Raw genomic sequence first — 1,003,446 nt, forward strand, 5'->3', positions numbered from 1 at the left:
TTGCCTCGACGAGTTTTTCGTAGGCTGCCCGGTACGCTGCTCCTTGGTGAAGGATCGAAAAGGCCGATGCATTGACCTCCATACGGAGGAGGGTCTGAATGGCAGCGAGGTCGGACGCAGAAAGAGAGTCCATACCAAAATAGGCCGGCATGCTGGCTATGACCTTGAGTACAGAGAGATGCATAGACTCTCTGCATTTCTTCTCCTCTGTCCAACAAGTTGTCATAAGTGATGCTACAGCCACAAATAAAGAGAGGACGATCCCAAGGTGGACACTCACCCTCGGATTTGGGCGTAAGGTCTACACCTGCCTTATCGATACGAGCCTTCTTAGCAGGCTTTGCTTCGATCTATGGAAACATTAGAAATCATTATACAAAACGAATAACGCGATCTACGGACCTCTTTCTTCTTGGAAATGCGAATTTTCATAGGATCCTTCCCTTTAGTGGCGTCCTTCATCTTGAAGTCGTCATTCTGGTAAAAGGATTGAGCCGTAGATAGGTTTAGAACAAACTGGAGGGCTTACTTTATTGTTTGCTTCTTCAGTATCAGAGATTTTGATAGTAGCTTTGTTGCGAGAAGAGCTAGCTCCCTACGGCGAAGTCAATATTGAAAATTAGAAAGATTAATAAAATAAGAGCTTACATTCTTGCGCTTGATAGCAGTTGCCTTGTTACGCACAGCGCACATCTCGACGTAGAAGGATTTGGCCTTTGCGAAGTCAACGCTCTTATCGAGAGAGAACTGCTCGATGTCGGCGGTGACCATCTCGACGACGTTGCAATAAAGATCGAACGCGACATCATCTTTGGCAGACTGGTAGCTTTGGAGCTTGGTCTGAACCTACGGCAGAAGCATTGCAATGAAACAGAGATGAAAGAGCGGTGCTGAACGTACCACAACATCGAGAAGCTGTTTGGTGAACAGCTCGGCGGACAGCTTGTTAGCGTAGGGACGCAACTGGCTGACTTGTTCAACGATCGGAGCAGCACGTTCAACCCAGATTTTAGTGGGAACGAATTCACTACGAATGGACATTTTAAAGATGATATGAGAATGTAAGAGTTGAGAATTGGTTACTACGAATGCTGGTAGAGCTGGGTAGTGAAGAATTGACTATCTACAGTCAACCTTTTATACCTTTTACGCTCTACTATCCAGCCGTAGATGACTTTCTCTACCTTATGGTCCTAATGGACTCCTGGATCCAACATCTAGTGAACAGGAGTTGACTGCTCATTTGTTTGGGGGAGAGGTACCTTAGGTTCCTGAAAATTTGACCATAGATTCAAGTTTTGCGATTTGAACACCTACATGAACATATGGGTGTACCTACGGATCCTGAAAAGATAACCATCGCTTAAGGAAAACTTATAAGCGAGAACCTACACGAGAGATGCATAGCGATTAGAATGATTGAACAATGTGCTACGGATAGATTCATCTAACTCCGAGCATAGAGATACGTGAGCTACGCTACTGAGACTTTAACGTAGCAATTAGAGTTTTAAGTTGGACACATTTGAACTTAGTTCACGCAGTATACAAATCAAACAAGTTTTGATTACAAGATATGAAATATGATAATACAAAAAGAGTTTAAGCACCGTAGCGCATGCCAAAAATACAAGATATGAGGGCTAGATGCCCAATACAAGAAAGTTCAAGAAGAGCTACAATAAAAGTAGCCTATTGATACAAGACAAGAAAACAAGAAATGACTACCAAAACAGACGAAGTTCGAGAGATACACCAAGTCCAAATAGAAGAAAGATTACTTTCTAATAAATGAGTTAGTAACAAGTCTAGAAATACCTAAGAAATATTTCGACTTACCATTTACGATACATCGGGCAACCAAATGCCTTCTCATAGGCTAGTTGATCCCGCGCCAGTTTGGCCATAACGGCCTGAGCTACGGGAGAGAGATCTGCGAGGTCAGAAGCAGAAAATTGCCAGTCTTCTGCTTCTTCCTCGCTAGTCTCTTCCCCATCACTTGAATCGTCGGTACTCTAAAGAAAAGAAATTAGAAGAAATCTACGGAGATGGTAGAGAACTTACAGCTTCTTCGGCTTCATCGTCGATCAGCTCCTTTGCAGTAATTGCTACTTCCTAGAAGTAATATGAATAAGAGATACGATTGTAAGATGAAAAGATCAACTTACGGGTTCTTGTACTTGAGGGACCTCAGCCTCCTCAGTGTTCTGAACCATAGACTTGGCTATGGCAGACAAAGCCTCAGAAGAAGAGTCCGACGAAGAGTCGTCAGAGTCACCCTCTTCTCCTTCCTCCTCTTCATCAGAGCTAGCCGTCTCGGATACTCCAGAAGAAGCTACTATGGGGACTGGCAGATTGATAGAAGTAGAAAGCTAGAACAATGATATCAGATATGAATTGGAAAGGCCCGTAGATAAGAGAAGAAGGTGCTTACCACTGGAAGGGATGGGACAGCAGCTTCAGTCTCCTCAATCTCTCCCTCTGTAGGCTCGGAAATGGACCATCCAAGGGCTTTCCCAAGTGACTTGACCTGCGCGGGGGACATTTTGAAGTCTTCGTCATCTTGAAGACCCTTGAAGACCTCAATTGGATCTCTCCCTGTGGCCTGTAGCAAACGTTGGCTAGCTTGAATGTTCTCCCAGACGGAGCAAGCAGACTTGTACGCCGCCATTTGTGCGATCCTGAGGTCTTCGAATGACCTGAGCTCACGATGGAGCCGTAGGACAATCTGAGCCAGAACTTGGGACAAAAATTTAGAACAGAATGATTTAAAAAGAAGAGAACACTCACGGAGATGGTTGCTTGACGCAGCCTCTAGTTTTTTGAGGCCAGCTTGCGAGTTGTTGGGATCGAAATAGGAGCACTTCTGTTTTCCAGCGAAACAGCGTGCACAAGTTGGTTGATGGCCAGCCTTACCACTAGCAGCCCAGATTGGTTTGCAGTCGGCGTAGCCAAAGTACGAGCATCGGCCACAGGGAGAGAAACGATTGAACTAAAGAGGTTCAGTCATTAGGAAATAATAAGAGAAGGGGAAGGTGACTTACGAAAGCTACAGATCGACTAGCTTTCAAGATTGAGTCTAAGCTGAGCTTGGCTTCACCCAGATCAAATTGAAGTTCCATATCTGCGCTATGGCGTTAGTTTAGAAACAGATGATACGAATAAGAGAACTTACTATGGGCGGCGCCAATCCATTCCTCAGGGAATACATGAGAACGGGGTCTGGAAGTCCACAACTCCGCTACGGAAGCTCCTGTGTTCTCGGAAGGTTCTTGGGCCTTACCTTTGCCTTTGCCAGTTCTGCTCGACTGTCGCCTTGAAGGTCGGTCAGTAGTAGCAGCCTCTGACTCAGAGGTGGCTACGGTCGTCTTTCTAGCACGAGAACGAGTGCGATAGGGCTAAAAAGGGGATAGTTTAAAAGAATAAGAACAGAGAGAGAAGAGATAACTTACTTGGGGGGGCTCAGAAGCCTCTTCATCCGACGATTTTGCAAAAGTCACCCTATTGACAGGGGACTTGTTGACTTTTTGTCGCTTGGACCTGGAAGATCCGACCGTAGAAGGTTCGGGGGCCTAGAGGGACTTGATCAGAACAAACTTAGAACCAAAAAGAGATAGAAGATTCACTTACCTTGCGCTTGGACACTGGTCTAGAAAGACCAGCAACCGCATTAGAAGAATCTACGGCGCTGGAAGGACCAGCAACCGGAGTGGAAGCAAGAGCCCCGGATGAACCAGGGGCTGATCGGGTTCTGGCAGCTGCCGTAGGTGAAAAGACAGGGGACGGTGACTAGTGTCCTAAGTCAGCTCTCCAGAAAAAGAGATGAAAGGAATAGAGACTTACCATAGGAAGAGTCTCCAGTCGCGGTGCATCCGGCATGTACCGCACTGGAGAATCTGCGTCAAAGTTAAAAGTCTGAAGGAAGAGATAAGTGGGAAAAGACCAGGAAAAAGTGGTTACTTACGCCAAGAAGTTCCAATAAACTAAGGGACTCGGTTGACCCTAATCGCCAGCTAGCCATTGGAACTTCCCATTCATCGGCCAGAGAAGAAACCGAGGCTAGAAGTTGAAGAGCAGGAATAACCCACACTTCGCCCTGAAAACGGTTCAACTGTTCGCATAGATCATTCTACGGCAAGTTAGAAATTAAACAAATGATATTGAAAAGAAAGATACATACCAGAAGCGCAGTATGGTCTGAAAATTCTTGCCACATTTGGGCATCATCAGTGAAACGAGCGATCAGTCTGTTGTATAGACCTTCTACCCAATGATGAACGTAGCGGAGGTTGCCCTCCAGAGCATCGAGAATCGCCGGTGATGGCATTTCGGGTTCAGAGTCGACGGCCTTGCCCTTGCCTTTGTCTTGTTTTGCTGGCATTTGATATGATCTACGGAGTCACATTAGTATGCGACACTGTAAAAATGTAGAAGAAAAGAAAGACAATCTATGGGCCTCGGAGCAGACTCCGAAGCCTCTGTAGGTTGTCTACACACACCTCGAAGACGATGAGGACAGTGGCAGAGAAATCAGAGCAACGGCGGCGGGGAGCGACCGTAGAATGGGGGGAGAAAGGAAGAAAGAATTTTTCTTCTAAGTTCAACTGCTGCGGTTTTTATAGCCAAATCCAACATATGAACCAGCACATGACTGTAGAACATCGCAGAATGTTGTAGAATATTCCAGATCTACAGAAATTAAAGCCTCGAGGCTGTTGAAATCATCTACGGAATGATGAGGCCATAATTAAGAAATGATGGAAGTAATTAACGATGGAACATTGCATCGTAGGAGTTCTGGTGTGGGAAAATCATTTTGATGTCGGAACATTTCCTTTTTTGGGAACATTAGCGCTGGTCAGCATAGAGCTCGAGCTCAAAATTTCTCTAAGTCAGAGACTTGATGGTTGTACACTAGAGTGTATACCGTAGATAAGATTAAGTAGATCCATGGGCCATTTTGAAGGCTTTTAGTAGAACTACCAAATGAAAGAGCTGTAGATCAATTCAAACGATAGAAGATGAAGTTGTACTCAGTCCGTAGATGGACTGGGGACAGTCCTCTTTTGTTTGGGGGAGATAATGCGACTTAGTTGACTATGCTACACGGTTCTTTTTGCACTTTAAACAGTGCTACGGAGCGATATTTATTGTATTAAGAACTAGAGTGAGCCCGAATTGCTAGTTAAAGCTAGTGCCGCTAGTAGAATGTGCCATAGGCGCAGCTAGACCAGTTAGAGAGAGCTGTAGATCGTGTCAGAAAACTGTATGACCGTTCAAAACCTGTAGAACACTATGAGCAGAGGACTTAAGCGGTAATTCACCGATAATGGGCGAAGTATACCACTCAAGAGTCAACCTAATATCAGAGCTACGGGAGTAGCACCAACACCAAATCAACCCAAAAACTAGTAAACCTCCGTGTAAAGTCTATCAATAACTCTACACACCAGGAAAGATTGCAAGGGTGGACTGCTTGGCAAAGGTTACGCACAAGATCACAGTCTCAATATCATATGAAGTTCTTATGAAATCAATGTGTAACTGCAAGTGTAAAACACCACAGCTACGGGGACTCTAGGGTTTGTAGGGGCTCTGTTTATTGTCCAGTGGACTAAGTGGGACTGTGAATTTCGTCTACGGTAAGACTAATTTGAACGATTGGAGACTATTGCCCTCAACGGACACGAAAACTAAGTCCTCGGCGGACACGAACGCTAAGACCCTCGACGGATCACGAAACAGTAATCAAGACCTCGGCGGCCTACGGACGGATAGTTCTCTAGTTTTGACCTCGACGGTCTCGTATAGTTCAAATCAAATCTTATCTTATCACTGCACAATGACAGGGCAAATCTCTCTCTATTGGTGTCAAGAGCAGTTACTCACGGGCAACCCACTCAGGACTTTCCTACGCACGGGTAGTACTTTTTTATCTACGGATACATGAGCTGCTTTTATACTACTTCTACGCTAGCTTTGTAATCCTATCTCTTACTTGTTTTATCTCTAAAAATAATGCACCGTAGCTACGAATCCATGCGGAGTCTTATCGCTAGGGACTGCTACATGTGCAGAATCTTGTCTACGGAGCTTTTCCGTATTCGAATCATATGTTTTGGACCAATCTGGACCGTTCTTCATTCTTGTTTCAGCATGTAGAATGGACCTACATAGGCGTACCATATGGTATTTCCTGCCTACGGACCTTATCCTGTATTTCATCAAATTTCTGCGATCCACTGGTCGATCACCGCTTCTACTCTGTCCTAAACCGTTAACCTCAGGAAAACACATCTGAGTCCTTTGACAATCCAGCTACTATCACGACCTTCTGTTTTTCTTCTAATCTAACTCCCGCAATAAACTTCCACAACATCTAAAGTGAACTACTGATCCCGCTTCTAATCCGTCTTCTTCCTGTTCTAAGGTTTCGAACGAATCTACGGTCTCATTATCTACTTTCACAAACTCCGCTTCATCAAAAGATTCCTCAGCCGGTAGAGTCTTTTATCGGCTAGTCTAACGTTTAACGCGATAATTCTTCGTTCGAACGTGTTTATTCCTAACTCGCCGTAGCAATGCCTTTCGGAACTCTTCTGAAGCCGTGAGCTTGTTCAAGCAGACACTAGCCGGATTGGCCATCATTTGGTCAATTAGGTCTTGTATCACCCGTTGCTTATATCTTTTCGTTTCAACATTTTGAAGATTTTCCGTAGACGCTCTCTTCACGTTTTCGGACTGAACCTTCTTAGATTTTGAAGCACCCTTGTCTTCAGGAATTACGCTTCGGGGCAATACAGAATCCCTTGGTTGTGGGACACGTTCTACGGGTTGAATTTTATCAATACCCTAGGCGGCGGAGTAGAAGGACGTCTATCGACCTGCGACGGAGGTTCTTCTTCATCCGATTCTGCTTCTTCTTCTTCAGAGACCTCTTCTTCGAAAGGCTTTCTCTGGGGTATCACATACGGTTGTTTCCTTAAGAACGACGGCGTAGATATTACTACTTGGGGTTTTGGTGGTAATTTTATTTTTTTGGGGTCCTCCGGTCTCCTCTGTGTATCTCGAGATCTATCTCTCTTATCTGAGGAGTCCATCATTGGACCTTTTAGTTTTTTGAGCTGTCGCCCGACTGGCGACGAGTTTCTACCTCCAAAGCAGCAATTCTCTGTAGCAAAACTTCTATCGTAGGCACAGATTGACGGTCTGGGAGATCATCATCAAGATCCAAGTCTCCTTGTAAGAAGAAACTGGTCTTTTCAGCACCTGGCCATCCCTTCTCTCTAGCGATAGCTCTAATTCTGTCTGCTCGCGACTCTTTCTTTACTGGATCAGGCGGTGGGAGGTTATTCCCATCGTACATCTCCAATCTATTCGTATGTTCATTCTTAACTATCCACTTCTTCTGGGATAGCTCTTGTGCTTGCCTGCATTCTCTCCAGAAATGCCCGGGTTCATCACAAATAATGCAATTTTTGTCCGTAGGCGCCCTATATGGCTGCCCCGTGGCCGTAGAGTTGGATGCGATCTGGTTCGAAGGCCTAGATCCACCGCTACTCTGCCCTTGGCTTCCATTATGATACGCCATAGCTTGCATGTTTTTGTAGAAGTTAGGCTGACTGAAGTCAGGCATCTTCTTCGAAAGCTCAGAAACTGCACGCGCGAAGTCGTTCATTCGAGTATTCTGTGCGTCTACGGAGGCCAAAAGTTTCATTGTCAACTCATCAGAAGCTATTTCCTTCTTGTACGAAGACAATGGAGCTATCGTAGGCTCGATTTTTGCACGAGTGATCAAAGGGGTTCCTACGGGAGCCGCCGCTTTCACTCCTAGAGTATAGCTAACAGGATCTAAGCCCTGAGGTGCGTAGCAATCGCCTACTAACTCATTACTTATGGTCAAAGCCATATCCCTAACTTGGGAGAAAGCAAAAGGGTCTAGCTGGGAAGCCACCCACCCACTATCTACTTCTACGGGCTTTTCTGCCTGCAGGTTTCGAACGTAGTGAGGGTCCCGTAGCCTCTTTCTGATCTCTCGCCAGAATGTCGGGTCTAGACATTCCGCAAACTTCTGTACTTTCTCTCGATTTGACAAACTTCCTGCAAGTTTGTCTGCTTCAAACTCAAACTCCATATTAAACGAAGTAAGCTTTTGTAGCTGTTCTTCTCCTATACCAGAGAACCTAGCCTTCAACAGATCTAAATTCTCCAGTGCTCCTATTTCTAAATCCCTAATCGACGGGAACAAATCAAACATCTCTTTCTCAAAAGCGGCCCAACTATAGCCTCTCGTAGATGGCAAATGATGTGCCAGGAGTCGAGAGGTCTCGAACTCCATTTGAATCATTGCTAGAATGATAAAAGATTCATCTAACTTCCAGCCCTTGACTTTCCCATATTGTAGGATAGCCGCCATCCATTCCCGTAGATTTCCAGGATCTAGACGGTTGAATGTGGGGAGCCTTTGTTTCGACGTATCCTTGTCTAATTCTTTCAAAGCACCTTTAGAGAACTCCGTCCAGGACTTCTTTATCGGTCTTTCTTCATCTGGCACACCTGCCGCTACTGGGTCATTCGATATATGGGACATACTTGTTAACGGTCTTTCCAGAAATAAACTCGGGTTTAGTTCAAAAGAATAAAACTCTTCTTCCCGTAGGTCGAAGTCTGAATTGTATTCGGAGGGTAGAGATGATAACGGTGAAGAAAACGGTTCAATGTCTTCAGTTAAAATCTCTGGGGTTTCGTATGGGGTTTCTAACGCTTGGTTTCTAGGACCTTGCGTAGATCTCGTATCTCGGAAAGCTTCTCTCGGACTTCTGTCAAAAGAGAAACCGGGGTTTCTTAAATCGTTTGGGATAACTTGGGTAGCTTCTCTTCCTTGCGTAGAATTGCGCGTAGATCGAGAAGACTGACCAGCTCTCGGTACTTGAGCTGGGGTACTAGATGCTAAAGCCGTAAGACTATGTGTCTGTAAGACTTGTTTGCCAGCCGCTAGTGAAGTGCGAGTATTACGTCGCTGTGAACTAATCTTTCTGAGAGAAGTTCTTTTGGTTTTTGTTGTTTTTGTAGTTCTCGCCGTAGGGCTAAAACTACCGGAATTTCACAATATTTCGTTTGATACTGAATGTAATCTTATTTCCACCCCCTGCGGTGGTCACCAGATAATGGGCGAAGAATACCACTCAAGAGTCAACCTAATATCAGAGCTACGGGAGTAGCACCAACACCAAATCAACCCAAAAACTAGTAAACCTCCGTGTAAAGTCTATCAATAACTCTACACACCAGGAAAGATTGCAAGGGTGGACTGCTTGGCAAAGGTTACGCACAAGATCACAGTCCCAGTATCGTATGAAGTTCTTATGAAATCAATGTGTAACTGCAAGTGTAAAAACACCACAGCTACGGGATTCTAAGGTTTGTAGGGGCTCTGTTTATTGTCCAGTGGACTAAGTGGGACTATGAATTTCGTCTACGGTAAGACTAATTCGAACGATTGGAGACTATTGCCCTCGACGGACACGAAAACTAAGTCCTCGGCGGACACGAACGCTAAGACCCTCGACGGATCACGAAACAGTAATCAAGACCTCGGCGGCCTACGGACGGATAGTTCTCTAGTTTTGACCTCGACGGTCTCGTATAGTTCAAATCAAATCTTATCTTATCACTGCACAATGACAGGGCAAATCTCTCTCTATTGGTGTCAAGAGCAGTTACTCACGGGCAACCCACTCAGGACTTTCCTACGCACGGTAATGCGACTTAGTTGACTATGCTACAAGGTTCTTTTTGCACTTTAAAACAGTGCTACGCGAGCGATATTTATCGTATTAAGAACTAGAGTGAGCCCGAATTGCTAGTTAAAGCTAGTGCCCGCTAGTAGGATGTGCGTCGGCGCAGCTAGAGCCAGTTAGAGAGAGCCGTAGATCGTGTCAGAAAACTGTATGACCGTTCGAAACCTGTAGAACACTATGAGCAGAGGACTTAAGCGGTAATTCACCGAGTTCTACTCTCTACATTCTACTATGCACTGGCATATCAAGGGATTGTACTATTAGAAGACTTGTAGTCTTCACAGAACCGTTCGTAGCAGAACTTAACAAAGTCAAAAGACCTTCATACTAGGAGTACCTACTTCTACGGGGGATTTAGTTGACAAGAAATCGGACATTGGACCACACAGACTAGGAGAAATTTGATATGACCGTAGATCGAGTCCCGATCTGAGGAAAAGACAAAAAGACATGATACAGATCCCAGATCACAGATAGAGTACCCAGGAACCAGGCAGGAATGAACAACGGATCTTGGAGTCCACACTGTTCATGTGCTATGGCGATTCGGAACTCTGGATCCATATGCTGGAACTACTTGGACACACAAAGTCCATATGATTTGATAACGTCGAAATGCAGGATAAGGTCCGTAGGCAGGAAATACCATATGGTACGCCTATGTAGGTCCATTCTACATGCTGAAACAAGAATGAAGAACGGTCCAGATTGGTCCAAAACATATGATTCGAATACGGAAAAGCTCCGTAGACAAGATTCTGCACATGTAGCAGTCCCTAGCGATAAGAACTCCGCATGGATTCGTAGCTACGGTGGCATTATTTTTTAGAGATGAAACAAGTAGAGATAGGATTACAAAGCTAGCGTAGAAGTAGTATAAAAGCAGCTCATGTATCCTGTAGATAAAAAAGTACTACCCGTGCGTAGGAAAGTCCTGAGTGGGTTGCCCGTGAGTAACTGCTCTTGACACCAATAGAGAGATTTGCCCTGTCTTTGTGCAGTGATAAGATAAGATTTGATTTGAACTATACGAGACCGTCGAGGTCAAAACTAGAGAACTATCCGTCCGTAGGCCGCCGAGGTCTTGATTACTGTTTCGTGATCCGTCGAGGGTCTTAGCGTTCGTGTCCGCCGAGGACTTAGTTTTCGTGTCCGTCGAGGGCAATAGTCTCCAATCGTTCGAATTAGTCTTACCGTAGACGAAATTCATAGTCCCACTTAGTCCACTGGACAATAAACAGAGCCCCTACAAACCTTAGAATCCCGTAGCTGTGGTGTTTTTACACTTGCAGTTACACATTGATTTCATAAGAACTTCATACGATACTGAGACTGTGATCTTGTGCGTAACCTTTGCCAAGCAGTCCACCCTTGCAATCTTTCCTGGTGTGTAGAGTTATTGATAGACTTTACACGGAGGTTTACTAGTTTTTGGGTTGATTTGGTGTTGGTGCTACTCCCGTAGCTCTGATATTAGGTTGACTCTTGAGTGGTATTCTTCGCCCATTATCTGGTGACCACCGCAGGGGGTGGAAATAAGATTACATTCAGTATCAAACGAAATATTGTGAAATTCCGGTAGTTTTAGCCCTACGGCGAGAACTACAAAAACAACAAAACCAAAAGAACTTCTCTCAGAAAGATTAGTTCACAGCGACGTAATACTCGCACTTCACTAGCGGCTGGCAAACAAGTCTTACAGACACATAGTCTTACGGCTTTAGCATCTAGTACCCCAGCTCAAGTACCGAGAGCTGGTCAGTCTTCTCGATCTACGCGCAATTCTACGCAAGGAAGAGAAGCTACCCAAGTTATCCCAAACGATTTAAGAAACCCCGGTTTCTCTTTGACAGAAGTCCGAGAGAAGCTTTCCGAGATACGAGATCTACGCAAGGTCCTAGAAACCAAGCGTTAGAAACCCCATACGAAACCCCAGAGATTTTAACTGAAGACATTGAACCGTTTTCTTCACCGTTATCATCTCTACCCTCCGAATACAATTCAGACTTCGACCTACGGGAAGAAGAGTTTTATTCTTTTGAACTAAACCCGAGTTTATTTCTTGAAAGACCGTTAACAAGTATGTCCCATATATCGAATGACCCAGTAGCGGCAGGTGTGCCAGATGAAGAAAGACCGATAAAGAAGTCCTGGACGGAGTTCTCTAAAGGTGCTTTGAAAGAATTAGACAAGGATACGTCGAAACGAAGGCTCCCCACATTCAACCGTCTAGATCCTGGAAATCTACGGAAATGGATGGCGGCTATCCTACAATATGGGAAAGTCAAGGGCTGGAAGTTAGATGAATCTTTTATCATTCTAGCAATGATTCAAATGGAGTTCGAGACCTCTCGACTCCTGGCACATCATTTGCCATCTACGAGAGGCTATAGTTGGGCCGCTTTTGAGAAAGAGATGTTTGATTCGTTCCCGTCGATTAGGGATTTAGAAATAGGAGCACTGGAGAATTTAGATCTGTTGAAGGCTAGGTTCTCTGGTATAGGAGAAGAACAGCTACAAAAGCTTACTTCGTTTAATATGGAGTTTGAGTTTGAAGCAGACAAACTTGCAGGAAGTTTGTCAAATCGAGAGAAAGTACAGAAGTTTGCGGAATGTCTAGACCCGACATTCTGGCGAGAGATCAGAAAGAGGCTACGGGACCCTCACTACGTTCGAAACCTGCAGGCAGAAAAGCCCGTAGAAGTAGATAGTGGGTGGGTGGCTTCCCAGCTAGACCCTTTTGCTTTCTCCCAAGTTAGGGATATGGCTTTGACCATAAGTAATGAGTTAGTAGGCGATTGCTACGCACCTCAGGGCTTAGATCCTGTTAGCTATACTCTAGGAGTGAAAGCGGCGGCTCCCGTAGGAACCCCTTTGATCACTCGTGCAAAAATCGAGCCTACGATAGCTCCATTGTCTTCGTACAAGAAGGAAATAGCTTCTGATGAGTTGACAATGAAACTTTTGGCCTCCGTAGACGCACAGAATACTCGAATGAACGACTTCGCGCGTGCAGTTTCTGAGCTTTCGAAGAAGATGCCTGACTTCAGTCAGCCTAACTTCTACAAAAACATGCAAGCTAATGGCGTATCATAATGGAAGCCAAGGGCAGAGTAGCGGTGGATCTAGGCCTTCGAACCAGATCGCATCCAACTCTACGGCCACGGGGCAGCCATATAGGGCGCCTACGGACAAAAATTGCATTATTTGTGATGAACCCGGGCATTTCTGGAGAGAATGCAGGCAAGCACAAGAGCTATCCCAGAAGAAGTGGATAGTTAAGAATGAACATACGAATAGATTGGAGATGTACGATGGGAATAACCTCCCACCGCCTGATCCAGTAAAGAAAGAGTCGCGAGCAGACAGAATTAGAGCTATCGCTAGAGAGAAGGGATGGCCAGGTGCTGAAAAGACCAGTTTCTTCTTACAAGGAGACTTGGATCTTGATGATGATCTCCCAGACCGTCAATCTGTGCCTACGATAGAAGTTTTGCTACAGAGAATTGCTGCTTTGGAGGTAGAGACTCGTCGCCAGTCGGGCGACAGCTCAAAAAACTAAAAGGTCCAATGATGGACTCCTCAGATAAGAGAGATAGATCTCGAGATACCCAGAGGAGACCGGAGGACCCCAAAAAAATAAAATTACCACCAAAACCCCAAGTAGTAATATCTACGCCGTCGTTCTTAAGGAAACAACCGTATGTGATACCCCAGAGAAAGCCTTTCGAAGAAGAAGGTCTCTGAAGAAGAAGAAGCAGAATCGGATGAAGAAGAACCTCCGTCGCAGGTCGATAGACGTCCTTCTACTCCGCCGCCTAGGGTATTCGATAAAATTCAACCCGTTAGAACGTGTCCCACAACCAAGGGATTCTGTATTGCCCCGAAGCGTAATTCCTGAAGACAAGGGTGCTTCAAAATCTAAGAAGGTTCATTCCGAAAACGTGAAGAAAGCGTCTACGGAAAATCTTCAAAATGTTGAAACGAAAAGATATAAGCAACGGGTGATACAAGACCTAATTGACCAAATGATGGCCAATCCGGCTAGTGTCTGCTTGAACAAGCTCACGGCTTCAGAAGAGTTCCGAAAGGCATTGCTACGGCGAGTTAGGAATAAGCACGTTCGAACGAAGAACTATAAAGTGTTCCTTCAAACGTTAGACTATCCGATAAAAGACTCTACGGCGGCTGAGGAACCTTTTGATGAAGAAGCGGAGTTTGTGAAAGTAGATAATATTGAGACCGTAGATTCGTTCGAAACCTTAGAAGAGGAAGAAGACGGATTGGAAGCGGGATCAGTAGTTCACCGAGATGTTGTGGAAGTTTATCGCACCGAGTTAGATTCTGAAGAAAAACAGAAGGTCGTGATAGTAGCTGGATTGTCCGAGGGACTCAGATGTGTTTTTCCTGAGGTTAACGGTTCTACGGAAAGAGTAGAAGCGGTGATCGATGGTGGATCGCAAATAATCGCGATTGACGCATGGGTTGCTCAAGGATTAGGCTTGCAATGGGATCCGAATTCAGTGATTCACATGCAGTCTGCCAATGGACAGCTGAAACCAACACTGGGAGTGTGCAGAAATGTACCTTTCAAGTTTGGTGAAGTAACAGTATACTTGCAACTTCATGTGGTGGAGAAAGCTCCCTTTCAGATTCTCTTGGGTAGACCTTTCGATGTCCTAACGGAATCGAAAGTGCAAAACTTCAAGGATGGAGATCAGTGGGTTACGGTTTCATGCCCAAACAAAGGAATTCAAAGTGTCATCCCTACATACATGAGAGGGGAAGGCATTAAGATAAAACCTAAGCGGGAACCAACCCTACGGACGCAGAGTTCAGAGGAAGCGCAGAAAGAAAGAGAACAACGAGGGACTGAATCTTCAAATTTTCAGTCCACCTTGATGAATTGATAGAGGATCAAGGAGAGGTGGCTCTACAAATATCCGTAGATGCTCACGGTGTTCCACGAATTGAAAAATATAAAAATTTGATAAATACAAAATTCTCTCCTACGGAGCTGGCTGGAGCCTTCATAGAAGCTTCAAATAGTGAAAGGACTACTAGTCAGTCTGATTCGAGAGTGATGAAAAACATTGATATAAACGAAAAAGACCAAAAACACACAGAAGATACAAAACACAAAAACAGTGCTTCTATTTCTCCTTGTGCTACGGACAGTTTTCTTTCGTTTATATTCATCAGCACTAGTTTCGAATTCCCTAGATTCCATACACGGTGAATCTACGGAACGAGAACGGTTGCTTTGTACTACTAGAAGAGGTTCAACCCTCGAAGGCTTCAACAGCCAAAAATTGGCACATCGATCGGACTCTTCTCAACAAGATAAGATAGATGAGCTTAGTGAGGTCGCCGTAGACGGCAGAGCTTTACTTTTGAAGGCTCAAGATACCCATAGTCTATGTGAACTTGTTGATTCGCTTAGTACGAATTTCAAGGATCTCGCTGAGGCGTCGAAAATCGAAGAAAATCCAAATAGATTGATACCCCCGTTGCTCCGACTACGAAGTTTTGTAGGGGGTGCGGTTGAAAATGAAAATGCATTTGATACAATGCTAAATGAAGCATCTGCGCTAGTGGATTATCACCAAAGGATGTACGAAAATCACTACCAAACCGACGAATGTATAGCCTTGGATTTGGATAGGTTAGCTAAGGATCCTGAGAAACGTGGAAAGACTTTGTTCAATGAACTAGCTTTTCATAAGGAAAGATGGTTGCAAGTCTACGGGACTATAGACAACTTTCCTAAGGACCTTTATACGGGCGAAACCCCGATAGATGAGATTCTATCGTCTACGGACTCTCTGAATGCCTACGTTATCGAACTTGATGCGTGTGTACAAGAAATGGGGCTTGCTCTACGCAACTTAGAAGGAAAGCTTTCGAGAGAAAGTCTTCCTACGAATTCATATAGCACATTCTTGAGTAGCTCGCAGTCTATAGAGCGTGAGAACTATGTTTCCCAGGGTGCTACGGCGCTTGGAAAACATACAGTTCAGTCGGTCTACGGAAAATATAAGCCAGTAGCACTTAAAGTCCGACCACAATTGGCTAAGATGCCAGAAGAATTCCGAGTTCTTAGGAATATTACTGGGGATCCGCTTGAAGGGATGCCAGTACTATCGCCGCACCCTCCTGAGTTCAGTCCAGGAGAACGGTATACAGAAGAACGTAAGGAAATCATAGAAAAGAATCATAATGAAGGCTTTCTATGGCCCGAAGAAATGAAGTTGGTACACCATCTGATGAAAATCCAAGAGAAAGGATTCGCTTGGAGTGCAGATGAAGGTGGAACATTTCGTACAGATTTCTTCCCGCCGATTAAGTTTCCAGTGTTGCCTCACAAGCCCTGGGTTGAGCGTAATATCCCTATTCCACCTGGGATTTACGAAGAAGTCTGCCAGATTTTGAAGGACAAAATCGCAGCAGGAGTATACGAACCTACTACGTCGTCGTATCGATCGAAGTGGTTCATGGTACTAAAGAAAGATGGAAAGAGTCTACGGCTGGTTCATTCATTAGAACCATTGAATGCAGTCACGATTCAGCATTCTGGGATTCCACCTGGAACAGCTGAGATTGCTAGTAGCTTTTCCGGAAGAGCATGTATAGGAATGTTAGATATTTGGGTTGGATACGATGAAAGACTTATCGACGAGGAATCGAGAGACTTTACTACGTTCCAAACGCCCTTTGGTCCTTATAGATTAGTAAAACTACCTATGGGATGGACTAATTCAGTCCCTTTGTTTCATGAGGATGTAACGTACATTCTACGGGAAGAAATTCCTCATGTTACTAGACCATACATTGACGACGTACCTATACGAGGACCCAGTACTAGATATGAGTTGCCCGACGGAGGCTACGAGGTGATTCCTGAGAATCCAGGCATCCGTAGATTCGTTTGGGAGCATTTACAGAACGTGAATCGAATAGTTCAGCGGATGAAGTATGCAGGAGGTACCTTTTCAGGTCCGAAGGCTTTCATTTGTTGCGCTGAAGGAATGGTAGTAGGCCATAGAGTGTCCTACGACGGTGAAAAACCTGTAGAGAAGTTTGCAGAGATCATTCTCTCTTGGGATCCGAAAAACTTCAGAAACAAAACTGATATTCGATCATTTCTGGGGATTGCAGGACAGATGCGCATGTTCATTAAGGACTACGCTAAGAAGACAAGACCATTGAATAAGCTCACTGGAGCTTTTGTACCATTTGAAATGAACGAGGAAGCTTGTGAAGCTGTCCGAGAGGTTCAAGATGGAATCCGTGATGCACCCGCGCTACGGCCCATTGACTATAAGAATCCGACGGGTATCACTTTGGCCGTAGATTCGTCTTGGCACGGTGTAGGCTATTACTTGTACCAAGTAGACCCCGAAAATCCAAAAATGAAGTTCTACAATTACTTTGGGTCTATAACGTTCAATGAGAGAGAAGCTCGCTTCTCACAACCGAAAAGAGAACTCTACGGGTTACTTATGGCGCTACGAGCGTCGAAGTATCAAACTTTTGGATGTAGACCGTTGACCGTAGAAACGGACGCCAGCTATATCAAAGGAATGTTGAACAATCCGGATAGTGCTCCGAATGCTAGCATTAACCGATGGATTGAAGAGATCAGACTCTATCATTTTGAACTAGTTCATATTAAAGGACTTGTACATGGTCCAGATGGACTTTCGAGACCTCCTCCTGGTGGGATATCTACACCTAGACCAGAAGGATGGGAAGAATTCCTGGTCGACGACGATGGTCAGCCAGTAAAGTTTCGAATGGGAGATGGAATCGAGGATGAACCTTTTGACATTGATACGTTCAAGGATGATATAGATCCGCGGTCAGGTTATTTGGTTTCATTAGCTGAGAAAGAACCAAAGTTGGCTACATCTGTCTTTTGCTATTTAGAAGACTTACGGTCTGCCGTAGATGAAGCAAACTTTGTAGATAAGATAAGAAATTGGGCGCTACGGAAACCTCCAGACTATGTTTCAACATTTTTGAAGCAAGTACCAGTGGTTCCGCCCGCCGTAGATGACAGTTGGAATGATTCTCATCCATATAAGCCTATACATGAATATACGAATGAGATTAAAAGGTTCGATGAGAAAGTTCCACAAATTGAAGAGTGGCTTCTAGATCCCGAAGCAGATTTTGTAAGCGAGTTATCTAAAAACGAAATGAACAGTTTCATTACATTGGGATCGAAATTCTTTCTAGACCCCGATGGGAGACTTTACAAACGGTCTACGGATGGTTCTACACAACATAGGTTGTATGTAGTTCCTGATAAGAGGATGTGGATGCTCGTAGCAAGTCACGATCATCTAGGACATAAAGGAATGTTTGCGACTAAGTCGATCATGGAGAAACGATTTTGGTGGCCGCATATGGATAAGGACATAGATTGGTTTGTCCGTAGCTGTCAAGAATGCCAGGATCGAAGGCTTGATCTTTTGAGAATACCACCAGTGGTTACTCACACACCGTCGCTGTTCCAAGTGATCCATGTAGATGTTTTAAGTATGACTCCCGCTAGCAACAGTTGTAAACTGATTGTTCACGGACGATGCGCACTATCGAGATGGTCCGAAGCAAGGGCTATTCAAAGTGATACAGCCAGAATACTCGCAGAGTGGTTCTTTGACGATATCATTAGTAGATGGGGTTGTCCCGAGGAGGTTGTTACGGATAATGCACCACAAATGATTGCTATTGGCAAGGTGGCTTCGGACAAATATGGTGTCCGCAGATTAAGATTTCAAAGTACAATTCTCAAGCAAAGAAGGCTCACATCGATAAGGCAGGCGTAGACCTTACACCCAAGTCCGAGGGTGAGTGTCCTCCTTGGGACCGTCCTCTCTTTATTCGCGGCCGTAGCATCACTTATGACAACTTGTTGGACAGAGGAGAAGAAATGCAGAGAGTCTACGCATCTCTCTGTACTCAAGGTCATAGCCAGCATGCCGGCCCATTTTGGTATGGACTCTCTTTCTGCGTCCGACCTCGCCGCCATTCAGACCCTCCTCCGTATGGAGGTCAATGCATCGGCCTTTTCGATCCTTCACCAAGGAGCAGCGTACCGGGCAGCCTACGAAAAACTCGTCGAGGCAAATCAGCTAGTCCTTTCCCGCCTCGCCTTTCCGTCGAACAGTCAGCTACGTCGACTTCAGCACAGGAGAGGTCTACAAACCAGCCTACTGAGGTGGATGCAGGTGCTCCCATGGAGTCTATTCAGTAGTGTATCTTTCCGTAGATCACTCTTTAACAATGGCTGGCTGTAGCGATAAACGGTGTCCGCTCTTTTCATATTACTGTCATTTCGTATACCTGTGCACTAGTTAGATTTTATTAGAATCTAACTGGATTTTTCGGTTTCATATGTTCAGTCAGATCTGAGAAAATCTAACTTTCTTCTTAGCAGACCTAGTAACTCTTACTGGATCGTCCATTGGATCCTCAGATTCGCTAGGTAGCTCAATTTCATTATCATTTTCTGCCGTAGCTGAGGCATTACCATTCAGCCTCAAGTTTTGAGCCCTGTCAAAGATGTAGTCCACTCCAAGTTCATACTCAGTTGGTTCATCTTCGTTAGCCATCGCTTCTAACTCATCTTTAGATAGCTGAATTAAATCTTGTATTTCCGTAGGAAGGTCAATGTGGTATCGCGCCGCATGAGGTAGGATGCGAAAGGCTCCATATTTTCCCCATAGCAACGTCCATCCATTTCCGCTAAGATATAAGAGCCACCTTTAGTACGTCGAATGACTACGCAAGGCCCAAAGTATCTAGGGAACATTTTCCTATCCAAGTTCTTTTCAATAGCGGTATTCCGTACTTGAACCAAGTCTCCGGGTTCAAAGTTTAAGGGTTTTATAGTGTGTATATATTCCCGTTTGTACTTGATCAAGCGTCTACGCTTTTCTTCTGTAATTCTATCTCGCATAGCTGTTACATGCGTTCTATGTTTAGCTAGAGCTTGCGCTCGAAATCCAATCAACTCTTCTCGTGATAGAAACCTGTTGGGTAACTTTACTAGCCACGTAGATTCCACAATATCAAGCGGTAGTATAGGTTCCGCACCGGTAACAAAGAAGTAGGGGGAGCAACCTAGGTCTTTCCTAGTTGTTACTCTATCCGCCCACAAAATATGCTTCAAAAACCAGTACCATTTCGCAAGGTCTCCCGCTACGGCTTTCGAAAGTGCGCTCCGTAGATCGAAATGCGCTCTCTCAATCTTTCCGTTTGCTTGAGAATTGTATGGTGAAATCTTAATGCTACGGACACCATATTTGTCCGTAAGCCACCTTGCCATAGCAATCATTTGTGGTGCATTATCCGTAACAACCTCCTCGGGACAACCCCATCTACTAATGATATCGTCAAAGAACCACTCTGCGAGTATTCTGGCTGTATCACTTTGAATAGCTCTTGCTTCGGACCATCTCGATAGTGCGCATCGTCCGTGAACAATCAGTTTACAACTGTTGCTAGCGGGAGTCATACTTAAAACATCTACATGGATCACTTGGAACAGCGACGGTGTGTGAGTAACCACTGGTGGTATTCTCAAAAGATCAAGCCTTCGATCCTGGCATTCTTGACAGCTACGGACAAACCAATCTATGTCCTTGTCCATATGCGGCCACCAAAATCGCTTCTCCACGATCGACTTAGTCGCAAACATTCCTTTATGTCCCAGATGATCGTGACTTGCTACGAGCATCCACATCCTCTTATCAGGAACTACATACAACCTATGTTGTGTAGAACCATCCGTAGATCGTTTGTAAAGTCTCCCATCGGGGTCTAGAAAGAATTTGGATCCCAATGTAATGAAACTGTTCATTTCGTTTTTAGATAACTCGCTTACAAAATCTGCTTCGGGATCTAGAAGCCACTCTTCAATTTGTGGAACTTTCTCATCGAACCTTTTAATCTCATTCGTATATTCATGTATAGGCTTATATGGATGAGAATCATTCCAACTGTCATCTACGGCGGGCGGAACCACTGGTACTTGCTTCAGAAATGTTGAAACATAGTCTGGAGGTTTCCGTAGCGCCCAATTTCTTATCTTATCTACAAAGTTTGCTTCATCTACGGCGGACTGTAAGTCTTCTAAATAGCAAAAGACAGATGTGGCCAACTTTGGTTCTTTCTCAGCTAATGAAACAAAATAACCTGACCGCGGATCTATATCATCCTTGAACGTATCAATGTCAAAAGGTTCATCCTCGATTCCATCTCCCATTCGAAACTTTACTGGCTGACCGTCATCGTCGACCAGGAATTCTTCCCATCCTTCTGGTCTAGGCGTAGATATCCCACCAGGAGGAGGTCTCGAAAGTCCATCTGGACCATGTACAAGTCCTTTAATATGAACTAGTTCAAAATGATAGAGTCTGATCTCTTCAATCCACCGGTTAATGCTAGCATTCGGAGCACTATCCGGATTGTTCAACATTCCTTTAATGTAGCTGGCATCCGTTTCTACGGTCAACGGTCTACATCCAAAAGTTTGATACTTCGACGCCCGTAGCGCCATAAGTAACCCGTAGAGCTCTCTTTTAGGTTGTGAGAAGCGAGCTTCTCTCTCATTGAACGTTATAGACCCAAAGTAATTGTAGAACTTCATTTTTGGATTTTCGGGGTCTACTTGGTACAAGTAATAGCCTACACCGTGCCAAGACGAATCTACGGCCAAAGTGATACCCGTCGGATTCTTATAGTCAATGGGCCGTAGCGCGGGTGCATCACGGATTCCATCTTGAACCTCTCGGACAGCTTCACAAGCTTCCTCGTTCATTTCAAATGGTACAAAAGCTCCAGTGAGCTTATTCAATGGTCTTGTCTTCTTAGCGTAGTCCTTAATGAACATGCGCATCTGTCCTGCAATCCCCAGAAATGATCGAATATCAGTTTTGTTTCTGAAGTTTTTCGGATCCCAAGAGAGAATGATCTCTGCAAACTTCTCTACAGGTTTTTCACCGTCGTAGGATACTCTATGACCTACTACCATTCCTTCAGCGCAACAAATGAAAGCCTTTGGACCTGAAAAGGTACCTCCTGCATACTTCATCCGCTGAACTATTCGATTCACGTTCTGTAAATGCTCCCAAACGAATCTACGGATGCCTGGATTCTCAGGAATCACCTCGTAGCCTCCGTCGGGCAACTCATATCTAGTACTAGGTCCTCGTATAGGTACGTCGTCAATGTATGGTCTAGTAACACGAGGAATTTCTTCCCGTAGGATGTATGTTACATCTTCATGAAACAAAGGGACTGAATTAGTCCATCCCATAGGTAGTTTCACTAATCTATAGGGACCAAAGGGCGTTTGGAACGTAGTAAAGTCTCTCGATTCCTCGTCGATAAGTCTTTCATCGTATCCAACCCAAATATCTAACATTCCTATGCATGCTCTTCCGGAAAAGCTACTAGCAATCTCAGCTGTTCCAGGTGGAATCCCAGAATGCTGAATCGTGACTGCATTCAATGGTTCTAATGAATGAACCAGCCGTAGACTCTTTCCATCTTTCTTTAGTACCATGAACCACTTCGATCGATACGACGACGTAGTAGGTTCGTATACTCCTGCTGCGATTTTGTCCTTCAAAATCTGGCAGACTTCTTCGTAAATCCCAGGTGGAATAGGGATATTACGCTCAACCCAGGGCTTGTGAGGCAACACTGGAAACTTAATCGGCGGGAAGAAATCTGTACGAAATGTTCCACCTTCATCTGCACTCCAAGCGAATCCTTTCTCTTGGATTTTCATCAGGTGGTGTACCAACTTCATTTCTTCGGGCCATAGAAAGCCTTCATTATGATTCTTTTCTATGATTTCCTTACGTTCTTCTGTATACCGTTCTCCTGGACTGAACTCAGGAGGGTGCGGCGATAGTACTGGCATCCCTTCAAGCGGATCCCCAGTAATATTCCTAAGAACTCGGAATTCTTCTGGCATCTTAGCCAATTGTGGTCGGACTTTAAGCGCTACTGGCTTATATTTTCCGTAGACCGACTGAACTGTATGTTTTCCAAGCGCCGTAGCACCCTGGGAGACATAGTTCTCACGCTCTATAGACTGCGAGCTACTCAAGAATGTGCTATATGAATTCGTAGGAAGACTTTCTCTCGAAAGCTTTCCTTCTAAGTTGCGTAGAGCAAGCCCCATTTCTTGTACACACGCATCAAGTTCGATAACGTAGGCATTCAGAGAGTCCGTAGACGATAGAATCTCATCTATCGGGGTTTCGCCCGTATAAAGGTCCTTAGGAAAGTTGTCTATAGTCCCGTAGACTTGCAACCATCTTTCCTTATGAAAAGCTAGTTCATTGAACAAAGTCTTTCCACGTTTCTCAGGATCCTTAGCTAACCTATCCAAATCCAAGGCTATACATTCGTCGGTTTGGTAGTGATTTTCGTACATCCTTTGGTGATAATCTACTAGCGCAGATGCTTCATTTAGCATTGTATCAAATGCATTTTCATTTTCAACCGCACCCCCTACAAAACTTCGTAGTCGGAGCAACGGGGGTATCAATCTATTTGGATTTTCTTCGATTTTCGACGCCTCAGCGAGATCCTTGAAATTCGTACTAAGCGAATCAACAAGTTCACATAGACTATGGGTATCTTGAGCCTTCAATAGTAAAGCTCTGCCGTCTACGGCGATCTCACTAAGCTCATCTATCTTATCTTGTTGAGAAGAGTCCGATCGATGTGCCAATTTTTGGCTGTTGAAGCCTTCGAGGGTTGAACCTCTGCTAGTAGTACAAAGCAACCGTTCTCGTTCCGTAGATTCACCGTGTATGGAATCTAGGGAATTCAAAACTGGTGCTGATGAATAATAGGAAAGAAAACTGTCCGTAACACAAGGAGAAATAGAAGCGCTGTTTTTGTGTTTTGTATCTTCTGTGTGTTTTTGGTCTTTTTCGTTTATATCAATGTTTTTCATCCCTCTCGAATCAGACTGACTAGTAGTCCTTTCACTATTTGAAGCTTCTATGAAGGCTCCAGCCAGCTCCGTAGGAGAGAATTTTGTATTTATCAAATTTTTATATTTTTCAATTCGTGGAACACCGTGAGCATCTACGGATATTTGTAGAGCCACCTCTCCTTGATCCTCTATCAATTCATCAAGGTGGACTGAAAATTTGAAGATTCAGTCCCTCGTTGTTCTCTTTCTTTCTGCGCTTCCTCTGAACTCTGCGTCCGTAGGGTTGGTTCCCGCTTAGGTTTTATCTTAATGCCTTCCCCTCTCATGTATGTAGGGATGACACTTTGAATTCCTTTGTTTGGGCATGAAACCGTAACCCACTGATCTCCATCCTTGAAGTTTTGCACTTTCGATTCCGTTAGGACATCGAAAGGTCTACCCAAGAGAATCTGAAAGGGAGCTTTCTCCACCACATGAAGTTGCAAGTATACTGTTACTTCACCAAACTTGAAAGGTACATTTCTGCACACTCCCAGTGTTGGTTTCAGCTGTCCATTGGCCGACTGCATGTGAATCACTGAATTCGGATCCCATTGCAAGCCTAATCCTTGAGCAACCCATGCGTCAATCGCGATTATTTGCGATCCACCATCGATCACCGCTTCTACTCTTTCCGTAGAACCGTTAACCTCAGGAAAAACACATCTGAGACCCTCGGACAATCCAGCTACTATCACGACCTTCTGTTTTTCTTCAGAATCTAACTCGGTGCGATAAACTTCCACAACATCTCGGTGAACTACTGATCCCGCTTCCAATCCGTCTTCTTCCTCTTCTAAGGTTTCGAACGAATCTACGGTCTCAATATTATCTACTTTCACAAACTCCGCTTCTTCATCAAAAGGTTCCTCAGCTGCCGTAGAGTCTTTTATCGGATAGTCTAACGTCTGAAGGAACGCTTTATAGTTCTTCGTTCGAACGTGCTTATTCCTAACTCGCCGTAGCAATGCCTTTCGGAACTCTTCTGAAGCCGTGAGCTTGTTCAAGCAAACACTAGCCGGATTGGCCATCATTTGGTCAATTAGGTCTTGTATCACCCGTTGCTTATATCTTTTCGTTTCAACATTTTGAAGATTTTCCGTAGACGCTTTCTTCACGTTTTCGGAATGAACCTTCTTAGATTTTGAAGCACCCTTGTCTTCAGGAATTACGCTTCGGGGCAATACCAAATCCCTTGGTTGTGGGACACGTTCTACGGGCTGAATTTTATCGAATACCCTAGGCGGCGGAGTAGAAGGACGTCTATCGACCTGCGACGGAGGTTCTTCTTCATCCGATTCTGCTTCTTCTTCTTCAGAGACCTCTTCTTCGAAAGGCTTTCTCTGGGGTATCACATACGGTTGTTTCCTTAAGAATGACGGCGTAGATATTACTACTTGGGGTTTTGGTGGTAATTTTATTTTTTTGGGGTCCTCCGGTCTCCTCTGGGTATCTCGAGATCTATCTTTCTTATCTGAGGAGTCCATCATTGGACCTTTTAGTTTTTTGAGCTGTCGCCCGACTGGCGACGAGTCTCTACCTCCAAAGCAGCAATTCTCTGTAGCAAAACTTCTATCGTAGGCACAGAATGACGGTCTGGGAGATCATCATCAAGATCCAAGTCTCCTTGTAAGAAGAAACTGGTCTTTTCAGCACCTGGCCATCCCTTCTCTCTAGCGATAGCTCTAATTCTGTCTGCTCGCGACTCTTTCTTTACTGGATCAGGCGGTGGGAGGTTATTCCCATCGTACATCTCCAATCTATTCGTATGTTCATTCTTAACTATCCACTTCTTCTGGGATAGCTCTTGTGCTTGCCTGCATTCTCTCCAGAAATGCCCGGGTTCATCACAAATAATGCAATTTTTGTCCGTAGGCGCCCTATATGGCTGCCCCGCGGCCGTAGAGTTGGATGCGATCTGGTTCGAAGGCCTAGATCCACCGCTACTCTGCCCTTGGCTTCCATTATGATACGCCATAGCTTGCATGTTTTTGTAGAAGTTAGGCTGACTGAAGTCAGGCATCTTCTTCGAAAGCTCAGAAACTGCACGCGCGAAGTCGTTCATTCGAGTATTCTGTGCGTCTACGGAGGCCAAAAGTTTCATTGTCAACTCATCAGAAGCTATTTCCTTCTTGTACGAAGACAATGGAGCTATCGTAGGCTCGATTTTTGCACGAGTGATCAAAGGGGTTCCTACGGTCGCCGCCGCTTTCACTCCTAGAGTATAGCTAACAGGATCTAAGCCCTGAGGTGCGTAGCAATCGCCTACTAACTCATTACTTATGGTCAAAGCCATATCCCTAACTTGGGAGAAAGCAAAAGGGTCTAGCTGGGAAGCCACCCACCCACTATCTACTTCTACGGGCTTTTCTGCCTGCAGGTTTCGAACGTAGTGAGGGTCCCGTAGCCTCTTTCTGATCTCTCGCCAGAATGTCGGGTCTAGACATTCCGCAAACTTCTGTACTTTCTCTCGATTCGACAAACTTCCTGCAAGTTTGTCTGCTTCAAATTCAAACTCCATATTAAACGAAGTAAGCTTTTGTAGCTGTTCTTCTCCTATACCAGAGAACCTAGCCTTCAACAGATCTAAATTCTCCAGTGCTCCTATTTCTAAATCCCTAATCGACGGGAACGAATCAAACATCTCTTTCTCAAAAGCGGCCCAACTATAGCCTCTCGTAGATGGCAAATGATGTGCCAGGAGTCGAGAGGTCTCGAACTCCATTTGAATCATTGCTAGAATGATAAAAGATTCATCTAACTTCCAGCCCTTGACTTTCCCATATTGTAGGATAGCCGCCATCCATTCCCGTAGATTTCCAGGATCTAGACGGTTGAATGTGGGGAGCCTTCGTTTCGACGTATCCTTGTCTAATTCTTTCAAAGCCCCTTTAGAGAACTCCGTCCAGGACTTCTTTATCGGTCTTTCTTCATCTGGCACATCTGCCGCTACTGGGTCATTCAATATATGGGACATACTTGTTAACGGTCTCTCAAGAAATAAACTCGGGTTTAGTTCAAAAGAATAAAACTCTTCTTCCCGTAGGTCGAAGTCTGAATTGTATTCGGAGGGTAGAGATGATAACGGTGAAGAAAACGGTTCAATGTCTTCAGTTAAAATCTCTGGGGTTTCGTATGGGGTTTCTAACGCTTGGTTTCTAGGACCTTGCGTAGATCTCGTATCTCGGAAAGCTTCTCTCGGACTTCTGTCAAAAGAGAAACCGGGGTTTCTTAAATCGTTTGGGATAACTTGGGTAGCTTCTCTTCCTTGCGTAGAATTGCGCGTAGATCGAGAAGACTGACCAGCTCTCGGTACTTGAGCTGGGGTACTAGATGCTAAAGCCGTAAGACTATGTGTCTGTAAGACTTGTTTGCCAGCCGCTAGTGAAGTGCGAGTATTACGTCGCTGTGAACTAATCTTTCTGAGAGAAGTTCTTTTGGTTTTTGTTGTTTTTGTAGTTCTCGCCGTAGGGCTAAAACTACCGGAATTTCACAATATTTCGTTTGATACTGAATGTAATCTTATTTCCACCCCCTGCGGTGGTCACCAGATAATGGGCGAAGTATACCACTCAAGAGTCAACCTAATATCAGAGCTACGGGAGTAGCACCAACACCAAATCAACCCAAAAACTAGTAAACCTCCGTGTAAAGTCTATCAATAACTCTACACACCAGGAAAGATTGCAAGGGTGGACTGCTTGGCAAAGGTTACGCACAAGATCACAGTCTCAATATCATATGAAGTTCTTATGAAATCAATGTGTAACTGCAAGTGTAAAACACCACAGCTACGGGGACTCTAGGGTTTGTAGGGGCTCTGTTTATTGTCCAGTGGACTAAGTGGGACTATGAATTTCGTCTACGGTAAGACTAATTCGAACGATTGGAGACTATTGCCCTCGACGGACACGAAAACTAAGTCCTCGGCGGACACGAACGCTAAGACCCTCGACGGATCACGAAACAGTAATCAAGACCTCGGCGGCCTACGGACAGATAGTTCTCTAGTTTTGACCTCGACGGTCTCGTATAGTTCAAATCAAATCTTATCTTATCACTGCACAATGACAAGGCAAATCTCTCTCTATTGGTGTCAAGAGCAGTTACTCACGGGCAACCCACTCAGGACTTTCCTACGCATGGGTAGTACTTTTTTATCTACGGATACATGAGCTGCTTTTATACTACTTCTACGCTAGCTTTGTAATCCTATCTCTACTTGTTTTATCTCTAAAAATAATGCACCGTAGCTACGAATCCATGCGGAGTCTTATCGCTAGGGACTGCTACATGTGCAGAATCTTGTCTACGGAGCTTTTCCGTATTCGAATCATATGTTTTGGACCAATCTGGACCATTCTTCATTCTTGTTTCAGCATGTAGAATGGACCTACATAGGCGTACCATATGGTATTTCCTGCCTACGGACCTTATCCTGCATTTCGACGTTATCAAATCATATGGACTTTGTGTGTCCAAGTAGTTCCAGCATATGGATCCAGAGTTCCGAATCGCCATAGCACATGAACAGTGTGGACTCCAAGATCCGTTGTTCATTCCTGCCTGGTTCCTGGGTACTCTATCTGTGATCTGGGATCTGTATCATGTCTTTTTGTCTTTTCCTCAGATCGGGACTCGATCTATGGTCATATCAAATTTCTCCTAGTCTGTGTGGTCCAATGTCCGATTTCTTGTCAACTAAATCCCCCGTAGAAGTAGGTACTCCTAGTATGAAGGTCTTTTGACTTTGTTAAGTTCTGCTACGAACGGTTCTGTGAAGACTACAAGTCTTCTAATAGTACAATCCCTTGATATGCCAGTGCATAGTAGAATGTAGAGAGTAGAACTCGGTGAATTACCGCTTAAGTCCTCTGCTCATAGTGTTCTACAGGTTTCGAACGGTCATACAGTTTTCTGACACGATCTACGGCTCTCTCTAACTGGTCTAGCTGCGCCGACGGCACATCCTACTAGCGGCACTAGCTTTAACTAGCAATTCGGGCTCACTCTAGTTCTTAATACGATAAATATCGCTCCGTAGCACTGTTTTAAAGTGCAAAAAGAACCTTGTAGCATAGTCAACTAAGTCGCATTACCGAGTTCTACTCTCTACATTCTACTATGCACTGGCATATCAAGGGATTGTACTATTAGAAGACTTGTAGTCTTCACAGAACCGTTCGTAGCAGAACTTAACAAAGTCAAAAGACCTTCATACTAGGAGTACCTACTTCTACGGGGGATTTAGTTGACAAGAAATCGGACATAGGACCACGCAGACTAGGAGAAATTTGATATGACCATAGATCGAGTCCCGATCTGAGGAAAAGACAAAAAGACATGATACAGATCCCAGATCACAGATAGAGTACCTAGGAACCAGACAGGAATGAACAACGGATCTCGGAGTCCGTGCTGTTCATGTGCTACGGCGATTTGGAACTCTGGATCCATATGCTGGAACTACTTGGACACACAAAGTCCATATGATTTGATAACGTCGAAATGCAGGATAAGGTCCGTAGGCAGGAAATACCATATGGTACGCCTATGTAGGTCCATTCTACATGCTGAAACAAGAATGAAGAACGGTCCAGATTGGTCCAAAACATATGATTCGAATACGGAAAAGCTCCATAGACAAGATTCTGCACATGTAGCAGTACCTAGCGATAAGACTCCGCATGGATTCGTAGCTATGGTGCATTATTTTTAGAGATGAAACAAGTAGAGATAGGATTACAAAGCTAGTGTAGAAGTAGTATAAAAGCAGCTCATGTATCCGTAGATACAGAGTACTACCCGTGCGTAGGAAAGTCCTGAGTGGGTTGCCCGTGAGTAACTGCTCTTGACACCAATAGAGAGAGATTTGCCCTGTCATTGTGCAGTGATACGATAAGATTTGATTTGAACTATATGAGACCGTCGAGGTCAAACTTGAGAACTATCTGTCCGTAGGCCACCGAGGTCTTGATTACTGTTTCGTGATCCGTCGAGGGTCTTAGCGTTCATGTCCGCCGAGGACTTAGTTTTCGTGTCCATCGAAGGCAATAGTCTCCAATTGTTCAAATTAGTCTTACCGTAGACGAAATTCACAGTCCCACTTAGTCCACTGGACAATAAACAGAGCCCCTACAAACCCTAGAATTCCCGTAGCTGTGGTGTTTTACACTTGCAGTTACACATTGACTTCATAAGACCTTCATACGATACTGAGACTGTGATCTTGTGCGTAACCTTTGCCAAGCAGTCCACCCTTGCAATCTTTCCTGGTGTGTAGAGTTATTGATAGACTTTACACGGAGGTTTACTAGTTTTGGGTAGCTCTGATATTAGGTTGACTCTTGAGTGGTATACTTCGCCCATTAGCACTATGTAAATGGCTGTGAAAAATGTCAGAAGGCTAAACCAAGACATCACAAACTTGCTGCACCACTACAGCCAAATGAGATTCCACAGAAAGCATGGGAGATTATTACAATAGATTTCATCGGGCCCTTACCATTGTCACAAGGCCGAGATATGATCATGGTAGTAGTAGATCGACTGACCAAAAAGGCAATCTTCATTCCTACAAACCAACAGATCACCTCAGAGGGAACTGCCAGACTGTATATTGATCATGTATTCAAGGAGCATGGATTACCCAAAAAGGTTATTTCAGATAGAGGACCTCAGTTTGCATCAAAGTTCATGACCAGTCTGTTTCATATATTAGGGATTGATGCAAATAAGTCAACAGCATATCATCCCCAGACTGATGGTCAGACAGAACGAGTAAACCAGGAAATTGAGAAATACTTACGGATTTTTGTCAACTATCAACAAGATGATTGGGTTGATTGGCTTTCAATTGCTCAATTCTCGTACAATGATAAAGTCCACTCAAGTACTGGCCAGTCTATATTCTATATGAACTATAGGCAGCACCCTTGGAAAGGAATAGAACCTCGAAGGAATGGAATACGGAATCCAAAAGCTGAGGACTTTGGAAAGACCATGGATAGAATCAGGGAAGAAGCAGCTTCATCATTAAAAAGAGCCGCTGAAACTATGAAAGAATTCTATGATTGGAAAAGATCTGACTCCCGAGAATACAGAGTAGGAGACAAAGTTTATGTAGAAGCCACAAATATTTCTAGCACGCGTCCTGCTAAGAAGTTAGATGATAAGCGCGTTGAACCCTTTGAGATTATAGAAAAGATTGGTTCATCCTCATATAGACTAAAGTTACCTGGTACATGGTCTATTCATCTTGTATTCAATGAGTCTCTCCTCACTCTGTACTATCCACCCGAATTCCCCTCTCAAGAAAAACCTCCTCCCCCTCCTCCAATTGAGAATCCTGAAGGAAACTTAGAATATAATGTTGAAGAGATTGTGGATAGTAGAGTTGATAAGAAAGGTAGATTCGAATATTTAATCGAATGGGAAGGATATCCAAGTGAAGAAAACACTTGGGAACCTATTCGTCATTTGAAAAATTCCCAAAAGGCCTTAGTAGATTATTATAAAAAGAACCCTTCTGTACAAAAACCAAAAAACCTACATTACAGAATTATTTACACCATGCTCTACCCTGATGATACAACAAAGGGAATACGTACTTTCACGAAGACGTAATCCTTAGGGGGGGGTAATGTCATGAATTCGCTTCTCTCTTAGATTATCTTTCTTTCATCTTATCATATCATAGCTATCTTCCATCTGATCTGATCTATATCTTATCGAGTCACATGTACTGTACACATTGCAACTGCATGTACATACATGCAGCAGATGCATGTTACATACATGCGGTAGACACATGTTTCTTCTGTTTCATGAGTCATTGACATGCTGTAGCCACATTGTAGATACCACACCATAGACACATGTTAGGACTAGTAAATAGTATATAAAGCGTAGCTAGTAGCATGTATTTCCTTAGTCTTGAGCTGGTTTATTCTTGCCAGTAATAGAATAACCTCTTTTCTCTCCTCTCATCGTCTGAAAGCTTTGTGCAACGTCATCACCAGGTTAGAACTGGTGATTGCTAACAATAAGTTTCTATTAAAGAATGAAATAACAGCAGTATATTGCCTTAGATTTAAGAATGAAAAGAATAAATAGTCTACTAGCCATCACACATTCCATTGCACATTGCAAGCACATTGTAATACAGCCACTGGAAAATCACTGCTCACACCTGCAGTACATCGCCAAAATCGCTGGTTTTTGTGTTTAAGAACAAACAAAGCATCCCCAGCTCAGACTTTGACAAAAAACGTCGATGAATGTTTATAGAGGTGTTCAAACCATTTGCCACAGTTTTCTGCAAACCTTCACAACAATTTCATCTTATTTTAGTGGTTTTTTACCCACAACAAGCTCTTTTTTATGAATTCTACTATGGTTTTCCATGAATAACCATAGCTTTCACTTCTTCAATGTTCATCTATGCCAATAAAAGTTGGAAAAACAATTTTTTAACACCAAATATTGGTTCTTCTTGCAAGTCACACATTAGTTTCACCATACTCTCAATTCTGCTCAAGTCCCTTGTCATGAACCTACCATACTCCGAGTACTCCACCATAGTACTCCACATGCAATCATGACCCTTTTCCATTGACATATTTAACTGTCTCGATTGTTGCAATTGTCAAGATAAGTACAAACTGGATGAGTAATCAGGTGGTCACACAGTAAGTGGAATGACTGAGGTATTAGGGGTATATACTCGAGTAAATAAGGTGGTCATAAATAGGCTCACATCTGTGAAATAGGGTTGTCCATAGCATAGATAGAATAGGGTGTCGGGAACGAGGGATATTCATTTCCAACACTCGCCCTGAAATCCCGAGTTCATTGCTCCATTGATAGGCCAAGTGTCATGAACTGGATCAGGGAACACCAAAACCTCTTAGTAAAAGGTCGTTACACAACAGTTGCAGCACTGACTATGATTGATTTGGCACACAATCGAGTATAATAACATGTGAAAGACTCATTGTATAGGAGAGTACTCCTGATCATAGGGGAGGGGGTAGTAGTTATAGGAGTACAACCCTTTTCATAGATAGATATATAAGGAGTACTAGGTAGAGGTAGTTTCCTTAGAATTTGATCTCCTGTTATTCACACAATTGTCCTTTGTCTTTGCCCTTCCCTCTCTTACCCTGCTAAATCCTACTGCTCATTCTATTCACTCTTGGGTCCACTCTCATTCATATTCGCTAGGAGTACCCATATCTTCGTTGTGGAGTCTCGACTCACTCAGGGGTCTATTCTCTATGTTGGAGTACAGGACAGGGTATACACTGCTTAGATGTGCAGTACACTATATTGGTGTACATTGGGTACTGTCTATTGTATGCTCTCGTCATCATTGGAGTACCGGATTTTAGGAGTGCGGTTCTCATTGGAGTACGGTCTCACCGTTGAGGTACACTCTTGTTATAGGAGTACGGTTTGCTATATGGTTCATGGATATTCGCAATATAGGACATCATCATTATTCATTCTCCTTGACCACCAGCTCTTGTCATCCTCTATTGCTGATTGGCTCATGGGATGGTTCGCCAGCATTAGTTCGGAGTACAGTCTTGTAGTAGGCTGGAGTACCAGGGTTTGGTATCCCTCGGAGTATGCCCTATGTGGGTGTTAGGTTATTATAGGTGTATGCTATCCTCAGCGTCAGGGCTCAATGTCTGGCATACACATGGACGGTCACCCTCCTGACACCAAATTCTTTGCAGAACTTCTCTACAGCTGGTCTGGAAAGTGACTTTGTGAATAGGTCCGCTAATGGGCAAAGTATACCACTCAAGAGTCAACCTAATATCAGAGTTACACAAGTAGTACCACCACCAAATCAACCCAAAAATTAGTAAACCTCCATGTAAAGTCTATCAATAACTCTACACACCAGGAAGATTGCAAGGGTGGACTGCTTGGCAAAGGTTACACACAAGATCACAGTCTCAATATCGTATGAGGTTCTTATGAAATCAAGTTGCAACTGCAAGTGGAAAACACCACAGCTACAGAGTTCAAAGGGTTTGTAGAAAGCTCTGTTTATTGTCCAGTGGACTAAGTGGGGCTCTGAATTTTGTCTATGGCAGACTAATTCAAATGATTTGAGACTATTGCCCTCGACGGACACAAAAACTAAGTTCTTGGCGGACACGAATGCAAAGACCCTTGACAGATCACAAAATATTAATCAAGTCCTTTGCAGCCTACAGACAAATAGTTCTCAAGTTTTGACCTTGGTGGTCTCAATGTTCAAATCAATCTTATAGTTCATTGCTCAAAGACAGGGCAATGTTAGCAATCACCAGTTCTAACCTGGTGATGACGTTGCACAAAGCTTTCAGACGATGAGAGGAGAGAAAAGAGGTTATTCTATTACTGGCAAGAATAAACCAGCTCAAGACTAAGGAAATACATGCTACTAGCTACGCTTTATATACTATTTACTAGTCCTAACATGTGTCTATGGTGTGGTATCTACAATGTGGCTACAGCATGTCAATGACTCATGAAACAGAAGAAACATGTGTCTACCGCATGTATGTAACATGCATCTGCTGCATGTATGTACATGCAGTTGCAATGTGTACAGTACATGTGACTCGATAAGATATAGATCAGATCAGATGGAAGATAGCTATGATATGATAAGATGAAAGAAAGATAATCTAAGAGAGAAGCGAATTCATGACATTACCCCCCCCTAAGGATTATGTCTTCGTGAAAGTACGTATTCCCTTTGTTGTATCATCAGGGTAGAGCATGGTGTAAATAATTCTGTAATGTAGGTTTTTTGGTTTTTGTACAGAAGGGTTCTTTTTATAATAATCTACTAAGGCCTTTTGGGAATTTTTCAAATGACGAATAGGTTCCCAAGTGTTTTCTTCACTTGGATATCCTTCCCATTCGATTAAATATTCGAATCTACCTTTCTTATCAACTCTACTATCCACAATCTCTTCAACATTATATTCTAAGTTTCCTTCAGGATTCTCAATTGGAGGAGGGGGAGGAGGTTTTTCTTGAGAGGGGAATTCGGGTGGATAGTACAGAGTGAGGAGAGACTCATTGAATACAAGATGAATAGACCATGTACCAGGTAACTTTAGTCTATATGAGGATGAACCAATCTTTTCTATAATCTCAAAGGGTTCAACGCGCTTATCATCTAACTTCTTAGCAGGACGCGTGCTAGAAATATTTGTGGCTTCTACATAAACTTTGTCTCCTACTCTGTATTCTCGGGAGTCAGATCTTTTCCAATCATAGAATTCTTTCATAGTTTCAGCGGCTCTTTTTAATGATGAAGCTGCTTCTTCCCTGATTCTATCCATGGTCTTTCCAAAGTCCTCAGCTTTTGGATTCCGTATTCCATTCCTTCGAGGTTCTATTCCTTTCCAAGGGTGCTGCCTATAGTTCATATAGAATATAGACTGGCCAGTACTTGAGTGGACTTTATCATTGTACGAGAATTGAGCAATTGAAAGCCAATCAACCCAATCATCTTGTTGATAGTTGACAAAAATCCGTAAGTATTTCTCAATTTCCTGGTTTACTCGTTCTGTCTGACCATCAGTCTGGGGATGATATGCTGTTGACTTATTTGCATCAATCCCTAATATATGAAACAGACTGGTCATGAACTTTGATGCAAACTGAGGTCCTCTATCTGAAATAACCTTTTTGGGTAATCCATGCTCCTTGAATACATGATCAATATACAGTCTGGCAGTTCCCTCTGAGGTGATCTGTTGGTTTGTAGGAATGAAGATTGCCTTTTTGGTCAGTCGATCTACTACTACCATGATCATATCTCGGCCTTGTGACAATGGTAAGGGCCCGATGAAATCTATTGTAATAATCTCCCATGCTTTCTGTGGAATCTCATTTGGCTGTAGTGGTGCAGCAAGTTTGTGATGTCTTGGTTTAGCCTTCTGACATTTTTCACAGCCATTTACATAGTGCTAATGGGCGAAGTATACCACTCAAGAGTCAACCTAATATCAGAGCTACCCAAAACTAGTAAACCTCCGTGTAAAGTCTATCAATAACTCTACACACCAGGAAAGATTGCAAGGGTGGACTGCTTGGCAAAGGTTACGCACAAGATCACAGTCTCAGTATCGTATGAAGGTCTTATGAAGTCAATGTGTAACTGCAAGTGTAAAACACCACAGCTACGGGAATTCTAGGGTTTGTAGGGGCTCTGTTTATTGTCCAGTGGACTAAGTGGGACTGTGAATTTCGTCTACGGTAAGACTAATTTGAACAATTGGAGACTATTGCCTTCGATGGACACGAAAACTAAGTCCTCGGCGGACATGAACGCTAAGACCCTCGACGGATCACGAAACAGTAATCAAGACCTCGGTGGCCTACGGACAGATAGTTCTCAAGTTTGACCTCGACGGTCTCATATAGTTCAAATCAAATCTTATCGTATCACTGCACAATGACAGGGCAAATCTCTCTCTATTGGTGTCAAGAGCAGTTACTCACGGGCAACCCACTCAGGACTTTCCTACGCACGGGTAGTACTCTGTATCTACGGATACATGAGCTGCTTTTATACTACTTCTACACTAGCTTTGTAATCCTATCTCTACTTGTTTCATCTCTAAAAATAATGCACCATAGCTACGAATCCATGCGGAGTCTTATCGCTAGGTACTGCTACATGTGCAGAATCTTGTCTATGGAGCTTTTCCGTATTCGAATCATATGTTTTGGACCAATCTGGACCGTTCTTCATTCTTGTTTCAGCATGTAGAATGGACCTACATAGGCGTACCATATGGTATTTCCTGCCTACGGACCTTATCCTGCATTTCGACGTTATCAAATCATATGGACTTTGTGTGTCCAAGTAGTTCCAGCATATGGATCCAGAGTTCCAAATCGCCGTAGCACATGAACAGCACGGACTCCGAGATCCGTTGTTCATTCCTGTCTGGTTCCTAGGTACTCTATCTGTGATCTGGGATCTGTATCATGTCTTTTTGTCTTTTCCTCAGATCGGGACTCGATCTATGGTCATATCAAATTTCTCCTAGTCTGCGTGGTCCTATGTCCGATTTCTTGTCAACTAAATCCCCCGTAGAAGTAGGTACTCCTAGTATGAAGGTCTTTTGACTTTGTTAAGTTCTGCTACGAACGGTTCTGTGAAGACTACAAGTCTTCTAATAGTACAATCCCTTGATATGCCAGTGCATAGTAGAATGTAGAGAGTAGAACTCGGTAATGCGACTTAGTTGACTATGCTACAAGGTTCTTTTTGCACTTTAAAACAGTGCTACGGAGCGATATTTATCGTATTAAGAACTAGAGTGAGCCCGAATTGCTAGTTAAAGCTAGTGCCGCTAGTAGGATGTGCCGTCGGCGCAGCTAGACCAGTTAGAGAGAGCCGTAGATCGTGTCAGAAAACTGTATGACCGTTCGAAACCTGTAGAACACTATGAGCAGAGGACTTAAGCGGTAATTCACCGAGTTCTACTCTCTACATTCTACTATGCACTGGCATATCAAGGGATTGTACTATTAGAAGACTTGTAGTCTTCACAGAACCGTTCGTAGCAGAACTTAACAAAGTCAAAAGACCTTCATACTAGGAGTACCTACTTCTACGGGGATTTAGTTGACAAGAAATCGGACATTGGACCACACAGACTAGGAGAAATTTGATATGACCATAGATCGAGTCCCGATCTGAGGAAAAGACAAAAAGACATGATACAGATCCCAGATCACAGATAGAGTACCCAGGAACCAGGCAGGAATGAACAACGGATCTTGGAGTCCACACTGTTCATGTGCTATGGCGATTCGGAACTCTGGATCCATATGCTGGAACTACTTGGACACACAAAGTCCATATGATTTGATAACGTCGAAATGCAGGATAAGGTCCGTAGGCAGGAAATACCATATGGTACGCCTATGTAGGTCCATTCTACATGCTGAAACAAGAATGAAGAATGGTCCAGATTGGTCCAAAACATATGATTCGAATACGGAAAAGCTCCGTAGACAAGATTCTGCACATGTAGCAGTCCCTAGCGATAAGACTCCGCATGGATTCGTAGCTACGGTGCATTATTTTTAGAGATAAAACAAGTAGAGATAGGATTACAAAGCTAGCGTAGAAGTAGTATAAAAGCAGCTCATGTATCCGTAGATAAAAAAGTACTACCCATGCGTAGGAAAGTCCTGAGTGGGTTGCCCGTGAGTAACTGCTCTTGACACCAATAGAGAGAGATTTGCCCTGTCATTGTGCAGTGATAAGATAAGATTTGATTTGAACTATACGAGACCGTCGAGGTCAAAACTAGAGAACTATCTGTCCGTAGGCCGCCGAGGTCTTGATTACTGTTTCGTGATCCGTCGAGGGTCTTAGCGTTCGTGTCCGCCGAGGACTTAGTTTTCGTGTCCGTCGAGGGCAATAGTCTCCAATCGTTCGAATTAGTCTTACCGTAGACGAAATTCATAGTCCCACTTAGTCCACTGGACAATAAACAGAGCCCCTACAAACCCTAGAGTCCCCGTAGCTGTGGTGTTTTACACTTGCAGTTACACATTGATTTCATAAGAACTTCATATGATATTGAGACTGTGATCTTGTGCGTAACCTTTGCCAAGCAGTCCACCCTTGCAATCTTTCCTGGTGTGTAGAGTTATTGATAGACTTTACACGGAGGTTTACTAGTTTTTGGGTTGATTTGGTGTTGGTGCTACTCCCGTAGCTCTGATATTAGGTTGACTCTTGAGTGGTATACTTCGCCCATTATCTGGTGACCACCGCAGGGGGTGGAAATAAGATTACATTCAGTATCAAACGAAATATTGTGAAATTCCGGTAGTTTTAGCCCTACGGCGAGAACTACAAAAACAACAAAACCAAAAGAACTTCTCTCAGAAAGATTAGTTCACAGCGACGTAATACTCGCACTTCACTAGCGGCTGGCAAACAAGTCTTACAGACACATAGTCTTACGGCTTTAGCATCTAGTACCCCAGCTCAAGTACCGAGAGCTGGTCAGTCTTCTCGATCTACGCGCAATTCTACGCAAGGAAGAGAAGCTACCCAAGTTATCCCAAACGATTTAAGAAACCCCGGTTTCTCTTTTGACAGAAGTCCGAGAGAAGCTTTCCGAGATACGAGATCTACGCAAGGTCCTAGAAACCAAGCGTTAGAAACCCCATACGAAACCCCAGAGATTTTAACTGAAGACATTGAACCGTTTTCTTCACCGTTATCATCTCTACCCTCCGAATACAATTCAGACTTCGACCTACGGGAAGAAGAGTTTTATTCTTTTGAACTAAACCCGAGTTTATTTCTTGAGAGACCGTTAACAAGTATGTCCCATATATTGAATGACCCAGTAGCGGCAGATGTGCCAGATGAAGAAAGACCGATAAAGAAGTCCTGGACGGAGTTCTCTAAAGGGGCTTTGAAAGAATTAGACAAGGATACGTCGAAACGAAGGCTCCCCACATTCAACCGTCTAGATCCTGGAAATCTACGGGAATGGATGGCGGCTATCCTACAATATGGGAAAGTCAAGGGCTGGAAGTTAGATGAATCTTTTATCATTCTAGCAATGATTCAAATGGAGTTCGAGACCTCTCGACTCCTGGCACATCATTTGCCATCTACGAGAGGCTATAGTTGGGCCGCTTTTGAGAAAGAGATGTTTGATTCGTTCCCGTCGATTAGGGATTTAGAAATAGGAGCACTGGAGAATTTAGATCTGTTGAAGGCTAGGTTCTCTGGTATAGGAGAAGAACAGCTACAAAAGCTTACTTCGTTTAATATGGAGTTTGAATTTGAAGCAGACAAACTTGCAGGAAGTTTGTCGAATCGAGAGAAAGTACAGAAGTTTGCGGAATGTCTAGACCCGACATTCTGGCGAGAGATCAGAAAGAGGCTACGGGACCCTCACTACGTTCGAAACCTGCAGGCAGAAAAGCCCGTAGAAGTAGATAGTGGGTGGGTGGCTTCCCAGCTAGACCCTTTTGCTTTCTCCCAAGTTAGGGATATGGCTTTGACCATAAGTAATGAGTTAGTAGGCGATTGCTACGCACCTCAGGGCTTAGATCCTGTTAGCTATACTCTAGGAGTGAAAGCGGCGACCGTAGGAACCCCTTTGATCACTCGTGCAAAAATCGAGCCTACGATAGCTCCATTGTCTTCGTACAAGAAGGAAATAGCTTCTGATGAGTTGACAATGAAACTTTTGGCCTCCGTAGACGCACAGAATACTCGAATGAACGACTTCGCGCGTGCAGTTTCTGAGCTTTCGAAGAAGATGCCTGACTTCAGTCAGCCTAACTTCTACAAAAACATGCAAGCTATGGCGTATCATAATGGAAGCCAAGGGCAGAGTAGCGGTGGATCTAGGCCTTCGAACCAGATCGCATCCAACTCTACGGCCGCGGGGCAGCCATATAGGGCGCCTACGGACAAAAATTGCATTATTTGTGATGAACCCGGGCATTTCTGGAGAGAATGCAGGCAAGCACAAGAGCTATCCCAGAAGAAGTGGATAGTTAAGAATGAACATACGAATAGATTGGAGATGTACGATGGGAATAACCTCCCACCGCCTGATCCAGTAAAGAAAGAGTCGCGAGCAGACAGAATTAGAGCTATCGCTAGAGAGAAGGGATGGCCAGGTGCTGAAAAGACCAGTTTCTTCTTACAAGGAGACTTGGATCTTGATGATGATCTCCCAGACCGTCAATCTGTGCCTACGATAGAAGTTTTGCTACAGAGAATTGCTGCTTTGGAGGTAGAGACTCGTCGCCAGTCGGGCGACAGCTCAAAAAACTAAAAGGTCCAATGATGGACTCCTCAGATAAGAAAGATAGATCTCGAGATACCCAGAGGAGACCGGAGGACCCCAAAAAAATAAAATTACCACCAAAACCCCAAGTAGTAATATCTACGCCGTCATTCTTAAGGAAACAACCGTATGTGATACCCCAGAGAAAGCCTTTCGAAGAAGAGGTCTCTGAAGAAGAAGAAGCAGAATCGGATGAAGAAGAACCTCCGTCGCAGGTCGATAGACGTCCTTCTACTCCGCCGCCTAGGGTATTCGATAAAATTCAGCCCGTAGAACGTGTCCCACAACCAAGGGATTTGGTATTGCCCCGAAGCGTAATTCCTGAAGACAAGGGTGCTTCAAAATCTAAGAAGGTTCATTCCGAAAACGTGAAGAAAGCGTCTACGGAAAATCTTCAAAATGTTGAAACGAAAAGATATAAGCAACGGGTGATACAAGACCTAATTGACCAAATGATGGCCAATCCGGCTAATGTTTGCTTGAACAAGCTCACGGCTTCAGAAGAGTTCCGAAAGGCATTGCTACGGCGAGTTAGGAATAAGCACGTTCAAACAAAGAACTATAAAGCGTTCCTTCAGACGTTAGACTATCCGATAAAAGACTCTACGGCAGCTGAGGAACCTTTTGATGAAGAAGCGGAGTTTGTGAAAGTAGATAATATTGAGACCGTAGATTCGTTCGAAACCTTAGAAGAGGAAGAAGACGGATTGGAAGCGGGATCAGTAGTTCACCGAGATGTTGTGGAAGTTTATCGCACCGAGTTAGATTCTGAAGAAAAACAGAAGGTCGTGATAGTAGCTGGATTGTCCGAGGGTCTCAGATGTGTTTTTCCTGAGGTTAACGGTTCTACGGAAAGAGTAGAAGCGGTGATCAATGGTGGATCGCAAATAATCGCGATTGACGCATGGGTTGCTCAAGGATTAGGCTTGCAATGGGATCCGAATTCAGTGATTCACATGCAGTCGGCCAATGGACAGCTGAAACCAACACTGGGAGTGTGCAGAAATGTACCTTTCAAGTTTGGTGAAGTAACAGTATACTTGCAACTTCATGTGGTGGAGAAAGCTCCCTTTCAGATTCTCTTGGGTAGACCTTTCGATGTCCTAACGGAATCGAAAGTGCAAAACTTCAAGGATGGAGATCAGTGGGTTACGGTTTCATGCCCAAACAAAGGAATTCAAAGTGTCATCCCTACATACATGAGAGGGGAAGGCATTAAGATAAAACCTAAGCGGGAACCAACCCTACGGACGCAGAGTTCAGAGGAAGCGCAGAAAGAAAGAGAACAACGAGGGACTGAATCTTCAAATTTTCAGTCCACCTTGATGAATTGATAGAGGATCAAGGAGAGGTGGCTCTACAAATATCCGTAGATGCTCACGGTGTTCCACGAATTGAAAAATATAAAAATTTGATAAATACAAAATTCTCTCCTACGGAGCTGGCTGGAGCCTTCATAGAAGCTTCAAATAGTGAAAGGACTACTAGTCAGTCTGATTCGAGAGGGATGAAAAACATTGATATAAACGAAAAAGACCAAAAACACACAGAAGATACAAAACACAAAAACAGCGCTTCTATTTCTCCTTGTGTTACGGACAGTTTTCTTTCCTATTATTCATCAGCACCAGTTTTGAATTCCCTAGATTCCATACACGGTGAATCTACAGAACGAGAACGGTTGCTTTGTACTACTAGCAGAGGTTCAACCCTCGAAGGCTTCAACAGCCAAAAATTGGCACATCGATCGGACTCTTCTCAACAAGATAAGATAGATGAGCTTAGTGAGATCGCCGTAGACGGCAGAGCTTTACTATTGAAGGCTCAAGATACCCATAGTCTATGTGAACTTGTTGATTCGCTTAGTACGAATTTCAAGGATCTCGCTGAGGCGTCGAAAATCGAAGAAAATCCAAATAGATTGATACCCCCGTTGCTCCGACTACGAAGTTTTGTAGGGGTGCGGTTGAAAATGAAAATGCATTTGATACAATGCTAAATGAAGCATCTGCGCTAGTAGATTATCACCAAAGGATGTACGAAAATCACTACCAAACCGACGAATGTATAGCCTTGGATTTGGATAGGTTAGCTAAGGATCCTGAGAAACGTGGAAAGACTTTGTTCAATGAACTAGCTTTTCATAAGGAAAGATGGTTGCAAGTCTACGGGACTATAGACAACTTTCCTAAGGACCTTTATACGGGCGAAACCCCGATAGATGAGATTCTATCGTCTACGGACTCTCTGAATGCCTACGTTATCGAACTTGATGCGTGTGTACAAGAGATGGGGCTTGCTCTACGCAACTTAGAAGGAAAGCTTTCGAGAGAAAGTCTTCCTACGAATTCATATAGCACATTCTTGAGTAGCTCGCAGTCTATAGAGCGTGAGAACTATGTCTCCCAGGGTGCTACGGCGCTTGGAAAACATACAGTTCAGTCGGTCTACGGAAAATATAAGCCAGTAGCGCTTAAAGTCCGACCACAATTGGCTAAGATGCCAGAAGAATTCCGAGTTCTTAGGAATATTACTGGGGATCCGCTTGAAGGGATGCCAGTACTATCGCCGCACCCTCCTGAGTTCAGTCCAGGAGAACGGTATACAGAAGAACGTAAGGAAATCATAGACAAGAATTATAATGAAGGCTTTCTATGGCCCGAAGAAATGAAGTTGGTACACCACCTGATGAAAATCCAAGAGAAAGGATTCGCTTGGAGTGCAGATGAAGGTGGAACATTTTGAACAGATTTCTTCCCGCCGATTAAGTTTCCAGTGTTGCCTCACAAGCCCTGGGTTGAGCGTAATATCCCTATTCCACCTGGGATTTACGAAGAAGTCTGCCAGATTTTGAAGGACAAAATCGCAGCAGGAGTATACGAACCTACTACGTCGTCGTATCGATCGAAGTGGTTCATGGTACTAAAGAAAGATGGAAAGAGTCTACGGCTGGTTCATTCATTAGAACCATTGAATGCAGTCACGATTCAGCATTCTGGGATTCCACCTGGAACAGCTGAGATTGCTAGTAGCTTTTCCGGAAGAGCATGCATAGGAATGTTAGATATTTGGGTTGGATACGATGAAAGACTTATCGACGAGGAATCGAGAGACTTTACTACGTTCCAAACGCCCTTTGGTCCCTATAGATTAGTGAAACTACCTATGGGATGGACTAATTCAGTCCCTTTGTTTCATGAGGATGTAACATACATCCTACGGGAAGAAATTCCTCGTGTTACTAGACCATACATTGACGACGTACCTATACGAGGACCTAGTACTAGATATGAGTTGCCCGACGGAGGCTACGAGGTGATTCCTGAGAATCCAGGCATCCGTAGATTCGTTTGGGAGCATTTACAGAACGTGAATCGAATAGTTCAGCGGATGAAGTATGCAGGAGGTACCTTTTCAGGTCCAAAGGCTTTCATTTGTTGCGCTGAAGGAATGGTAGTAGGTCATAGAGTATCCTACGACGGTGAAAAACCTGTAGAGAAGTTTGCAGAGATCATTCTCTCTTGGGATCCGAAAAACTTCAGAAACAAAACTGATATTCGATCATTTCTGGGGATTGCAGGACAGATGCGCATGTTCATTAAGGACTACGCTAAGAAGACAAGACCATTGAATAAGCTCACTGGAGCTTTTGTACCATTTGAAATGAACGAGGAAGCTTGTGAAGCTGTCCGAGAGGTTCAAGATGGAATCCGTGATGCACCGCGCTACGGCCCATTGACTATAAGAATCCGACGGGTATCACTTTGGCCGTAGATTCGTCTTGGCACGGTGTAGGCTATTACTTGTACCAAGTAGACCCCGAAAATCCAAAAATGAAGTTCTACAATTATTTTGGGTCTATAACGTTCAATGAGAGAGAAGCTCGCTTCTCACAACCTAAAAGAGAGCTCTACGGGTTACTTATGGCGCTAACGGGCGTCGAAGTATCAAACTTTTGGATGTAGACCGTTGACCGTAGAAACGGATGCCAGCTACATTAAAGGAATGTTGAACAATCCGGATAGTGCTCCGAATGCTAGCATTAACCGGTGGATTGAAGAGATCAGACTCTATCATTTTGAACTAGTTCATATTAAAGGACTTGTACATGGTCCAGATGGACTTTCGAGACCTCCTCCTGGTGGGATATCTACGCCTAGACCAGAAGGATGGGAAGAATTCCTGGTCGACGATGACGTCCAGCCAGTAAAGTTTCGAATGGGAGATGGAATCGAGGATGAACCTTTTGACATTGATACGTTCAAGGATGATATAGATCCGCGGTCAGGTTATTTTGTTTCATTAGCTGAGAAAGAACCAAAGTTGGCCACATCTGTCTTTTGCTATTTAGAAGACTTACAGTCGCCGTAGATGAAGCAAACTTTGTAGATAAGATAAGAAATTGGGCGCTACGGAAACCTCCAGACTATGTTTCAACATTTCTGAAGCAAGTACCAGTGGTTCCGCCGCCGTAGATGACAGTTGGAATGATTCTCATCCATATAAGCCTATACATGAATATACGAATGAGATTAAAAGGTTCGATGAGAAAGTTCCACAAATTGAAGAGTGGCTTCTAGATCCCGAAGCAGATTTTGTAAGCGAGTTATCTAAAAACGAAATGAACAGTTTCATTACATTGGGATCCAAATTCTTTCTAGACCCCGATGGGAGACTTTACAAACGATCTACGGATGGTTCTACACAACATAGGTTGTATGTAGTTCCTGATAAGAGGATGTGGATGCTCGTAGCAAGTCACGATCATCTGGGACATAAAGGAATGTTTGCGACTAAGTCGATCGTGGAGAAGCGATTTTGGTGGCCGCATATGGACAAGGACATAGATTGGTTTGTCCGTAGCTGTCAAGAATGCCAGGATCGAAGGCTTGATCTTTTGAGAATACCACAGTGGTTACTCACACACCGTCGCTGTTCCAAGTGATCCATGTAGATGTTTTAAGTATGACTCCCGCTAGCAACAGTTGTAAACTGATTGTTCACGGACGATGCGCACTATCGAGATGGTCCGAAGCAAGAGCTATTCAAGTGATACAGCCAGAATACTCGCAGAGTGGTTCTTTGACGATATCATTAGTAGATGGGGTTGTCCCGAGGAAGTTGTTACGGATAATGCACCACAAATGATTGCTATGGCAAGGTGGCTTACGGACAAATATGGTGTCCGTAGCATTAAGATTTCACCATACAATTCTCAAGCAAACGGAAAGATTGAGAGAGCGCATTTCGATCTACGGAGCGCACTTTCGAAAGCCGTAGCGGGAGACCTTGCGAAATGGTACTGGTTTTTGAAGCATATTTTGTGGGCGGATAGAGTAACAACTAGGAAAGACCTAGGTTGCTCCCCCTACTTCTTTGTTACCGGTGCGGAACCTATACTACCGCTTGATATTGTGGAATCTACGTGGCTAGTAAAGTTACCCAACAGGTTTCTATCACGAGAAGAGTTGATTGGATTTCGAGCGCAAGCTCTAGCTAAACATAGAACGCATGTAACAGCTATGCGAGATAGAATTACAGAAGAAAAGCGTAGACGCTTGATCAAGTACAAACGGGATATATACACACTATAAAACCCTTAAACTTTGAACCCGGAGACTTGGTTCAAGTACGGAATACCGCTATTGAAAAGAACTTGGATAGGAAAATGTTCCCTAGATACTTTGGGCCTTGCGTAGTCATTCGACGTACTAAAGGTGGCTCTTATATCTTAGCGGAAATGGATGGAACGTTGCTATGGGAAAATATGGAGCCTTTCGCATCCTACCTCATGCGGCGCGATACCACATTGACCTTCCTACGGAAATAAAAGATTTAATTCAGCTATCTAAAGATGAGTTAGAAGCGATGGCTAACGAAGATGAACCAACTGAGTATGAACTTGGAGTGGACTACATCTTGACAGGGCTCAAAACTTGAGGCTGAATGGTAATGCCTCAGCTTACGGCAGAAAATGATAATGAAAATTGAGCTACCTAGCGAATCTGAGGATCCATGGACGATCCAGTAAGAGTTACTAGGTCTGCTAAGAAGAAAGTTAGATTTTCTCAGATCTGACTGAACATATGAAACCGAAAATCCAGTTAGATTCTAATAAAATCTAACTAGTGCACAGGTTATACGAAATGACAGTAATATGAAAAGAGGGACACCGTTTATCGCTACAGCCAGCCCATTGTTAAAGAGTGATCTACGGAAGATACACTACTGAATAGACTCCATGGGAGCACCTGCATCCACCTCAGTAGGCTGGTTTTGTAGACCTCTCCTGTGCTGAAGTCGACGTAGCTGACTGTTCGACGGAAAGGCGAGGCGGGAAAGGACTAGCTGATTTTGCCTCGACGAGTTTTTCGTAGGCTGCCCGGTACGCTGCTCCTTGGTGAAGGATCGAAAAAGCACGATGCATTGACCTCCATACGGAGGAGGGTCTGAATGGCGGCGAGGTCGGACGCAGAAAGAGAGTCCATACCAAAATGGGCCGGCATGCTGGCTATGACCTTGAGTACAGAGAGATGCGTTAGACTCTCTGCATTTCTTCTCCTCTGTCCAACAAGTTGTCATAAGTGATGCTACGGCCGCGAATAAAGAGAGGACGGTCCCAAGGAGGACACTCACCCTCGGACTTGGGTGTAAGGTCTAACGCCTGCCTTATCGATGTGAGCCTTCTTAGCAGGCTTTGCTTCGATCTGCGGAAAGATTAGAAATGATTAAAGCAATGAGAAGACTTACCAAAAGACTACTGTTCCTTCGGAACTCGTCGAACATCTCCGGAGTTTCGGTAAATTTGGCGATCAACCTGTTGTTAAGATCACCGAGCCATTGATGAACTTGCTGAAGCTGGGACTCCAGTATGTCGATAATGATAGGACTGGGGACGTGAGGTTCAGGATCGACGGCCTTGCCCTTGCCCTTGCCTTTGTCTTGTTTAGAAGGCATTTGAATACGATCTACGGCGTTGCGTTAATACGTGACACCGCAGAAACATATAAGAAAAGCGAAAACAATCTACGGGCCTCGGAGCAGACTCCGAAGCCTCCGTAGATTGTCCCCACTCACCTCGAAGACGTTGGGGACAGTGACAAAGAAGATATGAAGAGCGGCGGCGAAGAGCGACCGAAGAGTGGTGGGAGAAGGGAGGAATGAAAATTCCTGCTAAGTCCAACTGCTGCGGTTTTTATAGCCAAATCCAACATATGAACCAGCACATGACCGTAGAACATCGCAGAATGTTGTAGAATATTCCAGATCTACGGAAATTAAAGCCTCGAGGCTGTTGAAATCATCTACGGAATGATGAGGCCATAATTAAGAAATGATGAAAGTAATTAACGACGGAACATTGCATCGTAGGAGTTCTGGCGTGGGAAAATCATTTTGATGTCGGAACATTTCCTTTTTGGGAACATTAGCGCTGGTCAGCATAGAGCTCGAGCTCAAAATTTCTCTAAGTCAGAGACTTGACGGTTGTACACTAGAGTGTACACCGTAGATAAGATTAAGTAGATTTACGGGCCATTTTGAAGGCTTTTAGTAGAACTACTAAATGAAAAAGCCGTAGATCAATTCGAACGATAGAAGATGATGTTGTGCTCAGTCCGTAGATGGACTGGGGACAGTCCTCTTTTGTTTGGGGGGAGATAATGCGACTTAGTTGACTATGCTACAAGGTTCTTTTTGCACTTTAAAACAGTGCTACGGAGCGATATTTATCGTATTAAGAACTAGAGTGAGCCCGAATTGCTAGTTAAAGCTAGTGCCGCTAGTAGGATGTGCCGTCGGCGCAGCTAGACCAGTTAGAGAGAGCCGTAGATCGTGTCAGAAAACTGTATGACCGTTCGAAACCTGTAGAACACTATGAGCAGAGGACTTAAGCGGTAATTCACCGAGTTCTACTCTCTACATTCTACTATGCACTGGCATATCAAGGGATTGTACTATTAGAAGACTTGTAGTCTTCACAGAACCGTTCGTAGCAGAACTTAACAAAGTCAAAAGACCTTCATACTAGGAGTACCTACTTCTACGGGGGATTTAGTTGACAAGAAATCGGACATTGGACCACACAGACTAGGAGAAATTTGATATGACCGTAGATCAAGTCCCGATCTGAGGAAAAGACAAAAAGACATGATACAGATCCCAGATCACAGATAGAGTACCCAGGAACCAGGCAGGAATGAACAACGGATCTTGGAGTCCACACTGTTCATGTGCTATGGCGATTCGGAACTCTGGATCCATATGCTGGAACTACTTGGACACACAAAGTCCATATGATTTGATAACGTCGAAATACAGGATAAGGTCCGTAGGCAGGAAATACCATATGGTACGCCTATGTAGGTCCATTCTACATGCTGAAACAAGAATGAAGAACAGTCCAGATTGGTCCAAAACATATGATTCGAATATGGAAAAGCTCCGTAGACAAGATTCTGCACATGTAGCAGTCCCTAGCGATAAGACTCCGCATGGATTCGTAGCTACGGTGCATTATTTTTAGAGATAAAACAAGTAGAGATAGGATTACAAAGCTAGCGTAGAAGTAGTATAAAAGCAGCTCATGTATCCGTAGATAAAAAAGTACTACCCGTGCGTAGGAAAGTCCTGAGTGGGTTGCCCGTGAGTAACTGCTCTTGACACCAATAGAGAGAGATTTGCCCTGTCATTGTGCAGTGATAAGATATGATTTGATTTGAACTATACGAGACCGTCGAGGTCAAAACTAGAGAACTATCTGTCCGTAGGCCGCCGAGGTCTTGATTACTGTTTCGTGATCCGTCGAGGGTCTTAGCGTTCGTGTCCGCCGAGGACTTAGTTTTCGTGTCCGTCGAGGGCAATAGTCTCCAATCGTTCGAATTAGTCTTACCGTAGACGAAATTCATAGTCCCACTTAGTCCACTGGACAATAAACAGAGCCCCTACAAACCCTAGAGTCCCCGTAGCTGTGGTGTTTTACACTTGCAGTTACACATTGATTTCATAAGAACTTCATATGATATTGAGACTGTGATCTTGTGCGTAACCTTTGCCAAGCAGTCCACCCTTGCAATCTTTCCTGGTGTGTAGAGTTATTGATAGACTTTACACGGAGGTTTACTAGTTTTTGGGTTGATTTGGTGTTGGTGCTACTCCCGTAGCTCTGATATTAGGTTGACTCTTGAGTGGTATACTTCGCCCATTAGCGTCTTGGTGGTAGTTGGTCAAAATCCTTTTTATCAAAAACATCCCTGAAGCTTTGGTATTCTTCAGGAACAAGTTCTTCTATTGACTTTTCCTTTTGATCTTTCTGAGCATCAACAGCCAACTTGGTTGAGATGTTTTCCCTGGCTCTGAGATGAAGTTCTTCCTGAAAGTCCACAACTAGAATCTGATCCCCAGCTTCTATCTCTGGGCAATCATCATCTAAGTCATCATCATCTTCCGGTTTGTTGTCTGACTCAATGGGTTGGCATTCTGGAGGACATCTATTGAATGAGATTTTTCCTGTCTTCCAATTGATGTCAGGGTTATGTTTAACCAACCACTCATGACCAATGAACATGTCGGCTTTGCCTAGATTGGTGACAGCAAAACTGAGTGTTTCCACATGTTCATTTACTCTGAGTCGTAAGTCAACATATTCTGAGATTGGGCCTTCTGCATTAAGTGTGCCATCAGCATTATACACTGGGACAGCTCTGTCATATTTCCTCGTGTTAATACCATTGTCTTTTACAAACCGATCACTGATTGCACTTCCTGTACAACCACTGTCAAGAAGGGCTTTGACACTTATAGATCTCTGGTCATCTAAGGTACTGATGACTGTATCTATGTTTGTTTGACTGCCATTGCCACGAATGTACTTGGGTGAAGCTTTCATTTCATCAAGAGCCTCAATAACTTTCCAGTCACTGAGTAAATTTAGTTCTCTCAAAGATTCTGCTGTACACTCGTCATTTCTCTTGGGATGTATTAATGTTCTTAAAAGAACAATCCCTTGATCAATTGATGTTTGCCTTAGACGTTGGGCATACCACGGTGTTGTCCAGGGACGCATCCGTAGGCCTTTGAACCGGGTACCTGTTTCAATCTGTTTCAAAGTGTGGTCTATTTCCGGAATGACTACATCATAATTTACAAATCGAATCTGTTCCCCCATAGAGTCGGTACTATCTCCTGGGGTCTTCAAAAATCCTGCTCCAACAGCTCTTTCAACAGATCTTTCCTTTCAATCTGTGTCATTTCTCGGACATTAAATCGTTCTTTCTCTTTGCCCTTCCCTTCTGGACATTCAAAGAATCTGTGACCTGGCTTTTTACATTTGTAACACAGGCCTTTCTTCTTCATGGCATCTATATCCATCGCATTTGGATCTGGGACGGATGTCGTTTCTTTCTTTGTTTCCGTTGTCTTTGTCATGTTGGTCAGGGGTTTGTTAACCTTCTCTGATCGTCCTGTTCCAGATCCGTGCTTTTGCGATTGGTATTCGCGGTTCTGTCGGTAACTTCGGTCCTGACTTGAAGCTTCCGTCATCCATTCTGCCAATGTCAAAGGGGTTGGGCGGAGATTCCACACCGATGTCCTCAATCCATCATTCAAACCAATCTTAAACCAGTATAGTAAGGCATCATGATTGAAGCCTGTACCATTCATTATGCCTTTGAACTGTGTGATGTATTCATCAGCAGTTCCTTTCCCTTGTGTCAATTTCGTGAGTTTTGTCTGAAGTTCGTCTTTTGTGGAGGAGTATTTGAAATAAGCAATGAAGGCTGTTCTGAAGTTCTCCCAGGTTGTGATCGCATCTGCTGATTCTTCAACAATTAATTTCCGCTGAAGGTCAGCCCAGTTGGTGGCTATATCGTTAGCTCTACCGACAATGATCGAAAGTGGGTAGATGATTCGAGCTTCATCACTAACAATCTTCTTTCCTTTGAAGTAGAAGATCAAAGCGTTCAAGAAACCATCTACTTTCTCTGGAGAACCATTGAACTTTTCCAGTGCTGTGACTTCCAATTTTGGTTCCTTCTGAGTAAATTGCTGGATGTTCTCTGCGATCTGCTCAGTAGCTGTAGTTGTTTGTCATGAGGAAACTGTTAAACTGGAGAACCAAAGGAGAATTGTTCAGAAGAGTGCCCAAAGCAGCGTGAAGAAACCGGCATCATTCAGGGTTGGAGTAGGGAGTGATTGTTGTTCGGTGGAAAGGTGTATAGTGATCGGGTCTTCGGCCTGTTGGCCTTCAGGGTGTGGATCCATGAGGAATGTGTGTGTGAAATGATGGAAGGAAATGATCAATAGAACCTTGGTCTGGGCGCACAACCCTGATCTAGACCTTAGATATGTAGGTAAGAGGAATGTAGGTAAAGATCACTTATTAACTAACTGAGATCTTTTATATTTTAGATCTTCGATCAGTCTTTTCGTTCTCTTCTTCGCCAGCTACCTCACTCAGATAACTGCAGGTTGTATCGTAAGTAGGTAGGGGTAAGTAAGTATTGTGAAGTAACTACTACCACCTTTCCTAGCGTGGTCTTCACCAATCTTCACTCAAGATCGCGGGTTGTATAGTAATGTAATTACGGAGGCCGAGAACTAGTATTTGTTCATAACTGCACAGCCAACGTCTCAGGTTTTCAATAGAATCCCTGATAGCCGAAGTTTTCCTGCGAAAGGGGATTGACCCTTAAACTACCCACAGTGAAGTGGAATAGTCAGAAACTCGTTCGAAGAACTAGTGCCTACTTCAGGTGTTCAGGTCACAATTAGCTGACACGCCTGGACCATTAGCCAACAGAATTTATCCAACCGGAAACTAGAGAGAGAGAGAAAGAAAGGAAAATGTGAAACGATGAGGAAGGAGTAAGATGTAGAGTGTAGGATCAAAGGTTCGAGGTAGAAGAAGGGATGGATAGTGGAGGAACAAGGTTTTGGAATGGAGGAACATGCAACGACGTTGAGAGGAATAGAGAAGTCTTGAGCTTTTGTTAGCAATCACCAGTTCTAACCTGGTGATGACGTTGCACAAAGCTTTCAGACGATGAGAGGAGAGAAAAGAGGTTATTCTATTACTGGCAAGAATAAACCAGCTCAAGACTAAGGAAATACATGCTACTAGCTACGCTTTATATACTATTTACTAGTCCTAACATGTGTCTATGGTGTGGTATCTACAATGTGGCTACAGCATGTCGATGACTCATGAAACAGAAGAAACATGTGTCTACTGCATGTATGTAACATGTGTTTGCTGCATGTATGTACATGCAGTTGCAATGTGTACAGTACATGTGACTCAATAAGATATAGATCAGATCAGATGGAAGATAGCTATGATATGATAAGATGAAAGAAAGATAATCTAAGAGAGAAGCGAATTCATGACACTTATGAGGTGGAGGACTTTGAAAATAGATAACATTGAATCTATGTTCTATGTTAGTATACTTCTGCTATTATAAAGTTGAATAGATCATCTTAGATTAATGAGGCTAGAGGAATATTGAATTATAGGGATTCCTAAATTATAACTCAAATATAGTGAGGAGCATAAGGATGTCGCGTTGGTCACGTTGGTGACGCGTGTCCCTGTGCCGAGTGTGCCGTGCTCCGAGCACGTGTTTCCGTGAAAATCGCTGGGTGGACAGTCGCCATCGATCTGTGCCTTTGACTGCCATCTGTCTGCGGTCGTTGAAGATTCATTTTTCTCTGTTCTTTCTCGCTCTCAAACTCTACCGTCTCCTTCTTAGCGCTTGGTAGAGCTTTTTCTCTCACACCAACGACGAGTTCATACTCAAACACGAGGATCTCAACGTGTACAAAGGATAACCGACAACGACAGCTCTCCATCTTATCATCGACCAGCAGCAGTGGTTGAAACATACTCTCAGGATTGGTCGCACCACCATCCACAACCTTGTGTAACCAGAAAACCCCCGTAGCCTGTTCCAGGCACACCACCGACTGTCCACCACCCAAGCCCAGGACCATATCCATTCATGGAGCGTGACATACTAACAAAGTTTACAGGCGAACTCGATGGTTCCCTCAATCCGCATATTTTCATCTCCAACGTCCACATTTTCTATCTTTCCAGTCACGTTTCCACGGACGCATACGTAACTACCTTCGCATTGTTCCTCGATCCAGATAGCGTAGCAATGCGTTGGTATGACGAGGAAATCAAAGGCAAAGTAACGGTATGGGAAGAGCTGGTGAAGAAATTCAAGCAGAGGTTTCCCATACAGCTATCGTCGTTCCAGGAACTATATCAAGTAGCCTGGAAACGCCGAGACCGTAATGCCCTTTTCCAGGATGTCGAACCTGGCCAAAAGCACAAATCCCTAAAAATTTTCTTCGAACTCAATGAAGACCCCCAAGAACGCATATTGGTCATTCCTGAATATCGAGCAGCTCTTTCCGATGCAAAACGCTGGTTTGTCGGACAAACGCCCCTCAAAACAAAGTTTACAGAGGAGGACTTTTATTGGAGGTCACCGGTTTCTGAGGGTGAAGGTGAAGGTGAAGACCGGCAAATGGACATCGATGTCCCAGATGTCGATGACACTGAGTGGTCCGATCCAAGCTGTCCCTATTCTACTTTTATCGTCTGTGGGATGCCTGGCATCGGTAAGTCTTACTATACTTACGAGGATAACCTCTTACTGACATTTGTCTGCAGGGAAAACCTGCTTTCTTTATTACGTTCTTGTAGAACGTCTCCTCCGAAATCTTCCCACTTGTTTTCAGACCGAAAAAAGCAGCTTTACCTATTGGTGTGCCGAGGGCGTGTCTGAGATTAGTACCCTGGGTAAGTTCCGACGGAGACTATCCAATGATGTCTGGTTTCTTGTCGACTCAAACCAGTTCATCGACTCTCCCGACGCCAACATATTGGCTTCCGGTGCAAGAATAATCCAAGCGGCTTCTCCACGGAAGGCTCGTCTCCAATGGGCGGAGAAGCGAAGCGCCTACACCTATAAGTGGTTCATGAAGCCTAGCCCGTTACCAGAGCTGTTGATGATGTGCGCTACGTGTATATTATTTATTACTACAGTCTTCTCACATCTTGCATAGGAGGCCCTTTTGGCCCTCTTACCCCAGTGCCCTGACAGAAGAACAAGTGACGACATTTGCGGAGAAATATGGGCCATCCCCTCGCCTGATCATTCACTATGCGCGTCGTCTCGACGGATACAGTCGTGTCCTGCAGTCCAAGATTAGCATGCTCGATTTCGACAAGCTCAAACAACTGGTTATTGAGATGAAACACTCGGACATCCACGACGACACTCTTTCACATTGGATCTTTGGTGTATATCCAGATTTTCAACGCGACCAAACTACAGTCGATTACCTTACAAGACATATTTACGGTCTCATAAAAACAGCTTTCTCTGACAACTGGAGATTACATGCCCGGAACATGTATAGACTGTTCAACTCTGCTTCGCAGACGCGAGGCGCCGCAGGGCATCTTTTGGAGGATGTACTTCATGGGGACTTGCCATTGGGGGGTCACTGGGAGGTGACCGAGCTGTTCAAGCGTGCAAAAAGGTTACAATCACAAAAAAATACCATATTCACAACACCCACCCCCGAAGAGTCCAGAAACGTCAAATACTTTTTCATCGGCTCCGATCCAGCCATTGTCGAAGCCGTTCCCGAAAGTCATGACCCACAACCTCTCAGGGTGTATCGGTATCGCCCCGGCGAAGTTAAATCCATTTACTTCAGCAATCTGGGCTACTATCGACCGTATGCTCAAAATCAAGCAACGTTCGATTCCTTGATTGTTAATCACCAGAGCAAATCCGTATTTGCGTTGCAGTTTACCGTTTCAAGTGAACACAGCGTCAGCAAGTACGGAATGAAGTTCTTGAAGGACCACTTCAGCAACTACAAGTGTTACTACATTCTGGTTAGTGATCAGAAGGACGTCAAACTTCCGGTACTCAGTGACTACGATCAAATGTGGCAGTCACTGTGGCATTTGTATGTTACGGAGGATGCGCTGTTCTCAAAACGTTAAGCTGGAGTTGATTATAAGTACTGCGGTCTCTGATTCTGTCTGTTATATTGTAACCATCCCGTTCTGTACCTAGTCTCTTGCTAGTCTCGATAGCTTGCTTTTCACGAAAGCTTTAAGTTCTAGACTTGTAGTGAATAATCAGTGTGTGCCAGAAACTCATGAAGACCACGTGAATACTTTTTTTTTTTTTTTTTTTTTTTTTTTTGTGGAGCGTTGTCAAATGACAGAGGTGAGCAGACGCCTAGCTGTCCCCGCTGCCAGCAGCTGGGCCGACCGAAGTCGGTGCTCGTTCCTCCCGCTAGGATGCAAGGGATTGAAACCTTGCTAAAGTTTAGAACCACCTGAGGAAACGCCGTTACGCGCGAAGTGTGAGACTCGGGTAAGCATCTCTTCGTCAGCTGAGGTTGTATAGCGCGCAAAGCGGCTTCAGACCTCCTAGCTGACGCGTCCTTGATGTTACCCCATACTCACTAAAACCCCAGTCCCCGCTTGTGAACTCACCGTGCGGAGATTTTCTAGAAGCTCAATTGTTATCCCTTTCCAAGTATTTTTTACAACGTGTTCTGGTAAGGCTTTTTTTCCGTAGGAGTTTTTATTCATCATGAGCTTATTGATCTGTAGACGATTCTTGATGGCATAAATCCATCTATTCACTACTTCGCTTTTTGACGGAGTCTCTTCGTTGGCGATTGTCTTTTGGTTTCTTATTTTCCAGATAAGGAAGGCAGATTCCGAGATCAGGATTTGGAAAAGACGTGAGTCACCGATTTTTGTTTTTCCTTTATCATTCCTGAACTTGATTTGGCTGCATGCCAGGATCGTACCCACTTTTGGTGGTATCCACTCTTGTCCAGCTATTTTCCACACCGTTTCGGCTAGTTCCCATATTTTCTTCAATTCCGATTCTTTACATTTGATGAGGATGTGTTTGATTGATTCGGTTTTTCCGCAAAATGCACACTGTGCTCTGTCTTCGAGGTTGGGGACTGATTTCCAGAAGTTACCGGTTCGGTATCCGCCGTGTAGTAGCAGGAAAAGGAAATTCCGGATGTTCCTCGAGACGGTTTTGTTTCGTAGTGAGTTCCAGATTTGCTGGTTTGACGGTTCTATGCCTGACAATTTTCTCGCAGCTTTTCTTGCCTTTTTTAGGTTTTTCCTAGTTTTCCTTCTGTCTCTCGCTTCTTGGAATTTAAAGGATTCCGCTTTGATGGACTTTATGCCTTGATATGCGATGGCTTGGGTGATTTTTGACAGTTTAGCTCCGGATGTTTTTAGTGCTGGTGGTACGGTCATATCGATAAGGTCCGGGTTTATTTTGGTTCTCCCTTCTTCTGCTAGCTGATCAGCTTTCTCGTTGCCCTCTATGCCAGAGTGCCCTTTGACCCATTTAAAATGTACGTTCGTTTTCCTGCTCCGTAGCCTTGCAGCTGTGGTCTTGATCATATGAGCGTTCTCAACTCCAATGAAGCCTTTGTCTTCCCATTTTGAGATGTGTTTGGTGAGTCTGTCAATTGCGTATCTGGAGTCACTGTGAATAATCAAATCCCGTGGTGGTATTTTTTCCGCAGCTTCCTTAATTGCCAGGAGTTCTCCTATTTGGTTCGAAGGGTTCAGTTCCAAGGGAACTTTAATGGCTCTCGTTAGCGTTTCGTCGTGGTTCACGAAGATCCCTGCGCCTGCTGAGGCTTTCTCTAGGCCATTGTTGATGCAGGATCCATCTGTGTAGACCGCCGTGGGTTCCTGGTCATTTGGTGGGTATCTTTCCGTGTCCGGTAGGTCTTCGTTTGGATTACCGTTTGTGAATATTCTAAAGGCGTCTGCTAGAGTGCCGTCAGTCGTTATTTTCGGGTTGAAGGGGATTTTGTTTTCGTTCGGATTTGGATTCAAGGTCTCATAATCCTCGGGGAGTTTGCACAGGGGGTTCCATTTGGGAGGGAGTGCTTGAAGTAAAATTTCGGCCCTTTGGAAGCATTTGTCTGGATGTTTGCAGCCTGTGTGTTTCCTAGTTTTTCGGCAGCCTTTGCATTGGCAGTGTGCTGATTTCTGATGTCGTCTAGATCTCCTTAGTTTAGCTAGTTGTTCAGCTTCGCCTACTGTCCTCAGTACGTGCCATACTTTTAGGCAGACATTTGTTTTTATATTGTTTCTATAGACTGATCTGGAAGTGGTGCATTTAGTGTGGTACCAAACTGGCATAGATCTTATGATTTTACGAGAGAATGCCATGCCTTCAATAGCTAAGTTGTATTTTTTCGCGGTGTCAGTCAACTTTTGAAGGTCCTTTGGAAGGTTTTTCCTCGCTGGCTTCCAGTTTTGGAGGAACGGATTTTGACGTAGTTCTGGGTCGACACATTCGTCAGCCGTTCTAATTGCTAAGGCCAATTGTCTATTGACAAAATGAGCCCAGATGGGGCAATCACCATTTAGTTTAAGGTACGATTGGATCCATGTTATCATTATAGCTTCGTTCCGAGCAGATATATCAAAAACTTTCTTTCCTCCTTTGCTCAAGTCAGCGTACATTGTTTCCTTGTTAATTGTGTGACTCACTTTATTACCCCATATGAATTTATTAATTCTTTTATCTAGGAGCTTTTCTATCTCTTCTGGCATACCTTGTACTTTGGTTAAGTATTGGGTCATTCCTGCTATGACCATTTGGATGATTAATCTACGTCCTTCCATTGTTGGGTGACCTTGTTCCCATCTTGCGAGGGCTCTATCAATTTTGTCCAGTGTCTTTGACCAAACGGCTGTTTGGTCGACATTATTTCCGATCCAGCCCCCTAAGATACGGGCTGCTTCTCCGTCTTTCAGTAGGTGAACGTGTTCTTTGAAGGGGGTGCTTTCGATTTCGCCGCTTGTTGTTCGGTGCAGTAGAACCGAGGATCTAAAGTCCGGTGTTCCGATTGGGATTACTTCAGTTTTGTTGATGTTGAATTTTGCGCCAGATGCTTGGCACCAGGTCTCTAGGATTTGTTTTAGGTCTGACCAGTCATCGTCTTTTGACAGGTAGACTGTTGTATCATCTGCAAAAAGAGTCGCGATAAGTCTCTCTTTCTTGTCTGGAATTTTGATTCCTTTTAGTTCTGATAATCTCAACATTATTGCTAGGGGTTCGATTGCGATGTCGAAGATTAAGCACGATAGGGGGTCGCCTTGTCGGACGCCTCTTACTACTTTGAATGGTTTCTCGCTTTTGATGCTGTTTACTACTACATATGTATGTGCGTCCTCGTAGAGTGATTTGATTGTTGATATAAATCTTGCAGGGAAATTGAAGTTTTCTAGTGTTTTCCATAGATAGTCGTGTTCAATTCGATCATACACTTTCTCTTGATCTAGTGCTACGATTACACCATTTTCTTCCGTAGCTTCTGCATATTCCAGGACTCTTTTAGCGAGCCATACGTGGTCATATATTTGGCGTCCTGGTACGAATCCGGCCTGGCTTGGATGAATGATATTGGGTGCTGATTTTGCTAGCTTGATGGATAGGGCTTTGGTAAATATTTTGTAGTCCGTGTTTAGCAGAGATATGGGGCGATAGTTGGCAATTTCAGATTTGTCTCCTTTTTTGTATAATGGACACATCCAGCTTTCGGCGAAGTTTGTTCCTCTGGATTTGCCATGCCGTTCGATGTCGTTAAATAGGATTTGAAGTGTGCTGATTATGTCGAAGGCAGGTTTGTTTTCTCTTTCTGCTGTTCTGTAGCGAGCATCTTGAGATTTGTAGAGTTCGTAGGTTAGGCCGTCGAGGCCAGGGGCTGTTCCGTTTTTGGATGCTCTGAGTGCTATCTCTATATCGTCTCTGTCAAGTTCATTATTTAATTTAGCGGCTTCTTCATCTCGGAGTTTGACGTTAATTGAGTTCATGACTTCTGTTGTAGCTGTAGTGTGTACTATTACCTCTTCTGGGTTAATCATTTTGTCTTTATATTGGATACCGTTATGATATGAGCAAGCTAGATTTGCCATTCGTTGAGAGTCAGTTATGTATTTTGGGTCATCTGGATCATCTACACCTCGGTTTCCAGGTCGGTTTGGGTTGCGGTGTAGTCTGGTTATAAGTTCACGAGGTGATTTATCTTTGTTCAGCTGTGACCAGTACTTGCTGATTACTTCTCCTTCAAGTCTATTCCTAATGGCAGTTGAGATCCGTGAGCTGTTATGTCTTTGCAGTTCTAGGTTCTTGATTTTTTCGATTATGGGGGTGGAGGCGAGGATACGGCCTTCTGCTGTTAGTGATTCGTCGTTTGTAATTAGCTCCAGTCTGGATTCCAGGTATGCTATTTCGCGTTTTTGGGTAGGGGTAACTATTTTTGCTCGTTCCTTTGCTTTGTCTTTGATTTTATTTTTGACAGTCTCCCATAAGGTTTGTGGGTTATATTGTTCTGTTCGTACTCCTTGGAGCGTACTTCGCGACATTTGTTCTGTGATTTTCATTCCTTCTTCTTTTATGTGGGCCGTTAGTTCTCTATCTTTGTTTATGTGTAGGGGCCAGATCCACCGAGTATTTCCTGATTCGGGGGAATTTTCATTTGAGAGTTTGACCGTGACCATGCTGTGGTCGGTTTTTATTCCAATTGCGTTTTTTATTTGCCATTCAAATGCCAAGTTAAATAGTCTCTGTTTTATATAGATTCTGTCTATCCTGGAGCAGGACCCAGTTTGTTTTTGTCTATAGGTGTAAGCTAGGGTTTGCGGGTATGTATCTCTCCAGCCATCGATTAGTTGAAGTTCTGATCTCAGTGTGTCTAGAGCGTCAACAGGGCTGGCCGGGTCTCTGTGCATCGGATATCGGTCTATCGAGTCTTCTACTATGTTGAAGTCACCTCCTAGGATGTCGGGATTCCGCATGTTGGGGTGGTGGTTGAAAAAGTTTAGTATTCTTTCCCATAGGCTTTTGTTGGCGGTGTGGTTATTTGGGGCGTATATACCCAGAATAGACAGTTTTTCAGAGTCATGCCATGTAATTTCCAGAAGGAGCGCGTGGCCCGGGACTATTTCATGGGAGACAATGTTTTTGTATTTTACTAAGTCTTTATTTATTACTATGGCGACACCTTTTGCGTTCTCGCTCTCCGGATATTCGGAGTAATGGATGTCGAGTCTTCTGCCTAAGAGGTTTGAAAGTCGTTGGTGTCTGTCGTGTGTTAAGTGGGCTTCTCCTACGATGAGGATGCCTAGTTTTTGTTCTTTGATTAGTTGGTTCATATGAACCCATTTGCTATTTTGAGGGTCGTTGAAATTCGTGGTATTACCTAGGCCACCAACGTTGAGAGCGCCGATTTTAATCCCGGATTTCTTTTTTCGAGATTTGCGTTGTCGGTTTTGGTTTACAGTGTGGTCAGCTCTTGAGGGTTGATCCGGTTGGTCTATGTTGAGTCCAAAAAGGTTGTCATATCTCGTTCTATCCGTGCTTGGTAGGGATATGTTGGGGATCGTTTGGTTTAGTGTTTCATTTTCTTCTTCCCCTTCTGTTTGGACTTGGTTTTGTGTGTTGTCGTCAATGATCCTATCGATCTCATCCATGAGCTCATACATTGCTTCTTGTTGTTCTGGGTTTCTTAGAATGTTCTCGGCAGACTGAGTTTCGTCTGAGTCGTTATCCTGGGTGTGGATGACATTGTCTGGGATTTCCAGTTCACTCTGGTTGTTTAAGGGCACCTCGTTGGTTGAGTGAATGAATCTCATTTGAGATACCTCTCTGGTTTGAGGGTGGGGCGATAAGCTATTGCTTTGCCCGCTGCTAGTTGCAGCGTTTACACTCTGTTGAGTGTTTCGCTCGCTGTGAGCCCAAACAATGGGGGTTGCAAATGTTTGCGACGTGTTTGTACCATTTGTTTGTGTGCCCCCACCTAGAGAAGTCGAGTCTTCCTTGACAGTGGGGTAGTCGGGGGCGGGACTACCGCCACTGTCTCCGACTCTGCCGTTACGATAAGCCAATAGACCGGGAATGCATACCTTTAAGTTGGAGTTAGACGTTGAGAGAGTTGAAATTGGGTGGACCCACTTCCCAGCTTGCGAGGCCGAGAAGCGTATGGGTCCTGTTGAATGAGCTGCGAAAATGGAGGGTCTCGCCGATCCTGGGGTCGAGCGGGTCTCCATTTTGCTTGCCAGGACTGCTGGCGGGCAGGCTCCTCCTAAATAGGACTACCTGAAGGGAGCTTAGCATCCGAGGCTGTCCTGAGGGTTCGTGGGCCTCAGTCAGTAATCTCTCGAAGCTAAGGTGCACAAACGATTTCCGCTCGCGTCTTCTTCCAGCCCCAGGAAGCCAGGAATGTATCGTGTTCGAACGTTAGGTAGCAGTTGAGCTTTATGGATAGTCGTGTATTCTTCGTAAGTATTGTACAGATTGTGTATATAGGGTGATATCTTCAACTGGGTTCTAGTTGGGGGTGGATGTGAAATATGATTGTTTCGGTGACTTGTCTATAGAGGGGTTTTGTGATGATCGCTGACTTCATGCGTTCTACTATGTGACGCTTGACCCTGTCCTTTCGATTTTTCTTTCCGTCGCTATAGTTGGATACGAGTTCTCTCGTCTCGGTCTATTGTGAGGCGGCATTGGTCGGTGGAGATGTGGTGTGGGTTGTGACGTGGTGGGTGCTGAGACCTTGTTTGGGGGAGTCCGCGTAGTAGCGTGTGATGAGTGTTGTGGTCTATATGCATGTCGACGTCGACGTCGACGTTGTGGGTCTGTTGGACTTCTATATGGACCTCTGTCAGGATTATAGTTGGGAGGCAGTTTTGCTCACCACGTGTAATTTTCGTGCGTCTGGGTTTTTCCCTCAGATCTCCATTCCTCTGTTGGAGGAATCCACCGGTGACTCGTTTGTGTGGAGAGAAGGTTGCATTGAACTTCTGTTGGCAAATTGATGCCCTAACTGCACGTTTGGCAGGTGGGGGACTCTTACTTGCCCATCTTGAAAATTTGATGGTGGTGGTAAGAGGTCACGTTCCCCCTCGACCACGTGAATACTTGCAACTGTAAATCAACAAGCGCTGGAGAATGGCTAATTAAGGATCCCCTGTACGCTCTTATGCTCAAGAGGCGTAGACCTCCTTCTCAATCGCTAGTTTCAAAAAAGAATAAGAAATTGAGGCACGAAAACCCATCCACCTTACCCTGGAAAACTACTTTGTGACCTTTGGAGACTGGAATCGACGGTGATGGTATACTCGAACTGGAGGAAGTAGAGGGCGTGGAGGTTTTATATGAAGAGAGAGACGGAGGAAGGATTGCCAGGTTCAATGTAATTGGTATATTCTATTCGTTCTTCTCAAAGGGATTGAACTTGGCTTCTACAGGTTGTGCGGAATGAAGATGACGATGAAAATGAAAGGATGGAGGATATTGATAGCGAGGGGAACGATGCCTTCGATAACGAGCCTGTCGAGACAGAACAAGTGCATTTTGACTGTAATTATGTGCCTCATCGTCTTCTGGATAGCCTCTCCCTGCCGTACAGCAGAACAAGATGGCATTCTTTCGCCCTGCATCCCCAACTGTTAGGCTCCCTCTCTCAAAACAAATTTTCATCACCTACGCCAATACAAGAAAAGTCTCTCCCATTGGCTTTAAAAGGGTGTGACATTGTTGGTGTTGCTCAGATGGTATGAATGCTCTCCTGTACAACTTTTAAGATTCTCATACGTTTACTATACAGGGATCCGGTAAAACCCTTGCGTATGGCTTGCCTATCTTGCATAGACTGTTACATGATGGCCGACCGAAGAAGAAGTCCAAACGCCCGCTCCGTGCACTGATATTGGCTCCGACAAGAGAATTGGCGCTGCAGGTCTCTTCACATCTGAATATGGCTCTGAATTCCTCGAGCACCAATATCAACGAAGAAGAGGATGAGTGTTCCCTGAAAAAGAATAAACGGAAAGGGAAAGACAAGGAAGTATCTGAGGCTGAAGAGCCGACGTCTCAACCGCCCGGGAAGAAACCACCGCCGGTAGTTAGCATCGCAGCGATTGTAGGTGGGATGTCTGCGCAAAAACAGAGACGAATACTCAATCGAGGAGTTGACGTTCTCATTGCAACGCCTGGTCATTTGTGGGATATCATGCAGGAGGTACGTCAATATTTACTTGTTTTGAGGTGGCTACGTTCTGTTTACAAGCAGCGATCTAGGATGACATACTTGCGAAGGAGATCTGACATGACCTGCGTTTTCTAGTCTTAGATGAGGCAGACCGAATGATTGAAGCCGGCCATTTCAAGGAACTAGATGGGATCTAGCGTCTCACGTTGAGACCGGACAAGTACGTTTATCGAGCAACAAGTTTATGACTTCAGTCTCTCAACACCATGTTGTTTCACAGTTCAGAAAACATTCCTGACGATGAAGGGTCTAAGACTGAAGGCAAGGCAGAGGTCATCTCAGCAGATGCCGAAACACGACTCCAAACCTTTGTCTTCTCTGCAACAATGAGTAAGGAGCTCCAGCGAAACGTTAAAGAATCTCGGCCTAAGAACTCGGGAGGAAAGCATCGACAAGCCACGTCGACATTGGGTCGGTCCTATTATGTTTTTTACCGACACTCCTTTCTCAGCCGGCCTTGTAGATGACCTCTTACTTTGCCTTGATGTGCGCGACCCAGAAGGCCCTGAGGTTATTGATCTCAGCCCGGAGCACGGGGTCGTCGACACGCTGGTCGAAAGTAAAGTGGAGTGTCTGGTGGCTGACAAGGTGACTAAAAACTACCGTTCCTAAAGTCAAATCGTTCAAGTTGAGCATTGCCCGAATTCCCCAGGACATGTATATATATTATTTCCTGCTGCGCTATCCAGGACGAACCATTGGTATTCTTGTCAGCGATTGATGGTGTTCGACGGTTGTTACCGTTACTGGAGATGCTTGGCCAGAAAGTTTACCCAATTCATTCCCAGCTGGAGATGAGACAATGGCTGAAGAATCTGGATAGGTCAGTCAGCTTGTGATTTCGCCCCAGATTATCCTGCAACTTACTTACTTGGTTTGAACAGATTCAAGTCGTCGTCAAAATCCGTTCTGCTGGCAACAGATATTGCAGCTCGTGGATTGGACATCAAAGGGGTGGATCATGTTGTACATTATCAAGTGCCACGCTCTGCCGATGTCTATGTGCGTCGAAATGGTCAGCCCGTGCGGGAGGCAAGGGCTTTAGTTTATTATTAATCACGCCAGACAAGAGGAAAGCGATCGCAGGTGTTATTGTGTCGTTTTCGGCAGGCAGAGGTGCGTGGCTTACCTCAGTTTACCAACACGGGAAGAAATCAGGTTGGCGAGCCGACAAGCGGCAAGAAACAAACTGCTGACCTTCAATCTTTTTCATTCTCTCTTTCCGTTACTGAGGCCCCGACTTTACATGCTCGAGAGGTCGAACCATCATGAAGGCCGCGGTCTCGATGCTCAATTTGCCAGTTTTGGACATTCTGTTATGCGGTTTGGTGCGTTATAAGAATTGTTTGAATTTCCATAGCTTGACTTTTTGTTTCGCTAGGTAAACAAGCAGATGAAAGAGATAATCCAGCAATCGTGCGCTCTTCAATACAAGTTTAAATCCTATCATGATTCACCTTTAGTGACGCCTCTATGAACTCTCCGCCACAATGAAGAGTTTGGCACACACTCGCGTCAACAGCACGCTATCGTTCACGATTTATGCACACAGGTACTTTGTACGAGTTTCAAAGCAGAAAATTTAGCCAGAGCAAAGAAAACGAACAAAATCCAGGATCTAATCTTCATGTAGGCTGATCTGCCTGCATCATATACTTTCCCGTTTCTCTCAGCAGCTATCCTGCACCAGGATATAATCTCAATGTAGGCTGATCTGCCTGGGTCGGACATCCAAAGAAGGCTTATGTTGGCGATCCGGAAAACAGACTCCATTGCTGCTGCATCTACACTCATACTAAATCGTCAGCCCACTCCTTCGTATTCTTCTTCCGTTCTGGTACATTTCTTAATCCACCTCCCCACTGGCAGGAGGTCTGGGCAGGCCACCCATTTACGTGGAATCCAACGATATTCACAAATGATCATGACCCGCAGTTATTATACGACATTGTACCTCCTCCCTCTTTCCCGACTGTGGTACCTCCCTTGACCTCCGAAATTGATCCCACCCCGGCCTTTCCTTTATCGACATCAAGGCCTTCGCCTCTTTCCTTCCTGTTGCCCGAATCCCCAACCTCTGAGCTGCATGATCTCATCTCTAGTGATGTTATACGGTTCCGGTTCGAGCCGGTTCTGTACGGTCGAACCGGTTCCAACATCGGTTCTGAACTGTGGAGAACTGGAACCAGAACCGGAGTCTAGAGGATTTTGGAACCGCGGCTCGACCGGTTCAAACTCAGTTCCGGACTGGTTCCAGTTGCCGTGGGTTTGAAGAGCCAGCGGCATGATGCCGAGCTGTATAATCCATCAGATACTCCCGATATCAATATAATTTATTACTGTACAACACGCTGTCACAGAATTCACCATATAATTGGATCAACAACGACTGATAAGTGTGTTATGGACTTGTTTGGCAGTGTGTGTAGTTGATTTACTAATCCACTGCCAATCTGAGTGCAGTTTGTTTCAAAATTCCAGTACACAACATTGTAAAAATGGTTAGATTTAACTTGTACCACTTGTATATTATTTTTTGGTATATAATTTGTGACCAAAACCTTCAAATTATTTGTATATATGGAAGCAATAGAACCTTCGGTTCGGTTCCAGTTCGAACCAGCTTGAATCTAGAACTGTGGAGAAGCGGAAGCAGAACCGCCTTTCTCTCAAAAGTGGAAGTTGGTCAGAGCTGGCTTGGACCGGAACCGAACCAGATAACATCACTACTCATCTCTCTTCCAGAATTCTCACAAAGTTCTCAATCCTTTTTGTTTCATAAAGCTGCTTCATCCTCTCCACAACATTCAACTCCTTCATTTTGACATAGCATCTACAAGCCATCAGAGCCGATTCCTTGGAAGGTTAAAGAATATCATGGCAAGACAACCTGAGTCTGCCACCTGGGCATAAGATGTCATTCAAGGAGGCTCTAAGTGAAGTTTCCAAAGGAGTTTTTATCAAACTGGTATGTCCCGAATGGCTGATGGGATTCTGGGAGAAGACACGTAAAGTGAAATTGGCGTTTGACAAATTGGACGTATGCTCATCAACTTTTCCTGTTGCAACCTCTATTGATAATCTGCTTTCTGCTTTAGCAATATATGCAGAGAAGAAAGAAGAGCATTACAATCTTTTTAGCAGTCTTATGGATGTGAACGACTCTCCAGGTTTTGGGCAAGCTCCGCTGACTGAGCAGGAGGTGATAGGAAATATATTCATTTTCCTGATTGCTGGGCATGAGGTCAGTACTTACCTCTCTCATTCGATGGAAGGTTGTCAACCATTGCACATACTTAGACAACTGCACATGCTCTGGCATATACATTAGGGCTTTTGGTGTTGTACTAGGAAGAGCAGGAGATCCTCTACCAGTATATCAAGTCGGTAATAATGCTGTGTAACACCACTAAATATGGCTAGTAAACACACCTCAAGCACGAAGTGCGCAAACCAAAACCACACCAAGGAGAGTATACACAAGTGTAAGGGGTGGAGGTCGGTATTCTTAAGGCTTTAGTTTTCACTAAGAGGCACCAAGAAAGATAGAATATGTGGGGTCTTCGGTTTTATAGTAGTTTCAATCAAGGTTCTTTCACTACAAGAGTGACAATATGATTCACAAATCCCAAAATTCGATATCTGACTTTTCAACAAAGCTTTTACAAGTCTTCACCGAAGTTCGGTTTCAAGTTCAATATCCAAACTAGACAATAGCAATCCAAATTCAATATAAGTCCAAATTGACTTCAATATCCAGAGTTCAATTCCAAGACAATATGCCAATACCAAATTCAATTGCAATAATCTAATCTATCCTTCCAAACACAGAACACCAACTTCAGTGAAGACTGGGGCAAAGGTCAAATCTCAAGCGAATCCTAGTAGGTGAACTGCGTCTCCTCTCATAGGCTGCTGGGGGAAATCCCTCTTTCCTGCCCTCCTTATATACAGTTTTTCTAATAGATAATAGTAAAAGTCCAAAATGTGTGTGAAACTGGTAAATAATAATGAAATCCCTTTCAGTCGAACAGAAACTCGCTTAATCGGGTATAATACAAGAGTTTTATGTGCTGAAGTGCCCAATCGAATATTAAACTGAATATCTGTTCCTTGTTTCCTGGTTGCGATGTAGGGACTTGACTTCGCCGAAGTACCCGACATATCCGCATTCTCCTGTTTTTCCTAGGGAACGAGTCCCTGTTTCAGGCGTATCCATTCTTCCTGTTCCTGTTCTATTCCTTTTTGGAGAAGATCTAGCCTCGATCCTAGGCCCTGTCCCCAAGGTTTCCCTCTTGAAATCAAATAACACGTGCACTTCGCTGAAGTCCATGTTTCCTTGGTTTTCCGAGAAATTCCTATTCTTTCTATTTTCCGTTTGTGAGAATCGGATGTTCCTTCCTTTATCCTTGTTTGGATTTCTATATCCGAGAATTCCAATATCCGAGCAGTCCAACCAGACTTCGTTGAAGTTTCAATAAAGTGTATAATAAAATCCCTATGTTCGCTATGAGCATTCCAGGAGTAAGAGGAGGCCTTCCAATACAAGAACAAAGGTTTTTAAACGGCTGCTTCCCGAAGTTCGTACAGTTTTCTGAACTTCAGCGAAGTCTCTCATCTTTCCTAATTTTGTACATTTCGTACGGATAAAGTCTCTTGTAGAGGCTCATGCTTTAACTAGAAGTGCGGGCTCACTCTAGTCCTATTAATCCCATAATTTATAACTCATAAGTGTTAAAATTGTATAAATATGCATTTTTAAGGTCTTTTCCGATTTATATCGCGATATTGGTCATCCTGGATGATCAACTTCCAGTCGGTTGTTGTACCTGTAGTTGTATCCATCCCTTCGACCTTTTGTTTTCATCAGACATATGAGGAAATTGTCATGAATTTGCTTCTCTCTTAGATTATCTTTCTTTCATCTTATCATATCATAGCTATCTTCCATCTGATCTGATCTATATCTTATCAAGTCACATGTACTGTACACATTGCAACTGCATGTACATACATGCAGCAGACGCATGTTACATACATGCAGTAGACACATGTTTCTTCTGTTTCATGAGTCATCGACATGCTGTAGCCACATTGTAGATACCACACCGTAGACACATGTTAGACTAGGAAATAGTATATAAAGAGTAGCTAGTAGCATGTATTTCCTTAGTCTTGAGCTGGTTTATTCTTGCCAGTAATAGAACGCCTCTTTTCTCTCTTCTCACTGTCTGAAAGCTTTGTGCGATGTTGTCACCAGGTTAGAACTGATGATTGCTAACAAACGCAACAACTGACACTGGGACGTCAGCCCAGGGACGCAGGAGCTTCATTTCAGCTCAGTTGAAACATCTTTGTTCACTGCATCCTCCACCTGTATACTCGCTGATGTTTGATCTTTCATCCCAGTCAACACTATAGCTGATAGTTGACCATTCACTACAGTTTACGGTTCAATTGAAATACAACATTGCACTACAGAAGGAATCCTCACTGAATTAGGTCACTTCACCACAATTTTCTACCGGGTAGTTAGGTCCAGTCTCGGCACAGTTTTCTCTTTTGCTGAATTTTGTACTGAATCAAGTAAATTCTGTTGTGCTTTCGTGTTGCTTTCGTGTGCACCGAAACGTAAACTTTCGGCACACATTTCAATTCACCCGATTTACTAATATATTCACTACACATTTCTGCAGAGCAGAATTTTTGGTAAAATTGGCGGATAGCGATTTCCTTTTTGGGATCCGGATAGGCGTCGGGGGTTCCGGACTCAGGCATTTTAGGGCATTGCCAGGGGTCCGTTATGTACGCTCCTTGTCTTTCCGATATCTGTTCCCACGATTTGTCCGAGTTCTAACGCGACGTCTTGCATTTTTATTTTTTTCTTCATCATTTCTGTCAACTACCATGTCTTTACCTCAGCCTGTCCCACCCTCCTGGAAGGTTATTATTATTATTTTTCTCGTTCTTTTTCTTACTCAAATCTCATCTACTTCTTCTAGGATCTCGGAAAATCCGCCAACGACCTCTTGGCGAAGGATTATCCCTACAACACAACCTCCCTCGAGGTCAAGACTAACACTCCTTCCGACGTCTCTTTCAGAGTCTTTGGCACCAATGACAAAGGCGTCGTCAATGGTGATCTCGAGGCCAAGTGGGCTAACAAACCTCATGGCATCACCGTTACCCAAACCTGGACAACCTCCAACACCTTGAAGACCTTGGTGGAGCTCGAGAACCAGCTCGCCAAGGGTCTCAAGATTGACGTTAACACCGCCTTGCAACCCGAGAAGGGAACCAGGTCTACTACCGTCGGTGGTATCTACAAGCAATCCGGCGTCCACACTCGTGGTGTCCTGGATGTTTTCAAGGTAATTCTTTGCTTGTACCATTTGACAATCTAATATCAAACACGCGTGATAGGGCCCTACTTTCACTGCTGACACTGTTCTCGGACGCGACGGCTTCCTCGTTGGTGCTGAAGCCGCCTACAACGTCACTGAGGGCAACGTCACCCGCTATGCTGCCGCTCTCGGATACAACGCCCCCGAATACGCCGTTACCCTTCACGGTCTCAACAACCTCAAGACCTTCACTGCCAGCTACTATCACAAAGTTAGCGCTGATGTTGAGGCTGGTGCCAAGGCCGTCTACGACTCCAAGGCTACCACTGGCGGGGTTGCTCTCGAAGTTGGTGCCAAGGCGTGCGTAACCTCCCTTTGTTGCCTGTCTATGCCCTCTAATTGCTTTTGTGTCTAGTTACCTCGACCCTGCTGCCTTCGTCAAGGCCAAGATTAACAACAGTGGTGTCCTTGCACTTGGTCCGTTTCTTTCACGTTAAGTTCACGTTTTCTCATCGTAACTGTCAAATGCAGGCTACACCCAATCCCTCCGTCCTGGTGTCAAACTCGGTCTTGGTCTCGCTGTGGACACCCAAAAGTTGAACGATATTTCTCCTTCCGGTCCCTCCCACAGGGTATGTTAATTGTACCTTTCTCGTTGTGTGTTGGCTCATGTTTCATCGTACAGGTCGGTGCCAGCTTCGTTTTCGAATCTTAGATTGGATGGGTATTACGACTGTATTTACGTCATAAATAATGCTTGTAATCGTTCTCTACCCGTGTGAAGAAGGTTCTAAAGCAGTATGGTACCTATATTTTTGACCGGCGTGCGGCGAAGACTTTCGTCGCCGAAGTAACAAATGGTATGAAAATCCCCACCAGCGACGCCTATCTTCCACAGTTGTTTCCAGGTAAGCATTCCCTATTCTCTTTTCTTCAGTTCCTGAACTTCTAAGCAATTCGAAGTCGTGAGAAATTGCGTAGGCCCAGCGCTAGAATGTTTATATTTAACTAAAAATATTCATGTTGTATCATGCAGGACGTTCGATAATATCTTCTGTGCACAAACGACCATACTCTCTATTTCTTCGGAATGCCTCTGCCGCAGAACTTGTCGCAACCGTCAAGCCTCAAAAGCCTTTACTTGATGAAACCGGTGGCTCGCCAAAGACAGTAGATTATTTTCCTAAACTTGGAGGACTACCGGAGGTATTTAAACATCAACTCTGTTTGCTTCGTTCATCTGATGACCTTCCATCTTGTAGGTGATTGTTACAGGTACTTTTTTTCATCTCTCCCTCATATAATAAATCTGGGTTCGGGAGAAATGACATATCCCAACTTCCTGCAACTCTTGAAGGACGCGCCAATTCAGGGAAATCCACGCTTTTCAATGCTGTATTGGGACGAAAGAATTTAATCGAAACGAGCAAGAAAGCTGTGAGTTGCATTCCCTCGAAGTGGCCTTCCGTCAAATCTCACTCGGTTTTGGCGTACAGGGCCATACTAGAAGCCTCGATTTCTTCCGTGTTGGTAATCCAGGAAAGCTCCTCCTTGTAGACGCACCGGGATATGGTCAGAGAGGGAGACCAGAATGGGGTGCTCTGTTTGACGACTATGTCAAAACACGACGACAGTATGGGAGGCTTTTTCTCGCTCGGATTTTTTTTTCTCGTTTTGATCAAAAGCTGATTCAAGATTTATTTAGGCTCAAACGGATATTGATCACCTTCAACGTTAAGAATGGGATCAACTCATTTGACGCACAAATGATCCAGATGCTCTGCCGGAACGTTGTGGATGATTTCACTGCACGTTTGACGTCGGATCCTCTGGGGCCATCCCAAAGCCCTACTCCTCGACGCTCCTCCGTACAAATTCAACCCATCCTCACCAAAGCAGATTGTTTACCTACAAACCATGCCGAAGCACAGAAGGTCATTGACGAAATAAAATTTGACATACGACAAGCGGTGGATCAAGGGATTCGAGGCGCGCTTGGGGGAGGGGAGATTACGGTGGTTGGAGAAATATCGAGACTGATGTGTTTGACCCCAATCCTGACGAGTTCGATAATGAGCCCCTCGTTTGGGATAGATGGGGTGAGGAGGAGTATTCTAGAAGGATGTGGATTGAACGGTACTTGAACGTTGAACTATGGCACACCTACAATCTGCAAGAGTTTGTCGTGCGAATCCTCGGTACCTAAGTAAGCAAGCAGTAAGCAAACCCGGTGGGATTTCTCATATCTATTCAGTTTTGTTCCTTGCGTGCTGACGGAGGGATTACCGATGGTAGACGAGCAGTGACCGATGCTATCTCCGTATACGGAACGAATAGGTATTTAAGAAACTAGGTTCATTGGCCCTGTAATTAAGAATATCAATGCCTTTCCACAGATTCTACATCCCTCGAGGTCTCTACACTGCAGAGGAGAAACAAGCCCTCGCAAAAGCTATCACCGATGTTTACACCATCGGATCACCCACACCACTACCTCCGTTCTACGTTGTAGTGAATTTTATCAACATCGAGGACGGTCATTTTTTCGTAGGCGGTGAGAAGAATAACAACTTCGTTCGGGTTGTCGTACACCATCTGGCTGTTCAACATCAAGAGTTGGTTTGATTTTCATGCTTCGATTGAATACAAGAGTCACCACCTAATTACCATGTTTTCAGAGACCGCCAAAAGCGGAATTTCATGGATCGATATGAAAAGGCCATATCTCCCTGGACGAAGGATAAAGGAGTTGATTGGGAGGTTCAATTATCGAACCAGGACGTAAGTCAAATCAGTCTTTACTCTATTACTGAGGAGAGGTACTGACCCTTCGTCCCTTTCACCCAGCCGGTCTTTTGGAACGAGAACGGAATCCAGCCCCCGGAGATGGGTTCTGAAGCCTACCGACTCTGGAAGGAAACTAATAAGCCAATACCATACTAGCCATAGTACTTTTCGTGTGTTCGTTGATCATAACAACTCCACGATGTGGTAGTAGGGATGGTTCAAACTGAGGAAGTGTTGTGAATCGCAGTTTGGATTTGAGTGTGAGTAAGGAGCACGTCCTAGACAACATGGTGTTAACGGTCATAAGAGTGGAGCTTCAAGTGCTTGGGATTCCTCTGATTGCAGATGTCAAGAATCTCGAAGACAAAACATCAAGTGCTCACGCGCACGTATGCAACAGCATCAAAGTCGTATTTTATACCTGCCGCCTCCAGCTTCCTCTTCTTCTCATTTTGCCTTTTGATAAGCCGCTTGACAGCTTTGTCTTGTTCTTCCGGAGTACGAAGCTAGATTTCAAGTGTTCATTAATGGTCGTAGGAAATTCGTGATCTGAGACTTTACCTTACTCTGCTCGACTCGAGCAACACGATCTCTGGGTACCACCCTCCATTTTCGATTGGCCCCAACCCATAACTCAGGATGAACTTCATCTTTCGGAATTACTTTACACCTCAGGATGTGTCCCATCAGCAGGTAGTTGTCCATCGTGTCGGCAACAATCTGAGCGACGGACGAAGACTCAAATTCTAAAAAGGCGTAGTGCTTCGACTGGCCGGTCTGAGTTCGTAGAATTTTAGTATGAGAGGTAATTAATTGTCGATAATCCCCGAATGACTCACCTTTTTATTCCTTGATACACGTAACCTCGTAACTTCCCCAAATTGTGAGAAATACGCTTTTAGCTGGTCTTCGTAAAACCCATGTGGTAGTCGGCCAATGTAGATGACACCTCTGTATTCTGTCTGTATAAATGTTAGAAATATTGAACGTGATAAATCAGAATCTTTGGGCTTTCAGAAGGGAAAAAAAACGATGTTTAGTACGTACAGGGTGCCGCTTCGCTTTATCCAGCCTTCGTTGCACGGATTTGTCGTCTTTAGCTACGGTCGGTAATTTTGTGATGTCAATTCCTTCTATGGGTCCTGCGATCTCGTCGTCTGAAGAGTCCTCTTCATCACTCGTTAGCCCGTGAAGCTCAATCTCTTTCTCATCCTCCTCTACATCAGAATGGGACGATTGGGGGTCCGGGGAAGGTTCTTTTTGGTTAGTCGAGGGCTTGTTTTTTTTTGACCGTGACGGAGAAGTCGGGGCATCGTCGGTCGGCTTGCGCTTGGTCGATTTTGTAGTGAGTTTTAACGGGGCCATGGAGGTCAGGAATGGATCTGTCACGTGGATTCAGCTTCGCATTTTGACTGGAAACAGGAGGGGGGTCTATTGGCTATCATGTCCGATCCGTTTGACCCCAATTTGGGCTGTTTTTGGTACATAGTTTTCGGCTAATTTGGGCGGGTTTTCGGTACATAACCGATACAACCTCACGCCTACACTACCTGATTATTTTACTAATTTTTAGGGTATACGACATGTCGAAAAAATCAAAACGGTCGAGTGCCTACCCTCAGCCAGGACAACCCTGGCGAGCCAATATTTGGTACATACGGATCGGACTTGGCTACCGACTAGGCCATTTCAGCACATTAGGGATCGTACATGGTGCTCAATTTGGCCGGTTTTCGGTACACTAGGATCGGAGTGTCGGCCAAAATGAGACCCTTTTTTGGTACATCCCGGATCGGACTGTCCAGGGTATTGACCCCCCTCCTCTGGAAACACATCACATTATTTGTGGCAGCCTTCCTTCCTTTGTATACTATCATCTGTCGTCGTCTCTAGATCTTATTAGTCAATACAGTGTCTGTATAGTTGAAAGGATTGAATATTGAAGATATTTCTAACTGAGAAGAACATCCTTGTCAATTGCTAGAGGTATCCTTGGAAGAACAGAGAGCTCCTGACCATCGACAGGGGTACGCAGATCAAGTCCAACTAATTACACCGACTTGTCAGTACTTCGGTCGTCAATCTGCATATCCACTATTGCGCGTTCAAACATGTATCCGAAATTTTGTGCACGGAAGATGTATGATAAACTGATGTGGTACATTGACCTCTATTCAACATTCTGTCACAAGTAAATCCGTAATCACTAGTAGTAGATAAAGTGAATAGATAACTGTCCTCCAAAGCGTAAAGCACAGCAACTCGATCGCCAACACCTTACACCCTACACTTCAAATCTGCCCCACCAACTATTGAAATGGTAGCTCCCAAGCACCACCCCAACTCAGTCCCTTCAACCCTCTTCCCAAGCTCTACCTCTTTCTCCCCACCAAACTCGTATCCAAGTCTCAACAACGCATGCATGAACGTTAAATCGAGACAATACTCCGGTCTTCCTTCTAGCTCTTTCATAAGCGCATCAGAAGGTTTGAGATTCTTGTCCCAGGAAGGTCGACCTTCGCAGATCGTTCGAGCCAGAGAAGAGATGGAAGAGATGGAGAGTTTTGGATTTCCGCTTGAAGATGAGGTTTGGATGAGATCTTCGGAAAAGGGGGGAGAAGAGTCAGATCGCGCGTGAGATCCAGAGAGGATCGGTTCGAGGCGGTCGTAAAAGTAGGAAAGGAGAACGACTTTTCCGCTGGGGAAGGTGTCTAAGAGAGAGGGTTGGTAGACGCCGTTGAATGAGCAGGGTTTGAGTTTGCAGATGCTGGCGAATTGTGTGAGTCGCGGGAAGGGATGGAAAGAATGATAACACGAGACTACTCACGCATCCTTTGCCAACGCCAGTTCAATAACCCTATTACAAGCATCGAACGATCCAATCTCATCACCAACCATCGTCACGTTCCTCCCACCCCCCGTCCTCGCATCCTCAATCTCCACATCCCGTTTCATGCCCTTGGCAATACAAGGATTCCCAAACACCTCTAACCCTTTCTCCTTCGCCCTCTCCCTCGAAGGATCAAGCGAAGCCATAAACTCGACAATCTGATGAATCCTCGACCTCGCCTTCATCAACCCATATCCCAAATAAGAATGTTGATATAACACGTATTTCTTTCCCAAAAACTCGAGATCGTATTTATGATCCCCTTCTTCAAGACTCGAATCCGGCTTGGAGAACTTGGGTTCAAACACGATTTGCGTAGACGCTCCTCCAAGGTCAAGAACAGCATACGTGCCGGGATGATCCTCATTCTTCGTCGTATCCCGGATAGTGTCCAACAGGTAATTCGCTGTAATCCAAGCATAAACCCCTTCATCCTTCCCATCCATTATCACAACCCCATCAGGCTCGTGGAGCTTAAAAGGATATCTCTCCTGCAACCTCCTCTCAACAGCCTTCAAGATATCCGCCGACTGCGAACCGGGAAGCAACCTCAATCCAGCAGTCGCCTTAACCGCAACCGGTGTACAAGGCTGAAGCGATTTCGGCACGACGCGGAGAGCTTCGTCCATGAGTACGTCTAAACTCCCAGCGGCTTCTTCGGGGTTCCCTGCGTAATCTGAGAGTCCTCCTTTGATCATGTGGAATACTTCGTATTCGAAAGAAGGGTTTCTTTGACAGTTGTTGAATTTGTAGATGTGGATACGGGAACCGGTTGAGCCTGCGTCAATCATGAGTGACCATTGGACGAGTGAGGATGTTGGGGAGTAGGGATTTGTGCAGTGGGTTGTTGAAGTTGGGTCAGAGTCTTCCTCGAATGAGGTTGGCTGAGCGTTAGGGCCCGAGTTGGGGGGAGGTGGGTGGATTTCGAAGTCGTCGTCGTCAGTGGGTGTATGGTGGTAATGGTTTGGTTTAGAAGGATGTGTTTTTGGGTTGTCACCTGTTGTGAGATATATCAGTTATTGTTCATCATGTTCTCGAGGAGAAAGACGAGAAAAAATCCTCCAGAAAGCGTCTACGTCGTCGGCCGACGCATCTAGCACGGATACTTTCCTCATCGACATCCCTAATATTCTCGAGCCAAAAGAAACGAAAGCTCCACGAGAATCAAAGCAGAAATCCCCTCACCGTCCATATCCTCCTCTGGTGTCGACCAAGGCAACTTCTTGATATCCTGTCGAGGTCCAAAGAGCCACACCAACCCAATAAGGACAACAGCCCCAATTGCAAACTTCATCCAACCAAATCTCTTCCTATTCCCCATCTTACCCGACCCCATTCCTCCTTCTAATCTTTCATACTTACTGCTCCGAGGTGAGAGCATCGTAGCGGTAGTAGTAGGTCTCTCTTCTACGTCTTGTTCTTCTTCAAGCTTCTCTGCTTCCTGTGATTTGGTGCGACGAGAACGGGCGGTGTGTTTAATAGCTGACGATTCAGAGCCTGTTGAGCGAGCGGGTGATGGTGAGGAAAGGTGGTGGGTAGGTGGAGATTTGAGGCTCACAGCCGGTCGGCCATTCATCATGCGTCAAAGCCCCTTCTCTGGCCCGCGGTACTAACTCATCACGTACAGTCAATATCGAAGACGACCACGATTCGGGAGCTGAGCTCAATATTATACAGACAAAGAACAGTAGACAGTCGTTGGCGGGGAGAAGAAGAACAACTTCCGTCTGTATCATCATACTTACATCATCTGGCCCTCTGACGGTCTGTGAAAATGGCAGACCATCCACGGCTGCGCACTCGCTGGTTTAGACAGTAAGCACGCTCGGGGGATATTAATCATTGTTTGTGCTTTATTCTCATCGAGATCAGTAGTTACTCAGTCGCACTGCTGGCCCACCTGAATCATTTAGGGGGAGGAGGAACAATGTCATAAACCCTCCCGTTCATAACCAATTCCCAAGCCTCTCCACTATTGTCGTTCACCTTCACAATCGCCGTGCGTGGTAATTCATCTACACTAATCCACCCACACCCATTGATGCTGTAGCCATCAACGAAATCTCCAAACTTGAAAGTTTCGGCCTTCCTCATGGCTTGCAAGTTTCCTTCGTCGGCGACACTGAGGGAGAGCTTCCCAGCGGCGAGGGAGATGGTGATATCGTCGCTGTTGATCATCACCTTTCCGTCAAAGGCATGATTGGTGTTCCGGATTAGGAATCGGGTACTGTTAGTGCGGGACGCAACGACGATATCCTGGTCGTTGCGGTACCAATAGATCGACTTGTCGACTTTGGAGCGAATGTAGAACCTGGAGATTATGAGATAAATTATAATACACGGACCACTAGTCAGTCGTTAGCACCCACCAGGTGTTACTGATATAATCCGTAATTGGCTCGGGGCCGGACTCGATCACTGGGAAGACCCTTCCGTCGCGGTCGTTTAGAAGCGTGAAGATGACCTTGCCCAAGAATTGCTTTGCCACAGATGGATCAGTGATTGAGTAGGCAATAACAGCACGAGAAGGGTCATGTGTGTAGAACTGAGGGGTAACCCGGACGATGCTGTTGCTGTACAAGAGGTTGGTGGAGGTAGAAACAGCACGCCACCATTCATCGGCGACGGCGCGGGTGGCGAAGACGATGAGGTAGCGATACGACCAGTCGTCATTGATCTGCGAGTTGCCTTGAGACTCAAGGACATTAGCAAAGACTGTGATACGTACATTTTTGGCGTAGGCGTAGAAAAGGTTTGACATTTCTGTTCGCTGGAGGGTGAAGAGGCTGAGTGTCAATGAGTGCTGGGTGTTTGGCTTGACATCCTCAGTCAAGTTGGCCAAGGGTTATATACCTCTCAAGCTTGACGCCACCCGACCACCACCCAGTGAACAAGATCGATCGATAGCGAGTAGATCACTTCAAGTGCCACTGAGCATACAAGGTTTCAGTTACTTCGATGGCACCTGGGCGACACCTCGGACTACCCTCTTTTCACACATGGAGCCAGAGCAATGAACACGGTCAAATGAGCGGGGCACGTTCCAGCCCATGACTACAAGGCCCCCCATATCTGTGTAAAGGCCCTGATTTGAAGTGGTGATTGATTCGATAACAGTTTGCAGGCAGCTTGCATCGATAATTGGTGAGCAAAGTTTTCAAATTTTCCCCAGCACTCCATTCTCTGAAATACTCTGCTGTCACTCTATAGTGTCATATAGAGTATGAACGGAACCTATGGGGGCCAGGTGACCTGAGATATCCACAAACTTGAAGCGAGGCGAACAGTGAACTCGGCGAGAAGAATCAGAATAATGACCTTGGTGCACCTGATATTCCCAAATATCATAAGGTACAGAAGCCGAGTAAGGTGCGACGTAACGCTTCTGTAAAAGGCGTTTTCTTCGGTCTCCCTTGGTTCTAGGAAAGTTCACAAACCGTAGGGACTTTAAGCCGCGCTATATGTATTGCATGATTATTCATGACTCTACAACCGCTGTTGACCACCGGCAATGTCACCTGTACGCACTGGTATGGCTTCCCCGGCGCTGTCGAACCTTCATCGTCGTTGTAAGACTATGACAATGAGGACATTTTGATGTCATCTCGCATGTGTCCAGTACATGTCATGCAGAACAGACATCAAGATGTCCCCAGTTACTTACGGCTTCATGCCACATCAATGAGCCAGTGTTGCGGTAGGTGAATGTCCTTCCTAAGGGCACCAAATGCCGATGCCTCGCATCTAACATGCATCCGCTGCTCTCGAATCACAATGTGTCCCCAGCTGATATGAGCCCCATGAATGCACGGTGTCAGCGATTTGAGGATGTCGAGGTGAAGTGACGAGGACTGAACGGGTCATGGCTTGCGACGCCGTCCTGACCAACATTCATATAGTGTAAATCGGAAAGTGTTGATAGGGAACGTGGGGACCGTGCGTAATGATGCTTGGAGCGCCGAAACCCAGGACGACCCTTGAAGGTCAAAGTCTATCCTAGTACAGGCCCGGTAGACGGGAGTTCTAGAGGATGACTGTAGGCAAAGATGAACTGTACCATGTTCCCTTCCACCTGCCGAGCATTGAGTGACCATCGTGCTAGCATCCGCAAAGCATGCCCGGCGAATGTCATAGGCGAAAGGCTTTAAAAGCTGCCAGTTCGTCGGTGAAGAAGCTTGGGACCAGCATTCACAAGAATTGCGAAGAATAAAGTGTTGAAGCCGTACTAGGTGGATGATTCTGGCTTAACACGAATGTTGGTAAAGTCGAAACGGAATGGCAAACCAGAGCGACCAGTTATTAATGTTCACGATCGACCTCTGCCTTATTACGTAGAATATCAGCAAAGGCTCATGATACATGGGAACTCGCAGAAGCAAAGGTAGCAATGACGATAAACACACAGAAACTGACCATCACAAGCCAACCACTTCAACCATGTCCCCATCTTCAAGATCATACTGTCCAATCTCCTCGTCATTCCCGACTCTATCGCCATCGATTGACAACACGGGCATCTTCTGAGGGGGTGTACCACCTTTCTTCCGAGTGTTCTTGCCTGCAGGGAGCTGAGTCTCTCCGTTCATGAATGCGGGGTACTGGTCTGCCAAACCACTCTTCTTCAGGAATCCCTTCACGATGGCCCCGCATTTAGCTGTAGGCCGCACCACCAGTGTGACGCCCTTGTTGGCACTTCCCGACCGGACAGTCAATGTGAACGTGTCTTCCGGTACGATGTCGTTTTCTTCGACTTCGGTTCCACCACCACCACCACTGTCATCTGATTCATCCTGGTGTCCGCTTTCCATGTACTCAAATTCATCTCCAGAAGAGGAAATGAATTCAATGGGTTTATCTTCCGGTATCGACATTGAAGCAAGTGAACTCGACTTCAACGGCAGTTTGCTGGGTGATACAGATGGGGAAGGTGGTGAGGATCTTGCCTTTCTGTTGGCGCGCATATAATCCCATGCTCGTTTGTCGCATGCCACTTCCAATACAATTGAAGTTTTAAAAGGGTTTTGGGGAAGTAGAGGAAAACTCACCTATTGTTGCTTCGTTGTACATGTGCAATGTGGTGGGAGACACAGAGGGGAAGAATCTATCTCCTCGATAGGTTAAAACAAGGTTTTCTGAAATGACACAAGCTTCTTCTGCCACTGCGTCAAATACTTGACGGAAATTATCACTCTACGAGTCTAAATCAGCTGAGTTTATATGATGAGAAGTAAGCGAAATACTAAGTACCCTGTTAATGCTATATGTCCACGTAGTTTCTTTCCCATGTTGATTCAAGGGATGAGGTTGCCACTTCACCGTGACCATCACTTTATCACCTCCTCCAGCCAGAAGCGGAGACGAGAAGCGCGACTGTGACCGGTCGCGAGGTTGCAATCGGGCGTTTTGAACAATACGTTGCAGTTCTGGATCAAGGATGAGATCCGTCGAATCATCTTCGGAGTCCAAGTAGGTCGGAGATTCGGGACGAACCACGCCGAGAGCCTCTCTGTTGGTAATGGTGAGATTGACCAGAAGAGCGCGAAGGGGTAAGAGTCATACCTCACAACGTTTCTCAATGTCTCGAGGCGTGATTGAGGTATTTGTGGAGGTGGTGTAATAGACCTGGACCGACTTCGGCTGCGTTTCCTTTTCTCTTGTCGTCCAGCTTTGGAATTCTTGCCCCTCGGCGTCTTGTCCTCCAGTATTTGGACGTCAGAATCGCTGTCTGACAATCCCTGCGACATAAACCTTGAAAGAAGAGAGGTTGGACGTAAAAATGATGTCTGTAGCCTGTACGACACGTACCTCTTGAGGTCTTTCTTGTTCTGCCACCCACTTACACCATCGTTCCCCTTCCTCTTCTTGGCGCGACGGCGCGGTGTGCCAACATCTTCATCGCTGTCACTTGACACGATCGTTTGTTGCGACTTGCTATTCTCTACAATGAGCTCAGTCCCCAAGACAAAAACGAGAAATAGCAAGTGGAATTAACCTCGATTCTTTTTTTCCAAAAGCTCCCAAGTGGACTCATTCTTTCGCGGCTGGCGAATGAACATGGCGTCGTCATCGTCATTTTGTGATTGTTTGGATTGTGATACGGAGCCAGAGGAAGATGCAGCCGAAGATGCTGGTTCTGCGGTTTTCTGAACCGGTTTTGGACGGGGACGAGGGCGGGGACGGCTGGCAGCTCCTGACATAGTGTGAAGCGTGGGAATTTCGTAAACTTTTGCCTGAGGCATTCACTGGCATTCAACCTTGTTGACCCCTGCAGCTTACCACTACCGTCAGTGTATGGTGGCATTCCGACAAGCCTTTCCCGGTTTCTCCATGTGGTCAAAGCGAGCGCGTTCTCCAAGATTGATTGGACGAGAAGTAGCATGGATTCTCATGTTTCCATTTCACTCTACCCGTTCCTCCTGCACTCGCAAAATAGATAATAAGAAGCCCTCATGACCTGCTGAACTCGAGTTCCGAGGAAAACTCGGACTCGTCTCTCGTTCAGCGAGGCTCGTTCCGCTGTCAAACATCCTTTTCTGTCAGACCGTGATATACATTAGATTCCAAGTGCTATTAATGCCATCCCTCACTCGCATTCCTAACTAAAATCCGTGCGTTATTAACAAAAGCCCTAATGAGTTCATCAAATGCACTTTTCTCGTGTTCTGAGGCGTTCGGATCTCCTCGTTTCGAAGCGGTGTACAGCAGTAGTTCTGGTCGAGCGATTTCGAGTTCGAGTTCATGGAGAACCTCGGCCTTCTGGGAAGATGTCACAAAAATCTTTTAACCAAGGACGCGTAGGAGGACATACAGAAACACCAGACGAGACCGTGGCCGTCACTTGAGTGAGATCGATGCTAAACTCTTCGTGCGTGTAACTCAGCCTATCTTTCCGCCGTGTATGTGCTGGCTTCCCCATCGGTTGCGGGACTAACGGGCACGCAGTAAGTAGGACGAAAAGACCTGTTTAGAAAAGGTGGATAGCTCACCCTCAACTTCTAGACTCACGCTGACCCTCCAATCCGCATTCCTCTTTGGACTGTAGATATTGAGATCCCCTAACCTTACTTTTCTTATGCTCTCCAAAATGTTCCCCGTTTTCTCTTCCTTAGTGACACGAATCCTGTCGCGCCCACTGCTCTCGTAAAAAGAATCGATATGATACGAGTGGTGATAATCCAGAGGTGTGCTCGCGTATCCAGGCTGCGACGATGTCATCTTGAGGTTATTCAGGAGGCCATTGAAGTGTTTATGCTGATGCTTTTAGTAGTATAGACAATGAGGAACGCAGCATGTATCCAAAGGATCTGGAGACAAAAGTGGACATACATACACTGGACATGTTGGACTCGAAACGACAGTCCATAGAATCCGGTTGAAGGACTATCATTCGAAAATGATCAGTCTCCCAGCATGAGAAGTGAAAAAAGAACACCAAGCGCCACACACATACTTGTCTCAACGAGGACAGGAAGATGCAACCTTTGCCCAGTCATTTTATCCTTCAAAACCCCAATTTTCGCCTCTACTTCCACTGTGGCTCCTTCCGTTGGTTTATTGGTCATGATCATATGATGAACGAAGTCTGCGATTTCTTTAATGAATTCGTCCATAGGCTCAACACCAAGAATGGAGAGCGATAGAGGTGGTAATGGTTGGCCATTTTCTTGTCGAGATCGCTTGAGAGGGGGTCCTTCCGAGTCCATAGCAGTGGGTTCCGAAAACTCGAGCTCGAGTTATTTCTGATACCTAATATTATGGCACGTGCGCATCCACAGTACGCCTCTCAAGCGAGAAAAAGTAGGCGCTACAAATAAAGGGAGGTGTTATGTAGTACAGACCAGATTCTGCAACTACATATCATGATACTCCACGCAGGTCAACAAAAAAAACGAAATCCCTCGACGGCAAAACGGTGTTAAAAGTCTCAGGTCCTAGAGAAGGTCGTGGTGAGAGGTGAAGCGAGTAGATCGCGAGTAGATCTAGGTTTCCGGACGGTCAGGAAAGAAGGGTATCCAAAATGAAATCAACTGAAAGGACAGATGATTTCGAAGAGACTTGCAGAATGTAAGTAGCAAGTACGATTGATATATGACTATGGACAGGAGAAATGGCTGGAGCACGCGGAATGCGTGGCTACTTGCTTCATTGTGTAGCGCTCAACATCCGTCTGTCGACAGTAAGCGTGGGGGAGACATGCGGAACCGATTTCGAACTAGAACTGGCTGTAGCTGTAGTTTTCGGCACCGGGCCACCTGTCTCCTTAGCGGAACCACCCAAAGTGCTAGGTTGAGTCTGAGACTTGTGATTGTGCGAGACCCACCACCCGAGCCCAATAGCACCGCCAATTACCTGAAATGACGATGAGTACTTGAGAATGGGACGGTGATAGAGACCCACAAGAATGAGTATTATTCCGATAAGCCAAAGCCACCGAGACATCATATTTTTGCCATTCTGGGTTTTGGACAACCAAGTACTAAGGATCAAATCAGCACAAAGTGCAGGCATGAAGTTGTCAGTGGCAGACAGACCTCTTCTTTTTCCCACTCGACTTCTCCTGTTCATGAATGACCATGCTGAACCTTCTCCAGAAATCGTCACCTCTTTGACCTCTTGATGGAAGAACAGTGTCTTCCGCTTTGGAACGCATAATAGGCTCCTCTTCTGGAGACTTGAATTCCTTACTTGGTCGAAGAAAGGCTGGTGTGATAGGTGTCATGGGGGGCTGTAGCGGATGCGGAACGCTGGGAATTGGACTTGCAGTACCATAGTGCGAGGTTTGACCGTTCAGGTGAGGATGGGGACTATGATGATTCGGATGGGGTGGTTGAAAATGGATACGACGTGGATCTTCGAAAGGATTCTGCTGTTGAGGTTGAGGTTCAAAGGGATTATGGGCAGGAGGTGGTTGTCTTCGAGCTACGGCGGAGTGTGCAGTAACGGCTGGATTTGGTTGGGTGAGATCAAATGATGCTATTGGCGCGACATAACCTGGCTGAGGAGCTGCAATACGTTGGGGAGGAGGTTGTGGCGGATGCGCACTGTTGCTATTGACCCCTGCTGCCGCCGCCAGTAGGACATGTTTGGAAGACGGGTGAGCTTCAAGATGTTTTGACGGCATCTGAGACATGGATTTCGGGTTATTGGGGTCGAAGTCGTTCAAGTAATCATCATACCTATACATTATCAGTGTCAAACTTGCATGATAAATAAAGTAGAGCCTCACATTGCATACGCCGATGTCCTATCATTTGGATTTGGAGGTCCTGGCTGACGATATCGACGTTGGGGACCAGGCTGAGGCTCGTAGTAACTGTCTGGTTCGTTCGTTGCAAACGGGGGTCGCCCTGCAAGAGGAGCCATAGACTATAACACGATAAGATATAATTTATGTAAGGAGCGTGAAGAAAGTAGGGAGCGGAAACCTTGCAGCGGCAAGGCAACAAAAGAGATACGTTGAAAGCTGGTAAGTAATGGAGAGAATGGAGGGAATGGAGGACTTGTTTGCCAACCGACTCGTCACACGGACCGCCGTCACACTCAATCTTGAGCCAGTGGTGGGCAGCCTGAACGTTTGAACGATGTCATCATTGGGCTCTGTTTCAAGTACTTTAAACATAGAACGAGTGGATTGGCATCAAGAAACACAACTTTCGACACTCGTTCAAACAGGCTCCGAAGAGAAGAGGAGTACGAGAGCGCCGACCCCGAATGCATCATGTCAATCTACAGAAAATGATATCATACAATTGACAAACGGAATGCGGTGTAGTGCACATGCGCAGGAGGTTCAATTTAGCACATCACCAATGCAAAAACTCAAATACATCGGGCCTGCCCTAACGAGGAATGGTTTCGCAGGAAGCAGGAATATCTTTCTTCCTCTGAGTCTCCGCATCTCCTGCATCGCCGAACACCGAGTTACTTCATTGAGCTTGCCATGATCTCGCGGTCGATCCATTCTATTACTGCGTCGATCCGCCCCTCACGAGTGGCTTTGGCTTTGTCCCAGTTGATTCCATAGCCTTCGACATATTCCTTGGTTACCTAAAAAGCATCAGTACGTAGTACCTAAGAAAGATAAACCATATTCTTAATGATCTCTCCAAGAGAAGCTAGTGGTAGCGATTTAAACTGCGAGTCTTGTTACGCTGGGTGAGGGATAGCGTAACGCAGGTGTTTTTATGTCGAGATTTACGCCAACGTTTCGAGAAACTTCAGTATAGATTCAACGTAATCTGCATACTTATGCACAAATTTTAACATAACTCACCACGCACCCATTTGTCTCCTTCGCAGTCACATCGATAAAACACCAACAAGTTGAAGTTGACCCAGGTTCATCTTGACGTCTGGAATAAGGAATAGGTGAACAAAGGCCGTAATGCACCTGAGCTTACTTTGAGAAACACTCTCACCTTAACTAAGCCTTAACACTCCTCTTGCTTAGCCCACCATCTGGAGACCGCAAGTATGTCGATTGCATCTAAATCCACCACTTGAGGCTCTAAATCCAAGGCGCTAGCACTAAGTTGTCCAGGCTGAAAGGGGGAAATCATTCAACAATCTGCAGAGAATCAATCAATGGAATACAGCGATCACAATCGAGCTTTTAGTCCAGCAGCCGGATTGGTAAGTCAGAGGGAACTTGCAGATCATGATGTTGGGATAGCTCGTTGATCATCCCGAAGAATCTTCTAGATGAGTAATCTGCAGCCCTCCGAGTCAATTTCAAGGCTGAAAGAGGTGAGAGTTCTAGAGATGTCATCCCGTTGCCGTATTGGAAGTGCCAAATCATGAAAAGCGGGACGGAAAATGCTGAAAAGATGTCGTGTATTGTTACAGAGCACGCGTGTCTATCATGTGGCTGTTACCAATACAGATGCTGTCATGCAGGTTACGAGGTACGACCATCTCCGTTCTTAGGCTGCTGGGAGTTCATGCTTATTCGAAGTGTCCCGTATTCAATCGGTGAGATCCGTCTGAAGCAGTGTGGGGTCCGAACTCACTGCAGGATGTAGGCAAGTACACCCCCATAGCTCTCCAACTGCCCACGAACAGTACTGTACGGAGTCATGGTGAGTAATCCTCCGATCCTTCCCTAAATGATGAACACATCCTGTCAGAAAGTCTGTAACGTTATACGATGCCAACTAAGATCTTTACAGAAACGAGTGATGTACGACCTTGACGGTTGGTTGCTAGGGCTTGAAGTGACGGCTTTAAACTTTTGAGGCTCTTCCACTTCCACTTCCACTCTACATAATGTTTAGGAAATTGAAAAGAGGTCGCTCAATAGCGTCAGCCGGAAAGCAAGCTTCAAGTCCCATCAAGCCGACCTCGGATTTTCCCGGCGTCATAGAGGTTCCCTCAACGGGCTGCACTAGAAATGACGGCCATAGAACTGCAAAATATAATCCATCTCAGTCACGACATCGTTATTCACTTCTAGGGAAAGTCCTGGCGGTGGGACCAGTGTAAAGTGAGTACTTACTTGAGTACCCGCTATCGCTGAGAAGATTGAATCCGATCCACTTTAGTTTTTGCTTCGAGTCTGTTCTTTATAATCGAAGACTTTCCCCGGCACAGCTCAGCTTACTACTAGCAATCATGCCGCCGGATCTGAAGTTAGTTTCAAGTTAGTTAGTCTCACTCAACGAATTACTGAATGCCACAATCTATGAAGGGGTCCCAACTCGCACAAAGTTCCTTTGCACCCAACGTCACTCTTATAAGTCACGATATACCAACGACCCTACGTGCACAAGTTTCGGAAGTGCCTGACGTTCCGTTTTATCACCTTTCGAATATCATTACCGTCAGTCAGTAGCTGAGACGATTTCCATCGCCAACCCGACGTCCACGAAGTCTGAATAAATCGGCTTTCTTCGTCTGTTGTCGATTTCCTTGTATCTCGACTTACCATTCACATGTCACAGGTTCCCTAACCCCGCGAAATACAAAGTCGAACCCCAGGCCATATATTTATATGGCACGTTTCATTCCATTAGTCGACCTTCATCGATCATCGGCAAGCGACATTCAGCTCCTCTGAGGCTAGAAGACGCTAGGGTCATGGCCGATATCTGTTTACAGCTGGGCCCTGAACATGCACCCGTCGTCCTTCTCGACAGCCCACGTACACCTCCCGCCCAGAACTCAATCAGTGCGCTTACATGGGATCTCGCACCCCAATCAAGTTCATCATACATATGTCTTCCCGTAGTTTACCTCATCAAATCAGATCTGCGCGGTCATGGAAGCCTAATTTGACCTCCTGATTTCTACAGAAGTTGGAGCGGGCGTTAACGTTGCCCTTGTGACTGGCCAAGAAGATGAAGGAGAGTCGACATTGGCTTAGTGGAAGGTCTGCATGATAGGCGGGGTAGACTGCAGTCTCCTGGAATAAGGTTCGAACTAGGAAGTATTTACGATAAGTCGCTGTCAGAGATTTCCAGAAATTACGGATTGGCGAGTAACTGCCAGAAAAGGTAATTGGTGGCTGAAGCGCTGACGGCTTCTGACTTCTATTCCAACCCCACACTTTGGACGTACCCTTGGAAAACTGTCACTGTAATCAATAGTAGTACTGAATCTGAAATGGTCAGAGTATCCGGAGGGCGATATATTACGGCGGTGCGAAACAACTTACGGCCTTAATGAGGCCGAACCTGAGGCTTCTGGCCTTCCGAATTAACGATCCTAGCACTCCATTCTAACTCTTATAAACTTCATTCGCATGCCGCTGCCGCTGCCACCCCTCTTTTCCCTGTCCTTGTCGTTCAGAACCCATGAGCGCCCTAAGGCCCTTACTTATCGACCGTCTACCCCATGAAATCCTCTTGATCATATTCGAGATTGCTGTGGACGTCGAGCGCCCACACGAAACCTTTCTTCTCAAGTCCGGCGACGACTCGAAACCCATCTATTACTCGCCCCATGTCCAGGAGACCATCTCCCACGTTTGCAAGGAGTGGCGAGCCGTCGCCTTGAGGGCATCGTCCCTGTGGAACACTTTACATTTCAACAAGGTATCCGACATCCATAGGGCGCGGGAGTATTGCCAACGAGTAGCCTCCTCCAGCTACTTTGATATCCTGATCCTCACTGTTTCCGAGGAAGATTACAACAAATCTGGGCGGCGCCGTCTGTGGAAAGACGAATTGGAAGAGATTTTCTCTCTGTTGGCACCCCATACATCCCGTTGGCGTTCTTTTCATCTCCAAGTTCGTGATGGCAGATGTAAGCAGGTGGCGAGAAAGTACATAGGGACACAAGTCGGAAAATTATGTGGTCCAGCTCCCAAACTGCAAACCTGGCAGCTATACCACTTTGAAGATTATCGAAGACAGGAGGATCTTCGAGAGGCGACAGTGAGTTCTTACCAATCCGAGTGCTAGCCAGCCATTAATGGTTTTTTCCAGTTCAGACAGCCTGTAATATGTTTCGAAAACGAGATTCCAAACCTGAAGCACCTAAGCCTAATAGGTGTCAACCTTCCCTGGAATAGTCCATATCTTCAGGGCTTGCACAGTCTGGAGCTCTGCCTGCATCCCGAAAACATTCGACCCGACTACACTGATTGGCACAACATGCTCACCCGTTCGCCGGAGCTAAAATCGCTGTTTCTTCATTATTCCGGCCCAAAATTTCGCGAGGTAAAATGGCCAAGCATGCCAGACATCGTCTTACCCCAGCTCGAGTACCTAGGGTTCGTTGACCTCGAGCCTGACTATCTTCAAGCTATCACCGCCACACTCCAGGTTACGAACGTCGCAAGGCTGAAATTGGAATTGGGAGACGCAGATGATGAAACATTTTTCTACAATAACTGGTTGAAGTCCATTTCCACCCCCACCCCTCGTTTCCAATCCCTCACTTCGCTCACTATCACTGCGTTACAATGCGACGATCCCTCCCTCAAACTCTTCCTCGGGACCTTACCTGAACTTACAGAGTTGGAGCTAAAACATAGTGTTTGGCTGAACGTTTGGAGGATGTTCGTGGACGACCTAAAATGGAAAGAGGTCACAGGCCCAGACGGGATTGTGAAAGGGGTATCAGCTGGCACAGGGGACGACCCTCTGCTTCTACCGAAGCTTGGAGTGTTGAAGGTTAGGGGAACACGGATCGATGAGTCCAGCGACTGCCGATGCAACGTGAAGCTCCTTCTGAAATTCAGGGAAAGGGAGGGCCCCAATCCTAGACCGAGACATGAATCGCCAGTACCACACTCGGCGTCTGATAGACCGGTATTCACGATTGTGGGAACGCTTCCTGTACAAGTCTTACCTCCCGCAGGCGCAGGAACCAGCGACCGTAATCGGCAGACGAATGTGCTCAGGAGACTCGTCCAGGCTGACCGTCTCACGGATGACAGGTCTCAGGATGCCGAGAATGACATCAACTTGAACTGGAAGGTTCTTGTTGACATTGAAGATATCACTGACGATGATGAGGATGATGTGGATGATGAGGATGAGGAAGCCTATGGGAGTGGTGAAGAAGACGATGATGTAGATGTCGACGATGACCTGTTGGAGGAGGGGGATATTGAAGATGAAGATTGATACGATAGTGAGGCTGAAGAAGGCTCATAATTTCTACAGTGAGAGAATCTATTGGCCGGTTTCATACATGTCTTTGTGTTCTATCTGATTATTGAAGGTCTCGAACTGCTGTACTTAATAAAAACACTCTTTGTATTAGTACAGCCTTGTAACGAATTTGATTTTGTCACTGCGTTGATGGTGGGAGGTCCGTGGCCGGTATCTGTCGGCCATCTCCGTCAGACGTGCTTTGCTTTGATCCCTTGGACTCATCTCCAAAACAAAACCTTTTCCTTTACCATCTCTTTCCCATCACCTAGACGCTACAAAAAATGTCCTGGCAAGGTTTAGGCTCTCTATCTCCAGCTTGATCGTTCCCGATCGACTCATTCCTCGTTTGCAGAATATGTCGACACCAACCTCGTAGGAAGTGGCAAAGTCTCTCGAGCAGCTATTATTGGTCTCGCTGGAAGCGTTTGGGCATGCACCCCAGGTTTCACAGTGAGTTTTGTTACAACAGTCTCTATTCGACCTCACATAACATTTCACTTAGCTTTCAGCGGAGGAGCAGAGAGCAATCGTAAACGGGTTCAGCCAACCAGACGCTGTTCAGACTAGCGGATTGAGACTTGCAGGACAGAAATACTTCACGATTTCAGCAAATTCTCAGAGTATATATCTCAAACAGAAGGTGCGTCGCTACCCTCGAATCTCTGAAATCAAAAAAGAACTCATTCTGCCACTGGTTTGTCGTTCAGGCTGATGGTGCTGTCTTGGTCAAAACAAAGCAGGCTGTACTGGTTGCTGAATATAAAGCCCCCATTCAAGCGGGCGAAGCGACTCCCGTCGTGGAGCAACTCGGCGATTATCTTCGTGGAGTTAACTACTAGAAGGGACGAAGCGGCTGCGGTTCTTGAAGGAAAGACGGACAGTTAGAGATATGGCATCCTTCGTGTGACTTCGATTACGAGGTACTTACGAACAAACGAAACGTTCCCAATGTACTAATCTTCGCTATCAATGTAAATCGATGTATACTGCTGGAAAGACCAAGTCCGACACAATGCAAGAGATAGATCAGATGAATAATGATACATGCTACAAAATCCGGTTGTTGGTACGGTGCACACATAAGTATTTCCGTCTAGTCGTGTATTAATTCATGATGACTTCGAAAGTCGGATATCTGCCTGTTGGATTGCTCTATAGATATCGGCGGTAGCACTTTGTGTAAGGCTAAAAGTAGAGACGACAGTCGGTACTACTTCCCTTGAAAGAAGCATTTCGACTGCCAGAGGTTCTTGATCGTTAGTTGACGGCGATTGACCTACAGATGCAGATGAATGAGACGATGCTAAAGGTTTCGGACTGCAGTCTCTGTATATCGCATCCAGAGCATCGCTCGGCTCCGGTACAATGACCTGCTTTTCTATGAGATTGGAGAGATATTGTGATGCTCTATAAGCTAGGAGGATTTAATGAGCCATCTCTATCGGTAACGCGGATGATGCTCACCTCTATAGTGAGACCAAGCGCGCCAAGCACAGAAGAAAAAAGGGAGATTGGGTATAACAGCTGGATGGAATTTGAAATGGGGATGGCCTCTCTCAGCTTGGAGTGCAAAAAAACTCACGAACAACCATGAAAGGCGCAGTAAATGGGGCAATGGTTATCCATAGCCACGCACCACGCTTATGCCGAGGCTTGCGAGTTGATAGTAATGAACGCAGATGTTCCAAAGATACTTCGCCCGATTGGATGGATGGAGGGTAAAGAAGTGGTATCTGACGTTGGTATTCCATAAGATGAGTAACACATACACACAAGATAGATACATACCACGATTTTCGAGGCATTGTCGCCTTCCGGAACATTCTTTTCCCCACGTCTTCCCGAGATGTCGGGGTGAAGAATGGTCGGTCCTAATGAGGGATCAACACCTTTGAGAGAAAGTTCCTCGAAATCTATGCGGTCAACGATTCGTTCGCCGGCCCGAAACACTTTCAACTATCGACCGGGAAATCGTCATTGAGAGTACATGGAGCAAGACTTAACGCAAGAGTTACCTTCCAGGTTCCTTCTGGAGCTTTTCCAAAGTTTGACCACGTTGAGGCTGCTTTCGTTTGCATCCAGCTCAGCCATTTAGAGGACGATCCGGGAGATTGAGAAGTACTATGCAGTTGAAAGTGATAATAAGTTAAAATCTTTGAATGGTCGAGGGGATGAAGAGGTATCGTGGGCTGTTGCGTTGCGGTCGGCCGTGTTATTGGGACGGAAATGATGCGTTGAACGGAACGCATAGACTTTTTGGTTGCGTGCATCTCCCAGTTACTTCGAGATTCCTTTGGCTACCTTGTGAAATCGTCCTTAAGTTAGGGTGAGAGAGGGACAAAAGGAAGCGGAACGTAAAAAAATCGAGACGCGTTCTGTCGGCGTTGGCACGTGGTTCGAGAAAAAAGTACTCTCACATCCACGAAGATGGTAAGAGGTCGTTTTGTCGCCTCCTTACACCCTGAAGCTCATCGACACTTTATAGAAACCAATATTACTTCAAGGTGCCCCCCCGACGTCATCAGTACCATACACAATGGAACTAAACTCTCACATCAAGGTCATGAACGCTCTCTGACTCAAATTAAATTCAACCGGGAGGGGGACATCTTGTTTACCTGTTCGAAAGATCATCGAATCAACGTCTGGTATACCCAGAATGGAGAGCGATTAGGAACGTATGATGGACATAACGGGACAGTGTGGACGGTCGATGTCGATTGTAAGTCAATACCGTGAAAATTTCCTTCCTACAATCCTCGCTCACCGTTCATCGTAATCTTTATCTTTCCCCCTTGTTCTAGCTGAATCAAAATACTTGGTTTCTGGTGCAGCAGACAACACTCTTCGACTGTGGGCGGTCGCAACGGGAAAGTGTCTCTACACTTGGGAGTTCCCCACCGCTGTGAAAAGGGTAGCCTTCAGTGAAGACGACAAGCAGGTGGTGTGTATCACAGAGCAGCGTATGGGTCATCAATGTGCCATTCGTGTTTTCGATATCAATAGAAACGGTGAAGGCACCAAGCGTACGTTGATGTGTAGTTATCTACTTCTGGAGACTTACTCCAACGTCTTCATTTTCATCAGAATCAAAAGAACCTTTGCATATGTTCAACCCCATCGGCTCAAAAGCAACCGTATGTGCATTCACCCCACAGCCCAACTTCATCGTCACCGGACACGAATCTGGAAAAGTTGCGTTGTTCAATGTCAAGAGTGGGGAGGAAGTGGAAAACAACGAGCGTGCGCATGGCGATACTGTCACGGATCTTCAGATGAGTCCCGATAAAACTTATTGCATCACAAGTAGCAAGGATAAGTCGGCCAGAGTGCGTTCCGTATACTATTTTATCTTACTAGGCTAAAAATATTGGTATCAGATACACGACACCAAGACCCTCATGGTCATCAAAACCTACACGACAGAAACTCCTCTCAATAGCGCGTCACTCGCTCCCAATAAGCCCTATGTCAGTTGTCCTTTCCGTTGACAGTCGTTCCACCTCCACAAGTCTCATTAGCTATGCAGATCCTTCTTGGAGGAGGCCAGGACGCAATGAGCGTTACAACAACTTCCCTGCGTCAAGGAAAATTCGAAACCAGATTCTGGCATAAAATCTTTGAAGAGGAAGTTGGTCGAGTAAAAGGTCATTTTGGTCCCATTAACACGTACGATTCATTTTTGTTCTATGAGTATTTGCCGCTGATTGATTGGCTTATCAGCATCGCGGTCCATCCGAAAGGTACCTGTTACGCATCTGGAGGAGAGGATGGTTTTGTTCGCGTACATCATTTCGAGGAGTCATACTTCCGTGCAGAACCATACGGTGATCTGAAAATAGAGGATTAAAACACTTTACGTGTAATTACATCGTACTTTACGGGTACACTATTTGGCTGCAAGTGCCGAGACAAGAAAAACTTCCGGGGGGATTAGATAGCCGTATTTCCAAACCCTATGACATTGCAAGAACACCTTGCCCGCGCTCAGGGTCTGTCATTCTGTGAACGCGCACGGTAGGACCGACGTGAATATTGTTCATGTCCTGGGGTGTGATGAGGATGTATTGTTTCTTGTCAGACTGGTTCGCCGTGTCGATCTGCAAGGCGAAAGTGGTGAGTGTACGAAGAGTAGCTTTAGAGAACAAACCACTGACCATCATCTTCATGCTGATGCGCCGGTTGACTGCATCCATGAAGACATCAAATTCATCTGTAACACATTAGTTTATTGTTGCATAAAGCGATAACTGGCCTATACCTAGACATCTCAGCGGGCATCCTATGGATTCCCACAAGGACAGAAGTAGACAAATGGTAGAAAAGGACTTTTCTCCACCGCTGAGAGCATGAATTTCCTTGTCCCGTGCATTGGAACTTGCTTGATCCTCCGTTTTGACCTGTCATATATTGTCATAAAGGGCAAGACTGGTAGAAGTGAGAGAGACTGACATGCAAAGAAAGCTCTTGACCTGCATGGTCAAATTTGATGCTGCCATAGTAACCTCGCTGAGAAAGGTTATAGGTAAAAACTAGCCTACAGCGCAGGGCAATGTGCAATCGGAAGTCCTGCCATCGTTTCATACGCGCCATGACAGATGCTTTGAGAAGCTAGGAGATTTATCAGCAAAGTTCCTAAGTGTTGGAATAACATGAGCTTACCTTATTGAGGGACGCCATCTGCTTCAGTTCCTTCTTGGCGGCATCCAGTTTCGCTTTAGTCTTGTTCACCTCAACAGTGATCTCTTCAAGACTATATCCTTGCCTGTAGAGAAGGCTGGTTAAAGACCGAGAGCGTTGATGAGCCTGAGAAAGGGGAAAGACACCTTCTCTCTCGCTCCTTGAGTGCAGCCTGAACTGAGTCGATTTGCCTTTGGATTTCGTTCGTCTTTCGAGAGGTTTCGACACGCTCGCAGTACTGGAGAGCACCTGCAGTCCATTCCTATGAAATAAAAAACTGAGCCATCGGGGTTCAGACATTTGGAGGGGAGGGTACCTGGAATTCTGTTTGAAGGGTCTCGACCGAATTGTTTTCCGCGTCCAGCTTACTCTGCTCTTCCTTCAATTTATTCTCGAAATGTAGGATAGCTGATTGTGCCTGTAATCTCGCTTCGGCGGCAGCCGAAGTTTTAGCCTGGAGAGCCATGATTCAGAAAACCGTGATCGAGCTAACTCTACCGAAAACCATACCACAGCCTCATTCTTTTGGGTTTGGAACGACTCGATTTGAGACCTTGTTTCTTGCTCCTTTCGTTGTAATTCTGCTAATTCTTGCTCGAGTCCCTGATGTCTTTGTGACACATCCATAAATTGAGCTGTAAGTGATTCTTTCTCTCTTTCGGAATCCTAATCATAAGTTTCTTAGTATCTAGCGTTCACGGCGAAGATGTTACTCGCCTGCTTAGCCTCCTCGAGGGTTTGTATGCTGACGGGGGTTTCTTCTTGTCCTTCTTCCTCGACAGCGCGCAGGTGCCGCTTGGCCTGCGCGAGACGTTTGAGAATGTTGTGAAGCTCCCTCTACCGAGGTGAAATTCAGTTTTGTAGCCCTGAAACTAAACATGAACGAACCTTTTTTGCCTCGATCTCGGTTCGTGCCGTGCTGAACTTCATTCTCAACTCTTTTTCTTTCTCCACGACTGGTCGGTAATCCTCTTGAGCCTTCTTCAAATCTGCCTCGTAGAACCTGAATTTGAAATGATATGAGCATTCGAAGGAAAGATGAATTCTCAAGTGATTACCCTTTTTCATCGGCAGCTCTGTCGCTCAATAGTAGTTCAGAGTTGTCGTTTCTGCGTCTGAAATTCAATGGGTTGGTGGCACCACCTCCTTCCCTAAAGTTTGTGTCAATTGGTGAGCGAGGTGATACATGAAAGTTGCGTACGGAAATCGGCGGAGGTCAAAGCCGTCTGCAGTCCAAGCATGGCCGCCACGGGCTCGCCTCAGAATCTCCTCACCCTCACGACGAGTTATTCCCAGAAGCATACGCTCAATGCCCCTCTGATTGATCAACATCCGTTTCACGTATTCATCAGAGAACTAGGTTTTGGTCAGTTCCAGTTCCGAGAGAGTAGATATGAGATGAGCCACCTCAAGGGCACGAAGAACAGTTGGGAGGTCTGCCGCCGGTTCTCCACTACTATAATCGAATAGATCTTTTTCGTAGATGATGATCACGATGTTGGGGCTGCGTGGTCGTATAAGTTGACTAGTGAACAAGTATTGATTTGGGCATACCCACTTCTTACTTTCATTCAAGATAGTTCGTAGTGTTTTCTGATCTTGAGCGTCGGTTACTGCGAACGCAGTGAGTTGCCGACCAAGCTGATGCCTGAGCAAAGGAGCCCACTTCTTTCCCTCCTTGACCTTGACATATTCACCAAGCGGTCCCAGAGGCCGATCACCGCGCCATCTGGTTTTCGCAATTCTCTGGAGGACAGAGGAGATGTGATTCCCATACGCCAGGTAGCGGTTGTTCTCCATCTCGTCACAACGCTGGATCATGCCCTCGCATTCTGATATCCTATTTTTTAAGGCTTCGATTTGAGCGGTTGTGGCCTGGCCTTCCGCTTGCCACTGTCTGACTTCCGCATCGAGACTGGGAATAATTATGTCCTCCATCTCTTTACGCTTCTCTTCATCGACGGTAACGGCCGCTTTTGCAGCCGTTAGCCTCCGCTGGTACTCGTCTCGCTTTGCATGGGTATTCGATGCCAATCGCTGTAGCTCTTGATCGATTTGTTGTTGCATCTCCGCAATGGACTCGTTGGCGCTCTTCAAATTGGTGTTTATTTCCCTCATTTCGCCCTAATAATTTGGTTAGTCGAGCGGTTCACTCCTCCACATGATCGCATACCCTGCATTCCCCAATCTCTCTCCGTTGAAGTGCTATCTTCTGCTTCGCCTCGGTGTGCTTCTCCGTAAGTTCGTCGTGAGTACCTAGTGCTGCAACTTCCTCTTCAAATTGCCGCACTTGTGCTTCTGCCTCCTGAAGCTCCGCCTGTAACAGATGTCAGTCTGTTAAAGTCAATCATGACTACGTCAGCAAGTACCTGAGCTTTAACAAGACCTCGTTGGATCTTGGGCAATCTGCGTTGTTGTTTTTCCGCATCGAGAGCCTTTGCTTCCAACTCACGTTGTTTTTCCGCAACATGGGCCCATGCAAGCTCTCTTTTGAGATCATCAACACGTTGTTTCTGCTCTCGAGCCTTTGAAGCCTCCTCGAATCGTAGCGAAGCCTCCTTAAAGGCCGCTTCGAGGTCGGGAATGGCGCTCTTCTTGTTTGCCAGAACCTTCATTGTGTTATTGATGTTTTCTAAACACGTTTCGTATTCGGTAGAGAGTTGCGAAAGTTGCGTTCCTCGCAGGAAGAACTGGAGCGTTGCACATCAGGAGATACCCAATACTTTCATGATTCGACGCACTTGGTACTTCTCCGCAGAGGTAGACGAGCTCAAAAACTGTCTAGCAAAGTCTGTTGCAGAAGGACGTGAATAGAACCCAATCAGGAAGGACCACAAGAGCCACACCTTGCGTTAAAACGTTCATCGGATTGTCGACTTGAATATTCATATGATCGCAAATTAAAGCAAGCTCCTCCTTTTTGGTACTAATGACACGTCCGTCCTTTGACTTGATCTTCCACGTTGAGCTACCTTGGGTGGTAAAACGTCGAGTGATGAAAATTGATTTGCCATATTCCTCAGGTTTGTAGGCCTCTTCTCCCTGGTTCTTGAGGGAGATGGTCACCTCGGCCACTCTGAAAGTGAATGGGTAAGAAATTTTGACTCGATGTAATATTTAACCCGTACTGTTGTCCTTCACGAATGAATGCTTTCAGACCTGAACCACGACCGGTGGAGGCTGTCTTTCCACCGAGAGCGACGGTGATTGCAGACAAAACAGCGCTCTTGCCACCTATGGATCCTTGAGTGGCATTCCATTACAGAATAATCGTCTTCTACTCACTTCCATTGTGACCTAAATGTGTGTACTGTCAGCTAACCACAAATCGCAATGAATATTTTGCGTACCAATAATGAAGTTGATATTGGGACCAAAGGCAAACTTGAGCGACCTGTGGCACATGAATTGATGCATCTCGATGGTTTCGATTATTCCGTATTCAGCAATACCCTGCCACAGAGAAGATTAAAGATGGAAGTGTTAAAAATCCTTGCATGACTTACCCCAAATCCAGCCTTGACACGTTTCGCTTCTAAGTGTTCGAACACCTTCTTGCCGTACTGATTTTCGAAAGCCTCTTCATCGATTTTCTCACCATCGTCCAATTCTACGTCGTCATCTTTATCATCCTCTTCGGCCTCTACACGCGCTTTACCCTTCCCTTTCTTGACGCGTGTTCTCTGGCGGCTTTCGTCGTCGTCGCTTTCCTCCACGGTACGAGCCCGTTTAGAGGAAGGAGACGCGCTAAGTTCGCGTGACTCCCCATCGTCGCTGTCAGCTGCGGCGCGCCTTTTGGGCATCTGTGTTGGTGGTTGTGGTTAAGGTGCCACTGTTTATTGTGTGACGAGTCATGACAACGCGCACGTGATTCGTCACAACTTTCCAAAGACTCACTCATGGGTAGGAGCGCAAAACTACATAAACGAGTGGTACGTTCTAACATCTACCAATAAAGGGCCGTCTGTAACCCCAAGGGCAGAAGAAATCCAAATGCTCAAAAACTTCCTCTTCATGTGCTTCCCCCGGCGTCCCCCAAGCCCGAATCCAATCGCAAGTCCAACAGGCGAAGAAGAAAACCACCCTTAAAGAAAAATCCAAAGCCGGGTTCCAAATTTCGAGCAAGAAAGATGGCGAAAATGTATTAGGGGATGTGGATTATGTCTCTCTAATGATGGGTGGACGGCGCAAAGCAAAAGAGGAGGCATTGAAGTTAGCTGCAATGGAGGAGTAATAATACTAATATGTTCAAACTTTCCTTCAGGTGAGTTTGTCGTTCTTCTTTGTCTCGCGTGGTCCGACACAATTTATCCGATCGATGTCTCTTCCCAAGTGCCTAGTGCTTCTACTTTCCTACGGAGAACTTGAAGGAGGTTCCATAGCTTGATCGCGTCCTACGATCAGGTCACCCTTGTGGGCGTGGAATCCGGAAGACCTGAAAAATCGAAGGAACTCCACCAGACTTCTTTTGAGTTACACTTTATGTTGCTTGTAAGTTGTATGTAAGTATACTTATAATGCATTAATCCAACCGAATGGAAACCTAAAAGTGACAAAATCACTAGAACGAAAGTAGATCCCAAAATGAAGGCGATGCAAATCTGAAATGTTCCCGAATACAAACACATAAGGATCAAACAAGGTTTTCTCACTGAGACTTGAAGTAAGGAGACATTGAAATTAGACTCTGGTTCCTGCTATTCCTGTTCGATCCACCAGTCATCAGAAAGAGGACACTGCCCCTGGCCCACTTCTGTCCTCCAAGACTCCACTCGGATATGCACTGCTAAAAGGTGAACGGGGAAGAGACGCGCTCTGTGATCGTTGCAAGCCGAAAATTGGGGAACCCGAGTTGTGAGATACACGGTCTTCGAATGATGAAGGTGATCGTAGCTCTGACGTCGTCCTAGCATATTCGGATATGGAATCTGCCTCTCCTCCAAATCCATACATCTCGGCGTACGAAGAGGATGATCCAAAGAATGAAGGATTTTGCGGAACATCAGGCTGTGAGCGGTTTCGTAGATCGGAAAACGTTGGACTTAGATCTGCTGGCTGTGCATTCGCGTACTGGACGGGGGGCGATGTCGGCGATGTTGGCAATCGGGACTCTCGCTCAGTTGCAATATCAAGCATTTTTTCAATATCCATCGTCGATAATCGGGATGACTGCGAGGTTCTATATTTGGTTTGCATCTCCCCGTCAACAATTTCCCAGGATATACTGGTACGGGGATAATCTGAGAGGGTGGGGGAGTATCTTTCCAGAACATAGGGCGGGTCTTTGATGTACCCTTCCGGATAGGTTATTGTGTCAGGGGTAGGTAGAGGTGGTAACGGGTGGGATGTTCTGCGCTTTTCCTCTACCATATCACGACCTTGGCTGTGTTGTGGAGGTAGGTTGTGAACAGGTGGAGTGTCCATAAGACGTCTCCTGCGATTGCGTTCCCGCAAAATGTATCCGGTCATTGCGAGGGTCACCAGGACAATGATAGCTCCCCCGACGCTCAGGCCAATGATGACGCCTCTGTACGTAATGGGAGAGAATGAGCGAGGGAATGATGTGGAAAGAAAAATGACCCACTTGGAAAGCTTAGGAGGTGGACTCGCTTCTGATTGTTCTGGCTGACCGGTAAGGTTGCTAAAGATAGATAAACATTTCTTCGGGCTTGAAGAATCACCTTTAACTAGATATGCATTGGATCAATATCGCAGGCAGTACTTTATAAGATGAACCCCACCCGAAAGCAACGACGAGGTGCGTCGGGAGCCTTTTCCGTCGTCAAACAATAGGACCACTGGCTGTCCACGAAATGCCACCATAGTATATGTAGCTCGACCCTTCGAATTCGACGTCATCATCAGGGGAAAGGAGAATCCGTTTGGAAAAAACCTCCGTATTTCTGGTGCATCTGTGGTGTTGTACTCGACGGTGAAGTCTTCGCATTGCCTGACTTCTCCTCCGACTATAGCGTAGGGCGACGGAGTGGAAATGGCGGGGGCTGATGAGAGACAGGAAGAATTTTGGGAGGGGGAAATTCGAATGAAATCGGAAACCAGTGAAAGACTCTGATTCTCCGCGTTGTCGAGAGAGACAATAAAAGTAGTGTTTTCTTTCAGAGGAAGAAAGTTGATGTCAAGACCCGTGAAGTTGAGAGCATTAGATGGTACAGGAATGGAAATTGGAACAGAATCGAAAGGGACGACGGTAAGAGACGATGGGGGCGACGTCGTGTTAACTTCACCCTTGAAGTTAATGGTGAATTGTTCGCATTGTGTAACCTGGGCAAGTCCGAGTCGGAAGAGATTCGACAGCACAACCTGCGGTCCCAAAGCCAGGAAACCGAAAAGTAAAACGAACATAGAAACAAAGAAAAGTAAGGATTTAATCAACACTTGATCATACAGTCAACCGCTGTAGATCGCGGACTAGCCGCCAAAGAAATGGGGGAAGAAGAAAGTGGAAGAAAAGAGCCTGAGAGGTCGAATGTAAAAGCCCTCCCTACCGTAAGCTTGTGATGGAAGTGGTTGGCAACCGTGTGCAACGGCCATCACAACGAACCTGAAACCCAGGTAGGACTGAAAGGAGGCCTGCCTGAAGTTATGGGAAGCAAAGAGTAAGGCTTTGGTGTAGTCCGGTGTAGATTTACAGGAGAACAGAGGAAACCAAATACTGGAAGTAACTTGGACGTCGATCAACAGTTGGTGGCGCTCGGCGCTCGGCAGCAGGATGAGCGGCCCGCGACGGCAGACATAACTCACGTGATACTCACACAACTCACCGGGAGGAGCACGCCCGACGCTTGGACCACCATGTTACGCCGACTAATAGCTGCATCCTGCTCAAAATTCCCTCTCGCATACAGAGGTCTTGCGACCGCTACGACTCCCCAAGTATCTGGACTTTCAGGAGCCCGCCTACCGAATTCACAATCATACATCACTCCGAAACTTCACTTCTTCAATTCTGTTACCCCAGATGGTCAGCAAATACCTACATATCGAGTTTTGGACGGTGTCGGAAAGGTCCTTGAGGGTGCAAAGGAACCTGAGGTATGCTTACTGGTGTCTTCTCACTTTAAAGCCTATTTTTATTGAGGTCTTTATGCAGATCGACGAAGTGTACGCTCGAAGACTGTGGGTTCGGATCTTATCCAGGGCGTTTTGTAGTCGTTGACCCGTGTCTTCCTGCAGCTATGAACACATGCAACTTTTACCCGCCCTTGACACCGTTCTTTATAATGTCCAGAGGCAAGGAAAGATATCTTTCTATGTGAGTTGTCAATAGGGCGTTAACTCAGGTTATCTGACTACCAATACTTAGATGACGGCTGTGAGTGAATTCCCCCAGTCAAGTAAATAAGATATGAAACGTATATCTACAGTTTGGAGAAGAAGCCACCATTATCGGTGCAGCAGCAGGACTTAAAGATGATGATGAGTGAGTGCTCACGACCGTGTTACGAACGAGTGCTGACTTGGTATGCTTCAAGGGTGCTAGGTAATTTCCGGTATCGCGATCAAATACGACCGGACCATTGAACTTTATATAGGGCAGTACCGTGAAATGGGAGTACTCCTGTGGCGAGGATTTACTATCGACAACGTCATGAATCAGTGTTTTGGAAATGAAGAGGATTTTTGCGGCAAAGGTAGACAGATGCCCGTGGTATGTTGAGCTTGAGACTCCCTTCTCGCGTGCAAAATCCTAACTTGCATTCAGCATCTTGGATCTGTCGACCACCATTTTCACACAATTTCATCAACGCTTGGCACTCAGATACCTCATGCCGCTGGCGTTGGCTTTGCTCTGCGTCGCGATCCCGCAAGACGCGGGAAAAACGTCGCTGCTTGCTTCTTTGGGGAAGGTGCTGCTTCCGAAGGAGGTCAGTGAGCAAGTGTTGACATTCTATCCACTAATTTCATATGATATGAACTTCCACAGACTTCCACGCCGGTCTCCTGTTAGCTTCTACAATACCCTGTCCTACGGTCTTCATTGCTCGCAACAATGGGTTCGCCATTAGCACTCCAAGTACGGAGCAGTATTATGGCGACGGCATCGCAAGCCGGGGACCGGGTTATGGAATCGACACTGTCAGAGTAGATGGGAATGATGTCCTTGCGGTCATGTCTGCTGTTGGCGAAGCAAGACGGCGAGCTGCTGAGCAGGGCCGAGCAGTCCTGGTCGAGTGTATGTCATATCGGTAAGATTTATACCGCCTGTCCTTTCATATCTCTGACAATTACCATTCGGAATCGTCAGTGTGGGACATCATTCAACTTCGGATGACTCCTTTGCCTATCGCGATCGTGCAGAGGTAGAAGACTGGAAGAAAGTTGACAACCCAATCGTCAGGTTCCGACTTTATCTAGAGTTGAAAGGCTGGTGGGATTCTACCGCAGAACAGGAACTCAAAACACGGCTCAGGGCGGACGTGATGAAAGCCTTCAAACGGGCAGAAAGTCTGCCGAGAGCAGAAGTGAGTGAGATATTCACTGATGTGTACGGCGGAGAGATGCCCTGGAATCTTGTAAGTGGTGTTCCCATTCCGCTCTCCAGGAGATGCTGAAAGGCTCGTTGAAGAAAGAGCAAAGGGCCGAGCTAGCTTATCTTCTCAAGAAGTACGGAAACACCTGGGAGCCTTGGAAGACCGAGCTTTCGAGATTCAGAAACAAGGGAGAGGAATTGATGAAGGAAGCCAAGTGAATTCATAATCTCATGCATGGTATATCATATCCACACTGTAATAAGAAAGGAAGGACATAATTTCTTGAATCCGGTGTGAAGTACGATCCTGGAGACCCTCAATCATGCCCATGACCGAACAGCGAGCTCAACCCAAAGGGCATAAAGATTCCGAATACAAAAGCTGTGAGACGTCTATGTCGCGATGTCGGTCGTCCGTCGATCATTGATAATTAACGGGGTTGAGCTACTGAAGTTGAACCACATAGTTTTAAAACCTTGTTTCTCCGCATGAATATAATTATAAGATAATGATCTCTCCGTACTCCCCCATTCACATCGTCCTGAGAAGAATCCACGGGATAGTATCCGCACAAACATTAGTCGCAGTCATATGCACTGAAGTCGCTTGCTTCATTACCAGTCCACAGCCTCAAATACATCGGGGCCAACAAGAAATGGTTTCACAAAACTCTTCAGATAGTCCGGAGCAGGGATGTCTTTCTTCCTCAAAGCCTCCAGATCTGTACCAAAGGCCTCTTCACCGAATGAGATAACGAAAGAATTGCGTTTGCCGTTGTTGGGCTTTCCTATGCAAATCCAATGAATGTCGCGGTCGACACATTCCAAAATCTGCTTTATTAATGAGCCGATTTGCCCATCACCGTCATCTGTTACCTCGAGGGCGGCTTTGACTTTGTCCCAGTCGATTCCGTAGCCTTTAACGTATTCCTTGGTTTGGGTTTCGTCGGTTACCTGAAGAGCATCAGTTCAAGGACAATGTGATACCTACAAAAGACGCACCATGATATTCTTCTCAATAAAGACAGGGGTTCGAAGCCCCGCATCAGGCTCGGATCGGAGTGTCGGGCCAAAATAATACCCTTTTTTGGTCTATCTCGGATCGGAATTGCCAGGTGACTCGAAGGCCGAGCATCTCAGTCTGACGGTAGTGTCGAGACTGAGATATTCGGGCTTCTCGCAGGAGCTCATGAACAATGGACGATATACAGGCATTGGAAGCCTTCACAAACGTACTCAACCTATTGACGGAGCAGCCATATGACATTTCCCTACATCTCCAGCATATCCGGATCGCTAATAGCCTCGAAGGAATGGATACTGAGGCAAAAGCTGCGTTGGAGACCTTCACTACGTTTTATGCTGCAGCCTGCAGGAGATGAAGTTTGGCTGCCTCTCATAGACGCAAAGGAAAAATCGTCGGACATGAACTCGGCACAAGATATGCTAGAATTACTGGCGTTATATGAACGTGCTGAAGGAGACTATCTCTGTGAGCTTTCGTCCGTCCGACACCAATATGTTCTCTTGAAATATGTTCCCCCATTTCATAGCCATACCACTATTAAAACGACATCTCGAATTCATTTTCAGTCGATACGAAGCTTACGCAACAGAGAACAATGAAAAGCCAGAAGAGTTCGGGGAGATGTTTTCGATAGATTGGACGAGACTAAATATGACTGATGTTAAAAAGGGCACTGGGCATCTCACTGAGGTGTGTCAATGCTCTCCGAACAACCATCTCGAAAGACTGACTCGGTCTCAAGAGTCATTTACTCTGGGACCAGTTGCAGGAGTGGGAATCAGAATTGCTTGGGTCAGCCTCAGCGGCGGAGAGGTCGGAGGTCTTTTCTCGAATCTACTCGTTCCTGTTTTCATTTCTCAGTCCAGACCGGCCTTGACCATGAATTTGCAAGCCCTTTTGCTCGATCGAATGAAGCAACCTCATTCGAGTTCGTATGCGTCCCAATAATTCGTGGTTGTTTCATATTCACGCATCCAGACAGCTTCCGACAACACCTTCCAAGTGTACTCCACGTTTACCACAAACTATAAGCCTCCGGAACAATATGAGTCATTGATGGTAGCCGCTTCCAAGAGTCGATCACAAGCAGTCAAGGGCTTTCAGCGCCGGGAAGCTTTCGAAACTGAGTTGGTAAATCATTTCCTTTCCACCATTCCCGAGAACCCATTGATCACTTTCCTTGTGCACTTAGAAAAACTCCGGTTACTCGTTGGAAGCGTACTCCCGCTACGCATTCCACGAACGTCGTGCCAAGAACGTGGATCTACTCCTCATGAGTACTATATACGAGCGCGCCATTGCTGAGGGTGCAAAACGTCGTTTCCACGAGGAAGCAGGCGCAGAGTCCGCACTGAGATCATTTTGGTGCGGGTATCTAGACACGTTGGTGTGTTTGCAATTGTACGGGATAGAGATCCTTCTATTGATTCCTAAAACAGAGAGTTAATAATGCGGATGAGACGACGCAGCTTAACGTCGTCAGGCGAGCGACAAGAAGTGTTCCAGGTTGCGGCGAAGTCTGGGCTAGGTACATCCGCTTTTTGGTAGGTCATCGCACACCATGAAGGCCGAAAGCTCATTATGGCGCATAGGAAAGCGTCGATACACAAAATCTCGATCTGGGCAACGACAATGTACCGGGTACTTCGTTCTTTTCGCTATTGTCTCATCGCGTCGGCTAAGGTAATCCACAGATATCTATGTCCTCCAGTCAGACATTGAACAAATCATCCCAGTTGTCCTTGCTCGCGCAGGATATGAAAAACGACGTATCGAGGGAGGAACTTCAGGTAAGTTGATCGATTTAAAGAGTAAAGGGCGTTGCATTATTCACCTAAATTCTTAAGACGACGAAACTCTTACCACAGGGAGACCAAAATTACTCAATTACCCAATTCGACTGTTGCGACTGTGGAGCTTCTTGATCGGGTGCGTCAGAATTTAGTTGCGAATTATCGGCCCTTACTGATTCACTTGAACAGGATTCTGTGCCCGCTGCTTTGACCAAGGATAAAAAGCGAATACGAGGCAACGAGGTTGCAGTTCACCTCGCGTGGCAATCGACTCTGTACATCACTAAATTCCCCGAATCCGCTGATGATCCATGTATCAGAAAGCTCTTTGGCAAGGTAAGGAAAGCCAGGCGTTCATCATATACGAATTTCCTTCTCACTTTATCCGAAGTACGAGACCATTTTCGATGTCCGATGGCCCAGCAAGAAATTCAAGAACACAAGGCGCTTCTGTTACTTGCAGTACACATCACCAACATCGGCACAAAGCGCCTTAGAGCTACACGAGTTGGAACCCGGTCTTCGGATGAAAGTCTTCATCTCCAATCCTGAACGCAGGAAGGAGCGAACGGATCATGACGCGAACGAGAGGGAAATATACGTAGCGGGGCTGAACAGGTCATCTACAGAAGTTTTTCCGACAGGTAACATCATAAACATCTCATGAAATCTCCAAGAGAATCTGATCGTTTTACGTAGTACGGTTCTGTTGAAGAAGTGAGATTGGCAACAGACGCCAAGAACCAGTCGAAGGGCTTCGCCTTCATAGAGTTTGAGGAAATGGTATGTGAACTTCACTTTCCACGCGATATTCTAAGTTTGCTTGCTTTCTAGCGTGATGCACAACAAGCTCTCGAGGCGAATAATCAAGACTTGAAAAATCGCCGAATCGCTGTGACTCTTGCCGATCCGCGGGTTAAAGGGAGAAACGCGTACGTTCAACAAATCATCTCCATCTATCATCACTCTTCACCGAACGTAACCTTTCAGAAAATTTGACAAAGATACAGGCCCAGGGGAAAAGGCGGAAGCCAAAAATAGATCTGTTCGAATCCGGAATCTACCATCGTCAACCCAGGAGGGTCTTTTACAACAAGCAATCGAGAAAGTTGCCCCAGTCAAACGACTGGAAGTATTCGCGGACAAGAATGAAGCCTTGGTTGAGCTTGAAAGCATTGCTGTATGTCCTTACATTCAAACTTTTCCTGGTCGAGTCTTGACGATGGTGGTGGATAGGATGCTGGAAAGCTGTTGTTACGGGCAGAACCTTTAGTGTTCAATGGGAACACATTGTCACTGTCTGAGGAGGCCACCTCTGAGCAAGCTCAATCGTCCAATACCTTCGTTCCGAGATCCGCGGTCTCCAGACCAAAGGCTGGTTTAGGCCATAAGCGAAGGATGCCCGTGGCGATTTCTCGAGATACACAGTCACAGTCGGACATGCAACCCACTTCGAATCCTGCGTCAGGAGGAGGAACTGGTAAAGGACAGGATGACTTTCGAAAAATGCTTGAAGGAAAGTAAGATAAACTGCTGGGTGTCTGGTACTATGTAGCTCCTACAGTCTCTGTTGTCGAGAAGAAATTTGTTAAAAGCAGATAATCTTCATATTCTTGACCTTTCGGAATAACGATAATATCTGACTCCGGAAATCACCACCACTACAGGAAGGACAGCCAAACAATTTCACATCTACACCTCCAAATCCGGTTCTAAGAAGTACATAAATAACAATGCTGGAGACCCTCAATTATGCCCATGACCAAACAGCGAGCTCAACCCAAAGGGTATAAACATTCCGAATACAATGAAACTGAGCCGCAACGGTTTACTGACGTCGTCTCCGTGTGGTCCTCCATCTTGTGACACTGAGGTCGCGACATACAGAAAACTCCCGCCCTTTAAGAAAGTTATACCTTAGTCTGGTTCAAGAAAGAATTGAGGGCCTTAGGAGACTGACCGAAAGAAGTAAAGCTGTTCCCGTCCATGTCATGTTCCCCTCCCCACCAAAGAAGACGATGGAAGTATACGTCGCAATCGTTGATAACGGGGTTGAGATACTAAAGGCAACCAGATGTTTTTTACAGTCGGAACGGGGTAAGGAGGTGGCAAGAAGAGACGTCATTAATGCCAGAGATGTCGGTACTGAAATTTGAGGGGAGGTCAACGATGTCTGGAAACGAAGTGAGAGTATGATACGTACGTTTATGGATAATGATCGCCAGAAAAACAATAATAGATAATCCAGTAGCTGCCCCGCCTTCCGATGCGAATGATACACCTAATGCAACTCCGTCTGCAATGCTGTGTATGATCAACCCAAGAGTGAGTGGAATTGCCTGTGATAGGTTGCCTGGACTTGATGGCGAATCTCCGTCTACGCTACGACGCGCCTGGACTTTCCGCGTCGTACGTTCGTCTTGAGATATCCCTTGTTCACTTTCTAACTCGTCCAGCTCTGCGTCGAAATCTACTATTGCAGACGACCCGGCGTCGGCGCGGGCGTGACTATTTTCGGCTCGAGGTAGTTCATAACCATGGTGGTAATGGCCAGAATGTGAGCTATACTGTTCGACGAGAAGCATGAATGCAAATCCGATTAGAAGGGAAAGTGCTATCCTAGTTGAAGGAATTTCGGAATGGGGGCTGGCCTCAACGAGTACCTCTATTCCTCTGTTGGGGTCGCGTAGAATAAGATTTAGTCACAGTATGAGATCATTATGGACATACTCAGGAATGATGACCCCCAATGCTGTTCCAAGAAGGAGCCCAGTACCGACCAATGTGAGTCGATTCATGTATGATTCTTACACGTACGCATTGAGCACTTGAACCTCGAAAAGCAAGGCCATACTACTGACTTGAAAGAGTCAATGAAAGAGGAAGCATCCCGCATGCAAAGGATGCTGCTCCCAATATTGCAGTAGCTGCGATCAAAGCTAACATTCTCTGGTGAGGAATGGGTGGAGGGAAAGTCGACCGTGGTAAAGGCGCCAACCATTGCCATTAGATAATAGAATTTATTATGTTCTATTTTGGGAAAAATCGAGTTTGAGCTGTAAGCTAACGTTTTCTCCTTACCCGTCATTGACTTGTTCACACCCATCAGGAAAACCTTCAATACTTACTAGCATTTTTCCAGCACTCTAGCGTAAGATGGCATCATCACAATGCACCTTCAGCTTCATTATCAACGCGGATACTCATACATCCGCGCCCAAGAAATGGTTCATAAAGTTTCGCAGATTCTGAAGAGGGATGATCTCTTTCTTCCTCAAAGCCTCCGCATCCGTATCAAAGGCGTGGGTCCTGGTTGCCTTCGTTGGCCTTTCCTATGCAGAGCCAATTCGGAAGTTCGCAGTTGACACATTCCAAAATCTTCCTCCGATCTCCGTCATCCGTCATCTCGAGAGCGGCTTTGACTTTGTCGGCCCAGTCAATTCCGAGCCTTTGACATACTTGGTTTGAGTTTCGTCGGTTACAGGCTGAAAAGCATCGGTTCAAGGGCGAGGTGATGCCCAAAAACGACAAACCATATTCCTTAGATAGTGGTACCGTCACTGCTTTCTCAATCAAGTACTTAGATCGACCGTCCTGACCTAACTTCTGATGGACCTCTGAATCACCTTCGAATTCAACGCGTCCTGTTCTGGAGTTCCTGGGCAATCAATCTGGCTTGCACGGGTATGTATCGCACTGGTCCTCGTTGGCCGGATGGGTTGGTGTCATGGGAGCAGACGCAAAGGCCAACTCTGCGCTTTCAAGATCTGCAATCGAGGCTGAAGCTGAAGCCTTTGATCGAACCAACACAAGCGAGCAAGGCCAGCCTAATTCGTGGGACACACGTAGCAGTTTGAAGCGCAGCCCTTCCTACCAACAACCATGACTCAGGCTGACGCTGGAAGGGATCGAGTGACGCTTATAAATGCTACAAGAAGAAAAAATAGATCGTATTTTTTCAGCAATATACACTTGCTTTGCTGTTTGTAGCTTGCAACTACTTCACGGATTCGATAGCATGTTCTTTAGAACAACTCAATTGAGTCGTAAATGAAGTTCGGACTCAGGAAAGTATCCCCATCGCTACCGCTGATGGTATTGATTTGTATGGTGTTTGATCCTGCGACCAAAGTACCTGCTGGAATGGAGAAGTCGTCTATTTTTTTTTGAGAAATTCATGCGTGTTCAGTCATGGAAGGCCCAAGATGAAAGTTGTGGACTCACAGATTTCGTTGAGACCACGCCAGGTTCCTCGGGTTACTCTGGAGTAGGGAGACGGCACGCTAGGATGAGAACACTTGTTTATGATAGTGATCGAAAGTAACTGCCATCAATGATAGCGGGAGCATCCTACATGCAAAGGATGCAGCACCTAATGTAATCAAAGCTAGTTCCTGGTGAGGAGTGGGAGAGGTGGAAATTCGCGGTAAAGGCTTGCTGCGCAACCCATGTTGAGGTTAGTACTTCGCCCTCCATTCCAGCCCCTATGTTATAGTTCCAGTTCCTATTGCTACTAGTTTGGTCGCCCCTATTTTCCTTAACTTTTCCTTATATACTTTTTCTCGTCATTCGGGCTCCCTCAGTTGTCGTTCATCACACTGAGTCAGACTACAACAGATTATGAGACCTGGAGCTCAGTGATTAATCACAAAAAGATCACATACCTCAACTCAGTCGCCCTAGTGCAAGCTACACAATGTCAGCATCACAAACACCATCAATCCCAGTCTTCGTCGAGGAGAAACGTTTGACCGGTCGAAAGAACTGGATTGCCTTCAAACGGGAAGTTATCTTCCAGGTCGGCGCAAAGGGATTGGGTGGGTACCTTGATGGTACCACCGTTAAACCGACTGCTCCTCCGATTATCGTTACACCAGCCACACCAGCTACTGACCCCGATATCACTAGTACAAGCATGCCTGTGCAACCTCCACTTCCTATTTCCCCCACTCCTATTACCCCTTTATACAGTATGACACCTTCACTTGAAGAATGGAAAGCGAGGGATCGCTTTGTTGCTAGCGTCATCGTCTCCAACACTATCAACCCTGTCGCCATAGGAATTGATAACGAACACACGACGTCAGCGAGTAACATCTGGATAGGGTTGTGTCGTGAGTTCGATGTCAAGTCGGAAGAGCTCGTAGCCATTAAGGAAAAGCAACTCCGAAACAAGAAGATGCTCAATGGAGAGGACTTCAATGAGCATATCGGATACATGCGGAACTACTGGAAAGAAGCTCGTGATGTCGGCGCTATCGTGTCTGATGTTCAATTCCATTCCATCCTACTTGATTCCTTTCCCGAAGAGTGGGACAATATCACAACAAGTGTTCCCAGTTCGTCGAGCAATGATGCAATCACACACCTCGAGTCTAGATGGATCAAATGCGAAGCGCGCCGTATTGAACGAGAGGGTGACAAAGCTAAAGTTAAGGCACTCATGGCGTCTGGTACCAAAGCTACCCCAGCTACCCGAAGCCCTAAAACCTGTGATGGATGTGGTAGACGTGGGCATTACAAACCGGATTGCTGGGCAAAGGGTGGTGGAAAGGAAGGTCAGAATCCCGCTGGATGGAAGTTTGCAGCTGGGTTGGAACCTAGGGAGGAGTATGTTAAAGCTCATCAGGAACGCGTAAAAGCAAAAGCAAAAGTATCAACGACGTCTTACATCTCTGTCCTTACCCACAAACGCGAACGCCGTTACCACCCCTGCCGACACTTACGTTCTTAACACCAACGCCGCTGGTATGTCAAACCTCCCCACACTGAACGTTCCCCCTCCTGATATATACGACCTTAGTCATGACTTCATACACCCTTCCATTCTAGAGGAAGGTGAAGACATTTGGGAGAAGGAACTTGACGGGGAGGACATACACGTACCAGTAACCATTATTCCCAAATCATCCTGTAATCTCTGTGCAGCCAATAACATTTCCATCACAACTAATCCAACACAAACATACATGGACTCTGGAGCATCGGATCACTGTTGGAAGGACAGAGCCTCGTTCACAGATTACCAAGTCGCCAATGGTAAAGGTCAGACGGCACAAGCTGGACGCTCAGGCGAGTTCCCGATACCTGGAATAGGAAATGTACAATTGAGGTCGAAAGATTCAACAAAACGACTCAACTTAGGGAATGTCAGACATACGCCAACATTTAGTAACAATCTAGTCTCCATGCCTTCGCTCGACCTAGATGGGTATCATGGTACCTGGGGAAAAGGACAAATATCTATCTGTGAACCCGGTAGCGAGACACCAGTGATGTCAGCAAAGCTTAGTGGGAAAATGTATGAATTCCTACCAGGAGAACGAGACAGAACATCCGCTAATGCGACTTAGTTGACTATGCTACAAGGTTCTTTTTGCACTTTAAAACAGTGCTACGGAGCGATATTTATCGTATTAAGAACTAGAGTGAGCCCGAATTGCTAGTTAAAGCTAGTGCCGCTAGTAGAATGTGCCGTAGGCGCAGCTAGACCAGTTAGAGAGAGCCATAGATCGTGTCAGAAAACTGTATGACCGTTCGAAACCTGTAGAACTGTCACAGATTTCACTGTCTTATCCCTATCTAACATTTATCTTATCTGTGCCATGTGTTTATCTTATCTTATCACTAGATATTCCAAAGATGGAGTGGACCATTGGACTTGTTCTAGACCATTCTAGACACTTCAGATTGTAGATCAGGTCCAGGGGGAATTATGTTAGATCTAGATCGCACTAGTATCAGCCTTGGCAGGCTAGATGTCTAGATGTTGATCCTTGTTGCCAAGCATGCTTGGGCAACCCAGAGTACTATATATTTACTCAGTGTTACCCACTGCACCATATGGTTTCCCAGGCTTCACCATGTGGTTTCCCAGGCTTCACCATGTGGTTTCCCAGGATTACCCAGTGTACCATATGGTTTCTCAGATTGTTGCTAAGAAACCATTGTTCTGGAATGTACCTGAAGTATTCCAATCAGACAATTACCAAGCACACCATGTGCTACTATTCAAATAGAGTATTAGAGGTCTTAGTATAGTATCTGGGGTCCTAGATAGAATTCATGTACATAAGCTAGACAGTCTGAGCCTTAGAGCCTCAGACTTAACAACATCTTTTGTCTTCATACAACATCTCTGTGCTCTCCATCTAAGCTTCACTGCTAATCTCCTTCTATCACTCTTCCATATCACATCAAGAAACTAGGTGAGTTGCAGATTTGTGATAGTTTGTTAAGTCTTGCTTCTTTGCCTGTTGTTGCTGTCAAAGAGCAACAGGTGTGGCTTTATTGCAGGTGCCTTGTCTGTTGGCTTGCTTGGGTTCTGGGGGATTTTAAGACTCTGTTACTGAAAAGGACAGTTGTCTTCTTGGGAAGCACCTCAGTTGTATCCCTATTGTAGCCTTGTAGTCTGGATGCTATGCATCTTAGTCTGAAGGTTGCTTGGGCAATGCATGAGGGTGGTCCACTGAGGACCACAGAGCTAACCTACTTGCTGATCCCCAGGTGTAAGGGGCTTCACTGCTTTATGCAACAGTGCTGGTGTCTCAGGGCAGCTAGAGCCTTAGGGTTAGGACAGCAGCCAGTACTGGGTGAAGACTGAGAGTGTGTAACATGCTCTCAAAAACCATTTGCTGCACAGGCTTTGGGAACCTGTGTTGAGAACCCCTCCCTTGCATCAAGACCATCAAGACTTGTGCACCTCAACAGGTCACTCTTTTTGGACCCCCTTCCCTTTCCTTTCCCTTTTCCTTGTATTGTACCTGCTGTAAAGGGGTACTGTACTCTTCCTGTACTATACCTGCTGTAAAGAGGTATTGTACTCTTCTTGTACTGTGTCTGCTGTCAAGAGATATGGTACTTATGCCAAATGCTTTGCCTAGAGAATGTCTACATCCAATATGAAGTTTCCCATGAAAATTGTAAATTGTGGAGACTACAAGGAAAACCTTCTTCTTACACCATATAATGCCCAGCTGGACAAATCTCCTGCTGAGGCTGGTGCTGAACCTTGTTCCAAGTCTCTTAAAGTTTCAGAGCTATACTTTTTCTGGACCAGACAGCAAATTCAAATTAGCTAACTGGATTAACCAGATTGCCCTATGCAATAGTACTACAGAAGTTGTACACCAGTTGTAGCAGCACTACTTGCCTTAGATCTCCAGTCACAATCTATGTAAACCAATACTATGGTAAAGCTGGACATGGAGAAGGCCTTAGATCTTGAGAGAATTTCCTCCAAGGACTTAAAGATGTCTATAGCAAGTATGATGATAATGAAGGGGCAAAGCTTGAGCTTACACAAGTTTGGTTGAATAAAGCCTTGACAAAACAGGGACTTCAATAAGTACTCTAAACAGTATCACACTCTAGCTTATATCAGAGAATATAAAGATTGTGTTCTCATTGATAAACCTAAGGAAGCTATTCCTCAGGAGCTTAAAAATGCTTTGGTTATTCAGAAAATGAATGGTACTCTACCTAAAGCTTAGCAAGAGTATCCTGATCTCTTGCTTAAAGCATACAAAGCTTTGCATCCTGAAAAGGCTAAGAGTGCAATCTTTGGCAATGGCAATAAAGGCAATGGCAATACATCTGACTCAGATGCAATGGAGATTGATTCTGCAAAGAAGAGCAAAGGCAAATCAAAAGAAGCCAACTCCCAGAAAGTTAAAAAGAAGAAGCATTGTAATATTTGCGCTGCAAAAGGCTTAAAAAACAAGGCTTCTAGTCACGACACTAATGATTGTTGGGATAAACCTGGAAATGAGAGCAAGAAACCTGCTCCTAAAAGCTCTTCATCAACTTCATCCTCATCTGTGCAGAATAACAAAGTAGGACAAGGTGCGCCAGGGGCCAAGAAATCTTTCAAGGCGCAATTATTGGAATTTATGAAGGAGATGAATGATGATGATGGTACAGCTTCCCCAGCTGCGACTGTCAACATCAACTCTGCGAGAATCGTAGAAATACCCGATTCCCAGTCTGCCGTAATGGAGACAGCTGTGCAAGTCGATGAAGTACAGTTGGGGCCTTCTTGATCGACGGATCAAAAAATTGAAGGTATATCGGCAATCTAACATGGATTTTCCCAATGCACTGTAGAGTATAATGTCTGTGATCACAGTGTGGGAATAGTATACCTACTATCAGCTCTAAGCAAGACTTAGAAAAAGTAGTACTGGAATCTTGTAATATAAATATTGCTCGCAACAAGAAATCGTCTTTTAGACTTCCAGTAACACTTTGGGTATATGGAAAAAAAGTACAGACTGAGGCTCTTGTTGATTCTGGGGCCACAACAAATTTCATCGACCAAAAGTTTGTTGAAACTAACAACCTGGTAACACATAAGTTGGCAATACTGTATGATGTAAAGAATGCGGATGGAACTTTCAATAAATCAGGACAAATCATAGAGTATGTCCGTGCCTACATTGAGATTGGGACCCATAAAACAATACATTATCTATTTGTCACCCATCTAGGGGACAAGGAAATGATTCTTGGGTACTCATACTTATACAAGCACAATCCACAGATTGATTGGCAGGCAGGAGAATGGGAGTTCACCAGGTGCCCAGATACATGTGCCACTAGAGCCTATAAAACAAAGATTATCGAAGCTGGAGCTGATGAGCTCGAAATCGAACCAGATTTACCATGGGAATCCTCACTGGACAATTTAGGAGAAGAGGACATGGAAAATCCATACATTAACTGGATTGATATTGATGATCCAGAAGATCGACAACAAGCAGCAGTCATTGCAACCATGTTTGATGAAAAGGACATGGATGAAGAACTTAGTGAAACAGATGAGGACACCATTACTTGGAAGTCCCATGTGCCAGAGTGGTTGCATCAATATGGCAATGTCTTCTCAAAGAAGAAATCAGAACGGATGCCAGAATGTAAAGTTTATGATCATCCAATTGATTTTGTGGAAGGTGCAACACTCCCCAAACTAGCTAAAATTTATCCGTTATCTCCAAAAGAGCAAAACTCCTTGGATGAGTGGATTGATGAAGAACTTCGCAAAGGCTACATTAGACCATCAAAGAGTCCTGTAGCTGCACCCTTCTTTTTTGTTAAAAAACATGATGGATCTCTTCGTCCAGTTATGGACTATCGTGCACTCAATGCAGTTACGGTTAAAAACTGTTACCCTATTCCCAGAATATCTGACTTGATTGATGCATTAAGTTCTGCATCTATCTTCACTAAGATTGATCTTCGGTGGGGATATAACAATGTTCGAATTCGAGAAGGGGATGAGTGGAAAACTGCTTTCACCACAAAATGTGGGTTATTTGAGGCAACGGTCATGTACTTTGGATTTTCAAATGCACCAGCTACTTTTCAAGCAATGATGAATGAAATATTAGGAGACTTGATTCGCAATGGGCAAGTTATGGTGTATTTGGATGACATATTAATCTTTGGGAATGACAAAAATGAGCATCGGAAAATTGTTAAAGAAGTGCTGAAAAGACTTCAAGACAATGATTTGTATGTGAAAGCTGAGAAATGTTTCTTTGAGAAAGATACTATTGAATATCTTGGCATGATCATTTCCAAGGGACATGTTGCAATGGATCCCAAGAAGGTTGCAGGAGTTCTTGAGTGGCCAGTACCTAGTAAGGTCAAACATATTCAAGCTTTCTTAGGCTTTGCGAATTTCTATCGCAGGTTTATTAAAGACTTTGCCAAGATTGCTAAACCACTCACTAATCTCACCAAGAAAGAATAACAATGGGTCTGGAGCGAGAGTCAGCAAAATGCTTTTGAGGCACTGAAAAAGGCCTTTACCTCAGCTCCTATTTTACGAATACCGGATGATGTAAATCCTTTCCGACTATCAACAGATGCCAGTGACTTTGCTGTGGGAGCCGTCTTATCACAACTAAGTCCAGAAGATAACCTTTGGAATCCAGTTGCATTTTACTCCAAGTCGCTTGATGTACATGAACGAAACTACGAAATTTATGATAAAGAGTTACTTGCTATCATCAGAGCTTTGGAGGAATACAGACATTACTTGGAAGGACATCCAGTTAAATTTGAGATTTGGTCAGATCACCAGAATTTGACATACTTCAAATCAGCCCAAAAACTCACTCAGAGACAAGCTAGATGGGCTTTGTATCTCACTCGCTTTGACTACACCCTTCACCATAAACCAGGAAAAACAATGCAAGCTGAAGACCCTCTGTCCAGGAGGCCAGATCATGAGGAGGGGGTAAACCTCGATAACAGAGACCAAATCTTGCTCAAACCTGAGTTTTTTGCAATTCAGGCAATCGAGGCTACTCATGAATCGCCTGTCAATGATGACCAAATCCTAAGAGAGGTCAAAGCAGCACTACTTTCAGATGAAGTTACGAAGGATTATAAATCACTTCTTAAGTCAGGACCAAGAGAATTCAAGAAATCTCTGGAGGAATGGAACTATGAAAATGGATTACTACTCTATCGAGGGAAAGTCTATATACCTAAAAGCACAGATGATCATCTTCGCCGAAGAGTTGTGTATATTCACCATGATTTATTATCAGCTGGTCATCCAGGAAGGTGGAAAACATATGAATTGGTTACTAGAAACTATTGGTGGCCAGGAATGTCAATCTTTGTCAAGAATTATGTTACAGGCTGTGATACGTGTCAGTGGATGAAAAATCGCCCACAACAGCCTTTTAGACTGCTACAACCAAATGAGGTTCCTAATAGACCTTGGGAGATTATCTCCATTGACCTTATAACTCAATTACCAGAATCATATGGATTTGATGCAATCTGTGTAGTGGTTGACTGTTTAATAAAACGTGCTCACTTCTTCCCAATTACTGGCAACTTCACAGCAGAAGACCTTGCACGATTACTCTATGACAGAGTCTACCCACTGCATGGACTACCTCTACAGATTATCTCTGATCATGGAACCCAATTTGCTGCAGAACTATTCCAAGAATGGTGTAAACTACTTGGAATTAAATCAACAATGTCAACAGCATATCATCCACAGACAGATGGTCAAACTGAATGTGTCAACCAAGTTCTGGAACAATACCTTCGGTGCTATGTCGATTACAATCTAGATGATTGGGCATTGATGTTAGGAATGGCAGAGTTTGCCTATAACAATCAAGCACATGAAGGAACTAAAGAAAGTCCTTTCTTTTTAGAGTATGGTCATCATCCAAGAGCAGGACCAACAATCACAAAAGACCTTCAATGTAATGAAGATCTTAATAACATTGCGCAAAGACGACATGATGCACAAGAGCAGGCGAAAGCTGCTCTCAAGTTAGCTGCTGAGCGTATGAAGTGGTACTACGATAAAGGGGTACAAGCTGTTCCTTTCAAAGTTGGTGGCAAAGTGTTACTCAACCTCAAGGATTATCAAACCAAGGGACGAGCACTCAATCCACGATTTGAAGGACCATTTGAAATTCTGGAGAAACTGTCTCCAGTTACCTTCAAACTGAAGTTGCCTCCAAAATTCCGCAGTTACCATCCAGTTTTTCATGCCAGCAAATTAGCCACCTACAATGAACCAACTATTGTGGGACAAAGAGGACCACCACCTAAGCCAATTGTAGTAAAAGGTGAAGATGAGTGGGAAGTTGAAAAAATCCTACAACATCGCATTTATAGAAGAAAAACACAATATCTTGTAAGATGGTCAGGGTTTGGTCGAGAAGATGATACTTGGGAACCTGAAAAGAATCTCGCAAATGCTCAAGATAAAATTCAGGAATACAAGCGCTTAGGGCTTCCCCCAGTACACATTATCGAAATTCAAGATGACACACAAAATTTGTCAGATTAACGAAAAGTTCTTCTCGGAGCTTGAACCAAAAGAGGGGGTGATGTCACAGATTTCACTGTCTTATCCCTATCTAACATTTATCTTATCTGTGCCATGTGTTTATCTTATCTTATCACTAGATATTCCAAAGATGGAGTGGACCATTGGACTTGTTCTAGACCATTCTAGACACTTCAGATTGTAGATCAGGTCCAGGGGGAATTATGTTAGATCTAGATCGCACTAGTATCAGCCTTGGCAGGCTAGATGTCTAGATGTTGATCCTTGTTGCCAAGCATGCTTGGGCAACCCAGAGTACTATATATTTACTCAGTGTTACCCACTGCACCATATGGTTTCCCAGGCTTCACCATGTGGTTTCCCAGGATTACCCAGTGTACCATATGGTTTCTCAGATTGTTGCTAAGAAACCATTGTTCTGGAATGTACCTGAAGTATTCCAATCAGACAATTACCAAGCACACCATGTGCTACTATTCAAATAGAGTATTAGAGGTCTTAGTATAGTATCTGGGGTCCTAGATAGAATTCATGTACATAAGCTAGACAGTCTGAGCCTTAGAGCCTCAGACTTAACAACATCTTTTGTCTTCATACAACATCTCTGTGCTCTCCATCTAAGCTTCACTGCTAATCTCCTTCTATCACTCTTCCATATCACATCAAGAAACTAGGTGAGTTGCAGATTTGTGATAAGAACACTATGAGCAGAGGACTTAAGCGGTAATTCACCGAGTTCTACTCTCTACATTCTACTATGCACTGGCATATCAAGGGATTGTACTATTAGAAGACTTGTAGTCTTCACAGAACCGTTCGTAGCAGAACTTAACAAAGTCAAAAGACCTTCATACTAGGAGTACCTACTTCTACGGGGGATTTAGTTGACAAGAAATCGGACATAGGACCACACAGACTAGGAGAAATTTGATATGACCGTAGATCGAGTCCCGATCTGAGGAAAAGACAAAAAGACATGATACAGATCCCAGATCACAGATAGAGTACCTAGGAACCAGGCAGGAATGAACAACGGATCTCGGAGTCCACGCTGTTCATGTGCTAGGGCAATTCGGAACTCTGGATCCATATGCTGGAACTACTTGGACACACAAAGTCCATATGATTTGATAACGTCGAAATGCAGGATAAGGTCCGTAGGCAGGAAATACCATATGGTACGCCTATGTAGGTCCATTCTACATGCTGAAACAAGAATGAAGAACGGTCCAGATTGGTCCAAAACATATGATTCGAATACGGAAAAACTCCGTAGACAAGATTCTGCACATGTAGCAGTCCCTAGCGATAAGACTCCGCATGGATTCGTAGCTACGGTGCATTATTTTTAGAGATAGAACAAGTAGAGATAGGATTACAAAGCTAGCGTAGAAGTAGTATAAAAGCAGCTCATGTATCCGTAGATAAAGAAGTACTACCCGTGCGTAGGAAAGTCCTGAGTGGGTTGCCCGTGAGTAACTGCTCTTGACACCAATAGAGAGATTTGCCCTGTCTTTGTGCAGTGAAACGATAAGATTTGATTTGAACTATACGAGACCGTCGAGGTCAAAAACTAGAGAACTATCCGTCCGTAGGCCGCCGAGGTCTTGATTACTGTTTCGTGATCCGTCGAGGGTCTTAGCGTTCATGTCCGCCGAGGTCTTAGTTTTCGTGTCCGTCGAGGGCAATAGTCTCCAATCGTTCGAATTAGTCTTACCGTAGACAAAATTCATAGTCCCACTTAGTCCACTGGACAATAAACAGAGCCCCTACAAACCTTAGAATCCCGTAGCTGTGGTGTTTTTACACTTGCAGTTACACATTGATTTCATAAGAACTTCATACGATACTGAGACTGTGATCTTGTGCGTAACCTTTGCCAAGCAGTCCACCCTTGCAATCTTTCCTGGTGTGTAGAGTTATTGATAGACTTTACACGGAGGTTTACTAGTTTTTGGGTTGATTTGGTGTTGGTGCTACTCCCGTAGCTCTGATATTAGGTTGACTCTAGAGTGGTATTCTTCGCCCATTACCGCAAACTATTCGCGGTCACTCAATAAACCGGTAGAAATTATGACTTGGCATAGGAGATACGCACATAATGGGGTACGAAGGATACTACGACTGGCATCGAGAAACCTTGTTGACGGGCTCAACATAACTTCGAAAGAGACCGTGGGGATGTGTGAGGATTGCCTCTATGGCAGGAATATCATTTCCCACAATTAATCCTACACTTAAAAATTAGTAGATTCTTGCACTATACTTTAATCCTATCACTTGTATATAATCCTACAGTAATCCTAACAGTTTAGAGTCTAATCTGACTTATATAATCCCATGGATAATCCTTGATAATCCTTGATAATCCCATTTTTTGAAGAAAGACTGACATTTTATTGCAATTAACAATAGGATTAATTCTTTTTAATCTAATCCTAATCCGATTGTAATCCAATCTAATCCGACCACAATCTAATCCTTACCCACTATAATCCCTTATAATCTGATTGTACATAATCTAGTTATAATCCGATTGTAATCTAATCTAATCTAATCTGACCACAATCTAGATACCAAGATCATTGTCGGTGCGAGGAGGTCGTTTGATGCGGGAAGGCTTGCGCAGACTGAGCGCTGTGTGATCCACGGTTGATGTCGTTGTCGTTGGGAGACTCCTGGTAGCAGAATAAGCTAAGAACAAAAGAGAGTACTGTAAGACCTACCGTTTCTTTCGGGAGGTAACCGAGCTGGTTTTAATCTTCTTTGTTGCAGCTTTCCTGCCTCCCTGGCTGCCTTTACGCCTCTTCGTGCTGGCCTTAGTGGGAATGTTCAAGGCTATCTCTTCCTCTTCTTCATTGTCACCCTCTTGTTCATGGAGAGTTGACCCTTCACCTGTGACTCCTTGTCCTTGGCTCACTGTCTCAGCAGGTAAAACGTCGGACTCTGATGTGGCAGAATGAGAAACTCCAACAGAACTCGTCACCTCCATGCCTTCTGGCAGGTCGTTTTCGACTGCATGAACATCTGGAACATATTCGGTGGCTTCTGGTGATGCAGGCCAAACATCGTTCATAGACACTGCGGGAGTGGCAGGTGGATCAAAAATAGACTCGTCAGGCAACAGGGTACCTGCTTGTTGGCCTTTTGCCAATCAGTAAAGCATTAGCACATGAACTGTAACTTACTTGTGCAGTTTTCGATGAGCTCAGTCGTAAGTACACCTCGATGGTCAGCATGTTCTCCATCTTCATTGTTTGCTGTTCCTTCATTGTTGGGTGCTGCATCAGGACCAGGAGGCGTGTCGCTTCTCTCCATTGTGAAATCTTCAACATGGGCCTCGTCTCTGGTATCCTTGCCTTTACCCTTAGCTAGACAATGTGACTCGTTAATGAAACTGTGAAATCAATAATCAATGAGTACTTACTCTGGGACTTGTGCCATTTTTTCAGCGGCTTCAGAAAGCTGTCTTCGAATTTCCGGAAATCATCGTCGGCGATCTTGAAGCCTTCGGCCTTTGTCCGAGTCACGGATAACCTGAAATTTCACATAAAGCTGTGCCCAACAGTCAATGACATGAAATTAACACGTACATTCTTACTTCTGGTTCACCATATGCAACAGGTTTGATGGTGTGAACGACGAACGAGACGTCCCCATATTGCCCCCAGTCATCACCGATCATCTGCTGTAGTGCTGTAGCTACAGCTAACTCAAGCTGTTCTTGATTTCTGTAAAAAGATAAGCAGCGAGGAGAATGTTACAAGTACAAACCCACTGGAGGATGACATCCATTGGCGGCTTCACCGCACGACCATCATTGTACTCTTTTGCCGCCTCTTCAAGTTCTGCCATTTCTTTGTCGCTCAGCTTCCTCATACGTTCAGTTATCGCCTTCTGGTAGGGGCCCAAAAACCCGCCTCCTCCTTTGCCTTGAGCACCAGCAGCAGCCTCTGCCAAAATTTCGTCCTTGAATTTCTCTGCATAAATGTTCCTTGCACTGACAGCGCGAGGTTTCATTGTTGACATAGCTCGCTGCTCACCGCTCGTTCCACTGACTGGAGGAGCTGCGTGTGTTGGTGTCGTCTTGATGGTGGGGGCAGTCGAGGTTGCGCTGATGGGGAGAGGGTTGACAGCTGTGGGAGGGGCAGTTGGGTTGTTGGTACCACCCTCTTGACGTGCTGGCTTTTCCTTATTACCCTTCCTAGTTTCGCGAGCTATGTTCATGAAGTACCTGTAAATAACCTAATCGTGGCTGCCATTAGTATTGCAAGTCCGACGATAGATGGAACAAGAAACACCTACTTCCAAGATAGCCTCATGGGGCGATGTGATTGTAAACTTGGCGCGGAATGAGTCCACTATGCCACTAGTGTCGAGCCAATCATGTTTGGCACCTTTCTTCAATTTTGCATCGGTTTCTTCCAATGCCCAATAATAGGCGTTCCAATGACCTTCGCTGGATAGCCATCTGTGATGCTCGCTGGTGAGTTTAATGTTGTATATCAAATAAACACATGCCTTTAATCTCCGTTAAAGTATATAGTTACTAAATACGTACACTCACACCTCAGTGTCAAACCACCACTGAGGTGTAAGTCTTCTGTTATTTTCCCTTATTCAGAAGTACTCATATTACCTTCTATAGTATACATTCCTTTTAGGTATTCCCTATTATCGTAGTGTCAAACCACCACTGAGGTTATACATTCCTTTTAGCCACTCTCTCGCACTCCGGAGCTCCGATGGACTCCGACGTTTCTCCGTTCTTACACTCTATTCAACACTGCGCATCACATTTAAAACCCGCTGTGGCTCGTCGAGGTGGAGCAGGCCCTCCTGCGGTGGCTGGTTGATATGGAGGTGGCGGTCCTTCAGGGACTAATGGTCCATCGTTGTTAGCTAGAACCGGATCCATAACATTGACACGAAGGGCACTCATAGTGAAGGAGAAGTGAAAGTTGTTGTAAATCTAAAACGATTGTTTAGATTCTGGAACATGTAACGTGACGCAGCAAGAAACATTAGGCCACTTGAATTGGCATGAAACTAGAAAACAATAAGAACTTGCGATAATAAAGTCAGTCATTATATAGAACGAAAGTAAATTTACCTTGTCTCGTTTCCCTGCGATAAGATGGCAAAGGGCAAGGCTTCTACTCCTCTCCAGAAAGAGAAAAATCGCTTTTGCGATGCCCTAACTCTCGAGATGAAAAAACTGGTAGATTTGATTACGCCAGATCTCCCACTGGACTACGAGGAGAACGGCTGTGAGTGGAAACACGCTCGCAACTACGGAAAAGGACGAATTTTTTATAACATCGGACGTATCTACAAACGAGTAAGTACTGCGTTACGGATGAGGATAATGGTATACTTACCGCATACTCAGTGTATGAATGACAGCCATATCCACCGCTACAAAGCGGTATATGTATCATCAGCTCTCCCACAAGCTTCACTCAATCAATTCATTCAGTTGAGGGCTGTTTTCGAGTTGGCTGGGCAGAAATATTCGGATCAACCAAATGTGCATTCAACCGCCGACGAAAAGATGGCGGTGATGGGCTGGTTGTTGGAGAAAGCCCAGGGAAGTGTTGCTGGTGAAATCGCGAATCACCCCAATAACCGAGATATTTTGTCCACTCCACGAGCCCGCCTCCCTTCCAAGAATTTCACTTTCAGCTCCCCACCTCAACTAGCGACGCCTACAACAGACGCACGCTTAGCTGTGTTCAACTTGACACCACAGGCTGGGCCATCCAAAGGTTCAAGAACCCCCGATTCCTCTCCACTATACTCCTCTCCATGCCCACCACCTGCCCTTAAACGCAAGGCGATAGGCGACGCAACGCCTTCCTACCCGAAAAAACACAAAACTGCCGAGGTTTCTGGTGAGACGGTGAGGACTCCTAACAGAAAGGGCAAGGAACGGAGTGTCTTCCTCGGCGTGATCGAAATTTCCGACAGTGAAGACATGAATGCGAATGAGGGTGGATATGACTTGCCAACCATTTGGCTTAGCGACAGTGATGATTAGGATGAAGGAAGGCGATTTTGGAGATGGGATTCATGTAGTTGAAGCTGTTGATGTAAAGAATGGGGCGGACTTAGTTGACGAAGTTCAACAGTTTCGTGAAACGTACAGTGTGAATAAAATTCCCAAGCGATCCTATGTTAGTTCTCGCGATAACCTAGTCAAAACCAGCCTGTCAAAAAGAATAACGGTCAACACGAGTTTTGGCGAAAGTGTGCACTTGACGCACAGTTTGCTTTCCGTTTTTTTTCTTTCGTTTTCTTTCATTTCTCATTATATTTGGGCCGTTCTTACTTGTTTCTAAAGTATATCAAACTTTCTTTAATTAAACTACGGTGTCTACGAGTTGGGCGTTGTACTAACCCTTGATGATGGTCGTACCACCATCATCAAGGTTGAAGGTATGCTCATTACGATTTTGTATGTAGAAACTAGTTAGAATACTTTAAAAACATTTCTTATACAATGAAATGAACGCCCTGAGAGTGAAAATAAAAGAGAAAAAGAAAGAAAGAAAAAATTACGCTGTATACGACATCGAAGTCGCTCACGGCGGCTGCTGGCACTGGCACTGGCGCTACTGCCATCTCTAAGACCGCTAACTCGGGAGTCTGACACTCTTGTTTTCGGTATAGGTTTCGCTTCTTGAGGGAGGAAGCCGTTCTGTTCAAACAAATCCGCCCCCTGATCGTTTGATCAATAACCAATGGTACGTTCAACATCGAGCAACTTCTTACTTATCTTAAGTAACGGTTATTTCTAGCCCCCAGTCGTTCGTTTCCTAGACGTTGAAGCCGAGGATGAGAGCTCCTCCGATGGAGATATGGACGAGTATGAACGGGATGATTATGAGCAAGGTACGGTGATACGTTCACAGGATGTTTAACACTTCTCTTAACCGTTCAACAGATGATGAACCGGTCTCTAGCTCAGAAGAACGCGGTGCGGGAACTTCTCGCAATGTTACAGCGCATCAACAACAACAATCGCCTCGTTTATTTCAAACTATCTACAACAAATACACATCGAACTCCCGTCCTGCTGCAAGAATCGAATCCCCTCAGATTGACGCAGAGGCATCTACCTCTCACCCCATGATTCCCGTCCTTCATCGGCATGGCTTAATTGACCCTACATCCAGCGCCAACTCGATTGACAACGCCCGAGCGTATGTCTCGTCTATACGCCCTGTGGGGGGTCAACAGCTCAAGCAATGGGTGAAGTGGTCCAAAGGAGCCGCTAAAGCACCGGATGGCAGCTTCGAGCGTAGGCCTCTGGCACCAGGAGAGTGGGTAGTAGTGGGAAGAGGGACATATACTGGTGATGCCGCACAAATACTTCGACGTAGTTCTGCAACAACTGGAGAGGAAGGGTATCGGGTGCTAATCGTCCCCCGTATCGCGCCGCTTTGGGTTCTGGAATCCAAGAAGCGAAAGAGGGGTGCCCGCTTTGATGCACGTTTGTTTGACCCGGAGGACTACGACGTTGATGTGGCGCCGGAGGCACGCGATCTTCATCTGTACTCTTTTCTTGGAAAAATGTTCAGTCATGGCCTTCTGATAAAATTCTTTTGGACGTCGACGTTAACGCCCATCAGCTGTATACCCTCGCACACGCGCTTCCTTTTCAAAGATCACCCTTTTTCGAATAGATTCCCCTATCCTCAACCTGATTTTTGGTACTTCGAATCTGACGAAGTCATAGACGTTATGGATAACCCTCTGGTCCCGAATGGGCGAGGTATCCTTCAAATCGTTGACAACACGAACTACACTGTCAATTTCGGGGATACTGGTACACACTGTGTTAAGAAAAGCAGCTTACGGAAGATCGTCGTCCTTGGCGATTATGTTGAAGTTATTGTTGGTCGTTATGCGGGAGCGGAGGGCCTTGTTGTGGCCAAACATGGCTCCATTCTCGCAATATCGCAGAAATCAAGTCGCAAAGGGATCGTGGGTGGTTTCTCTTCACACACGAATAAGCCCTTGATATATTTTCGCCCTTAGGACATGCTTGTTGACGCTAACTCCTGCAAGCGCTGCACACGCGCTGCGTTTCACCATTCGAGCATTCCCTGGTATAACGTAGATGTGACCATCATTCAAGGATTGTACTCTCCGCGAGATGCAGTTATCAAGGATGTGAAGCGGGGTCGCTACAACGACTGCCTTGTTCTGAATGTTTACATTCCAGAACTGGGGTGTTCTGCAGAGGTGGAGGATGTCAATGTTACATTAAAAGGGTACGTTCAATTGCTCCTCGTCAACGTTCAAATGTTGACCATCATCCTTACAATCAGGCTCACGTCGTTCACGCCTTTGTGGGAAACGCTACCACTCGATAATGCGACTTAGTTGACTATGCTACAAGGTTCTTTTTGCACTTTAAAACAGTGCTACGGAGCGATATTTATCGTATTAAGAACTAGAGTGAGCCCGAATTGCTAGTTAAAGCTAGTGCCGCTAGTAGAATGTGCCATAGGCGCAGCTAGACCAGTTAGAGAGAGCCGTAGATCGTGTCAGAAAACTGTATGACCGTTCGAAACCTGTAGAACACTATGAGCAGAGGACTTAAGCGGTAATTCACCGAGTTCTACTCTCTACATTCTACTATGCACTGGCATATCAAGGGATTGTACTATTAGAAGACTTGTAGTCTTCACAGAACCGTTCGTAGCAGAACTTAACAAAGTCAAAAGACCTTCATACTAGGAGTACCTACTTCTACGGGGGATTTAGTTGACAAGAAATCGGACATAGGACCACACAGACTAGGAGAAATTTGATATGACCGTAGATCGAGTCCCGATCTGAGGAAAAGACAAAAAGACGTGATACAGATCCCAGATCACAGATAGAGTACCTAGGAACCAGGCAGGAATGAACAACGGATCTTGGAGTCCACACTGTTCATGTGCTAGGGCGATTCGGAACTCTGGATCCATATGCTGGAACTACTTGGACACACAAAGTCCATATGATTTGATAACGTCGAAATGCAGGATAAGGTCCGTAGGCAGGAAATACCATATGGTACGCCTATGTAGGTCCATTCTACATGCTGAAACAAGAATGAAGAACGGTCCAGATTGGTCCAAAACATATGATTCGAATACGGAAAAGCTCCGTAGACAAGATTCTGCACATGTAGCAGTCCCTAGCGATAAGACTCCGCATGGATTCGTAGCTACGGTGCATTATTTTTAGAGATAGAACAAGTAGAGATAGGATTACAAAGCTAGCGTAGAAGTAGTATAAAAGCAGCTCATGTATCCGTAGATAAAAAAGTACTACCCGTGCGTAGGAAAGTCCTGAGTGGGTTGCCCGTGAGTAACTGCTCTTGACACCAATAGAGAGATTTGCCCTGTCTTTGTGCAGTGAAACGATAAGATTTGATTTGAACTATACGAGACCGTCGAGGTCAAAAACTAGAGAACTATCCGTCCGTAGGCCGCCGAGGTCTTGATTACTGTTTCGTGATCCGTCGAGGGTCTTAGCGTTCGTGTCCACCGAGGTCTTAGTTTTCGTGTCCGTCGAGGGCAATAGTCTCCAATTGTTCGAATTAGTCTTACCGTAGACGAAATTCATAGTCCCACTTAGTCCACTGGACAATAAACAGAGCCCCTACAAACCTTAGAATCCCGTAGCTGTGGTGTTTTTACACTTGCAGTTACACATTGATTTCATAAGAACTTCATATGATACTGAGACTGTGATCTTGTGCGTAACCTTTGCCAAGCAGTCCACCCTTGCAATCTTTCCTGGTGTGTAGAGTTATTGATAGACTTTACACGGAGGTTTACTAGTTTTTGGGTTGATTTGGTGTTGGTGCTACTCCCGTAGCTCTGATATTAGGTTGACTCTTGAGTGGTATTCTTCGCCCTTTATCGACCCAATTAAGCACAGACAATATCATATTGATCGCATGATCAGAGTGATGCGGTCTGGAAAGGTTCCCTGGCTCGGTATTGAGGTTGCTGTTATACGCGGCCCATTCAAGGGTTCACGAGCTCTTGTTCGTGATGTCAATCGCACCAGCAATGACTATGCGGTCTCTGGCCTCAAACTCACAGTTGAACTGAAGGTATTCAGTGCGAATGGAAGCAACTGACTCGAAAAGGTGTACTATGATCACGTTCGGGAATGGTGGACAGGAAAGCCGCTCTATCAGTATCGCGCTTTGAACAGACAGCAGGAATTCTATCTTCTCTGCGAGAAGTTTGAACCCACCGTCATAACCATTGAACGTACACCTCTGACATTTCAACCACTTGAGCTAAAGGAACGCCCTGGCCCTGTTGACTGGGAAAGGTTACTCAAGGAGACAGAAGAAGAGTTGGCAAAACAGTTGAAGGAGATGGAGGAATACGAGAAGGCAAACTCAGAGATCCCTCCAGGAGGCACTCCTGTACCAATTCGAGACCAGAGTTCTGTTGTCGACATCTGGGATCCTTACTTTGATGATGGATGGGATGATTTAGACATGTACAGCAGCTCATGGCCAGTACCGGACACCCTTCAAGTTCCTGCATGTGAAGCGAGCACCAGCTCACAACCCATACCCTGTTCTCCGGACCACTGGCTCTTCGATCGTCGCCTCCTGAATGTGCCAATTCTTGTCGATATCAAGGGAGGTCCCCACGATACGTCAAGCAAAAAGGCAGGTGTCTTTGTCAAGCCGACACTCTCACCCATCGGGACGGTAGTTGCGAGGTACAACACTAGGAGCGAGAACCTCGATCTACCTCACAACTGTATTGTAAAATTTCGAAAAAGGCCGAGCGGAGAGAGCTTGTTGATCGTTGTCGGTGGAAACGATGAACATATTGGAAAACTTGTACGCGTCATCGAGTCGTTAATGGGCGAAGAATACCACTCAAGAGTCAACCTAATATCAGAGCTACGGGAGTAGCACCAACACCAAATCAACCCAAAAACTAGTAAACCTCCGTGTAAAGTCTATCAATAACTCTACACACCAGGAAAGATTGCAAGGGTGGACTGCTTGGCAAAGGTTACGCACAAGATCACAGTCTCAGTATCGTATGAAGTTCTTATGAAATCAATGTGTAACTGCAAGTGTAAAAACACCACAGCTATGGGATTCTAAGGTTTGTAGGGGCTCTGTTTATTGTCCAGTGGACTAAGTGGGACTATGAATTTCGTCTACGGTAAGACTAATTCGAACAATTGGAGACTATTGCCCTCGACGGACACGAAAACTAAGACCTCGGTGGACACGAACGCTAAGACCCTCGACGGATCACGAAACAGTAATCAAGACCTCGGCGGCCTACGGACGGATAGTTCTCTAGTTTTTGACCTCGACGGTCTCGTATAGTTCAAATCAAATCTTATCGTTTCACTGCACAAAGACAGGGCAAATCTCTCTATTGGTGTCAAGAGCAGTTACTCACGGGCAACCCACTCAGGACTTTCCTACGCACGGGTAGTACTTTTTTATCTACGGATACATGAGCTGCTTTTATACTACTTCTACGCTAGCTTTGTAATCCTATCTCTACTTGTTCTATCTCTAAAAATAATGCACCGTAGCTACGAATCCATGCGGAGTCTTATCGCTAGGGACTGCTACATGTGCAGAATCTTGTCTACGGAGTTTTTCCGTATTCGAATCATATGTTTTGGACCAATCTGGACCGTTCTTCATTCTTGTTTCAGCATGTAGAATGGACCTACATAGGCGTACCATATGGTATTTCCTGCCTACGGACCTTATCCTGCATTTCGACGTTATCAAATCATATGGACTTTGTGTGTCCAAGTAGTTCCAGCATATGGATCCAGAGTTCCGAATTGCCCTAGCACATGAACAGCGTGGACTCCAAGATCCGTTGTTCATTCCTGCCTGGTTCCTAGGTACTCTATCTGTGATCTGGGATCTGTATCATGTCTTTTTGTCTTTTCCTCAGATCGGGACTCGATCTACGGTCATATCAAATTTCTCCTAGTCTGTGTGGTCCTATGTCCGATTTCTTGTCAACTAAATCCCCCGTAGAAGTAGGTACTCCTAGTATGAAGGTCTTTTGACTTTGTTAAGTTCTGCTACGAACGGTTCTGTGAAGACTACAAGTCTTCTAATAGTACAATCCCTTGATATGCCAGTGCATAGTAGAATGTAGAGAGTAGAACTCGGTGAATTACCGCTTAAGTCCTCTGCTCATAGTGTTCTACAGGTTTCGAACGGTCATACAGTTTTCTGACACGATCTACGGCTCTCTCTAACTGGTCTAGCTGCGCCTATGGCACATTCTACTAGCAGCACTAGCTTTAACTAGCAATTCGGGCTCACTCTAGTTCTTAATACGATAAATATCGCTCCGTAGCACTGTTTTAAAGTGCAAAAAGAACCTTGTAGCATAGTCAACTAAGTCGCATTATCGTTCCACTCTGACAAAGCCAAAACGGAGAGCTGGGCTGTGTGTGGTGTGGTATCGGGTCGCGGTAAGGATGTACAGTTCACAGGAGAAATTTTCGAGGTCTCGACGGAGTTTCTTGAGACGGTTGATGAAACACCCGGAGATCGAGCATGGGCCAAGCATACTCTGCTGCCTCGTGCGCAAATGGCTGCCCGCAATCAATGCCGGCCTATACGACAGCCGGGGGAAGTGGATTATGCGTCACTTGCACAGGTGATTCATCAGCAGAACTGGGATGTTGCTGCTGCAAAGTTGACCTAACTTGCTGGCTTGTATTCGCTCTCTTACCGTGTACCTATATCATATATTCTATAGTCCTGTATCTTGTATTTTCTTGTACTACATCTCGATGATATCGGTAGATTGAAAATTCCCCTTGGAATGTGTCTGGCCTCTTCGTGGCCCAAGGGACTAGTAACCGCCTCGGCGGTGAAGCCAACAGACACCAACAATGGAGATGCGGAGACAGCTCAGCCCCGTGGCCGAGAAAAAACATGCGGGCATTGTTTCCGTTGTTTCTGCCACATTGTTTCTGCCCCAAGGTGTGTCCTCACAATAACCTCACTCAACAACGTTCATAATCTACTGTTCAACAGTCGTTAAGCAGTCAACGATGCCGCCCAGGTTCAAGGTCAAGGCTCCTAAACTCCCATCTACCGCAAAACTGAACCGCGAAGCAAAGAAGAAGAAATGGGCTGGCATGTCTCCTCTAGGGACACCGTCAAACCCTCAGCCTCAACCTTCGGAGGAGCAAGAAGTCATGAACATGTCTACTTACTTCAAAGAAGATGGTACTTGGGAGCGTAATGAGCTTGAGCTGTCACCGAGAAAGAAAAAGCGGGTGAAGGTTCTTGAAGATATGGTAGAAGAGTGCAGAGAAACTGCTGATTTTGCAGACGAGTTTGTAGAGGATAGATCAATCATGAATGATGACGGGAATCCAGAATGGGAAGGCGAGCCAGACTCAGAAAACTGTCGAAAACGACCGCAGGTATGTGGCTTTCGTCAATATCACGTTCTTCTCTCACTCGCCAACAGGGTACAAGTGTTCTCATGGCGCCCTTACTAGAGAGGTTACAAGACATTCAAGATGCCTACATTTCACAGCACTATGATCCCCGGGTATCACTTGCCTGCACCTGCAGCTCGGGCTTGATGCAACTGTTTCACTGCTGGCAGTGTTGGCTAGGCGGTGTTTGCTGTGAGAAATGCATTGTTTCTCAGCACCGTGGATCACCTTTCCATAACATCGAGAGCTGGAATGGTCGATTTTTTGAGTCGTCTAGTCTCGGTGAACTTGGTGCACGTGTATATCTCGGACATGGAGGGGAGCCTTGTCCTGAGGCGAACGCCGACAAGCTTCAAAAATTAACCTTGGTTCACACCACAGGAATTCATGAAATCTTCGTGAATTTCTGTTTTTGCGTAGGGCATTCCTCGAACTTTCAGCAACTGCTCGATTGCCACCTCTTCCCTGGAACTGTGGACTCACCTCGTTCTGTCTTCAGCTTCGAGGTTCTTATCGACTTCCACCTTCATACTCTCACTAGCAAGAAAGCAGCCTATGATTATTACGATGCTCTTAGAAGGAAAACTGATCCTGTTCTCCCTCATTACACGAAGGCAGGTATCTTTCTTTAGTATAGATTCAATAACTAATTGGCTTTCCAGTCCCGTTACCGACCGTTTTTGCGTGTTGCACGCATCCATCGACATCTATCTACTAAGCGCCGTTCCAGACAATCTCATGGCGTCGATACTCATGTTCCGCATCGACGCCCAGGATGCACTGCACTCCATTGCCCCGCTTGTCCTGAGCCAGGTTTTAACATAGATGTTGATGAGATTAGGGATGTTAAACCTGAATTCCGGTATGTCTTCTGACTGGCACACATGACAGTAGCTTATATACAGCAATACAGACATACAGTCACTCGTTTTTTTGTGGTTGATGGTTGCCACAGTGCTCAACGATTGAAGAAGCGTGATGACCCTGATGATGTGGCTCTGAACAGCGGCTCAGCCTACTTTGTAAAGCGTGAGCCGTTCAGAGCATATGCGAGCAAACAGACAGGAGAACCCGATGTAAGCTCTAGTTATATTCAGTTTGAGCTCGGCGCACTGATATTTTACTTTGCAGCCTCTTCATTGCTCTCGACTACGTGCTGCTCGCATGCAGAACATCCTCAAATTCAAGAATGCTATTGTAACGGGAATAGTGGGCATGATCTGCACACGCCACGGCTTTTTTTATCCATCTGGTATGGTCGACATGGATAGAGGCGAGGGGTGGGTTCCGACGCTAATCCTTGAGTATTTAGCTGACCTCTAATGTAGATACCACCTGGTGGATTGGATTATTTATCAGGGTTTCTCGATGTATCCAAATCTCCGGTGGATTTTCGGAAGTTATGACCTATGGTGTATCTACATCAAGAACTTCATCAAGCGGTTGCGGAACAACAGCGAGTTCTTCAACAACGAAGAAACCCTAAAGCTATTGGAAACAGTAACTGGTGCCATTCCTCAAGGTCATATCGATGGACACAATGATGACTGCAAAGCGAAGTATCATTTCGCCTATACTAGGTTTGTTGCGATGACCATCGGGGAACTGGTAGAAACTCCTTGGGCAGTGGAGAAGCTGACTGGTGGAAGCACAAGGCACATGAACGATGGTCATCGTCACGACACACTGGATGATTTCCATGGCTTTTGGAACTGGCAAAAATACCAAAAACTCGGTACATATTCTTATTTTGAATGTTGGTCAGCTATCCCTCATCACATCTTAGGATCGGCACTGAAGTCCAAGTGGGCAAAAGCAGTGCAAATGATAGCGGAATTACAGCCCACCTTCGACGAGCTTTCCGGTTCTTTTGAACCAACAGTTATAGCAGAATGGGAGCAGCTCTACATCAAGCCATTACCAGGTCCTCGTGATGACGTTGCTGAAGATCTTTTTGTAAGCCGTGTGGACAAGAGTACGTTAATCACTGGCATTCTCGAGGGTAGCTAACGACAACATTTAATAGATATTCCATCCCTTAAGACCAGAATATCAGAACAGATAACGAAGGAGCGAGTCAACGTGGACAGCCAAAGTCAACAGGCCCTCGATGGTGTAACAGACTTGATTCTAACGGGAATCAACCTGGATCGTACACGGTGAGTGGAGTATTATGGGCTAGTTTTTTTATGTTAACCTTGTTGTGTATAGCTGCAAAATATTGCGTTTGGCCTCGCTTAGCAATCCTCCCAAGGATAAGCTGAAGAAGATGGATGCAGCACGCACTCGTTTTCACAAAGACAGTCTAGCATTCAGCGAAATGATGTCTAGTTACTATCCGGCACTGGTGTCGCTAATTCAGTGCCATGCAAAGGATCTCAACCTACAGCATCCTGAAAGGAACACTCTACCCCTCCCCAGTTCTTTCAATGGTCATGAGCGTAACGCGTGTGGTTTGTCCCAAGCAGCTGCTATCGAATGTAGCCTGCGTGAGGGTCTAGCACATGACTGTCTAGAAGACGTTCGCATACGTGTTCTCACATACAACCATATAGTTGCTGTGAAAAAGGTTGAGGTTACAGGCCAACGTCAACATACTCGAGCTCAAGGGCTGCTTCGCACTCAAATGAATGGCGCAAAAGATGCCTGCCGCCTTTATAATCATAACTGACAAGCTCTTATTGCATTGGGATTGGATGAACATGATCAAGAGATACGAGCGTTAAAGGAGACTGAGCTATGGTGCAGAAATACGAGCAAGGCCAGACACCTTGGCTCCAGTCAACCAGATCCCTGGTATTGGTCAATTGGGCGTCGAAACATAAATGAGGACTCAGATGAGTCAGAGAAGTGGAAGGTTGAAAGTAAGTCATGGTTCAATTGTGGATCTGCTACAGCTAAACTGATAATAATATAGTGCACCGGGTTAAATGGTTCCGTGACCGAGCAATACTGGATAGATGGAAGGAGGAGAAAGAGATTCTGGAAGCTGAATATCCCCGCATAGTACAAGCACATGCACAAATGCAGGAGATTTGGAACATGCTTGCTGATGAGCATGCTCAGCTTGCAAGGTCTCTGAAGGTGGGAGTGGGCAACACCTCTCGACAATGTATGGTGCTGCTAGGATACGAGTCATATGCCCAAAAACAGGCTTATGTACATGAAAAACTTGGGTTCAATGTTGAAAGGGAGTGGCAGATGAAGGAGAAGGTGAAGCCTAGTAGGAGAAAATGGGATAAGAGGGTGCATAGTGAGGATAATGAGGAGTCTAAAGATGATGGCAATGATGAGTGGGAGACGGTGAATGATTTTGCCTATCTTGATGAGGAAGTATTAGATGAGGAGGATTAAATGTAGACTATCTAAGTAATATAGTATTGTTCAAAAGCATGGTTCCAGTGGGATTACAGTATGATTAATCTAAATCTGGTAGGATTATCTTGGATTAATCAAATCTGGTGAGATTACTTAGGATTAATATGAACAGCTGAAAGGTCATTTACATAGGATTACATAGGATTACATAGGATTATTTAGAATTAATGTCAATGTCTCCTGGTATGGATAGGATTATATAGGATTATATAGTATTTATTTTTCATTGTGATTGGTTCAGATTATGTTCAAAGATGATAGGATTAACTTGTAGTGATAGGATTAAATAACAGTGGTAGAATCTACTAAATTTTGAGTCTAGGATTAATCATATGTAGTGCAATTGTTGTCTATGGAAAGGCTACCAGGCGCCTGTTTGATGCAAAGGTTACACATGAAACGCAGATCCTAGAACACATACATGTCGACTTATGGGGACTGTCAAGAACACAAAGCTTAGGAAAGAAATCATACCTGATGATATGTACCGATGGTCGTTCATCGTACCGTGTACCGTATTTTCTGGGCAACAAGGAAAGTGAGACGGTGGTTGGGGCATTCAAGGAATACCACGCAATGGCAGAACGTCAAACAGGGAAGAAGCTCAAAGTAGTCCGAATCGACGGTGGTGGAGAACTTGATAACCATGCCATGCATGACTATTGTCGATTGCATGGGATTGGCATCGAACGGATTACACCATATTCATCGTCAGCGAACGGAATGGCTGAGCGAGTGAATCGGACTGTCATAGAAGGAGCATGTACCATGTTAGAAGACTCAGGTTTCCCGAAGTTTCTATGGGCAGAAGTTACCTCAACATTCTGCTACATTGATAATTTCATGCCTTCCCGTCGCTTTCCTGATGACGTTCCTGCTGAGCTGTGGACAGGAAGGAGGCAAGATGTCTCGCACTTGAGGCCAGTTGGTTGTGATGCATGGGCAAAGCTTCCCGAGCATCACCGCGACGGAAAACTAGCAAGGCAGGCGATAAAGGGCCAAATGTTAGGTTATGTGGGTAGAAGGGGTTATAGATTATGGGTTCCAGAGACAAGGGGAATCATTGAGTCGAGGGACGTCCGTTTTGAAGAGGGCACACTGCATAGGACTTTGCCCGTGACTAGGCCCGATGATCCGGATGTCCACCTTGAAGCCGATTTTGATATTGAAGTTGGAAAGCCTGTAGAAATTCAAGAACCGACGTCAAAATCAACTACGCCACCGTCAACAATTCCCGAACAGTCAACTACGCCACTGTCAACGATCCCTGAACTACCAACAGCTATTGTCCAAGATCCGTTGTTACCGCAGTGACTAATGCCAAAGCCCGTCGAACGAACGCTTGCTGGTAGCAGGGAGTGCAGAGTACCTGTCCAGTCAAGAGCGCATAGAGAAATGCTCGAGACAGAGGAAATGGAAAGGGACGCTAGGAGTGGAAAAAGGGACTGGGCAACGGATTCAGTCGTACCACGAGAAAGGTTACTGGATCGCGTACACCAACTCATTGTTAACAGCCCTTGGGCTTTTGCATCAATCTCGTCGAAGGAATGGGTACCTAGGAACTTTAAGGAAGCAATGAAGTCTTCCGAGGTATGGATGCCCCCTATGCAAACTGAGTACGATACTCTGATGGAAAAGGACTGTTGGACTCTTGTGAAATTACTGCCAGGTGCAAAGGTAATTGGCGGGCGTTGGGTCCACGCGATCAAATGGAATTCGGAAGGAGTTGCTGTGAAGTACAAAGCATGGTATGTCACGCAGGGCTTCACGCAAGTTTATGGCGTCGACTACGACAAGACTTATGGTGCTGTCATTTGAATGGAGTCCATCTGTATGACAATAGCGCTAGCGGTTACTCTCGGATTGAAAACTTTTCAAATTGACTTCAAGGGTGCATACTTGAACAGCCCTATCAAACACGATGTTTACATGAGGCAACCTGAGGGATTCGTAGTACCGGGAAAAGAGGACCTTGTCTGCAAGCTGAACAAGACCCTTTATGGGACGAAACAGGGAGCGGCTAATTGGTATCATACTCTAGGACAAACTTATAGCGATTTTGGGTACTACCAGTCAAGAGCCGATCCGTGCGTACACTCCCGGAAGACAGGACCAGAGTTTACAATCACAAACACTTATACTGACGACGTTTTTGGTGGTTCTTCAACAGATGGGGGAAGAGACAAAGCGAAGAAAGAGTTGGGTGATAAGTGGGAGGTGAGCGACGCGTCAGGTGGCGTATTGCTCGGAGTTGCGATTGTTCATGGATCCGACGGTAGTATCTCACTTTCTCAGAAGGCATACTTCCAGCGTATGCTTCGACACTTCAAACTCTCTGATCGCCATCCTCGGAGCACCCCATTACCGTCCACCGTCCTCATTGAATCACCGAACCCATTACCTGAGGAAGATAGGAAATTCATGGCGGACAAACCATACTGCGAACTTCTGGGATCACTTCAGTGGGGTCAAATTTGTACTCGACCAGACTTGTCGTTTGCCGTGAATGTGTTGGCGAGGTTTCAAAATAACCCGGGGAAGTCGCATTGGGATGCGTTAGTTCATGTTGCAGAGTACGTTAAAGGAACGTTGGACTATGATATAAGGTACAGTCCAGGGGGGGATTTGAAACCGGTTGGTTGGGTAGATGCCGACTGGGGAGGTTGCAAGGACACCAGACACTCAACATCTGGCCATGTTTTCTTTATGGCTGGTGCACCGGTCTCTTGGGGATCGAAGAGACAAGCATCTGTGGCTCTATCAACAGTGGAAGCGGAATACATTGCACTCGCTAGAGCAAGTCAACAAGCTGTCTGGATGGTTTCTTGGCTAAAGGAAGTTGGAATATGTGTGGACAGTGCCGTAGCTTTACATGGCGATAATGAAGGCAGCCAAAGTCTTACAGAAAACTCAAAGCATTACGGGTTGGTGAAGCATATTGATCTTCGACATCACCATATTCAGGAGAAGGTCTCAAAGAAACAAATTTCCACTGTCGACGTGAATACGGGGGATAATATTGCTGATATTTTTACAAAGCAACTGGGGGGTCTCCAACACAAGAAGCTTGTTACATTGTTGGGATTGGACGGTGCGAAGTAGGGGGGGTGTTGAGGTTAGTACTTCGCCCTCCATTCCAGCCCCTATGTTATAGTTCCGGTTCCTATCGCTACTAGTTTGGTCGCCCCTATTTTCCTTAACTTTTCCTTATATACTTTTTCTCGTCATTCGGGCTCCCTCAGTTGTCGTTCATCACACTGAGTCAGACTACAACAACCCACATTCGAATACAAGTAGTGAGTCTAATATTGTTTGTTGCACGCTAAGCCATACAATATCGTTGCATTAATAAGATAACGATTTCTCCATTCACATCGTCCTGAGTAAAAATCCAGTGGATGATATCTGCGAAAACGTTAGCCACCATCATACGCAATGGGATAGCTTGTTTCATTACCAATCCACAACCTCAAATACATCGGGCCCGACAAAAAATGGTTCCACAAAGCTCTTCAGATAGTCTGGAGCAGGAATATCTTTCTTTCTCAAAGCCTCTGGATCGGTATCAAAGGCCTCTTTGCCGAATGAGATAATGTTGAAGGTGTTGCGCTTGCCGCTGTTGGGCTTTCCTATGCAAGTCCAATGAATGTCGCAGTCGACATGTTCCAAAATCTTCTGTACTAGTATGCGGATCCGCCCATCACCGTCATCCGTTATCTCAAGAGCGGCTTTGACTTTGTCCCAGTCGATTCCATAGCCTTTAACATACTCCTTGGTTTGAGTTTCGTTGGTTATCTGAAGAGCATCAGTTCAAGGACAGTGATACCTAGACAAAACACACCATTTCTCAGCGGGTGACCATGGTAACAATGTAACGTGCGAATTTTGTTTGGAGCTATTTGCCTACTTCGGTAATGGGCGAAGAATACCACTCAAGAGTCAACCTAATATCAGAGCTACGGAAGTAGCACCAACACCAAATCAACCCAAAAACTAGTAAACCTCCATGTAAAGTCTATCAATAACTCTACACACCAGGAAAGATTGCAAGGGTGGACTGCTTGGCAAAGGTTATGCACAAGATCACAGTCTCAGTATCGTATGAAGGTCTTATGAAATCAATGTGTAACTGCAAGTGTAAAACACCACAGCTACGGGAATTCTAGGGTTTGTAGGGGCTCTGTTTATTGTCCAGTGGACTAAGTGGGACTGTGAATTTTGTCTACAGTAAGACTAATTCGAACGATTGGAGACTATTGCCCTTGACGGACACGAAAACTAAGACCTCGGCGGACATGAACGCTAAGACCCTCGATGGATCACGAAACAGTAATCAAGACCTTGGCGGCCTATGGATGGATAGTTCTCTAGTTTTGACCTCGACGGTCTCGTATAGTTCAAATCAAATCTTATCGTTTCACTGCACAAAGACAGGGCAAATCTCTCTATTGGTGTCAAGAGCAGTTACTCACGGGCAACCCACTCAGGACTTTCCTACGCATGGATAGTACTTTTTATCTACGGATACATGAGCTGCTTTTATACTACTTCTACGCTAGCTTTGTAATCCTATCTCTACTTGTTTCATCTCCAAAAATAATGCACCGTAGCTACGAATCCATGTGGAATCTTATCGCTAGGGGCTGCTACATGTGCAGAATCTTGTCTACGGAGTTTTTCCATATTCGAATCATATGTTTTGGACCAATCTGGACCGTTCTTCATTCTTGTTTCAGCATGTAGAATGGACCTACATAGGCATACCATATGGTATTTCCTGCCTATAGACCTTATCCTGCATTGCGATGTTATCAAATCATATGGACTTTGTGTGTCCAAGTAGTTCCAGCATATGGATCCAGAGTTCCGAATTGCCGTAGCACATGAACAGCGTGGACTCCGAGATCCGTTGTTCATTCCCACCTGGTTCCTAGGTACTCTATCTGTGATCTGGGATCTGTATCATGTCTTTTTGTCTTTTCCTCAGATCGGGACTCGATCTACGGTCATATCAAATTTCTCCTAGTCTGTGTGGTCCTATGTCCGATTTCTTGTCAACTAAATCCCCCATAGAAGTAGGTACTCCTAGTATGAAGGTCTTTTGACTCCGTTAAGTTCTGCTACGAACGGTTTTATGAAGACTACAAGTCTTCTAATAGTACAATCCCTTGATATGCCAGTGCATAGTAGAATGTAGAGAGTATAACTTGGTGAATTACCGCTTAAGTCCTCTGCTCATAGTGTTCTACAGGTTTCGAACGGTCATACAGTTTTCTGACACGATCTACGGCTCTCTCTAACTGGTCTAGCTGCGCCTATGGCACATTCTACTAGCAGCACTAGCTTTAACTAGCAATTCGGGCTCACTCTAGTTCTTAATACAATAAATATCACTCCACAGCACTGTTTAAAGTGCAAAAAGAACCGTGTAGCATAGTCAACTAAGTCGCATTATTGGTCAAGCGGCGTCACTTTCAAATTCGCACGAGCAGAATTGATAAAACCTCCCTCCCTGACCCTCCCTGACCCAAAGGTAACCAATGGATGACTTCCCGTAAGGATTATTTGTAAATATCGTTGCAAATAACGCTAAAAATCATCGGAGATATGTTAAGCAAGTGATACCTGGCAACAAATACCAGAATCTGAACATCAAGGCATGTTCTAAATTCTTGAATTTAGAAAGGCCTAGCGACCCCTTTCTAAACTGTTTTTGCTGCAATATTTCGTTAAGTGAGGTGAGTCCACATGATTTCCAGCCCAGATATGGAAGTTTGTCCGCACTTACGCCCTTGGCAAGCTACCACACGTGTGATAAATCCGAGCACTTCATGCACATTTCCAGCATTGCAGGAGGCATCTGCAAATAATTTGACAATTTCCCAATTTCCAATTTACATCAAAACTTTTATTTGAAAGGAGATTATTTGCACATCCTTACGGGAAGTCATCCAATATCACACGAGAAAAGCAAAAAATTATTTCGAGCTTAATTGACTACTGAAGGTAGCTAAATCAGGGTGTAGATACACTCAAATGAAATATGATCTGATATCTGGCCAATCAAACCATTCGAAATTGCACCTGATATTAGTCTATTCAGTATTGATTTCCGACAAACAGACAGGGAAATTGATTAAGAAACTATCTATTTGGCTGAAAAGTAAATTAATTTTCTCTAAATCATTTCCTGTTTTGAGTAAAGCGAAATGCCGGATTTTAATTGTGCAGAATGCTGTACTGATTTTTCTCTACTAATGTTTGCTGGGAGAAAATCAGTACGCCATTCAAGTCAGGTGAAATCTGGCATTTTGCTTGACCTAAAACAAGAAATGATTTGCAGTGAATTTGCCTACTTCTTGGCTAAATGGATAGTTGCCTAATCAATTTCCCTGTTTATTCGTCTGAAATCAATACTGAACAGGAGAATATCGGGTGAAATTTCAAATAGTTTGATTGGCCAGATATCAGATTATATTTCATTTGAGTGTATCTACATCCCGATTTAGCTACCTTCAGTAGTCAATTAAGCTCGAAATAATTTTTTGCTTTTCTGGTGTGTATCAAAGTCTGAATTATGTTGTCAGCTAATTGAATTTCATAGATTGCCAATAATGTTTAAACCCAGTGAAAATCGACAATATTCTGGGGAATTCACACCTATTCGGTACCATGTATTATGGCAGATGAATTATTCGCAGCTAGTGCTCCATAATGCGCCCAAAATACTCTGTTCCTCACCCATATATATCCATAACTGACTAACCAATGTTGACACCAAGTTGACCTTGACTTTGAGGCATCCGCGCTGAACACGGCGCAACATTGGTGAAATATGTGAAGCGGCCGCCTATACAGTAGCCGCCCACACATACACCTGACTTCACCGCATTTAAGTATGTTCTGCTTCTGGCCAGTGGCCAGACTTGCCAAGGGCTTGTTAATGTATAGCTGTACTTTTTTCACTCTTTCCTTTTGAATTAGAGTAGATTAAATTGCTGACTAATTTCCTGGGGGAAATTCCCACCTGAAAGTCATATTGTCTTTGTCATATTCTCATAGCATGTGACATAGAATTATCGCACAGACAATATACTCGACCTTTCTAACCTATTCTCATGGCCGTGACATAACAAGATTATGGCACTGCAACTATTTGTAGCTAGTGCTTTGCACCAGATTGCGCCCAACAAGAACTGTGTAAATCATTCAGTAAATAGCAGCTAATAGCAATGAGAACACTCAGCAAATGAACAACATTTGCGACAGCATGCATGAACTCAATGGATGGGCACATGAACGTGTGAAATCAACCAACCCTCCCTACAACAAAACCACAACACCCTCACTGAGCTGTTATCACCTATTCTTGTCTATTCTTTTCACCAAGTTTGTAGCTGCCCACACAAACAAGTGTAAAAAATGTGAACTTAGTGAATTTGGAGCTCAGCATGCTGTTCTGCCACGTGGGAATTTTCAAAAATTCTAGCTTAAAACCTCCTGAACACGCAACACGACTCTTCTTCATACCACCACCATCACACTCAACTTTCGCCCTTTGTCTCAAGTCTGGGCTCATGTTGTCGCCTTAGTTGGTGAACAGGTGTGTAGCCTTGCCTTACACATATTTCTGGTTCTGATATCCTTCATACCCACCAGGTTACCATGTTTCGAGTTGTCAATCTGTGATTTCTGACTGTAGGTATCGTTGTATCTCTGTTACTAATTTATGCTGATCAGAACCATACATGCACAGTACTAAATGCAAACTCAACCCCTCTGAATGCAGCGGACTTTGTTCTAGTTTGGGTGATTTGTGAACAGGATGGGCAGTTTATTTAGGGCATAGGTTGGAGGGGGCAGGTACAAGAAAGTATTGGGGGCGACAGTTGGCAGCAGCAATATCGTACAATTAGTGAATTAAATTAATTATGCATGTATTTTACTCGTATAGTTATTCAATGACGTGATTTCATGTTAATCAAGGCAATAGCTAGGATTATGCTCGAACTACCATTTTCCACCATTGTTAGACCTATCCCAGATATTGACTGGATGTTTTCACCTAAAATCACCAAGAATGGCGGGGAATAGACGAATTAATGATGTGATTTTTACCCGGTGTGATGAGCAATTTGTGAGCAATAGGTGGGACAAGGTCGAGCTACCGTTTTCCACTATTGTCAGAGGTATCCTAACTATTGCCGCTAAAATTTACCCGACAATTGTAGACAAAGGCCGATAATATTGTCAATTTTCACTGGGCGTCCAGGCCTCAGATCAGGTTAAATCCGCAATCAAACTCGGTGCGCTCCCTCGAGATAAAGTTATTCGTTGGATTGTTGCAGTTGGGCCGTACTTTAACATCGAAACATTTGGCCCATATTCTACCGACGAGCTTAGCACTCGACTCGGAGGCCACAGACGCAACGACAGCGTTGACGCTATGATAAGCACGCTGAGAGAAAAATCGTGGTTCCACCCACTTCCCGGTACCATGCACCTTATTGGTACTGTGCAGGCAGCCATCGCACTGCAATCGTACCTGACCGGAGGTTTTAATTTGTATAATTGTAATAACAGGATGTAGTAAGTTAATTAACTGGACTAATTAGTCTTGTTGTACTGCGTATTAGTATAGAAAATGTATTCGCCGTGGCAGATTTCGCATTCTTGATGTTAAAGAAAAAATAGATGATATTTTTTCGGCGATATACACTCGCTTTGCTGTTTGTAGCTTACAACTACTTCACGGATTCGATAGCGTGTTCTTTAGAACAACTCAATTGAGTCGTAAACGAAGTTCGGACTCAGGAAAGTATCCCCATCACTACCGCTGATGGTATTAATTTGTATGGTGTTCGATCCTGCGACCAAAGTACCTGCTGGAATGGAGAAGTCGTCTTTTTTTCGAGAAATCCATGCGTGTTCAGTCACGGATAGCCCGAGGACAAAAGTCATAGACTCACAGATTTCGTTAAGACCACGCCAGGTTCCTCGGGTTACTCTGGAGTAGGGAGACGGCATGCTAGGATGAGAACACTCCTTTATGGATACACTTGCTTGGAAAATCTTACCCTCGAGAGTCAATCTTTGTAGGTGCTAATGTGACGGTTCAGTTGATTAGCTCAACTCAAGGCTTGAATAAATCTAAAAACCAACCTGCCGGCTGAGGAGAGTTCCAGGAATTCACGACGACTGCAGGTCTTCCGCCTGCAAAGGATTCAGTAGTCCGAATACGTAGAGTACGTGCACCTGAATCACATTCCGAGGAGTAAATATATGATTGTACGTAGCATCCGCAGATCCTTACCGATTTGTGAAGAGCTTGCGGTCCATTTGATAGTCGTAGGGTTGTTCACCTTATCCGAAAAGGATGTTCGATGAGCGGCGTTGCCTTATGACAGTGAGCTAAGAGGTCTAGTGGACGACTTACAGCTTTGAATTGTGCCATTGGGAAGGACGAAGCCGAACTTGAACCAACCGTGAACGTCACGGGACCCCACTTACTCATTCTGCTGTCCGATCTGTTTGAAATCAAAGAAATAGTCGAACGTATACGAGCATTTAAAATTCAGAGCGTACGGGTGCATTTTTTCGATTTTGTCAGCGTTGAGAAGCTGCTCAGCATGTTAATATAACACGGTTCAACGAGTATTTAACGACCATCTTACCCCCGCAGGCGTTCCATCAACCGTTCCAATATTCCAGATAGTGCTGGGTCTACTGAGAGTAGACGTCAAAGTCACTGTGGATGTTCTCCCGGCGCTGACGGAGACGGAACCACTTCCGGCTTCTAGTTCACCTTGATACAAGGTGACGGAGTACGTTCCCGGCTTCATCGAGGGACGACTGAAAGATCCCCTATAATATTCTTGGATTACCAATACGAACTGTGTTGCGGGTGAAATGATAAACACACCCTGAACCAGTTGCCCAGTATTGCGCAGCAGAGTTCTGCATGTATCATCAGTAAGTTATGCGGACTCTCCTTCCCGTTTGTGCAATTCTGACCTTGAATCCAATGGTGACGGGAATGCCTGCAAGAGTGCCCGAGTACGTTCCAGAAGCAGTGCCACGTCCAGAAGCCGGGACGTATCCTTGAAGACCCAAGCTGTCCATGAAACTTGTATCAAGGTTTGCTGAAGGCGCGCCACCGGTAGTTATCGCAAGGGCATATCTAGACCAAAAGCTAGGTCCAAATTTCATGAATAATTGGGGATGAGCTTACGGTCCAAAGAAACCAGTGCGGTAAGATTCTGTTTGTTCATGGTTGGAATTCATGTAAAAATAGACCTCCTGCTGATCACTGCCTTGAATATCAATATCTGTGCAAGTAATATTGTTTATTTGAAAATGAAGGTTAGCATCCGCGTAACTTGAATGGTTCAAAACTGACCACGGAAGAATGGACCTCCAGATGAAGTCTCGTATCCGACGCCAGGGATGATCACGTATGCACCAACGCCACTGCCAGTAACCCCGTGAACCTGGTCTTGCAGAAAGCGGACCTATGTTGACACGACTTTCAAAAAGCGATCTCCGTTATTCAGACCAAGGGACATGTACACTGGAGTAGAATTTAGACCTCGTCTGACCGTTCACGTTAAAAACATCCGATCCTTCAATAGCGGTTCCGCCTTACAGCTCATAAATTAAACGAACGCGTTTGATTTGTCGGAGGAGGGATACTGACCTTGCATTTCCGATTGGACAGGTCCGTTTGGCAAGGCAGATTTGCTTAGTCGTGCGATAAAACGAAGTTCTCCGACGCTGGGTTCGGCAGAGGCAAACGTACCGATGTTAAGCGTGTTGGTGCCAGAACGAACGATATAATAATGGGTCTATGAGGCAATTAGCTGACATTGAGCAATCCCCGTCGGTTTACTCCCAAGCGAAACTCACGATAGTGCTGGTCTTGATGGTGACTACCGCAATGTTGTTAGCAACGGAAGAAGTGACTGTCGCTGACCCCAGTCCTGAGCTGAGCTGGGTAAATTTAGACTGGTCTTGCAGTTGTTTTCCGTTGAAATTGAGTGAGGTAATGTCGCCGTTGGCTTTGTTAACTACCAAGGGAATGATGAAATGAGAAAGGTTAATTGCGAAGAAAGAGGAAGAAACAGACTCACTGGTGGTGACCAAACCTGCTCCCGAGTCAACAAGCAAGTTGTTCCCGGAGGTTGTCACTCCGAAGGCTGCAAAGACTGCGGGAACGGAGACGAGAAGGGCTGAAACGAATCCCAGAAGCTTCATGGTTGAGGAAATTCAAAAAAAACAGTTTGCTGAGACTGGGAATCCACCTCTCACTTTTATGCGAATTATAGGCATGCTGTTTCAATGTCGGAAAATCACTGAAAAAAGACTGAGATCAGAAGCGAAGTAAATCCTTGGAAAACGCAGCGGAGAGGGGCGGACCGTTCTAAGGAAAGGGTGAAAGGGATGGGGAGCATATGGAATTGACCATGGGGCCATAATCATAGAACGATACACCGGAAAAGAAATGGTTTCCCTGATTATTAGACAGCTTGGGGACTCCCGTGTTGTTGCTACAGTTTCGAATGACCACGAAGAGCAGATAATCGGCTCCACGGGTTATATTTCGCCGATTGGTGAAGCCAGCCTTTCAGAAAGGTAACGAAAACATGATGGTGGTGGTCGATAAAACAAGCTGCCGACCTACACCCACGTGTCGGGCCTACGCGCACCGCTGACCCTCGATCTTCACCTCCTCAGTATGGGTGCAAGTCAGTCAACGAACGAAAGCAATTATCCACCCTCTCGTGCTCTTCACGTTCTCCGTGTCACACCCTCCTCTCCGGCCTTCCAAGCATCTATAGAACCTTTCTTCGACTTCATCGTCGGCTTTGACGACCCTTCAATATCTTCTTCTTCTTCGTCCAATCCCAATATATTCAATGCATCAGAACTAGAGAAAATCGTGGAAAGCCACGAAGGACGTGTCCTGAACTTGATGGTTTGGAATAGTAAAAACCAGGAAATGCGAGGTGCGTTGCTCAATCACTGACCGGATATTCAGTCTAATTCGGCCTTGGTAGTCGTACCCATCGTTCCTTCCCGAGAATGGTCGCAACCATCGAGCCCACAAGAAGACACAACTCGTCAACCCTCGTTGTTAGGGCTTAGCATGCGAATGTGTGAACCCGAGTTCGCGCTGGACAACGTTTGGCATGTTTTGGATGTTTTGGAGGGAAGTCCGGCAGAAAGTGCGGGTCTTGTTCCGTACGGTGACTATATCACTGGCTGGTCTGGAGGCACGCTCAGTGCCGAGAATGACTTCTATGACCTCGTCGAAGCGGTACGACCTCTCTGTACGATTCAGTCCCGAATGTGAATTGACTTTGTCTATTGGTTAGCATGTCGATAAACCCCTGCGAGTCTACGTCTATTCTCATGATTTTGAGTGCGTGATTTTCAACCTCAACTTCCTTCCTGACTCTACTCATTATCCTTTACCCTCACTCGATTCTATAGTGCTCTCAGGGAAGTCGTGTTGGTTCCTAATCGTCACTGGGGCGGAGCGGGATTGCTAGGCTGCGTTTTCGGGTGCGTTTTTCTACGAATTCTTGTGAGGAGATTAGCTAAGGCCCCTTGCTTCGTGAATAGCTACGGCCTTTTGCATCGCATACCGTCTCAAACTGGAGATCGCACCGTTCCTCCCGAACTCGCAGAAGAAGATCCCGAAGAATATGAAGAACAACAGCTATTCGTTCCGGCCGACCTTCATGGTAACGATCCTATAAACGGGGACTACAACCCAAACCAGCTAGCCGAATGGCGTCGGCAGCAAGAGCAGGAGGAACAGTGGCATCGGGAGTCTCAAGAAGCGCAATCTATATATGAAGCAAATGCGCATTCATCATTCTCGTCGATCATGGAGAATGAAGAAGACGAAGACGAAACCGAAGGAACAACGCCAGTAGATGAGAAGACATACAGTGGGCACTTAGAGTCTCACAATCATGAAATAACTCAGAGGCCATCTTTTCAAACACCACCTCCTAGACTATCGTCGATAAAAGGGGTTTCGCAAACTTTTCTGGGTACTTGATACTGGGTATACATCATAGTTCGTTCCACTAATTCGACGTTGTTTTTGTTTGTTCTTCCCCCCTGTTAAGGTTCTGGTTTACGTTCGCCATCTCTATCGAGTTTGAATGCATCTCTTAGACCATCGCCTGTTTTCTCCAGGATAGGCTCTTTTTCGACTACTCCTACGAGGAGAACAAGCACGCCACGACCTACAGATGTAATAGACAACGAGAGCGCGTCGGATGCTGATGTTGATGAGAGTGAAGACGGGAGTGCTAGTGTGGGCGCAAAATCGTTGGGGAGTCTTACTAGCGTTGAATAGATTTTTAGTAAAGGCACAAACTCGGATAAATCCGCAATGCAGTGCCAGTAGGCGCCAAATTTCTCCTCATCCACTTCCATCGCCCAAAAATCCTCCTGCGTCGAAACGCGTTATATTGCGTGCTGGATCGTTCTGAACGTGTGGGGCTCGTTTATCTCGAGCGAATCGAATCGAAATCGAAATTGAATTCGCCAATCTTCAACTTCGCTCACTACCAAAATTCTCCTCACGCCCATGACCGAGAGATTTGACGTGGGATACTGCAGTATGTTTTCTTTTTTTTGCAGGCCTGAGTAACATTGCTTCGATGTAGGACATTCCCGAAAATCTAGGCTTGACCACCAAGACCGTTCTAAACATGCTCTGCGTGAAGCCCTCGCGACATGAAGAACAGAATTCTGGGGTCGAAGTTACGAGGATGGATCACAGTATGTCATTCACCGATAGTTCGGGGAATCTTCTGACTTCCATTGTCTTCGCCGCCACCGGTGAAAATCGCTGCTTTCATCGAATCCGTTAGATCTCAGACCTCAAGGCCCCATATTCCTGATAATAATAATCATCGCCCTCTTGCAGTCAACAACATAAAAAGACGCCGCGCCAAACTAGCCACGGGACTCGAGCGGCCCGCAACAGTACATCAACAAGCCTAAATTGCCATTGGACGACCCCACTTCGTACCCCAGTAATCCCCACATTCTCTCCGCATACATAGGCGTGCCTGAGTTCGGTGAGGTCGGTCAAAATAAAAAGAAAAGACAACCAGGAAAAGCCTCTTCGAAGTATATCTTACCGTTCGTTGGTTATGCGGCCGCGCCGGATGACGGTGAACCGGTATGTTTAGATACCCTTGCGGCAATTGATACCTACACGATGGTGTATTCATGCTCCGTCGTTCTAGGTTTTCCTTTCAACGTGTATGTTTGTGCATCGTGATCAAGCGCCGTTGGAATATATTCAAAAGCTCATATCGTGCGGAATCAATCCAGGACTGCGGGAGTCGAGTCCTCCATCGTATCCTCTTTCCCGTCCCGCGGAACCTGTCGTGGTCAAAATCGGCCTCTCGGGAAGAGAAGGAGAAAGAGGGAAAATGATAGGAACAAACGAACAAACTATAATTCTGAATGCGATGACTCGTCGATCATCCGCCTGAAGATTCGGGATGGGGACTTAGCAAAGTTTGTTAAGTCCTTTTGTGGGTTAGCAAGAAGTGATGTTATGTCTAGGGTTATCTTCGTTTGTGGATTGGTCGGGTTGATTCCACCTGCCCTCGCCACTGCCACCGCATTGTTCTGTTCCTCGAGCTCGTTACCTCCGAGTTCCGAAGTCGACGTCATTCCTTGAGGCTCGCGGCAGTCAATTCGCGCAATTTGGCAATATAATCCGCGAGCCTGCAAGTTTTACACGGTCATTGGTACCACAGTAGGGCTGTCCCCCAGTGGTACTGTCCCCTAGTGGTAGCCGCTAGTACTCCCGGTTTCTAACCGAAGACCAACTTGCTGGCAAAAAAACAACGACCGCCGATTCAAGATTCACTAATCCCCTCGTGAGCTTGCCATAGATCTATTCGTTTGAACATCTTTCATGAAACGATCAGATAAACCAAGAACATCTATGTTAACCGTCGGACTTGCCTTTTTCTGGCTCTTCCCCTGCGTAACTTGGACATGAGAGTGTGATGGATTGTCACCCATTATGCTGGCGTGGTTTTTCCTTCCCTCTCTACTCGAAAGTTCCAAGGAAGGCCCGATGAACTACCGCTCCGAGGGCGTGTACTGTGTTGCTTACTACCATGATACTATAAGCGTAGAGGTGGGTTGTGATTGATTTCAGTTGATTGAAATCATGATATTGATATTGCTACGGTTACAGTTCTGTTAAAGGTAAGGGTAGGCTGTCATCTTAGGCTACTGAAAGGATGTTTTAGAAGCAGAAAAAGGTGGAGTCGAGTGATTGGAAGTGGTTCGATCTATTCCAGCAATAGTTCAGAGTCGAGAGAAGAGTGGTCTAGACCCTTACCAGTACACTACCGTGACCCGACCGTGTGAGGCTTCGGCTTGTCCTCTGCATCGATATCAGTCCTCGGACCAAAAACCCGATGATCGTGGCCGTAGAGAACGTCCATGCCGTAACTGTACCATTCAATTGGATACTCCGAAGTTTTGAAACCATACGCAACTGTCAACGATATTGAGCCAGCCTTGTTTCCCCAGAATTTGTTTTTATTGACGTCCCTCGTCATCCCCATTTTGGATATCTCCTTAACTGCTCGCTAAATGTGCTTGTTTCCCCAGAGTGTGACCTTATCGCGCTAGGTGAAGACTGAAGGTTAAGTAGAGGTTAAAATTCTCGGAACTCGCGGAGGGTGATCGGGCCAGTAATCAATAATGTCTATGGAGGCCTACAATGTTCGTTGAACTCACTTTGGGTAGGAGGATGTTGGCGGGGGAGATGGCGGACTCGTGCAGAGAGATTTTTTCTGTGAAACGACCCTGCTGCAGCTGGCCTCAAGCGTCGGACTCTGTTATCTAGAAAGGAAGCCGTTCATCCCATACTTCAACCTGGATTTGATAATCAAGTATACCGCCCTAAAAACAGCGTCCACCCTTGAGGCCTAACCTAACAAAGAGAGAGAGAGATCGCGTTACTGAGTCCCAACTTGTCCAAAGTCCGATTATGTCCGTCAATCTTTCAGCTTCAATTCAGGACCGAAAACCCCAGAGCGGGGCGGGTGGCTGGCTGGCTGGCTGGCGGATGACCAGGAAATCTACCGAGGTTTTAGCTTGTGCGTGGACAGCTCCCAAAAGAAATCAGAGAAAACGAGGAGAAATGAATTGGAGTACATAAGACAACGAGTAAGAAGAGCTTGAGTACTAAAGAAGAGGAGACAGAAAGGAGAAGTAAGTGTTCCGGTAGGACACATTGATTGCCCAGCTCACTTTGACATCGATATGAGAAATGAGCAATTATACCGTCCTGCCCTGAACTGAAAAGAAAAGATTTGATTATCTCGTCTCCGCCGATGAAACTGGAACACTACTCAACATGCCTGAGCCACTAGCATCCACAACCCATGAAAGTTTCTCAAGAACCCCAACACTGGAGACCTGGTGGCGCATGTGTCACACTCGCTTCTGGAGAGAGCCGACGGGGCTTCCAGAAGCTCCCCTCCCTTCAAGCCTTCTCAGACCCAGTAACATGAAATTTCCTCAGCGGCTCCGAACCAAAGTGTGTACAGCTGTGGTTTTGATCATGACCGCAACGCCACGTTTCAAATGTCCTCCTCCGACTATACAGGACCACCTGACCAGATGAGACCGTGTGTTGCACGAGTTGCATACTGTCAACTTTTTGTTTAGACCGCTGGCACGGACCGCGAACTTTGGTCGACAGCGCACGGTAAAAAAAGGCAACAAAAAGGGACACGAACCCCGACTTGAAGGGACCTAGCTCGCGGGTCAGAAATCATGCATCGTAGGCCAAAAATAATTAAAGTTACGTACATAGTCCATGTGTTACGAAGTTACGACTTCAGGTCACGACCCAGTGGCAGCCAACTGAAAATATCGGTGATGCAACCGGTTGTTCAAGGCTGAGTAACTCAAGGTGGGTGTACTACAGGTTTCGATGTTTTCTGATCGAAGTGATACAAAGTGAGGGGGCTTGGGAAGACGGCGACAAGCTAAAGATTTCACCGTCCAACGTAAGCGGTAGATATAACCCCTACCTTCAATCGGCTAGTCCGAAGATGGTAGTCGCCTGTGAATCTTTGGGTGATTGAATCAAATATTAGCACTACTGGCTGTCCAGAGTGGCGAACAGAACGTATGGACGACAACAGGTGCATTCATGGTCATTGTTGGGGTGATAGTTCGCAATTTCAACTTGAAATCCGAGCACTAGTCGAAGTTGAATGTGCATCTCCAGTACACGATATGGATGGAGAGATAGGCTAGTAGTAGGTGCTACCAACGAGGGTAGGTCATTGAAGCTGAAGCTGCTAAGAAGAATCCACCATTCATGGCTACGTTGCATCGTTTGCATTCTAGACTTCAGTGGTTGAGAGACCTATATTTGACGGACTTGAAGCCTTTCTTCAAGAAACTTTGAAAGCTAGTTCGAAGATTTCCGGTTTCGAGTATCTCGACAGACCAGAATTGAGATGTTAGGCGAATCTGAGGCATCAAGGAACCAAGCTGAGACGCCTCAGCCGGAATTCCCACGCCGACACGTCTTTCTGTCAAAACTCGGAGAACTCCAGTGTCGACAAAAAAAAAGGCAGAACACTGACAGACTTCTTCAAAAATTTCTGCAGTCAACGTGTTACACGACTTCATTCACCATCCTAACAAACGCAAAGGAAAATCTGTCGCAGAATGTGGTATGTTACTTCATCTCCCCTTCAGCTCTCCTTGCCTCGTTTGCCTTTCGTCTTTGCCATGTGCATGTGCTAACAATGTTTTCTTCGCCTGCCTTGTAAACCTGAAAGCAGCAGATATTAAATGTCCTACCACCCTTTTCTATGTCGACGCTCTCTGCTGAACCAGATATATTCTCACACTCACCCGAATCCGAATCTTTCTCCATGTCTTGCGTCAGCTTCTACTTTTTGGACGTTTGGAGGCCACCACACGAGTTCGGATAGCTGTGTTGCTCGCTCAGATACATCATGCGAAAAGTACAATGGCAGGAGACCGAGGATGGGCACGCACCTGGGTCATAGAGCTTCAAGGCCGGGTTCAGCATCGTCATCTTCAAACTCGAAACGGAAACAAATCCTCCTTCCTGTTCATCTCGAAATACTGGGACCAGTGCGATACGCCTCCACGTCCGCACACGCATCTATACCCAGTTTTTCAGCTTCCCCTGCACCCATACCCTTACCCTCGGTTTCACGTCCAACCATTACCCTCGAAGAATACCTCTCCCTCCGATCCCAGAAACAATCGCAGAGACAGAAACGGCTTTCCGAGATTTCAAACAAAGACTACTACGACCTCTTCGTCGAAGCGCAGGACACGAAGAATGATGCAGCTTTGAACTGGCTGCTTCAGGATCTCATACATCCAAATACAACAAGTCCGAAGAACGAGAAACAGAAAAAGCTAAAAGGAAAGGGAAAGGGAAAGCAAGCCGAAGATACTGCTACTCCTGATATCAAACTCTATGAAATGGTTCAAAACCTCCTTTTCAACCTGGATTTAGCTAGGTTACGGTCCAAAACGGTCTTTCTGATGATACAGTGGTTGGATAGTAATGCTGCTGCTCCTTCCACGGGGTTCATCCAAACGCTCGCAGAAAAACAGTTCAGGTTCCTCGTCTTCCAGATCTGTATACGGATCCATACTGCAGGTCAAGACTCGGACCCGGACGTACGCCTCGTAAAGATGATCTATCAACGTGTATTCGATGGGATTAAGGAACTTTCTACTACAGAGAGGGGGCTAAAAGAGGGATCTCCAGGAGACATGGGTTTTGCCGTGTTGTATCGGTTATTGTTACTCTCGCCCACGGAATCGGAAATTCGACCCCCGACCGAACCTCTAGCTATCGAGCTATTCACTCGGTTATTCGAGCGTGGTTGGATTCCAAACGAGTCGGTGTCGGCGTCCGAAGAGGGAGCTTTGAGAATGTTGGGTGTCACAGCAGTCAAAGCGTGTTTACATTGGGATTATAGAACTCTAGCGCACAAGTTTCTGATTCTAGTTATTTCGCGGCATACCCCACCTCTCCCATCGTCGGTGCTGACCCTCACCACCGACACCATCTATACCTCTCTCTCTTCACCTCGTAGAAATGAATTTCGGAGTACGGTGGAGCTAGTGAAAACCTTGTGGGAAGCAGGCGAACGCGTGGAACCTTCTGTGGTTAGGGAATGTTATAGGGTTGGTCATGCAAATGATTTTTTGGACGATACAATCCATTTGTTTCGTGCTGCCAAGTGCGTAAAGGATACCTCAAACGCGGCCCCCTTACCGCCCGGACGAGCTTTATTGTGGCTTCTGGAAGGCTTACAGCCACATTCACATTTAGCAAGAGAGTTGGTGTCCCGGGTTGCTTCGCCCGATGGAGGGGTCTATATCCCAGTGGATGATCGAGCACAAGTGATTTCCCTCGCTGCTTCACAAGGGTTTGGAAAGAGTGCCAGGGTGTTGTATACACGTTATGGGAAAGGAAAGGATCGGAAGAGTGTGCTCGGGAGTGCTGTACTCCTGGTGAGGATGGTGTCGTTGTTTCAGCGGTTGGTGGATGATGCGCAGGGAGGAGAAGAAGGAGGTGCCAAAGTGCAAGACTTACGTGACTTCATGAACACTGTCATTGAAGAGTTCATCGACGTTCACGGGGGCACGGGAGGCATGACGCACGAGTCACTTACGAGTTTGGCTCGAGCATATTTTATCATGGGAAGAGTTCAAGAGGGATTTGAGGTGTATCGGGTGGGAATGCAGAGGAAAGCAGTACCGGATATGTATGACTTGAACACGATGCTGGGAGTGTTGGCGGAGTATTCGCCTAGGAGTGCTGCTAAGATGATGGAGAGGATGGCGGGGAAGGGGTTGGAGCCTGATTCTGTGACATTGGGGACGGTGGTCAAGTATGGATTGCTACACAAAGACATAGAGTTGGTGGAGGACGTGATAAGGAGGTGGGGGGATGTTGGACTTTCTCAGAAGACTATTGGGATGTTATTGAGGGCAAGTGTGGAAAGGGCGTCGGAAGCGGAAGTGGGTGGGGTGTTGAGGGAGGTGATGCGTGTCGTGCGGTCAATACCCGAAGTGGGGAGTGTCAGTCTGGGAAAGTATCTGGTGTACAGTGCATTGGGTGCGGGAGAGATGGAGATTGGACAGATGATTTGGAAGGACCTGTTGGAAAAACAGGGAGAGTTGGGAGACCCCGAGATGATCCAAATAAGGAAACGACTGAAAAATAAATAAATAAATAATATCGATTTGTGGTAAAAGTTCCGAAAAACCATGTGGACCGGAGATTAGCCGCTGGATGGTTTATAACAAACAGACGGAGAGTGAAGAAAATTAAAGACGTCTACGATGCCCGTATCTCGTCCTTCAAAGAAAGAAAACGGGACAACAAGTTCAGCTACACCTCCGTCAGATGCTGATATTCCCCAGAAAACGAAACGAAAGTAAGTTGCTCCGATGTTTTTCCGTTTTCCTTTAGGAACAACCATTCTCATTCTCCCACAACTCTCACCACCTCCCCGATGAACAGACGTCAGTCCCAGTCCTGCGATGCTTGTCGCGCTCGCAAAGTCCGTTGTGCTAGAGAAAACCCTGAAGATCCAAAACAGTCCTGCAAACACTGCATCACGCTGGGCATTCCATGCACATACGAGTATCAACCAAAGAAACGGGGGCCGCCAAACCTCTATCTCAGGCGTCTTCAGGAAGCTGCTGCGCATGCTCAACACCAGCAGGAGGACGTCGTCGAATCTCCCACTTCTCCCTTCGAAACAACGACGGTCAAGCAAGCTCTTCCAGCACCCACTTCCCCCACATCGCCTCTACTTCCCCCAATTCCATCCATCCCGATTCCTCCATCCCGATATCCAATAGCAGCAGACTACCATTACTCACCGCCAAAATCAGAAGACTACTCTTCCCACCACTGGCGTCCTCTTCCCCCCACCAACCCACCACTCTCCTACTATTACGCTCCCCATCGTCTCGAAGAAATTGCTCCTCGCGACACGATCAGTCTCATCATCGCTCTCTTTTTCGATTTCGTCTACCCGCTGACCCCATGTGTACACAAACCGTCTTTCATGGCCGATCTTCATGCGCGCAGAGAAGAACGTGATCCCCTCTTTTTCGCTCTCGTCATGTCTACCGTTGCCAGTACCTTGGTACAAGTTCCAAGGAGTTACCTCCCCCTCGACCGCCCTGTCGTCCGTCGCCTTGCTCAAACATGCTATGAAGCCTCACGCCACATCACCGTCGCCTCTTACGACCCCCCGACCTCCATGCACGTCGTCGTTCGCTACTTTGACTGCGTTTACCACTTTTGCGAAGGTCACGATGCAACGCAACACGCCGCTTTTGGCGAAGCCGCTCACATTGCCGTAACTTTACGCATGCACGAAGAATCCTCCTACGACGGTCTCGACCCTATCGAATGCGAAGTCCGACGCCGCATCTTTTGGCTCCTATTCGGCGCTGACAAATCCATGTCCATCTTGTTAGGCCGTCCCATATGTCTCCGAGACGAAGACTGTTCCGTCCACTTCCCGAAAGAGTTGGACGACGAATACATCACGCCCTCGGCCTATCTCCCTCAACCTGCTGGAAAGACAGCTGTTGTGAGTGGGTTGAATTATATCAGTCGAATATTTGCTTTGTTGGGGGAGATATTGGTCAGGATCAGAGTCGATAAACGGTCCCCACCCCAAGGTCAATTCGCTACTGCCCGTTTGGAGGAAGTTCAGTCTCTCCATCAACGGATTATCTCTGCGCTTTCGTTAGCTCCTGAACCGTTATGTCTTAAAAGAGTCAACTGGTCGGGAGGTGCATTGGCTTCGTTCAATGCCACTTCACCGACCTCGGGCAGTTCGGCCTCTGCTGGCAGTCCAGCTGCGAAAGCATCACCCAGTTCAGATTATGGCGGGGCGGGGTTTAGACAGGCGACGTTTGCGGAGGTCAAAGATTTCTTTGATAATCCTCATGCGAGTAGAGCGAATGCCCTTAATCCGTTTTTGGTGATGCAGGCGAACTTGTATGTTACTCAGGTAGGCGCTGGCTTCTTTCCTTTTCTTTGAAAGCTAAACTCCACTTCCACAGCAACTAGTACGATTCGTGATCGAGCAATATCGAGACGAACTTATCCTTTCCCTTCGAGGATCATTAGATGATCTGCACATTGCAGAGGACCGAGAAGCTGTGGCCAGTGATTTGTTGAATATATTGCATTCGTGAGTGCCTTCCTCTCTTTTTCCCCTCATCCCTCTTCCTCACACCTTTCCCCACTTCCAGAATACCAATTCAATCGATAGCAACCAACGGTCCCTCGTTAGTCCACAAAGTGCGCTTCGTGGCTTCCACACTTTTGGATGCCGTTAGAAAAGCAGAAACCCAACCTCAATCAGCGGCGAGGGCACATGCATTTTTGTGGGATTTCCTCAGTATCCTTAGTGAGATTGAACGGAATTATCTTTTGGATGATGATAGAGATGGGGGGAGTAGTGGGATGAGTTCTGCTGGGGGTCAGTTTGAGTCGGGGATTGGCGGTATGGGTGTAGGTGTTCTTGGACATGGACATGGACATCCTCATCCTCATACAGGCGTGGGTGGGGGGATGGTTGTTGGGTGATCTAAGGTTCTTTTCCTTTTTTCATTCTCTGGGTTTTTCTTGTTTTTCTGCTTTTCCCCTCTATTGCGTGGTGTTCGGTGAGCAATCTATCACTGGTCGATATCCATACCCCTTTCCGTTCTGTATGCTCGTTCTGTTTCCGTTGTACCCAAATACTTGTTTATACCCCCTCCTCCTACCTCCACGCTCTCTGCCCTTCGGAAACAAAAACAATTTGTTCCCCGAATGTAGCTTATTCGTTTATTTTATCACTACACTGACTACGATACATAGGTTGTTGTAACAATACAGATTGATGATAGTCGCAAACCGATAGTCTGCAAGTGCTTCCGGCTTGAGGCGGTCCGAGTATCCGCTTCCGGTGAGAACCCTGCCAAGCGTCCCGCATGGTTTACTGTGTCATTGATCAAAACACCGGCCCCCGGATCTTCTCAGGGTTGAGGCAGAGATCTTGCCCAGCCCCATTGCAACCCCAACTCCCCTTTCTTCTCCCTCCATCTGATTCCCCGCATGTCTCCCCACACTCCGTTCTTTATTCGGATATATTGTCTGATATTGTATCCTATATAATAGCTATGGTCATGTCACGCCTAGGACTGTTTTTTGACTTATGGTTTATGCTTACGCGTGTGTTTGGGTTGCAATCAGACTTTTTAGAAAACTGACATCTGAAAGAGCACGCATGTCCGCCGGAGCCTCTTCTTCACGCGATGAGTCGTGTGCTGCTGTAAAAATGCTTGGACACGTACGCGTGCCCGAATGAAAAAGAAAAAAAGAAAAACAAATGAAAAATGCAATGAAAATGTGAAGCCACGAGGGGGTGGGGAGGCACTGAATTGCTCCTTAGGTTGGGGGAGAATCGTGAACTTCTTCAAAGCTCCGCTTCTTCATATGTATTCACGCGTTTCCGGGTTACTGTAAGTTTGGAATGTGTTTTCTCGTCCTCGGTGGCTTTGTTCTTTTATGAACTCCACGGGGAAAAGCTCCACTCTCAGGAACATTGCTTCAAGTCTTCGAATAACTGTTCCTTTTTATGGAGTTCATGGAGGTTTCATACATTGACGGTAATACACCAATGTACTTACAATTTCCACACCCACGGAAGAACCGGAAAATAGCGTGATTCTGAAGGACCTCGGAGCGGTGCCGAATCGGTACACTGAAAGCCCAAGTTCTACCATAAGCGACATTCGATGGAGAGGCTTTCGAGAAACGGGATTTTTCGGGCTAAACTTGTCCATCATCATCTACCCAAGCGGGAAGTCATTCTTCCCGAAAGCTTTTCTTCGAGGGCCTATATGCTGGGCAATATATCTCACAAAAATAAGTAACCTCCTGCTGCGTATCAGGCCTGATACATCGGACCTCGGAATTACCGGTGACCGCAAACGTACGCACGCCAACTCGATGGTCCCTTAGTGGTAATGGTATGAGTCGCTGTGCTGTATAGTACTGGTCGGTATGTTCGTTGTTCGGAGAAAGGGCGGACGGATTGAGTGGACAACAACCTGACGGATGCAAGGACCCGGTAGGTTGTGTTTTCGGTGTTCGGTATTCGTGGAGGGCCTCGACTCGGATCTATCCAAAGCTTATTCGCGAGAATTTCTGCGGTGCCAAGTCTACAGACAACGGGAAGCAATGTTCCTCGAAACTCGGTGGTAGCAGGTGGTATATCTTTATCTTTGCGATGGTATGTAACTCGGTATTCGGTATCAGGTTGGAACGCCAAGTCTATCAGACACAAGACACCAGACAACACCTATAATGCATTGGAAGCCCTGGCAAAAAAGGCCGACTCCCGTCCGTCCATCATGGACTTGAATTTCAAAGCCTAACAAGTCATCTTGCTAGATGGGGGTTTGCAGAGGCGGCGCAGTGCGGAGATTCCACGGGAGAGATGTTGTCAATGGTGACGGTAATTTGTTTGAGACGAGCGACCACAGTGTCTTTGCCTTCTTTCTGGTGTCCCATTTGGCGCGGAGACGAAGGGAGTATGAGAATAGATGGGACAGTATTGGTTCGGCCAGGGTTTGTGGCGGTTAAAGTTCAACTGGTGGAGTTTAAATAGGACGACATGCAGCCACCGGAAGTATCATCATGATTGGATCTCTTTGTGAGAAGTTCGAGAAATAACGGGGACGACCGGGGGCTTCCCATGTTCCACATCAAGTCGAACCTCGTCTAAAGCCACGGAGCTTTTCTCGTAGGGTATTAAAACCTGGTAGACACCAGGTTGACTCTTGCTCTGTGTCTGGCAGTCTGTGCCACACAGGGATGTGAGGATCCTGAAAATTTTTAGTTCTTTGAGAAAATCAATCGGTGGTTAGTCCACCAATTCGTCACCGTGCAATTAGAGATTTTTGAAGCATTGTCCTTGAAGACGATGAAGAGTGCATGCAAGGGACGGTGGCATTAGTATTTGAGATCCTGGCAGTCTAGCGACATGGACCATCATAAGTATCCATCCTTAATTTGGCATCACCAACCCAAAACCCATAGGAGCCTGTCATCCACTCGCACGCCAGAGAATGTGTATTCACCTAGGATTTGGGAAGCAACTCTCGCTGTAGTAGGGCTAAAAATGCATGTAAGTGAATCTGATCCAAAAGAGGCAGAGGGGGGGCAGGAGTCACGAGTTTACCCTTACGTAAGGTTCTGCTGCTCATCCTCGCTCATCGCGACGACGCGTCCTTTTCAAGTCGACATTCTGTAGTCCTTGAACTCGTGCTTCATCTATCTTTCTCAATTGTCTGTTAAAAGACTGAAGGTTATCTATTTGTGGAACAACAGTCAACAAAAGTACAAATCCAGTTGCTGCACTTAAAAGGTATTGAACGTAAACTCGGACGCAGTCATACGCGTTCTCAACCGTTGGGAACAAGGACGTACTCCTCTCAGGCTTAAACAAAACCTTAGATCAAACCTCTAAGGCAACGGATATCTAAATAAACTTGAAACCACAAAGTTTGGAACTATGTCAGCTGCAGGTCAAGTTACGGAGTTCACAGAAGAAGAACAGGGTCGATATGACCGACAGATCCGTCTTTGGGGTGTTGAAGCACAACAGAGGTACGTTATTCAAATGGTACATCGTTGAAATCTTACTGAAATCAACTTCTGATTGCTTGCGATAGGATGCGAAACGCAACGATCCTCGTAGTCGGGTTGAAGGGAACAGCAACTGAGACGATCAAGAATATCGTCCTGGCTGGGATAGGAAGGTTGATCATTGTAGATGGGGATGACGTCAAGGAGGACGATCTTGGGGCTGGGTTTTTCTTTAGAGAGGAGGATGTGGGCAGAAAGGTGGGTGAGAGTTCATTTTGTGTTATGTTTTCCTGCTCTTTCTTTCGTCGATTGATGTGTCGGGCTAGACCTTTTCTTTTTTTCTTACGCTTTTTGGGCACATTCGAACAACTAGCAGTCACTCTCAGACCTTTTGGTTTCGAACCCAATTCATGATCCGAATTGATTCCTTGAATCTCAATCGGGTCCGAGAGACTTTTGGAATAAGATGGATAGATCGGCCATGGTCTTGTGGTGTATACGAGGTCACGGATGAGACGTATCGCGGTCCTTTTGTAATCGCCCTTCCAGGTTCACACCAACCCAATTTTTGTTGTCTTCATTCTTTTCGGATATTCATTGGCAGTTACTCGGTATCTAACCCTCTGGTCTCCCTTTGTTTTGGCTCTCCCTCGCCCGCCCGCCTCGCTTTCCATTCTTTGCAACCCCCCCCCCCCCCCTCGCTCCCACTGACGGCGCCTGTCCCTTCACCAGCGCGTCGACGCCGCTAAACCCCGAATCGAGTCTCTCAATCCTTTGGTCACCGTAACGACGATCCCTACATTTTCTGCAGTGGACGCTCAGTCTTTTGAAACGACCATACTAGAATATAATGTCCATCTAATTTGTGTCACAGATTGGGATCGAGATGGGCTGGTAAGTTTACTTTTGTTATTTTTTCCGTCATTTTCCGGGAGGAAAACGATCTTTGAAACTCTTTTCTTTTTGCTCCCCAGATTCAGATGAATAACGTCTGTCGTCGGGTAGGAAGATTTTTCTATGCTGGAGGGACGTATGGACTTTTAGGGTACATCTTTTGTGATTTGGGAGATTATGATTCTGTTTCACCGTATGTTCCCCCCTCTGCTTCGTTTACTCGTCTAACTTTTATCCTCAACGCGTCCAGATCTGGCAAAGTGCGAACATCATACGCACCACTAGACTCGGCTTTACGTCACCGATGGACGAGTCTTACGAGGAGACAGACGAAGGAGTTGAATCCTGCGGTTGTGTTTTTGGTTCTAGGTCCGTTTACATGGAGAGGTTCTGCCTCTTCTTTCGTTGACTAGTTTACTTACTGAACTCTGCGTTCCCCTTATCCTTGTCCACCTCTGTCGCTCTGCGTACTTGTGCATAGGGATATGGCAATATCAATCGGCCCACAACGGCGATCTCCCGCAACGAGAGGAGGAATCGGAGGAGGTCCAGCGAATTGCGGATGCTCTTGTGCAGGAAGCTGACGTGAATAGGCAAGTTTTGACATCTGTTGGGAGGGAATTCGTCTCGTGAGTTTCGCTTGATTTTGTGTCTACTTCTTGGCGAACTATGCAATCTCACCACAATTATTATATAGTTCAACGCTCCCGACAACTCCACACGAGTTCTCCCCCATTTGTGCTGTCATTGGGGGTATGCTGGGACAGGATGTGCTCAAGGCTTTGGGTGGGAGGGATCCACCTATCGCGAATCTTTTTGTGTTTGATGGGAATACGGGAGGCGGGAGTGTTGTTAGGATGGGGATGTGAACGGATGGTGGAGAAGTATTATGACAATAATATGTAAGCATAAGTGAACTTTCTGACCTACTGTATGTGGTGGAAGAAAGTTCCAACCTCAAAATGAATCTGTGTTTATGTCGTCCACATCTCACCTGGGGATATGCGTGGCTCTTTATCATCAGTACTCACAAAAGTGCAGCCCCTCCATACTTCGTCAAAACACAACCACAGAAAAACAAGTCTGATTCAGTACTTGAGCCTGATGACATTTCCAAGGCCCCGATCGTACTCTTTGGAAGATGAGCAGCGTGGGAAATTCAAAGTCAATCAGTTTGAAGACGTGCACATGTCAGCCTCTTCAATTAACTTAAGATGTCCATCGATCTATCGCTCGAGAGGATCCGACAAATTTTTCGTCTACTTCTTCATTATACTCGTCCGACTATCCATATTGCCGGTACAAATGGGAAGGGCAGTGTTTGTGCGCTTGTCTACTCCATTTTACGAACTGCTACACCTCCCTTATCCGTTGGACGTTTCAATAGTCCCCACTTAGTTTCGGTGTATGACTCGATCGTAATCGACGACAAACCCGTATCTCAGGAGGATTTCGAGTCGGTAAGATCCCACATCCAATCAGTCGGCACAAAACACGAGATAGAAGTCAGTAACTTCGAGTTACTGACTCTTATTGCCCTCGTAATTTTTGAAAGGGCCAAGGTTGATTTTGTGGTATTGGAAGTTGGGATGGGAGGACGACTGGATGCTACCAATGTAATACCAGACTCGAGTGTCGTGGCATCAGCATTGACCTCAGTGGATTTAGATCATCAAGCTTTTCTGGGTAATACCGTGTCTGCTATTACCAAAGAAAAAGCATCAATAGCGCGGCGAGGCAAACCTTTTGTTCTTGGAGCTCAAAAGCACGCTGAAGTCGAGAGGGTTTGCAAAGAAGTTGTTGCTGAGAATGGAGGAGAACTTTGCATTGCTGCGCGTGTGGCTGAACGACAATGGGAGGAACTATTCGATGGACCTCGTCCACCTTGCTTCTCACTGTCTTCATCGGACCTGTGTCTTCCCACCCCTCGGCCAGTATCACTCAACCTTTCCTGTTTTCCGAACCCTGTACGCGCACTGTTTCCCTTAAACGGTGACCATCAACTCGACAATTTGGGTGTGGCTGCTACTATCATTTCCTTGCTCATTTCCTGTCCGTATAACCCCTTGACAAAGCGACTACAACCTGCCGCGATCTCGCGTGGTGTTGCAAATGTTAATTGGCCGGGAAGACTGTCTTTTCATGTTCTCGCAACGCCCAACCTCTTTGTGTTAGTCGACGGCGCACATAACCCCGCATCCGCCGAGACCTTGTCACGATACATTCATTGGCTTTGTGGAATGGTGAAAACAGATGCACATACCACAATCTGGATAACTTACATCTTGGCGCTCTCCCACTCACCACCAAAATCCCCACTTCAGACCCTGTCTTCCATGTTACCACCCGCACAGGTAGATGATCCACATGTCGAGATCAAGTTCCGGGTAGCAGCGTTGACATTCACTCCTCCAGAGGGCATGCCATGGGTCAAGTCGGTTCCGCCGTCAGAGATACACGATGCTGTTAAAGCTATTGACCCTGCCACCGATGTTTGGATGCCTGGAGACGGTGAAGATTCTGCGCTTACTCAGGCCTTACAATGGGCTCCCGGGCTGCGGGACGAGCGCCAACTGGTGGTTGTAGCCGGTAGCCTGTATCTCGTGGCCGATTTTTATCGCGAATTACATTCAAGAATCAAAAAGTAGCGCGGCAGAAAATTTCACAGCAATAACTTATGTTCAAAAGCCTCCATAACACAAGTTCCTGCAAAAGCATCGCAAAAAGCCATGATTGTTTCTCCCCGTGAGATAGGTGTGTTGATGAGTTCAAGTTGGGACCTATCCAATACGAGGCAGGAGTGTTTATCGACAGTGACCGTGACTGTCGGCCTGTTGACTCCTGCAATGATGGTTGAGAGCTACTAATATCCTTTCTGGTGGTCATACTGGGCACTTTGCCCTTCCCTTCACCCCCCAGGTTGAAACCCGCCCATTTCCCCTCTATCCCTGCCAACTCTCTCTTCAGCCTCCTTGGGTCCTTCTCGCGTTCCAAGGATAGGCGATAGAACTGTGTAGATGACAACCGTAAACACCTGGTACACAATACTTTTCTCTATATCTGTCCCCTTCTCTCATTCTTTCAGTCGTTTTCAGCAATCTGTGGCGGAAACTTGCAACACAAACATCAACTCTTCATTTGTGGGATCTAATAAGCGCCGATCACAGGCTAGAACTTACCGAGAAATCCCACAAGGCCACCTTAATTGCACACTCTACTTAGTCGTAACAGAGACACAGTACACGAGGGCTATGAGAGTCCATTCATGGACTTGCCCACTCGGAGTGAATAGAGGATTACTCTTCCTTCGACTCGAATCAGCCTGTGGTGGTTTGAACTTCGCCAATAATGCCTGCGTACTAAGTACAAGCTCGACCTGCACGAGATATCCGCATTTTCGCTTGTCGCAGACAAATCGAAATCAGAAGCAACACCGTCTTCCTCCTCAACGAAGAAGATAGAGCCTTGCAAACCTTCGAGTGATGAGACCTAGATGTTGTCCTGCTGCAGATAGAGACAGTGAAGTTCTTCAGCTATGGTTCCTAGAGATTGTAGCGGGTAGTCTGTTTCTTTTGACCGTGTACTTTCGAAAATGTGAACCCAGTGAATAGCTTCCAGAAAATATTAATATTGTCCTTGCAGGGGCTTGACGAAAGTACTTGTGAAACCAGCATGTGGCAAGCAAGCAATTAATCAACCGTTGATTGCTCTTTCTGGTAATCGCCCAGGCCACTTACCCGTTCCTTCACCTCTACCTCATGTCGAAATCTGCTTAACGTTTCCCTCTCTCTCGTCCAATGGATGCCTCAGGCATTTGTGAGAAGGATAGAGAACACTTGAAGCAAATTCACGGTTTTACTCACGTTTCAGCGATGGGTGACAGAACCGCGTCGATGACGAACACTGGGTATGTACTACTTTTAATCAGCGCCTTTCCTACCTTCGCTTCATTATTAAGAAATTGATAGCAAGTGGAAGCAACCACCAACACCGATATCGCCTCCTTCGAACGTGAGTTATCACGCACTATGCGCTGAACTGCTGGAGCTAACACTTTGAGAACTTCCATAGACCAGTTTCAATTTAAATCCGTTGTCTGGCCGTATTAAGGACAATCTTTATGCCAAAGACGGGAATCCAAACCGGAGTGCCACACTTGTTGCTAGGAAAAAGCAAAGAATTGAACCTACTTTCAAACCGGATATGCCTTGGTCTGGGCGGCAGACCAATAGTGAGTTGCGTTTAACGTTCTGAAGGAAAAGGACACTGGTCTCATTGTTTGTCGTATTCAAATTCAGAGCGATCAATGTTGCCTCGAGATTCTGAACCACATACCATGCCCCTGCCGGAGAGCATCAACATAGTCGATGAAGAAGACGAAGACATTGAATTAAACCTCCCCGAAGGCGATCTTTCTCATAAGACCCGGTTTGACGGTTCAACGGAACGCACTAGCGGGTTCCGAAAGGTAACTGAACGCATACCGATGTTTATCGCGGACAAATCCCACTCAGCGCCATCCCCCTCCTCCTCTATCGAAAGCTTTGGCGACGAAGATAAACCCGGAATTGTGAAGCGGAAAGTGCACCAATATGAGAATCTTGTAGTCGATAATAATGGTCGCGGATCTCAGTTGGACCTGCGCAAAGTCGGTGTTAAAAATCGTATGAAAGGAAGGGAGAGAGTCCCAACTACTTTTACGAATGTACGCCTTCCTTTTCTATGGGGATCATTGGCTCAGCTCATGGCTATCTCTTCACCAGTTTATCAAACCCGTTGACTCGCAAGATTCCTTAGCAACTTCAACAACACCGTATGAGAACAAGGGAAAAGCGAAGCAAACCCAAGGAGACATACGAATACCAATTTCAGAGTGGTACATGGGCGCGTTACATATCCTGGATACCTATACATTGTCTGCGGGAGAAACGTGTCTCGAAATCCAGTCCACCTCCGACACAAAAAGTCTACGTTTCTCAGATATTAACTCAGTCACAGTGAGTTTCACTCGACATCTATTGGTGCAGTCTCCTTGCTAATATTTGACCTCCAGCTTTCCAGTTCGGCCCCAAATACGCATGGCCTGCCACCTCACCTTCAGATAACGACAAAGCCTTCCCGTTCCCTCAGTCGATTATGGGGAAGCGACGAATATTTTCAGCCAGGTTTGTCTTCAACGGATTCATCGGAATTCGACTTTAACTGTCCTCTCTGGAATAGGCGAGCGCGATAAAGGGTTGCTCACCTTCAGGGCAGACATTCACGACGACTCATGGAACCCCAAGAAATGGGATGCTCTCAAGCAGAGGTTGAAACGGTCTGTAGACCATTGTACAGAGTCTCTGAGGTACATTCTTCGCACTCTCTTCGTGGATGCCACCCGAGTAACTCCGCCACTCAGTTCAAAAGCGTTGTGGGAAATTGCCTCTTGCGTCGCAGCCGCTATCAATTCTAAACGGGTGTTCATCGAAGATGAAGATGAAACCCCAGTCATGGCTGCGGGAGACAAGAAACGTAGAACAACTGCTACGAACTTTGCGAAAGACCCTCCCTCGAACCAAGAAGGTATTCACAAGTATCTCGTAACGCCGAGGCCGAAAGCTCAAGCGACGTACGGCTCCACCGGATCGAAATCCTTGAGGGCATCTAATCAGGAGGAAGGTGTGCAACCACCGAGCTTGTCGCGACGCTGGACTCGGCAGGCCGAACGTAAACCGCCCGCAGAAGATCCGGACGAAGTGTAAGGAGATGATAATGATTGAGATTGGGAAATAGTTCATGTACTCACAAATCTCCAGAATATTAGTTTATCCGCCTTCTACAACCGGGGCCGTGAATATTACAAATGCGGACCTCAACCGACTACAACCCGGCGAGTTTCTCAATGATACGATCATAGAATTTGGATTGAAGTACTTAACTCATTCTTCATTCTGTTCCATATCGTCGCTGATTCTCTCTCTCTCTCTCAGGCTTTGGCATAAGGAACTCGAGGAAACCAACCCCGAGTTAGCTAAGCAGATTCACATCTTCAACTCGTTCTTTTATAAAAAGCTCAATAAGAAAAAGTTCGTCGTACCTTCTTCGGAATGCCATCGCCACCTAACTCCTTCATAGCATTGAGGAAAGTTACAAGACAGTCGCCCGGTGGACCAGCAAAATTGATATATTCAAAAAGAAATACGTTGTCGTTCCCATCAACGAGAAGTACACGAATTATCCCCTTATCTAGTTGAATAGATACTGACCACCACCTAACAGTGTCCATTGGTACCTCGCCGTGATATATCAACCGCAGTATGTTTTATTCCCTCCAAAAGAGAAGGTCCCGCCTGCCACCAGGGGTCGGACTCGGCTCTCTCAGAGTCAAAGTGAAGGAAAGGTTGGAGAAAGCGTGCAGCACATAACAGAGGCACAAGCGGGTGGCACGACTGACGAGAAGGCGGAGGCGAAGGAGAACGCTTCCGAAACACCAATTGGGATCAATGATGATGATGCAGACGAGCTCATGGCTCCGTCAATGGCTGAGGAAGAGATTGATGAGCTTGCAAGCGATTACGAGAAGGAACCTGACCTGAATATTGTTGCGAGCATCACTACGCCGCATGATGACTCTGATGTCACGCCAATGGAAGTGGACAACGATGACGACGGAGGAAGTAGTGATAGCGTCTCGGCACAACTACAAGATATATCGGTCGGAGGCGATGACGTGACTATGGCCGACTTGGAGGAAACGAAGCCACAGGGCAACAAGCCTCCGTCAATTCAACCCATTCCACCAAAGGCTTTCTATGAGAATCCTTCGTCCATAAAGGGGAAGGAGAAAGCGACTGAAGTTGAAGAACCTCTCGAAATTGTGGATTCGTCTCTTGAAACGCTGAAGACAATGTATGTTTCGGCCGACCTTTACATCAGTGGAGCGCACTAACGACCACCGTAGCCCATATATCATTATCATGGACTCTCTTGGTCAGAAGCATCCACGCGCAGTGAATACTTTGGCTAGTTACTTGAAATTCGAGGCGATGGATAAACAGCAGAAGGAGGCGGACGCGATTACCAAAGCGGTCGGGAAATATGCACAAGTAAGTGCATCCATTCATTCTCTGTTCGCGCCCAGCTCAGCTCAGTTTGTTAGGTTCCCCTGCAGCCTAATTTTTGTGATTGTGGAATCTATCTTCTGCATTTCGTTCGTACATTTGTCAGTAAAACAGACCATCTTGTGAAGGTTATAACCAAAGAGGTAGGTATCCTCTCACCGATATTTCACTCTTTTGACTCAACGCTCGTTACCAGCGAGCTGGGCGACAATCCGATTCACAAGCTGATCGACACGAAGACTGGGACGCCCGTAATGTCGATAGCCATCGTCAACAACTCAGTGACCGTATTGAAGAACTTTCGAGGGAATGGAAAAATAACCGCGCTAGTCGAGCAGCAGTAACGGACGAAAACAAGCCAACCAAGATTGTTGAAGTGATAGGATCTTCCGATTCCGAGATTGACATCGTCGGGGAGTCAACGAAGAAGAAAGTACCAAGGCAAAATTCAAAGCAAAAGTCAAAACAAATCATTCAGAAAGCTAATCGCGTAAGATGACGACGGGACACATTTTATTCATATCTTTGATCCTTGCTCTGCTTCGTATCCTTATTATACTGCCCTATTCGCCACCTCACCTCTTGTTTCCTCCATCGTATTCACTTGCATTGTTTGGCCGATCGCATTCAGTCACCCCACCATATGTATTTCTAGTCTGCATATTGCTAGATGCCGTTAATTTTTACACTACCCCACGTATTCAAACTCTTTTGTTTAAATATGTACTTCAAACCTCGAGGATGCGAAAACCTGGACTTCTGTCAAACGAAGACTCCGAGGAGTCTGGATCTCATTGCTCCACAAAAAAAAACAGAAACCATCCTAGAATCTTCTCGATGTACTCGGAGTGCCAAGAACGGTAGGCCTAGAATCATTTCCCCTACTCTCAGAGTCATCCACGACTGAATAACCTTGAGCTCTTCAAAGACACGTCGACATCTCCATTCCAGATGGTACTTTGGTCGCCGAAAATCTGTTCTATCGGTGATGATGATGGCGGTGGTGGTGGTGATTTCCGGAGTCCAGATCTTATCGTTATTCCGAAAGGTCAAGAATATGAAGTTATTTGCTTTTAACAAATTTCTTCTCAACAATAGAGAGAGCTACATAGCACCAGACACCCAGCAGTTTATCTTACTTTCCTTCAAGGATTTTCCGAAAGTCATCCTGTCCTTTACCAGTTCCTCCTCCTGATGCAGGATTCGAAGTGGGTTGCATGTCCGACTGCGACTGTGTACCTCGAGAAATCGCCACAGGCATCCTTCGCTTATGGCCTAAACCAGCCTTTGGTCTGGAGACCGCGGATCTCGGAACGAAGGTATTGGACGATTGAGCTTGCTCAGAGGTGGCTTCCTCAGACAGTGACAATGTGTTCCCATTGAACACTAAAGGTTCTGCCCGTAACAAGAGCTTTCCTGCATCCTATCCGCCACCATCGTCAAAAACGCGACCAGAAAAAGTTTGAATGTAAGAACACACAGCAATGCTTTCAAGCTCAACCAAGGCTTCATTCTTGTCCGCGAATACTTCCAGTCGTTTGACTGGGGCAACTTTCTCGATTGCTTGTTGTAAAAGACCCTCCTGGGTTGACGATGGTAGATTCCGGATTCGAACAGATCTATTTTTGGCTTCCGCCTTTTTCCCTAGGCCTGTATCTTTGTCAAATTTTCTGAAAGGTTACATTCGGTGAAGAGTGATAATCGTTGGAGATGATTTGTTGAACGTACGCGTTCCTCCCTTTAACCCGCGGATCGGCAAGAGTCACAGCGATTCGGCGATTTTTCAAGTCTTGATTATTCGCCTCGAGAGCTTGTTGTGCATCACGCTAGAAAGCAAGCAAACTTAGAATATCGCGTGGAGGGTGAAGTTCGCATACCGTTTCCTCAAACTCTATAAAGGCGAAGCCCTTCGACTGGTTCTTGGCGTCTGTTGCCAATCTCACTTCTTTAACAGAACCGTACTATGTAAAACGATCAGATTCTCTTTGAGATTATATGTGTTTATGACATTACCTGTCGGAAAAACCTCTGTAGATCTTGTTTTGTCGTAGACCTGTTCAGCCCCGCTACGTGTATTTCCCTCTCGTTCGCGTCATGATCCGTTCGCTCCTTCTTGCGTTCAGGATTGGAGATGAAGACTTTCATCCGAAGTCCGGGTTCCAGCTCGTGTTCATGTAACTCTAAGGCGCTTTGTGCCGATGTTGGTGATGTGTACTGCAAGTAACAGAAGCGCCTTGTGTTCTTGAATTTCTTGCTGGGCCATCGGACGTCGAAAATGGTACCGTACTTGGGATAAAGTGAGAAGGAAATTCGTATATGATGAACGCATGGCTTTCCTTACCTTGCCAAAGAGATTTCTGATACATGGATCATCAGCGGATTCGGGGAAATTAGTGATGTACAGAGTCGATTGCCACGCGAGGTGAACTGCAACCTCGTTGCCTCGTATTCGCTTTTTATCCTTGGTCAAAGCAGCGGGCACAGCATCCTGTTCAAGTGAATCAGTAAGGGCCGATAATCCGCAACTAAATTCTGACGCACCCGATCAAGGAGCTCCACAGTCGCAACAGTCGAATTGGGTAATTGAGTAATTTTGGTCTCTCTGATTTTGCCGCACTTGAATGACCATCAACAAAATTCGGAACGGCATCAACAGTTGGAACATACGTCTTTGAACAGATTAATCAGGTCTTCATCTGTGACGTCGTTGGGAAGTTCGGAGACAAACACGGTCGAGTTTTCGCGATCTCTCTTCAACGGGGCAGGATTATCTGAGTTGAAGTGAATGAATTTTTGTTTTGCAGCCAGACTGCTTCTGCCCACCTTTGCGTAGGCGTTTTTGACTATCTGCCGTCAAGGCGTCTTCAGCTGGCCGTTTGGTGCCACGTTCAGCATTATTGGCATCTACATCCATCGCGTCTTCGGCCACGTCCGGCACCGGAACATCCGCCACAGAAACGGTGGATGCTTGTTGCTCTGCAGCCATCTGCATCGCTTGCATTGAGGCTTTCTCCGCTTCCTAAGATAGATGTACGTGAGGATAATGATGGACTTGCTTGAAGATCGTCTGACTTTTGCACGCCTTATATGGACTTGGTACTGGGCCTTCTCAACTTTATCCATGCACGATTGTATTTGCTCGACGCTCCCATGTAAATGTTCAAATGACACCCAAGCTTCCCAGATAGCTTCCGGCCAGTCCAGATTTTTCATCGATATATCGCTGAAGATCCGTCGTGCTTCATCATGGAGCTCCGCTTTGCTGATTGTGTAACGAGTCAGAAACCATCAGCGAAGATACAAGCCTTCTTACATCAAAACGTCGGTGTACGCAGTCCATGCAAGGTAACTGCTCTTGGAGAATGCAGTCGCTTTTTGCCAAACCTCTAGCGCGTTCTCCGTTGACTCTGATATTCGATACTGTAACTAGTCAGTCGTGGTCGGATGAGCGGATGAAGCAACCTCACAATTTCCGAGAGATATTTCTCCAATCGTAAGCGAGAGTCGCCAGCGCTGGATGCTAAAACAACCTATCAAGCAGGCGCCAGGAATACAGACTACAATCCTTACCTGTTCGAATTATATCGATTCCAGTCTCCAAAACATTGATCAAAGTGGTTAGAGTTTCGTCGTCTTAAGAATTTAGGTGAACGATGTAACACCCTTTACTCTTTAAATCGATCAACTTACCCGAAGTTCCTCCCTCGATACGTCGTTTTTCATATCCAGCGCGAGCAAGGACAACTGGGATGACTTGTTCAATGTCTGACTGGAGGAGATTGAGGCTGAGCGCCTTCGCATAGATATCTGTGAATTGCCTTAGCCGGCGCGATGAGACAATGGCGAAAAAGAACGAAGTACCCGGTACATTGTCGTTGCCCAGATCAAGACTTTGTGTATCTACGCTCTCCTACGCGCCACAATGAGCTTTCGGCCTTCATGGTGTGCAATGACCTACCAAAAAGCGGATGTACCTAGCCCAGACTTCACCGCAACCTGGAACACTTCTTGTCGCTCGCCTGACGACGTTAAGCTGCGTCGTCCCATCCGCGTTATTAACTCTCTGTTTCAGGAATCAATAGAAGGATCTCTATCCCGTACAATTGCAGACACACCAACGTGTCTAGATACCCGCACCAAAATGATCTCAGTGCGGACTCTGCGCCTGCTTCCTCGTGGAAACGACGTTTTGCACCCTCAGCAATGGCGCGCTCGTATAAAGTACTCATGAGGAGTAGATCCACGTTCTTGGCACGACGTTCGTGGAATGCGTAGCGGGAGTACGCTTCCAACGAGTAACCGGAGTTTTTCTAAGTGCACAAGGAAAGTGATCAATGGGTTCTCGGGAATGGTGGAAAGGAAATGATTTACCAACTCAGTTTCGAAAGCTTCCCGGCGCTGAAAGCCCTTGACTGCTTGTGATCGACTCTTGGAAGCGGCTACCATCAATGACTCATATTGTTCCGGAGGTTTATAGTTTGTGGTAAACGTGGAGTACACTTGGAAGGTGTTGTCGGAAGCTGTCTGGATGCGTGAATATGAAGCAACCACGAATTATTGGGACGCATACGAACTCGAATGAGGTTGCTTCAGTCGATCGAGCAAAAGGGCTTGCAAATTCATGGTCAAGGCCGGTCTGGACTGAGAAATGAAAACAGGAACGAGTAGATTCGAGAAAAGACCTCCGACCTCTCCGCCGCTGAGGCTGACCCAAGCAATTCTGATTCCCACTCCTGCAACTGGTCCCAGAGTAAATGACTCTTGAGACCGAGTCAGTCTTTCGAGAGGTTGTTCGGAGAGCATTGACACACCTCAGTGAGATGCCCAGTGCCCTTTTTAACAACATCAGTCATGTTTAGTCTCGTCCAATCTATCGAAAACATCTCCCCGAACTCTTCTGGCTTTTCATTGTTCTCCGTTGCGTAAGCTTCGTATCGACTGACAATGAATTCGAGATGTCGTTTTAATAGTGGTATGGCTATGAAATGGGGGAACATATTTCAAGAGAACATATTGGTGTCGGACGGACGAAAGCTCACAGAGATAGTCTCCTTCAGCACGTTCATACAACGCCAGTAATTCTAGCATATCTTGTGCCGAGTTCATGTCCGACGATTTTTCCTTTGCGTCTATGAGAGGCAGCCAAACTTCATCTCCTGCAGCATAAAACGTAGTGAAGGTCTCCAGCGCAGCTTTTGCCTCAGTATCCATTCCTTCGAGGCTATTAGCGATCCGGATATGCTGGAGATGTAGGGAAATGTCATATGGCTGCTCCGTTAATAGGTTGAGTACGTTTGTGAAGGCTTCCAATGCCTGTATATCGTCCATTTTTCATGAGCTCCTGCGAGAAGCCCGAATATCTCAGTCTGGGGGGAAGGGAGACTTGGGAGTGCTCAAGCGCTCAGGCGCGTCACGCACGCCGGCTCTTCTCCTTCCACCCACCTTTCATTGTCAAGCATGTCAAGCCTCCGTGTTATCCAATGGAAAGGAGGGGTCCTCTCAATTTCATTGATGACTGCAGCCGCCCTCATTCCAGAGAAGCGGCCCTGACAAGGCTTATTCTTATACCCCTAAATACAAGGATCCCCGAACCGGTGTATTTGGGTTGCCAGGAAACTTCACTTCGGTTGGAGTCACGGGTTTCAATTGTTCATAGCTCCTTCTGCGTTGCTCAGATCGATCTGCCAACAGTGTTAACCGGTGGTCTATTGTTCCCTTTTACCTCGGAATTCTCGAGCTATGGACCCCAATGCACCTGATTCTTTTGTCTCGGCGCCGTTGACGCCCGCATGGACAACCCGAACGACATCTTGCTTTATCTCAGTAAATGATGATGGACCCATCTTACCGAAGAGAGCAAACTACGGATCCGGAGATTCATATATGAACCACGACATATCAATCCGTCGCTCTTGCTGCTATTCTCTCCCTTAATGCCTTCTACGCCTACCCTGAAACGCCGGTATCGACAAGACCTCACTCTCCGCAAGTCATTCCTAGACAATGTCAAATCAAAGTTTCTATCCTCCATGTGCGTCAACTTTCCGTCCCGTTACTTTCTATCGTTCTTCTCATGTAGCGAGCCAGAAACGTCAAGTCGAGTGATATTAGTCCTCAAGCCTGTTGTTTCGACCCTATTCCAAACAACAATGTGCACGAACCCCACAACCACACCAGCTATGATCCACATCCTTACTCAAGGCGGAAGAAATCATCAATCGTACACAGCACGACACATCGCATAGCCATCCTTCCCCCAGAACTTTTGGCCTACATCTTCGTTCTCGGTTCGTACGCAGACACCCATTTCCCAGTTACAGTTTCCCACGTCTGTCGTTTCTGGCGAGAACTCAGTTTACGTACCCCGATATTGTGGTCCACGATACATTTTGCGACACGGACATCTGCATTGCGAGAGAGGATGTTGCGTTCGAAGGCCTGTTCGCTCGACATTGGCATCCAGGAACTTCCTAGGAGACCATTCAACTTTTACGAAATACAGCGATATATGTGTTTCGCGACGTCGCATATACACCGGTGGAGATCACTGAACATCATGGTATTGAATTATGTGCCATATCTATGGAACGCAGCATTGTCCGAATGTTGTTCAAGCCATCATTCTCAAGCACCGAGTGAGAAACCTTTTGCTGACTTTCTTGTCATGCGCTGAAACTCGACTCCTATCCAACTCTTAGCGATGGAGGAACTTTCGCTCGTCTATCGGAGAAACGATGACACGAAAGAGTTCTGTTTGTTTTCAGGCTATGCACCCCGTCTGCAACGACTCACTATCGATGGAATACGCTTAACCTGGCTCCCTTCATTATTTCGCAACCTGACTTACCTGGATTATACCCACCATTCCTTCAGCACAGGTAGCCAGGCTGTGAACGAGGTCATGAATGTTCTCTCCGTCAGCTCTCGTTTACTCGGGCTGCGATTATCATTCCCGAATAGTCGCAACACTCGACGGAATTCTAGAACCACCTTCTCCGCGGGGACAGTACGTTTGACGCATCTCAGAACTCTTTGCCTTCGAGTGGAGAGTATTGATATTCCAGACGAGCTAATTCAACTCGCAGTAACTCTCCTTACCCCGAACTTGACTACCCTCGAATTGGAGGATTCATTTGAAAAGCACTCGAGTATTCACTCGCGACGTACCTCGTTCCTTAATCTTCCCATGTTCTTGACATTGTACGTCCTTCCGGGGTCTCTTCGGGTGCTGCGTTTCGACCATCGATGGTACAATGAGGGAATTACACCTTTACTTCGGCCGCTAGTCAATCTACGCATCGTAGTGGTGAAACCGGAGGGTGGCACGGATCGGACTTTTTGCACCATGAGGAAACGGGGTGGAAGGCGTAGGCCTGAAAGGGGCGATTGCAGATGAGGTGTGTGATACAAGGAAGATGGTTCGTTGCAATCGGAGTCTTGTGTGAACCTCATAGCCACAATACCGCATGTACATATTCAACCCCACGGCCATCTGGGTGTCAGTGATCTGTCGACCATCAATTTTGTTAAATTTGATGAAACCCGTGATAATATTAGGCTCGAAGTCGGACCGCGATGTGCAATAGTGTGCAAACAATATTTAAGCATCGGTAGCCAATCTCGCACCACCACTTCCACTTGCTACCTGTGTCTGCGTTAAGAAGATGCCTGATTCACTCGCCTCTCTACGCGCGCAATCGATGTATGATCTGAAAGGAAGAGTGGCTATCGTTACCGGAGCAGGCACGGGAATCGGACTCATGATCGCCAAGGGATTGGCGGCCAATGGTGCAAAGGTCTACGTTGCAGGACGACGTGCAGAATTGCTTCAGAAATTGGTAGATTCTGTGCCGAAGGAGGAAGGGCAGCTTATTGCGTGGGTGACTTCACATTACAGTATTGCATTGCATTGCGCAAAACTGATTGTCTATCTAGATTACCCATGGATATAACGCAGAAGGAAAGCATACTTGCGGCGAAGAGGCTGATCCAAGAGAACGATGGAAAGCTACACATACTCGTGAACAAGTGCGTGGTCCAGGATTTCTCGGTTTGTTCTATCCATTGACTGTTAACGCGATCGTCAAGTGCAGGCCAGGTTGGGCCAACTTCTCTGTGGTTGGGAAACCCGGATGCTCCAGAGAGGGCCAATGCAGAAACCTTAGGAAATGCGTTGTTCAATGAAGACCTGCAAGGCTGGGGTGATTTGTACGCCGTCAACGTGTACCCGGTCTTTTTCATGACGACCGCCTTCTTGGGATTACTCGATAAAGGTTCGAAGGACGACCCGAGGTGGACTTCCAACGTGGTCAACATCACAAGTATGAGTGGAGTGATTAAGCTGGCCCAAGACCACGTATGTCCGTGAGGTTGTTATCTCTTCCGCCTAAGATCAACAATTTGTTTTAGTTCTGTTACAACAGTGCTAAGGGTGCTGTGACGCACCTATCAAAGATCCTTTCCACCGAGCTACATCTGAAAAAGGTTCCAGTGCGAGTCAATGCCGTCGCGCCTGGGGTATATGCATCAGAAATGACCTATACCACCATAACTCGCGATCTGGTTGATGCGGTTGGGAAGGGTATTCAGCCAGTACCGCTGGCCAGAGATGGAACGTGAGCATTGTTTGTGCTTTCCACGCTGTGTTTGTACTAAGCCAGGTTGACAGAGATGTTGAGATCGCTGGTACAGTTGTGTACCTTGCATCTCGAGCGGGAGCATATACTAGTGGTCAACACATCGTTGTAGATGGCGGTTACTGTGATCTTAACCCTGCGGTGATCTGAGCGTATTTTGTATTATGTTGTAACCCAGGGTCAGATTCTTGTCAAGTATCAACCCCCTGAACATCAAATGCATCGATAATTTGGCGAAGTTCGCAATGGCCGTCGTGAGCAACGTAGGCGGGTTTGGGGTAGGTGATCCGGCATGATGTCCATCGCGAGGCGTGGGAGAATTTTGGACACATGGTTGGATTTTGCAGCACTTCGCTCGTTTTGGGACTTGCCTCTGCATTCATTCCACATGTCCAGCCGTCACTCACATAGACGGACGCAGCAACCTGCGCCAGTTCCCTATGCATCAGTCCCTACAAGTCCCCGTTCTGCTAGATATTCTCAGCAAGCTCAACCTTCCCATCCAGTTCCACAACGATCTACGTCAAGTGGAAATCGCGCGGCACAACGTGCAAGGGGTGCTTTAGCTCAGAGTGTGGCGACAGGTGCTGTTGGGGGAATGTATGGTCCTTATTCCGTGCGTTTCGTTTTCGTTCAGATTGTTGTCGACGCTTATTGATTGTTCTTTCAGTACAATCCCAACCATCCCGACAATACGCCAAACCAAAATGGTCGATTTAGCGCGGAGATGTCAAGCTCTTCAAGTGGTCATGGACATCGGATAACTCCAGCACCAGTCCGAAAACCAGTCCCGCCGCCTCCTCCATTCGAACCAGAACCACCACGAGGTCCTATGGCTACCACCGCAGCTATGTCGGGTCCCCATTATGTATGGGATAAGGATCCAGAAGCCGACGACATTCTACATAATCCCGATCCTGCAAGGGATAGAATACAGGATCTTTCTTTCAATCCCTTCTCGGTTCGAGGCTGGGGCAATGTCATCGTACTGATTGTCCTTGTAGTTGGGCTCATCATGTTGTTTGCAGGATACCCTATTCTTGTCTGGTGGAGAACCACAGCACCAGCAAGGAATGGTTTCAACCTCGGGGGGATCAATGCTTCTGGTCAGGTACCAATTCTACCCGGCTTGCGAGGCCTTATAGATATCGATACACCGTCATCCGCCCGTACCCGTACAGGAAACGACGGAAAGAAATATAATCTTGTATTCAGCGACGAGTTCAATACTGATGGTAGGACATTTTATCCTGGCGATGATCCGTATTGGGAGGCAGTCGATCTACATTATTGGTGCGAATCATCGTTCCAACTCTTTACTTTCATTACTGAATAGTTTTGTCAGGCCTACCGGTGATCTGGAGTGGTATGATCCAAGTGCAGCCACAACTGCTGAGGGAAATCTGGTGTTGACAATGACTCAAGAACCTATCCATGATCTGGACTTCAAAAGTGGTCAGTCGCTTTTGTTTCTCAGATTTGGATACTCTCCTGAACCCATCCCAGGGATGATACAGTCATGGAATAAGATGTGCTTTACAACCGGCTACATCGAAGTCTCCGTAAGCTTACCTGGAACTTCCAAGGCGCCGGGGTTTTGGCCAGGTAAGAGACCATTATATCTTCATCGCCACCTAGATATTGACGACGTCGTCAAGGTGCTTGGACAATGGGAAATTTGGTTCGTCTTTCCCCCCCACTCATCCGGTCCATATTCCGATAACATTGTACCAGGGACGGGCTGGGTATGGAGCCACCACAGAAGGAATGTGGCCTTATAGCTACGATGCATGTGACATCGGCACTTATCCTAACCAAACCGACCCCAGTAACCCAACAGCGGCAGCAACTGGTGGTACTGATGGAGGACCTTTGAGTTTTCTACCAGGCCAGCGATTATCGGCTTGTACGTGTCCTGGCTCGGACCATCCGGGCCCAACTACTAAGACAGGGCGGGGTGCCCCTGAAATCGACATCATCGAAGCTCAAATCGACACTGACATTTTCCGCGGCGAGGTCTCCCAAAGCTACCAAATTGCGCCTTATAATATGAACTACAAAATAAACCAAGCTGGGACGACTATATACGACACCTCGTTATCAAAGTGGAATACTTATATAGGAGGTCCTTACCAGCAAGCGGTCTCTGTTTTGACGTATGTCGACGATGAAAATTACGGCGGAAACAAATTCGCTACGTACGGTTTTGAATATTGGACGGATCCAAAACATCGAGATGAAGGTTTTATCACGTGGTACAGTCAAGGAAAGCCTTCCTGGACAATGCTAGCGAGCGCAATCGGAGCAGATTCGGCCGCGAAGGTCAGTCAACGGTTAGTACCAGAGGAGCCTATGGTGCGCGAAATTATACTGTTCTCTTTTTTTCTTGGATCTGATCTCCCATCAGTATGTCATCCTCAACTTTGGTATCGCAGAAGGTTTCCAACGACAGGATTTCAAACACTTGCAATTCCCAGCGAAGATGTACATTGACTATGTCAGAGTATATCAACGCGAGGGCACACGGGGAGGAGTGACATGCAATCCATCTAGTCGTCCGACGATGGACTACATTAAAAAGTGTGTAAGCACTTTCTGCTCTCTCGAAATAAACCTAATTCTCTCTTAATCCTCCCAAAAGACACCTACAGGCTTACACAAATCCGAACCTGACGACATGGGCACAAGCGGGGAACACTTTCCCTCGGAACTCCCAATGGGATGGCTGTTAACCCTTTCCCCTCTTCACGAAGTACCGACTTTCATTTCCACCACTCACGATGAACGATCGCGTCACGTATTTGGATCTTCAAATCTTAATGTATTCATACCCCTCACGCTGCATTTACCCCATCAAACAGAACATGCGTTTCTCATGGCGGATTCATTTCTTCTCTATCTGCATCGCACCTCTATCATGACAACATACGACCCCCTTCCTAGTACCCTTATCATATTGTTACTTATTACCCACTATGTTGTACCAGCGACTTTGGTCGAGCCTCTCGTAGTGTAGATTGGGAATCATTCATATGGGAAGCTCCGAATGCATGGCTGCCCAACGGTTATAAGTCCCTCCATGTCAGCACAACGCGCGTTTTTACGACACACTCAGCTCCATACCAGAATACTTGAGACTTCAAAGATTAACCAGGCATGAGTTCCGCCATCATTGCTTCTTGTTTCTATAGAAGGTACCCAGTTCTTTTACAGCTTGCCCAAAGGTCTGCGCCACCTTCAGCTCACCGCTGATCCAACCAGGCAACTTCTTGCTGATTGAAGCCGTTGCATATCTCTTATCAAGAAGGAGCAGTGCTGCCCAATCCCCTTTATGCCTGATAGCTCGTCCTGGTGAAGGGAATGCGTGACAATCCCTCACGGGAGGAAGAAATCAACGTACCGATACTCTGATTCACTGCGTTCATACACATATTCTCGTACAATTCAGCTGCAGCATCTTTGACCCCCGGCAGCCTAGTCGGCGGGCCTGTTTTCTCTTCCAGTCGTTTGACATATTTCATACGCTCTTGTAATTCTGCAGAACCCAAGTTTGCGAAAGGCAGGCCGACAATGATCACAGCCCGTGCCAAGTCATCTGAGAAATTGAGCCCTTCAGATAGCTTTGCCCCTACGACTGCGAAAAGTAATGCACCCTTGACCTTTGATTCTGTAGGCTTATCCGGGGCGTAAGCGTTGTGCCCGCAATACAACAGGACAAGACACCCACAGGAGACCGGGCAGCAACTGAGTACTGTTGAAGAACAGATTCAACATGCGTATTGTCATCGGGTTCGAAAAATACCTGTCAGATCGATAAATCTCTGGAGGGAAAAAGCATAAACGCTGGATTACACACCCTTTTCTTCGAGGCAAATTTGTCTAGTATCTTGTTTGTTTGCCATGTTTCTCTGCATCTATTCAAGAAGGCGTAAGACGGAAAAAAGACGACCATTCCTGCCGGAATTTGATGACTGAAGTTTAGAATTATTTGGCCGAGCTCATCGATCTGCCATACTGGTCGTAAGTACCGAGTTAGCGAGACATATTCAATCGCTCTCACCGCACTAGGGTCTGTCTGACGACTGGCTTTATATTCGAGCTCATTTCCGCGAGGACCTTTCATTACTGCTAGTGTCAAGAGGTTGGCAGAAGGGATGATGTGTCCACAGGAAAATGTGGTTATTCTCTCTGGAGGCACGTGAGAGAATAGTTGGTTCACGATATCTGCCATCTGTGCCGAGGAAAATGAGGATAAGAGTAGTTGAGTAGAAACAACGTCACTCACTGGGGACATTGTACCTCCAGCAAGTATCACCGATCGAGCTTCATCGACTACCTCTCGGAAGTGGGGAGCTGGGTTGAGAAGCTGATATTTAATCACAGCTTCTTCCTGGCCTTTTGGTCCATCTAAAGCAAGACTGATTCGCCCATCTAAGCACCAACGGTATGAGGTCTTTGATGGCGATGTGTTCGAGGAACTGACCTTCTGCAGCCCCTGCTATCGACAAGAGCAGATCCTCAATAGCATGCAACGGAGGCACTGCCCCCTTTCTAGACCGGCGGTTTCGAGACGAGGATCCTCCGTCTAGCAAGCTCAAAATGAGTGAGGTAAAGTTAACAGGTGAAGCGCACGGACCGCCAAGCTCCTTCTCAGCTTGTCTTTCGGCATATCCAGCTATCTTCCGAGCGATCTACCAAGCATTTCATTAAATACCACCTGAGTAAAAAGAAGGAACTGACCTTGCTTGCTTTTAGGTACTTCTCAATAGCTAACATATTCAGCCCAACAACGCGCTTCCCGAGTCGTTCGAGAAGTTCGGCAGCAGTCAGGACCTCGGCCTTCTGTGGTTGATTGATGGCTTGTTGTTGCCACTCTACCACATACCTTTTGAGGCTATCGAGAAAGACGGCGAGTTTTTTGAGATGAAGCAAGTTTTGAGGAGATAGTCTGTTACGAAATTTGGAGACATAAATTCCGACTTGATAGAGAGAGGTTTGAAGTGTTCTGAATGTCAAACGAGTGGTTGAAAGGGAAAGAAGAGTTGATATTAGATCTGCATTTCGTTCAGGTGCAATTGTCTTTCGTTGCAGTTAATGTGTAACCTACTGTGTGCCTCGTCAATGATTACCACTTGATTCGTTAGGTCGATACCCAGCGCTTCACGAGAGCTTTTCTGTAGAAGGAGATTGTACGGGAGAGTTACGAGCTGTTCATTGAGGAAGTTGGTCAGATCTATAGCTATATGGCTGACGGAAGCACGATACCTCTGCCTGTCGTATGGCTCTTCGAGATCCAAAATATGGGCAAACGTTTGACAGTCGACCAGCATTGGCTAAATCCTCAATGTCTTTGGGACTGGCCTGCAGGTCAGTTAGACAAAGTTGCCTGGTGCTAGCAGAAACTTGCCAATATTTGATCTCTGAATTCATTCATGAGATGATCATCCATTACAGAAGGTAGGTGAGGGCAACGCCTTGCTGTTGTCTCTGTTTAAGCTTATGGTAGTGAATCGGATAGTAGAACAAGGCAACCATGTTCACCTCCAAGTAACTCGCGACATGCTTCGTCGAGGTCAGCTGCTCTCGAGCGCAGGTCTTCATTTATGCAAAGATGTTTTCTTGAGCCCAAAGCGACGGTCCGAGCAGGCGGTTCATTCTCGCCGCCATTCTCGTGAAATTTCCGCTTGGTTGCTGTACGTCCAGGTGAATCTTCGGGAGGGGGGAAATGCGAAACATGACGTAGATTAAGGCGTTGAAGCTCAGGCAGCACCTGTGTGAGTTGCGAGTGGGTCCTTGAGGCATAGTAAACCTTGGTGCACGTCGGTGTATCCGACGGTTGTTGGGGACGGTTGTCCAACCTGCACTGAATCGTTTAAGCTGAATACTTGGTAAATTTCAGAAGTGGTATGACTTTGCCATCAGCGCGCGCACAGCGGGTGAGATATTGTCTTCTTGGTCGTCTATGTCCTCCGGTAGGAAATCATCATCATCATCCACTGTTGACACTGGATTAGACTCAGACAATCTCTATCTCTTCCGTAAGCCTAGAACGCAAAGGAGGGAAAAGTCATCGCACCGGTTTTTTCGTAACACGTGCACTCAATTTCGCCCTCAATGCTTTCTCTCTTTTCCGTGCATCAGCAAGCCTGGCTTCGTATTCTTGTTCTTCATCTTCGAGATCTCGTCGAATCCTTTCGCGTGTTTGCTCAATGACCCAATCTTCTCCTGGAAACGGGCGTGTTAGTTGAAACGTTGTATTGGACCGATTGTCAACTGACCACTCGAACTTGATGTTCCAACATCTAGTTCATTCAGCTTGCCCCTTTTCGCCCGATCTTTCTCATCGCAAAGCCATGTCATGCTTGCGCACAGAAGACTGAGAGTTTTTCCCTATACTTTGTGACTTCACCTTTTCATAACGGGGTGTGGCTGGCACTCACAGTTCCTGTAGGACTCTCTACGATGGCAACCTGACGCTTCTCTATCGCTGTGTATAGGTGACGCATCATGTCAGCCTGTATTGGGTAAGGTGGGGAGTAAGGGAAAGCCGGGAAGTCATCTGGAGTAGATAACGCTAGCGACATGATAGATAGATAGATAGTGATGAAAGGATGATATGAGGAACGGAACATGAACAGGAGCGTTCGCGTTTCTTGTCAATGCACGCGCAGTGTCACGGTCACGTGGTTCGCAAACACCACTTAGGAGTCGTCGTAGGCTGGGAGGTTCCAAATGGCCAAAGGTTCGGACAGACGGTGTCAAAAAGTTTGACGTGCTCTCGATCTAGGCTTCTGTTACTGGCTCATCATACTGAGTTCAACTCGATGTATGTAGAATGAGTTGCATATGAGTAAATAGATTACTGTCTCCCTATCATTCCCGTCCAATCGAACTTGTCGTAACTCTGTTTGAACTGGGAAACACGTTCCTTATTCGTTCTGAAGTCAATACGTTTCGGCCTTCTCCATCTTCTCGGTTCAATGTCGAGTAGATTCCCTATTATTTCGGCAGCGAAATACCTGATGAACAGGTCAACCCGTGCTCAGGACGCCTTCAGAAGTTTCGCCCTTACCTTGGGAACTCTCCTCCGCCCTTCTCTCCCTCGTCCATGTCTTCTTCACCATTAGCTGCATCTGTTCCCTCTATAACATGACCATATCCTTTCTCTCCCTTGTAATCGAACTGCACCATGAAGTAGGGTAGGTTCGGGACCATGGCTCGCCTGAAGCCTCCTGGGCGAGCCGAGAAGTCGATTAGTTTCTTATGTTGGGACCACTCCGCTTCAGAAGTGAGTATTGATTCCTAGTAAGGCTGAGTAACATGTCGGTGGACGATGTGGACGTAAACCATAGCATACCTTAAAATAGCCTGGTAGAATCTCGAACTGATCCCACGGTAAAGGGACACACTCGATGCACGTATGTTTCTGCCACTTGAGTGAAATTACGGTTTCGTAGAAGACAACATTTTTGTCTTCCTCTGCGAACATTCGCATCAAACATTTCATGAAGTTCTGCGAGAGGGGTAAGCCTGACTCCGGCGGCAGAATTTAACTGCGAATTGCTCACCCTAACTTCGTCCCATACATCATCGTCGCCTTCTAACATGTTTAAGTGATGTTGGATGGGGACAATTAAACAATGTCCTTCAACCAGTTCCTCGGTAGCAGTGCAGGAGAGGTATACCCGTGTACCCATCGAAATAACCGGTGCCTTGGGTGGGGAATCGTCCTCACCGAAACAGAAATGGCAAGACGCTAGAACTTTCTGCGTTTTCTTGTAATCTAAATGGCTTTTGGTGACCAGTGCATTTACAAAAGAAAAATGAGAGATAAATTACCGTGAATGGCAAATTGACGCTTCATCGCGTCAGACCGCATTTTTTGACGTCCCAGTCTTTCTGCATTGTCATCCATGTATTCTAGATCGTTCTGTGTACGAGGTTCAAACTGTTCGAGAGAGTCGTGAAAGGACCCACTTCAAATTTGCCATCTCCCATAATAGCTTTCGCAAACTGAGCGTCGAGATCTTTCTGGTCCGCTATACCCGCGCCGAACTTCTCCTGGCGCAACAACTCACCAAGAGTTGTGGTGTCATCGTCAGCGTTGTATCTAATGATGTCTCCAGTTTTGGGATCTCGAGTTTCAACCTATGGCAGTGGATGCGTCAACGGCTAGACGTGCAGAAAGAGATTACAAACCTTGTCTTTTTTCTTCTGATTTCCAGGCAGGCATGTCTCGTCGCCTTCACCGTGACCTACGTCGTACAAACGGCCTCTCCCGTCAAGGGTAGGTAGAACTTCAACGGTTGTTCGCACGTTATTATCTGAACTTTCATCGTTATTTGCCGCACGACAAGCGGCTTCGTATTCCCGTTCTAGGCTTTCGGCATCTGGGGTACCCATTAACTTTGCACGAAGGACCTTGGCCTGGAGTTTGTTCAAGGATGATGGTGACATGGCCCTGGGCTTCATCTTAGTGATAGGCGGAGTCATTACGGATGGAATAGGTGTGTGCGACTGAGCGAGGGGAGAAGTGACTTGTGATGGTAGCCTGAGACTGTCTATCCGTTTGTTTGCTGGTGGGTTCTGACCCGATGGTGGGGATGGTGTAGAAGGAGTGGTGTCCCCAATAGTACCAGGACGGCGAAAGGACGAACTCCTACTTGAGGCCCCGCTGCGGTGCATATCACTAAACATGAAACCCCGTTCTCCTTCCCCAGAATTAGACATCCCATCCTTCTGACGTCGACCGCGATCTTCCCTGATCCCTTCTCTTCCGTCAAGAATGCGCCTTTCCTCTTTAGCCTCCTCAAACGCCTCTAGTGAGCCGAATCTTTCAATCGCAACAGCTTCGACAGGTCTGCCTTCCTCCTCCGCGGCATCATACACCTTTCTCAGACGCATCATCCGCCAGTTAGAACCAGGCCCACCCGGAGTGTTCTTGGGGGGTGGGGGTGGTGGTTTGTCGTCCTGAGCGACACCGTTTCTGATGTCCGGGTTGAGCTCTCTGTAGCTGACAACTGGCTGATCAGAAAAATGAGCAGGCCAGTTATTTCTCCAAATTAGTGGAATACCTTATTAGGATCAGGACGCTCTGTGCGAGGCTTCTTTTTCACTTCTATTCCCAATGAAGAGAAGAAATCCACATCTCCACCAAGAGTTCGACCCCCTCCAGGGGAATCTCCGTAGCCTTCTGTCAATGATTCGCCTTCGGCTGAGATCTGGGGGCGAGGCAAGAAGCCTTGTCCTCCATCGTCAACATTTGATGAAGCGGACGGTGGAAGCATCCAGTCATCACGTTTCAAAGGCGTTTCTGTTGCTAAAGAAGGAGGAAGGGATATCGCGGTGTCACTTGTGGCTGTCGAGGATAACTTGAGACTTTCTGCTGTAGGGATGTCTGTTGCAAGTACCTTGCTCCGGGAAAGTTAACTGCATAGAGTACCTGTACAGAGAATGCCCCTCACCCGTTCACCATCCATGTCGATATTCTTCTCCACCCACATATCCTCGTCGTCGGGGTCATCATCTTGGATATGGCTACCCGATTCCTCATGCTTGCTCTTGGACTTTTTACTGTGCCGACTCGATTCGTCGTGCTTGTGTCGCTTTTTGTTTGACCGTTCCGATTTATCATGCGATTTTCTGTGTTTCGAGCGTTTTCCCCCGCTAGGATTCATCTAGCTGTGAGAGTCGTAGTTACTATTAGAGGCTTGGTGAGCTATTCGTTGCCAGTGTCCACTGTCACGCTCGCGTCCTTCGAATTTCGCGTGCTCTTCGCTTCGCTCCATCCACCCTCGTTTGCGACCTCTATGTTAACTATAGCACCTCTTAATAATGAATTACAGACATCGATTACAGTATCCTCCGGTACCCACAACCTGAATCGAGCAATAGTCGAACCTGGAGAGCTTTATGAATGTGTCGACCAACATCCACCCGGGACCACCCCAAACGCTCCACAAAGAAAAAAAATACATGTTCACTGTATTGAATGGCTATACTGTGTTGAAGTAAGGCTTGTCGTACAAACAACGTTGACGAACGTCGATGAGCATGGAAAGTTTTTAGTAGACTTGTGGTCTATCTAAGTACAGTATCAGCATGCCAGAGAGAACTAAGTCGTGCTAATTTGGGTTGTCTATATAACCACCAACACGCGTGTCCATACAAACATTGACTATATAGTTCACCAGTGAGTAATGATACTAACGTATAGCAGCGGCTTGCCAGTCTATAGTGGAGAATAGAAAAACTCGACAACCCAACACGCCTCATGGAATCATCGGATCGTACCGATCCTGTTATCAAGGGCGTTTAAGGGTGGTCGAGGGTGATGTAGTAGGGATAAGAGGCGAGGATGTCACATCCTACGGGTTCCCTGTCCTGATTGCACGACGGGGGGGAACTGATGTTAGAATCTGAGGACGAAAACTGCATGGAGCACGAGGAGTTTGTGGAGAATGAAGATTGCGTGGAAGATGACGGTTCAGAGGAGGAATTACGGTCCATGTCGATAGGTTCTTGACAATCAGCTGGGAGATCTGATATTGCGGGCCCAATTATCGCGTCAAGCAGGGGTGCAACCATGGAATTCCACTCATATCTTTCATAGAGGTCAACGAGCTCCTCCCGCTCATTCGACAAAAGCTGTGGAACAACCCTCCCACGAATTACATCAGACTTGAACCCCAACGTCCATCGAACATATTCCATGATATGTGGATGCCCAGTGAAGAGTAGGACGCGGTGAATCTCTTCCGAGAGCCCCAGGGGGGAGTTTGTGACGATCTTCGTGATGACATCCATTACTTGCTGTACCGAGAAGTCCTGCACGGCCGACATGAGTCCCATATTCGCGTCAGCAGGGCGTAAAATCGCTTCGAAGACATCCCGGGGGATTGGACCAAACGTCTCGACCGCGTTGTCCACGAGGACGGCGACTCTCGATCTCTCGTCCATGCTGGAGAGTATGCCCTTAGTGCGTGACTGCTCGGTCAGTGTCGGTGCGTAAGGAGAGATAGGAGGTATAGGGGTTGTGGCAGGAGAGCCTTGGAGACCAAGGTCAGGTTCGTCGGCTTCTTCTAATACAAGTTCCAATTGTATCGCTTTTTGCTTGCCACCTTCGCCCGCCACCTTCGCTGCATATGCTTTCAAGTTATCCAAGGCGACCAATATCGCATCCGAGTTCTGCGAGTCCCCCGGATGCAAGAAGGTCTCACTAGTCGGAGAGTCTTGAATGTTATCGAGGGGTAATTTCCTCACCATTCGATCAAGCTCCTTCAGAAAATTCCTAGCCGAGAGACTGCAGGTGAATCTATACCCAGGATATCATGAGCATTTTGCAGTCAAACAACAAAACCATAGGCCACCTACGCATCGATCAATTCATCGCGCTTGAGAAATGGAATAGTCGTAATAAATGGTAGACTACTCCTGGCCCATAAGTAATCGTCCCTGGTGAGCGAAGTCGCTTGTACGACAACGTTGCCCTCTCAAAGTATTGCAGGGAGATGACCCGATGAGTTATCCATTCTGACGAAAACCATAAGGGGGTGACGGTCATCGAGGCGTTCTGGGAGATACGGGACGTCTGTGATATCGCATTCGTAAACCTCCTGGTCAACGAAGAGATAAACCTTTTCCCTATCGACAAAGGCTATGTCTTGTCTGGGTCTTTCAGAAAGGAAGCGTAAGAATACATAAAACAGAGCAACCGTTTTACCTGTTGAAAGACGGTAAGCATGGGGCGAACAAGCTGTACAATTCAACGCACCGATGCCCCGCTGACCTGTGATCAACACGGACTTGTCATTCGAAAAGCTCCTGCATAGGAACTGGAATAGATCCTCGTAGCATTCGCGAATAAAGAAGTCTCCATCTTCCACACCAGGGATGCTGAAGAGACTAGAGATGGTGGCAATAGGTGTCTGGCGATAAAGCGAAGCCAACCTACACCAATCTGGTGAGTCTGCGATGTGCCATCCCTGTGAGGGTGAGAATCTTGAGCAAGTTTGAGAGTCTGGATGTTCGGCAGATGTCTACTGTATGAATTAGTATGCATTGTTGGCTGCAGTGTGAAAGGCTGTTTGACCTGGCAATCGTAGTGGTTCATTGAGGAAAGAAATGTGATCTGTTTCCAATTTGTCCCCCTTTATTAGGCCAAGGCTCCGCACGTCTCACCGTAGGGCAGGCCTGTGCCGAACCGGTTCAAAAACTCAAAGCACAGAAAGGGCTTCAGAGAAAAGTATTTGGGATTTTTAACACCAGATCGAAGCTATGTATGTATGTTGATTCCAGTTAAGAACATGGAGAGATGAAAATGGGAAGCCACTAGAAGAGAACAATAGAGTACGATGCGACACGACGATAAACGAGCTAATATGGGTTATGAAGGAGGTCGAATGTACCACATAGGACGTACCAACACCATATTTGGAGCTTAAAGTATTCGCGAGACTTGCAGTACGCTTCTGAACCTGAACAAGGTGTAAATACTCAGAAAATACCATACTACGAAGATGCGAGACAACTTCCTCAGGCAGCCGCAGAGTGATGATTCGTCCAGTCGCATCTTCTATGAATCGAGGGGCCTCTGGATTGTCATGAATTGCCGAGTCGAGGAAGAACTGTGGGATTGAAAGGTTTTCTGGAATCAAGGGGAGTCGGGCATCTGTCTGACTCAAAGAAAGTCATGTTGAGGGCGAGCCAAACGTATGTCGTCGCAACTGAGAGGGTAGCAGGGATATCGAACTATATAATATTGGTATTAAGTAGTTCCGGAGAGGCTCAAGGACACGGGTACATCATAAGACATTAGTGAGACGACTCCTTTTTCGACCAAATATGTATTGCCTGTCCACGGGAAACGGGTTCAACAGGGCCAGGGTCACACGGGAGAACGTGCCCGAACTGGATCCTGAAAGCAGATATGAGTTCACTGCAACTGGCCACAATAAGGCTGCAAAACTGGGTAAAAACTCACTGGCACGTCAACATAAGCACAGTAAACATCCCCCGGGTGCCGATTAAATCCAGCGGGCATCTCCCAGACACCCGGCTCAAGGTGTCGTACCTTGGTTTCACCAACACGTATCGGCGGGTAAGAACGCCACTTGCCCCTGTAGCTTGGTGTATTTTTCGAGCACTCCGTACCCAGATTGAGAGCCCCTATGGGGCGAGATGGCTGAGGTAGCTTGAAGAGCCCATATGGTGACAGCATCATTCTGGCGTTCGACGAGAACTGCATCAAACAACGGATGATTGCTGACGTCCGGAAACAGGTAATGGTCTTCTTCCACGCCCTGGAATACCGTGAAGGTACGTGTTAAGACAGGTTTCCTTGCTATGAAGAGACCTGAATGCTGGTGGGGAAGGCTGGGGGTCTTGAATGTTCTTGTTTGGGTAGACTGGCGCTCCATTTTGATCAGGGGAACGTTCACCCTTAGGCTAACAAGCAGGTCTTGCAGGATGGGTTCAAACACCCTTCCCGCTGTAGCCGCAGTCAAGGGAACCTTTCGGGAAAGGTTGTGATAATCGACCAGCTGTTCTCGCTCTCCAGTGATGAGCTGCTGCTCAACCAGATGACTAGTTGTATGGGAAAGGAACGAAAGCGTCCACCCAGGACTCTCGGCACAGTCTCCCGAGACTAACAACGCAGGGCGATAGTCAGCGGAGGGCGATACAAACATCCGCGTACGGATCTTCTTGCAGATCTCTTTTATATCTTTTACTGATAGGTTTGTGATTGAGTCCCCTAGCTGAGCCATAACCGTAGGTGGATAAATAATCCCCTCAAAAACGCGCCGAGGAAGAGGACCAAACAAGTCGTTAGCCCTAGTCACAAGAGCAGAGATTATCCAGCTTTCAGTCAGAGTGGGTAAGATGTCGGCGAGCATTTCCTTTGTGCTACCTTTGACTCCTTGAGGAGACTCCAAGTTGACATCCGGCGCAGCCTTCAAAGCACACATCTTCAGATAAGGAAGGGCGACCTGGACCGGATCCACTATCCTTATTGCATCTTCGAGATCCGCGAGTGTTCTTACTTCTATAGGTGCCTTGATCGCGGCTATGGGTGTTGTTTTGATTGCTTCGCCAAGTCGATCTAGGAGCCTCCTAGCAGCTTCGCTACACGGAAACCTGTATTTGGGACATTGTGAGCATATAACGGAGGAAAGGACAGAATGTAGAGGTCACCAACGCTTTGATGAGCTCATCATGGGTAAACTGTGGGATTGTCGTGATGCAGGGCTACAAGGTAGGCTCTGCGTCCAATCAAGCCTACCTATGCCAAGAGAAGTTGAAATCACGAGTCGGCGTATCTCGCATAACACTCGTGACCCCTTACGAGCACAATCGGAGGACTCCCCAACGTTTCCACGGGTGGTGGTAGGCCCTCGATGGCTGAAGCGGCGGCCCGATAGACCTCTTCGCCACGAAAGAAGAATCCTGTTTCATAATATATGAAGATCACATCTTCTGTAGGTTTTTCGGACAATAGCTGAAGTAAAACTGAGAACAACGCCACTGATTTTCCTGCAATGAAAAATGAATTACATCATTAGTAGGTGGTGGACATTTTATAATCGTTCAACTCACCCAACCCTGGGTTACCGGTGAGCACCACGGGCTGATCCTCGAAGAATCTCCTCAGTATCAGATCATAGAGGGTTTCGAAGCAAGGGCGATGTATTTGTTGACCCGATCCAGGCAGAGTGAACGTGGCCTCCTTATCGATTGCTTTACCAAGATATCGGCTTGATAGCTCTCTCCACTCGCCCTTCGTGGGTTCCCAGTCGTAGGAGGCCATTGACATTTTGAATTTCCAATCAAAATAAACTTCATACAGCAAGTGAGTAAGGCCCAGAAAACTCGAGGGCGACTGTGACTTACTCTGGGAGTCATCAAAAGATGTTTTGCGTTTTTTACTGTGTGGTAATAGCATTGCCGATTGTCCTGACTGCTGAGCGATCCGTTGCCGGTGGGTGTCGATGGGGAGAAAAGTGGCGTAATATGAGAAGGAGCACTTGTGGGAGATGGAAATCAGGGCTTTTCGATTCTGAATTTCGCGACCTGGCTGAGTTAGAATTACTCTAGGACGTGTGAGCCTCGGAGCTTGAATTTCATCAGCCGGCACAGCGGCTCCCCTCCACCATGTGTCGAATTTCAAATAACCTCCCTATAGCTATTCCCTTTTACTGCTCCGACGACGACATTTTGTGGTCTCCCCAACAATCCTCGAATGGAGGAAGAAAGTACATTTTTTGAGAAAGAGCGTAATAGGTTGGCCCGCGAGATCACATCAGTCCGTGTTGCTTTTAGATTCCTCATTACTTCAACTGAATCACGAACCTAGGGATTTGAAGATCTCCTGTCATCGACCAATGGCCTGAACAGAAAACTCGAAGAAGTACTCGGAATGACGAAGGAATACGAGACTATTGCTTCGCTCTGGAACAGTTTTTATCAGCTCATGAAACAACCTGACGTTGATGAAAACGCCACAATCGGCGAGCATCCAGTAGGACTTCCGGGCACCGGTGGCCATATTGTTCGATGAAGAGATGAATCGAAGGAAGGAAACCGAAATGTCATTACTATAGTATGTAAATGAAACGGGAAACGGAAGTGGGAAAACAGAAATGAAAACGAAGCCTGAACTATTCGTACGCGTCACGGTCGTAGGCATTCAACTACACAAGGGCAAAAGCATGGCTAATAATGCTAATCTAACACAGTCGTTCGATTGTACACCTTACACCTTCCTTTCTTCGAGACCCGATCATATATCCGCCCATGATGCCACATAGGAAAAGCCATTAAACTCTGCCTGATCGCGAGCGGATAGCTGCGTATGGACTGGAGTCAACGTGGGCTGCTCTCGAGTGAATTCCTCATCGAAGTTACTCGTATCGGCGCTGCCGTTCTAAAGGAGCGTCTCAGTCGCGGAGGCAAAGGCGAAACAGATCAAAAGAGATTCTTACGATGGTAGGGAAATATGGAGGGGGTATACGTTTGTGATGTACATCGTCCCAGTTGACATCTTTGAAGAAAGGTTGACGTTTGATTTCCTCAGCATCCTCTTTCGTAGAACCAAGACGCCGAGCGGGATCCCGTGTGAGAAGCTGCGGTGTCAGGACCAGGTTTCGTGAATATCAGGATAAGAGCAAGTTGAGTAAAGACAAACCTTCTGCAAGATGGAGACAGCATCGCGTGGCATCGTAATCGGGTATAAAGGCTCATCCTCCAAGATGGCGTCGAATATTTCGTCCTCATCTTCACCGCGGAATGGAGATTGACCTAGCAACATTTCGTACGTCAATACACCGAAGGCCCACCAGTCGACCGCACGACCGTAACGCTGCTCCAGTAGAATCTAACGATGCAAATACCATGAGAGTGGGTCCATGGAAAAATCACTACCTCACTTACTTCGGGAGCCATGAATTCGGGAGTACCACAGAAAGTGCTTGTTGTGCTACCATACCACATTTCCTCTTTACACAACCCATAGTCAGCAACTTTGACGTGGCCATCTAATGTTAGAAGGATGTTGTCTAGTTTCAAATCACTTTACGCCCATGTTAGATAGCTAGCTGATCAAGGGAGGTGAACACACACCGATAGATGATACCGTTCGCGTGAAAGTATTCTAGAGCCAAAAGGACCTCGGAGGCATAAAATTTCGCCTGCCGCAAAGAGAACTGCTTGCGCTGGATATGCAACATGAGATCACCCCCACTGACATATTCCATCACAAAATAAACTCGAGTTTCAGTCTGGAAACAAGAATGCAGGCCGAGTAAGAATGGATGTCGTTCTCGTGCGGCTGCCAGGAAGACTCGTTTTTCGGACCGAGTGCTTATTTTGTTATGTTAGCAAAGGGTTATAAAGGTGCAAGGGATCGCCTACCTCTCTACTTCATCATTGTCAATGATAAATTCCTTCTTCAGCACTTTTATGGCAAAGAGTCCGCTGGTCTTCTTTTCCTCCGCTAACATGACTTTACCAAAGTTACCCTTACCAAGGACAGCAAGGAAGTTGAAGTCGTCAAGCCCAACCTTTCGGGCGGGCTTCTGAGGCGGTGGCCTGATAGGTACTGTGTGCTGTCGCGCCGGTTGATGGGGTGGCGGGATAGAGCTCGTACGATCGGGGTAGCGTTGAGCAGGTGACGCTGGTAATCCCTTAATGGGAGGTTGAGGGGCTGTTTGAAGAGGTCGGGGAGGACCCTATGCATAGACGTCAGATTGGCATTGGTTCTGCTTTAATGAACTTACCGGGTACGGGCCTTCTTGCTCAGGGATACCGGGTGGAGGTCGTCCTTGTTGAATATCAGGGAACTGGGGCACAGGAATACGCGCAGGAGGCTTGGGACTAGGCCCAGGTCCTTGCGGAGGATAGGGAACCGGTTGCTGCTGAGGTTGCTGTGTGTACCGAGGGTCGGGTGCATATCCGGAAGGGGGAGGTAGGGGACGACCATACGGGTCAGAGGGTGGTAACGCAGGCTCTGGTGTTGCCGCTGGGGGACGGGCGGTGGGAGGACGCTCCTTCCCAGGCCTTGAACTTTGACTTTGCTGAGTCTGCTTGATGGCACGCACTCCAGATTGAAGGGCACTGGCTGTCTCCATGGTCATGCCACAGAAATCCGGAACAAGGTGAGCACAATTAGCATGACAAGTGATCCCACACTCCGAGCATTTCCGAGCGTTCTTGCGTCCTAGAGGCAACATATAACCGCAATGACAACACCAATTGGCGGATAGGTTGGTGAGAGGTTCAAAACGATGGGGAATGCGATGATTGATCTTGTCTTCATCCTCCTGCATGATAACGATGAATCGCAGAAAGTAAAACCAAACTGATTCACCCACCCCAGTACGAGATTGTGAAATACACTTGGTCACAACTTTTTCGTGGCACTTTTTATGACATGTAAAGCGACAGTCTTCACACTGGTACCCAGTGGCGTTCAACAGGAAGTCGCTGCAGAACGCACATAACATCAAGTTGTAGAACTGCTTTTGCACGAATTTATGGCCGTTCATCTCATGCACCTCGTCCTTGCGTTTACGAACAGCACCTTGACGACCGAGGCCACCAAGAGGTGCATCCAGAGGCCGTTTGCGAACGTTTTCCTTAACTAGACCGCGGATTAGTTACTATCACCGAGAGAACAAATATCACCTTACTGAAATTAACGTTTAGTAAAATTGCACCGGCAGGTTCAACGGCAAACCATCCTTCAATCCCTTCTGACGGCTGGGATGTTGGGCCTAACGCACCGCCAGGAGCAGCTGCTCTAAAATCGACAGGTGTATTCATATCAGCAGCCCCATCTGGTGGGACGCCCTGATGACCACCGCCATGCATGTGCATAGCACCTGCAGTGACCCATCCGCCACCATGATTTTCAGTGAACACCTTCTGCCTACGCAAGGCTTCGACTAGGTCGCTCATGCGAATCCAAAGAAGTCCGATAGGTACTGGGTGTTGTTCGCCAACTTGTTTGTCATATACAGCAATCTCAACTTCATTTGCTTTATCGACCATGATTTCGAAGTCTTCATTCCAACGATCAGTCCGCGATGGATGAGATTTAGCGACGTGAGTGCCTTCCACCTTGATAGAGACAGACGTTTCTTGCACTTGCTTGGAAGCGGAACGAAACCTGGTCAGCAAGGGTGCATGATCTAATTCTCTAGCGCCTTTGACAGTGACGTGGAGAATCCCCGAGAGTGGTTTCGACCGTAGGTTGTCTTTTCGCTCGCCATCCACACCTGGGCCATCTGCAGGTCATAGTCAACGACATGATAAATAGGAAACAATAACCACGCACTCTGGTCCTCTTCTTCAACGTCGTCCAGTATGTGTAAATTCTTATAACGTTTAAGAGCAGTCTGAAGAAGTTGAATTTTCTTGTCGCTTTCAACTTTCTTGCTTTCAGCATCGGCTCGAGACTTCTTGTCCCCGTCGGCTTGGTATAGCTTAGCCATCTTATCAATTCCTTTTTTATATTGCATTTCCACCTGGAGTTTGAACTCAAGTTGGTGCAGCATTTTCGAAATCTTCGCGGGGGTATGAGGCGTATCGGCTTTGATCAAGTCGAGATTAGTGTAATTCTTCGGTCGAGAACCATCTAAAGGTGAATTGGACATTGGGCCCATATCCATAGAGCCTGAGCCTTGCATTCGACCTGACGAGTCTTTTGGGGGAACCTGTGTACAGAACATCCGATCCGAATGAGATCTAAACGAAAACCCAGGATTTGGGAAATTTTCTTACCTGGGGACTTCCAAAACCCCCAGATCGGCCATAGTCATTTCCAGATTGCTGAAGCTTCCGAGTTTGAAGCTCGCGGAGGGTGGCCTCAAAATAGGACAACGAACGTTCAGCTTCTCTTATTTCCGTATCACTCTTGCGCAAAACATCAGGATTCGTGGTGGCTTGTCGTAAAGCTTGAGCACCCTCTAGAATTTTGCGTTCGGCCTGGATATGCTTATAGACCTCTTGAATCTTCTGATCGAAGTCACTCGCCTAGGATGGCGATGATTAGATATTGAAGGTTCGAGAAATGCAATCAAGGAGGAAATACCATATCCTAGTTATGAAGAAAAGATTGGCAATGGCCCAGAGGCGAGGGCGTTAAGATGAGAGTTGGAAACAAGTTGAAGGAGGTGCCGAAAGGCTGAAATGAATGTGGCCCAAGGCAGTGGCTGCGTTACAGCTGTGTCACTTCCCCGGCAACACCATCATATCCATGACTAGTCAGACCACTTTTTTTGCGTGTTCGTCTCGATTATCTGCCAAAACAGATTCCCATGCTCTGGTTCTCACTGCCCGACATCATTTCGAGTCTTATCACGATGTCAAACCTTCCTGTGCTGTCCTCAAGAGCGCAGTTCCGGACAATGTCAACGTCGTTTCATCTGGCAGACTTGAACTGGTCTTGTTGGCTCACTTGAACGGTTTCGAAGTATCCCCGGATACCTGTGTCAAGTCCCACCTTGTGCAGTACATCGTAAGGTTCTTTCGAGCCGTATGTATGCACATATCATCGCCAAGCCGTGCGCTCACCGAAATCATAAGAACTCCTCGGAGCTAAGCATCGAACACGTTTCTGATGCTTTCATTGACGAAGACAATCAGCCGAAGGGTAGAATTTTCAATTCGAGTGAAGTGGAAGGGGACCTTGCTAAGCTCGTCTCAACAGTTCTCCTCACCTTCAACCAATCCAGGGATCCTCAGCACCCTCAAGTTCCCCTCCGAGTCACCCTCCGGACCATACATTTACAGCTGGCATTGAGCACCATCACAAAATCTCAAGTCGAACCATTCGTGCCGTCTACGATACAAAACAGCGTTTTCTTAGAGCAGATGTCTCTTCCAATTCAAGGCCTCGTCGAGAATGTTATTGGACGTTTTGTTACTTGGCATCTGGTTCGGTAAGATGTTTACATTGATTTCCTCCTCGTTCTAGATCTTGGTCCAGCCTCATGAATTCGTTTGTAATCTCAAATTTCAGCACACCTTCCCTCCCATGCCGTTGCATACTTACCAAATCGTTCTCAGACGCTATCCGTTAATTTTTGGTACTTGGAATAAGGCACTGCCAGAACTGGATATAATCTATGGGTTTCTGATGATGACGATCCTTTCCTACAGCAGCTCGTTATTGAGATTCCTTTTTTCAGCAAGACCTTTCGTGCAATAGTGGAAATGGTTGAACGTTCCGCGAACCCCTCCTTTAGGCTCAAGTACAAGAATATAATCAAGGTAAGTATGAGATAGATATTGGCGGTCTTGTCTGCCGATACGTGGGATTCATTGTTGAACATCTCTTAACTGTCTCACCGTGTATCCAGCTCTGACGCGCCTTCTCTGATTTTTTCTAGACTCTTAGACTCCAACTTATGGACTCATTAGTTGCTTCTCGTTCCACACTGTCCGATTACCTCCATTCGCCAGACAAAGACGACCAAGACGAAGACGTTTCGGACATTCACCTCTCAGATGAAATGGTCTTCTGTATAACCATGGAACAATTATATCGGGCTGGAATGAAGCGACCACAGTTCAGGGTATGTCTTTTCTTAACCTACGTGCGAACTTTGGATGATATCTTTGAGCTTAAGGGTTCAACAGACGTTCTCATGACTAGTTCGGATGCTCTTGACGATGACACCTTATCTCACGACCACTCAGTTACCGCAAGATCTCTCTCGCCTGCCGTTACTCCTCAAGAAGTTTTGTGGGACGTTCCTGCTTTCTCTGTATCTTCCATTCAAGACTCGGATCTGGAAGACCATTGCTCTTTTCCTTCTGACAGTAAAATAATACCGGAAGAGGACTTCGCTCCCCTCCACGAATCATTCGCCGACCCGACGACGGGGTACGAAAACTTCAATGTATGGTTTACACTCACAAGGCAAAAAAGACATCGCGAGAATTCACCGATTGCACTGTGCTTTGGAACCGGGAAAGAAGATGAATTGGAGCTGGACTGGCGTTCTGACTCTGTTGACTCTCAAGAGGATCATTACGGCTGCGGGGCAGAAGGAGACTTCGAAGAATTGACGGCAAGCGCGGAAGAAGACAGCATTGTTGATGTGGATATTGAAGCTACCGAATGTTTGGTTAGAGAGGATCAACTTTGGGAGTTTGGAGATGAGGAAGAAATAGGGATGTGTATCTCACTTCTGGATACGGAAGAACACCTTGTGATAGAGAACGAGTGTCCCTCACCTTGCACTGATATGTTGGACGAAATACTTGAGTAATAACAAGCAGTCACATTTGCAACTCTATCCAGTCATCGTCAATGGCCCCAAGGCGGCAAAGACTGCCACGGCGACATACCGGATTTATTTCCCGATTGGGTTTGAGGTCCAGGGTTAGCGTACCAGTTAGGAATACATCCCTTCCACTAACAACGACCATAAAATCTTCTTCCCTGACAACTCACCTTCCTACTCCTGCGATCCCTGTTATTCCAACATGAATCCTGCTCAGCGAAATAAAGTTGACATTAGCGTGAGTATGTTATGGTTCTGTTGATTTTTGTCACTCCAGTCTCTGACCAGTGGTTCTCTTCATAGAAACTTAGTGAACAAGAGCAAATGCTCTTTAGGAGATATGGCAAACTTCCGACTCACAAGAATGTGCTTACCAAGATGCAGAAAGTGTGTGGATTATCGGAATGATCACCCGTCGTGATACTGAAAACGTCACTCAGGATCGAAAATACTTTGATTCTGGAGATTACGCTCTCTCAAAGGCCGGGGTCGCCCCCCAGAGCACAGTCGGTACTGCGATCCCTAATCCTGAGAAGTGCGTGCGCAAGGACCCATATCTTGCTCTCTCTGACACCCACTAGCATTCCGCATGCGTCTTCACCCTCAGGGAATGGTCACCAGGGTCTCTCAATTTCTCCAACAAATCCCACCAGTCCAATCAACAAAGAAAGTTCTGAAGATTTCAATGCAGAAAGATCTCTTGATACGACCGAATCCACTGTTACCACCGACGAGCACGAGCAACCCGCAACAATACACTCGGAGTAGATCAAAACTAATCAAACCTGTTACATTCGTCCCTCTTCATAACTCATGCTAGCTCGTTTATCGTCGTGTCGCATCGTACTCTATTGTTCTCTTCTAGTGGCTTCCCATTTTCATCTCTCCATGTTCTTAACTGGAATCAACATACATACATAGCTTCGATCTGGTGTTAAAAATCCCAAATACTTTTCTCTGAAGCCCTTTCTGTGCTTTGAGTTTTTGAACCGGTTCGGCACAGGCCTGCCCTACGGTGAGACGTGCGGAGCCTTGGCCTAATAAAGGGGGACAAATTGGAAACAGATCACATTTCTTTCCTCAATGAACCACTACGATTGCCAGGTCAAACAGCCTTTCACACTGCAGCCAACAATGCATACTAATTCATACAGTAGACATCTGCCGAACATCCAGACTCTCAAACTTGCTCAAGATTCTCACCCTCACAGGGATGGCACATCGCAGACTCACCAGATTGGTGTAGGTTGGCTTCGCTTTATCGCCAGACACCTATTGCCACCATCTCTAGTCTCTTCAGCATCCCTGGTGTGGAAGATGGAGACTTCTTTATTCGCGAATGCTACGAGGATCTATTCCAGTTCCTATGCAGGAGCTTTTCGAATGACAAGTCCGTGTTGATCACAGGTCAGCGGGGCATCGGTGCGTTGAATTGTACAGCTTGTTCGCCCCATGCTTACCGTCTTTCAACAGGTAAAACGGTTGCTCTGTTTTATGTATTCTTACGCTTCCTTTCTGAAAGACCCAGACAAGACATAGCCTTTGTCGATAGGGAAAAGGTTTATCTCTTCGTTGACCAGGAGGTTTACGAATGCGATATCACAGACGTCCCGTATCTCCCAGAACGCCTCGATGACCGTCACCCCCTTATGGTTTTCGTCAGAATGGATAACTCATCGGGTCATCTCCCTGCAATACTTTGAGAGGGCAACGTTGTCGTACAAGCGACTTCGCTCACCAGGGACGATTACTTATGGGCCAGGAGTAGTCTACCATTTATTACGACTATTCCATTTCTCAAGCGCGATGAATTGATCGATGCGTAGGTGGCCTATGGTTTTGTTGTTTGACTGCAAAATGCTCATGATATCCTGGGTATAGATTCACCTGCAGTCTCTCGGCTAGGAATTTTCTGAAGGAGCTTGATCGAATGGTGAGGAAATTACCCCTCGATAACATTCAAGACTCTCCGACTAGTGAGACCTTCTTGCATCCGGGGGACTCGCAGAACTCGGATGCGATATTGGTCGCCTTGGATAACTTGAAAGCATATGCAGCGAAGGTGGCGGGCGAAGGTGGCAAGCAAAAAGCGATACAATTGGAACTTGTATTAGAAGAAGCCGACGAACCTGACCTTGGTCTCCAAGGCTCTCCTGCCACAACCCCTATACCTCCTATCTCTCCTTACGCACCGACACTGACCGAGCAGTCACGCACTAAGGGCATACTCTCCAGCATGGACGAGAGATCGAGAGTCGCCGTCCTCGTGGACAACGCGGTCGAGACGTTTGGTCCAATCCCCGGGATGTCTTCGAAGCGATTTTACGCCCTGCTGACGCGAATATGGGACTCATGTCGGCCGTGCAGGACTTCTCGGTACAGCAAGTAATGGATGTCATCACGAAGATCGTCACAAACTCCCCCCTGGGGCTCTCGGAAGAGATTCACCGCGTCCTACTCTTCACTGGGCATCCACATATCATGGAATATGTTCGATGGACGTTGGGGTTCAAGTCTGATGTAATTCGTGGGAGGGTTGTTCCACAGCTTTTGTCGAATGAGCGGGAGGAGCTCGTTGACCTCTATGAAAGATATGAGTGGAATTCCATGGTTGCACCCCTGCTTGACGCGATAATTGGGCCCGCAATATCAGATCTCCCAGCTGATTGTCAAGAACCTATCGACATGGACCGTAATTCCTCCTCTGAACCGTCATCTTCCACGCAATCTTCATTCTCCACAAACTCCTCGTGCTCCATGCAGTTTTCGTCCTCAGATTCTAACATCAGTTCCCCCCCGTCGTGCAATCAGGACAGGGAACCCGTAGGATGTGACATCCTCGCCTCTTATCCCTACTACATCACCCTCGACCACCCTTAAACGCCCTTGATAACAGGATCGGTACGATCCGATGATTCCATGAGGCGTGTTGGGTTGTCGAGTTTTTCTATTCTCCACTATAGACTGGCAAGCCGCTGCTATACGTTAGTATCATTACTCACTGGTGAACTATATAGTCAATGTTTGTATGGACACGCGTGTTGGTGGTTATATAGACAACCCAAATTAGCACGACTTAGTTCTCTCTGGCATGCTGATACTGTACTTAGATAGACCACAAGTCTACTAAAAACTTTCCATGCTCATCGACGTTCGTCAACGTTGTTTGTACGACAAGCCTTACTTCAACACAGTATAGCCATTCAATACAGCGAACACGTTCATCGAAAACTTCTTTCAGCCCAAATGCCTCCTATTGCTTATTTTCTTCTTGTTAAACATGTACGATTGGACAAATGAAATGGAGTACAATGACGGAACAGATGAAGCCAACACGACGTGGTGATGGAAGAACAGGAACAGCAAGTGTAATTAGCAACACCCCAACAGAGTATATAAACACTGGGCTTGTGAAACCAGGTGAGTTTCACGTATTTTTTCACACGTCTGCCAGTGCCAGATTTTCACTTGGTTTATTTCGTGAAAGTTGAGACTTTTAAGGTGATAATCAAGTTTAGATTCACATACTTTTTGAACACTTTCATTACCACTACAAAGCCCAAGTTTTCACCTGACATAATGTGATTTTCAACATAAAAATACATGAACTTCGTGATAATAAAGTTCTGGAAGAGCATACCGATGTCAAATGTCCCACATGCGACAAAACAGATTCGATAAAACATATACTTCTTGAACGCAAGGAAGATCGGTCAAAAGGAAATATGGAACCTCACCAAAAGAGCATGGATTAACCGAGGGGGAACATGGCCAGGACGCGGGACGGGAGCCGATACTGGCTGAATTTGAGTTTACAGGTATGTTAAATTTTTCACACGCGTTAACGACGTGGCGGTAATTCTAACTCAGCCAGGTCGCAACCTGATTTCCATCTCCCACCCGTACTCCTTCTCATATTACGCCGCTTTTCTCCCTATCGACACCCACCGGCAACGGGACGCTCAGGATAATCAGAAAATAATCGTATAATCTATATAGACATTATCAAACAAGAAACGTAAAACATCTTTTGATGACTTCAAGTTGCAAGTTCCTCAACTTTGAACATGGCTCCTGTACAAGTAAAAATGTGTACATATATCATGAGGGAATCTTTAAAGGAGCCCGAAGCTCTGTTGTACTACGGTACGGAAGACATTCAAATCACAACTTGGATTTCACTTTCGACTCTCTCATCGCTCTCGCTCGATCACGTAGCACTCTACGCAGCAACTTTCCGCTCGGATTCCTAGGGATAATTTCGACGAACTCAACGCCTCCGCTGAGCCCCTTATAAGCTACCTTGTTGTCTGCGACGTGCTACAAAGTTCAGCAATCCTATCAGTAAATGAAAACGGCACCCCAAAGTCTTCACGTACTTTGATAACGGAAGCCTTGATTTCTGAGGCGACGCGTGGATCGCTCTTTATCCTTTGTGCTGCCTCCTGGTTGGGCACAACGAATGCCATCGGAACCTCTCCACCTGTGTAGCAAGGGTGAGACGCTTGACAGAAAAATCAAGGGCTGAACCACAGACTGAAATCATCCGGCACACCGACGACACATACGTCTGGCAATCATAATCGAACAATCTCAGAACGGTTAAGCCCAGTCCAGGTAATTTGAAGTTGTCACCTGAAACTTCGGGATGATCGAGTATACAACCTTCCAGTTCTGCGGGTGCGACTTGGAAACCCCGTACTTTCATGATCTCCTGAACGTCCGATCCGTAAACTGATCCGGTGTCAGACAGACGTAAGAAACCGACCTTAATTCGGTCCAAAATCCACAGTCCCAAATTTCTATCGATTTTGGCTTCATCTCCGGTCCGTACCCATCTACAATTCCGTTATCAGATTGAGAGTAAGGCAGCGCTAGGTATGATCTTGCCCATCAACGAATGTTTCCTTCGTTCTGGCGTCAGATCAGCTGGGGATTTCAAAAGTCATTCGGGAGCGACTGCAGACTCACGCTTCCTCATTGTTGATATAGCGCAGTGCACTCGATGGGCTATAAACAACCAGTTCTCCAGGTTCATCAAAGCCCGCTAGAGAACCGTCGGGCTTGACGATACGAGCTGTAAGAATCATTCCACTTGACGTTAGAGTCAAGACGCCTAGCTTCAAGAATGCACTCACCCTTGACACCAGGCATCAGTTTTCCAGTACCTAAAGGGCAAGCTGCCTATTAAGAACATGAAGACGTTAAACGTAGAATATTGCTGACACCCAGATGTTCCTCTCTTTTGCTCGATTGGCCACCAAGCAGTGGCGGTAGACGTCTCGGTCATTCCTGTTGACGTACGTCAACAATATGCATTCGATTTCGAGGAAGCAGATGAGTACCGTATGCTTGGCCAATTTGAGCATTGGGAAGCAAGTTGAAGAGTTGGTGGTTGACTTCATGCGACAAAGGAGCCGCGCCGATTACCAATGTTCTAATCACACTTAAATCGTAATTCTTCACGGATGGATGCTGAATAGAGGTCAAACTTGAAGCCTAGAATTCCGCGACTTTGAGAGTAGGAGCCCACCTTGCATAGGAGGATCGCTTGGGGAGGAACCAACCTTGGTTTGAAAGGGATTCAGACGGTGCAAAACTGCCGTAAGGCAGTACAACTCGTACTTACATCAAGTGGTTTATGCGGTGCCGCACAATGCTCTTCAGCATTTCTTCGAAATTGAATTTGGGAACGACGACGATCGAGACCTAGACAATGAAACTTCAGCCGTTTACCGGGACGTTTTTTTGCAATCTCAGACGCACGCCGCTGTAAAATAAGAAGTGGAGCTAGAAAGATTTCCTCTTCAGCTTCTGTAAAGAGAATCATGGGAATCAAGGAACTCACATTGAGAACCAACCCGTAGATATCTTTAGATTACGTTATTATATGGCTATGAGTTCAGGTGGAGGACTGTCTTACGATAGAAAGGGAGAACTGATAATGAAACAAATTAAAGTAAACACCTGAAATCAGAACACGATAACAACCAAAGTCGTACCTGCCATCGCGACGTCACCTGCTCTGTATCTCTGATCGTCCCAGCTCGTATAGTTTTCGCCAACCTTGTTGTGAACTCGCGCTTGGATCACATTGGTGATGGGGGATAAGTGCGGTATCGCAACGCCCTGAAAGAAGGTGTACCAGAACTGAGAAACCGCTGAAGAACGTTTAATACCTTAGGCTTGCCGGTTGTACCTGAGCACCAAAAATCTCATTGTCAGGGGAGTGAACGCATTATTCAACGTCACTTACCCGAGGAGAAACTAAGGAAGGCGAGCTTTGTCTTCGCATTAATGCTGGGCTCCTTGTAGAGGGCCCTGTGACTTGAGCCTTGGCGGACAAGGTCATCGACAGTGGGTTGCTTTGTGTGAGCAGACGGAGAGCCGGGAACGTTGAACAGTATAACCCGTTCTCTTGGTATACTGCAGACTTGGGCAGCAGAATATGCGGTATCGAACACATCTGGGTGAGAAAAAATCACAACAGCCTTGCTAGACTGGAGCTGGTAGACGAGTTCATCGCGAACGTAGTCGGGGTTTGCACCACTGACATAGCGCAACGTTGTAATTATGCCAAATGTCTGATTGTAGCAAGGGACTTACGAGACGATACCACCCAACCTGTGAGTTGCCCAAATTACGATGGGATAGTCTGCGTTATCGAATAATTAGTTTGTTGCTTCTCCTCATTACATTCGTGCGCGCGTACCGACGTGGTTTCGACTAAAGATTAGAACTGAAAAGAACGAGTTATTGAACAAGTTTGGGGGTTAAGCACGATTCACTCACCTACGTCATCGTAGCCTGATATGACCGGCCCAATAGCTCAGACAGATCACCTCCCCATGAACGACCCACGTAGGACGTACCAACACTATATTTGGAGCTTAAAGTATTCGCGAGACTTGTAGTACGCTTCTGAATCTGAACAAGGTGTAAATACTCAGAAACCACCATACTACGAACATGCCAGACAACCTCAGGTAGAGTGATGATTCGTCCAGTCGCATCTTCTATGAATCGAGGGGCCTCTGGATTACCATGAATTGCCGAGTCGAGGAAGAACTGTGGAATTGAAAGGTTTTCTGGAATCAAGGGGAGTCGGGCATCCGTCTGAAAGAAAGTCATGTTGAAGGGCGAGTCAAACGTATGTCGTGGTCGTGTCGCAACTGAGAGGGTAGCAGGATGTCGGCTATATAGTATTGGTGTTAAGTAGTTCCGGATAGGCTCAAGGACACGGGTACCATGTGAGCATTCCGGCTAGCTTATCCGCGAAACCGATTCAATGAAGTCGAGTTCCATTTTGATAAGGACTAATCTAATCTGGTCTGATCTGTCTGACTTTCTACCGATTCGGATAGACTTGCGGAGCTGGTTCAGATGATGCAGATGGACTACCGTTGCCGAGCAGGCTCAGGTCACTTTTGCATTTGCACTTGCACTCGTGCAAATGCAAATGCATTGTGCTCTGTGCCCTCGCCGAAGTCGCTTCCCACAGACCTCGCCGCCGTTACGGAAGGCTCCGGATCACACTTACTGTCACCGTGTAGGTGTTCATAAAATTTTAGAGATGTACTTCGGACTTGTATTTCCTAAGAGTATTCCTTCTTCGGCTTTGGATTAGCACTTCTTAGCTAAATATTGAATTTATAGTGTTTTTATTGAGTGGGCGTGGTAGAGAGCAGTGCCAGAGAGGAAGCTCTGAGAAACGGGTGTTTCAAATATTAGTCACACTATGTCACATTGCCGAAGTGCCTTACGAGTGACCGCTGCACCACAAAGGCGGATGTCGAGCGAGACGGTGGAGAGGACGCGATGCGGACGTGTAACCGTGAGTATCCCGAAATACCTCGGCTAAACTCGGCTAGCCGGGACAGACTCATTGCCATTTGGGTCTTCGGCTGAGCTCGGCTGAGCTCGCTTAATAGTTTACAATAGGATTTAGTTTAGGAATCGGCCACGGAGATCATTCAGTACTGTATATCGAATCTTGGTGGGATCCTTCTGTGTCCTAAAAACAAATAAAAATAAAAAATATGCTGTCTAAAGTTGATATATAAAGAACCACACAGGTACGTGATGGTTACGACCCTGCGCAAGGGGGTCTGTGGGAAGCGACTTAGGCGAGGGCACAGAGCACAATGCATTTGCATTTGCACGAGTGCAAGTGCAAATGCAAAAGTGACCTGAGCCTGCTCGGCAACGGTAATGGACTCTTCACACTGACGACTCAATGCACTTTTGAATTGTATCATAAACTTGGCAGTTCAGGGGCTTAGTGCACCGGCTACGGCCTACATAAGTTTCAAGCCGAAGTCCAGGTTGTACAGTAGCAAGCCGCCACCACCGATGATCAGCATCATGGCGTGCGATATCGAGCCAATCCCGCGTTGTTTTGCGATGGATGTACGTGTCGACGATGTAGTATGTAGACCGAAAGCGAATATAAGTACATGTCAGGGTATTGTAGAGACTTCTCCTCGTTAAAGTTTGGCCGATCTCCGAACAACTTCATCTCGAATCACGCGGCGCAAGATCTTGCCGCTCGATGTTTTGGGTATAGACGAAACAAACTCTACACCTCCTCGAAGATGCTTGTAGGACGACTTTCTATTTCCCAAATACTGTCCCCGAGTACATGAGACCTCACGCTTAATATGCAAAAAATCTCGAAACAATACCTCTATTATCGAGTTTCTGACACTGTCAGGATGCGGAGATCTACTGACGGTTGACGGTGAAAGAACGACAAAGGCTCGCGGTACTTCGCCACCTAATTCGTGAATCAAGGTGACGATTAATTCCTATGAACAGAGGTGAATAAGCAATAGATGGCTTACAATATGGATCAGGCATTCCGAGGACGCAGACATCTGCCACATCTGGATGGTCTAAGAGACATCCCTCCAGCTCGGCAGGGGCAACTTGGAACCCTTTCACCTTGATGAAATCCTGTAATCGTCTCAATATAGACTCGACAGGAAGAGAACAAATACAGGACTTACGTTGGTTCGATCGTGCACGAAGACGTCTCCGTCACTGGTAATACTGACCTGGTCGCCAGTACGGACCCAGCTGTCATGTTAAAACAAGTCATCTAAGTGGTTGCAAGAATAAACCTTCCGTTACTCACCCGCCCTCCCTGAACGTTTCTCGATTTCTATCAAGTTCGTCAGGACAAGCCCTAAAGTCTTGAGGTGAGACTTACGCAACATCGTTATTGAGGTACCCCAGAGCCACTGAGGGGCTCTTAACATAAAGTTCACCTCTTTCTCCCTGTCTGGCTAGAGAACCGTCGCTCCTGTACACTCTAGTTTCCACTCCAGGAAGAATTTTTCCGGCACCTTACACGAGTTTAGAGCTCAAGTTGTACCAGCTAGTGGGAAGAATTACGACTTACTTCCTGGAGGCCCTCTTTGAGGCGAGATCATGGCTACCGTGCACGTAGCCTCTGTTGACCCTATAAAATGCTGAGCATCGAAGACGCACAATCTCCATCCTAGCTGTCTTACCATATGCCTGACCTATCTGCGCCCTTGGGAATACCCCATGAAGCGAATGTTGCAGCTCTTTGGGAACCGGAGCTGCCCCAACTATGACATATCTTACAGTACGCAAAGCTTGCGTATTTGTTGCCGGATGCTGCGAGAATCAGTCTAAGAAGAGAACTTTGAAGACGTCCGAGTTCCTTACTTTACATAACGAGACCGCTTGAGGAGGGACAAGGCTACGACACGTGCAACGAGTCTGTTTCAACTCGAAAGCAGTGAAACAGAGACAGGGAGAATGCTTACATGAGTGTGGTGATACGAAAGCGGGATATCAGGTTGAGCATCTCGAGGAAGTTGTATCTTTCAACGACAACGATAGATAACTGAAAGGTACCCGATTAGGGTCGAATGGATCAGTGCAAGTTCAAAAGAAAACTTACTCCAGAGTAGAGAAGGAAATGGAGCTACATTGTGACGTTCTCGATTGAAATGCAGCGCTCAATGAGGATCACGATGGCGACTTACGTTGATGACAAGGCCAGCGGCATCTGCTATCAATTAGAAACTTGCTGGATCGAACAGAAGGCTGTTTAACCTACGAAAAAAAGGAAGGACTGAGGAGAAAATCAGTTGCAGTGCATACCGTAGGCAATCAAAACGCTACCTCCTAACGCAACGTCACCTGTTCGCAGGCCTGGTACGGTTATACCTGTTCGGGTATGTATAGCCATCTGGATGATATTGGCGATGAAGGAACGATGTGTTATCCTGACGACCTAAGATTTTGTTGTTTACATGAGGTTGTGGGAAGAGGATCGCAAGCTCACCTTGGGCAAGCCGGTGGTTCCACTGCTCAGACAAAGCGCTGCAACCTTGTCACCAAGCCCCTCTCTGGGCTGTATACCTTGAAATGACGTCTCGGTCGTAACCATATTCTGCGTCAAGATCAAATCAGCGACACTAAGAATTCCATTCGATGTGCGTTCAAGGGCGATGACGCGATCAAGTCCCAGTCCAGTCGACCGCTCAGCACACAGTTGAGCTGTCTCGAGAGCAGATGAGTGGGCTATGATTAAGGTCGGTTTAGTGAGGCGAATATGGAAGGATAATTCTTCCACGGTAAAATTAGGATTGGAGAGCCTGAAGGGCAGGAGATTATTGAGCAACTGAATCATAGCATCGCAGAAACGGTTATAAGTACGTCACAACGGCCCCCAAAAGGTGTGTCGCCCACACCAAGACGGGATAATCTGAAGATGGTGTCAGTTTCGCGTCGGGGCATCGGAAAACATCCAGTTTCTTACCGACATGATTCGGACTTGATATCAGTACTTGAAAAGTTAAAGTTTCAGAGTCATCCCGCCGCCAAGTTGAATGAAGACGCTTACCAACGTCGTCTTCTTCTATGACAGAACGTTAACAGAAGTGACAACGGGCGCGTCGAGGTAGACTCACCAATTCCGTACTCGGAACGCAGAGCAGATGCCAATGCCAGCGTCCTCGAGCGAAGCTGTTGGGGGCGGCATTAGTCACTATTCGACGACACAGAATATACTTTTGGCACCTCCTCTATTACTATCATCCTTCCCGACTTCTCTTCGATAAGGTAGGGGCGCTCTTCATGTGTAGTAGTGTGGGAGTGACAGTGGTCGAAGATGAAATGGGCTAGGGTAAGGTGACGAGGTATGGCTGGGAGAGGTAGCACGTCGGGAGTGCTTTTGGCAGGGTATAACAAGTCCGCCATGGTGGGTTGTGTGCAAGACGTGTTGCTCGCATTTTATATCAGGACTCCACGGGATGGGTGTCCGAGTACCGGAGCTTTAATGTTTCTTTTGGGACGGACCCACATTGGTTTTGCGGTGTCAGGATCAATGCTTCCATGGTGAGAGGTGCCTAAAGGATTAAAGACGCCGGTCTGAACGCCGGTCAGAATTACCGATCAGAGCTCCCTTCGTGTCCGTCCCTTCACATCGAGATCAACTGTGCTTAGAAACCGGTTCAGTTCATGCATAAAACACCGGGTTATTGAAAAGGTATTTTACCGAACGTCCTGACATTTTCACCAGAGCTCGGAAAGATAAACTTGGTTGCCGTTGATGTGTTAGAGTCATCTTTCACGGGTTAAACCCATAAGCAAGGACGGCAATTGCCAGACAGCTTTCGCAACGCCGCAATAAATCATTCAGGTATGTCTGCGATACCTTGTAAGGTTGAGAATATGATCCAATATAAACTAGTATGGAAACTTTCGGACAGTGTGATTCATCGCGGCTCCCAGTGTACCCCATGATAGGTATTCCATGAATTCTTCCTGTACACACAAGAGCAAGGGAGTATAATGAAAAATCCAAAGAAATTTCTGGATTTTCATCAGATACTAAAGAAGGCGAGAAGGTTGACATCTAAGTACTCACCAAGAGTGCCACAAGAGCCTCTCCCAACATAACTCTTGCACATCTCCGACTTTTCGGAAGAAGTGGCGGCGATGGTTTGGACACTAAAACTATTTCCTCAGCCTAAAGTTACAATTCGACGTAACGAACTGAGTCGGCGAATACTAATTCGCGGCCGTAACGGTTGCGGCCTGCCAGCCATGCGTCGAAGTGTTTTCAGCGAACCCCGAAAAAAAACTACGTGCCGTAGTGGTCAGATGAACAGGCGTGTCGGGGAGCAGAGTGAGATATGTATACCCCAGTGAATCGTGACACTTGGATAGAAAGTTCGGAGCGGGATCCAAACAGGATTCCGAGGTGACCGGGCCATGAGACAGGCTGTAGAGAACATAATTGCCAATGGGGACAATAAATCCGGACCTGGACTATGCGTCATGGAACCAGCTCTTGTGGAAGTATTCATGCTTAGTGGCAAATTCAAAACCTGTCATTTGGTGATATCGATATCCCACCCAATTCCAGCAGGATTCATCAGAGAAAGGTCATTGATTACACGGAACCTTCGTGTCTCCTGTCGCGAGGCTGATTGAAGGACGGAACTGAAGACTTGGCAAAAGCACGGATGAATGTAGTTCTCGTGTTAGCATCACCACATGGGAACCAGAAATCGAGGGTACTGACTCACTATGTACTTGGGGTATAAACCTTCTGACTCAAACATGGTAAAAGATTCCGGTAAGCAATGGGAACACGAATAGACGGGAGAACGAGAAGAAATAAACTTCTCACATTTGGAATCATTTGGAATCATTTGGAATGGACCTGTAGGTCACGCAGTAGTTCAACAGCTCTTCGAGGTGCAGACAGAAACCATTACGCACCAAACATCCTCCTCCCCAATACAGTGGGGTAGACAACTATTTTTCGGCCTTTGAATCAGCAGAATCGGGAAAATCGCAAGAAAGGCAGGTAAGAAGATTATGGGTGGACGGTAGGTTGTTCAGCTGCATTATCCGGATTTGATTCTCGGTTTGATGGGCAACGGTAAACTTAGTTGGTCCTCCCGTCCATACATACCGTCCAAAGTACTTTCCTGTGCTATAGTTGTGCGAGACGCGATTGGCATCACAAGCAAGGATACTCGTTATTTGATATCTCGGTCACGCCATGATTCTCACACCTCGGCATGTCGAACTATGCACGACTCCTTCAACATCTGCATCAAAGGGAGCGTATACTTCCTCTGGAAACCATCCAAGCCGCTCTCTCTCATCATCTAGCAAATGTTCAGCCTCTTCCGACACCCCTAGTAGCGACGGCAATCACATCCAATCTCTTTTTCGCAACACCTTTCACACTTCCCCCGCTTCAAAGTCTTCAGGTCTCACTCAGACATGCATTACACCTCAAATACGCGCTTTTGGATAAACCCAAGGCCTTGAATCCATCGATTTTCTCACCGAGCATCAGATCTCAGATGAACCAATGGGTTTCAGATTTGATGAAAGGATTACAAGGTGGCCATGCAGTAATGAGGTTGACTACCGGGACTGGTGTGTTACTCGGACTCGAGGATTTGAGGAACAGCAGGGACCTAGAGCTTGGGATTAGACGCACGGTCGAAGATGAAATTGTCGTTGCTTTCGCGGAGATTATGGACTTGTACAAACACGAGCTCAACGAAGACAGCCAAGATCAAGCAAGCATAGCAGGATGGGAACGAGAGTTTCAAGGAAGTGAAACGGCCTCCGAAAGTAAGAAATCCGTTTGCTTCGTGGCCTTCCGTTTGCTCAAATCCCGGACAGTCTCTACCATTACACTTTGCTTAGTCTTAGCATGTCATTCATTACCGTTCATTCCGCCCAAGAAACTACAGACGCTTCCGCTTGCTAGACTCTCGAGGATTCTTACGTTATCCGTCACTTCCGCTTTCCGAGAAGGAAATTTTCTCGAGGAGGAAAGCCGTAATGGCAGCGGCTCCGTGAGTAGCTTTTTTTACAACACTCCTCGGAGCTGATGTTTGGCTACTTGCATTATAGTCTGCGTTAGTTTTCGATGTGATTGCCCCACTTTCCAAGCTCACATCACTTACACTGGCTCTACTGATTGACTTGCGAGCTTCCGAAGGGATCGATGTCGCCGCTAGTGTCGAGGAGAAACTCTGCCAGGTCTGTGCTAGGGTAGAAAGTAATATCCAAAATATTTTGGAGCATTCGGGTAAGACACTCACCTTTATTACGCCTCAAACTGACCTAATCTTGACTCTTTTCAGCGGCGAGGGATTCTTGGCAAGTCCTGAAAACGCTGTTATTCTCTTGTGTAATGATCACGGAAGCCCTCCTTTCTTCCTCACTTTACATACCGCGTTCCGTCTATTCTTCCGCGACGACAGTGAATTCCAATGGGATCAAACTGGTGACTCCCGCCACACTAGCGCTGTACACGTTACGGATCCTTGGCCATCTGTCGCATGTCGTGCACCAGTTCGGGGGTGTCACTTCGATGGGCGTTCCGACCGAGGATGGGAGCGCGGGTGGCGTTTTCAAAGAAATGCGGAAAACGTTCTATTTGGCGTTAGACATTCTAACCGCCACTGCTGCAGAGGAAACACAAACACAAAGCCTGTTGGAAGAGTTTGTGAAGGATTTTTGTCAGGCGGTCAAAGTCCACGATTCTCCTTCAACAAGTGAGTATTTACTATCTATCAATCATTCACTTTACAAATTCATCCGTCATATAGGTTCATCCCCCATTCCTGTACACCTAGAACGAAATCAGCTTCTCTCCAAGACGTCTTATACTTTTGCGTGCATTGAACAACTTGTACCGGTTCTCAGCACAGTGTGTCTGTCGGGGGATGTGTGGTCAATCCTTGAACCGCATCTCCATCTCCCCGAAAGTGATCCAGACACTCTCAAGTCGCTGAGAGAAACATATGAAGCTGCTCATTCCGTCGTCTTGGCGGTGTTTGATACCAACGCCAATAGCTACGATGGCAACGTTAACCATCGAAGTGAGCTATCAACCTTTGCGGAACATTTGGTGCCTTTCTATGTAAAGTGCTTGATCGAGGTATGTTCAGCATTTCATGCTTCCTTATACTAGCCCTTATCTCAGTTGAACAGAACTCACACGAAGGTCAACTGAGTACCGTGCAGCTATGTATGGCCTTCAAAGCCCTGCTCCGCAGTGCAGCGTGTTCTCAAACAGAGAGAGATGGTTATGGTAAGTGAATTGCCAAGTTGCGTCGCTTTGTCACTCAATCAAGGAATGTGGCTGTAGCCGATCAACCAGTGAATTATACTTTAGCTTGGTTTTGCATCTCCGCAATAGTCGAGGCTCAAAAAGTTCTGGAGGCGGAGCTGGCCTCGGAATATAGAGCATTACAATCCGACGGCGGGTCTCTTTCAGGGAAGACCTCAGCTCTTCTAAAGGAGATGAGACTTCATCGACTGAGGATGGTCATGATTGCGGGTCTTTCCGCTGTGCCGCACACCTTACTCGCGGAGTTCCTGACCGAGCTTAAGCGAACTGTACTCAACCATGCTGAGCGTGCGGGCCCTGAAGTAGTACTTCACACTCCAGACACGAGGAAAGGCAAGGGGAAGGGGAAGGAAGAAGAACAACGAGAGGCTCCAGTTGAAATATCAACTATGCTGGCAATGCCCAAATCCAGCACAGACGAGAAAAAGGAAGAACTGTTACAAGCCCTGTACCTTGAGGCGACTGAACGTGTTGGGGATCGGGAGAAGGAGTTCGTAATATCTTGGTGGTACGACAATCTGGACCTGTTAGGATGCGAACTAGGTTCTTACAAGAAAGGAGAAGTGAGGTCAGAACCTTTGGCAGGCAGGATTGCTGGTAACGAGTCTGCGACTGCGTTGGCAAGGTTGTAACTACATATGCTTCATCAGTGACGATACCGTGTAAGCACTTATCTACCTATCGTGGAGGTTGTATTTGTCCGGGCGCCCACGACCTTACTGGGACCGCCTCGCGTGCCTTGACGGTGCGCTTTTCAAACAAATAACTACATCTCCGAACCTGCCATGCCAACCCGATAGTCATCAAGGGCCGTTTGATCTTGTGCATGATCATACGTGCCGCTGGAACCTGCGATGGCGGTGGCCAGGCGGGTTGGAATTGTAATTAGCTGTCAGTCAGACTCTTTCGTGGGTGACAGAGTTGATGCTCAGCCTGGTAGTCAACTGTAATTTGGAATGAGAATACAAGCAGTCGTTGCAGTGGCAGACGCAATACAATGCAGTGGTCAAGGCCGGGACGGAGATGTTAGATGACGTGGGATCGTGAGAAATTATTAGATAATAGGGTGTCCGGGGGTCGTCGTTTGGGAAAATGTGATGCACGCGCTGGGAGCCTCGTTCATTCGTCTGCTCGTTTCATCTACAGTTCTGCTAGCATTGCTAGCACTGTTGTTCATCTTGCCAGGCAGCAAGTCGTCTTCGTCGATGCGATCTTAGACTCTCAAATGTCCCCAGTATCCGATTCTCCTTGGCCTCTTCAGACTCCTGCTCCTCCTCCTCCTCCAAAACGTAGACGACTTGCCCCAAGGCAGTCAACCTTTTTCGACCAAATCGAGCGGGCGCAACAGCAATGCCAGCTTTCTTCAGGCAACGATGTCATCTCATGTTTCCCCACAAATGAAACTATTTATGCCCAAAATCAGTGGGCAGCATTCGTTTGTGCGTCCACATCCACACGCTTTTTTTCTGGGGAGCAGTTTTGATCTCTTTTGACAGGGAACTCTCGTCTACCCGAATTCACTCAATTTGGTAAAGTAAACGCATACCTTTTCGATGGCGACTCTCGAAAGCAGGTCTTAGCTGTTCGCAACCTAGTCAACCCAACAAATCAAGCTGGCACCCTTACAGTACTGGTGAATGATACATGGTGGGGACCGAGTGGCGCTCTTTGGAGTGGAAGTAACATGTCGCACTCGTTCTATTGGGTTGTGAAGCGTGCGGACCAAGAGCTCACTGGCTCCGAGTTTACTCAGGCCCATTTTGTTGCAGTTCGTGAGTGACCTTTACTCATCTGATTATGAACTTTCCTTATTTCGTTTTTGACAACTAGAAACAACCTATGCCGACTCAATAATAGCGTCCATGTCGACTGCATCATTTGCATCCTCATTATCCGCCGCATCTGCCTCTGCAGCATCAGCCTCTCGCGCTTCTGTCTCTTCTCATTTGACCGCCAATCCGACCGCAAACCCGACCGCAGGTAGTAATATTCAAAATAGCGGGGGTTCTTCGTCGTTCCCTAAATGGGCGATAGCCGTCATCGTTATCCTTGGCTTTGTTGCAATCGCCACCACCTGTCTCTTGATTTTCTTTATCATGCGACGTCTCCGGCGGCGGAGGGAGATGGATTCCAAACGTAACTCGATGGGTTCGGCCTCACCCATGATGGCCCATGCCAACAACGAACCGCAATCACCCCTCCTCGCAAGTCATACTGATCATCGTGATTTCCAAAGCTCTGTTGGTCATGGGAATCCCGTCGCTCCAGCAGCTATGGGTACCGCTGCAGGTGTTGCATTAAATCGTGCACCCAGTCTTGTTTCGCCCGATGGTGCCTCAACAATCAGTCGTGCGGGCAGTGCAGGAGAAGGTGGACCGTTTAGCGGCGCCGATGCGGCAATTATGGCCGATGCCTTCAGAAAGGCGTTGCGGAAACCCGACTTTGCGGGGCGACCGGTTGAAGAAGGGGATAGCCCCGAAAATCCAGAAGCAAAATCAGAGTTGTTGAGCCGGGAATTAGCGGAGGAAGGTAGAGATATAAGAAGTGTTAGCTCGTCGAGAGGGGTGAGAGTAGAGACGTTGAGTGACAGTGGAGACACAGCTCACGATATCTATCGTTGATGAGTCTCTCCGTTCTCCGTTCTTTCTTGCGAACTCTCGGCAAGGTGCTACCTTCTGTGCCTTGCCTGTCTGTATGCGATTCCTCGTTTCATGTTTCTCGTTACTTACATGGGTCTTGTATGTAGATTTTACTTGGTGACGTTATTTCTTCTTTATCCTCTTTCCCCGCCGTGTACCTTTTGACCCCATCTTCCAAATTTTCCCCGCTTTCCGATTGACACTTTCTTTCTCCACTTTTCTTTCCCGTCTTTCCTTCAGTAAACTTCTTAGTCTGTGTTGCGGACGGACCCTCGCCGTGCTTTACCCAACCTTTAATCGATTGATGTTCTGTAACACTTCGCTTTCATCGCTTTTACACATTCGGACTCGAGAATCTTGTCTTGTTCATTTAGTATTGGAAGTTCATTACCTACGTCTCGTTGACTCTGCAAATCATTTCTTTTCGCATTTATCAGCAGGACTCGACGCTGATGTGTGTTTCTCTTCTACTATATCTTTATTCTCTCCTTTCTCTCGTTTGGGAAGAAGTCCCTGTTTGCGCCGCACGGCATTTCCAAGTCACTCGTTTTAATTTCCCTTGCGACGGCTCCACAACCCATATATCATTTTCCACGATTCCCTTTAGCTAAATTATTCCCTCTCATTTTTCTCTCTACGAACTCTTATGAAACCTTTTGTTGAATCAAAAGCTATAATTGCAATGTCAGAGGCGTTTTGTTGCGCGACTCCACCTGATAATCCCACATTGCCGGCCCTGTTAGGCGGAACCACGTTATACGTGGTCCCGCCTAATTAGGCTGAATTTTGCTCGCCGCCCCTTTGTCAAAAAAATGATGGTTTCGCGGGGGGACTTAGAGCCTTCTTGAGCCTCAGAGCCTTAGACCCCCGACTCTAACATGTCATGGCGCTCGGGCAGGCCTCGTGATCGATGTCGGTGTGCCTTAATCCACCGACGCCCGCCTCCCGCCCGTTTCCCGCCCTCTCAATACCCTTTTAATACGAGTTCCTTTATCTGCATGTTTTTTATTGGAACGGTTACTGTACATAATATATAGAAAACACTACATGAAAATACAAGGGAATTCACTCTGTGAGAGCAAGTACAGCCTCCAGAGTGCTGCTCAGCAGCTCATCATCAGACTCTTCCTTCTCCTCTTCTTCCTCAGACTCAGTGCCTAGATCAACCTGTCCATGAGCTCCAGAGACTGGCGTTGGTAGCTCAGGGTCCTGTCCCACTACTATGCTACCCTGGCAGCGCTCCTCAACTGTCTGAACGGCCTGGCCTGGTGTCAACGCGGTGGGGATGAAGCTGGGAAACTTCTGCAGCTTCTGGAGACGATCATGATGCATTTCAAAGGCACGTCCACGCCTTTCGGCATGACAAAGGATTTGGTGGGCGAGGAGAGGGTTATTGGCTTCGTATGCCTTGAATTTTGCTGCCAGGTAAGTCTGCTCATCTTCCATGAAGGTCATTAGTCGGCGGACCTCGACTTGAATGCGATCAATTTCCTCTCGAGCTCGTTGCAGCTGGTAGTACCCGTCCAAAGCGGCTCGCCCTCCTGGAGTTGCCCATGGTTTCTCTCGAATATCAAGCCGAGTTTCTCTGAGGAGGTCGAAGTCAGCAAGGAAGGCGTATTTTACGACTTCATCCCATTCCAGAGCTGCTCGGTCGGGGAAGAGAGCAGCGGCGGCTTCGTTGAAGTTGTTGAGAGCTGTCTTGATGGCCTGTGAACGGGCTTTTATCACCTTGCCAATGTGTGAACGAAGATTGTAGCCTGAGTTGTGTTTGTTAGCTGGAGTAGGTAAGAAAGTCCAGGACTGGCGCACCTGTATGGGATCTATTCATCCGTGTCAACTCAAACAAGCGGGCAACGATGAGACTTTCTAGCTTGTCAAGGCAACGTTGATACGTTGCTCGTTTCACCAAAGTCTCAGCCTCCTTCCAGTCAGTTGAGTCTGACGTCCAACAAGCTTCCGGCGATATGCCCATATGCCTCTCCAATGCAACCACGTTGTTTCTTGCTGTGTCGACGTCCTCAACCATCCGTCGACGCTGCTTGTCTAGCTCCGTCGCCTTCCCACTTCGTTCTGGCAGCTGGTCTGTGGACGTTACCCAAACTAGCGAGATGCTCTTCACGGCCTCCCTATATAGCATATTAGCAGATAACACAGACAGAGAGGGCAGCCACGTACAGTGCTTTATAGTACTTGCGTAAGGCCCGGAAATAGTCCATTCGTATCGTTTCATCTTCTGGCTCCTTCTTCAAGGATGCCAAGTAGGTCTTCTCCTCGTTGAGCCAAAGTTCTACGTCTCTGAAGAACGTGACCCCCAGAACCTCCAGCGACTTCTTCACGGCATCCTCAGTCTTGAGTATCTGGGCTGCTTGCATAAATTTGTCAACCAAAAACTTGCTCAGTCTCTGAAAGGTCTCAAAGTCGTCGGTATGGCGTATGTATGCAGAAATGGTTTGGTGGTGATGGAAGGAACTTGCATGGTGAACGGAGCTCGCTAAGTCATTTGAACGAGAGAAAAATCTCTCGCAGGTCTCCAGATCTTCCTTCCCCACGCCCTCCACATAGGTACCCAGATTCTCGGTCTGACAAAGTCGATTGTGCCCGTGTCCGTGAAATATGGGGACGAGGCTCTTGTAACGTTGCTCCTTGGCCAGTCTACCAAGTGGGCTAAGGCATAGCGTGGACCCAAACTTGCACCCAATGTCGTACCCTCCACCAAGGCATTCACCGAGCTCAGTGAGCAGGCGATGGACCACAGCTAAAGGGTACTTGAACCTGAGAGCTGGTCAGTTTAAGTGAAAGTCGAGAGGAAGTCATAGTACATACATTTCCCCGCTCTCGACCATATCAGCAATGACCAGGACGAAGCTATGTCGACATAGCGCAATGAAGATTCCCGTCTCCTCGTACATAGACCATGACCTCGCAGTGTTACCCTCGTTCATGTTCTGCCATCTCTGCTCGCAGAGATTCTCCTCTTCCTTGACTTCCTCCCAGACCCCCCAATTCTCCCGAGCCCATTTGTCCACTTCCTCACGGCTCAGGTATCGGTCATCCAAAATCACTCGCGAGTCCTTCCGTTCTATCGATGGCCCTGAGCCAGTTACCTTCTCACCGTCCTCGTCCCAACTGCCTGCAAGCCGCTTCATTCGCTTCAACGAGTTGTTACCATCCATGGCAAAAAGCATCCTATAGCAGAGCTGCTTTTCACCCTCGAGTTCGTACATGCAGCAAGGGCAGGCGTTCTTCAACTGCCAATCTCTTGAAGCACGGCCGAGGGCAATCTTGACGCGGCGTTCAACAACGCGCGTCAAGTCGTGGTAGAGGTCGATAGCGATAAGGAACTGTTGATAGAGGTACGGTCGATATACAGTCCCGTGAATGGCAGCAAGTCCCTTGACAAACGCGTGTGCTGATAGCTTGGGACAATGTAACGAAACAGGTACAAGGAATTCGAACGTGCGAGTGGATATGGCGACGCTGGGATTAAGTGGAGAGCAGGGGACAAAGCCCTGGCGAATAAATGCAGCACCTATGCTGGCATCCAACGCCCCATCGATGTAAATTCGCCCTTTTCGAACGGCTATAAAACGTCAGATGTTTCTATAAGAAAGAGAGATGGAGAACGTACCAAAGACATCAACCAATGTCACGTCCAGGTAAGGGAGGCTACACTCTTCAATGTCTCCAGGGTCAGCTCCTAGGCTTTTGAGGCCGTAACTCCAGGTCATGTAGGCGTTGGCCATGGATTCGAGCTGGGGTTTGAATGCAGCCGTACGCTTCTCAACCCTGTCACGGCGAGTCCTCCAGTCTCTTCGTTTTCTAAGATATTTAAGTAAATGGTTCCTCGCAGAGCAGAACGAACGCACTTACTTGTTACCGTACATGTTTTCTTCCAACTCAACCACGAGGTCATCAAGTTCCCCACCTTGATGACTCGTCTCAACAGTAGAATCGCCCTGCAACACGCCTTCCACAAAATCAATGTCTACCCATGGACCTCCTTCATCTCCGCGTGTATCCATGAGGTCTGGGTCGTCAAGTTGGGAAGGTTCAGAGAGGTCAACACGAGCATTCTTTCGGATACTTCGAATCTCCTTCGGCTTGTAAACGCGGGAACTGTGCAGATGACCAGCGACTGAGCTGATGCCTGAAATGTGTCGAATTTTGCGAGAGCTGCTGCTGCCCTTCTTTTGTAGCCTGACCATCGAGGTTTCTGTGGTGTGACGATGGGGTCACAGACGCGTCCAGGTGTGTGTCACAGGCACGTCTCTGTTGATTCCAACTTCAATGTCCAACGGTGAGCTTCTTAATTTCTCTTGTCTCCTCAACACCTTGTATTTTTTTTTTTAATCTGAGCTGTCTCGTTTCAAATGGAATCGCTCCCGGGTCCAAGGGAACGAGGCAGCTCGGGTTAAAGAGGTATGCAAACGTGTTAGGGAGACAAGAGCTTGGCTACCATACCTGAGCTGACCGCCCCTTCATTCTTCACTAGAACAACAGATACGCCCATCGCGCCAAGTATGTACGTCACTATTCTCGCAACCAAGTCTGACGAAACCTTGCAGCTTCGGAATGGTAAAAGCTATGTGGAATTCAGCGGCAAAGAGGACCTTGACGTGCAAACCCTTGCGGCATTTGACCCGGAAGTCTTCACAATAAGCGACTCCTGCCCTGCACTCGAAACACTGCTTCAACAGGCGGTTGAGTGCGAAAGCCAGGCCCCTGACGACCCCATCGAAGCCTTCGACGAAACAGCAATGTCCTCAGCTCCAGACCTACCCGCCACACACAACGTCAACAAAAAATGACCCTTCGTCGAGAAGACTGAGGCAGCACACAACGGCCACCGGCACAGGAAGCGAAGTAAGAAGCGTGCTCGCCTGATTGGTAGCGAGGGTCACCTTCACGGTCGCAATGCACCGGCGATTCAGACGTGCATCGCTGTTCCGAGCAACGTGGATGCCTTTACACTACCAGCCGCAACAGGGGGATACATTGGCAAGGACCTTACAGTTGAGAGAGGGGCAGTTCGTGACGTTGAGTGGTTCAGATCCCAACCGGGTTGGACTTATTTGAAGTGGGACGGCAGGTGCATTTGCATTCCTTGCCCACTCATTCCCTACCGTCTGACCCAGCCACCACTAGCCGCGCTCTTTCAATTGTCGATAAGGCCCAGTGCCTTATTGTCGTTGGACTCAAGAAGATACAGGACAAAACATACGACGACAACGTCAAGAAAGTCGCAGAGCTCTTGGAAAGGGCTCGATCCACAAAGATGACGCTAGGCCCAGCCGACACCAACCATCTTCGTGGAGAGGGCTTTCCTGCAGCTGCTTGCGGATGGTCCATGGGTCAGGGCCAGAAGCAGCCTATGCACACAGGTGGAAAATATGCGGGCGTCATACAAGAGCTCATCGCCGAGCCTTGCATCCAGCGAGTAGCATCTGTGCAAGACGGTGACTGCGTCAACTCTCTTACTTTATTCCGTTAGCTGACCGCTCACTTTAGCTGGGTTTGCGTGCTGGTCATTCAAGAATTACAAGTACTATTTGGATGCTATGAAGAAACTTGGCGCCTCTGTCGAACGATTTGAACTGAACTTCGAATGAAGCCAGTTTGCGTCCATTACGTTCAACTTCGGCCCTCAGGTCTGCACTTGCGAGCACACTGATGCTAAAAACTGCCCGCATAGCATGTGCGCAATTACTGCTGCAGGCAAGTTCGACCACACCAAAGGTGGCCACCTGGTCCTCCCAGATCTCAAGGTCATCATCGAGTTTCCTTCCGGCTGTACGCTTCTTCTTCCGTCCGCCATTCTTCGTCACCATAACACCCCTATACAACCTGGTGAGACACAGTATTCAGTCACGCAATATAGTGCAGGAGGGATTTTCAGATGGTTGGAGTACGGAAATAGGACAGAGGTTGAATTACGGGCTCAAGACCCCGCCCGTATTCAAGAAGTATATGCAGAGAGGAAGGGTCGTTGGGCAAAGATGGTAAACATGTTTGTAACTCTAGATGAAGTTCGTCAGTACCACAGCGCAGTATAGTACATCTGCACCTATATACATTTCTTGTGTGTCTGTACTGCTCTCAAAACGTTGTTCATTTTGCAACCTCTTCTATATGTTGGTGACAATGGATATAACTGTGAGGCTCAGTGAACTCTGGCTAGTGCTTAGTAGTGTGACCTACTCTAGATATGTGCTTGACGTTCCAATACAGCATCAGGTGGATAGTCAAAATATGTTATATATACACTACTTTACCAACTTGAACGAGTTTCTTGACAAAGATCAAAGAGTACAACTTCGGCAGAATTTGCATCGAATGTAGCATCGATGATCGAATGTAACACGGTGTCGCGTCAAAAATTGAATGTCACCCGATTACCACTGTTTCGAAACATGTCTTACAAACATGTGGGAGGACCTTATTTCCGAATTTTTATGATGATTCATGTTGAAAACGTATGTCGAGCGTATAACTAGAACTCCGAGAGCATCACCATGATCATATTTGTCACTTTCCTACAAGTGCCAGTTGACATCTCAAAAAAATTTCTGCGATTATTACTCCTCAGTGAATACACGGGCCTTCTGTACGACAAACATCTGACGAACATCCGACAAACTGAGGTTGAGTTGGAAACACAAAGAAGGCGAAGTGTGGCGGGCACGAGGTTCAGAGAAAGGTCGGCGTTCTCGGGCATCGGACTTTGTACATTTTTCATTGCCATAGGACTATTGAAAAACCATACACAGAGACAACGGTACATAAATTCCAATACTACAAACTCAGCGTCCATTGTCGGGTTCGACCTGCGTTCAGCTCTCTCGAGAAGAATGTTTCAGCCTTTAGACGGCTGTGGAAGACGTAGAGAGCCCCACCACGCCATCCTAATCCATCTCTCATGGCTGGAATGCTGAGTTGCAGGATGAGTACGGGATATTAGAAAGGGCAGAAATTAACTCACGGGTTTGGATACACGGCAGGGTGAACGCCTTGTGACACGACATAGAACTGGGGTGAGTTGCCATCTAGTGGCTCATCGTTCAGGGCGTCAATGACCCCCGTTCGAAATGCTTGTTGATAAACTTCGCGAGCGAGTTCAAGACTTGGAAAGCTTTTGAAAACGCCACCTGGTAAGCGATTGTCTGGATGAATCTGGTAGCTTTGGTGATTGACGTTAGGGCCTTGGATTCTCCAACAAAAAGTAAGAACACTTACAAGCGTTGAAAGGCGCCAGGTCGAGCTCCTCGGTAGACTACAAATGCTTTTCGCTCAGAAGGGGTACCAGGTGGTGACGTTGCAGCAGCTAAGCTGAGGATAGGTGTTGACAAAGCCGGTAATGGGCGAAGTATACCACTCAAGAGTCAACCTAATATCAGAGCTACAGGAGTAGCACCAACACCAAATCAACCCAAAAACTAGTAAACCTCCGTGTAAAGTCTATCAATAACTCTACACACCAGGAAAGATTGCAAGGGTGGACTGCTTGGCAAAGGTTACGCACAAGATCACAGTCTCAATATCATATGAAGTTCTTATGAAATCAATGTGTAACTGCAAGTGTAAAACACCACAGCTACGGGGACTCTAGGGTTTGTAGGGGCTCTGTTTATTGTCCAGTGGACTAAGTGGGACTATGAATTTCGTCTACAGTAAGACTAATTCGAACGATTGGAGACTATTGCCCTCGACGGACACGAAAACTAAGTCCTCGGCGGACACGAACGCTAAGACCCTCGACGGATCACGAAACAGTAATCAAGACCTCGGCGGCCTACGGACGGATAGTTCTCTAGTTTTGACCTCGACGGTCTCGTATAGTTCAAATCAAATCTTATCTTATCACTGCACAATGACAGGGCAAATCTCTCTCTATTGGTGTCAAGAGCAGTTACTCACGGGCAACCCACTCAGGACTTTCCTACGCACGGGTAGTACTTTTTTATCTACGGATACATGAGCTGCTTTTATACTACTTCTACGCTAGCTTTGTAATCCTATCTCTACTTGTTCTATCTCTAAAAATAATGCACCGTAGCTACGAATCCATGCGGAGTCTTATCGCTAGGGACTGCTACATGTGCAGAATCTTGTCTACGGAGCTTTTCCGTATTCGAATCATATGTTTTGGACCAATCTGGACCGTTCTTCATTCTTGTTTCAGCATGTAGAATGGACCTACATAGGCGTACCATATGGTATTTCCTGCCTACGGACCTTATCCTGCATTTCGACATTATCAAATCATATGGACTTTGTGTGTCCAAGTAGTTCCAGCATATGGATCCAGAGTTCCGAATCGCCATAGCACATGAACAGTGTGGACTCCGAGATCCGTTGTTCATTCCTGCCTGGTTCCTAGGTACTCTATCTGTGATCTGGGATCTGTATCATGTCTTTTTGTCTTTTCCTCAGATCGGGACTCGATCTACGGTCATATCAAATTTCTCCTAGTCTGTGTGGTCCTATGTCCGATTTCTTGTCAACTAAATCCCCCGTAGAAGTAGGTACTCCTAGTATGAAGGTCTTTTGACTTTGTTAAGTTCTGCTACAAACGGTTCTGTGAAGACTACAAGTCTTCTAATAGTACAATCCCTTGATATGCCAGTGCATAGTAGAATGTAGAGAGTAGAACTCAGTGAATTACCGCTTAAGTCCTCTGCTCATAGTGTTCTACAGGTTTCGAACGGTCATACAGTTTTCTGACACGATCTACGGCTCTCTCTAACTGGTCTAGCTGCGCCTACGGCACATTCTACTAGCGGCACTAGCTTTAACTAGCAATTCGGGCTCACTCTAGTTCTTAATACGATAAATATCGCTCCGTAGCACCGTTTAAAGTGCAAAAAGAACCGTGTAGCATAGTCAACTAAGTCGCATTACCGGGGCGGAGCTTGAGGCTGTAGGTTGAACCTGAATCTGATAAGCAGGGGGATCCGAGCGACGAAGCTCCGGTGTTCGACGTGTACTCGATGTGGCTTGATTCAACGCCTGTAATGTTCAACTGCATTAGAAGGCTTTGTGTACTTGGAACGATTGGGTTGCACACCTGGTCGCCATCGTGATGGAAGCTGTTTGCCCGCTCTCTGAACCCCCCCGACTCCATCTCCCTTTCCGATTCTACCTCCTCTGATTCTGAGCTATTCGGCGTGTAAATATCCTGGATAAACGCAGTCACTTGATTGCCGGATGAAAATAGTACCTCGAGTCTTCGATAATCACGGTCTTGAGGGTGCGACCAGTGGTTCTTGCAGCGTCATCTTCATCTAGAAAGCAGTCAGATGTTAGGACGAGATGGAATGGAGGTAAAAGTCGAAGACAACGCTTACCAAGAAGTGTCTCTGCACGACTTATGAGCCTGACTGGTGCTCAAAATTTAATGCAAAGAATCAACAGAAGGGGAAGCACCTACCTCGCCTTTCATGGTCGTTGCCTCGATCTATCTCTGAACTGGGAATGAGGGAACTCCATCTTGTGACCTTGAAAGAAGTGAAGGCTCGCACCGTCTAATATATCTCCCAGTGAGTGGCTTTCAAAAATATCCTCTGATTTTCTTTGCTGTCAAAAAAATCGGGACGGCAGGGCAATTTGGCACCTCACTGTCGGCATTCAATGCTCGATTTTTGCCTTTCTGTCCTGCAGTCATCTGTGATAATGCGGTCGTAGTGTTAGTATTCAATTATAGAATGAATTATGGGAACTTACGAGCAGACAACGGTGGGAGAAGGAAGCAAAGTTGGAAGATGAGCGCCCATCTGCCGATCAACAGAAATTCAACTCACGTGATTATTCACGCCTCTATACGATCCCACCATGGACCTACACGACGCGTCCTATAACGCGTTATTCTGTTGGTATGTATTTGACGGTATTCTGATAAAGTGCTGGCCGTTATTATTTTGTTGATTTGTCTTTCAGTCCGCGTTATGGCATTCAACAATTTTATTCCAGATTTTTCTCAGAAAAATTCGCATCCCAACCATCAAACGCCCTCAGCAGCCTACCCAGGTAGTCACGGCTTGTATACTTCGAGTACCAACGCCAGCCTTGCTGTTCATTCCATCGGCGCCCAACAATCTACACCTCAGTTCACCACACAGCACTTTTCATCCTACCAGCTCCCATTCTCCAACCCCAGCTCCGAATGCAAATCGTCCACGAACGTTGAAGACCTTCAAAACTGGGATACCGAGGGGTGGCAGAAGACCTTCCAAGACATGGACTGGGACCTCATCAACAGCTGCGCAGGTCTCGCTAACGAACTGGAGGGGACTCAGCTATCGTCAGGTGTTGCTCCACCTTCGTCTTCTCCAGCTCCGACCAACGATGCTGCACTCACGTTCATTAACGAGTTTCCTCCACCTCCGTCTCCCTCACCACCTTCACCCCCCCCCTCCCTTCAGACAGTACCTTCACCTTTGAATGCAGTTCCGCCTTCTCCGTCTCCACCGCCACCCCAGTACCTCCCCCCCGCAGAGCCGCGTCGAACACGCGTCGAACACCCTACAGCGAACCGGACTCAGGGACTGCGAGAAAAGAGATACAGGAGAGAGTTGACCGCAGCTGAGAAAGCCGCCTGAGCTGCAAATCTCGCTTTGAATAAGCAGAAACGAAAGGATTTTCATAGCGAGGTTGCAGAGGCACTCGAAGCCTTCCAGGACAAACTTCGAGAAATCGCCGGCAGTCACAACAAAAAGCCAGAAGAGGCTTTCGAAGTAGCATGGTGCGCGTCGAAGTTGAATAGGAACCATGCCACCTCCTCCCACAATGCACTTCTACATTTTGTAACCAAGCAGGAGAACGGCGGTAAATTTCTTTTGACTTTAGCCATTCTACAACTCAACCCTACCAACAGGGCGTATACAAGGGCAGCGCAAAGACCTCGATGAGCTCAACCACATCATGGCGAATGACCCCAAGTACAAAAATCTCAAAGATGATCCTGGAGCCATGGCCAGGCTCAAGCAGGAGCTGGACGAGGATCGAGCAGTGAAAAGGGTGGGGGTTTGAACTGCCAACCTGTCGATCTCCCATGACGTGCGACATGTCTTTGATAAGTGCATGGAAGAGGTACGTCTTTCATCTCAGTTTTTGCTATAGTGTATCGCCAATACCTATGAATCTACAGCTTATTCTGCTACACAAGCGTACCGGTATACGTGCGTTTCTTTATCTCACAAAGGGTAGCGAGGATTGCCCCTCTCAGCCAGCATGGGGTACGACAGATGACGACGTTCAGTCATTTTTTCGACGGCAATTGGGAATCGAGCCATGGTCATTGATGTCGCAATTCGAACTCTGGGTGTATTCTCAAGGCAAAGGTAAGGGTTGATGCTATTGATCAATGCAAGACCAGCGTTATGTATGTTGACATGAACGTCCTTTTTCCTAGGTACTCAGAGGAGAACCTCACAACAATGGCGACAGGAATGCGTTGGAATGCTAACCAGCTTACTGTGTAAGTCGTCTTCGTCCCCACAGAAACTTACACATCTCTGACTGCTATGGTGCTCTACAGAAACAACGCTCAAGGACTTCAAGCAACAAATGTGCTATGGCGACAACTATCGTCGCACGTTAGTCCATACCCACGGAGTGCGGCTCATTGGATGGCCATTCATGGAAGACCCCGAAGTTCAGAACGATGACATCCCAGTTCCAGCTGGCCTTGCACCAGTGCCGAAAATTATCAGCCCCTACAGCATCACGAGCATGGACGACGTCAGAGTCCTTCATCGGCGACTCTCAACCGACGAATGTTACTGGGTTGGCCTCTCGAATTCTGAAATCAACGAAGACCAACGCCTCTTTCGGGAACGATTGGAACGGAACCAACTTCGAGAGGAGAAGAGCGGAAAGAAGCAGAAGGGGAAAGCAAGAAAGAAGAAAATGACAGGGGTAGAAAAAGGGAGTGCAGAGGTTGTTGAGACTGATAGCGAGGAGGATACGGGGAGCGTGGAGCAGGGTGTCTCCGCCTCCGAGACATCTGCGGTTGCGAAACAGGTGACGAAGGTTGGAGGACGTGGAAAGAAGCGGAAAGGAGTGGCCACTGAGGGCACGGAGAGTCTGGTACAGAAGAAGAGGAAATGCGCTGCTCAGGACAGTGACAAATCAAAAGGGAAGAGCAGCTCGAAGCCTGCTGCAAGCTCAACCAAGCCAGCCAAGAAGCGTAGCATGAAAGTGGTAACGTCCCAGCTACCATCAGCTGCTACGTTCAGGAGTCACGCCACGCTCTCTGACACCAATGAATCGGGTGATGACAAGAGCCCCTCCCTTCCTGAAAACAGCTCTCAGCACACTTCCAACGTCAGTACAACGTCTACTGCACTCACCACGCCCACTGCCGCTTCCAACGTCGGCTCGCTGTCTATGGTATCTACCACACCCAACTCCAACGCCAGCCTGCCATCCAATGTATCTGACATACCCACCTCTAACGTCGCCGTACCATCTATGGCACCCACCATGCCCATCTCCAACGTCAGCGCGTCTGTTGTAGCCACACCTTCGCTCCCCATTGCCAACGTCGACGACAGCCTCTCCCATTCTTCGTACCACCCTCTCCTTGCACCTGTCAACCCTGGTGCTGCATTCATGCAGGCATAAGGGCATAAGACTCCTATCACTTACTAGACACAAATCTACTGATTTTCCTAAGCCTCTACCACATAATATACTTGTTTTATGGCTCTGTATATAATTACTATGCATGGAAATCATAAAATGACTTTATATCGTTAAAAACTGCCGAAACTACTACATGGGATGCCCTGAGAGGGCGGGAAACGGGCGGGAGGCGGGCATCGGTGGATTAAGGCACACCGACATCGATCACGAGGCCTGCCCGAGCGCCATGACGTGTTAGAGTTGGGGGTCTAAGGCTCTGAGGCTCAAGAAGGCTCTAAGTCCCCCCGCGAAACCATCATTTTTTTGACAAAGGGGCGGCGAGCAAAATTCAGCCTAACAGGGCCGGCAATGTGGGATTATCAGGTGCGCGACTCTTGAAGCTTGAAGTTGCTGACTGGATGACTTCCCGTAAGGATGTGCAAATAATCTCCTTTCAAATAAAAGTTTTGATGTAAATTGGAAATTGGGAAATTGTCGAATTATTTGCAGATGCCTCCCGCAATGCTGGAAATTTGCATGAAGTGCTCGGATTTATCACGCGTGTGGTAGCTCGCCAAGGGCGTAAGCGCGGACAAACTTCCATATCTGGGCTGGAAATCATGTGGACTCACCTCGCTTAACGAAATATTGCAGCAAAAACAGTTTAGAAAGGGGTCGCTAGGCCTTTCTAAATTCAAGAATTTAGAACATGCCCTGATGTTCAGATTCTGGTATTTGTTGCCAGGTATCACTCGCTTAACATATCGCCGATGATTTTCAGCGTTATTTGCAACGATATTTACAAATAATCCTTACGGGAAGTCATCCACTTTCCTTCAACTGGTCTGTGGGCTTGCCTGCGAAACTTCCCAAGGAGTTACCGAGGGTCCGGTATTAATCAGGCCCGTACTCTCGTCATATGCATAATGCAAGGCGATAATGCAGTCATTTTCATTTAAGCTTGACTCGTGGGTATCAAGCGTCAGCGATTGCGTAGGGTCTCTTTTCTTGTTCTGGGGTCCCTGTGGAAGTTCCAATATGTAATGTACTCTAAACGCAATTTAATCTGTCCGTCTCTGCTTTGACGACTTGGGCTTGTATTACTATATTACTACGAAGATTACCAGCCATTTGGCCAAAAATAAGTACATAGTCAGGTCCTTCGGAACCCTTTCAAGATGGCTCCTTCTCGTTCTTGACGACGTTGCATTTGAACTGTTACCCGTACATGCGGGAGTTCCTTAGGAGACTCCCGTCACAATCCAGGTAACGGATTAGTTGGCATCAACACAAGTACCACTTATAATCATATCCTCCCAGCTGTTCGTACTAGGATCCGTCTCCTGCAATATCACGTATGACCTGATAGTTAGGTTAATGTAATTCGAACGACTACCAGCTGCCCAAGGCCCATTTAGCACAATATCGAATCCCCATTATTACATGAAAAGAACAGGTAGTGATAAGTAAAATACACACTAAATCAAGTGCAGAATCTAGATACAGGTTGTGGTTCTCGTATGCGAGAACTAAGACGTCCGTGAGGAGAGCTGCCTCATCAGTAGTTCGTATCTGTTACAAAAAAAAATCAATCGATCAGGACCATGGTTAGAGTTGCAAGTCAACACGCACGTTAACATAGTCACGGCACTGTTGGGAACTGTGCGTAGGAGATTGATAGACAAGCCTTTATATAAACTAGTCCATCCCTCCTTCCGAATAAGCTTCTTGGTGGTATATATTACACCCCGCCTTTCATGGGTACGCAGCATTCCATCCGACGACAGGTCTGCAGCCAACGGTCGACGCTGAGTTTGTAGGCGAGTACGGATGACTTCGTGCGGGTAGGTGGAAATAGAGGCGACCATCTTCGCAACGGCAGAACATCCAAGGATAGTGTGGCTCGGAAGTGGAGTCTCGGAATCACCCTCTAGAACCCAAAAGATTAAAAAAACCACCTGCGACTGTTCCGATGGTGGAAATCGACTCACGGGCCCATATCTTCAACTTTTCATAGAGAGGGAACTGTACTGCAACGTGTGCAATACCTAGAAGGCTAGGAAACAGGCCCCGATAGAAGGCAGTGATGCCTTCATTTCGGTAAATGGTAAGAAACGCATCTAGGGTGTGCCGATATCTAACTTCATCTCGGGTCTGGGTCTGGCAGAAGTAGATTTAGGGCAATCGGAACCGTGTCATAATACACGACCTCTCACCATGAACCGTGTTTTAATGACCCAGAGTGGATTCGTGCAAAGAGTGCTGGTCGCTCCGGCTGTCATGGCCGATAGGATATGGAGCGACCAAGGATGCTCACGGGCAACGGGTTGGTACCCCTTAACTTGTGCCGCGGGGTAGATATTGGCCCTTTGTGATTGAGGAACTCCTAAAGGTACTTCACCAAAAGCAGATTTGATACCATCGTACACTGCGAAATAGATAGCCCATGTCGGAAGGTAGCCCAGTATTGTTGGACCGAGACCACGATAGAATCCTCGGAAACCGTTATACTTTGCAACTGATTTCACAGTCGCTGAGAATGAAGGGTGGTCAGTATCAAAACAGTAGTTTTTTTTTCTCCCTCTTGACACACCAATTATTCCCAAATAACCCAACTGTCCCTGAACTGCGCGTTGAGCTTGTAATTTGGTTTTGACAACATCTAGAGGACAGGTTGCAATGCTTGCAACAAGGCCCCCGCCCGCCCCAGCTGAAAAGAGAGAGAAAAAAGAGGATGGTGAACGGCCAGCAGAGGGGAGGCACACGAGCAGGAAATGGCATACCGATCATGCTGTTCTTAGTCCATTTCAAGGGCTTCTTTGACTGCATGTCTTCGCCCCGCAGATCAGCGGGGTCGTGGCGGCGGGACTTTCTGCTTTCGTGGTCGGCGTCGTTGTTCGTTATTGCGGTTGGCAAAGGAGTAACCGTTGAGCATCAGTCATTGTGTCCGTGCTCCGGTCATCTCCGCATCGGAACCATCCGGAATCGTTCTTTTTACTTCCAAAAACTTCTGTCTATACATAGTCGTCTGGATCTTTGTAAATGCATATGTGAGAATCATTTAGCTATCGATGAGCTCATTTAGTAGCTAAAAGAACTATGCGGCCTTATGCGGACATGGCAACATGCCATCTATACAACAAATTTCTGATATATTACATTGTCCCAAACAGCTCACAAGAAATAGACTCAGATATGTGTAGAGAGATGCGCGTCAATGAAATAACGCTCCTTCTCTGAGAACAAAAGAGGGGTTATTGAGTCCTCCAGCTGCAATAAAAGAAACACTCACACATTCCCAGCTTCTCGATTCGTAAACTTTCCCTTCCTCCACGACGGTCACATTTCAAGACGACGGCACCTTCCTCAATTTCCATATCGCATCCTTATCCCTCACCCTCTCTGCCCACAATTTCATCTCTCCCAACCGTCTCGGGCAACTATGGAAGGTACAACGATCTCCCAACCCTCTCGTGTGCTCCACAGCTCGCGCAATAACATCTTCACTTCCAGGTCCCGAATACCGGACAAGAACAGCAACTCTCTCCACTCTTCCATCGATTTCCCTCACCCCGAACCTTGGTATATTCCCCAGGGAAAAAGACACTTGTCTCAAACTCTCAATTTCAGGGATATACATAGACGCGGTTCCCTGCACGGATCCTCCAGAACCGAGCATTATATGTAATCTTTCGATTGAGAGGTTGGAAGTCTGATTTCCGACAGCGTGATGTGGGATGCCTTCGGGGACAGTGAGATCCTTGACAGACTCCAACCATGGGAATCGTAGGAACCGTATTAAGTTGCAGGCAGCCGAGACGATATTGGGACAGAGATGAAAGACGTCGTTTGTCAACTCAGATGCGGGTCTACCGTCGCTACCAAATTTGCGATCCGAGAACACCCAAAGATGCTTCACATGGCTAGCAAATTCGGGGGATGTTCTCAGGGCAGTATAGAAGGATTCAAGCTGATAATGTCTGAAGAGTGTGATCGAAAGATATGGAATCGTTTCCTCTACCCGACATAGAGATTTCGTGGAACGGCACGTTAAAAGGAGCGCGCGGTACGTCGCAGGAGAGGAGCAAGCAGCAAGAAGGGTGATTTCGCGTTCAATTTCTATTGGTAGATCGTGTAAACGAAAGACCGTCTTGTTAGCATTTTTCTTTGGCCTCGATCGATTCTGCGATGGCCTTTTATCTGTCAGCGATGGCTGAGTTTTCCTATCTTTGAGCCACAAGTAGAGCAGTAACCAGAAGAGAGGATTCCCGAGCACCATGATGTTATATGCAAGTGATTACCTGAAATTTGCAGTTTTAACGTTCATACATGTTTACTGTCTGTGATTCGCACCTGTTTGACGTTCAAGTTGGGATGAAGAAATTAAGCTCACTAGCAGCCGCAGCAGACGAATCTCAACCTTTACGTCAGTCACGTCCTCATGGTCAACTTCCTCTTATCCTCAGTTTATATCCTGATATATGTACTTGAAAAGAGAAAACTCCGGTTTATACATGTCTCACCACCCATCATGCACATAGTTTATTCGCCACCTCTTCCAACAACTTCCGAACCTCCTTCTTCTCCACCCCCTTCTCTCCACACTGACCTGGCTGTAACTTTGCTTTCAGAATCTGCTTCGCTTGCAAAACCTCCAACAGGGAGCTGACTTGCGTATCATAGAATGGCGAGAGCCGTAACAAACACCCAATCGACGCCACCAAACGGTGTACTACAGAAATTCGCATCTTCAACTTCACAAAGCCAAAGCCTCCAAGAAAAAAAACAACAACTCACCAACATCCTCACTAGTCTTCTCCCGATCAATAGCCTCCACAACAGCGCTCACCATCTCAATCTCCCATTCTTCATCCTCCATATCACTCTTCACCGTCCCACCTCCATTACTATTCCTAACAGCCTCAGCTCTCCCAGTCTGCAAAAATGCCGCCATATTAAACGCAAGACTCGCTCCTGAATTCCTCACACTACCATCACCATGCAAAAGCGAAGGAATCACCAACGCAATCACTTCCAATCTAAAATTCCCAATAAAGAACCGCGGAGCAAGCACGTTACTCGAAAATGCATTGGATAGGAGTCGCAGAAGGGTTAATGCATATGGACGAGGGCACTGTTGAATCGATAGTTTGGAAGCGACTCGCGATAGCGTCACCAGCGGGGACGAAGAGAAATTGGCTGCACACCATGTGGCGACGGCTGGGTCGAGCAACGCGAGTCGCCACATGTCTACGAGAGGAAAGAGCGATTCGGGAGGGAGAGAACTCGAAAGAGTGGATGTGACTTCAGTCCATGCGACAAGGACAGTGGGGAGTGCTTTGGTCGAAGATCGAGATTTAAGGTAGGGAACGACGGAACCAGTGATAATCTGCTTCACACGTTCGGAATTATTAACCGAGGTGATAGACGATAACAGCTTATTCGCAACCGCGTCCAGGTTCGGTACTTGTGAGAAGAGGATGGGCTTCAAGGACAGCGACTGCATGGCAGGCAGGGAAAGTGACGTGTGTTTGTGAGCTGCAATTCATCAGTTAGGTCAGAGTCATGTACATGAATAGACAACCATACGTGGATAAGCTTGGTAGAGTAACAAGTCGATCTGCGTTCTCAGTTCATTTGCGTCTGCACCTTTCATTTCAGCTATCTGAACACAAAATCAGCTATCAAGCCATGATGAACGAGAGGTGCTGTGTTAAGTACCTTGTGCCCATCCAGAAAGAACATGAAGGTAGGCATCACTCGTACACCCCATTCCGAACCTAGTGCTTGACCAGATGGCGTTGCTAAATCTATCTTGGTGAAAACAGCACCCGCACCCCCACCAGACTTGAGACCCTTTTTGTGTGCGAGATCCTCAAAGATAGGTGCTATCACTCGGCACGGAGGGCAAGTGACGACATTGGAAAAGCACGCAACAACGGCTCTGTGAGTTTTTAGCAGCGATTTGAAGGAGGCGGAATTTGCACAAGGATGTAAGGGTGATGTGAGCGAGGTTGTAGCTTGGGGAGTGGAAGCTGCCGGCTGGCCTGTTCGCTGTGCTTGAGCAGCTACGGCTTGTAAGATGGACCCGACCAGTTCAGGATTAGGCATAGGTTGAGTGGAGACGGGGGTCGGAGTTGGGACCTGAGCAGGTGTCGTACCAGGGGTAGGACGACGAAACATTGCGTCAATAGTCGGACGAAGAGCGGCGCCAAATGGAGTGGATAAGAAGTCGGTCGGCAAATCTAAAGACAGACATAAGCCCCTCGATTAGGTATAAGCGATAAAGTACGCACCTTTGATATATTCCGGAATAGAACCGCCGGTGAGAAAGCCTGCACAGTCGTTGGTGAAAGAGTTACAATTGAAGTCTAGATTGCATGAAGTCCACTAGTGCCTGCCTTGGAGGGAATGCATTCACATACCTAACAGGTGATACTGAATGGAACATTGTTAAGAGCATGAAAGCACCAAGAGAAGGACAGAAGCGTTACCTTTTCTGCAGTATAGTGCTCTTTTATTTCAGCTAGATACTCATTGAAGGTGTCTTGATCAATATCGGTCGTTCCGAGGTCAACGATTTGTACCGGAGAACCATGCTATTGAGTAGGCTATAAATCAATATCCATCCTGAACCCGGAAACATATGATTTTGGGCATACGTGTGACCTTCCGGGAACTGTTTCGGTTAATCCTTGCCCGTAGAATATTTCTCTACCGTACACGACGATAGACGTATGCCTGGCCATGGTTGAGCTAAGTATAATACCGAATAGACTGATTTACAAGGGAGCGTACCATATACCGTCAATCTGTCTTCCAGTGAGTTGAAGAGACATCTGCTTTGCAATTCCATTGCTGAGGTCATATACGTAGAGCTTTACAGGATGCGACATGTCAGAGAAAACAGAGATGAAAGACAAGAAGAAATCTGACCGATAGTGAAGGTCCAGCAATGAGCGACGCGGCGGTGAAGTGTGGCTGTGCCTTGGTGACGCGTCCGACACGTGATTTCTGTCATCACGGACAAATTTTGACCCGACTTTGAGGGGGTTCCCGACCCGGTACGGAACCTTTTGGCGCAATAAAGGCTAGCTGGCACTTGGTAGCGATGCTGCAAGCTCTCCTACATCCTCCCCGCTACAAGCGTCGCCCACGATAATCCACAATTGGGACTAGATTTTACTTATGCTCAGAATACCTCGCTCTTCACATCTTGTGGGTTCTTTTTCTGCTTCTTCCGTCTTCACATGTCTAATTTTTCCCAGAGCTATATTTCTTCCATCCCAGCAGCTATGTCGAAACCCCATTCTTCAGGATTCAAGTCTTCCGCCCCATCTCGATCGTCAGAAACTGCACCTCCTGGGTACTCGATAGATCCCAAAGCTAGACCTATGCTTAGATTTCAAGCCTCCTTACCCCGTCTTCCTGTCCCCTCTCTCTCCGATACTGCCGTCAAGTATTTAGAGACGGTTAAACCGCATGTTACGGATGCCGAGTACGCAAAGACAGAAGCTGCCGTCAAAACGTTTGTAGAATCACCCCAGGCCGCTGAACTGCAGAAACGATTGGAAGCACGGAGGGCAGATCCGAACGTTAAGAATTGGTTGGCAGATTGGTGGAATGAGCTCGCGTATATGGGTTACCGGGATCCCGTGGTTGTTTTCGTCAGTTACTTTTACGTGCACTTGGACGATAAACTTCGTAAAGATCCTGTTACTCGGGCCTCTAGTCTTATCAAAGCGATGTTATCTTTCAGAGCTTTGACTGAAAGGTGACCCTTTAATGTTTTCTTCAGTTGAGTCTTCTCACACCTGTTTTAAAAGTCAACAGCTTGAGCCGGAAAAAGTACGAGGGGCACCGTTGTGCATGGACTCGTACAAATGGCTGTACGTCATGATCGAACTATTCGTGGATTTTTTCAATATCAATACTTGACATATAGATTCCATTCGTCTCGCTATCCCACGAAACCATCGGATACAGCGCGGAAGTTTGATCCAGCAACGCATAATCATGTCGTTTTCATTCGCAAGAACAAATTTTATATGGTACCTTTGACTAACAAAATGGGAAAAGAAGTATCTGCGGCGGAACTTGAAGTGTAAGTGTTGCACACTATTCTCAACTTTCTGTTTCCGAACAAACGCCATTTTGACCCTTGTAGACAAATTGAGAGAATTATCAATAGAGCGGGTTCAGACACCTCGCCAACGCCTATTGGTGCCCTCACATCAGACAATCGTGACTTGTGGACCGAGGCACGGAAAGTGCTCATCGCGGCGTCTCCCAGTGGAATCAATTCAAAAAGCCTGGAAATGATCGAAAGTGCAATGATTATCGTATGCCTTGATGACACGAAACCTGTAACGCGAGAAGACATTTCATGGCAATGCTGGGTCGGTGACGGCAGGAACCGATTCTATGATAAGCACCAGCGTGAGTGTATTATGATTTTTTTTTCGTTTCCGAGCGGGATTAGGACTGACTTGCAATCAGTGATCGTCTTTGACAATGGTCGGTCTGGGTTCCTAGGAGAACATTCATGCATGGACGGGACGCCGACGTTGCGTATGAATGAATTTGTGTTGGCTGCGATTGCCTTGAATAAGGTCCGCTTGGGCTCTCCAAGGACAAGTGAGACAGAAAAAGACGTGGCTGAGCCCGTCGAACTGAAGTTTGAAGTCGACGAAGGTGTTGGACAGCTTGTCAAGGAAGCGGAGACACGATTCGATCAATTGGTGGGACGACACGAGCTTCATGTATGTCATGCTTCCCCCCTTTGAGTGTTTTGGCTAGTTGGATAATATTTTCCATCAGGTTCTCCATTACGAAGGGTACGGGAAGAATCAGATGAAACAATTCAAAGCATCCCCCGATGCGTGGGCTCAGCTGGTGAAGCAGCTTGCGTTTCACAAGATGTTCGGCCGACCTGGGATAACGTATGAAAGTGCCCAAACAAGAAAGTATCAGTTGGGACGGACAGAAGTCATACGCAGTGCGAGCCAGGAAAGCAAGAAGTGGGCAGAAGCGATGCTGGATCCCAAGGAGACGGTAAGTCGCTAGGCAGGCCGAGACAAATAGCTAATTACCAACGGGACAGGATACGAATCGTGCTGGGTTGTTCCGAGCGGCAGTGAAACGGCACTTGCAGTATGCGGCATGGGCGGCGGATGGACGGGGAGTGGATAGACATTTGCTGGGACTTCAGAAGGTGCTGAGGGAAGGGGAGAGGTTACCGGAGATTTACAAGGATGTTTCCTTTTCGAGGACGAGCCACTGGGAACTGAGCACGAGTCAACTGAGCAGCGAGTACTTTGATGGATGGGGATATGGCGAAGGTAGGATGAGTGAATTTAAAGAGGGCATGTGACTGATCATGTGCTGCAGTTGTTCCGGACGGCTATGGGCTGGCGTACTCGATCGGAGAGAACTACATTCGATGGACGATTACCAGCCAGGTGAAGAGGAACGCAACGGAGCTCAGGCACTATCTGGCGGAGGCAGCGACGGAGACACGTGCCATGATGGAACATGCATTCGCTGCCGACAGACAGTGACCCGAAGTTTCCGGACATGCCGTGTATTTTAAATCGCCTTAACTCCGAGAATAGTATTTGTTATTTGTGAAATGAAATGTCGGCGGTGTTCGTGCTGACGTTACTTGCCGCTTATATCCATCCAGTTCCCATAGATATGTCTGTTTTCCCCTGTCCTTTCCTCCTTCGTCTCTCCTCCGACTCGCGCGCAGCGCTCATCATGTCCCCTTCCGCGATCCCTCTTTCCTCAGACTCACGCCCTGCAAAGCGTTCCAGGAAGGCTCCTCCCTCCGAAGACTCCTCCAGCCAGTTCCCTGTCGACCACATCTTCATTTCAGAAGGCCACAATCCCTCCAAGAAACTCGGTGGCAAGAAGGTATGTGTCTAGCCAGGGTATTCCACTAGTCTCAATGTCCCCCACTTAGGCTACGTTATCGTGTTGTGAGTGCAGAAGGTACATCCCAACAACCTTTCCAAGAAACACAGAGCATCTGACCTTCAATGGTCAATCCCAGGTTGAAGCTCAAAGTCAGTCTCGATTTCTGCTCCATCCGTCTCAAGAATTCTTATTGTTGCAGTGTGATCGAACCTTTCCATGGTGGGCACGTTTTTCGAGGGCAACCAGGCGATAGTACTCACAGACATATCTTCCAGTGGATCATGCAAAAAACGAGGCGTGAGCGACATATGTCCCGATGGTCTCTTTCTTCCCTCTCTGTCTTTCACCTTCTCTCCATTGATCCTCGTCTGTAGGTGTCTTGGTTTCCGGCAAAGGGACTAGGTAATCCTGAAAAAAAGTCTTCCAAGTCACCCCCCTTCTGACTCGAAGCAAAGATTCATCCTTGCCAATACAGAGCAGCTCCATACAAAGATACACGAAATGAGCGAACGTATTAGGAGACTCGAAGATGCTTTGGAATCGTCCACCGCACCTCACCACCCACTTCTCTCTTCGGACTTGCTTAGCATAAAGAGCACAATGGAATTGTACGGAACAACACAAGGGAAACCGGACAGTCGGACACCAGAACACCAGAGTGACCATGACCATGACCTTCATGACAACGAGTCTGTGCGGTTGACTCCACCAGTACGTCTCCACCCGGCCTTTACTATCCTGATACTTAAAGTCTACTAGGTCAAACATGAGCCCCAGGACCACGTAGACGCTGAAATACAACGATCAAGTCGTAGCTTCCCGTTAACGGACGGCGGCGGTGGGAGAGATCTTAAAATTCCATTGAGAGACCGCTTGCAAAGGTCCCTTCCTTCCCGAGCTGATGCAGACTATTTATGGGACCAGACTCGTCAGAATGCATTGTGGCAGTAGGTTCCTTTTTCCAGATCTTCCAACTCCCGTATGTGATTGATCAATATCAGGTACAACCCTCATACGGACGAAACCTTCTATCCCAATCTCGCTCATCATTGCTATGCAACACCTCCTGAAGAGCTGAGCACACGCCGTCTTGCTCTGCTTTTCATGATACTCGCTATCGGATGCAAAGTTGACATTCAAAGACATAGTACGGACTCTCCAGATGCAGAACATTATCATACTCTAGCTCGTGCCGCCTTGAGCGAGGTGTCAGTTTTGGACGATACGACAGTGGAAACGATAACTGCTCTCTTCTATGAAATCTGGTACCTCCTTGTTTTCTCTGACCATAAGACAGGAGGAGGACATGCGTGGGGCTTGATGGGACTCACTGCCAAGGTCGGTCAACCCACCTTTCTCCTCGATTCGATGTTGACAACTTGTGACGGACGGTAACAGTTAGCACAAAGTGTAAGTGATAGACTACCCTCCTATTACTCGCCGCTGAATCCATTCTCTCCTGCAGATTGGCTTGCGTGAGTACAGACCCAACTTTCATATCAAAATATAATTATTTTTTTTCTCTCACACAGATCGGAATGGCACAAAGTCCAAAGTGATTCCCGAGGAAGTCGAAAGGCGGAGAAGGTAAATTACCTTATTTTGATATCCCTTCCCATTGATATTGAATTATATCATAGCTTGTTCTGGGAGTTGCTCTATCTGGATGCGCGACTATCTTTGTCATTAGGGCGACCGCCGTCGCTTTCTGTAAAGTACATGGACTGCAAACGCCCCACCTACATACCCGACGCAGATTCCGAACTTAGTCAAAGTTCGCATTATTGTGAGTCAGAAAGCTACGATAGCGGTATTGAATCTCATTTCGTCTTTTTTTTTATATAGATCAGGAGTGGAAGCATTCATGCTATATTCATTGCCTCGCTCCGGTGCTTGATGCCATCTCACAACCTGGCCTGGAGTATTCTACCGTTCTTTCACTTGATAGGACAATACGGGATTTCTCTATCCCGGCAGCTCTCGGTAAACGGAGTCATCCAGGTCACACAGTTCTCATGCAAAAGACATCTCATCTCATCGCCCTGGAGACTGGTTTGTATTTCCATCATTTTCGTGTGGGGATCTTCGTTATTCATTTGCTATCTTACAGTCATCCTCCAGTTGCACAGGTCATATTTCATGCGAGCACTAAGTGGACCTGAGGAAGCTTTCAACCGTCGTCATCGGCACGCGCCATCTGTGGTCGCAGTTTTCCTGAGTGCAACTCGAATGATTGCAACCGTGGAGCAATTATACAATCAAGCTCCCAAATTGACTGTTCGAATTGCCGGCTACTGGTCGAATGCATTCTCGGCTGCGGTTGCCCTTTGTTTACTTGTCAGTCGGGCCCCTTTCACTTGCCTGTGCGTTTTTTTTTGCTTCTATTCTCGTATCCATTCATCAGAAAATATCTACTAAATAGTTTGTTGACAGATCGCCTGCCGCCCTTCAGGAGCTGGAACGCGCACGACTTCTGTTCCGTGCGGCCGCGTCTCCCCAGGAGAACTGTCCTCGAGCAAGACAGGTTGAGGTGAGCGCCGATAACATTTCCTCCGTTTGCGTTTTTACTGAAACTGTTTGTTCGAAAAAGCCTGTATTGCAGACGATGATAGCGAAAGCAAACGACATCTTCCGGAGATGGTTTTCTGGGCAAGAGGTTCCGACAATGGTCTTACGCCACACTGATGATCATTCAGAAGCCGAGTTTGTCGGGATGGGCACACCGCCCTATATCCCATTGACACCTGGCTCACCATCATCAGCGGACATGTATACCGTTGACCCCTTCCAACATGCCCATCGTAATCTGAAACAGTGCATAGCTGAGGTTCATGAACGAGCCAAGGTCATGTTCCCCATGCGAAAGCCTTGTCAATGTTCTGTACCTCCTCCATCTGCATGTCCACCGTCCCATTCATGGGCACCACCTCCACAATTGGATCAGTCATCCCCCGTTCTTCCTTACTTGTATCCGAATATTGCCAACCCATTGGGTTTCACGACACCTAACGTTGGTAATGCCGCTACGCCTGCCAAATTTGCTGGAATGGAAAGTGTAAACTTTGAGCTTGGAGCGTTACATCCCAACACGGAACAAAGCTGGATGGCTTGGTTTTGAGTTTTTTTTTATTTTAAGTAGTGTGTTTTTTTTTAAAATGTATGGTAGTGGATATGGACTGCAGAAATTCAAGACAAAGGATTTCATATTAAAAAAATACAACAGCTAAATAAAAGCTAACTCATCGACCTCCGACTAGAGAGGTCCGTAGGTAGGGTGGCCCATTGGCACCCATCGGTCCGTACTGCGTCGGTGGGATTTGGGTAGGAATACCAGCTTGTAATTGAAGACCAATGCTCACACCCTGGTTCTGGGGTCCAGGTGTTTGATTGTGAACCTCACGCATCGTCATCCGATCTTCTCGTTCCGCCATCGTCGCCCCACCTCTCCCAGGATCTGTTAAACCATTGGTAACAGTCGCGGTCTGACCAAATCCAAACATCTTCCCGTTGAATTCTCGATGGTCAAATCCCTCGGGAGAATATCTTTCACGTAACTTGAAGAATGCATCAGAGATGAGAAGCGAATCTGGGCCTGCTTGGTGCGCGTTGCCAATCCGGTGAATCTGGTAATGGAGCGAATGATTAATGATTTCCATGCAACTGTAACTGGCAAAACAAAAAAAAAGAAAACACGTACACCCAATTCCTCGCACATGTCATTCAGGGAAAGACCTTTACTTGTACTTGGTTTAAATTGGTTAAGGATGTATCGAGTATCGTAGACGGTCGGAAACCATATGTGAAGGACTTCCCAAAACTTGTCTTCGGACACTGGAAGTGATTCACCAGTAAGGACACGAAGAAAGTAGCCAAAGTCGTATCCACTGCGGTCAAACTATCAATATTTGAGTGGGAGAGGGGGAGGAGGGGGGGAGGGGTTATAAGTACATACCCGTGGAACGATATCCACTTTGTATCCTCCGTCAAAACCATTCCAGAAGATATCATCAATTCCGCAAAATCACCAGGCGCAATTCCCATCTCTTCGTGTCTGAAAAGGTCGATCCCAGACTTCTGTAAGAGGTCCACAAACTCTGGAGAGTACATATCCTCGCTGTTTCAATCATGGGTTAATCCGTATTGCATACTCCCTGGCGAAAGAAAAAACGTACTTCACGCTGAACCGGAAATTGAATTGCCAAGTAGACCCTTCCGGCGAATAATCTCCATTTTCATCCGCCAAAGTAAATCCAACCTGTACGAGCTTCGATAGGTCGACGTTGCAACGCATTGTTTGGTAGTGGTATTCCGACATGGTTTTGAAATTGCCAATAGGTCTCGCGACGACTCCTGGAAATTCTGTGTCCTGATACCCGCCAATATTGTTGTAAGACGTAGAATAGACAGGAAAAAAAAGGAAGCTACACGTACCATCGCAATGTACGGGTGGGTCTCAATCACATCGCGTATGACGCGAAATTCTTCATGAAGATTCTGGGCCCATACTTCTCGTATTCGAGGCTGAACAGCTTGCTGCATAGGAAACCTTACACACAGTACTGGATGATGATTATCTGAAAGGCGTTTACTGTCGTTAAAATGCTTTGAGCCACTCAGTCGGTGCCGAAGTAAAGGATATATATTATTACGTAAGGGATAGGGTACAGACAGATTCGACGACTCATTTTACTGAGATTTCAAGAAATTGTGTGAAACTCCCCAATTCTAGAACCACGCCATGAAACTAGTCTCTTCCAAATCAGTCATCAAAGCTCCGTGGTCGAAATTGAGAGATTCCAAGTTTTTGACTCTTGGCTCCGAGGGCATGAACGGAGTGGGAGGCGAAGTTGCATAACCTTCGACGCCAACACCCACGCTGTTGAAAGAGTAGATATCAGGTAGCCATGCACGATTATTGGAGGATAGCAAGTGATCTATGGTAGCGGTCGATGGAGGTGCTGGGATAGACAAAGGCATCATAGGTGTAATGTTTCTGAGGTGTTCGAGGTATTGACGAAGCATGAAATGGGAACCTGAGAACGATGGGAGTATGCAGTTCCCAACTTCGCCTAGGCGGAGCTGAGCGTCATTTCCAAACTTTGTCTGATCAATACCAGCTTGAGTTCGCCAATTCATGTGGATGCTACGAGCCTTTTCTGTCATTTTCAACATTACGGGCTACAGGTCGTCAGAACGAATGTTAGAAGCACGTTTAACATAAAACATACCAGAGTTTTTACACTGAAAGGTAGAATCTTGGCCGCTTTACGGAAAAGGCGGCTAACCCTATCAAGATCATTCAACGCGCAGGGAGCTAGAGGAGATGCAGGCGCACGAGACACAAGAAGAGCCAACGTCACCTGTTGAGGAAATACAGATGTTTGGTCAAATCATACAGTAAAGACATCACTTACAGCTGCCGAAAACGAGTTGAACCAGAAGCATAAAAACCGTGCGCTCAGTTGCGCCTCGGTTTCGAATAACATCTCAACTGCTGTAATGATAGATGCTGCACCGAGATATGTAGCCAACACTGAGGGAGCGTAGGTATGATGTAGTTCAAAGGCCACGGGACTGCTCATTGTCTGAATAAAATAACGGCGGTGAAGTTGTAAGATGACTGTAAACCATAAGTTTCAATAACGGTAGCTTCATAATCTAGAACTGCTCCTTACCGATGTCCCGACCAGTAGACAATAGTGCCCGTTGCATGGCAAGGAAACGCGCAGGCGGCGGGTTTCCTTTACGATTGTCTAGTAGATCCGGTACGGCAAAGTCGCGTATTTGCGCGTCCAAGCCAAGAGTTACAGAATAGTCCACAGGCTGGACTGCAATGATAGTCTCAAGAGCCGGATTCAGACATTGAATAAAGAATGTGTTTTTCCATTGGTGATCTGCCCATTTGACCGTGAATTGCGGGCACTAAACTGAAATCCTGGTACTTACATATTACCTCTTCCTCGGGAACATATAGGCCGTGTGCATCGTAGGAAGGTGGCTTGGTATCGACGTGAGCCAGACAGATGGATGGTGGACGTCCAAGCGATAGACTCTGCATGTATGAATTTCAAGTATAATCCTAAGCAGGAACGTACACAGAGATTACCCACCATCCGACAGTCCAGATTCAGCAGCTCCCAGAAAATGAATCTTCGCTTTTCATGCTCTTCCGGAATATGCTTCATACGAGAGCTTTCGCGGTGCAATCCAAGCTAGGCATGAGTCAATTAAGCTTTAAAGTCTTGACTTCCATGACAAATCACTCAACTCCTTGAGCCAACTAACATCTCCTGTTAGCATGGTTGCGAGGAGTCACGAGTACGCATAACTTGCCTTTGCAACGAAGCCCATCAGATTCCATGCATATCCGACTGCTTTCTTGTTGTCGGAAAAGATGAGGTGGTACCAGATCATGAAAAACTGGGAGCTCGATATTAGTAAATCTGTTTACAGAGACAGAAGAAGCCCCTCTTACGAGTGCATGAAGCGTATCAAAATCAGGCTCTTCCATCAGGGGTATTTCACAGACAGAAGCTCTGGCTAAGTGGTGATAGGCTTCGCCGTGTAATGACCCCAAAGGACCGTCGAGGTCGACCAAAGAACCAATGGAAAGGACCATGAGTAGCAGCGCGAGCCGCCTAGGACTGAGATCTTCGATGACCGTCTCATAACAGTAATGCACTAGATTTGGGATGAAGGTTTCCGAAGCATCCAAATTGTATCTATCAAAGTAAGAGGGTCTGAAACAAGAGAGAGGTACCTTGGTTTACTTACTGCCACAAAGCATTATTACGTGCTTGTTCGCAGACACGAAGAGCCTCCTTTCGCTCTGGTAACGCGCTACGTATACGTGCTCTGATTTTGAGATCGACTGCCCACGGAAAAGGAAAAGTAGTGCTGAGTTGCATGATGTCTGCCGGCACCTCTAGTCCATCTCCAGTGAAACCAGTCGACTTGCCTTTCGTTAGTGTTTTGCAGTAAAAAAAGAACTCTCTGACATACCCGTCCCTATTCAAAACATCAGCGTCAAGGAACAAATGTCAAAAAAATGACTATACTTCGTCATGCTCCATTGCGGGAGAGTTGTTGGAAGTGAGCGACAACGCTCCAACCGATGCCCCCAGATTTTCATCCCCCTGAGCCGAAGACAAATCTAGCGACAAAAAATTCGGCCGACGCGCTCCATAAAATTCTTGGGTGCTTTTGATTTTCAGCAGATCAGGGGCGAGTAGCGGGTGCGGTTCTGAGAACTGATTTGACTGTAAAGTTTGTAATCCATCTTCAAGCTGTCGCACACGATCGCTGAGTTGGAGTATTTTCGCGTGAAGCTGTTCGGTATTGGCGAGAATGAAACTGAAAAAATGAAAATGATGAGAAAAAAAAAGTCAACCGAGAGAGAACAGTATTATTTACCGGCTCCCTCTTCCAGAAGTGAGTGCACCTACGTTGAAATCATGTACGGTAATCCTCGCCAGAAGGGCAAGACAAGACTCACCTTCAGGGCATATATCAGAACAACCTCGTTTCCGGCAAGACTACAGAGATAAGATGACAACAATCAGACAAAAAGCATGACAACTGGCACAATAATCCACCTGGCAAGGAAACACGCGGTCGCACTCGAAAATGAATCAGGCTAATGAACCTGAGAAGAGATGGAACCACCCTACTTTCAGCTTGAGTCTGGACGATGCAACAACTGACATGTGAGAGTCCGAACAAGAAAAAAATGTCGACTTGAACTCGCCTCCGGCATTCTTTGCAGGACAGTCTGCGGCCTTTTTCTTTCTCCTGAGTACGCTGGGACGTGGAATCTTGTCGGGCAAGCCTAGTCGTCTCCATAGACACCGTCGATTCATCCAGGTAGCCGAACTGAGTTGGGTCCGTGTAGGTCATGGGTGAATCTGGAGGCCAATTGCGCTGCCTCTTGGCGGGGCGACCACCGTCATCGAGTTGAAAATCAGGAGACGTTGGATCTGAATGCGTTGCTAGCATGAAAAAGGGAAGAAAAGAGTGGTGGACGGGATTGAGCTAAAGACTGTTTGCAAGTTGGCGTAAGTTTGAGAAGCCAAACCGATTTGGCCTACGTGACCTCCGTTTGAATGCTAAAGCCAAATTGTTTGGTCGTCTTGTTCCCTCAGGTTGCCGAACGGTGGCCATGGTTTGGTAGAGACGGTCCGCTGTTTGGACCATCTTTCTTTGGGACTAGAGGTGCTCAGTAAACTGTTGACTTGGTACGATTCCCACTTTCCAGCTCGTTTTCTTGTTTTTCTGCACCAAGTCACATGCTATCGGGACCCGGGTTCCAACCTTAGCCCAAGCCCAAATCATCGAAACCTCTAGACCTCCTACCTCTTCATGTAGATACAAGGTAAATCTTGTCAGACCGTCTCAATGGCGTCTTCGTCCGGGATCTGGCACTGAATTGAAGAGATTCAGAGAACAGAAGACTCTTCGGCCGACTTCAAGCCTCCGAGTACTTGGCAATCAATTCACTGTGGCCTCAAGCTTATCCCAACGCCATTCAATGTGACGACATAGTGGCCGTTCCATTAGGTTCACGGAAACAATGTTTGGTGACACCTTCAAGAACGCCGTCGTGGCATTAGTGCATCCGCCGAGCATCCCGGGAGTGCGAACACTGATCCTGTCTCAAGTTAGCCTCTGGCTCGAGTGGGTAAGTATTGGGCGGCGGTGGTGATGGAGTCCCAGGTCGCCAGGACTATTTGGGCCGAAAGACTGGACCTAGGAACGGAACGGGTTGCTTGTTCTATGCATATTTCAGTGTCAAATATCTTGGAGATTCACTGGATATTTGATGCGCGATGTAATGGGCCGAAAAGTACTAATGAGGCGTCCGTGATATGTTCCCGCTGTTACTTCTTCCAACTACCGACAACAACCAAGTTCTGAGGTCTCTAAACTGTGCTCACCGTCCGGAATGTAGAACCAAATCAATCGAATAACAATTGACTGTGCCTACAAGCTCACGGCCTCAAGGTCTCAAACTCAAGTCCCGGAGAGATCATTCCATCAATCATGGCAGGGCGTAATTTCGGAAACATGGGATCATGCGCGGAAAGGTTGAACTCCTCGTTCGGTCCACTCGCTCTACACCCAACTGCGGGCTTGGTCGTCAGATGATTTTGAAGCTACACGACTATCTGGGGTAGTACTGGGCTTGACCTGACCGTGCTAGTGGATTCCATCCTCGCAGCCGCTGACCCATATGTAACGCAGAAATCATCTTCGCAGTCATCCATCGCAAGAGTACAACCACCACTCGCCACAGGGAAGCTCCTGGAAGTATATGAACCGTACTCATTGCGAATGCGACTTGGCGGAAGATGATTTCCTTGACAAGTTGGGAAAGCATGACCACGGAGCAGGATCTGTCTAGTAATACGGCTGGCCGAGCCTAATCCAGCACATGTCGATCTGGCGGGTTGAGAGGCACCATCTGTTTTCAATCGACCGCCGAGAAAGCCTCGAAGGTCGGATATCGACACTGGTCCCACACACCCCGGCGACCTGGCGTTGGACTGTCCAAGGGATGGACAGACAGACAGACTGCTGGTGAATGGGGTTCTGGTCGAGGTGTCCGCTCTACTTATGCATTACTTGAGATACCGCCTGCGGCGCAAGCTTCTACAGTCCGTGTCGAACACTGTCCTGCTTGTGATGTACTTCCTGCCGCCTGTAGCAGCTTCTCGACCCTGAGGTTTTACAGCGTTGGCAAAATGTTAGAGCTCAGATCTGGATCGCTACCAGAGGGTAACGATTTCTCAGCCCACACCACTAGTTATGGAAACTCCCTGTTTTGTAGATATCCGGCTTCGAGGGTCACAATAATGCTAGCCAATAACCTTACATGGAACATCCCTTTTCAACACCCCACAACGCTCCAAGCAGCTGCAGACATGCATGTAGATACTCGTATAGATCGAGTTCGCCGTAGACGCCGCGACTGTCAATTCATGATCGGTTCGGTTTTGTCTGAAAATTGGGTTCAAGAGGCCGTTCGAACACGGAATCACATTGCATTATATGTACGCTATTTTGGGATTTGAATCAGAGGACGACTGACATTCAATGCAACGTTGGCACATTCATTCAACTATGATACACATACACAACGGAGGCGACGAGGGCGTTTTACTCATATGCCGGTGACGATCCTGATTCTAACTTTCATCTTGGCGGTTGCTCCGCCTGGAATACTAACGGGTTCGACTTCTGATTATACAGCTTCAACCTAAACGACCTCGGTAATTATTGTCGCGGACTTTGAATGGATGAACCACCTACATAGTTGCTCGGGAATATGCCCTTATGGCCTTTTGTATCGAACCCTAGACCCAATGAAACCGATTGAGTAAAGATATCTCACAGCAGCGGACTAACATACCTTCCCACCAACCTTCACCGTAATTCTGACCACCTGTCGCACCACTTGACAGCTCAATGACTTCTCCTTCTTCAAGCGTGAGTTCGTCCGGTCCATTCGCAACATATTGATATATTGCTTTGACTGAGGAAGCCAAGGATTAATCATCTCTGAGAATGGAAAAAAGTGATGCCCACCATATCTTCCAGAACCGTTCTCCCTGGTCGGTGATTCGTCGGCGGCTTCAGAGGTCCCATACTCCAGGTAAGAAGCGGGGACTAGCCCGTCCCCTCCATGACCATCAGCCACTTTGATCCAACCAGAGCCATCGTCAGGCTCCAAAACACGGACAATGATTCCGTCTAGTAGAATTCCAGTGCATGAGAAAGGAGTCGAAAAAGAGAATCAGCCGTCCCACCTGTGACAGACAGCTCAAACTCCGACGTCGCAACAAAGTCATAAATGACTTGTGCCGTTGGATAGGTGATTTCTTTATCAGACGCGGACGGATGAACAAAGGATGAGGGTGTAGGCTCTTCCAATCGAGAGACCTCTAAAATGTTATTAGAGACATGACGGAGGATTGGAGCTTATACCGACCTTTGGAGCTTAGACGGCCGGTTTGACTGGGCGAGGCCAATGATTTCGACGCGGGTCGGCTCACGTCACCAGTTCCCCGCTGACAATCGGCGGGAACCTTGGAAGAGTCAAGACGACGGTGACCACGAGCCGGATCCACCCTTACCTTGAGCTCACACTTCCCATGTACGGAGAGGTTGCAGGCCTTGCATGTTTTCCCCTGTTTGCTTATTCCCCATATCGATGTCTAAGTGAAGAAGTGAATGTAGCGACCATGAGTAAGACCAATTGGGATAAATTACCTTGCAGTATCCGCATGTAGTTGGAATAGAGAATGATGCACTTTTGAAGGAATGAGGTTGTTGTGCCCCCAGATCACCTACCGAGATCTCAATTACTATGTGACCAGAACCGCGGAGCAGCAGAATGTCCCACCTTCGAGAGCTTTCATTATGGTGTCAACTTCGGCGGTAAGAATAGTTTCCGATGTTTTGTACAGGGTCAGTTGGTGGCTGGCCTCGGTATATTTCTACAATTGTGCTCTTATTAAAAAATGAATATAGGCGCCACAAATTGACTCACGTTCGTGATATCGTCTATATTGCCTAGTGACTTATCAGTGGCATATGCTGCAACGAGTTTTTGCAGCTGGTCTTGCTCTCTCGCTTCGATAATATCATTTAGCTAATCGTCGAAACCTCGGATTCAGGGTATTTACCTTTGCCGTCTAACAAGGCTCCAAGTTCCTGGAGTTTGTTTTGGCTTCGACGTAATTTGTTCTGCAGGAACACCTTAGGAATTTGTTCAACGTTCATGTCTTCCTTTTTACAGACATCAGATAATAGACTTTGGTAATTCATGAAGAAGCCTCACCGAATCGTAGAAGTTATGGCATGGCTCAAAAGCCCAATCAGAAGGTGCACTGAACGGTCGTATATTGAAATCGATAAAGAGATCTTGATCTCGGGCAGGATTTACGCGCTGAAGGGAGGCTTCCACCCCGGAGAGCCGGCCCTTGAGGACGTCTAGATGGCCCATTTGTAACGCTTGACCATGTATCAGGACTTGCGTAAATCTTTCCACTAATCGGGCCTGTAGAACCTCTTGTTTTCAGGCTCTCAGAGCTCATTCGCAGTGAACGAATAGGAGCACCCACGGAGTCTCTAGTAAAGGTTTGAGCAAATGCCGGACGTGGGAGCCTGGAAACTTACATTTTCAAGATCAGGAAGGTCCACGTTGAAGTATTTAGATTTAGCCGTGTTGGCTATGGCAGTCGAAATAATGTATATGCTTTGTAAAGCTTGAGAATTACGCGTCAAACGTAGGAGCACGTACTCACTTTTTACTATTGAGCATCTCGTTACGCTGTTGTTCGGCTTGCCGCGACACTCGGTCGGCATGGCGGTCATCTTGAGCTCGACTCTGTGAGGTAGTCAATATTAAACTACTTCCCAAAACCTGGTAAAGGGCCGACCTGCTTCTGTCTGTGCAGATCCACCTCAAGACATTCTTCATCGTACTACGGGATGGGGTCAACATAACCTTGCTGTGACGCCGATGCGTGTCTGTCGCACCTTTTGCTTACTCTGTTGGCCCAAAATCAGAATACGCAGCGGTTCTGATACACAAATGATATTCCAACCTTCAGACGATCTGCGTATATATTGTCTCGATCTACAGTGAGTTTGTGAAAGAATTGCATTTCCTGACATAGTCGTGAGTCTTTCATGGGACTTGAGGCAGTAGGGCACGAATATATGACCTTCTTCTGAGCTTCCTCGTTCCTCCGCTCAACTGCTTTCAATGCCTCGACCACCTGAGATGTGAGAGCATCTGCAATATTGACATGGTCATGGGATGCGTTGGTTATGGAATCCACCAACTCCTTGTAAGCGACATTTAACATGCTAATCGGTCTTAGCCGCAGTGACTGCTCCAAAATGCCATTCACGCACTTTTGCTTCAAGGAAGCCTCTGTCCATGTCTTGGTTGGATCACTTCCAAGAACTAATCTCGATTCGAGCCTGCTTCTCTTCTCCACGGCCTTCTTCGCGAGGGTTTGTAGCTTTGCTGCATATTCTCGTTCGATAGTAACTCGCTCTTTGTAGATATCCCGAATCTGATAAAAGATCTGAATGTTTGAAGGGATTAGAGTAGGAAATGTTTTACTTCGCTGACTAGTTCGAGATGAACGTTGAAATTGTTTGCGATTCTGTCGACTTGGTCCTAGAAAAGAACGATTAAGTTCCTTGATTGATGATCAATTGTATGTGGGCAACTTCACGGGAAGAGATTGACCGTAGGTCTGATTTACTTCGGTCATGGTCTCAAACTTGCAGACTTGAGCTGGGCCAGCGCTTGATCTATGAATGATTTGTGGTCAGCCTGTAGTCAGTTGGTAGTCAGAACCAAGAACCGCACAAGGGCAGTGTTATTAGTGATGTCACAAATAGAATGCGATAAGATACCTATAGGATAAGATAAGATACAGTAGCAGCGAATTACTGAGAAATTTCCTATCCCTGAGTCACAAAACTAGTTGCCACTTAGCCCTCCAATGATTGTGCCTATAGCTATTCGTAGACCAAACCGCCTACAGAGAGGAAATCAGGTCGAGATCATGTCGAAATTCAATATAAATATACAGTCTTCAACTTGTATACGGTTCTATCTTTTGGAAATATATTCCACTAGCACGGCGCCCCTCTATGTAAGTCTAGATACAACCGAGACTCCAATAAGTATACAAGAGAGGCAAACTCTCCGTCGAGCTTCTGGAACGTTCAAACACACTGTAACACCGGCACTGCACTTTTAGGAGTATCGAGCCGGAATTTACCAACGCCCTTGCTGGAGGGAGCAATGCAGTCTGCCGTTTTGAATCATCCTTGGCTCCATCTGAGATAACCCTCATACCCATATGGGTTCATTAGAAGGACATCTAGCGTACAGGAGGCCAGTGTTGGTAAAATCCGCCGTGATTGAAGACATCGAGCTCTAAGCGGTGCAAAAGAGGTTGATAAAGTAAAGTTTGGGTCCCATTCGGGTGGGTGTGTATTCTCGGGTAGGTATGTATCTGACGGGTCATAATAGGCTTCATTAGTTCTGAAGAGAATGCACGCAATATGGGGAATAGGTGGGTCGTGGTTTAGCGCTGACCTGATGCATGCTACCGGGCCGGTGTCTTGGGCGTGCGTTCAAGCTTGGTTCAAGCGCTCACCTGCAATCCCGTGGTGATAATACGCTACTTCTGCCCGTACCAAATAACTTCTAGCATCAACATCCTGAAGGATACAGGAGAATCTGAATCTTCGGTCAGAATGTCCGCGGGCGGTAACCTGTTGAATTCTACCCTTCCCCTCAACCGCTAGTCCAACTTCGTACAGGAGGAACCTCAGCAACGGTGGCTGGCTTGCATGTCGGTCTGTCTTCTTCACTTATGCTCACGCTTTTCAAGTATGTCGATGGGTTGCCAGCTCACGAATGACCTAATCTGCGCTTTCTAAGGACTATTCTGTCCAGATTCTGAGGTACGGATACCGGTCCACTTGCAACCTGTACCCTATTCGCGTTTGAAGGCCCATACACTTCATGTGGACCCTCTGCCGAATCACGTACAACTCCTTGTATACCGTATAAAAGGGTGTTTGAGGAGAGGCTGAGGAGCCATAGAGAATCCTTCTCATCCTTTTCACTGTGCGCTACTCAGAACTGTGCACACCTACGCTCCTTCTCTTTCTCGTCGCGACATATATGGCTTCCATCCTCACTCTCGTTTTCATCGCCTTTTCATCTCTCATGTTGATTTCTGCCACTCCCATTCCAACTTACGACGCTGTTTTGGAGAAGAAGGCGGCCACGCACCACGGCAAGGTATGCAATCAAGTCACTGTATCCGGCCAAGCCTCATGGATATCTCTTACAACAGGGGACATGGTTCCACCCTGGCATGGGCAATTGCGGCAATTATAACACAGACAATGACCCGATTGTCGCCATTGGTTTAGATCTCTACAAACAGAATGGAGGCAACAACTGTGGCCAGGTTCGTGCACCGAGTCAGTTCCTCGAGTTCCTTGACTGAAATCTTGTTTGCAGTGGGTGTCAATAACCTCTAACGATAAGCACGCCTATGGGATTATATGGGATAGCTGCCCGGGATGCAATAATAACGATCTGGGTAGATTTGTCTCTTTCTTATTCCTGAATACTCGCTTAAACATATAACTTAATTCCCAGACATGTCCCCTACGCTCTTCCAGAAGTTCGGTCCTCTTGATAAAGGGGTTCTCGATATCAAGTGGGAGTTCCAACCTAGAGGATGGTCGCCTTGAATGGTCATTGGCCGGAGTTGTATCCTGCGACATACCCGCGTTACGATCCCCTTCCTCATTACTTCCACACCTTTCCATGCGGCATTCACTGCGCTATTTAACGCCAGATAGGATTTACTCCAGAGTTTGTATTTCTAACGTTTCGTTTTCACTACATTCGTTTTCCCCCTTCTCTTTGCCTGCGATAACTTATTCGCCTGGAGCGCAACCTGAACTTGCTACTAGAAGAGCCTTCGTTTACCCTGTATGTTGATATCAACATTCTCAACATCTTTCTGTCACCTCCGCCTTCATCCGCTCATTTGGCAATAATGCCTAATACAGTCATACCGGCGAACTCGCAGGAAAATATTATACTTGAAATGAAATGACTGGTTTTACAGAGTGACATGAAGCAGGGTGGTTGTACATATGTTCAAGTAAAAACCGACATATATAGTCCTCAAGTCGAAAAATAGAAGTCCGAAAATTGAAATCCACAACCTACGTCCGAACCCTAAAGGGCCAGGGAAACGGCGATAGTAAAGGCAATCATCACAAACGGTTGCCCGGAACTGACTTTCCAGGCAGCATTACTGCCTGACTGGGAGTCAGCAGATGTTCCACTCGGTCCTGCACTGGACGTCGTAACAGAGACAGAACTGCCACCGGAGCTACCCTCACTGGAAGCAGAAGTAGGTGGAGCAGTTGAGGTTGAGGTTGTGGTGATTTGTGATATACTACTGGTTGTCACAGGGGTGATCGTTGTGGACGGATCTGCCGGAGGGCTTCCGGTTATCGTAGTGCCACTGATAGGGATAGGATCGGTAATCGTGGCGGACTGAAGTAGAGAAGAAGTTGAGCTGGCAGTGAGGGTGCTGCTGCTGGATTGATTGGGATTATTGATGGTGAATTTGGGGCTAGCGTTACCGGAGTCTCCGAAAACTACGTGGAGGATGTAATGAGCTTCCAAGACTTGGACTTGCAAACAAAGGGGCCGATGTAACTCACCTACGACGACGTAATCTGACCTCGAGGGAACATCAGGAATTGTTATGGTGACTGCTCCATCTCTGAGAAGAAAACCTTTGGCCAAAGGTGGGTCTACGAGAATGATTAGCAGTCGCACGCCGAATCTAAAGAAGCCCTTTTACCGAGCATTAAATGTTCGTTGTCGTCATCACCTTCAATGTGCCCCAAGACCACCATTCCCTTCAACGACTCATCCGGCAACCCAGTGGCGTCCCTGCCTCATGTGAATGTCGTGTCTAGAGCAATTAGCTAACAGCGACGTACCATTTCACCGTTTGAGTTGTTCCGACTGCCCAGGCAGTGTTGGCATCTGGGACAGTGATGTTTGGGTTGAAGACGATTCGAGGAAATAGAGGCGAGGCGTAGGTAAGAGAGGAAACGAGGCATAAAATCGTAAGCGTAAGGGAAAACATTATCATGGCAAGTCTAAACGTTGGAATTAGACTGGGACGTGGGCTAGTGGTGGGAGCTCCGAGGTCGAGGCCTTCATGGTGGCTGAGCTTGTTTACTTATATACTGCGCCGGCCGATCATACCCTAGCATACCAATGTGGTTGACTCTCGCGCATCAGTCGCAAAATGTCATACGACCCCGTGGCGTGTGCGTTTTGTATTCGGGTATTGGAAAAGGCTAGCAGATGGGTCAAACATCAAGTGGGAAGTCCGGTAAGCATCGGTTGGGTATCTCAACATCGGGTACTCGTAGAAAACCAGAAATTTCTACTTCTTTCTGATGATCCGCCAGGGTTAGTTCAGATACGTAATAGATAGGCGGAATTCGAGCGGGCGCTTGAGCCCACAGCTCAGATCTATTTCTGACCACTTATCAACGCTGTTCGCTGTACAGGCGGCCAACTATATGTACACAAGCATGTAAAATTCGATACACATTACAAGGTCCATACATGTATTATTATGGAATGGATCAAGACATGGAAAACGGAGATTAGATTCGAATTGTCCAAACGAGTAAGAAATGAAAGAGGAAGAAAACTGAAGCCCGGAGGATGTCAATTATCAATGTCCATGAATCGTTCCGTGAGTGGCAGTGAAGCGTCCTCGTTTTGCAAGCAAGACGTCGACCACGAGAATCGTTACGTGTGGCGGGCGATTCTAAATGTCTCCCCCTGGTTGCCAGAGTCGCCCAAAACTGTTTATAATGACGGGGTTCCATCATTCAACGTTGAAGACGTCACTTAGACGTATGTGAAGTTTACTCACGAACGATTGAATACTTGTTTCCCACCTTGACGTTTGGTACCTCGACTTCAACCCTTCCATCCATGATATTGAATCCGTCGGCGAGGGAGTGATCTGGTAGACAAAACATGAGACTCTTGGCTCTTGAGGACGTCTGCCACCATCACAATTTACCAAGAAGCAGCCGTCCATTGTGAGACAGAATGATTGTACCCTCATTATTTGTGATTTGTTCTGGAGGATTAGAAGTGTCCCTGTATTCAATGCATTGAATTGATATCGTGATGAAATTTGAATGACCAAAATTGAGCACACCAAGTAACATTGTAGCGATCGCCGCAATACCATACAACACCATTATGAGGATAGGTAACGGGAGGGGCAAAGACATCCCTGCTCGAGATAGGAACTGAACCGACAAGGCTCACGACCGGGGCGATGAGAAACGTGAGAAGAACGTGAGCAAAAGGCATCATGGAACGTGAAGGAAATCAGATAGGTTAAGAGAGGAAAGAGAAGAAGAGGTCCGAAAGGTTGAGGGATGTTGAATAATGCATATCCGAGACGATTCTTATACGAACTTGAGCACATTGACCGTTGGATGACGAACAGGAAAGAAAGTGGAGGTCTATTAGTTGATGCAGTGCAATCTCAACCGGTGGCTGGCATTCCGTTGCTTCTCCTCCACGATCAAACACCGTTGCTCGGTTCTCAATCCCAATTCCCAGACTCACATAAGTATTCATGGCGAATACGTTCCGCTACATTCGTGGATGTGATAACCTTGAAGCTTGTTCTTAAAATTTCGATTTCTTGAAGCATCTGAGAATACACCTTCCTAGATCGTCCGGTTCAGGAGGCCTGGGGTTTGATGCGAACGGATATGGTAGCCCTTGATGGAATAAGTACCTTGAGTATGAGTAGTGAGTATTCAAGTATTTGAGGGGTCGAATAAATGGGAAACTTACATCCGATTCCCCTGCCTGCAGTTTTTCGTAGTATGTACGTACCCCAAGGCTGATCGCAGCCCGAATTCGGAACGACCAGAAGCTTATCTATCTATTATGTGCCGCCTTTCGGTTTCACTACTCACACGACCTATTTTGTGCTGTACCAGTGGGTTCCTCGGTATCGCGAGGTGACTCTGCTATAATCCTAGTGGTTCAGCTCCGTTACTGACTTGGGCAAGGCAATATACACCTCACCCATTTAGTACCCGACAAACTTCTAGTGGCAAATATTGTGTGGCATTTGCCTCCACCTTATCGAAGCAACAGACTCTTTACAGTTCCGGCTGGCATGACGAGTTGAACTTGGTGTAATGACTAGTGGGTGCAGAATGTCTTCAACGTGGTGTAATTACAATGACAAGGGAGTTCCTGGCAAATAAGAGACGCGGCGCGTAAATACAGCAAACGCGTCGCGTTGACGGCCGTGACAATCCACGAGATTGTGTGACACATCACATTTTCTACCATTTCTCTCCCCCTCCTACCAGCAACTCGTTGTAAGGGAAAGCCTCATCGATATCTCACCGTCCTCGTCATTTTTACAATATCTGACGGCTCCTGTTGATGTCGTTACCTACTCCCCCAAAATCATCTCACCGAGAGGAGAAAGAGAATCGAACGCAGGCGTCTGGATGTCGCGTCGTATGGTCTCAACACAACCAATATCATAGTCTGTCGGCTCCCCCACGAGGCCCGACATTCTGCAGTGCCACTAAAGAACCCCCTGCTAAATCGATTCTCAAGAAATCTTCTTTCCCACTCCTTCCCCTGGAGAACGAATGCGAGCAGCGCGAGTTTACTCCAGAACCTTCCAACCCTCTCGGTGATCCCACTTACCTGAATACCCCGATCATCACCATCATATCTGACTCAGATCACAAGCTGAGCGAGCTGATCCAAGCCTATTCGGTGCTTGCGGCACGACTCAGAGCCTATGTCCACGAAAGAACAGACGGGTCGTGCACGATATTCACGCCCTTGAAGAAGAGCCGCGAATTCGTCTTGAAAAGCATACTTCGTGATCTTGGTCGTGCTCTGGTGAATCCAGTAGTATCTGAGGAACGTGATTCAGCTCGAGTCGTCACCCTCTTGCCTTCGCCTACGAACAGTCCAAAGAAGAAAAGGGGCATGACTGCTGAGCAGGCCAAGTTGGCCAGGGATTTATGTACGCTATCACATAGCGTGCTCAAACTTATAGGGTTGGTGTTTACTCTTCGTGTCGTGTATCAGGTCTTTTCAGGTGAGGATTCGCCCATTCTCTTCGTTTCGTACGGTGTTAACAACTCCTTCCAGACGCCGAGCTTGGACAAATATTGACAGCAGTTCTGGCCATACCCTTGGCCGACGCGCTGCCAACACCGAACGCTCGAAAAACCTGTGCATTGGCCATTTGTGTGATCCAGACACAACGCCTTCCCTCGTCGGTCCTCTTGGGAGCGAAGGACAGAATAGCTTACGCCTTGCGGCGAGGCATTGATGGCGAGCTTGGAAAGGAAGGCAAACGAGGGTCCGCTAGCGATGGATTGAAGGTTCGTTCTATACCCGCATCCTTCAGATAATAATCTGATTATTTCTCTAGGCAGTTCATGACCTTGCTATTTATCAGCCGGAAACGTTCATTCCTGCCTTCTCTCAGCTGATAGATTCTGTCCTCAACAATCTCCTTGGTCCCAGTCTTGCTCTGCGCATCAACGCTTGTCATGCCCTCGGAGGTCTTGCCATTGCTAGCGCAGAGACTCCTCTCTCCCAAAACCACGTCCGCATAGCATCTGCTATCGCGTCATTTCTCCTGAACATTCCCACAAAAACTTCACCAACCAAATCTACGCCTTCCAGCAAATCCAATCTCGCAGAATCTCCCATTTGTCGTACGCTCAGAACCACCCTGAACAACGAAAGTCCTTCCCACGTAGCGCAAGGACCAGTCTGGGCATTGAGTGTCTTAGCGAGTTTCTCTGTCCTTCTTGGATCCTCCCTTTTCAAGGATTCGCGGTTGAGCCGGGCGATCACTTCCCTCCTATCGATACCGCTCCGACACAAGAAGAGCTCTATTCGTTGTCTCGCGTGCATCGTGTGGAGGTCCTTAACCTGGGCCCATTTCCAACCAGCGTACTCCGATCCAGATGGCGAGTCGGAAGTCGAGGGCGAAGACCACAAGTCTCAAAATCAATCATGCCACACCGCTGCTAACAACTGGAAAATCTTACAGGCTGTCCTTACCATGGGCACTGGCACCTCCATTTTGGCAGCGTGTGTGGGATCTGGTCCAGAGACTGACGACGAAGGCCTTCGCCGAGTGATCCAGCTCCTTGAGCTCATGATTCGCAAGAACCCCGACACACTGAAGGATGCTATGCAGGTCATCATTCAATTACTCTCGCTATCTCCGTCCAAACGCCAGTGGGATATGAATAACTTGCTGCCGCGCTCTTTGTTTTCAGGTGTACCTGGCCTACTCACTACGGATTTCAGCCAACTGCAACCGATTGTTAGGCAAGCCTACGATGCATGCACGAGTGCGGATGATGTCAGGCCTTTAACTTGCGATGAGCTTTCCCGACATGGCATCTTGGATGAATTCTTCCATTTATGGCAAAGAGCCGCCTACCTGCACGACGTGTTCGAAAAAGATTTGGTGTGTAGTTGACCCTTATCTTTCAGAGAACGATCATTTAATGCCAAGTAATCCACGTAGGATCTAGTGAAAGAAGGCTGGATAGCACTGCTGAATGCAGCCATGGCGATATATGAAGGTAAATGTCCTTTTTGACCACAAAGTTTTGTCTGCTTACCCATTTTCATCAGATGGAACGGAAGAGAGCAGCGAGGTCGTGGCGCAGAAGGTGGCGCATACAATTCAGCAACTTTTATCTGGTGATATTACATATGGTTCACCTAATTCAAGTGTCGAATTACCGACTTCCAAGTTCGACCCTCAATCTGCATTTGCAAGGATGCTCAAGCTTTTGCAGGAATTGTGGAGCATTGCACGTAACACCCTTCCATGCGACAATCTCGATCGCCATGCAGATTCTCTGCTACGATGCTTGGTCAAGTATGAAGAGGAGATGAATGTGGATGAGAAGAGTTCACGAGGAGAGTGGGCAGCTTTCTGTGTGGAACTGAGTCTGGCTTGTGGCGGCGTGGATGCTTTCTGGAACGATACCGCGGCAACCAAGTGGGATTGGTCTGTGGAGATTCGAAGCCGCGTTTGGAGCATCTTCGTTCGCAGGGTGCAAGCGGATCGGCGAGGAGCTTGGGATGATGCTTTGTTGTTGCTTAGCCTGCCGTTCAGGTAAGAGTGTTTATATCTTCCGCTGGGTTGCAGAGGTATTGACCAGTGATCCCAGGGACCCTAATGCATGGGATTTGAGCGGCGAAGACCTCGACACATGGGAAGGACTATTGAGATTTGGGCTAGAAAAAGCCCGGGATATTGGTTTCGATGACCTTACTGCCCTTAACGAAGTCGCCGAAAACCTTCATCAGCCTACGTTTAGCTCCTGCGGACGTATTGCAGAAATGCTTCTGACGAGGTGCCAGCTGTCTGAGGGCGACGCATTCCCCAGTGTTCTCGTCGAGTTTATCACGGATACACTTCGCTCTCGCTATCCCCCCAAACCTTCCGAGGTCACCTCTTCATTATGGATCATGCGCCCCCTTCGGGAAATGATCGAGACCTGTCCTAAGAGTCTGACTCAATCGCTTTTGGAGATCCTTCAGGAAGGCATTTCTTTATGGGTTTCCGACGAATATGAAGTTATGGCGGAGTTGGATTACGGCGAAGTGAGCGTGTTCTCGGTATTGAACCCTTCATGAGCTGACTTAATGCATTTAGGTGGTAAATCTGTACGAGTCAAGTCTTCGAAGTATACCGGAGTCTCTGGAGGCTTACGAAGCCCTGGCACCTCTCCTTGAAGCTGTATTCTTAGGCCGCCCCGACAAGCCATCCGCGTTGGAAGCTTTTGAGAACTTCTGGAACGACAGCTCGTATTCCTCCATTGTCGACAGTAACGACTGGCCAGCAAAGATCCAGGAACATTTCGGTGCAGCGACGCAAGAAGTGCCAGAGGCTCTTGACTTGCCACCCTCCTCACCACCTTCGTCTGACGATGGTCTTGAGGCCGAGTCGACCCCCAACATCGACATTCTCTCGCTGTTACCCGCCCCGGTCATTCTATCAACACCTCCCAAACACACCCGTACTTCCTCAACGGCGCCTCCTTGTCTCAACCAGACCCCCACCTACTACTCACCCGTCTTCACACCGACGCCCTCTATTCCGTCAACATATGCTACGCCACGCGATGCTATGGCTTTGGTACGAAGTCCTCTTCTTATTAGCCCTCGTGTCAAGAGGCGTAGGACGGAGAACAAAGAAAACGAGTCACCGAATGTATTACTCGGTCACACTAGACCTGTCTTCGCGAGTCCACCTCAGAAGCGACGTTTGTCAAAAGAGAACGATGACGATAGGCCACTGAAACGAGTTAGGATTGACACGGCGACGCTAAGTTCGATACCCAAACTTAAACTGTCCGTTGAACCCACCAAAGCATGCGATGATGAAGAAGCAGTCGAGGAGATGCTTATTCCTCGAGACAGCATAAGTCCCCGGAAGGACGTTTTTGGGGTGCCGCTACAGCGGACGAACTCGAGGAAGCGGAAAGCTATCATGCTCGATGCGGTCGAGATTTTTACTTTCCAGGAGTTTGAGCGACGGAGGACATCACCGCGAAAGCCGGTGAAAGCTAGTAGCCAGACTGCTTTACCCCGAACGCCTCGAACGCCTCAACGGAAAGCTATTGATATGTCATCTTCGCCTACAATACCCGACGTTTTGGATCTGAACAGTGGTACGTGGTTTGAATCATTTCAAAGGTTGAAATTCTTAATTGATGGTGTATACTTTGCATAGATGATTCCATCATGTTGGGTCGTTCATCTCCCGTGAAGGACCCCAAACAGTCGTCCTCTGACGACGACCCTCATCTTGGTCAAGTTACGCCTCATCATCTCATTTCCCCCATTCTTAAGCGAGCGAAGCGCAGTTACGACGAAGATCCACCTAGCGACGATTCAATCACATTGGGTAGTCCATCGAAAGCCGTGGTCCTTCGTAGGATGCAGCGGTTAGGTTCTGCGACGGGACGGATCGCATGAAGATTCTTATTTTTCCTTTCTCTCTATCGAGTACTGTTTCCAAGTCATTATGCATGTTTATTCGGATCCATTATCATTCACGTATTGTGTATCATTTGGTTTGTAGCACTCTGTATTTTTCAGGATTGGATTATTTTTTAGAACGGCTAATATTGAGACCGGGGTAGTTTCGGTAGCCGGAACAACCTTGCGCCACCGACCATCCAATGGATTATCTAAATCGCAGTCAAGTGTTCATGTACCAACTCAATATCCGCAAGTCTGGTACGTTCCTAGGTGAGAAAGAAAGAACGATGGACAGACGCGTTTCGATGTGCGTTCCCGATAGGGTTGCTCCCCGGAGGTCTGCAAAACATCCTTGTTACAACATACTATGAATATGTACCCTTGGGGACGCGCCTCTAGATTTATCATCGCGGCTAGATATAATTTCCCTCAGGCGAGATTCGGAGACCGGGAACAACGTGATCTTACGGCAGAGGCGACGGTCACTCCTGCAAAGCACCCTCCTTCGATTTCAGGACTAGCCGACAGGGCCCTCAATGTAAGGACCGGATGGACATGCCACACCGTCGAGCAAGCTGTCTGAAGTTGCAGTCGTACAAAGGGGTCTTCGAGTGCTCATCTATTCACATATATACACTTTCCGGACCACAAAACACAGATGGGCACAAGGCAGAGTTAAGGGTCGTCAATGAGGTTCGTCTTTGCGCCATGGCCCATGGGAGATCTCGGATTCTCCGAAGCGTACATGTACCGTGATGTTGAATGCGACGATTGAGTTGCTTTGTTCCAGGTAACAGTTCATCTTATTCATTCATTTAGATACCGTGAGCTCTCAACTTTTTTCTCATCGCAGGCGTTCCTCGATAATCGGGAGCAACTTTCAAATGTGGACCCCAGTCTTTCGTTTCTACTCACGCTACCGCAACGTTTGACGTCTTACCATCTTCTGAACAACTCTGCGCGTTATCACATTTCAAATGACATGTTGTAGGTAATGAATGTCCTTTTAAAACACAATTCTGACCGCGTTTTTCTATGTACCAGGGAACCCTCTCCCAGGATATGACATATTCTTACGCTAAATACAAAGGTTTCAATAGCGATCTCAAAGGCGGTGATCTTCTCAGTAAATGGAGTGGTAGTCAAGGTCTTACGAGTCTCGGCCAAGAACAGCAAGGACACAAATCTCGGCCTCTCTCAGAACAAGAACGTTACGATGCTCAAATTTCGCAAGCTCAGTCACATCCTTACCAAAGCCAAAAGTTCACGGGACGACCGAGGACCTGTAATAGGGTCTGGTTGGGGTTCTATGGCAATACATATCGCTTGAAATGTCCCTAATACCACCTCTGCAAACATTCCTCTCCTCAAATTCGCAAATTCATCCCAACAAACGCCGTCCTTTCTCTTGGAGCTACGATCTCAGGTCTCCCAGACTCATTGTAACGCCTCGAATGTTCTAGGCATGCTACGTCCCTCTTGCCCCCCACAGACATGGATGAGATCACCTCGGAAATCCGAGGGGGAGAGAAATGCGGACGAAAAAGAACTTGGAAAATCTGAAGGGGAGGCACATGGAGCAAGTACAAGTGCAGCAGAGACGAAGAGGAACTGAGAGGCAGCCCCGGTCTCACGATTTTGCCGTGTGATGAGACTAACCCGTGACTGCCTGGAGCACACCGTCCCCTGGAAAGTATTGTGATTAACTACATGGAACGCAACAGCCCGAATCAGTCTTGGGATTGCATCCAGATCTGATACGGCCTCGAGGTGTTGTACGTAGACCTGTTATAATTGTCAGGTTCAAGCATTTTTTTGCCATTCCTCCCTTCCCGTCAGGCTAACAACATCTTGGACAAATTTTCTACCATCATGGCGTTGAGAATGACATTCAACCCTGCGAATCTCAGGCAAAACGAGCAACCAGAGATCACTCGACTTTGTATCATCGCTTGGGCACACCCAGCTCTCAAATCCTCAACCGAGGCCACCGTCTATTCGTACGTCCACATCTGACTCGTTTGGCGCCCTTCCTTCCCATGGGCCGCATTTGACTCAATCCTTCATACTTCCAGTGCTCCTGGTCCCCAAGGCCGAGTCTGGTAGCACACCACCACAAACGACCCTCTCGACCACATCACGGTTCGGTATAACCGCAGAGTTGGTGGCAACCGTGCTCATGTATACAGGGATGGCTCTGTCGACGTGAGCCCTCATAAGCCACTCCGCATGAGGGCTAAGGGTGCTCCCGAAGATGACGAGGCTTATGATTCTGTGTCGGAGCTTTCAGGAGAGGAATTCGACTCTGACTAGTGAGCATTCAACAACCAGCCGTGGGGAACTGCGTATGTATATTCCAGTTGCACTCGTGCGAGGATCGATTGTATCTGACCCCTTATCCTAGAGTTCTACCGTGGTGGGGACAGCCTAAATCGTTCACGACCTCTGAACTGGTGTAGGAATTGGGAATCGATTTGTACAATAATGGAACAACGAATCTAGTTGTACTATCGGTGATGAAAAATGAAAATCAACGTTTCAGTTTGTGATATCTTTAAAGTGAAGAAGCGGCAGCGTTTATGTGGCGTGAGGGGACAAGGGGACCTCAAAATCAAAATCGATATGGACCTCTGCCGGAAAGACTGCCAGACTCCAGTCACACGAGTTTTACGCAAAAATAATCTCCACTTATCTGGCAGTAAGTCGACTGGGCAATGAAGGAGAGGGTGTGGGTGTTGTCCAGTCCATGTCGCTGATGAAGGATTTGTACAGCCGCGAGATTGATTTCATTAGAAAATGGGTAAAATCTGCAGCCTATTATTCTCGCCAACAGTCTGACTTTCTGGATTTGTACGGCTCCCTAGTACTTCGGAGTACTACCTCGCTTGCAAGATGAGTCTTTTTTGCGATTGAACTCTATTTCTTCGTCTTCCCAGGTGGAATCCTTCCTAGCGTTACACTGTTAAGTCACTACAAACGTTATAAGAAGGTTCAAAGGGTAATTTGACAGTCGACTCGATACTCAAGTACTCAACCTCGGCCCGCATCACGCTACGTGAATAGTGTAAGACTTCTCGATAAGTTCGAGAACGTTATACATAGTCCCCGCGTTACAACGTGTACATCCAGAGATCATGAGCAGTCCCGGAGGAAGCGAAGAGATCGAGATGTTCAAACGTAAATGGACGGGTGCGTTGTAAAAGATTTCGTGCTTTTTGGTGGTCCTTTTTTTTTTGCGAACCAAAATCTATACCCTTTCAGATTATTAGTGAGCAAACTCGGGAATTCTTGGTTTTCTTTTCATGAATCGCTGAACATTATTTCGTTCAGTTGTTATTGCGAAATTGGATCTATGACGCGGACTTTGGGAGGTAAGTTGTGCGGTTTTTGCTTGTCCGGAATCGTTCAGACCACATCACATTTATGTGCGAAGGATGCCAGGACTATGATGTAATGGGTAAAAGAAAGGTCGACGATGTTTGACTACTGTAACCGCTCAGTAAAAGCTACATCTCGGTTAACATGGATGGACTCGGATAGCATACATAGAAAGACATAAATAGCAGAATAAGTTATTAACTTTTTTAATCTTGTGCGTCCGTGGCATTACCACCAATCTGTTTCTCCAAAGCCTGGCTAATGCTCGTTCCGAAGCTATGAATCAGCCGCTGCGCTTGCAGCAGGTCCTGCACGGACATCGTATCATTGAAGGATTGATGGAGACGTTGCAACTCCGAAACGAAGATGCTGCCTGTCGGTACAGTCCTTGCCCTACCGATGGGTTCTGGACGAATTAACGTCGTCGAAATCACTGTGTCGGATTGAAAATCCTCTTGTCGGCGTCGTTTGTTCGGTCGTGAGACCGAGGTTGGGGAGGCTGCTTCAAGCCTACCGTGCGGATACTGTTTAGGAACTGGATACCAACGGTTAAATCTAAGTAAGAAACCGACAAGCAAGCAAAAAGTCCAACACCCACCCTGGGTCATACCATCCCCAAGTGCCTCCTTTACATCGCTAATAGACACGTTCCCTCTATCCCAGTCATAGTTGTCAACATTGAGTTCGTGTCCATCATTGTCAGGTTCTGTGTCGGGTTCCACAATCAGTCGATTTCGGAATGGAGATTCAGAACTATATCTCGAAGGTTCTGGAGTCATTAATTGGCTCTCACAGCTCCGTTTCGTCCCTTGCGTCACGGTACGATTCCTGTGGGAAAGCTGTACGCATTCCATGACCATCGCTTTGCGTTTCCTAGTTCTAGTTGTCTGGCCGGAAGTTTGACTTTCTGCCTTGCGCTTTCTCGAGTCCGTAGATATCTCAGCATTTACACTGGATATGTTAATGGATTGGTGATTGCGATGGCTAGGCGACGATGAGGTAGTAATCGGTGGTAGTTGTGGTCTCGCTGTGGTCGAAGGACGCTGGGGAGATGGCGTGGGTATTGTTTCGGGGACAATGAACGATTCGTCCTTCCAGATGGCGTGAGTGAGTTAACGTCAACGAACGTACAAAATACTTACCTCGATTTGAGAGTCAGTTGAGAGAGAAAACGCCTGAGTGAAACCAACGCGAAATACGATGTCTAAACATTTCAGAGCCTCCTTAAGGTCTTCGGAATAATGAGGATAGAACTCCGGTGTACGATGATGGTAAGTTTCTCTCCAGAACTTTATGAATGCTTGCGTGGCTCGACCAGGGTGCGGGCATCGCTCGAGGGGTGAAATCAATAACGAATCGAGATCTTTCATGATGGTGGTCGATGCTTCAAAGGTGGATAGTCTTTGTACGATTGTGCAGTAGACCGGAACGATCTGAACAGACGATATGAGCGCATACACTTACTAAGCAGGTGGGAAAAGTAAACGTACAGCTCGATTGTATTCATCGTCAGCGACGACTCTAGACTTGTCCTGAATCCAAGTGGTCAGAAAGTCTGATAAGAAAGATAACGTAGTAAGTAGGTGTTCGTCAGGTGTTGCTGACACTATATGGCCTGCTAATGCGACATATTTCAGAGGTAAGACGCAGGCGTCTGCAGAAAGGTGAGCGGGATGCAGTTCGGAAAGAATTGAGTTAAGTAATTGTCGGTCTTCGAGCGAAATAGGGGTTGCGTATCTGTCGATGGATTGAAAGATGCAATGAACCAAATGAGGGTAGGATGACGGTCTTGCGATCAGAGTAAGGATGAGCCTAAGTGGACGAGAGGGAGATCGCATAACTTACGAGTAGCATCTTTCTGGCCACAAGTGACCCCAAAAAGCCGTAACGGAGGTCGTGATTCCCTGGAACGCTCGGGAGACTTCGTCAGAACTACGGAGAAGATCGCCAAACGACTGCACGTAATCTTCGTTCGCGAACGAAAGCCTGAACGAAATTAGGATGGGAAGTCTAGAATGGTATGAACAACTTACGTCAAAGGAAGCCTGAGGAAGGCAATCAGACGGTCTGGACAGTAGTTGTTCTGTAGCACAATTTGCGCAATGATCACCCAGCTTTCACTGAAATCTATCCGGAGTTCTGCTGACCGATTAGACGACAACGCGTGACAGAGTATTATCCACTGAGATAACGTAGCACCATTCTCGATGCTAAAGTTGCGTCTGATAACGGCCTTCAGAAGTGCTTTGGAGGGCTGGATCAGGTCTTGAGGTGTGAAAACACGGTGTAATGTGTCCCATAAACGCTGAACGACGAAGAGCTGTTGCTTCTCAGCTCTTGAAACGAGTCCGTGATTTATGAAGCGTAAAACCATATCTGAAGCTTCGTTTACGAACGCAGTCGAGGCAGTGAGATGGCATTGCTGTGGTGTGAGCTGTGTGGGAACAAGCAGCAGAAATTGCCAAATGTCAAAGAAAATTCCCTATAATCATCTGAGTGTCATAGAAGATGGAAAAGAGAGCGGTACATACTTGGATATCTGGCTCTGGGACTTCCAGTGCGGCCAACAATGACTTGCTCCATATACCCAGCAAGCTATCCCAATGTTGTTGGACCTCCATCTCTGTCAAGCACCGTGCTAACGTGGCCTCCACGGGTTTTATTTTTCGAACAATCGCTTCTAGTCCAGATTTCGTGTTCAGAACCGTACCGTCAAAGAGAATTGGGTTAAGAAGGAAAGTAAGGTCCTCGCCAGGGGGGTTCGCCGAATCTCCTCCGCTTGATAACTTGTAAAGGAGTTCCAGCCCTTGCCTTCGAGTGTCTGTATCCTGATGGCCGGCCATAGCATCAACGACGAGTAGAGCGTCCGACAGAACGCAATCGGGATCGGGTGTATCACTGAGCGACATGCAGCGTAGTAGGGTAGCGACGAGAGCATTTCCATTGCCTCTTCGGACCTCCTGACCGAAGACGTCAAACGCGTTATATCTACTCTTCTGGTTCGACGGAAGTCTGGAAAATGACCATATCAAACAGTTCCAGATAAGAGGTATCATTGCATCGATGGTAGATATTTTGTGGATCAATCCGAACATTTTTATGGTTGTTGCTGCCCAACCGCTGTTGAAAGTTGAACCGTCCAACAATACGATGATGGAAGCAATGGTGACAACTGCCCACTGGGCCCCTTCAAAACGAGATCTCCCTGGCACCAAAGCCTGCTGGAGGAAATCTGTCAACCGAGGCTCAGGATTTGCTTCTGTACCCGATTGAATGCGGAGGAAGGAGTGGAGCCTGTCGCGGAGCGGAAAGTAATGTTCTGGTTCGATGTTCTTGTTTATTTTTGCATAGGCAAAAGCACTGAGAACGCTGGTTGCATAGAAACGTTGGGCAGGAGACGCGGAGACGAGGAACGGTAGGATTTTGTCGAAATGGTGGCAGAAGTAATGCTGGATTTCCTTCTGTGATTTGTGCAGAAACCTGGCCATTATCTTCGAGTTTTATTCTGTCAGATCCGGATAGTCCAGTACAATGATCAATGAGCCTCACCTTAAGGCCATCGATGACCGAGTGATTTCCTTGGTAAACGCCTCGCAGAGCAAGGTCTGTGACCTGCAGAATCTTCTCTTGGCGAGTAATAATGATGGATGTATTCAGCTTCTGGACTTGAAGAATCCACAGAAGTAAACCATGAGTCCGAGATGCATTTGGCGTTGGTAGAGATTGAGTGAGCAATATAGTCAGGACATCGTCAAGGAGGGAAGTAAGGTGTTTGACTTAAGCAATGATCAACAAGGGACGACAAGAAAGATTATGAAAAACAGACCTGTGAAGAAGCTTTGAAGGTGCGGGAAGCCGAATATCACCGATACCAGTCGTAGCGCATGATTGCTCAATGTGGCGGTATTCCATGCTGTCTGTACTTCGTTCTCGCTTACTGGGACACTCTCGGTTTGTTCGTCTGAACTTGGTCCATAGAGTACACTCTTAGAGTCCCTCCTGACTGCACAAACAAACTCAGAAGCCTGTGGCTTCATAGGGAGTCCGAGACTATTCGGATCGAGGCTCGAGTCGTTGACGATATTTGTCTTCAATCCAAGAGTGATGGTAGAGTAAGCGTCAACAAGGTCATGGCATGAGATGCGTTGTGACACGGGGCGAGAATAGTCTAGAGATGCCAGGATTGTAATCAATGGGGACCGGAAGATGGTTTCATCGGCTGGTTCGTTTTCGACCGATTGACTGGACTGAGGTGTTTGAGAGAGGTTCACTTTGTTTTTCATGTTCGTCCCTAGTCCGTGGGGTTGAGTGGTAACCGAATCATTCGGCAAAATATTCTCCTTGGTAGTCCGTGTGCCAAACCGACGTTCGACATTCATTTTAGAGCGTAGGTGCTAACAGACTATATCATCGACTCTCTACGACGCTTTTTAGGTGAATAAGACAATTCAAATGACGAAGCAAGACTCATACCTTAAGTCTGTGGTGTTAAATTGATAATAAGGTCATAGCATGTTAATATGCACGGACCCGATGATGGTGGTTAGAACAATCGAAACACCCGCCCATGATCATCAAATTCGCCTGTACATGCCAAACAAACAGTCAAACAACGCGCTACAATCACGTGCTTTTGAACCTTACATGATACGCGTGTGCCTGCTCATTTCCCTTCGACAATTATCGTTTGTCTCGTTCAGAAAAATTCGAACACTACCTCTTATTCTATCACGCTCGTTACACCGGATTTCAATCCTTGCCCATTATGATCTGTTCCTTCAACCCCCGAATACTTTTCGGTTGCTTCTTTTGGATGGTTCTCGCCTCTGGTTTACGCATTCTCGGAGACAATCTTCTTTCTCGCGATGTTTATTCACCAAGAATTACTAGCCCTGCAAGAGGCACCGTCTGGATGGTGGGCTACAACGCCACCATCACATGGTAAAGCGTTCCACTATGTTTAATACTTTTTGAACTCACGTTGTTCCCAGGGACACCTCAAATCCGCCCCAGCATATTACCAACGCGATTGGCGAGATTGTTCTAGGACACCTGAATGAAAATGATTCCAACGAACACCTTGACCTAGGTACGCGACCTGATCGCCGTTGTTTTTACTTGCTAACTCGCATGTCGGACAGGACACCCTCTCGCCGAAGGGTTTGACCTTCGTTCTGGTACTGTTACCGTCAAAGTACCAGAGGTGAAGCCGGGTGAAAATTACTTTGTTGTTTGTGAGTCGTTCAAGTTAATTGGGACACAAGGAATTGACCGCTTTTAGTATTCGGCGACTCTGGAAACACAAGTCCACCATTTTCCATAGAAAAATTGGAGGATGACTACGGTACAATTGGTCTTAATGCTCTTCAACTTCCATCTCGCGTTATTCGACGTTTCTCGGGACTCTAGAAGAAACTTTCAAAGTCATCAACGCCTCGTGGACGACCTGAGCCTCTCTCACCGATACTCAAACTTCTTTTGCCTTCCTTCAAGTTCTCAACTCAAGAAATAGCATTACTTCGGTTACGCCCCCCGATAAATATCGCTGTCTTGTGATCTACAAATCTAATCTTCCAGATATGCTTTGTTCGAACGAAAGGATGGTACTTCTTAAGCACTCGACGACCGAGGCATAGTTCGCACTAAAGCTCTTCTTGCGCTGTCCACCGAGCCTTTAGGGGACATAAACCTTGTCGCTTGACCACCTTACAGAAAGAAGCTCAGAGATTCTTTCTTGAAACCCAAGGAATTTGTGCAAACAGATTAGAAACACCTAGATCAGACGACGGTGTCTTTGTCTGATCTTATTTGGTTGACTCTCCATCTCTATAAAAGCCCGTTGGAATCTTGACTTCAGATTATTATCTTCTTCCCTTTCTGTCATCAACCACAACGACTTTACAAGTCCCGTTCTCTTCATTATTCTGTTAGTCTTTACTGGTTTTTTTTTTGCCCCGACATGCAGACCGGTGCTGTCAACGCTATTCTCTGTGCTTTTCTGTTCATCTTTCAGCTTGTTGCCGCGTCCCCCGTCCCTCACATTCTATTTTCCCGGGGTGCGGAGATCGTCTATCGACCGAAGATCATTAAAGAGTCCATTGGCACTGAGTGGTATCGCGGTAGTGCACAGACAGTAAGCACTTGAAATCTATATTTTCTACTCAGTTTGGTTTACTGATTAGTCCCAAAAAACCCAGATTTCCTGGGGTAAACTTGATACCAACTCCAGGACAGGATTCATTTAATCATGTCATTCTTTCGTCAGAAACCTCGGACATTCCCAAGGAAAAAGAGGAGGCAACAGGAACCCTTCTTCTCGGATACTTGGAAGACAACAGCGAGAATTTGGATCTTAGTGGGTGTCGGTTCCGCTACTTCAGCGCTCAGCTTTCGTAAAAGGTGGCCTTACCGTCATTACAGACTACCCTCTCGCCGATCATTTTTCACTCAAGGAAGGGTCTGTAACCTTCACCGTCCCGAAACATCTTGAGCGGAAGAAAAATTACATTGTTGCTTGTAAGTGCGATACCTCTGGTACTGCTGACGGATGGACATGATTTGACCGGCAAGCTGCACACAGTGTTGGGTGACTCCGGCAACATTTCTGAACCTTTTGCTGTGGTCTGAGCATTCTAAACATGCTACGAGGACTAATTTTTCCACGAACACTTTCCACGAACACTTTCCTCCTATAGTATTGATACTCCATAATACTTCCCTATTTTCCATTCAGCAACAACTTAAGTTGCGGCTTAGCTCCTTACAGACCTCGAACAAATCCTGTTATGATGACCTTGATGCTACCATATATCAATTTTAATGTTGTTGACTTTTCGCGCTCGACAAATCTTGAGATGAGCACTCACAACCGACTGTTAAATTCAAAGTAAATCCGGGTATATGTATGTGCAGATTCGTAGATATCCTAAAGTCCGGCAGCCGCTGGACTCAACCTCATCGTCAGTCAAGCCTTCTTTCCCTTCCCAGAGGATTGCGCAGTTCGCAGCGTTTTGGCAACGAAATGGTACGAATCATACATGAGCCACAACGGAATAACGACCCAGCTATAAAAAAGATCAGCAACAGAAGAGAAGTGGTTCTTTATTGCACTCACATCATGTTCATAAACTGGAGGCAAGTAATCGAGTAAGAATACGTTAAGCAAAAGTCGAGGCATGAGTACTGACCACGAGATAGACCCAAAGGTAGAGGACATTCGACGTGTCGAGGTTGGGACTACCTGTCAACCACTCGGGACAGAACGTCATCCATCTTCAGAGGAAAAGTTTAAGTTTAGGAACCGTCGTTCACAATAAGACCTTGATAGCACACCCGCCGTAAAGTTCCGCCGTGCTTAACACCACCAGCCAATAATGCCTTGCGGGGTCATCTCTCGAAAGCAACCTCAAAATGTAGCAGCAAAGTGGACCAGCTCCCAAAACAGTCAGAATTTCCAATGACACGACAGTGGGATCTGAGACTCCCCAACGAAAATCTGCCGCCACGTACTCCTTCCCTGTGTTTATGAAGATTGAGTATCATTTCCGTGTTTTTCGATAGGGAAACATACACATCTCCGCGAGAGGACCAGAACTGGTGTTGACCTGTCTGCCGAACATAGACAGGTATAGCCATGATCCCTCAAAGCTGAAATGGATCATCGCGTCGAAAGCCTTGAACAGGTGTTGAGTCATCGTTGGATAGATAATAGTAATACAACACATACGAGCCATATGAAGGTGAACCGATCCTTTGCGCTCGCGTTTTTGGGTAGAAAGACTTGAGATGCGACGTAAGCTGCTAAACCGACACCTACGACACCAATAAGAGAGAAGAGAGACGTTGTGGTGAATATCGTGGGGGACGACATGGTTGGAGGGAACTTCAATTCCGTGCGAAAGTACTTTTGCCGTTGTCACAGGCCCGGCAATGCTCTTTTATCCGGATCCCAAAAAGGAAATCGCTATCCGGACGCCACCTCAGGCAACGCTTGACGCAGGTACCGTTCCTTGAAAATGATTCTCTGGCACTGGTTATTGGTGACATCCAGCATGAAGATTTCTGCCTTTGGTCCCTTTCAACCTGTTTGCAGTGAGAATTGGATTAGAGGCTGGTACAAGACCTCAAGCTCGTCCAGAGCAGATTCACGAGCGCGGTTGTTAGTCCTTTCTCTTGTGAACGGTGACATGGCCTCCCTTCCCACACGTTAGATCTGTCGACGTCTCCCCCTTGATCCTATATCGAAAAATGACACCGAAATGACACTGTGGCCTTGTTCCTTTTTCTCGGCAGGTGCAATTCCAAGTATAAAGCTATCCGTTGGTTGTGGCGGTATCCTTTCATCCCCTCCCTTCGCCTCCCTTCGTTTTTTGCCATGTTTCGCCTTCTCATCCTTGCTCTGTCCAGTACACTCATTTGTGCCAAGAATGCTAAACGTGGTCTCTCCTTTGCTTCGGTCGATAACACAGCAGACGTATTAAACTTCAATCAAACTGCCAGCGAGATTTCGTGGATTTACGACTGGGGTACTCCCGTTCCGCCTTATCTTGCATCATCTGGAGTCGAGTATATTCCAATGCAATGGGGCGCCGGGAATATTGAGAACCTCTCGACCACCGTGAAAGCACAGGGTTCCAAGGTCATCCTGGTTCGTAAACATTTTCTCGTAGTATTTTTCATGATGCTTATGCCTCTCTGCTAGGGTTTCAACGAACCGGATTTCAAGGAGCAGTCGAACATCGATCCTAACTTTGCTGCTCAACTGTGGATGAAATATATTGAGCCGCTCAAGGCCTCGGGTGTTCGGCTGGGTGGACCCGCAGTTTCCAGCGGGGGAAGTGGGATTCCTTGGATGACATCTTTCCTCGCCGCCTGTTCAAACTGCACGATTGATTTCATTCCTGTGCATTGGTAGGTCATCCCGAGATGAATCCATTCGTTGTTTATGTTGACAGGACTTGAAGGTACGGTACTGGCGTGGCTGGTTTCTACGATTATCTGTGGCAGATGCACAATAAATCCGGGAACAAAACGCTATGGATTACGGAGTACGCAAACACTTCGCTTAATCAAACCGGTCAGTTGAAATTTTTCTGTGGCCAGTAAATTTGATTGACGACTCCTCACGCCCTCAGAGGTGGATGAATTTTTAAACCAAACCACAACTTATCTCGATGGTCTGGATTGGGTTGAACGTTACGCATGGTTCGGTTACTTCGTAAGTGGTCTGATCTGCGTGACTTTAGACGTTGTACTGAGCACTGGGACTTTTTCAGAGACCCGCGAATGGTTCTGCATACAGTAAGTCATGAAACACTCCATTCCTTCGCGAGACTAACAAACCCTTGAACGTAGACTTTATGAATGCAGATGGAGGCCTGAATGACTTGGGGAAGCACTATATCGGCGCAGATACGGTAGTACGGAGTGGTCCATCTACCGCCACACAGGCTTCTAATGGTGGAGGTAATCCCACTAAAAGTTTACCGACTGTCTCCGCCGGAGCTGGCCGCCAACCGACGTTTTTACCCGCCAACAATCATGCACTGGCTCGCTGGAAATTTTCTATCAGTGGACTTGTCGGTGCTTTCCTTGTCGCCATCGCAAGCATATGAACTCAGAAGTAGAAACTTTGGACTTCACATACCTTTGATTCTTGAAAGACAGTGACTCTTTAGTTTATACACATCCACTGTTATACCATAATTTTCAAAGATTGTATTATTGTCTACTACGGGGCTGAGATCAATGTACAGTTTTCAACTTAAATCCGAGACCGCCGAACATACCTCTTTCGATTCAACAACCAACATAAACCGTAAACGTGGATTGGTTGTATCCCCTCTTCAACAACGCTAATGCTATACAGAGGATCTTTCGTTCATTGCCCACAGCTCGGCCAGGTGGATATATTGAATGATCACTTACTAGGTACCAGTGATGCCAGCGTTTAGCAAAATTTCAGACAACTTTTTTTCTCAACTAGCTGTCAATGAAGCCGGTTTCATCAAGCACTTCGAACCTTCAGATTCCATCAACTCACGTCGATATCTAGATACACATCTGGCATCTCAAGAGTTGATCGCGTTGGAGCCAGGCAATTTCCTACTTCCAACTTTCTGTGATTTGCACCTACACGCGCCGCAGTTCTTGTACCAAGGGAATGGGCTACACTTACCTCTCATGAAATGGTTGGATGAATATGCCTTCAAGGCTGAAGAGGAATTGGACTCTAACCCTGCTTTGGCGAAGAAAGTGTATTCTGGTCTTGCCAATCGGTTAATTGAGCACGGAACTGGGGCTGTCATGCTTTTTGGCACGATACGGGAGGAAACAAAGTGTGTACTGCTCATTCGCATTTTGGGAACGTTCAACTCATGACTAACCAGTCTGATTCTTGCAGAAGTTTTCTTGAACGCTGGATTAAGAGGGTTCATTGGAAAGCTCTCGATGGATATATCGACTCGTCCCACGTATGTCGAAAACTCGGCAGAAGAATCTCTTGTCGCCATTGCAAGCTTCATAGGAAAGCTGAAGGCAATGACGAGTCAGCTCCCCGTCCACAGACGGCTGGTTGAGCCCGTCGTCACTCCACGCTTTGTACCGACATGTTCCAACGAGTTGCTTCACGGACTCGGAAAGTATGCACGAGAACAATGTCTTAGAATCCAGAGCCACTTAGCCGAAGCTCACGATCAGGTGGATTGGGTTAGACGTGAACGAGGAGCCGAAGATGTGGAAGTGTTTGAAAAGGTATTCGATTACCATTAAATGACACTCCCTCCGTGCTAAACTACTCTGTAGAACAATCTTTTGACACCAAGAACGGTCCAAGCTCATTGCACATTCCTTGACAGTCCCTCCTTATGCAAGATCCATGATCAGCAGACCACTATAGCGCATTGCCCATTATCCAATGCTTACTTCTCTGCAGAACCTTTCCGGCTTCGTGAAGCGTTGAACATAGGCGTGTCTGTAGGTCTTGGCACCGATGTCGCTGGGGGGTACAGCATCGACATCATGAATGCCATGAGACAAGCAGTTGTGGTGTCTCGAATGAGAGAAGGTGCGAGGACAATGGGAAATATATCATCTCGAGTGAGCCTTGCCATCGATTGGAAGGAGGCACTCTACCTCGCAACACGCGGAGGTGCTATAGGCCTAGGTCTTCCCGATGGGAGTGGTATGTTTCAAGTAGGTGCCCCATTCGATGCACAGCATAGTGAGTGTCACCTTCGAAATGACTGCGACATAGATATTTACAGAATCAACCTTTCAACAGTCGAGCTGTTTAAGATAGAACCCGCTCGCGGTATAGGATCTTTCGACGTGTTTGAACTCGAATTGGATGGGCACGGACTTTCAGAAGATATGGTAGAAAAATGGTGGTGTCTTGGTGACAGCCGAAATCGCTTAGCAACATGGGTGCAGGGTGTCAAACTTGCTGCAATTCCTGTTCAAGAGTAATAGTAGAACTTGGAATTCTACGAAGACAGTAAGCCAGTGTGGCGTGATATAATCAGCAGCGAATCGTACCTCCCAGAAGGGATCTCGTCATTTATAAGGTCCTCCCAGCACGGAAGGCCCAACACGGACGGGAGTTCGTTCCATGCATGCTGACGGTACTGGGTAACCTCTTGTTGGAATGCCTCACGGCATAAGATACAGAACGTTCCGTCTTGAAGCACCTCTGTCATGGCGTCGGACATGAAATAAAAGACGCCAGTGCGCATCTTCCAAGACCTTTCGAGCCTAAAAGTCGCCCGTGTAAAGTGACGGATACAGGCCTTCTGATTCGTGCAACCTTCCGTTGGCTTACGTTCGCCGCATATCCTGCGAGTAAAGTCCATGAGTAAATCCAGTCTTCTCTGGAACATCAAGGTATAATCCTTTATGTCTCGTGGGTGTAGTTCCGAGGACGGCTTGGAAGGGTGTTTTGTCAATAGTTTTGGATGGTCGGCTCGAAGTAAGTCATTCAGAGGGTATAATGAAAGGAAGTAGAATACAGAGGGAAGAACAATGCGAACGTTTGTTTCTCTGGCCAAGTTGAGGACATGGATAGGATGAACGAATGGATAGCTCATCTGGTTTACGGATGGCGTTTTGACGGCAAGATCGACCATGTTATCGTGCCCTCGAAGAGTATAACACCATGTCTCTGTCAGAAAGTGTATCGCCTGTGTTCTGAGATGACCGATACAATACTTTGTTGACAATCGAAGGATTCCAGCTAGATAGAAAAAGTCGTCAATAGAACGATTTGCAAAAGACCTGTCAGATTCAGATCAGGAACGTCATGGGGAGATTCGCTGAATAGAGCATACGGTCCGTCATAAAGGGCTTTCACAAGAATGGAAAGCTCGACTGAGAGGTCGTGCATGGGTACAACTTGACAATCTTCTGGAGCGTCAAATACAGATTGGGGCTGAGGCATCTCAAACATCCCTTGGAAGACTTCTGAATGCCTGGAAAGCACCCCTTTGTGGACACGAAACGCAATTGGAGATTTCTGGTCGTTAGTGACTAGAATAATGTTCCCGTCGCTGAACCAAGGCTTACATATAAGTTGAAGATTAGCGACGACGAGCTTAAGTATTCATAGTGACCTACGTCTCCTCGTTGATACACAACATCGTCCATGTAAATTTCCAGCTATCTCTTCGATACTGAGGATGAACGGTAGTGGTAACGGTGCAACTTCAAGGGAGCTTCGGCTGATCAACCTCTTGACCGGCAACCACGATGAGCTCACAGAGTCAGTCGCCGTCGCCGTCGCCGCTGACTACCTCAAGATCTAGAACTCCTTCACGAGCTAGCACTCCAAATCCGACGCTCAATCGATCTCCTTCACGCTTTACGATTCCTCCTGCACTTCGACCATCACCATCTCTATCCAACCTTCAGGTTCATAGTTTTAACAATCCTTCGGTCTCAGACACACCGCCGCCCCCTGTACCATCTGTCACTCTTAGCCAACAGCTGGACAGCAGCGCCTCCTCAATCGTGAATTTAGATTTAAATGAAGGGATCCTGATACAAGATGGAGAAGCGGAGACCGAAGTTGCGGAGGAAGATATAGTGGTATCGCCACCCGATGGGTCTCCAACGGATGAAAATACAAAAAGGATGCTGCGGGACCAACTCAGAAAGACACTGAGCTATAAATCCTCGAGACCCGGTACGTGATTGACATCTCTCGATATCCAGGTCCTGATGTTACAATTTACATATGCGCAGAACTCGGCTCGAATCGCGTACGATCGAAAGGAAAGAGGCGAGGGCCCAACGAACTATCGTTTGAAGCAGGTGTGCTCTCCTTGGGATCGCAAGACTTTCGAGACTTTAACCTTACCTTAGCTACCCAGTTCCCACCGCGGGAATACTTCATATTAACTGATGCAGGAAAACCTGTCTTTTCGAGGTTGGATCCGCACTCACTTGATCAACGCCTGTTAGCTAATGTTTGGTAGCCGACCAGGAAGTGAAGAAGCTGACGACGCGGCCTCCTCGATCGGAATCATGCAAGCCCTCATTTCAATTTTCATTGATACTGGAGACAAGCTTCGGTGTATTAATGCTGGCAGAACGCGAATAGTGTTCCTACAGCGTTCTCCTCTTTACTATGTCAGCGTGTCGTCTTGGGGAGAACCCGAGTTTGTGGTAAGTCGGTTCATACCAATGACTTAGGACATCGGGTTAATTTGCACTTGTAAAGGAAGACACGGTCCCACCTTGAATATCTTCATCTTCAGATCCTGAGTATTGTCACAGCGGCTCAATTACGAAGAATCTTCGAACGTCGGACTAATTTCGATCTTCGGCGACTTCTGAATGGTGTGCTATCTTGATTTTCTAGGTAGAGTTTCCTGATGTACTCTCCTAGGCGCGGAGAATATCCTCCACTCGATGATCAGACGACTTGAGTTTGATTTGGCTATGGCCACGTCTTCTCTACACTGCTTGAAACTAGACAGCAGCTTTCGAAAGCGGACAGCTGAATGTTTTGTACCAACATCAAAGATGAAGGTAATCTACTTCATTCATGTCGCCTTCCGCGTTCTGAGTAACTTTGTAGGACGTGCTTTATGTCGTTATCATTGCTGACGGTCAGGTTGTGACTCTGATTAGACCCAAGAAACATTCAATCCATCCCTCAGGTACTAGTGCAATGATCTCTCGGAGCCAGATATTTTCTCTTACCTTCTCTCAGACATTCATATTCTTCTGAATACTATTCAGAGTCCCTCTATCGCCAATTCTCCAGCCTCTGCGTCATGGATTCCAGTCTGCCTCCCAAAGTTCAATGCATCTGGCTTCGTAAATGCCTACATATCTTTCCTCGCACCACCAGAAGAAGATAACACGCCCGCGTCTCCTGAAACTATTGTCAACGCAGCTAATACTGGGGCCCTTGGATTCAACCCCGAGGAACAGAGTGTGGTACTTGTATGTATAAGTGGGGGCGGAGAATTCGAGGCGATTCGAGGGTGGTGCGATCAGGCTACACAGGTGTGCCTCTAGCTTCTCGTTACCTGAAAACGGTCTCGATCCCGTTTGCAGAGATTGAAATCAGAAGGCCTTCTATCAATTCTATATGATACCGTCCGATCTGGAAAGGCCAACTACACCGTCGCAGAACTCAGAATTCCTGGGCTGAGACATTTTGTTTACAAGTCTCGTCCACAAGTACAAGTCACCTTTCCTATCTTTGAAGACCCCTATGATAATATAGACGAGCAGAGAAGGTAGGTTCCGACCATGCACTTTTTTCTGCAACGCTGAACATCTCCCTTTGAAGGATCACGACTCTCTACCAGATACTATATGATGCTGTACACGCTAAGTCTGGACAAGAAGAGACGCTCAAGCTGCAGTTCATACGGACAGAGAAGGAGTGTGTGATGGGATGGGTTCGTGTGAATGCATCCATTGTTGATTCACCGTCTAAAGCAAATCGCAGATAACTCAGCCTTTTGAGCTTTACATAGCGCTTTCCCCTCTATTACCAACAACTGCTGTTGTAGGGGCTGCCAACGCGGTTGCCCGGTGGGTGAAACGCGACGAAAATCGGCTGTTTTTGAGGGATGCTCCCGTGTTCTAAGTAGAATATAATATTATTGCAATGCGCGTCTTCCCCACCCTCCATCCCACTTGCAGTCGCTCTCTTCTCCTTCATTGAATTTGACACGTTGAATTGTATTATTCGTGCTTTCTCTTATCCACTGAACTTCTAGAACTATTGATTCTCCAGGTCTTTCGCGTTGATCTAATTATTGACTGGATCGAACGGACCGTATTTACTGAGTTTTGTAGGACTTTGACTCTTAGTCGTTAGCGGAGGGTGGTCAGGCACTGCCCTAACTCCCCCCGAGCTAATACCTCAGGACTCTCAGTCATTACTTGCCTTTCAGTTCCACAGTTCGTACGCATGTACTTAGTCTTCTAGACTCTCGATAGATTTGGTTCTCCAGCACTACACGTGGAAGACTGCGAGAACTAAGGAAAATCTCGGCGTTTTCGTAAGCGCCCGATACTTCGTTTGATTCTCCTACCATGTCATTCAGCCTTGGCCTTCGTTGTAACTCCCCATTGCCCAACTTCGCGCGTTCTTTTTTTAACAAAGCTGCTGTTATGCCAATACCGGCTCCGAAGGGTATTTATGTGCCGTAGAAACCATTAGAACGGTCCTGAAATAATTTAAATAGACTCGATAAATACCCCGCAAGATTTTCTGAAGGCGATAGGACGCTCACTTGATACCAAAATCACACAAAATTCATGGGAACAGTTTTGGAAGAGTTCAGGACTTCAATTTCGAGAGCAAGGATTGTCAGTTCGGGATCGGAGGTACGTTCTTGTCGTCTTCAAACATTTTCTACGTCTGCACACTGCGAAATCCAGATACACTCTATGGTGCATGGAAAAGTTTAGACACGGGGTTCCGGTTGAAGAATTTGTTCATGAGCCTAGACCGAAAAAGACCATTAGAGGGTGCGTAACGGACTTTTTTTCAGAAGACATCTGTCTTATCCCCTTGGTGTAATCTCATAGCTGGGGTCCTACTGTTCAGAATGGCAAACGGATACGATCAAGGCGTATGAAGAATTGATCATTAATCTACATCATTTTCATCCTCTCGTCCACCAATCGTTCTAATGTGAACATTAAAATGGAAATACAACGCTATGCGGCACTATGGATACAAATGTGATAATGCAAAACACTACACTAATATACAATAGAATACTAGGCCAAGATCCTCTGTCTGAATGCAAGAACAATCTATTCTGGAATTCAATGAGCCTCTGGGCTGTGTACAAGGGAAGGTCGACTCACAATCATCATTAGCAAGGGATGGACTACCGACACACGACACATTGGGGTTGTCGAGGTGCCTCTTCAGTGCGTCCCGGCGACTAAAAGTAAGTCGACATCCACCAATTCTCTGTCGGTCCTGGAAGTAATACGTCTTAGCCTCCGCCGGAATTGCGTAATTATACCGCTCTTCGACAGGGACACCCTTGCACCACCAACCTCGGCTTTGGTCTTCGTCACTCGGTCGTGCATGAGTCCGTAGGTGCCGCTGGTAGTCTGGCATCCGCTTGTTCTCCTGTTCAAAGCCGCACTCTGGACAGATGAAGTCGCAGCTCCGCACTCGCTTCTTGTTCACTACCTTCAGGAATGCCGGGGAAGTTGACTGGCTATTCCGGGACTGAGGCATCACGCGAGTTGGCTTGCTACTAGTAGAGCGAGGAGCTCGTTTACCACGAGAGGCGGCTCGGCGGGCATGTCCGGAAGCGCGAGTCTTTTTACGCGCGGGGAGAGGCGGGGAAGGACAATATTCGTCGTCTGTGGGGTCTCTGTCGTCGTCCTTGTCTTCATCATCATCTAGAAGGTCCTTGACGGTGTCAAGGCGGCGCTTGGGAGCGCGAGGACGAGAAGTAAAACGCATAGGCCGAAGGTCGGGGCTGGGTGAGGTGAGACGCGTTGGTGAATCTGCAGTCAAATATAGAGGGTTGATTCCTGAGCCAACTTCCTCGTCTTCGTCTTCCGATGAAAGCATGGGCGCTACTCTGAGATTCAACGCGACACATGTCGGTGTGGTAGGGATGAAAGGCGCGTCTTCACTTGGACAGTTTCTATTCACAAAGTTACAGACTAATTGCGTCAGCATTATCTCAAGAAGGAACTCACAACATAGAACGTTCGTAAACCATCCCGTTCTGAACGAAATACACCTGCTCTGGATGGTATCGCTGCAGACACTCCGGTGCATACGGGTCTTTATCGTCATCGGAATCACTGTCTCGGTCGGAAATCTCTTTGGCGAACTGTTCCGGTTCAACAGAAACTTTGCGGCGTTCAGGTTGTGGTGAAGAAGAGGCAGACAGAGACGAAGCAGTGAAAGGACTGAGATGATGCTCTTGGATGTTGGGACGCACAATATTATCATCTATAAACGCATTCATTGCTTGCTCGACCAATTCGAAAGCTTCTCCGTCAGAACTACGCCGCAATTTCTCCTCGAGAGCCTTTTCTGAATTGCGCCGAAGGATTTTAATGTAGTGGTTGTCATCGAACATCATGGTGAAGAGGGCTTTGATGTCAAAGAGATGGTGGTAGTTGAAACCTCTTGTACTATTTCACATCCCATTATATATCTTCTCGAGCCGCTGAACCGCTCTGTTCCAATGAATCTTTGTTCTGTGCGGCAAACAGGCACCCTCGTCTGTTTGGGCGCCTTACCATTTCTGGAATAATCACAAAAGGCTGATATTCAAGTCACCATGGGTCTTTGTAAAGCGATGCTTTGACGCAACGACCCGTCGCTATATCTACAGAAACAAAGACACTCACCAACCATTAAAACCAACGAAGGAGGATTTTTGGCCTGTTTTGCTGAACGATTTTGCTCCTCTCCTTCGTCTAAGGACTGAAAAGTATTTTGACCATATGTTACTCACTTATAACGATTTATCGTATCAATTCATCACCGGCCCTGCGTCGCGCCACAACGAGGCAAACGAGGCTCAACAACGAGGCTGACATGAGGCTAAGGTGCATGAAAGAAAAAGAAAGAGGTGCACCGATGTGGTATCTGGTCGGATTACAGATAATCATGGATATCACGACACACAGGGCTGAAGGGAGTCACAGGGCTGAAAAAGTGCTACTCTAATGGAAACACCAAGAACAACCGATCGGCGACAAGTCCCATCCCTGAATACTAGTACACCTGTTCATGCATCAGGAATGACAAAGCTGAAAGAACAAAGAATGCGTGGCTTGTATGAAACCTTGCATGCATAAGAAAAAAGGAAATGCTTACGGTGATGAATGTTAAGAGGCCTCGTCATGCAGAAAGACGTATTCTCGAGCAGACTGGCCAAACTTGATGACTAGAGAGTCCAGGTTCTCAGTCACCAAAAAATCGGCCAGGTTAGTGGCAAACACGTACCGTCACCAGCCTTCAGCTCATAGTAGCGTGATTTAGGGATGGCTGCGTCATTTACATGAGTCCCATTTGTCGAGTCGAGATCTATTATGAACGGTCTTCAACCAGGAATAAGTCCAGTGCCCCGGAAATGTACAAAAGATCACCATTGCGTACTTGACAACACTCTTTGAGACTCCAAACTCGTCCTTTTCTTGCATAAAACGATCTGATGGACTTGTGAGTAGCATGAAATGATACAACGCAGGAGGATCGTACATTGTATCGCTGCATGTTGCTTAGAACAGGAGGGGTGGTCGATAGGAATATCCGCAACCAAGTGGTCTCGCCCAATTAGGTATGCGCTTTGACGGTGAATGTGAAGCAGTTCTTGACAGTAGCGTCTCAAATGGGCTGAGGTACTTAAATTTCCAAGAGGACTCACCAACTTGTTCCGAACCCTTAAAAACATACAGCCTCCATCCTAACACAGGTTTTCTTGCCTCTGGAGGCTCGTTATATTTCAGCACCGTGCTATTCTTCCCATCCACACTCTTCACAGTATTGGTTTCTGCGGCAAGTAAACCAGATGGAGCAAAATTTGGTTTGGCCTTGTTCACTGGAGATCTTGATCGAGAACGAGAGGAGCGGGGCTTTCTGGATGAACGGGGGGATGCAGAACGTCTCTCCCTCTCCCTGTCTCCATCCCGCCCTCGGTCATAACGTTCTCTATCACGTCGTCTTTCGCGCACCCTGTCCTCTTCTCTGTATCCATATAGCTGTTCTTCGCGTCTGTAAGAAGATCCTTGAGTAGTCCTTTGAATAATAATTCACGGATGAATTCGACTTGACCGTACCGGAGTTCCCGTTATCGTAGTCTCGTCGACCGCGAGAACGGTTGCCAGTATAATCATCCCTGTTATGGTTTCTAGAAGATCTTCCTTCATGTCGTCTGGGTGGAGAATGCGATGTTCGAGGCATAGGATCGTAACAGTGTCGCAGTTGAGATGGTTCTGAGAGAGTACAGGAGAGTTCTCGGTAAGGAAGTGGTTTTCCATCACGTGAGTAATTCGACAGTGACCACGGGCCGCAGGGTGCCGCTTACAGTATCAGGATGCACCCAACTGGTGTCAGTACGTTTTCTTTTAACATATAACCAAGGCGAGGCACAATTCTGGACTGGACGTAGCTAACTTGTGTCAGAATTAGGGATTTCACCACCATAGATTGTCAGGCACCTCCAACGACTAATATGTTCCCCGCTCTCTGTATTCCTATTTTAATCACAATCGCTCGGTTCAATAATATTATCTGCGTTATTCAGGGCCTGATGCAAAGTCAAAACAGCTATGATTCATCTCGCTCGATTACTGCACCCGTCTGCAAAGACTGAGTCGTAAGAGATCCCGGCGGTTGTATTCATTTACAGGTCAGACGTGTATATTTCTATATTTCGTCCTTGATGGAGATTAACAGCTAAATACTAAGCTTGGTCTGTGCGCCACACTTCCCAATGGCAATTAAAAGTAGATCGAACCGCGTCGGAAGGATGAAACTGAAGCGCAGAAGGGCCAACATGGGCTCTGGCGGCAGCTTTCTGAAGTACAGAGCGTGAGACTCATATTGGACCCATAGCAATTGTCATGCAACGTGCAACCGTTCGGATGCCTTTCGATTATGGCTGGACCAATCCGAGAAAGTGCCACCAGCCACGAAACTTGCTACTGCGAAGGGCGAGGGTAATTTATGGTACGTTGGGCATTATGGGTGCCGGGCGCTTGTAGATGAGGCCCTGCAGTGGGGAGGGACCGAGCAGACGTGGGAAACCGGAGAAACTCGCCATCTTGTAACATCTTGTGATCTACTTGTGTTGATGCGGCACATTTACGGGTGATCATCGAATCTCATTGAATCTCAGTGCAAAAAGCCATCGCGAGGTTTCGATTAGTCTGACGGAACCAGTCAATATTGAAGACCCTGTTCATGGTGTGAATTACGAGCCTAGGAGAACTTGGTAAACTTTGTGATGCATTGATTCGTTCAGTGATGTGTAACGCCAGGTGAACTAATTGACGCCACGCAGCTGTGTAGAAATTACACTCGGTCCCGACATCTTCATGGAGTTGAGTTGTGTGTGGGAGAAGCGGTAAAACTCTTCGACCCTCATTTACAAAGTGCCGCGGCGGACTCGGAATACGATAGTCATTGATGAACTTGCATTTAATTTGATCGGATTCGATCCAGGTTGACATGAAAGCCCAGGGGTGTGAAGGATCGGAAGGACAACCTTCTGCATAATTAATACCTCTCAATACCTCCGACATGTGAACGTCATCGAAGGAGATATGAATTTTGAGGAGACGGGAACCGCTGTCGAAGTGAAGATATCTGGGGGTTTAAACCTGCGAAGACAGAGGTCGGGAATGTCGAGCGGAGGAAGGGACGTATTAGATATTGGGGAGTGCCTTGGCCCCCAGCTTCAGCCGACCACAGTGGTGGGTAGTCAAAGGGTCGACCTGATTATCGTCTTCGTTTACGTTTCTTCGTAGGAAGTGATCTGACGGCAGTTGAGCCACGAAACGAGGGGACCTTCCCATGTCAAACCTGGAGGGGTTGTAAAGACCGATTAGGAAAATTCTCGCCAGCTTCGTTTCCACTCTTCCATGCAGGTTCGATGCAACAGAACCAATCTCCAGGAAATAGACGTCTGCAAGGAGGACAGGATGAGGCGACGCTTCGTTGACAGAACACCAGATCCGCATCCGAGAGGACTCGAAGCCCCAGAGACAAAGGCTTGGTGCGGGTTGGGATGATAGGGTTCCTTCGATGTGGCAACGCACTTACGGCCTGTGGATACCACAATAGACATCGCTTGGATAGGAACTGTCACACGCCGCAAGGGTTGATAGATGAGACTCCCTAGTATCAGGTAGGATTAGACTGTGTTCCCAAGGGGTAGAGACAGGGGACTACTCTCGTGTTGACTGGATACCGAACGAAGGGTGATCCCAATAGCGCAAGCCAGCTAATATTTGTATTCCTCCATGATCAAGGAAGGGTGTCTGTATTCGTCGTGACACTTGTCATAATCTTCCCATAATAGTAAGTAAGAGATGACCGAACATAGCAAAGCGAATGCGAGAGTTATCATCACTGATATATTCTTTACTTACCTTGTGGTGACACGATCTGAGCGGAGAACGATTGAAATGCATGTGGCTTTTGGATAATTCCCCTTCCAGGCTAACCCAAGTGGTCGGCGCGGGGAAGGCACCTGAGGACCCTCGCAAGAAAACATCTTGGAGGACTTTTGACTGGAACTTGCACCTAAAGCACTGGAACGTCAACGAGGAAACTAGGAAACGCATGGGGGGGAGGCGGAACTAGAGATCATGGCCGACCGTATATAGTCAAGACCCAAGAGCGTGACGTAACCATACGGAGTATACGAGAAAAACATTTTGTGTACAGTTTTGTATGGTAACAGTTGTACATTTTTGATCTTTGCTTTCGAGCCGCCTCGTAACCGGTTTATAAAACGGGTTTAAGTGTATATGGAAATCTCATTCTCCCCTTCTGCTCCCGTACCACAATGTTCCCAGCTTTGGCGTCTCCGCAAGATAATACCTACGTCGTAGACGATAACCAACTCTATCATCACTCTTCACCCACCTACCCTCACCTGCGACAGTATCCAACGCCATCTCATTTCTCTTCCTACTCAAATACTTCATTCTACCGCACAAGTCCTGAAGGACTTCAGCAATATGACTTCGACGCCGACGTTGGACCCTCTCTTTCGCGTATGAAGGGAGTTCCGAGCAATACAGTTATTCCCTCCTCGATTACAGCTCCACCACCACTGCCACCGCAGTATATAAAATCCCAACTTCCACTCATTTCATCTCCTCCGACTCCTGCAACGGAAGGTTCTCCGGATTCGGACTCTTTTGTACCCGACCCACCTAAACGAAAATCTCGCCAAAAACCTAAAATTGAATTGGCTCCAGACCAGCCCACCACAACTCAGGGGAAACAGAGAAAACGCGTATATGTCGCCTGTGCGCAATGGTATGTCATCGTTCGGTCGTTGCAAAAAATTTCCCCTTTTAAAGAGCGTTTCTTAGCCGTGCGCGTAAAATACGGTGTGATGGTGCTAAACCAGTCTGTCACAATTGCCATCAACGAGCAAATGGCAATGGTGAATGCAACTACGATTCTGTTCCTCGCAGGAGAGGACCAGACAAAACACCCGGAGCTCGTCAGCGTATGGCGCGGGACTCTAGGGATAGTGACTCAACAATTCGACGGCGTCGCAAACGACCTGAAACATCCAGTCCAACTTCAACTGTTGATGAAACGAGGCCTTCTCTTTTGCAACCTTTCCCAATCGTGACAGATACTGGCCATGGCTCAATTTCACCTGCATCCACGGGTGAATACATTCAATCACCAGCCAACTACACCCCGGTGGACGGAATGTCACATCCTCTGGTGTCTCCCACTCAAAATTACTCTCCTTCGCCAACAGCATCACAGGTTTGAGAATCATCTGCTCAAAATTTGTATGTATTAACAAAGCTCTAAAGTTTCCCATCCACTATGAACCAAATTATTCTTCTATGGTTCCCATTGGTGGGACGGCGACGCGAGCCTATATCCGGTCTCTAGATGATGACGATCGGGATTCAGGTGACAATGAAGACGTGGCGCGTGGCCCATCTCTCAGTTTCACGAAGAAGATATGGTACGACTCTCTCTGCTCACTGTACGCAGCGCCTCATTCCAAATACGCTTGCCAACTGTCCAATTCTCAACGGGACCGGATTTCTCAGAATATTAATGACGACCTGCGCTTTCTTTTTCGAACATCAAATTATTGGTTCTCCTTTTTCCATTTGCCGAGTTTCTTTGGATCTTTCTACGACCCTGTCAAGCGAGAGACCATTCAACCGTCCCTAATCCTAGCGGCACTTGCCGTATCCACTTTCTGGCAAAGTTCTGAAATCGGAAAAGGCGCCGCAGGGCGACGTCATTCTTTGAGGTTCCGAGACGAAGCGCAGTCTGCTCTGGAAGCAAGCTTTAATAGTGGCTGGATTGATGAAAGCCTCGCTCAAGCCGCCTGGGTAAGTCACCTGTATTCACACCTGGCGCTCGAGGTCTCATATGACTATCTTGGGGATTAAAGCTCCTCGCGTTATTCGAGATTTGTTCTCACCCCGAACATAGTACAGCTCGGTCCGTGTCGGCAATTATGATGTTGGACGCAATCATACGCAGTCTCGCGCTGACGGATGTGGATCGTAACGACCCTCAAGCGTCAGTGTTTCGTGTTGGTGGTGTGCCTTCGATCGGAGTACGCGAACAGCTGTCTTTATCAAGGACCTCAGAATGTGGCTATCCCTCAATGCCTAACGGTTCTTATTTTACAGCCAGCGGCTGTTCTTGTCAATCTGTGACCCTTGGTACGCATTGGCCGCAATCTCTGGAGCATGTGCCCCTTTGGGCTCAAACGCCAGCTTGGGACCCAAACTGGTCCGAAGCCGAGGTTAAGAAAGAATCTTGTCGTCGTCTGTGTTGGAGTGCGAGTAGTCTTGCCGCCGGACACGTATCCTACGCTGTGGCTACTAGCTCTAGCCACCCTGACCTTTTCATAGGCGATCCTGCCAATGTGAGTGACATCTTGTTTATGTATGTGGTAATACGGAATTTAATTTAATTTTTCTCTTCTTTTTAGTACGCCCTTCTCTTTAGCGGAGAATCCTTCAGTCGTTCGACGTCATCGAAAGACTCTGTGTGGGCCTTGTATGACCGATGCTTTTTACTGTGGAACAGCTGTGCGAAAATGCGAAAAAGTCATGATGTTACGGACGCTGAACGCGCAGATTTTGCTATCAAGTCCTGGCTGGAAGCTGACAACATTGAGACTGCCCTCAATAGGCACACATGCGGTATTGAGAAGGCGTTTCTTTTCCAGGGACGAGAGTATCTGTTCAAGTAGGTATCAGCTGGCTTTTCCCGATTCACATCTCTGACACCAAGCAGTACGCGAATGTGCATCACTTACGAGTTCCAACGCTACGTTCCACTGGCTACATCGTGAGTGGCGGAGTTACAGTGCTTTTGATGTAGTGGACTCAGTCATCTTCAGGCACGTCAGTGGTCTGTTTCATCGCAAAAAAGCAGAAGAGTGGTGTATGCATCTTTTTCCCATTCACGTTCGCGGCATTTCTCACGATCAGATCCAGTATCCCACCAAACCGCTGTGGCTCAGAGGATTATGAACGGTTTGCACACTATAACCGGAAACTCCGGCAATCTATTAGCACGACGGCCTTTCTTTACATTATGGTTCATGGCTCAAGTTTCGAGGTAATATTCAGGAGATTCAAATCTGTGTCATTCCTCACTCTTCGACAGAGCGCTTTCTCTCTGGCAATGTGATCAAAGCATGGTGCTTGCGCTGGATGTTTGCAAGGCTTTCCTACCAGCTATCGATTAGTGAGTACCTCCCCTCAAGAGCGGCTTCAATATGTTGACGTCATTCCTATTTAGTTTAAGTGCTTTATGGCCATGTGAAGGCAAGTGATGAACTTCTCAGTATCTGTCTGGAGGTTGAACCTCGTCATCTAGAACAACGGAGACGTTACGATAAACTACGGGCTCGGTTGGACGATGCCTGCAAGGCCGCACGAGTGCCGCTGCCTCCACCACCCAACTTAACACCACCTAATCCATCATCAGTCCAGTCGATAGTTTAAATGTACCTATAGTGACTCGTACTGTGTATCATTAGCTCCTGATATTTTTAACTGTAATAGGACAATACGCATGTACTCTGCTTCGACACTTGGTGGCGGTCAGCACGGTTTCCGGGGGCGATCGATCAAAAATTAGTCAAGAATGGTGACTCTGTGACCGCTTTGTAGCCTTTTCTTCTTGCTCTCATCATAAGCTTTCGGTACTTTGGCGCTCACCAGGGTTTGCCATAGCTCCTGCACGAATGGCAGATCAACCAACACCCTTAAATCAACCTGATTCTCAAAACCAGGACCAATACTCAAGCTCAATGGAAGCGGAGGTGTCAACCACAAGCACAGTAGTACCGGCGCCGGAGTCTATTGCCACTCTCGGGGTGAAACGAAGGGCCTCATCCACATTTGAAGGCATGCAAGACGATTGTCGGAAAAGAATGAAAGAGGACGAAAGGGCTGTTTTGGAAGGCACAGGAGTTGATTCGTCGTCGTCGTCGTCGTCGGCCACTGCGGTGGGGTTGGTCGAGGATCTTTCTGAAGAATTGCAATGTGGTTGTTGTTCTGGGTTGATTTACAAGCCGGTCATGGTTTCTCCTTGTCAACACTTTTTTTGTGGAAGGTGCGAATGCCGGTCTTTTCCTTCATTACGCGTTTAATGACTGGGTTATGACAGCTGTATTGTTCTGTGGATTCGTGTAAGTCATTCGTTGAATTTACCTCGTGGATCCATTTTTCCATTTGTTTTGCCATGCACCACGTTTTCTGATAGACGAAACACGTTTTGACTACGATCAACTTGACAGAATGGAGGTACCAATTGCCCTGCTTGTCGAAGTGAATCCGCGATTGTTTCGCCGTCTCGCCCACTCCAAATCATCATCGACACCCTACTTCGAGCTGCTCCTCGCAAAGCGCGATCGGAACGTGAACGCCAACAAGCCGACGACATATACAGAGGTGGAATCTCAATGAGAGTTAGTATCAGGAGCGTAGTGGTGTTGACTATGAGATATAGACTGATATGCGTTTCAGATTCCGACACCTCGCGAGGCTTCTCCAGAACCAAACATCAACATCAGTGCGGAATATGCAAGGCCTTGTCCTCACTGCTTACCCAATAACCCATATCGCTGGACATGTCCCCAGCCCATCCCAGATCCTAACACTGACATTGACCACGCCTGGCACCTCGAAGACGGAACACCTCCTGGCCACGGACACTGTGGAAACTGGTAGGTTATTCTTCATTCGGCCTTTAGTGTCAATTCATACTGACACTTCCCTAGCGAAGTCCTCATGGCTTTGCAGGCCCCAACTTCTACGAAATGTGAACTATGCCAGACGATGTTTTGTGGTATCGCAGTACCTCATCGCTGTATAGCTGCTCCTCTTCTAGCCCAGCATCTACACGGAATGGAAGATATTGGAGACCTTATCCAGTGTCAGGACGTGTACGAATGTTTCAATGGAAATACTGTCGAGGTCGACTTTATGCTTGACCACCTGACCGCACAAGGCTTGACCCCTAGGCACATTTATAGAGAGGTATGTGTTAATGTCTTTGAAATTACTGCTTCCTATTCTGATCTGTAGTTCTCGTAGATCATTAATCATATTAAAGCACAGCCCCGTCAGTTTGCTCCTTTGATCGAGCAAGACCTCTTCGTAGACGGTGCACTTGAACTTGAACCACACCCGGAAGCTTCCCGAGAAAAGATCTGCCGTCGTTGTGCCACAGAAGTCTTTCTTTGGGGACTCAAAGAGTGGTGGATCAGAGAACGACAGAAGGGGTTCGTGGAAGGGAGATTTGCTCACCGTAAAGACTGCCCTGAAGGCGCTGACTGCACTCGTCAGAAAGACTTAGGTGAGTCTTGCTTCTTACTTTTCATGGTCTTCAACTTTTGAGCCATCACTTTTACAGGTCACGCCAAAGAGTGTAAGTCTTTTTTTGTCAATGATTGTTCATGGACTGGTTCTCACACACATTCAGTCAATCATATCTTTATTCGTGTACTCCCCAACTATCCTACTATGAAGAGGACGACGGTGGTCCCAGATTCAGAAACTGGCACTTATACCGTCGGAAGCTCAGCGTCCGACGACGTTAACGGTATCGTTGATACACTACCCTCGGAAGTAGCTTGAGGACCCTATGGCACTTTTACGCATCGCACGCGCTTTCACCCCGTTGTGGTACTATAGACATCCACAGGAAGACGCACAGACTTACATACCTATACACTACACGGTACAGTGCTTAATTGATTATTCCATGGTGCATGGATGTACACGGAGAAATTAGGAGACCTTATCCCGCTCTCGCGATCGTCTGCCGATCTGTTCGACACATCCTGCACGAGCTGCTCGCCCGGTTCCCCGACCTATGACTTCCCTCCCTTCCTTTCATCAGTTTTAGTAGAGACGTTGACGGGGACGGTTGGTTATGGTCGAGTAAGCTCAAAATCGGCGGGAGACTGGAGGTAGTGGGAATATGGCTTGCGTTACCCCCCTTCCCCTTCAGCAGGCGAATGAAAGAACGTGGACTGGTCTCGGCTTGCTGGACCGTGGGCCATCGCAAATGGGGGAAGCATAGTCCCGAAGGGACCTGAAGGGTTCGCTCAGTTTTTATTCTTCTAGATTGTATATGATAACGAATATGGATAGGAGTAGAAGGGTTGGTCTTTGTTATTTTTATCCTGTTCGAGGAGTGGAGTGCGTGAAACTGGTTTGTGGTTACTGCAAGTCTGAGTATCGGGCTCGTCCGGTATCCACTTGAGCTGAGGTTGGTGACACCTTTCGACCTAGATCTGAACCGATCTCCTTCAGGATTTGACGACGCCCCGAATTCAGATACGGACTGATAAGTGAATCAGCAGAGATTTGAGAGACCATCGGACAGGAGTGCTTGGTAGCCAGATCAAGAAAGTATTCGAGAGGAGTGAGGGCGTGTCGATTATGCCCAAACGTCAAGAATGCATTGAGCAGAAGAGGAAAATGTTTGTTTCGAATTGTACGACATACTGAGAGGCATCCACCGCCTGGAGAAGTGAAGCCGCAAAGGCCCTTCAATGTTGTGGTCAATGAAGTCCGAAGATAGAAAGAGTCCATCATCCTCGTTATCCCACCAAAAGATCTTATTTTGAATGGTGGAGGAACTCAGCGCTCCGCGCTCAAATCTTGACGAACAGGTTACAAAGTGCTTGTTGACACAGTGAGGTGTTGCCACGGACCGTCGAATGCCGGATTGAGCTGCCCATGATATCCATCAGCTTCGTAGTCGCAGACAGATGAAGGTAAAAGGGCTGTTTCTATAAATGGTCTTGTGTTCTTTTGACACTCCCTCTCACCAGCACGACCCGGCCTTTGACTTCACTGCAACCATATCAACCGCTGTTCGAGACATATCACTACCGGAAATTCTAGGAACACCAAAGGGAATAGCAGCCCTCCGGGAAATTCGTGGAGGCATCTGGCGCATTCACACCAACTGGCCAACCCCGACATATGCCAGTCACACTGGTGCTGGAAGATTTCACAGACGCATTCGCAGACGAACCTCGAGGGGAGGGCTGACATGGCCACTCCGATCAGCATGACCACCACTGCCAAACCGTCATCCAGACGTATTGAGAAAGAAACGGTTTGTAGCGATTGGACAGCAAGGAGTGGTGCAGATGAGAGATGATTTTGACAATAGACGGAGACCTGTTGCAGAACGAAAGAAAACCGATTAGAAAGAGATATACGAACAATGATGTAGGAAACAAACAGGCACTCCCAGATCTGACCTCACCATATGCCTCCCTCTCCCTTTTCGTATCTCATGCATGATGCCTTATCAATGAACGCGACACGCCCTCGTGCACGCCAACCATCATACACAACACTTACACACGACAACTACCATCAGCTTCACAACCAAGAGACCAGGGACCCACAGTTCGGGCGAAGTAGAATAGAAAGAGGAGGAATGGTAGTGCTCTATCCAGCGCTCCCGTGTCTTAGCACTAGACGGCTTGTAACACGTAATTCTGCAGAAATTTAAAACAAAAAAAACAACCGCTGTTCGAGGTACTGTCGTGACTGGTTGCCGGTTAACCTTTAATAGGAGGACAACGTCATTGAGAACATTCAAACAAAGTACATTCATGCTACGCTACAGTGAATCAGGATCACTGGGAGGAATACAGGAATTATGGTACATCCCAGACATAATACGCCGCCTTCAGATTTCTGTGAGTATTGTGAACTTAACGTGGTTCGGAAGGAATCCTACATACCTAGTCGTCCTCTGACTCAAGCCGCCACCAGGTGGCGAACTTCATCGTCGAACCGCAAAGCTCAGCCACCTTCTCAACTATTTCGAGAGGAGGGGGTTGATTGTAAGGCGGAGGCAGACCTGTATCTGCAAGCGGGAAGATGGGAAGGTCACATTTGTCCTTCAAACGGCAGAGCCGTGCATACTTGTGCGTTGGTTGGATTTCACGGTGATGATATGATACCCATCGGGGAAAACTCATCGCGAACCCAATTCTGACGTTCGGTAGGGACTCTTCGCTGGGGTATTCGAGCTCGGCTGGCATGAGTTCGTGCCATCTCTTGTCGAGAACGTTATTTGGGATGTAGACTCCGAAGATATAGCGGCGGTTGGGTCCATGGGGTGGAGGAACAGGGTTGTAAGGAAGGCTGAGTGATTTTTTGGCAGTCGAGTCCGGAGGAGACTCCGTGCTAAGGTGCGACTTAGCCTGGTCAGTTGACATGATGGCAGACAACATTGCATAAGCAATGAGGGTCAGTCACATTCACGTCACTGTCACGCTCTCAATTTTCAACTCAATTCATCGACATCCTGCAAAAGTACCGACTACTCCTGGTGCGCCCGCAGAATTAATCACCCTTGACTGTGATGCTCATCGCATATTGATATGATCAGCTCGACATGATGCGAGACCAAATGTTATCGCAACAATGTCGTTCCACCATACTCTTCTCATAGCATTCCCTTTCATCCCTTTCCACCCTTTCCTCTCGTCCATCGTAAGCACACATCTCATAGGGGGCCCAGCAGCCTCGTACTACTCTACACGAACGGGTGTATTACTGTAGTACTAATAATCAACAATCTCCGTCGTCGTCGATGACTGTCCTACATGACAGTCATAACAATTTAACATGATAGCAAGGCCTTCTAGCTTCTACATCGCGTTTGCTTCAACTACATAAAAAACACGGACTTCTGAATGATGGTGAATACAAGACAATACACCGTTGCCATAAAACCCAGCAATGGAACAATAAGGAAAAAGGTCACAACTTCAAGAAGGAATAACTAACGAAGCAAAAATGTTCGAATAAGATGAAAGTAAAGATACTACACGATATTCCCATTTCTCCTACAACGTGAAACCTGCCATACCACCATACATCGCACGACCATCTTGCTGTTTTTTCCGTTCATTAGAGCTCAACGACATACTGTCCTCCTGCTGTCTCCTGCGCGCGAGTTCACGTTTCCTAAGGTCCTGAGCCAACCTTTCAGTTTTTATCTTTGCTGCCTCCTTCTTCCGCTTCTTTTCTTCCGCTTGGTCCAGCGCTGAGGAATTGTGGTCATCCCCTTTTCCCAATTTCAACAGGCGCGATAAACCACCACCCTTCTTCCCAGAAACAGGGGCAATAGGCGGATGTCGTTCAGATTCTAAGGACAAAGGATCGGATGATACGGAGGTTGTCGATGCAGTAAAGCTCCGCTCTAATGGTGGTTTCCTCTTTGACAGCCCATTCTGAGGGAGCAAGTCACTTCGATCGGATACCGCCGTGAAGCCAGGGTTACGAGTATGTTCCGCCCAATGATAATGTTCCTCATGCCCCCTCTCATCGATGATAGAGAGCGGTGGCGAGTCAGTTATGTACTCTGGGGGGGTGACTGCCATTGAGGGGGTGGATGGTGAATACCCCTTCGAGCTGCCCATGGAACTGCGGGAGGTTGATAAATGCAATGATGGTACATCACTTACATCGCCCGCTCCGTCAGAGAGATGGGACGGTCTTGATGGCGGCATGGGTAGGTGGAATGAAGGCCTTATGGGAGAGGGAGGGAAGTAAACACGATCAACTCGTCCATCCGTCGACAACCCATCGTATTGACTCTCAGACGAACTTGACGCTGAGCCAAGGGATGGGGTTTGAGTAAATGGCGGCATGAGCGGCAGGTGGAATGAAGGTATCATGGGAGAGGGAGGGAGGTAAACACGATCAACTCGTCCATCCGGCGACAACACATCGTATTGATTCTCAGACGAATAGCTTGACGGTGAGCCAAACGTCGGGCTGTTATATCTGGATGATGATTCCGAACGCGGACCAAAGGATGGGGTTTGAGTAAATCTGGACGGAGACGGCTCCGAACGCGGATACATCGCAGGATCAATGTAGACGTTAGCATCATCGCTATACGCACGACTGTGAGTGGGTCGTCCAAGGGGTAAGCGAACCATAGGTTCAATGATATCAGCGACATCCCGCAATTCCCGATCGGTGGCTATAGATACAACGCTTGAGCGGTTCATTTGATTTTGGTTCACTGGATTTTGGCGGGTGAAGACAGGAAGAGGCGAGGGGTCGTGGTCGTGGTCGTGGTCGTCGTAGATGTTGGAGGTGGCGGTTGTGTCATAAGCGGGTGTTCTTGCTGAAGTACGGTAAGTGCGCATATGTGAGTCTATAGTGATCATCCCATTAATACTGAAGATCTCAAGCCAGCTAAAAGACCTTACTGTATAGATTGTTGGTGTCGCTGTCCGCCGTCTGCCAGCGTGCGTCGGAAGTACCCCTCGGTCTTGAGGTCGGTGTATCAGAACCTTCAGTGCCGCTGCCAGGTGGACCACCTCCTGATCCACCGTCCGGTGGTCGTGAACCACTACCATTTTCTCTGTCGTTTCGCTTTGATCCTGGCTTTTTCTGCGTCTGTGTGTAAGTCTAAAAATAATTCAAAAAGTTGAGAAATGCATCCAATCAGGAAGGGTGCGAAAAAACCTACCATGACCCTCCTCAAGGCGCTAAAAAGATGCGATCAATTTGGCATTTGAATGAGCCTGGTCAATCACATACCGGATTTGCAGGCTGCGACAACCACACAGTGTAGCTATCTCATAAACACCTACAGATGTCGAATTGGAAAGTGCACGGTGCATCGCATGTTTGACTAGTAATTCCAAATGTGGTATGCGATAATTGGTCGCGAGCACCAGCAATTGACTGAGGACTGCCGGAGCGAGTTGAAGGGGAGTAAGTAAAGCAAGGGTATAGAAATACCGCACGAGGGCCAGCGTTATCGCGTACGGTTCAGAAAGATGTAAAGTTCGAGGGGTCATGCGAGGGTCCGGTCTCTGTTCATTAGATGAGGTAGCTCCCGGAAGGATTGGGTTATCGACATGCATGGGGGAGGTAGGCAGCTGAGCACTTGTATCCATTGCGAGCAGTAAAAACTTCCTCATCTGGTCCTTGAACCAAGGCCAACGATCCTCTAGGATTTTCCGGGAGCAGCTGATCCTGCGACCATCATCGCAAATCAGTTCGAAATCTGCGAGAACACCTTCCTCAAGTGCCGCCAGTCCCAACTCCTGCATGTCAATGCTTCGTTTGAGCGGTGGCGGCTGGTAGATCCCAAATGCCTCCAAGTCAACCACAGCAACATGTTCCCAGCTCAGAAGTCGACGATTGTAGTCGTCTACAAGATGGCCGTTGCGGTTGCCGAATATCAGGAACTTATTCGCATCCGCCCACAGACAGCCACGGAACCATGAGCCGCCATCCACTGCTTTCCCGGTTTCTATACGCGACCATGTCATGGTTAAAAGGTCTAAAACCCAAATAGAAAAGGACTGATTGGTATGGGCGAGATAGGTCCCAGCGATGATCAAGTTTGTACCGAGTATCGCTCCGGTGGGGAACCGAAGGCCGGGAGGAAAAGAGCTTCCGGTCATGGCTGCGGATCGATCCTGTATTGTAAAATCGGTGTCGGGAAGAGGAGAGAAAACTTCAAGTTCGCGTTTGACATCGGTGAACTTGTGTAAGCGAGTGGCGTTCAGTGTGTGATTGTGAGAAAAGATATAGGCGGCTTACATTGTAGTTGCTATAAAGATAGATGTTCGATGGGTAATCTTCTGTCGGCGCCGTGGAGTAAGGAAGATGAACCAATGAATCTGTGGAGGTGAAATCAAGTTGTGTGGGTGTGTCCGTATCGCGAAAACGGGTCCCAGGTGCTCCCAGATTCGAGCTATCACGTTTTTCATCGTGTGCGCGACGTACACAGAGATTAGAAGCCACTGCTACACTACGGTATGTGCCGCAATGCCTCGGATAATCGCGTCGTTGAACCCATGTCTTCCCAAGAAGATCATAAACGCAAATATCGTCCAGCCAAGTGTTGAAGAAATCTTGACCACCAATGATAAACAAGCGGTCGGCGGTAACTGATGATAGGTGAGCATAACGAGCCCGAGGGACGAATGTTTCTGACACGGGGGTGGGGAACTGGGATGGAGGGATCCAATGTCGCGTAGAGAGATCGAAGAAGCGAACGTCGTTCAATACACAGAGCTCATCTGGGTTATGTGAATCCGGCTGATTGCTCATTCCTCCAAATATGATCAACTGGTTATTCCCTGGGATGTGACCGAGTTAGCTGAAGCAAGCAGAATGCGAAAGGAGACTGACAAGCATCTGCGCTATGGAAGTAACGCGGCCTAGGGATGTCATCCTCAGGAAATGGTTGTATCTTCTCCCACACGAACGACTCCAGGTCGAAAACATAGACGTCGGATATCATCTTCCGCTCCGACACCAGACGGCCTCCCTATTCACCAGTGAGCTTCGAATTGAAAGTGCGATTAGTCGAAGACAACTCACGAAGACATACATCTTGGACCCCACAACGGTAGTAGATGCACCCTTGTTAAATGATGAGCAACGTGGACCCAATGGAACAAATCAGGACATACCACAAGCTTTGCGGGAACCTCTCCAGACGTCTTGCGACACGAAGTTGTGAGGTCGTATATTGAATGAAGCATTTCAATGCCCTCACTCAGTTGCTGGTGGTAACAGGGGAGATGGTGGTCAGGAGGATAGTTGAAAATATATCATAATTCGAGAACTTGTAGATCGAGATGGTATTTACTATTTTTGGTTTTTAACCCGGTTTCGGCGTTCGGCCAAGACATGTGTGGTTGTATTTGCAATCGGCTGCCGGGGCTCGTTCCTGCGGCCCCACACGCAAACCAAGCGGTATCTGATGCAGATGGTCCATCCTTCAGGCTTTTACAACTACTTATCACGGAAAATCATTCGGTTGACATCAGGTACGCGGCATTTGTAGCGCGTTTTCTGTAATTCGGTTTCTCCGACCACGGTTGTATGCCACGTTTCTCGTTGAGGCCCCCCAAAGCGATACATGAGTACAGCAATGATGAGCACCATGTCGAGCAACCGGATCGTAAGTGTAGGGCAACCGTAGGGCAGGGGCTCGGTCGCCCTCCGCCACCTGAAAATAGCTGTGACTTTCTTGAGCAGCTGCCAGAACCTATCACCGTGTGCCCATTCCGCGGCGTCTGATACTTCGAATGTCGCCTGGGCCTAATGCCTTTGAACCACCAAAAAGTCGTGGTAAAACTTGAACTTTACCCAGACGACGTGACTGAGGCACTGATGCTTGATGCTTGAGCTTGATGATTTGAGGAAGCCGTGGAAATTTGGTGCGCTGCTTGGCTCATCGACCCTAACTGCTTGCTAGCGGAAGCGAATTATGCTTAGACTGTTGCTGTTCCGAAGCTAGGTAAAGCGGTTTACTGTAACCTAGAACACTCAAACAGGTAACAAAGTCCGTGCATCAGATTTCTTCCCAGCACGTCGTCAGGTCCTTGCATTGGCATGATTGATGAGATGGTCAATGATACGTCATTGCTTATGGGAAAGCATCAGTATCTTCTGAATGGCGCAGAATCAGAGTTAGGGCACAGATGGGTTCGTTCAACAAAATATCATATGCATGAAGCGGAGAACGCGGGACGACGAACCACGCCACACCGCGCGAAACCCTCAGTCAGCTTCAAAGGTATGTTATACATCACAAAAAATCGCGAATTGTGATATACTGTTACACAGTTTGTCACCACGTGTCAGGACGTTGAAACCAGATACTCCAATATCATTCATTATCTTTTGCCGGGCAGATTACCAAGTCAATATATTTTTCCATCATCTATCCGGTATGAATATTTTAAGTTGTCAAACCCTGAATGATCTCCAAAAGGAAATAATGTGGAGTTCATTCACTCCCGAATTTCTGACTTCGTCATCATAGCGTACAACTCCCCAATAATTTTTTTGTTTGCTTATCTCATAATGACTATAGCTTGCCTGATGTAATAAATAAAATAAGCTGGTTGTGACAGGGAGTCCTTCATGCCACAAAATTTAATGGGGTATCATTCAATGTAGGGCTTCTACATTAGGACAAGGGGGTGCCTTTGTTGGCCTTGTTAGATGTATCAGCAGTGACCATCTTAGAACTGTATAATATTCAGGATCATCACCTGTAGAGCAGGTAGAGTAGTAGATGAGTGCATATTACATGTCCTAAACTCAGATTTTGAATGTGGGGATGAACCTGTACGTCGTAGGTATGGCCGGCGCGCGCGCGTAACGCAATCAAAATCGCTAGCACCAGGCCTAAATTTGACCTTCAACAAAATAGTACTTGTAAGTACGAACTAACTTACTCGGTACTGCATGCATGTGACTGTTAACTTCTAAAAACCGTAAAATATACTAAACCAAAATATAATAATTATAATATGTTACTCTATATATAGCTTGCAGTCATGTCAATTGGTATCAGAAACAGAAATTAAGAAATCCTTGATATAGCAACATCAAGTGCACCATATATGAAATAATTACGCCGAAATGAGCATTACAGATTTTTTTTTGCCCCGGTGTAGGGCAAACATGATAATGTCATATCATGTCATATCTACATTATATTTGATGGTAGGTCGTCAGATAAGTGATAACAGCAGATGAGGAGCCATCGTAATTAGCGTTTACCCCCGTGGTTTTAATCCAGTATAATCCAAAATAAGGTATCCCATCATCTGGCAGGGAAATGATACTGATTCTGGGATAAGATATCACAGGCACGTCATGATAATCCATTATCCCAATCCCCGGATTTTTGTGATGTAAGGGTCCACATACTTATCATTTGACCAGATTCAGTAAATATTTCCGACATCTAAAGTTAGTACTCGACGGTCGAAGCTAATAGCTTGAGTCTTGCTCGGATTGACTAAACATCCGGTTTTCCGAAGTGGCAGCACAACGTTGAAGGACATGACCCGCCCTTCCTTCCGTGACCCGTCAGTGGCCCTTGCACACCTCGATGATTCATCGCGTTCGTTTCGAGCATGATCGCGTGCGCTTGACTTTATTCGTCGTGTGCCTGGTTTCAACGCTCAGGCAAATGTCGTTAGGGGAGGAGTAAAGCGGGATAACACAGCCTAGTCTTTTTAGGTGCATGCCTTGCAAAGTTGAAGGATCGTAAGTTTCTGGATGCGGTCGCACTGGAAGGCTTCAGGGCTCCCGAAAGGTATTTATCTGCTGTGGATAATGCACTTGTCTCGACATCTACGCTTCAGACGAGGCCTATATAGCATCGTCAAGATTGGGTAGTTTGCTCAACAACGAGAGCTCGACACCCTAGTAGAGTACATTTGAGGTCTGGGCGCCTGGAGCCCACTGAATTCGGGAAGAAAATGAGATGACTTCGAAAGTGTTGCCCACGAATTGCCCACGTTGCACATAAGAGTTAACCGTGGATTTGTTGGGAAAAGTCCTTCCGATCGAGGGATATGTAACGGCGTATATGGAAGGAGTCGGGAGTACTAATACGGACCAGATCATCTCATCATAACATGCTTCTCTGCGCCAAATCACTCATTAGACTCACCCTTCGTCCATCTCAACGAATCGCAATCGCCCACAGACCCCTCATGGCCGACGTTATAATCTCCGAACCTTCTTCGGATAAAATCAAGGTCCTACCACACAATCAATATCAAACCTTAGACCATCTTTCTCCATCCACAGTACTACCATCTCCATTAGATCAATTCCACGTATGGTTCAAAGAAGCCGTGCAAGGAGGCGTTCATGAACCAGAAGCAATGTCTCTATCCACCGCTACTCCAAACGGCGTGCCATCAGCACGAATCGTACTCTTCAAGCAATTAGATTCCCGTGGATTCGTCTTCTTCACCAACTATACTTCTAGAAAGTCCCGAGAACTGGATTCTAATCCGAACGCCGCGCTCGTATTTTATTGGAGGGAAATACATCGATCCGTCAGAGTAGTTGGCATTGTGGAGAAAATCAGCCATGAGGAAAGCGAGGAATATTTCAAGACAAGACCGTTAGGAAGTCGACTAGGGGCTTGGGCAAGCGAGCAAAGTACAGTGGTCGAGGAGGGCGAGTTGCAAGCGCGTTTGAGGAAGATAGAGGAACGTTTTGGTGTCCGTGAAGGGGACTTAGAAGCATCTGTACCATTACCTGATTACTGGGGCGGATGGAGAGTCATTCCAAAGTTCGTTTCTTCCTGTCCTCCGGACACTCATCGGCTCACCCTTGCTTTTTATAGCGAGATTGAGTTTTGGAGCGGGAAGCCCTCTCGACTCCATGACCGTATTCGTTACCTGCGGATCGAAGGGACGGCGCAAGAGAACCCTCGGTGGCAAGTTGATAGACTTTCCCCTTGATGGTGTAGTAGACAAACACATGTTGTTTCATGTAGAAATAAATACATGTTCGCACATTCTTTATTTTCCGTGCTCTCCGTCTTTGCACCAAGTTGTAAACAAAAGCGCAGAGCATGAAAAGTAAAAGTCCTTCAACGGCTTATACTCGCCCAAATTCTGACATAATGATCGAGTACCTTGTTATGAAGAGAATATTCCCTATCCACGAACAATCCTCATCAAAGCTCGATTCTATGTGAATCTCAAAGTTCGCCCTTGGCAGCCAACCAACAACCCTTCGCAGCACGTAACAGCGACTCCTTCATTGCCTCTCTGTCACCTTTAACCCAATGCCGAATAGCCTCACCTTGCAAAGCACGACCATAGGAGAACGATAGAGGAGGAAGTCTTGAGAACGGCGACGATCGAGGCGATGCATTGACGAGTTTATTCAAAGCAGACAGGAAATCCAAGGCAACTGGTGTGGACAGTCCACCTAAGACAACACACAAATTCCTGTCAACTTCCCATCGTATGTTCCAGTCTAAAGAGATTTACCTGAAAGAAAGACTACTCCAGCAACAGCACTGGGTACAGAGTTGGAGATAACTGTTGCGGTCGCGAGTGCAATATCATTCGAGGTGGTCTTGGCTCGTGATGGAGACTTGAGACCGGGTTGTGGGTAGGAAGGTTTGATCAGAGTGCCTAGTGTGTGTTATCCTATGAACCCAGATTGGTGAAGAAGAACACAACCCCTACCTTCTAGCAAAACACCATGCCGAGCGCAGCGGTCGAAGATCAGTCGGATAGCTCTCTGGTGAACTTCGATGCTTCGCGCAAGGTCTGCATCAGCTGAAAACTCGACATCGGGTTCCACGATAGGTACCACGCCGGCTTGTTGGCTGATCGAAGCATAAATAGCCAGAGTTTCAGCTTGGACGTCGAGAGAAGTTTGGGTGGGCAACCCCAGTGCAGGACTGGTACAAGCAATTGGAACACGCCATTTGGAGAATCTAGCCCCCGCAGCACGAGCAGCCTGCAACTTTGTGAGCAGATCATCCAAGCCTTGGACGAGGAACTCGAATGGGGATGCAGGAATCGGGGCAAGTTCACCATTGGCCCGGACACCGACGATGACTCCTTTGTTGGTGAGAATTGGGCCGAGTTTAAATTCTAGGAGTGTCTCTGGATACAGGATCACGCCAGAAATGTATTCTATCAAGCGGGTTCAAGTCGTGAACCAGCTCCAAGCTATCGGACAAATGGTTGATTTGACGTACCACTCGGAACTGCACTGTACACTGTTTCTCGCCAGTCTTTTCTTCTTTTCAACATCTCATCTCCCGAAGATGAATTATGTCCTGCAGCAACGAACGCCGCCTCGATTACGTCTGGACTTTCATCGGTTGCATAGATTCCACGGCCTCGAGGACTGAGCAGAGCTTGGGCAGTCTCGATGAGTTCCTTCGCCACAGATGGTGAATGATTTGGGCTGATGAAGGTGTTAGAACCAGCAGAGTCTATCTCCGCAACATCGTCAGTGGTAGAGAACAAGTTGGAGGGAGAACTGAAAGCATTTGGTACATCGACAGAGTCGGCCATGGTATCAATCAAATCTTGAACAGAATATGAGAAGCTTTTATACTTTTGGATATGTCATTGCTCTTGTGATCATGACGAAGAGTATGCCTGGAATAGTAGTGTTTGCATGTGAGTGCAAAGGAATAACGACGACACGCGCGAGTCAAATGCCTAACGCGTCCCTCGCTTTCACCCCTCATGTTCAGGAGGAATCTTGGACGTTTACTCTCTAGGCAATCACTATCCCATGCACCGAAACAGAATCGAAATTTTTCGGCGACAGTATCACAGTTGAACACCAATCGAGTCGACAGGGACGATCCGGAAACCAAAGACTTTCGCCCCTCATGGGTCTACCAGACGTCCAGGCTCGTGTCGTATCTTCTGATACCAGGTACGCCGCACGATTTTTTGCATCTCGACTTTCATCAAGCTGGTAGGAAACAGGGACTGCTCTCTATTTCATTTTAATATATGACCACGGTGACCATGAACACGTATTTCAACCAGCAAGTATTCGCTACTTCAATTCAAATATCGACTTAATACTTACTCAACCTTTCGGTCTTTCCTGACAGATTCGTCGATGGGTAGCGCGCCAGAAGGCCTCTTTCTTCACTCTTTCTCCCGAAGAAGAAAAGTTGATGAAGTCGCCCCAATCTGCGTCCAAATCTTCCAGTTAATAAGGATTTGGACTTCTCAAATTGCGCTGGAAATGTCACGTCTATTCCTTTAAATTCCGCGCCCTTTCGCCGCATTGACCAGGACAGAAACGCAAAGACCAGTTCTTAATACAAACAACAGAAGCTTGAGGCAACTCATTCACGGTTCGACGGGGGTAGATCTTTCGACTTCTAATTCAACGCGTAGGTACGCCCCAGGTTGTTCAGTTCCCCGTTGATATCAAGGAGGTCTGGGAAAGAACTCAGCGACGGTGTATGATATTGACATTTGAATGCACTCAACTGTAGTGGGAATTGCTGTCTTTCCTCTGTATCATGCGCGTTCGTTGAGAATGACTATGGACCACAAACAATTTCCAACTCACGAAGTAACCGAACCACGCGTATCGTTCAACAAAATCTAACGTGTCAAGGTAATGAATAGACTGGTTGAGGAAGTCCATGACAACTCAAGGAATGAGGGAATTGTCAATATCGAAATGGGAAATAAGTTCACCAAAACATGCTTACCATTATCTTCCGATGAAGTACTGGCAAATTCCGTTACCCAGAGTGGATAGTTCGGAAATTGACCATGCATTTGCCAGACATAATCATAGAAAGTTCCGAGTCCCTCTCCGTACCTGAGTCAATTGAAGTGGTTTGTGAACGTTTTCGATGTTCTGATCAACTCTTGAGCTCACCAATGGAACGGGATAAAATCAATGGAGCATTGGGTGCAGTTACTCAGGAATTGCGCTAACCAAGGTCGTCCAGAGGGTCCATTGGTGATGGCAGGAGCACCTAGCCTCACCCCGGAAGACTTCAATGGTTGGATATATTGCTTCCAAAGGTCGGCTGCTGCTTGTGGCGACAAATTAGACTGAGAGCTCAAATCCGGCTCGTTAAACGCCTAGGGACCAAAAACAAGAAGTAAGCAATGATACGCCAAAGTCCAATACATGGATTACCAGTGCTACTTTGGCCTTCTGCAACAGGACGGCGGTAGAAAAATTGTTGGCACCCCCAGCCCCCCACTGCATAGGTACGTAAGGTATTCCAGAGGAAGCTAGGTAAGATGGAGGAGAGGTGCCCCAATCGTATTGCCAAGATATAACACTTGACGCCTGATTCACCTTTGTGATGTCGACGGGGTTCTTGCCATCGGCAAAAGCGAGACCACGCTTTGGATTCTTTGAAGCTGCGACACCGACAACGCCGATAACAGAAGCAAAAAGCCGCAGGATGCTGAGCAACATATTGCAGTGCACAAGAAGCAGAGCCGGGTGTTATTTAAACTGTTCGTCTACTAGTGAATCCCCATTAGTTTCCTTCTCAAATCTCCCATTCCGTCCAAACCGAGAGAAGTGGCATCAGAGGAAGCATGCGACGAAGAGACAACCTTATGTCCAAAACCACCGAATGGTCTACAAATTCCGGAAAACCGATCAAGAGAGGCGGAGGTAGAATGTATGGTCGTGAATATAGGTAGGAAGCACGCAGGTGTGATATCGACGTGGCAAAGGTCACCAGAGCCGAAACAGAGCGTTGGGCAAGGATTTTCCGTGATCGAATGTGGTTGCACGAGGTTCGTTGGATGGAGGACAACTCATGCTTCAATGGAAAAGAGCAAAACGATACCAGGGAGGGACATACACTGAGGTAACATTATCAGGCAACTATGACACTGGTCTGTGGATCTCCAGTAGCTGCATTTCGAACTTCAATAACGCATTCGGAGGAATTAAGGAAGGAACTCCTTCATCGCCATATGCCTGAGGGAAGATTTAAATTGACGAGCCGAGTGAAATCCACGCGAAGACGCACCAGATTCGGTGGTATGGTAAGAATAGCCTTTTCGCCTTTCGACAACTTCAGAACTCCTGCCTGACAATTAGATACGATTTCCAAGGACAACTTGACCATGATCCGACCTTCCTCCCAACCCTTGATCACTGCGCCCACTCCGAGTTCAACCTGAAAAGGCCGTCCCCTGATGAGGCCGATTTGATCATTGCCTTCGCCCAAAAGGGTGCGCATGCTCACCGGTCATAGCTAGAGTCAAACTGGGTACCGTCTTCCAAAGTGCCCACATAGTGTATGCTTACAATATCTGCGCATCAATTCAAAGACGTCAGTATAACATTCGTTCAATGAACCTCATGATTTCGCACCTCCTGCTCGTGGATAGGTTTTACCGTCACCCGGTGCAACGATTTCTATTGTAAGCCCCTAACAAACACCGTCAGCCAACGAGAAAGATTATCCTAGCACAGTGCGCTAACCATGATGAGAGAGAGCAAACACGAGCTAGAAGGCCTGTTGCCCGCACATATAAATAACGTCTAATCCATGCATCAGATAAAGCAATCAGTATCTGTGTTGAATCGGTACTGCTATTCACCTTATCGATCGCCCTCAATCTATACAGCAAGGGGGCTTGACACCTCCGTTATCACGGGAATGGTGAGAGTATCCTGGGTTGTTCACTGTCGTCCACGAGACCTCGAAATGAAGATGATCTTATCGAGAACGTTGCAGGGCGAGAAACTGTATATTCAAATTGATCTTCAATAAGTACATCGAGATTTTCCATTTCGGCTTGCGAGAAACAAAGCCCAGCTCTGGCAAAAAATACGCACAACTCTCAAAATACCCGTAGTCAGAAAGACTACGCACCGTTGAGAGATCCTTATAGAACTGGGTGGGTGGTTCAGAACGCTGGTTGGTGATTTTTTGGAGGAAATACCGCACCAGCCTGAGTCTTTTACAGCCCCTACGATGTTATGATGGCAAACACGAGATTTGAGGTGGACTCAGATACTTGATTATGTGAAATACTGCTAAGAGTATATCTCCGTTGACTTGAACTATTAAAGGTGCAGGGAGCTGCACTATACGCTGACACGAAAGTTCAAGTTGGGTGACCCGGATTGTCTGTGACTGTGATTCCGAGTTCTCGATACCCACGTGTTAGGACACGGTCACGACCTCTTTCTTCCAAGTTCCGACACGTCGTTCCGCAGCCATAACACCGGGGTTTCATGAATTGGGCATCGGAGCAGAATCTTTATTCAAAGAAAACAATGTCGCCATGGTCTCCAAATGCAAGACTTCTGTAATTTTATCCTCGACGCTCGTATCGTATTTCGGTTCGAGGATCTCTTATGATCATTCACTTATTGGCGATCTAGCTGCACTTACATTGATCTGATTCGACTACATTCGGCCTCGTTTGACCCAATAACGATGGGAGATATTACTATCATATCAGGAAGCATTATCTACCAGGTCGTCCGTTGACTTGCCGGTGCTCTTCGGTTATTATCATGGGTAAGTTCCAGCAAGATGATCTTCGTGTATTCACCTTGCTGGCTCCCTTTCGCACCCTAGACCTGAGGCCTGATCGATGATCCCTCGGACTGGGATACAAAACAGGCTCATATTGAGAGACCTCCCGCTGAATTGGTCATCTTGAAACCGTTGAAGGTTGTACGAGTGGATTTGGGTCCTGATCATAGACGATGGCCGGCCCAGATTCAGATTTCAAGATGAACTTGCGTTACTCATATCTGAGGTAGCCTTGCCATATAGAACATGGCAGCTCTTGGTCATTGCTAATGAAAACAAGATAGATAAAAGTCGGAAACACGACAACGTACGGCTCTTCCATCCATCCGACCGGGTGGTTCCCGACTTGGTTACCCAATTGACAATTGACAGCGATCTACAGTTTCGGGACCCCTCTTATCCCAGCCAAACATGCCCGATCGTTCGTTCTATCAATTTGAGTAGCGTGGTACATCTGAGTCTACCAATTCGTCACGAAGGAAGAGTATCCCTGGGTTCAGGCCGCTGGTCCGGAAGTTTCGTTGGTATTGGTCACCCAGAAACCCGGGGGATCACAACGGAATGACTTTTGCTGATTGTGTTCGCGACCAAAGAATTTACACGGGGGGATGAAGATTGCTTGCAATATCCGGGGTTAAAACCGACGGTACTGGCACATATCTGTAGACTCGTACCAAAAAGGATTGGAGAAAGTTCCTGCAACTCGATCAGTGATCTAGAGAACGAACGTACAAGTGAAAAATTAAACTCTAGCTATCCATCCCGACGTATCAAACTTGTTCCCTGGCCGAAGCTCCGAGCTAAAACTCAGTGGTAGAGATACTCGGTTTCTCCGCGTTCCCCATACTGACATTGCTCCTAAAACTTCTAGTAATCCTTCCGCTGCCCAGGTACCTCATAGTGTTTGTAGCAGGGGGGCCAACTTCTGATGGTGTATCATCTGGACCAATGGATCGAAGTCGAAATACAGCTCTGTCAAGTGTATTGTCCTGCCCGAGTCTTGTGGTCTGAATATAGTTGGAAATTAAGAACGCCACGAATTTGCCAACAAGATTACTCACCAAGACCACCACCCCCACCACTTAATTAATTAAGAAGGCTATTCACAAAGCACAGGTTTGGACTCCCCAGTGATGGAGAGTGAGAACTACTAATTCAAACAGATGGTGGAGTCGAAGGAGTCATGTACATGAGGCCTTCAACCCCGCATGTCTCCAGCATGTGAAACCTACACCCGTACGAGTATCTAACACTCCATTCTACGCATGGCATGAAGGACCTCAGGACACGGCGTTGACTTGGACCTTAAGGCACCGGCGCATTGCATCAAGCTTCAAGGACTAGGCTAGGTCCGAGTAGTAGCATCACCTCTTTGAGTTTCTCGACCCCCTTTCATCTGTACTAAAAAATTCATCCGCTCCCCAGTCGCCAATAAATGATATCGGTAAAATAATCCTGGACGGGAAGCAGTTCAAGGACTAGAGGAGTGAAAGAAATATTCGACGTCATTATTATAGTCAATATATTGAAAGGGGTCAAATATGATTGATTGAATATACGTATGCTTCCCGTTCAACCAACCATCGTCATCACCATACGCAACTTGTAACGAGAAAATTCTCCTATACATAGTCTTGAAGTAAATGGACAAAACCAGGGAAGAACAGGGGGGCCCTGCGGCAGTATGGAGATATAAGGAGCATATTGCAATCTGAGGATTAATTAATATATCAATTGACGCCATTGTGGGTGAGGTGTTGTGCAAGAATACATTGAATAAGACGCCCGGGATTGGTCGCGGCGGAAGAATGGAGGAGTTTGCTAACGGGGCAGAATCTATACGGCCGTTATCTTAATCAGTGTTACAATAGGTTTATTGTGAGTTCCCATTTTCAGCCCTCAGCCTAATATGTTGGATCGTTGGTGGTCCTTTTGTCGTCGGAATGCCCCAAGGTAGTCATTGATGTAACTTCGGCGAGATCGCGTACCAGACTTAGCTGTTTTGTTCAAAAACCATTGTGTAACCGAGGTATCGATCGTTGAACATCTATGAAGAAGACAAGAAAAACACGGCCACATCTCTCAAATCTCGTTTCGATAGCAACATCAAAGGTACGCCTCTTGCCGATGTTATTCGATCTCTCTTATTGAAAACGTGGATTTGAGATCGGGAGAGGGTTCGAGGAATCAGAGACTGGTCTGAGAGATTGGCTCTTGATCAAGATGTGCGATACGCATTGCTACCGGGAAGAATGAAATGTACTGTAGTCTGAAGTGAGAAGAGATCAGGCATGAGATAAGAACATACGACTACACACTGAGGGCCAGAAAGTTCGGACAATCCTCGGTTCATCACGTGTTTGTTGTTGACTCGAAGTGTCTTCTCGCATGAATTCTGCACGCACCGACGGCGTATTGTTCTTTGCCTCCGAGTCGTGTAGATCTTGCCGATGTATCATATTCATGGATGTCGCGACTTTTGCTATTGAGCTCTTCCGGTGGACATGCTGCTACCATGCAGACAGCTGGTGAGAGGCAGTGTGACCTGCGACCTTATGCTTGCTGGAACTTGAACGATTAACTTCAATATTCGACACGTCTTTGCGTAATGGGGCTTCATGTCCTGAAATTTTCGAGACAGCTAATTGACGTGCCTGGCTATGCCCTGTACTGATGGTCGCATTCAACCTTTTGAATCCACTCGTAATTGAAAAGTTGATTTCAGATACGTCAGGCATCACTCACCAAGTGTTGTTCGTTGCTAGAATTTGCCTAGGTTTTACCGTGTATCAGTCAGGAAAGGACAGATCTGCACAACAGTATTCCGGAGGACAATGTGTTATTAGGGCAAGGGGGTCTACACGGCGGCCATGCATTCACGTGCTATGAGACACGGTGATAAGCCCTCAAATAGGTAAGACGGGTCAGTAAGATAAAAGATAACGGTCAAAGGGTAATTGGGCATCCTCACAAAACTACTTCTAAGCTTCGAGCTTCAATGGAGTCGAATAGGACATCAGTCCAATTCAAAGATGTCTGATCGTTATGATTCGCGCGATGACGATGTTCTGGAACACTAGCAGAGCGTGCAGAAACCGGTTTGCTGTGTATCGGACAATTTTCGGTCGTGAAGGATACTGAGGGCCCAGACCGAGACCTCTCAGCGTCCGAACCCCTCCGCACCTCCCTACAGACGTGGCTTGAGTTCGAGCGGTAAGTTGATCGCGAGATAGCCTTTGACGAAAATCCCCATGCAGTACGAGCAAGATGCCTCGCGTCGGCTGAGGTAAAGCCGAAAGCCGACAGTCCACGCACCAACATGTGCGACCTCTTAATTTCAGTCCACAGCATTACACAGGAAAGTTACAGGTGAGTCGTTGCGATGAAGAGCGGGGAATGTTAATGAATCATCTGTCAGAATGCTCTCAGATCCTGCTCTACTTTTCTCGAACTAACGACCAGCTTGTGCAAAAGCTGGAAAAGCCGGAAAAAGCCGAAAAGCCACATGTGTTTGCACCTACAGACTCGATTATCAAAAAATTTATTCCTCCACCTTCCTCCACCCCCATGCGCTTCAGGAACATTCTCATCTGTGGGCCGATTGTATAGGACGAGGTAGGTCCACCGGTTGTTAAGTAACTTACTCGTAGGGTTCCGTCCGAGGCCACCGAAGACTTAACCTTTCTCCTCTGAACATGTGGAACAGCACTGGCTCAAGGCGGAGTTGAGTCTCTCAATTCGATACACATTCAATGAGATCTTCACAACCCAGGTTCTGCTTTGATGCATCACTCGTCGTGCCCGTCCTCATTCTACAGTGCCTCGGCAAAACCTTGTTCAGAGATAGAAATAGGCCCGAGTCCTCCGACTTCGGTCTCGAATCTACAGCCGTCCATACCTGCGAGTGTGCGATAGCACAGAGCCATCATATAACAGCAAGTGTATGTAAAGGGAGGCCTACTCTGAAAGCTGGAATGGAGAACGCCGTGATACCGTCGCGTACCGAGCTGCAGCGTGTAGGGGCGTCCCCAGGATGACCGAGACAGGTAATTTGAACGCGCGTGCTCGGAGATTCAGAAACTGCTATTTGAAGCCCTATACATGCATATCGTGCCGGGAGGCATGTTTTTTTCTCGTAGGTTAATTTTCACAGATCTACGACCACATACGGTCACGATCACGATGAAAATATTCAAATGGGTTTCCGACAATCAGGTATGTCCGCGTTATCGTTATGGTAATCCGTTCTCAACGTTACCCTTATTTCTTAGTGAATTCCTGTTTGAGAAAATCCGGGGGAGGCGACTTGACCGCTCTTTTCCATTCATGCCGTAGAACATCCCTCCACTAGCTTGGCTATTCAGAGGTGTGCGTACTTATGAATCTGATATGTTAATAGACATTCACTTACTACAATTTTGTCGGAGCTCGGAAGTAATCATTCATATATCGAGTGGAGGTTGGTTCAGCGACGGGCCTGATTTTCCAGAACGTAACGAGGCATCAAGGCATGCGGAGGACGGGGAAGGTCGGTGGCGGAGAACATCCTTTCGCGGGAAATACGTTCTACTACTAACAGTCGGGAATCCGGACTACTGTAAACACACTAGAAGTGGTTCCGTCCAGCTTCCCTTTCACTCAACTCAACTAAGTCTTCTAGGCAGAAACGGAACGGGAAACTAGCCTTCCCGCGGCGCCGCCGGTCCGTATACTCTGTGGGGTAACTTACTTGGCTGCTGGGAAACTTTTGATAGTCTCTGATACGCGATGCAGCCCGTTTCCGTAAGTGTCCAGTGAGACTCGTTGAAGGGGGTTTGTTATTCCTATTCTACTTTCCTGAAGGAGCGAAAAAAACATTCCAATGTCAACGACACGCGTCTCGCGACCCTCGAGGAAAACACTAACACTATTATATATGTACGTATGTACGTATACTTTAGACGGCCCCCCAAATTCGGGGTTGTAAGTAATCGGATCCCCGTTCTTCCCTTCCCTGGCCTCAGTGCAGTAATATGATTTTTCCGGTCGATGGTACGAGCACGCGGAAAATCCCTACAGAACGCCACACCGTGACTATCGTTGAGGCGTGCTTTGGGTGTGGGGGGTTTGAGATTTGAAGTAGGTAATAAGAGCAGTCTTGAGAGTAATAATATATGTAGAACAAGTCCAGGTGCCATTAACAAATCAAACGACTGGAAAAAGAATGGCTCGGAATCCAACTTACTCGGGTCCAGCGATGTATTGAACTAATAGAATTCCCCAGCTGGACTGACTTGGATAAAAAAATTTGCATCACCCGGTTACCCACCATAAGCAACCACAATACCAGAGCGGTCCTCAACGAGCAGAGATATTGAACGCCAGGAAATGACTGCATTACGAGGTCAACCCACACTAACTAAAAAAATGTCGCCCTCTCTTCCGACGGAGTAAGGGCAGGGACGGTTGAAGGCGAGGGTTCTTAAGTTCAATCTAAGTTGATGCATGTGGATGTCGCGGAGGTACGGTACGAGATAAGTGTCCCAGACTAACCCGAGCGTCATAATTACGCACGACGTACGACGTTGGACGTCCGACTGGGTTCCGGTTAGGAATAAGAGGCAACGAGTTCAGAGTGTACTAGTGATATTTCAAGTTGCGTTGATGCGTGCCAGGTATGTAACATCATAAAATCTTTATCGGGTGCGGGATCGTGGGGGTAAGTAGAGGCGACTTTGACTTGAATGCGAGAAGTTTGAGCCACGAACGAAGAGGGAGAAGCGCAATAAAGGAAGATGTATTCGATTCTTGGCCGTTGGTAGTGCAGCCAGCCACGACAGAACCTCGGGAAACCGGAACGAATCTATCTCTATCGGGGCGGAGTTGTTATTTTGAGCTTCTGTAGATGAACTTAGCACGGCGCCCGACCCCACGAACGTCAGGTCAGGTCAGGTACATCTGAAGGGTCAATGAGTGCAGAGTGGACATGTCTTTGATGGGAAGGCGGGGAAATAGAGTGATCCGTCCACGCAAATTCGAAGCCAAAGGACTCGGTAGGAGGAGCTAGCATTTAGCTGTAACAGCTGTGCAGAACATTCACCGCCAATGCGCGTAGTCGTGATTGAGAATGAGACGTTGGTCTTAGCTCGGGCAGCGTTCGCGCATCGTCGTTCCAGTATGTGACTTTCAATTGTTCCTACTCATACAAAAATGTTACGCTGCTGTTACAGAGTCCTAAACACAAAAAAACCGGGAACCAAGAGTACCAAAAATAAAAACACAGAACGATGAGAGCCCAGATTATTTTGAGGTCCGAATGTGACCCAAATGAACCCAAGTGGAAAACGGTGGCAGGCAAATACACAAGCATAATGTATGGTGTAAGACGGAAGTAGTGTGAATCATTGCAGACATGTGGCGATTATGCGGTTCTTGGGCATAGGGTAGAGGTGGGCGGGCTTCCAAAGGTAAAAAATAAGCTATATGCAATGAAAGTAAGATAGGATGGTATAGTATGAAGAATTCCGGGATATACAGTTAATTGCAACAAGATGGATGATGTGATTATCGACAGCGATGCATGACAAAGGGAACGATGGATGCAGATTGGATCATTGGATGGGATAATGGATTACGAAACCATGCGATGAATACGGCGATGACGGGAAAATGAAAGGGGCGATGAGAGGCAGACATATGCAAAGGCGGGACGGTGTTGAACGCTTGTGCGGACGATGCGGGTGTAGGTTGATGAGCGGTTGTTGTGTGATTGTTTCGGTTCATCTCTACACCGGCCAATAGAATATAATTGAATGGCGCACAATGACTGACTTCAGTCTGTTGGGAACAAGAATAGCCGCTTTCCGCTTCCTAAAATCGAATCGCCTCCTACAAGACTCCTGCGCTTCTTCTGCGCGGAGCTTCGAGTTATGGTCCGGAAATTATCATTAGAATAGGACCGTGCTGTGTAGGAGGTTAGCATACGACGGTAGGGAAGTTCGGAGAGGACTTACTCTCAAAAACCGGCCTCCTTAAAGTCGGATTGATAGAATAACAGCCATCGACACTAGCTGGGCTGCGTGGAGGATCGTCAAATTCTTCTTCCTCACTCTCCTCGGTGTCCTCGTAGTGGGTAAGCGGACTCGGCCTCGTGGAGCCGAAACTAGACATAGAGCCTGTGCGAGAAAACTGGGAGTTGATGCTCGTCGACGAGTTTCGTCTGCTACTCGCCGGCCGTGAAGGCATAGAAGTGGAAGACGGAACGCGCACAAAAACGTTCGGGACCAGTAACTTCCCTTCTGCGCCCTGTGGTAAGAGAGGTCGCTCCCGACGTGACGGTGATGATGATGATAGCGGCGAGGAAGAGGGTGGTGAACTGGCACCATATAGTGACATTCGCGACTCGGACCTCCTAGAGAAAGATTGAGAAAACTTGCTCAGAAGTTCCTCGGTATTATTTGGTAAAGATGAGGGAGAACGAGACGATGAGAACGACGAGGGACGGTATTTTGGCGTGGGTGCTGAGGAGGAAGATATCGCGATGGCAGGTGTACCGTGGTGGTAAGATTTTGAGCGAGACTCTGAACCAAGAGCGAAGGGTCGAATAGGGGCGAGTAATGGTGAAGAATCCTGATCGGCGGGAAGACAAGACCGCTGAGAGAAGTGAGGAACCTCATCGGTAGGTGACGGTAATGAATCGTCGCTAGCCGAGATAGACTCCACGTCCGAAGGTGAATTGGGGACGCGGTAGAGGGGATATGTGAAGTAGCCTTCTTTGTCTTCGTCATGCCTGCCTGTTACGTCCTGAAGCTTGCATTCCTCAGAGCAATACAAAGGAAAGGGACCCTGGTCGATGACGGTTCGCATACGAGGAGGCTGCTGCTGTTTGTTGTTGAAAGCGCCAGTGCCTTCCACAAAGCCACGCGGACGCGGATTTACTTTCTTTCTGAGTACGGGAATGTCAGGTTGAATAGGGACGAGGGTGCGTTTGGGTACGATGATCTTGTCACAGACTGGGCACCATTGGGTTTGATAGTCGATTGAAGATGTCGAAGTCGTCGCGGACGACGATGAGGGAGATATTGAAGACAGCATCAACGGCGTGTTTGGTGTGGGGAAGAAAATCAAAGGAATAAGTCGAGGGGCTTGATTTATAAACCGTGTGGCATGGGGCTTGCCCCAGCCAATGGGAGCGAGTTTCATTGACCGGTCCGTCTGTTTCCGTCATCGGACCTAACCGTGGCCCCGCGGCCTCTTTAAATTTCCTTTTTCGTCATCCGTTCAACACGTAAAATATCTGAGATCGAATCTTAGATGAAGGGGGTCCCTCAAAAAATGAAATATATTTCTATCCGAATTTATCCCGCCTCCGGGTCTCCAGGTCTCCGTCCGGCCCTCACTACATCCAGGTACGTGACTCAAAAAAAAACACCTCTTCGAAGCATCTCACCGTCTCCAGCCTTTACCAACACGAACCTTGTTCTAGTATTGCTCTGGAAATTCGCAACCTCCACAAACTCAATCCTCTCAGACTTGTTTCTATCCGTTTCTCCTAATTCAGGGTCGTACTGTTGTTTCTGGCACCCCTGTCAACTCCGTTCAAGCAAACTCGAGGTCCAAGCAACTATTCATGCTGTTCGCTAGTAGGAATCGGGACAGGGAATTCATGCAGCTTTCCCCTTCAAGATGTCGAAGACATCCGTCACTTTGTTTGTGAAAGTTAAGACCCCTACTCGTCGGCTTTCGATGCATTCGGTTAGTGCATGGAGCCTGGTTATGATACTTGTCAAAGGAAGGAGGTGAATGATCATATTTGTCTTTACTTCCAGAATCCCTACGACTCTCGAGAAGTCGTGACGTTCTAGCCCATGTATCCGGCAGCGATCCTCCTAGAATTCTGAGGTCTCTCTGAAAATGTGGCCGGCATTCTGTATCCTGGTTATTTCAGAGCCCTTCGGCGTTGACGATCACCGACCAGAAATACAACGTACCACGACCATGAGTCACGGTATACTTCTCTCGTTTCCCTCAAAGCTACCACCGGGTCCTGCCAGGTTCCACACACTTCACACCCCTCTCTCTTCTCCTGTGGCGACGTTGACGCACCCTCGGAACTTACTTCTACCGGAATACTCAAATTATCATCTCGTTCATCGTGACTCACTTGGACCTGGAAGCTTTCTCTAGCTCATGCTTTATCCGAAAAATCGCAAAACCATACCCCCCGTCGCCTAATTGGATTGAAATTTGAGGGCCTTAGGTCGAAGACATCCAAACTGATTGCTTGAACATTCAACGCTCCACGTCTGATTCACGATGGGACATTTTGTTCAAAGTCACCGTCCAGGTCTTCATGCCTTTGTTACATCTTACATCGCAAATGTCGAACTATCCCCTAACCTCCCGAACGAGAGGAAAATTCGATATGAGCACGACGGACGAACAATTCATAAAATAATTTATGATGATCATCCTGAACATAATTCGGACAGTGCTTCTTTCTATTCCCCCCCCGTTCAATGAATGGACGAAGTCGTCCGGCAATTTGGTCGAACATCTCGAATATCGAGGATGGAACATTCCATCTGCCCCCCTGCCAAGTGCTCTCTGTTTCCCCACATTCATTTATCATTCATCAATTTATGTCTATGTAGTATTTACTACATGCATGTCCGTCGTAATTACTCGTCGACTCACATGAGACGCCGCCCATCTTCCCAAATGTTGAACTCATGCGTGTTCGGGTTGTGGTATTACAGCCGCTTAGGCGCTCATGGCAAGATTACTTATTAGCCCTCTCCGGTCTCACCTCGCCTATATCGAATGCGGGGTTAGGCGAACAGCCTTTTCTCGCCCTCGGGCGTCCTTTATGGAGTATCTAACACCGAATCAGTACCGAAGTCTACCAGCTTGGACCTAGGGTCGGATCCAAGTACTAGTACAGTGCGGGGGATGTCACTGACCAGGACCCATGCCTTCAAACCTACTGACCTCTGTATTGACCGGTGACCCCCTCCATAAGCTCCACAGCGCTTTCTCGGAGCGATGATCAAAGGATACGTACCGATGAGATGCCCCGCTGTGGTAGTGATCCCTGGCCTCCTCGTGGATTCCGCTTAACGATGAGTCTCTGCTTTGATCCTAATTTCTTGACAATTCTCTTTATCTTGATCTTCCTAACTAAAAGAAGTCGTACTTATCTTTATTTCGAACGCAGATACAATTTTCTTACGGCGTGTTCACGCTTACTGTCGTACCTTTCAAATTCTTAAATATGGTGAGATTCTCTTCGTTCGTTTTCCTTTTCCTTCATCCTCTTTCCGTCCGCTCCTGCGAGTCCTAGCCCAACTTGTGGTTAAATAGCCAAGCGCCGCGTTGAGAACTAGCCCACCTCAAAGCGTAGTCTAAGTCAGCGTTGACGAGGATTGATAGGGATTGGATTTCGATTGATTAGATTCTCGCTATCTATTATCTTATCACGGAAAGAAGTAGATTAGCCATATAAGTTTTTTTTATTACTCTTCTTTTATTCACACGCACGGCTTTAGTACGATACATAAAATCTGTCAACGTTGTACCGAAAAATTCAATTCCTTTCTTCCCCTCCCACTCTGAGCCCCACTGAGCTGAGCGATATTTTCGAGCCTTCTCCTCCCGAGCCTTCTCCAACAATTCCGAGCTGATTCGCATTTTCGAGCCTCCTCATTTTCCATCAACAGACTGCATCTCCGAAATCTCCTTACATCAATTGACTTCTGCGGCGTCGCTCTTCGTTTACTTCTTCTTACCTACAAACGGGACTTCTTCTCTACGCTACCGATACCCGTCAGACTTCCGACCAATAGCCTCGCATTCATTTTTACAAGCAGTCTGCTTTATCCTGCCGCAGTGGAGCCCACCGCGAGGGACTTGGTTTTCCGCGTTTTCTGACGAACACACTTCCTCATCATGTCTACTTCACAACACCGCCAAAACCCGTGGAATCCCGAATCCGATTCCGAAAATCCGATGTCCCGTGACACCAGTCTAGGCTCTCAGGTACAGCTTATCAGTCCGATGCCAACGCCCGGCACTACCAATGCTCCGTACTTCTCCGGTACACGTGCTACCGTGTTCCTCGAGACGTTGAAACGCATGTGCGACGGAGCCGGACTTAAGGAAAACGAGGCCGTAGATCAAATTTATTTTTATTCTTCCATCACAGTTCAAGACACTATCCGGTATAATTCCGCTTTTAATATAGACCTTCTCGACAAGACTTGGGAGAGGGCCAAGAAAGTTCTGCTTCGACTCTACGGTTCATCTGACCTCGCTCCTGCGGTCACTATTTTAGATCTTCAAAACTTTTGCAAGAAACAAAATGCAAAGTCTCCGTTTGTCACCCGAACGTCCATTGAACATTACTATCAAGCGTTCGAGAGACTTAGCGGTGTTCTTCTTTGTAATTCTACGATCACTGATGCCGATTCCCGTTATTATTTTATTGCAGGTCTTCCTCAGGCTCAACGGCAATGGTTAGAAACGCAACTTAAGGATGACCAGAAGACTCGAGAGAATGCGCCGAGTATTGACGATGTACTCGACATTTTGTATACTCGATTTGACCCGAAGAGTCTCTTCTATGACCCATGGAAGGCGAATTCAGATCCCGATCCGAATCGCATTCGTTTCGACGACGAAGGTGAGCGTAAAGTTAAACCTACTACTGATACATCGAAGACAGGTACTAGAACGACTGGACAAGGCGTACCAGCCGCCTCAATAGACGATCTTGCTGCGCAAATGGAGGCTTTAAAGTTGAGCCAAGCACAGGTGTTGTCGTTCCTATCTTCTACTCCTAATAATCCCGTACCTCAAAACCCGTCTTCCAATTCTAATAGATGGCCGAATTCGAATATCTACGATACAAAGCGATGTTTTATATGCGGAAAGGAAGGACCTCAACTCGATCACAAGCTTCATCCTTCACATTGTCCAGAGACGAAAGCGTTAATATCCGAAGGTTTGGTCAAATGGGATGAATCTCAACTCAAGTACATCCTCGACAACGGTAAAGACTTACCGAAGGTTGCAAGAACTCAACACGGAGGCGTAGCCGCTTTTATTAGGGAACACCCATCTATCGCTAAGTCCGATTCTTCTCCTTCAGTCACTGACAAACAACGACAGGTTAGATTCCAACGAGACGTACCACCACACCAGTCAACGTCCCGAACTAGCACTCTTGATCTCTACATTGGCGGACGTCCCGCTTTTGATAATCCGGTTTTTGCTTCTTCGACTCTCGAACATGACGCTAATCCCGCTACCAGGTCTGGAAAGGATACGACTATTCGATACGACCCTATGGCTAGACCCGAACAACCTACATCGAAAGGAAAGGAACGCGCTGAACCGGTTAAACCTCTTCGAGGTCCTGGCATTCCTGGTCCGTCAACCGAACGTCCGCCTCCGCAACAACCGAAGCCAAAGGATAAGTCTATTGCTATACCTCCACCGACTAACCCGATAAACCGTAGAGAAGGATGGAAGGAGTCAGTACCTTCGAAATCGAAGGAACAAAAGGACATCAAGATGAACGAACCTAAAACAGATAAGCCTTCGTATCATTTTACATCCGATATTCAACAAAAAGCTGACCCAAAAGCCGTTTTTGATCATCTCATGTCGCAGATGGTCTCGCTTCCCATCGTACAGATAATCGGCAATAGTCCTGGCCTACAGAAGATGTTTTCGGAAGCTACAAAATCTCGCCGAGAATACAACGTTAAAGCAGCTGAGTATATTGATTCTCATTCGTTTGAAGCTATCTATTCGGCTGAGGATGTTGATCATGTTGACGACATGATTAATATGCGCCTCACAGAGAGAGACGAACGTAACGATAAGTACCGAGTTGAAGACTTGGTAGTTAACGTAAACGAAGTCAATCAGGCTCGACAATTAAAGGAATTTGTTGCTCGAGCTTCGTCAGCATTGATGAAAGAACCGTCGAAGAAATTCTTCGCAATGGTTACGGGAGCTTTGGATATACAGATCAATGGACAGACTTTTTCAGCTATGATTGATACCGGTTCTGAGCTTAATGTTGCTTCTGTTGACTTACCAGATCGTGCGTCGCTCGCCGTTGACTTCGAAGGTATGAATTGGAGCCTCAAAGGTATACACGGACGTCCCGAGCAACTTCAAGGAGTTGTCATTGATGTACCAATGCAACTCGGACGACACGAATTCCCTCACCACATCTTCATTTCTCATCAACGCATGGAAAAACAAGATATCATACTTGGACAACCGTTCTTGACAACTTATTGCGCTCGCATTCAATATCATCAGTCCGGTTTAGTCAATCTGATGTTGTGGAAGAATCCGGACGAAGGTAAACGAGCCACACTAATCATTAATCTTACCCAGGCCAATGATTCTCACAACAAAACCACTATCGGATGTCCTCGCCACTCGTCTCAAGCAACAAGAATTGAAGACTATAGTGACAACGATTCGGATTTCTGAAGACGGAGCCGCACAAACAGATCTTCCATGCGACTCCGGCTGTTGTAGGAAGATCAATGGAAGCGTTATTGGGAAACGCTGAGTATTCTGACTTCGATTTTCTTCTTGATGCCCCTCTTCCCTCTCAATATGATTCTTTACTCTACCATTCTATTAATGCTATGACTGATTTTTCGATTCCTGTTGATACCTACGATTCATCTCCTTGGGCTAGACGTGCGCTAATAGACTGCTTTGATTCTTATACAGGTAAAGTTATACCTCCTCCCGCCAAAAAGTACAAGACTGTGGATCGAAAACATCGCCCAGTACCGACTTATTTTCCTAATCCGGCTGCTCAAGAATTTAAACCAATACCGCCTCCGGAACCTCTCGATTTACCGATTCATCCGCCACCTTGGGAAACCTCAAACTTTGGTTCAAGAGTAACTCGGGAACGGTTGGAAATGATGTTATCGAAGATAGAATCTAACATACTCTCAAAACAGGAACTCGATCTGATAGCTTGGGTTGTACTCAAAAAGGAAGGTGCGTTTGCCTTCGAATTTCAAGAAAAAGGTTTCTTTTCTAGAGATTATTACCCTGACTACGAAATACCTACCATCGAACACACGCCATGGCAATTACCTCCAATTCCTATCCCTGTCGCTATCCGAGATGAAGTCCGCCGTGAAGTTTTGGCTCAAGAAAAAGCAGGAAGATTCGAGCCGACTACTTCAAGTTATCGTTCGCCGCTGTTTGCAGTCAAGAAGAAGAACGGTTTGCGTCTCGTCATTGATTTACAGAAGCTGAACTCCGTTACCATACAGGATGCCTCACTTCCCCCTAATGTTCACGAATTTGCCGAAGATCACCTCGGATATTCCCTCTACGGTTTATTCGATCTTTATTCTGGATTCGACGCCCGCATAGTCAATGTCAAGTTTCGCCCGCTTCAAGCTTTTACGTCGCCAGCCGGAGCCAAACAGCAATGTACTCTCGTTCAAGGCTTTACCAATTCGGTACAGGAGTTTCAAAGATGCGTTGAACATTCTCTCGCAACCGTCAGTGATATCGCTAAAAATTATCTAGATGACTGTACTCTTAAAGGTCCTCAATCGAGATATAATGACGAGTCAATTCCGGACAACTCTCGGATAAGACGGTTTGTATTTGAATATGCTACTAATCTATCCTTACTTCTAGGCGCACTCATCAACGCTGGAATTACGGCTTCGGGAACGAAAGTCGTCCTAGCCGCTTTCAAGTTGGAGATTGTTGGTTCAATCGTTTCTCTCGAAGGATGGATCATCAAGCCAAATCTAGTCAAGAAGATCATCAATTGGCGAAGACCCGAGAGCGTAACGGAAGTTCGGCAATTCCTAGGAGTTGCAGGAGTTGGCAGACGTTGGATTAAGGGATACGCCATGATCGCTAAGCCTCTTACCATTCTTCTTCATAAATCCGACGGTCTCGATGATCCTTTTCTTTTTACTGACGAAGCTGAACAGGCAATGGATATTTTAATTGAACGTATCACGAATGCACCCGTCCTTATCAAGATTGACTACGAAGCAGCTCTCAAAGTTCCCCGCCGCAATCGCAAAAACGACGAAGGTCTTATTGTGGTTGGTATTGATTCGTCGTGGAAAGGTGCTGGATGGGCGGTTTATCAGATTCGTGACGGAAAGAAGCATCCCGCCATCTACGGCTCTTGTACATTCAATGAACGCGAACAAAACTACGGGCAACCGAAGACAGAAGTCTATGGAATCTTTCGAGCCCTCAAAGAACTTCGCTATCGACTATGGGGTGTATTTTTTCGATTGGACCATGACGCTAAGTCCCTCGTTTACATGTTTCGCCAACCTGATGATGTTCCTAATGCCCCACTTCTTCGATGGATTACATGGATCAAATTATTCGATTTTGAGCTACATCATGTAACTGCCGATTCACACAAGCTCGAAGACGCTCTCTCAAGACGTCCACCTCATCCCGAAGACCAGGACAAGACAGAAACTCCAGAATCCATCGACGCTTTTATCGAGAGCTTTCTTGACGCTCATTTGACCGTTGAGCAAGATATTCTACCTGCTAAGTATCTTCTTGAATCGTTGTATCTGCGATATTCTTCCCTCTCTTCTCAATTATCTTTTTCCACTCTTCCTACGTCGACTATTTCTTCATCCCTCACCATTGAAGATATGATTCTTGAGGACATGTACTGTTCTTCTACGTTTTTGCACAAGTTTCAATCTCATACTCGCCTTATGAGCTACGTTCCTTTCCGGACTTCAAAATTCGTACTTCTTCTTATGCAGTTACTGATCAATTTCTTCTAGGTAATGAACAAGTCGATTTTGAGTTCTACGTCTACGAACATTACGTCGAGAACTTACCTACACTTACTACTCACGTTGGTCACAAGTACGGAACAGTTGATCAAGATGGCGCTGTATTCTGGAGAGAAATACGCCAATTTCTTCTTAACGGCACTATACCCGAAAGGTGCGTTTCCGCTAAGTCTCGTTTGAAATTTCAGAAGACTGCTCGTAGGTTTTTCCTTCATGACAATCGATTATGGCACAACAAGAAGACAAGAAACTCGGATCGACCTCCTCGATTAGTTGTTGAAGAACCCAAGCGTCGCGACGAGCTTATAGCTGAAGCCCACAATCATGTTGGTCACAAAGGTAGGGATGCTACTTTTAAACTTCTTACTGAACGTTTTTATTGGCCGAATATGTTCGATTCTGTCTCGTATTTCGTTCGTTCCTGTATCGAGTGCCAACGCCTCATCCGGGACCTCCCTCTCATTCCTTACAACGTCTCTTGGCAAGCCCCGCTCCTTCGACACTTCAATCTCGACTGTATACACATGCCTGCAGGCAAGGGCGGCATGAATTACATTGTACAAGCTATCGAACCGACGATTTTATGGTACGAAGCCCGAGCACTCAAAGAACTCAAGGCAAAAGCAGTCGCAAGGTTCATTTATGAAGATATCATATGCCGGTTCGGTTGCGTTCCTCAATTCACAATAGACGGGGGGAGCGAGTTTAAAGGTGAAGTCGAACAGTTACTACGATCTCAATACAATTGTACTGTCATAGTGTCTACAGCGTACCATCCGGAAGGAAATGCTCCGATCGAACGAGCCCATCAGCCCCTTCTCGAAGCGATCTTCAAGTGTTCTGGTGATGCAAAAGGACTTTGGCCTACGTTCCTCTCTGCCGCCTTATTCGCATCTCGAGTAACCGTATCAAGAGCTACCGGGTACTCGCCGTACTATCTCCTATACGGTATTCATCCAGTATTTTCATTCGACATGGCTGAATCTACGTGGCAAACACTGGATTGGGATCGCATCCGTACTCACGAAGACCTATTAGCCATTCGGATCTTGCAGTTGAAGAGAAGAAGTCCGAGCTGGGAAGAAGCGAATCGAGAAATCGTACGTACCAGACAGAAATCAATTGACCTCATGCATAGAACGCGCGGATCCATCTTCGACTTCCACGACTACCAGCCGGGAATGTACGTATGGTTGAGGGAATCACATCTCGACGGACTTAAGGGAGCAAAAGGCAAATGGACGTACGCAGGTCCATATATTATTCACGAAAAGAAAGATACTGGAGCTTTTGTTTTACGAGAGCTGAGTGGTGCCATTTTAAAAGGACATGTACATCCTCAGCGGCTACGACTTTTTTTCTTTAGACCCGAGAATCAGACACTGAGGACCGCTCTTCCCGGACCTCATCAAGTGCTACCGATTTACGCCAATATCGAGCAATTCTCGAATTCCGTTGCAATTTCCATGCTTCGCGAAGCTAGCCTCGTTGCCCCGACTTCTTTCCCTCTCTATTCCCTCTGTTCTTTCCCCTGAACGCAACGTCATTTTATTCACTGTTAACTTTACCTTTTAAGCTTTCGATTGACTTCTTGATGAACGTTTCTTTCCCCTTTTTATTATCATGACTCCCTCAGTCCCTTGTTATCTTTGCAACTTTCGCATTCCCCATGCTTTTACCACCTGTCCGGCTAGACCGTCACCTAGGGTCTCCCTTCCGACTGATTCATTTGGCCTTCCTCCTCTTTGCGATTATTCCTTCTTATCTCGAAACTTAGCATCTTTGATGCGACCCGAATATTCTTCTCTCGACCAATTCGCCGTTCACTTTCCGATTCCCGGTCCTTTCGAATTGAAACCAATTTATTCCGTTAAATTTCTCGGACTCAATCATTTTACTTATGATGCCGATTGCTGTCCGCTCAATGAATTTGCTGACGGTCTTTCTTATACAGAACAAAACCTCATATCTTGGTGCGAGAGCGGGAGCTATCCAGATTTCGTTGGATTTCCTTATCATGGCGACGCTAAGCTTCCTTTTTCTTTTCCGTATAATTATCGTGATCTACAGGCTAAATCAAACCTTTTCGATACAGATTCTCCTTTCCTTCCAGTAACGAAAACCATTTATCGCCGTGACTGTTATCTTACATGGTCCGAAATTGTCGACTACATCCGAATCAAGTCCATCCCTCTCCGTTACGTCTATTACCAAACTCCTACTATGAACAAAGCCTCTTTCACCTCTCTATGTTCCGAATTTGACATCCTCGAGGACTGTCTTTTCCACTTACCGTCCGGAATCGAAGTTTGCCGTTATGGCGCAGCTGCTATGTTCAAAGACGCTGCTGAAGTCATTTATAACGAACCCGATATGCGAGACCGTTGGAGGAATCTTGAACCGAAAGAGTTGTGGGATCTGGTAGAGAAGCAGACTAACAAGTGGTTCGCTGATGGGATTGTACTCGCCGAGTATTACCTGCGTTTTCCACCACGCTCGTTGACTGAGGAGATGGAATTGATAGCCACTCTCGGAGAGTCCGAGGACGAACTCTAAAATTTGCGCCACTGTGGTAGTGATCCCTGGCCTCCTCGTGGATTCCGCTTAACGATGAGTCTCTGCTTTGATCCTAATTTCTTGACAATTCTCTTTATCTTGATCTTCCTAACTAAAAGAAGTCGTACTTATCTTTATTTCGAACGCAGATACAATTTTCTTACGGCGTGTTCACGCTTACTGTCGTACCTTTCAAATTCTTAAATATGGTGAGATTCTCTTCGTTCGTTTTCCTTTTCCTTCATCCTCTTTCCGTCCGCTCCTGCGAGTCCTAGCCCAACTTGTGGTTAAATAGCCAAGCGCCGCGTTGAGAACTAGCCCACCTCAAAGCGTAGTCTAAGTCAGCGTTGACGAGGATTGATAGGGATTGGATTTCGATTGATTAGATTCTCGCTATCTATTATCTTATCACGGAAAGAAGTAGATTAGCCATATAAGTTTTTTTTATTACTCTTCTTTTATTCACACGCACGGCTTTAGTACGATACATAAAATCTGTCAACGTTGTACCGAAAAATTCAATTCCTTTCTTCCCCTCCTACTCTGAGCCCCACTGAGCTGAGCGATATTTTCGAGCCTTCTCCTCCCGAGCCTTCTCCAACAATTCCGAGCTGATTCGCATTTTCGAGCCTCCTCATTTTCCATCAACAGACTGCATCTCCGAAATCTCCTTACATCAATTGACTTCTGCGGCGTCGCTCTTCGTTTACTTCTTCTTACCTACAAACGGGACTTCTTCTCTACGCTACCGATACCCGTCAGACTTCCGACCAATAGCCTCGCATTCATTTTTACAAGCAGTCTGCTTTATCCTGCCGCACCGCACTGCAGCATCATGATCATGATTTCTGGTATCTGCGTGTCCATCGTCGGCGCGGAATGACGATACCCACCGCCAGCAAGATTGAAGTAAATCCACCGGCCCCCCGCATCATTGAAACTTGAAGCCGAGTTTGGGGTTTACCCCGCATCGAAGTGTGATAACATCAAAGTTCGGACGCTCAGGAAGCCAATTGAGTTCCCGTCGTGGAATTGCCCCCGGTGTATATCTTAATCGCCTGGAATAGTACAAAGTTCTCTCAGGCTTCCGAAGAAGATTCCTTACCAGGAGGGGACTTATTCAATGTAAAGATCGAATTTTTGTGCTGTTTTGTCATCGAATCTCGACCGAAAAGTTGAGACCGGTCGACGGGTTCGGAAATTGAATCATGAATCTAGTCCATTGATGATTACTATTGGCGATGACTACCCTCCGACTTCGCCGCTTCTAGCTGTGATACAAGGTTCAGTAGGATCAAAGTCAGCGCTGGCGTTATTGGTATCAATCTCCACACACCCCGCCCGAAGCTCAATTATAGATCCACTGAGGAAAATCCGAATCGCCGAACGTGGGGTGCAGTGTAAAGTTGTCTTGAATTCCAGTTGGTGTCCGGCGTACCCGTACGCACGACCAGTGGCACAGATAGATTTGATTGCAGCCCGGCCATATTCGGAGGGGCGGTCCAATATTGACTATGTTGTCATGTCCGGTATCGTTCTACCATGAACTCGTGTGGAAGACTAGTTCAAAGCGAACATTCCTACGATATCGGGAGGCTTGAGAATTGTCGGGAATTTTGCTTATGATTGAGTCGAGTTTGATTATGCCCGTGCGTGTAGGTTGAAGCTTGAGCACGCCTCGCCCATGTGGCCGTCAGAGCTGGAAAAAAAATTATATCGGAGCTCCCACCTTGTGCGGATTTGGAGACATTCTACCCTTGAGAACCGGAGCCTTTCGAGCAATTTAACTCGACTTTTGGTTACTCCAATGTTTAAAGCTTGACCCACGCGGCGGCCGTCCCCTTTCTATGTAGACATTTTCTTGAATAGGGCAGAGCTGCCCGGGACCAAAGGTGTGTGGCCAAGCTGTCACGTTTCTGGTCCCTCCGGCGGGTCTTGTATTAAACGCTCCGATTTGATGGTCCACACCTCAGCGTCCCCCAGTCTCGGTTGATCTTAATGAAACAACTGGGCTGCTACATGATCATTGATCGCCAGCAGCTGTCTCCAAGTATCCGCTGGCCACCATCGGTCGCAGATATCGGTATCAAGTTTCAGGGTCACAACGACAATCACTGTGCCAGTCCTTGGATAGTTTTTGAATTGGAGACCTATTCTGGCGTATGCTATGACGTGTGCAGAAATTAGATGCGGGGAAGGTACCTGGGCACCCCCCCCTCCAACACACCCACCATTTCGGAATACCACTCAAACCATCCTTCCGAATTTCTGAGAATCCGGGGACCGGATGACATTCACGAATCGTGGTATATCGAGTGAACGAATAGCTGTTCTCCAATGAGTGATGGTTATTTTGAGAGGGGCTCGGAAATCGCCGGTTCCAAGTCGCAGGATCGTGAGACATTCGTTCCGGCGATTTTGAGGTTACAGTTCCTTGTTGACTACGCGTCAGTCCATCATCGAAAGGTTTTGGCTTCCCATCATCTACTTGTTTACAGGCAGGCAGCAGTGGGACCTTGGGACCTTGGTGCCACCTGAAGATCAGTGTGAGCGGAAAGCCGCGTGGTGGGCATCAAATATCGCGCGTCTCCTTGTTGGCAGATGGCAAGTTGAGCGTTGAGGCTCTGCAATCCGCCACAAGAGGTACAGAACGCGGGAACTTGGGCGTTTTTTCATTTGCACTGTCGGTTGAGTGTGGATAGCGGGAGCGAGTGACTTTATGCACCGACTAGGAACAGTCACGCACCGAAATGACAGACAGAGTGATGGTGAAGAGCCCTGGTGCCCAATTGGAATTTTGTCAATAACGGACTGGACGGCCTCACCGGTTACTTGGATAATGAAAAATGCCCGTGTCTTCTACCGTAGAACGGCTATAAGAAGTGCGGAGGGATCGGCAGAGAGGCAGATAGCAGAAAGTGGACCACCGGTTTTCCGCCAACCAAGGAGCAACGCTGAGGGTGTGTCAGCCGACCAAGGATACCTCCATCTATGGTGTACCTCCCTCCCGCCATCACGCAATCGGCCGTCAGTGCCCATGTTATTATAATAGATAGACGCTGGCGGGGAGCAACCGCAAGTGTGAGTAGGGATGACAGCGGTTTCCTGAAACTTGGACGATGCAAGTTGTCAAAGCCTTCGCCGCACGAGAATCTAACTTTGACTATCAGCGACTTCGACGCGAGGTCACCCAAAGTAAGTAGCCGAACTCGGAGATAAGTACTCCAGTCTGGGGAACATTAAGAAGACTTTCGATGCGGAGAGTGGGAAACAAACCTACAGTACGGCAGTGCGCAAAAAAATGTTGAAACCGAACATGTCTTTTGAGACGCATGAACTGATTCTGAAACCTGGAATCATATGTAAGGTCCCCTTCATCGTAGTACCTGCATCTCAAAAGCGATTCATCAGTCAAGGAAATCCACTCGGCCATATACAAGTGGGCGGTACTTGGAAGACAGTTGTCAATGACAGACGGCGCCGAAAGTCAAACGTGCGATGGATCGATTAGCGGAGAAAGGCAGCAGGAATCCCTGTCCCTTGCTCCTGAAAGCCTGACTACTGACGGTGCGAGACCGCTCGAGGCCAAAAGAGGTACATGGAGGCTTGCCAGCGGTCATCAAATTATGCACCGGCGTCACTTGCGTAAATTGTGTCCATCCAGCCACGCCTGTGAGCAGGCTCAGATTTGCATAACTTGTGTCGATACGAAAGTGATGAAACCTACGGTATCTTAGTATGAATGATTTACAGATAGAAGGCACCGTACCGAGCTGCGACAATAAAATTCCAAACAATTGAGATAACGGAGTCTGGACGGGGTAACCATGGCGGATAGATGGGAGAAACTGGACCACCAGCTTATCAAGACTCCGAGCAATGCTAATCGAGCCCGAACGGTAATTGGCAAGTGCAAGGTGGTGATGACTACACGGGTGAAAAGCTCGGAGGCCCTCGTGGAAAATAAGTAAAGCGATATGCTCGGTAATGTGATTCCTTCATGGACAAGCTGAAAGGAAGGCGTGGTTTATTTCGGAGAGAGGTGATTAGAGGGATACCTGTTTGTATTCAAAAAAAGTACTCCTTCATCAAAGTGGCCGGTACTGATAAAACCCAAGACTTGAAGGAAACCAAAAAATGCACAAGGATTTCCTCCATTGTACTTGTGCTCAGTCGGCGATGCAAGGCCAGTGCCTATAAGTTGAATCTCAGCCTTCCCTTGAGCGGAAGGTGACACGTGAATAACAGGATCAAGAAAGAAATGATAATCGTGATTGGCCCATATCGTATCGACGTGAGGATTGCAAGACCTGCGTAGCACAGACGTCAGTCTTAATTTTTTGGATGTATTAAGGACTCAAGCTGCAGAAGTAAAGTTCCCCTTCAACAGGTTCACTGAGAACGAGCCAAACCACGACAAGCCTACCGCTGGCTACGTTCGACCTTGGCCACACACAAACGAATATGATTTAAATGGGTGCCACGCTCTTGTCCCAAAGTCATGCTCTGCTCACCATCCTTGGTGTCAAACTCCCGGGATAATGGAGCCAATAATCAACAGCCTTGTGAGCAAGATATCATTAGTTCGGTGTTCTATTCTGTGGAATAATAAGGCATAACGCACCCATCACCTCCGCCGGTCACTAAAGAGACAGGAAACGGAGTCCAGTACGATCTCCATCTGAAGTCCGGTAGAGCTGTCACTCATCCGGTGAACTGTCGTAGTATGAAAGACCCCCCTCATACCATGGAAATCATTGGTTACTGACCGGTGGTATTCTGGAAGCCCGAAGAAAGATCCGTCGGATGAAACTCCATATTGAACTCGAACGAAACGTGAAATTGGAGTCACTGGTGGATCATTCATCTGAGGAATACTAGTTATTGCGTTATCCGAGTTCCTAATGAATGGAACGCGTTGGAGTCTTTTGTAACGCCAGTTGGACGGACTATTTTCATGCTAGAAGAGACGTATAGGAAGAGGCGGGAAGGGCCGCCACTGGAAGAGTAAAAACTTGGGAGCCAAAGACAGGCAAGCACCCCAAACCGGGCCGACAGCCGCGTTTTGACAGCCACGCTTCTGGTTGGAAAACATAACCGTTTTTTGCGCCTCGAGAAAGATACAGAACAGCAGAGCTGGAATGCGTCGGTAAGTGGTCTCAATTTTGAGGGAAAAAACTGAGAACTGGGCTGCTTATTTCCGACGATACAGGCTGGGCGCTGAACAGAACCCCAAAGACCTCCAAGGAAGAAGCTTTGGCAGGGCAAGATCGACTTCTCGATTCCGTGGTTTATCCTGAGTCAACTCATTTTGTAACTCGTGTATTGAACTGACGCACTAGACTCAAATAGTAGTCTCGATGAGCGACCTCAATCAGATATCCCACATGATTACCACGTCGTGACCAAAGCTTCGCAAAAACGGCGTGCAAACACTAACCTGGTATAGCGCTGAGGAACTGAAAAGATTGCTACTAGTGTACGAATAATGACAGTAGGGGGAATGCCGGAGAACTGGGTGCTTTCCGCCACAGAGTTTTAGCATGACCGGACAATAGGGTATGGTACATCGGGATGAGGTGAGTGGTTAATATTTAATCGTCACGGTTCGTTCACCAGATATTAACCTCCAGTTTCAGTTTTCGATCTTTTGAAGTAACGAGTGGACACCGGCACGGTCGGTCGTTCCTGATATCGCAAACAATCTCCATCCTTTCATGCAAGTTCCTTTGTGATGCTGTCAAGTCGCATACAAAACATGAGGTGAAGTGGAATATTACATGCGATCGCTAGGTTTCTAAGTCGCGAATATCCAAAGAGTGGCCAACGATGGCATAAGGCCAGGAGTTCTTCGTGTTTCTTAAACGACGGCCGGATTGATAGAATCATTCGGTCTGTTTAGTGGAAGAATGAACGATCACTCATACATGACTTACCGAGAGTCACAGTGGTCTCGAAACTGTAGTAGACAGGTAAGAAGATGAGGAACCCGGGCCGTACGTCGTTTAGTGCCTTCTATCGCTACGCATACTTTCATCCTGTTTTCGATATCAGTTATCAAAACTTCGACGTTCTATGCCCCTCCTTGTCCTTCATTTTTTACTCACTCTTCAAACAAGTTCAACCATCCATTCTATCACATCGAAACCGCTCGCCAAGTTTACAGAATACCCAGTGAGAGCACCCCCCTTGCTCCATCCCGATTCGTTGCGGTAGCCGTATGGTCACAGCTTTTGGGCACTGACCGTCGGCGTTCCTGTTTACTCTTCCACCGACAGGGAACAAAGCGCTTCGCTTGCGCCAATGATGTGTTCCTCTTGCTTGTGTGTCTATTCACCTGGTTTTGAAGCATAACTACTAGGCTCAACCGATCGGATGAAATAGCAATGGAGCAAACTGCATTCTGGACATGCATTGTTTATTTCTGCTCTAGGGGCTTATCTTCGACTGCCGCTTGGTTTGCTGCAGAGTGCACCGATAGTTTCTATCGTGTGAATCGTATGCACGCATATCACAATCCGTTCGTCAATACTGCAGATCGCCGGTATTATGCTGAAGCTGCTTGCTTTTCATTGCAAGTGATGGCCCTCGAAGAATCTGCAAGTGCGAGGTTGGGTTTGACTTAATAGTCTGTCTGATCATTATTGGAGGAGGAAGACCGCGCCGATAGGTTTGCATTTTCGACCTGCACTCCCGGTAATTCAATACCCATCCCTTACTTTCACCAATTACACCCCGCGGTGGAATCTGTCAGAGTCGAACTGTGCGGTCTCGATTTGACCGTATTGTCTCTCCCGTTCATACCGTCGTACTCAGGATTCTGGTGTTCATCAGTGTTGTATTATAAAAGGGCAGCTGAATCTCTTACGACGATGATACGTTATTGACTCTCCATACCTAGCAGGCTCCCCTCAGTGGCGACTTACAAATTCCATACGTATCTCTAGTCTAGTCTAGCACATTATAGAAGCGTTGCATTGGCAGAGGAACACCAACGAGCCTCAAGGACGTGGAAGATCTAGCTCGATTCATTATGTGTATTTCTCTTCGTCCATGTCGTCCAAGAGCCAGTGTGTTGCAATCTCAGCCCGTTCCTCCGCCGATGTGGCCGCGGCTAACGTATCCTCCTTCAACTGCTTGCTGCGTGCCATGGCCTCCTCGTAGTGCTCGGTGGGCACCCAGCCCTCCGGCCCAAAGGCGATCATGTTCCGGCACGTCTCCAGAGTCTCATCCGCTTCTCGCTGTACTTTATCCAGTTTCATCGTCTCGTGTACGTCCTCAGCGTCAAATACGAGTGGACACGGCACACCTCCCCCCGTAAGCGTCTCCTAGTTCTCTGTTGCCTCTATTAGCGCAACCTTCAGCGCGAGAGTCTCGCCCTCCCACGGGTCACTGGCCGTGGTGGAAGAGGCGGCGGCGAGGCGTTCGGGTATACCGGCAAGGAGAAATGGGGGCAGGATCGAGGCGTGTTGCCAGTCGAACAGGCTGATGACTTGCCAATCAGAGTTGGGCGACCTCGAAACAACGATATTGTTCTGCTGGAGGTCGGGATGGCGGATGCTGAAATGACTAAGGGCTGGGTCTCTGGGGACAACTGACGACGCGATGAGGAGATAGCGGTTCAGGTTCTCGATGTGTTCCGACGACGATTGCTCCTGGTAACGGTAACCTTCCCTCCTCACACGCTGGAACGGCAACAACGGTTGACCAAACTGCTTCAGATAAGCCAGTTCCTTGTGGGCTGCTCTTACGAGCGCTGTTTCGGCCCTTTCATCTATAGTTATCAGTTGGTTCAAGGGCATGATAAAAAAAGCAGAGAGCGGCCTACATGGTCCCCGGTCTACGTCAAGCTGTGATCTCCTGCCATACCACAGAGGTAGTCTTACATCTGGACCGACACGGAAACGTTCGTCCTCTAGTGGGATGCCCGGCCCCCCAGCCACCTTCTCCAGGTCTTGTGCATAGTACAGACTTCCACCAGCTGGGAAAGAAATTGACATCATCTTCGACTCGAGTTGAGCAAGTTGGCGCAAGACTGACATGATTTCCCGATCCCCGAGGTCAAGCCATACTTCGCTTAACTTGGTTCCTCGCACAAACTCCATGAAGATGTACTCGGTTTCTGCAGCATTGTCTGGTGCAGGTGAGTATCCGTATACCTTGGGAATAGGCAGCCCCGAGGAACAGAGTAAGGCCATAGTCGCCACTTCACTCGCAACAGCGTAGTACTTGGGAACTGTAGCCGGATACGGGATACGCGCTACCATTTGGAAGTCGCCCCGCATACTAATCAGGAAGGTACGGTTAAATCCGCCCTCGGCGAGCTTTGCCAAGTCGACGATATCGTCAGGACTCCGATTAACAGATTGCGCTGCAAGTCGACGTAGCCCATCGACGTTGAAAATAAGTCTGCGTTCTTGGCGGAGAGCGTCGTTGATGCTGAATATGTTAGAGTGTGATTGGACGTATACACCATAGAACATGTATGAGACTTACATCCACCTCCCTGACGTGTAGTCAAAAAGATCGTTAGGAGAATGCTCCATGGTTGAGAACGTGCAACGTGGCGGCATGGAGCTTGGGAAGAAAAAGGATAGTGAACGCAGTGAGGAGAGAGGACGACGCAGAGATGGCGAGACTTCTAGCAAGTCGAAGACGAGCCTCGTACTCCCAAGGCAGGGCATTTCGCGAACGCGGTGTGATGATCGGCGAAGCAAGGGCGGCTTGATATATGATATTCCAACTCAGACTTCCGTTCCGAAATGAGAATCCGACGTTATCGATACGAGGCGACTCGGCGAGCCTCATGTATCGCGACTATAAGCGGAGTTTAAATCTTGTTGACCCTGCCGAGTGTGAAACGCGTCAAGTTCGCGCCTCAAAAGGGAATCGGGACGAGCAGCAGCACTATCACTTTCGATCATTACGAGGGAAGGCAGGATTCCGCGTTTCGAACCCTTCAAAATACAAAGGAACATTGCAAATCCTTCTTCCTCCACGACTATCATGCCCCTCATCCCTCGAGATGTCCAGGAATTCCTAAATGGCTATCCGGATGGCACTGACGATAGGACTCTCACCGCTAACCTCGAGTTCTACATGAATGAACGACGATGCCGTCCTGACTATCTTCGAATTGACGAATTACACGACCAGTGCGTTCGTTATCTTTATAGCGTTTTTACACGGGTGATTGAAGGTATCTATTTGACCAGATGGTGGGAAAATTACGACGTTTTGGAGTACAATCATGGTTTCATCCAGTGGCTGTTGGTTTCTCTTTTGGTCGATGCGATGGATGACGCCCTCATTCTTCCTCAGCTTTCCAATCCGAGAACATGGCATGAATTTCCAGTCACAGCCGTTACAGCTGCACGAAATAGAGTCCATGAAAGCTAATCCAGCTGTTGTCAATCGCATAAAGAAATCTTATGCACTGATGCTAGACTTCTACGGCATGAAGCTTGTATCTGAAGAAACCGGTTGTATCTCTCGATCGACGACGTTCAAGGCACGATATGAGAACTTGGTTCGTGAGTGTGTTTCACTTGACTCTCTGCCGTGATCTAAGCTTCGTCCAGGATCTTCACATAACAACCTCAGGATATCTCGAATCTTGAAATGCCTATCTGAGTTTGGGCTCGAACACTTCAATGCAGGTTTCCTGCTGCATGTTCTCAATGAGCAAAGTGAACATCGCATGCTGGATGCCGGTGCTATTCGGAATAGCATGGATAGGTGGTGGGCAAATTGTATCAGAGACGATGCTGAACGAAACTGGATCGCTGAAGTCACACGGAAAGTACGCGCAGGAGGCCAGTTTGTCTTTACACGAGAGATGTATGAACAGGCTCTGGAAAGACGGCAAAGTGAGGGTAAATTCTCCTGGAGTAATATTAAGTCCTAGTCGCCCTGTTTTGTTTGTAGATCAAGGTCAATATCGACCTAAGATAGTAGGCAAATAGAACACCTCTTCCGAACTTTTCCGTTCCTCTGCCAGCTTCTCCAGAGCGGTCAACAACTTTCTTTGTTGCTCCTTCTCATAAAGGGGACTGATGAAACCTAAAAGCGCATCTAGAGTGGCGAACCTTTGCGATCTGGCATCTGACTCGACCTGAGAGGCGTCCCGCTTCTGGTTGAGGTTCAAATAGCCTCGAAGGTGTGTTGAGATACGAGTACCTCTGCGTATCCACGTTCCGTCAAATTAATCTTAATAACTCGTTCTTCGAGAAGAGTTACTGATGCTTCTGCCTGCGAATCGGTGAAATTGAGGATAGAAAACGATTTTAAGGCGTTGTCTTGCTCTTTGAGCGCAGTTTGAAGCTCATCGACGTAAAACGAATCGTTGGCATTGGCCATGCTATGTGTTAGAGGTATCAATCTTCTTGAGTTGTATCACGACGAGATTTACAACCTACCAATTGGATTGTGGAAGAAAGAACCCGAAAGCGCCGAGAATTGTATAGGTTGGGTCCAAAACACGGGTCGTCGTTTTCGAATGCGGTGTATGCGGTATCCCTAAATCTTATATTCGGCTAGTCAAAGGCAACAGGGAGATCGCTCTCGTTCTTGAAGTTCTGAAGTTCGGGTCGCGATACAAGAAGAGGGAAGACAGTGGGAAATTGATCGTGAGCTGCCCGGCGCGTCAAAGTTGGACAGCTTGGTTATTACTCTCAACATCCAGCGACTGCAACAGACCTCACGTTTTCATACCAGGAGCGACCGATATCTCAAGACCATACTGACCGGTGGTCGGTAGACTCCGCACATCATGGATGTCGTTAAAGCAGTTGAAACCTACGTGACAAGGCTGGTAGCCGAACCTTCCTGTATGAAAGTACTTCTATTGGATGCACATACGGTACGCCAGATCACTCCTTTGCTTTAGAACCAACATCCAAGTGAAACACCATCCTGTTTAGACACCCATAGTATCACTTGCATCTACTCAGTCAACACTACTATCCCATCAAGTTTATCTTACAGACCGAATAGACAATGCAAAACGTGACCGCATGCCTCATATGAAGTGTGTTTGTTTTCTGCACATCGGCCCAGCTAGTTTGGAAGCTCTAGAAGCAGAACTCAGAGAGCCCAAATACGGGGAATACTACCTGTGTCAGTCAGTGATTCGCTAGCTCTCCTGGGCCGTTCCCTCAAGTATTTCTTACACAGTCTATTGCAGACTTCAGTAACATTCTGTCGAAAACGATGATCGAGCGTTTAGCTGAAGCAGACGAATATGAAGCAGTGCGAGAGGTCCAGGTGAGCAATGGCTATCTGGGTATGTTAGAGCCACGATAGCTCAGACGTTGGGGGAAGGAACATTTTGCAGATTATGCACCTCTATTACCGTGCTTATTCTCCTTAAACCACATGCCGACCGTGTCGAAACCATTATACGGATCATCGCCCTCGACTTGGGACTCAGATGCTTTGGAACGCTCTGTTGAGGGCATCACCGCCGTCTTATTGAGCTTGAAGAAGAAACCGGTGATTCGCTACGAGAAAATGAGCGCTATGGCGAAGAAGTTAGCTGGAGAAGTCCAGGTCTGTCCCCTCGCGCTGAAATGAGTCGTTTTATCCCAACTAATTTCCCCTGACAGCACCGTATACAAACCGAAACAACGCTATTCGACTTCCGCCCAACTCAGGTTCCACCTCTGTTACTCATACTAGATAGGAGAAATGACCCTGCCACACCGCTACTCACGCAGTGGACGTATCAGGCTATGGTGCACGAGTTACTGGGTATCCAGAACGGGCGTGTCAACCTAGGTCTTGTCCCTGACATAAGTCCGGAATTATCTGTTCGCCTTTACAGTACATCCTACGAATCTGGCTGATTCAATTTATAGGAAATTACATTGACGACAAGCACCGATAGTTTTTTTCAAGCTCATCACCTCGCCACATTCGGTGACTTAGGGACTTCGTTGAAAAATTATGTTCAATCTTACCAATCTCGATCTTTGGCCCATTCACCTGCCGCAATCAACTCGATTTCTGACATGAAGCGATTTGTTGAAGAGTATCCTGAATTTAGAAAATTAGGTGGAAATGTGAGCAAACATGTTGCACTCGTCGGGGAGTTGAGTCGTTTGGTCGGGAGAGATAAACTACTTGAGGTCGGAGAAGTAGAACAGGGATTAGCAACGAGTGCTGGTGCTGACTTCAAGGTATGTTTTCTTTCGTGGCTGGAAGCCAGAATTTAATGGTCGTAATTCTTCAGGAAGTTGAGGATCTCATCAAGGACGACTCTGTCACTGTCAGCCATAAACTACGTTTGGTCATCCTTTATGCTTTGCGTTATCAAAAGACTCAAACGAATAACATTGCTACGCTGATCAATCTCATGCTGGCGCATGGAGTGACCCGTGAAGATGCGCAAGTGCGTAGTTCTGAGACGTTTCCCTGATACGTGCGCTCACATTCCTTCAGCTAGTTTATGTTTTTTTAAATATCGCAGGATCGGATCAACGTCAAGATGACCTATTTTCTACGGAGTCACTTCTCGCTAAAGGCCGTTCTGCTCTGAAAGGCTTGAAGGTGGGTTCTACATTTTTCGATGAGTAGTATCCCGTCAGACTTAACCACATTTCAGGGGGTCGAAAATGTCTATACTCAACATACGCCTCACCTTTCCCAAACATTAGAAAGTCTTTTAAAGGGCCGACTGAAAGAAACGAGTTACCCTTTTGTCGAAAGTCCCGGACCGAACGCTAGTTTACAAAGGTTTTTTGTGATTTCCTCTAGGTCTCGAGAGGGTATTGACCAAATCCCCTCAGACCTCAGGACGTAATAATATTCATGATAGGAGGAACAACTTATGAGGAGGCTAGAACCGTATCACTTCTCAACCAGCAGACGGGTTCTTCAAGCGGAACATCCACTCCGACTGCAGCAGGTACACGGGTACTTCTAGGTGGAACTTGCGTCCACAATTCGTCGTCGTGCGTTGTTTTTTATTTACATACCTATCGTAAATTCACTCTCATCCTGTTCCAGATACCTGGAAATGGTTCGCGACGCCGCAACGAAGTTCCCGTCCTCAGTCCACCAACCTCCCCCGGAGTCGTCTTCAAATGCTCCAATTCTGAATCTCAATCTAGGAGGTGTGAACGTGAGTCTTGGAGGGGCAAGCACTGGTGTTTATCGCACCAGCAGCGATGCTGTTGGTGTTCAGGCAGATGGTATCCGGGACGGTGTGATGAATCTGATAGGAAAAGTCAAACAAGGAGTGGACCGTATAGGAATACAGTAACCAGAATTTTGAATGGTTAAGAGACACACTTCTTTTTTAAGTCCTTTTTTAAGTCTGAGAGATCATTTACGGGATAATACCATATCCTTGGCGTATTCAGTGGGCACTTGTGGCCGTTCTCATACGAACTCGTCGCACGGCACAAATGACACGTCGACATTGGAGTCACGGGGTGGATATACCCGGCTTGACTACGAATTCGAATCCCATTTTCAACTTTCTCTCCCCTTCTCTGACGTTTGGCTTGTCGGGTACGGTTCTCTGGTCTTATTATTTTTCGAACGATGGCCAAAGGGCTATTTGCGAACTTTAAAGGCGTCGATGCCTTCGGCAAGGTATTTACCTCCACCTAGTAATCTGTCCTCCGTTCGGTGCTCTAAAATTTGTTGTAGACCACGGACGATGTTAAAGTGAAAACCCGGACTGGTGCTTTCTGTATGTGTTCACATTTAACGTCTGTTGGCAAGAGTTGACGCGCCAGTCCGTTTTTCGAAGTAACACTACTCTCTGCGGCCATTATCTTGGCCTTTTCCATGATGGAGTTCATAGACTACCGGAGAGTTTATATTGACACATCATTAGTGGTCGACAGAAGTAGGGGAGAGAAGTTGACAGTCAACTTGAATGTCACTTTCCCCAGAGTGCCATGCTATCGTGCGTTATTTATTCCCATCAGGTCTTCCTTCTAAACACATTCTCTGTCTTTCTGACAGTCTTGAGTCTGGACGTGATGGATATCAGTGGAGAAACCCAGAGAGACATCTCGCATAATGTCTTGAAGAAGCGTGTGGACCATAACGGTGTCGCTGTACCAAACTCGTTCAGTGCCGACCTTCGGAATGACGTTGATAAGATGAATGCCCAACGTGACCCCGGCTATTGTGGTTCTTGCTATGGTGGATTGGAACCTGCCAGTGGATGTTGTCAAACATGTGAAGATGTCCGTATGGCGTATGTGAACCGTGGATGGAGTTTTACAAACCCAGAAGCGATTGAACAGGTTCGTGATTTGTTTCAGATTCCGGTTAGATTTTTGCTGAAAGACAACTCCCATGTTCTCTACAGTGTAAGAACGAAGGATGGGCCGAGAAGCTGCGTGACCAAGCAAACGAAGGGTGCAACATCGCAGGCCGTATACGTGTGAACAAAGTTATCGGAAACATTCATTTGTCTCCCGGTAAATCATTCCAAACGAGCGGACGGAGTTATTATGAATTGGTGCCCTACCTTCGAGATGACGGAAATAGGCACGACTTCTCGCATACCATTCACAAGTTTGCATTTGAGGGTAAGTTATTGTACATTTCTAATACCAAAATGTTAATCTACTTCACCCCATTAGGTGACGATGAATATGATTGGTACAAAGCAGAAGCAGGTCGTGAGATGAAGAAACGTCTCGGCCTTGGCGAGAATCCTTTGGACGGTGCTACGGGAATGGTAAGCAATCACACTGCTCTCCGTATTCCTTATTTGGACGCAAAAGGGTAACTGATCGCGATTTTAGACCAACAAAGCAGCATTCATGTTCCAGTACTTCCTTAAAGTCGTGTCCACACAATTCCGAACTCTTGATGGCAAGATTGTACGCTCTCTCATACGCTTCAGAATGAATTTTTCTTAATTTAGTTACCCTCTACCGCTAGATCAACACTCATCAATACAGTGTAACGCAATTTGAACGCGACCTAGAGGAGGGTAATCAAGGTGATACACCTCAGGGAATACATCTACAACACGGTGTTGCTGGCGTTCCTGGTATGTCAATTCAAACTCCTACTTTTGTTTTCTAAACTCAACTCCGTTTTCAGGTGCCTTCTTCAACTTTGAGATTTCTCCAATCCTCGTGTTGCATTCCGACACTAGGCAGTCTTTCGCCCATTTCATCACATCGTATGTTCACCTTTAAATATTACTCTCAGCGCTGGGGACTGACGGATCTATGACAACCGCAGGACTTGTGCAATCGTTGGTGGTGTCTTGACGGTTGCTTCACTTATCGACAGTGTGCTTTTCGCCACGACAAAGGCATTGAAGAAATCAGGCGGCGGAAGCACGAATGGTATCGGTGCAGGCTATGGAACTAAAATGATGTAGAAAAACATGGCTAAACCACCTACTTTCCCTGTATTACAGTCCGGAGAATGTATCCCATTTACAAGCCAACCAATTGCGTTCATGAGTCTAGATCATGGGAGAAAAGTCACATTACTAGTGTCATCAAAGTACAATAGACGGAAGTCAATAAGGATAACCAGTTGTTCACAAAAGTACAAGTACAAGGGAGGGCGGGAGGTGTCGCGTCGCTATAATTGTATGTAGGACAATGTCAAATCGGATAATTCAGACCCGTCTCTTCGTAGACGGTTTAATGTGCGAATTATTCCATTTACGCTTTTTGGCTGTTGGGGGAGTTGCAACAGTACGCTTGGAGGTGGAGGCAGAAGTGGAAGCTTGATGATCTTCAAGGCAGGTCTGGGTGATCGTGAGCTCAAGTTGGAGGATATGATAACGATAACATACTTGAGAGGTAATCATAAGCTCGTCATCTTCTTCGACGCCTTCCTCCTCCTGGATAATGGGTCTATCTTGGACATCACCATCAAACAATTCATTGTCGTCATCTGCTACCTCAGAAAAACGCTTGCGAGCGTTCTTCCACCCTTTATCCCTGATTACTCGATGTTGAATTGGTGGAGGAGAAAAATCTTCAGGTGCGGCGGGCGACGATTCTCCCAACGGCTCGTATTCCGACTCCGATTCTTCCTTTACGGGAATTACAGCGTGAACCCTGCGAATCAACCTGGTATGAACGACTGACGGGGGCTGTTCCGTCTTCGTCTTCGTAACAGTTGTCATAGTAGGATCAACAGGATTCGACTTTCGTTGTTTAATCATGACCCTGTCGGCAACAGCTTGATCGGGGGACTTGAAAACCTTGGTCGTCTTGGGCATCGGTGTTTTCCTTCGTTGAGTTGCAGAACGAGGAGTCGGATGACGGAAGGTTTCAGCCGGTTCTGGAGAACTACAGGAATCAGGAAGCCTCCTCTTCTCCTTGGTCGCGGTCGCTTCATCGCTGTCGGCGTATCTGGAAACGGGTGTCAATGGGGCTGGCGCTACATTCATGGTTGTTTGAGTCTATTATGAATAAAGAAAGGTTTTAGGTGCTGATTTTTTTTCGATATGCCTTGCCTCGTGACGCACGTTCAATCGTTCCTTGTATTCCTCCAGTCTCGACGTCAAAGTACAACGAGCCTCTTCCACTCGTAGGAAGTGTTCCTGCCAATTTCGAGCTTGATCTTTCCACCAATTCATATCCTTTTTGAATTGTACGATGGTTCCAGCTTGTTCGGCGATCTGTTAGGACAAGTTTGAGTCAACCTTTCAATATTGATGAGGAGAATGGGAGACGGCGCCCTAACCGTGTTTTCAGACTGCTTGAGCTTTTGAGTTCGCATTAGTAGGCTCCCTTCGTATTGATAGCGGAAGTAATGGGACTGACCAACGCTCCTAGGGTTTCCACTTCGTGCTTCCGCTCCTGAGCTTCAAGCTGAGCTTCATGCAATCGTCTGATCGCGCTGTCGCGTTCGGTGCGCGTGCGAGAAACTTCTTCAACTAGTCGAGAGACAGAATCTTGATACTTTGTCTCCATCTCTGAGAACTTGATGACAGGTAGGGATAAGTTAATGACCATGTCAACCACCAAAGTAGAGTACACACTGCAGAGAGAACAGTTTGGGAAACTGAGGACAGAGAATCTGCGATGCGAGGAGTTAATTTGGCTGTACATGAAGGGATATCCATCGCTGTTATAAGAAACAGATAATGAGAGGTTTCATACAGCCTCGGGAAGCCCGAAGCTTGAAGCGGCGAGAAGGTAGTGTGACAAATGATGGTCAGACCAAATACGCGGTCACTTTACAAGCTGAGCACAAACAAATAAACGCCCACAAGCACCCATGTACACGTTACATTCCCCCTGCAGTTCATGATTTCCTCAGACTCCTCAAAAGCTGCTTACGTTGCTCTCCTAACCTGGCTTGCTGTTCTGTATTGACCACGTCATTCTCTGGCATGCACTATGAACTAGTACGACTTACCGCGAAGGACAGCATCCACCATCGTAGTACGAGCTTGATGGTTTTCTTTGACTGTCTCGATGATTACATTTGGATCTGGGGGGGATGGAAGTCAGTGTACGTGAAGCCTGCAGTCGTTCATACCTGCTCCTTCAGAACCCATACTCGGAGTTAAATTCGAAAGTAGTGGCCCGTGGTTCTGTACAGCTGGTCCCATGTTCTTCACCTGAGCCAACAAATGCTCAAGTCTCTCATCCCTCTCTTTCCTTCGAACACTTTTCCTCTCCGCCCTTCGTTCCATCTCCTCTAGACAAACCCGAGTGTCTTCAATTTGAACTCGTAGTTTGTCATGTAGGGACTGTAGACCCGCGGATATATCGTGATCTTCGTTTTGCTCTCTGACATTTGTTTTATCCACCATTGCTGGTTCAAATGGGGCTACAGGCCCACATGGTGAAATCATAATACTCAGATCCAGTAATCGCTACATACCTGTACTTAGACTGTGTTTATCGAGTCGGGGATCCTAGGGTTGCAGGGTTGTTCTCGGCAGGTAAAGGGAGTAATGATGCAAAGGCTAAACAAACTTTCTTGAGTACATAGAAAAATACAACTTGGGGGTATTTACACAATTGCAACTGGTCCATTAGTGAGGTATAGAGGTAATTTCAACAATTCGACGTTGAATAACGCCGTAGTGCTCTTTCAACTATTCCAGATTGCAGCCTAAGTTGGTAGGTTTCGGAGGGTGTCGCCTGTCGGCGGAGAGACAGGGTTCTGATGTAAAAGCATGAGTGAGGGTCAAGAGAGATTCTTAAGAGAACGAACAAGCGACATGCCTATAATAATTGTAGCATTAATTCATTTCGTTGAACGATAGGATGGATTAGCGAAGACATACCAGGACGTTGGATAACGTTAGCGAAACGGGTACAAAGACGCCATTGTATTCGCGAGATGTACTAGACGTGTTTTAGTTGGGCAATACGCGTGAAAAGAAAGAAAACCAGTACTTGCCTCAGGTAATTCCAAGCGATTCCAATATTCACAGTCGACATCAAGACGAATACCACAGATCCTGCCGATAACTAAAGTCAGTGTTATGGACCAATTAAGCTTGGGTAATCGGAGACCTTGGAAAATGAAGAGGCGGCCAAGTCGGCCTTGTGTACTCCGTATTCGAAAAGAGTGCTGCGTAGCCGGAGAGGTTGAGTAATACATCGATACAAAACCAAGAAAGAACACACGGCGACGATGATAACCATCATGCAAAGATCCATTAGAAAAGCGCTAACCATAACCATCTGGAGGTGATGAGGTTGAGTGGTGGCTAGCATCGATTGCGCATGGTCTGTACTCACACCAGGTTTGAAGGATGGAGTACCCTCTGGTGCATCAAGATCGGTTCCAAAACAGCCCGAATCGCCATAAAACGCATGGACTGCTGGATGGACTGAGGGTAACCGTCGGCCAATGTGAGAGAAAACATTTGGTAGTGAAGCACTCACTGTTAAAATTTGCGCCAAAAACCCATGCATCGGCAGCCACGAATCCCAGAAGACAGAGAATTAGAAAGAAAAGGACGTAAGAGTTTCTTCCGGTGAAGGCCCACGTCCGGACGATCATCACGACTAGAGAGCGCAGTGTCTTGGAATGGGAATGAACGCATCGAGGTGGGTTATGCATACCTTGTGGAAACAAGTGCTGGACATGATTTTGGTTGGTTAGGACGAGGGAGAAAAGAGGACAGAGAAGGACACACAAACAAAGTCATGAGACCATACAAAGGGTGAACGAGGTCTTCACAGAGGTGCTCTGCATGGTTACCGAGAAAGAGCCATACATAGATTGGAAAGAAGAGTAGGACAAAGTAGCGACAGAGGATGAATGCACATTTGATTGCCGTCCATTGAGGGGTCATCCATACCTGCAAAGTTGAATTAACGAGGAAGACGAGGAAGTGGAAACAGAAAGTAAAAGTAACGTACTAGGTCGTATTCCTCGTCGATAGAAATGACCCAGTCATAGATAGCCACGGTATAACCCGCTAGCCGCGTAATAAGCGTTGACCGATTGTAAATGAGGAAGGGATCACGAACCCAAAGTAGAGTACCGCCCACTACGAAAAGTCAGAGGGATTGAAATGAAGGAGAGAACGAGACTGACACACGAATAGACCTTGCACCTGTTTCTACCAAATCTACCACATCCATGGTAGAAACAAGGGACCTGAGTGACTTTACAAAAGGCGCGGTCGCTGTCAGAAATTTGAAGAGACATCAAGAAACTCTATTGCCGGTGCGGCAGGAAAACATACAACTTTCGCTCCCATTTCGGAAAGTAAACTGACAGACCCATATGTGCAATATCATGCCATTATTTTCTCATTGTCATGTGGGCTTGCATTAATATTAAATTAAATATAGGTAACTACTCCGATGGACAGCGACGATTTATACAATCACAAATTCCATGTCTGCATCCGAATCACAGTCTTCCATTTCTATATCTGGTTTCCCCTCGGTTCCCTCGACGGTCTGCACGCCATTACGAGACAACTCTGTTTTATTGTCACCGTGGATCTCTCCCTCCCTCTCATCTCCGACTAGATCCTCCTGCAAAATCTCACCAAGCTGAACGACAAGTAGGGCCAACTGAGCTTGAAGTTCCCCACGAACGTTTTCATCTCGGTCACCACCTTGTAACGACGAGCTTGTATCAACCGCCACGTCCGTATTAGCTACAGAGGTAGTTTCCGTTTCATCGTTCACTTCTAGCAATCCACCGAAATTGATCGCTTTCAAGATGTGTTGAGCCGCCTCAAACACATCACCCACATCTCCGGTCCCTTCCTCCAGCGCAGGCCCACTCGCACTCGATTGTGGTCCTGATGCAGGAGGTCCGGTCCGCGCTGCAGATGGAGGAGTATAATTGCTATAACCAAACATCTGCTGTGGCCGATCATTGGTACTACTAGTGTTGGTGAAAGTTGATGGTGCAGGACTTCCTCGCAAAAGTGGGGTATTCGTGAACGGAGGCGGTCGTCCTTGAGATGTGCCACGTCCACTTTGAACTTGAGGTCGACGTGTTCCCTTCCGTGGGGCCTGAAGAGATCCAAGTTGTGAGCGCACAGGCCATCATGACCGAGTATTATAAGAGCTTACACCTTCTGTTTTCCAGTCTGGATTAAGCCTGTATCTCCCGCTTTCGCTCTTCTCAAATCTTCCTTTCTTGAAAGCCTTTTGTAAAGCTTGACCCGCCGACGGTCGAAAATTCGATTGGACTGGGTACCGCGAGGCCATCCACGTCCAGAGATCCTTTGGAGCAAGGCCTTCAGACTCCTCACCGAGACCACTGAGAATTTCTACAATCATATCCTCATAGCTTGGAAGATCATCTGCATTCGCGTCAGCCACGGGTACGGGTGGTAGAGAAACCACTGGTGCTTTTGTTACAGGAGATGCTACTGAAGGGGGGAAACCCTGTAGGTGAGGAGCTGGAAAAGATACGCCGGAAGAAAAGGGGTAGCGTATGTGGGGATATGCACCCCATTGCTGAGGATAATATGATGCAAATTGGTAAGGTGATTGACCAGCGAAACCATAAGGCTGATGATTATAGCCCGATTGTGGGGGTCGAGGGGGGGCAGACGCTGCAGGTTGTGGTTGTGGTGCTGCCGGTAAGGAAGGTGCGGGTGTTGTGGGAGCAGGTAAAACTGGTGAAGGGTAAGGTGGTGGGGTAGTAGGAGCCGTTTCTGAGGGTGTATAATTTGCCGGTCGAGGCGGTGGTGGTGACTTTTCTGGCGCAGGAGGCTCTGGCTGCGGTGGCTTTGGGTTCACAGGTGTAGATCTCTGAGTTCTCTCTGCTCCATTTTTCTCATCAAGAGGGCCTAATAAAGAGTCCATGATTGGAAGTGGATCCTTTTTCTCGTCATTAGGTGGTTGCGAAGTCGATCCGTTTGTTTCTTGTTGAGAGCTTTCGCGTCGTTGCATAGAGCCAATCGCAGCATTCAGATCGACAGGCCATATCGTAGTTTTGATGTAAGGGGGTACATGGACATCGAATATTAGGCAAATTTCAATGATTTGCTGAGGTGATAGCAGAGCGAGATAGCGTCGTTTGAGTTCATAGTCTGCAGTGGATCAAGGATGAACGATTGAAGATATGGATACTGTGAATACTGACCAGAGGATTGCGGTTGTAGTTGGTGGAAAGGGAAAGGGTATGCTGGACTCAGCTGCATCGTTCCGACGAGCTGCACAGTTTGGAAAACAAGGTTTGCGGGATTGCTTCTCAAAGCCGATGCCTTGCCGAAGAACTTTCCCGCGCCACTACCGCGTCGCTTATATTCTTGGACTGAAGCTTCGATTTTTAATTATACCTGACTAGGATCCTTACCTATTGACAAGGAGCACGTCATAACTTCAGTACTTCTTGTTAGAGAGCTCCTGACTTGATGTTCAGGAGTGTAAGAGGGGTTATATCTTGAACTTCAGAAGCTATGTACAAGAGTGAATCGCCAAGAGGGGGCAGATAGAAATAATATATGGCAGCCGATTATCCTATATATCCTATATATAATCCTATATTATAATCCTATATATAATGGGACAAAGAGACCTGATTATCAGCGATTATCAGCGATTATCTTGAAAAAATGATCTATGCGACAGGACCGGGGTAAATTAAAGCGGAGATCGAAATTTCCTGCGTGCACGACAATATCTATGTCCCCTCCCTTTGAGCTAATGTAGTATTTTTCAAGTTCCTGTTTATTCCTACTGTTATCTGACATGCATCTATACTTCAACTGTTATTAGATGTAACTTTTATATTCCCACACTCTTTTTTGGTAATAATTTGTCATCTCTCACTGTTTCTGTGGTCCCTCCTCTCCCCTTCTCTAACTGTACTATCTTGGTGGGGTTTTCCACAGGTTACAGGTTTTTCTGTGCATGGGACAGGGAGGGAATGGGGTAGGCCACCCTGTACAAAGTCCTGTACACAGTACAAGTCCTCTACCTGCTATTTATGTCACCCACTATACAATATGTACTGATTTGACACAGAATACTTTTCCCATGGGTTTGCACCTGTAAAATGGGATAGAGCATGGCCATACCTGCAGATAGGGAAGTTGGAACAGCACAGGTTGGTGGGTTTTCCTGTGCATGGGATGGGGCTGGAATGGATTAGTCACCCTGTACAAGTCCCATACCCACCATACTTTTTTCCATGGGTAACAGGTAGTAGAACAGGTGTAATTACGCCTCTGACACAGGATATTCACAGAACGGGTCATGTGACATGAATACAGTGGGCCAAGGGACACAAACTTTCCCCCCATGGGTGATTCATGCTGTTCACTACCTGCAGAACTCCTACAGAGTGCAAGTAAGCAGGTGTATAAACATGCAAAAAAACTCGGCACAAAGGGCCGGGTCATAAGCTTGTATAAATTCTCCCACCTCCCCACCCGAGACTTTATTAAATTCGGGGAGGCGATGACAAGATACTGGCAGGAGACTCAGAGGCTGAAAGTACCATTAGGGGACAATTGTTTACGCCTGTTATGTCCAGGTTCAGAATATTACTGCCCACTTGGGCGTTATACCGCCGTGTATCCTCAATCCCTCAGGCTACCCCCCTGGGTCTCCCTTGTCACTTCTCTCCGTGTTTATTCGATCTGTATCTTTTGGCAGTCTCGCCCAGGTTCAAGTAAACCCTGTTCGGTTTCCTACCACCTCTCCATTCATCCACCCCTTAATAGCGTATTCTTAATCTTAGGCGGATTCGACTCTACCCTCTTCAGTCCTTATACTGGTTATCAAGGGCTTGTTTTGTCGCTAGGTTACTGGACATTATCTACTGCTGGTGCATATTACCTCTGTCTCGGAGGTTGGGGACACTGACCTCATTATGTTTATGTTTCCGTTAGATCACTGACAGTTTCTATTCCTTCTGTTTCACGAAATGCACACGTCTCAACACCTCAAAATCGACACTTCCCTCCCTTCCACGTTCAATACTTCTTCTGGTCTCCATAGTCCGAGTCCGGTCGCTCTGGCTTTGCCGGACTCACATCGTATGCGCACCGTATCCAATGCCTCGACTGCCTCATCTCTCGATATCGTATCTCCCAAGACCGTTTCGACCAATGTTTCTACCATTTCCCTTCCTCTTGCTTCTTCATCGAGCCGCTCTCCCTCTCCCAACGGCCTAGTGAGCCCGCTTTCTGGCGATGAAGAAGAGGAGCTGATGCCGGAATACGTATTAGCCATGCATGATTACACTCAACCTGAAGGATCGACATGTCTCTCTTTTCGTGCCGGCCAAGTCATTCATGTGCTGAACCGAGATTCGAGCGGATGGTGGGATGGTGAACTCGAAGGCAAACGGGGCTGGTTTCCCAGTAACTTCGTTAATGCAGAATTCGATGGGCGTGGGATTGAACATGAAGAAGAAGAAGAGACGTTCAATACTCGGATGCCAATAGTGAGTCCCTGACCGTTCTTCTCTACGTACCTAACAACTTGAACGTTAGGGAATACGAAAACATGTCCATTCTCGCTCGAACGCTTCGGCTCCCGCTGCCTCTTACGATTTTTACACACGTCCGTCGCCAAACTCTGATATGGAATCCTCTGTCCCTCCGATAATACTTCCACTGTATCACACCGTTGGGCTTCTTCAAAATGCTGCACGAACGAACCGGATACACCACTTCTCACCTTCGACAGCCACAATCATTAGCTGTGTTCGTGCCATCCTTACTTCAACGGACACGCTCAACAAGGATGCACCGATTCTCCGCTCATATCCTTCTTTAGCAAATGAGAGGAAGCATGTGTTGTCCACACTAGCTTCCCTTGTTGCTCAGACGAAGCGAGCTTCTGAAGAGGATATTGATGAAGACAATTTGGAGTTGGAGATCGATTCGATGTTGCGCATGGCGCAGCAGCTTTTTACCCTCATGCGAAGATTTCTAGCGGTCGCTGTCCAATGTGGTATCGAACTTTCACAACGCCGTGATTCTACTGTTACCCTAAGTCGGTTTCTGGGTGTAGAGGATTCGCACCAGGGCGATGACACGATCACGCATGATGATAAAGAAGGTCGGGTCGTAGCTGTGATTGTTGATAATGGCAGGACACCCACTAAAAGACTTGCCCGTGGACGACCGGGTACTCCTGGAGGACGTACCAAAAGTACGGGTGACCTTCGTACTCGGTTGAAACAGAACGAGTCAATGCCTCCTTTGCCATCGCGTGCTAATAGAGGGAAAGCACAGGGACAAGGCCACAAACAAGAAATGTCGGTCAGTAGTACTACATCTTCATCGTCGATATCGTCCCTGGGCACGACCACAAAGTCGACTAGAACGCCGTTCCCCTGTGGCCCGTGCACTGTTGCTCAAGCTCTTGATGCTCTCCGATACACGCATGATCATTTTCTCTCGACTATCGCGGCATTCATCGGGCATGCACACACACATTCCAGGGCGTCTCACGCCTCCAGTACGGGACATATGTACGAGCTCGTGAGCGAGATTGTAGAAATGTCGTGCAAGTTACTTGCCATTGTTGAAGCCGTTTTGCAGCACCCCGATGTGCCGAATCAGAAGCTTGTGCCATTGAGGGCTGCAAAAGAGACACTTTATGGTGTTACGAGCCAATTAGCTGAGTCTGTTCGGCTCCTTACTATACCTTTGGATTCTGGGATCTCTGAAGAGGAGGAGAAGCAATCAATCCTGCGGTATGCCACACTAGCATTGAGGTCGGGTGCAGATTTAGCAGCTGCAGTCAAGCTTTGCTTGAACCGGTCGCAAGGGGAACGACCGTTCGTATTAAACGTACCGTCGCTTGGGCAGTCGGGTGCTCCTTCCCATGTCTTCATCAAAGAGGATGGTCACCATGACCGAGAGGATGGCGTGAACGAAGAAGATGCGACCATTCAGCCGCCGTCGAATGGTGCGAGATACATACCGCTTCGTGTAACAGGCTCTTCTGGTTCCGAAAGTAGCGATGATCCTGCGAAATCCTTGTCTTCGAGATCTGGCGATACGGATCTGACGTTACCTGAGGACAAGAAACCTCCTCCATTATTGATCTCACATGCACCTGTCGAACCAGATCTAGCCTCTCCAACGTCGTTGATGCGTACGGATGAAGATGGTGCTACGACATGGGAGGGGAGTATTCGGAGTTATCCGGAGCAAAAACTGTACAATGGCAAGTTACCAGGATTATTGCCCGAGCTTCCTTCTCCTGTTCCCGACTTTGTCGTTGATCCTGTGGGGTACATTTTCCGCCCAGATCATGCACATGATGATGTTGCCTACAACACCGAGGATGTCCTTGTTGGCGCAACTCTAAATGTTCTCGTCGAAAGGTTGACACCACATGGAAGCATCGTCGACCCTGCGTTTTCTGCCGTCTTTTTCATGACATTCCGACTTTTCTGTACACCCATCGAGCTCGTCGAGGCGTTGATCTCGCGGTATAACCTCAATAAACCTGAGGGTTTATCTCGAGAACATGATTTGATATGGCAACAGCGAAAGGGGATTCCGGTGCGATTAAGGGTATCCAACTTCATCAAGCTTTGGCTTGAGTCGTACTGGAGACCCGACTCGGATAACGTTGCTTTACCATTACTTGACAACTTCACTCAGGATGGACTTTTGACGATGTTTCCTGGGCCAGCTGAACGGATACTTGAGATGATTCGGATGTATGCCCTTCGTCGGGATCCACTGATCAGTCCTAAAGGTGACCGGACGCGTGACCCTGGAATGCTTTTGAATCCGCCTCCTGCGGCTGGAGCGTTCGCAATAGAGATTCCAAGGCCTACGATGACGAAGGCGTTGCTTGCAGCGTTGAGAGCGAGAAGCTTCAAGTCGATAGTCATCACCGATTTTGATGCTATGGAGCTGGCCAGGCAGCTGACGATCATGGAATGCACCCTTTATTGTGCTATACAACCTGAGGAAGTTTTGGAGTCCGGTCAGGAAGGTGCGAAGCCAGCGGTCAACGTGAAGGCTGTTTCTTCTTTGAGTACTGCTATTACGGGGTGGGTTGCCGAGTGTATACTTGACGAGCGGGATATGAAGAAGCGTACGACGCTGGTTAAGTTCTTTCTCAAGGTTGCCGATGTAAGTGCCTGCTTTCTTTTCGGCGTTGCTTCATTTCCGATGATGACCCTTGTCAAACAGAAGTGCGTCGGGCTGCAAAATTACAGTACTTTCCGGTCTATTTTGGCTGCTCTCGATTCTTCCACGATCTCCCGCCTTCACCAAACGTGGAACGTAAGTCGTCGACTACTTAGCTCTTTGAACACCAAGACTGACATCTTCCTCGTAGGGTCTACCTCAAAAGAGCAAGGTTCAATTAGAAGTTATGCGGAGATTGGCTGACCATAGTCGTAATTATCGGGAATATCGCTCAAGGCTGCGGAACACTGCGCCACCCGCGGTACCTTTCCTTGGTAACCTTTCGTTGTCCGCGTAATATAGCTAGATCTAATTGCGTTCATTTAGGACTATACCTCACCGACATCACTTTTTGTAGAGAAGGCAATCCCTCACACCGTGCCTCCCCTTACAATCCGGACAAAAAGCTTCTCAACTTTAACAAGTACCATAAACTTGCGAGAATCGTTCAAGGTTGGTTCCGGTTATGAATTCTCATGGTGACATCTAATGAACGTGTTCGTGGGCAGATATGCAGCGTTTCCAAGTATCCTATAATTTGAAAGCCATCTCCGAGGTTCAGGAGTATCTTAATTTTGTGTTCCAAAACTCGCGGAAGAAGGGCGACTTACAAGACCTTTATCGCCGGAGGTATGTTACACGGAATGGACTTGTATTACTCATGCTAACCATGTGTTGTAAGTTTGTTGGTCGAACCCAAACAGCCTGCCGACACACCTCCATCTTCACAGTTATTCGCCTGGACACGTTCTCAGTCACAAAGTTCATTAGCTCCGCCTCCATCGTCATAATACCAAGTACATTATGCTTACCCACTACTTTTCCTACTAGGCATTGCTGCCCGACTTACACAACTACATTTCCCCCCCCCCCTTTTTCCTCAGTGTATGGTTGTTCTTGTTTTTTCGTGGATTTGGTCTTTTTGTCGATATCTGTCTCTATATCACATTATTTACTTGTTTGCATCGCATTGTTTCTCTATACATTTACCATACGTATACTTGTCCCCATCTCTTGATTTATCATATTGTCGTCTAGCTGTGTAATTTTTGCTCCTCTTTCACGGGCCTGACGATGTTGGTCTTGGCCAATTGATTTACATGTTGTATGATAGCGTGCATCTAAGCATCATCGACCGAAAACCTGCATGTCATCACGAGAGAGAACGGCAGGGACCAAATGAGGTTCAGTAGGTCCCAGTCTCCGATTCTAAGTGTAAACTCGATAATTTAGTGCTCGTCAGTATGGCCCTTTGAGTGGCTATATTTCGTCACGTAGAAGCTGACTGGGTTGGATTTCCTTCGTCGAAGACCCTCAGGAGAGATGTCAGGATAAGTAGTAGAGGTAACACCAGGACCCTATTATGGTTTCGAATTAAGAAAGTGAACGATCCGAAGGAATGAAGGAGAACATACAAAGTCATACACGAATGGTCGCCTTTCCGTCACTCCAAATAAACGGGAACTTTCTAATACGATACTATACACCGGCGAGCGATCGTTCCCTGGAGCGTATACACTCCATCCTGAACGTGGTGATCGTATATCCCAGAAAGACACGACGCTGTGGCGGGCGGATCCAGCAGCGACGTGGCTCGCGGTACCCCCTCCGCTCGACACAGAGTAGATGGGGTCGTACGACCAGGGATCGTGAAGGCTCATAACTGGAGCCAAAGTCGAGGGTGTTCCAACTCTGGACTCCCGTGAAGATGAACGTAAGTCGTAACAACGAACGATTCCGTCGAACCATCCTGAAACAACGATTTGAGGAGATGCTCCCCAAGGAGAGGATAATGGAGCTCGGGAGATTCCGTACACAGCGGAGGGCGTAAAATTATTTCGTTTTACCCCAAGAATCGCGGTGGGAGAAGGGGATAGGCCACCTTGAAGGATTGAGTGAACAATAAGGGGTGTTCCTGAGGATGCGCCGAGAGCAACGAAGGGAGAGGGAGAGTTCATGGATAGAAAAGAACTCCAGCTTCTCCTACCGAGGTTAATGCAAGATGACGTCGGATTGAAGAGGGAGGGATCCGTCAATCTAACTCGCCCTGCGGCCGACAATGAGAGGACGGATGTCCTTTGAGAGGAAATGCTCTCAATGAGGTCTCCTTCTTCTGATAAAGGAAGGATCTGAGGTGTAAGAATACCTGTCTGTGGGTGGGTGGATAGATAGACTTTGGCAATCGTCCCGTCATGAAAGCCGCAGATCAATGTGCGGCCTAATCCACCATCTTCCATGAATGCCAAGGATGTGATATCACGCTGAACGCCATTTGTTGAGCTCAAGCAACACTGCCCTTCAAGTTTGACGGACGGAGTGTCACCACGAGTAGATATACCGAATTTGTATGAGTACAGGGTGGGACCAGCGGCAACCATCAGTCGTGATGTACTGATGGCAAGTGAGGGTTGTTGTTTTGGTCCCATCCACGCAGTAGAGAGTGGACGTGCAACAAAGCTACAGGAGTCCCAAGAAGCGGCAGTCAATGCATCGTATCGAACATGTAACCTGGGTTGCCATATCTGTCGGGACTTATGTAGACTGTGTGACGGCCGAGGATTGGAGCGACTATAGGATGTCCAGCCTATGGAATTAACCTGAACACTTTCCACAGTCAGTGACGGATATTCAGGCGGAATGGGGATCACTCACCCATGACCGAAGTGTCTTGCAGGTAATACAGAGTGATGAGAGTTCTGGAAGGGATAGCTCTTGGATGATAGCGATAATAATGTCGCCTGGAAGGTCGAGCAATGACATGAAGGAAGAAGGGGAAGATGTACTTTGACTCACTGCCGAAATGGACCGGTGAGCGTCTTATTTGAGGCGGGCGTATTTTCCAAAAACGGAAACCGAGTAGGCGATCAGTAGGACCGTGAGAGCCTACTGCCTAAAAGGTTTACACGCGAATTCGTTTCGTGGTCGGCACGATACCCCTACTGCTTCCCTCATTTTTTTCGTCGGTCCCTTCTGCATTAACCCCTCGGATGCTGAGAAGAGATGTGCGAATTCTCCTTGTTGGTGATGGTCCGTTGCTCTCCGTTCCCCTGGAATCTCAAGAGTTAAAACCGTTGTCATTTCTCCAGAGGGCGTCGGGAAGAGCACAATAGTCACATCCCTAATCAAAGAGTCCTTCGTTCCTCGAGTCGGAATCATCCTTATCCTTACTCCCTGTCCCCATGGGCTGACAATCTGGTGTCTTCCAGGTCCAGCACATCGTACCCGAAGTGACCATACCACCGGAGGTAACGCCTGAGAATGTTACAACGTACATCGTGGATTCTGGTGGTGAGTGTACTTTGAGTTTAATCTTGCTTTCAACTCAACATAGTCAAAGCTGGACCACAGGATCGTGCACATCTCGAATCAGAAATTCGCAAAGCACATGTCATCTGCGTGGTCTACTCTATAGACAATCCCAATTCGTTTGACAGAATACCGACTTTCTGGCTTCCGCATTTTCGTCAACTTGGCGTCAACGTAACTCTAGTCTATTTCGTCGCGTCTCGATCTCTTATCTGCGTCTCAGGTCCCCGTTATCCTTGTCGGAAACAAAATTGACTTACGTGGCGGAGAGGTAACAAATGAGGCTCTGGAAGATGAGATCGTACCCATTATGAACGAATTCAAGGTGAGTTTCATGGCTTCTTATTATGCTTCGTCACTCTCATCGTATTTTGGCAGGAAGTGGAAACCTGCGTGGAATGCTCTGCCAAGATTCCTCTGAACGTTTCAGAAGTTTTCTATTTTGCCCAAAAAGCCGTTCTTCATCCCACTGCTCCTCTATATGACTCTAGAGATCATGTAAGACCGTTATTCATTCTTGCATTCAAAGGGATTCCGACAGGTGACCTAGGTGCTTAAACCCGCATGCGTAAAAGCACTCAAACGAATATTCAAGCTTTGTGACTTGAACAAGGATGGGGTTCTAGACCCCGTCGAGCTCAATGAATTCCAAGTATGTGTTCCTTTTTGACTTCGCTGACACCTTACTTACATCGATATACAGCGAAAATGCTTTGACGCTCCACTTCAGCTTCAAGAGTTAGAGGGCATCAGAGAGATGGTCAATCAACACGCTGAAGGGGGGGTTCGCGACGGCGGTCTTACTGAGCTTGGATTCCTCTTTCTCCATACGATTTTCATACAGCGGGGTCGGCTAGAGACAACTTGGACTGTTCTACGGAAGTTTGGCTATGCAGAGGACTTGAGATTAACGGAGAGCTTCCTATGGCCCAAGTTGGGTTGTTCCTGTCGAATGAGCATTATTCCCTCCTGACTTTACTCCACACAGATTCGACGTCCCTCCCGATTGCTCTGTAGAACTAAGTCCTCCAGGTTATCAGTTCTTCACAGACCTTTTTGAGACTTTTGACAAGGTATATCCTTTTTCTCTTCCCTCATGCGTAATTCTCAATGTTCATAGGATCAAGATGGCGCCTTAAATCCTTCAGAGCTGGAGGCCGTTTTTGTAACCTCTCCTGGTAACCCTTGGGCCAGTCAGAAATTCCCGGACACCACGCTTACAGACGATACTGGGGCTGTGACACTCCAGGGATGGCTTGCCCAGTGGAGGTGTGTATACTACGTATTTCTTTGTTGAGCATTAATAAACGCGTGCTTCCTTAGTATGGCTACTTTGCTCGATCACAAGACTACACTAGCTTACCTTGCATATCTTGGATACCCCGATGAACCACGAACGAGCGCACTTCATGCTACACGTTCGCGAAAAGCGGACAGACGTAAAGGCAAGGTTTCACGCAACGTTTTCCTAGGTTATGTCTGCGGAGCTGCAGGCTCCGGAAAGACCTCACTCCTACGGTCGTTTCTGAGAAAACCATTCGAAGAAATCTATGAACCGACAACAAAACCGATCAGCGTGGTGAATGTGGTAGACATTGATGGCTCAGAGAAGTACCTTGTAGTATGTTGAAATCTCATTTCAATGTGGTCCCCCGCGCCTCACTCAGTTGATTTCTAGTTACAAGAATTTGGTTCCAAATATGAAACGGAAATTCTAAGAAATTCGAAGAAAACAGATCTCGCCGATGTCATAATCTATGTTCATGATTCCAGCGATACAAACTCATTTTCCTATATCAGTAATTTACGAGTACGTTCTCCTCTGGGCGTTCATTTCAAGAATCTAAATATCAGGGCTCCAGCAACAATATAGTTTAGACCACATTCCGACCCTTTTTGTTGCCACAAAATCTGACCTTGATCTAGCACAACAGGTTTGTCAGTCCCTTACAAGTCAAAGCTGAATCCTGATAAAATCCTCCCATATAGAGACATGAAGTACAACCGGATGTCTATTGTAGACGTTTGAAATTACAAGTTCCCGTTGCAGTATGCGCCAAGTCCGGTCAAACGGCGGATGTCTTCCAGTCGATATGTAGTATTGCAATGAATCCGTGAGTTTTCCCTCGTCTCTCAACGAAACGGGTTTCCTGACTCTACTCGGCAATGTGCTAGGTTGTCTTCAATACCTGGCGGTGCCGAACGTGCACTTTCAGCTTCTAGTCGGGTGAAGATGTACTTTACCCTGACCGCGGTCTTGGGAGGTTGCACGGCTGGATTGATCATGTTGTATCGGACGTTGTTGCGACCTGGTGGTGGTCTACCTGATTGGACTACTAGCTGGGCGGGATGGCTATTGAACAACCGAAGATAGATTTTACTAAGCACTTGTCATTAAAGTTCGTCTAATGAGCACTGCGGACTGCTCTAGTGACTCCTGAGTGACAGTGTGCTGACAAAGGCTCATGAAGTCATTTCACGTGACCTGATTCTTCTTGTCAGTGCCGGACTGACAGCTCCGAGTCTACTCGTGTAGTCCGCAAGTTTGGGCTAGACAGCACGCTGCTTTTCGTTTCATCGATCATCGAATTCAAGCAAGTACTCTTACAAGTCTGAACTCTCTTACAAACCATCCACCGAACGGTCATAACCAAGTCCAACGTCTACCTCATTCATTTCAATAATTTTGGTATTGAGAATTGACCACCCATTCTACATAACATGGATGAAGCCATGGACTTCGACTCTGGGTCTCCTGCCCCACAGATGCCTTTGCAGGACTCCAATCAGCATCCTACACCCATGAACGGTGGTGACTCGGGACGGAAAATGCTGTGAGGAAATCCAAATCCAAAATCCCCTTTTGCCCAACTCTCATTGAATGATTTACCAGCGATCTAGTATTTGTCCAAGATTGTACAGGCAGTCAAGGCAGCTACATCACATCCGCAACCCGTAACATCGAACAAATATGCGCTCACATCTTTGAATCCGGAAAATTACAATCCCCTGAGGACCTTCGCGTAGGCTTAGTTGCCTTTCGAGATCATCCACCTCAAGATCATACGTATATCGTGAAGAACTTTGGGTTTTCGTCGGACATAAGCAAGGTGCAAAAGGATCTTTCATCGCTATATGCTTCGGGTGGAGGGGACGGACCTGAGGCTGTCACTGCTGCGCTCGTGGAGGCGTTGAATATGGAGTGGAGAGAGCATGCGACTAGGATGGTGGTCTTGATTGCAGACGCTCCACCCCATGGGATTGGAGAGTATGGGGACGGTATGTGTCGTTTTCCGATGCATGACACTGATGAATTTTGACACTAAACTTGCGATGGAATTTCAAAGGGTTTGATGATGGATCACCCGATGGGTACGATCCAATGCAGGTTGCACGATTAATGGCCACTCGAGGGATAACATTGGTACATTAACATCAGATTCCTTCTACAGTTTTCAAACCACGATCATCTCTGATTCTTTCTTTTCCAGTTTTTCGTTGCTTGTGAACCAGCGTTGAGTGGATATCTTGTAAGTCACACTCCCCGCAGGTCCTACACACTAATTACCTCCTTTTCTTCTACTCGTTAGTACGCAACCGATTTCTACAAAGCCATCACAAACATCACCTCCGGTCTTATGCTTCCGTTAACCACAGCTGATCTCCTGGCTCACGCAATTGTCGGCAGTGTCCTAGAGAATCTGGACATGGAAAGACTAGTCCGTGAAGTTGGACACGCTGTAGCTCAACGAATTCTTGGGAATAACGAAAGTGTGGATGACGTCGCGAAGGAGTTACACGAGAAGCTGTTACTACGGAATGAGAGTACCAAGAAGGTCGTTATTGAAAGTATTTACAAGGACTCTGAAGAATCTCGACATAATGTGGCAGTGTTCATGGAAGCTCCTTCGTTGGCTGAGGCAAGGCCGCTCTTAAAACGGGTGAGTTTCTCAGCATCATATAGCTTCAATACTCCGTTTTGACCACTGTTGAATCTAGGTGATAGGAACTCGTTTCACAGATAAATATCTCCAAGCTCGGCAAGCACTCCATCGAGGGAGCTACTCATCTTACTCAGCTTACTCGTACTCTTCTTACTCCCCCGCTACCCCTCCTCGATCCCCGCCCACCTCTAAATCGCCGACTTCCTCTCCTTCCACATCCCCACAACGCAAGGTGATCTCAGACTTTGCAGCCTTTGGAGCACCCAAAAATGCCAGTGTGTTCGGTACGGCTGTAGCCTCGACGCCATTTTCGCTCGCGGGAGGCAAAGCCGCGTTTGGAGGCATGAGGGCGGGCGGGTCGACGAGGGCGTCGTTCGATGACGAGGAGGAGGAGGACGCGGATGATGGGAGGCAGAAGGTCGAGTTAAGGGAGGATTCGATTTCGCTTGAGCAGGTTTGTTGAGTTCCTTTGCCATCAGACGACTTGTGCTCATTTCTTCTTTTCAGGCCAAGCGAATCGCGATGCAGAGCGCTTGGAGAAGTGCAAGGGTCTAGGGGCTAGACGAAGGTTGGCTCTCCCCATATCATTCCCTTCCCGTATCTGAGTCCACGTCATTCCCAGTTCGGATTGCTGGTTGCACTGGTTGTGGGTGAGTTTGCCGCCGTCGTTATACAGATTTAGCGTTGTCGCCATAGAGCCAAGAAACCAATGTAATGCAATTATCACGCCAGCTATGTTCACATCAAATTTCATGATCCAAATTTTGTATTGTATTAGGGATCGATAACACGGCAGGAACTCTACATATCTAACCATCAGTTCTCCGCTTTTTCTTTGCTCTGGGGAAGTCATTCTCTTGTACAGAGTCTAGAATGGTATCAGCATCTTTCTCCGCTCTACTCTTCACATCGACCGACTCTTCGCTGCTTTTGGGTACGCCCTCTGGAGTCACCAGGGGTTTCAACTCGAGTTTGCGTTGCAGTCTCTCCTCTTTCCGTTTGCGTCTCTCTATTTTGCCCACACAATCCGGCGTATCTTCTGACGCCAATAAAACGGAAGATGCTTTCTTCACCTTCTTTTCCAACTTTTCCAACTGCTTCAACTCTTTCTTCCGCCTCTTTCTTTCTCGTTTCTCAATCTCGTTGTTTTCCTCGTCTGCTTTCCTCTTCTTCTTCCGTGACGATTTCCCCTTCTCCCTTTCCTTTTCGGGAGCTTTGTTATTGCCTTTCGTCCTTGATTGGGAGTGGTCCGCAGATAATGATTCACCCGTCCTCGGAGATGGACTGGGAGCTTCGGATTTGGGATGAAGAACGGGACCGCAATAGAATCTAGAATAAAGGTTCCTCTTCGCAGCTTCACGCTTGGCTAGTGCGATTAAGGATGATTTTGATTTTGGGATATTCATCTGAGTCGGCGTGGATGATCCCGACGTTGCGGGGGTTTGGCAGTCGTTGGGGCGGCGATTACAGAGTAATCCTGTAGTCGTGCGTTTGATGGTGGTGTCGGACGTGGATTTCTCGTCCTAGAAGAGGAATGAGTAGATAACTCTCGGGTAGAACAGACGACTGGTACTGACAGAGTCGGAGGTATGCTCTGAGTCATTAGATATCTTTACTTGTATTGATTTAGAAGCTACAGAGAATAAACTGATGCAAGAGGCTATCAGTACGACTGAGGTATAAGAAAAAATAAGAACTGACTGATCCCAGAATGGAAAAGCTTCATCTCTATCTTTACCCAAGCCAGCCAACGATTTCTTTTGTGATATCGTTATAGGACGAGTGATTGCTCCTTGTCGAAGGCCTGTACCTCGACCTGACCATCCCTGAGAGACCAAGTAGGAGTGCCCGTCCAGAGGCATGGGTTGGAGAAAAAAGAATGGGAAACTATGACCGGCTTAAGCGCTCAGCGCTCAGATCCAGAGCTGCTTCTCCAGTCCTCATGCATGATCACCGATTTCTGGGACCACACCGTGTAATCTATCTATCTGTCTATCTCAGGTGTACATCTATGCAAACTACAAGGAGTAAGCGTAGCAAGCTGTACTTCAGAGTTGGATTTTGCTGATCTACTTTATCTGGTGGTTCTAAGTCCCCGATGAGCAGCTTGCACTCTTGCGGGGCAACGAATCCATTAATCAGGCCTCGGATTCAATATGCTGGCACCGGTAGCGTCGGATCTACATCGATATCCCACGGCACGAAGGATCGATGATCAGGCATCCACTCTTAAGTTGGTAGGTACGTCTCAACTATACCTTTCCAACGCTGATCCTCTCTCATCCTTTCCATCCCTAAGCATGAATATGGCACTCCTTGCTCTCAGGTGTTCGTTCACGTCGAATCACATGAAATGCGAGACCCTTGACAAGATCAAGATCCATGTGAGCATCAACGGGCCAGAAACGTGGGCCCCGGAGGAGAAGGATAGTCCGGATCCGACTCAGTGGCGACGAAGACAGGGATAGGCTAGGTGACCTTCCGACGGGATTAATAAAAATCGGAACGCGAGTACTAAACGAAGGTGTCCCGTTCCAGGCTTGCCAGTCTCAGAAGTCTAGTGATCCAGGAAGCTATATTGCATACGATCTGTCGTTTGTGGACAGTTTTGCAGGTTAGATCAGAGCCGACTCTTTATTTATATTCACTAGTAGTGTAAATACGGAGTTGATACTCAAGTACTCATATGTTGGAGGTTTACCTACTGGTCGTAGGTAACTCGGGCTGTTCATTGAATGTAGTCGGACCAAAACCTCTTCTCCCATCGCATCCCCGTCAGACGGCTAGCTCGCAAGAGTAAGGTCAGATGAAGAGGGGTGAAAGAGAGCAAAGAATAAACAACAAAATTTAGTTTCATATCAAATTTCTGGGCGTATTCCATGAGCCTTAATAACCATGCGCATCATGATCATTGTTGTCGCAGTGTGCAAGACCCGCCGTAGCATGGATACGCTTGAGGGGCCCTAGGATTTGTCTGCGATTTGACAACATGAAAATAGCACCTAAGCTGACCATCCAGATGAACAATATGCCGAGGACGACACCTTTCTCCGTGTCCTTGCGGTCATACAGCCTTAGGGGTCTCCTGCCAGTGTTTGTATTGAGGAACTTGCAATAGTAAGCTTAAGATCTCCGTGTAAAGCAGTTGAGCCTCACAGGGAATGTTTTGTTTTTCCGGTGTGCCCATTGCGACAATCTAACGACCATGAATGATAAAAGTTATGGTAAGTTGAAACAGAGTCCAAACACGCCGCAGATGCGAGGATTCCCGACGGCTCAAGCTACCCCATGTTTCGTATGTCATTTAGGCCAGGATCACTGTATTGGCTCGGCGCGAATCCGTTCGAGTTCTATGGCATAATGGGATCTACGGGGACCTATCTGTGTTCCATCTAGAACTGTACTCGCCCTGTCATGTAGTTTACATTGGTATACATTAAGCATGTTATGAAGATCATGAAGGATCACCCTACCTGGGTCCTGATCTCGAATGTTTTCACCTGCAACAAAAGTTCATGCGACAGCCACTTGAGCAGGCGTAGCTTCGAGCCCATTTGCATACTGGAAAGCTCCAGAATTTTCGTGCTATCCCGTGTCTCGTTAGTCACATAACCCCGATATCGGACAGATCATCGAACATACCTCCCACATATCGATAGCAACTTGACAGCTCTCTCGTACAACTTGAGGAGCATCCTCCCTATTCATCCACTCGGTGATGTGCGGAAAAACTTCTGGTGTACCAATTCCGCCCAGAGCTTCTGCAGCTTCATGCCGTACCATGTCGGATTCGTTGACGTCTCGTAGGACATTAAGGAGAGCGGGAACAGAGTGAGGCGAAAGGAGTTGACCAAAGACAAAAGCGATTTCGTGTCTAAACGCATTTCGTACGTCAGCTCTTCTAGAAAAACAAAAAAAAAAAATAGGGCACAGACTTGAATAACGCACTATCATCAGAAAAACCAGAAGCGAGAGCATCGACAGCAGCTGGTGAACCGATATTGCGAAGGGTGAACATTGCACGGTAACGTTCGAAAAGAGGTCGTTCTTTGTCGAGGAGTTGGGACTTCAAGATGTCTATGCTCTCTTGAGATACATCTTCCGGTTTGGGAGCTCCGAACAGGAGTTTTGAAGTAGGAGGTGCGGGGTCAATAGAGGTGTAGAGTCTTAAGTTGAGAACTACTTTGAAAGCACGAAAAACGAAAAGATTTGACTCCCACTCACGGTATGTGTCTCTCGACTTTCTGAGTGTCCAAAGCTCGTTTACCTTCCTCTGACTGTTCCCATTCGATTCGGTCGATTGCGATCTCGCAGGTTTCGCGTACTGCTCTTTCCGGATCGGATAGAAATTGCTTCAGAGTCGGTATAGAATCTGCAGATGATATCGCGCCCATTGCTTCAGCCGCCTGGAGTTTTGATTATGAAACCGCTACGTGATAGGTAAGGTAAGGTATTTCTTTACTCACTTCATGCCTGACCATCGGGTCTTCATTCACATCCTTTAAAACTGTTTCTAAGACAGGAAGAGCAGAGGTCTTTTTCATCTGTCCCAAACAATATGCCAGTTCATGTTTGAGCAGTGCGGAGGGGTCCTGAAAGCCTGGTCATTGGAATCAGAACAAGTCAATGTTGCGACGCAGAACATACATCTAGAAATAATTTTTATTGCCTCCTCCGACTTAAGTGCTTTTAGAGTAAATAAAGCTCTGAAACGGATATGAAGAGGAACATTTCCGGTGGTATTTAGTAGAGAATCTTCGAGTGCTTTCAGTTGTTCTGGGGTGACGGAGGCAGACATGGTGATCGCTCGATGGAAGAAAGTTGGCGATTACCAAATCGGGTGAGATCCATCCCTTCCACTCATGCCCAGGTCAAAACGTTCAAAGCTCGGTGAGAGGATGTTCAGTTCAGCATCAGCCTCATTTCTCACTGAGACTCATTATAGTGTCCTTGACAAAGGTCGATAAGAAGACCCGAAGTCATAAAGAGGCTCAAATCACTTTGGTACGATCTTTTTCATCTCCAAAAAAAACGCTCAGCCCTATAAAAGAATATCACAGATTCAAGAGAATGCAGACAAGTGGAAGTACTGTTGGTTATTCGAAGTGCGGTCGTTTCGCAACGGACACCTACAGACCGTTAGAAAGTTGTGGAAAGGGTGCGCTCTTCATGCCTTATTCATGGGAATGCCATGTTCAAGGAGATTTTTGTTGTAGCACTGCCCGTATATTTTTCAGTCGCTCAGCTCTCATGGCGAAGGCATTAGGAACTACACCGGAGGAGGAACATAGGATGGGAATCCATAAACTTGCCAAAGTGCGCGATTTTTTCTTCTCACTCTCATACTTGCACAAGTTGTCTTATCTCTATTGACAGCAACTAGAAGGCGAAGTCGGATTACTCTTTACCGATACGGAACCGCAAGAAGTGATAGATTGGTTTGCTGACTTCCATCCACCAGATTTTGCGCGAGCAGGAAATGTCGCGTCCCGGACGGTCGTTCTACCTGCAGGTCCTGTAATGCAACACCATTCAGACCCACCGGAACCGTTCCCGCACAACGAAGAACCACAGCTGCGTAAACTAGGTCTCAGCACAAAAATGAACAGAGGCGTACCAACGCTGGAAATTCCACACAACTTATGTGAAAAGGGCAAGCCGTTAACAGCAGAACAGGCACAACTACTGAAGTTGATCGGGGAAAAAATGGTCGTTTTTAGAGTTGGGTTGATTGCTAGATGGGATGCTGCCACCGGTGAGGTTACCACTTTAGATGGCCCGCGGCTTCCAACGAAAGGAGGTGCTGAGAAAGTTGAGGGTGACGCTGAGATGGAAGAGTGATTTTTTTCTGGTTATGTACTGTACAGTTGTGAAAAGTATTCTATATTGGTCATCTTCTACGCGTCTTTTTTGGTATTACAAGATGACCAAGGGCACTGACCGGTGTGAAGTCGATGTAGTAGTTCGGCCAGTCGATAAGCGGAGGGGCAGATTGCGCAATGAGGTTTCCTCTCACCCTTTTGGGTCTGTCGGCCCAAGTTCCTATATCTTCTCGAATCGATACAGCTCATTCCTCAATGTCAAACCACTCAACAACATTCCAGTTCAAAGAGGGGCCTGACGTATTTTCCCCGAAGGATCTCGTAGAGCTAGGCCGACCTGGCACTGGTGTGGCCAATCCAGCAGGCGACCTCGTACTAGTTTCTCACAACAAGTTCTCTTTCGAAGATAAAAAGTATGTTGCCTCGCCCCGCAAGGTTATATGTCCAAGTTAATCAAAGTCGAAGGAACAATAAGACTATATTCATCACGCCCGTGAAGTCTACAGTGGAACCTTTAGAACTCCCGGTGCGTTGCGTTATTCGTTTCTTCGAATGAACCTACTAAACCCATCTAACTACAGCTGGCGAAGAGCGGCGAAGCTTTCTGGCTTACTCGATCTACCCTTGCCCATGTTATTGAAGGCGAGGACAAGACATTGGAATTATACACTATCAATGTTAATTATCACGCTCCTGCTCTCAACGAAGCTGGTGGGTTGACGGCAGAATCGCCAAAGCTAGTCGGGAGCTTCCCCACCAACAGCGCGACGAATTTCCGGTACTCAGCTCAAGCTCGTCGACTGGTCTTCTCAGATTATGTATACAGCGACGGAAAGCTCGAGAACGTTAAGGACAATGACAAGGCTTACGAAGAACGCGGTACTACTGCCATGGTTTATGATCATACATATGTTCGACACTGGGATACTTGGGTGGGACCCAAATCTTCATCTCTTTTCAGTGTAGGATTGTGGAAGGACCCGGTTGGAGACTGGAACTTTGAACACAACTTCGTGAATCTTCTAGAGGGAACTGGCCATGTATGTTCTGAGGTTTTGCTCTTCGCTAAGAAACCGGTTTTACCTTCCTCAGAGCTCACCCGTGGAACCATTCGGTGGAACTGACGATTTCGACGTCTCTGGCGAGCTGTTGATTTACACCACCATAGCTCCAGAAACATCAGATGCCTGGCACACAAAACAAAATGTGATTCCATGATCATGTTGCCCTTCATATCGTGTTGATGATTTAATCCAGATATACGTCGTGGATATCGCCGGTGGGAAGAAACCTCGGGAACTTACTTCGGGCAAACAAGGTGCTACCCACAGCCCAATTTTTAACCACGATGGTACGAAGGCGGCTTGGCTGGAACTAGCCCATGATGGCTATGAGTCCGACCGGTAAGGTTCCATCGCCTGGACGTCGTGACCTTGATCTCATTTGAGTTAGCGCAACAATTGTCATCTACGATCTTGAGAAGAACGTTAGGTTTACTTTGACTCAGAACTGGGATCGCTCTCCAGGCGAGCTTGCAGTAAGTTCGTTTATGGGTTCTGAAGTGATCATCTCTAATCTTGCCGATAGTTCTCCACGGACGGAAATCTCATCTTCTTTACCGCAGGTGACCGAGCACGAGTCAAGGTTTTCGTTCTTCCTATCCCCTCGACCCCTTCACATTCAACCACGGATCCAGACCTCCCGCCCAAATACGTCAACCCAGTCGCGATAACAGAGGATGGTGCAGCTTCTGGGCTACAACCCCTCCCTGATGGAGGACTGGTGTTTACGAAGTCGTCTCTTATCTCCCCGAACGACGTCTTCCATGTTAGCGGTCTTCGAGGATTATTGGCAGAAATTGAGCAGAACGATTCACCTGTCAAGTTCAAGGGAGAGATACAACAGCTTACCCGGTTCACAGCCGAAGCGCTCAAGAACAAAAATTTGGGCAAAGGAGAGGATTTCTGGTTCAAAGGCGCAGGTGATCGTGACGTTCAGGGCTGGTTTATCAAGCCCAAAGGATGGAAGGAAGGTGAAAACAAGAAATGGCCCGTGGTATTGCTTATTCACGGAGGTCAGTAGGTTTCACGCACACTTGTCTCATCCCATACTCACCTTCGCCTCTTTCAGGCCCCCAAAGCGCCTGGGAGGATCAGTGGTCCACTCGTTGGAATCCTAACGGTAAGCTCGATCTACTTATAAGATTCGTTAACTGGTTTGGAGACTCATGAAAATACAGTTTTTGCTCAGCAAGGCTACTTCACGGTCTTCATCAACCCAACAGGCAGCACGACCTTTGGTCAAGGTAAGATATTCGTATGCGTCATCTAAGTGGAGTTCGAGAATTGCCGCTTTCATAGATTTCACCGACGCTATTGCGGGCGACTGGGGTGGTAAACCATTCGTTGATCTAATTGCTGGATGGAAGTATATTTTGGAAAAGTACCCGGAGGTAAGGCTGCGTTTTCCCGCTTCTGTTATTCGTTTCAATTATTCTTATAAACGCCGAAAGATTGACGCCGATAGAGCGGTTGCAGCCGGTGCGAGCTGGGGTGGATATGCTATAAAGTATAAACACTTTTGTCCTCTGTCTTGCACAGAAACTCACGACTGTCATACAAGCTGGATTCAAGGGCACCCTGAATTTGGTTTTGGTTTCAAGGTTCGTTATTTACAAACCTCTGAACGAGAGTCTTATTATCTTCTCAGGCTCTCGTGTGCCATGATGGCGTAGGGATTTTACAAGTTTTTCCGGTTCTTTTGGATCCTGATTGTTGATACCAGGTCTTTGATTCGAATTACAACGGTTACTCCACTGATGAACTTTTCTTCGTGAGTTGTCGTATGTTTGGTCGCCAGTCAACTGATCCTTTCCGTTTCTTAGTTCATTCACGACTGGAACGGAAGGTAAAAATTGATTTTGGCTTTGGTTCATATGTTGTTGACCATCTGATCTAGACCATGGGACAAGGGAAGTGAAGAGCTGTCAAAAATGTGAGTATAGGCATATTTATATTTCCTCTGCTTAGCATGTGTTAACGTCCATTCAAATCATTTAGATATAGCCCTTCAAACTACGTCAAGAACTGGTCGACCCCTCAACTTTTGATTCATGGAAGCAAGGATTATCGTCTCCCTGAGACTGAGAGCATAGGTGCTTTCCACGCTTTACAACAGTAAGTATCATCCCTCAGATCTGGACGATCAGGGTACCTGAGTTGATGAAACAGATTGGGCATTCCGAGTCGTCTTGTTGTCTTCCCAGATGAAAACCACTGGGTTCTTGATCATGGCAACAGGTATGTGGCATGCATTTTGATATGAATGTTTCGATTTAATCATATTCACAATGGCATAGCCTCAAATGGCACCATGAGGTGTTCAGATGGTTTGATCTGTTCGTGGGCAAGGCCGAATCCGAGTCCAAGTGAATGACCACGAGCTTCGTGGGTCGATACCAGTTGGTAGAATTGATCCCCTCAAAGATATAACACAAATGATCTATATCTAACGACTCTGATAAAATCGAGAATCGTAAGTGTCCTACGGCAAGCAAGAAATACTGTAAGTCCACTATGGTGAATTAAAGTAAAAGGAGGGTCTATTGGCGAAGTTTGGAATAAAGGAACTGTCGATGCAGTATCCGTTTGTCCGAGGCAGGTCCGAGATACGAAACAGGTAGTCTGTTGGTCCGAACGGTAAATGTATCCAAAGGTTCATCGTTCAAAAGAAAGAAAGTCCCTTAATTGGAGGAAGTGCCGTTGTAGATGAGTTCGGTAAGAGCAAGGCTCATCCGCAGTCCAACAGATCCCTATTGATAAATTCTTGTCAGCCTCCAATCCGTCCAAAGATCAAAACGCTGTTACTCACGGTACCCGTAGCATACTCTTCAAGTACGGCGAGGTAGACGGTTTGGTTAGAAGCGGACGCACCAGCACCAAATCCTCCAGGATTTTTCGAAAAGTCAGGCATCACCAACTGGGCCGGAGGAAGATTGCTGGGGGACGGGTTACCTATTCCGAGTTCGATCAACCACGATGAAAGGGCGTGAACGACATGTGTAAAATATACATACCAGGGTAGTTGGGAAGCGCCCATCTCCCATAGTAGTGTCCAGTGGCATAGTCCTCGTCTACAACGAATCCTGAGGGCCGGGATGTGAAGAGGTAGACATTGAAGTTGTAGCTTGAAACGCCGTAGTCCGCCCTGGTGTCGTACAAGAAATCGAAACTCTGTCCGGGAGCAATGACGGTACTACCGGCAGGTTTGACGATAACACCTGAACCTGGGCTCGGAGGTGCCCGTCTTGTCGAAGGGGCTGCAACGACGACGGAGAGCAAGGGGAGGAAGAAGAGAGTCGCTGCTTTGATGAAGTACATGATACAGGCGACTGGAGGGGAGGCGTAGGGTCAACTGGAGCTGAAGGGAGTGGCTTATATCTTGAAACTCGGGATTTCCCACGGCCAATCACCCACACGGAAACCGCCAGCACAGGTTCGTCCTTTATTCATGTGGGCGGGCAGGCACGCCCGACACATGAAAATCTGTCTGGAGCTAAACAATATAGTTTCCTAGTACTGCACAGGAGAAGCGCACGGAATCAACAAGAGATTCGATAACAAATCTCCGGAGCACAAGTTTGACCTACTATATGAGGATTTCTTCCTCCACCGGGGATCTCGCCCAATACGGAAAGATATGGAGAATCGTGTAGTAATAGGAAGAGCGACAGCACAAAAACGACACAGAACTATGCAAAGTACATAAGGTCATTCTTCTTCTTACTTTGCACTATTGGAAAGTCAGCTCATTGGAACGCGGACAGCGAATGGATCACCCACCCTCTGCTATCCCTGATAAGAAATGTTCATGTCCAAGCTTGCTGGCGCCCTCTCTCAACGCAATCATTCCGGCTTCAACACACACAGCTTTCAACTGTGCCGCGTTGAACTCATCCGTACTGCGCGCCAACTCTTCGAAGTTTACATCTTCGGACAATGTCATCTTCCGAGAATGAATCTCGATGATACGTGCTCGGGCTTTTTCGTTGGGTAGTGGAAACTCGATTTTTCTATCTAAACGGCCGGAACGAAGTAGAGCGGGATCTAAAATGTCAATTCTGTTGGTAGCTGCTATGACCTACGAGAATGAAGCTGTCAGGTACATGTCAAATTGTTGAATGGAATGTATTACCTTGATACGTTCATCGCTACTAAACCCATCGAGCTGGTTTAGCAGTTCGAGCATAGTTCTCTGCACTTCACGATCTCCACTCTTGTCTGAGTCAAAACGCTTTGTACCGATAGCATCGAGCTCATCTATGAAGATGATAGCTGGAGCCTTCTCCTTTGCAAGTGCAAACGCATCACGGACGAGCTTTGCGCCGTCACCGATGAACATTTGAACCAGCGACGGGCCAGCGAGCTTCAAGTAGCAAGCTTTCGTTTGTGCTGCACATGCACGCGCTAGAAGGGTTTTCCCAGTACCTGGAGGTCCATACATCAAACATCCTTTCGGAGGTTGGATCCCGAGGGTCTTAAACTTGTCTGCCTGTTCCATTGGGAGCACGATAGCTTCAACGAGTTCCTCGATCTGCTTCTCTAAGCCTCCAATATCCGTATATGTTTCCGTTGGCCGCTCATCTACCTCCATCGCTTTTACTCGGGAGTCGAATTCGGCGGGTAGTGTATCAAGAATAAGGTAGGAATCTTTATTCACTCCGACAAGGTCGCCGGGCTTGAGTTTCTCAGCAGCAACAAGTCCGATTAGTGGGAGGAAGACCGTCTGTCTAGTGGAGGTCTTGATGACGGCACATTTCCCTTTGCGCATTGAGTCTAAATCCTTTATAGCACCGTCTTCCTCTACCTCGGGGTCAACGTCAAGAATCTGTAGTCGCTTGAGTGAGATACCCAGACAAAGGTGGGAAATCATATGCACCTCTACAACGTTTCCAACGAGATAGGGTAAGACTTTATTCTGTTTGATCTTCTCTCCGTTATCCCTTATTTTCTCCTTCATAACGTTCTGTTCGTGTTGTAATCGCAATGTTTCTGAGCGCATCACCTGCACGGAGTTGAGTAAATAGGGAGTGTTTAAGCGTGCACAATAAACCTTAATATCGTTGTCAATGAGCCGTATTCTTGTTAGGATGTCATCGGTGTTGAGAGACATGATATCTTCCGGAATGTCGCCCCAAGTTTCTTCTGTTTGGTCGGGCGCTGTGTCCATTGCAGCATCTTGCTGGCTTGCTTCTTTAGACGAGGGGTTATCGGGCTGTTTCTCTGGGTTCGACGGGGGCTGATTGGGAGGGGGCACGGAAGAAGACATGGTGGAAGTGAGTGTAACTTTAAGGGAGGTACGCGGACGTGAGACTGACGCGTCCTCGCGAAGGGCCTTGCCAATCAAGGCCAAACATTCCAGCTCTATGGCCGACGACGATAAGGCACGTTATATTGCTGTAAAGAAAGAGTTGCTGGCTGCAATACCAAAGAAAAGGGCTTTGGATAAGAAACTTGCGAGTCCCGTTACTTCATTACCGCCCACTACTGACTTTTGCTGCTGTAGGCACAGCTAGAAGCTCAGATATACAACCTCGAAGGAACATACCTGACCGAAACTTCTGCTCATTCAGGCGGGAACGTGCTACAGGGATTCGATAACTATCTCAAGAATCAAACGACAGCGAGAAGAAGATACGATGTAGCAGAACACGACCGTCTATTCTCAACAAGTAGTTCTACGTTCCAGAAGGTACCATATCCTCCACACATGATCATCCGCTCCTCTTACTAAATTCCTTCAGTCGTTGGAATTGATGGCAGAGGAAGAGGGTACCAATGAAGAATTTTCGAAGCAGCCAACGCCAGGAGTAACGACTGTCATCGTGCCACCCGCAACGAAGACTCAGGAGCTGACTACTGCTCAACAAAATAAACTGGTTCGAGATAAGGAATATCAACGAAAGCGAAGAGCTAGTGCGCGTAAGAGCGTCGAAACTGGTAGCGATGATGAAAGCGCGGCATCAATCTCAACTTCTTCACGAAGGGCGACCAAACGACAGAAGATGGCTGAAGATGAATAAGTAATGTGGTCCATGGGTCGAGTCATTCGGTGCGTACTTAGTGGTCAATTTTGTCGAGAAATGCTTTCACACCGAGTTCATTTAGCCCACCACCATCGGGATCGGTCGCCTCCAATGCTCTTGCAATCGCGATTATTTGCTTTGGCTCCTTTGAATTTATCCAGACTCGTCCGTTGAGACCTATAGCAACCTCTAAGGGGAAGAGCCCGCCAAGAAGAGGAAGGAGGAAGTGATTTGGGTCAAGCAGTCTATGACGATGGTCACAAGTTTATGCATAGTTGCAGAGCGACTAAAGAGGACGTACTGTCGACACATCCTCATGCTACATTTGACAAGGAAGCCGTTTTTTAATTCTCCAAATCCCTCGGCTTTGTGTGTTTGTGCATCGAAGCATTCTAATTCTGGATCCATGTCCTTGTGAGCAAGGGATACCCTGGCGTAAACAAGGTTTCCGACCTGATAGATATTAGTTTGCGAAGTAATGGAACATGGAGTAGAACAAACTTTGAGGTTCGGTTTATTTCTTTTGGTCGCGCCTTCAAAAGCAAGGCCGTCCAAATTCGCGTTATGAGCAGACGCAATATCGACTCGGTATCCTTCTCCTTGTCGCTGAGTTATTACGCCAATAACCGGCTCTTGTGTCGCTGGAATATACTACTTCTTCATCGACGGGTGACCGTTCAAGGGAGACAGAGGGCACGCACTCTTCTCGAGTTACTTTCTATCCACCATCTACTTTTATTCGAGGAATGATTGACAGTGCCTGCGCGAGTCGACACTATGGATGGAGAATTTGCTGTGGAGGCGTCGCTCGTTTGCGACAAGCCTGGTCCTAGCTTAAGATTGACATGTTGAGCAGGTATCTTTTCACCGGGCAAGACAATGGACATGGTAGTGTGGAAGACCTTGCCGCGGAAGAGTTCTATAACTTACCTTACACCGTGACCATCATGGCCCAGTCTCCCGATATCTCGACGCCATTCACAAGGGATTTCCCAGAGCTTGCTTATTTATCGTGTGTCTCTTCTTCTCGAGGAGGTCGAAGATAACAAACCGTTCACTAGGCGAGAAGATTTGGAGGACCTGCTATCCGATCATACATACTTCGAGGCTGTATTTCATTCCTTACCTCGCGTTAAGGCGATGTACGACGCTCAAGCGGAGTTGGGTCGTGCAAACGACTCCATCGCAAGTGGGTTAACGTCCTTTCTCGACAGTCATTGAACTAAGTCTTATCGTAGAGCATAATCTTGCATTGCAGGACGGGTTATACGCTTTGCGGTCAGAAACACAGACCGCTTTTGATCAAGCCAAAGCTTTCGAAGCTCGTTGGAAGGAGGTCGAAAAAGAGCAGCGCGACGTTTACCAGGTCAATGACCATTCTTTGATCTTGAAAGAAATACCACGCTTAAACCGATATCACAGCGATATACTCCACAGTTTCTCTTAATGAGGCTCCGGCACAGCATCACGGCGCAGGACGATGCATCCGAGGCTCTTGTCTCTGCTTTCAATCAGCAAAAGCCTAACGCAGATGGATCCACGAAGGATGCAGACGAATTCATCAAGGAGTTCAAGGAGATGAGAAAAATTTACCACAAACGTGCTATGTGGGATGACCGGTGGTCCCAAGGACGAGTAGAGTGGAATGATGAATGATGGAAAGGATTCTTTTCTGCACAACGCAGTATCGAGTAAGATTTCCACAGGTTCACTTCTTGTTCTCGGCGTCTCCGCTGACTCGGCGTTCCGCACGAAAGTGCCTCAATAGTTTCTGGTAGCTATTCCTTGATAACCTGGTCTTGGGAACAGGGCATCTATCCATACATGCCTCACAACTTACCATTGCGTCAGGAGGTATACGTGACATCCCTATGTGCGGGCAGCAACGCTATCATAGCCGCTGGTCTACCTGGTTCACGCACACATCAAGATCACGTTTGTCATAGACATCTTCGAAAGCATTGTAACATATCTCCGTTCTAGAAATACAACATGAAACAGCACTTTCTTGCTTGATTTCAGCTCCTCATTTACTTGCTTTCATCTGGGTGGCATCTGCAATCCACTAGCGTGTGTAAAGTATGTATATCTCAAACCGTGGAACACGGTTATAAAATTTCTCCGTCGTTTCAAATCTGACTTGTCAGCTCAGGATCCACAACCTACGACAAACTTTACTTGTATGTGTTATCTTGGAGCAGTGGCAACTTTTTTTTTCCAGGTGTTGAAAGAAACATCACGAAAACGAGTCTGGTCGTGCCGTGGTGGTCAATGTGTCCAGGTAAAATGACTGCTACGCAGCACCGCTCTAGTAGTAAACCTCTGCTCGTACGAAAAGCCAAACTAGGTCATAACGCCCTCCCCAGCGATCTCTCCCAATCCCAGTATCTTACCCCAGCTCCTCCACATCCTCTCCACCACCAACCGTCTCTCTCTCCCACCCAACTCAGGATCCTCCAAATCTTCCACATCTTCTAGGAATCCCTCTTTCAATCTAGAATTATTAGGAAGATACTTTTCCGCGTATGTTTGTAATTGCGCAACAGAAAGCATGAGTAGACCGGCAGTTTGCGAGGACACTTGAGTAGTTTGGTCGTGTATCAGGAGGCGTTCAATTCGTCTATATAAGAATGATGGTCAGACATTTATTTTTCTAACTGATTCAACCAACCTCATCGCAAAGAGCACACGCGCTCGTTGATGTTTCCCTCCGTATCGCTGTTTGCCACGACCACCCACGAGTAGCCGTCGAATATACCCCACGGTGAGATATAGAATAGAGAACGCCGGCGCGACTCCAACGAAAGCAAAAGTTAGTTCTAAGATGAACAGTCAGGGTGTACATGACCGTCAAACGACGACAAACGGCATCGAACCTTGAGATTTCAATAACCTGTCAATGCCTGTAAGAGCTTGATCTATGTCCACCTAGCACGAACACTCAGCGACAAGCAACTGCAAAATACCAACGACTCTGCGTACCTTTGCTTTCTGAACCTGAATGAACAGTGTCCTCAGAAGAGTTCCTCCAAGAGCTGACTTGACCGGGCTTCGGATGTCCTCTTCGTACAACTTCATCACTGGGGTCAAATCGCCTGCTCTAACCTGCTCTGAGAGCCCGCGTAGCTGATCGGAGTTGTAATTGAGGTGGTCTTTTGCGAGGGATATTGCCATGCGCTCCAAGGACTGGAAATAAATATCAGGACCGCGAAACAAAAAATAACAGAAGCACGAACTTCAAAATCGGCTTCGACTCCTTCTTTGCTAACAATGACGCTTTTGTCCTTGGAACGTACGGTGTCAAAGACGCCCTTCAATGGTTCAATAAGCCAATCCACCAAAAATCCTTGAAGCACTTCCTTTGACTCTCGGGCAAGTTGCAAAAGGCTTCCTCGGGAGTGATACAATCGGCCAACGGTATATAAAAATATCGGAGGACCCAGAATGAGTCGAGGCCATAGACGGGTTAAGCGCGAAGGCTTCAACAGTTGTTCGGATCGCAGATGTGCGACATGGAGGTCTTTGAACTCAGTGAAGGTCGTAGAACAGAAAGCCTGTAACATTGGAAGAGTGGAATCCATCGCTACGGAGGATGTAACCTCGCGCATGATTCCGTCGATGACTTCCACTGTAGGCTTCAAAGATTCTAGGTCGAACTGGGGATGGTCCAAGGTATCCCTCAAACGAAGGCGTTCTTGGGCAAGTTGACCAAGGGCGGAGGCTCGGTCGTTTCGAATCGCCTCCAGTTGGCGTCTCTTAAAACGGCATTCTTCCTTCGTCAGTCGATAAGGTAGTTCGATTAGAGAACGTATGGATCCGGCGAGATGTGAGATGATGCGAGTTATGCTCCAACCGTGATTACCGGACGGCGTTTGCTGAGAGTCGAAGAATAGAGAAAGGGATGGGATGGATGACAGAGATTGAGAGGAGTGATGGAGGTGGGGGAAGAGCGAGGTTACGAGAATTGAAGGTCGTAGAGCTCGGGAAGGAAATAAAAGACGCAAGGATGATGGCCTTAGTTGGTCAATGTTCATTGGAATGTTATGCTGCCTGAGACCGTCGCGGAAAGTGCGTGTCAAGTTTACCAAACGAGAAGGAAGGGCTGTAATAGAGTTTCAGTCCATAAGTCCATCACTGTATATGCAGCTCACTTTGCAAAAGGTAATGAACAACATTCGATGGGGACCTTTCAACATCATTCCACCATTCCATTTCGCTTTCGGCCTCGAGACATTGGGAAAGGAGTATATCTAAGGCTTGGGAATAAACGACAATTGCGACCTTGTTGAGAACAGCTTGTTCTAAAGCGGCTTGCTCGGAGTCCTTCGATGGGGGAAGTCCTTCAACCAATCTTTGATTTTGAAGACTCAAGAGAAGCTGTATTGCATCTCGTGTATGTTGGTTGGAACCGGGAATATAGAGTTTCTCTAAGGACGCGAGAACTGATTGCAGTTTTTGCTTCGTCGAATCGGAATCCGACTTTTCCGAAACAGTCTGTGCAACTTGAAGGAGAGGCTTTTTGGCGCTTGTAAATAATTAATAATTAGGGAGAACGGGAGAAAACTGGGACTCACTGTTGGTCGAGTGCCTTCACAAAATTGCGTACCGTGAATGTTTGAGACACGGCCATATTATTGTCAATTGACGTGACGCGTGCCTTCCCTGGCTCTGACCGTCACCTCGACTGCAACCAAATCTCCCAGCGACGTGAAAGGTGTTGACTATAATCTCTAAGTGTTCTTCGTCATGGCCAGCACGCCATTAATGGACCCTAGCGTGGATGTGGAGAAGAACGACCCATTTATTTATCGGACTGCAATCCCAGGCAAAGGAAACGCCTTCTTTGATGCTGCACGATACAACGGACACGAGGCTCTTTATCTCTTGAAGCAAAGCTATAAGCACACGACTACCCCATCTCTCTTAGCTACTCACCGCTGCCTTGCCAATGCTGCCATTCCTCTCCACCTCGGTCAGGCGCCCTCTAAGATCACACCGACAAATGGTAACGAAATCGTGCCAGAATCTTCATTTTGTTTCGAATACCAGCCCTTTCGGACTACTCTGCCCCAAGTTTCTACTACCGTGTGGTTTTTCGCACAACAACCGTCCATGGGAAATCCTCATGGCCAGAGTCAAGATGGCCTGGTTTGAGACAAGTGGCTATCCAAGCCCTTCCTCTGTGACCTACAATTCCACGCTTGAACCGACTTAGTTTACAGAAGATCTATATATCCCATTGTCCCATCGAAATACATTTGCAGTGTGAGCCACTCGATAGGGGCTACATTACGTAACTAATAAGGGCTGAGCGCGTTCAGGCGTTCCATCTCGACTTCGACCGTCAACATCTTCCTTAGCTTTACAGCGAACCCAGGCTTTTTCTGAAAAGGAAATAGCTATAGCTTGCCTTCTGTAACCCGCATTTGGTCATTACTCTCCGAAATGGATCCATATTCTCGAACACAATCTCCATCACATTTACCTGCCGCGTCCTCCATGCATCACCGACCCTATTTTACACCAAAAGAAATAGAGTTACTCTCTGAAAAGCAGCGCGGAAAAATGAATGCCACGCAGGAGGAAAAGATTCGCCAGAGCGCTTGTGCGTTCCTGGAGGCAGTTGGGTCGCGCATAGGATTGTCAGTCAAGTTTTCCTGTTCCTTCAACTGCTGGACCTAACACTCTACTAGTCCACGGAAGACTACAGCTACGGCCCAAAGCCTTTATCATCGTTTTCACTTATTTTTTCCCAGGAAAGATTTCAACTACTTCGTGAGCTTCTTTACTCTCCCTTACTCCCCAAAACGTGTTTGATAATTTCGATTTCTAGGATGTCGCATTGGCTGCCCTGTATGTCTCTTCAAAGATGCACGATACGTTGAAGAAGCCTCGTGAACTTTTGGCAGTATCATATGGTGTGCGCTATCCTGACTTGGCTGCAAAGTCGAAACACCCTGCAGGAGATGTTGACCTTGATACAATGGACCCAGCAGTTTGTGCTCTTCATTTCAATATACCAAACTCGATTTTTACAACCCGATCTACAGATAGTGGAGCACGACCGTCAGAGGCTGCTGGCCATCGAACGGCTGATATTGGAAACTATCTGCTTTAATTTTACTTCTCGAATGCCGTTTCCATATGTGATCAAAATTGGACGCGAACTTGGTGGTACGCTATTATAATTCTGCTCACGGCCTTCGAATTCATTGCCCTCACCTCTAGCTGATAAGAAAGTCACAAAATTGGCATGGCGGCTAGCGATTGATAGGTTGGTTCCTCTTCTTATCTACACTTCTTAACTAAGCTTTTTGGGCCTTTTGCAGTCATAGAACCTTGATACCAATACAATATCCGCCTCATACAGTCGCTTTAGGCAGTATATATGTCGCTTCTCTACTATCCTCATTCGAACACGACACAGCAGGTCCAGAAGCGCGTATTGGCCTCAGAATCGCAGGGATTCTGGGGCAGCATGGTCCATGGGAAGCGAAATTTCAATCTCATGTCGAGGATCTGGAAGGTGTGTCAGCCATGAGACGAGTTTCGAGTTCTCATTCTCATTCGTTTGCGTAGCCATCGCCCATACCATAGTCGACCTTCTTACCCAAGGTGCACAAACCCCTTCAGCAAACACTTCACCACGAACGCCATCCTCACCTTCTCCGCATCCTTCTCCTCGGGATCGATATTCATCTTCTGGATTCCTCCAGCCCATGCCACCACCTGTCCCATTCAAGAGTGACCAGCTGATTCGATTGAAGATTGCAATGAGGCAGAAGGACCATTCACCTCTTCCTAGACGCTCGTATCAGGATACTGAGACGGAGAACGCGTTAGGTCGGAATGAAGGAACTGTCAGGTTCTTGTTTGAATCTCCGGGTTTTCAGGGACGGTCATGAGTTTGTGAATCTACTGGGTTTATAAATACAGGCGTCTAGTATGTACTATATTATAGCTAAGTAGAGCCAAAGATGGTAAGAACTATATCTGCATTAGATGGATGGGGTTGTTGATACAAACTCAAGGTTTACGCTCCTACTCGTACAGTTGCGTTGAGAAATAGGATGATGCGAGGTAATAATGTCTTGGCCGGGCTGATGAAGGGCGGTATTACCATCCCACCTCCAAGTCCACGTCGGTGCCAAGAGTCAGCTACAAAACGGTGAATAGGTTGTCAAGGAAAAGTCAAAGTCATTCTTACTCATCGGCTGGGCTAGGACGAACATCACAAAGTAAACCCATAATCGGCCATACCATCCACCCACTCTTCTTCCCGTAAATCTTCGCCAAAGTCGTTCCAGTACCAACAAAAATGCTTGCATAGTAAAAAAAAGAGGAGGGGCATAGTCGAACCCGTTGCCCAGGGCGTAAATAGCGGATTCGTGGAAGAGACCAGAAGCGATAAATGTCCCTAAAACCCCACCAAAATTGCCTCCGATCCATTGACCTGGATAGCCGCCATATACCAGAAAAGTTTGACGTAAAAGTTGATGCCAACGTTTCGCCCAACATTCGTGTAATGATTCGACGGACCAAGGGTTTTCTGTGACTGGGGGCCAGGAGGTTGGAGGGTCGTTGAAAACAGCGACGGCGAGAAAGGTGATCAGGTCGTAGACCATGCCGAACCCTGAGAGGATTGCGGAACCTGTGAGCATGTGGATGAATGTAGCGACGATGAAGCGTTGTGGGTGGGGAAGAGCGGGATAAAACATGGATCCTCCGGATGTGTCTCCTACGCCGGGGAAAAGCTTGATGATGGATTCTATGAAATCCAAAAGTAGGAAGTTCTTGATTAAAGAAGATAGAGTGGCTTTTAAGAATGGGCCTCTTTCCAGAGGTCGGGTATGCTTTGGTATATGAAGGCCGTTCCCAAATTTGAACCTGAGACCACGAAGGGTGAGCATGAGTTCTGTTGCATCGGAGAACCATCGAGGGAAGTAGGATTTGTGTTCAAGATTCTGAGGTTCGGCATGACCATTCTGTTCTCCATTCAAGGAGGCGTTGCCATTGAGACGTTTCACGTCTTCTCCCAATCCGTTTTCACCGACTTTCAACATTCCTTCGGGAGTGAAAGCATATTCTATTGCCTTTGCCAAGGTCACTTCTGCAAATAAACCTATTAAAACAGGGAAGTTTGATAAACAAGGCTCTTTTCACACAAAGGATACGCACATTGACCCCAGTTGTAAACATTCAACGATGGGATGGTCCAGCAATGACGAAATGATACCGCAAGGATTAAAGAAGATACGATCGGGAAGAGTAGAACCCGAAGAATATAGGTGTCGGGGCGACGTGCCAGGTATGCCAGAAAAAGAAAAGGAATGTAAGAAAGTGCGATATATGGCAGATGGCTTAATGTCCACGGGTGACGGTTCTGAGGTTCTGGGATGATGGTGCGGAAGAGAATTAGAGAGTTGTGGACGAATCTAAAGTTCATGAGTCCACTACTGTCAGCTGATATTCCAAAGGCTCTTACTGTTGAAAAAGAGAAGGTCCCATTTCGAGTTGAGCAAAGAACGTGGCTTACGCCCTTCAAGAGCTCTCAACTCAGATCATCGCTGATTGGTCCGTGCGTTTGTTTACACGTCGTGGGACATCTCCCGTCACGTCAGCCCTGGCCACCCGTTTTTCGGTCGCTTTGCCTGTCTTCTCATTCTCAGCTCACCATTACTCATGCAAGAGCAACAAATGTCGGAAAGCTCTTCCTCTGTTCTTCCCAGCATACAACTTGAACGCTCTGGCGGCGAATCGTCTGCACCCGAGCCAACTTCTCAGTCTACTTCTGATCCAGCCTTGTCTCTGCGTGCTGTAGCTCTGTCAACATTAAAGTCGAAGAGACGGAAAGCTGCAAGTTCGACACAACCTTTTTCTAATCTGCCTCGCCCAGTCACGATTGACAATTCGGTCCAGCTTGACTACGGTCAGGATGATGACCACGATTATTCTGAGGTCCGTTCAGCAAACAAATCAGATCCGCCAGAAGATCTGCAAGCCCGCGAGGAAGGCGAAATAAGTGATTCGGAAGAAACTTCAGCTGTTCAAAAACCCGTCGAGCTCCCGCCGCCCGTAACAATCGATGCTCAACCCAGCATATCTGGCGATGCTCAATCACCCCGGGACAGGCTTCCTCCACTATCAGCATCGACGACTATCTTCAAGACGGAGTCTCCACCACCTTCCAACTTGCTCGATAGGATATCTGATCCCCAAATATCGGCATCTATTCCTGAACACCCTCAACAACGTGGACTTTCCGAGTCATCTCATGCAGCAGATGATATGGATGTGGATACTAGTGCCTTTGTCGATGAGAACAACGTTCGGCCTGGTCTGAAAAGTGCGCCATCCTTAAAGTCCCTGTGGATACTTCCTATTTACTTTTTTTTTGCGCTAATTACTCCAGTGAATCAACATCAATACGATACCGCCAAAGACATAATTCTTGATCTCCTTGGCTGGGGTGTTCCGCCTGGTTATCTCATTGATTGCGGCCTCAGTCGGGAAATCGTCTTTTATGTATTCAGTGAACTGAACTTGCGTCTGCCGGACGGTTTCGACACACACGGGCTAATTCCTTACAACACTTCCACCGTGAGGATGTTGACCCGGGATTCATCCTCGCGCTCTGACTTAGGGTTTCGTTCGACTTCTGACGTTGACTCTTTCTCAAAGTCAGTCATGTCACCCGATGCTCACAAGCTTCACGACATGGAGAAACAGCGTCGACAGGAGCTTCTCGCTCGCAAGGCGGTCTATGCATCGCGTAAAGGGAAGGCGCCGATGACGGACTCTGCTTCCAACGGACTACACAAAGGGGATGTAGAATTAGCTGTTCCTACAGAGACAGTTGACGATTTCTTGAAAACCATCGAGTCAGGAGATGAACCTCGCAGGAACCATATCTCTCAGCTGGGTCATGAAGATAACGATAACATGGAAGTTGATTACACGACACCCGGAGACCAATCCACACATCAAGATTACGTTCATACACCCACCGAACCCCCTACTTCTGCGGACTCTATTTCATTTGGGCACATCAGCGGTCGTTCATCTAGCAGCGGGGATGTTTCTGTATCTAGTAACGGTCAGAAACGTGGTACCAAACGACCTGTGGCTGCTGACTTTGTGGATTTTGATAACGAACCCCGGTTGCGAAATGGTCATTCGCATACTACATTGAAGCGAAAGACAGGGGGAAGCTTTGCCAGCATCAGTACAACACGGAGATGTGTTATTGATCTCAGCGACGATGAAGAAGGCGGTGCAGGTGCTCGTCCACAAGGGAATGGGCCTGGCTACGAGTCGCCTGTGCCAGTAGCTAGTGTCAGCGAAGTTAATGGGGGGTATTCTACGCCTCCAGTGGGACCGTCAAGTACATCCACACCTCGATTGTCTCCGGGAGCGCTTGCCGAAAAGGAGAGGCAGATTGAGGAGATGCGACAGATGATTGCACAGCGCGAAAAAAGCCGAGTTGTCAAGAGTCTCAAGTTCAAGGTGCGGTTTGATGATCTTTTGAATTTTTGACAAAACTACAAGCTGTATTGTGGAGCAGAAGATGGCTCCTAATGGTACACTTACACCTGAAATTTCCGTGTCTGTCGAGCAAGGAGAGGATGAATCGTTATTGGCAAAAGAGACCCCCGAAAGCTCATTAACGATGCATAGAACCACTGATCACATGAATACTGGTCAGTTACTATCTTCGATGCGCACTCGAGAAGGATCGGCTCTCACCTTCCACAGAACGCACGGCGATTGAGACCATCGGTGCATTTGCGAACGAGCAGGATGGTGTGTCATTAGTTACCCGGGACTAGTACTCGACTCATCAGACACCTCGTTGCGAGCAGATGATGACTCTTCTGTAGCCTCAACGCCACCTCCTATGGGTTCTCTATTATTTTTCATTGGGGGCTTATCATCTACTCACTTCCCTCTTCTCTCATCTAATAGATGAATCCAACGATACATCAAGTACGCCGTCTCAGGCATCCTTTGAAGGTTAGCCTTATCAACGCGCTCAACCAAAATATACTTATCTATTCGACTTCGTTACCCACCTTCATTTTCACTTTTTCGCTTCCTACCTCTCTACTTCGGCTGGCCACTTGTTACTTATCTTGGCGCCCCGGCGATTTCAGCACCGGTTGCCCAAACAGGGAGTGGTCAAGCGGCAAGATACTTTTTGTTCGGATATTCATATTTATTCCTAATTTGTTCTTTTTTTTTTTGCTTTCCCCTTTCCCCTCTCTAGGACATTGTGCAAGACCCGCAGGCTGGAGAGAAAACAACAGAAATGGTCGACGTTGAACCAAAATTGTCTTCGTCGGCACAGGTGCGTCTCATGAGTTCGTTTTATTCTATTCCTTGCGGAAGTTCTTCCGTATTCCGCTATCCTCGTCACTAATTGTTCTCGTCCCAGATGAAAACGACAACGTCTCCACACCACCCAAGGCACGACGAAAGTCAGGGCCAGTCACAAGAAAAGTTTGAAGACTGGTATCCCCCGTATCAATCTATCTTCCATAACTACCCTCTCCTCCGCTCTTCTCCCTCAAATTTAACTGAAGACCGGACATTAACGAGAGCGGATGCAAGTTCACTGATCCCTTCTTCCAACGGCTCTACTTTTTCTAGTACACCTTTTGATTCCACATCCACGCTTTCCACCTCTTTAGATATTTCCGCCTCTTCTTCCTCCGTTCAGTCTTCTCACATTACTATAGTTCTACCCGTCTTGAAAGCTCTTAAATTTGGTGCCTTCATGCAGTCCCTCGATCCCTCCAAACGTGTTTGCCAGTACGAGATTCCTGGCGGTGGTGTTTGCCGGGATGCGGGGTGCGAAGATAACCATCTAAGTAGGATGGCCACAGGGGCAGTTGATTCAAAAAAGAGTTCACAGGGGTTCTCAGTAGAACCTAGCGGTGAGTTGGATGGCTGTTATCTGGTGTGATGATCTGACTTGTGCCGCGTCGACAGATCAAGATGCCGCCAAATACTTGGCCAACTTTTTACCGGAAAGTTGGAGATTGGGACATGGCAGTATGGTAACGTCCAAGATTATCGGCACTCTCGAAGAAGCTCGAGTCAAAAACCCTTCAATGACTTTCGATGAGCGTGTTGCGTCGGCTGTGGCTACGCTGCAGTCTCAAATTTCGGCACTCCGGAGGTCATAACGCCGCCCTCGTGCTCCCATGGCTGGTATCAATCACGTATCGCTGATGACGCGACGGCCGGCGGTCTGCTTCGTGACAGTTGAGTTTCTTTGGACACGCGACGATTCAAAAAGTGATTTCAGCAAGAAGAAGAGGACGACGCCCCCATCTGGCTTCTCATTAGTTTCAGGTTCCCTGTTGCTGTGAAGCAGGAGACAGAACGACCTTGGATTTGACGATACCCTCGTATAAAAAAAGATGGAGAATTGGAAAAGAGCGCATAGTGGCGCCACTCTCGTTACGTTGGGCGAAGGAGCGTGTACACCTCCCATCGTTCGAGGGCTGTGGTTTCGCTGATTTTTTTTAGAGATTGTCGACGCATTTTTTATAATTTCAGAATTCCTTGATTGTTTTCGTGACATGTGTATCTTTTAGTTTGCATTTCGTTCTCGTAGAACCCAACGTCGAATCTTCATATTGTATTTTGTATCACTAAACAGAGTTGTTTTTTTCAAATCGATCGATCCTCAGTTAGCTTGTGAGGAGGAATCTAATTTTACTAGACCCAGTAGTCAATTTAAAGTACATATGGAGCTTCCCCACAATGTTAGGTACCATGATCACGCTTGTGATAAAGGGTTGACATACCAAGTCCCTTGGGAAGTAAACGACGGGGAGAACGGAACAAATGAGAAATGAATTTATATTGATATTTATATTTCCGTTTTGGGCAGAATTATTCTCCTTATAGGTTTCGAGGACGACAACCGTGGACGTCGTCGGCCGCACTGAGCGACGAAGAGGTTGACCGGTATATGGTCATGTTTAGAAAGTCAGTTATAATTGGATGACCACACAGCCGACCAGCCTGGAGTTTGACATTGAATGCCCGACAAAAGCCGATTTGTGTGTTATTCAGTACAGCTTGGCTTACAAAGTGATGTTGGTGTAACTACTTATTGGAACGGACGTGTCATAAAGGCGCTCTGAGAGATCTACAGGGTTGCAAGAAGCATGGTTAGAGTAAGTTATGCTCGTTACCCACAGAACGGGAGATCAGCGCCACCTACGCTCAAGGTTGCCGTACAAATGTCCGATTGACGCGAAGTGAACGCGTATACTTATCAGGAATCCCAGTGGCCTAACTGGGAGCATCAGCCGTGTACACGAGGGCGCCACTGTTCCAATGTCTGTCCCAGCTCTTGGGCCAGCTGTGCGTAACGTTATGCGGGACGCCACTTATCAAGGTGTGTAGTTGACATGTCCGTGTCGTCGAATGTCGAAGATGAAGAGAAAAAAAACGAAAGCTTGTTTTGACGTTAATTTGCGCGCCTCGTTGCCGGGACCGGGGATGACGACTGTCATTTGTCATGGCGATACCAGATATGGAAATCCCAATACGTACTTGGCACGCACGCGCCCGGGTCCCAGGGACCACCAAGCGGCGTCGCCGGTCTACGGGCGGAGTGGACCGGAGTCAGATGGAAACGCTGCATGGAAACAGGGGCTCTAGCTTCCTAATGGAGCTTAAATGATCTTGTGACTGACCTGCCATATCGGCAGGAGGCTGTGCGCGGAAGCAAAGTGACGATAAGATGTGACTTGATGTGGCGGATTGATTGGTCGTGTTTGCTTGGTAATATGGGTTAGAGTTGAAAAGGGTTGTTTCCGTTTTCGCTCTCCTCCCATTCCCTTTTCGGCCAAGGTCTATCCCCTCTCTGTTTCAAGTCCCTTTGCGCGTCTTGCACACAAGTCTCCAGACCGTGTTCCCTCCGCTACTCTCGTCGTCTTTGTTGTCTTCCAGCTTCCCTCCTTCGCTGCTTCTGCCCAATACGCAGTCGCTCTCCTCCCCTACCTCCCCGTCCATGCGAAAACGCCAGCGTATGGAACAAATGTCTGCAGCAAATCCAGCTCAACAAGAACATCATATTCTCAATTCCGGCGCAGGTGTCGGTGACGACGCGTTCATTAACGATCACGATGCAGTCGACTCTGCCGGTGACGATGAGGACGAGGACGATAAACCAAAGACCGACAAGAAAGCTGGTCGGCGTAAGATCAAGATCGAGTTCATTCAAGACAAGTCCAGACGTCATATAACTTTCTCAAAAAGGAAAGCTGGTATGTCTTGCATCTCTCTGGCAGCATTATCGGCCACCTTCTCACATTCCGTTTACAGGCATTATGAAAAAGGCAATTTATATTCCCTATTTATCGATGTAACCCCAGACCACTGACCCTTTGTCTCTATTAGGCATATGAACTTTCTACCCTTACTGGGACACAGGTCCTTCTCCTCGTCGTCTCCGAGACCGGCCTCGTTTACACCTTCACCACTGCCAAACTACAACCCCTCGTCACCCAGCCTGAAGGCAAGAACCTTATTCAGGCATGTCTCAACGCACCCCATGGCACCCTGCCCTCTACCATGCCAGTAGGTACTCCTCTGGGGCGGTCTGCCAATGTTGGTCCGGGTTCAGGGCCATCGAGCAATATTCCTGGCGGTCTCTCTATAGGCCAGTCGGGTGGTGGTGGCGGTGTCAAGGAAGACGACGAAACTGGCCAAGACGACGACGAATCTGTTCGAGGTGGCAGAGCATCAACTGGTGACAAACGTCGACGTGCTTCCTCCAATGCAACTCCACCAAACTCTCGAGGCCCTCCCACCTCTCCTCATGCCGCCAACTCCTCTATCCCTCCTCCGCTCAGTATCCCACCCGGTTCTACTACATCTTCTCAACCCACATCTGCTCATCCTCAAGGCCCTCCTCAGCCTCAGATGAATCTCGGTTCACCCACATCCCCACAACAATCTCACAACACTGTCCCAGGTTCATCATCAGCTCCCTACTCGCCCTCCTACCCTCATCCTCATGCCCCCCACTCCCATCATCCCTCCCAAGGCACCGATAGTGGCATGTATGGCACCTCACAACATATGATGTCCGGTGGATATTCGTATGGTGGAGGGCAGCCAGCTCCTCCCGGTGGTCAGTTATCGGGTCTAGCCAATGCAGCCCAGCAACATGGCCATTGGTCGCCTCCTCCTCCTCCCCAGCAGTCGGTGACCGGTCAGGGCGGTCATTACACGCGACGATAGTGTGTAGTCCTAGATTTAAAAAAAACAACCTTTTTCCTTCTTTCTGTTTTTTTCAGGTGGAATGCTGTATTGGGCTACCCATTGTATGATGATTATTCATTTTTATGCTTTGCCTTCTACAAGATGCAAAGGGAGAGCCAGACATCCGCCCTCAACCCTAAACTGTATTACTTGTTCTCTTTTATCTTTTGTCCTTCATATATCCTTAGTTACCTGTTCGATAAACATAGTGCTTTATCGCCCCCTACTTCGTACAATCCCCCCTCGACGCTGTTTTGTGCTTTCTTGCCTAGTGTTCTTCTGTGTTGTTCTCGCCTTTAGGTTAGTTATGCGATTTATACTTTTTTTGGTCTCAAATGATTTCACGCCTTTGCCCACTTTCGAAAGCATATCGTTTGAGAACATCCCATACAAGTTCACGTTAAACGCGATCACGTGTGATAGCTATGATTTGCTCTTCCCCTTCTTGAGTTGTCGGACGGAGTCCATGCAACCATTCATCATCACATACCACGTATTATAATTTTTTCGGATATTCCGTATTATTAGGCGTGCTATCTTTGCGTTCTTTTTAGCGATCAACAATCATGCTGACGGCGTTCATGGCCCATCTGATATGGTATGTTTATCGCGTTATCGCGTATCGTGTATCGTGCGGCGGATGAAGGGAATGGAAATGATCTGCGCCACAAGTACAGCTTTATGCCTGAGCTGTATCTGGATTGGATTGTCAAACGATGCTTGAATTAAACAAGGTCGAGAGCTGTCGAGGATGGGAAGAACTAAAGCATTTCTTCACGAATCACCGCCCCCCTCCCCCCCACACGGGCCCCGGTGCTTGGCACCCATCGACGACGAACTATCCGTAAGATGGCTGTCAATGTTAGTGTATTGTGAAGCATCTTTTAGCCTCGGAAGGAACGAAACTAAAACTTCTCTATTGATTTTGCACTGGTATATGCTTTACCATTCTTGAAGCTTGACCTTGCTCAAGCTTTATATATTAGCATGAGTCGTCGATGTCCTGCTTTCGAGGCTAACTAATCTACGCTGGGTGATGCATGATACATCAGGGTACCTCCGATCCGTGTTATGGAAATGGAATCACTAGTAACCCTCGCTTATTCCTCAAGATCCACCCACCAGCATGGATGATGGATAAAAATGTCAACTATAGCCGCACTTACCCATAATTCAAGTACTTCTCAGGAACGAACAGTCTACAATGTACAGCTAATATAACAGTCAACCTGGCCGATGATGTATGTCAATGCGCCCAAGACCAAGTGGCATAAGACAGTATACGCAGCTGCAATTATTAGGGCTCAGTCCCAATGCGGTGGTTCCAGGTTAGCTATCACCATCCAAAACTCAAATTAGCTCAAATAGCTGCCTAATTAATCGCAAATCGCAGTATCCCACTCATCGAAATCTTTTCGACCGTAGTTCGGAGGCGGGGATACTGATGCGGGGGGCAACATTCAACCCACATCTTGAAGCCTGGCACCAGTCAAAACACTCGCAGCTCGCTCTCTGGAAAACACCACATGGTATCCGAGGCCCCAATTGAAAATCGATAGGTAGGCCCCAGAGCACCGGATAGTACTACCGCAGACGTAGATAGGTAATATGAAAAACTGTCAGTACGCGTACAACAGCCAGAAATTGACCAAAAACATGACATTATTAATTACATACAAGAATGGATTGAAAGAAGATGAAGCGTCGAGAAATATAAGGATACACATCTATGATGGGATAGATGAGAAAATAAGGATAGAACTACGAAATGTACAGTGGACAACAAACTGAAAACACACGAAACAATATCAGACAGGAAACGAAATCGTACGGGAGAAGATGTTATCAATAAAGACGAAGAAATCATAAAATCATTTTCGAGTATTCGTCGATCAAGGGGTAGGTATCCAACGTGGTGGAATGTTGTCGTTCATCGGCGGAAGGTAGAACTGACTACCCTTTCTGGTAATAGATGGGCACACTGAGCGTATTCAATCCGACTTCCATGCGACGAACACTCGCATAGCCCGGCTCAGCCTGTTTGGCTCCGAAGATACGTGAGGCGTTTGGGATCTGGGTGCACTATACGACGATGACCGCTCTCTACGCGGTCTTCCCCGTGAAGTATCTGCAGATGGACGAGGAGTCAGATTAGAAGCCCCTCCTTCGCTCGTAGCCGGCTCGAGCTGAAAGACCGCCTCTGGCGGCGACGTAAGAGAGTCGAGGGGCGAGAAATTGGAAGTGTAAGACGCGCTAAGTGGTCGCGTCCATGTCCTAGATGACGCGTGGGGACGATCAACACGTCGTGCCTGCTGATCCTGCTCCCAAAGCGCATACCGTTTGCAGGCGTCATCGAAGCTCTTACGCTCCGCGGTTGGCGACGTCCGGAGTGTACTCCAACCAAATCTCTTTTGGATAGCATGATCAATTCCAACATGGTCCTGCATATCCCTTTCAGAAGAGAACACAGAGGAATAAGCGAAGGCATGATACAGTTATGGAACACTCACAAATAAAATCTCAGTAACAAGTCTTCAAATTCTTCTCTCGCGAGGCGGCCTACCGCTGCCATGAGACGATCACTTGTCGTCTCTGGTGCTGGCGTGATGAAGCGCGGATGAACGTCGACAGATTTGGATCGAGTCCTCTGCGTCCTTGTGGCCTTTTCTACTCGTATCTTCTCCTGATACTCCTGGACCCATTCCCACATGGTCTCTGTGCATGCAAGGACTTCGGCTACTCGTGCACAAAGATGGAGATTCAAGCTTCGAAGGTCGACATTCAGTCTCTTATTAGGCAGCCTACTTCTCAGCATGGAAACCGATGCCGCGACTGAAAAAGGAGTGGCATTGACAGCTTCAAGACTGTCTGGTGACGCCCGACCAGCTCTTTCAGAGTCAGATAAAGGGAACTCGATTCTTTGCTTCAATGGCGATCTGAGGAAGGAAGCACGAGCTGATGGGGAAAAGGCTGCTGGCGGCGAGTCGTCCAAGGAAATATAGGGAGAAGTGCCCCTGATCAGACTTCGCACGGTGAGGAAGTTATCCTCGTCACATCCATCTTCCCTTCCGTCTAAACCACCGTTGGGAGGATTTGATACAAAGAAATGTTTTTGGCTTGGAGCAGCTGAGGAGTGTCTCCTGGCCCGGGGTTCAGTGACCATAGGGAGTGTAGGTATGGCATCCCGACCCTCATTCTCATCGTACTCAGGGTGGTACGAGTCATGGGCCTGATCAGCTGTTCGTAAACCTGAGCCCAGAGGTACCGCTCTTGGGGGAAACTTGAACTGAAGAGGCGGGTGCGTGCGAACATCTAGTCGGCGAAAGATAGGATGAGATCAATAAGCGGTTCACATAGATCAACTCACTGACCTTTGAAATATAGACCAAGCGTATTAGGAAGAATGGATAGTGGTGATAAATTGATGAACCTGGAGGAATGCATCTCATTGTAGATCATTTCGAGTAACGAATGATCACGGGGGTTTACCGGAGGTTTGGGAAGTTGTCGAAGAACAAAAGGAGAGATTGGTGCGATCGTCGTCCCTTCGCTAACCTGTTGGGAGAGCTGTTCATTGGGGTTGACATTACTGAAGATGGCGGAGCGATGGTGGGGAATGGAAGCCGCCACCCTGTGTTGCAGCAGGGGAAAATGTGGTTGGGAGTCGAGGGAGGCACGGGAATTTGACGATGATAGAGAGCTTCGGAGGAGGAAAGGAGCAACAGACGATTGGTTGTTGGTTGAATTCGGGGGACCTGACCCATTGTTGAGACTGGATTCACCGCTTTGAACAGACATAGACTGCCCATTTAGATTTGGGTTTCCCTTCGGGGAACAAACTGTGACAGTGTCCGGCCTAACAGTCGAATTTGTCCCAAACCGGTCATGTCGTTGTATGTCCTCCGGTGGCGTGCCCATGCCACTGCCAGCGCGGAGCTCTCCTTCTTCGTCTTCCACGATCGCCCCCACTTCTCTCCCCAAAGAGGTGATCGGTGTCATGGCTTTAGTCTGGGGCGAAGCGAGGGTGCCGATAGTTGAGCCCACGACAGGACTGATAGCCGACTTTAATGAAGGCGTACTGAGTTCATTCGATAACCTATGGAGCGAACCTGATCCAGCGGAACTTGTGAACGCCGACTCCGAATCGAGGTCATAATCAATGTCGCTGATATCAGAACCGGAGGGCGCCATTAAACCGCTGGACCGTTGGATAGCACTTGGAAATGAACCGCGATTGGTCCCAATTGAAGCTCTCCGCAATATGGGCCGCCGTGAATCTTGTGACCATGAGTTATTGGCTCCGTCTTCGTCTTCATCATTGCTGTTATCTCGATATCCCGGGAAAAAGAGGTCTTCTTCAATCATCTAAAGTAATAAGATATCAGTAAAGGATCGCAAGTAGTCTTTTTTTTCTGAACCTCGAAAGCACCGCTAGGTTTCATGACGCGTGTGATCTCCTCAAAAAGAAAGTCCCACTTGGGGATGCGTTGCGCCAAATAAGGTAGGGTCGATTTGACAAAGTCTTTTTTGACGAACCTTATCCTCGGGAACTCCTCGCGCTATGCGTTTAATATGCCTATGTGAGATTTCAGCCAACTCAGAAACGTCAAAAGAGAAACCAAAACTGACACAAAATCAAACTCTTCATTAGGGAACGGTAAGCCGTCTAGACTGGAATGTAAGGTCAGTGAGGCGACGTATGAATAGGTATAGCAGCAGAATGACCCACAAATTATCCTGGATCCATGTGATTCTCTGAGCCAAATCATTGGACCCGACCTGTTTGAGATCAGGGTGCAATGGGACAATGTCAAGCCCTTAAGGAAGTATAACAGAGCCAAGTTATCAGAGTCGTAATCCGATAATCATCGAATAAGAACGTACCAACAAAGTGACAATGCCTCCAAACTATTGCGCAATCCAATATCCAGCTGCCAGTACCTAGATTGAGGACTGAGCAACTGCCACTGCCATAACGCTGACGAATGAAGTACCACAACCAATATCCAGAACCTTGGTGGGAGGTTGCTCGAATTCATGCCAGGTTAAGCTACCACATATTTGTTTACAGAATAGGTTTTCCCAGACGTCCCTACAGAGTCGTAATTAGCATTGCGACGTTCATTCGACAATTGAGCAAAACGCACAAGTCCAGGACTTCCCGTTCATAGCTTCGTGGATACGGCGCTTCTTCCTTTCGATACGGGTGATGCTTTCTGGCACTTCCGATACCCCCTACCCTTCCCATGCTGAACGTCGATGCAACGCCAAGCTCAGTCACATTGTGACTTGCAGGTCCACCACCCTTGGTAACAAACTGGGCAGCTCTAGCTTGGATGTTCCTCTTTAATTCTTCCAGAATTGTTCGATCCGCAGTTGAGAATTTGAGATTAGTTTTATGGATCTCGGAGGAAGATATCGACGTGGATTTACGTGGACCGAAATCGCTGGAGGTTGTGGCCGAGGAAGAGGAATGCGATAGAGAGGGGCCTTCTGGGATAATTTGACGTTCGAAGAAGGATTCTGGTTCGGAGAGGACGGCTCGTTCTGGGGCTTTCTGGGTTGCCCGGGGAGTCGCATGAGGGGATTTTGGAGACCGTATGATCTGGCTTGGTTGTTGTCGCAGTGGAGGATTGCCAGCAATAGTAGGTAATGGACGCAGGGTATGGGGTGAGGCATGGCCACTTGGGGGTCTATTCTTCTGGAGCTTACTGCCAGTAGATTTTCGACGAAGTATAGATATGTCTGGAAAGTTGATTCCTGTACTATTCCCGAATGAGGTACCTGGACGTGCCTAAGAACATCGAAGGAAGTAAGTGGGAAGAATACGGTGTTGAGAAAAGTAAGCGGGGTGACTATAGAGGTCAAGAGAAAACATACGGAGCTAGACGACCGTACTGCGCGTTTAGAAGTCTGCTCAACAACAATATCTCCAGTAACCCCGACTACCTTAGATTTCGACGAGTCTCTGCCATATGAATCTGGAGGCGGATGGAGCTCCCAGGGAGTCACTTCTTCCCTTGTACCCGTCGCCGTTCGAGGTCTGTAGCTCTTCACTGTTGACTTCTTGGCTGATAGAATAGGTGTCGGTGACTGGACAACAATAAGACGTTCCTGGGCTACACGCGCAGGATTTCGAGGGGGTCGATTCGGATAAACGACCGAAGTGCCTTGGCCGTTCACATCAGGTTTGCTTGAATGATGATCAATGAAAGTGGAAAGACTGGGGGTTGCATCTTTCTGAAGGCGTTGTGGAGGCGAAGGATATGTCAACGGAGGATTAGTGTCGGATCGAGACCTGATGAGAGGAGGGCGCGTTGGAGGCCGATTTCTGGGGTCAATACCAGGCGAGGCATCGATGGACATGGCTTTGGCTGGGATCGTTAGCTGGTCAGGATATTGTCATGGCCATAGATGTGTGCTGGTGGTGGTACGGTGGTAAGTAGAATAAATTTGACATGACCATCATATCGGCAAATGGTTGCCACACATGGACCTCTCGCAAAGTCAAGTTTGGTATCATCTTTTTCTCAGAGTTGTTTTGGGTAATTCCATCACATCACATCACTCCGCTTCCTTCTTCAGTACATAATTCCCATTGAGTTCTGCCCCACAAAACACTGACAACTGCACAACTCAGCTTGGATCAGGTACGGCGTATGTAATTGAATACCCATCACGAGGGATCCCGTTGCTACGTGCAATTCCTAATAGTAAGTAGTATCTGGCGGAGTCAGCAAACACCGTCCTTTTGTGCCTCCAATCCATATACTAATCCCAACGCAACACGAGCAGCTGCCCTTCTTCTCTCTTCCTCATCGTCTATTCCTGCAATCTCATTTTTCATGTCCTGTAAAGCGCTGAACATACGTGAAAGATCGAATGGTGTCATTTCATAGTCGTCTCCAACGGGCTCATGAGCACCTGTATTGGCTGGCGATTGTGGGGATGGCGGGCCCACAAAAGATGTGCCGAATATCTGCTCCGCACTTTTTCGTACCTCCTCTTCGCTCGGAAGCCCGTCAAAGTCATTGTCCGAGGAATCCTGCCTACGGGCCATGTCGTCCAGGTCACCCACGTCGGGTTGGCTGCCCAAGGAATGGTACATGACACCAGAATACGATGGAGTAAGATTCTCGAGATCGACAAAATCACCCGAGGCATCTGGGGAAACGTGACCATCCGAAGTGTTCCCGGCAGCGGGTGACGAGACAAAAACCGTGAAATCGTCATCGAAGCGATCAAAAGCGGGCTTTGGTGTGGGCGCGTCGACATGATCTGCGACTTCGTCGTTGTCCACTGCGGGGGAATCGACAATTTGGTTTGCAAGCTTCCACGGGTCATCCCTAGAATCGTCTCCCTCTTCCAGCCAGCGAGTGAGCACATCAAGGTCCTTCTGTTGCCGAACGGCTGCCAGTGTGTTGTCGCTATTACCTCGAGTGACCAAGAGATCGGAATCTAAAGAAAGATCGAAGTCATCGCCTGAAGATTGAGCCCAATCGAGGAGGGCAGCGGGACGAGAGTCGGCTATAGACCGACTGTTCGATCTCGGTGATGTTTGCATAGACGGCCACATGATAGTGCTTAACGCATCGATGACTCGAGGTAGGGACGGTATTCCTATGAATCCGAGTAAGCTCGATGAGTTAATGAGCCTAAACACCCTCACCAGAATCGTTGGTTTTTTCAACGTTAGTATTGACGTCAATGAATTCAAATCCATGTTCGGAAAGAAACTCGTCCATGTCTGCCACATCTTCTGTCCTTTCGTCATCGTCTTCATCTTCTGCCTTGGTCTGATCATTGGAGCCAGAAGGCGGAAGCCTGACCGCTAGAGTGACTTCAGGTTCAAGGCCTTTAAGGTCCTGAGCAAGGCGCAAAATGTGATGTTTATACGCCTATAAGCCAGTTAGATAACTTCTATCATTAGTGAGTGAGCTTACATTTCCCTTGTTCCAAGTAAATATCAGCGCTGGAACCTCTTGTAGATGATATGGCGACAGTCCCTTTATAGTTCGTGCGAGAAAATGTATATCGGCAGAGTAATATCTATTCGATATTGTCCAAGTTATGGACTTCTCGCTTCCATTATCTGTCGACCCGGTTCGCGTTCCCGAAGAATCGATAGGTGGAACTGTTGGCGACAATGCCTGAATTTCTGTGAATCGTCAGGCGCTCCAGAGCGTCATTGAAAGTAGAGTTGCGAAACCGACGTTCAACGAGGCTGATGGCTCGTTCTAACGTTGTGGCCACAGTCAGAATGCGACAGGAAGGTGTAGAGGAAAGCATAACAATATGTGGACAGGATAGAGGAGGAAATTTTCTCACACATAATTACCTTCGACGCGTTCTTCAATCATGCAAGGCAACGCAACGGCGTCCTCGTCCTCATCGTCGGGTCCTGTGGCCCACAATGCTCTGCCACCACCTTCAACATCCTCAGCAAGTCGCTCCTCACGTATTGCCCCTCATTCGCACATCAAGGGTCTAGGACTAAACGCCGAAGGTCGCGCTGCAGCCGACAGTGCAGGTTTTATCGGTCAAAATAACGCTCGTGAGGTATCCACCACATACAATCTGGTTCATAATATGGGCCTCAGGTCTTTTGTTTGAAATAGGCATGTGGTGTAATCGTAGAACTTGTCAAGTCACGAAAATTCTCTGGACGTGCACTCCTTCTGGTGGGTGCTCCAGGAACAGGAAAAACTGCGTTGGCACTCGCTGTTTCACATGAACTCGGCTCAAAGGTGCCGTTCTGCCCCATGGTTGGATCGGAAGTCTACAGTACGGAAGTAAAGAAGACAGAGGTATTAGCAGAGGTTTTTCGGAGAGCTATAGGTGCGTGTCTTGCATTGGGTTGTCTTGTCCTTAAACCGATAATTAGTTGATGGGGACTACATCAATTACAGGTCTTCGGATAAAAGAAACCAAAGAAGTGTTCGAAGGAGAAGTGACCGAAATGACTCCCACCGAGTCTGAAAATCCACTTAGCGGTTATGGCAAAACCATCTCGCGCGTTGTCATTGGACTGAAAACTGTCAAGGGCACGAAACAACTTAGCATGGACCCCACTATATATGAGGCGATGATGAAAGAGAAGATTGTCGTCGGAGATGTGATTTACATCGAAAAAAATTCAGGCGCAGTGAAGGCATGTAGACCTAGCCCTCACTCCACGGCCTCTCTAACATATGTGCATTGTAGCGTGTTGGACGATCTGACGCATACGCGTCTTCGTACGATCTTGAGTCTGAAACGTATGTTCCCCTCCCTAAGGGTGAAGTATACAAGCGGAAAGAGCTCGTGCAAGATGTTACTCTGGGCGATCTGGATGCAGCCAACGCCCGCCCTCAAGGTGGCCAGGACATCATGAGCGTCATGGGCAGCCTTGTTAAAAGCGGCCGTACGGAAGTGACGGAAAAACTGAGAAAGGAAGTCAATAAAGTCGTGAAAGGCTATGTCGACCAGGGGGTTGCAGAAGTTGTCCCTGGAGTTGTATTCATTGATGAGGTGCGTCGACGCCTGAAACAGGAGCGATCTTGCTTCTTGCAATCATGTTCATTCCTCCTTGTAAGGTTCACATGCTCGACATAGAGTGCTTTACTTATCTAAACTCGCTCTTGGAGTCACCTATGGCACCAACAGTGATTCTCGCCACCAACCGAGGCAACGCGATCGTGAGAGGGACGGCCGACATTATCTCACCCCACGGTGTACCGGTCGATCTTTTGGACAGGTGCTTGTCTTCAGCTCTCGTAATATCTCCAGTCTTATATGTTGACTAGGTGCATGATCGTCAAAACGGAAAACTACACTCGAGACCAAGTCGCTCGTGTTGTACAGCTTCGTGCAAATGTCGAAGGGCTCAGGTTAAGCGACGGGGTGTTGGATCGCCTTGCCGCAGAAGGAGAGAGGAGCTCACTGAGGTACGTGTTCCCTCGTGTCATATGCTACCATTAACGTCTCCTAACAAGTACATATATAGATACGCTCTTCAGCTATTGACACCTGCCTCAATACTTGCCACAATCGCTGGACGATCTGAAGTCACCGAAGAAGATATCGGCGAGATGAACGAACTCTTTTTAGATGCGAAAACATCCGCAGGTTTGATTGGAAATCCATAGATTCAGGAATTAACCTTGCGCTATATATCAGTGTGTCGTCCTTTGGTAATTTACTGTTCATACTAAGAGAGATGTTAACGTAGTCCAAGTTCACCTTGTGTCCGATCCTCTGAGCTCCACATCCGACAGTCATCCAATTCCCACCGATATCCGCACTCCTTTGAGTGTGAGTTTCGGATGTTTTTCGGGCATGAACACAGAATAGGTCGAGGTCAGGCTTTGCCAAAAAAAGTACAATCAACGATTTTCTGGTGATCATGGGTCCGTTTTGGGTTTCTAGAAACAACATCTGAAAGGTTTATAAAGTCGACTGGGATGCATGGATTTGGAGCTGCAGCTGCAACCATGATGCATTCTCTTCTCTCCCTTGTCGCCCTCCTTTCTGCTCTCCGACCAGTGACTAGCGCAGGCGTCAAGCCAGGACAGATCAAAAATTTGGTTACATTCGGCGACAGCTACACTGACGTCGTCTCAGTTGGTGATGGAGGGGTAGCATGGCCCATGTATGCTGCAGGATACGCCCACGTCTCACTCTTCCCATTCGCGAGATCAGGCGCGACGTGTTCGAACAACATCACTTTCAGACCATTTCCCTCCGTCTTTGAAAGCCAGCTTCCACTGTACTTTGCTGAAAAGAACAACGGGACGTTGAAGTTGGACCCGCAGGAAACAATATATACTTTATGGATCGGTACAAACGATGTTGGTGCCAACTCGCTCATTACTGGGCAGCCTAAGGCCTCTATCGTCGACGTTGCAAATTGTATGGTCAATTGGGTCAGAGTGCTTTACGAAAGTGGTGCCCGAAACTTCATATTTCAGAATGTCAGGCGGTGATAATCTATTCGATACCCTATTTTCGATCCTAAATTTCTCACTGCCTCCAGATGATACCCCTTCAGCATGTGCCGATGTATTCCCCGAATGCTTACCCGGATCGGTTCTGGTTTGCTCAAAGAAACACGACAGAATGGAGCATTTTCATGGAAGAACTTGTACTTTCCGGGAACGCTCTTACGAAACTATTACTGAACGCATTGGTACCAAAACTTAAAGGTGCACACGTCGGTCAGTTCCCGCCCTCTAAGATGGCAAGCAACCCCTGACAAACATTCCCATTCCCTCAGCCATTCTTGACTCCCATAGTCTATTCCAAGATATGATTGATCGCCCATCACTCTATCTTAACGGGACGGCACCATTCAATGTCACTGGTGCAGTGAATGCGTGTGTGTTCGAAGTCAATAACCCAAATAACCCAGTATGTACGGTCGTGCCACCTGGTCCAGAAAGAGACAGCTATCTGTGGTAAGTGAATCCCAATCCAGTGGTATCTCTCCAACAACGATAATAGGTTCGATGAACTTCACCCTAGTGAACAGGCGGATCGAATAGTTGCAAGGCAGGTAGCTGATGTGATTGGTGGACAACGAAATAACTGGACTGTTTGGTTGAGCTAAACTACTTGAGTTGACTTTGTGTTCACTGTCGGAAGTATCCATCGCTTACACCGCCAATTGTTGAACAGATAGCTGACATATCTGCTACTTTATATAATCACCATCTATCTCCACATATGTTCACGATATGTAGAGTCACATGACAATGCCATAAATACTCAGCACAAATGTTTCCAGTGGTCCTCCTGCCCTACTCCTGCATACATTGACCTTTGGTAGGTAAAATATGCCATTTGGACCCATTTCCATCATGGGAGGAACAAGGGACGCCAGAATTTCCTTTGCTGGACTGTGTTACGGCATTATTACGGCATGGTCAACATATGTTCACGATATATTGAGTTTATGGGATATATATAAAGCACATATCTGTACGACATGGGCCGGTTTTGGTGGTGTAGTGAGTCGAAATTCATTTGATTCAGTATTGGTATGAAAGCAGTTCAACTCATGTACAAATAAGATTTTGATTCAGCCATGACAACATACATACGAGCCCATTAAGATGTGACTATCAATCCGCCGCTTGTGGTTCTCCCGATTCCACTTGACCTTCCTGTTCATTCTCACCGGTTGCATCACGTATGCCTCCGGAAGCAAAGCTCAAGATACCAGTCAGGTCTAGCTCCTGCACAACCCTTTCGGCATCCGCGATTTCCATGTCAGCCAAGCACAGGTTGAGCTTCTCCAACGAATTTTCCTTGAGAGCCACCTGCACATCCTCCGGGAACTGCGAGAAAACATCCCATCGTAATTGAAGAGCTTTCCGTACTTCCTCGATATCTAAATCCTCAGTTCCGGGGCCTTCGAGAACAATCTCCGGTGGCGGAGGGCCAGAAGGTACATTGAAAGAAATCTCCTGGCCTTTAGACTCAGGCACAAGTTGAATCTGTTCCTTGCCTTTCGCGATTTCTTCTTTTGACTTTTTAACTCGGTCGACAAGGTGAAGGTAGGTGTTATTGACATCATCGACAAACACCTTCTCTGCTCGTTTATCGCCAGATACCATCCTACAAAGACCTCATCAATCGACAAAGATCAAACACAGCATCATTTATGACCTACTTTTTGAAGAAAATCCCAACGCCGTCAGACCCCAGTTTATCGCAGTATTGCAGAAGAAGACTCTGATGCACACAGAGTTTCGCGTAACGCGCATGGCCGTTGCTTTGAGCATCGAATGCGGCTACCAGGAGCGCGTCAGAAGCACCAGGGACAACTACATCACGGTGTTCCTGGATGAATTTGAATGATGCTTGATAATCCCACAGTGGGAGCTTGGAAAAGGCTTGTAAAGTGGGAGTGAGTTGAGGGAGCAAATCGTCATCATCCGCGGAGGCACCAGAAGTGGAAGGAATAGCTGGAGTATCGCCTGGTTCCGCATTCAAAGTTTCTATGTCCGTCACTGTCGTCGTCGTCGTCGTCTTTTTGTCGATTGAGCCTGGGACTGGGGGAGGGGCGGGCTTCGGTGGGACATACTAAAAACGATCTTCAGCATCTTCCCATTGTCTTTTTGGTGAGACAGTACCTTGTTGCTGAATCCATCGTGTAAATCTTCACTTGTGATATGTTTCTTTTGCTCCTTCGACTCCGAATCTAATTCCGCAGCATCTCGATCGATTGTCTTCTTCAACTCTTCACAGTGGAATTTCATGCCTGCTACAAGCGCTTTCGCCAATTTCTCCTGCTTTTCGCTCTCGAGGACTGAGCCGTCCTGAACTTCCTGTTTGGCCTTGGTGCTGACTTGCTGAAGCAAGTTCAGAATCATGCCATCATATGTGTGTTCCGGCTTGGATGGATCGTTTCCAGGCGGGCAGTCTTTTGATGGGTTCTTTTCTAACTGCTCGACAAGGGAGTTGAAGTAGGTAGTTGTTGGAGTAGAGGAAGATGGAGAACTGATGTTCTCATATATTTCTCGGATTCGAGGAAGTAGAACGTTGTTGCAATCGATTTGTGCCTGAAGGTTGGCAATCTTGTGTTTCCGAGATTCTCGTTTTTCGTGAATATCGCGTTGTTTCCAACTAAAGTGGGAGGAATATAAATGTCAAAGAACGAGGAATTCCAAGAAGACTAACCGAATCAGAGATCGTTTATCGACATTAGGGTGACCTTCAATGTCAGAGTCATCCGAAAGCTAGAACGAGGCTCAGGTGACTTATTTCGTAGAAAGTAATTAGCTGGAGAATACCTCAAGTTGATCCCACTTGGAATAGTTGAGGGGCATTGCAAGTTTGAAAGTGGTGGCAAGAAAGGAGTGTATAAACAGCTTGCGCTGTGTTCAAGAACCTTCTACTTAACACCTTTCTTCTCCCGCTGATGGAGGTACGATGGCCGGCCCGGCAAACCTCAGACGGCCCCGCACGCGTCACGCCTCAGAGCTCTCACCTCCACAATGGAGTGGAAATCCGATTTTAAAAAGGCCATCGAGTCTTTCAAATATTCCAAATACGACGAGGCGCTCATTTCCTTAAATCGAGTACGTGAACCCCGTTAAGCTCTCTCTATCTCAACCAATTGACCTCATAAACAGGCTCTGGAACATGGAGGTCGTGAGCATTATGTAGTTTTCGACTCTCGTTCAGCGGTTTACTCGAAGATCGGGGAACTTCGACTCGCGTTATTGGATGCAAAGAAAGTCATCAGTTTGGCTCCAACGAGGTGGCAAGGCTTCTCGCGTGCGGCGCATCTTTTCCTCCAGTTCAATCGCTTCGTTGAAGCCCAGAAGATGGCAGATGCTGCCTTGAAACGACTCCCAGCAGATGATCTGAAAAATCGTGCGTCGTTACTCGCGCTCATAGGCGAAATCAAAACAGCTCGAAGTCGCGTTACCTGTCATCTTGCAACCCTACCAAACGAACTTATCTCCGAAATATTCCACTACTTGGTCGATTTCAACCCCATCAATGTCCTCTTGATTTCCAAAATTTCCGGTCATTTGCGGAATGTCGCATTAAACACACCCTCACTGTGGAGAACCTTGGTGCTCACGAAGAAATCGCCCGTTCGGAAATCTGCTTGGTGGATTGAGCGTTCGAGGGGTCGTATACGAGAACTCAGTCTTCGAAGATCGCTACTTGAAGAGAACAGATGGACTCTGGAGAATATAAAAGGAATTCTGTGGGATCACCTACGCATCCTCCGCTTAGAGGATTTTGATTTAACCCAAGTGCTTGAAAAGCACGCGCAAGTGGGGCAGCTTCCTTCACTGGAGGAGTTAGAGCTTAGAGATAAACTTTTAGACACATCTAGAGACCGTTTCATCATCCGATTCTCTCACCTACGACGTTTAAAGTTGGAAGGATCCATAACCAGTCTCCCAGACAAATTTCCATCCACTCTTCGCTATCTATCACTTCAACGAATTCCAGAACGTTGTCTCGATAGAATCTTCTCTCTCCTTGCCTCCAATCCTCACCTTGAGGCCTTGTGTCTCGACACAACATTTGCGGAATTCTGGAAAACTCCTACAACTGTCATCTCCCTTCCATACCTCACCACTCTTGAGATCTGCTGTCTCCCACAATTGTTCCGATTTCTCACATTTCCCACATTGGCAGTCCTTCGCATCAAGAAAAACGCTAACATCGACATGATCATTCAAAGTTTGGTGGAGAACGGGACAGGGTTATTGACAGAAATCTCAGTGATTTCGTGTGCGGTATCAAATGCACTTTTTCTTCAACTGCTTTCCATGAATCCTCTCCTACAATCTCTCGTTCTTAATCACTTGGCGTACACTGCAAACCCAGTCCTCGAAGCCTTAGCACCACCATCCCAGGCAGGCGCGTTATGCCCTGCCTTGACCCATGTCGACTTTTCAAATTGTCCCGACGTTCAGACAGGACCGCTCGCACGCCTGGTGAAATCTCGTCTTGCAATCGAAAAAGAGACGACACCTGAAGGCGAAAGCTCTGTTCGGCGTCCAGCACCCATCGATGTGATCAAAGTGGATGGTTGTCCCCGTATCGATGCCGAATTCATCCCCTGGTTCCGGCAACGAGTACAGACATTCAGTTGCATATACATGACAAAGAAAGCAGCAAGTTGGAAGCGTTGAATTAAGTGCTCAATATCTTAGTAGATTTGAATGGCTGGAGTATGCATACACTTATGTCGGAGATGTATTCTATACCACAAAACAATGCGGATTATTCGTCCAGCCTTCCTAGTACAAGCCCTAGTTTGTTCTTGACATTCTCCCCGTCGTCTTCCTGGATGTTCCAAGCAAGGAACCGACGACAGATGTCTTCCGCATTCTCTAAGTCTAGTCTTTCGCTGTCGGTCATTTCTTCGTCTAGAAGCTGAGTGATCTCGTGATTCGATAACATTTCGCTAGGGAAATGAGTTAGAAAGAAAGATGTTGGGTTTATCCTCTTGCATCACTTCGGAGGACTAACCTGACATGCTGCGCCCTCTGGATGATCCGAGTAGGAACTCCGCAGATTTCGGCACACTTAGCGGCGTGCGACTCTAACGATAAGCCCTCTGCAGCCCTATCGAGGTGATGTCGTCGGTCGCTCCCAAGAAGAGAAAAATGTAAGAATACTTGTACAAAAAGATGATTTCCTCTCCCGTTACGGCCTGCGGACGGTCGTCCTCTTGAGTGGTACCAGTCACAAGTAAGTCATCATGTCCTCCATAATGAACGTCGGAGCCTCCGTTGTTTGATTTACGATGCGTTGCGAACATCACTTGCATGTGCAAAAAAGTTATAGGCATCGAACATGGGTCGAGGAGTCCTTCCCTGAAGATATCATGGAAATGAGTAGCAACTAGAACTTTGGGGCAACTTGGGCCTCTGTCCAGAAGGTGCTTGAGTACACCACAGAGAAGGCCAGCGCCATCTGTAAGAACAATCACAGACAAAAAGTGTGCAGAGAAAGAAGATGAACAGAAGCCAAGGGAGATCAGAGTGTAATCATGAGTATGCGAGAGTGAGATCAATTATACGAGCCTGGAGCTAGAGTGCCTTTTCCGAATTCGTCCAGTAGAATCAACGAGCGAGCAGTACAATTACGAATAGCCAAAGAAACTTGGTTCAAGTCGATCATGAAGGCGGACTGAACCTAGAACGTGTCGTAAGCTTCGGCGCTTTTGCCGCTTACAGATGAAAGGGTACTTTGGACACGGATTCTCGAGTCGAGATACGTGTGAAAACTACAAGGATTCGTTAGTAAAGTGCAATTGAACGAATAAAAGCACATTGAATACTCTTGTCCACGATTCCAAGAACGGCGGATTCAGCAGGTACGAAACTGTAGAAAAAGAGATGCAGGCAACCAAGAACTAGGTAGGACTTGGTACCTACCAGCCAATCTAGTGGTGTGTACACTTTCTGAGCACATATGAGTGACGCCGGAAATGATTAGGCTGACCTGAGCCATGTAAACGATGACAGCAACCTATAAAGCAGCAATTCGCAACTCAAAAGGCAAGGCGCAAAAGAGGAACTCCGTACTGATTTTAAATAAACGCTCTGAAGTCTTGAGTTTCAGCCCATTGGTCAAGTGTTGCCATTCTCTATCCCTCACCTTGCCGCAAGCGTTCGCTCCTGTGCATATCACCACGTTATTCCACCGCTCCGCTACAGCTTCGAGCTCTTCGGGTCTCCAAGAACCACCACGAAGTCGAGCGTCGTTAGGCACGAAAGTATCGACTACCATCTCTTGAAGAGGATGCCTGGATGACAGGCCACCGTGCGTTAGTTGGCGGGAAAGGGCATAGAAGGCGAAATAGCCAGAAGGAACTGACAGACCTGCCTTGCACAATCTCTATCATATTTTCCTCGACCATGATCGGTCTTCGATACTCGTACGCGCTTGACACATCCGCGAATGCAAGCAAGCAATCAAGCTCGGCGCAAACATCACAGACACGACGTATCGTTTCATCGTGGACCAGTACCTCTTCAAGCAGATCCTGTACGATCTCGATTTCCCGGTCCACGATCAAAGAGTGCAGATCACCGATATGTGAATCCATGTCTGGTAAGGTCACTGGGTTAATACGGAGACAAATATGTGCTTGTTCCATTAGCTACCGTGCATTTCCTGCGATTTGAAATAGACTTGCGATCTGGCTCGAGTGAGTGGGAGTATGATAGCTGTGGCTAGTGAACACACTCAGAGGAAAACTAGAATCATAAGCGTTATTGAGCAACGGGCTGGGGAACCGGATCGCAAACCGTGAGGAACGGGTCACCTGGAAAGTCCACCCATTCATCGTTTTGATGTCTTCTTCTGACTGCCATTCTTCCCGCAAGGGAACGCAGATGAGAAAACCTAGGTAGAAATGCGGTAGTATGATGATGTATATCGCATGCAAGCTATTCCTTCATAAAGAACAAAAGGACGAACCAAGTTGAGGAAAATAAACGACGTTCAGAGTTGTTGCATAATCCTCTGGGACCGTTTGGGATATCTGCTCTGCCACCTTTGACTAGTACAGTCAAGCATATGTACTGGAATCAACTTGAAAGGACGTGTTTGACTCACCAAGACTGAGGCGATCCCGTGATAAACATGTTTTCTATTGTCTAGCTCTTCGTCTATATGGGGTCTCACACAAACCCTTTGAGCTTCAATTGACTCTTCCCAGTCGATCTGAAATGACATGTGTATGTTTAGTAAAGGCCTCCGAATCCGATGTGGCGTACGATTTCATTGATCCTGGTGCCGACATCCCTAAAGCTGGCGATATCCAGCGATGAATTGAGCTACTTCGGCAGTGTGCACGTATCAGAACGTGTGGTTTGCATCAGGGGCCGTGACCAACCTTTCTAACGACATGGAGACCAGCTGCTTCATGCAAATCTCCGAGGGTCTCCCTGAGCAATGCACAACAGACCGTGAACTAGAAGGACAATAAGCATTGATCAAATCACGCTGTATTAAGCTGAGGTGCTAATACCTTGATGAGTCCTTGCCATGCTCCAAGTTTGGCTCGACCAGATCTCAAGAGAGTCAACATTCGAGGGAGGTTTCTCAGTCCTTTCAAATGATTTTTCAACACATTGGCACTTGTGACGTTCTCGGGTCTCATGAAGCACGCCACAGCATCGTGGCGAGCGTTGATCACAGACAGCGACAGAGAAGGCCGCAATAGCCACATTCGCATGAGCGAACGGCCCAGGGTAGTGCTAGTGGTATTAAGCATTCCTGTAAAATGTATGAGGCTTGCCACCCTGATCGCATTTACGAGTAAGAACGTTACCAGCAAGTGACAGGCCTTCCTTAGTCTTCTCTGAATGTATGGATGCGTGCCGTTCGTCTTCGAATATCTGCAAGGAGCTAAGGAGCTTGATGAGGTTATGGGATAGCGCGTGACAGAGATATTCACAAAAGAGCATCGGCATTGAGCTGCATTACTTCAGATCTGCAGAACACCGTAGGCGTTGGTCGACAGAGCACGGACGTAAAAAGGTAAACGACGAACAGGGCCAGAGTTTCAATTGAACGAATATCCAGTCCGTGAATGCCTTCGTCGTCGAAGCTCATTGCACGCTCTCGGACAAGATGGTCCAGCAAAGCCCCCACGGAAGCCATCTTCACACGATGTAAGCCATACATAATGACGGGATAGGCGTTGAGAGGGCGCACACAAAATGGAGACGTCTCCACAGAGATAGAGTTTGCCAAACGAATGGACGCGTTCCACCGCTTTGTCAGGGGATCGTGTACACTCTCGCTTCTCTTCCTCATGTAATCGTACGCATTCCTGCGCTCCGCCATACCAGAATCAATGTCTGAGGATGAATGAGCCATGAACTCGTCTTGGGGCAGATCCGAAAGTAACGGCAGAGAAAGTAATCGGTCGCGTCCTTTTGAGGCAGAAAAATCTTTTTGTGATCTGATCTGAAATAGACCGTTCGAAGCATCCACTGTTACTTGCTGCAATAAATTTTTGTTTTCGATTCACAGAAAATTTCGCTTACTACGGTCGCGTATCATGTCGATAAAAATCTCGTCCGACCTGGAGCTGACGAGTACGACATCAGGATTCACTTGCTCGAGGACTACAATCTATCAGCCATTGACAAAGCGGGTATCAGGCTGAAATAGAACTGGACTCAACTCATATTTGTTAGATCGAAATGGCTCGATTCTGCGGTATCATGGAGAGTGTACACGATGCATTTGATTGGGTCGTAGTATGCCGCACCGATACGTTGGCTACAGCAGAAATACCGTGGTGCATATGTAAGGAGACTCAGATCGCGATAGGAGGGAAATACGCACTTTTGACAGCAAGCGGTCAAGCAAATCTTTTCCACGACCTCAGAATCACTGGACTCTTCAGAATCAATACTAGTGTTCCTTTCCGGTGCTTCTTCAGTTAAGTCTTCCTCTTCCCATCTAACTCTCCTCTTCTCGACTGGATTTTCTTCCTCATCCATTTCACAATCGGCACGCCATTTTCGTTTTCGAGAGCCACTGGTAGAGGTTGGCACAAATTTTCGACGAATGGTCATAACTAGCAATGAGAGCGGTAATCGCGATGATAAAGAATCAAAAGTCTTGAGTCAAAGGAAGTGGTAGTGACAGTTCAGAAACGCGAAACCCAAGACGAGCACGTGTCCGCGACGCTGGTTCTGCCCCGGCTAAGTCCCCGTTCTCAATTCAATAATAAATTATCTACGCATGAATCAGATGCCTGAATTCTCGGTTTCGGGTTTCGTACGAATTCATCGTTCCTCTGCTAGACTGCCATGAATCCCACACAACTAATGACGGCGATAGAATTTTGATTTAGCCCCGAGAATCGCCATTAGATATTTTTACTACTTCCTGCCACTCTTAAGAATTTCTTGTGCATCGCCGGTGACTGTGAGGTGTCAGAATATGAGTTCCGAGACAAGAGACAGACGATCTGCGCACCATTCAATAAGAGACTCTGGGTATCCAGCATGACACGGTTCCCAGAAGTCGCCAGTACGTTGGCGATATCACGGGCTGCCTCCAGTCGACGAAGTTCCAAGAATCCCTTATTCTGGCGCATAGCCTCTGAAATAAGCTCTGCACTTTTAGCCTCACCCTGAGCCCTGACAATGATTGACTGCAACAAATGGTTTCAGGAAAAGTATCGCGAGATGGAGACGAAACATCACCTGTTTCTCTTGAATTGCTTGGTCGACCAAGAAGGCAGCCCGAAGGGCAGTTTGTTGCGCAACCTTGGTATATAGGGTTAGTAGATGTTTTGAGAACGTCAATTTGTCGAACAATCTACCTGTTTTGCCTCAACTGCGTGAGTGAATTCTGGAGAGAAAGCGACATGTGTTATGGAAACATCGTCCAGAACCAAGTTGAACTTCAATGCTCTTTCAGTCAGATTTGCGCGTACGAGTCGAGATACCTAGCAAAGTTCTGTGAGGTTTTGTACGGAACACATTATCTGCGAGACATACATGTTCACGTTGGGTGATCAATTGACTTGCATTGAACTGAGCAACTACGCTCTTCAAAACTTCATTGACAATTGATGGGAGGACTCTCTCGTCATAATCTTGGCCGAGTTCTCGGTACAAGGTGGGTAAGGTCTGGATGGACGGTCGAGATAATACACGACACGTAATGTTAACCATTTGTAGGTCTGTGTTGCGGCATGAAGTTGAAGATAAGTCCATAGAGAAAGGAAGAACCTTTGGTTCCCGTTAAGCTTGCTATATTCCTTGGTTTAGCACGTATGTCGAACGTTATTGCTTTTTCAAACCACGGCACCTATTGAGTCAAGTCACGACCAGAAGCCTCTAATAGAAATAGTGTACACACAATAAGATGAGTTCCTTCTCCATAAACATGATTCGTTATGCCGTTCAATCTGAAAAGGTGTCAACCTTGAAGAATCGATTCTGCAGCCAGTCATACCGCGTGTATTTGATAGCACGATGACCACCGTCGACTAGACAATATCAACTGAGAAACTTTCCAAGTGAAATGCACAAAGCTTACCGTTGAACAAGCTTGCGTTCAGGGCAAACCCACCAGCGGCAAGAACAATTAGAAGTCCACCTCCAGCAAAGAAACCTCTTCCAGGATTTGGAGCACCTCCAGAGACTTTTCGGAGCTGTGAGACGAATCGTCGCATTTGCTCTGGATCCATCTCGACGAGCAAGTATGGGAGAGTGAGACAAAGAAGCGCGCCGTCGCTGACCGTGACGCACTCGAGCGGCACACCGGAATTCCCCGCCGGACGGAGGTCATTGCAAATTTACCTTCCTCACAACTATGCACGACAGTCTGAGCAGCCTCGTACGTATGTTCAACTTTTTTTCTAAGAATGTTGGGGGAAATGACTGATTTTCTGTCATTAGTTTGGCTGGGTGTCCATTGCATCCTGGTACGACACACGCGCGTTCAAACGTTCAACTGTTATCATTGACCAGCTCACTCCTTGAAGGGTGGTCGTCTACACTCCGCAAATTTACGAAAACTATGTGTTGCAATCTGGCGAAGGACTCAGCATTCTCTTTGTCTTGATATGGCTCGCTGGTGATCTCTGCAATGTATTAGGGGCAATCCTCGCATACTTGCTCCCTACCATGATAATCCTTGGTTCTTACGTGAGTTCATCTGATGTTTTCAGTCATTTCGTGAGTGATTACTCTCATTCTCAAAGTATACCGTTTGCGACGTGATTCTTCTGGGACAAATATACTACTATCGCTGGAAAAGAAACAAATCACGGCACCTCTCCTCCCAGGAACGTGCACCACTTCTACCCGTCGACCGGAACGATGAGAGAGACAATAGTGTAAAAGTGGTGTTTTTACGCTACACCGGTGGTCTTGCATTTGTATTTACAACAGGTACTATTGCGTGGTGGATAAGCAGCCTTGTTGGGTATCCAGAAGAACACGATCTTTCTACCGCAACTGCGTTGCGCACATGGGCTATCCAAGTCCTGGGCTGGTCAAGTGCCATCCTCTTCGTGAGTGTCCCCATTGTCTTTGAACAGCAGATGACTTGAGGATGTTGCAGTTTGGGGCACGGATACCACAAATTGGTGAGTACCTAGTGACTGCCTCGGGCTTACGGAATACTGATTTAAGTCAGCCAAAAACTTTGAGACGAGGTGCGAAGGGCTCACACCTACGTTATTCTTCTTTACCTCGTTCGGCAACATTACCTACGTCCTTTCCATTTGCGTCAAAAGCATGGAAAAGTCGTATCTGATAACAAACGCAAGTTGGTTAGCAGGTGAGCCTGTCGTTCCCGGAGGACTAGGATATTGCCGACATTGGGGAACTGATGTGGTGATGTAGGAAGCGCGTTGACGGTGTTCCTCGATTGTATCGTGAGTACAATGTCCACTTGATATCCACCTGCTCTGACGGATCCATGGCACTTCCCCCACCTTTCTGATGAAACCAGGTTCTGACGCAAATTTTCTATTACCGTACACACCCTCTGGAGGCGTGAGCGAGGACACTGCTTGACTACTAGAATGATAGGCTCAGTAGAGTAGCTGTTGATAGAACATTGGTCTAAGCTGTGAAACACATATGATGATTGACCAAATTCCAAAGATGTTTTAATTTTCTAATGATGAATGACCGAAGGAATCAACAAAGATACAAAGAATTATTCAAGCCACTGTAAAGTCCAGACCACTTTCCACACACCTAATGTTCCTCATGCTATCCTCCACCATTGCTACTGCAAGTGGGCCTGTCACTGGCAACAAGCCATAAAGATTTCGGATAGGGATGACATGTGTTGGTAAGTCAGTGGAAGCGGGTAGGACTACATCTGCTGATGCTACAGGTTCATGCATTTCGAAGCATCCTTTGAACCTTTCACTGTGGGGGATAAAAGGGAGAGGTGCACCGAGTTCGTTGGCTGAAGGGGAAAGGGGAGTATCACGGTAGAAGAGAGAGATGCGGTTGTGGTCAGTGAGCATGTAGGCAGTTGGGTCACCCTCTTCTTCATGATTGCATCCAAAGAGATACAATTTTTGCTCATCTTTGTTTAAAATTCAAGTCAGCGAAGAGGAAATCACCAGCAAAAAGCATGGGACTGACGGAGGTTGAGATTGACAACCAGTCCAAAAGCCACCTTCTCTCCCAGTCGTCCTGCTTCCCCAACTAACTTCCCGTTGGGCCGTTGCCTGAGAAATTTTGAGTTGTCAATACATTTTTCGGGTGTGAGGTGATCTGTCCCATAAAGCTGTTTACATGAACCGCATATTCAGAAGATAGTAGAAAGGGAACATACAACGGTTCGAGCATGGTGAATCAGCTCATGGAAGAGTGTGATTTTCAGGTGGGTAGTGATTATATCCGTGTATTTGGTAACAACCTGCCGTTTCATCTTCCCACAGCTCCTGGGCCATAACGCGTAAAACCCGGAAATAAAGATAAACATAGCACCCTTAAATGCCTCATGAGACCTGACAGACCAGCCCCATGGGCATGGGAGTGTCTGGGTTGTGTCAATGGAATCCCACACAGCATCCCATGGCTGGAATTCGTCATCATTGTTGTTGTGAAGATCGATATCGTAAGACGGTGATGCTGCAATTCGACGATTGCTCCTATCGGGGCCGAGGTAGAGAACAATTGCGGGAAGTTTCCGGTCGTTGGGAGTTTGCTGAGACAGTGTGAAAATTGTACTGTATCGACGGCGATAACGTTCTTTCTGGTCATTCGCCAACGCAGCCCATTCATTTTCATCAAATCCGGAACAAGCCGCCGCAAAGCCATATTGAATTCTCCGATTGCCGGGTTGATTCTCTGCACCAGGTTCGAAGAGCGACATCAGAATGTCGCTGTAGACTTTTGCGATCATCTCATTTGCATCCTGCAAATCCTCGTCCCTACTGTCCTTGAGTCTCGAGAGTCTGTACTTGGGCCCACAGTCGAGGGTGTTGTAGATGTTAAACTCGAGAACAGCTGAAGATTCGGTCATGGCGAGAAAGAGGGGTGGTTGAGATTACTTAACGCAGTCACCGTCTGTCTCGTTGATGATGTGCTCAATCCTGACCACAGTAATAAACAAGGTGATTCTTGCCATTTGACTGTATGATGACCATCTGACCCTGACTATGAAATAGCTGTTTTCCATCATGTGCACACGCAGCGTACACCAAGGACTAGTCGCTCGAAAAGTTCAAGACGGACTATCTCAGTGTCTATCAGTATCTGCCTCGCCCACATAGTAGAGAAGCTCCTTCGAGTCGCTCTCACCATCCACGCGATCTTCATCTATCATCCACTTCATCGCCATATGCGCATAGCTTACAACATGACAAGACCAACATTCTTAGGAGTTCAAGGCCTGTGTTGGCTATCGATACGGGTAGCAGCGGCTCTACTCCGAGGGATAGACTCGTTCACGAACACGCTGTCTCTACATCTGCCTCATCGCGAACCACTTCTTCATGACAGCCGCATCATCTACCTGCTCCTTCTCAGCCCGTACCCAAATTTACTCCGTCCGGTAGAGGTGTCAATAAAAGGGATGTCGCGGAAAGGGAGAGAGAGAAGACCGGACCCAAAAAGATCACGGTTACATATCAACTTTTGCCGAGGAAGCTCAAATACGATGGAGTCAGACCGACATGTGTGCAGTGTTTGAAAAGGGGTAATCGGTGTGATTATCAAACGCGGGGGAGAAGGAGAGGAGCAAAGGGTCAATGAGATAAAGTTGGTGCAAACGAGAAAGAGGCAGGCAAGGAGAAAGATAAGGCAGAGGCCCGGCCAACGAACGCTAATGGATCATCCTCTGGTTCAATCAGAGGCTCTAGGAGGGGTAAAGCGAGCGGAAGCCGCGAAGAAAGTGAAGAAGCGGACCATGATGGCGATAATGGTGACGGTGAACGTAACCGCACCGGGAGTCAAGACGCTGAGTGTGAGGACGAGGACGACGGCGATGTTGAGATGGCTGATCCAGCGGGAATGAGCCCGAGGTCTCCTGCGGTCAGAAGAAGTAGGGACGGGTCATTGAATGAGTATCCTCCTCCCCACTTATCTCAACCGCCGTATCATCTCCCGTCTTCAAGTTCGAGCCCTAATCACTCGCCGCATCATCAGCATCATCGATTACCCTCGCCGCATCAACCGCCACAACATATCTCACAATTACACGCACACGCAACCTCCCAAAAACGAGCGGCTACTACACCCTCTAAGAGCTCAGGTCCGATAGATGTGGGAACGAGTCTACCTCCTCCTGTTCCTGGCCCTGGGCGAGCCAGACCAAGTGAGGTATCCAGGGGTAGAAGTTCTACGACAAGTGGTCGTTCCGACCAGGGGTCACTACACCGTCAGTGGAATCATTAGGTGAGGGTGGTTCTGCTTTAAATGTGGGTGCTATCGACGGGACAGTTACCAAACGCGAGTGGACCCAAAATCATTGCTTATAATTTTTGTAGAGGTGTGTTTCGATGTTCGTCATTCTTCTCTAACTAACCACATTTTTACTTGTCTATCTAGCCCACAAAACAAAACGCGACGGTGCCCACCCTAGTTGCGGATCTTGTGCTTGGACTCAGGAGGAATATACCGTGCAATTATGTACACGAGAGGGGTGGGAGACGTGGTGGAGGTGCTGCCCCCGTTGCTGCGGCGTCTTCTGCTCAGGCTCAGGCTTTATTGAACACGGCCGGGTGTGAGTACAGGTGGCGGAGGTGATAAAAAGCCACCCAGTCGAGGGAGTAAAAGGATGTCAGATGAAGATAAAGAGGGTGGCAGTGGTAGAAAGTGGATGAGGGTTGAGGAAACGCAAACAAAATCGTAGACGCAGACTTGCATGAAAGTTTGTTTTTTTGTTTTTTGCTTTTTCTATCTAGAATTGGTTTCGGTTATTCTGGATGCCCCTCATATACCCTCCTGTGTTTCCATATGTTTGTCCTGTTTTTTTTAAGGCTAAACTCGACTTTGGATAGAAACGGCGCCTACTGTTATGTTTGCTTTATGTTTCTCAGCAGCTGGTTTTGTCTTCTCCTTCGAGTTGAATTTCCTCGTCCATATGTTTTAATGTATTACAGATCTTACGTGTAATTGTACCTCTACAATCGGTCTTTCGCGACTGTTACTATCTTACCTGATATCAAACTGTCATTAACAACATACTCGAACGTAATTATGTCTTTCATGGCCCTGAGGTTATGGGATATTCTGATACTGTAGTAACCTCATACGTTCCTGTTAATTGCTTCCCAGCGTCCGACATCTGTTCCTGTCGAGTGGGTTACCTAGTGGTGTGGTATCTGCTGAATATCTCGATGGTCGCTTACTGAGGACAAGAAGACAACTAGCTACTCACCTGAATGAATGATGTTTTGCTTCAAGATGGGCATAGGCTGACAGATAAAAAGAGGCTGGATCGCCAAACCCATGTGCCACCGTCAAAGACAGGCAGGACCATGGCAGCAATCACCCCAGTCGCATCGACACCTGACCGAGAGCAAGAACTGGCAGTAAGAACCGGCGGCGTTCTCTAAGGGTGGCCAGCGGAGTTCTCGCAGGCATAGACGTTGTCGCCGCTGTTGCTCCTCGGCCTTCCAGTTTCATCTGCCAAGGTCTGACCTCCACTGTGGCACAACAGAAGTTTGTCGAAGAAAACGCCAAGTAGTTCGCGAAGACGATTTGCATATGAGGTCTGCGAACCGAGTTCGCAACCAAAAAAACTTCGTAGGGTAAGTGGGAGGGCGACTCAAAGCCCTCGCAATATCAGCCATGTTCGGAATGACAGTCTTGATGCCGTTTCCTTTTCCTTCGATTTTGGTGAGGAGCGGCATCGTTACCTACGGGTCAACACGTTTTTCCAGTACATAAGAGGCTTTGCGTCGTATACACCTATAACGATAGAATTTATCATCGACATCGCGATGGATGTAACTATTCCATAGGCCATCTTGGATAGGTAGAAAATTCAACGCTATAGAGAGTAAGAACATGTGAGCATTGACACGAATTGAAACCTTTGTTGAGACTCACAAGGTTGGGAGATTTACACCAAAACGAACACGTATGTCTGGAAAGACTTATTGGCGGCCTAAACACGAATCCCCTGCCCGAACGGAAGATATGAGATGTTGGACGGGAGTGTGGGAGGGCGAAATCGTGGAGGGGGGAGACTCAAGGTAGGAAGTTTTCAGATGGTGGTGGTTGTGCTTCAAGAGCGTCAGCCACCGCATGGTTGAAACTTGGACCTGTAGGCGCGCGTAAAGCGAGAGGGGGAGCTTGAATTTGACGTTCCAGAGGGAGTAGCATCCTTGTTCGGGGGAGGCCGATTACAAGGGAACTAGGTAAAGGAGGAGGAGAAGTAACAGGAGGGGGAGAGAATTCAACAATCCGGTGAGCGCGAAGGGAAGACTCGAGATTTTGGATGTCGGCTCAGGTGAATCTTTTGTTCAGTTTTTTCCGTCGAGTTGCTGCTCAACTTCTGCGCCCTTATTGGTAGCAGGCTTCTGATCGAATATGCGATAACAGGAAGAACGTTGACGCGTGCAGATAGTCTACGAAGTGTCGATATAGTGTGGAGGAACTGAATAGGCGTGAACAGGATCGAGAGAAAATATATGTAAAGGTGCATGAGGCCGGTACGCGAGGACGAGTCGACTGCCTCCGCTAACTTGGATGCTGAAGATGAGATTGGCGCCGAAGGGGGATTGAGAGAAGGAGTGTCGAGGGAGGCTCAGAGTGCTTCCTCTGCAACGGTTGATAGTGTTCACATGAGTAACCGAGAGTGCTATCATGACAGGGCAAGAATCCAGTGACCTGAGTGGTTTCAGGAGTGGACGGCGGCCCTTTCTTGACTTTATCTTCGCCCCAGGATCCGGACGCCATTCCCAATTCCAGAGGTTCAAAATTCCATGAGCCAGTTCCGGGGGGCTCAAAAGAACAGAGCTCCAGTCTTGAACGAAGAGATGAGACTTCCCACTTTGTAGGCTTGTGGGTACAGTTTTTCAACTTCGTTTCCCCAAGGAAATCGTCGACTCTTTGTACGATTCACCTTGAGGTCATGCAGACATCGATCATTCTCCGTATTCCAGGTACCTTTATGTCGAAATTATGAGCATGGTAGGCTATAGAGCGATGGATACTAAAACGTACTCGTATTGCTTTCAGACCCCAGGTTCAATGGCTGTCCCAGGTCTTTGGCATCTATTTCGGGACTTGCTGAATCTTGCGCAGTTTGACGCCTCCAGTTGAGTGTGAAGAAATCGACTAAAGCGTGGTAGATGAGACAAGAAAGGGCGTGGCCCATTTCGAACTTGTGGCTGGATAATGTTGTTCCGAGCGAGAACCAGCAATGTAGAGAAGTAGAGAGAAGTATAGGTCAGTCAGCCAAAAACTTTGAGACTAGGTGTGAAGGGCTCACACCTATGTTATTCTTTACCTCGGGATTACCTACATCTTTCCATTTGCGTCAAAAGTATAGAAAAGTCGTATCTGATAACGAAAGCAAGTTGGTTAGCAGGTGAGCCTGTCGTTCCCGGAGGACCAGGATATTGCCGACGTTGGGAACTGATGTGGTGATGTACGAAGCGCGTTGACGGTGTTCCTCGATTGTATTGTGAGTACAATGTCCGCCCTCTGACAGATCTGTGGAATTTCCCCCGCCCTTCTGATGAAACCAGGTTCTGACGCAAACTTTCTATTACCGTACACACCCACTGGAGGCGTGAGCGAGGATACTGCTTGACTAGAGTTCAGACAAGCTCAGCAGAGTAGCCGTTGATATAGAACATTAGAAGAGGACGTTTTGTCGCCAAATAAACAAGCGTGAGGAGGCTTTGCCTCGTTGTGACCCTCGTGTTCGCTGAGAGCTCGTGTCCCACGATGCAGGGTCAGTTCCGAACTAAAAGACAGCCTCGTGTCGAAACGGATCGCAAAAAAAACAAGTCAAGTTTATCTATGAAACCAATAGCAGCTCTTTTCCATTTTCATCGGCCTCGCCTCTCGACAATGGTCGTCCTCGAGGTCTATCGCATGCTAAATTGAGCCAGCATCGTGCCCTGTCTTGTTGTATAAAACTGGCTGCTTTCCCGAGTTCACCCTCCATCCCCTTCCCCGGACCCCATGAGTCCCAGCCGTAGCCTGTCTTCATATTATACCCCTCGGTCTCCGTCTTCTCGTCGACCGTCACACGTTTCGATACCCAGGCTACGCGATGCAATCCACAGGATCGACTCCAAGATGGCCTCACTCATGAGTGAGAAACACGAATTGGAATCCTATCTCGAGCAGGCCGTGCGCCTCCAGTCGCCTGTCCTCCGGATACCGAGCGAGCTATTAGGATCCATTTTCGTCATAAGCGTGTTCGGGATGGGCGATGATAATCCGGTTATGGTATCAACGTTGATGTTGGTTTGGTAAGGACTTCTGTTTACCTTGGGCGCAGCATTCATTGCTTACTCCGAACCATATATAGTCGATATTGGGCCGACGTGGTCCTTGATACCCCCATACTGTTTTCCAAGATTTCCGTCAGCCCTCATGATTCCATTGACAAAGCGCGCCGGAAACTTGCCAGATCAAAATCATGTCCGCTGGACATATCGATCAACTTCGGTCCTCGGATGGAATACACGAGCAGAATTACCGAGCACGTCATGCATGCCATGGATTTGATACGGCCTGCTCTCTGGCGAACCAGATCCTTTAGCTTGAGCGTACCTAATCGACCACAGGCTCACGCAGCTCTTGCACGCTGTCAAGAGGAAGCACCCCTCCTAGAAACGTTATCCATTCAGATATATCATTCGATGCAGGAAGATCATTACTCCAGTCCACATCTTCCTCTGTTCAAAGGTCACACACCTCGCCTGACGTCTTGTTCGTTGACTTCCTTTATTTTTGGATGGGATTTACGACTCGTTTCTCGGCTTCGGGTGTTGAAACTCGGAGGCTACTTTAATGGTTACGCTCCGTCTTCCTCAACTCTCCTTGGTATACTGGCACAATGTCCTGACCTGGAAGAACTTACCCTTAGGAACATGTCGGATGTTGATTCGGACCCGTGTTATCGAGCAGTGGTAGAAGACTTGGAACTACTTCCGATCTCCAAAGTCATTCGTCTCCCCCGATTGACGAAAGTAACTTTCTATTACTCCGGGAATGTCTTCACCCGTACCATCATGCGCCAGATATCCCTTCCCAACCTAGAATCCTTGGAGATGTGTTACCTGGAGAACGTTTCCCAGGTTCTTCAACTCTTATACGAACAGGCATTGACTCGTCTTCCTCTCAAATACCTCCGCATCGAGTCATGTCTATTTAACGAATTAAAATTCGTGAATCTTCTTCGCCGTTTACCCTCGTTAGCAACCCTCGACTTGGTGGACACAGAAGATGCATCCTCGAGTTTCTTAAAGGTCCGAATCACTTCATTTTTGGCTTCGGGATCAAGTGTAACTGACGAACGTGACTTTTTAAGGCCCTCTCAAGCCCTCAATCCTGGGTTTGTCCCCGATTGGAAACTGTTGTTTTCGATGGATGTACCTCCTTCGATTGGGACTCCCTCAGAACCTTCGTAGAATCCCGACTCCCTGCCAATTCCTATCCTCAGTACCAAAGTATCGAAGCGTTCCGATCCAGGAACATTGCCGTTGCCAGCTCTTCTGCTTCTGCCTGTGCTCGTCGACGCCCGATAGTGAGATCTGCATCTCATGCCGTATTGCCAGGACCAAAGCGCATACGATCGATGGATGTCACAAGGTGCAACCAGATAAGCAAGGAGATGGTGCAGTGGCTCAGAATGTACGTGCCGCAAGTTAAGTGTGAAGCCGCGAAGGGTTTATGGGGTGAAACGTTCGCTTGATGGCCTAACGACAATAGCTTTATATTTATCTTCATTCATTCAACGTCCCATCGATAAGGGAAATTGGTTATTTACTTATTGCATTAGTTTATTCTATTTTCAAGAGGAAAAAGCATTGTATTTCTAGCTGGACGTGGGGGACGTGGGGGCGCTATGCATTCGTGTAATCAAGAGTTAGATGATGAATGGAGACAAGTGCGCCAAGAACGTACGAGGGATATGAACTCCTGTATGGTGCCCGAGCAACCATCTGAGCGCTCTGCAATCGTCGCAACTACGCATAGTGTCCTCCAAATCGTAGCAGTCCATTGGCACCTCCCAAAAAGCTTGACCAAATTCGATAAGGGTGATACGACGGGGTTCGTTAGAAGGAGAGGATAAGATGTTACCTGTGTGCATGTTATTGTGAATTAGCCCCACCCGTTGTGGGATCTGGCGCACAGCCATCTCGAAGTCCTTGCATAGGGAGTGGGGTACGACTTGTGGGTCGACTTCCAAGAGCGTTACTGCGTCGGGGATGTATTCGAGTAAGAGGAAGGGAGGCGAGATGATTCGTTTCGGTAGCTTCATCCTTCCATGCCCGAAGAACCGAGGAACGATAGACCCTTGGTAAATCAAGAGACGTCGATAGGACTCTACCTCGCAGCGATAATTCTCTTCGCATCTCGCGTAGTAGCGCTCTTCCCACTCCAGATATTCGTCCTTCTCTAATACACGAGTCAGCCTGTACGAGCGGACCGGCGGTAAACGTCCGCTCCGCCACGAATGCTGTCAGCTTCATACTCGAGTTCCGGTGCCCAGGGGAAGTGACGAAGAGTGAAGCGAGGGTCATAGATTTTGAGAATCAACGGACCTTCTATGAAAGAGCATTTGACGAGTAGGACCTGTCCACGACGAGATGAGAGAATCCGCACAACTTCAAATGTCGAGCATTCTGGAAACGACATGAAATTGGAAGAATAGCGAATCTTCACCGGGGTGATAGGGAGTATCACTACCAAGAATGGGACTGTGTGGGCACTGGGCAAGTTTTATAGGTAAGTACTCCTATCTCCTAGATTATCAGGTAGGCGAGAAACAAACCATATTGGGAGATATCTCTTCTTTAGCATCGTATCGAATCTATGATGTTTTCCCATAGTGATTTTCTTCGCAAGAGATTTTGAACGACTTGGTCGTTACTCGGCTCGTTGTCTCTCGTCGATAGAGCAAGTTGTACCGCCGTTCCTGTGGCTGTCACACAAGGCTACCGCCAATCGAAATCAGAAGCCCGCAATGATTTCTGGAGGGTGAGGCCTTGAGCTTGAGATTCTGCCTGCATGGACCCGCTTCTCAAAAACTTATCCTGTGCAACATACACTCTTCCTCTTTCACTTCCCCCGTCTGCATACAAAACGTTTGAACGGACCCTGCATTCCTAATGGTACTACAGGCTCGCCGCTCCTTGCGACGCATATCGGCTGTGGATAGTACGAGTACATCGTGTACGGAGTTACGGCCATGAGACTAGCGTAGTAAAAACGAGTGGAAAAGTTCGAACGCTGTGGCGAACTGTGGGAGGAGGCAGGAACGAGGAAGCCACCACTCTTGATGCCGTAGTCATCAAACCTCATAGTTCCAACTGTGACACTTGAAAATGCGCCGCAAGTCCCATCGATAAGGGTCCGGAAATTGGTTATTTACTTATTACATGAGTTTATTCTCAGGAGGGAAAAAAGTATTGTATTTCTAGCATACCAAATACCAACAAAGGACTTCTATCCGACACCACAGTCTTCTGGGCGGACGAGTGGATAACGTTCCATCCTACGAATTCATGTAAGCCTGCAGCTCCGCTCTTCGCCTCTGCTCTTCCTTATAAAGCCTTGAGAAAGCTCGATGCCCTCTCCCATGCTTCTCTCTTCTCTTCCTCGCATCCTCTGCTCTTTGAAGATGTGCGGCGAGCGCAGCACCATTATGTGTAACACGTTTCATTGAAGCCTTGTAAGGCCCAACAGTCTTAGCTTTCAGCCCAATTCCCAATCTGTCAGATTTGAGTATCGTCGGGAGCGGAGTGATGAGAGCAGTGCGGGTGGAAGTAATGGAAGAAGAGAAGGACTGTAAGATGTCCTCGTCCAGGGGTTCGGATTTGAGTGCTTTGTTTTGCTGATCTGACGAGCCTTCTTCTGCATCCTCCTCCTGTTCCTCCTCGCTATCAGAGAAGGTCAAATCGATAACTTCAGCAACTTCCTTCACTTCTCCGTCCCCTATGTCTCGGATAACCACCTCTTTGTTTCTGTGTTTTCCCATTTTCTCTTTCTTCACCCTTGACCGAACAACATCTACTCCAAGAGTCTCTCCCTCCGTCCAACCCTTGTTCTCCAGGAGAGCATAGCCTTTGTTAGAAGGACCTAATGCAAGGAAAACGGGAGGATAGAACTTATCTCCTGAAGCGGGACGCGGAGGTGGATCCCGTGCTAGGATATCTGCTAGTGTTGACGGTGAACTTTCGACGGTTTGGTGGCTTCCGGTTTCAGATTGAGACTGAAGTAAAGCTTTTTGAATGAACCAATCACTCTTGTCCGACTTTTCTTTTATCTTGTTAATGGGCAAGGGTTCGGGTAGTAACGAAGAGGAGGGTAGACTCGTTGACTTCACATTCCCATTCCTTCTCTCCTCCGCTTGCTTGTGTTTGGGATTCTCGTCTGAATTCCGAGTCAAGGATCGATACCAGCTTGAAAGACCATCCTCGTTCGTGCGGGTGGTGGAAATACTGGCTTCCGGCGTAAAGTTTCTGTCATGGTCGATGGTAGCCCTCACAAACCGCGGAGGGGGTGCTCGTGTCCTTGCCTTGAATGCTTCTACTTCCCAGATGTCGGCGTTAACTGCCTCCTCGGTTTCCTGAATTTGACCGGTTTCATATTCTAGCCTTTCTCGTTGAGAGGGATCGTAGTGCGAGTAGATCGTGTACGCAGTTGTGGCCATGAGACTAGCGTAGTGGAATGGGCGGAAGGAGTTACACTGTATTAGTCATCAAACTCGACAGCCGGCCTAGCTAAAGACAAAATAGTATTGAGCGTAATATAAATATACTGAGAACTTGTTTGTATAAATCCGAATCCGTAATCCAAAACCTAAACCCTCCATAGAGTGAATTATCTAGTATATGCAAAGAAAAGGAATGCTAATAAGGAGGGACGATACGGTAATAGTTGATAGAAAAGAAACGAGTGTGTGTGACAGACAGGTAGTAGAAATTACAAAGATATAAAGTAATTGGGGAGAGAGTGACTTACGGCAGAGCAAATATTATAGCAAAGGCAACAGCAGTTAGATAGACAGGCATAGCTGTTAAATGAGTGATAAAGAATGGAGGGAAAGAGGGGAGAGAAAGTGACTATCATACAGACCAATCAAGGACTGACAGCCATGCTTGTACCATTGTACGAAAACCCTGAAAGCGAGATGAGGATATCCGGCAGGACCACAGAAACACGAAATAACACACCTGAAAATTGAGCCTGAACAGTCTGACTCAACTCGGAGCCCTCGACAAAGCTATCAACAGGTGCTTCGGTCGTGAACACCGTATCAAAATTCGATACGTCCTAGAGATCAAGCTCAGAACTAAAAACTGCCAGAGCTGGACACAAAAGCGTACCACAGGACTGGCAACACTCGGCTTAAACGGAGGATGAATCTTCTTCTGAGCAAGCAATTTAAAATCTAAATGATTATTGAAAAATGGGTGTCTTCTAATTTCTTCCGCTCCGTTCACACCAAGCCGCCTGGTGGGATCGCGAGTGAGCAAGCCGGTCAGAATAGATTGGGCTTCGGGAGACATTTCAGGACCGAAGACGAGAGGATCATTGAGAATCTTTTGATACATCGCGTCGGTGTTTTCTAATGTCAGAAATGATGTCAGAAGAAGCAATAGCACAAAAGGACAGGAGATATACCGTCGTAGAACGGAGGCAATCCACTCAACATCTCGTAGAGCAACACTCCCAAAGTCCACCAATCAATCGTCTTGTTGTAACCCTGTCCGCAAAGAATTTCGGGTGCGAGGTACTCGGGAGTTCCGCAGAATGTGTTGGTCTTGTCATTGGCTTTCATGTTCAATTTGCACAACCCGAAATCGCAGAGAGCAATGTGCCCAGTAAAGTCGAGGAGGATGTTTTCGGGTTTGAGATCCCGGTAAACGACGTCCAACTCGTGGAGATGTTCGAGTGCGAGTAGGAGTTCAGCACTATAGAATCTTGCCCGTTCTTCGTTGAACCGTTGCTCTCTTTGGAGGTGATGGAAGAGTTCGCCACCATTGACAAAACTATAAGAGGTTTAAGTGAGGTGAGATTGGTCAAGAAAGAACACGCACGCTAAAACCAAGTACAACTTCTGTTCACTCTGGAAACTGAATTTCAACGGGACGATGAACGGGCTGTCGACCTGAGCCAAAACTAGGCGCTCGGCTAAAGTATGGGTGATCTCATTGCGGTGAACGATATGAGCCTTTCGAATCGTTTTCAGGGCGTAGATACGAGAGGTGTCACGCTTGCGGACTTGCATAACCTGGAGAAGGTAGGGTTGACCTCTGAGATAAACTGAGGACAGAGATTACTGCTTACCTTTCCAAAGCTTCCTTTCCCAATGACGGTGATCAACTCGAAATCGTCTATACTCACAGAACCACCGTAACCAGGCTGGTAAGAAACTCCGAGTTGAATTTTACCGGCACCTCCTGACATGACGTACCACCGGTTTTCGGTGCCCATGTTCTCAAAGTCAGGGACGAAAGTGAGACCACCAAGAAAAACGTCGTTGCCGAGGTCATCAGCTAAACCGTCACCGCCTCTGTTGGGCTCGTCGGCACGAAGATAGCACTGTAAGGAGATTGAAGAATTTCTGGAGACGTCGAAATGGGCTTGATACATGTACAGCGGTTTGTCGAGTTCACCGCCAAGAGGAGTGATCAATACTTGGTTTACTTCGTATTCCATGACGATATACGGAAGCCACCAACATTGGGTTCGCTGGATGCTGTCCCTATTTCCCCTAGTCTTGGCCAGTCTCTGTTGCTGAATGCTAGAGGGTGACACGGAGGCAGCGACTTTGGCTTGTTGTGAAGCAAGTGCGTTCTGAACGGCGGGCGGAATGCTGGTACCTGGAGGTAGAGCTAAGCCCTCTGCACCCATGACACGTATAGTAAGTAGGCCAGAACGTGGCAAAGGTTTGCCATCTGGATTGGATGGTGTGGGGGTAGTGGAACGACCGTTGTGGTCCTCTCCGCGAAGGTTTGTGACGGAAGACTTTTTACTTCTTCCGAGTTTCCAGGACATGGTGTAAATTTGAAAAGAGTGGGGATGTAGAGCTGAGAGTTATTCGAGCAGAATTGAAAGCCTGCTCTCGAATTCTGGTCACTGGTGGTGAGAAGATGAGGTGGTGGATCGTGGGAAAACAAAGGATCAAAATTGATGGTCCTTCCTCCAGATATGCAGCAATATTCATATTCTCAATTACGTGTCTGCACGTAGGCGCTTAATGCAATGCTGTGCGCAGTTCCGCAGTGACCGAAAGTTCAACGTTGAAGTAAAGACCGTGAGCTCAGAGTCACAGTCCGACTGAATTATGGTTCTACCCATCGACGACTTGATCGGCGGAAAAACCAGGCTAAACTCTGACTCGCGTTGCACGAAGCGTAATCGATGTTGTGAGCGCTGCCGCCACTCTACCCGTCGACTTGGCCTGCGGCTAAACTCTGACTCGAATCAGCGTAGATGTGGGAACGCGCGGCGGTCGTGCAAAGGGTTGAAGAATTTTGAAATGACTCGGTGAGATTGCCAGGGGGATCCTCACGCGACCGCCGGCAGCCTGAGGCCGTTCGTCAAGATGATTACGAAGCGGGCCGGCTATGTCCTGATTAGTCCTGACCTCACGTCAAACGCCTCCGCGGTATGCTTGATCCAAATGCTTAAAAGGCACGGTTGTCCCTTTTTATCCTTTTATTCGTGTCAAGTCCATACGCTCCCACTATGACGGATTCATCACGCCCAAGTACTGCGGGCGAAAAGACCACAAACAACCATGACTCCCCCGACGACAGAGACTCAGCCGAAGATCTCAAAAAGCACACCGTGGTCGATGCCAATCACACAGACAAGGCCAAGGAAAAGGAAAAGGAGCTCACTCCCGTTTCCTTTGGTCAGCTCTTCAGGTGTGTTGTGCGATTTCTTGCACCCAAAAGCAACTCTCACAACTATACTTTCTAGGTACTCCACCAAGTTTGAATTACTCCTCGATGCTATCGGTCTCGTCGCTGCAGCAGCAGCAGGTGCAGCCCAGGTTCGTTTCAAGTCAGATCACCTCTAGGATACTCACCAACTCCTCGTTTAGCCATTAATGTCTTTGCTCTTCGGTGAACTCGTAAAGGCCTTTGTAGATTTCCAGTCCACCTTGGAGGCAATAAATACTGGCTCTCAACCGTCTAGCGCCCTCTCCCCTGTCGCTTCAAACTTCCGCCATGATGCTGCAATGCTCGCCATGTGGCTCGTGGTTATCGGTTGCGGAATGTTCCTCGCTACATATATCTACATGTACACTTGGTCCTACACAGGCGAGATCAACGCAAAGCGCGTTCGAGAACGGTACCTGCAAGCCGTTCTGCGTCAGGACATCGCCTTTTTCGATAACGTCGGCGCCGGTGAAGTCACTACCCGTATTCAGACCGATACCCGTACGCTCTTTATTACTCTCTCTCAATCCATGGTACTCATTCCCTCACCATAGATCTCGTTCAACAAGGTATCTCCGAGAAGGTCGCGCTCGTTGTGAACTTCCTTGCTGCCTTCGTCACCGGTTTCATTCTGGCCTATATTCGCAACTGGCGTCTAGCTCTCGCCATGTCTTCAATTCTTCCCTGTATCGCTATTGCAGGAGGTATCATGAACAAGTTCGTTTCAAAGTACATGCAGTAAGTACTCATGACGCACATATTTCAATCGCCTCAACTTATCCATTATGACAGGGACTCTTTGAAGCACGTCGCTGATGGTGGCAGCTTGGCAGAAGAAGTTATTTCCACTATTCGTACTGCGCAAGCTTTCGGAAATCAAAAGGTCCTCAGCGCCATATATGATAAGCACATCTCGTTCGCAAACCTTGTTGATGTCAAGGCCGCCGTTGTTCACGGTGTTGGCCTTTCGGTCTTCTTTTTCGTCATTTATGCCTCCTATGCGCTGGGTACGCTTCTCTACCACCACGCCAATTACTTGCGCTGACTATCCGATAACAGCCTTTTCCTTTGGTATGACCCTGGTCCTATCAGGTCACGGTGAGTCTTCCCTATCTTTCTTCCCTCCCCTTGTGGTCATCTAAGACGCCCTTTCCAGCGGACATTGGCCAAGTTATTAACGTCTTCATGGCGATCTTGATTGGTTCATTTTCCTTGGCCATGCTGGCACCCGAAATGCAAGGTACGTATTCATCAAAAACAGCATTCTATTCAGTCTCTCAGCCTCGAGTCCCTTTGCTTTAGCCATTACACATGGTCGAGGTGCCGCTGCCAAGTTGTACGCCACCATCGACCGAATTCCCGACATCGACTCTGCCAATCCGGATGGCCTCAAACCTTCCTCGGTCTCTGGAGAAATTTCTCTTGAACATATCAAATTTGCATATCCCTCTCGTCCAGATGTCACCGTTGTAAAAGACCTCTCACTTACTTTCCGTGCCGGAAAGACCGCCGCTCTCGTCGGAGCTTCGGGATCAGGCAAAAGCACGGTCATCGCATTGGTAGAGAGGTTTTACGATCCTCTGGAGGGTGCCGTGAAGCTCGACGGAAACGACCTCAAATCCCTCAACATTAAGTGGTTGAGGAGCCAGATTGGTCTGGTCAGTCAGGAACCCACCCTTTTTGCCACTACCATTCGGGACAACGTCGCCCATGGACTGATCAACACACCACACGAATATGCGAGTCCAGAGGAGAAGTTCAAGTTGATCAAGGAAGCTTGCGTCAAGGCGAATGCCGACTCCTTCATTTCCAAACTTCCAGAAGGTTACGATACTATGGTCGGCGAGAGAGGGTTCTTGTTGAGTGGTGGACAGAAGCAGAGAATTGCGATCGCCAGGGCTATTGTATCAGATCCGAAGATTTTACTGTTGGACGAGGCCACATCTGCACTTGATACGCAAAGCGAAGGAATTGTACAGGACGCTTTGGATAAAGCGGCGGCTGGACGTACCACGATCACCATTGCCCACCGATTGTCTACTATCAAGGATGCGGATGTCATCTACGTCATGGGCGACGGTCTCGTCTTGGAACAAGGAACACACAATGAACTCCTGAGTGACGAAAACGGATCCTACGCGAAACTCGTGGCGTCTCAGAAGCTCCGGGAGGCTACCGAGAATGTCGAGGTTGCTGGCAACGAAACTCCGATCGAGGGCATCAAGAAGGAAACCGATCTTGAACAGTTTGCGAAGGAGGAGGTGCCGCTCGGAAGAAAGAACACGAACCGATCTTTGGCCAGTGAGATTTTGGAGAGAAAAAAGAATGAGAATGCAGGAGAACACCAGGAGCATTATAACTTCTTTTATCTGTTCAAGAGAATGGGCATCATCAACAAGACGGAGTGGAAGAGATATGTGTACGGCACGATTGCGGCGATTCTCACTGGATTAGTATTCCCGGCGTTTGGTATCGTTTATGGTGAGCGTTTTTTCTTCTTGGTTCCTTTTTTGCCAACACTCACATCCCTCAGGCAAGGCCATCAACACATTTGCGTCCCAAGACCGTCAAGTCTTGCGTCATGAGGGAGACCGCAATGCCCTTTGGTTCTTCATCATTGCGATTGTGTCGACGGTTATGATTGGCATACAGAATTATATGTTTGCGGCAGCCGCTGCAACATTGAGTTCAAAACTTCGCTCTTTAAGCTTCAAGGCGATTTTGAGACAGGATATTGTGTTTTTCGATCAGGACGATCACTCTGTGAGTTTTGTTTCTTTGTCAGTCATCCAGCCTGCTCACAGCTGAACGCCCTGTAGACCGGTGGTCTGACCACAGACCTTAGTGACCATCCCCAGAAAGTGAACGGGTTAGCGGGTATCACGCTTGGAGCGTAAGTCATTCAAAAGAAAAGTATCAGTTGGTTATCTGATGTTCACATAATCTATTTCCTCGACAGTATTGTTCAATCTCTCTCCACCCTTATCGTTGGCATTATCGTCGGTATCATCTTCGCCTGGAAAATCGGTCTTGTCGGACTCGCATGTACCCCTTTCCTCGTCTGCACGGGTTACATCCGTCTACGTGTCGTCGTCCTCAAAGATCAAGCAAACAAGAAAGCGCACGCGAGTTCTGCCCAGTTGGCCTGTGAAGCTGCAGGATCCATTCGTACCGTTGCTTCGTTAACTCGTGAAGAGGATTGCTTGAGAATGTATTCCACCTCTTTGGAAGAGCCATTGAAGACAAGTAACAGGAGCGCATTGTGGAGTAACGCTCTTTATGCCCTGTCACAGGCGACGGTATTCTTTGTCATTGGATTGGTGTTTTGGTATGGATCGAGGCTCGTTTCAACACTCGAGTACAGTACTTTCAGCTTCTTCGTCAGTCTCATGGTACGAGTTTTTCCTTTACTCTTTGTTAACAATCCAACTTATCTCTTCCTTGGTAGAGTACCACCTTTGGTGCCATCCAAGCCGGAAACGTATTTGCTTTCGTCCCAGACGTTTCTTCTGCCAAAGGTTCCGGCACTGCAATCCTTAAGCTGCTCGATTCCATGCCTGAAATCGACGCCGAATCTACCGAAGGCAAACCCGTTGATCCTACGAAGAGTCAGGGAAGGATTCGCTTTGAGAATGTTCACTTCCGGTACCCGACTCGACCTGGTGTCCGTGTCCTGCGTGATCTTTCGCTTCAAGTCGAACCCGGCACCTACATCGCGCTTGTTGGACAGAGTGGATGTGGGAAGAGTACTGTTATCCAGATGATTGAGAGGTTTTACGATCCGTTGGCTGGAAATATCTATGTACGTTTATGACTGCTTGTGAGATTTACTCAGCCCACTGACGTTTGATTTTTTTTTGGCAGCTGGACGACCAACCGATAAACGAACTGAATGTGACGGACTATCGAAAGGCTATTGCTCTCGTGTCACAGGAGCCTACCTTGTACGCTGGTACCATTCGGTTCAATATCCTTCTTGGTGCCATCAAACCGGAGAACGAAGTCACTCAGGAAGAGCTCGAAGCAGCTTGTAGAGACGCCAACATTCTCGAATTCATCCAAGGATTGCCCAAGTACGTCCACCATGTTCAATCTTTGATTTCTCGGCAGCTAACGCTTCCGTAGTGGTTTCGACACTGAAGTCGGTGGGAAAGGATCTCAACTGTCTGGCGGTCAAAAGCAACGTATTGCTATCGCTCGTGCACTTCTTCGAAACCCCAAAGTTCTCTTACTCGACGAAGCAACATCGGCTTTGGATTCTAACTCTGAAAAGGTCGTCCAGGCAGCGCTTGATCAGGCGGCGAAAGGGCGGACGACAATCGCCATTGCTCATCGGTTATCGACTATTCAAAACGCAGATAGAATGTACGTCGTGCAGGTCTTTTTTTTTTCCAACTGAGTCACTGACTTGGGACTTCAGTTATTTCATAAAAGAAGGACGTGTCAGTGAAGCCGGAACACACGATCAGCTATTAAACAGACGAGGAGACTATTACGAATTCGTTCAATTACAAGCTTTGAGCAAGAAGTAGAGGAACAATTGCATATTTTTCCCACCAGATTTAGGGTTCATGTAGAGTACGACCAATTTCACGATAAACTTTCTCTTTTTTGCCCCGCTCTGCCCTCTTACTTTTGTGGACCATGAAAGGAGACTACACGTACATTACTACCATTGTTTATATTAGCTTAGACCTAATTCTTAATCAGGACCACATCCACTCATTGATCTACGTATGTACTCACGTTCTTTTCTCATGACCACTTCGCGCACCGTTCCGCCTCTACGCACCGTCGATCCGAACGATCATTACCTACTTATAAAGCTTCGAGCGTGTCCTGGATGAATGCTTCGATTTCAGTCACGAACAATGGTACATTTGTTCTGGTTGAATTTGCTGATACTCGTCGGCGTGACTCAACCTAAACCCAGTCGAAGCTTCGACTGGGAATCCATAAAATACGTCTACGCGTTCGGCGATTCCTATTCTTTTGTCCAAGGTACTCTTGGACATGCTAACAATAGGTGAGCCATATCGTACCTGACAAGTCGAACTTGAGCTCTAACGAATTCGCAAGTTTTATTCGAGATGCTCTCAATCCATCTTTCACTCCTCAGGAGCTGCTATCGGACAGGATTATCGCGAGGAATGTGAGTACACGATCAGCTGGACAAGCAAAGCTGCATAACACAACTGACGTTTGGATTGCAGACTAGCTCTGAAGGCTCCAATTGGGTAAGTTGACAACATCCTTGGTCAAAGCCTTAACCTATGGAAGCCGACCTGTTTATGAACGTGCAAAGCTGCAATTCTTGACCGGATGCTTCGAAGGCCTGCCCTCGCAGTGCGATAAGCAATTGTGGGACTTTGCGTTTGCTGGCGCAGATATCAGTGCAACGATGTCAGTAGATCTGTCGACTCCTTCCTTCTTCGTTTGTAGCTACTTACTTCAAACGACTTCGTCAGCCTTCCTCGCCATCATGATTTTACATTGCAACTCGTCGAGCAGGTTGATCAATGGGCTCGATTTGCCTCAAAGGTCATTCCCCACCCTGAAGAGGAGACGATGACCGCCTGGTGGATTGGAATAAATGATACTGGTGACTCGATGAATAACGCATCGGTATGGACCAACAATCGCTCCAAGGGAAACCTGAATTTGATGTTTTTCCTCCCTTTATCTAGATCACCGACTTTGGTGCATTTTGGGAGAAAGAAATGTCCTCCTACTTTGAAGCGGTGGTATGTTGATCGAGTCAACACTCATCCTTATGCTGTTCACATGGACTATAAAGCAATTGGCTTACGCCACTGGACTTAAAACGCACCTCTTCATCAACGTTCCGCCTGAAGACCGTTCACCCATCTGGAATCGGAATGCCCAAGGAGCTGCAACGATTCGATCTCACATCGCGCTGTTCAATCAAGTTCTAGCTAATCACACCGAGAGGTTCGCTTCACAAAATCCAGGTGTGATCAATCACCCTCGCCTACTAGGCTGTTCTCAGTACTAGTCTAATCTTCGTCTTCGGGCAGATGCAATTGTATTGACGTTCGATTCAAATGCATGGTTCAACATGGTCTTGGATCATCCTAAAGAGTTCGGTTTCACCAACATCACTGGGTAATCATTTCCTGTCCTCGTTATTTAACGAACGGAGACCCAACTCTCACCACTGCCACAGGTTCTGTACCTGCGCTGATCCCGTGGGCTTCTTCTGGTACAGTGAGCGGACTTCGTTTCGTTCTATGTGTTTAAATTAATGGTTCTTTGATAGATTCGGGTCATCCCACCCAGGCGGTTCACCGTCTGCTTGCAGAAGCGATCGAGGCGCAGCTTGTCGATGAATGATGGCAGATACTGTGCTGTTTTAGGTAGTTGCCATTGAAATGGTGTATGGTTAGGTTGAAGATGAGACTACCATTCTCTACTGTCACTTTCGTATCGTTCATGCCGCCTTGCTTGGTTGCCATCGCCTGCCTATCTTACTGTACATCCTTATTGGAAAGAACGCAAACTTGAGTGAGGAGGAGGATAATTCCATCAGCCTTCTCGTTTCAAGTGTGCAGACTAACCTACTGACAACAATGTTAATCAGTCCATTGAATATAACGATATGAATACGTACATCCGAAGGTGATAGGTACAGATAAGATCGAGGAAATGGAATGTACGAGAGAATTCTTATATAGAGAATCATTCCAATACCGAAGAGAAAATAATATAGTGTGAGGAGACTCACAAGAAAAAGAAGATTAGAAGAACAAATAAGTAGTTATGAATACTAGAAGTGAAATGATGACGACTACTTGTAGAGGTACACCTTCCTGAGCTAGAGGACCATCATCGATGGCAGTTCCGACATCGCTACCAGGGACAACTGAGATTTCATCAGAAAGCCTCCTGGTTCGTTTACGAAGCTCCGCTGGAGGCACTGCCGCGGCGAGTATCGATCTAAGTCTATCAATTTCAGCTCGTGCTTCTTTAAGTTCAGCTTCGAGCTCTGCTGAGATGGCGGGGGCAGCAAATACTGGAGGAAGTGGGGGTGCTGGGACAGGTTCTGGGGCAGTGGAATGTGTGAAAGTTGAAGGTTCAATATCCCTTGATGCAGGAGCATCTGCCTGAGGAGATGTTTCGACGGGTGGCTGAACAAAAACCGATACAGGTGGCGGATGTTGAAGTTCTTCATGTGATTCCTCATGTGCGGCGCTAAAGTCTTCGTGATGACTGTGCCCTTCAGCTTCGGGCACGGTTGAGTTTCTGAAGTCTGGAATGGCATTGTGGCCATTGACGGAAGGCTGTTGGCGGACAGTACCGAACTGCTATAGTATAGTCAATAGTCATGCCTTGTTGAGCTTAGGGTGCACGAATGGACGTACCTGTTCGCTAGCGCCGATTATGGAGCTCTGATTGACCGCAGTTTCGTCCTCTTCTATCAATGTTTGACCTTCAGGAGGCAGATATAAGACTTTGAGTTTCTGCTGGTGTACGGTGTCTGCTTCGTTCGTCGAATCTGACGTGGACCACTAAGACCGAGAGTGACAATTAGTGCCGTTAACCATGTATCCTTTTCAAAGGACGCACAATTTCGGCCAGAGGTTTCTCTTCTTTCTCCGAGGTAATGAGGGTACTCTGAATCAGAAATTTATCTTTGCACTTGGCATTGAGAGGCGGTTCCTCTTTCAAAGGCTGTAGCATGACTAAAGAATGCCCCGTTAATCGTGTACTCCTACAAAATTGATTATATGACGCACCTGCCACCTCAGTGCTTTGCCCTGGCTCAACTCTTCCAGAATTGGGCCGTACACAGTACAACTGGTGTAATAAAAAAAAACTTTTAGTAGGTATTCATCAATGAGATCATAATTTCCTGGTACCTTCGGGGCGGTCGTCTTGACCTTGAAAGCCACCGGTTGATCATGAGGATTTGTTATGGTCAATGTCCTCTTCACGAGAACGGTCAGTGGGCCTGCCAAGAACGAATGAGACCAACAACAACAGAGAAAAAGGTAGAAAACGGACGGCTAAACCCAAGGGAAGAGCTAGGATTAAGATATACAGACATGACTGTTTAGGGAAAAGAAGGGAGGAGGGGTGAGTGGAAAAGCGAAACTCTGACGCGGCGGACATATGCAACTGGCCACGTGGTGAACTTCACCTCATCATGATCAGCCTGCGACCTCATGTCCTCGACGTGGTCAGCTTTAAAGTTCGATAGCTGTAGCTACGATCGAACTCGTCATTACAATGAACACGTTCTGGTCCTCCAGATTTCCATCGCGCCAGAAAAGCTTGCGAAGAAATCGACCCGCCAGAAGCCTGAATCATAGTCGGAAGCTAAGAGTTTTACTCCTGATTCACTCCGTGGTATTTAGCCTTGAAGAGACGAATAGTCCATCAGAGAAGCCTCAGGTGTTGGCTTCAGCCTCAGGCTCGGACGGCTTCGTCACTTGGAAGTCAAGGAACGCATAGTAAGTTACAGCATCGTTGAACTTTGTACTTAAATCGGTAGCGCCTACTATAGTGTTTATTTTGTTTGATTCATGATATTCAAATGACACCGCTATGTCACGCTTTGACAGGATTCATATCAACGCCAATATCTGATTTCCTTCGCACGATCAAAGACACTGAACGCATCACAGTCAGAACGTGTAGCAGCAGTGGTCGTGCAGCGACTTACTTGCGAATAATAAGGTGGACTAACGTCTTTACATGTGTAGGGGCTCTCGCACGCTGTTGGCCCGGTCCAGCCGTTGCCTGAGCAAACTAAGTCAGAGAGGCTGGTATCTCAATCGGAGGATGGACCTTACCGCCGCATTGTCCGAAATGCGTCTGCACCGGACCACTTGCTGTCGTTGTGGTGGCGATGGTCGTAGTAGAAGGCGGTTCTTGTGTGGTGGTGGGTGCATCAGTCGTGCTACCTCCTGTAGACGATCCACTTCCGATGGCAGTGGTGATGGGTCCACTCTCGACGTAAACGCCTGAGAAGTACCAGTCTTCGACTCCGGCCGCAGCCACGATTCGCAGCACACCAAGATGCCAGTCGGCAGAATTTGTGGAAGTAGAAGCAGCGACGTTCTGGACAACCTTGACAAGTGGACTGGATCCTGAAGAAGCCCACAGCCCTACGGTGCCTTTCGAAAACTGTTTATCGACAATTAGTGCCGCGCCAGAAGGTCTACGTACTGCACCAAAACTTACATCGATATCATAAGCGAAGTTGAGCCAGGTGTCCGCGTTGAATGGAGTGCTCCATTTCGAAACGCCTCCGACCATCCATTGCAAGTTGGTGGGGTTTGGCGCGACGCCGTATTTAAGCTGAAGAAGAAGAGATTTAACGAACTTATGCGTTAGGAAATAATGTATGAGATGTTACCTCAGTGAAATGGCTCTCAAAGAAGCAGACCTGTGGGAAGTAGATGAGAGGCGAGAGTACTAGAGGATGACAGACCTATACCTGGTGTTCTAGGGTAGGCTACGTAGCAGCACGGAAGTTTGTAAGCAACGTTTCTTAGATGCAACCATTGACTTACATCAGGGGCATTCGTGCTTGTTCTCTTTACAGAGAAATGATAGAAAAGATTCCCGGTTCCCAAGTTGGAGCTTGTCTGTGGAATCAGCTCCGTTCGTGCCATGGTTTGTCTGCAACACTAATGAGCGCACTGGCCCGAACGAGCTGATGACAGAAACTTGACGGACCCGTTCCAGGTTGCACCGGAGTCGATGGTCGCCTTGAGGCCACGCTGCTCGGAAGTCATCGCCGGGTTTTTATACGAAGAAGACAGATCCAGATAGTGAGAGGTAGGCTGGCTTCCGTGGATGTACTACATGAAACACTCTACTGAGCTTGACATCTGAATGTGAATTCGAAGTCGTACTCACCCATTGGTAAGTGCCGACTTGGTTAGCCCAGCTCCCTGTCCCAGAGTTAGTTCGCTAGGGATCCAAACCAAACAGAGATAAAGATCACATTTGTCAAAATCAGCCGCAGTTGTGAAAGGGTTGAAACTTCCGTCCCAGAGCTTTGTACCTGCAGAGGCAACACCAGCCAGAAGCGCAAACGTGCCAATGACAAGAGGAATCATGATGCCTGAAGAAACCTAATAGACTCATCCTGGCATTATATAATGTCCGTCTGTTGAATATCGGAAATCCATCGCTCTGAGGCAAAACGAAGGAAAAACATCGGTCTAAGATGCAATAGAAGATAGCAATATTTTTTCGGATATTTGGACGGTGATCCACGGTGGTCCCGAAGCAATTAGATTTACAACAGTAACGATCCGGTAAAAATATAGGATATCAACAACGGAGAGATGTAGGACGCCAAAAAATATACAGACCGACGTTATTCTCCCTGCTTCTTGAACATCCATGAAGTAAGCCATGATTTCTGAGTCCGTGTCTTCTCAGCTTCAGCTTGTTCCTCATCCATACGATTCTGGAAAGCGAGTATCTCTTCTGCCAGGACTTCATGGTAGATAGCACGATTTGCTGAGATGTTTGGCGCCCTCCGTAAAGCCGGTCGTTCCAAGGATATTCGCGATGACGTGGGATTTATACCCTCGCGAACTAGCTCTGCTTGTGCATGAGCATCAGGTCTGATGGTAGATTCACCCGCAGATTCGGAACGTTCAATCGGAGTTTGTTGGGAGACAATTGACATAATTGAGTTGGATTTCTCCGGAGGACGTAGGGTTTCTGAAAACGACCGATAGGAAGATAGAGGTTGTTTACCGGACCCCGAACTTGGACGCCTGAACGAGAGACTACTGTCTGGGTTGCTCGGACTTCGACGGAAGGTGGAAGGCCTTCGCGGTCGTACGGTGTTCTCCACATCATCTTTTACTTCTGCCCTCTTTGCCAGGACAACAGGAAGGTCGATGATTTCTGAGCCATCAACATAATCAGGTTCGGAGTATGGCACCAAACTTGTGCGTTCGGGTTCGTTCGTTGGTGTGGAAGGTAATGATGTCGTTAGCTGCGACGGAGAGTTGGTTTCGGGGAGACCCGTCCAGCTTCCTATCTGACCGCACGATGGGTCGACAGAGATTGATACCTTGAGGTCGATCGTTTCATCTAAATTCAACACGCCACATGGATCACGAGGAAGCCACAGGGCATTGCTGATTGTTCTGGTGTAGTAGGGATTGTCGTAAGGAATATCGATGTTATGCTGGTCATCCCAAGGTACAGGGTGTGGGTGTGGAGAGACTACCTGAGTGTCCGACCCAGAAGAGGCAGCCGCTGAGAAAGCTGATTCCCAAGGTTCAGGTATGCTCGGATTCTCCTTGACCTCAGGTGTCGCAGAATACAGCACAGAGGGATTGGTTGGAAGGGATCTGATACGGGATAGTCTTGACCTATCGGGGTTCGAACGGAATGGAATCGGATAGCGCTGTAGTGGATGGGATGGACGATGTCGAACAGTCGCATAAGAGAAAGAAACCCATGCAGGTAGACGCCACGTGACTTTGGAATCGTCTACGGCAGGAACTAACTGGCGTCCTCCCGCTTCATTCTCGTTGTATTGACTTTCACCTAGGTCTTCAAAGCCTTCTTCTTCTGCCGGTGGCGAACCTGATCCACATACAATTTCCGCCTCTGCTATGTCATCCGCCTCAAATTGTGCGCGGCATACTCGAGTTATGCTAGTGATTCACTGCTTCAGGATACGTTAGGATGAAGATGAAACGACTTGAGACATACAAGATCTTCATAATGGCGGTGAACGCAACCAAGAAGCCAGCCAAGCCAACATTCACCTCCCTCTTCAGCACCACCATGTACGCCAAGAATACAGACTACAAGTGTTCATGAGCTTCCGGAAGGGGTAAAAGATGTGAGTTACGAACCTGGGCCAAAATCAATCCTATATTGTGGGACGACATCAGTTTGAAAAATGAACGCCCAGCTATTTACGCACCATCGAGCGAGTATCGAATCATACGAATCAGAAGGAGTTGCCCGTTCCCTTCGTAATGTTTGGCGTAAACGTGGATCAACTAAGGAGATTGTTCAGCACTTGCGTGCTAGAAAGGGTGTCTACGAACCTGGTTCTTCACAACACCTAGTAGTCAAAATGAGGACCGGGTGTTGCAGGACTCAATGACACTTACCAGTTTCAACGAAGAAGTATATACAGCCAAAAGGAAGAACAAACGGGTTCAGTACAGAGAAAAGCAGGAGAACATGGATGACCAGAAGATGGGTTGGAAGCCAATCTACATGCAGATATTATCATCATCATAAACTGTAAGGCATTGCGAATTCTTACAATAAAAATTGAGTGTGCGCGGTCTTATGCCCACAGCGCGCTTCCGTCTAACAATTCTGTCAGAGGGCATAGCGTACAGAAGGATAGTGACTCACGGCGTGATTTGTCGGCTCGTAGTGGGGTACATGATCAGAGGGAGCTAAGTAGAGGATGAAAGGTGAATATTGTGGGAAAAACTCATGTTTGCGAGACGTACACCAACTAAGAATACAGTGAGTAGTGTGAAGGTTAGACCCGGGAAATACTCACGTAAGGCGATCTCAAATCCACCATGCATTGAAAGCGTGAAGATTACTGATAGAGTATGTCAATAACGTAGACCCGGCACAAGGAAATAACTCACACCACCCGACATAGAAAGGTCCAGCAGTTGGAAAACTATTCGCAACAACACTCAATACATCCGGAGTGGTCCCTGAAGCACGCAGAGAGTCCAGAACGGATTGTAATGCGGCAGTTCCAACACAGAAAAAGACCAGAACGTTGACAATCAAAAACTTAAAATAGCGTGTCATGATGCGATCGTGGAGGGAAGACAGCGTTAATATCGTATGGGCCTTTTTGGCTATGAGCAAGAGTATAAGAGGAATGAGGAGGGCAAGAAGTGCGACGAGAAGGGTGGGGATAAACGATTGAAGAACTTCCGCTTCCCATGCGTGTTTCTCTAAATAAGCTCCCTGTAACACATATGAGTCAATTAGTGTTAAGGAGTTTGATTAGCGTACCAGACCGTGCCAGAACACACTGATGTTTTGGATTGAGACAAGACCGACGAATAATGATACTGGAAAGAGCCAGAAGAGGGTGAATGCCCTACGGAGGTCATGTTAGCAGCGAGGTCCGGAGCCAGTATCTTCGCACTGACCAGACTCCCAAGCTGACAACCCAGTCCTTGACAAACTATGGCGATCATGCATTAGCACGGCCGGTAGAAGAAAATTTAAATACGCACCTCTGCGTTGTAAGATGACTTCATTACTCGTATCCAGTCCAGGTCAGAGTATTGAGGGGCCATGGTCACGATACAAGTTAGAGGATTGTGTGGATGTACAGCAAGGTAATTACAAGCCCTTCTGGCGTCTTCAGCTTGAGCAAATGTTACGAAAGCCGTAGAGACTGGATCGTATTTTTTGGCAGGTTTTGCGCGATTTTCCGTGATCAAAGATGTAAGAAGATTCAGTTTCGCAGTGTAATAATCGATAGAGGGCACCGTTTTTCCACGGAAAAGATGCGAGAGGTTGACAAGTGGTTGATATGCGTCCAAGGTGTTACGGGGGAGGGAGAGGAGTGCGTCCCACACTGTTTTATTGCGCCGTTTGAGCCTAGGTGAGGCTGGAGGGTATGCAGAGGTGGGAGGCACCTCTTCTTGCTCGTCGTCATGCGAACCCTCGGAACGAAGCTTCCGGAATGCACTTCTATCAAGACTGAACCCTTTCCTAGAATTGGCGTAACTTTCCAACAACCCAAACTGTTCGACAAATGGTCCCAAAACCTTGATGAGCCGGTCCATTCTCTCCTCCTCACTCAGTTGAGCGGGGTCACCGACCTCGACGTCAGCCGGAAATTTCCGTTGCCTCGCAATCAACGCAGCTCTAGAACTACTCCGAGCAAAAGGCCTATGTTCCTCCTTACATTTCATGGCACGTGCGACATCGACGAGGGCCTTCCTAGCCAATTTGATGTGTGCTGTCTCCAGTAATCGTAAAATGTCCTCTCGCCTCTCGAGTAAAGATGAAAGCTCTGTCATCTTGCGGGCTATTATCACTCGTTCGATAGCTGGTTTATCATCCGGATTGGACCGTGAATTGGATGTCGGCTGACTTTCACCCTCATGAGTACGAGCTAGTTGGACGGGTATCCGCTTCGCATGATTTAAGATGAATGCCAAAGATTTATTTATGAATCCGGGTTGTGTCGTGGAGTTGACACCCATGGCGGGCTTCTCGAGTTTCCGCGACATGTAGTACTCGAAATACTCTTGCAATTCCTTCTCATCGCGAAGCTGAGGAGGAATATTGGTGACCATAATCGTGCGGAAGCGAAGACCATCGTTCGATAAATCGACTTCCGTTGGAGGAATATCTGTAAAGTGGTACTGAGGATGGGGGTGAGGGTAATATTGTTTTTCTGTCGGAGGATGTTGAGCACGGTGAGCTATGTTCCTGGCGCGGAATCGAAATGCTCCATGTATGATCCAGAATAAGGTAGCTATCCAGGATAAGGTGATCCAGAAAAGGAGGCATATGTGGATCCAGAGTAGGGATTTGCCATGTTGGGATCCAACTAGAGAGGATATGGATGCTCGGGTCATCGATTTCGGGGAGATGTCATCTTCAGAGAATTCAAGGTGAATGGGAAAGAGAATGAGGAAGGTCGTTAACACATGAAGTAATGTGAACCAAACTGTGGGGACCTAGAGTGAATTTGAGCTGATCGGATGAAGATGAAGTGAACGTACAACAGCCGCGAAGGAAACGTATATATACAACAGCATCAAGACCCCGAAGTTCGTTCAGTTTGTCTTCTGGAAAACGAACCACTTGCGGAACCCAGGACAACGGCCATCCTCGGGGGGAAGGTGACGAAGGATATCTAGAGAGAACATTGAGGAATCACTTCTGTATAGTTCTTGTCGGAACGAACCTTGCCCAACTTCTCCCTTGATACAAACTATGAAGTTGTATTCGATGAGCAAAATTCTACGTGAGACCCCTTAATAACACTCACTACCCGAATTCCCATGATTCACGACTCCCCAACGAAATGGCGTCCCTGCGTTGACTTTTGCCTCTCCTCACTCGCTTCATGAGTTCCTGACCACCGACGCATAACACTGTAATCCCAATGGCTATTACTGTCTGATTTATGAGCCCACTGTGTCGTCAATCATCATTAGCGTGAGCGCCAAAATCTCGACAGTATACTTACCTGTAATTCTTTGAGAACGGCCTCGTATGGATATCGGACATCGTAGTTCAAAGGAAGACTACGGAAGAGGATTATACCGCAGTTGGATGTAACTCTAGCGGAGCATGTAAGTAGGAGAAGGCAAGTTGCACCACAACGTCGGCTGGCACAGACTCTCACGAGAATCACAGTTCCTGTACATGTGATGATGTCAACCGCCGATCACACAACAACTCGGACAATAACTCGTGCGCACAATAAGATATTGAACAGTACTTAATTCTAACAATTCTATTCTACTTTGTCTTGCAGATGCGAAGCTTGTTGGGTGAATATAGATAGTTTTCGCTGTAGTTCTTGGGTGGAATCCGCTCAACAGGTTCAGGTTGCCTGTAGATTCATGTTTGTTATCCAAGAACCCTGGGATACGAAAAGGAACTTACACATAGTAATCCCAACCTGCCGAAACAAATTGTTATTGTTCTGGACTGCTTCGGGAGGTCTAGAGAGCACGCTGCACATACCTTGCTTCTCAGCAAAATGCATGGCATCCTCTTTGGAACGGAAGGACATGCGAGTTCCTTGCATGTAATCGGCTCTGGAGGTCGAATTGGTGAATGTCACCGGAGAATGGAAGTTTTGAACGTACGAACTGGCCCATCCCATCAGCTGGTGTTCCCATCGTCCACCTCCTTGCAGAATCTCAAAATCTATTCTCCACCTATTGGACTTGCCAGAACCGCTCTGCATGGTATTGCGTGTCGGCTTGTAAATACGGACCTGACGATGGCGAAGTTCACCTGGAATGGAGATGAAGAAGTTGATTACTGCGACAAAATAATACATTCTATGTGCGTACCAGGAGCTCCACTAACAACATCTGCTACCATGACATCTCGAGCAGGAGTAGGTGTGGTGACGGACGTTTCGACTTTCTCTGTATTCTGTATTGAGGAAGTACCGCTTGACTCAGATGACACAGCTCTGAGGGATTTATGTAGTGTGAAAGTATTTCGTCGAGCTGACGAGGCTGCAAACCTGTAGTTACGAAGTAGAGACGACATGGTAATCAAACTCTGTTTGAACGGGCTTCCCAGTCGGTTTTTGTTTGTCACGGAGATCACAGCCAAACAAACCTCCGTAGGAAACCGACCAATAACATTACTAGATCTGAATTGCATAAAAATACAGTGGCTAACAAGTCCTCAAACGACAGCGAGAAGAAAACGAGGAGAGAATAGGTATCGAGATCAAGACGCAAACCCTATGATTTTGCTCATGGGCCGTAAACTGATAGCAGGTTGTTTCTGAGGGACTGCTGGAGGGGGTTGACTAGGGTCTACTTCGTCGTCGTCGTCCTCTGCATCGCTCTCCGATTGAGTCCGGGCCCTGTCGAACATGCTGAGACGGCGGTTAAGGTCGGACTGCGGTGGTCGATACGAGGGATTTGCCTTCAAGGATGTCGCACAATCCACAAAGACACTGACAACTCCCGCATCCCAATCTACGTTGAATAGATCCAGGATGTATCGGCGTACCGGAAGACGATATCTAGATGTCGAGATTGTGTGTAAAGCTCGGTATAACATGACTGGGGAAGAAAAGATCGGTCTGTATTCTGGCCGTGCTTTCATCCTGGTGCTGTGTGTGAGAGTCGTCATTCTCAGTACACATGACCGACGCACCTGGCTAGAGACCGCGAAGCCGCATTCGCAATGACAGTATTCGCGAGGTTCTGTATCGCTGTCAGTACTTCAAGTTCGGGTTCCGTGGTAGGAGGTATGAGTTGCGTATCATTCGGTTCGGGATAATGATGTTCCCATGGAGGTAACTGCATTGAGATTAGAGCTAGAATGACCCTTTGAGCCAGGATTTACTCACAGCGATAAAGTTCTCGACGTCAACAGGTATACAGAGCCCAGTAGGTAATCCCATCGGAGTTAAAGTTGCTTCCCAATGATAGTCATCGAGGATTTCGCAGCCTTGTGAGGTGGAAGATATCAGTCCTAAGATGAAGAAGCAAGTTCTAGATCAGAGAAATCAGTAGTGATTCATGGACCTAATGTTGTGGAAGAACGCACCCTCGGATTGACGGTATAGGTGAGTTATTCGCGATGTCCATAACCGTTGGAACGATTTCCTCTTCCTCCAGGAAGAAGAGACCTCCCTCCGTGGCTCCAATATTACCCTGAGTGGAGTTTTACAAGGTCCCTACCACGAGCAAATTCAACAACATACCACAGCCCAAAGGATACTTTTCAACTTCATAATGAGTTCCGGATCCTCACTTTCGTACCCATGCTGCCTTATAAATTGAGCAAAGTCTGTAAAATGGCCCTTGTCTTGCAGAATTTGGCATCCGAATTCGGTCTTCGACATTTCCCCGTAGAAATGAGGAGGTACTGTGGCATCGAATGTTCTGCTCGAAATTAATACAAGATGGATCGGAATTCGAGGGAAGGGGCACTCGCATATGGTCTTCATCTTCTACGCTGTTCGAGTTACTAAATACTTGTGCCAAAAAGACTTCGACCTGTACGACGTAGTACAGATTCCGTTCCTTATCCATAGACACTTTTAGAATGTTTGAGGAATTGAACGAGAGTTAAATGCATACGTTATACCAGATGTCCATTTCGCGATCGATGTAACCTGAATCAAATAAGTAACGGAATCCCATGGGAGTCGACATGAACCTGCGGCGTAAACTCAAGTCGCGTCCTTCTAGTGTTATAATCACGCTTACTTCAGTAGCAAAGAGTTGCCAATATCACCAAGGTGATCCATCCTTGGACGCATCTCGACGACAAGCTCAAGGAACGCTTTAGACTCGCAGGCCTCCTCGAGCAGCTGTACAGCTTCTTCGCGGACCTCGAAAGATGGGTCATACAACTGTGTCAACAGAAGACGCAACATCCATGCTTGCGCAGTGGGTGTTTTGCGAATCAACTCCCCTAGGTGGCGTGTTGCAAAAACCTGTATCCGCTACACTTAACAGTGAGTATCTTCCGAAACCGATTAATTTCACTTGAAACCGTACCTTGTTGCTTGTCGTAAGGGCTTTGGAGAGTACGATACGAGGATGTCCGTCACTATAAAGATGTAATTAACCTCAAGAAAACTGGGACCTATAGGATAGCATACATGTTGTAGTCAAGGCTTTCAATGATGCCTTTAATGAGATCTTCACGGCTTTTGAGATCGCTGAGATGATAGAAAGCTGTAAATATGTTGTATTTCTCTAGAATCCTGGGGGCAGATGAATGATTGGAAAAGGAGGTTCGATGCTGCCACTCACTCCATGCCCTCTTTATGTTTGCTGAGGGTTCCCAGCATCTCCAGATAGCCGTATGTCAAGGTATCTCCTATCCTTCTTTTCGAAAATATTGGATCTGAATCTGGGGCGCCATTGAACTAGCGAAGAATTAAGTGACTGATTCGGGTGGGAAGGCGGCAACCTACGGGATCAAGTTGGGCGAAACATTTCACAATCTGGGACATGAACTCATCTTCGGAAGAGAGATATCGCACCCCATCACTGCTTGCCATCAAGGTGATGAGTAACGAACATCCAAGGCGCACCCATCGGGAGTTGACCTATCGACATCTCAAGATAAGGTAACCTGGAATGAGGATGACAGCATACCGTATTTTTATGCATATCTGAGAAACGATGACTGGTTGGGTGGAAGAAAGACATAAGTCGTCGAATAAATCTTGTCCCTTTGATAGCTTCCTCCATACGCTTTGCATTGAGTAGTGGCCCTTCAATGAGTTCTTGGATGATATCGAAACTCCACTTTGCATGATCCTTCGTAAACATAACCTGGAAAGCTTCTCTCAGTCAACAGGAATGAGAACCAGCAACAAGTAGCACCTGTGATTCTAATAAAAAATTCTGGAAGGTCTTGTCATCCATTTGCATCCCGATCTTGATCTTCACTTGTTCTACTTGACGCTGACCCCGCCGAACAGCATCGTCCACAGAATTAGACCGTAACCTATATTTCTTGACGAGACCAGGCTCCAGGCGGGTGCGATTACGATTGAGACTATCGATGGCAGAGAGAACCGAGGTGCTCGCGATTCTATTCTCGCCGTCGTGATAGTCTGATGCCATCTCAAATACTTGTGGCAATGCCTGAATTTTGGCGGCAACTGAGAGTGGTAATATTCGATTCGACATTTGCAGAATCTCTCCGATGAGTAAAGTCGCTTTCCGGGTTAAGTTAGTCGCCATGGGAGACTCTTCAATAAGAGATGTCAACGCCTACATCACAAAGAAATGAATGGAAAAATATCAGAATGAGCCAGTAGACGGACCTCTAACAGCCCAGCGTTATAAAAAACAAGAAGGAGTAAAGCCAAGTATTGATCGGTGAGTTTCAAGGTTTGGGAGTTTCGCTCAAGCGGTTCTGCTTCACCCTTATCGAGCTTATTACCATTCCGTGAACGATACACTGGCAAACACTCATCAGAATAATCGTGTTACATGGGGGAATGGGACATACTTGTGAGTCTCTTTCCAGTAATGAATGTCTGATACCATTCAGGAGATTTAATGTTGATATTGAAGAGGTCAAAGAACATGTTGATTATAATGTCCTATGTGAGAATTAGCATTTATTGGTCGGTCATGGTCATGAACGTGGAATATACCCTTGTCTCCAAAGAAGGAATCCGAAGAGTATCAACTAGTGAACGAATGGCCCTCATATCATCCATGCAGAAATACATTAGACCTGTTTCAGTCCGTGATTACGGGATCAGTTTCGTGAGAGCGTTGATGGCGTACCACTCCAGGTTCTCAGCATGAGTTGTACGACCTTCACACAACTTTTCATTCGCTCCGCATGTTCAGGCCCCTTGCCGTATGCATCCGTGAGGGTGGATAACGCTATCTATGCGGAAATGTTTAATGCGGTATTCAAACATAAATCATAAGCGCACCTCTAGATCAGTGCCTATATTCAAGTAAGCTCGGCTGCGCGGCGATTCCACAATATGTAGGAAGGTGAAGGCGAGAATGGGGGTTATATCGACAGGGCCTTCTCCGATAACATGAAGCAACACACGAATCCCACCAGTCTTGGCGACGAGGTCTATATCCAACACAACTGAAAAGAATTATCAATGAGATACCTGGTTCACACAGAGTCAAAAGGATATACCCAGTTCGGCTAATGTTTCAATGCAAATCAGCCTGAAGGGGTCTTCTGTATGCTCAGCAACAGCTACTAAGGCCCGCATCACCGGCTCAGAAAGAGGCACGATCCCACAATCGTCTCCATTCTGCATTTCTTGCCCCGAAGTTCCGACTTCAACGATGGTCCTCAATAGCTTGATGACTTGCTCTTTCTCAGCGGCGAACTTATTATCTCGATGTAGGGACCTAACAATATACCAATCGATCTCCTGTTTGCGTAGGTTCTTTACAGATTCCGCATCAACTAGAACATGTCGTATGACGCGGTATGCTATCGCACGACAATGAAGGGAGCGTTTATCTGCAAGTGCGGGGATGACCCTAACAAGTACAAGTTCAGGAGCAGAGGAGACAAGATAGCAATATACGTACGCTTGAACGACTTCAGACACCTTCAGCTCGTAAGAAACGCGGACATTCTTCTGCAGAATTCCCACCAGCTTCGACATTGTTTCGGTCCACAGTCGATCGGAATCGGGGCTGGAAGGGTTCGAAAGTCCAGGGCTTCCGGAATTATTCAACGCTGGTTGTGCTACTGCTTCTAGCGACAACAAGGACGCTATACATGTTTGAGCATTATGAAGTGACGTGCGAAAGTCCTCTCCTATGAGGTGATCAGAGAAAGCCACCAATCGTTGTATGGGGTTGTGTAACGCACCTTTCCCTTCCGGCTCTTCTTTCTCCTCCTTCTTCTTCTGAGCCTGGACCTTGAGCGTGGATTCTACAACTTATGTGAGTTAATGTCCCAAGCGCAGAATTACAGCTCATACGGATGTCTGCTCGTTTATTCTTGATAGCCTCGATTCGACTGTTTGCTCCCGCGAGTTCGGACTGAACCTGTTTACGCAACCTATCCTGCCGGATCTAATGAATCAGCCAGGGAGTTCAGGAGAGAGAAAGATGGGTACCGTCAATTGCATATTCAATAAATTCTCCGCGCCCTCCTTGATTCGATTCTCCTTTACTAAACGGCTAACCAGGAACTCCAGCTGCCTCAACCAACATAATTGTTATCGTTAGGATATGTAATGGATCTAGCTTCTGTACCTGCTCATGCAAGCTCATCCCCTCCAAGTCGGCGAAAGAGAAAGTGTCGCTGGAATCGGCTGAACCTCCATTGAGGAGGATAATTGACGAGGGTAGGGATGAGCTGCTTCCGGGTGATGGATTTGCATAGGAAGGCATCGAGCGTGCCTCCGCTCTTGTTACGTGCAAACAGAGTGAAGTTTATGTCGGTAGTATTGTGGTTCGAAGACTGTACTAACAGCGGATGAGGACGCCAGCAGCGGTCACGGCCATTCCCACGGTTGCAGCCTGTTCCAGTGCCAGTGGGTTACAAATTTAAACTCCCTGCATCCCATAGCCTCCTTTGGGAGGCGAGCGCAGTACTAAGATTCTAGAGACAGTGCTGGTCAGGAAGGCCCGACCATCAAAGACTTAGGACCCTACGAGGTGACAGTCGAAGTAGATTCGGTTTGTACATGCATTATTACATAAATAAAAGCCGTCTCGAACTGCTTCGATACGAGCAATCAACGTTTCCGAAATGATTGCCAAAGGCGGTAATAATCGGCAAAAGCCGTAAAACTATGCAATTAAGGTTCAAGCCACCAGGCGCTCGTGAACAATTTCTGTAGAGCGTGCACGACAACTTCAAGACATCAAGATGGGTGAGTGCGAATTCCACTGTCGAGATTTATGCTCAACATACAACAGTTCGCTACGCCGCTGCCGCCCTTGCCACCAACCCTGAAAAGAGTATGTTCAAAGAAAATGACTAGAACATCATTGTCCTCAACTTTACTTTCAGCATCTCGTGCCCGAGGCGAATACCTTCGCACTCACTTCAAGAACATGCGGGAAGTGGCGGCTGCTCTTACTGGTGGGTGGGATGATGGACCTTATCTTGTACATCCCTGAACTAAAGACGACAACAGGGCTCAAACTTACCAAGGCATACACCTATCTTAGCGATGTGAAGGACCACAAGCAGGTCATTCCTTTTAGGCGGTTCGCCGGTGGTGTTGGGCGAGCGAGTCAGGCTAAACAATTCGGTGCTACGCAAGGTGTGCGATGAATGCTACGATGCCAAATCCGCTCACTAATCACAACTTTAGGTCGTTGGCCCGAGAAATCCGTTAAATTTATCACTCGTCTCCTGAAGAACGCTGAATCGAACGCCGACGCGAAAAACATCGATGTTGAAGACCTAGTCATCAGAAACATTGTTGTACAACAGGCACCTGTACGTCTGGAATCTTCAACTCGGTTACGATGAGAGCTAATGAAGGTGTAGAAAACTCGTCGTCGCACATATCGTGCCCACGGTCGTATCAACCCTTACCAAGGCCACCCTTGCCATGTTGAGATCATTCTCGCAGCCATGGACGTGGAGGTCGAGAAAAGCACTGACAAGGTTTCAAGCGCCTTGACCGGTCTGAACAGACGGCAAGTTGCCCGCAGACGTATTGAGGCCGCCCGGGCATAGAAAATTCCAGACGACAGGATTAGGTGTAACATACCGCTCTATGTTTCCATGTACATGATCCCTTCCTATGCGCCATACATGTTTCATGGTTTACGTCAGGGATACGCCGAATCTGGCTTGCGATGGTATTCGTGTGTGCAAAACGTACTATGTTACAGGAATAGGGATGAATATAAAGGAGTGGTCGGGTTTTTAAGAATCCTCAGAATCCTCGGTCAAATGAGTGTGATGGAAAGACGTAAGGAAGGTGGGTAACGAGTGTCGAATGATAGATATAATCTGTGGTTGGCAATCGCGGTGATGGAAGTTATGGTTTCTTGAGGAAGCGGCTAAGGATGGAGGGTTTTTTCACGTCCACCGATTGGTCGAGTTGATCAAGATCGCGAATCGACCCATCTTGGAAAAGCTTCGCCCAAGCGTCGATGTGCGCGAGCCCGACGCATTTAGCCTCGCATTTTGTGCTGAATAGTGATATTTTTGAGCCTGTGCATCACGACGGATTGTTGGTTTACTCACCTCAACTGATCGAATTGCGCGTTGACCACCTGGTCATTTTCACGTGCATAACGCGGATCGAGGAGCTGTTCTCTCTGCCATTTGGCGATAAGTGGGGTGCGCTCGAACTTGTAAGGTGATCGGCCGTTCTCTAACACTGGTAAAATCAGAATTGCTCAATCGAATGAAGCGAAAACGTACCAGATAAGGTGTGCTGAATGATAGCCGCTGCAGCTAGGTTAATTCCATCATTCCCCTGAGGGAGCGACACTGTAGGTTTCACTGCTTTTACTATTTCCATGTCTCTGATCAGAGGCGCTAGTGTCATATTAAGGCAGACGGTCGAGCACAGGGATCAGCACACGCACCTAAAAGAGGAATATAACTTTGCTGGGGCTTGTCCTTGAGATCGTCGATCGCTTGTCGATATCGTCCGTAATTATCAAAACCACTGAAGTATTCGTCGAGCGTCTTGAAATGCTTTTTATCTTCGACATTTACTGACTACAAAGTGGGGGAATTATTAGCCGTGACGGAAAATAGTAGCAGAAACTTGCCATTAATGTCTCTTTGAGGCGGTAAATAGGGGGGGAAACCAAAGCTCCATGGATAGCTGATGCACAGCTGAAGTTGTGTAGAGAAACACATTCCTGCAAGATTTCACATACATAAATGAGTCCTTGCATAAGAGTGAAAGACATACCCAAGCCACTCGGACCCAGAATTCTATCGCGTCTACTCGTGCTTCCTTGCTCTCTTGGTTCAATATTTCTCTGGTCACCCAGAGGTAGAGTGATCGCTCCCGGTGTATTATGGATTGAAGTTTTGAATGCACTTCGGATTCACGGTTCCCTAAAAACCAGCACCGGACAGCGCTGCTCGGTTCATAGGTACAGTGCATGTCATGCAAGGCTCTAGTCAAGTTCCTGGAGAATTCTTCGATTCCCTGTGAAACAAAAAAATGGGAAAGCTGAAAGCTGAAACCGTTTTCCTGCAGTAATGTCGATTCAAACCCAGTCGAGTGCAGAACGGCGGTTCTTTCAGAGACGCGATCGATGAACCGTTTGCGCCAGTCCCTCCGGCTGGCTCGCCCACAAATAACATCCTCTAAAAAAAGGATAATCTTGCTGAACAAGGAATCGGGAATTCTACCAAGGAGGTCCGTCAATGCGAATTGCTCAAGTTCGATGAGTACGGATAGGTCAAAAATCTCGGCATCCCAATATTGCTCTAGCCACAATGCTACGACATGCCCGACCCGGATGCGCACCGTCAACTCTTCGCGAGTCCAGACTCGAAGCTGGGCGACGGTCAGTTCTGAAGGAGGATGTTCATTAAATCTCTCGGCGAGTTTGGCAATGGCATCCTGCGGAGAGATAAGGTAACCGAGGCTGCAGAAAAACAGCTGAGATATCTTGGGATTCTTGATTACATCCTTAGATGTGACCATTCGAATGAGAGCAGTGAGAGAAGCTGATTTGATTTCCCCTTGAGGGGATAAACGAACCGCGACCGTCTCTCCATTCAACTCAGGCATGTCTACATCTACTTCAGGATGTAGAGGATCAGGAAGGAAGTAAACCGCCGATTGACGAAGGATATAGGGGATGTCAGGCAGCGCCTTGTGCCGCCTCATGTAACCTTCAATGGTCCTCTGCTTTGCAGCGTCTGTTGAGTGTTCAAACAACTGGTCTACAGAGCCTACGAGGGTGGTCGCAGACTTGGAGCGAGCACTAAAGACTCGAGACCCCAAAGACGGTCGCAGACGGAGAACCCGCTGAACAAATTTGGACCCTTTAAGCTCCCAAGGGCGTTTAGAAGTCGAGCTTTGAAGGGATTGGGATTCAATGGACGACGGACCGGCCAAGGTATCGGTTTCAGAGTTAATGGTGGGAAGTTCGGATATGAATGACTCTGGAGTCGTTGTGACTTGATGGTCCTCAGGTATAGGTGTCTCATCGTCAGCGATTGTAGATGCCGTATGTTGTCCGGAGGGGATCTCAGTTGGTTGTTCGTCGGGCTGTACGGATGTAGTGGCTTCGTCGTGCTCCAAACAAGCATCAGTCGATTTGCCAGAAGGCTGAGATATCGGTAAGGCCGTGTGGTTCGCATAAAGCCTGCCGGCCACTTCGAGAAAGTATTTGAGGTTATAAAATGTCATCTCCATGATCTCCAGGACCATGTCACATCTAACCTCGTCCAGATGTAGTGTGTGTTGAGAGAGAAGTCCATTCGTAAAAACGGCGCCATAATGGGCCATTTCGTAGTCAGGGAAAGTTCGCACCTCCTCTGGCAGCGAATCCATGGTCGGGATGATAGAAGACAAGCATTGGGAGAATACCTGAGCCAGCCCACGCATGGCTTGACTGTCTCCAGAGCTGGATAATCGGCGGGCATGTTCGAGCGTAGTATTAATCGAGGGGTAGCCTTCCTCCAGCCGAAAGCGAGACTTTGCTGATATTGGAGGGGAGTAAGAGAACGACGACAAATCGCTCCGAATACTCCCTCGATCGGTAATGACATGGGAGCAACGGTCAGGTAGCATAGGCCCGGCTCTTTCCATCTCAATTTGATGGAAGACGAGAGGGTATATGTAGAGGGATGTCGGAGTGAGATTAACGGTGAGGTCGCGTCACGTACCGATTTATACTTGATAGTGGATGTGGCAGCCCAGTCATTGTTCGACTTATGGGCTCGGCAGCCCCTTCGAGGCCACAATAAAGTAGAGCAACCTTTACGCTTTGATAGTGCCAAATAGCCGTGACCATCAAGTGACGGTCCGTAGAATTCCTGAGGCGAGGCAAAGGTTGGTGCATTGATCGAAGTTAGCCTCACATATAATACGTCTCGGATGCATCATTGGAATCCAAATGCGCGACAGCCCTGTATATCGTTGTCATCAACCAAAACTGACATACATAACTAGAAAAATGGAACCCGGTTTATACGTACATTCTGCAGTGAACGTGATATTCAGAGTTGGCCATGCGTGTGGCTGTGTTGGGAAGGGCTGAGCTGCCCATATTGTGGTCCTTATCGTTATATAAGACATCAAGTAGGTAGCGCGAGAATTCTCCAACCCTCGGGATCGAAGGGCTTCATCATGACACATTTTTGGGCTAATCGTTTCACATCTCCCTGTCCAGTCACTGAATGGGATACTGCTCCAAGTTTTATCAACTCCCTCGAGCTATCTAGATCATCCAGCGCCACTCCGGACAGGACTGGAATGATCGTATCGTATTGGTGCATTTGCAAGAGCAGCGTGGCGAGTTGGTGTCTAGCCTGCTTTGCTGAAGGTTCGGCATGAACGGCCTTTTGTGCAACGGCGACAGCTTCAGAAGAATTGTCCTAACAAGGTATGTCAATAAGTGGATAAGAAAATACGGTGTAATGAACAGACCCGTCCGAGGTGGTGCATGATCAGCAAGTAGTCGACATTACGAGAAAGATCTAGTTGAGAACGATCGTCGACAGGTAAAGCCAGGATTTCAGAAAGTGCAGCGTCCAAAAGTCCATCGTCGTCGGTCAATATCCCCATCGCTGCTAAGGTATTAATGGCCGTCAGGTTCTCGAGATCATCGGAAATGCTGGTCATGTATTATATTGAGCGCAATAAAAAGCCAACCTAAAACGAGCCTACCATTCCAAGAGCTTGGTTTTTGCAAGTTCCCTTGTATCCTCTGTCCCAATGGCCCACAGCGCTTGTGCCAACAGTACTGTTATTTCTCCACGGACAATAGGAACGTTCTTGCCAGTCGCAGTCTCCAACGCTGCTTCGAAAGAGTTCAATGCTTCCTCCAAATTCTGTTGCCTGAAATGGGCGATTCCAGACCCAAAATGACAATGCGCACGAAGGAAAGTGACACTCTCTTCTTGTTCATCTTCTGGTAGCAGACCCAATGCGCTTTCGAATGATTCGAGTGCTCCATCATAATCGCGTAGAGTCAGCTTCACACGCCCAATATTACTATGTGCAATGGAAAATTGACGCTCAACCTTGTTATCTTCGGCTTCTTCATAAGACTCCTCCAGGAGTGCGATTGCCTTCGCAATCCATTTTACAGCAAGATCTGGCTGATGTATGCTTTCACAAACCAGACCGAATAAATGAAGTGCTGAAGCATCATTCGGCCGTGCTTTGCAGTAGCGGTCGAGAACGAAAAAGGCAGGAACCAATGATTCCGACGTCGAAATCTTGTCGTTTTTCTGCTTAGAGAAACCTTTGAAAGCATACAGGTAATCTGCTTCGGGCTTTGAAGCATTCAAAGAGAAGATTATGAAACATAGTAAATTGACTACTCACCACAATAAACGAAAAGCTGATTGTATGCTCGAGTATCGCTAAAGCTCCTGGACCGTGCCCTCCAGCATCAGCGACCAGCGCCTGGCCAAGCCAAGCGAGGTTATAATCAGGGTCAGAGCTTTGCGCAAGATAGAATGCCTCATTTGCCAGCTCGGCGTCGTTGTGATAGAGATATAACAATCCGAGATTCGTCCATGTTACCGCACTCTAGAGAAGAAGGTAACGAACAGGGCCCACAAACTCAGGTGAAAACGGTGACCATACCTTGGAATTCAACTCCAGTGCTCGTATGTAGGCATGCTGTGCTATCTTCGGTTGTGAGGTGAAATGGGCGTCTCCGAGGGCTACCCAGTAATTATCGACCATTGGACATGAGCGAATTGCTTCAGTAATGCTCTCGATCGACTGTTTCTGCGCATTCTCTCGCCTCGGTCCCGGATTCAACCTATTGGCCAACGACCGCAAAGAAATGGCCAAGTCGAACCATGCACTTCCTACAGCAGATGCTTCTGAGGAACCTAGTGTGGTGCGATGATCATAAGCTAACACGGCGACCTCAACTACGGAAGTCCTGGTCAACGGTGTGTTTACAGTCGCTGGGATGATGCCAGACACTCGGGTGCTCGCGTTCGCTCCAAGGATGGCAGTAACAGCTGAGACTATTTGTACCACTGCAGATTCTTCATGGAAAACTGGACTGGAACCGAGGAAGTAGAGAGCGTCTGCAATTAATTTCCAGATCACCGCACGGAAACCAGTGCTGTTTTCAATGGCAGCGAGGGCTTTGCGGACGGCGGATAGGAAAGATTGCTCGGCTCTTGCTAGATATCCAGCATTGCTCTCTAAGTGACCGAGATCAAAATGCGTTCGGGCAAGCGATACCAGGGCACATATTTCAGATGGTCTTGAGCCTAAGATAGTTTGCAATTGATCGATGCCTTGTTGGTAGTGACCAAGTTGACGGTAGACTTCAGCAGAAAAGTAGATGCACACCCAATCCTTCCCATCTAGAGCATGTGCCCGTTCTAGTGCTTTGAGAGCTGCATTATGTTTCCCAGATCGATGATACGCCTCTCCGAGTCGAACCCACGTCAGATGATCGTCGGGTTCAGCTCGAAGTGCAACCTGAAAAGCGGTAATCGCAGATAGGTAATTTCGGCGTGTCTATGGGAGCTTAAGAATCGAAGCCATCTCAGTGAGCGAACAAAATGATACCAGTTCTACTATGCCAATCGCCTTCCACGCCCATACGTTGGTGGGTAAGAATTTCCCGGTAAGCTGGCCGCCCTCCATCCCCCCTTCTCCTTCAATGGTCCTTCGAGCGACAACCTCTACCAAATCCCAGTCCTGCTCGTCAGCAAAGCCTGTCGCTAATCGAGATGCAGCTTCAGCCTCTCGAGGGTCTAGTTCGAACGCCTTCTGGAAACATTTAGAAGCCCGAGTGGGGTCAGGGGGTGTAGCGTATTCAGAATAATACAGGCCGAGGGATGTAAAAGCTGGTGCGTAAGTGGAATCACACTTCAGGGCCGCTATGAAGTATTTGTACGCTTCGCCACGAGCTTCGCCTATATGAAGATGGTCAGACCAGTAAATGACACAGATAGTAGTGGATCTCACCCATCATATCCCAGTGGGATCGGCCCAATCTCCAGTTACAACGAGCGCGATCGTGTTCGGTCCCCTCATGGTCATTCAGAGATTGAAGCACTTCTCCGAGAATGGTCGTTGCCTCATGTAACTTCCCCAGTTGAGATAGACACCAGGCGTGTTCTTCCCGAGAACGTAGGCTGTCGAGATCGTCTTGGGATAGTAGCTGTTCTACTCTTCCAAAGACTCTCTCGGCTTCACTCCATTTTTTGGCCTCTGCAAACACGTAGCCTTGACCCAGGAGAGCTGGTACGTTGTCTGCCGCTGCTCTGAGAATTTCGTCAATTATTGTCTGGGCGCGACGGTGATTCTTGGGCGGCGATAGGTGGACTAAAGAGGTCGCAAGGTCAGCTTGGAAGCTGAGCCGAACTCTGCAATTCAAGAGTGTGAGACGTCATAACAAGTATCGGGATAGGGACCTTACAAAGGAAGGGATGTTGCATGGTTTGACTCAAACTTTTTGACGAGTGTCAGTCCCAAGTCGGCGACTTCAATAACGTTTGCGTAGTCCAACTCTTGTAAGCATACTTTTGCAACAATACGCGTAGCTAGAATACAGTTCGCTGATTTTATCGCCGTATAGGCTTCCTGTATAGGAGAACATCAGTAAGGGGACAAAGGAACGAATCATTATCACCTGAATCATGGAGTACCCAACATCTAGATCTTCGCGGATTCTTTTTTCAACATCTGAATCACATTCCTTGTCGAGCGAGATACCGCTGTACATGAAATACCCTCTGAGGATCATTGAGTTTGGATGAGACGGGAAAAGCTCCATAAACTGCCGGAGGTGATCATAATCATAATCGGCTGAAATCTGGTGTGAGCATATTCGACCGGAAGTGAAAAACTTATTTACCGATAGTTCCTGCATCCTTCCCATCAAGGAACAGTATCCAGGCTAATTCGTCAGGTATTTTCAGGATCACAGCGCCTTTGATTAAATCAGTAACTTCTGTTGCAAGCTTGCTTTTTGGACCGTCGGTGGGATCTGCAGTGGAAAAGGAATGAAGGTATTGTAGCTTGTATCTGAGCAATTTTGCGTCAGTTTTTCGTCGAAGTTCGTCAGAGGTATTGGGGTGGTTCAACAGTTCGGCATAGAGCGCGGGTAACTGGAAAGGCTGTTTTCACTATTAAGACCGAATCTTGAATTGAGAAACTTACCCTTGACGAGCCCCACACTTCTCTACCGATAGCTTGCCTTATTTGTTCTGGCGTACCAGCACCAAGTCTTGTCCTCCTTCTCTCAAATTCTTTTCGCATGTAGTTCTCTTCCTGCTGCTCGACCAATTCAATCATTTCTTCAAGGACCGTCAATGCATCGTGTAGCGCGATTTGTATCCGGTAGGTTGAAGTAGATTCAGGTGCCGTATGATCAGGAGGAGGTAGTGACGATAGGACTGAATAGTATGGTGATTCAGGTAAGAGGAGTGACAATGAATCCAGCAGCTGTCGTCGATCAGAATGTCGAGTAAAAGGTTGGGTAAGAGGAACCGACCTGAGCAGGATCACCAAGCTGTCGGCGGATATCGATGTATTTTTGAGCCGTTTCACCGCACTTGACAGCATCATTACTAACCGAATAACATTCAAGCCAGCTCAACACAATGACGAGTCCAAGACACACCTTTGGGCGTATAAATTCATCAGTCGTTCCAAAACACCCGCGTACTTATCCCAATCTTCGCGTCTCTCGTAAAACTTAGAAATTCCCTAACAAAGAGCATAATAAGCCTTTAGAGGGAAGCCCGTCGCACAATCGAAACACAAACACACCTGCCACGCTGTCAATTGTTCTGGCTTTACATCTATAGCTTTCTTGTAGGCCTGTATGAATCACGCCAGCTGAAGACCGAAGTGTATAGTACGGAAACAGAAACGAATCACTTGCTCGCCTTGATCATACTCTTCTAGCTCCAGTGACGCGAGCCCAAGAAATACATTCCTGTTGGGGAGTTGATCGATTTACTTGGAGGATAGTCAACAGATGAACTTACGCGTTATAGTTATCCGGCTCATAGTCAAGGACTTGAAGAACAGCTTTTTTTGCAGTGATATAGTCCTTTTTCCCAATAGCTTCGAGAGCGTCCTTGAGCTTGGTTTTCACAATTGACATTGCTTATAGGAGATTGAAGCAGTTGAAGCGCGTATTTGAGCGACGTGACTTCAATATTCAATATTCAATGGTCGTGACATTGACTGATCTGATGATGAGAACTCCCACCACAACGAATAAGCGACCCTCCTCAACCATGTCGGGCGAAGTACCCTTTAGGATATCTGTTTCAGATGAAGAACTATTTCTACTACAAAAAAAACTTGATCTAGCAAGGTTTCCGGACGAACTCTCTAACTCCGGGTGGAAGTATGGCGTTCCTCTTCAAGATATACAAAGACTTGCAGAAAGGTGGAAGAGCGGATACGACTGGAGAAGTGAAGAAGCAAAGTTAAACGACGAACTTCCTCAGTTCACAAGAGATATTCATGTTGAAGGACACGGCACCTTGATTATTCACTATGTTCATCAGAGAAGCGCCGTTGCAGCTGCTATACCTCTACTCTTCGTGCACGGGTGTCAGCACATTGTGGCTCCCTCACCTTACTATGTCACTGATGATTAGCATTCGTTAGGGCCTGGAAGCTTCATTGAAGTCCGAAAAATACTTCCTCTTCTGATCCAGTCATCCCCAAAGCATCCCAGTTTCCATGTTGTGGCACTCAGTCTTCCCGGATACGGCTTTTCTGAAGCACCATATAAACCCGGTTTCAGGGCCGTTCAATATGCTGAGGTCAAGTTTTACTTTTTCCTCCAATGGACTAGGTCTAATATCCCTTGCGCAATTTTTAGATCGGCAACAAACTGATGCTCGCATTGGGATACCCCGAATATGGTTGTTCTTTCCTAATTGCTTCCTCTCCATACTTAACTGCCTGTAGTCACACAGGGAGGTGATTGGGGCTTCATGGTACATGATACTCCAATTAAATGTCGGCATTTCCGATGCAATTTTGTTCAAGGTAACTCGCAAGATTGCCGAGGTGTATGGTATAGTCCACAGTAAGGCCTGGCACACTAACATGCCTGGGTGAGAGTAACATCTCTTTTGTGTACGTTACTGATTTGAATGTTATTAGTGGCTTCCCCCCGGCATTCTCACGAGAGCCTCTGTTATACCTCCGCCAGCTTCTCACACCCTACACTGCAGCTGAAAAGACTGGGTTAGCGCGTAGCGCGTGGTTCGCCAAACACGGAATGGGTTATTTCCGTGAACAATCTACTCAGCCACAAACTTTGGGGTATTCTTTGGCTGATTCTCCCGTTGGCTTATTGGCTTGGATATATGAAAAGCTGGTAAATTGGACTGATAACTACCCTTGGACTGATGATGAAGGTGCTTTGGTTGATTCATCTTTTCCTGTCGCCGTTTCAATTCTTACAGAGACGTGAATAGTGCTCACTTGGATCTCAATCTATTATTTTTCACGCGCTGGGCCTGCCTCCTCAGTACGAATCTACTACGAGATGATGCAAGACAAAGAAAAAGTCATCAAACCTTTGACCCCCTTTGGCGTATCACGCTTTCCAAAGGAACTGAACATTCGACCGAGATTGTAAAACAAAAACACCTATCTTCTGGCTGTTGACTAAACTTGCCAATTGCAGGTGGACCAGAACGGTTGGAAATCTTGTCTTTGAGGCAGAACATTCCGCCGGGGGCCATTTTGCTGCATACGAGAAGCCAAAGTCCTTAGTCGGTGATCTGAGAAAAATGTTTGGTAAGGGAGGACCGGCTTACGGGGTGGTAAATGGACAGAAAGGATATGAACGTGTGGGTACGAAGGCAAAGCTGTAAAATATGTGTATAGAATCTCTATATATACGTGAACCCCTGGAGCGTGCGTAGAATCTTGTGTCAAGACTATATAGAATCATGATTGAGTTGCCAAACGCGTCGACTCAACGCGTCCGACTCGCATGGTCGTGACACCTTTTCCCTTTTTGCCACCATGAACAAGAACGAGATCCCCTCAACGCTAGAGCCTGAAATGGATAATTATCAGAAACAACTGGTGGATTCTTGCTTTGAGGAAGGACAATATATCGCCGGTATAAAAGCCCTTGAACAACTCCGGTCTCCCAATCACAGGCCAGCTGGGTGTGTTGTCGCCAGGAATAACCTTCACCGATTCTTGGTCAATGTTGACTTTCTACGTAGATATCACATTCGCCAATTACTTTACATTGCACTACATCCAGCCAAAAAATCACCCGCTATACAAGTCCCAGGCTCGCCCAGCAAATTAGAAAAACGGCGACTACGGACGTTGATGTCAATTTCCCTCGAAGCCTCGTTAGCTGCACAAAGAACCCTTTTTGCGTTCGCTCAAACGAACAGCCTTGAGGCCATATTCAATGCACTTCCTTCACTCTCCAGGACAGAGGACGCAACTGGGTCGATCGAAGACTCACCTTTAGCCATCGAGGCGCTTTGCATCTCCCGATGCAAATCCTGTTGGAATTTGCTCTCTCCTGGTCTTATTCAGCCTACTGCTGAACAGTTTCATGTCAAAAGATATCCAAGCAGTGACTCCGAGGAGGATGACCTAGAACCGGTCGTTGCTGACCATGCCTGGCCAGTTCTCAAGTGGCTAATATTTCTTTTTGAACACGACGAGGCTCGTATGGAAAGAAAAGGACTGCGTGCGCCGAATGCTCCTCTCAGTATAAATCATGTATTGCTTATCTATTCTGATAGCGCGCCATTCTCCGTGTTTGTTGGAACAAATACCTGCTCCAAAGGGTGAACGAAATTTGCGATGGGAGGTCGAAGCACCTTTAGATATCGTATTTTCATGCTTGAAAGCACCAGAGAGTCACCAATTGCTGGGAGCGAGGCTATTCATGTTGGTAAGGTTCTTTGTCGCTGCTAATTCAGTCCTGTTCTCTATTCTCAAAAATATTGTAGATCATCAATCTTTCTAGCACGACATTCTTCGACTTTCATGCCTTCGTCATTGGCGTGTACAAACGAGTGACTGCCCAATCCGATATCCTGGATGACTTTTTGACACTTTTGTCTCGCCTTTCTTGCACTTTGGCCGTGTTGAGGTTCAAGGTCACATTCTTGCAGAAGTGTCTTGCGCCGACTGCTATTTCCTCCCGAACCTCCCGTCCAAAACCTCAAGCCCGTGCTCCTGCCAAGCAAAAGCGTTACGAGGAGCCTCCTTCTACTAACCGCGGCGCATCCGTTCCATCACAGCGGATTACAAGCAAACCTGTGCTTCCGTCGTTTGCCGACATATCAAAGGCCTTGGGAAACCCCCCACCAAAAACAGTTCGCTCAATGAATAACACAGTCTCTTTCGAGCTCCTGGCTTCCTACGGGACTCTGCAATCGCAGATAGCAGTACCGGAGAGAGACTCGGAGTGGATGGAGCTTGAGAGCGACGACCGTTGGGAAGCTTTGCTAGATACGGTATTCAAAGACCGGGACAATGCAGATAGTTATCGGTCAATCTTGACAACGTTGAGGACGACATGGTAGACAACTCTGACGAGTTCATTAGTTGTGAGATGGGTATTAGGTGTTGTACATATAGAAAGCGACACCAAGATGATGATACTATAGATGTCCTACAATGCGCAAAGCTCGATGCCGAGATTCGTTTCGGTTAGCACCTCCCAGAACTATTTTTGCGACCGGATTTTTCAACTTTCATCCCCCCTGAACCGTTTCCTAGGGCCGTCGGGCCCAAGCTGTCCTCCTCCACGACCACCTTGAACAAATGCCGGATTGAAATGACCTTGACCACCGAAATTGCCTCCTCGACCCATAATGTTATTAGGAACCATGGCTATAAGAAAAACGCAACACAGCGCAACAGCGCAGAGAGCAAAAATAGTAAGCACGACAAGCGAGACCTGTATCTAAGTAGAAAAACCCATACCACCGCCCATCATGCCGCCTCGTCCACCTGCCATCATACCGCCCCGAGGTCCTTGAGGGATCATTCCCCCACCTCTCCCACCAAAGCTTCCCCCTGCATTGCCCATGTAGCCACCCATTCCCATACCGCCCATCATTGGACCCATTATATTGTTCATACCCATGTTTCCCATTCCCATTCCCATATTATTCATATTGCTCATACCCATGTTCCCTCCTCCAGTTCCTCCGTTCATACCTCCACGCATTCCGCCTCGGGGGGTACCACGGAAGTTACCTCCTCCACGGCCAACATTCTGATTTTGCTGTATTTGATTGCGATTTTCGCGTGGGGGAGGTTCTAAAAACGATCCATGAGCGATTACCAGGGAAGCCTATAAGTCTTCGCCTCACCTTTGGGAAGGGTTCGGAAGGGATTGCCTTGAGAGGAACTTGCGAGTGATGCTGAGGCCCGCCGGTTTTGAAAATCACTACGTAACGAGGGTAAGGTATCATAAAGCGTTTCGAAAGTAAGTCGACTCACTTGCTATCAAACCACGACTTGATCGTCATGGCATTTTCGTAGCTTCCACATTCAATATACGCAATCCTAAAAAAACAGGTCTAAGACGGGTATACCAGCCGAGGGCTAGGTATATGCGCACCCTTTGCTCTTTCCATTCACTTTATGTTCTGAAAACGTGATGTTTCGGTGATCAACGTTGACACCAAGGTTCAGAGAGACTTGACGGAGGTCTTCATCCGTCGTCCACTATGAATACAGGCGGGGGAAGAAAAGGGAACACAGCTCAGATAATTGTACAGGAGCAGAACGGTAAAGTACACGAACCCACTGCAGGTCACCAATATACAGAGCATCGTTACCGTCATTTTGTCCACCTCCACCCATACCGTTCATAGTTGCCATCATGTTATTGCCATGGGTGTTTATAGAAGTCTGTAAACTGGTTTGAATCGGCCCTGCATTGGAACGATATTCGTTCTCGTCTTCATAATCACGGGAGTCTTCTCGTTCACGTTTTTGTCCCGTTGTTGGCTCTGTCTTGGTGATTTGGGAGGGAACTTGTTTAGGCTCATCGTAATCCTGAAGTCCGACCATGCGGTTGAGCCAGAAAGGAACAACAGAGAACTCAAGGACGCACCTCATTATGATGACTCTGAACATACTCTTCTCCGTAGATATTAAAGTCTTCTTCAGGCATGACTAGAGAATGAACTGGGGGTTTTCCGAGTATAAAGAATATGATTTGCACTGTAGAGAATGACATGACACGATGATTTGAGTTTCGACGACATGAAAGTAAGAGAGAACAATGGAATGATTCATCATAATGCGGAGACAACACGCTACAAGCGAACGCAATGTGTAGAGTTAATGTAGAGCTTACATGCAATATGGATACAGGATTATTAGCTGATACAGCGTCGTAGCGTGCTTCAATACAGAGTCACAAAGCACAGCACGAAACAAGGGGAAACGAGACAGAAAGCGACGGCGGGATGATGGTGATGGTGAGAGCAGAAGAACTCAGAATTTAATAGCACCTCCGTCGGGTAATCGAAGTATTTACTTTTATTTGGCCGCCAGCGCAAGTTTAGTGATTCGAATCTTAGACTTAATCCTGTATTGAAATGTAAGTTTAAATCTGGAAGTCTATTATACAGGAATCCAGTTATGTTACATGCTCAATGAGTATAGAGAAAAGGTAAGTACTACTTAGTTAACCATGGATATATAGTGTATGATGAACTCGCTTATTCTTGCCCGAACCCTTCCGTTTCTCTGCGGAAAGTCATTGAGGACGATGGGGAAGACAGTAAAAGAATACACTTACTCGATTGCAAAAATAAGCTTCGTTTCTAGACTTTCATAATCGGTATATGGCGGTAAATCAAGTCGATTGAAGCATGTATGACTGCGAGGAAGGCCGTGCGGATCACCAGATTTCTCAATCGTGAATCGACGTGGTCCATCAGATCCTTGCAGATCCTTAAAACCGTTTACAGGTACTCTAGATGTTCCCGTCGTAAACTGGAGTAGGCGCGATTTACGCTCTGAAGGCCAAGACCTGATGCACTGCCAGAACCACTCGATGACTTGGTCGGTTTTCTCGTAGCCACGATAGTCTGTAAATTTGCACCAATCATCCCTGAAACAAGGTCAGGTCGACGGGAATAAACGTAAGCGTAGAGGTGCAGACGTACATATCAATCTCCGACATTCCTCCAATCAAGAGTTCTAGTTCTCTCTCATCAAATACGCTGAGGAGATCTACTGGGATAAGCTCTAGAAGGCCCTCCATAAATGCGTCAAATTGTTCTTTGACCCGCCTCGATATGCGATACTCTACGATCGCGTGCACGTATTCCTTCTTGTTTTCTTCCGTCACAGGGATATTTTCACCTCCTGGTTTAAGATCGATCGTTACCAGTTCGCCAAAGCGGTCTTCAGTTGTTGTGAATGTCTCATCCAACACGTCCGTTATATCGTTTTCACTGCGAATGGAATGACAGGTTAGGTATGTGTTACGAAACAGGAAGCGAGGTACTCACAGCATCCAGCACAGTGACCTGTGTAGGTCAGCATCCACACTTTCGAGATCACCTAGTGTCACGGGCTTGTGGAGCATCATTTTGTAGAAGCTGGGGACGAAATATGCGTCGAGGAATCGACGATGAAAGATAGCCAGTCCAAGACAACGTCCGATGAACTTGAAGTAGCTCAGGTGGTCTGGATTAATACCGGAAGCGGGGTTGATCTGAAGTGTATAATTGTCATGGGCGGAATATTCAAACAATCCGTAACTTGGATTGAATATTTCGTGAGAGAGGAGGAAGAACCATTCTCTGACGTAGGTGTTAACAAAGATCAGAATAACTTAGAACACGTATACATACCTCGAAACACCTCCATAATCCAACCCATCTTCTCCCTCAAAGTTCACCATCAATCTGCGTTTGAGGTCTTCGCCATGGTGCGCCATAACTGCAGCGTAACTATCCTCCAGCACTCGCGTCCGTCGAACTTTGATGTCGCACTTGCCCGGGAGCACTCTCATCTTAGGCTGGCTCCTGAAGTAGACTACCTTTCGCCTATAATCTCGCTTGTACTGAGGTGCATTATCGTCGACATTGGAAGGAAGTCGTGGGTCGTCCCATGATGTCGTTCGAGTGTTGTGATCAACGAAGTACACTCTGCCCGTGGATGTGAGTCTCATCTCCCACCCGGAAGGTAATGGACCGAGTTGAGCATTGGCATTACTGGCCTGAGTGGCTACATTCTGCTGGTTTGTGTTCCGTCGAGGATCAACCCATGTCGTTGTACGGGTGGTATGGTCAACAAAATATGGACGGCCTTCCGCAGTAGTACGTTCCTCCCATCCCAACGGCAGTGGCACTTCTGAGTATCCTGCACCATTGGTGGCACCGCTGGCAGTGGTGGTAGGCGAGCGCGCTGGAGGTGCTTGACCCGAACGAGGAGCCCCTGGACGATGCCACGTAGTTGTCCGAGCGTTGTGGTCAACGTAATAGGTACGACCGGATGGATCAACCCTTCGCTCCCATCCTGGGGGCAACAAATTACCATCTACATCGTCTAGTAGACGAGTTTGATTACTCTGGGTGGAATTAATAGATGGACTCGAAGATATGGGACGGCCTCCAATTTCGGGCTGGGGAAAGCGGGGTGTTGACATTGTGGTCGTGGGGCTAGGTGATGGTCGTAATGAAGCTGATGACAAAGGCGGACGCGCCGTTCTGGAATGATCTTCATCGTCCTGCTGTGAGAATGTCCGTTGATCAGTTGAAATGGCGGATCTAGGTCTTTCAAGCGGACCAAATCCTGGATGATGCGGTGAAAGATGGGCAGTATCTCCAGGCGGGATATGGAAAAGGTTCGGATCGGTAGCATGAGGGGTAGGCGGTGCGGGATGGCTGGTAAGAGAGAAGCCAAAAAGTAGCTTTCCATAAACTTGAAGATTGTTCGTGGTCATGGTGAGGTCTCGAGTAATCATATCTATTTCCGCAGTCACCGTGAGATGGTAGATGAGAATGAGTGCTGTGAAGGTTTCTTACCACCATGACCACTCGTAGCAAGGGATATTGCCTCTTCAGATGGAATGTTGATAACGCCAAGGAATCCTTGAGAGTTTAAGAAGAGAAATAAAAGGTTAGTTTGAATGGGTGAATACATGGGGTGAAGTACCTTGATCCCGCTTTCTGAACTTCTTGTGATCAAAAACCTGGATTGCGATCATAGACGATGTTCTTACGGTTCTAGAGTTTATTTGCGGAAAATAAGCAGTAGAAGAATTTGGAGCATAGATTGGAGCATACACGTCAAAATGTTCATTCCATGTTGGACTGAGAGTTCTCCGAGAGACCGCAGTCGAGCTCGTTTGTTCACCATCTATAGTGAGAACCGCAAACGGATCGGGAAAACTGAGAAGGTCACGCTTGACTAGGCCATTAGCGCCATGTACTGGAGAAGGTAACTATGTTAGAACGTTGAGAGAGATAGTATCTGCACTTCGAAGACTCACGAGTGACACGAAGCTGCTGTTGAGGATCGTTCAGTCTAAATTATAAAAAAAGAAAAAGGATATCAATCAGGGATGGTTGTAATGAGAAATCGATATGAGCACCTTGAGGAAGAGGCCAGCGCCATGAGTGTCAAGGACAACCCTGCGACCTCTCAACCGCAATATGACATGTGCCTCGGTTTGCACAGCCGCACGACCAGGATCTATTCAATGCCTTGCAGGTTTTGTGGGCTTGCAAATTTCCGACTACTTATCTGCAGTATTCTGGCAGTATTTCTATTTCTGAAATCCTTTCTATAGAGAGAAACATCGAAAAGCGCGATTATTTGCATTTCCGCCTTACGACGTTCCGGAGGTATGTACATAAACTTCACTTATGTCTGAAGTTGCTGAAGACCCCGCATTATGCTTATAAGTATACTTAGATGCAGTTTGCTTTTACGACCCGTTCTTTCGGGCCGCGGCTATAAAGTTGCCGTTCCATATCACTTACAAGTGATTGCAAAGTGATTGTACGTAGCTGGTGATATAAAAGGATCTCGTTGTTGTAACCTTCGATACCCCCATCTCTCTCTCCCTCATGAGTCGACCAAGCGTAAGTGTTGCAAAATAATCCTTCTCGCGGTCACCTTACCCGTCAGTCCAGCCATTACACGCTTCAGCCAATCGTCCAGATACCATGATGGCCTTTCATGCTTTCGATGGTCGCGCGGGGAGGCAATTTCGTTCGTCTGAACGGGAAGCGCATTCACAAGTCCCAGACGACGAACGTAAGTCCAGTTTGAGGTTTCTCTCTGAAATGACTTAACGCAATTACATGTGCTCGGTTCTAGGTCGCGAATTGGTGACAGCAAGAGTGAATTTACCTACGCGTCCACCTCCTATCTCTTTCCAGGACTTTCTACCAGCGTCTCTAATCGCGCCTCCAATACCCCCCAATGAAAGCGTATCTCCCAGAGCGCCCAAAATTCCCCAATCAACTCAGGACTACACACCACCACCCCGTTCACTCTTCGCACAGCTCGCGCGCAAGGCTACACCACCCAAAGTGAAAGAATTCATGAATAGCTTCCGCAGTTCCAAGAGCCGTGATGAACCATCCAAACCGGATCCTGTTGCTGTAGCATTGATGTGGGCCGAAACAGCATCCACTTCCAAATCATCACTATCAGACACCTCTTCGTCGAACTTTTCTCACGGAATAGCACACGACCCAAATCATAAACACAAGTCGAGTGCCGGGCAAACGAACTCGCGGTCAGATAGCGTCGAGGACGTAAGGGAGTGGAGTCGCAACAAAACACCTCGCAGCAGCATAAAAGCACCTCCGATACGAACCGTTAGGTTCAAAGAAGAAGAAGAGTTTATACCTACCCCGCCCTGGACGCCTTCATTGAGCACTTGGTCACTCAACAGCACAGATTCTGTTGATAGATCGAGTACAAACGATGATGACTCTGACTCTCGACCCAATGAAACATTAGCATTGGCTGCGATAGAACGCGCTCCAGTTGCCCATGCTCGCCGCGACAAACCCGAGCTGCATATCATTCCTCTACATTCGAACGTGATGGATCGAATATCTCTATAATCTTGCCGGTCCACATTATTGGCGTGTGTAAATCTCGATGGTGATTTAGGAACGGACGGTCGTGAGTATTACTATAAGGCAAGCGCTGAATTTCCGGACCCACAGAAGATAACCTCGAAAGCACCGAGGAAATACCGAAAATTCTGTCCACCCTTACATAAGTATTTGATTGTATGTGTATAATATTGTAATGGTGACGGTACCGACTTCGTATGTATGTACTTAGGAAGTTTCTGCCCCCGACTACACTGTCGGAGGTACAGAAGTAAAAAGTTTCGTGCGATCCGTCAAGATTATTTGTGGAAAATGGCTTTGATTTTGCAGGTCAATTTTTCGACGGTCCTTACCATTTTGGCGCTACGATCGCGATCGGGAGTGAGCGACGTCCTCCATTCGGGATACTCTGAAAACTTCGGGCATAGAAGGCCATATGTAGGTACCGGCAATACATCGCACACAAGAAGAAAGGGGCAATACACATTCAATCATTGTCCTTCTCTGTACAAGAACTCAACATTCCACGACGTGGAAATGGGCACCGCGTGCATACCCCCACACCAACCAGATCAATCCCCTGCATCTCAACTTCAAGCTGAACGCTTAGAAGAACGCGACTATGCTTGACCAATAAACCGTTTCAAGGATGCCGGAATCCAGAGCCTGGGACGTTCAAGCCAAGGTACAATCGGGGCTCTCGCACAAGCCCGAGAATACCTCGATAACCGAAGATTCAAATATCCAATCATCAACGCTGAGCACGCCATAGCTCTCTAATGAGCAGGATCGAGATTCGAGATGTCTGCGAAAGATTTAAGAAATCAGCCAGCGTAAACAAGGTCTTACTTCGGCTAACGGTTACAACCGCTTCCGCCATAACAGCCGCTTGATGCACATCCAGAATTCCCTCATGGATCAGGCCGAAACAGACACGCGGAAGTACTAGTATTCCATTTGGACGTTTTCCATGCACTTACACTCATTTTCGTTCTGATAAAAAGTATTGTCAAAGGCAAGATTCTTTCTTTCGAGTCATTTGCAACGGATTTCATAACTAGTAGCTGTCGCGTCCATATTCGACGATGTGCATTGCCTTCCGAGATCGCGTGGTTTATGTGAAAACACGAGAATTCAACAGAGAATTCAACAGAGTGGTCGATGAAACAGAGATGGGTTGACAAGATTGAATCAAAATTCTTCTACAAGCAATATAATGCAAGTCGCCACAACCACCACGACTACGAATGCAAGGACTACAAGGTGAGGTCTGTGAGTCATGATATGGATATGTCAGAAGGTAATCAGCAATCAGTACGATAATTGATACCATAACACGTACTTTCTCTTCACCAGAAAAGCTCGCATACCGATGACATCTTTGAACCCATTATGATATTCCCAAACGCCACCAACGAGTGCCAGAACCGCGGCAATTATCTGTATAGATGCTAATGGCAGCCCTATCATTGAACTCCCCACTGGGTCTCCTTCGGGATCAGGGACAAGACGAGCTTGTAACAGAAGGGAGCAAGAGACGAGGAAAAGTAAGAGAGTAAGCTTGACGTGCGATAAGAGATTCCGTTCTAACATGCAAAAGTCCCTGGCATTGCTGCCTGCGTTCTCAACGACATGTGTTATAGCCATTTGTCGACGTCCAGCTGGATGCACTGACGGCGTCGCGAGAGGAGAGGAGCTGAGGTCAAGTTTACGTAATACTGCATCCTTCAACATGAACAAGCTGGTCAGAGCTAGGAAAACACCTGTCGGCGGCCCTCCTAGTCCCAATCTACCACCGGAAAAAACTTCCGTGATGTCCCAAACAATGGTGGAGGCTATCAAATCTATTGAGAAATCTCAAGGATTGTATTCAACAATCTTTCCCCGTTCTCAAACAGAACAATACTGGGCTGCCCGTGCCCTTTCTGCGGAGACCCTTCTCACTGCAAGGACAGAACATCATTTCGAAATGCGGGACTTGACTCGATATCAAGAAGAGCGGCGCACGGTGAGTCCCACTACACAGTCGTAGACCCGTTCTCACTTTCGAGGTTCAGAGTGAAATCGCAGTGTTGACCAAGGCTCACGAAGAAAGACTAGTGAAAATGGAGAATCTGATTGTCAGTACCAATGATGATTCCCAGTTGTACTTCTACTCATTCGATTTGCTCTCGAACAAGCTCATCCTCACCGGTGCACTTGTCCTCATCTCCGCGGCTTTATTATTCGTCTATGTTACAAGCGCCCCCAACAACCCTCGTCATGATCTTCGTAGCAGGTCATTAACGCATTTCACAATTCCGATACTGTCTCCCTTCGCTTCGGTGGTATGTCACGAACTTTGCTATGACTACTTACTACCTCACACGCGTTTCACAGGTTGAGAATGAGTCCTCCGTCGTTGGAACAAAGACCATTGCTGCCGTTTCTGTGATTTTGGCTACTCTCGTGTATCTCATGTTTCGATACTGGATCGCCCAGCCTGTCAGCCGTCATCGTTAGAACGAGGGATGGAAGAGGGTCCAACGACCGATCCAAATGTTCGGGAACCAGAAGATTTTTCTGTCCGCGTGGTAACATGTAAGCTCTCTCTTTCTAAATCTTGTGTATATATCCATTGACTCAATAGTCCGTGCGTCGCGAAAAAGCAGAATGAAGGGTAAAGGGAATAGGGGAATTTCGCGTCACTACTTCCCGCTGCCCTCGACGTGGAACAGCTCCAACAGATCTTATACTCGACACTTCCTGGCTCTCGAGTCTCGAGTGAAAGCTGATTGAACGTCAGACGGACGGTCCCCCTGCAGTCATATTCCGCACACACAGTCGTACTATTCAGACATGTTTGTGGTGCTCTTAAATCCTCTCATTCATAGTCCGTTGAGGGTACCTCGTCGGATACTCAACAATGTATTTTTACTCACGGTATAACAGGATGGGGAAGGAAATACATGCGAAACCCGGGCGGCGACCCCCAAGTTCCATTCGAGCCCTTTAGTCTCTGTCTCCCGATTGACCCATCTTCCAAGTAGAGGGCAAAACTGTGCCCGCCTCCCCTCTTTTGTCGTCAAATTGAAGGCATAAGCCATGGATCGCGAATGGTGAGAATGTCGTGAATACATCCAATGATTGAATTGAAAAGACAGACTTACAAACCCAGATCAATAATGGTCGTCTTTGTGAACTTAGGTCCCTCCTTCGTCAGGAACAACCATGTACTTGTGATACTGCCCTGAGGCTATCGCATTCGTTAACAAAACGTTCCGAAACAGAAAGCCACCGGGGTGTGCAAACTGACGGAGTTAGTAGTAGCAATTAATGAAGCCAGAGGCAATACTAGTACCTGTAATAAAGTTCGGAATTGTTCGGACATCCAGCCTGCATAAAAGATGGGTGCAGCTGCGTAAATACCTCAGACTTGGCACAAAGGCACAGTTCCATCAACTTTGAAGGTACCTAGTACTCAGGTACAGGGACTCATAGTACTAAGTTTCGTTCCCGCGATTATCAACAAAGAGTTGAATGAGCATCGAGTATTTCTTCGAAGGAAAAAAACGACCTGCTCAGAATCTCAGATAGTACCTGGCAAACCCTATGACCGCCAACGAAGATGGCATGGCAGCAATGGGAACGGCGCAGGCTTGCGGCAGTGGTGTTTCATTTGTCAAACAGCGCAGGAAGTGCCTGAGAGGTACAACCTATCTCATGAACAACCCCGAGGGAAGTTGGTGGTGCGGGACCCCACTCAGGCTGGTGCTGATCGAGCTGCACCTTCGTTAATTCCCGCCCGACTAGTATCTAGACAAACCTAGATTCTATGTTATTTCAATTTGACATGATGGATGGCGACAACGATGCCGTCAGACTCCAACTCTTGCTGCTGAGCAACGATAGAAGATTTCGCATAGAACGCTGGTCAAGGGAGGCCGGCTGGCACGAGCATGAGATGATTGAGAGAGTGGGCGCGAAAGCGATCGAGATCGTGAAAGATAAAGTAGATTATAGTTGGGATAACCGAGTGGTGGTGAAGTGGTGAGCACATCTGGGGGGTTTCAAGCTTCTTCTGCCGAACCTTAACGAAATTTCCACGTCGGAGGAGGGAAGTAGGGATACTCACCGCCAAGTCCCAGTGAAGCCATTTATCCCGGTGCCGTAAGCGGCGCCTTGACTACGAAGTGTGACATTATGTGACATTTATGGCCTCACGTGAAACCTCACCTTCGCGGCTTGGTCCTCTTCGGTTGGACCTACACCCCCGAGCCAGAAATCAATGTACAGCAGGTGTACTGTTCTCACCTGGTTCAGTCATACTCTCCATTCCGTCCTTTGGCACTGTCCTTCTCCCGCTCGAAAAGTCGAGACGGTGTGATTCGTGCCATGGATTTCGGAGGCCGTCTCAACTCAAAAAGTGCTCAGGCTGTGCCTCGTTTTGGTACTGCGACGCAAAATGTGGGTATGCAACCCATTGGATTTTTACGTTATAATACGTTCACGATGTTCTCTAGGTCAGAACTATCATTGGACGATCGGTCATAGGAAAATTTGTAAACACTACAACAAACTGACTACTTCACCGTGGTTCTCTGGAATGGAGGTTCATGAGCAGATGGATGCTTTGCTTTTATCAACGCTTGCCGCCAGGATTGAATGCCTCAAGCTGTCCTTAGACGATGAAGCATCACCATTATATACCTTCATGAGCCTCATTCCTGGACCGTCGCCGTCACCTCATCCCTCTCTCATTCTCGCGAAGAGTTCACTCTCAACTGAAACGATCAATGCACTGTTTTCGCGCTTCGCGAACAACAACTTCTCCGTACATTCGCATTTCCATACCTACGCGCATGGCATCTTTCCGCTAGCGAGCCGCTTGTTCAATCATTCTTGTGTGCCGAATGCCGCTGCTAAGTATGTCATCATACCCGGAGGTTCTGTAAGGATGGATGTCGTTGCGTTGCGCTCAATATCAGCAGGGGAAGAGGTATGTTCCACGTACATTGAAATGTTTTCCTTTAAAAAAAATTGATCACACTTCGCCAGATAAGTCTTCCGTATATTGATCCAGCACTCTTACAGACCCGTAGCACGGTCTTTCGTCTCACCTACGGATTCATCTGTTATTGTCCCTCGTGCACTGTACTGGATGCGATCGGGGAAGTTCCTGAACCTCCTAGGGACAAAGCCCAGCTGAATAGAATATCTAAGAATTTGGAAACCTTCGTAACAGTGCACAGGGATCAGCTTCCACTTTATATAGGCAACATTCAAGCGTTCCCCGGCTCTCTCTATTGTGTTCTCCACGAATCATATCTGACATCTGTATCAGAGATGTTCAGCAATGCTGCTCACGATGGATCTTACGATGTGGCGTTGGACACGGGTACAACGTTAACGGCCCTCTACCGTCTGATATATCCTCCCAATTATCCTCAAATAGGTGTGGTAATAGTCTTCAATGAACAAGAGTATCTGAACGTAATATGTGATCTGAAAGGTTTACATCTGTTGGAACTGTCCAAGGCAATGTGGAATAAGATCATTACCACTAACACGGATGACCAGCGGTTCAAGAGCCAGATGTCGACGGCTCTCTGTGAGGCGGAACAAATACTGGTTCTCATCTTGGGGAAAGAGGGAGATGAAGGGGACGGGCCGTGCAAGGAGATCAAGTTATTGAAAGATTTACTCGATAAAGAGCAACTCTGTAAGTTTGTTGGCTTGTTTCCCTCCCCGAGGAAATACTCAGTACGCGCCTGAAGGATTGCACAATGCACAGCGCATTTAAATCGTGCTTCTACACCTACGCCAGCGGCAATACGCTTGGCGTTGTACTCTTTCACACGGTCATTGCGGGTATAATAACAATCCGATCCGCTAACCTCCATTCGAATCCATTACTTTACAAAACCGAATAAAGAATCCCGAACTCAGCCGGGACTGCCAAATGTGGTGTCATGGACTCATTCAAGATGCAACAAGCGGCAGTTCCTTGACCATGCTATCTATTGTCGCGGAAGTCAATTTAGCATGAGGTTATGCTGAGCCCTGAAATTATAATGAAGGAGGTTTATCTAATTCGGTCAACCCAGTCTCTCGGTATAAGAAGCCTTCACAAATTTCTAGTCTTGTCCACCTATGCCCTTCACGCTTCTGTAGCGTAGATGATAGGTGATATGCCCTCATTTCTCCCCTCCTTTTCTCGTCCCCAACTCAGGGATCGTCGCTCCTTCGGCAGACTTCGCTCTTTCCACCTTACTCCTGTCGCTGAGAATTTCCCTGATGCCGCCATTGGCCAAGGGTCAGACTCACAGCAAAAACAGCAAAAACCCAATGCTCTTTCGGTCGTCAAGTTCGAGGCACCTAAACGAAGCCCCCGAGCAAAGAAATCCCGGATCAGCATTATAGTTCCTCGCATTGATTCCGAGACTATTCCTCCCATTTTCTGGTTGGGGCTTGCGGTCATTGTGTCGGTCGTCTTTGTCTTCGCCTTAGCATGTACCTTTCGCGGCGTCCAGATGAAGGAGCCTGCGTTCAAACATGTCTTGGACAACGTCGCTGATGACACTCCTGGTGTACGTCAACACATTCCTTTCCCAATTCACAGCATAACATCTTGTTTGCAGATTGTTTTACTCGGTGAAAACGTCGACATTGATATTGACGAACCTTCGATCACTGTTCGGTGGTCAATATTGGCTTGCGGGGAGGAGTATACGTTAGCGAATTCCTCCGGAATCCACGGCAGTGATCGCTGTGGCCTTCCAGCCAATCCACTATTCATCTTCGTGGACGGGTAAGTGAAGGTTCTCCATTCTTGCGAATAGGAGGTTTATCCCCATCATCTTAGCGATACCAAACCCACGGCTACCTTTGATCCGACCGAAATCCCTTTTGACCGTCGTAGCGGTGCAAGGCGAAGGTGAGGTACAGTTTGAGCCTTTCCCGACCTTGTCTAACGACCTTCCGGTCTTCAGCATCCAGAACCTAGTTCAGTTTGATAGTGACCATGTTCTCGATGTCCATAACGCCTATCTGTACCCATTCGACACATATACGCTGTCCAGCACCATTCGCGCTGTCTCGGCTGCGAATGTATCTATTCCCATTCGGAAGCTCGCCACTATGGAACTGACATCCAGTTTCTTGGTTCAAACTTCCGATATAGAGAGCTACAGTACCCTGAACTCTACCACTGTTCTATCACGGGATATTGATATGAAAGTGAAACGGCCACCTGGAGCGCGTGCCTACGCGTTGGTCTTGTTCGCTATCAGCTGGTTCCTCACTCATATCTGCCTTGGAAATGTATACATGGCATGGAGAGCGACAAACTCTCTAGACGTTCTGAAGAATACCTTATCGACCGGAGCGATTCTTGCCGTGATCCCACAGCTTCGAGGGAGCATGCCGGATGCACCTGGCTTAGATGGTAGGTGTAGCTACGTTAAGGCGTCTGCGTTGGTCCTAATCCATCGTTAACCTAGGCGTCTTAATTGATACCATCGGATACTTCCCTCAAATGGTCATTTCTGGGCTTTGCATTGTTATACTCATGGTTATCGCGGCTTCGAGAGAGCTGAACGGGGCTAAGTTGATGGTATTGCCAGAATACCATCCATATCAACCTCCTCCCAGACTGAAATCGATAAACCCACGACCTCCACCTATCCCGCCACCTGATTCACCCATCAAGGAGAAGATGGTCGCCGAATATAACAAGTACCGGATGACGAAGCATCTGAAGGTAGGCCTCAGTTGCGGAGAAACTTGGGGAGAATAGCTGATGTTGGCTCTTCATGTATAGGGTGAATTTGTCTTTCCCCCAGTTCATCAAGATCCTTTCCAAGACCCGGCCCAGGAGTACGCTGCTAAACATACACACCGAAGATTGAAAACGACGGTTGGGGTCGTCTAAATCGACGGTCGTCGTTCCATTCACTCGTGATACCCTGCCTTCTGAATCTTCTGTACTTCACTCTATTTCGGATTTTTGGGCGATTTAATATTTTTCTATGTAATTGTCGTTTTTCTCTAAAGGCCTAATGGTCAGCGTTCTAGACGTATTGGCCGCTGTCCACAGCTATGTATTAAATACCTTCAATCCAATTTTGATGTAAGTTTTGCTACTACAGACTTCTTTCGGCTTTCTTCGTCTGTCGTTATATACTTCTATTGTAAGTATTTCGAAGGCAATCAGATCACACCTATTACATAGTACTATTTTGACACGGGTGAAATCCTCATAAGTATACGCCACCTCTCGGTCTCTTCCTATCTTTCTTTGAGCTATGGCCGACTTTCCTCACGATCCGTCGTTACCAAATACCAATTCTCAGAGCTTTCCTACTGATGAGTCGACTCGCAAGCGAAAGATCTCCATTACAGCTCAACATCCATTATTCCCTAGGCATCGACTTGGTAGTACATCCAAGGTCGACGGTCGACGTCCATCCTTAACCAGCACAATTTTGACCGATTTCAGTAAAGAGGGTGGGATTGATTCACCAGCCAGTGGTCGGTAAGCGGATATCCTACCATCACGCGTTTCCCCCCCAACTCGTACTTACCGCCATGACCCACGGCGCCCACAGCCAACGCTCTGCATCCCCCGATATCATCGCACCGTTACCCCGACGACATCTTCTTAGCTCGCACCAGTCAAGATTATGGTTGTCTGAAGAACAGAACAGCAACGGCCCTCCTTCTCCCACCTCCTCAAGAGGTGTTTCCCCAACCTCAGTGACGTTTACTTCGAGCCGGTCACAGAATGGATTAGATACTATCTCAAGACGGCTCATCTCGAAGAGGAGCCTCGGATCATTGTTGAATGCTACACCTCCGGTCTCTCCGAGACTTGGACAAGCTACTCTCGATTCAGCTGCGCGTTCCGCTATAAAGCAAGGCCAGAAAACGAAGATGAAGCATGTTGGTGATCATTTAAATCATGAAGAGGGATTAGGAAGGCGTTTCATACGATGGGCACACAAACGAGGCTTGAAAGAATGGATCTCGGTGGGAATCCTGATTGTAGGAGTGTTGATTAGGCTATGTATTGGAATTGGGTCATACTCAGGTGCGTTATCTCTTTATGAACGCTCGTATATCACGCATGGACCGACTCATATCTAGGAGAGAGAACTCCACCTATGTTTGGAGATTACGAAGCTCAGAGGCACTGGATGGAACTTACAATTCACCTTCCTCCGCGAGATTGGTACACCTACGACCTTCAGTACTGGGGACTCGACTATCCTCCTTTGACCGCGTATGTCTCGTGGTTATGTGGAAAAGCTGGGTCTTGGATTGAACCTACATGGTTTGCACTCAAAACGTCTCGTGGAATCGAATCGACCGGGAGCAAACTTTACCTGCGATTGACTGTGGTTATTTGCGACTTGCTCGTCTACGTCCCTGCGCTACATCTATTTAAGACTAGTTGGTTGGGAACTCGGTCGAAAAGAACTCAGGTGTGGCATCCGCATCCGCAATCCGGATTGGGTCCTGATGTATCTTTTTCCTCGAGCAGGAACTGGCATTCCTTACTTTAATGTTCCAACCCGCGCTCCTTCTGATTGATTTTGGACACTTCCAGTACAACTCGGTCATGCTTGGTGGGACGAGACCCTCTCTGTGGTCTTCTCAAGAGCTCATTTTGCTCCTTGCTTTCAGGTTTCACAATTCTCGCTGTGGATTTTTTTGCCACAGGACAAGATGAGATTGGGGCAATTTTCTTTGCCCTCAGCCTTGGGTTCAAACAAATGGCGTTGTATTATGCTCCTGCAATTGGTACATATCTTCTTGCAAAGTGTATTCTTCTTGGACCAGTTGCTGGGTAGGCCCATCATATTCACTCAAGATTCGTCCCACTTCTAACCAAACATGCGGTTTGTAGCCTCCGATTATTTATTCGGCTTGCACTTACCACTTCTCTGGCTTTCGTCGTTCTTTTCTTGCCATTCCTTCCACCCTTCGCGCCCCTAACCACCATTTTACATCCCATCACCCGAATCTTTCCATTTGCAAGAGGGTTGTTTGAAGACAAAGTCGCCAACTTCTGGTGTGCCTCCAATGTACTGTTCAAATGGAAAAACTGGGCATCTCCTTCATTTCTGGTCAAAACATCCACCGCGTTTACTCTTCTCGGTTTCTTACCTGGCACAATAGTGATGTTGCGCACTGGCTGGAAGCTGAAAACAAATAAAGGAACCAACACCGAGTCCAAACCAAAGTCGAATATTGAACCGGAACCAACACCGATCCTTCCTTTACTCCCTTATACGCTACTCAACTCTTCGATGTCGTTCTTTCTATTTTCTTTCCAAGTACATGAAAAAACAATCTTACTTCCGCTCATGCCGATAACGTTACTACTTTCTGGAGCGGCACAAGATTCATCTATCTTTGCATTGGGCGCACTAGTGACCAACACTGCGGTGTTTAGGTCTGTTTCCCCTGTTCAGTCGGGTAAACCAAAAAAGGGTGCTGATTCTGAAACCGACTTTCTAGCATGTGGCCTTTACTCAAACGAGACGGTCTTGGAGCACAATATGTAGCGCTGCTGCTGCTTTGGAACAGGGTCATTGGACACAATCCTCTACGATTTCCAATCCAGAATTTGGTGCAGTTCATATCCATCGTGCGTAAAGTTTTTCCCTCTCTGTTTCTGTCTCGTTCAATTAGAATGCTTATATTCTTGCAATAGAACGTTTATCTGGCCGGTATAACTCTACATCTACTGGAAATGGTGGTAACGCCTCCAGAGAGGTATCCCGACTTGTTCGCGGTGTTGAATGTACTGATCAGTACTCCGATATTTGTGTTGACCTGGTTGTGGAGTATAAAGGGTTGCGTGGAGGTTGGCTGGGCAATCGGTGGATTGGGAGGATCGGAAAAACCAGCTGGATTTTCGCATAGGGAAAGGACGTTGTCTGGATTATAATACGTTTACCTTGTTACTTGGATATCATTATTGTGATGTTGTGACAACACTTCCGCCGGTCACATGACATGCAGTTTTCTTGTAAAACTACAACACATCCTCCAAGTATTATTACCCAACCCAGCCTTGTTTATAATCTCAGGACGTGCTCATTCTCAACACCTGAGCTGCAACGACAGGATGTGATGGTGCCATAGACTGGTAGGACTGGGGTTTCAACGCCTTTCCACGATGTCAGCTCAATGTCATGGGATTATTGACGAGAGGGTGTCACTAATACTATCAGGGCACAGGGCACCAGGAACCCCTATATTTATTTCTCTGTACGCCGGCAACCTCAAACTCACCGTTGAAAATGGACATTCATACCACGCAACCCAACCAACTAGCTGAGGTCTTATCGGTGGCACCCCCCACTCGAAGTCGACTGTTTCAATTTTTTCGACCTCGACGACTCCCTGTTTATGTGTGGGCGACGTTGTTCACAGCTCTTGGAGGATTTCTGTGGGGTTATGATACCGGAAGGTATGCTTCCTGACTGCCGCGAAGAGTTTGTGTCTCCTTCTCAAATCATCCAAAGCATTGGTCCGATCAGCGTCATGCCTCGATTCGAAGAACAATTCGGAGTGCTTTCTCCAACAACACAGGGCTTACTGATTTCTTGTATCCTGATCGCTGCATCTATAATGTCTATTCTTTCTGGTCCCATATCCGATCGTATATCTCGTACCTACACCATTGCCATTGGAGGTGCTGTTTATACAGCCGGCTCTGCCATTGGCGCTTCTTCGATGCGGCTAACACAACTCTTTATTGGGCGATGCATTGCTGGAATAGGAGAAGGATTATTCATTTCCAGCATTACGGTCTATGTGACAGAGATCTCCCCCGCAACCTCCCGAGGACGCCTCGCAACCACTGTCCAGCTGTTCAATACCATCGGTGTCATGGCCGGTCAGTATAACTTGTCATTCATATTCATAGCGATGTAAAAAATCACATTGACGATATAGGTTATTTTACTTGCTATGGGTCCGTCAATTTATCGAATGGCCTAGCGTGGAGATTACCTCTCGTGATTCAAGGCGCGATTTCCTTCTTGATGGCAGTTGGCACTCCGTTCTTTCCTCACTCTCCTAGATGGCTTATTCACGTCGGAAAGCATCGCGATGCGGAAATAGCTCAGTTAAAACTTGGGCTGCAAGCTGCTGAATCTAAGAAAGAAGATTTGGATGGTGATGGAGCTGTTGACTCCTCACCCATTCAAACTCGCAGAGAAGTTTGGAGACACGCCAGGGAATCATTCACAAAAGAAGTTCGTGGACGGACACTCTTGGGATTGTTTATCATGGGAATCCAGCAAGTCCGTGTCAATGATATACACTACTCCGAGACCCACGTCGCTGATAGCAAGTCATTTCCAGTGTTCGGGAATTGACGCCGTGCTCTATGTGAGTTGTACTCGGGAATCAGCTATCTATGCGCACTCGAGGTTGAAGTATGACTAGTATGCTCCCATCCTGTTTGCTCAGGCCGGCTTAGCATCGAAGACGGCGTCCTTTTTGGCTTCGGGTGTATCTGGCATTCTTATGGTTGCTCTAACCTTTGCGGCACAGTTTTTCCAAGATAAATGTATGTTTTGCTCTCGATTCCTGGTTCATCTCGTTTTATTCTAATTATCTTTTCCAGGGGGTCGTAGAACACCAATGGTTGGCGGGGGAGTCGCGATTGGTGGTACAATGTTGCTCATTGGGATTCTCTATGCCTCTCATGCCAATGAGGCTGTCACAGGGCGATGGACCATCATTGTCCTGATCTATCTATTTGTTGCATCGTATATCTCTACTTGGGCTATCGTTTGCAGAATAGTTTCTTCTGAAATCCAGCCAAGTCGTACGCGTGCTTCAGCGACCAGCCTTGGCCAGTGTGCAAACTGGGTACGGAAAGATCCTTGTTGGCCGTAGCAAAACTGCTAATCACTAATCTAACTGTGTCAGGTTGTCAATACGATTATCGCCTTTTCGACCCCACTGTTCCTAGCTCGCACGATTTCGGGACCATATTTTTTCTTCGGTGGATGCTCTTTTTTATGCGTATTGGTCTGTGCGATCTTCCTGCCAGAAACCAAAGGACTCGATCTGGAAACGATTGACAAAGGCTTTGTGGAAACACCTCTGCAGTTGGCCTTGCGAAAACGCCTAGCAAGGCGACGGATTGTGTACGAAAACGACCCTGATATTGAACTGGAAGACCTAAACTCGTTCCCAGCTATGTCATCTACTTAGAAGCCGCAGGTCGTCAGAAACGTTTTGTTTTTCGTTGCATCAATAGGAAGACCCCGAATACCGGGCGAATAAGATGGCTTCGGGTTGCTCCGCATCTGGACCAAATGCTATTAAAGTCAAAATGGTGCTTATTCTGTACGTTCTGAATGAGATAAAAGACATCCGAAGAGCATTGAGCTAGCCATAAGACGGTAGATAGGGTGCCAGAGGTCCAACCAGGGGCTGAACGGAACAAACGAAGTTTGTTCTTAGTCAACAACGCCTCCTGCTTCACTTCTCCTATTAAATAAATTCTACCTAACATTCCTTTTCCTTGATTATTTATCTTCCTTCTACACATTTTATTCTTCTCAGTCTACTGTTTCTATCACTTGTATTCACCGGATGTCTGCAAACAATTCTCCACTTCCCAAAACGCCCCCAACCGACACACCTTATTCAAACAACAATCATTCTCCAGCCACACCTCAGCTTCCCGAAACTCCCCAGAAGTTGACCAGGACCGTGGCTATCATTAAATACCATGCTCTAGCTCATCGATTTGACATAGAGCCACGTATCCAGGAGGCTAGTTTTGAGGTTAGTTCAAACCCTCCCTCCCTTGGATGTGGTTGATGGTGTATGTCTCCTTAGATTGTCAAAGAAAGGCAGATGGAGTTTGATGTTGAGACTGACCCAGAGACGCTTTATGAGCTTTTCGGAGAAGATGCAGAGTCTCTTGGCGAGTGCGTATTCCTCAACTTGAGATTTGTCCTCGTTTTGATTTAGTACGTGCCATTGCGTTCTCATTCTAGAGGTCCTGTTTGGGTCTACGTCCTCGAACGACGTCGTGCAGTAGAAGTGTGGAATACTCTAATGGGAAACAGGGACCCCGAAGTTGCGCGTCAGGAATCACCCAACTCTTTGCGGGCTTTATATGGGATATCCCTCAAGCAAAACGCACTCATGGGATCTCCAGATACAGAGATTGCCGAAATCCAGATCGCTTCTCTCTTTGCATCTTCTCCACCTTTCCCTACCTCAGATCTTCCTGACGATCGCTTTAGCACCCTCCAGTCCGTTTCTTCCTCCGTCCTCTCTGCGTTGCAAAGGGTCGCGTCAGACGAAGTCCTGTCTAATTCAGGCGTCACAAGCTCTTCAATCGGTGGTGGAAGCGCCAAGTCGGCCAACGCTGGAACTGGGTTCCGGGCTCGACCTCTCCCCTCTACTCACAACAAACAACCAGTTATCGTACCGCGAACGACTCGTTCAGCAGCGCTGCGAGCCGGCGCTGCCCCTGAAAAAGTAGCCCCTCGTATCGCTCCGACTAAAGGACAAATGGCTAGAACATTTGAAAATGTTCCGGGTCACAAACGCGCCGGTACCATCTCCGTTGCTTCCACTGCCGCTCCTACTATCGCGCCCAGGATGACCAAGGCAGCCGCTCTGAGACTGGGCATACAACCTCCGACATCGACTGTCCGAAACACGCTGGCAAGTCCGGAAAACGGACACAAGCGCGGTTTCGAGGGCGTTCCTGGACATAAACGGAGGGAGACAATATCCGTGGCTTCTGTTATTGCTCCAATTGTTGCCCCGAGAACGAACAAAAGTGCCGCGCTGCGACAGCAGAAGGATTCCGCTCCGCCAAGCTCATTTATGTGTACGTGTGACTATTCCTCTTCCTCTGACATATTCTATTGTCTAAAGTCTTGTATAGTCAAAGGCCCCACTACACTTAAGCTACCAGGGTTATCGCGTTCCAGCTCTCAGACATCTCTCAACTCAAATCTCAAACCGCCCAGTCGCCCCGTATCTCAGGCATCTATACAACAGACTTCACGACCACCCGCGACGATTTCACGAACGACGAACACTCCAAGGCCTACGAGCTCGATGAAGATAAATGGCAACAGTACTGCCAATGGTGTTAGCGGTCCATCAGTCGCTCGTAACGACAGTAAAACACCCCCTCTTGCTAGTACACAGGAAAAACCGAAGCTTCGGCCACGCCCAAGTAGCGTGGCCGCGCCTTCAATTACACCACGTTCCAACAAGAGTGCTGCACTCAGGGCAGCAAAGAAAGAGCAGGAAGCTGCTGCCGCTACTCGAAAGAATACACGAACGTCGAGAGGACCACCTCCATCGAGTATGTTCAAGGGCTTGGTCGTCTGATCGAACGCTCTTACACCGATTCATGGCCAATGTATCTTCCCTCTCCTTCTCTGATCGCTCAACTCGCTGCTTGGTGGCGTATCGAAATAGGTTTGGCTATAACCGCGTAACGGGAGCCTTTTCTCTCTTCCCGTCTATTTACCAGTCGCTCAGCCTTGCTTCCCGGCGCATTCCCCCCATCTAAATATTATGCTTGCATCTCTTGTCCGCCATTCCTTGCTTTATTATTTGTTATCCATGGTTCTCGTGCGTGTTCCTTCCTCTCGCTCCAACTTGTTTATCTTTGGGTCTCGTAACGTGTGTAGCGGATACCATCATCCATCCGCTCCCTGATAATTTTTTCCGTATGAATATCTTCTGTTTCTTTCTCCTTAGTCTTTCCTTGTCGTAACTCACTCTGTGTATGTCTAGAACTGTTCCACCACGAGCGGAATTTCAATCATAGTAATCGCGGACGCCTGTGGCGTCTGGATGAAAAGTACAGGTTTCTAATGCGGCGTGCCTCAAACTATGTACCTTCACACGCAAAATTCTTAGCGTCGGTACTGGGTCTCGATTCTCGGGAGTCTGAAACTACACCAATATGCACTATGTTGAGCATTTGCAATCCTTTTTCCTCCTTACTATTGGCCATATCTCGATGCGCACTAGCAATACCACCAGCCTGGCTTCTCAAGTGACAGCGGAATGAGTGATAAGATAAGATGTGGTCCCTGTTTATGTTTTCATTTCAATTTTATGATTTTTATGCAAATTCATCGAGTCGATTCGACAGGCACTCGTTTTTCGACATTCCACTCGATAAAGTTGCAGTTTCGTATACTGACGAGTAGACTACGTGGTGATCTTGAGCACACTAGAGGTATTTGTACCAGGTTTTGGATACGGGGACCTCGAGGATACGACGCCGGGGGTCGCTCGTACAGCAGATTCCGTGGTCTTGCTGAAAACCTCCCGGGGGTGGTGGTTCTGCTGTGTCGGCCGGGAATTGCGGCAACCATGTTCCAGACACCGTTCACCTAAACTTAAATCAACGTTCGAGCGATTAAATCTGTTCGTTGTGGAATGTCTCTAGGATGGTGCTCATCTCTCTCGACCTGCCATATCATTTCTCAGGGTCTTCGAAAGGTACAAGAATGATTCACCTATCGAGACCTCCTCCACATATAAGTATTGTTATTGTGTGGTCGGGTACATGATACATGGTTGCTATTTGAAGTGCAAGCGTTGTGCGTTCGTCTTTAGGTTCGAAATAGATACATGGTTAGGGAATCGAGCTGGTCTAGTTCTATGAATCACCGAAAAGTCTTTTCCTGCGAAATGCAAGTCAGTAATTCGTTTTGTAGAAATGACAAATGTTTCGCACAACGGGGTTGGTGCTTCACTGAGTACGCTGGATCCCCCGAGCATCTCTCTAGCCCATACATCCCTCATAAACCAACTGACATGACCGACGAGGCATCCTGCCAAGTCACCAGCGGCGGCCTTCCACGTCCCACTTAATACCCAGGAGAACGCCACTAGTGCGACAGGGAGATATGGTGCAGTGATCGTCACGAGTCCGAAAAGAGATATAGGCGTATCCGGATGTCGCCGTGACCAGATGTAAATGGGAACGAAGGCGAGTGATGAAGAAAGAAATGGCAGGTTGAACAAGGGACTCAGGCCCTTTAGTGGAGTTGTTAGCACGAAGTGAAAAAATATGCGTAGGATTACTCACCAAAAGCATCATTGAGGACAAGAGAAGCATCCAGAAATAATCCGCTTTCTTGTTGGCAAAGGAAGATTCTTCAAGCATACGGCTGTACCGCATACTGAGAGAGAGAGATGTTACTCTTTACGAGCTTCGATGTTGAAGATTGGGACACGTACAAGAAAAACAGGTGGAAGACAAAATCAAGCGATATGGAGCCAAAGTAAAAGAATGTCGTGAATGCACGCCAGGGCTAGTGGGAGGATCAGCTGGCATTGATTGGGCTGTTTGAGACCATAGCTCACTTGTGCGTTTGCAAAGGCGCTTCTAGGGCTGTAGTAAAGTTGCAATGGTGTTACAAGTTGACATTGCTGGATCCATTTCTCAGTAAAAACCAAGTTACATGAGGGATGGTGATAGTGAACATACCACCGCAAGACTCGTCAGGACCGAGAGGGCGAGCCAGGCTCTAGTAATCGGAGGAATCTGAGTTATCCACGCTTCAATTCCAACAGGCATGGTTTGAGCAGGGATGGGAAGAGGTGAGGTACGTATCTACCGGTCGAAACAAGCCCGGAAATACGTGGCTCACACGCAGGTGAAATGTAAATTGATACTGTATCAAATCTATTTCTACACCAAATCCTAATCAACTTCACCTTCTAAGACCCTCTCTCCATCTTCCGAAAGCTTGACGTTTTTCTAAAGGAGGGACATAATCAGTCTGAATTCCGAATACACCGAGACATCTCACCGGATGTTCAGAAGATTTTCCAACGTATTTAGTGTGGTCTACACACAATAATAATCAGCAATCTTCTACGTCGAGCATCAGTGGGTAGGCGCAACTCACAACCATACGCTACCAGTTCTCCGGCAGGGTTCATGAACTCTACTCTACAATACGCCAATTGTCTACCTAGAGTACATAAGGAACGAGTTTGTGTACACAAGACCTAAACTCACCGATCCCTGTCAAAGTTGCTTTGGCATGGAGTATATCTCCAGGGCGTCCGGCGGGGCGAACGAACGAGGTTCCAATATCGGTCGAAACGCCGGTCATATAATGGCCCTTAGTTGCTACTGTGAGCGAGCCCAGGGTGTCTGTTAAGGACAAAATCAATCCTCCATGGACTTGAGATCGTCGTCAATCTACAGGCTTTCGATAACTCGGTGATAATGAATACCTGTCTGTTGCGGTCCTCGTCAGTCTTCGTACTCTATAATAATTAGGACCACTCACTCCCACTCTGTTGACTGCGATTACGGGGGGTGGTGAGGGGACGGAAACAAGCCACCCGTAGGAGGACACGCACCGTTATAGCTCTCGATCTTCAGCGAAGCATGGACTACTCCAGGAGTGGCTTTCTCAATAACCAGCTAAGAAGGTTCGTAAGGAATTCACGTTACTCCCAGACATATGGAAGATCACATTGGGAAAACATTGCGTGTCATGGCCTGTCTACATGAATCAGCAAAAAAAAAACTGTTGTTCGGAGAACTGTGAATGGGAATTACCTTTGGTGGTCAAAAAACTTTGCCAGACCTAGTCGGGAAATATAGTATCGTGTTCATTCAGATAACCAAACCACATACACGACGAGTAAAGCGCAAGCAAGCAGCCATAGTCGCGAAGACGCGGAAGAGGAGGTGCGAAGGAGCCGGTGTGTTGTGTGCCGAAATAGCCGGCCTTGCTTGTTACTACCAAATGTCATGATCAATTTAAATTGTGCTGTCTCTCTGTCTCTTTCTTTGACTGTGATTCTACATTTCTAATCTTTGGGATCCCACCAGAACGACCGACTCGTCATGCGTGTTGAAGATGGTTTCCAGCCAGTACGGTCTGTCTATTCCCGACGTTCTGTTGTGGCTGACCATCTCTAGATTCCATACTTGGAACAAAATCCGTACACTACAGACCTAGTGATATCTTCGCTCTTGAGACGACTTGTTCCAGAGCAGTGAGGTCAAATTCTTGCTCTTGAGATACATATAATCATTCCTCAGGACGTTGGCTTCTTTCGAACCTGACCTCGTCCGTTTTGGAGATGAGGTTATAACCAGTGCGTAAACCTGTCGTTTGCGGTTCTCGGACTCATCCTTGGATCAGCCATCCGTGAAACAGGTGCACCACATCGCGTCACCGCTCCTGAACTGGTACAGTACGACCAGTGGGGCAAACGCATCGATAGATTGCAAACCAGTCAAGGTTGGATAGACCTCAAGGCTGCTGCACAAAGAGAAGGGATCCCCGCAATCTTCTATGAGCGCAAGTATAATGAATACAGTCGACTGTATGGATTTGCCAAAGCCTTTCTGATGGTAGGATACAGCCACGTAGTATGTTGATCTTCCTGAAACCGCTTCCTGAAACTGAAATACGGCGTGAACAATAGGTCTTCTGCCCACTCAGCATGACTGACGGTGCGGCCCGGATAATAGAGCTTTTGGGAACACCCGGAATGAGGGAGCATCTTTTACCCAGGCTCGTAAGGTCCGTTTATGTGCTCAGGGCTGATTGAGTCATTTACTGACACTCCACAATAAGTCGGGATACATCTTTCGCATTTGTTTCCGGACAATGGATGACAGAGGTCCGCACAAAGTTACTCTTAGTCTCTTCCAAATTAATTTAAACCTTCGAAGCGTTCCGGCGGTTCTGATGTGTCACAAACCGAAACAATCGCTCAACCCATGGGAGATAATCATGTCCTGGGTCCCCGATATCTTCTCCATGGCTTCAAGTGGTTCTCTAGTGCTACAGACAGCGACATTTCTATGGCACTTGCCCGAACAGGCAGCCTTGAAGAAGGATCTCGTGGCCTTTCACTGTTTCTAATACCCCTCAGGCGTCCGCTGCTCCGAGATCCAGCCAAACCTACGCCTTCACCCACCAGCAATGGAATCCGTGTTCATAGGTTAAAGAACAAGATCGGAACTCACACACTTCCTACTGCAGAACTCTCATTGGAGGAAACCGAGGGCTATCTTGTCGGTAAACTCGGTCAAGGCGTTCGTAGTATAACCCCAATCTTGAATATCACTCGAGTTTGGTCGGCCCTCGGGTCTGTAGGAGCCCTTCGTCGGTGCCTTTCGATCAGCACGGCTTTCGCAGAGGTCCGTACAATCGATGGAGGAAAAACTCTGCTCAAAAATGTTCCCCTCCACGTCGCTCAACTGGCGAAAATCAGTACAACATATCGTGCACTCGCCCATCTCACTTTTGAGGTCGTTAGGCTCCTGGGAAAATCGGAATGCAACACAGCTTCTCAAGCAGAGAAAGCTCGTCTCAGATTACTGACTCCACTGGTGAAAGCCTTTTGTGCAGAATTAGCGGTGGCTTCAATGGAAGAAGCCATGACGACTCTTGGGGGTGCTGGATATATGGAGGAAAACGACATGGGTCGTTTGATTAGAGATTCATTAGTCGAGAAGTGCGCTGAGGCCCCTACCGATTGTTCAATTCGACTGACATTGCCACTTAGGATATGGGAAGGAACAACCACGGTACTTTCCTTGGATCTGATCAGGGCTTCCCGAGATCCGTCCACCCTTCAAGCTTATTTCGAGGTTAACATTTACTTATAATCGTAAGATACCAGAACTGACCGTGGAATAACAACAGTGGGCGGAGGCTGTGGTGGCTTCATGCCCACCACAGTTCAAAGACTTACCTCAGCTCCAGCTCTTGGTTTCGGGTTTAAATCATCTCTCTTCAACTTACGAAAATCCCATCCCAACTCTCATGCCGCGGCCTGCGCTGATGCTGATGGGCTATACAACTTCGAGCCTGCTTTTACTCGAGCATACGATATGGTCATCCACAACCATGCAGCCGGAAAGAGAGACCGACATCACGGTGCTTTGTAGGTGGATTGAAGAGGGCGGTTTATCTAGTGCGATTGAGGATGTCAAGCGTGTTGAGAAGAATTCGCGCAATCGAGAAATTGAAGACAGTGCCATTGTCTTTGGAAGAGCGGTTAACCCGAAACTGTAATTACAATTGTACATAAGTTGGTGTATCCATATTACTTGAAGGAAGTTTCTCGATGCTATGAAGCCGAGTATGGAACGATATGACACCTGACACAGAAACGAGGATCTGTTAGAGCGCGCCATACTTCATGTGAAGTGCGTACCCGAGCATTCCTCGGCCTCCCCAACCCTTCTTTGGTACAAGGCTCAAAAAGGCGGTCCTTCCGTCTCGGAGGACCTTTATCGATATACTTTGCTACATTGATACTGTTAGAGAATCCAACAGACAAGCACAATGGATATCACACATTCTCGTTGGCTGCGACCACTTCTGCGAGCGGTTGGAGTGACGCTGAGGTGAACGATGTATGAACAAGGGAGCCAAACTTCAGTAAAAGATCCTCGCGCTCCAGGCCCTATGTACGGGCATAGTCAATCAGTGTTTTTCTGAATCTTAGACTAAAAGACAACGCACCGCTTCTGCTGCAGGACTCCCCGGCGCCACACCATCAACTCTAGCGAAAGGTTTTAGAGGAGAGTCAATAAAACTTGAACTGGCAGCTGCTTCCGTATCGCTTTTGTTTCCTGCTGTTAATGATGGATCGTAAACTTCCTCTAAAGCTTTTCCAATCTCGTTCGTGAGTGCTTCGAGGTCGTTTCGAAGTTCGATTATCCGAACGCGGGCTCCTCTGACTGCAAAGATATCAATGTCTGCTCGCGGAAATCCGTCCTTATCCACAAGAGGAGATCGAAGAGTACAATCGTTGGCTTTCAGGACAGACAGATGGGTGTCGAGCTCCGTTTCGATGTTTTGTTTCTTCACCATGAGAGTACGGACCCTTTCCGCGGGACTATCGGGGGATGGTAGAATGAATCCCATTGTAAGTAAATGTTGCGCGTCGATGTTGAATGTATCGCGAGGAACGCTTAAGAGTTGACATAAGGAACCATCAACCGGACAACCATGGATCAGGTGTTCACCAAACTCCTTTGCTCAATCCTGCTTCATCGAAATTGGCTATATTCGGAGTTCAAGCAGATATACATAAGAGTGATACATCAAGTCATTTTCCCCACAATTATCTCCATCACAAAATTCAAATCAGCCCACGATCTTCCCAGCGACGATTTGGGATGAATCGAGGACACGCAGTACTTCATGGGCTGCCTTGATACCACTTCCGATCATACCACCACTGCAAAGCAATTGGTCAGCGAGGGATGTAACACAGAACATATCTGAACACTCACAATGTGGGACCCATCCTGTTTTTGCCGTCGTGTTCCGACAGTTCCATACCGGTCATGATAAGACCAGGAGCTACCTCACGAGTGTTGTTCACAATAGCGGGCTCAGAACGGTTCATGTCCAAACCTCTCATGTTACCCAACTCTTTGAGGAGTCCTGCGCTGACCAACCGTTTGGCTGAGAACGCACCCATTGGACCATCATGTCCAGTAGCAGAAACTACGACGGGAGCAGTGATTGTATTCGGATCCATGCACGACTGAGTGTCATGATTAAGAGCTACAAGGGTCCAGTTGGTGACGACGCCGGAGACCCTCTGTTGGCCCTTGAAATCCTCATGAATCATCAGATCCTCGACAGCAGTTGCGTTCATCATGACGACGTTTTCGAACGCAAGGACTCGAGAGATCAAAGTCGAAGTGAAGAGGGCAGCATGCCTCACCACGACATAGTGTCCCTCGTCCTCGAACGGTACACCGATCTCCGTCAAAAATCGGTCGGCTGGTTTCCGAATGACCTTGAGTGGTATGGGTGCTGTAATTCATCGGAAAGGACGAGGATTTACTGTACCATTGGAGTCATGAGCTGGCCACCGAGCCATGCGCCACCTCCAGGAGCGACATTTGCCTCCAAAATGGTTATCTTGAGGTCGGGACGTAGGGTTGCAAGTTTGTACGCGCAGGTGAGTCCCGAGCTACCTGCTCCAACGATAACTACGTCGGAGATGACACGGTCGTACATCATTTCGAAGTACCTAATTACCTGAGTTCAGTCTCGATGATTGGGGAGAAATTCCACTCGACTCACCTTTTGATCATCGCACGGGAGACTTGTGCCTCCTCGATGGGCGCAAAGCGGTAGTTTCCTTGATAGTCTTCCACGACATCATACTTGGCACCGTTAGACTGCGACCCGTTCAACTTCAGATTGAGGGGCTCAGATTTGATGGTGTCTAGAGTTTGAACTGGGGCCATGAATGTGGATGGTCAGCGAGCGGGTGAGAAATTTGAAGAAAACGGGCTTTTTAAAGGTACGGAATTCGAAAGTCCATATGGAGCCCCGTCGACTCCTTCCTTGGATGATATGAGCTCATTTATGAGGTATATGGTCACCGATAGATAACTTTACATACCTTGGCCGAATAGATTACACGGCCAGGACCCACACGGGATATAGCGGGAATTACCGATCCTATCCTACTAGCAAGCCCCCCTCTGTGGAGGTGCTATGTAGACCCTAGGAAGACCAGTAGCCTCGTACTAGGGATCTGATGTACTGTATTTGCTATTACTCAACTAAAGTTACTACTCACATCTCCGAGTCAGAAATTTAGAACCATGTACAATGTCAATCAAATTTCATCGATTTTTGGTCGGAATCTCATGTGATCCGTGCCAAGTTTTGGAGGGCACTATGGATAGGTATGATAATAATGATTCTTCCAGCGCGGACCCTCATATAGAGAGAGTCGGGAATGGTATCAAATTTCGGCATTCCCGACGTTCCGAGGTTCCCACGAATCCAGTGACTGATCTGATAGAATCAGATAACACCCAACAGACCCTAACATGGACGATAGTGCGTTTGGTCTTTGGAATGAGGCTGCTGAGGCACGTGCTTATAGTAGAACCCTACCTTTCACGTCGATTTCACCAAAAAATCTGCTCTGCAGAAGTATGTAGTGAATTTGGCAAGTTCAGGCAGTAAATCGACTGAATCGAAATATGTCCTTTCGGCGCATATTTCTGCTAGATCCGGACCAATCGGATAGATGCCGAATTTTTTCACCTAAGCAGAAATTCGTTCCCAATTAGACCCCGAGAAACTCATAACACACTGCTAATTTGTTCGGAAAACGATCTAGAAGATCTCAAGATAGTATGTCGAACCCGGTCTCGTTTGATGCCGCCGAATAGACCACTTATGTATACAGTTGTCCATCAAGGAGTGTCGATTGATGGACCTGTTCGGAGTCGTGATTTCCAGACTCCAATTCACGGTACGCCATACTAACTCAGCCTGTATTCCTCGCTTGGATTCATCAAATCTATGATATCCGGGGGGAGATGTTATGGTAAAATACACTGGTATGGCTAATATGCCTCTCACTGTCCAATAACTCACTTCTAGAGCGACGGCACTTTGACGTTCCATGCAGCAACAAAACTTTTTCTATCGTGTCGACCAGTGTCACCACGAATCCCCTCGCCCTCCGGCGCACCCACTACCATCTACAGCAAGTTCAACGCGTTGCGTCAACTCGCACACAATGGGATTGAAAGCACGTGGATTGCTGACAGAATCCCTCTCGATCCTGACATCTCTTTTGGCCCTTGTGACGGTGCAATTCTGAATCAGGAGGAGCTACACGCTTTACCGAGTAATGACATATCTTTGCCACAAGGATCGTTTCAATTGGTGCACAATATATATGAACTGTGTTTGTTTGCAAAGCTACCGCAGCATCAACATACTATCTTGGGTTGTTGACTCAAGTTCAATTGGTCTTGTGAGTTTGCATAAATCTGCAGACTTCTGATCACGTACTTCAAGTCATTACATACGGTGTGTACATAGAAGTGAATCTCAGTTTGGCAAGACTGAGCCATGTAAACTCCAACGACAGATTTGCCTACCAGCGAGCCTGATGAACTTTCGGCGGGTAGATAATTAATATCAGCTGGACGATTCTCTTCTCAAGAGTATGGAAGGCGTTTGACACAAGACTACCTTCGAGAATAAGTCACGGTGGGTTTGTATGGGGCCGTGTATGACCGGGTGTGGATTCATTTTCTCATGCCAGCGGTGTTTGTGGGAACGCGTTATAGACATTGTATGCCTCGCCCTTCACTTCGTCTCACGGGCGTTTACCTATTTTGCGCTCTTCCCGCTCCTTGCCAATATGATTCACATGTCGTTATTAACAGCTTTAGATGTTAGAAGCTTCGTCCTGGGATAACCGACCTCATGACTCGAGCCACCCGTGGATCTTCAATTATTTACACATGCGGAGGAACTCCGTTTTGTGTTCTTATTGCTCATACCTCCGTGTCCTTGGCCTAGGAAGGTCGAAGTTATCGCTGAGGGCTTCATTCAGTCCCTCACGGCCTAGCTTCGTGATCATCACTGGAAATTCGATCACTAACAATACCAGCAACATATCTAGACCAAGTCGGGATCGATGGCACACTCCTCCAATGAGATGCCACAAGCTACGCCAGATTTTGCTGCTCAATCCAACGTTTTGACAGCAGTGGATTCTCTAAAGTCGCGATTTATGCGTGAGTGGTCTAGGGATCCTTCGGTAGAAGAGGCTGTTTTGTGGAATAATGCCAATAAGGACCTAGTGAGTGACCGTCTGGGTGTTTCGGAGCTGTGGTTGACGTCAGATTCCAATAAAGATATGTTGGAATTGTGCTCAGTTGAAGGTCGAATGCGCTCCGGCCACCTCCGAGTCTTTGCCATGTACGAGGTGCATCATGCTCAAATCTCAGCAAATATGTACAAGAGTTATCGAAGAGCGACGTGCTCGGGTGAAAAGAATCATGAATTTGGACGAAGACACCTTCATTGCGTTGAAAACGACCTGCTTTCAGAGTACTCGTCCTTCGCCACACTTCCAAACCTACTCCTCAGATATCGTTAGCTCTCCCCGTAATGGTGTGGTCATCGTTTCCCCAGAAACAGAAATATCAAGATTATCGAGTCCTAACCTCGCAAATTACAACATTAGACAACGCTCCTACTCGACGCCAAGTATTCAAATAGATACCCAGCCTGGCGTCCCTCCAAACGTGGCTTCCTCACCCTCTTCGTCGACCTCCCTGTCGACCACTCCTCGCCGCATGTCCACTCCGGAGGTCATTGATCTCACTGGTGATTTCGACACGACCGTCTTCCCCTCTCAGGCTAAACCCCAATCTTCCCGTCAGCAGACGGTATCCTCGGCTAGAAATTATCCAGCTGGTCACAGCGGCCTCAGTCAAAGCTGCCCTGCAACAAGTACTTCCCATTTCCGCCAGCCTTCGTATCAACCTGGATCTCCTTTTGGCGTCTTTGCATCAGGTCATGCATCACTACCTAATATTCGACATAGCGTCCCGAATAGTGAGCACTCAGTGCATTCACCAGACCGTAGAAGTAGCTTCGAAACCGAATTGTCCTCCGCCTCTCCCCGATATTTCCTTCCTTCCCCACCTACTTCAGCCCCTGCCGCCCCCATGGTATCGGGTTTCTCTTCTACCTCTCTTCTACCGCCTCCGTCTACCGCTCCTGTTATGAACATTCCATCAAATTCACTACATTCATCCTTCACCTCGCCTGCAGATGTGAGGACTTCCACTCTCAGATACGAAGGAAGTACGTCAACCAAAGAGGCCATCATTAACGCAGTTCAGGGAGAGGTCGCGAAAATTCGAGAAGTCACTTGGATGGTCGCACAGAGGAATCAACAGATGCGCTCAATCAGTGAACATTATGAACGAAGTGGTATCCTCATAAAGCAGGAGGTCCCACAACTGGGTACCGACTTTGGGGGTGGAACCACAAGTGCAAGTGCTGGAGAAACAATAGCCCGTTTACAAGACGAGCTTGACACGTCTCGGCATCTCAATCAGAGACTTATGCAACGTAACGACGAATTGAGGTGTATGCAACGGGAAACAGACGAGCTACGCCATGCCTACAGAGACCTTTTACAGAGGAATGAGTCGTTGCAGCGGCAACAGAAGAAGGATAATCCAGTGCGGATGATGAGGCACTTGCACGTGTCCTCTCCCGACTGTGAAGTCAGAAGTAGAGATGGGGTCGAATCCCCATCCGATACAGTTGGGCAAGGTCAACGTTCGGAACTTGACTTTACGTTGAGTCTGCTAAATATGACTAAAGAAGAGTTGAACAACATGATGGCAATGGGGACAACTTTACAAAGTATGTGCGGAGAGGACTAATACTTTTTGATATGTAAGAAGGCTAATGCTAACTCCGCAGGAACGACTGGACTTAAGGACATTGAAAACGGTTGAAGGTCTTCCATTTTTCTCCCTCTTTCGGTGTACTCACCTCCTCCCTCTCTACATACAGTCACTGTGTCTCACCATATTCGTCGCATCATCGCTGAGCATACCAACCTCCAGTTACTGATTCGTCGTCTCACAAAAACACGAAGTGATTACTCTTCTGAAAGAATTGGGAGAGCTAACATGTTGGAATTGTGCGACGAGCTGGAGAAACAACTAAGCCAGATGGCTCAAAGAATGTTAGAAGGCTTACCGAATGGGTTTGAGGGCATTATGGGAGCCCTGAGGAATGAGAATGAGGGTGGTGTCGAAACCAATGGTCCCGTCTCAGGCAGTGACGGTTCACCAACTAGCCCCGGCGCTCGTGGACCATTGAGCCCCAGTAGCGCCAGCACTCTCAGTAGTCCGGATGCGAGAACAGGACTGAAGAGGAGAAGGATCGGTGAGATTGAAGCAGATTTTGATTGACAACTATAGGTATGATTATATTCAAACGTTCTTGACTTGATCGTTCGATTTGACTGGACTTGGACGATTTCCTCTAGGTTTTTACGTCCGACGAGACTCCGATACTTTGTAATCGGGGATCGACAAGGAAGTAATATGTTCTTCCCTGCTTCTCGAACACTGTCCAGGCTCAGAAGAATATCACGTTTAGTTCAATTTACATTACACTCGACGTTTTATGCGTCAGCTATGACAGTTTTCTATTCGCCACCAGTTGACCACCGATTACCCGTACCGTAGTCATTGATGTCGACGTATACATTGTGGTGCTCACATAATAATACACGTTATCAGCGACGGATGCCCTGCGCTTGTGCATGTTTGCGTCATGTTGAACAAGAGGTAACGGGTATTTGGAAGTAGCTATCACTTTTCACTTTTCACTTAGCCAAGAGGTCGAGCAATGAAGAAGGCGGGATGAGGTTGTACAAACTGAAATGTGTTATTAGAGTGAGACACAAGGATACATAGATCTCAAAGTACCCGAGGGAAGTGGAGAGTAGATAGATAGATACTGTAGATAGATTACACAGCGTGGTCCCGCAAGGGAACTGCCGGAACTACGGATGCTAGTGAGTAATAATACGACTAGGTGTTATGGTCGAAAACAATACAGGTAGGGCAACAAGGGAAGTAAAGGAACGGTAGCATTTACTAACGACAGCAAGAAATAATAAAGAATATGCCGCACATGAAACAGCTTCACTCGACCGTAACGGAGGTGTTGTTCAAGTCAGAACCAGGAGGTTGGACGGGCGGCTCCAAAACCAGTCGTGCCACAGTCCCGTCCCATCGGACTTACGGCTTCCTCGTTAGTATAGATATGTCGAATGATCTGGACTCTTGGAATAGGAGTGGGAGGTTCAATAGGGTGGATACTCTTTCGGACGTTGATGATAATAATCGCTCCAGCTTCAGCTCGAAAACTTTCGTCCCTCATAGAAGGAAGCGACAAGTCACGCCAACTATCTGTGGAAGCGATGTGGTTCTCCACGGTAAGGGGAGGGTTTGAGGCAGGTGGAGGGAGTGATACGGAGCCTGGGAGAAGGGATCTCCATTTCCACCTCCAGAAGGACCATGCTTCCAGTATATCGGACTGTGTACCGAAGACGAGGAACACTATAGTACCGGCTGGACAAGCATGTGTTATCCGGTTGTGGTAGGACATTGAATCAACGGACCGACATACCACTTGCGACATACATGTACGGGACAACGCTTCGAGGATCAAACAGTTTGATAACGTTACATCTGGAAAGGAGGTGACAAGGGTTTAACGGCTGAAGGAACACGGTTTATCATTGAGGTACACACATCATGCCCGCAAAGACGTACAGCCCAAAAACCAACATCCTCAGGACCGGAACATTTGCATGCGCCTGAGTAATTGAAGCGTCCGTACGTCGCTGTGCATCTCGTAACGCTTGCCAATTGCGATAGAACACCAATGCGAGTTGAACTAAGATTCCATCAGATTCATTCGTCATGTAGAAGTAGTAAACAAAACAAAGTACTCTTCAAAAGAATGATCCCCAAACAAATCACGAATACGAAGATGGACATTCCATTCGACCTTGGTTTGTTAGATTTCATGAGCTCGTGGTCAAGTTGGCGTGCGTGCCACTCACAAAGGGTGCCCAACAAGAGCACAATAAAAGAATGTGCGCTTTATCTGAACATGAGAGTGTTTGCTTGTAGCGGCCTAACATACTGTCATTAACAATGTAATCTTGAATGAGGTTAAAAGCCGTGGCGCACAATGACCCCTGCTATGGAAAACGCAATCTGTACGGCGTAAGGTGCCATAATCAACTTTGAATGTATGAGTTATTGAAAGAGGGAAGAGATAGACAATCGTACCAGAGGCATGGGAATCATCTTACGTCGGGGGGTGTTCGCCCCGACTTGAACATGAACATAATAGGTCAGGACAAGAACAGCAACGGACCACCTTTTGTCAATAACAGTGATTAGCAAAACAATAATACAACCATACAGGAATCACACTGACATGGGAAGTACGCCATACAAGAGAGAGAGCTGTGCTGTGCACAATGAAAGGGAAGGAAGAGGATCTTCTGGCCGTGCTCTGCCATCGTAGAACCTAGTGTGAGATAACAATCAGTTAGAAGGGCTCCCGGAAAAATTGAAAAGACGCAGACAAGAGCAAGGAGAATATCCCGGACAGAATCCAAGCTATGCACATATTGATCAGGGGGGCAAGACATCGTATCTTCGCATATTTGGAGAAGACGAATGTCACCACTAGGATGGGGAGAAGAATAGTGTTGGATATGAGATTGAAGTATATCCAAACATCGAGAGATGCTTTGCCAGGCCTCCATGGATCTGCTGTGATGTGCTGCGAAGATCCATATTCTACTTTCTTTGTGTTAGCAATAGATTCCAACAGGTCGACAACCAACGATACCGTGAATGGATTCTGACGGTGCTAGGCCAGGGAAAGCGAGTGAACGTCTTGACATCGGGAAAATAGAGAGAGACACACAGAGAAAGACAGCTAGTACAGAAGGAACGTTGAAATTCCTGTCTGCCCGCAGAGGAAGAAATGAAAGAGACCAAAGGTTCTTGAATCCGAAACCGTGTCTCAAGCTGAGGCGCCAGCGACATTGGATACCGAAGTGGCTTTAAAAGATGGGGTGCTGGCAGGCCATCAGACTATGAAGGCTATGAAGGCTATGGTTCAGTTGACTGCACATCGTTGCTGTTGAGCAAGCTGGTAGGTTGATGTTACGTACACCATTACAACGGTTATTCTCAGGTCAACTTTGTAATGTACTTTTGACTTAGTGCTCTGACTTTGAACACCACTGGCCCCCACGACGTCAACACAGCAGGCATAAACGACAGATATCGATGAATTGTATTCGGGACATTTATGAAGAAGTACTGGTGCTACAGCAATGCCGAGCGTTGTCTGCGAAAGTCCCTTTGCACAGGATCAAGATGTTTGCAGTAGATCTTGCAATGGTTGCCCTTTCTGTTCGGTGAGTTCACTGCTCGAGGAAATGCACAATCAGATCACAGTATTTCCATCATTTAAAGAACAGGTTATTTGATCGATGCATTCACGCTTCAAGGCGACCGGAATCCAAGTTGGACATGGAATCAGCTTCTACAAGGCCTGTGTCAAGTGAGCGGATCCGCTGGTGTTCGTATATGGCTTTAATGCAAATGTCTCCCCGGATCAGAGGAACAGTGAGTTCAAAGGCGTTGTACACATCTACGATCCACAATCCGAGCAATCCTTTTTCGTCAACATATCCCTTTTTCTGTCAAGAGCTCAGCGCTGTCTGCTTCTCTCCAGCACAGATAACCCAGCACCCTCATTCCTCGAGAAAGGATCCGATATCCAACCAATTTCCAAACCAACCTCCTTTGTCTCTTTGCTACCAGACGGTTCTTTCCATCCAAGCGTGCGTGCGTTCAGTCGGTGCCTCTCGGGATCTCCTCGGATGATCATAACAGTTCTCGGATATACCGGTGGAGCTTCCTGCTGTTCTCCGAGAATTAATCACTCAAACACAGCTCATATCTGAAAGCTCTGTTCGAGAGCGTTCGACCGTTACACTTCCACCAATCTTGCCGTATAACGTTACAGTTCCTCTGGCGGGCTTCCTGCTCGAGTACCCGGTGGCACTTTGTCCGGTACTAATACCTGGAACTGACATGAGTTCCTTCCTCACTCAAGTTCCCCTTCGAGTGTATAGATGTCTCCTGAATATAGAAGACACAACAGGGAAGTCCAGCGCCACAAGCCAACAAAACCCCCACCTTCTCGTGCAGTTTTCGATCCCATCGGTGTTGGAGTCCAGTCATCCAGAGACACATTCTTCTTCAGTCATCTCCAGCAGGTTAGAAGAAACGTTCAACGCCCGCCTCGCAACAGTTTTCGCTGGGAGAGGTGTCCCATCTTTGACCATTGTTCACTCTGTCAGAACATTGGATAGGGTCGCGCTCTGACTGTATTAATGTGAAGAGACAGCAATCATCTCATTTAGGATATACAGCAGATTTATGTAGTGGGCTCATTCGACGTTGACATTGATTATTTTGATATCCTCAAGAGGCTTGTCCATCTTGTTCGTCTTGACGTTTTCGATCGCGTGGACAACCTCGAGTCCTGATATCACGCGTCCAAATATGGTGTGCTTCTTGTCCAACCAAGGCGTCGCAGTAGTGGTGATAAAGAACTGTGATCCATTGGTTCCGGGACCGGCATTGGCCATGCTAACCGTGTACGGTCTGTGGAGAATACCCGTTGTCATCATTCTTGTAGCAATAACATTCACGAAAACGACTTACCGATCATGCCTCAAATCATCAGAAAACTCATCTTCGAACTCCCTACCCCATATCGATGTCCCTCCTGTTCCGTCCCCAAGCGGATCACCAGTTTGAATCATGAATTTGGGAATAACCCGGTGAAAGACGATACCCTCAAAATAACTGCTCCTAGCATGTCCCACAAAGTTTTCTACAGCTTTGGGTGCTTGTTGAGGGAACAATCTAAGGTGGATATCACCAAGTGTGGTATGGATGGTCGCGGCATTAGCCAGAGGAGATGGACCACTTTTTCCTGCACTGGGAGCTGCCGCTGCGATACTTTGCTCTTCGCGAGTCGGTCGTTCATTGAATACATCACGGTCACCACCTTTGCTGTCTCTGTTTAAGAAAGATTTGAGAACTAAAAGGAGCTGTGACTTGGATAGATGCCTACTCAGGTTCTGCTCTGGTAAACATGTAGAACCGTTGTCGTTTGAATCCTGTACAGAACAAAGTAGGATCTCGAACTGCTCGTTCAGCGAGTATTGGGTTGGAAGAAGCCACCATAGCCTGGAACAAAATAAACCTGAGTCAAGGATCCAGTCATATGATGTAATGTATTGACCGCTGTAGTTGCACCGTGCTTTGCAGGAGCGCCCTGATAGATGTTGAGGTTAAGGAACCGGACGACTTCGTCTTTTCCGAGAAGGCGCACAACGCGATTGGTCACCGTGTTCACGACTAACAGGGAAGAAATGAGTTGGGTACTGTGCAATTGGCGTCCAACGAAATGCGCGAACCTTTTACACCTAACAGGGATCCATAAATGATGAAGGCCCCGCTCTCGTCCCAGATAGCATTGCACCATCTTCCAGGTATTGTTCCATCCGGACCTGGGAGCTCTAATTCACGTTCAGCGGCTAAACGCCTACCAAATTCCATGTCTTCGACTTTATAAACGGCCGTTCCGGCTTGCTGCATTTCTTGGATAGCACTCAGAGACTCGTCGTATTTGCGAGTAAGTTTACCTGACAAAAAAGAGAATATGCGGATTTGTCGGTCGGGAAGTGACATGGTGACGAAGGAAGAGGAGTCTGGAGATAGGGTTATGCAAGTCGGAGTTGATTTGGACTGCTCGATGGTAAGTACCGGTTCACGAAGAGCCTTAACGCATCGCGCACCTTCTTAAACTCATAGAGATCTGTCTCACTCTTGAATGACCATAAACCTGACACGTTCTTAGGCAAGCCAAATGGCTCCGTTGGCTGCCAATACTCAATAAATCCGGCTTCGTCCGCTGACACGACGGTGTCATACCGGTCGCTGTACTGAACAATGTCAGGGATCGGTCAAATCTTTCACCCCTTGAAAATCTCACTGTCATGATGTGAACTGGGAAACGATGAAGACTTTCCACTAATTCAAGAGGAGTGTCGCCACCTCTCCCATCGTAAAGACGAATCGTTCCAGACGCCGAATCTGACCTGGTGGTGAAGGTCAGTCGTATATTCTTCTGTGGCTGGCCAATGAATAAGACGTACACGGCGAGAATTCCCTGCGCTTGGCCACGACCATGGACCCAGCAACACGTGTGCGGGGTGAAACCAAGTTTAATAATGTTGATCATATCTAACCCACATGAGCTTCGCCTCGTACCGTGTAGGGGAGGGTGCTCACCAAAATTGATGACATCAAAGACTTTCGCAGTTCCGTCTTCCGAGATGGTGGCAAATAGTTGACCATCCGCACTGGCAGAAACTCCAACTATTGGCTGAAGATGAGCACGGTAATGCTTGACGAATTCAATCCCCGTCTCTTGCTTTTTCCAAAGCTTTAGATGTCCATCAACTGAGGTCGTGATCATGAATTCCGTTCTTGCAAGTGTTCAATACGCGGTGACCCAAACGTGAAACGATTATCTTACTTTGTAACAACACAGTAGTTGATGACATCTCGGTGCATGAAGCTCTTGTAGTACTGGTCGGTATTGGGCAAATGTTCGAGGTATAATTTTTCATGAGGAAGAACTAAGTCCAATAATCTTTATATCTTTTCAGGCTTAACGATAGAGAGTCACAGTATGAGACTTACCCCTCCGCTTTTTTTTCATGTTACCATTGTCTTCACCGGCTGGCATTGGCATTGGCCCGAGATCGTCGTCTGAATCGTTGTCGGCATCGTTGTTCTGTGCAGCAGCTCCCTTTTCTTCCCTTGAGCGTTTGCCAAGTACTGTTTCATCTCGTCCTTCAACATCCGACATTGTTTGCAGCCACAAGCTGGAAAGGAATCAGAAAGAGTGGTGAATACGGGCCAAATAGATGTAAATACCACGCTCTGGAAGTCTGATCGGCCCGGGCCCATCTCTGCAAGTGATTCATCACCTTTGCTGGGGATCTTCGGAGAGGTCTGAGAATCCTCACTTTGGCGGTTGCGAATATGTTCGGTTCTTCAGCTTGTGAGTCTCTGCTCGGTCACCAACGCACTCGATTTGATTTCGTCCACTGGCCCGCCTCTGACTCAATGAAAACCGGCAATTCTCCAGACTAGGTCAAGCCTTTCGGAAAGCTCTCCACCGCCCGACCGATCGTTCTTTCACCCAGATTTCGGCATGTTGTTGGAAAAGATTAGCAAGAACTTCTGCTGAGTGAGCTGGTCAGCTTCTGCTGAATAAAGACTTAGTAGAAGGATATATCCATCTTCCGCCAACCGTTTATATACTGTATCATGGTCGTGAAGCTCTGCAAGTCCGTTCCTTCTGCCTGGTCTAGTGTCTCCAGATGGTCATCGAGAATCAGCCTAAGTTCATCGACATGCCCAATGTTGGTGCGCCAGGTATACCCTACTTCACACCTCATCAAGCCCCCCCTGCCGGTACCGCTGTTGATCCCCAACCCAATGGCAAACCTATACCGTCAACTTTCAAGCCTTTAAAGGTTCGTGATTTGGACATGCAGAATAGAATCACCGTGAAGATTCCTTATTTCAGGTCTTCGGGGAGCTTGTGGGCTCAAAGTTCTTTGTCATTAGGTCGCCCCCTTATGTCAATATTCGGCCGAAAATGGCCTCATAACACCTTGGCATACAGCACATAGTATGTCTACCGATTCATCGTATACTTGTTTATCTGCTGACTCCCTATCCAAAGTTGGTGGAATTGGGAAACGAGGCCCGGGTTTAACCTTTGTTGTGGCTGTATGTTTGTTCATCTTCATCTTCATTATAAGTACATCTCATCTAATGATACTGGACCAGACCGCCGTTGAAGCGCGTGGTCAGATCACCCCAGAAGATGCTGGTATTTGGAGTGATGACCATATCGAATCATGGAAGCAACTCACGACATTCGCGCACTCTCAGAATCAGAATATTGGTATCCAGCTGGCTCATGCAGTACGTACTTCTCGGTGGTACTTCTCCTGATTTATAATCTAACAGAGTTCCTAATTTACAGGGCCGCAAAGCCTCTTGTGTAGCTCCCTTCATCGACTTTACTGCAGCAGTTGGTGGTTGGCCAGACGACGTAGTGGGCCCCTCGTCCGACCCTTGGTCTGCTACTTATTGTACACCACGATCGCTCACCATCCCAGAGATCAAGGACGTCGTGATACCTTACCCTCCTCAATCAATCCATCTTTATGGCTCTTGCAAGATAAATGCGCTCACTCGCGCACATTGGACCAAGTTTAAAGGCATTGATTCTGAATGCGTCGCGGCTTCAGATACATATAAGCTAGCTACCGACTCGCAATCGGCATGTTTGTAGCCATTAAATAATACTTAAATACCCATACATACTTACAGTAATCATTATCTAGCAATTATAGTAGTTCACGTCCTGATTGAAGTAAATATTCGATAGTCTCCGACCAGTCCATGCCATCCCCATTCCCAATTGGAGGGGACCTCCGTTTTCTCTTGGTTCTTTTCGTTTGATCTCCAACATCGCCGCTGAATTTGGTACCGGAAACATGTTTGGCGAGGTGTTTGACTTCATTTAAATCTCGCGTTGTTTGGGCTCGGAGGAAAGCAGCGTTCGACGCCCGGTGCCCTAGACAATCGGGCTCGACGTATCCATCAAGGGTTCCCACAAATTTGGCACTAGACTCCAACATCGACCGTCCATCTTTCCATAACGATCCTCCGTTCGTTTTCGTTAGCACACCACCGATATCTAGACTTTCTCCGGGGGCGATGGGAGTGGGCTGGGAAGGGGTTACACAAGGCATGTCGACTTCTTTGCGGAGAACGTTGTCAATATCGACGGCGGAGAAGAACGCTACGCCCTGGGGCAGGTCATCCATTCCGAGTTTATATGCAAACATGCATCGCGTCCAAAGGTTGGCGATTTGCATCGCAAGCGCAGCCCGATACTTATCTTCTTCTTTCACGAGATATCTCAGTTCATCATGAACAGAAATGAGATACCTCGCATCGATTTGGTATCTGCTGATCAAGAAATCCATCGATACGATAAGAAGATGAAGGTAGTCGACTCCGGAGGATTGAACGACCCAGTTAATTCTGGAGGGAAGGTAATCCGAACCAAACTCGGTTGGAAGACAGTCTTTCATGAGAGCGTTGGTAACTCCGCATCCTAATGCAGGCGTTTGGGGTTTATCCGAAGTGGCGATTGCCTCGAGCTTATTGAACAGAAAGCTTTCAGACCCTCCAAACCAAAACTTTCGCCCGAACATATCCATTCTGTGTGTATTTTTCCCTTTGGTTGAGGCGTAAAGGTTTTCCGCGAGTTTGTGAGCTTCCTCGGGTGTCATGTTGGAGTTTCCCTGCAATAACAATAATATCGCGTGCCGCATTCCTGCACCGTATATACGCGAATAGTTGAAAACCTTTGCCTGGTCCCTAGATATGCCAAGGATATTGGCAGTCTTAGAATGTAGGTCGGACCCAGCAGCTTTATTTCCTTCCAGGGTCATCCAACCTATCGCTGTCGCGCCATGCATTCCAAACTGTGCATCACCCATACAACTGGAGATCCACAGTTCCTCCGAATCAACATCGGCACCTACTAATGCGTATCCAGGAGGCGCACGGACCATCGCCTTCAACTCTGAGCCAACGCGGTTTTTCTTCGCGTTACTGGCAGTTAACCACGTCTTCTCAATGGCACGCCTCGTAACGGTTCCCATCGTAATAACTTGAGGAAGGATTATACCCCACTTCCTCTCCCTAATTACCTCTGCGGGGACTGACGGCGAGGTAGGAAATCCCATATCCCATTCGTTCTGCTTCGTGGTATCAGACCAGATAACCTTTTGGTTCAGAATTCGATCTCTGGCACTAATCCAATAGCTGCACTTGACACCGATATCTACAAGCTCCTTGAGTTCATCTCCTGCACTGCTTGTCAGGACACCATCCACGGCAAATCTCAGGAATCCTTTCCCCAATGGACTTCCAACATTTGCCTTATCTCCGTCCTTATGCGGCAATTTGCAAAAGACATAGTCCCCTTTTTGAACTGCTTCCGCCATTTTCTCGTCTTCAGGCTCGTAAAAATTCAAAGGTTTTAACCTCCGATATTTTTCCTGGGACAAATCGGACGAAGAAACGCGGAATATCCAGCCATATTCTTTGGAGTAGAAAAGGGGGAATCCAAGCCAAGACATTTTGAGAAGAAGAGGGGCAAAACGGTTGCGGATGGTAATATCGAGTGACCCTGGAGGCATATCTCTCTTCGGTTTGGCAAGATCCCAAAACCACTTCGGCCAATACACGAGAGGAGGCTTTTGTTGCTTTTTGGGTTTGAGTTTCTCATCCGAGCTGCGCACCACCTCCTTCCAATCGAGCTGGCAAAACCATGGGTCTTCCTCACAGCTCGCATGAGTGTGATCATGGTATAATTCTTCCCCCAACTTCAGTAACGCATCTTTGAGATCTCTATCAGACTCCCCTCGACTGACTCTGATGGCCAGGTTAATGTGAGGAGAAGACATACTTCCATTCTCAAGTAACGGTAGCCCGTGAAGGCGAGAAAGTAAAGACCCAGTTTTCTGTCCCCTTTTAGACGTTGGCAAGCGAATGACTTTATCCTCGTCATCAGGTGGATTGTAGAACCATTTTTCCTTCGGTGTAAATTTCATTGGAAGGGTTTCGAACGACATTTGAAGTAATAGGGGAAGAACCCGCTCAACACTTTTCTTTGAGAGAGGGTTGGCTTTCAACGTTGCGTACCAAGCTGGGAGAGTTTTCTCAAGTTCATGATCCTGAACGTTCCCCTTTGAAATTAGATGTCAATAAAGAGTCGCGCACACATGCCGAGCGGGTGATGTACCTCCTGTGGAACTACTCCGCGACTCTGTCCCGCGATTTTTGGCGTCCAATCTAACTGACTCAGCCACACGTCGTCTTTCCACTTCGGCGCCTGCCTTCCAATTTCTTCAGGCATGACCGGGAAAGTCTCCATTGCCGATCTCGCAAGTTTTTCCAAGCCATCTCGTACCCGTTTCTCTAAAGCCCTCCATACACCTTCTGCTCTCTCCAGATACATTCCCCATTCCTCATTCACGGGTAAAAACCCGCTTCCCATTGTCAAGATCCCAGCAAAGCTCACAGGATGAGGACATGTGTTCCGGAAACCAGGAAGTACCTTTTGGTACACCTTATGAGTAACGTCGACATCACCCGCGCAATAAGTAATGTAATCGCAAATATTTGAGGATATCTCTTCTCTTGTGCACTTCAAGAGGTCCTTGCGAATGTCTTTTGAGATGTTGATACTGCAATGAAGTCGCGCTACGTCGACTAGGGAATTGGCGGAAGTGATATCCTCCCAACGTTTGGAAGGTGTGTCCAGTGGAGCATCGTGGTCGTCGAGAATTGGCTGTGTGGATAGATCTAGATCTTCACTGGCAGAGGCTAAAGACGCAGCTTGTGAGGCTTGCAAAACGGGCAGGGAGACCTCCAAATTCCGTTGTAAATCCAACAATTTTTGGAATTGTGGTTCGGCGATATTCCGGAGGCCGCCCTTCATTTCCTTCTGGAGCACCTCGACCTGTTCGTCCACTTCTTGCTTGAGATGGAAAACAGCTTCTGTAGCCTCGTCTCTTCTGGAGATCTCGTCCTCTTTGTTCTTTCGGTATTTCATCCATGCAGGCCGTTGATGTGAAGAAATGCCCTTTGTTGCAACATGGAGGGACATGGTGTCAAGGAATCGGGTTTTCGTTCCATTGAGATGATACTCCTCTAATATACGAGCACGATCATAAGAAACGTTATGTCCAACAATGATACGCGGAACATGGGCTGGGCCCATTGGAACAAGGTGCGCATATGAATTCGATGAAGGATCCAATATCCATGGTGAGAGCCAGACGTACCACGCATTAGCAGTAGCTGCACAAGCTATTATCGGATAGGAGTGATACTTTGGCATCGTCTCAACGTCGAAGGTCAGTATCTGCTCTGGCTTGTCATCGTGGATTGGATACGGAACATGCTCTGAATAGTCAGATCCGTCGGTACGGTGATAATATTTCGTCCATCCTGCCTGTAGCTCCCAGTTTTCAGGGATAGGTGGAATTTCCGTCTCTGAGAACTGCTCTGCCAGTGCCAGGTAAGGTTCCGATGCAGCCAAACCAATGCGGTGAAAGTGTTGAGATAGATTGTCTCCTTGCAAAGGGGGTAAGGTGAATTCGGTCGGAGGAAGTGTAGAGGACTGCGAAGGATCGAGGCCGTGTAGGGATAAATGCTCGAGTGATATGTTGACGAACTCTTTCGCCGGTGAAGGAAAAGAACAATTCTTAAATATTTGCTGATGGAGGGATTTGGAGAGCAACTGCACTCCGAGAGGATTCCGTTTGGCTGGAGAAATGTAAGGATAAAATACCGGAGAACTTAAGCTAGTACGGTACCATATCTCGTAGATTGACCCTTGACTTTTTCCTTTCCTTTTTCCTTTTCTTCGCTCTCTTCTTTGTACTTGAAGATAGCAGTCTGAGGCTTGGGTTTTGCTTGCAAAACCTGGCTTTTAGCATAAGCAGAAGAGTGAAAGCCTATGACATTGCGCTTTGATAGGCGAGAAAGAGGTCTGTGCATCAGACATGGACAGACCGCAGTTTAGCATAAAGGAGCATAGTGAAAACCTTATGCTAAATTTCATGCCAAATTTGGATATGATTATGATGAGTTTATGCTAAAGATTTATTAGCAAAACGCGATCGCCACGATCTTAACTACAATGCGATAACGTCGCAAGCCAAAGATGCTTGAAACGAAAAACAGCTGTTCAATTACTCTCACCAACAGGTCCAGGTTTACCAGGGCTGCCGGCGGTCCTCCACGCTGCCAAAATAAGTGAAGCAACATCATTAACACCCTCACCTTTCCTAATAGCAGTGAAAAGAGTGGGGCCATCTCCTCGCATGACTTTGGAATCTCTGTCCATAACCTCTAGGGACGCACCAACATGAGGGGCGAGGTCGGTCTAATCTCTCGGAGTCGGCATCTAAACTCACGAAAGTGATAATATCCCATACCTTGTTTATGACCAGCAGATCCGAGTGTGTGATTCCTGGACCTCCTTTGCGAGGAATTTTATCCCCTCCCTTGGAAAGACAACACGATTCAATCACAACTTGGACCGGTGAACGGAAAATAAGGGGTACCGAAACATCGATGACATATATAATATAGTCAGCCAACTCTCTGGAATAGTTGGCAGCGAGGTTGTCACCACCGCTCTCCACGAACAGCATTTGACAGTCATATTTGGCTTGCAGAGTTTCAAGAGCACCCATATTCGCACTAATGTCTTCACGAATAGCAGCGTGTGGGCATCCCCCGGTCTCGATCGCCAAAATACGTGATTCTGGAAGGGCTTTATTTCGAATCAGGAATTCTTGGTCTTCACGAGTAAAGATGTCGTTTGTAACGGTCGCTGGGCACAGCGGTTAGGATAGATCGATCTGTTCGCAGGGGCAGAGAACGGACCAATGTTGTACTCTTTCCTTAACTTTAGGCAAAGCGCGAGGGTCAGTGCCGTCTTTCCAGATCCTACCGGTCTGAGCGTGTGTTTAGCGTCGATACACTGAGATTCAAGACGGCGGCATACCCCCCAATACCAATTGTAAAACCTCTTTCCTTGAAGTTCCTCCCGGAAAAATCTGGAAGATCTCGTTCAGAGTATCGTCCTTGGAATCGTTTCAGTCGCTCTACATAGATGATCACGGCAAGGCGCATCGTACCAGCATTGGTGTAGTGTTCATGAGTGTGTCCATGATCCCCTTGGGAATGCGAATGCGAATGTTCGGTAGGAGGTGAACTGTTTGACGAAGATTTATTGATGAAGGGGACGTTCATGATGATGGAAGAGAAGAAGACGAGATGATTGTATAGAAGTATTCTTATCAGGGTCCCGTAGATTAAATAATAACTGTGACGTCCACATGACAGAGAGGCGGGGAATTATTGCTATTGGTGAGTGGGGAATATGGTAAATGGCATCGTTAATACTACACCACCAAAACCGGCCCATGTCGTACAGATATGTGCTTTATATATATCCCATAAACTCAATATATCGTGAACATATGTTGACCATGCCGTAATAATGCCATAACACAGTCCAGCAAAGGAAATTCTGGCGTCCCTTGTTCCTCCCGTGATGGAAATGGGTCCAAATGGCATATTTTACCTACCAAAGGTCAATGTATGCAGGAGTAGGGCAGGAGGACCACTGGAAACATTTGTGCTGAGTATTTATGGCATTGTCATGTGACTCTACATATCGTGAACATATGTGGAGACAGATGGTGATTATATAAAGTAGCACATATGTCAGCTATCTGTTCAACAATTGGCGGTGTACTCTGAAGCACGAGCGGAAACTTAACGAGTACTTAACACTGGGCGCAAGTTATGATTAAGATTTTTGCTAAATTTGGAGATTATGGCGAGTTTAAAATTATACAAAAAATAAAACACGCTCGCGGCACGCGACGCGTAACGCGCCGCCTCGTGCCTTCCACGTGATCGTTTGCTAGACAAACGCCAACTCGACTCTCGACGAGGTTGAAGAAGGGTTGAAGACTTTCGTGACGCTTATCTGCAACCTGAACTGGTTCGTCTCTGTAGGATAATTGCATGAAGAGGTCTAAAGCCCTTGTCGACTACCGCAGCTCGAGCGAAGAGGAATGTGTTGCTAAGGAACCTGTCAAAATCAAAAAGAGGTGAGTCCAGCGCCATTTCGAAAGAGATTCAAAGCTGAATAGATCGTCTCCCAGGAAATTACCCAGTCTCTCATCTTCATTAGTTCTGCCTGTCCCAAAAGACAATCCTGCTCTACACCAAGGTCGTATCCGCTCTACACCACACGTAGAAGGTCAATGGGCCGTCCACGTCTATGTACCAGTGTTAGTTGAACGAAAATGTCCACTTTATCAGCTTCTTCAAGATGTACTGAAAGCAGCAAAAGAAATTTCACCGGCTTTGCAAGCAGTAGCTGACGTGGATGGGATTGGCGATAAAAATGTCATCGAGCTGCATATTTCTCTGTCACGACCCATATTCGTGCGCGCATATCAAAGGGAGGAAATCAGACGATGCGTAAAACGTCTCGCCCAATCGAACCTTCCGTAAGTCACTGATGGCTCTGTCTTCACCCTGGAGTAATTCTACTCTCTAGTTTCAAAGTTTCTTTCAGTTCGTTCTCAGTGCTGACGAATGATGAGAGAACGAGGACGTTCTTGGCGCTCGACGTCGGGGGTGGTTTTCCTGAGGTTGGGTCATAGTTTCCTTTTATTTGGATAAAGCTGATTTGAATCTTCCCAGTTAAAGTCCCTTGCACAAGGCTTAACACCGACTCTGGAGACTTTACGTCAAAAGGTATATTACGCCGAACCTCAATTCCATGCATCCATCGCCTGGGCATTGCTCAGTACGCCAACATTGGGACAGATCCTAGAATCTTCTATAACCGAAACGCCAACGCCTCAAGATGTGTGTACTTTACGAGCCAACTCTGCCTCAACCTTAGACGAGGGACTTGACCTGGTCATGATGTCGACTGCCATGGATTTTCAGAGAATCCCTGGGCTCCCTGAATCCTTAATCACCACCTTGAACGACGAATACGCAACTCTTCTGTGCTCGAACCGTGTAAGTGCCTTCGATGTGCGAAGGCTCAATGCAACAATCGGGAAAGAGGTGTTTTCATGGCAGTTTGAGGGTGGCTAGCTTCATACTGGTTTGCGAAAAGGAAAAGTTTGGGAAACGTCATTGTAGTGTTACATGAAAGTTTGACTATATTTGTCCTTACAGTGTGACTTATACACATAAACTGAGCCGACCTGCCGACGACCTATTCACTACATCCACCCACTATAATGGATATTAGACGGCGCGTTCCTTTCAAGTTTGCAACCGAAACAGAGAACGAGAACGATAATCTAGTTTTTGACGAGCAAGGTGTGTCGTGAGGTGAGTTTAGTGTCAACATAAAATCACTTAACTCGTGGTACTTAGAACAAGAAGAGCTCATTCAACAGTTGAGAGAAGAGCACAACAAATCAATTTTTTGGTACGAAATTGGCATCTTGGGTATATTGGCCTTGTCTGGATTACTGTGAGTTCAATATTAGTTTCTGTCATACCAGATTGACCGACTTGTGTGGACGAATAGACACCTCATATATCTGATCAACCCCTCCAAGGACCCGCTATCGTTCTCCATAATCGACACCAACAATGCCCGAGCGGACATTCCCCTTCCTCGATTTTTCTCCCTCCTCAATATCTTTCTTCACGCCAGCCTACTTTTCTACCTAAGTCCCGGCTCGCTACCTCAACAGTTCCGACCGAACGATTCATCCTTCCCGCTGCCGTTCTTACCACTGTCTCTCACCCATATGTACACCCTATCCCTGGTCGCCCCAGTGATGTGTGTAGTTCTACAAACGTCGTACACCACATTTTTTTGGTGGTGCGAAACAAGTTTGGTAATATATGTCGTACAAGTGGTACGAGAGGCAATTTCGCTGGGAGATGAAGGAATCGAGAGGTTAGAAAATATGAAATATCGAGCACCGGGTGCATAGGAGCGAGGCCCTCAGCCTGGATAGGAAGCTCTGAGACCAAAGCTATCCACATGGGTCGCACAAATTTATTTTGCTTTATTCATAGTCACCGATTTTTTTGAATAGTTGTCTCTCATACTACTGGGGAACGCTTTCATTTGGCCCGATCGCCTGCTGGATGATTTATCGGCTTGCAAAACCACCATATACCGAGTCCCCACAGCAAGCTGCGTGGAACACAGATTCTGGAAACTGATTTGGGACCAACAAGCCTGTCGATCCAGAACTCGAGGCTTCGAGAATCGAATTCTGATCGTTTCATTCATGTGTACCGACGCTCGATTGACCCGTTATGGGTGATACACATCTACTTACCTCCGGAATCCAGATTCCTATAAGCCGCCTCAATCATTACTACGGAAAAACTCGAATAGTTTGACTAGGGAACTGCGCCCGGTCCTATAGTCTGGACCTGAAACTTCAAGTTCATGTTCAGACGTTCATCACCATATCCGTCAAGATTCTAGAAGGATCTTTATCCTATTACACTACGTAGCAATCTCGAACTATACTAGCCACTGGTCAGATGGATCCAACCTCTTTTATCTGTCAGCCTATGCCCATCTTGAAGCAAGACATCGGTGGGTAGCCAGTTGTATTCCTCGTCCTCAGTTGGCGACCATTGAGATATTCAGTATATACCACACCACTACTCGACAGGAAGGAACAGGTACGTCCAGATGTCGGACGCTGGGAAGCAATTAACAGGAACGTATGAGGTTCTTGTTATCACAGTATCAGAATATTCCATAACCTCATGATCAGGGTCTATGAAAGACACAATTTCGTTCGAGTATGTCGTTAATGACAGTTCGATATCAGGTAAGTAAGTAACAGTAGCGAAAGACAGATTGTAGAGGTACAATTACATGTAAGATCTTTAATACGTTAACACATATGGACGATATGAAATTCAACTCGAAGGAGGAGAAAGACAAAAGGTGAGAGACCAGCTGAGAAACACAAAGCAAACATAATCAATAAATAGGTTAGGAGAAAAAGAACAACAGTCGACACCGTTTCTATCCCAAGTCGAGTTTAGCCCAAAAAAAAAACAACAGAACAAATGTATGGAAACACAGGGAGGGTATATGAGGGGCAGCCAGGAAAGACTGAAACCGATTCTAGATAGGAAAAGAAAGAGGAAAAAGGAAAAAAGAAACTTTCAGCCGAGTCTGCGTCTACGATTTGTTTGCGTTTCCTCAACGTTCCGCGTTTAACCATCACTGACCCTCATCCGCTTTCTACCACTGCCGCCCTCTTCCTCTGCATCTGACATCCTTTTATTCCCTCGACTGGGTGGCTTTTTATCACCTCCGCCACCTGTACTCACACCCGGCCCTGTGTTCAATGAGGCCTGAGCCTGAGCAGAAGAAGCCGCAGCGACGGCGGCAGCACCTCCACCACGTCTCCCACCCCTCTCGTGTACATAATTGCACGGTAGATTCCTCCTCGCACAAGATCCGCAACTAGGATGGGCACCGTCGCATTTTGTTTTGCGGGCTAGATAGGCAAGTTAAAAGGTCGTTAGTTAGAGAAAAATGATAAACGCCGAAACACACCTCTACAAAAATTACAAGCAACGATTTTGGGTCCACTCGTGTTTGTTAACCGTCCCGTAGCTCGTATCATGCCGGCCGTGACACTCCCGATAGTACCCACATTTACAGCAGAACCGCCCACACCTAATGACTCCCCTGACGGTGCGTTATTCCCACTTCCGGCTACTAGTGCTCCCTGGTCGGAAAGACCACTTGTCGTAGAACTTCTACCCCTGGATACCTCACTTGGTCTGGCTGGCCCAGGAACAGGAGGAGGTAGACTCGTTCCCACATCTATCGGACCTGAGCTCTTAGAGGGTGCAGTAGCCGCTCGTTTTCGGGAGGTCGCGTGTGCGTGTAATTGTGAGGTATGTTGTGGCGGTTGATGGGGCGAGGGTAATCGATGGTGCTGATGATGCGGCGAAAGATGTGAACTCGCCGCCGATGAACTGGACTGGTGGGGAGATATATGAGAACTTGGTGTGGAAGATGCAGACAAATGATGTTGCTGTGATTGATGTGGATGAGGAGAAGGTAGATGAGGAGGGGGTAAGTGATGTGGTGGTGAACGTGTATGCTGTGGATGGGCATGAGGTAGAGGCAGATGAGCGCCGGGATGTAAGTGATGCTGGGAAGATGAAGAGGATCTAGTGTGATGTCCGTGTTGCGAGGGAGTAAGATGTGGAGAGTGTCTGGTAGATCTCGCGGTAGGGTCGGGTAGACTTAATGTAGCTATGTGTGGCAGCTCATACCCGCCTCTTTCTCTTTGTTCCCTGTCAGGAGGTCCAGTAATGCTAGATATACTTGGTGCTCTGCTCCTCGTCGTGTGTGTATGAGGCGGTGGAAACTCAGCAGAGATAGATGGAAGAGTGGGGTGTGATTGAGCGAAGTGATTAGAACTCGAACTTGAAGACGGACGATGATACTGCGGCGGTTGAGATAAGTGGGGAGGAGGATACTCATTCAATGACCCGTCCCTACTTCTTCTGACGGCAGGAGACCTCGGGCTCATTCCCGCTGGATCAGCCATCTCAACATCGCCGTCGTCCTCGTCCTCACACTCAGCGTCTTGACTCCCGGTGCGGCTACCTTCACCGTCACCATTATCACCATCATGGTCCGCATCTTCACTGTCTTCGCGGCTTCCACTCACTTTACCCCTCCTAGAGCCTCTGATTGAACCAGAGGATGATCCATTAGCGTTAGTTGGCCGGGTCTCTTCCTTATCTTTCTCCTTGCCTGCCTCTTTCTCGCTTGCACCAACTTTATCTCGCTTACCCTTTGCCCCTCTCCTTCTCCCCTGCGTTTGATAATCACACGGATTACTCCTTTTCAAACACTGCACACATGCCGGTCTGACTCCGTCGCATTTGAGCTTCCTCGACCGGCAAAAGTTACATGCAACCGTGATCTTTTTGGGTCTAGTCTTCTCTTTCTCCCCTTCCGCGACATCCTTTTTACTGACACCTCTACCGGACGGAGTAGGTTCAGGTACGGGCTGAGAAGGAGCAGGCAAATGATGCGGCTGTCGCGAAGAGGTGGTTCGCGACGAGGCAGATGTTGAGACAGCGTGTTCGTGAACGAGTCTATGCATCGGGGTAGAGCCGCTGCTACCTGTATCGATAGCCAACACAGGCCTTGCACTCCCACTGCTCGAACGTGAATGTGAGTAAGAATGTTGGTCTTGCTGTGAGGGATGCGGAGGAATATAGCCATGTTGTAAGTTATGCGCATATGGCGATGATGTAGATGATAGATGAAGATCGCGTGGATGGTGAGAGTGAGAAGGAGCTTCTCTACTATGTGGGTGAGGCGGATACCGATAGACACCGAGGTAGTCCGTCTTGAACTTTTCGAGCAAATAGTCCTTGGTGTACTGGCGTAGCGTGTGCATATGATGGAAGACAGCTATTTCATAGTCAGGATCAGATGGTCATCATACAGTCGAATGGCGAGAATCACCTTGTTTAAGAACAAGAAAATCACTGTGGTCAGGATTGAGCACATCAATGGAACCCCACCTGTAGGCGCGCGTAAAGCGAGATGGGAAGCTCGGGTTTGACGTTCCGGAGGGAGCAGCATCCTGGTTCGGAGAAGAAGGCCGATTACGAGGGGAACCAGGCAAAGGAGGGGAAGAAGTAACAGAGGGGGGGAGAGAATTCAAGATATCATAACAATCCGGTGAGATAAGCGCGAAGGGAAGACTCGGGATTTTGGATGTCGGCTCAGGTGAATCTTTTTGTTCAAATTTTCCGTTGAGTTGCAGCTCAGCTTCTGTGCCCTTATTGGTAGCAGGCTCCTGATCGAATATTCCGAACCCGATGCCTGCGTCGGCCAGATCCCTCCTGACCACCTCCTTCATTACACGCAGTTGTTGGTCCGTCAACCTATCAGCTTTTGCGATAACGGGAAGAACGTTGACGCGTGCAGATAGTCTACAAATAGTGTCGATATGGTGTCGAGGAAGTGAATAGGCGTGAACAGGATCGAGAAAATATATGCAAAGGTGCATGAGGCCGGTACGCGAGGACGTGTCAACCGCCTCCGCTAGCCTAGATTCAACTAGGCGGAGTAAATCGTCGGGGATGGACGCTGAAGATGAGATTGGCGCCGAAGGAGAAGGGGGATTGATAGAAGGAGTATCGATGAGGGTGAAAGTCAGAGGTACTTGGTTATCTGCGTTCTTTTTTTGGTCCACCTGTTGTACCTCTGATTTTGGGCTGGATTTGGGTGATGTTCTGGGTGATGAGGTTGGGGGAACGAGCACATCGAGCGTCGTATAACGTATTGCCGTTGTACGGCTCGCACAACCTTGAATGAAGTTTCTCATGTGCGACTTCTGATTCTGTTGCTCGAGCTCTTGCGTGCCGGCCAGTGTCGAGGTCTCGAGGAGAAGGCGAAGAAAGGATGATTTACCTGTCGGACAGATAAAGAGCGCATATAGTCAGCATATACAGTGCGCAACCTTGTGAACGTGAGATACGCACCCCCATGATCACCAGCAACTAACAGACAGAATTCGTTTAACTCATTGTGCTCCCTGAGTTCCGACTTGGCTGAGGATCCCGCTCTGGACCTGGTTGAGCGAGGTGATATTCTTGCTGGCAATAGGGACGGTGAAACGGGATCGTTTGAGTTGTTCATAAAGGACCGGAAGACCGGGGATTGCGACAGGAGAGAGTGAGGCTGGCGATGGGAAGGAGAGAGGTAGAAAGATTTAGAGGGTTGAGCACGACCTGCTCGTCGTCGTTGTGGTCGACGAGGACGGTAGGAGAGAAGATGAGAGGGACGAAGTGAGTGACGTTCTCGAAATGGAGGAAATCCGCGCGGGCACTGAAAGAAACCGCACGGCCAGTAACCCGGATTGAGGGTAAGTATGAGGGAGGGTTGGGGTGGCCCAGGCCGAGAACGGTCAATCGAACAATCGAAAACGGAATATCGGTTTGTCGCTCGCCTTCCGATTGGCTCGGTCCCCGCTCTCCTGATGAATTACCTGAAAATATTCGAGAAACTGATGTGTCGGCTGTGACTCGTTTTGTCCCCCAGATCCGCTCCCAATGACCTCAGCCCAGAACCTCCTTCTGGCTATTTTATCCCTCTATGCTGCCTACAGTTCGTTCTCGTCCAGGGCGGGAAGAGAAATCATTGTGCGTAACTCGGTGCACGTAAAAAAGGCTACGAAAGGGGGCGGATAGCAACCAGGTACGTAACCAACGAGGAAACGAGGGAGGATCAAAAAAGGGGGGCAAGCGCTGATGTACAAGTCCCACGGTCCTAGGATATCGGATATCCCGATCATTTCCTTGTGAAACGTGATTTATTATTTATCTGTCCTTTGTTTTCGCAAGAAACTGGAACAAAAAAAATTATGGAAACAGGGATAGATCCCGTTCAGCCCATAAAAGGCAATTTGCACTTCCGACGGCACTTCCGTGTTCGATCGAAACTCCGTTGGTCAAAATTCCATTCCTCCGGCTCCGGCAATTCCCTTGCTTCAGGACTCCCATACTTAGACGTCCTGTCACTCCTGTAACCAAGGTCGTTGATGCAACTGACCATCAACCCGCTCATCCCCGATGTCCGAAGCCGACCCGATCAACAGCTATCGTTCGGATGTTGTTTAGAGTTGGGAAGAAACAGTAAACCCCGCGAATCACTTTCAGAATCCACACAACCTGAATCCATTCCCGGCAGAGAATTAAACTCGGAACGATAAGAAGGAAGGGAACTAATCTATCTTTGATACCGCACAGCGAGTTAACTCCCCCCGACTTCCGATAACGAGCGTGAACGCAATGATTCGGGTCGGAGGCGATCTTGAATATCCCTTCTACTATCCCGAGTCCCCATACGGGACGCTCGACTCACCGGCAACTGCTCAAAGCACAAACGGACTGATCTACAAGTTGGGATTTAAGAGGTGATATCTCCAACTTCCATAAGCATATTAGGAAAGGGTCGACGGGGCGCCATGCCAATGGCATGATGTTGATATCGGAATGTGCTATGCATCGTGTGTCCCAACAAATGTCGAGGGTTCCATAGAGAATCCGGAATTGAGTCTGGGCCTAGTCAACATTGTTCCTGTGAACCAGGGTCATCGAAGCAAGGCCCGAGGTGAAAAGCCCAGCTGGAAAACATCAACATGTAACTTATACTCACCACCACCAGGTTCCTATGATAGTATTTGGATATAAATGCCGTCAGTGCGGTCCATGAGCTAGGAGATCGTATCATGAATGTCGACCTGTCGGGAATTTCAATTCGGATTCTTACAAACTCGGGGAAAGCGGTGACATACACTCATGTACTTGGGTTGATTACTTCCATGCGCAGTAATACAGTTGCGGGACCTGATGGTAGTGGAATGGAACAATACCATTCCGGAGTCACTCAGATAATTATCACTATTGTTGGCAACCGATAAATTGTTAGCAGGCTATTCCAAATACACACCATACATACTACCCTGGGCGGGGAGATCCACTCCATTCCTTAAGAAATGAATTTGAACAAGGCTAGGTTCACGGGTACGTACGTGGCGCCTTGGGGAAGAGCTGCCGAAACTCGGAGTCGTAGTAAACGAAACTTCACCGAGGACTGAACTACACAAGCCTGCTGGTGCAACAGGAATAATCCAGACTGTGAAAAGACACGGTGTACATGTCCTGACACGACTTGTGATTCGGTTGATTTCCCCGAGCCAAAAGGAAATTGCCAGCGCAAGGGAAGATATGTGGCAGAGATGGTGAGATTTATGTGTCGTGGCAAGACGTTAATTCAGCAAGTGAGAGCTTTCAATAAGAAGCTGAAAACTGACGACAAGAGTCGCAGACGGATTCAGAGTGCAGTGAGTGCGACAATCCCGAACAGTTCGGCCGATCATGCCGATCCCCACGACCATCCCGGAATCACCTTTTTTTTTCCATGTCATACAGTCATCTCAACTTCCTTCAAACGCGTCCTACATCTTTGGGAGAGACGCGTATCCTGAAATTCTAGATCTACAAATTCAGGGAAAATCAATCTATGCACCGAGTTCGAGTCAAATCTCGTCGTCTTCCACGCACAGGCAACACGACATGCTCTAGCTCAAAGCACCTGCACTCCTCTGCGAGAAGAAACGAGGAAGCCATTATTATGAACCGCTATAGCAGGATTATAACTCAGCCAAAAGATCAAGGTGCTAGTCAGGTCTGTCGCTCTTGTTCTTTTAGTGGAAAAAGAAAAAGACGTCTTGTGGACCATCGTATATTTTTTTTGGTTTCGTCTGGATGCTATATTAACGAGCTTCTTTCAGGCAATGCTTTACGCGACCGACGGCATATCCAAGGATTCCGACTTCAACAAAGCAATGGTTGGCGTTGGGAGTGTTTGGTGCTTTATTCTACCTTTCGAATGTCATCTACCAATATTGACTGTTATCATATTTAGGTATGAAGGCAATCCTTGTAACAGACATCTTCTAGGATTGGGAAGACATATCAAAGAATCTATTGCGTCCACTCCCCCTTCTGGTGCAAAAGATTCCACAGGCATGATTGCATACCAATTCGGCACGGTCGGTGTTAGTGACGGGATCAGTATGGGGACATGGGGAATGAGCTACTCTTTACAGAGCAGAGACTTGATTGCAGACCAAGTACACGCGTTTCTTTCCTGCTCAACGACGAGGCAGGTGCTGACACCTCCTCACAGGTTGAGACAGCTGCGGGAGGTCATCATCTGGACGGTATGGTCGTCGTACCAGGCTGCGATAAGAATATGCCGGGCGTTCTTATGGCGCGTAAGTTCTTATTTGAAATGGTCCCATCCAACCTACTGAGTTTCCTCTCTTCTTTCCTAATAGTCGGTAGACTCAACCGCCCCTCGGTTATGGTTTATGGAGGAACCATCCGACCAGGGTCGTGTTCTGGCCCATCGCCTCTTCCCGCTACTGATTCACCGCAAGAGCTGGACAAAGACCGGAAGACGATCGATATCGTGAGCGCGTTTCAAAGCTATGGAAAGTATCTCCAGGACGGGAAAACGCCAGAAGCTGAGAAGGAGAGATATGAGACCGTCAGGTATGCGTGTCCTGGACCAGGAGCTTGTGGAGGAGTATGTATCATTCAACCCGCCCTTGGATGTTGAGGCAAACTCACCGTTTTGCATTGCGAAGATGTACACCGCGAATACCATGGCGTCCAACGCCGAGGCGTTAGGAATGTCTCTTCCTGGGTCATCCTCCTTCCCTGCCGAGTCTCCGGAAAAAATTCAAGAGTGCAAAGACGTGGGACCGGTGATGAGAACGTTGTTGGAGAAGAATATATTGCCGAGAGATATCATGACCAGAGAGGCCTTTGAGAATGCCATGGTGAGTTCAGCTCCCGAAAATACGATTGAAGACTCCTACATAGCCACTTTACATAGGTTCTAACAATGATTCTCGGCGGATCGACCAATGCCGTCCTACATCTGATAGCCATTGCTCATTCAGTCGGGATTGAGCTCAGTATCGATGATATCCAACGAGTTAGTGATAGAACACCTTTCATCGCTGATATCAAACCCAGTGGCAAGTATGTAATGGAGGATGTGTATAGGATCGGCGGTATACCCAGTGAGTTTCCGTTCTGTGCCCATGATTTCCTGCCCCTTGGCTAACCTTCTCCCGTTCTTCAGAAATCCTCCACTTCCTTCTCAAATCTAACCTCATCGATGGAAACACTCTTACTGTTACGGGACGTACGCTCGGAGAGAATGTAGATCGCTGGGTGCACAAGTATGGAGAGCTGGACTTCGACAAGCAAGATGTGATTAGGCCGTTGGATCAACCGATCAAGGAAACTGGACATATCCGGTTTGTTTTCCCCTCCGAACGACTCTACTGAAACAAGTAACTAGTAACCAACGCCTCTGAAACAGAATCCTTAAAGGCAATCTTGCCCCCGGTGGTGCTGTTGCGAAAATCACTGGAAAGGAAGGCCTCGGGTTCACCGGGAAAGCTAGGGTATTTGATAACGAAGAAGATTTTGTAAAAGCCGTTGAGAATGGGAGCATCAAGAAGGGGGAGAAGACTGTTGTTATTTTGAGGTATTTAGGCCCGAAGGGCGGACCTGGTGAGTGGAAACTTCCCTGTGGACCCTTCGTGTTTCCTTTCACTTGCTATCGGGATTCCTGACAAGTAGAGAAGAGTTGTGAGAGAGCTACTGGCCGTCGTCCTCCCCTCCCGCTGTTTCGAATGTCACCGCGGCATTATTCTTCCCTGCACCTGCTACAACTGGATAATGCGCCACCCTTCCCTGTCGTGTTCTTTCTGCTCCTTTCATGTGCCTGGAGACGGTGACACGGTTGATAGCTGAGAATCAGTCCGTTTGGTGGTTTGTCTCGTTTTCTGAAGACCTTCAACTTCCATTGTTGAGGTCTATTGGAATTTATTTGTCCACCCTTGACACCTCCTAGTTCCTTGGTGTCTCCTGCAATGCCTCGACGTCGGGAATGATGTCCAGTTGGACTTTCGTTTGACTCTATCATGTGTTTTCCATGACTATACAGTTCTCATGTGTGTTCTACACATTTCTCCCAACGCTCGGTCTTCATTTACTCCGACTCATATCTTTCTGTTTCTGATTTCTGGCGACAATTTGTTTTCTCATTCCTGATCATTCCCTCTTTGAGGCATCAAATCTCCGTCCACTGATCAACTTACGGCTTCCCCCATCCTCATGCACCTTTTTCATCTGCTATTTTGGTGCCTGTCCCAACGGCCATTACGTTCCCTGTCAATAATTTTCGTTTCATTTCGCTATTTTTCCACCTAGCTCTTCCTCCCATGCGGCCTCAAATTTTTATTCTATTAACTGACCCGTTTACCCATACTTAGGCATGCCTGAAATGCTCAAACCAACTAGTTTGATCATGGGTGCTGGTCTAGGCTTCGATGTGGCTTGTCTCACGGATGGCAGATTTAGTGGAGGGTGAGTGGTTTCCTACAAAATCTCCGAGTCCTTCTCCCGCGCTCTTTCCCTGTGCTATCGGAGTATGCTCCATGCTACTTTAATTCTCCCCTTCCGTTGCACTCGCCTTCCAGAATGACGCTTGGACCCCTTGCAACGCCTTGTGGTGACATACGTTTTCGGCCCGACGTCTGTTGGTAAGACCTTTTGGCTGGTCAGGGTTAGTCCCGCGTTCGGACGTTTGATTTTCTAAATCTTCCGAGCCGTGGGTCTATTATTTCTTTTTTCTTCTTTTTTCTTTCCGTGCGGATCCTATGCGTTTCTACTCCACAGTGGACCTGAGCTGACTGTTTTCTCTCGCGCCCCCATCTTTTACCCCATCTATCCACCGGGATAACCTGCTGTCAAATCGGTCTTTACCCCTCCCCTCCGCTTGACCCTCAAACATTTCACACTCCCCGTTTGCCGATGTGTCATTTTTCGTCTTCCCCAATATCCGCATCAAAATCATTCTCCGTTTCTGTCGTCAGCTCCCACGGATTCTGCATAGGCCACGTCGTTCCAGAAGCTCAAGTTGGTGGACCCATCGCTTTGGTTAAAGATGGCGATATTATTTCCGTCGATGCTGTGAAGAATACCATTGAATTACATGTATCCGACTCGGAGATGGCCAAAAGGAAAAAAGGTTGGATCGCTCCACCGCTCAAGGTCTCACAGGGCACATTATACAAATACGTGAAGAACGTAGAGAATGCGAGTAGGGGATGTATTACCGATGCCTAAGAATCTGGGTCGACACCCTTTCTTCCATCTTGCCTATGTCTATACATATCTAAAAGTATTATACAATAGACCAATTGCATGCATCACATAGTACCATGGCCGATCCTTTGCGTTGAGCTTGGATCGAGTCTTGGATCTCGGTCCCAGGAACAGCGTAAATCACCCTTTCGTCTTCTTCGTCAGCCTTTTCTTCTCCGCTTTCGGCATCTTATTTTTACGTTTCTCCTTTGCCTCAGCTTTGACGGCTTTTTTCCGTTCCTATCATAACGCGACAAGGGTGTGATCAGGTGTGAAATAGTCATTCAAAAAACGAGGGAAAACTAACCTTTTTCGCTTCTCGATCTTCATGTCTATGTCCTCGAGGTGTGCGGTCCTGAAATCCCTCCCCGGACCTGTGACCAGCGTCCGGATCTTCATCCCCTGAAGGGTCAGGGGATTCCTCCTGGTCTACTTCTTCAGAGTCTTCAATTTCTTCCCCGTCGACATCCGTGCTTTTCTTTGAAGTCGACGCCTTTGTCAAGGATCCCGAGTCATCCTCGTCCCGCTCGATCGAATCGTCAAACCGTACTCCGAGACCGGACTTGGCGTTAGTCACAAAGGGACGCTTCTTTTCACCCGAAGGCGGTGGTGGCGTTTGATCGACCAAACCAATAGTATCAGCATAAATCAGTTTCTTTCTCTCTCCACGATTAAGCAGGTCGACGTCACGTTCGGGATCATATACTTCGTTTAATGAACGAGGAATGTATGATTGCAAAAAGACCGCATCTTCATGTGCAATAGCTTTGCTTTTGTCGTCCACACCGACGTTGGCGTCGTCATTCTTCTGCTCGCTATTGCCCTCTTGACCCATTTCCTGGTCTTGAAGCCATCGTTTAAGATTAGCTTCATCGTCCGAATCTTCTCCTCCTCCTGTTGCGGCTAGCCTTTCACTGGTGACAAACTCGAACGATTTCCTCAGTCCCAACAAGGCCCGTGCCCCTTTCTTGCTGAAGAAATCTTCCACGTTTTTGAGGTCACTTCGGAGGAAATCATAAGCAGAGGGATGATCATGTTCCACACTTTGAGAAACATCGATAATCCAAAGATGGTTTTCGTGGAAGAGAACATTGTATTCGGATAGATCGGCGTGGACAAGTTTGCATTGATGATACATCTTGCGAACAACAAGGAGGAGTTCGATGTACAGATCACTGGCTTGGGCTGGAGAGAGTTCTGCATCCTTCAGTCGTGGAGATGCCCTTCGTAGAAAGAGATATAACGGTTAACTTTGGTGAGAATTAACAAGAACATGAAAGCTCACCAACCCTCCTTATTACCCAGGAAGCCCATCACCAACACGTTCTCCCTGACTTCAAGTGGCTCGGGGCATCGAATGTTGGCAGTTATCAACCTTTTCAAGTTTCGCATCTCTTTCTCTGCCCAGAGTCTGACCATCTTCCGAGGATTTTTGCGAGAATAACCCCGGCGAAAACGGTATTCACCTGTCACGTATTTGTCTCGATCTTTGAATACAAGGATAGATGTTTTATATATTTTGATAGCTATATGGCGCATGTCAGGACCAGGAGTGCGGGCATGGTAGACGTTGGCCTAGTTATTGGAACCAAGAGGTTTAGATTAGTGAATTTCGATACAGAGCGAAGAGGGATGAAACTTGTAGAGGATTCTACACACCTCTTTCCCAGTGCTGATACACCCATTCACATCGTGAACAAGACCCCTTCCAATCATCTTGAAAAGGATTAGTCGTGTGCGGGGATCCAGGACTTGTTCGTTGGTCGCTCGATCGGATTTATCTTTCAGGTTCGCATATGAGCTTGGTCCCTTGCGATTTACACCAACCCCCATCGTCATGGTGTAGGGATCATCTATCTTCGCTAACCGAGAAGAGTACTTCGCAAGTGCTGCTAACTGGTCAGAAGTTTTGTCGTTTGGTGCACTGGCAGATATGGAAGAAGAGGTAGCATTCTGACAAGAACGACGAGCTGCAGGATGATTGACTGCAGGTAGGGCAGCGACTTTATTTGAACGGTCGATGGATGATTGGGTACCGTACGCCTCGGCGTTTCCTGTGCGTACTGCGACATGCTGGCGCAGACGGTTATATTGTTTTGTAAAGTCTGACAATATAATCAAGAGATATCCACCGATTGTCCCAGGTAAACGCACCTCGTTCGGCGACCTCCCAATCTTCGTCCTCAACTTTGTACGCGTCGCTGGCGCTCAGGTCGTCATCGTGATTGAAAGACAAGTCCAAATCCGAGTCTTCAGGCTCAGAATTGTCAATATAATTATGCTCGCCTCGGGGATCGATGTCCTCTGGTGCGTCGTCGAACTGACCACCGATGGTGTTCTCGATGATGTGGACGGGCATTTATGTAGGAAAAAAAAGGAAAAAAGCTGGATTTTTTAGTCACCGGGCAGCACGGGTTTGTTCCGAGATAAGATCGAGCTTGCGAGATTATCTGAGGATGACGCGGGCGTCCATCTCGCCGCTCGCAGCATCGACAAACATCTCGCTCTCGCTGTTCTTCTCTCCCCACAACGCTAAGGCTCGAGGTGATTGACTTGTAATATTCATCTGCCTACTCTTTGGCGTTCAGGTCTGGTCTGGATACACGGATTCACGGTGTTTTTTTGGTCCGGCAACCTTACTCTTCTCGTGTCTCCCTTTCATCCTTTCCCTCTTCCTCTCGTCCATCGTGAGCACACATCTCATCAATACTCCAGATACCACATTCCGCATTGCCACTGTTGTCCTCGATAATCACACTCGTAGAGTCTTAACCATTTTTTCATCATATTGCCTTCGTTCTAAGCGCTACAGCAAGTAATCCTAAGGCACGAAAGTACATCAACACCAAGTTAATCGGCTGTGGTCGAACCACAGAAGTCACGGTCTGGATCCAAGTTTCTGTTTCACGTCGAACAACACCCTTTATTGAAAATGATTGGTTCTTGGAGCCCTACACGCTATTCTACAGGATTTAACACTCATCTATAATCCTTTGTTGAAAGACATATTTAACGTCTAAAGTTTGAGCCACCAAGGAAGCAATGCTTAGCCGCACGACACTGACCCTGTACCTTATTCAATGCACGGAGGCGATGACCAGCTCGTACATGATAGTATAATACATCTCGACGAGTTTTACTGAAATCCCGTGGCTTTTCACAACACGCTCAGTAGTAAGTTGATCGACCTTACGGGAAAGATATCGCAGGAGAAAAGTCAAACTAACGCCAGTGCTCTGTGGCGCGGGGACGATCCTGTGGCTGTGAAACGTGGCCGCCTGAACTCCTGACCCAGTAACTTGGTCCTTATTATTTTATCTTCTTCTTTGTCGCCTTCTGTGAGGTTGACCTCACTCTCCCTTTGTTTATATTGTCCCAAATTACTGTTTCTCCTTTTCATCTTTCCTTCCACTCCTTGTTTCTGAACTATCACCATCATGTTCTCCCTACGTCGCAAGCCCAAGCACGTTCACGAACAACCAAAAGTCCGACCTTCACCCTCCCTCCCAGAAGTCCACAAGCAAGGAATCCCATGGCCGGAAAATCTCGTAGACGTTAACAGTATCCGCAACGACCAAGACCAGCTGAACGGCAGACGTGTCGAAGGTGCGACTAAAACTTCTTTGCAGGGGCCACCCAACCATCCCATACCATTCCATAAACCATTTCGGCCCTCTTCAGGTTCGACTGTTACCTCAGCCAACGGAGGGGGCCTCATATCGTCCTTGTATATGTCAAATTCGCCGTCCGCCTTCGACAATTGGAAGAACTCTCCAGCTCCTATACCGAGGTACAGCCAAAGAAGAGCAAAGTTACCGCCTACGTTCAATGTCATGGTCAGTTCCTTTGGATTATGATCTAGTTCTGAAACTCATCAAGCATAACTTCAAGGTCGTTGGTGGCATAGGCACAGGAAAGACCTCACTTCTTCGGTTAATCCTCGAAACCGCAGAGTTGTCACCCTCAGCCACCGTCGACCAGAAGCTTGCTGTCGAACGCTTTCTTCGCGGTGCCACCAAGACAACGCACTCTATCGAGACCGCCAGTATCGAAATTTGCGAATCTCGCTTCGATCGGTTATTACTGTCCGTGGTGGATACGCCAGGACTTGATTATGCAGAAGGAAGAGAATTGAAGTTGGATAGACAAGTTAGTTCCGTGATGCAATATTTGGATGCACAATACGCCGATACAATGAGCGAGGTGCGTCAAAAATATTCCTCAATAATAACCCCTTTTCTCACCTTTCTTCAGGAGTCAAAGGTGGTCAGAAAGAGTAAAGGTGACCAACACGTTCATCTGTGAGCATTATCTCAAATCATTGTTAGACTCTCACTTTCCCTTCTTTTATAGATGCATCTATATGATTGAACCCAGCTCCATCATGACCATGGCTGATCGACGCGCCCGGTCCTCGCTTCCTGTGAAAACGCGTTCTGAAACCTCCATTTCTCAGAGCAAACAGCCAGAACTCATTCCAGACACATCCTCCGATTCAGACAGCGAAGAAGGAGAAGAGAAAAGGTCCCCTTTGACCATGTCACCAGCCGAGTTGCGTGTCATTCGCAGGCTGTCAACGCGTTGCAACGTTTTGCCCGTGGTGGCAAAAGCAGACTCATTGACTGATGAGAAGCTGGTTGCTGTGAAGGAGGCAGTGAGGAGATCTCTTGCCGGTGCTGGATTGGACTTCGGAGTGTTCGGCCCATCCTCAAAGACCGAAAAGAATTTGTCCAAGATTCGTAGCGGAAACGGAAGAAAGACGCATTTTGCTGTTGGTTCTGGTAATAGCGATCAGAATGAGAAAAATGACAGCGACGACGATAATCGGAGTGGCGTTGAAGACGAAAGGCAATCGCGACCGGTTATTAAACTTCGTCCCCCTCGTCACCCCACTCGGAATCTGTCACGATCACGTTCGCGAAGGGATTTATCCCAGGCGGCTGCAGACGAGAGACTGCCAAGTTCCCTCGACCTTGATGACAGAGACAGCGTCGCTAATGTTCGTTTCTCGGCTCACATCGTCGCGAGGCCGGATATCTCAGCGGTTTTGCCATTCGCCTTGATTGCTCCTGTTAGCGGGAGGCCCAGAAGGACCTTGCTCGAAACGGAACCGACATCACCTATGCAGCAATCCGAAGATGGAAATGTGTCTGAAACTATCCCTCCAACGCCGGGCTCTGTGAATCACGCATATCTAAACGGACCACCAGAGGATTTGAGAGGAGTTTTTGTGAGGAACTATCGATGGGGAACTATTGACGTTCTCGACCCTAATCATTGTGATTTTGCTGCCATGCGTACCGCAGTTTTGTCTACCCATCTGAAGGTTCGCCAGTTTCAGATTGCAAATAGTTCATAACTTGTTGACTTATTCTCATTCTCATACCACAGGTTTTGAAGACACACACGAACGAGGTTCTGTACGAGAAGTATCGTACGGAGAAGCTTCTTGCCCGACGGGCCACCAGCCACATTACGGACGACGAAAGGAAACGTCTTCTTGAAGGTACGCATTAAGCGTTAGTCCCAGGAGTATGTTATTTAACGAGCAAGCGACAGATCTCGGATTATAATCTTCAGCCCATGCCCATTCGGCAAACCGATATACCCGCCCTTACAGGTTTCTTGCTTCATCTCAGAATTGAATATATCTTTTCAGACACTTTGTATCTCTGATTGAAACACATCCTATCTCGTTTTTGTATTCTCATATACATATTTAACCAGCACTTTTTATTTTCTTTTTGGTTAACGCGACGATTTGTAGCAAGAATGGAGTAGATCTCTGATAAGCTAAATGAATTAGTTTGTGCACATTCAAAGTATGGAAATATCTAAGGTCCTCCTTTCTTCTCTAATCTTTCGATGTCCTCTTCGGACAAACCATCCAATCGGTGTAACAAGTACTCGACCTTGAAGGGTAGTAGTGTCAAACATAGCTCTCACTAAACTGAATGGTAACCTACCTCAACCTCCTTCGTCAACGGGATGATGTAACTCTCGTACAACTCAATTATGCTCGTAATGTCAATCTTTTCTGCACCAACTGACCCATCCAAACTTTGAGAGTAAGTGCCAGCTTTCTTTTGTAGACGCTCCAAGAGTCTCTTCTCTACTTCAGGTTTTGTAATAAGATCTTCCAATGCTTTGATATTCCGCGTTTTTATATGAGGAATGAACGCTTTGGGTTCTTTGAGGAATTTGGACTCAGAGACGAATTTACCTAAAATAGGTTTTAAATTGTCAATTGGAAAACTTTTGATTGTTGCTAAGTGACCAAAACGTACCATAATGAACTCTTTTGCTGATAGCTTGTAAGACTTCCACGTCGATAGTGGCTGCACTACCGTAGTTGCCATCATCCTCGTATTCTTCCGCTCCCGTTATACCGTGGGCTCGTTTCGTAGCTGCGAGCGTCCGGGTCGTACGACTCGTAATCCTTGGTACGATGTGACACATATAGAAGCATAAGATGGATTGATTTACGTTAATGTTATTGGGAAAGAGGATTTCAGGAAATTTGAGAGGTGGCAATACGGGGTCTGGCAGATCCTGCGTGAAGGGCGTTTCGTCTGGACTGTTCGATGAAAAGTTAGCAAGAGAACGAGAGAATGTCCATAAAGAAACAGGCAATGTTCAATCACCTAGTGTATCGTCTAGCTTTTGCTACAGAAGGCTGAACGCAAAGTACATGAGAAGAACTGGGAAAACTGACCATGGAAACTTTCAATTTCCTTCAAGAACCACTCTAGCCAACTACCGGGGAAACCGACTTCTTGTAGTTCTTTAAACCCTCCTGCTTGATACATCCGAGGGTTGTGTGCATATTGAGCACGTTCTATCAGTTCGAAAATGATTGTATCCTCCAATCGAATGAGAACAGAACGTATCCTGTCCAGTGAGAGAGGATCTCCGACCAAGTAGTTTCCCGACTGCATCCTGAAGGGGCTGGTATTGAGGTAAGAGAATGAAGGAGAATGTGGCGGGAAAAGGTATTAAATAGATGGACGCGGAGAGAACCTGAGTTAGAAATCACTGCAGATCAAGACAAGCAGGTTCTCACAATTTGAATAAATCAAGACGTTGGTGACGACGCCTTGTGTGAATAGTGACTGACTCCAGGTTAAAAGAAGTAACGGAATAAGGAATAGAAGCTGATAATACAGAACACTAGTGTGAGTGCAGGTTGACATTAAGTGCACCCAAACTTGTTATTTTATACTCAGGCAAGAGTACGGGTACCTCGGAGCTACATCAGAGGGAAACCGTTGCCTAAAACATGAACTAGCAACCAAGGAGAATATCGTACGTGGTACCGCCCTACTTGTCAGCGCAATTCCGAACTATGTTCGGAATCCCGACGCCTCGTCTATCTCTTGTGCCAGCGCATACGAGGATGTGGGTCAGAATTCACAAGGAGGCTCTGCATGTCTTTGAGGTGTCAGTATTATTTAGTCCATTTCCATCGAATCCTGGTCTCCAAAAAGGTCATCAGCCTCGATCGTCCTCGCGTTCTGAGTATCGCCAGTACCACCCCCAGTGTCCGAATCCGAGTCGGGATCATGATCGAGAGGTATTCCTTCCTTTATCCTGCGCTGCTGTTCTTTAAGTTCGTCACGTTGGGCCAGTTTCATCTCCAAATCAGCCGTCAGTTTCTTCAGAGCATCCTCGAACCGTTTCTGAAGGATCGTGAATTCCAGGCATAGTCTATGATGAGTGCGCATACACACCCTAATTAGAGGATTCGCCGAACTTGATATCTCGCTATTTTTCTTGGCCACAGCTGCCTCCAAATCCCGAATTTCTTCGTTCAGCAGCTTCCTCGATTGTGCATCTTCGTCGTCGTCGTCGTCATCGTCCTCTTCATCGCTGTCTTCCTCCTCCTCTTCTTCTTCGTCCCCTTCTTCTTCCTCGTCATTAAGAGCCAGATCTAGCTCCGCGGCCAGTTCTTCATCAATGTCACCTTCGGGGTCCTCATCCCCATTTTCGCCTTCTTCATCATGACCGTTCAAGTCACCGGGAGTGCCAGCGTCTCCCATATCTGAAATAGCGGGTGTTGGCGCGTCAACAGGTTCTTCCCGCTCAATGAATTCCGAATCCGACATGTCCGGATTCACATTATCGAGAACCTCTACGTGGGTCAACGACATTGGATCTCTACCTTTCGCTTGACGGCAAGTAGACATACCGTATTTGATCTCCGTGGCCATGTTATCAGCCTCCAGTAAACGTTCGACCTCTTGCTCGACACTCTCTATAGTCTAACGGGTACTCAGAGATGAAGTAACGTAGTCAGCGGGAAGAAGTATACCCGTTTGTTGATTCTTTTCCGAAACCTCCGTTTGCGTACATGGTGAAGAGGAGGTGTTATTCCATGCGGCCATATAAACTCTTCTATGTTGAAGCCTCGAGAAGAATGTGCCACCGCATCATCATTTTCGATACGGTTATCAACAACAAGCATCTGGCAGGGGAATAAGCGTTCCAGTTCATGGAATCGTATAACAATAATTCGACCTGACATATGTCAGCGACTTTGAACATTTGCTTATTGTCCAAAGTCTTCTGAGATTCGATTATACAAGGTAGGTCGACCAGCTTGGCAGTATAGGTATTATTCCCGATATGAAACACCGCCCGACGAGAGTCTTGCCAAATATTGAAGACTGATGAGCCGCTCAAATGACGGTGGGTGCTTACCTTTGAATTTGAACCAAACGTCGTTGGAAAGTTCTCTCGCAGCTACCATCTTTCTCAACTTATCACAATCCTCCCCTGGAGGCATACGCAGAATGAACTGTTCCTCGAACACCAAGTCTTCATCGTCTGAATCCAGTTCTCTGTCATACTGTCCCAGGAACGACATTCCTGGTGCTTGAGAGGCAGCTTTCTCGCTGAGTTTAAGCTTCAATTTGGGCTGGGTTTTCGTCTTATTGAAAGAAGCAAAGCGCGTGGCTCGATCTATATTTTCACTAGGGGCCCTCGGAGGTTGGGTACTTGTCCTGAGGCGAGATGATGTTCGCGAGCCCGATGGTGCATTTTGGGAGTACTCGGTTTGTTGGGAAGAGCCTGCCTGTGGTTCTGAGGGTGGTGGCATTTCTTCAACATCATCGACGACAATGAGGTCGTCTTCCATTAAAAGTTGTTTCTTGAGCGTGTCAGAAGCGTTGAAGCTGGTAGACGATGGTGGTGGACTGAAGAGTCTTAGACACGGTTTCTCATTATCTAAGCATAAGTCGACGGAGGTTCGCGTTCGAGGCAGCCATCGCAAAACTATGTCTGCAACTGCCAAAGTCCACTCACACCAATCCAATCGCGCAAAGCCAGCAGAATCACAGAAAAAGGTTGTTTTTAAGCCCGTTCTTGACAATCCTTTCCGGGTTTATTGGTATATACTCTCCGTTCGTTCAAGTCCATCCTCGTCAAACGTCCTTTCTTAGGCCATCCGTACCAGTCAACCTACAAAATCTCATTCTAGCGCAAACGTCCACTCTTCTTGATGGCATAGCGGAATATCAGCGTTTGAAAGGTATCATCCAACGTAAACGAAAGAGAGGCAAATGTGATGAAAGTGGAGGCAATATCGAAACACCACCGATTCTATCGCACTTGACAGTGGGTATCAACGCTGTAACGAAGCGTTTGGAAGGTCAACTTGGACGACGGAAAAACCTCGTCAAGATAACATCTGCTTCTGATTCGATAACCCTTCAGGACGATAGTCTTTCCTCGAGCACTCTGGCGTCGATTCGAGTGGTACTCGTTTGTCGAGCAGACGTCAATCCACCCATCTTAATTGACCATATTCCTCATATCGTTGCAGCTTTCAACTCCTCCTTACCTTCGCACCAAGAAAAAGAAAAACCGATACTACTTTCCCCACTTCCATCCGGTGCAGAACACACTCTAGCAGAGTTACTTGGGCTGAGGAGGGTAGCTGTTTTGGCGTTCGATGTGTGTTTTCTCTTTTTCTTTTTTCTTGTCTTTGAGACTCAGTATAATCCAGGATGAAACGCCAAATCTCGCGGTACTTCTCAAAGACTCTGAGAAAATACCTGTTATTACTGCTCCTTGGCTCGTACCTTTGCAACCGCAGCAGATTATCCCCACACATATAAAGCAAGTGCGGACTACTGCTCCTAAGGATATGAAGGTCGCGAAGGAACAAAGGGCGGCTGGTAGAAAGGCAGCGAAGGCAAAGAAGAAGGCAAAGAAGACAGATGTCGCCTAATGCTAATCAAAGGAGGTTTTCTGTTCCATCCCCATTTCGCGTCTTTTCAGAGTCGATCACGTTGCGATTCGGTAGACAAGTGTAGATAAGGTCGAATTCTCTAGAGGCCAGGTAACTTTAACTTTTCCTAGACTTTCCCGATGTACACTGAATCATGTTAGAGCCACGTCTGCCTGTGTAATCGTCCTTGAAGCTTCAGCTGAATGAAAGCAATTGTATGTGATTCTGTTACAATAAGATCGAGGTCATAAACAGGTCCCATAATCGCCTATAATCGACTGTTCTAAATTTCCAGGGGCAATCTACTGCCTTTTTAACGATGGAGAAGGTCCGTAGCCTCTAATAATTCTTTAGCCTCCTCAACCAACTGCACAAACACCCTCAATTTCTCCAGTTCTGTGGCCGTCTTCAATCCCGCTCTCAACGCAATTTTCTCCGCATTCTCGAAAATTTCTCTACTATAACTCTTTCCATCTCCTGCAACTGCCCTGGCGAATTCCGGCTGGTCGCTCAAATTCAGATAAATATGAATCAGGTCGCTCAAGAAACCTCTTGGGTCGAACCGCAACTTCTCCGGTTCCCTGACTTTCAGGTTCTGATACTTCGGCCCTACGAATGCGACCAAGTTGTAATCCAACATTGCTGCCAGTTTATCGACAATCTCGGGCATCATGAATGGTGCTTTCGTCTCCGCAGTGAATAATTTGAGAAGTTCGACGGTCGACCTGCCTAACGTCGTGTAACTGGACGCGTGTCTCTCCAGCTGTCTTAAGGTTCCCTCTCGCTCCCGCCGATATTCTTGAGTTTTCGATAACCATACTTCTTTATTGTCCATCTCAACTTGAGTGTCGTGGATTCGAGTGAGTTCACTGATCGACTCGTCCATGAGATATGTCACATCATTGATCATCAGGCGTTTGAATCGGACGACACTCCTGTGGACAGAAACACTGTCAGTTGAGGTTGAATGATTGGTCATAGCAAATGCGGACTTGGGCTCGAAGTTGAGTGCTTCCTGATTCCAGATGTTCTTCCGTGCAAAAACAATGTTCTGCCTTTTCAGATTTTTAGAGTGGTTGCCTACTGTGCGTCTGCATAGTCCATTTGTGAGCCTTCTGTTCAACTCAAGGACTCGTTACTCACTAAATTTGTCGTAAAACTGTGAACTGGGACCGGTCTGTTCAATCTCTACGGTGGATTAGTCCAAAGCCATTTATAGTCGATTTCAATGCCTACCGGTATAGAAATTGGTCAAAGCAGGCATCAAGTGCTTGAGGGTCAGAGGATGGCTATGTAATAGGCCTCCAAGGATACGTTGTGCTCGCGTCCTTTACTCGATAGAGACATGAACAAGACCTGGAGGATGATTAAATGAGAGAGATGCATAGCAGTCGAAACAGGTCGAACGAGGTTATGCCGAACTTTCAAGAATGCTGAGTAGAAGAGGAAGGTGCGTATGGACCAACGTATGAGATATGTGCTCACAATGGACGAAAGAGTGAAAGGTAAAGGGATCAAAGGAAGATATAAAGGGCAATGTGGTTGCCGGGAGCTAGGGTGAGGCGGCCCCAAAGAACACCTTACAGTGGATCCGCACCTCAAGATCTAGCGCTGAAGGAATAGCGGCGAGATGGACGCGCGCATCAATAATCAGTAACTTGCATCTGAATCATTTTGCATCTACGGGTGATGATGCATATCCCTAGCGAACCAAGTTTGGAGTTGAGTTCCGGTAACTACTCGAGGTCATAAACACGTCCCACTAGCTAATCTAAATTCCCTTAATACCAGGACATACCACTGCTTCATGATTGATTCGTTTTAGGCATCTTCATAACGTATGCACGTATAAAACTACACAATAGAGCAAGTACATCTAGGAACCACAACTTACATAAATTCATTGCATCTCAACGTCCGCGCTGCTGGAGGCACTGTTCTTTCTTTCTTCTTTTCGTTGAGCGATAAATGCTTCGATCTTCTCCTTGAGCGCGGTGTCTAGTAACATCAAGGATGAAGGGAAGCTGAATCATGCTGGGAGCAGTATACGAACCTGGGATTACTTGCTCAATACTCAGCGGCGCACGATTGAATGGATCTTTCGTGTCCGACAAAAGATGGGACTTGATCGTGGAACGATCAACAATAGCGCGAGACGACGGTAAGATTACCGGGTCTCTCATCACCGTAGCCATGAGAGGATCTGACAGGCGTCAAATCATATCAAGACGAGTGTATCATCCAAGAAGTACGCACCTAAAAACTCGTCAGGAATTTCCCCCAAGTCTTCCTCTGTCTCTAATAATTCTTTAGCCTCCTCGACCAACTGCACAAACACCCTCAATTTCTCCAGTTCTGTGGCCGTCTTCAATCCCGCTCTCAACGCAATTTTTTCCGCATTCTCGAAAATTTCTCTACTATAACTCCTTCCATCTCCTGCAACTGCCCTGGCGAATTCCGGCTGGTCGCTCAAATTCAGATAAATCTGAATCAGGTCGCTCAGTAAAGCTTTTGGGTCGAACCGCAACTTCTCCGGTTCCCTGACTTTCAGGTTCTGATACTTCGGCCCTGCGAGTGCGACCAAGTTGTAATCCAACATTGCTGCCAGTTTATCGACAATCTCGGGCATCATGAATGGTGCTTTCGTCTCCGCAGTGAATAATTTGAGAAGTTCGACGGTCGACCTGCCCAACGTGGTGTAACTCGATGCGTGTCTCTCCAGCTGTCTTAAGGTTCCCTCTCGCTCCCGCCGATATTCTTGAGTTTTCGATAGCCATACTTCTTTATTGTCCATCTCAACCTGAATGTCGTGGATTTGAGTGAGTTCACTGATCGACTCGTCCATGAGATATGTCACATCATTGATCATCAGGTTTATGAATCGGACGAATTTGTCGACATTCCTGTGAACAGCAACACCATCAGTTCAGGTCAAGGAAATCGGTCGTAGCAAACGCGGACTTGGCCTCAGAGTTGAGTGCTTCTCGATGTGTTGGATTGTTCCAGATGTTCTTCAGTACAAAAGCGATGTTCCGCCTTTCAATTATTAAAGCGGTTGCCTATATGAGTACCACAAAGTCTTACCGTGCGTCTAGATTATGCATTCGTGAGCCATTTGTTTTGACTGAAAGACTCGTTACTCACTAAATTTATCATAAAACTGTGAACTGGCGCCGGTCTGCTCAACCTCTACAGTGGATTAGTGCAAGGCCATTTATAGTCAATTTTTAATGCTTACCGATATAAAAATTGGTCAAAGCAGGCATCAAGTGCTTAAGGGCCAGAGGATGGCTATGTAATAGGCCTCCAAGGATACCGTTGCGCTCGCGTCCATAACCCCATAGACACATGAACAAAATCTGGAAGATGATTAATTGCGAGAAACGCATAGCGGTATCTCGAAAGGACTAACATCGTTGATTTTTGACTTCAAGAATGGGTTCTTGATGTACCAAGTCGAGGTTAAGAATGTGAGCACGAACGTCAAGACTTCATTCTTCCCAGAAAGCTCGAACTTGTCCGGAGAAGTTCTGTGTATATGTTAGATCTAGATGACTGTAACTGTGACAAAAAGTTTAACCCACTGAGTAGCAAAATGAAGATATTCTACAATATCCTCCAATATGAATTCTGGAAGAACTCGAAATGACATTGGAACTTCTTGGGGTAAAGGGAGTCTAGAACCGAGAGTAAGGATTCACTCAAAAAAAATCAAGAAATGGGTAGTCACTGAGCGGGAGGGTTTGGATGGGTTTTCTTGAGGTCGACCTGTCTGATGAGCCACGTCGACAGGAAATTCGTGAAGCTTATGGACCTGTAGACCAATTCGGGATCGAGTAGCTGAGCTTCATATGCCAGTTGAGCGGCTCTAATCTTGTTTTGTTCCAGCTGCACGAAACATTAGAAGGCAACCTCAACAAAGAACATAAGATCCACCTTCACGGCGTTGATAGCTGCTTCCGTACGTGCACGCAAAGGGCCCTTTACCGGATCATGAGCGGTTGGATGATGAAGTATAGGCATCCGCTTACAGTCGTCCACGACCCATCTCCTTGCAAAAAATCTAAATGTCGTTGAATATCATCCAGATGCTTCCCGAGGTCCATGAAGCTCGAGATTGTCTTCTGATACCCGTAATGACTCATAGCAACCGCAAGGTAAAAAACGTCCGATATGAAGTTTGGAGGAGGTGCTAACATAAGCCGTCAAGCAAGGGTCGAGCTGAATGCCGCTAACCACCTACCTCCCGCCGTAAGACGATTTTCCTCAGCCCAACGAGTCGCCTCTTCGCTTGTTGCCTTAATTCTTGTTTCCTCGCGGACATCGAGACGTGGGGAGTGTGCAAAGTATAGAGGATCAATGCGATCGACCTAGTTTACCCTTTTTTTAGGATGTAACGGAAATGAATAAAGTGCGGAACTTGCCTTGCTGAAATTGGCGTCCATGAAGGGTTCTGCCAAGCGGTACAACACAGTCTGTATGTTGATCACGTAACTATCACTAGATACAGTCGCAGGATCGACCTGTAGAGGTTCAGTTTCGGAGACTAGCAGCCAAACAGTCTGTCTACGCACCTGCATTCCTGCTCTCTTGTTATTGAGCGCAATAATTCGAGAAAAATATTGAAGGACAGCCTCTCTGGAGTCTGCAGACGCCCTGACTAGAGTGTTGAAGATTTGAAACAGAGAATTCTGTCGGAACGATATTCGAGAGATGCCCCGGTAGATACAGACAAAAACAAACCTGAAGACTCTTCAACGTTCCCCGAAGGCTTGCATATGAAGACTCCACATCTTCCCTCGTTCGCTTTTCAGCATCCGAGAAGTAAGTCGTAGAAATTTTAGGCTATCAAATTTAAGTCAACCCTACGATCCATTGATGGGGGGGAAACTAACCCATTCCCTAGAGAAGACGCCGAGACGGCAAAGTGGACCCATCAAGGATGTTAACTCTATGTTGGCAGCCGTAGCTCCGGGAGGAATCCATTCTGGCATCCTTGTGATCATTGTCGCAATGGCCTTCACAGACACCAAAGCCTCTAAACCGCCAACCACACCCCGCCAACTAGAGTCACCGCCGGCCAATCCTTCAGGCCGGAATAACGACGGGTGGAAAAGTAGATCGTGTACTACCGGGCCAAGGATCCCGTCTATCTCGTTGTCAGGCTCAAAGCGAACAGCCAATTCTTGCAAAAATTGTTCAATGTCCGATGGACCGAGTGTATTCGGGGAGGTTGATGATGCAGAGAGTAGCGGGGCAGAGAGCGCGGAGAGAGAAAGTAATGGTGCAACAAGCTCTATAGAGCCTACTTCGCGACTGAAGCTTCGATTAACTAGAGGAAAACCAGAAATAATTCAAATACCTACCCAGAAGGCTGCGGGAACATGTCTGGCATTTGTATTGTCAATCCGGCATAACTTATAATCAAAGTGCGCATTCTGTCCAACTTCTCAAGGGCTTGTTGCGTATCGACCGGTGAATAACCCTGGAAATGCAGGCTTAGATGCAGGACTTCTGTCGCAGACGTTTTAGCTCACCCGTTTGATCAGAGCAGATCTAGTAGAGTTGATTCGCTTCCAACATCCAACGAGATATTCGAAAATTGTCTGCTGAGGAGGTAGGGATGCCAATACTGGTAAGAATTCCAAGTCATCACTAACTCGACTGAGTACACTGATTGTTAATTTTCACGAGGATACTCACCTCATATTCTGTGGATCGATCTCTAATCTTGCTATAAGTAGCCGGTCGATTATATCTCCACTCAAACGCGGTAACGGACGACCTGGATTACGGGGGAAAATTTAGCTCAAATCCTCGCGGTGCCCAAACTCAGACTGAACTGAAATCGTACCTGGTTCCTCAGCTAAGATTTCCTCACCGAGCTCCTTCAGCCACACGGTATCATAACCACTCTGTTCACCAACGCTTTTCTGTTCTCTAAATTGTGAGAAAGTGATCAAATTGGCGACACCGGAAACAGAACAAACGTCTAAAGTTGCTTTGAACACAGATGTTATAGTTTCGTGTTCCCAGATTTCAGAGTCAAACTTTGGTGGCGCCTTCTTGCGAGCTGCAGTTGGGACTTGTGATGGAGGTGTGACTATTGGTTCAGGCTGTTTCGGGACTCGTGCAATGATAACGGGTTTCGGAGAAGGAGTAACACTTGGTTGAGGTGTTGAAGAACTAGCTGCAGGAGTTGATGAGCCTGAAGATGGGGTCGATGTCGATTGAAGTTTCGCTAGTCTCTTTCGGCGAATCTACGAAACGTTTTAGCCAAACCACATTTAAGAGACGGTGTTCCTACGCGTTCTGCATCGTCTTGAGGTGTATTGAGTACATTTGATTTGTCCTCACTCATTGGGTGTATCAGTAAGAACGAAGGAGGGAAAGAGCAAGCTGTAGTCGAAGCAACCGATAACTTTCTTGCCCGGAGCACGTGGCAAAGACCCGATTCTCCTCAGTGACCCTCATCTGAGGATGTTCTTCACCTCAGTTTTTAGGCAGTCTTTGGTCTTTCCTCAAGGATGGATACATCGTTCGTTCTCAACCACTGCCATTGCCCAGGCAGGTTATAAAATGAAATCACACTCTGGCGCAAAAAAGCGATGGAGGTCTCTTGCATCTGGAACGCAATTTAAACGCGTGCGTGTCGTCAAACGGCTTGAAGGAAGGTTTTCCGCTGATTCCGTTCACAGGGTAGAGCTGGCCATGGCCATCTCAATGTTCATAAGCCTCCGGCACGAAAGAATAGGCTTTCACAGACTGCATACTCGACGTCAACTCAGTCGAACAAGTTGAAAAAATTGCTTTTGCCCTATGGGACGAGCTAGAGTGTAACTTTGGATCGACTGGTGCGTTTCCAGTTCCGTACTATCATGAATGCAAATGTCTAATTTTGGCGTCTCTAGGTCAATCGCTATGTGTATTAACCTCTATCTACCTATGTTCGTGTAATAATTCGCTAGTCGCAAGCATGGATTCCCAGAAAAATCGCATTCAATCATGACCCACCATCTCTACCTCCAAAAAAGGACCGAATATCTTTCTGTGTTGCGTCGTATGCCATCCGTCCTATACCTCCCTGCTGGCGCGTCTAGTAAGGTGCCTCAGTCCTACCTACGTCTACAGAAGGCAATTGAGTGGTCACTCACTAGAGAACCTAGGTGCTCATGCCGGTTGCTATCGGTCACCCTCACGCGAAATTGTGTTGACGCGTCCTCTCGCACCTTCCAGCGGATCAGTCATCCAAACTGCTAGAAAAGCAATAATACGCTCAATACGCTCACCTCCACTTTGACAATCATCCTTGTCCATCCAGTATTACGGAGTCCCTTGTATTCATGAACGATCGCAGAAGTCGTGGTGTCCAGCTTGATTAACACATCCACCATCACACGAATAAACAACCCATGACTGATTATCGCCACACGAAAGTCTTCGCGCGTTGCTTGATCGACATAAGGGACAAGGATGTCGTTGACGGCGCACTCTGCTCTTTTGGTCAGGTCTTCTTTACTTTCGCCACCCGGAAAGCATTCGTTCCGGTTTCGTGGATGTGGGAAGATGTTTTGGGCGTAATACTCTTCTATTGACAGGTCCGGAACCTTGTATCTAGCATAAGGGTGACCCTCTGCGATGCCGAAATGCTGTTCTCTCAATAAAGGATTTTTCAACATCAATGGCTTTGGAGATTGATGACGGTCATATAGAGCTTGAGCTGTGGCGTCTGCACGCATCAATGTGGAAGAGATAACGACATCGAAAGTGGTTCCGTTGTCGGAAAACCACTTCGCCAGCGCTCTTACTTGCTAGTTGGTCCTGTGAATAACGAATGGTTCCGCTGGATGTTTCTGGCTGGCCTCTCACATTCATTCCTGACCCCGAATCATTTCCCGGTCAGCTTAGAGTTGCTGCTTAATACTTCAAATGAGATTTCACCATGATTTGTCAGGCCAGCATCTTTCCATCCAGCCCACACGGATCTCTTCATTTAAGGAGCAATCCGTGTTTTTTCAATTGAACCTGGCCGGGTTGATTGCTCTAAATAAAACTTACAACATTATCGGTTGATTCACCGTGGCGTATCTGCGATATTTGGTCAATCTAAAGGAAATTTTCACGCTTTTATAAGATAGAATTGCACCAGTGTCAGAATGAGCATGGAACTATCCGCTGAGTCAGTGCTGAGCGAGCTCGTAAGGCGATGAGGAAGCGGAGGTTGGGAGAAGGTCCAAGAAGATGACTCAGCCCGTACTCATCTTGTTCATCAACCAACACATACGCGTCCCTACGGAGGACGCGTAATCATTCCTATAATAACCCCTCAGCTAGTCCGACACCCATTCTTTCTCTAATTTTTTGAATCCATCATGACCGACTCATCTCGAGCTACGCCTGTTCCCGAAAGAGACCAACAACTTCTAGCCATCGGCAAGCAGTGCTCTCATGCCTCCTGCAACCTTGTCGATTTCTTGCCGTTCAAGTGCCAGCATTGTCAACAATCTTTTTGTCAAGAGCATTTCAAGGTGGAAACACATTCTTGTCCGAATTACGATGCCAGCAAGCACGACAGAATAGCTCCTAGCTGTAAGTTGCACAGACATTAGAGTCTTGAATGTGCTCGAGTCCTGATTATGTTGTTGCAGGTCCTTTTTGCAATACCCCCGTAGCTATTCCACCGGGACAAGACCCCAATATTCGTATGGAAAACCATTTTGTTAAAGAATGCTCGGTTATGCTCGGGAGGGAAGTGAAGAAAGCAACTCCTACTTGTGCGAGATCGAGGTGCGGCAAGGTCCTTTATGCACCAATTCGTTGTGATGTAGGGATATCCGACGTTATTCTGTGCGATACTGATTGTCTCTTCTAGAAATGTGGCAAGCAGTTCTGTCCAGCTCACAGGTTCCCTGGCGACCACACTTGTTCCCCGGTGTCTCGTGCTCAGATGACAAGGCCCGGTGCACCTACTGTGAATAGCCGTCTTCTAAACCTCAATGCAAAGATCAACGAGAAGGCTTCCACAGCTGGCAATGCCACCGTCGGTGCGATCAAGAAGACGATGAACTCATCGTCTTCAAGCCAACCTGCCGCAACCACGGCAAATTCGTCCACACCGACCTCTGGATCCTCCCACAAGAACCCGTTTTCAAAAGCAGATAGGTATGTCTATTTCGCCCATTCGTACCTCAGTATCGACTCATAACGTTCCAGTCCCATTTCTGTCGCCCCTTCACTTTTGCTCCAACCACTTTCTGACGGTACGAACCGTGATGCTACCTTGGACACGCCGAAATCAACCATCACGACTTCCATTAAATCGAAACCTGTCATTCGGACTTCCTATATTCCACCCCCTATCTTCGCCACTGCCTAATTATTTTACCTGCAATAATTGCCGTTGAATCACTGTATCTATATCTATTGTATTTTGTTTTCTTGATAATCGTCAGACGAGCCAGAGCAGAGAAGGAGAGCCGGAAGAAAGCACTGCAAGAGAGGGCAAAGAAAGGGGTGAGCCGCACTTGATCACTTCCGATGCCGTTTCCAGGACTGATATCACCCTAGCTTCTCAGTGAGCAAGAAAAAGCTCAGCTGGCTATTGCGGAGGCCGAGGATAACGAGGACAAGAAGGATTGTATAATCATGTAGTTGGTTCCATTCCTCACTGCCTCGCGGACTACGGCGTTTCTTCCATCATGTTGACTCTTAATTTCACTGCAATCTCTTCATATCTGATATTATAACTACATAATGATTATTATTCAAGTATTGAGAAGAGTTCGAGAGTTCGAGAAACTAGTATAGGGCGTTCGGCATGATCATCAAGTACGTCAGACAAGAATTCTCCCAAGCAAAGACCTTCGTACTTGGGCAGAGTTAACTGCCAGAGTAACGTTCTTGTACTCAAGTAGGGGTGAAGCGGAGGCCTGTTACCGGTGTCAGTATGAAGACTAACCATCAATACGATCCCGACCACTCACACCAACAAGCATGAAGTGAGCAACGGTAAGCTGCGTTTTGGCTGTGGTTATACCCTGAGGAATCTTTACAGTCTAATGAAACAACTTGGAGTTGGTCACGCAGGAAAGAACATGAGAGACCATACGTACGAAATTTTGATACGGTGGCTGTAAGAAATTTCTAGTCAATACAAATATTCCAGGTGCTATTAAATTCACAATACAGACCTTGTTGTTTTCGTGGAACTGGGGGGCATAGTCTCCCACATAAAGCGGCTTTCCAAGAGAATCAGAAGCGTCCTGTTGCGAGCATTCCTGGGTACAATCGCGTGTAGATACCACGACGGAGACGTGCGTCATGCCGGTGAGCGAGTTCTGTGGCGAGAATGTGCTGAGTTAGTAGAATACGCAACCGCCGTGTTTTCTTGTGAGACTGACCGGAAACTCGAGCATGACATTCAAGGACTGGCCTGGTGTGATTGGTGTCCCATCTGTGGGCTCCGTGATCTGAATGCTCTGAGAGAGAACGGAGAGGACGAGGCTGAGGGTAAAGAGGATAAAGGTTTTCATGACTGTTGTTGGTAGAAATTGGATGCAAGAAGGGAGATGAACGAGCCTTTATATAATTACATCCATGATGCCTGTCACGCCCCACAGGTGGCGTGGAGTTCGTGCAGCTGCAAAGTATCCACTTGCGAAGAAATGAGGTATAGCCTCGTGTTTCGGTGAATCAATGCCGTCGAGTGAATTTATCAACAGTGCCTTCGGATTCCGTTACTTGGATCGTCCACGACCAGGCCAGTTCCGACTGTATTCCAAATGAGGGATTGGTTTGGACGGTAGTTCCTGGGCCCTATTGAAAACTCCAGTATCTGTGGAGGATCATCGTAAAAAAGAACAAAAGAGGCAGATCTTGAAACCACATTTCACGGAAGAGAAGGTTACTGTAACGTTGTGTCTGATCCGTCCTCGGCCTAAACTTGCTTCGATGACGCAACCAAACGCACGCGCCGGCAATTTTTGTGCCGCGAGGCGTGTGACACAAACTTCCATGTCGGCTTCGACCTCGCTATATCCAACTCGAAAACCGCTTCCAGCACCAACGGGTCTTACAGAATTCGAGATCCTAAAGGCATCGCATAAGTAAGTAGGCTGCCATTCTTATTGAGAATCAAACACTTACCCTCATCCAGATTTCTTCGCGAACAAGAAGAGGCTGAAGGTCAAGGTTGGGATGATAGACTCGCCGCGAAATACTATTCTAGTCTTTATCGCGAATTCGCAGTCTGTGATCTGAAACATTACAAGTCAGGCGAGGTACGTTCATCTGACTGGGATTGTTGGCTTCATTTCCATATTGACGCAGCAATCATTTTCGCTCAGTTCGCCCTGCGATGGAGGACGGAAGAAGAAGTGCTTTCTGGAGCAGGAGAGACCACATGTGGGAACACACGATGCAAGGACCACGAATTATCCACAAGTTCGCGCAACTTCGATCGCGATGAAAAGCAAAGTAAAGCGCTGACTACGCTGGAGCTTCCTTTTGCCTATGTAGAACACGGGGAGAACAAATCCGCTCTGGTAAAGGTCGTGTTATGCGACAAGTGTTTGAAGAAGTTGATGTGGAAGCGACGGAAGGCAAAGGAACAAGAGACCAAGACTGAGAAGGAGATAGAGGAACCAGTAACGAGCAAAGTCTGCCTCGATGGGACAGAAGCCACGGGTCAAGAGGGCACTCGACCTAGAAAGGATCGGTACCGCAGGGATCTCGACCGCGAAAGAAAACACAGGGATCGCTCACGTTCCTTTTCGCCACATCGCAGTTCCCATTCTCAGTCATCACGGCGACGTGAGGCTGAACGTCCAAGCTGTGCTTGATCATGTATGTTATAGACACTCGCCGCAGGCCCTTTCGCGCAATGTCCGCACTGTTCACTTGTTTCATTGTTCCCCACCATCTCGTCCGTTCCCATACGCATCTAACCTCTGTACCCAAACTACTTAAACGTACCTATGACAGGACCATCGTGGATAACCCCCAATCAACATGAGACAGTGTCTCAATCATGGGCAAACCAATATGGTCTCCCCCATCAACTCCCATCTTCTTCAAAGACAGAGGCGAACTCTAGTGCCAACTCTAATACTCTCCGATCCATTCGACGTGGAACGGCACCGTGACCTGCGTATATCCCCTAGCCCGAATTTCATACCAGTTTCATCGCTCCCGATGGTTTCTTCCCTGTACTTCCAGAGCATTATCTACTCCTGTATGTCACCCTCTCAAACACTCTTCCAATAAGTCCTGACTAATACCTCCAGAAGTTACATGCATATCCGATCCCTGAATGTTTCATGTCTTGTAGGATTGTAGGATTGTACGTATGATATTCCCACCACGAGGGTGCAAAGATGTACGAGCTAGGTAGCTAGAAACGAAATGGGGCCCGGTAGCAGATATCACTTTTTCCGTTTCTTCGCAGAACGCACCGCGTTAGCTGCGGCTGCACCACGTAATCTCTTTCTGCTAGACGTGCCTGTCCTCCTTCTAGTAGACTTCACGGTCATCGCATTTGGAGTCGACGCGCCTGAGTAGTAGATGAGACTTGTAGAACGCTGCGAGACAATAATATCATAACGTACCGGGCGATGGTTCGTGCATTTCAACATCCTCTTCATCGGGATCTCCGTCTATTGTCTCTCCATCTGTTGCAGTGGCAACGCTATCTGCAAGTGCTTCGTCACCGCTCTCCTGCGTCAAGGCACTGCTGTCACTATCACCGCCAACTAGCCCTGCCATATTAGCTTTGCTTTTACTCCGATTCTTCTTTGACCGTGAGGGCTGTTTGGTCGCTTTCAGAGGTTCAGAAGGGGCTGGAGAGGAAGCTGGAGATGGTGTTTGACGCATCCTACGCGCTGCGATCAGGCCATCAAATGGAGGTTCAAACGGCAATGCGTATTCTTCCCTAAAATATGGGTGAGAGTTGAGATTTTCAGTTGGTGAAGGTGATGGGATAGATGTGGGCGTTGACTTTTGTGAACGTGCCATTACATAGGCTTCAACTTCGACGTCCTAGAACCATATGCAAGCTAGTCAGCTTGAGCCTTTCATGAGTCCTATCCCTTTCAGTTCCTTACGATAGCATTCAGAGCGTCCACGTCGTAACAACTTCTGAGTTTCCGCACAATCTCGTCTACGTTGACCCATTCGCCCGTGTCTTTGTGGATAGAGGTCCGCATTGATACTATATGGAAATTCCTGTGGATCCCTATCGGTCTAGAGTGCATCACAGCACGGAAGAATGCGATTTCGCCTTGAACAGAATCAAGAAAGATCTCCGAGGTCTCTGACATGGAGGCTGGCAGCTAGCAGTGGTTTCACGGCGGTAACGCAACTCCAGATCACAAGTCATATGACTATCATGTGCTTTTAACATGATAGGCCGATGCAGCCGCCACGCAAGGAGCCGGCCGCGGCCTACGTAGACCGAGTGATGAGCAACGTAAATCCCTTTGAGAAGGGCAGGGAATGTACAGTTATGAGACCGACTCTGTAGGAGTATGTAGCTTTATCTTTTCAAGCACGTTAATATTGTATACAATCAACTCAGTTATAAAGCGGGGCGGTCGGCAGAGGGGTTTGCGTACGCTGCCGTTTGTCGGCGATTGAGTGGAAGATCTTTTGACGCGTGACACGATCTATGGAACATTTCTGCTACTCACTGTGATGTTGTGCAGGGCATCTTACTGTCGCAGACTCTTAGCTCGCTCATTGGCCACAGAGGCTTCCTCATCCTCCACTGCGGCCTCGGATCTCCCAGGTTTTCCTCTACCGCATCGACAACAATCATCTCAACAGACTAAGCAACGGGCACGACTACACCCTCGTCCTCGTCCTTCAACCTCTCATCACCATTCCAACCTTCCAGAGTTACCCCCTTCATTTGGTCGAAACCAATTCCTTCCAGTATCCAACTCAACTCGCGCTCTTTTAGAATCTATCTTTGCCCAGTTCAACGCACCGATTCGTTACGCATTTGCGTATGGCTCGGGAGTGTTTGAACAGGATGGGTACAACTTGCCTGCAACTCCCAGTGACCCCAATTCACCCATGCTTGATTTCATGTTTGCAGTGACTCATCCCGACCATTTCCATTCGATCAATATGCAGCAGCATCCCAGTCATTATCCTCTACATGCTCGGACATTGGGATCGGATTATGCTTCCAGAGTTCAAGCCATCGGACCTGGTGTCTGGTTCAACGCTTATGTGCCCATGAAAGGTGTTGTGAGTGTTTTCCCCCGTTTCTCTCTTTTTCTTTCTGACATAGCTGTTCTGACTACCTATCTATTGTCGTGTGCTCTTTTCTAGACAATCAAATACGGCGTTACGACTGTCGACAACCTTTGTATTGACCTCCTGAACTGGAGAACACTTTACCTCGCAGGCCGGATGCACAAACCACTACGAATCATCAAAGACGACGCCCGCGTACGACTTACTCAACAAGTCAACCTCACATCTGCTATTCGTGCCGCTCTTCTTACTCTTCCCGCCGAATTCAGTGAGATAGAATTGTTCGAGCGTATAGCTGGGATTAGTTATGCAGGTGACCCGAGGATGATATTACCCACGGAAAACCGCAACAAAGCCGGCAATATTGTGAGGAAGCAGGCCCCTCAATTCAAGGAACTGTACCATCGACTGGCGATTGGGCTTCCCGGCTTGCATTGGCCGGCTCATTTGTCGACAATCAAGCAAGATACCAGTCCTCTTGCGAAATCGGCCCATTTGAGGAAGCTTCCTTCGGGTTTACTAAGCCGCGTTGAGAGGCACTTTGGATCTCGTGAGGGTAAACCCTCACGAGAGAAAGAGGAAGGTTTGTATTGGGTCAAGCTAGCTGAAGATGAGAAATTGGGAGAGAGGGTGAAGAAAGGTGAGGTCGACTTTCTTAGTGATATCCTAGCTGAGTAATCCCCTCTAGAAATGGCAGCCATTGTGCGTGCACCTGCAACAGTACAGTCGCTAAAAGGGATCGTCACTGCAGGGGTTGGAAAGAGCATGCGGTACACGCTCGCGAAGGTGAGCAAGTGGTGGAACAGCAAAGGTAGCAGCAAGACGTCCTCGTGATATTTTTCATCTCTTCATGTAAGTAGCTACCGTACAGACTAAACTGCAACTCACAATCGTAATCAACTATGTTATGGTACTCTAGTAGAATATATACCTTCACAGAAACACACATATCCTTGCAAGTATTCAATGTTCGACGGATAGATGTAATACACGATAGTCGTTACTGTAACACGATCCTGAAATTATAGTCGCGATCATCCTGTGATCCTTCAAGTTCCTGGCCATTCGACTACCCACTGAGCTGCCACCAGATGCTCCTGATTATCATCGTCCTCAAACTTGACCTTGTAGGCAGGCATATAAGTTGTATTAGCCTAAAAGGTGTTTGTCAGTCCTACTATTGAAAGACAAGCTGTGATTACAAACGGTTACTTTTCCGGCCGGTTTGAGATCTTGAGGTGTCGCAACCACCTCAGCACGATAAAAAACGCTGGTATCAGGATATAAAGCCATCACTGTTGAGCCCACAGGGAATTCTCGGTAGGCAGATAAACTGGAAGGGCTGCCATGAGGAGCACCTGTGTCGGGTAGGGGTATAAGATTGCGAAGCGTCGTGTTATAATGACTAAAATACATGAGTTGTGTGTGGGACAACTCGTGAATTAGGACTACACTTACAGTCCTGGCTCTCCGTTATCCTGGGGTTCTGGGTCATGTACTTCATACCTAGAAACAGTTTCAAAAAAAAAGGACAAGAAAGGAGGAGTAATCGGTTCTTCGAACTGACCGATTTTTATCGGCATGAATACATTTTGTAACCACTGCCAGGATCCATTGGTCTTCAGAGTCGGCAGCGGATGCACCTTTGGCAGGGGGTGGGTGGAAGGCTACCTTCCGACCCTCCTTCAGGGGAAGCTGTTTTGCTAGGGCTTCCCGCCGAGCTTTGGGTTCCCGAGAGAAGCCTGGCATAGGAGACGAGCGAGCAGGAAGTGTTATTGAAACGCCACGACTTGCACCAGCGGACTGCTGTGGTACAGGCCCAGGAGTTGTAGAAGGAGAGGAGGGTCTCGGGCGTTTATTCCTCTTGTCTAGGAATGCACCGAGAATCTCAGAATAAAAAAATGAGTGAACCGTTTTAAAAAAATTCATTGACCTTGTGAAACAGTTTCCGGTGCTTTCCTGAGAGCTATGAGAACATCTAGGTGTTCCATTGCACCTTCAATAGCCCTAAATTCGAGCTGTTAGCGAGTCCTGATTGATATTTGTAAGGAAAACTGACTGTATTTCCTCTTTGGATGTATTCTGGATTTCGTCCAGTGCAGAGACTAGTTTCTTGTAGTTTGTTCTCAAATTATCGAAGCCTTCGGCAGGTATGATATCGTCTGACGGCCAAACTGAGATGAGACGATTGAGTCGTCCAATGGTTTCTTGCGTAGCTGATTTACTGTATATTTCAGCTAGCGCAGTAAGAGACGTTGCTGCGTGCGACCAGCAATCAATTTCTGAGGGCGCTGATGAGATGCTGTCCTCCGGTAAAGTTTCGTCAGGAATACTTACCTTCTGATGATGCGGGACGGGCGGAAGTACCTTGCCTTCTGTTCATGAGGTCTCTCGTGATGATTAAGAGGTGTCAAGACATAAAAAAGTAGCTTGTCTGTCAGTTAAGGGGACACACAGCCTTCAATGTCAGGCCAACTGGGTGGTTGAGGTTCAACCTTGGAAGTTAGCATGGCGCGCGGGTCGCCCGCAAAATACACACAATCACGTGTACAAGGCCGAAGTGCCGCCCTACTGGACTCTTCATACTGTATGCAGAAGTAGCGCCACCCACAAAATTTCAAGGGATAAGGGGGATAAAATTGCAGACATTCTGGATATACATATTTCGGCATTATGCTAGACAAAATCTTGCACTTGAGGTCTTCTTCGTCACTTCGAAGGTGGGGTCAGCTTTCTCAATGAGACATCATACACCACTAAAGGAGATATTAGCATTTTTCGTGGCAAGAGTAACATGTGTTGACGGGCCTTCTTCAATCTTCTTCAAGTCATACTTGAGACTATCAAATCTCCGCCGTAAGGTGTCGTTCTTCAGGTTTAGCTAAGGTGCCACATTAGCAACAAGAGCTGCTAAAGTATAAACAGAGAGGTACCATGGAGAAACCCGCGAATATATCCTTAACAAACGAAGATATCTTCAAGGGCTCTTCATAATTTCCCAGAGTAACGGAATTGACGGCTAGTCGCGACTGAAGACATGATGAGTATGGAATTCCAGAGGTAAGGAAGAGGTATCAACGTGCAAGTTCGTTGACCAAGGTTATGATACCATGGAGATAATCTTCGGCAGACAACGCAACTCGGTCCTTCCACTCATCCTGCACTACCAAAAGTCCGGTCAGATATATCCAGGTAGAAAGATAGTCGCGCACTGACTTCCAAGGATGTCGCTCGTTTGTTTTAGGGAGATCAGAGTCCCTTCAGTAAGGTAATGACAAAGAGAGGCCACAAAGACGGTCGTCCTTAGGGAGTTGCACCACATATCTTTCCAACGCCAATATTGGTGAGCGGGAATGATCACCGCTAGCGCAGCGATTGTCGAAGGACAGCTGCTCAGAATCGGACGAATGGAATCAACAAGGGCAGGGACTAAGATGAAAATGTCAGTGCATGATGGAGCACCATATCAATGATAGCAGAATTACTTGCGTCCCGCTGGGTAGAGTGAATCCGGTTCAACTTCCCATTCATTCTACGAGTCTTTATATCGAGTTCGGTGATCTGTTCTCTTATTTTCTGGGGATTCACGGCAGACTCGTCAGGCGAGAAGGCTCGTGCTAGAAACGATGAGCTATACTTCTCGTATCTGTGCCTCGTGATCAAGCAATCCGTTGAGATCATCCAAGTCATTTGGATCCATGAAAGCTCGAGAGGGAAGGGTGAGAAGAACGCGTCCGTCACGTCGCGCGTGACGCGTTTGGTTTTCGAATTCCTTGCCTCAGAGGCCAGAGGTCGCTACTATTGAATAGTGCGACTGACCTTATCAACTCTCCAAACATTCAATCTAGCTCTATACATTTGGCGCATTATCATCTTGGTTTTAGATCGCGACATATGGGCGAAGCTGGCGCTGCCAACGAGAAACAGGTGCAACTCTTATTGGCCAAACTCCGTGATTCGCCTGTCGACAATAACGGTGCGTCGGATGGAGTTCTTGGAACCATATACGACTATCTTCTCGATATCAGCTCTGGGAAATCACTGCACTGGTTCTGCCCAAAAGCTAGTTCTACAGTAATCGAAGCTGCGACCTTTCTTCTTCGACTGTTTGCTTATAACAGCAGTAAAGTGGTGAAATGGAAAGATGCGTTGAATCTTTGTTTATTTGACTGCTCGGACTGTGTGCTAGGGTTGGAAAAAGCGAAAATTGAATCTCGAACAACGTGAGTAATCCATTCTGTGGCCGTAGTTTTATCAGTCTCAGAAGTGCTGTTCAGCTATTTCGGGTCATTTCCTTCTTCCGTCCTCGACAATTTTTGGAATAATTTTGGTCAGTGGGAACTACAATCTGTATTCGACAAGCTGTCGTTGTTGGGTCCCGACGCCACTTCGCCTATCCCTCCGACCATTACATATAGAATGGTCACTAGTCTAGCGGTCTTTCAGGATGCTCGAATACAATCCATCATTCATAAGTCACCACCAACTGAACCATTCACGAATTGGCCCAAAGACCCCATTCCACCCGGAGTGCTAGCCCTCTTGGTAGACGAAAATCCAGCTGTCAAACGCTGGGCTCTGGCACAATCGTCAAGAGCGAACCTCATTCCCATAGCGAACGATGTCCTGATTCCATCATTTAGGAAAATCACCATCGCTATCATGACTTCTATCGGTACCAAGGATGGTGTCTCGGACCCATCAACACTCAAGCTCAATGCACCCAACGACCCTATCACATTTTGGAAGGGTCTACACGACTTTATTCGTTTCATTCATCCGGATTATCTGGTATCAAATGACTGTGACGATATTCGCCACTTTACGACGGGACATCTTCATGACAATGGTTCTGGTTAGCGTTCTACAATATGGTGTCGATTCCAGTAAGATCCTGATCTTTTTTGAATTAGAGTTTGAGCACATATTGCGCTGCTTCATTATTATCTTGAAACGGACGGGCTCTCGGTTATGGTCGGGTGAGGCCCCGGAGTATCCTCAAGTCGTGTTTGATGCGTTAAAGGACAACCCTTCTTTCATCACCCTTCTCCAGGCAGAGACTTTGGCGACTCCGGACAGACCACCCTCCGTTTTATCTTGGTTTATTGAATTTATGGACACCATCCGTGATCGACAGGTCTTTACTGAAGTTTTCGCGAAACTTGCCGAATTCCTGTGTGGGGAATTACAACATGAGCGATTTGGAAATTCCCGCCCCGCTTTCATCGCACATGCAGCCAAGGTATTTTCCGTGTTTATCCATTATTACACAAATCCGATTGTCGCTTGTTCGTTCAGCTGTTTTTATACTATTACAAGAAACAACCCGAGGTCGCCTCAGAACTCCTTGACATCCATGCCGACACGTTCACAACCGTCCTACTCTCACGTTCACGCACCGCTCCGCAATGGTTGACTGCCAGAGATGCGACTCGTAAACTCATTCACTACGCCTTGATTCGTGACCCAGACAATATCTCAGAAGCCATAAATCAGTTGTGCAAATGCTTGGCATATCGGAACCTCAATAATCAAATGCCCCAGGATCATGTAATTTCCGCCCTCCGCATTCGAAAGCAGATCTGGGAGAGAATGTACAGGACCTTCCAACCACAGGATCTTGATGGATTGCGAACCATCGTATCGGTTGTTGCACAGGCTTCTCACCTCGATCTGTTGGTCGAAAAGGGCTTCAAGTCCATTCTTTCGTTACCTGGGATCAAGCAACGAATAAGCGATGTGAACGATTCACTCATGGTGATCAGGAGTGGTTTCAAGGATATCGTCAGTGGGTTCGTAGATCACAACGTATCGGTCTCGGTTTTGGACTTGTTGAAGCGCGATGATGCTGTTAAGGACGTTGTAAAGCTTATGTTCTCCCCTGTGGACGACATTCGAAACTCAGCACAGACATTGGTCGGACATGCCTTTGATGCGGACGTGCGAGCCGATTGCTATCGATCCCTCCTCGCTAACTTCCCCACTCTGTCACTGGATGGAATGTTTGAATTTCTCTCAATCTTTGTCTCGCACGCCACTACCGTCACAGAAGCATGCAGTTTATCCAAATGGCTCGTTCGCTGCTTCACAGACGTACTGGAAGTCCTATGTGCAAAGCCTCACGGACTTCTTCATAGCGAACAATTCCTCCGTGGATCTCAGGATGACATCCCGGCAGCGCAATTGATGAAACTTTGGAGCGCTATGTGCAAAAGCATTCAAGTCATCTACAAACGTACGCCGCAATGGTCGCATCACTTCACCACGGAAGAGATGACGGAGTGGTTGAGAGACGCTCTTATCTTCGCAAATGATTTGCTGACGCACAGAACTGCCATCGAACTGGCGGCTAATACTGGTACTACTTCCGGTGAGAAGCGGCAGGCGACCACAAAGAAGATGATGCAAGATTTGCATGACTTCTTCCCAGAATTGACCAAATGGCTCCGTGTCACGGATATGGAGTTGCTGCATCAGTCATACACAGTTCTCGAAAACCTGTTAGATTGTTTCCGAGAGGCACGAATGCCTCCACCCCATGATGCGTTAAAGAAGCTCGAGAATATGATTTCCGTTGCCCGTCAAGGGGACCCTAGCCGCGGAAGTCGACTGGACAATGCTAGACTATCGAGATTAGAAGAAGCAATAGCCTCGTTTGGGGATGACGAGGATGAAATTGAATTCATATCGATGACGAAGGCAGAGAAGACTACCGACAAGCCTAAAGCCGCCAAAGCAAGGGTGAAAGATGAGCCCTCAAAAGCGAGCAAATCGACTGTGCAGCCGGCTCTTAAGAAGCCACCTATTCCGCATGCAAAGAATTTGAAAACCTCACTCAAGGGATTCAGAGCATCAGATCAAGAGAAATTAGAGGCTGCACGTTCACTGCCCACATTCAGAAGGATCACGAAACTTCCGAATGGTACTGTTCCAACTGCATCCAAAAGTAGAGAACCTTCCAAATCTGTAGCTTCTTCGGAGGCCGCCGATTCTAGCGAGGAAGATAATGACGAAGAGGAAGAATCACAGAGAACCACCCTCGCTCGACTTGCCAAATTTCAAAAGTCCCCAAAAATCAGGAAACCTGCAGAGCGCCGGAAAGTCATGCAGATCGAGATTCCCGTTGAGAAAAATCCCATGGCAGAGCGGATTCGCTTGCGTGAGGAGGCGCGTAGAACAACTCTTCGCCTACGTCCTGATATCAGCGGACTACACAAGGAATTACTCGCGTGGGATTATGATCATACCGGTCCCTATCCCCCAGGGCGAAGAACTACGTTGACAAACGTTCCCGACTACTTCTCCGACTTCGTGCATTATCGCAGGATCTTTGAACCGTTACTTCTTCTGGAATGCTGGAACCAACTTTTGCAGTCTAAAGAGGACAAACAGGAATTGTTTCAATGCAAGCTCGACGCCCGCCATTATACGGGTGAATTTTCAGATGTCGACTTGGCGATTTCTGGGGCGATAAGAAAAGGCTGGTTTCTCACAGAAAACGATGTCCTCCTCCTCCGTGCGTCAGATGGAAAGACATCGCTCCTCGGGAAAACAATGAGCTATCGAAGCCATCCTGTTGAAACGCGAGTTTGTGTGAGGTGTTTGGTAAGACCTCCCAATGACCCCCTACAAATAGGAAGTGTGTGGCAGATCGCGAAGGTTTTCAGGTACGTCCACTTTCTCCCGACCTTCTCTTATCTGCTGACCGAACCGTAGTCTGAGTACTCTTCATCGTGAATATGGCGCTCTTGTTGCTGCTGAAGCCTATGACTGCAGTCACGAATTATTACGCCCTCATTTGGACCCCATTCCAGTGATCGACGACAGAACAGTGAAACATACCATGCAGAAATATAGAGTCAATGAGCCGCAAGCCGTGGCAATCGCAGCATCTCTTAAGACACCGGGATTCAGTCTGATTCAAGGGTATGTCAATGTCCTCGCATTTCATGACAGCAGCTAAGAGTTGTAGACCACCCGGTACAGGAAAAACTTCTACAATATGCGGGCTTGTAGCTGCCTGTTTATCAGCTGGGCCTGGGCCTGTCACTATTCTTGCGGGGAAACAGTCGACTAGACCGAATCCACCGAAAATTCTAATTTGTGCACCCAGTAATGCCGCTATAGATGAGATTGTGGGGAGGCTGAAAGCTGGTATACAGGGTTTAACGCGGAAAGACCGGACTCTGAAGACCGTTCGTCTCGGTGCGGAGCAAGCTATCAGTGTTAACGCCAAAGAAGTTTCTCTCGATTTTCTCGTCGACGCAAAACTCAACAACCTCGGTACGAAGTCAACAAACGACCACGGGAGCGAGATTGCAGCATTGCGGCAGGAGTTAGAGTCCGTCAAGCAACTGCGACAACAGAAGATTCAGGAGGTCAACAATGTCCACGATAATAGTGCACGGACAAGGGCGTTAGAAGATGAGACCAGAGCGTTGAATGCTCGACGAATAAGTTTATCGCAGAAGTTGGATTCCCTCAGAGACAAGCAAAAAGGAGAGTTTCGAACTATGGATGCGGCGAGGCGGAGGGCTCGTCAGGAAGTCCTGCAGGATGCTGATGTCATCTGCAGTACACTTTCTGGGGCTGGACATGATACATTGGAACCGTTTGACTTTGAAATGATAATAATCGATGAAGCTGCGCAGGCCATTGAACTCAGCACCCTCGTTCCTCTCAAATTCAGGTGTAACAGGTGCATCATGGTAGGAGACCCGCAACAACTTCCTCCCACTGTTCTATCTCAAGAAGTCAGTTTCCTTATTTTCATTCTATCTCGGCTCATCAAGGCATTCCTCGTTTCTAGGCGTGCAAGTATCAGTACAATCAGTCTCTCTTTGTTCGCTTCCAAAAGCAGTACCCGAAGGCTGTCCATCTTCTCAGGCAGGCCACCTCCTTTCCGATATTTCACTTGATTCTCATGTCCTTGAAGCATCCAGTATCGAATGCACCCCGACATAAGCTGTCTTCCCAGCAAGATATTCTATGATGGTCGACTCAAAGATGGTCCGGAAATGAATCTCAAAACTGCCCGGCCATGGCATTCGAATCAAAGGTTCGGGACGTACCGGTTCTTCAATGTCAGAGGTGTGGAGGAAAAGAGTGGCCAATCGCTCAAGAACAGAACCGAATGTCAGGTGGCTGTTGCACTCTTCAGTAGGCTTCGGAGAGAGTTCGCGGCTGTTGATTTCGGCTTCAGAGTTGGGGTCGTCTCTATGTATAGGGCTCAGGTAGTTGAGATTCGGGACGCTTTTCACCAGCGTTTTGGGAAAGATATCAACAGCGATGTGGACTTCAATACCGTGGATGGCTTTCAAGGACAAGAGAAAGACATCATTATTCTTTCTTGTGTGAGAGCCGGCCCCGGGGTAACAAGTGTTGGCTTTCTTGCTGGTCAGTCTCCTCATAATTACGACCGGAAACGCCTTTAACGCATCCAAACATTACCAGATATTAGGCGAATGAATGTTGCTATCACGCGTGCGAAATCTTCGCTTTTTATCCTCGGCAACGCTCCTACTTTAGAGCGGAGTAATGAAGTGTGGCGTCACATCGTTCAGGATGCAAGGTCAAGAAATACTCTCATAGATGTAAAGCTGTCATCTTGCTGCTTATCCTATGTTGACTGATGGAATCTTTTCAGGCAGATGAATCTTACTTTACGAAAGTTGTCCTCAACGGTGATAGTGCAAACCCAGCGCCAACGCGTCTAAAATCAAAGCAAACCGCACAGAGCGCGCCTCCCATCCCTACAGATTTAGTCACCCCACAACAAATGAAACAGTCCAAGAAGAGTACTGATGTGGATCAAACTGTAACCACAGAGAGGGATTCCACCCAACTGAAGAGGAAAAGGTTAGACACTCTACCTTCAAATGATCCACTTGTTTCCTCCAAATCGCGACCACAAACCGTCCCAGAACCCATTTCGGAACCATCTACTGGGCTACCGAAAAGACCAAAGCCAGCGCCGAACATTTTCTTGCCCAAGAAGAACCATAATAAGGTATGACATCAAATAAGGTGCTTCCTCAACAACACTGATTGGACAATATTACAGCGTCCTCCTGATACGAACGCTGAAGGAGGGCCACCGATAAATAGAAGACGGATATAGAGGGACGCCCCAGATTGTATATTACAGGCGGACTAACAATAATCATACATAAATGTCTAATACTACATACACATGTATTTCTAGCGATCTATATTTTGTTCATGGTATTCAAGATGGAGTAACGGTTTCAGCTCGAACGGGGGGTAATTCCCAACCATCAGAACCAAAGTGAGGGACTACCATCAGGACATTCGCGTTGTTCTTGAAGGGCTTTGAGTACGTGCATAGGTTTGATTTGCCGAGAGAGGATAGCCAGGCTGGATTTATGACACTCAGACCTACAAGCATTTTCAATATTCAATGAACATAGATCGCGCCCAAATACCGACCTTTTATCCACAGACGTGAAGTTCGGACTACTTCCGTAAAGACGACAAACTCAGGTGGAGAGACGTTGGAAAGCACAGACGACGGATGAATGTATACATCTTCTGTTATACCCATAGCTTTGTAAGGCACATTTTTTGATGTCGCATATTGAGATCCAGCAGATGTCGGCTGAATACGATCTTTTCTTACAGCCGCTTGATCGATGAATGCGGCGCATAGAAGCTGTCGGAGGACTTTCAGCTATCATTAACGGTCAGAAACTACGATCCGAAGCGAGGATGGCCGTTCAATCTCATACCTGTAGATCGCTCGGGGGCGGTAAATTGGGGATGAACGATGCATCAACCGTAGAAAAATTTGATTGAACAATCGCACTTATTTGAGCCCTCAGCTTATGAACCTCTTCCATAGCCTGCAAGAATGAAGATAAATCATTTGTCCATGTGGTATACCGTCGCAGTGTGACATACCTTGAGTCGTACGAAGTGCTCTTTACAGAACTGAGGACCACCACCGGAATACTCATACGCTCCGACGACCGAGAGCATCCTGAAGATATCGCTAGAATGATTTCCCAAAGACGAATGGATCTAATAGGGAACAATGGATGAAGGTCAACCAGGTGGGTTATGCCAAGACGACAATAGTTACGTGTTGCGAGTCATGAAAAGATTTCCGTTGTAAGCGAGAAACCTCCTTAGCTCGGACTTTCTGACTGTCTAGGTGTGAGAGGCCTTCAGATTCCGCGTCGTCGTCGTCGTCGTCATCGGCATGGAGAAGTAATGCTTCTTCGTGTAAGAACGGGTCACCGACAGACAAGGTGGACACGATAGCGATAACGTAGGGCAAGCATCCATGCTGTTGACCGCTGACTAACATTCTGGAAAAACGAGGCGACACGGGAAACAAGGACATCGTCCTGCCCTGTTCTGTCACACGTCTTTCTTTATCCAACGCACCCAGGTAATTGAGCACAGTCTCCGCCTTGCGTAAACTAGAGCGGTCGGGAGGAGTAGGGAAAGGAAAGTTGACGACCGCATCAATATTCATGGCCTTCATTTGTAATACTACCCCCTCTATCGGCGCTCGCAGGATTTCGGGTTGTGAGAAGTCCTTGAAATAGTGTTCATACAGGGCAGAAGAGTAGAGGCGATAGCAATGCCCTGGACCAGTTCGTCCAGCTCGTCCAGCTCTTTGGGCGGCAGAGGCTTTTGATATCCAGTCGACTTGAAATGTTTGTATACTGTTGCTTGCATCGTAGTGTCGCTAAACAATGACATTGAGATCTACTTGTCACATTAAGGTGAAGCTTATAACTCACTTCCTTGGCCCGCCCGCAGTCAACAACATAACGAATCCCTGGAATGGTGAGCGAGGTCTCCGCAACATTTGTGGATACAACCACCAAACGAGAGCCAGGAGGGGAAGGCTGAAAGACTTGCATTTGTCTGTCGGCCGGTAATAGAGAGTACAGAGGAAGGATGTACATCGGTGCTGTCGGGAGGGAAAGACATGTTAGCAATAAATTTACAGCTGGGGAGTAAAAATTAGCTAACACTCCGCTTCGCTGACGTCTAGTCCCAGCTCTTCGTCAAGCTGCTGCTCTTCTTCACTGTCCAGGGCATCCGGATCCTCTGGTTCATCTCCGTCGTCGCTTTCTTGTGGATGATCAAAGTTAGATTCTCCGAGATCAACCTCCTCGGGTTCAACGTCAGCTTTAAGTGGGGCTAAGTCATTGACTTCACTTAGAACAAATTCCAGACCGGACCTTGAGCTGCGCCAACCCTATTAGTACTTTGCCCATCTGAAAATGTATCTTCGACCGCGCCGATCTTTCGTCTTCTTCTGGCATCATTGAAGGCCCTTCTCCCAAACCGTGCTTCCAGTTTTCGACATACCCCGTTAATTTCGTTTTGACCCGTTAGGAAAATCAAAATCCCACCAGGAGGTAGTCTGGTGTGTATCTTGATAGTTTTCCGGATGGCCTCTGTCACATAATCCGCAGCGGTGCGTCGATTAAAGTGGATCGTCACAGGATGTTGCCTTGCAGAAACGTTAATCACGGGAGGAGGGGTTTCAAAAAGGGTTTTGTTCTCCGCGAAATCGCTGACACGTAAAGTAGCAGACATGATAATGAGGCGCAGGGGCTATTCAAAGAATTTTGAGTGCCGTGTGCGAGAGAGAGATATAACAAAGTTAGGACAGACCGTAGCACCCTCCGTTCCCTCTTTCCAGATTTCCTCTCTCAGCTTGATGACGCGGCTCAAAACTCCAATTAAGATATCGGTATTGATACTTCTCTCGTGAGCTTCATCGATGATGATCACCGAGTATTTTGTCAACAGGAAATCAGCTGCCAACTCTCTGAGCAAAACACCATCGGTCATGAATTTGATGGAGGTATCGGGCGACACTGTAGCATCGTAACGGATTTGGTATGACACCTTGGACGACGTAAGGGACAACTCATAACCAACACGAGTGGCCATTGACATAGCAGCTACCCGTCTTGGCTGCGTAATTCCAATCATACCAGGATATTCTGATAGAAACAGTTAGCAGGACCCTGTCGCGGGGATGAACCAATGACTTTCTCACCGCTTCCAGGAGACCCAAACCCTGCCTCGTAAAGGAACTGTGGTATCTGTGTCGTCTTTCCGCTTCCGGTTTCACCACAAATGATTACAACCGGATTTAAAAGTATCGTCTCCATGATGGGTTGTTCTTCGGCGACAACAGGGAGAAGCAACCGACCCTCCTCGACATCCGGGGGCCGCGACACTGGGACATAGTTGGACTTCGTTGATGTTCCATTTGGATTTTCTAACTTCGCAGATTGCAACTTGGATGCAAAGGAAGTAGCGGGGAGACGCAGTTCCTCACCTAAGGGGCCGCGCATTTCCTGCTGGGCGGACGAATGATGCAATTTTTGTTTTTTACTTGAAGGTGGTCGGGTCGTTGCCGTTAGATCAGGTCCCCCGGATGGTGAGTCCTCGTATCCTTTAGCGACACTCAGTTGCTTCAGCGCCCAATCCTTGAACCCTAGGCCTTTTTTGGTCTTCGGAGGTTCGTCGTCTTCTTCATCCGTCGTGTCGCTGTCTTCCCCATCTTCGCCCTCTTCCTCTTCATCCCCTTTATTCTCTTCCTCCTCGCTCCTCTCATTTTCTCCTTTCCGTAATTCACTTTCACTTTCAGATGCTGAACTATCAAACGACGTATCAGACTCGTCCGAAGATTGGAGCGTCTTTTTCTTTTTCCAACTGGCGAATGCAGACTAAAACGAACGAAGTCAGCGGTTCCGGTCAAAACTCAAATCGACAGTGTTGACCTTATTCTTCTGTCGGACCTTTGGAACCAAGACGTTTCCATTCGCGTCCCGCTTGAGGGCCCCACCTACAGTTGGTTCGCTGATTGAACCCTTTTCAGAAATGATGGTTGCCGAGAACTCCTTTGACGCGTTCCCCTCCACAACGTCAAGATCATGGTCTCCCTCATCCTCGTCGCTTTCGTCAATCACATCATAAACTTCGTGTCGTTTCCTCTTCCCAACTCGACCATCCAAAGCACGCCGCACTTCTTTATCTTCGAGCCTATCAGCTGTTTCTTGGTGCGTTCGAACCTTTCCGGTTCCAAGGGTTGAAGATGACTGGAGGTGAAGTGAAGAAGGTATCTGAGCTTGGCTCTGACTAATAAATAGTAAAGATCGGTCTTTGAGGTGGTTGACTGTAGAGCGTACGATAGTCTCTCAAGTATCTGTACTCGTTCTTCTTTCTTGAGCTTTTTTTCCTGTATTTCAATGAGCGGAGATGTTTCTGGATCGGTTGACGGCTGGACGCGACGCACGATGTATTTTTCCAGCCTCTTCTTCTTCTTACTATTCCACTTTGAAGATGACTGTTCAAGGAGCTATTCAAGTCCGTTTTTTTTGAGTCAGTCTATCCGAGAAACGGTGACCTGGAAGCACAGATACCTCCTGTCGTAATTTTTCCTTTCGATCCGCCTCTCTTTCGTCTTTGGTTTTGGGTACGTGTATCAGGTCATTTGCATCGGTGGTTGCTTCGGGCACGGGATGCTTTCCGTTCTTGCGTTTATGTGACCCAGATTGGGATTTTCTGGCCTTTGCGTTATACCGTTCTCGGGGTACTGGGCCCATGAAAGCGAAGAAAGAAGACCTTCGGGTTTCCCGGTCCGAGCTTGGAGGTTACACCGGAGATCGCCCGTCGTATATATGGTCAGGATCTAATTGTACAGTTGGTGTTGATACAGTTTATATTCTACAAATACTTTTAAGCAATCCGTTTCTCATCGAAAAACGACCGTCTGGTAGGAGAAAAAAGGCCAATCTTCCCTACACCGCTGCTGATCGGTGTTCTGCTTTGATTCTCATTTGCGCCGATGATATCGACCACGGTAGATACCTTATCACTTCGGCCAACCATAAGTGCGATCCCAGAAGCTGTCAGAGCAATGATCCCAACACCCAGAATACTTAAGACATCGACGACGTGCAAAAACCCGATCTTCTTGTGAATCCAATGGTCATGCGTGCTCTGAATACATTCCACTCTGAGTGAATCCAAACTCTCTTCTAACAAGGTCGGGTACGATGTATGGCTATCATGAGCAAGTCTTATATATTCTGTAGGAGATGAGGATCAGATCGAGGTGCGGAGAGGTAGTGACTCACTTTCAATGACCTTTCTTTCAGTTGTTGTGAAATCCTGAAGAAGTTGCCCGTTGGCACGGGAAAGCCACGAATGGTTCCTTGCAGGCATCCCTAGTTAATCGAGATATCCTCGTAGACATGAGAAACTCGACTCACTCCGTACTGGAATCTATAGTGACCTTCATCTCCGCGTCGCCGCCAGAAATCCTGCACAAGTATTGTATATGGTCCTCGTCGTGATGGCATGGTAATCGGTGTCCAGCGTCGTTAATATCCAAAGAGAGCGATAGACGATTGGGACTGTTCTGAATATTGAGGTACATAGGATTGGCGACACATAGCGTTATTGTCGAGACGATGAGAGCGTATACATATCGACTGGGAATCATGGCGGGTAAGGGGAAGCCGCTTACTTTCACGCTATATAAATAAGTAATCAGGGGCGATTTATACTTAGCCGTGTTGACCGGCCGATTCGGACACAGATCGGTTGTAATGAACTATTACATCGCACAACATCATAAAAGGCGGGAATCTACAGTTGTCCGATCGCACACCACTAGTACTGTACACGGCGTTAACCCCCAAAAGAGTTCCATGCGTTCTTCAATCGTTTACAGGATTCGGTGGCGTCCCTGGCCCCAAAACACACCGCGGCCAATCGATTGATTTTGATTTCATTTATCGACCCGGTAACGTCGACATCGGGACATGCACTGAATGCGTGAAAGAGTCACCAGATGTCATTCATGACCTGTTAAGATGAGAGATACGTCAAATACACTCCACCCAGCAAGCGGACGGACACACAACTGGCTGAGAATCGATCCCGTATAATGAATTGCGTCTCGTCAATCCTGCCTCCGGATTAGAGAGTGTTGCACCGAACGCTTGAGATAGCGATTCACGAAAGTTCAATCTTTTGGAGAACAGATCGATCGTGAGTGCTTGGGTGGTTCAAGGAGGTGAACGGGGATACGAACGAGAAAAGCAACGAGTTGGCGAAAACTAAACGTCATCAGGCTTTTGAAATCAGATACAGGAGGTACAATTGAACTCACCTCGTGGAAGCAGCATGTAGATTCCGATCCAAATGACTATAAAAAGTTGAAATTGAGAAATCAAGCCGCATAGCAAGGTTGAGATGTATTACAGTTCGTAGGCATAGTCAAAAACTAAGCAAGTCAGGGGTTTAGGGCTAAAGTATACAAGGAGCATAAACTCACACAGACAAGGAGAAGGACAGCGACGAGGCTAGGGGCAAATGAGAAAGGAAAGTTTCATGAATACCGGGTGCCATACCTCGTAAAGAAGCTCGTTTCTGATGATGATAAGAATCAAAGACATACAAGGATCACAAAACAAAGTATATCATACCAATGGCACAGAGAATGACGCGGTCGATAAGTTTGGTGATTCTAAGTCGCAAAAGGTCAGTCAGTTCAAGCATCGTTGATTCCCATGAAAAGAAATCGAACACCTTCGACATTCCGCTCGTCTCCAACGCCAGAGATAGTGGCAGAGAGACGATACAATAGAAACATCAGTTATTGCGCCGATTATCACCGTTCCTGCAGTAAGCCACCACCAATTTTCAATGAAAACGGGAAGTGGAAGGAGTTGAAAGCTTATGATTGTGATCGTCATCGTGAATGAAAATCGAGCGAACGCAAGAACCCCACAGAGCCCGGAGATCCATACATTCTTGGAGAAGGTGTACAAGCGGCGAATAAACCAGGTCTGTGTATGTATAGTTGTCAAGGCGAGATACGGGGATATATTATTAGACGCGTACCTCTTCCAAAGCACCAATTAAACCATTAATGAGTATGATGAAGTCAAATGACAACGGCGGTACGAGAAGCAACTCGGGATGCCCATATTGAGATATTGTAGTTGTGTATAGATAGTGGCATGAAGCGACTGCGTGTGAAAGGTCCAAAAACCTAGGGAAGACGATTGGGTCAAAGAGTTTCGCGGTTGTAGGCTCTCCTACCAGACAGCGGCGACCTTGATAGAGTGACGGTCAAGATATTCTAAGTGAACCATCTTCCAGATGATTTGACATACAAAAGAAATTAAACTTACCAGTATCTTCACCCATCTGGGATCTTTTGTAGAGTCTCGAAAATACCGAAGAACCTGCGCGCAAGTTACGCCGAAGAGGAACGTTGCAACGAGCACGCCAATTTCCAGTGCACCAATTGTGGTGTCTCGAACGAACGCCATGAATCCTAACTGGAATGAAGAGAGACGGTGAACTCTGCCTGATTCCTACTCATGAGCCTTGTCAGACGCAGGAATAGGACCCGTTGTCTGAATTGCGGCTGCAGTCGATGATATATGATAGATGACCGACAAGTAGCATGTGGCAGTACCTAGTTTCTCCCAATGGTGGGAAGTACTCACTGTCAGTGTCAGGCCCAGGATGGATTGCGATCACCGGATTGTGGGAAACATTACTTGCGGCTCAGGTTGTAAGTATGTAAGTTATGACGTTTCTAGCACAAGGGAATAAAATAATCATCACTACGTCTCATGCGCCTTGGCCTTGGATAACTTACACTACTGCACAGTCTCACCTTGATCCAGCCCCTCCACAACTCCAGCTTGGGTGTATCATGTCTGTCACTTATATTGTCGACGACCAGGATCCGGCGATTGAGTACCTGTGCCCGGTCCAACATCAGACCGTTCGTGACAATTACCTCCACAACACCTATACCACAATTGACAGTGTTGACTGTGGCGGAGGATGGTTCAAGTACACTTTTAATGGTACAAAAAATGTTGTTTATGGATGCTTTGACTGTCGTTGACTCTCCATCGCCAGGTACATCTGTTAGGGTCTCTAATCGGCTGAAACCGGTAGACGCTCGCTACGCTGTCCAAGTTGATATTAGTCCTATGCTTCAGCGTTCTGGAAATGGCGTATACGAGTCACCAGAGCTCGCCGACGGATCAGAACATTCCATCGTCTATGCTATTGGGAACCAGTCCTTCTTCCCCGCATTCGACTACTTGACAGTCACTGCGGGCCAGTCCACCCAGCTTCGCGGCAGAACGATCATCGTGGATGACGCAGATCCAGCGATGGAATACTCTGGAAACTGGCGTAACGAGCCCATCACGCCTCCAGCCATGAATTTTGACTACACGTCATCCCCATATAGGGACACAACTCACTGGAGCAATACCGTCGGCGATTCTGTTAATTTTACTTTCGAAGGTGAGTATAAACGCGCTCACGCATACTTGGGCGCTTGCTTACCCTATATACTTTTAGGAACATCCGTCACTGTATATGGTATAATTCCCGCCTCAAATGCTACCATTCCTAACCGCAACCTCACCGCAACTTATTCGATTGACGATGGTCAACGCAACAGCCTGTCGTTGTCTCCGGGTAGCACTGAGGGTCGTCCTATTGCTATGACTGAACTCCTTCGTAGTGGAGAGTTGGCGGCGGGGAAGCACACGATGGTTTTTACCGTCACCGACATTCCGAACCTATCTCTTTCGGGCGTTGGAATCGATTTCGTTACGTACAACGCTTCTTTCGACAATCTTTCGTCTATAGGAGCAGGTACCCCGTCTACCGCTGGCGCGATCAGCGATGGACACATTCCAGTCTGGAAGCCAGTTTTGGGTGCCGTTCTCGGGCTTCTTGCGCTTCTTGTCGCTGGTCTTCTAGGATCGTTGTACTGGCGCAAACGGAAACAGAGTAAAGCCCAGGCCAAAGCGACTTCTAAGGTGTTCGTGGTCCGTGCGTTAAAGGACCATAACATTGGTACGTTTTCGCTTCAGTTGGTCGTTATCCATATACTCACGGCTGCATCAGTCAACGAAAAGGATGGTAAAGCTGGCTCATTGACGCCCGATGTCTAGAGCTCAAGATGAGTCAGCCAATGCTAGGTGGATATATAAAAATTAATGTTGGAAAGCTTACTGCAGTATTGTTGTTGTAAAATATGTACATAGTCGTGTTTGTCCGTTCCCTGTACACTCCTGTTGTATTAGTACCAACCCACGTCATGGCGAAGATCGCTGTACCACTCGTATCGGAAACCAACAACTGGAATAGCGTGGATTACAGTAAGAGAGTCCCTAGCTAAAGTGGTGCTGCTTTAAAATATGGGTATAAAATCCTGTATCCTGTCTCTCGCATCCTGTGCAATGCATTCAGCAATCCATGTCAAATTTCTGATCTCCTGTTCCTTCAATTTCATGTACGCATAGAAAACCCCATATTGGAACTGCTGCAAGAACGCTTGCTTGTTGAGGTGAACCTCAGTCTGGAAGAACCGATCTTCCAGACGCGACATCACGGTGGAATCGTCCACTCCTTGACCTCCAGAACTGCTCCCCTCAGTAAAGAATCCACGATACTCGGAGATACTCTCGCAAGCCTGCCTGACCTGGTCAATATCGTCGGCTTTTGCGAGCTGGTTGTTGCCCTCAGGGAACAGTCTCCCGATAGATGGGAAAAGCTTCGCACGTTCTTCCTTCGTTAACTCGGTGTTGAAGGAGTTGATGGTAATGTTGACCGTTCGTCTATCGGCTTCGAAGGATAAGATGCGTTGCATGACTTCCGCAGTAGGTCCACCAAGCGTGGCAGAGAATTCGTAGAAATCTTCGAGGTAGGCTTTGTACACGGTGTTCCGGATGATTTCTATGTTGAGGTCGTCAAGATCAGAAGCTGAGAGGCAGTCGCGGAAATATGGGGCTGTAAGTTCAGAGTCGAGTTAGAACATCCCCTTCAGTGATTGAATTAAGAGGTAAACGCACCGAGCGGGGTTTCAACCAACACGCTGTGAAATAATTCCTCCACATTCGAAGCTACGCATAGCGCTGGCATCGACTCGAAGGCCCCTAGAGGGTGGCACCGTTCCAAAAGCTCGTGCGTATCCCGTTCGTGAAGCGTTCCAGTGATGAGCAATATGACATTGTCAATCATATATGCATAGCTAGTCGTAGTTGCACGTCAGCTGTGTTCGGTTACGTGGAGATGGAAGGAGTATAATCGCACGTAATATAGTCGAGAAACTTGCTCAAAGGTTCCACAGAATTATTCCGCAGATACTTGAACTGGTTGACGAGGATTTCAGTAGCCTTCTCCGATATCGTTGCTGTCGAGATGGGTAAAGGTTCGTTGGCTAAAAAATTGCCATAGTCCGTCGCCGACAGCTGCGTGCGAAAATCTAGAATTTCGCTCTTCTTCAGCCAAAGTCGTGGCAACGCGAGATGTGAATACCTTCGAGTGTCTCGCACTGCGTCAAGTTAGAGTAATGGTTTTGAGTGAGTATGCCGGACTTGTAGCCTCGTACTGTTGCTTCAAGGAAGCCGGAGTCGACCTAATGAGAGTCGATAAGTTCTATCGTGTGTCAGAAGGAAGATATACCATACATTGAAGAAGAGTGCTTCCATGGTCCAAGCAGCTGCTAAAGCGCAGGAGTGATACCAGTTACAAATTAGGAAACGCTCCCACGTTCTCACTCCCTAATTGAGGCTTTTGAATGTTACGTAACTGGTGTGGGCTTCGCATCCATGAAAGAAGCCCGTGTCCCATCTACGTACGTCAAGAATGGCTCACCCGAGTCTAATATTCAAAGAGCTGAGAGCTGAGAGAGATACTTCTTACTGAGATATCTAGACTCGTTGCGTTTTCCTTACAACTCGCGAGCCGTAGTCTCACGAGAGGGGAGATCTCATAGTAGCTGACGAGAATAGTCAAAACGAGCGTGAGGTAACCTCTCACGCTTCACAGGAGAGATTCCGAGTTTCTTCGCTACAATGAACACGTAGGACAAGTCGAACCAAGACATATTGTAACCAGTAACGACATCATGGGATCCGTCTTCCGGAAAAGTTGAGCCTTGCTTGTATAGAAGAAATCCTCAAGCTCGGTGTCGCGCGACCTCTTCATTGGAATGAATACAGAGTAATAGGTTGTTGAAGTGGAGGGGCGATTGATTTAAAAGGAGGGAGCAAGAGAATGTTACCACAAGCCATCCAAACCGCTACCGACCTCAGTATCGGGGTGCATGGAAGTTTTGAGTTCTACAACTCCTGTTCCTTAGAAGGCCTAGAACCTCGGAAAGTGAGATGACACGACTTTGCTAGGAGTTCATAGACGATCAACAAAGCTCGTGAGAGGAATGGAGTGGACTTGGACCGGAATTCCAAGGGACTTGCAATTAACTCTGCCACGGAAGTGGCATGTATGAGGTTTGAGACATCAGGAGATAGAGAAGTTTGACGAATAAGATGCAGAAGCGAGAGCAAGTAAAGACAGAAGACTAGGACCTATTTATTCCGCGCAATCGTCTAAGTCAACATGTTATGTGTTTCGAACCTGTTCTCTTGGTCGGGAAGTTTGTGTACTTTCCTCATTTCCACTGTGATCTCGTTATCGTCAGTGGCGCGGTTCGTGAATACCTTCGCGGGAGCAATCCGGACTAAGACTTGAATAGCAATGCGTTGTTGATCCACGTTCCAGCCTCTCTGTTCCAACACTATTTGGCTCCACGGGGATGATTGGCTCAAAAAACGAGTAATCAGCTGAAGCGGGAACTGTAATTAGCCCCAGCGACGAGTAGCTTCCGACGATGAGGAAAACGCCTCGAATCAATCACGATGCGAGGCTGAACCACTGAACAACACTCACCTACAACACCTCCTCAAGATAACCTTGGACTATGAGATGCTCTATATCAGCACGTCTGACCATAAAACGTTGCCCCTTCTGAAAATCGATGGTTCCCAACTCCGTCTCGATAACACCACAATCCTTTACCACATGGACTAGGACATGTAGGTCCTTGGGGGGGTTGGTGATGCTTGCAGTGATATCCAATTCATGTGAGAATTCGGAACGAAATTCCATGACATAATTATTGTATTGACGAAGATAATCAACTTCGTGTGGGGAAAGTTTGCTCCTGATATCTTGAGTTGACAGGATGTGAGGGAGGGCACCACCAACGGACCAATACAAGTCCCTGAGACGGTCGACGCGATGTGAGTGGTAGGCCAAAAGACAGCGCGTATTGCGATTTATAGCGGATTGTATGATGATTAAGGCAGGAGGAGGACGGTCGCCAACGTGGTCAGACAACGCATCTGCGGCTTTTTCGAGGTCGCGTTGTTCGCGTATTATGGAACGGACGAGAGAGTCGTTGTATTTGAGTAGAGTATCGGTATGCGTTGATCTGCGCGATTCTATGACCAGTTGTGTAGCCAGATCCCCAAATTGACGCGTCTCTGACATGGTGAGAGGAAGAGCTGAGGAAGAGTGTGAGTGTCACGACTTTGTTTCAACTTTTCCCAATTGCAAGTTTTTCCACATGATCGCTAAGGTCAAATCGTTGACACAGACCCAACGGAGCATTTCCAATTACATACGATCCATCAAGTGGAGGATTCGACGTCCATAATTACAGTGGATATTCGATATATGATATCCAGTCAGTGTCTACTGAACACTCGAAACAGTCCAATGTGACACAGCGAGTCTTCTGTGACACTGACTCTGGCCGTCATGTGCATGATCACGAGCACTCTCTCAAGTCCAACCATCATGTTGAAACGCGCTCACTGTAGGCAGCTCGCCTCCCTACGCCGTCGATATCTCTCATCAAGTCGTACCCTCGAATCTGTCGACCATTTGTACTACTGCAGGGATTTCGTACGGAAGCACGACTACGAATCCTATCTCATTTCACACTTGTTTCCAAAGGAATTTCAAGGTGGGTATTTTGCGTTAAAAGCTTTTTCTGTGCGTCAACTTTCTGCCTCTTAGCTTTCTAGCTGAGCATGTTTACGATGACAGGTGGAGTTGGCTATGGTTTCTGACACAGTATCAAATCCGACAATTGGAATGATGAGGATGCAATTCTGGAAGGACGCCGTGAAAGGCATAGTTGACGTGAGTCGCGACCTGCTTGTGTCATGACCCGACAACTGAAGGGCTGTTTCAGGGGAATCCACATCGGCATCCTATCGCTCTAGCATTGCACGATGCCTCGCGAATAACGAACCTCCCTCCTTATCACCTCAAACGAATGATTGATGCGCGAGTAAGTTTAACTTTATAGCTAAAGTTTTTTATTGACTTGATCAATCAGAGCTCTGAGCTCCAAGTACCAGTTCATTTAACCACTGAATCCCTTACAGCACATGCTGAATCTACTTCATCAACTATACTCTATCTCCTGCTCTCGATGCTTTCTCTCCATTCTGAGCCTTTCTCACATGCGGCATCTCATCTTGGCGTTGCACAAACAATTACTACTCTGCTGAGAGGACTGCCGTTTCATGCGCAACAAGGTCGGATGGTCATCCCTGCCGAAATAACGGCCAAACATGGCGTAGTACAAGAAGAGGTGTTTCGCAGGGGTCGGGAAGCTCGTGGGATTGATGAGGCGGTATTTGAGTTCGCGACGCTAGCAAATGATCATCTCATTACCGCCCGAAGTATGTTTAAGGAAGAGCGGCTGAAAGGGAAAGTACCACAAGAAGCTGTGGCGGTCTTTCTGGCAGGGGTGAGTACTTGTGTTTGAACTTCGATCTTGTCGGGCGTAGCTTATACTTTCGGACCTGGATATAGGTACCGGTGTCCAACATTCTCAGAACCCTGGAAGAGGTAAACTTTGACGTTTTCCACCCTAAATTACAAATGCGGGACTGGAAGCTACCATGGAGGATCTGGAAAAGCTACTATTATACACGGATGTTCTAATTCCAGGACATGACAAAAATAATGATTTGAGCTTCACTCCATGCATACTCTGTGAATGATTTTGCGGCATGACCATTTATGGAAAAACCTACAAGCGCGCCCAGATACCCGAGCACCAAAGTGTAACAAGTCAACAACTCCGATCCGGTGTCTGCAGCCCTTTCCTCTTAACCACCACCACCAAGCCACCTTACACTCCCTATTTTTTCTACGCAGAGCGTCACGACCTTAATATTTTCTCCCTCTTGGTTTCTTTGATAACATGGAACAATTATGCAGTGCGCACCCGCTCTAGTTTCCACCGAGCTTTCGCTAAAAATATATCGTTAACATCTTTTCTCCAGATGAAGTGCTTCAGTTGATATTCTACGAACTTCAAGAACCTACATCATTGACACTCGTTTCGAAACGATTCTACGAATTCTCACAGGACCCCTACTTTCGAGCTCATTATTTTCTCTCCCGCTACGGCCCCGCTCATGCCTTGTATCATGCTCTCGGTCGTGGCAAAGTTCTCACTGAGAGAGTTCTCGATGTGCGTAGTTACCCACCATATGTTTCTACAAGGGAGAAGCTCATGCGAACACCCCCTTGCAATGGCGTTTTGATTGCCACCGACAGATCTTGATCACCAGCGGAGCACATTTCTCTCGATACCTCATTCAAGTGGCCATTCATCATTACTTCCATACTCAATCACATTTTATCAAGACTCAATGGGTTCGAAGTGTTTCATTGCCCGTCTTTACCCACTTTTTGCAACTCGCATCTCGCCGTTATGATCACATCCCGAGGGGAAAAGTGCGTCACCCGTTACCCCGGCTCGGTGTTGCTTACATTTCGAAAGGGGCAGGACGATGGATCAATATTTGCTCAATTTCTAAGCGAGAGCCGATACCCACCGAGCCAGAAACGTGTTTCCTGGGAGAATATTCGGGTCATCATAGAGGAATACCATGTGTGGCTCCCATCTTTCATTTTGTCAACAATTGAGATATTGACAGCATTATCATTCTAGTTCTTCCCTTTCTGCAACAAGGTGCGGAACGTCAGTCGCCGGGTAACGATTTACCTTCTCACCGACTGTGAAGGATCCGATAATGGCACAATTCCCCTTAGTACTAGCCATTGAGCCCCGTCTTCTTCCATATGCTGTAGCCAACGGGTTTTACATGGACAGCAAGGTTGGTAATACAACGTCTCATCGATCTTAGCTCTTCCCTTACTCCTCTCCAGTATCGTGACTTCGTCTTTCGCAAGATGTTCGAGTACGCGGCGGCGAGCGACCGCAGGCCAGAGGATATTGTGCAGAACTTCGAGGAACTATCGCGGCTCGATTCAACGTAAGCTTGGGTCAAATTCTGACAGTCCACAAGGCACTCAATCTTGCCTTAGAATGTTTCTCACACGAACTGTCGCGGCAGAAATTTGTGTAGAGGCGAAAGTGAACAGAGTCGGTTATACGGCGCTAAAGCAGTTGGATACGAATGGTCGCTTACGGTTTAGTCTTTCGTGAGTACCGCATACAGGCGTTGATATCGAATTACTGACCGAATCTCAGCTCTTTGGTCGAAGACCTGCTAAAGGTATTTTCTTTTCATGGGACTCATTATCGACCTAACTTTTTTTGAGTAGCTATTTCTGAAAACTCGCTCGGTGACGACACTCGAGACGCAAACGACAATCCGGTTCTTATACAAAGAATTCCCTTCGTCTGACCCAACAGTTCGCCTTGTCGTCCTGTTGACCGTCTTTATGGCCGCAGATGTGGACAATCTCATTACAGTTAAAGTGAGGCTCGAAGATCTGAACATCGGGCCCTTGAAAAAGGAGGACGTGTACAACCTACTGGTACACCCCCTTATGGATAGGTGTACAACCGTATTTGATTACATGCGAAGTGAGATGGCGTCATCGGAGGACGCGCAGCAGGGACTGGGTGCAAAGGAGATTCAAGAAGTTATCGACAACGTTGCTGCCAGGCTTCTAGAGGTCGATTGTAAGGTGCGTTTCCTATTATCATGCACGTAGATCCACCTCACGACTCGTGTTATGACAGGGACGAATGCTCGAACGACTTCATGATAGCTATCCAAGTGTAAACGAAACCATCATCAGGACCGTCCTTACCAAACATCGAATTGAGCTCGAAGATCTGCCTAAAATGAGTAATCCCGCAACCTGTAGAAACTATCGACCGTCATTATGCCGGGAACACCACTATAAAGGTTCAGAGATGGACTACTTCTGGGATACAACTACCTCTACGGAGTCTCAAGTGGCTGGCGACAATGTTGAGGATGGCAGTGTGGGTAAAGGGCAAGGAGCAAGCAGGAATATGAATGAGATTCATGTGCGAGAGCTTGTAGGTTTCGTTTTATTGAGTTTACTCCGGTCTATTTACTTTTCACACCCAGGGGGAGATTAGCCAAGAATCTCTGACCATTATGATACGACAGGATGAACTGCTTCCTTCCAGAAACCGTCGGAGGATGTCCTACTTCTCCGCGTACTCTGACCTCGGGCTATTTAACTTACCGATTGGTGAGCTCGCTAATCAGTGTCTATCGATTTATGCTTATATCTCTCTTTAGACTACTCTCAAGTTGGACGATGGATAAAGGCAAAATTTGGCGCCAGGAACATCGTAACCGCGATTTTCATGACCCATGCTGTACTGAATAATGCTTCTTCTGTAAGAGAGATGTTTATTCGCCATGAATCTTATAGTTACCGATTACCATCTTTTAGATCTTGCGTCACTATCTCATGGAGGCGGCGCCAGTCCCATTAACTCTCAAACACTTCCAGATTTTAGCTCGCTTGGGACGGCCGATCGTAAGTTTTTGCTCCTCTCTAGCTACTCTCTAAGCTAACCTCTACTCTAAGAACTACAACCTTACATTATTCTTGTTGACTGGACCCGAGTTTTACCACTGCGAGGATGAGTATCTCGTTCACTGCGACGCCACAAGCAACACTCTTTCAGCGTTGACATCTGATGACACGAAGAGACTTCCAGCGCTCTCTGCTGCCACGAATAATTCCCGGAGTACCGGTCGCAAACGTCCACGTCGAAGTGCGGCCAACATGCGTACTTATGTCATTGCTGACTCCGACGAAGAAAAGAGTGACCTTTTGAAGGATTGCAAACATCCTGATTCAAAGGAAATAAAACAAGTTCTTAACCTCGAAACATGGATCCAAGAATTGGGAAAATTGTTAAGGGTTGAACAATCTCGGGTGAATAGACCTTCACAATTCGCCTTGAATACAATTATCTGATTGCTTTCCAGTTTCGCCAACGGAAGAAGAACCAATGCGGAAACAGTTCAGATGCAGTGAGTAATAATCACCCTCTGAAGACTGAAGGCTATTTCCTCAGCTGATTCTCCGCCCATATTATCTAGATTCTAAACGAATTTATGAAATCTTTGGGCACTGAACTACGTATACTTCGTAAGCATAGTCGGGAAAAGAACGTATCTCATAATGAGGTAGCCATCTATGACGACGGCGACGATGGCGAATACGTTTATCGGGAGACGCGGTTGAAGAGAACAAGGACAACACGTTGATTGTTTGCTGCCACTTCCCTGTTCTTTGTTATGCTCTCTCGTTCCGCACGGTTCATTCAATTCGTTGCAATGAACGTATTCACGGCCTTAACAATAGATTTATCGCTAATCTCCGTAGACAATTTAGGTCTTCAAGGAGGAGTAGTCGTATGCTACTAGTGTTTACTAATAATTATTTAACATTATGTAATGTTGGTTTATAGTATTGAACTGTTACTTACTTGTGCTCCCTTCTGTTCTTAGTTTCATGTAATACCTACTATGCTGAAGTCTGTAGCATTTGTATCATTGACCACCGTGCGCTACTTATCAGTGAACAGTGAATATTTGAATACGCGAAAAACACCGATATATTAATTCCCACGCTACGCTAAAGCCGACTTAACCTGAATGTCTTTGCGTAAATCAGGACTTCAAAAGGAGGTTCTCAGCTTATATCGACGGTTTGCCGTGCCTTGGGATACTCTTCACTATCATTACTGACTGCAGCTATTTCAGCGCGCTTCGTATGGTCAGGAGCAAATCCTCCGCCGGTCGGCCCAAATTCTCTCTTTTTATCCGATATACGTTCCGAACGAACGCGACGAGCATATCGCCAAGGAACGTCAGCGCCATAGAACATCTTTTGAGAAAGGGAAGAAGGCAACTAGACTTGTACGAATCTCCGTCCGTGAAAGACTGCTGGGTGTCGGAGGAGATGAAAACATGGGATCGAACACAGAGACTACCTGAAAAACAATCTGGTAAATCTGCCTCCTAGTGCTACATGTCGAACATCGACTTTTGGTTGGTCCACGCAAGGCCACGATGCTCAGTCCCGTCAACTTGTTGTCTGCTCTCCACGAATCCTGTCCACTGACTCGTAATCCAGCCACTCTCGATATATATGCTCTGAGATACCCTACTTTTACCAGAGGAAAGCGCAAACGCGCTTCCTTTGAGATTCCTGTGTAAGCGTTATACAAATTCCAAAGGAAAATCAGAAATAGATGAATTTAAAACTAAGTTGTGCAGTGCGTTCAGAATATCTATCCAAATATGGCCCCGGTTGCGGTATGAGCTCCTCATCAGTATTTCTACTCATGTCGTCGGTGTCCCTGTGGCTTCAGGCTGATCAACGTTCTGTGAGAGGGAAGTAGAGTCGCTGTCTTGTTGTTCAGGAGCTCTCAATATCTCTCTTTTAGCATGATATTTCCGTTCCTTGCGATACTCGGCAAGTTGATGCTGCAAAACGACTTGATCAAGATGGTCTTGTTTCTCTTTTTCGGCGAGCTTGACAGCTCCGTCGTAGGCCAGCCTCCGCTCATTGAGGACATATTTGATGCGCGCCATCGACTTTTTACACTAGCAGACAAATAACTCACGGTGAGCCCGGCTTAGAGAGTGGGGACGTAACTTACCTGCCGCATTTTGTAGCTCAACGAGAAAAGTAGAGGACTGACTCCCAGTCTTCTGACTTCCTCTGCTTGCGTAGCAAGCAAATTTCTTTCTCGCAGTAGAATATACCAAAGTGTGTGCAAATCGTGAAAACTCTTTAAACGTAGTTCAGAGGCTTTCCATGAACGTCCTGGAGGCGCTATGTCAAGCATCGAATTAATTGACATATAACTGTATTACTCACCACTTTGAACATTCTCTTGATAGATACTACCTCCAAGCGTTTCGAATCGGGCCTCCCCAACGAATGTTTTCCCATCTTTCCCTTGCTCCTTCTGCCTGAAGAAACCATATAGACCATGATCCTCTCTAACAGAGACACGGTTCCCCAGCCGCACGGGCGTGATAGTTTGCGGAGTAGTAGATTGAGCTGTGTCCAGGTCGGAACTTGAAGTTTGACGCTGTGGAGGTGGATCTATGGTACCCTTCAATGGGGAGTCCGATGGATTCGCAGAGAAAGATACTATCTCAGCAAAATTTCGACGAAACAGACGTGAGTATGTATGAGAGCAATGTCGACTGAGAGAAAACATTCCAGTTGAGGATGAACGGTATAGGCGGAGAAAGGGTCTGTAACCCTGGATAACCGTGACAGTTCGCGTTCGCGCGTCACGCGTCGAGTCACATCTGAACAGCTTGCTCCGCACTAAATCAGTCGTGAACGCGCTCCATCGAGTGGGTAGCAGGTATGTGTTGCACCATGGTCCTCGAGGAACGTCGAATTGAGTTTCTCTGGGGACAGATTGTCACGGCCATGGCTTCTCTGAACAAGCTCGCAATACGCGGTATTAGGTCTTTTGACGACAAGCAAATATCGGTCATCGAGTTTTTCACTCCTGTCACCGTTATCGTCGGCCACAATGGCAGTGGTAAAACCACCATCATAGAATGTTTGAAATACGCAACAACGGGAGACCAACCTCCCAACACTAGAGGTGGCGCATTCGTGCATGACCCGAAAATGGCGAATGAGAAAGAAGTCAAAGCTCAAGTCAAGTTGCGGTTTCATGCGGCAAATGGAACGAGGATGTTGGCTGTGAGGAATCTGAGTGTCACTGCCAAGAAAACTGCCGGATTGACTATGAAAACGTTGGAGAGCATTCTTGCACTAGCGGATGGTAATGCAGAGAAGGGAGGCAAGGTGTGTGTCACCAGAAGAAACCGTTCTGATCGACTAGAGGCTCATTTTATCAATAGAGAGGGGTCATATCCACCAAATGTGCAGAGATGGACGCAGAGATACCTCAGCTCCTCGGTGTTTCGAAGTCCGTCCTTGAGAATGTGATATTTTGTCACCAGGAAGATTCATGGTGGCCGCTCGCCGAACCTGCGGCTCTCAAAAAGAAGTTTGATGATATCTTCGAAGCCACGAGGTAATCGAATTTGTCTATTTTGCACAACTTGTCCCCGACCTTTTTTCAAGATATACTAAGGCACTCGACAATATTAAAAGTTTGCGAAAAGACCGTGTCGCAGAGCTCAAAGCTGAAAAAGAACGTCTTGAAGGCCTCGCTCGGGAGAAATCGCATGCTGATAAACTTCTAGGAAGGATCAACGAGCTTAGTTCTACCATCACCACCAAAGAGATTGAATATGACGAAATCAAGAGGGAATACGATGGCATTGTGGAATCGAATCGGAAATTCCAAGACTACGCATTAAAATTTCGGGAGATTTATGTCAAAGTTGAGAGTCTCGAGGATAGGAAGGCTAGGCTGAAGAGCGATTTGGACGAGGCGAAACTCGACATGAAGGAAGTACCAGGTAAACCCCATGACACTGAGAGTTGATTGTGTTTTAATGCTATTCAAGGATCTAGAGAAGAGCTTGAAGCACAGTTGGAAAGCTTTGATGAGCGTATGAATAGACAAAAGATGCAGAAAAAGACTTATACAGACAAATTGCAAGACGTTCAAGAAGACCTCAAGGCTGCCAACAAACGACAAATGGACTTAGTCGAAGAAAAGGCGGCCCACTCCCATGATGCCGCTGTAAGTCATGCTGTACCGGCCACCCTATTGTTTGCTTAATAATTCTACCCAAGGCTCAAAGACAGCGGATTAAAGGGCGTGTGGACAAGATTAAAGAGATTGCAGAAAGTCAGGGACTCAAGGGCTTCAATCATGATTCACACGATCGAGACCAAGTGTTGCGATTCCTCTCTGAACTGGAAGCACTCCTACGAAATCAGAAAGCTACGGTGCAGAGAATTCAAGTACGCACCCTGAACACTTTACGGTTTTGGCTGTTAACGATGCCTCGCTCAGGGTGAACGACGGACCAAGCAAGAGGAGTACAACGCCAAATCTCGACAACTGACGGGGGAGTTTGCCACTCAGCAGTCAGCTTGTACAACCCTTCGTAACCAGATGGTAAGAATCTTGGACTGCCACGAATAGATGTTTGAACTTGTCCCTTAGAAAGATCGGAATGCCTCAATTGCGGATGCTGAGCGTGAACTTGAAGGTTACCTGCATGCACCCTCGCAGTTAACCACCTTACAGGATGATATCGAGGAGAAGAACACACGTGCTGCAAAGGTCAAAGCGGACATCAAAGCGGCGAAGTTTGACGAAAAATCGTCTGATATCAACGAGAAGAAGAGGATGGCAGAGCACAAACGTGATGATCTCAACGCGGAGCTGAAGACATTGAACGCACAAGTCGAACTGCACGCCAGACTCAGCTATAAGAAGAAGGACATCAAAGGGAAAACAATGGAAATTGAGCATGTGTAAGTGCCTCACCTTCGACTGGGCGAGAGAGATTTCATGCATCAGTATTTCGTTAGCTTAAATGCTACGAATACGAAACTCCGCGACCTCGGTGCGGAAGCGGTAGATTTACAAATGGTCGAGCAGGGTGTGACTACTTTTATCAAGTACGTTTTGTCCCCTTTGGTCCTCTATGGCATAGTGCTCACTCGTACTCGGGAAGGGGAAAGGAAGATCGACTGAGAAAATGCGAGACCGAAGCTACGAGCACGAGTAAAACCTTGGAAAAGTTGAAAACCACTCTCTCCAGTCTCAGCAAGAATCTATCGGAACTCCGAAAAGAAGCTGAAGGTGCGTGGTGATTGCGGTTGACGACAAGATCTGAGTCAATTATATGCCACTTTGCAGGGATTACCCATAGAATCAAGGAGGAACTTGGGAACGAGTATAGTTCTGTGGAAGAAGGGATTACTGATTCTGCAAAGACGGCTAACCTGTTCCGAGAGTCAGTTCCTTTCCGAACACCTTGTGACGGTCGAACAACTGACGGACATATCTAGCAAGATCGGGAAGAATACAGGGAAAGTATATGAAGATATTCTTGAGTATGGCAAGGCAAACAAAGTTTGTTTTGCTTGCAACCGCCCCATGAATGGGGCCGAATACAAGGCGTTTGAGAAACATGTACGCACATTCTTCTACTCCTTCATGTGTCATCTCATCGATTTATGTAGCTGAAAAAAGAAATTCAAGAATTTTCTCCTGAAAACCTTCAGGACGCAAAACAACAGTTCGAGGAGTGGTCAGAGGAACTTGAGCGACTGCAGGACTTGAAACCGGCCCAGATTCACCTAACGAAATTAACGCAAATCGATATACCTAAGTTGGAAGCGGAGGTGGCTGAAGTCAATTCACAAATCAAAACAGCCACAGAGAGGGACGAACAGGCGAGTGATTCCATTCTGCTGTTCAAAAACAGTTGTTTTCTCATCAACCTACCAGGCCAGTGTGGCTCTCTCGACTGCGAAAGAGGAACAACGGCACCTACAGAGCTTAAGTGATCACGTAAGGACGCTTGAACGATTACAGAGGGAAGTCGATCGTTTGAGAGTTGACATTGAAAATACCGAACGAGAAATTTCCGAAACGGGCACAACAAAGACACCGGATGAGGTTCAACGTGATATAGACGAGGTGTCCACAGAAATGTAAGGTCCCAAGGGAATCCTTCTTGCTGCGTGCTGACTTGAGAATCTGTCAGCCATGGTTATGAAAAGGAGAGCAGGGCAATCACCTCGGAAAAGGAGCGCGCCAGTAACCTTCAGCGCAATCTTGACAACCAAATTCATGCACTGGAACTGCATCAGCGGGATCTTCAAACTAAGGTTAACGAAAAAGCCAAGCTCGAGCGTCAGATTGCAGGATGGAGAAACGACATTAAGGAGATGACTCAGAATCTAAAGGTATCCACGTCGGCCCTCATTTTGCACTCCTGATGTTAACATCTGAGCAAACAGTTAGCTGAAGTCCATGTTGCTGAGGCCCAAGGTCCCATAGATGCGCTTGACGCTGAATATCAGGAAGAGGATAAAGAATTCGCGCGTCAGCTGGTATCTGAAGAACAAAAACTCCAAGATATCCGAATCCACGCTGATCAGCTCAAGGTGATGAACAAAGACATCGAGAGGCAAGTCTTTTGATTACCTGCTGACTCATGTATTGACCAGCCCTGCAGATATGTTCGAGACAGGAGGGATGAGCGTATGCAAGAGTGTAGCGAGAAACTCGAACAACAGGAGACTCGAATCAAAGAGCTGACTGAACGCGAAAAACAAGGTCGGAAAGATATCGAAGTTTTAGAGAAAGAGCTGAGCGAGAGTAATCTATTCCAAAAAAACCTTCGGGATAACGTACGAGCCAGGAAACTCGCGCAGCAAATTGAAGAGACTCAGGCCGGAATCGACAAATACGACATGGAGGAGGCGGCCAAGGCACGCCGCACGTTCGAACAACAGTGGCCTATCTACAAACAGAAGGAGGACGATTTACATCAACGGGTACGATCTTGTTGTCGTTGGTGCCGCAAACAGACACATTCATCATACCCCACCCGTTTAGTATTCTCATATTGCTGGTGAAATCAGTTCGAAAAAGAGTCAACTTGACACATGGGAGGGCGATCTGAAAAAGGACTTCAAAGACATCAACAAACGCTACACCGACCAGTTAATCAGGACAAAGGTGCGAGTATCAATACTTGATGGTGAAATATGGCTCAATCATTCGACTAAGATGTCCGATATGGCGAACAATGACTTGGATAAGTATGCAAAGGCGCTCGATAAGTGAGTCTTCAGTTGATTTTCTCAGAAGATGGAGAGATGGACCGCGCGTCCCACAGTGCTATCATGAAGTATCACGGACTGAAAATGGAAGAAGTCAACGACACCATGCGACACCTTTGGAATAAGACATATCAAGGAACAGGTACGTACTCTACGCTGATTGTGCTTTTTTTGGCAGAAGTTGATCAATTACCAGACATCGACGGGATAAAGATTCGCTCGGATGTCGAAGGCGGCGCATCAAAGCGTTCCTATAATTACCGGGTTGGCTTCTCGTCCTATTGATCATTACTCGATATCTTGAATTGCGCGTTTACCAGGTGGTCATGACAAAAGATCAGGTCGAAATGGACATGCGAGGTCGGTGCTCGGCGGGCCAGAAAATGCTTGCTTCCATCATCATCCGCCTCGCTCTGTCGGACTCTTTTGGTCAGAATTGCGGCATATTGGCACTCGATGAACCCACGAACGCTCTGGATACAGAGAATATTGATGCTCTTGCGTCGAGCCTTGTGGAGTCAGCTCTTCACTTACTTCATATCTGTCAAGGATGCTCTGACCCCATGCACTGAACAGCATCATAAACGAAAGAAAAAACCATGCTAATTTTCAGTTGATAATTATCACGCATGACGAAAACTTTCTCCGCAAACTGGGCCAGAGTGATGTGATGGAATATTATTGGTAGGGGCAATCATTTCATAAGCCGTAAAATCGTGTTTAACAATGTGCTTAGGAGAGTTTCTCGGGACGCGAGACAGAAATCAGTGATAGAAAGACAAAGGTTCCGTTAGCGTAACACATTGTCCTGACAAGGCAGGAGGATGGAAAATGTTCTAATGCCCACCCACAACATGACCCACTCGCATGGACAATGAGTATGTACTTTTCCCCCCTTCACAGTACGGCGTGAGCAGCATCTAAAGTGGGGCACTATGCTGTCTTGGTATCTAATACACATGAGGGAAGATCGACATTTGTGGTTAAACTGCCACAGGATTAGTGACGTTAAATGATTGAGAGAATACTTGTCAAGAGATTCCGGAAATGAGGTTCTCGGTATCTTATCTTATCATCTGATAGCGCCCACAACCACAGCCACTATGGATACCTTGTTTCAACTTTACATCGTTTCAACTTTGCATCGCATCGATATCTCTGCGTAGTGCGACACTCCCGCGACTCCCTAGTGCCCGGCCTGCGCCTCATTGTCAATCGTAACCACCGCCATGATGACCCCGTACAGAAAGCATGACTTAACACAGTTTGTGCCAAGCCATGGCTCGCTTCATGGAACTTTAGAAACAGTATCTCTCGAGATGCATATCATTAATATTCGCTACCGACGTTTACGGATTCAACTACATATGAGTTGAGAAGTTTCAGAACTTTCAGGTATCAAGTCATAATTTTCTGGGTATCAAGGTATCATGTAGGAAACCATCAACTTTACCTACGTGGTACGCAATGTTCGACAACAGTCCACAAAGGTATCCTTGCGCCTCCCCCACCCGAACTCCATGGCCAGGACCCGACTACTGTCAGTCGTGTGTACTGCAAAACAGGAGGAGTCGGTATGCTACCCTTACTGCATGGCTGCATCATCTCATGTATATGATTGACAGAAACGACCTCAGGCTATGTCGCGATCTTCATAAACTACAGTTTTTACATGGCACCACTGTATGAGCGTCGACTTTCCACATGGAACCCAATGTCAGCGATGAGATACGCTAATGTTTTTTTTGGTTATCTTGCGCGCTTGTCCATTCCACGTACGATTTTGCACTTACTCCACTAGTCCGGAAAGAGGATTTTGCCGGGAGATCATCGGCCCCTGTTTCCATTGCCTCTTTTGCCTCTTGGTTTGACCTTGATACTTACCATGATGCTATAAATACAGGTGCTTTATGCTCGTGGTTTCATCCCATCTCACCACAGAATGCATCCCAACCTTGGCTTGTTGGAAGAGCTATCTACAGAAGACCGCAGTGCTTTCTTTCGACTCGGTCGGGGCGACGTCGTTCCGGTGCCTTTTTTGCGTGTCCACGACGCGTTCGACCACTATGCTGCTCTCTATCCTTATAACATCGCTGTCGAAGACTTCACCGAACAAATCACCTACGCAGAGTTGGATCGGCTGGCCAACCACCTCGCCCTTCATCTTCAATCGTTGGGAATAACGCGTGGCTCTCGTGTCTGCCTCCTCGTTGAACGGTCGATATATATGGTGATTGGCATCTTGGGCATCCTCAAGGCAGGTGGCGGATATGTACCATTGGATGGTAATGTTGTCTCAGACAAGACACTCCATCACGTTCTTGGAGATTCCAAAGCCGGGGCAGTGCTGTCAATGCGCCCATTCATGGAGCGTGTTCCGACTTCCGACATTCCCGTCATCTGCCTAGAGGACGCGTTGTCTTCCACGGGTGACGTAACCCGGCCACAGGCTAATGCCTCTGCGGATGATTCTGTGTACATTATCTACACCAGTGGTAAGTGTCCGTAGAGAGCGAAAGGCATCTACTAATTATCATAATGTCTGTTAGGAACGACGGGTGTACCAAAAGGAGTGGATGTGAAGCATGGAAACGTTACAAATTGTCCGTCTTCCTTTTCACTGTCTCTACCGATTAACTGAGGCTGCATTACGCACATTCAGTGGTCTGTTTACCTCCAGGAAATTTAGGTTTGGCGCCCGGACGAAGAGTGTCTCAGCTCATGAATATATCCTTCGATATGGCGCAATGGGTCCGTATCATATGATTGGCCAACGACCTCCTTGTTTAATTCATATTTAGGAGATTCTCGGAAGTCTTAGCAACGGTGCGACGCTCTGTCTTCGTGGCAAAACCTCGAAGCAGTGGAAAGCTGTGATGAAGACGGTTCAGGTCATCATTGCGACGCCTTCGATGCTTGTACCACATTCGCCTTCTGATTACCCTAACGTCGAAGTAGTAGCTGTGGCAGGAGAGCCATGTCCAATCTGTATAGTTCTTGCAATTTCTCAAACTTTCCCTTTACTGATCTGTTTCCAAGCCGTTGCGGACTCGTGGGGGGCATCTGCTCAGTTCTATAACTGCTGTGGTCCTACAGAGGTTAGTTCTGCCTCTTTCTTTTCCATGGGTGAACGGGTTTGACGTGGAAGCCGACAGATAACTATCGTCAATACCATGCAACTTCATGCTCCCGGATCTCCCTTGAGCATTGGAAAACCGACACCAAACAACAGTGTATACGTCTTGGACGAGGACATGAAGCCCGTTCCTATCGGAAAACAAGGTGTCATGTGGGCTGGTGGCGCGGGGATCACTAAGGGCTACTTGAACTTACCCGAAAAAACCAGCGAACGCTACAAGAGAGATCCGTTTGCGAATGATGGGTATGATTTATGCAACTTGTGAATTTATTTCCCCCTTATCACACCCTTCTTTCACTCAGGTCTATGATGTTTAATACCGGCGACCTCGGACGTTGGATGCCCCATGGCGGCCTTGAAGTGCTAGGAAGAATCGACGATCAGGTTAAAATTAAGGTATGTGCTTGGTATATACAACGATATCGAGATTTATGGTATGCTGACTCACGTCTTAGGGATTCCGCGTTGAACTTGATGGTGTCGCAGCAGCGATGGAGGTATGTAATCTATTGAGTGATTGAATACAGCTAATGAAAAACATATAGTCATATCCTGGTGTTAAAGTCTCCATCGCCCTTCTGGTTGATGGCAATCTCTGGGGATTTGTAGCACCTGGTAACATCGAGCATGCATCTGTTATCGCTCACGTCTCCAAGATCCAGCCGTATTATGCTGTTCCGACCCACGTCTTAGCCATGGACGAATTCCCAAAAACGGCGTGCGTTGTCCATATCTCTCTCTCTCTCTATGAATTCGACCTAACCCAATCTTTAACTTGTCAGTAATGGAAAAAATGATAAACGTGCCCTACGTCAACTTGCACTCGATCAGATGGAGAGGGAAAAGGTTGCAGTAATACCGCCCGCACCCCCTGCACCAGAACTTCCCCTCGCAGTGTCACAAACAATATTGTCCCTTTTATCGTCGCCGCAGACATCACAAAGAACGATTCAGGTTTCCGTTTCAAATCATCCCCACCCCGTGCACATTCAGATTAATACCGGTCCATCAACCTCCCTGGGTGCATTATCCGCACCTTCCGAGCCTTCACTTCCCATGTCGAGCACCCTCCCATCTCAAGTATCTCTAGCGGACACCAAATTCAGCGATGAAAAAGTCAAAGCCTCCTCTGACAGTTCCATTGTCACTTCCGCAGCCGTCTCTGAGAAGGGCCTGGGATGGGAAGGCTACGAAAATGATGAGATACCTGAGAAAACTCAGGGCCATTATTTGCGCAATCTTCGACATCAGATATTTACCCTTTATCGTCGCCTTTTTGGCGTTGTGTTTATCGTCAATATGGCCATTTTCATCGTCACTTGCGTCAAAGGAGCGAGTGTTCCAAAAATCGGCGAGATTGTGGTGGTGAATCTTTTCTGCGCCATCCTCATGCGCCAGGATTATGTGATTAACGCTTTCTTCAACACATTCTGTGCCGTTCCTCCCTCGTGAGTGTCCTTGACCTGCTCGAGTCATTTTTTACATTGATTTCACTTCTTAGTTGGCCCTTGGCTATTCGCCGCGTATGTGCTCGAGTGTACCACATAGGTGGACTTCACTCCGGTTGCGCCATCTCTGGGACTGTGTGGCTTTGTCTGTTCACGGCGAGGGCTACTAAAGATGTCGTAGACGGTGGTCGGGTGAGTTTTCAATACTCGAAACTTCCTAGACTGTCATTGATGACCTCTTCAGACATCAATTCCAACTCTCGTCATGGCTTGGGTAATTTTAGCCTTCTTATTCGGCATTATCATATTTGCACACCCTGAGCTACGCTCCAAGCGACATGATTCCTTCGAGTAAGTGGATGATCAATCCGGTTTACTTTTGTTGGCACTGAATTTCTTGACTTAGGCAAGTTCACCGGTTTATGGGCTGGACCGCAGCAGCTATGGTGTGGGCGCAGGTCTGTATCTTGAATTATGACCAGTTGCCAAACCTTCTGACATATGTAAATAGGTCATTCTACTTGTTAATGACTACAAGCTACCAGGTCAGAGCCTCGGTAATGCACTCAAGACAAACCCCTCCTTCTGGCTTGTTGTCGTGTTTACTGGTGCGACCTTTTCTATTCCAACATGAAGTGTGCACTGACCCACCTATGCAGTTTCTCTCGTCCTTCCATGGCTCAGACTGCGGAAAGTCGATGTGCGCTCCGTGGTCCTCTCTAATCATGCCGTTCGCTTCTACTTCGATTATGGCGGTAAGTCATTAGCCTACTTCCCTAATGGTCATAGTCCCTCATGTCTTCTCTCAGTCACGCCAACCGCCGGCTCATTCGTCCGTGTTTCCGAAAGCCCTTTGTTCGAATGGCATGGATTTGCTACCATTCCCGAGCCCGGAAAGACAGGTTACTCGCTTGTGGTATCCCGTGCTGGAGACTGGACCTCAAAACAGATTGCAGAGCCACCCACGAAGCTCTGGATACGCGGTGTACCAACTTTTGGAGTTTTGCGTATCGTACCTCTCTTCAGACGCCTGGTATTGGTCGCTACGGGGAGTGGAATTGGACCGTGTGCTCCCTGTATATTGGAGCAGCGAATCCCAATACGACTTCTCTGGACTTCACCAAATGTAAGGGAGACTTTTGGTGATCAGCTGGTCGACGATCTCTTAGAAAAGTCACCGGACGCCGTGATCTATGGTAAGTTTTTCTTTATTTTCCGTAGCCTGCTCTGACTCTACTCTGAACCAGACACCCGTAAACATGGTAAACCTGACATGGTCAAGTTGACGCATCGCCTGGTGCGCGAATTCAATGCAGAGGCCGTCTGTATAATATCCAACCAAAAATTGACGAGAAAGGTGGTTTATGGGATGATGAGCAGAGGTATACCCGCATTCGGCGCCATCTGGGATTCTTGAGTAGGATTTTCCTTCCTACCATCAATTTTGCCCTATATTTAATTTCTGTCTCGTAATGGGCTTTCGTGTAGAATCTGGAATTCTTCCTTTTCTTTCTCCCTGTTGTACTTCCCTGTGGTTCTGTATCCAATAGCGTATGTCACTCGTTCCTTGAACTAATTCTTGCCCTTCTGAAGTTCGAGGGTTCCAAATCTGACCGTAAAGAGTCTGTGATTGCACGGAATGTACCTCATATAGACCTCTAACCCGTCTATCACTTCTTTTTCACGCTCTTTATCCTGATTTTTTCGTCGCCAACGAATATACCCTACATGCACTTCAGCGAAAACTGCGAGTCGAAAAAGATTCGGTAATACCTTGCCCTTATACGGTTCGGGTTTTCGATAGCCACGAATCTTTGCGGCGAACAAACCTAAAAGATGTTTGTCCGTGCACGAGAGAGCAATTTTTGTCGGCGTCGGGACTTCAGCTTTGATGTGAGGAGGTATGGGTACGAAAATCGAATGCGAATAACCAAGCCTTAGATGAAGCCTTTTCCCATTTCCGCCATCGGAAGTACCCCTTGGGTCTTCCTCCAATGCTGCACGGTACCCAACTCCCACCAAGTAAAGAGGAACAGTGAAACCCTCTGTCATGCCCGTAATAGCATTGAATATCAACGTTCGCGTCGTTCCCCACATCTGCCTCTGCACTTTAATATCTGAATCTTCTACGGCCACCGTTAGGACATTAGGCTGGGGAAAATCGATTTTAACGAATGGGTGAAGAGGAACTGAAGTTGTTCCGAGTGGACCTTCCACTTGTAATTCGGTCGAGGTGGGTGAGAAGGTGACATTTTGGGGAACTTGAATAGGCTTTCCGCCTATGTGAGAGACATGAGCCTGGGCTGTAGCTGATGTAGTGAAGCAGCGAAGAGTAGCACTTGCTAGTCGCGGTCGAAAGAGCATGAAGCCTGATGCAATTTCTCACGCGCTAGCTAAGTCCTTTCCTTCAGGACGCCAAGGACTTCCGATTCAACCCCGACGTAACCTTTTCAATAACCTTCTATTATCTCTTCCAATAATTCCATTATGTCTCTCTGTCCACCGTACGCGCCTTTCTTTGGATTTGCTGGCGTTGCTTCCTCGGTTCGTGTTTTGTTTACTTGCTGGTAACTGACAAACTCAATTACACCTACAGATGGTCCTCAGTAGTACGCAGTTTGTGCTCTTGATTTTTGTGTTAACCAATTAACTTCGACTTAGCAATCGGGGCTGCGTATGGTACGGCTAAAGCTGGGATTGGCATCGCAGGGCTAGGTACCTTTAAGCCTGAGTTGATCATGAAGGTGCGTGCAGCTTGATTCTACGGTCTGCACACATATCTAACCTTGCACCCTACCCCATAGTCCCTTATACCGGTCGTCATGTCTGGTATCATTGCAGTTTATGGTCTGGTTGTCTCGGTTCTGATAGCTGGAGGGTGTATGTTCCTCTTTTCCCCCTACAGATTGCTTCGTCACTTAAATGCTTCCATAGTAACACCGCGAAATTACTCTTTATTTGCAGGCTTCGTTCATCTTGGGGCTGGTCTTGCTTGTGGGCTGACAGGCCTTAGTGCAGGATATGCTATTGGAATCGTCGGCGATTCTGTGAGTTTTGATATTCGTAACTGTTTGTCTACCAGCCTCATGGTTTATGGCAGTGCGTCCGTGCCTACGTTCATGAGTCGAAGGTATTCGTGTCTATGGTCCTCATTCTCATCTTCGCCGAAGTGTTGGGGTTGTATGGGTGCGTCGCAATCCAATCTAGATTGAAGACGCTGTTTTTACTTAGGTGTTCACTGAAGCTTAATCGTGGCACTCATTATGAACTCGACAGCAACCTCGTTGGACGTCTGTACTTAAACCTCTTGACTGCTTCTCACTATAACAACGTAATATCTTTTGGCCACCATACGCAAAAAGGACTATTCATACCCGAAGTGTGCCCTCCCCCTAATATAAGTGTTGTACAGAAAGAAGACGATCATGTGTATCATTCGGAATCATCTGACGACCGTGACCGCGAATTACTTCTTCTTTTCCTTGTACGTCGTCGTTTCCGAGAACGCTCTGAAGAAGCTGAATCGGAACCTGAGCTTGAAGAATCGGAACTTTCGCTGTCGGATCCTGAGTCTGACTCGGAGTCAGAGCTGCTATCTGATTCATCCACCGACCTAAAATTGTGTAGACGTTGGAGGGACTGTTTTGCGGCCAAATGAAAGTAACGTACCGATGTCTCTTGCGGACCTCTTTGCTCTTTCCTTTCGCTTCAGTGATAACTTGCCCTCTCTCTTTCTCTCTCGTCTCCAATATTCGATTTGCGACTCCAGCCCTACCGACCATGATCAGCTTTAAAAGAGGAAATGGGAAAGGTAGTATAAAGATACTTGTTTTTGAACTCTCCCGGAACTTCTACCGAGGGTTCACTACCGGCCTTGAGCTTTTCTAGGTTCTTGACATTTTCAAGTTGTTGTGTTCGTGATGGTCTACTAATGTAGGGTCGAGTGCTCTTGCATTCATACGTGTAGTGGCCTGCAAGGGATAAGAAGTTAGCTCTGAAATTCTCAGTTGGTTTTCGTGCGAGGTACCATGTCCCAAACATTTCTGACAGATCGTACTGGACGTAGCGCGAGGATTAGTCGACGAGTGTCGATGAGGAGCGAATTTCGACATCGTTTTTTGGTTGGGAGTTTGCAATTCAAACTCCGCCTGGCCTTTCGATCGGACGGTGGATCCATAAGGGTCCATATAGGCGCCCAGTTTTCTTTGCGCTCGCAACCACATGGTGCAGCTGTCATCCGTAAGGTGTAATATTTGGTATATCTATTCTATCATATTCTCTCTATAATATCCAAAACTTCCTCTCATTTGATGGTTCTCTAGCTTTTCTAAGTTCTAACAGCTATGTAATACTTTATAATCGGACTCAAAGTGACACTCTTTCTGCTATCTCACGCCGACTGCAATCATAACTCGATGCCTTTGTTACAGATACACAAAATCTCTCTGTGGCGGCTAATGCCCTTGAAGAGGAATCTGACTCGGAGAAGGATCTGAGGGATTTGGAGGAGACAGCGAGCCTGTGAGGAAGTCACGAGCTCTCGGTGGTGGACAAGTTTTCTACGTTTCCCACCATGCCTCTTCGGACGCCTTCATCCTGCTGCGGAGAACATGAGATCGTGCTGGGCGTTACGTGCAAGTGGAGGGGAGAAGTACACTAACTTGAGAAACCCTTTATGGCACTAGGCAGTAGTCTCCAGAATGCGCCTTTTGAGCGGAACACCGCTGTCAATCTTGTTGAATTCAGCCTCAGAAAGGAGACCGCCTTTGACCATGGCCTCCAATAAGTCGCGCATCCAAGTCTGGCAATTATTGATGCGTGAGGTCTTGTTGAACTGGACAGCCTTGGCAAGTGTTATAGTCTGGTTACGCTGCGCCCGGGTGTAGTGACCGAGTACATAAAAAGTGTCCAGCTTGAGGGATTCATCGGAATGCCTCTTGACTTGGGGTGTGTAAAAGCCGTAGTTGCCTTCTCCGCCTGTGAGATGAACAACCTCGGTGTAGCGATTTCCACTGGCATCTGTCCCGTTTGTCCAATGAATGAGAACATGACGGTCGTCGGGGTTGGCTGCCTTCAAGCCGTCTGCCTGGAGCACGACCTGTTTTGTGCTGTCGTCATCCGGGTACTGACCCCCATACGGGTTGATAGCGAGACGACGAGCTGCCAACATAATGTCCAAGAGGGAAAGACTCACTAAGAATGGTACGGCCATGGTGTAGAACTCGCAATTGAGCGAGTGCGACTCGACGCTGACAAAAGGGGCATAGGGGCATATGCCTTCCTTCTCGTCACCACTCTTCACAGCTCTTCCCTAGTCACCCCGAATAAATAAACCTCCACTTATCATCAGATTCACAGTATTTCGTCCTTCATGCCACCAGTAAGCCCTTGCCAGTCATTCGATATTGTCCACTCATCCAACGACACAAAGACAGTAGATTTGCCTTCGCCGGCCAGCATGAAGGAACTTTTAGCACTGGAACGCGTCAATCCTGGTGATGCTCGGCCTGTCGCCAGATTTCCGCCTGGGATTCTGGTGAAGTTCGGTTAGAACCACGACGCGGAAGTCCGCGCATTACAATTCGTGAATGAAAAGCTTTCCATCCCTGCGCCTCGCGTCTTGCATCACGCCCCCTTCTCCAATACTGTCGTGGAGCCCTGGAACTGGGGAACGAAGGTCTGCTGGTATTTCTTCATGGAGGAATGCCGAGGCGTGCCTCTCGATACTGTCATCGACAATATGTCCCCTACCGAACTTACTCATATCTCTGATCAGTTGCATTTCTCGACCACATGCGCTCATACACAAGCACGAAGCTCGGTTCTGTCACTGGTGGTCCCTACGACAACCGGTTTATGGACTACCCCTGGCAACCTGAACACGCATTTCCCAGTATCTCAGAGTATCTCGAATACTACCGTGGTATATTCCTAGAATTCTGTGGAGCCGAGTACGTGGACAAACTGTTCAGCTGCTTTCCGACGGAGGAACTGGTCCATTTTACTCATGGCGATCTCCTCCCCCAAAACATTCTCGTTGATGGTTCCAAGATTACAGCCATCATTGACTGGGAGACTGCTGGCTATTATCCTGCGTTCTGGGAGTATTGCCGTATGCATGATCCAGGGTTGATGACGCCTGGATGGCAACAAGTCCTCGCACGTTTATTCCCTGGTCCGCGGCGGGAGAAGGATACAAGCTGTGGGACGGATCATTCGTGATCTCCATAACAATAGTGTGGCTGGCGTAGCGGAATACATCTCGTCTCTTCTGCGCTGTGATTGTCACATGACTCGGTCGCGAAGAATCTAGAGTTTTCGTGCTCCTACCTCGCAATGCGTCATCCAGTCGGCAGACCTGTAGTCTGAAACATTCCTGAACGTTCTGCCGCGCTCAGTTTGGATTATAAAAGCAGCAATGGTCTGACCAGACCAAGGCCATTACCAGTCAGCTCTCATAATGTCTATTCGCCAGCTTCTTCACGAATTTCGCCCTTTCTTCCGTCTATTAGAAGAACCCATCGCTCGACCTCCATCCTACTTTGGTTTGCGTGCGAGACCATTCTTTGAAGATCCCTTCTTCCACAACACTCCTGCATTTTCCCAACCGGCTGTCGACATCACGGAGGAGGGAAACAAGTTCATTGTCGAGGCAGATTTACCGGGGGTTCCTAAAGAGAATGTTGAGGTGCGGATAGGAGATGGGGGCCATTCTATCACAATTAGCGGGAAGACGTTCGACAAACGACATACGCCTCAGGCAACTGAGAATCTCAATTCTGAAGGCGGAGGTGCAGGTGCGTAGAACCATCAACCAGTATTTTTGGAATCGTTCGCTGACTGTTGATGGTAGACGATACGCAAACTGTCGTTCACGCCAATTCCCAGTCAAACCAACTTAGTACGGAACGACAGTTCGTCAGCGATGCCCGTTTCACTCGAACAGTCTGGCTGCCTAAACAAGTGGATGGAAGCAGTGTTGCAGCCAAGTTGAAGGACGGTGTTTTGACCGTCACCATCCCAAAATCTGAAGACAAAGGGAGTGTAGTAGTCTCGGTGGAGTGAAATGCACGTAATTTTTGTGTGTACTTTTAGTGGTCTGTATATTCTATCTGTATTCCCGTGCGTCGTACGACGGCACGAACTTCCGGAGGTGATTGCACATGGGCCTCACGGTCCCCACATCGAACATTGAGCTCGCCCTTCAAGAACATGGCTACTCCACAACCATTGAGCGATAATTCGGCCGGTGCCCAACTGGCATCGCTACCTATAATCAACATCACACCTTACCTTCTCGATGACCGATCACCTTCGACTATCGTTAGGCGAGCCGCCACCTCTGCGGCTATTCATAATGCTTGCCTAGACTTTGGTTTCTTTTATCTTGACATTTCAGCCTTTGTTGATCCACGGGAAACTGAGGAACTCGTCTCATTAGCAAGAGAATTCTTCGCTCTACCCCAAGAGGAAAAGGACAGAATTGCTCTCAAGAACGAAGACAACGCGAGAGGTGCGCAATCATTAATCATTGACCATGCCATACAATACCGACACCTCCCGATGCAGGATACGCAGGGCTAAAAGAGAATGTGACGAATGGAAAGGCGGATAATCATGAAGGCCTCGATTTCTACCGTCCTGTAGAAAATCCAGATAAGAGGAAACCGTTATGGGGGAATAATCAATGGCCCGACGACCCCCGTTTTAAGGAGAAATACGAGAACTGGGTGGTTAAAATGCAAAAATTAGGACTGATAGTCATGGAAGCGTATGTCCCCAAATATTATACTACTTCTCACTCATCCTTTGAACCAGGATGGCCATTGGTCTTGGGATGACTCCAGAAGAACGGCAGGAGTTACGGGGCCTCGTCGACGAAAGTTTCTGGGTAATGAGAGCCATAGGTCTCCGATCCATCCTCCAGTAGCCCAGGATTTCGTTTTGTTGACTGTGTTTTGAACCAGGATATCCTCCTCTCCCTGACGATCATGACGGATTTTCATGCGGAGCCCACAAGTGAGCCGGTATCCTCCTTCATCACTAGCTTTCTGAGGTCTCAATTTCCTTCAGGGATTATGGATGTCTAACGTAGGTCTGACATTTCGCTGCCCCCATGTTCGTTCGTCCGAACCAGTGACAACACTCTCAGATTTTTGTACGCAGATCGGACACCGAACGCACTCCAGGTTTTCGTGCATCCTGACGTTGCCAGCGGAGCTGATGTTTCAGGCCTGCCAGTTGAGCAGGGTAATGAAGAAGGGCACTGGATTACCGCAAATCCTATTCCTGGATGTGTGGTGTGTAATATCGGTGAAAGTGAGTCCACTAAGCTCCGGCCTCAGTACTGTGATCATAATTAGGGTTGGTGATGTTGCTACCTATGTAGTGTGGGAGATATGGACAGATGGCCTTTACAAATCGACCTTGCATCGCGTTGTCCATAGAGGCTCTAATTACCGGTGAGTTTCTTTTGATGCACGCATACCTCGTCTTGACCTCATCTTAATACACGTCCACCAGTGTATCGTGAGTTTTTCTGAAGCTTTTCATACTTAGAGCTCCGTGATTGAGTCGTTGTGTAACAGAATACCGTTTTTCTTCGAACCAAACTTTAATGCTTTGGTGAAACCTCTTGCCGCTGCAAAAAGGATCAAAGAAGCCGAAAACATTGTCGACAAGAAGACATATCAACCTATCATTTATGGTGACTTTCTCTTGTCGAAAGTCAGCAACAACTTTGATGGAGGTAAAGGCAAGTACGATTGAGTATCGGACGGGTTTTGTGGGAGGATCAAGGGAGGATACGACTTCATTTCTTGAATATAAGGTTGCAATTGTAATTTATTTGTTGTTGAATGTTCAATAGGAATCACTGTGCAATATAGCTTCACCTCGGGGACGACAAGTGGGCAACGCACGAACGCGTGCGAAAATCTGAAATCCGAAAAAAAAATGGAGTTGGTCCATCTGACCGTGACTCGATTTCATCGATACTATTTACCGCGACTGCCTCGCTGCAGACCCCTTTTTACAATGTCTTATCCTGCTTCAGTGGCAAAGCTTACGTCTCCGATAAAGGAATTGGTGCAATCTGTTACCGAGAGCAATCCCTCATTATTTGGAGAAACCGACAATGACAAGAAGGAGGTCGAGGGATGGATCGAAAAAGTAGGCGAGGTAGCGAGACCTGATAAGCACAAGGTTCGTTCTATATGTCGTTGAATGAAATTCCAGGACTTTATCATCTTTCTCTCTTTCATGAGGTAGGACCTGGAGAGTACATTGACTCCGCGAACATACATTGCAACGAACTATTTTACTGCCGCTGATGTTGCTCTGTATGGTGCTTTACATCCCATTATTGTGAGTGGAATGGATTTCAGCGCCCCTACTCAAAGTGTCTCAAACTTGTATCCCATTTTCTTCAGTCCAAACTCGAGCCTGCCCAATATTATTCCCATCCATCTATTACTCGATACTTTGATCACATCCAGTCCCGTCCATCAATTCGCAAAAGCGCCGATGCACTTTCCTCATATCCGATCGTGACGTTCGACTTTGAAAACGCGCCTAAGCTTGAGCGTGCCGCAGATCCTCCAAAAAAGAAAGAAAAGGCACCTAAAGCCGCTGCTCCAGAGACTACGAACGTTCCTGTAGCGTCCGAGACACCCAAGGAGGAAGAAAAGTTGCAGAAGGATAAGAAGAAGAAGGAGAAAGCAGTTGCGCAGTCGCAAGAACCTGGAAAGAACGTAGACAAAAAAGCTTCAGCTGGAGGCAAGACGAAGGCTCCCGCACCGGATGACGGGGAACCGGTCCCTTCGATGATTGACCTGAGGGTAGGCCACATCATTGACGGTGTGTCGATTTTCTATGTGAAAAGTTATACGTTCGAAGCTGATCGATGGTCGTTTCATCAAGTAAAGAAACATCCGGACGCTGACGGTTTGTACATCGAGCAAATTGACCTTGGTGAAGAGACGGGACCTCGGACGGTGGTTTCTGGTCTCGTCAACTACATTCCAATAGAACAGATGCAAGACAAATGGTTAATTGCCGTTGTGAGCCTGTACTCGTTTTTGTACCGGAAGTGTAAAACTGACATCCAGTTTTAGTGTAACCTAAAACCTGCGAGCATGAGGGGAGTCAAGAGCTTCGCCATGGTATTATGTGTAAGATCGTTGTGTGAGTTTGAGAAAGGGGTATCATTAGCTGACCGGATTCCGTGCAGGCAACGTCGAAAGACGGCAAAGAGGGTGGTATCGAGCTGATCCAACCCCCATCTAATTCTTTGCAACCTGGTGAACGAGTATACTTTGAAGGGGAAGACTATGAAAGTAAGTTACTCCTGCTCATCCATTCTCATTCACGCTAAAGCTTCCTGCTTTAGATGCTCAACCTCTTGCGCAACTCAATCCAAAGAAGAAGATTTTTGAAACCATACAACCAGGTGAGTTAGACGACGTTAGGTTGCCTATCAATCATTCAAACGTGGCATTTCAGGTTTCATTACCTTGGACACACGGGAAGCTGCTTGGATCAACCCCGCGACAAAAAGTGTTCACCGAATTCGAACCAAGGATGGTGTGTGTGTCGCACCTACTCTCGTAGGTGGATCCCTGTCGTAGAGCGCTTGTAGAGACCTAGAAAAGCTATACACTGTCATTTGTGGGCGATGTGCAGTGACATGGAATGATTTTTAAGTTTTTGACTCGGACCGCGGGAAGCGCAGCATCGACACGACGCGATATTTAAAGTGCTCATGAGGTTTTTCCAGCAGATTAGAACAACATGGGAGGGAACGCCTTCACTTCCCTACCTCAGGAAGCCTTTCCTCGCTTACCCCCTGAGCTATATCGAACGTTGAAAGCGTACTTCACGATTCTTCTTCAAGATTTGTATACCCACGTTGCAGTGCCTCGTGAAGCCCCAGAAAAGGAAGATTATGGCGATATCGATTTTATTGTCTGCGCACCAAAGACAGATTGCTCTCATAAAGATATTCAAGAAGTATTGGGAGCCGTTCATGTCATTCCATTGCAAGGAAATAAAACGTCCAATTTCGCTATTCCAATCACCGCACAGTATGGGGAATTAATGCCAGTAAATGGTGTTGTTTATTGTCAAGTGCGTTTTTACCTTTTTCGCCCCCCCTGAGCTTGCGTTGACCCTCTCAGGTCGATATTAATGTTTGCGAGGACGTAAAGGAGTGGGAACGTATTTGCTTTTTTCACTCTTATGGTGACATGGGCATGATTCTCGGTATCGTCGCTCTGAACGTTGGTTTAGCGTGGGGCGCGAACGGATTGAAGGTGGGCGTGGTTTGCATTTGTCTGGTCTTTCCTACTGACCCTGCCCCAGTACCCTCACCCACCGCATCCACCCATCATTCTCAGCAAGGATCATCGCGAGATTCTGGATTTTTTCGGACTTTCGTTCGATCGTTGGTCGTCAGGATTCGTGACGCAGGAAGAAGTGTTCCGATGGGTCACCTCCAGCCGACTGTTTGACCCCTCACGTTTCAGCTCTGCGGGACAGAAGGTCAAGCCAGTGCGAAAGATGTACCACAATTTCATTCAACAGGTGAAGGGACTCGATTCTGCTCTGGACAGTCTCCCCACCTCGCAGATGTCGCTCGGTCTTGACAACGCGATCAATCGACGCGACGAAGTGCGGGCAGAGGCCCTCGTACATTTTGGGAAGAAGTCTGAATTGGAGGAGTTCCTTCAACAAGTGAGAACTCGAGAAACGGTTAAGGGGATATTCAATGGTCACAATGTTAACGAGTGGACACAACTGGGAGGACGTTGGAAGAGCGTGAAGTTGGTGATGGATGCTGTAAGGGAAAAATACGGCGGTGAACGTGGATTGATGGATATCATAGAAACAGAGGGGGAAGAAGGTATTAAGAAACGGGTACTGGAAGCCTCAAAAGTTCTGGAAACCACATGAATGATTTAGTACACTGCCAAGTTTGTCACGCGTTTCTGTCCGGCCACATCCGGCATGGGCCGGCATATTACATAGCATATATAGGCACATCATGACCATTGTGTATCCTCCGGGTCCAAGAAGGGTTTAAATTCCTAATAATAATAATTTCTCGATCATCAGCCATCACGAATCGCCCGGTACGTCTGACTAGTACTGCCTTCTCCATCCTCCAGTCATGACCGAACCCTCGCAAGAGTCCAAACTAGAAACATTTCGGCAAGAGTTATTTGACGAGGATATTCTCCACGACGGCGACTCGATTGGAACTGACGACGAAACTCTCAAGTATGTATTGCAAAACATTGACGTTTCACGAATGTTCATCAAGTATTTCATGTCAAGGCGTTTTCTTCGCGCTCGGAACTATGATCTGGTACAAGCAAAGAAGATGTTTCGTGATGCGCAGCATTGGCGCAAGACCGTCGAAGGAGTAGGGATCGATGAGTTGTACAAACAGACAGACCCTTTCGACGTGGGATACATCCTACCTTTCGCTGATTTCGACTTCTCTGACTCTATCAATGTTTGTAGTATCCGGAGCGCAAGGAGGTTTTCGAGTGTTGGCCTATGTGGTGCGTCTAATCCCATCGCACTTGCATATCGCAATCTAACGATACTAGGTTCCATAAGGTACGCATAGGTCGCAGAGTTAAAAGTACATTTGGGAACAGAGTTGCTAATCAAACTCGCGCCGCATATTCATGTTTAGACCGATAAGGTGTGTGTTGTACCTCCGCTCGTCATGCCTGTCGATGACCGTTATGTCGATAGCAAGGCCGACCTTTGAATGTCCATCGCCTAGGCGGAATGAACCTGAAGAAGTTGTACTCAACTTGTAGCCCCGAACGACATTGGCAAACGATCCTTGTGAACGCCGAATCACTCACGAGAGAAGTAATACCCTCAGCAGCGCTGGCGCACGGTAAATCTGTTACTTCGGTGTTCGTGGTCGTGGATCTAGATGGTTTTGGGTCTGCCATTCCACCATCTGAATATTCCTTCGCTTATATTCACTGTCCACAGGCTAGGTCAGTTCTGGCAGATGAAAGGACTCGTTCAGAAATCTTTCAACATTTCACAGGATTACTACCCTGAAACGTACGTCGTTGCAATGTCACTTGACGCTTTCCTCGTTCCGACACTTGAACTTGAACTTAGCATGGGCTCCTTGGTTGTTATAAACGCCCCGTCATCCTTCACTATCATTTGGTCAATCGTCAAGCCATGGCTGGCGAAAGAGACTGCGGACAAGACAGACGTTTGGGGTACAGACTACAAGGAACGATTACTAGAGTTGGTTGACGCGGATTCCCTACCGAGCTTCCTTGGGGGTAATTGTAAATGCGAAGAAGCGGGAGGCTGTCAGCTGAGTGCTGCGGGACCTTGGCTGGAAGAAAGACAGGGACGGGGACCAAAGTCATCACAAAATGGAAATGCTCAGCTTGAAACGTGACGAGGACCTCCCACTTCAGACTTCCGTATTATAGATGAACTGTTCCTAATTCTATGGTAATGGACGCGTCGGGATAATTGGTGAGATGTGAATCTATCCGGAGTAGCATTTACTTCTCTGCTTGTGTGATATCGCTCTGAGTTTGTACACATTCGTGAAGTAACTCTTCATCTTAATTTTCATGACCTTGCTTGCTTCCCTCAAACATGGAATCAATCAACTCCTCCCACGAATCCAAGTTTCGCCAGGAGTTATTGAACGCATTCTTCATGAGGATGATTCAATCGGAACTGACGACGAAACACTCAAGTATAATATGATGGACTTGCAGCATGCTCACTGACATTATCTCCAGTTTCTACGGTTTCTCTGTGTTCGGAAGCATAGACCGTAAGGAGTCGGGATTGAAATATTGACGAGTTGCCAGGCATTGATTGGGAAGAAATACGTTCAGGCCGTGTAATCTATCTATCTATCGATCTCTATGACGCGTCTGGAAATTGAACTTTCGTGAGATACTTTCCTTCCGAACGGTCATATTCCTTATGAACCCTTTCGTAGCGGACAGAAAGCTCTTGAACCCAAAGTTTGAGGGGTACAAACTCGACCCTCTTGAACAGGACCAGATCATCTCACGCTTCCCTCTCGCACAAAAAGTTTCGCAATCTACCTCCCCTTCCCGCTCAGTATTGTCCTTTAAAGAGGTTCAAAGCAGAATCGCGCATAACCATTTGACTATATCTCCTGAAAGCAATCGTGCCGTATACGTCGATGAAGACTTCAACGTGGTATCGATATTGATATCTGTGAGCCCATTATCTGAATACCGTCAACGGTTTGACGTTAATCGCCATCCACTCCAAGTAGGACACCCTTGTTCCTGTTTTCAGGGTTGTTTACGAGCTTCCAAAGCCCGTCAAATCCAACAGCATCGATGTACATCCCGAGTACCCTTCATCAGTGTTCTTTTCCAATGATATCCTCGCTGTGTCTGATGGGCACGGGTCGATGTACCTCCTTCGTCAGAACGACAATGGGCCTTCTCAACTCTTAGGGATATATCAATCTCCTTTCCTTTCACCTTTTAGAATTCATTCGGGAAACCTGCATTCCCCAGATGCTGCAACCATTTTGTTCTCTTCAAGGAATTGCGAGTCGCATGATTCAATCTCGCAAGGAAAGAAGGGTTCATCGGTTGACTTTGATGTTTGGGCCGCCAAGTTGGATATCTCTGACTCTGAACGGTCAGGGAAATCCGACAACGTCAAGGCGATGGAGATTCTGTGGCGCCGTCATGGCGACGAACCTCCAATCTTCGTGACATACGACCCTTCCAGCACCTCGTTTGCCATCATAGGTGGCTCGGTGTATCGCGAGCACGGAGATGCTACACCTTATACGCCAGCCCCGGATGAAATTGCTCCCATTCCACGAGCAAACGAGAACCTGGACGAAGAAGATCAAAGTTCTGCAAAACCCCGTCCATATTCGTGGACTCAATCCTCGGATTCTGTCACAGTAGCATTTCCTCTACCTTCCACCACCCAAAAGTCGCAGATTCACGTGCGACTGGCCTCAGAAAGTCTTTCTCTCTCAATCGATGGTGTGGAAAACTCCGACTTACCCGTTACTTTACCGAAATATTCGTCAAAGTCGCTCTGGGACCGAATCCAGACAGAAACGAGTTATTGGACGTGGGATCGCGAGGCTGAACATGCGTTTGGCTTGCTGTCTCTCCACCTCGACAAACAGAACGTGGGAACGAAATGGATGCAAGTGTTTGCGAGCGCTGGGACTACCACTGCTGCAGCCGCAGAGGCATCTATTGAGGACGTAGAGGTGCCGGAAACACTCGATCCATCTGAACTTTGGCACATTCGTGAATCATTGGAGAAACATACTGCCGCTTTAAGGACAGGGGAGGACGCCAGTGGTTTGGGTCTAGGAAAGGGCGTTCCAAGCCTTGCAGAGGGTGAAATGGATGAAGAACTGGACGCTTCAGTGGGAAGAAGAGCATTTTTATCGTGGTTCGGAAGAGAAGATGGTTCTCGTCCGCCTTGGGCTCCTGCTGGGAAGGAAAACGTTTGCCAGCTTCTTTCATTACCTGTTCCCGGAGAAGACAACACATCTCTGTCTCTGGTAGTTAAAGAGGGGTTGGACGGGGTAGTTTATACGCTTCGCGCGTCAGCAGAGAAGCCCAAGTGGGTTCATTCTTCGACATTTTCTGCTCTAGCCTTCGTTTTAGCGTCAAAGCGTGACGTCCGTTTCACCTTCCACTCTCGTGGCACCGTGTATGCCCTTGAAAATGGTTCGTTGAGCCGAGGCGGAAACGCGTATATTTATCGATCCGTTTCCCGGGGGGAAAAATGGGCAAAACAAGCTATTCTACAGGTGTTAGAAGGTTCAGGTGGCACTTTACTTGGTGTGGGAGCGCTTAATGTTGATAGATCAAAGAGAATTCTCTTGTTTCTGGAGGAACGTGAGTTGGTTCTCTTAAAGTTATAACTTAAACAATCTGGTGTGCAAAAAGGATAAAAAGAAATAAAGGGGCATTTATGATACCGATGATTGAAATATCGAACCGGCTGATGTACAGTGAGCTACATGGCAGGATATTGAGACAGCGGTATAGAAACGAATAAATATTCTTGAAGGAAACGACCCAAACAAACGAAACACCAAGGTAAAGAGATGGGTAAGGTACAGGAAAGTACATATTGAGACTAGTGATACAGTGCGGCTACACCCTTGTAGGATCCTCACTCGTATCCATGAGACCCTCAGCTTCGACAACAGGATCCGCTTTGTCGCCACCAGGTTCTGACTTCAACTGTGATACAGGTGAGTCCGGATTTGTAATGCCATTCGGATGACCTTTCGGTGGTAGCGGTGCTTCACCCCCAGATACGGCGGCGAATGTCGTTGGGTCACCGTCCTTCACATCTTCGGAACCAGAATTGTGATTTGCGTCCTTTGAGTCGTGCCGATTATTGTCGTCCTCCCAATCTTCGTATTGGTCAAGTTGAGATTTGAGGTGTTGAATCGGATCGGAAGGCTCTGGATGATCTGGATGATCTGGATCTTCGGCACCCAACCCCAATGTTTTCGTGAAGAATGAACTATTGCCCTCATCACTCTCGTCGTCGTCGCTATCATCACCGCCACCAAACATGAGATTAGCACTGTCTGAGCCAATCGCACTTCGGAAGGTACCCGGACCCAGCACTCGAGCGAACCCGGACAGTCCAGCATTGGCTAGTAAAGCGTTAACGCCATTATCATCCAATTCATCTCGTTGTCGCTCTCTAGATTCTTGAGCTTCCCGCCGTGCTTTGAAGGACATTAATCGGCTCTGCGCGTAGAGTTGGGGAATAGCGGTCGGGGTCTTGTAGCCAACACCATTCTTCACGCGATCGGTTATCCATGAGTACCACTCCTCCTTCGTTTGCCCGTGTAAAATGGCAACTATGAGGATGGTCATATTGTCGCATCCAATACCAGCTCCGGAAGATGTATCAGGTGCCAAACAATGATCACACATCATCTCTCCGATCTCCGTGAGCTCCTTGCCCTCCGACACCTGTAGGCGAACGAAATCGATTACTTGCTGGGATGTCAAACAGTCCCAGATACCTGTTTCATTGGTTCATGTTCATGTTATTAATCGTTAACAAGGACATTGACTCACCATCACAGGCTAGAATTATGAATTCGTCCTCCCCGTTCAGATCGTGAACAGTCACGTCCGGATCTGCTGTGATGACTTGTTTTTCTGGTGACAACGATAAATTTTTCTTGAATTCAAAGTCACCGATGGCTCGCGACAGTGCAAGATTCCCTGCAAAAGTTGTCGGTAAAAGTGCACTGCAAACCGATGAGCCGACCCACCGTTGACCCGGCCGTACTCAACGTAACCTCCAGCGCCGGTAATACGTGTCTTTTCCGCTAAGAGTTGGCGTAAGTTAAGAGCCTTGGTATATAAGCATTATATCCAACTAACATTCATTTGTCGGCTTGTGGTCAAAACTTAGGGGCAAAGCCTCGCCTTTGGAGCTCAAAACGGACCGCGAATCTCCTGCATTCGCCTGGTGATGGGATGTTGGTCGACATAGATAACGATGCGATAAGAGCTGTAGGCTTACCACATAAATTTTGTCTTGAGTTACCAACGCGGCCACCGCAGTGCAGCCCGATGGGTCTCGGGCATGAGCAGGATCTTCGCAAACGTTAGGAAAGACCAAAGGCTATCGGAAAACCCTACTGACTTGCTAACAAATCCTCATCCGTTCCCAAAAATGCCCTTTTCAGAGCCGTTTCGTAGTCTTTCGACCGGTACGCTTCTTCTGTCGTTAATCGCTTATGTAGGTTTTGCCCCGCATATCTCGCGACAGTTCCGCCTAACCAGATAAGTTTAAGAATCGTAAAAAGGGTATGGAAAGTATATCCTGCTGGCACACCTCCATGTCCGTCATAAACTGCGAAAAAGGCGTTTGAGCCTTCAGAGGATTCGCCTAGATCCAACTTGATCGCATGGGCATCTTCCATAGCTGGAATTATCGACGAGGATGAAGTCTATCAGAGAGAGTCGCAGGACGAAAGATAGCACGTACTGATCCTCCATCCCTGCATCTCAGAAATAGCATACATGAAACGGCCATCCTGCCCAGACTCCGATGTTTTAGTCGTCGCTAAATGAGATTTACCCTGTCAAAATGATCTAGCGATCGATATGAATTGTTCATACAAGGTGAAGAGAGCGTTTGACCCTAAGAAAGGCAATCAATCTCAAGGGAAAATTCTGCATGACGGAATGATTCACCATGACTGAAAGCTTCTTTCGAGTGAAATGAGGGAGGACCTGAGGGTGGAAAAAGAGTGATAGCTATAAGCCCTCGAGTTGAAGGGACGCAGAAGCTTGCAGAAGTGGGTGGAGATCGCTCAATGAAACGTTAACAGAGTCGGTCGTGTGTCAAGTAAGGGTTGTTTGCCGGTGTTGTTCCTATCTGGGAAAGTCCGAGCTCCGCTCGTTGTGGGCGCAGTGGCAACAATTTGTTCGCACAATTGCGTACTCAACGTAGCCAATTATGGTTGTAAGTACTACTCTTCATTGTTTGGACTTTTTTAATGTACAATTATAATAAGAAGGGAATGAAAAGTACAAAAAAAGTGGAACTTCGAGAATGAGAAAAGGAGTAAAATTCCTTAGCCGCCGGATTAAATTGGAAATAAGCGAGGATAATCTAGCGTGGCTGTTCCTCGTCCGATCTCACCAAAGTCTTGTGGTAAAGTTCTTTGCTGTACTGGACCGGGTTAGGTTGCTCGAAAATCTCACCAATTTCTTCGAGTGTGAGGTTCTTGGTTTCTACCACGAAAAGGTAGATGATGATACATTCAAGTACGTCCCATGCAAAGAAAATGGCGTAGGTTTTCCATCCTATTTTTTCCAGCGCAACTGGAAGGCTAATGTAACATGGTTAAACTCGAGTTTCACAAACTTTTTTTTTGAAATCTACTTACCCAAAAGTATTGATGCAGCTCGCAGCCTGGGTAAAGATGTTCAAAAACGCCAGTCCCTTTGCGCGGGCTTGGTAACTCAAGACCTCAGCGGGATAAAGGGCTTGCCTGGGTAACGATCCGGTCAACAAGTGAAACGATGGGTATCAAGATGATGGATGGTCCACTCACATTGGGGTCCACCCGAATGAGAAGACGACCATGAAAAGGAAGATGAACGTGACACCTGCGTTGGATTGTGCAGCATTGCCATCTTTTGAGAGTAGGCCGGTGACGATCGCCAGGATAGCGGTTATTGCTACCGTTGCCCAAAACAAATTCTTTCGTCGTCCAAAGCGATCCACGGTGAAGGAACCCTAGAATCGACATTAAACAACTCGTCGGAGGGCCGTGTGGGTATGACACTTACGCCCAAAGCTAAGCGATCGATGTTAGCATAGGTACAAACGACGTAGAGAGTAGAATATCACCTCCCACACTGATTCATTAGAAGAGAAGGAGGAAGGAAACAACGTTAGAACTTGTGCGGGCATGACACCGACAACAATCATCAACGTACTAAGACGTGACGCTGTTCACGAAATTGAGCTGTTGCTGGCGCTGTTGACTTTTGATCCCAGCATTCTTGAGAAGGATGGGCAAGAAATAAGTGATAAGACCGTTGCCAGAAAGTTGACCGAATGTTCCTATCAACCAATGAGCACTTCGAAGTTCGAACAAATAGAGGAGCAGGAGGTCTCACCAATAAGCATGACCATGTAAGTACGGTACCGATCGGACCGCGTCTTGAAGAGTGGCCGAAAGTCCCACCATCGCTCTAGAAGGAAAGAGCTGGTCAAAAAAACTGTATTGAAAACTAGAGAGCCAAGGTCATACTATCTTGTCCATCAACTTCAATCTTCTCGTGAATTTCGTCCATCTGCAAGTCGACCAGCGGCGAACGAGGGTCAGCAGTGCTAGAATGGAATTTCGCAAGTATCTTCCGAGCATCCTCGTCCTTTCCAACGCTGATAAGCCAGCGGGGGCTGTGTGGAGGGCACATTAGACCGACTTCTATTCAAACATCTAACACAAACCCACGATTCTGGACAGAAGAGAATGAAGAGAACGTTTATAGCGGCGGGAACAACCTGGTTTGATTTCAGAATAGCGCCGTGCCAACTGAACTGTTGCTCCTACCTGAATATAAAGCGGTAACCTCCATGATAATTCATTAGCCCATTTGTTAGTGGCCACCATCATTCCAGAAGCAGTCATTTGTCCGACATAGTAGCTATCGATGGTCATTCAATGAATCTGGACTATGTCGATCGATGATTCACGTACAATGAGTTCAAGAATCCCATATAGGCACCGCGAGAGTGTGGGGGAGCGACTTCAGCGAGATAAGACTTTGCAGATGCACCCGCACAACCTGCACCCAGACCTAAATGCGAGAAGTCAGTTGACATGACGGCATGCATGTCAAACATTGCCCACCTGTGAGCCAGCGACCAACCAAAAACATATTCTTGTTGTGAGCGTTGGCGGTCAGGACTGCTCCTACGCTAGAGGAGTATCAGTACTTAGCCGCTCATTAATAGCAAGGTTGACGCACATCAAGACCAAGTTTGCGAAGAACATGGAGAAGCGTCGACCAAAGCGATCGGGGAGGTAAGCTGGAGAACTCTCTCAGCGTTGCACTATACTGGTCATTGAGAAGCAGAATCCTACCAGCAGGGATTGTTCCACTGTAAGGTGAGAGCAATTGGTTAAATATCGAAAGTCAAAGTGGCTTAACATACGTCAAAGATCCACTGTACATTCCCAAATCCTCTCAGTGAGTTTGTTAGAGCATTGCATTGTGAAAGACTCGTACATTGTGTAAATGCCAAATACGATACTATTGAAGTTCGTTAGAGGCACCCTGTGGTAAAGAACCAAAAGAACCAAGACGAACCTGGTCTTGGAGCCAACGCCGGTCATCCCAAAGTATTGTTGATACTGCCACATACCATTAATACCTCCCATTACGGTCCCGTCGAAGCCACTATCGCCGGAACAGCAGCAAACCACGAAGGTGATGAAGTACATCTAACGTAACAGGGTTGTTTGAGATGAAAAGCCGCGACAGCTGGGCTGCACACCTGAAAAGCAACCCAAGTCCATTTTCCAACGCCAGGGTCTACCTTCATGGCTGCCTCCAACTCTGCCTTCCTTTGAAGTGGACCTTTTATTGGTCGGGTCTGTTTCTCGAGAGTCTCGGCATGTTGAATGTCGCCTTGTTTACTATCGAGAGAATCTTCTCGGGACATTGCAGTGAGGGGAGTCGACGCGAGTTGACACCGAAGAAAAAGGACACTAATCCTTTATATATTGTCCGCGAAAACTGTTATGACGGAACCCATAGGAGTGTGACCACGCGTCCATGAAACGACCCTAGAATAATCTGGGGAAACTTCGGGTTGAAAGCTACACATGATACACGAGATTGAATGGATGACTTCCCGTAAGGATTATTTGTAAATATCGTTGCAAATAACGCTGAAAATCATCGGAGATAGGTTAAGCGAGTGATACCTGGCAACAAATACCAGAATCTGAACATCAGGGCATGTTCTAAATTCTTGAATTTAGAAAGGCCTAGCGACCCCTTTCTAAACTGTTTTTGCTGCAATATTTCGTTAAGCGAGGTGAGCCCACATGATTTCCAGCCCAGATATGGAAGTTTGTCCGCGCTTACGCCCTTGGCGAGCTACCACACGTGTGATAAATCCGAGCACTTCATGCAAATTTCCAGCATTGCGGGAGGCATCTGCAAATAATTCGACAATTTCCCAATTTCCAATTTACATCAAAACTTTTATTTGAAAGGAGATTATTTGCACATCCTTACGGGAAGTCATCCAATGTGCCAGTAGGTCAACGCATGCACATGATGAGAAGTGGGGTCAAGGGGTATGCGGCGGGGATATGGAACTCGTTCAAGTTGAGTCGAAAGGCGAATCGCGTTGTGCAAACTTCGAACAAAAGAGCGAGTGTTTGAGAGACCAAAGAGTGAGAGGTTGATGGGCCGAAGGGACGGTGCTAAATTGTTGCAGATGGAAGGGAATAGCGGCTAATAGTAACGCTGGCGCTGAAATGCATCAAGGTCCGCCAGAACTAGGCCGTATCAGAACCTTGCCTGCCCACTGCCGGAAGTTGTCGAGGATTTAGCTCTGATGGACTTTGTTTGGCTCCCGTCATTAATCTTCAAATCGTCATCCGACCCGGTCCTGGCGGTATTGGTATGAAGAGACGACAAGAACGTATTGGTTAGGCACATGGTCCGAGAGGTGCCACAAGACAAAAGTGTACGCAAATGATAAGCTCGCAAGTATTGAGTAAGGCTGGTCTACGGAAGGCCGTTGACCTAGCGTCGATGTTCGCTGCAATCGTTATCGTTGCGTCGGGTAGCAATGTGGGACCGCGGGCGACTGGGCAACCAGGTCAGTTCGGTGTTGCGACGTGGGAAATAGGGCAGTGCGTGTGGCAGTGCACCAAATTTCAGGCATTTAACCGCCCGCCCGCCTACGAAAAAATCTTTCCGACGTCACCTCTTCTCCCACAATATTCAAGAGGACAGCGGTATCAAAGGTATATAATTCTCGCTTCATTTTATACTCACTGACAGGTACTATTCTTTTGCGATATATAAGGTCCTCCTTGAACCCCCAAATCATACTCTACTCCCACAAGCTTTGAGATCATTCTAGGTGCGTTTATTCTGTCAAGGTATACGTTTTAACTAATCATTTCTCCAGTCCTAGTCATGAACCGTAGAAGGACTGTTTCCTGTGGCTCAGTTTTATCATCCTCCACTTCTCATACACCCCCTCCAACTATCTCGCTCAAAAGAACAGAGGCTGTTGGTGCATTTGCTCCCACACCGTCGGCCTCTTCATCACTGTTATGTGTTGTCGATAACAACCCGCCATGGCCCATAACACTCTTATCCAGACGTTACAGATCCCGCAGACACTGCCGTTCTCTGTTCGATCACAGCGGTCACGAAACAGACAATGAACCTCCAAACAGTCCTACAAGCTCGATCTCGTCTATTCCATCCTTCAGTCGCGTTTCTTTATACGATGAAACTCCGTCTCCAGCATCGATGTCGTCGACTGACCTTTTAGCCGACTTGTGCCCGCAACAACCTCCTCATTCGAAGACAGATATGAAGATTTTGTACGCTTTGGAGAAAAAGTCAAAGTTCTGTACCTTCAGGGCTCAGTGCTCCACCTGTGGTAAAACAGGTTCAGATTTTCCAAGGTGCGGGAAATGTGAAGAGTTATGGTGCTCTCGAAGTTGCCGCTTGCGCAACGGTGCAAAACATATATGTAGCAAGGGAACCTGAATTCCAAGACGTCAGATGAAGAACATCTTGTTCATTATTGGTTTTCCTTGTATCGCTGGCATTCCTCTGTCGTGTTTTCCGGTTTTCGCTGTTTTCGCTGTTTTCGGTAGTCAACGTAGAGATAATTTCGATAACTGCATTATGAATCTAGTACGGTTATGAAAACTTGATCTTTCTCCCAGGTGGTTGCGGAGCGATAGAGACGTTCATTTTCTCCTTCAGTTTCTTTTTCGCCTCCCAGGATGGATGAAGGGGTTTAGAATTGGTGGGGTCGGATGTTGTCGGGTGCTTCGGTTCGTGCTTCGGTTCGTTTTTCGGGGTCGTGGCTCTTTTCTCGGCATGAGTCCAATGCTTTCGACCCAATTCGGTCGCCTCTTTCTTCTTGTGATTCGCATTCGAACCGTACTTTTTCTCCCAAATACTGTCGGATAAGTTGGATTAAACCAAACGGTGAGAAGTACTAAGACTCACGCTCGCCTTGCCCTCTGGCCACGCCTGTTCTTCTTTACACCCAAATCTGCACCTCGCGCTTCACTCTCGCTCCAGTCAGATGAATTTCCCCGAACAAATCCTGTGGAAAGAGTCGGTAAAAAGGTGGATTCTGATTTGTTTGCTCTTTTTGGCAGGGAAACGTGGTCGCTTTCAGACCCATCTTCATCCATGTATCCACCCAGGTCATCGGTAGCCAGTGAATTAGACTCCCATCCGTCATCTGGTTCTTTTTCATCATCTCCAATCGTTCCTGATTCCCATCCGGTGTTGTCAGCGTCAACTTCCTCATCCATGTCTGCAAGATCCGGAGGGTCATCCATAGTTACATCGCCCTCATCGTCAGCCATCCTCTTCAATTTCCGAGGCCGCTCGTCGTCATCCTCACTATCTCCAGCTGAGGGACGCAATACTAATCGTAGATCTTCTAATGCCGACGCAATTCCCGCCGCCAGAATTTTGGAGCTCAGTAACCGACTTTGAACCTTGGCGGCAGGAGAGGCACCTTTCGCTGGAAGGAGCAGATTCGTCTTCAGTTCTCTGGATATGGCAGCTTGAATAGGCTCGTTGTTTGATAATTCTCGGTCCTTGCTGAGTTTGGTTCTCAGCGCTGTATTCGCGACAGCCTCATGGCTGATTTCCTAGAAATGGAGTAGTTTAGTAACGAAGCTATCAACGAATGGGAAACGGATCACCTTGAGTTGTTCCAACTGAGACTCGCATTCAGTGATATCCTGTTCACTGCTACTCTTCACACTGTAAATAGTTCAGAGCTTGTCTCGAAGTGGTCGGACCTTGGCTTACCGAAGTCCCTTCAATTTCTTCACTAATTTCTGCACTTCATACGTTTTTGCCCTTTTGGCTGCCTTCCTAACCTCTTTTAGATCGTGGTGCTACCAAGAAGTTCACGCAAAAAGCCTTTTCAGGGAGCAGCGAACATGCACACCAGTTTTCCGACCAATTTCGCATTCAAATCTTTCTGAGGGAGCAAAGATGGTATGACTATTCTGTTCTGGTGATAACTGAAGAAGAAGTTTCACCTCTTTAGTCTCTTTGAAAGATTCCGGGCGTTTTCTTTTCTGACCTTTGTGTTCCTTCATGTTAATTGAGGTGTTGGTAGAGGTGGGCAGGCAGAGGAGAGAAGCACCGAGAGATAAGATAATCAGTGAGAATCAGTGAGATCGCAGAGCGGCCCCAGGTCTCCCACTTCATTGAACTCTGGTGTCAGTGACGGCTTTAGGAATGGACGATGAACTTGATGAACAAAAGCAGTTCACGTCCTTTGAGAAATATCAAGACTTCCTGAATATTCAAGAGCACTTTCTAAAAGCAGATCTCTATTCAGAGCCGTCGCCAGAGGACGATCGGGAGGAGTGGACGGAGTTTACCAAGTTGACCAATATAGTGAGTCGTGAATCCTGTAATCGTCTAAATAATCACTCATATCTCAATAGTTGTTAGAATATCAAGAACAGTCATATCTTCTTGACCCATTCCTTGAACGACTTGTCACGCCTGTCCTCGACCGTCTGAGGGCGCACGCAAAAGATGTCGTCCTGGACCAAAACCTACGTCCTTCTTCAGCCAGACTGGAACGGATTTCTCGACTGGTTTATGGATACATCAAATTCCGTGGCTATAAAACAATTAGTCAGTCTCGACACCACCTTTTCTTCAACAAGTTTCCGGAAATGACAGGGAAACAGTCAGGTTTTTCCCTCACCAGATAACCGATCTCTGGATTGTCGTTGGATATATGAACGCTTCCAATGTTCTAGTCCATGAATCCACACAATGGGCGTTGCGATACGTTTTCCTTCTGTGGTTATCGCTCATATGTATGATCCCGTTTGATCTCGCGCAATTTGATGAGGGTGAAGATAGTGGACAGACGGCAAGGACGATTGAATTTATTGCGAAGGAACACCTAGGAAAAGCTGGGCTAGAAAGAAACGGAGCTGCTCTACTTTTGTCACGGCTTTACATGAGGTTCGCGCCAACCTTTTCAGAACTCGCCTTGTGATTTAGATTCGTAGACAGGATACATCAGCCCAGTTCATCGGTTTTCTGGAGTGGTCAAAGACCCTATTAACGAGCACGGTGGATCCGTTCATCGTACGTATCGTCCTGATCTGTTTGATATCTTTTAGTAACATCATCCATCCAGGCAACAGGTATCCTACAAGTACTAGCTGAAGTCCTCAAGTCTGGACCTGCAAAAGTTGTACAACTAGCTACCTCAGCCTACTGGTCCTGGGACGCCGCACTGGAGGGTCAAGCTAGTATTCTCGATAATACCGTTGTTCGAAAGCTCAAAACAAAGATCGCCTCACGCGTTGGCATGCGGTTACTTCCTGCGAAAGGGCCTTCACGACGTGCTCGTGGTATGTCTGCATTGGCCTCCTAACGGTTCTCTATCTTCACCGATCCCCCCCTAGGACGAACGTTGGTAGCCGGGGAGAGCACTGTCCAATCTATACAATCAGAGAGCGACGACATCGATGTGCCGGACGAAGAAGAGACTGTTCTAGAACAGCTTTTCAATGCATTACAGGATAGAGTGCGTCTGATTATGGCTAGTGTTTCCACCCTTGTCCTGAACTACTGTTAGGATACTGTAGTCAGATATTCAGCAGCTAAAGGCGTTGCACGAATATCGGAGCGTCTACCTCCCGACTTTACCGAACAAGTGCTAGGCACAGTCTTAGGATTGTTTGCCATACATTCCATGTCAGCCGCTACTCTATATGACATCTCTCCCATCGCGGAGAGCACCTGGCACGGGGCGTGTCTTGCTTGTGCAGAGGTGGCTCGAAGAGGTTTGGTGCCTTCCGATAAACTTCCTGAATTAATCCGATGGTTATCAAAGGTCAGTCTTATCCTCAACGAGCTTGCAGAGTTGTTGTTAAAGGGTCTCAGGCCCTGTACTTTGATATCAGGAAAGGTGCACATTCTATTGGATCGAACGTACGCGACGCTAGCTCCTACGTCTTGTGGGCCTTGGCGAGATCGCAGAGACCCTCAGACCTCGTGCCTTATGCCAATGACTTAGCTCGTCATCTTGTGACCGTGTCACTCTACGATCGTGAGGTTCACATTCGTCGGGCAGCCAGTGCTGCTTTCCAGGAATTTGTCGGAAGAACGGTATGCTTTCGTCGTGCACCCAGAAGTCGTGCGACTGATGTTCGTGTCTTCGCAGAGCTTGTTTCCTCACGGGATAGATGTTCTTGGAAAGATGGATTTTTACTCTGTCGGAATTAGGCGAAATTCTTTTTTGGTCACTGCGCCACAGGTAGCGGTGTAAGTACATCGGCCTGCTTAATGAAAGGGCTACGCAATGATTTCTTGATGCGGTTTACAGACACGAGGAGTACACTCCGTTCTTGTTTGATCACTTGCTCAATGTAACACTGAGGCACTGGGATGCAACTATGCGGCGTCTGGCTTCGCAATCCTTACGGCTGATATGCCTATGCAACTTGGCGAAATTCGGACCCGAAGGAATCGTTCGAGCTGTACGTTCTTCCAATCTACACTATCCTTAACAAATTTGTCGTTGACCCATGATCTTAGGCCAAGTTGATGGATTCAGCAGATATTTCGGACTTGCACGGAAGCTTACTAGCACTGGCGGAAATCGCCAAAGCCTATGAAACAGCACAGGCACCAGATCTCGAGAATGAGAAACGGAAAGTGAGCGCCAAGTCTATGGACTGTGGTTCCCCATTGACGAACCCGCAGATATTTGCACATCTGAGGCAAATACCTGAGAAGACATTACTTGGAACACGGAACGAGATTCTGCTTGCTACTTCCTGTGGTCTCATTGAGGCTACTATCACACTTGATGAGATTAATCTTCAAGATCAATCGTCTGTTCCGCACTGGAGAAAATATTTGGATCACGGACTGAAACATCGGGATGTTGTGGTTCAGGAAGCGGCCACATCAGCCATGGGTGGGGTCAGTACCTTGGTGGATTGCTCGGCTGATATATCAAGATTAGTTCATTTCTCTACCTTCACTACAAGCTGAGGTATTTACCCGCTCCATTCGTTACACTGATACCAGAGCTCAAACGAGGGTCCTTTATGGTGCAACAAACGCTCGGTCGACTGCTCGGTGCTATAGATTACGAAAAGTTCCCAAGCTGTCTGGACACTGGTATCAAAACGCTGCTGAGTTGCGTAGACCGTGCTGTAATCGTTCCCCTGAGTGGTTGGAGCTAAGGCTGACGTTGAAGCAGTCAGGTCCATTCAGAAGTAATGTTGAGGCGCGTCGGAATTGCTATCAAGCAATCCCGCTGATATTCCAGAACGTCTCGCCCTGTCTTCCATCTCGTGCGTCAATGCACCACTTTCAGTGTCACCTATCTCACTCTTTTGCTCAGTTCTGGAACCCAGGACTGTCAATTACTTGTTTGATGCTCTTATCGACGGGCTCACGGACTACTCAGTTGACGAGAGAGGTGACGTTGGCTCTTGGGTTCGGATCGCTTGCGTGCGGGGTCTGAATACCTTGGTCGAGACTCTTCTCGGGATTGCCAACAATTTTTCTGCACCCGAAGAGTACCTCCCTCTTACAAAATATCATAAAGTCATCCAAGGGATTCTGAAGCAAGGTGTCGAGCGCCTTGATAATGTCCGATTAGAAGCTGGTCAAGCTTTTCGAAATCTGCTATCAGTCAGCTCATCTCACGCTCACGAAGAATGGAGAGTCCACAGTGCACCTTTCCTCACCAGTTTATTCATTGAAGGGTGAGATCACCCTTCGGAATTACGAACAGTCTCAATAACTAACAGAATTTAGGGATGCCAAATCAACTGACTGGAGTGACGCCAGTTGGATTTTCCCCAGAGCAGTCCAAATTCTCAATATTGAACCCTACAGAATCCAAGTTTTATTGGGAATAATATCAAGTATTGGGAGTTTGACCAGCAGCACGGTAAAAAAATCCAGTCCTTTTCTCTTGGAATGGGAATAAACATCCTCAATATGTAGCATCGCCCAGCAGCAACTAGTCTCGTGTCATACATACGATCTTTACCAGCCTATTCTGCAGATACCAGTGGATACGACGCTGTTACGTTCGCGAAGGACTTGTACGAACATGCAACAGCGAATTTGACTTCCAACGCCGTTATGCTTCCTGTTCTACAAGTATTCAACATTCTCTTAGAAGGAGATGCGTTTGAGTCAGTTATTTCGTTTGATGAGGGCGTAGAAATGCAAGTCTCCTGTGGCGCTCATTGGAAGTATTGCACCTAACCCCCCAAATTTACTTTAGACTTCGTTCGTTCTTGAAGAATGTTTGCAAGAACGCGGAACGGCTGAAAAATGTTCGACGAGTACATGAAACCTTGAAAGTGTAAGGACTATGCACATCTATCCCTCGATTGTGTCTCTGTTGATACTCATATTTAACACAGTGCTGTCAACTCCCTTGTATATGCACAGATTTTCGATGATGCGGTCAAGTATATTCCAAAATATCTTGCTCATCGGTACCCAACTGTTAGAGCGAATGCTGCAGAGTTCCTCTTTTTGGCGCTACAGAGAATGGACTTAGGAAGGGAGACTGATGAAGCTGAGGAGCTGATATTGGAAACAGAATGGTAAGTAAATATGCATTGCTTCGTTTTCACCGCTCAAGGTTTTTTTGACAGGTCTTCGCTGAGTATGGAGGAGGCAAACATGGCAGCGCAGAGTGTGATAGAACGCCTTAAACGGCACGACTAATCTTGACACTGTATGTACATTCAAGCTGTAAGAGTTGTGAAATAAGTATACAGCTACTTAGCTGTAAATGAATTGACGAGGACCCTAACTTGAAGACGCGTGGGAAATACTCGACGCCGCAGTTCCTATTATTTCGATATCTTCCATTCTTCATTGCGATGGCTCCCGATCCAAAGATGAGCGATACAGACTTAGCACGTATCAATTTCCAAGCTGTAACGAAGGAGTATCGCGTACAACCACATCTCGGTAAGTAATATCTAACGTTTCCGACTGCTCCTGTTCATTGGTCATTGTTCGGAGGAAAGATTACCGCACTGTTTCTGCGATAAACGGGTTAGTATCGTTACACTCTCAATTGGATCTCTGGTTTAATTCCTCATAGACCCCTCGTTGTGCTCGACAACGTCAAAGTTAGCTCATCTAATACCCTCGAGGGCTGTAGTGTTGCCATACTCAGTTACTATCGCACAGTTTCCGTCATACAATGAGATTGTTCAATTGACATTGCCGGATGGTTCAAAACGTGGGGGTCAAGTTCTGGAAGTTCAAGGCAAGAAAGCGATCGTGCAAGTCTTCGAGGGGACTTCTGGTGTCGATGTGAAGGCTACCCATGTCGAATTCACTGGAAGCAGCATGAAACTACCTGTCGCCGAGGATATGTTGGGTCGTATATTCAATGGGTCTGGAAACCCGATTGATCAGGGTCCAAAAGTGTTCGCAGAGGATTACTTGGATATCAACGGTGCGTTTAGGCGCTTATCTTCGCTGCTCTTCAATCCCTGAAACCAGGTTATTTCGTGTGGTCTCTTAGGCTCTCCTATCAACCCGTATTCTCGGATTTATCCAGAAGAAATGATTCAAACCGGCATTTCGACGATCGACACCATGAATTCGATTGCTCGTGGTCAGAAAATCCCCATCTTCTCCGCTGCAGGGTTGCCCCACAACGAGGTCCGCAGTGCCATTTCCGCCTGAGGCAAGATCAAAAAGAAGCTAACGCTCTGAACGAATATGTAGATCGCGGCACAGATTGTACGACAGTCCGGTCTGGTGAAGAGGCCGACAAAGGATGTCCATGACGGCCATGAGGACAATTTCTCCGTGGTATTCGCAGCTATGGGTGTCAATATGGAAACTGCGCGTTTCTTCAAAGAGGATTTCGAGTCCAATGGGAGTCTGGACCGAGTAACGTTGTTTTTGAACCTGGCCAACGACCCTACGATCGAACGTATCATTACTCCTCGGCTGGCACTTACCACCGCTGAATACTATGCTTATCAACTGGAAAAGCACGTTTTGGTCATTCTGACCGATATGTCCTCTTATGCTGATGCCTTGCGTGAGGTATGTGGTTTGTTCACATTTCATGTCGGAACTCGACATAATAAAATGCGCTTCATGTAGGTTTCGGCGGCACGAGAAGAGGTCCCTGGTAGGCGTGGTTATCCTGGGTACATGTATACCGATCTATCTACGATCTATGAACGAGCTGGTCGTGTAGAGGGTAGGAACGGGTCCATCACCCAGATTCCAATCCTTACTATGCCTAACGACGGTAATCTGTTTCCTAGTACGACCTCCAGGAAACACTGCTGACACACGATGGCATAGATATCACACACCCTATTCCTGATTTGACAGGGTACATCACAGAGGGACAGATTTTCGTCGACCGACAGCTGCATAACCGACAGATCTACCCACCCATCAATGTTCTGCCTTCACTATCTCGTCTGATGAAAAGCGCTATTGGTGAAAAGTTGACCAGAAAGGACCATGGAGACGTTTCCAATCAGTTGGTAGGTTACACACCAAATCATTAAAGAACCAACATCGTGCTGATTGTGTGATTAGTATGCGAAGTATGCTATTGGAAGAGATGCAGCATCAATGAAAGCCGTCGTCGGTGAAGAGGCTTTGTCGTCCGAAGATAAGCTTGCCTTGGAGTTCCTCGATAAGTTTGAGCATCAGTTTGTTGGACAAGGTCGGTCATAAATTGTTTTCATAAACAAAGGGTCGATTCAGAAATCGAACATATTCCAGGTGCCTACGAATCGCGGACGATCTTCGACTCGCTTGATCTTGCTTGGTCGTTGCTTCGTATCTTCCCCAAGGAACAATTAAACCGGATCAACCCGAAGATCATCGCCGAGTTTTATGGGCGCAAACCGACGAAGAAGGCTACAGCTAACGCAGAGTCGGAGGAAACACCTCAGGAAGACAAGTTGATTGACGCCTAGACTAAAGAACCGTTCATGACATGACGGCATTGCTCTTCCCCGATACGACGTACATTCAATACTGCAAACGATGTTGGACTGTTAATAATATCTCACACCTGTTCCGCCTTATTTTAATTTACAGCTTCGGCATACCAAGTGACTGTTCTCCCGCGAGAGTTGAGCCTTGTTCGTTTGCTCTGCGATTGCTATGAAAAGTTGGGAGGAGGATACGGTTGCGGAGAGGCGGTTGCCTGGCGATTCAAGCAGGTATGTAATGCAAGTACATACAGTACTTCGGTTATAAGGGTCGATTAAAAAAAGGGCGCCGAGATATCCGTCCCTGCTTCAGGGATTGCTAGACTAGACTCGCGTGGCAGAACAAATGGAGTTTTCTTCCAGTGGAACGTGTTCCACGCTAGACTTGCCGGAAGCGGGAGATGTTGTTTGCACGGTCGTGTATTTTAGTCGTGACACCTACAGCATGCCATGGGGAGAGGCGAGCGGGAAGGTTGGCTGCTGTTGTCAGATGGAATGTAGTATTTAAGCACTAGTGGCCCGATAAGGTGAACCTACACGAGGTGCGGGACGTGGCCGTAACCACCGGCCCGATGCGTGGCTGGCCGCCGGTTGTCCTCTGCGCCACCATGTGTTTCTCTTGCACCCCTTACTTATATACGGTACTACCACAACATAATGGATTTCCTCCCTGACCCCAAATGCACATGGACCATTCCACCCGTGGCATTCCCGCAAAACGAAAACAGGATCGCGACGACGACCAGCCCATTCCCCCCCAGATCGTCAACAAACGTCCTCGTCTCGACCCCCCTCCTCATCGTCTGCTCAAAAAACAGATCCTCCCAATACGACCTCCTCCTATAGATCGTCTCGGCAACGACGTCGAGGACATTGGCCTCATTCCCAGCGTCGCCCCAGGTCCTTCTACAGGCTCTCTGCTACATCTACGACGCTCTGCAGCAGCTCCCGCCCTCATCGACGCGCCCATCCCGATAGATTACAATAGTCTACATATCCCGTCGGTTCAGCCCTATATCAGTCGTCAGACCTTGAAGGAGCTCGATTTAGAAACAATCTTACGGAACCCGCAGCTCCGTGAGTAGCATTCACATCTTGTCTCGGTCTAGCCTTTCTCACCCCCCCCACCCCGGCTATCCTAGGTCATGATCTTCTCTTTGACTACGGTCTCCAGTTCCGCCCCACAAGCAGCAGACGAAAACGCCAGGTAGCAGATGCGTATTGGACAGCAGTCATACGTGAAGTAGAGACCGGCTGTACATGTTTTCTAGTTGACAAGCGTGGTCATCCAGTCATGATGCAAGATCCTACGTGTGTATGCAGCAAAGTCACCACACCTCCCGCCACACCCATCGTAGCAGGCTATCTTCAACCTCAACTTACCATCATCCGGACGCCCTCTCGCATCCGACCTCTCCTTTTAGAGTTCCTTGAGGTTGTCTTGCTCGTCATTCAACCTTTGCAGAGCATATCTACCACGTACGTAAATTCTGATTCGTTCCAGACTCAAACGGAAGACCACATCGTCCAAGCCAACTACATCCGCTCTATTTTCGATCCTGCCTTGATTGAGCAAGAACTCCGACACAATGTATTTGATCTCGCCAGCCTCATGCGTGTCATTGGTGCAACCCTCAAAGGTCATTGTGCTCCAATGCGAGATCAAGCTGTCGAAACAATGGTTCAAGCTGCAGAAGCATGCAAGCCTGGAGGCCGCGGAACCAAAGCTGATGCTGTAAATGCCGTCCGAGCATGTATGGACATTCTCGAGCTCATGAAGCTGGTAATTATTATTTTTTTACCTTTCTATTTGACGTATCTGTTGTCTCATGCTCCTTTGAATTCTTATAGGATATCGCGAACCATCAACTGCAAACGATCCGCGCGAGTATGGCGCGGACTTCTGCGAATTACGAGCTTATGAGCTTTAGAAGTCGTATAGGTGTTTCAAGATGTGCGCCACTTTGCAAACAAACGTGTCCCATTGCTAGTCTATGGCTATCTCAAGCCTGGGCCAGTCTCTACCATGGAAAATCTCGGATACCCCTTCCACCTCATACTGAGGGCGGACTCGACTTCCCCGCGCTTGGGAGGAATCGGCAAGTCTATCTCGCTGCTCTCAAGGGTATAACCGAGTTGGCGTTCTTTCCTCAATTTCTCCGACAACCTAGACCTGGCAATGATTCATTCCCCGCCTCACTACCTGATCATCCCGAAACCCTTTATCTCGATCACGCCCGGTTGAAAAATCTCACCAAGGAAATCGGAGACATCGTGGCGCTTTACATGCTCCTTCTGCTCTATCGACAGCTCTTGTGTTCGTCAAAGTGGAGTGATGGCTTCGGCCTTCATTGTGCGAGCGTGAAAGTGGAGAAGGACTTGATGAGGATAAAAACCGAAATACAGGCTATTGGCTCAGCGAGGCTTTATGCGAACCTCAATCAAGGCGGCGGTAAATGCGCCCCAGTTTCCCCAGATTGTGTCAGCCGATATGTCAAGGAAGATATGGTATTGCAAGTCGTCATGCGGGCACAGGAGGCACGCAGGAAAGCGGCGGGATTGTGCTCGGCTTCATCCTCGCCTTCCACTTGTCTGAAAAACCCTCCAACACCGCTATACGCCTCAGGGCCCAGCACTCCAGTTACCCCCAGCTCCTCTTCACCTTGGGGCTCTGTTCCTCCCACCCCTTCTCCTATTTTATCGTCCGCAGCACAGTCCCGATCCGCCTCCCCTTCGCCCATCGCGGGCATCCCTCACGTTGAACTTGCGGTCGTCACTCCTCCACCTCTTTCGGTGTCGATCTCACCTATACCATCTTCACTACCATCGTACTTTCCTCCTTCACCTGACCCTCACATGCTTAACGTCGCTCAACGTTGGGCTGAAGAAAACATGAACATTTCATCGGCTCTCGGGGCCGTTGTCTATCACAAATTACATGAAACAGTCTTTCAGGCGGTGGTTGCACAGACGTATCCATCGCGGGATTCGACTGTTGGAAAATTATTTGCTAATCTTGTGGAGATGAATGGTGTTCCGTCCCCTGCTACTCCCATCGCAGGCTTCGGACAGGACAAGAGGACGAATACTCTGTCTGCTTCCCTCACAATGCTGAGTGGGATGGAGCCACTTGCGGAGGAGATAAGGGGCTTGATCGATAAAATCTCCCGACTGGCCCTGGTTCATTTGAATGTCTACCTTCCCCTTTACGAACGGCCGGACTTTGTGGAGACGAAGGTCCCCTGATTTTGTCCTTTTTCCCCTCTCATCAAACTGCTTTCGAACGTTTGTATCACCACGCGGCTTTGCCCCTAATCATACTCGTCTCGGACTTTGATTCTTTGACCGAAATTCTGCGACACCCTTCTACTTCTACCCTTTCCATCTCCGACTTTTCACGTTTCATTCACTTATCTCATGATATAAAATATACCCCCCATCGTTCCCCTCGACGCCATTTTCTCTCTTGATTTCCCCATCTTAATACCACCGTCATCTCTTTCTCACATCACAAATCAAATCCAAGGCCAAGGAAGCAGCTATAGCATCCAATTTTTTCTCATCTCTGCTTTCCGACATTGACAGTTTTTCACGCCTTTGCATTTTTCTCCCATTGGTCACAATTAATATCACAATCACACGCATCGAACTGTCCTCTTTGTGCACAAGCCTACATACCTGCATAGATAGATAAAAGGAAAAGTAAAAAAATCCGAATAAAGTTGCCTGTCCGTGCATTCCAGTCACTACCATCATTTGTTTTGCATCTTCACACCCGTCCAGTGCATACTATACTTGCTAAATGAAGCAATGATTTCCAGCGGGTTCAACATTCCAGTCGTCTTCCTTCTTCCCGTTTTCTGTTGATCAATGGCATATTGACACATGAGACTGCCGTTCTTTCGTCAGTACACCTAATGCTTGCCTAGAAATCAGAAAGACGGCTCGACTGGGCGATTTCACATTGAAAGAGCAAGTTACGATGACGTCCAGAACCAGAACTACGTTCGACGTTATAGGCTAATTGTTTCACCGGCGGCGCAGGCTCTTCATAACTTAGTCTGGGTCACATTACAAGAACTTCCTATGTATGATCCCTGGCAGGGGAAAAAAAATGGCGCATTTAGATCCCGTACATGTACAACTCGCACGTTGCTTTTGTCCGAGGAGAAGACAGGTTGAAAAGGTTTGTGAATATATCAAAATCAACGGTAGCGTCAACCGTTTAAATCGTCGGTTTGTTCCTGCGATTCCCATACAATTGAGAAAAAAAAAAGATGATCCTTTACCTTTTATTGCTTCGTCACCCACCGTCTCACCCCCATTTATCTTCTCTAATCTCCGTTCTCTCGTTCCCTTTTTTCCCCTTTCCCGCCGCCCGGAGCGGAAAAGGCGCGAAAAAAACCTCCCTAATCTAAGTCCTTCTGGTAAGATGGGGGTTTGTAGGCTAGAACAAACCGAAAGAACATACTAGCATGTACGTACTTCGAAACATGATATTCTCGGAGTTACTGTGCAGCGAACCCCGGGAGGGATGACCTACTATCCATAGGACGCGAGAGTTTCCAGTTCTTTTCTTTTCTTCGTCCAAAAAAGATCCTTTCATTCCAAGGCGGTCACCACTCACCGAGACGGCATTTGGGCCACCAGGGCCTAAACCGTCCCGTACATGTACATATGATCCAGTCCCCCCACCGATTGTGGCACTGGTATTGATGCCTCCCAAAAGTGGTTTAAACCATAGTTCTTGTTGCGCACCTACATATACTTGTTCTTGGGGCGGGGGACTTACAGCGTCCAGCGTCGGACTTGATCGCTTGTTTTGATCCAGCCTTTTCCCGATGGTGTCTTTTGCTCTGTATGGATGACTCTCTCGATCAGACCTTCAGAATAAGTTGCGGGAAGTGTGGTACCATACCTTAAAGAGGATGATGAATAATATGAAAGCACGGTACGGGGATTGTATTATGAAGAGCAACGACTCTTAACTTTGATCGCAATGTCCGGGACCTCAGGCCTCAATACCAAGCTACCAAGGTAAGGGCAGCGGTAGGTTCATCATACTTACTTACTTACTTCATTTCATTTCTTTCGAGGGTGCTTATCGTAAGCATTATGTTCCGTTCGGACGGTGGACACGAACCAACAGTCGTGGAACACGGATCAAGGTAAGATGGGCGTTGAGAAGAACAGAACAACAGAACTATGCTGAGCACGCGCCTTGTCAAAAAGGAACCGTCCCGTGTGGGTGTGGGACCCGCGAGAAAGAGTTAAAAAAAAAAAATCGGGATGATGACAGAACACGGGCCAGAAGACTAAGGAAACACATTTGCCTTTATCGCCAGCGCATTCCTGCTGTCAGCTGCGTTTTCCTTCCACTTATCGGCTTCTTGCGGGGAGATATGAAATGTGAATGAACCTGGGGGATGATCGCAAGTACCCCTGGTAAATATTACCTTGTCCCAAAAGGGTTATTCTGCGCCACGACTGGAAGCCAGTAACGTGCGTTTAATCTCAGGCTCCGGGGAAGCGTAGTTGAGCAATAACAATGAACTGAGCTGAGATCTACCGATGAAGATGGAAGATGTAACGGGTGCCTGTCACAGAAAAAGATAAAAGGACGGGAAGGGCTCACCAAAGGGAAGTCGCGGAATATCAGGATCATTTGAGGTCACATTGCATGAACTGTACCGCGAGTGAACGAGAATGGGAATGGACCGGGAGCTTCAAGGAATGTAGCGATTCCAACGTGAGGAACCTCTGCACCTGACAATTCGTAGGGTCGATTAGAACGGGGGGCGAGGCTACTCGATGAGTGGCGGAACTTACGTACGTATTCGTGTAAGTTCGATGAACGAATTCTCAGTTGAGGGAGAATTGTTGGGAATAACATACGAAGCTATTCAAATTCGAATACCGGGGCATTGAAGTCTTGAAGAATGGTGGAAATATAAATAAGTATACTTAGCATCAAGATTCAAGAATGATGATGAGCACGTCCCATCGGTCCTTTGAATTCGAGCGGAGTTTTACTTACCCTGGACAAGAACGCAGTATATAGTTCTACTGTTGAGGCAGATCCTGTAGTATGTGTCATAGAGCTACGGCTTGAACGTTTGAACTCTGGTGAGAACCAACTGCACTCGTAAACTCTGTGCTCGACTAGACGGGTGCAATGGTGACCCCGGTCGCTTCATGGACAGAAAGCTCGATACAGACACGCCGCCTCCATGAGGTAACGAATGCAGGCGATCAAAGCAATCGTCTGGTGCAATTCGGACAAAGGAGGCCACTTGGCCTAATGAACCAAACGCCGGGGTTGGGTCGGAGAGAGTGTTCTGGTTTGATCGCGAGTTATCACAAAGGTGCGTAGATTCTGAGATTAACTCGGTCCACGCTCCACGAAAACCCGGAAAGTTTTCTGGGGATGGCATCATCCTTGAATTGATTTCGTATAATCACAGACGCGGAAAGGAGCTGGGTAGCAATGGGAGAAGGATCTGAGAATCTTGAAAGGATAGAGTTAACCTGCAGATTGCCACAGCTCGAAGAGCACATCATTCTCAGGACAATGCTGAGGTAAAAGATAGAGATTTTCCCTAGGAGAGCCGACATCTGAAAGTGGCTCCAGGTTTCAAAATGACGCCTGTAGAGTGCAGCTATACGTTGGCCAGCCCTGAACATGCCTTCAAGCCAGTTTAGCCTCAGTAGGCCGACTGCCTGACATTTCTATTTTGGAGGTGAAAAAAGATGTTCCCATGTGCATGCTTAGCTCGATGCTATTATGCTAAGTGAAAGCTTACAATAATTCCAGACAGACGGCAGCAGAGACGAATCAAATAAAAGCCTCGATGGAAGCCTCGGGAGCAGGAAATCATAATCATCCTTGTGGCGCGAAGTTGAACTGTAGTAGCCGCCGGTTTCTCGTTTGCCGGTGTAAATCTTTTTCTCACGCGACACATTCAAGTCAAGGTTGGTTCACTCTAACTTTCGTATTTTCTGTGGAGAAGAACTCTTATGCACGAAAACAGGGAAACTCAGCAAACACCCAACTTGGGACCGAGAAACCTTCTAATCACAAATGTCCGCATTGCAGCCTCCGAAAATCAAGTTGACGTTGAGTGCCGGGAGGGAAAGGTAGTCAACTTATGGCCAGCATCCTCCCAAAGCACCGTTCCCTCTCAGAAGAATATGGATCCAACATCTACCGAGACGTTGGACGGCCTTGGGGGTATGATGATTCCGTCGTAAGTGCTTCTTTGCTCGACTTTCAATCCGTTGCTCCGAATTCAACCATTGGTTATCCGTAGCCTCTGTCACTCACACATTCATCTCGACAAGTGCTTCATTCTACGGAGAGGAGGTGATATTGTAAGAGGGTATGCGCCAGCTTCCTTTCGCCCTTTACAAGTTTACAATGCTCATGGTGTGCAGTGATTTCCTTGAAGCAATGGCCGTGACCGCCAACGCGAAGGCAGAGTTCTCATCGGACACAGAGGACCTACTACAACGCGGGAGGAAGTTAATTTATGACAGTGTTGAATGTGGGGTGACTTCGATTCGCGCCCATGTTGAAGTAGACACAGTGATGGGCCTGAACGGAATAGATGCAGCTTTGAAACTCAAGGAGGAGTTTAAACCTGTATGCGATATACAAATTGCCGGTCAGTTGTCATTGACGGTATTCCAAGTCCCCCATGCCGATCCTCAATCACCCCAGCTTTCGCACAGGAAAGGCTTTTTGACGCGGTACACGATACGGAACCAGGTTCAAATTATCGTCTACTACTCGAGGCGATCGATCGAGAAGGAGTAGACGTTATTGGTTCAGCACCTTACGTAGAACCTTCCACCGAGCAAGCAAAGAAGAATATTGGCCTTATTCTGGAAGCTGCTAGCACCCGGGCTCTGCACGTTGACTTCCACTTGGACTTCAGTTTAGACCCTGCCATTGAGCCATTGATCTACGAGGTGATCGCCCAAGTTAAGAAACTTGGTCCCCATTTCAAACCCCGCATTACGATCGGGCACGCAACTCGACTGCAACTTTTGACACCTGAACAGTGGCGGGACCTAATACACGAGATTGGCGACCTCCCATTAACCTTCGTCGCCCTCCCCAACACAGATACGTACATGCAGGGAAGGGGAGCCGTTGACACGCCGCTAGGGGCTCCCAGGAGTACCCTTCGCGTACCGTATCTGAAGAAGCAGCATGGTTTGGAAGTCGCGATGAGCGTAAATAACATTGAGAATGCGTTCACTCCGCAGGGACCGCTAGACCCACTTGCCCTTTGTACCTTTGGTGTGGCCATCTTCCAAGCTGCAACCACAGAGGACCTCGAAAATCTGTTGGTAAGTTGAAGGTTGAACTGATCCGTGATACTCATAAGACTCCCTTCGAATGACCAGCGCTCCGTCACGATAACGTCGAAACTCGCGATAGGGCAGAAAGATAATCACCATGATCTCGCGCCGAATGTTGGAGATCCGGCTGATTTTGTCATCCTTCATGGGACTAGAACCCTTGCACAAGCCGTCCTCAACCCCAGTTACGATCGTACAACAATCAAGGCGGGTGTAGTCGTAGCACGAAGACAGTCGAAGAGGTCTTTCTTTCCGTTTACGGAGGGTTAGATCTCTGTTCCAAAGGAATGTGCGTGAATTAAAAGCTATGGTACTCGTAGGACGATATTGCTGACTACCTACTGATTAAGATATTACAGATGAAAGCAAGTCGAGGGTATTTAAGTACAACATTGAAAGTGTCAAGAAATTTACGAAGTAAAGAGCGTCTGTAAGGAAGGTAATACAAATGATACAATCCACTGCAAGCGTTCGACATGCACCTAATTTTGGCCATCGGGTAAAGTACGAAGGTCCGTCAGGATATGTGACGAACAACAAGCAACAGAACAAAGAAAAAGAACGAACGTGAGTGGATATCGATGATCAATGGGATGAAAAGAGTGGGATGGAACGGCCGTAAGTCGCTCTTCAAGAGACTTAAGAAGAAATGACAGAAGAGAGGCGTAATTGTTATCGGTTCCATCTTCATCGGGATTTTGATGGCGGTACTGCTAATAACGAACCCAAGATGACCCAAGTCACAAGGCAAGCGATGGTCATCGAACGAACGACGATCTCCCACTGCCCTCGCACAACAACCGGATTGTAGACACGAGTCAGCGGTGAAGCGAACGCCGGGACGGCTTTCACCATCTTGAATTGTTTACGGACGTTAACATCTCGTAGTTTGTTACCTGCCACCCGTCGTTGGAAAGACGGATGAGGTCTAGGAAAGTTTGAGGCATATTCGGAACAATCAACGGGTGACTGCTGCTCCTCTAATTTCTCTCCGAGATCGGTCGTTGAGTGGGAGCTAGTCATGACAAGCCACTTGTTGATATTACACCTGGATTGCATGCGGCGAATAAAGCCCATAGGGGTGAAGCTTCTTTCAAGTGGTTCCGCTTCTGGTTGAATAACCATGACACTAGGGGCGAGTTGAAGCGAAGTCGAGGTGGGTGATATCGGAGAATCAGCCACCGGAAGTCGTGGAGGTAACGCGTCGAAATCGAACGAGTCAATACGCTGGCGTTGGTCTACGGAGATCTTCTTCGGGTACTCGTGATCTTCGTCAGATTCTTCGTACGGATGGATGAACGTAGCCGTGGTGAAGAGGTTGTCCTCGTCATGCTCAAACGTTGATTTCGGTAGGGGTTGCTCCAGGGGCAGGGTAAACAAGCCGGTCGCAGGTCCGTCCACAGGGTCATGGTCGTAAAAAGCTGGTGATATGTAACACGACTGATCCGAGTCGGAATCTAGTGAACAAGCACCCGACGATACGGTTGAGATTTGGGATGGTGGACGGCTAATTCGAATTTGAGCAGGGGGTAAAGGAGTAATCGGATTGAAAGGGGCTATCGGAAAACCGTTGAGAGGGGGTGAAAAGATTGAATAATGAAGCGAAGAGGGATGGAGTTCGGGTGGTCGATTTAAGGGAATAATGGGTGTTATCGGAAGGCCAGTTATGGGTGAAGAAATGACAGGTCTTTGCCGCGGAATATGGAACGACTGAGGCTTTGAAATCGGGGGCCTGGAAAGCTCGAACTTCCTCAGTTGCCTGAGATCCCCGAAAATGTAGACTCCCAAGCAGACACCTGAGTTTGACGGCGCTTCAAGGTGCGTTATATTATGAAAGTACAGAATCAACTCACCGTTCAAACTCGTCAAGAGCAACGTTATGCCTAACCAAAGTCCCGGCCATGCTGTTGTGATAATCATTGAGTCAAAGTTGTCCGAAGAAGGTGGAGAGGGCAGGTTACCTGTTAGCCGTAACCATCGCGAGTGTCCGCCAACAAGGTTATACACGATAGGCAAAAGAGCTCCGATAAGGCAGCATATTGTGCCCGCCACAATTCCACAAATGACACGGTTATTGCCGACATTATTGAACTGAGCTGAAACGAAACGATGTAGACTCTCTTTGAGCATTTTCTGGGTCTCGATAGCAACGCGATTGAAAGCCGCCGGATCTGGATAGAGTGGCGCGTTGGACGCATGGAAAGGAGCAAGAAGATCGGAAGGAAGGTTTAACTCGTAGTTGGAATTGGGAGTAAAGAAAGTCTGTTTTGCTCGAGCATAAAACATGGCGAGCTGAGAGGAGCTTTGGGGTGGCCAGTCCACAGGGTATCGACTTGCATCGCGCCGCAACGATTTGAGATGGGCAACCCACTGCCTGTAACGTGAAGTGTATTCTCTCAACCATAACGTAAAGTAGCTAAGTCGGCTATCGGTAAGCATTCGGAGCGAAGGGAAGGAATACTCACAGATTTTCCGGAGACATCTCAACATATAGAAGCCATTCCTAGACGCGTAACAGATACTCAGCAGCGAATAGGTTGAAACGTGCAAACAACGATACCTCGAAATCCTTCAGACCTGCCATCACTCGATCGTCAGAATGCAGAACCACTGCCTATGACTGACTTATTTACATACCGAGGGGCGGGAGATGTTTCCTGTCCAAGATATCCTCTAGTCGAACATTGAAGACGGGCGTTACTAAATGGCGTAAATGAGCAGATAGAGCAGGTATCAAAGAGGATATTAAGCGAACCACTGCACGATCGAACCTTTCCAACAGCCGGGGGAGGGTTACAAATGCGGAACTGAACATTTTGGTTCATGAATGCGCCAAGTCGACAGTGAAAGTTTAAGCTTACCGGTAGAGACAGAAGGCCCTTGAAGGATAACCTGTGTGTCCTGGGTTGGTGGTGGAGGGCTGCGATGTGCTGAGAGGACATCGGGGAAGGTGAGGGGAGTAATAGGCCGCAAGATGGAAGGTAGATAAAGGATGACGAGACGGGCCTAGTAAGGAAAAGTGAGGCCGACGTAGTTGATAATTCTACGGCACCTGTCAGAACCCAATCGTAGAGCCGAACAGATGCTTCTGTCCTGCTATAACTCCTTCCTTCTAGTTATTGTCAGTCAGTCAGGTTATCACGCTAGCCAAGTCTAGCTTTGAAGAAGGAAAGGTATCTCCAGTTCCAACAGCCATAGGAAAGCTATGTCGACTTGAAACAAAAAACAAAGAGTAAAAGGAAAAGAAAAGCAAACTCGGTCGGTTTGTTAATAGTAGTGCTTCCATTGCGGATTTAATTCAATTCCAATATTTCCGGTAGTTGCGATGCCAGAATGTTGCTATAATGTGAGATTTAAGCGGAAGTCTCATCAGGAGCGACAATCGACTCGGACGTAGATCCACAAAGAGCCGGGCAGGTAGGAATCAAGTGTAGGTGGTTGGGATTCACAAAAAAAGCCCAGCTGAGCCCACATGTACGTACGGGAAAATCATGAGCTGTTCGAGGAAGAGAAGCATTCCATGCGGAAATCGAAAGGCAAGTTCGCAGCGGAGTCTAAACCGAAGCAAGTTCCCCTGACAGGCTGACGGAAGTTCTTCGCCAAGGCACACAGTTCAATCAGAATATAATTTATTCGGGATATACTCTTCGCGTAAAATATTTTTTATTTGCCAACAGACACCATGTACTGAGCTGCACGACTATACGATGGATTGGAATCACCAGAGTGAGTTCGTGCAGTCAAAAGTGCGGGCACAAGGTGAAGGAAAGAAATGATCGGAACCCGCCACATACTAGTAACACCGATAGCGACTCCAGGCCATCAAATTAAGCTTTTTTTGCCATGGTCGACCCTATGCATCGGCCGACGAATTCGAAGATTCAGCGATAGGTCGATGTAGTAATGAAACACCGCAAGCGAGCTCGTAAGTAAGCTGACGCCAGTGAAGACAATCAGAGGCCCCTATGTAGGCATTCTGAGAGGGAGGTCGCTGAATGACACTGAAAAAAACTCACATATCCTTTCAATCCATACCCATATGGATGTTTGTTCGTGATATTCCAAGGATGAATCAGTGCTGCAGATATGGGCGCTGAAAGAACATTCCCTGTGCCACGCCCTTTGGAAATGAAATGCGTAAGCTGCCAGAACAAAAATTCCAACGGCTCACCTCCCATGAAACAGAAAACAACCGTAGGGACTTGATGAGACTCGCTACCAACACTCACCGATGCGAATCGCGGGAACAATGCTGCCCAGCTTGGCCCGAGAAATCCATATACACAGGCGAGAACAAGAAGAGGGGCGAGACTTTGAGAGAATCCCCACAGTAAGAATACCGAAATAGCTGATCCCACAGAAGATAGCATAATCGCGTATCGAAGATCATACCGATCCGTAAGCCAGCCGAAAAATATCATCCCAGGACCAGAGGCACCTTTCTCAAAAGTTCAAAAGGTCACGACAAAACTATAACCACAAAAAGATTTCTTTACCGTTTAATAATGCAACAGAGAGATTTCCGTATGTCGATTTCAGATTCAAATCAGTCGCGAAGGCTGGAAATGCACCTGAATTAGTCCTATGACCGCCACCTTGTATAGTAGCATAGAATTTACCAGGCAGATAGAGAAAGGGCATGAAAGAACCTGTAGCTTGGACGAGATTTGCAGAGAACAGAATCCAAAACACACTGCGACGCAAGAACTTGGTGTCAAATCGCTTAGAGACTAGGGTTTGGGCGATAGGTTTCCGTGGCTTCAAGAATGGAAAGCACGGTAAGATCAGTATCGCGAACGTTACCGCCTGTTAAGCCCAAGTTGAGTAAGTTAAAAAGACGTGGAGTGGAATCAGCCAACGAACCAATGCAATGAGAGTCACTTTCCTTCCATACCGCTCGAGTAAAGTTCGAATGATGAACGGCATAACGACGCCACCAGTGCCTGAGAGTGATTTGAGAGGCTAAGAGACATGTGCCACGGTTCCGAACCAACCGAAAACACGTACTGGCACCAGAGAACAAAACTCCGTAAGCCTAAAGCCACTCGAGTGAGAAAAGGTTGAGCGCGGGAGGCGGCAAATCGGAGAACATACAAATCCCTTTCTAACCACAAACCATTCAAAGAGATAGGTCATCATAGGATAATATAACAAACCTGGCAAGAGGGAACTTCGATAAATGCATGATAAATTGATCAAATCGAAGGCTTACTCCCTCCCACTGAATACAATACACCTTGGGTTGCCACCAGATGCGAAGCTTCTGTGGCAAACGCCGCTCCAATCAACCCAGAAACGCAAACAACATATCCGACAAGCATAATCTTGAATTTGTGTGCCGGAAAACGGTTGATAATGGGCATGACGTAGATGGTAGAAAGGCATAAAATTCCAGTGCACAGGGACCCGGGAAGTGCAATGAGACCCGGTGGTGCATCTCGAAAGTCTCGATTTTTGTAAAAGTCGAGAAAGACTCCATAGGTGAAGGGGAGACCCCTATCATAGGCTATGAGCCACGGAAGATGCGCCTGAAACCAAAAGAAGCCTGAACATGTACCAGATGAGGAAGTCCAGAACCCACGCGCTCATGAGATACGCCCAAGCGTGGAATCCATGGTCCTACCAAGTTTGAAGGAATGCAATCCATGAATGTCAATGGAGACAGGTGTTATCACGAAGCTTTCGGGCCTACTGTGGGATGAAGGGAGGAGTCTTGAGGATTTGATTCACGCTCCTCTTGGGAGAGACTTTCCGCCATTTTGCTGCCTCGTGTACCATCGTTAAGGATACCGTCTTCCAATAAATTTCCACGCTGAATGCCATCAGTGGGTTCAACGACGGCAAGAGCTCCATCTAGAGGCAGCGATGATGCTGAAGACGCGTTTTGAACGGTTCGGGCAGACGGTAACATCGTGGGGAAGGTAAGAGATCGGTAATTAATTCCATCATTTGTGAATGGCGAATGTAAAAAACCCGAATTTTACCGATGAATGCAGGCGAATGAAAGTGGGAGTTTCTTCCGATGAGAACTTGACACTCGCGGTTTCGTACAGCAGCTTCATTTCCGACCGGAGTGCTGGGAATGCTCAAGCGCTCATGCACTCATGAGCGAACAACAGAGACAACGTAGTTTTTCGCCGGAGTTACAAAATAAATTCTGTATACACGTAATTAAGACTGCAAGTTGAGGTGATAGACCGATAAGAAAAAATGAATGGGTCAGACGCCGTAGGGTTTGTCCAAAAGCGTCCTATCCTGGGATGCACGGGAGAGATAAGTGTAGATTGTATAAATGGCGTTGTGAACTCCGTCCTCCTGCATCAAGAATGGGATAAGGGTTTGCTGAACAAACTCGACGAACATTACACACCGCGCGTATCCTTTCACCGACGGAAGCGGCCTTCTCTTTCATGAGTCTTTTTGACAAGAAAAGTAAGCCAATAAACATCGAAGTTATCCAATGCAAAGGTGTACCTGCTCGTTGTTGCTTTCGTCAATGCATCCGCCAAGTCATTCACTCGGAGACTGGGCACTCTCAGACCAGCCTAAGTACAAGAAGACAGTCATCAGTGCTCACACAAAAAGCCAATCGAAACAGCGGCCCACTCACTCCCAACTTCTGCACTCTGGAAGCCCAAAAAAATTGATCCCCAAACCACGGCTTAATGAGCGTCGGAACCCCTGCACGTAAACTGGCACCAGTCGTTCCTGCACCACCATGATGCAAGACCGCATCAACTCTAGGGAATAACCAATCATGAGGTATACTCTCTACAACGTAACACTCCTTTGGTATCTGCGGCTCAGGATCATCGTCCTTATCACCCATACGAGATGACCATCCCTTTGCAATGACCGCTCGTACTCCGCTTTGAAGGACCGCTTTGAAGATCCGTTGCATAACGCGGTTGGCGCGTGGGACGGTTATGCTCCCAAAACCAATGTAAACCACAGGTTTTTGGTCTTTCACTGCTTGATCTAGCCAGGCATGTAAGCCATCCGGAGGGGACCACGACTTGTCAGGATTGTCAAGAAACCAGCTGGGGGAAGATATCAGTACCTTGAGTCAGAAATATGCAAATAGCTCGAGAACGCACTATCCTGAAATGGTGGTGGTGTCGCCCCAGTCCAATGGTTTAGGAACAACGGCCTGGTTTAACTTGGTGAGGACATAGAGATCGATTGTTGATTGCGTGAAGCTCACCTCCGAGAAATTATATATGTGTACGATCTTTGACTGAGCTAGATTGGTGATATCTGTGGGTCCAACCTTTAGATGTTTCACTCGCCACCGATTGATTTGTCCAGAAGTCGCTGTCCAGAGGACCTCGTTAAAAAGGGTATGTCTTGACCATGTTCAGTATGAGCTCAACGTACACAGAATTAGGCTTACGAGATGCTGTTCAATATATGAGAATCCACAGGAGGCGATAACATTGGATGAGGAAAGTCTGAAGTCCTGCATGGGTGGTTGTTATTTGACAGGACCGTTCAAAGACCAGACGGCAAACGCACTTGGACCAAGGCATGGTAAATGTTCGGAAGTAAGGTATATCTGCAGTGCACATCAGCAATTATTCACGTGAGGTATTTACCCAGAAAGTGCTTACGAAGGGCCTCCGCAATATGCACTCCGGCCATTGCAGAAGGGCTTTCAAGCAGAACATCGGCACCCTGGCATGCCTCCCAAGCGTCGACGAGCACTGAAAAGCCATCAGCTTCAAACCAGATAGGTAGAGCAGACTAGCGACACTTACACTCGTCGAGCCATGGCCGGAACTACGGGACGATATCAGTCGACATCGTAACGAATCCATTACGGAAGTGGAAGATGCACCTTGCCAATAGTCTCTTTGAAAAATTCTGGCGAAAACATCTGTCCAGGAACACGTCAGCATAGTGGCCCGGGGGGTAAATCTACAGGACACAAACCTTATTATCAACACTGAGTTTCATTAATAATCCAGGATCGCCCCCAGCCGTCTTATGTTCCAATCCAAAACCCTGAATCCATCCTTTGTACTCCTCGTGTGTAACGATAGTCACGCGATGATTCAGCCTCTTCAAGCCGAGTCCCAATGCAATATAAGGTTGTACATCACCCCTCGAGCCAATTGTCAAACACACGAAATGGAGTGGTTTTTTGGGAAAACAGAAAAAGTTGTGCTCGATGTTGATCGCTTTCGGTAATTTGCTGACCATTTCATAGGGTAAACCTACGGCGGCAACGGCTGCGTGGGCTCTTGAATGTGGTGATAAAATGCTAGTTACATCCTGTGTGGAGCGGGGTAACAGGGTAAATGAACCCATATCGGACGTGGGTGTAGACGGGCCTGTAGAGGAGGTCGGAGAAGCTGTACACATATCGGAAAGCTTGTCTAACGAGGGTAAAATCGAAAGTGACCTACATCGTTTGGACCGGTCAGCACCAGCCATGAAGTTGATTCTCAATACTGCCTCATCACGTAATTCTTGAGACTTGAATAGGAATCGCATATCACTATATCCTTCTAATCGCAGTGACAGCCCGTACGACCAGAAGCGTTTCCAACTAATCGCTCGAGCAGACTTGACAATCGCGGCAGGTAAGCGGTATTTCACATCTTCGCGGCCAAAGGTATGATACCAGAATCCGACATACTGCGATGAGACGACAAAGTGGCCTGACCAGCATAATTTGAGGGCTATACGCGCAGGTTTAACTTGAAGAGATGAGAATGAACGAAAAGGCAGTGAAGTTGGATAGAAGATACTAACTCCATGCTTCGGCGTCGTCGCTCAGTGCCAAGGCAGCACGGATTCTGCTTCCTTCTATGGAAGCTGCTGTAGCGTATTTCTGTACAACGGGGGCAGCACGAAAGCTCAAAGGTCCGAGGTCGACGATTATGAGCCTCTGGGGATCATCATTGTTTGAACGTTTCTTCGCCAAGTCAACAAACTCCGTGAGACGGTTCCAGGTGGGGGACGGAATCAAAGGTGCCATACGAACTTGAAGACAATCGGAGTCGTTCTCCTCATGCATGGGTTGAAGATGAATTGAGAGGGGGCTTTGAGGGTTGTCGGAGGGAACGACTTTCAGGATCTTGGCAAGAGGAAAACTGAGTCTGATACCAGAATTCTCTGAATCTGAATTAGTGATAGACTCGCGTCGGCGGTGTCTATCGAGGAAAACGGCTCCTATAAGATGTTGGAAACGTTTCCCTCGTTTCGATCAAATGATGGCTCACCTTCAAGCTCTCGGCGCCACTGGGAAGTTGCCTCAGGGGTGTCAAACTCGGCGATACCAGTCTCACCCTGCATTTGCACTTCGAAACTCGTTGGACTTTTTGTGAGGAGCTTCCGGATATTGGACACTATAGGAAGAATATATGAGTAAACCAGGGTGTATGCGTGGACGTTATACTTGCACAATATTGTCCTCCGAGGTTTAATTCGGTCTTCGTCTCCGCTCGAGTTGTAAACGGTCAACACGTCATGGGAAAGCTCGATCCACAAACGCTTTTGCCGCTGAAATAGACTCCTTGCAGCGGTAGAAATCAAGGCGGAGCCTGACTTGATGACACTCTGAGGTTGAGGCATGTCGGGCGTTGTAGAGAGTAAAGAAGCATGGAAGGTCAATCGGTGAGTGGTGAGGTGAATGACGCCCTGCTTGTTTGTTAGATAGACTTTCTTTAAGAATTGGGAAATACATGCCACAACGATGACACCACCCAACCACATACAACCGTCGGCTTCTAGGATAACTTGTTCCTCGTCACCTGGTTCTGCTAAAGAACCAAACTCTTGGATGAGCAATCTGGAGAAGAATCCAATTAGGATTACGAGCTTGAGGGTTAAATTGCGAGTATTTCACCTCATGATTTCACGTGAATCAAAAAGTAAAGATGATTCTGTATCTTCCAAGGTGGTCGAGCGTTCAAATTTGATATTTCCGGTAGCCTGTGTATTATTGGTTGAAGATGAAACCCCGTCTTCCGTCCAAGTCGTGGTCGTGCCAGAACGCCCGAGAGCATCACGTTCTTCGGAATCAAGAGATTTTAACATCAAATTGGAGAAATCGTTGTGTAGCTGATCAGCTTCTGAGTCAAGATCATGGCGAAGGGCGTCGACGTCTTTGAGAAGTTGTGCAAAAGCATCGGCTTCAGCGTAGAGGTAGGCTATGTCGAGGCTCTGACTCGTGTCGTGGTCATCGATGGAGAGTTCTGCAGAGCTGGAATCGACCATGAAGGTGAGAGATGGAAAGGAGTGTGAATGTGCATGGGTACATCGGAAACCTTGGCCATCCGAGTCGGATTCGTAAAACAGTCTTACACTGGTACCATAACACTCAAAGACAGTCGACGGCAGCTCCGGCTATCTCGCAACTACCACGGTTTGCAGGCGTCTATATATAAAGGGGCTGACCCACTCGACATGCATCAGCAACCGTACGTCGGGTCCGTCGGTATCCTACGGGTCCATAGCTGAAGGGTTTAAAGCCCAAACAATGTCAAGTTGAGTTCCATTTGCTTTCGCTGTTCCCGAACTCATCTTCAGGTTGTAACCTATCGTCCAGCTAGACTGGCCTCGCTATGGTTGCCTGCAGTAACCTAAGGATCATTTAGCCCTGTCACTGGAAACATACTACGCACCGCCAACCAGACGGTGCCGGGGTTGAACGTTGAACTTAGACGTTGAACGACAAGTTAGACATACAGCTCAGGGTATCGTTATTTGACTGAACCCTAGAACGACTTGTCAGATGCTCCTCCTCTGCTGATGACCTCTCGCGCCGGTATAAAAGCCGGATAGGCCAACAGTACTTCCCAAGAAATGGCAGAATCTCTACCTCCCCCTTCTTCCGACCAAGCTTATTGCGATGTGTCTGCACTAGAGGCAGGATACCTCGACTTGCGAAGCTCAGTCTTTATCGACGACGCCGATCCTAACGAGGTCATTACCAGTCCATCCCTAGGCTTCCTCCTGCGCCATTCCAACACTGGCCACAAGTTCGTTTTCGATCTTGGAATCCGCAAGGACTGGGAGAATTACCCCCCAGCCGCGGTCCAATGGATCCGTCAGGTCTTCCCTTCAAGGGTCCCGCAGGATGCTATCGAGTCTCTTCAGAACGGTGGTCTTTCCCCTTCTGAAGTAGACGTTGTCTGTCTTTCTCACGTCCACTTTGACCATGTCGGCGACACGAGACCATTCACTAATAGCACTTTTCTGGTTGGAGCTCAATCAAAGACCCTTTTCTCACCTGGATACCCTGCCGATCCCGATTCCGGTTTTGCCACTGACCTCCTTCCCGAAGGTCGTACCCAATTCCTTGAGATGAATGACTGGAAACCCCTTGGTCCGTTCCCACGCGCATTGGACTACTATGGAGATGGTAGTCTTTACATCACGGACGCCGTGGGTCTGCTCATTCCCTCCTAATTCATTCATTGATCATTGACTGCCCTTCAGGCAGGCCATTTACCTGGACACATCAATGTTGTAGCACGAACGTCGAAAGACGGGGGATGGATTCTCTTAGGCGGTGATAGCGCTCACCATTGGAGACTTATCACTGGGGAATCTAAAATTGCCGTTGGCCGACCTGGCTTCCCAGGAGGTTGCGCACACCTTGATGCCAAGGCTTCCGAGGAGAACCTGACGCGTATGCGAGCCTTCATGCATTTGCCCAGGACACAGATTGTCATAGCACACGACGTCAATTGGCACAAGCAGAACAAAGATGGACCTGCATTTTGGCCGGGAAAGATCCCGTCTAAGTAGTAAATACATAGTGTTAGTGTTTCTAAATACAATGCATCTATATCTATAAAAGTCTATAGTCACACAAATCAACTCTTCCTAAGCAGAGCACGACGTCCCCTCACTCCTTTTCGTAATCGCTCCAAGGCAGGAACAGTCTGTTCCCAGGACAAACAAGCATCGGTAACCGATTGCCCATAGGTGAGCGCTGCAGCACCACTCGCAGTAATGTCCTGTCGACCTTCGACGAGGTTGGACTCGAGCATGACACCCATAATGTATCTAGAGGTATCTCCGGATTCAAGTTGTTGAGCCTGTCAAACGTATTCTGTCAGAATGGAATTCAGCGCCAGCGCAACATCAGCGGGTACTCACAATATTCTCAGCAACATCGATCTGTCGCCTGTGTTGTTTGCTGCTGTTACCGTGACTGCAGTCCACCTTGAAAAGGAGAAACTGAGCGTCCAGGGAAAGATTCCTGTCATGACCCTATAGACGTACCATAATTTTGGGAGCGAGCCCGGCTTTCTTGAGCTTCTCCGCGGCATTTCGGATATGCTCTGCCTCATAGTTGGGACCGCTTGATCCTCCTCGCAAGATGATGTGCACATCTGGGTTACCCGATGTCTCGATGATACTGCTTAGACCCTCCTTTCCAACAGAAAGGAAGACATGTCCTGAACTTGCAGCGCGGCATGCATCGATAGAGACGCTGATACTACCGTCGGTAGAGTTTTTGAATCCGGTCGGCATGGAAAGAGCAGAGGTGAGCTCTCTATGAACTTGCGACTCCGTCGTTCGGGCACCGATGGCACCCCAAGAGACTAAATCAGCGGTGTATTGGGGGCTGATGGTATCAAGGAACTCGCAACCAGCTGGAAGTCCTAGTTTGGCGATCTCGAGGAGAAGGGAACGTGCTATCCGGAGTCCCTTGTTAATGCTGAAGGTATTGTTTAGATTGGGATCGTTGATGAGACCTTTCCAACCGACGATTGTCCTAGGTTTCTCAAAGTATACACGCATAACAATGAGAAGATCGTCTTTGGCCTCTTCAGCGTATGCTCGCAATAGTTGAGCATAGTCCATGGCTGATTCGATGTTGTGGACCGAACAAGGACTATCGACAAAAAAAAACGCGTGTGTTGAAGACTTTTGACAACATTTTACTAAATGATGAAAGCGTACCCGACGACGACCATCAATCTGTCATCTTCGCCTTTAAGGACATTTTGTGTGGCCAAACGTCCTTGGAGGACAGTTTGTGCGGCTCCGAGAGTTCTACAAGAATATTATTATTGTCAGCAAGTTTCGCCAAACGTTGTGAAAACCTTACAAGGGCAGATCCTCTTGAAGAATTTGGGGAGGAATGAGAGGCCGTGTAGCCTTCACTCGGGAGTTTTCGAGGTGAGCAAGAGCATCTCTGAAGGAAAGGGTAGTCATGTTGTCGTTATTATTTGGGTTCCCGGGGGTAGAGTTTTTCTGCTTCGCCTGCTCAATGAGAGCTGATAGTGAGGACACTGAATGCAAAAGAAAGATTTTTATAAGTAGGATTTCTTTACATAAAACTGTGACGACTGACTAGCAAGAGGGATGGAGCTGTTTCGTGTGGCGGAGTTGTTTTAGGCTTCCCGTCGAGCGGCTCAATATCAAGTTGAGTGTCTTGACTCGATTCGACGCGCCCATCGTGAGACAGGACAGCAGGACATTTTCTCCACGTGTCTGCCTCTTCCTCTCCACGTCCACCTCACGTCCGTTTTCAACATGGATTTTTCGGGCCTCAACAGTGTGGAACAAGCGCATATGAACAAGGTTATTGAGAAGAAACAGGTCAGTTCACGCGTATTTCTATACAATCCCAGGTTCATTATCAGTGTTAGATGCAAGATTTCCTAAGACTTTATGCCAACATTGTCGAACGTTGCTTTACTTCATGTTGTAACGACTTTACCAGCAAAGCAATCTCATCAAAAGAGGTACCCCCACTCTACTCCTTTTCACCTGTAGATCCTCAAACATAGTTTTTCAGGACCAATGCATATCAAGCTGCACCGAAAAGTTCCTAAAACATTCGGAGCGGGTTGGTTCTCGGTTTGCAGAGCTTAATTCCGGTGTGTCCGGGCCTTTTATCCTTGTGCCTGCGAGATTAACGCGTTTTCACAGAAGCTATGGGCACAGCAGCGGGTCAACAACAAAATCCCTGATTACTATAATTGTTCTGATACTACGTGTTACATTATCTTGCGGATACCTTTTATATCCTATCATTTAGTCCTCGGGGTTTTCGACCGACCTTGACGGAGCGTTTGTATATCGAGGACCTACTCAGCAATGGGACGCGGGTAACGATGCGCTTGATGGAGATGGAATAACGTTGTCGGGACTGAGTCGTTTGGTATGCTTCGCTTGCCTATCGGTTCTTCTTGATTTTCAACGAGCACCGATCTCGGAACCTTTCTTCGCCGAGCAGCGCATTGACATTCACTTCATTTTCCTTGACCAAGCCATGTGTGGCCTATATGTATGACGTTCAATGGTCATGGTCAAAGATATCAACAGTCTCACTACAGCGGCCTCCGTCTGTACGAAGAGCGACAACGACGATACTCTTTCGACCGGGCGATCCAAGGCCACCGAATGTCGACACTGTAGGGACTCGTGGCGCGTTCCATTTCGTGTTCCCGTTCGCGGTCGTGTCAACAAGTCCAGACAGCCCTGCCTATCGTGCTCACCGCCTTTATTACCTGATTCCACTACTGAATGATTCGGGAGGGGGCCTTCCTTCTACCGAAAACACCTGCTTGTGATCGGAACAAACAATGCAGCCGCTGTAATACAGCATACGCAACTCACTCTTTTCGTTTCTTGGTGAGCTGTCAGGTTTCGCCGACCACTTCTATATGCCACGATTCCCCTTTGGCTGGATATTTCAGAGAAACCCCATTTTGGCGATGCAGATGAGATCTCCGTTAGCAAACTTGTCATTGTCGTTGAGAATGAACAACGGAGAAATGATGAAATGGCCTTGAATAGCCCATCTGTGATAGGACAAGATCTTGGCCTTGCTCGGAGTCGTCGCCAATGACGTGACTTGCTCTCATTTTAACCGCCATCGACCAAGAGCTACTCATTGTTTCTCCCTCAACCTCATGAAGTGGAAGAAGAACAATTAATCCAAAAGATCTGACGCAACCAACCGAGTAGCATATCGATTACATGGGTCAGGTAGGATCGCAGTGGCATACGCAACAGCGTTCGGGCAAGAGCGCGTCGAAGATAGCAATAACTGGTTTCCAGGTCCATCTAGAAGAGAGAACGTCAGCGTCGGAGGTGCGTGTACTTAATGTAGCTATCCTTCAAGTCCTGATTTCGTCGATTTTGGCGCGTAAAGACTGTTCTGCACTCCTCTAGGACCCCCCATCGTAACGCACTGCTGAGGGAGGCGAGTCGGGTAGGTAAAGTGGCCCACCGCAACGTGAGATAGCACGCCCCAACTATTTGCATGAAGTGTTGCAAGCAAGTAAGCAGGTAGAGCAGCTCTGTGCTCTCCAAATGTGGAACGAAAAGAGAATCTCAGTTGATAAGTCGATGCAATGCAAAAGAGAGGGAACCCACTCACCCTGTACTGGGAAAGTATACAACTTTTTCTGTTTCTTGGGGACCCAGAGCAAGGCGAAAATTACATTCCACAAATGTCACTATCGTGTCTATCAGGTCCTGGGGAGAGGCCCGGAGCTCCTTATCCACGAGGGATACATTCGAGCGGAACGGCGCAGTACGCTTCCCACGACGACTCTTCCGCAAAGGCATTGAAAATGATTAGGATTATGGTGTTTGCACTTTCAGCAATGTGTTTGGATGTATCTGCTCTTATCGGGACCCTGGCAAAAATAAAGAGAGCTGATGAATAGCAAGGTGAATGAATATGAATATTCGCACACCGCCCCCAAATTCCTTCTAACTAGCGAACTAGCGAGTGCCCGCAGCCGTGAGAGTCAGCCTACGCGAGCCTACCAAATTCCCACAGAGGGTGTCGCTCTGAGTTTGCCTAATGTCTTCTCTCATAAACAAAGAAGCCCCCTCTGTAACGATACCGGACGAGAATGACAAACCGTACACAATCGAGCCAGGCAAATCTGGGAAGCCTTTGGTCCTATTCTTCTATCCCAAGTCTGGTTCCTACGGGTGTACGAAGGAGGCATGCCAATTTCGAGATGCTATTTCTGGTTTGTGTCTTTTGACGGATGACCGCGCCCTTGCAAACTGACAAACGCCACGGCTCTTCTCATTCACTCATCGCAGAGAAGGGCAGCTTCAAGTCAGACAAAGTGACTGTGATCGGTATCAGCGGTGATCCAGTTGAGAAGCAAAAGCTCTTTGTGGAGAAACAAAAGTTGACGGTTCGGAGTCGCCGAATATGTGGGACAGCATACTAACGCTTCGTTCATGTCTCAGTTCCCTGTGTTGAGTGATAAGGAAGGGAAAGCTCGCAAAGCATATAATGTGGGACGAGGAATGATGGGTCTTACAGATGCGAGGGTGACGTTCATCATTGATGAGAAAGGAATAGTTCGGTACGTTGTGGTGGTCTTTGTGGTTCTAGAATACTAATTGAGTCTGTCTTGTAGAGATGCCCTAGACGCGACGATGAACTATGGTGCCCACTCAAAGTTTGTTGCACAATGGTTGGAGAAACTTGAGAAAGAGAAACAAGAACCATCGAAAGATGTTGGAACACAAGCTAGCGCTGAATCTGAGGCACCGATGGTGACTGGGGCGGGAACGGAAGGGCCGTCCAAGTAAACCTGCATTCAAGTTGTAACTAAGGACTCTTCATTCTTGAATTAAATACTCGAATGGCGGCAGCTGGAGAACGCCCCGCTGTATGCGCACTCCTTCCTCAAGCTCTCATGTGCACTTTAAGAATTTAGACCTGCATCTAATTATTCGTAGAAGTATACCAGAATTACTCGTCGAGTTACAGCGTGACCAGGACTGTATCACGAGCAAATACTTACCGGTAATTGACCGGCTTATCCTTCCGTATTTATATCCTTGCAGCTCTTTCAGCCCTACTGTCCCGCTAGATGCCTCTCAATACTCAGTTGACTAAACTTCTTGGAATACGCATGTGTGTCCCTCTCTATCTGTCTCTAGTTTCGTCGTCTAATGTGTTGCGGGTAGCCCTGTCATTCAAGGAGGGATGCAATGGTACTTCACTATCACAGCTATTTTGCTGGCATCCTACTGACTCTTCTTCTCTTAGGGTCGGCCTACCAGCGTTGGCTGCTGCAGTGTCAGAGGCCGGAGGACTAGGTCATTATTTGCATCCATCTCAGCCCATAGACCCTCCTTAAAGAGGATGGTTTTCATTCAATAGGAATCCTCACGGCTCTGTCACAACCTAGTCCTCAGGCCCTTCGTGAAGCTATACGGAAAACGCGAAGACTCACCTCCAAACCGTTTGGCGTGAACATTACTCTGCTGCCTACGATCAATCCTCCAGATTACGAAGGTTACGCTCGAGTTGCAGTTGAAGAAGGTGTACGGATCTTTGAAACAGCTGGAAACAACCGTGCGAGCAAAAAGATCTTCCGCGATTCAAGTTTTCACTCATGCATTCGATAATAGCTGGCCCGTTAATCAAGTATTTCAAATCTCAAGGTTGCATCGTACTTCACAAATGTACCACCATTCGTCACGCCAAGGTCTGGTTTACACTCTTGATCGCTTAAATTTGTAACCAACTGACTGTATTAGAGTGCTGAGAGGTTAGGTGTTGACGTTCTCAGTATTGACGGCTTTGAATGTGCTGGACACCCCGGGGAAGAGGATATCGGAGGATTGGTTTTGGTGAGTCCATTTTCCCGCCATTTACAGAACCGTACGGAATGTTGAATCTTCCGTCTAGCTTGCTCGGGCAGCTAAAGAGCTCAAGGTACCATATATCTCCTCCGGAGGCATCGCAGATGGAAGAGGGCTGGCCGCATCATTGGCACTTGGAGCATCGGTATGCGGTTCAGACCTTCCTTGACGACTTGGTAGTTCAAGCTTCATTTCAAAATCAGGGCGCAAATATGGGAACGCGATTCATGTGCACGGTCGAGAGGTAAGTGAGCTGTGATTCACCGTCAGGAAGGATTGTTATTGACCCCGTCTGCTCTCAGCCCTATTCACGAGAACATCAAAAAGAAGATTGTTTCATCCACAGAGCGTGACACTGTTCATATCTTCCGTACCTTGCACAACACCGCCCGTGTTTTCAAGAACAAGGTATCCGTCGAGGTGGTCAAGATTGAGAACCGACCGGGAGGAGCCAAGTTTGAAGACGTTCGTGATCTCGTATCGGGCCAGCGGGGGAAGCTGGTGTATGAGAATGGTGATCCCGACTATGGGATTTGGTCTGCTGGAATTTGTATTGGGTTAATTGATGACATTCCAACATGCAAAGAGCTTTTGGAAAGAATGGAGAGGGAGGCAGAGGAGATTATCGGGAAGACAGCCTCTTTGATAACTCCCAGATCTAGATTATGATTCGACTTAATACAAGGCGTGCTGTTGTATCCTCCTCTGTAGCCAGACATAATGGATTCACTGTTCGAAGGCGGCTCTATCTCCGGCCCGATACGGCAACATGCGGTACCGAATCAAATTTTTTTGGATCGCAGACGTTTTTCCACTCATTCTTCCTTAGTGTTCCTTGCCCCCGCCACCGTTGAATGTCGCGTAACCTACGGAACGTCGGTTTCATAGGGTTTCAAGAACAACTAGAAGAAGACCTCACTAAGCTCCTCACTGAGGTCGTCCGGTCCAACCCAGGAATGAAACACAAAGACGCTTTTAAGAAAGTTACCCAAGCTATGCTAGAGAACAACCCCTTCGTTCCACCGAAAGGATGTCCGATTAATGATCTACCAAATGAATTGCTTGGGTACATATTCCAGGTTGGATTGAGTATGGCGGACGACGAAGACGAATGGGATGAAGAGGATGAATACGATGACGATGACGATGACTCGGAATTGGAGTCAGAATCGGAAGACGATGAGCCGCCGAGGAAACAGAAAGGAAAAGGGCAGACTACAAAAAAAGAACCCGGAGAGTGTGAAGAGGGTGAAGCCGAAAAAGAAAGAAAAGAGAAAGCCATACGAAAAATGCCTTTCCAGATGTTGGTATCGCATGTTTGCAAGTTGAGTATCGTTTTTTGGAGGTGAAATATTACTGACATTTCTCTCCAGACATTGGCGTGAAGTGGCTCTCGAAACACCGACGCTGTGGACATCAATGAGCTTCTGCTACGGTTCGTCGATCGACAGTGCAAAAACATGGGTGGAGCGCTCCAAGAATCAACCTTTGGAAATCGATATCGACTGCTCCTTACCAGAAGATGAACCCATTCTTAGGCACGAAGACGGCTTTTCAGACGACGAACTCGTTGAAGATTATGAACATGAAGATGAAGGCGGAGACCACCCGAATACAGCTCAAACGCAAACTTCCGAAGATCTACCAATTCCTTCAAAGAGCCAGATTGCCGAGTTTCTCAACGTGGTCATGCCTCACGTCAACAGGTGGCAAAGTTTCCGTTTGACTGCAAGCCATTACGATCGTATATTCCTGGTCCTTGAACGGCTCTCCCAATGCCAGTCGGCGCCTGCGCTGGAATTACTCGAGTTGTCCAACCACGATGATCAGGAAGACTATGAAACATTCCCTCAGCCAGAATACAAGCAGGGCTTCCTGCTTTTCAACGGCAATGCTCCAAACCTCAAATTTGTTAGGTTTTGGGGCGTTCATCTCGATTGGGACGCGTCTTTATCTTTCATGAAAGGACTTCGCGAGATTGAACTCGCTTACCATACAAACGACGTTCGCCCTTCCTTCGGGACATTTGCCAATATGGTCACTGCATCGCCAGACCTCGAAACGCTATCGTTAGCGACATCTGGTCCGATGAGGTCTTCGCCCGAGTCACCATGGCCCGAAACACAAAGGACCATCGAGATCCCATCTCTGAAGGAGTTGGTGTTAGCCCAACACGAGCAGGAGTACATCATGAATCTCCTATCCCTCCTCTCGACTCCCAACGTGGTCAGTCTAAACCTCGACTTTGACTCGCAAGACTTTACCGAATTGGCCATGCTGCTGGCAAAACCTCTCCATGATCGGAGAGCAGGATCATTACTCTCTGGCCTACAGCAGTTGAAGATCAGTGGGATGCCCTGTAACACGAAAGCCAGGGAGGCGATGTTGGAGCAACTCGTGAATTTGAAGATTATCAACTTGAATTGCTGTGATGAAGAGGAAGTCGAATTCTTTGACTTGATCAAAAAGATGAAGCCAAGTCCGGATGGAAATTATGAAACTCCTGGACCCTCGGTCTTGTATTGTCCGAATCTCATTTCGATATATACGACTGGAATCGATGGAAAGCAGATGAAGGCATTTATTGAAGCTCGTAGGCAAGGTGGTGTCCCAGTTAAGAGGGTCGGAATGAGCGAGGATGACGATGTGGAAGAAAGAGAGGAAAAGTGGTTGAAAGAGCATGTGGAGGAAGTCGAATTTTTCGAACCAGATTCAGATTTCGAGGAAGCGTTTGTCGAAATTGAAGATGAATTTTCTGACATAGACAGTTCGGATGACGATCCGATGGAGACTGACGCCGATTAGAGGATTATGTTTGTTGGCTTGTACTTGATGAAGACAACAGAGATATTAATAAACTCGGGTACACCCAATCACACCTTCACACTTCTATGAAATAGGAAGACCGGTCTAATCTATACAGAGAATGCAGAAAACGACACCAGAAACAATACCAGAAAAGTACGTCTAGTACGAATTACGTGACTGTAGTAAAAATTAATACTTCTCGTTGATCTCGATTCCGGAGTCACTAGGAGACTCAGTGTTGAACGCTGGGCGCATCTGGGCGAGACCATGCGCGTTCTTGAAGAAAACGACGTCACCTTCATCTTCGACGAACTGAAAGAAGTTGTGGTAAGCTATTGTTAACCAGACCGAAAACAACTTTTGTCGATACTGACCTTGCATTCCTTGTAAACACGGTAAACTTCGGCCCATCCACCCGGCTTGCCTTCACAGCGCATGCCAGCTTCAGTCAACTTCTTCCTCAGGGCTGCACTCGCTTCCCAACTTCAACGAACAATAAACATATTGACTCGGGTGAAAAGTGGATATAAAACTTACGCGTGATAATGGGGAATGCGGCTGGAGACATGATGAAGAATATGGGTCTCTGAGATGCCATGGGTAGCAACACCTCCGAGCCAGCCCATCAAACTTCCGAGATCTCCCATCAAATTACGATCGAGCGTGGAAAGGGCACCACGGGGGAAGGTGAATTCTGAAGCACGGTAGTGAGGGAGAAGGGGATCGGTGTGCTGGAGAAATGTAATCAAAACAAGCCAATGATTGACCCTTAAAAAGGACGAGTCAGCTCTTCAATGCTGCTGCAAACTATTCGAGACTCACCAGAGATATGGAACGCCATAGAGGACAAAAACTTCGGCAAAGCCTTTGTAGTAGATCCACCCAAGAACGCCTGCAAGCCAGAGGAAGATTCCAATATCCGACAGGATGATTTGCGAATACTGTTTAGGACTGAACATTGTCGCCTCAGGACTGAAATCTACAGGACAAAGCGTTTAGCACAAGTTATGAATTATGAGGATTACATACGGTTGGTTCCTTTGGGGTACCGAGGCTGCCCAGAGGCATTTGTCAACAAGTAGGTCGGCCATCCTCCAAGCTAAGACGTGTGTCAGGGCAGACCTCAATCCCAGGATACAATTCCACTTACCAAGTAACTGGCAGCTCCAAGGGTCGCACCGATAGGCGAGTCACCCAATGCATCCCAGAGTTCTTTTTTCACTTCTTCCGATACCCTTGCGCCTAGCCGATCCTCCTTTGTGGTATCCAGAGGCCTAAGACCAAGTTGTGAACGGGTCCGGGGCACAAAGACCTGGTCTTGTGTCATATGACCAGTTGAGGCATGGTGTTTAGCATGTGTAATTCTCCAGGAATGGTAAGGAACTCCTAATCTATTTAGTTATAAAAACGCGTATCACATGGTAAGCGCGACGAAAAGAAAGGGGGAAAATCAAGCGTACGCGGAGTGAAGAATCCATCCGACTGCATTATTGACGAATTTTGAGTCGGAAAATGCTTGATGTCCACATTCGTGCGCGATAACCCATAAACCAGTCGCGAAAAGACCTGCAATAAAACCATATAAAGACCATATGGCGAACCGAGCAAGAGGGTACATGAGAGGGTGGGGGAAAGAGACGGCTTCAGTGGTGACATATGCGTCTGCGAAGGTTGCGGTTTTGTAGATAGCACCAATTACTATCACATCCATAAAGCTGTATGCCCACGTCAGAACTTTTTCAATATCACTCCGACAAAACATACATGTAGAGCGATGACCTGAGGGCTGATCGTTCGTTACAGTGCGCTCTGTTGGTTGCATAATGTGGAATCAGTGACGCAAAGAGATTGAAGAAGAAAACAAACGTACGGGACGGCACTGAGCAGGTCTTTGATGGTGAAGTCGGGCACGACATAGATGTCTTGCTCGACTACAGTGTCTGAGGAATCTGGGACCATGGCAGAAGAGATGATGGAGACAACAGCCTATGTCGGTCGGTCTAATGAACAGGCCACAGCGGAGGGAAGGTCTACAGAGAGGGGGAAACCGAAGATGAAAGAAAATTGCTCTGCTTTTTATTTATATGGGTTGGTCCGGACGTAACGGGGGGAACGGCCCTGTTGTTACCGGCAGCCTCCGTTTTGCCCCAAAGTTTTGATTTTAAATTGAACATCAGAACAACCTTCAACTTTGACGTCGAGAATTGTAGGGTTGCCTTATATTATCAAAAAACGTGTTGGTCACTAGCCATACTGCAGCATGGTAATAGCAAGAAAGGTTTGTTGTACAAGAAAGTACACTTTATATACTCAAGTCCCAAAGCTCATGCCAACACTTCTAGTTGCTGTGCCAGTCCCTCCAGGAACGCAAAACCATCCTGATTCGAAATGAGTATCCTTATTGACGAGAACCTGTTCATTGCTACCGACCTTTGTAACTGTCCGACCAGTACTTCGGTTAGTTACGTTACCAAAGTCCCTAACCATATCAGCTAGTCGTCTATTACTTCGCGCCTGCGTAACTTCACTCCTGAGCCGAGCAACTACTCCAAGCTTAACATGAGGATCAGGATTTTGCACAGGAGCATCCTTCGACCGAGAGGTTCTGGATCGTGATGTGTAACTGTGAGAGGATAACGAACGTAATGACAACTGAGACTCACCGCATCGGTGTTATGAATACCGATGGCTCCGCAAGCTGCTTGTAAAGTGCATCAAGGAACCCAAAACCATCCTTGGTCAAAGTCCGCGATGTATTACTCTTCATCACAGCTATGAATTCTGTGACCTTTGCGGCCAATGCATGATTATCTGTCGCCTTTGAAACTTGCCCGGTCAATTTTGATAACTTGTATGCTTTGGGACTCATAAAGGGCGGAGGCACTGATGTTACGTCCATCTCCGTCTCATCTCCGTTTTTTGGGGTGTTAGTTCCTGTCGTCCTTGTTTTCGAAGAGTTGTTGTCCCTTCCCAGGACATCTTCCTTTGCGTTGCGAACAGCCTCTTTGATATTCGAGCGGTCACCAAGAACATTTCTATCTCCAAGGTCCAGCTTTTTCAAGTCATCCAAAATTCGTTTAAGATCTTCAGGTGTTGGTGCTTGGCTTCTTCGCGGCGCATGTACAAGCTTCTTTTATTATCATGAGTGAAATTTTACGGAATGCCCCATCCGAGATTTACCTTCAGTGGAGGTGGCCAAATGAAGTCTGCATTGCCTGAGAAGCCCTCCGCGATGGCTAGTTCACGGAACTCATCGATCCATTTTCCGTAATCAGGGGTGTCTTGAAACTTCAATCTTCGACAATATCGAAGGAATTCTTCAAATTCGGAAGGGATTCCTCGACACAAGTCTTCAATCCGAACACGTTGCTTTTGACGTTTAAGCATGTCGTGCGCCTCTTCTGATTTGGGGACTCCGTGTCTCGTCCATGGGAGACCGCGAGGTGTAAGAAGATGGATGAGCATTAGAGCAGCTGCCTCAAGGTCGTCTCGGCGAGATGGCACTGGAGAAATGGGTATCAGCCCAATGCACATGAATCACATGGGGGATGAAGACCAGAACCACGTCTTCAGACGCATGAATTGGCAATGTGAGGAAGGTGTAGAGAAATTGGAACACTGAGAGAAAATCACCTTTCCCGCGACAATGGACGCCAACAGAACTGTGGAGATAATGTGTCCAGTGCGGAACAGTCTAAAAAGAATCAACCTGACCTGAACCAGTAGTTGCCAATAAAATCCCGTTTGGCTTTACTGTCTGATATATGACGGTGTGTATACGGATCAATGTAGCGTTTTGAGAAGCCAAAATCTATCATATAGATAGTCTTGTGATTTGGTGGAAGGCCGACGACGCAGTTCCCAAGTTGTATATCTCGATGTAAAAGCCCTCTGCCGTGCATGAACTCCAGTCTTTCTATCTGTGCTTCAGGTGAGGAGAATGAGTTCGGTAGAGTAGACAAGCACGTACTACTTGCATCGCAATAGAACAAACACTGCCCAAATCCATTGTATCCTTCCCGCTCTTCCTGTATAGACTATCCAGACTCGATCCAAGTAGATCAATGGCAAGATAGTCCCAACATCCCTCAACGCCAGCCGCCCATAGAGTAGGCATACCTACTCCTCCTTGAATCATCGGGTAAAAGTTTCGTTCATATCGGTTGGTGAGGTTTTCGTGGCTAGTATGCTGAACCTTCAAGGCAACAACTTGACCGTTGTGGACGTGAGTGGCTTTGAATATGGAGCCTTCAATGGAGTAATTAGCCGAACAAAAATCCGAGAAGAATCGAATGACGAACCTGAATATCCTGCCCCAAGTTTCTCTCCTAACCAAAAGTTTGCAAGAATCTGGGGAAAAGGAGGGATAATGATGGACTCATCATCTGATGAGCTTGTATACGAGACTGGAGGTTGAGATAATGCAGAGTCTTTCGGCATCGCTAGATGGTTATCCGTAGGAGGAATGTCACCAACAACTTAGATCTGATGAAGATTCGTGTATTCGGAGAACGCTGCAGCGAAATGATGTTAATGGAATCTAGTGGATAATTGCAAGCTTACAAGATTGACCTTCACGAGCTATTCATATCAGCTAGGTGGTAGTTGTAGACCGTGGACGGGAGGCCAACTTGAACAGAACAGCTTCAGAAAAACGCGTCAAGCACGTGTAACACGCGGTTCGGTTAAGTCACGGGATGTGACAATTAGTCGGACCTTTATTCTTCTCCAAGTCTCTCAGTCCTAATTGGCTTTCTGTTGGTAGATCTATGGAACTCAGGCCTGCACCTATGACTATATCCTGCTAACCTTGCTCACGGACGACTGCAATATCAATTGACTTTAGCCGAGATGCCGGCGTAAGCAATCGATTGGAGGCACATTCCGGAGTTTTTGCCGATCCGGATATTGTCAGCGTCCCTCTTCGTCATCTCACGAGCCCAGACTCTTCAAGTACGTATGATGACCGATGACAGTGCGATGACCTTATAAGGCCGTAGGTCAGCCCAGGCTGGCCTTCCGAATCCCAGAAATTCACTCTCATGTCTACTTCAGCGACAGAAGTTCCCAGTACCGATACGTTGCAAGCAGAAATTGCTCGTCTCAAGCTCGAATTGGACGCTTTGCGCCCCAAGGATGGTTCCACCGAAGAAATTTACATTGGGAACTATCTGTTGACAAGGCTTGAGCAGTTGGGCGTAACGGTTCGTGTAAATCTGTACATCTTACTGCACGGGGGGACTGACCATGAGTCATGAACATAGTCGATGTTCGGCGTTCCAGGAGACTTCAACCTAGGATTCTTGGTATGCGATCGTCGTTCTTGCGTATACGATCGCATTTATTTTCAATATAGGACCTTGTCGAGGATCACCCTAGTATCGACTGGGTTGGAAATTGGTAAAGCTGATAATAATCAACCGTGATTTGTTCCTGATAAGCCATTTGCAGTAATGAACTCAACGCTGCCTACGCAGCTGATGGCTATGCTCGAGTAAAGGAAGGCAGTCTTGGTGTCGTTTTGACTACGTATGTATGCCTTCCACGTTGCCAGTTGAACCAAAACACTCACGGCTTACTTAGATTTGGAGTTGGCGAATTATCCGCCATCAATGGTATCGCGGGTGCTTTTTCAGAGATGGTTCCTGTTCTTCATATTGCGGGAGTGCCTAGTACTGCTCAACAGAAGGTGAAACCAATGTTACATCATACGCTCGGAGATGGACGGTATGTGACTGTTCTCTTCTGGAGTCTATCATTTTTATCAACACTCATATATTGTGGGTTAGATATGATGCATATACCAAAGCCGCTGAACAGTTCACCATTGCCCAAGCCCTTTTGACCAATAAAGAAACCGCAGCGGCAGAAATCGATCGAGTTCTTACTGAATGCATCTTGCGTGTAAGTCGAGGTTCTTTTTGACAGTTGAATCGTTATGTGAATACCTTATTTTTCAGGCTCGGCCCGTATACCTTACTCTCCCTACCGACCTCGTTTACACCAAAATATCATCCGCACGCCTTAAAATCCCGATATCTCGCCTACCGCCTGCCAACGAACCAGATGAAGAAGCTTTTGTTCTAGATGAAATTATGAAGATGGTAGAGACGGCCGATGGAGATATTATTATTCTCGTGGACGCATGTGCTATCCGGCAACACGCTCGACAAGAGGTCAAAGACCTGGTACGGAAAACGCAACTTCCTGTCTATGCGGCACCTATGGGGAAGGCGGTGATTAACGAGAGCTATGAGAGATATGGTGGGGTATGTTACTTTGGCCCGGCTTAAGATATTGGAATCTAACATGGTACATCGTCAAGATATATGTAGGGTCTATTAGCCGACCGGAGATCAAGGAACGAGTGGAATCGGCAAAACTCATCCTGTCTGTCGGGTCGTTGAAAAGTGATTTCAATAGCGGAAACTTCACATACCGCATTCCTACCTCGCGAACTGTAGAGGTACGTACATCCCAATAACCAATTTCATTGCACTAATTTTTTACCGTAGCTACATTCATCGTGGACGAACGTTAAATATGCGAACTTCCCTGGAATTGGAATGAAACAGATTCTTCCCAAGCTCACAGATCGTCTTCAGAGGTATGCTGAACGAGCCAACGCGATTACGGTTCCCCGCTTTGTTTCTCCTATTCCACAGGAAGACACGAAAGAAATCACGCATGCCTGGTTCTGGCCTCGGTTGGCGACATTCTTTAAAGAAAAGGATGTTGTGGTAGCGGAGACAGGGACATCTTCATTTGGGATATTGGATGTTCCTTTACCTCAGAATGCAATGTTTGTCAGCCAAATTCTCTGGGGCAGTATAGGGTGGACTGTTGGGAGCACACTTGGAGCTGCCTTGGCTGCAAAGGACGTCAATTTGGGTAGGACTATCCTGTTCATTGGAGACGGAAGCTTGTAAGTATTCCCTTACGATGTCTAAATCTCGCTTTTTTTCTAAAGCTTCTTAGGCAGTTAACTGTTCAAGAATTATCCACCATGTTACGAAAGGGCTTAACGCCCATCATTTTCGTACTCAACAACAGCGGATACACGATCGAAAGATTTTTGCATGGGAAGACCAGGTTTGTTCAAGGATGATTATATTAAGGGAACATCCAAACTCATTCCTTTTTCATAGGAAATATAACGATATATCGAACTGGGACTGGACAGCTCTTCCTTCTGTTCTCGGAGACGTTGATCGAGTCAAATCGAAAACCTACACAGTCAAAGATAAAGACGAGTTGGACCGGTTATTGCTAGACGATGATTTCGGAGTACAGAAAGCAAAGGAAGTCCTTCAACTGGTGGAAGTCATCATGCCGATGCATGATGCACCGAGGGCGTTGAAATCACAAGCAGAAATGAGTGGAAAAACGAACCAATACGTGCTCGAAATGAGAGGGGACCTGTAATCTCCAAAATAGCGTGTCCTCTACGGATTGATGTAATATAGAGGCTTCTGTCTGATATATTCAGTTTGTGGAAACAAGATTGGGGTGCTCCAAAGCTTTTCGGTTAGAGTTGCAACCAACAGTGCTTTCATAGATGAGATGTGTGCTCCCGATGGACGGGAGGAAGAGGGAAAGGGTGGAAAGAGATGAAAGGGAGATACGAGAAGAGTGGGGTTGCCGGAGGCTGGCCACCCACCCGGTGTGGAGACATTCTGAGCAGGTACCTGAACGCCCCAAACGGAGCACCCGCTCGACGTGCAGGGACCAAAGGCGAAGAAGGGCACTGTACACCCACCGGATAGCGGGTGGGAGGGCCCTCAATCTGAGAGTTGAACATTGAACATTAGCAGTGATGATATAAAGGATAATACCTAATCTAATGTATCAAGTAATGAGTCCCTATCAGCTACGAAATCCAGTACAGAGTTTGGTATTCTATGCGATACACGGTAGGTTTCAATCGAGTCAGACATACGCTTATGATTAGCCTTGTAGGCGTGATAAGTAGAATTTGTAACAATTTCTTCGACGCGGCGCCAGTAAAGAAGGAACGCGAGTGACGTCCAACCACCAGTTTGGGCAACGATCTCGGGAGGAACTCCTGCTAGAAGGAGCTCAACAGCACCACCGATGCGGAAGCTATGTCCCATGATGTCATAGAGCTCAGCCAAGGTCCAAACATCAGCAACTTGACAATTTACTGGTGAGAACTTTTTGACGACTTTTTGGACTTGCACAAGCCAACAAGTCGACCAGTCACCAGCTATGTCTGATTTCCGGCAAGCTCAGTTTTGCTCGGGTCCGCCTGCCAAAATTTTCCAGTCACCTCAACTTTTCACAAAAACCTCCACTGTTGGAGGCTTTCTGAGAGCAGCTATCATGTTATGGAACATATGCCAGCTATTAGGACCTCGTTGGCTGGTGTGTGGTTGCGATATGTGAAGAAGCTGGTGAACTTGCGAGGGGGTGGACTGGTCGAACCGGCCGAAAAGCCCAGAAAAGCCGGGAAAGTTCACCGGCAAATTGTGTGAGTTGCTGATGAATGGAACGGCAAGTGTCTAGAAAAGCTTTTTTGGTGAGATGACAGGGAGAGCCGTCTTCATCTGTGAAGGCGAATAACGAAAAGAAAGGAGGAACATTGTTGTTGACTTTGAGATGATTGCGAAAGGCCTCGACTGGGCAGATGCCATAGGTGTCAAGAGGTCGTGGTGTGAGTGAAATGGTGCCGCCTTTTTCTCGGGTAGACTTGGTCCAGGGAATACTGATGGAGCATGAGAGGTTACTGTCACTGAGAGAGCTGAAAACAATGCGAGAGGAGCGAGTAGCATGGTAATGGGGATTGAAGTCCTTAGATGAGGTGACAGTGGTTTCTCCTAATCGCCTACAGCCATATAGTGAACATGTTGCACATGCCCAGATTGCCGCATCCTTAGGTTTGTTGAGGTCCAGAGCGTTCTTGAGTACTTTGAGGTGAGAGTATGAGACAGGTGGTCGAGGGTCACGACGTAAGTGTGTGCCCTCTCGATTGGCAGTGACACGTGCCCAAGCAAGACGTGGATCGTCGCCACACCATGGGGCTTGGTGTTGGATGTGCCACGCTCGGAGACCAGATAGCCAAGAACGACAACAAGAGCCAGATTTTTTTCCAATACCGTATTTGCCAATGAAAGCAAGAATGAGGGTAGGATCAGCCGGCATGCGCTGCTCCTCTGGGATCTTGAGATCGTCGCAAAATTGATGAAAGCGAAGGATGCCAGCACCATAAGTACCTTTAGTTTTATTGACAATACCCCCAGCGATGGCTTTTGAAGCAAAAGAGAGCACCTCGGGAGAGTACTTTGCACCATCTTCGATTTGTTTGACCAATGAGTAAGGAGAAAACCACCGGTGGATGCGATCTTTAGCAGGTACAAGTGGACGAAAAAGACTGGATGAGATCTTGTTACCACGCCTTGGTGGGCGTGGCATTTGTGGCTGTGGTGGGGTATCGTTTGAAACGATGTGAGAGGACGTAGATGTAGTGGGAGCTGAAAAAGAGCCTAAGAAATATAAGGAGATGAAAAATTAAAGGTAGAAGCAATGTCGTACAAGGCAAGACATGGTGACCACTTTGATTAGTTAATGGCCCTGAGGATAAGAAAGAAGTTGACGAAACTATGCTAGAGTCAGACTAAGGGTGGACAGGAAAGGCAGAAAACCTACAAGATGGCGGAGTAATGCCCGTGAGAATAGAGCTATGAGAGACAGAACGAGGTGGTTTGAGCGAAACCGGTAATGGGCGAAGAATACCACTCAAGAGTCAACCTAATATCAGAGCTACGGGAGTAGCACCAACACCAAATCAACCCAAAAACTAGTAAACCTCCGTGTAAAGTCTATCAATAACTCTACACACCAGGAAAGATTGCAAGGGTGGACTGCTTGGCAAAGGTTACGCACAAGATCACAGTCTCAGTATCGTATGAAGTTCTTATGAAATCAATGTGTAACTGCAAGTGTAAAAACACCACAGCTACGGGATTCTAAGGTTTGTAGGGGCTCTGTTTATTGTCCAGTGGACTAAGTGGGACTATGAATTTCGTCTACGGTAAGACTAATTCGAACGATTGGAGACTATTGCCCTCGACGGACACGAAAACTAAGTCCTCGGCGGACACGAATGCTAAGACCCTCGACGGATCATGAAACAGTAATCAAGACCTCGGCGGCCTACGGACGGATAGTTCTCTAGTTTTTGACCTCGACAGTCTCGTATAGTTCAAATCAAATCTTATCGTTTCACTGCACAAAGACAGGGCAAATCTCTCTATTGGTGTCAAGAGCAGTTACTCACGGGCAACCCACTCAGGACTTTCCTACGCACGGGTAGTACTTTTTTATCTACGGATACATGAGCTGCTTTTATACTACTTCTACGCTAGCTTTGTAATCCTATCTCTACTTGTTTCATCTCTAAAAATAATGCACTGTAGCTACGAATCCATGCGGAGTCTTATCGCTAGGGACTGCTACATGTGCAGAATCTTGTCTACGGAGCTTTTCCGTATTCGAATCATATGTTTTGGACCAATCTGGACCGTTCTTCATTCTTGTTTCAGCATGTAGAATGGACCTACATAGGCGTACCATATGGTATTTCCTGCCTACGGACCTTATCCTGTATTTCGACGTTATCAAATCATATGGACTTTGTGTGTCCAAGTAGTTCCAGCATATGGATCCAGAGTTCCGAATCGCCATAGCACATGAACAGTGTGGACTCCAAGATCCGTTGTTCATTCCTGCCTGGTTCCTGGGTACTCTATCTGTGATCTGGGATCTGTATCATGTCTTTTTGTCTTTTCCTCAGATCGGGACTCGATCTACGGTCATATCAAATTTCTCCTAGTCTGTGTGGTCCAATGTCCGATTTCTTGTCAACTAAATCCCCCGTAGAAGTAGGTACTCCTAGTATGAAGGTCTTTTGACTTTGTTAAGTTCTGCTACGAATGGTTCTGTGAAGACTACAAGTCTTCTAATAGTACAATCCCTTGATATGCCAGTGCATAGTAGAATGTAGAGAGTAGAACTCGGTGGATTACCGCTTAAGTCCTCTGCTCATAGTGTTCTACAGGTTTCGAACGGTCATACAGTTTTCTGACACGATCTACGGCTCTCTCTAACTGGTCTAGCTGCGCCTACGGCACATCCTACTAGCGGCACTAGCTTTAACTAGCAATTCGGGCTCACTCTAGTTCTTAATACGATAAATATCGCTCCGTAGCACCGTTTAAAGTGCAAAAAGAACCGTGTAGCATAGTCAACTAAGTCGCATTATCTCCCCCAAACAAAAGAGGACTGTCCCCAGTCCATCTACGGACTGAGCGCAACATCATCTTCTATCGTTTGAATTGATCTACGGCTTTTTCATTTAGTAGTTCTACTAAAAGCCTTCAAAATGGCCTGTAGATCTACTTAATCTTATCTACGGTGTACACTCTAGTGTACAACCGTCAAGTCTCTGACTTAGAGAAATTTTGAGCTCGAGCTCTACGCTGACCAGCGCTAATGTTCCCAAAAAGGAAATGTTCCGACATGTTAAGGACATGCGGAATGACTCGGAACCGAATGGAACCGAAGGGGGAAACGATAAGATAAGATATAAGATATGTACTGAAGGATATACTAAAGAGGAATGATCTAAGATGAGAAGAGGAAAGAAACGGAGTTGATCGGAGTGTGTCGGAGAGCGACGAGGAGAGTGAAGGAGGTTGAAGAGAATGACGGAGTCTTGACAGTAGCCGAAGTTATTGGACAACGGCTCCCTGAGTCGAACTGCCTTAGACCAGGTCACTGGGAAACCAGAGTCGAGTTTAATTCTGAAGAATGTAACTACTAAGTCGTACATCTTATATAGGATAGAAATGTACAAGGTCCGAGATGGATCCAATAGCCGGATCCGCATTCGGACCGCCGACTCCCAAGCCGATAGTCTAGGCGTTAATGGGTAGTACGGAGATTAAGGTAGGTGGAGTAAGTAAGAATAGGATGAAGTGATTGTGACACGTCGGTCCGGATCGGTCCGGCATGTATGTAACAGTATCCCCCTCTTAAGGTTCTTGCCCTCAAGAACCTTTCCGAGACAGAAACCGATGTAAATATAGTAAGGTAGAATTCGAAAAAATTGAAGTGAATCGGGTCCGTGCGGAGTCCGATGAACGTGATTTTCTAAGTTGAAAACGATCGAGTGATTGCCGAGAGGCAAAGGGAGACAAATAAGAAAAGGATATATAAAGCGTACCATGAAAATTTCTAAGTCCATTCCCCTTAACCTCCTTCTTCCACCATCATGAGCGCAGTCCCCACCGAGTTCCTTCCCCTCCTAACTCCTCGACCAACCCTAATCAAACGAAAACCATTCGACAAGCCGCGTCCGATCGGGTGCGAGCCCTTCAATGCATCCAAGTTCACACGCCCCGGCGGAGTTTCCGATATGGAGTGGGCGAAGATGGTGCGAGACGAAAAGAGTCAGATCCGAGCGGCGCAGGAGGAGTTGGATGAGTGGGAGTGGGAGAAGACGGTTTTTGAGGATGAGGAGTACAAGAAGGAAGTGAAGTCGGCTCAGGAGCAGGAAGCGTGGGATACCGAGCAAGCTGAGCGTAGGGAGAAATTGGCGAAATGGAAGCGAGAGGAAGCCGAGCGGGTCCGACGAGAGGAAGAAGAGAAAAGATCAATGGACGCGAGCGGGTCCGGATCACGTCCCGAGAATGAGGATGATCCGATGGACGATGAGACGTCCGAACCAGTAAGTTTCATTTCCTATTCATTGATTGCTTATTGACCTTTTTCTTTTTAGTTGAGATTGTTAACTCCCGTCGCCGCATATGCCCTTGGAGTTGAGGAAGGGAAGGATCAAGCCCGGCGGCCGATCGGAAATTACATAGATGGAGGGAAGAAAAAGCGAGGGTTGAAAGAGGAAGGAGGACGGATCATTGCGGCACTGAAGGGTACAGTTCCCTTCATTTGATTTTCATGTTTCTTGAACACAGCTGACTTTTCTCTAGTGTGTGATCGTTGCTCCTTGAAGGAGCTCGACTGTTCGGTCCCGGCGGCTTCAAAGCAGGGACATGCCTGCACCGAGTGTAGGAAATCGAAAGTCAAATGTTCGTTGACTTCGGGTGGCCGCTCGGCGCCGACAGTTCAAGACAAGGACAGTATTTTGGAAGAGATTTTGGAAGAGATGCGGAGAAGCAATGAGTTGGCAGAGGAGAATAACGCGTTGCTTCGGAAGCTGGTTCGGGCCCGATCTGGCACCAAAAAGAAGCTTCAACTGGAAGCTGTGGAAGTATCGAAACGGGTTGCGAAGCGGAAACGGGTAGAAGAGGAAGAAGAAGAAGAAGCAGAGCCGAGTGAAAAGAAGAAGGGAAAAGCAAAAGAGATTGTAGCAGAAGAACGAGATGGAGAAGATATGGAAGTAGAAGAGTAAGGAACGTAAGCGGCCGATGTCGGACCTTAATAATGTAGAAAAATTGTAATTAGTACGGACCGAAACGGCCATTTGGGCCTTGATTGTAAAAGTTTTTTCTTGAATTTGAAAAGTGTTAATGAGTGAATAAGGATCATAAGGATCCGGAGGGACCCGGTCTATTAGGGTACTTAGCGTGAAATTCCGTAATGATCTCCTCGGCCTGGAAATTATCGGCCAGGATCCAAGAGTATTCTTCGTCAGTACCTTCATATCCTAACCACCGTACATAGTACTGCAGCTTGCATCGGAACCGTCGGTCGATTTTGGAATCGAGTATCTCCGAGACCTTGTAATGATCTTCAGAGTCTTCGACGATAACGGGTCCGGGCGGGTCCTGGACACGATTAGGGATAGGATTAGGAAGGATAGATTCTAGTTGAGAGACGTGAAAGACAGGATGAATAGAGCGGAGTTCTTTCGGAAGCCGAAGAGTGTAAGCAACTGTGGACGGTTGAGCTATGATTTCAAAAGGACCGAGATACTTCTCCGAAAACTTCTTAGTCGGCCGAGTCGATTTGATGTTTTTGGCTGTCACCATGATCCGGTCTCCGACCTTCCATTCGGGATGCGGTATAAGCTTTTTGTCCTTCTGTTCCTTGTAGCGTTTCTGAGCTGCTGTTAACTCGTCACGGAGCATAGAATGTAATTCGTCAAGATCGACGACAAACTCACGGGCCCGTTCGGATGCGATATCGCGTTCTGGATGGACAATGATGTTCGGATGATAACCCTTGTTGGCAAAGAAAGGAGAGATGCCGGTGGAAGCGTTCGGAGCGTTGTTATACGCGAACTCTGCTAATGGAAGAAGTTCGTCCCAATTGTCCTGCTGATAATTGCAGTAGATTCGGATGTACTGTTCTAGAGTTTGGTTAGCACGTTCGGTCTGTCCGTCGGCCGAAGGGTGGTATCCGGAAGTGAAGTGAAGCTTCATATCCAGAGCGGTACCTAAGGAGCGCATGAATCGAGAGACGAATTCGGAACCGCGATCGGAAGTGACATGATTCGGAACCCCGTGTTTAGAGAAGACATGAATAATAAAGATGCGTGCAAGCTGTTCGGAAGTGATAGTAGTGTCGGTTGGAATGAAAATGGATTGTTTAGAGGCACGATCTATAATGACTAGGATGGAATTATAGCCATTAGAATTCGGGAGTTCTTCGATGAAGTCCATGGATATAGAATCCCACGGACGGGCTGGAACTGGTAGAGGCTGAAGCATACCGTACGGTCGATGTCTCGGAGACTTGTTCCTATTACAGATAACACAAGACTTAACGTAATCACGGACCAATTCACGGATCCGTGGCCAAGTGTACTGTCGGCGGATAGTCTCTAGGGTACGATTCTGACCGAAATGTCCAGCTAGAATATGGTCATGGAAGATGCGGAGGACCCGGAGTTGGAGATCCTTAGCATCTGGAACGTAGATTCGTTCATCAAGACGAAGAAAACCAGACTCATCTAAAGACCAACGGGATTTCTCGGGATCCGTAGCGGACCGGAAATGTTCCCGAAGGGATTCGTCTTCTGACTGAGCTGTTCGGATGTCTTCGTGAAGTCGTTCAATATCCATAATGACACTAGTGCGAAGGATGGGGCCTTCAAGGAAGGTAGCACGGAGGGAGGAGGAGAGTTGTTCTTGTGTAAAGACTGGACGGAAGTTATGAGGATTAAGACTGGCATAAGCGGTATCCCCCTCTTTAGGGTAGACGTCCCATCGTCTAGTAAGAGCGTCCGGTTTAGTTCCGAGACGTCCGGGACGGAAACGAATAACCATGTTAAAATGAGAGAGATATTCGGACCACCTAACTTGCCAACGGGTAAGAATCTTGGTAGAAGTGAAGTATTCCAAGTTCTTGTGATCTGTAACCACGTCGACCGGATCTCCGGAACCCTCCAAGTAATGTCGCCACCGTTTGAACGCTTCGAATATAGCAAGAAGCTCCTTGTCGTGGACGTCGTAGTTGAGTTCGGGAGGCGTGAAAGTGCGTGAGTGGAAAGCAATAGGGTGAATCTCACCGTCCTCGGTCTGAAGGGAAAGGATTGCAGCTAATGCATAATCGGAAGCGTCGGTCTCCAGAATGATTTCCTGATCAGGAAGCCAGTGCGTAAGTATAGGAGCATGAGTAAAAGCTTCCTTTAACGTTTCAAACGCTTTCTGACATTCGGGACCGAAATTCCATTTGATCTGCTTCCGGGTGAGGCGGGTAAGAGGGACAGTGATGGCACTATAATCGTAAATAAAGCGCCGATAGAAATTGCAAAAACCAAGGAAAGATTGGATATCCTTGATCTTACGCGGCGGAGGCCATTCGGTAATGACTTTGACCTTTGCCATGTCCATTCGCAAGCCTTCGGGGGAGAGAATGTAACCGAGGTATTCAATGGTGTCTGTGTGGAAGTCGCATTTCGAAGCTTTACAGTAGAGACCGTTCTTTCGGAGTCTACGGAGTACTTCCTTAACATGCTCCCGATGGGATTCGAGGTCATCCGAGTAAATAAGGATGTCATCCAAATAAACAAGGACATTGACGTCAAGCATGTCAGAGAAAATATCGTTAACAAAGCGTTGAAAAACAGATGGAGCATTGGTTAAACCTTCCGGCATAACACGCCATTCAAAGGATCCGTAACGAGTCCTGAAAGCGGTTTTTGGTTCGTCTCCGGGAGCGATCCGGACGAGATGATAAGCATGACGTAAGTCTAGCTTGGTGTAAATCCGAGCCCTCCGAGGTGAGTCTAGAAGGTCAGATATAAGAGGAAGCGGATACCGGTCTTTCTTCGTGATCTTGTTAAGGCCACGGAAGTCGACGCATAGGCGGAGATCGCCGGATTTCTTCTTGACAAAAAGAACCGGAGCACCGTAAGGGGATTTCGAAGGAGTGATGAGCCCAGCACTGAGATGTTCGTCTATGAAGTCTCGAAGTGCCTTGAGTTCGGCTGTGGAAAGAGAGTAGATCGGTCCGTAAGGCGGATCCGAACCATCCTCTAGATTGATTTTAATATCGTAAGGTCTATGCGGGGGGAGTTCCCCGGCTTTCGACTCGGAGAAAACATCAGCGAACTCGTGATACTCCGTAGGAATACGTGCGAGATCCTCATTGGATAAATCCGAGGCTCTTCCGGTCACCGACTTTTCCGTTGTGTCTACCATCTGCATGGTATAAGATCGCGCACCTGATTGCTTTGTAGCGTTCAAGTAAGCACGAGCAGAGATGATGGAAACCAGCGGAGTCGAGTTGGACGGAGCGTTAAGAAGATCTGCATAGGAGTAAATAGGCTCAAAAGGAAAGTGAGAAGTTTTAGAAGCGTAGCGGAGTTTAGCCTGTTGGCGTTTGCTCGGGCCCGCCGGAATGGATTTGTCTGAGTCCTCGACAGAGGGAGTCGGACGGTCGGCCGGATTCGGAAGCGTGTCGGTTCGGAAAGTGATACTGTTTTCAGACCAGTCAATCAACGGATTGTAGCGGTTGAGCCAGTTGTATCCCAGAACTAAGTTGCAAGTAGAATCTAGAGAAGTGACGTAAAAGTCGATTAGAATGGTTTTGCCTGTAGAGAACTTCATCGGAAGCGAGGCGGATGACGTAATAACGGAGCCGATGGAACCGTCGAGTAATCGTAAAGATATAGGTGAAATAGGTATTGTATGTACTAGATTCTTTGTAACAAAGCCTTTATCAATAAAGCAATGGGAAGAACCGGAGTCCACTAGGGCCAAGAAATTATATGTATCGGATGTAAGAGGAACCGTAAGTGAATTAGAAGAAGAGAGCGCAGCTGCGTTGAGTGTAACCTCAGGATAGACACAATCCGGTGCAGTGCAACTCCGAGCTTGTGTCGAGGCATCGGAGTTGCAGCCTAGTTTCCCGACTTCTCGTCGGACTTGGCCTTCTCCGGAGTAGAAGAGACTGTCGCTGCACGGGCTTTAGCATCCTTCGCAGTCTGATTAGTCTTCTTCTTTTGACAATCCTCAACTTTATGTTTACCCAACCCACAATAACTACACAACCCTTCCTTCAACCGTCGGGCCTTCTCGTCGGCGTTGAGTTTTCCATCCGTTCCTAACTTCTCCAAGAATGGGAGACGGGGAGCGGCGGAGGCCGAAGCGGAAGCGTTGGAAGTGGAAGAGTTCGAGGTCTGTCCTTTGCCTTTCGGCTTGGACTTGGATTGTGAAGAGGAAGAGGAGTTGTTGTTGGAAGTAGAGGTAGAGGAAGAGGATTGTTTCGGAGTAGAATTGGAATTGGAATTGGAATTGGAATTAGACTGGCGATTAGCTCGGGATTTTTCGGCCTCGCGCTGCCAATAGCGAAGATCTACGGCTTTAGCGGCCGCTTTGAGAGGATGATACAACGCCGGCTTCCCGCCGGTGATGTTACTAACTCCGTCCTTTAGACGTTCAGGAAGACCTTTGTAAAAGGCATGCTGAAGAGCGGAGTCGCTATAACCAATTTTAGCTGCGATGTCATTGAATTTAGTAAATATACGGCGCGATTTTCTCGTTCGACCGCATAACCAAGTAATCCAACTTATCCACCGCTTCTCCGGCGGCATCCACTTGACCAAAGTTAGTTTGGAGTTCTACTACCCAAGCTCTGTAGCTAACCATCCAAGCCGGCGGATCCAGCTCGGAAAACTCGCTACCTAACAAATCAGGTTCAAAGTAATCGAGAGCTATACCACGGAGGAAGGAAAGTCCGTAGTTGACTTTGGAAGCGGAGTCGACGAAGGATTCGGAGAAATAATTGAACTGGAGTTGTAGACCAGTGAGGAAGTTTTTGAGTTTGGTGGGGTCGGAGCCGTTGAAGGTTTCGGGGTCCTTCGGTTTGGGCACCTTTCTTCGGTTTTGCTTTTTCGCGTAGCATTTGCTGAAGCAGAAGATTGTGAGTGGTGAGGTAGGTAGCATAGGCCGAAAAGAAACCCTCGGCTCCGCCGCCTTGTGGCGGATCATGACCACCTCCCCCGCCACCGCCAGGAGGACCACCGCCTCCTGAACCACCTCCTGAGCCACCGATCGGAGGATCCGACGGATCCTCCTCGGGGTCAGTACCATCGTCAAAAGAGTCATCCTCGTCGTCATCCGCTCTACCCTTGCCTTTATTCCTCCTGGGTGTCTCCGGGACCTCCTCGATGTGCATTTCGGAGATGATCGGAGATTGTCGGGGGGTGCGTTGGTTGGAGCTGCGATTGCTGGAAGAGCGTCGGGGACGATTAACGGTACCTTGGAGTTTGCTCGGAGATAGTAAAGTGTTGTATGGGTCGTTGGAATCAGAAGCATAAACGCTACTGACCCTTCGTGAAGAACTGGGAACTTGAAGATGGGATATACGAAGATGGGACCCGACATGGGTCGTAATCGGAGTAGGACGGGAAGGAAACATAGAATCGAAGATCTTGAACTGATCAGAGACGTCGTCCGGAGTGAACGACATTTCGACTCAAGAAAAAGAATTAAACTACTGTTAAGGACGTGCGGAATGACTCGGAACCGAATGGAACCGAAGGGGGAAACGATAAGATAAGATATAAGATATGTACTGAAGGATATACTAAAGAGGAATGATCTAAGATGAGAAGAGGAAAGAAACGGAGTTGATCGGAGTGTGTCGGAGAGCGACGAGGAGAGTGAAGGAGGTTGAAGAGAATGACGGAGTCTTGACAGTAGCCGAAGTTATTGGACAACGGCTCCCTGAGTCGAACTGCCTTAGACCAGGTCACTGGGAAACCAGAGTCGAGTTTAATTCTGAAGAATGTAACTACTAAGTCGTACATCTTATATAGGATAGAAATGTACAAGGTCCGAGACGGATCCAATAGCCGGATCCGCATTCGGACCGCCGACTCCCAAGCCGATAGTCTAGGCGTTAATGGGTAGTACGGAGATTAAGGTAGGTGGAGTAAGTAAGAATAGGATGAAGTGATTGTGACACGTCGGTCCGGATCGGTCCGGCATGTATGTAACACGACATCAAAATGATTTTCCCACGCCAGAACTCCTACGATGCAATGTTCCATCGTTAATTACTTCCATCATTTCTTAATTATGGCCTCATCATTCCGTAGATGATTTCAACAGCCTCGAGGCTTTAATTTCCGTAGATCTGGAATATTCTACAACATTCTGTGATGTTCTACGGTCATGTGCTGGTTCATATGTTGGATTTGGCTATAAAAACCGCAGCAGTTGGACTTAGCAGAAATTTTCATTCCTCCCTTCTCCCACCTGCTCTACGGTCGCTCTTCGCCGCCGCTCTTCTTATCATCTTCACCGCCGCTCTCAACGTTCTCGAGGTGAGTGGGGACAATCTACGGAGGCTTCGGAGTCTGCTCCGAGGCCCGTAGATTGTCTTCGCTTTTCTTATTGTTTTTACGGTGTCGCATACTAATGCGACGCCGTAGATCACATCCAATGCCGTCGAAACAAGATAAAGGCAAAGGAAAGGCCCCAGCACCAGCACCATACGTTCCATCGCCGATAATTCTGGAAGCTCTGGAGGCTAACCTCCTTTATGTGCATACTTGGATCGGAAGTCTCAACAATCACCTTATTGCTAAAGTAACAGAAGATCTCCAGATGTTTGAAGAATTTAGAAAGAATGCGTCCTTTTTGGTGTGTCCCCTTTCTTTTCTCATAATTCTTCTCCTTATTTTGCCGTAGAACGACCTACACCGTCAAATCGTGCGCTTCCGCGACGAACTTTGGATTTCCCCAGCTCTGCAGATCATGGCTACTCTCTCCTTTCTAGCTGACGATTGGAAGGTGCCAGGAGAAGAGTGGATGTATGGGGATACTGAGTTCACCCATCTACTTGAGGTTCTTGGTGTAAGTCCCCATTCCCATAGCCTTTCTCTAGCTTATCTTTTTTATAGCAGTTCGATTTCGATTCCGAGCCTCCTGAATTTTATCTTTCGGAGGCTCCGAGACCGGTTCTCCCATCTACGGTAAGATTCATGTTCATTTCATTTTATTTTGGACGCTCAACTTTCGCCATAGCTTCCTCGTTCCGCTCCTCCCACTTCTCCTGTGGTAGCTTCAGGCTCCCAGGATGTTGTCATGGGTTCGCCCCAGACAGCAAATGTTCAACCTGCTTTCGGTTTGTCCGAAGCCGGTCCCTCCACACTTCCAGTTGCTGGTCCTTCAAAACCAGTTCAAAAACGAAAGGTACGTTTCTGCGGAATTATCTCATTTACTTTTCTTATCGCGTTCTAGGCTCCAAGTTCGCCTACGGCGGGCCCTTTGCGACCAACACGGCCTAAGAAAAGCCGAACCTTTGTCAAGAAAGTCGCCTTTGCTGAAACTTCCGACGATGCGGGGTCTCCCCCTCCTTCTGTAAGTGACTTCATTTCTTATCAAGTTTTTGAGTCCTCTAACCATCTTTCTTAGCGTTACAAGACTCGATCTCGGACCAAGAACCCATCTGCGGCAGCCGTAGCTTCCGAATCCGAGACTGTGGGGGAAGATCCTTCTTCCAATCCATCGCCTTCAAAAGGCTCCAACTCAAAGGGGAAGAAGAAGGGTACCACTACTCGAACTGGAGTATCCGTAGACGAGCTGTGGACTTCTTCTGCTCCCTCCCATGTGTTCCCTGAGGAATGGATCGGAGCCGCACGAAGTAAGTTCCTCTTTCATTTAAGTTCCATGCTAACATTGTAGCATAGATATGGACCTCCAGTTTGAATTAGGCGAAGCTAAGCTAAGCCTTGAATCTATTTTGAAAGCGGGTCGATCCGTAGCTTTCGTAAGTCCTCTTGTTCTCTATTCGTAGTCTTTCTCTGACCAAACTTATTCAGTTCAATCGTTTCTCTCCCTGTGGCCGCTGCACCTATTTCGGCTACGCAGATTGCAAGCCAATCTGGGCTGCTAGCGGAAAGGCTGGCCATCGACCAACTTGTGCGCGCTGTTTCGCCGGGAAACAGAAGTGCTCTTACTTCGACCCGGACAACTCGCAAGCTGGCCTCAAGAAACTCGAGGCTGCATCGAGCAACAACCTTCGTAAGTTCTTCTCGTTCACCTTCTTATCGTTCCATTCTCACTCTCTGCCTCAAGTTCTGGCTCAGATTGTCCTACGGCTCCATCGTGAGCTACAGGCGTTCGAAGACCTGCGGATCACACAAATGGCCGCTTACAAGTCCGCTTTGTCCGTCTGGGACAATATTCAAGACAGTCAACGCATGCTACGGGCTGCAGGGAGAGACCCAATCGAGGTCTTCAAGGGTCTTCAAGAGGATGAAGCCTTCAAAATGACACCTTCCCAGGTCAAGGCTCTCGGCCAATCGCTCGGATGGTCTTTTTCTGGCACAGCCGTAGATGGTGTTGAAGGGACCACACTTTCCCCAGACCCCTTGGTACGTTTTTCTTTCATCTACAAGGTCTTTCTCAATCATATCTGGATTCCATTTTCTAGCCCTCTACTTCTGTCGATCCACCCGCTCCCGTAGCTACAACTGGGGGCTCTGAACAGGCCAGTGAGGCTGTTGAGGAGGGAGAAGAAGTAGTAGGATCTGATGATTCTTCGTCGGGTTCTTCTTCCTCCGCTTCAGCTTCTCCGTCCGCCGTAGCTGGGCCTATAGCTATCTTAGAAGAAGCAAAAGAGGTTGAGGGAGAAGAGGATTTGGGAGTCCCTTTCACTCCTAGACTCGTAAGTCTTTATTATCTTTTCTTATACTTTCATCTATTCATATTATCATTCTAGGAAGAGAAGATTACTGCTAAGGACCTAATCGACGATGAGGCCAAAGAAGCAGTGAGTCATTTCCCCATTTTTCCGTAGGTCTGTTTCAACCTTCAACTCTAGAGCACCGACGATTCAAGTACGGAAGAAGAGGAGGGGGACAGTGAGGACGAGGGAGAATCTTCGGATTCTTTCTCCCCTTCTGTCCGCCGCTCTCTCGATCCAGTTTCCAAGGCAGTCATTGCCAAGCTGGATCAAGACAGGCGAGCCGTCGAGAGGGCGTTTGGCCTTCAGCCGCGACGCAAAAGGTAAGCTCGATATTTCTATCTTATAAATTCAAGGTTACTAACTCTTTGTTAGAGCTTAGTAGTCTTTCTTCCCTTGGACTTTTAATATCAAATCTGTAATCATCATTTTCATGTCTTCTTGGTTGTATCAATAGCCTACTTTTATTGTAGCTTCTTGATTCTTGTATTGGGCATCTGCCCTCATCTTTTGTATTCTTGGTATGCGCTACGGCGCCTAAGTTCTCTTTTTGTATTTTTAGTTTCATATCTTGTAGTAGAATCAAGACTTGTTTGATTCATATACTGTGTGAACTAAGTTCAAATGTGTCCAACTTAAAACTCTAATTGCTAAGTTAAAGTCTCATCGGCCGTAGCTCGCGTATCTCTATGCTCGGAGCTAGATGAATCTATCTGTAGCATATTGTTCAATCATTCTTATCGCTATGCATCTCTCGCGTAGCTTCTCGCTTATACGTTTTTCTTAAGCGATGGTTATCTTTTCAGGATCCGTAGGTACACCCGTATGTTCATGTAGGTGTCCAAATCACAAAACTTGAATCTACGGTCAAATTTTCAGGAACCTAAGGTACCTCTCCCCAAACAAATGAGCAGTCAACTCCTGTTGACTAGATGTTGGATCCGGGAGTCCTTTAGGACCATAAGGTAGAGAAAGTCATCTACGGCTGGATAGTAGAGCGTAAAAGGTATAAAAGGTTGACCGTAGATAGTCAATTCTTCACTACCCAGCTCTACCAGCATTCGTAGTAACCAATTCTCAACTCTTACATTCTCATATTATCTAAAACATGTCCACTCGTAGCCGAATTTGTTCCTACCAAAATCTGGGTTGAACGCGCTGCTCCGATCGTTGAACAAGTCAGCCAGTTGCGTCCCTACGCTAACAAGCTGTCCGCCGAGCTGTTCACCAAACAGCTTCTCGACGTTGTGGTACGTTCAGCACCGCTCTTTCATCTCTGATTCATTGTAATGCTTCTGCCGTAGGTTCAGACCAAGCTCCAAAGCTACCAGTCTGCCAAAGACGATGTTGCGTTCGATCTTTATCGCAACGTCGTCGAGATGGTCACCGCGACATCGAGCAGTTCTCTCTCGATAAGAGCGTTGACTTCGCAAAGGCCAAATCCTTCTACGTCGAGATGTGCGCTGTGCGCAACAAGGCATCTGCTATCAAGCGCAAGAATGTAAGCTCTTAGTTTATCAATCTTTCTAATTTTCAATATTGACTTCGCCGTAGGGAGCTAGCTCTTCTCGCAACGAAGCTACTATCGAAATCTCTGATACTGAAGAGGCCAACACTAAAGTAAGCCCTTCAGTTCGTTCTAAACCTATCTACGGCTCAATCCTTTTACCAGAATGACGACTTCAAGATGAAGGACGCCACTAAAGGGAAGGATCCTATGAAAATTCGCATTTCCAAGAAGAAAGAGGTCCGTAGATCGCATTATTCGTTTCATATAAATCATTTCTAATCTTTCCGTAGATCGAAGCAAAGCCTGCTAAGAAGGCTCGTATCGATAAGGCAGGCGTAGACCTTACGCCCGAATCCGAGGGTGAGTGTCCACCTTGGGACCGTCCTCTCTTTATTCGTGGCCGTAGCATCACTTATGACAACTTGTTGGACAGAGGAGAAGAAATGCAGAGAGTCTACGCATCTCTCTGTACTCAAGGTCATAGCCAGCATGCCGGCCCATTTTGGTATGGACTCCCTTTCTGCGTCCGACCTCGCCGCCATTCAGACCCTCCTCCGTACGGAGGTCAATGCATCGGCCTTTTCGATCCTTCACCAAGGAGCAGCGTACCGGGCAGCCTACGAAAAACTCGTCGAGGCAAATCAGCTAGTCCTTTCCCGCCTCGCCCTTTCCGTCGAACAGTCAGCTACGTCGACTTCAACACAGGAGAGGTCTACAAACCAGCCTACTGAGGCGGATGCAGGTGCTCCTATGGAGTCTATTCAGTAGTGTATCTTTCCGTAGATCACTCTTTTAACAATGGCTGGCTGTAGCGATAAACGGTGTCCGCTCCTTTCATATTACTGTCATTTCGTATACTTGTGCACTAGTTAGATTTTATTAGAATCTAACTGGATTTTTCAGTTTCATATGTTCAGTCAGATCCGAGAAAATCTAACTTTCTCTTAGCAGACCTAGTAACTCTTACTGGATCATCCATTGGATCCTCAGATTCGCTAGGTAGCTCAATTTCATTATCACTTTCTGCCGTAGCTGAGGCATTACCATTCAGCCTCAAGTTTTGAGCCCAGTCAAAGATGTAATCCACTCCAAGTTCATACTCAGTTGGTTCATCTTCGTTAGCCATGGCTTCTAACTCATCTTTAGATAGCTGAATTAAATCTTTTACTTCCGTAGGAAGGTCAATGTGGTATCGCGCCGCGTGAGGTAGGATGCGAAAGGCTCCATATTTTCCCCGTAGCAACGTTCCATCCATTTCCGCTAAGATATAAGAGCCACCTTTAGTAAGTCGAATGACTACGCAAGGCCCAAAGTATCTAGGGAACATTTTCCTATCCAAGTTCTTTTCAATAGCGGTATTTCCGTACTTGAACCAAGTCTCCGGGTTCAAAGTTTAAGGGTTTTATAGTATGTATATATTCCCGTTCGTACTTGATCAAGCGTCTACGCTTTTCTTCTGTAATTCTATCTCGCATAGCTGTTACATGCGTTCTGTGTTTAGCCAGAGCTTGCGCTCGAAAGCCAATTAACTCTTCTCGTGATAGAAACCTATTGGGTAGTTTTTACTAGCCGTAGATTCCACAATATCAAGCGGTAGTATAGGTTCTGCACCGGTAACAAAGAAGTAGGGGGAGCAACCTAGGTCCTTCCTAGTTGTTACTCTATCGCCCACAAAATATGCTTCAAAAACCAGTACCATTTCGCAAGGTCTCCAGCTACGGCTTTCGAAAGCGCGCTCCGTAGATCGAAATGCGCTCATCTCAATCTTTCCGTTTGCTTGAGAATTGTACGGTGAAATCTTAATGCTACGGATCACCCATATTTGGTCCGTAAGCCACCTTGCCATAGCAATCATTTGTGGTGCATTATCCGTAACAACCTCCTCGGGACAACCCCATCTACTAATGATATCGTCAAAGAACCACTCTGCGAGTATTCTGGCTGTATCACTTTGAATAGCCCTTGCTTGGACCATCTCGATAGTGCGCATCGTCCGTGAACAATCAGTTTACAACTGTTGCTAGCGAGTCATACTTAAAACATCTACATGGATCACTTGGAACAGCGACGGTGTGTGAGTAACCACTGGTGGTATTCTCAAAGATCAAGCCTTCGATCCTGGCATTCTTGACAGCTACGGACAAACCAATCTATGTCCTTGTCCATATGCGGCCACCAAAATCGTTTCTCCATGATCGACTTAGTCGCAAACATTCCTTTATGTCCTAGATGATCGTGACTTGCTACGAGCATCCACATCCTCTTATCAGGAACTACATACAACCTATGTTGTGTAGAACCATCCGTAGATCGTTTGTAAAGTCTCCCATCGGGTCTAGAAATTTTGATCCCAATGTAATGAAACTGTTCATTTCGTTTTAGATAACTTCGCTTACAAAATCTGCTTCGGGATCTAGAAGCCACTCTTCAATTTGTGGAACTTTCTCATCGAACCTTTTAATCTCATTCGTATATTCATGTATAGGCTTATATGGATGAGAATCATTCCAACTGTCATCTACGGCGGGCGGAACCACTGGTACTTGCTTCAAAAATGTTGAAACATAGTCTGGAGGTTTCCGTAGCGCCCAATTTCTTATCTTATCTACAAAGTTTGCTTCATCTGGCAGACCGTAAGTCTTCTAAATAGCAAAAGACAGATGTAGCCAACTTTGGTTCTTTCTCAGCTAATGAAACCAAATAACCTGACCGCGGATCTATATCATCCTTGAACGTATCAATGTCAAAAGGTTCATCCTCGATTCCATCTCCCATTAAACTTTACTGGCTGACCATCATCGTCGACCAGGAATTCTTCCCATCCTTCTGGTCTAGGCGTAGATATCCCACCAGGAGGAGGTCTCGAAAGTCCATCTGGACCATGTACAAGTCCTTTAATATGAACTAGTTCAAAATGATAGAGTCTGATCTCTTCAATCCACGGTTAATGCTAGCATTCGGAGCACTATCCGGATTGTTCAACATTCCTTTGATATAGCTGGCATCCGTTTCTACGGTCAACGGTCTACATCCAAAAGTTTGATACTTCGGCCTCGTAGCGCCATAAGTAACCCGTAGAGCTCTCTTTTAGGTTGTGAGCGAGCTTCTCTCTCATTGAACGTTATAGACCCAAAGTAATTGTAGAACTTCATTTTTGGATTTTCGGGTCTACTTGGTACAAGTAATAGCCTACACCGTGCCAAGACGAATCTACGGCCAAAGTGATACCCGTCGGATTCTTATAGTCAATGGGCCGTGGCGGGTGCATCACGGATTCCATCTTGAACCTCTCGGACAGCTTCACAAGCTTCCTCGTTCATTTCAAATGGTACAAAAGCTCCAGTGAGCTTATTCAATGGTCTTGTCTTCTTAGCGTAGTCCTAATGAACATGCGCATTTGTCCTGCAATCCCCAGAAATGATCGAATATCAGTTTTGTTTCTGAAGTTTTTGGATCCCAGAGAGAATGATCTCTGCAAACTTCTCTACAGGTTTTCACCGTCGTAGGACACTCTATGGCTACTACCATTCCTTCAGCGCAACAAATGAAAGCCTTTGGACCTGAAAAGGTACCTCCCATACTTCATTCGCTGAACTATTCGATTCACGTTCTGTAAATGCTCCCAAACGAATCTACGGATGCCTGGATTCTCAGGAATCACCTCGTAGCCTCCGTCGGGCAACTCATATCTAGTACTAGGTCCTCGTATAGTGCGTCGTCAATGTATGGTCTAGTAACATGAGGAATTTCTTCCCGTAGAATGTATGTTACATCCTCATGAAACAAAGGGACTGAATTAGTCCATCCCATAGGTAGTTTCACTAATCTATAGGGGAAAGGCGTTTGGAACGTAGTAAAGTCTCGATTCCTCGTCGATAAGCCTTTCATCGTAGCCAACCCAAATGTCTAACATTCCTATACATGCTCTTCGGAAAAGCTACTAGCAATCTCAGCTGTTCCAGGTGGAATCCCAGAATGCTGAATCGTGACTGCATTCAATGGTTCTAACGAATGAACCAGCCGTAGACTCTTTCCATCTTTCTTTAGTACCATGAACCACCGATCGATACGACGACGTAGTAGGTTCGTATACTCCTGCTGCGATTTTGTCCTTCAAAATCTGGCAGACTTCTTCGTAAATCCCAGGTGGAATAGGGATATTACGCTCAACCCAGGGCTTGTGAGGCAACACTGGAAACTTAATCGGCGGAAGAAATCTGTGAAATGTTCCACCTATCCTCCAAGCGAATCCTTTCTCTTGGATTTTCATCAGATGGTGTACCAATTTCATTTCTTGGGCGTAGAAAGCCTTCATTATGATTCTTTTCTATGATTTCCTTACGTTCTTCTGTATACCGTTCTCCTGGACTGAAGCAGGAGGGTGCGGCGATAGTACTGGCATCCCTTCAAGCGGATCCCCAGTAATATTCCTAAGAACTCGGAATTCTTCTGGCATCTTAGCCAATTGTGGTCGGACTTTAAGTGCTACTGGCTTATATTTTCCGTGAGACCGACTGAACTGTATGTTTTCCAAGCGCCGTAGCACCCTGGGAAACATAGTTCTCACGCTCTATAGACTGCGAGCTACTCAAGAATGTGCTATATGAATTCGTAGGAAGACTTTCTCTCAAAGCTTTCCTTCTAAGTTGCGTAGAGCAAGCCCCATCTCTTGTACACAGCATCAAGTTCGATAACGTAGGCATTCAGAGAGTCCGTAGACGATAGAATCTCATCTATCGGGGTTTCGCCGTATAAAGGTCCTTAGGAAAGTTGTCTATAGTCCCGTAGACTTGCAACCATCTTTCCTTATGAAAAGCTAGTTCATTGAACAAAGTCTTTCCACGTTTCTCAGGATCCTTAGCTAACCTATCCAAATCCAAGGCTATACATTCGTCGGTTTGGTAGTGATTTTCGTACATCCTTTGGTGATAATCTACTAAGATGCTTCATTTAGCATTGTATCAAATGCATTTTCATTTTCAACCGCACCCCTACAAAACTTCGAGTCGAACGGGGTATCAATCTATTTGGATTTTCTTCGATTTTCGACGCATCAGCGAGATCCTTGAAATTCGTACTAAGCGAATCAACAAGTTCACATAGACTATGGGTATCTTGAGCCTTCAAGAGTAAAGCTCTGCGTCTACGGCGACCTCACTAAGCTCATCTATCTTATCTTGTTGAGAAGAGTCCGATCGATGTGCCAATTTTGGCTGTTGAAGCCTTCGAGGTTGAACCTCTTCTAGTAGTACAAAGCAACCGTTCTCGTTCCGTAGATTCACCGTGTATGGAATCTAGGGAATTGAAACTGTGCTGATGAATATAAAGAAAGAAAACTGTCCGTAACACAAGGAGAAATAGAAGCACTGTTTTGTGTTTTGTATCTTCTGTGTGTTTTTGTCTTTTCGTTTATATCAATGTTTTTCATCACTCTCGAATCAGACTGACTAGTAGTCCTTTCACTATTTGAAGCTTCTATGAAGGCTCCAGCCAGCTCCGTAGGAGAGAATTTTGTATTTATCAAATTTTTATATTTTTCAATTCGTGGAACACCGTGAGCATCTACGGATATTTGTAGAGCCCCTCTCCTTGATCCTCTATCAATTCATCAAGGTGGACTGAAAATTTGAAGATTCAGTCCCTCGTTGTTCTCTTTCTTTCTGCGCTTCCTCTGAACTCTGCGTCCGTAGGGTTGGTTCCGCTTAGGTTTTATCTTAATGCCTTCCCTCTCATGTATGTAGGGATGACACTTTGAATTCCTTTGTTTGGGCATGAAACCGTAACCCACTGATCTCCATCCTTGAAGTTTTGCACTTTTGATTCCGTTAAGGACATCGAAAGGTCTACCAAGAGAATCTGAAAGGGAGCTTTCTCCACCACATGAAGTTGCAAGTATACTGTTACTTCACCAAACTTGAAAGGTACATTTCTGCACACTCCCAGTGTTGGTTTCAGCTGTCCATTGGCAGACTGCATGTGAATCACTGAATTCGGATCCCATTGCAAGCCTAATCCTTGAGCAACCCATCAATCGCGATTATTTGCGATCCACCATCGATCACCGCTTCTACTCTTTCCGTAGAACCGTTAACCTCAGGAAAAACACATCTGAGACCCTCGGACAATCCAGCTACTATCACGACCTTCTGTTTTCTTCAGAATCTAACTCGGTGCGATAAACTTCCACAACATCTCGGTGAACTACTGATCCGCTTCCAATCCGTCTTCTTCCTCTTCTAAGGTTTCGAACGAATCTACGGTCTCAATATTATCTACTTTCACAAACTCCGCTTCTTCATCAAAATTCCTCAGCGCCGTAGAGTCTTTTATCGGATAGTCTAACGTTTGAAGGCGCTTTATAGTTCTTCGTTGAACGTGCTTATTCCTAACTCGCCGTAGCAATGCCTTTCGGAACTCTTCTGAAGCCGTGAGCTTGTTCAAGCAGACACTAGCGGATTGGCCATCATTTGGTCAATTAGGTCTTGTATCACCCGTTGCTTATCTTTTCGTTTCAACATTTTGAAGATTTTCCGTAGACGCTTTCTTCACGTTTTCGGATGAACCTTCTTAGATTTTGAAGCACCCTTGTCTTCAGGAATTACGCTGGGGCAATACAGAATCCCTTGGTTGTGGGACACGTTCTACGGGTTGAATTTTATCGAATACCCTAGGCGGGTAGAAGGGCGTCTATCGACCTGCGACGGAGGTTCTTCTTCATCCGATTCTGCTTCTCTTCTTCTTCAGAGACCTCTTCTTCGAAAGGCTTTCTCTGGGGTATCACATCGGTTGTTTCCTTAAGAATGACGGCGTAGATATTACTACTTGGGGTTTTGGTGGTAATTTTATTTTTGGGGTCCTCCGGTCTCCTCTGGGTATCTCGAGATCTATCTCTCTTATCTGAGGAGTCCATCATTGGACCTTTTAGTTTTGAGCTGTGGCCGACTGGCGGCAGTCTCTACCTCAAAGCAGCAATTCTCTGTAGAAAACTTCTATCGTAGGCACAGATTGGCGGTCTGGGAGATCATCATCAAGATCAAGTCTCCTTGTAAGAAGAAACTGGTCTTTTCAGCACCTGGCCATCCCTTCTCTCTAGCGATAGCTCTAATTCTGTCTGCTCGTGATTCTTTCTTTACTGGATCCAGTGGGGAGTTATTCCCATGTACATCTCCAATCTATTAGTATGTTCATTCTTAACTATCCACTTCTTCTGGGATAGCTCTTGTGCTTGCCTGCATTCTCTCCAGAAATGCCGGGTTCATCACAAATAATGCAATTTTTGTCCGTGAAGCCTATATGGCTGCCCTTGACGTGGGATTGGATGCGATCTGGTTGAAGGCCTAGATCCACCGCTACTCTGCCCTTGGCTTCCATTATGATCGCCGTAGCTTGCATGTTTTGTAGAAGTTAGGCTGACTGAAGTCAGGCATCTTAGCTCAGAAACTGCAGATAAGTTCATTGAGTATTCTGTCGTCTACGAGGCCAAAAGTTTCATTGTCAACTCGTCAGAAGCTATTTCCTTCTTATGCGAAGACAATGGAAGAACCGGAGTCCACTAGGGCCAAGAAATTATATGTATCGGATGTAAGAGGAACCGTAAGTGAATTAGAAGAAGAGAGCGCAGCTGCGTTGAGTGTAACCTCAGGATAGACACAATCCGGTGCAGTGCAACTCCGAGCTTGTGTCGAGGCATCGGAGTTGCAGCCTAGTTTCCCGACTTCTCGTCGGACTTGGCCTTCTCCGGAGTAGAAGAGACTGTCGCTGCACGGGCTTTAGCATCCTTCGCAGTCTGATTAGTCTTCTTCTTTTGACAATCCTCAACTTTATGTTTACCCAACCCACAATAACTACACAACCCTTCCTTCAACCGTCGGGCCTTCTCGTCGGCGTTGAGTTTTCCATCCGTTCCTAACTTCTCCAAGAATGGGAGACGGGGAGCGGCGGAGGCCGAAGCGGAAGCGTTGGAAGTGGAAGAGTTCGAGGTCTGTCCTTTGCCTTTCGGCTTGGACTTGGATTGTGAAGAGGAAGAGGAGTTGTTGTTGGAAGTAGAGGTAGAGGAAGAGGATTGTTTCGGAGTAGAATTGGAATTGGAATTGGAATTGGAATTAGACTGGCGATTAGCTCGGGATTTTTCGGCCTCGCGCTGCCAATAGCGAAGATCTACGGCTTTAGCGGCCGCTTTGAGAGGATGATACAACGCCGGCTTCCCGCCGGTGATGTTACTAACTCCGTCCTTTAGACGTTCAGGAAGACCTTTGTAAAAGGCATGCTGAAGAGCGGAGTCGCTATAACCAATTTTAGCTGCGATGTCATTGAATTTAGTAATATACGGCGCGATTTTCTCGTTCGACCGCATAACCAAGTAATCCAACTTATCCACCGCTTCTCCGGCGGCATCCACTTGACCAAAGTTAGTTTGGAGTTCTACTACCCAAGCTCTGTAGCTAACCATCCAAGCCGGCGGATCCAGCTCGGAAAACTCGCTACCTAACAAATCAGGTTCAAAGTAATCGAGAGCTATACCACGGAGGAAGGAAAGTCCGTAGTTGACTTTGGAAGCGGAGTCGACGAAGGATTCGGAGAAATAATTGAACTGGAGTTGTAGACCAGTGAGGAAGTTTTTGAGTTTGGTGGGGTCGGAGCCGTTGAAGGTTTCGGGGTCCTTCGGTTTGGCACCTTTCTTCGGTTTTGCTTTTTCGCGTAGCATTTGCTGAAGCAGAAGATTGTGAGTGGTGAGGTAGGTAGCATAGGCCGAAAAGAAACCCTCGGCTCCGCCGCCTTGTGGCGGATCATGACCACCTCCCCCGCCACCGCCAGGAGGACCACCGCCTCCTGAACCACCTCCTGAGCCACCGATCGGAGGATCCGACGGATCCTCCTCGGGGTCAGTACCATCGTCAAAAGAGTCATCCTCGTCGTCATCCGCTCTACCCTTGCCTTTATTCCTCCTGGGTGTCTCCGGGACCTCCTCGATGTGCATTTCGGAGATGATCGGAGATTGTCGGGGGGTGCGTTGGTTGGAGCTGCGATTGCTGGAAGAGCGTCGGGGACGATTAACGGTACCTTGGAGTTTGCTCGGAGATAGTAAAGTGTTGTATGGGTCGTTGGAATCAGAAGCATAAACGCTACTGACCCTTCGTGAAGAACTGGGAACTTGAAGATGGGATATACGAAGATGGGACCCGACATGGGTCGTAATCGGAGTAGGACGGGAAGGAAACATAGAATCGAAGATCTTGAACTGATCAGAGACGTCGTCCGGAGTGAACGACATTTCGACTCAAGAAAAAGAATTAAACTACTGTTAAGGACGTGCGGAATGACTCGGAACCGAATGGAACCGAAGGGGGAAACGATAAGATAAGATATAAGATATGTACTGAAGGATATACTAAAGAGGAATGATCTAAGATGAGAAGAGGAAAGAAACGGAGTTGATCGGAGTGTGTCGGAGAGCGACGAGGAGAGTGAAGGAGGTTGAAGAGAATGACGGAGTCTTGACAGTAGCCGAAGTTATTGGACAACGGCTCCCTGAGTCGAACTGCCTTAGACCAGGTCACTGGGAAACCAGAGTCGAGTTTAATTCTGAAGAATGTAACTACTAAGTCGTACATCTTATATAGGATAGAAATGTACAAGGTCCGAGACGGATCCAATAGCCGGATCCGCATTCGGACCGCCGACTCCCAAGCCGATAGTCTAGGCGTTAATGGGTAGTACGGAGATTAAGGTAGGTGGAGTAAGTAAGAATAGGATGAAGTGATTGTGACACGTCGGTCCGGATCGGTCCGGCATGTATGTAACACGACATCAAAATGATTTTCCCACGCCAGAACTCCTACGATGCAATGTTCCATCGTTAATTACTTCCATCATTTCTTAATTATGGCCTCATCATTCCGTAGATGATTTCAACAGCCTCGAGGCTTTAATTTCCGTAGATCTGGAATATTCTACAACATTCTGTGATGTTCTACGGTCATGTGCTGGTTCATATGTTGGATTTGGCTATAAAAACCGCAGCAGTTGGACTTAGCAGAAATTTTCATTCCTCCCTTCTCCCACCTGCTCTACGGTCGCTCTTCGCCGCCGCTCTTCTTATCATCTTCACCGCCGCTCTCAACGTTCTCGAGGTGAGTGGGGACAATCTACGGAGGCTTCGGAGTCTGCTCCGAGGCCCGTAGATTGTCTTCGCTTTTCTTATTGTTTTTACGGTGTCGCATACTAATGCGACGCCGTAGATCACATCCAATGCCGTCGAAACAAGATAAAGGCAAAGGAAAGGCCCCAGCACCAGCACCATACGTTCCATCGCCGATAATTCTGGAAGCTCTGGAGGCTAACCTCCTTTATGTGCATACTTGGATCGGAAGTCTCAACAATCACCTTATTGCTAAAGTAACAGAAGATCTCCAGATGTTTGAAGAATTTAGAAAGAATGCGTCCTTTTTGGTGTGTCCCCTTTCTTTTCTCATAATTCTTCTCCTTATTTTGCCGTAGAACGACCTACACCGTCAAATCGTGCGCTTCCGCGACGAACTTTGGATTTCCCCAGCTCTGCAGATCATGGCTACTCTCTCCTTTCTAGCTGACGATTGGAAGGTGCCAGGAGAAGAGTGGATGTATGGGGATACTGAGTTCACCCATCTACTTGAGGTTCTTGGTGTAAGTCCCCATTCCCATAGCCTTTCTCTAGCTTATCTTTTTTATAGCAGTTCGATTTCGATTCCGAGCCTCCTGAATTTTATCTTTCGGAGGCTCCGAGACCGGTTCTCCCATCTACGGTAAGATTCATGTTCATTTCATTTTATTTTGGACGCTCAACTTTCGCCATAGCTTCCTCGTTCCGCTCCTCCCACTTCTCCTGTGGTAGCTTCAGGCTCCCAGGATGTTGTCATGGGTTCGCCCCAGACAGCAAATGTTCAACCTGCTTTCGGTTTGTCCGAAGCCGGTCCCTCCACACTTCCAGTTGCTGGTCCTTCAAAACCAGTTCAAAAACGAAAGGTACGTTTCTGCGGAATTATCTCATTTACTTTTCTTATCGCGTTCTAGGCTCCAAGTTCGCCTACGGCGGGCCCTTTGCGACCAACACGGCCTAAGAAAAGCCGAACCTTTGTCAAGAAAGTCGCCTTTGCTGAAACTTCCGACGATGCGGGGTCTCCCCCTCCTTCTGTAAGTGACTTCATTTCTTATCAAGTTTTTGAGTCCTCTAACCATCTTTCTTAGCGTTACAAGACTCGATCTCGGACCAAGAACCCATCTGCGGCAGCCGTAGCTTCCGAATCCGAGACTGTGGGGGAAGATCCTTCTTCCAATCCATCGCCTTCAAAAGGCTCCAACTCAAAGGGGAAGAAGAAGGGTACCACTACTCGAACTGGAGTATCCGTAGACGAGCTGTGGACTTCTTCTGCTCCCTCCCATGTGTTCCCTGAGGAATGGATCGGAGCCGCACGAAGTAAGTTCCTCTTTCATTTAAGTTCCATGCTAACATTGTAGCATAGATATGGACCTCCAGTTTGAATTAGGCGAAGCTAAGCTAAGCCTTGAATCTATTTTGAAAGCGGGTCGATCCGTAGCTTTCGTAAGTCCTCTTGTTCTCTATTCGTAGTCTTTCTCTGACCAAACTTATTCAGTTCAATCGTTTCTCTCCCTGTGGCCGCTGCACCTATTTCGGCTACGCAGATTGCAAGCCAATCTGGGCTGCTAGCGGAAAGGCTGGCCATCGACCAACTTGTGCGCGCTGTTTCGCCGGGAAACAGAAGTGCTCTTACTTCGACCCGGACAACTCGCAAGCTGGCCTCAAGAAACTCGAGGCTGCATCGAGCAACAACCTTCGTAAGTTCTTCTCGTTCACCTTCTTATCGTTCCATTCTCACTCTCTGCCTCAAGTTCTGGCTCAGATTGTCCTACGGCTCCATCGTGAGCTACAGGCGTTCGAAGACCTGCGGATCACACAAATGGCCGCTTACAAGTCCGCTTTGTCCGTCTGGGACAATATTCAAGACAGTCAACGCATGCTACGGGCTGCAGGGAGAGACCCAATCGAGGTCTTCAAGGGTCTTCAAGAGGATGAAGCCTTCAAAATGACACCTTCCCAGGTCAAGGCTCTCGGCCAATCGCTCGGATGGTCTTTTTCTGGCACAGCCGTAGATGGTGTTGAAGGGACCACACTTTCCCCAGACCCCTTGGTACGTTTTTCTTTCATCTACAAGGTCTTTCTCAATCATATCTGGATTCCATTTTCTAGCCCTCTACTTCTGTCGATCCACCCGCTCCCGTAGCTACAACTGGGGGCTCTGAACAGGCCAGTGAGGCTGTTGAGGAGGGAGAAGAAGTAGTAGGATCTGATGATTCTTCGTCGGGTTCTTCTTCCTCCGCTTCAGCTTCTCCGTCCGCCGTAGCTGGGCCTATAGCTATCTTAGAAGAAGCAAAAGAGGTTGAGGGAGAAGAGGATTTGGGAGTCCCTTTCACTCCTAGACTCGTAAGTCTTTATTATCTTTTCTTATACTTTCATCTATTCATATTATCATTCTAGGAAGAGAAGATTACTGCTAAGGACCTAATCGACGATGAGGCCAAAGAAGCAGTGAGTCATTTCCCCATTTTTCCGTAGGTCTGTTTCAACCTTCAACTCTAGAGCACCGACGATTCAAGTACGGAAGAAGAGGAGGGGGACAGTGAGGACGAGGGAGAATCTTCGGATTCTTTCTCCCCTTCTGTCCGCCGCTCTCTCGATCCAGTTTCCAAGGCAGTCATTGCCAAGCTGGATCAAGACAGGCGAGCCGTCGAGAGGGCGTTTGGCCTTCAGCCGCGACGCAAAAGGTAAGCTCGATATTTCTATCTTATAAATTCAAGGTTACTAACTCTTTGTTAGAGCTTAGTAGTCTTTCTTCCCTTGGACTTTTAATATCAAATCTGTAATCATCATTTTCATGTCTTCTTGGTTGTATCAATAGCCTACTTTTATTGTAGCTTCTTGATTCTTGTATTGGGCATCTGCCCTCATCTTTTGTATTCTTGGTATGCGCTACGGCGCCTAAGTTCTCTTTTTGTATTTTTAGTTTCATATCTTGTAGTAGAATCAAGACTTGTTTGATTCATATACTGTGTGAACTAAGTTCAAATGTGTCCAACTTAAAACTCTAATTGCTAAGTTAAAGTCTCATCGGCCGTAGCTCGCGTATCTCTATGCTCGGAGCTAGATGAATCTATCTGTAGCATATTGTTCAATCATTCTTATCGCTATGCATCTCTCGCGTAGCTTCTCGCTTATACGTTTTTCTTAAGCGATGGTTATCTTTTCAGGATCCGTAGGTACACCCGTATGTTCATGTAGGTGTCCAAATCACAAAACTTGAATCTACGGTCAAATTTTCAGGAACCTAAGGTACCTCTCCCCCAAACAAATGAGCAGTCAACTCCTGTTGACTAGATGTTGGATCCGGGAGTCCTTTAGGACCATAAGGTAGAGAAAGTCATCTACGGCTGGATAGTAGAGCGTAAAAGGTATAAAAGGTTGACCGTAGATAGTCAATTCTTCACTACCCAGCTCTACCAGCATTCGTAGTAACCAATTCTCAACTCTTACATTCTCATATTATCTAAAACATGTCCACTCGTAGCGAATTTGTTCCTACCAAAATCTGGGTTGAACGCGCTGCTCCGATCGTTGAACAAGTCAGCCAGTTGCGTCCCTACGCTAACAAGCTGTCCGCCGAGCTGTTCACCAAACAGCTTCTCGACGTTGTGGTACGTTCAGCACCGCTCTTTCATCTCTGATTCATTGTAATGCTTCTGCCGTAGGTTCAGACCAAGCTCCAAAGCTACCAGTCTGCCAAAGACGATGTTGCGTTCGATCTTTATCGCAACGTCGTCGAGATGGTCACCGCCGACATCGAGCAGTTCTCTCTCGATAAGAGCGTTGACTTCGCAAAGGCCAAATCCTTCTACGTCGAGATGTGCGCTGTGCGCAACAAGGCATCTGCTATCAAGCGCAAGAATGTAAGCTCTTAGTTTATCAATCTTTCTAATTTTCAATATTGACTTCGCCGTAGGGAGCTAGCTCTTCTCGCAACGAAGCTACTATCGAAATCTCTGATACTGAAGAGGCCAACACTAAAGTAAGCCCTTCAGTTCGTTCTAAACCTATCTACGGCTCAATCCTTTTACCAGAATGACGACTTCAAGATGAAGGACGCCACTAAAGGGAAGGATCCTATGAAAATTCGCATTTCCAAGAAGAAAGAGGTCCGTAGATCGCATTATTCGTTTCATATAAATCATTTCTAATCTTTCCTTAGATCGAAGCAAAGCCTGCTAAGAAGGCTCGTATCGATAAGGCAGGCGTAGACCTTACGCCCGAATCCGAGGGTGAGTGTCCACCTTGGGACCGTCCTCTCTTTATTCGTGGCCGTAGCATCACTTATGACAACTTGTTGGACAGAGGAGAAGAAATGCAGAGAGTCTACGCATCTCTCTGTACTCAAGGTCATAGCCAGCATGCCGGCCCATTTTGGTATGGACTCCCTTTCTGCGTCCGACCTCGCCGCCATTCAGACCCTCCTCCGTACGGAGGTCAATGCATCGGCCTTTTCGATCCTTCACCAAGGAGCAGCGTACCGGGCAGCCTACGAAAAACTCGTCGAGGCAAATCAGCTAGTCCTTTCCCGCCTCGCCCTTTCCGTCGAACAGTCAGCTACGTCGACTTCAACACAGGAGAGGTCTACAAACCAGCCTACTGAGGCGGATGCAGGTGCTCCTATGGAGTCTATTCAGTAGTGTATCTTTCCGTAGATCACTCTTTTAACAATGGCTGGCTGTAGCGATAAACGGTGTCCGCTCCTTTCATATTACTGTCATTTCGTATACTTGTGCACTAGTTAGATTTTATTAGAATCTAACTGGATTTTTCAGTTTCATATGTTCAGTCAGATCCGAGAAAATCTAACTTTCTTCTTAGCAGACCTAGTAACTCTTACTGGATCATCCATTGGATCCTCAGATTCGCTAGGTAGCTCAATTTCATTATCACTTTCTGCCGTAGCTGAGGCATTACCATTCAGCCTCAAGTTTTGAGCCCAGTCAAAGATGTAATCCACTCCAAGTTCATACTCAGTTGGTTCATCTTCGTTAGCCATGGCTTCTAACTCATCTTTAGATAGCTGAATTAAATCTTTTATTTCCGTAGGAAGGTCAATGTGGTATCGCGCCGCGTGAGGTAGGATGCGAAAGGCTCCATATTTTCCCCGTAGCAACGTTCCATCCATTTCCGCTAAGATATAAGAGCCACCTTTAGTAAGTCGAATGACTACGCAAGGCCCAAAGTATCTAGGGAACATTTTCCTATCCAAGTTCTTTTCAATAGCGGTATTCCGTACTTGAACCAAGTCTCCGGGTTCAAAGTTTAAGGGTTTTATAGTATGTATATATTCCCGTTCGTACTTGATCAAGCGTCTACGCTTTTCTTCTGTAATTCTATCTCGCATAGCTGTTACATGCGTTCTGTGTTTAGCCAGAGCTTGCGCTCGAAAGCCAATTAACTCTTCTCGTGATAGAAACCTATTGGGTAGTTTTACTAGCCACGTAGATTCCACAATATCAAGCGGTAGTATAGGTTCTGCACCGGTAACAAAGAAGTAGGGGGAGCAACCTAGGTCCTTCCTAGTTGTTACTCTATCCGCCCACAAAATATGCTTCAAAAACCAGTACCATTTCGCAAGGTCTCCAGCTACGGCTTTCGAAAGCGCGCTCCGTAGATCGAAATGCGCTCTCTCAATCTTTCCGTTTGCTTGAGAATTGTACGGTGAAATCTTAATGCTACGGACACCATATTTGTCCGTAAGCCACCTTGCCATAGCAATCATTTGTGGTGCATTATCCGTAACAACCTCCTCGGGACAACCCCATCTACTAATGATATCGTCAAAGAACCACTCTGCGAGTATTCTGGCTGTATCACTTTGAATAGCCCTTGCTTCGGACCATCTCGATAGTGCGCATCGTCCGTGAACAATCAGTTTACAACTGTTGCTAGCGGGAGTCATACTTAAAACATCTACATGGATCACTTGGAACAGCGACGGTGTGTGAGTAACCACTGGTGGTATTCTCAAAAGATCAAGCCTTCGATCCTGGCATTCTTGACAGCTACGGACAAACCAATCTATGTCCTTGTCCATATGCGGCCACCAAAATCGTTTCTCCATGATCGACTTAGTCGCAAACATTCCTTTATGTCCTAGATGATCGTGACTTGCTACGAGCATCCACATCCTCTTATCAGGAACTACATACAACCTATGTTGTGTAGAACCATCCGTAGATCGTTTGTAAAGTCTCCCATCGGGGTCTAGAAAGAACTTTGATCCCAATGTAATGAAACTGTTCATTTCGTTTTTAGATAACTCGCATACAAAATCCGCTTCCGGATCTAGGAGCCACTCTTCAATTTGTGGAACTTTCTCATCGAACCTTTTAATCTCATTCGTATATTCATGTATAGGCTTATATGGATGAGAATCATTCCAACTGTCATCTACGGCGGGCGGAACCACTGGTACTTGCTTCAAAAATGTTGAAACATAGTCTGGAGGTTTCCGTAGCGCCCAATTTCTTATCTTATCTACAAAGTTTGCTTCATCTACGGCAGACCGTAAGTCTTCTAAATAGCAAAAGACAGATGTAGCCAACTTTGGTTCTTTCTCAGCTAATGAAACCAAATAACCTGACCGCGGATCTATATCATCCTTGAACGTATCAATGTCAAAAGGTTCATCCTCAATTCCATCTCCCATTCGAAACTTTACTGGCTGACCATCGTCGTCGACCAGGAATTCTTCCCATCCTTCTGGTCTAGGCGTAGATATCCCACCAGGAGGAGGTCTCGAAAGTCCATCTGGACCATGTACAAGTCCTTTAATATGAACTAGTTCAAAATGATAGAGTCTGATCTCTTCAATCCACCGGTTAATGCTAGCATTCGGAGCACTATCCGGATTGTTCAACATTCCTTTGATATAGCTGGCATCCGTTTCTATGGTCAACGGTCTACATCCAAAAGTTTGATACTTCGACGCTCGTAGCGCCATAAGTAACCCGTAGAGCTCTCTTTTAGGTTGTGAGAAGCGAGCTTCTCTCTCATTGAACGTTATAGACCCAAAGTAATTGTAGAACTTCATTTTTGGATTTTCGGGGTCTACTTGGTACAAGTAATAGCCTACACCGTGCCAAGACGAATCTACGGCCAAAGTGATACCCGTCGGATTCTTATAGTCAATGGGCCGTAGCGCGGGTGCATCATGGATTCCTTCTTGAACCTCTCGGACAGCTTCACAAGCTTCCTCGTTCATTTCAAATGGTACAAAAGCTCCAGTGAGCTTATTCAATGGTCTTGTCTTCTTAGCGTAGTCCTTAATGAACATGCGCATTTGTCCTGCAATCCCCAGAAATGATCGAATATCAGTTTTGTTTCTGAAGTTTTTCGGATCCCAAGAGAGAATGATCTCTGCAAACTTCTCTACAGGTTTTTCACCGTCGTAGGACACTCTATGGCCTACTACCATTCCTTCAGCGCAACAAATGAAAGCCTTTGGACCTGAAAAGGTACCTCCTGCATACTTCATTCGCTGAACTATTCGATTCACGTTCTGTAAATGCTCCCAAACGAATCTATGGATGCCTGGATTCCCAGGGATCACCTCGTAGCCTCCGTCGGGCAACTCATATCTAGTACTAGGTCCTCGTATAGGTACGTCGTCAATGTATGGTCTAGTAACATGAGGAATTTCTTCCCGTAGAATGTATGTTACATCCTCATGAAACAAAGGGACTGAATTAGTCCATCCCATAGGTAGTTTCACTAATCTATAGGGGCCAAAGGGCGTTTGGAACGTAGTAAAGTCTCTCGATTCCTCGTCGATAAGCCTTTCATCGTAGCCAACCCAAATGTCTAACATTCCTATACATGCTCTTCCGGAAAAGCTACTAGCAATCTCAGCTGTTCCAGGTGGAATCCCAGAATGCTGAATCGTGACTGCATTCAATGGTTCTAACGAATGAACCAGCCGTAGACTCTTTCCATCTTTCTTTAGTACCATGAACCACTTCGATCGATACGACGACGTAGTAGGTTCGTATACTCCTGCTGCGATTTTGTCCTTCAAAATCTGGCAGACTTCTTCGTAAATCCCAGGTGGAATAGGGATATTACGCTCAACCCAGGGCTTGTGAGGCAACACTGGAAACTTAATCGGCGGGAAGAAATCTGTACGAAATGTTCCACCTTCATCTGCACTCCAAGCGAATCCTTTCTCTTGGATTTTCATCAGATGGTGTACCAATTTCATTTCTTCGGGCCATAGAAAGCCTTCATTATGATTCTTTTCTATGATTTCCTTACGTTCTTCTGTATACCGTTCTCCTGGACTGAACGCAGGAGGGTGCGACGATAGTACTGGCATCCCTTCAAGCGGATCCCCAGTAATATTCCTAAGAACTCGGAATTCTTCTGGCATCTTAGCCAATTGTGGTCGGACTTTAAGTGCTACTGGCTTATATTTTCCGTAGACCGACTGAACTGTATGTTTTCCAAGCGCCGTAGCACCCTGGGAGACATAGTTCTCACGCTCTATAGACTGCGAGCTACTCAAGAATGTGCTATATGAATTCGTAGGAAGACTTTCTCTCGAAAGCTTTCCTTCTAAGTTGCGTAGAGCAAGCCCCATTTCTTGTACACACGCATCAAGTTCGATAACGTAGGCATTCAGAGAGTCCGTAGACGATAGAATCTCATCTATCGGGGTTTCGCCCGTATAAAGGTCCTTAGGAAAGTTGTCTATAGTCCCGTAGACTTGCAACCATCTTTCCTTATGAAAAGCTAGTTCATTGAACAAAGTCTTTCCACGTTTCTCAGGATCCTTAGCTAACCTATCCAAATCCAAGGCTATACATTCGTCGGTTTGGTAGTGATTTTCGTACATCCTTTGGTGATAATCTACTAGCGCAGATGCTTCATTTAGCATTGTATCAAATGCATTTTCATTTTCAACCGCACCCCCTACAAAACTTCGTAGTCGGAGCAACGGGGGTATCAATCTATTTGGATTTTCTTCGATTTTCGACGCCTCAGCGAGATCCTTGAAATTCGTACTAAGCGAATCAACAAGTTCACATAGACTATGGGTATCTTGAGCCTTCAAGAGTAAAGCTCTGCTGTCTACGGCGACCTCACTAAGCTCATCTATCTTATCTTGTTGAGAAGAGTCCGATCGATGTGCCAATTTTTGGCTGTTGAAGCCTTCGAGGGTTGAACCTCTTCTAGTAGTACAAAGCAACCGTTCTCGTTCCGTAGATTCACCGTGTATGGAATCTAGGGAATTCGAAACTAGTGCTGATGAATATAAAGAAAGAAAACTGTCCGTAGCACCAGGAGAAATAGAAGCACTGTTTTTGTGTTTTGTATCTTCTGTGTGTTTTTGGTCTTTTTCGTTTATATCAATGTTTTTCATCACTCTCGAATCAGACTGACTAGTAGTCCTTTCACTATTTGAAGCTTCTATGAAGGCTCCAGCCAGCTCCGTAGGAGAGAATTTTGTATTTATCAAATTTTTATATTTTTCAATTCGTGGAACACCGTGAGCATCTACGGATATTTGTAGAGCCACCTCTCCTTGATCCTCTATCAATTCATCAAGGTGGACTGAAAATTTGAAGACTCAGTCCCTCGTTGTTCTCTTTCTTTCTGCGCTTCCTCTGAACTCTGCGTCCGTAGGGTTGGTTCCCGCTTAGGTTTTATCTTAATGCCTTCCCCTCTCATGTATGTAGGGATGACACTTTGAATTCCTTTGTTTGGGCATGAAACCGTAACCCACTGATCTCCATCCTTGAAGTTTTGCACTTTTGATTCCGTTAGGACATCGAAAGGTCTACCCAAGAGAATCTGAAAGGGAGCTTTCTCCACCACATGAAGTTGCAAGTATACTGTTACTTCACCAAACTTGAAAGGTACATTTCTGCACACTCCCAGTGTTGGTTTCAGCTGTCCATTGGCAGACTGCATGTGAATCACTGAATTCGGATCCCATTGCAAGCCTAATCCTTGAGCAACCCATGCATCAATCGCGATTATTTGCGATCCACCATCGATCACCGCTTCTACTCTTTCCGTAGAACCGTTAACCTCAGGAAAAACACATCTGAGTCCCTCGGACAATCCAGCTACTATCACGACCTTCTGTTTTTCTTCAGAATCTAACTCGGTGCGATAAACTTCCACAACATCTCGGTGAACTACTGATCCCGCTTCCAATCCGTCTTCTTCCTCTTCTAAGGTTTCGAACGAATCTACGGTCTCAATATTATCTACTTTCACAAACTCCGCTTCTTCATTAAAAGATTCCTCAGCCGCCGTAGAGTCTTTTATCGGATAGTCTAACGTTTGAAGGAACGCTTTATAATTCTTCGTTCGAACGTGCTTATTCCTAACTCGCCGTAGCAATGCCTTTCGGAACTCTTCTGAAGCCGTGAGCTTGTTCAAGCAGACACTAGCCGGATTGGCCATCATTTGGTCAATTAGGTCTTGTATCACCCGTTGCTTATATCTTTTCGTTTCAACATTTTGAAGATTTTCCGTAGACGCTTTCTTCACGTTTTCGGAATGAACCTTCTTAGATTTTGAAGCACCCTTGTCTTCAGGAATTACGCTTCGGGGCAATACAGAATCCCTTGGTTGTGGGACACGTTCTACGGGTTGAATTTTATCGAATACCCTAGGCGGCGGAGTAGAAGGACGTCTATCGACCTGCGACGGAGGTTCTTCTTCATCTGATTCTGCTTCATCTTCTTCTTCAGAGACCTCTTCTTCGAAAGGCTTTCTCTGGGGTATCACATACGGTTGTTTCCTTAAGAATGACGGCGTAGATATTACTACTTGGGGTTTTGGTGGTAATTTTATTTTTTTGGGGTCCTCCGGTCTCCTCTGGGTATCTCGAGATCTATCTCTCTTATCTGAGGAGTCCATCATTGGACCTTTTAGTTTTTTGAGCTGTCGCCCGACTGGCGACGAGTCTCTACCTCCAAAGCAGCAATTCTCTGTAGCAAAACTTCTATCGTAGGCACAGATTGACGGTCTGGGAGATCATCATCAAGATCCAAGTCTCCTTGTAAGAAGAAACTGGTCTTTTCAGCACCTGGCCATCCCTTCTCTCTAGCGATAGCTCTAATTCTGTCTGCTCGTGATTCTTTCTTCACTGGATCAGGCGGTGGGAGGTTATTCCCATCGTACATCTCCAATCTATTCGTATGTTCATTCTTAACTATCCACTTCTTCTGGGATAGCTCTTGTGCTTGCCTGCATTCTCTCCAGAAATGCCCGGGTTCATCACAAATAATGCAATTTTTGTCCGTAGGCGCCCTATATGGCTGCCCCGCGGCCGTAGAGTTGGATGCGATCTGGTTCGAAGGCCTAGATCCACCGCTACTCTGCCCTTGGCTTCCATTATGATACGCCATAGCTTGCATGTTTTTGTAGAAGTTAGGCTGACTGAAGTCAGGCATCTTCTTCGAAAGCTCAGAAACTGCACGCGCGAAGTCGTTCATTCAAGTATTCTGTGCATCTACGGAGGCCAAAAGTTTCATTGTCAACTCATCAGAAGCTATTTCCTTCTTGTACGAAGACAATGGAGCTATCGTAGGCTCGATTTTTGCACGAGTGATCAAAGGGGTTCCTACGGGAGCCGCCGCTTTCACTCCTAGAGTATAGCTAACAGGATCTAAGCCCTGAGGTGCGTAGCAATCGCCTACTAACTCATTACTTATGGTCAAAGCCATATCCCTAACTTGGGAGAAAGCAAAAGGGTCTAGCTGGGAAGCCACCCACCCACTATCTACTTCTACGGGCTTTTCTGCCTGCAGGTTTCGAACGTAGTGAGGGTCCCGTAGCCTCTTTCTGATCTCTCGCCAGAATGTCGGGTCTAGACATTCCGCAAACTTCTGTACTTTCTCTCGATTTGACAAACTTCCTGCAAGTTTGTCTGCTTCAAACTCAAACTCCATATTAAATGAAGTAAGCTTTTGTAGCTGTTCTTCTCCTATACCAGAGAACCTAGCCTTCAACAGATCTAAATTCTCCAGTGCTCCTATTTCTAAATCCCTAATCGACGGGAACGAATCAAACATCTCTTTCTCAAAAGCGGCCCAACTATAGCCTCTCGTAGATGGCAAATGATGTGCCAGGAGTCGAGAGGTCTCGAACTCCATTTGAATCATTGCTAGAATGATAAAAGATTCATCTAACTTCCAGCCCTTGACTTTCCCATATTGTAGGATAGCCGCCATCCATTCCCGTAGATTTCCAGGATCTAGACGGTTGAATGTGGGGAGCCTTCGTTTCGACGTATCCTTGTCTAATTCTTTCAAAGCCCCTTTAGAGAACTCCGTCCAGGACTTCTTTATCGGTCTTTCTTCATCTGGCGCACCTGCCGCTACTGGGTCATTCGATATATGGGACATACTTGTTAACGGTCTTTCAAGAAATAAACTCGGGTTTAGTTCAAAAGAATAAAACTCTTCTTCCCGTAGGTCAAAGTCTGAATTGTATTCGGAGGGTAGAGATGATAACGGTGAAGAAAACGGTTCAATGTCTTCAGTTAAAATCTCTGGGGTTTCGTATGGGGTTTCTAACGCTTGGTTTCTAGGACCTTGCGTAGATCTTGTATCTCGGAAAGCTTCTCTCGGACTTCTGTCAAAAGAGAAACCGGGGTTTCTTAAATCGTTTGGGATAACTTGGGTAGCTTCTCTTCCTTGCGTAGAATTGCGCGTAGATCGAGAAGACTGACCAGCTCTCGGTACTTGAGCTGGGGTACTAGATGCTAAAGCCGTAAGACTATGTGTCTGTAGGACTTGTTTGCCAGCCGCTAGTGAAGTGCGAGTATTACGTCGCTGTGAACTAATCTTTCTGAGAGAAGTTCTTTTGGTTTTTGTTGTTTTTGTAGTTCTCGCCGTAGGGCTAAAACTACCGGAATTTCACAATATTTCGTTTGATACTGAATGTAATCTTATTTCCACCCCCTGCGGTGGTCACCAGATAATGGGCGAAGAATACCACTCAAGAGTCAACCTAATATCAGAGCTACGGGAGTAGCACCAACACCAAATCAACCCAAAAACTAGTAAACCTCCGTGTAAAGTCTATCAATAACTCTACACACCAGGAAAGATTGCAAGGGTGGACTGCTTGGCAAAGGTTACGCACAAGATCACAGTCTCAGTATCGTATGAAGTTCTTATGAAATCAATGTGTAACTGCAAGTGTAAAAACACCACAGCTACGGGATTCTAAGGTTTGTAGGGGCTCTGTTTATTGTCCAGTGGACTAAGTGGGACTATGAATTTCGTCTACGGTAAGACTAATTCGAACGATTGGAGACTATTGCCCTCGACGGACACGAAAACTAAGTCCTCGGCGGACACGAACGCTAAGACCCTCGACGGATCACGAAACAGTAATCAAGACCTCGGCGGCCTACGGACGGATAGTTCTCTAGTTTTTGACCTCGACGGTCTCGTATAGTTCAAATCAAATCTTATCGTTTCACTGCACAAAGACAGGGCAAATCTCTCTATTGGTGTCAAGAGCAGTTACTCACGGGCAACCCACTCAGGACTTTCCTACGCACGGGTAGTACTTTTTTATCTACGGATACATGAGCTGCTTTTATACTACTTCTACGCTAGCTTTGTAATCCTATCTCTACTTGTTTCATCTCTAAAAATAATGCACCGTAGCTACGAATCCATGCGGAGTCTTATCGCTAGGGACTGCTACATGTGCAGAATCTTGTCTACGGAGCTTTTCCGTATTCGAATCATATGTTTTGGACCAATCTGGACCGTTCTTCATTCTTGTTTCAGCATGTAGAATGGACCTACATAGGCGTACCATATGGTATTTCCTGCCTACGGACCTTATCCTGCATTTCGACGTTATCAAATCATATGGACTTTGTGTGTCCAAGTAGTTCCAGCATATGGATCCAGAGTTCCGAATCGCCATAGCACATGAACAGCGTGGACTCCAAGATCCGTTGTTCATTCCTGCCTGGTTCCTGGGTACTCTATCTGTGATCTGGGATCTGTATCATGTCTTTTTGTCTTTTCCTCAGATCGGGACTCGATCTACGGTCATATCAAATTTCTCCTAGTCTGTGTGGTCCAATGTCCGATTTCTTGTCAACTAAATCCCCCGTAGAAGTAGGTACTCCTAGTATGAAGGTCTTTTGACTTTGTTAAGTTCTGCTACGAATGGTTCTGTGAAGACTACAAGTCTTCTAATAGTACAATCCCTTGATATGCCAGTGCATAGTAGAATGTAGAGAGTAGAACTCGGTGGATTACCGCTTAAGTCCTCTGCTCATAGTGTTCTACAGGTTTCGAACGGTCATACAGTTTTCTGACACGATCTACGGCTCTCTCTAACTGGTCTAGCTGCGCCTACGGCACATCCTACTAGCGGCACTAGCTTTAACTAGCAATTCGGGCTCACTCTAGTTCTTAATACGATAAATATCGCTCCGTAGCACCGTTTAAAGTGCAAAAAGAACCGTGTAGCATAGTCAACTAAGTCGCATTACCGGGATGCGCGGTTTCCCGGGACTCTTGTCAGCACATGCTGACAGATGGCCAAAGAAGAGGCTATCCATCATAATAGATGACAGTTAGAAGCTCCTCTGGTATGTCAAAGAGGAGAGGTAGTTTGGAAGCCGGGTCACCAAACTCTCCGCGCGAGAGGGGATCAGCCGGGTTCTTTGCCGATTCAACATAAGTCATCTGTAGTGAGATGAAGAGAGGGTTGAGGACGGAGTAAATACGTCGTAGAGAATGATTAATGAAGATGTTTGGGCTACGAGCCTTTGCCATAGCCCCAATCGTCCCTTGATTGTCGGAGTGAACAAGAATATTTGCAAATTTTAACCCCATCTTGTCGAGAAAGTAGACCAAAAGCTCAATGGCCAAGGTTTCCAACCAACAGATGTCACGACCCGGTTCTTTCCAAGTCGGGAGGAGATGGAAGGCTGCCCATTGAGTTCCGATGAGAATACCGATACCCCATTCAGTGGAGGCATCCACGTAGATACCTAGATCACGTGCTGGTCCTTTAGGATGGAGTTGGCGAAAAAATGTGGTGTCTGAGAGAGATGTCTTCCAAAAGAGGAGATCTCGGATGACACTACGTGTGGGGTATAAACAGAGGAAGGTATTTCCCTTGAACTTTGACATGAAATTTGAGAGCGAGGCGAGATATGAGCGGCCCTCAACAAAAACAAAAGCACAATGGCAGAGGGTACTGTGGAGCTTCTGTACAGTGAGAAGATCACAACGATGACCTTTGTTTTCCAGAAAGGAAGTGATGCGACCGAGGTACTTCAACCTCTTCTTCTCGGGAAGAGCAACCCGATGAAGTGGTAGGTCCCAGAGCAAGCCAACGAAGGTGACAATGAAGATAAAATCTTCGTCACCCTTGTCTTTTGGATCGTGCCAAGGAACACAGAGAGATTCGATGTGGCGGAGGAGTTCTGTACGATTGTAGGGATAGGAATATTGGTCATCTGACCAGAGAGCGGTATGGAGAATCGGCGAAGGAAGGAGAAAAGCATTGAGGTCGTCCTCATACTTGAGGACAGGTCCAAGACCTTGTGCATGCCAAATGTCAACAACGGCATTTAATATCATGCCGGAGTTGCTACTGGCACTGACTGCACCAAATGGATGGCAGTGGTCAATGTAAAATTCGCCTGGTCTCCCCTGCACCACAAGGAAAGCCTTGTGATCGGGAAGAACCGGGCATGTATGATGAAATTTGGCGATATCGAGAGTGCATGCTCTCGTGCCTGGAGGAGCAGAAGCAACCTGAGGTAGGTGTAGTATGAGTAGGAGTCCAAGTAGTCTGAGTAGTAAGATTGAGAGTATGAGAAGCCAAGTAAGGCCAGGTTCGATGGGTCAAGAGCAACCACGCTCAAAAGGTCAGATTGACCAGGCTCAATAGGTCAGGAGTGACCGGGGTCAAGAAAGACCAGGTTCGATGGGTCAGGAATGACCGCGTTCGATAGGTCAAGTAAGACCACAAAGGAAAGAAGGGATAGGCAGTAACGAGAAAGTATTTGAAAAAGACAGCTCACCAATTCGGCCATCTTTGAAGCAGTATCAAAACGAGTGGGGAAGAGCTCCTTCTCAATGAATGAGTTGACAGAGACTTGGTCCCTGGTGGACTTTGAGAGGTTACGACAAACCCGATACTTGGGAGGGAGGTTTGGTCCTTGGTCTTGCGTTGCCACGATAAAAGGCGATGAGATGAAGTGACCCCGGACTATAGTCCTCATAAGGTCCTCTGAGAAAGGGCCACTGAAGCGACCGGAGGCGAGTTCTTGAGTTATGTAATCGTCGATAACTTGGGGGTACTGAGCAACTGTGGAATGGTTGGCCATGACAATGGTCTGTTCTATACATGGCATATTGCCAAGTGGGAACCCATGGCGAAGATTGTGAACGAGGATTGGGTACGACGATTGTAAATTGAACTTGGTAAGAAGAGTGGTGAAAGCGGAAGCATCATATGGGGTGATGACGGACTCGAAGATCTCATTGTGAATGGAAAGAGAATTGGGAAAACGAGGACGGTATTGGATGGCGGACGAAAAATCAGTGTAGGGAAGGGGCGAAGAACGAGCAAGTATATGGAAAGCCTCAGGCGACAGTCTTTCTGTCACGACATTTCCAACTGAAGGCACGGTGATCTGACTGGCCACAAAAGGAGCAGACGTGCAGTTTAGAGCAGGTCTTTCCCCCATTAAAACCAGAGGCGTAGATGTTGTGGGAGATACAGATGGGTTTGTTCGTGGTCGGATGTATGATTTCCCCACCACGGAAACCTGCCCATGGTTTTTCGCCACTACCGTCGACGTGGTCCCCAAGTTTATGTGGCTCGGCACATAAGAGGCAGCTAGGGGCCGAGCTCTTTCTGTTTTCCCTACTGCCCTTCTGAAAGGGAGTGAAAGAACGGTCTGGGCGAGAGAGCTCTGACCGCTTTTTCCCTCCAGATGGAGAGGACGCCGCCTTGAGCTCTTCTCTGAGCTTCGTAATCTGCTCACGAGTGGAGTCCTCCGACTTTTTGATCTTTTCGTTCGCGAAGTCTTCGGATTTCTTCGCCTGTTGACAGCCCTCATAACGCTTCGCATATCGGTCCCAGTCGAAGGCTTTCTTGTGTGCGAAAAATTCGTCACGGAGTTTATGTTCAACTGGTTTCCACCACCTGTAGAGAGCGTTCCGATCGAGCTGGGAGAGAAAAAACTCGAAGTGAGCATGGAAGTGACTGCTGAAGAAGAGTACTTCTTCCTCGTCAGCTGAAGAAGGATTGTCCTTCTTGTATTTCTCGTCGACGTCCTGAAGAAATAGCGTGAAATTCAACGCGCATTCTCTGAACATCTCGAGGTCTTCCATGCCGTCCATACCAGACGGGTCGTCAAGTATGACGTGCAGATCCGTGCAGATCTTCGAGATGTTGAGGACAGTGACCTTTGCAGGTTTGGAAACTGAGTTGGTAGAGATGGTAGTGGGAACGACAGTCTTCGTGTCAAGAGCGAGAAGATTCTTGTGTATATATCTGATGTGTTTTGTTTGAAAAAGGCCTAGAGGGAGTGGAGCGTGAGCGAAAGCTGCATGAAGAGCTTCGGGAAATACGAGGGGAGGTTCCTTTCCAGGAACATGAGAAATGAGCGCAAACGGCTGTGCATATATCTGCCTAGCGGGTGTTGCACTACCAGATGCACTGCCCGCAGCAGGCTGAGGTTCTTGATTCGACCTTATAATCCAATCCAACACGTTTTGCGGAAGATAATTTTTGACCTGATCGAAAAAAGGTTTGTTCCTCTTCAGAGTAATGTACTCCTCGTTGTCCAGGGTGATGAAAGAGGCCGTCTCGCAGTCGGGAGCGGGATTTTTTTCTGGATCTTGTAAGTGTTGGATCCTTTTTTGCCTGATGTCCGCATTTTTCTTGGAAATGGACGCGTTGAAAATGATACGTTCGGTGAGAGAGAGCTTCTTGAGTTCTTGAACAACGACGTCGTTTGTGTGAGTAACCGGCTTTCTACCGGGAAAATTCTGGGAGTCTGAACGCGTAAGGAAATGCATGGTTTGCAAAAGAAAACGAGAAGAAGAGCGAGAGAGAGATGTTTGATGATGCTGCAAGCGGCGAGATGGACGCGTGAGGAGAAGTGAGTGCGAGCGCGTCCATCTGCCGCGTCATCTCATCCTCTGATAATCTCTCACGAGCTCGAGCTTATCGCGGATGATACCGTGGTTACAAATTTTCATGTTGTTAGCGGGGCGGGCCGAGGCATCATACATCAAAAGTCGAGACCAGTTGAACTATATGGTTGAATTCACAAGTTGAATGAGTATGTCCGTTTCTCATCTACAAGTTACGCTTCGAGTCGATCCTCAGAATACAGGAATCTGGCGCTCAACAAGAATTTCTCCTACTCGATCTGTCGTCGGACAGCGTCATATAAGGCGTTCTTATGGCGCACAGATCCCTGAAGTCAATTTGTGGAACCGGAGCGGTGAGGATGTGGACAAACGTTACATCCCGCGAGGGATGAGCAGAAATACAAATGCGGGGTAGGTACTAACAGAGTCCCCGCGCCATAGTGACACCGGGAGAGGGCTATAGGTCCGCGCCTGTGAGAGGAAACAGGCATGTCCCGAAGTTGGAGACCTCGTGTCTTATGATAGCTAATTCCTTTCGTCTTGTCCCGGAGGAATGACGACTACAAGGAGCTTTCTGATGCCCATGACCTCGTGAATATGTGAGCCTAAGTAAAGGGATTTCGAGAGATTTTAAGCCACTACTATATCATGACCCTGAGGCCGTCGCCAGATCGGACGTGGGACTTGCAAGGGCGGGTGCAAGGCAGAGCAATCTCGGCCAAACGAAAGACGGTGGGGTATCGATTGGATTTCTATTGGCCTGTTTGAGACACTGTATAGCTCAATGGCATGGTGTCTAGCAGCGTAGTCCAGCCATGCGGATCATTGAGCTCCTGCGCAACTGTTTTCATCGTAGGCGAATCGAATCCTGATTGATGATTGGGCATCGAAATAGACACGGACTCCCCAATAGCGGGAGAATCAATGTTCAGGAAGAATAGAACTCTGACCTGGCAAGCTCCCAGATAGAAGGAATTCTAGTATATGATCCGAAGTTGAGAACACATAAAACCCGAGTGCCACTCGGTTATCACAGCAAGGAAAGCCACGCCCAAATCCTTTCTCACGCTATTCCACTCGTAATCGACGTTCACAAGCGTTCTACTCCCACTTTTCAACATCTACACGACATATCACAATGGGAAAGGCGTACATGCCTACAACCACAACCACGTCTCGTTGCGTTCAAGAACACTCAACAGTCAACATCGACTCTTTACCCCCGGAACTTCTCATCCATATATTTGGTTTTACCGCGGCTATCGATCTCCTTTCCCCACTCAACATAGCCCTTGTTTGTCGCAAATGGAATGACGTTATCACAACGAGCCCCTCCGTCTACCAGTACATCCATCTATCAGACTCGCTGCCATTCAACAAAACGACTTTGACCGAAACAGAAATCTCAACACAACGAGCCAAATTTTGGAAGAGAAATCTCACGCTTGCAAAATTGTGGGTTGAGAGGGCAAATCCTCTTCCTTTCGACGTGGACATTAGGATTGGACCACAAGTGAAGGAGGAGAAGGATCGCGTAGATCTTGTCAGGGATGATTCGAATTTGCTCGGCATGCTCTCCCCCTTCTACGAGAATATGGAACGATGGAGGTTGTTGGTTGTCAACGATGGAGAGAGACCGGCTGAGAGCTTCAAGTTCAACCAACTCCTCACCACTCGTTCCAAAAGGATGTCGACACTCTGCTCTCTGAATATTTCAATATGCGATTTGAGTAATGAAGATTCGTTACTCCATGTTCCCAAAGGACTGTTTATCCCTTCTACCTCCGTTCTCACACTCCCTCCCAGTCTTCTTGGCCACGACCAAGTATTTCCCTCGCCCCTTACCCCTTTCATATCACAAATAAACAGGAAGCAAGACCGAGAAAAAGATGGGCGACTCACCGCAAACTTTGTTCTTCCCACCTTACCCTTTCTCCCCACCGCGTCGGAATACCATATCACTCATCCCGTACAGCCTTCCGGCCTACCCTCAATCACGTCGTTGACATTAACAGAATACTCTGTCACTCGTCATCTCAACCCTTATGTCCTCCTCTCCTTCCTCAATACGACACCCAACCTTCAGAAGTTAACCTTTGTTGGTTGGAGCCACGCTGACAGACATCCACCGGCCTCCCGTTTGCCTGTTGCTAGGCTGCCTATGTTGAACACCTTGCAGCTTCGTTCAACATGTTTAGCACGGAGCATCCTCTCTTGTCTCTACGTTCCACGGCTACAGTACTTGGAATTAGCACATTTGAATCTGGACTTTGAGTTGCCGCTGCCTGGTGTAGAGGACATAGCTAGTGGCCTAGTTGAGGAGGTTTACGAGGATGGCGATTCAGATGATGAAGCCAACGACTTTTCACAGAGCCCATGGAGTGATCGGTCAACTGGAATGGGGTTGAGAGCACTGATGAAGAGGTACGAATTGGTTTTCATTATGCTGGTCTGAGTTTGACTGAGTTGCTTCCTGAAACCAGGTCCAATCCTCCTTTAAAAGTTCTCTATATGGACTTCACTGACATGCGTACCAAAGACTTTGTCTGGCTCTTCCCAAAGCTTCAGGAATTGGAAGAATTTGTCATTGTCGCTTCGGACATGTCGGATACTGTTATGAAGCTACTCGAGCCTTGCCACGAGAAAGCCGGGCCAGCCTCATCTTTTATGGATTCGAACAATGGTCGTGATAACGAAGCGGGTCGGGCAGACCCGCAAAGTTCCACGATAATGACAAGCAGACTGATGCTACCAAGGTTGAAGAAGTTGGAGTTATACAATTGCAATAGGTTGTCGGGAGGGACTATGGTGGATGTGCTCCTCAAGCGAGTCAGGTATACCGACCGTCTTAGTCGAATCACCCTTCCGATAACACCCCCTGCTTCACCTGCTTCGTCGTCCTTGGAGACCTCATTTATCGTTGAGAATGCTTATGAGTCCTTGGCCCCTCTCTCACCAGCGGTTGCGAATGTAGCACAGGTTTACACTCTGGAAAGCCTGGCGATCGTGGGGTGCGACGGGTTTTGGCATAGGCATTCGCAATTACTGTCAAACGAACTCGGGAATGAGGAAAGAAATATGAGGCTTGAAGCTTAGTTAGGGTGTGAATATGGGACATCAAAAGCCGACGAATATCTTCGAAATCCTGGTAGTTGCATCTACTTCTCTAGGCGTATCTTTTTTCTTCTTATCGCTATTCGCAGGAATGAAATCAAATTACTTATATAATCTTGTTTAATCAGAAGGGTGTCATCAATACACATATGCATTCAGCACCACAGTAAATTCAGTGTCAATGCCACCGGGAAGAAGCTCTCTGCTTTGCATTAAGCCCCGGTGCAACGTATCCTACCAACACTCAGCGCTTCATTCTCGATTGTCCACAGCTCGACTCAAGGGCGACTCACCTGATGGTTCAGCATCGTTCATGGACAATATGAGCTCTCCTACTCTGACGACTACGCATACCGATCCTCAAACTCCCGTGGCATTTTCATTTTTGGAGTCTGCTTTGACCACGGACTAAACGAGAAATGTCCCACCATCTCCACTGTGTCAAACAATGGACTTAGCAGGGAAAGGCCACTACGTATGGAGATTGACCAACGTTATTGTTCGCCTTTTTGGATGGCTTTCGAGATATTTAAACAGGAATATCTACCGGTCCTACCAGCGTCGATCACCCACCCAGCCACAAGTTACATATTCTGACAGGTTCGATCACTTGCGACTACAGCTAAACAACCCAGTTTCAGATATGGTTACCAGCTTCATTCGCCCCCACATTCTTTGTCAACCCTTTAAATACCGAATCTTCCGTCCCTCTCATACCCGAGGTATGCTACGCTGGGCAGAGCACGTCCACAGGCCTTTGGTGAGGGGGCCTAATAATCTCGGCATCCGTGCCTCCCCCACCCACAGTCCTTCATCTGGGAAAGCAAGACTTTCTAACCTACCTCGCCGAAAGCGCGTTCGCGCTCAACATGGGGGCAAGACGTTCATGAAGCCGAAAGTCAGAATCCAGGTTTCCGTCACCGTCGAGGACAAGTTAACCGCGCCAGTTCAGCTTCCCGAGGCTCCTCAACTTCCCCTTCGAGTACTGACGATATCTATAACCGACCTCTACCAGGCAACTCGTCACATCATCGGTCACAGTTCTTGGGAAACCATCGCCGTCGAAGACAAGGCCTTCCTCGAGAAATTGCGTCGGGCTTTCATGAGACATGACTTCATCGCTGGAGTGAAAGGAATCAAGAAAAAACTTGATAGCGTCGACGTTGAGAAGAATAGACGTGATGCAGAAGAACACGAAGTTATTGCTCAACAACTCATAGCTGAAGAGAAGAAACGGGCTGAGCTGGCCGTGGCTAAGGCGAAATGGCAAACGCAGCAAATCAAGAGGCAGTGGGGCAAATGGGTCAGAGCGGCTTTGTGCGGACAGAAACATCCAATGAAACCCCCTCTGGCCTACCGTGCACGATGGGCCTGGTATGATGAGAAGTGGGATGATATAGAGAAAGGTCGGGTTCAATATCCGATTGCGTTTGAGGAGATTCCTTGGCCTAGCATGACTCCGAATCAATTAGAGTTGACGGACTTCGAGGCTTTTGCGCTCTCCCCTGCTCGACCAGGCTACGAGACGTTGTACTGGTCTGAGCGGCTAGACCGTGAACGCAAGCGGTGGAATGTTGACAACATCACACGGTTCTTCCTTCCTTTACTCGCTGCACATCTCCGCGAAGGTGTTGCTGGGTGTGCCGAAACTATTGTTGGACACTGTGACACACTCTTGTACAAGTATACGGAGTGCGATTACTAGGTACTAGAGGCTCAATAACTCTCATTTTACCACTTCTTCTTTTTTCTAACTCTATGGTATTATGGTGTATGATTTATGCAATCGCGATATCGGCTTTCAAACATATGGTTATTACGGAAGGAGATGCATTCGCAGACATCTTTATTACCATCAACCATCATCTATTCATTCCGACGTTTGGCCCAAGTTTTGCGCTTGGAATGTCAAACTTGGTCACTTCATCTTTCCTGAAACGGATACAATCAATTTATCCACCTCAGTCGTCGAACAAAGGTATGAATGATGCATATGGCAGGTTGCCTGGTTAAGTTTTGAATCTCATGTTTTCAATCACCAGTTTGGAGAAATCCGTGGTATATTGTCGCCAGTGTGGCATATAACGCAAGCAACGAACCTCACGCTATTCCTCATATTTTCCGGCATGCACTGCAGTCAACCTCGACTCACGACGAACGGCTACTCCTCGCTCGCAAAACACGCGATGCGTTGTTCAAATCGGGACTGAACAGTGGATATGCAAAAGTATGTGATTCATTCTCAAAAAGGGCTAGTCTAGATACCAAGATGACGAAAGACTATCAACAGCCTGGTAGCGTTAGATGAAGTGATGCCTCCGGAATTGAAGGACAAGGAACCTCTGAGGTACGTCAATGATAATCACGGTCTGGAGGGTTCTGATCTCACCGACAGAAATCGGAAAACTTACCTGCCAGAGCATGAAGCGGCAGGTCAGAAATTCTTTAGAGATCTCTACGGTGATACAGCAGGTTCCGTGCAGAAATTGCTCGATGTTGTGTACCCGGAAATGGGTTGGTCGTTTTCTTCAACTCTTTTCCGAGTATCACACTCTCATGCAACAAACCGTAGGCTGGTTTTCGACCACCATAGGGTACGGGCTTGTATATGGTTACAACGAAGTCCTTACTCCACTCGAGACATCATACATGCTTGTGGGCACCCTCATTGCGAGCGACACGCCGAGGCAAATCAACTGGCATCTGAAGGGAGCCCGCCGGCTCGGGGCTACCCGTGAGGAGGTGAAAGCTGTGCGGCAGATCGCTATGGAAGTCGCTTCTGCATGTGGAGTCAAGTGGAAGGATGGTGTGCCAGAGTTGTTGGACGAGGGAGAAGACTGACATCGTTTATACCCCCCTAATAGATTTTTCTAAAGAATACATAAAGACTTGGAAGAGGACCGCTATTATATACAATGACTAAGCAGCCACAACTGTGCAGTATCACGGAATTCTCCGAGGCCGAAATGTAAGCCGAAAGTCAGACACCACACACCCAAAAAGTCTCCCCGTCGTTCCTCAAGTTCCACAAGACCTCGTCCCTCCGATCTCCACAACGCAATATGCCGGGTGTAAGAGACGTTGCGTGAGGCTTTGGCGTTATATTTTGCCTACATGAGTTTCTAATCAGCACTCACTCACAGCGCAGACGCATTCATTACTGCATACGCTTCCCACTTGAAACGATCAGGAAAACTCGAAGTCCCAACATGGGTGGATATTGTCAAAACTGGTCACTATAAAGAACTGGCTCCTTATGACCAAGATTGGTACTATGTTCGTGCTGGTACGCGTGCACGGTCGATAATAACATGAACTTTTTCAATAACCCTATCCATGTGAACAGCCGCGGTCGCCCGCCACATATACCTTCGCAAAGATGTTGGTATCGGTGCCCTCGCAAAACTCCACGGTGGCCGTAACAGGAGAGGAAACCGACCCTCGCACCACGCACCCTGCTCTACCGGTGTTCAGCGCAGGATTTGCCAATCCCTCGAAAAAATCGGTGTCCTGGAACAGACTGATAATGGTGGACGCAGAATAAGCCAAGATGGTCAACGAGATCTCGACCGGATCGCTACAGCAGTAGTCGAAGCTGCCAAGGAGGATGAGGATGAGGATGAAGAGGAGCAGGAGCAGGAGCACGAACAGGAGGAAGATGAAGAGTAAATCTACTCGTTCTTCGTATCATTTTACCTGTGGCGGGCCGCGATGAGAGGTTGGGTTGATTCAGGATCCTTATGGTGTTGGGCTGTTCTACTCTTCGAGGGGCGCGAATCTTCTATCGACCTACCTATAATGCAATCCTGGTCTATCTCTAAAATTGCTCTTCCGAGTGTTATGCCTCATGCCGAACCAATATTTTATTCTATCCAATGCTTGTGCCTATGATGGTAAGCACTGAGGATACAAAGTGACTACCAGGTCAACACCTCCCCTAAATTCTCGTTTCTCCTGACTTCCTGACCTGTATACGTTCGAGAACATGCTTTGATGTTCCACTTTCCTCGGTGATATTACACTTGACTGAGTTTTTGTTCATTTACATGGCGATCTTGCCGAACCTTGAGGTGGTACAATGAATAAGGACGAGCAGAACTGTTTTTACGTTGCTGATTGTGGTGTAAGCCTTTTTCAATGATTCTGTAAGGCTTTCAGACAAATTCATGCCTTCCGACTTCCATGTCAAGCCTACCTCCCACGTTCACTAGCCTCTATCGCTTATTCCTCAGGACAGCTTCAGCATCAGTCCTCCATCATAAACTCGCAACCAGGAATCTTCGGCAACTTTGGCGACCCGCTTTTGCTGATGCTGTCCATACTTTACGGAAACTCGAGAAAGCTGGTATCGAAGGAAATGTTCCCGAATGCAGAGAACTCCAAGAGTGGTTAGGGGGGTGGGAGAAGAGAAGTAAGTAATCGTATTGCGTGTCGTTGGTCCCTGCTCACCAATGAACGTAGTGGATAGTACATTGTCTCTACTCTATAATTCTGCCGCATCGCGTGGTCTCCCTCATCAACTCACGCGGAATCTCTCATTTATAGTCTTAAGTGAACATCAAAGGCTTAGGCGTCAGGCTTCGCAACTCCCCGTCTGGAACCCTCGATTACCCTACGATTCGCGAGAATACCAGGTGAGAAAGAGCACAGCCAAGGAAAACGCAAAGCAGCGGTGGAAAGAATTCAGCGACGACGCATGGAAGTCGCTGGGAGAGGTGGTTAGAATGGCGGAGGGGAGAGATAATATTTCGTTGGGGAGGATAATGATCAAAGGGAGAATCATCCGCCGAGAACGCTCGTGAAAAGTGGCGCATCGTGGTGCATTATCGGGGCCATAAAGATGTTGCCTCTGCTTTATACGTACCTTCGTCACTTCAGGACCGTGAAGAATCCGACGCAACATCGAAGCTGTTTAACGTGCTCAGTGTTGCACTGAGCCTTGTCAGACCATGGGTCGGGGGTCGGGAAGATATCTGAAAATGCCTTGAGCTGGAGGGGCCAGAGCCAAAAAGTCATGTATAAGAGTTTTGTACGAGCTATGGCTATAGTAACTCACTGAGACAGTATCTGAGTCTCTGTGGGGTCATCGTCGTTGTAAGCCTTCAGTCAGTCCGCTTTCCAACCACCTCACCCACCCCACTCACTTTTTGGCAAGTTCCTCTGCTGCAAAAAGATTTTCCTTTTTGAGGGTACGGTACATGCCGTCATCGGCCCTTAAATATATGGCACCTGACCCCCAAAAAATCAGCCGACCCCTGGCTCACCCTTCCGCTCGGTTGGACACCGTTAACATCTCGCTTTGTTCGAGTGCATGTCGATCTATCATGGACACACATGGTCACTGTTCATTCTTCTTTCTTCCTCTACGGAACGATGTTTACGACAGAACGACTAAGCCTGCGTGCCGTCCGCGAATCCGATTACGATAACCTCGTCCGAGTGTGGAACACGGAGTCTGTTTCTCGACTTGCAGGTGCTAACTACTACGTGGTGCCTCACGGTCCAAAGCTCAAACAGACCCTCGACGATATCGTGAATAAGAGCACATTTTTTGCGATAATCGAGACCAACGACAAAGGGGAGGTACCAGCATTTGTGGGCATCGTCAGGATGGACATAGCTTGTCCAAAAAATCGCGATGCAGAGTATGGAATTTCATTGATGCCAGAATTCTGGGGTCGAGGTTATGGAAAGGAGGTGACGAGGTTTATGGTTAACTATGCATTTGATGAGATGGCGGCACATCGAGTCTCTTTGTGGGTTTTCAGTCATAACACTGTCGCCCTTGCGTTGTATAAAAAAATGTGAGTTGCAAGTTTCGTTCATCAGGTGCCACCTCAGGTCAAAGCTAATGATCACTGCTCTACTAGAGGATTCATTGAGGAAGGCAGAAGAAGGAAATCGATCTGGGTGGGTGGTAAATGGGAAGATTTTATAATGATGGGAATTCTTGAGGACGAATGGAAAACTCTAGAAAACTAGTCAACGGTTGACAGGTTCGAGGTGTACGATGACGATCAATCGGAAATAGACTATATATCCTTCCCCAGATACACGATATGAAGAGTCAAGAGTTTATTATGACTTGGTGAACGCCGTCGGATGCATTCTACAGCCTATACGCTGCACGAGGCAGGTCGCCCAGCACTTGTGCATGCAGAATTGAAGGCCGCCTCGGAAAGAGAGGTAGAATTGAAGTACAGATGCACCCATTGCACAGTAGCTATGGCATCCGAAGTCGGAGGACCTTGGGACCAGCCACTTGGATAGCAATTAGACTTAGTTCTTCACTTTGTTTTCAAAAACTAGGGGCCGGACTCACGGATCGCCATTACTCCAGACGTTTAGGATGAGCCTGGAAGGCGTAGTTGGGACATTAACAGTGAGCTGCTTAGTGGACTTTTTGGAGTACTCAGTAACGCAAACTTGTAATGAGTGAAGCGAAAGAACTCACCGTTAAGCCCGATCCGTCGTATAAATATGTAGTTCTTGACGGAAGCCAGTCGATTCGGTGGTTGCCAAAGGTTCTGTTTCGATCGATTAATATCGACGGGGTAAGCTATATGTAACAGAGATATCCATACGTGAAATCGGCGCCAGGTATCGTGACGTCCTGCGATCAAGTTCATTGCACATGAGTTGGCTTTACGGACGGAAAGACAGGTTGGACTCGACTAACCAAAGTGGCGCCAGGATCTTGGCCGGGGTGATTGGTGTAATGAACACGCTGATAGTAGTTAGGTTCCGCCGAAAGGAATTCAATGTCTTGTTCTTGAGAATTGCTGAAGTATGTGAAGAATCCTTTATTCCAGTCAATTCCCCTTCAACGCGACAAGTGTCTAAGTGAAGAACTTACCGAAGACTGCGCCCGGCACAGACGGGACTTGTGCGCGAATTCTGAAAGTGCCATATAAAATGTCGGATCTCTGTTCAGTGTCGGAGAAGTCAGCCACGATGTTCCTGATACACTTGCCCAGCAAAAAACAATTGACGCGCCTGTGTAGCGATCTCAGCAGATTGGACGAATCCATTATTGTCGTACTACAATTTAAACACGAAGGTCAGATAATACATCAGCCCCTTGGTTCAAGTTTTAAGGAAAGCAGCGGAGTAGCTCACCGCTGAAGCTTTCAATCCCAAAGCATCGTTGTATTGCATCACATTCGCACTAAGATATTGGATACTTGCCGTTGCAGGCGCTGTCTGGGGGTTGTTATAAGAGGAGATCATCCAATTAGCTTGGACTGCAGAGAGTGCTCCCTCTGGCTGCGTGAAGGTGGAGATGATAGCCTCACGCTAAATGCCGATGTAAGCGAGTGATCCATTGTGCTTCTCCGGCTATAGTTCATGGACATACCCATACATTTCCGTTCGAGTCTTTGTAGCCACACTGGCAGTTCTGAGCGACAGTGAGGGCAGGCACGAGCGCAAGAGCACCGAGGAGTAGAGTGGTGCAGGCCATCAGTTGCAAGCGAAGTCGAATACGGACAATCTTGTGCGTGTTTATATACCAGAGGAACAGCATGCCAAGCGCAAGGGACCATTAGAACCCATGCGAGAAACCTCCATGTAGCTTAGAGCACCCGGTCTTTGAGGGCATTGGGCAATAATGGCCACCTCTGATTGTCTGTGAACCTGTTTCTGGATGAGTGGTCAGGAAATAATTCAAACAAGCGGCTACTTTTACTTCACTTCTGTCTTGAACACCGTGAGACCCGTGAACGTGTTTCAAGTTCATGGTCAATTCATACAGCCCACATCGTGTTTCTGAACAGTTGCGCCCGATCGCACATTCAGACAAATAATAATAAGGAGCGGTAAACTAGTCTCAATCGTCAGACGTTGGTCAATCGCACAACTGAAGTGGAAACCACAAATATGGCGCCATCTAAACCAGAGAAACATCGCAGTTTGAATCAGGGTTCACGACCCCGTGTGTGATACGGTGCAAGGACGACGGAGACGACGAATGATAGCTAGAATCGTAGGTCCTCGACTACGCCTGAGCTTGTAGACTAAAACAGAGAATTCACGGTTGAGTAATCCCAATCCAGAAAGCAATAACAATATTCAACCGACATAGCGCGAAAGATAGAGTAGAAACTGAGGCAATTGCGTACTCTTCCAGTTCGAATTACACGTTGCACGGAGCAGGGTGTCCAGCAGCTGCACACACCGAATTGAAGGCCGCCTCAGATAAGGTGGTGGAGTTGAAGTACAGATGAACCCATTGTACCGTGGCTATGGCATCCGCAATCGGAGGGCCTCTCGACCAATTCCTTCGCGGGGGGTGGTCAATCCTAGTCCTGACCCACAGGTAGACAGACTTACGGGTCGCCATTGCTCCAAACGTTGAGGACAAACTCGGATGGCGTCGTCGGGACATTTTTAGTGATTGATTTGGTAGACTAGATATTATTTTCCTCCTGAGCTGGTACACCTTGAGTGGGGATAGATCGAACTGACCGTTAAACCCGACCCGGCGTAAGAATAAACGGTTTTAGATGGAAGCCAGTCAATTTGGTGAGTTCCAAAAGTTCTGAATAATGAGATATAAACCATCGGAAGCTAAAGAAGGGCATCATCTTACGTGAAGTCTGCCCCCGGGATCACGACGTTCTGGAACACTATTCGGAAGTGAAACTAAATGATATAGAAGATTTTTCACCGACCAAAGCTGCGCCAGAAGTGCTTCCCGGCTGATTAGTGTAATGAACGCGTTGATAGTAATCCGTTTCAGCAGAGAGAAACTCAATGTCTTGTTCCTGAGCGTCGTTGATATAGGTGAAGAATCCTGTGTCCCAATGTCCCAATGTCCACATCACGTGTAATCGTCTTTAAGGTTCCTCAGAACTCACCGAAGACCGCTCCCGGGATGGAAGGGATTTGAGCTTGCATCCTGAAAGAGCCATATTTGATATCGGATCTCTGTCGATGGTTGTCAAAGCCTTCAGTAGACCGTCCTGATGGACTCTAGGTTTCGATTACCTTGGTAAAAATCTCAGCACATTTGACTGAACCACTGTTATCGTACTAGACCTCGTCAGCGTGCAAGCTCTACGGTCCGAGAAGCGTGCAACACTTACCGCAGAAGCCTTCAGACCCAAAGCGTCGTTGAACTCCATCACGTTGGCAGTGATGTACTTGACGTTCGCCGTTGCAGGTGATGATTGAGATAGGGTGTCAGTCGAAATAATCCAATCAGTGTTGAGCGCCGCGAGTGCCCCTCCGGCTTGGGTGAAGGTAGAGATGATAGCTTCACGCTAGCAGGAACGGTCATTAGTGTCAATGAGAGATGTGTCCAGCCATTTCAATTCGCACCCATACACTCCCACTCGAGTCCTTGTACCCACATTTACAGGTTTGAGCATGAGTGACCCCAGGTGCGAGGGCAAGAAGTAGAGTGAGGAGTGTAATGATAAGCATTGGGAGAGAAAGATCAGGCCCTTGTCTCCTTGCAGGTGATGTGGTCTTGGGTATGTTTATACCACAGATCGCGGGCCAGGAAACCATGAGGCCCGTGGTCCATATAGATCTTGTGGAAGCCGAAATCTCCTCAAGAGCACATGTAGCTGCAGATGGCGGTAGCTGAAGGTTTTGTGACAACGCAGTTTAGGGCAGAAATTTGACCCGATGAAGTGGCTGGGTCCCACGCTTCGTAACCGAACTGCGCTGTAAGTATTCATAAGTACTGTCCTCACCATAAAAATGGACGACGAGGTAGATGGCTAAATACACAACGATTGTCCTGGACTAGAAAAAAAAATTTGACGAAATAATAGTTATTTATGATAAATTAAAAAAATTGCTTATCATATCTAGATAGAGAATTTGGGTTTTGGTACTAGCATAGTATTGATTGACTAATCGTCAATGTCAAATAGTCCTTTAATATCCTGTAAAAGGCGAGAACCAGCCCATCTTTCTATACATTTTAGTCGATAGCCCTTGTCCTCAGCTAACATATCGAAGCAAGTCGGAGGTACCCAAAGGTTGCCATCTTTCTCCTGCCTGTACCTGATCACTTCCCTCACAATAACCGGCGAGCATTGACCGACGACAGCCATCAGTAATCTACTGGCACGTTCATCGTTTGCATCTCTGCCATGCAGCAAATCATGCCAGATATTGCACGCGATATGGTGGATGGCCATTAGACGGACAAAGCCTTCAAGAGAGGGGCCATATTTGACAAGGACACGAAGGTAAGCGCTGATCATCTGAGGATCCTCTTCAACAGGCCAAAGGTATTCTTTGAGATCTGCTGTTATCACTTGTTCGATCGGTGTGCGAATTGTTCGAATGACGTGACCGAAATCATTCCAGAGATGTTTTCGGTAATCGATAGGATAGTGCATCGACGTTGGCGGGAGAAGCAGTCGGGCAAAAAGGGGATGAGAAAAGGAGGTTGAGTCATACAGAGCGACAAAATCGGTGTAATATTGATAGAATGGATTTGAAGAGCCTAAAAAGCCGACGGCGACCTGTTCAAGGCTGGATTGTGAATGAAAGCTGGTAGCATATTGGGGATGCGTGTAAGTCGCTAGTAGTTCCTCCATGTATCTCGCAACCGTGCTATCACGGAAAACTTCCGGATTCGCCTTGCTTTGGTCTTGCTCGTGTTCTAGCATGAAAACCTTCATACAAGTGAAGACAGCCTCTTCGCGCGTCAGCACATCATTTGAAAGAACGTTGGCAAACCTGAGGATGACCTCTTTTCGAAGATTCGTGAGTAACAACGCCGCCTGCACAATTTCTATTTCTGAAGCATCGAACGTCGATGGGAGGATCTTAGTGGAGAACAGCGAGGAAGGACTACCAGAATGCAAGACGTGGTCTAGCGGGGAAACAGTCCAATCTCTCCTCAACGGAAGACCGGACGGTGACCATACAGTCTTTGATGAGGTTGAGATAGCAGGAAGCCTTTGCGTTGTGGCGAGAGATAATGAATACGGAGTGATACAGAGGGGGCCAATACGTCTTTCGCTACTGGGTTCAATTTCAAAACGCAAGAAAGGCCGCACAACCTCGAATCCACCCTTTTCCCAGATCGCCTGCGGTATGATTAATCCCCTTGAGCTTGTCCACTCGGATGTAATCAATGTAAGTATCTGATCAATGATACCCAGGCCGTAATCTTCGTCTCCAGGCTGCAATGTCAAAATGATGGAAAAGGCCTGTGCTAACCAAAGGTCTTCAGGAACACCAGGGAGGAAACGGGACAGGCGAAGATAGCACGAGAGTAGTGAAGTCAAGGGCCGCTTGCAGAGACGCAGAAATGCAGTCTCTCTATAATCGTAAGTCCCAGTCGGTTGATTTAAATGACTGCGCGCTACTAAGACTGCACATAACTCCGAGATCTGGGCAAAGGGAAGTTCAAAGGGAGGAGAGGTTAATGGCTCCTGCATGGACGATGGGCAACACGCGAGCCAAGCACGAATAACTGACATCAACTCGTAAGCATAATCCCCTATGCGGCCGTGGTTCAACATTGAGACCTCTACCCTGTAGCAGGATTTCATCTTTTCCACAACGGCAGAAATTCTTTCACCATCTAATCCGCCTGGTTTGAAGGTCTTCCTGAGAGCTACCATTGCAGACAGCCTCTCCTCCTCCCCGCCTTTTACGCTGTTGACCTTCGAGCCTTCAAGCCAGGCTGCTAGTGCTCTGAGAATAGCTGCTCTCGTACGCCAAAAACAGGTGGATTCAGAAATGTCGCAAGAAAGTACCACTGTTGTTTCAAGTAGATACAAGATCTCTTTCCCCCATTCCCAGCCAACTACCTGGCTCCAAAGTAGATCGTGAGTCGGATTTGTGCGATGAGGATCTGTTGCGCAGATTGTCCAGGACTCTAGCAGGCCAGCCCATGCAGAAACTAACTTCAGATGACTTATCGTCGGTAAAGGCTGAGATAGCATCGTCTCGATGTACGAGCTGACTTGAAGCCACAGCTCACGGCCGTCCGTCGCTATATGTGAATACAGCCCATATCGAGCGAGCGCAGTATAGAGGCGTAACACTCCGTTGTATACCTCAATGGTACCTGTGGCCTCCTTTGTCTCCGGTCTCGGTTTGAGGGTGGCCACTACACGGAGGTAAAGATCTGCAGACGCGCAGAGGGACTGGGCGTTTGATCGAGAAGATAGAGCTAGGGTTGTAAGAAACCTCAACGTGGAAATATCTGGTAGTGACGCATGGTCCGAAGATGTGTCATGGCCTATAGAGGTTTGGATGATAGTGCGTATCAACTTAGGGAGAGCAGTAATCTCGTCAGCAAATTTGTTCGAGTGGAAAGCCAGTTTATGAAGAATCGATGTGACGAGATGTTGTACTGGCGTCATACGGCAGTCGCCAATAGCTGTGCTGTCGGGAGGTGTCATGAAGATGTCGCAGAGTTGCGGTAGTACAACCTCGGAAGGAAGGGAGTCCATTATGTCAGAAGTTCCGAGTTCAACGCCTCCCCACTCGTAGTATTCTTCTCCGTCCATTCCATTTGGTATAGGGTCCCAGCCCACTATACATTCCCAGACTATCTCCACAGCGCGAACGCCAACAATGCCACGTTCTGATAGTGCTTCCAGGCCGGCAAACATGATACGTTTCACCAGCGGTGGCTTAGACATCTGAAGTTCTTCAACGATGGATCTAGTTTCCTCGCTCTGAGAGAGATCACCATTCGAACTCTTCCGCCACCAGTTGATAAGTCCTTTCAACACGACGAGCATGGCGGCTCTCTGAGCGGGCACTTTGGATCTACTTATCAGGAATACATCATCCAAGGTGTATCCGGCGCTTTGACCTTCTGCGTGATGATGAAGCCCTAAGTATGTTGGAAGAGATAGCACTTTTGATTGTGGAATTGGGGTACCTGTGAGGTCAAACCTTGTTTGCCTCGTCGTGCTCGCGGAAGGTGAGGTCATCCAGGCGATGTCAGGGTTATCGGCTGGCGCAGATGGGAAGTATCGTCTTCGAATATATTCTGGTGTCCCTTCGTCAGGTTCCGTTTCTGTTTTTCCTGTAGTATCGGGGAGCTGGGGGACTGGTTCCCTGGGGGTGCTTGATCCTGTGGATCCGGTTCCAAAGACATCGTTCCCAATGGGGTGGGAGCTGAATCCTGCTTTTGGTTGCTTTTTTTGGACTGTCCAGTTGTCGAAGGTTCCCAATGAAATAAGACCCGAAGCCTCATTAGAGTTTGGTGGAGGTGGCGGTGGTAAGGCCAGAAATGACTTTTTGCGTGGGGATGGTGGCGCCGATTCATAGACGTGTACGTTTTCTGGGACAAGCTCTGCAAATCGTAGTTTACGTGAGCCGCGAGTCGGACTATTAGGACGGGTGCTACTTGTAGACAAGGACGGAGGAAGAGGTGTTCCTTGGAAGGTTCTCTTAATTATCATATGAAAAGATGAGAATGGTATTTACCATTGCGAACGGGTGATGTGGGTTCAGACGCTTCAATGGGCACTAGAACCATGAATCAATTACACTGTTGAAAGTGACCGATGGATAGCCAACGAAACTTACCTGGATCTAAGGCGATTCCGGATTTCTCATTTCGCCCTCTGGCCTCTCGTGCTCTCTTCAAGATATCTCCAACACCAGCACCAAACCTCTCTAGAATTTCTCCAATCTCGCTCTGCCTCTGCTCTTCGGTCATACTTGCGACCTTTTCTTCATTCTCTCGACTCATATGAGTACGCCATCCCTCTTCAGATTGTGGAGACCTTGACATTCTCTGAGAAATCACTTGTGGAACTGGCGCATCACGACTAATCGCTTCCGTTGTTAACAGCCCTCTGTTCCTCGCAAATGCGCTCTTACCCCTGCCTTTTCCGTTAGATCGATGTTGCGCGACAGGAAAGCCAGTTTTAGAGGTGGGAGAGAAAGGTGGGGGCTGGAAGCTCGAAGATGCAGGTTGTCGCTCAAATACTGCGCCTATAAGATCCAACGAATTTGATATTTGCATTGTGGCTTAAAGTTATGCTGAGAATGAGATTGAAAAAAGCAAGCTGCTTAAGAAGACCGATGATCACGATCACTTTTCGCCCGCGCACGTGGCATTGGTTCCAAGACGACAACGTGACCTGTCGCGTTACGCACCTCGTGTTCGAATTTTGCCTCGTTGTAGGTTCAACAGAACCAGTTCCCTTTCTTCTTTACCTCCATGTCCTCTACTCCTCCACCCACCCCTCCTTCTACCAGCTCATCGCCTAAACATTCGCCTCTAGCTCCACCCTCAGACTCCGATGAGTCTGATATTGAACAGCTTTCTTTTTCGTATTCCGACGATGGGAAAGGAAACATAGTTCGTGTCGCAAGAGGATCAGGGCCAAGTCCTCCGTCAGCGGTCGAAGTAGGGGAAAAAGCAGATGGGAGGGTTAAATTCGCAGCAGGCGCAAATGATGATCAGGAGCAGTCGACAGTCGAGCTTGAAATCCGAGCCGCCATAACTTCAGTGCCTAGTCCGCCATCTGCAGGTGTAGCCAACAAAGAATATTTGAAACTTGATTTTCCGGTCCAGCCATTGAACACACAACTCTACGCTGAAACAATCACAAATACAAACTCTCCCACCGGCGGGAGGGCCTCGTTATCTCGTTCAGAAAGCGCATATTCAGTTCTGAACGGACCGCAGACAGCCACATCAGAACGAGACCGGGAAAGGGTGCCCCGATCATTCCAACGAGTGGCTTCAGGTCCTGCATTGTCGGGTCCTTCATCCAGCGCCGCTGCCCCCGTGTCAAATCTGCCAAGTCGCGTTCGGGTGGCTACAGACCAACAAAACAGAGCGCAACAAAAGAAGAACGTGGAGGAACTTCGAGCAAAGCTACTATCATCGGACTACTACGGCTCCTATTCTCACCTAGAGGAGAAAGAGAACGTCCGTGGCTCAGATGAAATCCCCAGTGTGGGAGAGTTGTATGGCTCACGACATAGTGGATCATCATTAGGTGTCTCCGCGACGAGTACAGCACCTCAGCCAGCGCGTCTTGCGCCTCCGTCAAGAGCTTATGGCTCCTACTCGCTAAGTGGCACATCGCGTCCTTTGGGCCAGGCACCTATCAGTTTGTCCCGTACAAGTGGTTCACGGCTGAAAGGAACTGGATCGAAGTACGCAACCGACCGGATTACAGAGTTTGGAGTGACACCAGAAAGTGAAGGTGAAGACGGCGCATATCGAGATAGTGGGTATGGCACAGCCAGTCGCCCAACCAGCTATCATGAAACGAGGGGTGATACAGACCTTGGTGCGTCACCTTCCAGCATGAATTGGCTGTTTATTGACGAAGGTATCAGACGATTTTGATCCTCCTCAGTCCACATTATTGTCATCAGCACGTCCCATACAGGGCACTGGTAGTCTCAACGTTGTATCTTTGAATAATTCCAGCATAAATCGTCCTCGGCGGTCGGCTAGTTTGAGTGAATCGCGTATGTTATAGTCTAGTGACTTTTTCGCCTCTAATAATGTTTACAGGTAATCAAGAGGATCAACTTCAAGCACCTCAACGGCAGTCCCACGCTGGACGACCAGGAACAAGCCTTGGACTTCGTCGTGAAGCGCCCGTCATACCAGCCAGGCAGTCTCTCGAAGAACCAGAGTCCGATAATGCTGGTGAGTTCCGTCACGGCAATTGTTCTATGTCTCTAACAGGTCGTGTTCAGCCCATGAGTACCAACCCCAGTCACGTCATTCACCCTCGCCGACACATCCAGCACCCGCACGAGTCGCACCAGCGCGCCCTTTATATGCTCATAAACGACGTGATTCAGACACCCTCCGAAGCGTGCCACATCCCCACGCCCAATTGACTGCGGTGCCCTCGAACGTTTCTCCAACAACCGCTGACGGTGCAGTGCCGCCTCATTTATCACCATCAGCCAGAGGGGTGCGCACATCTACCTCTGGCGTGAATGGCCTTTCGGCCAAACACCGTCGCAGTCCTACTGCGCCTGAACCACCCACAGGCAGTGGATCGTTGAAAGCGGGCGCGCCGACCAGTAACCCAGGCAAGACTTGGGCGGGAGGTGGAGATAGGAATAGTGGAGATCATGAGCAACCACAACCGGAAAGAGAGATCAAGAAGGAAAGGGAACGGGCCCCGCGGCAGACGCGGCAACAGCAACAACCAGCATATCCATCCCCCCAATCAGGTGTATCTGCCCAGCAGATAGCCTCTAAACCATCATCTACGGTCGTTTCACAGATAAACGGCTCTCAGCCACAACAGCAACAGAGAGGGCACCACATAGCAGTAAGTTCTATCGCTACGCGTCGTCTTGTCACTAATTGACTTCTACAGGTGAATAAGAAGATTTATGCTCGACTTGACATGGTAGGCAAAGGAGGATCTTCACGTGTGTATCGGGTGATGGACGGAGACAGCAACATTTTCGCCATTAAGCGTGTTTCGCTGGAAAACAGTGATGCTGAAACCTTGCAAGGGTACATGAATGAAATTGCGTTGCTCAACCGTTTGGCAGGGAATACGAAGATCATTCGCCTAGTTGACAGCGAAGTAAAACTTGGCACCGGGAACACTAAAGGACATCTGTTCTTAGTGATGGAGTGTGGAGAAATCGATTTGGCCAGGCTTCTCCAGGAAAGGGTGTCGCAACCACTCAATCTATTATGGGTCGGCTATTATTGGCAACAGGTAAACAAAATACTCGACGCCAATTTCCTTTCTGAACCCTCTCTAAGATGCTAGAAGCTGTACAAGTCATTCATGATGAGAAGATCGTCCATTCCGATCTTAAGCCTGCCAACTTTGTGGTGGTCAAGGGAAATCTCAAACTGATTGATTTTGGAATTGCCAACGCAATTGCGAATGATACGACGAATATACACAGGGAACATCAGGTCAGTTTTCTTTTTTGCCTCTCCTTCTGAAACACTCAATCGTCGTGATATTGACAGATTGGAACCGTTAACTATATGTCCCCCGAGGCAATAGAATTTCCCGATGGAAATGTCCGGCTCAAAGTCGGACGTTCAAGTGATGTTTGGTCCCTGGGGTGTATCCTATACCAAATGGTGTACGGCTTACCCCCCTTCAATCATTTGACTGTGTATCAAAAGATGAGGGCTATTCCTGATCCAGCACACATCGTTCAGTATCCGGAATACACGGTGCCTATCCAGCCCGTACCTAAAGACGCTTCGCCTTCCACCAAACCGCAAAAACTTTTTCATTTGAAGCAGAAAGTTAGGCGGGACGTCATCGCGGATATTCAGAGTTGCCTATGTCGTAATGCAAAGGAGAGAAAGACGATCCCAGAACTCCTGAAGCAGGAATGGTTGTCTATGGAAGAGAAGGTTACCCCGCCACCACGTGAGTTAAGCTCGATATGTGAAAGATGTTTTTTTACTGACGAACGTTTAAATGGATCATGTAGCGACCAAATGGGATTTATTGAAAGAAGGAGAAACGATTATCGACTCACATTATATGAAGCAACTTCTGGCCTATGGCATCAAGTTAGGTGAAACAGGGAGGGTCTCCGATGATCCTGCACATCTCGAGATGGAAGCAGCGGTGCGTATTTTTGTCTTCCAGACACTCAGTTGTTTATTTTTCCGCTCGTTTATATCCAGCGTCTTGTGAGCGAGCTCAAGTCTATTTGTAAAGGGACAACATGAGCTATCTTCCTTTTCCTTACTCTGTCTCCTGTGTGCGAGGCCGATTTAATATTTATCTATCCTCTATTCCAACAATCTTTCTCGCTCTCTCCCCCAAAGCACGTTTGCATTGATCTTCCACAAGCCGATTTCTTCTCCCACGCCGATTCTGTTCTGGTCAAGAAGCGAAAAGGTGCTGTATTATTATGTAGGTTTCTATGTATTTTACGCTCGCTCCCATTCCCGGACTACCGCACAGCACCCCGCTCTAAAACTTTTCTATCTTTCGCTCTCTTCGCATATCACCTTGCTATTTGCTATCGTCATGTTATCGCAAGTTTGGACACGTTCAAAAGCTTTCTATTCAACCATCCTCTCGTATGTCTTAAGAGTCCTCGGTGCAACAATATTCTACTTATCGGAGGCCCCTCACAATCTAGTCGTTCATGATGACTGCCGTCAAATTGGTACAGATAGTTTACAAGAGGGTATGTGAAACCCGATTAGATATTATTACATGTATGGGGTGTCATGCATCATGGGTCAAAGGGGGCGATAGCAAGAAACTCCCAAGAACTACCAACTGTTATTTGAGTACAGAGGGGGTGCTATCTATTAATAAGTCGTTTTGATGTCTGGAATGCTATACGTTGGGCGTTATTCTGATGCGCTGGCGGGAGTATCAGGTTTACAAACTAGTCGAGTAACCCCAAAAACCACTTCTGGAAGTTCTGCATCCTCTGAGCGATCGGTACAAGAGATATCCTCACGATAGCGGATGTTGCGGGGAGAAGGCATCTGAACAAGGACGGCAACTTGGAATTGTATGGGAACGGAGGGGGTGTATATTGTAGTTGTTGGCCCTTTTTCAGGTTCTGGTGGAGCACAAGAAATAGGAACTGATGCTGCCGCAAGCTGGGATGATTCCAGATCCTCCTGAGGTGCCTGTGGTGATGGCGCGGCCGGTAAACGGAAAATTCGGTTTCTGCCCATGCTCAAAGCGTTCACGAAGCGTTCTGTTATACTAGGACCACGACGCTGGGCACGATTGTCGATGTGACTGACTTTTCTGCGTCGCTTGGGTTTTACTGGGAGGACAGAGACGGGCTGTCATATCGGTTGGTAATTAGCGGACAGAGAAGAATTGAAGAGGAAAGGCATCTACCATCATGTCTTCCCATGTATCGCCTGTTGGATCCAGCCATACGTCGTAAAACTTTGGCCGTGTACGGAAACGTTTTCGACGAGAGCCTTGCTCTCTGGGTGTGAGAATGACACCTGATGCAAGAGCTTCCTGAAGATTGCGCTGGTATCGTCGACGAAGAATATACGAGCGAAATATTATTGTGCTCGAGATCAGTAGTAACACAAATAAGGTCGCCACGAATGTGAACCTGTTGAAGATGGTCAGACTCAGAGAGGATGCTGGACGACGAGGGAAAAGTACTGACAGGTAGAGATTGCTCGAGTTGCTGTGACTGGTTGGCTGTGTCGGCGACGACGTTGCATCCGTGGTCGCAGTCCCCAACGTCGACGAAGAGTTGTTCATCGCTAACCACGGTGTCAGGGCCAAGCCTTGATGCACCGCAAGTAGAGAAATGATTAGCACAGGACGAAGCAAAGATATGGGAATTTAGTGGGACCCCCGGACACCGCTACTGTTATGCCTGGAAAAGTTTATAAGTATAAACGTTTCCCCATCATTTACATTTTTCACTTCATTCCTTCCCCCATCATGGCTGGCACTCCTTTCCCTCTCCCAGCGTCGCTCGATTTGCCTCCTCATCTCAGCGCTCATAAATATTTCTTCGTTTGCACTTTGACAGTCGCCGCTTGGGATACACTCGTTCTCTCTCCCAGGACATGGAGGCTCATGAAGACTAAAGATTGGCCCCTTCTCAAGATTCTCTTCCATTTCTTGCGCCTATTCATGCCAATCGAGTTCACGATTGTTGGTGTGTAAACAGCCTCTAATCTACATCTCAGCACTGAATGCCCGATATAGCCGTTGCGTTCTTTGATGCAAAGTGGTCTCTAGCCGTATGTTGCCATGTCATAGTTTTCATGCATCAGTCCTTCTGAGAACAATTCTGCAGAGTTGTCAAAAGTTCTTCTTGTTCGAGCCCATCTGTACTGCTATCCTTCTCGCTGCCGCCTCAGGTACGTAGATGTTATCGTTGGTTTCATGTTTATGCTGAAGAACATATTTACCAGCCGTTCATGTCATTCGTATTCATGCCATCTACGAGCAAAGCCGTCAAGTTCTGTTCGGAATGGGAGGGCTGTTTGCTGTTCAAGTGTTCGTCACTGCAGTCTGCTGTGGTTTCTACCGATGTGAGCACTTTCGACCTGATAATGGATTATCACATTGAACCAATACACATTAGCTGTACCTTTGGAAGAAGGACAAGGTTGCATTGCTGGACCAAAGGAAGCTTGGGTGGGCATTTACTGGGTTCTTCCTACCGCCCTATACACTGCCTCTGTAAGTCCAAACTTCCTATCTGTATATGTTCGTTTTGACTGACAGGACTTCATAGATGATCCTCGCGCTCGCCCGCTCTGTCCGATCCTTGAAATTGAAGCAGCTGTCCCCGTGGCGACTGATGCTACGAGATGGCTTGAATTTGTATGGTGTATGTGAAAAGTACCCCCAAACCATTACGCTTGTCTAACAGCCTTCAGGCCATTTGGATTGTCAACATGATTAACGTGATATTCTGGTTCGTTATCAAGCCAACCGGGATCTCCGACCCTGTGAGGACGATTGTCACCAGGTTCGTCCGCCTCATTCAGAGCATTTCACTTGTTCACACGTGCCAACAGCATGGCCGCTGTACTGACGACTTCGATGACCCTCCGAATCATCCTCTCTGTCCGTGGTCCTCTTGCCAAAGGCGGTTCGTTTGCGCTCAGCGGCACCACCGCCAACACTGCCAGCTCGCGCGCCACTCACGTCATCTCCGCGCGCACCCCAACGAACATCTCCTCTCGAGCCGGCCACACGTACACTCTGGACGAAATGCGAACGAAGCCTGAGGCCGAGTGGACGGATAATGATACTGAAGGCAAGAACACTGGTTTGAATATGGACAACCCATCCCACACCACCTCAAAGAATGATCCAGGCGTCAAAATTACGATTGATAGACAGGTTGGGTACGATCAATACTCTCATGCAAAGTGAACGACGGAGTAGCGGGTAGATGAGCGTTCCCGTGATGTGACAGATCATGGGAGTGAGTTCTGACGCTTTCCGTTCCACCAGTGCCATCTATCATATCATTCCAGCTCATATCTCTCCTCGTTTCATCGTTCTTGATTGATCTTCTCGTTATCTTTTTTTAGTGTATTCTTGCTTTACTTGGATCGTCTGCTGCACCATGACCGTCCACTTGTTTTACACTGTTCGCATCTATAGCTATCTATACTTTGCTTAACAACTGCTTATATTCTGTGTACTTATTTATGTGGTTGTTATGGGGAGTTGATGTACTGAATATACGCTGGAACTAACCACAACCTAGAGGGATTTATGTATGGCGTGTCGGTGTCCTTGTCCGTATATCATGGGTTGTGGGCTACACTGTTCTTCGGAGGTGTTGGTCCCTGAATTTGGACTGCAATGACCGCGATTGATGTTCCGTGTTCTGTTCTGTTCGATGAATACAGGACTGCCAGGGGGCCCGACCTGATCGACACAAGGATAAAGTCCGAAACGACTGATGTAGAATGATGTCGAGATGTTCAACATCGGGAGGTGTGACTCGATTTATTTCCGCCAAATGTGCGACCTGTGATATGTATACATAGCAGTACAAGCAAATTTATTGCACAAACGAAGCCAACATGTGAAGGTTGGATATATAAATAGATGAGGGGGGAAGACTTTCGAACGGACTGATGTTTCTATGTAAGTAAATAGAATAGCATATGCATTGTCCAACATAGATATGAGTGGAGAGATGAGGGTTCGCAGGTTGATAGGCGAATGCAAAGACGTGACGAAAAAAGCGACAAAAGCGACTGAAGAATGGAGTGGGGGTAACAAATTGAATTACTGAGTATGAACGCACTCTTGAAACTTTTGACAAGACAGTTAGCTGAAATGGAGCTTCTTGTCTGCCGCCCCATCAGCAGGAGATATCACGGCAACAACCACGGTTATATCTAAACGTCCGTTAGTTCTTTGCATTTTCATTCAAAAACCGAGGCACGAACCATCTCCCTTTCCACCACTAAACGACCTCCCTGCCTCTCTTGCTCTCCGCGCAAAGGGTATCTCTTCACGGTCGATCTCTCCTTCTACAGGCGTCGAGGTTCCAGATGCCGAAGTAGAGCCGGTACCTTTCGACTTGGCTCTTTTCCGCGCTGATACTTTCTTGCCCCTCGAACACAAAGCCTCGGAGAGCATTCCAGCCAGTGTACGCCTCCATAAAAGTCCATCCTCTGAACGAAACTCTGAACCAGATGTGTCGTTTGGCGTAGACAATAACCAACCACCCTTCCTAAACCTCTTCACTTCATCCATAACCTCCTCATCCCAAAGATTATCGCTCAAACCATCAGAGGCAAGAATTAAAATATCGTCTGCCTGAACTGGGAGAGTAAAAGTACGTGCGGAAGTGGCCGTAGAGGATGGAGTGATCGGAGATAATGGGCCTAGTTGGACCGGTGTATTGAACTGGGATGAAATACAAAAGTCGTAAATATATATAGAAGACCGCATTGATGAATCATTTACTCACATTCCACCACATTTCTTCCGACCTCCATACCACTTCATCTCCTCTTACGAGCATACCCATACAGTCTCCAACGTGTGCAAGTTTCAAAACTGCTTGCAGCTCATCCGATCCTCTGGCCTGCAGACCATCTGTTCGTTCTATTTTTGGCTGCATTTCCACTTTGACCTCCAATTGTCCTTTGGGAACGTGGTCGAGGACGGCAAGGAGCACGGTCGACGAACCGGCCATCAGAGGAACATTTTGTTTCTGAGGATCTTTTTTGGGTAAAACCGATGTTCTGAGGGACGGAAACCATGGCTGTGAGGGGGGATACGAGTTTGGTAGGGATTCGGGACGGTGGCGGGGCGGTAGCGGAGTACTGGAGGATTCGGCCGTTGTCGGAGGGTCCGTAACATGAGCATCCAGTGTCTTTTGGTAAGCTCTCTCTAGTATCACCAGTACGTCGATGCCCTCCTCTAGCTCCTCCAATTCTTCAGAGAGTTGATGTTCCATATCCTGGAACTCGTCAAAAGGCTGGGGTGGCGGTGGTGGAGAGAATGGGGACCATTGTGACGAAGACGGAGAGTAAAATGGCGACGAAAACGGAGAATAGAACGGGGAAGATGATAGCAGATTATTGAGAGCAGGGTTAAATGATGAAGGTGGTGGGTTTGATGAGGATCTAGCTTCATGGAAGTCGTGTATTTCTGCGGAACAGTAATGCATGAGGCGTTTAGCAAACGCTGCAGAAGGGGTGGAGGTTGAGGTACAAGGTGGACACAATTTCGACCAGCCTCCGACACCGTCAGCTACGCCGATAGCATCTCCTCGGATGAAGTAAGCGTCTTCTCCGACGCTGACTGACAGTGGTGAGTCGGTATACACGTGCCGCAGCGGTGGTGTCGAGGATTTCTTTGGTATACCATAAGCACCAACGTCGAGCTGATATCTGGGGCCTCTTTTAGTGCGACGCTTGACGCTTGACTGTTTCGATTGAGTCGATGGATGAGCTGAACTCGAACTGTTGAAGTGATGCGGGTTTGGGTGAGACGAAGGGGGCGGATTCGTTTGCGTATGCGACGAAGAACTGGAGTAGGGATATGGCAAAGCTAAGATGGCATTATTGGTGCCATGATGGGCTGCATTAGAAGAGTGCTGCTCGCTGCCTTTGCCTGCGTCGGCTAGTATTCTTGGAGCTTGTGACTGGATCGTTGGAGCATTACGAGGATTACCAGTGACGACGGGTGCAGTGTAAAGAGAGCGTTGTTGACGAGAGTATACAGCGACGGGCAGACGTGTTTGAGGAAAGCGCTTTGCGCTCATCGTCGTTGAAGGAAGGGTTGAACGGATGTGGTTGACTTGATTTTGATTTTTTCGAGTTACTCCGGTTACTCCCGTTTACTCCGGATTACGTCAGTTGTGCCTGCCTTTTGCGGCAATAGGGCGGTCATCTTTCGTCTACAACGTAGTACTCGAGTCCCGCTATGGACTGCTCTGGTTCGTATATAAACTCCATACGACCTGCTGACTGCTGGGCCAGGTCTAGACCCGAGTCCTTTGAAGATCCTGGCGGGACGCTGATGATATGTACAGTGTCAGGAATAATTTGGCTCTGAGTATGTCGGTCCATGCGTGCGGCACTCGTCACCTGGGCTATCTCTATTCGCTCACCAACACTTCTCAATCGAAGACGGGTATTATCGTATTCGAAATGAACACTAGGTAGACAAACAGAACAAACAAGAGAGAGAAAAATGGCCGAGACAAAAGCAATCCAGCCGGCTAAAACCAAGTGTTAATGAACGGTAACGCGAGGATCCTTGCGGAAACAAAATGAGGGGATGGGTACGTGAAAAAGGACACTCGGTAAGGAATCGAAAGAGGTAAAGAGTCTTTAGGGTATACAAGCAGAAGGAAAATGACCTAAATTCATCGCCTTGCCGATCCTCGTCCGTATCCGACCTGTAGGTTATCCAGTTCAGCCTCGAGCTGTTTGATTGCGCTGTGGGCCATTTCCAAGTCTTTGTTGAGGCGGTCACGTTCTGCGATGAGCTGTATAGAAGTAGCTTAGTCATTAATGGCCATAAATGTCGGTACCACTGCACTCACATGCTGCTCCCATTGTCTAAAGCGAGCTTCCTCAGCCTTGACCTGCTCAGTGAACCTCTTCCTCAATTGTTCTTCCTCCTCCTTAAACTTGGGGTTATCCAGTTTCTTCACCTACAATGTGTCTAATGTTTGCAAATGAAAGTCGAAGACAAACAAAAAACAAACGTGCCTTTGGCTCGTTGAACTTCCTGGTCTCCATCTGTTGTTGTCTATAGCTCTCGTAGTGATTGTCTTCAGTAGTCGAGATCAGGTCCAACATGTGTGTACGAATGAGTAATGAGCGGAGCTTCTTGAAGTCACAGTGCTGTTCATTTTCGACCTCGGCAACACCCCACAAGTACTCCCGTCCTTTGACAACCCTTCCATCAGCCGTCTTCACGTCTTCTGTAGAGCCTATGATGCTGTAAGGAATGGCTTCCTTAAGGGTCGTAGCATGTTCTGCTCCTTCAGGGTTATCGAGTTCAATAGGGGGGCTGTAAATACGAATATTTTGCGCATTAATGACTTCACGGATCTGTACAAGGTTAAAATGAATAAGGACATCGAAAGGAAGGTAGATCGAGAGATCGAGAACATACGCGCTGCTTGAACGTATAGAGATCATTCTGGGTCAAAGTGTCGGCCTTCGCAACGACAGGGATAAGGTTGACTCGAGTGCCCAAACGCTTCATGATCTCAATGTCGAGCGGCTTCAACCTATAAATCGTATGAATTAGATGAACAGAAAATGGCATTGGGAGACATGGACTCACGTGTGTCCAGTTGGACGAATGAAATAAAGGCAGGCATGAACTCTCATGTCGGACTTCTCCTCTCTCTGAGGTTGTTGCTCCATGCGCATGTACGCTTCATGTTGGTCGTCAATGAACTCGACAATCGGGGTCCAGGATTCCCTGCACAGGGTCATTGGTGTGAATTCTAAAGGCTCAATACAAAGAACACTTCACCTGTTATTAACGTAGTCTCCGAAGCCAGGCGTGTCAATGACAGTCAACTTGACCTTGAAGGCTTTTTCCTCGAGTTCGGCCTATAACACGAATGTCAACATCCGCTGGCAAAATTTAAGCTCAAGGGGGAAAAACGTGGCGCTAACCTTGATGATGTCCACCTCCGTCAATTTGTCCAACTGTTTCGCATGTCTCTTCGAGTAGTTTTTGGGCGGGGAGAGCTCGGTGGAGAAGAGGGTGTTGATCAGGGTCGTTTTCCCAAGACCTGACTCGCCTGGAAAGTCGTTTCAGTTAAGTGTTTGCGGAAGAGAGGGGTCGGAGTCGGTCCAAGTCGAGTGTAGTGGATGGACAACTCGCGTCAAATGGTCGTAGGAGGTGAGGAAGGGGAGAGTCCGAAAAAATTTACTCACCAACAACCATGAGCGTAAAATGAGCACCACGTTTTGCAACGATTTTATGCCTCTAAAAATTCAGAAGTCCATTTAAGTCAGTATCATCTCCAATCGTGACTTTGAAACCAGAGAAAGCAGGCGTCCTCTCCGGGGCCTTTAGGGTCTTAAAAAGAAGCGAAATGACAGGAATAAGAGGCGCGCAGTTTGAGACCCACCTGGTTGGGCAAATTAGCTATACCAATCGTGTCAGACATTTCTCCCAGATGAGACAGAAACAAGGTCAGATAGAGAGAAGGAAGGAAGGAACGGAAGGAAAACGAGTTGAAAAGCTGGAAGCGAATTGACAAGCTCAGAAGATTCGTCCAGTTTGCATTTGTTGACACCAGAGGTAGTTCACCACGTGATCTATTAGGCCAGCTGTCGCCCCCTAATTTTTGAACTCCTCGATGCTTGACCACCGTGATACGTACAGTGAGTACAGTGAGCCTCACCTACTTGATTCCAGGAGTAAATTGGATCTAGAAGGATGTTCCGCCGTTGCATAGTACTTTTCTCATAAAACTTAATGACAAGCACATCGACTCTTGCTTTGGAAAGTTTCTCAATCACGTACACAGGCTCGGTTCCTTTCTCCTTTCTTTCATTCTTCAATCAAAGTAACGCCCGTTGCGATTGCGAGTGATATCCGAGGCGAATGAGTAGATCATTACGGTCTTGCCAACGATTTCCTGAACTCGGAAGGTTCGACATTTAAGCACGACGCCTGTAAGCACCTCCTTCGGCACTGCAACCCATTATACCAAAGTCTGTGGTAAGCTGATAAAGCAGAATATTGAATAACTAGCGATAATCACCAGCCATAATTAAATCTTAAACGTGTCGACGAGCATGCGTAGTTGCATGTCTCCCATGAGGGCATCAAATCAATATACCTGTCTCGAATGCCTTCAGCTATTCGAGTTGCAACGTCAGCGTCGGTGTCCTCAGCCAACTGTGCGCTTACATGCAACATCATGGGTGGCCACTTCCGGGAAGCAGTGGGAGCAAGAATGTAGGAAGCCTGCCTTGATACTATGACTCCCTAGTCTCCCCTAGGCTGACTCCAACGCGCGCTGATAGCTTGCTTAGATATGACCTGGTGATACTCAGAAGACTCGTTCTACGGAACTTCACGAAAGAAATTGAAAAGCTTTACTCGGTATCACCCAAAATGCCATACAAGATCTTCCCATTACATCGCTCCTAACAAATTCGGCTGCACCAAATTGGAATGGTATTCTTCATAAAGCCGAGCAGGGATCATATAATAAGGAATTTGGAACGCGCCAAGGTGACCGGATTTGAGGACGCTAGATCCCGAGTTGACTCTGAGAACTCAAGTACTCTTCGGTTATGACCGCGTCCACTTGTAACACGAAAGTCGGTGACTCCTGAGGCCTGAGGGTCAGTCCGGCGCGTAAAAAAGTTGCGAAATTCACCAGCGCCCATCCAAACAAAGGCTCTCGATTCACAGCCGATTCCTTCATCATGGTGCAAATCAAGTTCTTCGCTTTCATCGCTGCTTCCAAGCCTGTCGCTGCCCTCGACAATCGTGCATGTGTAAGTGGTGACTTGGCCTCCTCATTCACGATTCATCTTCCGTCGAGCTTACAACGAACATCCTTGACTCTAGGCCTGCAAAGCTAGCTGCATGTCTACTAACGAATGGGAATGTGGTCCCAACGGGCCTGACACTGCTCGCAAGGCTTGCGATAACGTGATTTCTTCTCGTCAGACTTGAAGGGACTTTGCAGACTTACTAGTGAAACAACGGCAGTGCACTTGCGATGCTTGAACAGCACGATTCAAGTCGCCTCCGCAAATAGTAGGGCTAAGCTTGCCCTGTAAATGTCTAATTTCGAGATGGGCGAAATTTTTGTTGTGCATGTTGTTGAAATACCGAAGAAAATTCGAATTGAATTCTACACTCGGATCTCTTTGTTCAAAGGAACATCTTGTCCAAAGCCTCCTCCGCCCTGCTGAAAGTCGTGGTCTGCCCGGTCTCTAATGAATCATGATATGTTGGTCTCCTGTAGCGTGAGGATCGAGGTAATTCCCAGGTTACTTGTTTACCATTTCAGAACAGTACTTGATCGTGGGGGCTTGAGTCTAACTTCGCTATCCGATGGTCGTGGTGATCAGGTGAGCGTGTCCTTGTCGGGTTTTCTCTCCTCAATGGTCAACGTTCAACGTTTCAACCTCCACGACGACTGGCGCCTTAGGCCCTCGGGGACCTCGCAATTACTCCTCAAGGCAGATTATGGCTCTCAAAGTCACCAAATTTGGATAAATCTGGATAATATTGTTGTCGTCTACAAATAAAGAAGAACCTCAGTTCATACCATTTTGCATTCAGCCGTAAGAGGCCTCCTGTTCATCAAGATTTGGATCAGAGTGATGGATCATGGGATGGGCATGATTGAATTGGGCTCTAAACCCGGCGGGGCTTCCAATGCACCTTTCATTCAGTGAAGTTAATCATATGTAATTCTCCTTGTTCTCAGGTGGAACTACTGATTTTATATTGGGCTGTCAGAAGAAACGGCATTACCCTCTAAAGGTTGGCTTTTCACCACCAAGAACATGGGCTCTGACTTCGGGTTTTCCGAGTTTTTTACGGTGACTCATGTCGTGGTGTACCCTATTGCCACATTCTCGGTGCGTTCTTGTGCGTAGTGGAATTCCTTGCGGATTGCTGACCTGACCGTTGGTCTAGGTTATGTTCCTCACTTACGGTGAGCTTCATAATGCTCGCACCACGAGAAAGATATGCTCAGTACCGACCCAAGGGTTCTACGTCCTCCTTTTCATACTGTGCATCAATAGCCTGACAAAATCCCCGTATGGATCGACGGGTAGTCAAATGCCTCACGGTCTATACTTCTGGTCAACCGTATCACTTTTTGTGATTGGGACGATCAATGTGATTTGCTTCACACAAGACAAGGTCCGCGAGATGGTGGCGATTTTTATCTTTCTACGAACAGGGGATGCTAGCGCTGTTGAAAAACATGCGAATAATGATAAGATCAAGAGCGCTGATCAGTTTGTCCTTCCCCTCCGACGCGCTGTGGTTTGAGTTAATCGAACCTTAAAATTGCAGGTCAATCGTGCTCTTGCTCTCGATCCTCGCAAAGTGAGTCCACGAGCCGTCTTCCCAACTTTCCGTATCTGAATATTGATTTCTGACCTTACGCAGCATTTTCGCGGATTTGATGCTGGTAAGTCTCCAGCAAGCTCCCCTTCCAGATTCTGTTGTCGGCTAACAAGATGCGCTGTGATGAAGGTTCACCGGTGTTACATAGTATGGAACCGCAGGAATTGGATTGGTCTTTTGTTTGTGCTTACTTCACTTATCAATGGTGAGTATATGATCACTCCCCGAATATCGACGTCAGTTCAGCGCTGATTCATCCGACTAGTCGTAGGATTAATTTCGGTAATTTTAGTCGTCGTCGGAGCAAGCGACGAGTTTGACCCCGACCGCGAGCGATTGTTCTTCCTGGGTTCTGATATTAAACAAGCCTACAATGGCGCATATGCGGGCGCCAACCTGTTGACTACCGTTCTAACCGGTGAGTAGCAACAGCTCTCGCCGCATTGAACTGGACTCACTTCTCGCTCCTTCAAGCTTCAAGGATATGGTGGGTTACTAGAGAGGCACGAGAGTCTCTCGGGGGTGGTATTCGAACGCTCTATCAGGGAGTTGTGGCTGCCATGTGCGTTTTGAGGACGTCTTCGAATCACCTCAAACTGACTGCAACGACTCCATAGCCTTGAATCGGGATCTCTGTACCCAATAATCAGCTTTGTTCACATCGCATTGGTCCAGAGCGCCAGCACGATAGGGTTGCCAATCGATTTGATTCCGACGGTAACTTTGGTCGCGGTGAGTGTCGACTGAGATCCGTCAGATTCTGTTCACTTTATTGATGGGAGCTTTCAGGGAATCGCTCCCGCCCTCATGATCGTTCGTTGCAGAGTATTTGGTTTCATGCAAAGCAAAAAAACCGTGCAAGAGGCCGGAGATCTATCCACATTGCAATTTGGTTCGAATACAAGAACGGGGACCGGGACGACGCCTGGAGGTCAAAGCATGTCAGGAGGGCAGGACTCTGAGTTACCAAACACAGACAATCCAACCCGGTTAACAAAAGGTGTGAAGGGAGATAGTAGCAGTCACAGTGATGAGGAAAAAGAGGCAGCCACCGAATGAAGTTTCAGAATGACCACTCTTGTTGTCCTGTAACGTGCAAGTTAAGAGGAGAAAGAAAAGACGCATCCAGGATAGACAGACGGGCCAGACCAAACACTGGTATTGTGAAGGTAACTGGTGAGCAAGGAGTTCCGAAGAAAGAATGCACAAGTCACCGACATCCCATCACAGTCGACGTCGATGAAAGCGATGACAGATGAAGAAGTAGAGTACAACCAATCCACATAGATAATTACGTCCATCAAATCGCCGCCTCTAGCAGGGTAATTATAATCATTTAACCAGATGCATATTAGTCGCGTTTGTAACAGCGTCGTAAAGCTTACTAGTGGGCCGTGGTGTCCACTATCGAAGGCCAACGACGCGGTCCCGTCCATTTAAGCTAGGGTGTTTCGCGGCGACTCCGTGGCCGGAGAACGGTTAACAATGCAGAGGAGGAACGTCAGAACTAGCGGGAGGACAGAAGGAAGAGTCTAGAGATAGTATGTGGCATTTCGCAAACCGGCGGGTTCAGGAGATGTCCTAAGATATTGTATACAACCGTTGAGGAGAGACGGTTTTATATCTCACTTCCTAACAGGGGGGCTTCAACGAACGTCCAAGAGATAATTTTGGCTGTGGCAAAGTTTTGTACGCGCCAGAGTCATGCCAGTGAGACTTAGCGTCGACAGAAGAGGTAATAATAAGAGTTCCTCCCATACCAGTGGGAGTAGAAAGGAGACCGAACCACGAAAGGTAGTGGCAGATCCGCATATTTTGATGATATCTCAAGTACTGTCTCCAACTTAAAGAGAAATGAGTCCAGTAGCAAGCCTAGAAATTGAGTCTTCAGCACAAGAATTAAAGGGTGTGAACGACTTATATGCAACAGATAGATTGACGAATCGGTAGGCACGTAGAAGATGGCCGGTTTTGAGCGAAGTCCCAGATCTCCAGAAGCAGTCCCGACGGTGGATGCAGATGGGACCCAACCTGAGATTTGGGGTTGGTGTATCCAGGGCATTGGACAGGGGTCGAACGTGGGAATCTCTTTTGTGTCCAGTACAATGGCTTTGACCTCGTTCTCCAAGTCGTACATTCTCGATTTCCAGTTCTCATCCTGGTACCCAAAATTCCGCCATATCAGTATTAAATCAACAATTATCAAACCACTTACACAAGATTTTTGCAACTATCTCAATGCCGATGGAATCTTTGTGCCCAAAGGTTCAGAACCTGAGTTCGTTTCGTCGATCATCTCTTATGTTCCATCGTAACCAACGTCGTCGAATGTTTTTTCTTCATGAATCATAGATCACCCGGACTAGAAAATGACGATGAGGAAGCCGAAAGTGACGATGAAGATGAGAACAAGCAGTACTCATTTCCAGAGCTAGATGCGAAAGTTAGAGAATGTATCGCTGAATACGGAGCAGTCTTCCCAAAGCTGAATTTTTCATCACCAAAGGTTGGTTTATCTTGAGAGGTTTATTTCAAGGAACCAATGTTGTCATTTAGGACGCGAACTGGATCCTCCCTGCTTCGGCACCTCTAAAATGCACATCTCCAGCGGATGTTTACATGCTCTTGAAATCCTCTGACTTTATAAATCATGATTTGGACCCTGAATTGGTGTTCGAGGGATGCGAAGAGTCCCCTTCATGGGAGCGGGAAACGTACGAGTTAGAACTGGTGCTGAGGAAGTGGTACTACATGGAACGAAATCGGGAGATGCGTTGTTTCGTCCGGAATAACCAGCTGATAGGTGTGAGAATGTTTACGGTTTACTCCTATGATGGGGATGTTCATGCTCTTCATAGCAATATGTCAGCGAGACAACAACTACTATGATTTTTTGAACGAGGATGAAACAAAGAAACAAATCTCAACCGCAATCGAGGAATTCTGGGGCTCAAAAATCAAACCGGTCTGGACTTCTAGTAACGATTGTACGTATCCTGCAAAAAAAATCACAACGATACGACTGAGACTTACAACAGACATATTTGATGTACTACTCACACGCGACCTACGCCGAGCACACATCGTCGACTTCAACCCTTTCGTTACTCGGACAGATCCTTTACTGTTTACTTACAAGGAGCTGCAAGCCTTGATGGTCAGATCACAGGAGGGACCAGTGTTCCGGGTCATCGATTCTCGTTCTCACCCTACGGCGAACGTCAACTCGCCTGCAAACCAGCACAACATGGTGCCTTACGAGGCCCTAACAATGAGCAGTGGGAGAAATATACAAGATTTTTCAGGACTTTGGGAACAGAGTATTGTCGAGAGTATGAACAGTAATGACGATGGTGATCGATAACAAGAACGAGTATTCAAAAAGCACCAGATTGATAGACAACTTCATTCACTATAAAGCGGGCTGGCCGACAATGATACATAATACATGTTTTTGTAAGTTTTGTCAAGTTTTCGTATAAGAGAGAGAGACTTGGAACAACAACCGGTCGACAGGCGAAACCGGGAAGTAAAAATGTCCTTTAAGGAGTGGAAACTGCGGTTAGTTGTATTCATTGATCGCATTATCAAAGTGTTGAACTGCATCGGACTTCAGCACCTCTCCACGAGGCTTCATGTCGTCCTGAATCGGATGAGTATCAGAAGTAGAACAACATCGCAAAGGGACATACAGGGGTCTTGGCCAGTAAATCATCTGCCAACTGTACATAATTGACCTTGAGCTTCACGATCTCACGGCGCACGAGAGGACGAAGGGGTGCCTCCTTCCCAGTGAATGTGCCACTTTTTGCGGCGATAGCATCGATGGGACCAAGAATTGTACGATGAGATACCTCCATGGAGGTCAATAACATCTCTGCCTCGTCTCGGTCAACAGAAGGGACGTCCTATAAAGAGATGATTTTAGTCCATGCTTTTCAACGTCCAGGATGCAGATGATCGTAGCTGAATAAACTCCGCCTTACCTTGACATGACCATCCGTCTCGATCATCTTGCTTGACAAGGCCGCTGTGGCTCTTTGTACTTCCTGGTAAAGGTAAACGGTGTGAGATCGAGACCTGAGGTACAATAAAGAGAGAAAGTTCGACACTCACGGCTACTTCTGGACCTTTGACCTCATCAGGCGAGTCGGGCAAATTGGCTATAGCATTGTTGAGCCGGGGAATATTGACGTTTCGAATCGTTGCAAAGTCAGCTTGAACGTCAGCAACGGACGCATGGATAGCGACCGGCTTGCTAACAGAGAAGGATGCGAGGGCGACGAGGACGCCGACAACTGTAGTGCAGATGCGGACCATGGTGCGTTTCACAAGGTGATGATAGAGAAAACGTTGGAACAGCGCAAGAGAGCTAGGGAAGAAGACTTTTTCGAGTCCTCTTTTATAGATTTCGCTAGCACCACAAAAATGAGCCGACGGGTCGCAGCAAACAAGATTAGTTAAGAAGAGAAGCGAGTGAGGATGAAGTGGATGGATCATATACTTGGTTATCAATGTGCCTCAAGGACATAGTCGGCCTTGAGCTTGACCATGCAGGGATGTGACACTTTTTGGGAGGTTCCCGGAGAATGCCGGAGCGTCCTGTGGCTCCACAATGGAATAGATATTAGAACCTCTAATAACATTAACGATAAAAGTCTAATGCGCTGTTTTATGGGTACCACCTAGGTACTCTGATCGCCACCACTGTTGAAAAGATGTAGTTAATGTTTGTACTAACCTATGACAGAAGAAGAACCTTACCTCGAACATCTTATCAATTCCTTCCTGAAGTCCTGTTCGAGGCTCGTATCCTAAAACTCTACGCGCCTTCTCAATGTTGTGCCATCTGTTAACACAGCTAAAAGAAACTTTGAACCTGGTCAGAGCCGGTTCCTTCCCAACCACCCAACCACTCCATTCCGATGCCCATGCAGCCGCCATTCCAATGCTACGCGGTAACACAATCTGACGGCGTGCAGCCAGGTGTCCAGGAAACATAGCATCCAATTTACGCCATATACACCGAGGCATGTCCCAGAAAAAACATGGTTCGCCGTTGGTGATGAAGAACACTTGTCCGGCAACTTGAAGAGGGCTGATTTCCGGGTTATGGAGTTTGGCTCTGGCGATGGACTGTTCAGACAGAGGGTCGAATCGAGTCCGTGTGACTGGACGACTGGAAGTGTCCTCCGGTAACTGGAAGGCTTGAACAAGTTTTTCGGCGTTGGGCGGGAGTGTTACATACGGTCCGAGAGGACGTGCTTTGGAAGTGGGCGTACGACGGTTTCCGACTGTGAGATTGATTTGAGGGAGAGACGTAGCAAGAATTTCCAGCTCGGCTTCTGATATTGCTGGAGGTTCAGATGGAATTTTCTCCAGCGGGCCTAGAGGTGGAGCTGGAGGTGGTATTTCGAGTTTGTCTGCAGCAAGCAGGTGGGCATGCGCTACGTTCCCAACGTAAGTCCAATCGAAGAGATTGGTATTATCTCCAATTTGGAAGTGGGTTTTCCTATCTTCGAACACTCGGTAAAGTCCAGCCATTACCTGACGGTCACCAGGTCTAGTATTTCCAAGTTAATCAAGAAGCTGCGAGCGAGATACCAAAAGTAATATGCGCACCCGAAGATACCTGCTGGTCTCAGAGCAACCGTCAACAGTCCTTCCTTTCCGTTAGCAGCGAGGACAGCTTCTTCTGCCTTGGCTTTCGACTCGTTATAGGCATCCATTGCTTGTTCAGGAGGAGGAAAACGTTCGTCTATGTTCACTAAATCCTTTCCGGAGAACACAACCCCGGCAGAACTAGTAAACACCAGCTTTCTTACATCACATTCTTGGGCAGCTGCAATGACTGCTTTCGTTCCGTCAACATTGACCTTCCAGTATAACGCAGCATCATTCAGACCAGCTGGAGGCGAAGCGGTATGTATAATACACGTTGTACCGCTCTGTCGTACGCAAAAATTAATACAATGCCGATAAAAATCACGCCGAATAAGACATACTTTTCTGAGTGCCGCCGCAACTTGGTCTTGTTCACTGATGTCCGCAGAATAGAAAGGGACGTCATGATAACGCTGTACGATGTCGAGAACGGAGACGGTATCCCCACGATCCAGAAGTTGCTGGACAATGTGTCGGCCCAAAAAACCACTTCCACCAACAACCAGATAGATGTCTTTTGAAGGAGCCATGAGAGAGGACCAAGAGGTGGTGTGGGGTGAATACCGAGGTCGGACCACTTTAAATTTCCATTACGTACTAGTGGCTTTACGCGCCGTTGCGTGCTCACTCCAGATTTCAAAATATTACAAGATCAACTGTATACCATACAATGCGTGTAAAATAGGGTAGAGCAGGCGTTGCAACGAACGCTCCAGGTCATTTACTCCTCCATAGCATCATCGCTGTCGTCCTCATCACTGTCGGATTCCTCACCCTCTGCAACGTCAATCTCGTCCAACTCAATATCATGGTCTGCTCCCACGTAGGAATCGCAGATAACATAAAGTTTGAGTGAATTATGCTTGCCCTTCGGTAGTGTAAACTCCAGTTTCACGTTCTGCGTTCTAGTGACGGTGACCCGTTTAATCACCAACAGTTGTCGAGTAGAATGTTCTCCAACGACAAGCCACCAGTTGGTCATCTTTTTTGTGGGGAAGAAAGGCGCCACGACTTCTTGCTCGCTCTCGCTTGGGGCTTCCTCTTCATCATCTGCGTCGCGCGAAAGCGAGACCTGCAGTATGATCGGCGCGCCGGCAGTGTATTCACCCTTGACAAGCCGATGATTGACCTCCAAAGTCGGGTATGAGTTGACAAACGCTGCAATGTCGTGCCTATAGATGAATCGGTATCAACAATTTACAGAGGGTGTGAGAACAGAAGCTTACATCTGAGCCTGAGACATTTGAAGCAGTTTGTCTCGGTCGCTATCTTCCATCTCCATCACGTCGTAGACGGTCTTAATTCCTGCCTCTTCACATCGCTTGATGATCTGTGTTAAGCCGAAAAGACATAAGCGAGAACTTTGGTTTGCAAAAAGTGGTAAGAACTTTACCTCCGGCTCAAAGTGGGGAATTTGTTTTAATACCGAATCCCTGTCCCAAACTGCTTGGACGCACATCTGCGCAAGATCCATTGCCCCGAGTGCGTTCAACCACGCATTCGAAGACATCACGTCAACACATGCGTACAGCAAAGTCAACACCTTCTCTAGAATCAATTTTTGGTCCGCAACAAGATCCGCTGGTAGTTGAATACGACTAAAGTGAGCTTGTAAGAGGAGGAAGGTCTTGAAATGGGGTGCTTCGAAATTGACGCTGCTTGCTTCAAGCTTGACTGGGAGACGGTCGTATAGACGTTTCAGCAGGACGTCCTCATGTCGACGAATAGGAATAGTTTCGAATTCGGCGGATGAAGATACCACTTCAAGGAGGCCTTTAAGTTTCGTTCGCTCTTTGAGGGAGAGGGTATAGACCTCAACGGTAACATCTAAAGAAGAGGATCTTGATGAGAACGATTCCAAGATGGGGAGAGTAGAGCCTACAGGAGATATTGTAGTATGCCGCGATCATACCCAGATTGAGCGGCACAACGTCCATTTCGTCCTCTGTAAAAAGTGAGTCGAGGCCCAAATCAATCGAACTAAATCAAATGAAGATCTTACCGATAGATATGCACTTCGAATTGACGAGATCCGTTAATGTGTTTTCCACTAGCTCAGAGAGGTGGTCCGAGAGATGCTGATGGCTGACGTTGTGTAGGTTGTAGTAGTTGGGGTTCTGAGTCATCCGACGGTAGAAGTATGTCCACGTCAATATGTCCTGAGGGGGCAGAATGGTCAGTACTAATGTTCAGACCCTGCAGTAAAAGCGTACCATAGCATCTTGCTTATTCTCGATGGTCTTCACTGCAATCTCTGCCAGGAAGTAGTCATGTAGCATGTGCGTGGGGAGATGGCTCTCGATAGGGAGGCCTTCAGCCAAAAACTTCTTGTAAAATTCCTTTTTTGTCTGTTGGCACATCAGAATGCACCGACTTCGTTCATCCTCTCTTGGCCGACACGCGTGTCCCATCATTTGCAGAACATCCAGGATAGAGTAATCGATGTATCGATGTTCCTTGCCTTCATAGTATTGCACACCCATGAGTATCACCATATAACTGGCAACCGGGAGTGACCATGCAGTATCCTGGACGATGATTTAATCGAATTTCTGGGATCATAGATGAATGTAACAAACCTTAGAAGCCACAAGGACTTGTACTGCACCACTTTCAAATAACCTCTGCACTATTCGTTTGTCCTGGGCATCCAAAGCTTCATGGTAGTAACCAACGCCATGCTTCAGCGTTTCCTTCAGACCTTCATCCCTCAAATGATTGAGATGAACTTCCAAATCACTTAAACCCACATTCAAGAATCGTTCAGGATTCTCATCGGCAGCGCAGTGGACAAGGAGGTCATCCACAGTGAAACGACACTGTTTTCTGGATGGCACAAATATTATGACAGGTTTGGTGGGGGAGTATTCTGTGATGGCGAGGTAGGCAGGCTTTGACATAGCAATCATGAGGGAAGGGAAGTGAGGGATGGTGAATGACTGTAGGTGAATGTCCAAATCAAGCGGGCGAGCACTGATCAAGTGGACATCAGTGACTGCAGGACAGTGGTTCATGTAAGTGAACGTACCTGGGAGAGAAATTGAAGATGGCATGAGATGGAACGCCCATCCATTCTCCAAGATCTCTGGAGTTAGAAAGGGAGACACCACAACCGACTATACGGGTTTTGATTTCGGTCTGAGCAGAGACGTATCTGGTACGCGAGATGATAACTTCGTATGTTGGCCCAACGTCACCACCAACAAGGTGAACCTCGTCTGCAATGAGAAGTGCGAGGTTCTGAACATTCTTCCGCTGCCTCCACCGACGCGAAATAACGTCCCACTGACCGGAAAATATGAGGGATCGCTCAAGAAAAAGAGGAGGAATATCCATACCTGTGAAGGCGTGCAGATGATGACATCGCCCTTTTCCAGCAGTCGCAAATCTGCACTCGTCTCCCCTGTGAGGGCTACAAACTCCTTATTGAGGTCGGCGAATTTTGTCTGCCACTCCTTCAATCGCATTTCCACCATTTCCTGATAGGGCTCGATGCAGACAGCTCGAGCAGCTTGCGGTTTGCTCCATAACCGTAACAACGCAAACTCTGCACATACAGTTTTCCCGCTGCCAGTTGGAGCTCCAATAAAGACGTTCTCGTCCGTCGTGTAGAGCGCTTGAAACACCTGCGTTTGTATCTTGTTGAAGTTGGATATAGACGATGCGTAAATTTTCTCAAACTGCTTGTTGTGGAGGGCCGAGATCGGAAGTGGTTGCAACTCAAGAAGGGGAGTAGGAGATGGGAATTTGTCGGGAAGGATCAGGTGTTTAAACGAAATGGGCAGCCTTGTTTCTGCGTGAAGCCACCTGTCGGAGACGACAGATATAAAGTAGTTGGGAGGGACTGGCTCAAACATGGGAACAGTGAAAGATACGTTGTGCTCGCCTTCGGCGTAACGCTGCAGCAGTACGAAGGAATCATGAAAAAGGATGATTTCCCCGTCAACATCTTCAACTAAGATCCAGAACGTTTCGGCGCCACCATGAATCTTCTCGTCCCATCGGAAGTCAGGTACTATGGTGAGCTCGATTCGGAGTAAGGACCGAGTTATAGGTTGAACTTGTGCTTGAAGTCTAAGAAAATCATCAATTAACCCCTAAACCGATCAGTCATAGTAAAAACACTTACTGAAGTTTTGGGAAGCTATGAACCAGCCGGTGCACCAGACGACCCGCATTGGGGATTCCAATCAACTCTCCAATTTCGGGAGGTGTCTATGAAGCCTGACGTCAGAAAAAAATATTGAGGCGGAGATGTATCGAGATGCAAACCAAATCAAAGTATCGATACCACGGCTAATCGGATATAATCAGCATCACTTCCAGATAAAACTAGTAAAAGCGTACGAATTGCTTTCCTTCAGCTTTCCGGATGACTTCGGGCGGAACTCCTTTGAACTGGCGAAGGGGTGTCATAGAACCCCACCTACCGGCAGTTTGTTGAGCGAGGAGAAAAATATGTGAACGTGAGCGACTTACATCCGTTTCTCTACCATCTTACAAAGGTCAAGCGCGGCCTTCGCAGGAACCGCCCATCCACGTTTCAAACAAATTTCAAACACGGCCCGGATAATCCTATGAAACGGAATCAGTTGAGAGGGGCGAAACTGAGGTATTAAAGCCTTACCTTCCGGCAGATTGCTGTACGAATACCATGTCCGCGAGGAGAACGAAGCCTAGTAGCACATAGAGTTAAACTAATCAATCCATCCGTACAAGAAGCCTCTGACCGTCGAGCTTGAGTTGAGAGATATAGGCTTGCAGTAAAACGTTAATCTTGGCTGCAGGCTCTTCCACACTCTCCTTCACCGGAATTGGCACTCTTTCAAGCAGTTTTGCAAGTTCAAGCTTTTCCTCTTGACGGACCTACATGTAAGACGATTGTTATTCTGTAATAATGACGGAAAGCAAAAGTTACTTGCCGGAATGAGTTTGAATTCGTTGGAAAGTGCGAAGACCCTGAATAATTCTAGCATCGACATTGTTGGCCTCAGATGCTGATTATACACCTGCATCGATTTATGTGTGACATAGTAATGCGATGCAATCCGACCCAATTCGGTGCTCTGGAATCGCCCTGTTGCGCGTTCATATTTGAGTAGCTGGCATTTCTCTAACAGGACAGCGGCCGAATGAATAATGTCTGCGCGTTTTTGGATGAGACCCTCATCGTCTTCTTGGTAGTCAACACCAACCCCATAAAGACCAGGTGACTTCATCATCCGAACATATCTAGAGGCGTTTGATTAGCTGGAAGCACAGAGTGACTCAAGTGAACAACACCTACAAGTAAGTGTACCCTAACCACTGAACTGCCTCATCTCGGTTCCTGATAGTGCCCAATACGATCTCGGCGTTCAAATTGTCCGCAAGCTTCGCTACGAACTGCGATTCAATGGGCAGTTGCTGATTAAGTAAACTTAAATAATACTGCAGTTCGAGATGGTTGGTGATGATGATACCCTCCCCAAATGTATCGTACTGCGGCCGACCTGCACGTCCTAACATCTGCAAGACGTCCTGTGACGAGAGCTCCACCCATCGGCCCTTCTCTGGATTGTAGATCTGGGTACCCTTGATGATAACAGAATGTGCCGGAAGATTGACACCCCACGCTAAGGTGGCCGTGCATACCAGCACCTGCACTGACCCATCAGCAAACAACTCCTCCACAAGTCCACGATCCTCTCGAGACATTCCAGCGTGATGAATGGCGAAGCCAAACGGCAGAAGGTCTCGTAGATTGGGATCTTTAACATTGTTGGACTCCTCCTGCAAAATCTCTCTGGTGGCCCCATCAGGACGGACAAACTGGGTAATGGTCTCCTTCTCCATGGCCATGTCCCTGAGGAACTTTGCTGTTTTGGCAGTCTCTTTCCGAGAATGGACAAAGACGAGGGACTGATTTTTTCCGGCTTGATCGAGTACCTTCTCGTAGCAAACCTCATTCATGATTTGGTACCGTTTGATGGCCTTTTTTTCAGTGATACCGATGAACTGCTGTTGCAGTCCGCAAGGCCGATACGAAGCGTCGAAATAGAAAAGACCTTTTTTTTCATCGACGCGAAGGAAGGTCGCAACGTCTTGGTAGTTGGGCAACGTAGCGGAAAGACCGACGAGACGAACATATTCCCCAGTTTGCTCCATCCGTCGGATTGTCCGAGCTATAATACTCTCGAGTACAGGGCCACGTTCGTCGTGTAGAAGGTGGATTTCATCGATAATTGTCAGTCTGACAAGATTTGTATAGCTGGTGTCTGTGCTCTTGCGGGTGATAACGTCCCATTTTTCCGGAGTGGTGACGATGATCTGGGTTTCTGCAATCTGTTGTTTTGTCATTTGAGAATCTCCGGTCAATTCCCCAACTTTTATCCCAAAGACTTTCAGCCGTGCCGTGAAGTTTCCAACCATCTCTTGTACAAGTGCCTTCATGGGTGCTACGTAGACTATTTTGAAGGCGTCGAGGTCAAAAGCACCGCTGTCTTCATCTCTGTATTTGGCGAGCTCGTTCAAAATCGTAAGCATAGCAACGTTAGTCTGGATGAACGGTTAGTGTGTATACTAAATTTAATAATAATAAAAAAGTCGGACCTTTCCAGCACCTGTTGGGGCGCATAGAAGAATTGGTTCGTCAGTACCGAAGGCGATAGGGTACAACTTGCTCTGGATACGATTGAGTGTGAGAACGGTGAACGCCTCACGAGCCCAAGCTGGCAGGTCGGAGATTGGAACAAGTTCTCCAGCTGCGGTAGGTTTCGACTTGGGAGCGGGAACATGAATCTCTTCGTAGCCCTTCTTCGCACGTTTGAAGGACCCCTCTGGAAGTTTGCACTTCTTATTTGACATAAGATGACCACCTTGACTAAACGCCATGCTTTCCAGGTCCACCGTCTTTTTGGGCTGGACGGTGGATCCGGGTGCCAGGTTGGCCTTCTTCGATACCTGAGCAACCGGCTTCTGGTCCACGTCCATGGCATCCGTTTCGCGAGTCTTGGTTTGTCGATCACCGGCCAGGGCTCGCAAAATCCAGCCAACGCCCTTCTCCCGCATCGCTACTTCGACGTTGACTCGCTCGTCAGCGTCACTGCGCATTAGTTTTGTGCACCAAACAATGACATCCTTGTTTTTGAGGAATTTCGTGGTAATGTGGAAACTTTGATAATCAAAAAGCTCCATCAGCTGGTTTTCGCAATCACGAAGACTCGACTCGGAACCAAGGATTGAAAGTACGGACGCAGCCTTGTCTGCTGCCGTGACCGGGTCAGGATAGATCTCTGAGACCTGACGCTGAACCCAGAAGGCATCGATAGAATGGGGAGAAACAATGTCCTTATCGGCCTTGGCTTTCTTGTCTTTCGAAGACTCCCCTCCAATCACCAATTCCTCTTCTCCAGTGTCGCCACCCAGCGGGACTTCTTCGGGTACAGCCTCCTCTTCCTCGTCGTCTGATTCGTCTTTGACTTCATAGCCTTCCTCCTCCTCCTCTTCGTCCTCTTCTTCATCAAAGACAACCGCGACTCCAACTTCATCATCTATTTCTGCCTCCTTGCGCTCCGCGTCGGGATCAGCCATCTCTTCATCCTCTGCCCCATAATCCGTGATCTTTTTTGACAGGTTGACGAGTTGAGAAAGTACCTCCGAGGAAATTGGTTCCAGTATTTTGTCTATCTCCTTCTTTTTGTCAAAATCCTTCATTCCCTCGTTCTTCAGTGTTTCCAGTACCATATCCGCTGCACTCCGAACAATATCCTGCGCTTGGTCTCCTAAAGCAGAATGTACAATCGACAGCATGTGCTGGTAAACCTCCCGTGTTTCCGCAGTCCGAGGTCTGTACGTTAAACCCTCTACATCTTGCGTAGACTCGAGGATGTCCGCGTAGCCAAACGCGGTGGTTGTGTCTGCCTTCCTTTTTGACTGCTTTTCTGAAGGGTCCTGACGGTCGACAGCGTTTTTTTTCTTCTTCTCAACATCTTTGGGGGCTTGCCGTTGTACACGAGAACCCATATCTTTTGGGTCAATTCGACCAGCGAGAGAAGTTGGCGCGCCATCCGGTTCCTTGTCTCTTCGCGGAAGAGCAGAGCGGTCTGCTGTGAGAACTAGGGATGAAATGGCGCCATAGTTGTATTGAGAAAGATCTGGTCTCTGTCCCGACATCGTCGTAGACCAAGGTGGGACGAGCGGTTTTGAGTTTTTGGACTGCAGTCAGAAAGGAATTTTGTCATCGCGGCTGTCGGTCCTGCTGACATAATCTTAATAGTATCACGTGATTCAACGCTGCAGCAATTTTACCATCACGTTCAACGCCGACCAGAACCAGTCTTCTTCGCGTCTTCTTGACTCCTCCACGATGAGTTCGCGCCCCAAATACAGTGATGATGAGAAGAAGCACCTACTAGCTAACCTTGAGATTGAAGGTACGATTCATATCTCCGTTTACTCTAACCACACCTTGTTCATCGACTAACGTCTGGACAGTCGCGCACCGCACTCGTCAACTTCAATCATGGCTCGCCGACCGTCTTGAGCAGTTCAAACTTCAGCAAGAAGGACACGTAATTCGTCTTCCCAAGCAAGTGCGGAATATGACCATGCAGGAGTTTGGGGGAAAATATAATGGGAGTGTTGAAGCTGCGATGAAGGGCCTCCAGAGGGAACGTCTGAAAGCGAGCGGGAGTGGCGAAGGTATAGGAGAGATCGACAAATCCACGAGGAAGAGGAAATGGCTTGCGATTCAAGGAGCAGAAGAGGACGGTGTTGATCGTGATGGTGATGCAAGAACGTCGAAAAATGGTGGGTCTTCATGAAAGCCTCGTCGAAATAACAACCTCACCTACGTTCTAGCTCGAATGATGCAAAGCTCTTCACCGAAAAAGCAGACGGGTCCCTCGACTGGATCTGGGACAACACAACAACATTCTCGCTTTTTGGGAGCGAAGACTCCGAACAAAGTATACAGTTTCTCTATATTTGGTGAATGCTCCTGACTAAATCATTTCTTTCTTTTCAGTCAAGATTCCTCAGCAGTATACCTGGCTCTCCAAGTCCTCAAAAACCTCCTGCCTTCAAGCCAACGTTGAATCGAACCACCTCTTCCAACAGCACATCGTCCAACATTCGTTCTCAGGTTCCTCGACCACTCTCACCTTCCAAATCCTCCACAGGACTTATACCCAACTCACGTCCCCCAGCAAACTACAACCCGGGTGTTCCCCGGTCAAGGGTACCTACCTCATCCACATTCAACCCAGCTTTACCGCCCGAGGCACCTGGATATCCCACCGGCTCCCTGCGGATGCCCAGAATGGACGAGAAGATGCTCAGCATCAATGGTTCACCACTCGCAAATCCTTTGTGGTATCAACCCAGTGGCACGACGGATGATGGCGGCGGTGGCGATGGTGGTAAACGACTGAAACGCACAGCGAGTAACATATCCATCCGTCGCGATCCTTCTTTCCTTACCCAACCGCGACCAAACTCACAAGCGAGTTTCGCGACTACTCATTCACGCAACAATTCTGAAGCGACACTCATATCCCCTTCGGAGACGCAAGCGTTTGATGGGTTGCCACCCAAAACGCCTGACACGAGATACCCAACGATGACTCGTTCTTATTCCGTAACAATTTCTACAAAAGACGGTCATCTTCTCGAGTTCGATCCGCTGCGAACTTCACCCGGGGCTTTGGATGCTCTGGATGGGATCACAGACAGCGCTAAGAAGCAGGCTAGAGAGGAGATGGGTAGATTGGTTCAAGCTGCAGTGGATAAATGGAAAGTGGGGTGAAGAAGTTCCCACTTCGACTTTGCATCGGTCATTTTTCTCTTGCCCTGCGTTCATTGCTCTTCTCATTGAACATTTGTCTATCACCTTTGGCAATGTCTCTACTCATCTCACACACTAACTTATGCATCTTCGTTTTTCCCTACGTTTCTCTTTTGCCTTTGTAACCCCGCGAATCTAGTCAGGTCCTTTTTGAAACCATAACAAGTGATTGTCAGTTCTAGCAAACCCTGATCCTTGCAACAGTAGGACCATGATCACTTGACACTGACACGCTCCTGTAACGAGGGCGACCAGTTATTTACCTAGAGATTCGTGAACCATCAGCAAATTGAAAGGATCAGTTTGACAAAAACCTACATGAAGATGCTCTGCTTCCACCGTTCTCTGCCCAATAGCCTGTGAAACGAACGTATGGTCCAATTGTTCAGAGTTCTGATCGAATAGGTATATCGTTCCACGGGTGGTATGTTCGCGAGCTCCTCGATTTCCGTCATGATGGAGGTCAGTGAAGAAACGTGTCTGCGAAAATTCGTTGAAGTCCCCAGTAACCACGATGTTGGCGTTCGGAACTTTGTCAGGCAACGATCTGAGGAAAGTCTTCATTATGTTCATTAACACCATTCAGCAGTATGTCCCTCGAAACAACCCCTTACCGAGACTGTTACAACTTGTTTAGTGCGTGCTGCTATGGGGTTGTTAACTGGAGGTCGCGCGTCCCCATGCAAGGAAGAACTTCCGCCTTTCGAACTCAAATGAACGTTGACGAACTGAACCGGATTGCGTTTCCCATTCCTCCACTAGAGGCTTTCTGGTAGCTTCCCAAGCAGTATTCTCTGGGTCAATTCGGCCTGGGTTAATGTCTAGGATAAGAGGTGGACCTAGAAGATTCGTGTCAACACCTACCTCAATGACACTTTTCCATCCCTATCGACCACCTCGACACTATCTATCGGACCCCCCACAGGTGCATCTTGTACTAACCTGAGCTTCTCCGGTCGGTACCTGAACAAGTATTGGGCTATCGTTTAGTTAGTGGCAGAGAAAGCTTACAGATACGCAGTTCTAATGTTTCCTCCCGGCTGTCCGCCATCTTGACCATCGACAGGTGGTATTTCGGTGAAGTTATAGCTTACACCGCCAGCTTTAGCGATAGCCTCTACTAGAGCGGTGAGGGTAAGATTGGCGGATACTTCCCCATCGTCTGTCGGCCCTGAGTTGTCTTGAATCTCCTGCAAGAACATGATATCTGGTGCATTAAGGATATTAGCGATATGATTAGCTATGCTGGGTATGTGAAGAGAGGTGGGCGCCATACTATACAAACAACACAGTGATTCATCGAAGTGTGGATGGTCCGGGATTTTATTAGTGGGGGCGTTACACGACGGGTATCGATTCAGCATCCTGTTTGAACTCACCATCCCATAAATTTTAGCTAGCTCCTAGTTACTAGTAACTTGAGAAAATGAAATCGATATCCATACAAGTGATATATCCTATGAAATCTGATCAGAGGGAGGGCCGAAGAAAACGGCCTCTTCGAGTTCTGCCGAGTAAAATTTCCTAATCGGGCTCCCTTGCACGTGCTACAAACGAAGAATGAACCATAGGGGCTTGAGGGTTCCTTCCTTTCGCTTTCACTGCTTGCCTGCTATGATGAGCCTTTTGCACCAAACTTCCGTCAACAGGTCTCCTGCCTCCGGACCTTCTGCCTGCAGTCTATCGCCAGCTCTTACCCTCAATAACCAGGGAGTGCTATCAATCTCCTCTCAGCCCTCGAACACACTTGAGACTGCAAAGGCTAGGTACGTTGTCTATTCTGTACGCGCATATAACCATACTTTGGCTTACTGTTCCGTAAAGCGACTTTCAGTTAAAGGAAATCTCACCACGATTGCCCCTTCCTCAGACTCTGTAAGCAAAATCATCACCATGTGTTGCCCTCTATTGCTCTAATCTGTTCCCTTCTCTTCAGTGCACGCGTCAAGGCACATATCACTCAAAGGTCTCTACTAGACCACAAGAATCAAGATTCAGATGATCGATTGGAGTTTGTGGTAGAGAAAGGGGACCTGAAGAAAGTCATTGAGATACTAGATAACATTCCTGAAAGACGCTCCATTCGGTGAGTAACTAGCACTGTTCATCAGAACTGCTCTTGACAAGCATTCCATCCAGAATCAACTACGAGATACAAAACCTCGAAGGCCATATAAACATCAAGTTTGCAATGCCAACGAAACCCCACGACGCTTCTAGTCACAGCTGGCTTCGGCTCCTGGAAGCCATTTGGGCTTTCAATTTTCCAGATGTACAATTCTCTCTTGTTTTTGGGAGCACGGGTTCAGCGAGTGAGCTTTTTGCAGGTCTGTTGCGTACGCAGACTGATAACCCTACTTCCACATAGCCTACGATGGTGCGTTAAAAGGAAAAGCTGCAGACTACAACCTCATCCCACATCTGAGGGAAGCCGGATCACAGTTCCCTAGCACTGCCCTTGAAATTGGGTGGTCGGAGTCGCATACAAAACTTGAAAAAGATATTGACGTTTGGTTGACAATGTCACCTCTAGTGAGTAAACAATCCGTAGTGCTGATGTGATGTTGTTATTTATTCAATGGCCACTTAGTTGCTTTCTGTGTTTTCACTGAAGCTTTACAAAGACTCACACCCATTTCGTGCAGTCTTGGAAATGTGGCTCCGTTCAAAGAGCACAGGGGAGCCGGTCACGCGATGGCAACTGGAGTTAAACGCTGGGTTGATGAATGATGACCGTTACTGGGAAGGTCTTGCCGATCAAATCGAAATTTACACCCACGACATCCTTATGGATGCATTAGATGCAGTACATGCCACCACCTTGTATGCCGGGCATTCCTCCACCCTCACGACTGATCTACGAATCCAAGATGAAATCTCGGCAATACCTGGCATCACCGAGCAACGGCTCCAAGTTCCCCCAGTTGCCTTGAAACGATTCTTCGATGGTATCGTTCCTTATGTCAATTCCCAACGGTTGGGGGTCAATGTCAGCCTCAACAAGCGTTACATTCCACCGGCCACACCACGAGCAGGTGATGTTTACTAACAAGGTGAGTCAGTGGGTGCCTTTATTAGTTCTGAATCCAACTTTAGATTCCCACGTCACCCCCATTTGTTGAAAGCGAAATATTGTTCTTGTAATGCAAGCCACCTGCACCTGATGATAGTGCACTATGCCGGTCATTTCCATTGATTCCACGTATAAACTCCAAACCTCGCTGTAGCATATAGTGAATTATTATTAATATCCTATTTCTTAGAGAATCATGTCAACTTGTCTCGAAGGTTGAAGATGTGTTATTTCAATTCAGTAAGGCAATGTAAGATGAACGTCAACATTGCCAGATAGTTGGGAGAGAAAAAGCACATTTGTCAACTGATAATCTCTTCCGAGGATACCTGAGACTTCTCCTTCTGCCGTTTCGCAAAGATACGCATCCTCTGTGCCAACGCCCGATCAGGCTTGCAATCCTGAAAGCGGAACGATCTGTTACACCCGGCTGCAGGGCACTTCTTTGCGCTTTGCTGATTGCTGAACAATTGGCGAAGGGCGTCTTGTGAAAAGGAATGACCACAGGTGGCACTATGAATGAAAGGAAGAAAATTAGTCGACGTCAAGTCGACGTGCAGAAACATACGAAGTGATAGGGTCTTCAAGAGTCCTTAAGGTAAGCGGACATTTGAAGTCCTGCGTTACACCTCCTATTTCAAGCTCATCGTCATCGTCTTCCTCATCTCCTGGTTCTAGTTAAGATATAAGTCAGAGCCTAACAAGGAACAATCCCATGGACAGATAACGACCTTGGGCTATAAAATCGGTTATCGGAGGCATAGCCTCGCCAGGATGGTCAACAGACTGGAGAGGAGTTCAGAACCAAAACTAGTCGAATGGAAAGTAACACTGATCGACGCACGTAAAGCGATTCCTTGAACTCTTTGTAGACAGCATTCTTCGCGTACTTCTGACGCGTTGTCATTTCCTCGTACTTGCGTTTGAGGCCCTTAACGCCCTTGTCATAGCGTTCCATGATATCAACCTGGATAAGGTGTATCAAGGCATACCCGCACCAAAGAAAGGTGAAAACGTACGACATCCTCTGTGGCTACCACCTGAGCCAGGTCTTTCAGCAGCTCCTTGTGAAGCTGCATTTCCATCTCCACATCAATGAGGCTCTTCAGTGTCGTTTCTACTTGTAACAGTTCCTAAGAAAGCCTTATAAATCAACGGCAAAATGAAGAATACGTTATATACAGACCTTGTCTACAGCATCTCCATCAGTAGCCTCAGAAAGCGCGAGAGCTATTCCTTCCATCGCGCCTTCTGATGTTTTTATGGTATTAGCCACGCTTTGCCAGTCTGTTGAAAACGCATGGAGGCGTTCAACGTGAGCCCTGAGTAAAGGTTGGTCGGGAAAGTTCTCGACATCAATCGGATCTTCATCTTCATCTTCCTCATCGTCGTCCTCAACCTCGTCTGCATTATCATCAGGTGGTACTACCGCTCGATTCTTCCCCTTCTTTTTAACATTCTTTCTGTTGGGACGACGGGATTGGACCTCATCATCCTCAACGTCTTCATCTACAGATCTTCTTGTGTTTGTAGGTGGAGATTCGTCAATATCTGAGGTAGGTTCTCGACGTGACGCTTTTCGACGCGAGGAAGAAGTGGTGGTCGGCATTAGAGCAGACGCGACGGTAACGTGAGTAACTCATGAAGCGTGATGGCTTCTGTGACAGAACACAAACGAACACAAACATTCTCTTGCAAATGACCTCCTTCATTCGAACATTCGCTCGAGTATGCCCAAGTTCTGGTCTCACGAAGAGGAGCTTGTTCGTTTTCTCCCGTTACGCTTTTAATACACCCTCCAAGGTTTCTCCAACTGGTCCCCTCGCTCATTCCCATATCCTCCGGCCTTTCCACACCTCTCCTGCTACCTCAGCGACTATGAATCAAGCTATGAAACGCAAAAAGAAACCCCTGCGTAGGACCGCCCTAACGGCCTCCCCTTTACTAGAGAGATGTCCACAGAAAAAAGGCGTTTGCACTCAGATAATGATTCGGACACCAAAGAAACCCAATTCAGCCAAGCGGAAAGTTGCGAGAGTCAAGTTAACGAATGGAGAGTCGGTCATGGCGTATATTCAGGGAGAGGGACATAATTTGCAAGAGCACAGTGTTGTGTTAGTTAGAGGAGGTCGTGTGAAGGATTTGCCTGGAGTGAAGTATGTTGTCGTTTTGTTTGTCATTCTAGGAAACTCCACGAACCTTTACTTTAAACTTAGATACCATCTTGTTCGTGGGGCCTTGGACTTTGGTGGTGTACCTGGGAGGATGACGGCTAGAAGTAGATACGGGTGCGTTCTCTTTCCATACCGCCCTGCCGCAGCTCAGTGATTCCTACTCACAGGGCGAAGAAACCGAAGAAGTAGAGGATCACCACATACATATGTGTACAATGTGTTTTTGATTGATGCAAAATATACGCCCCGCAGGAGTTTGATATCTATCTTTGACACCAATCTGTCAACGTGTCAACGCTCGGGAGCACGAGAAGACTATTGGCGCTTCCATAACACCACCCGCTGGCGTCGCATTAATTTATAAGGTTTATGAACTCCACGGCAATCTATTCATTCCGGAGCAGGCGCTTGACAATGGAAACATAAAACTAAGTAGAGTGCGAACAGTCGTTTGTTTGTTTTCCCACTTCTCCACCTCATGTATCCCCGTAGTAAGCGCCGATACCCAGCACCGAAGGACGGGGCGAGATGGAATAATTACTCAAGGCCCCCTCCCTCTCATAGGCATAGCGGACCTAGTGCACCTTGGTGTGTCGCACATGATTCCGGAAAAGGTGATACGTACTGAAATTCTCTTCATAAGGCCTTGGATTAATATAGATGACGGTTTGTCCTTCTCGCTCCTGTTCATGGATGAGCTCAACAATCTCCACAGAAATCGACGCGAAACTGCTTGCTTCCGATCAACCTCCCATACCTGAAATGTGCGACCACAGTACATGCAACGGTTGTTGGGAAGGTTATCCGAAATCCCGATTCCCAAATTGGACAGACTCTCAAGTGCGAAGGAGTGGAATTAAGCGTGCCATACAAAATTATGATAAGAAAAACCCATGTCTTGTCTATTACATGGACATGATTAACACCGGGTTGTTCCAAAATGGGGGAACCCTGCTGGTGTACGACGACGAAACTTATGATCATTTTTGGAATAGACTAGTGTCAATACAAGTAAGTCGATTCCTGTGTGGGTCTAGGTTTCATCTACGTGGTTGATCTAACAGATTTGTTATGCAGCGTCCGGTCGAAACTCGTCTACGGGCGATATTTGTCAAAAACATGTCCGGTCCGATTTTACAAATGTTGGGAGCCAAGTATGTGCCCATGTCCACCTTCAATGTCTGAGCCTGACGCGCTGAATCTTCTTACCAGGTATAACATTGAACCGTTCTTCTTTTCATCCTCTTTGTCCTGGATCCCCTCGCGTTTCCAAGAGGAGGTCAGGCCTGGAAAAGGAGATCGTCAGCCTCAGTCCCCCACTCTGCCGTGTTCTCCCCGCTTAACCCAAATTTCTGAATTCAGATATTACGATCACCTTGACCTTTCTTCGAGCTGTGGAAGGCAACCTCTCTTCCACGGTTTCGCATATCTCGGAAGACACTGCTGTAGATGGTAGGCTCTATCTTTTCTCGGTGATTACATATAGCTTATTAGTACCCTTCCTTAAATGAGAAGACGAGGTTTTAGATACCCAGCGTCCGTTGTATTTAGGCTCAGGTGTGTATGACCCCGAACTTCAAATGAACCATCATGCTTATTTTCCACAGGCGACGGGTGCTACCTCGTACTTGACCTATTAGCAGTCCATCTGATTCGTGACGAACATAGTAGCACGGTCATTTCATATCATCACACCGATCCTGATACTACTGCGGCTGAGTATCTGCACGAACGAATACGCTATGCGGGTGATTTCTGATTTTGGTCACCGAGATCTTACTTTGACGCTAACCCCTGTGTAGGGAAAAGCGTATACTGGCAAAACATCTTCCGGAACTCTCCCGATCCAACTTTCATCGTTCTGCTGTTTCTCTGGCATGCCATGTATGCTTGGGACGAGGCGCTGGAGGTCTTATACAGACATATCATAGACATGGTAGAGTTAACTATGACCACTTTGGAGTCGACTATTGATGCACGGGACATCACAGGAAAAAACGGTCATGGACAGTGCTGATATGTACATGACGCGCGGTTTACATTTTATTCGTGCTCACCACCTCCACTATGCCTCCTTACTTCAAGATATGAAAAAATCCGTCCGCTTCGTACTCACCACTCCCAACCCTGCCATGGAAAACGTAGCGGAAGACGTAAAGCTGTTCAGCGAAAAACTTTTGGAGAAGGAATGCAACAATCTACTGATCGAAATTGAGAGATTGGAAATGCAGCTGAATATGCAAGACCAGCGACTTAAGAACGTTATGAATCTGGTAAGCGAGTCTCTTTGATGTCGTACTAGATACACCTAATGTAAGATGAACAGGTCTTCAGTACAGTCAATATCCAGGATAGTTCACGTATGCAAGAATTATCTGAGGCAGCTGTACGAGACAGCGCTGCCGTATGTTTTTGATCCTCTCTCTCTGCGTGATATGATCACCCACAGGCCGTACAGATGAAACAAATAGCTTACCTGACGATGATCTTTTTACCAGCTTCCTACACTGCAGTATGTCTGCTCACATTCTGACTCGAACCCCGGTGATGATCCCACTTTTCAGTCCGTTTTCGGCATGAACGTGAAAGAACTCACGGTTGGAGCTGCTTCAGGAGTCCTTGTGTACATCGCAGTCGCATTACCCCTGACATTCGTGACAGTATGGGTCATCATGACCTTCCAAAGTAAACATTTCTTCCCGAACAGATCCGGCACCACGTTCTGGATGCGACTGGCTTGGCCGTTATTATTCTTTCGCTCGATGTTTGGACTGGATCCCAAATCCAAGGACGAGCGTTTGACAATCCTGAATGGGCGCAGAGAAGCAGCCCATGCCTATAATCATGTCTGAAATATTCTATCACCCTAATGCTACCTATAGCCGTTGCACACGTATGCGAAATAGAAGCTGTAAACTACCAAAATGAGCACGACGTCCGAACCACCACAAGAATGGCTGTCTTCGTCTGGACTAGAAGGACTCTGGATTTCGAATACCTCCCAACGCCATTGGTGCACCGGTACCACTATGAATTACCGAACATGGCATAAGGGGGAAAATGAAAAAAAATTATACAGTGTAGTACTAGATAGAGTGTATAATTGTAGTATAGCAGGTATGTGAAGTCCCGTCCAAACGAATGTCCGTGAATAACATGTGCCAATATGAACAGTCATCGCGACAGAAATCTAGAGATTCATCAGTCCGCCGGTCTCTCTCATCTTCGTCTCCCTATCTCTCCGTGTTCTCGCAATTTTCTCAATCTCGCAATTTAACGCCCAGCACCACGCATCCCTCTCCAACTTGCTTCTCGTACGAAATACCGCCATTTTCTTCTTCCGAGCATCCAAGGGTGGGGCAGGGGGGGAAGAAGCAAGAGAGGCATCGGATGCATCCTTTGTTGCCATCTCTTGGCTCTTTGTATGTGATTTATACCAAATCATAAAGAGCCTATCTTCTTCGGGATCATTGGCCTCCAAGCCATCCTGATAACGACGTGCTTCATTGTTGGCATTGGCATTGTATTGTCCGCTCGGTAGTGCTTGCGCCGCAAAGTATCCGGAGCAAACGTAGGCATCCATCAGATTTATCCTCTTTGCCTCTGAGCGACTCAAGGAATTATTAGGCTTGATATGGAACTGGACAATACTCTCCGAGACGATGAACATTTGCACCAACCTAGATAGGAGCACGGGGTCAACATTCGGATAGCCTGGTAACAGATAGTAGAACTGACTTGTATTGTCCACGCAATCCCTGACGCATGAACAGTTTGCCTCCCCTCACTATGGGTTTACATCCCTCCAAAACACACCAATTGTAGAGTAATCCGAGCGCAGGCATAGGAGAGGAGAGGTCGGGAGGTGGTTCAGGGTAAATCACCCGGTCTTTCTCCTGATATGTCTTCGGCGTTACACGAGGACGGAGAGCTTGAGCAAGATCCATTTCATCACGGGCGTCATTCCGATGTCTGAGCTTCCAAAAGTGAACGAGCTCTCTGAGGCGTTGAACCCATTCAATGGCATAACGGCAGGAATATGCCTGCCTAAGTTCAGTACCATACATTTAGGATCGAGGGAATGGAAATATGCCCACCTCAAATCTCACGACATGCCCGTTCTTGAAGAACAGTTCGAACGATCTTCTCATTCTCAACTTAGGTTTATCTTCGGCCGTCACCTTCTGTAACATACCGTCCCCACCCTCATCTTCATCATCCTCAGCGGATACCTCCCCTTCAGACCACGTATGAACCCAATTCTCATCCTCCGGCTCCTCCTTCAGATTATGCTGATGTTGTATAACGGGATGACTCGCGCGTCTCACCACCAATACTTTCCTCAGATCCGCAACCCCGCTCGCGTTCAAGATCTGTCGTGCACCTCTTCGAACCTCTGATTGACGCAATGACTCCGAATAATGTTCGGTGGTACTTCGAGTCAAAGGAAAAGGGCCAATAGGAGTAGGTGGGTTTGCACGCGCCGGAATCAAGGTGAAAAGATTCCCGTCATGAACGCTAAGATAAATCGACTGTCTCGCCTGTCCAAAGGGTTTGATGCGGTCTACGTATCCTTCCACCGCTGGAGGTTCCTCAAGACGAGTCCCGTTCTTCAGAAACAAAAACCTAGGGGAGTGTTCTCCAAGCCGAATTTCCAAATGCGCGGGAACGGTGGACTAAAATGATCGTGTAAGTACCGTAATAACGGACGACGCGTTATAAGAAGCATACTTCTTTTAACACCAGTCCACAAAGCACGGCCCAATTCCTTCGTTTGCCATCCACATCGTCATCTAGCCAAATCCAATCAAGATGAGTTTCTCTTCTCCAGGCCAGTTCCAAAACCCGCCCTTGCGCGACTTGTTTTTCAATTATATGTTTCCAGTCCTGTACAGAACGAAGATTCTCATAGCACAATGCAATAACGTTGTCCCTCGTGAACACCTTATAGACTTCCGCCGTATCAACTGCCGGCATATCGATGTTCACTTTACTATCGACACGGGGATTCCGAACACTAATGGTGGGAGGAAGTTGACCACCGAGATGACGCCTTGTGAATATTATTCAGAGCGACTCGTACGGTATGTGGCCTTCGCACTTACCATAACTGCCACGTCCAGTCGTACGCCCTAGAACGGCATTTGATCTTGAAGATATATACGAACGTGCCCTCTTTAGAGATGTGAATTTGCCATTTCCGCGTTGTGGGGTTATAACGTCTGGACGTAGGTGGACAAGTTATACAGAATGTGAGGTCCACAAACGAATATATCGAGAGCTTGGTTCTGCCGGACTTGAGAGGGATGATATAGGAAAGGTTCTTGTGTCCTCTAACCCATTCTTCACCAGGCATGGTCTGGAAGTGAGAAACATGTAACTGTATTCGCGACGCGATACAGAAAGGAACATACGTAGTTTTCGTAGAATTCGATGCGGTCCATCCGCCAAACAATCATGAACTCTTGCCAATCCTCGTAGTAAAGTTTTCTTGTCTGCCGATGTTTATGCTCGTCGAAAAACCGTGGAAGAGCAGATAGCTGAGAGGAGAAGATTCGAACGAGCATGCGATCTTAATGAGATTGGTTGGTCCTCAGTTTACTGATGGTAAAAGCGAAACCCTTACCTCGCATAACAACGTCGCCCCACTGGAGGTCGGTAACATCCACAGACGCGCTCATTGCTCCTGCGCTTGTATCTTGCACTTCTTCCCCTGATCTCTGCAGGACCTCGCTCGGAGGTGCAGGTTCACGAGGCCCGTTCGACGTAAGGGTTACTGGCGATAAGTCGTAATGAACCTTCTTTCCTTTGCCCTTGTCCTTTGGAGGGTCACCTCGGACAAGTGAGGGAAGCTTGATAATAGGCCTTCTGGGAGTTTCTTGCCTGTCGCTACGTGATGAGTTCAATGCTGGCAGAGAAGGTGGAGAAAGTAATGGGGTTTGAGAGGAAGTACGGGGATCTCCAGAAAAGGTGGGAGAGTGGGTGTGTTGTGTTTCGACTTCAACGTCAATCTTCGCTTGTGAGGAACTGGGCTGAGGCTCTGATGGAGCAGTTACAAATGTCTGCTGTCCTGAAGATAGAACCCTTGAAGCCTCTGGCCTTTCTGAGGGATTAGATGGCGAAGAGATCTGACTTATGGCCGCATCCAGAGGCAGATACGGTACTGTTGTTTCGTTGCAACTAGATTGGAAGGAAGTGGTGCTGGAGACCAGAGAACGTACTGCGGCGGCTTCACTGATGACATTGATTCCAGCTATTTCACCGATTTCAAAACTAGATCCCATCCAACGATTGGGTATCCGTTTTTGCTTCTCCTCGCGACGATTCTTCATGAGGATCACCCAAGTACTCTCTCGCCATCGACGTGCCATTTCTCGACGAACGCATCGCTCTTTATCCTCACCCCAGTCCTCCTCCCTACCTCCTTGATGCAAGAAAAAGGCAAATGCATTCTCCTTGATGATTTGAGCAAGTTGTACGTCGTCTTGTTCTGAATCGTCAAGTCCTCGAAGAAGATTAGCGTGTTTTTTCCCCTTCTTGTTGCTCGACAGTATTTCTGGGTCTGGTAAGACCTTCTCAGGCATTGGCCCTATGAAGAATCTCGGGTTGAGGTGTTCGTCATGGTGGCGAGATTCCATCCTGTAGGCAGAAACTGATGGTCCTGAAGAGCTTGGATGAATAGGTTGTGGCGGGGGTCTGGAGGGTATCTCTAGGGAAGCCATTGAATGACAACGCTGCGGAGAGTAGAAGCACTGAGGGAAACTGAGGAAACGTTAGGATGGTCTGTGCATAACTGACTTTCGTCATTGAGCGCCAATACATACTACATAGTACTGTACCCGTCTCGATCATCAGTTAAACGCCCAAACACTTCGGCAATTGAAGCAGCTATACATAAAGTGTATCTGGCGTATATGAATGAGGTCTACGAGGGTTTTCTGCTCTATTCACACTAGTCTGCGCTGGGGAACTTGGCCCTCGTGTCTGTTCGTAATAACCCAGCCTCCTGACGGCTACCATTCCAACAAAACACTAGGCCCACCATTCAGGCATATTAAACGTGGTGGTGACCCAAAGCTTCAACTTGACATCATATGAACATCCAAAGACAGAACTGGCTACTTCACTTGAAGAGTTGGTATAAATTTCAACATAACGTTTTGATATGCAGGTTGCCTGGGTCATAAAAACGAAACATCTCCGAAGACCAGTGAACACGCTCACTTTTTTGACATGAACCGACAGGAAATAATATGTCCTGATCGTCCATGTCGAAATTTCTCCAAGGATACATGTGTACTTACAGCTGGAAACAGCAGTGAGAGGTGTCAGGCATAGGTCACGCTATTGTCACGCTATATCCCGAGATGCTGATTGGTCCGGAGCAGTTTTCGGAGATACTTCTCTTTTGGGAAGGTGTAGGTGTCAGGGGGATTCCCGCGATCCCCTCCTTTCGGCCATATATCAAGAAATCACCTTGAATCCCTTCAACAGGATTCTTGTCAAATCCTTGTAGGAATGCTCAGTACGACCTTGAGCGGTTCTAGTTGACTCTTTGGACCAGGCAAGATTGAGTCTCACATACGATACAGGTACCTATACTTCTCGAATGATTTTATTCCGATCCCCACCCGATGCCTCAGACCAAATGGCGATCACCAACAATTTGAATCAGCTGGCGCTGAAGGATGCAGTTAAAGTACAGACCCATTCTTGCCAGCCGCCACCATGCCCAATTCAACGGAGGTTGATATACGAGAACGCATATACTGGGCAACTTCTGTTTTAGCGTTTATCGACAACCGAGGTCCACAAACGTCACCAATGCATGCCTTCACTTCTTCTATTGGATCTCATACAGACACATCCGACTCTCGAGTAGAGGCCTTGAACAACTTCTGCATTCTTCTCTCTCGAGGAACCGAGAAAGAATCCCACCATTCCGTCCTGGTGGGTCCAAGGCTCGCCCAGTCTTTTTCAATAGTAGTTGTGGTAAGCCGGTACGAGCTGCAATCGCTGTTGGTTCGATTGCTAGGATCCTCACTCGTTGGTTACCCAGGACTCATGACCCTACCGCTCAAACCAGGCCAGCGGCTCAAAATTACGAGCAGCATATTCGAGTTGACAAGCGAATCATTTCACCTGCTGAATGCGCCACTATTGATGATATACTGTAAGCACACGTTTACCACTTCCAGCTACCCGCATAACCTACGGTTTTTTTCAGGAAGATAGATCCCACTATTGTGGATTTTCACCACTACGTCCAAATGGCGATCAGAGCTCTCAAATGGGGTGCTGAGAACCAATCTCTGCAAGATCAAGTCTCCCTCTTCTTCCTCTCACACTGCTTTCCCAAGATCAAAAGACGGTTCACCTTCGTAGACCGAGCCTACTTTCACGACAACTCTCTCGCTGAATGGAAATATCAAGATGGCGACGAACCATTCGCGGACTCGAAAATACATATTGGTCATCCCGAACTCCAGCAACTTTTGCGAAACCTTCAGATACCGCAAGACGTTAAAAACCGCTTCGACTTCACTGAAGAGTTGTCCACGAAATGGTTCCAAGCTATTCTGACCCTTTTCAAGGTCTATCGGACGGGGTTCGACGACGTCAGGCCTAATATTTCATCCATTCTTTGTGCTTCCACAATGTCATCTTTGTTGCTTCGCAAGATACCGGAGATCTTTTGGAGACTCGAAAGCCTGAACCAAGCTTTAGGCAACTCGCGGTTGAACGGTAAGGTGATTCACCTCTAACTCTTTGAACGAGGGACTGAACCACTTCAAGCCGAACAGAGATGGTACACTGAGAACAAGAGAGATATTCCTGACTCTCCGATAGAGATGTCTGTTGACCCGATCGATAACCTTCAATTTGTTCAAGGGCATGGACCAGCGGACACGTCGTCGGAGCAGGATAGCACATTGAGTCCGGAGGACGAAGACGAGATAAAAGAATGGGAATCTTTATTACTGAACAGTGAACTTGGTATACATACATACGCTGCTCCTATGATCAACCGCACACCACTAAACAGACTTACAGTGGAAAAACTCGAAAAGCAAAGTATCCCCTATCAAAGCCAACTGTTCGTCGCTTCTATTGAATCCGTCAACTCTTGGACGAGGGCTGTTGCAAGTATATGTCGCAGAAGATACCTCTGCCAAGCCCGAATACACCTTGACGTCAAGATCTTTGAGATACCAGGAATGCCCCTACGTGACCCCACACCCTCAGAAGTTGAAGCTCTTCGAAGGAGATGGACACAACAGCTGACTGTTGGACAGCTGTCGAACTTTCAAACAATTCTGGCGACAACACGCGGTTCAAAAACGCCCAGGCCGGGCTGCCATAGTGAAGCGGTTATTATGGCCGTCTTCCTATGCAAAGAAGCGGCTGACGAGTTAGATAAACTTCCTCCAAAGGTCCGCGAAGCATTTCGAGATATCATAGAGGTTGGCCATTATTATGTTCTTGACGGCTCGCCTGCACTTACTACGATCTCCTGTAGTTGAATCAGCACTACAATTATGGTGAACAGGTCTGGTTATTTCCCTGCAGGCTTTTTCTCTCCCTTATTCATAAAATATTGCAGGACTACATACCGATCGGGGTGTCAACACCAATATGTGCAACGTGTCGCCTCTTCGAACGTTCACTTTTCTGGAACGCCCATATGACGTTTGGTTGCGCATCCCGTACCGGAAAATGTGCACCGTGGATTCCACCCTCTTGGACGCCAAAACAGAACTTGATTGAGTTGGAGTCTGCTTTACTAGAAAAATTAATGGATAAACTGCCGCATACGAGCTGGTAGTAGCTTTGGGTTTACTGGCATAATTAACGGGACAAGCATCTCTTCATAATGTAACATCTATCCCATGTATTCTATGGATAAGAATTGTATAATACCGTATCAAGCAGTAGCAAGCATTACTCTAAAAATCTTTTAGAGTGAAAAACACACGAGAACTTGAGCAAAACCTAGCGCCTCGACAGCCAGCCTAATGAAAACTTCCCTGTGGTACGATCTGACGTATCCCGCTTCTTGGACTTCTTCCCAACATTCAAGGTGCTCCATTCCGCATCCTCTTCAAGCGTTGCAGTCACCATCCGCCATTTCTTACGCGGGGGAGATGATCTCACTGGAGAGCTTGAAGAAACAGATGATCGTCCTCCGTAATGTTCTTCATCCTCTTCCATCGAGATGCGCTTTCGGGACGCAGGCGTGACCCTGACGGCATTGGATTCAGGTGTCGTCGTCAATTTGAGCATCGTTATGACAGGTGAGCGGAGTGGACTAGAATCGGTCACAAAGGAAGGTTGAGCATGATCATGGGAAGAAGTGGCAGGTTTTCGGACTTGAAAACGAGAACGAGAAGCAGGCGGCGCAGAATGAATTGAAGTCTTTGTAGCATCAGGGGCATTATGAGTTAAATTGGTTGAGGTGGACTGAACCGCCGCTGCCGGTACGCAGACAGGACTAGCCGAGAGAGGAGAACAAGAGACTTGAGCAGCATTTATTTTCTGTGGCGTGGAAACTTGAGCAGATTGTTCCGGGATGCGTAGAGGTGAACTGTAGAGAATGTGTTGTGGCTGTGGTGTCGTACGAGGAACTGGCAGAAAACGCTTGATTGGAGGTTGAAAGCGATTGAATCTTCGAGGTTCAGGTGTGGTAAAAATAGGAGGTACCCGGAGATGCGACGTTGTTATGTCTTCTGTCGGCACAGTTTCGAGTGGAAGGACCGTAGAGGAAACTGGAACTGCAGACTATTCGAAATAACGTTACGTTGAATACTCGAGGTTTTTGCTAGTGTAGAAAGCTGACCGTTTTGATGGCAGAGTGCGTAAAGCTGTTCTTTGCTTGGACTTTACCGTCAGTTTGCTCTGATGAGTTGCCTGTGATCTTTTTCTGCCTTTGCTTTACGAGCGCATCCGCAACGGTGCTATCGTTTAAATCCCTCTTTGGCTTGAAAATCTCTTTGGTTGCAAGCTTCGATTGGCTTGGAACGATATTTTGGTTCCCTCTTGTGCGGTCGTCTGTCTGTCGAGACTCCAACACCACCGGTTCCGGAATATGTGAAGCAGACGCTGCCGCTCTCGTCGCGGCATTGATCCTAGCAATGTTGAAGGGATTGGGTTTGTACTTCGGTACGCAGTCCGGCTCCTCTCGCATCGAGAAATCAAGATCATTGAAGAGTTCTGTTTCAGAACTTGGGTCACGCGAAGGAGAGGACGTGAATGAGTCGGACGATGCAGAGGAGGAGTCGCCGTCAGAACCAGTGCGGCACACTTTGTCGCGTAAATTGAACGACCAAGAGCTCATGTTGTAAGAGTCAAGACGCAACACGCGCTTGCAGCCTGTCTGTGACGATGCCAAACATGTACAGAACCTCGTTGATCATATAGGACCAGTTACAGTTCTAAGCAAAAGCCTAGTAACTTATACATAACGCGAACAGTGAGTGTGCTACTCAGAATTTTAGTTTTACAGACGCAGCCATAATTAATGAAGCCCTCAAAATTCTACCACCATGCATCCATCTGACTCAAAACTTATCCAACACGTGGAACAGGCCTCAGCAAGATGCAAAGAATTTCTTAGACTTCTTTAGGTCCAACAAGCCGAGTCAGCGTACCTCAGACTGGTCAACGTTCCGTTTACCTAGGTGTGAAACTTGTCAACCTATTTATCTGATCATGAACTACCAAGCTAGCTCGAAGTTTGCCGGGCACAGGCCTAGCTATAGTTTCAACGAATTTGGTATTTTTCTTCTTCCGATGTTCATAAAATCGGTCTTGAAGCAAGTCAACGACAGTTCAGCACTCAGCGCTCAGCGTTCGGACCTCTTTCCGAGCACTTGGTCCACCATCACTCTACAGCTTCCCAGATAATTCATCGGATCGCACAACCGATCGATTTCTTCCTCCTTCATTTTTCCGGTAACATGAGGATTGGATTTCAGCTTGTCAGCGAGTCGACCTTGCACTCCGGATGCATTGCCCTCGTCAATACAGGCTCTGCATGCCTCGTATACCACATCGTGTGCTCCATTACGCCCAAAGACTGGTGCAAGGCCCATCATGACTGCTTCCCCAACAATGAGCCCTTTAGACATATCCAGATTCAAGAGCATACGACTTCATGCATATGTCAAACGTAGGTTAGGCAATGAACAAGGATAAATTAACACTCACTTCGTGTCAACTACCAGGCCATCTAGAACAAACTCTGTCTGTTTCAATGCCCCACTGGCAGCACAAAATGCCTCGGGCACACAACTCCATTCTAGGTGCCAAGGACCTGAGGCACGCTCGAGATCCGAAACCATTGCGTCCTGAGCCGTTGCTGCGTGCTGCCGGAGGAGTTTCGAGCAGGCAAGAATGACTTCGGAGGATATGCTGTTTCGTTTTTGAGGCATGGTAGAGGACGCCCCCCGGTGCGGTACGAAGGGTTCTTGAACCTCCCCAAACTCGGAGGAGCTCATGAGAAGTAAGTCCAAAGCAATTTTTCCAAGCGTTCCCCCAAGAATCTGCGAAACACGTTAGTATATTCAATCACATAACACGAACAATGTCTACAACTTACCGAAAGAAACGAAACACATTCTGCAATACCGTCGCGAGCAACATGCCACGAAATGAGCGGAACCTGTAAGCCAAGTTCCTCCGCCATTTTAGCTCGAACCCTGAGGCCAATATCGCTGGTTCCTAAAGATGCAAGTGTACCTGCAGCCCCACCAAACTGAACCAGCAGCACTCTGGATAACAGCTGCTGCAGGCGTTCATCCTGTCGGTCCAGAGAAGAAAGCCAAACTGCGCATTTGTATCCGAAAGTAATGGGAAGAGCATGCTGAAGGTGCGTACGACCCGCCATGGGTGCATCACGATACTTGGCAGCGAGACCCACCAGTATTATTCGGACCGAGTTGAGTTGACGAGAAATCATGTCAAGCCCAGCTTTGATTTGGAGAATGCTTGCGGTATCCATGATCTAAATCTCAAGTTATCATGATCGCTCCCCAAACTGAGTGGCGTTGAAACACTCACATCTTGAGTGGTAGCACCCCAATGTCTGTCAAAACATGCTTATAGGCAATCACACACTGTGATTTCAGTGGATGAGAACGTACATGTATTTCCCACTTTCCCCACACAACTTATCCAGCTGTCTAACCAATCCCAGGATAGGATATCCGACTATTTCAACATCGTGTTGAAGGCGTTCCCAATCCAGTTTATCCGCAACACTTTGGCAGCCTTCGGCGATCTTCTCAGCAGCATCCGCTGGGATAACTTCTAGCGTTGCTTCCGCCTCTACGTAAAACAACGCAAATATCAAAAGATCAGTGACTGTCTAAAGAAGAAATATATTGAAACATACTTGCGAGGGCTACTTCTGCTTCAATACACCGAGAGATGTAAGCCCTGTCGCCTTTTGAAGATCGAGTTTTATGCCATCGATAATGCTTCCGAGATTGAAAGACCTACTGAATATAGCGCGTATCCCCTCGTTGGTGAATATGGTACGAAAGATTGAGTCGTAAATCGAGACAGATCCGAGAGGATTCATCCTTCGCCTAGCTAGCCTATATACTTGTGCTGGGTGTCGAGAGTAAGCCGGTTTCTTGTTATAGGAGTTTGTTATTAACCATCTGGTGATTCAATGGGTCTGGAAGGGGAACAGAAGGCCCACACACGATGAGCGCGGCATAATGGCAGGTTGTGAGTGTGAAGTGAATTGGCGGACACAACAGAGAGTGAATTGTCGATTGACGCCTTACTCACGACCGTTCAGAAACCAATTGCGACCTGCGACCTTTATTGACGTTGCGTATATACATTGAAAACCAGTGAGAATTAAAGAAGAGACTTGTGAATGAGAAACCCAGAGCTTCTAAGTAGAAACCTACTTCATGACATTTGCATTTGTCATGATAAACAGAGCGCCAGCAAACGGACGAGGATTAACAAGAACTGTCATCCCTTACTTTCCCGCAACTTTGATACCCTCCCTCCCTTCCTCTTCGCTCACACTACCCTCGTCCTCGTCCATCTGCGCCTCATCGAGAGTTGCAGGGCCCCCTTCAGCGATCGCAACATTATTCCTTTCTCTGGTCTCATCGTCTCTTTGAATAGTCTCACGCATAGCTCGAATATCTTCGTCCACCCTCGCAGCCACACGATCGATTCCAGCCTCCGCAAGAGACACGTGTGCACGGTGTTTCGCGAGATGAGCGGATTTGCGTGGTGGGCGTTTAAGACGTCGGCGGGCAACCATTACAGGGACTGAACATTTCTGTTTTGGATTGAATGAGAATACCACTGAATAAATGAAAGGAAAAGAAGGTACCTGAATGAGATAGTGAGACGTAGATCCCAATAAAATGCTAGAAACAAATGAGTTTGGTTCATTCAGCGGTGGCACAGGCAGAACACGACGAGTGACCGGATTATGGAGGGAATGTTGGGAGCACTCACTTCTTCAACTGACCCAACCCACGCGACCCGACTATCAGCATAACAGGCTCATTATAATCAACAATGTCTAGAAGCTGACTTTAGACGTGAACCTGGCTGGTAAATGTAAAACAAACCTAACAACATATGCCTTGCATTCTTAGCATGCCATGCTTGACATGCGATGGTGACATTCAACGTGGTTCGCTGAAGCAAGCTGGTCGCTTGTCTGACCAGGATGTACGCGAGTCCTTGGCGCTAGAAGATGTCCACACGTCAGAAACGATAATAGAACGAAGAAGACGCCATACCTCTTGTTGGCTTCTTAACTTGCCCGTTCGATCAGCGGTGTTTGGTGTCGCTGGATCGACTGTTATCGGGAAAGGAAATCAGGAACGAGTGCGTAGAGCTCAACAGAGAAGAGCACTCACCCCGCGCGTCGTTCTCAACAACAGTAACAATCAACATCTCATCCCCATCTCTAAGCACCGTTCCGATTCCCCATTCGACCGCATACCTCGACTCTTCACTTAAATCACTCCCAACAACGTACATCTTCTTTTTCCTCCCTTCCAACTTCCCCTCCGGATCACCTTGCGTCAAGGTAATCGTACACCGATCGCGTTGGAAATGAGGACGGCTCGTCTTCAGGGGCAGTGGTTCATGATGTCGAACAGACTTTTTGCGTTTAATGCGTCTTCCACGTGGAGCGGTACTCGCGTTGAGCGTGGTTGGAAAGTAAGGTTCGGGTGGTAGGACAACATTGACGCCTTCGCCGAGAGGGTCAATGTCTAACTCGGGTTCGACACCATCAGCAGAAGTGGGATCCGTAAACGCATTAGCCTCAGTGTTCCGCTCAGTTTCCTGATCAAAACCGTCGATGTCTTCATCTGCGCTCCAGTCTTCATCCTCCGTTTCACCATCATAGATGGTTTCGTCGTCGGAGTCGTGATCGGTGAAGGCATTACGAGGATGTATCGACGCATGGACTGAAGAAGCATCGGACTCGACGTCTGACTGAGCTAGTGGGATAGCAGATGGGGCGGGAGACGGATCACGATTACGAAAACGGCGTAAGGAGAAGGGTGACTGTGAACGTGCTCGAGATTGACTTCTGGATGGAGGGTCGGAATGTGGAGGAGCTTGTGAGTGAGAGCGTCCGGATTGAATTGGTGAAATAGGTCTTCCCCTCTCCTTGTCCTTGTCCTTGTCCTTGTCCCTCTCTTTCTCCTTCTCCCTGTCGTCGATACTTGTGTTGGTACTGGTTCTAGAGAGGGAAATAGATGAAAGACCTCCCATGACCGAGCTCAGAGACATTCGGGCGAAGGAGCCCGATGCAGATTTCGCTATGTCTGGGACTCTCATTTCCGGTGCTGTTGAAGCTTGGGTTTGGCTAGATTTGGTGCGCCCGAGTTCATTGTGGTTGGGGGTATCGCTGGACTGAGTAGACGACGATGAGAAGACCTTTGTACCGTTCAATAAAGCATTAGACCATCTTTTCGTGGTGGCGGAATCGGCGGTGGCAGCACGACTTAGTGGTGCACCCTGAACGTAATCGTTGCTCTGTTCACCCTCTGCTCCCCCCAGAGGGTGAACAACAAGTTGGGAATCCGGAGCTGATGTAGCATGGCCAGCGCTTGATGAAGGTCGTTTGCGGATCCAAGAAGTCCGTTTAGTTTTTACTGGGAGTTCGTGTGTCGACATGAGGGTTCTGAATAAAAAGGAAGAACAAACCAAAGCCTGACCCAGACCGGCAATAAATATTGTGATGGAGATCGGTCTGCCATAGCTAATGTCATTTCCTTGGCATATCATATAGAGCACTCGAGCTCGAGGCCCGGTTACAAGCAGATAATGAGTGGAAGGTTTACATACGTATTGGAAGGCTTGGAATCAAATGCTTGAGGACGACTCGGACCAACGTGGTGACTGCGTTCGACATCGCACGACCTGGACAACCGTTGGCGGGGATCGACCCCCCTTTTACAGTCCGAGTTACAGCTAAGTAGGTTATATTGTTATGAAAACTCTTTCATCTGGTGCTTGCAGGGAATCCATATATCTGTCTCAAAAATCGAGTACGGGGACAAGTTTCTCACTAGCTAATATGCGGAATCTGAAAGATTGGGTGCTGACGGTAAGTAGGGGACACCACAATAGAACGAGGTAGCATGCATACAGATACCAAGTGCTAGTACCTTAGAATCAAAGTAGAAGCATACAAGTGCAGCAGCGTTGCACGTGTGGCGGTACTTTCGATCTTAGAACTTCATTCCTCCCAACCCTTCAAGTCTATTACACCACGTTCGTGCATTGGGTTTTCTCTCTGCTGTTCTGGTCGAGCGTCACAACGGCAGCCAAACAATCTACTTCCTCTGCCTTTACTCTCACAGAAGGCCCTTCCTGGCAGTCACCCATCCTTGGCCAGAATGTTACTAATTAACATCACCGGAATCGTTACCGCAAAGGTGCGCGCCGTTATAACATTACAATTGTTTGTGGGTCCTTGTGATGACGCCAATTATCCTAGGTTAGCAATGGGTTCTTCATTCTTGGAGAACCTCCCCGGGATAAGCGCATATCGAATGGGTTTTTTGTTTTCTCTTCTGCTGGCGCGAAAAGAATCAACGTAGAACCTCGTCTCAATGAGCGGAGAGGTAAAAGAGTACCGACCGAACGATTCGCCGAACGATCTCTCCTCAACCCAACTCGCTCTCGCACTTTCCACCCTCGCCGTCAAGTCCTCTAATCATGCCATTACTCCGCTCGTCCTTGGAGGAGACAGAGCGCCTCCAATCCTCTCTCTTTCTGCTTTGGATATTGGACCAGACGGCATCTTTTCATTTCCAAACAATGTCAGTCGCATCGAAGCGCTCAATGCCACCCTTGAGCCTGAAAAGTATGGACTGGACTTCTGGGAGAGTCTTGAAGGCCAACTAATATCAACCCTGGTCCAATTGCATTGGGATTCCCCAACCGTAATTTCTGGGTACACGGAGACTGGCCTGTCACGAATGGACACGCAAAGAATGGTGCAATTCTGAATAAAATCTTGCTATTAAAAGGGTTTAGAGATATGATTCTCAAATCCATGAAAGTGAAGACAATGCCTACAAATACACCATTGCCAGGAGGATGCAAAAATAATATTATAACGTACAAAATTCCTCAGTCCAACACAACCAATCCCTCAAAGCTCTTCCTCATCACCGCCTTCTTCATGACCGTGATTGGATCGAACTTGTCCTCCTCCTCGTCCTTTTCCTCCCTTGCGACTTTCGTCCAGTCGCCCTCCTCCTCTTCCCCACCCATAAAAACCTTCATCATATTCGCGGAGAACCCATTCATCATGGCCACCCCTTCTCTATCACCCTGCACCTCCACCGTACCGTGTGCTGCCAGATCCCAATATACAATCTGAGGCATCTCGTATCCAGCCTCCTCAAAATGCTTTTTGACTGTATCATAGTTGGTTTCCCACACTCCGGACCCCTGCCCACTCGCCACATCAAACTGCATATCTGAGAAGACAAAGAGCCGCTTGATCATGTCCTCCTTCGGTATGTTGTTCTTCACCGCGAGGGGTAAGATCAATTTCAAGAACACGGCCTCGAAATCCGTATTCATGCCCCATTCCGATGTTTCCATCTTCCGTAACGAATCATAGAGTCCAAGGTCCTTATCAAGCTTCACGTAGTGGGGGTCCTGAGAAAACGTGATGAATCCCCTGTCGAAGGGAGGTTTGGCAATTTGAGCAAGAACGAGGGACAAGGCGAGAGCTGGTAGGATGGGCGGAACATGCTTGGCTTTGGTGGAACCACCGTGAGCATACCCCATCGAGCCAGATACATCGCATATAGCAATCGCATTGTCGATAGAGCCCGATTCGCGTAACCTAGCAATTAGAGTGTTCCACTGCTGCTCAATAACCCTCATCTGCGTCTGGGCCAGGCCCGCTTTTAACTCCTGTACCTTCATCTTCGCGCTGGTCGATTCCGGCAAATCACGTCTATTTTTCATGCGATCGCCAAGTTCGATAGCTTTGTGAACAAGTTGGTGAGGGAGTAGAGTAGCACCGCTGATCTGTTTTTTCCCAGACTCTACGGCAACGATATACTTCTCAAATCCGGCCTGGTCGTGCTGGAAAAATCGCTCCATATTGTTCTTCATGCAAACGGACGGGACACGGTTGTATTTGATAGATGACCACTTATTTCCGGCCATGAGGGGTTCTGGGACTTGTGCGACCGCGCGCAGGGGGGTCAAGACCCACCGCTGAAAGTATGAACGTAGTATAGAGAGTGCAGACTCAATCTCGGTCGGAGAGGAGGAGGTACTGGAGAAGTTTTCAACAGATCGGGGAAAGTTTATGGGCAGGGAAGCTCGGGAATGATGGAGGAGAAGAATGATCGCAGAGGTAATATTGGTGTGACGGTCGTGAGAGGCACCTGGAGTTGGTGCCCATTTCCCTGCAAGAGAGATTTTGTACAGCAGCTCTTTCACACGCTGGTCCTTTGGAGGAAGTTTGTTGATTTCGTCCAGGGCGCGCAGGTCCTCTGCCAGCTTTTTTGCAAACAGTCGGGCAACTGTGACATACAGCGCCCGGTATTTTGGGTCGTTGAGCTTTTTGAGGACTTTTGCTTGCTTCGTCTCGCTTTCTTGGGCGCGCTTTTCCTGCGCTCGAGCCTGTTGTTGAGCGTTATGACGCTCATGGACACCCGCTTCAGCTTTCTTTCTGTTTTTGCGATCTGGATATGTGTACGGTAGCTTAGGACGGGTGAAGAAAGCAGGACTGGGATCATCAAGTTGGTCGTCAACAGCAAGTGCAAGGATGTTAAGGAGGTCCTTCCAATAGCCATGAGAGCAGACCTGATCAGGGTGTGCTTTACCGGGGGGACAACTGGGGGAAACGAGCATGGAGAGATTCGCGATTGCCGTTCGAGGGTGATTCTTGTACAACCACCCAAAAGCTCTTCATTATAAGGTGAACGTGAGATTAAAGGAGGAAAATGGTTGGCCAGAATGAATTGCTTACCGGTAGAACCCCTCCTTCTCAGATTTTCCTTCGTGAATGCTTCGCTGTTGCCATATAAGGCGGAGAGTCAAGGAAGCGTCCTCCTTCCACGAGTTTTTCAGGAGGTTCCCAAGATCGTCACCACTCGTGTAAGAATTGAGACCGTTGAAGGCGTCGAGGGTGGCTGAAAGCGTAGAGTCATAAGCCATGGCTGAGTTTTCAGTTCTGGTATGGTGTGCGGTAGATTCGAGAGCATCGATCATTTGATTTATGGGGACCACCGGGACATCTTGCACGTCTTTTGTAGAGGATTCACTTGCAGGAGGTAAGAGGAGGTCGAGATAATTGGGATCGTATAGCTCTGGAATATGGGGAAGAGTGAACTTTTGGTTCTGATTACTGGAGGCCATGATCGATATCGTGGTTATCGTGAGGGATCGACCAGCCTTTATAAGATAGGAGGCATATTCAGAGATTCAGAGTGACACACTGAGCGGCACCGACGAGGGTCCCGCAATCAATCTGACTACTACGCGACTAACAACATGTAGACCTGCCAGACCTGTCACCGCGTTTCTTCATCTCCGTCTTCTTGCAATCCAAATATCTGCCATACGAGGCCTACCTGTCCAAACGGCCTCTCACTACCAAGCAACGTAGAAGCAGCCTCATATTTGTTCTCCTTTCTCCTGACTTGCTCGCAAATGTTCTCATATGTTTTAGCCATTTTTGCTAACGCAGCGTGGTGAATCTTGGTCTGCAACCGCTGTACGGTCAGATACGAGAGGCGAGGTGATTGCACCACATCCGACATCGATAACCAACGAGAGAAACTCCGCAATCCTGCTTGAAGTTGTTGAGGTTGGGTGGCAAACACTCGAGAGAGTGGTTCCTTGTATTGTTCGTCAGACGCGGCAATTTTCCTGTAACGGAACGAAACTTACAGAGTCATCGTGTTTTTCACACGTTAAGGCGATTTCTTCGAGGCCTGCATCCATCATGATTTCATGGTACTAGAAACCTCTTTGAATACCGACAACAGTTTCGGAACACAAAGAGAACCTCACATGTTCTTCGATCAATATCGCCACTCGTGAGTCTATAGCTTCTTGTACTACAGCCTGTTTGGCTTTTGTGAATTCGAAGGGTTCGATCACACTCTGTTAAATGGTTATTCATTGACAAAAAGTACAGAGCAGGCCAAAGAAAACTTACCAACAGGTAACTCAGGCAGTTGAGTACGAACACCTGTATGTCCCATCTGGGTTTTATTACTTTCTTCTGCTCTGCTGCATTGATACACATCTCAATCGCCGGGTCGACCATGATGTCCAAGGCCTTCTTGAAACCGGCTACTTGTTCTTCCGTATCCTCGTCGCCAAGCAAAGAGGATTGGTACACCGACATAACTTCGCGCAGAATTTGGGTATGGTCAAGTATTGGTATTGGAGGTGTGACGGAGGGGTCTTCATTGTCCTGGACACCTGTCAAAATCCAGGCCCAGTGCACAGATAAAAGACGGGAAATAACTTACTAGTCCAATTCGAAGAAGCGCCCTACATTGCGCCTCGATGGAGTCGAAAAACGTTTGGTATGCTAGATCAGTGGTCCTAAAGGGCGAAGAGATAAGCGAAGTAACAACTCGGATCATTGTAACTCACTCTGTCAAAACCTTACACAACACAGCGTCAGGTCCAATAGTGTTTTTCATGGTCACCACGTAAAACTGTAATAGATTCGCGATCTTATACAAGACAATACTGCTTTCTTGGGATCGGATAGTCTGCTGAATTCTTCCCTATGATACACATAATTCAATCGTTTGAGAGAGTCAAATCGATCTAGACTGACCTGTAGTGGGACACATAGACGTTTAACGGCAAGATCCATCAACTCTTTCATCCACTCCTCCTCTTCAGAATTCTTCTCGCGAAAGATTCGAGCGCTTCCAACCATCCTCCCGTCACTCTTGACACCGAACAAACTTTCGAGAAATTCGCGCTCGGCTGCAATCGATTGGTGAACCCAAGCTAACATATCACCTACGTAGCGCATCGGATCGTGTGCATGAAGCTCGATGGGCCGTGGAAGACCAGAAGGACCACCTCTAGTCAGGGCCGTGAGGAAGTGACTTTGCAACGCGGATTGACGGGTTTGAGAAAGGGATGATAGCGCTTCACTATAGGGGTAGGCATTAGCAAGTCATGTTGGCGATATCGTGATAGAAACGCACGTCAGAAGTTCGGGACGTTTTCGGAGTCTAGTGACAGCTTCACGCATGGTGGGGCTTATTTCGAGTTGTGCATCCCGTCCAACTTGTACAAACTCGTATGAACACCACCGGAATATCCTCTCGTAGCCTTGCTCCAGGTAAGATGAAGTTGATGCAATAATATCAAGACTAAGAATCGTTAGACTTGCATGTAAATTGAGAATAGATGATCCCACCCAGCTTTCGTGGGGCCATCCTCCCCGGTCATGAGAACCCGACAATCCTCTCTGATTTGTTCAGTTTTGTCCATAGCCGCAAAGAACTCCTTCCCGACAGGGACGTCTCTAGAAGTAACCGCTTGGATTTCTTCTTCTGTAAGAGTGAACCGCGATAGAAACAACGAGATGATTGATTGCTTCGTTTGTACTCCCTGTCTTCCCCGCGCTCAGCAGCAGCCAGAAACGGAGAACACGAGCACTTTTTTGCGTACCTTTCTTCCCTGAGGCTCCCTGCCTTTTCAAGTAAGGCTTTGCTGGCCTCATTCGTGGACTGTAGTTGCTTTTCAGCTTCGTCGCAACACTTGTGCATGAAAGCGACATGATTCTGCAAGGTAGCTAATCTCTACAACCAATGAGAAACAGTATTAAGGAAGACTTCAGGAATCATGACGCACTGAATCCAGTTCCTTGAACACTTCAAGAAATTGGTGGCTTCCTTCAGCCAGCTGTTTCTCCATGTCACGCTTCAGGTGTTTCCTGGCTCTGGCAGCGGTTTCCCCTGGCGTTGACTCGACATAGACTGGCGAAGGCTTCCCCAGAGATGATTCTCCACGCGACCTGCCATCTTCCCCCGCTGCCGCTCCCTCTGTAGAAGATCCGTTCGTGGCATAGAGCTCAGATAGAGTCTGCAATGCCTCTCGTGTTGCCTGATCATCGAAATTGGTACCGAGAACTTTGTAAAGCCGTAGGTGTATAGGGTTACGAGACTGAGTCCCAGTTTGGTATGCCTTTCTTTCCTCGTTTGAAGAAGAAGAATTGGTATGAGAGGGTCGGGAATCTTGAGGCATGACGGTTTCAAGTAATAAGACCGCAGTCTTCGATGCGGACGGTCCGCTCCTAATTATGTAACTCAATTCTCTCTGCCAGCTATTGTTAATTTGCAGAATTCTGACTCCACGACGTAGATTAGAACAAGTGATGCAGACGTATTGAATCTGGGATATATTATACAAGCAGAACCTATTTAACAGTGATATCCAAGTGAAAAATGATGAGATGGCGTTGCGATATACGATTTGGATTGTGCGGGTGATCAGTTTACGATTATGCAAAGTGGAGACCGGAAACAAGATGAAAACCAAAGATAAACGACATCCCCAAGCAAGGGGAGAACCTAAAAAAGAGAGAAAAAAGGTACGAAAGAAGGCAGAGGGTTCTACGGTAAACAACAGGGGTCTATTTCGGTTCTCATATTTGGTTCTGAAGGCCTGAACACGAGAACCAGCCGTCCATAGGAGCCAGAACTCATGACGGCGAAAAGTGTTGCAGAGCCTGCTGAGAGGGTAGAGACTCGTCACTCGATGTATTTGGTTTGCGCTTGAGGCTGGGTTTCTTGTGAAGAAGCTGTCCGCCTTTCTTATCCACTTGCGGAAGTTCCGTAGGGGTTGCTTGACGCTTGCTCCCCGTCGTACCCGAAGATCTGCCCGAACCACCACTATTGGTCTTTGAGCGAATCGAAGAGGTGAATGACGAGGCGTCAGTCGAAGTCTTCGACTTCGGCAATAGTACGTCAGACCTGAATTTGTCAACAACAGATTTCTTGTTCGAAGCTTTTCTTCTACTCTTGCTCTTGTGCGACCACTTTTTCCGGGGTTGGCCATCCTTCTCATTCTCCTCGTCCAATATCATCAACGCGCCCTCGATAACAACCGCGTGGACAAAGACATACTGCCTCAAGCTCTGGCACAAACTCATCCGCTGCTCCCGCATGTCCTGCACAACCTCCCACAGCGGCATCTTGAACATACTCAAGGCCAAGGGGGAATCATGTTGGTGAAGAGGCCGAGGCTCGTTGTAATCAAAGGCGGCCCGCTGAAGCTCGGTACTTTTCAGTTTTGATGTCACTGCCTCCAAAGCAACCTTGTCCAGCTTTTTGTTGAACCCCAGTAGCGATTTTGAACCAACGTCAGCCGTGCTGGCAGTTGGAGGAACGCCAGCCTCTGGAGGAGAGGTCGACATCGACCTCGACCGTGAACCAGATGCGGACACGGAACCTGTACCCGACCAATTCCTAGATCCACTCCCCGTAGTTGACGGTACCGAGGCAGCTCCTGAGCCTGAACCTGACTCGGCACTTGAACCGACGGTGGGAGGGGAATCCAACCCTCTATTCGCTATTTGGCGACGAAGGCCTGTAGCGCCGCTGTTGCTGCCACTCGTGCTGGTGTGAATACTACTTACTCTAGACAGACATGACGCGTTAGCATGCGGCTGAATTGGGGAAAGCGATCTAGATGGCGGGGGTGCATCCGTTGCCAAAGAAGGCGCAGGTGAAGAATCGGCTCTCCTCTCAGCCTCAGTCAATACCCAGGGAGCAGGAGAGGCGGGAGAGCGAGAAGTAGTGGATGCGGCAAAGGGCTTGCGATTAGTCCCCTCAACGGTAGCAAAAGCTGCTTCTGCTGCTGGCCGACTTGATGGTGCTGAGGACGTACGGTCACGGAATGCCGAACGTGCTTTGAGATCAGCTTCCGCCACAGATGATGATGTTCGACCGTGGCCCTTGGCCCTCCCGTGCGCATTCACATTACCACTACCCGTCGATAACGAAGTTGCCGAACCATCCATACTCTTCTGCGTCAATTGTGAAGATCTGATAACGGCTGAGGTACCCTTGCCGGAAAACCTCACGTCAAAGCCACTGGGAAAACCGAAGGAGTCATCAGAAGCTGAAGATATTTCTGAATCGATAGCCGCTTGCACCGTGGAAGATGTCGACGAGGGAGGTAATATAACAGAACCAGAACCGACGCCATGCTCAGTAAAATCTCCGACTTGCGAGACTCGGGTGGCACTCCCGTAATGTCCTGTTTGATCAGACACATCCTGACTCCAAATTCTCGTCGTCGTATCTGCCTCCTCTCGTTGTTTCTTCCTCATCTTCTCCTGCGTCTCAACATTCGACGACATGGGATCCACTTGCATCGGCATCGGGGTTTGTGGTCCGTTACCGGCAGGCTTGCTTCGACGACCTGTATGAGGATTGGGACCCTAAAGAGATGAAGAGGGAAAGAAAAGGGGAAAAAAACGTAATTAGCCCGCTTTGCTCACAAATGAAGAGGAAGGAAACACTTCATTCAGTACCATCTCACGATGCACAGCGACGTGCAAAATATCTGTCCCATGTCCTGCTGGTATCGGCACTGTTTCAATCGTCGCGTCGGCCATATCTACATCTCCACTGCCACTCGGACTCGAGTCATTCATCTCAGCATCCATGCTGATATTATCCGCAGTTCGGGCCACAAGCGCTTTTCGGGCATTGTCCAACTTTTGAGCTGCCTGTTTCTCAGCTGTTCTAACTCTTCGTATCTCCCTCCTTACCCCGTCCAGGACAGCATCAATAGCGATAAACCCTCCCGTTCGACCGACACCAGCAGAACAGTGCATCAGTACAGGAGCATTTTCCCTTCCCAACGCATGCTTTGCGACCCCCGTGAGCCTATCAATTTCCTGATCTGAAGGTTTCCGAGAATGCTTCCTTGGATGATTCACCTCGAAAAACCTGACGCCCGTGGCTTTCGTTGGCGAAGAATCGGATTTGTTCGAGTCCGCATCTTCAGACGTGACACTATCAGGGTGGGGCTCAAGTATATCGGCTTCTTTGACGGCCGAGTCCACCTCCTTGATCAACCCCAACACACCCCTGGGGTCATCTGGGACATTCATGTCCGGCCAGTCCAAGTATTGAAAGTGTACGATCCGTCTAGGAGGGACATCAGGATGTCCTGTATGTCGAAGCTCGAAGGTACGTTTTATGATCGGCAAGTCAGACTGTGAAAGTAGATGATCATCATGCGAGGTAAAAGGATGAGAGGTAGAGCGTGTGGAGAAAGATTTTGATTTACTCTTCTTCCCCTTCTCAGAGCAATCCTTTTTATCTTTGATTGTGACCTTCTTCGACTTCTTCTTGGTCTTGCCTTTCTGTTCTTCCGCCTCAGGTTCAGGCATGGCGGGAAAATAGAAGCCTCCCGCTGCTGGCCCTTCATTGCCACTTTTCATCCGGGGCTCTTGTTCGTTTTCAACTTTGCCTTCAATGCTGACCAGCTTGAGCTGCAAAGGGCCGTACCACTCGTCTTTCCAGTAAGCGCCACACTTCACCATGGATCCCTCAACTTCACGCGTGAGCATGACGATAACATGTACGTTTTGTTGATAAACGAGGCTAGAAGTTAATGACCATTAGTAAAACGAAAATAAACAAGCACAGTTAGACTGACGTCCAAAAATCAACAAACGTAGCCTCTAAAGGTCCTTGGGTAGCGATATACCGTCTAGTGGTACAAAGCGGTTGAACATAACTCGCATTCACATAGTCGTCATATGGCTCCTTCACGCATTGCCTGGTAGCCTCTTCCTTCCTCTTCCGCTCCGCTGAGTTGTCCTTCTTACGTGGTACACTTGGAACACCATTGTGTGTCTTGTCAGTACCGCTTTCCCGCTCACTTTCGGTAGCCGTTGACTCTTCTCCAGTACCGACTGTATTTGCATTGCGGTACTGTGTGAACGACGAAGGTAGTGAGCTTGCACCCACTTCACCAGGTAGTGTTAAAGACATCGAAGGCTTGGGATTCGGAGGAGGACGAGGGCTTGAAGTGCGTTTACTCTTCATTGGTAAGGTGAGTGTGAACCCTGGAGTATTACCACATGCTAAAGACGGTTTAGAGGGGCTTGAACTTCTTTCAGGTACAAATATCGGTCCAGTGAGTGGCCCACTAGGAGCAACAATCCCACCGAGGTTCATTCCGAAAAATCGCGGGGCGTTTTGCGCCGAGGGTGCGGTGAGAGAAGGTTGGGATATATTAGATCCAGACGGGGGCACTGTGCCTGGATTTGAACTAGGGAAAGGAATGAGGGGTTTGGCTGATGATGAAAAGGTAGAGGGGATCGATGAAGGAGGAGGGAGCGAAGATATCAACTTTGAAGTGTCGTGATCGGAACCAGAAGCAATTTCATCTGGCCGCCGTTGATAGAGCTTTACGCGAGCATGTTCAAATGGCCAAATGTGACGGTACCTATGATCGTTCATGAGTTTATGACAAACAGAGAGCACATTACACACCGATTCTTAGCACCCTTCTCAACGCCAGCCGTGATGCTATAAGGAAAGGATACCGTTGGCGAACTCATCGTCCTTCTTCTAGTGGACTCTGCTGCAATCTTCGGTTCTGTCTCTTGGATGGAATCAACCTCCATATCCACATCCCCAGAACTCTGCGCATGTTGCCGGTCGCCTTCCATGTTCACACTATTGGATGGAGTCTGACCCTTCCACTTCTGAGTTTGCACCAACGCTCTCTTATTCTGCATTTCACTCTCCTTCGAATGATGTTGCATGATACCCATCAACCGCTTTTGCTCAGCTAGCTCGATCCTGTAAAATTGAATGGCAAGATTATCCATTCCCTCATCGACCAAGACTGGATCTGGATTTGATGAGAGGTCTGACGATTCCGGTGAGCTTGAAGGCAATTCTGGATCGGGGGAAAGCGAGCTATTGAAAGTCGAATTGTTCTGTCCAACGCCTGGTGATTGGAGGGAGAGAGAATCGGAAAGGTTCATTGAATCTGAACTGGGTGAGTTATTGGATGTATTGGCTGAACTAGATGATACGATCGCGGTATCAGTTGCTTTCGATGATAAAGATACTTCTTGGTCGTCTTTGACATCATCTACTCTCACAGGGATATTACTAGCGTCACCGAATGAAATGTTGGACTGTTGTGTACAACCGACACTTTCATCCGAGTCGGAATATTCGAATCCATAATCAGATGCTTCTGAAGTGGAGGATAGATCGTTCGTAGCATCAGCCCTCCTTCCAATGTCCTTTAACCACTGAAATGGTAATTCCTGAATACGTCGTCGAACTCGCTTCGGTAGTCGCAAGGGTATGCGCTCGGTGATGCCCTGTCATAATGAGCAGGGGTTGGTAAGCACAAGTATGGACAAAAATCTCACCTGTGATAACTCTGTATTCTGTCTTACCGCATCGAAGAAGGGATTCGCAGCCATCGACATCGGATTGTAGCCCATCGACGACAATGTGGGTCGCCTAGAGTCGCGACGGCCAGGAACTGACGGTGTAGGCAATGTTCGTTGAGCACGGGGTATCGTGGAGGAAGATTCGAAGGCGGACAAAAGGAGACTGTGTGGTCGTAAGGGCCCAGTAGCGAAGGCTGCATTAGTACCAGCACTAGCGACACCTCCAGCCATTGCGCTAAAGCCAGCAATGTCAGTAGCATGATTCTTCATGTCTATGGTATTGTGACTCTCTTCTTCTTCTTCGTCGTCGAGCGTTGGTGGTCTTGTATCGACAAGATGCCTCCGTTCTCTCCACACTCTCTGAAAACCACCCTTCAACCAACATAGCTGTCCTTCAAATCGTTCTGCAGAATCATCGTTGGCGAACTTTCTCAACAACCCCAAAATGTTGCTTCCTTCCGGTAAGGTACCGCCCGGCACGACACCGCTGGTGTCGGCATCATACACAACGATGCTCTTGGCCTCTCTCCATTTGCTAAACCGTTGTCTCGCCGTTGAGGATGGTAGCATCGCAGCCAGCCGATGGAGTGAAAATAAGGGTCGTTTTAACAACGTCGATGGGACCGATAATGAAAGTGCATTGGGGATTCGAGCCGATGCATAGGCTGCATGTGGACGAATGTCAATAATGAAGGCGTCCATAGTCTCAAGGTCGGCTGGGTTGACACTTTGGAAACGTTCCGGAGGATACTGAATTTGTTTCGACAACAACAGAGCTGCTGCACTGGGACCAGCGCTCCCGCCGCCCGGGCTCCCATCCGTGCCTGCAGATGCTGGACCTTGGACAGTCTTACTCTTCGGCGACGGCAGTACAGGGTCGAAGTTGGTCAAGATGGACGATGGAACTGGACCGAAAGAACGTTGTTGGATGGCCTTTGCGAAATCGTCGGTGTTGTCTGCATCGTCATGGGCTACATGAGCGACTGCAGAGGAATCCATAAAATGAAGATTGTTCGGACGGTGTGATGGGGAAAGGGAAGGAAAAGAAGGAATAATGAAATGAAATGAAAATATTATTAGATAGATGGGAGTATGTGAGGAAATACGTTGGAAAGGGATATTTGGCAACATATCCCACCAGCCGATGACGTCATAACTCCTCGTTCCGGGGGGTCGCTCAGTCACGTGGCTATCTTCTAGACTCTACGGTGTATACGGTGTATTTCCGAAGCTACTCTCTCTTTTGAAGCTACTCTCTCTCATTCTCGCCTCACTTTGTTCCGATGTCTTGCGATCGCCCAGAAGTCCCTTAGACCCAGTCTGCAAAAACAATACCCACTGACACGTACGAGAAGAAATCAGTTGTGTCCAAGCTGGAACGCCCCCTTGGACATTTTCCGCCCCATACAGACTAATTGCGGCGTGTCCGTTCCTTGAAACCGAGACCAGGCGACCAACAGATGTTAAAAAAGAAAGGAGTGAATACCAGGCATCTCGGCCATTAGTAGCGCCCATAGGTCTAGAGCGGTCTAGACCTTTCATCTGAGCCAATAAGAGCACGTCCTTATGGGTCCACAACAAAGGACCCAATAAGATACATGTTCAACATATTCACACCTCGTTTCGGAGTTGAAAGCTGTGGAGACTGTCAAACCAACGAACTTAGGAGTGGGAAGTAGATCTCCACGAATTCCATTCTGTGTTTGGAGACAGCATGAATCCATCTCCCGTCTCTCCCGTCTCCACGCGCGTGGAGAGTCCCTGGACTCAGCGTTCTCCGTGGGTCACATACCCATTTCGGAGTTCGGAAGAAAGCTTGATTGGACGATCATTCCGCGTTCCGATTGGTTCTGTGCATAGCCAATCATAACTAAACTATCGCCCGAACCATCGGACATGTGAGAACCTTGTCATTTCGAAAGCGTAAAAGCAAGAGTCTATTTGTCTGAACCTTACGTGCTCACGTTTGACAATCGAGGTGAGAGACGGGGAAGACTTCAACTTGCTTCAAGCTTCAAGCTTCAAGACTCGCTGAGAGATCGTGGGACCTGGCAGCGCTGATGCCACAGGTCCCGAGGAGAAACTGACGTCGCAGAGGAAGCTGAGAAAGAGGGTTGATAAATGTTTCCGGTGGTGGGTCAGAAGGAGAGAAACTGCACTTGGGATCTCAGGATAGTGCTGTTCTGTTACGTTCAGGCTAAAAGAAACACCAACTTACCCAACTCAACTCCATAGTCAAAGTAGTACATACTCACTGTATTGCCATATGGGTCTTGAGAGATGATTTTTGCAATGCTCTGTATTAGTTGCATCCTGCCAAGTGGGGACGAGGAAAGGAGTTGCATTGCTGTCCGAGCTTCGAGGCTAAAGGACTACTTCACAGCTCAAATGTGAGTCTGCATGCCCTTTCAGGTCTGTGAACCGCTTATTGCTGCATTCACAGCTACTGTACACGGTGACTGTAAGGAGATAAGTTAAACATGACATGCCGCAGAAGTAAACGAACAAACTTTTAAGCTGCGCTGCAGGACCGTTGGAGTCGGGAGGAAGCGTTGGGGACGATCGGCGGACGCCTTTTGAAGTATGAGTGTGACTCCTTGAGATGCAGTTCAAACCTGTATTATACGAGCCAAAGCCGGTAAGTAGACGGGACCAAGCAAATGCCAACTGAGGCGATAAGCGAAACACATGTTCAGAAAACGAATCTTGACTCGATCTTGACATTCCCTGTAAAAGCTCTATATTGGGACTTGTGAGGTTATGGACCACTAACCGGAGGTAACTGACTTGGTTTGTCCTCAATGAGCACAATCTAACACCTCTCGGATTACCAGCTGCCATTGTCCTGGAGTATCCGGCAATCCGGTAAGAAACACAAATCAAAATTACCTCTTCCTCTGCAGTATTGAAGCCAGGTCGGACCATGTCTTACCTCACGGTACAAAGGCATAGCGCAAATGTTAATGTTTAAGCAACGAGAGTGGACTTCTTCTCACTTTGCAATAACATTCCGTCTGTGGATCCTGACACGGCGTGAAAAATCACATTTGGACGATGATAGATGCTTACATATAAATTTGGCTTCCTTTTCGTCGATATCCTGTTTTCCACGGGCAATCCATCACATGTTTTCTACGAAGGAAAGGACTAGAGAGAGGACAAAAAACGTATGGCAACCAAAGTTGTAAACCGGAAAACTTTTAGGATCCGGACTGCCAGTGTGCACTCCCCTTGGGCGTTTGAGGCCTGGTTCAGTACTTTGCACTCGCGACGGACTGTACGGCGGGCACCAAAGATAAATGAGCTTTTGGTGTGCTGAACGTCGTGATGGGAATGTTGAACGAAAAGGATAGCAAGCCACGAGTGCGTTCTGGTTGAGTTTGACACTCATATATATTTGTACGTTTCCAAAAACTTGACTGGAATAATGATAACTGCGACTGCGCCAGACTGTGATGACAAGTTGATTACATTGAACAGGACTAATCAATGCACCGGAGTAACACTCGCCAATCTACACTGTTGTCCATCTCGTTCTCTCACTTTGACAAACAACCGAGATCTACGGTCCTTATTGACATCAGCACTCTCAAGCAACCTAAAAACGGACGTTAGCTGAAAAATAATGGTTTGGTTTTGCAAACCATACCTATCCCTTTGACGTTTCAGCTCGAGATACTTGACAAGTGAAATACATCCGATCGCAAACCCTTCACCTCGAGATAGAGAAAACCCTCCTGTTGTAACGTATCCTATGATCGAGTCCGTGGAGGGATTGGACGCAGTGTCGGTCGTGTTTGCATTTGTAAGCTACCAATGTATTTAGTCACAAAGCAGGCATCCGGGAACTTAGAAACGCGTCTTTCTCACCTTTCCCGCGTCATTTCGCAGGAGTAAACAGTCCTTGACCTCTGCGTCCGGTATGGAGCTAATAACTGCTAAATCGGTAGGCGCGCCTCTGCCGCAAGGACTGAGCTTGATCGTTACTAGAGCACTCTTCAACAAGATTTCGGGGGTCATTTCTGGAGGAAGTAAATCGAGATGGTGATTCTTCCTAGCGTTTTCGATGGCGGTATGCAGTGCAATTGCTGCTGCACCTGGAACCCCTTCGACGTTGACATCCCTCGACACCGCCTCCAGAAGACCTTTCCCGCGAAGTACCCAAGGCGGGATGTCATATTCGATTTCTACACTTTTGTCCACATCCATGTCGTTATTCCCCGACTCATGTTCGAGTTCAGGTTCCCGCTGTGTACTGAGGAAACCTGCTCCGTTCTTCTTTGCACCTTCTTTGGTATTCAACCCCAACACAACCTCCCAATCCGCTCTCCACGGGCTTCTCGTCCCCAACTTTTCATAGTTTGGTTTCTTCGCAGGTGGTGTTCTCTCCCATTTCGCCTTCTCATCCTCTTCGGTCTCTCTAGTATGCAAGCTATACAGATCCGTTCCGGGAAAATCTCTAGGAAAATACGGTCGACCAGCCTCGAAAGCCTGATGTGCACGTTCCCGCTGACCACCGACACGAGTACCGGTGTGGATAAGAGATGAAAGGAATGCCATTGACCATCCTGCAGGTAATAGGAGTGTGAAACCGTGGACGCCCTCTGTATCTTGTTCGGAAGCTACGATGGATGTTTGAATCAGCATGAGAGGCACACAGTCGTCTTGCGGGAGCGAGGAAAGTGGAGTGCCGGGGATAAGGTGGCTCTTTGAAAGAGTTAGTCGTGCGAAGGAAGAAAAAAGATGTGGAAGTGAATACCTTGGCCCTCCGCTCATCTAGATCCTGCTTTTTGAACCTGGGTTGCTTTAACTTCACGCGGGTTGTTTCGTCCCATAAATCGCTTCGCGCAAGAGCTGAGGTTGGGTATGTAGACGAAGAGAACGACGGCTGGTTGGAATTTTGAGGTTTAGAATTCTTGGGAGGGAAACTGGGAACATAATCGCTCAGCTTCAGAGGGGGGTTAAGCTTACGAGAGATTGAAAAACGATGTACTTTAAACGTGGATCATGAACCTTGAAGCCAACGACCATATTTCGAGGTAGAGAGCCTGAATTTTGTATCTTGCCCAGGTAATCCCAGAACTAAGGGCATTGTCGTTAGCCAAGTAGATCCGGAGTCATGCAAAGCCACAAACTTGTTTGAACTCTGCATCATCCATCACGGGCGAAAGAGCCCCTTTCAAAACTTGACAAGACTTTGGCCCCATCAGTTCGAAGACATTCAGCTGGCCTCGCAGATCTGCAAGCTCTACTTCCACTTTGGAAGTCGAGGAAAGAGCTATGGAGGTAGCGGTACGCAACGCAGTGAAGACGTCCTCAAATAGGCCAGGGTGGCAAAATATCCAAGCTGTTCTTGTCAGTTCATCTTGAGGAGTTGCTTTTGCTTTTGCTTTTGCTTTGCCCTTGCCCTTGCCCTTCTTTCCTTGCGACCCCGAGGTTTCTTGCGGAGGGGGAGGAGGAGGAGGGCGCCAAAGAATTATGACTGGACCAATGAGCTTGAATGGGTAAAAGCCGGGCTGGTAAAAGTCCGCTTCCACGGTTCGAGAGCCATCGATGAATCTATGAACCCTGGATGAAACCAGCGCCCTTGTTTTGCAGATGCACAGAACCGTACCGTTTCTTCGTCGGATCCACATTCACACAATCACAAACCATCTCAAAAATCAATCGAAGGGTTGCTTGAGGTCCTCTCAACTCAATAAGACTTTGATAGGATGCATCGTGCAGAATAGAACCGTGTTTTGAGGCGCGGTGAGATGGCCGAAATGACTTTTCGGTAGGTGTAATAGCGAGTCTAAATCCCCACATATTCTTCATGTGCATGCGTTTCGCGTGCCAGATGTGGGATTCGAGCCACCGTTTATCGCGTTGTCGTTTCAAAAAAACCTGACTTTTTGGGAGACGTTTCGATTTCCCAAGTTTGGGTCTAGATCGACCTTGGGCTTTCTTCTTCACTGGATCCATCTGTGGCAAAGGAAACTGAGAATATCCCTAACGAGGATCAATGGAGTGATTTCACCTCGGCCTTGGCCTTTGCCCTCAATCTTACTGGTACCCTTCGTGGATCATGACTAGCTGCCCTCCGCCGCAGATGCCTTGGTAAAAGTTGCCACGCGCGATGAGTAGAAGATGTGCTAGCGGTTTTGATAGCGTTTTGCATCGCATTGATTTCATATGAACGGCTCTAAACATATGATGAGACTGCATATAGACCGAACAATGAGTTGACAGACCTCCGCAAACTTTTCAACGTCAATAGCACCAGGAAGGTTCTTCATGCCTACAATATATCAAACCCCGGTTCTAGTCTCTTGTTGGTTGTACTTACTGTCATGGATAACAGGACCAAGGTTGGTAATGGAGCCATTTTGGTCTTGAACAGCTATTTGACGAACTTCACTGAGTTTCTGTTTCTTCCGTGCACGAAAGCTGTTGTTGTCCTCCGCGGCGCGTTTTGGAGCCATCGAAGACGACGAGAGCAACGCTCGCTTCTTTCACACGAGTCCTACTACCGCTGATCTCGTGACCGTATTAAGCGGTCGAAGGTTGAGGCCGGACCGAGCCACAACTATGAAGCTTTTCATCTGATACTGATGAATATATATGCGCCATCCCTTTATGGAATAATCAACTTTTTGTGAGACGGTTCCCTCATCTTTCATGTAACCTCAGTATTTCACTAATACTGGTTTGTTACTGCCTGCCACCTGGTGTGTGTACATGTTAGAAGTAGGTAACGCGTCGGTATTGGAAGGAAAAAAGACATGTCCACCACTACGCCTGAATAGCAGCTCTGCAGTCGTTATTCTGTTGGCCCATGATCACATTCCCCAACTGTAAATCCACCTCCACTAGCTGCGTTCGCACGCTTGTTGCATTGAACGTCGCACGACCATGGGAGCTACATTTATGTCGACCTGGAAACATTTCCCGCCTTTGGATACGGCAGATGCGGACTGGTTTCAGAGTTCTAGTGAAGGTTTGAAGGTTTCCGGTGATGGGTACCAGAGTTGAACCTAAGGAAAATGAATTCGAGCGTCTTGAAAATGGTAGGTAAAGAAACTTACCCTGTATCAGATGGTACGCCTACAGCAATAGTGGGAGCACGACCGGTCAATGTTGCCGTAGAACCAGCAGTTAACGGTAACTGGAACGCAAATCCCAGTATTATCAGTGTTATCGCCATTACCGGTGTTGCCATGCCATTATGTTACCAGTGTACCAGTAACAGGAGCCTTAATGGTATGCTCGGTCGCATCTGACACCAAAAGCCTCAAGGTATGGATACACCCATTGACACCAACGGTTTACACGTTCCAGACTCGATAGCCGAAGGGGATCACCTCGGCGATTTGACTTTAACTTGAACTGCATTTGGCGACGCGGGGTCCCAACGTTGCTGGATCGCGGCAATTTCAGGATTGACGGCTTTCACCGTCGAACAGGCCACCGTTGCACCCCACGGAACCTGAATTGCGGTGGAGGGCATGCCAATAGATGAGACGCACCGTGCGTTGACCCGGGTTCTTAAGCACTACCTCGGTCGGCAATAGACAGTTGGGATCCTAAAGACGAGATGGTGGTATATCTGTGAACCTGTGAAAGGACGTCGATAAACGTCCATGTTTCAGCTGGGTTTCCGAGACCATTTTGAGCAGCATTGCCCAAAAACCCAACGACAGAGTCTCTCAACTTGTCTGGGCAGATTCTACTCTTCAGATGGGTACGTGATAACATTCTGAGGATGCCGGGCGTCAATGGATTGTGCGGATGAGGGGATGGAGAGAATGAACCTTGAGGAAGTATTGTGGATATAGAAAAGATCCAAAGGATTGAAACAAAGGCACAAAGGCCTGCAACCAAAGAAGGGAACTTGAACCTGTCTTGACGGCAAAACAAAGAGTAGAAAGGAAGGAAGAGAAAGGAATGAATGAAACGGCATGGCTTTTATACCAGGAAAGATGGGCTAGGCACCAGTCCTGATAGGGCAATGTTAGGAAGCATTGAGTGGCAGCGTAAGGCCATTGCTAAGGCTCGTTAAGGACCTCATACAGGGACTGTAACGGAGATCAGCGAAGAGGAGAGAGCCTGAATAACTTGGATCGCGTGTTAAACTCCTTCGTTTCCGGCGGGACGGGTTACAAGTCCCTCTCATTCGCTCAAACCTGGCAGAGACGGTAAGTCATAAGTTGGGACGAACACGGTGGATTCCATCGCATGTTCGCACTGTCATAGTCACCCAAGCTCTAGAACAAGTTGTTCGAAATTTGTAGGATACTGACCGAGACTCCTCGACAATCCTCTACACCTGCTGTTTCTTCGTCAGCGCATGCACATCTTGTTCTATGTAAAGCAGATCTGTCATCAGTCGTTCATTCTCCGTATCAGGCTCAAGTCACTCACGGATCCCCCAAACATGTGTCCGTAGATCCAGGAATTCAACATGCAACCCATCATAGAGCTTCCTAACCTCTGCACGAACACGCGAAATCTCTTCTTTAGACGCAGACGATTCTGATAATGCTTTCAAGTCTTTCTCCACCGCTTCTATCCGTCGCACTTGTGTCGTCACCTGAAACGGACATCAGTGGCTTTTGTTAAACGCAAATCATTTTGGAGCTCTCACCTTCTCTGTACTGACCCTCAACTCCTCCACGCTTGCTTGTAAAGCAGCAGACGCCTGTTTATACTCGTCCAACAGTTGATAAGCGGCGAATGATGATGCTAGTGAGAATCCGAACAGAAACCCCACAATCCTTGCCTTAAATTTCAGCACCAGTCCGAGTCCGCATGAGTAGACTGGACGCTCACCCGCCCCGAAACCCGCCAATGGGCTTCTTCTGCGCAGGTAGAGTTCCTGCTATAATTGGTGTTACAGCTTCATTTCTGAGTATTGTTGAGGTTGAAATACAACGTCTTTGCAACTGAGCGAATGTCTTTCGAGTGAGTGAAGAGAGGCAGCGAGACGCCATGATGACCGAAGGTAAACTTGACCAACCTAACCCTACCGTACTTATTAGTGCCCTCTGATAGCCGTAAATTCTGTTACATATTTCAATGTCTATTGACGTTTACTACATGACAACTACATGGGTATAGAAAGTAAAAGATACGATACTCGGAGCAAAAAATAGATGAATAATAATACTTACAGCAATCGGAAGAGTGCAGTTCGTACCGAGGCGTACCGAGGACGTCACACAATGCGAACAGACACATTTCAACCTAGATGAAGCTGGTGCTTGGTGGCCTTTGCTCCACATATGTATCATGTTTCCCCGTCAGATTCTTGTGCTTTAATCCACAATCCACCCTGTCCGCGGAAGATCGACGTCCATCTCGGTGAGCCTGCCACTGCTTTCGTTCAAAAAGAAGAAAACGCACCCCAGTAAACATAGTAAGCGTCATCTTTGGGAAGAACTTATCGATTCCCTTCCGTCCTGGTAACCCTCCCCATTCAGCAGGTGTTTGGAATTCCGGTGTTACGCAATCAGGAAGGAACGTAAAACTTTGGAAGTGTTGGAGGAGGCGGATCAGCATCAACGACATTTCGTTGTATGCAAACTAAAGGTGGAGTAAAAAAAGAAGTTAGTAAGAAGGCTGAAATGAAAAGTGAAACAGGTGCAAACCTGCTGTCCCAGACATATCCTGGGTCCCGCGTTGAACGGCAAAAAGATGAACGGTTTGGGCGTCAGATATTTCTTCAAACGCTGGTCTAAGAAGCGGTCGGGGTCGTATACATCGGCTAAGCGTAATGTCATTGATCCTGGAATGTTTCCGTACTGAGGACAAAAATGAGAGAACATACCATCAGGTCCCCACAAATCTTTCCTGCGGTGCATCAAGAAAACGGAGTACGGGACCCTACACACACAAATAGATAGGGATATGAACGCATGGCGAGGCAAGTCGAACTCACTTTGAGCCAGCAGGTATATAGAACGGTAGTTTGCCTGGTTCAGGTGATGGCCAGGTCGTCGCGTTGATGCTTTCTCGAATGTTGAATGGGACGACCGGGTATAGTCTCAGTGTTTCTGGCGTATATATGGGTTACCCGCTTCTGAGCAATAAGTGAACTTCTCACCGTTGATGACAGCTCGCAGGTACTTCATCTCCTTGACCATCTCCCAACTAATGTTCCTTCTATCATTAGCCGTCCCAGCTGCTTGGAGTACCTCTTCTCGGAGACGGGCAGCGACGTGCGGGTGCGTCGCCAGGAAGTATACAATGAATGTAAGTGTGGCGGCTGTTGTGTCACGTCCAGCTATCAGTATATTCAAAGTTGCATCTTTGAGTATTACAGGATCTGTTTATGAGAGATGCGTCAATGCTTTCCATACCAAGTAATTCAGAGGATAAACAGAAGGGACCTACCATCCGTAATATCGACCAAATGATCCAACAGCGTTTCGTCCTCACCAACGTCATCAGTATTTTCCTTTGAATCTCTCAATCCAGCCTTCTTCTTCGCAATCGCTTCAGCGATAATAGGATCAATAAAGCCTGACACGATTTTCATAGGCCCTTTGACTCTGTCCTTAAAAATCTCGAGCAAAGGCCACACAGGACCGACACGTTCGCGAGTCGCGATACCTTCTTGGGCCGCCAAGAACGCTTTCGCGAACTCGTCCGCACGAGTGGATTGGAAATGGGAAGTGTCATGGTGAGGGTAAGGGAGTGGCGAAGCCAGATTATCGACGCAGGAACCAAATAGGAATTCAGTCGCGGAATCAAGAGTGAACTTGCCCATTAGGTCCTGTCCGAGAGATGGTGGATCGGCGTGTCGGAGAGAATAATTATCTTGAAGTCACTCACTTGGAAATCTAAAGGCACCTCTTCACGAAATCGGTCCTTCATCAGAGCGACGACCCTCTCGGCGTGTTTATCGAATAGTTCGAAGTGACTGATCCTATCCCGGGTGAAAAACGGCCTGGTCATTTGACGATGGAATTTCCACATTTCCCCTGTAGATAGACTTCAGGAAGATAGAAACAAAAAAGAAACGGGTGTAAAATACCATCTGCATTGAATACTCCAACTCCAAGCATGTCTCTCATGTTTCTCTGGAATCGTTCACCTATGTGAGATCATAAACTGAGCTGACTCTGATACGGGCCGGGTACATTGAACTTTTTTACCTTTAACGTAGTTATTAAAGTCGGTGGCCAGAATTGTCTGGATATGTTCCGGACAAGTGGTAAGTATCAAGTCTTTCCACAGAACGTTCATATTATAAACGGGTCCTTTGGTTTCGCACAACTCCGCAAGGCCGTCACCTGCACGAACGCTGTGGATTACAACTCATGCACAGAAAGAGAAGGCCAATAAGACACACCAGGATACCCATATTTGAAATTTTTATACATCGCGATTACGATGTCCAAATTACCAGGCCAGTTTCCGACAACTCGAGGGACGAGTCGAGCGCCCATTTTATAAGCTTCGAACCTTTGTCGAGCCTCTCTCAAGACGATGTGAACAAGGAGAAGGGCAGGAAGACATAAGAGGGCGAACGCGACGAAAGCCCAGGACGGCGGGTGCACATCGAAGTTAATAAAGAGGTCAGTTTTGTAGACAGCATAAGAAACGATGGAAGGTGCAGAGAAGATGAAGGACCAGCGGGATAAGAAGCGAATTCCCGGGGTGAGACTACATGGTAGAGTGGTCATGGCGATTGCAGGAACAAGAATAAAAGTCCTGACAGGTGGTCCTCCAAGGCATGGCAGGTTTATGTATGAATGAAGTTCCAACCAGGTGACCCGTTGCTGCCTTGTGATAATCAAAGAATGCTACATGTCGAACATTATCCGTGCAACCGCACGACGGAAACCGGTTACACGTAGTAGTTGGACAATCCAAGGTCCTAGTAAGTGAAAACTCGCGAGTACTATATATGTAGTGGAATAGGAATGTACTATGCACCTTGCTGTCATGCAGCTGCAGATTGCAATGCATGTATTTGCAGTGAGGAAAATATTCACACCTACACCGGCAGTATTAGTGGCCAAAAAGCCCGCTGTCACCAAGTAATCAGGCACGAGTTAAGTACGAAATACCCGCCACGGCGCTACCTCTTATCCACGATTTATTCTCCAAAGTCGAATTCGCCGCTTTCAAGCCCTACGCAAAGCTGCAACGTACGGTACAGCTTTTCCTTGCATATCAAAGTCGGATCAAAAGTAATCATTAGAGTGGCCGATTATGGGTCGATTGTGGGTCGATTATGAATTCGCTGAGGCCAGCTAATTTGAACGTTTGAACACCCCGTTTTGTCTGTCGATCATGTGCCCTGCTGGTACATAAATAAATAAAATATATCATTTCTTATTTCGTGTTAGAGACCCGTCAAATAATCGATGACGTGAGAAGCGCTGGTCGGTTTACCCGAGCGACTCCATAATCGGCCACTCTGAACACCATTATTGCAAAAGAAAGTCTCTTATTTCTGCAAATTCCTCATGTGATTCGAGAGGCCACGAAATCAAATGAAGGTATTCAAGGCTTGCAGTTAGCACACTTCAACTGGCAAAACTCCGGTACCACTCTCAAATGACTTTTTGGGATATGTATACCAGAATCCGGGAAGATGAAGGGATCTTCGGTTCTGGAGTACAGTAGGGACCAACATCCGAACTTTATTGCAAGCTTTATTGCCGGAAGTGTCACTCCGGGAACTTCGCCTAGGCGCACCTTACCTTGAGCCAGTCCCTGCCAGTCCTGTAAGGCTCAGTGGACATAGAGTCTAGAGGTTGTGGGAAGCAACTATAAGCAACTTCTAATCAATCAGCATAGGAAAATGTACTCACTGAAACCGAGCGCCGGATATCTGAAAACTATGAAACGATGACGGACTCAGAGATCTCCCTGTCTAGGGACGGAGAGGAAGGACTTGGGGTCGCACTGGCTAGAACCGCACCCACTGCAGTCTGCAAGCGTCACGGTACAGAATTGGAAAGCGTCGGTGGATGTGCAGTATGTGAAGGTAAAATGACGAAAATGACGACCGAGTTAGATTATCTCGTGCTACTATACCGATAGTGGCAGACTACTGTCAAGGTGAACGTACTGATGATTAGGGAACACAATTGGCGATCATGTACGGGTAGTACCAGTGTAACGTGGTTTTGAATTTTGCCAAGTGAGGACCTACTTGGTGTTTGATCAGAGCTCAGAACTTAATCACACCTGTGGTTCAGATCTAAGAGGTCGACGGGGACAATTTTCAGTCTAGTAGTCCGTCCCTTCGATATTCATGTGTTCACGGTAGTTTAAACTGTAAAGTACCGTAAGGAAAACACTCGACCCAGTAAGTATTCTACTCAGCTTAATTCCAGTACTTGGGACGTTGAGGAAAGCAGCGCCGCAGTAGCCAAGCCTGGGCTACCAGAAAGAGCTGAGAGTTCGCTGGATGTTGGCATGAATTGCGGAGCCTGGTACAGCTAGTTGAAAGTTAGCGTTGAGAGTCACGTTCAACTTGCATGGCCTGTTTCAAACCAGACCACTGCCGGCGGTCTGGCGAGCTCTCTCTCTCTCTCTCAGCTTCTGGTTATTCAATCGCAAGGAAATCCGTGTCGAACTTGGAGGAGAAGTAGGGAAGTTTCTGAACTCTTATCTTTGGAACGGAGTTAGATTGTGAGTTAATGACCTTCCATCCTGGGGTAGACGTCTGCACTGATTCGAGGTGTCCTGCCGCCTGAAGCTGAAGGCCCACACCAACTTCTTGTACCACAATATTCATGAGGAATCACAGCACCTGCGTCGGGCTCGTCTCACGCCTCTTCGAAATCCGGAAAAGACTCCAGGCTGTTGTTGCAGACGTGCAGTTCGTCAGCGTGATGTACACCTGAACTTGAAGAATACAAATTCCGTAGAGAAGTGCAGTACTATATGTGCTGGTCTGTCGTTCCAGTTCGGCGTTCCTACCACTCTTTTCCCCCTGATCTCATTCGCGCCCCCGCTGGCGAATTTGAGCTCTCTGACCCTCCGTGTCTTCTTGTTTCCGAAGCTGCAGAGGACAGTGGCTCTGAAGGTATTCATCTCCGAAACTGTACCAGTTTGCAGGCAAAACGTCCACAGTCCAAACAACACTTCGAGTTCAAAATTCCATCTGCCATGAACACGGTGTGTATGGGCGCGAACAGAGGAACAGAGAGTAGGAACGAAAATCATATCCCGCACATGTTACCGTGTTGCTTTATGTGAGCCTCGGGGGGGGAGTCGTTTTGGTCTCTGTGCCGAGGTCAATGGACGTTCTTTCCAATCCGATATACCAGCAATCACATACGCCGACCCATATTTCTCCACCACTGGCCAAGAAACGACATGCAGAAAATGCGTACTTCTTTCCCCATCGTGACCTCATGTTCACGTCCAACGTTACTCGTTCCCTGTCGTCATCGCCAATGTACAAACCAGTACTAACATCAATCTCCATCGTCGCTCGTAACAGCAGCAAACCAATCGATATCGACGTACTCGGTTTGAATCTTGAAAGCGAATACGACCAGTCGCTAATGCAGGCCGAAGAGAAGAAGTCATAGTAAGCTTTAGTCGCTTCCTTCAATAAAGCTCGAGGAGACGCAAGTGGAAGGAAATCGCAACCGTAGTGGGAAAGGCGGTAACGACCGCTTCGTTTAACAAGTCGAATAATTCGCAAACGTTTTAGAGGCTTATTCTGTCCCCAGGATCGAACGCGACACCCTCTTGCTACTTTTCAACCACAGCCGCTACACGCTTGACGGCGAGAACATATGACTTGTTTTGAGCTCGCATAGCTTGGACACCGACATAATGCGAACGAATGTCTTCCAACTCCACTGCTAAGGGAGCACTATAAGCGCCCGACTAGAATCTAGGCGCTCGTGTTCGTTTTGGATTGGTTCAGGACAAAAGATGCTTAGGCTCAATTATCTTTGACTGGACATTGGTGAGGGGAGCCTATGGATGATGCTGGTCTGCCCACTAGTCGCGATCATCTTCAACATCGTTGTGGACATTCGAAATACCACTCTGCCAGGGATTAAATCACCCCCCCTTGAGCTCCGTCACCGAATGCGATACATCAATGGCATGGAGTACGGCGGATGTCCTGAAGATCGACTGCGCTATCAAAAGGCCTAGGACAATCGTGACTCTCGTGTGAGATTGACTTACTGTGGTGAACTGTTTCTGCCTTGTCGTCAGATTCCTTCTACATCAAACGGCGTCGAGGCAGGACCCACAATACTCCTCTGTAATCACCAGTCTGGCTAATCTGCCCAGCTTCGGTCTCCAGGTCGTTCTGGGCTTGCTCTGAGATCGACATTTGTTTGGGTAAGGTGTTACATGCCGCTGGGAACCGCTACTTGCAGACTTACGTCCGCAGAAGTCGGTGCTAGCAGGAAACAACACGACCTCAAGCTTATGCTGCACATCTCCTCATCCTTCCCAGCTTTTGCTGCCCGGAGAGGGCGAGGCCATCGACGGCGACGGCGACATTGAATTTGGGGAAGGAGTGTGGGGGGTCCTGGCCGCGCGCCACCTGATCGGAAACGAGTCAGGGCTGACCAAATTCCACAGAATTCCATGCTGTTGAAGCCATTGTTCTGTGAGCCCCAAATGCTCGTCAATGAGCCAGCCGGTAACGTCTTCGAGATCTAAATCAGAGCGTCTACCTGTCCAACCGATTTAGATGATGAGAAATACACTTCGATGACTTCCCAGACATCTCCTAGGAGCTGGATTCCCAAGCAGGCGCACTGGAAGGCTTTGGGATTCCAGTTGGCCATGGAGAGGTTTTTCCCCCGTCAAGCTTACTATACAGGCGAATCATGACCAGTGGACGATTTCGGGCCTGTGGATCGATATCGCCAGCTTCTAGCGCTCAAAATACAAGGTTCTCTAGCAGTTATGACTCGGGATAGTCTGCTCCATTGAATTCCAATCGGAAACCTGCACGGACAATAACTTTATCTTACTTTAGGCGGTCCATTTATGGAACAAAAGTCACCAATCCACTGATATTTCTCTAAGCAATGGCCCAAACATTGACTGTGTGTACTTGTGTGCGTTGGCCAATCCGGCAAAAATTACCCCCAAAGGCAGGTTTGTGGCAGGTCTTTGCTGATTGCTTGACCGTAAAGCAAGCCCTGGACCTCCCATTAACCACGCCACGTTTTTTGATTTTCCCTCGCTCCATGAACTTTAAATGCGCCCAACTCAAAGCTTTCTGCATCACGCCTTTTCCTCGCTTCAGCCTTCAACACTCCCACATTGACCTTCCCTCTCCTCTCCGATGACTCGTACGTCCTCTAAAACCAAGCAAGCTACTGCAGCTGGCTCGGTGAGTGGTTGGCTTTGCTTAATAGTCATACTTAGCCCTGATTGCATATCGTCAGCCCGCAGGTCGGGCTGTCAAATGCCCAATCTGCCTCAAACTCATTTCCAGAAAGAACGATCTCAACCGGCACCTTCTGACCCATAACAAGGACAAGTCTACATAGTAAGTTCTGAGCCCACTCGTTTGTCGCGTTCGCCACTCATGTATTGCAGTCCTTACAGATGTCCTTACCCAAACTGCGAGTTCCGCAGTCTCCAAGAGTCAAACCTCAAAACACATTACAAAATCCAGTAAGAGGGACCATTCTCTGCACCTATCTTCCACTAATTATTACTTCAAGCACTGGTGTAAAAGACAAAAAATGCTCTCACGCCGAGTGCCTTTTTGCCACCAGCGATCCTGGATCCTTAACACGACACCGCAAGAGGAAGCACGACTATGTTCCTCTCCCTCGCAGGAAGTTTAACAACGCCAGTGGTTTGTTCGAATCACCTTGCTCGACCACCTTGCCCAATTCTCGCTCCCCGACTCCAGAGCCAAACCTTTCCGATAGCTCATTCTCCCCTATCTCCCCTTCGCCATGCTGCTCTGAATCACTAGCCTTCAGCACGTCAAGGACCTCCGCATCCATTCATACACCCGATTACGTTGCTAGTCCGATTCTCCGACCTGCCTCTTTCGATTATAGTACAATGCCAAGGTCTGCTCCGGCGGCGAGTCAGCGTGTCGACACCAGAATCACACTCCCGAGCATCTCAAGCTGGTACAGAGAGGACGCTCGCCGACCTCTTTATGAGTCGCAATATCAGCCCCTTCCTTCGTCGTCAACCTCAGTTTCATGCTCTGGTTGTCCAGACTGTGACAGGCAGTACATGGCGGTTGTACCTGCACCTATGAGCTTCTGGTCCTAAGTGTGGACCTTACGCCGTATTCTTTCCCCTCCATCTCTCTCTCTTCTTTGTCTATGAGTTTGTTATATGCATGCCTTGTTCTACCTACCTTATTGTCTATGTTTTCTACTAGTTAACCAACTGTAAGACCATGTACTTGTGGTTTGACTACATAGCTCACTGAAATCTAACGAATTTTCTGATCTCAATCTGGGAACGAACAAGCCATCTGCAGAGTATCAATAATTCTCTCTATCAAATCACGGCCACTTCCTCACAATTGCTCGAGTCTGAAAATTTTTGTGTTGTGGCGATATTTCAAGTTGCCTCATCGACAAGCGAAAAGTCAGAGGTCAGCTAGGGACGGAACAGTCCTGAGTCAAGTCACTCGAAATGTAGCAAATACTTTTCAACTCAAGCCCGTGTATAATTACTTCTTTGGTATGTCTATAGAACTGTAGTGTTTTTTTGGAGGAGGGACTCGGAGTAAGCCCGCCGTCACAGTGCCTGGCACAAACCGGTACACGTCGCACGAAAGAAACATCAGTCGCTACTATCTATTGACAAGCGGGCTTTAAACAGAAGATTCGCTATGAGCTCGATAATCTTATGCTTGCACAGATGGTTCAGAGCTAGATCTCTACGCAGCCACAAGCCCCACTTGGCGAGAATAGTAGTTTCTTGATAGCCGTACACGTACGCACGTATTAGGAAATTAATGAAAATGACTATGCATCGTAGTGGACTATGAGAAACAATTCTTCAGATAGGTGTATTAGTCCGTATCCATGCTTTCCTCTCGGCGTTCATTTTCCGCTTGCTCTTGAATGGCCTTCAAAAATGGTTCTATTCCTAGACCAGCTTCCTCTGGTAATCCCAACCCGCGCACGAGTCCTCCCAATAAGCCCGTTCGAAGAGCTTGATCAAAGTTTGACACTGCTGCACGAAACTGTGGTGAGCTAAAAGTAGATGATGGTCAGTCTGACGGCAGGTAAAGAGAAAGGGGTTTCGTTCGTGTTGGCTTACTTGATAATTTGTTGGACCGTCTCTTGAGAAGGTGGTATAGGAAGGTCGGGGGGTAGGTGGGGGAACAATGTCTTTATAAGCTCTGGGTGAGAAGTGAAAAGAGGTGTGATATTTGCAGGTGTAAGAATGTCGGTGAGAGATAAGTCTGCACATAGAATCTCAGCACCGCACGATCACGGTTCATAGCATAATTGATTGCTGACCAGGAAGGGCAGCACTACTGCTGCCTTGTCCGGCAAGTCTATTAGAAAGGATTTGACCGAGTTGAGCGATATTTTCAGGTGAAGCTTGGAAGTTCGAAGTTCCAGCACCCTGGGAACTGTGAAAAAGGGTTTAGATATAACATATTGACGAGGCTTGAGTGACATACGAAGTTGGTTGAGCTGAAGTGGAAGTTGAAGCACCAGTTGACGAATCCCAGGTGGGTTCGTAGTCTGTGTCTTGGAGGTAGCCATTCACGTTGTTAGCAAATTCATCATCGCGCCCAGGAGAAGCATCCTGGTGACCGATTCAGCTTCCGATGAAGACATGTAAGCTCAGATCACAGCATACCTGCATCCAAAACTATGCAGGTTCGTCAGCACTCAAGCGTATTAGAGATCTAATATTACTCACGAAGTGCCTTTGATCAGAGGATGAGAATTTAAGGACATAAACCCTTCCAGATGATTGCGATACTTTGGTGAAAGTTGCGTCCGATGGGAAGAGAATCAAGTCCTACTTGCGAAGTTCGATCACCATAAATTTCTAGTTTCTCATAAGGATTCACTGACCTCCTCGACATCATTAGTCTCCCTATTCTTCCATATAAAATGTAACAATTCGTCTTCTCCCTTGGTCAGAATGACCGCGCCCTTGATCGGGCTAGCATCGACAAAGTTCGTGGATCCACGTCTGACGGCTTTTCCTGCTTTGAAGGCAAGAATAATTTCTCCTTCCGACATTCTCGACAAGTGTTGGTAATGGAAGTACTGGGAACGCGACGCGTCAGCCCATTCAGACTTTCATTTCAAAGTCCGCTGAGCTCACCGCCATCATGTCCTTTGCAGGAAATATCGAGGCGGACGCTTGGGCACCCGCACCTCAAACTGGAGACATCATTGCAGAGGCAATGAAGAAGGAAAGGGTGCTCAAGTTTGTAATCTCGCTCATTCCGTAGCCTTTTATTCATACTTTATGATAGGGAATTTATAGCGTCGCAAGCGGATTTGAAAGGCGAGCAAATCCAGCATGGTATCGGACTGACCGGTTTTTCTTATACTTGTCGAATAGCTCTCTATACTCGTGCTCAAACTGTCCAGAAAGAGATTGATAAACTCACCTCTGGAAACCAAACTCTACAAATGTACATAGACAACCTTACAGTTCAGATGGCGAAGAGAAGATGAAGACATTCCTTTTCGAGTAATTTCTAAGGGATCTTGAACATGTAGATCACGGCGAGTCTCTCCAAAAACGTAAAAATATGCAGTTGCTGGAATAGCTGATGATACATGAATCAAATCCTAGGCGTAGCACCCCTCTCATTCACTGTTGCCACTAGTGACTTCTTCCTGAAAGCCATTGCAATACGATATCTCTATCAAGGCTGATTCAGTGAAAGATGAATATCGAACGAAGACGGAACGACTGACAAATTATGCTGCGATTTCATCGAACACTGTGAACCACAATCAAAATCTTGCCTTCTACTGTCGAGATTTAAGAGCAATGAACTTACGGAGTAGCACTAGTTTTAGAAAGCTGATAAGTATGATGCTGTACGGCTACAACTGGTTTAGACGTACTGAGACTGGGCGGTCATTAATTTTATCCAATTGCCTGGAGAAGACAACTCAATACGATATTAATCGCCGAAACAAGTGGTGAACGTACAAAGCCGGTATAAGTTCCTTTATTGAAGCATGCCCTTCGATGTCGTTCTTGTTCCCTAGCTGTAAAGGTCGTCAGAAACACCGAACCTCAAGGGCGCGGGTAACATACTACGAGCAACGGTACGCCCACCAAGCTATGGTGGACTAAGAGCTGGTGAAGTTCGAATCGAGCAGAATTGAACTTTTCCTTCTGCATAAGAAAGTAAAGCTGGGGACGTCAAGGTAGCAGCTTAATGGGGGCGTACATCGACAGAGTCTACCACAAAACTTGAAAAGGTTCAGTTGAAAGGAAGGAGGGAGGTAATGCACAAGTGCCACGCACACTATCGCGTCCACTCCATTGCAATATCTCTCCCACATAGATCGAAATTTCGGCTGGCCTGGTCGGCAGGGGTACCAGTCGTAAGCAAACCGTGGCGATGGACTTGAATTAGAAATCACCAGCAACATCCCATATCTTGAAAGTGACGTTTCCCTTCCTGACTTTCCGAAAGTTAAAGGCGATAGTCGGTACGACGTCTTCACTCCACTGAAATGGTACGAATCGACTTCAATTACTTGTAAGTATAAGAGACGGCGCCACACCTGTCCGGAGCCGATCACATTAACAAAGGAAGTCTTCCCGGATGCCTTGGTGATAACACTGATTAACACGCGCGTTCTCGGTGGATGTCCGATGACCAAACCTGCAGGCCGACTACAGCTATTTCCGCAGCTTTACTGAAGAATATACTGAAGAGGCCGTCAGATTTGGAACACATTATATGAACGAAAGCACGTACGTAGAGAACCAGTAGAATATGGAAGTAAAGAATCCCGACATGGCGAGCGTCGTTGTGGGTTGAGATGGTAGAGCGGATGCGCATGTAGAATTGGCTGATGTCAGTGTCACGAGGTGTGCCTAATTTTTCTGCGCGTCGCGGTCCTCTTGCGCTCGCGTCGATGAGCTTGGCCTATAATGCACAGACAAAGCTTTTCCGCTCAACACAATCACTCGTAACTCGAATACAGATATCCACAACCACTAGCGCACGCAGCAATTCCCATTCATTCACAGAAGATGATCTTAATTCCTCCCCGGCTTTGACACACGTGTCAGAGGTTGACCTCTCGGGACCTTCTGCTCCTTCCAAAGGGCCTAAAATCGCAGTTCCAGCCCAGCCTCGAAGTCCTGTCGCTGCACATAAATCTCTGTCGCACCCCCCAAGCATTCAAACTCCGTCTGCACTGCAAAGAGGCGTTGAAAGGCGTCAAAGAATTTCAGAAGACATCGCGAAGCTACTCGATGTTATTACCATACGCGAGGATTTTGCCACTAAGCTTGGGTCGGACAACCCTCTTGATGATTTTCTGAATAAGACAGGCGAAAAGGAAGGAGTACGTGTCGCAGGTGACTAGCTCATTTCTCTTGTCGTTCTGATTCAAGTTGCCGATCATCTGTCCGTAGAATTGAGTGGTAATTCTTTGTCCTCCTCTAAGAAGAAAAAGAAAAAACTCGTCGAAAAGCGGGCAAGGCGGAAACAATCGCTGAGGGAAAGAAAAGCAGAGGAAGCCCAGGTTCAGCCAGTAATGACAAAAGTTGCATCCACAAAACCTCAGTATTCGAGGCGTACCGAAGGACTTTTGGAAAACACCTCAAAGGAGCCGGTGCTTGTAGGTCCGTTCTGCCGCTCCCTATTCTTCCCCCCTTCAACCGTCGCTCATATTTCCAACTACAGCTCTCGAGCCTCCAACGAAACAAAATCCCGTCGCCACCCTCGCCCATGGTCTAGACCGAGTGCTATTCAAGTGATTCTTCCCTGTTTTGTTTTTTTTCTCCCCGGTGAACTTACGTTTGGAGAAATGTAGCCCAGGAGTATACTGGCTTAGAGACCCGAGGACTCGTGTTTACAACTTCAATCCTGCCATAGAAATAATCCCAAAGGTAGTCGACTTTGCTTTTGAACGTTTAACTGGGTTTATCAAAAGCTCGAGAGATGAGGTTGGCGGTGTTTACCTTTTTTATCGCCTTGTTGCCGATCAGGAATTTTCTATTTGTTTCTTGTCCTTTTAGGATTTATGGGCGCTCGCAAGGAAAGAGAACCGTCGATTTGGGGGATCCACATCTTCATTATCTGGCATTCTAAGTCAGATTTACTTCATGCTGTCGAATAACAAAGACGTGGATCTCAGAACATTAAGCATGAAATTTGAGGGAGAGGTATGTGTCCCAAACCCTCCATCCCATGTCTACTCATCATCGGTATTGTAGTCAACATCCTTCACTCCGGGCCAACGGATGGCAGCTTCCGTCGTCTTCAACCACAACGATGGGACATACGCTATTGATTCTGAACCTAACAAACAAGAAGAGGCTGAAAAGAACATCTTGACTTGGATGGTACGTCGCTCGACTGACGTGGATGACAAGATATGTATTTCAACTGTTGCGCTCGTAGGGTACACTTCTGGAGAAGTACTTTACGATGACCTCGGATGAGTTCCTCGCGTATATGCGAACCCACGCTGAGAAGCCCGTTATTGAGGATGAGAAGGCATCAGATGGACCTGTACGTGAGGCTTACCGTTATTCCAAGGTAATCCTCCCCGGCGCCACTGTACCGTCCTTCTCTCAATCTCTTTCTCTCATAGTCCAACACCTTCGTTATGCGATCCCAACTTGACTGCCACGATTCACGCCTCCCTGGCTCCGGCGTATTTGACATCAAGACCCGTGCTTGCCTACCTATTCGAATGGACATTCTGAATTTCGAGGAGAGCTCGGGTTATTTGATTGATAAAAGTTTTGGATTGACCGGAAGCTTTGAGAGGGAATATTATGATCTCGTCAGATCGGGATTTCTAAAGTATAGGTCAGTTCTTTTCGAGTCCGGTCGGCCCTTTTCGGTTTCTAGCAGTTTCTAAATGCGTTTTCCATAACAGCTTCCAAGCCCGGATAGGAAATATGGACGGAGTGTTTGTTGCATACCACAACACCGAGCGGATATTTGGTTTCCAATACGTTCCTTTGGAGGAGATGGACCAACGGCTATTTGGTGGCCAGAGGGGTACTGGTAATGTCGTTTTCAAGAAATGCGTGGAGATGATGGAAATTGTGGCGGAAGAGATCGTTGGTTGTTTCCCTGGACAGGCAAGTTCATTCATTCATTTGGATCTGAAAAGTGTGTGTGAACTTTGTGTCTAGTCTGTCAAATGTACATTCGAGACAGAGGAGCGAGCAACCGACATGCATGTCTGGGTGGAACCCGTCGAGAAAAGCGAAGGGGGGGAGACACCGGTTAAAGAGCTCGTTGTTACTGCGACAAGTTTTTTGGGTGATGAAATGGTGGAAGGAGACTTGGCTGTCAAGCTTGCCGTTGACAAGTCTTGTGAGTTTCGGGCCGGCAATTCCCTATCTTGAGTTTGCTCACTTGCATCCATTCCCTAGGGACAGTTCACTGGACAGTCACCCATCTAGACTTGCCCGAGGAAACCATACGCTCTCGGTTACAAAAAGCCAAAGATAGGCAGTTCCGTGCTTACAGTTTACCTTCTGGGATCGACCATTCAAAGATTCGGGAATGGTGGAACAAGCTGAACTTTGGAGGGAAGGAAAATGTAGAGTCCGAAGTACTGTCGGAGATTCCGCACTTTTTCTCTACTCACTTCCAAGAACCCGATCGTCGAATTGTCGAGCTACGTGAGTTAGCGAGGAAAGGAAGACGCCAGACTCAGTGGTTGGCCGAAAGCGGAAAAGGGAAACCGAAGGTTGTTTATGGTGTTGGCGAGGTGTATGTGGATGAGGACACTGTTTTGAAGGAGTTAAAAGAGGACAAGGACGTCTACACTCAGGTTTTGTCTATTCAGAAGGAATCGGAAGAAGATGACCAGAATGCCAGTGCTAAGGCTCCCTCTATGGACAAGGATTCGGAAGAAAGCCCAGATTGCTAGTCCGCTGCGGAGAAGGATCCATGACTGAATGACCCGTCACTCGTTACAAACCTACTCGCTAATTTACGTTTGGTGTTAGTAATTCTGTATATGTATCCATAGTCGTAGTAATTCACGTATCGCCTGGAATCGCTGTGTACCTGAGGCTCCGTCGTTGTATGGTATTTTCTGCCAGAGCACATTAAAACTAAAACTTCGTTCTGAGTGCCACTATGCACGAAAGACTGTTTATACTAATACAACACTTTACTCAAACGCTGGATTTCGTTGAGTAGTACATCGCCTTGCCGAATGACTTGTTCAAACTGCAAGGTTTTCTTGCCCCATGCTTCTGAAGTCTTCGTCGTCTCTACAACACCATGCACTTTGTCTATCGATGCATGCAAACGACCGGTTGAAATAAAATGAGATAGTTCACTGGGTACACAGAGTTAGAGTACAAAGCATATGTGACGAAGAGCTTCTCACCTATCTACGAAGTCAACACTGACACCAAATGCTTGACCTAGACTCTCTAGGGTCAAGCTTCGATAGCTTTCGAGAAGTTGTGCATATGCCAGAATGCGCATTTCCCGTACATAAAAACGAGCATGGGGTGAAAGGACTCTGGAGGGAAGAAGCATAGTTTGTTCCACAATAGCTAAGAACCAGCGTCAGTTGAAAGGGGAGAGAATATGATGTCACGCAGACCTAACGCTCTGAAGAACTTATCGTAATGACATTCGTACAGGTTTTTCACCAAGTCACCGAGAGTGGGTATCTCAGGAAGGGATTGGTTGATTTCTGGTGCAGTGATCAACTGATAGGATGAGCGTAAGGATAGTAGTAGAAAAGGCTAAAGAAAGAAGAACCTTCTTCTTCAAGTCCACTCTGTTCAGTGTCAGAGTCCCCGCGAGAACAGTCAGAGCAACGAAATCGTTATATTCCAGAAGCTCTATCGCGGTGAATGTCGAGAGAGCATCCAAAAAGAGCTCTCCTCCCCGTTTAAATTGCCTTATGGAAAGTAAATGTAAGCCTTGATAAACCTTCAGTCGATTTCGACGATCCCAATCGCCACCTTCCTCTATTAGCCTAATTCAGAAGTGTGGGAATCAACGACAACCAGGGATTTAGATAATACTCACTTCTCCGCCTTGTTAAGACCCCAAACGGCCAGAGATTCATCATTCCAGAAGAACCCAATTCTGACCAAAGTTAACACAATGTCAATTCTACTTCCAAGACCGGGGGTCTTCTCTAACGCCAGCTTTTGGGCATCAACTGCCTTGTCTTTCTCTCCTACCCGTGTCAAGAAATTGGCACGAGCCTTGAGAGCGTCAGAAATCTCGGATTCCCCTTCAGTTGCTTCCGCCGACTGTAAGGCTTCATCTAGTGATTTGAGGGTGGCCTCGTTGGATTCTTGCATTGAGGAGAGAAGAGCAGAGTCGATCGGGAGTATGGATTTGGCTGTAACAGCTGCATAGTAAGGTGCCATTTCTACTCGCAAAGTTAATTAGTCGATCCCTCTTCTACACGCGAGTGCACACACGGTCTTCCTTTATAGCTTTTATAGCCTTTTCTCGCGCCTCATCATGTAGTCGACTAAGAGACGGAGTTGACAGAATAAAAACGTTTTGAGCAACCGAAAGATTAGGAATAGGAAGGACTATGTCGTCGGCCATGGATTGAGGAACGAAGAGCGTGTACGCGTCAGTCAAATGTTGACCTCACGTGCCTCAACCGTCAAATTTTCCCACGTGCGGACAAAGGGGCAAGGCTGAGGTAAGACAAAGTACAAATAGGTGCACTACAAATATCTTTGTTCTACTGGCAAATTATGAATACAATGATGATACAGTTGTGCACTCTATTCCTCGTCGTCCTCATCGCCAGAAACTTCTGCGTTCTCCTGTCCCACCTTCGCCATGAGTTGTGCAAGGTCTTGTTCTTCCGTTTCTGACACCGCTTTCGGCTGCAGGATCAACAGATTAAAACCAACAGTGGTATATGATTGATTGACGAGTACCTTCATCTTGACGACCAGTGAGCCACCTTCATCTTCGATGATGCTTTGTATTGACTCGATAGAACGTTCAAGTCGATCAACAGCGGCATACTAGAGCACACGGTAAGATAAAAAGCAACTTTTAGTAAAAATCACAAACTTTGTCAGTCGCATTCGTGCTGAGAACGTAAAGGGGTGGAGCCACGAGTTTTACTTTGATAGGAACCGCTTCGGTACTTTGCCTCTCGCCTGCCTTCAACGCTTTCTTGATTGCGTCGATCCCAGCAGGGGTATAGCATGTCACTTCGATATCTGCTCGGAGCTTGATAGGTTGAGGCGTCAACCGGCGAGCAATTGTCGCCATCAGGATAGATTTGATCGATTGAGAAACCGTTGTTGGTAAGGCTGAAAAAACCTTGTCGGACTCCCTAATAATGTTCATTAACTTCGAAATACGGATAGTCAAAATGGGCTATACGTTAACGCTAGTTTGAAAGCATCGTTGGGGTGGCCATATATTCTTCCCAATGGCCATGCAATTTTTTCGTACAGCATTTCGAGCTTTTCCTCCTCGTTCCCTGTCGAATGAGGAACCGCATCCTCCCCTAGATCGTCATCCTGGGCCTCTTTACGTGCACGACGAGTTTTCCTAACTTCCTGCTGAACAGCTTCAGAAGGCTGCGAAGGGTCTTCTGTGGGTTCTTCATCAATAGATGTGGTAGTGATCTTGGAGGCGACATGGCGTAAAATCGACGCGACAGTTTTCGATTTCATGTATCGTTCTTCGCATTTTGTTATGTCCTCCGGTGATACTCGCCTTTTGGACAGATCGATATAGCCTGTACAGAGAGTTAGTCGGAAACAAAACCATAAATAACTTCCCTCGCCTTTTTCCTTGTCCACACGCAGTACCACGACTACCTCATTTCTGCCAACTCGAATCAGTTTCTGAACCGACCGTATACGTCTCCTTGAAAGTTCGGACAAGAGGATCATCCCCTCGGTATTGTCGTATTCTAGCTAAAAAATCTCTCAATCAATGACTCGACAAAACATGATGATAACAAACCAGTTTAACGTAGGCTCCCATCTCCGCAATTTGACGTACTTGTACCATGACAAGGTCATCCACTTCGGGATATTTCTGCTCGTAGTATCTCATTTTGAAGTAGGGGGATGAATCGATTGAATTGGGAGAAGAAAGGCAACAATCGAAGATGAGTCAAATATCAATTATTGCACCGCCACGAAACGAACCTCCTTTGGCTTTCTACAACATCATGCAAGGTACCTGCGAGGTTGGTTTCAATCAAATGCTCTTCTCTGACCCGAATTCGCACAGGATTCAACAAATACTATCCACCCGACTACGATGGAGAGAAACATGGAAGTCTCAACTCTTACAGAGGTTGTCAAATTCAATATACGAAGTCCCCGCATCATGGTTTGACGTGATCGATAGGCAAACACGCACTTGGAGATAGAGCTCGCAAGATTGACCAAGGCATTTTGATCGTTCGATTTGAACTTCCTTTCAACATCTGGTGGTATGTAGCTGTCTTCCTACAGTTGAAAGCTAAACGACGACATCAACGAAATTCAGTGGGACCTGCAACAATCATATCGGAATGGGTGTCAGATACAACGCAGAAAAGAAGAAGATAGGAAATTATTACTCGACCCCCATATTCTCGTTTCGATGTAAATGCCACCTCTGCAGCGGATGGTTTGAGATCCAAACGGATCCTAAAGTAAGCGGCTCACCTTTCCCTGTTTCCAGTCATTGACGGCTTGCAGAATACACGTTATGTTGTCGTTTCGGGGGCAAGACAAAAAGATGAAGATTGGAATCCTGAAGAGAACGGTGGCTTCGCTGTTCATGGTGAATAGCTCAATCTCATTTTGTCAATAATTACTAAAAATCCTAATTCAAGATACCGATGGCAAGGCAGAATCTATCGATCCTCTCGCGGCTCTCGAAAAGACTACGGACGCCCAAAATCACCATAAAAACGTACAAGTACCCCGTCTTGAGTCTCTAATGGATCTGTCGGAACAGTGTAACGCGGATCCGTATAGCCTGTCGCTCAAGTTACGCAGACAGTTCCGCCAGGATAAGAAGGTCCGCTTGGAGAAAGAGAAGGAGGACGGAAAAGTCCGCGATCGTTATGCCCTACCAACAACCCTTAAATTGGCCGAAGACGACGAAAAGGCATTGGAAGAAGCAAAAGATCAATGGACCAAAGCACGTCAGAAAAAGTTACTACTCGAAAGCAAACAGCGAAAGCTGCCCACTATGACATCCATCACTTCCCTGTCTGGTAGTCGCGGTGTAGCATCGACGTCAGCCGCACCCGGCCTTACAGGCCTACGTGCTCGAATTTTGAGTAATACTGCGAAACAGTCAGCACGCCAAAAGATTGCTGATGGTCGATAGCGGAGGTGTGGCATGGAACAATCAACTCTTCTTTAACCAGGTAAGTTTCACAATTACTGATTAATTCGCTCCAGCTCAAGCTCTCCCCAGGATCAGAAACCTTGTTATTAATGCGCGCTTCTTTGTGGTCATGGACGAAAGGTACGCGACGACCGTGTTTATAAGTACCTGTCCATAACCATGGACACGAACAAGTTTCCTGGGAGTTTGGCACATCAAGAAGAGAGGACAGTGTCGAGCAAACAACTCCGATACCAGGTTATGTTCAAGGATGGAGCCTTACGCAGAATACAATAGAATATCAATCTAAGTAGTTACACCAGATCCCGGATGATGTAGCCGAATTGAACTTGAACTATTCGTGAAACACTTTATGCATTTGACATGGGCTAGGGACGGCGTTTGAAGCCGAGATCGTCTGGGATCCCTTCATTCAGAAGGAGTATTTCTAGTAACCCCCGAATATTGATTGTCCCCAGGGAGTTTGAGCCAACGGGGGTGTCGTGGGGCGAGTTGCATGAAAAGAGGTATCCTATATATCCTATATATAATCCTATATATAATCCTATATATCCTATATATAATGGGACAAAGAGACCTGATTATCAGCGATTATCAGCGATTATCTCCAAAAAATGATCTATGCGACAGGACCAGGGTAAATTAAAGCGGAGATCGAAATTTCCTGCGTGCACGACAATGTCCCCTCCCTTTGAGCTACAGTAACGTAGTATTTTTCATGTTCCTGTTTATTTATTCCTACTGTTATCTGACATGCATCTATACTTCAACTGTTATGAGATGTAACTTTTATATTCCCACACACTTTTTTGGTAATAATTTGTCATCTCTCACTGTCTCCTCTCCCCTTCTCTAACTGTACTGTTTTTCCACAGGTTACAGGTTTTTCTGTGCATGGGACAGGGAGGGAATGGGGTAGGCCACCCTGTACAAAGTTCTGTACACAGTACAAGTCCTCCACCTGCTATTTATGTCACCCACTATACAACATGTACTGATTTGGCACAGAATACTTTCCCCATGGGTTTGTACCTGTAAAATGGGATAGAGCATGGCCATACCTGCAGATAGGGAAGTTGGAACAGCACGGGTTGGTGGGTTTTCCTGTGCATGGGATGGGGCTGGAATGGATTAGTCACCCTGTACAAGTCCCATACCCACCATACTTTTTTCCATGGGTAACAGGTAGGACAGGTGTAATTACGCCTCTGACACAGGATGTTCACAGAACAGGTCATGTGATATGAATACAGTGGGCCAAGGGACACAAACTTTCCCCCCATGGGTGATTCATGCTGTTCACTACCTGCAGAACTCCTACAGAGCGCAAGTAAGCAGGTGTATAAACATGCAAAAAAACTCGGCACAAAGGGCCGGGTCATAAGCTTGTATATCATACTTTAATAACTCGGGAGACGGCAACGGCTAGGACGCTGCGCCGAAAGTTTGTGACAGTTCGCACACGACACACTGTCGTGTGGGGAAGCGGTTCCACGCTACATTCCTCAAGATGAAGGTGGTCGTTATTGGTGCTGGCCCAGCAGGTAACTTCATAATGATGGTTGAGGAGAAATTGTTGACATGACAGCAACTCGACAACAGGCCTCGTCACCGCCAAGTCGTTACTGGAAAATGCTGATGATCACTATCCTTTCGATCCCCTCATTCTTGAGCAAGTGGGACCATGTTCGTCGTTGTGCGGAATTGTTCAGCTCACAAGAAATCTAGGAGGATGGCATTGGAGGAACCTTTCGGTATCGTTCCTATGAGGTTGACGACATTCCACTCTGCCCAGTCCATCGTTTTGACCTTTGCCTTGTTAGAACGCAAATATGGTCTCTTCGAAGCAGCTCACAAGTTTCTCGGATTTCCGTTTACCTCTCCACCACCACGATCATCTAACTCTCGAAGTATGTGGGGTTATTGTTGACATAACTTTGGTCTAACTCCACCGCAGGAATACGTTCAATATCTTCGAGACTACTGTTCTCATTTCCGCCTGAATGATCGCCTTCACTTGAATTCGAAAGTAGTCGATGTTTCCCGTCACCCAGATAAAGGTCACATCGTCAAATATGTCCGGAGGGATTCCAGAGGCTCTGCTTGGGGCAATGGTGAGAGAATTAGCCGCCTGTTGTCGCCTCAAGTATTCAAAAAATCTAGAAACATATTCTATCCACGCTGCTTATGTTGCAATCAGTACTGGTTTGCATGTCATACCATCGATACCAGCGATTCCGGGCATTTCGAGTCATGAAGAGGATAAAAAAGAATGTTCAATAACGGAGGCCTTCCACTCGGCGGAGTACAAATCCAGATCCCAGTTGACTGGAAAACGCGTGATGATACTTGGGACTGGCGAAACTGGGATGGATATTGCATACGAGGCCGTCAAGGCTGGTGCAAAGGAGGTTGTCCTCTGCTCCCGCGCAGGGTGAGCGTCGATTTCACACTATGGTTCCGCTGGCTCATACTTGTGTTCAAAGTTTTCTTTCGTTTCCGAAGCTTTTGGTGCGGCTTTCACGTCGATATCTTTTGCAATATCTTAAATGACATCCCCAGGATGGTTTTGAGTTTCTTGGGCTCGAGTCCAAGTCCCAGGCAGGTTTACCGCTCGATTGCCTGATCACCAACCTGGCAGAAACCGCTTATGTGGTAAGTCGCACTTGTTCGTGTACTCGCGACGCTCTGAGCAGTAGTGGTCTAGCATCCATGGGTTGCCGGTTCACATATCCGATGGTTGTGAGTGACCTATTCACTCATACCAGGGATTTCTACTGACGTCCTCCCCCACAGCATCTCAGATTTCGTCATAAAGCGTCTTTTGTGGTTCTTGACAGGTACGCTTTGTCAAGAAATACGATGGTTAAATCACTCCGATCCCAACGAACACAGGTACCCAAGCAGGCTGCAACCAATGGGTGGGTAAAGAATTCCGCGAACGTATTTTTCTTGACACTTTTCCTCACGCAGGTCGGCGAACTCGAACCCGAACGATTGGGAAGAGCCTACGTTTTCTTGAACAAAGTGCGATTACTCCTTTTACTGTCCATCTCCAACTAAGTATTCGTTCATCAGTCTCAAAAAGCGATGCCCTACATCAATAGACCATATCGTAGTCGACCAGCCTTTTTGGACTACCTCGCTCGCTATATCGACCCTCCGGAAGATTCACCTCCTCAAACCAATTTTGTGATTGACCTTGCTCCTTTCCCCTCTCGTTTTCTTCCGGATGGAAGGGCAGTGTTTCCTGCTAGCAAAAGGAAAGACTACGAACGAATGAAAGACCGAGACGTCAGGCCAGAAGTTTTGATATACGCTACTGGATACCAGCAAGACTTCAGTTTCTTAGCGAAGGATTATCCGACAGCTGATCAGGCAAACATCCGGAACGTTGTCAAAGAAGGGGACGAGTCTGTCGCGTTTATAGGATTTTTACGCCCTGGAGTTGGTAAGTCCAATATCTTCTGGTCCTCCAATATTCATTAACCGATTGGCCAACTCCTCAGGTGCAATACCCCCGATTGCGGAGATGCAGTCATTATTCTGGATTTCGCTCATCAAGAACCAAGTCCGGAAACCACTTCCCCCGCCTTATTATCACCTTCTTGTCAAAGAAGACGCGCGAATCAAGTACGGTGTTGATCACTCCACCTATATGAGCACACTAGCGAAGGATATTGGAGCAGCACCTGGACTGTGGGAGCTGTGGTGGGAGCATGGGTTGCACGTTCTAGTATGCTATTGGTACGAGGTTTATCCAGATTTTCCTTCTATTCCCTGCTGAATATCGTGTAAAGTTTTGGTGCTGCGTTTACGACATTCTATCGACTAGTTGGGCCGTATAAAACAGCGACCGCACCCACAATAGTCAAAACGGAACTCTGGGAGACCATTACTCGACGCGGAATACTTGGGAATGTTGTAATGGGCGTGATACCAATGGTCTTCTACCTCACGTTGAACGCAGTAGCTTATCTCTTGGAGATAGTGTGGGTGTTGCTTGGAGGCCAGGTGGAGTGACATTAATTCTGCGTGTCTGTAAACCACTCGAGCGAACAAGTCTATTCTCGTCTATCTCGTTTGCATTTCTTGGATCGAAGTATGACATTGTGTGAAGGACGTGGAAGTGTTGCATGTAGACGCAGGGCTTCACTATTCCATGGTTGAGCTTATGATGCACGATTGACGAATCGTCGGTATTGATCGCGAGAGGTGTATCTGTGGACAGTTGCTTGAATACTCCAGAAAGCAAAGTCAGAAGGGTGACTTGTATCTGCTGGGTAGATAGATAATTACACGGCATGATTCCAGTTGGGAACCGCGGTCACCTCTCTCTGGGGTGGTGTAGGGTGCATAGTTACGCGCTCCCAAACTCGATGTGTGCATTTGAATGTTCCGGTGACCAGACTTGTCGGACTTGCTCTCTGATCTCCATCTCGTTCTCATCGAGAGAGCGCGCCCGCTGCCGCTGGTCAATAAAATGGCCACTGCAGATGAAACACCATGGCATGCAGCCTTCCCAGATCCGAAGGCAAAATGTGCAGAAATCGAACCAGAAGTAGTTTCCAAGCTTCTTAAGGGACTCTCAACGACCGAACACCACAATCAAACAAGGGACTTCCTGTTGGTCGACGTGAGACGAACAGACTGGGAAGGAGGCACCGTAGCCACCTCGATCAATCTCCCTGCGCAGTCGTTGTACCCTACACGATCGGTGATCTATCAGATGGTGAAACAAGCTGGGGTGAAGCAGGTTATATTCTACTGCGGTCAGTTTTGAATTCCTCGCAATTGAATTGAATGTGGCCCTCACACTTGGCGTATCTCTTGAAGGAAGTAGCAACGGACGTGGTCCTCGAAGTGCAGCCTGGCTGCAAGATTATATCGATGAAGTTGGTGACCAGGAGATGAAGGCTCTCGTCATGAAGGGAGGTATCAAAGGTTGGGTTCGCAAGTATGGTGGACATCATATGGATTGGTATGACGAGAAATTCTGGGCAGAGAAGAAAGAGTAAACAACTCGTATGCAGCTGTCCGACAGTTTTCAAGTATTCAATTGCTTTCCGCGGAGGTTTCAAAAAAGCCGACGACTTGAAAGAAACATGTGCAAAGCATGGACTTGAGGGTCTTCACTAAGTACGGTGACCAGCCTTGGGTTAAGCCTGGCATGGACACCCAGGACATCCTTGCGTTCCGCGGACCGGCTGGTTACATCGTTGCCATTCTTATACTCCTCACTGTCGTCCTCAAAAGTATCCCATGGATACAATTGAGCCATCGCAGAATTGGCTATCTCTTCGTGTTTCTGGCCTTCTGCTCCTTCTTGCATACATTCTATTGTGAGGTTCTTTCTTCTCTGCCTTTTGCGGATTCTGACGCGCTCTAACACTTAGATATACTCGTCTTTTATACGGTGAGCATCGCGATCCTTCAATATCTACGACATCACCTTACACCTGACTTGTAGGCAAGTTTTACAGAATACGAAGCCCGCGCCGGGGTGTTCTCACCCGACCTGGGGAAGAGAATCACAGTGTGGCTTGCCCAGGCTTCGTTATTTGAAGAAGCCCGGTTGAAAGCCAGTGCAAGAAGTGTAAACTGGTGGTGGAGTGAGCAGATATGCACGTATGCCATCGGTCCTTGGACTGTTTTTCTCTTCGTAGAAGGTTCTCGGGGATATTCGACTCTGAAGAATTGCTGTCGATACTGATTTCATCTTTGATGTAGGGCAGCGACACCAAATTAGGCACTTGTGGGCTTACATGCTTTTGGGCCAACTCGTCGCGGTCTCCGTTCCAGCGAACCTGTTCTATCTGGCGCTCGTGCTGTCGGGAAGGGAGTTCAAGCCCGGCACATTCAAACGTGGGCCTGCCATGCCCTCTGTCACCACGAAAGCACCCCCATTACTTTGGATCAGCATCTTGTTGTCTCTCGTCACGGTGGCAAACTCACCATACACCGACGCGGATACTTTCCTCCCTAATCTCCTCCTCATGCATGCACTTATCGTGGTACCGTTCTTATTCATCACTTCCGGTTCACACGGGAAGGGATTATCTTCAGGATGGTTTTCCATCCCTTACAGCACCTTGCACACGATTCTGTACGCCGTCATCTTGACCTTACGTGTCAAAACCACCTTGGCTGCAGTTCGTGAAGGAAGTTCTGGTTTGTATCTGTTCCAGAACTTTTCGTTTATGTCATTCTGCAAGGCTATTATCGAAGCTCTTCATTCGCATCCAGGACAGGCGACCATCGGGTGGGATGTGATATGGTCAACGTCTTCGTTCGTCATCTGGACGTGTCTAGATCGAGGGTTCTCGCTCGCCCCGTTGAGCGCCATCTTTGCGTCTGCGGGTGTGGTGTCGAGCTGGGTTGGTGCATCAGCGGCATTTGAAAAGGAAGAGGTGAAGGTGGAGTATACGGAGGGAAAAGATGAATGAGCTCTGTAATGATTTATGTTGGTCGGTTGCTATTAATCCGGCTTGAAACCAACGCTCTCACAACCCTACATATGAATCTGAAAACTGATCGAATTGATCTTTCTGGGGCGGTAAGGATTAGTTGTGTGAGTGAGCGAGCGTCAGACGTCAATGGACAGGCTTTCCTTGCGAAGAGTAGGTTGGTTGTAGGCAACAGAAATTGCCGGCCCCGGGTGCCGTCGAGGGTCCCAAAGTATCGCTTTGACTTTGACCACCAAGAAGCCACAACTCGTTCACGATTATTGATCCTACCCGTCGATAAATATCAAGTTCTCTTGAATTTCGCATGAAATGGAATCTTACGCCTCCTCAAGGGACATTGAGTGGAGAATCAACATGATCGTGGAGTGCGTGGTCTCGTGGATGCTCGTCACAAAAATGTGGATGTCCTTTGTTCAGAAGTCATGACCCTCAATATCAACCAGGGAGGCTCTGTTATACTTTCAGCTATTGCTGGTATGTATTCAAGCGAGAGGGATTGTCGTTTTAAAATCGACCCATGATCGGTCCCTATCACAGGTCAAAAGACTGGCCTTCAGTCTCAATCTGAACCAGTCTCGGCGATTCAACATCGTGCAGAAGAAGTAGAACTCACAACCAATAAGCCGCTCACCCCATCAGATCTTCCTCGACCTCCGCTCGCTCGTGCGGTTTACCGGCACATATTTAGGCCATGTCCATGGCTAGGTGTAAAGCACGATGGATACCCGATGCTGTCACTCCGGGATTATCAAAACGCTCGAAAGGCAGACAGCCACGGCACCCCCAATCCTGAGGAGTATGTCGCTCTCTTTCAGGCCCAACTCACATTTGGTTTATTGGAGGCGGTTATGGAGATCAAGCTCTCTGAGAGCATGATGGTGGTCGACAGAGGCGGAGGTACCGTTCTGATTGATGAGCATCTCCCAGATCTCCTAGCTGATTGGCGCAGTCGCATCAAGAAACTCGGAAGGGGCGAGGAATGTCGAAAATGGGCCGAACGCGTTGAAGAAGCATTACAAGTCGCTCGTCGTTTTCTCCACATGGAAATCACCTTCCCCCGCAATAGCCCCTTCCGTGTTGCGAACACTTCTTGGGAGTTGCATTGTGCCATTCTGATCACTTGCGCGGCGATTGGGGAAGCTCTGACTTCGTCCAGACGAATATTTCCTCCCGAATATATCTCTCAAGGTATCTCGTGGACGTTCATCAGTATGATGGCCGATCTACATGCCCGGGACATGCTCAAGAACGGCTGGTGCCCATTTACTGTCAGCATCATTGTAGAAAGCGGTATTTGTGGACTGGGATATGCCAGCACGAGGCATCCCCCAGTGCGGGATGGGAGTCATGCAAACTGCAGCAAGGATGCTTGCATTCTCAACAACATTGACACTTCCACATATCGCAACAAGCACGTTTCCCCTTGTGGCGAATGCAGCTATATCAAACCATCTCTGGACTCCGTCCTGGCGTATCTTTGTGCAGGAGAAATCCCCGTTGTAGAGTATAACTCGGCAGCCCGACGATTGTCGGTCTTCCCAGCGTCCAGTGTGCCATATGTGGCCATTTCCCATGTCTGGGTAGATGGTTTTGGGAGTACAACAGAGGTCGGACTGCCACTGTGTCAGATTGAGCTGCTTCACAGCAAGGTAGAGGAAATGGGTGTTGGAGGTGGTTTCTGGATGGATTCCCTTTGCGTGCCTGCAGAGCAAGAGTTACGAAGGCAGGCAATTCGGCTCATGGCAAAGACCTATAGAGAGGCTCGCGCGACACTCGTTTTTGACTCTGGAATTCGTTGCTGCTCAGCTGCTGCTCCGTTGGAGGAGAAGCTGCTTTCTGTCCTGTCTTGTGGATGGATGCAGCGCCTTTGGACGTTGCAGGAAGCCTTGTTGGCGCGCCGCCTCACTTTTGCCTTTGCTGACTGCTTGGAGGACATCGACAAATTGTTACCGGTTGGAGAGGACCAACTTCTCGACAGCCTTGTGACAGGGCTATCTGGCGAAATCTTTCGCATGGTGAAGCACCAACGATCCTTGGTAAATTCCGCGTCATTTGGAATAGGGGATTTAGCCCGCTCCCTGCAGTGGAGATCAACGAGTAAGAGCGGGGATGAAACTCTTGCTATCGCTGGTCTGGCAAATGTCGATGCGAAGGAATTGGTCAAATTGCCTTCACATGAACGCATGCGGATTTTTCTGCTTCGCGTTCAAGAGCTCCCGTCAAATATTATCTTCATGTCAGTTCCCAAACTTGATGAACCAGGTTTTCGTTGGGCCCCGCGGACGCTCATGCAAAGGGGAGGATCTCCGATGGCTGTTTCACATGCTTATGAAGCTATCTGTACACCTACCGGTCTCCTTGCTGAATATGCCGCGGTTTATTTCCAACGGACGGAGGTTCGTCGAGATACCCAGTGGTTCCTCTCGAACATCACGAAGAAAAGATTCTACAGAGCGACGGTGGTAGCCGCGGACGACTCTGCAGAGACATATTCGTGCAACACCTTACTGATGATGAAGTTACCTGGGCCTGCAGACTTGGTGATATGTGCAGCGGTTCTCGTCACAGAAATCGACACAGAGGAGCAAGGGGATAGGATGGTTTGCCAGTACAAACAGCGAATTCTCCTCGCTGAGATTCCTGAGTTCAAACTGCAACAGGAGAACCAAAAGAAATTCATAGAGGCGCGGTCGGGAAGAATGTTGACGAGGGTTACCTGAACTCGTATGTATTTGTTCTGCCATCAAAAATGAGCAATTTACATAAGTAGGTATCGAAGAAACAGAAATGATTGGATGAAGTCGGAAGATATAAGTTGTAGTGGGATTGACAACAACAAGGATGATCGAGAGACTCGTATATCGGAAGGATGAATGGTAGAACGACGAAGAACGCAATGGTGGAGGAAGCCGGCATGTCAGTGATCTTCGGTGCTGGGTGCGGGAGAGTATACGACGACCAGGAGAACTGGCGTAAAGAAAAACTCAAACTCACGGGGCTGTATGTGTAAACGATAAGTGTTGGGTTATAGGTACGACTGTCCTATTGTACCTAGGAACGGGTTGAGCTACTGGAATGCCTCTGGACCACCCAACTGGAACTGTCTGTCCTTTCCTTGGCGAATAAGATAGTTGAAACCCGGCCAGAACAAGAAGGATGATATTTTGTGAAACCTCTCTGGGGCGTGCTCTTCAATCACCAGTACGATACAATCTCCCTCGGGCTCTGGTTCCTCCGCACTGATGATGTGCCCGACCTGTACGCCTAGGAGAACCATAAATGCGCGAGGTCGGTCGTCGAGTCTCTGTGTGTCGGAAGCATCCGGGTGTATTCGCCATAACGAGCCGTCCTCGGCAGCAAAGTGCATGAAACCATCTATTGCCTCGGGGCCACTGTGTTGGTCGATGCCTGGTGCGTCCGTACTCGAGGCTCGCGTTATTCGAACGGCGGCCCTTGTGAAGGTGAAGTACCCATCCTGGCCCATGCTTCCGCCCGGGGCATTATCCAACCAACGGAACGTTGGGATTTTCATCTCTTCGACCATTTCCACCTCATCGCCGTTTTCCTTCTTCACCACCGCTTTTCCAGCCGCACTGGTGTTCGGAAAGCGGGGGAAAGTACATATCTGGGGCCCAGGATCCAGCGTATACAGTCCAGATAGCCAGCTCGCGGTTTTGCCTCTGCGCAGTATCTCAGAGGCAAGGGCAATTGTGGCTCCCAAACGGTCGTCTTCGTCGAATTTGGTTGTATCAAGGTTGACGTTGAATAGCTGCATGATGCTGAATACCATGTCCACTGGACGTGATGATGTACGGATGAACGATGCCCGCCATATTGCTTGCTCGCGCCATTCTTCGCGGCCCTCGTAAGCAGAAATGGACGCCGTCCGAGCCATTCGCAGTAAGTTACATTCCGTATACCCACCCAATATAGAGGGGTTATCTGACATATCGGATGGCGGCCACATCACTAACGGATGCGCCAGGTGAGTACGGGTACGCACGGTGGAGCGGACCATTCACTCACTCGTCATCTTCCAATGAGGATTCACTGTTGTGGCATCCAACAGTGAGTCTAGCGGCATCCAAGCCGCAGCACCAAATCTCTTCATGGTCCTCAAATACACATGAGGATGCCTGTCCCCTCGTCCACTGGGCGAAAAGTCTTGCTTATCACTATTTTCGCCGGCTTTCAGCACCTTGTCAACTTCGTCACCTTTGTCGAAGAAGTCCCTCGAAAAGAGGAAGAGGACGATGACTTTCTCTGGCATGAGAGCTTCCTGGAGGGTCCACCCTCTATGAATCCAAGCCGTCTCCTCATCCAATTTAACGAGACCTCGAATGCCTCCAGGTAAGACGACGCAGACCATGCAAGACTTGTAGATCTTGTGCATGTTTGAAATTTGCCAGGATTTGTCTGATTTGTCCGTCTGCAAGAGGCAGAGACGATCGAGCCAGAGGAAAGGACCGACATCGGTCTCTAGACCCAGGGAAACGGCATTGCCAACATATTTGAGGACGTCAAGACTGATCGGGTCTCCATCCTCCGCCCCCTTCACAGAGAAAGTTCCGAGCTGGTCTTTCCAGTCTGAGCCGGGAGGGTTTCCCCGCCAAACGTAAGACACCGCTGCGTACGGTACAGTGGGTAGCTGTTCGAATTCGTAGATGCACAACTCGTCCTCATGAATGAGACTGTAGCAGTCTACGAGTCGAAACCTGCATGGTGTGGAGCCTTCAGCGAGATCGAGAGTGGCATTCCTGACGTCTTGCAGCGGTTTGCAGAAGCTGAGCTGCCCGCCCTGGGCCTTAATTGATTCACGGAGGTGCGCCCCTCGGTGATTCGGAAGTGAATTGGCTGTAGGGAGAATGAGATTTGACTCTCAAGTTGAACGCCCGCATGTCGTTTCGAGGACTTACTGCCAGCTGCGCGGCGGCTTATTCCTGCCTTGAACTTGATCATAAACAGCGATTGAGGCGAAGGGTGCAGCTCACATCACGGATGTCCGGTTTAAAGAAAGATTAGTGGTGCATTCGGGTTGGTCAACACGATTCAACAAGGTTATGATGTCGGTATCTGTTAACACCACTGTCAGGACCGGTAATGTTGATGAGAGGTAAGTTTCTATTCGGATGCCGACAAGCTGGTGTGACTTGAAGTTTCAATTCGCAGATCTCTCCACCTTTGTCGCCACTTTTTGACAGTCAACTTGGTCACGTTTGTGAGAATTGAACGAGTCCAATTGAAATTTCACCATCGATGCACCACCACCATATTACATCATGCATCCTGTATCGCTTTCATGTCACTCGTGAGAGCCACTGACACCGCTCTTGTGCAGCAGTTTCAACCCATAGAATGGCCGAGGACCACGAGTCAGTGACATACTCTTCCTACAATGCCCCCAGCACCCGACATCCTGTCGCGTTCTGAAACCATAGCTACTCACTTTCCCGCTCTCAAAGACCAATGGAAGAATCCCGAAGACATTCTCTCAATCCTGATGATAATCGGGGGAGACATCGTCCAAAGTGCACTGTCCCAACTCATTTCATCACACCCTAGACCATTCACTCCAGTCGCATTCTCCTTCGGCTGGGTCGCCTATTCATTTTCCGCCATTCTATCCGCCGTCGGCTCTCGACAACTTGTTCCTGAACCAGATTGTCGCTGTATCCTCATCGAGGCCAGCTCGGGCTACTCAAGGGATGTCAACTCTTGGGTTCTTTCCCGGCTCGTCCGCGACTACAAGAGGAGACATAACCAACGTACTGGTCTCGAGATAACATTCTTCGACACCGTACCTGACAAACAAACTGGTGTACCCGACCGCGATTGGGTATATTACCAAGGAGTGCTTGTCATCCTCCTCCAGATTGCGATCGCCGCTATACCTGGCGCCATTGATGGGAATTGGCTCGTCATGATCGTGACCTGCAGTGGGAACCTCCTCGCACAAATACAGGCGGCACTCCCACAGTGGAGGCAGGAGTTGTGGGGCGCTCGACAGATCAAGCCACGGAAGCAAGAGGTGATATGCCTCACAAAGGGTAATGGCAGCCCGTATGTGATGGTCATTCGAAGTTCGCAGGATCAGTTGAGGTTGGCTGACTTGGCGAGCGGAACGGAAGCAGCGAAGGGGTCAAGGTTGACTGTTTTTGCGACGTTGGCGCTCACAGTGTTGTGGTTCGTCCTTCTTCTCACTATGCAAGGTGTGGAGGATGGGCATTGGTATATGCTTGTGATTGGAGCCGTCGGGATGTTGCAGAACGTGATTGCGGCAGGAGCGCGTCGTGAACCTGCAGCATTAGGGTTTCATCTCAAACAACGCGTCACATTTCACTGCAAAAAGGTATTCGAAACACTTACAGAGGCAGAGAAAGTCGAGCGAAATGTGGGGCTCGACTTATTAGACGTCTTCTTTCCTGCGGGCCTAAGGGAGCACGAAGAGAAATGGAGGCAAGAAATGAAGGATAAGTACAGGCAAGAGAAGGAGAGTTTGAAGGAGATAAGTTATGAGAATGTTGCTACGGAGAAACAGTAGAACCGGTGGTATGTGTTAGGAACGCTCCGGGTACAAGACAGGGACGAATTGACTGGTCCAGTGGTCGTACTAGCCAACTTTGAGTCTTTAGTCCGTTGATGGCGGGAAATCAGGTGGAATTGAGGTTACTGAAACCACTTCTTCTTTTAATTTGAGGTCAGCTCGACGCTTCTGAATGCCACGGATTGAGTCGTGGCGGAGGCTTTCTTGCAATCATTTAGTTGGTTAGGGCAGATTCAGTCCTTTGAAATGACTGAGTAAAAAATGGCCGAGGCGTTCCTCATATTGGACATATCGACGACCTGAGCTGTGTTGATCGGACAATTGTTCTTGGAAGCACAAGGAATCGCATTGCAGGCATAATAACCTTCATATGTTCAGAAAGTCTTCGTCTTCCTCGATTATCAAATCAAGTAAAGTAAAAAAAGACGCGCCGGGGAAGCCAACAACGTTATTGTAATCGCCTTCGATTTTGCGAATCAACAGGCCTCCGAGGCCCTATAAGACGTCATAGCTGAGAGAAACCTCTACGGGTACCTAAGCTCACCTGAATCGCGAAACCACCTGCACGGTCAACACCTTCCCCACAATCTGCATACGCTTTCAACAGGTGCTGAGGGTTGTCTGCGAAGTAGACCAACGAGCGCTCATCGATCGAGCGTATAGAGTAACCTGGTGACTGAAGGACTGGGTATACTGGTCCAAGGATGGTTTGAACAACAGTAATAATAGTATGAGGTTGGAATACTGACCAAGGGTTACTCCGGTAACGACTTCGCACACACTTCCATTGAGATCCATGAGCATTCTAAGGTTGTCTTCCTTGTTTGACGGCTTCTCCAAGAGCTCTTGATTTACATCAGGAAGCACGCTATAATCAGCCTGAGAGGTCGAAGGTTGGGCATGGGTCAGGACAACCGTGTCCGCCGCGATAACGAGATCAGGAGGTTCGTCGGGATTTTCTGACTGTGGTGATCCAATTGACTTAGGAGAATTAAAGTATGAAAGTAGACACGTACCACGAGCCTTTCATACACCTCGACAGCCTTGTGAGTCGCTGTTGCCACCGGGTACTCGTGCAGGTCCTGGAAGGAATCTGTACCAAGGTCCTCCTTAAATGTTGATGGAGAAATCTCAGGCGATATGCCGAAGGTCTCTAGAATTTGCTTTCTTCGAGGACTATTTGAGGCGAGAACTATACGCTTGTCTTTGAGTTTCTTGATTGCAGGCAGCCCATGAAGAGCATGGGCGAGAATGTGAGAGGACATTTTTACACAGCCACGCCTGGACCGTAATGTCCTCCTTCGCTGACGTTGACCTTTCCTACACAATCAGCGAGAATGGTTATCATCCGACAATCACTGTTAATTGGAACTCCTCGTACAATGCGGCATGCTCTCTTCATATTCTCTTATCCTTGCCTCCGGTAGCGTATGTGGATCCGTATGAACTACAGACCAGCTATGCCGACCACTATGCGGTTCATTTGATTGGCCATCGTGGATTGGAGCTTCCAGCCATGGCAGTAGATAACCAGGAGAGCCATTTACTGCTTGACGTCAAGAAAGCTCAGGAAACCAATGAACCGTTAGATATACCAATCCCAATCCACTTTCGTTACGCAGCACTCTCCTCCTCCCACACGTACGGAGAGGTGAAGATACTCGCTCCGAAAGGCTTCATGGCTTGCTCTTCTCTGGAACAGGAACGCGAACAGAGGCCATCGCACGGTATGCTCTTCTCTACTACCTCGACTTTCTTCTCAATTAATTGCCCTTCAAGACCTTACGGTTCTGGATCTTCCTACCGAGTTTCGGTCCCTTTTCAGCAACCATCTTTCGGTCATTCCCATCTCCAAAGACGGACCTCTGTTCAGCACTCTGCGTGTACCTATTGGCAACCCCCTGCACATCACCCACGTTGAGTTGGGGACTTCCATCACCGTGATCGCATGCTTTCTCTACCTAAGCTGGTTGAGCTGGCGTACCAAAATCCGACTCGATGAACAAGAGAAGAACTCACGAATGAAAAAGCTGAAATAGCTGAAATAAGCTCTTGTGAACAGCAGCGTGCATCCTGCTGAGACAGTCATAGACCGTTTCAGCGATGTCGATTTCGAAGGCAGCTTGTCCTCCGGGCGCACATAGATTGATCATCTTTGGTGCCCACCTCTCTTTGGTTCTAGCACGGCCTCCGCGTACTGAACTTGGTGATCAGAGCACTGCTGAGCTTGACCGCAAGCGCTTTACTTTTCTCAACGCACGCATTCGAGAGAGTTGGGAAAAACAGTAGGCATTCTATTGTACTCCAAACGGGATAGACGTTGATAAGATATCCATAAATCAATTACGACGGTGATACGATAAGTGGTTGGGATCGATATGAGCAATGCAAGAGGAAGTGACCACGAGGCGCGGAGACAAGTACAGGCACAACGAGGAGGGCTTATTGGCCCTCAGTCTTCTTCTCAGCCTTCATAGTAGCCTCATACTGCTCCTGAAAGAATTTATGGGACTCTTCCAAGTAGGCTTCGGATTCGGCCCTATCAAAGCTGTAATAGCAAGTGGTTAGCGTAGAGATCGAGTCTCCGCGGGTACGCTCGAGAACTTACGCGATGTTCTTTCCTTTCATATGCATGTCAGGCTCCCTCAGCGCGAAGGGGTTGACGTCGGTTTTCCCATTCAGATTGGCCAGACTATGGTTGACGAACCGGTGGGTTGTTTCGTCAGAGCGTACGGCGTAAATGACGTCTAGAAGTTTGGCGTCTGCAGGTAAACGCCAATAATCGATAGCAATTTTCGGGGCAGGTAGGTCGGACCTGGATGGTGTATTTGTAAGCCTCGTTATATCTCGAGTGAAAGATACTTACCACTCCGGGACATGTCCGGCTTCGATATCCTTGATGCATTTTGTACTAATTCGCCTTTCTTGAGCTTTGAAGAATATCTAATATTGAACTAACTCACTATGTCACGACCGCCTCCTCTTCCAAGTAGCCCACGAAACGATGACAGATCCGGGGTGAGACCAGGTATGAAAGAACTAGATGGCAGGAGGGTAGTGCGTTGTCGTCAGATTCTCTTGGTCTCCATGATAGAACCTATAATAACGTACAGAATAAATTATAGAAAACGCCTTGGGCTCCAAGGATCATTGCACGGAAGAAGATCGATGGCTTTCGCAACGTCATAAAAGTCCTATCGTGGGTTAATGTCGGTCCAGCAATTGGAAATTAGCTTGTGACTCACATGAGATGCATTCTTTCATTCTCGGCCTCTTCTAAGCATGTGTGTATCCTACAAAGGTGCTGTTAGACCAGCAGCGTGCAACGAGGCATCGACTGAACACACCATCCATTGTCGCGGCGCTAAGGAGGTAGGCAGGGATAGAAACGGAAGGTTAACGATCGAATTGAAATTATGAGATGTTTATGTTTACATACCATAAGTCGGAGACTTGTCAGATGCCTTATTGTGGCAGCGACCATCCCAGGGACTCCTGCTATAGACTCCAGAAAAAGAATTCGCTGTGAGAAATGACACCGATTTAAAAAAAGAAAGGATAAGAAGGGGGCAAACGCATACGCTTAACCACGCTTTGTCGTCGAGTAGATAACCCTCTTTCCGGAGTTGAGCTAAGGTCATCTCTTTTCCAGGAGGAATGGTCCTGTGTTTGTATCCGGTAACGAGATCATAACCCCATCTGCGTTCAAAGTTAGTCTAAGGAAGGCAGGACAATAGCACTGGCTCACCTGCTCAATCTTACGAGGTTGACTGCCATTCGGTCTGAAAAACACGTCGCGTCGCGGTGAAGGACCTTAAAGAAGTCATGTAAGCTAAGCATATATTTCGTGATAGGAGCTGCAGTTCGAGCACCTCAACTGCTTTGAGTTCTTCGGGCGTGTAAACAGGATGGAATAAGACCCAATCACCGGTTACTACGGCGTTTCCATGTGCGTGGTGGGTCTCGCTAGTGGTGACAGCTGAGGGCCGTTGCTCTATCATTACGAGCTTGATGAGTATTCCACTGCGCATACCGAGAAGGAACAGAGCGACTCACGAAGATGAGGACCTACAGCGCTTGCTTGGGCCTTTTCGTCCGATAGACCATTCCTTGTCGGGGCGCTAGAGGAAATCGCCCTCCGACTATAGATGTGGTGGCGGGATTGAAAAACCCCATTAACATCAACAAGTTTCAGTGATCGTGCCAACCCTAAAGTATACTGGCTCGATATTGCGGGCGATGTACGAAGTATAGAGGTCTTGAGCATGTCAAGTTATGTATCGAAGATTTGAAGTTCTTTGAGATGAGATTGGCTTGTCGCGCGACCCAGGATCACTTTTATCTGTGATGTCAGCCGAATCCTCCCGAAAAAGCTGTCCAGGCCTTCCGAGATAGACCGATGTAACGGTGAATTCGGGTGTTTCTGGTCGGGATCCAAGAACCACTACGGGTAGACGGGAAAGATTAAGATGGATAGATAGATAGATAGAATACACAGCATGGTCCGTGCACAAGAGAGCCGCCGCAACTACTAGTACTACCCTAGAGCGAGCTCAGCCCTCTCTGGAGGCGGTAGACTATAGGGAGACCAGCAGCCCACACAGAACTTTAGAAAAAGTCAATAAGTTAGTGTAGAGTCGCAGTAATAAATTAGTAGCCATCACCGCAACCTGATCCGGAAACGTCGCCATCGCCGTCACTGTCGTTGTTGACATGTTGACACCTCCACTATCATCCCCACTGCATCCCCACTGTCATCCGCGTCGTCGTCAAACCACCGAAAGCCTTCTAGCACTTTTTGCTGCCACAAAAGCACCATTGATGAACAAATCTCGCCACCAAGTCCCATGAATAAATGCAATTCTTCAAAGCCTCAGTTTCTAAAGATGCATGGTACCCAGGTACCCAACAATAGTCGCGTAAGAGAGATGCGATGTTTTTTTTTTTTTTTCCTTCTCGTTTATACGCCCTATGTACATACATATGTAGCGTGTACTTTACTTTGTATTCTAACTCAGTTATGTGTCCTGTCTCTCGGTGTGTTTCGTCGCATAGGTTGTGTCCACCTGGGGTGGATCAGTCAACGCTGGTGGGCGTTGGAGCTTCGACTGGTGGGTCTTAGCAGGTAGGTGTAAGAGATGCGATGTTTATAGTTAGGAATCCTGGTCAAGCAGTAGCGAAGATAGAGGGTGTGGAAAGTAGGCACTTCGTCTATTTCGGATCGACAGGTTCCAGGCGGTCACAGATGAGGGAGAGTCAAGAGAAAGTGTCGATATCCTAGTACTGTAAGTTCTCACAAGTATTCGAGCTCAAATGATACTCTATTAATGGGCGTTCGGCGCCAAATCCGCTCAAGTATATAAGCGCCTTAAGTCTTCACTCTTCCTCCGGTGGTATCACAAGAGCCACACAAATTCCCTTTCGACTTTGTGTTCCCGAGGTTGGATCTCCTTTCCTTTCCTTTTCTCTCCTTTCGCACACCGAGACACAACAAAACCTAATAGATAGCTCTCTTACATTTCACATTGTACAACCAATATCCCAGTTTTGTTGTCCCCCCCCCTTCCCACCGCGCTTTTCAGAAATCGTATGGAGGCTCTGTGAACTCTAGCCTCGAGCACACCTGGCATCAAGGTAGTTGTTAATGGGTTGAGATTGGAGCGCTTTCAATATGCTGAATGTTTAACTATGAATTCAAGGGTGTAGAGGAACGGGACCCGGCAAACAACTCAAATGAGGACGCCTTCCGCTGATGTCTAGTACCAGTACCCTTGTTCCTAGGCGCATTCCTTGAAAATCGAATATTGACTCCCTGTAACGTCGATCATATCGGTTCCTAAAACCTCCTCATCCTGGGTCCGTCTAAGCTCCATCGACTGAACCTCTCTCGAAACACCTTAGCAAATCCTTTGCATCTGCCCCCTCGATCTGGTGGCCCTGAATCGTCTGTATCGCTCGGATTACCATCTCTCTGACTCGTTCGATCATTATCGACTCCAACGCGACAGGCCTCAGGCTCAGAGGTTTGTTGCATACATACATAACTATATACAGGCCCGTAGCTGAGGTATTCTCCAATCAAGGATCATTCTAGTAACTCGACATGTACAAATGCATCACCGCCGTTCCACGACTCTGACTTCCCATCGATCGATAAGCAATCGATGAAATTTCCAGCCCGCTATTAGAATGCCTTATACCCTACACGTCGGGCTCGGGGATCTAGCCATTACCAGTGTGGAAAGGGATTGATTGAATAAGAATAGGTGTGGCGCATTTCCTTTGCCGTATGCCAGGAGTCGTTCACTTTCACTTCTCGACTTGTCTCGACTTGTCTTGGGTAAAAGAACACTAGGTTTTTTTGCATTCTTCGCTCGAAATCTGGCAGTTTTCAGGTTTAATATATTACCTGGCACCTGACAGTGCTCGGATGAATGTTCCTACTGTTCTATTGCCAAGTTTGACACCTGCGGTGCGTGGTGAACATGCTCATGAAACCACAAAGTATGAGCCTAGTAAGGTCTAGTTAGCCGTTCATTTCTCTTTTCGAATGACGGACAGGTGAAATTATGCGTATAGCCGAAGGAATGGTGCAGTCACTAGTGAACTGCGCATGGATTGTGAACGTAAGAGGCATGGGCAGGGTCGGCAGCGCTCCTCTGGATAGGTTGCATGTTCTACATGCTTTACATGGTGGTGAGTATATACATATGCAGACAACGAGACCAGAATAACGACGCACAAGGATGCACACCCAATTGCAACAGGTAGGGCTCTGTGCAATCTGGAACTGCTCGACACCTATGTTTCTGATGCTGGCTAGTAGGCTTCGAGAATATATAGGTGACTACCGGAAGGTATGGAAGCCCAAGGAGTCCCAGCATGTCCTGAAAGGGCGGACGGACAATATACTTTCATCTTGGGGTTTTCAATTGGCTGACATTCGTTGGTACTGCCGGTTGGTGTTGACCATTCAATTCGATGGTCGACCTGTCCGATACACTTGCAAGCTGGAGGGCCCTTGATTTCGCGATAAGTACTAGTCCGCTTGATTCAATATCAAGGTAGCCTAACCTGTCAGGCGGGAACAAGACTTTAGCGAATCGATATACCGAGGATACCTTTGGAAGTTCGTGCTTACGGTTGTCGCACGACGGCAAGAATCGGTGTTGCGCCTATGCCCGTATCAAATCTACCGAATAGATTCGGAGATGACTTGAGAATTCGGTCGGTGGTTGTAGATGAGAACGGGAAGGAAGACCCCAATTTCAACGTCCTTATGTAGAACACCCTGAATATTTCTGCAGACTTGCAGACTTCTGGAGGTTCGAAAGTCCACGCGATACTGCTTGAACCATTCTTTTTCCGCCGGTGTAGTGGGCTATTCGAGTTCCCTCGGCAAGTACTTAGAAAATGGATGTCTTGACAGCCGGGTTTGCTTCTCCCTCGAACCTTCCTCTGGCCAACTGTAACTCCGAGGGTTGAAAACTCCCATGCAGAAGTATGATTTGAACATCAGCTCTCGATCGGGGTTCTGCGTCCACACCTCCTTCATCGATAACTAACAAATCAACGCATGACCTGTTCAAACATGTTCAATTCCTCCGAGATGGCTGAGTCAGTCGATACTCGAACTCTTGTCCGAATACTTGAATTTCGTGGTCACGTTCGACGTTCGACACCCACGACACAAGCACGTAACGTTGATATTGTGTCCTTGAGGTCCTAGGCTAGGCAGTACAATCACCGGAGATCGTTCAGCCTGCCTCGTGTACGCCGCATACGAACAGGTCCCATACAAGTATGTTGAAATTCGCACAGACACCCAGTGACCCACAGTTTAGGTATTCGATCGATACCGGAAATTGACGGTCCAGGATCGGCCTGAGTTGGTCCGGAGGAGGCTGGACAGAGGTAGGGAAAGCCAGGTTTTTGGTTCTGAAGATAAGGTTAAAATGCTAACGGTGGGAGGGTACGCGAAATGTAATGTTCCGGTTAAGGCAGTCGCGCTCCATTCCCTTCAGTACGTACATGTACAATCTGGAGTTGTACGGATCCCGGAAGAAGGTTGCATGGAAGCACGTCTTCCACTCGATTCTCGTTGTTCAAGAGGTGCCAAAGCAGAACTTCGGCCGGATGGAAAATGACGATCGCCGCAGGGACGGTGGATACCGTAACGACTACGAAGGCGCAAGAAGATAGAAGATAAGGATATATGAATGTTGATCATTGAGCTGTCACAAAGATGAATGAAGACACGTTGCCTGCTTTAGAAATCATAGCGAAAAACATGATTGTGAACAGCTAGCAGACAAGTAAGGTAAGCTATAGTCGATTAGCAGGACTGACTCGTCAATGTCTCCTTTCGCTCTGGTTGAATATGGCGTACGGTGGGAACTAGAAGCTATTCTTCCAGGAGCGCTCGATCGAGTTCATGAGAAAACCAGGAAGCGAGGCAGGGTAGTAAGGTTTGACCACAGATTCTGGGGTCGCTGTCTATTGGGGGTAAACAATTTAAAAAATGATGATGGCAAACAACATGAGGTGGCGCCGTGGGCGACTACAGAGATCGTCGGAAGGAAGATGTCGACCTCTTTAGATTTTGGCTTGAAGGTTTGAAGGTTTGAGTGAGGGTGGGCGCATGAATATAGGATCATTCAAGGTTCGACAAATTTGCCGGATTGAGTAGGTTACAATGAAGGATCGAACCGAGAATAAAAAGAGATGAGCGATAGGAACCGGGGGAAAGGCGGGAAGCAGCTGGTGAGGTGACGGCTGATGAATGGGTTTCTAGGATTTATTTGAGACCGAAATGAAGGAAGTCATATGGCAGGGAGTATAGGAGGATAAGTATAGCTGGAATGGACATTACAATCAGCAATGCACTCATGACTGGCCCAGAGGAGATTACGGAGACCCATAAACCGTTCCTACAGATCCAAGCCGTTGCAGGATTTTTTTCTAGAAGAGCGCAGCATAGAATCATAGATTGATCCAGTGATTCAGAAAAAACACCATGGGAGTTAGTTGTCGCTTGTTTGGCGAGCCAGGTATATTTTGAGGCTGCCGGCCCTGCCTTTGGTCATTGTCACTGGGCTTCCTGGGGTATCTCAATGTCGTACCCTGTCCAGGACCATTATGCCCCATGGCCTTCGCCTGCTGATTCTGTCGTAGACTACTCAGAAGCAGATTCGTTCTCCCAGACAGAGTCCAGGATTGGCCCAAGCCGCGTCGTCACTCGCGGTCAGCGGAGACTCGCTTCTCAACGACCATCACTCGTCAGTCATACTTGGGATCTATCCTTTTCTCGTTCAACACTCATTTATGTTCTTTATAAAGCGTTCCTCTTCAAGAGCCCAGTCACCGCTTATCATGCCAGCAACGACCACCACGACCAGTTACCCATTGACACCCGATAGCACATCCTATTCGCCGTACTCTACATATCATTCTCGTTCCAATTCGACCTCAAATCCTCGCTCAGCTTCTCCTGCATTGAGCACCGTTACATCCGTTTCATCTCATTCTCAGTCTGGTCCCACAAGTAACCACAACCAACCGGAGTTTCTCAGTCCATTCGATCGCAACTGCAATGCCCCAGCTGCAACACCTTCCCATACACACGACCTTCCTGCAACCTCCAATCCGCAAACGCGTCCAAAACAACGAAAACAGCGTCTTTTCAATCTCGATCGACGAGCCATTTGTGAATTCCATCTCAAATATCCCACTGCTCGGCAGGAGGACATCGCGACGAAATTCAAAGTCGAACGAAGTACAATCTCCAAAATTCTCAAACACAAAGCTAAATGGTTGAACGTCAAACCAGACGAGCAATTGAAGGTCGCAAAACACCGGTCAGTCATTTGTTCTTTGTTCTGTCCTCGGTTCATTCAGCTAACACGTCTCATCCATCACCGTATCCCCTATCGAACACACGATGGACCGCCCTCACCTCCTGCGTTCACCCTATCTTCATTCAACTACTCTTGTAGGCCTTCTAAATTCCCCGAGATCGAATCTGCCATGTTGAATTGGATATCGGAGCCTGCTACGACCCGCAGACCACTTAGTGACACACGTTTGCGCGAAAAAGCACTGTCAGTGGCCAATTCTTATGGTATTGGAGAAGACAGATTCAAAGCTAGTTCTGGCTGGGTCGAGAATTTCAAACACCGACATGGCATCAGGAATGGAACGTATGAAGGTTATGGAAGGAACGCTAAGATTGCGAGGGCATTAGGGATGGGTGTTGAAGGTATGGAAGATCTTACTGAACGAAACGTTTCCAGGGACGAGGACCACGCCGACAAGAGCAGGGATGACGACGGCGATCACGCGTATTCACCTGTCACCTCAACCACCCATCATGTCTTCAATCCGGCTGCGCTGAGATCACACAGTGAACAACACCAGAGTGTCACAGGTGCGCGCCCAGCATACCGTCGTGCCTCGTGGACAGACGCTACCGTGAACGATAATCTAAACGTAGATGATGATATAGAAATGGGCTTGCATTCCCAACAGACACCACATCTTCCCCAAGATCACCCTCATCACGGCCACCACTTTCATCCACCTAACCACTCGTCTGGACATCGTCAACAGCGATATCAGGATCATTCCCCCACCACATATCAACCGGATAGTTACTCTTACGAACGGCAGTCCCACACTTCGTCTGTACCTTCCTCCTCTTCATCGCAACACCTCAGCAACTACCCTTCTCACATATATTCCGGACACGAGATGCAGCCTGTTACAATCAATACAAATTTACCTCCCCCCGCAGCTTCGCAGACATCGCCCTCGTTGTCAATCCATCAAGTCCAACAGCTCACGCCAGTTGACAGAACTTCACACCCACCCCTTGCATACCCGGAGCCCCGTAATCCGCACCAACACTCGCCACCTGGTCCTCCTATGTCGCCTAGCGGTCGCCGTATGGTTCCTCAGATAGCCGCGGGACCTTCATTGCCAGGCATACCTCCGCTACCTCCTCCCCGATTGCCGGATAATTCACCTCCTTCACTACAAGATGCTGAGGAAGCGTTAAATCGGGTCATCTTATTCGTGGATACCTTGCCACCGGGACAAGAGATCTTGACGACAGAGCAACGTGATAACTTACATGACATAAAATGTGTCCTGTTCAATGCAGGAGCGGGTGTGCCCTACAAATAGTACCCTGAGGTTTCTGTCCTCGTTTTCACCCCTACCCTCACTTGTCTGACCCCAATTTCTCGTGGTTATCTGGTTGTTTTTCGCCGCTCGTCCTTTTTCCTAGTTCCTCGTTCATGTTACGTGATGGATTATCCGCTTTTATCACCAAAAATGTTCCAGTATTCTCCGCGAGGTGTCCGACTGGCGACGCGGACATGTTTCCTTACTCAAAACACCCTCATCGTTTTCTTACGGCGTAGTTTCTTCGTCTCTCAGACTCTCATCGTACTGTCATACGCATAACCATGTATCATTCTCGTTTACCCATGCATTTTCATCTAGCATCTGCCCAGTCTGCTCGCATTTTTCGAACCATATCATTACTTCAACCCACTACCCTCGTTCTCGTTCCCCTCAGTCGAATCCACGCTGTAATTTTATCTATTCCAATGTACATCCTTCAGGGTTTTTCCCTGTTAAAATCCGAGCCATTAGGTTAGTTTATTTTGTCTCAAGACTTATCGATACACGTTTTCATATAAAATAATCTACAGTCCTAAATTAATAACTTGTTTAGCCTAGTTCATTCGAATGAAGCCAGATTCGCAGGCCGAAATGTTGAATGTTCCACCATCTTAAGCACCGAGTCCAGACTTTGAAAACCTGGAATGGAAAGACTCCACGGATTTTGTGGCATCGTCAGGAGCTGAAATCACCATCACAAAAGCCGAGCGGGTTTCACGGGATAGAATCCTTTAATCTTAATTCTAGATCTTCTAATACTCGGTTCGGGACCGTTAAGATTTCCTCGCCGGTCGAGTTTTTGACCGATGCGTAATAAAAAAACGCGATCACGTGAGGGTCACGAGCTTATAGAATGTACTTAGCCCGCGTTCATTTCCGGGTGGCAGGGAGGATTGGTCAATCAAAAAAGAGTGCGAAGTAGCAGTAGGCCTGTAGAATCTATAAGAAGTACTTGTGTCTACTACTCCCAAATCAGTCTGAATGTCCAGAAACGCCAAATCCATTGCCACAACGTAGACATTAAAAACCACCGCGGGCGTTCCGTACCATCGGGCTGCCAGTATTGCAAGAAAGAAACAACAAAAATAAGATAATGGGAGGGTAAAATAGGTACGAGAAAGGCGTTGGACTACTAAATTTACAGGGGGTTGGGGTAATCTTTCCAAACAAATACCGTCCGAACAAAGAAAACATGAGAAAATAAGATATTTTGAACGCAATCGATATGAAAGAAGGTCTGAAGAGAACCCGAAAAATCAAGCGAAAGATAAAGAAGATGGCTTATGAAAACTCGAGTCAGGCAAGCTCGCCATAGAGAGAGTGCGATGACCTACATCTCCTCCGCCATTGAGCTCCACCCCAGACTCTTCATCAACGTGCATTCCGTAAGAGTCTCTGGCAGGCATCGTCGGAGGCATTTGACGAGCAACACTCCCCAATGGGCCAACCTCAACATGACTAGGGTTGGTGCATACCAAGTCATACGTCCTTTGGATGTCGAGAGCTTGTTCTCCAGCCTCTTCATAGGAACGACTGTATTGTTCCAGTCCCAAGATGCAATTCATGACTTCCCGTCGACCCAACTTGGCAAGCAACTGTCCGGCAGCAATACAACTGAAGAGCATTACTGCGGGATCCAGTTTCTGATCAGAAGTAAAACGAACAAAAGGTTTTATGGGTTAGCAAGCGAAGGCGTGACAGATGCTCGTTAACGCCATCAGAAGGAAAATTAAAACTAACCAAGTATTCATTCGAAGCGAGGACCCCGACCTATCCAAATCTTTCTGAGAATTTTTTCTTTCTGAAAAGTTTGGACGTACAAGAGTGGATATCCGCGTTGCACTTTCCACAGCCTCCATCGTAATTCTCCGAAGTAGCTCGTGTATATGCGCTTGAGTCGGCGCCATAGATGGCGGTGTTCCCACCCTTTGGAAGTCGTTCAATTCTTTAACACCGAACTCATCCGCCGCATTGAACAGAATGATCCACATAACATGGTATTGAGCGTCACTAGCGAAACGAGAGACTGTCTGAAAGTCACACATGAAGTCAGTCTAACTCATGGGAAAGAAATACCACCTTACCGTTACGAAATCACCTGAATAATCATTCATGTGGACAGTGACTTGTTCTAAAAATTCTGACCGCCAATCCCGCAAAGCCTTGAAAAAGCCAGTTAGCGTTTCGAGGGGTATGCCGTCACTGTCGGTCGCAGGTCTCCATAATGCTCGGGACATTTGACGAGCGGTTCTTGCCAATGAATGTGCAGCACGATAATACCCCTGGATCAGCCGGTTATATGAGCGATCGGCTAAAGAAAGTAAATGCGTACCAGAAACTATTATGGGGGGTTATAGAGGTAAAAGACTCGTCAGCACTGTTGTGCGGTCACAAATGAAAGCCGTGCTCCCCCGCTACATACCTCAAGTGATTCACGGGTAGATGGCGTACCATCCGTATTGATAGGATCCACGGTGTAGAAATCGATATCATAGTCGTCATCGTCGAGGACAGGTTTGCGCCGGTAATACAGCGAGCTATAGGCGTCACAGATGCACGCCATCCACCAAGCGAATATCAAAGTACCTCGCTCCTCGGTATCTGGTATTTGCCCTGCCACCGATTTATGGTTGATCTAAAATGAGTAATGAGAAAAAAGTAACTTAGGAAGTCTGAAGGAGGAAACGTAATTACTTGAAGGTCAAGAAGATGTCTCGTCGCCGCGGTCAACCAAAATCCGAGGAACGCTAAATATCGAGAATGTATCAGAGGCTCGGCCTGCATAGAACGAGAAAGGCCTACCCTTGGAGTCTCCAGGAGTTTCTTGGGAAGGGAAGGAAAATGGTCAAACGAGCTTGGTAGAAGAATTCCTTGGTTTATACTTACGGCTCTGGAGGGTCTCGATGAGAAGACCAATGACGACATGATCAGAGTTGGGCACTCGATGGACATGGAGGGCCTCCGCCAGTTCTCGTGTCCGATTAATGAGAGCTTTGGAGAAGTGTCCTTGGCCACCGTGGGTTTGGCGATCAGCCATCAGGAGAGGATGTTCAGAGAACTTGGACCCCCACGCAATCACCGTGGCCACAAGCGCGGGGTGTAGGGGCTTTTCGCCAACATTATTGGAGGATAGCTGTTGTTTAAGCTGATTACGGAATTGTGTAGGGTTGAGAAGCGGTAGCCGAGAATGAACAATTTGAAAGTAGACCTCCACCAGGTCGTATGCAATCCTGAAAGAGCGAAAGACCCAAGTCAGTAATGGCTGGAGGAGATTCAATAAGAAAGCATGAAACGACGGAGGGTAGAAAAAACTAGCAAAAACAAAACAAACGCATCGTGCCTTGCAAAGAAGATACATACTCGGACCTAAACTCGGTGTCTGCCAATTTCTCCGCCAGTTCTCCCCACTGTGTGTAGACTGGTCGATTTCTGTGCTGGGAAAATGGATTTGGATCACTAGACGAAATTAATAACCTTGTAGCGTAACACGGAGACGGGGATGGACAGAGGCTCACATGAAATGTTCAGGTGGAGAAAATAAGTATGATAGGACATCCCGAGTGGGTGTGTTTAATGTTATGGCCGGGATCAGCCCATACCTCATGGGCAAAGTCAAAGCACCGGATTGTAAGTAGATGGGAATATTTGCAGGGTCGTCTGTGGGCGAGGCTCTGTGAACATGTTTGTTCTTTTTTAGGGCGATTTATTGATAGCACGGTTGAAGAACCCTCACAATTTGACAGCAGCTGTTGCTGTTGTGAGGCTTGGAACAACATCGATCCTTGCGCCACTGCCATTACTAGAGTGAGACATAAAAGTCAGTCAGATATATAAGCACTGACTTGGACGGGGTGGAAGAATTTGCCCTGGGACGCCTTGCACTGGAGCCTGAACGTTTCTTCTCACTTGTCGCTTGCTGTACGTAGTGGCTAGAGGCGCAGATCGCGTCAATGGATGATGATTGCAACAGAGAGGAATTCGGATAACCAACGTGCAAGGATAGTTTTTCTGGAGGCAGTGCTGCCATAAGATGAGGTTAAAACTACGCTGAAAGCAAAAGGTAGGAGGACAGTAACCTGGCACTGTTGCAGCAAGCGTGAAGCGAGATGGTCAGAACAACCCGTAAAAAAACGAGCAAACGCACTTTTTCTTGACCTGGCAGACGGTGACACTTGACTTTTCGCGATCGACAAGCGTCACAAGCGGTATTCTGTTTTCTGGGAGGAGGAAGGGTTTTTGCTAGTTCATGAATTTGGTTTTGCATAGAATAGGAAGGAAATACGAGACCTATACAGCGAGTTAGAAGGGGCGATGTACGGAGGAGGAGGAAAGAAAGATACCCAAAGGCTGGTCGATAGGCTGATGATCAGACCGAGGCTGCATCAGGGCAAGACGGGGTACTCTGAACTCAAATGTAAACGGAAATAAATATATATTCGCATCAGGAAACGGGAACCTGAGCATCGTGATCACGAGGACGTTCCGGAACCGAGCTTTTGTCTGTAGATTTGTCAGCAGCTCACAGCTAAAAAGCATCTACTGTTACACCATGGTCAAGGTAGAAATTGTCGACGAGAAGGAACACCATTCGCCCTATGCTTCCGATTCAGATGCTAGAACAGCCTCTACAGATTCTCTTTCCTCCGTTGAATCTGACCTTTCAGCGGATGAATCCTTCTTCGACCGCGTCTCCGCTTTGGTCGACATTGTTCCCCCAACAACACGCCACAAAATCTCAAACCGTGTCGCCTCGACTGCCAGCTTTGTGCAGAAAACAGGAAAAATTGTCGGGAACCTTGTCTGGATAGTAACAACGTCTGCACTCCTCGTTGGTCTTCCAATGGCCCTCATATTAGAGGATGAGGCAAAATTAGTCGCGCAGGAACAAGAGATGCAGGAGCAACAGGCGGGAGCTCAGCAGGTACTTACATAGCCATGTGGTGAAATTCGATATCCGCTCATGATTTCCCTCAGATGATGTCTCCCAATGCCATGTATCCTTCACCCTCTGGTTCCCAATCAAAACCTCTGGTACCGCCCGGATTTTGAAGTGTTGGACCGTTCTTCATAGAACTGTAAAGGTCACCTGTTACGAGTTTATCTCACCAGCGTCGTGCCCACTCACACCCTCTTTATCTTCATCACCAGACGTAGCCACCTAGAAAAGGGACATTTCATCCTAACTCCACTCATCCGTGTGTACGATACGTAGTTTTTCAGCTAATTACCATGTGCTCCCTTCATTTCATGGCAATGGCTCCGGCTTCATCTGTAGAATGTCAAAAGCATATCGATATGTTTTAATTGACTTAGTCACACGGAATCTACAGTACTTCTTCGGAAACCTGTGGCAGAGCGTCAACGACAGCAACCAGCGAAGGTAAAACAAAGCTTACGACAGCCGTTCTAGCAGGGAACACAGGTGGTCTCGAGAAATTCTCCGCTGACCGATAACGTCTGACATAGGTGATAGCATGCTGTTCAATTTCAGCCGGCGTAACACCAACCACGTCCCAGTCTCCATTGGTGTCAGCGTCATCTATGTATCGTCTCTCAACCTCATCTGGACTTAGCATCGGCCACCAAGGAATTTGAGCCATTCGAGCTGCTAGTAAAGCAACGGATTTCGGTACGACAGGTACCCGAGACTCGGGTTGGAATGTGAGCGACGATACCAAGTCCAAGAGATACTCGTGAGTGAGTGTCGATGGACCAGGGAGGTTCACAGTGCGGCTCAGTCGCGAACCGTGTACGAGATTGGCTAAAGCTTGAGCTACGTCCAGAACCTGTCAAAAAAGATGTAAGAGTCTGTAAGGGGGATACGCAAGGCATTGATACTCACATGGACAGGTCGTGTTTTGGTCCGAGCGTCGTTCAACTTCCAAAACATCGGCCAGGCTGTTGAAGAGGGTCAATCTCAGACGGGCATCCACCGGTGAACGAGAAAAACTCACCCGCCAGGTTGTTCAGTAACTTGTCTTCGTATCCGTACATGGCACCAGGTCTAATGATGGTTGCGCCATTGTAAGCTTCCTTCACGAGTTCTTCACCCTCGGCTTTACTCTGATAGAACTTCGACTTGGAATTGTGGGAAGCGTTGAGATGTGATAAATGAACTAGACGGGGAACTCCAACGTCCGCTGCCACCTTTGCGATTCTATGAGCACCTTCGGCGAGGACTTGAGAATATGTAAAGTTTCTGTTGAAGAAGTTCAAATCAATCCGGATGTTGTAAAATATTGAAACTACACACTTGGTCTCATAATCTCTACCGACGAGGTTGAAAACAATGTCCGAATGTCTAAGGCACTCAGCAATCTGGGTTTCGTTCCTAATATCCCATTCCTGCGAGAAGCAACATGGTGAGCGACAAGGAATGCTGTTGTATTGGTAGTCTTTAAGCACCATAGGAACAATCTGACCCAAATCACCCATGGGCTTCAAATGTCTCTTGTCGTCTTCGTCACGGTACGGTACGATAACTTGAGTGCCCATTTTCGCTAATGTAGAAACAAACGTTTGGGCTGGTAAATATGCAAACCACCAAAATCCTCACCCAACTTAGATATGAGATATCTTCCTAAGAATCCGGTACAACCAAAAACAGTAACAACATGACCGGAAGTTGCGCTGTATCCCGGAGGACCATGCGAGATGACGGGTTTATGGTTGGGGAGGGTGGTGAGGTCGTGATATGTCCTCTGGAATGGGAAACATTTGTGAGACTGATGTTCTTGTAGCTAAATGAGATACAAACCTTTCCGGACCGTGAGATGGCGCGTTGCACACGCAGAAGGCTAGCTGAGGCAGTCATCGGTCCCCAGCGAGCAAAGAAGATGTCGAGGATGAACAGTTCGGTATTGGACGGAACGCGGTCGACGTTGAGGTTAGGTATTACGTAACGCTACTCGGTCGATCTCTTCTTTTTCATGGCTCAAGGAAAGACAAAGGGTTTACAGACTAAAGCACCAAATCCAAGGCACGCAGCGAAAGCTGCAGCATCTACAAAGAGGGGGAAAAGGTATATCGCACCCAAGAAGCCAACCTTGGTCAAACAGGCCTCTTTGAAGAAGGCAACTCATGTTCCCTCAAGATGGAACATTACTATTAACAATTCTCTACAGGGACTTACAGCAAAAATCAACAAATCCATTGAAGAACAGATGGTGTCAGCTGCGTCTGGAGGAAAGTTAACGATCATGAAGAATGCTAATGCGGGGTGTGTTGGGGTTTAGAGTTCCATCTTATTCTTCATTCACATTCAATTTTTTCAGACCGTCGACCTCAAAGAAATGAAAGACGTACACTGGCTATTGTTGTAACAGCCCGGCCTAAAGCAAGGAGGCAATCGACATTCGATCCGTTATGACTTATGACTCCGCGAGGTGCTGTATTCATTGTGCGTTCGAAGGTGTCACAAGCAGTCACCTATTCGACGTTCGACGAGGACTATGACTTGTATTCACCCATGGGAATCAATAGCTTATATTATATCTAGGCATGGACACGGAATAATCTTAAGAAAGCACCAGCGACCGACTAGCTTACAAAATCAAAGCAAAAACAAGTTGTATGAGATCTTTCGATGTTGACAAGCATTTTAGGCGTATCAGTAAGTATGTATGTGGGATGAAACGATAGCTAAAGCGTTTCCCCTACCCTGCCGCTGTCAGATAGATAGATAGATATGCCAGCGAGAATATGATGCATGCGACTTTCTCATAACAAACTAGCTTGATTCGAGAATACTAGAACTTTACTCGAGTCATTGGGAGCCTTGATTGTGGAGCCTACATAAATATAGATCGACCGACATCAGATTCCCTCAGAATACTTCCATAAAGACATGGTATTTTCTTGAAATCACAGGTCTACCTCCAGATCTTTACCACCTCCCCTCCTCCTCTTAACCTTCATCGCTTCTCTCCATCTCTTCTTCCACCCTCTCGTCAACTCGACCTTATTCTCTTCCCACCTTTGTCTGATCTGTTCCTCAGTTTGGGATTGATAGAGAGGAGATGGTGACACCAGGCTCCCTTTCGTAGTCGTCGTTGTGAATAAGGTTTCTAGTTTAGGAAAGAACAACGGTGTTTTGGGATCCAGATTGATCCTTTGGTGAATGGAAGATTTCGAGATTGTAGATGCGACGGCTGGTGCATTGACCGGCTGTACTTGGCTATCCGTCGCGCCTGTGACGTTGCTTATTTCTCCTTCTGTACCCTGCGGGATCATCATGAAAGGACCCATGTCGAGATCATCCTCCTCGTCCCGTCCGAGGTCGAGATGGTCGAGAAGGGAGAAGCCAACTACGACCACAAAACGCGTTAGTAGAAGCAGTTCAACGAGCTATATATACATACCATCTTCCTCCCGTGGTGCGAAGAGATCTTTCAAAGACACGGTGGGTTTCATAGCAGTAGGAGGTGGTTGTACTGCAGTCTCTCCCTCTTTCGGAGGTGGTTCCTCCACTTCCATAGGTGTATCGCGGTCTCGAGTTTGTGTCCGTCCGTGAATGGCAGCAGCAGGGACGATTTCGTAGTGTTCTTCACCCGTGTAATCCTCCACTTCGATGACACGCGACTCGTCAATATCAGAGTCACTTTCTCGACCGTCCCGTTCGGTATCACCGAGGAGGGCATTGAATAAACTTAAATTTTGAGCGCGTTCGAGAGCGAAGTCGTCTGCTGTTGTTGCTGGGTGGGGAGGCGAATCTGCTACCTGCTGTTCCACGTGTGAGGTCTGTGGAACTGCAGCGGGGGTGAATTCTGAAGGACAGATGGAGGGACTTGGCATTGTTGGGTCGGTCTCGAACTCCATATCTCGAACTTCACCCTTTGAAGATGATTTACCAGTATTCTTCTCCGTCCTAGATAGGAGGGGTGAAGCTATGATCTGCCCGTCGAGGAGTGATCCCCGTAGGTATTCGCCATTCCATTTCGTGACATCGATTGTCCGTATTCTCGCTCTCGAATCTAAGGGTCTGAATTTTTTCTTCTTCTTTGCCGTTACTGACGACACTTGATTTTTCTCGGAATTGTTCGAGCAAGGAGGTAGCGGTTTTTCAGGTCTCATACGCATAGACCTGACCATCCTTCCAGACGGCATCACTTTCCATCCTGGACGTTTTGCAGCGTTCTCCCGAGTGACCAATGTCATATCTGGTCCAAAAGTAGCGGTGTACTTCGAGTAGTGTTTTCTTTGTCGCTTCCGTGAAGGTTCTTCGTTTGTCGTTGCCCGTTCTTCAGCTAGTCTAAGGTATAAACGGGGTGTCAGTCGCTAAAATGAAGCAAAACCCGGATAAAACGGGACCTTTCTCTGTAGTCTGATTTGGCTTCTCCAATGCGTAACTTTGCGCCCTTCCATGTTGTACCGCTAAGACTAGTAAAGCCTAAATCACTTCAATGAGTCAAGGACGGTTTTATTTTTGATAGTTCAATGAAGCAGTTTGTTTGTGTTCTGATAGGATGGCAACTCACATTTTTTTAACGCTGCCGGAGTAGCTTCTATAGTGGCATAGGCAAATTTCCTGGGCTGCCCAACACCATCTTTGAGGTCAAAGCCATCGAGGGATTTGACGGTACCAAATTTCGATAACCGTGCAGAAAGGTCTGAAGAAGTTAGTGCCGGTGTTAAACCTGAAATATGTAGTCGCTTGGTGACAGTGTCGGTCATGGGAAAGGAACACTCGGAGTCGCGTTGAAATTTCATGCTCAGTACATGTGTAAATCCTAATGATGATAGATTGCTTTGTACACCTAATTATTACAACAGTTCTAAGTAAGTCTTCATAGTTGCAAGGTTTTTCCTATCATTCCGATTGAACTGATAGCATCATGAACGGCGGAAGTCCAGATGTATCCATAGCTCAGATTTATTACAATTGCAGACTTTGTCCCGTGTAGCCTATTGATCCAATCGAGCGTATGAAAACTACACTTGATGCTTGCTGACAATGTCAACGCATAAATCGCCCCCGCGGACAAGTCTGAGTGTCCCAAAGGTGGGCGAAGAGAAGCTCTGGGTCAATGTGTGCCCTACCAGACCGTGCAACGAACCGGTGATGAACGCTTCCTTCCCAAGGGTTGCCATCATTTTCGGTACGGGGAAGTGACGGGTTGATGTTTGCGTTCCCAGTCGTGTAGTAGTTTAGGAAGAGAATAGTACGGGAGGCTGGTGTTTGTCGTCGATAAGTTCATAATTGGCGTCATCATGATCATGCATCAACCGGCGTGGGCCTGAGTTTAACTTTGTGGATGGGGAAGTTGGCATAACGGTCTCCAGTGAGAGGGAGCGGCTTCGCGTTTCTGGCGTATCTGGATAGGTATGAGTGGGAGGAAGGCAAATGACCGGTTGGTCACCTTCCGTTTCAGAATTTGTTAGCGCCTTCCCCTTGAATTTCTCTGCGTGCTACTAGCTGCATGTTATACAAGGGTACTGGAGGCCCCGACTGCACACAGTAATCAAGAAAACCCACAAGTTTCTTCTCCTGTAGCCGAGAGAAATGGCTACTCACAAGCAGGATGATGAGGGTGTTGCTTGAAGGAGTCTTCTTGATACGGGAGACTAGCGCCTTGCGATATAGGGGAGAGGACCATACGAAACATACGAAAGAGTGGAATGCAGAAAGTAGAAGGGTTTGAGAGCTGACTGACACGAGAAACGAAGAGCCAACTCCGCTCTCGTCTTATTCGCTACCACTCTAACGTTTCTCTCACAGTACTTATATATATTCTTCATCAGGGACAGTTATCTCGAAAACGTTCATGCACTCCTCGACGAAGCTCAGCGTTCTGGCCCTCGTTTTCGCTCTGTGCTATTTCTACTATACCTCGGATATGCGAAGTGCAAAGGCAGTCCACACCCCAACATTCATTAATGAAACTTGCCTCTCCACACCTCCCTCTCGTTCATGCGCGTTTTATTCTACCTGCCTCGAGCCCCATTTCCATTGTGGACCGGACGGTTACCCTTTGGGATACGGAGACCTCTATTGCAACAAGTTCAGCTCTCCCACTAATTTGGCGCGATTCACGGGGAAAGGTCAATCATGGATGTGGGATACGATGCATTGTTTGCAGGTGGCGCTGGTCTCTGAGTTGGAGAAGGCAGTAGTACCTTCTAAACGCGACGAGGCGTGCAAAGATTTGAGAGCGAAAGCATTCGCTTCACATGCGCCGTGCTATGTAGCATCGGGGGTCTGTTCTCTTCCCATTAACGACTGGGAAACAATTGTCGACATCGTTGGGGGAATTACTTTGTTTCGCAGTTGGGATGCGTTCAAACAAAGTCTTCAAACTGCCGAGGGGTGTGCTGAGCTCTACAGCTGGTTAAGTTAGGAGAAGGAAGCTGTACGTAGTCCGTAGTCAGATCATTGGCAGGAGATAAAGATAAACAAAAGATAAGATAAAGATTTCTTGTTCGCGTGTGAAAAGAAAAAGAAAAAAGTTGAAGACCTCTTCGTGCAAATGCCTCGAAGGCCATCCAAGAAAATCAGGAATTTGAAACAAAAACTCCATTCAGTAAATCGAAACGATGCCAGAATCAGCAAGTGGAACGATATCTCAGACATACCCCTCGATGAAGAGGAAGAATGTACGCGTTGTCATCTATGCTCGTAAAGCTCAGTTAACAATATTCATCTATATCAAGTCCATGCCTCTCGGGACCAAATCCTGCTCGATGGAGAGAATAATGAAGACGAGAACGTGGATGAGGATGAGGTGTTTACATTGAAAGGCATGCCGGATCATGATGACGATGGGGACAGTGAAGACGAGGCCGGAATTGGAGATGAGGACATGGACGTTGATTTACCCACCCCTCGAAAGTCGTCTGGGAGGAAAAAACAGAAGACAAAGGCTTCTGAAGAATCAGAGGAGGAAGAGGAAGAAGAGGAAGAAATTTGGGGAAAAGGGAAGGCAGCATATTACGCCTCCAACGACGCTCAGATAGAATCCGACGACGAGGAGACCATTGCTTTAGAATTACAGGAAGCAAAACGGCTACAGATAAAGTCACGGGAGAACATGACTGATACTGATTTCGGATTAGAGGATGTTCTTGACTTGGAGAATACGGAGGAGGAGAAGCAAGTCATTTCATATTTCCTGCGTTCACTAAACTCTCATGGTTTCCACTATTTAGTTTTCTTGGGGAATCTGTTTCCTGTTCTGTGAAAAGTCTTCCTCAAGACAAGAATTCGATCATCAGACACCTCGAAAAAACCGACCCACTAAGTTTGGCTTTAGCCCGCGATTGGTCTGATACGGCGAATAGTCTGCAAACAGCCAAGGCAAGGCTTGAGAGGTAACCTCGAATCTGCTTAAATCTCCTCAGTGTATCTTGCTTACACTAGTTGATCTGTATAGGTTGCAGGCAACAGACCCCCACTCCCTGACCTTGGGCATGGTTCAACTTCACTATCGTGCGTCTTCAATAGGTTGTTCACTTTTTTTTTCTCAAGAATTTCATTAGAAACTCTTCTAACCTACGGAAGTGCACTCGCGTTCTATTTACACCTGCGGGCACAAGAAAAGTACGCTCACAAACCGGAGTTGCTTAACGAACACCCAGTCATGAAACGACTCATGATGTTAAAGCAATCCCTTATGACACTGGAAGAGCTCGACTTTGCTGGTGAAGGCTCAGACGAGGATGACGAAAGCGATTTTGATCTGGGTGTGAACGACGAAGAACTGATGGCTGATGCCCTACAGCTGTGGGAGAGTGAGGATACGAACAACAAGAACAAGACGAAGACGACCACAGCGGTCACGAAAGATGTTGAGGTGTCTGTCCCTCCAAAGAAAAAACGCAAGACTCTTCCGGACTCCGCACCCGTGTTCGATCTGGTTGAACCCAAGTTCGTCCCTTCCTCCAAAACCTCAAGCTCTCGACCTTCATCCGAAGTATTCGATGTCTATGGTGAAGCTACTTCACTTCAGAGCGCCGACGCCGCCGATAAGAGTGCACGAAAGAAATCGCTCCGTTTTCATACTTCCAAAATCGACAACACCAGTGCTCGAAGACGAGGAGCAAGAAACATGGCGTTGGGCGGTGACGACGATATACCTTACCGCGAACGTAAACGAGAGAAAGAGGACCGGGTCGCGCAGGGGGTGAAGGCTCGAGTTCAAAACCAGGGTGGTATGGACTTGGATAATACAGAACCTGAACATAGGGTCCAAGAAGATGTTGAAGGAGAGGATGGGTATTACGAGTTAGTTTCGAAAAAACTGAAAGAAAAGAAGGTCGCAAAGAAAGCTGAATACGAGGCGGCTCGTGCTGAACGGTTTGTATTGGTCTCTCTCATAAAAATACTCTCTGAATATTTTTTAGTCTCGTTGACGTTAAGGAAGGAGTATCAGGGCCACGATCCCTTACTCGGGCTATCCTCAGCAACAAGGGACTCACACCTCATCGCGCAAAGAATGTTCGCAATCCTCGTGTCAAGAAACGGCAAAAATTCGAGCAAGCCAAGAGGAAGGTTGCTTCCCAAAAGGCAGTTTATAAGGGAGGAATCAGCAAAACTGGTGGTCGCTATGATGGAGAACGAACCGGTATATCGAAGGTTGTTAAGAGTGTCCATTTGGGATAATGTTTTAACAAGTTTTGGGATACACCAGAACAACTCCTGCCTACCACTTTTTCCTCCTACCAGCATTTTTAATGTGCAACGTGTTCCTTCCCTTCGCGCCCCGAAAGCTCTGAAGATCCTGGAATTTCTTCTTGGCATACCTCCGAGCCTCTGCATCATCCACCAGCTCGTCCACCAATGTTCTTTTTCTTTCTGCTCGTGTGAGGTCCTGTCCAGACCCACCACCACCAAATGGTGTATTTGTTATAACAACTGTGCCTATCTAAGACCAGCAGTTGTCAGATCAGAGACGTGTAGAGGCGCGCGTAGTGTAAAAGGACTTACAGCAAAATGTTTTGGTAGGCCTTTAATTCCCTTTCCTTCTCCTTCATCTTTTTTATAGAACCGCTTTGGGTCCAACTGGTTCCGAAGTCGCATTGCTTCTACTTCGCGGTATAATCGAGGGAGTTCGGATTCAGACGGGGCAGGCATATCAAACCAGTCAGAACCGGCGGTTTTGTTTCGAAGCTAAGGATTTAAAGATGACATTAGGATGACTGGAACGGGGTCCTTAGAAGTCACTTACCTCCTTCCGTTGTTTCTTCGTGATGGATTTTCCAGATTTTGAAAGCTCAGGTGGAGGTATAGGGGGAGCGGGTGCCCCGGCAGAGATAGATGAAGTATTTGCGTTTCGATCTGCAAGTTCAGCTTCTGGCTCTCGTAATGACGACGGTTCGTAGAGAGTCTGACGGAGTTGGAAATAGGGTTTTGGAACAGGACCTGGGTCTAATGGAGGTAAGGGACTGTAAAGAAGCTATAGATCAGCAGTTTCTCGGCGAAATGATCAATTAAAACGCACACAGAAGGTTCTTCTTTTGGTAAAACAATTAACTCTTCTTCGCGTACCGCTGCTTCTGTGGCTGGCGTTTGCCTGGGGAGGTTTTTTCTCGCTTTGTCGAGAAGGGAATCCAAGTATTCCTGGGTAATTATTTCTTCCTCCTCTTCAGAACTATTGTCTGAGCATGAATCGGACTGGGATCCATTGTCTGTGAGATCTTTGAAGCAGAATTAAGTATCAGAAAGTCATAGGAATGGTGCATTGGTTTGACCTATGGGCGTTGCTTTTCTCTTACCATTGTTGTCTGTCATGTTTGAATAGAGGACTCGAGGTCAAGATGGAGGAACAGGAAAAAACGTCTTGCACGTGATCGATCTCGCTGTTGTAGTTTTCACACCCTTCCAGGTTCTCCATCCTCAGAATCATGCAAACAATATCCCGCAACGTTCGCTCGTCATGGAACCCCCGTTGTGTCTTTAGGACACTCAGCTCTCAATCCTCCCCTGAATCAAACCCAAAAATGACATCTTTCGGTTTCAAAGACGTTCCTGAAGATCAAAAGGAACACCTTGTAAAGGGTGTATTCGACTCTGTCGCTTCGAAATATGACTTGATGAATGATGCATCGTCTCTTGGGGTCCATAGGTTGTGGAAGGATGAATTTGTGGCTTCACTGAGACCTGGGAAGAAAGGCCCCATAAAGTGTATTGATGTGGCAGGGGGAACGGGGGATATTGCGCGAAGGATCCTGGACTATGCTCGTGAAAATTTCTCAGATAGGGAGACGACTATAGAGGTTGTTGATATCAATGGACAGATGTTGCAGGAGGGTTTGAGGAGGTTCAAAAAGACTATGTATTATAACAGTGAGTTCTCTCTAGGACTTGATACTATGTTTCTTCTGACATGGGTTAGCCCCTCAGGTTTCTTTCCACGAGGCGAATGCTCAAGAGTTGCCCGTTCCACAATTCAAAGATAACTCTTATGATCTGTACACCATTGCGTTTGGGATTCGGAATTGCACTTCGATTCCTTCGGTACTCCGAGAAGCGTACCGCGTTCTGAAGCCAGGAGGAACGTTTGCCTGTCTTGAATTCAGCCGGGTTAATAATTCCTTGTTGAGCACGTAAGTTTCGCCCCTTCGATACCGTGTTCAATAGCTTGAACCTCCTTGAAAAAACAGACTTTATGACCAATATTCCTTCTCAATCATTCCGCTACTGGGAACAATTCTAGCAGGTGACCGTGATTCATACCAGTATTTGGTGGAATCTATTCGAAAGTTCCCACCTCAACCGGAATTTGCGCAAATGATTAGAGATGTTGGGTTTGAGACTGGAGTGGATGCTGATGGTGGTGCTTGGACGAATTTATGGGGTGGGGTTGCGTGCATCCATACTGGAGTTAAAATATGAGATATCACGCCGATGGGGAGTGTGACTCGCAATTTTTAGTTTACTGATATCACCTTGTAATCGACCACTACAAGCTATCTTGGTGCGACGTCTGCCGCGTTTGCCCGTGATTCTGCGATCTCGGGTCTTAAGGTAAGACCCGTGCACTGTTGTAAGCATACTTGGACGTAAAGCTTCAAAGGCTCAGCGCTCAGCTTTCCACCTTGAATCATCCTTTGTCATACTTATACGGCGCTTCGCGTCAAGAGGGTTTCGAGCGCAGCCACACTAAGGGCGTGTCACATCACACGCCTTCCTGCTTTCACCACCCTCCCTTGTCGGCCGTCCGACGTTTTTCTACTCGCCACTCCCATCCGGTTACAACCCATCATGTCTATTTCTCAGACAATGCCACCGCCAACGGCGGACCTCGCCACAACCTGGGCTTTCCTTGAAGAGGGTGTTGACCACATAATGACCAAGCTTCAAACGGGGGTGTCCTACTCCAAGGTTAATTCGAACAGTTTGCGTGCTTTCTGTCAGGAATCTGATGTTTATGCCTTCAACCCATAGTACATGTCGTTGTACACTGTCGCCTACAACTATTGCACATCTCCAAAGATAAACTCTACTATGGGTGAGGCTACCGGTGGTGTGGGCATTGGCAATAGAAGTACGTCTTGATTATCCTTACTTTCATTATCGGAGATGATATTGACGTGTAACAGCTGGCGCGAATCTCATGGGCTCTGATCTCTACAACCACCTCATCCGATACTTCGTTGCTCACTTGAAGGCCCTTCGCGATGTAAGTAAAGATCTAGCCGTCAGTAATGTCGTAACATTGATTGTGAGTCATGGTTCAGAAAAGTGATACTTTACAAGAAGAAGCTCTTCTGCGATACTATGCAGCCGAGTGGGATCGGTACACGACGGGGGCCAACTACATCAACCGGCTGTTCACGTATCTTAACCGGCATTGGGTAAAGCGAGAACGGGATGAAGGTAGGAAGACCGTATACCCGGTTTATACAGTGCGTTGTACCCCAAACAGCAAAAAAAAAAAAGAATCTGAATTTCCACTTCTTAACAGCTTGCGCTAGTTCAGTGGAAAAACAATCTGTTTGTCCCGGTTCAACAAAAGCATGCGAAGCTAGCTGGCGCTATTCTTCGCCTCATCGAACAGCAACGGAATGGTGAGACCATTGATCAAGGTCTCGTGAAGAAGGTCGTGGATTCTTTTGTTTCGTTGGGCCTCGATGATTCCGATACCAATAAAGCATGCCTCGATGTTTACAAGGAACATTTCGAGAATCCTTTCATTGAAGCCACCGAGCTCTACTACAAAAAAGAGTCAGAGTCTTTTTTGGCTGAATATTCTGTATCTGAGTATCTGAAGAAGGCCGAAGAGAGATTAAAGGAAGAGGAGGATCGAGTAGATCGATATCTAAACACACAGACCCGGAAAACCCTCATCAGCAAATGCGAACATGTCCTCATCCGTGAGCATGCAGAGCTTATGTGGGAGAGCTTCCAGAATCTCCTTGATTTCGACAAGGACGAGGATTTACAGAGGATGTATGCCCTTCTTTCTCGAATACCCGAAGGTCTGGAACCCTTGCGAAAGAGGTTCGAAGAACACGTGAAGAAGGCTGGGTTGGCTGCCGTTTCGAAATTGGTCGCTGAAGGAGAGGAAGGTGTGGATCCTAAAGCATATGTTGATGCTTTACTGGATGTCCACCAAAAGAATTCCGAGACTGTTACTAGAAGCTTCAGAGGAGAGGCAGGCTTCGTCGCGAGTCTCGATAAAGCGTGCAGAGAGTTTGTCAATCGGAATGCGGCGACCGGTACTTCTACAGCGAAGTCCCCTGAGCTCTTGGCCAAACATACAGATCTTTTATTAAGAAAGAACAACAAAATGGCTGAGGAAGGTGATCTGGAAGGTGCTCTGAATCGAGTGGTCTGTTGTTCTTATAAATCCTGTGTTGGAAATTCACTCACACGCTCGGTACTTCCAGATGATCTTGTTCAAGTATATTGAAGACAAGGATGTTTTCCAGAGCTTCTATTCAACGAAGCTCTCTAAACGCCTTATTCACGGTGTTTCTGCATCCGATGAGAGTGAGGCCAGTATGATTTCCAAATTAAAGGAAGCTTGTGGGTTCGAATACACGAATAAACTCCAAAGAATGTTCACAGGTCTGCCCGTCTTTTGCAATTAGTCATTCCAATAATTTGACGTATTCATAGACATGAGTCTCAGCAAGGACCTTACAGACAGTTTCAAGGAACGTATGCAGACGAATCACGACGATATGGACATTACGTTTGGCATCATGGTACTCGGAACCAATTTCTGGCCACTGAATCCTCCCACCCACGAATTCCTCATACCCGCCGAGATCCTACCGACCTACAATCGCTTCCAGCAATACTACCAATCCAAACATACAGGTCGTAAGCTGACATGGTTGTGGAACTACTCGAAGAATGAACTGCGAACCAATTACCTGAACCAAAAATACATCCTGATGACCAGCTCCTTCCAAATGGCAGTTCTCCTGCAGTACAACAGGCATGACACTTTGTCGTTGTCGGAACTGATCACTGCTACTTCGATTCCGGCGGAACTAATGAAGCAAGTTTTGGCTCTTCTTGTGAAGGCGAAGATTCTAATCAACGAGGAGACCGACCAATATGATCTGAATCCTGGTTTGTTGCGCTTTTTCGCTCTCGGTTCCGCACTTTTCGCTGATGTGTGACGATTCACATCAGGTTTCAAATCGAAGAAAATTCGTGTGAACCTGAACTTGCCCATCAAGGCTGAAGTGAAAGCAGAATCTTCTGACGTCTTGAAGAACGTGGATGAAGATCGTAAATATGTTATCCAGGCGACAATCGTGCGGTGAGCAACGGTCATCGGGACTGTTCCGTCGACTTGTTATTGACTTTTGTCGCAAAGGATCATGAAAGCGCGGAAGACATTGAAGAACCAGGTGTTGATCCAGGAAGTGATTGCACAGATTTCGCAGCGTTTCGCACCCAAAATTCCGGACATTAAGAAGGTTTGTCTTCGTTTTATTAGGAGCGTCGGAGTTCTAAAGCCTCATATGACATCAACAGGCAATTGATCAACTATTAGAAAAAGAGTACATCGAGCGAGTGGACGGAACAAGGGACATGTTCGCCTATGTAGCATAACATACCCTCCTCTACTCTTTCCTGTAGTTCGCACTGCTTGTCTCGTCCTGTAGCATACTTGCCCTGTCTTATAGTCTTTGAAGGATCGCGTCTCGCTTTCCTTTCTTGTCCGACTGCTATGGATCTGTGGGAGTCTTCGGTACGTGTCCAGCTTCTCGGCTTCATTGGTTGTTGTAACTTTAAAGGCGCCGTCGAGACCACGACGAGAGTAGCTTGAAGCTTGCTTTCCTGGCACTCGACCAGACTGGAGACGGATACGTGTCAACGGTGGTGTGATACGTTGACGCGTATCCTTCTTCAATCTGGTCAAGGACGGGTTGCCGGCGTTACATTCTTCTACGCTGGCCAGCTACATCCGTGCGATTTCAAGGGAACTCAACTAAATTACTTGATTTATTGATACCGATGGCGTAACAACTTTCAGCTCCCTTATGCTTCGTAATCCCGAGGTAGGCTCAAATTTCCCAGAGGCTTAACATTTAACTACAGTTCTCGGCTACTCGAGGATTAGCGTTCCAACCTTCAGCATGTTTCTCCTGGCAGATGGTTCGCGCGACCTGCAGCCCAGTATAGACAGCAGGTATGGAAGTGCCTTTATTGGCTTGATCCTGAGTTCCATGTGCGTCGGTATCATCCCCGCAACCTAGTGGGGGTTTGACTGACTGTTGTGTTTGGTAGATTATATGGCGTCACCATCCTCCAAACGTCAGTATTCAGAGCCCTCTATTGACCTGCCAATGTACACTCACCGCACAAAAGGTACTTTTACTATAGGTAAAATAAAGCGTACTGAATGATGTTGGGTGCTGGCTGAGAAGGGTGTTCATGCCAGAAATTACCCGAAGGATCCCATGTATATCAAAATTATGGTGCGTTTCCTGTCACTGAAGGCTGCTGTCTTTGCTACAGGCGCGTCTCTCTAGGTGTTCTTCGTGTGGTATGCCCGTCAAATCTGTCAGGTAATCCTCTTTACGACTTCTGCATAGGTTATGGGACACCCTCCATCTGGTGCTTTGCACGATCGCCATGTATTGGTGAGCGAGCTCTTACTACGCGTCCGAGGATTGGGAATAACACTCAACTTTACCTGGTCAGGTATCTTATAACCAATTTCAATAACTCGCAAGCATTAATGGAGTTGACATGGTGCGCTTTGATATGTCAAGTACAGACAATGGTCCTCATCGATGCTTTTTTTCAGGAGTATGGAGGTAGGGATCCTCGCATATTTAAGTGACCTGCATCGTCGCTAACGGGAACCGTGTCGTGTTAGCTCCAAACCGACTGCAACGTAACCTGCCATGATTACTGTATTGGTGTTTTTTCTGATAAGTACCTTTCTAGGGCATGGTCGCCTTGATAGTCCAATGGTTTGATTTTTTTCTCGTGATTCCTGGCAAGACGAAGTGTTTGATCCATCACCCGTCCAGTTTCTTTGCAAGGCGCGTTTGGCTACGTGGGTAGTCACTGTTTGGTGTGCGGGATTTCGTGATCCTGATATTTCAGCAGTGTCGCAGAACGTATATCTTGTGTCAGCGATTGTAAGGATTATTTCGGGCCTTTTTTGTCATCCCACTCAGGGTCACCGTCGATGTTAGGTCCTATTATCATGTGTTCACTTTGGTATGTGTTTTAGTTATTTCGTACCAAAAAGATGAAAGTCGAGTCTTCAAACTAATGACTCGGCATTGTATAAGGTCTCGGAATCGGTATGTTATTCACATATTCCGCTTCGCGCGCTGATCGTGTTTGATAGTTTTCACCGTTTCCAGGTAGGATTAGCAAGAACTTTCACGTTCCTGGTCACTCAATCTCTTCCAGTTTTCAGCTCCCTTCGGTGTTTGGATTTAGGCGGTTGGTTGTGAGTACCGTTAACCGTCTTAACTTCCGGATCGCTCAATCAACACGGGTAGTGGGTTACCAGCGCTGGGATCGGGAGTGCCGCAGCCGCGGATATTCTTATTGCTGTCTCGCTTTGCTACTACCTCTCTCAGAGCAGAACAGGATTTAAAAGGTATGCGTCGGATGGCATATTCAGAACCGATTGATTCATGCCTTTTTAGGACGGACTCATTGATTTCGACCTTGATCATTTACACACTGACAACCGGCCTCATGACAAGGTATTCGTTATACCTTGTGAATGCAATCGTACTCACAATGAACCCAGTGTCATTGATATTGTCATTGTCATAACGGTACGGACAAACATTTCGCCATTTTTTTCACAAGTCGTTTGATTCACTAGATAGTTCACTACAATGCCAACAAATTACGTCTGGCTAGCGTTCTTCTGGATAGTGGGACGATGTAAGCCTTTCAAATTCCGAGAACCTCATTTGTTCTGGTCTGATCATGCCGTCCGGCTGACTGTAGGTTATGTGAACTCTGTACTTGCCGCGTTGAGTATTGTTTGTTCTCACAGATTCAGCCACTAAAAACAAGCTTTATCGTAGCCTAAATAGCCGTGATTCCCTTCGAGGCCGTGTGGCGGCACGGGAGGGTAGTTTTTTACAACTCTCACCGATGACCACCGGCAATGTCACGACACAGATAACGAGACCTCAAACTCAGGTATCGGATTATAGATCTTTGCCTGAAGTGCACAAACCTGCATTGACGGTGAATATACAAACGGACACGGTTATGAAGGCGGATTACTTGGACTCCGTAAGTCTCGACACCCGCTAGAGGACGTTACAGATTCAAAGAACTGCTTTGCTGACTGGTTTTAGCCCGCGAGTGGGACTTCTGCCCCCGCAATTCTTTACAGAAGCGCCCTATGAACGCTTCAGATTCCAAACCACCTTGGCTATTTTGTATGATACCCCGCCTTCCGCAGTGCAACTTTCTCAGACACACGATCGAGTCCTCGGTTTGTCCCGGTCATGAATCAAACGTATAACGCAGCAGTAGTTGATGGGATTTTGTAACATTTAAGGCCTCTTCCTACCGTAGGGACCCTTGGAACTATGAAGAGGCAACAGGACTTGACGAATACAATAGTTTATTAGAAGCTTTGTTTTAAATGGCGTGAACATGTGCCAGTGGCCTGATTCAAACTTCCCACGGTGTCGACGATGGTCAACCTGCGCGACGCCTTACTGAACGGCCTCAAATCCCTACCTGGAACACGCGAATTTCACCTACATGTTCTCGTCTCTTCACCTAGAAAACACAACGGCCTTTACCCCTACGCTCAACCTCGATGCAGGTCCTATCTACAGGACGTTCTGATCCTACTTTCTGAACAATCGACGCCGGATTCACCAAGAGTTTTCGTCACTGCAATCGAAGCATGCGTCTACAACCTCCCGACCACATCGTCCGCGATATTGTATATTTCAAAAGTTGACTCTACTGGCCAAGGCTCTTTCCCCTCACCAACGGCTACACTCGTCATATCGTTCCTTTCGTATTATGCTGATCCTGCGACTAGCCCCATCACAGTCGAAAATCTATGGATTCAGCTCTTTGCTCGAGCTCAGAACCAATATCTCTTTCCCAACTCTTCAGAATTCAGTGGAAAACGGCCATTAAACGACGTGAAGCTATGTGGGTGGTGGAAACGAGTTTACACCAACGTGGTAAACAAGATAACCAACCGCTTGCCTCCGACAGCCTTACTTAAACTGTACTATCTCATTCCCGGATACAGTCAGCTCGAGGCAGATCACTCATTGAATATTGCTGGATCCTTATTCCCACCTCACGATGGTCCTCGGTGGACTTATGGACATCCATTTTCCCAAACCGAGATCCCGTTGCCCTGTTCAATAAATAGGACCGGTTCCGGTACCGAGGACATCGTGTCCTGGAACCTCGGAACCGTTATCCCCTCGTTCGATGATGATCCCAAGTCGCGTTTCATGGACGAGCTTGCACACACCGACAAAGAAGGGCTTAAGTCACCGCCACGAAAACGACCACGAACTGTCTCAAACACTACCGACAACGCTGGAACCATGGGTCCTGTTGCAGACAAGGTCGATTCTGAGAAACCACTTGGAGAGCTGGCAAAGGTCACTCCAGACGAGTTTTGGGAGCGTATGTCATTCAGACAAGAGTGCGTAGCGGGAGCTGTCACTGGGTTTTTTACAATGGTTATTAGGCTTGCGGCCGATTCACAAGGGGGAAATGGGAAGATTGGCAACATCCGGTCAGCGGTCTCACCCCTTGCCCCTCGAGCCGGACAGGTATCTTCGAATTTAAACAAACGGGTCATCGCATCGCTGATGACTGCCGTCGAATTTTCAACACCAGAGCGTGCTATACATGCCACAGAGTCGATTGAAAGTACCATCAAAGGATTGTGTGAAGGTATCACATCCATATCTACGCCAATTTTTAGAGCACCTCGCCCACAGACAGCGAAAATGGAGGGATCTCAGGGCCACGACCCACCAGCAACGTCCTTGGAGCCGCCCAAGACACCTCCCCCTCGTAACAGAAGACTGCCTGACGTATCTCCAAACCCATTTCCGGAGCCCGAGCCCACGTTGGAGACCTACAACTCCTATATTTATGGATCGATATGCGTTAGTAACGCGCCGAAGAGCCAAAATCAGAAAGTTCTCTATGGAGCGAATGAAATGCCATCTGCACCGCAGGTGACTGTCCTGACCGTCCGGAAGAAGAAGAAAAGAGCCGAGTGACCATGACAGTCGGATTGGAGACGATGATTGGATCATGATGGATGCTGGACATGTATGTAGATGGAAAAGATATGAATTGGTGAGGTTCCCGGCGTTTTCAATTGGTCTGACAGACTGATGCTCAATCCTGAATTACTTTATACCGCAAGTGTTGTACTTCAAAGCTCGGCCCCATGACAGACGTCGGGATAAAATGTATTGTGCTCTAAGACCTATGTACTTACACCGGAAAGTTGTGGGCATTGGAAACAGTAGAATACTCGATATAGGGACACCACGTCTGATGTTGCTATGCCAGAAACTGATACACGAAACAACGCTTAAATAAGTATAGGTGGCATTTTGCGGGCAAGCACGCGGTGAGGATGATCGGATTACATACAAGGGGATGCAACACAAGTTCAACTTTTTAATTATCGTCCTTTTTCGCCTCGAGTCCCATCTTGGCGGTTCCATCCATCATCCCCAACAATCAACGGCCATCGTCGTTGACGCACGTCCTTGCCCCCTTTCTCGTCGCCGTCGCCGACGTCGACAACCACCTCGCCCAGCTTCCCCATTTCTCACCGCTGCTGACGACGTTCAATGTCCCTCAAACCTTCCATTCAACCGCACCCTCTTCCTTCACTTCCCTCATTCGCCTCTACCTTTAGCACAAAATCCTTCAACAATCTCGGTTCTGAAGACAACTCTTTGCCTCCGATACAAACCAGGTCCTCCGTTTCTGATTTTAGGCGCGTCAAATCGCCCAACCTTAACTCGCGCCTGCAAAATGGCGACGACTCAACTTCATCACCCGTCGTCGGCAAAAAGCGTGCTCGAATAGACATATCTGCCCCTTCAGATAATGACGAACGGACGGACTCTGAGTGAGTCTTGTTCGGTTTACATTTTTCCTTTTACGCTTTTCTGACTTCATTCCCACTTTGTTCTTCGTTGTATTTTGCTCTCTTGACCTGATTTTCGACAGTCGTAGCTCACCAGGCGTTTCTAACGTGAAGGAAGAACCTGAACAGGATATGCTTGAACCATCGCCGCCTCCTTGTTCTGCAAGGATTGATCCACCCAAGAACTACGACAATACATCTGCACCACCTCCATCCAGTGTCTTACCGTCTCCTCTCAAGAAGCGAAGAGTTACAATCAGCGGCGCGCCCGCGCTCGACACGAATGTCCGAGTTCCAACTGATCAATCGAATTCAACTCCTATATCACCTGTTGTAATTGGCTTCACAATCCAGCGCGATAACCCCTCAGCTGTCGAGCAAGTTCGATCTATGATCTCGGTGAAACAGCAGCAACAAGCCATTATTGAACAGCGCAGAGGCAGCGTCGTTGGACTCGGTTCTCCGGTTGTTGGAGGGAACCCGAATGAACTTCCAGCGTCAGGTTCTGCGAAATCTTCCAACTCGGCAGCACGACCTCGACGTAGCCCTAATACCAGTAGCAATCGACGCCATACCAATGTTTCTGTTCCCCAGTCTCAGCTGGCGGTCAACACCCGGGCTGCCAGTCCGCCGGCTGTCACTGTCACACTATCCCAAACTTCGGGACACCCACCCGCACCAGTTATCTCTGGGCTTCCACAACCATCGTCTGGGACCGCAATTCCTCCTGTCAACGTACCCGCACATTCTCTTCCGCCTCCCCCGATTAGCTTCGCTCGCCGGAGGGCAACTCAACTTGGAGGAAACAAAAAGCCGGCGGATATAGTCATCAGTCCTCGGGAAGCTCATACAAAGGAGCAGCTCGCGCTCTCTATTCAAAGTGCGCCTCCCATCCCTCAGGCTGGTCAGCCTCCTGGAAGATTTCCTATGACCCTTCCCCGACTTCCGTCTGTGATGGGGCCTGGAAACAGTAACGTCAATCGTCTGACTGGTGGGAAAGTACCCCCTACGCCTACAAGGTTTTCTGCACAACGAGGCTCGACATCCAGCGTCGCTCATCCCATTCCTTCGATTGCAGGCGGGCGCTCTCCTCCTAATCACAGCATTGGTGTGGGGCCGACATTGGTTCCTCCCACTCCCAGTGTCTTACACCATCCTGGTTATTCAGGAGAGAAATCCGCTTTTTTGGCGCCGTTCGAAATGTTTTATGATGCACTGAACGATTCTAGGCAACTCAAGACTTGGCTCTCAGAACAGTTACAGCGTTCCAACGCGTTAATGCACAGTCTCACACAGCAGCAGGAAAAATTGAACGAAGTAGTGGACGCGATGGTTGAAAAGAGGGTTAGTGGTATGCGAAACGAAGTGGGATCACTTCGACACAGGGTTGAGGAATTAGAGGACGCTTTACGTGTTGCCAGTCGTCGTCCAAGTGTTGATGGGCTCCCTGTGAAAAGTAAAGGCAAACAACCATTGAGGAATGGTATACCCATGGCGGCAGAGTCATACACATTTCCTCCTGTTCAAATTTCTGGTATTGATAGGGATCGACTGCGACCCGAACCGGAACGACGTGTCCCATCTCCTGGATGGCCAAGCGACAGAGAGAATCTGCCTAGTGGATTAGACCGTGATCGACCTACAGGATCACCAGCTCCTTACGATTCAAGAAGGTTGTCCATATCCGCGTCACGACTTGATCCACCCCGACCGTCTGGGATAGATGGAAGGAGCTCACTAAGGATGGCTTCACCTCAGCAGTCTATTCGAGATATCCCTGGTAATTCGGGTGCAGTTGTTTCAAGCCTCCCTCCTCATCCACCGCCTTCCGGCAATCGACAATCACGCGGAAGAAGGCCATCGATAAATAGGCAGCATTCAGGTTCATTCCGTGGTGGGTTACCTGAGCGACCAGCATCTTCACCGCCCAGGCGAGAAGACCGAAGCCAGAAAGATCCCAGTGGAGATGTCTCAATGGAAACATGAGTGTGATATGGCATGTAGAAGTTGTTACTTTTTCTCTCTTCTGAGCACCGTATTGGACGCAGTCCTTCCTTTGTTTTTCCGTTTTTCATCGTCGCTATCGCTCTCATTCTACATCAGTAAGCACGGACCCTTAGCAGTTTAGTCGCTCTCTACTTAGTCACTTAGTTTTCAGTATTCATCCTCCCTCCCTTTCTCCTCTTGGGCGTTTCATCCGTGGATTTTTCGTACCTTACTTTTCTTCTCCGCTCAATATGCCACATTTTAGTCGTCAGTTTCTATATTTCTGTTTGTCTGCAGTCTTCTCGTTGTCTCCTTCAGGTTTCATTATATGTACTTTATACTCTATCGGCAATGTATCACGACTTCTCTACCTCCTTCTGTTCCATGTTCTTTTTACTGGCCTGTTTACTTTTGCGTTTTCGTTTACATTTTTTTTTGTCGAGGCTGTCGGCGAATCCGAATCCGAATCACATACAGTTACCGTTAAAAGCCGGGCAGGTGTTTTCGTCCATTAGAAGAGGGATTTTCAGGTGAGGCAACTTCACACACGCATTGAAGTGGGAAAGGCCGTACGTCTCCAGTACGACTTTCATTCAGTACAGGGTAACAACATACGTCTCTAGTGGTATCAATCAAACTTTGGTAAAACAATTATTTCTCAAACTTTAAGCCTGGCCACGGAGTTTTCTGGCGGCGTCGTCATTGGGCGTCGCGTTCCCGAAACCACAACCGCCATCACGTTCTTGTGCAATAATGGCACCAGCACACTTGCCACTTTTGAATCCACAGCAGCCGGATGCACATTCACCGTCGTTGGCGCAAGTTCCAGTTATGAACTGGGTACCAGGAGCCTTGCCGCTTCCAGCAGCAGCGCCTCCAGCGCCGTTGTTAGCAGGTGGGGCTGCTGGGGGTGCTGCACCTCCTGCGGGAGCGGCTGGGGCCTGACCACGGAGTTTTCTGGCGGCGTCATCATTGGGCGTCGCGTTCCCGAAACCACAACCGCCATCACGTTCTTGTGCAATAATGGCACCAGCACACTTGCCACTCTTGAATCCACAGCATCCAGAGGCACAATCGGCATCGCCGTTGCAAGTCCCAGTGATAAACTGTGTTCCTTGGCGAACTTCTAGAGAGCGAGCTTGGCCACGGAGTTTTCTAGCAGCGTCGTCGTTGGGCGTCGCGTTTCCAAAACCACATCCACCGTCGCGCTCTTGTGCAATGATGGCACCAGCACACTTGCCACTTTTGAATCCACAGCAGCCGGATGCACATTCACCGTCGTTGGCGCAAGTTCCAGTTATGAACTGGGTACCAGGAGCCTTGCCGCTTCCAGCAGCAGCACCTCCAGCGCCGTTGTTAGCAGGTGGGGCTGCTGGGGGTGCTGCGCCTCCTGCGGGAGCGGCTGGGGCCTGACCACGGAGTTTTCTGGCGGCGTCATCATTGGGCGTCGCGTTCCCGAAACCACAACCGCCATCACGTTCTTGTGCAATAATGGCACCAGCACATTTGCCACTCTTGAATCCACAACATCCGGAGGCGCAATCGGCATCGCTCTTGCAAAGACCAGTGATAAACTGTGTTCCTTGGCGGCGGAGGACGGCGCCAGAGACGACTGAATAGACATGAGTAAAAACACCGAGACAAGATAATATTGACCACGACTCACGTTGAATAGAAACGAGAGCAAGCAGGAGAGAGAGTTTGGCGACCATTGCGTTATTTGGGGAAAAGTTCGGAAGTGACGATACGAATGAGAGTAATGAAGATGCACAGAGGCTCTGCCTTGTGAAAAGTATGAAAGAGAGACTGTAGAGAAGGACGATGCAATCGCTGGGGGTCAAAGGGCAGCAACCCAGGTCCTTTTATACCGTTCTACTACTTAACCCATCAGTTTCATCAAAGTTTCATCGGGTAAGCCATATGGAATGGTCACTGCAAAGCGATGTTGGCGAGTTCGAGCGGTAAACCGTCGCCATAGCGGTTGGTCTAGAGGCGTGGGGGTGGTGGGGAAACCGGAAGAAAGTTAAGCGCTCTTGCGGTCATGATGAACCACAGTGGCCTCACGTACAGGCCCTTTCTTCGCCGCTCATTCTCACTGAATCGTCCTGCAAATCGTTTACTTCTCTATGGTGCATCAACCCCCAACGGCAAAAAACCAGCAATCTTTCTGGAGGAGCTCCGTGCTGCGTACGGTCTCGAATATGAGTGAGTACTTAAATAATCCGGATTCCTCTACTTTCCCTTACAACGGTTCTCGAAAGGAAATACAAGATAGAACTCTCGAAAAACGTCCAAAAAGAACCATGGTACATCAAATTGAACCACAATGGCCGCATCCCCACCCTTGTCGACGGTTTGAGGAATAATTTTACAGTGTTCGAGTCGATGGCTATTCTGCTCTATTTGGCCAATCATTATGACAAGGACCGCAAATTTTCATTCGACCCCTCTTCCCAGGCTAATGAGTACAGCGAGGCAGTACAGTGGATGGCTTGGGCTGTTCGTGATGCTTTCTTTCAATATCTTGAGCTGTCATTGAATTGATCTTAGCACGGAGGACTCGGACCAATGTCAGGACAGGGTACGTGTACAACATCGCCATCACAACGCGCAAATCACCAAGTATGTGTCCAGCTAGTCACTTTAGGAATGCCGCTCCGGAAAAGTTGCCATATGCTATAGAACGTACGCACATCGACTCGACGGTTGCAATTGCTTTTCCAAACGGATAATTTTGCAGGGTACATGGATGAAATGAAGAGACTGTACGGTGTCCTCGAAATACGACTTGCCCAGCGAGACTGGCTTGCAGGACCTGGAAGAGGGACCTATTCCATCGCAGACGTGAATGCTTGGCCATGGTTCGTCTTTTTTTCGGTGCTCGAAAGACCCCCTTTGGTTTTGACGTCTGTCCGTGTATGCAGGGCTGCAGGACATCCCTTCGCTGGCTTTGACTCTTTCGATGAGTGGCCGAACTTGCAGGTAATGAATGGCTGAGTTATCCCTTTAGGTTCCCTACTCAACTCCAACTTTGTTCAGAAATGGTTCAATAGAGTTTCCGAGAGATCACAAGTTCAATCAGGACTCCAAGTGTTTTGACAAGGCGGTGAACAAGTTCTCATTAATAGACCATGCACCTCTCCTGTTTCATAACCACGCGTAGATTTTCGATTGCTAATGTAGTATGCTACAATTGTACTTTCGTCGAGAATAGAATGGGACGGCGGGATTAATGTACAACAATGGCTGGATGGTTTACTTTCTCTTCGTAAAAGTCAGTGGAACGCGGACTGGGCTGTAGAAGAACTGGTAAGTCAAGTGCATTTTGAGGCGAAAAAAGGTCATGTCACGTACGTAAGAGTGATTCCAAACTCTGCCTTCAATACACGGTTTTTCCGTTGCTCGAATGTTTCATGCTTGAATTCAAGCTCCTCTGTTACAGAGACTCTGTAATGCTTTATGAGAATCGTAAGGATTGCTACAGATTCGATTTCGCTAAATCTTGGAAAGGGAAAAGGAAAGACATCAGTTCTCAGAAAGGTTTACAGCGGTAAGAAGATGCCTTCTCCCAATGCAAGATCGAGCGCCTGTCGTGGAAAGATCGAGGATTGGTGAAATCAGCAAAGGGAAAAGAAGGATTACTCACCGACACTAAAAGGGATAAATGCATCCCTAGACCAATCTCCGAGGAATCTCTCCGGCAGGAACTCGTACGGGTCTTTCCAATAGCGGGCTATACATAAAGGATGATCCTATATCATAATTCAGTTTCATATTCAGACGAAATCATACGCACGGTTGTAGTGAGCGCCTGTGGTGTGAAGGACGATGTACGTTTCCTTCGTAACAGGTATGGATCTGGTTTCGCCTTCCTCGTTGGATACTACAATGGTGGTGTCCTCGCTGCTCTGCTTGGGAACTCCGACTACCTAAAAGGATACACTGGGGTAAGGACATGTTCAAATCTGCGTGTGGAAGTAAGGAAATTTCACCGAGGGGAATAAACGGAGGGTCTCATAGATGACGCTGGCGATCCCAAAAGAGGGCCTTCGTCAATCGATGGACTTCTCGAATGTGATAATGACACTCACGCCAATGATCTCGTGAGCGCAGGCATGTCGGCATAAGTCTACAAATGTCAACAATGAGGAAGAGGCATTTCCTTGAAGAAAATTTACTCACCGGAAGTCTATCGGGACATATAGACATGATATGCTGATATAATTTCTCTTGTTCATCTTGATGTAATGCCAAAAGGCCAAAGGAAAAGCAGAGGGTGTGAGAAGTCGTCTGTGGGATTCAAATCAGTCGATAATCAAAAGCCCAGAAAAAGTACAGATAATACTTCGTGTCCGGCCAGTAGGAAGATAAAAATGTTACCTAACAAAAACAGGAGTCAGGGAAGAAACTAGATAACGGTATGGTGTGGGTGTTTACTTATGAGCTCGGAGTCATCTAGCTTGAGAATTCCACTTCCATCCACGTTATTGGCCTCGATAAGATTGTTGAATAAACTAGCATTCTCAATCTCAGCGTATGCCAATGACTTTCGTTGCATGACTTCTTGCATGTAGAGCTGATTTCGCCCACGATTAGCTACTAATCCTGTACCGTCTTCGGACATACCTTAAGCTCATCGAATGCCAACCTAACCTTCCGGATGCGTTTCGTAAGGTTCGGAAGCCAGTCCGGTAGCACTACCTTCAGGAAGACGTTTCGAGAGACGACCTGAAATGTCTCTTCGAATGATAGCTCATGTCCCTCGGGGACCGAATGATTGTCACACCAAGACATTCGTTTTCCAAAGCCTGAAGGAGATGTTAGTCTAGGAACCAATGTGCAAACGAAAAAGATTGACTGGCGGCAGATATCACCCGGAGCCCGAACTGCATAAAGACAAGGGTAGATGTCACAGACAAGACCTTCGCAAAGATATTTTCCACACACCTGCAAAGCCGTATCTACAAAGTTGTCAATGGAGATTTCTTCCGCTGACTTCCAGATTTCATCGAAGAATTCCATCAACATATGAACACTCTCATCCCACACAAGCTGGTTATTTCTCTGCTCGGGTGTCATTAACCCTCCAGACGTAAGTTCGGGCTAGGATTCACCTCAGAGAAGGCTGGCGATGCAACCTTACGGTACTTCTTCCACGAGTCCCCTTCGGAAACGATAATGTTCTCCCCAAATACCTCGAGAGCTTTATACTGCCCCAGAGGTTTCGGGAACGTTGTCCGTTTGGCGCCAATTTCCTATGTATGGGTAGGTGGTAGTAAAAACGTGAATGGAAATGCACCCACCTTGAGGGCTTTAGGATCAGCCACTGTGTATGTGACTTGAACGTGAGGCCAAAATGATATCTGAATTGAAACGATATCGTTGAGAACCGAGTAGAGACCAGAGGTTAGTAAGTACCGCAGCGCTGATATCCCAGCCGTGAGGTTTGTACACTTGAAAGGTGCCGACAGGATCAATCATGAGATCTGCTCTCAAAATGAATTTACTGACGATCATGCTTCCTCAACCAAAAATTGAAGTGCCCAAGCGCGAAACGGGTACTGGTGTTGAAAAGCTTTGACAAAGCTGTCTCGTTGCCGAGGAATGTGACAAAAGTCAATATATCGCTGAGTGAAATTGTCAATATGATCCACTATCCTGCAATTTTTGAACCTACTTGACGGATTCACGGGTGCGAGAGTACACCACGTAGACATGCAAAAGATACGCCGTCAGTAGGATGGCGAGAAGGGTCAGAGCGTCGATAATCATGTTGAATCCGATATAGATGTGAGTGGGGTCGGGGAAAGAAATCGAAAACCCAAGCACGAAGGATCCATGTACTTACTGGCAGTCATCCGGAGTAATCTGTGGGTTATGATGGGAAATCGATTTGTTGGGCGTACATGAGTTGTACATGAGTTGTACATGAGCCGTTATTATCTGACCTGATTGCTTGCTTAGTGCTTGGACGTGTCTCGGGTGGGCGCCATGATCATGAGGTGTTTTTGGTATTCGCCTATTTCTCCCATTTAACAACATGTTGGTGGCCACATGAGGCGTTCACTAATGATTTCCGGGTCGACGTGCGCTGGCGTACAAAATGTACTCGCCGCAACACGACTTGTTGTTGCTCACTTCGATGTCAGTCTGTAATGTGGGTTTTTCATGTTGTCTCTTTCGATCCTCCTTCAGGCCTTCCTGCCACTGTCGATAGCGCGTAGAACAATATAAACGGCGTGTCTGGCCTTCTAATCTGCTCAGAACTGGAGGCATGACGAGAGTCAACAATAAGAGCTGGATAGAAGGTGTAGTAACGCGCCTCAAAATCAACGGCGCGTCGCCCAGTGCATGTCATCCAAAATCAACCATTGACTGAAAAGCTTCAATGTCATCGAATTACAGCGCGAAAAAAAAACTGAGATACATGAGCTCTAGATAGAAGCGTCGAGTATGCCAGAATTCAGACGATTTGACTGAAGGAAGCAGCTACGAGGCAGAAATGTTACAAGGTCGAGGAGGGGAATCAGCGAAACACAAAATTGCAAACACATACAAACACCGACAGGAGCCCAAATGCGAACCTCTAGAATTCAATGTACGATTTAAATGCGGGCGTATGTAGTGAGGCGGCGGCTTTGACCGGCGGTAACCCGAAGCCGTGGAAACATTTATGTGAAACAAGTTCTTGACCACGATGTCGACGTTGCTGCAGCGTCGACTGACTTCCCTCATAGTCCCTCATACTCGCTGTTATCCTGGAAAATACCCTCGTCCCAAACCGGGGACTTCAGAACGACCTCCATATCGAGCACCAGATCCCCTCATAGACAACCCAGCAGCGACCATCACTTCACTTCCTGAAGACGACTTAACCTTCATCCATCGACCGCCTCCTACTTCACCTTCACCGTTATCCTACACAACAAATCCTGTATCTCCACTTCTTCAGCCGAAGGCATCATCAACAAACGGCCCTCTTCCACCGCTCATAAGACCATCAGCAGACAAACCTCCTCTCCCTCGCGTCCCCGACGAAGTTGTAGCTAAAATACGACAACTACGACTATCAAATCCAGAAAAATATACTCGAGGACGCCTTGCTAAGGAATTCGGAGTTACGCAACACTTTGTTGCCTTAATTGCTGCCACAAAAAAATCGAAACGAAAGGAACTCGTTTCCCAGAGAGACGTGTTACACGCGGCGAGTAGAGCCAAATGGAGTGATAAGAAGAAGTTGGTTGAGGATATCAGGAAAAAACGGCGGACTTACTGGTAACCTTCGTGAGATCTCACTAGGTCGGTTCAGTGTTCCTACTCGTTCCGACTCTCTAACTGAATGCATTCACAGACATTTCGCAGTATCCGATGTTAGTCTCGTACACTACCCTAATTGGAGGATGAAAGCTCTGAGACTTGTGATACTTCCGCTTCAAGAAATAATAGGACATGCATTGATCCTCATTGTCCCGATCCTTAATGGTGCCACTCGAAGAATACCCCACTTGAATCTTCCTTTTCGTATTTGTTTTCACATGCAATAGACTTGCTGCGACTGAACTGTGTCTCCTGTCCCTGACTTTCTACTGGCTGGGGTAGGTATAAAGTCTGAGCGGGCCTCAGCAAACTTCGCAACCCCCCACTTTGACGAAAATATGTCTGTCGCTGTGTTAAATCCAGTATCTATTTCTACATCTGTGCCAACTGCCGTGCAGTTTCCTCCTCACCTCACGGACACAGATCACCGTCAACGTTGCCTTGAACAGCTTCGTAACAAGACCTCGAACCTAGAGAAGTATACTTTCCTCAACGGCTTGAAGGAGCGAAGCCCAACAATGTTTTACGACATCCTGCTGTCGAACATGATGGAAATAATACCCATTCTTTATACACCGACGGTTTGTTATGCTCTGATCTCTGAGGATGGCCAGTGTGCTCTAACCTTTATTCTCAAGGTCGGAGATGCCTGTTACAATTATTCGCATATCTGGTCTCGTCCAGAAGGTCTATATGTCTCAATTGAGCACAAGGGCCGAATTCGCGACGTCTTACGAACCTGGCCCGCTGGCCCCGCCGCACGTATTGCTGTTGTCACGGACGGTATTTTCTGGTTGCTATTCAATCACGATGCTCTACTCTAATTATCTGCTATCAGGCTCCAGAATTCTTGGGCTGGGTGATCTAGGAGCCAATGGATTACCTGTGAGAAATTTCTTCTAGGTTCGTCTGACTTTGATATTTATTTCTCACCGACCAGATAAGTATCGGAAAGTTGTGAGTATATCTGCACGTCAAAAGAGAGAGACTGAATGGGTGATATTATAGGGACTTGTATATTGCTGGAGCTGGAGTCCGGCCTTCTTCTACGCTTCCAATTTGCCTTGACGTGGGTACCAACACCCAGAAGTTTCTGGATGATCCATTATACATCGGTATACGTCGAAAGCGTCCAGATGTGAAAGAGGTGAGAATCACCTACACAAACCATGGGTAGTACCCTGCTTTACAATATCTCAATAGATGGATGAATTCATGGAGGAATTTATGAGCGCCATGCAGGATGTCTTCCCTGAACTCCTCGTCCAATTCGAAGATTTTTCAACCGACAACGCATTCAAATTCCTCAACGGGTTTCAGAACCGCTATCGTTGCTTCAATGACGACGTCAGTGTTCTCTTCTCGCGTGTCTGCTGCCGCTTTTCTCATGATGGAGCCTAAAACTCCCAGATCCAAGGAACTGGTATGAATGGCTCGCGGACACAATAGCATCGCCAAGCTCACGCGCCACACTTTTTTGCAGGAGCTGTAGTCCTCTCTGGGTTTGTCAATGCTGCGCATTTGGCTTCCGAAGCAAGCGGCATTCCGTTGAAGGACCACAGGATCTTGTTCTTTGGAGCAGGATCTTCGGGCATTGGAGTTGCTAAACAATTACTTTCTTTTTTCCGTGTTCAGGGATTGAGCGAAGAAGACGCCAAGAATAGGATATATGTCAGTTCTGGTTTCTCTTTATTCCTTACGATCAATGCTGATTGGTGTGTGAATCGTAGACTGTGGACTCCAAAGGTCTGATTACTGCGGATCGTGAGGGCTTACAAGAACACAAAAAATGCGAGTAGCTTCAAATCTTCTCTGCCTTAGGACGAAATTGATATTCCGCAACAGATTTCGCTCGAACCGATTATCATGGTCCTCCGTTGAAGAAGTTGGAAGACATAGTGGAATACGTCAAACCTACAGCGTTATTGGGTTTGAGTACACTCTCTGTGAGAATCCTCCGTATGTTTGCGTTGTTTTGTGTCCTGACTATTCTTCAACGATGTATAGAAAGCTTTCACGGAGGACGTAGTAAAATTAATGGCCCGCTTCAATAAACGTCCTATCATCTTTCCCTTGTCAAACCCTGTCTCACTAAGTGAAGTCGACTTCGCTGATGCGATAAAATGGTGGAGAACATTCTTTCACTTCAATAACTTTAATTGATCAATCGCACAGGACAAATGGCTCGGTTATTTTCGCATCTGGTAGTCCCTACGAGCCGGTGCGGGACCAATCTACGGGAAAGGTTTACGAAGCCGGGCAAGGAAACAATATGTACATGTTCCCTGGAATAGGTCTAGGTGCCATCCTATCGAAGGCGCAACACGTCACCGATGGGATGATTGAGCAAGCCTCTCTCGCTTTATCTTCTTGTCTTAAAGAGGATGAGAGGAAGGTGGGCTTAGTGTACCCTCGACTGATTCGTATCCGCGACATTAGCGCGGTCGTGGCGTTGAGGGTGGCTAGGCAGGCTCAGAAAGAGGTGAGAAAACATTTCAGCGAGTGTTAACGTGGAGTGATGCTCACGACTGCAACCCGCAGGGTGTTGACAATAATACCATTTTCCGTAATCTCTCTGACCAGGCGCTCCTTGAATATATCAAGGACAAGATGTGGGATCCAAGTGAATGCTTGACCCGCGGGCGTTTTTAAGTGCACCTCAGCACCTGTGTTCCCAGTGTATGTAACAGTACTCCAAATAGTTGAAACTAGGAAAAATTTCCCGGTAGATTGTCTTCTCCAATTGGTGCTTGAAAGGAAAGTTCTCTGGGTGTACAAATTAAACGAAGCGAGTACGAGCGGGGTTCCCACTTCCGGTGTTATTAGCAGGAGCAGTGGTCAATGACTGATTGTTGCTGCATCGCAATGTAGCAAGTAAAGAGTAGATTAGAGCAGCGAAAAAGATCGTGGAATTCAGCTGCCCTCGTATGTCTTGCTCAGGCTTAGAGACCTGGGAGACGTGCGAAATGTTTGTAACTCGTTGCGAAGCGGGAGGTGGGCTTCCACAAGCCGAAGATAAAGCTTTGAAGGCTTCGATAGTACGCAAGGTGAAAAGTTTCTTCTTTAGCGACGAAGCACTTGGAGCAATCCGCACAGCACAAACATGGCAATTATCAATTGCAAGTTGTCCGTAAGCACTGGCATTGGCAGTGGGCCTACACAAAGAAATTGCGAGAAGCAGGAGTATGGTTTTCAGCGAGTATAAGCATCCCCCCTCTCTTTCATGCTCCGGGTTCATCTTCTAAATATCTATTAGATGGGTTACTATTTAGATGAGGTCTCGCCCAAGAAGTCCCACCGTAAACGAGCACCAGGAGCTTCATTCGGAAGCTCCTGAATGCGAGTGCGGTTGTGTCTCACAAGCTCCCGCCCCTTTGAGCGGGAAGCTGATTCAATGCATCTGTTGGATGTAAACATCCAAGCGGTTGGTCATGGTATACAAGCTCTAGTGTGAGGATAAATACCCCGCTTCGCCATGTAATCTTGAGTCCAGGCTGAGTATCGCACTAGCGAGTTTGAAGCATTGAGGTTGCGACTGACCAGCCGCACATATATTCTCAAGCATCTGTATTCCCATTGATAACCAAACCTCTTGTATTTACACCTCTCAAGGTCCATCTGAAAATTTCAAAGCGATGGTTTACCCCCTGCAGTGTGGGTAGACAGACTAATCCACCGCAACCGCCAGTAGTCCGCATGGGAAGCAAGTAGAACACTTCCTTCACTCGTGAATGCAAAAGGGCCATGCTACACATCACACAAGGCTCGTGAGTAAGGAAAATCGTCCGGGAATTCAAGAGATAGTTGGAACCATTCCGAGAACCAGGGGTTGCGACTCCTTCTACCGGGGTCTGTGGACTTGATTTCTGGACACCTTGATTATCGGCTAGTGCTCGAACAAGGTTGAGCACTGCATGTCGCAAAGGATGTTGTGTTGAAGTCCGTGTGTCACGACCAATAAAAGCACCGTCTTCTTCATGGAAAGTGGGAGGTACATATGCTGCCACCGGAAGCTAGCGAACATTCAACGTTACCTCTGGAAGACGAATGGACAAACTTACTTCACCATCCACGAGTGCGCGTCGAGCTTCTGAAACGGCCCTTCCCATTGCTTCCCAAGCCCAATTGCATTTCCCTCGCGTCCAAGATTCAGGTTCACCTTTCCTCCGCGGAGTATAATGCGTTGGCCAGAATGATGACTTCCACTCGAGGGACGCTGAAGTGAGGGCGGGAGATATAGGAACAGGTATCTGATAGGTTTCCGGAAGCATTATATCATCAGGAAGAGCTGGAGGAATCGGAGAGAGAGATAATAGTAATGTCGCTCTGTCGCCCTGCTTTCGAATTCTCTTCAGATGACCCAGTTCCGGACCATCCAAACCGGTTTTCTTTAGCCACCTAAGTTTTATATAAAACACATGCAAATTAGCAAGTAGGGATGCACATACGTTAATAATGTTGTAATATGGCGTTGATCAGGTATTTCGACCACCCACGCGGGTACTGCAACCGCGGTGCTATGAGTGAAATGTAACCATGATAAAGAGAAATGCCTGCTTACCTGTTCGGATAGATTCCAGAGTTTCCTCTTCCGGCGGTGGCTTGATTCTTGTGAATGGAAGTAGTTCATCCTCCACAATCGCGTCCGAGTCACCACAGAGAAACGGATTTCTGAGGCTTTCAGTTTTAGGTTGCTCCTCATCGATTACGGACAGGCCACCCCACCCGTCATCTACTTCTGAGGGAGAAGATAATGAAGCGTTTGTAGGTTCTGCTTGTTCGAACCAGAGCTCATGGTCATAGAAGATCAGAAGTTCTTCATTCGGTTCGACGTCGTGCGCAGTGTGATAACTTATCGACTCGGTGTCAGAATCCAGAGTGTATGAAACATTGGGCTTATTCGAATGGTTGAAGAGAGAGCCTGGGTGTCAATAGTCATCAATCGAAACTGCACAAGAAAAAATTGAAGCCCAATAGTGACTTAACCAAGACCCAGAGCCAATGCTATGCGCCCATCCTTCCATTGAAACGTGTAATGATCTAGAACAGCATATTGCTTTTCGTACTCGTCCTTTGAGAAAAACAAAACGGGACTAATTTCAATGAGAGTTCCTTGACGGATTGCTTGTGAAGCTGGAACCCGTTCAGACAAACACGATGGTGAAGCTCATTCTGGAAAACATACCGAAGACGCCTCTTCCTTTCCCTGGAGATGAACCGATACGACATGCAGAGGTATCGAGATGGTGTGGCGGGAAGAGAGAAGACATCGTACGTACGTACCGGCATAAACGAGCATCAACGCCAACCTCGTTTGCCGGGAACTACTGACCACGACGGGCACCATTACTTTCCGTTGTCACATTCAACACTGCAACGCTACAGACAATACTCATAAACCAACGCCTCGGATTACGCGACATCAACCAGGATCGACACGTATTGACACGTTTCTTCAAGTTGTTCCCAAGCTTCGAGGGTAATCGTGGTACCGTACATCGAGAATCAGGTTTTTCTCCCGACACAGGGAAAGAGTCAAACGTCGAGATGGGACATCCAGCTGTCGCTCCTCGTCGACTGCCTACTGTTCTACTAGGCGGACTATTACCGGTAGCAGGGTGGTTCATACTACGACCATTCTTGGATCCTGTTCCTCCTCTTCCTGGACTATATACGTCCTTCGGATTCTCAATTTTGGCGTTTTTGGCGGTGCTGTATCTGGTTCCCGCCGTTAAGTCAAATTTTGTCAAGGCAAACCTATATGGAAAGGACCTGCTGAAGATATACGACGATCTTATGTATGGCCGTTTCTAATATCCTTGGGTGTACTCTCACTTTTCGATCTCTTTGTCCAGTCCTGAAAGTCAAGGCGTTGTCTGTGCCGCCGTCTATATCTTGACACTCGTCTGCTTCATCCCGTTCGCCTTTTCCGACGCGTTCGTCTCTACGAAGACTAAGCCCGAAGGAATCTCTATCAATGAATTCCCACTTTACCGAGTGCGTTATTAAGTTGAATCCATCCATTACTGGATAAATTTGACATGACCATTCATCCAGCTTTCCGTCTATCTCTCATCGATTTTGTCGATTTTAATCGCCGCTATACTTGGATTTCTCGATGATGTTTTCGACATCCGTTGGCGACACAAACTACCTATACCCATAATCGCATCAATACCCCTCTTAATGGTATACTTCGCGGAGCGTGGAAATACGAATGTCGTGGTACCTCTTCCTTTGCGGTTCATGTTAGGCTCTCTGGTGAACCTAGGTAAGACTTGCTGTTGATGAATTGTACACTGTGTTCACTTGGTTCTAGGCCCTCTTTACTATGTATATATATCACTCTTGTCTACGTTTTCTACCAACGGAATCAACATCCTTGCCGGCATCAATGCGTCGGAGGTCGGCCAGGCGTTGATCATCGCGCTGTCTGTCATAGTCAACGACTTGTTGTACCTTCCGTTCCCGATAGATTTCCGAATACCGGTCCATCTTCTTGGGAGCCAGATGGAAGTCGAGGTCGGCGGGGTTTGGAGTGCAGGGATGTCTTATGGAAGTCGGGAACTGGTCGAAAGGCATCTCTTCAGCTTGTATTTCATGATGCCTCTCGTGGCTGTATGCTTAGGGTTCATATATCACAATTGGTACGGTTATACCAGTTTCTTGATTCCTATTGACTGGAAGCGTTCCATGACAGGTATCCCGCCCGTGCATTCCCGGGAGACACGCTGTGCTATTTCACCGGAATGACATTTGCCGTCGTCGGCATACAGGCGCATTATTCAAAAACACTACTTTTATTCTTCCTACCTCAGGTTTTCAACTTTCTCCTCTCGTGCCCACAGCTGTTTGGATTAGTGCCTTGCCCGCGACACAGAATACCAAGGTCCGCACATCAGTTTTTTTCCTGTCCGATAGCCTGACATCTGGGTAGATTCGACCGTGATACGAATTTATTACATCCGTCCAAGGCGAAGTTTATTACCCCACCGTCAGGGTTAACGACATTTGTTATACGGGTTTTCTCTGCGCTCGGCCTCGTTAAAATGACGACTGATCCAAAGACCGGGTCAATACTAGAGGTGACGAATCTGACTATTTTGAACTTTTTTCTCGTTCGACTCGGACCTATGACCGAGAAACGACTTGTTCAAGTATTGATGTGTTCACAGGTGGGTAATCTCATGTCTTACGCCACTAGAAGTGGAATATTGATATTCCGAGCGTAGTTTGCTGGGAGTATCTTGGCTTTCGTTGTGCGCTATGGGCTAGCGAGTATAGTTTACGACGGGGACAGAAGGTGAGAGTCTGGATGGCTCTCGACCTGCGGTACTTCCGTGCGTGTTCCCGCTACCCCGAATGATGATATGGTGATCAAGCGCCTTGCGCGGAAAACCGACAAGTCGGAGTAAAGTTTACTTGTACCTACCGGGTATAGAGCGTATATACAGTTGGTTTGCCTTGAGGCTTCCAGAGAGAAAATATTTCGTCGAATCACAAGGCCTGAAGGTGGAGCTTGAGAGTGCGGGTCGGGTGTTTCGTGCGGGGAGCCTTTCTCGATCGGAAACAGGCGGAGGAGAACCGGGTATTCAATCACATGCGAACCCCCGACAAGCGAGGACAGGGGTCCTCGGATTCTTTCAAAAGTGAATTCGTTCGATTCTTTCTTCTGTACCACCACCATCTCCTCTCATCTCCATCTATTCTCGACTATGGCAAACGAGCGAGCCGCATTTGCTGCAGAGGTCAGGCAGATCGAAGAATGGTGGCAGGTATGTTGACCTCCAGTTCTAAAACACTTACCTCCATCGTCTCATGAACGTTGTAGAGCCCTCGTTTTGCCCGAATCAAGCGTCCTTACACTGCTGCCCAAGTCGTTGCGAAGCGAGGAACGCTCCCGATTCAGTATCCTTCCAACTTGATGGCCAAGAAGCTCTGGACTCTCTTAAGCGAACACGCTAAACGTGGAACACCTTCTCATACATATGGAGCGTAAGTATCGTGTCGTATTATTCACTGGCGGAATGAGATTTTGACGTTCCACGGCAGTCTTGACCCGGTGCAAGTTACACAAATGGCAAAGTACCTCGAAACCGTCTACGTCTCCGGATGGCAATGTTCTAGTACCGCGTCCAGCACTAATGAGCCAGGACCGGATCTTGCTGGTGGGTACCGTACTTTGATCGATTGTCCGGTTGAGGTATTCATATCTATGTATTAGACTATCCTTCCAATACCGTACCTAACAAGGTCGAGCACTTGTTTATGGCACAATTGTTCCACGACCGCAAGCAGCGTGAGGAACGGAGCAAGATGTCAGAAGCCGAACTTGTCAAAACACCTATTATTGACTATCTTCGCCCTATCGTCGCTGACGCTGACACCGGCCATGGCGGTCTTACCGCTGTCATGAAGCTTGCAAAGATGTTTGCAGAAAAGGGTGCCGCTGGTATTCACGTTGAAGATCAGGCTGCCGGAACGAAAAAGTGCGGACATATGGCGGGAAAAGTACTGGTTCCTATCCAGGAGCATATCAACAGACTGGTGGCCATTCGCCTTCAATTCGATATCCTGGGAGTGGAGAATTTTGTCGTCGCACGTACAGATTCCGAAGCCGCCACTCTCATCACAACAAACATCGACGATCGAGACCATGCCTTCATCCTAGGTTCCACCAACTCCAGTCTTCCTCATCTCAACAAATTGATGGCTGATGCTGAGAGAGCCGGCAAAAACGGAGAACAGTTGCAAGCTATCGAGGATAAATGGATAACAGAAGCCAATCTGCAGACGTTCCCGGTCGCACTTAGCAACGCTTTGAGCAAGCAAGGTGCAACTTCTGCCAACATTCAAAAGCTCCAGTCGCGTATAGCGCATATCTCCTACCCGGAGGCAGTCGCGATTGCACAAAAGGAGTTTGGTTTAAAGAGTGTTCCTCACTGGGACTGGGACAGCCCCAGGACTCGAGAGGGCTATTACCGCTACCAGGGAGGAACACAATGTGCTATCAACCGGGCGGTTGCTTTCGCTCCATATGCGGATCTTCTTTGGATGGAGACCAAGAAACCGATTCTCGCTCAAGCCCAGGAATTCGCTGCTGGAGTCCATGCTGCACACCCAGGACACTGGTTGGCGTACAACCTGAGCCCTTCGTTCAATTGGGATGCCGCCGGTCTTAACGAGAGGGATATGGAAGCGTACGTTTGGGAGCTGGGCAAGCTGGGCTTTGTGTGGCAGTTCATCACGGTTTGTTGATGTCGATATCTTGAAAGGAGCAATTGCTGATGTTTTTCTCATTCTGCAGCTCGGAGGGTTGCATTCGAATGGTTATATCTCTGACTTGTTCGCTAAGGAATTCGCAAAAACTGGTATGAAGGCGTACGTGACGCTGATCCAGAGAAAAGAGAGAGAGCTTGGCACGGATGTCCTCACCCATCAGAAGGTAAGCTTCTAGCATTTCATGACCATGTAGGTTGTGCTAATCATCACCGGAATGAAACAGTGGAGTGGCGCAGAATACGCGGACAATATGATCAAGACCGTTACTGGTGGTGTTTCTTCCACCGCCGCAATGGGTGCTGGGGTCACAGAGTCGCAGTTCGGTGGGCCAAAACTTTGAGGGACGTCTAGATAACTTGTAATAGACTAGCCACACTGTACCAGTATTTTTTTTTTCGCTCTACATGAATAGAGTTTCATGCACATGATCTTGCTTGGGTGACGTGACTATCTAATTCTGGTACCCGTGAGATTTCAACCTCCATTATCGACACATGAAGTTCTCACCCGTTCTGGATCCTATGTTTATAAAAAGCCGCACGGAACTCCATGTGTTCTTTTCTCTGTCTCCATAATGACTGAGGAGGGCGCCCTTGTTTTTCAATCTGATGATGTCGACGTCGAAAAGGCATCTCATTCTCCCACTGAGCCTGAGGAGCACTTCAATACTGAGGGAATTGCACATCAAGACGCCTTGGGTCCAAAGCCCAAGAGGCGCCATTTCTTTTCTCCTTTGGATCGAAGTCACGCAGACGCTGTGCATGAGGACGCAAAGACGGTTGAATATACTCCTGAAGAGGACGTGAGTAGCACTCATCCTTGTTTTCGACGTTCTCACTTTCTCTGTCGGCAGTACAAAGTGAAGAGGAAGATCGACAACACGGTCCTGCCTCTGGTTATTTGCAGGTACTTTCATTGATTTGCCCATTTCTGTATGTTTTTCTTACTTGTCGGTCATCTAGTTTCATATGTAAGTCCCGTTGTTCAGAGAAGCGTAGTGGTGCTTGATGCATTTGATGTTCGCAACTTTAGTCAACCAATTCGGTATGTGTCGGAATCGGAGTCGTGTCCCACCGCTTACGATTAAACCTGTCAGATCGTACCAACATGCCAGTATCTGCGTTCTTGTTTCACCCGTATCTAACTAACTGTTCCTGGACAGTGGAAACGCGCATGTCATTCCGGAATTCAACCAGAATTTTGTACGAGCCCCCTTCACTGTCTGAATTTGAGGGTATACTGAAATTTGTATTGTAGGACATTACAGACAACGACAAATGGACGCTAGCACTTAGCATTTTCTACGTCGGTTACTGTGAGCTAGCCCCACGTTACTCCAAAATTGTGTTCTGTAATGAATTGACTTCTTCGATTGAAGGCCTTTTAGAGATGCCTGCAAACAGTATGATCTCCATTTAGTCAGAAGAGCAATGATGTTCATTCGGACCTTCCGGAACTCCCAGTTCTCCAACGCCATATTGGCGCTAACAGATTGTGAGTTAATTGAACCTTCCTTCCACCTGTGTGGGTCTGACGCGTGTCGCAACCTTCTAGTTTTTTTATTTCACTCACGGTCTGGGGAATAGCCTCGCTTTCCTTCGTATACTCTAAGGGTTATGGTGCACTATTGGCGCTTCGGTAAGTACCCCTTTTTTTGGGTGAAGAGCTCGGTTTTATTCACCTCATCCAGGATTTTGGTTGGGATTGGCGAAGCGGGCTTTTACGCAGGTGTTATTTACTATCTGTCGTTCTGGTACAGGAGGTGTGTCTCGAGGATTTTTCATCGTATTTGGTGTTCACGGACATACTTAGACATGAATTAGCCTTGCGGATCAGGTGAGCACACTCATTCAACACTTCCTTTACTGATTTCGTGTTCCGTTCATGTCAGCTTGTGTATGACCGGTACTTACCCGGGAGCTATCGGAGTACGTTAACTAACAAGTGATTGTGTCGTCGCTCCGATTAACCATACTAGGGACTTTTGGCCTTTGGACTTACTCGAGCCCATACAAGTCTTCTGACAGGGTAAGAATACCCCTCAGTGCATTCTACTACGAAACCTGATTCACCTGCAGATGGCAGTTCCTCTTCCTGGTGAGGGCATCCGCTGTATCATTTCGAAGAAGCTCTCACCCTTCCACTGTTCAGATTGAAGCCATTCCAACGATGGCGATGGCATTCGCTATCCTGCTCTTCTTGCCATCCTTCCCTTTCTCCGCGTCCTTCTTGACGAAGAGAGAGCGTGCAATTGCACAAGCTCGTGTTAATCGTGACCACAGACCACAATCCCACGGAGGAATGACTGGATGGCAAGGTCTTAAAGCCGTGATCATGGATTTGAATTGTTGGATGTTCATGTTGATCTATGCTAGCTGTAAGTGGCTGCCTCTGCGCAAAGGCTCATCTGATCACTGTGCTCTGTAGTCAACGTCGGAGCTGCCACAATTTCATATTTCCTGCCAACGGTAAGAATCGTCATGGAGCCCCTCACTTTTCCGAACTGAGTATGGTCCCAGCTCATCAAAGAACTTGGGTTTACGTCCATCAATGCTCAAGGACTTACCGTCGCACCATACGCCGTTGGATGGTTTGTGGTCTTCTTCCAGGCCTGGCACAGCGACAAGACAAAGGACAGAGGATATCATACCATGCTCTCTTGTTGTATCTCTTTCGTCGGGTACATTATTCTCGCTACATGCGCGAACAAGAGCGTGGGCGCTTCGTATTTTGCGCTCTTCTTGGTAGTCGGAGGGAATTATAGCTTGTTCCCTTTGGTGATGTGAGCCACTTACCGTTCCCGCTGTCATAACCATCACGGATATTAACAAATGATCATTACTCGCAGGAGTTGGGCAGCAAATTGTTTTTCGCCTACGTCGAAGCGAGGTGTCGGAACTGCATTTATAGTGTCGATCTCGAACAGTGTATCGATGTGAGTCCTGAATTTTACCTTAGCCTTCATTCTGAATAAACTTTTACATGTATTGTCCTAGTGCATCACCACAGATCTACTTCGATCCCGAAACTCAGTTCCGAAAAGGCCATGGCATCTCTGCCGGGTGAGTATTCTCGCTTCCTCTCAATGAGGCTGACAGGAACGATCCCCGTGATAGATGTCTGTTCCTAGCGTTAATAGTGACATTCTTGTTAAGAACAAGACTGATGATGTTGAACAAACGCAACGTGAAACGATTGGCGGCGTTGAGCCAGGAAGAGAAAGTCAAGCTGGAAAGAATTACGGAAATCACAGACTCGGACCCTCGGTATATCTTCCCGACATAGATTGAAAAACAAAGGGGGTCTAATCGATTTGGGAATTTGTGACCCACCGCATGGGATTTTTTTTGAAAGTACGAACGGAATGATGATTGTGATGCTAAATATTATGATTATTATCAGGGATATAATTCCTTCTGGACCCGGAGGACGCTGAAGGACTCGGCGTATGATAATGACGTGCCTACGCTATGAACGCCGCAATATCTTGGTCACTTCCTCTGCACGGCAAGAACAGCTTGAAGCATTACTGAAAAGTTGGTTTTGGCATTAAAGTGTCCATTATCACTGCAGAATTTCTGCGAAAAAGTCCTGGCCATGTCAAGAAGCTAGATAGATAGATAAGTGAGTTACATGCGTGGTCCCGCACGGGAACTGAAACTCAGGTAGTGCCCTTTTGGTGGCCATATTGTTCAACCGCTTAGCGCTTGGGACTCACTTTTGACATGGCCTTGACGTTAAACGTTAAACATTCATGGCTTAGTACTAAAGTCCTGATGGTGTAGACATTCCCGATCCCGCCTTGATGCACAGACGCCCAAAAAAATGAAAATATAGCTAGCTGGACAGAGTCAGGAATAGGTCGGGAATAGCAAAGTTCAGGACTTGCAATTGTGGCGCGATGCCGTGCCGTTGTACATGTGACCGGATTCGATGGCAATGTAAAGCTTCAGTCTTTCGATCTCAGAAGATTACAGTGAGTTTTGTGTCAGGACCATGCATACTCCTCTTCACACTGATAAAAGCTTCAAGATCTTGCCTTGACTGATCCCGACTTGGATACGCCGACAAGATCGTGTACCTGCCGTCAAATGAAACTCCCAGCACGTTCCGAATATTCCCCCATGGAGTGAATCAGGTGTTCAACGAGAACATTATGAACACTACATATGTATGAATGATCCCTTATATAAGTGTGCCCTCGATTCGACGGGAACGAATCAAGGTTACGGTGTTAGTGGGTCACTGTATTGTGTGTTTTTTTTTCGTGCAGAGACACTTCTTTGCACATTCCCCAAGTCCCTTCCTTACCGCCCATATGTCTATCAAAGCGACTAGTCAAAGTACCACAGAAAGTGCTTGTCTCTATCATGGTCGGAAGGCGAAGGAGAGGCTACAAGTTCTGGTCGTGAGCAGCTTCATTTTGACCACACTTCGAGTTCCTTACCTCTGATTCGCAGGTCGGGTGTGGTTTGGGAGGTTTAGCTACCGCCTACTGTCTTGGACAGGCCGGTCATGATGTGACCGTCTTCGAAAGTTCTGCATCTCTGGGAGAGATCGGTGCTGGGATTCAGGTGTGCCCCAGTACGTACCACCTCGAGTGTTGTTGGAGAGTGATGATTGATATAGTTTCAGATTTGTCGCGTCTTCTCATCCGATGGGGGCTAGACCGGATTCTACAAGAAAAATCGGAACTAGACAAGCCCAGTACATTTTCCTATGTCCGCTGTAAGACTGTTGTTTCCTTCATCCCCTGAATATCCCAACCCGCATTGCTTTAGACAACACTGGACAACAAGTCGGAATGGCGATGTTAGGTGAGAAGATGACGCGCGATCATGGTGCACCGTGGTATGTCATTCATGTGAGTGAATTCGTTTTTTAAGAATAAGAACCTACGGATTCATTGACTTCGCAAGCGAAATGATCTGTACGAAATGCTTCTGTCGATCGCAAAGCCATTCATGAACTTAAAACTACGTGCGAAAGTCAAGCACGTTGATCCTACAATTCCGTCTGTCACATTGGAATCGGGCGAAACGTTCTCAGGCGACCTTATAATAGGGGCTGATGGAATCCACTCCGTTATTCGCGAGACTGTGGTCGGCGACAAGGACATCCCATTAGCTATTCCACTTGGGGATGTTGCATTCAGAACTCTTATACCCACCCAGCCTATGCTACGCGATCCTGAGCTCCGTGATCTGGTCGAAAATCCTCGTCTAACATGTTGGATGGGCCCATCGAGACATGCAATAGGTTATTGCGTTGTTCGTGTCATTCCAATCTTGTTTTGTATTTCCTGATGCGAAGTGTTACCAGCGTGGAAGGACCGAGTATAATATGGTGATGGTCAAACCCGATGACGGTTCCACATACTCCTGGACGGCTAAGGGAGATGTGAAAGAGGTAGAAGAAGGTTTTCAAGGTTGGGAACCTCGGTATGACCCTTGCACCCCGGTTTTTTCTCTTGAATGTCGGATCTGATCCTTGTTCGTAGTTTCCAGAAACTCGTGTCCTTAATGCCCTCTGTGCTGAAGAGCAAACTGCTTATATGTTTGCCGCTTAAAACATGGATACATGGTGCCGGACGCGTTGCATTACTGGGAGATGCCTGTCATCCTATGTTGGTTCGTACTGAAAATTATGCTGAGGCCGGCTTAACTGCTTAGAAATTTCGTGTTTAGCCGTATCGAGCGCAAGGGGCTGCTATGGCAGTGAGTACGACTTTTCTCAAGGGATAGTATACAGATTAATACCGATTCAAATAGATCGAAGATGCAGCTGTCCTCGGAAATCTATTTTCGCGAATTAGCCACAAGTCGCAGATACCTACCCTTCTCAAAGCTTATCAGACAATTCGTTTCGACCGTGCTACATCCATGCAAACAGGGTCAATGGAAAATCGGACTCTGTATCATATGCTAGACGGACAAGAACAAGAGACTCGGGATGTGAATTTTCGTGCAGCTTTAGAGCAAGCGGTCCAAGAAGTTCAAACCGGCCATAATACGTCGTCTACAAGTTCTGCCAATCCGTGGGCAGACAAAGCTAAAATGGCGGCAAATTTCAGTTATGATGTCGATGAAGTTGTCGAGCGCTGGTGGGAGTCGCACGGAACAGAAGTGAGATCCAGACTGTGAGGAATAGCCTGCCGCTGTGATACATCTGCGTACTACTTTGTATCTTTCGTGTCCATCGATTCGGATTTTATCCTGAATTTGCCTACTTCTGCTTGTCCAGGTCCAACGCGTAGTGTTTCCAGTCTTCTAGTTAGCCGGAGGAGTGCATCCGCTACCAACCAACAGAAAGAGGTCCTAACAACTATGCAGATTCTGCGACAAAACCTGGTATCATGGTACTAATATTCACGAGTACGTCGGGGAACGTCGTACTTAGCGTTTGAATAGTTTGCCTTCGACCTGCTCTCACTGAATTCGAGTGGTCTAGCATGATATTGATTGGTAACCAACGAAAGCTGCAGAATACTAGTACTGACCAGTAACCTCAAATGCGAAACCATGTCATGGCCCGAATCACCGTGGACACCCGGTATGGCAGCAGTGTTGAATGTATCAAAGGTTACAGGAAATAACCTTCTGAGAATGGGTATGACGGCTTGCTAATCGCCACACTCGACTTGAGCCTCGTATTCCACTCGCGTACTTAGGCGGGAATGCTATAACCATCGCCTCGGCGATCGATATCAACTCTGAGGATGAAGCGGACGAAATACTGTCAATAAAGGGGGGTACTCTTTGGGGCGAAGTAATCGAAATCGAAAGCGATTCAGAGGGAACCAGTGCCTGTTGTGCAGCGACCACATTGACAACCGGGTCAATCTCAACTAAACCCGTCCAACAGTCGGTACTTTGCATTGCGTTGTGTTAGGCAATGATGCGCCAGCATCTTCCTCCTGCCTTGAATATGGTTTCACCCGTCTGGTGGGTGAGTTGCTAATTGCTATGAGGCATTTTTGATTCATGCCTATCGACTACCACGGTCCGTGCAGGGAGGATCTGTTAATCTTTTGGGCACATATCAAGAGTGACTGGAAAGGCCACATTCGTCAGGCGCCAACGTACATAAACTAGGCACGCTGATATTTGCACGTTCATTGGGTCCTTCTGCATCCTACAGGGTCCTTCGAAGGATGTAGATCTCTAATAATAATAATGGGCGTCGGCTAAATCCTGGTCCTTGTTAACACCCGCCTGAATGCCTTCGGCATTAAGCGAAATGACGAATGACGCCAGTAAAAACCGAACAAACAATGGAACGCTGTGCAGATTACACGACCCCGGAAGTGGCGCTCGAATAAACTCGACAGTGCGACGTTACTCGTGAACCTAGTTAACTTGCAGTAGATGGCTTATTCTTGATGATGGGGACGGCGTTGAAACGATCCAGTCTGGATTTGAGGTACACTACAGAATATGCAGCTTCTTATGATGATCCAAAATTTCCTTTGCTTGAAGACAGCTCAGCACCAAGTTTGTAGCCGAGTACCTATAGAGCTTGGTTGAGTTCTGGGAGCAAGAGCAAGATCCAAAAAATCCGTTCTTATTCACCTTATCCCAGTCTAATTTCTGCCTAGTCATCGGCAAAGCACGTCTCAGACTCTTGAACGTCTTTTCCGACATCTGCTGGTAAGTGTCGTTCAGCGAGGTTTGATAGTTCCTCTCTTCCGTTTCAATGAGCGCAAGAATCTTGGATGCTGCAGTACTTGGCGGAGAGGTAACAATAGCAGAAGTGAGGGACAACGATATCGAGTGTGTCGTGGATAATTGAACCTAAGAACAGACATCAGCTCCCACAGGTAAATTGACACGGATGACTTACATTTCCCTGTTCATAATAATGGACATTTACGAAGATTTTTCCTTCTAGTGTATTCACGTCAAGATTGATGATGTATTCCGATCGCCATCGCCCAGACCTGACAGCCAATCAATCAGTCTTTCGACCATTCGACACTATAGCAGCCCGAACCAGAAGTTTGTCGGATTGTACTTGTTCGCTACGACTTGTAAGGTGAAGATATTGGCGGGCTCTCTCGGTGTAAAAACGGAACAGACCCCATCGTGAAAATGAGCAGCGAGATAGCTAATCGCTGATTTTTCCAGCGCAGAACTGCTTGCAAACAATCAGGTATTTTGTGATGAGATCGAGGCATAGGCGCACCGCAAGGGTTCATAGTTCTCGTTCGGCTCGACAGGTTGAGGATCGTCTGCTTCCTTAATGGAACACTTAATCTAAGAGGAACGAGGAGGTCATCGGTGAACGTACCAAAGTCAAATGGTTGAAAGCAAAACTCGTCTTAGAACGTGGATCGAGCCATCTTTCCTCTCCATCGTCCGAAACCGGTAGCCGGGCAGCTTCACTTATCACAGACTGGAACAGTCAAAAATGCACGCTAGGAGTCAAGTCTTCGATAAGCGGAAATCTTTGACTAACTTGATGATCTGTCCCAGGGACATCCACAGTGATGAACTGTTCCAAATTGTACTGCCTTAATGCCGGTAGCACTCCATCCTGAAGTAGTTCGTCATCGGAGATTATGTTTCGTACATCTGTTACGAAATGAGAATGTAGGATGTCGTTGAAACGGAGAAGACAACGATGGTACCGTTCAAGACATCGTTGATTTCTCCTGGAGGGGCCTGAAGAAGGAAGCTACAAGCTGCATCTATCCTTGGGTCAGTATCCATAAGAGGTTTGTTGAGACCAACGACAAAAGTTGAGTTTAGTGGAGATGGTCTGTAAGGAGAACGCGACAGGCCTGTGACACGTGAGGACGTCTCTGAAAATTCTATCCTTAGCCTACACGTAAGTACATGTTCACTACCCATATTCAAGCTTGTATAGTTCTTATGGATGAGGGCACTTCATTAACTACCTTTGCTTGTAGCTCGGTACCCAGGGATGGAGTTACTCTTTTCTAGGATTAAGCTTTCACGAGTCGCTCACACCTTCAATATTCGTGGCACGGGACTATAAGTGCACATGCAAAAACAGTCCATGTACTTGGTCTATATTAGAACAGAGAGCTAGGATGCTATATTTACTGTAAGTAGTGTAGAGCAACGAAATAAGGCACTAGTGGGGTGAAGGCGGAGTCTGAAATTAACCAAATCCAAGTTTAGCGCCCACCAAGTACTTCGGTCGGCGCCTCCTTCATCCTGCTTACTACTTTGTTGTACGACATATCCGAAACACACCTCCACTGAACGACCACGGAGGGATAGAACCTCGAAAGAAGATTTCAATCTCGCGGTCTGACCCAGCTTGCGATTACTTTCCGCTGAAACAAGATGACGATCGTCGAAGGCGGGGATGAAATCTCTCAGCTTTGGGGTGTCATAACGGAGCTCAGCGAGCAGCTGAATCAGAACAGGAACCTGTCAGTTGCGTTATTTGGGGCGGCGGGGAAGGTTAAGGTCAGTCATAGCCAAAACTTGATTCAAATGTTCTTTTCTCAATGACTGGTTTGTAGAGTCAAGCTTTACATTCTCAGACCGGTTTTGTTCTGAGGAGGTGTGTCACCATTTACTTCTGCAATGTCACTCGACCGAGTCACTCGTTAGGTTCAATATGGACAAATCTAAAGGTGCGATATTGATACCTTCACGGGGAAACTCAGTCGAATTAATCTCCGCAAGCCAGAGGCGTACGACGCGGAATTGGAACGAATGAATGCAGCTATTGCTTTGGAGAATCAGACCTTGCAACATGATAACAAGCAGCTTAATACCCTCATCAAAGAGTACGAGCAGACAATGGATACTCTAATGAGTCAGTCACTCCAATACTCATCTTGATCGAGTTGTTCAACGTTCATGGAACCCCGCATTCTAGCCCAGTTCAGGAACAAAGCGGTAAGGGTTATTTTGTGATTTTGTGTAGGATGTGTCGTTAATTTTTGGTCGACATTTTTAGCAAGACGTCCAAGAGCATGAGCTGTCTCTCATAAAGGAGTACGAAACCAAGCTTCTGGCGTTGGAGGAAACCAATGCGACACGTGATCTCGGGACGAGTACCGCCATCTCAGACTCCTTGGCACGAATATCTCGGCTTTTACGACGGTGTTTGCGTGCTCAAGGCGGAGAGTGTGTATTCGAGGCGGCCGAAAGTGGGGCTGCTGACGAAGAGCTTGAAGAGGTGACCCGATCCATATATGAGCGGGAACCTTGGCTATCACAGGATGCTACTCAGGCTGAGAGGGCGTTAGAACGCGAGATTGAACTTGCGAGGTTGGAGAAGGAGAATGAGGAACTAAGGAGGATGCTCGGATTACGGCCTGGACAGTAGCGGACTGAGGTCTTACTGTGCATCGGAGGCATAGCGATTATTACCATTCGTAACATCGACGCGGCCATGACCTCGCCACAACCCCGCCACTGTTGATCAGGAAATTTACGTCTCAGATCACGGTGCCGATTACTCTGTGTATGGGCTCGATGAGGAGCAATTTGATGGATACCATATATCTTGCATGCCTTGAATATTCGTTACTAGTACATAGCAAGTGGCGGTAAACCTGAAAGGGGTGACGGATGCCATAAACCCCCTTTTTGATGTGTTCCTTCGGCTGTCGTTTGAAAGCGCTGGATTAATTTTGATTTGCGACTCCGAGCAACCTACAGGGACGTGCATTTTTCGAGTAAGAGCACATTCGCATTCGATACCTCAAACAGCAGCGGAACGGTCGACACGGCGGCAGAGGTAAGCACAACACATTCTCATACACAGCCAACTTCATCTGATGACCCCTCGTGCGCCCATGTCACCAATTCGTAGATGGAAACCGTGCTCAGCAGGCCCTCATCTCCCCCAATGTCACCTTTCCGAGCAAGGAGCAATTCGTATCAAGCAAGTGGTGGTAGTTTGCAGCAGGAGGTCAAGACGCTCTCGTTCTCACGCCGTACGTGCCCGTTCAATGCCCGTTTTCTTGTTTCTTATTTGTTTTCCTAGATGGGTCGCACATCAACCAGGACACGATGCAAATGACATCCTCCGGGAGCTCACCAGAGAAGCGTCATTCACCTCGAACGAATTTACTTGTCATGGCCTCTGATGCTCTCAACTTCAATTTCGGTCGTCGAAGAAAGTCAATTCGCCATCCCGTGTTACCCCCAAGACCAATGCCTATAATACTTCCCGATGTTATTGAAATTTCGGCTGCTCACAAGGACGAAGAAGTCGAAGAACGGGGTCGGTTACGAGAGGAAGCCGCCCAGGCACTCGGCCTCGCAATTTCTCCAAGCGATGGCACGGAACATGGCAGCATTCTAGATAGTCTTGGGCAGGGGCTGGATTCTCAAGACACCCCAGAGAATACTGAAGGTCAGGAGCCGATAGATGACACAGTTTCTGTCGCTTCGACACGGACTCCTAACCACCAACATTCTCATACAGTATCGTCGATATATTCCCCTCTCACCCCGCTTACTTCAACGCTTTCCATCGCTATACCCCCGGCTCTGCCCCGTAGCCCGACTCAACTCGGGCACGGGCGAAGTCGTTCTGGTTCCATGCCTGGGGCTTTGTCATCGCTCAAAACCACAGACACAAGATCATCGTCCACAGCTGGAACACCACCAATTCCACCTTTTCCGACAACGGTCGCAGTACTCAGCCATTTCTCTCAGCTATCGTTTACTTTCCCGAAATATTACCCTTCATCTTCATTACGCATTTTCGCACTCTCGAAGCAGTGGAAGACGCGGTTCATAGTGTTCTCCACACCTTCACCTTCAAATCCCTTCCTCCCAACACTCACTTCTTCACGAGGTCCAACCAACAGCCCCCCGCTGTCATACCTACATCTCTTCAAGTCCGCCGTCGCGGAAGAAAAAGAGTACGAAAGGCTGGAAATTAATGAAGATTCGGTGGTTTTTGTCTCTGAAGAGGAGGTTGGTGGTCGAAAGCATGTCATTAAAGTAGGAGGTGTCGATGTTGGTGCCATGAGAAAAGACCTCAGCCATGAAGAAGGTGGTCGGACGATGTGGTTTTTGCAAATCACAGACTCAGCTGAAGCTCAGAAGTGGATCGCAAATATCAAAAGTTCTATTCTGAACCAAAGGTTGGTAATTCCAATTTGAACGATTATCGTTCTAAGTGTTAAACATTTGAACAGAGCTGTTAGAGCAGGATTAGGATCGCATTCGAATTCTCCCAGTGTCGGCGTCGTCGAGCCTCGAGGAGATATGGATGTCATGCTTTCGATCCGTGCTCAAAGTATCATGACGAGTCCCACTTCCCCTTCATTCGAACGGCCAAGCAGTCCTGAATCACACCCCCCCTACGCAGCCTCTATTTCATCTGTTCGTTCTCAAGGAAATGGAACCGCCATAGGGCATCCCAGCGGGGCTGGAGGAGTCTCTGGACTCAAAGGATTTTTCTCTGGGGCCGTAAATCGCCCGAGGTCCAGTTCTCGTGCCACTAGTGTATGTTCTGACTCGGGTCAGGACGACGGGCGAAGAGAAAGCGTTGTCAGCTCATCTGGAATAAGTGTTAATCACACTAAAGGAGGCAATAGTCTCATGAGCCTACTTCGGTCCAACGCGGTCGATAGTATCCACGCGACATCGTCTGTCGGAAACCCTGGGAACACTACCTCCCTCTCAGCACCCGCACCTATTCCGTCTCCCGCCCAAACCCACTTGTTTTCGCACATGACCAATGGAAATCTTCACCCAGCGGAAAAGCAAAAACTTCGCCACTCACAGCTGGAGCGGAAGATCATCGAGAACCCTGGTGTGTTTGACGATGATGAAGGTGCAGCTCCTGTGTTTCGCCAGAATGTCTTGGCGAAACGCAATGCTGTGTCTACAACAAGAGCCATGAAGACCATGTCTGTCGATGCAATTTCGCTCCAGCCGCCGCCCAGGAAAAGATGGACAACAACAGGTTCCCATCATCCATTTATGACCGCTGGATTTTCCGAAATCCCCGAAGATAATGGGAAGCGCCCGAAGTATCAGCAGCAAACTGACAAGCTTAATATACATGGTCGAGAAGAAAGTGCCAGTTTGATGTCGGGGATCAACATCAGTCCCGGCGGGATGAGCGGGTTTTCGTTCGGAACACCAGAACAGAGACCAAGATCGCCGTCTACTGGATCGGTCTCAACCATTGCCTCTGGAGAGAACGGCAGACCGGGTAGTTTCAGTGGAGAGAGAGCCAGCATCAATACGAAGAGGAATTCTGTGGCCAAGCGCTGGTCTCGACAGTTACCGCAGAGATTAACACCACCAAGTGGTCCACCTCCCGCTACACCAAACTCAGTGCACCAGCGTAGCCCGACTGGGAGCATCATCAAGAAATCGCCAAATCCTCATCCATACACCACTATGGAACGATCTCCTAGTCGTTCATCACAGTCCAGCATCTCGAATGGGATTCCATCGTTTTCAAAACGCGCGTCTGCGTCATCCGCTTTCAGTGTCCAAACGACCAGCACTTCACAGTCGCAAGGTAATAGTATAACATCACATTCACGCCCCGGTTCTACGCACCGTGTTTCTCTGCAACCTCCGCCACGGCCCCCGCCTAGTTTTGCTCTACCTCCCACCCCAGACCTGGATGTGGGCTCGTTTCCATCACATAAACATAGAAATTTATTGTCCCCTTCACCTCCGTCTCAAGCGCAATCACTCAAAGATCCATTTACCTCTCGAATACACAGATTATCCTTAGGTGCACCAAAACCTCCCCCGTCAGGCATGCTGCCTCCTCGGCCTGACGAATCAATTCCCCAAGTTCGGAGACGCGCCGGAAGTAGCGGCGCTGTCTCCCTTCGTTCTTTGACCAGCACCTTGAATTCGAGTGTGCTTTACTCTATACCCGCTTCTCCTGTGTCGACGTTCCTGCCATTCCATACCAATTCAACAGCACCCTCCCCACCACCCGTTGACCCACTCCCGCCAACTCCCCCATTATCACTTAGCGGCATCTTAACCACATCTCCTCAACCCGCCTCCAATTCTAGTCCTTCACGCGCCGCGTCCATCAAGCAGCGATTCCGGATACTTAGCGCACCCTCTGCTTCTCCTTATAGCTCCACCCCGACCGCTGTTCTAAACAACTTTGCTTCATCGTATAAACCTCAGCCTACAGTAGTTGCTGCACCGTCACAATCCCCTAACGGTACTCCGCAGACCGAAAAAAACTCCTTCATACAAAATAGCGGCGATAGTATTACAGCACTTGGCTCTCCCATTACACCCTCTTTCCCCACCCCCAAGATACATTCACTCCCCCCACCAGAACCCGAGCCAGAAATTACCTCGTTATTACCTCCCCCCCGTCGTGGCTCCAAGCGAGCATCTCTCACCAGCGAACAAGTATTCGATCCCCACCTTGAAGATTCTCGAAGCCAACCCACTATCGATGTCGATGATCAGCAGATACTTCCTTCTTCACTTTGTCGTCGCGGTTCGGTGATTTCGCTTGGGATTGCAAGCATGTAAATTGTTAACACTCTTCCTCCTCTCTCATTTCTTGCGTCACATACGTGATATCATTCACTGCTTTCACATCATCTTTATCTCGGTTTCGTCGTCTCATGCTACTTGTGTACTTTACCGACGTCGATGGAACCCATTCAGAGTATTGCAGGTACTATTACTCAAGGACGGAGAAATGTATTTTATATCCCATACAAGTACAACTATAGAAACTTAACATAATGATTTCAAGCAAGTAAGGAAAGCTACTATGCAAAACTGTTTTCCACATCAGCGCTATCGTCCCCTTCAAGATTAGCAAACTGAAAAGACCCGCATGAGTGCGAATCAAGTACGAGATGACGGGAGAAAACGTACTGTCAGGAACGCAGCAGGTCTGTGTTCTTCAGCCCAGAAAAGGAGTGGCGTATCAAGTACCATTGAATAAGTGAAGTTTTGTGACCATAGCTGCGTCAAACCGATGCCGTAGTTCCAGACTCTACCTTCGGGAACCAAAGTCATGCCTAGAATACGGTCAGATAGGAGCAGCTGCACCCTCTCAGACATGTTGGGATTAAAGCCCTGAATTAGGACGATGTATCAGAAGGGAGGAGAGAGAGTAAAAGATAGGGCGCACCGGAGGGTTGGCAGAAGTATCAACGTTCTTTCTACCCCAGTCAAAGCCAGGGACGGTAAGAGAATGAGCTGACAGTGAAACGGAACCTGGTGTGAAGGATGCTGTGATGCAGATCGACGCTGAACTCCATTCCGGGTGATCCGCCATAATCTTCGCCTGAGTGGTTACATCCGTTGGGGACAGATGGTTGATCTCCAGAGCCTGAGTCTTAATCCACCCGAGGGGCTCAAGATCTTTGAGTAGGAAGTCTTCCTTGGGCAACTGAGAGGGCAATTCTACGTTATTATTGCTTCCTCTCTGAGGGATCCATGCAATTGCCTAAAGGGGAAGGTGAATCAAAGTGCAACCGATCAAACAGAAACGACTTACCTTAACTTCCTTAACCTGTTTATTATCGGGGGGCGAGACTCCATAAAGGTACGCGGCAACCTGAGTTCGCAGATCCGCTGCTGTAATGAAAGCACGTAGGATGTTCTTGGGAAGAACGTAAGTGTAGGAGGCAGCATCGTCCTTGACATCGTCATTCGACACATAGATATGTTGAAGGCGGAGTGGGAGATGTGTGGCGGAAATCGCACGAACACGCCAGTCGGATTTACTACTGAAGACTTGTTGTTCATAATTCGTTGCTGTATTCATCGACGGTATATCAGGAAACGATGTGAGGGAATAATGAAAATAGCACGTACTCGTCACAACTTGAATTGTGTCCCCGTGAACATTCGTCGTTTGCCTAAACCATCACAACCTGTTAACGGCTAGAGTAGTGAGACCGAAAGGAAACAGCTCACGTTTGCACAGCAGTGACTTGAGCTTGAGCTTCGGAGCTCTTCTCCAGTTCTGCCATTTGTTGCCGCTGGACCGACGGTGCCGCGATCTCTTGACCAAGAATGATATCACGAATTTCACTGACGGTTAAAGAAGCAATGTTGACGCTGTTTCGCTTGCCGAAATCCTAAAAAGGAAACATTAGTGGAACAGAGCTCAATCGAACGCTGAGCAAATATTCGCTTACCGCAAGGATAAGGTCTTTCATTGCGACTTCTACCTTGATCCACTCCTCATCGCTGAGGGTCGGCCAGACGAAGTGAGGTTCAGTGATTGTATTCTTGTCTGGGTGGAGTATGATTTTCCCCTTCTCATTGTTTACATGTAGACCACGCAGAAGCAGGATAAGGCGAGAGAAGGCCGTGTAACTCGAGATAGACTTGAGCCAATCATCTAAGAAGAGTATGAGCTCCGTATATGCAATAGAATAGCACATATTCACCGTAAAGACTGAACAACACCATTTGCGGTTGAGTAGCTCGTAGAATAAGATCACCGAACTTTTCCATCTTCATACAAGCTTGAAATGGTAGTTGAAGTTCACTTCCCTTGATAACAATGTTCGGGAAATCGAGTAGGTGCACCTCCAAGGGATCTGAACAATTATAAGTAAAATGCAAATGACATGCAAGCAATGTAACTCTTACCCAACATTCCCTTACGAGTCACGATTACTTGCTTGGGCTGCTCTTCTACCGGTAAGGACCGGACCAGAGCTGCAACTTCTTCGGCGGTCTTCCACTTAGCAAGTTGTCCAAGACGTTTTTGACCAGCCCAGACACTGGTGTGGATGACTTTCAAGAATAGTTGCCCGGACCGAGGGTTGAATATGAAGATAGCACCATCTGAGCAAGTATGAGATGATTACGAGTGGTTAACCACTGTTCACCTACTGATAGGTTTGGTGGTCAAGTTGCCCTCAAAGGTCTTGTGGCTGCACAGAATGATCAATCTTAGGTGGAGACTGAAAGCAGGCGAGCGGACATACATTGTGACACGGTAGACGTTTGTATCATCCACGAACCCTGTAGAGTGGTTAGTTCAAGAACAACCTCGCTGAACCAACAGTAACACACATATGATCTGGTTCGAAAAGAGCTCCGAATAATTTTGACTGTTCAAGTACGGTTCTGTGGGTTCCGACGAGTATAGCTGTAAACCTTTCCGAATACGTTCTCTCAGGACGTGGCACGCAGGATTGGCTTTCATGATTTTGGCCATTGCTTGTTGGATGAGAGGTTTCATGCCAGGGAACCAGTTCCCATACGCCGACCATAAATTGTACGCCAAATCCATACCAATCATAACACCGGTCGGCGAAGGGTATATGCTCATGGAATCAGAAACCTGCAATACAGTCAGTTTACAGTCAGTTTACAAATTACAACTTGTCAGTCGCGGAAATCTTACATAATCCAGGAACTTCGCGCGAGTGTACCGCTCAATGTCGTGGGTATCAAAATCTCCCCACCTCAACTGGACGTCAATCCAAAACTTGTTACTTGTGGTACCGTCGAGGACGTCCTTCACGTCAGTAACCAGAGAGGGCCTCGATATGTTCCACTATGACATGAGGCTAAGTTAACACCGACAGGAACCGGGATGAAGGATCGTTCTACCTTGTAGGCGGAGAAAAGCAGGATGTCGGCACAAGAAGAGTTCATCTTATAACTTTTACGAGGATGAATCGTTTCCTTCTGCACGGTCTCGATCTGTAGTGGTTCGAGTTCTTGATCAAATACTTGACACAAATCCATAACCACACTCTCGTGAACTGCATCACAAGGACGTCAGCCAAAAATAGGACACTGGAAAGTATATGAACCCACTTTTCTGCCATAAGTGAGCACGGAAGATCTGAATCAAACTGATTTTAAGGGTAGGGATTTTGCCATGCATGAAAATTCCAGTCAAGTCAAGCTGCACTTGGAAACCGACATAGACATTGGCACGATTAATCGTAGGACTCCACCAAAGCGTGAAGCGACGATTAGGGATCTGGTTGAGACCAGAACGCTGGGCATTGGTCAGCTTCTTGTACCTCATTGACTCCTCAAAACCAGAGGCTTTCTCCCAGAACAAACCTATGGGACAAGTCAGCTTAGACAAACCGAGCCTGATCTGCAGAAATAAGAACTGACCTTCCCAAGTAGGGAAATATGTACCCTTGAATAGAGTGTGTTCCAAAATGCCCTCGACACCCCCTAAGGCGGCAATCACATCGACACGATAATTGTTAAGCTGCCAAAGTTTGCCATCGTGACGCTGTGATGTCCACCAGAAAGGATTGCTGGTAAAGACAATGAGACAATATCTCACAGGTAATAAATTTCGCTTACTGTTTCAACAGTTGATATTGTTTCCAGTCTGTCCGTACTCTCCAACCGCGGTCATAGGCCAAGCTGCTCGACTGTGAGTATCAAGAAATAATACGAGGGTTCCTTCACTTACGTGTGGCGATCCTTCTGGAATAGAGTGTTGATGCGAGGAATACCACGATCCCAACTATCCTCGAGGTCTTCAAGAGTGAGTCGTCGATTCTGAGCGTTAGCTTCTTTTCGCTTCATGGAATATTCCGACCACACCCGCGCGGAATCCAGAAACTCGGCTTCCCATGGTTGTAAGTAGCGGTACAGGTTAGGGATGAGCTGATCTTCTTCGTGAGACATTCCAGCCCGGAAATGTGTCACTATAAGCACTGGTAAGTGATACAATTCTATCGTGAGCTGTCAACCGGTATCCTACCAGCAACGTCGGTCTGTTTGGACCATCGGAGGTCACTTTGAGGTATCAAGACGTGGCCCATTGAAAGCATCCCGAGGCCGCCCAGCTCCTGGAAAATTTATCAAGAGGATGTCGAGCAAAGTCATGGTGTATTTACCTTGGGGGTATAAAAAACAACCGGCGGGAAACGTGACGGCATCTTACTGTTCAAACCGATCTTGACACGAGTCTGAATCTTGTTCTCTGCCTTGACAAGGGAATCGAGAAGTTCATTTGTGTGGATGACTGCTTCACGATAGTAGGTCATCAGACCGATCAAGGCCGTGTTCCACTTGTTCACGATCTTGGAAAACGTTGTGGAACCAGAGCTCATCAACACTTGTCGTATCCTGTTGTTGAATTGTTGGACACCTAGTTAGGAAGTGTCAGAGAAGGCAAGTGCGTTACAATCTGACAACAGACTTACCCTCATCCGAGACACGCAAGAAAGCTTGCGCGGTTCTTTCCTTGGTCTGCTCGTTGGTAAGATTCCATACAGCATCTTTGAGGGAAAATTGTTCTCCACTCATTGTCCGGATCTTGGGAAGGATACGGACTTCGAATCCACACATCGAGAACAGCAGCTGAGGGTTATCCTTAGAGTAAACACTGACAAACGTGTCCTCCCATTCGATGGTGGTCAAAGACCTCGGGAGACTCTGCTTCACATTCCAAAATACAGCACGACCTAAATTGACGTCGTGTTTGATGAGTCTCATTCGACAGTCGCGTGGCCAACATCGTTTGTTGTTATATCCGATGACATTATTGTTGGTAGGATCGGGATTGGCGGAGAGATATCGCTGGATGAGATCCCTAGCCTCGTCGGCATTGAAACGGAAAAGAATGTGTAACCGGTCAACGTAACGAGAGTACAGTCGGATGGGGTGTCGAGTTTCGGTCGCGGAATCCCGGTATTGCAAGAAGTTGTTGGGCATCTGAGGAGGTCCGGCCATTTCGCTGGCTCGTTGAAGACCCAGAATCAACAGATCCAATACCAGCCCATAGTACTGGAAGACGAACGCCGAGAATTGTAAGCCACGAATCAACCCGAATGCATTTGTATGGGCCATATCTAACATTCATATGGTCAGACAGATGGACAAACCAATAAAACTCCAAATCAACCTTTATATGTAAGAACTGAAAACAGATACATAGTAAGCACGGTCAGCGACAAAAGTATGGAAAGCATACCAGTATTGTTCTTGGCCGTTATGTAGTCAGCCAAATTGTGATCTAGTATGAGACGCAATAGACGATTCAGCAGTGTGAGATCGATTTTCTCATACACCTTCGATAAAACTGTCTCCATCATGACATTGCATTCGCCTTCGCTTGTCTCCCAAATCTCCGTAAGGTTATTGATACCTTGACACCACTATGAGACATAATTAGACATGCAGCTGATACTGGACATATGAGAACCGACTTTGTAAACAAGAAGTGGTGGGGGTTCTGTATCCTGAAGTAGACGATGAGCCACCGAAAATTTTCATAAACTCAACGACTTACAGCTGGTTTGATCCAGGCAGGGAAGAGCCCACGTTTTTCGGCCCTTGATGAGTTTACGTAATTGTGAAGTAGTATACAGAGAAAGCACAAGCAATACGTACTCGAAGAAGAGGAACTGGTCGAGATACTATAACAAGCATAAGCCCAAAAATAAGGGATGATAAATGAAGTACTTACAGCGTCGGTAATCTTTTCGATTGGTTCGATATCGTAACACGGGATAAGTTTGTCGTATGTATCGAAGAACTCGATTCCAGATTCTTTGAATGCTCGTTGCGTCAATAAAAGACGCTTGATTCGAGATAAACCTGCAAAAACGCCTCAGTACTAAACTTTACAGTTCGATTTTGACTAACATTCGTGAGGGTTATCGTATGCTTGTTCAATGAGCGCGAGCTCTTCTCGCTGTGATTGGTTGAGACGACCTGAAAGTGACATTAATCACAACTTGCGAAAACAAATGAAGTCTGTTCTCACCCTTGACTGAGTAAGCTTCTTTGAGTTTTTCGAGAGCCAAAACGAGAAGCTTCGTGTCGTGCTTGTAGGACAATGGCCTGGCCGCCTGTCAGGAGATGAAAAGATGGGGCAAGATGACTCACGGGAAAGGAATGGGAGCAAATTTCCTACTCTCCAGCCAATGAACGGTTGCGGTATAGATGGCAACCGCTTCTTCTGCACTAATGTATGGACCGTCCTTGAGGTAAGCGTGTTGGCGCTCTTGTTCAGCTTTGAGGTATAGTCCTGCGAGGGATTAGATATGTGGTTGAAATGAAGCGCACACTGGATACTGTCACGCACGAGTAAGACGACCTAGATTCTTCTTCACGACAGCTTTGTCGACAGTCGCACCGCGTCGAATCCGCTCTCGGTTATAATGAGCAACTGAACACCACCAATCCGCCTTGCTCTTAATATAACGAAGGATGATGTTCTCGATCGCAGTCGGCATGCCTGGTACTTTCCACGGAACTGAAAAAAGAGAGATTAAGGGATAAATCAACCTCAGTAGAATAACATACTATTCGCCTTCCAACATCGCCAGGCTTCGGACAGATGTTGCAAAATCGTCTTCGCCTTATTCTGTTTAATTGATTCAGGCATCATATCAAGAATATCGTGCATGACAGCCGCTCGCAACTCGAGGTCATAATGTGATTCCACTCGTTGCTTCGTGACAGTCTTGGCAATTCCTTTGCTGTTTCGGCCTTCGAATTGACGAGCAAGGAGGTTACCAAGCCTGATACATAGGTGATCAGCAGCAACATAATGGCTTCAAGACGCAGAATACATTACCATCTCTCCAATAGAGGAACGATACCTCTCATAAAGAATAACCACACACGCCAACCGGGTGCCCAGAAACCATTGCCCGGTCCCTTTCCTACTGGACCAGTATTGAAGCGATAGTATATCAAATGTTTCAAGTCCTTGGTCATTCGGACTTGCCTCATCAACTGCCACAACCCTCAGACTGACATCTGGAGTGTAAAAGGGGAAATGCTGACCTTGTACTTATACCGGTACATTCCAGTCAATGCACCGATGTGAGCGAAGATATACTGGAGAGCGTCTGCAAGTTGGAAGGCGTCGACATTTCCTAGACGGAACTGAACATGGGCATCGACCACTAATTTCGTCAACCGAAGGATTTCACGGCAAAGATGGAAAGCGTTGCCAAAACGCGACTTCTTCCTTTCCTTCGTCGTCAGAGTCTTAACCGGTTTCAAGTTCATGTTGTAGTCCAGGTGAAGGTAGTTCAAATTCTGATGGAAATAGTTGTCAGTCCTGAGTATCTCAAGAGAAAAAAGGCATACTTTTCGGTGGATCAACAGATTCAACATATTATACCCTTGCCTGCACACCTGTAACCCAGCTTCCACCCAGTCCAACTTGGTCGTTTGAAAAAATTTCGTCGCTTTGAGTTGACGGAACAAGTTCTTCTTGGTCATCGCCTTCTCCGGCCGTGTCCTGAGTTCGTTTAGGACGTAGCACTTCAAAAGTTTCTGATACGAAACCCGGACCTTGACCGGTTGGTTGGGTGGGCAATGCTCCAGGTACCAATTCTTGACCAACGGAATATCTTGAGCTCGCCGCATTCTTCCAGAACGACGACTGTAAGGCTCTGGCGCCCACCACAAGGCGATACCATCAGCGGTCATGTCATTCTCAATGTCTTTGTCCCGAAGGAACGGGTCTACTTCCTCGGGTAATTCAAAAAAGTCATCATCGGCGCCATTTGGTCCAAATATCGAGTCTTCATGTGAAACGAGGGGCATGTTCTTAGGGGTGTACCCACGAAGCGAGATAGGATTGATGAGAGGGTCGAAGTAGAAGGCAGGGAGGTCGGGGTCATCGGTACGAATATACACGTTTTTGGCGTAATGGTAAGGAGATATTTTAACGGAACGGGGTAGGGAGTTGTACAGATGAGGGAAAGCAACCTTGTACTCCGTTCTGATTTGTTGCCGAATGATGACCTTGTTGATATCATTGAACTCGTTCCAATCCTCGTCGAAATTGTCCATGTCGCGATAGAGTGGCTCAAACTTGGGACCACCTGGTATGGCCATGTTCAGAGCTTTTGCAGTGAAAAACGACTTCTTGTCGAAGAGAAAACTGGCATTTTTATCCGGTTGGTCAGAAAGTAAAGTTCTGCCGAGCCGGTAAAGGTTGGCCATTATCGGTAAAGATAGTGACCAGTATTTATATGAGGAACCATTGACGTGAGGTGTGTCGATAAGAGGTTTAGGGTCATAAAACCAATCAATAATAGCCGAGTCCTCTTCTTCGTCAAGCTCCAGCTGAATGGCTTCGAGCGGCTCGACATCAAGGACATTGTCACCGTAGTCCAAAGGTGGTTCCTCATCGTCGAATGGAGGGAAACGCATCCGTTTGAAGTGACGACGATCACGCTTTTCTCGACGCATTGCGAGCCACATAGTACTCCATTGTGCATGATAGACGGGCTCAACGACACGCGGAATTTCGTTAACGAAAGTGATAGCACCGGTAATGTGGTACAAAACCGGTACTTCGCGCACCTGCTCCCAAGGATAAGGAATGTTCTCGAGTAATTTCATGACGGCGTGAGGAACGTATTTCAAAGCTCCTAAATGAACGCGTTTATCATTCCGAAACTTTCTGTTGCTCATGTCTCCGTGGTCTTTAATGATTTTACGAACATGTTCGGGAGGTAAGTCCTAGGAACAAAACTTGGTGAGACAGCAGACGAGAATGAAAAATGCCCAAGTCCCGCACCTGCTTCCCCATATCTACATATCCTCCCCTACGTTTCTCTCCATATCTCTTCCTCTGCATCTGTACCCATTTCATCGACTTGTGGGCGATGACTGGGTCGAAAACTCTAAATTCGACATACATCTAACAAAGGTGCAAAAACCAACCTTCTGGGGGTAATTTTGATCCTGAAATGCCATTTGAAGGAGCTTGGTTCATTCCAGGGGGAGGTGGAGGCATAAAGCCAGGTGGTGGTGGTGGAAAGCTCATTGCCAGCGATGGTTCTGAGCAAACCAGGCTTGCTTTTCACAAAGCGTGACAAAGCGTGAGCCGAAGGCTGAGTCACACAGCGGACCCTTTTGAGTAGAATTTGGCTTTATTTATTCTAGGAATTACCATAGGTTGCCCACAGAGCCCGTCTCAGAATTATACTTCGCGCCCTCCTTCCAACCTTCTTCAGAATATGTTTGCGAATGCGTTCGATTCCTATCGCGGTAGGTCTAGAATTATATATACACAGTCCTAACATAAAATGTTAACATCCTGCACATGATTAATGTCAACGCGTGAATTCCTTAGTAGCTAAAGAAGGATGATGTGCATGTTTCAATTTCTTCCGAGTCAATTCAGGCTTAAAAGCAGGACGTATGGATTCTTCATCACCCCAAGCGTCATTCAATCCAACCGCCAGGCCTAAGCCTACCAAACCTAGTGCAGGATGATCCTCTGAGACCCTTGTACATGACTGGGTCCACTGTACGCTGTTTTGACGTGTCGAGGGAGCAGATCTAATCCCTTTCTTCTCGGCGCGCCCACAACCATTCGTTCCATCGTCCGTATGAGCGTGTCCAAATGGTAAGCTTGGCCTTCTCGGTTGCAACCTGGGTTTCTGTCCCCGAATATCTTGCACGTTATCCAAATGCACCAGCTTGGAATCCTCGCATGGATCTTCCACAGGAAACACTTCGACCTTACCGGCGCAACCCTGTTCTAATATCCGCCCGTCAACGGTTCCAACCATAACTTCGAATAGCTTCCGTGCCTCTTCAGCAGTGCGCAAGGTACCCTTCACCATGGAACGGGACAGGGAGACGAGTTTATGTCGGAATGGCGATGAGGGCAAGTTGGGTAAGAGACTGGATAACAGGTGGCCGAAAGCGTTGATATCATCGATAAAAGGTGATCGAGAAGAAATCGAGGGAGAATTGGGCCTGGTGAGATTGTGAGCTTGCGACGACGACGGCAACGGAGACTGTAGGCGAGTGTGTCGAGCTCGCGGCAAATCTACAAAGTAGTACCTCACAGGATATCTTGTCCTATCAAACTTCTCGGGACTCTCGATAGCATTTGTATCCGCTGATATGTCCACCATAATCCCAGGTACACCTTGGTGCTGGGTCTGTGCCGCAGTTGAGAGACCACCATGTACAACACCATGCTCGTGCAAAAACGTCAGCCCTTCTAGAAGCTGTCTAAACATGTCGACCCAGTTTGCCACCGTCCGGAAGAGCAATGCATTGAATGGCACAAGGTGCTTGAGGCAGAGGAAAATGTTGTCGTGCGTCTGAGTGCGATCCACAGCACATATTATGTGTGGTATAGGGTTCCAGGGGTCAAGGCGAGCATCTCGTTGGTTCAGAGCCAGATAAATGAGAAGTTGAGTCGATGTTGTTGGAAGGGGGAGCAGTACGAAAGGGGTCCCATCTTGACAAGTTCTCTGGAGAGTTAGTGACCGGAATATTACATGTTCCTCTGAATGTTTCGATAAAAGCTGGTCTATGTGCTCTTCAAAGTCGCTGTAGAAGGAAATAAGAAGAGGTGAATATGACAGATTAAAACAAGAGCACCGACATGTCATAGACGACTGACGACGAATCCGAGGCGTCGTCCTCAGAACCCTCGTGCAACGACTCATTGGCGAGCATGGAGGCACAAGCAACATATATAGGATCGTCTCGCATTCTGGTAAGGGGATGTCCCCAGGAATAAGACCCAGAATCTTCAATAGTCTCGTCAGTATCTGGTGAATGCATCGTGCGGAGTAAGTTGTTCCATGCGATACAAGACCATGATTATACAAGCACCTCTCCAAGTCTTTGACAAATCAAGATCGTGCAGTTCCCTTTACTACCCGATCCAAATTCTTCCAGAAAACAAGGTCACTAAAGTAGGAAAGAGGGGACGATGTTTGAGCCTCATGGTAGAATGCGCCACGCCTATGTTGTTCCGGCGCATAATTTTGTTACGAAAACGTTTGGTAATATCGACGTGTATTCGGGGTTTACAGTATCGTCCACGCCGGGGTGGTGATGTTGGGTCGTGGTTTTGAAGAAGCCTTGTGAAGCTCACCTCATGAATTGGTTGCATGTTACGAGTTACATTAAGTACTGTACAGCCCTTATATCAGATTGATTATTGTAGTTAAGTAGACTATGGAGTAAAAGAATTACGGCAGGTACCATGTTACTGGAGATTTCAAAAGGTCCATCTAGTTATCAGTCGTAGATGGGGAGAGGCAGTAACCTGGCGGAAGACCGTCAATAAGTGTAGGGCGGCCAAGAGTGAACATACCTGTCTGCATTGAACAAAAAGTTATCTCCGATATCTTCACCTTCCAAAAACCGTGTGGGATATAGGACTACACATTTGGTCGAACCATCAGCTATTGGTGCGACTGTCTAAGGAGGAAGCAAACTGGCCTAGATGTCCGTTGAGATCCTGCAAAAGTTTCTCCATCTCATCCCGCTCCCATTTCTCGAACGGCTCAATACCTTTGGAAGGACGGCGAGCCTTGGTCTCCTTCTCCTTTTCCGATGGCGGACCCTCCTCGCCCTTGCGCTCGCCTTCCAGGTCTCCCCCACGTTCCCCAGATTCAACTTTATCATCTTCGCCTGGAGCACCTTCGTCCCCTGTTTCCGACGGTACTCGGGCCACAGCTTCCGGAGTCGCAGAATCGCGAGGCTAAATCAAAATACATAACAATTGAGGTGATTGTCCAAGAAGAAACAAAAGAACATACCGGCTTGTTCATGCGTTCGTGATGCACTACAAACTCCTTGTACTGCTTCCAAGTTGTGACCAGATCATCAGGAATAGCATGGAACACTTTCCGGTATATCTCCGTCTAGAATCAAGTTGTTTAACCCTTCGACAGAAAGTATAATAAAGATAGCGACGAACATTGTAGGCAGCGGAAGCCACCCAGACGTTCTTCCAGAAAGCTTCAGACACTGGATCTTCAAACCCTTTCGGGTCCACATGGGGTCTAGGGGTAGGGATTGTCCATGTCTTATTGCCCATCTTGCTCGTCAGATGTTTCCGCAACAGCTCTCGAGCACCGACAGCTGCGCGTTCCTGTTCACTCGCGTCGTCGATTCCCGATGAGGCGTGGGGTGGTTCATCATCAGTTCGGGGCGACTTAGAGGCATTTGCGGGTGCACCATAGAGTGCCCCTTTGACGCCTGCATTTCCCCCATTATTATCCTTGTAAGCATCACCATTCATAAGGTGAGCCGCCGCTGCATCGTTAGATTCCGTTTGCTCCGTGGGGGGCCTGTGTTCTGCAATCGTCTTCTCCTCAAGTGTTGGCACCATCGAGCTAGCAAACCCGGGTTCCTTCTGTCCGTCGCGAGTGAATGTAGTTCGTTCCTCCTCGAGTGTTTCTCCGGCTGCTTTACTTGTATCTCCGGAAAGACCCAATTTATGGGCCATTTCGTGCTTCTCGGCGGAGCCGGCTTCCCCAGAGGCGTGGACAACTATCAAAAGCCCTTTATCAGAGAATGGACAAGTCGAAGCATACAATCAAGTCACACTTTGCTGTGCTGTGTCCTTAACAGAGTCGAGGATATTGCGAACGGGGGTTTTCTGTTGAGATTTTTTAATCTTCGTAACGCCGCTCTCTTTGCCGTATTGCTGTTCGGTATCAGGATCCCATGTCTCCTGCTCAAGCCCGTCTTCTACTGGCTCGTTGACCATAAGATCCTCTTCGTACATTGCATCCACATCGATGCCCAAGTGCTCTCGCATGAGGCGAATTCTCAAAGTATGAGCAAATCGGCCGACTTTGAAAGGCTTTCCTCCCATCATGCTGAGAAAAACTAGTCAGACAAGGAAGATATTCGTCGTAAAACGAAAACAACAAACCCATCAATCATGTCGGTGTCTCTGATGACGGCCGCAATCTCGGAATCTCGGTCACCACGTTGTGAGCGTTCATTGATGTTTGCACTTCCAATAATTGCCAGGCGGTCGTCTACGATGCATACTTTTCCATGGATATAAATCTGGACGTTCGCGCTTCAATTGGCAGGGAATTATTCACCAATGACCTGATGTCATACGCACCTGCTCGGTTGTCAGAATGTCTCCGCATAATTTGCCCCAATTTCGTAGGCAGAAAACACTGATATAATCGTCGGGCTGTTATATATAGTTAGAACTCGAGCTTGAGAAAGATAATAATAATACGAGTAACTGACATCGATTCCCTCCTTTCTAAGCCTCGAAAATATCGAACATGGTCCTCGAGTGATGGTGCGATTTTGGCATTCAAGGATGATGCGAATCTAGAGTATATTATAGGTTACAGGCGAGCATAGGCGATGGCCACTGATAGACATACCGCACTAGCGTCACTGGAATCAACAGGGAACGAGAATCCGGGAAGCAAAGGGATGACGATACAACATTTCCAAGGCGCTTTATCATGGTGAGCGCGTATAATTCTGTGAACAAGAGCATCCCCTATGTTGTTCTCGATTTTAACGTCACTGACCACCGTTCTGGAGAGTAATCAATGGACTAAACTATAGAATAAGTGGACGGGCGTACGATGTGATGAAAAACTGGTTCTCGATATACACAAAATGCTCCGACATCTGAATAGCTGATGGTCGTAAATTAGTGAGCGACGATCCGGAGGACAACGAGGATAGACGTATGATACCTTTCAAATACGCGTTCTGAATCGAATGCTCGATTCGCCCGGGTGTTCCCAGTGACCAGGGCCCCGCAGAGCGACATATCTGCATCTCACAAGTCCCAGTGAGTCCCATTTGCGTTAATTCACCAGGCTTAAATTCTGGTGGAGGCAGAAGGAACGGCATCACTCGTGTGTGTTTCTATCACCATTCGTTGAATGAAGTCTTGTGTATCTCGAGAAGTTCACGTACTTTAATTCGCAGCAAATAGTTCCACCTTCAAACGTTTAGCAGCGGGATGGTCACACAGAATGACGTCGCGCACCTCTGTACAAAATGGCGGGCGAGGTCTCTGGCTGGCTGGCCAACAATTTGCATGGCAACATCATGCCTTGGTACACCAGTCAAACCTTGGACAATGTGTAAAATTTCGTAGGGTTCCACTTACCACGGCATGCGCGGGACTTTGGTCCGATCGTACATATCTTCATCCGGCTTGTTCAATGTGTAGAAATCAGACACCCTAGGGTTGCTATAGTCCTTGCCTATACGAGTGCATTCAGCTGATAAACCCAGTTCGAACTATGAGGAAAGCATACCAGGCCAAATTTGACGTTCCGCTTCGTCATGATCGTCAATGAGGACGTGCTGCGGTGTGTCCCACCTGTTGAGAGGTATATGAAAACTTGTTTGGCAAGAGACATATTTCCTACCTTCCAAAACATAGATCGAGCCCACCCATGAACGCTATGGCCTGATCTATCACGCAGAGCTTTTCGTGCTATATGCCATTTTGAATACATGATAATTGAACGGCGGTAAAGTAGCGACACTCACATGAGCCCAATAGAAAGTTCCAGTTTGGAAGTGCGAAGGAGACCGTTGGACCATAATGTTAGGGTGAAGACTAGTCATGCGTTGTTTCGTATAGCTAGTGATAGTTGTAAATGAGTAAAAGGACGTTGAAATCATGAAATGGACTAACTTGCTGTTGGTAGGTGTCGTTCGACTGGAGACTTCCTGGCTATTTTTGTTGAATCAGATTACTTCCAAGGATTATATAAACAACGTACTAGACAATGATGTAGATTTTGACACCTTCCTTCGCCTTTCGTTCAAGGAGATTGTCGACACGATAGTGGTCTTTTCCCGGACGACGCATTAGGAGTTCTATAACAATGGCGATTAGATAAGAGCTGGAAACAAGGGATAAGAGGAGGTCACAAACCCGGTGACAGCCACCAATCATGAATATAGATCGTTTCTTTAGCCAGCAAGATGGCGCGAGATAAGTTCCAGAAATAATCTCTCTGCAATAGACAAGATCAAGAACATGAACTGTTGCGTGAGGAAAATGGGACATACCCCATCGACAAGCCATTGTGCAGCAACGTTAAGCCGAATAGGGGCAAAACTGTCAAAACGATTGCTTCCAGTGTAGTGCGAACTGGCAGCAGCTTTCTCTAAAGCAGTGATCCATTGAAGCATTTGCCTCTGTTACACGAGTCATCATCAACCAAAGGAAAATCAATAATCCAACTTGGTCACTCGCCTCATTCTTAGCGTAGAGCTTCAGTCGCATCTGCGAATTTGTTATGAAAAATGTATGTTTCGAGACCTGGTTCGAATGAGCCTTCTTCTTCTTCTGTGACCACGGACGCTCTTTACCCATCTCGTCGCCTTCGTTGATCTGATTATGTTCTAGTGGGTTCACATTGGTGGATGGATCGAGCATGGGGGTAGCAGGGCGAGATGATATCGACGAATGAGTGGACCCTGAATCGTCCGAGTCTGCATCACCGTCCATAGTAGTTCGTGCCCGAGAATGGTTACGATGGAGTGCTTTCGAAAGGCGTCCCTTTATACTTCCCATTAAAGACAGATGTTCTGCCTCGGGGTGGACGGCAAGATGTTTACCCTTGCTATCCGTGTCCACTTTTTCTTCCTCTTCGTTTTCGGAGTAGAGCAGGTGGAGGCCCTGTCTGTAGTAGCGTCGTGGTCGTTCTATTGCGAAGTCGGAATCCAAAAGGAAGACATCCCAGACTTCTAGCTGTTCGAGATGAGTTAGATACATGAGGATATGTATGAAGAGAGCCTACTTCTCCAGGTTCCTCTAATACAACGAGATAACTTTCGCGTACTGCACACCACCTTGCTTCCCGCTTCGCCTTCCAGCTCAAGCCTTTTCGCCCAAAACCACCACCTTTACTATCAGTGGCTTCAATCTGAAGGTAACCCGCCTTGAACTGATTGCCTCCCGTTTGCGCCAACGTTATTGATAACGCGCTGACTTCGAGGAAGCCTGCGAGCCTGTTCGCTGTTGGATGGAACATCTTGTTTGTGTTTCAGATGATTATCAGTAAAAATGTTGAGAGAACATACCACCACGCGTATAAGATCGAGGAGGTAGTTCTCTAACGCCTCTCGCTGAAGTCGAGCAAAGTCAGCATGTCCGACTTCTGCTCCCTTTTCACGACCTTCTTTCACGAGCCACTTGAAATAGGGCAAACCTAGGAACGGGATAAGTCAGAGCTAACTATTGCCCCAGGAAAGAAATGCGCACTGGTTTTGGGAAATTCTGGCATGTCTTGAACGTTGCGATTGTACGTGTTCGAAATGGTATAATGAGCGTGTAGCGACACAAAATCTCGCAACTGGCGGTAGACAACCCATCGTACGGCGCCATTCGCGTATTCACATTCAATCCGGAAAACGGATTTATGTCCCTTGAGAGGGTGAAGGCTGTCGCTGACCCGAATACGCAATCGGTGTAGCAACATAGGGATTCTGCGGTTTCCTTTCTCGTCGCGTTCAAACCATAAACGAAGCATGAGTGTAGACAAACCGCCTGTTATGAGCTCGTCTGTGATGTTAACTGACTGAGTCACAACGGACGCTGGACCCTGCAGTGAAGTGCCTTGGGTAGCGACTTGAGGTATGAGAGAGCGTAATCGACCCCATCTGGCTCTCGGCGTCTTCGGTGTGTCTTCGGCGGGAGACTGGGGGGCAGACTGAGCGCGCGAGAGGCCTGGCTTGTCTCCGAGAATGTCATTATTCCCCTTCTCTTCTCCACCAAAGTCCATCCCGGGCTTTTCTGCTGTCGGTGAGTCGTGAAACCATTTCATAGGATTCCATGACTCTTCTATAAATCGACTTTCCCTCTTCTTCCCTTTCTTATCACTTGACATAGAGCCGCCCACCTCAAGTGCTCCACGGAATTGGGATTGTGGTGTATCGCCATCTTCTGCGGTGGAAAGCCCTCGGAAAGGCCCATCTGGTTCGTGCTTGCTATTGCTCCTTGAATTAGACGGAGACGTTGGATGAGAATAGACGTATGATAGAGACCGCGGTGGGCCTGTTCTCATGGAAGGTGTTGACGGAAGAGACCTGAAATGAGCAACGGGGCTACGGTTATTTGTCAAGTCCAACTTGGTCAGTTTGGGGGGCGTCTGGGGGACGGCAGCGGAACTGGAAGCGTGGTCATTGTCGCCTGGAGTATGTTGCTTTACTTCAGCATTCTCAAAGTCGTGGTGATGAACTTCATGAGTGGTGTCTCCGTCGGCGTGAGCACTAGAATTTTTGACACGATGGACGAGGTCTACGATGTCAAGGGCGGGCATGACTGGGCGCGGTCGATGAACGCACTGCAAGCGAGAGTGAAGAGGAGTAAAGAATCTTGTGAATGGAGCGCGTATGTAAAGACTTCGACTTGGCGTACGTACGTAATAGGCACGGATTGTGTAGTTACCTACTTGAACAACCACAACACCGCCTGCAGCTGCACAACGCTAAGTACGTATGGGTTCCAAAGTTTGGATTGGTGTATACTATGAGTTAATTTTTCCACTTCGCAAAGAGGCTCCATATCCTGCTTTTCTCCCAAAGACGGCACCAGCAGTCAAGCCACTTCCGCCAGGATAATTGGTGTAAAATAGTCCGCCCACCATCTCTCCTGTACAGAAAAGGCCATCGATGGTTTCCCCAGTAGTTTCAGAGACTACGGCCGCCGTCTCGGCATCAATCGCTAAACCGCCAAAGGTAAAGGTGATACCGCACGTCACTTTCACTGCCATGAATGGATCACGATCGAGAGCGAGAGCCCAATTAGACTTTGGCGGAGTCACAGAACGTTGAGAAGACTGCGTAGAGAAACCGTCCTTGATAGAAAGGTCTGCCTTTTGGTCAGGATATTCCGCTTCGTGCAAGCGCACGGCGTCGTTGAACTCTTGCATAGTGGAAAGGAAGCGACTCTGGTCTCGCAATCCTTTCTCACCCAACCGTTGAGCCAAGCCTTCTAAGGTGTCTGAATAGATCTTCTCGGTTACACCGTCCCCGTATTCTTCTTTTCGTAACGAGCCCAGAACCTTGGAGTCCCAGATTTGGAAAGCAATTCCTTCTGGCTGAGAAAGGATAGCTCTTCCGAACTTCGCATAGGTGTAGTTACGGAAGTCTTCGCCCTCATCAACGAAGCGTTCCCCGTTTAGGTTGACCATAACACCCAATGGGTACCCAGATTTCGTGAACTGATTGGTGACATCTCTTGCTCCTGCTGAGTCTGGAGCGTTAGCGTCCCACGCAGTGCTGTGGCATCCAGACCAGTCCCCAGAGAACTTGGCCCCTACTTCGCGAGCTAGACGAAGACAATCACCTGAGGTTGGAGAGCAACGATCGGTTCAAAATACTCGCTGAAATGCGCTGAAATTAAGTACCCACCAGTATTATAAGGTGTTCCACGAACCTGCTTTTGAGTCAATCTCTTGCTGCGGGAAGATCATCGGAGAGTTACCTTGGCCTTCTCCCAACCCGGTCCCAGGTGCTTTTCTCGCATCTCAGAATTAGCCTCAAACCCACCAGCGGCAAGTACGACAGCTGGTGTCTGAAACTCGATATCTAAGCCATCCCTTTGTACGATAATACCCTTGGTGGAGTTATCCTGCACGATCAAGCGTATGATAGGGGAATTGAACCAGACTTCAACGCCAGCTTTGGCCAAAGCTCGTTGGTGAGCAGTAATCAATCCCTTGCCTCCGTCTTCAACGCTAATAACCAATCCACCCCAGAACTTTTGTCTGCCGTCAACTTCATAGGCCTGTCGATGGAACGGGAAAATGAAGGGCACATTGACGTGATTGTGGAGCCAGCCTAATGTGTCTCTCGAATTGTGGACAACGGCGTTCACTAAAGCCTTATTGGACCTTCTACCACCGAGCCGCATGATGTCTTCTTCGAACTGTTCGGCAGTATAGGGATCCATGTCGATCTTGCTAGCCATCTCCGGACTCACGTTACGAACTAGTGGAAGAAGGTCGTGCAAGCCTCCATGGACAATACGATGGGCACCAGCTGTGAAGTAACCATTGCCACCAACCCATTCAGGCGAGCAGCTATCGACCAGGAGGACTTGAAAAGAAAACTGAGCAGACAACTGGGGATAGCGTTTAAGTGACGCACCTTTCTTGCAACCATTTTCCACCGCAGATAAAGCAGCACAACTCCCAGCATGGCCAGAGCCGACCACAACACAATCGTACTTCATTTGAATAGTCAAAGGCCGATATCTCCCTGCGGTGGGATAGGAAAACGAAGCTGATGGAAAGTCGCATGATGAGAAAATTGAGATTATTCAAGTAGTCTTCTGATGTGGCAAATTGAATGAGGTCTGCCTCGGAGCTGCATGGAGTTTGCGCCTTCAGGTATTTAAACAAAAGTAAGTACGTGAAGTGTCAGTGGTGTAACAAGTGAAAATGCCGGATGGAGCCGAGCCTATCAATGTAATTCAAAGTCCGCCAACTCCGAGATAAGCCTGCGAGAGGACGCGCCAGTCAAAGCCTCCTACAGTAAGGTAATACATTTGAAATCTTACAGATTTATCTACTCTCGTTCAGGTTTGGTCTGGAACCACCCGTGCCCTCCGACAAACCCTTTCCCCTTACACCTCTCACCCTCTTCTGCCTCTCGTCCATCGAGAACACTTATTCTCATATCGTTCAGGCGTTTTTTGTAAGTACTGATTTCAAAGGAGCCGACGCGGAGTTGAAAGACCCGTGGGATTTGCCGAATTCAACTTTCTTTCGGTATCAGGATTCCCATGGTAGTGTGGGTCAGTTTCATGCAAGACCACGTATAAAACATAGACAATGTAACTGGTGAGCTGTCCCAAATCTTTCGAGGCATTGACCTGGAGCGTCAATGTCAACTTCTGTTCCCCGACGTCTTCGGCAGCACTCCTCCAGACATGGAAGGCGGTGTGAGAAGGACAAATAAAAAGTACCATGGATGGGATCTCCAAGTTGATAGGTTGTTCTTTGCTAATGGCATACGTACGTTTACTCCCTCCTCTTCTCTATTTTCCACTTAGCTTGAAAACTGACTATTCGATTCCGAATCAGGCGACCCATGGCGAGAAGCCACGGTCGCTGCACAAAGCCTCAACAAACCAAGCACCCTCAAACAGGTCCTTACTCTCAGCGACGGTTTTCACTGTTCAGATCTCTCGGCCGCTGTTGGCATGGTTGACCATAGTGTTGGTGAAGTACAGAGGAAGGCGCTAGAGGCGTTCAAGGGTTGGCTTGCCGAATGGTCATAAACGGAGGCGTCGGAGGACTTGAAGAGGGAAACGTTAGATAGAACTTTCAGGAGAATCAATATTTGGGAGAGGGAGCCAACCGCGATGGCCTAATCGAGATATATAAATTGAGGACAGCGATGCATGAACTTGGTGCAAACTCAACTTATCAACTATAACTATTGACATTGTTTCTCAAGGCTTCGAAAAAGAGGAAAGAAATTTGATCAACTTCGCGCCGAAAGATCCAGCTTCTTGATTGTGATCCATCGGATTGGCCAATGTGGATCACATCCCCAATGCCAAGGTACCCAATCATGACCAGCGACTTGAAGAAGGCCAGATCCACCACGGTACAATGTACATGGCCCTTTGCTTTCTTCGTATCGAGATTTGGACAGTACGTGGCCGAACCCCGTGACCCAGTACTCACTTCTAGATCGGGTATGTCACTGCGTCTTGTAGTCGATTTCCGAAGTAAAGGCCGATGCTACCTCCTAGATTCATGAATACCATAATCGGCGCCTAAGACTGACAGTGTTAGTAAGTTTTCAAACTATTCGCTACGTATACTAACTCCATGCTGACTTGAAACGTTTGATATTCAGTGGTTCGCTGGAACATCAAGGGCGAAGAATGAATGCCATCCCTAAGTTCGTACGGTTTCCCATTCAATCCGGAATGAATAAGCATTACCGAACGTTTCTGGATTGATTTCCACACGACTGTCGTTGCATTTTTGCATAAAAACCTGCGGCCTTGTGCAATTTGCAAGATTGAAGTTCCTCCCCAACCTTCAAAGAATCAAATTCCAAGTTTTACTACCGAACTATGCGTGGTCTATACCTGGTTCTCGCTACAGCCATCCTTTCTCCATTGCACGCCGTGTCGGTGTCGGTAGATGTGATAGCCTCACAGAACCCTCACCCCGCCGTTCAAGTCAAGAGTCGCGCAGTCTCACCGAATGTGACGAGCTCCCTCCAACATAGGGATGTTCCTGGGCAGAAGGCGGTTTTCATGCATGTGGTGAGTGATCAGTTCATCGCGCGTCCTTATATTTAGCTGAAGTGCCTCGGATTGAAACTAGATCATGGGAAGTATGTGTTCATCAGATATTGATCTTCAAATTCTCCCTCACTTTGATCAATGCTTTTCAATTTGATGTAGACGTGTGAGTAACTATTTGGATTCTACTGATGCTTGTACAGTCGTGACTAAAACGTGCCGCCTTAGCTTTGGTTATACATTCGATAATTGGGTTCGAGACTTGACAACGATAAAAGCTGCTGGAATGTCAGGTTTTTTCCCGCTTGTTTGATCGTTTCTCAATTTCTCAATCTATAGTGACGCTGTCGCGCTCAACATCGGTAAAGCCAACGACTGGCAAATCGACCAAGTCTCCACCGCTTACGACGCAGCCGCCTCCGTCGGAATCTCGACCTTCATCTCCTTCGACTACTCTTCCTTCCCCTGCGACACCAATCTCACAATCTCGTACTTTAACAGTAATAAGGACAAGCCCGCTCAGTTCAAAGTTGATGGCGTACCCATGATTTCGAGTTTCTTGGGGCTATGCTTAGGGACTGACGGGTGGCAGAGTATCAAAAACCAGGGGGCATATTTGATGCCGTTTATTGAGGTGAGTGACGCGCAAGATTTGCAGGTAGGACGTCCTTGGGGATTTTTGCAACATTGGCATTGGTAAGTGGCCCATTGTACTTTCGTGTTTGTTCTTTTTTTGAAATCAGCTTCTCTTTACAGTTGGGGATGTGCATGGCCGCAAGGAAATGCCCCGAAGACTGTGAGTTTCTCTTGTCAGTGGTTGCTCCACGCGGGAATGCTGACGTTCTTTATTATTTATTTATTTCACAGACTGACGATGATAATTGGTGTACGTGTTGGCGTTCCACTTATGTCTTTAGTTTCCAATGAACAAGACCCAAACGACGTGTAGACTTGAGCAATCTCGGAGCCGGCCGTTTTGCCACAACCGTCAGTGCTTGGCTCTACGTTCACTACCCAGGAAACAACCGATACCTCCGTGGTGACGACCACTTACTTGCCACGCGATGGGAGCAGCTCATTGGCTTGAGGTCCAGTTTAAGATTTGTCGAATACGCTACCTGGTGCGTCCTTTACTGATTTTGCTCCTTTGCGGTATATCACTTACCCCTTTCGTATCAGGAATGACTTTGGAGAATCTCACTAGTGAGTAGAATAGCTCTTACGCGGAAGACTCGTTGCACATGCGCGTTTTTATCCCGCAGTGTTGCCCCTACTACGTCTGGTAACCAACCCGCTGGTAAGTTACAACACCCCGGCAATCGATATTTGTTAGATGTGATCTCGTTTTCTTTTCTTTATGCTGCAGGAACGACATGGGTGAACGGGTTCCCGCATACTGCATGGCTTGACATGAGCAAGTACTATATTCAATACTTCAAGAGTGGTAGCGCTCCTTCCGTTACGGTGAGTTCTGGCTGTCGCTTGTGTGGGCGTAGGAAATGGTAACTCACAAGTCCGTTTCTCGTTCATAGACAGAGTCCGTTTACTTCTGGCTACGCCCGAACCCACACAGCATTCAAGCAACTGGTGACAGTGTCGGGCAACCTACGGGATGGGATTGGGCTAGGGTAGGCTCCTTCGTTTTCCCCTTCTCACCTCCCCTTGAACCCTGAATAACTTTTCATCGTGATCCTCAGGACTCCCTCTACGCGGTCGTCTTCTGTCGTACCACCGGTGGCAGCTGTAGCGCTACGCTCAAAGTCGGAAACACGAGCCAGAGCTACAGTAATCTCCAGCCGGGACCTAACAAGCTAGAACTTCCTCTTGACGGTAACAGTTTCGGGACTGTTACGGTGCAAGTATTCAGAGATGGAGGAAAAGTTATTGATGATACGCCTTCAGCTAATACGTTCCAGTATACGAACTCTGCAGTGACTTGTGAGTTGCATCCATCGTCTTTGATTTACTATAGAATGAACATCGAGTTTTTCTAGACAACTTCAATGCCTTCGTTGGCTCTGCGAGTAAGTTTGCCTTCTTCTTTTGGTTTCCCATGAGGCTGAGATCCGTTTTCTAGCGGCCTCAATTTGTGGTTAAGGGCTTTTTGAATGGAATTATTTATGTGTTATCGTATATTCAATTCTTGCGTGCAAATTGAGTGTCAGATTACATGACCCCACAGTATGAGCATATGGCATCTGTGCCATAGCTTCCTGTAGGCCAACCTTTATCGATCATCGAACACGTAGCCAGAGTCAAAGCCAACTCGACTCTACAGGAACAAAGAAGCACGATCTGTAGCGGTATTAAGTATGACATATTACGCGAGAGTTCATCGCTACAAAGTCCCTATATACCCCCCCAAAAAAAAAGAATCCTTGAGCTCTTATGTACCCCATGAGTCTGCCTGCAGCTCGGTCGCATTAAACCAACGCTCTGCATTATCATGAAAGCCCTTTGCTGGGCCCTCCCTCAAACATGTGCACCTATCAAGCTGCTGAGGACACTCATAGCCCCATCCTTGATGCTGATAACCCATATCGGTAAACTGCATGACCTGATCCTTCCTCAAGGACATGGCAAGGCCCAATGAATGTACAGGCGAATCGGACCATCGTTCATAGAAGAAACCGCCCTCTTGCTCCAGATAATCGAAAAATTTTGTGTAAACTTCGCTTTCCCAAACGGATCTGTGAGATATTTCGAAGTTGTTGTACATGCACATTCGTGTCCATTCGGGGTTGGAAGCTTGACCTTGCAAGGCTTTTTTAATGCCTGATTGACCGGACCAGACGAAACCGAGATTGGCGTTGGGTGGGATGATATGGGAATGGGTGGAGAGGAAGTAGGAGGCGTTGGATGCGAGGCTGGGTTGGACAAAGTCTGCGTCAGGGGAGATTTGGATGAAACCGTAGAGTTTGTTGGAATCGATGAGGCGTTGGACTGGGTCATAGGGCTGCCAGAGAGGGAGGATTGGGTGAGTTGAACGAAAGGGGGAAGAGGAACGAACGTACGATATCACAATGAAATTCTATGTCAGTATCCAACCTCCAAAGCCACTCGTAATTTGCGATGGCAGGATTACGCCAAAAGAAGCCAGAGTAGAAACGACACATTTGTCTATAACCCGTTGAGAAACCGATGCTTTCGAGGGAATGTTGGACAAGGGATTTGTCGAGGTGAGAAGGTATGTCCCAGGATTCTTTTGTGACGGTCGCGAATTTGGCGCGGCCCTCTGTGATCCAATCAATCTTTTTCTTATCTTCGTTGCTGACGGCTGCCAACTCATCCTCGGTCATGAAGAGAACGTAAGGGTATTTGAGACGGCGGTTGAATCTGTTTTCGACATTATAAAGGGCTAAGATGGCTTGGTGAACCCGAGAGGGTGGGAGGAGCATGAAGATTACTGCATTCGGTTTTATGGTGGAGGATGAGGGCGACAATTGAGAGGTGGTGTAAGAAACGTAGGCTTTGTGAGAGGGAAAGATGAGGAGGAGAACGGCGAAGACTAGGAGTGAGCAGAGGATTAGTTTTGAGCGAGAGGGGGGCATGGTGAATGGAGAGAGAGATAGAGTGAGGCACTGTTTCTCATTAAAAGCGCGGGAAGAAAACTGACAAAGTTGTAATTGAATGATTGACCTGGATATTGTTATTCCACTAAGAGTCACAAACAGCTGTTCAAGGGAGATTCGAGCGGAAAAGAGTAGCAGTCGTAAAAGAAGGAGGGAAAGTCCAAGAAATTCCAAGACAATCCTATATATCCTATATATAATGGGACAAAGATCCTATATCCTATATATAATGGGACAAAGAGACCTGATTATCAGCGATTATCAGCGATTATCTCCAAAAAATGATCTATGCGACAGGACCAGGGTAAATTAAAGCGGAGATCGAAATTTCCTGCGTGCACGACAATGTCCCCTCCCTTTGAGCTACAGTAACGTAGTATTTTTCATGTTCCTGTTTATTTATTCCTACTGTTATCTGACATGCATCTATACTTCAACTGTTATGAGATGTAACTTTTATATTCCCACACACTTTTTTGGTAATAATTTGTCATCTCTCACTGTCTCCTCTCCCCTTCTCTAACTGTACTGTTTTTCCACAGGTTACAGGTTTTTCTGTGCATGGGACAGGGAGGGAATGGGGTAGGCCACCCTGTACAAAGTTCTGTACACAGTACAAGTCCTCCACCTGCTATTTATGTCACCCACTATACAACATGTACTGATTTGGCACAGAATACTTTCCCCATGGGTTTGTACCTGTAAAATGGGATAGAGCATGGCCATACCTGCAGATAGGGAAGTTGGAACAGCACGGGTTGGTGGGTTTTCCTGTGCATGGGATGGGGCTGGAATGGATTCGTCACCCTGTACAAGTCCCATACCCACCATACTTTTTTCCATGGGTAACGGGTAGGACAGGTGTAATTACGCCTCTGACACAGGATGTTCACAGAACAGGTCATGTGATATGAATACAGTGGGCCAAGGGACACAAACTTTCCCCCCATGGGTGATTCATGCTGTTCACTACCTGCAGAACTCCTACAGAGCACAAGTAAGCAGGTGTATAAACATGCAAAAAAACTCGGCACAAAGGGCCGGGTCATAAGCTTGTAAATATTCAATAAATAAATTCATATTCCCACACTTTTCTCGCTTCTCCTTCCACCACTTTCCTTCATTTCCTTCATCATCATGGCCGTCTCGCTTCAAGTCGTTGGTGTCGTGAGCTTCTACATGGTCGCCGCCCTCATTATGGTTTTTGTCAACAAGCTCGTCCTCAATGCCGCTCCCAATCTCACCGTCCTTTTCATGTTCTTCCAATCCACCACCACCGTTGTTCTCCTCATCTTGACCTCGTTCCTAACCCCCCTCGTCCAGTTACCCCAACTGTCACTATCTGCAGCACGAAATCTCACGCCTCTTATTATCGTCGACACCGCTGGTTTTGTTTTCAACGCTCTCTGTTTACGAGACGTCGAAGCGGCTTTTTACCAGATCGCGCGAGGGATGGTGTTACCTTTGACTATTCTCGTCGTGTCATGCACTTCTCGACAAGCACCTTCTCTGAAAGTTGTTGGATGTGCTACGATCGTTACATTGGGTTTCTTCATCGGCACATCCTTCCCCGCCGGCCTCCCCGCCAAATCAGTCATGTCCCCCACAGCTTTGTTTTACGGTTTCCTTTCTTCCATGTCTATTGCACTCCATGCTGTACTCGTCAAATCTTCATTACCTTACGTGAATGGAAACCCAACCATGCTCTCATTCTGGTCCAACTTGGGGTCTGCATTGCTTCTCGGGGCATTATCTCTCCTGAAAGGCGAAGTCGTGGAGTTTATGGGTATGACGACCAAGGTGGATTGGGATTGGAACACATTCTTGTGGGGAAATATCGTTACGGGTGTGTTTGGGTTTTTGATTAGTATTGCCGGGATTTTGAGTGTCAAGGTGACGAGTCCGGTTACGCATATGTTTAGTAGTGTTAGTATAGTCCCTCTCCCTCTCTCTGGTGACGAGTGCTGATTTTGAGCTACATTAGGCTGCACGGAGTGTTTTGCAAGTGTTTTTGGGTGTCAAGCTTTTTGGAGACGTGTTCACGACGTAAGTTCTCCCTTTCTTTCTTACCTCCTCTGCTCTATAACCATGTTCCATTGTAGTCAACGAGCCATGTCAGTGTTCACAATCCTTGTGGGGACTTTGTTATATACCTATATCAAAACTCAAGAACCGAAAGCTGCACCGGCGTCTGTTTTGCCAACAACGAAACAGGATGCGGAGAGTCAGGCGAAACTTTTGCACAACGAAAAGGAGGAGGGTTGATGGCGATTCAATCTCGGACCCAAAAAATGTTGTTATTGGGGGCAAGAGGGGATGTTAGAGGCATTTATGTGGCGATCTTACATGGCTTACACCTATTTCTCTATTTTACTATGCTTTCACCATTATTCATGGACTCGAGCTTGTTGTCTGTAATTTTTTCAGTTGGCTCGCTGAATACTACGCTCCTTTTCGCCTGCAACTTGTCCCCGTGGCTGTCGCTTCGATCACACCACCATTTCGAAGAGTGCAGGAATGGTTCTATGCCTGCCTTGCCGGGCCGTGACTTGCCGGCGTCGAGGTCAAGTCCGAATTCATCTTTAATTTATTGGCACCGGGAATGTTCTGACACGAATAGTGTAAACAAAACCCATTGAGCTAAATCTGAAACTGATGTGTACCACAGCCCGCCCAGGACTGTTTCGTGATAGATGGCGAGATGTGGGAACGTGATCATGTTGTAGAAGTCTTTTGCGGTTGTGTTCCTTCTGCATGTGCCTTTCGAACTATCTCCACCCGGCCTTGGCTTCCGTGCCGTAGTATCAGTTGTGCCGACGCCGGTCTATCTCGGCGCGAAATAAGCGACTGATATGGGGTCGGCGGCTTCTGCATTTGATCTAACAGCACACGTCGCCATCGAAATATCTTGTTCGCGTAAGTTCTGACGGACAAACGACAGCTAACTCGCTGGGCCAAGCTACTGGACGTCACCCAATGCCCTAACGCTAACAGGATCTTTTAATTATGTATATAGTGGCGTAACATATACCCTACCCCGCTGCTTGTACCTATGTTGTAAAGCGGAAGGAAAGGAGGTACTAATTACGAGTAACGACGTGTACAACGAGATAAAGAGCGGATTCCATATGGTAAATGGATGACAAACGAGGGAGGGATTGTAGAGATAACAACAAAAACATCAAAGAAAAGAGCAAGCATACTAAGGCTAATAAAAATGATTTACATGGACCTAAAGGTAAGATAGCTTGAAAATCCCAGACGAGAGTACCAGTGATAGATATGTACGAAATCAAAAAGTCCAATGAAAACAAGCGTTCAGAATAATGACTAGTCCGGGTCCTCCCTTTAGGCTGCCCACGCAATCCTCAACTTTTTGAATACATCTCCCTGCAACGACGAGGTCGAACCGAGTTTCTCCTCCAATGACGGTAACGACAAAGCTTCCGGATCCATCCCCTCTGTCCCTTCAGGTGGCACTTCAAACATGTACTCTGGTTCGTCACAATCTCCCCTGGGCGTAGCCAAGACGTCGGAGCTGTCTTCGCTTCCACTTCCACTTTCCGCGCTCCCCTCGGTTTCAAGAGAACTCGAACGCGTGGGAGTGGTCATGTCTGCAGGTGACACTGAGGGTGCGTCCGTGGGTAGAGGAAGGACAAGTGCACCCAAGGCCCTCTTATCCACCTTTCCATTCTTCGTCATCGGAAAGTCATCCAATGCTAACCATTTGGTAGGTACAGCGTAGTACGGTTGTATCTCTTTCGTGGCAGCTTCGACAGCAGGTATGGAGACGGTGGAGGGAGTGACGAAACCCCAAAGATCTCCAGGTGGTAAAAGGAGGGCTAGGGCGTTTGTTACTGGCGGGTGGCGCTGTATATCAAATACATACTGTTAGTGAGTGGGAAGGGAGGAAGAGGCGGGGACAGGTAAACGCACTCGCATAGCAGTACCAACACCATCTAATTCCACTCTGAACCCTTTGACTTTGACCTGATCATCCACCCTCCCCATATGATCCAATTGACCATCTTTCCTCCACCGTCCTAAATCACCCGTGTTGAACATCCTTGCACCGTCAGCATCCACAAACGGATCCTCCCTCCACCTCTCTGAGGTTCTCTCCGGTAGATTCAAATACGATGTAAGATTCGCACCGATCCCACCGACCCACATACACCCTGCCTCGCCAACCGGCATCGGTTGGCAGGTCTCGGGATGGAGAATGTACACATTCGTATTCGGAATCGGTTTCCCAATAGACAGAGGATACCCAACCGTATGCTTTTGAACCGTATTACAGATACTAATCTCCGTAGGCCCACAGCAATTGTGGAAGTCGGTATACTCGGCCCACGTATCAGCCAAGGATTGTGGACACGGTTCACCGCCTACGATAACAGCTTTGATGTTTGGGTAAGAGGATGGATGGTGTCGGGTGAGGATGGAAGGGGTTGAGATGACGATGTCGACAGTTTTGAGGAGGGAAGCCCAAGCGGCAGATGAATTGCCGCGAAGACAGAGGGTGCAACCGTTGTAAAGAGAACCAAGAATTTCCCACGCGCCCATGTCGAAGGCGATGTTGAGGAGTTGAGCGACACGGAGACCTGGGGCCATGCCAATGTTTGCTGGAGGACCAGAGATGACTGATAAAGAATTATAGTGAGATGGTGTGTAGGCGGTATAGGGGTTACTCACCGTTGGCGGCACCAATATGTTTGACGTCTACGCCTTTGGGACGACCTGTTGTACCGGAGGTGTAGATACAATAAGCACCATCTTCAGGACTTGTGAGGTCTTCGACCTTGGACGAATTGGCATTGGATTTTTCGTCTTCGTCAATGACCTCCTCTAAAACGACAGCGCTTGGTACACGATGAGAAAATTCTTGTACAGTGAGTACCACAGTTGGATTGGAGTCTTCCAAGACAAACTGTAGAGTGTCGTCTGTGATGGTAACAGCATCAAGCGGTACGTATTGACCACCACTTTTCAAAACAGCTACGATGGCGACGACGAAAGGGATGTTTCTTTTTGCCAGTATACATACTCTTTTCCCGGGAATGATTCCTGCGGCTCGTAAACGGTGGGCAAGGCGGTTGGCTTTGAGGTCAAGGTCGTGATAAGTGATGGTGGATAAAGCGGGATCTTCTACAGCGATAGCGTGTGGTTGAGTGCGTGCATAATGTTCAAAGGAGTGGTGGACGATGGGGATTGGGATGGGACGTTTTGGACCGAATCCGAAACGGTAAAATAGTGCTCTGTCGACGGGGGAGAGGGGGTCCATGAGATAGGGAGAGGGAAGGGGGAGAAGGGGAGAAACAACGAAATTAAGGGAAAGGGATGTATTATTTGTTTTGTGCCTTGATTTGATTATCTCACCAGATGCCGCTTCCGGATCGACATCTGCCGAAATAAATACTATCGGCATGTTGGGCACGGACTGATCACGGAGGTGAGCTCTAGATATAGGACCGATGGCCGGAGTAGGTTCCCGCTGTCTCGACTGTACCTCTTCCTCGACCTCGCCTGTCCCTGTCTATACGCCACTACTTAGTTGTCGACGGAGTCAATGTAACTGTAACTTAATGATACCAAAGTCAGCCTGACTTGGACAATTACAATTCAACCTGTCGATCCATCCATCGGCCCGGCTGAACACTTGTCAACACTTTCTCTTCACCACCATCATCGATCCGGTGTCAAGTTCACCCATGTCGTCTTCTTGGGTGTATGATTCACAGACAAAGTCCTACCAACGACCTTTGGGCTCGAGTGAACTCGCCTACTATTACCCTTCATTACAGAATGGTCTCGGTGATATGTAAGCTAAAGTACTCATACCTCCTTCCAATCCATCTATTCAAGCTACCTACCAGGTTTCTCCACATTGCATTTCGCGCTCAAAAACGCCTCGTAACGACAGAAAGAGTCGTTGGCGCGTGGACTGTTTTGAGATCTCGACATCCCTCTCTCATGTCGCGAGTGGTTGAAGATGAAAACGGAATACCGCGATTTCGGTTGGTTTTCGGTGCCTCTTTTTTTTTTGTTGTTTTACAGTTTAAGATATCCCGTAGGTTCTCCCCCTACACAAAGACAGAAGAGGCCTTAGCTGATACTAGCCAAGTAACTTATTTCAAAAACGATGCGAAAGAAAGTGAGTGATCGTTTTGTTGCCGCCGATTTTCAGTTTAGCGTGTAACCAATCATGGTAAATTATTCTTCTTCCAGAACTGATATCGGATTACATGAACGGCCCAAGAACCCTCTCATCTTCAAAACTTTCTTATGTCATCATCTCCGAACGGAATCCTAATTCGTCTCAAACGGAAGGAGAGGAAGCGCACGCGGAATATGATTTATTGATGTGTGCACCCCATTATCTGGGTGACGGCGCCTCGTTGCATCAGTGCACTCACGAGTTACTGTGTTTGCTGTCCAACAACTCGGACACGCAACTGAAAGCACAGATTTTGATCGATCCGAATAGGGATGTGGATTGGGTGAGTTTTCGGATGGTTTATTCTGGTTTAGCTTTAAGAGTATTCATCCTCAATATGCGCAATACTGTGTCGGAAAGCACGGAATTCTTCCACTCGCAGCGGAAACCCGCTTGAAACCTCTGATTTCTGACACGAGTCGATGGGCAAAAGCGGCTTCAGAGGTTAATATTGCGCAAACGTTGAGGAAGGAGATTGTACGTGGTCTCCCCTACACTGGATTTTATACTCAGAATTGATTCTGTCCTCTCACTCCAGGGTGGGCACACATTCCCTCGTACACCACGCGGACCTCAAAACACAGTCCTCAACGAATTCGCGTTCACGGAAGAAGAAACGTCCAGAATCCTAGCCAAGTGCAAAAAGCACGCGGTGACGATTAACAATGCCATGTTTATCGTTTGTGCTGTTGCTTGGGCGAGGGTGCTTGGTGTCAAAGGGAAGTGGGAAGACCCGGTGATGATGTACACCGCTATCAACCTTCGCCCGTTTCTTTCCCCTCCTCCTTCGATTGGCGGTTCTCATTCTCCGTCCTATTGGTTTGTGGCATTATCCTACTACAATATCGTCCTCCCGTCTTTCCCTCCAGCCCCAACCCCCGAAGGAAAAGATTCAGAACGTCACGGTGTGTTTTGGTATAGGACGAGAAACGTGAAAGCTCAAACCCGGAAGATCGTTGTCAATTCGAGCTTTTTAAAAGATCGAGCTCTTAGGATGGCAGATTTCAGAGCTGCGCGGGTAATACCACGGGGGAGAGGGAAAGAAGTGGTATTGCCTACTCTTCCTTCCCAGGCTTCCGAGGCGCAAGCGCCATCAAAGTGTCTGCTGGGTCTATCTCTCATAGGAAACCTGGACTCCGTGTATACCCGTTCATCTTATGCACGAGACGAGAACAACCGGCCCAAGATAGACCTCCAGACGGTTACAACGGCCAGTCGTCAAAAACAGGGAGGAATGTTGTTTTTGGAGCATACGTTTGCGGGGAGGTTAAATTTACATCTTTGTTGGGACGAGAATGGGTTTGAGGATAAGGTTGTGGAGGCGTTTTGGGATGGGGTGAGGGGGGTGGTTAGGGAATATCTCTTATGATGGAAAGGGGAGGGGGCTTGGATAATGTTCTCATTACGCCGTTGTCAGGATCTTTATCTTGCCACGAAGGTATGGAATCACCGAATTAGCCAAGCGGCTTGTGTGGCAGCATCGGCGTTAATCTATTACTCACCTCTGTTTCTCATTTATTTTCCATGCAAGAAATCATATTAGCCATTCCTCTTTTCATTCCCGTACTAGTTACTCTTGGTCGAACTGCCTTCAATTGCCCGCTTCGAATTCGACTTCTCTTCGTTTCCGGCTGAATCCTAAAACAGAAAATTGTCTTGCGTCGACTCAGCACGGAACATGGAACGATATACGGAAGGTACGAATTACTACGGATCACTTGAGATACAAGGGATGGAAGTCTCTGGGAGAACAGAAAAGGAAGGCATTATTCGTCCTCTTGAGGTAATTTCATGACTACCTCCCCATCATCCACTGTGTCGCCATCCACGGCATATTCCCCATCCTCAGGCTCCGCTTCATCCAGCATAACATTCATGCCATTCTGCTTCAACATGAAGCAGTGACTTAACAGTGTTCCTTATGCGGCGGTTGCTATGACGAATTCCAGTACTTCTGTTTTGTCTGATTAACGTTTTTTGTGGCTAGCTATACACAGAAGTCATACAAAGCAATCGATCAATGAGAACAGATGCAACGAGTTGCGACCGTCGAGCACTCCGAAGCCTGTACGTACCACACCTCAGTCTTTTCTCCCACTTTGCCCACGACTGTCTGTGCCGCCTTCTCCAACCGCTCGCGGAAGAACCTGATAACAGACACACAAGAATATTCGAGGTGCCGCCAATACCCCACCTCCGACAACTCTTCCTTTGCGGCTCTCGAACCCAGAAATCGTCTGCAGCTGCATCTAACCCCAATGACCCTTCCCAATGACGTGGATATCTCTTTCGCTGTATCCACACAGTGGCGCCATGGTCGGGTACTTCATGAGAATGTCGCACCCCCGTAGCTGATCGGGTCTCGGTGACTCGCGGCAAGTGAAAAAGTCCCAGATCGAGCCCGCGAATTACCAGAGGATGGAGGATGCATGTCGATGAGATGGCACTCAGCTTCTCCTCACGCATCCATCTCGCCGCTCGCAGCATCAACAAGACTCTTTCTCTCGCTTTGACTTGTAATCTTCCAATTTTATCTAACCTATTCTTTGGCGTTCAGGTTTGGATACGCGGATTCACGGGGTTTTCTACCTCACCCAGCCCAGTCCCTCCCGGCCAGTCTCCAGCAACCCTACTCTTCTCGTGTTTCCTTTCATCTCTCTCCACCTTTTCCCTCTCGTCCATCGTGAGCACACATCACATTACGGGACGATCTCAAAGCCCACGATCTCAACTTTCCTCTTGCATGGACTCGGAGATCACTGTAGTACTAGCTGGCCCGGCGATGCTGGGCCCGAAACTTCCTAGAACGTTTGTCACTTCCTATCCTCCCTCCTCGGACTCCCTCTTCCGGCAACACATACTAGCCATGTCACAGAAGATCCACAACCCTTATGAGATCGATTTGGATATTGTCTCTTCGACCGTATATTACCATCATTCGGAACCTCTAACCCCCGAACAAATAAACTCAGACAGCTTTCGGTATCCTCGCCAAGAGACACGTCACATACTCATAACGCCATGGGCATATGTAGGATTTCATCACAACCTACTTCCTCAACAGACGCCGCTTCAAGTGATCATCGTAACAAAATCAAGGATCTCGATCCAAAGGGGTGGGGTGGCTGTGTAAAGGAGTGGTGGAGTTTTATATCTGAGACTGTAGAGCTTGTGGATAGAACTGATAATAGAAAAGATCATACCCACATTGGCAAAAACTCAGTTCGAACTAATGCAAACTTTGTACAAATTTGCTGGAAATATTCCAAAAATATTCTGAATGGCATCCTTATTTGCACAATTTTGTGACGAGTGGAAAAACACACTAACTAGCACGGTTAGTCAAATTTGTGCGAATTGGAATTGATTCGCATTTTGGGTTTTCAGCCTGAGGCTGAAATCACGTAAAAAAAAAAAATAAAAAAAAATGGCAAGTGGCTCCTCAAGCAGCATGGTACCCCCGTGTATCATCCTCCGAATCCCTCACATCTCCACCCATGGAACCGAGATGAGCCTTCGGAACAACATCCTCCTCCTCAAGAAAATCAGACTCCGTTTGCCTAGAAACCTTAGCTCTCTGAAGACTCATAGCAATCGTAGTTTCAGAACGTCCATTGCTCCCCTGGCGATTGGCCTGGCTTCCGTTCGAATACTTGCTCGTCGAATTCGAATTGTTGGTAGATTTCTCAGTTGAGAATCCGAGACCCACTCGAACGATGATCAACGTTGGGACCATTGCCTGCCAGTGGTGAATTTAGGGTGAATATTTACTATATTTCTGCCTAGACGGCTCGGAGGGAAAATCTTCATGAAACTGGTACTCACTAAGATTTGGCAAGCAGGGAAATAAATAAAGTCCTATAATTCCGTGAAATTCATGTAAAAAAAAAGTTGGGGAAAGCAAGTCGACGTACCGCACTCGTTAACGTCGTTCGATAGAATATCAATATTAGGAACGTCGTGAGCGCCGACGTTATCCCCGATTCGATGCTAACACAAGCGGAAGGAAGTCAACAATAGTTGGGGTGAGTGTGGGGGAACAAACGGCGAACGCACATGATGATGATGGCCGTATAATATCTCTGTCGATAACTACGACCAAGAACCTGCGAGGTTCGACGGCCGTAGTACCAAAGTCGTCCAGCTGTTCATCGCGATGAGGAAACAGGGAAACAGATCAGTACCAAGAGGAAGGAATCAGCGTCGGCTTCGAAAGTAAAGACACCTTGACCCGGCGCCAGGTGGGGTGAAACGACTTACCGATAAGACCAGTTACAGTGATGTTAGTAGCACAAGTGAGGGAGAAGGACGCCATCCCATAAGCGTAGATGTCAAAGTTTTGCAACACGGCTCCCGGGTCGGTTGTACTCTGGCCATAAACGGCGAGACAAGAGAGCGCTATGATCAAGAATCGGGATGAGAACTTTTTGTCAGATCTCGAACTTCTTAGGACTGATTCATGGGCGCACCGGTGGAAGCAAACCAGAGAATGACTGGTAGAATGAGGATGTACTTCTTAAAGCTCCACACAACATAGAGTCGATAAATCTGGTAAAGAACGCTATGAGAAAACCAACGGGCATCCAGAGACAAATTGAAGATTACTTACCAAGACAGCATCGGATACCGCACTTTGGTTAAAGTTTCAACGCCTTCGTGTTCCGTAGTCCAAAAGAAACGTACATAACGAGAGCGAAGAAACTCTCCCTAACAAGATTGCTCCAGATCCAAAACTCCTCAAAGTACTCCGTCGGTCCTTCAGGTGTATCACCGTGTAGAATAAAGGCAGCGTAAGCTCTAGCGAAATCAGCAATGATGAGACCCGTCGCAAGCGTAAAAAGAGCGACGGCGGAAATTAAAAGGGTTTTGTTCGCCCCTCCACCCGACTTCCTCCCTCTGTACAGAAGAATGTAGATACAATGGCAAAAGAGGACGGTGTATATCCCTGGAAGTGGGAATTGGGTTCGTCAGCTTCGACTGTATTTTGCCCTCGCGAACTGCGACGTACCGTAGAATAGGGTTTCTACCTATAATCGGACGCAGATGATGAGCCCGCAACTTCATAACAGCGAGGGGGAAGGTTCTTTGACTTACCCACAATGCTACGAACCGGACCTATCGTTTGAGCGATTCATTGTCAGTGAAAAAAACATACCAAGGGGAGAGACCAGAACGTACTGTCGATAGTGGCAGCTCTTTGATCATTTGCTGAACGATAGAAGAAGAGCGGGGACAACCTGAAACTGAATAGAAAGCTTTTAACTTTGGTTACTTCACAATCTAGATGCTCTCACCTCGAGTATGGGCGCTTCTCCCACAAAAGGTGGTCACCACCTTGATACCATCTCCATCGATTCTGATGACACTAGCCTTGGCGGGGGCTCAGAGTGGTCCAAACACGGGAGAACGTGATTGAAGTCAATTAAAGTCCATGAAATCCATACCCGATGACGCCGGACCCGACGTACGTCGCGCGAGGTTTTTGGTGTTACCCGCGAAAGCGGCGCTACCGCAGTACGGGAGTGGATGGCCTTGACGAATATCAGCGTAAGTCATCTCTACCTCTATCAGTTTTGACAGTGCTCGTGAGCTGGCGGTTTCGTAGCGACCCGTACAGGAAGGGAGCTTAATCTCCAAGCGTCTGCCGACCAGATGAAGACCTGGATCTATTAATATTCATACTAATTGAGAAGTGATAAACTCACCAGAATGAGAAGTAGCATCGAAGGAGTACATGGCAGAATAGAACGCCAGCGTTAGGAACGCGAGTTTGAATATAGTAAGTTATTAGTAACCACAGTAGAACAATCGCGATGCTGATACTCCTGATCGTCAAACGGTACAGAGGGTCACGCTTTAAAACCCGGTCGACGTCTAGTAGCCGCATAAGAATATCTTCCCGGAGCGCGGCTCGGTGGGAAGCAGTTTGAAACTAAAATCATCCAGTCGGCCTTCATGTGCATAGCGACTCCGAGGACATGGCGGGCCAAATGCGTTGATCTATTCATTAGGCTGTACTTACCACCCCTGTTTCTCATTTATTTTCCATGCAAGAAATTAGACTAGACATTCCTGTATTAGCTTCCTTGCTCTTGGTCGAAGGTACGGATGATTACGGGGTAATTGAGATACAGGGGATGGAAGTCTCTGGGAGAAAAGAAAGGGGAGGCATTCATCCTCTTGAGGTGATATCATGACTACCTCCGCATCATCTACTGTGTCGCCATCCACGGCATATTCACCATCCTCAGGCTCCACTTCACCCAGCATACCATCTGCTTCAACATCCACCTTACCACAATCAGGGTCGTCAAATTCCAGTGCCTTACACAGGCGAGGGGTAGTGTATAGTACCTGAACATCCGAGAAATCTTGCATTTTGACAACGTCCACAACATCGGGTGGGTTCATCACCAGAGGGGTGATGAGACATTCCTTCATCCGGGGAAGACACCCCAACCTGGTAAAACGCAGTCGTCCCGGCCATGAATCCGGGGTTGTCTGCACCAGAAACGTGCGGATGGAAGGAGAACCGGAACACCAATCCCAACCGCGTTTTTTGCCTGGATTTTCATGATCAGAAGCGTACTGGTTATGGTTGGGGCGAGGGTGGTCGCGCACATTAGGTTGTCGTAGTCAACTTGTTCTATTTCCACACGCGGCGGTGAGCGCTTGAGCGGTCACACAGGAAAATCAAGAAGAACAGCGAGAGAGTCTTGTGAATGCTGGACGCGCGAGGAGGAGTCATCTCATCCTCTATACTCGGTCTTATCTCGGACTCATGGCAAACCGGCACTTACCTGAAAGTACCTGTGGCTGTGCGTCCCGACCCACCGGACGTCCGTTCCTACACATCGAGTATCTGTCATAAACTATACCCCATTAATAACTCGATACCGTGTATATAAGCTCCCGTAGTTGTCTTTCTTTCCCCCTGCCTGTCGGAGATGCGCTTCGCTATCAGTGGCACCCTTGGATTAGCTGCCGCAGTTATAGGCGCCAGAGCACAAGGTAACGGTGAAATATCCATTGTAGCGGTTCATCATCCAGTTCTCATTTCTGTCGTTGTCCGCATCTATTACAGGAGGATTATTTACTTCCTTATCCCAAATAAAGGATACCCATTACGATTTTGTAATTGTTGGTGGTACGCGTTCCCGAATGATTTCCGAACAAACTCTCTCACCCCAATCTCTTTAGGCGGAACCGCTGGTAGTGTGCTCGCGAACCGGCTCACTGAATCCGGGGAACATAGCGTTCTTGTCGTCGAAGCAGGCATAGAGTGCGTTCCCGAGCATCGTTTCGTATCTACATGAGCTGACGCCCGAGCGGGTTACTTCTACTAGTCATAAAGGACTTCTCGATCTCGTGATACCACTTTTAGCGATCAACTTACGAACAAATGGCACCATTACGAATTGGAACTATACAACGGTTCCTCAGCGGGGAGCGCTGAATCAAAGTCTTGAAGTAGCAAGGGGATTTGTGCTAGGTGGAAGCAGTAGCATCAGTATGTTGTTTCCATTTTTATCGTATAGGTCAACTTCGGGAATCTGTCTGATTGCCTTCTCAGATACTCTACAATGGTACCGTGCCTCAAACTCTCTCTGGAACACATTTGCGCGGCTCAGTGGTGATGAAGGATGGGGATGGAAGTCGGTGGAAAAGTATTACTTCAAGGTGACCTCAATCCTTCTTTCAATCCAATGTCAATTTTGAATTAGTCCCGTTCATTCTCACGCCGGAATCAGACGTCTAGCCTGGTTACTCCCCAAGATGGACGAGACATATCTACAGAAACCAACTCCCGCGCTCATGGTAGTGGTCCGCTCAACGTCACCGTAAATGGGTTTGTATTCGATATCGATACCGTTTTCGAGGAAGCAGCGAAGAATTCGACGCGTTTCCCTTACAATCAGGATTACAACTCAGGAAATTCGCTTGGAATAGGTGACCACTGTTTCCTAGTTTCTCTCAAGCGCAAACCGAACTTTACATGTAAAAAAAAAAACTCTTTTTAGCTTGGGCACAATCCACAACTGGCGGTGGGGTGAGGAACAGCGCTGCTACGGCCTATCTTGACCCTGTCATGAGCCGACAGAACCTGGATGTTCTCATCAATACTCGAGCAACCAAGATTCTTTCATCATCCTCACACCAGGGTAAGGGAGAGCCCATGATGAACGTGGTTCAACTAGCAACAGATGCAAACGGTAAGGCCAAATTTTTTGCTACATAGAGATTCCAAGGAGACTCTGACCGACCTATCCTTAGGCCCTCGAGTGAACATCACTGCCAGAAAGGAAGTCATTCTTTCCGCCGGAGCGATCAACACTCCACAAATTCTCCTCATGTCCGGTATCGGTCCCAAAGAAGACTTGGAAGCACTCAACATCGACGTCGTCTTGGATTCGCCTGCTGTTGGTTTGAATCTCACAGATCAGCCGGCCATACCGATCGTGTTCAACGTTACTTCTGTTCACACATTCACCGACCTTTTACGGAAACCAGAATTATCAGAGCAGCTGCTACAGCAGTGGCAAGAAAACCGAACAGGCTTATATGTCAATTATCCGGGCTCAATAGTTGGAAACTTCAAACTACCTCCGACTTTTAAAGATGTTTCGTCAGGAGATGGAAGTGCAAACATCGGGTTTGTTACCGTTGTACGTTTCTCGTTCGGTTCTCTCTTGCGATGTATGATGTTTGATATACTTTCCCTTTTTTCCTCGCGTATTTAGGATAGCTTTTTGGCCGCACCTCCGGTACCTGAGACTGGCGAATTCATTAGCATGTTACTCGCCGTTCTCAGTCCTAGCTCTCGTACGTTGCGCTCCTTTACTTATATAAAAAAAACCGTTGCTTCTATGCATCTTCTTATATAGGTGGGTCTGTGAAGCTCGCCACCACCAATCCCTTCGACGCGCCTCTTATTGATTTCGGGATTTACTCCTCCGATCTTGACATCAAAGCGCAAGTTCAAGCAATGAAAATGGTAGACGAGATCTTCGCTTTACCCCAATTCAACGGAATCTTCCTCGGTCCATATGGGGATCTAGCACTGGCTAAAACTGACGAGCAAAAGGCCGATTTCGCTAGACGGAACGTTGGCGTATACGACCACGCGTCTTGTTCTGTCTCCATGGGACCAGGGGGTGTTCTTGACTCTCATTTGAGGGTGAAAGGCGTTAAAGGACTCCGAGTCGTCGATGCTTCTGTTTTCGTAAGTTTAGTTTTCCATATTCCTCTTGAGTTCTGACGCGATGGTTTTTTTTTTTTTACTCGATTTTTTCAGCCCATGATACCTGAATCTAATACTCAAGCTCCCGTTTATATTGTTGCTGAAAGAGCTGCAGATCTGATCAAGGCAGATTACCACTCGTTTTCAGTGAGCTGAAAATTTTCACGTGATTGTGATTAGCCTTTTATGGTTTATCAGTAATTTTCAGATCCAATTATCGCTGATTCAATCTTCTACGATAGGTGGCTCAATGTAGACTAGATGCAAAAATCTGACAACAATAACGATCATACTTTTTTGACACATAAAAGAAGCCAATACCTCTCCTTTGTGTCATTCCCTGGATCCCTCGAACTGGTGCAAACATGAGAAAGGAACCTGTATGTTGTTGCCTGTACACCCACTATATGCACATGTCCTTGTACACTAACCCACCACTGCATATACCACTGGCATACCTTCTACCACTACATGTGCTATACTATGCACTGCATTCATATATATATTTAAGCTTGGAACCATAACGCAGGTGAGACAAGACAAATGTCCTTTTTCGGAACCCTAATATTAAGCGCTTGCGTCAGCGTCACCTGCCAAATGTTAGCGTCTGCGTCATCTGGTGTTATTTTTCCCCACAGATCCTTCTTCACATCGTCCTCCGTCTTATTCATGTCAATATCTGCACTCAAGATAGCCAAGTCTGCATCCTTGCCAAGCTATATTCAGAACAGGAATATTTGATCATGTCATCTACACTCTCTTTCACATGGTGCACATTATATAGTTGAAATCACATATGGGTATTTGTTCTTTAATTTTGGTCGTGTCGCTACCTGCACCTTCATGATGTGCCAGATTATACTGTATGCCTTTACAGAACTTTATCTACCCTTGAAACCCAGATAACAAATTGTTCAAGTGTGTTGCCAACAGTGGCTCAATTGTAAGGTCAGGTGCTGGAAGCATGACTCTGAACCTTAACTCTTCAGAGTCATGCTTTTGAGGCCTGATACTGAATAGGATAGTACTACCATGCCGTTCAACAACTCATTACAATCATATTTTCAGAAACCACCAACCCTCACATACTGTCAGCTAAATTTAGAACATGTGGGTGTCGATTGAATTGTGGAATATATTAAGGTTTGTCTACAAAGCACATAGCAAACTTCAAAAATTTACAGCTCCACAGCACTGCTTCTTTTTTTTTTATAGTCTTGTTTGTCAAGTTCCAGCCATGTCTTTGCGAATGCATCTATTCATTTATCTTGCCATCCCTGCCAGTCTACACTTGGAGACCCTGAAGATGGTATTTTGGCCACTGCATTACGACTATCCGCATCACTGCTGCTGCTTCCTAGGAAAAGTCTATAATAGTTTTACATGGCTGACTTTGTTATGCCGCACCGTCTTTTTCTTGCATAGCCGGGCATCTTGACTGTTTTGTGTCTTGAAAAAAGATGAATGTCCCAACATGATCGACTGTTGTGAGTACTATTGTAACGTGTTACATCCATGCCGGACCGATCTGGACCGACGTGTCACAATCACTTCATTCTATTCTTACTTACTCCACTTACCTTAATCTCCGTACTACCCATTAAAGCCTAGACTATCGGCTTGGGAGTCGGCTGTCCAAATGCGGATCCGACTATTGGATCCGTCTCAGACCTTGTACATTTCTATCCTATATAAGATGTACAACTTAGTAGTTACATTCTTTAGAATTAAACTCGACTCTGGTTTCCCAGTGGCCTGGTCTAAGGCAGTTCGACTCAGGGAGCCATTTCCTTCACTCTCCTCGTCGCTCTCCGACACATTCCGATCAACTCTGTTTCCTTCCTTTCTTCATCTTAGATCATTCCTCTTTTAGTATATCCTTCAGTACATATCTTATATCTTATCTTTCGTTTCTCCCTTCGGTTCCGAGTCATTCCGCACGTCCTTAATATAACGAAACAGCATTCAGCTTTACTTATTGTTGCTACTGTCAGATCTCTTGGTCAACAAATATGTAGAATCAGTGAAAGAGATGAAACTTGGCAACAACATATAGTAGGATGTCAAACTCCTCAAAGACAGGCAGGCTTACTTTATTTATTTTATTAAACATTTCTAAACAATATCACACCTTCTTTACAACAGAACAATGCTCGAAGGTCTGAAGGTCAGCATCATTGCCGTGACTGAGAGCACCAAATACGGGATCAACAAGTGGTAGGTAAAGTTGATAGAAATGCAGATATTCTTCCAACTCTTTAATTGATAAATGCTGTCACATAGGTTTTAGCATGACTACAACAGTGACAAGAAGGGATAGCATTGTACATGTGTGCACAAGAAGAATATATCGAACCTGCATGCCACTATCTAGGTCGAATCAATTCCATTTGCCCTTATTGCCATGCTTTGCATTGGAACAATGAGCAATTGTCTAATACAAGGATCCTTAATATTTGGCTCATGCTGTCTTTCTGGTAATATATGATTACCTCTTCTAAGGGATCCACCTCAGATCCTCTGAGAATCACTTGAAACCAATTCCAATTCTGGCCATCATTCTCATAACAACATCTGGAAATATAACTGAGCCTTTGCTTTCACTTCCTTAGGCATTGAAAATGAAGACCACAGCATCAATAATGGCTTATCAGCTCCAATATTTTGAATTTCTGGTGAATTCCATCATCATATTGGTTTACTCCTACCCCCTTCTGGCTGCACACCAACATATGCTCAGATTTATCTGTATCATCCTGAACGTGCTCTTTGGATATGCCGGGAAAATAATCCTGGACTTGATGGCGACATAATGCGGCTCTTACAAAACCTCCTCTCTCATATCAACCATTATGTGCACCTGTATACCCATACATGGGAAGTTCATTGTTGACACTCTGATATCCCAGACTTGGAGATGTATCTCACACAGACCCTGGAGCCAATCGAAACACCCACAATCTTCTGACTGTTTCAGAAGTTGCATTAATTGTTCCAAGTAACGCATCCATCAAAGACTGGCACAATATCATCATTAGGAGTCATGAAGGACCTTTTTTCCGTATAAGTGAAGACCATCCAGCATATACACCCCTTCAATATGTGTTATTACTCCCTTATAGTGAGCCTGGCTGGCATTCAGAACTTCAGACCGATCATGAATCTCCACAAAAACTGTCTCTTGTCAGATATACTGCATATTATATATGTACTCACCAAATGGAATACTCCCTAATCCTTCATAGAAAGCAGCTGTTCCAATATTATTTGGTAGATATGTGGGTAGCAGCAGAGCAAAGTCGTCTCTCCTATCTTCATTACCATCAGACACGACTGCGCACCTCTCTCTATAGTGGACTAGAAGACACAATTGGGCAAGATACTGGCCTTGATTTGAACAAAGTTGGATAGAGGATTATTCTTCCTTCTTCATTTATGGGAGGACATTGTCATATGGTGCAGCAGTGTCAAGATGCACTGGCTATTGCTTGACATTATGGAACCCCCAACCTCTTTATTATGATGACTGCCAGTCCTGAATGGGTTGAAAATAGTGGATGAACTTTTGCATGATCAAACTTCCTTTGACTGACCCAACCTTGCTTCCCATGTATTCCATCTTAAAAGCAGTGAAGTCCTCAATGACATCATGGAAAGAGAAATTTTTGGACACACTGAAGCATACATTTACTCCATCAAATTTCAAAAACACAGCCTACCACACATTCATCTCATCATTTTCCTTTCACCTCAGAAGAAACTCCAAACTCCTGCTGATGTTGACAGCTGCATCTGTGTGTACTGGCCAGATCCCAAAACTGAGCCACACCTCTTTGAAACTATTAGTTGCTGTCAAGTTCATGGTCCATGCAGTCCACTAAATCCTAACTCACCTTGCATAATTGATGGAAAATGTAGATTCTGATATTCCAAACGCTTTACTCTTGCTACTGAACTCGATGATCATGGCTACCCTTCCTATTGTCAGCCTAATAATGGTTGTGAATAGTCTCCCTAGACAGTACTACACTGCCATGACCTCTCTGAGTGAATTCGATGTCAGTGTGACATGTAGCCTGCCAGTATTGTCAGGGGTCTAACAGCTGGCCAAAATTTTGATGTCATTAATGCTACACGATAATGTGACTTAGTTGACTATGCTACAAGGTTCTTTTTGCACTTTAAACAGTGCTATGGAGCGATATTTATCGTATTAAGAACTAGAGTGAGCCCAAATTGCTAGTTAAAGCTAGTGCCGCTAGTAGAATGTGCCGTAGGCGCAGCTAGACCAGTTAGAGAGAGCCGTAGATCGTGTCAGAAAACTGTATGACCATTCGAAACCTGTAGAACACTATGAGCAGAGGACTTAAGTGGTAATTCACCGAGTTCTACTCTCTACATTCTATTATGCACTGGCATATCAAGGGATTGTACTATTAGAAGACTTGTAGTCTTCACAGAACCGTTCGTAGCAGAACTTAACGGAGTCAAAAGACCTTCATACTAGGAGTACCTACTTCTACGGGGGATTTAGTTGACAAGAAATCGGACATAGGACCACACAGACTAGGAGAAATTTGATATGACCATAGATCGAGTCCCGATCTGAGGAAAAGACAAAAAGACATGATACAGATCCCAGATCACAGATAGAGTACCTAGGAACCAGGCAGGAATGAACAACAGATCTTGGAGTCCGCACTGTTCATGTGCTACGGCAATTCGGAGCTCTGGATCCATATGCTGGAACTACTTGGACACACAAAGTCCATATGATTTGATAACGTCGAAAAGCAGGATAAGGTCCGTAGGCAGGGAATACCGTATGGTACACCTATGTAGGTCCATTCTACAGGCTGAAACAAGAATAAAGAATGGTCCAGATTGGTCCAAAACATATGATTCGAATACGGAAAAGCTCTGTAGACAAGATTCTGCACATGTAGCAGTCCCTAGCGATAAGACTCTGCATGGATTCGTAGCTACGGTGCATTATTCTTAGAGATGAAACAAGTAGAGATAGGATTACAAAGCTAGTGTAGAAGTAGTATAAAAGCAGCTCATGTATCCGTAGGTAAGGAGAAGTACTACCTGTGCGTAGGAAAGTCCTGAGTGGGTTGCCGGTGAGTAACTGCTCTTGACACCAATAGAGAGATTTGCCCTGTCTTTGTGCAGTGAAACGATAAGATTTGATTTGAACTATACGAGACCGTCGAGGTCAAACTAGAGAACTATCCGTCTGTAGGCCACCGAGGTCTTGATTACTGTTTCGTGATCCGTCGAGGGCAATAGTCTCCAATCGTTCGAATTAGTCTTACCGTAGACGAAATTCACAGTCCCACTTAGTCCACTGGACAATAAACAGAGCCCCTACAAACGTTAGAATCCCCGTAGCTGTGGTGTTTTTACACTTGCAGTTGCACATTGATTTTATAAGACCTTCATACGATACTGAGACTGTGATCTTGTGCGTAACCTTTGCCAAGCAGTCCACCCTTGCAATCTTTCCTGGTGTGTAGAGTTATTGATAGACTTTACACGGAGGTTTACTAGTTTTTGGGTTGATTTGGTGTTGGTGCTACTCCCGTAGCTCTGATATTAGGTTGACTCTTGAGTGGTATACCTCGCCCATTAGCGCAGAACTCATTCATCAAACCCATCTTATTACATGGGATGAGGTGGCTCCCCAACATTGTTATGCTCTGGAGGCCTTTGACCAGACTTGTAGAGATCTCAGAGAAGACGATCATCCTTTTGGAGGAATTACAGTTGTTTTTGGCAGTGACTCCCAACAAACACTACCCATTGTCAAACATGGGTTGAGAAACGACATTGTAGAGGCAACTATTCAATGTTCATATCTATAGAGACATCTACAAATATTATGCCTCCAGACAAACATACGACTAGAAAGGGGTGATGGTGACCAGCCATTCGCAATTGGCCCTCAGAAATTGGCAAAGAATCCTCCTTTGAAGGTGACTCAGGTGAAATCATTATTCCCAGTAAAAATTGACAATATTACTGGCCATTACCAGCATATTGTCAGCTATTTAGGTAAGTGCAAGCGAGCGGCAAGCGATAATATCTGCCAATAGCTGGCAAGGGTCTGGCAATAGCAAAAATCGTTATAGTACCCTAACTACTTGAGTGATTTTCGCTATGGCATCAGTATGGCATCACTATTTCAGCAATATGACAGATACTTTTCCAAGTTAAATAAACTGATTGAGTCATCCCTTCCCTTGCTAACCCTTAACGTTGCTCCCAGGAAGGTAAAATTATTGATTTGGTTGCATTTTCAATGCAGGAGAGCTATGTTAATCAAGAGTTTTCATATTTTGAATTTATTACAACATCGCTCAGGTACATCTTGAAACATGTGTAGCGACGTATGTACTGTACTATTGATTTTTGGCTATTGCCAGACCATTGCCACCTAGCAGCAGACATTTCGCTAATGGGCGAAGAATACCACTCAAGAGTTAACCTAATATCAGAGCTACGGGAGTAGCACCAACACCAAATCAACCCAAAAACTAGTAAACCTCCATGTAAAGTCTATCAATAACTCTACACACCAGGAAAGATTGCAAGGGTGGACTGCTTGGCAAAGGTTACGCACAAGATCACAGTCTCAATATCGTAGGAACGTTTTATGAAATCAATGTGTAACTGCAAGTGTAAAACACCACAGCTACGGGGACTCTAGGGTTGTAGGGGCTCTGTTTATTGTCCAGTGGACTAAGTGGGACTATGAATTTCGTCTACGGTAAGACTAATTCGAACGATTGGAGACTATTGCCCTCGACGGACACGAAAACTAAGTCCTCGGCGGACACGAACGCTAAGACCCTCGACGGATCACGAAACAGTAATCAAGACCTCGGCGGCCTACGGACGGATAGTTCTCTAGTTTTGACCTCGACGGTCTCGTATAGTTCAAATCAAATCTTATCGTTTCACTGCACAAAGACAGGGCAAATCTCTCTATTGGTGTCAAGAGCAGTTACTCACGGGCAACCCACTCAGGACTTTCCTACGCACGGGTAGTACTTTTTTATCTACGGATACATGAGCTGCTTTTATACTACTTCTACGCTAGCTTTGTAATCCTATCTCTACTTGTTTCATCTCTAAAAATAATGCACTGTAGCTACGAATCCATGCGGAGTCTTATCGCTAGGGACTGCTACATGTGCAGAATCTTGTCTACGGAGCTTTTCCGTATTCGAATCATATGTTTTGGACCAATCTGGACCGTTCTTCATTCTTGTTTCAGCATGCGGAATGGACCTACATAGGCATACCATATGGTGTTTCCTTCCTACGGACCTTATCCTGCATTTCGACGTTATCAAATCATATGGACTTTGTGTGTCCAAGTAGTTCCAGCATATGGATCCAGAGTTCCGAATCGCCATAGCACATGAACAGCGCGGACTCCAAGATCCGTTGTTCATTCCTGCCTGGTTCCTGGGTACTCTATCTGTGATCTGGGATCTGTATCATGTCTTTTTGTCTTTTCCTCAGATCGGGACTCGATCTACGGTCATATCAAATTTCTCCTAGTCTGTGTGGTCCAATGTCCGATTTCTTGTCAACTAAATCCCCCGTAGAAGTAGGTACTCCTAGTATGAAGGTCTTTTGACTTTGTTAAGTTCTGCTACGAACGGTTCTGTGAAGACTACAAGTCTTCTAATAGTACAATCCCTTGATATGCCAGTGCATAGTAGAATGTAGAGAGTAGAACTCGGTGGATTACCGCTTAAGTCCTCTGCTCATAGTGTTCTACAGGTTTCGAACGGTCATACAGTTTTCTGACACGATCTACGGCTCTCTCTAACTGGTCTAGCTGCGCCTACGGCACATCCTACTAGCGGCACTAGCTTTAACTAGCAATTCGGGCTCACTCTAGTTCTTAATACGATAAATATCGCTCCGTAGCACTGTTTTAAAGTGCAAAAAGAACCTTGTAGCATAGTCAACTAAGTCGCATTATCGCTTGCACTTACCCAATAATAGCTGGCAAATGACCAGCAATATTGTCGATTTGCACTGGGCATTATTCCTCCCGAGTTACATGCTCCAACATACACATACAATGTGTCGCTGTGCCGAAGGCACGGGTCAAATGCTAGTCTAAGGATAAATAAAATAATCAGCATCAGGATCATTCCTTTGTCCATGTGTAAAGTCACTTTAACCCTCGTAAAACACATTTGTTCTGGAAATGAATCTGGGGTTGTCTGCACCAGTCCAGCTCATGTCTATCAGGAAAAGTATGTCGAGCAGATGTCGACATTTGAAAATACAAATGTGTCACTCTGATTACTTTCTCAAAACCTGCACCTCAACTTCACTTCGGATGCATGACCCACGATTAATGGCGCTTGTTTAGCCGACAGAACTAGTAACTCCTACAACCCTCCAACTATCCTTTGTCAAACCGCCTGATAGTCAGAACATACTTATTCACATACATGTCATACAAAAATTGAATTCTAGAACAATGTCAGAAGCCAGTAGGTAGAAAGAAAACGAAAACGGGACTCCTATAGTACATGATCAGCAGGAATAGTGCCAGTACTTATTGATGTTAATTAATACAGATTCGACGGTGGAGAGATATATGGAAGCCGTCCAGCAAAGCAAAGGAAAACACAAAGGATAAAAGATAAAAGATAACTAAAGAGTGAAAGAGAGAGAATAAAAGTTGACATAGAAAAAAAAAATAATTCTACATCACAGGAATCCGCTCTCTTGCAACAGCCTGGCCATTTTTTCATCTTCCCTCTCTCTCGGTTCCCGTTCCAAACTCATCTCCCAGAACCGTTCACTCGAAAGACGAGTGTCGCCAAACGACGATAACGATTCCTCGACGTAATCTCGGATCGCTGGCACAATTTGGAAATTGAATGAGTGGGCCTGCCATCGTTTGATGTCGCTGATGACCTCAGATGCTTTTTGTCGTTTCTTAAAATTGACCAGGTTACCAGGGAGATTATCTGGGATACCATCTTGAATGAACTGTAATGTCGACAGGAAGACACCTGTAAGACCGCGAGATTTGTAAACGAACTGAGTTCTGTTTTATGAGACTACACACCGATAAAGGGAACGCAAGGCGGTACGACAGCAGCCAACATTGACCGATATTTGTTGAAGTTTCGGTTGCTGTCCAAAGTGACTTCACAAGCCCCAAACTGAGCCATGTATCTCTGGCTGACCTGTTCCCAAGTCCGTTTTAGCCGGCGTATAGGCGGTGTGTTGAGGCCAGAAATTATAGCGATCATTGTTGAGAAGTTATTGAGAGTTCGACACCGCTATAATGACAGTCGAAACACATCAGAACAAGAGGAAATGATGAGGATGAGAAACGTACATCAGCAACACTGATCAGATGTTTGACGGTGGCCGCACGTCGGCGGGAGTCGTCTTTACTTAACACGGATTCAGCCACCCAGTCGGCAATCTGGATTGTGGGCCATCTGGTGAGCGAACAAACTCGTTTGTGGAAAACATTTAACCTCACCCGATTACTGGTTTGAATGACGTAAGCAATGTTATCCATGTTCTCCGCCTTTTGTTCACGAGCACGCTGTAAACACTCCATGGGTCTTATTTTCTGATAGAGAGAGCTTTCAAGGAGAGTAAGTTGCCTCGCAAGCTCTAGCGGCTCTATGTCCAAGAGTTTGAGTTTCCTGTTGGTCTTGGGCCATATTGGGGGTGGTGATTGTGTTGCATTAACAATCAACTTCTTGGTTTCACCGCTTTGTTGCTGAACGTCGTACTTCAGCAATTTTGATTCTGGACAAAGAGGGAAAACTCACGGCTCGTTCAACAAGATTGAGCAGCTGTTTGGCCGCAGGGAAGACGGACACGCCTTCTGATAAAACAAACTCCTTCATTCGGCCTAGGATGTACACGTCCTCTTTCTCGAGCACATCGTCATCTGTTATCATCGACTTGAAAGTATTTATGACACTAAGCCTATATATGAGTGTGATGTTTCCCGCATTCGATGGAAGGACTTACCGTGCTTGAACAATTTTTAGTTTCAATCTCACCCATTGATCTGTCTCGCTCGGTGAAAGTTTTGGTGGCGGTGGAATCCGGAAACGGTCAACCAGAAGGTCAAACAGTTCATCCAATGTAGTGAATGATTTGAACGTCATCAAGAAGGCCTTGGAATATTGAGGATCTATTATCGCCTTTAGTTAAGGGATGAATATGTTTGGATGAGACATGGGATCTTACCAGCTGTGTCATGTGCAGTCAGTCGTTCTACGAGAGCTTTGACGGTCCCACCCTTCACGGTCCTGTCGGCGTCGAGAATGAGATCGGCAGGATCTGAGTCGGGGCCCAAGAACCAAGGTTTCTCCTCAGGAGGCAGGGGAACATCATTTCCAAGAAGCCTTATGAGCTTATCTGACTGTTTCGGTTTGCCTACAATGACTGAACCGTCAGATTCATGAACATTCAAAAGCAATCCAACCACAACGCACCCTTATGATTGTCATCAGACGCCGGGCTCTGGTCATCCTCGATCAACAAGTCACCCGGATCATTTGCATCCTGCCCGAAGACAGTCGATTCCGTTAGAGAATCAGAACGATCATGGCCATGAGTGGAGTTAACATTCGAGGGTGGTAGAGACCCGTTTTGTGGACGACGATTGGGATCATATCGATTAGGCTCGAGCGGTACTTGCAGTCGTGGCCTAACAGGTCCACGCTGGAAGGCGGTCTCGATGTCGACGATATCTTCCTCGTCGAAAGCCTTCGGTATTATGGATAGTGGTCTTAGAGCCCCACCAAACTGGACACCGATTAAACTCTGTCTGGAAAACCTCTTCTCAATCGAGCCACTGTAATCGCCCTGACTTATATCACGCTGTTCATGTCCTAACGTGAGGATGCCTTGTAGTGTCTGGTGAACCACCGCGAGGTTGGCTTTGAGTGATGTTACGAGAACGTTTAGGATGTCACATGCATAATCCCTTTCTTGATAGGGCTGCCCCAATTCCACATCTCGCATCGCCTGAGCTTGTAGTAAGACTTCAGCGCAATCGTCATACACCGACTGGATGGAAGATTCCAGTGATCGTACGAGCATACGGGCTTTTTCTAGCGTCCTCTCGTATAAAGCATTAGCAGGTACTTCTGTTGGGGCATCAATAACGACGTGGCGACCGACATTAACGTCAGCCACATAAGTCAGGAAATAAGATATCAGGGTTGTGATTTCTCTGGCGAGGAGTTGGATTTGATCAACTTGATGTGACATGGTTAAACACCGGCTTGAGAAAAGTGACAAAGAGTGTTGCTCACCTTCACACTGCTCAGGCGTCCTCACCGCTGAGCTCAATCGAGCGAGACTTGAGTAGATTCTGTTACAAGACTCGCCCACCTCATCAATCACATCCGTCCGAAGAACTTTTTGCGGTGACAGGGATTCATCCTCGAGAGACACCCAGCCAAAACCCTTCCATGTTGCGGCTGCACCAGCACCAGGAAGGCCGAGACCAATGTTAGAAGTACCAAAAACAGCTTTCAGCCGTTTTGTAGGAGGAAGCACCTGCGCGCCTGACTCGGAATGCTGTATCCGTTGCACTTCTAGCACGAAGGAGAGAACTGCTCGTCCCAATTCCTCCGCGTCCACCTCTATTCGATTTAAAGTATCAGACGGGGACGATCCAGAATCGTACTGTATGGCACGTGCGGATAGCACGAGCCTGGATAGCGTTGCTGTGACTTTTCGTTGTGCAGGCTTAAGCGGGGAACTTGAACTGGAGGGCTGGTGATCGCGTACGCCACGAGGAAGGACGTTCGAAGGTATTTGGCTAGTTGGAACAGCTGCGACATAAAGTAGATTCCGAACAGCCAAGACCACGGAATGTATCAGATCATCCATACGCTGGTCATCCTCTGGCTGTCGATTCTCCGTCGTAGATCGTATGTTCTCCACAACAGCATGTATGGAAGCCTGTGCTAATGCAGACATATCCGTCACGAGCTCTGGGGGTGGGGGTGCTAGTGCTTGCTGCAAAGACTGAGCAATTCGTTCAGCAGATGTGAGTTCGGGTGCTTCCTGTTTCGCGTTGGTGTTTATCCGATCGGTGTCGTTGGAGAGACCATTGATATGAGATCGAGCAGCAGTATCCGGATAAATCTCAGAACTGTCGGAGTACACGCTTAGCCGACGCGTGTTATGATTGGAGGGATGAGAGGTAGTATTATTGGAAGCTTGGGTTTGAGACCCTAAATTTCGCGGACCATTGGGCGTAGACTCCGGTCGCGTCCACTGTACAGCTCCATCCTCCTTGTTGTAATAATACCAGGACATCCCATCATCCGCCAACTTTTTGACCCACGGTTCAGGCGTTCCGTTCCTTCGCAAGAGTCCAAAGCCTGCAGCATTTCCCGCAGAGTACGGTAACAATGAGTTGAGTGGTTCGGAATTGTAGCCAAGACCGGCACTCGTTCCTGAACGGGAGCTAGACTGAGATGTGAGGCCGGCCAAGTCGCTATCGGAGGTGTCATCGTCAGCTTCTTGCGGGAGATCGCGAGAGTGTTGCCCTGTTTTCGTATTGATATAATATATCTGCAGGCAATAAATGGAATGTTCCCTTGAAGAAACCAGTAAGATGTGCTCGCTCACCTGACCATTCGAAGCGACTTGAGGCATCCAAAAGTCACTCGAAGATGTCGTCCGATTTTCAAGCGTAGCATTTGTCAAATCGACCATGCTATCTCTTGATTCACTGAACTCGCTTTCCAACCACTGCTCATTTTCAGCGCTCGAACCCCGCATCAACGCCTCAGACATGTCGACCACCGAAAGTCGAGACTGAGAATTGGTGGCGAGAGTCTGGCTTTCGGCGTTGGATTCCGACCCAGACATTTGGAGTTCAGCTTCCTCCTCCGATATTATGGCCACATAATTCGACGGAAACCACCCGCGTTCGTCACCAAGTAAACCATCCCACCACCCCGACGGTTGCTGGGACAAGATCTCTATGACATCGCCAGTTCGAAAGGTGAGTGCTGAAGCGTCTTGCGCTGTATAGTCATAGAGAGCGCGGCAGAAAAGAGGAGGGGGGTAATCTTCTTCGAATTCAGATTCTTGCTGGGTGGCGACCGAATCAATAACATGTACGGAGGGAGATGTAGAGGAGGAAGGAAGGAACGTGGCGGCTGGCCTGTATGACGAGGCGGTCATAGTAGCCATCCTGAGTGTTTGAAGGAGTGACCGGTGACCGCGGTCGAAAAAATCAAGACCTTTGAACTCGACGAGTAGTGATAGTTCGTCGGAGAGTTATACCACAGAAAAGGAGCCTCTAACCGTATTATGTAATACATTGCTATCTTTGGTCTATTCTTGTCCCAAATCATTGAGAAAGTGTGTACAAATACTGTCCTATTTTGGCGACAATCTGTGAAATCGCTAGGTTGCCGTTCTCCTTATGCCCACCCGTTCTCATCGCTTCAAAGTTCGCTGTTTCTCCGCGAACTCCACGATCTTTCGATCCACGAACAACCCTTTCCTATCCCGAACGGCGTCCATATATCCTTTGGCAATATTTGATCGGTCCGCCTTTTCGCCCAAATCCTCCAACTCTTCCTCGGTCGTTGGCACCCAGAAGGGATCTTGGTCGAGCAACTCATAGCTATGTTTGTTGGCGGTTGTGAGAACTTGCAAGTAATAGAGGAAAGAGTTCATTACCCTTTAAAAATGAGCTGCGGGCTCGCAGCACCTGAAGTTCGCTTCCGTATATCTGCCGACCGTGGTTGGTCAGTTTCACTTTTCAGCGGGTGGAACAAGGACCAACCGTCTGCGAATCCAAAACTTTCGACTACAGGCAACAAGGCTGAGATTGTAAAGAAAGATGTTCCTTCCTTCATTTCTTCAGCGACAATTCGTCCTCGCCTTCGTGCTACAACTCCATATACCTTCCCAAGCACGTCGGCTATGATAGGGGAAAATCAAATCATGCCACCGTATTGAAACTCCTCCTCATCGGTGCTTACTTGAACATTGTATGTCACACGAATACATCGCTAACATGAGGCGCGGGGACCAGTCTAACAGTCCATTTCTACAGGCATCCCGGACAGCTGAGCTCAATGCCGAAGATAGCTGCGTCAAACGATTCTGAGCTATAAATGCGTCATTGAATAAGTGGGTATAGGTCCGTAATGAAAATAGGACGAACCAATCTCTGCAGTGAGACGCTCTTGATCGACTTCGAGGCTTTCGACGAAATATGCAAGACCTTCGACGGGCTCTGAACAGAGCGGACCTTGGAATGTTGCAAGCTGGAAACCAGTTTCTATGTGGCCATCAAAGTCAATGGCAACTCTGTCAGTGGCTGTATCGGTATCATCAGACTTTAAACGCTCAAGTCTACGCTTCAGGCTAAAGTACTAGATCAGTATCTGTCCAATCGTATCATGATTTGATGGCTCACGACCGTTCCCCTGAGAGTTTTCGTGAGTCAATCAGGAGACAACTGCCCGCCCGTTGAGGTCCAAATCCCCATATCCTATCTACAATATTGTCCCATTCACCGCCGACCTCCCGACACACGTGTTGCAGAGATGTCCAAAACTGATCCGGCCTTACTTCTGAGTCCCGAGTGATATCTCCGCGATTTTCATTGACGAATTCCTCTGCTCGGAGTTGTCCGATCTGCCCGTCAGCCTTGTGGTCTAGCTGGTGCTGCACTTTCTTCAAAGTCGCCAAGTTCTGCAGAAGGAAGTCTCGGATAGGTTCTGGGAGCGGGCTTGCACGAATTGTGAAATTAATGGTTCCCTGAGAGGTGGAGCCTTTAATCGTCCCTCGGGTTGCACCCGGACTTTTAGTGGGTGCCATGTCTTCCCGTTGGACACGATGATCAGAAGACTCTTTGGGAAACAGGTAAAATACTCACCAATTCCTTTGACAGCGGTCTCACGGAACGGCACGATAGGCTTTGAAACATGAATTTCTGTGCGCGCAAATCTTTCGCGAAGGTCTTTCAGGCATCTCTACATAAAAAGAATATCAGGTATACGTGCTTCACCAGATGCCGGTGGTGAATACCTCGAGATGCAGTTCTCCGGCAGTCACTATGACATGTTCACCAGTTTGTTGTTGGAACGTTTCTACACACGGATCTGATTGGCTGAGAAGTTTCATACCTGCCAGTAACTTTGGCATGTCAGCCGGCATGGCTGGTTCCAACGCAACTCGGACAATGGGGGCGATCTAGAAAAAGGATGTTAAGTCGAAGCAAGGCGCTGACAACCATCAAGGAGCGCACTACACGATTGACACGACCGAGATTGAACAAGGAGTCTTTCACATTTTGTGTTTCGTTACTTTCCACATCTCCTGGCGCACAGAGCGTCGCGCTTCTCCCTACCTTGCCTTCTAATCCTCGGACAGCGAATATATTTCCCGCTTGTACCGTATCCGTCAAGGCAAGCTCTCGGCCCATCATCACGTATAAACCTTCAACAGTCGCCTCGGCCAGGAACTGCTGGTTTTGAGCATTTGTCGGTTCTAGAGCTGTGTCGTACTTTGGCAGTACAACATATACTTTCTGACCCATACGGATAGTGCCTGAATAGAGTCGTGCAAAACCTAGAATAACTTCAACGTCCTCTTCTGGTTCTTCTTCTGCCTGTTCATTGATGTCCTCGGCGGCAGTATCGGGAGTGTAGTTGATGCTTGACGTTGCCTCCAACCCTTGCGAAGTGAGATCGGTCTCCTGAGGTCGCGACTCCCTGGCTCGTCTCGCTTCGGCGGCCTTAGCACGCATCTCTTCTGCTGTCAGTGTTTTCTTTTTGTTTTCCGGCAGATCCCTGGTTGACACAGCGAACATTTTACTGACATAGGCGCACATGAGAGCATTTGGCTGAGAGTTGGCAGTGTAGAGGTCTTCTTCTGATTTATTCTTCGGAACGTTCGTTTCCTCGTGAAAGTCTGGATAGAGCATTTTTGGTAGCCTTATGGCCTGAGCAACGCAAGGTGCTGGAACAATATCAATTGCTGCCTGTATTATGCACGTAGACAATGACAGCCATTGCGAAAAGATGAGCGACAGGAGATGACGCGTGTCTTTCGACTTCAGGTCTCGAGGTGAGATTTTCAAGTTCAGCGTTGCTACGATCTTGGCAATTTTTTCAGAGTTCCTGTCGCTTTGTGAGAACGTTGCGTTTTAGAAAATGTGGGAAAGTCGTACGGGTTCAAGACAACAGCATCATAAACAGCCCAAATATTCTCCAGCACGAACTGCACAAAGAGCGGCTTGAGTGCTCGGCCGCGAAGATGCTTATAACTGATCACTCTCTTCGTCTTGGGGTCCAGGTAGAAATCTCCCCAAAGCACCCGTCGCAAGTTGCCCTCTTTGACTCCTAATTTCGCCGCGTACAGCTGGGCGAATTTTCCGATCCGAAAACCCCATCCGTCAATAGCAGATGCAAAAACCACATTTCCTCGCTCGGGGGCAAAATATATGTCCTCGTCGTCCCTTTCCTGAAACTCGTCTCCATCGTTAACCAACGCGTCTGTTTCGTCGGCGTGTTGCTCTTTCTTTTCCGCCAAGCGACGTTCGCGCCCTTCCCTCCATCTAAGATCGTCTTCCATCCTCTCTGCCGCAAAGAAATTCCCCATGACCGCGTTTGTCTGCTCGATAAGTCGCGTGAGGTGGTGGTAGGCCTCTATTGGTGCGAGTCGAAGCTCCGTAATGAGACGATCGAGTTTGTTTATGACCAATATTGGTCTAAGACGGTCTTGGTACGCCTGCCTGAGTACTGCGATTGTCTATAAGATCACTGAGAAAGTACTGCCGCGACTTAACTGTCACCACTCACTTGTGTGCATACTCCCTCTACAACATCAACGACCACAAGTGCACCGTCAACTAATCTGGATGCAATTGAGACTTCGCTGGAGAAATCGACGTGACCAGGTGTATCGACCATATTCACCATATATGATATCGGGGATCTTTCTGGGCTACTTTGTCATCAATTTGCGTTCTGAGTGAGGAAACGAACGAACCTCCATTTGGGCCAGAACCGAACACTTGAAATTTGAGAGAAACTGCGCTGGTTTCCATTGTGATCCCTCTTTCTTGTTCATCTTCCCGACTATCAAGGTATCGCATTTTGCCAACCATCCTGGATGAGATTATGTTGTTTGCAGCGAGAAGGGAGTCCATGAGTGTGGTTTTTCCATGATCAACGTGTCCAAGAGTCGTGATGATACGGATATTAGAGGAGGACTCCATCGTAAGTATTGGCAGTGAGTCTACGAGAAAGGATTGAGAAAGAAATTAAATAAATAACTGAGTTCCAAAAACGGCGGAAATGGCGGAACCGGAGTGCGGAATCATTGGTCCGTGGGAGCAAAAGCAAAGGTTACACGTAGACGCGTGATCTGGAAATCCTCGGATTTACTCCCGATTCGAGCACTCGACATTGACACGTAGATTCTCTTCTCTTCCTCCCTAGTCCGTAGTCCTTTACCTGGACTGGTAGTCGAGTTATGTCGCTCGTCAGGTATTTCCATCTCATTCCTAGTACAACAAACTCTTTAACATACGCCCATCGCAGACTAACAATATGTGTATCTGGAGTATACTCCATGTTCTTGGTTAGTCGATGAAAAGTTTGACAAAGGTTAAATTCTCAAGCTTTTACACTTCAGTGGTGGGCAGTCGCGCAAGAACGACGTACGTTTCATACCTCTACTCCCTATCACCCGTTTTTGACTCGTTGTTTTCCTAGTTTCCGTTCCGTTCAAAACTATAGACGGTTTATCGTCAGATAAATTCCGTTCTGCGCTCATCCTTGGACTCTTTCAAAGTGCTCTGTGCTCCATATCTGCCTTTCTCTATATCGTTATCCGTAAAGACCCTTCACAGACCCTCAGCCAAGCTCTCGGTTTAGCGCAAAAGCTCGAGTCTAACGGAGTTTTGAATGGTCATGAAAAATCTGCCCACAACCCTTCCACCCGTTTTGATACCCGCCTTCTCCTCCGATACCTTCAATGTTCGGTATTGATCACCTCTGCAGCTCCTTTCGGATTCGCAGCGCTCTCTTACATCTCATATCCTGCAATGGTTCTCGGAAAATCTTGTAAACTCGTTCCGGTCATGATAATGAACTTCTTGCTGTACAAACGAAAATTTGCTCCCCACAAGTATTTGGTTGTATTTATGGTCACTACCGGCATTACCATCTTCATGGGTTTCGGGGATGAGAAGGCCAAGAAACACAAGTCTGGTGGACAGGACTCAGACAGCCCTTACGCGTCTATCATCGGCATATCCTATCTGCTGATAAACCTTGCTTTGGATGGGGCTATCAACTCCACGCAGGACGAGATTTTCGTGAGATACAAAATCACCGGACAGCAGATGATGTTTTGGATCAACCTATTTTCCACCTTCATCTCCTTGTTCCTTTCGATTTTACCTCTCCCGTACATTCCAGTTATCCACCCTTCAACAGACGGGAAATCAGAACTCATGAGTGCCTTGGCATTCATTCAGACCCATCCTTCGATCGTGACTCCGTTGGCAGAATTCGCAATGACTGGCGCTTTCGGTCAATTGTTCATTTTTGAAACATTGGCTCGTTTTGGCTCCTTGACGCTCGTGTATGTCCCTTTTTCATATCGCAAAAAAAAGGAAAATTAATACCTTTCGTTCGCAACAGGATGATCACTCTAACGCGAAAAATGTTCACTATGCTACTTTCCGTTGTTGTTTACAATCACAAGCTTACACTCGGACAGTGGATAGGAGCTGCCGTCGTCTTCGCCGGAATATCAGTTGAGGCTTTCATAAAGAGAAGAGGTTCGCTCGTCCTCTCCGGAGTAGTGGACATTATTGACTTTTTATTCTATGTACTGATAGATATTCACGCCAAACGTGTGGTACAGGAGAAGGAAAAAGCAAGGATAAAATCGTTATGAGCGCTAGGGGTAGCCAAATGCAAAGGGTTCGGAAATTAAGGGCAATAGAGACCGAGGAAACTACGAAATTTCCATCGCGTTTGGATCATATTCTAGTTGTAACAGTAGACTATTGTGACTTGTATCACTCTCAAAGAGAACACGCTTCGACCTATCCTCCTCTCTATCAGCCGGTCAGCGGAAGTGCAGCACCAGAACACCATAGCCACCTACCTAGGGTCTTCATCATCTGAATCGTCCTCTCGCTTTCTTCTATTGATGGGTCTTTGAGTTGCCGGATAGGAAGCAACCGCCTGACTTGCTCTGTATATGGCTTCATATTCCTGAGTTTGAGTTTGAATAGGGTCTTAAATTTGAAGAAAGTGATTAATACTCGCCTTGATTTGTGTTAAGAAACCACCGTTGGGGGAGATACAATATCGACGGTTTTGGACTAAATGGAGGGCATCTTCCCAAGACAAAGAGTAGTATTGCATGACAAACATCACAACGAACGCCGGTGAAAGACTGATACCACCTATGACGAATTTAGTGCAAAGTTGAAGACGAAAGATCGAGTAGAAACAACGCACCGTTACAATGAACAAGCACTCTTCCTCCTCTCTCTGGCCTGATAGCCTCATCGATGAACGCTTTTGCTCTGGAGCAGTAGATTGTTGAATTAAGATTTCGCAGGAGATGACTTGCAGAAGAATGGGTAGAACCTTGGAAAGAGTCGAATCAGGTTCTGTTCTTCGTTGTCTTCCACGTCCAGTGTCAGGTATGAGAAGTGTTCTGGAAATCGAGGTCTGACTGAGAACGCTTCTTTGGCGTCACGAATACAAACGCTGGACAAAGAGCTGGTGAGCAGTGATAACTGTATATCAATTTGGGGAGAAGACTCACATATGGGTTATATTCAGACTTTGGAGGGTCTCCAAGGACTTTGAGGCCACAAATGGTCCCAGAAAGAGTCCGGGTAATATCTCCTGACATTCCCTACGCATTTCATACCTGTACCACAAAGATTGAAAGAAGGTCAAACAAGAAAAGATATAATTCGGTACCTCCATTCAACGTCGCCAGGACCTTGAATCACGTTTCGCACTTGTTCATCGGTGAGTTGTGAGATGCTCATGGTGGTAGTGGGATGAGGACTTTGGTAATTTGACGCGGCGGAGTCGGGCCTCGTCAGACGCGTCCCAGAATCTACACAGCCACCAATACTGTCACTGATCGACTTGTAATGGATCTCTTTGACGATGTTCCGTACGTTTCGTCTCTGTGCTGCTCTGTCAGAGAACTCATATCTACCATAGGCAGCTTATAGATAGCGCGCAGGAAACTGTCATTCCTGATTCCAACGTGGTACCGACGAATCGCGTTCCTCTGACGATCATTTGCGGGTTTCTGGGGGCAGGAAAATCAACCTTACTTAGGTAGTTATTATTGACTCTTCATATTGGATCGCTCATCACGCTGACCTCAGACGAATACTTACTGAACGTCATGGCTATCGAATCGCTGTGATCATGAACGAATTCGGGGATACCGCGGTGAGTGGAATCTTCCTCCAACCCATTCTGCGGAGTAAGCTAACATAACCCTTTATGAAAGGATATCGAAGGTTCGTATAGATTAACATGAGATTCGTAACGCAAGACAACTTGCTGCAATGGTTTATAGCGAAAACGATCAATGTGTCATCCGCGGAAGATCCTACAGCAGAAAACTCAGAAGAGTTTCTCGAGCTGGCTAATGGATGTTTGTGCTGTAGCATCAAAGACTCCGGTGCAGCTGCGATCGAGAAATTAATGCAGAAGAAGGGTGCTTTTGACCATATTCTCCTTGAAACCACCGGACTTGCTGATCCAGGTAGCTTCAGTGTTTGTTGCTTGTGCACTGAATAAATTCAAACAGGACCTATCGCATCCATGTTTTGGCAAAATGAGGAATACGCAATGGGCTTGGGAAATGACATAGCTTTGGACGGCATCATTTGCGTCGTGGACGCGGTATTTGGACGACAGGTTGTCTGATGTTCGCTAGAAATTCTCTGACTCTGGCTGATGACCATCTTTTGTTTTGACTACAGCAAATGGAGGAAGACAGCCCCTCTGATGCTAGTGGGGCGGGCGAGAGTTTACGGTATTTACCTTGCGTGTTTTACCTTTTGGCACTGATGATACGGCACACATCCTACAGGCAAGTTGCTGGGTCGGATGTGATTCTTTTAAACAAGGTTGACTTGGTCGATGAAGCTACTGCTTCATCGATGGAGGAGACCATTCATAGAGTTAATCCAGTCGCCCGAATCCATAGGACCGTCCGTGGACAGATTGACCTGAAGTACATCATGGGAATATCAGCGTATGCTACAGACACCGCTCAAGCTAGACAGCTTTTGGGCTCGATGCGCCATTGCTCAGATTCGTCTTCCCATGCAAACGATCATTTATCAAGAGGAACCCAGGTCACTCATTATGAGATGCGAGGAATAACGAGTCTTCAAGTATCCTGTCCTGTGCTTAGTGCATCGAAACTCGAAACTCTAGATGAATGGATACGGAGTGTTTTATGGGAGGGAAGGCTGCCGGAGAGCTCAGGGATAGACGAAATACAGGTTCTTCGGTGTAAGGGACTGTTCACAGCAGACACAGGAGACCAATACGTCCTTCAAGGAGTTCGGAACATTTACGAACTCTCGAAGGTCTCTTCTGGGGGGGACGTTGATCTCGGCGTCCCAGATGTCGGAAAGCTAGTTCTGATCGGAAAGGGACTCAATCAGGATGTACGTCGAAGTCTGGAAGCAATAGTCAACTTGTAAGTCTGCATGAAAGTCCGTATGTTCACTGCTCTTTGTATAGATGGGATTCGGGCCGTGTCATTCGGCTCGAGTACGTTCCCTGAATTTCCGGTGGACCACGGTGTAATATTCCATTTTTCAACTCAGCACCGAAAGCCTATGTTACCAACGCTTTTTCGTCCTTGGAGAGAGAGACGATGACCTCTTCGTGTCACTAGTATACTACAAACTCATCTTGATATTCCATTTGCTCCCACCATCAAGGTTTCGATTTTTTCTCTTCCATGCAAGTACGTGTTCGAGTATCCTTCAGTGTGTGTGGTTTCTCCTAGAATGAAGCCTGACAAGATAATCTGCATGGGAATCTAAGCACTTTTCCCGGCAAGTTGCCGGTAGGGTGAGAAATTCTTCTTATTTTTATCAAAGTTTTATTAGATATGTACATAATAGCAGAACGCCGATCAAAGTTACACTCCCCTTTCCAGTCGCCGATTTGGTACTGCCATACAGTGTACGTGATGGTGTGCATATACGTACTCTGCCTGTGATGAATACTGAATACTTGATATTAAACACGCGATCTCGAACAATTGATGGATGATTCGATGAGGTTCGGGTGCAATGACTTGAACTTCCCCGCATCGGTTGATGGCGGTTGGGTTGATAGAATGAGCAACGCCGTGGGTTTGGGATACGAATCAGACAAAGGTTCACATGGATCAGCCGTAGGATTGGAGGTTATCTGCGATCTGTGACCGTGTTCATCCCGCAGTTCTACTGGAAGTCGCTTGTTTGCCGAGCTGCGACCAGGGGCAGAGTCTAGGCCAGTTGGCTTGTCTTCCCATCTCGCTGTTACAACGAATCATTTTTAATTTTATTTTGTCTGGGAATAAGAAGCCCGGTTTCCAGTTCTATGACGACTACTTCCAGTACTCGTTTATGGGATCCGAAGACAGTTAATGAGACTGACTGGTCCGCGGTATCTTCACAGTTGTTCTGATACGATCATCAGCCAGAGGCCAAAGCGAGAGTGAATGGCACAACTGTAGCCTGCCATGTGTGGCGTTGTTGAAACGGCGACCGGAAGCGGCCGAGTCCGTGGGAAATATATTTAAAGGCCGGCCATTATCTCCGCCGCTATTCAACCTCAGCGAAGACGAGTTTGTACGTACATATGTACCGTCCCTTATGTACATAATCCACTGCTCCCTTTTCTTCCTGACTATGCCCCCAGCTTCTACTCACGAATGCCTTCCCTCTTGACTCTTCCCATCGAGGTACTCGATAACATCGCCTTCCACGTCGCCTGTCCCCAAATCCAGGGCCTTCCAGATGATCTCACTTCCTTTTCCCTCGTTTCTCGTCGCATATACCGCACCTTCAGCGATTCGCCAGCCCTCCATGCCAAGATCTTCAAGTTAAAGTTCAGTCATAGCGCCATTTCCCGTCGAGCATTCGTCCCCAAATCCAAGGAATATGCCTGGCAACTCAAGTGGTTCTCCCAGGTTCTCTCTCACATTCGTCGTCGTTCGGCTGCTCTTCCAGACTATGCCTATGCTTTTGGCGAGCACGATCCAGACGAGCCTTCCGTTTCCGAGCTTCTCTTCGCTCTTTGGTTCTTATGTCTTGATGACGATGGCTGCAATCGTCTGCAAATGGAACACGCAGGCGCTTATGAATGGGTCACTGCTTTCGTCCATACCCAGTTGTACGTCAAGGCAGACCTTGGTTGGCCTCTCGAGGATGCCAGGAACTCGTGTGCGTTATGGGTCATGTGGTATCTTACAACAAAAGGTACGAGGATCGCCGGTTTTTCTCTCACATTTTTACACACTTCATTCCATTTCAGCTCGTTTGTTTTCAGAGTCAGCAGCTGCTCGGCAGCAACTAGTGAACCGAGTCCTGCCATTCGTGACTCTTCCCTATCGCTATCCTGCCGCCTTCGCCCCACCAAATCACTTCCATTTGCCGCTTGTTGCAGGTGGACCTGCAGAGTGGGACGACCACGCGCACACTAGTTCCATACCCACTCCTCATGGAAAATATCCCATTTACCTGTCATCCGATCGCGTCTGGCGGCATGTTCATTTCTTCCGAAGAACACCCACCACCGTACCACTTGTCTCCGACTCTGCCAAATTACTCTACTTCTCTCGCCGAGAGTTCACACCATTTGGTATCCCTCCACACCTTCCTCTCACTCGCGAAGATCAGAGAGAACTTCTACGTCAGAGGTTCATCGCTGAAGCACAGGAAAATGGAAGGGTGCTCAGTTCGTTCGAACTGCAACGACTCATCGCCGCGGAAATATCTCCAACGCAGGAAGACATAATGGAAATGAATGCTAGCTTGCTCGGTGGGGAACTCGTTCCCCACTCTTCTTTCGGTCAGGGTGGTGGCACTGCTTTAACAGGAGGTGCAAGTATCGTCTTGGACGCCAATGGTCGGATTATTGAAGTCGATGAGTCAGATTGCTCGAGTAAAAGGTGGGATAACGATTGGTGGCGTTTACGTCAGTGTCGTTCCTGCTGGCTACATGACGATAGTGCCGACACTGAAGAGACCTCCCATGGTGACATGATGGCTGGCCACCCACGGCAAGGAAGAGTTTATACACCTGGTTCATTAACTGGCTTATGGTCTGGGAGGATGCTGGTAGGCTTCTTCCTTACCTTGGTCCAACTTCTCCTTCCCACCAACTCATCTGGTTCTATCAGATTCCTTCACAGTCGCATCTCGAAGACATGTTGCGACCCAGAGGACCTCAACCTGAAGATGGGCGTTTGGTTCATCCTCGGCCTGAAGATTTCACTGAGAATAACTTGAGGCTCACGACTGTGCCAGTGTTCATGCGGCTAACTGAGCACGTTTCTTATGCTCCCAATCCTATGATACCTTGCGGCGGGAGATCAGATTCGACAGACCCTGCTGAGCGTGAATTCGATCAGGGTCTGTCCAACGGCTACTTTCCCAATGGCATGCGACACAGGAGATCGCCGGATGGCGAGGGTGTGATCTTTAGTGTTCCGCCGCCTGCAACGTCCACGAGCTCCGTTCCTCAAGAATACTATTACCATACCCTCAAGTCGAAACGAGGTGGTGATACCAACAGGCTAAAACCAGGAAAATTTCACGACCTTGATAGTTGTTCTGGGTGTAGAGTCGTGGCAGAAGCACGTCAAAAGGCACGAGTCTCGGCCACTGCGGAAGAAGGCGAGGAAGATGATGACCTCGGGGATACTGCTTCCGATCCTCAAGATAGCGTGGAGGACGACGACAGCTATTTTGAGGAAACGGCACCTCCACACGATCCGCACAAGGTTCTCGACTGTGACGGAATTCAGGATATAGTCATCACGGGTGAAACGGATGACCGTCATGGACAGGCTTGGAACCATTTTACCTTCCAAGGACGGGTTCGACACTACGATGGAATGGTGGGAATCTTGAGGTGCCCGGTATGTCAAGCCATCGTTAACCTAAGGACGAACTGACCTCTCCCACGAAAAGCGTAAACCTGGTGTTGGCAACGTCTTTTTCTATGGGACTATCATCGGCGAACAAAATTTTGTAGGAAACTGGAGGGTGGCTAATGTCGATGTTGGCATGCCCGCCTGGGAAGGCGCTTTCAGTTTGGGCAAAAAGATTGAGTGAGGTTGTTCCCCTCTCTGTTGTTGTAGTTGTGATATGCTTCTTTGTGTGTGTGCTATGTATATCTATTGTTTGCGTTCGACGCTTCCTTTATTTATTTCCTCCTTTAGATACCGTCTTGACTCTCATTCCTTCGCATCCCAAAATGTACCAATATCATTTCTTGCAACCAGACACTGTAGGACTACTCCCCCCATTCTCTTTCATACATACTGTTCGCGTTCTGAGGCTAGCAACTGTTAACTTTTTTAGTTATCGTAATTCACACAAAAACTTGTACTGTCTTGGTTCAAAACGCTGCCCTAGTGAATTTGTTCCTTCACCACATGCACAGTAAATCCCCAATAATAATGATAAAATGGAAGCCGACACGGATGCGATTGCGATTCCGGGTACGTAGCTGAAATGGCGTCATGCATTCAACCATTCGACGGTGGTCCATTGTTGTATGGATCACCTTGTAAGACCCCATTTCGACCCTGTCGACTGATCGAAAAAGGGGGTCTAGGGTGGTGTAATCGCTAGATGAGATATTCACACAATTGAAAAAATAAATCCATGGGTGGCACCGATGTCAAAGCATACATTTTCACGTCCTCCTCCGTTTACTAGATCTCCCTTGCTCGAGATCCTCCTGCCGTTTAGCCTTCTGTCCCGCGACCCTCATATATTCCTTCCTCTTCTCCTTCTCCTTCTCACCCTTCTTAGCCGCCTCCTTCTCAAGCTCCTTCTGGTGTTGAGCACGTTTCTCTGCCTTTTTCTCCTTTCTACGATCCAGCTGGTCCTTACGCACAGCGCGGATCTGTTGCATTAGAGCAATAGCCTTCTTCTCCTCTGGTTCCAGCACGACCGCACGTTTTTGCAAATAAGTCTGTTTCGTCTGTGCTTTCATAAGTTTAGGCTTCGATGCGTAAGGTAACGAAGCTTGGATCTTTTTCGGCACGACTAGTGGATTGAATTTCCTGTGGGGCCGTTCGATCTTCTTGTACGTCGAGTTGACGTTGAGCGGCGTCTTCAAACCCTCGTCCCTACGAACCTGCCCGGTGAGACGCATACCGGACCAGTGAGATTTGTCGGGGAGTAGGAGTGAGGTAACGGGATTATAAAACTTGCGGGGTGAGATCGAGTACCACGCTCTTAGGAAGATTATATCTGTAAGGGGGTCGCATGGTGAGCTCGAGAATTAAACTAGGGGAAGAATGGACCATACCGCTGTGGAGTAATTTATCCTCAAAGGTGGCGCGGAAGGCTCCGTCTGGCTTGGGTAGTGCTTTCTTCACTTGTCCTCTAATACCGGACACGGTCCGGATATTTGCACCCTCAAACTTGGCCACTTCCAGGGCTGAGGAGAACATATCTTTGACAAACGCGGTGTTCTTCCAGACTTTGAAGGGGACACCAGTCAATTTGAGCTTCTTGACAATCTTGACCGACCGATCGATGTCAAGGACGACGCCCGTGGCGGAGACTCTAAAATTGTTGACGTCACCAGCGAGCGAATGAAAAGCGCAGAAACCTGTATTGGGAAGGGAAACGGGCCCGTAAAAGGTGGCGTAACAGTGCATGTGCTCGGGTGTGTATTTGAGCATTCGCATTCGGATGGAATGATCATCGAGGGAGTATATCGGGACCGTTTGAAAACGCCGCCAACCTAACGACAGGATGAGAGGGTCGTTGGTCTTCAATGTCTTCGTGAACCAACGATGCCGTTTGATCCTGACCTGAACGTAACCGAACCTCTCTTCGGCTGGTAAAAGTCCTCCGACGATGATCGGATAGTTTGGGTCGAAGTACTCCACCATTTCACAGGGGACGTCAACGAGTTCGATTCGAACGTATGCCCCAGGACGGAAACCTTCGATGAGAGCTCTCGAGTCCTCGTCCATGTTCTCGAATTCCTCGCGGTTGAGCTGAAGCTGACGAGCCATCTCATCTTTCTTTTCGTCGTAAAAGTCTAGTTTAGAGGATCCTTCGGGGTCGTCGTACTGTTCATCGAACTTTCGCTTGAGTGCTTCCTTCTTGGTAGCCAAAGCAGCAGCACGTTGCGCTTCATGGTCTAAGGATGCTGGTTCCATGGGATCTTTGCCGGAAGCTTCAAAATCTTCGAAACCTCCTTCATCGTCCTCGTACGGTTCTCCTTCACCCTCCTCAGGAGGGGCTGTTGCGTCACCAGTAATGAAGAGGTTCCGTAACGACTCGAGCATCTCCTCGTCTTCCCATTTACGCAAAGTTTCGGGGTCAATGACTTCCTTTGTCCTATCCATGTCATCTCTGCCTCTCGATTTGTCTTCAGGAGCTGTCTGTTTGAAAAAGTCGTCGTCATCGTCCTGATCCATTTTCTTCTCCGCTTCTGCCATCTTCTTTTTTATCAATGCATTGGGATTCTCTGATAATACTTCTTCCGGAGTTAAACTACTGGAATATATCAGCTTTATCCAGTTGCGCCGTCGAGGGGTCTTCGAAAACGCTTCAGCGGCCTTTTCTGCAAGATTGGCTTTCCATCTAGGTGCATCCTCGTCCTCGTCCTCGTCCTCGTCTTCGTCGCTGGGTATGGCAAAGTCTTCCTCACCGTCAAATCTCGTTCTCTGTCCACCCTCCTCTTCATCATCATCTAAGCCCAAATCAGAGTCACTATCGGCAAAGTCGACTTCAGTCCGTTGGCCTTTACTGGACGAAGGCATCGAACGAGCTACATCTCGAGGCTTCGACCTGCCTGTATTTCGTGGGTCGGCACGAAGAACATCCATGTCGAGTTCATGGTCGTCTTCACTCTCAGACTCATCTGAAACGTCGCTACTTTCCTCGCTCTCATCCTCATCCTCATCCTCATCCTCATCCAGTTGGTGAAATTCTGTCCCGAGATTCTTGGAAGATGAGCCGAATAAACGAATTTGGCTTTGTGCAACCGCATCCTCTAATGTTATTCCTGCGTCTTGCAGATCCATTACCATTTGTTCGCCTTCACCTTGAGGAACTAGATAGAGAACACGTCAGGTCCTCTTAAAAAGACTTGGAAGGAGAGAACTCCTTACCATCCGTGTTTCCTCGCGTGAAGTTTCCAGGAACATTGATGTAAACAGCGTCCTTGTCATACATGACACCACCAACATCGCTCATAGGAGCATGAACAAGAAGTTTCTTCTTCTCACTCAACCTTCTCCGTTTCTCCGAATCAGCGTCAGGTAACGGACATGGATCTCCAAGTTTCGCGACGCTCTTCATCTCGAGATCGCCCACACCAGGAATGTGAACCTTGGTACCAGTACGCAGATTGGTTCCACGGACGTAGCCGTATAGGGTCACGGAACGGTCGCATTTGCCTTTACTGGTGCGTATTGATTCGCGGGGGGTTAGGTCTTCGAGACGGTCGGCGAGGAGGTAAGGGTGGGAGTTGCGGAAGACGAGGGGACGGAATTTCATGACGCTGATGAAACGGGAAAGGTTGAGAATTTCAGTGTCGGGGTAGCGGCTATTGAGGACTCCGGAGAGGTAGAAGAGTTTTGCACCTTGATAGATTTCGGTCCAGAAACGCTTTTTGAGTTGTTTTTTAGTAGCGCGAAGGGTGGCGGATTTTTTGATGAGGTCGAGGTGGGTGAGGATACCGATTACTTTTGGGAAACCGTGAGATTGGAGGATGTTGAGGAATTCAAAGGTTTCCTGTGAAACGATTGAGATTGAGTAGTAAGGGACATAATCGTGATACTCACCATTTCAAAACCAAAAGAACCGTCTATCATGAGGAGAACGAGGTCAGCAATTTTCCCAATGTCGATCATGCTATTGATATCGTTGTTGCATTCGATAAAAGTCAACCGTCGTTTCTTGCCAGTGACGACGGTTATAGGACCCTTGGGTTCATTGAGGGTTTGTTTTGTGTAACGTCTGACGAGACTCTTCAATAAAGTAGTTTTGCCAACACCCGGTGGACCAACAATGGCGACGATGACGGGTGGGGGATCGTCTTCTGGGGTTCTGTTGACAAGAGGAACGTGTAGACGAGTTTGATCGCGTTCTACGTTTCGTCGTCCTTGACGTTCTGCTCGTCGACCTGATTTTGGTGCAAAGGCCTGTAAAGGCGTTTCAGGGTGTAATTGGTCTGGACGGTGAAAAAAACGCGCACTTTTTCATTGAAACCGTGTTGTTTTTCTTTTCCTTTTCCTTTTGCTTTCTTCTCTGCCTTTGCACCGGAATGAGCAGCCCTATGAGGCTTATGGGGACGATCTTCCATGAGGAGTTGGCCCCAAATTCAAATTTTTTTTCCGCTACTAGATTTTACGTAAGGGTTTTCTGCCGGCGGTAAGACCCGGTGACCGTGAGCAGGCAGCTGACGGCAAATCAACTGTTCCACCTGGTCTCTAAGTTCAGACGCGGCAAGCAGCCAGCTGCAGGCGAGCGGTGAATCAGCTGAGTGAGATGTAATTCTATACTATCCACGTTTACTCCTTCTGATGACTATTTTAAAGGCCACTGATGGTGCATTTTTTCCGTGTTTTATGTCTTCCGGTGTTTTCGTTTTTACGTGAGCACCGTCTCAGAAGGGACCTACTGCAACGTAATGTGTAAAGTGGAGTTGCTCGCGGGCCCTTGCAGATGACCTTTCGATTCATTCCCCGTAATGTTGGCGGCCCGAAAATATCGATGGTATAAAGCTATCACCTAAATGACGCCTTGACTCCAGCTCGCTCCCGCCATACGCTATGCGTTACTTCGCCAAACACTCCCTTAAAGTAGGCAATCGCGTCACGAAAGCAGCAGACTTGACCTTGAGGTTCGCGTTTTCTTTTGGATCCTTTCATCACGCTAACTTCAACCATCTCAGGCAAACCCTCTTCCCGCTGTTCTTGGTCACCATCTTGTACTTTCTCTGGGTATGTATACTCACCGCAGTTTGGGTCATACTCAGTTCCGTTGCAGGGTTTTGCCTATGGACTGCTTGATACTTTGAACAAACACTTCCAATCTACTCTCGGCATCACTCGAACTCGTTCCTCCGGTCTTCAAGCAGCTTACTTTGGCGCTTACCCCCTTGCCTCCCTCGGATATGGAAACTGGGTACTCAGACATTACGGTTACCGAGCCGTCTTTATCATGGGTCTCATACTTTACGGGATCGGTGCCTTTATGATGTGGCCTGCAGCTCTCAATCGAAGCTTTGGCGGTTTCTGTGGTGCCACTTTTATCATTGGCAGCGGTTTGGGTTGTTTGGAGACCGCGGCTAATCCATATATGGCTGGTAACTGACTGCCTCCCGCTCCCGTCTCTAAACCGGCTTCCTGAAATTATTTTTTTCCTTTCCTCAGTGACCGGTCCTCCTCAGTATGCTGAAATGAGAATCAATTTGGCACAGGCAGTGCAAGCCATAGGCACTGGTAAGCATCTACCGTGTCCCCTCGAACCATACTTATAAGTGCCCCCTTGCAAGTCGTTGGTCCCGTTCTGGGGTCATATGTCTTTTTTAATCAGATCACTACAGACTCCGTCGACACTCTCAAGTCGGTACAATGGGTCTATCTGGCTATCGGATGCTTCGTCTTCTCCCTTGCTGTAGTCTTCTACTTCTCTGTGATCCCTGAAGTTACAGGTACCGTCCCTCGTTGGCCAATCATGCGACTACTCATCTGATGCGCCCCCAAGATGCTGATATGTCAGAGCAAGCCGATATCACCCACTCTGAAAACAGGGACGATTCAAAGCCTTTCTGGCAACAATACAGGCTTTTCCACGCTGCTTGGGCTCAGTTTTGCTATACTGGTGCACAAGGTTCAGTGTTTCTCACCGAAATTATTATATGTGCTCATCTGGGACTATCGACAGTGGCCATCGCTGGTTATTTCATCAATTATGTTACTGAAATTCGTCCGGGCACCTCCTCTGCCCTCGGCGCACAGTTCCTGGCTATTGCACAAGGATGTTTTGCGATTGGCCGTTTCACAGGCTCAGGCAAGTTTATCCAGCCACTGATCTCCAAATTTTTTCTTATCTTTGCCCTATAAGGAATCATGCATTTCGTCAAACCAAGAATTGTGTTGTTGTTATATCTCACCCCTGCTATGGCCTTTTGTGCCGCGAGTATCGACACGAGGGGTAACGTTGGTCTCGCAATGTTGATAGTCACTCTGTTCTTTGAAAGTGTCTGTTTCCCAACTATCGTCGCTCTTGGGATTCGTGGACTCGGAAGGCACACCAAAGTGAGAATTTCCTTCCTCCTCCTCCTTCTGCAGAGGGGGTTCTTATCTGATTTTTACATTTAGCGAGGCTCTGGATTCATTGTAGCAGGTGTTGCTGGTGGTGCATGTGGTACGTTGCTTCTTTTCTCCAAAAAACAGACCATCTGCTCATGCGAGGCTTGTTTTTTTTTAAAAAAGTACCCCCGATTCTCGCCCGTGCTGCTGACAATCATAACAGCACTGCGTTCGCTATGATTGTACCCACCATGTTTTTTGCCAGCGCGCTCAGTTACCCCATATGCGTCAACTTTGTGCCTTCTTACAGGAATCGAGCCGATGCCACTGGGACGGGCGTCAAGACTGAGAAACCTGCGGATGTAGAGAGTGATATTGTTAAAGCCTAATATTGAAGTCCCCATCATGTAGTATGAATGAATCCTGAATCTATGTAGCCAAAAGGATTCACGACCCTTGCCGTTTTTCTTCTCCGTATCGCGATTCTGGTGGATATCAGTGCTGTATACAACGAATCAAAGCACGTCTTTTGAGCATGGCATGTATTCAGGGCTTCATTTCATACTCTGTTCTAGGCATTTTAGATTTTAGAAAAGAGATCTCTAGTTTCGCGGCGACGGTTCAAGTACAAGTACGAATTCTACTCGGTTATGATCTTGGATCCACTAGGTGTACCTGATACTTAGTCTGCATGGGTAATCAAACCACACAACGTCAAATTAGCGACATACCACTCCTGGTTGGTGTACCCAACCGACTGGACCTCGAGCGACCGATGACAGGCGGTGACCCGCTCCTCGGGCTAGGTGTGGATGGTGTTCCCGTTCGACTTCTCCTAGACGTACTAGTCATGGATGTCGTCCTAACGTGATGTGCTGGTGGTGGTGGTGGTGGTTTCCGCCAAAACATCAATTTCCCCCACCACCGTGCGTGTCTCTGCATGCGACCCAGTTCGTCTCTTCGTCTCTCAAAAGCGGATCTGTAACGTTCGTAGGATTCGCGGAATTGTTTGTCTACTTTGGAAGAGAAGATGAGTTCTCCTCGTGGGTTGCTTGCGGGGGGTATGGGTGATATTGGGATGGCTTTGCCGATTGATTGAGAACGTCGACGGGCTTGCGGTTGCAGTTCATCGCCAGATGGTGATGAGGCTCGAGATGACCGGGGCGATGAATCGCGGCTCTGTGGCCGTCGAGTGGGTGTTTCCTCTGGTCGTGGGAAGAAGAAGGAGATGTTGAAGTAGAATTTGCTTGCAAGGGGTGGTTTTCGAACGTTCAAATACATATTGAATGAACGTAACGCTCGGTTGGCATGTGGAACGTATCTGTTGGGTGTGGGTGAAATAAATGCTACAACGCATCACAAGTCCAGATAGCTTACTTGTTTGCATAGGCGATCTTTTCAGAATACATTCCACTTGCAAAGAAAAGGACCAAGGTCGCGATGCTCACGAAAAGAAGCCCGCTTGTGAAGTATGGATGTAACATGACAGGTCTATCAGGTCGATATAAATCGGGCAAGCATCGTTGCAGAAGAGCGTTGTATGGTATTGCCAATAGAGACGAAGAGGTTGGCATTAACACCTCCCATAATAGAAAAGCAATGATTATGAGCAACTGTAACAAAAATACTACCCCAAACGGTAGGTCAGTTTTCTCGTGGGGCCCACTCATGAGTGGAAGACGCACATTGATATCGAGATTTGCGTTTTTGGAGGCTTGCCGCCGTACTTTTGAGTCTTTCTTCGAATAACAACAAATCCCGAAAAACTGAAGGGTCATGGTTTGGGCTTCTCGTTGGTGGTGGTGTTGAACGGGGAGGCATTCGGCCCTTTCCGCTCTCGGTCCGGCCACGTGTAAAGAGCTTCGTAACGCGTCCACGTGATGTGTCGCGTTGTTGATTTTCCTTCCGGGTGTTTTTGGTCCTTTTCCCCCTCACCCGCTTGCCCTGCGAAACCCGGTCGACCTGTCTTCAGCATGAAGAACACTTCTCGTCCTCCAGTCATCCGCATTCAAGGCGACCAGATTGAAAGTGACCGTATTCAACTGGAACACAATCTACAGAACACAGACCTCTCTATCCGTCTATCGTCACAGGACGACTTTGACGACAGTATAGAATATCCAAGGCATAATTCAGGCCCTTCTCCTTTTAACGATTTTGGCTCTTTTATTCACCGTTCTGGTGACCATTTTGACGGTGATATCCCTAATGCTTGGTCATATCGCACAGGCGACGACGAAGAAGGCGTTCATCCTTACGGCGGGGAGACTATGTCGACTGCTGCTCATCATGCCAGTGCTCTCACATTGAACGCTGGATTAGGTGGCAATAGAGGGGCGAGACGGGAAGTTAGTCTGAGCGGTGCGGAGTACGATCCAGATAGGCCTTTACACGCCATGATCGCTGGGGTGGATAGCAAACTCAGTATCTTCGATGCGGATCCTTCGAGGTCTAAATACACGGTGCGCCTGTTTCTTTTCTTTTTTTGAGTCATAACCTGACAGTCTCTTATGCGTGTTGTAGGCCCCAGGTGGAATCACATTTGACCCGTTGGTTGTGGACAGCACTGCTGAACTTGATCGTATCTTAAAATCCGGCCATGCACCACCCCCTTCCTTGCGGTGTCGCGCCGATGTAGCACGCTCAAATAACTCCTCATCTACATCCTCTTCCTCCGACTCAGAAGGTCCTAACTCTCGTCCTAAAATCACGGATGCGTTACGCCGCGTCTCGTTCTCCCCAAAGCGCCCTCGTAGCCCAAAAACTTATCATTCTCCTCACCACCGATCTTCTAACTTACCCGACGTACAACCTACACCCAGCATCCTCCTACACACCTCTCCGTTATCCCGGCAACCTCATTTTCAAACAACCGACGGACATACCCAATCCACCCCCAAGCCCCGGACTACCAAACGAACCAATATCCTCCCTACCCATTCTTCACAGCCTGAAGTGCGACTTCAACCTCCTACACCCTCTTCCTCGACTTCTAGATTCAACAAACAGGCCCGGGGCTTGTCCAAAGATATCGACACCGAAGCAGAGCGCAGCCGTACGAACCACAAGCGCAACGATATGCCAGAAGGCTTTGGTATCCCTGGCAGTACAAAGCACTTTAACACCAATCGCAATAACTCGTCAAAGAGCAGAATTCACCTGCCTGATGTCACTGGTCTGACGAACGCGGTTGAATCTCCGGCAAAAGTCATGCTCAATCACTATTCTTATCAGCCCACTGATGAACCTCGAGAAAATGAAGGTGAGTTGTATATCGTTCTCTCCAGATTAAGAAAATACATGATGGACTTGTTTGTCGTCAGCTCGCCTACTCGCGGTCCTCAACACGATACAAAGCAAACTTTCGCGTCTTGAAGATGAGAATAGCATTTCAAGGCGCAGAGTGCGGGAACTAGAGTATGAGCTGGAAGTGTGTAAACGGGAAGTTGCAAAGGAGCGAACTCGCGTGTTGGAGAAAGAGAGTGCTATCCTTCAGAACCAGCGGGAGCTAGAACGCGCTGTTGCTGATGCGAAGAAGTCTATGAAGGGGAAGGGAAAAGCTAGGGATGCGAGTATCAACAACGATGCTGATGCCTCTGTCAGATATAAGGAAGCGGTGGAGGAGAAGAAAGGTAATGAACACCGCTATTTTGTTGACATTATCATTATTTCCTTGCTAAGGATTCCGTTTTTTCAGCCCTGGAAGCACTGATTTCAACACTTCGTTCTCACCTCACGAGACTCACCGCTGAACTGTCTTCTCATCAAGAGCTCTTAGTCGAACTTCGGTCATTGCGTGAAGCGGACTCACGCGCGTTGAGAGAGAAAGCGGCCGATATCACTCAACTTCGAAATGAGGTCGAAAGGCTCGCTGGTGAAGTGGAGGTTCTACGCGGTGTTGTCGAGGAGGGGTTGAAGGAACGCCGGCTGAATAGAGAAAACTCGAAGTTGAACGAATCACAGTCGCAATCAGGCTCACAAGTGGTTGATATAGCTGATACGCGGACGAGTGAAGGCGGCAGTGCGACTGGTGAAGCACACGAGGAAGAGGAGGAGGAAGAAGCAGATGACGAAGACGATCAAGAAGAGACCGGAGAACCCGAACCTTTTGACCCTCAGTCTATACCAGGCTCGTCGAGGGATGGTTTGCCCGACCGAACGATGGGAACGGATCGTGCCACTGTCGGTGTCAGTTCCAGCGGCGTGTCGAACCAATCCAGGAGTGGTAGGTTCATTGACGACGAAGAACTCGTTCGAATCGCGGCGGATGTTGAAGAAAGGCGATCTGAACTTTCAGTTGATTCTCCTTCTGATTTCACTTCTCGGATCTTGGAACCTTCGTGCTCGGCTTCACAGTCAAATCGACGATCTGTCCTCGAAGTTGAAGAGGTTATGGATGATAGAGCAGCTTCGCCTACGCACAGTCTTCAGAGCGAGGGACGACCTGATCATTCAACATATCAACCTCAACCAGTCGAGTCTCGTCCCGCTGCCCCAACACCTGCTCACGCTTCTTGGCACAATAAGCGTTTAATGCGACGGACTGAGACTGATTATCATGACGCTGATGACTCCATCTCGGGAGCGCCTTTTCCTCAGATACGAGGCGAAAGGCTGGAACGACTGTTTTTCAGTGCGCCTGACCATGATGAGAAAACGTGTAATGTTTGTCACAGGAAACGCGGAAATGTAGTTAACCATCGGCCAACTTCACCATCATTATTACCAGGCAGGCTTGGTCAGGGCTTGAATAAACGGATGGCAAGGGAGACCAACGATGAAGAGGATGAGGGTTTCGCCGAAGAGGAAGACGTTGAGATTGCCGAATCTCCTCGACGGGAAAAGCGGGCGGAGGGACGAGGGCGGGTACCAGCTTTCCGCGATAGCTATGAGAAGAGAAAGAATTTACCCCAGCAAACGGTTCTTGTGCGGGTGATTCGAGAGTTGGAGGATGATTTTACCCATTTCAAGGGGTGAGTTTTTTCTTCCCCCGCCAGTATGGGTCTCACGGTGTTTATTGATGAATTCAGGGTTTACGTCGAGCTCGCCGACCAGTACAAGGATATGGACCCCATTTCTGATGTTCTTAAACGGAATCTGTTGGCGCAACATTTGCGTGAGGTTATAGATATACTCGAACAAAAGGTACATGGAATGATTTTATCTTGGTGGCGTCTTCATACTGATCGCCCTATCATTCATTTGTACAGGGCGACCAGATTGCATCTCTCTATGATCTACTCACTTTTCAAGACAAACCAACATCTAATCCGCAGTACACTCGAAGTATTCCCAAGAGTACAAATTCGCTTGGACGGACGGCTGGTGTGAAAAATCGGTTGGCTTTTGCCTAGGACTATTCTTCTCAAACACATCTCTTTTTTTTTTCGCTGTAGCCTGTAGGTAGGTCGCACATTAATTTTTTCTTGTAGTTGCACACAACGGTCCAATCAAACCTTTTCTCGTCGCAAACCTATGCACATGTATAATTACATATTCCACGTTGGGAGCGTATTTATGTACTCCACAACCAATCTATATGAACACGTCTTTAGGCTGTAGAGTTTACAGGCTCGATAACGAGGCGATGGCACATGAGAATCACCTAGATTTTCCGGTACTTGCACCATATTGGGGTAGACCTACCTAGCTGTGGAAGGTTGGTGGTAGTGGGAACAGATGTGAAATCCCAACTGCGACGTGATTCGTGAGGGTTTTGAGATTGGGCAGAAGCGTTGGTCCAATGTATGTATAGTACATGATATTAAGCTAATAGTACGCGGTAGAATTGAATCTGTACTCCTAACCATCTTACCGTTGTGGTCATGTCGGTCAGAGATAGTTGCCAATAGCTTCAGCTTAATGTCTCGAGAACAGTGCATCTTCCGTAACGTGCACAAGCCACAGCGATTTCCACATTCCATCGAAGTCGCTGGGCATGTGTAGTTTGACATCCCTCTGAGCACTGAACAAAATACAGTAACGCTCGTATTCGTGTGTCGGTAAGGACTGCATTCCCTCCTCCTTGACGCTGTGTTCATCGAAAAAGGTAAACTCCAATGCGAATAAAGATTTTTTGACTGGGTTGACGATGAAGGAGTTGAACGATGCTCGATTGCGGGCGTGTGGTCGATAATAGCCCAGGTCATCGAATTTCAATTCTTTGAATTCACACCGGTAAATTGTGAGAGGTTGGGGGTCAAAGGCTTCGGGGACGACGTCAACGATGCCTAGATTAGAACCGCTAACGAAATACTTTTCAATTCGGGGCTCTCCAGGCGAGGGTGTTGCGTAGATGATGTTCTTTTGCGAGTTATTCGACTTCGGACGCTTGCATAACTGGGTTGCCTTCCAGTACCCGCCCATTGGCAACTGTCCGTGAATTATATCCTCCAAAAGATGAGCTGCGGCGCTTGGTGTCTGCGGAATAGAGTTGAACAGTCTATACATGCTCCGCGCGTGGCATTCCCAGTTCTTGGAGAATTTTTCTTTTAGCAAACCGAGAACTTTGGAAGTGATAAAATCGACTGCGATCCGACAGCGTTTCTCATCCGGGTATATATATAGCAAAGATCCGGTATGAAAGGCTGTCGTGTATGCTTGGTTGCCTTATCCCGCAAATAACTTGTTCAAGCTGGTCAAAAGTGATAAGGTCAATCCTATGCTGCAGGCCAGAACGGTATTCCTCAGGTCTCCTGGCGTACATGCTGACAAGGCGAGCGGATGGCCCATAATCCGTCACGAATCTCATTAGTTCTTCCTTTGTCGGGATGTTACGCCAAAATTTCCTCCTATGCAAAATGTGAAAAGGTTATAACAATGAAGAAATTATACGCAGCGTACATCATCAACAGTTCTCGTACTGGGCTGGGTTTCATATACCATTGATAGGGCTGCACATCAAGCTTATCTATCCAATTAAGTCGATTGGCCCGCGAAGGGGTCGCTTGGAGTGTCCGAGCACCCGAATGCAATATCTTGTCCCTAGGATATACATTGTCCTGGTTTGAATCCACAAGGAACCAGACATTGTCGGGGAGGATCTCGCCGAATTCAGTCATGGAGATGCGAGACAAGCCCATGGCATGCCAATAAATAAAGTAATCGGGTTCGGTCTGTAAACAGGTAGGAAGGCGTGCGAGAAGACGTTCGACGAGGACGTAATAAAGAAAGTAGCTCTTCCCTGCAGGCAAATGTCATTGTGAGGCTAGCCTCGAAACCGTACTAAGACTTACCAATGCCGGGCATCCCACACACGATAAAAACATTACGAGAGGGTGAAAAGGGTCGGTCATGGTCATCGGGAACCATTTGTTGGCCGTCACCTTCCTGGCTATCGATATCCATTTGCTGGTCTTCAACTTCCCGGCCATCACCTTCCTGGCCTTCACCTTCATCTTCGTTCTTCAGTGGAACCGACCGCCTCCAATAAAAGTCCTCCTGTGTAAACTTTTTTTTGGGGGTTCCTGTCCGGCGAACCAGCGTTTGGCATCGGAAAGAGCGGATTTATATTCAGATGTGACCAATATGCTTTTCAGAGTACCGGCTGTGTAGGGAAAGATAACCTTCAGGGATTCATACTTTTGGCCAGGTTCAGCGTCAGCGACATCCTCGAAATGGGCACTACGGTCTTGCTTTTCCCAGGCTAATTCCCGTAATTGCTGGTAAAGTAACATGATGGTTGGCGGGAAAGTCTTCTTGAATTTCCCAACGAACTCTTGCCACACCGTTACTTTGTCTTTAATCTCCCGGTCGTACCAGTCCGATGCTGAGCTATCTCGAAGAAAGAATTTTTGGACAGTGGTAACGTATTCGTCCTCGGGGATGTTATAATCATGACAGAGGCTTTCGAAATCGGAGATGAAACGTTGCGGATCGGGGATAGTGGTAGTGCTTGGGTAGCCCCAAAACCTTAGGCCGTTTGCCATGAATGATGGATCCATGAAAGAGGACTTAGGGGCCTTTACTATTAGGGGCGTCTACAGAAATCATCATTCAAACTCCGCGGCTATGCCCGGTCCGATTGGCGCAATGTGGGAAATTTCCGGTATCGGCCCTACGTCTGGGTACCGGTAGCGCCCCCTCCGGAACGACAGGACGCCAACTGTGCTATGGACGAATTAATAAGTTGAAGGTCAGATCAGAAAGACAACGAGCTACACGAGTACAGTATGTTGAAATTCCTCCAAAGCCCGTTCCTTTATATACGTTGTAAACTCACAGTTTGAGTTTATGATTATACCACTCCAACTTCTCTGAATTCTTTGATTTTCTCCTGAGAGTATCCCAACTCTGTGAGCACCTGTGGAAATACATTGTTAATGGACGGTTGCCATCATTCGACATCGGCCCACCTCATCTGTGTGTTCAGATAGCCATGGTGGATGCCTCCTCACTGGCATCTTTTGTCCATTATACGAAATCGGGGGCGCCACTAGCTTGATTTTCCCGGTCCGTGGGTGCTAAGGATGGCGGAATAGGAATCTGAATCGTTCAAGGGGTTTGGGCACCTACATCGACTTCAACCGCGACCTTTCTGGCAATTGCTTGAGGGTGATTGAAAGTCTCGTGCATGTTATTGATAGGTCCATGAGGCACACTTCTCCCGTCAATTCGAGGAGAGCCGACAAGAGACGGGAAGGAGACCTACCCTGAGCCCCGGAATCGCTCTAACCATACCTCTTTAGTGTCTTTCATGAACTCGTCAGTTATGATCTGGATTAACTCTTTGCGATTCTTGACACGAGCGGTATTGGAAAAGAATATGGGATCCGTAGGAAGCGACGGAATGTCGAGGACCTTGGTACATAGCGTTTTGAACTACAGTTCAGCGGTAAGAGCGGTAAGAACTACTTTGAAACATGATCCTTGACTTGGAGCCTCACCTGCTTGTCGTTTCCAGCTCCAATCATCAAGAACCCATCTTTGCATGGGAATACCTCGTACGGGACGACGGATGGATGAGCAGTGCCGTGCCGCGTTGCTTCTTGTCCAGCAATAAGATAGTTGGATGCGATGTTGGCTAGACCGGCAATCTGCAACCCGAGATAAAGATGAGTACTCAAGAAAAGATGATCGTACCAAATACCTGACACTCGAATAAGTTTGCGTCAATCCATACACCTTTCCCGGTCTGTTGGCGTGAAATGAGGGCGGCCATGATGGCTCCGTGCGTATATAGACCGGTAGCAATATCAGTAGCAGCAACGCCTACTTTGCAGGGTGGACGGTCAGGTTCTCCAGTTCTGCAAGAATGGGTATTAGAAAAAGTGGTTGGAGGTGAGAAACATACATACATATGCATCAAACCTGCCTCCCCTTCAATAATCACATCGTATCCGGCATTCTGTCGGTAGGGACCAGTTTGACCGTAACCTAGAAGCGTTAGATACGCACGAAATCGTCTGAGAAACGCGAGATATTGCTGGGATTTCACGGAATTTACACGCCTGTGACCGAAGCATAAATGAGTCTCGGATTAATTTCCTTGCAATGTTCCCATCCTAGACCGAGCTCTGCCAGTTTCCCGGCAATGAAATTCTCGACAAGAACGTCAGAACGTTCAACAAGCTTGCGAACAATCTCCAATCCTTGAGGGGATTTGAAGTCGACAGTAATGGAGCGCTTGTTACGGTTTATAGCAAGGTAATACGCGCTTTCAGGGGGTAGATGAGTTGAGCCTACTGGTTGCTGGGCTTCTGGTAGCAATGGTGCAGCTGGAGGGTTCCAGGTACCTACACGAAGAGTACTGTGAACGGTTGAAGCTATCGAGTATCCAGGTCCACGTACGAGTATCGTCCCCCTTGCCAATCTGTTCAACTTTGATAACATCCGCACCCAGATCCGCGAGCAACATCGTAGCTGTGGGGCCGGCAAGAATACGAGTCAAGTCGAGGACCTTGATACCCTTCAGTGGAGGTGGCATGGGTTCATCGGAGCACCTTCCCGCTTCATCTAGAGTTTGAAAATGACGAACGGTGAGAAGGAAATGCGAACGAGATTTCACGTTAAGTGCTCTCCGTAACACAGGGGACAACATGGAGAAGAATAGATTGCTTGTGGGTAAAAGTAAGTAGAGAATGTATCGGTAATCTTCGGACCGGGTGACTGTTCGGATTCCCAGTCTGACCATGAAGCGACCAGAAGCCGACCACGACAAGCTCGACACCGCTATGTCTGGTTATCCACGTTTTTCTGATTTAACATAAACCGAATAAGACAAGAAATGTGGTCGCAACTTCTAAGCTTCTGTCTGTACTAGTAGACGACTCTCAAATCTGGCTTTAAAGCTTCATGGCTGACGACAATGTTCAATTGAGGACGGGCGTTGGAGAGCTAGAAATACACAAATTTGAGTGGATCAAGTGGCAGTCTCTTGCAATTAGATATGCATTGTCAGCGGAACAGGAGTGCGGAAATGGAATTCAACGTCACCACCGAGTCGTCCCGCGTCCGAAGTCACTTTCAAGCATCTTAATCATCAACCACCATCCCCTCGTAGCTCCGCCTGCGTCCAACCATGTTGACCAGGCAATCTCTGCGACGCCTTCCCATCAGCAGCAGGCTACTGTCTGGTAGGGTTTATGTTCCCAGTCATGCTCTCTTCCCCAGACGTGAGATGGCGACTCCCGCTAAACCTCCCTCTCCGAACGACATTTTTGCAAATGGAACAAATGCATATTATGCAGAGGAAATGTACAGGCATTGGAGGCAGGATCCCAAATCTGTACATGCTTCATGGGATGTGTATTTTCGAGGGCTGGACAAAGGCCTGTCTAGCCCACAAGCGTTCCAGCCTCCTCCAAGTCTCGTGGCACCTCCAGCAGATGGTGCACCAGCTCTCTACGCGACTTCTGGTGGGACTGAATTGGACGATCACTTGAAGGTAAAACGCAATTTTAGTCCTGATGGCACGACGCGAGTTTAATGTTGTTTCTATGATGTCAGGTTCAACTGCTCGTTCGTGCATATCAAGTTCGTGGTCATCACGTCGCAGAATTGGACCCTCTTGGGATTCTTGACACCGACCTCGCTGATTATCGTCCACCGGAGCTTGAGCTTAGTCGTTATGGCTTCACGGAACGCGATCTGGACAAGGATATCACCCTTGGGCCGGGTATTCTTCCCCATTTTGCGACCGAGGACCGAAAAACGATGAAGTTGGGGGAGATAATCAAGCTCTGCAAACGTATCTATTGTACGTATCCTATTTGTTGCCTTCTTCATCACACAACAACTTTCTCGTGTAGGTGGAGCCGTTGGTATCCAATACGTCCATATTCCCGACAAGGATCAATGCGACTGGATTCGTGAACGTATCGAAATTCCGAAGCCTTGGAATTACACAGTCGAAGAGAAGCGTATGATCCTTGACCGTCTCATTTGGTCGGAGTCATTCGAGAAATTTATTGCCTCCAAATACCCAAATGAGAAACGGTTTGGTTTGGAGGGTTGTGAAGCTCTCATTCCTGGTATGAAAGCTCTCATTGACCGATCAGTCGAGCATGGCGTGAAGCATGTCACGATGGGTATGCCTCACCGAGGACGACTCAATGTTCTTGCTAATGTGATTCGAAAACCGATCGAGGCGATTTTGAACGAATTCAGTGGAGCAGAGGAAGACGAGCCCGCCGGCGATGTGAAATATCATCTTGGTGCCAACTACGTTAGGCCTACTCCCTCCGGCAAAAAGGTTTCCCTCTCACTCGTTGCAAACCCCTCACATTTGGAAGCAGAGGACCCTGTTGTACTTGGAAAAACTCGTGCTATCCAGCATTTTGAACAGGATGAACATGCGCATAATACAGCCATGGGTGTTCTTCTTCATGGTGATGCCGCCTTCGCTGGACAGGGAGTCGTTTACGAGACCATGGGTTTCCACAATCTTCCGCATTACGGAACCGGAGGGACCATTCATTTAATTGTCAATAACCAGATTGGTTTCACCACTGATCCCCGTTTCGCACGGTCCACGCCTTACCCATCCGACATTGCGAAGTCAATCGACTCTCCCATCTTCCACGTTAACGGTGACAACGTGGAGGCGGTGAACTTTGTTTGTCAACTGGCTGCTGACTATCGTGCCAAATTCAAGAGAGATGTTGTCCTCGACATCGTTTGTTATCGGCGACATGGTCACAACGAAACCGATCAGCCGATGTTCACTCAACCCAGGATGTACAAGGCCATCAAGGACCAGCCCACACCTCTTACCCAGTACTCCAAGTTCCTCGTTGGACGAGGCACGTTCACCGAGAAGGATATCGAAGAGCACAAGAAATGGGTCTGGGGTATGCTCGAAAAGGCCGCCGCTGGCGCAAAGGACTATGTTCCTACCAGCAAGGAATGGTTGTCGGCTTCTTGGCAGGGATTCCCATCTCCAAAGCAGCTGGCTGATCAAACGTTGCCCACGCGGCGCACCGGATCTGATGAGGAAACTTTGAAGCGGGTCGGAAAGGTCATCTCCAACTACCCCAATGGATTCCAAGTTCACAGTAACCTTGCCCGTATTCTTTCCACCCGTGGTAAGGCCGTCGAAGAGGGTAAGAACATTGATTGGTCCACGGCCGAAGCCCTTGCATTTGGTAGTTTAGCGTTGGAAAAGATACATGTTCGTGTGTCTGGTCAGGACGTGGAACGTGGCACCTTCTCACAGCGACATGCTGTTCTGCACGATCAGGAGACTGAAGCCCAATATGTTCCTCTGAATGACCTCGGGTCATCGCAGGCTCGCTTCGTCGTCTGCAACTCCTCTCTCTCGGAGTTCGGCGCTCTTGGGTTTGAATTAGGATATTCTTTGGTCTCCCCCGATTGTCTCACGATGTGGGAAGCCCAATTCGGTGATTTCGCCAACAACGCTCAATGTATCATTGACCAGTTCATCGCTTCTGGCGAGAGGAAATGGTTGCAGCGGTCTGGTTTGGTTGTAAGCCTGCCTCATGGCTATGACGGTCAAGGACCAGAGCACTCTAGCGGAAGAATTGAACGGTTCTTGCAACTGTGTGATGACCATCCTCATGTCTTCCCTTCCCCGGAAAAAATTGAAAGGCAACACCAGGACTGCAACATGCAGGTTGTGTATCCAACGTAAGCATCGTTATTTGTGGTCAGCCTATAGACATCTGACGACTTTGGTGGTCCTTAGCACACCCGCCAACTACGTATGTCGTCTCCTACAACTTTTAAATTCAATTCTCTGATTCCTATACAGTTCCACGTCCTTCGTCGTCAAATTCACCGTGATTTCCGAAAACCGGTACGACCCTTGTTATATTATCTAGGTCACAGAATGCTCACTTTTCTAAAACTTTCAGCTCATCTTGTTCTTCTCAAAGAACCTTCTCCGTCATCCCAAGGCTCGTTCTGAACTCTCTGAGATGGTTGGAGAGACCAGCTTCCAGCGATATATTCCCGAGCCTCACCCAGAAACGCTGGTATCTCCTGAAGACATCAAACGACATATTCTTTGCACTGGTAACCCCAAACACTTTCTGCGCATTGCGTATCTTTGAGCGAGCAGCTGACCGTCACATTTAGGTCAAGTTTATCACACTCTTCTTGCTGCGAGAGAGGAGAGAGGTATCAAGGATATTGCCATTAGCAGAGTGGAACAGGTTTCGCCCTTCCCATACGATCTTGTGCGTGTCAGAAATGATTGTCCAACATTCCCGTCTGATTACTCTTTACTGCTCTTTTTAGATTACTCCCCATCTAGACAAATATCCTAACGCCAGTCTCTTTTGGTCCCAGGAAGAACCGTTGAACAACGGAGCGTGGAATTACGTTGGACCTCGTATCTACACATCTGCTCAGCACACCGAGCATCACAAAGGAAAGTATCCTCGTTATTCTGGAAGGGAACCCACGAGCTCCGTTGCAACGGGTAGCAAAGTCAGTAAAAACAGGTTGCTTTATGTTCTCCACTCATTTCCTCTTGCTTCTAGGCTCAACACAAGAAAGAAATTGAACAATTCGTCAACGTTGCTTTCGACTTGTCTTGAATAGCATTGATATCTTTCCTGCTATTCATCGTTGTTTTCGACGAAGAGGGTGGGATATTGTTGCAGCATTCCGCTTTTCTCATGCTTTCGGTTTTTCACCCTTATCTATCACTAAAGTCGGGATAATGACCAAGCAGGATTCTGCTTCGATTCTAAATAAGTTCTTCGATACATGACAGCTATTTATATAGGGGTTTTTACCTGCACTCCAATTGCAAAACTGCTTTAGAAACGTCGACTTACTTGAGGCTTTTCTTTGGGACGACTTGGTATGTTGACATTGTCATGACATAAAAGCTTCTCGACCCTGGACTTGCAGCCTTGAGCAGCGTATTCCGACCTTCTTCGTTTCTCCTTTATGCTGGCTCCGTCCCAGCAACTTCTATCCAAACTTAGTCAACGTTCGTAATGAACCCATGGGCTTTTTCTCCTCACGAAGACCCGAAGAGGATTATGTGCCAGATGACAAACATACAGTAGTTCAGGTTATCCGTTCCAGATTCGTGCGTTATTCGTTGCTCTACAATTGAGGTCTTAATTCTCTTCCGGTATAGTATGGACGAAACAAAGGAAAGGAACGTGAACTTCCAGAACGCCCGAAGACCGTTTTCCTCGCTCAAGATACCCCAGCTGCACAAACATTATCACATCCTACCTCCTCTGAGTCCGCTCATCCCATCCGACACGCAGCATCGATACCCTTCCTAGGTCCCAGAAAGCCAAGTTTAAACTCTATTCGTGAGAGCGACAATGCTCGGTCCTTTAGTCTCCGACTCAAACCCTCTGCTCCAACAAACCCAACATCTCAGTCCTCAGCTTCTTTGTCCAATCCGCCTTCTTCGTGGCCTTCTTCAACAGAAACCTCACGAACAAGTGAATCCCATAACTCTACAGCCTATTCCACTATATCTTCAACGTCTTCCTCGTCTCCTCGAAAGCTACCAGATAGCGTAACGTACGTTCATTTCCCGAGATGAATAATTTAAAGGAACCGAAATTAATGAAGTACACCAAACTGTCTTCTTCACAGAACGACGCTCGCGCAGCGGCTCAACGAATTAGCGGTCGCCAATTCCGAAGGATTGTTGAAGTGGGTGATATTTTGAGTCAATTTTCATGCGATCACAAACTTTTATAGTGACGATGAATACCGGGCTCTCCGTCAGAATCTCTTTGAGCGCTTTGCAAGTAGCACAACGGTACCGACGGAAAACCCTGTAGTCCCCGCGACACCCATAAAGCGGAATCTGAGAGGTCCTTCAGAGGGACGAGGTGAGTTACCCGCATCGTGTTTGTGCACTCAACCTCTGATTTTGCCTTCGTGAAGCCTCTACGTCTTCGCGACCTTCTTCGAACTTCTTTGTGGACGTTCCACGATCACCATCCATACGCTCAAAAACATCAATCCGGTCGGGCGTGGCGAGCTTATTTCGAGCAGCCAGCCGCCGGACTGGGTCGAGGGATCACCATGATACTGCCAGTGTTTTTTCGGGGATCTCTGGCACGTCTACCTCACATCGTCCAAACCCTCTGCAGAAGAAATCCAGCAGTACTTCAGTTCGTTCGATTCGCACCGATGCATCGCATCAGACCGACACCATGTCGACAGCCGGGAGGCGAACAGAGCGGATACTCTATGCTCTTGATAGTCCACACACACCTTCTCGAGCAAGTGTGGGATCAAGGCGCGTCGTAGCTCCTCCATCCTCATTCCCGAGAACGTCCGTAGCGGAAAAGTATCCAGGGAATGTACGGGATGTATTTGATACTTCAACTCTTCAGACATCTCGAGATATTCAACAAGAATTGGAGGCGATCGAAGGGGAGAGAAAGCGACTCATGGATGCCTTCAATGGATTGGAGTTGACCTCGCTGGCAAAAAGGCAGAGGCGACCTAACCGAGCCCGAGCGGGAAGCCGACCTTCGACCATAGTTGTAGACAACCTGGATCGCAGTGTGATGAAGATGGCATCGACCACAACTTTGACTCCCGATTCTCCCTCTTCTCATTTACGAGTGCTTGGTGGGGAGAGTGATGTCATCTCCATACGTTCTGGGACCTCCGTCGGTACAACTCTATCAATGAGCCGATCTATTCATTCCAAAACGTTACCTTCCAAGACCAGTAACTCGTTATTGAACAACAGCCCTTCACGAGGTTCATTACATCGCAAGAATTCTTCCGGAAGTGTCTCATCTGGACGTGCTCTAGTTGGGAAAGGGAAGCAGAGAGTACCTCCTGTGCCCGTTCTGCCTTCACATCTCGGAAAATCCGTTCATGCAAGTAGCTCGAGTGTTAATCTTACTCGAAGTACTGGTCATCTTCCAATGAGCTCTTTGCCAGAGGACGAGGATGGGGCTCCAATGGAAGTGGAGGATATAGAGTTCGAGGCCGAGATGGAAGACATTCGAAGAAAACGAGAGGAGGTTTCGCAGCGATATGAAGCTCGACTGGAGTACCTGAGAGCGAAGTTAAAGGGTGCTCAGCTCCACGAGAAGCTGATGAAGAAGTAGAAGGTCTACGGACAAATGCATACTGGTTGTGCGTGACTCAGAGGGCTTGGTACTTGTTGCATCTTTACGAATTCTCTACTTACAATCTTTGGTATGATTTTAATCCTCGAATCCTGTTTCTTGTGTAGAATGCACGGCATGGAGGTGGCATATGCGGCATGTCACCGTGATTACCCATTTTAGGTCAATTGCGTAAAAGTTATAGATCTCTTGAAATTCTTCTGATTCTCACCGTCAGACTCTTGTTTGCTAGACGACGACCAGCTCGGGTTTCTTAATCCCTCTGTCTCTTCTTTCTCAACGGCGGGCTCGTCCAAGTCTTAGTCATGTCTAATATTCCCTCTCCTACCACCGATGATGGCGAGGACAATGCTTTGTCCTCAACGCCTACTCCCCACAGCCATCTCCATAGGTCTCTCAGTCACGCCTCTCCGTGGTCTGCAACGGAAACTCCTCAGCATCATAACCAAGGAACTTCCTATTTCCCTTCTTCCTTACCGTCTTCAAGACCGAATCCCTCTCCAATACTCATTCGTAGTACATCGGCCCATTCGGTCAGTCGTGGCAATAGAAGCACTAGTGTGAGCTCTGGGCCTCGCTTCAGAGAGGACACATTTAGCGAGGCAGACGAATACGATAGCGATGAGGAACGACCGACCAACGACCGTTCGCACAACAAGCGTGGCAAAGCGGTCGCAGCAGCGGAAGATAGTGATGAGCGAGATGACGAATCACCTCCGCCTGTGGACAGAGACGAAGATCCCATCACGCTGAAGGAACGACAGTCTTTGATCAATGTCGAACACCCTTTCGGTCTACCCATCTGGAAGCCTGCCCTTTACAAAAAATCTCGTTCCATCACTCGTTCAGCCGACCAAGCCCTTCATTCTGTTCCCTCAGCCCAGGCAGAACGACATCTCCTACCTGGTAATCTATTTTGGGTCCTAGTTTTTGGATGGTGGTTATCCCTCGTATGCTTTATCATTTCTGCAATTCTGTACGTTGTCCCTCGAGGTGGGAGGGAGTATTCTCGGGTCGTTTTTGGCCTGGGATGGTATCTTGCATGGCCGTTTGGGAAATATGTCGAAGGTCTATCCGATCATATTGAAAGCGAGGAACATTCCAATGAACATGAGAGGGCCAGTAGCGAATCCGATACACGTACTGTTCGTGGCAATGAGGATGCTAGTACTGTCAGAGCTACTTCTCTGGCTGAACCCTCCCGTCACGTTCAGTCGGTCTCGTGGAATTCTCCCTCGGTGATTGATGAGCGCACGACTCTTTTACCCCCCACGTCGCGTGCCGTTCCCGCCAAATCGTATGGAGTCCTCCAATCTTCCGCTTCCGCTTCACCATCATCGATGGGAATCTCTAAGGAAAACACTGCAAGCCTTGCTCTAGGGAAAGTCTGTTTTTGGCTTGCTCTCATCTGCATCATTGCGCCATTGATGCTCGTCGTTTGCCTGATCTGTTGGGGCCTTGTTGTTACTATCCCGATGGCTAGGCTTAACTGGGCTCTTATCAAACACTTGTTTGAACAGCCAGACTCGATCAGGTTTTGTGCAGCTCCACCAGCAGTCGTTGTTTCGACAGAAGAACCTGCCTCCGATACTACAGACAGTACTGTGGTGTCCGCTCAGTTTGCCGTCAAACACAGACGCTTGACAGAAGGTCAAGTTGCCCCGGGGTCTTCCGGATCAGCTGTTCTACTCTGTATCTATCGTGCAATGGGATGGAAATACTACAAATATACCGTTGGTGGTGTAAACATCATGTTCGTTAACCTCATGGTGGTGGTGTTTTTCGTCATCTTCGACTGGGCTGTTTTCCTTCGGTGGGTCGAAGAGCTGGAGAGGCATGGTAGACCTGTACCCAAACTCTTGGCCCTTGTGGCCTCCCGAGGTTTGATCTTTTTCATGGGCCTCCTTAGCGTCATCCCCCTCTCTTACTTCATCGGTATGGCTGTCGCCTCGATCTCTGCACAGTCTTCCATCGGTATGGGTGCAGTCATTAACGCAACTTTCGGTTCCATTATCGAGATTCTGTTGTATTCTTTGATGTTAACGGAAGGGAAAGGACACTTGGTGGAGGGATCTATAATCGGGAGTATCCTTGCTGGTGTCTTGCTCATGCCCGGTATGAGTATGGTTAGCAGCGCCCTTCGCAGGAAGGAACAAAAATTCAACGCCAAGAGTGCTGGTGTAACTAGCATGATGTTGATCATGGCTATAATTGGTGCTTTAGCACCCACTTTGTTCTACCAGACCTACGGAAATGTACGTCTCATCAATTAGCTTCACCATATATCAGTGTGCTTCGGTGTACTTACCATAATTTTAGTTCCAATTGGTTTGCAAAGGATGCCCCTCGTCCCCCGGCCCCGGAAAAGTCAATAAGCCCTGGGTTTGTGATCAGTGCTATTACAAGCACCCCGACCCTGTGGATGATCCTTTCTACCAATCCACCGTGAAAAGCTTCATGTACTTCTGTGCCTTCGTTTTGCTTTTTGTGAGTTTTCCCGAGTGTTTGTGGCGATTTAATGAATTACTCTTCACAGTCGTACCTCGTGGGTTTGTGGTTCTCTCTGAGGACTCATGCTTCGCAGATCTGGCAAAACCCTCGACATCTATTGAACCCTGTTGAATTACCCATCCATAACCGACAGTCAATTTACCAGAAATATATTCCTACCAGCGTTCAAAGCGCCGGTCACCGTTTAACCCGGAAGGCTAGCAATATCACCGGCAATGACGGCCAACAATATGTCCCACAAACACCTTCAACCACCCGTGAAGCTTCTCAGCAAGGAAGTTCGAGGCCGGCGAGTGGACGACCATCATCTCCCGTTCTTCCTCGTCGTGTTTCGTATGCCCCTAATTTGTCTCAGTCTCATGTCCCAGGCTATACACCCTTGCTGGAAAGCGTCGATCATGCCGTCAAGAACACTGGTCTGCAGTCATTGCAGTTGCCAGAGACAATGACGACAGATGATTTTACAAGGGCTGTCGCAGTCGCAACTGTAAGTGCGTTGAGGCACCAGCAAACCCACAACCAAGGTGCGAGGCGTCACATGGATGGGGAGGTGGATGGTGGACAAGGTGGACATGATGCGCCTTCATGGAGTCGATCCACCAGTGCCAGTGTGCTGTTAGCTTGCACAGCGCTTTATGCTGTTATTGCAGGTGCGTGGCCCACCGTTGTTGAAATATTGTAGTGGGCTTACCCATCCACCCGTTCAGAAATATTGGTCGACGTGGTCGATGTCATCTTATCCGACTCTGGCCTGGACGAAAAGTTCCTGGGTGTCACCTTGTTCGCATTGGTCCCGAATACAACTGAGTTCATGAACGCTATTTCGTTCGCTCTTAATGGTAACATTGCGCTCAGGTGAGTACTTTCATTGTCTTGTCGTTTAGATATTAACGTTTATCGTTTGTAGTATGGAAATTGGCTCGGCATATGCCCTTCAAGTTTGTTTACTTCAGATTCCTGCTATGGTTGCGTTCTCTGCATGGTATGCACCTGATAAGATGGGATTAGTTGCTTCTACTTTTTCGTACGTCCTTTCATTTTGGTCTTCGTCCTGATGTCCTCATATCGTTCTCTCTACAGACTCATTTTCCCGCGATGGGATGTTGTTGTCATTATTTTGTCAATGTTCTTGTTAACTTACACCTATATCGAAGCGAAGAGCAACTACCACCGTGGTAGCATCCTTATTTTGAGGTACATTATTTGTTTCCTCGCCCTGGTTTATAACCAAATCTGACCATCTGACAACTCCCTCCAGTTACCTCGTTCTCACTGCCGGTTTCTATTACGCACCTCGTGAGAGTGATGACAACGATGAGCCAGAGTTCTTCAACTCAACCTCGATGCAAGAGTTCACGTCCTTGACATTGCTCGAATACGTTCGTTGGTGTCTTACCGTGTGGTGGTGATTCGAGGGCTATTCCATATTCAACAAATCCTTTTACCTTTCCCATCCGAAACCCTCCTTCACGAACCCGTAACGAGCTCTCATGGCCCTCCTTGATATCTTTCTGGATTCACTACTATATACAGCTATTGTTTAATGAAATAATACAAACTTCACGCCGATTCTGCGTGTGCTGTCCTGCTTCAATGCATGTTGCGAAGGTTCTCCAAAGCCTCGTAAATTTCCTCCTTACCGGATCTTATTCTCGATGAGTCGATCGATGTCGCAAATACTTTGCGTACTTGGTCGTGGTTAGATGCGTCTTCGACCAGCGGTAATAACTGTTCAAGGAAATCCCCATCGATGAACCCGTATGCGGGCTCGTCCGCGTCACTGCGGCCTAGGGACATTCGAGGAGCGCGGTATCTAAACACAGAAAGGTAAGTAGGCATCACCGACTGATTAAAAAAACCCACTTTGCATGACTTTCTTCTGTGTGGAGCGCAGCCAGCCCAATTTCGAGCAGCGAAAGTTCGGTGGCGAGACTCGCGTCAGACACGTCGACAATCACACCAATGCGACCTGTGTTCGTGCAAAAGATGTGGGTGGGCTGCATCCTCTTTTCCGTGCTGGTTGGTACGATAGAGCCTGTCAAAAGGTATTGAAAATGACCAAAGTTACGAGAACGGAGCGAGTATGTACCTGGTAAAAACTTGGACACGACTTCGCCAACGTGATAATGCCCATCACGTTTAAGGAACTTCCTATTCCCTTCTTGGTGTAGAGAAAAAGAGAACAAGTTCAGGTTATGCTGAAATGAGGTTGTTGAGCGTTACCAGGTACAGTGCAAATAAGGACCCATGAACTCACATCCGCACCAATGATCTTTCTCTCATCAAATGTGCTGACCGCGATTGGATTCAGGGGGGAATAGTCTCTGGCAATTGTCGCAAATTTGGAATTGTCCACTAGTTTTAGGAGCGAGACAGACTGCAAGTAATCCGCTGCAACGAGATGTTCCCCAGTAATGACAATGTTCGCCATGACATATGTGTGATTCCACTCCGCCAGCTTCTGGAGCCTGAATCCAAGTGGTTCTCTCTCCAAGCGGTACAAGATTACCTGATCAGAGCGTCAGATACTAAACGTTAGTAACCAAAGTCGTGTCACGAACCGATGAGTTGACTGCTGCTGCCAGAAGACCATTGATGACTCCCATAGAGTAAACCCCGCCGTTGACTCGGAGCTTGACGTGGTCTGCAAGGGACAGGTTTGACGATGACGCCGAATTAGTGCCCAAAATCACAATTCTCCCTTCCTTGGGCTCGAGATCCGATGGATTTATGACCGCGGTGCCTAAACAGAAGAACGACCTAGTTTCATCCGGCTCTACGAATGTGCAAGTCATAGTGGTCAAAGACATGGCAAATTCGTCGTGATAGCAGGTGAAGCGTGAAAGGACTACCAGGGTATAACGGGAGTAAGAATAAATCGTAAGTTATCATCGATCAAGTATGACCAACCTTCAAAAGTTGTGTCGTCGAGTATTAGGAATTCACTCGACATTTGATCATCATCACCCGCTCCGACAGGCTCGTTTCGTTCGGTCACGACCCCAAAAACCTTTAGTGCTGGAAGATGAACTATCTTGCGCGGGGTTTGGAAACCTAGGGAAATCTATAAAAGTCGTAAGTTGCGGGGAGAAAGAAAACGCATTTGGAGGGTTTCAATTACGCACCCCGCGCACGTGCATCTTGTGTATATTTTGCACTCGCCCAATATGTATACCTGAGCTGGTACCGAGGATAATCGAATTAGGATAACGGTCAGAATTAAAATGATGTACGGAGTTGATGTCCTAGATGAAGGCGTCAGATTCAGATTGCTGTGGTACTGGTGGTGATTGACCTTGAGCAAGACAGGAGAGTGCTGTAATCGGGATTTGTCCCAAGCCAGTATCGCCGATTTGTTTCCACACGCAAGAACCGTACGCCGACCATCTATCTGGCACGGGCTCAACGATACCGCAGAGTCTCCGAGTGATATAACTTTCATATCTTTCAACTCCTTCCCCTTTCCAATACAAGAAAACGAAACAACGAGTCCGTTCGAGAGGCCTGCCACGAGACATGGACGATGGTCTTGTCCACTGGTATTGGCATCCGTCCCGAAATTGTAGAACAAAAGAGATCTGACCGGTGCTGGAAGCGGTGGAGATTGAGATACGAAACTGAAGCCAGTGTCTTTGTATGCGTATATTTTTATCTGGTGTGTTTGCCAGAAAGCGACAGCTACATGATTTGTAAAGAAAGCAGTTTCGTTCATGGGATTGACGGACACTGCAGATATTTCGGATAGACGCCAATCGTGGCGTTGGACGTGATTTGGATCGCCCCTATGGTACCATGAAGAGGAATAAGGACCTATACAATGAAGCACTTACTCTTTTGGGTTGCCATCCCAATACTCCAGTTGAGACTGTCTGTAAGGAAGGTAAGAACTAGGATGGAGCTATAGTAGAAGATATACATACAGGACAGGTTTGAACTTCTTGATATGGCCCTGGACTTCAAGGGTATACCCCATCAGTTTGCCGCCTTTTCTTGCAATTAATATCTGGCTGGGGTTTATGCTCGCAGCCACGTTGATCGAGTCGTCCCTCAAGGTATCTCTTTCCCACCACTGGTCCGAGGCCGGATCATATTCCAGCAGATGTGCAGCGGCATCCGTCACCTGCACAACCAGTAAGGAATCTTGATATCCAGTGCTTCCCCTCTGTGCCACATTCTTTACACAAATCGTCGCCTCATCCAGTACGAAACTGTTGACCGCCTCCACGCGCGACAAAGTTTCACCGGATGTTATACGGAAGATATGGGTCTCATCCAAAGTTGATACGACGATATGGCTGTGGGTCCTTTCGATCGGTGTCAAAAGAGTAACAAAAAATCGATAAACAGACTTACAAGGAGCGAAAACTCGTACGGATAGGCCACACGTTTGTTACATTTTCGAGTCCAGTGACGGCAGCCAGCTCATCAAAGTCGGCGCCCATTCTGACTACGTTCACCGAACCAGTGTTCGCCCCTCCAGAACAGGTCACTATTTGGGGCTGAAATCCAGACCATTGGTAAGCTTGGGCGGACAAACAGACAGGGATACATGCCTGGCCACTGCCATCGACATCGGTGAGAACGGCATCTAAAATCGGCGCAATGTTCTTGAATGTTTGAAGGACAGTTAGGTATGCTCCACGGTTCGATACGACTCGCCCGTTGGTGAAAACGTCATCGTCCTCGTCTATAGCTCGACCCTTCCCTTTCTCAAGAGCGCCCTTCGGTACCGTACCTACGCGGGGAGGTATTTCCAAAGTGGGCTTGTCGTCGGACGAAATGCTTTGAGCGTGTATCTTGATCACTTGCGAATCGCCATGATGTGAACCGATGAAGACGACTTGATTATCTAAATATGATATAGTCGTCGGGGAAGATGTCTGCGATAATGAAAAGTGAGGCTTCCAGGTACAGTATATTTGATAAGCATACCTCTCCCAATGGAATCAGAATAAGACCGTCTGCATTTACACTCGCGGTCGACAGGATGCTGAAGCGTCCAAATCTGTCTCCTATGAGTATTCTTTCGCCCGCAGAATCGATCGGTGCAGCACTAGCATGAAATGCCATCGTTAGATTCCCAAGATCGGGTACACCTAGTAAGAACTTACGCAGAAACGTCGCCCCAAGGCCATTGAAGAACCGCGATAGGTTTCCTGTCTTTTAGGTCCGTTCCAGTTGATTTATTTCCAGAACCGTCGTGTCTCTCTGGCTCCTTGATAGACCTCTTCCTCTTCCCTTTGACAAAACTGTCAGGCCTCGGTTCGCATTCGTAAAGAGCTATCTTTCTGCCGCCGATGACCAGGATACCTCCCAAGAATTTAGGATCAGTTTTTTGTGGGTACAACGCGACAAGTTTAGGCAAACAATCGCTACTGAGGTATGGAAGGATGCTCTTTGGAATTGCTGTGGGTCGTAGACTTTCTGAAGCATCTAAAAGGTCGACTGCAGAGCTTCCTGCAGATAAATCTCGAGAGACCAATTGGAAATTAAGTTTGTGATCTTGAAGAAGAATTGAGAGGGTGTATATGTCGGAAAGTGGGTTGATGGGAAGGAAAGCAATGTCAAGGATGTTTGAAATTTCAGGTACTCTGACCAGAAAGAAGTTAGTTAGGCAACGAAAACTAACAAAGGTTTCCCTAACGTACTGAATATCATTATATGATTCAGGCGCCCCTTCACTGATCAAGATCACCTTTAGGCGTCGCGTGTAACAGCTAACGATGGCCACCTTCCCATTAGGATGAACGACAACATTCATAAAGAACTCTGCAGGTCGTATGCCACGCTCATACAAATCTTCGCGACTTATCAGTACCAGTCTTGCACGGTCGGATTCAGAAGGTTCTAAATAAGAGAGAAAGAGCGTTGCGGGGTCGGGATGATCCAGGAGAACAAGTATGTTGCAACGATGCTTGACATTCAAGGCTATGAGTGCCGTTGGAACGAAGACAACTTAAAGATCCAAAAGCATACCTGAGAAACGGGAATGGCCTTCAATGTACTCAGCTTTCCTGTCAATTGGTACGTGCATTCGAGCTCAAGTTTGTCAGGACGGATGGAATAGACTTCGAGGCGATCGAGCTTGCCGACCACAAGGTGTCGGAGGTTTCTACTCGATAGTGAACATGTAGTTGACGCTAGCACGGAAGATGACGGGTGGAAGGTGGCAGCGACTCTTGTAGAAGGCATTGGAGGTGGTCGTGGTCGTGGTGAGCAGCGGAGGGCTGCATGATGTTGAGACGCCGACAACCTATTGTGATCATAGACTTGTTCCAACATTATAATTACTCGCTTCGCTCGCAAATGAGTAGGGTGCTATAATACAGACAATTGACCATTAGGAATCCCTATGTTAATTGAAACTTCTTCCATCTTCGTCTGTTCGAACCTGATCGCCTAATTCTACGACTTTCCTATCAACATCCCTAATCTGACGTCCGTTTAGTGACTTCGTACTGAATTCCAACGCCTTTCGTTTACGCCATTCACATCCTTGCCGGTATTCACATGTTCTAGTGAGATGAACCACGAATGAAATGGGCCAATTCAAGAACTTTTTGGTACTCACGAGCAACGCCACGCCTGTTCTAATGAAACCCCTCTGGGCTCGCGATAACCTTCCCACCACCTCATAACATCACGGATGTGATTGTCCAGGAAAGAGGCGCTGTACAGGAAATCTTTGGTGCCAATTATGTTGGCATCGGTTTCGTCCTTGGTGTCAGACGATTTTCCTATCGCATGAACTCCTGACGCTTGGTCCTTGTGACGCTGGTCTGTCAATACTGTCAGGATTGGGATTGGACGAGAACTTTACAACGTACTCGCCTCTTGAGATTTCGCCTTCAGTCCTGGAAGTAATTCTATTCAGACGTCGTAAATGCGACTGGTGCTGAGTCCATTGGAAACCGTCATCTGGGTCATCCAAAGGAACTGATTCCGGAAGACCAGTTTTGTCTAAGGCTGCAAAGGGTTCACCTGTCGCAACTAAATCTTGGAGACTGGCCTCGATCGCTCTAGCAATGTCCATTTGTTCCTGAGGTGAGATGAATTCAAGTTCGGGAGTCTTGTCTCCGGCCTTTCCTTCCCCTTCCCTTTGCTCATTGCGTAGTGACTGTTGAGATCGATAGACGAGAGTCAAGCGGGCGTCGACGTGTGCAATCCTAAGGTCGAGCAATTTTGCATGCCACAGAGCGGTAAGATCGTCAAGACATCCTATTTCGTAAGATGCAAGTTCCCCTAGCCCGGCTTCGGAAAGAAAGGTCTGAGAGAATTTCTGTGAAGGGTTCACTTCCAACTTATTCCACAGTGTTGAAAAATCAAACTTTGCCAGTAGGTTAGAAAGCAAACGATGATACATCATCAATTGGAGTCTAGACGACAATGTGTCGTCATCTGAGGGCAAAGTATTTGAACGCCTTGTTTTGGTATCGTTCAGGTGCAGGATATAATGTTCCTCCGGTGAACTGGTTTGTCTAACCCTGTCGAGAGAGACTGAGGCGAGGGAAACTACAGACTTCAATTTTGTGCTATTGTGCGAGGCCTCGCGGGTAAGGATTCCAGGCGAGGTGCGAGATCGTTTGGGTTTTCGGGGTGTATTTGAATTGGACGAAGGTCTTTTACTGGAGCTTGATGGCATATCACGGCCAGCTTTTGTCGTTATTATTTCATCCTGTTGATTGTTACTTGGATATCGAAAGTGAACCAGAAATAAACATACGATAACACCTATGACTACATGCCCCTCGACAATACCAAATACCGGGAATTCACGCTGAAGATGGGATAACTTAAGGATGTAGATAGAATTTGAACGAAAGACTTGACACACCGCACAGCCCATCTGGAGTAAGGTTTGGAAACCAGTGATCATGTTCAGGAGCCTGCGTGAGGAATACTAATAAGATCAATGGAAGATGAACGAAACGATCACACGCGCCTTAATCCCCAACCATCCTCTTTAGTATCAACTGGCACTATCACATCCTCTGGTCGTATCTCTCTCTCGAGCTTCTTGTGAACTGCCTAAAATGATACTGGTCATTGAGCAATAGTAAATAGTAAAAAATAGACGCCGAGGCACCTTTCCTCTGTCTAGTTGTACTTCGTTCTTGACTGCAATAGTTTTGTCAACTTGAATCTCCTCTCCTGCCTTGGTCACAAAGGAGTCCGGTCTTTCAGACAATTTTTTGTGTCGTCCTTGTCTGAGCCCATAATCGAACTGATACTCGCACCTGTATAGAAAAGTGAGTAAGATCAGTGAAGCTGGAGAGGCGAAAAGAGGAGTTATTTTGTACGCACCATGCTGGCGATACCAAGTCGGTTACACTAAGATGTCTCGTTCTGCGAAACCGTTGAAGTGGACTATTCGGGCTCAAGGCAGATCCTGTCCGCGAGGACAGGTGAGGAGGCAATAATCGAGATGACGATGGTTTCAACATGGTCGAATCAAGTCCGAACAAACCAAAATCAAGTTCCACAGGGACTTGAGGTAGTCCTTGGACTTTTGGGGAGGCGAGTTGAGCGTCGAGGAAGTCGAAGTCTGCTTGCGTCCAGTGGGCAAATTCGTCGATGTCCTCGAATTCGTCAGATTCAGGAATGGTCTTTTGGGCCATCAAAGATGAATAAATAAAATAAAATCGAGCTATTTCGGTTGAGTGACCATTGAGAACAGTCCAAGATAAGTGCACAACAAGATCGTACCACGTGCAAAGCCCGGCCTGTTATCTTATCGTTTTGATCACATGTTTGCAAGAAAACTTGCTGGGGAGCCGCTTCATTGCGTTTTTGCACACTGCTACCTCCCGCTAGTACTATCTAGATCTAGTCTCCCCTGGGCGGTGATACACTATCACGACGTCTTTGAGTGAATTCGATTTCGGTGTGATATGTAGGTACTATCTCAGGTTGACACTCGCCTTAAAGTGCCATCCCAATCCCTGTCTCCGATTCCCGTCCTCCTCCGTGATCATAATATCTCTTCAATCCCGGCACTACATATACATTTACAAGATATACTTACATACAGTACAGTGCTAAAGTAGACCATCACATTCACATTATCGTGCACCATCCTCTGTCCCTCGGTTCGTCTTGCCGCCTCATTTCAGCAATATAAGCCTCCACGCAGGGACCTTGCCTCACTCGCCGCGCTTCTGCAACTTCTCGCCTCCTCTCGCGATCCAATCGAGCTAACCCGGCACGTCGTGCATCCTCGCGGCGTTGTGCAGCCTGCAATTCGACCAACTGCTCCACATGATTTCTTTGAATCTCACGTAGTCTCCTCTCTTCCTGCGCTGCTTGATGGAGAAGACCATAATCAGCTGGAACACCCCAGATGTGCCCGCGTACCCCGTCGGCCCCATTCTCGTACCTCCTCAGCTCACGAACCTGAGCCTCATAGTCCTCATTTGCAACCAATGGCTCCTGGCGATCGTAAAACCCTCCATGTTCTGCTCCCATATGCTCATACACCTGGTGTCCGTCCGTAAAAACACGCATACATACCCAGCAAATGTGTGCACCACATTTACAAGACATGTGATTGCATCCAGTCACCTTTTCAATGAAGACCTGACATTGAGGACATCTCTTTACTCCAGCGTTGTTTGCCCACTCGTTATTCAGACGTTCTTGCTCTTCAGGGTTTGTGTACGCTTTCCGTTCCTCGCAGGTCATACCCTCATGACCCTCCTCGTGACATTGGGTACATATCGGAACGAGACAAGAAGGACAATGGCGGACCAAGGGGTTCGGGGTGCAAGCATATATCTGTGTACAATCGGGAGTTTTGCAGTACCTGAACAGCTTCGGATTCTGTTCGACGTGAGTTACGAAAGCGGTTTCCAAGAACGCGTTGAACTGGGTGTCCGTCAAGAATCTTTGGATCATGGGTAGCGCTATGGGTTTCATGCACTTCGCATCGTCTCCGACGCAAACGATAGGGAATCGGTTGATGTCTGCGGTGAAGAAGTGTCGAATACAAGCGGTGCAGTATTCGTGCCCACACGAAAGTCCGACTGGGTTTGATACTTCCCCGAGGCATATTGGACACGTGGAGTCTGACGACGCAGAGAAATCTGTCCTTACATTGAGGAATGATTCCTCTATCAGGGTTTTGAGTAGATGGTGAGCATCGGGGCCACCCCGAATTGTGACACGGCATGGCGACGTCGAAATATCCAATTTCACGCTATCCTCACCGAAAGCCTCCTTCAATTTCGCCAGCCCATGCTGAACAAAGTAGCGGATGCAATGCTGCTTGAGTGTCGCCGTGTACTCCTGACCGGATAGGCGGTCAAGTTCCTCTCGTAACATCTCCCGAGCACGTACGACCGCACCCTCGTCTCCAAACGCTTTCATATGTTTGAGCCTCCAATCCTGCCTGATAAACGCTGTCGTGGAGCGGTATACCGTCTCCAGAAACCTCTTCCCCTCCAGCGTCCCAAACCAGGTATGCCACATATCTTTCAAAACCTCTCCAGCAACTAAACTTTCCACCCTCACTTTGAGCATCCCGACTGCCTTCATGTCCATTCCGCCTACGCGGACAAGTACTTTGTCAGTTAGCACTTTCAGGGTAACTTTGCTTTCCTTCTGATCTTTTGTATCTTCTACAAATCCATCCCATCGTGTCTTCTGTGCTGTATACTGTTGCTTGGGGATCATAATATGGTATGGATCGCGAAGCCAAATGCGAAATGTCGAGTTTCCAATACAGTCAAATTTCTTGTTTTCCAGATGGTCGTGCACTTTCTTGGCATCCTCCCAAGATCTGAAATGAATGTAAAGAGAATGTTGAACCAGATTAGTTTTGAGTGCCTCGAATTGTAAGGATTCCTCTCCGACAATGTCTCGAACGCGCTGCTTCAACCAAGGCTCCACAAGCTGTTCGTTATATCGCCGATTACCAAAAAGTTCTCGGGGTGGCAATGGTGCTTCGAACAGCGTTGTAATTTCATCCATTGTCACATCCTGAGGCAAGGCAGTGACGAATAATGAATACGGGTCAAGGCCTGCATTTCCGCGAAGTCGATTAAAAGTAACTTTAATCTTGTGTCCTCTGATTGTGCGACCATCCTGAGCCGTTTTCATGCGATCAGCGTCGTCTGTAGAGAAGTACGAAATGACAAAACGAGAAGACGGTATCTGCCAGGAGACGGATAGTGTGGCGTCGTCGCAATGCATTCCATCGAGAGTGCCCGTATCACTGGCTTCTATCTTCAGTGTTTTACCACGGAAATCGATTCCATCGAGTCCTAATGCAAGCGACCTGCCTGATTCCCCCTCTACGATAAAATTCGCCTCCTTCATTCCTCTGTACGGCTTGAAACCGACGAGATGGAACTTGTCTTCATCAATTCCCTGATCACGAAGAATACCAGACACTTCGCGCGGTTTGGCGTCAATAGGTAGTTCCATGATACGAACACGACAAGATTCGAAACCGGTGAGGACCTGGTTGACATTGGCCCCAGCACCAAAGCTGACCAAAGCTCCTAGGACTACATGCTTGATTACTTTGGCCTCTTCGAGTCGGTTTCTTTCTTCCCGACGAGCTGCCTCTTGTCGACGGAGTTGTTCTGCTTCGATCCGTCGACGTTCTATTTCGGCTTGACGACGAGCAATTTCAGCCAGTTTAGCCTCTGCCTCGCGGCGACGCTTTTCCTCCGCAGCCTCTCTCCTCAGCCTCTCTTCTTCCTGCCGCCGCAGCCTTTCCTGCTCGACTTCTCGGTGTAGTCTCTCAACCTCTTGACGACGTTCCTCTCTTTCTTGAGGGAGTTTCTCTTCTTCTTCCCTAGGAGGATGTTGTTCCTTTCTGTTCCTTTGTACGGTTTTCGACTTCCTTGACCCTTGAGCTGTAGCATCAAGCTTCACGCCCTTGTTTCTCCGAAAGCCCGTTTCTGCGGTCGTGGCGGTCTGACGTTCAGTATCATGGCGATACCAACACTTGTCTCCTCTGTGACATGATCCGGCTCGCAGCCAGTCAAAGCAGGGTTTGTTCACCTGAGTCAGAGAACCACTCGTAGTGCCTCCGACTACTGAACTGCCTGATTGAACGTTCTTCTTATTCTGCAACGAAGTGGCAGGTGTATCAGCCTGTTTATTAAATGTTGCAAAGAAATGAGTGTCAAGTATCGATTCGTGCGTAGGCTTGGGGACAGTCAGTCGTACCTGTGAGGCCTCAGCCAAGTGGGTGGTAGCTACCGATGGGCTCTGAATGTTTAAAATGTGGCGTTTTTTGCAGTTCTGACCAAATCGACACCGCCCTTTTTCGAAAAACGAACAGATTGGAGTTTCGCGGGGGTCTGGACTAGTCGATGGAGGCATCGACATGGCTGTAGAGGACGAAGAACACGAGGCTTTGAGCGCTTTTGGTCTTCGGACAGAAGCTTCGTGACTATGAATGAGTCCAATACAGCAGTGGCATGCACGCTGCATCAGTACCCACCAGTGATCGATCACTGGCGTGTTCTCTTAGCCCTCTTCTCTTAGCCCTCTTCATATTTTGAGTTGACGTGTCCTTTGAGCTGGGCTAGTAGCACTTCGTGTTGAAAAATCTCCTCCGGCAATCGTTCGTTTGTTATGACTGTTCGTGAAGGAGCGGCGGAATAATTATATTTATTCCCACGGGCCCCCACACACTGATTTCGTAGGTGCAATATGAATTTACTTTGGGTAGGAACAAAGGAAGCATTAAAGCAAAGCATTCTCCTTGGACCTTCTCTGACTTGGGAAAGAATACAATAACTACAAAACAAACCCGAGACTCATTCTTCGACGTGATTATAATCTATAACTGACTTGTTGGAGAAGTGTAACATCGTCATGTCAACATCGTCGATGTAATCAATTTACAAGCGCGTCCTTCTCTTTCCCTCATGTCTTCAAGTAGGAAACGGAAAGCGCCTGGGACCGTTGCAAACAAGGCCGGACCTTCACACATTCCGCATCGAACAAAGCCTCAAACAACATCTTGGGTGGGTCCTTTGGTCACGGCCGATGACGTTCTGACGCTCTATCAGACTAGAACAGTCTTTATTGCAATCATTCTGGTCACCATTACTGGAACATTGTATTACTATCCCATATCCAACGACGACAAAGAGACTCCTGTTGAGGAGCGAGATGCGAGCATATTTTCCGTTCAGGACATACCAGGCAAGGGGAAAGGTGTTATTGCTGCGAGGGATATTCAGGTGCGTTGCTTATTCGACATAAATAAGATGTTCGAGCTTACTCCTCAATAGCAAGGAGAGGTGTGTTTCAACTTTGCTATCCCTGGAAGGTATTGAACAATGGTGTATCGGACAGCTTATTATCTACGAGAAACCACTCTTCATTGTTCCGCCCAAAAGTGGGTTTCCACATTTGCCGATCACAAAATCCTTAAATGCTGACTCGGAAACGTAGTCTCAGTTTCACCCTCCTCTCTGATACACTCCAACTTGCAACGAGTTGATCCCCGTGATCGCCCAGCGTTCTTTAACCTCTCCTACGTCAATCTCCCGCCGGAAGTTGATCCTGAAGAAGACGAAGCGGAAGTGGCTCTTGCCATTTTCCAGACGAATGCCGTGGCCGCAGGGGGTGGGGTAGGGATATTTCCTCGGATGGCTAGACTGAATCATGGGTGTTCAAGCGCGTTTAATGTCGTGTATACGTGGAGGGAGAGAGAGGGTGCACTGGTTGTACATGCACTGAAAGGTGTCAAGAAAGGCCAGGTGAGTGGCGCGTACGTGTCTTGTCGGACCTCCGCTGGATTTCGATTCTGAATATTCGTCAGGAACTGTTGACGACGTACTCGACCATGAGGCAACCAAGAGCTATTAGGCGGTGAGTGGAAGACGAGAGTCTGAACAGCGGACGGATAATGATTTACAGGGCATATCTCCGAGAACACTATGGGTTTGAATGTCAGTGTCAGGTTTGCAGTCTATCAGATGCCGAATCGAAGGCGTCTGACGCAAGACTGGTTGCGATTTCGGACTTGTATAGTCGGTTTGGGACGTGGAGTGAAGGTTCGATCAATGGCAAGCAGGCTATCGACATTGTCAAGCAGATATGGACCCTCGGAGAAGAGGAAGGCTACTTTAGTGAGAGAGGACAACTGGCCGCTGATGCCGCTTGGGTAGCGGCCGCCCATTGGGAGTGAGTAGTCATTTATACTGACATGGCATGGCAATTTCTAACGATATTACAGTGCTGGTGCGACGCGGGAATGGGCAGAGGTTGGTTTAGAATGGTACAGTTACGAGCTTGGGTCTGACAGCGAGCCAGCGGAGAGTATGAGAGCGCTTATGGGAGACCCAGAGCGTCACCACGCCTGGGGATCGCGGGAAAGAATGTACGTTTGAGAACACAGCTTATGGGCATCCGGGTATCCTCGGACTGTTGTGACTGTAAATGAGGTGATAAGCGGCCACTCGTCCGCCGGCGCACGCGGATGGGTGAGAAAATGAGAATTTGTCCACATCACTCTTCTTCACCTCTTCTTCCTTCGTCCTCTTTGGGCTCGTCCCATATATATAAGTATTCGCCTTCATATTCCCTCAAGTTTCTCCCTCTGTCGGTATTTTTTTATACTCTATTTCTCCTCAAGTCAATGCGATGACCAACCAGAATACCACCTCCCATCCAGCTCTCCCTCCCCTCTTGTCCTCAGTGACAATGGCCTCCACGTCGTCGTCAGATGTTCTCATTCTCACCGTTGGCGTTGTATTAGCAGCCCTATATCTCTTTCGCGATCAGCTTTTCGCTGCATCTAAACCAAAGTCAGCAGTACCCGTACCAAACAAGGTCGCCAATGGCGATGGCGGCAATCCTCGCGATTTCATTGCAAAAATGAAGGCTGGCGTGAGTCGTCAAGATTCATTCTCTTCACCTCATCCTTCTCATCTACTTCTCTTCTGTCAGAAAAAACGCATAGTCATCTTTTATGGCTCTCAAACAGGTACAGCCGAGGAATACGCCATTCGTCTTGCAAAGGAAGCCAAATCCAAGTTTGGCCTTGCTTCTCTTGTCTGCGACCCTGAGGAATACGACTTTGAGAACCTTGACGAACTGCCCGAGAATAGCTGTGTCTTCTTTGTCATGGCCACCTACGGAGAGGGTGAGCCTACCGATAATGCTGTGCAGCTCATGCAGAACATAACCGACGAATCTTTCGAATTCACCAACGGTGGTCACAAGCTTGATGGAATCAAATACGTCGTCTTCGGTCTTGGAAACAGGACCTACGAGCACTACAACCTTATTGGTAAACAAGTAGACGAACATCTTACCAAGATGGGCGCCGTTCGTCTCGGTGAACGTGGCGAGGGTGATGATGATAAAAGTATGGAAGAGGACTATCTAGAGTGGAAAGATGGCATGTGGGATGCTTTCGCAAAGGCGATGAACGTCGAGGAAGGCCAGGGCGGTGACACTGCCGACTTTGTCGTCTCCGAACTCGACTCTCACCCTCCTGAAAAGGTCTATCTTGGTGAGCACTGCCTTTTTTTTTGGCTCTCGATCTGTTTGCTCATCGCCTCTGTAGGTGAACTTTCCGCTCGTGCCCTTACCAGAACCAAGGGTATTCACGACGCAAAGAACCCATACCCTGCACCTATTGTCGTCGCTCGTGAACTTTTCCAGGATACCACGGAACGTAATTGTGCCCATGTCGAACTTAATATTGAAGGCTCTGGCATCAACTACCAACATGGTGACCACGTCGGTGTTTGGCCCACAAACGCAGAACTAGAAGTTGACCGTCTCCTATGCGCGACTGGTCTATATGATAAGAAGGATACCGTCATTGGTATTGAATCGCTCGACCCTGCCCTTGCCAAGGTTCCCTTCCCTGTCCCCACCACTTACGCCACTGTCCTCCGCCACTACATCGACATCAGCTGTGTCGCTAGTCGTCAATTCCTCGGTACCCTTTCCAAGTTCGCTCCCTCTCCAGAGGCTGAAGCATACTTGAAAACCCTCAACACGGACAAGGAAGAATTCCACAAGGTCGTTGCTGACGGATGTCTCAAAATTGGAGAAGTCCTTCAAATGGTTGCGGGTAACAGTCTCATCGAGGCTCCTACCCCTGCCAACACCACGGCATGGAAAGTTCCCTTTGACATCATCGTTTCTTCGATCCCCCGTCTTCAACCCAGGTACTACTCCATCTCCTCGAGCCCTAAGCTCAACCCCACCTCTATTCACGTCACCTGTGTTGTCCTCAAATATCATTCCGTTCCCAGCGATAGGGCCGGAACGAAGTGGGTTTATGGTGTCGGTTCCAACTTCCTTCTCAACCTCAAACATGCTGCGAACAACGAAACTGCTCCTCTCATCAGTGACGCTGGCGTTGCCAATGCAGCACTTCCAAACTATGCCATTGAGGGTCCTCGTGGTGCTTACAAGCAGGATACCATTTATAAAGTTCCGATCCATGTGCGACGATCTACCTTCCGCTTACCCACTAACCCGAAGAGTCCGGTAATCATGATCGGTCCCGGAACTGTGAGTTAACCGTCTTGTGATTCTTGCCTTGCGACGCTAATCATATCATTAGGGTGTTGCCCCTTTCCGTGGCTTCGTTCAAGAACGTGTTGCTCTCGCTCGTAGATCTGTGGAAAAGAATGGCCCAGATGCTCTCGCCGATTGGGGTCGCATCACTTTGTTCTACGGTTGCCGAAGATCTACTGAGGATTTCCTGTACGAGGATGAGTGGCCCAAGTATAAGGAAGAGCTCCGTGGTAAATTTTCCATGCACTACGCTTTCTCCCGTGGCGCTGCTCGCAAGCCCGACGGTAGCAAGATATATGTCCAGGATTTGATTTGGGATGATCGTGAAAACGTAGCAGATGCCATTCTCAACGGTAAAGGATACGTTTACATCTGTGGTGATGCGAAAAACATGGCGAAGAGTGTCGAGGAGATGTTGGGTAGGATTCTTGGAGAAGCCAAGGGTGGATCAGCTGAAGTTGAGGGTGCAGCTGAAATGAAGCTCCTCAAGGAGCGTTCGCGGTTGATGTTAGACGTTTGGAGTTGAAGGGGATATGTACTTCGATTCCACTGGTTTTTCTGGTTGGTCGGGTTTATGACTGAATTATGATGATTACTGATACAGCCTAATCTCCAACCGTCTGTTCCCCCCCACCCTCGTATTATGGAACTTCTTTAACTTTATCCAGATGGACTGGCCTCTCCTTTGCGTTAGTATCATAGTTGTCCTTACACAGCTTTAATGAATATAGAGGATTTGTCCTGACGCAAATCGCACTTGAATAACACCTCCATCACTAATGCCAAGAGCACCCTTCATCGTCATTGAAGGACTCGACAGATCTGGTAAAACAACCCAGACATCTCTCCTCCGTTCACGACTAGAACAATCCGGACATCACGTTGCCCTACTAAAATTTCCAGACCGTACCACACCCATCGGGACCCTCATCGACTCTTATCTACGCTCTCAATCAGACTTGGACGACCACGCGATCCACCTCCTCTTCTCCGCCAACCGCTGGGAACTCGCATCCCGAATCGAATCAAATCTCAAGTCCAACACAATCGTTCTCTGTGACCGATACGCATTTTCTGGTATCGCGTTTTCAGCTGCGAAAGGACCACCACCGCTTGGATATGAGTGGTGTAGAGCTCCGGATGTGGGTTTACCTTGCCCGGATGTGACTTTGTTTTTGGATATCACACCAGAGAAGGCGAGAGAACGGGGTGGGTATGGTGAGGAGAGATATGAGAAGGAGGAGATGCAGCGGAGAGTTCGGGAAGTTTTTCGGAGGTTGGGTGAGGAAACTGGAGGTGGGGGTGGAAGTGGAGGTACTACTACTAGGTGGGAGGTGATTGATGCTGGGAGAGATCAGGAAACTGTTTCGATGGAGATTTGGAGGCGTGTCGAAAATTTGGTGGCGAATGGTTTAGAGGAGGATGTTGATAGATTGTGGAAAGATAGGTCCTAGATGCATCACAGGGAAACACGTTTGATCGTCAAGTTCGCCCAATGAGAAATGCGTTGATTCTATCCGATTACCTTTAGGTTGATTGAGGCCGATTTAGTGAGAATGAAATCAACGGTCGCGACTTTCTTCAAAAACATCACCCCCGGGTGCCATCCAACAGCAAATAGAGACATTGAACTGAATGTCGGCGGCCACACGTCTCGATTCCCTCTCTTTCTCGTACCACCATCGCCCTTCCTCTCCCCACTTCCGCCCCTCTCATTGCCCACATTCACATCTCTAATCAGCAAGGACAAATATCGAGAATACATCACTATGACTCACCGAGGGCTATCGAAGACTAATTGAAGATGATCAGGCTGATCATTTGAGTTGGGTGGTTCGTTTGATACAAGCGAGTTATCTTGTCTCATATCAATTTCTTGCAGTTTTATCACTGATTTAACTGGCCTAGGACTCGGCTTCTAGATGTAAGAGTGCTCGGAACACTGTCAGGCAAGTTAATCTATCGGTCCAGACCGCATATCAAAATTAATCTCCTTTTCTCCTTAGCAAACCATAACTTACAATGTTGAAATACATGAAGAACATCACGGCGTAACAGATGGAACGAGAAGGAGGGCGTGGTGGGCTGGGAGACTCAGGTACGTACTATTTAGCTGCCTTCAAGTTACATCTTGTTGTATATGTAGTCGGCGTATATATATATATATTTTAAAAACTTAACTGGAATAGATCCCGCTGTTGGGGTGGTAGACGGGGATCAACCGTGCGAATATTTTCCTGGGTGGTGAAGGGCCTTCCAGAAGGGAAGGCTGGTTCGTAAGCGTTTGATACGATGCTGACAGACCTGTCATCGTCGAACGTCCCAGTGTTTCAAGGTCCGAGGGGGAAGGTGACGAAAAGACGGTAGCGGATGTAGATGTAATGGGCGGCGCAACCGAAGTCGTTGATGGGGTAGGAGACCTCGAGAATGGTATTGAGGGTGAACCGGATTGGGAATGAGATCCTGAACGGAATGGAGGGGCGTGAATGGATAGGAACCGGCGGATGTCTGCGATTCCGGCCTGGTGCAGAAAAGAAGTCGTGGTCGAGGTCGATGAAAGTGATTGAGTTAATTCTGGGGGTCCCCATCTATCCGAATCTTCGTGAACACGGCTGTTTTCAACGGTAGTACCAGCATCACCAATCTCGACGGCACCGCCAGTGCCCTTTCCCTCACTCGAATTCGCGTTTACGGTGTTGGAGATGGTGGAGGATGGCGGGAGCAGCCTGGAAAGCGGGAAAATCCTCGGAAGAAGGATGCCCCGAATTCGTGGGATCGACAAGTTTGAAGGGTCGTACCCTATGTTGGAAAACATTCGGAAATGCAATGAGTTGACCCTTCTCTGGTAAGCACGTTCCCCATTTCTTGTAGAAAAGGGCCTTCCCGCAACACCCTCATAATCGTCCTAACCATAAGCTTTTTCAAGTTCATTCAAATCATCCCCCGTTGTGAGTTGTCAAAACGCTAAACGGGAATCCTTGACGTTTTCCTGGCAGTAGTTATAAATCGCGCTGGCACAGATATGTTCGTTAAATTGACCCTCGATGTGCCATGTCCCGCCTTCATACCTTCATCTTACCATCCTCAGGACGTAACAAGTTTGAACAAGTTTGATGATGGCCAGGATTCCTTGAGAGCGGCAGAAATATAGTCCATAGATGGTCCATAGTACACGCATACGCAAGGCAAAATAGTCCAATAGTCCAATAGTCACCAGAATCAACCAAAAGTAGCGGTACGAGCATCGACAGACATCGCCCTACGCAAAAAGATAAATTTTATGGAAAGCGGTGATAATGAAAACCGTACCTTCCGATGGCCAAACCAAGCTACGAGCCACCTACCGAATAGTTGTCAAGCTGCAAAGGTGGCCAGCCAAGTACAACGTGACAACTAGTCGGCAGGTGGCTCGAAGTTCACTACATCCGTGGACTCAGGAAGCGGTACTAACTCGCAGTACTTAAATTTCTAGCCAAAGCAAGTGGGCGACCAGGGATGATGGAGCGTCACCTAGAAGTAATTTGGATCTGGGTTCAAGTTTGTCAGTAGAGGTACCGCTGAGACGGAGAGAACACAAACAGTTCAATAGCCAGGCGAAACCCCAGTGGTAGCTGACCACAAGCCACGTCGAGCAGCAAAGTGGCCAGCCAGATTCGCATCCGGG

General features: G+C 47.2%; 365 protein-coding genes across 408 annotated transcripts; 184 read left to right on the plus strand and 181 right to left on the minus strand.

Moving 5' to 3' along the window:
* Positions 1-53,320: 53,320 nt before the first annotated feature.
* Positions 53,321-55,809, plus strand: E1B28_012217 (uncharacterized protein). Its single transcript, XM_043157304.1, has 3 exons — positions 53,321-54,302; positions 54,355-54,697; positions 54,753-55,809. Exons 1-3 carry the CDS (start codon positions 53,672-53,674, stop codon positions 55,702-55,704), a joined length of 1,926 nt encoding a protein of 641 aa, XP_043004671.1. The 5' UTR covers positions 53,321-53,671; the 3' UTR covers positions 55,705-55,809.
* Positions 55,810-63,054: 7,245 nt separating this feature from the next.
* E1B28_012218 (uncharacterized protein) lies at positions 63,055-63,877 on the plus strand (the record flags this gene model as incomplete). Its single annotated transcript, XM_043157305.1, has 3 exons — positions 63,055-63,324; positions 63,378-63,791; positions 63,851-63,877. The coding sequence occupies 3 exons, from the start codon at positions 63,055-63,057 to the stop codon at positions 63,875-63,877; spliced, it is 711 nt and encodes a 236-aa protein (XP_043004672.1).
* A 150-nt stretch (positions 63,878-64,027) lies between these two features.
* On the plus strand, positions 64,028-64,877 carry E1B28_012219 (uncharacterized protein; the record flags this gene model as incomplete). The annotated part of the gene is made up of 4 exons (XM_043157306.1): positions 64,028-64,232; positions 64,285-64,409; positions 64,511-64,644; positions 64,706-64,877. The coding sequence occupies 4 exons, from the start codon at positions 64,028-64,030 to the stop codon at positions 64,875-64,877; spliced, it is 636 nt and encodes a 211-aa protein (XP_043004673.1).
* A 212-nt stretch (positions 64,878-65,089) lies between these two features.
* Positions 65,090-65,298, plus strand: E1B28_012220 (uncharacterized protein; the record flags this gene model as incomplete). Its single annotated transcript, XM_043157307.1, has 2 exons — positions 65,090-65,149; positions 65,203-65,298. The coding sequence occupies 2 exons, from the start codon at positions 65,090-65,092 to the stop codon at positions 65,296-65,298; spliced, it is 156 nt and encodes a 51-aa protein (XP_043004674.1).
* A 1,437-nt stretch (positions 65,299-66,735) lies between these two features.
* Positions 66,736-67,172, plus strand: E1B28_012221 (uncharacterized protein; the record flags this gene model as incomplete). The annotated part of the gene is made up of 2 exons (XM_043157308.1): positions 66,736-67,065; positions 67,122-67,172. 2 exons carry the CDS (start codon positions 66,736-66,738, stop codon positions 67,170-67,172), a joined length of 381 nt encoding a protein of 126 aa, XP_043004675.1.
* A 2,556-nt stretch (positions 67,173-69,728) lies between these two features.
* Positions 69,729-70,880, plus strand: E1B28_012222 (uncharacterized protein; the record flags this gene model as incomplete). Its single annotated transcript, XM_043157309.1, has 6 exons — positions 69,729-69,764; positions 69,824-70,192; positions 70,245-70,525; positions 70,581-70,642; positions 70,697-70,797; positions 70,851-70,880. The coding sequence occupies 6 exons, from the start codon at positions 69,729-69,731 to the stop codon at positions 70,878-70,880; spliced, it is 879 nt and encodes a 292-aa protein (XP_043004676.1).
* Positions 70,881-71,185: 305 nt separating this feature from the next.
* Positions 71,186-72,309, plus strand: E1B28_012223 (uncharacterized protein; the record flags this gene model as incomplete). The annotated part of the gene is made up of 5 exons (XM_043157310.1): positions 71,186-71,371; positions 71,428-71,440; positions 71,523-71,602; positions 71,662-71,798; positions 71,871-72,309. The coding sequence occupies 5 exons, from the start codon at positions 71,186-71,188 to the stop codon at positions 72,307-72,309; spliced, it is 855 nt and encodes a 284-aa protein (XP_043004677.1).
* Positions 72,310-72,547: 238 nt separating this feature from the next.
* Positions 72,548-73,108, plus strand: E1B28_012224 (uncharacterized protein; the record flags this gene model as incomplete). Its single annotated transcript, XM_043157311.1, has 3 exons — positions 72,548-72,780; positions 72,844-72,946; positions 73,013-73,108. The coding sequence occupies 3 exons, from the start codon at positions 72,548-72,550 to the stop codon at positions 73,106-73,108; spliced, it is 432 nt and encodes a 143-aa protein (XP_043004678.1).
* A 137-nt stretch (positions 73,109-73,245) lies between these two features.
* Positions 73,246-74,317, minus strand: E1B28_012225 (uncharacterized protein; the record flags this gene model as incomplete). Its single annotated transcript, XM_043157312.1, has 5 exons — positions 73,246-73,287; positions 73,336-73,458; positions 73,514-73,729; positions 73,792-73,914; positions 74,000-74,317. The coding sequence occupies 5 exons, from the start codon at positions 74,315-74,317 to the stop codon at positions 73,246-73,248; spliced, it is 822 nt and encodes a 273-aa protein (XP_043004679.1).
* Positions 74,318-75,229: 912 nt separating this feature from the next.
* Positions 75,230-77,421, minus strand: E1B28_012226 (uncharacterized protein; the record flags this gene model as incomplete). The annotated part of the gene is made up of 3 exons (XM_043157313.1): positions 75,230-75,719; positions 75,780-76,839; positions 77,028-77,421. The coding sequence occupies 3 exons, from the start codon at positions 77,419-77,421 to the stop codon at positions 75,230-75,232; spliced, it is 1,944 nt and encodes a 647-aa protein (XP_043004680.1).
* Positions 77,422-77,747: 326 nt separating this feature from the next.
* Positions 77,748-78,603, minus strand: E1B28_012227 (uncharacterized protein; the record flags this gene model as incomplete). The annotated part of the gene is made up of 3 exons (XM_043157314.1): positions 77,748-78,153; positions 78,212-78,519; positions 78,571-78,603. 3 exons carry the CDS (start codon positions 78,601-78,603, stop codon positions 77,748-77,750), a joined length of 747 nt encoding a protein of 248 aa, XP_043004681.1.
* A 1,654-nt stretch (positions 78,604-80,257) lies between these two features.
* E1B28_012228 (uncharacterized protein) lies at positions 80,258-82,354 on the minus strand (the record flags this gene model as incomplete). Its single annotated transcript, XM_043157315.1, has 6 exons — positions 81,835-82,354; positions 81,648-81,780; positions 81,402-81,590; positions 81,090-81,348; positions 80,888-81,032; positions 80,258-80,832 (listed from the first exon to the last, which is right to left on the minus strand). The coding sequence occupies exons 1-6, from the start codon at positions 82,079-82,081 to the stop codon at positions 80,258-80,260; spliced, it is 1,548 nt and encodes a 515-aa protein (XP_043004682.1). The 5' UTR covers positions 82,082-82,354.
* Positions 82,355-82,412: 58 nt separating this feature from the next.
* On the minus strand, positions 82,413-83,545 carry E1B28_012229 (uncharacterized protein; the record flags this gene model as incomplete). The annotated part of the gene is made up of 5 exons (XM_043157316.1): positions 82,413-82,598; positions 82,651-82,769; positions 82,829-83,099; positions 83,173-83,222; positions 83,293-83,545. 5 exons carry the CDS (start codon positions 83,543-83,545, stop codon positions 82,413-82,415), a joined length of 879 nt encoding a protein of 292 aa, XP_043004683.1.
* A 439-nt stretch (positions 83,546-83,984) lies between these two features.
* On the minus strand, positions 83,985-85,205 carry E1B28_012230 (uncharacterized protein; the record flags this gene model as incomplete). The annotated part of the gene is made up of 5 exons (XM_043157317.1): positions 83,985-84,191; positions 84,240-84,318; positions 84,374-84,833; positions 84,885-85,018; positions 85,069-85,205. 5 exons carry the CDS (start codon positions 85,203-85,205, stop codon positions 83,985-83,987), a joined length of 1,017 nt encoding a protein of 338 aa, XP_043004684.1.
* Positions 85,206-88,633: 3,428 nt separating this feature from the next.
* E1B28_012231 (uncharacterized protein) lies at positions 88,634-90,412 on the plus strand (the record flags this gene model as incomplete). The annotated part of the gene is made up of 2 exons (XM_043157318.1): positions 88,634-89,215; positions 89,267-90,412. 2 exons carry the CDS (start codon positions 88,634-88,636, stop codon positions 90,410-90,412), a joined length of 1,728 nt encoding a protein of 575 aa, XP_043004685.1.
* A 311-nt stretch (positions 90,413-90,723) lies between these two features.
* Positions 90,724-91,281, plus strand: E1B28_012232 (uncharacterized protein; the record flags this gene model as incomplete). The annotated part of the gene is made up of 4 exons (XM_043157319.1): positions 90,724-90,736; positions 90,795-90,892; positions 90,945-91,082; positions 91,150-91,281. The coding sequence occupies 4 exons, from the start codon at positions 90,724-90,726 to the stop codon at positions 91,279-91,281; spliced, it is 381 nt and encodes a 126-aa protein (XP_043004686.1).
* A 156-nt stretch (positions 91,282-91,437) lies between these two features.
* Positions 91,438-92,850, minus strand: E1B28_012233 (uncharacterized protein). The gene is made up of 5 exons (XM_043157320.1): positions 92,458-92,850; positions 92,231-92,398; positions 92,025-92,175; positions 91,907-91,966; positions 91,438-91,856 (listed from the first exon to the last, which is right to left on the minus strand). Exons 1-5 carry the CDS (start codon positions 92,710-92,712, stop codon positions 91,552-91,554), a joined length of 939 nt encoding a protein of 312 aa, XP_043004687.1. The 5' UTR covers positions 92,713-92,850; the 3' UTR covers positions 91,438-91,551.
* On the plus strand, positions 92,848-94,292 carry TIF34 (translation initiation factor eIF3 subunit; the record flags this gene model as incomplete). Its single annotated transcript, XM_043157321.1, has 8 exons — positions 92,848-92,872; positions 92,928-92,946; positions 93,003-93,164; positions 93,247-93,468; positions 93,530-93,771; positions 93,823-93,912; positions 93,972-94,111; positions 94,166-94,292. Exons 1-8 carry the CDS (start codon positions 92,870-92,872, stop codon positions 94,290-94,292), a joined length of 1,005 nt encoding a protein of 334 aa, XP_043004688.1. The 5' UTR covers positions 92,848-92,869.
* A 106-nt stretch (positions 94,293-94,398) lies between these two features.
* E1B28_012235 (uncharacterized protein) lies at positions 94,399-98,925 on the minus strand (the record flags this gene model as incomplete). The annotated part of the gene is made up of 22 exons (XM_043157322.1): positions 94,399-94,542; positions 94,600-94,655; positions 94,704-94,842; positions 94,895-95,053; positions 95,105-95,207; positions 95,269-95,384; positions 95,439-95,576; positions 95,633-95,788; positions 95,840-95,959; positions 96,011-96,125; positions 96,181-96,273; positions 96,324-96,478; positions 96,530-96,626; positions 96,681-97,246; positions 97,296-97,439; positions 97,492-97,812; positions 97,864-97,913; positions 97,969-98,198; positions 98,251-98,356; positions 98,408-98,419; positions 98,473-98,575; positions 98,629-98,925. The coding sequence occupies 22 exons, from the start codon at positions 98,923-98,925 to the stop codon at positions 94,399-94,401; spliced, it is 3,420 nt and encodes a 1,139-aa protein (XP_043004689.1).
* Positions 98,926-98,997: 72 nt separating this feature from the next.
* Positions 98,998-99,697, plus strand: E1B28_012236 (uncharacterized protein). The gene is made up of 3 exons (XM_043157323.1): positions 98,998-99,054; positions 99,105-99,386; positions 99,456-99,697. Exons 1-2 carry the CDS (start codon positions 99,022-99,024, stop codon positions 99,354-99,356), a joined length of 285 nt encoding a protein of 94 aa, XP_043004690.1. The 5' UTR covers positions 98,998-99,021; the 3' UTR covers positions 99,357-99,386; positions 99,456-99,697.
* Positions 99,698-101,827, minus strand: E1B28_012237 (uncharacterized protein). The gene is made up of 3 exons (XM_043157324.1): positions 100,864-101,827; positions 100,707-100,809; positions 99,698-100,649 (listed from the first exon to the last, which is right to left on the minus strand). Exons 1-3 carry the CDS (start codon positions 101,483-101,485, stop codon positions 99,845-99,847), a joined length of 1,530 nt encoding a protein of 509 aa, XP_043004691.1. The 5' UTR covers positions 101,486-101,827; the 3' UTR covers positions 99,698-99,844.
* An 86-nt stretch (positions 101,828-101,913) lies between these two features.
* Positions 101,914-103,898, plus strand: E1B28_012238 (uncharacterized protein). The gene is made up of 11 exons (XM_043157325.1): positions 101,914-102,175; positions 102,234-102,259; positions 102,317-102,395; positions 102,447-102,455; positions 102,508-102,563; positions 102,616-102,623; positions 102,676-102,791; positions 102,846-103,008; positions 103,068-103,329; positions 103,389-103,656; positions 103,710-103,898. Exons 1-11 carry the CDS (start codon positions 101,936-101,938, stop codon positions 103,830-103,832), a joined length of 1,350 nt encoding a protein of 449 aa, XP_043004692.1. The 5' UTR covers positions 101,914-101,935; the 3' UTR covers positions 103,833-103,898.
* Positions 103,899-104,228: 330 nt separating this feature from the next.
* Positions 104,229-104,618, minus strand: E1B28_012239 (uncharacterized protein; the record flags this gene model as incomplete). The annotated part of the gene is made up of 2 exons (XM_043157326.1): positions 104,229-104,567; positions 104,616-104,618. 2 exons carry the CDS (start codon positions 104,616-104,618, stop codon positions 104,229-104,231), a joined length of 342 nt encoding a protein of 113 aa, XP_043004693.1.
* Positions 104,619-104,972: 354 nt separating this feature from the next.
* Positions 104,973-107,957, plus strand: E1B28_012240 (uncharacterized protein; the record flags this gene model as incomplete). Its single annotated transcript, XM_043157327.1, has 16 exons — positions 104,973-105,105; positions 105,167-105,330; positions 105,383-105,453; positions 105,507-105,568; positions 105,623-105,771; positions 105,833-106,027; positions 106,080-106,184; positions 106,233-106,281; positions 106,335-106,430; positions 106,488-106,573; positions 106,623-106,769; positions 106,825-107,064; positions 107,133-107,216; positions 107,268-107,365; positions 107,424-107,613; positions 107,670-107,957. 16 exons carry the CDS (start codon positions 104,973-104,975, stop codon positions 107,955-107,957), a joined length of 2,157 nt encoding a protein of 718 aa, XP_043004694.1.
* A 121-nt stretch (positions 107,958-108,078) lies between these two features.
* E1B28_012241 (uncharacterized protein) lies at positions 108,079-109,413 on the minus strand. The gene is made up of 5 exons (XM_043157328.1): positions 109,295-109,413; positions 109,164-109,239; positions 108,637-109,106; positions 108,394-108,578; positions 108,079-108,332 (listed from the first exon to the last, which is right to left on the minus strand). Exons 1-5 carry the CDS (start codon positions 109,377-109,379, stop codon positions 108,180-108,182), a joined length of 969 nt encoding a protein of 322 aa, XP_043004695.1. The 5' UTR covers positions 109,380-109,413; the 3' UTR covers positions 108,079-108,179.
* A 12,578-nt stretch (positions 109,414-121,991) lies between these two features.
* On the minus strand, positions 121,992-123,492 carry E1B28_012242 (uncharacterized protein; the record flags this gene model as incomplete). Its single annotated transcript, XM_043157329.1, has 5 exons — positions 121,992-122,409; positions 122,454-122,636; positions 122,693-122,802; positions 122,859-122,996; positions 123,044-123,492. Coding segments are annotated over 5 exons (1,298 nt in total), but the record flags the coding sequence as incomplete, so codon positions are not given.
* A 910-nt stretch (positions 123,493-124,402) lies between these two features.
* E1B28_012243 (uncharacterized protein) lies at positions 124,403-125,305 on the plus strand (the record flags this gene model as incomplete). The annotated part of the gene is made up of 2 exons (XM_043157330.1): positions 124,403-124,606; positions 124,658-125,305. The coding sequence occupies 2 exons, from the start codon at positions 124,403-124,405 to the stop codon at positions 125,303-125,305; spliced, it is 852 nt and encodes a 283-aa protein (XP_043004697.1).
* Positions 125,306-126,125: 820 nt separating this feature from the next.
* On the plus strand, positions 126,126-127,656 carry E1B28_012244 (uncharacterized protein; the record flags this gene model as incomplete). The annotated part of the gene is made up of 4 exons (XM_043157331.1): positions 126,126-126,159; positions 126,212-127,254; positions 127,309-127,544; positions 127,602-127,656. The coding sequence occupies 4 exons, from the start codon at positions 126,126-126,128 to the stop codon at positions 127,654-127,656; spliced, it is 1,368 nt and encodes a 455-aa protein (XP_043004698.1).
* A 1,582-nt stretch (positions 127,657-129,238) lies between these two features.
* On the plus strand, positions 129,239-130,213 carry E1B28_012245 (uncharacterized protein; the record flags this gene model as incomplete). The annotated part of the gene is made up of 2 exons (XM_043157332.1): positions 129,239-129,392; positions 129,456-130,213. 2 exons carry the CDS (start codon positions 129,239-129,241, stop codon positions 130,211-130,213), a joined length of 912 nt encoding a protein of 303 aa, XP_043004699.1.
* A 1,979-nt stretch (positions 130,214-132,192) lies between these two features.
* E1B28_012246 (uncharacterized protein) lies at positions 132,193-136,104 on the plus strand (the record flags this gene model as incomplete). Its single annotated transcript, XM_043157333.1, has 14 exons — positions 132,193-132,283; positions 132,338-132,732; positions 132,780-132,863; positions 132,921-133,368; positions 133,413-133,434; positions 133,481-133,612; positions 133,664-133,826; positions 133,882-134,030; positions 134,079-134,485; positions 134,537-134,725; positions 134,777-134,909; positions 134,962-135,338; positions 135,426-135,614; positions 135,668-136,104. The coding sequence occupies 14 exons, from the start codon at positions 132,193-132,195 to the stop codon at positions 136,102-136,104; spliced, it is 3,216 nt and encodes a 1,071-aa protein (XP_043004700.1).
* A 3,477-nt stretch (positions 136,105-139,581) lies between these two features.
* On the minus strand, positions 139,582-139,972 carry E1B28_012247 (uncharacterized protein; the record flags this gene model as incomplete). Its single annotated transcript, XM_043157334.1, has 2 exons — positions 139,582-139,923; positions 139,970-139,972. The coding sequence occupies 2 exons, from the start codon at positions 139,970-139,972 to the stop codon at positions 139,582-139,584; spliced, it is 345 nt and encodes a 114-aa protein (XP_043004701.1).
* A 4,756-nt stretch (positions 139,973-144,728) lies between these two features.
* On the minus strand, positions 144,729-147,559 carry E1B28_012248 (uncharacterized protein). Its single transcript, XM_043157335.1, has 17 exons — positions 147,436-147,559; positions 147,258-147,375; positions 147,034-147,194; positions 146,825-146,972; positions 146,698-146,768; positions 146,528-146,639; positions 146,360-146,456; positions 146,143-146,308; positions 146,051-146,085; positions 145,803-145,992; positions 145,714-145,748; positions 145,565-145,655; positions 145,442-145,490; positions 145,291-145,383; positions 145,206-145,230; positions 145,098-145,135; positions 144,729-145,031 (listed from the first exon to the last, which is right to left on the minus strand). Exons 1-17 carry the CDS (start codon positions 147,454-147,456, stop codon positions 144,901-144,903), a joined length of 1,581 nt encoding a protein of 526 aa, XP_043004702.1. The 5' UTR covers positions 147,457-147,559; the 3' UTR covers positions 144,729-144,900.
* Positions 147,560-147,809: 250 nt separating this feature from the next.
* On the plus strand, positions 147,810-149,556 carry E1B28_012249 (uncharacterized protein). 3 transcript variants are annotated; one of them, XM_043157336.1, is made up of 6 exons: positions 147,810-148,133; positions 148,185-148,444; positions 148,503-148,549; positions 148,621-148,692; positions 148,753-149,189; positions 149,268-149,556. In XM_043157336.1, exons 1-6 carry the CDS (start codon positions 147,863-147,865, stop codon positions 149,498-149,500), a joined length of 1,320 nt encoding a protein of 439 aa, XP_043004703.1. In that variant the 5' UTR covers positions 147,810-147,862; the 3' UTR covers positions 149,501-149,556. The 3 variants fall into 3 exon arrangements, with proteins under 3 accessions (XP_043004703.1, XP_043004705.1, XP_043004704.1); XM_043157338.1 differs by having other exon boundaries at positions 149,338-149,556; XM_043157337.1 differs by having other exon boundaries at positions 148,753-149,556.
* Positions 149,557-154,200: 4,644 nt separating this feature from the next.
* On the plus strand, positions 154,201-156,435 carry E1B28_012250 (uncharacterized protein; the record flags this gene model as incomplete). The annotated part of the gene is made up of 1 exon (XM_043157339.1): positions 154,201-156,435. The coding sequence occupies one exon, from the start codon at positions 154,201-154,203 to the stop codon at positions 156,433-156,435; it is 2,235 nt and encodes a 744-aa protein (XP_043004706.1).
* A 56-nt stretch (positions 156,436-156,491) lies between these two features.
* E1B28_012251 (uncharacterized protein) lies at positions 156,492-159,196 on the plus strand. The gene is made up of 3 exons (XM_043157340.1): positions 156,492-158,243; positions 158,296-158,426; positions 158,488-159,196. Exons 1-3 carry the CDS (start codon positions 156,723-156,725, stop codon positions 158,822-158,824), a joined length of 1,989 nt encoding a protein of 662 aa, XP_043004707.1. The 5' UTR covers positions 156,492-156,722; the 3' UTR covers positions 158,825-159,196.
* A 2,288-nt stretch (positions 159,197-161,484) lies between these two features.
* On the plus strand, positions 161,485-163,754 carry E1B28_012252 (uncharacterized protein). Of its 2 annotated transcripts, none has more exons than XM_043157341.1 (7): positions 161,485-161,893; positions 161,959-162,130; positions 162,605-162,766; positions 162,847-162,959; positions 163,017-163,135; positions 163,248-163,395; positions 163,464-163,754. In XM_043157341.1, exons 1-7 carry the CDS (start codon positions 161,799-161,801, stop codon positions 163,633-163,635), a joined length of 981 nt encoding a protein of 326 aa, XP_043004708.1. In that variant the 5' UTR covers positions 161,485-161,798; the 3' UTR covers positions 163,636-163,754. The 2 variants fall into 2 exon arrangements, with proteins under 2 accessions (XP_043004708.1, XP_043004709.1); XM_043157342.1 differs by having other exon boundaries at positions 161,485-161,623; positions 161,677-161,893; positions 163,017-163,395.
* A 215-nt stretch (positions 163,755-163,969) lies between these two features.
* E1B28_012253 (uncharacterized protein) lies at positions 163,970-166,198 on the plus strand. Its single transcript, XM_043157343.1, has 2 exons — positions 163,970-165,803; positions 165,862-166,198. The coding sequence occupies exon 1, from the start codon at positions 163,981-163,983 to the stop codon at positions 165,412-165,414; it is 1,434 nt and encodes a 477-aa protein (XP_043004710.1). The 5' UTR covers positions 163,970-163,980; the 3' UTR covers positions 165,415-165,803; positions 165,862-166,198.
* A 281-nt stretch (positions 166,199-166,479) lies between these two features.
* Positions 166,480-170,631, plus strand: E1B28_012254 (uncharacterized protein). The gene is made up of 15 exons (XM_043157344.1): positions 166,480-166,673; positions 166,735-166,777; positions 166,838-166,997; positions 167,065-167,471; positions 167,530-167,763; positions 167,820-167,931; positions 167,987-168,113; positions 168,168-168,506; positions 168,565-168,678; positions 168,739-168,834; positions 168,884-168,973; positions 169,028-169,657; positions 169,710-169,854; positions 169,908-170,012; positions 170,066-170,631. The coding sequence occupies exons 1-15, from the start codon at positions 166,564-166,566 to the stop codon at positions 170,366-170,368; spliced, it is 3,015 nt and encodes a 1,004-aa protein (XP_043004711.1). The 5' UTR covers positions 166,480-166,563; the 3' UTR covers positions 170,369-170,631.
* A 254-nt stretch (positions 170,632-170,885) lies between these two features.
* On the minus strand, positions 170,886-175,262 carry E1B28_012255 (uncharacterized protein). Its single transcript, XM_043157345.1, has 22 exons — positions 174,909-175,262; positions 174,681-174,847; positions 174,559-174,629; positions 174,444-174,505; positions 174,241-174,389; positions 173,985-174,179; positions 173,828-173,932; positions 173,731-173,779; positions 173,560-173,676; positions 173,440-173,502; positions 173,337-173,389; positions 173,183-173,289; positions 172,942-173,131; positions 172,693-172,888; positions 172,537-172,640; positions 172,411-172,485; positions 172,211-172,357; positions 171,883-172,155; positions 171,747-171,830; positions 171,598-171,695; positions 171,350-171,539; positions 170,886-171,292 (listed from the first exon to the last, which is right to left on the minus strand). The coding sequence occupies exons 1-22, from the start codon at positions 175,195-175,197 to the stop codon at positions 171,005-171,007; spliced, it is 3,072 nt and encodes a 1,023-aa protein (XP_043004712.1). The 5' UTR covers positions 175,198-175,262; the 3' UTR covers positions 170,886-171,004.
* A 540-nt stretch (positions 175,263-175,802) lies between these two features.
* Positions 175,803-177,265, plus strand: E1B28_012256 (uncharacterized protein; the record flags this gene model as incomplete). Its single annotated transcript, XM_043157346.1, has 3 exons — positions 175,803-175,900; positions 175,957-176,504; positions 176,568-177,265. The coding sequence occupies 3 exons, from the start codon at positions 175,803-175,805 to the stop codon at positions 177,263-177,265; spliced, it is 1,344 nt and encodes a 447-aa protein (XP_043004713.1).
* Positions 177,266-177,533: 268 nt separating this feature from the next.
* Positions 177,534-178,655, plus strand: E1B28_012257 (uncharacterized protein; the record flags this gene model as incomplete). Its single annotated transcript, XM_043157347.1, has 5 exons — positions 177,534-177,745; positions 177,805-177,897; positions 177,958-178,225; positions 178,279-178,484; positions 178,538-178,655. 5 exons carry the CDS (start codon positions 177,534-177,536, stop codon positions 178,653-178,655), a joined length of 897 nt encoding a protein of 298 aa, XP_043004714.1.
* Positions 178,656-178,893: 238 nt separating this feature from the next.
* On the plus strand, positions 178,894-181,237 carry E1B28_012258 (uncharacterized protein; the record flags this gene model as incomplete). The annotated part of the gene is made up of 8 exons (XM_043157348.1): positions 178,894-179,121; positions 179,176-179,798; positions 179,851-179,960; positions 180,012-180,110; positions 180,164-180,186; positions 180,240-180,860; positions 180,913-181,085; positions 181,147-181,237. 8 exons carry the CDS (start codon positions 178,894-178,896, stop codon positions 181,235-181,237), a joined length of 1,968 nt encoding a protein of 655 aa, XP_043004715.1.
* Positions 181,238-181,522: 285 nt separating this feature from the next.
* On the minus strand, positions 181,523-185,138 carry E1B28_012259 (uncharacterized protein). The gene is made up of 18 exons (XM_043157349.1): positions 184,946-185,138; positions 184,784-184,895; positions 184,582-184,730; positions 184,417-184,532; positions 184,047-184,363; positions 183,913-183,992; positions 183,771-183,866; positions 183,613-183,712; positions 183,246-183,559; positions 183,142-183,196; positions 182,989-183,090; positions 182,791-182,936; positions 182,566-182,736; positions 182,362-182,511; positions 182,233-182,307; positions 181,906-182,179; positions 181,629-181,853; positions 181,523-181,559 (listed from the first exon to the last, which is right to left on the minus strand). The coding sequence occupies exons 1-17, from the start codon at positions 185,135-185,137 to the stop codon at positions 181,675-181,677; spliced, it is 2,628 nt and encodes an 875-aa protein (XP_043004716.1). The 5' UTR covers position 185,138; the 3' UTR covers positions 181,523-181,559; positions 181,629-181,674.
* A 140-nt stretch (positions 185,139-185,278) lies between these two features.
* E1B28_012260 (uncharacterized protein) lies at positions 185,279-188,249 on the minus strand. Its single transcript, XM_043157350.1, has 9 exons — positions 187,970-188,249; positions 187,580-187,915; positions 186,705-187,529; positions 186,483-186,653; positions 186,345-186,435; positions 186,074-186,288; positions 185,863-186,018; positions 185,578-185,807; positions 185,279-185,524 (listed from the first exon to the last, which is right to left on the minus strand). Exons 1-9 carry the CDS (start codon positions 188,180-188,182, stop codon positions 185,365-185,367), a joined length of 2,397 nt encoding a protein of 798 aa, XP_043004717.1. The 5' UTR covers positions 188,183-188,249; the 3' UTR covers positions 185,279-185,364.
* A 278-nt stretch (positions 188,250-188,527) lies between these two features.
* Positions 188,528-189,770, minus strand: E1B28_012261 (uncharacterized protein; the record flags this gene model as incomplete). Its single annotated transcript, XM_043157351.1, has 1 exon — positions 188,528-189,770. The coding sequence occupies one exon, from the start codon at positions 189,768-189,770 to the stop codon at positions 188,820-188,822; it is 951 nt and encodes a 316-aa protein (XP_043004718.1). The 3' UTR covers positions 188,528-188,819.
* A 227-nt stretch (positions 189,771-189,997) lies between these two features.
* On the minus strand, positions 189,998-190,617 carry E1B28_012262 (uncharacterized protein; the record flags this gene model as incomplete). The annotated part of the gene is made up of 3 exons (XM_043157352.1): positions 189,998-190,227; positions 190,279-190,543; positions 190,597-190,617. 3 exons carry the CDS (start codon positions 190,615-190,617, stop codon positions 189,998-190,000), a joined length of 516 nt encoding a protein of 171 aa, XP_043004719.1.
* Positions 190,618-191,584: 967 nt separating this feature from the next.
* On the minus strand, positions 191,585-192,472 carry E1B28_012263 (uncharacterized protein; the record flags this gene model as incomplete). The annotated part of the gene is made up of 1 exon (XM_043157353.1): positions 191,585-192,472. The coding sequence occupies one exon, from the start codon at positions 192,470-192,472 to the stop codon at positions 191,585-191,587; it is 888 nt and encodes a 295-aa protein (XP_043004720.1).
* A 335-nt stretch (positions 192,473-192,807) lies between these two features.
* Positions 192,808-193,317, minus strand: E1B28_012264 (uncharacterized protein; the record flags this gene model as incomplete). Its single annotated transcript, XM_043157354.1, has 2 exons — positions 192,808-193,037; positions 193,101-193,317. 2 exons carry the CDS (start codon positions 193,315-193,317, stop codon positions 192,808-192,810), a joined length of 447 nt encoding a protein of 148 aa, XP_043004721.1.
* A 558-nt stretch (positions 193,318-193,875) lies between these two features.
* On the minus strand, positions 193,876-194,190 carry E1B28_012265 (uncharacterized protein; the record flags this gene model as incomplete). Its single annotated transcript, XM_043157355.1, has 1 exon — positions 193,876-194,190. One exon carries the CDS (start codon positions 194,188-194,190, stop codon positions 193,876-193,878), a length of 315 nt encoding a protein of 104 aa, XP_043004722.1.
* Positions 194,191-194,283: 93 nt separating this feature from the next.
* Positions 194,284-198,096, minus strand: E1B28_012266 (uncharacterized protein; the record flags this gene model as incomplete). The annotated part of the gene is made up of 12 exons (XM_043157356.1): positions 194,284-194,427; positions 194,486-194,626; positions 194,689-194,877; positions 194,934-195,072; positions 195,123-195,362; positions 195,414-195,730; positions 195,779-196,321; positions 196,373-196,641; positions 196,691-197,287; positions 197,338-197,716; positions 197,784-198,035; positions 198,094-198,096. 12 exons carry the CDS (start codon positions 198,094-198,096, stop codon positions 194,284-194,286), a joined length of 3,213 nt encoding a protein of 1,070 aa, XP_043004723.1.
* A 162-nt stretch (positions 198,097-198,258) lies between these two features.
* Positions 198,259-198,947, plus strand: E1B28_012267 (uncharacterized protein; the record flags this gene model as incomplete). The annotated part of the gene is made up of 3 exons (XM_043157357.1): positions 198,259-198,537; positions 198,588-198,654; positions 198,712-198,947. 3 exons carry the CDS (start codon positions 198,259-198,261, stop codon positions 198,945-198,947), a joined length of 582 nt encoding a protein of 193 aa, XP_043004724.1.
* A 464-nt stretch (positions 198,948-199,411) lies between these two features.
* E1B28_012268 (uncharacterized protein) lies at positions 199,412-200,278 on the plus strand (the record flags this gene model as incomplete). Its single annotated transcript, XM_043157358.1, has 1 exon — positions 199,412-200,278. One exon carries the CDS (start codon positions 199,412-199,414, stop codon positions 200,276-200,278), a length of 867 nt encoding a protein of 288 aa, XP_043004725.1.
* Positions 200,279-200,495: 217 nt separating this feature from the next.
* Positions 200,496-201,061, plus strand: E1B28_012269 (uncharacterized protein; the record flags this gene model as incomplete). Its single annotated transcript, XM_043157359.1, has 4 exons — positions 200,496-200,531; positions 200,597-200,680; positions 200,734-200,828; positions 200,875-201,061. 4 exons carry the CDS (start codon positions 200,496-200,498, stop codon positions 201,059-201,061), a joined length of 402 nt encoding a protein of 133 aa, XP_043004726.1.
* Positions 201,062-201,376: 315 nt separating this feature from the next.
* E1B28_012270 (uncharacterized protein) lies at positions 201,377-201,996 on the plus strand (the record flags this gene model as incomplete). Its single annotated transcript, XM_043157360.1, has 3 exons — positions 201,377-201,397; positions 201,451-201,715; positions 201,767-201,996. The coding sequence occupies 3 exons, from the start codon at positions 201,377-201,379 to the stop codon at positions 201,994-201,996; spliced, it is 516 nt and encodes a 171-aa protein (XP_043004727.1).
* A 227-nt stretch (positions 201,997-202,223) lies between these two features.
* Positions 202,224-203,173, plus strand: E1B28_012271 (uncharacterized protein; the record flags this gene model as incomplete). Its single annotated transcript, XM_043157361.1, has 2 exons — positions 202,224-202,571; positions 202,661-203,173. The coding sequence occupies 2 exons, from the start codon at positions 202,224-202,226 to the stop codon at positions 203,171-203,173; spliced, it is 861 nt and encodes a 286-aa protein (XP_043004728.1).
* A 1,163-nt stretch (positions 203,174-204,336) lies between these two features.
* E1B28_012272 (uncharacterized protein) lies at positions 204,337-207,529 on the minus strand. Its single transcript, XM_043157362.1, has 23 exons — positions 207,275-207,529; positions 207,166-207,220; positions 207,086-207,100; positions 207,006-207,032; positions 206,900-206,948; positions 206,550-206,842; positions 206,473-206,492; positions 206,296-206,422; positions 206,217-206,231; positions 206,142-206,164; positions 206,060-206,083; positions 205,923-206,002; positions 205,827-205,860; positions 205,639-205,768; positions 205,520-205,585; positions 205,432-205,461; positions 205,265-205,370; positions 205,184-205,207; positions 205,062-205,131; positions 204,929-205,007; positions 204,831-204,863; positions 204,673-204,776; positions 204,337-204,613 (listed from the first exon to the last, which is right to left on the minus strand). The coding sequence occupies exons 1-23, from the start codon at positions 207,422-207,424 to the stop codon at positions 204,458-204,460; spliced, it is 1,710 nt and encodes a 569-aa protein (XP_043004729.1). The 5' UTR covers positions 207,425-207,529; the 3' UTR covers positions 204,337-204,457.
* A 1,250-nt stretch (positions 207,530-208,779) lies between these two features.
* E1B28_012273 (uncharacterized protein) lies at positions 208,780-211,531 on the minus strand (the record flags this gene model as incomplete). The annotated part of the gene is made up of 20 exons (XM_043157363.1): positions 208,780-208,920; positions 208,978-209,069; positions 209,137-209,248; positions 209,302-209,371; positions 209,430-209,456; positions 209,505-209,640; positions 209,697-209,756; positions 209,809-209,938; positions 209,990-210,023; positions 210,091-210,170; positions 210,228-210,251; positions 210,313-210,335; positions 210,387-210,401; positions 210,452-210,563; positions 210,615-210,927; positions 210,989-211,037; positions 211,092-211,118; positions 211,176-211,190; positions 211,243-211,297; positions 211,352-211,531. 20 exons carry the CDS (start codon positions 211,529-211,531, stop codon positions 208,780-208,782), a joined length of 1,695 nt encoding a protein of 564 aa, XP_043004730.1.
* Positions 211,532-213,366: 1,835 nt separating this feature from the next.
* On the plus strand, positions 213,367-216,228 carry E1B28_012274 (uncharacterized protein; the record flags this gene model as incomplete). The annotated part of the gene is made up of 7 exons (XM_043157364.1): positions 213,367-213,934; positions 213,986-214,161; positions 214,220-214,397; positions 214,453-214,866; positions 214,921-215,252; positions 215,306-215,405; positions 215,463-216,228. 7 exons carry the CDS (start codon positions 213,367-213,369, stop codon positions 216,074-216,076), a joined length of 2,382 nt encoding a protein of 793 aa, XP_043004731.1. The 3' UTR covers positions 216,077-216,228.
* Positions 216,229-216,455: 227 nt separating this feature from the next.
* E1B28_012275 (uncharacterized protein) lies at positions 216,456-218,797 on the plus strand. Its single transcript, XM_043157365.1, has 4 exons — positions 216,456-216,883; positions 216,941-217,216; positions 217,275-218,136; positions 218,191-218,797. The coding sequence occupies exons 1-3, from the start codon at positions 216,475-216,477 to the stop codon at positions 218,063-218,065; spliced, it is 1,476 nt and encodes a 491-aa protein (XP_043004732.1). The 5' UTR covers positions 216,456-216,474; the 3' UTR covers positions 218,066-218,136; positions 218,191-218,797.
* Positions 218,798-219,148: 351 nt separating this feature from the next.
* On the minus strand, positions 219,149-222,288 carry E1B28_012276 (uncharacterized protein; the record flags this gene model as incomplete). Its single annotated transcript, XM_043157366.1, has 6 exons — positions 219,149-219,840; positions 219,893-220,209; positions 220,259-220,855; positions 220,907-221,663; positions 221,712-221,902; positions 221,954-222,288. The coding sequence occupies 6 exons, from the start codon at positions 222,286-222,288 to the stop codon at positions 219,149-219,151; spliced, it is 2,889 nt and encodes a 962-aa protein (XP_043004733.1).
* An 82-nt stretch (positions 222,289-222,370) lies between these two features.
* E1B28_012277 (uncharacterized protein) lies at positions 222,371-222,891 on the plus strand (the record flags this gene model as incomplete). The annotated part of the gene is made up of 4 exons (XM_043157367.1): positions 222,371-222,380; positions 222,477-222,502; positions 222,576-222,605; positions 222,649-222,891. 4 exons carry the CDS (start codon positions 222,371-222,373, stop codon positions 222,889-222,891), a joined length of 309 nt encoding a protein of 102 aa, XP_043004734.1.
* Positions 222,892-222,997: 106 nt separating this feature from the next.
* E1B28_012278 (uncharacterized protein) lies at positions 222,998-223,692 on the plus strand (the record flags this gene model as incomplete). Its single annotated transcript, XM_043157368.1, has 3 exons — positions 222,998-223,144; positions 223,173-223,539; positions 223,592-223,692. 3 exons carry the CDS (start codon positions 222,998-223,000, stop codon positions 223,690-223,692), a joined length of 615 nt encoding a protein of 204 aa, XP_043004735.1.
* Positions 223,693-229,159: 5,467 nt separating this feature from the next.
* E1B28_012279 (uncharacterized protein) lies at positions 229,160-230,704 on the plus strand (the record flags this gene model as incomplete). The annotated part of the gene is made up of 3 exons (XM_043157369.1): positions 229,160-229,168; positions 229,227-229,419; positions 229,617-230,704. The coding sequence occupies 3 exons, from the start codon at positions 229,160-229,162 to the stop codon at positions 230,702-230,704; spliced, it is 1,290 nt and encodes a 429-aa protein (XP_043004736.1).
* Positions 230,705-232,066: 1,362 nt separating this feature from the next.
* On the minus strand, positions 232,067-233,623 carry E1B28_012280 (uncharacterized protein). Its single transcript, XM_043157370.1, has 5 exons — positions 233,488-233,623; positions 232,921-233,414; positions 232,696-232,864; positions 232,337-232,634; positions 232,067-232,276 (listed from the first exon to the last, which is right to left on the minus strand). Exons 1-5 carry the CDS (start codon positions 233,531-233,533, stop codon positions 232,234-232,236), a joined length of 1,050 nt encoding a protein of 349 aa, XP_043004737.1. The 5' UTR covers positions 233,534-233,623; the 3' UTR covers positions 232,067-232,233.
* Positions 233,624-233,811: 188 nt separating this feature from the next.
* Positions 233,812-235,112, minus strand: E1B28_012281 (uncharacterized protein). Its single transcript, XM_043157371.1, has 3 exons — positions 235,058-235,112; positions 233,997-235,005; positions 233,812-233,940 (listed from the first exon to the last, which is right to left on the minus strand). The coding sequence occupies exon 2, from the start codon at positions 234,981-234,983 to the stop codon at positions 234,051-234,053; it is 933 nt and encodes a 310-aa protein (XP_043004738.1). The 5' UTR covers positions 234,984-235,005; positions 235,058-235,112; the 3' UTR covers positions 233,812-233,940; positions 233,997-234,050.
* A 19-nt stretch (positions 235,113-235,131) lies between these two features.
* On the minus strand, positions 235,132-237,641 carry E1B28_012282 (uncharacterized protein). Its single transcript, XM_043157372.1, has 9 exons — positions 237,503-237,641; positions 237,367-237,445; positions 237,199-237,303; positions 237,130-237,142; positions 237,001-237,075; positions 236,426-236,949; positions 236,294-236,369; positions 235,502-236,242; positions 235,132-235,436 (listed from the first exon to the last, which is right to left on the minus strand). Exons 1-9 carry the CDS (start codon positions 237,598-237,600, stop codon positions 235,234-235,236), a joined length of 1,914 nt encoding a protein of 637 aa, XP_043004739.1. The 5' UTR covers positions 237,601-237,641; the 3' UTR covers positions 235,132-235,233.
* Positions 237,642-237,767: 126 nt separating this feature from the next.
* E1B28_012283 (uncharacterized protein) lies at positions 237,768-240,373 on the plus strand. Its single transcript, XM_043157373.1, has 9 exons — positions 237,768-237,922; positions 237,973-238,478; positions 238,531-238,593; positions 238,650-238,808; positions 238,872-239,143; positions 239,204-239,466; positions 239,525-239,758; positions 239,808-240,045; positions 240,095-240,373. The coding sequence occupies exons 1-9, from the start codon at positions 237,893-237,895 to the stop codon at positions 240,262-240,264; spliced, it is 1,935 nt and encodes a 644-aa protein (XP_043004740.1). The 5' UTR covers positions 237,768-237,892; the 3' UTR covers positions 240,265-240,373.
* A 53-nt stretch (positions 240,374-240,426) lies between these two features.
* Positions 240,427-243,740, plus strand: E1B28_012284 (uncharacterized protein; the record flags this gene model as incomplete). The annotated part of the gene is made up of 17 exons (XM_043157374.1): positions 240,427-240,619; positions 240,669-240,697; positions 240,759-240,771; positions 240,822-240,841; positions 240,898-240,941; positions 240,997-241,024; positions 241,078-241,333; positions 241,382-241,569; positions 241,624-241,960; positions 242,021-242,032; positions 242,088-242,097; positions 242,155-242,209; positions 242,263-242,408; positions 242,468-242,674; positions 242,733-242,985; positions 243,056-243,152; positions 243,213-243,740. The coding sequence occupies exons 1-17, from the start codon at positions 240,464-240,466 to the stop codon at positions 243,738-243,740; spliced, it is 2,379 nt and encodes a 792-aa protein (XP_043004741.1). The 5' UTR covers positions 240,427-240,463.
* Positions 243,741-243,861: 121 nt separating this feature from the next.
* Positions 243,862-245,161, minus strand: E1B28_012285 (uncharacterized protein; the record flags this gene model as incomplete). The annotated part of the gene is made up of 5 exons (XM_043157375.1): positions 243,862-244,245; positions 244,320-244,506; positions 244,575-244,736; positions 244,795-244,988; positions 245,054-245,161. The coding sequence occupies 5 exons, from the start codon at positions 245,159-245,161 to the stop codon at positions 243,862-243,864; spliced, it is 1,035 nt and encodes a 344-aa protein (XP_043004742.1).
* Positions 245,162-245,347: 186 nt separating this feature from the next.
* On the minus strand, positions 245,348-246,680 carry E1B28_012286 (uncharacterized protein; the record flags this gene model as incomplete). Its single annotated transcript, XM_043157376.1, has 5 exons — positions 245,348-245,800; positions 245,851-245,982; positions 246,037-246,242; positions 246,298-246,516; positions 246,569-246,680. 5 exons carry the CDS (start codon positions 246,678-246,680, stop codon positions 245,348-245,350), a joined length of 1,122 nt encoding a protein of 373 aa, XP_043004743.1.
* Positions 246,681-246,934: 254 nt separating this feature from the next.
* E1B28_012287 (uncharacterized protein) lies at positions 246,935-248,859 on the minus strand (the record flags this gene model as incomplete). Its single annotated transcript, XM_043157377.1, has 11 exons — positions 248,710-248,859; positions 248,370-248,660; positions 248,293-248,305; positions 248,218-248,241; positions 248,118-248,157; positions 248,036-248,063; positions 247,681-247,975; positions 247,625-247,630; positions 247,397-247,575; positions 247,098-247,344; positions 246,935-247,042 (listed from the first exon to the last, which is right to left on the minus strand). Exons 2-11 carry the CDS (start codon positions 248,615-248,617, stop codon positions 246,935-246,937), a joined length of 1,188 nt encoding a protein of 395 aa, XP_043004744.1. The 5' UTR covers positions 248,618-248,660; positions 248,710-248,859.
* A 1,778-nt stretch (positions 248,860-250,637) lies between these two features.
* On the minus strand, positions 250,638-254,002 carry E1B28_012288 (uncharacterized protein). 2 transcript variants are annotated; one of them, XM_043157378.1, is made up of 22 exons: positions 253,873-254,002; positions 253,758-253,814; positions 253,544-253,707; positions 253,351-253,495; positions 253,231-253,293; positions 253,163-253,174; positions 253,063-253,107; positions 252,928-253,010; positions 252,800-252,878; positions 252,745-252,751; positions 252,462-252,691; positions 252,307-252,409; positions 252,171-252,253; positions 252,024-252,117; positions 251,891-251,967; positions 251,755-251,835; positions 251,610-251,706; positions 251,428-251,562; positions 251,207-251,371; positions 251,031-251,153; positions 250,931-250,974; positions 250,638-250,877 (listed from the first exon to the last, which is right to left on the minus strand). In XM_043157378.1, exons 1-22 carry the CDS (start codon positions 253,909-253,911, stop codon positions 250,863-250,865), a joined length of 1,941 nt encoding a protein of 646 aa, XP_043004745.1. In that variant the 5' UTR covers positions 253,912-254,002; the 3' UTR covers positions 250,638-250,862. The 2 variants fall into 2 exon arrangements, with proteins under 2 accessions (XP_043004745.1, XP_043004746.1); XM_043157379.1 differs by having other exon boundaries at positions 253,758-254,002.
* Positions 254,003-255,341: 1,339 nt separating this feature from the next.
* E1B28_012289 (uncharacterized protein) lies at positions 255,342-255,922 on the plus strand (the record flags this gene model as incomplete). The annotated part of the gene is made up of 4 exons (XM_043157380.1): positions 255,342-255,461; positions 255,517-255,633; positions 255,687-255,768; positions 255,828-255,922. The coding sequence occupies 4 exons, from the start codon at positions 255,342-255,344 to the stop codon at positions 255,920-255,922; spliced, it is 414 nt and encodes a 137-aa protein (XP_043004747.1).
* A 337-nt stretch (positions 255,923-256,259) lies between these two features.
* On the minus strand, positions 256,260-257,406 carry E1B28_012290 (uncharacterized protein). Its single transcript, XM_043157381.1, has 4 exons — positions 257,198-257,406; positions 257,056-257,147; positions 256,913-257,005; positions 256,260-256,846 (listed from the first exon to the last, which is right to left on the minus strand). Exons 1-4 carry the CDS (start codon positions 257,350-257,352, stop codon positions 256,419-256,421), a joined length of 768 nt encoding a protein of 255 aa, XP_043004748.1. The 5' UTR covers positions 257,353-257,406; the 3' UTR covers positions 256,260-256,418.
* A 620-nt stretch (positions 257,407-258,026) lies between these two features.
* On the minus strand, positions 258,027-258,608 carry E1B28_012291 (uncharacterized protein; the record flags this gene model as incomplete). Its single annotated transcript, XM_043157382.1, has 4 exons — positions 258,027-258,082; positions 258,154-258,246; positions 258,307-258,386; positions 258,448-258,608. 4 exons carry the CDS (start codon positions 258,606-258,608, stop codon positions 258,027-258,029), a joined length of 390 nt encoding a protein of 129 aa, XP_043004749.1.
* Positions 258,609-259,616: 1,008 nt separating this feature from the next.
* Positions 259,617-264,506, plus strand: E1B28_012292 (uncharacterized protein). Its single transcript, XM_043157383.1, has 8 exons — positions 259,617-260,382; positions 260,436-260,671; positions 260,722-261,777; positions 261,838-261,895; positions 261,948-262,437; positions 262,493-262,928; positions 262,981-263,998; positions 264,061-264,506. The coding sequence occupies exons 1-8, from the start codon at positions 259,707-259,709 to the stop codon at positions 264,303-264,305; spliced, it is 4,215 nt and encodes a 1,404-aa protein (XP_043004750.1). The 5' UTR covers positions 259,617-259,706; the 3' UTR covers positions 264,306-264,506.
* Positions 264,507-267,767: 3,261 nt separating this feature from the next.
* On the minus strand, positions 267,768-272,243 carry E1B28_012293 (uncharacterized protein). Its single transcript, XM_043157384.1, has 10 exons — positions 272,163-272,243; positions 271,516-272,107; positions 271,239-271,465; positions 270,221-271,180; positions 269,723-270,171; positions 269,535-269,675; positions 269,180-269,477; positions 268,832-269,122; positions 268,288-268,780; positions 267,768-268,224 (listed from the first exon to the last, which is right to left on the minus strand). The coding sequence occupies exons 2-10, from the start codon at positions 272,066-272,068 to the stop codon at positions 267,896-267,898; spliced, it is 3,741 nt and encodes a 1,246-aa protein (XP_043004751.1). The 5' UTR covers positions 272,069-272,107; positions 272,163-272,243; the 3' UTR covers positions 267,768-267,895.
* Positions 272,244-272,341: 98 nt separating this feature from the next.
* E1B28_012294 (uncharacterized protein) lies at positions 272,342-273,315 on the plus strand. Its single transcript, XM_043157385.1, has 4 exons — positions 272,342-272,630; positions 272,681-272,778; positions 272,831-272,923; positions 272,971-273,315. Exons 1-4 carry the CDS (start codon positions 272,455-272,457, stop codon positions 273,096-273,098), a joined length of 495 nt encoding a protein of 164 aa, XP_043004752.1. The 5' UTR covers positions 272,342-272,454; the 3' UTR covers positions 273,099-273,315.
* Positions 273,316-274,481: 1,166 nt separating this feature from the next.
* Positions 274,482-275,586, minus strand: E1B28_012295 (uncharacterized protein). Its single transcript, XM_043157386.1, has 6 exons — positions 275,416-275,586; positions 275,260-275,362; positions 275,022-275,205; positions 274,877-274,961; positions 274,804-274,817; positions 274,482-274,753 (listed from the first exon to the last, which is right to left on the minus strand). Exons 1-6 carry the CDS (start codon positions 275,557-275,559, stop codon positions 274,654-274,656), a joined length of 630 nt encoding a protein of 209 aa, XP_043004753.1. The 5' UTR covers positions 275,560-275,586; the 3' UTR covers positions 274,482-274,653.
* Positions 275,587-275,656: 70 nt separating this feature from the next.
* E1B28_012296 (uncharacterized protein) lies at positions 275,657-277,303 on the plus strand (the record flags this gene model as incomplete). 2 transcript variants are annotated; one of them, XM_043157388.1, is made up of 7 exons in its annotated part: positions 275,657-275,847; positions 276,096-276,336; positions 276,391-276,599; positions 276,653-276,765; positions 276,824-276,906; positions 276,965-276,989; positions 277,044-277,303. In XM_043157388.1, exons 1-7 carry the CDS (start codon positions 275,705-275,707, stop codon positions 277,301-277,303), a joined length of 1,074 nt encoding a protein of 357 aa, XP_043004755.1. In that variant the 5' UTR covers positions 275,657-275,704. The 2 variants fall into 2 exon arrangements, with proteins under 2 accessions (XP_043004755.1, XP_043004754.1); XM_043157387.1 differs by having other exon boundaries at positions 275,657-276,336.
* A 243-nt stretch (positions 277,304-277,546) lies between these two features.
* Positions 277,547-279,155, plus strand: E1B28_012297 (uncharacterized protein; the record flags this gene model as incomplete). Its single annotated transcript, XM_043157389.1, has 5 exons — positions 277,547-277,619; positions 277,675-278,026; positions 278,078-278,441; positions 278,493-278,910; positions 278,971-279,155. The coding sequence occupies 5 exons, from the start codon at positions 277,547-277,549 to the stop codon at positions 279,153-279,155; spliced, it is 1,392 nt and encodes a 463-aa protein (XP_043004756.1).
* E1B28_012298 (uncharacterized protein) lies at positions 278,533-281,032 on the minus strand. Its single transcript, XM_043157390.1, has 4 exons — positions 280,299-281,032; positions 280,013-280,242; positions 279,225-279,959; positions 278,533-279,172 (listed from the first exon to the last, which is right to left on the minus strand). The coding sequence occupies exons 1-4, from the start codon at positions 280,326-280,328 to the stop codon at positions 279,124-279,126; spliced, it is 1,044 nt and encodes a 347-aa protein (XP_043004757.1). The 5' UTR covers positions 280,329-281,032; the 3' UTR covers positions 278,533-279,123.
* Positions 280,431-281,424, plus strand: E1B28_012299 (uncharacterized protein; the record flags this gene model as incomplete). The annotated part of the gene is made up of 5 exons (XM_043157391.1): positions 280,431-280,866; positions 280,926-280,994; positions 281,046-281,109; positions 281,159-281,348; positions 281,404-281,424. 5 exons carry the CDS (start codon positions 280,431-280,433, stop codon positions 281,422-281,424), a joined length of 780 nt encoding a protein of 259 aa, XP_043004758.1.
* A 284-nt stretch (positions 281,425-281,708) lies between these two features.
* E1B28_012300 (uncharacterized protein) lies at positions 281,709-282,789 on the plus strand (the record flags this gene model as incomplete). Its single annotated transcript, XM_043157392.1, has 6 exons — positions 281,709-281,714; positions 281,764-281,845; positions 281,899-282,197; positions 282,249-282,433; positions 282,487-282,598; positions 282,649-282,789. 6 exons carry the CDS (start codon positions 281,709-281,711, stop codon positions 282,787-282,789), a joined length of 825 nt encoding a protein of 274 aa, XP_043004759.1.
* Positions 282,790-283,221: 432 nt separating this feature from the next.
* E1B28_012301 (uncharacterized protein) lies at positions 283,222-283,829 on the plus strand. Its single transcript, XM_043157393.1, has 4 exons — positions 283,222-283,341; positions 283,394-283,535; positions 283,590-283,679; positions 283,740-283,829. The coding sequence occupies exons 1-4, from the start codon at positions 283,242-283,244 to the stop codon at positions 283,795-283,797; spliced, it is 390 nt and encodes a 129-aa protein (XP_043004760.1). The 5' UTR covers positions 283,222-283,241; the 3' UTR covers positions 283,798-283,829.
* Positions 283,830-283,885: 56 nt separating this feature from the next.
* Positions 283,886-285,362, minus strand: E1B28_012302 (uncharacterized protein). 2 transcript variants are annotated; one of them, XM_043157395.1, is made up of 3 exons: positions 284,883-285,362; positions 284,025-284,827; positions 283,886-283,975 (listed from the first exon to the last, which is right to left on the minus strand). In XM_043157395.1, coding segments are annotated over exons 1-3 (1,197 nt in total). In that variant the 5' UTR covers positions 285,275-285,362; the 3' UTR covers positions 283,886-283,973. The 2 variants fall into 2 exon arrangements, with proteins under 2 accessions (XP_043004762.1, XP_043004761.1); XM_043157394.1 differs by having other exon boundaries at positions 284,025-285,362.
* A 353-nt stretch (positions 285,363-285,715) lies between these two features.
* On the minus strand, positions 285,716-287,160 carry E1B28_012303 (uncharacterized protein). The gene is made up of 7 exons (XM_043157396.1): positions 286,980-287,160; positions 286,568-286,927; positions 286,402-286,512; positions 286,300-286,351; positions 286,147-286,241; positions 286,018-286,087; positions 285,716-285,950 (listed from the first exon to the last, which is right to left on the minus strand). Exons 1-6 carry the CDS (start codon positions 287,101-287,103, stop codon positions 286,029-286,031), a joined length of 801 nt encoding a protein of 266 aa, XP_043004763.1. The 5' UTR covers positions 287,104-287,160; the 3' UTR covers positions 285,716-285,950; positions 286,018-286,028.
* Positions 287,161-288,569: 1,409 nt separating this feature from the next.
* Positions 288,570-288,884, minus strand: E1B28_012304 (uncharacterized protein; the record flags this gene model as incomplete). Its single annotated transcript, XM_043157397.1, has 1 exon — positions 288,570-288,884. One exon carries the CDS (start codon positions 288,882-288,884, stop codon positions 288,570-288,572), a length of 315 nt encoding a protein of 104 aa, XP_043004764.1.
* Positions 288,885-289,638: 754 nt separating this feature from the next.
* E1B28_012305 (uncharacterized protein) lies at positions 289,639-292,970 on the plus strand. Its single transcript, XM_043157398.1, has 11 exons — positions 289,639-290,193; positions 290,250-290,661; positions 290,712-291,248; positions 291,311-291,793; positions 291,860-292,119; positions 292,168-292,221; positions 292,274-292,317; positions 292,371-292,494; positions 292,543-292,623; positions 292,678-292,703; positions 292,756-292,970. The coding sequence occupies exons 1-11, from the start codon at positions 289,715-289,717 to the stop codon at positions 292,881-292,883; spliced, it is 2,628 nt and encodes an 875-aa protein (XP_043004765.1). The 5' UTR covers positions 289,639-289,714; the 3' UTR covers positions 292,884-292,970.
* Positions 292,971-293,052: 82 nt separating this feature from the next.
* E1B28_012306 (uncharacterized protein) lies at positions 293,053-295,490 on the plus strand. 2 transcript variants are annotated; one of them, XM_043157399.1, is made up of 9 exons: positions 293,053-293,496; positions 293,551-293,572; positions 293,681-293,851; positions 293,910-294,109; positions 294,164-294,422; positions 294,480-294,741; positions 294,799-294,813; positions 294,868-295,125; positions 295,180-295,490. In XM_043157399.1, exons 1-8 carry the CDS (start codon positions 293,126-293,128, stop codon positions 295,020-295,022), a joined length of 1,455 nt encoding a protein of 484 aa, XP_043004766.1. In that variant the 5' UTR covers positions 293,053-293,125; the 3' UTR covers positions 295,023-295,125; positions 295,180-295,490. The 2 variants fall into 2 exon arrangements, with proteins under 2 accessions (XP_043004766.1, XP_043004767.1); XM_043157400.1 differs by lacking the exon at positions 295,180-295,490 and having other exon boundaries at positions 294,480-294,813; positions 294,868-295,126.
* A 1,740-nt stretch (positions 295,491-297,230) lies between these two features.
* E1B28_012307 (uncharacterized protein) lies at positions 297,231-297,652 on the minus strand (the record flags this gene model as incomplete). Its single annotated transcript, XM_043157401.1, has 2 exons — positions 297,231-297,282; positions 297,342-297,652. 2 exons carry the CDS (start codon positions 297,650-297,652, stop codon positions 297,231-297,233), a joined length of 363 nt encoding a protein of 120 aa, XP_043004768.1.
* A 618-nt stretch (positions 297,653-298,270) lies between these two features.
* Positions 298,271-301,945, minus strand: E1B28_012308 (uncharacterized protein; the record flags this gene model as incomplete). Its single annotated transcript, XM_043157402.1, has 8 exons — positions 298,271-299,592; positions 299,648-299,849; positions 299,911-299,929; positions 299,982-300,937; positions 300,996-301,537; positions 301,590-301,728; positions 301,782-301,823; positions 301,874-301,945. 8 exons carry the CDS (start codon positions 301,943-301,945, stop codon positions 298,271-298,273), a joined length of 3,294 nt encoding a protein of 1,097 aa, XP_043004769.1.
* Positions 301,946-304,639: 2,694 nt separating this feature from the next.
* Positions 304,640-305,793, plus strand: E1B28_012309 (uncharacterized protein). Its single transcript, XM_043157403.1, has 2 exons — positions 304,640-305,514; positions 305,569-305,793. The coding sequence occupies exons 1-2, from the start codon at positions 304,847-304,849 to the stop codon at positions 305,684-305,686; spliced, it is 786 nt and encodes a 261-aa protein (XP_043004770.1). The 5' UTR covers positions 304,640-304,846; the 3' UTR covers positions 305,687-305,793.
* Positions 305,746-307,397, minus strand: E1B28_012310 (uncharacterized protein). Its single transcript, XM_043157404.1, has 4 exons — positions 306,946-307,397; positions 306,425-306,880; positions 306,224-306,370; positions 305,746-306,161 (listed from the first exon to the last, which is right to left on the minus strand). Exons 1-4 carry the CDS (start codon positions 307,265-307,267, stop codon positions 305,929-305,931), a joined length of 1,158 nt encoding a protein of 385 aa, XP_043004771.1. The 5' UTR covers positions 307,268-307,397; the 3' UTR covers positions 305,746-305,928.
* A 31-nt stretch (positions 307,398-307,428) lies between these two features.
* Positions 307,429-307,972, plus strand: E1B28_012311 (uncharacterized protein). Its single transcript, XM_043157405.1, has 3 exons — positions 307,429-307,640; positions 307,694-307,755; positions 307,825-307,972. The coding sequence occupies exons 1-3, from the start codon at positions 307,445-307,447 to the stop codon at positions 307,927-307,929; spliced, it is 363 nt and encodes a 120-aa protein (XP_043004772.1). The 5' UTR covers positions 307,429-307,444; the 3' UTR covers positions 307,930-307,972.
* A 128-nt stretch (positions 307,973-308,100) lies between these two features.
* E1B28_012312 (uncharacterized protein) lies at positions 308,101-309,167 on the minus strand (the record flags this gene model as incomplete). The annotated part of the gene is made up of 6 exons (XM_043157406.1): positions 308,101-308,159; positions 308,213-308,237; positions 308,295-308,377; positions 308,440-308,552; positions 308,613-308,821; positions 308,880-309,167. The coding sequence occupies 6 exons, from the start codon at positions 309,165-309,167 to the stop codon at positions 308,101-308,103; spliced, it is 777 nt and encodes a 258-aa protein (XP_043004773.1).
* Positions 309,168-309,587: 420 nt separating this feature from the next.
* Positions 309,588-310,196, minus strand: FPR1_2 (FK506 binding protein proline rotamase rapamycin-binding protein; the record flags this gene model as incomplete). The annotated part of the gene is made up of 6 exons (XM_043157407.1): positions 309,588-309,683; positions 309,736-309,791; positions 309,843-309,901; positions 309,955-310,021; positions 310,083-310,140; positions 310,194-310,196. The coding sequence occupies 6 exons, from the start codon at positions 310,194-310,196 to the stop codon at positions 309,588-309,590; spliced, it is 339 nt and encodes a 112-aa protein (XP_043004774.1).
* A 2,907-nt stretch (positions 310,197-313,103) lies between these two features.
* E1B28_012314 (uncharacterized protein) lies at positions 313,104-314,331 on the minus strand. Its single transcript, XM_043157408.1, has 4 exons — positions 314,231-314,331; positions 314,005-314,164; positions 313,578-313,947; positions 313,104-313,521 (listed from the first exon to the last, which is right to left on the minus strand). The coding sequence occupies exons 3-4, from the start codon at positions 313,722-313,724 to the stop codon at positions 313,447-313,449; spliced, it is 222 nt and encodes a 73-aa protein (XP_043004775.1). The 5' UTR covers positions 313,725-313,947; positions 314,005-314,164; positions 314,231-314,331; the 3' UTR covers positions 313,104-313,446.
* Positions 314,332-317,405: 3,074 nt separating this feature from the next.
* On the minus strand, positions 317,406-319,440 carry E1B28_012315 (uncharacterized protein; the record flags this gene model as incomplete). The annotated part of the gene is made up of 2 exons (XM_043157409.1): positions 317,406-318,201; positions 318,252-319,440. 2 exons carry the CDS (start codon positions 319,438-319,440, stop codon positions 318,071-318,073), a joined length of 1,320 nt encoding a protein of 439 aa, XP_043004776.1. The 3' UTR covers positions 317,406-318,070.
* A 16,182-nt stretch (positions 319,441-335,622) lies between these two features.
* Positions 335,623-336,137, plus strand: E1B28_012316 (uncharacterized protein; the record flags this gene model as incomplete). The annotated part of the gene is made up of 4 exons (XM_043157410.1): positions 335,623-335,638; positions 335,697-335,860; positions 335,921-335,965; positions 336,027-336,137. The coding sequence occupies 4 exons, from the start codon at positions 335,623-335,625 to the stop codon at positions 336,135-336,137; spliced, it is 336 nt and encodes a 111-aa protein (XP_043004777.1).
* A 536-nt stretch (positions 336,138-336,673) lies between these two features.
* Positions 336,674-336,904, minus strand: E1B28_012317 (uncharacterized protein; the record flags this gene model as incomplete). The annotated part of the gene is made up of 1 exon (XM_043157411.1): positions 336,674-336,904. The coding sequence occupies one exon, from the start codon at positions 336,902-336,904 to the stop codon at positions 336,674-336,676; it is 231 nt and encodes a 76-aa protein (XP_043004778.1).
* Positions 336,905-336,970: 66 nt separating this feature from the next.
* On the minus strand, positions 336,971-338,326 carry E1B28_012318 (uncharacterized protein; the record flags this gene model as incomplete). Its single annotated transcript, XM_043157412.1, has 3 exons — positions 336,971-337,416; positions 337,471-338,081; positions 338,139-338,326. 3 exons carry the CDS (start codon positions 338,324-338,326, stop codon positions 336,971-336,973), a joined length of 1,245 nt encoding a protein of 414 aa, XP_043004779.1.
* Positions 338,327-338,648: 322 nt separating this feature from the next.
* On the plus strand, positions 338,649-339,549 carry E1B28_012319 (uncharacterized protein; the record flags this gene model as incomplete). Its single annotated transcript, XM_043157413.1, has 4 exons — positions 338,649-338,797; positions 338,858-338,911; positions 338,964-339,175; positions 339,224-339,549. The coding sequence occupies 4 exons, from the start codon at positions 338,649-338,651 to the stop codon at positions 339,547-339,549; spliced, it is 741 nt and encodes a 246-aa protein (XP_043004780.1).
* A 27-nt stretch (positions 339,550-339,576) lies between these two features.
* On the minus strand, positions 339,577-340,001 carry E1B28_012320 (uncharacterized protein; the record flags this gene model as incomplete). The annotated part of the gene is made up of 2 exons (XM_043157414.1): positions 339,577-339,756; positions 339,822-340,001. 2 exons carry the CDS (start codon positions 339,999-340,001, stop codon positions 339,577-339,579), a joined length of 360 nt encoding a protein of 119 aa, XP_043004781.1.
* Positions 340,002-340,413: 412 nt separating this feature from the next.
* On the plus strand, positions 340,414-342,906 carry E1B28_012321 (uncharacterized protein; the record flags this gene model as incomplete). The annotated part of the gene is made up of 11 exons (XM_043157415.1): positions 340,414-340,503; positions 340,565-340,760; positions 340,828-340,907; positions 340,965-341,192; positions 341,249-341,452; positions 341,501-341,821; positions 341,875-342,033; positions 342,084-342,191; positions 342,247-342,377; positions 342,431-342,595; positions 342,651-342,906. The coding sequence occupies 11 exons, from the start codon at positions 340,414-340,416 to the stop codon at positions 342,904-342,906; spliced, it is 1,938 nt and encodes a 645-aa protein (XP_043004782.1).
* Positions 342,907-343,098: 192 nt separating this feature from the next.
* Positions 343,099-345,078, plus strand: E1B28_012322 (uncharacterized protein). The gene is made up of 10 exons (XM_043157416.1): positions 343,099-343,241; positions 343,299-343,341; positions 343,402-343,560; positions 343,620-343,906; positions 343,972-344,194; positions 344,249-344,346; positions 344,414-344,491; positions 344,553-344,664; positions 344,718-344,799; positions 344,862-345,078. Exons 1-10 carry the CDS (start codon positions 343,191-343,193, stop codon positions 345,001-345,003), a joined length of 1,275 nt encoding a protein of 424 aa, XP_043004783.1. The 5' UTR covers positions 343,099-343,190; the 3' UTR covers positions 345,004-345,078.
* A 2,633-nt stretch (positions 345,079-347,711) lies between these two features.
* On the minus strand, positions 347,712-349,198 carry E1B28_012323 (uncharacterized protein; the record flags this gene model as incomplete). Its single annotated transcript, XM_043157417.1, has 8 exons — positions 347,712-347,762; positions 348,233-348,438; positions 348,494-348,616; positions 348,674-348,689; positions 348,748-348,912; positions 348,974-349,032; positions 349,085-349,104; positions 349,152-349,198. 8 exons carry the CDS (start codon positions 349,196-349,198, stop codon positions 347,712-347,714), a joined length of 687 nt encoding a protein of 228 aa, XP_043004784.1.
* Positions 349,199-349,378: 180 nt separating this feature from the next.
* Positions 349,379-351,495, minus strand: E1B28_012324 (uncharacterized protein). Its single transcript, XM_043157418.1, has 3 exons — positions 351,171-351,495; positions 350,150-351,117; positions 349,379-350,089 (listed from the first exon to the last, which is right to left on the minus strand). Exons 1-3 carry the CDS (start codon positions 351,226-351,228, stop codon positions 349,439-349,441), a joined length of 1,677 nt encoding a protein of 558 aa, XP_043004785.1. The 5' UTR covers positions 351,229-351,495; the 3' UTR covers positions 349,379-349,438.
* Positions 351,496-352,588: 1,093 nt separating this feature from the next.
* E1B28_012325 (uncharacterized protein) lies at positions 352,589-357,532 on the plus strand. Its single transcript, XM_043157419.1, has 8 exons — positions 352,589-352,859; positions 352,924-353,480; positions 353,530-356,139; positions 356,200-356,292; positions 356,348-356,471; positions 356,524-356,649; positions 356,706-356,826; positions 356,879-357,532. Exons 2-8 carry the CDS (start codon positions 352,959-352,961, stop codon positions 356,985-356,987), a joined length of 3,705 nt encoding a protein of 1,234 aa, XP_043004786.1. The 5' UTR covers positions 352,589-352,859; positions 352,924-352,958; the 3' UTR covers positions 356,988-357,532.
* Positions 357,426-358,956, minus strand: E1B28_012326 (uncharacterized protein; the record flags this gene model as incomplete). The annotated part of the gene is made up of 3 exons (XM_043157420.1): positions 357,426-357,554; positions 357,612-358,793; positions 358,849-358,956. The coding sequence occupies 3 exons, from the start codon at positions 358,954-358,956 to the stop codon at positions 357,426-357,428; spliced, it is 1,419 nt and encodes a 472-aa protein (XP_043004787.1).
* Positions 358,957-359,100: 144 nt separating this feature from the next.
* On the plus strand, positions 359,101-361,984 carry GEM1 (ERMES complex Ca(2+)-binding regulatory GTPase gem1). 2 transcript variants are annotated; one of them, XM_043157421.1, is made up of 15 exons: positions 359,101-359,223; positions 359,283-359,341; positions 359,403-359,484; positions 359,534-359,676; positions 359,726-359,827; positions 359,881-360,000; positions 360,053-360,154; positions 360,206-360,435; positions 360,491-360,575; positions 360,623-360,771; positions 360,826-361,123; positions 361,181-361,312; positions 361,365-361,436; positions 361,492-361,616; positions 361,678-361,984. In XM_043157421.1, exons 1-15 carry the CDS (start codon positions 359,184-359,186, stop codon positions 361,874-361,876), a joined length of 1,938 nt encoding a protein of 645 aa, XP_043004788.1. In that variant the 5' UTR covers positions 359,101-359,183; the 3' UTR covers positions 361,877-361,984. The 2 variants fall into 2 exon arrangements, with proteins under 2 accessions (XP_043004788.1, XP_043004789.1); XM_043157422.1 differs by having other exon boundaries at positions 359,101-359,484.
* E1B28_012328 (uncharacterized protein) lies at positions 361,985-364,190 on the plus strand. The gene is made up of 8 exons (XM_043157423.1): positions 361,985-362,336; positions 362,396-362,781; positions 362,850-362,926; positions 362,994-363,032; positions 363,093-363,443; positions 363,502-363,900; positions 363,954-364,014; positions 364,069-364,190. Exons 1-7 carry the CDS (start codon positions 362,224-362,226, stop codon positions 363,999-364,001), a joined length of 1,413 nt encoding a protein of 470 aa, XP_043004790.1. The 5' UTR covers positions 361,985-362,223; the 3' UTR covers positions 364,002-364,014; positions 364,069-364,190.
* Positions 364,191-365,344, minus strand: E1B28_012329 (uncharacterized protein). The gene is made up of 2 exons (XM_043157424.1): positions 365,024-365,344; positions 364,191-364,969 (listed from the first exon to the last, which is right to left on the minus strand). Exons 1-2 carry the CDS (start codon positions 365,306-365,308, stop codon positions 364,256-364,258), a joined length of 999 nt encoding a protein of 332 aa, XP_043004791.1. The 5' UTR covers positions 365,309-365,344; the 3' UTR covers positions 364,191-364,255.
* Positions 365,345-366,304: 960 nt separating this feature from the next.
* Positions 366,305-366,653, minus strand: E1B28_012330 (uncharacterized protein; the record flags this gene model as incomplete). The annotated part of the gene is made up of 3 exons (XM_043157425.1): positions 366,305-366,409; positions 366,459-366,554; positions 366,603-366,653. 3 exons carry the CDS (start codon positions 366,651-366,653, stop codon positions 366,305-366,307), a joined length of 252 nt encoding a protein of 83 aa, XP_043004792.1.
* Positions 366,654-366,959: 306 nt separating this feature from the next.
* LIA1 (deoxyhypusine hydroxylase) lies at positions 366,960-368,244 on the minus strand (the record flags this gene model as incomplete). The annotated part of the gene is made up of 6 exons (XM_043157426.1): positions 366,960-367,031; positions 367,089-367,320; positions 367,382-367,612; positions 367,671-367,852; positions 367,913-368,046; positions 368,094-368,244. 6 exons carry the CDS (start codon positions 368,242-368,244, stop codon positions 366,960-366,962), a joined length of 1,002 nt encoding a protein of 333 aa, XP_043004793.1.
* Positions 368,245-368,308: 64 nt separating this feature from the next.
* E1B28_012332 (uncharacterized protein) lies at positions 368,309-369,287 on the plus strand (the record flags this gene model as incomplete). Its single annotated transcript, XM_043157427.1, has 5 exons — positions 368,309-368,336; positions 368,392-368,450; positions 368,507-368,604; positions 368,663-368,762; positions 368,823-369,287. The coding sequence occupies 5 exons, from the start codon at positions 368,309-368,311 to the stop codon at positions 369,285-369,287; spliced, it is 750 nt and encodes a 249-aa protein (XP_043004794.1).
* Positions 369,288-369,523: 236 nt separating this feature from the next.
* E1B28_012333 (uncharacterized protein) lies at positions 369,524-372,699 on the plus strand (the record flags this gene model as incomplete). Its single annotated transcript, XM_043157428.1, has 19 exons — positions 369,524-369,681; positions 369,734-369,794; positions 369,850-370,308; positions 370,361-370,474; positions 370,526-370,671; positions 370,721-370,805; positions 370,856-371,342; positions 371,399-371,449; positions 371,508-371,573; positions 371,629-371,720; positions 371,781-371,836; positions 371,891-371,930; positions 371,978-371,998; positions 372,053-372,100; positions 372,153-372,175; positions 372,227-372,262; positions 372,328-372,444; positions 372,499-372,567; positions 372,627-372,699. 19 exons carry the CDS (start codon positions 369,524-369,526, stop codon positions 372,697-372,699), a joined length of 2,202 nt encoding a protein of 733 aa, XP_043004795.1.
* Positions 372,700-373,010: 311 nt separating this feature from the next.
* Positions 373,011-373,647, minus strand: E1B28_012334 (uncharacterized protein; the record flags this gene model as incomplete). The annotated part of the gene is made up of 3 exons (XM_043157429.1): positions 373,011-373,079; positions 373,139-373,281; positions 373,344-373,647. The coding sequence occupies 3 exons, from the start codon at positions 373,645-373,647 to the stop codon at positions 373,011-373,013; spliced, it is 516 nt and encodes a 171-aa protein (XP_043004796.1).
* A 371-nt stretch (positions 373,648-374,018) lies between these two features.
* Positions 374,019-375,595, minus strand: PSMC3A (26S proteasome regulatory subunit 6A-A; the record flags this gene model as incomplete). Its single annotated transcript, XM_043157430.1, has 3 exons — positions 374,019-374,059; positions 374,110-374,407; positions 374,462-375,595. The coding sequence occupies 3 exons, from the start codon at positions 375,593-375,595 to the stop codon at positions 374,019-374,021; spliced, it is 1,473 nt and encodes a 490-aa protein (XP_043004797.1).
* Positions 375,596-375,692: 97 nt separating this feature from the next.
* On the plus strand, positions 375,693-376,349 carry E1B28_012336 (uncharacterized protein; the record flags this gene model as incomplete). The annotated part of the gene is made up of 3 exons (XM_043157431.1): positions 375,693-375,782; positions 375,833-376,018; positions 376,071-376,349. 3 exons carry the CDS (start codon positions 375,693-375,695, stop codon positions 376,347-376,349), a joined length of 555 nt encoding a protein of 184 aa, XP_043004798.1.
* A 37-nt stretch (positions 376,350-376,386) lies between these two features.
* On the minus strand, positions 376,387-377,239 carry E1B28_012337 (uncharacterized protein; the record flags this gene model as incomplete). Its single annotated transcript, XM_043157432.1, has 4 exons — positions 376,387-376,597; positions 376,654-376,805; positions 376,854-377,003; positions 377,054-377,239. 4 exons carry the CDS (start codon positions 377,237-377,239, stop codon positions 376,387-376,389), a joined length of 699 nt encoding a protein of 232 aa, XP_043004799.1.
* A 32-nt stretch (positions 377,240-377,271) lies between these two features.
* On the plus strand, positions 377,272-378,356 carry E1B28_012338 (uncharacterized protein). Of its 2 annotated transcripts, none has more exons than XM_043157434.1 (4): positions 377,272-377,541; positions 377,591-377,718; positions 377,775-378,043; positions 378,110-378,356. In XM_043157434.1, the coding sequence occupies exons 1-3, from the start codon at positions 377,493-377,495 to the stop codon at positions 378,006-378,008; spliced, it is 411 nt and encodes a 136-aa protein (XP_043004801.1). In that variant the 5' UTR covers positions 377,272-377,492; the 3' UTR covers positions 378,009-378,043; positions 378,110-378,356. The 2 variants fall into 2 exon arrangements, with proteins under 2 accessions (XP_043004801.1, XP_043004800.1); XM_043157433.1 differs by lacking the exon at positions 378,110-378,356 and having other exon boundaries at positions 377,272-377,364; positions 377,414-377,541; positions 377,775-378,102.
* A 242-nt stretch (positions 378,357-378,598) lies between these two features.
* Positions 378,599-380,986, minus strand: E1B28_012339 (uncharacterized protein). Of its 2 annotated transcripts, XM_043157435.1 has the most exons (7): positions 380,927-380,986; positions 380,504-380,877; positions 379,589-380,454; positions 379,335-379,538; positions 379,229-379,280; positions 379,024-379,171; positions 378,599-378,972 (listed from the first exon to the last, which is right to left on the minus strand). In XM_043157435.1, exons 1-7 carry the CDS (start codon positions 380,980-380,982, stop codon positions 378,696-378,698), a joined length of 1,977 nt encoding a protein of 658 aa, XP_043004802.1. In that variant the 5' UTR covers positions 380,983-380,986; the 3' UTR covers positions 378,599-378,695. The 2 variants fall into 2 exon arrangements, with proteins under 2 accessions (XP_043004802.1, XP_043004803.1); XM_043157436.1 differs by having other exon boundaries at positions 379,024-379,280.
* A 112-nt stretch (positions 380,987-381,098) lies between these two features.
* E1B28_012340 (uncharacterized protein) lies at positions 381,099-381,506 on the plus strand (the record flags this gene model as incomplete). Its single annotated transcript, XM_043157437.1, has 1 exon — positions 381,099-381,506. One exon carries the CDS (start codon positions 381,099-381,101, stop codon positions 381,504-381,506), a length of 408 nt encoding a protein of 135 aa, XP_043004804.1.
* A 166-nt stretch (positions 381,507-381,672) lies between these two features.
* On the plus strand, positions 381,673-383,257 carry E1B28_012341 (uncharacterized protein; the record flags this gene model as incomplete). The annotated part of the gene is made up of 7 exons (XM_043157438.1): positions 381,673-381,994; positions 382,046-382,127; positions 382,186-382,347; positions 382,403-382,526; positions 382,581-382,626; positions 382,682-382,878; positions 382,932-383,257. Exons 1-7 carry the CDS (start codon positions 381,798-381,800, stop codon positions 383,255-383,257), a joined length of 1,134 nt encoding a protein of 377 aa, XP_043004805.1. The 5' UTR covers positions 381,673-381,797.
* A 27-nt stretch (positions 383,258-383,284) lies between these two features.
* On the minus strand, positions 383,285-384,877 carry E1B28_012342 (uncharacterized protein). Its single transcript, XM_043157439.1, has 4 exons — positions 384,838-384,877; positions 384,531-384,787; positions 383,560-384,474; positions 383,285-383,510 (listed from the first exon to the last, which is right to left on the minus strand). Exons 1-4 carry the CDS (start codon positions 384,858-384,860, stop codon positions 383,386-383,388), a joined length of 1,320 nt encoding a protein of 439 aa, XP_043004806.1. The 5' UTR covers positions 384,861-384,877; the 3' UTR covers positions 383,285-383,385.
* Positions 384,878-384,974: 97 nt separating this feature from the next.
* Positions 384,975-389,035, plus strand: E1B28_012343 (uncharacterized protein). Of its 3 annotated transcripts, none has more exons than XM_043157441.1 (10): positions 384,975-385,698; positions 385,765-386,858; positions 386,917-387,052; positions 387,108-387,155; positions 387,215-387,253; positions 387,318-387,365; positions 387,506-387,537; positions 387,619-387,712; positions 387,787-388,288; positions 388,344-389,035. In XM_043157441.1, the coding sequence occupies exons 1-9, from the start codon at positions 385,035-385,037 to the stop codon at positions 387,855-387,857; spliced, it is 2,226 nt and encodes a 741-aa protein (XP_043004808.1). In that variant the 5' UTR covers positions 384,975-385,034; the 3' UTR covers positions 387,858-388,288; positions 388,344-389,035. The 3 variants fall into 3 exon arrangements, with proteins under 3 accessions (XP_043004808.1, XP_043004807.1, XP_043004809.1); XM_043157440.1 differs by having other exon boundaries at positions 387,619-387,699; XM_043157442.1 differs by having other exon boundaries at positions 387,619-388,288; positions 388,344-389,032.
* A 1,177-nt stretch (positions 389,036-390,212) lies between these two features.
* E1B28_012344 (uncharacterized protein) lies at positions 390,213-392,083 on the plus strand. The gene is made up of 3 exons (XM_043157443.1): positions 390,213-390,640; positions 390,699-390,712; positions 390,774-392,083. The coding sequence occupies exons 1-3, from the start codon at positions 390,385-390,387 to the stop codon at positions 391,617-391,619; spliced, it is 1,116 nt and encodes a 371-aa protein (XP_043004810.1). The 5' UTR covers positions 390,213-390,384; the 3' UTR covers positions 391,620-392,083.
* Positions 392,084-393,204: 1,121 nt separating this feature from the next.
* Positions 393,205-398,158, minus strand: E1B28_012345 (uncharacterized protein). Of its 2 annotated transcripts, XM_043157444.1 has the most exons (11): positions 397,521-398,158; positions 396,788-397,434; positions 396,635-396,732; positions 396,525-396,581; positions 396,370-396,457; positions 396,270-396,311; positions 396,177-396,216; positions 396,059-396,115; positions 395,012-396,005; positions 394,151-394,952; positions 393,205-394,091 (listed from the first exon to the last, which is right to left on the minus strand). In XM_043157444.1, exons 1-11 carry the CDS (start codon positions 398,004-398,006, stop codon positions 393,632-393,634), a joined length of 3,771 nt encoding a protein of 1,256 aa, XP_043004811.1. In that variant the 5' UTR covers positions 398,007-398,158; the 3' UTR covers positions 393,205-393,631. The 2 variants fall into 2 exon arrangements, with proteins under 2 accessions (XP_043004811.1, XP_043004812.1); XM_043157445.1 differs by having other exon boundaries at positions 396,788-398,158.
* A 63-nt stretch (positions 398,159-398,221) lies between these two features.
* E1B28_012346 (uncharacterized protein) lies at positions 398,222-399,960 on the minus strand. Its single transcript, XM_043157446.1, has 4 exons — positions 399,854-399,960; positions 399,584-399,798; positions 399,310-399,538; positions 398,222-399,260 (listed from the first exon to the last, which is right to left on the minus strand). The coding sequence occupies exons 1-4, from the start codon at positions 399,927-399,929 to the stop codon at positions 398,374-398,376; spliced, it is 1,407 nt and encodes a 468-aa protein (XP_043004813.1). The 5' UTR covers positions 399,930-399,960; the 3' UTR covers positions 398,222-398,373.
* Positions 399,961-399,998: 38 nt separating this feature from the next.
* RVB1 (RuvB ATP-dependent DNA helicase pontin) lies at positions 399,999-401,013 on the plus strand (the record flags this gene model as incomplete). The annotated part of the gene is made up of 3 exons (XM_043157447.1): positions 399,999-400,199; positions 400,259-400,478; positions 400,550-401,013. 3 exons carry the CDS (start codon positions 399,999-400,001, stop codon positions 401,011-401,013), a joined length of 885 nt encoding a protein of 294 aa, XP_043004814.1.
* A 259-nt stretch (positions 401,014-401,272) lies between these two features.
* On the plus strand, positions 401,273-401,767 carry E1B28_012348 (uncharacterized protein; the record flags this gene model as incomplete). The annotated part of the gene is made up of 3 exons (XM_043157448.1): positions 401,273-401,376; positions 401,426-401,566; positions 401,626-401,767. 3 exons carry the CDS (start codon positions 401,273-401,275, stop codon positions 401,765-401,767), a joined length of 387 nt encoding a protein of 128 aa, XP_043004815.1.
* Positions 401,768-401,981: 214 nt separating this feature from the next.
* E1B28_012349 (uncharacterized protein) lies at positions 401,982-403,227 on the plus strand (the record flags this gene model as incomplete). Its single annotated transcript, XM_043157449.1, has 4 exons — positions 401,982-402,592; positions 402,655-402,835; positions 402,895-403,075; positions 403,122-403,227. The coding sequence occupies exons 1-4, from the start codon at positions 402,083-402,085 to the stop codon at positions 403,225-403,227; spliced, it is 978 nt and encodes a 325-aa protein (XP_043004816.1). The 5' UTR covers positions 401,982-402,082.
* Positions 403,228-403,665: 438 nt separating this feature from the next.
* On the minus strand, positions 403,666-405,560 carry E1B28_012350 (uncharacterized protein). Its single transcript, XM_043157450.1, has 5 exons — positions 405,416-405,560; positions 405,303-405,361; positions 404,756-405,248; positions 404,293-404,705; positions 403,666-404,237 (listed from the first exon to the last, which is right to left on the minus strand). The coding sequence occupies exons 1-5, from the start codon at positions 405,449-405,451 to the stop codon at positions 403,742-403,744; spliced, it is 1,497 nt and encodes a 498-aa protein (XP_043004817.1). The 5' UTR covers positions 405,452-405,560; the 3' UTR covers positions 403,666-403,741.
* Positions 405,561-405,596: 36 nt separating this feature from the next.
* Positions 405,597-407,346, plus strand: E1B28_012351 (uncharacterized protein). The gene is made up of 2 exons (XM_043157451.1): positions 405,597-405,703; positions 405,758-407,346. Exons 1-2 carry the CDS (start codon positions 405,620-405,622, stop codon positions 407,282-407,284), a joined length of 1,611 nt encoding a protein of 536 aa, XP_043004818.1. The 5' UTR covers positions 405,597-405,619; the 3' UTR covers positions 407,285-407,346.
* Positions 407,347-407,375: 29 nt separating this feature from the next.
* E1B28_012352 (uncharacterized protein) lies at positions 407,376-411,697 on the minus strand (the record flags this gene model as incomplete). The annotated part of the gene is made up of 19 exons (XM_043157452.1): positions 407,376-407,559; positions 407,625-407,720; positions 407,774-408,071; positions 408,686-408,906; positions 408,983-409,211; positions 409,268-409,302; positions 409,350-409,360; positions 409,429-409,508; positions 409,584-409,665; positions 409,722-409,829; positions 409,883-409,942; positions 410,002-410,079; positions 410,137-410,384; positions 410,440-410,516; positions 410,566-410,601; positions 410,662-411,106; positions 411,161-411,241; positions 411,301-411,398; positions 411,465-411,697. 19 exons carry the CDS (start codon positions 411,695-411,697, stop codon positions 407,376-407,378), a joined length of 2,700 nt encoding a protein of 899 aa, XP_043004819.1.
* Positions 411,698-412,006: 309 nt separating this feature from the next.
* PHB2 (Prohibitin-2, subunit of the prohibitin complex (Phb1p-Phb2p)) lies at positions 412,007-413,325 on the minus strand (the record flags this gene model as incomplete). Its single annotated transcript, XM_043157453.1, has 9 exons — positions 412,007-412,050; positions 412,104-412,281; positions 412,334-412,396; positions 412,453-412,578; positions 412,631-412,815; positions 412,865-412,943; positions 412,995-413,043; positions 413,091-413,124; positions 413,175-413,325. 9 exons carry the CDS (start codon positions 413,323-413,325, stop codon positions 412,007-412,009), a joined length of 909 nt encoding a protein of 302 aa, XP_043004820.1.
* Positions 413,326-413,417: 92 nt separating this feature from the next.
* Positions 413,418-414,856, plus strand: E1B28_012354 (uncharacterized protein). The gene is made up of 8 exons (XM_043157454.1): positions 413,418-413,474; positions 413,537-413,562; positions 413,623-413,785; positions 413,842-414,153; positions 414,204-414,228; positions 414,279-414,422; positions 414,488-414,519; positions 414,597-414,856. The coding sequence occupies exons 1-8, from the start codon at positions 413,451-413,453 to the stop codon at positions 414,642-414,644; spliced, it is 774 nt and encodes a 257-aa protein (XP_043004821.1). The 5' UTR covers positions 413,418-413,450; the 3' UTR covers positions 414,645-414,856.
* Positions 414,751-416,132, minus strand: E1B28_012355 (uncharacterized protein; the record flags this gene model as incomplete). The annotated part of the gene is made up of 3 exons (XM_043157455.1): positions 414,751-415,187; positions 415,247-415,391; positions 415,440-416,132. The coding sequence occupies 3 exons, from the start codon at positions 416,130-416,132 to the stop codon at positions 414,811-414,813; spliced, it is 1,215 nt and encodes a 404-aa protein (XP_043004822.1). The 3' UTR covers positions 414,751-414,810.
* Positions 416,133-417,103: 971 nt separating this feature from the next.
* On the plus strand, positions 417,104-417,505 carry E1B28_012356 (uncharacterized protein; the record flags this gene model as incomplete). The annotated part of the gene is made up of 1 exon (XM_043157456.1): positions 417,104-417,505. The coding sequence occupies one exon, from the start codon at positions 417,104-417,106 to the stop codon at positions 417,503-417,505; it is 402 nt and encodes a 133-aa protein (XP_043004823.1).
* Positions 417,506-420,062: 2,557 nt separating this feature from the next.
* E1B28_012357 (uncharacterized protein) lies at positions 420,063-420,437 on the minus strand (the record flags this gene model as incomplete). The annotated part of the gene is made up of 2 exons (XM_043157457.1): positions 420,063-420,226; positions 420,284-420,437. The coding sequence occupies 2 exons, from the start codon at positions 420,435-420,437 to the stop codon at positions 420,063-420,065; spliced, it is 318 nt and encodes a 105-aa protein (XP_043004824.1).
* A 554-nt stretch (positions 420,438-420,991) lies between these two features.
* Positions 420,992-423,131, plus strand: E1B28_012358 (uncharacterized protein). The gene is made up of 3 exons (XM_043157458.1): positions 420,992-421,545; positions 421,605-422,547; positions 422,610-423,131. The coding sequence occupies exons 1-3, from the start codon at positions 421,253-421,255 to the stop codon at positions 422,991-422,993; spliced, it is 1,620 nt and encodes a 539-aa protein (XP_043004825.1). The 5' UTR covers positions 420,992-421,252; the 3' UTR covers positions 422,994-423,131.
* Positions 423,132-423,393: 262 nt separating this feature from the next.
* On the minus strand, positions 423,394-423,825 carry E1B28_012359 (uncharacterized protein; the record flags this gene model as incomplete). The annotated part of the gene is made up of 1 exon (XM_043157459.1): positions 423,394-423,825. One exon carries the CDS (start codon positions 423,823-423,825, stop codon positions 423,394-423,396), a length of 432 nt encoding a protein of 143 aa, XP_043004826.1.
* Positions 423,826-424,799: 974 nt separating this feature from the next.
* On the minus strand, positions 424,800-425,957 carry E1B28_012360 (uncharacterized protein; the record flags this gene model as incomplete). The annotated part of the gene is made up of 1 exon (XM_043157460.1): positions 424,800-425,957. One exon carries the CDS (start codon positions 425,955-425,957, stop codon positions 424,800-424,802), a length of 1,158 nt encoding a protein of 385 aa, XP_043004827.1.
* Positions 425,958-426,385: 428 nt separating this feature from the next.
* On the minus strand, positions 426,386-428,308 carry E1B28_012361 (uncharacterized protein; the record flags this gene model as incomplete). The annotated part of the gene is made up of 6 exons (XM_043157461.1): positions 426,386-426,426; positions 426,481-426,580; positions 426,634-426,875; positions 426,932-427,299; positions 427,348-427,541; positions 427,598-428,308. The coding sequence occupies 6 exons, from the start codon at positions 428,306-428,308 to the stop codon at positions 426,386-426,388; spliced, it is 1,656 nt and encodes a 551-aa protein (XP_043004828.1).
* Positions 428,309-429,001: 693 nt separating this feature from the next.
* Positions 429,002-433,733, plus strand: E1B28_012362 (uncharacterized protein; the record flags this gene model as incomplete). Its single annotated transcript, XM_043157462.1, has 15 exons — positions 429,002-429,183; positions 429,239-429,311; positions 429,363-429,702; positions 429,756-429,939; positions 429,994-430,208; positions 430,261-430,299; positions 430,358-430,441; positions 430,504-431,682; positions 431,735-431,964; positions 432,021-432,094; positions 432,161-432,593; positions 432,650-433,003; positions 433,066-433,274; positions 433,327-433,566; positions 433,622-433,733. The coding sequence occupies 15 exons, from the start codon at positions 429,002-429,004 to the stop codon at positions 433,731-433,733; spliced, it is 3,948 nt and encodes a 1,315-aa protein (XP_043004829.1).
* A 315-nt stretch (positions 433,734-434,048) lies between these two features.
* E1B28_012363 (uncharacterized protein) lies at positions 434,049-435,555 on the plus strand (the record flags this gene model as incomplete). Its single annotated transcript, XM_043157463.1, has 10 exons — positions 434,049-434,227; positions 434,281-434,353; positions 434,415-434,438; positions 434,507-434,604; positions 434,670-434,826; positions 434,889-434,945; positions 434,999-435,173; positions 435,240-435,327; positions 435,389-435,429; positions 435,482-435,555. 10 exons carry the CDS (start codon positions 434,049-434,051, stop codon positions 435,553-435,555), a joined length of 966 nt encoding a protein of 321 aa, XP_043004830.1.
* A 404-nt stretch (positions 435,556-435,959) lies between these two features.
* Positions 435,960-437,314, minus strand: E1B28_012364 (uncharacterized protein; the record flags this gene model as incomplete). The annotated part of the gene is made up of 6 exons (XM_043157464.1): positions 437,227-437,314; positions 437,082-437,173; positions 436,959-437,019; positions 436,789-436,904; positions 436,584-436,730; positions 435,960-436,523 (listed from the first exon to the last, which is right to left on the minus strand). Exons 1-6 carry the CDS (start codon positions 437,267-437,269, stop codon positions 435,960-435,962), a joined length of 1,023 nt encoding a protein of 340 aa, XP_043004831.1. The 5' UTR covers positions 437,270-437,314.
* A 511-nt stretch (positions 437,315-437,825) lies between these two features.
* Positions 437,826-439,292, minus strand: E1B28_012365 (uncharacterized protein; the record flags this gene model as incomplete). The annotated part of the gene is made up of 10 exons (XM_043157465.1): positions 437,826-437,834; positions 437,888-437,964; positions 438,018-438,351; positions 438,409-438,525; positions 438,584-438,613; positions 438,665-438,682; positions 438,741-438,849; positions 438,907-439,031; positions 439,090-439,124; positions 439,178-439,292. The coding sequence occupies 10 exons, from the start codon at positions 439,290-439,292 to the stop codon at positions 437,826-437,828; spliced, it is 969 nt and encodes a 322-aa protein (XP_043004832.1).
* Positions 439,293-439,555: 263 nt separating this feature from the next.
* Positions 439,556-444,453, minus strand: E1B28_012366 (uncharacterized protein; the record flags this gene model as incomplete). The annotated part of the gene is made up of 17 exons (XM_043157466.1): positions 439,556-440,858; positions 440,917-441,011; positions 441,063-441,079; positions 441,134-441,212; positions 441,261-441,277; positions 441,327-441,431; positions 441,485-441,531; positions 441,580-441,623; positions 441,681-441,778; positions 441,828-442,161; positions 442,210-442,297; positions 442,350-442,384; positions 442,437-443,887; positions 443,943-444,076; positions 444,128-444,154; positions 444,212-444,358; positions 444,413-444,453. 17 exons carry the CDS (start codon positions 444,451-444,453, stop codon positions 439,556-439,558), a joined length of 4,062 nt encoding a protein of 1,353 aa, XP_043004833.1.
* Positions 444,454-444,624: 171 nt separating this feature from the next.
* On the minus strand, positions 444,625-445,466 carry E1B28_012367 (uncharacterized protein). The gene is made up of 5 exons (XM_043157467.1): positions 445,251-445,466; positions 445,041-445,191; positions 444,916-444,989; positions 444,835-444,850; positions 444,625-444,781 (listed from the first exon to the last, which is right to left on the minus strand). Exons 1-5 carry the CDS (start codon positions 445,453-445,455, stop codon positions 444,688-444,690), a joined length of 540 nt encoding a protein of 179 aa, XP_043004834.1. The 5' UTR covers positions 445,456-445,466; the 3' UTR covers positions 444,625-444,687.
* A 65-nt stretch (positions 445,467-445,531) lies between these two features.
* E1B28_012368 (uncharacterized protein) lies at positions 445,532-451,072 on the minus strand. Of its 2 annotated transcripts, XM_043157468.1 has the most exons (26): positions 451,047-451,072; positions 450,645-450,993; positions 450,506-450,586; positions 450,368-450,452; positions 450,256-450,318; positions 449,970-450,201; positions 449,563-449,918; positions 449,342-449,508; positions 449,187-449,292; positions 449,051-449,133; positions 448,903-448,996; positions 448,715-448,851; positions 448,269-448,661; positions 448,038-448,217; positions 447,854-447,988; positions 447,690-447,805; positions 447,536-447,640; positions 447,432-447,483; positions 447,138-447,376; positions 447,009-447,087; positions 446,863-446,951; positions 446,630-446,810; positions 446,473-446,579; positions 446,273-446,417; positions 446,077-446,222; positions 445,532-446,026 (listed from the first exon to the last, which is right to left on the minus strand). In XM_043157468.1, exons 2-26 carry the CDS (start codon positions 450,780-450,782, stop codon positions 445,642-445,644), a joined length of 3,894 nt encoding a protein of 1,297 aa, XP_043004835.1. In that variant the 5' UTR covers positions 450,783-450,993; positions 451,047-451,072; the 3' UTR covers positions 445,532-445,641. The 2 variants fall into 2 exon arrangements, with proteins under 2 accessions (XP_043004835.1, XP_043004836.1); XM_043157469.1 differs by lacking the exon at positions 451,047-451,072 and having other exon boundaries at positions 450,368-450,461; positions 450,506-450,590; positions 450,645-450,843.
* Positions 451,073-451,225: 153 nt separating this feature from the next.
* Positions 451,226-452,159, plus strand: E1B28_012369 (uncharacterized protein). The gene is made up of 6 exons (XM_043157470.1): positions 451,226-451,267; positions 451,314-451,355; positions 451,408-451,479; positions 451,535-451,663; positions 451,715-451,842; positions 451,894-452,159. Exons 1-6 carry the CDS (start codon positions 451,264-451,266, stop codon positions 452,083-452,085), a joined length of 567 nt encoding a protein of 188 aa, XP_043004837.1. The 5' UTR covers positions 451,226-451,263; the 3' UTR covers positions 452,086-452,159.
* A 233-nt stretch (positions 452,160-452,392) lies between these two features.
* Positions 452,393-455,143, minus strand: E1B28_012370 (uncharacterized protein; the record flags this gene model as incomplete). The annotated part of the gene is made up of 6 exons (XM_043157471.1): positions 452,393-452,546; positions 452,602-452,737; positions 452,782-452,898; positions 452,949-453,080; positions 453,134-453,230; positions 453,284-455,143. 6 exons carry the CDS (start codon positions 455,141-455,143, stop codon positions 452,393-452,395), a joined length of 2,496 nt encoding a protein of 831 aa, XP_043004838.1.
* Positions 455,144-455,631: 488 nt separating this feature from the next.
* Positions 455,632-460,652, minus strand: E1B28_012371 (uncharacterized protein; the record flags this gene model as incomplete). The annotated part of the gene is made up of 16 exons (XM_043157472.1): positions 455,632-455,931; positions 455,984-456,170; positions 456,224-456,834; positions 456,887-457,093; positions 457,151-458,050; positions 458,102-458,451; positions 458,504-458,904; positions 458,958-459,121; positions 459,171-459,346; positions 459,396-459,648; positions 459,701-459,985; positions 460,035-460,110; positions 460,164-460,249; positions 460,313-460,363; positions 460,424-460,481; positions 460,534-460,652. 16 exons carry the CDS (start codon positions 460,650-460,652, stop codon positions 455,632-455,634), a joined length of 4,224 nt encoding a protein of 1,407 aa, XP_043004839.1.
* A 90-nt stretch (positions 460,653-460,742) lies between these two features.
* Positions 460,743-462,431, plus strand: E1B28_012372 (uncharacterized protein). Its single transcript, XM_043157473.1, has 8 exons — positions 460,743-461,110; positions 461,168-461,325; positions 461,385-461,427; positions 461,474-461,502; positions 461,555-461,622; positions 461,672-461,928; positions 461,989-462,148; positions 462,201-462,431. Exons 1-8 carry the CDS (start codon positions 460,744-460,746, stop codon positions 462,388-462,390), a joined length of 1,272 nt encoding a protein of 423 aa, XP_043004840.1. The 5' UTR covers position 460,743; the 3' UTR covers positions 462,391-462,431.
* A 76-nt stretch (positions 462,432-462,507) lies between these two features.
* On the plus strand, positions 462,508-464,217 carry E1B28_012373 (uncharacterized protein). The gene is made up of 5 exons (XM_043157474.1): positions 462,508-462,693; positions 462,754-463,238; positions 463,294-463,445; positions 463,504-464,106; positions 464,167-464,217. The coding sequence occupies exons 1-4, from the start codon at positions 462,545-462,547 to the stop codon at positions 464,080-464,082; spliced, it is 1,365 nt and encodes a 454-aa protein (XP_043004841.1). The 5' UTR covers positions 462,508-462,544; the 3' UTR covers positions 464,083-464,106; positions 464,167-464,217.
* A 29-nt stretch (positions 464,218-464,246) lies between these two features.
* On the minus strand, positions 464,247-465,999 carry E1B28_012374 (uncharacterized protein; the record flags this gene model as incomplete). The annotated part of the gene is made up of 8 exons (XM_043157475.1): positions 465,873-465,999; positions 465,627-465,736; positions 465,314-465,568; positions 465,129-465,235; positions 465,008-465,073; positions 464,878-464,954; positions 464,486-464,824; positions 464,247-464,392 (listed from the first exon to the last, which is right to left on the minus strand). Exons 2-8 carry the CDS (start codon positions 465,684-465,686, stop codon positions 464,247-464,249), a joined length of 1,050 nt encoding a protein of 349 aa, XP_043004842.1. The 5' UTR covers positions 465,687-465,736; positions 465,873-465,999.
* Positions 466,000-466,119: 120 nt separating this feature from the next.
* On the minus strand, positions 466,120-469,171 carry E1B28_012375 (uncharacterized protein). Its single transcript, XM_043157476.1, has 10 exons — positions 469,128-469,171; positions 469,026-469,060; positions 468,820-468,964; positions 468,689-468,759; positions 468,559-468,624; positions 467,383-468,499; positions 467,038-467,331; positions 466,690-466,980; positions 466,320-466,634; positions 466,120-466,267 (listed from the first exon to the last, which is right to left on the minus strand). The coding sequence occupies exons 1-10, from the start codon at positions 469,148-469,150 to the stop codon at positions 466,240-466,242; spliced, it is 2,385 nt and encodes a 794-aa protein (XP_043004843.1). The 5' UTR covers positions 469,151-469,171; the 3' UTR covers positions 466,120-466,239.
* Positions 469,172-469,272: 101 nt separating this feature from the next.
* E1B28_012376 (uncharacterized protein) lies at positions 469,273-470,823 on the plus strand. 2 transcript variants are annotated; one of them, XM_043157477.1, is made up of 4 exons: positions 469,273-469,380; positions 469,442-469,620; positions 469,672-469,795; positions 469,859-470,823. In XM_043157477.1, the coding sequence occupies exons 2-4, from the start codon at positions 469,606-469,608 to the stop codon at positions 470,614-470,616; spliced, it is 897 nt and encodes a 298-aa protein (XP_043004844.1). In that variant the 5' UTR covers positions 469,273-469,380; positions 469,442-469,605; the 3' UTR covers positions 470,617-470,823. The 2 variants fall into 2 exon arrangements, with proteins under 2 accessions (XP_043004844.1, XP_043004845.1); XM_043157478.1 differs by having other exon boundaries at positions 469,442-469,795.
* A 762-nt stretch (positions 470,824-471,585) lies between these two features.
* On the minus strand, positions 471,586-472,618 carry E1B28_012377 (uncharacterized protein). Of its 2 annotated transcripts, XM_043157480.1 has the most exons (3): positions 472,202-472,618; positions 471,953-472,124; positions 471,586-471,880 (listed from the first exon to the last, which is right to left on the minus strand). In XM_043157480.1, the coding sequence occupies exons 1-3, from the start codon at positions 472,242-472,244 to the stop codon at positions 471,802-471,804; spliced, it is 294 nt and encodes a 97-aa protein (XP_043004847.1). In that variant the 5' UTR covers positions 472,245-472,618; the 3' UTR covers positions 471,586-471,801. The 2 variants fall into 2 exon arrangements, with proteins under 2 accessions (XP_043004847.1, XP_043004846.1); XM_043157479.1 differs by having other exon boundaries at positions 471,953-472,618.
* E1B28_012378 (uncharacterized protein) lies at positions 472,336-474,003 on the plus strand. The gene is made up of 6 exons (XM_043157481.1): positions 472,336-472,618; positions 472,668-472,730; positions 472,791-472,937; positions 472,990-473,190; positions 473,259-473,708; positions 473,768-474,003. Exons 1-4 carry the CDS (start codon positions 472,343-472,345, stop codon positions 473,110-473,112), a joined length of 609 nt encoding a protein of 202 aa, XP_043004848.1. The 5' UTR covers positions 472,336-472,342; the 3' UTR covers positions 473,113-473,190; positions 473,259-473,708; positions 473,768-474,003.
* A 1,051-nt stretch (positions 474,004-475,054) lies between these two features.
* E1B28_012379 (uncharacterized protein) lies at positions 475,055-476,466 on the plus strand (the record flags this gene model as incomplete). The annotated part of the gene is made up of 4 exons (XM_043157482.1): positions 475,055-475,588; positions 475,648-476,044; positions 476,102-476,311; positions 476,384-476,466. The coding sequence occupies 4 exons, from the start codon at positions 475,055-475,057 to the stop codon at positions 476,464-476,466; spliced, it is 1,224 nt and encodes a 407-aa protein (XP_043004849.1).
* Positions 476,467-476,768: 302 nt separating this feature from the next.
* Positions 476,769-478,522, plus strand: E1B28_012380 (uncharacterized protein; the record flags this gene model as incomplete). The annotated part of the gene is made up of 6 exons (XM_043157483.1): positions 476,769-477,179; positions 477,231-477,400; positions 477,455-477,526; positions 477,582-478,036; positions 478,092-478,351; positions 478,412-478,522. The coding sequence occupies 6 exons, from the start codon at positions 476,769-476,771 to the stop codon at positions 478,520-478,522; spliced, it is 1,479 nt and encodes a 492-aa protein (XP_043004850.1).
* Positions 478,523-478,895: 373 nt separating this feature from the next.
* Positions 478,896-481,546, plus strand: E1B28_012381 (uncharacterized protein; the record flags this gene model as incomplete). The annotated part of the gene is made up of 8 exons (XM_043157484.1): positions 478,896-479,125; positions 479,199-479,680; positions 479,737-480,074; positions 480,134-480,218; positions 480,277-480,439; positions 480,500-481,048; positions 481,114-481,243; positions 481,310-481,546. 8 exons carry the CDS (start codon positions 478,896-478,898, stop codon positions 481,544-481,546), a joined length of 2,214 nt encoding a protein of 737 aa, XP_043004851.1.
* Positions 481,547-481,901: 355 nt separating this feature from the next.
* Positions 481,902-483,831, plus strand: E1B28_012382 (uncharacterized protein; the record flags this gene model as incomplete). The annotated part of the gene is made up of 7 exons (XM_043157485.1): positions 481,902-482,071; positions 482,127-482,500; positions 482,560-482,909; positions 482,971-482,997; positions 483,055-483,178; positions 483,236-483,483; positions 483,544-483,831. The coding sequence occupies 7 exons, from the start codon at positions 481,902-481,904 to the stop codon at positions 483,829-483,831; spliced, it is 1,581 nt and encodes a 526-aa protein (XP_043004852.1).
* A 263-nt stretch (positions 483,832-484,094) lies between these two features.
* On the plus strand, positions 484,095-486,733 carry E1B28_012383 (uncharacterized protein). The gene is made up of 5 exons (XM_043157486.1): positions 484,095-484,410; positions 484,465-484,556; positions 484,626-485,473; positions 485,531-486,231; positions 486,397-486,733. Exons 1-4 carry the CDS (start codon positions 484,216-484,218, stop codon positions 485,983-485,985), a joined length of 1,590 nt encoding a protein of 529 aa, XP_043004853.1. The 5' UTR covers positions 484,095-484,215; the 3' UTR covers positions 485,986-486,231; positions 486,397-486,733.
* A 540-nt stretch (positions 486,734-487,273) lies between these two features.
* E1B28_012384 (uncharacterized protein) lies at positions 487,274-488,197 on the minus strand (the record flags this gene model as incomplete). The annotated part of the gene is made up of 6 exons (XM_043157487.1): positions 487,274-487,298; positions 487,352-487,653; positions 487,706-487,799; positions 487,858-487,931; positions 487,984-488,049; positions 488,108-488,197. The coding sequence occupies 6 exons, from the start codon at positions 488,195-488,197 to the stop codon at positions 487,274-487,276; spliced, it is 651 nt and encodes a 216-aa protein (XP_043004854.1).
* Positions 488,198-488,323: 126 nt separating this feature from the next.
* On the minus strand, positions 488,324-488,741 carry E1B28_012385 (uncharacterized protein; the record flags this gene model as incomplete). Its single annotated transcript, XM_043157488.1, has 4 exons — positions 488,324-488,380; positions 488,433-488,470; positions 488,532-488,597; positions 488,645-488,741. 4 exons carry the CDS (start codon positions 488,739-488,741, stop codon positions 488,324-488,326), a joined length of 258 nt encoding a protein of 85 aa, XP_043004855.1.
* A 647-nt stretch (positions 488,742-489,388) lies between these two features.
* E1B28_012386 (uncharacterized protein) lies at positions 489,389-491,675 on the plus strand (the record flags this gene model as incomplete). Its single annotated transcript, XM_043157489.1, has 9 exons — positions 489,389-489,514; positions 489,563-489,639; positions 489,686-489,741; positions 489,789-490,018; positions 490,075-490,172; positions 490,227-490,272; positions 490,325-491,112; positions 491,164-491,248; positions 491,304-491,675. Exons 1-9 carry the CDS (start codon positions 489,488-489,490, stop codon positions 491,673-491,675), a joined length of 1,779 nt encoding a protein of 592 aa, XP_043004856.1. The 5' UTR covers positions 489,389-489,487.
* Positions 491,676-491,730: 55 nt separating this feature from the next.
* E1B28_012387 (uncharacterized protein) lies at positions 491,731-492,533 on the minus strand (the record flags this gene model as incomplete). Its single annotated transcript, XM_043157490.1, has 4 exons — positions 491,731-491,761; positions 491,818-491,909; positions 491,962-492,069; positions 492,129-492,533. 4 exons carry the CDS (start codon positions 492,531-492,533, stop codon positions 491,731-491,733), a joined length of 636 nt encoding a protein of 211 aa, XP_043004857.1.
* Positions 492,534-492,652: 119 nt separating this feature from the next.
* Positions 492,653-493,967, minus strand: E1B28_012388 (uncharacterized protein). The gene is made up of 3 exons (XM_043157491.1): positions 493,710-493,967; positions 493,473-493,656; positions 492,653-493,419 (listed from the first exon to the last, which is right to left on the minus strand). The coding sequence occupies exons 1-3, from the start codon at positions 493,874-493,876 to the stop codon at positions 492,901-492,903; spliced, it is 870 nt and encodes a 289-aa protein (XP_043004858.1). The 5' UTR covers positions 493,877-493,967; the 3' UTR covers positions 492,653-492,900.
* A 1,684-nt stretch (positions 493,968-495,651) lies between these two features.
* E1B28_012389 (uncharacterized protein) lies at positions 495,652-498,732 on the plus strand. 2 transcript variants are annotated; one of them, XM_043157492.1, is made up of 5 exons: positions 495,652-496,248; positions 496,304-497,831; positions 497,892-497,921; positions 497,985-498,397; positions 498,466-498,732. In XM_043157492.1, the coding sequence occupies exons 1-4, from the start codon at positions 496,084-496,086 to the stop codon at positions 498,386-498,388; spliced, it is 2,127 nt and encodes a 708-aa protein (XP_043004859.1). In that variant the 5' UTR covers positions 495,652-496,083; the 3' UTR covers positions 498,389-498,397; positions 498,466-498,732. The 2 variants fall into 2 exon arrangements, with proteins under 2 accessions (XP_043004859.1, XP_043004860.1); XM_043157493.1 differs by having other exon boundaries at positions 497,892-498,397.
* Positions 498,733-498,848: 116 nt separating this feature from the next.
* E1B28_012390 (uncharacterized protein) lies at positions 498,849-501,167 on the minus strand. Of its 2 annotated transcripts, XM_043157495.1 has the most exons (11): positions 500,937-501,167; positions 500,859-500,879; positions 500,590-500,806; positions 500,439-500,531; positions 500,288-500,378; positions 500,186-500,239; positions 500,056-500,129; positions 499,942-500,000; positions 499,742-499,886; positions 499,617-499,678; positions 498,849-499,558 (listed from the first exon to the last, which is right to left on the minus strand). In XM_043157495.1, the coding sequence occupies exons 3-11, from the start codon at positions 500,631-500,633 to the stop codon at positions 499,161-499,163; spliced, it is 1,020 nt and encodes a 339-aa protein (XP_043004862.1). In that variant the 5' UTR covers positions 500,634-500,806; positions 500,859-500,879; positions 500,937-501,167; the 3' UTR covers positions 498,849-499,160. The 2 variants fall into 2 exon arrangements, with proteins under 2 accessions (XP_043004862.1, XP_043004861.1); XM_043157494.1 differs by having other exon boundaries at positions 500,859-501,167.
* A 79-nt stretch (positions 501,168-501,246) lies between these two features.
* Positions 501,247-502,411, plus strand: E1B28_012391 (uncharacterized protein; the record flags this gene model as incomplete). Its single annotated transcript, XM_043157496.1, has 4 exons — positions 501,247-501,435; positions 501,494-501,581; positions 501,640-501,864; positions 501,917-502,411. Exons 1-4 carry the CDS (start codon positions 501,305-501,307, stop codon positions 502,409-502,411), a joined length of 939 nt encoding a protein of 312 aa, XP_043004863.1. The 5' UTR covers positions 501,247-501,304.
* Positions 502,412-502,457: 46 nt separating this feature from the next.
* E1B28_012392 (uncharacterized protein) lies at positions 502,458-505,239 on the minus strand. Of its 2 annotated transcripts, XM_043157498.1 has the most exons (13): positions 505,135-505,239; positions 505,043-505,077; positions 504,806-504,990; positions 504,639-504,741; positions 504,392-504,588; positions 504,256-504,343; positions 504,093-504,198; positions 503,896-504,042; positions 503,515-503,845; positions 503,340-503,455; positions 503,169-503,284; positions 502,754-503,113; positions 502,458-502,693 (listed from the first exon to the last, which is right to left on the minus strand). In XM_043157498.1, exons 3-13 carry the CDS (start codon positions 504,972-504,974, stop codon positions 502,477-502,479), a joined length of 1,950 nt encoding a protein of 649 aa, XP_043004865.1. In that variant the 5' UTR covers positions 504,975-504,990; positions 505,043-505,077; positions 505,135-505,239; the 3' UTR covers positions 502,458-502,476. The 2 variants fall into 2 exon arrangements, with proteins under 2 accessions (XP_043004865.1, XP_043004864.1); XM_043157497.1 differs by lacking the exon at positions 505,135-505,239 and having other exon boundaries at positions 504,639-504,755; positions 505,043-505,073.
* Positions 505,240-505,491: 252 nt separating this feature from the next.
* E1B28_012393 (uncharacterized protein) lies at positions 505,492-505,784 on the plus strand (the record flags this gene model as incomplete). The annotated part of the gene is made up of 2 exons (XM_043157499.1): positions 505,492-505,647; positions 505,701-505,784. 2 exons carry the CDS (start codon positions 505,492-505,494, stop codon positions 505,782-505,784), a joined length of 240 nt encoding a protein of 79 aa, XP_043004866.1.
* Positions 505,785-505,807: 23 nt separating this feature from the next.
* Positions 505,808-506,477, plus strand: E1B28_012394 (uncharacterized protein; the record flags this gene model as incomplete). The annotated part of the gene is made up of 3 exons (XM_043157500.1): positions 505,808-505,906; positions 505,967-506,104; positions 506,166-506,477. The coding sequence occupies 3 exons, from the start codon at positions 505,808-505,810 to the stop codon at positions 506,475-506,477; spliced, it is 549 nt and encodes a 182-aa protein (XP_043004867.1).
* A 55-nt stretch (positions 506,478-506,532) lies between these two features.
* E1B28_012395 (uncharacterized protein) lies at positions 506,533-510,769 on the minus strand (the record flags this gene model as incomplete). Its single annotated transcript, XM_043157501.1, has 3 exons — positions 506,533-508,950; positions 509,007-510,535; positions 510,586-510,769. The coding sequence occupies 3 exons, from the start codon at positions 510,767-510,769 to the stop codon at positions 506,533-506,535; spliced, it is 4,131 nt and encodes a 1,376-aa protein (XP_043004868.1).
* Positions 510,770-510,959: 190 nt separating this feature from the next.
* On the minus strand, positions 510,960-512,032 carry E1B28_012396 (uncharacterized protein; the record flags this gene model as incomplete). The annotated part of the gene is made up of 6 exons (XM_043157502.1): positions 510,960-511,157; positions 511,210-511,278; positions 511,339-511,610; positions 511,664-511,734; positions 511,785-511,863; positions 511,918-512,032. The coding sequence occupies 6 exons, from the start codon at positions 512,030-512,032 to the stop codon at positions 510,960-510,962; spliced, it is 804 nt and encodes a 267-aa protein (XP_043004869.1).
* A 783-nt stretch (positions 512,033-512,815) lies between these two features.
* Positions 512,816-513,907, plus strand: E1B28_012397 (uncharacterized protein; the record flags this gene model as incomplete). Its single annotated transcript, XM_043157503.1, has 4 exons — positions 512,816-512,901; positions 512,956-513,306; positions 513,357-513,450; positions 513,503-513,907. The coding sequence occupies 4 exons, from the start codon at positions 512,816-512,818 to the stop codon at positions 513,905-513,907; spliced, it is 936 nt and encodes a 311-aa protein (XP_043004870.1).
* Positions 513,908-514,056: 149 nt separating this feature from the next.
* E1B28_012398 (uncharacterized protein) lies at positions 514,057-514,767 on the plus strand (the record flags this gene model as incomplete). The annotated part of the gene is made up of 3 exons (XM_043157504.1): positions 514,057-514,138; positions 514,196-514,295; positions 514,353-514,767. 3 exons carry the CDS (start codon positions 514,057-514,059, stop codon positions 514,765-514,767), a joined length of 597 nt encoding a protein of 198 aa, XP_043004871.1.
* An 823-nt stretch (positions 514,768-515,590) lies between these two features.
* On the minus strand, positions 515,591-519,984 carry E1B28_012399 (uncharacterized protein). Its single transcript, XM_043157505.1, has 4 exons — positions 519,335-519,984; positions 518,310-519,263; positions 516,369-518,255; positions 515,591-516,309 (listed from the first exon to the last, which is right to left on the minus strand). The coding sequence occupies exons 1-4, from the start codon at positions 519,489-519,491 to the stop codon at positions 516,023-516,025; spliced, it is 3,285 nt and encodes a 1,094-aa protein (XP_043004872.1). The 5' UTR covers positions 519,492-519,984; the 3' UTR covers positions 515,591-516,022.
* Positions 519,985-521,783: 1,799 nt separating this feature from the next.
* Positions 521,784-527,133, plus strand: E1B28_012400 (uncharacterized protein). 2 transcript variants are annotated; one of them, XM_043157506.1, is made up of 13 exons: positions 521,784-522,041; positions 522,148-522,224; positions 522,282-522,489; positions 522,546-522,633; positions 522,697-522,947; positions 523,009-523,203; positions 523,260-523,449; positions 523,512-523,689; positions 523,755-523,948; positions 524,713-524,806; positions 525,316-525,855; positions 525,932-526,841; positions 526,896-527,133. In XM_043157506.1, the coding sequence occupies exons 1-11, from the start codon at positions 521,877-521,879 to the stop codon at positions 525,566-525,568; spliced, it is 1,893 nt and encodes a 630-aa protein (XP_043004873.1). In that variant the 5' UTR covers positions 521,784-521,876; the 3' UTR covers positions 525,569-525,855; positions 525,932-526,841; positions 526,896-527,133. The 2 variants fall into 2 exon arrangements, with proteins under 2 accessions (XP_043004873.1, XP_043004874.1); XM_043157507.1 differs by lacking the exons at positions 524,713-524,806; positions 525,316-525,855; positions 525,932-526,841; positions 526,896-527,133 and having other exon boundaries at positions 523,512-524,682.
* E1B28_012401 (uncharacterized protein) lies at positions 525,308-527,945 on the minus strand (the record flags this gene model as incomplete). Its single annotated transcript, XM_043157508.1, has 5 exons — positions 525,308-525,826; positions 525,894-526,809; positions 526,872-527,161; positions 527,246-527,691; positions 527,741-527,945. The coding sequence occupies 5 exons, from the start codon at positions 527,943-527,945 to the stop codon at positions 525,728-525,730; spliced, it is 1,956 nt and encodes a 651-aa protein (XP_043004875.1). The 3' UTR covers positions 525,308-525,727.
* A 927-nt stretch (positions 527,946-528,872) lies between these two features.
* E1B28_012402 (uncharacterized protein) lies at positions 528,873-531,349 on the plus strand. The gene is made up of 6 exons (XM_043157509.1): positions 528,873-529,422; positions 529,478-529,789; positions 529,841-529,887; positions 529,940-530,912; positions 530,978-531,092; positions 531,146-531,349. The coding sequence occupies exons 1-6, from the start codon at positions 529,024-529,026 to the stop codon at positions 531,157-531,159; spliced, it is 1,860 nt and encodes a 619-aa protein (XP_043004876.1). The 5' UTR covers positions 528,873-529,023; the 3' UTR covers positions 531,160-531,349.
* A 71-nt stretch (positions 531,350-531,420) lies between these two features.
* E1B28_012403 (uncharacterized protein) lies at positions 531,421-532,524 on the minus strand (the record flags this gene model as incomplete). Its single annotated transcript, XM_043157510.1, has 5 exons — positions 531,421-531,498; positions 531,553-531,809; positions 531,874-532,163; positions 532,231-532,252; positions 532,302-532,524. The coding sequence occupies 5 exons, from the start codon at positions 532,522-532,524 to the stop codon at positions 531,421-531,423; spliced, it is 870 nt and encodes a 289-aa protein (XP_043004877.1).
* Positions 532,525-533,037: 513 nt separating this feature from the next.
* E1B28_012404 (uncharacterized protein) lies at positions 533,038-534,722 on the minus strand (the record flags this gene model as incomplete). The annotated part of the gene is made up of 6 exons (XM_043157511.1): positions 533,038-533,265; positions 533,317-533,717; positions 533,775-533,847; positions 533,898-534,050; positions 534,104-534,234; positions 534,287-534,722. 6 exons carry the CDS (start codon positions 534,720-534,722, stop codon positions 533,038-533,040), a joined length of 1,422 nt encoding a protein of 473 aa, XP_043004878.1.
* Positions 534,723-534,805: 83 nt separating this feature from the next.
* Positions 534,806-536,062, plus strand: E1B28_012405 (uncharacterized protein). Its single transcript, XM_043157512.1, has 4 exons — positions 534,806-534,974; positions 535,027-535,540; positions 535,593-535,928; positions 535,979-536,062. Exons 1-3 carry the CDS (start codon positions 534,862-534,864, stop codon positions 535,815-535,817), a joined length of 852 nt encoding a protein of 283 aa, XP_043004879.1. The 5' UTR covers positions 534,806-534,861; the 3' UTR covers positions 535,818-535,928; positions 535,979-536,062.
* A 68-nt stretch (positions 536,063-536,130) lies between these two features.
* E1B28_012406 (uncharacterized protein) lies at positions 536,131-537,328 on the minus strand (the record flags this gene model as incomplete). The annotated part of the gene is made up of 4 exons (XM_043157513.1): positions 537,054-537,328; positions 536,961-537,005; positions 536,810-536,908; positions 536,131-536,752 (listed from the first exon to the last, which is right to left on the minus strand). Exon 4 carries the CDS (start codon positions 536,725-536,727, stop codon positions 536,131-536,133), a length of 597 nt encoding a protein of 198 aa, XP_043004880.1. The 5' UTR covers positions 536,728-536,752; positions 536,810-536,908; positions 536,961-537,005; positions 537,054-537,328.
* Positions 537,329-537,572: 244 nt separating this feature from the next.
* On the minus strand, positions 537,573-542,250 carry E1B28_012407 (uncharacterized protein). The gene is made up of 23 exons (XM_043157514.1): positions 542,125-542,250; positions 541,808-542,077; positions 541,672-541,750; positions 541,521-541,602; positions 541,355-541,472; positions 541,184-541,302; positions 540,713-541,133; positions 540,561-540,662; positions 540,392-540,508; positions 540,242-540,340; positions 540,061-540,187; positions 539,849-540,009; positions 539,754-539,798; positions 539,548-539,705; positions 539,402-539,494; positions 539,230-539,347; positions 539,056-539,176; positions 538,962-539,006; positions 538,902-538,908; positions 538,779-538,853; positions 538,074-538,720; positions 537,871-538,020; positions 537,573-537,815 (listed from the first exon to the last, which is right to left on the minus strand). The coding sequence occupies exons 1-23, from the start codon at positions 542,176-542,178 to the stop codon at positions 537,718-537,720; spliced, it is 3,306 nt and encodes a 1,101-aa protein (XP_043004881.1). The 5' UTR covers positions 542,179-542,250; the 3' UTR covers positions 537,573-537,717.
* A 570-nt stretch (positions 542,251-542,820) lies between these two features.
* Positions 542,821-544,042, minus strand: E1B28_012408 (uncharacterized protein; the record flags this gene model as incomplete). The annotated part of the gene is made up of 6 exons (XM_043157515.1): positions 543,964-544,042; positions 543,876-543,905; positions 543,759-543,804; positions 543,107-543,694; positions 542,972-543,046; positions 542,821-542,913 (listed from the first exon to the last, which is right to left on the minus strand). Exons 4-6 carry the CDS (start codon positions 543,554-543,556, stop codon positions 542,821-542,823), a joined length of 618 nt encoding a protein of 205 aa, XP_043004882.1. The 5' UTR covers positions 543,557-543,694; positions 543,759-543,804; positions 543,876-543,905; positions 543,964-544,042.
* Positions 544,043-544,076: 34 nt separating this feature from the next.
* Positions 544,077-545,599, plus strand: E1B28_012409 (uncharacterized protein). The gene is made up of 5 exons (XM_043157516.1): positions 544,077-544,406; positions 544,466-544,641; positions 544,690-544,979; positions 545,031-545,330; positions 545,385-545,599. Exons 1-4 carry the CDS (start codon positions 544,190-544,192, stop codon positions 545,191-545,193), a joined length of 846 nt encoding a protein of 281 aa, XP_043004883.1. The 5' UTR covers positions 544,077-544,189; the 3' UTR covers positions 545,194-545,330; positions 545,385-545,599.
* A 51-nt stretch (positions 545,600-545,650) lies between these two features.
* E1B28_012410 (uncharacterized protein) lies at positions 545,651-546,349 on the minus strand (the record flags this gene model as incomplete). Its single annotated transcript, XM_043157517.1, has 5 exons — positions 545,651-545,746; positions 545,801-545,872; positions 545,930-545,947; positions 546,008-546,154; positions 546,218-546,349. 5 exons carry the CDS (start codon positions 546,347-546,349, stop codon positions 545,651-545,653), a joined length of 465 nt encoding a protein of 154 aa, XP_043004884.1.
* Positions 546,350-546,830: 481 nt separating this feature from the next.
* On the plus strand, positions 546,831-547,657 carry E1B28_012411 (uncharacterized protein; the record flags this gene model as incomplete). The annotated part of the gene is made up of 3 exons (XM_043157518.1): positions 546,831-546,922; positions 546,973-547,096; positions 547,163-547,657. The coding sequence occupies 3 exons, from the start codon at positions 546,831-546,833 to the stop codon at positions 547,655-547,657; spliced, it is 711 nt and encodes a 236-aa protein (XP_043004885.1).
* A 582-nt stretch (positions 547,658-548,239) lies between these two features.
* On the minus strand, positions 548,240-549,133 carry E1B28_012412 (uncharacterized protein; the record flags this gene model as incomplete). Its single annotated transcript, XM_043157519.1, has 3 exons — positions 548,240-548,367; positions 548,423-548,852; positions 548,918-549,133. The coding sequence occupies 3 exons, from the start codon at positions 549,131-549,133 to the stop codon at positions 548,240-548,242; spliced, it is 774 nt and encodes a 257-aa protein (XP_043004886.1).
* A 349-nt stretch (positions 549,134-549,482) lies between these two features.
* E1B28_012413 (uncharacterized protein) lies at positions 549,483-551,025 on the plus strand. The gene is made up of 3 exons (XM_043157520.1): positions 549,483-550,067; positions 550,152-550,716; positions 550,765-551,025. The coding sequence occupies exons 1-3, from the start codon at positions 549,507-549,509 to the stop codon at positions 550,908-550,910; spliced, it is 1,272 nt and encodes a 423-aa protein (XP_043004887.1). The 5' UTR covers positions 549,483-549,506; the 3' UTR covers positions 550,911-551,025.
* E1B28_012414 (uncharacterized protein) lies at positions 551,026-552,571 on the minus strand. Of its 2 annotated transcripts, XM_043157521.1 has the most exons (7): positions 552,414-552,571; positions 552,136-552,358; positions 552,010-552,083; positions 551,644-551,944; positions 551,535-551,582; positions 551,289-551,481; positions 551,026-551,230 (listed from the first exon to the last, which is right to left on the minus strand). In XM_043157521.1, the coding sequence occupies exons 1-7, from the start codon at positions 552,457-552,459 to the stop codon at positions 551,126-551,128; spliced, it is 990 nt and encodes a 329-aa protein (XP_043004888.1). In that variant the 5' UTR covers positions 552,460-552,571; the 3' UTR covers positions 551,026-551,125. The 2 variants fall into 2 exon arrangements, with proteins under 2 accessions (XP_043004888.1, XP_043004889.1); XM_043157522.1 differs by having other exon boundaries at positions 551,644-552,083.
* Positions 552,572-552,694: 123 nt separating this feature from the next.
* E1B28_012415 (uncharacterized protein) lies at positions 552,695-553,812 on the minus strand. 2 transcript variants are annotated; one of them, XM_043157523.1, is made up of 7 exons: positions 553,714-553,812; positions 553,562-553,652; positions 553,293-553,505; positions 553,160-553,239; positions 553,010-553,105; positions 552,885-552,957; positions 552,695-552,832 (listed from the first exon to the last, which is right to left on the minus strand). In XM_043157523.1, the coding sequence occupies exons 1-7, from the start codon at positions 553,774-553,776 to the stop codon at positions 552,786-552,788; spliced, it is 663 nt and encodes a 220-aa protein (XP_043004890.1). In that variant the 5' UTR covers positions 553,777-553,812; the 3' UTR covers positions 552,695-552,785. The 2 variants fall into 2 exon arrangements, with proteins under 2 accessions (XP_043004890.1, XP_043004891.1); XM_043157524.1 differs by having other exon boundaries at positions 553,562-553,812.
* A 6,492-nt stretch (positions 553,813-560,304) lies between these two features.
* On the minus strand, positions 560,305-564,679 carry E1B28_012416 (uncharacterized protein; the record flags this gene model as incomplete). Its single annotated transcript, XM_043157525.1, has 14 exons — positions 560,305-560,474; positions 560,526-560,766; positions 560,825-560,938; positions 560,997-561,116; positions 561,178-561,792; positions 561,848-562,020; positions 562,083-562,241; positions 562,295-562,673; positions 562,734-563,068; positions 563,125-563,800; positions 563,855-564,212; positions 564,263-564,312; positions 564,370-564,432; positions 564,497-564,679. 14 exons carry the CDS (start codon positions 564,677-564,679, stop codon positions 560,305-560,307), a joined length of 3,636 nt encoding a protein of 1,211 aa, XP_043004892.1.
* Positions 564,680-564,812: 133 nt separating this feature from the next.
* Positions 564,813-565,581, minus strand: E1B28_012417 (uncharacterized protein; the record flags this gene model as incomplete). The annotated part of the gene is made up of 3 exons (XM_043157526.1): positions 564,813-565,165; positions 565,214-565,290; positions 565,349-565,581. The coding sequence occupies 3 exons, from the start codon at positions 565,579-565,581 to the stop codon at positions 564,813-564,815; spliced, it is 663 nt and encodes a 220-aa protein (XP_043004893.1).
* An 85-nt stretch (positions 565,582-565,666) lies between these two features.
* On the minus strand, positions 565,667-567,619 carry E1B28_012418 (uncharacterized protein). Of its 2 annotated transcripts, none has more exons than XM_043157527.1 (12): positions 567,281-567,619; positions 567,189-567,202; positions 566,988-567,138; positions 566,673-566,932; positions 566,570-566,610; positions 566,495-566,513; positions 566,419-566,446; positions 566,346-566,367; positions 566,254-566,289; positions 566,176-566,200; positions 566,003-566,111; positions 565,667-565,946 (listed from the first exon to the last, which is right to left on the minus strand). In XM_043157527.1, the coding sequence occupies exons 1-12, from the start codon at positions 567,419-567,421 to the stop codon at positions 565,926-565,928; spliced, it is 867 nt and encodes a 288-aa protein (XP_043004894.1). In that variant the 5' UTR covers positions 567,422-567,619; the 3' UTR covers positions 565,667-565,925. The 2 variants fall into 2 exon arrangements, with proteins under 2 accessions (XP_043004894.1, XP_043004895.1); XM_043157528.1 differs by having other exon boundaries at positions 567,189-567,228.
* Positions 567,620-567,698: 79 nt separating this feature from the next.
* On the plus strand, positions 567,699-569,229 carry E1B28_012419 (uncharacterized protein). The gene is made up of 4 exons (XM_043157529.1): positions 567,699-567,970; positions 568,026-568,421; positions 568,479-568,982; positions 569,034-569,229. The coding sequence occupies exons 1-4, from the start codon at positions 567,814-567,816 to the stop codon at positions 569,078-569,080; spliced, it is 1,104 nt and encodes a 367-aa protein (XP_043004896.1). The 5' UTR covers positions 567,699-567,813; the 3' UTR covers positions 569,081-569,229.
* Positions 569,230-569,319: 90 nt separating this feature from the next.
* On the minus strand, positions 569,320-570,670 carry VMA6 (H(+)-transporting V0 sector ATPase subunit d; the record flags this gene model as incomplete). Its single annotated transcript, XM_043157530.1, has 5 exons — positions 570,599-570,670; positions 570,447-570,546; positions 570,222-570,393; positions 569,981-570,159; positions 569,320-569,918 (listed from the first exon to the last, which is right to left on the minus strand). The coding sequence occupies exons 1-5, from the start codon at positions 570,617-570,619 to the stop codon at positions 569,320-569,322; spliced, it is 1,071 nt and encodes a 356-aa protein (XP_043004897.1). The 5' UTR covers positions 570,620-570,670.
* Positions 570,671-571,547: 877 nt separating this feature from the next.
* Positions 571,548-572,481, minus strand: E1B28_012421 (uncharacterized protein). The gene is made up of 2 exons (XM_043157531.1): positions 571,860-572,481; positions 571,548-571,753 (listed from the first exon to the last, which is right to left on the minus strand). Exon 1 carries the CDS (start codon positions 572,460-572,462, stop codon positions 571,860-571,862), a length of 603 nt encoding a protein of 200 aa, XP_043004898.1. The 5' UTR covers positions 572,463-572,481; the 3' UTR covers positions 571,548-571,753.
* Positions 572,482-572,748: 267 nt separating this feature from the next.
* Positions 572,749-573,974, plus strand: E1B28_012422 (uncharacterized protein). 2 transcript variants are annotated; one of them, XM_043157532.1, is made up of 5 exons: positions 572,749-572,969; positions 573,024-573,119; positions 573,172-573,270; positions 573,319-573,735; positions 573,801-573,974. In XM_043157532.1, the coding sequence occupies exons 1-5, from the start codon at positions 572,772-572,774 to the stop codon at positions 573,930-573,932; spliced, it is 942 nt and encodes a 313-aa protein (XP_043004899.1). In that variant the 5' UTR covers positions 572,749-572,771; the 3' UTR covers positions 573,933-573,974. The 2 variants fall into 2 exon arrangements, with proteins under 2 accessions (XP_043004899.1, XP_043004900.1); XM_043157533.1 differs by having other exon boundaries at positions 572,749-572,940; positions 572,994-573,119.
* A 114-nt stretch (positions 573,975-574,088) lies between these two features.
* On the plus strand, positions 574,089-577,814 carry E1B28_012423 (uncharacterized protein). The gene is made up of 17 exons (XM_043157534.1): positions 574,089-574,210; positions 574,277-574,467; positions 574,554-574,733; positions 574,780-574,890; positions 574,951-574,971; positions 575,024-575,116; positions 575,169-575,275; positions 575,328-575,444; positions 575,494-575,518; positions 575,568-575,936; positions 575,992-576,297; positions 576,350-576,476; positions 576,527-576,627; positions 576,684-576,770; positions 576,822-577,175; positions 577,229-577,273; positions 577,343-577,814. Exons 1-17 carry the CDS (start codon positions 574,195-574,197, stop codon positions 577,508-577,510), a joined length of 2,418 nt encoding a protein of 805 aa, XP_043004901.1. The 5' UTR covers positions 574,089-574,194; the 3' UTR covers positions 577,511-577,814.
* A 65-nt stretch (positions 577,815-577,879) lies between these two features.
* Positions 577,880-578,672, plus strand: E1B28_012424 (uncharacterized protein). The gene is made up of 4 exons (XM_043157535.1): positions 577,880-577,953; positions 578,009-578,253; positions 578,382-578,460; positions 578,517-578,672. Exons 1-4 carry the CDS (start codon positions 577,901-577,903, stop codon positions 578,647-578,649), a joined length of 510 nt encoding a protein of 169 aa, XP_043004902.1. The 5' UTR covers positions 577,880-577,900; the 3' UTR covers positions 578,650-578,672.
* E1B28_012425 (uncharacterized protein) lies at positions 578,591-579,480 on the minus strand (the record flags this gene model as incomplete). Its single annotated transcript, XM_043157536.1, has 3 exons — positions 578,591-578,854; positions 578,911-579,077; positions 579,132-579,480. The coding sequence occupies 3 exons, from the start codon at positions 579,478-579,480 to the stop codon at positions 578,591-578,593; spliced, it is 780 nt and encodes a 259-aa protein (XP_043004903.1).
* A 92-nt stretch (positions 579,481-579,572) lies between these two features.
* On the plus strand, positions 579,573-585,014 carry E1B28_012426 (uncharacterized protein). The gene is made up of 24 exons (XM_043157537.1): positions 579,573-579,633; positions 579,690-580,088; positions 580,145-580,320; positions 580,371-580,711; positions 580,760-580,938; positions 580,992-581,162; positions 581,215-581,319; positions 581,368-581,681; positions 581,739-581,828; positions 581,885-582,012; positions 582,070-582,166; positions 582,222-582,345; positions 582,396-582,608; positions 582,664-582,869; positions 582,923-583,124; positions 583,179-583,348; positions 583,397-583,718; positions 583,780-583,902; positions 583,954-584,006; positions 584,063-584,148; positions 584,203-584,270; positions 584,327-584,523; positions 584,583-584,690; positions 584,743-585,014. The coding sequence occupies exons 2-24, from the start codon at positions 579,702-579,704 to the stop codon at positions 584,798-584,800; spliced, it is 3,918 nt and encodes a 1,305-aa protein (XP_043004904.1). The 5' UTR covers positions 579,573-579,633; positions 579,690-579,701; the 3' UTR covers positions 584,801-585,014.
* Positions 585,015-585,110: 96 nt separating this feature from the next.
* E1B28_012427 (uncharacterized protein) lies at positions 585,111-590,110 on the plus strand. Of its 2 annotated transcripts, XM_043157539.1 has the most exons (19): positions 585,111-585,580; positions 585,632-585,722; positions 585,910-586,501; positions 586,556-586,609; positions 586,669-586,757; positions 586,808-586,994; positions 587,046-587,104; positions 587,162-587,388; positions 587,448-587,541; positions 587,601-587,642; positions 587,691-587,863; positions 587,928-588,593; positions 588,647-588,785; positions 588,838-588,944; positions 589,000-589,051; positions 589,105-589,201; positions 589,253-589,348; positions 589,403-589,789; positions 589,841-590,110. In XM_043157539.1, exons 2-19 carry the CDS (start codon positions 585,711-585,713, stop codon positions 590,008-590,010), a joined length of 3,243 nt encoding a protein of 1,080 aa, XP_043004906.1. In that variant the 5' UTR covers positions 585,111-585,580; positions 585,632-585,710; the 3' UTR covers positions 590,011-590,110. The 2 variants fall into 2 exon arrangements, with proteins under 2 accessions (XP_043004906.1, XP_043004905.1); XM_043157538.1 differs by having other exon boundaries at positions 585,632-586,501.
* On the minus strand, positions 590,104-590,957 carry E1B28_012428 (uncharacterized protein; the record flags this gene model as incomplete). The annotated part of the gene is made up of 3 exons (XM_043157540.1): positions 590,104-590,202; positions 590,257-590,317; positions 590,367-590,957. 2 exons carry the CDS (start codon positions 590,955-590,957, stop codon positions 590,264-590,266), a joined length of 645 nt encoding a protein of 214 aa, XP_043004907.1. The 3' UTR covers positions 590,104-590,202; positions 590,257-590,263.
* A 123-nt stretch (positions 590,958-591,080) lies between these two features.
* Positions 591,081-591,939, plus strand: VMA11 (v-type proton ATPase 16 kDa proteolipid subunit 2; the record flags this gene model as incomplete). Its single annotated transcript, XM_043157541.1, has 7 exons — positions 591,081-591,137; positions 591,190-591,202; positions 591,255-591,337; positions 591,398-591,473; positions 591,528-591,640; positions 591,694-591,779; positions 591,838-591,939. The coding sequence occupies 7 exons, from the start codon at positions 591,081-591,083 to the stop codon at positions 591,893-591,895; spliced, it is 486 nt and encodes a 161-aa protein (XP_043004908.1). The 3' UTR covers positions 591,896-591,939.
* An 86-nt stretch (positions 591,940-592,025) lies between these two features.
* On the minus strand, positions 592,026-592,770 carry E1B28_012430 (uncharacterized protein; the record flags this gene model as incomplete). The annotated part of the gene is made up of 4 exons (XM_043157542.1): positions 592,621-592,770; positions 592,420-592,564; positions 592,263-592,364; positions 592,026-592,206 (listed from the first exon to the last, which is right to left on the minus strand). Exons 1-4 carry the CDS (start codon positions 592,703-592,705, stop codon positions 592,026-592,028), a joined length of 513 nt encoding a protein of 170 aa, XP_043004909.1. The 5' UTR covers positions 592,706-592,770.
* Positions 592,771-592,821: 51 nt separating this feature from the next.
* On the minus strand, positions 592,822-593,805 carry E1B28_012431 (uncharacterized protein; the record flags this gene model as incomplete). The annotated part of the gene is made up of 1 exon (XM_043157543.1): positions 592,822-593,805. The coding sequence occupies one exon, from the start codon at positions 593,803-593,805 to the stop codon at positions 593,275-593,277; it is 531 nt and encodes a 176-aa protein (XP_043004910.1). The 3' UTR covers positions 592,822-593,274.
* A 140-nt stretch (positions 593,806-593,945) lies between these two features.
* Positions 593,946-594,357, minus strand: E1B28_012432 (uncharacterized protein; the record flags this gene model as incomplete). Its single annotated transcript, XM_043157544.1, has 2 exons — positions 593,946-594,126; positions 594,173-594,357. 2 exons carry the CDS (start codon positions 594,355-594,357, stop codon positions 593,946-593,948), a joined length of 366 nt encoding a protein of 121 aa, XP_043004911.1.
* A 29-nt stretch (positions 594,358-594,386) lies between these two features.
* On the plus strand, positions 594,387-594,815 carry E1B28_012433 (uncharacterized protein; the record flags this gene model as incomplete). The annotated part of the gene is made up of 1 exon (XM_043157545.1): positions 594,387-594,815. The coding sequence occupies one exon, from the start codon at positions 594,387-594,389 to the stop codon at positions 594,813-594,815; it is 429 nt and encodes a 142-aa protein (XP_043004912.1).
* Positions 594,816-595,053: 238 nt separating this feature from the next.
* E1B28_012434 (uncharacterized protein) lies at positions 595,054-595,658 on the plus strand (the record flags this gene model as incomplete). The annotated part of the gene is made up of 2 exons (XM_043157546.1): positions 595,054-595,390; positions 595,447-595,658. 2 exons carry the CDS (start codon positions 595,054-595,056, stop codon positions 595,656-595,658), a joined length of 549 nt encoding a protein of 182 aa, XP_043004913.1.
* A 147-nt stretch (positions 595,659-595,805) lies between these two features.
* Positions 595,806-597,059, plus strand: E1B28_012435 (uncharacterized protein; the record flags this gene model as incomplete). Its single annotated transcript, XM_043157547.1, has 7 exons — positions 595,806-596,106; positions 596,163-596,364; positions 596,412-596,500; positions 596,561-596,612; positions 596,667-596,684; positions 596,746-596,912; positions 596,983-597,059. The coding sequence occupies 7 exons, from the start codon at positions 595,806-595,808 to the stop codon at positions 597,057-597,059; spliced, it is 906 nt and encodes a 301-aa protein (XP_043004914.1).
* Positions 597,060-597,552: 493 nt separating this feature from the next.
* On the plus strand, positions 597,553-599,310 carry E1B28_012436 (uncharacterized protein). Its single transcript, XM_043157548.1, has 8 exons — positions 597,553-597,797; positions 597,864-597,959; positions 598,025-598,451; positions 598,515-598,654; positions 598,709-598,765; positions 598,825-598,930; positions 598,984-599,043; positions 599,097-599,310. The coding sequence occupies exons 1-8, from the start codon at positions 597,630-597,632 to the stop codon at positions 599,219-599,221; spliced, it is 1,179 nt and encodes a 392-aa protein (XP_043004915.1). The 5' UTR covers positions 597,553-597,629; the 3' UTR covers positions 599,222-599,310.
* A 74-nt stretch (positions 599,311-599,384) lies between these two features.
* E1B28_012437 (uncharacterized protein) lies at positions 599,385-600,545 on the plus strand (the record flags this gene model as incomplete). The annotated part of the gene is made up of 3 exons (XM_043157549.1): positions 599,385-599,720; positions 599,771-599,905; positions 599,955-600,545. The coding sequence occupies 3 exons, from the start codon at positions 599,385-599,387 to the stop codon at positions 600,543-600,545; spliced, it is 1,062 nt and encodes a 353-aa protein (XP_043004916.1).
* Positions 600,546-600,762: 217 nt separating this feature from the next.
* On the plus strand, positions 600,763-601,227 carry E1B28_012438 (uncharacterized protein; the record flags this gene model as incomplete). The annotated part of the gene is made up of 1 exon (XM_043157550.1): positions 600,763-601,227. The coding sequence occupies one exon, from the start codon at positions 600,763-600,765 to the stop codon at positions 601,225-601,227; it is 465 nt and encodes a 154-aa protein (XP_043004917.1).
* A 167-nt stretch (positions 601,228-601,394) lies between these two features.
* Positions 601,395-602,040, plus strand: E1B28_012439 (uncharacterized protein; the record flags this gene model as incomplete). The annotated part of the gene is made up of 3 exons (XM_043157551.1): positions 601,395-601,558; positions 601,611-601,685; positions 601,746-602,040. 3 exons carry the CDS (start codon positions 601,395-601,397, stop codon positions 602,038-602,040), a joined length of 534 nt encoding a protein of 177 aa, XP_043004918.1.
* A 373-nt stretch (positions 602,041-602,413) lies between these two features.
* Positions 602,414-604,619, plus strand: E1B28_012440 (uncharacterized protein; the record flags this gene model as incomplete). Of its 2 annotated transcripts, XM_043157553.1 has the most annotated exons (3): positions 602,414-602,550; positions 602,602-602,846; positions 602,908-604,545. In XM_043157553.1, the coding sequence occupies exon 3, from the start codon at positions 603,049-603,051 to the stop codon at positions 604,543-604,545; it is 1,497 nt and encodes a 498-aa protein (XP_043004920.1). In that variant the 5' UTR covers positions 602,414-602,550; positions 602,602-602,846; positions 602,908-603,048. The 2 variants fall into 2 exon arrangements, with proteins under 2 accessions (XP_043004920.1, XP_043004919.1); XM_043157552.1 differs by having other exon boundaries at positions 602,414-602,846; positions 602,908-604,619.
* On the minus strand, positions 604,620-607,019 carry E1B28_012441 (uncharacterized protein). The gene is made up of 10 exons (XM_043157554.1): positions 606,860-607,019; positions 606,785-606,806; positions 606,651-606,728; positions 606,498-606,587; positions 606,306-606,437; positions 606,183-606,256; positions 606,041-606,125; positions 605,929-605,985; positions 605,729-605,878; positions 604,620-605,673 (listed from the first exon to the last, which is right to left on the minus strand). The coding sequence occupies exons 1-10, from the start codon at positions 606,860-606,862 to the stop codon at positions 604,781-604,783; spliced, it is 1,584 nt and encodes a 527-aa protein (XP_043004921.1). The 5' UTR covers positions 606,863-607,019; the 3' UTR covers positions 604,620-604,780.
* Positions 607,020-607,127: 108 nt separating this feature from the next.
* On the minus strand, positions 607,128-610,021 carry E1B28_012442 (uncharacterized protein). Its single transcript, XM_043157555.1, has 18 exons — positions 609,681-610,021; positions 609,494-609,627; positions 609,413-609,436; positions 609,339-609,350; positions 609,268-609,284; positions 609,152-609,212; positions 609,034-609,101; positions 608,881-608,980; positions 608,734-608,827; positions 608,635-608,684; positions 608,431-608,579; positions 608,297-608,371; positions 608,114-608,240; positions 608,025-608,032; positions 607,964-607,971; positions 607,726-607,910; positions 607,558-607,662; positions 607,128-607,500 (listed from the first exon to the last, which is right to left on the minus strand). Exons 1-18 carry the CDS (start codon positions 609,846-609,848, stop codon positions 607,281-607,283), a joined length of 1,605 nt encoding a protein of 534 aa, XP_043004922.1. The 5' UTR covers positions 609,849-610,021; the 3' UTR covers positions 607,128-607,280.
* A 1,927-nt stretch (positions 610,022-611,948) lies between these two features.
* Positions 611,949-613,586, minus strand: E1B28_012443 (uncharacterized protein). The gene is made up of 6 exons (XM_043157556.1): positions 613,459-613,586; positions 613,365-613,397; positions 613,223-613,311; positions 613,114-613,174; positions 612,401-613,059; positions 611,949-612,350 (listed from the first exon to the last, which is right to left on the minus strand). Exons 1-6 carry the CDS (start codon positions 613,516-613,518, stop codon positions 612,086-612,088), a joined length of 1,167 nt encoding a protein of 388 aa, XP_043004923.1. The 5' UTR covers positions 613,519-613,586; the 3' UTR covers positions 611,949-612,085.
* A 27-nt stretch (positions 613,587-613,613) lies between these two features.
* E1B28_012444 (uncharacterized protein) lies at positions 613,614-618,240 on the plus strand. The gene is made up of 19 exons (XM_043157557.1): positions 613,614-613,822; positions 613,873-614,407; positions 614,455-614,533; positions 614,586-614,802; positions 614,857-614,978; positions 615,030-615,287; positions 615,338-615,562; positions 615,618-615,718; positions 615,780-615,933; positions 615,992-616,111; positions 616,160-616,419; positions 616,479-616,617; positions 616,665-616,758; positions 616,809-617,175; positions 617,228-617,363; positions 617,420-617,646; positions 617,706-617,786; positions 617,848-618,033; positions 618,085-618,240. Exons 2-19 carry the CDS (start codon positions 614,175-614,177, stop codon positions 618,155-618,157), a joined length of 3,072 nt encoding a protein of 1,023 aa, XP_043004924.1. The 5' UTR covers positions 613,614-613,822; positions 613,873-614,174; the 3' UTR covers positions 618,158-618,240.
* Positions 618,241-618,315: 75 nt separating this feature from the next.
* VMA2 (Vacuolar ATP synthase subunit B) lies at positions 618,316-620,400 on the plus strand (the record flags this gene model as incomplete). Its single annotated transcript, XM_043157558.1, has 10 exons — positions 618,316-618,406; positions 618,466-618,493; positions 618,543-618,570; positions 618,632-618,902; positions 618,972-619,111; positions 619,178-619,504; positions 619,565-619,715; positions 619,772-619,959; positions 620,015-620,144; positions 620,204-620,400. 10 exons carry the CDS (start codon positions 618,316-618,318, stop codon positions 620,398-620,400), a joined length of 1,551 nt encoding a protein of 516 aa, XP_043004925.1.
* Positions 620,401-620,831: 431 nt separating this feature from the next.
* E1B28_012446 (uncharacterized protein) lies at positions 620,832-624,193 on the plus strand. The gene is made up of 3 exons (XM_043157559.1): positions 620,832-621,495; positions 621,561-622,201; positions 622,270-624,193. The coding sequence occupies exons 1-3, from the start codon at positions 621,099-621,101 to the stop codon at positions 623,662-623,664; spliced, it is 2,433 nt and encodes an 810-aa protein (XP_043004926.1). The 5' UTR covers positions 620,832-621,098; the 3' UTR covers positions 623,665-624,193.
* Positions 624,194-627,361: 3,168 nt separating this feature from the next.
* Positions 627,362-629,700, plus strand: E1B28_012447 (uncharacterized protein). Of its 3 annotated transcripts, XM_043157561.1 has the most exons (7): positions 627,362-627,390; positions 627,450-627,665; positions 627,729-627,797; positions 627,853-628,082; positions 628,139-628,773; positions 628,831-629,074; positions 629,136-629,690. In XM_043157561.1, the coding sequence occupies exons 2-6, from the start codon at positions 627,610-627,612 to the stop codon at positions 629,053-629,055; spliced, it is 1,215 nt and encodes a 404-aa protein (XP_043004928.1). In that variant the 5' UTR covers positions 627,362-627,390; positions 627,450-627,609; the 3' UTR covers positions 629,056-629,074; positions 629,136-629,690. The 3 variants fall into 3 exon arrangements, with proteins under 3 accessions (XP_043004928.1, XP_043004927.1, XP_043004929.1); XM_043157560.1 differs by having other exon boundaries at positions 627,362-627,665; positions 629,145-629,700; XM_043157562.1 differs by lacking the exon at positions 629,136-629,690 and having other exon boundaries at positions 627,362-627,665; positions 628,139-629,008.
* A 2,733-nt stretch (positions 629,701-632,433) lies between these two features.
* E1B28_012448 (uncharacterized protein) lies at positions 632,434-634,888 on the minus strand. The gene is made up of 10 exons (XM_043157563.1): positions 634,343-634,888; positions 633,998-634,281; positions 633,880-633,941; positions 633,793-633,820; positions 633,649-633,728; positions 633,405-633,591; positions 633,282-633,344; positions 632,957-633,223; positions 632,802-632,905; positions 632,434-632,748 (listed from the first exon to the last, which is right to left on the minus strand). The coding sequence occupies exons 1-10, from the start codon at positions 634,372-634,374 to the stop codon at positions 632,608-632,610; spliced, it is 1,248 nt and encodes a 415-aa protein (XP_043004930.1). The 5' UTR covers positions 634,375-634,888; the 3' UTR covers positions 632,434-632,607.
* Positions 634,889-635,004: 116 nt separating this feature from the next.
* Positions 635,005-639,009, minus strand: E1B28_012449 (uncharacterized protein; the record flags this gene model as incomplete). Its single annotated transcript, XM_043157564.1, has 18 exons — positions 635,005-635,100; positions 635,156-635,201; positions 635,260-635,330; positions 635,396-635,825; positions 635,883-635,935; positions 635,990-636,131; positions 636,179-636,244; positions 636,301-636,340; positions 636,396-636,488; positions 636,543-636,564; positions 636,623-636,661; positions 636,718-637,139; positions 637,194-637,487; positions 637,543-637,962; positions 638,013-638,138; positions 638,193-638,430; positions 638,479-638,581; positions 638,639-639,009. 18 exons carry the CDS (start codon positions 639,007-639,009, stop codon positions 635,005-635,007), a joined length of 3,072 nt encoding a protein of 1,023 aa, XP_043004931.1.
* Positions 638,996-640,466, plus strand: E1B28_012450 (uncharacterized protein). The gene is made up of 3 exons (XM_043157565.1): positions 638,996-639,278; positions 639,345-640,183; positions 640,234-640,466. Exons 2-3 carry the CDS (start codon positions 639,598-639,600, stop codon positions 640,308-640,310), a joined length of 663 nt encoding a protein of 220 aa, XP_043004932.1. The 5' UTR covers positions 638,996-639,278; positions 639,345-639,597; the 3' UTR covers positions 640,311-640,466.
* Positions 640,467-640,605: 139 nt separating this feature from the next.
* E1B28_012451 (uncharacterized protein) lies at positions 640,606-642,201 on the minus strand. The gene is made up of 6 exons (XM_043157566.1): positions 642,104-642,201; positions 641,858-642,041; positions 641,710-641,802; positions 641,026-641,641; positions 640,900-640,965; positions 640,606-640,838 (listed from the first exon to the last, which is right to left on the minus strand). Coding segments are annotated over exons 1-6 (1,185 nt in total). The 5' UTR covers positions 642,105-642,201; the 3' UTR covers positions 640,606-640,613.
* An 84-nt stretch (positions 642,202-642,285) lies between these two features.
* TIM9 (protein transporter tim9) lies at positions 642,286-642,725 on the plus strand (the record flags this gene model as incomplete). Its single annotated transcript, XM_043157567.1, has 4 exons — positions 642,286-642,351; positions 642,402-642,497; positions 642,551-642,632; positions 642,685-642,725. 4 exons carry the CDS (start codon positions 642,286-642,288, stop codon positions 642,723-642,725), a joined length of 285 nt encoding a protein of 94 aa, XP_043004934.1.
* Positions 642,726-644,551: 1,826 nt separating this feature from the next.
* E1B28_012453 (uncharacterized protein) lies at positions 644,552-645,421 on the plus strand. The gene is made up of 4 exons (XM_043157568.1): positions 644,552-644,747; positions 644,824-644,921; positions 644,977-645,095; positions 645,150-645,421. The coding sequence occupies exons 1-4, from the start codon at positions 644,573-644,575 to the stop codon at positions 645,322-645,324; spliced, it is 567 nt and encodes a 188-aa protein (XP_043004935.1). The 5' UTR covers positions 644,552-644,572; the 3' UTR covers positions 645,325-645,421.
* A 69-nt stretch (positions 645,422-645,490) lies between these two features.
* Positions 645,491-647,144, plus strand: E1B28_012454 (uncharacterized protein). The gene is made up of 9 exons (XM_043157569.1): positions 645,491-645,652; positions 645,706-645,732; positions 645,788-645,837; positions 645,902-646,096; positions 646,153-646,229; positions 646,282-646,374; positions 646,433-646,531; positions 646,590-646,630; positions 646,689-647,144. The coding sequence occupies exons 1-9, from the start codon at positions 645,609-645,611 to the stop codon at positions 647,053-647,055; spliced, it is 993 nt and encodes a 330-aa protein (XP_043004936.1). The 5' UTR covers positions 645,491-645,608; the 3' UTR covers positions 647,056-647,144.
* Positions 647,145-647,194: 50 nt separating this feature from the next.
* E1B28_012455 (uncharacterized protein) lies at positions 647,195-649,191 on the plus strand (the record flags this gene model as incomplete). The annotated part of the gene is made up of 2 exons (XM_043157570.1): positions 647,195-647,710; positions 647,760-649,191. The coding sequence occupies exons 1-2, from the start codon at positions 647,241-647,243 to the stop codon at positions 649,189-649,191; spliced, it is 1,902 nt and encodes a 633-aa protein (XP_043004937.1). The 5' UTR covers positions 647,195-647,240.
* Positions 649,192-649,383: 192 nt separating this feature from the next.
* Positions 649,384-651,234, minus strand: E1B28_012456 (uncharacterized protein; the record flags this gene model as incomplete). Its single annotated transcript, XM_043157571.1, has 9 exons — positions 651,065-651,234; positions 650,959-651,003; positions 650,655-650,909; positions 650,345-650,585; positions 650,224-650,293; positions 650,017-650,173; positions 649,732-649,962; positions 649,569-649,677; positions 649,384-649,506 (listed from the first exon to the last, which is right to left on the minus strand). The coding sequence occupies exons 1-9, from the start codon at positions 651,151-651,153 to the stop codon at positions 649,384-649,386; spliced, it is 1,320 nt and encodes a 439-aa protein (XP_043004938.1). The 5' UTR covers positions 651,154-651,234.
* A 198-nt stretch (positions 651,235-651,432) lies between these two features.
* On the minus strand, positions 651,433-653,844 carry E1B28_012457 (uncharacterized protein). The gene is made up of 9 exons (XM_043157572.1): positions 653,767-653,844; positions 653,496-653,708; positions 653,165-653,442; positions 652,909-653,114; positions 652,828-652,856; positions 652,375-652,697; positions 651,858-652,321; positions 651,625-651,799; positions 651,433-651,572 (listed from the first exon to the last, which is right to left on the minus strand). Exons 2-9 carry the CDS (start codon positions 653,632-653,634, stop codon positions 651,519-651,521), a joined length of 1,668 nt encoding a protein of 555 aa, XP_043004939.1. The 5' UTR covers positions 653,635-653,708; positions 653,767-653,844; the 3' UTR covers positions 651,433-651,518.
* A 294-nt stretch (positions 653,845-654,138) lies between these two features.
* E1B28_012458 (uncharacterized protein) lies at positions 654,139-656,689 on the plus strand. Its single transcript, XM_043157573.1, has 11 exons — positions 654,139-654,398; positions 654,459-654,500; positions 654,551-654,594; positions 654,646-654,723; positions 654,778-654,921; positions 654,984-655,098; positions 655,155-655,463; positions 655,520-655,660; positions 655,710-656,119; positions 656,173-656,286; positions 656,343-656,689. The coding sequence occupies exons 1-11, from the start codon at positions 654,237-654,239 to the stop codon at positions 656,617-656,619; spliced, it is 1,836 nt and encodes a 611-aa protein (XP_043004940.1). The 5' UTR covers positions 654,139-654,236; the 3' UTR covers positions 656,620-656,689.
* A 45,529-nt stretch (positions 656,690-702,218) lies between these two features.
* E1B28_012459 (uncharacterized protein) lies at positions 702,219-704,176 on the plus strand (the record flags this gene model as incomplete). Its single annotated transcript, XM_043157574.1, has 2 exons — positions 702,219-703,504; positions 703,564-704,176. The coding sequence occupies 2 exons, from the start codon at positions 702,219-702,221 to the stop codon at positions 704,174-704,176; spliced, it is 1,899 nt and encodes a 632-aa protein (XP_043004941.1).
* Positions 704,177-704,918: 742 nt separating this feature from the next.
* Positions 704,919-705,899, plus strand: E1B28_012460 (uncharacterized protein; the record flags this gene model as incomplete). The annotated part of the gene is made up of 1 exon (XM_043157575.1): positions 704,919-705,899. One exon carries the CDS (start codon positions 704,919-704,921, stop codon positions 705,897-705,899), a length of 981 nt encoding a protein of 326 aa, XP_043004942.1.
* A 53-nt stretch (positions 705,900-705,952) lies between these two features.
* Positions 705,953-707,035, plus strand: E1B28_012461 (uncharacterized protein; the record flags this gene model as incomplete). The annotated part of the gene is made up of 5 exons (XM_043157576.1): positions 705,953-706,172; positions 706,237-706,421; positions 706,474-706,541; positions 706,590-706,708; positions 706,767-707,035. The coding sequence occupies 5 exons, from the start codon at positions 705,953-705,955 to the stop codon at positions 707,033-707,035; spliced, it is 861 nt and encodes a 286-aa protein (XP_043004943.1).
* Positions 707,036-707,196: 161 nt separating this feature from the next.
* On the plus strand, positions 707,197-707,863 carry E1B28_012462 (uncharacterized protein; the record flags this gene model as incomplete). The annotated part of the gene is made up of 3 exons (XM_043157577.1): positions 707,197-707,279; positions 707,338-707,480; positions 707,541-707,863. Exons 1-3 carry the CDS (start codon positions 707,257-707,259, stop codon positions 707,861-707,863), a joined length of 489 nt encoding a protein of 162 aa, XP_043004944.1. The 5' UTR covers positions 707,197-707,256.
* Positions 707,864-708,376: 513 nt separating this feature from the next.
* E1B28_012463 (uncharacterized protein) lies at positions 708,377-708,996 on the plus strand (the record flags this gene model as incomplete). Its single annotated transcript, XM_043157578.1, has 2 exons — positions 708,377-708,605; positions 708,656-708,996. The coding sequence occupies 2 exons, from the start codon at positions 708,377-708,379 to the stop codon at positions 708,994-708,996; spliced, it is 570 nt and encodes a 189-aa protein (XP_043004945.1).
* A 532-nt stretch (positions 708,997-709,528) lies between these two features.
* On the plus strand, positions 709,529-710,176 carry E1B28_012464 (uncharacterized protein; the record flags this gene model as incomplete). The annotated part of the gene is made up of 2 exons (XM_043157579.1): positions 709,529-709,998; positions 710,065-710,176. 2 exons carry the CDS (start codon positions 709,529-709,531, stop codon positions 710,174-710,176), a joined length of 582 nt encoding a protein of 193 aa, XP_043004946.1.
* A 134-nt stretch (positions 710,177-710,310) lies between these two features.
* Positions 710,311-711,719, minus strand: E1B28_012465 (uncharacterized protein; the record flags this gene model as incomplete). The annotated part of the gene is made up of 9 exons (XM_043157580.1): positions 710,311-710,455; positions 710,517-710,593; positions 710,649-710,721; positions 710,779-710,807; positions 710,874-710,995; positions 711,051-711,120; positions 711,191-711,235; positions 711,314-711,490; positions 711,552-711,719. 9 exons carry the CDS (start codon positions 711,717-711,719, stop codon positions 710,311-710,313), a joined length of 906 nt encoding a protein of 301 aa, XP_043004947.1.
* Positions 711,720-712,328: 609 nt separating this feature from the next.
* On the minus strand, positions 712,329-713,707 carry E1B28_012466 (uncharacterized protein; the record flags this gene model as incomplete). The annotated part of the gene is made up of 9 exons (XM_043157581.1): positions 712,329-712,473; positions 712,526-712,602; positions 712,661-712,733; positions 712,785-712,813; positions 712,867-712,988; positions 713,053-713,122; positions 713,183-713,227; positions 713,281-713,457; positions 713,516-713,707. The coding sequence occupies 9 exons, from the start codon at positions 713,705-713,707 to the stop codon at positions 712,329-712,331; spliced, it is 930 nt and encodes a 309-aa protein (XP_043004948.1).
* A 350-nt stretch (positions 713,708-714,057) lies between these two features.
* Positions 714,058-718,157, minus strand: E1B28_012467 (uncharacterized protein; the record flags this gene model as incomplete). The annotated part of the gene is made up of 3 exons (XM_043157582.1): positions 714,058-717,563; positions 717,614-717,655; positions 717,716-718,157. 3 exons carry the CDS (start codon positions 718,155-718,157, stop codon positions 714,058-714,060), a joined length of 3,990 nt encoding a protein of 1,329 aa, XP_043004949.1.
* Positions 718,158-718,299: 142 nt separating this feature from the next.
* E1B28_012468 (uncharacterized protein) lies at positions 718,300-722,292 on the plus strand. The gene is made up of 10 exons (XM_043157583.1): positions 718,300-719,439; positions 719,489-719,623; positions 719,670-719,807; positions 719,858-720,447; positions 720,496-720,849; positions 720,897-721,055; positions 721,113-721,527; positions 721,592-721,731; positions 721,791-722,192; positions 722,255-722,292. The coding sequence occupies exons 1-9, from the start codon at positions 718,356-718,358 to the stop codon at positions 721,833-721,835; spliced, it is 3,060 nt and encodes a 1,019-aa protein (XP_043004950.1). The 5' UTR covers positions 718,300-718,355; the 3' UTR covers positions 721,836-722,192; positions 722,255-722,292.
* On the minus strand, positions 722,271-723,484 carry E1B28_012469 (uncharacterized protein). 2 transcript variants are annotated; one of them, XM_043157585.1, is made up of 4 exons: positions 723,266-723,484; positions 722,980-723,208; positions 722,511-722,921; positions 722,271-722,457 (listed from the first exon to the last, which is right to left on the minus strand). In XM_043157585.1, exons 1-4 carry the CDS (start codon positions 723,361-723,363, stop codon positions 722,401-722,403), a joined length of 795 nt encoding a protein of 264 aa, XP_043004952.1. In that variant the 5' UTR covers positions 723,364-723,484; the 3' UTR covers positions 722,271-722,400. The 2 variants fall into 2 exon arrangements, with proteins under 2 accessions (XP_043004952.1, XP_043004951.1); XM_043157584.1 differs by having other exon boundaries at positions 722,271-722,921.
* A 34-nt stretch (positions 723,485-723,518) lies between these two features.
* E1B28_012470 (uncharacterized protein) lies at positions 723,519-725,438 on the plus strand. Its single transcript, XM_043157586.1, has 8 exons — positions 723,519-723,769; positions 723,820-723,854; positions 723,911-723,974; positions 724,029-724,148; positions 724,202-724,299; positions 724,355-724,450; positions 724,500-724,591; positions 724,641-725,438. The coding sequence occupies exons 1-8, from the start codon at positions 723,550-723,552 to the stop codon at positions 724,999-725,001; spliced, it is 1,086 nt and encodes a 361-aa protein (XP_043004953.1). The 5' UTR covers positions 723,519-723,549; the 3' UTR covers positions 725,002-725,438.
* Positions 725,439-725,570: 132 nt separating this feature from the next.
* Positions 725,571-727,925, minus strand: E1B28_012471 (uncharacterized protein). The gene is made up of 3 exons (XM_043157587.1): positions 726,563-727,925; positions 726,036-726,498; positions 725,571-725,984 (listed from the first exon to the last, which is right to left on the minus strand). The coding sequence occupies exons 1-3, from the start codon at positions 727,862-727,864 to the stop codon at positions 725,914-725,916; spliced, it is 1,836 nt and encodes a 611-aa protein (XP_043004954.1). The 5' UTR covers positions 727,865-727,925; the 3' UTR covers positions 725,571-725,913.
* Positions 727,926-728,230: 305 nt separating this feature from the next.
* E1B28_012472 (uncharacterized protein) lies at positions 728,231-730,353 on the minus strand. The gene is made up of 9 exons (XM_043157588.1): positions 730,205-730,353; positions 730,008-730,059; positions 729,744-729,871; positions 729,598-729,677; positions 729,403-729,543; positions 729,229-729,346; positions 728,820-729,164; positions 728,651-728,761; positions 728,231-728,593 (listed from the first exon to the last, which is right to left on the minus strand). The coding sequence occupies exons 1-9, from the start codon at positions 730,241-730,243 to the stop codon at positions 728,471-728,473; spliced, it is 1,137 nt and encodes a 378-aa protein (XP_043004955.1). The 5' UTR covers positions 730,244-730,353; the 3' UTR covers positions 728,231-728,470.
* A 1,836-nt stretch (positions 730,354-732,189) lies between these two features.
* On the plus strand, positions 732,190-734,494 carry E1B28_012473 (uncharacterized protein). Its single transcript, XM_043157589.1, has 11 exons — positions 732,190-732,512; positions 732,565-732,686; positions 732,745-732,763; positions 732,818-733,073; positions 733,132-733,164; positions 733,228-733,249; positions 733,315-733,390; positions 733,451-733,603; positions 733,660-733,747; positions 733,803-733,917; positions 733,975-734,494. The coding sequence occupies exons 2-11, from the start codon at positions 732,612-732,614 to the stop codon at positions 734,242-734,244; spliced, it is 1,107 nt and encodes a 368-aa protein (XP_043004956.1). The 5' UTR covers positions 732,190-732,512; positions 732,565-732,611; the 3' UTR covers positions 734,245-734,494.
* A 652-nt stretch (positions 734,495-735,146) lies between these two features.
* E1B28_012474 (uncharacterized protein) lies at positions 735,147-736,621 on the plus strand (the record flags this gene model as incomplete). Its single annotated transcript, XM_043157590.1, has 5 exons — positions 735,147-735,463; positions 735,538-735,691; positions 735,742-735,988; positions 736,044-736,172; positions 736,224-736,621. 5 exons carry the CDS (start codon positions 735,147-735,149, stop codon positions 736,547-736,549), a joined length of 1,173 nt encoding a protein of 390 aa, XP_043004957.1. The 3' UTR covers positions 736,550-736,621.
* Positions 736,622-736,747: 126 nt separating this feature from the next.
* E1B28_012475 (uncharacterized protein) lies at positions 736,748-737,505 on the minus strand (the record flags this gene model as incomplete). The annotated part of the gene is made up of 4 exons (XM_043157591.1): positions 736,748-736,828; positions 736,878-737,093; positions 737,172-737,234; positions 737,302-737,505. 4 exons carry the CDS (start codon positions 737,503-737,505, stop codon positions 736,748-736,750), a joined length of 564 nt encoding a protein of 187 aa, XP_043004958.1.
* A 183-nt stretch (positions 737,506-737,688) lies between these two features.
* E1B28_012476 (uncharacterized protein) lies at positions 737,689-739,432 on the minus strand. The gene is made up of 3 exons (XM_043157592.1): positions 739,191-739,432; positions 738,808-739,133; positions 737,689-738,748 (listed from the first exon to the last, which is right to left on the minus strand). The coding sequence occupies exons 1-3, from the start codon at positions 739,377-739,379 to the stop codon at positions 737,845-737,847; spliced, it is 1,419 nt and encodes a 472-aa protein (XP_043004959.1). The 5' UTR covers positions 739,380-739,432; the 3' UTR covers positions 737,689-737,844.
* A 138-nt stretch (positions 739,433-739,570) lies between these two features.
* On the minus strand, positions 739,571-747,003 carry E1B28_012477 (uncharacterized protein; the record flags this gene model as incomplete). The annotated part of the gene is made up of 18 exons (XM_043157593.1): positions 739,571-740,021; positions 740,076-740,179; positions 740,243-740,676; positions 740,732-740,794; positions 740,852-741,008; positions 741,063-741,377; positions 741,429-741,822; positions 741,878-742,134; positions 742,188-742,923; positions 742,979-743,064; positions 743,122-743,145; positions 743,197-743,275; positions 743,329-743,424; positions 743,477-743,525; positions 743,580-743,715; positions 743,772-744,081; positions 744,137-745,386; positions 745,441-747,003. The coding sequence occupies 18 exons, from the start codon at positions 747,001-747,003 to the stop codon at positions 739,571-739,573; spliced, it is 6,504 nt and encodes a 2,167-aa protein (XP_043004960.1).
* Positions 747,004-747,176: 173 nt separating this feature from the next.
* Positions 747,177-748,636, plus strand: E1B28_012478 (uncharacterized protein; the record flags this gene model as incomplete). Its single annotated transcript, XM_043157594.1, has 4 exons — positions 747,177-747,263; positions 747,325-747,639; positions 747,691-747,797; positions 747,857-748,636. Exons 1-4 carry the CDS (start codon positions 747,197-747,199, stop codon positions 748,634-748,636), a joined length of 1,269 nt encoding a protein of 422 aa, XP_043004961.1. The 5' UTR covers positions 747,177-747,196.
* Positions 748,637-748,890: 254 nt separating this feature from the next.
* Positions 748,891-749,239, minus strand: E1B28_012479 (uncharacterized protein; the record flags this gene model as incomplete). The annotated part of the gene is made up of 2 exons (XM_043157595.1): positions 748,891-748,938; positions 748,994-749,239. 2 exons carry the CDS (start codon positions 749,237-749,239, stop codon positions 748,891-748,893), a joined length of 294 nt encoding a protein of 97 aa, XP_043004962.1.
* Positions 749,240-749,474: 235 nt separating this feature from the next.
* E1B28_012480 (uncharacterized protein) lies at positions 749,475-750,057 on the minus strand (the record flags this gene model as incomplete). The annotated part of the gene is made up of 4 exons (XM_043157596.1): positions 749,475-749,484; positions 749,540-749,638; positions 749,687-749,882; positions 749,952-750,057. 4 exons carry the CDS (start codon positions 750,055-750,057, stop codon positions 749,475-749,477), a joined length of 411 nt encoding a protein of 136 aa, XP_043004963.1.
* A 204-nt stretch (positions 750,058-750,261) lies between these two features.
* On the plus strand, positions 750,262-751,903 carry E1B28_012481 (uncharacterized protein). The gene is made up of 7 exons (XM_043157597.1): positions 750,262-750,441; positions 750,500-750,550; positions 750,612-750,761; positions 750,815-750,987; positions 751,044-751,052; positions 751,107-751,207; positions 751,266-751,903. Exons 1-7 carry the CDS (start codon positions 750,290-750,292, stop codon positions 751,722-751,724), a joined length of 1,095 nt encoding a protein of 364 aa, XP_043004964.1. The 5' UTR covers positions 750,262-750,289; the 3' UTR covers positions 751,725-751,903.
* Positions 751,904-753,369, minus strand: E1B28_012482 (uncharacterized protein). The gene is made up of 6 exons (XM_043157598.1): positions 752,935-753,369; positions 752,768-752,881; positions 752,593-752,715; positions 752,480-752,534; positions 752,317-752,422; positions 751,904-752,261 (listed from the first exon to the last, which is right to left on the minus strand). The coding sequence occupies exons 1-6, from the start codon at positions 753,355-753,357 to the stop codon at positions 752,051-752,053; spliced, it is 1,032 nt and encodes a 343-aa protein (XP_043004965.1). The 5' UTR covers positions 753,358-753,369; the 3' UTR covers positions 751,904-752,050.
* A 77-nt stretch (positions 753,370-753,446) lies between these two features.
* E1B28_012483 (uncharacterized protein) lies at positions 753,447-754,111 on the plus strand (the record flags this gene model as incomplete). The annotated part of the gene is made up of 3 exons (XM_043157599.1): positions 753,447-753,904; positions 753,965-754,036; positions 754,090-754,111. 3 exons carry the CDS (start codon positions 753,447-753,449, stop codon positions 754,109-754,111), a joined length of 552 nt encoding a protein of 183 aa, XP_043004966.1.
* Positions 754,112-754,400: 289 nt separating this feature from the next.
* E1B28_012484 (uncharacterized protein) lies at positions 754,401-756,774 on the plus strand (the record flags this gene model as incomplete). Its single annotated transcript, XM_043157600.1, has 13 exons — positions 754,401-754,510; positions 754,566-754,588; positions 754,638-754,933; positions 755,000-755,076; positions 755,135-755,223; positions 755,285-755,374; positions 755,438-755,479; positions 755,530-755,670; positions 755,725-755,858; positions 755,914-756,195; positions 756,249-756,326; positions 756,381-756,434; positions 756,487-756,774. 13 exons carry the CDS (start codon positions 754,401-754,403, stop codon positions 756,772-756,774), a joined length of 1,704 nt encoding a protein of 567 aa, XP_043004967.1.
* Positions 756,775-756,918: 144 nt separating this feature from the next.
* E1B28_012485 (uncharacterized protein) lies at positions 756,919-760,718 on the minus strand. Its single transcript, XM_043157601.1, has 7 exons — positions 759,549-760,718; positions 759,337-759,494; positions 759,028-759,281; positions 758,654-758,975; positions 758,020-758,598; positions 757,661-757,965; positions 756,919-757,602 (listed from the first exon to the last, which is right to left on the minus strand). The coding sequence occupies exons 1-7, from the start codon at positions 760,642-760,644 to the stop codon at positions 757,113-757,115; spliced, it is 3,204 nt and encodes a 1,067-aa protein (XP_043004968.1). The 5' UTR covers positions 760,645-760,718; the 3' UTR covers positions 756,919-757,112.
* Positions 760,719-761,632: 914 nt separating this feature from the next.
* E1B28_012486 (uncharacterized protein) lies at positions 761,633-763,813 on the plus strand. Of its 2 annotated transcripts, XM_043157602.1 has the most exons (7): positions 761,633-761,922; positions 761,982-762,095; positions 762,154-762,667; positions 762,719-762,919; positions 762,977-763,386; positions 763,443-763,472; positions 763,527-763,813. In XM_043157602.1, exons 3-7 carry the CDS (start codon positions 762,193-762,195, stop codon positions 763,746-763,748), a joined length of 1,338 nt encoding a protein of 445 aa, XP_043004969.1. In that variant the 5' UTR covers positions 761,633-761,922; positions 761,982-762,095; positions 762,154-762,192; the 3' UTR covers positions 763,749-763,813. The 2 variants fall into 2 exon arrangements, with proteins under 2 accessions (XP_043004969.1, XP_043004970.1); XM_043157603.1 differs by having other exon boundaries at positions 762,150-762,667; positions 762,719-763,386.
* Positions 763,814-763,915: 102 nt separating this feature from the next.
* E1B28_012487 (uncharacterized protein) lies at positions 763,916-765,257 on the minus strand (the record flags this gene model as incomplete). The annotated part of the gene is made up of 2 exons (XM_043157604.1): positions 763,916-764,701; positions 764,760-765,257. The coding sequence occupies 2 exons, from the start codon at positions 765,255-765,257 to the stop codon at positions 763,916-763,918; spliced, it is 1,284 nt and encodes a 427-aa protein (XP_043004971.1).
* A 303-nt stretch (positions 765,258-765,560) lies between these two features.
* Positions 765,561-767,709, minus strand: E1B28_012488 (uncharacterized protein). The gene is made up of 6 exons (XM_043157605.1): positions 767,423-767,709; positions 767,316-767,366; positions 767,065-767,248; positions 766,982-767,006; positions 766,521-766,925; positions 765,561-766,464 (listed from the first exon to the last, which is right to left on the minus strand). The coding sequence occupies exons 1-6, from the start codon at positions 767,502-767,504 to the stop codon at positions 766,126-766,128; spliced, it is 1,086 nt and encodes a 361-aa protein (XP_043004972.1). The 5' UTR covers positions 767,505-767,709; the 3' UTR covers positions 765,561-766,125.
* Positions 767,710-767,918: 209 nt separating this feature from the next.
* E1B28_012489 (uncharacterized protein) lies at positions 767,919-770,095 on the minus strand (the record flags this gene model as incomplete). The annotated part of the gene is made up of 6 exons (XM_043157606.1): positions 767,919-768,230; positions 768,285-768,321; positions 768,413-768,479; positions 768,529-768,649; positions 768,703-768,761; positions 768,823-770,095. The coding sequence occupies 6 exons, from the start codon at positions 770,093-770,095 to the stop codon at positions 767,919-767,921; spliced, it is 1,869 nt and encodes a 622-aa protein (XP_043004973.1).
* Positions 770,096-770,636: 541 nt separating this feature from the next.
* On the minus strand, positions 770,637-773,884 carry E1B28_012490 (uncharacterized protein). The gene is made up of 2 exons (XM_043157608.1): positions 773,427-773,884; positions 770,637-773,363 (listed from the first exon to the last, which is right to left on the minus strand). The coding sequence occupies exons 1-2, from the start codon at positions 773,813-773,815 to the stop codon at positions 771,560-771,562; spliced, it is 2,193 nt and encodes a 730-aa protein (XP_043004974.1). The 5' UTR covers positions 773,816-773,884; the 3' UTR covers positions 770,637-771,559.
* On the plus strand, positions 771,037-771,435 carry E1B28_012491 (uncharacterized protein; the record flags this gene model as incomplete). Its single annotated transcript, XM_043157607.1, has 1 exon — positions 771,037-771,435. One exon carries the CDS (start codon positions 771,037-771,039, stop codon positions 771,433-771,435), a length of 399 nt encoding a protein of 132 aa, XP_043004975.1.
* A 3-nt stretch (positions 773,885-773,887) lies between the features above and the next one.
* On the minus strand, positions 773,888-776,700 carry E1B28_012492 (uncharacterized protein). 3 transcript variants are annotated; one of them, XM_043157610.1, is made up of 11 exons: positions 776,291-776,700; positions 776,108-776,238; positions 775,854-776,047; positions 775,639-775,806; positions 775,257-775,584; positions 775,067-775,203; positions 774,940-775,015; positions 774,621-774,881; positions 774,473-774,565; positions 774,350-774,418; positions 773,888-774,297 (listed from the first exon to the last, which is right to left on the minus strand). In XM_043157610.1, exons 3-11 carry the CDS (start codon positions 775,925-775,927, stop codon positions 773,971-773,973), a joined length of 1,533 nt encoding a protein of 510 aa, XP_043004977.1. In that variant the 5' UTR covers positions 775,928-776,047; positions 776,108-776,238; positions 776,291-776,700; the 3' UTR covers positions 773,888-773,970. The 3 variants fall into 3 exon arrangements, with proteins under 3 accessions (XP_043004977.1, XP_043004976.1, XP_043004978.1); XM_043157609.1 differs by having other exon boundaries at positions 775,854-776,051; XM_043157611.1 differs by having other exon boundaries at positions 775,639-776,047.
* Positions 776,701-776,788: 88 nt separating this feature from the next.
* E1B28_012493 (uncharacterized protein) lies at positions 776,789-782,999 on the minus strand. Its single transcript, XM_043157612.1, has 5 exons — positions 781,854-782,999; positions 780,955-781,802; positions 780,113-780,907; positions 778,977-780,057; positions 776,789-778,883 (listed from the first exon to the last, which is right to left on the minus strand). Exons 1-5 carry the CDS (start codon positions 782,874-782,876, stop codon positions 777,141-777,143), a joined length of 5,490 nt encoding a protein of 1,829 aa, XP_043004979.1. The 5' UTR covers positions 782,877-782,999; the 3' UTR covers positions 776,789-777,140.
* A 2,085-nt stretch (positions 783,000-785,084) lies between these two features.
* On the minus strand, positions 785,085-788,439 carry E1B28_012494 (uncharacterized protein). Of its 2 annotated transcripts, XM_043157613.1 has the most exons (11): positions 788,206-788,439; positions 788,111-788,157; positions 787,897-788,061; positions 787,492-787,841; positions 787,013-787,436; positions 786,871-786,959; positions 786,637-786,805; positions 785,748-786,584; positions 785,527-785,687; positions 785,388-785,475; positions 785,085-785,327 (listed from the first exon to the last, which is right to left on the minus strand). In XM_043157613.1, the coding sequence occupies exons 1-11, from the start codon at positions 788,339-788,341 to the stop codon at positions 785,265-785,267; spliced, it is 2,529 nt and encodes an 842-aa protein (XP_043004980.1). In that variant the 5' UTR covers positions 788,342-788,439; the 3' UTR covers positions 785,085-785,264. The 2 variants fall into 2 exon arrangements, with proteins under 2 accessions (XP_043004980.1, XP_043004981.1); XM_043157614.1 differs by having other exon boundaries at positions 785,085-785,475.
* A 408-nt stretch (positions 788,440-788,847) lies between these two features.
* E1B28_012495 (uncharacterized protein) lies at positions 788,848-789,063 on the minus strand (the record flags this gene model as incomplete). Its single annotated transcript, XM_043157615.1, has 2 exons — positions 788,848-788,893; positions 788,945-789,063. The coding sequence occupies 2 exons, from the start codon at positions 789,061-789,063 to the stop codon at positions 788,848-788,850; spliced, it is 165 nt and encodes a 54-aa protein (XP_043004982.1).
* Positions 789,064-789,404: 341 nt separating this feature from the next.
* On the minus strand, positions 789,405-789,614 carry E1B28_012496 (uncharacterized protein; the record flags this gene model as incomplete). The annotated part of the gene is made up of 1 exon (XM_043157616.1): positions 789,405-789,614. One exon carries the CDS (start codon positions 789,612-789,614, stop codon positions 789,405-789,407), a length of 210 nt encoding a protein of 69 aa, XP_043004983.1.
* A 565-nt stretch (positions 789,615-790,179) lies between these two features.
* Positions 790,180-790,849, minus strand: E1B28_012497 (uncharacterized protein; the record flags this gene model as incomplete). The annotated part of the gene is made up of 4 exons (XM_043157617.1): positions 790,180-790,220; positions 790,281-790,449; positions 790,504-790,633; positions 790,689-790,849. The coding sequence occupies 4 exons, from the start codon at positions 790,847-790,849 to the stop codon at positions 790,180-790,182; spliced, it is 501 nt and encodes a 166-aa protein (XP_043004984.1).
* Positions 790,850-790,907: 58 nt separating this feature from the next.
* On the minus strand, positions 790,908-793,604 carry E1B28_012498 (uncharacterized protein). The gene is made up of 10 exons (XM_043157618.1): positions 793,213-793,604; positions 793,016-793,153; positions 792,895-792,954; positions 792,693-792,841; positions 792,252-792,633; positions 791,962-792,183; positions 791,797-791,911; positions 791,507-791,741; positions 791,262-791,441; positions 790,908-791,190 (listed from the first exon to the last, which is right to left on the minus strand). The coding sequence occupies exons 1-10, from the start codon at positions 793,544-793,546 to the stop codon at positions 791,146-791,148; spliced, it is 1,860 nt and encodes a 619-aa protein (XP_043004985.1). The 5' UTR covers positions 793,547-793,604; the 3' UTR covers positions 790,908-791,145.
* Positions 793,605-795,764: 2,160 nt separating this feature from the next.
* On the plus strand, positions 795,765-796,079 carry E1B28_012499 (uncharacterized protein; the record flags this gene model as incomplete). Its single annotated transcript, XM_043157619.1, has 1 exon — positions 795,765-796,079. The coding sequence occupies one exon, from the start codon at positions 795,765-795,767 to the stop codon at positions 796,077-796,079; it is 315 nt and encodes a 104-aa protein (XP_043004986.1).
* Positions 796,080-798,150: 2,071 nt separating this feature from the next.
* On the plus strand, positions 798,151-799,106 carry E1B28_012500 (uncharacterized protein; the record flags this gene model as incomplete). Its single annotated transcript, XM_043157620.1, has 4 exons — positions 798,151-798,198; positions 798,254-798,357; positions 798,408-798,485; positions 798,536-799,106. 4 exons carry the CDS (start codon positions 798,151-798,153, stop codon positions 799,104-799,106), a joined length of 801 nt encoding a protein of 266 aa, XP_043004987.1.
* A 620-nt stretch (positions 799,107-799,726) lies between these two features.
* E1B28_012501 (uncharacterized protein) lies at positions 799,727-801,146 on the minus strand (the record flags this gene model as incomplete). The annotated part of the gene is made up of 8 exons (XM_043157621.1): positions 799,727-800,044; positions 800,112-800,256; positions 800,315-800,430; positions 800,482-800,609; positions 800,664-800,675; positions 800,727-800,828; positions 800,885-801,082; positions 801,141-801,146. 8 exons carry the CDS (start codon positions 801,144-801,146, stop codon positions 799,861-799,863), a joined length of 891 nt encoding a protein of 296 aa, XP_043004988.1. The 3' UTR covers positions 799,727-799,860.
* Positions 800,841-801,758, plus strand: E1B28_012502 (uncharacterized protein). The gene is made up of 4 exons (XM_043157622.1): positions 800,841-801,245; positions 801,295-801,326; positions 801,384-801,550; positions 801,621-801,758. The coding sequence occupies exons 1-3, from the start codon at positions 801,148-801,150 to the stop codon at positions 801,497-801,499; spliced, it is 246 nt and encodes an 81-aa protein (XP_043004989.1). The 5' UTR covers positions 800,841-801,147; the 3' UTR covers positions 801,500-801,550; positions 801,621-801,758.
* A 119-nt stretch (positions 801,759-801,877) lies between these two features.
* Positions 801,878-802,345, minus strand: E1B28_012503 (uncharacterized protein; the record flags this gene model as incomplete). Its single annotated transcript, XM_043157623.1, has 5 exons — positions 801,878-801,932; positions 801,987-802,045; positions 802,095-802,175; positions 802,231-802,252; positions 802,308-802,345. The coding sequence occupies 5 exons, from the start codon at positions 802,343-802,345 to the stop codon at positions 801,878-801,880; spliced, it is 255 nt and encodes an 84-aa protein (XP_043004990.1).
* A 559-nt stretch (positions 802,346-802,904) lies between these two features.
* E1B28_012504 (uncharacterized protein) lies at positions 802,905-806,062 on the plus strand. The gene is made up of 11 exons (XM_043157624.1): positions 802,905-803,375; positions 803,433-803,642; positions 803,704-803,773; positions 803,834-803,966; positions 804,039-804,185; positions 804,237-804,365; positions 804,424-804,561; positions 804,617-804,837; positions 804,908-805,115; positions 805,170-805,353; positions 805,413-806,062. Exons 1-11 carry the CDS (start codon positions 802,928-802,930, stop codon positions 805,913-805,915), a joined length of 2,391 nt encoding a protein of 796 aa, XP_043004991.1. The 5' UTR covers positions 802,905-802,927; the 3' UTR covers positions 805,916-806,062.
* A 19-nt stretch (positions 806,063-806,081) lies between these two features.
* Positions 806,082-807,592, minus strand: E1B28_012505 (uncharacterized protein). Its single transcript, XM_043157625.1, has 6 exons — positions 807,444-807,592; positions 807,040-807,391; positions 806,767-806,986; positions 806,606-806,714; positions 806,384-806,555; positions 806,082-806,332 (listed from the first exon to the last, which is right to left on the minus strand). The coding sequence occupies exons 1-6, from the start codon at positions 807,574-807,576 to the stop codon at positions 806,149-806,151; spliced, it is 1,170 nt and encodes a 389-aa protein (XP_043004992.1). The 5' UTR covers positions 807,577-807,592; the 3' UTR covers positions 806,082-806,148.
* Positions 807,593-807,664: 72 nt separating this feature from the next.
* Positions 807,665-809,116, minus strand: E1B28_012506 (uncharacterized protein). The gene is made up of 6 exons (XM_043157626.1): positions 808,969-809,116; positions 808,787-808,919; positions 808,378-808,738; positions 808,060-808,327; positions 807,921-808,010; positions 807,665-807,866 (listed from the first exon to the last, which is right to left on the minus strand). Exons 1-6 carry the CDS (start codon positions 809,059-809,061, stop codon positions 807,762-807,764), a joined length of 1,050 nt encoding a protein of 349 aa, XP_043004993.1. The 5' UTR covers positions 809,062-809,116; the 3' UTR covers positions 807,665-807,761.
* A 45-nt stretch (positions 809,117-809,161) lies between these two features.
* On the plus strand, positions 809,162-810,703 carry E1B28_012507 (uncharacterized protein). Of its 2 annotated transcripts, XM_043157627.1 has the most exons (7): positions 809,162-809,186; positions 809,242-809,307; positions 809,362-809,446; positions 809,503-809,650; positions 809,697-809,781; positions 809,834-810,376; positions 810,427-810,703. In XM_043157627.1, exons 1-6 carry the CDS (start codon positions 809,180-809,182, stop codon positions 810,334-810,336), a joined length of 894 nt encoding a protein of 297 aa, XP_043004994.1. In that variant the 5' UTR covers positions 809,162-809,179; the 3' UTR covers positions 810,337-810,376; positions 810,427-810,703. The 2 variants fall into 2 exon arrangements, with proteins under 2 accessions (XP_043004994.1, XP_043004995.1); XM_043157628.1 differs by having other exon boundaries at positions 809,164-809,186; positions 809,242-809,446.
* Positions 810,704-811,801: 1,098 nt separating this feature from the next.
* On the plus strand, positions 811,802-814,380 carry E1B28_012508 (uncharacterized protein; the record flags this gene model as incomplete). Its single annotated transcript, XM_043157629.1, has 15 exons — positions 811,802-811,901; positions 811,960-812,033; positions 812,086-812,127; positions 812,181-812,267; positions 812,315-812,471; positions 812,521-812,791; positions 812,844-812,868; positions 812,920-813,012; positions 813,065-813,099; positions 813,154-813,197; positions 813,253-813,278; positions 813,331-813,384; positions 813,436-813,808; positions 813,867-814,104; positions 814,158-814,380. The coding sequence occupies exons 1-15, from the start codon at positions 811,868-811,870 to the stop codon at positions 814,378-814,380; spliced, it is 1,776 nt and encodes a 591-aa protein (XP_043004996.1). The 5' UTR covers positions 811,802-811,867.
* Positions 814,381-814,840: 460 nt separating this feature from the next.
* E1B28_012509 (uncharacterized protein) lies at positions 814,841-815,375 on the plus strand (the record flags this gene model as incomplete). Its single annotated transcript, XM_043157630.1, has 2 exons — positions 814,841-815,129; positions 815,194-815,375. 2 exons carry the CDS (start codon positions 814,841-814,843, stop codon positions 815,373-815,375), a joined length of 471 nt encoding a protein of 156 aa, XP_043004997.1.
* Positions 815,376-815,527: 152 nt separating this feature from the next.
* On the plus strand, positions 815,528-816,803 carry E1B28_012510 (uncharacterized protein; the record flags this gene model as incomplete). The annotated part of the gene is made up of 4 exons (XM_043157631.1): positions 815,528-815,699; positions 815,754-815,773; positions 815,828-816,026; positions 816,088-816,803. The coding sequence occupies 4 exons, from the start codon at positions 815,528-815,530 to the stop codon at positions 816,801-816,803; spliced, it is 1,107 nt and encodes a 368-aa protein (XP_043004998.1).
* Positions 816,804-817,039: 236 nt separating this feature from the next.
* Positions 817,040-820,205, plus strand: E1B28_012511 (uncharacterized protein). Its single transcript, XM_043157632.1, has 5 exons — positions 817,040-817,189; positions 817,242-817,298; positions 817,362-819,548; positions 819,604-820,025; positions 820,093-820,205. The coding sequence occupies exons 2-3, from the start codon at positions 817,247-817,249 to the stop codon at positions 819,542-819,544; spliced, it is 2,235 nt and encodes a 744-aa protein (XP_043004999.1). The 5' UTR covers positions 817,040-817,189; positions 817,242-817,246; the 3' UTR covers positions 819,545-819,548; positions 819,604-820,025; positions 820,093-820,205.
* On the minus strand, positions 819,892-821,783 carry E1B28_012512 (uncharacterized protein; the record flags this gene model as incomplete). The annotated part of the gene is made up of 3 exons (XM_043157633.1): positions 819,892-820,793; positions 820,851-821,678; positions 821,741-821,783. The coding sequence occupies 3 exons, from the start codon at positions 821,781-821,783 to the stop codon at positions 819,892-819,894; spliced, it is 1,773 nt and encodes a 590-aa protein (XP_043005000.1).
* Positions 821,784-822,219: 436 nt separating this feature from the next.
* On the plus strand, positions 822,220-823,478 carry E1B28_012513 (uncharacterized protein; the record flags this gene model as incomplete). Its single annotated transcript, XM_043157634.1, has 1 exon — positions 822,220-823,478. The coding sequence occupies one exon, from the start codon at positions 822,220-822,222 to the stop codon at positions 823,363-823,365; it is 1,146 nt and encodes a 381-aa protein (XP_043005001.1). The 3' UTR covers positions 823,366-823,478.
* A 256-nt stretch (positions 823,479-823,734) lies between these two features.
* E1B28_012514 (uncharacterized protein) lies at positions 823,735-824,633 on the minus strand (the record flags this gene model as incomplete). Its single annotated transcript, XM_043157635.1, has 4 exons — positions 823,735-823,863; positions 823,913-824,061; positions 824,118-824,331; positions 824,385-824,633. 4 exons carry the CDS (start codon positions 824,631-824,633, stop codon positions 823,735-823,737), a joined length of 741 nt encoding a protein of 246 aa, XP_043005002.1.
* A 20-nt stretch (positions 824,634-824,653) lies between these two features.
* E1B28_012515 (uncharacterized protein) lies at positions 824,654-825,639 on the plus strand. The gene is made up of 2 exons (XM_043157636.1): positions 824,654-825,095; positions 825,148-825,639. The coding sequence occupies exons 1-2, from the start codon at positions 824,660-824,662 to the stop codon at positions 825,405-825,407; spliced, it is 696 nt and encodes a 231-aa protein (XP_043005003.1). The 5' UTR covers positions 824,654-824,659; the 3' UTR covers positions 825,408-825,639.
* A 171-nt stretch (positions 825,640-825,810) lies between these two features.
* Positions 825,811-827,676, minus strand: E1B28_012516 (uncharacterized protein; the record flags this gene model as incomplete). Its single annotated transcript, XM_043157637.1, has 11 exons — positions 827,425-827,676; positions 827,117-827,362; positions 826,950-827,067; positions 826,808-826,891; positions 826,716-826,732; positions 826,614-826,661; positions 826,480-826,562; positions 826,332-826,407; positions 826,235-826,279; positions 825,977-826,183; positions 825,811-825,916 (listed from the first exon to the last, which is right to left on the minus strand). Exons 2-11 carry the CDS (start codon positions 827,206-827,208, stop codon positions 825,811-825,813), a joined length of 876 nt encoding a protein of 291 aa, XP_043005004.1. The 5' UTR covers positions 827,209-827,362; positions 827,425-827,676.
* A 4,570-nt stretch (positions 827,677-832,246) lies between these two features.
* On the plus strand, positions 832,247-835,144 carry E1B28_012517 (uncharacterized protein). The gene is made up of 4 exons (XM_043160820.1): positions 832,247-832,646; positions 832,708-833,225; positions 833,364-833,794; positions 833,873-835,144. Exons 1-4 carry the CDS (start codon positions 832,482-832,484, stop codon positions 834,550-834,552), a joined length of 1,794 nt encoding a protein of 597 aa, XP_043005005.1. The 5' UTR covers positions 832,247-832,481; the 3' UTR covers positions 834,553-835,144.
* A 667-nt stretch (positions 835,145-835,811) lies between these two features.
* On the minus strand, positions 835,812-838,159 carry E1B28_012518 (uncharacterized protein; the record flags this gene model as incomplete). Its single annotated transcript, XM_043157638.1, has 11 exons — positions 835,812-835,835; positions 835,890-836,198; positions 836,296-836,325; positions 836,376-836,585; positions 836,640-836,837; positions 836,978-837,190; positions 837,250-837,302; positions 837,358-837,378; positions 837,442-837,785; positions 837,916-838,011; positions 838,071-838,159. 11 exons carry the CDS (start codon positions 838,157-838,159, stop codon positions 835,812-835,814), a joined length of 1,587 nt encoding a protein of 528 aa, XP_043005006.1.
* Positions 838,160-839,090: 931 nt separating this feature from the next.
* On the plus strand, positions 839,091-839,739 carry E1B28_012519 (uncharacterized protein). Its single transcript, XM_043157639.1, has 3 exons — positions 839,091-839,476; positions 839,530-839,636; positions 839,704-839,739. The coding sequence occupies exons 1-2, from the start codon at positions 839,105-839,107 to the stop codon at positions 839,602-839,604; spliced, it is 447 nt and encodes a 148-aa protein (XP_043005007.1). The 5' UTR covers positions 839,091-839,104; the 3' UTR covers positions 839,605-839,636; positions 839,704-839,739.
* Positions 839,740-839,864: 125 nt separating this feature from the next.
* E1B28_012520 (uncharacterized protein) lies at positions 839,865-841,708 on the minus strand. Its single transcript, XM_043157640.1, has 9 exons — positions 841,684-841,708; positions 841,313-841,632; positions 841,112-841,256; positions 840,961-841,055; positions 840,809-840,900; positions 840,510-840,754; positions 840,398-840,453; positions 839,952-840,341; positions 839,865-839,900 (listed from the first exon to the last, which is right to left on the minus strand). Exons 2-9 carry the CDS (start codon positions 841,367-841,369, stop codon positions 839,880-839,882), a joined length of 1,101 nt encoding a protein of 366 aa, XP_043005008.1. The 5' UTR covers positions 841,370-841,632; positions 841,684-841,708; the 3' UTR covers positions 839,865-839,879.
* On the plus strand, positions 841,466-842,214 carry E1B28_012521 (uncharacterized protein). Its single transcript, XM_043157641.1, has 3 exons — positions 841,466-841,628; positions 841,680-841,774; positions 841,830-842,214. Exons 1-3 carry the CDS (start codon positions 841,485-841,487, stop codon positions 841,849-841,851), a joined length of 261 nt encoding a protein of 86 aa, XP_043005009.1. The 5' UTR covers positions 841,466-841,484; the 3' UTR covers positions 841,852-842,214.
* Positions 842,215-842,324: 110 nt separating this feature from the next.
* Positions 842,325-844,243, minus strand: E1B28_012522 (uncharacterized protein). 2 transcript variants are annotated; one of them, XM_043157642.1, is made up of 4 exons: positions 844,032-844,243; positions 843,865-843,943; positions 842,916-843,805; positions 842,325-842,861 (listed from the first exon to the last, which is right to left on the minus strand). In XM_043157642.1, the coding sequence occupies exons 1-4, from the start codon at positions 844,225-844,227 to the stop codon at positions 842,419-842,421; spliced, it is 1,608 nt and encodes a 535-aa protein (XP_043005010.1). In that variant the 5' UTR covers positions 844,228-844,243; the 3' UTR covers positions 842,325-842,418. The 2 variants fall into 2 exon arrangements, with proteins under 2 accessions (XP_043005010.1, XP_043005011.1); XM_043157643.1 differs by having other exon boundaries at positions 843,865-843,951.
* A 1,021-nt stretch (positions 844,244-845,264) lies between these two features.
* Positions 845,265-848,152, plus strand: E1B28_012523 (uncharacterized protein; the record flags this gene model as incomplete). The annotated part of the gene is made up of 6 exons (XM_043157644.1): positions 845,265-846,147; positions 846,205-846,643; positions 846,700-846,861; positions 846,924-846,979; positions 847,030-847,846; positions 847,894-848,152. The coding sequence occupies exons 1-6, from the start codon at positions 846,021-846,023 to the stop codon at positions 848,150-848,152; spliced, it is 1,860 nt and encodes a 619-aa protein (XP_043005012.1). The 5' UTR covers positions 845,265-846,020.
* Positions 848,153-848,192: 40 nt separating this feature from the next.
* On the minus strand, positions 848,193-849,316 carry E1B28_012524 (uncharacterized protein; the record flags this gene model as incomplete). Its single annotated transcript, XM_043157645.1, has 5 exons — positions 849,265-849,316; positions 848,991-849,186; positions 848,718-848,934; positions 848,477-848,659; positions 848,193-848,414 (listed from the first exon to the last, which is right to left on the minus strand). Exons 1-5 carry the CDS (start codon positions 849,278-849,280, stop codon positions 848,193-848,195), a joined length of 834 nt encoding a protein of 277 aa, XP_043005013.1. The 5' UTR covers positions 849,281-849,316.
* A 77-nt stretch (positions 849,317-849,393) lies between these two features.
* E1B28_012525 (uncharacterized protein) lies at positions 849,394-850,384 on the plus strand (the record flags this gene model as incomplete). Its single annotated transcript, XM_043157646.1, has 3 exons — positions 849,394-849,835; positions 849,885-850,095; positions 850,153-850,384. The coding sequence occupies 3 exons, from the start codon at positions 849,394-849,396 to the stop codon at positions 850,382-850,384; spliced, it is 885 nt and encodes a 294-aa protein (XP_043005014.1).
* Positions 850,385-850,753: 369 nt separating this feature from the next.
* E1B28_012526 (uncharacterized protein) lies at positions 850,754-853,564 on the plus strand (the record flags this gene model as incomplete). Its single annotated transcript, XM_043157647.1, has 10 exons — positions 850,754-850,873; positions 850,937-851,036; positions 851,092-851,171; positions 851,230-851,397; positions 851,457-852,323; positions 852,382-852,562; positions 852,614-853,075; positions 853,139-853,268; positions 853,326-853,428; positions 853,487-853,564. 10 exons carry the CDS (start codon positions 850,754-850,756, stop codon positions 853,562-853,564), a joined length of 2,289 nt encoding a protein of 762 aa, XP_043005015.1.
* A 1,143-nt stretch (positions 853,565-854,707) lies between these two features.
* Positions 854,708-856,350, plus strand: E1B28_012527 (uncharacterized protein; the record flags this gene model as incomplete). The annotated part of the gene is made up of 16 exons (XM_043157648.1): positions 854,708-854,710; positions 854,766-854,775; positions 854,838-854,855; positions 854,909-854,934; positions 854,995-855,105; positions 855,163-855,187; positions 855,262-855,273; positions 855,321-855,336; positions 855,386-855,425; positions 855,478-855,578; positions 855,628-855,687; positions 855,735-855,762; positions 855,817-855,874; positions 855,941-855,965; positions 856,021-856,234; positions 856,300-856,350. 16 exons carry the CDS (start codon positions 854,708-854,710, stop codon positions 856,348-856,350), a joined length of 798 nt encoding a protein of 265 aa, XP_043005016.1.
* Positions 856,351-856,632: 282 nt separating this feature from the next.
* E1B28_012528 (uncharacterized protein) lies at positions 856,633-858,539 on the plus strand. The gene is made up of 2 exons (XM_043157649.1): positions 856,633-858,298; positions 858,369-858,539. The coding sequence occupies exon 1, from the start codon at positions 856,645-856,647 to the stop codon at positions 858,217-858,219; it is 1,575 nt and encodes a 524-aa protein (XP_043005017.1). The 5' UTR covers positions 856,633-856,644; the 3' UTR covers positions 858,220-858,298; positions 858,369-858,539.
* An 88-nt stretch (positions 858,540-858,627) lies between these two features.
* On the plus strand, positions 858,628-861,586 carry E1B28_012529 (uncharacterized protein). The gene is made up of 2 exons (XM_043157650.1): positions 858,628-859,088; positions 859,190-861,586. The coding sequence occupies exons 1-2, from the start codon at positions 858,805-858,807 to the stop codon at positions 861,090-861,092; spliced, it is 2,187 nt and encodes a 728-aa protein (XP_043005018.1). The 5' UTR covers positions 858,628-858,804; the 3' UTR covers positions 861,093-861,586.
* E1B28_012530 (uncharacterized protein) lies at positions 861,587-863,101 on the minus strand. The gene is made up of 2 exons (XM_043157651.1): positions 862,759-863,101; positions 861,587-862,704 (listed from the first exon to the last, which is right to left on the minus strand). The coding sequence occupies exons 1-2, from the start codon at positions 862,802-862,804 to the stop codon at positions 861,758-861,760; spliced, it is 993 nt and encodes a 330-aa protein (XP_043005019.1). The 5' UTR covers positions 862,805-863,101; the 3' UTR covers positions 861,587-861,757.
* An 18-nt stretch (positions 863,102-863,119) lies between these two features.
* Positions 863,120-864,294, plus strand: E1B28_012531 (uncharacterized protein). Its single transcript, XM_043157652.1, has 7 exons — positions 863,120-863,297; positions 863,354-863,591; positions 863,643-863,673; positions 863,727-863,777; positions 863,833-863,953; positions 864,017-864,074; positions 864,132-864,294. Exons 1-7 carry the CDS (start codon positions 863,134-863,136, stop codon positions 864,189-864,191), a joined length of 723 nt encoding a protein of 240 aa, XP_043005020.1. The 5' UTR covers positions 863,120-863,133; the 3' UTR covers positions 864,192-864,294.
* E1B28_012532 (uncharacterized protein) lies at positions 864,276-867,635 on the minus strand. Its single transcript, XM_043157653.1, has 19 exons — positions 867,520-867,635; positions 867,415-867,467; positions 866,770-867,358; positions 866,604-866,719; positions 866,511-866,545; positions 866,396-866,455; positions 866,207-866,347; positions 866,040-866,156; positions 865,951-865,978; positions 865,719-865,900; positions 865,530-865,668; positions 865,438-865,472; positions 865,275-865,382; positions 865,184-865,221; positions 865,085-865,118; positions 864,889-865,021; positions 864,739-864,825; positions 864,447-864,679; positions 864,276-864,387 (listed from the first exon to the last, which is right to left on the minus strand). Exons 3-18 carry the CDS (start codon positions 866,862-866,864, stop codon positions 864,618-864,620), a joined length of 1,410 nt encoding a protein of 469 aa, XP_043005021.1. The 5' UTR covers positions 866,865-867,358; positions 867,415-867,467; positions 867,520-867,635; the 3' UTR covers positions 864,276-864,387; positions 864,447-864,617.
* Positions 867,636-867,715: 80 nt separating this feature from the next.
* On the plus strand, positions 867,716-868,653 carry E1B28_012533 (uncharacterized protein). Its single transcript, XM_043157654.1, has 2 exons — positions 867,716-868,391; positions 868,444-868,653. Exon 1 carries the CDS (start codon positions 867,790-867,792, stop codon positions 868,369-868,371), a length of 582 nt encoding a protein of 193 aa, XP_043005022.1. The 5' UTR covers positions 867,716-867,789; the 3' UTR covers positions 868,372-868,391; positions 868,444-868,653.
* A 94-nt stretch (positions 868,654-868,747) lies between these two features.
* Positions 868,748-871,061, plus strand: E1B28_012534 (uncharacterized protein; the record flags this gene model as incomplete). Its single annotated transcript, XM_043157655.1, has 13 exons — positions 868,748-868,990; positions 869,048-869,192; positions 869,248-869,294; positions 869,350-869,366; positions 869,418-869,556; positions 869,613-869,756; positions 869,820-869,832; positions 869,893-870,080; positions 870,140-870,173; positions 870,255-870,355; positions 870,417-870,535; positions 870,585-870,891; positions 870,951-871,061. 13 exons carry the CDS (start codon positions 868,748-868,750, stop codon positions 871,059-871,061), a joined length of 1,608 nt encoding a protein of 535 aa, XP_043005023.1.
* A 127-nt stretch (positions 871,062-871,188) lies between these two features.
* Positions 871,189-871,647, minus strand: E1B28_012535 (uncharacterized protein; the record flags this gene model as incomplete). Its single annotated transcript, XM_043157656.1, has 1 exon — positions 871,189-871,647. One exon carries the CDS (start codon positions 871,645-871,647, stop codon positions 871,189-871,191), a length of 459 nt encoding a protein of 152 aa, XP_043005024.1.
* Positions 871,648-871,923: 276 nt separating this feature from the next.
* E1B28_012536 (uncharacterized protein) lies at positions 871,924-873,718 on the minus strand. The gene is made up of 6 exons (XM_043157657.1): positions 873,595-873,718; positions 873,396-873,542; positions 872,971-873,330; positions 872,858-872,912; positions 872,471-872,807; positions 871,924-872,422 (listed from the first exon to the last, which is right to left on the minus strand). The coding sequence occupies exons 1-6, from the start codon at positions 873,677-873,679 to the stop codon at positions 871,967-871,969; spliced, it is 1,440 nt and encodes a 479-aa protein (XP_043005025.1). The 5' UTR covers positions 873,680-873,718; the 3' UTR covers positions 871,924-871,966.
* A 238-nt stretch (positions 873,719-873,956) lies between these two features.
* Positions 873,957-875,716, plus strand: E1B28_012537 (uncharacterized protein; the record flags this gene model as incomplete). The annotated part of the gene is made up of 7 exons (XM_043157658.1): positions 873,957-874,207; positions 874,265-874,406; positions 874,467-874,680; positions 874,729-875,056; positions 875,110-875,298; positions 875,347-875,584; positions 875,642-875,716. The coding sequence occupies 7 exons, from the start codon at positions 873,957-873,959 to the stop codon at positions 875,714-875,716; spliced, it is 1,437 nt and encodes a 478-aa protein (XP_043005026.1).
* Positions 875,717-876,124: 408 nt separating this feature from the next.
* On the plus strand, positions 876,125-878,031 carry ACU7 (Isocitrate lyase; the record flags this gene model as incomplete). Its single annotated transcript, XM_043157659.1, has 6 exons — positions 876,125-876,184; positions 876,241-876,404; positions 876,462-876,577; positions 876,634-877,658; positions 877,717-877,854; positions 877,915-878,031. The coding sequence occupies 6 exons, from the start codon at positions 876,125-876,127 to the stop codon at positions 878,029-878,031; spliced, it is 1,620 nt and encodes a 539-aa protein (XP_043005027.1).
* Positions 878,032-878,157: 126 nt separating this feature from the next.
* On the plus strand, positions 878,158-881,170 carry E1B28_012539 (uncharacterized protein). Of its 2 annotated transcripts, none has more exons than XM_043157661.1 (20): positions 878,158-878,597; positions 878,654-878,661; positions 878,724-878,735; positions 878,788-878,800; positions 878,854-878,893; positions 878,949-879,006; positions 879,070-879,093; positions 879,155-879,185; positions 879,246-879,329; positions 879,382-879,453; positions 879,504-879,527; positions 879,583-879,619; positions 879,670-879,719; positions 879,770-879,788; positions 879,843-880,068; positions 880,119-880,159; positions 880,211-880,473; positions 880,540-880,626; positions 880,688-880,753; positions 880,808-881,170. In XM_043157661.1, exons 1-20 carry the CDS (start codon positions 878,266-878,268, stop codon positions 880,974-880,976), a joined length of 1,656 nt encoding a protein of 551 aa, XP_043005029.1. In that variant the 5' UTR covers positions 878,158-878,265; the 3' UTR covers positions 880,977-881,170. The 2 variants fall into 2 exon arrangements, with proteins under 2 accessions (XP_043005029.1, XP_043005028.1); XM_043157660.1 differs by having other exon boundaries at positions 878,158-878,493; positions 878,545-878,597; positions 880,688-881,170.
* Positions 881,171-881,862: 692 nt separating this feature from the next.
* Positions 881,863-884,033, plus strand: E1B28_012540 (uncharacterized protein). The gene is made up of 9 exons (XM_043157662.1): positions 881,863-882,099; positions 882,152-882,275; positions 882,327-882,419; positions 882,473-882,555; positions 882,611-882,961; positions 883,014-883,132; positions 883,192-883,321; positions 883,379-883,408; positions 883,463-884,033. The coding sequence occupies exons 1-9, from the start codon at positions 881,869-881,871 to the stop codon at positions 883,832-883,834; spliced, it is 1,533 nt and encodes a 510-aa protein (XP_043005030.1). The 5' UTR covers positions 881,863-881,868; the 3' UTR covers positions 883,835-884,033.
* Positions 884,034-885,074: 1,041 nt separating this feature from the next.
* Positions 885,075-886,495, minus strand: E1B28_012541 (uncharacterized protein). Its single transcript, XM_043157663.1, has 8 exons — positions 886,321-886,495; positions 886,149-886,264; positions 885,981-886,085; positions 885,876-885,928; positions 885,684-885,824; positions 885,534-885,630; positions 885,263-885,484; positions 885,075-885,200 (listed from the first exon to the last, which is right to left on the minus strand). The coding sequence occupies exons 1-8, from the start codon at positions 886,400-886,402 to the stop codon at positions 885,138-885,140; spliced, it is 879 nt and encodes a 292-aa protein (XP_043005031.1). The 5' UTR covers positions 886,403-886,495; the 3' UTR covers positions 885,075-885,137.
* A 510-nt stretch (positions 886,496-887,005) lies between these two features.
* E1B28_012542 (uncharacterized protein) lies at positions 887,006-888,002 on the plus strand (the record flags this gene model as incomplete). Its single annotated transcript, XM_043157664.1, has 6 exons — positions 887,006-887,131; positions 887,188-887,228; positions 887,279-887,301; positions 887,358-887,486; positions 887,550-887,569; positions 887,631-888,002. The coding sequence occupies 6 exons, from the start codon at positions 887,006-887,008 to the stop codon at positions 888,000-888,002; spliced, it is 711 nt and encodes a 236-aa protein (XP_043005032.1).
* Positions 887,640-901,447, minus strand: PRPF8 (Pre-mRNA-processing-splicing factor 8). 2 transcript variants are annotated; one of them, XM_043157667.1, is made up of 38 exons: positions 901,289-901,447; positions 901,143-901,234; positions 899,699-901,084; positions 899,390-899,647; positions 899,178-899,338; positions 898,904-899,121; positions 898,683-898,853; positions 898,484-898,625; positions 898,362-898,438; positions 898,241-898,309; positions 898,062-898,192; positions 897,986-898,011; positions 897,885-897,927; positions 897,802-897,834; positions 897,567-897,750; positions 897,498-897,512; positions 896,797-897,444; positions 896,488-896,741; positions 896,352-896,439; positions 896,058-896,295; positions 895,946-896,008; positions 895,748-895,896; positions 895,436-895,690; positions 895,226-895,380; positions 895,017-895,169; positions 894,683-894,953; positions 894,595-894,631; positions 894,500-894,540; positions 894,254-894,451; positions 894,049-894,201; positions 893,794-893,999; positions 893,570-893,733; positions 893,468-893,511; positions 893,148-893,407; positions 892,779-893,096; positions 892,520-892,723; positions 888,720-892,464; positions 887,640-888,661 (listed from the first exon to the last, which is right to left on the minus strand). In XM_043157667.1, exons 1-37 carry the CDS (start codon positions 901,389-901,391, stop codon positions 892,411-892,413), a joined length of 7,062 nt encoding a protein of 2,353 aa, XP_043005034.1. In that variant the 5' UTR covers positions 901,392-901,447; the 3' UTR covers positions 887,640-888,661; positions 888,720-892,410. The 2 variants fall into 2 exon arrangements, with proteins under 2 accessions (XP_043005034.1, XP_043005033.1); XM_043157666.1 differs by lacking the exon at positions 887,640-888,661 and having other exon boundaries at positions 892,301-892,464; positions 892,520-893,096.
* On the plus strand, positions 888,528-892,165 carry E1B28_012544 (uncharacterized protein; the record flags this gene model as incomplete). The annotated part of the gene is made up of 3 exons (XM_043157665.1): positions 888,528-888,615; positions 888,666-889,776; positions 889,831-892,165. The coding sequence occupies 3 exons, from the start codon at positions 888,528-888,530 to the stop codon at positions 892,163-892,165; spliced, it is 3,534 nt and encodes a 1,177-aa protein (XP_043005035.1).
* Positions 901,448-901,680: 233 nt separating the features above from the next.
* E1B28_012545 (uncharacterized protein) lies at positions 901,681-903,082 on the minus strand (the record flags this gene model as incomplete). The annotated part of the gene is made up of 2 exons (XM_043157668.1): positions 901,681-902,917; positions 902,973-903,082. The coding sequence occupies 2 exons, from the start codon at positions 903,080-903,082 to the stop codon at positions 901,681-901,683; spliced, it is 1,347 nt and encodes a 448-aa protein (XP_043005036.1).
* A 534-nt stretch (positions 903,083-903,616) lies between these two features.
* E1B28_012546 (uncharacterized protein) lies at positions 903,617-909,660 on the minus strand (the record flags this gene model as incomplete). The annotated part of the gene is made up of 26 exons (XM_043157669.1): positions 903,617-903,644; positions 903,693-903,759; positions 903,821-904,082; positions 904,141-904,245; positions 904,302-904,876; positions 904,934-905,208; positions 905,265-905,404; positions 905,466-905,540; positions 905,600-905,686; positions 905,743-905,902; positions 905,952-906,006; positions 906,067-906,241; positions 906,293-906,317; positions 906,366-906,431; positions 906,489-906,585; positions 906,640-906,704; positions 906,754-906,821; positions 906,878-906,971; positions 907,026-907,064; positions 907,114-907,210; positions 907,269-907,350; positions 907,406-907,534; positions 907,593-908,090; positions 908,140-908,373; positions 908,423-908,550; positions 908,604-909,660. The coding sequence occupies 26 exons, from the start codon at positions 909,658-909,660 to the stop codon at positions 903,617-903,619; spliced, it is 4,683 nt and encodes a 1,560-aa protein (XP_043005037.1).
* Positions 909,661-909,867: 207 nt separating this feature from the next.
* Positions 909,868-911,576, minus strand: E1B28_012547 (uncharacterized protein; the record flags this gene model as incomplete). Its single annotated transcript, XM_043157670.1, has 4 exons — positions 909,868-910,688; positions 910,754-910,778; positions 910,827-911,440; positions 911,492-911,576. 4 exons carry the CDS (start codon positions 911,574-911,576, stop codon positions 909,868-909,870), a joined length of 1,545 nt encoding a protein of 514 aa, XP_043005038.1.
* A 271-nt stretch (positions 911,577-911,847) lies between these two features.
* E1B28_012548 (uncharacterized protein) lies at positions 911,848-912,806 on the plus strand. Its single transcript, XM_043157671.1, has 2 exons — positions 911,848-912,360; positions 912,430-912,806. Exons 1-2 carry the CDS (start codon positions 912,276-912,278, stop codon positions 912,624-912,626), a joined length of 282 nt encoding a protein of 93 aa, XP_043005039.1. The 5' UTR covers positions 911,848-912,275; the 3' UTR covers positions 912,627-912,806.
* A 630-nt stretch (positions 912,807-913,436) lies between these two features.
* On the plus strand, positions 913,437-915,860 carry E1B28_012549 (uncharacterized protein; the record flags this gene model as incomplete). Its single annotated transcript, XM_043157672.1, has 14 exons — positions 913,437-913,631; positions 913,718-913,776; positions 913,839-913,898; positions 913,950-914,306; positions 914,367-914,406; positions 914,478-914,496; positions 914,560-914,731; positions 914,790-914,813; positions 914,873-914,907; positions 914,977-915,074; positions 915,143-915,238; positions 915,308-915,548; positions 915,605-915,634; positions 915,688-915,860. 14 exons carry the CDS (start codon positions 913,437-913,439, stop codon positions 915,705-915,707), a joined length of 1,446 nt encoding a protein of 481 aa, XP_043005040.1. The 3' UTR covers positions 915,708-915,860.
* A 48-nt stretch (positions 915,861-915,908) lies between these two features.
* Positions 915,909-917,339, minus strand: E1B28_012550 (uncharacterized protein). Of its 2 annotated transcripts, XM_043157674.1 has the most exons (3): positions 917,227-917,339; positions 916,625-917,118; positions 915,909-916,566 (listed from the first exon to the last, which is right to left on the minus strand). In XM_043157674.1, the coding sequence occupies exons 2-3, from the start codon at positions 917,006-917,008 to the stop codon at positions 915,997-915,999; spliced, it is 954 nt and encodes a 317-aa protein (XP_043005042.1). In that variant the 5' UTR covers positions 917,009-917,118; positions 917,227-917,339; the 3' UTR covers positions 915,909-915,996. The 2 variants fall into 2 exon arrangements, with proteins under 2 accessions (XP_043005042.1, XP_043005041.1); XM_043157673.1 differs by having other exon boundaries at positions 916,625-917,339.
* Positions 917,340-918,271: 932 nt separating this feature from the next.
* Positions 918,272-919,645, plus strand: E1B28_012551 (uncharacterized protein). The gene is made up of 3 exons (XM_043157675.1): positions 918,272-919,108; positions 919,167-919,228; positions 919,285-919,645. The coding sequence occupies exons 1-3, from the start codon at positions 918,320-918,322 to the stop codon at positions 919,445-919,447; spliced, it is 1,014 nt and encodes a 337-aa protein (XP_043005043.1). The 5' UTR covers positions 918,272-918,319; the 3' UTR covers positions 919,448-919,645.
* A 521-nt stretch (positions 919,646-920,166) lies between these two features.
* Positions 920,167-922,520, minus strand: E1B28_012552 (uncharacterized protein). Its single transcript, XM_043157676.1, has 3 exons — positions 921,878-922,520; positions 921,119-921,825; positions 920,167-921,052 (listed from the first exon to the last, which is right to left on the minus strand). Exons 1-3 carry the CDS (start codon positions 922,464-922,466, stop codon positions 920,531-920,533), a joined length of 1,818 nt encoding a protein of 605 aa, XP_043005044.1. The 5' UTR covers positions 922,467-922,520; the 3' UTR covers positions 920,167-920,530.
* Positions 922,521-922,846: 326 nt separating this feature from the next.
* Positions 922,847-924,768, plus strand: E1B28_012553 (uncharacterized protein; the record flags this gene model as incomplete). Its single annotated transcript, XM_043157677.1, has 6 exons — positions 922,847-923,003; positions 923,059-923,199; positions 923,257-923,336; positions 923,411-923,682; positions 923,760-923,876; positions 923,938-924,768. Exons 1-6 carry the CDS (start codon positions 922,894-922,896, stop codon positions 924,766-924,768), a joined length of 1,551 nt encoding a protein of 516 aa, XP_043005045.1. The 5' UTR covers positions 922,847-922,893.
* Positions 924,769-925,726: 958 nt separating this feature from the next.
* Positions 925,727-926,606, plus strand: E1B28_012554 (uncharacterized protein). The gene has a single exon (XM_043157678.1). The coding sequence runs from the start codon at positions 925,825-925,827 to the stop codon at positions 926,530-926,532; it is 708 nt and encodes a 235-aa protein (XP_043005046.1). The 5' UTR covers positions 925,727-925,824; the 3' UTR covers positions 926,533-926,606.
* Positions 926,607-926,841: 235 nt separating this feature from the next.
* Positions 926,842-928,604, minus strand: E1B28_012555 (uncharacterized protein; the record flags this gene model as incomplete). Its single annotated transcript, XM_043157679.1, has 11 exons — positions 926,842-927,138; positions 927,225-927,257; positions 927,314-927,389; positions 927,456-927,543; positions 927,660-927,797; positions 927,869-927,947; positions 928,009-928,030; positions 928,083-928,344; positions 928,408-928,426; positions 928,494-928,514; positions 928,578-928,604. 11 exons carry the CDS (start codon positions 928,602-928,604, stop codon positions 926,842-926,844), a joined length of 1,062 nt encoding a protein of 353 aa, XP_043005047.1.
* Positions 928,605-928,817: 213 nt separating this feature from the next.
* Positions 928,818-929,135, minus strand: E1B28_012556 (uncharacterized protein; the record flags this gene model as incomplete). The annotated part of the gene is made up of 2 exons (XM_043157680.1): positions 928,818-929,059; positions 929,105-929,135. 2 exons carry the CDS (start codon positions 929,133-929,135, stop codon positions 928,818-928,820), a joined length of 273 nt encoding a protein of 90 aa, XP_043005048.1.
* A 209-nt stretch (positions 929,136-929,344) lies between these two features.
* On the minus strand, positions 929,345-930,143 carry E1B28_012557 (uncharacterized protein). Its single transcript, XM_043157681.1, has 2 exons — positions 930,021-930,143; positions 929,345-929,962 (listed from the first exon to the last, which is right to left on the minus strand). Exon 2 carries the CDS (start codon positions 929,838-929,840, stop codon positions 929,457-929,459), a length of 384 nt encoding a protein of 127 aa, XP_043005049.1. The 5' UTR covers positions 929,841-929,962; positions 930,021-930,143; the 3' UTR covers positions 929,345-929,456.
* Positions 930,144-930,321: 178 nt separating this feature from the next.
* On the plus strand, positions 930,322-933,108 carry E1B28_012558 (uncharacterized protein). 3 transcript variants are annotated; one of them, XM_043157684.1, is made up of 12 exons: positions 930,322-930,410; positions 930,484-930,546; positions 930,600-930,681; positions 930,746-930,909; positions 930,973-931,079; positions 931,151-931,349; positions 931,421-931,612; positions 931,674-932,065; positions 932,141-932,222; positions 932,285-932,622; positions 932,695-932,812; positions 932,883-933,108. In XM_043157684.1, exons 1-11 carry the CDS (start codon positions 930,347-930,349, stop codon positions 932,794-932,796), a joined length of 1,785 nt encoding a protein of 594 aa, XP_043005052.1. In that variant the 5' UTR covers positions 930,322-930,346; the 3' UTR covers positions 932,797-932,812; positions 932,883-933,108. The 3 variants fall into 3 exon arrangements, with proteins under 3 accessions (XP_043005052.1, XP_043005050.1, XP_043005051.1); XM_043157682.1 differs by having other exon boundaries at positions 932,695-932,787; positions 932,839-933,108; XM_043157683.1 differs by having other exon boundaries at positions 932,695-932,787; positions 932,849-933,108.
* Positions 933,109-941,385: 8,277 nt separating this feature from the next.
* E1B28_012559 (uncharacterized protein) lies at positions 941,386-945,873 on the minus strand (the record flags this gene model as incomplete). The annotated part of the gene is made up of 10 exons (XM_043157685.1): positions 941,386-941,693; positions 941,750-941,966; positions 942,026-942,115; positions 942,176-942,421; positions 942,474-942,627; positions 942,679-942,844; positions 942,901-943,089; positions 943,149-943,916; positions 943,974-945,246; positions 945,304-945,873. 10 exons carry the CDS (start codon positions 945,871-945,873, stop codon positions 941,386-941,388), a joined length of 3,981 nt encoding a protein of 1,326 aa, XP_043005053.1.
* A 110-nt stretch (positions 945,874-945,983) lies between these two features.
* E1B28_012560 (uncharacterized protein) lies at positions 945,984-950,020 on the minus strand. The gene is made up of 11 exons (XM_043157686.1): positions 949,693-950,020; positions 949,503-949,642; positions 948,872-949,452; positions 947,948-948,821; positions 947,728-947,892; positions 947,576-947,672; positions 947,114-947,519; positions 946,859-947,061; positions 946,475-946,802; positions 946,369-946,420; positions 945,984-946,312 (listed from the first exon to the last, which is right to left on the minus strand). Exons 1-9 carry the CDS (start codon positions 949,919-949,921, stop codon positions 946,660-946,662), a joined length of 2,838 nt encoding a protein of 945 aa, XP_043005054.1. The 5' UTR covers positions 949,922-950,020; the 3' UTR covers positions 945,984-946,312; positions 946,369-946,420; positions 946,475-946,659.
* Positions 950,021-950,082: 62 nt separating this feature from the next.
* On the plus strand, positions 950,083-951,612 carry E1B28_012561 (uncharacterized protein; the record flags this gene model as incomplete). The annotated part of the gene is made up of 6 exons (XM_043157687.1): positions 950,083-950,192; positions 950,247-950,286; positions 950,341-950,365; positions 950,421-951,294; positions 951,354-951,493; positions 951,554-951,612. Exons 1-6 carry the CDS (start codon positions 950,179-950,181, stop codon positions 951,610-951,612), a joined length of 1,152 nt encoding a protein of 383 aa, XP_043005055.1. The 5' UTR covers positions 950,083-950,178.
* Positions 951,613-951,664: 52 nt separating this feature from the next.
* Positions 951,665-952,745, minus strand: E1B28_012562 (uncharacterized protein). The gene is made up of 7 exons (XM_043157688.1): positions 952,659-952,745; positions 952,498-952,605; positions 952,317-952,439; positions 952,185-952,252; positions 951,990-952,129; positions 951,826-951,935; positions 951,665-951,775 (listed from the first exon to the last, which is right to left on the minus strand). Exons 1-7 carry the CDS (start codon positions 952,727-952,729, stop codon positions 951,673-951,675), a joined length of 723 nt encoding a protein of 240 aa, XP_043005056.1. The 5' UTR covers positions 952,730-952,745; the 3' UTR covers positions 951,665-951,672.
* Positions 952,746-955,548: 2,803 nt separating this feature from the next.
* E1B28_012563 (uncharacterized protein) lies at positions 955,549-958,051 on the plus strand (the record flags this gene model as incomplete). The annotated part of the gene is made up of 4 exons (XM_043157689.1): positions 955,549-956,191; positions 956,247-957,052; positions 957,115-957,855; positions 957,908-958,051. The coding sequence occupies exons 1-4, from the start codon at positions 955,645-955,647 to the stop codon at positions 958,049-958,051; spliced, it is 2,238 nt and encodes a 745-aa protein (XP_043005057.1). The 5' UTR covers positions 955,549-955,644.
* A 468-nt stretch (positions 958,052-958,519) lies between these two features.
* Positions 958,520-962,290, minus strand: E1B28_012564 (uncharacterized protein). Its single transcript, XM_043157690.1, has 6 exons — positions 962,169-962,290; positions 961,756-962,115; positions 961,081-961,705; positions 959,259-961,022; positions 958,634-959,200; positions 958,520-958,569 (listed from the first exon to the last, which is right to left on the minus strand). The coding sequence occupies exons 1-5, from the start codon at positions 962,274-962,276 to the stop codon at positions 958,638-958,640; spliced, it is 3,420 nt and encodes a 1,139-aa protein (XP_043005058.1). The 5' UTR covers positions 962,277-962,290; the 3' UTR covers positions 958,520-958,569; positions 958,634-958,637.
* A 93-nt stretch (positions 962,291-962,383) lies between these two features.
* Positions 962,384-964,700, plus strand: E1B28_012565 (uncharacterized protein). 2 transcript variants are annotated; one of them, XM_043157691.1, is made up of 11 exons: positions 962,384-962,456; positions 962,512-962,816; positions 962,868-962,916; positions 962,963-963,281; positions 963,349-963,417; positions 963,471-963,629; positions 963,683-963,808; positions 963,863-963,988; positions 964,043-964,236; positions 964,300-964,345; positions 964,414-964,700. In XM_043157691.1, exons 2-11 carry the CDS (start codon positions 962,746-962,748, stop codon positions 964,617-964,619), a joined length of 1,365 nt encoding a protein of 454 aa, XP_043005059.1. In that variant the 5' UTR covers positions 962,384-962,456; positions 962,512-962,745; the 3' UTR covers positions 964,620-964,700. The 2 variants fall into 2 exon arrangements, with proteins under 2 accessions (XP_043005059.1, XP_043005060.1); XM_043157692.1 differs by having other exon boundaries at positions 962,868-963,281.
* On the minus strand, positions 964,688-966,057 carry E1B28_012566 (uncharacterized protein). Of its 2 annotated transcripts, XM_043157693.1 has the most exons (4): positions 965,916-966,057; positions 965,608-965,857; positions 964,962-965,551; positions 964,688-964,905 (listed from the first exon to the last, which is right to left on the minus strand). In XM_043157693.1, the coding sequence occupies exons 1-4, from the start codon at positions 966,049-966,051 to the stop codon at positions 964,871-964,873; spliced, it is 1,011 nt and encodes a 336-aa protein (XP_043005061.1). In that variant the 5' UTR covers positions 966,052-966,057; the 3' UTR covers positions 964,688-964,870. The 2 variants fall into 2 exon arrangements, with proteins under 2 accessions (XP_043005061.1, XP_043005062.1); XM_043157694.1 differs by having other exon boundaries at positions 964,688-965,551.
* A 72-nt stretch (positions 966,058-966,129) lies between these two features.
* On the plus strand, positions 966,130-969,791 carry E1B28_012567 (uncharacterized protein). The gene is made up of 6 exons (XM_043157695.1): positions 966,130-966,692; positions 966,754-967,492; positions 967,554-967,862; positions 967,928-969,203; positions 969,261-969,375; positions 969,441-969,791. The coding sequence occupies exons 1-6, from the start codon at positions 966,204-966,206 to the stop codon at positions 969,582-969,584; spliced, it is 3,072 nt and encodes a 1,023-aa protein (XP_043005063.1). The 5' UTR covers positions 966,130-966,203; the 3' UTR covers positions 969,585-969,791.
* Positions 969,792-970,089: 298 nt separating this feature from the next.
* E1B28_012568 (uncharacterized protein) lies at positions 970,090-970,825 on the minus strand (the record flags this gene model as incomplete). The annotated part of the gene is made up of 1 exon (XM_043157696.1): positions 970,090-970,825. The coding sequence occupies exon 1, from the start codon at positions 970,678-970,680 to the stop codon at positions 970,090-970,092; it is 591 nt and encodes a 196-aa protein (XP_043005064.1). The 5' UTR covers positions 970,681-970,825.
* A 196-nt stretch (positions 970,826-971,021) lies between these two features.
* E1B28_012569 (uncharacterized protein) lies at positions 971,022-971,577 on the minus strand (the record flags this gene model as incomplete). The annotated part of the gene is made up of 2 exons (XM_043157697.1): positions 971,022-971,413; positions 971,466-971,577. The coding sequence occupies 2 exons, from the start codon at positions 971,575-971,577 to the stop codon at positions 971,022-971,024; spliced, it is 504 nt and encodes a 167-aa protein (XP_043005065.1).
* Positions 971,578-971,636: 59 nt separating this feature from the next.
* E1B28_012570 (uncharacterized protein) lies at positions 971,637-972,173 on the minus strand (the record flags this gene model as incomplete). Its single annotated transcript, XM_043157698.1, has 1 exon — positions 971,637-972,173. One exon carries the CDS (start codon positions 972,171-972,173, stop codon positions 971,637-971,639), a length of 537 nt encoding a protein of 178 aa, XP_043005066.1.
* Positions 972,174-972,343: 170 nt separating this feature from the next.
* Positions 972,344-974,379, minus strand: E1B28_012571 (uncharacterized protein). The gene is made up of 9 exons (XM_043157699.1): positions 974,020-974,379; positions 973,680-973,964; positions 973,527-973,605; positions 973,319-973,475; positions 973,116-973,265; positions 972,881-973,050; positions 972,745-972,829; positions 972,585-972,692; positions 972,344-972,532 (listed from the first exon to the last, which is right to left on the minus strand). Exons 1-9 carry the CDS (start codon positions 974,360-974,362, stop codon positions 972,467-972,469), a joined length of 1,443 nt encoding a protein of 480 aa, XP_043005067.1. The 5' UTR covers positions 974,363-974,379; the 3' UTR covers positions 972,344-972,466.
* A 313-nt stretch (positions 974,380-974,692) lies between these two features.
* On the plus strand, positions 974,693-978,466 carry KGD1 (2-oxoglutarate dehydrogenase E1 component). Of its 2 annotated transcripts, XM_043157700.1 has the most exons (9): positions 974,693-975,115; positions 975,178-975,427; positions 975,480-977,316; positions 977,375-977,390; positions 977,441-977,485; positions 977,544-977,703; positions 977,767-977,867; positions 977,929-978,120; positions 978,174-978,466. In XM_043157700.1, exons 1-9 carry the CDS (start codon positions 974,750-974,752, stop codon positions 978,228-978,230), a joined length of 3,024 nt encoding a protein of 1,007 aa, XP_043005068.1. In that variant the 5' UTR covers positions 974,693-974,749; the 3' UTR covers positions 978,231-978,466. The 2 variants fall into 2 exon arrangements, with proteins under 2 accessions (XP_043005068.1, XP_043005069.1); XM_043157701.1 differs by having other exon boundaries at positions 974,697-975,115; positions 977,544-977,867.
* A 180-nt stretch (positions 978,467-978,646) lies between these two features.
* E1B28_012573 (uncharacterized protein) lies at positions 978,647-980,744 on the plus strand (the record flags this gene model as incomplete). Its single annotated transcript, XM_043157702.1, has 5 exons — positions 978,647-978,733; positions 978,785-979,185; positions 979,261-979,320; positions 979,369-979,502; positions 979,558-980,744. 5 exons carry the CDS (start codon positions 978,647-978,649, stop codon positions 980,742-980,744), a joined length of 1,869 nt encoding a protein of 622 aa, XP_043005070.1.
* Positions 980,745-981,070: 326 nt separating this feature from the next.
* On the plus strand, positions 981,071-984,685 carry E1B28_012574 (uncharacterized protein; the record flags this gene model as incomplete). The annotated part of the gene is made up of 7 exons (XM_043157703.1): positions 981,071-983,020; positions 983,085-983,252; positions 983,302-983,926; positions 983,984-984,131; positions 984,184-984,300; positions 984,357-984,470; positions 984,535-984,685. The coding sequence occupies 7 exons, from the start codon at positions 981,071-981,073 to the stop codon at positions 984,683-984,685; spliced, it is 3,273 nt and encodes a 1,090-aa protein (XP_043005071.1).
* A 181-nt stretch (positions 984,686-984,866) lies between these two features.
* E1B28_012575 (uncharacterized protein) lies at positions 984,867-989,468 on the minus strand (the record flags this gene model as incomplete). Its single annotated transcript, XM_043157704.1, has 16 exons — positions 984,867-985,089; positions 985,140-985,311; positions 985,366-985,474; positions 985,534-985,785; positions 985,838-986,124; positions 986,187-986,340; positions 986,402-986,521; positions 986,572-987,058; positions 987,107-987,145; positions 987,197-987,580; positions 987,630-987,775; positions 987,830-988,156; positions 988,209-988,329; positions 988,388-988,867; positions 988,925-989,190; positions 989,253-989,468. The coding sequence occupies 16 exons, from the start codon at positions 989,466-989,468 to the stop codon at positions 984,867-984,869; spliced, it is 3,783 nt and encodes a 1,260-aa protein (XP_043005072.1).
* A 305-nt stretch (positions 989,469-989,773) lies between these two features.
* E1B28_012576 (uncharacterized protein) lies at positions 989,774-991,964 on the minus strand. Its single transcript, XM_043157705.1, has 7 exons — positions 991,581-991,964; positions 991,363-991,513; positions 991,219-991,304; positions 991,111-991,162; positions 991,000-991,053; positions 990,108-990,951; positions 989,774-990,055 (listed from the first exon to the last, which is right to left on the minus strand). The coding sequence occupies exons 1-7, from the start codon at positions 991,892-991,894 to the stop codon at positions 989,844-989,846; spliced, it is 1,713 nt and encodes a 570-aa protein (XP_043005073.1). The 5' UTR covers positions 991,895-991,964; the 3' UTR covers positions 989,774-989,843.
* A 151-nt stretch (positions 991,965-992,115) lies between these two features.
* E1B28_012577 (uncharacterized protein) lies at positions 992,116-995,885 on the minus strand. The gene is made up of 2 exons (XM_043157706.1): positions 995,454-995,885; positions 992,116-995,378 (listed from the first exon to the last, which is right to left on the minus strand). The coding sequence occupies exons 1-2, from the start codon at positions 995,718-995,720 to the stop codon at positions 992,334-992,336; spliced, it is 3,312 nt and encodes a 1,103-aa protein (XP_043005074.1). The 5' UTR covers positions 995,721-995,885; the 3' UTR covers positions 992,116-992,333.
* A 275-nt stretch (positions 995,886-996,160) lies between these two features.
* Positions 996,161-997,633, plus strand: E1B28_012578 (uncharacterized protein; the record flags this gene model as incomplete). The annotated part of the gene is made up of 8 exons (XM_043157707.1): positions 996,161-996,259; positions 996,305-996,478; positions 996,530-996,538; positions 996,594-996,636; positions 996,693-997,000; positions 997,063-997,112; positions 997,161-997,427; positions 997,480-997,633. The coding sequence occupies 8 exons, from the start codon at positions 996,161-996,163 to the stop codon at positions 997,631-997,633; spliced, it is 1,104 nt and encodes a 367-aa protein (XP_043005075.1).
* A 253-nt stretch (positions 997,634-997,886) lies between these two features.
* E1B28_012579 (uncharacterized protein) lies at positions 997,887-1,000,308 on the plus strand (the record flags this gene model as incomplete). The annotated part of the gene is made up of 4 exons (XM_043157708.1): positions 997,887-998,132; positions 998,193-998,760; positions 998,815-999,776; positions 999,829-1,000,308. 4 exons carry the CDS (start codon positions 997,887-997,889, stop codon positions 1,000,306-1,000,308), a joined length of 2,256 nt encoding a protein of 751 aa, XP_043005076.1.
* A 253-nt stretch (positions 1,000,309-1,000,561) lies between these two features.
* E1B28_012580 (uncharacterized protein) lies at positions 1,000,562-1,001,236 on the plus strand (the record flags this gene model as incomplete). The annotated part of the gene is made up of 1 exon (XM_043157709.1): positions 1,000,562-1,001,236. The coding sequence occupies one exon, from the start codon at positions 1,000,562-1,000,564 to the stop codon at positions 1,001,234-1,001,236; it is 675 nt and encodes a 224-aa protein (XP_043005077.1).
* Positions 1,001,237-1,001,958: 722 nt separating this feature from the next.
* On the minus strand, positions 1,001,959-1,002,597 carry E1B28_012581 (uncharacterized protein; the record flags this gene model as incomplete). Its single annotated transcript, XM_043157710.1, has 1 exon — positions 1,001,959-1,002,597. One exon carries the CDS (start codon positions 1,002,595-1,002,597, stop codon positions 1,001,959-1,001,961), a length of 639 nt encoding a protein of 212 aa, XP_043005078.1.
* Positions 1,002,598-1,003,446: the final 849 nt, after the last annotated feature.

The sequence above is a fragment of the Marasmius oreades genome, chromosome 8, assembly GCF_018924745.1.
Source record: "Marasmius oreades isolate 03SP1 chromosome 8, whole genome shotgun sequence".
NCBI lineage: Eukaryota > Fungi > Basidiomycota > Agaricomycetes > Agaricales > Marasmiaceae > Marasmius > Marasmius oreades.

What these genes read in the sequence shown, in the direction of transcription:
- E1B28_012217 (XM_043157304.1), top strand. Translation starts at nt 53,672, where the DNA reads ATGGAGCGTGACATACTAACAAAGTTTACAGGCGAACTCGATGGTTCC. An exon ending in CTGTGGGATGCCTGGCATCG is followed by an intron (nt 54,303 to 54,354) that starts GTAAGTCTTACT and finishes ATTTGTCTGCAG; the next exon opens with GGAAAACCTGCTTTCTTTAT. An exon ending in TTACCAGAGCTGTTGATGAT is followed by an intron (nt 54,698 to 54,752) that starts GTGCGCTACGTG and finishes CTTGCATAGGAG; the next exon opens with GCCCTTTTGGCCCTCTTACC.
- E1B28_012233 (XM_043157320.1), bottom strand. Translation starts at nt 92,712, where the DNA reads ATGCACGCAACCAAAAAGTCTATGCGTTCCGTTCAACGCATCATTTCC. An exon ending in TGCGCCTTTCATGGTTGTTC is followed by an intron (nt 91,967 to 92,024) that starts GTGAGTTTTTTT and finishes AATTCCATCCAG; the next exon opens with CTGTTATACCCAATCTCCCT. An exon ending in CGCTTGGTCTCACTATAGAG is followed by an intron (nt 91,857 to 91,906) that starts GTGAGCATCATC and finishes AAATCCTCCTAG; the next exon opens with CTTATAGAGCATCACAATAT.
- E1B28_012236 (XM_043157323.1), top strand. Translation starts at nt 99,022, where the DNA reads ATGGGTAGGAGCGCAAAACTACATAAACGAGTG. An exon ending in CAAAACTACATAAACGAGTG is followed by an intron (nt 99,055 to 99,104) that starts GTACGTTCTAAC and finishes CCCCAAGGGCAG; the next exon opens with AAGAAATCCAAATGCTCAAA.
- E1B28_012237 (XM_043157324.1), bottom strand. Translation starts at nt 101,485, where the DNA reads ATGTTCGTTTTACTTTTCGGTTTCCTGGCTTTGGGACCGCAGGTTGTG. An exon ending in CACCTCGTCGTTGCTTTCGG is followed by an intron (nt 100,810 to 100,863) that starts GTGGGGTTCATC and finishes ATGCATATCTAG; the next exon opens with TTAAAGGTGATTCTTCAAGC. An exon ending in CCACCTCCTAAGCTTTCCAA is followed by an intron (nt 100,650 to 100,706) that starts GTGGGTCATTTT and finishes CATTACGTACAG; the next exon opens with AGGCGTCATCATTGGCCTGA.
- E1B28_012238 (XM_043157325.1), top strand. Translation starts at nt 101,936, where the DNA reads ATGTTACGCCGACTAATAGCTGCATCCTGCTCAAAATTCCCTCTCGCA. An exon ending in AGGGTGCAAAGGAACCTGAG is followed by an intron (nt 102,176 to 102,233) that starts GTATGCTTACTG and finishes GTCTTTATGCAG; the next exon opens with ATCGACGAAGTGTACGCTCG. An exon ending in GAGAGATGCCCTGGAATCTT is followed by an intron (nt 103,657 to 103,709) that starts GTAAGTGGTGTT and finishes GGCTCGTTGAAG; the next exon opens with AAAGAGCAAAGGGCCGAGCT.
- E1B28_012241 (XM_043157328.1), bottom strand. Translation starts at nt 109,379, where the DNA reads ATGTTAGCTTTGATCGCAGCTACTGCAATATTGGGAGCAGCATCCTTT. An exon ending in TCTTTCATTGACTCTTTCAA is followed by an intron (nt 109,240 to 109,294) that starts GTCAGTAGTATG and finishes CGTACGTGTAAG; the next exon opens with AATCATACATGAATCGACTC. An exon ending in TTGGGGGTCATCATTCCTGA is followed by an intron (nt 109,107 to 109,163) that starts GTATGTCCATAA and finishes CGACCCCAACAG; the next exon opens with AGGAATAGAGGTACTCGTTG.
- E1B28_012248 (XM_043157335.1), bottom strand. Translation starts at nt 147,456, where the DNA reads ATGCCTATAATTCGCATAAAA. An exon ending in CGCAAGCTCTTCACAAATCG is followed by an intron (nt 145,384 to 145,441) that starts GTAAGGATCTGC and finishes AATGTGATTCAG; the next exon opens with GTGCACGTACTCTACGTATT. An exon ending in ACAAAGATTGACTCTCGAGG is followed by an intron (nt 145,136 to 145,205) that starts GTAAGATTTTCC and finishes TCCCTACTCCAG; the next exon opens with AGTAACCCGAGGAACCTGGC.
- E1B28_012249 (XM_043157336.1), top strand. Translation starts at nt 147,863, where the DNA reads ATGGGTGCAAGTCAGTCAACGAACGAAAGCAATTATCCACCCTCTCGT. An exon ending in TAAAAACCAGGAAATGCGAG is followed by an intron (nt 148,134 to 148,184) that starts GTGCGTTGCTCA and finishes CGGCCTTGGTAG; the next exon opens with TCGTACCCATCGTTCCTTCC. An exon ending in TCTATGACCTCGTCGAAGCG is followed by an intron (nt 148,445 to 148,502) that starts GTACGACCTCTC and finishes TCTATTGGTTAG; the next exon opens with CATGTCGATAAACCCCTGCG.
- E1B28_012251 (XM_043157340.1), top strand. Translation starts at nt 156,723, where the DNA reads ATGAACAGACGTCAGTCCCAGTCCTGCGATGCTTGTCGCGCTCGCAAA. An exon ending in CGAACTTGTATGTTACTCAG is followed by an intron (nt 158,244 to 158,295) that starts GTAGGCGCTGGC and finishes CCACTTCCACAG; the next exon opens with CAACTAGTACGATTCGTGAT. An exon ending in TTGTTGAATATATTGCATTC is followed by an intron (nt 158,427 to 158,487) that starts GTGAGTGCCTTC and finishes CCCCACTTCCAG; the next exon opens with AATACCAATTCAATCGATAG.
- E1B28_012252 (XM_043157341.1), top strand. Translation starts at nt 161,799, where the DNA reads ATGTCAGCTGCAGGTCAAGTTACGGAGTTCACAGAAGAAGAACAGGGT. An exon ending in GGTGTTGAAGCACAACAGAG is followed by an intron (nt 161,894 to 161,958) that starts GTACGTTATTCA and finishes TGCTTGCGATAG; the next exon opens with GATGCGAAACGCAACGATCC. An exon ending in GGTTGTGTTTTTGGTTCTAG is followed by an intron (nt 163,136 to 163,247) that starts GTCCGTTTACAT and finishes ACTTGTGCATAG; the next exon opens with GGATATGGCAATATCAATCG.
- E1B28_012253 (XM_043157343.1), top strand. Translation starts at nt 163,981, where the DNA reads ATGTCCATCGATCTATCGCTCGAGAGGATCCGACAAATTTTTCGTCTA.
- E1B28_012254 (XM_043157344.1), top strand. Translation starts at nt 166,564, where the DNA reads ATGGATGCCTCAGGCATTTGTGAGAAGGATAGAGAACACTTGAAGCAA. An exon ending in CGACGAATATTTTCAGCCAG is followed by an intron (nt 167,932 to 167,986) that starts GTTTGTCTTCAA and finishes TCTCTGGAATAG; the next exon opens with GCGAGCGCGATAAAGGGTTG. An exon ending in CATTGTACAGAGTCTCTGAG is followed by an intron (nt 168,114 to 168,167) that starts GTACATTCTTCG and finishes TCCGCCACTCAG; the next exon opens with TTCAAAAGCGTTGTGGGAAA.
- E1B28_012255 (XM_043157345.1), bottom strand. Translation starts at nt 175,197, where the DNA reads ATGGACGATATACAGGCATTGGAAGCCTTCACAAACGTACTCAACCTA. An exon ending in TCAGCCTCAGCGGCGGAGAG is followed by an intron (nt 174,506 to 174,558) that starts GTCGGAGGTCTT and finishes TTCTCAGTCCAG; the next exon opens with ACCGGCCTTGACCATGAATT. An exon ending in TACAGAGGTTTTTCCGACAG is followed by an intron (nt 171,831 to 171,882) that starts GTAATGTCATAA and finishes CGTTTTACATAG; the next exon opens with TACGGTTCTGTTAAAGAAGT.
- E1B28_012259 (XM_043157349.1), bottom strand. Translation starts at nt 185,137, where the DNA reads ATGTTCCGTTCCTCATATCATCCTTTCATCACTATCTATCTATCTATC. An exon ending in AATTTGCCTCGAAGAAAAGG is followed by an intron (nt 182,308 to 182,361) that starts GTGTGTAATCCA and finishes TCGATCTGACAG; the next exon opens with GTATTTTTCGAACCCGATGA. An exon ending in CAGTTGCTGCCCGGTCTCCT is followed by an intron (nt 182,180 to 182,232) that starts GTGGGTGTCTTG and finishes GCCCCGGATAAG; the next exon opens with CCTACAGAATCAAAGGTCAA.
- E1B28_012260 (XM_043157350.1), bottom strand. Translation starts at nt 188,182, where the DNA reads ATGAATCCTAGCGGGGGAAAACGCTCGAAACACAGAAAATCGCATGAT. An exon ending in TGGGAGATGGCAAATTTGAA is followed by an intron (nt 186,436 to 186,482) that starts GTGGGTCCTTTC and finishes CCTCGTACACAG; the next exon opens with AACGATCTAGAATACATGGA. An exon ending in GGCGGAGGAGAGTTCCCAAG is followed by an intron (nt 185,525 to 185,577) that starts GTAAGGGCGAAA and finishes CCTGTTCATCAG; the next exon opens with GTATTTCGCTGCCGAAATAA.
- E1B28_012272 (XM_043157362.1), bottom strand. Translation starts at nt 207,424, where the DNA reads ATGACTTTCTTTCAGACGGATGCCCGACTCCCCTTGATTCCAGAAAAC. An exon ending in CTTTAGTCGAAACCACGTCG is followed by an intron (nt 206,949 to 207,005) that starts GTACGCGCGCAC and finishes TCGATAACGCAG; the next exon opens with ACTATCCCATCGTAATTTGG. An exon ending in CTTCCTTAGTTTCTCCTCGG is followed by an intron (nt 206,493 to 206,549) that starts GTAAGTGACGTT and finishes TTTGGTGCTCAG; the next exon opens with GTACAACCGGCAAGCCTAAG.
- E1B28_012275 (XM_043157365.1), top strand. Translation starts at nt 216,475, where the DNA reads ATGACGTGGGATCGTGAGAAATTATTAGATAATAGGGTGTCCGGGGGT. An exon ending in TCAGTGGGCAGCATTCGTTT is followed by an intron (nt 216,884 to 216,940) that starts GTGCGTCCACAT and finishes CTCTTTTGACAG; the next exon opens with GGAACTCTCGTCTACCCGAA. An exon ending in GGCCCATTTTGTTGCAGTTC is followed by an intron (nt 217,217 to 217,274) that starts GTGAGTGACCTT and finishes TTTGACAACTAG; the next exon opens with AAACAACCTATGCCGACTCA.
- E1B28_012280 (XM_043157370.1), bottom strand. Translation starts at nt 233,533, where the DNA reads ATGCAGTCAAAGAAGCCCTTGAAATGGACTAAGAACAGCATGATCG. An exon ending in GACTAAGAACAGCATGATCG is followed by an intron (nt 233,415 to 233,487) that starts GTATGCCATTTC and finishes CTCTCTTTTCAG; the next exon opens with CTGGGGCGGGCGGGGGCCTT. An exon ending in TCATTAAAACACGGTTCATG is followed by an intron (nt 232,865 to 232,920) that starts GTGAGAGGTCGT and finishes TACTTCTGCCAG; the next exon opens with ACCCAGACCCGAGATGAAGT.
- E1B28_012281 (XM_043157371.1), bottom strand. Translation starts at nt 234,983, where the DNA reads ATGGTGCTCGGGAATCCTCTCTTCTGGTTACTGCTCTACTTGTGGCTC.
- E1B28_012282 (XM_043157372.1), bottom strand. Translation starts at nt 237,600, where the DNA reads ATGTCGCATCCTGTAAAGCTCTACGTATATGACCTCAGCAATGGAATT. An exon ending in TATTCCGGAATATATCAAAG is followed by an intron (nt 236,950 to 237,000) that starts GTGCGTACTTTA and finishes GTCTGTCTTTAG; the next exon opens with ATTTGCCGACCGACTTCTTA. An exon ending in GAAGACTAGTGAGGATGTTG is followed by an intron (nt 235,437 to 235,501) that starts GTGAGTTGTTGT and finishes GAATTTCTGTAG; the next exon opens with TACACCGTTTGGTGGCGTCG.
- E1B28_012283 (XM_043157373.1), top strand. Translation starts at nt 237,893, where the DNA reads ATGCTCAGAATACCTCGCTCTTCACATCTT. An exon ending in TCTGCGGCGGAACTTGAAGT is followed by an intron (nt 238,809 to 238,871) that starts GTAAGTGTTGCA and finishes TGACCCTTGTAG; the next exon opens with ACAAATTGAGAGAATTATCA. An exon ending in TGGATGGGGATATGGCGAAG is followed by an intron (nt 240,046 to 240,094) that starts GTAGGATGAGTG and finishes CATGTGCTGCAG; the next exon opens with TTGTTCCGGACGGCTATGGG.
- E1B28_012288 (XM_043157378.1), bottom strand. Translation starts at nt 253,911, where the DNA reads ATGACCGAAGTAAATCAGACCTACGGTCAATCTCTTCCC. An exon ending in GTTTGAGCTGTCTGTCACAG is followed by an intron (nt 251,372 to 251,427) that starts GTGGGACGGCTG and finishes GAATTCTACTAG; the next exon opens with ACGGAATCATTGTCCGTGTT. An exon ending in CGGTGAAGGTTGGTGGGAAG is followed by an intron (nt 250,975 to 251,030) that starts GTATGTTAGTCC and finishes CATTGGGTCTAG; the next exon opens with GGTTCGATACAAAAGGCCAT.
- E1B28_012290 (XM_043157381.1), bottom strand. Translation starts at nt 257,352, where the DNA reads ATGATAATGTTTTCCCTTACGCTTACGATTTTATGCCTCGTTTCCTCT. An exon ending in CAACGAACATTTAATGCTCG is followed by an intron (nt 257,006 to 257,055) that starts GTAAAAGGGCTT and finishes TCATTCTCGTAG; the next exon opens with ACCCACCTTTGGCCAAAGGT. An exon ending in GTCAGATTACGTCGTCGTAG is followed by an intron (nt 256,847 to 256,912) that starts GTGAGTTACATC and finishes TCCTCCACGTAG; the next exon opens with TTTTCGGAGACTCCGGTAAC.
- E1B28_012292 (XM_043157383.1), top strand. Translation starts at nt 259,707, where the DNA reads ATGTCGTTACCTACTCCCCCAAAATCATCTCACCGAGAGGAGAAAGAG. An exon ending in ACGTGTTCGAAAAAGATTTG is followed by an intron (nt 261,778 to 261,837) that starts GTGTGTAGTTGA and finishes TAATCCACGTAG; the next exon opens with GATCTAGTGAAAGAAGGCTG. An exon ending in AGCCATGGCGATATATGAAG is followed by an intron (nt 261,896 to 261,947) that starts GTAAATGTCCTT and finishes CATTTTCATCAG; the next exon opens with ATGGAACGGAAGAGAGCAGC.
- E1B28_012293 (XM_043157384.1), bottom strand. Translation starts at nt 272,068, where the DNA reads ATGAATGTCGAACGTCGGTTTGGCACACGGACTACCAAGGAGAATATT. An exon ending in CCTTCAAAGCTTCTTCACAG is followed by an intron (nt 271,466 to 271,515) that starts GTCTGTTTTTCA and finishes TCATTGCTTAAG; the next exon opens with TCAAACACCTTACTTCCCTC. An exon ending in ACGATGAATACAATCGAGCT is followed by an intron (nt 269,123 to 269,179) that starts GTACGTTTACTT and finishes TCGTCTGTTCAG; the next exon opens with ATCGTTCCGGTCTACTGCAC.
- E1B28_012294 (XM_043157385.1), top strand. Translation starts at nt 272,455, where the DNA reads ATGATCTGTTCCTTCAACCCCCGAATACTTTTCGGTTGCTTCTTTTGG. An exon ending in TACAACGCCACCATCACATG is followed by an intron (nt 272,631 to 272,680) that starts GTAAAGCGTTCC and finishes CGTTGTTCCCAG; the next exon opens with GGACACCTCAAATCCGCCCC. An exon ending in TGAAAATTACTTTGTTGTTT is followed by an intron (nt 272,924 to 272,970) that starts GTGAGTCGTTCA and finishes GACCGCTTTTAG; the next exon opens with TATTCGGCGACTCTGGAAAC.
- E1B28_012295 (XM_043157386.1), bottom strand. Translation starts at nt 275,559, where the DNA reads ATGTCGTCCCCCACGATATTCACCACAACGTCTCTCTTCTCTCTTATT. An exon ending in TGGTCCTCTCGCGGAGATGT is followed by an intron (nt 275,206 to 275,259) that starts GTATGTTTCCCT and finishes TCATAAACACAG; the next exon opens with GGAAGGAGTACGTGGCGGCA. An exon ending in ACGGCGGAACTTTACGGCGG is followed by an intron (nt 274,962 to 275,021) that starts GTGTGCTATCAA and finishes TTTCCTCTGAAG; the next exon opens with ATGGATGACGTTCTGTCCCG.
- E1B28_012298 (XM_043157390.1), bottom strand. Translation starts at nt 280,328, where the DNA reads ATGGACGATGTTGTGTATCAACGAGGAGAC. An exon ending in AAAGCCCTTTATGACGGACC is followed by an intron (nt 279,960 to 280,012) that starts GTATGCTCTATT and finishes TGAATCTGACAG; the next exon opens with GTCTTTTGCAAATCGTTCTA. An exon ending in GACGAGATCCCTTCTGGGAG is followed by an intron (nt 279,173 to 279,224) that starts GTACGATTCGCT and finishes CTGTCTTCGTAG; the next exon opens with AATTCCAAGTTCTACTATTA.
- E1B28_012301 (XM_043157393.1), top strand. Translation starts at nt 283,242, where the DNA reads ATGTCATTCAGCCTTGGCCTTCGTTGTAACTCCCCATTGCCCAACTTC. An exon ending in TTGTCAGTTCGGGATCGGAG is followed by an intron (nt 283,536 to 283,589) that starts GTACGTTCTTGT and finishes TGCGAAATCCAG; the next exon opens with ATACACTCTATGGTGCATGG. An exon ending in CCGAAAAAGACCATTAGAGG is followed by an intron (nt 283,680 to 283,739) that starts GTGCGTAACGGA and finishes GTAATCTCATAG; the next exon opens with CTGGGGTCCTACTGTTCAGA.
- E1B28_012302 (XM_043157395.1), bottom strand. Translation starts at nt 285,274, where the DNA reads ATGATGTTCGATGACAACCACTACATTAAAATCCTTCGGCGCAATTCA. An exon ending in GTTTACGAACGTTCTATGTT is followed by an intron (nt 284,828 to 284,882) that starts GTGAGTTCCTTC and finishes CTTTGTGAATAG; the next exon opens with AAACTGTCCAAGTGAAGACG.
- E1B28_012303 (XM_043157396.1), bottom strand. Translation starts at nt 287,103, where the DNA reads ATGCCTCGAACATCGCATTCTCCACCCAGACGACATGAAGGAAGATCT. An exon ending in CTACGATAACGGGAACTCCG is followed by an intron (nt 286,928 to 286,979) that starts GTACGGTCAAGT and finishes GGACTACTCAAG; the next exon opens with GATCTTCTTACAGACGCGAA. An exon ending in TAAGGGTTCGGAACAAGTTG is followed by an intron (nt 286,513 to 286,567) that starts GTGAGTCCTCTT and finishes GCTACTGTCAAG; the next exon opens with AACTGCTTCACATTCACCGT.
- E1B28_012305 (XM_043157398.1), top strand. Translation starts at nt 289,715, where the DNA reads ATGTTCCCAGCTTTGGCGTCTCCGCAAGATAATACCTACGTCGTAGAC. An exon ending in TATGTCGCCTGTGCGCAATG is followed by an intron (nt 290,194 to 290,249) that starts GTATGTCATCGT and finishes AGCGTTTCTTAG; the next exon opens with CCGTGCGCGTAAAATACGGT. An exon ending in CAAAAAAGCAGAAGAGTGGT is followed by an intron (nt 292,318 to 292,370) that starts GTATGCATCTTT and finishes GATCAGATCCAG; the next exon opens with TATCCCACCAAACCGCTGTG.
- E1B28_012306 (XM_043157399.1), top strand. Translation starts at nt 293,126, where the DNA reads ATGGCAGATCAACCAACACCCTTAAATCAACCTGATTCTCAAAACCAG. An exon ending in CACGGACACTGTGGAAACTG is followed by an intron (nt 294,110 to 294,163) that starts GTAGGTTATTCT and finishes ACACTTCCCTAG; the next exon opens with CGAAGTCCTCATGGCTTTGC. An exon ending in CTAGGCACATTTATAGAGAG is followed by an intron (nt 294,423 to 294,479) that starts GTATGTGTTAAT and finishes TAGTTCTCGTAG; the next exon opens with ATCATTAATCATATTAAAGC.
- E1B28_012309 (XM_043157403.1), top strand. Translation starts at nt 304,847, where the DNA reads ATGCTTCTCTGCGCCAAATCACTCATTAGACTCACCCTTCGTCCATCT. An exon ending in GGATGGAGAGTCATTCCAAA is followed by an intron (nt 305,515 to 305,568) that starts GTTCGTTTCTTC and finishes TGCTTTTTATAG; the next exon opens with CGAGATTGAGTTTTGGAGCG.
- E1B28_012310 (XM_043157404.1), bottom strand. Translation starts at nt 307,267, where the DNA reads ATGGCCGACTCTGTCGATGTACCAAATGCTTTCAGTTCTCCCTCCAAC. An exon ending in GTACAGTGCAGTTCCGAGTG is followed by an intron (nt 306,881 to 306,945) that starts GTACGTCAAATC and finishes CCCGCTTGATAG; the next exon opens with AATACATTTCTGGCGTGATC. An exon ending in GCATGGTGTTTTGCTAGAAG is followed by an intron (nt 306,371 to 306,424) that starts GTAGGGGTTGTG and finishes AACACACACTAG; the next exon opens with GCACTCTGATCAAACCTTCC.
- E1B28_012311 (XM_043157405.1), top strand. Translation starts at nt 307,445, where the DNA reads ATGTTCAGGAGGAATCTTGGACGTTTACTCTCTAGGCAATCACTATCC. An exon ending in GTCGTATCTTCTGATACCAG is followed by an intron (nt 307,641 to 307,693) that starts GTACGCCGCACG and finishes GGTAGGAAACAG; the next exon opens with GGACTGCTCTCTATTTCATT. An exon ending in ATGAACACGTATTTCAACCA is followed by an intron (nt 307,756 to 307,824) that starts GCAAGTATTCGC and finishes CTTTCCTGACAG; the next exon opens with ATTCGTCGATGGGTAGCGCG.
- E1B28_012314 (XM_043157408.1), bottom strand. Translation starts at nt 313,724, where the DNA reads ATGAATATGATACATCGGCAAGATCTACACGACTCGGAGGCAAAGAAC. An exon ending in TCCGAACTTTCTGGCCCTCA is followed by an intron (nt 313,522 to 313,577) that starts GTGTGTAGTCGT and finishes TTCAGACTACAG; the next exon opens with TACATTTCATTCTTCCCGGT.
- E1B28_012322 (XM_043157416.1), top strand. Translation starts at nt 343,191, where the DNA reads ATGGCCAAAGGGCTATTTGCGAACTTTAAAGGCGTCGATGCCTTCGGC. An exon ending in TGGACGGTGCTACGGGAATG is followed by an intron (nt 344,347 to 344,413) that starts GTAAGCAATCAC and finishes TCGCGATTTTAG; the next exon opens with ACCAACAAAGCAGCATTCAT. An exon ending in CGGTGTTGCTGGCGTTCCTG is followed by an intron (nt 344,665 to 344,717) that starts GTATGTCAATTC and finishes CTCCGTTTTCAG; the next exon opens with GTGCCTTCTTCAACTTTGAG.
- E1B28_012324 (XM_043157418.1), bottom strand. Translation starts at nt 351,228, where the DNA reads ATGCAGCTGAGTCCAGCATACCCTTTCCCTTTCCACCAACTACAACCG. An exon ending in ACTACAACCGCAATCCTCTG is followed by an intron (nt 351,118 to 351,170) that starts GTCAGTATTCAC and finishes GATCCACTGCAG; the next exon opens with ACTATGAACTCAAACGACGC. An exon ending in CAGACTGGAAAACAGAAGGT is followed by an intron (nt 350,090 to 350,149) that starts GTAAGCTCTTAT and finishes GGATCTCTTCAG; the next exon opens with GCCCCACGGAAGGGAACACG.
- E1B28_012325 (XM_043157419.1), top strand. Translation starts at nt 352,959, where the DNA reads ATGCACACGTCTCAACACCTCAAAATCGACACTTCCCTCCCTTCCACG. An exon ending in GCCTTCACCAAACGTGGAAC is followed by an intron (nt 356,293 to 356,347) that starts GTAAGTCGTCGA and finishes TCTTCCTCGTAG; the next exon opens with GGTCTACCTCAAAAGAGCAA. An exon ending in CAAGACCTTTATCGCCGGAG is followed by an intron (nt 356,827 to 356,878) that starts GTATGTTACACG and finishes ATGTGTTGTAAG; the next exon opens with TTTGTTGGTCGAACCCAAAC.
- GEM1 (XM_043157421.1), top strand. Translation starts at nt 359,184, where the DNA reads ATGCTGAGAAGAGATGTGCGAATTCTCCTTGTTGGTGATG. An exon ending in TATATGACTCTAGAGATCAT is followed by an intron (nt 360,001 to 360,052) that starts GTAAGACCGTTA and finishes CAGGTGACCTAG; the next exon opens with GTGCTTAAACCCGCATGCGT. An exon ending in CCTATATCAGTAATTTACGA is followed by an intron (nt 361,313 to 361,364) that starts GTACGTTCTCCT and finishes TCAGGGCTCCAG; the next exon opens with CAACAATATAGTTTAGACCA.
- E1B28_012328 (XM_043157423.1), top strand. Translation starts at nt 362,224, where the DNA reads ATGGATGAAGCCATGGACTTCGACTCTGGGTCTCCTGCCCCACAGATG. An exon ending in GACTCGGGACGGAAAATGCT is followed by an intron (nt 362,337 to 362,395) that starts GTGAGGAAATCC and finishes ATGATTTACCAG; the next exon opens with CGATCTAGTATTTGTCCAAG. An exon ending in ATTCGATTTCGCTTGAGCAG is followed by an intron (nt 363,901 to 363,953) that starts GTTTGTTGAGTT and finishes TCTTCTTTTCAG; the next exon opens with GCCAAGCGAATCGCGATGCA.
- E1B28_012329 (XM_043157424.1), bottom strand. Translation starts at nt 365,308, where the DNA reads ATGCCTCTGGACGGGCACTCCTACTTGGTCTCTCAGGGATGGTCAGGT. An exon ending in CAGAGCATACCTCCGACTCT is followed by an intron (nt 364,970 to 365,023) that starts GTCAGTACCAGT and finishes TTCCTCTTCTAG; the next exon opens with GACGAGAAATCCACGTCCGA.
- E1B28_012338 (XM_043157433.1), top strand. Translation starts at nt 377,300, where the DNA reads ATGGCCCAGTCTCCCGATATCTCGACGCCATTCACAAGGGATTTCCCA. An exon ending in CCAGAGCTTGCTTATTTATC is followed by an intron (nt 377,365 to 377,413) that starts GTGTGTCTCTTC and finishes ACCGTTCACTAG; the next exon opens with GCGAGAAGATTTGGAGGACC. An exon ending in TGCAAACGACTCCATCGCAA is followed by an intron (nt 377,542 to 377,590) that starts GTGGGTTAACGT and finishes GTCTTATCGTAG; the next exon opens with AGCATAATCTTGCATTGCAG.
- E1B28_012339 (XM_043157435.1), bottom strand. Translation starts at nt 380,982, where the DNA reads ATGGCCGTGTCTCAAACATTCACGGTACGCAATTTTGTGAAGGCACTC. An exon ending in GAGTCGAAGCCGATTTTGAA is followed by an intron (nt 379,539 to 379,588) that starts GTTCGTGCTTCT and finishes ATTTATTTCCAG; the next exon opens with TCCTTGGAGCGCATGGCAAT. An exon ending in TTCAGGTTCAGAAAGCAAAG is followed by an intron (nt 379,281 to 379,334) that starts GTACGCAGAGTC and finishes TGTTCGTGCTAG; the next exon opens with GTGGACATAGATCAAGCTCT.
- E1B28_012342 (XM_043157439.1), bottom strand. Translation starts at nt 384,860, where the DNA reads ATGGGACCTTCTCTTTTTCAACA. An exon ending in TGTTTACAACTGGGGTCAAT is followed by an intron (nt 384,475 to 384,530) that starts GTGCGTATCCTT and finishes CTGTTTTAATAG; the next exon opens with GTTTATTTGCAGAAGTGACC. An exon ending in CGTCCTAGCCCAGCCGATGA is followed by an intron (nt 383,511 to 383,559) that starts GTAAGAATGACT and finishes ACCGTTTTGTAG; the next exon opens with CTGACTCTTGGCACCGACGT.
- E1B28_012343 (XM_043157440.1), top strand. Translation starts at nt 385,035, where the DNA reads ATGCAAGAGCAACAAATGTCGGAAAGCTCTTCCTCTGTTCTTCCCAGC. An exon ending in GTCTCAGGCATCCTTTGAAG is followed by an intron (nt 387,366 to 387,505) that starts GTTAGCCTTATC and finishes CGGCGATTTCAG; the next exon opens with CACCGGTTGCCCAAACAGGG. An exon ending in AATTGTCTTCGTCGGCACAG is followed by an intron (nt 387,700 to 387,786) that starts GTGCGTCTCATG and finishes TTCTCGTCCCAG; the next exon opens with ATGAAAACGACAACGTCTCC.
- E1B28_012344 (XM_043157443.1), top strand. Translation starts at nt 390,385, where the DNA reads ATGCGAAAACGCCAGCGTATGGAACAAATGTCTGCAGCAAATCCAGCT.
- E1B28_012345 (XM_043157444.1), bottom strand. Translation starts at nt 398,006, where the DNA reads ATGTCCATCGATGCCTCGCCTGGTATTGACCCCAGAAATCGGCCTCCA. An exon ending in GGTTCTGGATATTGGTTGTG is followed by an intron (nt 396,582 to 396,634) that starts GTACTTCATTCG and finishes TCCTCAATCTAG; the next exon opens with GTACTGGCAGCTGGATATTG. An exon ending in AATGAAGAGTTTGATTTTGT is followed by an intron (nt 396,217 to 396,269) that starts GTCAGTTTTGGT and finishes AATCTCACATAG; the next exon opens with GCATATTAAACGCATAGCGC.
- E1B28_012346 (XM_043157446.1), bottom strand. Translation starts at nt 399,929, where the DNA reads ATGCTTTCCTCTACACCTTCCTGTCGCATTCTGACTGTGGCCACAACG. An exon ending in AGCCATCAGCCTCGTTGAAC is followed by an intron (nt 399,799 to 399,853) that starts GTCGGTTTCGCA and finishes GACGATTCACAG; the next exon opens with AAATTCAGGCATTGTCGCCA. An exon ending in TGAAAAAACCAACGATTCTG is followed by an intron (nt 399,261 to 399,309) that starts GTGAGGGTGTTT and finishes TCGGATTCATAG; the next exon opens with GAATACCGTCCCTACCTCGA.
- E1B28_012350 (XM_043157450.1), bottom strand. Translation starts at nt 405,451, where the DNA reads ATGCCCCTCAACTATTCCAAGTGGGATCAACTTGAG. An exon ending in CCAAGTGGGATCAACTTGAG is followed by an intron (nt 405,362 to 405,415) that starts GTATTCTCCAGC and finishes GCCTCGTTCTAG; the next exon opens with CTTTCGGATGACTCTGACAT. An exon ending in GATAAACGATCTCTGATTCG is followed by an intron (nt 405,249 to 405,302) that starts GTTAGTCTTCTT and finishes CTCCCACTTTAG; the next exon opens with TTGGAAACAACGCGATATTC.
- E1B28_012351 (XM_043157451.1), top strand. Translation starts at nt 405,620, where the DNA reads ATGGAGTGGAAATCCGATTTTAAAAAGGCCATCGAGTCTTTCAAATAT. An exon ending in CGCTCATTTCCTTAAATCGA is followed by an intron (nt 405,704 to 405,757) that starts GTACGTGAACCC and finishes CCTCATAAACAG; the next exon opens with GCTCTGGAACATGGAGGTCG.
- E1B28_012354 (XM_043157454.1), top strand. Translation starts at nt 413,451, where the DNA reads ATGCACGACAGTCTGAGCAGCCTC. An exon ending in ACGACAGTCTGAGCAGCCTC is followed by an intron (nt 413,475 to 413,536) that starts GTACGTATGTTC and finishes TTCTGTCATTAG; the next exon opens with TTTGGCTGGGTGTCCATTGC. An exon ending in CGGTGTTCCTCGATTGTATC is followed by an intron (nt 414,520 to 414,596) that starts GTGAGTACAATG and finishes TGATGAAACCAG; the next exon opens with GTTCTGACGCAAATTTTCTA.
- E1B28_012358 (XM_043157458.1), top strand. Translation starts at nt 421,253, where the DNA reads ATGAGTCCCAGCCGTAGCCTGTCTTCATATTATACCCCTCGGTCTCCG. An exon ending in TCAACGTTGATGTTGGTTTG is followed by an intron (nt 421,546 to 421,604) that starts GTAAGGACTTCT and finishes AACCATATATAG; the next exon opens with TCGATATTGGGCCGACGTGG. An exon ending in CATCCTCGAGTTTCTTAAAG is followed by an intron (nt 422,548 to 422,609) that starts GTCCGAATCACT and finishes TGACTTTTTAAG; the next exon opens with GCCCTCTCAAGCCCTCAATC.
- E1B28_012367 (XM_043157467.1), bottom strand. Translation starts at nt 445,455, where the DNA reads ATGTCGTCTCTACTTCGTAACTACAGGTTTGCAGCCTCGTCAGCTCGA. An exon ending in TGTTGTTAGTGGAGCTCCTG is followed by an intron (nt 445,192 to 445,250) that starts GTACGCACATAG and finishes TCTCCATTCCAG; the next exon opens with GTGAACTTCGCCATCGTCAG. An exon ending in CTGATGGGATGGGCCAGTTC is followed by an intron (nt 444,990 to 445,040) that starts GTACGTTCAAAA and finishes TTCGACCTCCAG; the next exon opens with AGCCGATTACATGCAAGGAA.
- E1B28_012368 (XM_043157468.1), bottom strand. Translation starts at nt 450,782, where the DNA reads ATGCCTTCCTATGCAAATCCATCACCCGGAAGCAGCTCATCCCTACCC. An exon ending in TATTGAATATGCAATTGACG is followed by an intron (nt 450,453 to 450,505) that starts GTACCCATCTTT and finishes TAGATCCGGCAG; the next exon opens with GATAGGTTGCGTAAACAGGT. An exon ending in AAACATAAAGAGGGCATGGA is followed by an intron (nt 447,641 to 447,689) that starts GTGAGTGGCAGC and finishes ATCTGCCCCCAG; the next exon opens with GATTCTAGAGAAATACAACA.
- E1B28_012369 (XM_043157470.1), top strand. An exon ending in TGCCACCAACCCTGAAAAGA is followed by an intron (nt 451,356 to 451,407) that starts GTATGTTCAAAG and finishes CTTTACTTTCAG; the next exon opens with CATCTCGTGCCCGAGGCGAA. An exon ending in AGTGGCGGCTGCTCTTACTG is followed by an intron (nt 451,480 to 451,534) that starts GTGGGTGGGATG and finishes AGACGACAACAG; the next exon opens with GGCTCAAACTTACCAAGGCA.
- E1B28_012372 (XM_043157473.1), top strand. Translation starts at nt 460,744, where the DNA reads ATGATGAGAACTCCCACCACAACGAATAAGCGACCCTCCTCAACCATG. An exon ending in GGGCCGTTCAATATGCTGAG is followed by an intron (nt 461,326 to 461,384) that starts GTCAAGTTTTAC and finishes CGCAATTTTTAG; the next exon opens with ATCGGCAACAAACTGATGCT. An exon ending in ATTGGGATACCCCGAATATG is followed by an intron (nt 461,428 to 461,473) that starts GTTGTTCTTTCC and finishes AACTGCCTGTAG; the next exon opens with TCACACAGGGAGGTGATTGG.
- E1B28_012373 (XM_043157474.1), top strand. Translation starts at nt 462,545, where the DNA reads ATGAACAAGAACGAGATCCCCTCAACGCTAGAGCCTGAAATGGATAAT. An exon ending in CCCAATCACAGGCCAGCTGG is followed by an intron (nt 462,694 to 462,753) that starts GTGTGTTGTCGC and finishes CTTTCTACGTAG; the next exon opens with ATATCACATTCGCCAATTAC. An exon ending in TATGGAAAGAAAAGGACTGC is followed by an intron (nt 463,239 to 463,293) that starts GTGCGCCGAATG and finishes CTATTCTGATAG; the next exon opens with CGCGCCATTCTCCGTGTTTG.
- E1B28_012375 (XM_043157476.1), bottom strand. Translation starts at nt 469,150, where the DNA reads ATGGCGCTGGCCTCTTCCTCAAG. An exon ending in AGGTCACTGTGCTGGATGCT is followed by an intron (nt 466,981 to 467,037) that starts GTGAGTACCTCG and finishes TTCCATTCGCAG; the next exon opens with TGAAAACGATATAACGGACG. An exon ending in AAGCTTATTTTTGCAATCGA is followed by an intron (nt 466,268 to 466,319) that starts GTAAGTGTATTC and finishes GACTTTCCGCAG; the next exon opens with AGAAACGGAAGGGTTCGGGC.
- E1B28_012376 (XM_043157477.1), top strand. An exon ending in ACAAGTCCCAGACGACGAAC is followed by an intron (nt 469,796 to 469,858) that starts GTAAGTCCAGTT and finishes GCTCGGTTCTAG; the next exon opens with GTCGCGAATTGGTGACAGCA.
- E1B28_012378 (XM_043157481.1), top strand. Translation starts at nt 472,343, where the DNA reads ATGAACAAGCTGGTCAGAGCTAGGAAAACACCTGTCGGCGGCCCTCCT. An exon ending in TGAAAATGGAGAATCTGATT is followed by an intron (nt 472,731 to 472,790) that starts GTCAGTACCAAT and finishes CTCTCGAACAAG; the next exon opens with CTCATCCTCACCGGTGCACT. An exon ending in TGTCTCCCTTCGCTTCGGTG is followed by an intron (nt 472,938 to 472,989) that starts GTATGTCACGAA and finishes CGCGTTTCACAG; the next exon opens with GTTGAGAATGAGTCCTCCGT.
- E1B28_012377 (XM_043157479.1), bottom strand. Translation starts at nt 472,344, where the DNA reads ATGTTGAAGGATGCAGTATTACGTAAACTTGACCTCAGCTCCTCTCCT. An exon ending in GCTTTTCTGGTGAAGAGAAA is followed by an intron (nt 471,881 to 471,952) that starts GTACGTGTTATG and finishes CATGACTCACAG; the next exon opens with ACCTCACCTTGTAGTCCTTG.
- E1B28_012383 (XM_043157486.1), top strand. Translation starts at nt 484,216, where the DNA reads ATGTCTGCAAACAATTCTCCACTTCCCAAAACGCCCCCAACCGACACA. An exon ending in GATGCAGAGTCTCTTGGCGA is followed by an intron (nt 484,557 to 484,625) that starts GTGCGTATTCCT and finishes TTCTCATTCTAG; the next exon opens with AGGTCCTGTTTGGGTCTACG. An exon ending in TCCGCCAAGCTCATTTATGT is followed by an intron (nt 485,474 to 485,530) that starts GTACGTGTGACT and finishes AGTCTTGTATAG; the next exon opens with TCAAAGGCCCCACTACACTT.
- E1B28_012388 (XM_043157491.1), bottom strand. Translation starts at nt 493,876, where the DNA reads ATGGCCCCAGTTCAAACTCTAGACACCATCAAATCTGAGCCCCTCAAT. An exon ending in TCCCGTGCGATGATCAAAAG is followed by an intron (nt 493,657 to 493,709) that starts GTGAGTCGAGTG and finishes TCAGGTAATTAG; the next exon opens with GTACTTCGAAATGATGTACG. An exon ending in GCCAGCTCATGACTCCAATG is followed by an intron (nt 493,420 to 493,472) that starts GTACAGTAAATC and finishes ATACCACTCAAG; the next exon opens with GTCATTCGGAAACCAGCCGA.
- E1B28_012389 (XM_043157492.1), top strand. Translation starts at nt 496,084, where the DNA reads ATGGCACACTCCTCCAATGAGATGCCACAAGCTACGCCAGATTTTGCT. An exon ending in ATAATGCCAATAAGGACCTA is followed by an intron (nt 496,249 to 496,303) that starts GTGAGTGACCGT and finishes ATTCCAATAAAG; the next exon opens with ATATGTTGGAATTGTGCTCA. An exon ending in ACTTAAGGACATTGAAAACG is followed by an intron (nt 497,922 to 497,984) that starts GTTGAAGGTCTT and finishes CTCTACATACAG; the next exon opens with TCACTGTGTCTCACCATATT.
- E1B28_012390 (XM_043157494.1), bottom strand. Translation starts at nt 500,913, where the DNA reads ATGTCAAGACGTTCACTCGCTTTCCCTGGCCTAGCACCGTCAGAATCC. An exon ending in TTGTATGGCGTACTTCCCAT is followed by an intron (nt 500,379 to 500,438) that starts GTCAGTGTGATT and finishes TATTGACAAAAG; the next exon opens with GTGGTCCGTTGCTGTTCTTG. An exon ending in TTTCCATAGCAGGGGTCATT is followed by an intron (nt 500,130 to 500,185) that starts GTGCGCCACGGC and finishes ACAGTATGTTAG; the next exon opens with GCCGCTACAAGCAAACACTC.
- E1B28_012392 (XM_043157498.1), bottom strand. Translation starts at nt 504,974, where the DNA reads ATGTCGGATGTTGAAGGACGAGATGAAACAGTACTTGGCAAACGCTCA. An exon ending in TCCCAGTTCACATCATGACA is followed by an intron (nt 504,043 to 504,092) that starts GTGAGATTTTCA and finishes GACATTGTTCAG; the next exon opens with TACAGCGACCGGTATGACAC. An exon ending in TTTACCAGAGCAGAACCTGA is followed by an intron (nt 503,114 to 503,168) that starts GTAGGCATCTAT and finishes TTTCTTAAACAG; the next exon opens with AGACAGCAAAGGTGGTGACC.
- E1B28_012399 (XM_043157505.1), bottom strand. Translation starts at nt 519,491, where the DNA reads ATGAACAACTCAAACGATCCCGTTTCACCGTCCCTATTGCCAGCAAGA. An exon ending in TTTTCTTGTTCTTAAACAAG is followed by an intron (nt 518,256 to 518,309) that starts GTGATTCTCGCC and finishes ACTATGAAATAG; the next exon opens with CTGTCTTCCATCATATGCAC. An exon ending in TGCTTGTAATTTTTGTAGAG is followed by an intron (nt 516,310 to 516,368) that starts GTGTGTTTCGGC and finishes TTGCCTATCTAG; the next exon opens with CCCGCAAAACAAAATGCGAC.
- E1B28_012400 (XM_043157506.1), top strand. Translation starts at nt 521,877, where the DNA reads ATGCACCGAGTTCGAGTCAAATCTCGTCGTCTTCCACGCACAGGCAAC. An exon ending in GTTGGCGTTGGGAGTGTTTG is followed by an intron (nt 522,225 to 522,281) that starts GTGCTTTATTCT and finishes TATCATATTTAG; the next exon opens with GTATGAAGGCAATCCTTGTA. An exon ending in GAGACTTGATTGCAGACCAA is followed by an intron (nt 522,490 to 522,545) that starts GTACACGCGTTT and finishes ACCTCCTCACAG; the next exon opens with GTTGAGACAGCTGCGGGAGG.
- E1B28_012402 (XM_043157509.1), top strand. Translation starts at nt 529,024, where the DNA reads ATGTTCTCCCTACGTCGCAAGCCCAAGCACGTTCACGAACAACCAAAA. An exon ending in GGTGACCAACACGTTCATCT is followed by an intron (nt 529,888 to 529,939) that starts GTGAGCATTATC and finishes CTTCTTTTATAG; the next exon opens with ATGCATCTATATGATTGAAC. An exon ending in TTTTGTCTACCCATCTGAAG is followed by an intron (nt 530,913 to 530,977) that starts GTTCGCCAGTTT and finishes CTCATACCACAG; the next exon opens with GTTTTGAAGACACACACGAA.
- E1B28_012405 (XM_043157512.1), top strand. Translation starts at nt 534,862, where the DNA reads ATGTCTGCAACTGCCAAAGTCCACTCACACCAATCCAATCGCGCAAAG. An exon ending in AATCCTTTCCGGGTTTATTG is followed by an intron (nt 534,975 to 535,026) that starts GTATATACTCTC and finishes GTCCTTTCTTAG; the next exon opens with GCCATCCGTACCAGTCAACC. An exon ending in TAGCTGTTTTGGCGTTCGAT is followed by an intron (nt 535,541 to 535,592) that starts GTGTGTTTTCTC and finishes AGTATAATCCAG; the next exon opens with GATGAAACGCCAAATCTCGC.
- E1B28_012407 (XM_043157514.1), bottom strand. Translation starts at nt 542,178, where the DNA reads ATGAGTGAGGACAAATCAAATGTACTCAATACACCTCAAGACGATGCA. An exon ending in GAACGTTGAAGAGTCTTCAG is followed by an intron (nt 540,509 to 540,560) that starts GTTTGTTTTTGT and finishes TCGTTCCGACAG; the next exon opens with AATTCTCTGTTTCAAATCTT. An exon ending in TATTGAGCAAGTAATCCCAG is followed by an intron (nt 537,816 to 537,870) that starts GTTCGTATACTG and finishes TGATGTTACTAG; the next exon opens with ACACCGCGCTCAAGGAGAAG.
- E1B28_012409 (XM_043157516.1), top strand. Translation starts at nt 544,190, where the DNA reads ATGACCGACTCATCTCGAGCTACGCCTGTTCCCGAAAGAGACCAACAA. An exon ending in CGACAGAATAGCTCCTAGCT is followed by an intron (nt 544,407 to 544,465) that starts GTAAGTTGCACA and finishes ATGTTGTTGCAG; the next exon opens with GTCCTTTTTGCAATACCCCC. An exon ending in CCGTTTTCAAAAGCAGATAG is followed by an intron (nt 544,980 to 545,030) that starts GTATGTCTATTT and finishes ATAACGTTCCAG; the next exon opens with TCCCATTTCTGTCGCCCCTT.
- E1B28_012413 (XM_043157520.1), top strand. Translation starts at nt 549,507, where the DNA reads ATGTTGTGCAGGGCATCTTACTGTCGCAGACTCTTAGCTCGCTCATTG. An exon ending in ATGTGCCCATGAAAGGTGTT is followed by an intron (nt 550,068 to 550,151) that starts GTGAGTGTTTTC and finishes GCTCTTTTCTAG; the next exon opens with ACAATCAAATACGGCGTTAC. An exon ending in GGGAGAGAGGGTGAAGAAAG is followed by an intron (nt 550,717 to 550,764) that starts GTGAGGTCGACT and finishes AATCCCCTCTAG; the next exon opens with AAATGGCAGCCATTGTGCGT.
- E1B28_012414 (XM_043157521.1), bottom strand. Translation starts at nt 552,459, where the DNA reads ATGAACAGAAGGCAAGGTACTTCCGCCCGTCCCGCATCATCAGAAG. An exon ending in ACCGGAAACTGTTTCACAAG is followed by an intron (nt 551,945 to 552,009) that starts GTCAATGAATTT and finishes GTGCATTCCTAG; the next exon opens with ACAAGAGGAATAAACGCCCG. An exon ending in GATAACGGAGAGCCAGGACT is followed by an intron (nt 551,482 to 551,534) that starts GTAAGTGTAGTC and finishes CATGTATTTTAG; the next exon opens with TCATTATAACACGACGCTTC.
- E1B28_012415 (XM_043157524.1), bottom strand. Translation starts at nt 553,766, where the DNA reads ATGACTTGGATGATCTCAACGGATTGCTTGATCACGAGGCACAGATAC. An exon ending in CTCTACCCAGCGGGACGCAA is followed by an intron (nt 553,506 to 553,561) that starts GTAATTCTGCTA and finishes TTTTCATCTTAG; the next exon opens with TCCCTGCCCTTGTTGATTCC. An exon ending in AACGAGCGACATCCTTGGAA is followed by an intron (nt 553,240 to 553,292) that starts GTCAGTGCGCGA and finishes GACTTTTGGTAG; the next exon opens with TGCAGGATGAGTGGAAGGAC.
- E1B28_012418 (XM_043157527.1), bottom strand. Translation starts at nt 567,421, where the DNA reads ATGGCGTTCGTTCGAGACACCACAATTGGTGCACTGGAAATTGGCGTG. An exon ending in TAATTGGTGCTTTGGAAGAG is followed by an intron (nt 566,933 to 566,987) that starts GTACGCGTCTAA and finishes ATACATACACAG; the next exon opens with ACCTGGTTTATTCGCCGCTT. An exon ending in GGATCGATTCTCAGCCAGTT is followed by an intron (nt 565,947 to 566,002) that starts GTGTGTCCGTCC and finishes TCATCTTAACAG; the next exon opens with GTCATGAATGACATCTGGTG.
- E1B28_012419 (XM_043157529.1), top strand. Translation starts at nt 567,814, where the DNA reads ATGTCTGTCACTTATATTGTCGACGACCAGGATCCGGCGATTGAGTAC. An exon ending in GTTCAAGTACACTTTTAATG is followed by an intron (nt 567,971 to 568,025) that starts GTACAAAAAATG and finishes CTCCATCGCCAG; the next exon opens with GTACATCTGTTAGGGTCTCT. An exon ending in TGTTAATTTTACTTTCGAAG is followed by an intron (nt 568,422 to 568,478) that starts GTGAGTATAAAC and finishes ATATACTTTTAG; the next exon opens with GAACATCCGTCACTGTATAT.
- E1B28_012421 (XM_043157531.1), bottom strand. Translation starts at nt 572,462, where the DNA reads ATGTCAGAGACGCGTCAATTTGGGGATCTGGCTACACAACTGGTCATA.
- E1B28_012422 (XM_043157532.1), top strand. Translation starts at nt 572,772, where the DNA reads ATGTTGAAACGCGCTCACTGTAGGCAGCTCGCCTCCCTACGCCGTCGA. An exon ending in TTGCGTTAAAAGCTTTTTCT is followed by an intron (nt 572,970 to 573,023) that starts GTGCGTCAACTT and finishes TTACGATGACAG; the next exon opens with GTGGAGTTGGCTATGGTTTC. An exon ending in AACGAATGATTGATGCGCGA is followed by an intron (nt 573,271 to 573,318) that starts GTAAGTTTAACT and finishes TTGATCAATCAG; the next exon opens with AGCTCTGAGCTCCAAGTACC.
- E1B28_012423 (XM_043157534.1), top strand. An exon ending in TCTTCCCTTTCTGCAACAAG is followed by an intron (nt 574,972 to 575,023) that starts GTGCGGAACGTC and finishes CCGACTGTGAAG; the next exon opens with GATCCGATAATGGCACAATT. An exon ending in TACTGAATAATGCTTCTTCT is followed by an intron (nt 576,628 to 576,683) that starts GTAAGAGAGATG and finishes ACCATCTTTTAG; the next exon opens with ATCTTGCGTCACTATCTCAT.
- E1B28_012424 (XM_043157535.1), top strand. Translation starts at nt 577,901, where the DNA reads ATGTCTTTGCGTAAATCAGGACTTCAAAAGGAGGTTCTCAGCTTATAT. An exon ending in GTTCTCAGCTTATATCGACG is followed by an intron (nt 577,954 to 578,008) that starts GTTTGCCGTGCC and finishes CAGCTATTTCAG; the next exon opens with CGCGCTTCGTATGGTCAGGA. An exon ending in GCTTCCTTTGAGATTCCTGT is followed by an intron (nt 578,461 to 578,516) that starts GTAAGCGTTATA and finishes TTTAAAACTAAG; the next exon opens with TTGTGCAGTGCGTTCAGAAT.
- E1B28_012426 (XM_043157537.1), top strand. Translation starts at nt 579,702, where the DNA reads ATGGCTTCTCTGAACAAGCTCGCAATACGCGGTATTAGGTCTTTTGAC. An exon ending in ACTCCGAAAAGAAGCTGAAG is followed by an intron (nt 582,013 to 582,069) that starts GTGCGTGGTGAT and finishes GCCACTTTGCAG; the next exon opens with GGATTACCCATAGAATCAAG. An exon ending in ATGAACAAAGACATCGAGAG is followed by an intron (nt 583,349 to 583,396) that starts GCAAGTCTTTTG and finishes CCAGCCCTGCAG; the next exon opens with ATATGTTCGAGACAGGAGGG.
- E1B28_012427 (XM_043157539.1), top strand. An exon ending in ACTGCTGTGGTCCTACAGAG is followed by an intron (nt 587,105 to 587,161) that starts GTTAGTTCTGCC and finishes GGAAGCCGACAG; the next exon opens with ATAACTATCGTCAATACCAT. An exon ending in GTGTCGCAGCAGCGATGGAG is followed by an intron (nt 587,643 to 587,690) that starts GTATGTAATCTA and finishes AAAAACATATAG; the next exon opens with TCATATCCTGGTGTTAAAGT.
- E1B28_012436 (XM_043157548.1), top strand. Translation starts at nt 597,630, where the DNA reads ATGTCTTATCCTGCTTCAGTGGCAAAGCTTACGTCTCCGATAAAGGAA. An exon ending in ACAAATGGTTAATTGCCGTT is followed by an intron (nt 598,655 to 598,708) that starts GTGAGCCTGTAC and finishes ATCCAGTTTTAG; the next exon opens with TGTAACCTAAAACCTGCGAG. An exon ending in TTTTGAAACCATACAACCAG is followed by an intron (nt 599,044 to 599,096) that starts GTGAGTTAGACG and finishes GTGGCATTTCAG; the next exon opens with GTTTCATTACCTTGGACACA.
- E1B28_012441 (XM_043157554.1), bottom strand. An exon ending in GATGCAGGGATGGAGGATCA is followed by an intron (nt 606,588 to 606,650) that starts GTACGTGCTATC and finishes CGATAATTCCAG; the next exon opens with CTATGGAAGATGCCCATGCG. An exon ending in CTCAAGACAAAATTTATGTG is followed by an intron (nt 606,126 to 606,182) that starts GTAAGCCTACAG and finishes TCCCATCACCAG; the next exon opens with GCGAATGCAGGAGATTCGCG.
- E1B28_012442 (XM_043157555.1), bottom strand. Translation starts at nt 609,848, where the DNA reads ATGTCCCGAGAAGATTCTCTCGATAGTAAACAAGGCGACATTCAACAT. An exon ending in GGACTTGGGTTGCTTTTCAG is followed by an intron (nt 609,628 to 609,680) that starts GTGTGCAGCCCA and finishes CTGTTACGTTAG; the next exon opens with ATGTACTTCATCACCTTCGT. An exon ending in ATGGGATTCTTGAACTCATT is followed by an intron (nt 608,828 to 608,880) that starts GTACGTGAATCA and finishes GACCATCGATAG; the next exon opens with CTACTATGTCGGACAAATGA.
- E1B28_012443 (XM_043157556.1), bottom strand. Translation starts at nt 613,518, where the DNA reads ATGAAGGAACACAAAGGTCAGAAAAGAAAACGCCCGGAATCTTTCAAA. An exon ending in AAGAAATTGAAGGGACTTCG is followed by an intron (nt 613,175 to 613,222) that starts GTAAGCCAAGGT and finishes AACTATTTACAG; the next exon opens with TGTGAAGAGTAGCAGTGAAC. An exon ending in CTCAGTTGGAACAACTCAAG is followed by an intron (nt 613,060 to 613,113) that starts GTGATCCGTTTC and finishes CTCCATTTCTAG; the next exon opens with GAAATCAGCCATGAGGCTGT.
- E1B28_012444 (XM_043157557.1), top strand. Translation starts at nt 614,175, where the DNA reads ATGAACGCTTCCAATGTTCTAGTCCATGAATCCACACAATGGGCGTTG. An exon ending in CCGAAGGAATCGTTCGAGCT is followed by an intron (nt 615,934 to 615,991) that starts GTACGTTCTTCC and finishes CCATGATCTTAG; the next exon opens with GCCAAGTTGATGGATTCAGC. An exon ending in GGAGTTTGACCAGCAGCACG is followed by an intron (nt 617,364 to 617,419) that starts GTAAAAAAATCC and finishes CTCAATATGTAG; the next exon opens with CATCGCCCAGCAGCAACTAG.
- E1B28_012446 (XM_043157559.1), top strand. Translation starts at nt 621,099, where the DNA reads ATGCACATGGACCATTCCACCCGTGGCATTCCCGCAAAACGAAAACAG. An exon ending in CTTACGGAACCCGCAGCTCC is followed by an intron (nt 621,496 to 621,560) that starts GTGAGTAGCATT and finishes CGGCTATCCTAG; the next exon opens with GTCATGATCTTCTCTTTGAC. An exon ending in TTCTCGAGCTCATGAAGCTG is followed by an intron (nt 622,202 to 622,269) that starts GTAATTATTATT and finishes GAATTCTTATAG; the next exon opens with GATATCGCGAACCATCAACT.
- E1B28_012447 (XM_043157560.1), top strand. Translation starts at nt 627,436, where the DNA reads ATGCACGAAAACAGGGAAACTCAGCAAACACCCAACTTGGGACCGAGA. An exon ending in GGGGGTATGATGATTCCGTC is followed by an intron (nt 627,666 to 627,728) that starts GTAAGTGCTTCT and finishes GGTTATCCGTAG; the next exon opens with CCTCTGTCACTCACACATTC. An exon ending in AGGACCTCGAAAATCTGTTG is followed by an intron (nt 628,774 to 628,830) that starts GTAAGTTGAAGG and finishes TCGAATGACCAG; the next exon opens with CGCTCCGTCACGATAACGTC.
- E1B28_012448 (XM_043157563.1), bottom strand. Translation starts at nt 634,374, where the DNA reads ATGAGCGCGTGGGTTCTGGACTTCCTCATCTG. An exon ending in CTCTGTTGCATTATTAAACG is followed by an intron (nt 633,224 to 633,281) that starts GTAAAGAAATCT and finishes CTTTTGAGAAAG; the next exon opens with GTGCCTCTGGTCCTGGGATG. An exon ending in GGTATGGATTGAAAGGATAT is followed by an intron (nt 632,749 to 632,801) that starts GTGAGTTTTTTT and finishes ATGCCTACATAG; the next exon opens with GGGCCTCTGATTGTCTTCAC.
- E1B28_012450 (XM_043157565.1), top strand. Translation starts at nt 639,598, where the DNA reads ATGGCAGAATCTCTACCTCCCCCTTCTTCCGACCAAGCTTATTGCGAT. An exon ending in TTACATCACGGACGCCGTGG is followed by an intron (nt 640,184 to 640,233) that starts GTCTGCTCATTC and finishes ACTGCCCTTCAG; the next exon opens with GCAGGCCATTTACCTGGACA.
- E1B28_012451 (XM_043157566.1), bottom strand. An exon ending in CTTCAAGAGGATCTGCCCTT is followed by an intron (nt 641,803 to 641,857) that starts GTAAGGTTTTCA and finishes ATATTCTTGTAG; the next exon opens with AACTCTCGGAGCCGCACAAA. An exon ending in TCGATGTTGCTGAGAATATT is followed by an intron (nt 640,839 to 640,899) that starts GTGAGTACCCGC and finishes TACGTTTGACAG; the next exon opens with GCTCAACAACTTGAATCCGG.
- E1B28_012453 (XM_043157568.1), top strand. Translation starts at nt 644,573, where the DNA reads ATGTCTTCTCTCATAAACAAAGAAGCCCCCTCTGTAACGATACCGGAC. An exon ending in ATTTCGAGATGCTATTTCTG is followed by an intron (nt 644,748 to 644,823) that starts GTTTGTGTCTTT and finishes CACTCATCGCAG; the next exon opens with AGAAGGGCAGCTTCAAGTCA. An exon ending in TGGAGAAACAAAAGTTGACG is followed by an intron (nt 644,922 to 644,976) that starts GTTCGGAGTCGC and finishes TTCATGTCTCAG; the next exon opens with TTCCCTGTGTTGAGTGATAA.
- E1B28_012454 (XM_043157569.1), top strand. Translation starts at nt 645,609, where the DNA reads ATGCCTCTCAATACTCAGTTGACTAAACTTCTTGGAATACGCAT. An exon ending in AAACTTCTTGGAATACGCAT is followed by an intron (nt 645,653 to 645,705) that starts GTGTGTCCCTCT and finishes TGTTGCGGGTAG; the next exon opens with CCCTGTCATTCAAGGAGGGA. An exon ending in CCACCATTCGTCACGCCAAG is followed by an intron (nt 646,230 to 646,281) that starts GTCTGGTTTACA and finishes TGACTGTATTAG; the next exon opens with AGTGCTGAGAGGTTAGGTGT.
- E1B28_012457 (XM_043157572.1), bottom strand. Translation starts at nt 653,634, where the DNA reads ATGCCGAAAGACTCTGCATTATCTCAACCTCCAGTCTCGTATACAAGC. An exon ending in TTTGGCCACCTCCACTGAAG is followed by an intron (nt 652,322 to 652,374) that starts GTAAATCTCGGA and finishes TAATAAAAGAAG; the next exon opens with CTTGTACATGCGCCGCGAAG. An exon ending in GTATTCATAACACCGATGCG is followed by an intron (nt 651,800 to 651,857) that starts GTGAGTCTCAGT and finishes ATCACGATCCAG; the next exon opens with AACCTCTCGGTCGAAGGATG.
- E1B28_012458 (XM_043157573.1), top strand. Translation starts at nt 654,237, where the DNA reads ATGTCTACTTCAGCGACAGAAGTTCCCAGTACCGATACGTTGCAAGCA. An exon ending in CTTGGTGTCGTTTTGACTAC is followed by an intron (nt 654,724 to 654,777) that starts GTATGTATGCCT and finishes CGGCTTACTTAG; the next exon opens with ATTTGGAGTTGGCGAATTAT. An exon ending in CTACCTCGCGAACTGTAGAG is followed by an intron (nt 655,661 to 655,709) that starts GTACGTACATCC and finishes TTTTTACCGTAG; the next exon opens with CTACATTCATCGTGGACGAA.
- E1B28_012468 (XM_043157583.1), top strand. Translation starts at nt 718,356, where the DNA reads ATGTCCTCTACTCCTCCACCCACCCCTCCTTCTACCAGCTCATCGCCT. An exon ending in ACCAGAGTCCGATAATGCTG is followed by an intron (nt 719,808 to 719,857) that starts GTGAGTTCCGTC and finishes GGTCGTGTTCAG; the next exon opens with CCCATGAGTACCAACCCCAG. An exon ending in ATATACACAGGGAACATCAG is followed by an intron (nt 721,056 to 721,112) that starts GTCAGTTTTCTT and finishes TGATATTGACAG; the next exon opens with ATTGGAACCGTTAACTATAT.
- E1B28_012469 (XM_043157585.1), bottom strand. Translation starts at nt 723,363, where the DNA reads ATGAACAACTCTTCGTCGACGTTGGGGACTGCGACCACGGATGCAACG. An exon ending in ATACATGGGAAGACATGATG is followed by an intron (nt 722,922 to 722,979) that starts GTAGATGCCTTT and finishes CCGATATGACAG; the next exon opens with CCCGTCTCTGTCCTCCCAGT. An exon ending in TTTTTGGGGTTACTCGACTA is followed by an intron (nt 722,458 to 722,510) that starts GTTTGTAAACCT and finishes CCCAACGTATAG; the next exon opens with CATTCCAGACATCAAAACGA.
- E1B28_012470 (XM_043157586.1), top strand. Translation starts at nt 723,550, where the DNA reads ATGGCTGGCACTCCTTTCCCTCTCCCAGCGTCGCTCGATTTGCCTCCT. An exon ending in ATGCAAAGTGGTCTCTAGCC is followed by an intron (nt 723,855 to 723,910) that starts GTATGTTGCCAT and finishes ACAATTCTGCAG; the next exon opens with AGTTGTCAAAAGTTCTTCTT. An exon ending in CCTTCTCGCTGCCGCCTCAG is followed by an intron (nt 723,975 to 724,028) that starts GTACGTAGATGT and finishes CATATTTACCAG; the next exon opens with CCGTTCATGTCATTCGTATT.
- E1B28_012471 (XM_043157587.1), bottom strand. Translation starts at nt 727,864, where the DNA reads ATGAGCGCAAAGCGCTTTCCTCAAACACGTCTGCCCGTCGCTGTATAC. An exon ending in CGGAAGAAATGTGGTGGAAT is followed by an intron (nt 726,499 to 726,562) that starts GTGAGTAAATGA and finishes ATTTCATCCCAG; the next exon opens with TTCAATACACCGGTCCAACT. An exon ending in TAGTGGTGGAAAGGGAGATG is followed by an intron (nt 725,985 to 726,035) that starts GTTCGTGCCTCG and finishes ACGGACGTTTAG; the next exon opens with ATATAACCGTGGTTGTTGCC.
- E1B28_012472 (XM_043157588.1), bottom strand. Translation starts at nt 730,243, where the DNA reads ATGTCTGACACGATTGGTATAGCTAATTTGCCCAACCAG. An exon ending in TAGCTAATTTGCCCAACCAG is followed by an intron (nt 730,060 to 730,204) that starts GTGGGTCTCAAA and finishes CTGAATTTTTAG; the next exon opens with AGGCATAAAATCGTTGCAAA. An exon ending in TCTATACGTTCAAGCAGCGC is followed by an intron (nt 729,165 to 729,228) that starts GTATGTTCTCGA and finishes AACCTTGTACAG; the next exon opens with ATCCGTGAAGTCATTAATGC.
- E1B28_012473 (XM_043157589.1), top strand. Translation starts at nt 732,612, where the DNA reads ATGGGCTCTGACTTCGGGTTTTCCGAGTTTTTTACGGTGACTCATGTC. An exon ending in GTTGACTACCGTTCTAACCG is followed by an intron (nt 733,604 to 733,659) that starts GTGAGTAGCAAC and finishes CGCTCCTTCAAG; the next exon opens with CTTCAAGGATATGGTGGGTT. An exon ending in CGACGGTAACTTTGGTCGCG is followed by an intron (nt 733,918 to 733,974) that starts GTGAGTGTCGAC and finishes GGGAGCTTTCAG; the next exon opens with GGAATCGCTCCCGCCCTCAT.
- E1B28_012476 (XM_043157592.1), bottom strand. Translation starts at nt 739,379, where the DNA reads ATGGCTCCTTCAAAAGACATCTATCTGGTTGTTGGTGGAAGTGGTTTT. An exon ending in TTGCGGCGGCACTCAGAAAA is followed by an intron (nt 739,134 to 739,190) that starts GTATGTCTTATT and finishes TGCGTACGACAG; the next exon opens with AGCGGTACAACGTGTATTAT. An exon ending in AGACCAGCAGGTATCTTCGG is followed by an intron (nt 738,749 to 738,807) that starts GTGCGCATATTA and finishes TGGAAATACTAG; the next exon opens with ACCTGGTGACCGTCAGGTAA.
- E1B28_012481 (XM_043157597.1), top strand. Translation starts at nt 750,290, where the DNA reads ATGATGAGCCTTTTGCACCAAACTTCCGTCAACAGGTCTCCTGCCTCC. An exon ending in CTTGAGACTGCAAAGGCTAG is followed by an intron (nt 750,442 to 750,499) that starts GTACGTTGTCTA and finishes TGTTCCGTAAAG; the next exon opens with CGACTTTCAGTTAAAGGAAA. An exon ending in TTGCCCCTTCCTCAGACTCT is followed by an intron (nt 750,551 to 750,611) that starts GTAAGCAAAATC and finishes CCTTCTCTTCAG; the next exon opens with TGCACGCGTCAAGGCACATA.
- E1B28_012482 (XM_043157598.1), bottom strand. Translation starts at nt 753,357, where the DNA reads ATGCCGACCACCACTTCTTCCTCGCGTCGAAAAGCGTCACGTCGAGAA. An exon ending in AACCGATTTTATAGCCCAAG is followed by an intron (nt 752,423 to 752,479) that starts GTCGTTATCTGT and finishes TATCTTAACTAG; the next exon opens with AACCAGGAGATGAGGAAGAC. An exon ending in CTTGAAGACCCTATCACTTC is followed by an intron (nt 752,262 to 752,316) that starts GTATGTTTCTGC and finishes TTTCATTCATAG; the next exon opens with TGCCACCTGTGGTCATTCCT.
- E1B28_012485 (XM_043157601.1), bottom strand. Translation starts at nt 760,644, where the DNA reads ATGGCTTCCCTAGAGATACCCTCCAGACCCCCGCCACAACCTATTCAT. An exon ending in GGGCGACGTTGTTATGCGAG is followed by an intron (nt 759,495 to 759,548) that starts GTAAGGGTTTCG and finishes AATCTCATTAAG; the next exon opens with ATCGCATGCTCGTTCGAATC. An exon ending in GGATTGCGTGGACAATACAA is followed by an intron (nt 757,603 to 757,660) that starts GTCAGTTCTACT and finishes GCTCCTATCTAG; the next exon opens with GTTGGTGCAAATGTTCATCG.
- E1B28_012486 (XM_043157603.1), top strand. Translation starts at nt 761,651, where the DNA reads ATGCCCAATTCAACGGAGGTTGATATACGAGAACGCATATACTGGGCA. An exon ending in GCCACTATTGATGATATACT is followed by an intron (nt 762,096 to 762,149) that starts GTAAGCACACGT and finishes GGTTTTTTTCAG; the next exon opens with GAAGATAGATCCCACTATTG. An exon ending in ACTACAATTATGGTGAACAG is followed by an intron (nt 763,473 to 763,526) that starts GTCTGGTTATTT and finishes AAAATATTGCAG; the next exon opens with GACTACATACCGATCGGGGT.
- E1B28_012488 (XM_043157605.1), bottom strand. Translation starts at nt 767,504, where the DNA reads ATGAATCCTCTCGGATCTGTCTCGATTTACGACTCAATCTTTCGTACC. An exon ending in GGGGTGCTACCACTCAAGAT is followed by an intron (nt 766,926 to 766,981) that starts GTGAGTGTTTCA and finishes CTTGAGATTTAG; the next exon opens with ATCATGGATACCGCAAGCAT. An exon ending in AATGTGTTTCGTTTCTTTCG is followed by an intron (nt 766,465 to 766,520) that starts GTAAGTTGTAGA and finishes CGTGTTTCGCAG; the next exon opens with ATTCTTGGGGGAACGCTTGG.
- E1B28_012490 (XM_043157608.1), bottom strand. Translation starts at nt 773,815, where the DNA reads ATGGCCTCCAGTAATCAGAACCAAAAGTTCACTCTTCCCCATATTCCA. An exon ending in GAGAAGGAGGGGTTCTACCG is followed by an intron (nt 773,364 to 773,426) that starts GTAAGCAATTCA and finishes CTTATAATGAAG; the next exon opens with AGCTTTTGGGTGGTTGTACA.
- E1B28_012492 (XM_043157609.1), bottom strand. Translation starts at nt 776,683, where the DNA reads ATGCCTCAAGATTCCCGACCCTCTCATACCAATTCTTCTTCTTCAAAC. An exon ending in AAACGTCCCGAACTTCTGAC is followed by an intron (nt 775,585 to 775,638) that starts GTGCGTTTCTAT and finishes CTACCCCTATAG; the next exon opens with TGAAGCGCTATCATCCCTTT. An exon ending in CGATATTGATCGAAGAACAT is followed by an intron (nt 774,419 to 774,472) that starts GTGAGGTTCTCT and finishes AGAGGTTTCTAG; the next exon opens with TACCATGAAATCATGATGGA.
- E1B28_012493 (XM_043157612.1), bottom strand. Translation starts at nt 782,876, where the DNA reads ATGGATTCCTCTGCAGTCGCTCATGTAGCCCATGACGATGCAGACAAC. An exon ending in AGAATACAGAGTTATCACAG is followed by an intron (nt 781,803 to 781,853) that starts GTGAGATTTTTG and finishes TCATTATGACAG; the next exon opens with GGCATCACCGAGCGCATACC. An exon ending in GAGAAGGGTGCTAAGAATCG is followed by an intron (nt 780,908 to 780,954) that starts GTGTGTAATGTG and finishes GAACGATCATAG; the next exon opens with GTACCGTCACATTTGGCCAT.
- E1B28_012494 (XM_043157613.1), bottom strand. Translation starts at nt 788,341, where the DNA reads ATGGCTCCAAAACGCGCCGCGGAGGACAACAACAGCTTTCGTGCACGG. An exon ending in GGGCAAAGGCCAAGGCCGAG is followed by an intron (nt 787,842 to 787,896) that starts GTGAAATCACTC and finishes CCTTTGCCACAG; the next exon opens with ATGGATCCAGTGAAGAAGAA. An exon ending in ATGATGCAGAGTTCAAACAA is followed by an intron (nt 786,960 to 787,012) that starts GTTTGTGGCTTT and finishes CAATGCCCTTAG; the next exon opens with TTCTGGGATTACCTGGGCAA.
- E1B28_012498 (XM_043157618.1), bottom strand. Translation starts at nt 793,546, where the DNA reads ATGACCACTCTACCATGTAGTCTCACCCCGGGAATTCGCTTCTTATCC. An exon ending in CTTTAATAACTACGTTAAAG is followed by an intron (nt 792,955 to 793,015) that starts GTAAAAAAGTTC and finishes GATCTCACATAG; the next exon opens with GTGAACGATTCCAGAGAAAC. An exon ending in GGATATGTCTGGGACAGCAG is followed by an intron (nt 791,442 to 791,506) that starts GTTTGCACCTGT and finishes CTCCACCTTTAG; the next exon opens with TTTGCATACAACGAAATGTC.
- E1B28_012502 (XM_043157622.1), top strand. Translation starts at nt 801,148, where the DNA reads ATGTCCTTTGCAGGAAATATCGAGGCGGACGCTTGGGCACCCGCACCT. An exon ending in AAGAAGGAAAGGGTGCTCAA is followed by an intron (nt 801,246 to 801,294) that starts GTTTGTAATCTC and finishes ACTTTATGATAG; the next exon opens with GGAATTTATAGCGTCGCAAG. An exon ending in GTCGCAAGCGGATTTGAAAG is followed by an intron (nt 801,327 to 801,383) that starts GCGAGCAAATCC and finishes CTTGTCGAATAG; the next exon opens with CTCTCTATACTCGTGCTCAA.
- E1B28_012504 (XM_043157624.1), top strand. Translation starts at nt 802,928, where the DNA reads ATGAGCTTGGCCTATAATGCACAGACAAAGCTTTTCCGCTCAACACAA. An exon ending in GGAAGGAGTACGTGTCGCAG is followed by an intron (nt 803,376 to 803,432) that starts GTGACTAGCTCA and finishes ATCTGTCCGTAG; the next exon opens with AATTGAGTGGTAATTCTTTG. An exon ending in AGGCTTACCGTTATTCCAAG is followed by an intron (nt 804,562 to 804,616) that starts GTAATCCTCCCC and finishes TTTCTCTCATAG; the next exon opens with TCCAACACCTTCGTTATGCG.
- E1B28_012505 (XM_043157625.1), bottom strand. Translation starts at nt 807,576, where the DNA reads ATGGCCGACGACATAGTCCTTCCTATTCCTAATCTTTCGGTTGCTCAA. An exon ending in GAGTGGACTTGAAGAAGAAG is followed by an intron (nt 806,715 to 806,766) that starts GTTCTTCTTTCT and finishes TCATCCTATCAG; the next exon opens with TTGATCACTGCACCAGAAAT. An exon ending in AGTGTTGACTTCGTAGATAG is followed by an intron (nt 806,333 to 806,383) that starts GTGAGAAGCTCT and finishes CTGTGTACCCAG; the next exon opens with TGAACTATCTCATTTTATTT.
- E1B28_012506 (XM_043157626.1), bottom strand. Translation starts at nt 809,061, where the DNA reads ATGAGATACTACGAGCAGAAATATCCCGAAGTGGATGACCTTGTCATG. An exon ending in TGGGAGCCTACGTTAAACTG is followed by an intron (nt 808,920 to 808,968) that starts GTTTGTTATCAT and finishes GAGATTTTTTAG; the next exon opens with CTAGAATACGACAATACCGA. An exon ending in CACTGGTCGTCAAGATGAAG is followed by an intron (nt 807,867 to 807,920) that starts GTACTCGTCAAT and finishes TTGATCCTGCAG; the next exon opens with CCGAAAGCGGTGTCAGAAAC.
- E1B28_012507 (XM_043157627.1), top strand. An exon ending in CTTCCTTTCAACATCTGGTG is followed by an intron (nt 809,447 to 809,502) that starts GTATGTAGCTGT and finishes AACGAAATTCAG; the next exon opens with TGGGACCTGCAACAATCATA. An exon ending in CGGTGGCTTCGCTGTTCATG is followed by an intron (nt 809,782 to 809,833) that starts GTGAATAGCTCA and finishes TCCTAATTCAAG; the next exon opens with ATACCGATGGCAAGGCAGAA.
- E1B28_012511 (XM_043157632.1), top strand. Translation starts at nt 817,247, where the DNA reads ATGACCCTCAATATCAACCAGGGAGGCTCTGTTATACTTTCAGCTATT. An exon ending in TATACTTTCAGCTATTGCTG is followed by an intron (nt 817,299 to 817,361) that starts GTATGTATTCAA and finishes TCCCTATCACAG; the next exon opens with GTCAAAAGACTGGCCTTCAG.
- E1B28_012515 (XM_043157636.1), top strand. Translation starts at nt 824,660, where the DNA reads ATGTCCTCCTTCGCTGACGTTGACCTTTCCTACACAATCAGCGAGAAT. An exon ending in CGAACAGAGGCCATCGCACG is followed by an intron (nt 825,096 to 825,147) that starts GTATGCTCTTCT and finishes TTGCCCTTCAAG; the next exon opens with ACCTTACGGTTCTGGATCTT.
- E1B28_012517 (XM_043160820.1), top strand. Translation starts at nt 832,482, where the DNA reads ATGTCGTACCCTGTCCAGGACCATTATGCCCCATGGCCTTCGCCTGCT. An exon ending in CTTCTCAACGACCATCACTC is followed by an intron (nt 832,647 to 832,707) that starts GTCAGTCATACT and finishes TTCTTTATAAAG; the next exon opens with CGTTCCTCTTCAAGAGCCCA. An exon ending in ACAACACCAGAGTGTCACAG is followed by an intron (nt 833,795 to 833,872) that starts GTGCGCGCCCAG and finishes ATGATGATATAG; the next exon opens with AAATGGGCTTGCATTCCCAA.
- E1B28_012519 (XM_043157639.1), top strand. Translation starts at nt 839,105, where the DNA reads ATGGTCAAGGTAGAAATTGTCGACGAGAAGGAACACCATTCGCCCTAT. An exon ending in AACAGGCGGGAGCTCAGCAG is followed by an intron (nt 839,477 to 839,529) that starts GTACTTACATAG and finishes GATTTCCCTCAG; the next exon opens with ATGATGTCTCCCAATGCCAT.
- E1B28_012520 (XM_043157640.1), bottom strand. Translation starts at nt 841,369, where the DNA reads ATGACTGCCTCAGCTAGCCTTCTGCGTGTGCAACGCGCCATCTCACGG. An exon ending in CCATCTCACGGTCCGGAAAG is followed by an intron (nt 841,257 to 841,312) that starts GTTTGTATCTCA and finishes TTCCCATTCCAG; the next exon opens with AGGACATATCACGACCTCAC. An exon ending in GGTAGAGATTATGAGACCAA is followed by an intron (nt 840,755 to 840,808) that starts GTGTGTAGTTTC and finishes CTTCTTCAACAG; the next exon opens with AAACTTTACATATTCTCAAG.
- E1B28_012521 (XM_043157641.1), top strand. Translation starts at nt 841,485, where the DNA reads ATGGCTCAAGGAAAGACAAAGGGTTTACAGACTAAAGCACCAAATCCA. An exon ending in AACAGGCCTCTTTGAAGAAG is followed by an intron (nt 841,629 to 841,679) that starts GCAACTCATGTT and finishes AATTCTCTACAG; the next exon opens with GGACTTACAGCAAAAATCAA. An exon ending in ATGAAGAATGCTAATGCGGG is followed by an intron (nt 841,775 to 841,829) that starts GTGTGTTGGGGT and finishes CAATTTTTTCAG; the next exon opens with ACCGTCGACCTCAAAGAAAT.
- E1B28_012522 (XM_043157642.1), bottom strand. Translation starts at nt 844,227, where the DNA reads ATGACCGACACTGTCACCAAGCGACTACATATTTCAGGTTTAACACCG. An exon ending in AAATCAGACTACAGAGAAAG is followed by an intron (nt 843,806 to 843,864) that starts GTCCCGTTTTAT and finishes TTTATACCTTAG; the next exon opens with ACTAGCTGAAGAACGGGCAA. An exon ending in CGCACCACGGGAGGAAGATG is followed by an intron (nt 842,862 to 842,915) that starts GTATGTATATAT and finishes TTGTGGTCGTAG; the next exon opens with TTGGCTTCTCCCTTCTCGAC.
- E1B28_012528 (XM_043157649.1), top strand. Translation starts at nt 856,645, where the DNA reads ATGGTCAACCTGCGCGACGCCTTACTGAACGGCCTCAAATCCCTACCT.
- E1B28_012529 (XM_043157650.1), top strand. Translation starts at nt 858,805, where the DNA reads ATGTCCCTCAAACCTTCCATTCAACCGCACCCTCTTCCTTCACTTCCC. An exon ending in GACGAACGGACGGACTCTGA is followed by an intron (nt 859,089 to 859,189) that starts GTGAGTCTTGTT and finishes GATTTTCGACAG; the next exon opens with TCGTAGCTCACCAGGCGTTT.
- E1B28_012530 (XM_043157651.1), bottom strand. Translation starts at nt 862,804, where the DNA reads ATGGTCGCCAAACTCTCTCTCCTGCTTGCTCTCGTTTCTATTCAAC. An exon ending in TGCTCTCGTTTCTATTCAAC is followed by an intron (nt 862,705 to 862,758) that starts GTGAGTCGTGGT and finishes ATGTCTATTCAG; the next exon opens with TCGTCTCTGGCGCCGTCCTC.
- E1B28_012531 (XM_043157652.1), top strand. Translation starts at nt 863,134, where the DNA reads ATGATGAACCACAGTGGCCTCACGTACAGGCCCTTTCTTCGCCGCTCA. An exon ending in GCGTACGGTCTCGAATATGA is followed by an intron (nt 863,298 to 863,353) that starts GTGAGTACTTAA and finishes GGTTCTCGAAAG; the next exon opens with GAAATACAAGATAGAACTCT. An exon ending in TACAGTGGATGGCTTGGGCT is followed by an intron (nt 863,592 to 863,642) that starts GTTCGTGATGCT and finishes AATTGATCTTAG; the next exon opens with CACGGAGGACTCGGACCAAT.
- E1B28_012532 (XM_043157653.1), bottom strand. Translation starts at nt 866,864, where the DNA reads ATGATTATCGACGCTCTGACCCTTCTCGCCATCCTACTGACGGCGTAT. An exon ending in CGCACCCGTGAATCCGTCAA is followed by an intron (nt 866,720 to 866,769) that starts GTAGGTTCAAAA and finishes AATTTCACTCAG; the next exon opens with CGATATATTGACTTTTGTCA. An exon ending in TCCTACTGGCCGGACACGAA is followed by an intron (nt 865,383 to 865,437) that starts GTATTATCTGTA and finishes TGAATCCCACAG; the next exon opens with ACGACTTCTCACACCCTCTG.
- E1B28_012533 (XM_043157654.1), top strand. Translation starts at nt 867,790, where the DNA reads ATGTCGACGTTGCTGCAGCGTCGACTGACTTCCCTCATAGTCCCTCAT.
- E1B28_012536 (XM_043157657.1), bottom strand. Translation starts at nt 873,679, where the DNA reads ATGTCTTCTCTCTTCCCGCCACACCATCTCGATACCTCTGCATGTCGT. An exon ending in GAAAGGAAGAGGCGTCTTCG is followed by an intron (nt 873,543 to 873,594) that starts GTATGTTTTCCA and finishes AACGGGTTCCAG; the next exon opens with CTTCACAAGCAATCCGTCAA. An exon ending in AGCATTGGCTCTGGGTCTTG is followed by an intron (nt 873,331 to 873,395) that starts GTTAAGTCACTA and finishes ATTGACACCCAG; the next exon opens with GCTCTCTCTTCAACCATTCG.
- E1B28_012539 (XM_043157661.1), top strand. Translation starts at nt 878,266, where the DNA reads ATGACTGAGGAGGGCGCCCTTGTTTTTCAATCTGATGATGTCGACGTC. An exon ending in CGGAATTCAACCAGAATTTT is followed by an intron (nt 878,894 to 878,948) that starts GTACGAGCCCCC and finishes TTTGTATTGTAG; the next exon opens with GACATTACAGACAACGACAA. An exon ending in CATTTTCTACGTCGGTTACT is followed by an intron (nt 879,007 to 879,069) that starts GTGAGCTAGCCC and finishes CTTCGATTGAAG; the next exon opens with GCCTTTTAGAGATGCCTGCA.
- E1B28_012540 (XM_043157662.1), top strand. Translation starts at nt 881,869, where the DNA reads ATGATCCCTTATATAAGTGTGCCCTCGATTCGACGGGAACGAATCAAG. An exon ending in TGGGATTCAGGTGTGCCCCA is followed by an intron (nt 882,276 to 882,326) that starts GTACGTACCACC and finishes ATATAGTTTCAG; the next exon opens with ATTTGTCGCGTCTTCTCATC. An exon ending in ATGCCTGTCATCCTATGTTG is followed by an intron (nt 883,322 to 883,378) that starts GTTCGTACTGAA and finishes TTTCGTGTTTAG; the next exon opens with CCGTATCGAGCGCAAGGGGC.
- E1B28_012541 (XM_043157663.1), bottom strand. Translation starts at nt 886,402, where the DNA reads ATGGATACTGACCCAAGGATAGATGCAGCTTGTAGCTTCCTTCTTCAG. An exon ending in TCCCTGGGACAGATCATCAA is followed by an intron (nt 886,086 to 886,148) that starts GTTAGTCAAAGA and finishes TGACTGTTCCAG; the next exon opens with TCTGTGATAAGTGAAGCTGC. An exon ending in CTTTCAACCATTTGACTTTG is followed by an intron (nt 885,929 to 885,980) that starts GTACGTTCACCG and finishes TGTTCCATTAAG; the next exon opens with GAAGCAGACGATCCTCAACC.
- PRPF8 (XM_043157667.1), bottom strand. Translation starts at nt 901,391, where the DNA reads ATGAGCTTTCCACCACCACCACCTGGCTTTATGCCTCCACCTCCCCCT. An exon ending in ATCTGTTGATCCACCGAAAA is followed by an intron (nt 899,648 to 899,698) that starts GTATGCCTTTTT and finishes TATTTCCATCAG; the next exon opens with AATTTGAACTACCTTCACCT. An exon ending in TTGTTTTTTATACCCCCAAG is followed by an intron (nt 896,440 to 896,487) that starts GTAAATACACCA and finishes TAAATTTTCCAG; the next exon opens with GAGCTGGGCGGCCTCGGGAT.
- E1B28_012548 (XM_043157671.1), top strand. Translation starts at nt 912,276, where the DNA reads ATGGAAGGCGGTGTGAGAAGGACAAATAAAAAGTACCATGGATGGGAT. An exon ending in GTTCTTTGCTAATGGCATAC is followed by an intron (nt 912,361 to 912,429) that starts GTACGTTTACTC and finishes ATTCCGAATCAG; the next exon opens with GCGACCCATGGCGAGAAGCC.
- E1B28_012550 (XM_043157673.1), bottom strand. Translation starts at nt 917,161, where the DNA reads ATGCCCCCCTCTCGCTCAAAACTAATCCTCTGCTCACTCCTAGTCTTC. An exon ending in TAGAATTTCATTGTGATATC is followed by an intron (nt 916,567 to 916,624) that starts GTACGTTCGTTC and finishes CCTCTCTGGCAG; the next exon opens with CCCTATGACCCAGTCCAACG.
- E1B28_012551 (XM_043157675.1), top strand. Translation starts at nt 918,320, where the DNA reads ATGGCCGTCTCGCTTCAAGTCGTTGGTGTCGTGAGCTTCTACATGGTC. An exon ending in TTACGCATATGTTTAGTAGT is followed by an intron (nt 919,109 to 919,166) that starts GTTAGTATAGTC and finishes GAGCTACATTAG; the next exon opens with GCTGCACGGAGTGTTTTGCA. An exon ending in TTTGGAGACGTGTTCACGAC is followed by an intron (nt 919,229 to 919,284) that starts GTAAGTTCTCCC and finishes GTTCCATTGTAG; the next exon opens with TCAACGAGCCATGTCAGTGT.
- E1B28_012552 (XM_043157676.1), bottom strand. Translation starts at nt 922,466, where the DNA reads ATGGACCCCCTCTCCCCCGTCGACAGAGCACTATTTTACCGTTTCGGA. An exon ending in ACATATTGGTGCCGCCAACG is followed by an intron (nt 921,826 to 921,877) that starts GTGAGTAACCCC and finishes ATTCTTTATCAG; the next exon opens with TCATCTCTGGTCCTCCAGCA. An exon ending in GTGTTGGTACTGCTATGCGA is followed by an intron (nt 921,053 to 921,118) that starts GTGCGTTTACCT and finishes TTTGATATACAG; the next exon opens with CGCCACCCGCCAGTAACAAA.
- E1B28_012554 (XM_043157678.1), top strand. Translation starts at nt 925,825, where the DNA reads ATGCATGTCGATGAGATGGCACTCAGCTTCTCCTCACGCATCCATCTC.
- E1B28_012557 (XM_043157681.1), bottom strand. Translation starts at nt 929,840, where the DNA reads ATGAAGGAATGTCTCATCACCCCTCTGGTGATGAACCCACCCGATGTT.
- E1B28_012558 (XM_043157683.1), top strand. Translation starts at nt 930,347, where the DNA reads ATGCGCTTCGCTATCAGTGGCACCCTTGGATTAGCTGCCGCAGTTATA. An exon ending in TATAGGCGCCAGAGCACAAG is followed by an intron (nt 930,411 to 930,483) that starts GTAACGGTGAAA and finishes CATCTATTACAG; the next exon opens with GAGGATTATTTACTTCCTTA. An exon ending in CGATTTTGTAATTGTTGGTG is followed by an intron (nt 930,547 to 930,599) that starts GTACGCGTTCCC and finishes CAATCTCTTTAG; the next exon opens with GCGGAACCGCTGGTAGTGTG.
- E1B28_012560 (XM_043157686.1), bottom strand. Translation starts at nt 949,921, where the DNA reads ATGGAGTCCTCCTCTAATATCCGTATCATCACGACTCTTGGACACGTT. An exon ending in CCGGAGAACTGCATCTCGAG is followed by an intron (nt 947,673 to 947,727) that starts GTATTCACCACC and finishes CTTTTTATGTAG; the next exon opens with AGATGCCTGAAAGACCTTCG. An exon ending in AAACTCTCAGGGGAACGGTC is followed by an intron (nt 947,062 to 947,113) that starts GTGAGCCATCAA and finishes CTAGTACTTTAG; the next exon opens with CCTGAAGCGTAGACTTGAGC.
- E1B28_012562 (XM_043157688.1), bottom strand. Translation starts at nt 952,729, where the DNA reads ATGAGCATCTCACAACTCACCGATGAACAAGTGCGAAACGTGATTCAA. An exon ending in AGTCTGAATATAACCCATAT is followed by an intron (nt 952,440 to 952,497) that starts GTGAGTCTTCTC and finishes CTCTTTGTCCAG; the next exon opens with CGTTTGTATTCGTGACGCCA. An exon ending in AGTGCTTGTTCATTGTAACG is followed by an intron (nt 952,130 to 952,184) that starts GTGCGTTGTTTC and finishes AATTCGTCATAG; the next exon opens with GTGGTATCAGTCTTTCACCG.
- E1B28_012564 (XM_043157690.1), bottom strand. Translation starts at nt 962,276, where the DNA reads ATGGAAGATCGTCCCCATAAGCCTCATAGGGCTGCTCATTCCGGTGCA. An exon ending in AACACGGTTTCAATGAAAAA is followed by an intron (nt 962,116 to 962,168) that starts GTGCGCGTTTTT and finishes ACGCCTTTACAG; the next exon opens with GCCTTTGCACCAAAATCAGG. An exon ending in GGATAAATTACTCCACAGCG is followed by an intron (nt 959,201 to 959,258) that starts GTATGGTCCATT and finishes ACCCCCTTACAG; the next exon opens with ATATAATCTTCCTAAGAGCG.
- E1B28_012565 (XM_043157691.1), top strand. Translation starts at nt 962,746, where the DNA reads ATGCGTTACTTCGCCAAACACTCCCTTAAAGTAGGCAATCGCGTCACG. An exon ending in TGTGATCCCTGAAGTTACAG is followed by an intron (nt 963,630 to 963,682) that starts GTACCGTCCCTC and finishes TGCGCCCCCAAG; the next exon opens with ATGCTGATATGTCAGAGCAA. An exon ending in GACTCGGAAGGCACACCAAA is followed by an intron (nt 964,237 to 964,299) that starts GTGAGAATTTCC and finishes TTTTACATTTAG; the next exon opens with CGAGGCTCTGGATTCATTGT.
- E1B28_012566 (XM_043157693.1), bottom strand. Translation starts at nt 966,051, where the DNA reads ATGCCTCCCCGTTCAACACCACCACCAACGAGAAGCCCAAACCATGAC. An exon ending in AAGATCGCCTATGCAAACAA is followed by an intron (nt 965,552 to 965,607) that starts GTAAGCTATCTG and finishes CACACCCAACAG; the next exon opens with ATACGTTCCACATGCCAACC. An exon ending in GGGTACACCAACCAGGAGTG is followed by an intron (nt 964,906 to 964,961) that starts GTATGTCGCTAA and finishes ACTAAGTATCAG; the next exon opens with GTACACCTAGTGGATCCAAG.
- E1B28_012567 (XM_043157695.1), top strand. Translation starts at nt 966,204, where the DNA reads ATGAAGAACACTTCTCGTCCTCCAGTCATCCGCATTCAAGGCGACCAG. An exon ending in AGCGGTGGAGGAGAAGAAAG is followed by an intron (nt 967,863 to 967,927) that starts GTAATGAACACC and finishes CCGTTTTTTCAG; the next exon opens with CCCTGGAAGCACTGATTTCA. An exon ending in TAGATATACTCGAACAAAAG is followed by an intron (nt 969,376 to 969,440) that starts GTACATGGAATG and finishes TCATTTGTACAG; the next exon opens with GGCGACCAGATTGCATCTCT.
- E1B28_012571 (XM_043157699.1), bottom strand. Translation starts at nt 974,362, where the DNA reads ATGGTCAGACTGGGAATCCGAACAGTCACCCGGTCCGAAGATTACCGA. An exon ending in GAGCTGGAAACGACAAGCAG is followed by an intron (nt 973,051 to 973,115) that starts GTGAGGCTCCAA and finishes GCTGAACTGTAG; the next exon opens with TTCAAAACGCTATGTACCAA. An exon ending in TATCTGAACACACAGATGAG is followed by an intron (nt 972,533 to 972,584) that starts GTGGGCCGATGT and finishes GTATTTCCACAG; the next exon opens with GTGCTCACAGAGTTGGGATA.
- KGD1 (XM_043157700.1), top strand. Translation starts at nt 974,750, where the DNA reads ATGTTGACCAGGCAATCTCTGCGACGCCTTCCCATCAGCAGCAGGCTA. An exon ending in ACGACATATTCTTTGCACTG is followed by an intron (nt 977,704 to 977,766) that starts GTAACCCCAAAC and finishes CGTCACATTTAG; the next exon opens with GTCAAGTTTATCACACTCTT. An exon ending in CCGTTGCAACGGGTAGCAAA is followed by an intron (nt 978,121 to 978,173) that starts GTCAGTAAAAAC and finishes TCTTGCTTCTAG; the next exon opens with GCTCAACACAAGAAAGAAAT.
- E1B28_012576 (XM_043157705.1), bottom strand. Translation starts at nt 991,894, where the DNA reads ATGGCCCAAAAGACCATTCCTGAATCTGACGAATTCGAGGACATCGAC. An exon ending in GACTTGGTATCGCCAGCATG is followed by an intron (nt 991,514 to 991,580) that starts GTGCGTACAAAA and finishes TTTTCTATACAG; the next exon opens with GTGCGAGTATCAGTTCGATT. An exon ending in TACTCCAGATGGGCTGTGCG is followed by an intron (nt 991,054 to 991,110) that starts GTGTGTCAAGTC and finishes TCCCATCTTCAG; the next exon opens with CGTGAATTCCCGGTATTTGG.
- E1B28_012577 (XM_043157706.1), bottom strand. Translation starts at nt 995,720, where the DNA reads ATGCAGCGTGCATGCCACTGCTGTATTGGACTCATTCATAGTCACGAA. An exon ending in ACTTGGCTGAGGCCTCACAG is followed by an intron (nt 995,379 to 995,453) that starts GTACGACTGACT and finishes TTTAATAAACAG; the next exon opens with GCTGATACACCTGCCACTTC.